The 1,153,433-nt window shown below is 44.0% G+C and overlaps 2 protein-coding genes across 9 annotated transcripts in view; one reads left to right on the top strand and one right to left on the bottom strand.

The window, feature by feature from the left end:
• Positions 1 to 326,875: 326,875 nt before the first annotated feature.
• Positions 326,876 to 895,491, top strand: CHD5 (chromodomain helicase DNA binding protein 5). Its single transcript, XM_085624078.1, has 40 exons — positions 326,876 to 326,950; positions 327,230 to 327,406; positions 330,008 to 330,126; positions 352,683 to 352,921; positions 369,830 to 369,954; positions 371,126 to 371,249; positions 372,469 to 372,635; positions 390,363 to 390,587; positions 394,421 to 394,624; positions 396,257 to 396,468; positions 419,640 to 419,771; positions 429,262 to 429,370; positions 431,211 to 431,402; positions 435,205 to 435,405; positions 441,588 to 441,725; positions 444,349 to 444,470; positions 444,957 to 445,130; positions 449,711 to 449,852; positions 453,817 to 453,948; positions 463,289 to 463,406; positions 470,134 to 470,258; positions 485,967 to 486,198; positions 498,468 to 498,506; positions 504,226 to 504,398; positions 556,059 to 556,233; positions 591,309 to 591,401; positions 630,275 to 630,363; positions 648,521 to 648,654; positions 663,093 to 663,237; positions 689,991 to 690,150; positions 692,475 to 692,554; positions 746,324 to 746,456; positions 750,633 to 750,725; positions 755,455 to 755,598; positions 769,570 to 769,678; positions 790,953 to 791,085; positions 798,018 to 798,213; positions 815,682 to 815,845; positions 822,300 to 822,414; positions 894,421 to 895,491. Exons 1-40 carry the CDS (start codon positions 326,876 to 326,878, stop codon positions 894,537 to 894,539), a joined length of 5,778 nt encoding a protein of 1,925 aa, XP_085480204.1. The 3' UTR covers positions 894,540 to 895,491.
• Positions 895,492 to 1,038,821: 143,330 nt separating this feature from the next.
• KCNAB2 (potassium voltage-gated channel subfamily A regulatory beta subunit 2) overlaps positions 1,038,822 to 1,153,433 on the bottom strand; it is a 1,115,399-nt gene continuing 1,000,787 nt past the window's right edge. For all 8 annotated transcript variants that reach the window (XM_085608872.1, XM_085608876.1, XM_085608871.1 and 5 more), the window contains 6 exons: positions 1,138,288 to 1,138,373; positions 1,098,302 to 1,098,422; positions 1,083,952 to 1,084,046; positions 1,083,344 to 1,083,464; positions 1,053,862 to 1,053,950; positions 1,038,822 to 1,047,647 (listed from right to left, as the gene is read on the bottom strand). In XM_085608872.1, the coding sequence (XP_085464998.1) occupies positions 1,047,558 to 1,047,647; positions 1,053,862 to 1,053,950; positions 1,083,344 to 1,083,464; positions 1,083,952 to 1,084,046; positions 1,098,302 to 1,098,422; positions 1,138,288 to 1,138,373 (602 nt within the window). In that variant the 3' untranslated portion in view covers positions 1,038,822 to 1,047,557. The remainder of the gene's footprint in view (positions 1,047,648 to 1,053,861; positions 1,053,951 to 1,083,343; positions 1,083,465 to 1,083,951; positions 1,084,047 to 1,098,301; positions 1,098,423 to 1,138,287; positions 1,138,374 to 1,153,433) is intronic.

Here is a 1,153,433-nt window from a genome sequence, read left to right as displayed (position 1 = left end):
AGCATACACACACACATATGTATACAGTTCATTGGGGATTTGTCCATCAGTAGAACCGCACTTGAACACAAGCTGCTTTTCCCCACAAGCTTTTATTAGGTATGGTTCGTCGCGCTTGCCTGTAATTATTCACACCTGACTGAGCCCGACGCGTTTCGATGACTCTCTTTCTCAGAGGCTCACTCAGTCAGTAGTATGCGAATGAAAGTTCCCCGAGTCCTTGTTTGGCAGTATATCGTACGCAACGTGCTGTCTCATATAGAGCAGCCCATTTGGTCATACGACATACTGCCAAACAGGGACTCTCTCTCTCCCGGTCTCACTCTCTCTCTCCCGGTCTCCCTCTCTCTCTCTGTCTCCCTCTGTCTGTGTCCCTTTGTCTCCCTCCCTCTCTGTCTCCCTCCCTGTCTCCCCCTCTCTCTGTCTCCCACTCTCTCTGTCTCCCCCTCTCTCTGTCTCCCCCTCCCTCTTCCTCCCTCTGTCTCCCTCCCTTTGTCTCCCTCAGTCTCCCTCCCTTTGTCTCCCTCTCTCTCTCCCTCTCTCTCTCCCTGTCTCCCTCTCTCTCTCCCTGTCTCCCTCTCTCTCTCCCTGTCTCCCTCTTTCTGTCTCCCTGTCTCCCTCTGTCTCCCTCCCCCTCTGTCTCCCTCCCTCTCTCCCTCCCTCTCGGTCTCTCTTTCTCTCTCCCTCCCTCTCGCTGTCTCCCTCCCTCTCTCTCCCTCTGTTCCCTCTCTCTGTCTCCCCCCCTCTGTCTTGCTCCCTGTCTCCCTCCCTCCCTCTCCCTCCGTCTTCTACATCTCTCTGCCGCTCTCTGTCTGAGAACTCATTGTCCTTGTGACGAAAATTAAACATGCACCCATTCTAAAACCCGCCAAGTTCTACAGGCCATGCTGACCTGTAAGTGGTAACTGGTTGAAGATTAGATTCTGTGTGCTGATTTTTGGCGTCATCTGTGATCTTTGGCAGTTGCCAGCCCACAAATACAAGCCCCATGAATATGGGCCAAACGTACGTTAAAAATATTTTACTGTCATTTATTTTTGGAAAATGGAAAACAAGCACAGTCCAGCAACATCAGTGGACAATTAAACTATGCGTCATTTCTCATGTTTATTCACATCTTTGCTTGGAGCAGTATGTGGCAAGAAGGAATATCTATTTACAATCATTTAACCACCTGTGTGGCAGCTCGGGATGAGACAGCTTCCCGGGCCACAGCCGCACCCGAGCACTTCACAGGTCTTTAAAAGACCATTTGCATGTTAATGAGGCCTCGCTGTTTCTCCCCTTCTAAGAGGCCCTGCAGCGCCACTCTGCCTATTGCTTAAAGATTCAGCCCCCCCCCGAAATCAGCTCCACTCTGCCTATAGCTTAAAGATTCAAGCCCCCCCCGCCGAAATTTGGCTCTAGTTACGCCTCTGCTTGCGAGGCACTGGTTTTGCGCATGCCTCTTTCATCCCTTACCCAGTGAATGCGGCCCCCGAGGATTAACAACAGGCTGAATTGCAGTTGATTGCCAACTGTCTGTTGTTTTACACGAGGGCCGCCTGGAAAGGGCTGGCGGGCCGCAACTGGCCCGCGGGCCATACTTTGAGTACCGCTGGACTAGAGCAAAAGAAATGAGCCTTGGTGATGTTAAATGTGGTAGCGTTACACACTACTATCTGAAATACCACACAGTGCTGTATACTTAGCATGGGAGTGCAGGAGAAGCTACTGCCTGTGTGCTAAAAGTATGTTTCTAGAGACTGTGTATTGTCAGGTGCAACAGAGATCAGCATGGACGCTTGCACAACTGCATGAAGACTGCACAGATGTATGTAAGAGTACATGTGTTGGTAAGGGTTAATTGGAGTTTTGAACATATAGGCTCTACCTCACCCATGGCAGGAGTGGAAGGAAAATCTACCCTGTTGATTTCAAATGTGTTAGCATTTGCCTCTCATTTGTGAGATATTGATTTGTGCTGAATGCTAGCCATCACAGTTCAAGAAAACAAGCTGCCCCTTTCCTACGAATACAAGTCTTACAGAACCAGACCAACACGAATTAAATCTCTGACAACAATTCCTGTGTGCACAGAGGCTCATGGTGTGAGTCTAGGCAGAAAACGATTTTTGATTGGCAATTCCAAAGCACATTTACCGCTGTGGTTTTACAAGTGATAATTACTGTAACAGCCTGACACATTTTCCTTATAGTTTAAAGAGGCAGAAAAGAGCACATGTCCTAACAGCTACTTGAGAGCATGAGCATGTGGAACCTGGGTGAGTGATTAGACTAGAGCAAAGGAAATGAGCATTGGTGATGTTGAATGTGGTAGCGTTACACACTACTATCTGAAATACCACACAGTGCTGAATACTTAGCATGGGAGTGCAGGAGAAGCTACTGCCTGTGTGATAAGAGCGTGCTTCTGGAGACTGTGTATTGTCAGGTGCAAGAGAGATCTGCATGGACGCTTGCACAACTGCATGAAGACTGCAGAGATGTATGTAAGAGTACATGTGTGATAAGTTTTAATTGCAGTTTGTAACACAAAAGGAACTACCTCACCCATTGCAGGAGTGGAAGGAAAATCTACCCTGTTGTTTGCAAATGTGTTAGCATTTCCCTCTCATTTGTGAAATATTGATTTGTGCTGAATGCTAGCCATCACACTTCAACAAAACAAGCTGCCCCTTTCCTACGAATGCAAGTCTTACAGAACCAGACCACCATGAATTAAATCTCTGACAACAATTCCTTTGTGCACACAGACTCATGGTGTGATTCTAGGCAGAAAACAATATTCCTGGGTGATACCAGTACACCTTTACTTATGGTGAAGACATACTCCATAATATCTGACAAGTTCAAGGCAGTTAAATATCTTCCAAATCATAAAATGTAAAACACAACTTTAAAACAAGAATCTCATTTCTATTTTTTATATCATAATGCACCTCATACATCCCCTCTCAAATTCATAACTCACTTTTAAAAGTAGTTAGTTGAGGAAGAAATGTTGCACTCACACTGCAGATTATCAGAGCCAGAATCTCTGAACTGTTCACCTCTCAGCAGAAACAGTAAATGGCAATGTTTCACTCTCTTTTTTCACACATATACATGTTAACTTCAAATCACAGTGCTTCCCACATTTTTTCAAATGGAAACACACATTTCTATTGGTTGCGAATTTCAACCCTTTCCAAATGATCCCTACCCCCAACATGACTTCTGCCTGCTACCATAGCAACAGGTCATGGAACACTGGTGTGAGCCTCCATTTTACAACTATCTTTCTTTTCATATTGCCATTCTACTGAAAGACACCTTCTAAGTGCATCCAGATCTCCTTGAAAGATGTTCACAGTGTGGATTGTAGGTCATAGCTATGTCTTCTGGAGTGAAAAGTATGCAGAAAAAAGAGGTATTTTGAAAGACCTTGCTTTGCCAAATGTAGACATTAAATGGATTGGTCAGAGAGGGTTAAAGTGGCACCAATTAATGCCTTTGGTGAAATCCTTTCTACATCTCCCACAGCCTGACCTTATAATTGTGCACTGTGGTGGAAATGACCTAGGCACTTTAACTGGGGTAGGTCTGGAAATGCTTGTTAAGGACACCTTTATGCGATTGATGTCACTTTTTCCACAAACTACCTTTTGTATATTCTAATATATGCCAAAGGCAAAAGTGGAACTGGTCCAACCAATGTTGTCCGCAGATTGACAAAGCAAGAAAGCATGTCAATAAGTCTGTTTCTGCTTTCCTCAGAGACTATGGTATGGGTTCTATATACCACAACAACTTGCGTTACAACATGCAAGGCATTTATAGAGGAGACGATGTTCATTTCACAGATGAAGGCAACAGAGTCTTCTTCTTGAACTTTAGACTCTGCATCGGTACTTACTTGTAGGTACAAAAAAACACTCAATGAACACAACGGCTCTTTTTAGAGCCAACCTACATCTAAACACTTACACTTGATTTTTAATTCTATTTTTCTATGGTTTTTTTTGCCGCCGTGCGCGCACCGTACGCGCACCATGCGCGCACTCCGCGATATTTTAAAATCTTTTTTTTTTCTTTTTTAGACCTAAGGGGTCTTTCATGGTCCCCCTGAGAAGGCCTAGGGGGTCAGGGACTCTCTACCCTGCCCCCTTTTCACGTTCTCCACCTTTCTTTTTCCCTGTCACACACACAACACACAAAATGGCGGCCGACACTTCCTGATTTCGTCCGATTCGAATGTTGACTGTCATGAATCCACCAATCAGAATTACGCTCGCGCACGTTAGGGTGCGCGCACCGTGCGCGTACGGTGCACGCACGGTGCACGCCTATAGATATTTATGTGCTTTTAACTGCAATTTTCTCAGGAACTACTGAACAGATTGACTCCATATATGCAAAAGGCACATGCCTGACCTGAGGACTACCTCTTTGCCAAATTTCAAGTAATTCTGTTCAGCCGTTCGGGCTGTACCTTCGACTAAAGGTCCTATGGGAAAATGCATGGGGAAAACGCGTTTTGGGACCCCCCTTTTTCTCAGCCCCCGCTTGACGAATCACCTCGAGACTTTCAGGGTAGGAGCTGAGCGGAGCGCCACATTTGTTTTGAAAATTTCGCGAGGACTCGTCAACCGGCGCCAAAGTTATTCAAAATAGAATTTTGAGATTTCCTATGGAAACACGGTCATAACTATAACTATCTACTGGCGACCGCCAGTAGATAATACACACACACACACACACACACACTCGCACATATGTATATGTATGTGTGTATATATACGTATATACATATAGATATATAGATATATATATATATATATATATATATATTAACTCGCGCCTCTGCAATGCACTGCTTATGACCTATTACATCACTCATGACATGGTCAGTGATATCACCGATGACATCTAAAATGACTTCCTGATTACATCATCCACAAAATCTCTGATGCACCCACTCACACTCCAATATAACCTTTCATACACCCACTCCAACTTCCACACTAGCATTCTCAAAACCATTGACACACTCATACCCATACTTACACACCCACTCACTGATTCATAGGACTACACACACATCCACTCAGTCACTCATACAGCCGCACAAACACCAACTCACTCACTAATACAGCTACTGATATATCCACTCATACACCCATACAGCCACTCACACACTGTCAGTCACCATAGAGCAAATCACACACCTACTCACTCACCTATAAAGTTAATCACACAGCCACTTACTCATCTATACAGTTATACACACACTCACTCACTTAGAAGTAAAGTGGACTTCATCCCCCAACCAATAGTGCGCCAGGAGCCGCGTTTACAGAGTGGTGGAGAAAGGGAGCATGGCCTCCAAAGACCTTTTACCAATACAGGACGTCCTTGAGGGCCAACTACCCCTCCTGTTACCTCCAGTAAATCTCACACAGCAGGATTGCTGAGAAGTTGTCAGAGGCCACGCCCCCTTTCTCTACCACTTTGCAAACATGCATCCCTGCGCACTAAAGTTAGGGGATGAAGTCCCCTTGGCTCTTCAGGGTCTTTGGGGGCCAACTGGCCCTCTTTTTACCCCCAGTAAGACCCACACAGCTGCATTGCTGAGAGGTAGTAAGAGGCCTTGTCCCCTAACTCCACCACTCTGCAAACGCAGCTCCTGGCACACTACTGCTTCGGAGATGATGGCCACTTTAGTCCTGAGGCCCTCAGGAGGCAATGGGACCTCATCCCCCAACCAGCAGTGCACAGAGAGGTGTGTTTGCAGGGTGGTGGAGAAAGGAGGCGTGACCTTCAACCACCTCTCAGCAATTCGACTGTGTGGGGCTTACTGGAGGTCACAGGAGGTCTTCTTAGCCCCTAAGTACACTCAGCAGCAAAGTGGACTTCATTCCCCTACCAGGAACGCATCAGGAGGTACATTTGCATAGGACTGGTGACTGGCGCATGGCCCCCCTCCCCGTGGACCCCATTCCCTGAGCCCATCCCCCAAGAAACTGACTTTATTATTTTTGCATTGAAAGGGAGGACGGCCGATCAGCCCTCCTCTCGGGCCATTTTAGGCCTGGGACCTGCCCTTTTTCTTTTCCTTTTTTTTTTAAAAAAAGGGAGGGGGGCCGTGCTCCTCCCCTCCTCAGGCCAACTTTGGTCCTGGGGACCCCATCACGCGGGGCGAGGCCTATACTTTTAAAAAAGAAATAATCTTTAAAGCAGTGGTCTTCAAATATTTAATGCTGTGCCGCCCCTAATGGGTAAAAAAATCATGCCCCACACCCCCTTAGAAGTTTTCACAAATATTTTTTCAATTGGCAATGTTTAAATAGGTCTATACATCTTTAAACATTGCAGTTACATTCTGTTACTGTTTTAAAAATGCAATCATATACATGATTGCCAAACATACTATTCTGGTCAGCCAGGCCTTAGGAACACGGATCCACAGTGTGACTATTAGAAGTGGGGGTGGGGGGGTTTGAAGAATATTTAGAGTCCCTTCCCTTTTGACACTTTCTTCCAGCCAGGATATAAATAGCAAAAGATGTTACTGATGGCCCATTACAGAGTCGCTTGGTGCCACTCATTTTTTTCATCTTAAACAAAACACTGTTATTACCACAATGCTTCTTTTTGGTCAGAGCCTTGTGCCCCCCCGGGATCACTTGAGGCTCCCAGGAGGACCCGCTCCCCAGTTTGAAGACCCCTGCCTTAAAGGGAGGGTGGCATAGTGGCGCCCCTCCCTGGCCAATTTTGTCCCTGGTGACCCCATCCCCCGGGGCATGGACACCTCGTTAGGAATCAGGGGGGAGCCTGAAGGCCCCCTCAGTCACAGGCCAGCTCCCTGCTCCTGCGGTAGCTGGCATTGCTTTTACACCCAGGGAGGTGCTGACATGCAGCTCCCAAGGGTCTAAAAAGCAAAGTGTGCTCCGCTTTGAGCAAGCAAGACCAAAATGCTCTCGCTTGCTCAAAGCGAAGCTCGCTGTTTGCTATGGCATGGCGATAGCATACTGCAATGTCCTGTGGGTGGGCACCCCCGGACATTGCTGGGCAAACCCTGGGGGGTGGCGGTCCCTAGCGCCATGTAGGGCTCCTGGAGGGGGTCCTCCCTTCTTTATTCAAAGTTGCCCTGGGGAGGTGGTGGTCCCCGGGGCTGTGTGGGTGGCTGGAGCCCACACGCTTTGACATTTATTTTAGGCCCGGGCTGTTCCTGGGGGTGGGTTTCGCGAGACCCCCATATTGTTTTAATTAGCCCCGGGGAGGTGGCAGTCCTCGGGGGAGGGGTGTCCGCGAGGCCCCCCCCAATATAACAGTTTATGTTTTTTATATTTTTTGCCATGAATTCGCGAAGATAGCGATTTCAAAGCAATTTGTTTTTTAAATGCTTTTATGGCATGGCTGGGGCCCAGGGTATTCATACTTACTGATCTTTTACTTGCTGAATGGACATGTATTATGAGATGTTTTGAGTTGTATATTTGTATGTGATTTAAAAAAAAAATCAATAAAGTTATATATTTATTACTGAGTGGTAGTAGCAACTAGTTATAGTTAGGATTCCCAGAAATAGGAATTCCTCTGATTTTTGCCTTCTAATAACTTTGACATCGTTTGACAAATCTCCACGAAATGTTGCAGACCTATTGCTTTTTCTATATTGGTGGATTATGCAAAGTTTCACAGTAATTCGTTAAGGGGTGCTAAGAAAAAGGGGGGGGCATTTTTCCACACATTTAAATTACCACTGTATGTACAATTTTTTTGTTTAAATTATATTTGTAAACAAATTATTTTCTGTAACTACCGCAGTAATTTCTAGGTACTAGCACAGTACTTCATAATTTTATATTCAATATATTAAGTAATAAAAATAGTTTTCCATGCCTTTACATACGCCCTGGCGCTGACACTAAGAGATCTAAAGAACAAAGTGGCCAGCCCCAATCTAACATCTCTGTTCCAGGTAATACAGGCAAAACTGATCACGACAATAAGCTACTGGAGTGAACCAAAACACGGAAGGGATGCTTCAACTCTGGACGGGATCATGGTCTGTTCCTACAGAATGAGCTTCGGCCTCCCCAAATACCTCCCAAGTTCAGATAAGATTGTAGTTCAGACTTCAGAAACAAGGTTTTGCCTGGAGAGGCGCATACATCAAGTACTGGCACAAAATTAAGAATGCAGAAACAAAAACATCAAATTCATACCTATGGCTGGAACTGATGATCAGGAGTAGCTCTCCCGCCAATTCCTACCTCTAAGAATCAGTAACCCAACTCGGCTTGTTGGACTTTTGGAAATCATCTGTAACCCATGCCGGCTTCAAAAAGCTTGTAAACAAAACCATCAAAATAGTCTTGCTAATAGAGGACAAGGCAGCAGTGGCAGGTAAAGCCATGGGTGGCATGTACTGCACAGCTATATAAAAGCAATACCCCAACTATACTTTCATATGGGTACTCCAACCTAGTAAAAGAAACATTTCTGAGATACCGATTAGGCATACTTCCCTCACTCCTACACCAACCATCCTGGAAATGTAATACCGCTACAACCAATTGTCAGCTGTGCAGAAAGGAGAAAGATGACATGGTGCACTTGGTGTCCACCTGCAAGGAACTAATAACTGTGCAAAGAACCATGCTACGCCCACTTTTTAATCAGAGAAGAATTCGAATATGCAGACAAGCAGTACTGGCTTGCTTCATGCCTGCGGATATAAAGCCGAATTACCACTTTGTGAAATTCCTCAATAGAGTAGAAAATAAATTTCTCCCCGATCTGGCTACACGCATCTAGCTGGAATGATCATCCTGCACATAGAACACCTTCAATACCACTGCATCCTTTCTTTTATAACACCTCAGAAAAAAAACTGCCATTTTGCACGTAGATCATTTTAACAGATTTTGCATTCTTTTGACAATGCCTCATGTAAGCGCACTCTCGCACGCCAGACTGCCTAGATTGCACTTCAAAATGTTGGACTTTTTACACTCCACAGCCAGTATTTCTACATCTAATTAAACATTGCACTTTATCGAATTGTTACAATTTTTATCTCATCATAATTCACTGATGACAAACCTGCAATAGACCTTCGGTGCTAAACTTCAAACTTGCATTTTCATACTTACCTAAACTGCTTCATTTCTTCCTATGTACTTATACAGAAGTACACTATATTTCCAATTACAACCCAGAATGCAGAATAAGTGTGGTCTAAACAACCTGGCTATCTTTTAATTTTATAAGGGCTTTCGTTACCATATCGCACACTGTTTTGTCATCACAATGTACTGTGGTATACAGTGAAGTTACTACAATATAACACCCCCAATATATAACTAAGTTTTGTGTCTTTAACACTACTGAACCAATTTAGATCTACCACCAAAAAAGACCCTTTCCACCCCATAATCTATATTTTTGCAGATTTTCATCTATATATGCTCAGACATTTTCACGCTAGGTCTGTTTAAACTGCACTCAATGGCACAACACACCAATCCACTCCACTGTATGACAGTCCACTCTACTCTATGACACGTCACTCCACTCTATGACATGCCACTCCCCTCTACTACAGTTCACTCCAATTTATGACACCCCACTCCACTTTTCGAGAAACCACTCCACTCTAACACACTACAGCATGCCACTGTGCTCTGTAACACTCCATGCTCCTCCACTCTACAAAACGCCACTGGACTCTACAAACACGCCACTCCACTCTACCACATGGCACTGTACTCTATACCACACGCCAATCCACTCTACAGCACTGCACACCACTACACTCTACAAGATGCCTCTCCACTATATGACACACCACTCCACTCTACTACATGCTACTCCACTCTATGATGTGCCACTCCACGCCACTCTACAACACTTTACTGCACTCTACGACACTCAATGCTATTCCACTCAACACAACTCAACTCCACTCTAGGCGACTCTGCAATACTCTATGACACTCTACTCCACTCTACAACACTGTACACAACTCCCTCTACTGCACTCCACGACACTTAACTCCACTCTAGTCTATGTCACACTACTACACTATATTCCAAAGTACTCCAGTACTCCACTCTATGGCATGCCACTCTACACCACTGTATGCCACTCCACTCTGTAACACTCTATCAGGCACATGCATCAAAGGAAAAAACGGTCGCAAACGGGCAGATTTGCAGAATCTGCCCCTTTGCGACCGGTAGTTTTGCATTTGGGATGCATCATCCCAAATGCAAAAATCGCAATTTAAGGAATCTCTAAATTGCGATTACTTAAATTGCGATTGCATTTAAGGAATCCCAAATTGAGATTCCTTAAATGCAATGCATTAAAGTAAAAAAAATTGCGATTTCGCTAATAAGGGGAGCAAATTACCATGAAGTTGGACTTCATGGTAATTTGCAAAAACTTTGAAAAATGCACTTTTGTGCATTTTTCAAAGTTTCATGTTGCGCACACACATGCCCTTAGGGCATGTGTGTGTGCAATATATGTGCACAGATCAATTTCAGGGGTGCAATAGGGTGTCATTTTGACACCCTTGCACCCTTGAAATTGCATGAGCAAATTGCTCATGCAATCTCCAATTCATTCCTATGGGCCTAGAGGCCCATAGGAATGAATGGGACGGCATTCCTTAATTGCGACTTGCTATTTGCGAGTCGCAATTAAGGAATGTGTAGGAATCGCAATTTCTTTAGCGATTCCTACATGCATAGGCTTTTGCAATTCCTTAATTGCGATTCCTTAATAATCGCAATTAAGGAATCTCAAAAGCCTACGTTGATGCATGTGCCAGTATATCACTATACTCTAACACACTGTACAACATGCCACTCCAATCTACTCCACTCTATGCCCCTCCACTGGATGCCACTCTATTCTACTCTACGACTTGCCACTCCACAGTACAATACATCACTTCACTCAATAACACACCAGCCTACTCTACAATGCTCCACTCCATTTTACGCCACTCCATTCCACTCCGCTCCACAATACACCACTGCATGTACAACACTCCACTTAACTGTACACCAATCCACTCTATGCCACTCTTGTGGACGCCACTCTACTCTACACAATGACACTACACAACAGCACTCCATGACACAACACTACGCAACACTCCACTCTACACCATTCAACTGTATGCTACTCCACTGTACTCCTTGTAACAACACACCACTACACCCTATCACAAGCCTCTTCACTATACCATTTGCCCCTGCACGGTACGACACTCCACTCCACTCCACTCTTTGACTCTCCACAGCAGTCCACTCTGCAAGAGGACACACCACTAATTGACATGCCACTCCACTCTACGACATGCCACTCCACTTTACAGCACTCCACTTTACGCTCCGCCACTCTAAGACACTCAACACACACCACTCTTACACCCCACTCCACTCTACTCTGACATACCACTACACTATGTCACTAGAATCTTCTCTTTGACAAGCCACTCCAGTGTACACCACTCCACTCTGTGCCACTTGACTTTATGCCTCTCCGCTGTATGCTATCTCACTGTACACAATGACACTGTACACCACAACACTCTACACTACTACAGTGTTCACCATGTCAATCTATGACACTCCACTCTGTGTCACTCCACTCTACATCCCTCCACTCTACAGCACTCTATGCCACCCTACAACACTGTATTCCAGACTACAGCACTCAATGCAACTCCCTCTAAGCCACTCACACCATTCTCCTCCACTGTAATCTATTACACACTACTCCACTCTACGCCACTCCACTATACATCAGTCCACTGTAACCCACTGTAGAACATGTCACTCTATGACATGCCACTCCAATGTAATCCACGAGATGTCACTCCACTGTACGCCACACCACTGTACAACACTTTACTCCACTCGATGCCCCTCCACTCTATGCCAATCTATTCCACTTTACAACACTGTACAACATGCCACTCTGACTCACCACTCCACTCTAATGCACAACACTTTACTCTACTCAACGCCACTGCACTCTACAACACTATCCCTTAATGCCTCTGCACTCTACTCCGCTCTATGACATGGCACTTCACTATATAACATGCCACTCCACCCTATGACACACCACTCCACTATACAACACTCCACTCCACTCTATGACACTCTATGTCATTACACTCCATGACTCATCACTCCACTGTATGACTCTTTGCTTTACTGTATGCTGCTCTGCTCTTTGACAATGTGCTACACTCTATGGAACTCCACTATATAACACACTACTCCACTCTATGCCACTCTGAACCACTCTACTCCACTCTATGCCCCTCTACTCTACACCACTCTACTACTCTGTATGATGCTATACAACACGTCACTCCACTCCTCTCTACGACATGCCACTCCACTTTATGACACCGCAATCCACTCGACGACACTTTTATCCACTCTACTCTTTGACACTCCACTTGATGACTCTCCACTCTTCGACACTGTATTCCATACTATGGCACTCCACTTTGCAACAGTCTGCTCCACTCTTTGCCACTCTACTACACTTTACTTGTCTGACTCAACGACACTGCACTCAGCAACACTCCACTGCATGACACTTCACTCTACGACACTCTATTCCACTCTATGACACTCTGCTGTATTCTACACTACGTCACTTCACTCTGCGCCCCTACACTGTAGAATACTCTACTCCACTCTGTGCCCCTCCACTGTACACCACTCTACTCCAGTGTATGACACTTCACTTCACTCCACTGTATGACAATCCACTGAACTCTATGACACGCCGCTTCACTGTACGCCACTCCACTCTAGAAGTCTCTACTTGACTGTATGCCCTTCTACTGTCTCTCTACCACACTTCACTGTATGACATGCTACTCTACAATGCTTCACTGTATGACACTAGAATGGACGACACTCTGCTCCACTCTACTGTATGACACTCCACTCAACAACACTCTACTCTATGCCACTGTACTCCACTCAATGCCATTAAACTTTACAACACTCTGCTCCACTGTGTGCCACACTATGGGACTGTACTCAATGACATTCTACTCCATGACACTCCACTCCAAGAGACTCCAGCCAAAAACACTCCACTATACAACACTCCACTCTGATTCTCCACTCTACAACACTCCATTGCACTCTATGCCATTCCACTGTACTCTACGACACACCACTCCACTCTGTGGCACTCCACACTGGAACATTGTACTCCACTTTATGCCACTCCACTCTATGCCACTGTATTCCACTGTACTCCACTTTATGGCACTCTACAACACTCTACTCTATGACACTCTACTGTATTGTATTTCCACTCTACTCTATTCCACTCTACACCCCTCCAGTCTAAGACAGTCTACTCCACTCTATGCCACTCTACAACACTGTACTCCAGTGTACAACATCCTATGCGACTGGCAATATTCCTCCACATACTACTTTTCTTGACAATACTCTATGACACACTACCACTCCATTCTACTTGTCGAAATGCCACTCCACTCTACTCCACTCTATGCCACTCCACTCTACAACACTTTACTCCACTGTATGCCAATCTACCCCACTATGTGACACTGTACGACATGCAACTCTACTGTATAACTCGCCACTCAACTCTACGCCACTGCACTTTGCAACACTCTACTCCACTGTATGCCCCTCCAACTCTACTACACTCTAGAAAAGACAGGAATGCACCGTATAATGTTAAATGCAGCACATTCCTGCCCATTCACACAGCCCGGCACAGCAGGGTGGCTTGCCGCACTGCGTGAAAAACTGAAAAGCTGATAAATATGCCCCTCAATTTAGTGTTTAGGCTGCACTTTCAAATCACTATAACTTTATTTAGTCTTTCCACATAAACAAAACGTAAACTACACAAACATTAGAAATTCTTTAGTTATATACCTTAAATTTATAATTTACGCACCACTTATAAATTACTATAACTTGCACAACCCCTTACACAGTGTTGTCAACTCACTAGCCACACTACATCAACTATAATTCGCACCTTTGCAATGCACTGCTTATACCCTTTCATATAACATCACCATGTAAAATCATAGTATTCATAACAACTCTTATGACATCTCAAATGACATTATTTGTGGGAACACTGTGCATGGTAGAGTGGTGAGTTATAGTTAATGTAGGGTGGTAGCGAGTTGACTACCCTTTGTATGGAGGTACACAAGTTATAGGCATTTGAAGGTGGTGCGTGAATTATCAATTTAAGGTATAACTATAACTAGAGTTTGTTTAGAAAGAATAAATAAAGCTATAGTCATTTCAAGGTGGTGCATGAATTACAAATGTAAGGTATAACTATAACTTTAGAATTTCTAATGTTTATGTAGTTTATGTTTTGTTTGTTTAGAAAGAATAAATAAAGCTGTCCTAATTATAACTAAGCTTAAGCCTTTGTCTTTTAATTGAGACAAAGTGCCCAGAAGCTCAGGAATGCACTCGACAAAGAGCCCACCATCCGGTTTTGTACTTTCAGCTTGCACGTTTATTCCAGTCATTTTATATTGATGCCTGACGCGTTTCGTGGCATACTGCCACTTAATCATAGGCTGCTTCTTTAAACAAACATCTTGCTGGCAACTTCCCTTTTGTAATGTTTCCGGCATGCTAATTAATTAACGGCCCCTCGTGGGCCTCGCTGAGTGCGTAATAGTTCCAAGCATGCTGGGACTTGTGGTCCCGGGAAGCAATTTTATCTTACCCTCAGTGGGTTCCTGGTGAGTTTGTCCTATTTAAAAGCAATTCTTTTATACCTTATGTAAGGTCTGGAATGCAGGTGCAGGTTCATACTGCCATGACTCTTTGTGATGTCATTTGAGATGTCACTGACCATATCATGAATGATGTAATATGTGACGTCATCAACAGTGAATTGCGGGGGCACAAGTTATAGTTAGCTGAACTAACTATAACTGTGGAATTTCTATTGTTTTGTATGAGTGAAATTTCCAACTAACTATAATGTCCCTGAAACCTATGGTTTTTTCAGTGAATTTCTAAGGTTTTTTAAATGCTAATTTCTAACTATAACGTGCCTGAAACCTATGGTTTTTTCATTGAATTTCTAAGGTTTTTAAATGCTAATTTCTAACTATAACATGCCTGAAACCTATGGTTTTTCAGTGACTTTCAAAGGTTTTTTAAGTGCTAATTTCTAACTATAACATGCCTAAAACCTATGTTTTTTTCAGTGAATTTCAATGTTTTTTAATGCTAACTTCTAATCATAATATTCATTTACCTATAGTTTTTTCCGACACCCAAGAAGGACACAACACCCACTGCCACAACCCTCAGCACCTCCCCCCGTACCACCCCTCTCCCTACTACCACCAAGGCAGTGCAGAACGGGACAGCGAACCCTCCAAAAACGGCATGTTCCCTCAGCCATATAATAGCTCAATGTTGGGAAATGTGGCAATCGTTTTTTCAGTAAATTTTAATATTTTTTTTAAATACTAATTTCTAACTTTAATGTTCCTGAGACCTATGTTTTTTTGTGAATTTCAAAGGTTATTTAAATACTAATTTATAATTAGAATGTTCATAAAACCTATGTTTTTATCAGTAATTTTGGGGAAAGAATGTGATATTTTGTAACTTTAATATTCTAAAAATATTTTTTGAATTTTTTTTGTTATTTAAACTATATAATGTCTTCTTGTTTTTTAAATATTAAACAACTACATAGAGTATGAAAGGTAGCCCAGCCCAGAGCCACATCTGAAGACCAACACATGTCATAGACCTACTGATCAAGCAGCTCCAACACCCAAGAATGCCACAACACCCACCACCACCCCCAGGACCACCCCCCCTCTACCACTGAGGCAGCGCAGAACAAGACAGCGAACTTTCCGAAAACAGCATGGCCCCTCAGCCACACAATAGCTGAATATTAGGACAGGTGTGAACAAACTATGTGTGAAGGAAGCAATTCTCCCATGAATAACAATGCACACAATGTGCACAAATACTACTTGTGCTTGTAGTGTTGTGGACAGTGGACCCAACCACGTTACGTCAAACACTAGGAAAGATCTCAGTCATGTACCTGTATCATCCCCCCCTGTAAGCATAAGCGTAACCGGAGTGGGCTGGTCCGACGTATGCAACTTCAGCGTAGGAGTGTGAATAAATAGGCTGGGGCTCTGGGCATGGTTCACTTGTGAACTGTGAAGACCAACGACTGTGCCAGAGCGGCGGGCCTCACCCTGCCACGAGGCAGCCGGCATGACCGCGGGTCTCCTCGACACAGGTCCCCTGCGAAACCAGCGGCACACCACAGCAGACTTATCTCTGTACAGACTACTGCCTTCGATCTACACTTGCGGACAGCAGGCACCAAAATTCACATGGAGTAGCGATTGCAGATGACGCAGAGGCTGAATTCAACGCGAGCCGCAACACATGGTGCCACTAACCCTGTTCAAGACAAGCCACGACACGTGGTGCCACTAACCCTGTTCAACAGAAGCCGGCGACACGTGGTGCCACTAACACTGTTCAACACAAGCCGATCCCACATGTGGAACTGTGTCCTGAGTCCTGAATGGCAGTGACCCCAAATCCGTGGCAGCGACCACAGCACCAGACTCCCTTTGATCAGTGAGGCATATTTCCATGTGCAAGTCCAGCGACACGTGGTGCCACTAACCCTGTACAACACAAGGCGCGACACGTGGTGCCACTAACCCTGTTCAACACAAGCCGATCCCACATGTGAAACTGTGTTCTGAGTCCTGAATGGCAGTGACCCCCAACTTCGTGGCAGCGACCACAGCACCAGACTCTCTTCGATTAGTGAGGCGTATTTGCATATGGGAGGCCGGCGACACGTGGTGCCACTGAACCTAAACTATGCAGGCCGGTGGGGCCACCAATATATGCACGTGGCTGTGGGCCATAGTTCACCGATACCTCTGGCCCTCACTGCAGTCATCAGGGCTCACTATTAAAATTAAGTCTTGATTCATTAATTACAGAGTCCAGTAGGCAAGTAACTATCACAGTCCTAAACCCTACATAATATCCTTTTAGTATCCTTGCTTCAAGAACTTTTTTTATATCCGTTAAAGCTTTAGTACAATGACCAAATTCATCTTCAAGTGCAAACGAACACTCAATAGCAGTCTACACTGCGGGCAGCAGAGCTCGCAATTCGAATTTTAAATGCTAATTTCTAACAACAAGATTGTACTCACAAAATACACCACTTCAACAGTGTATTCTATACATATTTCATCTTTTCATGATACGCCTACACTGCGGTCAGTAGGGCTCACAATTAAAATTAAATCTTGATTCATTAATTACAGAGTCCACTAGGCAAGTAACTATCACAGGCCTAAAACCTACATAATATCCTTTTAGTATCCTTGCTTCAAGAACTTTTTTTATATCAGTTATAGCTTTAGTACAATCACCAAATTCATCTTCAAGTGCAAATGAACACTCAATAGCAGTCTACACTGCGGGTAGCAGAGCTCGTAGTTCGAATTTTGGACATGTGGTGCCACTAACCCTGTTCAACACAAGCCGCGACACATGGTGCCACTAACCCTGTTCAACACAAGCCAGCGACACGTGGTGCCACTAACCCTGTTCAACACAAGCCAATCCCACATGTGGAACTGTGTACTGAGTCCTGAATGGCAGTGACCCCAAGTCCGTGGCAGCGACCACAGCACCAGACTCCCTTTGATCAGTTAGGCATATTTCCATATGCAAGGCCGGCGACACGTGGTGCCACTAGCCCTGTACAACACAAGGCGCGACACGTGGTGCCACTAACCCTGTTCAACACAAGCCGATACCACATGTGGAACTGTGTCCTGAGTCCTGAATGGCAGTGACCCCAACTTTGTGGCAGCGACCACAGCACCAGACTCCCATCAGTTTTATTTGTTGTTGTTTTGTTTAAATAAAATGTTTTATATGTAAATCATACATGACTAAGTTTCTTGTTTGTCCAATCGCACAGGGACAATTCCGGGCCCAAGAAGGTTGTTGGGGGTATGTTGGTAATGTGGGAAGAGGGTGCGTTACCTGCTGATGTGGGGAGAGGCAGCGTGAAAGGGGTATCTCTCACAGAAAGAACTCCGGTATGTTTTCAGAAAAGTCTCGGACAGATGCCATCTGACGGACTGAATCACAAAATGGCTTTTCAATGCTTATGTAGTGTGACTTATGAACAATGCGCACCCAGGCTCGCAGAGGGACAACTGCGGCCCGCCTTCTCGACTCACAGATGCAGTAGTACGAGCCGTCCGCTCCCAAAGGAACAGCAGTGTAGTAGCTCGCAGAGGTACAGGCACAGCAGCATACTAGCTCGCAAAGGTAGAGAGCTGCGAACGACGGACTGGCTTCTAACGGCATAGCTGCAAAGTGGTGATGTTGGGCAGAGGGAGTGTGAAAGGGTTATCTCGCACAGACAGAGCTCCGGTATATTAAATTGCTCCCAGGACCTTTCTTTTATATTTTCACTCGATGCAAGAAAGCGCGCTTTCTGGACCAAGACCTTTCTCCCTACCAAATTTGGCGTAATTCTGTTCAACAGTTTGACCTGTAGCCTTGTCTAAAGTTTCCTATGGAAAATCCATTGAGAAAACACGTTTTCACACCCCCACATAGCTATCTGTCACAGGCGTACTCGCTGTTGCTGTGCAGGTCAGTGGTCTAGTTAGCAACATGTCACAGCCACTCCCTAAGGTCAGGTTTGCACACACACCACACCCATCCGGCACATGCGTCACAGGCCATGTGACCACGCAAATATAATGGATCGACAACGTCACATCCTTTGGTGACTGGATGGCAGACGCTCCACGGGTCACAATCATAAAGAGTCCATGAAAAGTTGCGCAGATGGTTAGTCGCACCCTGAGCTGTATGGCTGTCAGGGGCCTACTACCACGTGGCGCGGACTTGAGTTGCACAGGGTTAGTGCCACCCAAAGATGATGTGGCCGTCAGGGGCCTACTACCACGTGGCATGGACTTGAGTTGCACAGGGTTAGTGCCACCTGAAGCGGATGTGGCCGTCAGGGGCCTACCACCACATGGCGTGTTCATGAGTTGCACAGGGTTAGTTGCACCCTAAGTTGTATGGCCGTCAGCGGCCTACCACCACGTGGCACTGACTTGCGTTGCACAGGGTTAGCGGCACCAAAAGCTGATGTGGTTTCCGCCATTGATGACTCAGGACTCAGCGACATGTGTGGGATCTGCTGGGCCGTGGAGCGGGTCCACATAATGTGCACCAAGCCATGGTGGCAGGACCGGGCCCTGGAGCTTTCATGGGCATGTGGAGTGCCCACTGGTAGACACTCCGGTGGCAGCAGGTAAATATTTGGTCATGGATGCGCAGGGGCGGCAGTGTCTCTCCATCTCTCTCTCTCTCACTTCCCTCTCTTCACTCTCTCTCTCACTCTCTTACTTCCTTTCCTTCTATCTCTCTCACTCTCTCTCCCTTCTCCCTTTCTCACTCCCTTTCTTTCCTTCCCTCTCCCTTTTTTCCTTCTCTCTTTCTCTGTGTCTCACTCCTTTGATATGCGCATTACACACGTCCTTATTTTGTGCTTTATTTTCCAGGCTGTGTCGTCTACATTGATGGACCCGACAGGAGTTTTCCGCCTTGTTGTTTTGTGTTGAGTTTGTTAAATTTAGTTTATCCTCTATATGTACGTAAACGGAAAAATAAAGTTTGAAAAAAAAAAACAATTTAATAAAGTTTTTGGTTGTTACTTAAGTGCTGTGTGACTCTTTCTCGTTCTTATTGCTGTTATTTGGTGGTGTCCACCATGGTGTTACATTTTAGGTCAGTTATCGTGGGAATACTGGTGATGTCTGCAGTTTGCACCAGCTTCTGAATAGTGTGTTAGATTTATCTCAACTTTAGTTGCATTAAAGTGCTGATAATGAGATGCAGAGTAGGCGTTCCCGTGCAAAAACACACAAGGTGCACCTTTGCGATTTATTCTAAATGCTAAAATCCTGTATTGAATTGCACTGTGGTAGTGGGTGCATTTACAGTGTACACACAAAATCAATGAAGGAATCTCATTGTATTTATATTGCTTGAGAATAGTGGGTCAGGTGCTGCATCTTGACGGGATACACTGCCCCGTTCATTTATTTTTCTGTACACGAAAAAACCACATCACAACTTTCACAGTGAAAGGCAAAAACTGCGATGCGAAACAAATTACAGCGATAAGCCACGTTAGCACCAGGGATTTTACACCTGCTTACTGCTGGTGTTAAGCAGGACGACTACCTGCAGCATGAAAGGGAACACAGCCAAGAGCCACACCGGAAGGCCTCAGGTGCCATAGAGTCAATGAGCATGATACACGGATACCCATGAGGGCCACAACACTCATCGCAACAACCCCAGGACCGCTAATGCCACCCGAACCCGCCTCCGAGCAAGTGTGTCCGTGTGGTCATTGTGTTAGTATGATGGGCATGGGCCCTGCAACATCACAGTGTGCTGTCTTCAGCAGACGTTACCATGTCACCTCAACATTGGCAGTGAGCCTAGACATGTAGCTACGCACGCATCCTTCTGCATGCACAAGCGGCGTCTGCTGGTCCGGTGTACACAGGTCAGCACAGGGGTGTGCCTATCCGGCAAGGGGAACGGGGTGTCTCAGACATGTCTGTGCACAAGAAGTGCAGTAAGTGTGTCTCTGTGTTCTGGTGTGGCCGCCACAAGGGCCGCAGCAGTCGATGTTGTAAAGTGGCATGAACTACCTCCAAACGGCGGTGTCACGAAGTGATTGGAATGCTGCAGGACATGCGCGAATAGGCATTACAATGGTGTGAGTCGCAGACATCCCACAACACCCACGACCGGCCTTTGTACACATCCTGTATGAATGCAGATGGAGAAGTTACTGTAGGGATGAAAGGTTCTTTGTCTGAGCTATCTTGCGCTAACATATCTGCTGCTCCGAGAAGGAACTTGCAAGTGGCCAGCCCCCCCTTACAGATACTATAATATTTGTATACGCCTCCCACACTACACACTGCCCGATTTGAGAACAACAAGTACACATCCCACACTCAAAAGTCCTTCGTCATAGTTAGTGTGCGTGAAATGGCCGTCACACGTACTCCCACCACACCCCTGCCCTACACTCATTGCGCACAGACCCAGCTCATTGCACCAAGCTGTGCCATTTCATCCACAAGACTGGCACACGGCAAGCCAGTGCAGCTACAAGCAGAGCCACTGACGCAATGGCAGGGCGCCCCGAACACATGGTCGACTCCATTTGCGTCCACCTATATCTTGCACGTCTGCTGCATGTCCTGGGTGCACTGCCTTGGGCAGTGCTGCGGATCACTTACCGGCTGAGCTTCTGCATTGCAGACGTCACCTGCGTTCAACCTGTATTGCAATGTTGCACGTGCCTATCCGAGTGGTGCATGGACATGTGCCTCTCCAACGTGTGGGTAGCTGACATGGATTACGACGGGTGTGTGCGCCCCGTGTTGGCCCACGACCAGGAGTGTCATGGTGATGCCCGTTTATGGCATGCATGGATGTTTGGCATGCATGTTGGGAACTGGGCCTGGGAGATTGCACATGTCGTAGTATGCAGTGAGCAAATTGACCCACTTCCCGATTCTGCTTTGGTGCACATTCGATACAGTGGTTGGAGTCAGCACATCTGTCCCGGTCAGCTGATGGATTACGTCGACGACATGTCAAATATTGTAGCCAACCATCACTCATTAGAGATAGTGGCTTACACAGCTGCACTCGCGTTCATGGACGAGTGACAAGGTACCTGCATCCATGACTCGATGTGCTACATTGCACGTGTCCCGCCGCATCATTGCACGTTGTGCATCTGGTCACATGTCCCAAGACGACAGTGGACATGGCTGCATTGGCGTCGACTCATGTCCAAGGCGCGGACAACCAACGCTGCTTGACACTGACGTGTGTTGGTGATGGACTACCCTGAGGTGAACATGGACGTTCTCCTACGTTCCTTATTCAGGCATGCTGCTGCATTTGTCTGCATATCGTGGCACTACTCTTGGCCGTACTGGCACACACTTTTTTTATAAAGTTTCCACATTTTCACTTGTCTCTAAATGTGTTGTGTCTTCATTTGTATGCCAATGTGTGTGTCACGGACTCTCTGGCTGCCTGCCATACGTGAATTGCTACCCCATCCGGACTGTGGGTTTGTACTTATGCGTTCCCATGTGCTTGTTTCGTACTGACACTTTTGGACATTTATCCGCCACAGGCGAGTGCATTTGTGTCCTGTGTTCGCTTGTGCAAAAGTTTGTGTTTGCACAACATTGTGTTGGATGTTGGTGTGCTCTGCTTCCTATGTGTGTGTGCTGCATTGTGTGTGAGATGTCCCTTCATGTGAGGTTTTGTTCACCCTTCTCCCTTTCAGGCAGTGTGGTTTTCACTTCTGTGCTTGTTAAGTGGTGTGATGTTGGCGGGTTGTGTGACTTGGCTCCTTGTTGGAGTGTTTCATTTTAGCCATGGTTTGTCTGTAGTTGTGCTGTACTTAATTGTGCATGTGTGCCATTGCGCCCATCTCCCCCCGTCCCCCCATTCCCTGCTTGTTCCTCTTCCTGGTGCTGTTGTGTAATTTTGTTACTCCACACATAAATACATGTAAAGAACACATTAGAATAGTTCCTTGATTCTTTTAGATAGGAAAACTTCTCTCTATTGGTTATTTTTGAATTTTCCATATAAACAGTTTTTTTAATATTCAAGAACACATATAAGTCAGAAGTGCAACCTATTCTATCAACACACTTCTAGAACATTCTACAACACGTGCAGGTTAAAGTTCATCAATTTTTTTAAACCTAACGATAGTTTTTTGCAACATTTTCTCGAACATTTAGCGGCACGTGCAGGTTAAAAGTTCACGATTGTTTTAAGTTCGAACAGTGCCTTCCAAATGCAAGTAGCAGGTGTGGTTGAGTTGACCAAATTTTATCCTATGATATGTACTCCACGTTTAAACAGCTTTTTTTTAACCAATCACAAAGATGCTTTTCCACAAAACGAATGTGCACCCTACTTTTAAAAAACAATGCTTTTCATCTCCCAATCAGTTATCGTTTTGAATGAGAAAAAAAAGTAGTTCCCCACCTTTAAACATATCTCTTATTCTACGAACGGACTGCATGAGCTACAGACATCTATCCATACTTCCCAGCCATACCTTCAAAATGATAGTGTGGATCGTAGGACATAGCTATGTTTTCTGGTGCAGGAGGTATGCAGAACAGAGACGTATTGACTTAGACCTAGGTTTACAAAATGTGGACATTAAATGGTTTGGACAGAGAGGATTGAAGTGGCACCAATTGTTGCCTTTGATTAAAACCTGTTTGCATCTCCAACACCCTGACCTCATGATTGTGCACTGTGGTGGAAACGACCTAGGCACATTGACTGGTATAGGTTTGGAAATGCTAATGAAAGACACCTTTTGACAATTGATTTTGCTTTTGCATCAAACTGTCTTTGTATATTCCAATATATGCCAAAGACAGAAGTGGAAATGGTCAAACCAATTTTGTCCTCAGATTGAAAAATCTAGGAAGAATGTCAACAAAGCTGTGTCTGCAAACCTCAGAGACCACAGAATGGGGTCGATCTACAACAACAACATACGTTTTGATATGACTGATATCTACAGAAGTGATGGAGTACACTTCATAGATCAGGGAAATCAAGTTTTTCTGAATAACCTGAAGCTGTGCATCCACACTTATATGTAGCTCCAACTAATAAACACAAGGGCTCTTTTTAGAGCCGCCTTATATTCCCAATATCAGTTTGCAGAGTGACAGCTGCGATCTGGCTAGCACAGGGAGACCTGCGGGCATTCGGGCAGGCTCGCAGAGGGAGAGCTGGGGCCAGTCGGCTCGGTTCGCACAGTGAGAGCTACGGGTCGTCAGCTCACAAACGTACAGCAGCGTGCTGGCTCGCAGAGGGAGAGCTCGGGTCTAACTTGCAAAGGGACAAAGGGACTTGCAAAGGGACACTAGCAGAGACACACCTATCACCTAACGGACTGGCTCGCACATGTACAGCTAGGGACACGACGGCTCGCAGACGCAGACCTGCAAACCGATGGACTGGTACTGTTTTATGCTTTAGGGTAGTACAGTGGTGTTTGTGTATTGTAGGGGGTTCGTGCTGGAGGTAGCGTTTTTGGGTTTAAGGTAGTGCAGTGGTGGGTAGTGTAAGAATGCTGAGGTAGTGTTTTAGAGTTTACGACAATGCAGTAATGTTTGGGTAGTGTAAGGGGCCATGCTGGGAGTACTGTTTTGGGGTTTAGGGTAGTGCAGTGGTGTTTGTGTAGTGTAGGGGGTCATGCTGGGAGTAGTGTTTAGGATTTACGGCAGTGCAGTGGTGTTTGTGTAGTGTAGGAGGTCATCCTCGGAGTAGTGTTTTAGTGTTTACGGTACTGCAGTGGTGTTTGTGTACTGTAGGGGGTCGTGCTGGGGTAGTTTTTTAGGGTTTAGGGTAAAACAGTGGTGTTTGGGTAGTGTGAGGGGTCATGCTGGGGGTAGTGTTTTAGGGTTTAGGGTAGTGCGGTGGTGTTTGTGTAGTGTAGGGGGTCATGTTGGGCGTAGTGTTTTAGGGTTTAGGGTAGTCTAGTGGTGTTTGGGAAGTGTAGGGGGTCGTGCTGGGGATAATGCTTTAGGATTTAGGGTACTGCAGTGGTGTTTGCGTAGTTTAGGAGGTCCTGCTAGGGGTAGTGTTTTAGGGTTTACGACAATGCAGTGGTGTTTGGGTAGTGTAGGGGGTTGTTCTAGGGTTAGTATTTTAGAGTTTAGGGTAGTGCAGAGGTGTTTGGGTAGGGGGTCGTGCTGGGTGTAGATTTGGGGTTTAGGATAGTGCAGTGGTGTTTGGGTAGTGTAGGGGACCGTGCTGGGGTAGTGTTTTAGAGTTTACGACAGTGCAGTGGTGTTTGGGTAGTCTTTGGGTAGTGTAGGGGTTCGTACCGACAGACTGACTCACAGAGCTCCAAGCCCACGGACGGGCTTCTAAAGGCATAGCCGCGGCCTGGTGATATGAAGAGAGGCAGCGTGAAAGGCATATCTCAGTATGCCAGTGTTGCCTCGCAGAGGTAAAACTACGAACCCGATTGCTTCTACACGGAGAGATGCGAGCTAACGGAGTAAATCACAAAATGGCTGCCAACACCTCCTGGTTTCAACCATTCACAGCCAATAAGCCGCAAGCTGGTGCTTATAACCCCTCAGCCAATCACATGTCAGAATTACCAAATATCGATATCTGTAAAATTTTATAGTTCTCAAAAACTACTGAACGGATTTACACCATTTAAACAAAAGTGTGCTTTCTGGACCATCACCTTTCTCCCTGCCAAATTTGGCATAATTCCGTTCAGCAGTTTCACCTGTAGTCTTCTGAAAAATTTCGTTTGGAAATTGCATGGAGAAAACACGTTTTAGGACCTTCTTTTTTCTCAGCCCCTCCTACACCATTCACCCCCAAACTTTCAATATAAGAGCTAATCAAAAAAAGAGACACTTTTTGGAAAAATTTATAAAGATTCGTCAAACGACGCCAAAGTTACAAGCACATAGAAGGCTCCAGAAGGGGGGCCACGCAACCCCCTCCCAACATGAGTGAAGCCCCGGGACTGCACAGACCCCAGCGCACCCCAGCAACCCCTCCGAGCCCCTGCTATTATTTTTTAAGAAATACCCCCGGAACCTAGCCCAACCAAGGGCTTCATTAAAATGAAATGCGAGAACCCGTGACCCCAGCATGAATTTCTGTCATTTTTTATTTTTTTTAATGATTTTTTGGGCCCTGGGGGTCCTTCTGGGACCCCCTGAGCAGGCCCAAGGGGGTCAGGGTTTTTCTACCCTGCCCCCTTCTCTTGTTTTATACCTTTGTTTCTCCATTTTTGGGTGACTCGCTTCTACTGAGCCACAAGATAGCTGCCAACACTTCCTGGTTTGCACTACTAGCAGCCAATCACAGTGAAGCTCGCGCACGCCACTTAGGCTCCGCCCAGATATCGAAACTTTTATTTTTCTAATTTCTCAGCAACTACTGAATGGATTTACACCATTTTTAAAAAGTTCGCTTTCTGACCCAAGCACTACCTTTCTGCCAAATTTAGAGTAACGCCGTTCAGTAGTTTCAGCTGTAGCCTTGCACAAAGTTTCCTATGGGAAATTGATTTTTTGACTCTTATTTTTTGAATTCCTCAAAAACTACTGAACGGATTTACACCATTTAAAAAAAGATCGTTTTCCGAACCAAGCTCTACCTTTTTGCCATATGTGGGGTAATTCAGTTAAGCAGTTCGGGCTGTAGCCCGTCGCAAAATTTCCTATGGAAATTAACATGGGGAAAACGAGTTTTGGGACACCCCTTTTTTCTCAGCCCTCGCTTGACGTATCACCCCCAAACTTTCAGGATAGGAGCTGACCTGGATAGACTTTTTTTTGGAAGAATTTCAGGAAGGTTCATCAAACGACGCCAACATTATTAGCAAATCAAAACATACTTTTTCTATGGAGACCAGGTTCTAGCTACAACTACCTACTGGCGACCGCCAGTAGGTTTTATTTATATATATATATATATATATATATATATATATATATATATATATATATATATATATATATATATATATATATATATATATATATATATATATATATATATATATATATATATATATATATATATCCATTCAAGAGTTTGCCTGCTGAGAGAGGACACCACACAGGTGAGCTGTGGCCACGCCCACTGGGGCGAGGACTCACTCTTTAAATGCAGTAAGCGGACTTTGCCAGCTTCCGACAGCATCATCCCAGCACCCCATGATGAAGTGCTTCCTAGAGCACGAAACGCGTCGGGAGGGGTTTTGAAATTGAATTTTGCCGAGATGCTGGTTCTTTCTGTGTTTGCCATCGTTGAATAAATTGAGCAAGATAACGAACTCACCTGTGTGGTGTCCTCTCTCAGCAGGCAAACTCTTGAATGGATATATATATATATATATTCAGTGAAAAAAACATAGGTTTCACACAAGTTATAGTTAGCTGGACATTTCACTCGTAAAAAACCAATGAAATTTCCCCGTTATAGTTAGTTAAGCTAACTATAACTCGCGCGCCCGCAATGCACTGCTGATGACGTCACATATTACATCACTCATGACATGGTCAGTGACATCACTCATGACATCACTGATGACATCTCAAATGACATCACTGATGACATCACTGATGACATCATCCAGTGAATGTGTGTTTTTCTGAAAATTAAATATGTTTTATATATCTCAAGGTCGATGGAAGAATAAATGAGTATATAAGTGTCTAAATGGATGATTTGTTTTTGAAAAATTGATTGTATTACTGACTGATTAAGTGTATCTTATTGAATACATGGCTAAGTGAGTAATGTTTAAATGTGTAAATACCTGTATCAGTCTCTCACTTTGTGTATAAGTGGCTGCATGGGTTGGTGAGCAGCAACATGAGTGTCTATATAGGTTATTAGTTGGTTTTTTGAGTATCAGTATGAGTGTCTGAGTGTCTGTATGGTTCAGTGGGGGGTATTACGTAGTGCATAAGTGCATGAATGAGTGACTCACTGTTTGTATGTGTTGAAGACAGCATATGTGCAGGACTGTATGGGTGGAAGAGTGTGTGTATGGGTGTGTTAGTGAGTGAATGGCTGTCTCAATAGTGTCTTTATGAGTAACTACATATGTTTTAAACTAGTATATGTGACTATTGGTGTATATAAGTGAGTGTATGTGAGAGTGAGAGATTGAAAGAGTTCCTGTATGAATAAGTATGTGTTTCTATAAGTGATTGTTTAAAAGACTAAGTATGTGTAAGTTTCCGTAGAAGTAAGTGTGGTGGTGTGTGTATAACTGTATATGCGAATAAATGTATGTTTGATTCTTTATTAGCATGAGTAACTATGTGTGTGAGTAACTCTATGGATGAGAGGCATTGTGTTACAGGATGTATAGGTGTATGAGTACATATGATGTGTGAGTACACGAATGAGTGACTGTACAGGACTGTTGGTGAATAAGTGGATGTTTATGTGGATCTTAGAATTATTGAAGAGGTTGTTGTAATTGGTATTGGTATGTCCATTTTTTTGAAAATTTCAGTCTCTATTTTTGAATGTGTGTATCAAAGGTTATATTAGGGTGAGAGGAGGTCTGCCACTCTATCACATGGATGATGTCATCAGTGATGTCATCAGTGATGTCATTTGAGATGTCATCAGTGATGTCATGAGTGATGTCACTGACCATGTCATGAGTGATGTAATTTGTGACGTCATCAGCAGTGCATTGCGGGCGCGCGAGTTATAGTTAGCTTAACTAACTATAACGGGGAAATTTCATTGGTTTTTTACGAGTGAAATGTCCAGCTAACTATAACGTGTGTGAAACCTATGGTTTTTTCACTGAATTTGCAAGGTTTTTTAAATGCTAATTCCTAATTATAACGTGTGTGAAACCTATGGTTTTTTCACTGAATTTGCAAGGTTTTTTAAATGCTAATTCCTAACTATAACATGTGTGAAACCTATGGTTTTTTCAGTGAATTTGCAAGGTTTTTTAAATGCTAATTTCTAACTATAACGTGTGTGAAACCCATGGTTTTTTCAGTGAATTTGTATGGTTTTTTAAATGCTAATTCTTAGCTATAACATATGTGATTCCCATATTTTTTTTTATTGATTTTTTATGATTTTTTTATTATAAATTCTTATATTAAATGTGTTTTGTTTTTTAAAAAAAAAAGTTTTTTTTTAACTTTATATTCTCTTAAAACACTATGTTTTTTTTCTAAAAAATCTGCAATATTTCAAGTTTTCTCTTTTTTTTTTTACCAAACAGGTAAGATATATTAGTATAACTTTGAAAATATTTTTTTTTTTTTTTTTTTTTTTTTTTTAGTGCGCGTACGGTAAGCGTACGGTAAGCGTACGGTTTACTCAATGTCCGTAATTTATCTACTCTGTTTGCGTATAGTTACGCAATTTGCGTAGCCGCGCGTACTGCGCGTGGGGCGCGTAGGCGTGTACGCTACACGCGCACGTTACGCGGAAGTGTTGGGGAGTGACTGTTATGCGCATGCTCGCGAGCGCGTGTCTTTTTTACGCGCATGCGTACTTTTGCCGTAAGCGCACCGTAAGCGCACCGTAAGCGTAACGTACGCGCACGGTGGGTCATGTGATCATGAAACACAACTTTTGATTGGTTGAAACTACTTTCAGTTCTAGAACTCTCCTACACCACACCCATTCCCCTCATTTCTGCTTGTGATCCCTTAGGAGAAGGAGCTGGGTTGTCTTTGTGATACGATGGCAGAACAGCACTCTTCTGCTGAGAGTGAGGCTAGCAGCACTACCTTGAGGCAGAGAAGGAGGAAACAAAAGACCTCTTTCATATGGGAGTATTTTACTTTTCCAGAGGACAAGAAAAAGGTAAATGCACCCTTAGTGACTTGTAAGCTGTGTGGCCGTGTACTTTCAAGAGGGAATCCCAACAAGAAGTATTCCTTCGGGAATCACACCATGTTGAGACACCTTAAAGATGTACACAGAAGGACACATGCTCGACATACTGAAGGTAACCCTTCAGTAAGTCAACCAAGCACATCCACAGCAGCTCAGCCTGGTCCATCATCTGCAGGGCCGAGTCCATCTTCGGCAGGTCAGGTGAGCCCTTCATCTGTGGTGGGAGCATCTCCTTTTTCTACTCCTCTGGAAACAAACCATCGGTTTGTGAGGGTTGAAATACGGTGCGCCACTTGTCATGATCTAATTTGTCATAGGGAGACCAGTGTTTCCCGAGTGAACAATAAAATAGATCAGCACATTTGTCGTACCGACTAATATTCCCATTCTTTCTTTCCTCTGTCCCTGCATGAACACAACGGCTCTTGTAAGAGCCAACCTTACCTTTCAACTATTTTTTATATATGTTTTTAAAACTTTTTTTTGATTTTTTTTTTACCGTAAGCGTACGATACGCGTAATTTTTTTTTAATTTTTTTTAAAAACACTAAAAATCAATTATCACATTACAAGGTCCTTGAGAGACTACAATGAAAAACCTGAAAATGTGATTGTGGAGAAGTGGAAAAAAGGGACCATGAAATTTTTGACTTACCATACCCACTCAAAAAAATATTTATTAATTTAAATTTAATTTTAATTGCTTTAAAAATGGTTCTAGTTTTCGAAAATTTTCTATCTCAATCTGAAAAAAAAGAAAAAAGTATTAATATTTAATAAAACATTTTATAATACAGTACACATATTTACATATTTTTCCAAAAAAAAATTTGCCTTTTTTTTGCTGTTTTCAGAATATATTGCATTTCACTATAAATTGTGAAAGCAATTGCATTCATCATTTAACAGCGGGCAAAAAAAAAATTAACAATCTCAAAGATTGTTTTAAAAAAGCCCACAATCTCTTTTTGCATAAACATAACTTTATAGAAATGCATAATATTCTTAAAAAATATCATCTAATATCAATACTTATTTCTTTAAAATACCGTCTGACATTTTTGTTTCAGAAGTATAATCACAAAAATATATCTCAAATAACTCCACAATACATCTGGTTCCATTTCCTTTAGGCCAAATAGTAATTTTAAAATTCTTTTTTGATTAAATTTCCAATGGTAATCCAATACAAATCTAAAGTTTAAATTGTACAGATCTCACCGATTGTCTGTAACATTTTGGTTTCCAAAAGATTAATTAATAATTAAATAAGTCCACAATAGAATTGTTTACCTTTCCGCATGGCCAAATAGTAATTTTAAAAATCTTTTTTGAATAAATTTCCAATGGCAATCCAATAACATTCCAAAATTTAAATTGTGCAGATGTTACCGATTTTGTCTAAATTTTTGGTTTTCCAAAGTTTCATTAAAAATTGAAAAAGTCCACATTACAATTGGTTACCTTTCCATTAGGCCAAATGATAATTTGTAAAATCATTTTTTTTGAAAATTCCAATGGTAATCCAATAAAATGGTAAAATTGTTTTGTACAGATGTTGCCAAATCTCTCTAAAATTTAGGTTTCAGGAAGATTAGATAGGAATTTGCTAAATCAAAAGGCAAACGTTGCTTAAAAATCAATTGGGAATCATTACACAGTGTCCAGCCTTTTTCACATTTAAGATAAACTGTGTAATGTCCAGAAGTTACAGTAGGTCCTTCATGGAAAATTATTGCAACTGTTACAAAAGTTTTTCCTGAAATTGATAATTGCTGTCCTGTAAACTTCTTTATTAAAGTATCTAATTTTGAACCATCAGCTTTACAGCGTTGCATCATTAAAATTACATATTGTCCGTATTCCTTTAAAATTAACGTTGAAAACATATCAGATTGACACTCACTGCATTCCATGCTATGATTAGCATCTTTAACTAATTTAGCAAAAGTGACTGTTTTACTTTCTGGCAATGTTAAATAAATAAACCTTTCAGAATCAACATTAGAGCCACATATATTGTAACAGTTTTCACAACTATGTTCCCATTTATAAGAGAGACCAAATAAATTTTCAATGGGAACCCCTTCTTCTTCCAGTACCTGAAGAAAAAACATCAAGTATTCCTGTGCGTCTTGCTGTACATTTTGAGAAAACTGTGTTCGTCCTGAACATACATCTAAAAGTTTTCTAATTTCAGTAGCACTTTCTATTTGAGTTTCATCATTACTCAGCTTTTGAAAAAGGAGACTCAACTCAGAACAGAATCTTTTTCCCTGATTTACTATTATCTGCTCTTGCACACTTTCCAAATAAAATGCAACATTCAGCACTACATTAGCGTAGCAGTTGACACCAGAGCTATTTTCAAAATGACATCCTACAACCTGTTCTTCATTTTCCTTTTTCTTTTTGCTTGCAATTACATCACTCCTCTTTTTTTTCCTCCTCTCTACATCTTCATTACAGACATTCTCATTTCTCCTTTTACGAGAAACTACACGTTTCTCCAACACAGGATACTGACCTAAATGAGGAGCATAGCTTCTTCTTAATCTATTATACTCCTTTACACAATTTGTATCAGCACTAACTTTTGAGTCATCAAAGTCTATCATGAATAAACCTGATAATGTTTTCACTCGTGACAAAGCAACATATGCCATACCTTCTTTGAACACAGTTGAACCAATGTTCACAAATGCACAATCTACAGTCAATCCTTGAGACTTGTGAATAGTTACAGCATATGCTAGAGAAAACGGAAACTGCTTCCTACGTACATATAAGTCTTTCACAAGCATGAAACGAACTGAACAATGACAAATGTCTTTAACTTCTTCTATCTGATCAAATTTTATTTTTAAACATTCAATTCCATCTTTTTTCTGATAATTAATAAAACCCACAACTCTTCCCATAGCTCCATTAACTAAACCTTTTTCAACATCCAAATTTCTCCTTAAAAATACTCTACAGTTCATGCAAACATATAGATTTTTTTCTAATCCAGCTGTTTTGGAAATGTTCTTCTCTAGTGAATCCAATTTATTTTTCAGTGTGCCTGTTAATGTGATAGTAATTCTTCCATCCTCAATTTTGTCCACTGCTTCCAATTTCCTGATATCTTCCTTTTCCAATTTCAAAAGCTCCTCATTGAATATTGAGCATTCACGTAGAGTTGGCATTAAGCAGATGACACTTTTCTTTTCTGCAATGTTCTTGTATATCTTCTCTGCAACTATTTCTTCCTTTGGAAATAAATTATGTAGCAACCGACTCTGTAATGCTTTTGTGCCTGCTTCAGTGAGTAGTCCAATCCTGATATCTTTCAGAATACTTCCATATTCTTCATCGTTTGCTTGCCTCATATTAGTAGTAAGTTCCTTGTACTCAAAGAAGGACCAAATATTTGCATTACCAATGCTTCCCAATGACTTCTTTGTGTCTTCATGTGTCACAGTATTAAACACTGGTTGTCCTTTAACTGGAGTAAGCTGTAGAAGATCCCCAAAAACTATGACATGTTTTCCACCAAATAACACGTCATAGTCTGTCCTTAGAATTTGCTGCATTCTTAAATGCACAAAGGCAAGCATTAAGTTTGATACCATGCTCACCTCATCAATAATGAGAACTTGCATCTTCTTCAATACTCGTGAAACTTCCAAGCATGCTTCTCCAGTTAGCTTGTTGTATTGTATTTTGTTCTCATGCTCCACTGGTAACATTAGCAAACGATGTAAGGTGATTCCTTTTATGTTATAGGCTGCTAACCCAGTTGGAGCAGTAACCACACAAGACAAAGTAGAATCCGTTTTTTGCTGTAGGTAGCTTCTGATGACTTTTATTAAGAAACTTTTTCCAGTTCCAGCTTGTCCACTTACATACATCCTGATTGGATGAAATGATGTGCATGAGCACTCTTTTTTTTCATGTTGAAATCCGTGATCAATTTTGCTTCTGATCTCTTCATAAATTTGTTGCTGCTCTTCATTCAGTTGTCTTTCCAAATTTTGTAAGTCTATAAATTCTTCTTGAGCTTGATTCATAGCCGTTTCCACTTCATTCATGGCTATTGATGCTTCATTTTCAACGATTGGTTGTCCTAGGGGATCTTGACTGAGTGTTCCTGAACTTTGGCTGTCCTGAGAACTGTCTCTAGCTACTTCTGCTGCAATTGTAGTTTCCTGTTCAATTTCTTCATTTAACATTTGCAGATAAGTTGAGAATGTACTGCATTGTATGCTGTCTTTGCAAGCATTAAAAGAATCTTCATAGCTTTGAAATTCTCCCAGTAGTTCATCCTCTGTACGCCATGGTTTAAACAGCTGTAAAAGAGCCAAGTAGTAAAATTCCTTTTTGTCAGTAGTGTCGCAACTCAGCTTCCTGTGATTTATCAAACTTCCTTTTGTTTGCTTCACCAAACATCCTTCCTCACCAATGACTTTATATTTTCCATTGTTGATGTCTTCTGCGGCTTTCCGTGAATAAATGTAGTTCTGCAGCACTTCATAGAGACACATGTTCTCCAGATGATGACTTCTCTTGGGATAATATGTGTCCAACATGTTTGATTTCAAAATATCTGTACTTTCTGGGTCATTCTCGGCCAAATATTCAATTTCTCCAACAGATTTCAGTACCCGATTTCTCATTGCTGCAAGGCCTAAACTTGCCCAAATTATTCTTCTTGATTTCGAGTAGAGACTTGCAGAAGATAACCTATCTGAACATTCGTAGGATCCAATTTCTCGATGCGATAACATCTTTAAACTGAAACTGTACAGCTTCTTACTGACAGTCTTCTCGTGAGAAATCTCTTCCCACATTTCTTTCAATTCAGTTTTTTCTGATTTAGTAATGTAAGACGTTACATATCGAGCAACAGCAATGGAATTGTCAGCTACATACTGTATATCCATGTTAGCATTCCACATGGATAAAATGACTGGGTTGTAGTCATTTATATTTTTTGATTCTTCTTTTCTTTTAAGGTTGTAGGTATTCTTAGGTGATTTTCTTGTGATAGTATGTCTCACAGATGACATAAAACTGTTTACTCTTCCATTTGAAAGAACAGGTCTAGGAAATCCAAATCGACATTTAGTGTAGTATTTATCTTTGCTCTTGTATTTCCGTCGACAGTATTTTCCACACCGATGACTTTGGAAACATAAAACTTGCTCCTTTAACTTTTTCTCTTCTGTGCTTTTTGGTATAGCACATGTTGCATATTCTTCAATGTAAGATAACACTGCTTCATCAGCATCTGTTCCAAACTTCGGGGCATCCTTGATCCACAACAGCATATGAATATGAGGAGCACCTCTTGCCTGGTACTCTTTTCTCCAAAAGAAATCCACTACTTCTCCTAGAGGTGGATTTTTTTTATTGCAGATGAAGGACATCATAACCTCAAATCTATGATTGAAATATCTGCAAACATTAACCGGATCCAATGAGCACAGTTCTCCTGCTGTCTTGTATTCGATGTTTTTAATGTTTGAATTTGCCTCTCGTAGAAAATCCAGTAAATCATCCCAAGCGTACTTAGCACAGCTTAGGGTAAGGAACCATGTTGGTGTTCCTAAATTCCGTAACATACATTTTAATTCACCATGGCGTCGGTACCAATATTCATTTCTCCCACGCTGACAAGCCATCAGATTGATCAGTTGTGTTTCCAAATGATCATCTCGGTGCTGCACTTTCTCCATAAAATCCTTAGCAGACACATTTTGTAAATGTACTCCACTTTTTAAAATGTGATTTACTGCATATGATAATGCAGACAAGTCGCTTTCAAATAAAAGATGGAACAAATAAGGAATACTTTGTCGAAATCTGGGATCTTCTGCATATAGTCTTGTAGTTCGATACTCAGAAGCTGGAATCTGTTCTGGACGTTCATCGTATCGTCCTCCTTTTCCTGTAGGAAACAGCTGGGGAAAACATCGAGCTTCCAAGCTCTCCTCCCATACACTCACGGGAGTTCCTTTTGCTTTCTTCATCTGAAACAGATCAATATTGTCTCCCATAACTTCTTTTGAATGAAGAGGATGTATGCTAAAATGTTCATAAATTTCTTCTTCCTTTGACTTGTCCACTTTTTCAATTTGTCCAGATGGTGTTTCAGTGTCTTCTTGTAAATCTTCTTCTTCTTCTTCTTCTATATAAATTGATTCATACCATTTGTTATTCCTTTTCAAATACAAATTTGCTCTTTGTACTTTCCGTACATCTACCAGCTCCTGCCAAATCTTCTTATTCTTTGTAGGTACACCATTAACCAGAATAACTAATGGTTCAGTTTCCAAAGTATCTGCATCAATAGTTTCCATATTTTTTTTCAAATCCAAGGGCAAATACACCACTCTACCTTTTAAACCTCTCAGTAAATCTGAAGGAGGTAATTTACCAGTTTTGGGCTCCATACGTACTATGGTCTGGAACGGATGAACACATTGAATAAGTATAGACTCATAAGTATTTAATTCAGAAAGTTCGGCAGGAATAACATCCAATTCTAAATTATTATGTACAGCTCTGGTCGGCATTCTATTTTCTTCTAATTTGTTGTAACAGTATTTACAAATACGCTGAACTTCACCCAATTCAAAACTATTTTCAAGAAATATATATGTGGCAAAATCCTTCCACTTATAATTATCTTCATTTTCACTTTTTCTATAGAGATCAACATACCTGGTTTGTTTTCTATAATGAGTTCTGCGGCAACAAATACAAGTAATATTTGGTCTTTCATTAGAGATTTTTTCAAATTTTGTTATGTGATCATTAAATGTCTTACTTACAAATGGTTCTACATTCTCTTCCACTTCTTCCTCATTTACTGTGTCCTTTTCTGCACTGTTTTGTTCAGGACCAAAGTAACAAAACTGAATTTCATCAACAACCTTCTCTACATCTGATACTGACCCACGGAACAGAGCCCTATTCAATTCATCTAACTTTAGTGCTGGACTTTTAGCAAAATACAACCGTCTCACAAACTTTCTCATTTCAGTATGATGAACAGCCAGCATCCTAAAATGATGGAAAACACTATTACACACTTTTCTAGATAGACAAGCCAGAGAATGACCCTGCAAACCAGTATTCTCTCTCACTCTGCATGGATCTAGGCTTTGAAGCACCTTAATCTTCTGTTTTACACTTTTTTTACTATATTCTCTTAGAAACTCACGAAATTTATCAATAGATTCCTGACGCACAGTGCAAATACTACTACAATTCCAAGTGTACACTGGGGCTTTAGGACGTCTCCCCATAGCCTCATCCGCCATCACTTGTACCTCATCTCTTGGAACCATTATCTCCTTCTCCATTATGCAACCATTTTTCACTTCGTAAGCACGACCTCTGGTGTCAACTGCATGCAGCAAACTATTACTTTGAAAATAGCTCTCTTCATTAAAAAAAGGTTCACTACTTGAACTATGCATCCATTTTCCTAAAAACACTTTACAAAAGTTTGTTCTGTTCACTACTCTTTTCCTTTTGCTTTGTGATTTCAGTACATTAACCATTTTATCTAATGTACGCATCCTATTCAAAATTAAAATGAATAGTTTCCTTTTTAATTCTAATGCCTTTGCTGCAATGGCTTCAATTTCTTTTTTTCTCTTGTAAAATTTTGCCTTTTGCTTATATTTCTTCACATCCTTTATCAAATTGGACATAACTCTTCTCTGAAACATTTTTCTACGTATCTCTTTAAATGCTGTTTTTCTGTTTAAGTTAATCTTTATATTTACAGAAGGTATATTTGCATTAACTAAATTCTCAATTTTTTCCTGTCCTTTTCTATTGAAAACATTCTTTCCAGTACAGACATTTTGTACATTTTTCCTTTTTTTGAATATGTTCTTTAAAAAATCTTTTGTCTGCTTACCAGAAGATTTTTTCTTTTTCCCAACATGAGCATCTCCAACTAACTTAGGTCCTCCAGTTGTCTTCAAATATAGGTTTTTTTTGTGGTCTTTCTTTAGTCTGGATTTTGTAGGCATCTTAAATTTTGTTCACTGCTCTTCAGCAATACCTGAAAAAAACTAAAAAAAAATTCCTTTATTTTATTTAAATATATTACTACATTTTTTATGTTCTTTAGAAATCTTAAAATACTATAAACCCCTTTCCTATAAATGAAAATCACAATAACACCTTCACAAATTAAATATCTAAAAATAATTCCTGTGTGCACACAAAGTCATGCTTTGAAATTAGACAGAAAACGAAATTTCTTTGCCAATTGCAAAGCATACTTTCTACTCTTTTTTTGGCAAGTGATAAGTACTTTTACAGACTGACACATTTTGAATCCACTTTTCAGATTCTTAAAAAAGCACATGTCCAAACTGCTTTTTCAGACCAGCACCATGTGTAACCTGGGTGACTGACTACACTCCAGCAAGGGCAACCAGCCTTAGTGATGCTGAATGTATTTGCCTTACTGACTGAAACCTCAAACCCCACTCGGTTGTGAATACTATGCATGATTCCAGAGGATAAGCAGCTGGGTGTGTGCTAAGAGTCTGCTTCTACACAAAAAAAATGGCTCACCCTTTCCATCTAATGCAAATGTGAAATCTCCAGAGCAATACGCAATAAATCTCTGCCTGTAATTCCTCTTTGCACACAGAGTCATGTTTTCATATTAGTCACAAAACGAAATTTCTTTGCCAATTTGAAAGCACACTTACTTTTCTTTTTTTTGGCAAGTGATAAACACTTTTACAGACTGACACATCTTGAATCCACTTTTCAGATTCTGAAAACAGCACATGTCCAAACTGCTTTTTCAGACCAGCACCATGTGTAACCTGAGTGACTGCCTACACTCCAGCAAGGGCAACCAGCCTTACTGATGCTGTATGTATTTGCATAACTGACTGAAACCTCAAACCCCACTCGGTTGTGAATACTGTGCATGATTCCAGAGGATAAGCAGCTGGGTGTGTGCTAAGAGTCTGCTTCTACACAAAAAATGGCTCCCCCTTTCCATCTAATGCAACTGTGAAATCACCAGAGCAATACGCAATAAATCTCTGCCTGTAATTCCTCTTTGCACACAGAGTCATGTTTTCACATTAGTCACAAAACGAAATTTCTTTGCCAATTTGAAAGCACACTTACTAGTCTTTTTTTTGGCAAGTGATAAGCACTTTTACAGACTGACACATTTTGAATCCACTTTTCAGATTCTTAAAAAAGCACATGTCCAAACTGCTTTTTCAGACCAGCACCATGTGTAACCTGGGTGACTCACTACACTCCAGCAAGGGCAACCAGCCTTAGTGATGCTGAATGTATTTGCATTACTGACTGAAATCTCAAACCCCACTCGGTTGTGAATACTGTGCATGATTCCACAGGATAAGCAGCTGGGTGTGTGGTAAGAGTCTGCTTCTGCACAAAAAAATGGCTCCCCCTTTCCATCTAATGCAACTGTGAAATCACCAGAGCAATACGCAATAAATCTCTGCCTGTAATTCCTCTTTGCACACAGAGTCATGTTTTCATATTAGTCACAAAACGAAATTTCTTTGCCAATTTGAAAGCACACTTACTACTCTTTTTTTTGGCAAGTGATAAACACTTTTACAGACTGACACATTTTGAATCCACTTTTTAGATTCTTAAAAAAGCACATGTCCAAACTGCTTTTTCAGACCAGCACCATGTGTAACCTGGGTGACTGACTACACTCCAGCAAGGGCAACCAGCCTTAGTGATGCTGAATGTATTTGCATTACTGACTGAAACCTCAAACCCCACTCGGTTGTGAATACTATGCATGATTCCAGAGGATAAGCAGCTGGGTGTGTGCTAAGAGTCTGCTTCTACACAAAAAAAATGGCTCACCCTTTCCATCTAATGCAAATGTGAAATCTCCAGAGCAATACGCAATAAATCTCTGCCTGTAATTCCTATTTGCACACAGAGTCATGTTTTCACATTAGTCACAAAACGAAATTTCTTTGCCTATTTGAAAGCACACTTACTTTTCTTTTTTTTGGCAAGTGATAAACACTTTTACAGACTGACACATTTTGAATCCACTTTTAAGATTCTTAAAAAAGCACATGTCCAAACTGCTTTTTCAGACCAACACCATGTGTAACCTGGGTGACTGACTACACTCCAGCAAGGGCAACCAGCCTTAGTGATGCTGAATGTATTTGCATTACTGACTGAAACCTCAAACCCCACTCGCTTGTGAATACTGTGCATGATTCCACAGGATAAGCAGCTGGGTGTGTGCTAAGAGTCTGCTTCTGCACAAAAAAATGGCTCCCCCTTTCCATCTAATGTAACTGTGAAATCACCAGAGCAATACGCAATAAATCTCTGCCTGTAATTCCTCTTTGCACACAGAGTCATGTTTTCATATTAGTCACAAAACAAAATTTCTTTGCCAATTTGAAAGCACACTTACTACTCTTTTTTTTGACAAGTGATAAACACTTTTACAGACTGACACATTTTGAATCCACTTTTTAGATTCTTAAAAAAGCACATGTCCAAACTGCTTTTTCAGACCAGCACCATGTGTAACCTGGGTGACTGACTACACTCCAGCAAGGGCAACCAGCCTTAGTGATGCTAAATGTATTTGCATTACTGACTGAAACCTCAAACCCCACTCGGTTGTGAATACTGTGCATGATACCAGAGGATAAGCAGCTGGGTGTGTGCTAAGAGTCTGCTTCTACACAAAAAAATGGCTCACCCTTTCCATCTAATGCAACTGTGAAATCACCAGAGCAATACGCAATAAATCTTTGCCTGTTATTCCTCTTTGCACACAGAGTCATGTTTTCATATTAGTCACAAAACGAAATTTCTTTGCCAATTTGAAAGCACACTTACTACTCTTTTTTTTGGCAAGTGATAAACACTTTTACAGACTGACACATTTTGAATCCACTTTTTAGATTCTTAAAAAAGCACATGTCCAAACTGCTTTTTCAGACCAGCACCATATGTAACCTGGGTGACTGACTACACTCCAGCAAGGGCAACCAGCCTTAGTGATGCTGAATGTATTTGCATTACTGACTGAAACCTCAAACCCCACTCGGTTGTGAATACTGTGCATGATACCAGAGGATAAGCAGCTGGGTGTGTGCTAAGAGTCTGCTTCTACACAAAAAAAATGGCTCCCCCTTTCCATCTAATGCAACTGTGAAATCACCAGAGCAATACGCAATAAATCTCTGCCTGTAATTCCTCTTTGCACACAGAGCCATGTTTTCACATTAGTCACAAAACGAAATTTCTTTGCCAATTTGAAAGCACACTTACTTTTCTTTTTTTTGGCAAGTGATAAACACTTTTACAGACTGACACATCTTGAATCCACTTTTCAGATTCTGAAAACAGCACATGTCCAAACTGCTTTTTCAAACCAGCACCATTTGTAACCTGGGTGACTGCCTACACTCCAGCAAGGGCAACCAGCCTTACTGATGCTGTATGTATTTGCATTACTGAGTGCAACCTCAAACCCTTAAAGTATTCCTTATTTTTACCAGTACACCTTAATTTATCGTGAAAACATAGTCCATATTATTTTACATGTTCCTCACATTTAAATTTCTCCCAAAACAGAAAATGATAAACACAACTTCAACAAAAGGAATTCCATTTCTAGTATTCATTTCTTAATTTACCATATACATCCCCTCTCAAACTCTAAACTCACCTTTAAAATTAGTTAGTTGTGAAAGAAATGTGGCACTCAAACAGCAGATTATCAGAGCCAGGATCTCTGTTCTTTACACCTCTCTCCTCTCAGCAGAACCAGATAATGGCAAACTTTCCCTCTCTTTTTCCACACATATACATGTTAATTTCAAATCTCAGTGCTTCCCCCTTTTTTTCAAATGTAATCACACATTTCTATTGGTTGAAAACCAACCCTTTTCCAAAAGTACCCTTCCCCCAACTTGACTTCTGCCTAGTACCCTTCCCCCAACTTGACTTCTGCCTGCTACCATAGCAACAGCTCATGGAACACTGCTGTGTGGAGTTAGGTCAGAAGTTCACCAAACAATGTTTCAATTCCACAGAGCAAGAGTGCTTGACTTTTCAAACCTAACAGCAAATCCATAGTACTGTTCTTTGGTAACACATTTTTCTGTACCAATACAAAACATGCTTCTATTAATTTACACATACAGCCTAGTTTTTATTCCAGAATGGTATGAAACAGCCAATCAGTTCTTTTTTTTATAAAAAAAATATGTATGCCTCCATTTCCAAACTGTCTTTCATTTCTTTTTACCATTCTACTGAATTTCACCTCCTGAGTGCATCCATTTCTCCTTTGAAGATGTTTACAGTGTGGATTGTAGGGCACAGCTATGTCTTCTGGAGTGAAAAGTATGCAGAGAAAACAGATATGGTGAGAGACCTTGCTTTGCCAAATGTAGACATTAAATGGATTGGTCAGAGAGGGTTAAAGTGGCACCAATTGATGCCATTGGTGAAATCCTTCATGCAAATCCAACACCCTGACCTCATAATAGTGCACTGTGGTGGCAATGACCTAGGCACTTTGACTGGGGTAGGTCTGGAAATGCTTATGAAGGAGACCTTTGCACAACTGTTTTCACTTTTCCCTAAAACTGCCTTTGTCTTTTCTAACATATGCCAAAGGCAAAAATGGAACTGGTCCAATCATTTTTGTCCGCAGATTGACAAAGCAAGAAAGCACGTCAACAAATCTGTTTCTGCTTTCCTCAGAGACTATGGTATGGGTTCCATTTACCACAACAACTTGCGTTACGACATGCAAGACATTTATAGAGGAGATGGTGTGCACTTCAATGATGAAGGGAACAGAGTCTTCCTCTTGAACCTTAGACTCTGCATCGGTACTTACTTGTAGGTACCACTAAAAAATCAAATCACTTCATAAACACAACGGCTCTTTTTAGAGCCCCCTAATATCTAAACTCTTAAATCTGAATTTCATTTCTTTTTTTAAATTTTTTTTTCTACGGTACGCGTACGTTGAGCTTACCGTACACGTACCCCGCGATTTTTTTTAAAATCAATAAATGTTTTCTTTGTACTTTTCTGTCCTTCTTTGACCCCTTTACAAATGTTAGGGGGTCTGTAACTCTCTCCCTTGCCCCCTTTTCAAGATATCACCCTTTTTTTCTGAGTGAAAAACACGAAATGGCGGCCGCCGCTTCCTGGTTTCGACCGATTCGAATGTTTACTAAGATCTAACAGCCAATCAGAATCGCGCTCGCGCACGCCACCGTACGCGTACGGTAAGCGCACCGTAAGCGCACCGTAAGCTGGCTCAGATATATATATTGATTTAAAGGCTATTTTCTCTGAATCTACTGAACAGATTTACACCAAACCTACAAAAGGCACTTCCTTGACCTGAGGACTACCTCTCTGCCAAATTTCAAGTAATTCTGTTCAGCCGTTCGGGCTGTAGCTGTGTCTAAAGGTCCTATGGAAAAATGCATTGGAAAAACGCGTTTTGGGACTCCCCTTTTATCTCAGCCCCCGCTTGACGAATCCCCCCGAGACTTTCAGGGTAGGAGCGGAGCGTAGCGCCCCACCTATTTTAAAAAATTTGCGAGGATTCGTCGACCGGCGCCAAAGTTATTCCAAATAGAATGTTCCGGATTTCCTATGGAAACGTGGTCCTAACTATAACTACCTACTGGCGACCGCCAGTAGGTAATATATATATATATATATATATATTTATATATTCATTAGAAAAACACAGATCAAAGTATTGTTATAGTTACATGTTCAAATGAGTTAAAAACTAATGCTTAAACCCAAATGACACTGAAATTCGCCAGTTAAAGTTCAGCTATGCATGATCTCACATATTACATTACTCATGACATGTTAAATAAAATCATTGATGACATCACTGATGATGTCATCTACGCAACTGCTCCTCAAATTACCCTGTAAACCTTTTCATAATTTTCTTAAAGAAATTGACCAGTAAAGGGCCCACAAACATTTACAGCATACATTTTCTGTATGTACATGTGTGCATCTATGAAATTGAAATACTGTAGCCGTGGAGACAAGTCTGATTCTATATGGTGAAATGTATAGTCCTGTGATGGCTGCCACAAACATATTATTCAGGTTATGACAAACCAAACAGGATTAACTAGCCCTCTTTAAAGGGATCAATGCAAGCATATCTGGACAAGTCTGTCCCAGATAACTCTTTTTGTTAACCCAAATTTATCAAAACCTACTGAACAGATTTCCATCAAATGACAAAAAGCACACTTTCTGAGTGAACATCTAGCTTTCTGCCTTATTTGGTGTAATTATGTTCAGCTGTATTCTCTGTATTGCTGTTCAAAAATCCCTATGAGAATTGGATGGGCAAAATCATTTTGGGACCGCCCTTCTTCTAAGCCCCAACTTGACAGAAAACCCTGAAACTTTCCAAGAAGGAGCTGAGGTGGATTAGACTTTTTGGGGAAAGTTTAGTGAAGATTAGTCAAACAACGCCAAAGTTATTAGGAAAAAAATGCTTATCCTATGAAAACATGCTCCTATCTATAACTGCTATAACTACCCATATAAATTCACGAAAACAAACTAAGGTTAAAGGGACATTATAATTAGGTTAAAAATGTCAGTTAAAACAATCCATTTTAAACTCACAAAACCACTGAAGTTCACCAGTTATATTTATCTCAAGTAACTATAACCATCACCATGTGTGGAGTTGGGTGCCTATCCCCCGTTTTAAAGGAAAATATATACATATAAAAGGTAAGCCTAATAGCTTTTGTCAGGAGGTTAGCACATCAACATATATAAGGCAAACCTATTGACTTTGCCAAAAAGTCACACATTATTTTATAAATATACAAATTGTAATGTTTAATAATACTTACTTTCACAATATATTTTAAATAAAGCATTTTGTTTAACAACCATAAACATTTTTGAGTCTTTTTTTCATGTTTTTCAAGCCACAAAATGCAGCAATAGAACCAAACACAACAGGTCTCTGCACTCCAGCTGAAAAGCATACAGCTCAAGCTTGGAGTGCTTTCAAACTTATGGTAAGCTATCCTGGGGTCATGGATTCAGTGAAACAAGAGACGTAAGTGTGTTTTTGAAGGTGGTTGCGGGGCTGCTGCACTCCCTGCAACCTACCACAATATTAAAGCAAAATGCTTGGTGGTGCACCTGCCCCTACTGGGGTCTCCATCGGGATGAAAAAAAGTATCACTTAAAAGCCATTAATAAATTCGCTCCTGCCATTTATTTATTATTTTATTCAGTTTATTATTTTGGGGGGATTTCCTGATCCCACCCGCGACATCCACACCTTTCTCTTTAATGTTGGGAAGCCCGGTGGGAGCCCCAAGGCCCCCACAGCCCTTGCCAGCTCCCCAGATGGCAACCATACTGGGTGCTGGCGGAAGATGGCCATTATTTAACTGTGGGTGCCCCGTGACCACCTTGAGCATCCACAGCATGGCAATCGGTTGGGGCCATGGGGGAGGCGGATGGCCCCCCATGGCCTTTGACAGCTCTACAGCCAGCACCCATCCTCAGTGCAGTGGCAGCAGGCTCTGGTGCATTGCTCCTACCTGGATTGGAGCAGACAGTGTTCCGGGGATTGAGTCCCCCGGACACTGCTTCTCTTCAGGCCAGAAGGATGGGGTCCCAGGGCCATCCTTTGGCTCAATGAGAAGGCCCTTCAGCAGGTCCCCCTCCCCAAAATTAATAAGGGCCTGATTACGAGCCAGGCAGTCCGAGGACCGGCAGACTAGTGGGGGCAGTCCAGCCACTGCTGCACTGGCGATCCGACTGCCGTATTACAAGTTTGGCAGTTGGACCACCATTGCACCACTGCAACCGCCAGAGAACCACATTTCCTGGTGGTGGCGCAGCAGTGTGAGGCCGCAATATGCTTGGCAGGGCTGCTGCAGCCCCGCCAAGCATATTATGAGTTTCCTCACTGTCAGCAGTCTCATGATGGTGTTCACGCCGTGAAACTGCTGGTGATGAGGAAACTAAGGGGGCCCGGCAGGACCCCCTGGTGCCTCTTGCCATGGGGATGCATGCAGCGGGGCACACCTGTCTACATGCATGCACAGTTCCTGCATGGCACGGACTTGACACTCCATGTCCTGCAGGAACTTCCTTTGGCGTTCTTATTGCAGTGCCTTTTTCAAAGACATCGGCGTGGGTACGCCAAAGGACTGCCCGCCAGACCAGAAGAAAACTCCTAATCTGGAGGGCGGGAGGCGTTGTACTTTTGCCGAGCGGGGCGGTGGCGTGCCACCGCGCTCCCGCACCGCTAGAGTCGGAATCAGCCCCTAAGTCGTCCCCCAAAACAAGCAATGTATCATCACCAGTCAACAAAATTCAAGAGGGTAAAATATTATGCAATATCAAACCATCAGTTATTGATTTTATCCCAATTCACAAAAAAGTAAAGAGGCTAATAAAACTCCATTTTATAGGCAAGTGTGCCTACAACTTTACCTCCGAACGTATTCACAGAAGTTCAACTGTTTTCTTTGGTCAACCAACATCTCTGTCTCTAGATTTAATACATTATGGGCCATATGTAGGTACCTAAATACCGGTCGATAACGGCCGAAAATCGGTAAATATCCCGTTACCGACCGGTATTTAGGCAATTGAGATGTAGGTGGCTGGATTTCAGGATTCGGTAATTTACCGAATCGGAATTTTAAGAAATCGGTAAAATACCGATTCGGTAAATTACCGTATCCTGAAATCCAATGTAGGGGGCACTCAAGTGAGTGCATTTTAGGTTTCTGGATTCGTTATTTACCACCAACTACAAGTTGATGGTAAATAACGAAAACCTTTTAAAAAGCAATTTTGTGCTTTTTGACAAGTGCCATGTAGCAGACATACATGCCCTTAGGGCATGTATGTGTCCACATGTGCACACATGCACAATTCAGGGGTGCAACAGGGTGTCAATGTGACACCCTGCCACCCATGAATATGCTCCCCCTATTACCGATTCGGTATTTACCGAATCGGTAATTGTGAATGGCTTCCCATTCATTCCTTTGGGCCTCCAGGCCCATAGGAATGAATTGGAAGGGATGCATTATTACCGAATCGGTAAATAACGATTCATAAATACCGAATATTACCGATTCGGTAATAATTACCGAATGTTTACCTACATTCTATTTACCGAATCAGTAAAATTCGGTATTTATGAATCGGTAAATATATATTACCTACATATGGCCCTATATGTTATAAATCATTCAAACTGAAGGGTATAAGAGAAGACATCAGTATAATTCTTGTAGGTCAAGTCCCTTCCAATATGTCATTAGGCATAAAAATGCAACCTCAGTTTCAACTGGTACATGTATAAAGGTCAATCACAGTATATGAATTGGTGAACCAGATCATCATCCCTGATATATAACCGAATTGAACACAGAGATAAATAATAGATGACAATATCACATTTAATTAAGTCAGTTTATGATTTTAAGACAAATATTCACACCTAGATGATTACCTCGTGCACCTGTTGCAGAATGTTAATTTTTCAAGCCAGTACTTCTTTTATTTCAGTCTCTGGCAAAATATAAAATCAATAAGATCCTTTAGGTAACATACACTGATACTGTATCGTGTCTCCATCTACAGTTCTCTCAAAGGGTGAAACCTTTAGCATTGGAAAAAATCGAGGGTTCATTGACATTATCTATCTTAAACTGAATACTAGATAACATTATACAACATTATAATTTTCCTGTGTCAGAAATGGTAAAAGAAAATCGATAAAGTAGTGCCATTCACGCATCTATTCCAACAACTATCCAATTTCACAAATGTGCTGATTGGGATTGATGGACTACTTCTCCAACACTGCCCCTAAAATAATCAACTAACCCCCATACCAAAGTTTGCATTTCTCAAATTGAGTAATGCACTCCACCAGCTACAACACTTCATGTTTTCAATCAATTCTCTTTCCATTTGTAAAAGCAAATAATGACTATTTGTTCCACTTGTTTAATGGATAATTATATTGCAGATCAAATGCCTTAGATCTTGGAGTGTTTAATTCTACCACAACTAAAAGGGCCACAACCACCTGTACTAAAAAAGTAAGATTATCAAACGAAGTAAGACTATTAATAACAATAAACATTGCTGCATTAGACTTGGGAACTTTGGGCCCCTCATCAACCTGCTTGCTGACTGAAAGATTCTGTGGAGAAAAGCGGCAAGACCGTTCTAGAAGAACACTACTCAATGACCACCATTCACCGTTCAGAATGAAAAGTGCACTAAAACAGCCTCAGGTTCCAATATAACTATACATAATTCTTCCTTCATCACTTTTACACCATTCTACATCATGCTGCCTAAATCTCAGCAACATCATCATACAGTATATAGCATCTTGATGCTTCCCAGCTACATTCACACTATAAATTCTAAGCCTCTCTGAAGATTTCAACATAATCTATCATGCTGTTAAATGCATTAGTCACAGTGGTTGGTGTAGGAGGCAGGCAGTAAAATGGTTTCCTTCTGGATAAGAGATTTCAACGTCTGAAATTGAATGACTGAATCTCTAACAATGCCTAGCCTCACTTCAGATTACCTATTCTGCATTTAGCAAGCTATTTATTTCAGTGCTCATTACAGGAGAGTTTATGGGGAATCACTTTAACATCAAATCTACCATGATAACTTCAAAGTGTTTAATAAAAGAGAAAAAAGAGACTCCTCTTCCTCCCAACTAATAATGATGCTCATTTATACAGTACATCCAATAATAAAGGAAGCTAGTTGGAAAAACATGGAGTGTGCCCTCCTAATCACAATAATGATATTCCACTACAATATCGCCTACAGAATTACGCTGGTCCAAAATATTATGAAACCCCAAAACTGGTCTCAGGATGCTTGTCTAGGGAGAACCAGAGCAGGCCTGGCAGTTCAGGATAGACTGTTCCCATGGGGAGCAGGGTCAAGACTGATTTGCATATGGCTGGGTTTGAACTGGAATAGCATGGGGAGCAAAAAAAAGATGATGGATCTAAGCTCAGATATCTGTACTGGGGTGAATGTATGACATTGATCAGCATTCTGTCCATCAATTGTTCTTTTTGCTAAATATTATAGGTAAAAAATCTTGAGGACTGAAATATCACGAATGTAAATTGATATAGGTAAGCTTGGTCCTTTATATTTACCTTAAATTATTTTTGGATAACTGACATAATATCAGAATCAACAATATCGTGTAACAGAAATATTGAATACAAAATGGTGTTTACAAAAATCGTGTACAAAAATATCGAAAAAATCTATAATTTCACACTAATACAATTAAAAACAAATATATTGTGTCTTAATATATGTATCATTTAAAGTAGTTAATCATAAATATTTCAATGTATACCATTAATATAATGTAAATTAAATAAATCTCACTAATATGTAATACTATAGATACTTATATAAACACACATACAGTATATACATATATATGTGCATGTATGCTTATATATATCCATTATTATAAATATATATTTGACATTCTATACATTTTTTGTTTAATTCTTTAAATTAACTACTATAAAAATCACATTTTATATATATATATTTTATGTGTGTCTATATATATAGATATTCACTGAAAAAACCATAGGTTTCAGGCATGTTATAGTTAGGAATTAGCATTTAAAAAACCTTAGAAATTCACTGAAAAAACCATAGGTTTCAGGGGCGTTATAGTTAGCTGGACTTTTCACTCATACAAAACCATTGAAATTCCCCCGTTATAGTTAGTTCAGCTAACTATAACTCGCGCGCCCACAATGCACTGCTGATGACGTCACATATTACATCACTCATGACATGGTCAGTGGCATCACTGATGACATCTCAAATGACATCACTGATGACATCATCCAGTGAATGTGTGTTTTTCTGAAAATTACATATGTTTATATATGTATATCTCAAGGTCGATGGAAGAATACATGGGTATATAAGTGTCTTAATGGATGATTTGTTTTTGAAAAATTGATTGTTTAACTGACTGATTAAGTGTATCTTAGTCAATACATGGCTTAGTGAGTAATGTTTAAATATGTAAATATCTGTATCAGTCTCGCAATTTTTGTATAAGTGGCTGCATGGGTTGGTGAGTTGCTACATGAGTGTCTATATAGGTTATTAGTTGGTTTTTTGAGTATCAGTATGAGTGTCTGAGTGTCTGTATGGGTCGGTGGGGGGTATTACGTAGTGCATAGGTGCATGAATGATGCGTGACTCACTGCTTGTATGTGTTGAAGACAGCATGTGTGCAGGACTGTATGGGAGGATGAGTGTGTGCATGGGTGTGTTAGTGAGTGAATGACTGTCTCAATAGTGTCTTTATGAGTAACTACATATGTTTTAAACGAGTATATGTGACTATTGGTGTATATAAGTGAGTATATGTGAGAGTGAGAGATTGGAAGAGTTCCTGTATGAATAAGTATGTGTTTCTATAGGTGATTGTTTAAAAGCCTAAGTATGTGTAAGTTTCTGTAGAAGTAAGTGTGGTGGTGTGTGTATAACTGTATATGCAAGTAAATGGATGTTTGATTCTTTATTAGCATGAGTGACTATGTGTGTGAGTAACTCTATGGATGAGTGGCGTTGTGTAACAAGATGTATAGGTGTATGAGTACATATGATGAGTGAGTACATGTATGAGTGACTGTATAGGACTGTTGGTGAATGAGTGGATGTGTATGTGGATCTTAGAATTACTGAATAGGTTGTTGTAACTGGTATTGGTATGTCCATTGTTTTGAAAATTTTAGTTTCTATTTTTGAATGTGTGTATCAAAGGTTATAGTAGGGGGAGAGGAGGTCTGCTACTCTATCACAGGGATGATGTCATCAGTGATGTCATCAGTGATGTCATTTGAGATGTCATCAGTGATGTCATGAGTGATGTCACTGACCATGTCATGAGTGATGTAATATGTCACATCATCAGCAGTGCATTGCGGGCGCGCAAGTTATAGTTAGCTGAACTAACTATAACGGGTGAATTTCAATGGTTTTGTGCGAGTGAAAAGTCCAGCTAACTATAACGCCCCTGAAACCTATGGTTTTTTCAGTGAATTTCTAAGTTTTTTAAATGCTAATTCCTAACTGTAACGTGCCTGAAACCTTGGTTTTTTAAGTGAATTTCAAAGGTTTTTTAAATGCTAATTTCTAACTATCCCTACAGAGATAGGACATGTGAAAAAAGAAGAAAAAACGCACAGAAAGAAAAGAAAGAAATGCAGAAAGAAGCAACAGAAGTCCTCAAAGACGAAGAAAAGTGCAGGAAGAAGGATAACGTGCAGAAAGAACAAACAGAAGAGCAGAAAGAAGCCTTGTTGCAAAATCATCCTGTACCCTCAACTTTTTCAGACGGATACTGGTGGTAACTGAGTCTGACTAACCAGTCCTAGAGCCAGTGCTATGTTAAAAGACACTCAGAATACAGTGATAATACCTACATACACTAGGGAAGATTATATGTTGGGGTCCCCCTGTGATTAGCATGACCTCCTCTGTAAGCCCCTAGTATATAATAGGGCAGGGGATTAAAACGACCTCTTAAAATGCGCCACTGGGCGTGCTTGCACACGTCACGTCAGGCCCCGTTCCCTCCCTTACCCACTGTGTAAACACGCCCTGTGGCCATTTTAAGTTGGGAGATTAAGTCCCCTTGATTCCTGAGGGTCCCTAGGGTCCAACTAGACCACTAGGTACTTCCAGTAAGCGCCACAGAGCAGCGTTGCAGAGAGATGTAAAAAGGGGCACGGCCTAGACCACCTCTCTGCAACGCAGTGCAGTGGCGCTTACTGGAAGCACCTGGTGGGCTAGTTGGCCCCCAGGGTCCCTCAGGATTGAAGGGGACTTATTTCCCCAACTTAAAACGCGCCACAGGGCGTGTTTGCACACGTTAACTCAGGCCCCGTCCCCTCCCTTCACCACTGTGTAAACACGCCCTGTGGCCATTTTTAGTTGAGAGATTAAGTTCATTTGAATCCTGAGGGTCCCTAGGGTCCAACTAGCCCACTAGGTACCTCCAGTAAGCGCCACAGAGCTGCGTTGCAGAGAGGTGTAAAAAGTGGCACGGCCAGGACCACCTCTCTGCAACGCAGCTCAGTGGCGCTTACTGGAAGCACCTGGTGGGCTAGTTAGCCACCAGGGGCCCTCAGGATTGAAGGGGAATTATTTCCCCAACTTAAAACGTGCCATAGGGCGTGTTTGCACACGTAACCTCAGGCCCCGTCCCCTCCCTTCCCCACTGTGTAAACACGCCCTATGGCCGTTTTAAGCTGGGAGATTAAGTCCCCTTGAATCCTGAGGGTCCCTAGGGGCAAAATAGCCCACTAGGTACGTCCAGTAAGCACCATTGCAGAGAGGTGTAAAAAGGGGCATAGCCTGCACCACCTCTCTGCAACGCAGAGCAGTGGCGCTTAACGGAAGCACCTGGTGGGCTAGTTGGCCTCCAGGGTCCCTCAGGATTGAAAGGGAATTATTCCCCCAACTTAAAACGCGCCACAGAGCGTGTTTGCACACTTCACCTCAGGCCCCGTCCCCTCCCTTCACCACTGTGTAAACGCGCCCTGTGGCCATTCTCAGTTGAGAGATTAAGTCCCCTTGAATCCTAAGGGTCCCTAGGGTCAAACTAGCCCACTAGGTACCTCCAGTAAGCGCCACAGAGCTGCGTTGCATAGAGGTGTAAAAAGGGGCGTGGCCTCAGAACACCTGTCTGCAATGCAGCTCCCTGGCGCATACTGGAGATACCTGTTGGGCTAGTTGGCCCTCAAGGACCCTCAGTATTGAAGGGGAATTAATTCCCCAACTTACAACTGGCCAGGGGGCGCATTTGCAGAGTGCTGCAAGGAGGGGACGTGGCCTCCGGCGTGATGCCTGTCTTTTATTTATTTAATTTTTTTAAGAAGGAGGGCTGTGTGGCCCCCCTTCTTTTTCTAATTTATTGGCCCTGTGGACCCCATCCCCCAGGGCCTGCACCCTAATTTTTTTTGTTGAAAAAAATAAATTTGGAAGGGGGCCGCGTGGCCACCCTCCCAAGGCCTTAATCCGCCCCGGGGACCCCAACCCTCGGGTCATGGCCTTTTTTTTTTTATTCTTTAGGAGGGGGGCTGCATTGCCCCCCTCCTCAGGCCACTTATGGCCCGGGGACCCCATACCCCTTTGTTTTTTATTATTTAAAAAAAAATATATATTTATAGAAACACCTAGGACATGCTGGACAAACCGTATGTACCTATCACCATGACGATTTGCGTGATATTCATTAAAAGGCGACTATGCATACAATGAATCCACGTGGAATGTATTTACACCGCTAGTGAAGCTCTGACGTGTCTGACGCCCTACTGTGCCTAATCCCGGCGCCCCCACCGGTGGGTGCTCTTCAAGTAGACACCCTTGTCGTGTATTTATACAAACATGGGTAGCTATTGACGGGCACATTTAATACACACGCACACCACACCATTCAAAGGGGATTCAACAAAAATTCGACCAAACTATGCAAGAAACCCCCCTCACGGTTAAGAAAACACACATCCAACACGCCGGATGTGTAATACTTTTTATTTTACTCTCTGGAAAGGAGACGAACCTCACTTGAGAGTCACAGCATGCTCCTGGCTGAGCCCAATGCTGTGTTACACCCACCAGTGCCTGCCGATTGCCACACACCTCTGTGTTGTATTCCACCAGCTAGTGCGTATGCTATGACACTCTCTAGCCCATGTGCACTGTAATACCACCCCGTGAATATGTCATGGCACACTTGCCTTCACATGGGTTATATTGCCCCATCTAACCTGCCTTCCTCGATGCCTATGTTATAACGCACAGCGCTATTCCATTCATATTACAATCTGGGATCCATATCTTTGTCACAGTGCATATGCAACGTTACACTCCCCAGCACATATTTTATATTACAACTTTAGAGACTAGTTAGGTTACACAACACTGCCCTGTGCATATTACACTCCAAGGCGCATATCGCAGAGCACGCGCTAGTGCCTGGGCTATCTCGCGCTCTCTAATGAATCTGTCATTGCGCACAATGTATTGCATATTATATTTCGCGCCCCGGTTCATCTTATATCACACTTTTTGGTGCATAGTTTATACCATATACTATATCTAGTTTTCATTTTCAATCGTGCTCTCAGGACTATGTTCTATATAACACTGCGTCCACCTACCCTTTTCACGGGCATTACATTTTGCGATGGGGGTGGAGGGTCAGGGGGTGTTTCTGCCAAGTGAGCCCGGAGTCACAGTCACAAACGTCCTCTTCTTCCTGAATAAAAGTGAGATTATGCTGCATACTTGTTCATATTTTAAGTAGTTCGCACAGACACACATTTTAAAAACAAGAAAATTCCTAATACCCACCTTCTCTGAACAGTTAGCTTGCTGCCCCATCCACCTCCTCCCTATCCTCTGTTGTCTGAATCCATGGACTAGCCTCCTCCCTCCTGCCATGCATGGTCTGATGTGCTGCCACTGCCCTCCATTTAGCATGACGCACCAGTCCACTCCTCCTGCCCTCCATTGCCCAATTCTATGGCCCATCATTGACCTCCTGCTTAGCCTCTGTGCTTAGCTTGCTGCCCCTATTCTCCTTCCCCCTGCCCTCCGATGTCTTTGTGCATGCCCCTGCTCCATCCTTTTTTCCCACCATGTTCCATGGACCTGCCACTCCTATCTACTCTGAGTGTTCTGTTGAGCTGCAACTCCCCTCCCACCTGCCTAGCATTGTCAGATGACTGTAACCTCTCCCTGCCACCTCCACCCTGCCTGTCCACATGCCATGCCCCTATCCCCATCCTCCTGTCCTCCATGGTCCATTTTACTGCCACACCCTTCTGCCCTCCCTGGTCTGTTGTGCTGCAACTGCTCCTCCTGCCTGCCCCAAGCGGTCTGTTGTGAGGCCCCTTCCCCTGAACTCTCTTGTCTGTTCCTAGGTCCTAACCCTCCCTTCTATCCTCCATGGTCCTTTGTGCATGCCCCTGCACCCTCCTTCTTGCCCATCATAGCCATTGTGCTGCCACTAACCCTCCTGCTTTCCATGCATGGTCTTCTGTGCTGCCATGGCCCCTCCCACCTTCCCTGTGTGGTCAGCTAGCTGCCCCTGACCCCCTCTCACCTTCCCTCCATGGTCTGTGTGTATGCCATCATAGTCTCACTGCTGCTCTCCATGGTGTGTCTTGTTTCTAGTGCCCATCCTGCCTGACCTCCATGGTCATCTTGCTGCTCCTCCCCTGCCCCCTTGCCCCCAGCCCTCTGTTTCCATGTGCAGACCCCTATTCCCTCCCTCCTGGCTTGTCTGTTCCATTGTGATGCCCCTGATCCGTCCCTCCTGACCTTTATGGTCAGCTAGCTACCATTGCCTCTTTCCCCTCTTTTCTCTGTTGTCCATGTGCATGGTCCTGTCCCCTCACTATTGCTTTCTATGGATTGTTGTGCTGCACTCCTGTCCCGCATGCCCTGTGTGGTGTATTGTGCTGCTGCAAACCCTGATGCCTGCCCTGTAGGGTCAGTTTGGTGCACCTCTCCATGTCCCTCCTGTCCTCTGTTATCCGAGTCCATGTCCCTACCCCAATTCTTCCTGCTTACCATGATCCAATGTACCATACTTGCGAACATTTTGAACTTGGTAAGAGGGAGATTTTGAAAAAAAACTGGGGTATTGATTTTCCCCTTTGAGTTACATTGAAAAAGAGGAGATTGGAGACAGGAGACAGATCAAATAAAGCCCATTTGAGTTTAAAAACATTGGACGTTTCCTGGCTGAATCGGGTCTGTTGGCATGTATGGTTGTACTACCACTGCCTCTTCCTTCTGCCCACAATGGTCTATTATATTGCCACAGCCTCTCTTGCCAGTCCTGTATTGTTGGTTTGTTGCCCCTGCCCCCCTTTCCACTGCCCTCCATAGTCTGTTGTGCTGCCACTGCCCCTCCTGCCTGCCAAGTGTGGTCAAATTGTTGCCTCTGCACTCTCCTACCTGCCTTCAATTTTCAGAGTCCGTGCCCCTGGCCGCTGCCTCTCAACAGTATCCCAATGAACAACTAGATTGCTAACATTCTATATTTATTACAAAAGTGTGGAACGCCTGACGTCATCTTGATGTAATCATAACTGTAATACCTAGAGCATTTCCTTTAGAAATTACATACATGAGAGGGTCCTATTTGCATCAAAATTATGGTTAGTGCTCTAAAAAACTAAAATGAGGACATGTTTTATGAGTTTTCAAATAGCGACAAAGAACTTTTAAATTATTTGTAATCTTTATGTTTTTTTATCCAGTTGACCACTTGATTAAATGTTGCACTTAGGGGAGACGATGTGGTGTTACTTCCAGAGCTGCAGACTTTACAACTGGGGAACCAGGTTGGAGTTTCTGCTTCAGCTCAACATTCTGTGATTCTGGTCAAATCACTTAATCTCCCTATGTCTACAACCAAAATGAATTTGAACTTGTGTGATGTAACCAATGCTCATGTAAAGCACTCCAATACCTGACAAGTCTGCACTATATAAAACTGCAAATACACAAAAATAAGTGTTTTGCACACTTCTGTCATTGGGCTACATGTGGGCTACATCTGGGTGATATTTGTGCTGCATTTGGGCTATTTTGTCTCTGGTGGCCATCTTGGTAGATATATTTGTTATGAAGTTTCCTAATTTCCTCATTTACTGCAGTCTCCTCAGTAGGAAATGCTTTCAGTTTTTTACTTTGATTCCATCAAGAAGGTATTCAGATATGTCACACATTTGCCATAAATTCGGAATGTTAGCAATCTAGTTGCTCATTAGATCACTGTAGTAAAGCTACTGCTCACCACGGAAGTCTGCTGCTGGTATTAAAAGTGCATGTTTCAGTCTGCATATCAGAATATTTTAATGAAATAAAAGAGGATTTGAGAAGTCACTCAAAATGTGCCCTAATTTTTCTTTCTCCAGCACTAATCATAATTTATATGGCAAAATGAACCCCCTCATTGCGTCCCTTTTTAAATTAAATGTTTCAAGAGTTACCACTTTATTCCAATCAAGATGGCTTCAGGTGTGCCATACTTTTGTCATAAGTAAGACAGTAAGCGCTCTAGTTGTTCTTAAGAACACTCTGGGACATTCTGTCATTGGGCTATACTTGGGCTACATCTGGGTGATATTTGGGCTACATTTGGGCTCTTTTGTCTCTGGTGGCCATCTTGGGAGATTTATTTGTTATGAAGTTTCCTAATTTCCTCATTTACGGCAGTCACCTCAGTAGGAAATATTTTCAGTTTTTTACTTTGATTCCATCAAGAAGGCATTCAGATGTGTCACACATTTGCCATAAATTCAGATTGTTAGCACTCTAGTTGCTTATTAGATCACTGTAGTAAAGCTACTGCTCACCAGGGAAGTCTGCTGCTGGTATTCAAAGTGCATGTTTCAGTCTGCATGTCAGAATTTTTTTATGAAATAGAAGAGGATTTGAGAAGTCAAAATGTGCCCTAATTTTTCTTTCTGCAGCACTAATCATAATTTCTACGGCAACATGAACCCCCTCATTTTGTTCCTTCGAAAATTAAATGTTTTAAGTGTTACGACTTTATTCCAATCAAGATGGCTTCAGGTGTGCCATACTTTTGTCATAAGTAAGACTGTTAGCGCTCTAGTTGTTCGTTAGAACACTCTGGGACATTCTGTCATTGGTCTATACTTGGGCTACATCTGGGTGATATTTGGGCTACATTTGGGCTCTTTTGTCTATGGTGGCCATTTTGGGAGACTTATTTGTTATGAAGTTTCCTAATTTCCTCATTTACTACAGTCACCTCAGTAGGAAATACTTTCAGTTTTTTACTTTGATTCCATCAAGAAGGCATTCAGATGTGTCACACATTTGCCATTAATTCAGAATGATAGCACTCTAGTTGCTTATTAGATCACTGTAGTAAAGCTACTGCTCACCAGGGAAGTCTGCTGCTGGTATTGAAAGTGCATGTTTCAGTCTGCATGTCAGAATTTTTTAATGAATGGAAGAGGATTTGAGAAGTCAAAATGTGCCCTAATTTTTCTTTCTGCAGCACTAATCATAATTTCTACGGCAAAATGAACCCCCTCATTGCGTCCCTTTTTAAATTAAATGTTTCAAGAGTTACCACTTTATTCCAATCAAGATGGCTTCAGGTGTGCAATACGTTTGTCATAAGTAGGACTGTTAGCGCTCTAGTTGTTCTTTAGATCACTCTGGGAAGCTGCAGTAGAACACAAAGGAATCAACTGACAGTCTCTGCCCTCGTTGGATGTACATGTCTTACTGAGAATGTCAGACTTCATTCTCACATGACTGAGAAAGATAATGTGAATTTACAGAAAATATGCTCTCAATTTAGCTTATAGATCACCTTCCAAACCTCTGTGGGAAAAGCATGAGAAAATAGTTTTCTCTCAAACATGATTCATGATATCACGGCAGAAGGCTTTTTCACATGGTAAAATCACCTTAGAACACACCACAATTCCTAAAATGAGTATGGTACCATCAACAAATGATTTATAATGTAACTAAAGTCTTAAAACCTTCTGTTAACTGCAATGCTTTTTAATGAGGTGCTATCATGTATATTGGTCCCAAGATGGCTGCCAACACTTCTTGGATGAAGTACTGACAGCCAATCAGATCTCACAATGAGATGTGTGGTTAGGCTCCGCCCAGATATATCTATCTGTTTAACTCTAATTTTCTCAGGAACTACTGAACGGATTTACACCATTTAAGCAAAAGGCACGAGTCTGAACTGAGGACTACCTCTTTGCTAAATTTGGTGTAATTCCGTTCAGCAGTTCGGGCTATAGCTGCGTCAACAGGTCCTATGGGATAATGCATGGGGAAAACGTGTTTTGGGACCCCCCTTTTTTCTCGGCCTCCGCTTTATGAATCACCGTGAATTTTTCAGGATAGGAGCGGACCAGAGCAGGCCAAAAGTTTGGCAAATTTCACGAAGATTCGTCAATCGGCGCCACCGTTATTCCAAATAGAATGTTGCGGATTTCCTATGGAAAATAGGTCCTAACTATAACTACCTAGTGGCGACTGCCAGTAGGTAATATATATATATATATGTTTTCCGTTCTCCTTTCTCTCAATGGTCCAATCCACCGGAACCAAGAAAGGCACGAACTCCACTTTTCTCTGTGCAATTTTGAGTTTATTTTTTCAGTGCATGGCCGCCATGACGTGTTTCGAACCTCCAAAGGGGTCTTGATCACATGACCCACCACGTAATTTCTCCCCATTTTTAAAGTGACAAGTGCATATGTTTTTCACTCTCTCTTTCAAAGTGAAACTAGAAAACAGACTATCCGTGTGTTTTCTACAACTGACTCAAACATCATTCACTTACATTTCCAATAAATGAATATGTTTACATTCCATATATTTGCATAAATGCAACATATTTTATAAACAGAAATGTTATTTTGTTTTGGTACTGATTTTAAATATTGTCTGTTACTTAGTAGCACTTCAATCTCTGTGCTTTATCACCCCTTAGAGCTTATTTACATACACGCATAATGCATAAAAATCATGTTAAGCATAACACATTATTATCAATTTTGTATAAAATAGACAATTAATTGTTAAAACAGTATAAATACATATTTTAAAACAATGACATAAAACCTGTGTATCTACATATTATGACATTGTTAAGTCTGTGCAAAATACGCTATTGTATGTAAACACTTCCTACTCATGTAAACAATCAATACAAGCAATATATATATATATATATATATATATATATATATATATATATATATATATATATATATATATATATATATATACATCAAAGAAACTTCCCAAATTGTGCCGTCACGCACAACAACAGGAACGGACAACATCAATCGCCAATGCTGGAAAAAGATATTTATTAACCCCTTCGCTGCTGCGGACATTCCGCTGCAGCGCTGGGGGGGGCAGGGGGGCAGCGCGGCGGGCCTGTGCTCATGACGGAGCCGCTCCGTCATGAGCCACAGTTGAGCTGTGCTCATGACGGAACGGTTCCGTCATGACTCCGCCCATTTGCGTTGTCGCCCCGCACAGGCGGGGAAACAGCGCCGCGCAGGCGGAGCGGCCGCCGGCAGGATTGTCATGACGGAACCGTTCCGTCATGAGCACACGACAACCGTGGCTCATGACGGAACGGTTCCGTCATGAGCAGGGAAGGGGTTAAAGATAAATTTCGTGCCTAGTCCATATGTATATGTATATGTGTGTGTGTGTAAAAACAGAAGCAAAGAACTCTGAGTAGTTCTCAAGTTTAGGTGGAAAGCAGCTCCAGAATAGAGCACTCAACACCAGTGACACTCTAAATTTACTCACCTCAAATGTCAAATTTTCTATCAAAGTCTTTAAGCGTAGGATTAGGACAGTGCCATCCACGCCGAGATGGAAAGGAACAAAGTCTTTTACCATTTCTACAGCTAAGTTTTAAAGCATGGGATTAGCACAGTGCTATCGTTGCTGAGCTGTAAAATGGCCAAAGCCTTTTACAACTCCAGGCACAGTATTACAGCTTTGGATTGGTAAATACCATGCAAGCCAACCTGAAATTAATAAAAGCAACCCCTGACACGTGTTTTGCTCTTTTTAGAGCTCTTCAGAGAGGTATAGATTTGTCCAGACACAAGGGAGCTCCCCAGTATAAATCAAAACAATTCCCTTTCAGGCATAGAGCGATGCATACATTATGCAAAAAAGAAGCAGAGAACTCTGGGTAGTTCTCAAGTGTAGGTGGAAAGCAGCTCCAGAATAAATCATAGAGTTGGACTTCAGAGGGGTAAGATTTACCATTCTCACTCCCGTTTGTGCAGCAGTAGGGAAAACATTGGTATTCGGAGGGGTATGATTTACTAAACCCACTGACGTCTGTGCAAGAGTAGTTAAAGCATTGGACTTTGGAGGGGTAAGATTAATTATCTGTTTCTAGATTCACTTGTGTGAGCAACCGTATGTAAACTACTTCACTTTAAACACATCACATATTGGAATAACCCTATTAGTTTTGAAAAAATATAAAACTCTAAATATAAATATTATTACTTAACATAAATTATATAGAAGAATTAAAAAAATAAGCTAACATTATCCAATTTACAAAATTCATAAACAGTGTAATAATTAATTTTTAATACCAAAATGCTTATTTCATTATTACTCAATTAACTGGCTGTCCCGCAAACTCCTTCAAATTTTGTAGCCCATGAGGAGTTTAGCCTCGAATACATTTCAGACACCATTACCTTCAGACTGCTGCTAAGGTAGTTATCGGTGTGATATAAGAGTGGGCTATCCCTAAACAGAACGATTATCAGTGATTGCCTCACCTTGGACAGTGTGAGAGCGATCTCCTGGTTTAGTTATTTAAAATCTGAATTTACCACTTTGTGTTGCACGGACTTGTAGTTGTGCCCTGACAAGATCACTAAAGCTGATTGCGAGTGGATCAGAACTCAATTTTAATAAGCAGGCTCCTGCCTTTAGAGAAAGTCTTGGAATACAGAAACCTGTTGCCCGCATCTATTGTTTATTAAAAATGTTCCTTCATCTGAATAATACTTGACATGGGTGACCAATGTATACCTTTGTCACTTACTGACAAGATTTAGGCTTAATCTTTTTACTCTTGATAAGCATTCCTAAGGTGGTATGCCGAGGGATCCGTGGGACCCTATAAGTGAGATAATTGTTTGAATCAGTCTATTGAGCATTTTGTGTTATTCTGTCCGGTTTTTAAAATATCTAAAATTCAGTCAAGTAAACCCAACTATGTTACATCTCCAGATGTTTAAGAATATTTACACATGTGTGTTCATAGGTAACTTCCTGAGCAATGCAATCAAGCTCTGGAAGGCCTCGATTTACCTTTCAATGTATTAATAGTTAAGTATCTTAATGTTTTTGCATTTTAATGCAGGAGAGTGCCCAGGATTGAGCTATATTGTGTCTTTTAACATACCTTTCTTGGTTTACATTTCTTACATTCTTCTTTTATGTGCTGTTAATGTGATATTTGTTTGTATTTACTGTGATTTTTATGGCCGTTTGTGAGCCGAATAAAGTATTTGGAATTGAAGTGATATAGAAAAATACAAAAATTAAATAATCAACAATTATCCTTTTTACAAAATTCATTAAAAATGTAATAATGAATTTTCAATAAAAAATAATGCTTATTTAATTTTTACTTGATTAACTTTCCACCCTACAACCCTACAAACCCAGCAGCACACATCTAAAAAAAACTAAACTATATAATTGTTACACAATTTCCATAATGATTAATTGATTAAATATTTAATTATACATTAATTTTTTTAAGTTATTATTTAATTAACTTTCCACCATATACTCCTACAAACCTAGCAGCCCACAACAAAAATGTTCCTAAAATAAACCAATATTACTTAATGTACATAATTGATAATCAATTCAATAAATGATAACACATTGTTAATTAATTATTACTTAACTTTCCATTCTATGCCCCTACAAACCCAGTAGCCAGCACCTAAAATAGAGCTAAAATATTTGATTATTATACAATGTACATAATTATTAATCTCTTCAATAATTATTAATTAATCATACATTATAAATTAATTGTTAATTAATTATGACCTAATTACCTTCCCACCCTATACCCCTACAAATGTACCAACCTAAAATATAAGTATAATAAATCAATATTACATAATATACATAATGACTGTAAATCACAGACATATTTATAAATTATGAATTGATTAATAATTAATTATTACTTAATTAACTTCCCACCCTATCCCCCAACAAACCCAACAATCTGCTATAACACTATAAATTTCTAATAACAATTAAATTATAAATTATAAATCACTTAAAATTACAAACTATGGGCCTGATTACGATGGCGATGGGACCCCCACTGTTAGGCCGTCAGTGGCATTCACACTGCCATCCAGCCCATTGGTCCAACTGCCGTATAAGGATGCAGGCGGTCGGAGCTTGGCTGTCGGGGGGAAGACTGGCGCGTCCAACAGGCTCAAGGATCCTGTCAGGGCGGCGGTTGACCTCCCATTCCCTGCAAAGAGGGTGGTGCCTGCTCAGGCACTGCCGTAGGGATTAGGATGGCCTTTTCCAACTGCCCTTTCATGGGTTCACCCGCCTTGAAAAGGCAAGCAGAAAGTGACTTTGGGGGCCCCCAGCAGGACCCCCTTCCCCCATGGCCCTCTGCTATGTGGCCTGGGGGGCCCTTATTGTGCCCCCCTAAACATCCCTGCCCCATGTTGCAGGCACTTCATGGTGCCTGCCACATAGTGCAGGGAGGTTTTAAATGTGTACATTTTGTACTGCAGCATGTGCTTCAGCCCGCAGCACATGCCGCAATGCAAAATATACACATTGCGACCACCGTGAAGGTGGTCGCATTGTAATGCGGGCAGCAAACTGCTGACTTCTAGTCGGGTGGCCCTGCTTCAGAGACGGTACTGGTTGGGAGGACAGTTATACATACTAACATAAAATTAATGTATAAACTAAACATTCAATTAATTAAACAATTATTTCTTTACAACTATATTGTTGAAAATGATATTTACAACAGTGATATTCTTAACAACGATATTACTTACTTGTAAAAAAAAATATTTTTGCATCATATTTTTGCTTCTCAATAAAAAAAATTCCAATATTTCTGTCTCCCAATATTTACAAGTCGATATTTTTTCCAAATGCCATTATTTTATCCTGTACATTCTGTCATGCAACCACATTAACACTACAAAGGTTATCTGTCTTAAACAGACAAAGTCTCAGAACTATGGACCTTATCTGTTTAAAGAACGAAAGAACGAACCCTCCGAAGGCTGGCATGCCCCATCTTAGTGCTCCTCGGCACCCTGAGGTGTAAAATAGTTAGAACATGATCCTTTATGAGGAGTGGTGAAGTAAAACTGCTAGAACTATTTCCTGATCGATCCCAAATGTTATTCTTATCCTCAGAGGGTAGGAGCTAAGAGGAAAATGTGGGGTTTACTTCGACCTGACAAATGAGACAACTGGTTTCTGCTCTCTTAGTACCCTCAAATATGGAAGTGTTTAGGCATTCTCCAGGTCTCTGCCTGTATAACTCACTGACTGAAAGTGCACAATACATTTTTTTTAAAACACAGATTTTTCTTAATGTCCACGGGCTGGAAAACCTGTAACCATCAGGGAACAGGAAACACACTCAAAATTAGGAGACATACAATGACTGAGTTAGTAAAGTGCAGAGTCAGTTTTGCCAGCTGATTAAAACCAACTCAAACTGGTTGACAGCGTCGTCCGCATCTGAACTTTGGGAGCCATTTACAGCACCATCTCAAGAGAGCATTAGATACACTTGGGCAATGCTTGCGTAATTTTCTGCATCCTTGATTCCTGAATAAGCTTATGAAGACAGACGTTTTTACAGTCAGCAGTGATTAGATGCATTATCGTGTAAGAATCGGAATGATATGAATCTTTATTTTTTCGGTCTGTCAAGTTGGTATGTACTGAGATAGCCGACTTTGGTAGAGACGTACACCTGATCAGTCGTGGAGCGTCATGCTATATATCATCTTACTTGCATTTTACTTAACGAGAACCTCTGAAATTTATCATCTTTGACTACGCCATTTCTGTCTGTAGTCATTTAACTGACACCTATACCAAAGCCAAGAATTATCCAGCTTCTTATACCGTGCTACTTATGTCAGCGCAATAGACGGTTTTCCTGATGAAGGCTGTTATGCCGAAACGCGCGTAGTCCCCATCTACCGCATTGTGTTTATTATGATTTACATGTCTATTCTGTTTTGCTGTCTCTTGATGTCTGATATCAAGTATTATACATAGTGTGTATATTTTCCTTTATTTTTCTGAATTAACTTTATTGTAATCTGTTTGCTGATTTGTATATATTGTTATATATATTTTAGTATCATACGCTATATCAAACCCAAATTGAATAACACACAACAAACATTATTAAATGAAGAAATAAAAGTATTTTTCTAATTAAGGTTTTTTGTCTATATGATTAGCACTTAAGTGGTTACATTGTATGATCTACATCGGATATATATCACTTTGGATATTTATCTACTTGTTATAGTTCTTTACCTACCTAAACCCAAACTCTTAACATCACAAATGCAAAAAAGTGAACCACACTCTGTGTGTGACCAACACACAGAATCACGTTTCTAGGAGCATTACAGAGCTCATACCCATGTTGAGAGGTAGTAAAGCCTTAACCTCAATAATGGAATAAAAGATTCTCTCATTGTCATGATACTATTCTACTACAGGCAGGGAAGCTAGTATGATTGTAAACTAAAATATTGTTCCATACCATAAATACAAAGGTGAAGTTGACAAGTATTGTGCAAATAATAATTGCTTGTAATCGTGCGACTGGAAGTCACTGAAACCCACTCTCATGAACTAACCCACAGAAACCCTCAGTCACCTCACAAGGGTAGAGAGAAAAGGGAATATTCATGAAATGAAACCTGACAAGTGCCTGATAACAGTTAGGGTTATTGTTTGTGAGGCAGTGCCAATAGATTTACAGTATAAGTGATGTTAGTCCCTGACAAGGAGCAAAATATATCACAGTGACTCCAGCACCTTGTCATTCATGCCATGCATGAAGCAGTGGCGATGGCATGGAAAGAGAAGCTGGAATTTTAAGAGATATCAGGCACTTTCTGGTGTGGCTTGTAGCATCTTTACATTGCTGGCATGCAGGAAGTTTGGTGTAGAGTGTCTAGGGAGGTGGATGGGATATGTAGATCTACGTTTATGTGCTCTGTGGGGATTCAAAAAGACAGGATTAATTGAGTTATTTTTCAAAATATATTGCTGAAAATGGGGATCGACGAGGCATTGGTAAGATTTATGGCTTCCCTACACCAGGAGCTTTTTTCGGCCGTACGAGTCACAAATGAGGGTAGGTGCACGTCCCTTTTCAAATCCCTGAGGGGGGTAAGGCAGGGCTGCATATTGGCCCCTCTGCTCTTCACAATTTATATTAACGGTCTGGGTGCACATTTGGAGGAGAAGGAGGTCGACGTTCCGCGTGCGGGAGCAGTTAAGATCCCAGCGCTCCTGTACGCGGACGACGCCGTGCTAATTGCGCGCACGGGTGTCGGCCTTCAACGCCTCTTAAATGCCTTTGGCACATTCATGGAACAGCTTGATTTAAAAATAAATGCTAGTAAATCGCATACCATGGTGGTGGGCCGAGAAAGTAGTAAGAGGAGAACAATAACCTTTACGTGTAGAGGGGATATGGTTTCTAGAGTTTACACTTTTCCCTACTTGGGGGTACTTTTTGACCAGAGAGGAACTTGGGGTCCTCAAGTGAGGGCGAAGAGGTTGGCGGTTATTAGATCATCGTCTGCCATCATGGGCTTTGCGGGCAGGTTAGGTGCCAGGCCCATGGAAGCGTTGTTAAAAATTTACAAGAGTAAACCTGTCGCCGTTGCGTTATATGGTTCACCAATTTGGGGCTATGTAAACGTGGAACCAATCCAGAGAGCGGAGAACAGATTCATACAGACACTCCTCTCTGTGCCGCAGTCAACACCAACTTACTCAATACACTTGGAGGTGGGCCTAGATTTCCTTACTGATGGGTTGAATATGGCTCCCCTGATCTTTTGGTTAAAGACGTGGCTTAATGAAGACCTCCCACTGAACCATAAGATCATGTCCGACGTCTTGTCCCTAGACCATTGTAAAAAGATCCCCTGGCTGGCCTATCTGTTGAAGGTATTCTCAGATTTGGGACGACCAGAGCTCTTTACTTCCCCTCAAGATATCAAGGTCCAAGACATCGATCTTGTCAAAAAGCATTTTATGGGGAGGGCAAGAGCACTTCGTGAAGAAAGGGAATTAGTGAAACCATCAGTAAGGGGCCATTACTTACTTGTTAATTCATTTTCTTTAGCACCGTATCTTGGTTTCGTTACAATTCCATTCCATAGGTTTCTTTTAACCAAGTTCAGGTTTAATTTGTTACATTTTTATTTATATCAAAAAAGAGTGGATCACTTGAACCTGTTGTCCAGGGTTTGGTGGTTATCCGGCCGTTCCTTAAAAAACCCTCATTCACGTTTTTAGGTGGATTGTCTGGCGGTATATCTTGGTTCTCCGCCTCGATAACGTGATTGCATCATCATCGGGTTTAGTGTTGTGCTACCTCCACCTGGAGCAAAACTACTGGATATTACAGTAGCGATCAGAGATCAAAAATGGACAGAGTGCTCATGTGTCGTGAAACAGTGGAAGTTAAAAAGGGATGTTTTCTCATGCTACCTGGACTTTAGTCTTTATTGTTGTCTGGTGCGTGGAAAAAGAATAAAAAATAGGGGAGATTGTACAGCAAGGGCAGTTAATGTGTCCGCTGTACAGTCAGTCCAATAGGTGGGTCGACATGTTTCAGCTCTTTACGTGCCCAGAAGGGTCAGGTGAGCTTTCATCAGGACCAGGGGGTGTTGTCTTAAAGAAGGATGTTGTCCACTTTAAGGGTGAGGAGTTCGGAATATTTATCACTGATCTCCTAGTAAAAGGTTTAGTACCTATGGTGAAAAAGAGGACGAATAACAAATGATCTGTTGGTAAAAATATAATTTCTTTAACAACTGATTCTTTTTTAGAGATTCTTTAAAAAAAGGGGGTTTCTACCCAGAGTACATGACGAGAAACAAGCAACATGGCAATTCTTTATATACAGTAAGAGCTGCAAGTTGAGTTCGAACACGCCACTGGTTACATAGCAAGTATAGATGGCAAATCTTTGCAATGATATCTGTATGTGATGTCTAATGGTTCAGCTGAGGGCATTTCAGAGGAGTTATTCTGGTTAATAAAGGAATATACTTTTATACGGAAAGTTATACGTAAGGTTATCTCAGAGATTCATTTTGAGTCCTAAACGTAAAACATAAATATCCATGTGATCTTTGTGTTGAGGGTCATGGTACAATGTGTTGCAAATTACGGGCTGTATGGAGTGCTGTGTTACGGAGAAATACTCTGGTGGTTACAAAACAGCAGTGATGACTATGATTTGTCATGTGTACAGATGATAATCACTGGGAAGGGTCTATTGTCCAAAAATATTGTAAACTCCATGACCACTGATAATGTACCACTCACGTCGATTTTTAACAGAAAATATGGCGGCATACTCGAGCGTGCTCATTCATACATTCACTCGATCTGTAAACACACGTTTCTCTCGATATAAAAAGCACCCGTTGTAGGGCTTCTGAGACCCAAACAGTGCTTCTGTTATATTGCATGATTGTTGTTTAGGCAGTACTTCGAGGCTCAATTAAGAACACAGAGAGAGGCGACACACAGCACGCGCAAGTTATATAAACAGTCATTGCTTGGGTGGCCTTCGTACCTTAAAAGCTCCGATTTCGGGCTTCTTAGGAAGAATGGCAGCGTAGTCAGGCTGTGAGGGGAGGTCGGAGGAGAGGGGGGAGAACAAAGTGAGATTTAAAAAATAACCAAAGAAGTCTTGAATTAACGTTACGTGTCTCCGTCTCCAGGGTTTTCTCCATACCGGGAGTTCCGCTCTGCACGACTTGTGCTGACGCTGTCTTCCTGCTTGATGGAGATTGCCCGGACTCGAACGTTTTTATGCAGTTAGGAGTGAAAAAAGACTATTGATTAGGGCAGCAGTATACAGGGCTGTCGGTTTTCACAGTCTTTATCTGTATAGGCCACTAAAAACAGTGTTAAAAGTGTCGCCAGTGTTGGAAATGGTGTATATGACTATTGAAATTTGGAAATGATAAATTATAAATTACCACTACACCTGTTTTGAAAAAAAGAGACAAATTCTCAGGCAAGGCGTGATTAATGGTAATATTACCAAATTCATAATGAGGATTGTGTTGGCTTGGGTTTTAAGAGATTGTTAATCATTAGAGTGCCAATAAAGTTAGTTTGAAAATCGTTTTGGTATCATTATACGGTGCATTGTTTCTGGCCATAAAGTAAATTAATTTTTGACATGTTCACGATACACTTAACCAGGGGATATCATCGTTCAAACCTGTTATATTTGTTTTTAGACGGTGTACCCATCTTTGTTCTTGTGTAAAGAGACGTTTCTCGACATTTTGTGACCCAGCCACCATAGACTCTATGACTATCCACTTGAGGTCATCAAGCGTATGTGGGTGGTTGATAAAGTGACTGCTCATTTTGGTGGTGTGACGTTTACATCTGACGTTGCTTCTATGTTCGCCGATTCGCTGTTTTATCTTGCGACACGTCATTCCAATGTATCTCAGATTACACGGGCAGGTAATCATGTATATAACATGGGTGGTGTTACAGTTGGTATGTTGTCTCATCTTCCACATCAAGTCAGGTGTCAATTCAATGGATTTTGTTGTTTCTGTTAAATGACAGACGGAGCAGTGTCCACACGGGAAATGGCCTACCACTGGTGGCAGGTTCCATAAAGTACTTGTAGTTGTAAGTGTCTTTTTTTCGAAAGGACGAGTGTGTACTAGCATGTCCTTAAAATTCTGAGTTCTCCTGTTTGCGAAGCGTGGTTTTGGCCAATTTAGATCACCCGAGGTCAGAATGCGCCAGTTCTTGTTGATTATTTTCTTGATTATGTTACTGGCTGTGTTATATGTTGTAACACATGTTACTTGATCAGATGGTTGTGTTTTAGGTATTACTTCTAGCAGGCTCTCTCTATGTTGATTTCTTGCTCTCTTTTACATTTGTTTACAATTTTCGTAGGGTAATCGCGTTTGAGTAGTTTTATGCGCAAGTCTTCAGCTTGTTCTTTGTATTCACTCAGCTCACTGCAGTTCCTTTTTAGGCGCAGGAACTGACTGTAGGGTAAATTTTCTCTGAGTGGGCGGGGATGGAAGCTGTTGAAAGAGAGAAGGCTGTTCTTAGTCGTGGGTTTAAAAAAGGTTTTTGTTTTGATGGTATTATCGATTACATAAATATATAGATCAAGAAAATCCAGGTGGTCCTTGTTTGTGTTGATGGTAAACTTTAGACATTTGTCTCGTGTGTTTAGCCAATTGTGAAAATCTCTTAGATCTTCTTCTGTTCCTTCCCAGAACATGATGATGTCGTCAATATATCTCTTCCAGAAGGTGATCCTGGTGTGGAATGGATTGTTGACGTTCTGGATATGTGTCTTTTCAAAATTACTTACATATAGACCTGCCACGCTCGGCGCAAAGGTACTTCCCATGGAAGTACCAAGGCACTGCTGGTAAAGAGTGTTGTTATATTCAAAATAATTCTCAGTCAGGGCCATTCTACAGCATTCTAGGATGAAGTGTCTGGGGGTGTGGTATTGCCAGTCGTGTGCGAAGAGTAAGTCTTCCAGGGTGTTCAAAGTTTCTTGTTGAGGCAGGCTGGTATAGAGGCTTTCCACATCTAGTGAGACTAAGATCATGGTTTCACTTAGGAACGGTTGGTCTTGTAAAAGGTTGAGTAAATCTCGTGTGTCTTTTAAATAAGTTGGAGTCTGTTGTACCATAGGTCTAAGATATTGGTCTGCAAATTGAGAGAGAGGTTCTAGGAGAGAGCCTATTCCGGAAACAATTGGACGTCCAGGTGGTGGGCGTTGGTTTTTGTGTACCTTAGGTAAGGAATAAAAATATGGTATGCGTGGGGAGTCAGTTCTTAAGAATGAAGCCTCATTCTTAGTGATCCAGTTGTTTGTCTCTGCTTCCTCTACCATTAGGTTGATAGTTCTTTTTAACCTCGGAGTTGGGTCTTCACTGATGACTTTATAGAATTTTTCGTCAGATAGTAATCTCAGGCACTGGTCGTTATAGTGGTCTTTGTCCATGATAACTATGCCTCCACCTTTATCGGCTGGCTTTATGATGATGTCGTCATGTGTTCTTAGTTCTTCCAGGGCTTTCTTTTCTTTATTGGAGATGTTTATGAAGGATTTAGTCGTCTTCTTGTTGATTTCATTTATCTCTCTCATGACTGCCTGTTCAAAGGTCTGGATTTCTATTGGTACCTGATGGTTCAGAGGGCAGAATGTAGATTTGGGTCTCAGGGCAGTGTCTCCAAGATCGGGGTTATTCTCTGTACCCTGAAAAAATGCTTTTAATTTCAGTGTCCTACAGAATTGGGCAACTTCACATTGTGTCTTGAAGAGGTCCAGTGGTGGTGTTGGTACAAAGCCCAGTCCTTTGTTAAGGACGTCTTCCTGATCTTTTGAAAGAATAATTTTCGACAGGTTGAAAATTAGTGGGTCGTGCTGGTACTGGGTTTTTCTTTTGTGGCGTTGGCCATACTCCTTGTCAGTATCTGTCTCTCCTGATCTGTCCAGGTGACATTCCTTCGCCTCCCTCGTTGGTTTGTGCGGCCTCTCCCTAAAAAAGTCGGTTGTTGTACATATTGTCCCATGTAGGGACCTAGTTGTGGCGGTGCTGTCTGGTATGGATTCATCCAACCTTGATAGTTTGGAGTGAAGGGATGGAAGAGTGGAGGAGGTTGTTCCCCGTAATTAGGGTTGCGCCAAGTGTTAGGTCTTCGTCGTTGTTGGCGTCTGTTTTGCCCTCTGAATTTTCGTCGTTGCATGTTGTCATCCCCACTCCAATCTGAGTTGTTAGACGAGTTACCACTGGAGTCATTGTCAGTTTGGGGATCTGATACCTCATAATCATCCTTACTGTAGGGGTGCATTTTTTCCATGGAGAATTTTTTTAAATCCTTACTTAGTTTCTGGATTTTACTCTGTGTTAGATATTCTCTTGTCTCATTCATATCATGGTTGATTTCTTCCAGTTTTTTCTTGAAGACAGTGATAGATACCATGTTTTTTAATTTTGCTTCACTCAATTGGATCTTAATTGTGAGTGCCTCTGTTAGTCTGGTTGCAGTTTTAATTATTAAGACTAAGTAGTCTCTAGTACATTTCCAGGATATGGCTGACCAGTCTTTCCTAAATGCAAGGTCTCTCAGAAAGATTCTAGGTGCATTATGGACCCATAATCCTCTAGGTGCAGCGTTTCCACGTAAATATTCAGTCATAATAATGCCATGAATGGCTGTTCTCACTTGTTCCTTTTTGTCCTCGGATAGTTGTTCCCAGTCCTCATTCTGAGCCAGGGTTTGTGTGATTTCACCATCTTGCAGAAGGGATGGAAGGGAAAGAATTGCGTTGATCTCGTCAGTAGAGTAACTTAGTCCTAAGTTCTCTGCCATTTTGCTGTACTGGGTCAAAAGGGGTCACGTTAGTGTTCAATGTGTTCTGTTCGAATAATCCTCAACGAAATTTTCGGGGCGTCTTCGAAGGGGATATAATTCCCACAGCTGCACGCTGCTATATGTATGACTAATCAGTTGGTAGGGAATAAGAAGGATACGTGATCCAGTCGCCTTCCAATTAATAGTTTTATATCAAAAAAGAGTGGATCACTTGAACCTGTTGTCCAGGGTTTGGTGGTTATCCGGCCGTTCCTTAAAAAACCCTCATTCACGTTTTTAGGTGGATTGTCTGGCGGTATATCTTGGTTCTCCGCCTCGATAACGTGATTGCATCATCATCGGGTTTAGTGTTGTGCTACCTCCACCTGGAGGAAAACCACTGGATATTACAGTAGCGATCAGAGATCAAAAATGGACAGAGTGCTCATGTGTCGTGAAACAGTGGAAGTTAAAAAGGGATGTTTTCTCATGCTACCTGGACTTTAGTCTTTATTGTTGTCTGGTGCGTGGAAAAAGAATAAAAAATAGGGGAGATTGTACAGCAAGGGCAGTTAATGTGTCCGCTGTACAGTCAGTCCAATAGGTGGGTCGACATGTTTCAGCTCTTTACGTGCCCAGAAGGGTCAGGTGAGCTTTCATCAGGACCAGGGGGTGTTGTCTTAAAGAAGGATGTTGTCCACTTTAAGGGTGAGGAGTTCAGAATATTTATCACTGATCTCCTAGTAAAAGGTTTAGTACCTATGGTGAAAAAGAGGACGAATAACAAATGATCTGTTGGTAAAAATATAATTTCTTTAACAACTGATTCTTTTTTAGAGATTCTTTAAAAAAAGGGGGTTTCTACCCAGAGTACATGACGAGAAACAAGCAACATGGCAATTCTTTATATACAGTAAGAGCTGCAAGTTGAGTTCGAACACGCCACTGGTTACATAGCAAGTATAGATGGCAAATCTTTGCAATGATATCTGTATGTGATGTCTAATGGTTCAGCTGAGGGCATTTCAGAGGAGTTATTCTGGTTAATAAAGGAATATACTTTTCTACGGAAAGTTATACGTAAGGTTATCTCAGAGATTCATTTTGAGTCCTAAACGTAAAACATAAATATCCATGTGATCTTTGTGTTGAGGGTCATGGTACAATGTGTTGCAAATTACGGGCTGTATGGAGTGCTGTGTTACGGAGAAATACTCTGGTGGTTACAAAACAGCAGTGATGACTATGATTTGTCATGTGTACAGATGATAATCACTGGGAAGGGTCTATTGTCCAAAAATATTGTAAACTCCATGACCACTGATAATGTACCACTCACGTCGATTTTTAACAGAAAATATGGCGGCATACTCGAGCGTGCTCATTCATACATTCACTCGATCTGTAAACACACGTTTCTCTCGATATAAAAAGCACCCGTTGTAGGGCTTCTGAGACCCAAACAGTGCTTCTGTTATATTGCATGATTGTTGTTTAGGCAGTACTTCGAGGCTCAATTAAGAACACAGAGAGAGGCGACACACAGCACGCGCAAGTTATATAAACAGTCATTGCTTGGGTGGCCTTCGTACCTTAAAAGCTCCGATTTCGGGCTTCTTAGGAAGAATGGCAGCGTAGTCAGGCTGTGAGGGGAGGTCGGAGGAGAGGGGGGAGAACAAAGTGAGATTTAAAAAATAACCAAAGAAGTCTTGAATTAACGTTACGTGTCTCCGTCTCCAGGGTTTTCTCCATACCGGGAGTTCCGCTCTGCACGACTTGTGCTGACGCTGTCTTCCTGCTTGATGGAGATTGCCCGGACTCGAACGTTTTTATGCAGTTAGGAGTGAAAAAAGACTATTGATTAGGGCAGCAGTATACAGGGCTGTCGGTTTTCACAGTCTTTATCTGTATCGACCACTAAAAACAGTGTTAAAAGTGTCGCCAGTGTTGGAAATGGTGTATATGACTATTGAAATTTGGAAATGATAAATTATAAATTACCACTACACCTGTTTTGAAAAAAAGAGAGAAATTCTCAGGCAAGGCGTGATTAATGGTAATATTACCAAATTCATTATGAGGATTGTGTTGGCTTGGGTTTTAAGAGATTGTTAATCATTAGAGTGCCAATAAAGTTTGTTTGAAAATCGTTTTGGTATCATTATACGGAGCATTGTTTCTGGCCATAAAGTAAATTAATTTTTGACATGTTCACGATACACTTAACCAGGGGATATCATCGTTCAAACCTGTTATATTTGTTTTTAGACGGTGTACCCATCTTTGTTCTTGTGTAAAGAGACGATTCTCGACATTTTGTGACCCAGCCACCATAGACTCTATGACTATCCACTTGAGGTCATCAAGCGTATGTGGGTGGTTGATAAAGTGACTGCTCATTTTGGTGGTGTGACGTTTACATCTGACGTTGCTTCTATGTTCGCAGATTCGCTGCTTTATCTTGCGACACGTCATTCCAATGTATCTCAGATTACACGGGCAGGTAATCATGTAGATAACATGGGTGGTGTTACAGTTGGTATGTTGTCTCATCTTCCACATCAAGTCAGGTGTCAATTCAATGGATTTTGTTGTTTCTGTTAAATGACAGACGGAGCAGTGTCCACACGGGAAATGGCCTACCACTGGTGGCAGGTTCCATAAAGTACTTGTAGTTGTAAGTGTCTTTTTTTCGAAAGGACGAGTGTGTACTAGCATGTCCTTAAAATTCTGAGTTCTCCTGTTTGCGAAGCGTGGTTTTGGCCAATTTAGATCACCCGAGGTCAGAATGCGCCAGTTCTTGTTGATTATTTTCTTGATTATGTTACTGGCTGTGTTATATGTTGTAACACATGTTACTTGATCAGATGGTTGTGTTTTAGGTATTACTTCTAGCAGGCTCTCTCTATGTTGATTTCTTGCTCTCTTTTGACATTTGTTTACAATTTTCGTAGGGTAATCGCGTTTGAGTAGTTTTATGCGCAAGTCTTCAGCTTGTTCTTTGTATTCACTCAGCTCACTGCAGTTCCTTTTTAGGCGCAGGAACTGACTGTAGGGTAAATTTTCTCTGAGTGGGCGGGGATGGAAGCTGTTGAAAGAGAGAAGGCTGTTCTTAGTCGTGGGTTTAAAAAAGGTTTTTGTTTTGATGGTATTATCGATTACATAAATATATAGATCAAGAAAATCCAGGTGGTCCTTGTTTGTGTTGATGGTAAACTTTAGACATTCGTCTCGTGTGTTTAGCCAATTGTGAAAATCTCTTAGATCTTCTTCTGTTCCTTCCCAGAACATGATGATGTCGTCAATATATCTCTTCCAGAAGGTGATCCTGGTGTGGAATGGATTGTTGACGTTCTGGATATGTGTCTTTTCAAAATTACTTACATATAGACCTGCCACGCTCGGCGCAAAGGTACTTCCCATGGAAGTACCATGGCACTGCTGGTAAAGAGTGTTGTTATATTCAAAATAATTCTCAGTCAGGGCCATTCTACAGCATTCTAGGATGAAGTGTCTGGGGGTGTGGTATTGCCAGTCGTGTGCGAAGAGTAAGTCTTCCAGGGTGTTCAAAGTTTCTTGTTGAGGCAGGCTGGTATAGAGGCTTTCCACATCTAGTGAGACTAAGATCATGGTTTCACTTAGGAACGGTTGGTCTTGTAAAAGGTTGAGTAAATCTCGTGTGTCTTTTAAATAAGTTGGAGTCTGTTGTACCATAGGTCTAAGATATTGGTCTGCAAATTGAGAGAGAGGTTCTAGGAGAGAGCCTATTCCGGAAACAATTGGACGTCCAGGTGGTGGGCGTTGGTTTTTGTGTACCTTAGGTAAGGAATAAAAATATGGTATGCGTGGGGAGTCAGTTCTTAAGAATGAAGCCTCATTCTTAGTGATCCAGTTGTTTGTCTCTGCTTCCTCTACCATTAGGTTGATAGTTCTTTTTAACCTCGGAGTTGGGTCTTCACTGATGACTTTATAGAATTTTTCGTCAGATAGTAATCTCAGGCACTGGTCGTTATAGTGGTCTTTGTCCATGATAACTATGCCTCCACCTTTATCGGCTGGCTTTATGATGATGTCGTCATGTGTTCTTAGTTCTTCCAGGGCTTTCTTTTCTTTATTGGAGATGTTTATGAAGGATTTAGTCGTCTTCTTGTTGATTTCATTTATCTCTCTCATGACTGCCTGTTCAAAGGTCTGGATTTCTATTGGTACCTGATGGTTCAGAGGGCAGAATGTAGATTTGGGTCTCAGGGCAGTGTCTCCAAGATCGGGGTTATTCTCTGTACCCTGAAAAAATGCTTTTAATTTCAGTGTCCTACAGAATTGGGCAACTTCACATTGTGTCTTGAAGAGGTCCAGTGGTGGTGTTGGTACAAAGCCCAGTCCTTTGTTAAGGACGTCTTCCTGATCTTTTGAAAGAATAATTTTCGACAGGTTGAAAATTAGTGGGTCGTGCTGGTACTGGGTTTTTCTTTTGTGGCGTTGGCCATACTCCTTGTCAGTATCTGTCTCTCCTGATCTGTCCAGGTGACATTCCTTCGCCTCCCTCGTTGGTTTGTGCGGCCTCTCCCTAAAAAAGTCGGTTGTTGTACATATTGTCCCATGTAGGGACCTAGTTGTGGCGGTGCTGTCTGGTATGGATTCATCCAACCTTGATAGTTTGGAGTGAAGGGATGGAAGAGTGGAGGAGGTTGTTCCCCGTAATTAGGGTTGCGCCAAGTGTTAGGTCTTCGTCGTTGTTGGCGTCTGTTTTGCCCTCTGAATTTTCGTCGTTGCATGTTGTCATCCCCACTCCAATCTGAGTTGTTAGACGAGTTACCACTGGAGTCATTGTCAGTTTGGGGATCTGATACCTCATAATCATCCTTACTGTAGGGGTGCATTTTTTCCATGGAGAATTTTTTTAAATCCTTACTTAGTTTCTGGATTTTACTCTGTGTTAGATATTCTCTTGTCTCATTCATATCATGGTTGATTTCTTCCAGTTTTTTCTTGAAGACAGTGATAGATACCATGTTTTTTAATTTTGCTTCACTCAATTGGATCTTAATTGTGAGTGCCTCTGTTAGTCTGGTTGCAGTTTTAATTATTAAGACTAAGTAGTCTCTAGTACATTTCCAGGATATGGCTGACCAGTCTTTCCTAAATGCACGGTCTCTCAGAAAGATTCTAGGTGCATTATGGACCCATAATCCTCTAGGTGCAGCGTTTCCACGTAAATATTCAGTCATAATAATGCCATGAATGGCTGTTCTCACTTGTTCCTTTTTGTCCTCGGATAGTTGTTCCCAGTCCTCATTCTGAGCCAGGGTTTGTGTGATTTCACCATCTTGCAGAAGGGATGGAAGGGAAAGAATTGCGTTGATCTCGTCAGTAGAGTAACTTAGTCCTAAGTTCTCTGCCATTTTGCTGTACTGGGTCAAAAGGGGTCACGTTAGTGTTCAATGTGTTCTGTTCGAATAATCCTCAACGAAATTTTCGGGGCGTCTTCGAAGGGGATATAATTCCCACAGCTGCACGCTGCTATATGTATGACTAATCAGTTGGTAGGGAATAAGAAGGATACGTGATCCAGTCGCCTTCCAATTAATAGTTTTATATCAAAAAAGAGTGGATCACTTGAACCTGTTGTCCAGGGTTTGGTGGTTATCCGGCCGTTCCTTAAAAAACCCTCATTCACGTTTTTAGGTGGATTGTCTGGCGGTATATCTTGGTTCTCCGCCTCGATAACGTGATTGCATCATCATCGGGTTTAGTGTTGTGCTACCTCCACCTGGAGGAAAACCACTGGATATTACAGTAGCGATCAGAGATCAAAAATGGACAGAGTGCTCATGTGTCGTGAAACAGTGGAAGTTAAAAAGGGATGTTTTCTCATGCTACCTGGACTTTAGTCTTTATTGTTGTCTGGTGCGTGGAAAAAGAATAAAAAATAGGGGAGATTGTACAGCAAGGGCAGTTAATGTGTCCGCTGTACAGTCAGTTCAATAGGTGGGTCGACATGTTTCAGCTCTTTACGTGCCCAGAAGGGTCAGGTGAGCTTTCATCAGGACCAGGGGGTGTTGTCTTAAAGAAGGATGTTGTCCACTTTAAGGGTGAGGAGTTCGGAATATTTATCACTGATCTCCTAGTAAAAGGTTTAGTACCTATGGTGAAAAAGAGGACGAATAACAAATGATCTGTTGGTAAAAATATAATTTCTTTAACAACTGATTCTTTTTTAGAGATTCTTTAAAAAAGGGGGGTTTCTACCCAGAGTACATGACGAGAAACAAGCAACATGGCAATTCTTTATATACAGTAAGAGCTGCAAGTTGAGTTCGAACACGCCACTGGTTACATAGCAAGTATAGATGGCAAATCTTTGCAATGATATCTGTATGTGATGTCTAATGGTTCAGCTGAGGGCATTTCAGAGGAGTTATTCTGGTTAATAAAGGAATATACTTTTCTACGGAAAGTTATACGTTATACTAATCAATAGTCTTTTTTCACTCCTAACTGCATAAAAACGTTCGAGTCCGGGCAATCTCCATCAAGCAGAAAGACAGCGTCAGCACAAGTCGTGCAGAGCGGAACTCCCGGTATGGAGAAAACCCTGGAGACGGAGACACGTAACGTTAATTCAAGACTTCTTTGGTTATTTTTTAAATCTCACTTTGTTCTCCCCCCTCTCCTCCGACCTCCCCTCACAGCCTGACTACGCTGCCATTCTTCCTAAGAAGCCCGAAATCGGAGCTTTTAAGGTACGAAGGCCACCCAAGCAATGTCTGTTTATATAACTTGCACGTGCTGTGTGTCGCCTCTCTCTGTGTTCTTAATTGAGCCTCGAAGTACTGCCTAAACAACAATCATGCAATATAACAGAAGCACTGTTTGGGTCTCAGAAGCCCTACAACGGGTGCTTTTTATATCGAGAGAAACGTGTGTTTACAGATCGAGTGAATGTATGAATGAGCACGCTCGAGTATGCCGCCATATTTTCTGTTAAAAATCGACGTGAGTGGTACATTATCAGTGGTCATGGAGTTTACAATATTTTTGGACAATAGACCCTTCCCAGTGATTATCATCTGTACACATGACAAATCATAGTCATCACTGCTGTTTTGTAACCACCAGAGTATTTCTCCGTAACACAGCACTCCATACAGCCCGTAATTTGCAACACATTGTACCATGACCCTCAACACAAAGATCACATGGATATTTATGTTTTACGTTTAGGACTCAAAATGAATCTCTGAGATAACCTTACGTATAACTTTCCGTAGAAAAGTATATTCCTTTATTAACCAGAATAACTCCTCTGAAATGCCCTCAGCTGAACCATTAGACATCACATACAGATATCATTGCAAAGATTTGCCATCTATACTTGCTATGTAACCAGTGGCGTGTTCGAACTCAACTTGCAGCTCTTACTGTATATAAAGAATTGCCATGTTGCTTGTTTCTCGTCATGTACTCTGGGTAGAAACCCCCTTTTTTTAAAGAATCTCTAAAAAAGAATCAGTTGTTAAAGAAATTATATTTTTACCAACAGATAATTTGTTATTCGTCCTCTTTTTCACCATAGGTACTAAACCTTTTACTAGGAGATCAGTGATAAATATTCCGAACTCCTCACCCTTAAAGTGGACAACATCCTTCTTTAAGACAACACCCCCTGGTCCTGATGAAAGCTCACCTGACCCTTCTGGGCACGTAAAGAGCTGAAACATGTCGACCCACCTATTGGACTGACTGTACAGCGGACACATTAACTGCCCTTGCTGTACAATCTCCCCTATTTTTTATTCTTTTTCCACGCACCAGACAACAATAAAGACTAAAGTCCAGGTAGCATGAGAAAACATCCCTTTTTAACTTCCACTGTTTCACGACACATGAGCACTCTGTCCATTTTTGATCTATGATCGCTACTGTAATATCCAGTGGTTTTCCTCCAGGTGGAGGTAGCACAACACTAAACCCGATGATGATGCAATCACGTTATCGAGGCGGAGAACCAAGATATACCGCCAGACAATCCACCTAAAAACGTGAATGAGGGTTTTTTAAGGAACGGCCGGATAACCACCAAACCCTGGACAACAGGTTCAAGTGATCCACTCTTTTTTGATATAAAACTATTAATTGGAAGGCGACTGGATCACGTATCCTTCTTATTCCCTACCAACTGATTAGTCATACATTTTTATTTAGGCACTTTTAAAACATGAAAAAACCGGAAATAGCCTCACCCTGCAGTTGCGATCATTTCTCACCCCAAGACACCATGCATTTTGTTATGTTTTGTGGGTTTTATTTAGAGCCAAGGAAAAAATATCTGGTATCAGTTTTGAAGGAGGCGGGCTTCACACAAGTGAGACCGGCTCTGCTCTTCTTGCAATCATTGCCCAACATACATATTACCTTTTGTATAGCCAATTTCTTGGTAGCTGCAGTTAGGATGAAAAAACATACCCATTAGATCCATTGTTATTCCTTTTTAACTTTTGTATGCCTAGACTTGTTTTAATGTAAATTATTTTATTGTCATACTTTAACACACATGAAATGTTCCTAACTCTTTGTATGAAATGTTTTTAATCTCTTTGTATGACTTTAATTGAGTCGAATAAAGATATTTTGACTGACTGACTATAGGAAGTATATGGCAATACTCTAATATTAAACCAGAGGATGTTTTGTCAAGCAGTCCTTAGGAGGAAACTTCTTCTTTGTGCTTACTGCACAAATGTGGAACAAACTTCCTCATGATTTAAGGATGATTTTTACCTTGCTCCACCTTCAGGAAAAGTCTTAAAACTTTTCTTTATATACTATAATTCTGCCCTTACTTTGCCATGTTCCTTCTTTGTTTAGGCCCAAGAGACCTGAGGTGAACGCTGTGCTGTAAAAGTGCTGTATAACATACCAACATAACATAACATATCAGTGATTACACTGAAATACCTGTATTTCCTCAGTTACTTGCTAAGTTACTAAAGTGTGATTCGTGATGGCCACTTCCACCAAACATGGCCTGCATTGCACACCTCTCAGTGTGGCCAGCTGGGCAGGTGGAAAGCATGACAGAAAGAGACTTTGGGGCCCCTAGCAGGGTCCCCATTCCTCCACAGCCTCCGGTTGGGGGCCAAGGTGGCACCTATGGTGACCCCCCCTGTTAATCCCTGCACCGTGTGACAGGCACCTTGAAGTACCTGCCACACTGTGCAGGGATTAACTGAATCTCCAGTTTATCTAAGAGAGCTTGTGCTACATCTGGTTTATGGATGCAGCACAAGCTCCCGTAGAGAAATGGGAGTATGTGCCTTAACTATGTAATACTGCGGTCTGGACTGCTGACTGGCGGTCGGTCGGTCCAGAGTCCGTGATGATGTCCTTCGGAAGCAACTCCGGCAAACATCATAATGAGGGCCTTAATGTTCTGAAACATTGAAGTATCTCATGTATATTATGTGCACTGAGTCAGTGAATCTGAAGGATTTTGATTTGTGATGGGTTCACTCGGCCACTAGAAAAATTAATGTTTAATTTCAATATTACATATAGAGAGTAGATGGGTATTTTTGTTTGTACCACAATGTTAGGAGCTCTTATGTAGAGGGGTGTGTGCATGTTTGTATCCAAAACGTGAGCAACCAATATTACTCCGCCCTAAGTCTTGCACAGTTTTACCTTATTCTTTCTGCCGCATACTTGAAGATACACTTGGAAAGGATGCTTATGCTTTGAAAAGGTCAAATAAGAATATAAAAGGGATGCATCCATGCAGGCTTATACATTTATTTTCTGATGATCTTACAATTTCTTTCACAAATTGAGGGCAGTAATAGAAACCAAATTTTGATTTTTATAACCATAGATCCTCAGATAATTTGCATTCAAAAATAGTTCATTAGGTAACCTAATACCCGCAGCACTATTATATATCACTACACAAATAAATAATGACAATATATTTAATTCCTTAAATTTACAGCATTCAAAAACTGACCAACAGACAGTGCTACTACTAAGAAAGACAAATTCAAAAAAGCTACCTAAAGGCCCTTTTATCAGCGATTAAGTCATAAACTAGACATATTGGTGCAATAAAATACCAATCTTTGTCACATCATTTCGAAATATGGCTCTTCTGGGCACGTGCATTTAAAGCACATTTTTTTTTGCATTATTGAGGCTGGGATCTAGGAAACCAGAGACCTTTATATCATTTCAAAATCTGACTCAACCAGCCTCGTGCATTATAAAAAAAGCTATGTGCCTGGAACGGTTGCATATGCTGCAATGCAGTATCTCATTTACAGTTTGTCCCTAGTGGTAGACAGCACGTCTTCACAGAACATACAGTACTGTACCAATCTCATTACACACAAACTGCACGTGGAGGGGGAAGGCTGAGCTCTGTCCTGAGAATGGCAGAGCAGCACATCTTGATGAAAGATTCAAATGCTTATAAAGACACGTCCTAAAATACCTGACCTAATATTGGAGTAATTACAGCGACTGTATTATAATATGTGCTCCTTTCCAGACATAGTTCCCATACACGAAGAGTGTAGGAAGGCTGCTAATTAGGAAGCTGCATTCTTCTGTAGTAAGCTGTGGCATTTTCGTCGTAATTGATTTTATTTCTTGGATATGCCTGAATTGTTCTAAAAGAGGCTTTTTCAATGGCATTAGAAACCAGGGATACTTAAAAACTGCTGTGCTCCCTAAGCTCTTTCGTTGGCAGGACTGTTTATTAAAGGTGAGCTTCCTGTTGTTTGCAACACTGAGGGCCTAGGAGCTTATTACAGCCCCCTTGCACCGCCTGTGCGCCACCTTTTATAAGGGAAATAGTGCTGTACCGGCGGCGCAAAGGGCTTGTAAATATGCCCCTTCATTTACAAGAATTGGCGTAGAGCAGCGCCTTTTGTCATTTTGTTGCGCTGCCCTACACCAATTTGAAAGGACAGGAATGCACCGTATTTACAAGATACAATGCATTCCTTTCAGCCAGTGCCAGTGGCCACTTTGAAACTGGGCTCCAATGCAGGCACCCTTGCCTGTGTTATTGGCATGGTTGTTTTTGTGCAGGAAGGGGCCCTAACCTGCACAAAATCAATCACAAAATGCGTTTTCCTCGTTCTTTGGGTCATATATACAAGAAATTGTCCGGGCCAGTGCCTCAAGAATTCTTGCTTCGCTGCCCTATGCCAATTCAAAAGGGCAGAATGCACCGTATTTACAAGATACAGTGCAGTCCTGTCCTTTCAGTTGGCGCACATTTTGCAGCCGTGCGCCAATCCAGGCACCTTTGCACTAGTGCAGGGGTGTCTGCATTGTTGGCAAGATTTTTTGTGTGCAGGAAGGGGCACACAACAATCCTAAGAGGCATTTTCCTCTTTCTATGTGTGTTGAAGAATGCAGCACAAATAGAAAGAGGAAAAAGCGAGGAGAAATTCTTACATTTTTCCTCTGTAGATCTGCTCTGGGGAGGCTCACGGTTTTGACACATTCCTAGATTTATGCCATGTTGTAAATCTAAGAATGTGTCGAAACCTATGGGCATGGCATGGGAACACCCACTGCAACGCTCATGGCATGCCTCCCCAATGCAGTGTGAGGGAACGCAGCAACTTGCACTGCCTCACTCCATATCTTCAAGGCCATGAAAAGCCACACAAGGTGCCATGGAAAAGCCATGCAGGGTGGCTTTAAGTGGCCTTGTAGATATGGCTAAGCCCTTTGAGCCATCGAAACATCACAAAAAGTGACGTTCCAGAGGCACACAGGGCTTGCAAATAAGCCTCAATGTGTGTTGCAGAATGCAGCACACATGGAACGAGGAAAAAACAAGGAGAAGTGTAAACATTTCTCCTAATATGCCTGCTCAGCGAAGGCACAAGTTTTTGATGCTGTCCCAGGTTTATATGACGTTGTAAATCTGGGGCAGTGTAAAATTCCATGGGTGTTGAGTGGGAACACCCACAGCAACACCCATGGAACGCCTCCCTGACGTAGAGTAAGGCAAGGTAGTGCTTTACTTCATATCTATGAGATCATGCAAAGCAACGCAGGATGGCTTTGTGTTGCCTCATAGATATGATTGAGAGGCCTGTACCACTGGATCGTCATAAAAAATGATGCTCTAGGGTTGCAGACCTGTTGTAAATGAGGGCCTGAGACTACAAGAAAACTGCTTTCTTTTCATATTTGAAATACTTTCTGGCACATGCATCAACGTAGGCTTTTGTGATTCCTTAATTGCGATTATTAAGGAATCGAGGCCCATAGGAATGAATTGGAGATTGCATGAGCAATTTGCGAGTACCAGTAGGTACTCACAAATTGCTCATGCAATTTCAAGGGTGCAAGGGTGTCAAAATGACACCCTATTGCACCCCTGAAATTGATCTGTGCACATATGTTGCACACACACATGCCCTAAGGGCATGTGTGTGCGCAATATGAAACTTTGAAAAATGCACAAAAGTGCATTTTTCAAAGTTTTTGCAAATTACCATGAAGTTCAACTTCATGGTAATTTGCTCCGCCTATTAGCGAAATCGCAATTTTTTTTACTTTAATGCATTGCATTTAAGGAATCTCAATTTGGGATTCCTTAAATGCAATCGCAATTTCAGTAATTGCAATTTAGAGATTCCTTAAATTGCGATTTTTGCATTTGGGATGATGCATCCCAAGTGCGCAAATACGGTCGCAAAGGGGCAGATTCTGAGAATCTGCCCCTTTGCGACCGGTTTTTCCTTTGTTGCATGTGCCTGTATGTGCCTCATTTAGAGATTTTTGGTGCTGGGCAGCACTGCAAGCCTTCTTACTTAATGGACTTGTCTCAAAAGGAAAGAACAGGAATGCACCATGGTGCAAGGCTGTCTGCATCGTTGGCACAATTGTTTTTGTGCAGGAAAGAACACCTTCCTGCTCAAAAACAATCAATGGAGGTGTTTTCCTCTTTCTATGTGTGTTGCAGAATGCAGCACACGTTGAAAGAGGAAAGAACGAGGAGAAATACAATTATTTCCCCTCGTTACATCTCCCCTGGAGAGGTACACAGTTTTGACGCATTCCCAGGTTTACAGATCCTTGTAAATCTGGGAATGTGTCAAAACCCATGGCTGTTGCATTGGATAACCGACAGCAGCGCTCATGGAACACCTCCTTGACATAGAGTAAGGCAACGCAGTACTTTACACCATATCTATGGTGCCATGCAAAGCAACTCAGATTTCTGAGATTTCTGGAGCTTCTTACAAACAAATTCCTGCTGGAATCCTCTGCAGCGACAACACACTGCACCACATGCCACAGTGCCAGCTTTGTACAGCTCACTGAACAGCTCTACTCCCTCATAAAAATTATCCACATAAAGGATACAACCTTTGTGAAGGAGTGGGATCGTCAAAGAACTGCCCGCCATTGACTTAAAAAGTCATAATATGGTGGGCAGTGCACACACAGGTTTGGCAGGGGGGCTGCGGGGTGGTCCGTTGCTGCACTGCCAAACTTGTAATAAGACCCTAAGGGGATGATTACGATGTTGGTCTGTAAGCCTCCGTCCCCTCATCGGAGGCATACCGACCGACATGATAGGTTTACAGTCCAACCGCCCAATTATGATATAGGCGGTCGGGGTGTAAATCAGCCGGTCTTTCAGACTGGCTTCTGACAGGCTCAAGGAGTCCGTCAGCCAGTTGGAAACCTTTCATAATCCCCTATAGATGGCGTTTCCGCAGTCGTGGTTATAATGTCGGTTTCTAACAGGCTTTTTATGTCAGGCTTTCCCACATGAAAAGCCTGTCGGAAAGTGACTTTGTGGGCCCCTAGAAGGGCCCCCATCTTTCAGTGGCCTCCTGTTGGGGGCCGGGGTAGGCACCTATGGTGACCCCCCTGTTAATCCTTGTACCTTGTGGAAGGCACTGTGAGGTGCCTGCCACACAGTGCAGAGATACAGAAGCTCCCATTTCTCCATAGGACCTTGTGCTGCGGCTGGTTTCCAACTGCAGGGCAAGCTCCCATAGAGAAATGGGAGCTTGCCACCATACCATGTGTGGTCACATTGCATTTGCAGTGTTAAGACCACCGATCAGAGGTCCGTCGGCCTGAGACCGCAAAGGATTTGGGCGAACATGAGTCCGCCCGACATCGTGATGATGCTCTAAGTGTAGAATATGCTACAAACAGCCTATTTGCCTTTGATATAAAACAAAATTATAGCACTAGCCAATGTCCCTGTCATAGAGGTAGCTAGAAATGTACTAATAGAAAGTTCTTTCTACCAACGAAACAAAGACAAACTAAGCCCTCTAATGGATCATTTTAAAGACACTTGTGTTGGAAGACTGCATCACCCCAGACCCAGATGGTAACCCAAATTCCAAATACCATGGTGGAATGTCTATGACAGTATCTTGGCACAAGAAGCCAACAACACAGTGGAATGATGGCACAATGCGTTCCAATCCACACTAGGTAGAACTCAACCTACACTCTATACATTTAAGACGCATTACAAAAAGAGCAAAGCTACCAACAAATACAAATTGAGCAATCTGTTACTCAACATGCACTTCAACTTAGCAAACAAACCAAAAGAATGTATGACTGTTGGACTTGGCCCTTTTTGCAGGGTCATCCCTAAACGTTTTGTCTTCCTTCTAGCCTTTTTTCTGACATGGTGTTGGTGGTTTTAGGACTCTGGGAACTTTAGCATTGCTGCTCAGTGTAAAGTGCGTGTGCTCTCTGTGATAAATGTGGTCAGATTGGTCTACACCTGTTTGGCCTATTTAATTTACCTGTCAGTCCCATGTAAAGTGGTATCTCATATACCCAGGGCTGGTAAATTAAATGTTACTGGTGGGCTTGCAGCGCTGATTGTGCCACCCACCAAAGTAGCCTTTCAAACCTATCTCAGGCCTCTGCCATTGCAGGCCTGTGCGCACAGTTTTACTGCCGCTGCGATTTGGCACCTAAAGTGTGTGCCATGTCTGTGACCCCCCTTTATCTGCATATCAGTCACCCCTAAGGTAGGCCCTAGCTAGCCCTATGGGCAGGGTGCATTGTAGGTAAAAGATAGGACATGTACCATAAGTGTGTGACATGTCCTGGTAGTGACAAACAGCCATTTTGGTTTCTCACTACTGTGGGGCTGCCCTCCCATAGGAATGCTTTGGGGATTCCCTGATAAGTGTTTCAGTGGCAATTCCTGATATGAGAGGAGCAGCGTGGTCAAGTTTGGTATATTTGGAATAGTGATAATAAATGCTACGCAATGGTGTGCGCAGATTTATTACAACTATTTTAAAAAAGCCACTTTTAGAAGTTGGCATTTCTGTGTGCTATGTGTCTGCCTGCCTGGTCTGAATTGCATGTCTGGCTTTTGAGTGACAGGGGCTGGTGAGGTGTGTGTGGCTCCAGGAGGGGCAGGGTGAGTCAGCACTAGGCTGAATGGGACATCTGCATTTGGAGTAGTGGGAGGAGAAGTCCCTGGTCCCTGAATAGGTCTGTGCCTAGCCTGTACAATGCTGGCTCCGCCCCCCTGTGTTGTGTCTGTTGACGAGCCCCCACCTGACAAAGGAGGGTGTGAGCACTGTACACAAAGTGCTTCAACACCCCCCGAACCAGTTGGAACTGGTTCCCCCAAGCCCTGTGCAGGCGCAGACAAAGGGAAATGGAGAATAAATGTAGGGCTGTGACCCCATATTTGGTGTGCTGTTCCTGTCCTGCTGGGGCGTGCTGCTGCTGGGGGCCCAGGAGGAACCGCCATGGGGGCTTGCCTCCCTACTGGAGGACCCTGTGTGCTGGCCTCCCTGGGCCCAGCTGTGCCCCTTTGACCTTTTCCTTAAACCTTCAGGTTTTCACGGACTGTGAGCCCATGGCGTATTCTGAGTGCTGGATTTGAATTGCGAGAAGAAGAGGAGCCTGTGGGTGTTGCAGCGTGCTGCTGATGGGATTTCTGGTGTGTGGGGTTCACCCTAACCTGCTGGTTTGTGAGCGGGAGCCCACCCCGCTGTTTTATGCTTGCTGGCCGGTGTCTACCCCGCTTACGCGCTAATTTGTGGCAGAGGGTGCCCACCTGGCATTTTGCCGATCAAGGCGGGTGCCCACCCCGCATGTGGTGCCCACCCTGCATTTGGTACCATTGGCGGGTGCCCACCATACTTAAGTCATTGGTTCCAAGAGGGTGCCCACCCCACATGACCGCCGCGAAGAGGAGCCGCTGCCACATCACCAAGATTGGCCCGGAGGAAGTCAGGCGGCCGTGCCTGGTTGGCGGCATGGCCTGCCTCCCCCGAGCCGGAAGGAGAATCCAGGCAGGAGCCCACCCCGCACTGGACAGTGCCGGAGGAAGCCTGTGATCCAGTGTGGCTCCCGTGAGCTGGTGGGAGCCCGCGCCCTTGCGAAGCCATCCGAAGAGGTCCTGATGGAGCAGGGACTGCCCCTGCTGGAAGGAGTCCCGGAGAGTGCAGAGGAACCCGGAGGAGCCAACCACATGCCCCGGTAAGTGAGGCTGAGTGCGAAGAGCCCCGGGGGGAGGGGCTAGGATCGAGGCACATTGCTGGTGCCTGAGCAAACCCGCAGGAGAGCGGGCAGCTCCAACGAAGGGGGCATTTTTCTTTTCATGGCACCCGGAGGCGCCCGGTGATTGGGGCTCCCTCGGGCACAGTTGGTGCCAAGGCGATACGTTCCCCAGCAGCACTGCAAGAGCGCGGGCAGCTGCAACGGGGCTCAAATTCTTTTCCAGAGCCCCAGTGGGGGCCCCGAGGGTACCGTGAGTACCAGGGCTGATACATGTTCCCAGTTGTGCCGCCGTAGCGGGAAACTGCAACGTTGGGCTACATTTATTGAGAGAGACCCAGAGCCCAGCGCCGTTTTTCCTGTTGCCCATATTTGTTTTTAGGGCCCTAGTGGGGGTCCAGAGGGCACATTAAGGGCCAGTGCCCACATTTGTGCCTGCACCGCTGCACTGCAATTAGCAGCAGCTGCCATGTTTAGGCCTGCGCAATTGCACACTTTTGGGATTCTGCTGCATTGGCAGCCAGCCCTGACATTTCTGGACAGAGGGCATTTGAGCCCAGAGGAAGGCCAGTTGGCCTAGGGTCAGTTTAGGGTGTTGGTAAGGCGCAAGCCCCTAATGTGATACCAATGCATAATGTGTTTATGCCCAGTTTTCAGGCCTACTATGTTTGCCTAACAGGTTCAGGCAAGAGGCAATGTTACCAGTCATGACTGGTTGTTTTACTGGAATGTGATGTGACGTATGTCCAGTGTTTAGGCATAATGTGTTTAGGCCTAATGTGATGTTGCATAATGTATCCATGGTGATGCCTATGATCTAATGTGTTTATGTTTAGGATGTTTATGCATAATATGTTTATGCTGGTGAGGCCTAGTGCGTAATGTGTTTATGCTAATGAGGTGTGGGCCTCATGTGATTTATTGCCTAATGTCATGCTATGATATTTTAGGATGGTGTCTAATGCTAATGTGATAATGCTTAGGTCATTATGGTACCAATAGTTATGTTTTGCATTCACTTACCTGTTCTGATGGATCTGACCGTGGTCCGATTGGCCTATTCCTGTATATAATCCCCTGTGAATATTGCCTAGTGCCAGTTGGCACAGTGTAAATGTGTGATTATGTTTCTAAGGTGTTTATGATAATACAAAGGCTATTTTGTTATATAATGTGTGTGTGTTGCGCAAACGCTTTACACATTGCCTCTGGGATAAGCCTGACTGCTCGTGCCAAGCTACCAAGGGGGTGAGCAGGGATTATCTTCAGCGTGTAACTCACTTGCCCTGACTAGAGTGTTTTTTTCTGCCTGGCTTTGGCGCAAGCCTTAGCCAACCAGAAATCCCATTTCTTACTTTGCTACAATGTAAACTCACAATCTTCATAAACAACAAAGGGATATATTAATTAGACATTATAGCCAAAAGCATATTATAAAATGAATAGTAACCTACAAAAGTCCCAAAAAACAGTCACATCATCTAAACCAACAAGACAAATCATATTTGTCTAAATAATAAACATATTCTATTACTTTAGTCTAAACATTAAATATTGTTCCACAGTTAAATAAGACTGAGGTTATTTAAACAATATATAAAATATTTACATGAAAAATCGAAACCTGACCAACCAAAGCTCAAAGAACAAACTTAATCCGTCCCTCAAAATATTTACAATACATAAAGCACCCTTTTTCAAATAACAATCACAGCATGTTTACACAAACAATACAATATAAAATGTCCCACCCAAAACACAAACAAAAAAAGACTTACTTTCCTGTAGCTGCAGAGCTTTCTCTGTATCCTTGTAGTAAAAAATAATAGTCCATCAAGAACAGAAAAACATTTTTCCAATAAGCCTGCCAAAAAATGAACAAATAACACCAGAAAAAGTAAGAAAAGTGTTAACAAAAATAGGTGCTCCTGGGAACCCAAAAAAGGGAAATCCAAGTGAAAAGTATTGGTTTATTATAAACCAAAAGTGGTTCTTTAAAACAAAATAGTGACTCCCAATGCCCATAGGACAGATTCGTAGACAAAACCTGTAAAGTAAACATAGGAAGCCACCCAGAAAAAAACATATTCCCAAAAGTAAATATACATTACACCTAATTATCACAAAATAAGTAACATAACACAATATAACATATCATGATGATAAATTAGTAAAACAGTGTACGAAAACCCAAAACTACACACTACTGAAAAGCACCACTATCAATAATATAACTAAATGTACAAAACAACCACAAACAACACTGTAACTAACCTCTAGACCACCCCCTACATCAGCCCTCCCCTAAATACCTTAACGCAACCGGGATCACGGAAAAAAGACTAAAAATGATACATATAGACTACTCAATAGAAGGTAGTAGTAAAATAACCTGTCAAATAATGTTGGAATTTGTCTTAACAAATTGTAAATTATAACTGAAATAATAGTATAAAATATATACAATTATTTAACATATGCTGAGTAAACTTATGATATATATAAAACAATATCAAAAACAGAAAAAAGTGGAAACTTTACAACATACAATACTAGTTAAATATGATTTACATTTTTTATGTTAAAATTAAAAATGTAATATAAATATTTTATTTATCTGTCTTTGACTCCTTATTGTAAAGTTGAAACATATATGATAAACATTTTTAAAAAGATACCTTATATAAACTTTAGAAATAAATCAAATTAAACAATTGTGCGGCATGTCTTTATGCTATAAAAAAAGTAATTCATAACAATATTTATTACAAACATACAATGAACAATGTTTTAATTATATTGCTAAACACCAACAATATTAATCAAATAACATAAGCTATTTCACTACATATAAATACAATTTAAACAAAGGATTTCTCACTTAACTTTTAAAATTAAATAATCACTCTCGAGCATAAACAATTTTTAAGAAAGTGTTGGACAATAACGGGGTGATATTTCCTATTTCCACTCCAATTTAAACCAATTTGGGGAAGTTGCTGGACACTAAAGGGGTTACATTTACTTTTTCCACTCTGATTTAAATCAATTTGGGGAAGGGGTTGAACCCTAGAGGAGTGACATTTACTATTCCCACTCCAATCTAAACCAATTTGGAGAAGGTGTCGGACACTAAAAGGTGACATTTACTATTTCCAGGCAAATCTAACCCAATTTGGGGAAGGGGTTGAACACTAAAGGGGTGACATTTACAATTTTCACTACAGTCTAAAACATTTTATACAAGGTGATACACACTAAAAATGTAATATCTATATATAATCAATACTCCATACTCACACATCAATTTTGAACTATAAAATGAAATAAAAATTGCTTGAAAAACACATTAACCCAGAATACAAACCTATATATTCATAATTAAGCATTTGCATATAACAGATTCCACATATTAACCATTAATAATTAATATATGTTTATAAATATTCACTGCGATTCCTAAAACTGTAATGTAAAAGAAAAAATAATATCATACTTCAAATGTAACAATTATGATAAGTACAAAAAAGTTTTTTAAATTAATGTAATCCCTAGGAGACCTATATCATGATGGACAGTTTGGCGCCCTTTGAAATTCTAGCCGATGAGGATGGCCTACCGTGGAGCCAATTCCTACCACATACCTCACTGATTCCGTTGCTGCAAGCATTGTCGGGGGTCATGTCACAATAACCCACAACACACCTTACAATCCAATATATGCACTTGATGGGCATGGGGAGACACTTCACAAAATTGTTCGCTGACTTGCTGAGAAAGCATGCGGTGCAACCACTGACAACCCTCGGGCAACACTGGGACACTGATCTTCAGTGGACAGCCATACTAGAAAGGCCCACACACATCCCTAGAAATGCAGGATTTTTCCTCATACAATATTTTATAATACACAGGGCAAACATGACACTGGCCAAAATAAATAAATACTTCAGGTGCACCGACGCTCATTGCCCCAGGTGTAACCTAGTAGACGCAGATCTTCTGGACATGATGTTGAGCTGCCAGACTCTCACCTTTAACTGGGAGGCTGTTGTCAGTTATCTCTCGACCTGCACTGGTCGAGTAGTAGAAAGTGCCTTGATGGTATACCTTCTGGGCCACTAGCGCGTAACCAAAAAACACAAAGTAACATCCAGGTTTATAGACCTGGGGCTACTTGCAGTTAAACGCTTGATTACCAGATGCTGGAAGCATCCGGAGCCTCCGTCCAATATAGCTTGGTTCCACTCATTGATGACGTGGGCGCAGACAGAGAGCGTCGCTCTGCACAGTGAAGCTACCCTAGGGCTTCGTAAGCTCCCAATGGCCGTTGCATGAGATACAGTGCTCCTGGACTTACGCACCGCCTGGCCAGCAAACAAAGAGCTCCATGGGTCTGCCATGAGCACTGATGAAACACAAGCAATGGCGAGCTGTTACGCGTAACGGGCACACAGATAAGACCCAATAGGTAGACTATAATAAGACATAATACCCTAATACCTCACACAAATATCCAGAACACACAATACTTGACAGGAAAGAAGGAATTTAAAGCTAATTTAATCTGTGGGTGGAGTGCAAGCGCTGGGGAGCAATAGAGATCTAAGTTAGGCAACAGTTGATACTGTTCATACCCTGACTCCACCTCACCACTTACCTGTCCCTTTACCTCTTCTCACCTATCCTTCCTTGCTTGCACCCCACATGTTGCGCACAGACATGCGACACAATAGGCAAGACATCATTCTTTTAGGGCACACTACTTGGTGGTAGTCTCTTCGACAAACATTGATGCCAGCCTTAATAGAGATTATGATATGCATTACCACTCAAATCTATCTTGAACTAAAATGCCTATGTGATCTGATTGTATGCCACACTGATGTATGCATATGTGTTCTGTCCGTCATTAAAACAAAAAGTTAATAAACCTACTCAAATAATAAACATAATTAAAATGAGTTTATTGATTTCATGTTAACAACTTTCATAAATAAACCGATAACATAAATAAACAACAAAATATTAATGTATATATCATAATAAATGCATTTATTTTCACAATATAATTAAACAACATTTAAAAACATGTTTCAAATAATTGTAACTATAAAAATAAAATTTGTCCCAAAAAGTTTTTTCATTTATATTATTGTTTTCCACTTGCAAAATGTTTTGAATATTTAAATTTTGATAAAATGTAGTATTTTCTAAAAAAATCTTACATAAAAAGATTATTGAAAAATTACATATTTCACATCATTAAATACATTTTTGATATAATTGCATATTTCATAAATGTGTTATGATTGTATTATTTATTTTTAAAATTTACAATCAAATATTTTTAATTTAATATAACTATTATATATATTCACAATTGAAAACTCTGATTTATTAAAAATAATAATGTTACAAAGTAAATGTACCAATGTTACTAATTTGCATATCATTAAAATAATTAACATTAAATGTAAATTACATTTTCTACTTTTCAGATATCTCCCTACTCTTTTCTCTCAAAAACCGAATATCCTGCTGCTAAAATGAAATAATAAATCCATTATTTTTAGACAGTGAAACAACTAAAAATACAAGTGTCAAAGATTTCATAATTAATAAATGATCTTCCCTGAAAACATAAGTAAAAAATATATTAAACATTTATTATCAAACACAGTACAATAAACTACATACGAAATAACACTTATAAACAATAGTACATACAATATTTTCTAAATCAATATTTTTGATAGCACTATTAAAGACAACATTTAAAATTATATTCTTACCTAAAATATTCCTTTCAACAATATTTTTGACATCTCGATATTTTTGATATAATATTTTTGTAACAGGATATTTTTATTTCGATATTTTGTATAAACACTGCAGAATTAGCAAGATGTAAGCTGAGCATTTAGAATATAGGAGATATGCAAATTTCATAAGTAAGTACGAATCTAGGCTTATTTGAAAAATAGGTTGAAAAGACATATAAGGGCCTGATTACGAGTTTGGCAGCACTGGAGAGGGCCGACATGCCAGCTCCCCACTTCAGGACTGCCAAACTCGACCGCTGGCCGCCTGATTATGAGTAATCTCGTGGTTCTGGCGGGCGTTCCTTTGGCATTCCCACGACGATGCCTATTAAAAAGGCACTGCAATCGGAACGCCAAAGCCCGTTCATGCACGGCATGGACTGTAAAGTCAATGTCGTGCAGGAAAGGGGGGACTGCACACAGGGAGGCACAACATGTGCCCCCCTGCAGGCACCCCTTGGCCCTCTAGGCCCCCACCCTTGTTTCCGCACAACCAGCAGTTTCATAGTGTGAAAACCGCCATGAAACTGCTGGGTTTGAGGAAACTCATAATATGCTTGGCAGTTCCACTGCGGTTCCTGCCAAGCATATTGCAGCCTCAAGACTGCAGAGCTAACGCCAGTGGTTGTGGATCCCTGACGGTTTTGGCGGTCCCATGGAGGTCTGACCACTGTACTCATAATACGGAGGTTGGACCACTGCTGCGGCGGTCGCTGACCACCACGGCACCTCCATTGCATCCTATAGCCTGCCAAACTCGTAATTTGGCCCTAAGAATATTAATGCACTATTGACAGCATAAGGTCAGTGGTTACTTGAGGATGCAAATCTTTGCTATTGCTCATATTTTGACCTCTCAGATGTGAGAAGCTCATATATTTAGAAGTGGAGGATGGGGAATAGGGGGAGAACAATGATGTATTCGGTTCTGCTGGCTATGCCACAATTTAAGTTTTTTGTATGATGGTGTTTAGCAGGGCAGGACTGAAAACCAAAAACAGACCTGGCAAAAATGTTCAAACCACCCCACTCCCTTCCTTCTCTCTCATTTTTCTCCTTTTCTCTTTCCTCACTCTCTCTTCTTTCTCTCATCTGAAAAACTCACTGTGCCTGCTGTAATTACCTGGATGAGCCAGAAACAGCAGCAGAGTCTCCAGCAGTGGCCCTCTGCCCTCTGGAAAAATGCTCAGTGGAATAAGCGGGCAGGCCGAGCTTGCTGTTGTGGCATTTTTCATATAAGCATCGGGAAATTTGCCAAACATGAATACCATGAATACTGGTTCATAACTCACCTTCTATCCAAAATAATCTACTTCAGGGAACCCCTTGGAAATACCTCATGGGTGCACTTTGATTCTGCTTTTTATCCTTCAGAATAGGGGGAACTGTGCTCAAAAAGGGTGTTGAACCACTTTATGGTGGTTAAAATAGGCACCTGGTGAAATATTGCATCCACAGTATTGACTACCAATATACTGTAATGGAAAGTACCACTAAACGTAAAAACAGTAATTCTATACATCCCACCCTATCTATCTATCTATCTATCTATCTATCTATCTATCTATCTATCTATCTATCTATCTATCTATCTATCTATCTATCTATCTATCTATCTATCTATCTATCTATCTATCTATCTATCTATCTATCTATCTATCTATCTATCTATCTATCTATCTATCTATCTATCTTCTATCTATCTATCTATCTGAATATCTATCTAAATATCTATATTTCAATATACCACTGGGTAGTTATAGTTAGGACCACATTTCCGTAGGAAATTGTTTTTTGGTTTGCTAGTAACTTTTGTACCATTTGATGAATATCCACAAAACTTTCCAATAAGCTGTCTCATCAAACTCAGCTTCTTCCTGGAAGGTATCAGATTGATCTGTCCAATGGGAACCGAGAGAAATGGGGGTCCCAAAACACGTTTTCCCATGCAATTTTCAATAGGAAAATCGAACGGCAATACCAGAAAAATTGCTAAACAGAATTACACCAAATTTGTCAGAAAGCTAGATCTTGATCCAAAAGCCTGCTTTTTGTGATTTGGTATAAATCTGTTCACTAGTTTTTGAGAAATTAGGGATCAAATGTATGTATATTTTACACTATGCTTCCACCATGGATCTACTATGTGGATCTGTGAGCCCAAGCATGTGTTGTGATTAGCTGGCTGCAACCTGAAAGAAAAGCTGTGGCCTCCATCTTTGGACTTGGGAACTGAGTGTCTGAATCCTAGAAAATGAGATATAATGGTTCAGGGTAGTGGCACCCTGAACCCCTGTGCCCTTTCATGCCAAATTAAGTTTAAAAATGTTTTATTGTTAGGTTCTGTAGATCTTCCTATTCACCGCAACCTCTAGTACGGCCCCCTGGAGAATCGCAGCAGCAAAATAAAAAGAAAAGTGGTTAAAGGACCTCCGGGGGATGAGGTGCAGGACCTGCTTCACTGAATGCACTACTTGTACTCTCTTGGATTACATCACTCATGACTGTATTGAAAACATCACTAATGACATCTGAAATTACATCATTGATAACAACACTGTGCATGGTGAGGGTGCAAGTTATAGTTACTTTAGTGCACAAGTTATAGTGAAGTAACTGCAGATGGTAAATGTCAGTCGTTTTGTTTGTTTAAAATGTTATGTTTTAACTTACATTTTCACCTAACCATATCGTCTTTGACCTTGTTTTTTTTCACTTAATTTCTGCATCTCTTTTGTGAAGTAAGATATTATTACAATGTCTAACAATATTTCATTTTCACCTTTGTTTTTTTCAATGAATATTCACCATAATGTTACTGTGGTATCTGTAGGCCATGTTGAGGGCATGAAGTGAAATGTAAACTTAAAGTATTTGCCTCAAGGCTTCTCTTTTCTTCCAGATTTTATATTGCTAAAGGATTGGCTAAAACATCTCTCTTTACAGACTATTTTGTTTGTGAATAGAGCCTCCTTTTTGTCTAAGATCACCATTTTCACTATTTTGAAATCAGTTGGTGGTAAAGATGAGGCACATGTAATAACTTGCCTTGTGCACAACTATTACAGTACAATTCACATGTACACATGTGCTTTGAGATTTGCAAATTCTGTGAGTTACATTTTTCTATTAGTAAATTTACTGCACTCACTCTGCACATAAAAAGATGAGACAGGCCCATCTTTGTATTTGCGGAGTCTCAATCTCACACAAAGGTGAATGTTTACCTTTGTGAATCAGGCCCATACTTTATCCACAGTCTAGTAGTCACAAAAGATTGACTGATCATGGATGGCTAGACTAGTGCAGCCTTCCTGTCTTATGGAGAGAGTCGTCTAATAAAAATGCAATGTCATTGTCGCAATGTGCCACTTGTCCCACCAGGGCACGTGTCCATTCATGCGACAAAGGTCGCAAAACCATCATGTTGCTACACTGAATGGTGAAATTGAGGCTGGCTCTGCCCCAGAGTTCTCTCCTCCTGCATTAGTTGTTGAGAGCAATGTGGCATACAGTCATATCCTCTCTTGCAAATATTAATGAGGCGGCCCATGGGTGCTGCATGCGCTCAGCCCTTTTGCTTTGAGCGCCATTATAACCTCAAGTGCTGGACAAATGGTGGGCCATCAAACAATACTGCACCATGCCAAGTTAACACATGGCTGCAAAGTCCATCTTTCCCCATGAGTCCACACATGGGGTAGATTTGACATTCTAAACGTGCATTACCGTTAAGGCATGTAGTACATTGTGTCAAGATTGCAAATGGTAATGATTTGGCTTTTTTGGGTAATATACGTTGTTTTATTGTTTTAAATATTAATTGCTTATCCGGAATCCTTTAGAGGTTCCCTTTAATTATGATGTCGAAATTTAGCTGAAGTGACTGATGGATGTCTTGTCAGGCGTAGAGTTGATGAATAGGAATTGGGAACAGAAAAATCTATACTTTTTAGCAGTTTGGCGAGTGCTGTTCCACCAACCCTCTGAGATAAACTGCAGCAAGAGAACAACCATGATTTTATTTTTGATTGATGTTTAAAAAACCTGTCAATATTATCTGTCAAATGCGGCATAATCGTTGCTCTTTCTAACCTACTAAACACAAAAACACATTTTCGTCTGTTGACATTTTCTGGTAGGAAAGGTTTTCTTATATTTTCTTATGTGTTCTCCCTCCACAAATGTGCCTTTTCGGTTAAAATTATTTGCGAGTCAACATTTTTTTCAAGTTACTGGCGCTTAAAGTGCATCAGGGAAATATGATTTTCACAATGCCATTTCAAATGCCATTTGTTGCAGATAGTCATTTGTTGCAGCCAGAGGCATACCTGTCAGCAACATATGCAGAAATACAGCTATCCAGTCTTCCTGAAATAAACAATTACCGTACGAATTCAAACGAATATGATTGAATATTAAGAATTCAAAAACTCCACGAACTGCTATTGTGCATTTGCATGAGATATTGAAAATGATTTTAGATTTGCACTGCGAGCTAATTTTCCAGAATGTCTCTAGTTTTTTAATCATTTTTGACAACATAGCTTGTGGTTAGTGCTTCATTCCTGCTACCTTGCCTTTGGATTTTACCTACTAGATCATTTAAACACTGGTGCTCTCTTTTAGACTCAGTGGAACACCTCCTGTTTGAAAATAGCGAACGTCTGGCTCAATTTCTATTGGATTTTGCAAGACTAGTCTGGCATATTAGGGACTGATCCTTCAGTTACCTGCATATAGCTCACCGATTAGTTATCATATCAATATTTAGCTATATGTTACTGCTTATTCTATGCTGTGTTCCACAATATTAATATAATATTCCTGTTATGATTAAATATGCTAAGAAATATTCATTATGTAAAATGTGGTAGCTCAAGCAAAAGTACACAGAGCTCAGGTTGCACCCAATTCCACCTCAAAATAACTATTTTTAGATGTTTGAAGCTCGATAAAAGAATTTGTACGACCTGTAACTTGGTGCTATTTTTTGCTAGGAATCGTACACGTTCAAGAGGGTGTTCACTGTTAAACCAATCTAAAGATTCCACCATAATGGGTATCGTAAGATATATTATTAAGGCTTGTTACAAGTTGGATCTCTAGTTGGTGGAGATCTGCACCCTGCCAAAGTAGGGACCACAATCCTAATCAGGGTAAGTCAGATGCACAACCTAAATTAACCTGTGCTCACCCTCTGGTAACTTGGCACAGAGCAGTCAGGCTTAACTTAAGAGGATATTAGTAAAGTATTTGTGCACCACTTTAATTACGGTAACAAAGTGAAGACACAGCAAAAAGATTCCACATCAGTTTATAAGCATAAGGAATATTTTTATGAGTAGAACAAGACCAAAATGACAAAAATCCAATAAGTAGAACTTGAGAAATGAATTTTTAAAGAATAAAAACACTTAGGGCTTACTTGAGGTCGCCCTGTACCGGAGTAAATCCAGTGTTCAGGCTGACCCAATGGAGGGCAGGCTACAGGACCCACACAGGTCTTGCTGAAACCGTACCTTGGTTCGAGAAAGCATCAGCATCGAAGACACGATGCGTCAGTTCCAATTCACGTAGTCATGTAAATGCGTCATTGCCGAGCCTCACAGTCGAGTCTTGCATCGCCGTCAAACCCCTTGCGTTGCAGACACTGCTACGTCATCAAGCCTCACAGTAGGGTCCTGCGTCATCGTTGAGCCACGCAGGGATTTTCTTGATGCGGCGCTGCATCGACATCAAAGGGCACTGCAATGGTTCTGAACAGTGCAAAGTCGTCACTGCATCAAATTTTGTAGATAAACAGTTGCAGACCCCCTTTCAAGGCCCAGGACTGGATTGACACCTCTTAGAATGGCATGGCCTGCAGTTGGCAGAGTCCAGCAGCTAAAGAAGAGTTGAAGGAAGTCTTTGATGGCCCTAAGGCTTTAGAACAGGAGCCAAGCCAGCAAGCTCTTGGAGTCACTTAAGTTCTTGTAGGATGTAGAGATGCAGGTCAAGTCCTTTTCATGCACAGGCAAGAGGCAGCAGACCAACACAGCAAAGCAGTTCAGCAGATTAGTAGTCCCTCCTGGCAGCACATCTGTCCTTCTTCCTCACAGAATGTCCTCAGATCCAGAAGTCTACTAAGTTGGTGGTGTCAGGGGTCTAGTCCTGCCTTTCTTGCCCATGCTCCAGACTCACTACAGGGGTGTATGCAGCTTTTTGTGTGTGGACAGGCACATCCCTATTCAGGCACAGCCATATTCAGGTGCACGTGTCGGCTCCTTCCTCCCAATCTAGATCAGCCTGGTGATGGGCCATCAGGGTGTGAGTGTCACACCCTGGCTCCCTTTGTGTATGACTGTCTAGAGGGAATGCACAAAGCCCAACAAGGCAGAGGCACAGAATGGTTAAAGAAAGAAATGCCAACTTTATAAAAGTGGTATTTTCAGACTTACAATTTAATATCCAACTTCACCATAAATTGTGATTTTAAGTTTTGAGTCTAGAGACACCAAACTCCAAAAGTCCATCTTTTCCCAATTGGAAATTGCACTTATAAAATGTAACAAGGTAATCCCAATGTTAACCTATGTGAGAGATAGGACATGCAGTAGTGAAAAACGACTTTAATCGTTTTTTACTACAAGGACATGTAAAACTCAAAAGTGCATGGCCTACACAGCCTGCCCCTAGGCAGCCACAGGGCTGCCTAGGGGCTACCTTAGGGGTGATTTATATGTCATAAAAGGAAGATTTGGGCCTGGCAAGTAGGTTAACTTGCCAGGTCAAATGACAGTTTAAGACTGCACACACAGTCTTTGTAGTAGCAGGCCTGAGACATGTTTACAGTGCTGCTGAAGTGGGTGGCACAATCAGTGCTGTAGGCTCACTAGTAGCATGTAATTCACAGGCCCTGGGCACATATAGTGCACTTTACTAGGGACTGATAAGTAAATTAAAGATGCCAATTTGCATAAGCCAATATTACCATGTTTAGAGTGCAGATCACATGCACTTTAGCACTGGTTAGCAGTTGTACAGTGCTCAGAATCCTAAAGCCAGCAAAAATGTAAGTCAGCAAAACAGAAGGCATAACGGCAGGGTAAGCCATGAAAGGATGCCAGGTCTAACACTACGTAAGCTCCATTACGAATGTCAGCTGGGACCACCATGTTTTTCTGAATAGCAAGCGTGTTCTTATTTGACACACTTATTATCCAATGCCCTTGTTTGCAGAATGTGAACTCCTACTGATAACTTTGGCCAGACACAAAGATCAGGAGGTGGTGTACTAGAATATTATGGTCCGAACTGTCGCTAGAATATCATCTGACATAAAAATGATGGGCCAATCAAAACAGGTGAGAGAAATACTAGTGAAGGATACCTCAGGGACTGTGGTACCGGGATATATTGCCTGACAGGAGAATTATGTCCTCAATGTTGATTACAAATATATAACTCCATTAAGGTTAATGATAGGAAATCCATTTTTAAAACTCAGCATTTCTGTCAGATGATTTTCTGACATACAGCATGAGGGGAAGAGTTAGGAATATTCATAAACCTTGAATCAGCAAAAGCAGCAGGCCCAGCCATATGTTTCTGGAGGTTTGCATAGCTCTATTCCCTTTGCACTTAAAAATAGTATTTGACAATCTTATTAATCAGCGTGAGCATTGAAGTCATAGGGTCTTGATGCAGTAGCACTTTTATCGAAGCACATTTAGGACCTCCTATGGAGAAACTCATAGAGGCCCACATATAAGCTTAGGTCCAGATTTAATAAGGTTTCACACAACATAACGCAGCAAGGTATTTTGTTGCACTGCTTTACGTGATACAGAGAGAAGAGAAATGCCTCATATCCACTAAGATATGGCGTATTTCTATTCTCTTCTTGCGCTGCCTCACTGTGTGCTGCCTAGCAACAATGCAGGCACACTTGCGCCATGGTGCAGGGGTGCCTGCATTACAGGCAGGATTGTTTTTGTTCAGGAAAGGATACCTTCTTGAACAAAAACAATCCTAAGAGACAATTTCTTCTTTCTATGATGTGCATTGCATCATGCATAGTAAGAAGAAAGTAACAAGAAGAAATGAAAGTATTTCCCCTCATTATGTCATCCTAGGGAGGGGATTGTGCCAAATTCCATGGGTGTATGCACAGGAAAGTTCATACTCCACCCATGATACCCCAACAATATAACGTAACACACTGCATGCCGCTGCATTACATTACATTTCTTTATAAAGTCACGTAAGGCAGCACAAAGTGCCCCTTGCATGCGTGGGACGGCCAGGAACAGGCAGTTAGAAAGGGAAATCCTAATCCCTACGGCAGTGCTAGCGCTGGCACCGACTCCATTGTAGGGTTAGGAATCTGAACGTCATCCCAATGGGATCTTTGATCCCCCTGACATCTGCGGTCTGACCGGCTCCATTGTAATGGAGCAGTCGGACCAATGCCCTGGATGGCAGGTGGACCGCCACCAACGGCCTGTCAGTGGCGGTCCGCCCACCATCGCAATGAAGGCCTTGGTACCTTACATAGGTGAGATCTCTGTGTATATAGTCAATCCCGAAATCATAGCAAACAGGCTTTCAATGTGAGTATGCCAATTCCAAGCAAGACACATTTTAAACATGCAGGTGTGCTTTTTTGAAGGGTTAATTAATATTATCAAGCACCTGATCTTAACCCTGCTGAAATGAAATAGCAAATGTCCCTTGGGACTTATAAGGAGGATGAACTTAAACAAAAATGTTAGTCCTACCTACATTTCCTTTCTGGTTTGAAACAGTACCTCCATACATAGTCAGATTAGTCCTGCCTTAAAAAGAGAACAAAACTATGCCTCCTAACTTCCTAAAACAAAAGAAAGCTAGACTGTGTGAGAAATTGGGTTGTTGCTTGACTTTGGTGTGTGCCCTGGTCAAACAACAATCACAATCCCTTGCAGTATGACCCACAAAAAGTAACTAAATTAACCTGTAATTTTCCCTGGGTAGCTTGGCATGAAAAACAGTCCAGCCTAACTTAGAGCCAATGTGTAAAGTATTTATGCACCACACAAACAGTAATAAAGTGAAAACACAACACAAAAATATCCTAATCCAATTAAGAAACATTGAGTGCATTTTATAATTTTTTGACACCAAATCAACAAAACCCAATCAGGAGAACCGGAGTGATGAATATTTAACGTTTTTAGTAAAAAAACAGCATATAAAAGATCAAAACTTAAGGCCTACTGCAGAAATTCAGTCGCGTGAGACCGGTCAAAGTTGAAAAATATGGCCGACCGCGATGGAGCGTGGTTCGGATACACAAAGGGGCCGATTACAATGGTGGTCGGACCGCAACCAACGGCTCGTCGGTTGTGGTTCCGACCACCATCTGCTGCTGCAGTCAGACCGATGCATTGCAATGTGTGCTATCCAAGGAAGCACACGGAGGGACCATCCCCGGTGCTTCCTACAGACTAAAGGAGCACATTGGTGTGTCGGAAGCACTTCATAAACCCTCAATGACTGCAGCTCCGCAGTCAGGATTAATATATCGGTTTCCAACGGCCATTCCATGTCGGCCTTTCTAACATGAAAGGCTGTCGGAAAGTGACATTGGGGACCCCTAGCAGGCCTGCTTGCCTCCTGGTCTTCCACTCTGAGGCAAAAACTTCCATTGGAAAATGAATGTTTCTGACTGCCCTATGGGTGGTCGCCTTCCAAATACTGCGGTCGGAACCACCGACCTAAGGTCGGGCGGTTCACAATCCGCAACGGTGTTGGGCAGACGTGAGTCTGCCCGACATTATAATAGGCCCTAAAGTGTCTGAGAAGATATTTTTCAGCAGGGCAAGGGTTCTGGAGGTGTCCAAGGAAAGAGTGTCTTTGTCAGATAGTCTTGGGTCGAATCTGTGGGGAAGATTTCTGCATTCGGGCAAGATTTATCAAAGTGTTGCGCTGTCTTTGCATCACGCAAGGGAACACAATGGAAACGCAACACTAAAGTCAAATTACCAATCCACACAAGGCCACTTTGCGTGGCCCTGCAGTGCATTGTAAATCTGGAGGAATGCAAGGCAGCGCGAGTCATGCCTTGTGCTACTCTGCCCAGCGAGGCATTCCATGAGTGGACCATGAGTGTTCCTACGCATCCTCCAATGGATTTTGGTGCATTCTCAGATATACCATGAGTGGTGTACCTGGGAATGCATCAAAATACTAAGCCTTCCCAGGGGAGCTGTAACGAGGAAAAATATATTTATTTCTCTTCATTTGTTCCTCTTTTTACCTGTGCTGCATTTTTGCAGCACAGGTAGAAAAGAGGACAAAGCCTCAGAGAACTGTTTTTGTGCAGAAAGTTGTTCCTTCCTGCACAAAAACAATACAGCCTGCAACGCAGGCACCCTGGCACCATGACGCAAGGGTTTATGGGTTGGTGCAAGGCAGCCAAATGTGTGCCAGGTCAAGGAGAGAACAGTAATGTACCATATAATGTTATTCTGACTCATTCCTGCCCTCTCCCTTTCATGCAGCACACAATGTTTCTTGCTCCACTGCATTGTGTGAAATACTGATAAATCTACCCCATAATCTCTGAAATGGAAGTTGAAAATCTGTAACCGGACGAGGTAGAGGACTGTCGCTGAAAACAGTTCCATGAGGTCAGATACCTCTTTGGTGAAGGTACTCTGAAAATTATTTGCTGCTGCAGGGAAGAGCAAAGCCGACCCCGAGAAGTCAATCGACCAGTGATGCACCTAGGGCGGATAGGCGAGCAGGTTGGTTTCGGTCTCCTTATGCTTCTCAGAGCACTTTTTAGCCCAAAATCTTCTAAGTCCCCACTTAAGGTTTTGTTTTTTAAATATCTGGGCACCTTAAATACCACTTCCAAGGGCCCATGACTGAAGGGGCACCACTTGGAAGGTCAGGACTCACTCTGGCTGGGTACAGGCTCAAGATAGAGGAAAACTTTTGTGACCCTGTGGCTCTGAACAGAAGGCCAGAAAATTAGTGCTTGTGAGTCACTTTGGTGGACCTGGGACAGATGAAGATCCAGTCCTTGTACCCAGGCAGAATGCAGCAGAGCAGCAGGACAACAGGGCACCAATCCAGCAGGGCCACAGTCTTCCAGAGCAGCAGTCCAGCAGAGTAGTAGTCCTTCCAACAGCAGCAGTCCTTTCTCCTGGTAGAGTATACACAGCATCCGACGTGTACTGAAGAGTTGGGGTCTGAGGTCCTATCTTTTTACCCTGGTGCCCTGCCTCTGGAAGGTGGGAGAAGCTTCTAGAGAGGTTCCTTGAAGTGCATGGAGTTTCCTTTCTCCCCTGCCCTGGCTCCAAGCTGGCTGCAGTGACAATGTATGGTTGTTAGGTCCTTTGTATGCATGCAGAGCACAGGCTATATAGTAGAAATTGGGGCTGATCTCAGCTCCAGTCCATCCTGCCAACAGAGGGCCCATTCAGGAACACCAAATCCCTATATTGTGTCACTGTCTGAGATAAATTCACAAAGGGTAACTGTCAGTTACACCCAGTCATGTGACCCAAGACGCGCTGCAGACATAAAAGGGAAAGGGCAGAAAAATGCCAACTTTCTAAACGTTTAGAAGAAAAAGGGCAACCCAATATTCCATTGAGAGCTTGAGTAAAATGTAACGTAATAGGTAAAAATGCCTGCAACAGATTTATTTACACATGTATTTTTAACTGATTTGAATGCAATCAATACTCCAGACTTTGACATCAACAAGTCAATTGAAAGTTACTTAAAAATGAATTCAAGGAAACATGATTATTTTGAAGAGAGAAAGACATTTTGTAAATCAGATGTATATATTCATTCCTTTTATATTGAAAAATATGTATTTATATATACAATAGGGGTTCACAAAAAATGAATTATAAGATACATTGTCAATTGTTAAATTACATATCACTTTAGAGACCATATGACAATGTATTAGATGTCCCAACCCTATATCCAGTATTTAAACCTGTCCAGGGAACAGAACTAGGCATGTGCTATGTGTGCTGTGTCTTGACTGGCTAAGTGTTCCTAACTTCATGGGGTGTCTCAATTTATGGTATTTCGGGAACATGCTCACCCCTCTGGTCATGTGTTCTTGATTGGGGTAATGATGTCATCGGTGATGTCTTTCAAGATGTCAGCAGTGATGTCATCAGTGATGTTACTGTCTATGTCATCAGTGATGTAATATGCGAGGTCATAAGCAGTGCATTGTAGGGCTGTGATGGGGTGCGTGATTGTCTGAGTGGGTGTGTGAGTCGATGCATGAGTCTCTAAGTGGGTCTGTGAGTGGGTGCATGACTCTGATTATATGTGTGAGTGGATGCATGACTCTGACTGTGTGTGTGAGTGGGTGCATTAGTCTTTCAGTGGGACTGTCAGCAGGTGTCATGTAGTTCCTAATAATATATAGGATCTGCGCATTCAGACAAAATAAACTAATGGATGGGGGTCCAGACTGATTCCAGACACCCCCAAAGTTGTGTCAGCCTTTAGACCAGCTAGCTCACAGTGCCATCATAAGCCCCCTAACCTTACCAAGGAGCAAATAGTTTCTGGCAACTATTGAACATGACAGCCCTTGATACTTCAGAGATTGTGGAAACAGTACAATACTTTTCGCTCAGGCACTCATGCTCACTTGGTCTTAGAGAGGTATACAGAATAAACGATGGGGATGTTTTCAATAAGCATTTATTGAACTATGGTCATTCTAGTATAAAACATGTGTGTTGCAACAACCATAGACAGAAACAGATGTATAAGATTACAAGCACCAACAAGTAAATAAAGGGTAGAATTCTACCGGGTCCTAAGATGGTGAATATATGCAGGCATATGGATGCATGACAGTAATCAAGCTTACTCCTAAGATGCAAACCCTACCTAAGTGTACCTTGCATGTATGTGAGTGTAAAGCCAAGAATCCCATAGTAAAGAGCCAACCCAATTACCTGATGGGAGAGAACAAAAGTCCCCATCTTGGTCTTAAGTCGGACACCCTGCAAGGGATGTCAGACCGCTGCATGTTGTAGCTTCTGCAGGCCGGGACCTCAGTGTCTAGTGTCAGCGTGAAGCTTCCCCTCTGTCTCTCTAGTGTTGGTATGGGTCTTTTATACCATAAAGATAGCCTTGGGGTTCCTTGCATAATCAATGTGTTGTAAGTATGATTATGCAAATGAACCTAGAACAATACCTGTGATTATGCAAAGTAGTTCTCTTGCGCTTAGGATGAAGATGACCATGACATTTTACACACAATATGTTCATGCTATTACGTACGTTAAGTGCAGGGACTTTTCTAAGTATCCTCATGCATAACAAATGAGGCTAGTTTCCAAGACAACTAGAACCATTATGTAGAGAAAGGTAGGACAAATGTAGGTAAAAGGTTGTGTAGCTACCTACTAGGCCTAGATTGGGGTACATAACACTGGTGCATAACTGTCTAAGTGGGTGTGTGAGTGGATGCATGGTTCTCTGAGTGGTTCTGTGAGTGGGTTTGTCTGTGTTTAAGTGGGTGTGTGAGTGGGTGCATGAGACTCTGGGTGGGTCTGTGACATGGCATAAGTTTCTTACTGGGTGTGTGAGTGGATGCATGAGTCTCTCACTGGATGTGTAAGTGGATGCAGGAGTCTTTAATGGTTCTGTGAGTGGGTGCATGAATCTCTGAGTGAGTCTGTGAGTAGGTGCATAACTCTGAGTGGGTGTGTGAGTGGGTGCATTAGTCTTTCAGTGGGTCTGTGAGTGGGTGTGTCAGTTTTTAGGTCAGTGTGGGAGTGAATGCATGAATCTCTTAGTGGGTCTGTGACTGAATTTGAGTTTCTGACTGGGTGTGTGAGTGGGTGCATGAGTTTCTTTCAATGGGTGTGAGAGTGGGTACATGAGCCTCTAGGTGGGTCTGTCAATGGTTCTGTGAGTGGGTGCATGAGTGTCAGAGGAGGGTTGTGATTAGTTGTGTGCACGTTTGAGTGGGTCTGTGAGTGGGTGCATCAGTCTATGAGTGGGTCTGTGAGTGGGTACGTGAGTGTCTGAGTGGGCCTGGGAGTGGGTGCATGACTCTCTGATTGGATATGTGAGTGGGTGCATACGTCTGTGAGTGGTCTGCAGATGGTGTGTGGGTGTCTGAGTGGGTGTCTGAGTGGGTGCATGAGTCTCTGAGTGGGTATGTGAGTGGGTGTGTGAGTGTTTTAGTAGGTGTGTGAGTGGGTGCATGAGTCTGAATGAGTCTGTGACTGGACAAGAGTCTCTCACTTGGTGTGAGAGTTTGTGCATGAGTCTCTCAGTGGGTGTGTGAGCAGGTGCATGTGTCTCTAAGTGGGTCTGTGAATGGGTGCATGAGTCTTAGTGGGTCTATGAGTGGGTGCATGACTGTCAGAGGAGGACTGTGATTAGGTGCGTGAACGTCTGAGTGGGACTGTGAGTGGGTGCATGAGTCTCTGAGTGTGTCTGTAACTCATTGCATGGGTCTCTGAGTGGGACTGTTAGTGGATGCATGACTGTCTGAGTGGGTCTGTGAGTGGGTGTGTGGGTCTCTGATTGGTACTGTGAGTGGGAACATACATCTGAGTGTGTCTATGAGTAGGTGCGTGGGTCTTTGAGTGGGACTGTGAGTGGCTGCATAAGTGTCTGAGTGGGTCTGTGAGAGGTTACTTGAGTCTCTGAGTGGGCCTGTGAGTGGATGCATGAGTATCTGAGTGGGTGTCTAAGTGGGTGCATACGTCTCTGAGTGTGTCTATAAGTGAATGCATTAGTGTCTGAATGAGCCTGTGAATGTATTTTTTTGTAATTTATTACTGATATTCATAAATTCTTTGTGATGTTACACGATGGGGCCGTGCTGAAGGTCCCAACTAATATGAAAATATGGCATGTGGATAAAAAAAAATATTTCAACATATTATACACATCCAAAGTTCCTTAAAGACCCCTATATTCCAGCCATTGGGACAGGGCAGATCAAACCTGACCCCTTATTACACTTTCTGCCATTTCATTTTAGCCCCAGGGACTGCTCCGATGAACTAAAATGGTGGCCGCAACTCTCTGCTCAGGTTGCAGCCAGCCAATCTCAGCATTCCTGTTGGTTTGCGCATTTGCGATTTGTCACGAAATCGTAGCAAATTATTTGCAGCTACAGATATACAAATTTGGGTTACCTTTAATAACTCGCAAACAACTGATCCCCAAGATACAGCCCCATATTGCATATGGTACTCAATATGTAGTTTTGATATTAATTTATTTATTCATTGACTTTAATTCTCTTCAGAAAGACTTGTTTTATGAAACAGTGTACAAAGCAATTGTGAGAAAATGAAAAATATAATGCGCTTTTCCTTTGTAGCACTTTGACACATTAAAGTTGGTTTAACGAGATATATACAAAGAAAAAAATAAGCGAGACAATGTAACTTATTGCTGACTGGATTCTGTATTTACAAGGTTTATTTTCACACTCTGGGAAGATCCATTAGTAAAAGCTTGAACCAAGGAGTGGCCTGTGAGGTTGAGCTTGTCTTGTGTAATGAATAATGGTCTAAGAACAGCACTGTCACTGTGAAATTGTTTTTACCAGTACTGAAACACAAACCCAACAGACATCTATGAAAAATTTAAACGTGATGCTAGCTATACCTGTTGGGCATAAACTTGCAATATAATAATACAATTTAACATAGCAGCGAGCAGCCATTCTACAACAGAATTGTACATAGTGTATTATTGCTTTAAAGCTTAAATAATAAGCAGTAAAAACTATTAAATACTCAGCGCAGTGCTATTCCAAGATGGACTCCCAGTAAAGATCAAACTTGCGGCCTTTTACGAATGCTAAAGTGTACGGAATAGCACTGTTGCACCAATCCAAGTTGGAAAAATAATGCTTCCTACAACCATTCCCATCTTGGAAATGTAAAACAATTATACATTAGGGGTAATACTTTCCAAGATGGCCTCTCAATTTATAAAATAGTGGCCCCACAAAATGCAGCACATTGCAGATGAAATGTAGGGCAAGCACGCAGCCCACCAAGACTATCAGGGGAGTGCAGATTCCTCTTGAAAAAATAAGGAAAGGAATAAATGAGGACCTAAAAAGGGCAAAATGGAAACTTAAAGGTTATGCCACCATCCCAGACACTGGAGCACATGTGAACCTGTACCCAGGCAAAATGTTATTACACACAGGGCAGTAGATTCAATGGCAGAATAGAGCTAACCCATTACTACACCTGCCAGTCCCTTCTAAGAGGGTCTAACAAGAATTATCACAGTGCAAATCTTCAACACTCCTAGTTTGTTGGAGTAAGCCACCATCACAAAAAAAACCTTGCTTACAAAAGTAGTCTCTAGTAACAAAGTTCCTGTTTACAGGCATTAACACAGTGTAGAATCAATCAAGCCTATTGTCTTTAACATATGATTTGCACAATTAGAAAATCAAACCTACAGCATTGGTCATAAATGTTCATTATAAAAAGATTGGACTTATGGCCTCTGGCCTTTTTTCATTGAAGCTATTGCCTTGATAACTGGTTTGTCACCAACCCAGGTCTACTGTACATTTCCCCACAATGCAACTATCAATCTAGGGGCCTTATTTATAAGGCCATTGTGCCGCCAGTGCGTCCCTTTTTATGATGTAACGGTGGGCAGTGTGCCTGCCCAGATTTACAAGGCACCATAAAGTCACTGACTTTTCATGGTCTTATGAATATGGACACCTTTCACGCATTACTCTGCATGAAAGGGGAATGCAATAGGTGTTGCTATGGGTGTTTCCACGCAACATTCATGGAACCTGACACATTCCCAGATTTACAAAGTTTTTTAAAGCTGGGAATACATCAGAATCCTACGCCTCCCCAGGGGCAAGAGTAGTAGTGGCACAATGAGGATAAATACTTTTATTTCTCCTCGTTTTTTCCTCACTCTGCAGCACGCAGAGGAAGAGAAACATGCCATTAATTATTGTTTTTGTACACAGATGTGTTGTTTTGTTGTTAATACGAAGCATCCCTATGTTTTTAAAACGACGCAGGTCGGCACAGTAAAATGGCTAGTGGCGCCGTGCTGCGTCATTTGTTTGTAAATGAGGCCCTAGGATTGCAAATGCGAACAAAATTACAGGTGGCATTACAATACAAAACCCTTCCTAAAACTGCATAGCCAGGATTCTATATCCTCTAACCAGGATTTGTCAAATGGGTAATCAACACCAAAGCCCTTACCTACTATGGTAATCTGTGAGATTCCCTGTAACAAAATACCTGTCTACACGCTTTAGCACAGTTTAATGACAATCCACCCATAAAGGCCTATTGGCTTTAAGAAATTATTTTCACAATAAATATGTCAGGCAACTGCCTTTGTTGAGCCTTGCTCAATAGATGTTCACCGTAACAAACTCATTCCTGCTTTGTTGCTTTCCCAAGCCTTCCCAAAAGAAAAAAGGGCAATACAAGCACTCTTGTTCAGCGAAAGCACACAACTTCTTCCCAATTAAAATCTGTTCTCGGGGGGGGGGGGGCGTGGCTTGGCAAGCCAGCATGGCGTACGCTGCCTGATCGAGCTCCAAGCGTCCATGCCAAATTTTAGCAAATATCCTCACCAGAGGATTCCATACTGTGTTGATCTTGCTGCTGAACGAATCGGGCACCCTATAGCCGGATCCCAGCTGCTGCGGTGCCGAGATAAGTCAGCTTTGCCGCCGATGAGCTGCGACGCTGCTGCGGACCGGAGCCTGGGCTCGCACCCCGTGTCTGGAGGTGGGCCCTGGGGGACTGGCGGCGCTGCGGGCTGGGGCCTGGCCGAGGCCTGCTGAAAAGATCCGGCATGTGTGGGGGTGCCCTGGGACAATCTAGTGCGCGGCCATCGAACCACGTCTGTGGGCGGACCTCCTGCGGGATGACGCCACCCCCCTCCCGGTGCGGTCCGCGCGGTGTTGCTGAGGCCAGCGCCTGGAGGCCGAACCGCTTCTAGATTCCCCCAGAGACTACGGCCTGGTCGGAGCCTGGCAGGTTAGCGATCCAGGGGGAGAGGGGCGCCCCAGGACCACAGTGTTCCAGGCCATTGCTCTAAAGCCTTGAGGGGAACTTTCCACGACAGGCGGCCCCTCCCCCTTCTCATCTGGAGCGCTTGATTCTCGGCTGCCACTCCGCTAAGCTGTGTGGGGCCCACGGGGACTGTCGCCTGGGTAAGAGGTAGCCCATAAACCTTATGGTGATCTCCCGCATGGTGCACAGCCAGAACTGCGGGGGTCCCGGCCCTCGGCGGACATACCACGTGGCGCTTACCTTCCGAGGGGACTCCACGCAGCGCTTGCTCCCTCCGAGATCAGGGGCTTTTTAGGTTGCCTCAATATCCAGTGGGCCCTCATCCCGGTCCATAGGGGCCCTGTGCAAGACGCTGAGTGCTGCAGTGAGGACCTTGGCCACGTCCGCTCCGCGGAGCCGCTGGTCCAGCGGGGTTGGTTCCCTCGCGGGGCCTCCTTAGCTGGAGACCATGGCCTGCAGAGGCCTGAATCCGTGAGAGCCCGCCCGGGGATCCATACAGCACAGACTCCAGTGCCTACCATACCACCCCGTTGAGCTGGAACACCCCACCTGGACAACTGAAGCGGTCTCATCCTGTGGAGGAGGGTGGTGTCTGCCCATCTAGACAGCCATCATGGGCCGAGACAAACCAGGCAGCCCAGGACCCAAACAGGGCACACTTGACCAGTTTACCACGCCCGCTGGAGGTGCCACCGGGGGAGATGCAAGAAGTACGGTTCCAGATAATGCAGCCCTATTGGCGGCCATTAATTATGCCGGAGACAAACTCGACGCCATGATAGGGTCAGTGGGGGCAGAGGTCTCTTTCTTACGCCAATACCTCCGGAAGGCCGTCGACCGCATTACTGAAGCCGAGGTGAGGGTATCCACAGTGGAAGATACGATGTCTACCCTCCAGAAAAAAGTCAACAAGCTGAGTGTGGTCTCTCAGGAGTTGGCCTCCAGGGTGGAGGATGCAGAGGGCGGCGCAAGATGGAACAACCTGCGCTTTGTTGGTCTTCTGGAGGGATGTGAGGGGTCCTCCAAGACCCGATTCATCATCAAATGGCTCACGGACCTTATGCAGACTGAATCACTATCCCCTTGCTTTATCATCGAACGGGCGCACTGGGCACTTACAATGAAACCACTGCCAGGCGAGAGCCCTCGACCGGTGTTTGCTAATCTTTTGAACTATGCTGATCGGGACACTATCCTACAATATGCCAGGACTCACAAAGAAAAGTTCCAGCACGACTCAAAACACATAATGGTCTTCCCAGACTATACGCGCCTGGTGCAGCAGCAACGCCAATCCTTTGTGGCAGCAAAGCGACGGCTAAGAGACCTAGGCCTGCAGTACATGCTCCTGTATCCCGCTAGCATGCGAGTCATATTCAACTCTAAATCCTTCTTCTTTGACTCCCCGGATGAGGTATTTGCATGGACTGATGAACACTCATCCCACAAACCTCACACGCCTCCACCACGAGAATCGGACTCCTCCCAGAGCTTGCAGCACAACAGGTCCCGCAGGACCAAGTCAAAGCGGCGCCATCGGTCCGGCTCTGATAGACGTTCCTCCAGTCCAGATCATGTTCCTTGAATAGCCTGGCTGGGCCCCAGCTGTGGTGTTCATTGATTGCGAACCCATGTCACTACTGACTGCCCTCTGTATGGCGTGGGCGCCGTTCAGGGAGTGGCTGCGCCTCCGACATTTCTTCGGCACACCGCTGACAGCAAACAGCAGGTTGACATTGGTTACTATTCATTAAAACTCTTTGCATGAATGCATGAATCTTCCAATGGGTAGGCATGGATGTTGGGCCATGGGACTGACGAGCCACAGACTCTTTGTGCTTTCTCTGTGTGTTTTCCTGTTTTTCGGTTGGGTAGGGTGCCTTTGGTGTGGGAGCGCGGGGTCCCCCTATTGGGGGCCTGGTGGTCCTCACACCACGACAGATACTCCTAGTTCATGGCAGAGTCAGGTGGGGGGACATTGGGTATATGTAGTCGTTGGTTGGTATTGTTTTTTATGTTCCATGCAGACAGTCAATCTCGATTCCGATTTCATTGCAGCTCTTTTGCTCAAGTTCAGGGATAATGGCGCCAGGTGATGCAGCCCCCCCCTTGGGAACCTTACGGTAGTTTCATGGAATGTCCGGGGTCTCCTGAATAAGGTGAAGCGGGGTGCTGTGTTTCGTCAAGCTAAGAGGTATGGGGCTGATATCCTACTTCTACAAGAAACCCATCTTCTAGGCACCAAAGAACCCATGTCTAGCTCGCTTTGCTTTTTATTATGTTTACCACGCAGGGTTTACCAGGGGTTCCAGAGGAGCGGCCATTTTAATACATCGCAGGGTCCAGTTCCAATACATAGCTCATAAGACTGATCCTGGGGGCCGATTCCTTTTCATCACAGGCATGTTGTACGGTGGACAGGTCACTTTAGGTAGCGTCTATGCCCCTCCTCCACTCGGGCCGACCTTCATAGACAAGATTTCTGGAGTTTGGGGATGTCTGCCTGAAGGGTTGACCCTTTTGGAGGGCGACTGGAATGACATAATGGGGCCCTTAGACCAGCAACACAATGCCGACTGCCCACCATTGCTAGGCCATACTAAATTAGGCACATTGGTTTCCACCCTGAGTTGGGCAGACATTTGGCAAGAATATCATCCCACAGAACATGGAAACACATATCTGCCCACAGTCCACGGGTCACAGTCTTGGTTAGACTATTTCTTCACCCCTCGAATATTCCTTCACAGATTCTCACAAGTAACTCACCAACCCCGCGGGCTCCCTGACCACTACCCGCTCACCTTACTATTCCACACATGCTCTCGTAAGCCCCCCTATCGCTGAGGCATGTCCCCATGGCATCTCCGGTGCCCAGACTATCAAGATATGCTTCGCGTGGCGATTACCACGTATCTAGCTGAAAACGGCCCCTCCGCCCCATCCCGCTGTGTCTTGTGGGAGGCCCTCAAGCCCACCATCCGGGGTGTCGAAATTAGTTATCGCACCAAAGAAAAACATACACAACGGGAGCAACTTGCGGCTCTTGAGTCACGCCAGATGGCCCTAGCTACACAACTTAATTTGGACCCTAGTCCAAGTATACAACGCAACCTACTGCTGGTGCAACAAGAACTCCAACAATATCTAATGGGAGAGGACAAGGCTATTTGGGAGGTGTCTCAACATCGGGTTTATCAATGGGGCGACAAATCAAGCAGAATGCTCCATCGGCTCTGCCAGGCTGACAACTCACCAGCGATAGTCCCCATTATTCGTGGTGTGGATGGGTCCCTATGTGCGTCACCTGAGGGCATTGCCAGGGCATTTGCACAACACTTCACGACCCTATATGCACGACACAAACTGATTTCAGCTCACGGATATCCCACCGCGGAGACTTTTGGACCATCTACGCGAGCAATTAGAGGCCCCAATTACCGTGGATGAACTGACGGGGGCCCTCAACGCGATACACCCGGGACGCGCCCCAGGTCCTTATGGATTCCCTATGGGATTCTTGCGGTCGAACATGCACCTCTTAGGCCCTCATCTGTTGACGGCAATTCAAAAGGCAGAGGAGCTCACTATACTGCCCCAGGACTGGCTTCATGTGGAGATAGTGTTGTTCCTCAAGCCTGGTCGCCCTCCGGAAGACCCCTCCTCCTATTGTCCCATTTCCCTCATCAACTTTGAGCCCAAACTGCTGGGGACAGTCCTGGCTGATCGCCTATGTGCCTGAATCTCGGACTCAATACATCCCGACCAGTTGGGATTCATGCCCCAAAGAGCCACCCGTCAGAATATCAGGAGGGTACATAACGCTATGGCAGCTGCCCCTGCGCTGGGCCGGCCAGCTGCCATGCTATTGGCCGATATCGACAAAGCTTTTGATTCTCTGAGTTGGGTGTACCTCTTCCAATTGCTTGAGGCGATTAATTTTGGGCCGCGCTTCATTGCATATGTGCGCCTGCTTTATACCGAACTCACTGGACACCGCTCCCATCCCTTCCCTATCCGAAGAGAAACAAGACAGGGCTGCCCCCTGTTCCCATTACTGTTCGCTCTTGCGGTCGAGCCCCTGGCAGCGTGGGTTCGAATGGACTCGGTGCTCCGAGGCTTCGACTGGTCTCCGTCGCGATCGGTCGGTATTGTGTTATACGCAGACGCTGTCCTCTTTTTCATGACAGACCCCTGGTTCTCTGGGCCCCGTATACTACAAATTCTCACGGTGTTTGGGGAAAATACAGGCTTACACACGAACCCCGCAAAATCCGTGTTGTTCTCAGTGTGTGGTCATCAGGATCACGTTGCATGGGCTTCGCAGCTATCCCAGGCGACGGATGGCTTTAAATACCTAGGTGTTTTCGTGTCCCCATGCCCCAAAGTCTCCTGGGCACATAATATCACCCCATTATTGGCGAGTCTTAATAGAGAAATGGCTATATGGTCCTCCCTTCCCTTGTCCTTATATGGGCACTCGGCCATCTTTAAGATGGCGTCGCTACCCCGGATACTATACCGCCTTAAAAACTTTACTTATCCTATCCCGCGCTCTTGGTTCTCGCAGGTGAACGCTATACAAAATAAATTCCTCTGGAACTGTGGCACGGTGAGGGTTGCTCTCTGCACATGTGTGCAATCCACATATTGCGGGGGGATCGCAGCAGCGGACATTTACTCTTACTATGTGGCATCCCATATACTCGTGGTAAATGAATGGTGGTATAATTCCCCCACAGACCCAGCATACGCAATAGAAGACAAGGCGATGGAATGAGCTCCTCCCCTTCACCTCCTCTATAGTGCTGCATGCCTCGATTCTATGCCGGGAAAGTCGTGTTTCAGCTGTGGCGGGCCAAAGTTCGACAAATGGGTTGGAACGGGAAGCGTACCCAGATGACCCAATTGTGGCAGGGTACATACCTCCGTCCGGTGGCTGCCGTGAAGGAGTTCCGAGGATGGTACCTAGTGGGGATCTCAACCCTAGGTGATGTGATGCGGGGTACTACCCTGTAATCCTTCCAGCAACTACAGGCGGGGTTTGACCTACACAAATCACAATTTTACAAATTCCTCCAACTGCGTCATGCACTCACTTCTCTGATTCACACGCTTGAGACCCTTCCAGAATTCCACCCTTTGGAAGGCCGTCTACTAATCGGCGACCTTGGCCTCCACAAGATAAGGCAAATATACCAGACCCTGACCACTCATATACCTGGCGTGGCAGGCCGACATTCCAGAACTGACGGACGACAACTGGGCTGAAGCTATCGCTAGTCCACGGGGCGGATGGGTGTTATCCAGTCCCAGACATGTTTGCGGTGTGGCCGTGCAGATGGGACATTCTTTCACACAATCTGGAGCTGCACGGCGTTGCAGCCCTTTTGGCGCAGAATTCGGTCTTGTCTCAATGAGGTGCTCTTGTGGGAGCTCCCGCATGACCCGCACCTTTTCCTCTTACATCTCACAGGCGACATTGGGGGTAACAAATACAAGCAGCATTTACTGTTTTTGGCCCTTACTATCGCCAAAAGGGACATCTCACAATTATGGAAGGCGAGATCTCCCCCGACCCTGGGCAAGTGGAAGTCCGAACTTGATAGATGTATGGGGGCTGAGATTGCAGTATTTTTAGCATGGGGATGCCCTGCAAAACATCGGGAAATATGGACTAGTTGGGTGTCATACCGAGGAATCGAGCATCCCCCCTGCCACCCGCAGACCCTTGAGAGGTGCCCCCTATTCCCGAGTGTTTCCTGATTGGTCCTATCCATGCTGTCTATTACTTGATCCCGCTCCAAATAAGCTATGTATATGTGTCTCGAGCTTCAGAACTGTCTGCATTTTGTTTTATTTCTATCACCCGCATGTTTGGCTGGTGTTGAAAATTGGTAAAAATGCTGGTATTTTCGTGATGATGATCCCTATTTTCCCACAGGTCATTGCCCGATTTCTCTTTGTTGTTAAAAAAAAAATCTGTTCTAAAGGAACTGAACATTTGAACAGAGCTAATGCAACTCTTTCGGTTGTGCTACTTAAGCTCTGTTTTTGTTGATCACATAAGGTCTGGTGACACCTGCACTGTCAAGCCAGACCTAAAATAAAGAATATAGGAAACAATTATAACAATATTACCAGGCTCAGAAAGCACTGTGTGCACATAATCACATTCAGTAGCTTTGTGGTAAGACATGAAATAGATACAGTCTCCAACAAATGTGAAATCCATCTTTCTAGATTCGGAACAATGGAAAATGGGTTGATGATTTTTGGATTAGAGCCAGTATCCCTGTGGTAAGAAAGATCTGACAGCCAACCCACTAAGCAGATGAGGTGTGGATCACCTATAATGCTTTGAGTTGAAATTGATTAGCATTAGCTGAGCGTTTCATTGCTCTTGGGACAAAATGAAATGTAATGACTACATAGCTTTTGTGCTTGCTCTTCCTAAATGGAAATTAACCACACTGCATTATGAAACACTAAGAAAAAATATTAAAAGATTTTTTAAATTATTATAGTAATTATTATTAGAACTGTATATTAATATCCGAAATAACAGAATTCAACACCGATTAAAAGAAAGTCAAATAATTTGGAGAGAATTTCTGATTTCATGGTGATCCCGTACAGGAAAAAAATGTTTTCCTTTGGCGAAACTCCTTCCACCACATCTCTATCATATTCGCTGGTGTCCCTTTCCTACTTCCATCAAGGTAATACAAATGCCCCGCCGTGGGTGGAAGTAGATATGTGTATTTCTCTGTCCAGAAACAACCTATAAATTGTTGTTGAATGTTTAACAACTATTTTCTGTGGACCCATATGTAAAAGCATTGCTCACTAGGTTATGTCTTTTGCTCTTGATGTAGGGCAGTGGCTTAGCCTTAGAATGTGGTAAGTGGTCAGTCGCAGCTAGCATCTATGGGGAGTAGTGGGGTGGGCAAATGTTTGATGGGTAAAAATAAAATAATAACATACCTGAAACACAGCCTCATCCGCAAAGTACGTCGTCCTACTCCTGCTGCTGCAGTCCGTCGCAGGACCCAGTCAACCGCCTTAACCAGTCCTGGCGCTGCTCTCACCAGCATGAGAGCAACACCAGGATTAGAGGGAGAGGCCTCTCTCTGCACTCCCGAAGACACTGGAGCCCTGCACCTGCTCTAACCCAGCTGTCTGAAGATTGCTGGGCTTGAGCTTTCAAAGTGCCCATGTCTGGCTGGCCGCCCAAAGGGACATGCGCACTTTGAAAAGTGCCCATGCAGTCCACCCTCCTCCCTGCTGTCATCACTGTGCAAGCCCCACCCCGTCCTGACACTCGGTTTGGGACGGGGGATGAAAAATAATATGGTAATAAATTAACTTTATTACCATTTAATTTTTTATCTTTAGGGCTTTTGGGGGCAATTTAGGTGGGGGTGAGACGCTTCACTGCTCTCACGGAGGAACCACCCCTGTAAGTGGTATAGACAATACATTGAACATATATAATATTCCTGTTCCCATCGGCACCGGTTTAGCCAAATGACTGCTATTTGGGTACTATCTGCATTTTATTCGTCGATGGTGCGACAAACTCTGTTTAACCCTACGAAGGGAAGTAGATTCCCTCTCTTTCCAGGACCATATCTTCCCTACCTTTTCCATCTCTTTTCGACAAGATTTCCCTCTTGAGCATTGTCAGACAAAACAATAGGCAGAATTCTCGTATGCTGCCTACCATCCATCTGTGCTGCAACTCGGTTCTGCTCGAGAAAGGAAAAAAAGAGCAAAAACGCCCCAATTAGACACAGGCTCAATTGCTGTCAGAAACGTTTTGAGAGTGACAATCCTTCGCAAAGCATCAACAATTATTACTTCTTAATCCTTAAACTTTCACTGCAATTTTAAAAGAAAGGCATCTGCAATCTCTGCTGCTGGTGTATAGATCTTCCAATCATGTTTCCTCAGGTTCTGTCATTTTCCCATGATCCATGCCCCTTCTACCTTTCCTTATTTTTTGTTCTCAGTTCCATCTCGTTTCCATCAGCAACAATCTAGCCACCGGACTCGTATTTGGGTGAAATCTGCAGTTTTGTACCTGAGGGTGCAACATTTTTAACCCCACACCTTAATCTAGGACCACGGTTCCCTAGCAGCCACATCTCTTTCCCAAATGATTTCCCCCTCCCCCCCCCGGGGCGACCCACGTTAGGTTTGATCTCCCCCAAAAAGGGGAAGAGGCCACAAGCCCTTGAGCATTCAACCCCCTCTGGCATAACGAGAAAGGAATCCCACTCACCCACTCCAGAGACAGGCAGAAAGGTAGGCATTGCAGCCGCAGGGGTTTGAGGTGAGGCGATAAAAAGTCTAGAAGGATAGAAAAAGGAGAGAATTTGCTAGAAGTAGATGAAAGGCTCACACAGTGTCCTTAGGATGCCTCATGGCCGGGGCACTGAGGGGGCCAGTAGTGGACATTTTAGCCACAGGCAGAGTAGATGGGAGGCTCCCGCAGGGCCCTTGGGATGCCTCACGGCAGGGGTACCAAAGGAGTGAGAGGTTAAAACTCAGCCGCAGGCTGGATAGATGAAGTGCTCACATGGGGTCCTTGTGATGCCACACGGCAGGGACCCGAGATGAGCAGGGAGGGGCCAAGATGGGTCTGAAGGCAAGCGGTATGGCACTTGTTGCCCAGGAGAGTCCGGACGGACACCAACCAAGTTCGTAGCAAGTTGAAGCCTAACCCCTACAACAGTGGACTTAGTTATTGGGCCCCTCCCCAGGAAGTGATCTGTCTGAGAGCAGATAACAAGCAAAAACGGACTAAATAAACTATGATGGCAAATCAGTTAATGAGTCAGTTGAAATTTATGTATGACCATGAAAAGAAAAATGTTTAAATGTTTATGTGTTAATAAACTGCGACCTTTTTTGGCACCAAACAAGTTGTAATTGGTGTATGGTACGGGTCAATGGGCGGGGTTTGGAAAAAGCTATGGGAGGGGGAGGTGACTCGCCTCTTGGGAGGGGTTTCGATTTTTATACCACTACATAAAAGCCCCCAAACATGACGTAGATAGATAGATAGATAGATAGATAGATAGATAGATAGATAGATAGATAGATAGATAGATAGATAGATAGATAGATAGATAGATAGATAGATAGATAGATAGATAGATAGATAGATAGATAGATAGATAGATAGATAGATAGATAGATAGATAGATAGATAGATAGATAGATAGTAGAAGGAAAGAGACAAAGGACTTCTTATAAAGGGAGAAAATGAAAAACTAAAGGATTGACCCACCAGCGGTGGCATTGAAGAGCAGTCATTTTCCAGCGGATTTGCACTTGTGAGCAGACAAATGACATCACTCACGGGGTATTAGAGCCAATGCGTGCAGCACTTTGTTTCCATACATGTTAACATACAACATGGAGCAGTGGATCAGCAACCTGCAGCCACTGGTTCTTCGGCTGTGTGAATGATGCCGTTTGATGACGTGTCTCAGAAATATTCAGTTATGTTTGTGTATGAACTATAGACAGTTAAAACGTAAAATACAGGTGCTCATCTCTGTACCGAGCCAGCACATGTGTTTATGATGCAGCATACTTTCTTACTTTCAAAGTGTAGGGTATTGTGTGGTAATTCTACAATGTGTCATGTGGTAAAACCATTTAGCATAGTAAAACATTGTCCAGGTACTAACAGCTTAGGCGGATGAAACCTCAGTGCACATAAAGCCAAAAAACCTTCTTACTGATTTTTTTCATTTGTTCCTGATAAGAAAAATTTGTAAACATCAAGTAGTAATAATATTGTCACTACAGGTTAACTTTTTTCGTCGCGAATTTGCTTCCAAATGTAAATGGCCACTTACAAATAATCCGGGTAGCCACCAACATACAAGACATTTTCAGAAAGTATTAATGTTGCTTACAACCCTTTGATTTATTCAGTTTTGTCTGATGTGTAAGGAACCTTAAGTTACAACCACAAAGAGCTTTAAGAAATTTCGAATATCATGCACCGACCTGGAAAAAAGACGTGAGTTGTATTCCAAATTCGCCCCTGCAAAACTAATAAATAAATGCAATCTTTCATCTAAAACTCTTTTTTCCTGACAGTATGATTATATGTACACAGACCATGAGCTGTATGTTACTAGAAAATAAATGTTCTGATAGCAGAGGGGACGTGGATCACGTATTACAAATCTGTGAAAGTATATTGATTTTGTGGATGTGCTATCATGATAAACGCATTTAGCTAGATTTGTAAAAAGCAAACGAAACAAAAATCTTAAAACAATTTGATTAAAAAGAGTTTTTCGTGTGGGTTTTCCTCTTCGGATACTTTTGTTTTATGTATGTGTTAGCATATCTTACGTTTCTGTTATTTCTTGTTCATGGTAAATAATTTTTAATCACAAAGGCGAATGACTGTCTGGCTGCACAAGCAAGTCTGAATATTTTTTCTCAAGAAACAAACTGGCCATCGCCTGTAACATGAGCATATGTAGATGAAAGCCCTTGTCAGACAAGGGGGAGAGGGAACGAGGAATGAGTCCGACCTGTACTGCAGCAGTTACCATAGAAACCAATTATTCAGAAGCTAAATTACAACTGTTAGTAACAATAGTCTCTGTGAAGGCTCCATTTCTTTTAAAGCCTGAAGGTCACAGAAATCAGTATCTGAAATAGCGCCACAATATTTTGCATTGCGGAATTAAATACGTGTTTTGTATACAGGAAACATACCGACTGATAATAATATGTGCAGTATAGCAACATAAGAAAGTGGACAGATAGCTGATTAAACATTAAGGCGCCAAAGAGCAGAGTTGCATGTTTTTGATTTGAGAATGACACCATAAGATACAATATTGCTATATGTTCGAGCATATATTTCCCACATATCAGGCTAGTTCTATTAGTGCAATATGGATGTCGGACCTCTGGGCTGTTTTACAGGGAGATGGAGGGGAAAGTGTGCCAATAGGGATGTTAAGGAAACTACGGAGTTTGCAAATATAGGAAATTATGGAGTATATGCAATATATGCATTCTGAGCATTAAAGAAAGCTGCGTCATGCTTCATGTATACATTGCAATGTGACTCTCCTCGGGACAATGGAATTTATATAAAATATGAATTCCTGACCATTATGGAGAGTGAAACAATATGCACCGTGAAGCGTTATGGCAACTATGCATTGCGTGCACACTGGAATGTTAGGGACATTGTGAATTGTTTGCAGATTAGCACATTTGGAAAGTTTGCAATTTTGAAACATCATAGTAAGCTATAGTCTGTACAAGTGGGTTTTATTTAAGGAAACCGTTGAATGTGCCCATATCAGGGGCGTAAATTCGAGGAAGGGGGGATTTTAGGTGTGACAACTCCCAAATAAATGCATTCTTGGCTTGAGAGTTGTGCATGGGAACCGTGAGTTGGGCCTCTTATGTCTTGGTTGGTTTTTCTCTTCGTCCTCGTTTGACTATAAGGATAACTTGCTATTAGGAACTTAGACAGGGGCCCACTTAATGCAAATCAGTACTGAATTGTATTGCAAACCTTGCCATTCCTCCACCCTTCGACATACTGTTTTTTAGTCAGGAAATTTATGATTCACACCCTCCAAATCTCAATGACTAAGCTACCCCCTGCTCATACATTGCTGTATAATGGAAAGCTACGCAATATGAGCATACTGTGACCTTATGGAACTTATAAACTATTGTATTGGGCCAGTAAGGAAATTATTATTGGTTTTTAACTCAGATGTTCCCTATGGAAACTGACAAGTGTTTACTGGACCACAATCACAACTAGATGTGTGTGTGCGCGTGTGCACGTGCACACAAGAGTGCATACTGTGGTATTTTTGGGTATTGCCAGTGTGTTATAACAGGCATCAAGAAACTTTCATTGTCTGCTAGCTAACTGTAGCATTATGCAAATGTGCATTGTGAACATGAGGAACTATAGATACTATGTACAGTGTGCTACTTGTGACAGTATGGGCATTAGGAAATAGGAAGACAGCAATACCTGCATTTTGTGAATGATTGAATGTAGCCAATGAGTGTTTATTATGGGGTTGCAGAATATTGGCAGTGCGTTTTATTGTCCAGGTTCGAGTGAGAAACTGAGAGAACCCCTACCTTCCTCCTGACACCACCACACGCAACCATGCCGCACCCCAACAGATCCTGCTCAACTAGACTCCACTCACCACAGATGAAACACTCTGGAGCCCCCTCTGTCCCTTGCCTGTATTAAATCTTCCATAGACCAGCCACTTCCATCGCCCTCGTGCTTCGCCGCACCATCAACTGCTCCATCGAGACCGTCAACTTCCCCGATGACTGGAAACACGCCGAGACCAACCCCCAGCTAAAGAAGCCATCCGCTGACCCTGCCAGACCTCAAGAACTTCAGTAATATACAAGTTGGGTGTAAGGGAAAGACCTAGCGCTCCAACAAGATTCCACAACATATATCACTCTCCCCAAACCGTACCTGCGGTGCTATCAAACTAGGGGAATATCACCCAAATCCCCAAAAACTCAATCTAGGATTGATTAAACTGTTTACTTATGTTGATGCACACGCTATTATTAAAGACACAATATGACAGTAAATCAGAAAAGGGCAATAATCATTCGGGCTTCTGTTCTTCTTTAATTCTCAGTAAAGTCTTCCACTCCCAATGCGTTTCGTCGCTATAGGGATTAACCCAAGCGACTTCCTCAGGGCTGGAAGTAACACAAATAACGAAGTTGGAATATACAGTATTTGTATAAAAAATAGCATAAATAAGTCCAGATAACAAACTTGTGTAGAGGAAAACCTTTGTGCATAACAAATCAGGCAGTCATTATACATGTGTCTCAGGGATTATGCATGTGTTAGCAAATCTTTATAGTTTTTTCCACAAACAGTGATAACTGAGAACCATTTCTAATGTCCATATTCCAAACATCCTCATTACCAAGTAAATCCGACTAAATATGATGTCAAGTTGCCATATACCTAATATTATCGGTATCACCAACCCTAGTGAAAGGCATGCTCGGTAAGTTTACCCAAGATTAATGAATCTGTACCTTTTCTCTTTGGTTCAAGGTGCCTAACATAATTCAAAACGTAGTGCAAGTATTAGTAACTGCGAAGCACATGAGTCATAGGCTGATCACTTTGTTCAATGTTTAATCTAACAGCTCGAGTCCTCTCAAATCTTACCTCCTAATGTTTTCTATTTCAGTTCAAATTCCCTCAAAGTTCATATTATTCGTAACAGATATAAATGCTGATGTGAAACCCTAAAAAGCAAATACGGATACTGATATAAGACCCTAACAAAGTAAATAAACCATACCAATCGTCATTTAAAATGATGCCACTCGTTCCATTATATACCGCTTCTCACCTTCATTCGATAAGTAAATTCAAATATTAGCGTCAAATTATCAGGCCTGCAGTCTTCAACGACCTCATTTTTTTTTGACAATTAACTACCTGGACTCATAATAATCTGCCGTCACGTCTAATAGACTTATTCAAATATAACTCTTACCCCACAGTAAACTCCTCACGAGCAATTTAATAGTAGCATTCCAATGTAAAGGACATTAATTCCAGCCGAGTTCCCTGAAGTACGGGGACCTATAAGTAAAGTAAACATGTTTTTCAAGCTGAACCGCCACATTTTCTCGGTCAATAAACCACCAACAGCGAGTACGGTTAAGCTTACCTCTCACCGATCCCGCCACCCAGATACAGGTACGCGTAGGCGGTACCATCGTTCGGCCACCATGTATTATTGACATGGAAATCGAAGAGGTGACTAACTACGTTCACCTCTACGAGCGCCATCTTTGAAAGGTATTGAAGTGTACAAAAACATACCTTAATCGGGTGATGTTATATCTGTCCAGACAATTAGTGTAGCATTAAAAATGACTAATCGCAAAAACATTCAATGGATCCCGCTAAAATAAAAAGATATATTATGCGGCTAGCCTATATATCTAATAAGATTGCCAGCCTGAATTTGGGTCTTATAAGCAAAAAAAATAAAATAAATAAAAGCGGTCAAAAAAGCCATCACTTCTTTGTCAAATTAAATAGCCCAATATACATATTTGAAAAGTCCATTCAAACATGTGTTCGTTATGTAGTTTATAAACCGACCATGTCATAATTATCAATATATTTAATGATCAAAATAAGGTCAATTAGATTATTTGTGGTTATAAATGCCATAGCTAAAATATGCCCTCATGTGCCATAAGTCTAATATTGACTTGCTACCCTATACAAATACCTATTGAGTAGTCTATTGCAAAAAAATTGCCATACTGATAATTGCACTAGAAAGCTTGATTTGCAGCTCCTCAATGCTTAATCTCCTAGGAAATACTGTAGCTCCTGGTCAAAATTCAGACCTTCTTCCACTGCCCTCAAACGCATGATCCACCTAGCCTCATGCCTCCGCAGTTTGAGCTCCCTATTTCCACCTCATGGATCTAATTTAACATGTTCTATGCCAGAAAATTGGAATGACTTGGATGGACCTTGTGCTTTACAGTTGTAAACATGTTCTGCAATAGGGTATCTCGTGTCATTGTATTTTATTGCTCTCATATGTTCACTGACAAGGTCTTTTAAGGCCCTTATTGTGCTGCCCACGTAGATTTTTTCACATTTACACACGATAACGTATGCAACATATTTGGTACTGCAATTTATGTTGGTTAGGATGTCGTATGTTTGATCTTTATTGTCCTTAAATTGTTTCGTTTTATCTTTTGCATACTTGCACATGCCGCAATGGCCACATTTGTAAAAACCTTTGCTAAATTGTGTCAACCATGGCTCTTGTCGTTTATCTAAAGGATAGCTGGTACTCAATATTGTGCCCAATGTCTTACCTCTATGTGATCTAAGGTTTGTCAGTTATAAATTCTTGCAGTGTCCTATCCGTATTCAAGATGTGCCAATGCTTATTTAGGCTCTTGTGTAAACAAAGTCCTACTAATAGGAGTGTAATCGGTGATCATTCTAATAGGTGGTGTGTTCAATGTCACAATTTGGGTCGGCTTCAAGGTGGATAATCGTTTGATGTTAAAAGCCCTTTGTTTGACTTTAAAGATGTCTTGTTTTGAATAGCCCCTTTGGATAAACCTTCTTTCCATATCCTTAACGCATACCTTAAATTGACTCTCTTCACTACAATTACGTTGAGCCCTCATCATTTCTCCAAATGGAATCGCTTTTATCTGATGTCGGGGATGTGCACTATCTGCATGTAAAATGGCGTTACATGACGTAGGTTTACGATACATATTACTATGGATCTTGATATCTTTTACATACAATTCCACATCCAAAAATACCACTTTTGTAGAGCTTGCAAATGATGTAAATCTAATATTCATGTCATTGTTATTGAGATAACTAATGAAATCTTGCAACACTTCCTCTGTGCCTGTCCATATCATAAGGCAGTCGTCTATATAACGCCCCCAGTAAAGGATATGATCATTCCAACGGCTGCCTGATGGACCCCATACCACCATCTCTTCCAGCCAGCCCATGAACAGATTGGCATAGGCCGGTGAAAATCTGGAGCCCATAGCCACTCCTTGAGTTTGCGTAAACCATTCTTCTTTAAAAAGAAAATAGTTATTAAATAATATTAGTTCTGTCATAGCCAACAGCATTTGGGTATGTTCCCATTGACTTGCTGGTCTCTTAGAAAGAAAATGGTTAACCGCTTTCAAACCAAGTTCATTGCGTAAACTGGTATATAATGATACCACATCGAGTGTTACCAACATCATACGTGTTTCCCAAGTAATATCTCCTAATATATTTAAAATATGCCTTGTATCCTTGATATATGAGGGTAGGTTAACCACTATTGGCTGTAAAAATAGATCCACAAATTGGGACAAACGCTCCGTAGGTCCCCCAATCCCCGATACAATTGGCCTCCCTGGTGGAAACGGGAGGTCTTTGTGAATTTTTGGTAAGGTATACAAACAAGGGTATCGTGGGCGGTTCACTTTTAAATATAGAAGTTCATCATCATCAATAAGACAGTTGTTATGCCAATTTCTCAGGAGTCCATTAATCTTTGTTACAAGAGAGAACATAGGATTGTATGCAATTCTTTCATAACATTGTACATTATTCAGTTGAGAGTATATTTCTTGCTCATAATCGGTCTTATTCATCACAACAAGGTTTCCCTCTTTATCAGCCTTTCTAATAATCAAATCAGGGTCATCTGCTAGAGTTCTTAGTGTCTGTCATTCTTGTACTGTTAAATTATCCCTTTAATTTTTAAAAGAGGCTCCTGTTTTATTTATGATGTTGTCCAAATCATTGGTAACCAAGGTATGAAAGATTTCAATATTGTTACCACTCGCTAGATTTGGAGACCATCGAGATTTTTCTTTGAGTCCACTAGATATAGAAAGATCTGGTCTAATATCCAAATCTTCAATACCCTTCCTAATGTCACTGGATCTTCTTCCAATTCCGTAATTGAAAGCAATGTCACAGTGTCCTAATTATCCCTGATTGTCAATCAATCAATCAATCAATCATAGGCATTTATAACGCGCACTACTCACCCGGAGGGTCTCAAGGCGCTTGGGGGGGGGGGGTCCGCTACTGCTCGAACAACCAGGTCTTGAGCTTCTTCCTGAAGGAGAGGTGGTCTTGGGTCAGGCGTAGGTCGGTCGGGAGGGCGTTCCAAGTCTTGGCGGCCAGGTGGGAGAAGGATCTTCCTCCTGTTGTCGCTCTGTGGATGCGGGGGACGGCGGCGAGGGCGTGACTGGTCGAGCGGAGGTGGCGTTTGGGAGCGTAGAAGTTGAGGCGGCTGTTGAGGTAGGTCGGGCCTTGGTTGTGTAGGGCTTTGTGCGCGTGGGTGAGGAGCCGGAAGGTGATTCTTTTGTTGATCGGGAGCCAGTGCAGGTCTCTCAGGTGTCTGGAGATGTGGCTTCGTCTGGGGACGTCGAGGATGAGTCTCGCCGAGGCGTTCTGGATCCGCTGTAGTCTCTTCTGGAGCTTGGCGGTGGTACCGGCGTTGAGGGCGTTGCCGTAGTCCAGTCGACTGGTGACGAGGGCCTGGGTGACCGTCTTCCTGGTCTCGGTGGGGATCCACCGGAAGATCTTACGTAGCATGCGCAGGATGTTGAAACAGGACGAGGAGACGGCGTTGACTGGTCTGGTCATGGAGAGGGAGGAGTCCAGGATGAAGCCCAGGTTGCGTGCGTGGTCTGTCTGTTTGGGTGCGTTGCCCAGGGCGGGGGGCCACCAGGAGTCGTCCCAGGCGGAGGGTGAGGAGCCCAGGATGAGGACTTCCGTCTTGTCTGTGTTCAGTTTCAGGCGGCTGGTCGTCATCCACTCGGCCACGTTTTTCATCCCTTCGTGTAGGTTGGCTCTGGCGGTGGTGGGGTCGTTGGTCAGGGAGAGGATCAGCTGGGTGTCATCGGCGTAGGAGATGATGTTCAGGTTGTGTTGGCGTGCGATGGCCGCAAGGGGGCTCATGTAGATATTGAAGAGGGTGGGGCTGAGCGAGGAGCCCTGAGGGACACCGCAGATGACTTCCGTGGCTTCTGATCTGAACGGGGGCAGGCGGACTCTCTGTGTCCTTCCGGTGAGGAAGGAGATGATCCATTCCAGTGCCTTCTCCTTGATTCCGACGTTGCTGAGGCGCTGCACTAGGGTGCGGTGGCAGACAGTGTCGAATGCCGCGGAGAGGTCCAGGAGGATGAGGGCCGCTGTTTCTCCGTTGTCCAGCAGGGTTCGGATGTCGTCGGTGGCAGCGATGAGGGCGGTCTCGAGGAAGGCTGCCAGTTGCTTGTTGACGGTCTTCTCGATGACTTTGGCTGGAAACGGGAGGAGCGAGATGGGGCGGTAGTTCTTGAGTTCGGTGGGGTCCGCCGTTGGTTTCTTTATGCATTTGACACTGAATTGCATAGTGGAAGAAGGTCTGAATTTTGACCAGGAGCTACAGTATTTACTAGGAGATTAAGCATTGAGGAGCTGCAAATCAAGCTTTCTAGTGCAATTATTAGTATGGAATTTTTTTGCAATAGACTACTATTTGTATAGGGTAGCAAGTCAATATTAGACTTAGGGCATATTTTCGCTATGGCATTTATAACCACAAATAATCTAATTGACCTTATTTTGATCATCAAATATATTGATAATTATGATGTGGTCGGTTTATAAACTACATAACGAACATGTGTTTGAATGGATTTTTCAAATATGTTTATTGGGCTATTTAATTTGACAAAGAAGTGTATTGACGTTACCGATTGTGATGGCTTTTTTGACCGCTTTTATTATTTTTTTTTTTTGCTTATATGACCCAAACTCAGGCTGGCAATCTTATTCGATATGTATGCTAGCCGCATAATATATCTTTTTATTTTAGAGGGATCCATTGAATGTTTTTGCTACACTAATTGTCTGGACAGATATAACATCACTCGATTAAGGTATGTTTTTGTACACTTCAATACCTTTCAAAGATGGCGCATGTAGAGGTGAACGTAGTTAGTCACCTCTTCGATTTCCATGTCAATAATACATCGTGGCCTAACGACGGTACCACCTACCTGTATCCGCTTGGCGGGAGCGGTGAGAGGTAAGCTTAACCGTACTCGTTGTTGGTGGTTTATTGACCGAGAAAAAATTTGGTGGTTCAGCTTGAACAACATGTTTACTTTACTTATAGGTCCCCGTACTTCAGGGAACTTGGCTGGAATTAATGTCCTTTACATTGGAATGCTACTATTAAATTGCTCGTGAGGAGTTTACTGTGGGGTAAGAGTTATATTTGAATAAGTCTATTACCAGTGACGGCGGATTATTACGAGTCCAGGTAGCTAATTGTCAAAAAATATTTGGGTCGTTGAAGACTGCAGGCCTGATAATTTGATGCTAATATTTGAATTTACTTATATATGGACAACGTGGAAGTCTGAGGTGCTGGTGTTATGCATTGCAATCGAATGAAGGTGAGAAGCGGTATATAATGGAACGAGTGGCATAATATTAAATGACTATTGGTATGGTTTATTTACTTTGTTAGGATCTTATATCAGTATCTGTATTTGCTTTTTAGGGTTTCACATCGGCATTTATATCTGTTACGAATAATATGAACTTTGAGGGAATTTGAACTGAAATAGAAAATATTAGGAGGTAAGATTTGAGAGGACTCGAGCTGTTAGATTAAACATTGAACAAAGTGATCAGCCTATGCCTCATGTGCCTCGCAGTTACTAATACTTGCATTACGTTTTGAATTATTTTAGGCACTTTGAACCAAAGAGAAAAGGTACAGATTCATTAATCTTGGGTAAACTTACCGAGCATGCCTTTCACTAGGGTTGGTGATACCGATAATATTAGGTATATGGCAATTTGACACCATATTTAGTCGGATTTACTAGGTAATGAGGATGTTTGGAATATGGACATTAGAATGGTTCTCAGTTACCACTGTTTGTGGAGAAAACTATAAAGATTTGCTAACACATGCATAATCACTGAGCACATGTATAATGACTGCCTGATTTGTTATGCACAAAGGTTTTCCTCCACACGAGTTTGTAATCTGGGCTTATTTATGTTATTTTGTATACAAATACTGTATATTCCAACTTCGTTATTTGTGTTACTTCCAGCCCTGAGGAAGTCGTTTGGGTTAATCCCTATAGCAACGAAATGCGTTGGGAGTGGAAGACTTTACTGAGAATTAAAGAAGAACAGAAGCCCGAATGATTATTGTCCTTTTCTGATTTACTGTCATATTGTGTCTTTAATAATAGCATGTGCATCAACATAAGTAAACAACTCAAGAACTTCAGACCCATCTCCCTGCTCCCCTTCCCAGCCAAGGTAATCAAGAAGGCCATCAACGCCCAATTCTCCGAGTTCATTGAAGTGCCCTCGACATATCCCAATCCCGCTTCTAAAGCAACCACAACACCGAGACCGCACTCCTCACTGCTCCCTCCTTGACTATGGCGAAACCCCAGCCCTCATCCTGCTGGACCTCTCAGCCGCCTTCAATACCGTCTCCCACCGTACCCTAATCACAAGACTTCATGGCGCTAGCATGCGCGACAAAGCCATGCACTGGATCCACTCCTTCCCTACTGGCCAAACCATGCGAGTCAGACTACCTCCCTTCCTCTCAGAACCCACAGATATCAGCTTTGGAGTGCCCCAGGGCTACTCCCTGATCCCCACCCTCCTCAATGTCTAGATGGCCCCCCTCGCTGCCATCATCAAGAACCACGGACGCAACATCGACTTCTATGCCGATGACACCTAGCTGATCCTCTCCCTCACCAATGAACCCACAGCTGATAGAATAAACTTCCCCAGCGGGATGAAGGCCGTTTCCACCTTGATGAAAGATAGTTGTCTCAAAAGCAACTCGGACAAGACCGAAGTACTCATCCTGGTACCCACCCCCTCAGCTTTAGACGACTCCTGGCACCCTGCCACATTGGGAACCTCCACTGACCTCGCACGTAACCTTATGATCATACTGGACTCCTCGCTTACAATGAACCACCAGCTCAGTGCCATATCCTCATCATGCTTCTACACTCTCCGCCTACTTCGAAAGACTTTCAGATGGATCCCCACAGAATCCAGAAAAACGATCACCCATTCACTTATCATCAGCAGACTCAACTACAGCAATGGACTCTATGCAGGCATCGCCCAGAAACTCACCAGGAAAATAAAGAACATTCACAGCGCCACAGCCAGACTGGTTCTTAACATTCCCCGCCACAGCCACATCACCGAAAACCTTGCAGAGCTCCATTGGCTCCCAGTTAACAAAATAATTACCTTCAAGCTTCTCACACTTGCTTACAAAGCTCTCAACGATGCAGGACCAGCATATCTGAACCATCGTCTCTCATTCCACATACCCGCCAGACACCTTCTCTCGCCTAAGTGGCCCTGGACACCGTTCTATGGATCCACAAGACCAGAGCTGGAGGAAGATCGTTCTCCCACCTCATCGCCAAGACCTGGAACACCCTACCTCTCCACCTCAGGCAATCCCCATAACTAACCCAATGGAGGAAGGATCGCAAGACCTGGCTCTTCGACTGAACCCCTGAACCCAGATGGATCAGCAGCCCTTTCCCCCCACCCGCAGCGCCTTGAGACCCTTATGGGTGAGTAGCCATTCTATATAAACCCCTGTTTGATTGATTGATTGAGTCTGGTATAGCTCGCATTAAATGAATATATTACTTGGAGGTTCACTTCTTGGGGTGCTGTGGATCAGACACTCCAGGACTGTTCATGTAAAATACAAAATACAGACGTAGCCTCGTAGCCTGAGCAATTTGCTATTCCAACACCAGACATTCTAAATCGATGCCCAATTCTACTCATAATAAACACATACTGCTTGGCCCCTGTTGAATGTTGCTACGCTGGGATGTGTTGTGTGAATAGCCAAGAGAGAGAGTTACTTTGCTTTAAGATAAGAGACTGTGTCACATTTTATATTGTATTTACTCATAACTCATCAAACTAAAATAACAGTGATGCCACAGCTTTTAGAGGTAAAAAATGAAGTTAGCTTGGCTGCTTGGGAGAAGTGTTACCATGTTTCAGCATACAATGAAAATACATAGCCCTGTTACACTAACAATCCTAACATAGTCAATAAGACACCTCCTTTATCTGACTCATGCTGCAGCATCTAACAGTCAGACCTACAGTGTAGGGTGCTACTATGGCATCAAGAAGGCCATACATGGCTCTGCCATACATTCATCAGTCCTTACCCTATGCTCGTCTAGCAATCCCAGCATAAAGACTGTTCGGTGACTTACCAATGTACCAGAGACCTAACATGCACAGCATTACTCCAGCACTGAGACCATTCACTGCATTATGGTTGTAGGTGGTGTAGTAGTGTAACAGCTGTGTCTTGGAGCAAACAATGCAGGTCTGGTACTGACTTGAAGGACTTGCAGAGTATATAAGGCAGCACAGAGCTCCCCCGTGTGATGCCTAAGTGCTAGAGAAAGACAGTACAGTGTCAAAGTGATGAATTGTTAGAATTAAGTGGTGGAACTCCAAAATCAGTGTCACAACTTAGTTCCAGCAACAATGTAAGCAATGAGTACTGACCTATTGCTTTTCTCCATTTCTCTAAAATGTACCAATTCCCATCTTTATTTCCCACATTCCAAAGCAAGCATTGGAATATCCAGTACGTCTGGTCTGCTTTGTCTGCGATAAGCTACACCGTTTGGTTTTGCCACTGCTTCTTTTATTTGCATTCTGTGACACATCTACAGGTGTAATACGGAAAGCAAGGTGGATATTAAAAGCATTGGCAAAGTATATAGGTTTGGCATAAAGTGCCAACACACAAACAGAGGCATTCATAAATTCTGACTGCATGTGTTGCAAGCACAAATCTGTTTCACAAAACTGGCCCACACACAGCCACAACAGTGGCGTACACACTGGCCTGTCAGACTGTCCCATCTGGTTTTGCTAGATTGCCCAATAGGCCAGTCTAACCCTGGCCTTAGCTGGACAAACATACTATTTCCCATGGAATGCAAATCGGAGATAACGAACAGAAGGTGACAAACTGTGTAATGATTGAGTTTACCTTTCAGATGGTAAATAGTCCCTCATGCATTTCAAGGGAAGCACTTGCAAGGGGGTGCGGTTGAAATGATACACCCAGTTGCCAACACTATGACGTGAGAGTGGAACACTACTCCGGCTGGAGCCAAGGACCACTCTATATATATTTTAAAGAACTGTTAACAATAGAACTTGCAGGCTGCTGTGCAGTCCCCCAAACTAGAGCTCAAAACTGAGTGGGGTCGAACCCCCAAATAACATGTAAAGAAGTCTGACAATCACGTGTTGACCAATCTTACATGTCCAATATGTATGTTTTAAAATGCACCATTTGCTTCTACATTTTTCCAAGGAAGGTAGCTCTGTAAGGGGGATTTCTACTATGGTTGGATTCATGTGCTTTTTCCTAGAACGTCTTGGATGCGAAACCCAAGATTCTTTCTCATGACATAAATATGAGCATGGTGAAAATGGAAGAACTGTATTCATGAAATAATTATCTTCCTGCAAGCTCCTTCTGAAGTCCACTGCAAACACAATCCTGGCCTCTGCTGCCAAGCTTCATCCTCACCGAGATAACTGTAACAGCATCTAGTACCTACCAAGTTACATATGAAAAAAGCAAAGATGAGTGGTAAATATTGCTTACATTTGAGTTATCAGCTGTATAGGCTTATTGCTTTTGTGGTGTTCAAAGTGCGCATAAACTTGACCTCTTGATAAACATACAATCTCCAGAAAATAATATTTATGTTTATAAAGGTAGATGTGGAGTGCTGTGCATCGCAGGAGGAGTGAATCTGTGCTGGATGTATGTGTGTCTGGGAAGGGTACAGAACAGGGTTAGAGTGCTGTACAGTGTGTACGGTTAGCGCATGTACTAAATGTATGTATGCCTGCTGTGAATAAATTACATAAGAGATGTAGTGCTGTGCAGTGCATGCACAATGGAAGCATGTGCAGGGTGTATGTGTGTGAGTGTGAAGTATAATACATGATGGGTGAAGTGATGTGTGCTAGCAGTGTGTGTGTTTGCAAAAGCACACCCTGGTACACTGCAGAAAGGCTACAGTTCTGAGCCTTGCACACAGACTGAATGTGTATCCTGAATGCATAGGTGTCTGTAGTGGCCCAATGTATGAAGGTAACTGTTAGACATGGCATCATTGGTGTGGGTTTCCCCTGTATTTTTGCCTTTGCCTTCTGTTATTTTGCTGTGTATTGGACTTCGTTTAGCTGGTTTAGAGGCTTTGGGCACTTTGCCACTGCTGTTTAGTGCCAATGTGCAAGTGCTCCCTTTGTCAATTATTGTTATGGATTGGTGATTCCATGATTGGCATATTTGATTTACTAGTCAGTCCCTAGTACAGTGCACTGTGTGTGCCCAGGACCTGTAAATCAAATGCTGCTAGTGGGTCTGCAGCACTGATTGTGCCACCCACATAAGCAGCCTGTAAATGTAACTCAGATGTGCCAGTGCAGTATCTGTGCGCAGTTTGGTACTGACATGTCGACTTGGCAAGTGCACCCACTTGCCAGGCCCTAAACTTCCCTCTTCTTACATGTTAGTCACCTCTAAGATAGGCTCAATGTACCCCTGTGGGCAGGGTGCAGTGTATGTGAAAGGTAGGACATGCCCTGGTGTGTGTGGCATGTCCTGATAGTGAAATACTGCCAATTTAGTTTTTCACTATTGCAAGGCTACCTGTTCTCATAGGATAGAATAGGGAGTTTGCTTATAACATCTTATAAACATAACTACCCCTGGGAACAAGGTAGGAAAATAAAGTTTAGTATGCCTGAACTCAGAATATTAAAATGCATATTTTAGTGAGGGTGATTTTTACATTCTGTGTTTGAAAATACCACTTTTTAGAAAGTAGGTATTTTCTTGCTTAGCCATCCAGTGTGCCTCTGCCAGGATGTGTATTGACTGTCTGGCTTTGGGGTGACAGGGGATGGGGAGGTGCAGTGGCTCCAGTTAGTCTGGATAAGTCAGGGCTGGGCTGAATAGACCAGGGCTGCATTTAGAGTAGATGGAGGAGATTTCCTTACACCTGATGGACTTGGTCTGCCTTCCACAATGCTGTCTCCACCTCCTGCCAGGAAACTGCACCAGAGAGGACAGAACTTGTTTTGAATGAGCATAGGGCTTCTCTACCACCATAGAACAAATGATTTTGCTGTATAAATATTGGGGCCCAGACCCCAGAACTTTCAATCACTTTTGGACTTCAAGAGGAACCTCTGACAAGGAGAAGAGCTGGAGAAACTGGAGAAGGAGTACTGCCCCTTTGCTGTGTGCTGTCTGGGGTTGGTTTGCAGTGGCTCTGTCTGCCAAGAAGAGGAACTGTGTGTGCAGCCTGCTTGAGAAAGTATCTCCAAGGGCTTGACGTGGCGCTTGCCCTCTGTTCAAGAGACCTCAGGAAATACCTCACCATCCTTCTGGGCATCGTCTCTGGTTCCGCTGTTTCCAGTCGCCACAGAATAAAAGGGCAACTGACTTCGTCACCAAGTCTATCACAGACTCTGTGTCCTCAAGGCACTGCCTCGATTCGCAATGCAGCCCTGTTCTTGCACCACATCCTATGGGCACCGCACTCCGCACCACTTTTCTACACGCTGCACAGATGTCACCGACTCTGATTCTGTCACTGCCTGGCTCAAACATCAACTGGCTCCATTGCCGCACTGTGACCTGCCAGCACCGCATCGAGCACCGCCTCACCCTGCAATGCAAGCCTTGGTTTCACTAACTCCATCAACGAGCCGCTGCCTGCACCAAGCCATGAGGACACCGCATGCTGCAACACTTCCATCTCACCTCGCATCTGCGACTGTTGCCCCTGACCACCTCGTGCCATCGTGTTGGCCGCAACAAGGAAGGTACTGTCTCCGAGTCTGTGCTTATTTTACAAGTGTTTCCCGCTTACCCTGACTAGGAAGAAGGGTGCCTACTTGGTCAAAGGTACCTACCTCTGCCAACTTGCGACCCCCATTTCTAACAGTAACAATACTGGAGAATACATCTGCTAGGAATTAAAATGTGCCTGGAATTGTACATTATATGGAGGACCCTGGATTCGATTTTGAGAAGCCCAACCCTGCCTCGTGAAGACATGAGGAGAAGAAGAATCCCCTCGACAGATTTGTATATGGGACACACTGGAGAAAGGGACTCTTTCTTTACACTTCAAAGGTTTGCTCGTTGATTCAGTGATAGATCACAAGGAAAGGACCTGGGTACATCTCAGGAAAGGATATGTGGCTGATAAAGTCAAGTCAAATGGTCTTTATTCGGATAAAAATATCCATAAAAGTACAAGTCATCACCACCAATAAGATGTAAATATGCAAGCATAAAACAATAATAAAAACAAAATCGATTTCATGACAATATTACTAATAACATAGGCAAAGTGTGCAAAAATGGCAATAGAGTGCAAATAAATTCAATGTACATAACATGTAAACATCAAACCAACTATTACGTTTTGTGCAAATAGGCAATCCAAAAGCATTAAATGTGAAGTGTCTTTTAAGTGCAAATCATCACCACTGGATTAAAACGAATGGAATGTATCCAATCAATCTCGTCAATATCATAAGGCAGTTGTGCAAACTAGCAATAAAGTGCTGACAATTTCAGTATGTACACTATACAGACAACAAGCCTAACTATGTCAATGTGCAAATGAGCAATCCGTAAACATTGAATTAAGTAAAGGGGAGCGTCAGATAAAATGCAATCTATAGGGTGTTCATGGTTTTCCGTGAACGTACCGCAGATTGCAGAAATGAACTTACTCTAAGGATCATGACATCACTTCCTAACCGCAATATTTCATTGAATGCCAATTTGTAATCATTAATAGCATGTGACTTAAAATAAGGAATCAAATACTGTTTGGTGTATCTAGTGTAAAAATTGCAAAAGAACAGGAAATGTAAAATGGTTTGTTTTTGACCATTTCCACATGGGCAGAGCAAATGCTCTAAGTTTTTGTTAAAACCAAGTGGGAAGCAGAGTGAGTATTTTATGCTCCCATCCCTAAGGCGAAAGAGCAGGCTCCTATTCCATCTTCCGATATTTCTCTTGAGGTATTCCTGTAACATGTCTTTTTTATTGCCAGGGCAAGACAAAATAGAGATATATCTGATTGTTGATGGTTTATGAAGCTCTAAATATTCTCTTTCCCTTCGGAATGAATCATACAATGCCTCTCTCATGGTTTTGATATTCATGCCCTCTATGTTTAAAGGATGGGAGAAAATATATTCCAATTCCACCCTAGCTAAACTTTTCTTAACAGCATTAAGCCAAGGTATGGAGCTGCCCCTATCACATTTGAGGCAGTCGTTAATTATTTCCTGAGTTAAAATTGCGGCCGGGTTTTGCCATATCTTTAGCCAGAACAATGCTGGCCGAGATTTAATAAAATCCTCAACATAGTACAGGTTTAATTCTTTGTGGCATATATAAGTGGGTGATGAGATTTGTGCCCCTAAAACCTTTCTACAGAATCTATTTTCTTCTGTTTGGATACCACTACAATTTGTGTACCCCCACACCTCGGCACCATATGTTGCAGTAGGTAAGCATTGTGATTTATAGATCTGTAGTAGGGGTATCACAACCTCAGCCCACTTTGGCTGTCGTAGGCTAATGATTGAGTTGACTGCCTTGGCGAGTTTATTTCTGCCATGAGCTACATGTGCTGACCATGATCCAGAGTCTGAAAAAGTCAAACCCAGATACGGGAAAGTGCCAGTGCTTTTTAAAACATTGTCTCCTGATGCTATGTGATCAATGCGATGTTTTTTGGGCCCGCAAGACATGATGTAAGATTTTTTGAAGTTGGTACACAAATCCAAATCAGCCATAAAGGAGACAAAGCCCATAATTAAAGTGCGAAGTGCTTTAGGTGTGCGGCCCATCAAGGCCGCATAGTCTGCGTATAAGAGTACGGGGAGTAGTTTGCCATTAATTTTCGGCACATCGCATGTGAATTTGGACAGGGATTTGTTTAATTCATTTATATAAAGGATAAAAAGTAGGGGGGCCAATACACAACCTTGTCTGACCCCCCTACCAATTAAAATATCCCCGGAGACCTCTCCTTCATTATTTATCCTTACGCGAGCTTTTAGGTCTCTATGCAAATGTGCCAGAAAATAAACGAGTGTCTTGTCTAATCCGTAATTTAAAAGAATCTCCCATAGTCTTGATCGATTTACAAAATCGAACGCTGACGATAAATCCATAAAACCCAAGTACAAAGGGACTTTTTTAGCAATGGTGTATTTGCCTAGTATAAGGTTTAAATTCAAACACTGTTCTACGGTTCCCACATTGCTTCTAAATCCCAGCTGACAAGGGTGTAAAATTTGATTTTCCTCTGCCCAATGCCTGATTCCATTAAAGATCACTCTGCCCAAAATCTTCAATGTGTTGTCTATTGGAGATATAGGACGGTAGCAACTGGGGTTTGATCTATCGTCCTTCTTAAAAATGGGTACGATGATGCTGGTTGACCAGGTTTCCGGGATTGTAGTATTGGACAGGTTGTTAAAAACATTGCAATGCAAAGGGGACCAAAAATCAGGTTCAGATTTAATAAGATCAATTGATAAGCTGTCGGGCCTGGGGCTTTGTTCCCTACGCTTTGGTTTATGGCATCTTCTACTTCAGATATAGATATAGCAACCTTATTAACTGGGCAAGAAAAATCAGTAGTTATTACTGGGGCTGTGTATATTCTTGCAAAATGCTCCTCCCATATCTTGCTAGGTATATTACAGTTGATGGGAGTTAAATTGGATCCCATGGACCTCATAGCTTTTACCTCGCCCCAGAACCCAGTTACATCTTTAAGTGCGGCAGTGCGTACAAGCGAGTCCCACCTCTCCTTCAATATCTCATCTGTACGCAATTTGGTTGCTTTTTTATAACGTCCTCTCAAGGCCGTAACCAAAATCATATCCCTGGGTTTTTTCGGCCAATGCCTTGCGAAGGTCCCGGTTTGCCCGTGAGCAAATCCCGTTAAACCATCTATTATTCTTGCTTTGTTTCCTGACAGGTTTAGAGATTTCCTGTTTAATGCCAATACATAACCCAATAAAGGCCTGAATAATCTCTGTATCATGGCGTTCACTAGACAAGCACGTTTCCACAAATGAAGGATAGGATTTTATAATTCGTGCAAGTAGGGACTTGTTATCTATGCCCTTCCAGATTACTTTGAGTTTGTCGGTGGATGCGACCAGGTCCTTTGCCCCTGTTTCTTTTCGTTTGGTAAATTTATTAACAAATCTAATGATTGTCAGAATTGGGTTATGATCGCTATAGCTAGTAGATAAGACTTCAGCCTTATAAAAGGAATCATCGAGAGTAGGGATGGGAGCCTGGGATTAACCTTTAGATGCACATATCACTGTGGCTGACATCCAGGTGTAAACTCTGGCCATGCATATGAATAGTGTTGTGGGTCAATTCACTTTAGAGTCTTGCCTGCTGTGACAGACATTCTTACAGGAGTAAACAACAAAAAGAATAATGTACACTTCCAAAAAGCAGGACTGCAACAAAAACTCCAAAGACTCAGATTAAATCACATTTGGTGTCTGGAAATGGACTTTAAGAAGGGGATGTTAAGGCCACAAAACTGGTCATCGGTCAAGCAGCCAGATGGGCTGTGTGAGACAGGGAAGCTCTGCAAGACTTCTGCCTGTGATCAGAGCTGAGGGCCAAGGCCTGTGTGTCTCTGTGCTTGGTGAGGGGGCCTCACCCAGGGGAAATCATGATTACCTGTCCTGGAGCACCAGCGCCTGCCTGCTTGCCAAGATCAGTGTGCCCCCTGAGCATGAGGAAGGCGTTGGAGAGGGCAAGGTCCAGTGGGGATCCCTACCAAGAGGACTCCTTGAGCAACGTGTGCACTGATTGGGTCATTGCCCATGTGCCAGAGTAGTCCGGCGACCCCTGTACCCCTGTATGCCACGAGAGGGCTGTATGCGATCTAAGCTATGCAAGGAACAATGTGCGGAATCACCAGGCCCGGAACGCTTCACCTCAGTGACCCCGTATACCAGAGGGGGCCACCGCTGAACTTATTTGAGATAGGAGTGTGAGACTTGTGTCTGCCGAGATTGGTGACCCTGTATGCCAGGTGGGCTGCCATAGTGAGGTCAGTCGCACCAGAGGAGTCTGCACCCAACCGTGAGTATTGCATCAACTCCATATGCCAAGAGTGGCTATCAGTACCACCGTGGCCAAGAGTTCTGGTCATTGCCTGAATGAAAAGAGAATTGTTGTAACCAGCGGGTGAAGTCCACCAACTGCAAACTGCATCCAAAGGATTCTCAGAGGATGAAGATGTTGCATCCTTGTTGGAACTCCAGTCGAGAGCAGGAGGATCAAATCCTTCCACTGATAGGGGAGAAGTGACTTACCTTGTGTCTGCTGAATGGGAGCAGCTCTGATCGCTGGAGTGAACCGAAGGGAGTATGCGCCTGCTGGAATCTGCGCATAAGCTATGAGCAGCCTGTTTCCGCCAAACAGTATCAGGACTCAGGAGCGCCTTTGGAGATGGCACTCACTGCACCGCTGAATGCTTCCATACCACTGAAGTAGGTAAGACTGAATCCTGGGCCTCGGTGGACCAGCGCTTTGACACACTGGCGCAGAAAATCGACTCGGTTCTTGTGGATGTTGGCCTGGTAAGGGCCGATTTATCCAAGACTAATGACCGGGTTGATTCGTTGGCCCACACCACATCGGGCCTCACGACGGATGTGGCAGCCCTCCAAAAGGAGGTGCGCCGGCTTGGCCAGGCGAGCGCGCTGCTGGATCGTCGCCTGGAGGATTCTGAGGGTCGGGCCCGGAGGAACAATGTCCGTATTCTCGGAGTGCCTGAGGGACGGGAGGAGGCAGCGGCGGATTTATTCGTGGAGGACTTGATTCTCACCCACCTCCAGCCCCGGGGACTGAGTAAACTCTTCGCGGTGGAGCGGGCCCACAGGGTTCCCGGAGGAAGGCCCAAGGCCGGAGCCGCCCCGAGGCCTCTCATCGCCCGGATTTTCAATTTCCGAGACAGAGACGCTATCCTGCAATCCTCCAGACTACAGGGGCCGGTCAGACTCGACAATATGGACATAAACTTTTATCCTGACTTCACCCCAGCGGTCCAAAAGCAGAGACTAAGCTTTCTCGGAGTTAAACGTCGTCTACGGGACCTAAATCTCAAGTACGCTATGCTTTTCCCGGCTAAGCTGCGGGTGGAGCTGGATGGCCGTACGCACTTCTTTGATCGTCCCGAAGCAGCCGGGGATTGGTTAGATACTTTACCTGGGGATCGGGATCGGGGGGGTGGGGGGGGAGCGGTGGGGGGAGAGGGCCCGCCGGATCAGGACTGAGGGACTAATATTATGCCTCGCTCTGGACAACATTGATGTCATTTTTGACTGTTCGCCTGTTCGAGTAAGTCCCCTCCTGTGGAGGTCGTGTGGGGTCTCTTGGGGGTTCTCCCTCCTCCTCTGGGGGTTTCGTTAGTTTCACCATCTATGGGGCGACAGGCACACTGCACTTTGGGGGGGCTAATGGGCTTATGCAGGGGTGCAGGGAGGGGGGAGTTCTGTTGGGGGGGGGAGTTGGGGTGGGGTGTTGTTGTTCGTTTTTACCACAAGGCAAACCCTTTTCTGTATTGTTTTTAAGGTGCTCTCCGGGGGACGATTGATGGCTCCTGTGTGTTATGGGGGGTAGGGAGTTGACTTTGTTGTCTTGGAACGTTAATGGACTGGGGGATAGGATCAAGCGAGGTGTGGTCCTGCAGTATTTGAAACGAATCTCACCCGATGTAGTCTTCCTGCAGGAGACACACCTTATTGGAAACTCTTTTTGTGCCATGAATCGGCGTGGCTATCGTTTGGTGGCCCATTCGGGCTTCACGTCGGGCTCACGGGGTGTGGGCATTATGGTGAAGAACTCGCTCCCGTTGGAAATTGATGAGGTGCGCCATGATGATAGGGGGCGCTATGCTGTTTTAGTGGGGAGAATGGAAGGCAAAGTGGTGGTTTTTGTATCGGTATACGTCCCACCGGGGTTGCAGGCGACCACTTTTGCAGACCTGGGGCGCCTCCTCCTGGGCCTTCCGGGGGGACTCCTAGTGGTGGGGGGGGACTTCAATGCGGTGGTTTCCGGGACTCTGGATCGTCACCCCCCTAGGGACCTCCCCCGGGCCCAGGCGTGGCTATCTGGCCTCTTGGACACACTGGGATTGGTGGACTGCTGGCGCCTAAAACATCCCACGCAGCAGCAGTACACTTTCCACTCGGGGGCACATGGTAGCCTTTCACGGCTTGATCATGTCCTTGTCCCGGCGGCCTATGCTGGGAGTGTGGGGGAGGTGCGCCATCTGGCGCGAGGTATTTCAGATCACTCCCCGCTCCTGTTCCATTTTGATGTCCTTCCGAGGGGTGAGGGCAGGGTAGTTCCCATCAATGCCTGGTACCTGCGCGACCCCACTATTCGCGCTGCTGTGATTAAATCCCTGCAGCGATACTTTGATGAGAATGTGGGGTCCGTCCCTTCGGCTATCTCCTTGTGGGAAGCCTTCAAGACAGTTCTCAGAGGGGAGGCCCTGTCCCTCATTTCCCATGACCGGAGGCGCGAGCGGGAGGAGGTTACCCGGGTGGAGGCCGAAATTGCTGACTTGGAGGGTGATTTAGAGGGCGGAGTGACGGATGCTGCACTGCATGTCCTACAACTTAAGCAGGCGGCCTACAGGGCCCTCGTTACGGAGGCGGCCAGGGGCCTCAGTAGGGAGCAGCAGGGGCGACTGTATGATGTGGGTGATAAGGCGGGCAAACTGATAGCGTGGTTGGATAAAAAGGAGAGAGTGAATCGTGTGGTCCCGCTGATTGAGAGGACGGATGGTGTGAGTGTCACCGAGCCAGAAGAAATTGTCTCCTGCTTCGCGGATTATTTCCGCGAGGTGTATTCTTCAGTCTCTCCTTGCTCGGAGGAAGACTCCCATTCCCTGCTTAGGGATATCGCGCTGCCTTCCCTCTCGGAGGTGGACAGGGTGTCGCTGGATGCCGCTCCTACATCCGACGAAATTGCCCTTGCCATACGTTCGGTTGCCTCTGGCAAGGCCATGGGCCCAAATGGCATCCCTATCGAGTTATATAAGTTGCGACCAGATGTATTGGCGCCCCACCTCCGCGCGATGTTCCTGGCGGCCCACTCGCTGGGCTCCCTCCCGCCGGACCAGCGTCTGGCTACTATCGTGGTGATCCACAAGGAGGGGAGGCCTCGGGACCGGGTCACATCCTATCGGCCTATCTCGCTTTTGAATGCGGAGCCCAAAATTCTTGCCAAGGTGCTGGCCAATTGGCTGGTCGGCGTGGTGGGCGACCTGGTTCACCAAGACCAGTCCGGCTTTATCCCCCATCGCAATACAGCCCTCAATCTGTGGCGCTTGCACGGGGTGCTCGCACGTGTCCCATTCGTGCGGGAGCCGGACATTTTGGCGTCCTTAGACGCCACGATGGCGTTTGACACGCTTGAGTGGCCATACATTTGGGCGATGCTGGCGAAGTTTGGATTCGGCCCGGGCTTCATCAGTTGGGTCAAATTGTTGTATTCGGGCCCATTGGCGCAGGTGGTGGTGAATGGAAGAGTTTCGGCCCCATTCGAGCTGGGCCGGGGCACGCGACAGGGCTGCCCCTTGTCGCCGCTCCTGTTCGCGCTGGCCTTGGAGCCCCTGGCGGAGTGGCTGCGGTGGCACCCCTCCATCCGTGGACTCCGTTGGACCCCCGAATATGAGGACCGTGTGTCCCTATACGCTGACGACATCCTTTTGTACCTAGCCTCCCCACGTAAGTCACTCATAGTCCTGGTTGATGTTTTACGTTCATTCGGCCGTAACTCAGGCCTTGTCATCAACTGGGCTAAATCATGCGTGTATGTGCTCTCTGGGGAGGCTCCTGTCCTTCCGCGGGGTTGTCCGATTCAGATTGCCTCTCAGGGGTTCCGATACCTGGGTGTCTATATTACTCTGGACCCAGAGGCTCGCTACGAGCGGAACCTGCTTCCCCCTCTCCAGCGCTTGAAGGAGGACGTCGTGCGCTGGCGGCGCCTGCCGCTTTCGCCGCTCGGCCGAGCGGCGTTGTTTAAGATGATGTCGTTGCCACGTTTCTTATACGCTCTCCAGAACACTATGGACCCGGTCCCGGCGCGCTACTTCCGTGAGGTGGAGAGTTTACAGCGCCGCCTGTTCTGGGACGGGAGGCCGCGCATTGCCCTGGCGAAGTTGACGCTCCCATGGTATGATGGGGGGATTGCCCTCCCGGACATTAAACGGTATTACTGGGCCTCCCAGCTAGCTGCAATTAACCATGGCCTCTATGGGCCCGCCTTGAACCCGGCGTTTGAGATGGACAAGATGCTACTGCCCGGTGGCGACTACAATCGAGCGCTCTACTCTGGCGCGCCCGACGCTCGCTTGACGGGACCTACGCGTGTCATGGTCAGAGTATGGCATGCGGCTAATGCAGCTATGGGGTGGAAGGACCGTTTGACCCGGGCGTCACCGCTGTATGCGTCTGAGAAGTTGGGCTCTCTCTGGACCTCGAAGGGCTTCGCGAAATGGGACATGATAGGCATCAGCAAAGTGGGGGATCTCTGGTCGAGGGGAGGATTTAAAACATTCGAGATGCTGCAGACGGAGTTTCAGTTGCAGGGTAGTGAATACTTTCGATACCTGCAGATCCGTCATGCACTGGGCTCCGTCTTCCCAGACGTCGCCTCCATCCCGGAGTCTTCCCCCCTGGAGGATAGAGTGCTAGATGGCCACGTCCCAGATAGCACGATCTCCCTTATTTATAAAAAACTGGTTAATGATCGATCGGGCTTGCTGATTGGCCTTCGCGAGGCTTGGGTTGCCGACGGTCTGGAATTGGACGATGAGGACTGGATCTCCGCTGTGGCCTCTCCGAAGGAGGTGGCTATACCGGCTCGCCTTCGCTTCGTCCAGCTCAAAATACTCCACCGGGTCTACATGACGGGGCCAAGGCTTCAGCGCATGGGCTACACTGTGGATGGTTTGTGTAAGTGTGGTTGTGGTGCCGTAACGACCTTCCTGCATATTTTATGGGAGTGCCCGAAGGTGGAGCGACTCTGGCGCGGTGTGCATGAGGTCCTGCGAGTGGTTACGCGTGTTGCGCTGCTGCCGGAAGCGAGGAGATGCCTGTTGAATGTGTGGGAACCAACTGACTACTCGGCTCCGCAAACGTGGTGGGTGACTCTGGGATATATGATTGCTAAGCGTGACATTGCGCAACTGTGGGGATCCCAGAACCCCCCGACGGTGTCGGCCTGGAAAGAGCACATGGACTGGTGCATGTTTCGAGAAAAGGTGGTGTATGTGGCGAGGGGTAAGCCTGCGACATGGGTGAAAGTGTGGGGCCCCTGGAACGCCTACCGTGGGAGTATTTGCGCGCCACCATTGCTGCCTGCTGCCTCACCAGCCCCGTCCCCTTAGCTGACCCCTTCCCCTAGCCCCGGGCACAGGGTTCCCCCAGTCCTCGCTCTGTTTCCCTTCCCCTCTTTGGACTCCTCTAATAGTTGGGGTTCCCCATTGGGGAGCACGTGCTGCTATTTTCGATCGCAGGGTAGCCTTGTGGGTGTTGTTTGTTGTTTGTATAAAATGAAACCGCACTGTGACGTATTATGGCTGTGGCCCATGATGTTGATGACTCCTGCTTATGCTCCCTTGGAATGCCAAGGGTTTTATGAACGTATGCCATATGTTTCTGCCATTTCTAGCGGCCGGCCGGAAGGTTGTGGGCCCATAATTGTATATCCTTGAGATTTGTAATAAACGGTTTCAAAAAAAAAAAAAAAAAAAAAAAAGACTGAATCCTGGGCTTTGAGAACCCGGAGGACTTGCTGTTAATGGTGCTGTTTCACCTTTAACACTTTTGACTAAATCCTTAGAAGTCATAGTGGAACTCTTGGGTACAGCCTACTAGTAAGCATCCCCTGGATGCAGCCACAAGTGAATGGGGAATAACCCCAACCACGGTATAAGAAGAAAGAGTGGACAGGGATTTACCTAACAACAACTAGCGCCATGACCTCAAGGGGATTATATTATTGCTAATCAATGTTGTTATTCCTTTGCATGTGTAGAGTAAGAAATAAAATTCTTCTTTTCTTATGAAAACAAGTATTTGACTGGACATTGATTTATTGTTCATACTGTTTGCACTTTGAGTTATGAATCGTATTCACTTACATGTATCTACACTTCACCTTCTTGACGCTGCCTTTGACTGCTTGTTCACAGCTACTACTGAGAGTCAAGCGCAGAAGGGGTACTTGGCATAGTTGCTCAGGATACATATTAGGTCACGTCCCAGGACATCAGGAGTAAAAGGCATCAACCACCACAGTTGGGCCCAGTGGTCCCTGCGTGCCCCGTGGCCCTCTGATAGGGGTTCTGACACTAGGAGACTTTGATTGGAGTGCAGTAGGCAGACAATGCAGCTTTTTAAACTGATTGAATCCTAAATTTTAATTGAATTTTAATATTTGCCCAACTCCCTTTTATATGGCATAAGGCAACTTTAAAGTTTACGGACTGCAACTCCTTCACTATACGCATATTAGCTGATGGAAGTCTGTTGGCCATACCTATACTTAAAAGACAGGGATACAGAAAATATATTTGTAATATGTCTAAAAAGCTGTAGTCAATATTGCCATGATGTGTACTGTGGCAGGCTTCTCCCATGTTGAACTAAGGTTACCAAGATGCCAACATAAAGTGGTATGTTATATCACAATTTATATTATTGGTAGCACAATTGGTGTTTTTTATTAATAAATATTGATAATGTCATAGATTACTGAATGTGTTTTGTTGTTTGTGAGATCACATAATGTTCTAGGGACGTGGGGCTCTCCTAACTACTGTATTTCATAATTATGGTGAAAAGCATAAATAGTATTAAAACTATTTAATTGTTTAAATTAAAGATTTTTTTACATTCACGTGTATATGTTATTTTATGGCTACACTGCCAAAGTTGTGTTGCAGTTCTTAGTGCAATCGCCTAAGTTAGAGAGAGAAATAGAGAGAGTAGCTAAACGTGTAACAGCCATAGATAAATTTATTATCATATATGTGTATCACACAATGCTTTTCCTATTCATTTATTTGTATGTTTGCTTACATTTTTGTACAGAAATATGACCATTATACCAACTTCATCGCATTTAGTTAAAGTGGGGGCAATAATTTACAACTACAGTAAGTAACTGAGCATCCAGAATTCTAAATAAAGCAGGAACACATATGTGTAGATATGCACAGTCCGGAGGTATGCATGGATTCTGGAATTATCTTAGTTTTTTGTCAGGAAGCTTCATTGAATAAAAAGTGGACAGGTCCCACCTGACAATAGCTCGGGCTACCATTGTGTGGGTGCTACATCATTTTACAGAACTCTCAGCAGTGATGGTATAATGCTCCCACTGGTAGGGATTCCTCACACGCCAAGGTCTGCACCCATTCTCATATGCCAGTATAAGGGTGGGGCCTTACATGCTGGCAGCATCCCCACACTAACAGGGACACACCCATTCACAGCCTTGACTAGAACAGTAATTTGATTTTATGGCGCTGCCCCTATGAATACGAATATGGCTCAGGTTAGACCAGCATTATGCTGTCAGAACTATTGCCACCTGCTGTCTTCACCTAATAATGGTGGGTGCAAGCTCTACTCATTGCACAGGAACATGCTCTTTTAGCTAAAACATTCCATCCCAACTGTTTTTTACATAATGTAGGCCAGGATTAGGGTGACCAGACCTCCCGGATTTGCCAAGACAGTCCCGGTTTTTCAAGGACTGTCCTGGCGTCCTGACAGTTTTTGCTAAAACAAAGATATGTTCCGGTTTTGAGAGAAGATCAGGTGACCCTGCACATTAATCAGCATGGTGCAGGTTCACGTTTCCTTTGACTCTCTCTTAACACCAGGAACAAACGTTTAGTGGTTTACAGAACTCTCTGTTGACAAACGTACAAAGTTCAGTTGTTTAAAAGGCTATCTGATGTGTTGCCTTGCCTCATTCATGCAGCACAGCAGGATTTAATGATAGAGGAATAGGTGTCACATCACCCGAAGTCAGGATCATTAGTAGCCTCCTCCTGGGTCACATTACAAGATGGAAGGAAAATATATATATATATAAATATATATATATCTATATATATCTCTATATATAGATATATATATTCTAGCTTCCTTAAGTCCCTAGAGTAATCCTACTCAATGACGAGACAGAGCACTCGCGCGGGTGAGTTCGCCGTGATTTATTAACACGAACTCCGGCCAAACAGACTCGTTTCGGCAGACGCCTTTATCGATGTTTGTCGGGCAAGCTTCTGGCCACCATTTTTAAATACTTAATGCAATCTGCAATCTGCAGCATAAACATAAACACAAACGAGGGACTACAATGCCTTTGCAAAGTTAAGGACTAATGGTGCCGCCATGTTCGCGATGTATTCATACAATTTGCCAATATCCCTTCTTTATAAATAGTGCAAGTTATGTCCTTCAAACATCATGCGTAATTCAATATGTTATTTCATTACATCAATCTGCATGATTTTTGATTTTTTATGTAATTACATTCATCATTTAAAACTCATGCAGTTCATCATGTAAATACGTTTTATTTATTGTTGATATATTCCATAATTGCACTTTCTTATGTGGGCAGTTTTTTGATCATTCATTCTGCAAATCAGCTGAAGTATAGAATTATACAACATCTCACTCCCTATAACTATATCTGACAACAAAGTATGCCACTTTTTCCGCAGAATTTTCTTGAGCTGCTCTGCACTCTCTGAAAAGGTAGTTATCATCCTAAATTTCCCATTAGTTTTAGTGAACTTCTCTTTGAAAGTCTCCTTCAGTAATTCAGATCTTGCCTGTGTATTAGCTCTTTTTAATGCTTGGGTCAGGACAGGTTTACTGTATCCTCTTTCGCTCCCTCTTTCCTGCTTTTATGAATTAAAGTACAGATAGTCGTCACGTCTGGCCACCATAGTGATGATCTTGAATGGAGCTATATGCGAATATCTACAACACATAGAGTGTGACGATGGCCCATACAGGGCATCATAGTGCTCAAGACATTATAAACAACATGTGGGTGATTGCCCATATAGGGCGCGATTTAGACATGTTATACATTACGTGTGGTGACAACCCATACAGGGTGAGATATGGTAGAATTGTATACTTCGAGTGATTTACAGTATGAGTGATCAAAAAAGTTCCCACATAAGAAAGTGCAATTACCGAATATTGCCGACTCCCAGCCTTTATTAAAACAACAATGCACCCACATAACAGAATCAAAATGACACAGGCCAATCTAACCGCCCTCCGAGCCTACAGAGCGAACGGCTTAAAACCCCATGGCCCGAACTCCTTTTTCATCATCTTCCCTACCAACCTCTCACCTAAAGCTAAAAGAAATTTGAAGCACAGGCTGTAAGACAAAACCAGGAAACACTATTCGCGGACATATACCATGTGTCTGGCCAGCACTATATAAAACTCCTAAAATAAAAATAAGTAAAATTAATATGTCAACAACATCTAAAACGTATTTACATGATGAACTGCACAAGTTAAAATGATGAAGGTAATGACATACAAAATCAAGAATCATGTAGATTGATGTAATGTAATAACATGTTGAATTGCGCATGATGTTTGAAGGACATAACATGCACTATTTGTAAAGAAGGGACATTGGCAAATTATATTTATACATCACGAAAATGGCGGCACCATTAGTCCTTAACTTTGCGAAGGCATTGTAGTACCTCGTTTGTGTTTATGTTTATGTTGCAGATTGCAATAAGTATTTAAAAATGGTGGCCAAAAGCATGTCCGACAAACATCGATAAAGGTGTCTGCCAAAACGCATCGGAAAAACAAGTCAAGAAATCAGAGCCCGGATCTCCCAGCATAAATCAAGAATTAACAAGAATGTACCGAACGCACCACTAGTCAATCACTGGAAAACACACAACCATCAGATTAAAGATCTCAAATGGACGGTGATCTCGAAAGTAGAACAGGATTCAAGAGGAGGAGATATTGACATAAAATTGTCAAGGAGAGAAGCCATGTTAATTATAAAATTCAATACGGCTGTAAATGGCTTGAACGAACTTTCTGAAATATACAACTTAAGATAAAGATAGTTCCTGCCAATGCCGCTACTCCTATGGTCATCCCCCTCGAAGATATTCACTATGATCCTTTCTCACTCGTGCAAATGAAAATGCGCCCTCAACTATAAATTGCACAAGAGAAAATGTGAGTCCGCGAGACTCGAACTACAAGTCCCAAGAAACCTTGGACTATGGAGCTGGATTAAATCTCACGAGACTTCCTGTCCAAATGCGGAACACAGAAGGATTTGTCTCCACCGCGGAAAGAAGTGTTTAAGACTCTAAGGTAAACAAGCTGGATCCCTCCCTCATCTTTCTCTCTTTTTAGCTGAATATAGAACAATCTAACAGTACGCGGGTTGTTACTAAGTATCCCCCCTTCCTTTTGCATTTAACAGAGTGAAACGAAGTTGTAGATACTAAACGAGGACACGGACATTTAAGCGTCGCGACCGCTGGAAACACGAAGGTACTTTCGACTCCATTCTATAAACCACCATAAGAAACCTGATCATTCAAGTGGGTGTTTATTTCGTAATTTCTTTGTTTCAGCACCGTAGAAACATTCTCCAACGACACGCCGCTCCCAGCGAGGAGATTTTTGAGCAGCAATCAGTAAGTGACTAAATGCAGCTTTCTAACTCTCAAACAACAGGTGATTGGATTTAAACTAATCCCCTCATTCCCGTTCTTCACAGACAAATATTCATACCTCCAAGACGAGACAAGACACACAAAAAAGTAAGCATGTGCGTGTGATATAATCCAACTGAATGCATGACTGCACGAATAGTGTTCTAGCCGTGCTCATTGTAATTGGTTCCTTTTTCGTCATAGGTCTTAAGACTACCCTGGATGTTATGTTCCCTCCTTTTTGAGAAAAGGTAAAAAATAGGCATGTTGCAAAGTTGCATTCAAGTGCAGAGGTGTTTAGTAGTACTAAGTTTCTCCTTGTCTTTTTAGCTCCTAGGTCCTGATGAGAGTCCCAAGAATAGACGGGGCTTGAAACGCGTCGACCATAGCTTTCGGGCCAAAAGAGTTTAAAATAATCCTTTCAAAATTCGCATCTTTTTGTTTAATGTTGAAAATATCTCTATGGCCCTTATGAAACTATTTCTTAGAAGAATTTAAAACAATTGTCGATTGGTGTGTGGTAATGTGTATGTGTGAAACTGCGCAGTATGGTATGTGAATGAATGTATGTTACAATAGATCTGAAAAAATTGTGTGTGTCTGAAGTGATAAAGTTTTATATGTTCACAGCTAATGTTTGTCTTGAGTTATATGTTTTCAATTTATTCTCTTAAAAAAAACCATTTAAAAAACTGAAAAATAATTTCGCATGAAATAATTGAAGAAATAAATATACAGGTGATACAAATAGTTTATAGGTTTATGTTGTTTCATTCAATATAATCCTCCGCTAAAGAAAGGCGGACAACAAAGTCTTTCTCAGTATTGGTAATTCTGTTGTTACTTAAGTTTTGAGGCTTGCCCTTACTGATGTATGCCTAAACCTAGTTTTTGTTGACTTGGATTTAGCAGAGGGTTCTCTGCGAGGTTTTTTGTGCAAGGTGTCACTGACACATTTCCGCGCCGAACAAAGTTTAATAATTTAGTATTTGGTAAGATTACTTTTGTAGTTGAAGAAGGTTATCCATTCTTGTATGAGAGCTGTGTTCTTTGGAAAAAGATAGATTTTATGAGTGAATGTGAGTATGACAGAAAATGATACCTTCGCTTATAGCGAAGAACACATAAGAAAACTACTAGACGCCCCCCCACTCTTTGCATCAGCAACATTAAGTTCCTCAGCAAAAAATCAAAATGAGGCAGACAAACTACTGCGGCTAAAGAAAAAACAAATAAGAACTGATCTACACGGACACTTTCTAATTCAACACCTGAAAGCAGGAACTATTCCAGGTGGACTCCAAATTAAAAATGTCCCAGTAATTTTCATAGAGGACCCCCAATACAAAAAAGGATATAGTCTAATAGAGACAAAGTGCAGCAGAGATTTGATGGTCTTAACAGTTGAAACGGCGCAACGCATTTCAAAACAACAACTGGAAGAGATTGCCTTACTAGAATCTGAGATAAAAACAAATCAGATCATTAAGGATTCAAAAGCACTACTGGAGAAAGTAGAGAAAGAGATTTCTGAGTTCAAAGACTATACAGTTAATCAAAAAGAAAATAAATTTGAGAAGGACAAAAAGAACTTTTCCTTAGACAGAGTATACCCGTACCTTCAGCCTGACTTCTACCTTCGTGTGGATTCACGGAGATTCCTCCAAGAATACCAAGAGAGATCTTCAAAAAACTTTATAAATTTTTCAGAAACCTCATCATCCTCAAGTGGCAGTGAGGGAGAGACAACTGAAGGATTCAGAAACAATAATAGAAGAGGCAACCCTCAACAACAACAACAAGTAATTCCTTTTTTAGGCAGAGGACAACAGAGAGCTCGCGGAAGAGTCAGATTCAACACCCAACCATGGGAGATGTCCACAAGAAGGCATAATTACAAAAACTAGAACCATCATTGGTGTATAATCTATCAAAGAAAATTTTGACGCAAGAGGCGCAAAGTATCTTGGAAAAGGGCTTATCCTTTGTCCCTACAAAAAACACCAACTTTGTCAGACTGAAGATGGAAGCAATCGAATTCTGTCATAAGATCAGATTGAAAACCTTTTTTGCACAAAATCCCTACACAGAGATAGTTGAAAACACAGGCCTGAAGAAAAAATCTTCGTTTTGTCCCCCCAATAACAAAATTCCGAAGGAAGTCGTTATGTTTGAAAAAACAATCTTGTCATCCATCTCTGAAATGGAGAAGAAAAGGAGATGGGTTAAGTTTAACACCACAAAAAACCAAATGCAAGCACTAGCTAATCTCCAAAAAGACACTTCCATAATAATTAAACAGGCCGACAAGGGTGGATCAATTATTGTGTGGGATAGTGCAGACTATACCTCGGAAGTAATGAGACAGCTAGAAGATAAGAACTGCTACCGAAAGATTAACAAAGATCCAACAGTGGAGTTACAAAATACTCTGTTCCCATTGTTGGAAAAAAGGCTTTGAACAAGGATTTCTGAATAAAAAAGAACTCGAATTCCTACAGAATAAAAATCCACGGACCCCATTGTTTTATGTCCTTTCAAAGATTCACAAAAATTAGTCTGCACCTCCAGGTAGACCTATAGTCTCAGGCTGCGATTCATTGTTAGAACCCATCTCTAAATTTGTAGACTACTTCCTCAAACCATTCATTCAGGAAGTACCCTCATTTTTACAAGACACAACAGATTTTATCAATAAATTGGAGCCACTTTCTTTCAATGCGGAGACAAACTATCTAGTGACACTAGACGTAGTTTCCCTCTATACACAAATACCCCAGGATGAAGGCCTAGCAGTGATTAACCAATTCCTGGAAAGCAGACCAAGACCAACAAGAGTGCCAACAGAATTTATTATGGAACTAGCTAGTTTCGCCCTAAAGAAAAATTATTTCAACTTTAATGGCGATTTTTATTTCCAAATTCGAGGAGTCGCGATGGGCTGTCCTTTCGCCCCAGAATTAGCCATATTGTTCATGGCTAAGTATGAAGAGAAATTCGTCTATAGTGCCAATCCATTTTCCACCTGGATTGGCAATTGGATGCGCTATATTGACGACGTCTTCATGACTTGGACAAGTACGGAAAATAATTTAAAACAATTCTTCAACTGGCTTAACAATCAAACACAAGAAATAAAATTCAGCATGAACCACTTCCAGATAAAAATTCCATTTCTAGATGTGGAGGTCTATCCTGCTGAAAATAGACTGGTCACCACACTATTCAAAAAACCAACCGATCGCAATAAAGCATTACACTTTTCAAGTAGCCACCCAAGGAATCTAAAAGAGAATCTTCCTTTCGGCCAATTCCTTAGAATTAGACGGAATTGTTTTTATAAAGATGAATATATACATCACGCTGGGAAGCTATTAGACAACTTAAAGAAAAGAGGCTACCCCAAAAAACTACTCAAAAAGTCAATGAAAAGAGCATGGTGGACCCCACGCGAAACTCTGTTGGAAAAGAAAATCAAGGCTCCCTCTGAAAGGATAGTGTGTGTCTCCACTTTCTGTCCTAATTCTAACAACCTAAAAAAGGCAATCAATCAAAACTGGCATTTGATTAAATACCTGGATCAGTCATTGAATGAAAATCCACTTTTTGCATTCAAAAAAGATCGTAGTATCGCGAACCAAGTTATAAGAGCAGCAATGCCAACGACCAAACAAATCTCGTTAAGAGATTATGTAGGACTTCCACCAATAGCAGGACATCATAGATGTGGGACCTGCTTATGTTGTGATTCGACGGAAGAAGGGACATTGTTTACTCATAATTCAATCCATTGGAAACACGAATCCTTTACAAATTGTAAAAGTAGATCCGTAATCTATGGAGTAAGATGTCCATGTAACTTACTGTACATCGGAAAAATAAGTCAAGAAATCAGAGCCCGGATCTCCCAGCACAAATCAAGAATTAACAAGAATGTACCGAACGCACCACTAGTCAATCACTGGAAAACACCCAACCATCAGATTAAAGATCTCAAATGGACGGTGATCTCGAAAGTAGAACAGGATTCAAGAGGAGGCGATATTGACATAAAATTGTCAAGGAGAGAAGCCATGTTAATTATAAAATTCAATACGGCTGTAAATGGCTTGAACGAACTTTCCGAAATATACAACTTAAGATAAAGATAGTTCCTGCCAATGCCGCTACTGCTATGGTCATCCCCCTCAAAGATATTCACTATGATCCTTTCTCACTCGTGCAAATGAAAATGCGCCCTCAACTATAAATTGCACAAGAGAAAATGTGAGTCCGCGAGACTCGAACTACAAGTCCCAAGAATCCTTGGACTATGGAGCTGGATTAAATCTCACGAGACTTCCTGTCTAAATGCGGAACACAGAAGGATTTGTCTCCACCGCGGAAAGAAGTGTTTAAGACTCTAAGGTAAACAAGCTGGATCCCTCCCTCATCTTTCTCTCTTTTTAGCTGAATATAGAACAATCTAACAGTACGCGGGTTGTTACTAAGTATCCCCCCTTCCTTTTGCATTTAACAGAGTGAAACGAAGTTGTAGATACTAAACGAGGACACGGACATTTAAGCGTCGCGACCGCTGGAAACACGAAGGTACTTTCGACTCCACTCTATAAACCACCATAAGAAACCTGATCATGCAAGTGGGTGTTTATTTCGTAATTTCTTTGTTTCAGCACCGTAGAAACATTCTCCAACGACACGCCGCTCCCAGCGAGGAGATTTTTGAGCAGCAATCAGTAAGTGACTAAATGCAGCTTTCTAACTCTCAAACAACAGGTGATTGGATTTAAACTAATCCCCTCATTCCCGTTCTTCACAGACAAATATTCATACCTCCAAGACGAGACAAGACACACAAAAAAGTAAGCATGTGCGTGTGATATAATCCAACTGAATGCATGACTGCACGAATAGTGTTCTAGCCGTGCTCATTGTAATTGGTTCCTTTTTCGTCATAGGTCTTAAGACTACCCTGGATGTTATGTTCCCTCCTTTTTGAGAAAAGGTAAAAAATAGGCATGTTGCAAAGTTGCATTCAAGTGCAGAGGTGCTTAGTAGTACTAAGTTTCTCCTTGTCTTTTTAGCTCCTAGGTCCTGATGAGAGTCCAAAGAATAGACGGGGCTTGAAACGCGTCGACCGTAGCTTTCGGGCAAAAAGAGTTTAAAATAATCCTTTCAAAATTCGCATCTTTTTGTTTAATGTTGAAAATATCTCTATGGCCCTTATGAAAATATTTCTTAGAAGAATTTAAAACAATTGTCGATTGGTGTGTGGTAATGTGTATGTGTGAAACTGCGCAGTATGGTATGTGAATGAATGTATTTTACAATAGATCTGAAAAAATTGTGTGTGTCTGAAGTGATAAAGTTTTATATGTTCACAGCTAATGTTTGTCTTGAGTTATATGTTTTCAATGTATTCTCTTAAAAAAAAACATTTAAAAAACTGAAAAATAAAATTTCGCATGAAATAATTGAAGAAATAAATATACAGGTGATACAAATAGTTTATAGGTTTATGTTGTTTCATTCAATATAATCCTCCGCTAAAGAAAGGCGGACAACAAAGTCTTTCTCAGTATTGGTAATTCTGTTGTTACTTAAGTTTTGAGGCTTGTCCTTACTGATGTATGCCTAAACCTAGTTTTTGTTGACTTGCTGTAGAGTGTTGGGCACTTCCTGGCATGCCTGAGCATCACTGTTTGAGTCATTATTTAAATCAGCCATTACTAGCATTAAGTTCATGTCATCGACAGCTAAATTACTAGATTCATTTGCCACTAGATTGCTACTGTGTCCAGCCGGACGCTTAGGAGCAACTGCAAAGAATTTCTTCAATTCAGCGATCTAGTAAATTTGAAGATGTCAACTCTAGTTTGTACATAGTCGATATCGGCTTTAGGGCAATAAGATAGACCCACTTTGAGAATGTTTTGCTCTTTATCCGATAGCACAATGTCCGTAAGGTTAATGACTGTGGCAGCATTGCTATGTTCTATTTGTTTGATTTCGTCATCCTCTTACCGTTGTTGCTTGCATTGCTTTGCCCCTTTGCGCCGCCGCTGCCTCTGCCTCTTCCTCTTGGAGGCCTGGCGTTTATTGGGGGGTGTGGTCGTAGGTTGAATCGTCTTTCCTCCCTTAAAAAATCAAATTCATCAATGACTGATGGGACCAATGCTCCAGTACTGGGCCCCTCCTCCAAATCTGTATCCAGTTCAGAACTTTGTAAACTACTCAGTTCAGATTGCTGATCATGTGATCTTCCACTGGCAACATTGAGTCTTTGCTTCCGCATATTATCAAACTTTTTGGCAAACGTATAGATTTGCCCACGGTCGTAATCAATTTTTTCGCGCCTGAACTTTTGCGCCTTCCTCTCCTTAATCGTAACTTCCAATTTAGACAGACGTTCCTTCATTTCCGCCTTAAACTTGGTAATCACATCCTGGTCTGGCTCTTTGTCAAGCATTTGCAGAATTTGCTCAATTTCCTCAAGTATTTTGGCACGATCTATGTCAGCGTACTTGACAAGGATATGTAGCATTCTGCTCGAGGCATCTTGGTTGTTTTCTGCCCATTCTCTCAACATATTAGGATTGGGGTCTTCGTCTGTGGGTGCCACCAAAATCCTGAGACCTTTGGGAATCCTTTTAACTTCCAGATAACGTTGAAGCGACTTGGATTATATATATATATATCCAATTAGACTCCTTCTCGTTTCACCAGTCTCCCTTGGGAAAAAGAAAGAGCGTGGATCACCGTGGCTCATCAGCTGTATTTTATTTGAACTCTTCAAATGTTGCAGCAGCCATGACGCGTTTCGTCCCTCGCAGGGGACTTGATCACATATATATATATAACCTACTGGTGGTCGCCAGTAGGTAGTTATAGTTACAACCTAGCAATTTTTTGATTTGCTAATAGCTTTGGCGTCCTTGACGAATCTTCGTGAAATTCTCCCCCAAAAAAAAAATATTAAGGTCACTCCTATCCTGAAAGTTTGGGGGTGATTCATCAAGCGGGTGCTGACAAAAAAGGAGGGTCCCAAAATGCGATTTCCCCATGTTAATTTCCATAGGAAATTTTGCGACGAGCTACAGCCCGAACTGCTGAACGGAATTATCCCAAATTTGCCAGAAAAGTAGAGCTTGGTTCAGAAAGCGACCTTTTTGTAAATGGTGTAAATCCGTTCAGTAGTTTTTGAGAAACTGAAAAAATAAGAGTGAAAAAATAAATTTCCCATAGGAAACTTTGTGCAAGGCTACAGCGGAAACTACTTAACGGAATTACCCCAAATTTGGCAAAAATGTAGTGCTTGGATGAGAAAGCGACATGGTTTTTAAATGGTGTAAATCTGTTCAGTATTTGCTGGGAAAATTGGAAATTAACAGTTTCGATATCTGGGCGGAGCCTAAGTCCCGTGCACAAGCTTCACTGTGATTGGCTGTCAACACTCCAAACCAGGAAGTGTTGGCAGCCATCTTGTAACTCGGTAGAAGCGAGTCACCAGAAAACTGAGAAACAAAGATATATAACAAGAGAAGGGGGCAGGGTAGAAACACCCTGACCCCCTAGGCCTGCTTAGGGGGTCCCAGAAGGACCTCCAGGGACCAAAAAAGCATTATAAAAATAAATAAAATTGGCGCAATTCGCTCTGGGGTCGCGGGTTCTCGCGTTTTTTTTTCATGAGGCCCCTGGGTGGGCTAGGTCCCGGGGGTATTTCTTAAAAAAATAAAAGCAGGGGCTCACTGTGGCCTCCGCAGTTCCGGTACTTCACTTATGTTGGGAGGGGGGATTCAGTAGTCCGTAGAAATTATATCGGGAAAACAACAATGCGACGTATTGCGGCCTTCCTTTAATATAATGCGGAATAATGTTTACTTATTATGCAGTGTTCACTGTTATCACGGCTAGAGTCACTTTGTTACAGGAAATGTATTAATATGTGGTAAGGAGTGTAATCTATCCCGGGGGCATTTCTTAAAAAATAATAGCGGGGGCCTGCTGGGGCCCCCGCAGCCCGGGGCTTCACTTATGTTGGGAGGGGGGTGCAGTAGGCTGTGGAAATTATATCGGGAAAACAACAATGCACCGTATTGCGGCCTTCCTTTAATATAATGCGGAATAATGTTGACTTATTATGCAGTGTTCACTTTTATCACGGATAGAGTCACTTTGTTACAGGAAATTTATTAATATGTGGGAGGGCGTGTTCCGTATCTCTTCCCGGAACAAAATTAACGTTTAATTGGCTGTGGTGTTCTAACAACAAGCTTAATATTCATTGGCTGTGAACCATCGAAAGTAGAAGTGTTTCCTGCCATTCACTTCCCTTCCACAGAGTAGCAAGGACATCTAATTGCCTCACATGTTGTAAGGAGGACCTTCCAGAGCTGAATGTTGATTGGTTGCGAACTATCGAAAGTAGAAGTGTTGCTAGGTATTCCCTTCTCCTCCGCGAAGTAGGAGGGACATCTGATTGGCTGACGTGTTATAAGGAGGAGCTTCCAGAGCTTCATGTTGATTGGCTGTAAACCATTGAAATTAGAAGTGTTGTCAGCGATTCCTTCCCCCTCCGCGGAGTATTAGGGACATCTCATTGGGTAACGTGTTCCAAGCGGGACCTTCCCAAGCTTAATGTTCATTGGCTGTGAAGCATTAAAAGTAGAAGTGTTGGCAGCCATTTGCTCCTCCTCTGCGGAACAACATGGACATTTTATTGGCTAAAGTGTTCCGAGTACAAGTTTGCTCCTTATTGGGTGGAAACGGTTCACTGTTGTCAGCCATTTTGTGACGCACTTCCAAAGGAGTACGGGAAAACAAAGTAGTAGAGGGGAGGGTAGGAACACTATTAACTCTGTACATTGGTCACAAGGTGGTGGAGAGGCATTGTGAAGGTAAAAATTGTTTTTTTACCTTAAAAGTTTCGGGTGGATTGGTCAAGCGGGGGCCGAGAAAAAAGGGGGGTCCCAAAACGCGTTTTCCCCATGCATTTTCCCATAGGACCTTTAGTCGAAGGTACAGCCCGAACAGCTGAACAGAATTACTTGAAATTTGGCAGAGAGGTAGTCCTCAGGTCAGGGATGTGCCTTTTGCATATATGGAGTAAATCTGTTCAGTAGTTCCTGAGAAAATTGCAGTTAAAAGCACATACATATCTATAGCGGCGCACCGTCCGCGCACCATGCACCCTAACGTGCGCGAGCGTAATTCTGATTGGTGGTTACATATCAGTCAACATTCGAATCGGTCGAAATCAGGAAGTGTCGGCCGCCATTTTGTTTGTTTTCAGTGCGAGAGTGAAAAAGGAAGGTGGCGAACGTGAAAAGGGGGCAAGGTAGAGAGTTCCTGACCCCCTAGCCTTTGGCAGGGGGTCCCTGAAGGACCCCGAAGGCAGAATTTTTTTTTTAATTTTTTGTTTTAAATCGCGGGGGTGAAAAACCACATAAAAAAAAAAACAATTTTTAATACGTAGTTTTTTGTAAAATAAATATATAAAAAAAAGAATAATACATACATAACTTAGCATTTAAAAAAACGTACAAATTCACTGAAAAAACCATAGGTTTCACACACGTTATAGTTAGGAATTAGCATTTAAAAAACCTTGCAAATTCACTTAAAAAAACCATAGGTTTCACACATGTTATAGTTAGGTGGATATTTCACTCGTAAAAAACCAATGAAATTCCCCCGTTATAGTTAGTTCAGATAACTATAACTCGCGCGACCGCAACTCTATCACAAGGATGATGTCATCAGTGATGTCATGAGTGATGTCACCGACCATGGCATGAGTGATGTATTATGTGACGTCATCAGCAGTGCATTGCGGGCGCGCGAGTTATAGTTATCTGAACTAACTCTAACGGGGGAATTTCATTGGTTTTATATATATATATATATATATATTCACTTAAAAAACAATAGGTTTCACACATGTTATAGTTAGCTGGACCCTTCACTCGTAAAAAACCAATGAAATTCCCCCGTTATAGTTAGTGCAGGCAACTATAACTCACGCGACCGCAATCCTCTGCTGATGACGTCAGACATTACATCACTGTATTTAGACACTTATTTACCCATGTCTTCTTCCATTAATCTTTAGCTATACATATATTACAAATATTTATTTTTCATAAAGACACATATGTCATCAGTGATGTAATATCTGACGTCATCAGCAGATATATATATAAAATGTCCCTTTAGGGATACGACCATTAACATTCCTTCACGAATTTCAAATCTTGAAACAAAAGAAGGAACAAGAAGAGAGAACACAAGTGAAAACAAGGGGGAAAGGAAGAGGAGCCAAAAAAGGAAGAGGCGGCGTAACAAACAAAGATCTAGATTAAAAAGTAGACATGGTGGAAGAACTAGAGCCATCACTTCACCCCTATTTCAGTGAGAATCTGATGTTTCGTGCAGCAGTAAATCAGTTATCAACCTTTCCTCAAGATTATTATCAGCGGAAGAAGAATCTCTTTTACAGTTAGGCTTATCATTCTGCCCAAAAGACAATTTGAACTTTGTCACTACTCAAATTGATTTATTCCTTTTTATACGGAAACTCAAACTGATGAAAATTCATAAAATTCATAAGATGACGAAAAGCACAAATATGAACAAAATGAACTACTAAGTCCCAGATGATATGACCAATCTGAATGTTGACGATGCAGACCTTCTGCTAGAGCTACACAAAATGGAATAAAATATGGCAGACATTTCTATCAAGGAAAAGCAGGAGTTGCTCATGGAATCCGGCTTTAGACCAGATACTGCATGTCATAGTGGTTTGAAACCCCAGTCTATCTTTGATCCAAACATCCCTCATGATAACATAGAATCTTTCAGTAATCTCATGATTCATGAATTAAACAAACTAAAGGCATTTCCACCCAAAAGATGGCAAGACAATTTGATGAAACCACAGAGAAACGCCCTTATTGATTTATCATCTGATCACTCTATAATTATAAAACCATCAGATAAGGGTGGGAATGTGGTGGTAATGGATATTGAACATTACAATCAAGAAGCACGAAGACAACTGGGGGACACTAGTTGCTATGAGGAAATTGGGTGGGCCACATACAAATCATCAATCAGAAAATATCATGATTTACTTATGAATTGGCGGATGGAGGGAATGCTTGATAAAGAAGAATATATGTTCTTGAAAACAGAAAATCCACAGTTACTATGCTTTTAGCTATTGCCGAAGGTGCACAAGCATCCCACTAGACCACTAGGAAGACCTATTGTTTCTTCCAATGGTGGCCTATAGGAAAATACTTCTATTTTTCTTGATTTATTTTTGGCACCTTTTGTTGTGAGATTGATATCTTACTGTAAGGACAGCAGTGACTTTTTACGTCGAATTTATGACATTCAATGGGAGGAAGGTTACCAAATGATAGCTTTGGACGTATGTTCGCTGTATACTTCTATAAATCAGCTGCAGGGGGTGGATGCCTGTATGTATTTCTTTCGGGAATGACACATATCACTATGAGAGCATACCCAAATGCTGAAAAGTATGATGTTGTATTGTCTAGAAGAGAACATCTTTATTTTTGAAAAAACCTTATACCGGCAGCGGTCTGGGACCGCGATGGGCACCTGTTTTGCCCACAGCCTGGCAAATTTATTTCTGGGCTGGTGAGAGGAACAGGTGGTATGGGTGGAAGCCAATGACAGGTTCACCGAGCATGTCCCTATCTGGATCAGGTACATTGATGGGATGGGCCGGTGGACCTGGCATGTGATTTCATTGCTGAACTTAGTAAAAACAACCTAAATCTAAAATTCACCCACTCCATTAACTCTACACATTGTGAATTATTGCATGTAACTATCAGAATTGAAGAGGGACAGATGGTCACCAGTCTTTTTCGGAAGGAGACGGCAGGGAATACCCTGCTACATGCTAGAAGTAATCATCCTATTCCCTTACTTAAAAGTATCCCGTATGGGGAGTTTTTCCGGGCTCGGAGAAACGGTAGCTCGGAAAAAGGCTACCAGAAGGAACAGAGCATAATCAGAAACAGGTTTTGTAAGCGTGGTTATGATGAGAAAGTCATCTCAACTGCCATCGCTAAAGTGGCAAAGATTTCCCGTAATGAAGCCTTATTTGCTATTAAGAAGAAGTCGAATTCAGAGATTCCAACTCCAAGATTAATCACAACCTATAACACCAAATCCAATACTTTAAGGTACGCCCTGAAACGACATTGGAATTTGCTAATCACGGATCCTATTATAGGTTGGTGTGTTGGCAAAGCCCCATTGATAACCTACAGGAAATCGAAGTCACTGAAGGACCAGTTAGTCCACAGTTACAATAACCCAACTAATGTGACCACCTGGCTAGGTGGCACTGAGGGCTTTAAAAAATGCAATGCCTGTAAGGCGTGCAGGTACAGTCCAAGTAGAGACAGTTACAAAGTAGGAAGTGGCAGTCCCCAAAAAACTAACAAAATCAATTAGGAAATTGATTACTTGCACCAGCGATTATGTAGTGTATGTCTTGGAATGCCCCTGCGGTGTTCGGTACGTGGGGAGCACTAAATTACGTCTCAAAACCTGGATTTTACAACATATGCGGGCTATAACAAACAGAGATTGCAATTACCCAGTCGCTAGGCACTTTGAGGAACAACACCAAAGTGACAACAAATTATTCACATTTTGGGGTATAGATAGGATCCTGCCGCATCCCAGTGGAGGGGTTCATGAGAAAACTCTATGAATATCAGAGTCCAGATACATTATCGAACTTAACACGAAGACACCGAATGGTTTGAATTCAGGAGAAGAGCTTGCCACACATATAGGGTGTAGATAAGGGCCCCTATAATTCTTCCTGGAAGTCATTGGATGATGAAAAATACAGTGCAACTGTTTTTAAATTAATTCACTTAATCTATTAATGAGTGGGGGTTATGGGGAAAGTCGCTACACTTTAAATGCTGTGGGGATGATAATTACAGGACAAGTCAGTTATATGCTTCCGCCCGACAGCTTATGGAACTGAGTTTAATAAGACTAGATTATCTTTGTTGTGTAGGCCTCCCCTAGATATTATCATAAAAAATTTCCCCCCTCTCTTCTGCACTCTTTTCTGTATTCCTTTTTTCTTAGAGATCACTAATTAGAATTGTCTTCACTACACTTTTTGACCACTTTCATTGATATACCTGCCCCTTTATCCCTGTATGAAAGAGAGGTGCAACAATAAGCAGAAACTGATGAGTCGCCAACAGAATAATGATGTTTGTTTCTTGAAACTTCTGTAATAATTATGTTTACCCGTATATATTTTTCTAGGGCACCAATTATCCACAGTTTGTACTGAGGTATAGGGTACATTACCCATGATTGACATTAATGTTATTGTTACTAAAGTTGTTGAGAATTTTATAATCACCCAATTAATGGGGTACATTACCCATGATTCATGCGTGGCTATGGAAATATGGTATGTTGCTTTTATTTGAGCATTAGCCTTTTGATATTAACTGTGTTATTGCTCATTTCCTAAGAGGTACCATGCGTGAATGCTGCCGTTAGGAATTGATAAATATACATAAATTAAATACTATTTGTGTTTGATGAGTTGTACAGTTAATTGACTGGCAACACACTGTCTTTGCCATTGACGGTTCTTTGCTACAAGCTCCCTTAATGATTGAAATGTGCGTAATGCTGCATTGTTTACTGTCGTTACCTAGGAGTTGCAAGGGAAACTGATTTCGATATTCAGCGCCTCTGTGATTGACGGCTCGGTGCTTTAGCCTGTTAAAGAATGAAAAAAGCATAACGCTTTGTTACATTTTTGTATATATTTTCTTTGCGCACATTTAGTTTTACTGAAAATGACCCTTAAATGATGAGACGTATTTAAAAGGCATTTTTGCTCAATTTCATGAATTGGAATGCAATCAACAATGAAATGTATAGTTTGTCTTCTGTTTCTATGTACCGTAACCTGTATTTTTATGAGAATTTGGGCGCAGGTCATTGAACTTGAAAAAGGCATCGCCGAAACGCGTTGTTGTGGGCACAATAAAGTGTAATTGTGCTATCCTTTGGAGTGTTGTTGTTACTATACCGGAGTCCCGAAAATATAACTCGTCTTGGAAATATATATATATATATATATTCACTGAAAAAACCATAGGTTTCACACACGTTATAGTTAGGAATTAGCATTTAAAAAACCTTGCAAATTCACTGAAAAAACCATAGGTTTCACACATGTTATAGTTAGCTGGTCATTTTACTCGTAAAAAACCAATGAAATTCCCCCGTTATAGTTAGTTCAGCTAACTATAACTCGCGCGCCCGCAATCCACTGCTGATGACGTCACATATTACATCACTCATGACATGGTCAGGAACATCACTCATGACATCACTGATGACATATCAAATGACATCACTGATGACATCATCCAGTGAGTATGTGTTACTCATAAATTTCAATATATTTAATATATATACGGAAAGTCCTGTTTAAGAATGAGTGGGTGTACAAGTGTGTAAATGGATGATTTTCTGTGGTGCATAACATGATTCTTTAAGTAAGTCATTAAATGTTTCTTACTGCAGACTAGTGACTAAACTGTGTAAATGTGTGTATGTGTGTATGTTGGTGTATAAGTGGCTGCATGGTTTTGAGAACAGCTATATGAGTCTCTATATGGGTAATTGATTGGTTGTCTGAGTATCTGTATGGGTGCCTGAGTGTTTGTGTGGGTAGGGTGTGTGTCACTCTATGCACAGATGTGTGAGTGGGCGATTCTATGGGTGCATGGTTTTAAGAGTGCATCTGTGATGGACTGTATGGGTGTGTTAGGGATTGAATATATATCTCAGTAGTATATTTGTGATTAACTACATATGTGAATGCCAGTATATGTGTGCGTAAGAGTATATAAGTCGGTCGATATGAGAGTATGTGATTGTGAAAGTGACTGTATGGATGAGTGAGTGCTTGTATCAATCATTCTATAAGAGTGTAAGATTGTGATACTATTTTTATGAGTCATTGAACTTGAGTGTGTTTTACTGCATAGGTGAGAAAATGGGAGTGTGATTATTTGCATGACTGAGTAGGTGTAACAGTAGCTCTATGGATACTTGTTAGTGTGTGAGTGTCTATACAAGTGTTTAAATGTATATAATAGTTTTGTACCGAGTGACTGTAAGTATGAGTGACTGTACAGTTGTCCTTGTGGAGGTATACGAAGACCTAAGATTTAATCAATGGGTATGTTATGATTGGTATTGCAGTATATATGGTTTTGAGAATGGAACTCTTACATTTTTAGTTGGTGTATCAAAGGTTATATTAGGGTGTGAGAAGATGTGGTAATTTTTTACATGGATGATGTCATCAGTGATGTCATCAGTGATGTCATTTGAGATGTCATCAGTGATGTCATGAGTGATGTCACTGACCATGTCATGAGTGATGTAATATGTGACGTCATCAGCAGTGGATTGCGGGCGCGCGAGTTATAGTTAGCTGAACTAACTATAACGGGGGAATTTGATTGGTTTTTTACGAGTAAAATGACCAGCTAACTATAACATGTGTGAAACCTATGGTTTTTTCAGTGAATTTGCAAGGTTTTTTAAATGCTAATTCCTCACTAGAACGTGTGTGAAACCTATGGTTTTTTCAGTGAATTTGCAAGGTTTTTTAAATGCTAATTCCTAACTATAACATGTGTGAAACCTATTGTTTTTTCAGTGAATTTCCAAGGTTTTTTAAATGCTAATTTTTGTATTTTTTAATTATTTTTTTTATATATTTGTTTTTCAAAAATTTCCCTATGTATACATTTATATATTATCTGTATCCTTTAATTTGGTGTGGCTTTTTTTTTTTTTACTTTCAATTAGGATGAAGTACAACAACATAGTTAATATCTTCTATTAACTTATGTTCATTTTTTTTTTTTTATACATTCTTGGGTTGCGCGCTCGTAGCACGCTCCTAGTACGTTTGCTTACGTTTTTTGTGAATTTCGGCGTACGTTATTTACGTACGCAAACATACGTTTTTGTGCGCGTTCGGAGCGCGCACCCAGTACGCATGCGTACGAACGCATGCGTGCGTGCGTCGTACGAGCTCCACGCGGTACACTTCCGTATACGTGTAGAGTCCGCGCGCTGAAGTTCGCGTATACGCGCGTGCCGCGTATGCGCGTTACGTACGCGAATAGTACGTATGCGCATGCGCGATACGCGTTTGCGCATGCGTAATTGCACCGTGCGCGCTGGGAGCTTGCGCGGTGCACGCACCTCGGGGTATGTGATGAATAAAACAACACTTTTAATTGGTTCTCATTACTTTCAGTTTCAGATTGTTTCAACACCACACCCAATCCCCTCATAGCAAGTCATGTGTTCAAGAATCATCACTTTTGATTGGTTTGAAGTACTTTCAGTTCCAGATTCTTCCAACACCACTCCCACTTTCCTCATTATTAGTTCTGATTCCCTTGGAGAAGGAGCTAATCTGTTGTTGAGAGACAATGACTGAGCAGCATCCATCTTCAGAGAGTGATGAGGATACTCTTGAGAGACAGAGGAACAGGAAGCAGAAAGACAGCTTTATATGGCAGTTTTTCACTTTTCCAGAGGGACAAAAAAAGGTAAATGCACCTAAAGTTACTTGTGTACTTTGTCAAAAAGTCTTGTCACGTGGGAATCCTAACAAGAAGTATTCTTTTAGCATTCACACTATGTTGAGGCATGTTGACAAAATGCATCCAGTGACTTTTCGTCGAGCTTCTGGAGCAAACCCTCCACCTGCTCAGCCGACGACATCTGCAGCAGCTCAGCCGAGCACATCTTCGGCAGCTCAGGCTAGCACTTCTACTGCGATGGTGCCTTCACCTTTTTCTACACCTCTTGTTGGACCACCTTGTTTGGCGAGGTTGTCTACACGGTGCACTGATTGCGGTAATCTTATTTCTGTGAGGGAGACCAGTCTTGATCTCCTTCAGCGAAAATTTGATGCGCATCATTGCTCTAGGCCATAGATGTTTTTTCTTTTTTTCGTTTTTCTCTTCCTGTTTCCCTACATTAACTCAAGGGCTCTTTTCAGAGCCACCTAAAAACTAAACCCAAAAATATTTTTGGGGGATTTTTTTTTTAATTTTTTTTTTTGCCAGAAATTGATAATTGTTGTCCTATAAACTTCTTTATTAAAGTATCCAATTTAGAACCATCAGCTCTACAACGTTGCATCATTAAAATAACATACTGACCGTATTTCTGTAAAAATAACGTGGAAAACATGTCAGATTTACATTCAGAACATTCCATGTTATGATTGGCATCTTTAACTAATTTACTAAAAGTCACTGATTTACTTTGTGGTAATGGTAAATATATAAACCTTTCAGAATCAACATTACTACTGCATGTGTTCATACAGTTTTCACAGCAATGTTCCCATTTATAAGAGATACCAAATAAGTTTTCTACTTCTACTCCTTCATCTTCAAGTACCATCAGCATATATATTAAGAATTCTTGTGCATCTTGCTGGACATTTTGACTAAACTGTGTACTTCCTGAACATACATCTAAAAGATTTCTAACATCAGAAGCACTTTCTATTTTAGTTTTATCATTACTCAGCTTCTCATAGAGGAGACTCAGCAAAGAACAGAATCTTTTTTCATGATTTAGTATTATCTGCTCTTGCAAAAAATCAAGATAAAATACAACATTCAGCACTACATTTGCGTAGCAGTTGACACCAGAGCTATTTTCAAAATGACAACCAACAACCTCTTCCACACTGTCCTTTTTCTTTTTGCTTGCAGTCTCATTACTCTCTTTTTGTTTTCTCTTCTGTACATCCTCATTACAGATATTCTCAAATCTCCTTTTCCGACAAACAACACATTTTTCAAACACAGGATACTGACCTAAATGAGGAGCATAGCTCCTTCTTAATCTATTATACTCTTTTAGACAGTTTGCATCAGCACTTACTTTTGAATCATCAAAGTCTATCATGAATAACCCAGATAATTTTTTCACGCGTGCCAAAGCAACATATGCCATACCTTCTTTAAACACAGTAGATCCAATGTTTACAAAAGCACTGTCAACAGTTAATCCTTGAGATTTGTGAATAGTTACAGCATATGCTAGAGAAAATGGAAACTGCTTCCTACGCACATATAAGTCTTTCACAAGCAAGAAACGAACTGAACAACGACAAATGTCTTTAACCTCTTCTATCTGATCAAATTTTATTTTTAAACATTCAATTCCAACTTTTTTCTGGTAATTAATAAAGCCCACAACTCTTCCCATAGCTCCATTCACTAAACCTTTCTCTACATCCAAATTACGTCTTAAAATTACTCTACAGTTCATACACACATAAAGATTCTTTTCCAAACCAGCTGTTTTTGAAATGTTTTTCTCCAGAGAATCCAATTTAGTACCCAATTTGCCTGTCAATATAACAGTTATTCGTTCGTGTTCTATTTTATCCACAGCTTCCAGTTTTATGATCTCTTCATTTTCCAATTTCAAAAGTTCTTCATTGAATACAGAGCATTCATGTAGTGTTGGCATTAAGCAGATTACAGTATTTTTTTCCGCAATTTCCTTGTATATTTTCTCTGGAACTATTTGTTCTGTTGGAAACAAATTACTCAGCAATCGACTCTGTAATGCTTTTCTGCCATGTTCTGTGAGTAGTCCAATTCTTATATCTTTCAGAATACTTGCATAGTCCTCATCATTGGCTTGCCTCATATTGGTAATGAGTTCCTTATACTCAAAATATGTCCAAATATTTACATTGCCTATACTTCCTAATGACTTTTTCGTGTCTTCATGTGTAAGAGTATGGAATACCGGTTGTCCTTTAACTGGAGTAAGTTGCAAAAGATCTCCAAAAACTATGACGTGTTTTCCTCCAAATAGGACGTCAAAGTCTGTCTTCAGAATTTGCTGCATTCTTAAATGCACAAAGGCAAGCATTAAGTTTGATACCATGCTTACCTCATCAATAATGAGTACTTTAATTTTCTTCAATACTCTTGAAACTTCCAAGCATGCTTCTCCTGCTAGTTTGTGGTACGGTATTTTGTTCTCATGCTCTACTGGTAACATTAGCAAATGATGTAAGGTAACTCCTTTGATGTTAAACGCTGCTAACCCAGTTGGAGCAGTAACAACACAAGACAAAATGGATTCCATTTTCTTCTGTAGGTAGCTTCTAATTACGTTAATTAAGAAACTTTTTCCAGTTCCTGCTTGTCCACTTACATACATTCTCATTGGTTCAAAAGATATACATGAGCACTCTTTATTTTCATGTAGTAATCCGTGATCAATTTTTTGTCTGACTTCTTCATAAATTTGTTTTTGTTCTTCATTCAGTTGCTCCTCCAAATATGTTAAGTCTACTAATTCTTCTTGAGCTTGATTCATAGCTGTTTCCACTTCGTTCATAGCTATTGCTGCTTCATTTTCGATGATCGGTTGTCCTAGAGGATCTTGACTGAATGTCCCAGAACTTTGACTGTCTTGAGAACTGTCTCTAGCTACTTCAGCTGCAATTGTTGCTTCTTGTTCAATTTCTTCATTTAACATTTGAACATAAGTTGTGAAAGTACTACATTCGATGCTGTCTTTCCTAGCATTGAAGGAATCTTCATAGCTCTGAAATTCTCCAAGAAGTTCGTCCTCTGAACGCCATGGTTTAAACCGCTGCAAAAGTGCCAAGTAGTAAAATTCCTTTTTATCAGGAGTGTCGCAACTCAGCTTCCGGTGATTTATCAAACTTCCTTTTGTTTGCTTCACCAAACATCCTTCCTCACCAATGACTTTATATTTTCCATTGTTGATATCTTCTGTGACATTCCGTTTAAACATAAAGTTCTGCAGTACTTCATAAAGACACATGTTCTCAAGGTGATGACTTCTTTGTGGGTAATATGTGTCCAACATGTTTGTTCTTAAAATGTCTGTACTTTCTGGTTCGAACTCTGCTAAATAGTCAATTTCTCGAATAGATTTCAGTACCCGATTTCGCATTCCTGCAAGACCTAAACTTGCCCAAATTATTCTTCTGGATTTCGAGTAAAGACTTGCAGATGATAACCTATCTGAACATTCGTAGGATCCAATTTCTCGATGCGATAAAATCTTTAAACTGAAACTGTATAGCTTCTTACTGACAGTCTTCTCATGAGAAATCTCTTCCCACATTTCCTTCAATTCTGTTTTCTCAGATTTAGTGATGTATGATGTGACATACCGAGCAACAGCAAAAGAATTGTCTGCCACATACTGAATATCCATGTTAGCATTCCACATGGATAAAATGACTGGGTTGTAGTCATTTATGTATTTCGACTCTTCTTTTCTTCTTAGGTTATAGGTATTTTTTGGCGATTTTCTTGTAATAGTATGTCGCACAGCTGACATAAAACTGTTTACCCTTCCTTTTGAAAGGACAGGTCTTGGAAATCCAAATCGAGATTTTGTGTATAATTTTTCTTTGCTCTTGTACTTTCTTCGACAGTATTTTCCACACCGATGATTTTGAAAACGTAGAACTTGCTCTTTTAACTTTTTCTCTTGTGTGCTTTTAGGTATAGCACATGTTGCATATTCTTCAATAAAACTTAAAACTGCTTCATCTGCATCTGTTCCAAATTTTGGGGCATCCTTGATCCACAACAGCATATGAATATGAGGGGCACCTCTTGCTTGGTACTCTTTTCTCCAAAATAAATCCATAACTTCTCCAAGAGGTGGATTTTTTTAATTGCAGATGAAGGACATCATAGCCTCAAATCTGTGATTGAAATATCTGCAAACATTAACCGGATCCAATGAGCACAATTCTCCTACTGTCTTGTATTGGATGTTTTTAATGTTAGAATTTGCCTCTCGTAGAAAATCCAGTAAATCATCCCAAGCATACTCGGCACAGCTTAGGGTAAGAAACCATGTTGGAGTTCCTAAATTCCTTAACATGCATTTTAATTCTCCATGGCGTCGGTACCAATATTCATTCGTCCCACGCTGACAAGCCATGAGATTGATCAATTGTGTTTCCAAATGATCATCTCGGTGCTGCACTTTGTCCATAAAATCCTTAGCAGACCCATTATGTAGATGTACTCCACTTTTTAAAATGTGATTTACTGCATAAGATAGTGCAGACAAGTCGCTTTCAAATAAAAGATGAAACAAATAAGTAATACTTTGATGAAATCTTGAATCTTCTGCATATAATCTTGTAGTCCGATACTCAGAAGCTGGAATCTGTTCTGGGCGATCATCGTATCGTCCACCTTTTCCTGTAGGAAACAGCTGGGGAAAACATCGAGTTTCCAAGCTCTTCTCCCATACACTAACGGGAGTTCCTTTTGCTTTCTTCATCTGAAACAGATCAATAGTGTCTCCCATAACTTCTTTAGAATGTAGAGGATGTATGCTAAAATGTTCATAAATTTCTTCTTCTTTTGACTTGTCCACTTTTTCAATTTGCCCAGTTGTTTTTTCTGTGTCTTCTTGTAAATCTTCTTCATCTTCATCTATATAAATTGATTCATGCCATTTATTATTCCTTTTCAAATATAAATTTGCTCTTTGTACTTTCCGCACATCTACCAGCTCCTGCCAAATCTTCTTATTCTTTGTAGGTACACCATTAACCAGAATAACTAATGGTTCAGTTTCCAAACTATCTACATCAATAGTTTCCATATTTTTTTTCAAATCCAATGGCAAATACACCACTCTTCCTTTTAAACCTCTCAGTAAATCTGAAGGAGGTAATTTACCAGTTTTGGGCTCCATACGTACTATGGTCTGGAACGGATGAACACATTGAATGAGTATAGACTCATATGTATTTAAATCAGAAAGTTCGGCAGGAATAGCATCCAATTCTAAATTATTATGTACAGCTCTGGTCGGAATTCTATTTTCTTCTAACTTATTATAACAGTATTTACAAATACGCTGATCTTCACCCAATTCATAACAATTTTCCAGAAATATATATGTTGCAAAATCCTTCCACTTATAATTATCTTCATTTTCACTTTTTTTATACAGATCAACATTCCTTGTTTGAATTTTGTAATGGCTTCTCCGGCAACAAATACAAGTAATATTTGGTCTTTCATTGGAGATGATAGTAAATTTTGTCATTTCATCTTCAAAATTTTTAGTAACAGTGAGTTCTACATTCTCTTCCACATTTTCCTCATTAACTGTGTCCTTTTCTGCACTTTCTTGTTCTGGACCGAAGTAACAAAACTGAATCTCATCAGTAACCTTCACTACATCTGATACAGATCCACGGAACAGAGCATTATTTAACTCATTTAACTTTACTGCTGGACTTTTAGCAAAATACAATGTTCTCACAAACTTTCTCATTTCAGTATGATGAACAGCCAGCATCCTAAAATGGTGAAAAACACTTTGACACACTTTCCTAGATAGACAAGCCAGAGAATGTCCTTGCAAACCAGTATTCTCTCTCACTCTGCATGGATCTAGTCTTTGAAGCACCTTAATCTTCTGTTTTAAACTCTTTTTACTAAATTCTCTTAGAAACTCACGTAATTTATCAATAGATTCCTGACGCACAGTACAAATACTACTACAATTCCAAGTGTACACTGGGGCTTTTGGACGTCTCCCCATAGCCTCAGCAGCCATCACTTCTTCCTCATTTCTTGGAACCATTTTCTCCTTTTCCATCACACAACCATCTCTAACTTCATATGCTCTACCATTGGTGTCAACTGCATGCAACAAGCTATTACTTTGAAGATAACTCTCTTCATTAAAAAATGGTTCAGTACTTGATCTATGCTTCCATTCTCCCAAGAACACTTTACAAAAGTTACTTTTTTTCACTTCTCTTTTCCTTTTGCTTTGTGACTTCATTGCATTGACTAATTTATCTAATCTACGCATCCTATTCAAAATTAAAATAAAAAGTTTTCTTTTTATTTCCAAAGTCTTACTTACAATATTTTCTATACATTTTTTTTTCTTAATAAATTTTGTTTTTTTCTTATATTTTTTCACATCCTTTAGCAAATTTAACATCACTCTTCTCTGAAACATTTTTCGACTAATGTTTTTAAAATCTAATTTTCGTGTTAAATCACTTTTACTTACTTCTGATTGTACATTAGCTTTTGTTTTTTGCTGTTGACTCTGTTGTTGCTTTGTACCTAAAACACTGTTTGTTTTACATTTATTTTTTCCATTTTTTTGTTTTTTGAAGATCTTTTTTAAGAAATCTCTACTCTGCTTACCAGTAGACTTTTTCTTTTTGCCATCACCAGCTTTTCCTCCTATTTTTTTTCCAGTTTTGTCCAGATATAGTTGTTGTTGCTTTTCTTTCCTCTTTCTTGTCCTTAAAGGCATTTTTTTATTTTTTCACTGTTGCTCAGCAATACCTACAAGAAACTGTAAAAAAAATACCTTTTTGTAATTCTAATTCATTTAATTTTTTTTTTAGCTTTTCAATAATTTAAAATGTTTTAGCTTTTGCCTCTCATTTGCGTTTTAGTGTTTTCTGCTGAGTGCTAACCACCACATTTGAAGAAAACAAGTTGTCCCTTTCCTGCAAGTGCATGTTTTACAGAACAACTGCAACACAAATTACATCTCTGGCCACAATTCCTGTGCGCACACAGCCTCATGGTGTGATTTTAAGCAGAAAACAGAATTTGATTGGCAATTTCAAAGCACATTTACTACTGTGGTAGAGCAAGTGATAATTACTGTTACAGCCTGACACATTTTCCTAGTAGATTACAGAGGCAGAAAAGAGCACATGTCCTAACAGCTACTTCATACCATGAGCATGTGCAACCTGGGTGAGTGACTACACTAGAGCAAAGGAAATGAGCCTTGGTGACGTTGAATGTGTTTGCGTTACACAGTGCTATCTGAAACAGCACACAGAGCTGAGTACTACGCATGGGAGTGTTGGAGAAGCTGCTGCGTGTGTGCCAAGAGTGTGTTTCTGGAGACTGTGTATTGTCTGGTGCAAGACAGATGAGCAAAGAGACTTCCAAAACTGCATGAAGACTGCTGGGATGTATGTAACAGTGCATGTGTGCTAAGGGTTATTTTCAGTTTTGAACATATGGCAACTACCTGTGCCTTTGCTATTTTGAAAGGGAAATCTACCCTGTTGGTTTCAAATGTTTTAGCTTTTGACTCTCATTTGCGATTTAGTGTTTTCTGCTGAGTGCTAACCACCACATTTGAAGAAAACAAGCTGTCCCTTTCCTGCAAGTGCATGTTTTACAGAACAACTGCAACACAAATTACATCTCTGGCCACAATTCCTGTGCGCAAACAGCCTTATGGTGTGATTCTAAGCAGAAAACAGAATTTGATTGGCAATTTCAAAGCACATTTACTACTGTGGTAGAGCAAGTGATAATTACTGTTACAGCCTGACACATTTTCCTTGTAGATTACAGAGGCAGAAAAGAGCACATGTCCTTACTGCTTTTTCATACCATGAGCATGTGCAACCTGGGTGAGTGACTACACTAGAGCAAAGGAAATGAGCCTTGGTGACGTTGAATGTGTTTGCGTTACACAGTGCTATCTGAAACAGCACACAGAGCTGAGTACTACGCATGGGAGTGTTGGAGAAGCTGCTGCGTGTGTGCCAAGAGTGTGTTTCTGGAGACTGTGTATTGTCTGGTGCAAGACAGATGAGCAAAGAGACTTCCAAAACTGCATGAAGACTGCTGGGATGTATGTAACAGTGCATGTGTGCTAAGGGTTATTTTCTGTTTTGAACATATGGCAACTACCTGCGCCTTTGCTATTTTGAAAGGGAAATCTACCCTGTTGGTTTCAAATGTTTTAGCTTTTGCCTCTCATTTGCGATTTAGTGTTTTCTGCTGAGTGCTAACCACCACATTTGAAGAAAACAAGCTGTCCCATTCCTGCAAGTGCATGTTTTACAGAACAACTGCAACACAAATTACATCTCTGGCCACAATTCCTGTGCGCACACAGCCTTATAGTGTGATTCTAAGCAGAAAACAGAATTTGATTGGCAATTTCAAAGCACATTTACTACTGTGGTAGAGCAAGTGATAATTACTGTTACAGCCTGACACATTTTCCTTGTAGATTACAGAGGCAGAAAAGAGCACATGTCCTTACTGCTTTTTCATACCATGAGCATGTGCAACCTGGGTGAGTGACTATACTAGAGCAAAGGAAATGAGCCTTGGTGACGTTGAATGTGTTTGCGTTACACAGTGCTATCTGAAACAGCACACAGAGCTGAGTACTACGCATGGGAGTGTTGGAGAAGCTGCTGCGTGTGTGCCAAGAGTGTGTTTCTGGAGACTGTGTATTGTCTGGTGCAAGACAGATGAGCAAAGAGACTTCCAAAACTGCATGAAGACTGCTGTGATGTATGTAACAGTGCATGTGTGCTAAGGGTTATTTTCAGTTTTGAACATATGGCAACTACCTGTGCCTTTGCTATTTTGAAAGGGAAATCTACCCTGTTGGTTTCAAATGTTTTAGCTTTTGCCTCTTATTTGTGATTTCGTGTTTTCTGCTGAGTGCTAACCACCACATTTGAAGAAAACAAGCTGTCCCTTTCCTGCAAGTGCATGTTTTACAGAACAACTGCAACACAAATTACATCTCTGGCCACAATTCCTGTGCGCACACAGCCTTATAGTGTGATTCTAAGCAGAAAACAGAATTTGATTGGCAATTTCAAAGCACATTTACTACTGTGGTAGAGCAAGTGATAATTACTGTTACAGCCTGACACATTTTCCTTGTAGATTACAGAGGCAGAAAAGAGCACATGTCCTAACAGCTACTTCATACCATGAGCTTGTGCAACCTGGGTGAGTGACTACACTAGAGCAAAGGAAATGAGCCTTGGTGACGTTGAATGTGTTTGCGTTACACAGTGCTATCTGAAACAGCACACAGAGCTGAGTACTACGCATGGGAGTGTTGGAGAAGCTGCTGCGTGTGTGCCAAGAGTGTGTTTCTGGAGACTGTGTATTTTCTGGTGCAAGACAGATGAGCAAAGAGACTTCCAAAACTGCATGAAGACTGCTGGGATGTATGTAACAGTGCATGTGTGCTAAGGGTTATTTTTTTGTTTTGAACATATGGCAACTACCTGTGCCTTTTCTATTTTGAAAGGGAAATCTACCCTGTTGGTTTCAAATGTTTTAGCTTTTGACTCTCATTTGCGATTTAGTGTTTTCTGCTGAGTGCTAACCACCACATTTGAAGAAAACAAGCTGTCCCTTTCCTGCAAGTGCATGTTTTACAGAACAACTGCAACACAAATTACATCTCTGGCCACAATTCCTGTGCGCACACAGCCTTATAGTGTGTTTCTAAGCAGAAAACAGAATTTGATTGGCAATTTCAAAGCACATTTACTACTGTGGTAGAGCAAGTGATAATTACTGTTACAGCCTGACACATTTTCCTTGTAGATTACAGAGGCAGAAAAGAGCACATGTCCTTACTGCTTTTTCATACCATGAGCATGTGCAACCTGGGTGAGTGACTACACTAGAGCAAAGGAAATGAGCCTTGGTGACGTTGAATGTGTTTGCGTTACACAGTGCTATCTGAAACAGCACACAGAGCTGAGTACTACGCATGGGAGTGTTGGAGAAGCTGCTGCGTGTGTGCCAAGAGTGTGTTTCTGGAGACTGTGTATTGTCTGGTGCAAGACAGATGAGCAAAGAGACTTCCAAAACTGCATGAAGACTGCTGGGATGTATGTAACAGTGCATGTGTGCTAAGGGTTATTTTCAGTTTTGAACATATGGCAACTACCTGTGCCTTTGCTATTTTGAAAGGGAAATCTACCCTGTTGGTTTCAAATGTTTTAGCTTTTGACTCTCATTTGCGATTTAGTGTTTTCTGCTGAGTGCTAACCACCACATTTGAAGAAAACAAGCTGTCCCTTTCCTGCAAGTGCATGTTTTACAGAACAACTGCAACACAAATTACATCTCTGGCCACAATTCCTGTGCGCACACAGCCTTATAGTGTGATTCTAAGCAGAAAACAGAATTTGATTGGCAATTTCAAAGCACATTTACTACTGTGGTAGAGCAAGTGATAATTACTGTTACAGCCTGACACATTTTCCTTGTAGATTACAGAGGCAGAAAAGAGCACATGTCCTTACTGCTTTTTCATACCATGAGCATGTGCAACCTGGGTGAGTGACTACACTAGAGCAAAGGAAATGAGCCTTGGTGACGTTGAATGTGTTTGCATTACACAGTGCTATATGAAACAGCACACAGAGCTGAGTACTACGCATGGGAGTGTTGGAGAAGCTGCTGCGTGTGTGCCAAGAGTGTGTTTCTGGAGACTGTGTATTGTCTGGTGCAAGACAGATGAGCAAAGAGACTTCCAAAACTGCATGAAGACTGCTGGGATGTATGTAACAGTGCATGTGTGGTAAGAGTTAATTTGTGTTTTGAAAACAGACTAACCCGTTTCCTGGGTCTGCAATTCTTACAGAACAACAACTTCACAAATAAAATCTCAGACAACAATTCCTATATGCACACAGACTCATGCTGTGTTGGTAGGCACAAAACACAGGCTGCCCCTTTCCTGGGACTGCAATTCTTACAGAACTAATGCTAATTTCAAATGTGTTGCCATTTTCCTCTCTTTTCTTTCAAAGTGATTTCTGCTAAATCCTAACCATCACAATTAAAAAGAAGCTGTCCTTTTCTTTCAACTGCAAGTCTTACTTTTCAACAGCAACACAAATTAAATCTCTGTCAACAATTCTTCTCTGCACACAGACTCATGGTTTGATGGTAGGCACAAAACAGTATTCCTCATTGTTACCAGTACACATTAACTTATAGTGAAAACATACTCCATAATATCTTACAAGTTCAAGACAGTTAAATATCTCCCAAACCTCAAAATGTAAAACATAACTTTTGAAGAAGATTCACAATTCTAATATTTATCTCAAACATCACCACATACTTTCCCTCTCAAACTCATAACTCACCTTTAAAATTAGTTAGTTGTTTAAGAAATGTGCCACTCAAGCAGCAGACTATCAGAGTCAGAATATCAGAGCTCTACACCTCTCTCCTCTCTCCAGAACCAGTAAATGGCAATGTTTCCCTCTCTTTTTTCACACATATACATGTTAATTTCAAATCTCAGTGCTTCCCACTTTTTTTCAAATGAAATCACACATTTCTATTAGTTGAAAACTTCAACCCCTTTCCAAATGTATCCTTCCCCCAACTTGACTTCTGCCTGCTACCATAGCAACAGCTCATGGAACACTGCTGTGAGGAGAGAGGTCAGAAGTTCAGCACACAATGTTTCAAATCCAAAGAGCAAGAGTAGTTCACCTGTCCAACCTAACAGCAAATCCAATCTAATCTTCTGTGGGAACACAATTTTCTGAACCAATACAAAACATGCTTCTAAAAATATACACATACAGCCTACTTTTTTCTGTTAAAAGATTTGAATCAGCCAATGTGTTCTTTTTATGTTAAAAAAATATGTATGCCTCCATTTTACAACTGTCTTTCATTTCATATTGCCTTTCTACTGAAAGACACCTCCTGAGTGCATCCAGATCTCCTTGGAAGATGTTCACAGTGTGGATTGTAGGTCACAGCTATGTCTTCTGGAGTGAAAAGTTTGCAGAAAAAAGAGGTATGGTGAGAGACCTTGCTTTGCCAAATGTAGACATTAAATGGATTGGTCAGAGAGGGTTAAAGTGGCACCAATTAATGCCTTTGGTGAAAACCTTTCTACATCTCCCACAGCCTAACCTTATTATTGTGCACTGTGGTGGAAATGACCTAGGCACTCTAACTGGGGTAGGTCTGGAAATGCTTATTAAGGACACCTTTGTGCAATTGATGTCGCTTTTTCCACAAACTGCCTTTGTATATTCTAATATATGCCAAAGGCAAAAGTGGAACTGGTCCAACCAATTTTGTCCACAGATTGACAAAGCAAGGAAGCACGTCAACAAATCTATTTCTGCTTTCCTCAGACACTATGGTATGGGTTCTATATACCACAACAACTTGCGTTACAACATGCAAGACATTTATAGAGGAGATGGTGTACACTTCACTGATGAAGGCAACAGAGTCTTCCTCTTGAACTTTAGACTCTGCATCGGTACTTACTTGTAGGTACCAAAAAACACACAATAAACACAAGGGCTCTTTTTAGAGCCACCTTATATCTAAACACTTAAATGCGATTTTTTATTCTTTTTTTTTTAATGTTTTTTTTCGGGTGCGCGCTGGGTGCGCGCACTCGGCGATATTTTTTTTCAAAATATAAATCTTTTTTTTGCCCTACAAGGTCCTACTGTGACCCCCTTACAATGCCTAGTGGGTCAATATCTCTCCACTCTTCCCCCTTTTCACGTTCTCCCCCTTTGTTTCTCACCCCCTCTTTATGCGAGAGACAAAATGGCGGCCGCCGCTTCCTGATTTCCACTGATTAGAATGTTTACTTACTTCTTACAACCAATCAGAAGTGCGCTCGCGCAGTGCCGAGTGCGCGCACCCAGCGCGTACGCTGCGCACTTGCAGATATATATATTGTTTTAAATGCTTTTTTCTCAGGAAATACTGAACAGATTTACACCAGACCAGCAAAAGGCACTTCATGGACCTTTTAGCTACCTCTCTGCCAAATTTCACATAATTATGTTAAGCCGTTCAGTCTGTAGCTGCGACTAAAGTCCCTATGGAAAAATGCATGGGGAAAACGCATTTTTGGACCCCCCCTTTTTCTCAGCCCCCGCTTGACGAATCACCCCGAGACTTCCAGGGTAGAAGCTGAGCGGAGCGCCCCATTAGTTTTGAAAATTTCGCGAGGATTCGCCAACCGGCGTAAAAGTTATTCAAAATAGAATTTTGAGATTTCCTATGGAAACTCGGTCCTAACTATAACTACTATAACTATCTACTGGCGACCGCCAGTAGATTATATATATATATATATATATATATATATATATATATATATATATATATATATATATATATATATATATATATATATATATATATATATATATATAATGTGCTTTCTTTTAGTAGATTCCTTCTCTCACCATAATCCGGCCCTGGACAAAACATAATCCTATTTCTATTTCTATGACCGTGTCCCGGTTTTTCGTTCGGAAATTCCGGTCACCCTAGCCAGGATGCAGTGCAGGGCTAGTCCAGCCGCGGTCGGTAGAAGGAGTAACTGCAGGGCGGTGACGTGGCGAGGGGGAGGGGCAGGGTGGGGGTTAGTAAACTATGGTTTACGGTGGTTTACAGGTAAGTTAACATATAAATTAATAAAACGAATTTCGTTGCGTGCACTGCATCCCCAATTGCGATGCAGTGCACGCAACAAAATTCGTTTTATTAATTTCTATGTTAACTTACCTGTAAACCTCCGTAATCCATAGTTTACTACCCCCCTCCCTGCCCCTCCCCCTCCCCACATCACTGCCCTGCAGTTACTCCTACTACCGACCGCGGCTGGGCTAGTCTCAGAAGATTGTCTGGGCGCTTGCACTGGTGGGCTTCAGGGTGATGCAAGCAAATGATCTACTTTAAGACGGCCTTCTTTTCTATCTTCTGCTGTCCTCCTAAATACCCATATATTTGTCGCAAAGATGCAAAGAGGCATCATAACAAACAGCTAACCCTTAGCTCTTACAAACTAAGAAGGCATGGTCAGCTTGGGCTGAAAATAGGCACGGGCACCAAAATAAAAGTGTCTCCCGTTAGTGAGTCAGATAGCTAATAAAGTGAACCAGATTCTGAAAATCAAGGTAGCTTTTAACTTGTTCTCGCTGTGTAGGTGTTTTGCAATTTAGCTGAGACCGCATGCATTTGTGCTTGCTTCAGGCAATATTTTGCGGTAATGACCTGGGGTAATTAGAAGACTAGCCTCCATGACTGATGAGGGCAGACTTCCAGAGTCTCAGTTCTTGTTATATGGGGCAGTGATGCAGTAGATAAAGAAGACATGGGGAATGGACCAAGAGAAAAAACAAACACCCATGGTGCTACATCCTCTCCTCACATTTGGAAGTGACTACATAATCAATATCCTGGCCCTATAAGACCCTCCCATTAATGATTGAATGTAACTTGACACATTTGCGGGTGGCTGGGAGGAGAAGAAAATAGGCAGAGACCTGAGGGATAAGGAATGGGTCACTGTTTTGGAATAGCCACACAGGGTCTCCGGAAACACTAGATTGGAGTACACACTGTTTAACTACCTGTGTTCAACTTACCTAACACCCCACTAACTGAATGTTGTTGCAGGGACAGAAAACAAAAGGGTCCTTTGGTGCATGCTAGTGAATGTTGACATATTGCGTATGGGCTTGAGTTGCTCTATAATAGCTCTCTTTTGGGCAGGGGTCACAGTTGACATAGAAAGAACCTTTAATAGGGCTAAACTTTGTAGTTTGAAGATATGCTTGTTGAGCCTACCTACCCGGCCAAAGGCACAGAAGGTGGCACCAAGTATCTTGACCTGGCACTAGTGCTGACTAAGAGAGCTATAGCAATGCATTGGTGCTTGCCCGAAGGCCTACCCCATGGTAGGTGGAAAAGAGGAGTGGAGAGGTGGGCAATTGCAGAGATGAAAGCCATGCAGGATGATGAGAGAAAGGAACAGATCAACCGTCCCATTGCAGATCTGTGGATGGAGGTACTCAATTAACTCAATTAAACCAAAGATGTAGCCCCCCTGTGCTGATCGAGCACTGGGGATGCACAGGGGGAGACGTGGGTACTAAAACACGTTGTTAAACATGGAGGAACACTGGCTACTGAAATAGGGTGTCGTAGGGCATCTGACAGTGGTGGACCTGTTAACTACTGATTAAATGACGGGTGGGAGTGGGCATCCCGTGTTACTAAGGTTGATGTTGGATAACGAAGGTTTAATAGTGTTGTATATTAAGGTACTAGTAAATGGAGACATCGAAAGCTACAGATATAAATCAATAGAAATACCTTTAAAAATAGTAATCCAGTGTCTTGATATCAAACACAATGCCAGCCCAGGTAACAGAGGTGTTCCGTACCACTCACACTCAATATACATACTGACATGAAGTCTTTCACACTTTCCTGGGTTCTCTGCTTTTAAGCAACAGTCATGCTTTCCCCAAACAGTGCATTACCCCCACCTCATCAATTTCGCTCACAATGTAGTTTGATGAGATTTATGAACGATGTGCAATTTTACAGTGCACTGCCGCAGTTACATTTTTGTTATAACAACATTAACACCTCTCCCCATGCTGCCATATTGTCATTTTATCATATTAATGCTGCACTTTGTTTTTAGAATGGTGTTAAGTTATGTCAGAATTGCTAATTGTGTTGGTTCTTACAAGTTTATTGTCACTTGATTCTACTTAACGCTGCATGGCATACGACCTAATGATACCCCCACCTCAGAAGCTATTTCTCTATGCCAGGCTGCCAGCTTAAGTGTGCTGCTTCATCAACCACAGCCAGATTGGTGTTTCTAAACAACAAGCTCAGTAAATCTTCCCTGCATTTTCTGTGTAAGCCGCTTAGACCTGTGCATACAATAGAGCTAAAGCAGAAAGATATGGATCATTTTGTACTAAGAGCTAAGGTGGGAGGTCACCACATCGTAATCAAAATATGAATCGACATAGATATTGATTGCGCAATATTGACTACAACTATATCATCAAGGTAAGTACACATCCGGTTCGGAATTGTAAATCTACAGTATCTTCGATATTGGAACATGAAACCTCAGCTAAAAGTAAAGTCACACCAACCTTGCTCTCTCTGCAGCGGGGTTCGCTGTTTTACCGCTGTTTTTTTAATACTTTTATTCTCCTTCAAAAGAGCAACCTAAAGGTCTTAAATGGCACAATCAGCCACCTCCATCCAACCCAGCACCCTAAACTGTCAACATTTCACTGCGGAACAACAGATGGCATTTTGTTATTCATGTCTTTTGTTTTCTACTAATCCATTCCCCTTTACTGCTGGTGTCTGAGGTTACATATTCCAGCCTCATCTTATTCGGAGCCACAAGGTGCTCTCTGCACCGCTCCTGCCGAGCACATGGCAGTCTGCCATTTGTTTCCCATTATGCACAGAATGCTTAATATTCTAGGCACCGTGGCTTCTGGGAATCCTGCACAGCCTACCTTTACTGGTATTCACAACCCCCCTCCCCCCCCCCCGCCCCCTTCCATTATTGCATGCTCTTTGGTGCCTTTCCCTTTCAGTGTAGCATTTGAAGAGCTAGTCAACTGATCCTTAGATTGCTGTCAAAATTAATTTCATTAACAAGGACCCGGTGCAGTGCTTATTCCAGATAAGATCACATTGAAGTTGCATTTATATTCTTTAATGAACATAATAATCGCTGCACTCCCCAGGGTACACACAGCTGCTACGAGTGGTCTTGTAATTTAAAGTACGTTGTGGCGATTTGAGTAAAGCGCGTTACAGATTAGGCATGGAGGCGTATTTTTCAGAGGTAGAAGGATTGCCACTTGTGGCAGTCAGTCGGCAATTAGCATCAATTACAGGGGCAGAAGGATTGCCACTGATGGTAGTCGCCGGTAATTAGCATCAATTACAGGGACTGAAGGATTCCCACAGTGATAGTCAGTCGGTAAATAGCATTCATTACAGGGGCAGAAGGATTGCCACTGTGGTAGTCAGTCGGTAAACAGCATCAATATAGGGGCAGAAGGATTGCCACTGGTGGTAGTCAGTGGGTAAACAACATCATTTACAGAGGCACAAGGATTGCCACTGGTGGTAGTCAGTCAGTAAACTGCATCAATTACAGATGCAGAAGGATTGCCACTGGTGGTAGTCAGTCAGTAAACTGCATCAATTACAGATGCAGAAGGATTGCCACTGGTGGTAGTCAGTCAGTAAACAGCATCAATTACAGATGCAGAAGGATTGCCACTGGTGGTAGTCAGTCAGTAAACAGCATCAATTACAGATGCAGAAGGATTGCCACTGGTGGTAGTCAGTCAGTAAACTGCATCAATTACAGATGCAGAAGGATTGCCACTGGTGGTAGTCAGTCAGTAAACTGCATCAATTACAGATGCAGAAGGATTGCCACTGGTGGTAGTCAGTGGGTAAACAACATCATTTACAGAGGCACAAGGATTGCCACTGGTGGTAGTCAGTCAGTAAACTGCATCAATTACAGATGCAGAAGGATTGCCACTGGTGGTAGTCAGTCAGTAAACTGCATCAATTACAGATGCAGAAGGATTGCCACTGGTGGTAGTCAGTCAGTAAACTGCATCTATTACAGGTGCAGAGGATTGGCACTGGTGGTAATCAGTCAGTAATTAGCATCAATTACTGAAGGAAAAACGAGTGCCTAGTAATATAATCTGTTCCGGATTGCTGCCATCAGGGGATACTCCCACCAATATTCATAATCAGAATACTATATTTAACACTCGAAGTAAGATCCTTTGTTCACCCTCTCCAAAATGGTTAGATCCCTTGTGAGAGTTTATGACATGAAGCAAGGTGTATGTGTACTGCAGTGAGTAAACATCCATGTGGTGAAGTGGGATCGCTTTGGTCCTGTAAGGGTCCTGTCACTGGCCTAGCAGCTAAAATATATCTTTTGAACGGCTGACAGTACATCTTACAAGTTACAGCATTCCCGTGAATCTTTCCCAGGTGGCATATGTTTGGCCGATATATCCGTGGATTTATCCAAGCAGCTAGCTATATGTTTTGTCACCTGGTAGTAGTTCAAAGTGGCAGTATGAATGTTTGCTGTCATTATGTGGTGATCCTGGTGGGCAAGTGCAGAGCTCAGTGGTGCTCAGCTCAGCCCTGGACCCTCCATCAGAAATGGCAATCAATGCTCTTCACATAGGGCACACACTTTTAATAATATGTTGTTTAATGTACTTGCCTTGGTGCTGAAAATAGCATAGTACAACAAATCACTTATCAAAATCTGTATGATTAGAAAAGCAAATAACGTCTTATATTCTTTTGAGCCTGATGCCTAATGGTTTTCAGCCACATGTCATACTCTGTTATGTATAAACAGTGATGATGTTTTGTTATAACTTACCTGCTCTCTGTAACGCGCATGGACATACAAGAATAATAAAATAGTTAAGAGATTAGAGGTGAGAAAGACAGCATATCTGCACTCGGATGTGGAGAGAAAAGTAGAAACTGATTTACTGGGTAGTGAACTGAGAAACAGAGTGGAGCTTGGATGTGGCCCAAGGTGGAGAAGGGGAATGGGTGGAGAAAGAAGTGCCATAGAGGGAGCTCGCAATCAAGGGAAAGACGGAATGATGGTGGATCCAACAACTACGCCCATATAAATGTCAAGGGCTCAGAAAATGATTGGCGGGTGACAGCACATTGCTATTTTTGATGAGCATCGTTATTCGTTGATGTGTCCTGGACACATTTGTGTACTGTGTTGCAGGCATACATCTGGCAGTATCTATGTGCAGTCCATAGCAGAGGGGGGCAAACAATACGAAGTACAAGTGAAAACGTACATAGATGATAAAAAGGTCTGCATCTGGCTAGAGAATAACCCAAAACAAGAGAGTAACCTCACATGTTTTTTGTTTTTTTTGTTGCATATTTTATATAGCGCGAACTCGACCTGAAGGTATTGGAGCGCTTTACATGAGCACAGTATTTACCTTACACGTTCAGGCACGGGGAGATTAAGGGGCATATTTACAAACTGGCGATAAAAAATTCTCGCCGCTTTTGCGGCCATTTTCGACCGAAAAGCAGTGATCATTTTATCGCCTAATTAGCAAGGCCACGCTAACGCGTGAAACCTTGCTTTAGCATGTGGTTTCCTAATGCCCAGCTTTGCATCTCTAATGAGATGCAAAGTGGGCGTTCCTGACCTGACATGACAGGAGAAATGTCGCTAAGCGACATTTCTCCTATCATCAAGCCCCACGCTATGAAGCATAGTGGCAAGAAAAGTAGCGATAACCCCTGTAATCGCTACTTTCCTTGCGCCTGCTTCAGGACTGACTTAGCCATGATATCCTATGGAGTGTGGATATCATGGCTAAGTTTGTGAGTCCCTATCAGCAAGCTAACGCCACACTACGTGAGATTATCGCTGGGTTTCCAGCGATAATCTCACGTTCGGCAGTTAGCGTGAGGATTTTTATCGCTGAGGAGATAAGCGTTGCTAATAGCACGCTAGCTCAGCGATAAAAATCCACGCTACCCAGAGATAATTATCCTCACGCTAAGAGCGATAATTATCGCCGGGTGTTGCTGATATGCCCCTAAGTGATTTGCCCAGAATCACAGGATGTGGACGCAGGACGCGACCCCGAGGCTCGAACTCTGTTTTCCAGCACCAAAGTCGGCAGCGTAGCCGACGGACCACATCCTCTCCCCTGTTGTACAAAACACATAATATTGTTGTATATGGCTTCCATAAGAAGCCTTTATGGTGAACAACTGGACACGAATTCGGTTAGTCACGGCAGTGACGTCACAGTAGAACCAAAGTGGTTAGTCACTGTTGTGGTGCTTTTTTCTGCAGCTTTGCCAGGGTCTCCAAAGACCCGAGGGCAGTGGCGTAATGGCAGTTGGTGGTCTCACCCGTTTTCTTCAACCTTTCCCGGTCTCCACAGACCTGAGAGAGGCGAGTGAACATGGTTAACAATGTACCTGCGGCCAGGGTCGGCGTTGACTTGGGGTGGGGGCGTCATTTTTGAAAATGTGTATTACTTTAAAAGCACCTGCTGCCTCCTTCCTGGCTTCCAGCAACTTTCAGACATCAATTAAAATGTCAAGAGAAGTCCAGTGATTAATGCTCTTCCTGGAAAGAGGCCGGAGGTTTGTCTAGTGGAAATTGTGACTCATCCTAAGGTAGCGCCGAGGGTTGAAATGCCTGCTGCTAAGAACATGTACCATGCAGATAACGAAGTGCATATAATGTAAATAGGTCAATGGGTTACTGCTTCTGTAAGAGAGCTACTTTTGTTACTTGTCGGCAAATTCGTAATATAGAACATTGAGCTATTAACTGTCATCCTAGAGCTGCATGCAAACTGCAAGGTATAAGTTAGAGCTATATGTTTTTTTGCCCAGTCTTTTATTATCCTAATCTTGTGAAAAGGGTTCATTTGGGTAGAAAACAATTCTTAAAAATAATGTTACATTTTAAATTCTGAGTTTGTGCCTTTCCTGAATAAGAACTTTAACTATATTGCCTACCAGTATCGATGACATGTCACTCCTACACTACACCTTGTAGTACTGTCTGATGTAACATTTCCTATACACTGATTTACACACATATGATTGTCTCTGTGCAATGTGTGTGTGGTTTAAAGTGCTCTGACACCTTACACTGGTATGAGTGGTACTATAAAACTAAATTAATCTGGGAGGCAGTGGTTTTGGAGACTTGAGGGGTACTGTTAAAGGGTGCTAGTGAGGGAATCCGTGGCAGAGGTAGTCATTGGGGGGTTCCAACAAATATTGACGCACAGGGCGCCTCCAGCGCTAAAGACGGCCCTGCCTGCGGCACCCTCTTTCTCCCCGATCATCGCGGGTCGATAGTCATCACTGACGGGAGAAATTCACCCGTGCCGAGCAGCACCTCGCAAAAAGCTGCTGTCAACACGTCAATGGCACTATGCTAATTGTGATAGTGGAGAACATGACTTTGTGCCAGAAAGGGTTGGGATGGCCCAGAGGAAAATAAATCTTATTGGCTGTGGCAGTGCAATTTTGCCCAGTAGGCTGCCGTCTGTGCCCATGCATGAGTGGCCATCTTGGAATCGTTTTTCATAAAGCTGGCGAAAAAATATTTAAAGATGGGCGCCTGCCACTGTGCTTAGTGGCAGACAGAGAAAGGAGCTCAGTGGGGACAAACAGGTGCTGGGGGGGATCTAATTTTTTAAATAACGAGCAGAGGACAGAAAGTAGCGGGTAGCAGGTGGAGCAAGGAGAAAGGAGAGAGGTAGAGAAAATAGTCCTTCCTGCTCTACAAAACAAAATCCTAATGTCATCAGTGGAAACATACACCTTATCCAATCAAAGAATGGTGAGACCAACACAAGACTAGGGAGGAAAGCCATTGATCAGGAACAAGGAACAGAGGTAGTTAAGAAAATCATCAGATCATAAACATGGGGAGAATCCAGTGCCCACTCTAAGGTCCTTATTTATGATGGCTTCCGACACTTTTATGCCAACGTTGCATCACTTTTTGTTACACAGAGTTGAGTAAATAATGCACCATGTTGTACCATATTTACAAAGTGACGCATCTAAGCAGATGCGTCACTTTGTAAATGCCTGTGCTACATTATACCTACATCAGGTATAATGAATGCAGGGTGGGAGTTACCATGTGAAAAGCCTCCTAGAAGTGGTGCAGTGAAACCTATCAGATTTCACTGGGCCATTTCTAGCACTCTACTGAATCCAACCTTACAACTGCCTCACAGCAGGCGTAAGGGTGACGCAGTGCAATGGGCATAGGCCTCTTCCATGCATTGCTGGAGTTGCTTCATGCTTACAACACAACTCCAGCAAATCAAGGGTTTTGCGCTGATAGACACGTCAAGATTTCTGACATATCTGTCATTCCTTGCGACGTGGTGTGCCGTACAATAAATACGTCGCATCCATCATGTCGCAAGGAGGGCACACTGAAAAGTGTTGCATTGCTGCTTTCATGCAGCGATGCAACACTTTTCTTAAAGGAGGCCCTAAGTCGATAGTAAATACTAAAACTCTGTTGCCAACAGACAGCTAAAGCAGTCTATAGGCGAGACATACAAAGGATACCTGTCTGTGGCGAAAAAGCACAAACAGAGTGATATAGTTAAAGGTAGGCACACCATATAACTTGTTTTCCGGGAAATTAGGTGTAAAGAATTCCTTTTCCAAGGAATAAGGTGTAAAGACATGTGAGAAGGGATGGGACTCTGCTATGGCCAACACTGTAGGACGCATTGACAGAGAAGAGAGCATTCTAGACGCACGGGAGAATAGGGCGTGTAGATGGCCATAACACATCGAGGGAGACGCCGAACAGGACGGAGACGCGAAGATGGAGATGGTAAAGGCGGCAAAGAGAATGGAGGAGTGCCACCAAGACCGGTCTCAAGCGGAAACCACAACTGTGGAAGACTCCGAGGCCCTGGAGCAAACCGGAGCACAGGATCCCCAGGAGGAGGTGGCCTGCGGAGTGAACTACAGCTACAGCAGTCGCAATGCTCTGGTCCCCACAACCACGACCCAGGAGATGGGTCATGGTCTAATGCAAGTTGCACAGTACAAACAGTGTTTTTGGTGGGCTTGGTGGGGTATGGAGAATAGGGAGTACACTGGTGGTGGGCAATGTACTAGACTGGTGCATGAAGGACAGGGCACCTAGTTTAAACCATACACCACAAATCCCTTCCTGTGCACTAACAACCCTGCCTGGTGATGGTGACCCACTAGTAACGTGCTTCTTCCTAATTTGCCCCAATCTAATTATCTCCTTTGGTATTTGTTTTCTTCTTTGGCTGATCACAATACGCGAGGACTGTATTCTTCCTGAAGGAGACGGGAGCCCCCCCCCCAACGACCCCTGGGAACTGGAGAGACTACTTGGGACTTGGTCCTTGCTTCAAGTATTGTTGAACTTTTGTGATTTCCTTAATAAAATAAAATAACTCTCCAAGACCCTGACTACATGTGGCTCTGCCTTACTCAAATACCACAACCCAGGTGTTTGTTTTAACCAGATATCATCCTGTCACAACAGATCACAATTGATAAAAAGAATGCTAGGGTGGTGCAGGTCTGTGCCTTCACGATACTTAAGAAAACCTTTTCTCTTTACAAAAGTCGCTTTAGAAAACCTTTGCCATGGTTGCTTTTGTATGTGGTTCCACCGTCTATGTTTGTCTCTTCAGATTCCTGCATGTGTACCCTGCTAAAGATGTTTATTTATTGCTTTGCTAATGTGCGCGTTCATTCATTGGGATTATGGTGGCTCATTTTACAAACCCCATTTTTAGGTCTCGCGAGCCAAAGGCTCGAAGAGACATTTTATATCTGGGCTTTTCAAAGTGCTGCCGTGGCCTAAAGCTACAGTGCACGTGAACGTGCACGCGCGCAGCGCCATGTGTCTTTCCTCCGTAGCGATCGTAATCACGATCACTTTCACTTTTGCGGGCTCCTCTGTTGCTGGCATTCCCCCCTCCCTTCTCGCCCAGCCCTTCTTGTTCTTCGTGCCTCTACTCTCTCTGCCCCCTTCACTATCTCTCTTTGTTCTCTCGTCCTCCCGTCTCTCCACCCGCCAATCCGTCTTCTTTCCTGAACTGTGGCGTTTGTCTGAGACTCACCCGACCCCTCCCTCTCTCAGACCCTGTCTTGAAGAGAAAACCTTTTCATGCATTGCTGCGCCAGCTTGTTTGAGGTTCTTCGTGACAACTTAAAGGCATTGTCTTTCAGTCCATTTCCCTTATACGTAGGCGCTGCTTTTTGTTTTAACCCTATGCCCCCGTCTGTTTCTTGTTTGTTCTTTCACCCTGTGCTGCTCTGTTGATTTTCCAAAGCCGTCTGAAATTCGCCTGTGTGTTGAGCACCTCCTGATTGTTTCATCCATTGCTGTGTTTCTGCAGCCAGAGCTGTGCTTGTAGTCGGTCTGTGCGGAGTTCCTGCAGTCAGTCCATGTCATGCTCCTGCAGTGAGTGCGGCGCTCCTAAAGTCAGTGCGGAGCTCCTGTAGTCTGTGTCATGCTCCTGCTGTCAGCGTGGAGTTCCGACGGTCTGTTTCAAGCTCCTGCTGTCAGAGCAGAGATTCTGCAGTCTGTGTTATGCTCCTGTAATCTGTTTGGAGTTCCTGCAGCCAGTGCGCAGTTCCCGCAGCCAGTGCGGAGCTCCTGCAGTCAGTGCGGAGTTCCTGCAGTCAGCGCGGAGTTCCTGCAGTCAGCGCGGAGTTCCTACGGTCTGTGTTAAGATCCTGCAGTCAGTGCGGAGATCCTGCAGCCAGTGCAGAGTTCCTACTGTCTGTGTCAAGCTCCTGCAGTCAGTGTCAAGCTCCTGCAGTCAGTGTCAAGCTCCTGCAGTCAGTGCGCAGATCCTGCAGTCAGTGCGCAGATCCTGCAGTCAGTGCGCAGATCCTGCAGCCTGTGTCCTGTTCCTGCAGCTAGGGCGGAGCTCCAGCAGTCAGTGCAGAGTTCCTGCAGTCTGTCATGCTCCTGCAGTCAGTACAGAGATCCTGTAGTCTGTCATTCTCTTGCAGTCACCGTGGAGATCCTACCGTCTGTGTCCTGTTCCTGCAGTCAGCGCAGAGTTCCTGCAGTTAGTGCAGCGTTCCTGCAGTCTGTTTCATGCTCATGCAGCCAGTGCAGAGACCCTGTAGTCTGTGTTCTGCTTCTAAAGTTTCTCCTGAAATCTTTTACACTATGCTCTTGCAGTCATCATAATGCACATGCAGTACATCTTGTGCTCTTTCAGTCATGCTATGCTCCAGTAATCTGTGTCAAACTCTGCAGTTTGTGCTGCAGTCCAGCAGTTTTCTGTGCTTTTACAGTCTCTGGAAAATAACAGTATTTAGGCACACAAACAAAACTGATGGACAATCAGAGGCCGAGTCTCCGTAAAAAGGCTGATCAACAAGAGAGGAGGTAAAGATCCTGTTTGTACTCCTTTTTTCGCTTTCTGGTTCTGGCAACAGACCGCTTTAGCCATCTCTCAAATATTCTCACTCATTTTTAAATAAGATAGAAGAGGATTCAGAGGAATACGCCTTTCCCCTACTTTGCTGCTAGCTGGCAGATGTCAATTCTGCCTCTAAGAGAGTTCTTGTATTGAAATGTATTAAATAATAATGAATGTTGAAGATATCTTGAAAAGAAGCGTTCTCCTACCAAAGGTACAATCTGGTGCATGTTAGGCATAAACCTGCTTGAAGTATGGTTATAGATCAGAATACGGTCAGGTGTCATTTGCAAATAGTTTTTTCTGGATGTGAAATAAAAAAAGGTTACATCAAATAAACAAATTACTTCATTTAAGCAAGCATTTGCAATGCAATAGGTGTCGTTTTTGTGAGAGTTTAAGCTGTTAGCATTGTAAATGACAATGCGTTTTATTTATGTTTTAACCAAACAAACAAAACATTAAAAAAAAAAGGGATTGTCATTTCCAATGCCTATAGCTCAAACTCGCGTAAATGCGAGACCTATTGCATTGCAAATGCTTGTTATCATTCTAGTGTGTCCGATTTTGCACAAGTAATGAACTTCTACTAAAAAGTGCAGTTGATTCTGGTTGTTTCTTGTAGCCTGCTGTTGGTGTCTAAAGTTGAACCTTTTAGAAGTTGTTTTGCTTTTGGTGCTGGACGCATGCTTTATAATAACTAAAACTCATTGCCTACAACTGGATCCTGAAAACAATTTTGCAACTAATCAAGTGGAATTTCCAATAAAGTAACGCGATTTAAAAAAAATAAATACAGGAATATTACATGAATAAAGGTATTAACAAATGAATGCATGAATGAATGTAAAAATAATGGCAATGGTCTAATTGCAGTAAAAAACTATGGGCCTTATTTATAGTTTGGTTAAATAAACTCTATCAAAGCGTGACGAATATGCCATCAGTGTACTGCAAGCGCCATAGGCTCTAATGAGCGTATTATATGGAGAACGGGACATCTGCATGTTTGTGATGGAGTATCCCGCCAGGGAAACTCTAAACAAGGCCCAATGCACCTAAACAGCCTGCTTGTTTTTATGAGTACAGTCTACCCGTCAATCATTCAAGACATATGTGGTTTATTCAAGCATAGGGCTGATACACAAAAGTATGTATGAGAATAGGACAGTATATTATCGGGGTACTTTTTTATATGCTCGTACGTGTACTTTTGTGAATCGTCCCTGAAGCATCCAACTCCCTATTAATAAAAGTGCAAAAAAGACAGCATCCTTCCTATGTGTAAGTTTATGAATGTGACCCGAATATTCCCATTTAATTCCCATTTAAATGATTTAGGGTCAATTCACAAAGGTTTGAAAGACCATGGGCCTGGTTTAGGTTTCAGTGGACGGGATACTCCAGCACGGCAGGGACAGATATCCCATACGCCGAAATATAAATACTATACTACCCTATGGGGTCTAGATTTTGGCGGACGCGATACCCGTCACCCTTGTGACTGAGTAACCTGTCAACCTAAATCTAAATCAGGCCCCTAGTAAAGAGTACTAAAGGAGTACTCTTTTGCATGCTCCAAATTTCCTATGTATATAGCCCCCGTAGTGTTTTACTTAACATCCATCACTTTCACTGAATAGCCTTTAACAAATACATAGAACTCTTATGATTGTCCAAGTGCATGTAACCAGTGATTGCTTTGACATAGTATTCAAAACAGTGGCGAAAACTGCAAGTTGATGAGAGTACTGAAATGGACAAGGTGAATAGAGGGCAACTGACCAATGGATTTGATAAAACTGTGACAAAAGTGCTTTTTGAGTGTCAAAATATCGAATTTTCTCTATCATTCTCAAGAAATTGACACATCTCTATAGCTTGAAGGTTTATATATTGTCAAAGTACATAGATATGAAGTTAAGAGTATTAAAATTAATCTTGCCTATATTCACTCAGTTTGACGATAAAGTGGTAGTCATTATTTCAATATTCTAGATTCAATGTTTTTGAAGGTCGATTTAGAGCACTTGATAATGAATTAGAACATCTGGCAGTCTGCCAGATTCCAAGCGACATGGCATCTGCGAAAAGGCACATGTCCAAAAATCTAAAAATTACAATTCTGCTGAAGTCTTCTTATGATCTACCAGGCAGCCATCAATTTATGGTTTTCACTGCTCGACTTGAAAATAAATGATGGTTCTATTTTTAAAGCAGGCAACTGAATGTCCAGTACATTGTGTAACAAGGAGTGTGCAGAATTATAAACAGAAAAAGTTGAAGGATGATAGGAAGGTCTACCAGGATAGTCCAATCAAAAATGATAAACAAAATAAAAGATTTCATTTTAGCATGTCCTTTTTGAATTTGGGGATGTTCAGTATTATTTAAATATAAATTCCTCGTATGTATAAACAGATAAAATTAACAGTACATGCTTAAAAATATGACATGTTAAATGCAGATGATAATATACTGGGGCTAGAGAAACCCTTGGCCTCAATGTAAGTGCCATAGGATATAATGCACGTGTAATAAGGCAAATGGGATCTCCGTCAAATTTGTAATGGAGTATCCCACCCACCAAACTCTAAACCAGGCCCGGAGTCTGATGAAAGGTTTGGAGGTTGATTGTGATATTTAGTGCTGTATTTCATTGGTTTTAACCATTGAACATATTGATTATTCAACAACATGAAGATAATGAGAAAATGCTTCCATTATTGGGGAGCATTTCAATTGATTGGTTATCCTGGATATGATATATATGTTAAATTGACCAAAATAAAAAAAATCTGAAAGAATATTAACATAGATTCACTACGAAGATTATTAGTGCTTTTTTTGTAATACCTACATGCCTATTGTTTAGAATAATGAAATATACAGAAAAAGTGGTGGATGGCATGCTGGAATTAATCTTAGCCATTGCTAGGAACTCGGGTCGCATCCCTTTTGCTGAGATATATAAATAGGTATAAATATCACACACTCTTCCACTGTGATATGCAAGACACTGGCACTTTTGGGGACAGCGAAAGCATTACGTTTATTTCATCATGCCGAGGAACATCATCAATGTGTTTTCAGCTGAAAATGGCCTTAGACACGATATTGAGGCAGTTAGCCATTTTTAACACACTTCACCTTCACCCAATCTACTCACATTTTATAATTCATTCATGCAATACACATCAGCAAAAAAAAGAGGATCTCCGGTAAAGAGCTTCCTCGAGGGGCTCGTTGGGCATTGCAGCGCCGGCCCAATGAGGAGCTGCCCAATGATGAAGCATGACACCTCTCAGGGTGTGTGAGGGCCCTTGCTCCTCAAAGGAACACTCCCCTCTGCTGACCACCCGCCAGACCCAGATACCCATATAGGAACAGCACATTCTGTGTTCTCATAACTGTAGGGTCCTGTGTGCTGGACCCCCACAAAAAGCCCCAGTCCATCCTTCCTTGTTTTAATAATAATTACCAAGCATGACACTTCTACAAGGGTGACAACTTGGACTATTCCAGGCTGCTCAAAGCTATAAGAATGGCTTGGTATTAGTCATTTGTAATGTATAAATAATTATTAAACAACTGTTGTTGGGCTCATTTCAAATTTAGACAGACAGCGCGACCATGTGGTGGACTGTCATACATACCGGTGCCAAAAATGAACAGCTGGTGCTGAGCACCGGAAACCACCAGCTCAAATTAAGCACTGAGGGTATGCCATTTAAAAAATGTAATGTAAGTATATCACTTAAAAGCACAAAGCGCCACTCGCGGTTATCCGGTCATTTGAAACTAGCTGAAAGTCCCAAGTTCAGGCTGACCGCGATGTAGTGCTGGCTGAATATAGGCACCAGGTTAGTCTTGCTAAAAAAGTTACTCTCTATAGTCCAGCGGGAAGAGTTGCATTCACTGTGCAGGAGCCCGCAAGGAGTGGGAAGAGGATCCCAGATAGTCATCGCTGTAGTGTGAAGAGCAGGCCAGGCATTGTGGACAGCCGTCTCTGTAACACAGAGATCCTGCTGGGATGCAAAAGTCCTCAGCATGGTAAGAAATGTGTACTTCTGCCCCGAATGCCAAACTGGAATGCTGTCTGGATCCCTAATGCGTTTTGTTTTTGTCATAGGTGAACCTGGATCATGTGCTTGTGCCATGACATAAACCTGTCTCATGCATTGCAGCCATTTTGGATCGGGAGGGGTGCCCAAAGCACTACCCTCCTAGTGATGGAAGGCTACCACCTTCACCAGGAGTTAAGCAGCACAAGCACGGTGGTGGCAGCATGCCATATAGTGATGAGTAGTAGTGAACAGGACCTTTTCACCCTGTGTCACTGGAGTGAGGCTCACAGGCTCACTCAATGTTTCAACACTTCCTTTGCTGTGTGCCTAACACACCCTTGGCCTACATCAGATAGCTGTGGAATGCTGTGCAGTGCATGAGTAATGACTCTATGTTTGTTGTATGTGTGCCTGGGAAGGGTAGAGTACAAGGACGGCACAGTACTGTACAGTGCATGTGTGATTAGTACATGTATTGGGTGTACGTATGCCTGAGAGGAATACGTTACATGAGAGTGCTTTGCAGTGCGTGTGCAAGGAAAGTATGCCCTGGCTGTATGTGTGCTTGTGATAAGTACAATACATGAAGGGTGAAATGTTGGGCAGTGATCTAATAGTGAGTGTGGGTGCTGACAGTGCGTGTGTTTGTAAATAATGCACCCTGGTTAATTAGAGAAAAGCTTCAGTGCTGAACAGTGTGCGCACACTGAGGGTGTGTGCTGAATTCAGCTGTCCATGTAATGGTGCACTTCATGGAGGAACAGTACTGACAGAAAGTTTGCTGTGAATGTATACTAAGTAAGTGTGCCTGCAATGGTACATTACATGGAGGGCCCTGGGTTTGTGTATTGTTAGATTCCTGTGAGCTGGGTGGGGACACACTGAAGGTAAAAGGAAGAGACTCCCTCTACTCTTCAAAAGACTGCTCTTAGATTCAGTGATAGATCACAAGTAAGGGGCCTGGACATATCTACAGAAGGGAGATGGCGCTAAGAAGGGAATCATTAATAGTGGGGTTCTGGGATTAACCTTTTGATACACACATCAAATGTGAACTCTGGTCACTCCCTTGAATTGTGTTGTGGACAACCAGCTTCAGAGTAGTGTCTTCTGGGAGAGAAATCTTTAAGCAAAAAAGAAGAAAAGGAGAAGGTCCCACTGCAAAAGGAGCAGAACCACAACATAAAACTTCAAAGGCTCAGACCCTAAATCCCATTTGGTGTCTGGAAAAGGACTATAAGAAGGGGATGTTAAGTCCCCAAAAATGTGTCACATGCAAAGCAACCAGATGGGCTGTGTGAGAAGGGGAAGCTCTGCAAGACGTCTGCCTGTGAACGGACTGGGGGCCAAGGCCTGCTATTCTCCCTCCTGAGTGAGGGGTCATCATCCAGAGGGCCCAAGATCACCTGCTCTAGAGCTCCCGCACCTGCCTCCTTGCCATGACAAGTGTGCCCTGTGAGGAAGAGGAGAGCGATAGATGGAGCAAGGTCCAGTGGGGAGCCCTACCATGAGGTGTGAGGATTTGGCTGTGCACCGATCGAGCTGCAGCCCTTGTAAAGGATTGTTTTCAGCAAACCCGGTATGCCAGGAGAAGGCCACCATAGATTGAGCAATGTGTTGCGTGCTGTGCAGGTCTTGCTATGCCCGTACAGCCATGCTGCCATGACCCCGTATGTCAGAGGGGGCCACAGGTAAAGTTACCACTTCAAAGAGCACCAAGACAAGTGACCGTCTTGGCACTTGTGCTGGAAGAGCCTGTGTCCAAATGATCATGTAGCGCTGCAACCTCATATGCCAGAAGGGGCTGTCAGTACCAGCGTTGACAAAGGGTTCGGCCGCCACCCAAAGGTTGGACGGAGGCTACTATCAGCGGCTAAGACCCATACTGCGAGGGAAATTGCCCGCGACTCACCACCGAGGAATGCTGGAGACTCCATGGATGATGTCACATTCTCACTGGCTACAGTCAGGAGCTGAATGAGGAATCCACCCCTCCCCCACTTGTTGATCACAGTCAACCTACTGCATTTTCCTGAGCAGGGAGCTGCTCCAACAATTAAGAGACCTCCAGCAGAGCTGCACAAGAGAGAGAGCCTGTGCCGCCAGGTGCTGCTGCATGGGCCACAATCAGATTGACTTTTCTGAACCCCTACATGCCCCTTGGTCCTCTGAGAAGGAGTTCTGACAGATCCTATTGGGCGACATGGATGGTCGTTGCTGGATCTTTGCTTTGGCGGGCACAGTGAGCTGTCGATGCTGTAGTGTGAGGTGCAGATTTTGTGTTACTGATCGTCGCTGTAGTACGAAGAGTCAGGTTCACCAGAGTTTTGCTTTGGTGGTCAGCGCAGGTGACAAAATCTTGGCATGAACAGGCCTTTCGGTGGTCGTGAAGAGTCAAAAACTTCAGGATTTACCCTTTTCTTTTAGGAGGAACGCAACTAATACCACACTAAGGGCCTAATTATGAGTCTGGCGGCCCTCCTACAGCCAGACTCGTTGTAAGGCGGCGGTAGGTGGTCTTCTGACTGCTACATTAGGACCTTGGTGGTCATGCCGCCCTGGGACCGCTGACTCCGTCAGGGAGCCACCATTCCCTGGCGGTGGTGTGGTGGGCTTGCGGAAGTAATATGCTTGGTAGGACCACCGTTGTCCTGTCAAGCATAGTACAACTTTCCTCACTGCCACTGATTTCATGGAATGTCTTTCCTCCATGAAAACTGTGGCGGTGAGGAGAGAAAATGTAGGGCCCCCTTGTGCCTCACTCCATGCAGATGCACACAGGGGAACAAAATGTGCCCTCCTGTGTGCATGCACCCCAGTTCCAGCACGGCATGGATTTCACAGTCCATGCCATGCTGGAACTTCCTTTTAAGTTCCCATTGCGGTGCCTATTTTACCGCTGTGGGAATGCCAAAGAAATTGCCCGGCAGGCGGTTCTCAACCTGGTTTGGCGGTGCAGTGGCGGGACCCCAAAGCCTGTAATCAGGCCCTTAGGATCCAGGACCGGAGAAGCAATACTTGAGGATCAGGAACTCACTCCAGCAGAAGCCAGCAGGGCTCAGGCAGATCCAGGCACGTCCAGAGAGCAGGCCAGGCCTCTGGAGCTTGTTGTGACCCTGTAGCTCAGAACAGAAGGTCAGTCAGCAGACTCTTGGAGTCACTCCAGCCTAGGATAAAGGGTCCAGTACTCCTTCTCAGATAAAAGGACAGGCATCAAACAGTCCTTCTTCTGTATTATCCACTGGTCAGAGTGTACTGAAGAGCGGTTCTGAGAATCCCCTTTCTATACCTGGTGCCCACTTTGAAGTGGAAGAAATGCCGGGAGTTTTCCCCATGCAGAATTGTCTGGAATGTCCTGCCTCCCTGCCCTGGTCCCAGTCTGGGTGCACAAAAGGCTAGTGTGAAGTCCTTTGTGTGTGAGTTGGGACAGTGTCTTTGAAGTGCAGATGTGATAGGTGGCAGCTCCACCCCCTCATTAAGCCAGGATGGCCTAACCTGCCAACATCCAGACCCTCCGTTGTGATAGTCCTTGGGAGAAATACACAAAGACCAACCGCCAACTACACCTAGCCATGTGACCCAGGAACTGGCTGCAGGTAACAAATGAACAAGAAAATTAAACATTTCTAAAAGTGGTATTTTCAGAATTGTGACTTAAAATCCAACATTACCATTAAAGAGAGTTTTAAAATGCAACTCCTCAGGCACCAAACATGACATTCCCACCTGCTCCCACACAAAGGTTAATGCTTATTAAAAGTGATAAAGTAATTCAATGTTATCCTAATGGAAAGGCAGGCTTGGAGTAGTGAAGAACAAGTTTAGGAATTTTTCACTACCAGACCATGTAAAACATAAAAGTGAATGTCCAATGTTTTTTTTCTAAACGCACCCTTCCCCATGGGTTGTTTAGGGTCTAACCTAGAGGTGACGTATATGTATTAAAAAGGAGGATTTAGAACTAGCAAAATGCCTTGCAAAATGGCAGTTTAAAACTGCACACACTGGCTGCAATGGCAGGCCTGAGACAAGATTAAAAAGAACCTCTTAAGTGGGTGGTACAATGAGTGCTGCAGGCCCACTAGTAGCATTTAATGTGCATGCCCTGTGTACCTGTAGTAGCACTTTACTAGGGATTTACTAATAAATTAAATGTGCCGGTTGGGACTAAGCCAATTTCACCATGTTGAAAGTAGAGAGCAAAAGCACTATCTGGCACATGCATCAAGCAAAAATCTCCTCGCAAAAATACCAAATCGCAAAAATCATCCGTTAGCGAGTGGCAAACACCAAATTCCAATGCATCAACCCCAATAGCGAAAAAAATAAAGAATCGCTAAAATAATCCTCGTTACATTAAAGAATCGCAAAATAAAGAATCGGTAATAGCGAAAACACAAATAGCTCCAGGAATTAGCGAGTAGCAAATAAAGAATCTCTAAAGAATGCATCAAAAATCGCTAATACCGAAAACCTACAAAATCGCTATTTAGCATGAGCAGAATAAGGGGAAGCAGAACCAGGAGGTAAAGTTGCAGACACACCAAAAAAAAAAATGTAGTCAAAGTGTACCACAGGTGTAGTCAATCAGAAAGCCTTCAAAAATGTGCCTGAAGACCCCGTTTCCTTTCACAAAATGGCAGCCCTCTACGTGCTTGTAAGGAGGATGAGAATAAATGCAGCAGCACAGGAGGAGGATCCAGGAGAGGGTATTCAGAGTGCGCATTACATTGCTGGGCCAAAATGAGGAGGAAGTATATGACAAGTACCGTCTCACTCGTGCCATGATAATGCGCCTAATTGCTGACCTGGAACCACTACTGCAGCACGAGACACGTAGGACCAATGCCATTCCTGCACACGTCCAGGTCCTATGCAGCCTACACCTACTGGCGTCTGGAAGTTTCCAGGGGGTCGTAGCGGTAGCGGGAGGCGTATCACAAAGCGCACTTTCACGCTTCTTCCGTAAATTCATTGATGCAATGCTGACAATGATACATACCCACATCAGCTTCCCCACAACCTCACAGCAGATGGACCAGACCAAACAGGAATTCTACCAGGTGGCCCAATTCCCCCATGTCATAGGATGCATTGACTGCAAGCATGTCCCCATCTGTCCCCCCTCAGCCAATGAGTACATCTTCCGTAACAGGAAGTCCTATCACTCCATCAACGTGCAGGTCGTGTGCAATGCCAAGCACATAATCAGACATAGTGGCCCAATTTCCAGGGAGCACACACGACTCATATATATTCAGACACAGTGGCATCCACAGGCGTCTGCTCAATGGAGAATTCGGAGAGGGACTCCTGCTTGGTACATACTCATACCTATTCATTACATCAGTATCACACATGTATTAGCATTACTGCCGCTAAGCCTTTGCTTCCCCCTTGTAGGTGACAGTGCATACGCCCTGCGGGAATATATCCTCACCCCCTACATCAACCCAGCAACACCACAGGAGCAACGCTACAACGCGGCACATATTAGCACAGGAAATGTGATAGAGAGAACATTCGGGATCCTGAAGAGTCGCTTCCGGATCTTACATAAGACTGGTGGTGCTTTGCAATATAAGCCAGAGACCTGCTGCAGGATTGTAGCAGTATGTGCCATGCTGCAAAACATTGCGACCAGAAGGGGGATACCCATAGAGATGGACAGAAATGACAACGATCGGGATGACCAACCACCCGCACAACACCGACAGTCACACGTGCCAAACACAGCTGAAGGTCAAAGGAGGCGGACATACATCACACAACATCATTTCAGAGCCAGGTAAGAATGAGCCATGACTAAATATTTTGGACTGCTAATGTTTACTTCACATGAGCACTTGTCAAAGTGATGTAACATGAGTAAACTAAATTACAGTGCTTCTACACATTGTGGCGCAAACATTACCGTTGGCATCACGGGAGTGCAAACGCAAAATGCAAGTGGCCCATGGTTACACCACCATGGACAGAGATGCGGGACTGAATGTCTAGTGCCGCTTCGCACGTACCCCCAGCCTCCTGTCGCGTGTCTCCTCTACCTCACCACGCTGTGTGTCTGTGGCTGTAGAGCTGCGTGAACAGCGCCTCCTGTTGCGGGTCTCTGGCACGGACACGCTGCTCACACTTGATGCGGCCTCACCGCCTTCTTCCCCTCCCAAGTTGCTGCCACTAAATGTCCCTGACTGCAAGTGTTCCACTGCAGTGGTCACCTGGCCTAAGGCCTTCGCTACATCCCCACAGTAATGGCCGAGGTCCACCTGCAGTGACACGGAGCGGCGGAACAAAACTGCAGTGCTGATGCAGAGCTTTGTGATGGCCCTGGTAGATGCAGTAGTACGGAGCAAGTTCTGCCTATGCCTCCTGCGCTCGCTGTGTTGTCCTGTTAGGATGGCACGGGTTAGCTCCTGTAGGTTTTTATTGATGTCCCGATTGCCCTCAGCCACAACTGTGGTCATGTGCCGCACAGCATCTGTCAGAGTGCACATGTGTTTTGCCAGTTTGGAGATGTTGAGATTCATTGTTCCCATGTGTCTCCCCTGCAGGCGCTGAACACGCAGCATCTGGGCCTCTACACCACCATAGATGTTCCTTGGCTGTTCGGGTCGCTCTACAATACTGCGCATGGACTTGCGCCGCTGTGTGACTCGGCCACGTACTGGTGGTGGGGCTGGCTGTGTGACACGTGTCTGACTGGGGGCACTTGTGGGTGCTGAACTCGGCTCTGTATTCATCACCTGCAGGGAGGGACATGTGCCCTGCGTCTTGGTGGTGTTGTCGGTGGTGGTGGTGGTGGTATTGTCGCTGGTGGTGGTGGTGGTGGTATTGTCGCTGGTGGTGGTGTGGATTGACCTTCCTGCGGAGTCTCTCCATCGGTATCTGCCGGTGTATCGGAGATGATGAGGAGCTCACTGTCATCAGAGTCCACCGGAGATGCATCTGTGTGTGAAACAGTGCATTATTAGTTTAGTTTGTGACATCTGTTTGTCATTCCGCATTTATTTCCTACAATAAATTAAATATTTAGACACACTGTTGGGGTATATGTGTTATGCACTTCTCCCTGCACACTGTGATTGACCTGGGGGGATGAGCATGGGTATACAATACGCAGCGTATAGGCGCAGGCATGCGTCTTACCTTGTTCTGTGGTTGCTGCGCCGGAGGTGTCCATCTGGGTTACTCCGACGACTGCCTCAGGCTCAATGGTCCACTCAACGAGCTCCTCCAGGGCAGTGTTGGCAGGTACTCTGGATGGCCCCCCTCCTGTGCCAGCTGCTTCCTTGACCCTTTCGGCAATGTGCTCCTTTGCCCTCTTCCTGAGGTCATACCACCTCTTCTTAAGGTCGTCGATGCTGCGGTGCGTCACTCCGACAGCATTCACCCTCTCCCTAATGCGAAGCCATATCTTCCGCTTCTCTGCTTCGGGCACCTTGAGTGACAGCTTCCCAAAAGCTTATCATGCTTGCTGCTCACCCCCTCGATCAAATGCTCAAGTTCCCTGTCAGAGAACTTTCTCTTCCTCTTCCTGGGCGTGTATGATGTGGCAGGTGCATTCTTGTCCATCCTGGATGAAGGTAGTCTGGATGGGTTCTGAGGGTGAAGTCTCTTGGCTCAGCTTGTATGCTCTGCCTCCTCCTGTGAGCTCCTCAGGGCAGTGAATGAGGGATGGGCTGGATGACTTCCTGGTTGTGATGTCATCAGCCCGCTTCTGGTGCGACCCGTTTTTAGCGAAATCGCTATTACCGAATTCGCAAATACCGAATTCGGTAATACCGAAATCGGAAATTGCTATTCTTTATTTTAAGGAATCGCTATTGTGTTTTCGGTTAGTTTTAGCGATTTTTAAGGAAACGCTAGGTTTTACCGAATCTGTACATGTATCCCGGAAAGCGAGTCCTTATTTGCGATTCCTTATTTATTGCTAATAAAGACTCGCTTTTCGGAATTTTGATGCATGTGCACCTCATGTGCACCTTAGGGCCATATGTGGGTGGACTAATTTTTTTGTTTAAATCTGTTTTTATTGTTTTAAACGAAAACATTCTTTGGCATTTGACATGACAGGTAAACAGGAATTCGTAAGCATGTGCAGGGGGTCATCCCGTACCGGGGCCAGTAACTACTGTATCATGATATGTATTCAAACCAAACTGTAATCGCTGCCCACTTCGGAGCCAGCTGCAGTCTCTGTGGCAGTTCCGGTTCAGTCTCATAAGAAGTGACAGGAGTAACCATGCATCAACCAAGGTTCTGTGCCTGTACGCGGATGCCGCCCGCCCTGTTCAGGTATTGAAAACAGGCAAGTTACCCACAATTCCCAAAGGTTATACATAACAAGAACTTTAACAATGGCAGCATGAACTATATATGCATACGTGTTACCCCTCCGTCCACCATTAATTCCCCACCACTCCATCCCCCCCGGGAGCGCTTGTGTGTGCCTCAGCCGTGACCATACCTATGCGATTGTGGGCGCCGCAGCGCTGGGTGAAAGTAGGCAGGGGCATATCATCCCGGTAGTAGAGTAGCCCCCGGTCCGCCCCCACCCGCGCCGACACTGTCGGCCACCTCCGGTGGCCCCGCGCAACCTTCCGCGCCTAGGCGTCTAAGCTCCCCCAGTAACTGCCTCCAATGGTCCGCCATGGGTTCCCTCCGCAGGCCCAGTGTTTCCTCCCTCCGGATAGCGGTCCCCTCTGCCCCGGCCCAGGCCTGAAATGAGGCGCTCCAAGCCAGCACGTGCGGCGGTTCATGTGCTTTCCACCGTCTCGTGATGAGACGTGTCGCTACTACTAGCCCCAGGTCTAGGAATCGGGACGTCACCTTATCCTTACGTGATCTTTTAAAGTGGTGCAGAATGTGTTCAGGCCAGTCGAATGGGATAGTACGACCCACACTCCCCAGTAACAGCCCACTGACCGCTCTCCAATAGGCGCCCAGCCTCGGACAGCTCCACAACATATGTAAGAAACCCGCCCCCGGTTCTCTACATCTAGGGCACACTGCGTCAGTGCGGTGAAAGTACCTGTTAATCAACTCTGGTGTGAGGTAAGCCCTGTGCACGATAAATAACTGAATTTGGCGGAACCGCATGTTTCGGGGTATGCGAACTGGACCCTTGGGTATCCTTTCCCACTCCTTGTCCGCCAGCGGTCTCCCCAGGTCCAAGTCCCATTTTGCGCGGAGTCGGTCCAAACTGATGGACGACAGCTCCCTCAGTGAAGCCGCGAACCGCGGATCAGGTGCCCTCCTCTCCCCATGACATGCAAATATTGCATGGTTAGATGCTGGCTGGGTTCCGCGGTCATATCCCCCCATTTGGCGGTCATGCTCGCTATCAGCGAGCGGTGTGTCAGGAACCCACCGGGCGGGAGCCCGTCCTCCGATACCAGGGTCTCGTATGGTATGAGCTCGCCCTCCCGGTACAAATCCCCCAGCGTGCGCACGTCAGCCTCCCACCAATCCACCAGCACGGGGCCGTGAGCACTCCTCCCCCACCAGGGGAGCCCTCCAGCGGTATGGCCGGCGCATACGGGACAACAGTATGGGTGAGGAATAAGGCCCTCCGGAAGCACCTATGCGCCACTTCCAGAAGGAGTGGCAGCGGGCGCGCGACCGTGTGGAGAGGATGAAAGGACCTGGTTATATACTCCAGTGAGTAAGGCGCCAACCCCGTGGCCGTATCGTCTCTGCCTCTATCAGCCAACCAGCGGGCCACCCATTGTAACTGAGCGGCCAGGTAGTAGTGTTCAAAGCAAGGAGCGGCTAAACCACCCCTGTCTGTCGGCAGAAACAACTTCGCAAGCGCCAGCCTGTGCCTGCCAGTGCCCCAGATAAAGTCCCGCAGCAGCCGGTTAAGTTTACCCAAAAATACGGGGGGAATATACATCGGCAAGTTAGCAAAGTAATACAGGAGGCGGGGGAGCATGACCATTTTGGCTAGCGCCACCCTGCCCGTAATCGTCAGTGGGAGTGCGCTCCAGAAGTGCACCTGCGACTTGAGCGCCGTGACCGCCCTTCCCAAATTCCTATCGAAAAGGTCAGCCGGGCATCGGTAAATTTGTATCCCCAAGTAGCGGAAGGTATCTGCGTTCCATTGGACCAACGTGCCATCCAGGCAGTATCTCGGGTCTTCAATCCCGGCGCTAAAAGCGTGCAGGCAGGATTTAGCTGCGTTCACACAAAGCCCCGAGGTAGCGGCGAACGTCCGCAACAACTGCGGCAGCCCCTCCGGAACACGCCCCACATCCCGAACATAGACCAACAGGTCATCAGCATAAAGCGACACGTGATGGACAGCGTCCCCCAGCGGTATACCATCCCCCAGGGTCGCCCGCATAGCCGCAGCCAAAGGCTCGATTGCCAGGGCAAACAGGAGCGGGGACAGCGGACACCCCTGGCGGGTGCCGCGGCCCACCGGTACCGCCTCCGAGATGTAAGGGCCCAGTCGGACACGGACCGTAGGGCGCCTGTAAAGCAGGTCGATCATCTTGAGGAATCTCCCGTCCAACCCATATCGCAGCAACACCTCAGCCAGGTAGCCCCACTCCAGACAGTCAAATGCCTTCTCCAAATCCAGGATTAGGCACCCCACTCTGGGCCACCTGTGCACTGCCTCGGTTGCCACCCTGAAGTATCGCCTAATGTTCAGTGACGTTGACCGTGCCGGGACAAAGCCATTCTGGTCGGTGTGCACCAGATGAGGAACCACCGGCGCCAGCCTCTCCGCCAGCACTTTTGCGAGGATTTTGTAATCCACGTTAAGCATCGCTAAGGGTCGGTAGGAGCCCAGTGCCGTGTGGTCTCTGTCTGGCTTAGGCAGGGAGACCAGGAACGCCTCCCGCATAGAAGGGGGGAGCGACCCCTCCTCCAGCGCTTTGTTGTAGAGCTCTCGCAGTAGTGGCGTCAGGGACTCGCGGTATGCTTTATAGTACTCTGCAGGCAGGCCGTCCGGCCCCGGCGTCCTCCCAGATGCCATTGACTGAATTGCCTCCCCGATTTCCTCCAGGGAGAGAGGCCCAGCGAGCGCCGCATTGTGTGCCTCCGTGACCTTAGGGAGCTGGACGGAGGCCAGAAAGTCCCCAAGAAGGTGCGGGGGCCAGTCCCCTTTGCTTTGTACAGTTGCTTATAGTGGTCAACGAAGGCCCGGTGGATTTCGCGCTGTGTGTATATTAGCGCTCCATCCTCTCTTCGAATCGCTCCTATAGGGGTGCGTCGGTCCTCCTGCCGTAGTACCCAGGCCAAGAGGTGGCCCGCCCTGTCTGCTCTAGCGTGCGTTCTGGCCGTGTGCGCAGCGTAATTGTGGCACCGGAGCCGCTCCAGGAGGTCCGCGTGCTTTCCCCGGAGGTCCTCCAGGTTGTGCGAGTGCTTACCCCCTCCTTCTCCCTCTCTCTCGTACTGCAAGAGTTCATCCTCCAGGCGCGTCAGGGAGTCCGAGAAGCCACTGCGTATGTTCCAGTTGGCCCCCAGGCAGTGGCCATGGATGGTCGCCTTATGGGCATCCCACTCCACCAGAGCGCCACTCGCCGTCCCTTCGTTTGCTTCAAAGAATGCCAGAATGGCCGTACCGAGGGAGGAGCGGAACTCCGAGTCCTCCAGCGCGCTTGGTTGAAGCCGCCAGGTGGGCACCGGCGGCCGTTCCGCCACCCAGCTAATCTGGAACCACAAAGGGTTATGATCGGAGTGCGTCCGGCCCAGATATTCGGATCGCGCAATAAGCGGGAGCAATGACTGGGAGCCCACCAACCTATCCAGCCGGACGTGCAGGTCGTGTACTGCCGAGTAGTAAGAATATATCCTGTCCCTCGGGTGAAGGGTGCGCCACAGGTCCTGCAGCGCCCAGTGCGCGAGCCAGTCCCCCAGTGCCCGAGCATTGGACTCCACCATCGCGGCACGCAGGAGAGGGAAGGATCTGTCCAACTGGACATCCAGTACCATATTAAAGTCCCCCCCCAACAGCCAGGGGAGCCCTGCGTAAGGGTGTAGGAGCTGTGTCAGGCGCCCCAGGAAGGACGGCTGATCCACATTGGGCACGTATATCGAGCCCAGCAACATCTCTTGCCCGTTCAACTTCCCCCGCACCAGTGTGTACCTGCCCTCGCTGTCCACCACCACCTCCTCACACCTGAAAGGGACTCCCGCTCGCACCCATATCAATGTGCCTCGCGCATGCGCCGAGTAAGTGGTGCCATATGTGTGCCCTCTCCATCTTCTGGAAAGCCTGCCCAGTTCTAGCTGCGACATATGTGTCTCCTGCAAGAGGGTGATCCCAACAGAGTGGCGTTGTAGGTAGGAGAAGATGGAGTAGCGCTTTGACGGTGTATGCATGCCCCGGGGGGGGGGGGAGGGGGGGTCGGCGGTGTGGCCCAGGGGAACATATGAATGCGCTGCCGTGTGAACAGTGTAACTTTTGTGAACAGTTTAACAAAAAGGGCGTATTCCCAACGGGGCATCCGTCCAAACTTTAGAGATGCTAATTAACGATGCGGTATGTCAGTATAGTGCCTGATGGGGTGCGCGTGGAAGTATCGACGAGTTGGCACAATTCCCCCTCCCCAGTCTCCTCTAGGTGAAGGGAGTGCAGCATCTCATCTAGCATGGAACTGTCGCGCTATCTGAGCGTGGGGCGCCGCAGCAGGAGCCCCCCGTTGTAACAGCCAGTGTCGAGCGCCACGAGCAAGCCGCCCCCGCATGGCCGGGCGCCTCCAGCACTAATCCCACGCCCCCCGCAAGATCCCTCGGGAACCCGTCCCTCCCCCCCCAACGCGGCTACAGGGCAAGTGTGTGATCATGCCTAACATGCACGGTTCCCACCCCAGTGTGGTGCAGCAACATCCCATCACACAATCAAGTCTGCAGTCTGTGGGGTCACCACTGGTAAAGTCAGTTCCTCCGAGATCGCCGTGGACGGGGACGAGGCACCACTGGTCCCCGGAGCACTGTGCGCTCCAATCTCCATACAGTCGCCGCTGTGTGGCATCCCCAGCGTCGCCACCGCGTCGAGTACCTCCTGCCGCTCCACTCTGATTCTCTCGGAGCTAGGCGCCACCAGCCCCGTCCGCGTCGGCTGTCGAGCTCCCCGCCTCTTGCGCTTCCTGGGCCCTCTCTCCGGGCGGCCGTCAGGTTCTGTGCCCGCGGGTCTCGTCCCCGTACACTGCCCCGTCTCCATCAGCCAGTCCCAGACATCCGCCGGGGAGTCGAAGAAGCGGGTCCCTTCCTTTGCCACCACTCGCAGACGGGCCGGGAACAGTAGAGAGTAGGGCAGCTCCAATTCCCGAAGCTGCCTCTTCACCGCCAAGTAGTTGCTCCTGCGCCGCTATACGGCCGCGGTGTAGTCCGGGAAGAACATAACGCGACTACTGCCAACTGTCGGGTCCCCAGATTTGCGTGTTTCACTCAGGACTGCATCCCTGTCGCGGTAGTTCAGGAGCCTGAAGAGGAACGGGCGGGGCCGGGCCCCTGGTCTAGGCTGCTGCGCCAGCACCCTGTGCTCTCTTTCCACCACAAAGTGTTGGGACAGCGCCCCCTGCGGCAAGAGATCCTGCAGCCAGCGCTCCACATACTGCTCCGGGTTCCTACCTTCCACGCCCTCTGGAAGTCCCACGACGCGTATATTATTGCGGCGGGAGCGCTCTTCTGCATCATCAATCCGGTCTTCAAGCGCATTAACCCTATCCAGCACATCTTGCAGCGCTGCGCTATGGCTCTGGGTAACTGGCTGGAGCTCCCGAAGTGTCTGGCCCTGTACCGCGACCTTCTCGGCCAGCTTACGATGGTCCGCATGGAGGAGCGTAAAGTCGGAGGTGACCTTGTCGATCCTGGTTTCTAAGGACTCTCTCGTCTGTTCCAGGTTGGCGCTGAGTCTCTCCACCGCCGCAAGCATGACGTCCATTTTGGCCGAGAGGGCCGCCGATTGCGGCTCCGCGTCTCCCCCTGGGCGTCCCTGCGTGGTGTCCAGGCTCCCCGTGCGTGACTGTCCCTGCTGCGTTTTGTCACGGAGCCGACCCATCGCGTATTGCTGAGCAGTCGGCATCCACAGGCTGTCTCCTGATGGCGCGGGTGCAGCCGGGTGCCGGTACCTCTGCCCCTCTGCGGTACGCCTCCCTGTGCAACTGCTGGGGCCTCCGTCTCAGTCCCAGGGCGCAAGTGACCAACCCCAGGCAGGCAGGTGGGGAAGCAGGAGGAGCCCCCCCCCGGCTCGGGCAGGCAGCAGGCCCCAAGGGGAGGCGTTGGTCTGTGCAGGGGTGGCGTCCCCGGGTCAACAGGGGCTCCCGGATCGTTGTATCCTGCGTCCCTCCCCAGGTCAGCACACCACTGCCCTAGTCTCCTTGATGTACCAGCCAGTGGGATCTCCTGCGGCTCCCCTCAACGGCTCTGACTGCGACCATCCAGTCCCGCACCAGCCACACCGGGTACGCCTGACAGGCGCCCGCCGGGAACTCCCGTGCCTCCCCTCAGCAGCGCCGACAGTGCTTAGGCCAGTGCCACCCCAGTGTCACCGAGTACACCCGACAGGTGCCCGCCGGCCATTTGCTGGGTCCCCGGGCAAACTGAACGTCACCAGTCCAACACTGCGGCCACCTGAGTACTCCCGGGGGCTCCACACTCAGCGTTCAGCACACAGTCGCACAGAGGGTCTCCTACCTCCCCATCGCCGGGCCCTCGCTGCTGTCCACAGCGGCAGACTCACCGCTCACAGGGGCCGCCGCCGTCGCTCTCAAGATGGCGTCCCCCACAAAATGGCGCCCGTCGCCGCTTGCACCAGTCCACAGGCTCTCACAGGCGAGCGTCCCACTGCACAGCCTCCGGGCCCGCCAGTCTGCCCAGTCGCACCTCCTCTCCGCCTCTGTGCCCCTAAGTGGCCGCTCCTCTCCGCATCTCCCGATCCGCGCCTGCCCCAGGGCGCCGCCGTCCGAGTACCTCTGTTCGCGTCCCACCGCAAGTGTGATCACAGGTCTCCCGGGCCTCCGCTCTCCCCGCAGCAGCCGCGTAGGCCGTTCCGCCGGCTCCACAGTCTCCAGCAGCTCACGTTTCACCCTGACACCGCAGTGCTCGTCGCTCCCGTGAGGCCCACGCAGTCCTGAGGCCCCAGCTCACCTTCCGCTGCTTCCCCAGCAAAGGCCTCCACGACGACGTCAGTCCCCTCCACTCCGGCGACGAGTCTCACTGCATGCGGGCTGCACAGGCCTTCGAACCTCGCCTCTCCCCCGGGTCGCGGCTCCACCGCACACAGCCACCAGTCTCCTCACAGGCCGCGGCAGGTCACCACGGCGCGGCCCAGGTCGCCACCGCTCCTCAGCAATCCACCGCAGCTGGGCCCTCCGCCTCACCGCAGCATCCGGCCGGGAGCCCCCTGGCAGCCCCCGAGGTGATCTCGCGAAGGCTCGCAGTCCTCTCGGCTTACCGCCCTCCGCTCGCCCGGCACGTCCCCAAACCGGTCTCCGACGTCGCGTCAACCTCCAGCGGTCAGCTCTGCCGCGCGGGCGGCCACACGCGTCCTCTCCTCTCGGGCCCCGCCTGGGAGCGGCGCCCCACAGCTCCCGGACCTCGGAAATCGCCCCCGCCGCTGCCCCACACGTGACCAGCGTCCCACAGGCTAGGGCTGCCCCTCCACAGGAGAACTGGCAGGATTTGTCGGGGGTAACAGTCGAAGCCTCAAGCACTGGCGTCCGCCATGTTAGCCGGTTGGCCACGCCCCCCCCATATGTAGGTGGACTAATGCGGGTCGGTAACGGCCGAAAATCTGTAAATTTCCCGTTACCGACCATTATTTAGGCCTTTGCGATGTAGGAGGCTGGATTAAAGGATTCAGTCATTTACCGATTCGTTATTTTAACGAATCAATAAAATACCGATTCCTTAATTTAAGGAATCGGTAAATTACCGAATCCTTAAATCCGATGTAGGGAGTACTCAAGTGAGTGCATTTTTGGTTTAAGGATTCGTTATTTACCACCAACTACAAGTTGGTGGTAAATACCGAATACCTTTACAAAAGCAATTTTGTGCTTTGTTAAAAGTGCCATGTGGCAGACATACATGCCCTTAGGGCATGTATGTGCGCCACATGTGCACACATGCAGGATTCAGGGGTGCAACAGGGTGTCAATGTGACACCCTGCCACCCTTGAATATGCTCCCCCTATTACCGATTCGGTATTTACCGAATCGGTAATAGTGAATGGCTACCCATTCATACCTATGGGCCTCCAGGCCCATAGGAATGTATGGGAAGGTATTTTATTGATTTGTTAAAATAACGAATCGGTAAATGACTGAATCCTTAAATCCAGCCTCCTACATCGCAAAGGCCTAAATAATGGTAATAACGAATATTACCGAATCGGTAAAATTGACCGATTGTTTACCTACATTCTATTTACCGATTCTTAAATACCGAATCGGTAAAATTCGGTATTTAGGAATCGGTAGATAGAAATTACCTACATATGGCCCTATAGCACTGGTTAGTAGTAGCACTACAACTCTGAAAAGGGAAATTAAATACTTAAAAAACTGAATTTCTTTCAAGTTTACTTAAAGATGCTTTAACAAAGACAATCAGTCTCACTTTGCAAATGCTTGTTCATTGCCAGTATTCATTTGCCAATACTTGTAGAATTGCGGCACAAGCATTGACAAAGTCAATAGCTATTGGTAGTCATTTTGGAAATGTTACTCTTTTTACATCCAAATTGGCTGACAATTTGCTTCTAAACATAACATCTTGAACCTGTACAACTATATTTTTTCTATACTTATTGGTATACTGTTAAAAAGGTTGATATTACGTTGCATCTACACTTTACATGAAGGGAATCTGCAAAGCATACAAAATGTCCACCCACTACTATTGGCTTTGGCAATAATGCTGCAATTCTATAAGGACTGCAAAGCCAATAGCAGTGGGCAGTGAGCAGAGGATAGTGAAAGAATGGGAAAGCAAGATACTGAGGATCAGCAGTGCACGTGTAGGTGGTGTTGGGAATGGGAGAGAACTGTATGGATTTGGGAGAACTGAGAATGACTGGGGTGTGGGTGTGAGAAATGAGAGAAAGTGAGACGTGCATTACCAACGAGTGCTAAAGCTCAATTGCCACAGAAAAATGTAAATAGGAAAAAAGTTCCCTGGCATCAGCAGTGGAAGAATGCACTTAACTAATCACAATGCTGGGCAAAACCTGAATGCTCCAAAGGCAGAACAAAACAATTATAGGAAGGAAAGCCATCCTATTAGGTGCAATTAAGTGCTGTGAATTGAAATAGAAACAAGCTATCCAATCATGAGCAAGGGGTGGACTCAAAGACCATTCTAACTATTGGTCACAATTTTAGCTGCTCATGATGTCTGTAACAATAAAGTGGGTTTCAATAGCTTATGGAGAACTATCAGCTGCTCACTCTTTATCCAGGGATCTTGTTCCAACATTTGACTGCCAAATAGAGAACTGTCTCTGAGCATTTCTCCAATATTTATTTCCATACCTCCAATCAGTCGCGGCCGGCATGACTTGCGGGTGGAGGGTGGGGTGTCGCATGGGGAGGGGGTCGCGTAGGGAGCGGGCGTTAGTTAAAAACTTAAACTTACCTTCACCTCCGGCCCTGCGTCACGTCACGTCTCTTCTCTCAGCGCCTTATAGGAAGCAGGCAGCCTCCCTCTCCTCCCCTAAGCCAATCACAACATTGCAATGGCAGCGCTGTGATTGGCTAGGATGCCAACCCCACAGGTGGCTATGTGGAGACCAGTTTCTCATGCAACCTACATAGAGAAAATGCAGAGTGTGCATGACTGGTTTGGTCCTCCCTGGGGGCAACCAAACAGTCAGCGCCCACAACATTGGGCAAGCCACTCCGCCCCTGCCTGGAGCAGGAACAAACCAAACCCTGCCTTCTGCTTCTTGTAATGCGAGAAGCAGAAACATAAAATGGTATTTAAAATACCATTTTATGTTTCTGCTTCTAGCACTGCGAGAAAGCAGTGGGGTGATGCTCATCCGCCCACATGGAAGAGCCGCCCCTGCCTCCAAAACATTTTCCCTCTGGTAACAGGAGCTATGAGAAGATGATAAAAGGTTATTTACTTACTAACTTAAGGGCTTGTCTTGCCATACATAAACTTATTCAGCAATGTCACAGACTTTAAGCAAATCCTTACTTTAACAGGTAAACCACAGAGTTTCTTTAATACTGATGTAAAGTTATTTCATCTTTAAAAGTTGTTCACCACTCTAGCAGCAGCATTCAGAATAGCCTGTTTTACAGTGCAGGGGTGCAGGTATAAAAGCACCTAAAGGTAAATAGTAGTTCAGATTTTGCAATGTTTCAAAATGTACATCTACAATCAAGACCACATAATTCACTAAGTCAAAGTTATGTGTATAACATAAGTGTAATTGCTCCCCTTTCCATTACAAGATTTTATTTCACTGGAGTGGTCCTGGCAATAATTTTTTTTAAGTAAAGCAATTGGAGAACCAGACTCCAAATGTCACTGTCTCTTAACCTTAACTGCACTAAGAAACCCTCAGAACAGATATACCCTGTGTTAGACCTGGCACCTTGGCGTGAGTTTCCCTTCCACTTTTTGATGGTGTGCCTCGATTGTTTTGCTGGTGTTGTCCGCTCAGGGCACTGCGCCACGGCTAATCCGTGCCGCAGTGCAAGTGCTCCCTAGGTAAAGTGTACCTGTAATTGATGTCCATGATTGGTTTATTGGATTCACTGTCAGTCCCCAGTAGAGTGCACCAGGGGTGCCAGAACTTGGGAATGCCAATGCTGCTGGTGGGCTTGCAGCGCTGGTTGCGCCACCCACAGAAAGCGGCTTTGTAAAATGTGTCTAGGGTCTGCCACCGCAGACCCTGCGTGCAGTCTGGGACTGTCGCGCTGACTGCGCAAGTGCCCCCACTTGCCAGTCCCTAAACCTTCCCTTACCTACATATTAGCCACCCCTCTGGTAGGCCCACGGGCAGGGTGCATTGTAGGCATAAGGTAGGACATGCCCTGATGTGTGTGGCATGTCTTAGTAGTGAATTACAGCCCTTGTCGTTTTTCACTATTGAAGGCTACCTGCTCTCCATAGGCCAGAATGGACTGCTGGGATCACGCCAACGCTGTGACCCCAGTGGACTCAGAGAGCATGGTAGAGTGTCAAGTTTAATATGCCTGAGCTCAGAATAATAAAATACTTCTTGTAGTCAAGTTTATTTTAATATCCTGGGTTTGTAAATACTACTTTTAGAAAGTTAGTATTTACTGACCTGACCATCTCAGTCCGCCTCTGCTGTGTGTGTGTGTTCTGCCTAGCAACAGTAAGGAGCAGGGTTGGGGAATCCCCAGAGACAGGTTGGCTGCCAGGTGGTGGGTAGAGAGGTGACACCTGGATGGGTGGGAGGAGTACACCTTGACTCTTGAATAGACCTGTGCTCTGCCACCACAAAGCCGGCGCCGCCCCCTGTGGAGCGGCTGATGTCTCTGCCCTGCTGCTGAAAGGAAAGAGCAGAGTCACCATAACAAAGTGCTCCAGAACTGGACTAAGCCAGGCCCAGGCCCCCTGGCGCTAAAGAACAAAAGAATCATGGTATAAAAGTAGGAGCCTGGCTCCTAAGAAATCAGAATCCTGTTTACCACAAAGAACCTCTGCCCGACTAGAAGGAGAAGAAGACGCTGGAGGAGCTGGCCTGCTGCTTGCCTTGCTGAGAAAGGAGAGGAAGAGACTTACTGAAAAGACTTTGCTACTTTGTGCTTTAAACATTCTCCAAGGGCTTGATCTGAGCTTGCCCCCTGAACTGAACCCCAGGACCAGTGGGTTCTCTGTGCTTTTGCTCGTCCTCCAATTCGAGCCGTGTGTGCATCCCGCTGGAAAGAGACTGCGCCCCTCATCGCCCCTCCTAGGGCCGTGACACTCAGAAGCTTGCCTGCCTCAAACCCGTGAGAGCCCCGCTCCGTCCAGAGCCGCTCTCTGTCCCCGGGCCAGGCCGCCTGCATCCCTGTCACCGCCTGCTACTGGAGCGCGCTGACTGCGCTATCACCCCTCCCGCCGGAAGCCGTCCGACGACTGTGATCTACGCCGGGTCATCCAGCTGCACTGACCGTGCCCTGCGACCCCGCTTCGCTATCCCCGGACATCTCAGGCCGCGCCGCCCCCGCTGTGGAGACCCTCCGGCACCGCCGTGCTAAAGGGTCGCTGGCCGCGCCTGCCTACGTGCCCACACCTGCTGATTGAGGACCCAAGAACACTCCCCAAGCTGAGAGTCACACCGACCTGTGCCGACTCTCCCCATCACGAAAGAAGTTCCAGTATCGGGCTCGGGGCCCGCAACGCCTTATTTCCCCGTTCGCAGGAGCCGATCTCTGTGAGTACTGGAACCACAAGTAACATTTGCAAGAGACTACAAGGTCTCCATTTGAAGCTACGAACAAAGAACATTTGCCTGCTTTACAACCTGGTGGCATAGCGAAAACGTTATTGGTCTTGTGATAAGTCTGCTGAGATATATATACCTATTTTTACATAAAGAAGCGTATTTTTCTATATACCCAAGTCTGGTGTCCGTTTCTGGGGGGATTGATGTATTTACTGTGTGTATGATTGTAAGTGCTTAACCAACAACGCCTGAGGAATCGCCTTGGCTGCTCACGCCACGCACCTAGAGGGTGAGCAAGGGTCATTCGCGAGGGGTTATTCTGCGCCCTGACGTGGAGGAGAGGGTTCCTGCTTGACACAAGGGCAACCTTGCGCCAACCAGAGATCCCCGACTCTAACATTGTTGGCAGCGGCTGGGATTTCGGATTTGCACTTGTAATTTGCATACAGTGAATTATTAATCACCAGATAGTGAGAGCAGACCAGGTAACGCAGCCACAGGTTTTCATTTTTGAACTTTGTTGAGACATCTGCCATTACTGCAACCATGCCTGGCTCACTCTCTGCTGGAAGAGCGCTCTCTGTGATTTCTGGAATAGATGAGGTGGATTGGGAGAGACTGGAAGGCTACTCGATGGAGCAATTGAAAGGCTAAATTGTAAAATTCCGAGTCCCCCATGCTGGATTCAAGAGGAAGACCCAGTACACCAAGGCGTTAAGAGCCTGGAAGGAGTCAAGAGACCCACGGAATGCGGGGGACATCGTTCCACCCGACAACCTTGAGGAGCCCAGCAGAGTCCGGTCGCCAGAGGAGCTGGCAGACAGGGCAGCAGACAGGGCGCATGCAATGGAGATGGCAAAGTTGGCAGGACAAATGGAAATGGAAAAGCAGAAGTTGGCCCTGGAGGCACAACAACGCCAAATGGATCATGATATAAGATTGAAGGAGTTGGAGCTGCAGGCGAAAAGTTTGGACACCGCTCCTTCTGGTGGCAGCACTCCACCGGTGCAGGTAGAGTCCAAGGTGTACATCCCCAAAGATGTAGTGAAGGAGTATTTTAGAAAGGATGACATAGGGCAGTGGTTTAGAGCCTATGAGGTGGCCATGTCCTCACACCGGGTCCCTGAGAAAGACTGGGGAGCGGGGTTGTGGGGAAGGTTCCTTGCTGAAGGGCGGGACACACTGTTAGATTTGCCCTTAGAAGTCCAGACCTCATACCCCCATATGAAGGAAGCTTTAATGACCAGGTATGGGTTAACTCCTGAGCTATATAGACAGAGGTTCAGGGAGACTAAGAAGATCCCTGAGAGTACGTATGTGGAGTATGTAACCTTTTTCTGCAGAGCACTGGATGGTTGGGTGAAGGGTAGCAAAGTGAATGATTATCAAGGGCTGCTTGATTTAATTGCATGGGAGCACTTGTCCAGTCAATGTTTTCCTGAGCTACGCCAGCACCTGATTGATAGCAAGCTGTCCAACCCGAGGAAGCTTGCTGAGGAGGCGGACCGCTGGCTCAGCACCAGGGTCCACAAGGGTCAAGTGGGAGACTCCGCCAAAGGTGGGCAGGGTCCCCAGCAGAAGAGTGGGGGGGACAGGGGTAAACAGAAAGGGTTCCAAAAAGGCCCCCAAAGTAATCCCCAAGGGAACCAGCAGAAGGGTTCTCAGCCTCCCCCACCCCCGCAGCAGAACGGGGCCCCGACAGGTAGACCTGTTCCAAAGGGGCCCTTCAATTGTTATAGGTGTGGTGACCCGGGTCACATTGCCTCTGATCCTAAGTGTCGCCTGTTTGGTAAGACCGCACCCACTGGTGCTCCACCCCGGCAAGTAGCTAATGTTAATTTTGGGGAGGAGGTAGCAGTCCAGGAGGGTGGGGGTCCCGGGCAGATGACCCTAGTCTCGCTAGGAGACAGTGAGATGGTCCCTGTAACCTACCTGCCCTCTAACACTAAGAAATATGGGCAAGTAGTGACCATCAATGGAAAGAAGGTTGAGGCTCTTAGAGATACAGGAGCCAGCGTGACCTCGGTGAGGCAACACCTGGTGTCTCAAGAGCAGATTGTACCCAATGCCTACTGTAGGGTTGTCAATGCTGACAACATAGAGAGCCGTTGTCCAATGGCTCAAGTTCCCTTTGAGTGGGGGGAGGTCTCTGGTACTCTACAAGTCGCTGTGAGAACTGACATGCCTGTAGACTGTCTGCTAGGGAACGACCTGGAGAGCTCCCCTTGGGAAAAGGTGGAGAAGACCACGCATCTGAGGATGGTGGGTCTGCCCGACTGGGCGTGCGTGACCACCCGGTCCATGGCAGCCAGTAGGGGTGTTGAGAGGGTCCTGGAGCCTGAGGGAGAGGTCCAGGAACCGGCCTTAGGGAGAAGGCGCAGGAGGCGCGGGAAACCGGCCCCCGAAGTTCCCACGGCCCAGGAGGAAGTAGACCCTGAGGGGGATGCTCTGGAGCCTACCGGGGAACAGATTGCCGAACTGGGAGACCTGCCTGAGCTGACCCATTGGCAGCAAGAAGGAGGTCCCTCCAGGGAGGAAATCTGCAGGGAGCAGAAAGAATGCCCTTCTCTCGTGGGTATGCGGCAACAGGCTGCAGACCAGGCCAATGGTGTTCAGGCCAAAACACATTACGTGTACTGGGAGAGTGACCTCCTGTATTCCGAGCCTAAGGCTGCTGAACCTGGGTCAGCCCGTGTGCTGGTGGTACCCCAGAAGTTCAGAACCTTCCTACTGGGGCTGGCTCATGATGTGCCTTTAGCAGGACATTTGGGGATGGACAAGACCTATGACAGGCTTGTCACCCACTTTTACTGGCCCCAAATGCATAAGAATTCAGATTCCTACTGCAGGACCTGTCAGACTTGCCAGGCAAGTGGTAAAAGCGGAGGGAAGCATAAGGCTCCTCTGCAACCTTTCCCTGTGGTCGGTACGCCATTCCAATGAGTGGGTATTGATATTGTGGGTCCTCTGGACCCCAAGACAGCCCTGGGCAACAGGTTCATCCTGGTCTTGGTGGACCATGCCACCCGGTACCCTGAAGCCATCCCTCTGAGGACAGTGACGGCCCCCGTGGTGGGACGAGCACTGATGGGAATTTTCTCCCGAGTGGGATTCCCTCTAGAGGTGGTGAGCGACAGGGGGACCAATTTCATATCCACATATATGAAATCCCTGTGTAAGGAGTGTGGGGTAACGTACAAGTTCACCACTCCTTACCACCCCCAAGGAAACGGGTTGGTTGAGAGATTCAACCGAACCCTCAAAGGCATGATCATGGGCCTGGACGGTCCAATGAGGCGTAAGTGGGACGTCCTCTTGCCATGCCTGCTCTTCGCTTACCGAGAGGTGCCACAGAAGTCTCTAGGGTTCAGCCCCTTTGAGCTTCTGTATGGTCACCCGGTAAGAGGACCTCTGAGTTTGGTAAAGGAAGGCTGGGAGCAATCTCCCAGGAAACCTCCCCAGAATGTATACAGTTACATGCTGGCCTTCCGAAACCAGACTCGGCGTTTCAGGCAACTTGCTGAGGCAAATCTAGAAGCCAGCCAGGAGGAGATGAAGCGGTGGTACGACCGGAATGCCACTCTGGTAGAGCTTCAACCTGGACAAAAGGTGTGGGTCTTGGCCCCAGTGGAGCCTTGTGCACTTCAGGATAAGTGGACAGGTCCATTTGAGGTTGTGGAGCGCAAAAGTCCTATCACCTACTTGGTGGACATGCAGTCTCCCAGGAACCCTTTGAGGGTCCTACATGTTAACCGCCTTAAGCCCCACTTAGAGAGGACCGAAGTGGGCATGCTGCTGGCCACTGATGATGGAATGGAAGAGGAGACCGAGCCTCTTCCTGACCTCTTAGTAGCCTCTGAGAAAGATGGGTCAGTGGATGGAGTTAACCTCTCACCCACCCTGACGCCCGAACAACAGGAAGATTGCCGCCACTTGCTGGGGCAGTTTCCCGATAGGTTCTCCCTGGTTCCTGGTGTCACAGATTGGTGCGTCCATGATGTGGACACAGGAGACAGCTTACCTGTGAAGCACAAGGCTTACAGGGTAACTGACAGGGTCAGAGCTTGCATCAAGGAGGAGGTCTCCAAGATGCTTGCGCTAGGGGTGGTTGAGTCCTCCAGCAGTCCTTGGTCCAGCCCCGTGGTCTTGGTCCCCAAAGCTGCTGCGCCGGGAGCCACACCTGAACTCCGGTTCTGTGTGGACTACAGAGGACTCAATTCAGTGACGAAGACTGACGCGCACCACATCCCCAGAGCTGATGAGCTCATTGATCGGCTGGGGGCTGCCCGGTTCCTCAGCACGTTTGATTTAACGTCTGGGTACTGGCAGATCGCCTTGACCGATGGGGCCAAAGAGAGGTCAGCATTCTCTACTCCAGATGGGCACTTCCAGTTCCGAGTCATGCCATTTGGAATGAAGAATGCCCCTGCCACCTTTCAGAGGTTGGTCAACCAGGTACTGGTTGGGCTGGATGCGTTCAGTGCCGCCTACCTGGATGACATCGCAGTGTTCAGTGCCACCTGGCCCGAACACCTGCGCCACCTCTGGGAAGTGTTGATGGCTCTGCGCCGAGCAGGCCTCACGATCAAGGCAAGCAAGTGCCAGATCGGGCAGGGTTCCGTGGTGTACTTGGGACACCAAGTGGGGAGTGGCAAGGTGGCACCCTTGCAACCCAAAATTGAGACCATCCTGGCTTGGGAACCCCCCAAGACGCAGACCGCAGTGAGGGCCTTCCTGGGGCTCACTGGGTACTACAGGAGGTTTGTCAAGGGCTATGGAACGATCGTTGCCCCCTTGACAGAGCTGACTTCTAAGAAGCAGCCCAGGAACGTGATCTGGACTGACACCTGTCAGAAAGCTTTCGACACCCTGAAGACTGCCATGTGCACGGCTCCCGTGCTCTTGGCCCCTGACTTCTCCAAGGAATTCCTAGTGCAGACAGACGCTTCAGAGCATGGTGTAGGGGCTGTTCTCTCACAGATGACTGAGGAGGGCTGGGACCAACCCGTAGCCTTCATCAGTAGGAGGTTACTTCCACGGGAAAGTAGGTGGAGTGCAATTGAGCGAGAAGCATTTGCTGTGGTCTGGGCGCTGAAGAAGCTAAGACCCTACTTGTTTGGGTCTCACTTCCGGGTTCAGACGGACCACAGGCCCCTCAGATGGTTGATGCAAATGAGGGGTGAGAACCCGAAGCTGTTGAGGTGGTCCATCTCCCTACAGGGTATGGACTTTACGGTGGAACACCGTCCTGGTACAGATCACGCCAACGCTGATGGTCTGTCCAGGTATTTCCGCCTTAGTGACGAGGAACCCCCTGGGCAAGGGTAGTTCTCCCCACCTTTCAGCTGGAGGGGACACGTGTTAGACCTGGCACCTTGGCGTGAGTTTCCCTTCCACTTTTTGATGGTGTGCCTCGATTGTTTTGCTGGTGTTGTCCGCTCAGGGCACTGCACCACGGCTAATCCGTGCCGCAGTGCAAGTGCTCCCTAGGTAAAGTGTACCTGTAATTGATGTCCATGATTGGTTTATTGGATTCACTGTCAGTCCCCAGTAGAGTGCACCAGGGGTGCCAGGGCTTGTGAATGCCAATGCTGCTGGTGGGCTTGCAGCGCTGGTTGCGCCACCCACAGAAAGCGGCTTTGTAAAATGTGTCTAGGGTCTGCCACCGCAGACCCTGCGTGCAGTCTGGGACTGTCGCGCTGACTGCGCAAGTGCCCCCACTTGCCAGTCCCTAAACCTTCCCTTACCTACATATTAGCCACCCCTCTGGTAGGCCCACGGGCAGGGTGCATTGTAGACATAAGGTAGGACATGCCCTGATGTGTGTGGCATGTCTTAGTAGTGAATTACAGCCCTTGTCGTTTTTCACTATTGAAGGCTACCTGCTCTCCATAGGCCAGAATGGGCTGCTGGGATCACGCCAACGCTGTGACCCCAGTGGACTCAGAGAGCATGGTAGAGTGTCAAGTTTAATATGCCTGAGCTCAGAATAATAAAATACTTCTTGTAGTCAAGTTTATTTTAATATCCTGGGTTTGTAAATCCTACTTTTAGAAAGTTAGTATTTACTGACCTGACCATCTCAGTCCGCCTCTGCTGTGTGTGTGTGTTCTGCCTAGCAACAGTAAGGAGCAGGGTTGGGGAATCCCCAGAGACAGGTTGGCTGCCAGGTGGTGGGTAGAGAGGTGACACCTGGATGGGTGGGAGGAGTACACCTTGACTCTTGAATAGACCTGTGCTCTGCCACCACAAAGCCGGCGCCGCCCCCTGTGGAGCGGCTGATGTCTCTGCCCTGCTGCTGAAAGGAAAGAGCAGAGTCACCATAACAAAGTGCTCCAGAACTGGACTAAGCCAGGCCCAGGCCCCCTGGCGCTAAAGAACAAAAGAATCATGGTATAAAAGTAGGAGCCTGGCTCCTAAGAAATCAGAATCCTGTTTACCACAAAGAACCTCTGCCCGACTAGAAGGAGAAGAAGACGCTGGAGGAGCTGGCCTGCTGCTTGCCTTGCTGAGAAAGGAGAGGAAGAGACTTACTGAAAAGACTTTGCTACTTTGTGCTTTAAACATTCTCCAAGGGCTTGATCTGAGCTTGCCCCCTGAACTGAACCCCAGGACCAGTGGGTTCTCTGTGCTTTTGCTCGTCCTCCAATTCGAGCCGTGTGTGCATCCCGCTGGAAAGAGACTGCGCCCCTCATCGCCCCTCCTAGGGCCGTGACACTCAGAAGCTTGCCTGCCTCAAACCCGTGAGAGCCCCGCTCCGTCCAGAGCCGCTCTCTGTCCCCGGGCCAGGCCGCCTGCATCCCTGTCACCGCCTGCTACTGGAGCGCGCTGACCGCGCTATCACCCCTCCCGCCGGAAGCCGTCCGACGACTGTGATCTACGCCGGGTCATCCAGCTGCACTGACCGTGCCCTGCGACCCCGCTTCGCTATCCCCGGACATCTTAGGCCGCGCCGCCCCCGCTGTGGAGACCCTCCGGCACCGCCGTGCTAAAGGGTCGCTGGCCGCGCCTGCCTACGTGCCCACACCTGCTGATTGAGGACCCAAGAACACTCCCCAAGCTGAGAGTCACACCGACCTGTGCCGACTCTCCCCATCACGAAAGAAGTTCCAGTATCGGGCTCGGGGCCCGCAACGCCTTATTTCCCCGTTCGCAGGAGCCGATCTCTGTGAGTACTGGAACCACAAGTAACATTTGCAAGAGACTACAAGGTCTCCATTTGAAGCTACGAACAAAGAACATTTGCCTGCTTTACAACCTGGTGGCATAGCGAAAACGTTATTGGTCTTGTGATAAGTCTGCTGAGATATATATACCTATTTTTACATAAAGAAGCGTATTTTTCTATATACCCAAGTCTGGTGTCCGTTTCTGGGGGGATTGATGTATTTACTGTGTGTATGATTGTAAGTGCTTAACCAACAACGCCTGAGGAATCGCCTTGGCTGCTCACGCCACGCACCTAGAGGGTGAGCAAGGGTCATTCGCGAGGGGTTATCCTGCGCCCTGACGTGGAGGAGAGGGTTCCTGCTTGACACAAGGGCAACCTTGCGCCAACCAGAGATCCCCGACTCTAACACCCTGTCAGGAATTCCCTGTAGCGCTCAAAGAGTTCTTAATATTGTGCTTTGGGTTGGTTGTCAGTACCAACGTCTTTGGTCTCTTCTCTACAGTGGCCGTTGTTGGAAACAGTGGTTTGTTAATGCCCTCTTCTAGTCTAATTCTCTTCTTGTGGGGCACCATGTTGCTTCGCCTGCATTTGGTTTGCTGACTTATAATTACTATCACAAAATGTTGAACTATGTTGCCCAAACCACACTTATTCCAATACCCTGAATTTACACAAGAAGCAGAAAAGACAGTTGTGTCAATTACATCCCTTTCTGATTTTCCACCTATATACAAAATAATCTACTGCGATGAACAAAAGTGAAAAAATGATTGATCCAGCCAGAACATCAGAAGCTATAGCCTATGCATTTGGCAGCACACACTTTAAAAGTGTCATTAAAGTGGCATTACAGTCTTAAAAGGTGTCATTAGGGAGGAGCCTAGCGCTTGACCAAGATGGCCGCGTGAGCTTAGAGCTCCCGAGACCCTCGCGCCCTCCGTCGACTATCCTGTCTCTAATCCTGATGGTATGCATGGCACCGTGTTGCTGAGTTGTCAGGGAGGCGATTGATGCTACCCGCGGTCGGATCGCCCATCGGGAACCGGACTTACGACTGGCGGAAGATTGCGGCCTAACTCCCGGGGATGCCAGGGGCTAGAGTTGGCAGGATGCCCGACTCCTAGTTGATCAACAACGGCCTGGCGAGGTGTGAACTGTCGGACGGAGGTCCTCGCACTTTCACTTTCGATTTCGTTCCCTTTGTCTGCCCGGACACTGTAGAGCTCTGGGTGGCTTTATTACCCCAAGGACGCTCGGCGGGCTGCTCACTCCTTATCCCTCTCTCTGAGAGGGAACAGTCTTAACTGCACTGGACTGCCCGGAGTCCATTATGTCGGGCAAAGCAGAAGGGGATCGGCTGAAGACTAAGTCCACCAGGCGGGGAACGTATTCCCAAGTCAACAGTATGGACCGCTACGCCCTCCTGAAAGCATCGCCGAGTGGATCGAGCCAGGCGCCGGATGCCCAGAAGGAGGACTCGCCTGGGACACCGGAGCTCTCCCTACAGGATGTCATGGGCGCGCTCGACGGGATGCAGACCTCGATGGGGAGGCAGTTCGAGGCCCTGGCGCATAAGGTGGATGCCATCCTGGTAGATGTCAATCTGATCCGCTCGGACCTGGGCAAGACGAACGAGCGCGTTAAGAACCTGGACCACAAGACCACGGGCCTCACTGATGATGTTGCGGATCTGCAGACCGAGGTTCGGAAGCTGAGGGCCGAGAGTGACCTCGCCGCCCGCCGGCTGGAGGACTTCGAGAGCCGGGCCAGGCGCAACAATGTGCGCGTCATCGGGGTCCCGGAGTCCTCGGATGAGGCTTCGGTGGACCTGCTTGTGGAGGATTTGGTCCTCAATCATCTGAAGCCTAAGGGCCTTGGAAAGTTTTTTGCGGTGGAAAGGGCCCATAGGGTGCCGGGCGGGCGGCCCAAGGCGGGTGCCCCGCCGCGGCCGATTGTCGCCCGGCTCTTTCATTTTCGAGATCGGGACGCTATCCTGCAAGCTTCGAGGGTGACGGGCCCAGTCCCCTTCCAGAATGCGTCGGTGAATTTTTATCCGGACTTCACCCAGCAGGTGCAGAGACAGAGACAGAGCTTCCTGGGGGTGAAGCGGAGACTTCGGGAACTGGATCTGAAGTATGCCATGCTTTTCCCTGCCAGACTACGGGTGGTGCATGAAGATCGGACATTCTTTTTTGACTCTCCTGTTATGGCCGACGAATGGCTGGACGCTTTGCCCCGGCGACGGACGGGGGAGGACACAGCCGAGCATGGAGACAGTGGCCGGGATGGACAGGGCTGAGATCACAGAGCCGGCCTGACTTGATTTGACCATACTTGAAGATTCGAACAGAGTGCAGTAACTGTGGAGGGTTGCGGGAGGACGAGGGGTGCTCTTTTCCTCCCTTAGGGTACTTTTTGTAGATTTTTTGTTTTTGTAGGGCGACAGGCACACTGCAAGTTGGGGGGGCTTTGTAAGCTGCAGCAGGGGTGCAGGGTGGGGGGAGTTTTTGGGATTTTGAGTTTGTTGTTGGGGGGTTTATTTCTGCAAGGCATGATGATTATCCTCAGGGCTGTTCCATGGTGGCTCCTCGGGTGTGGGGTGGGCCTCTTTCCGTTTGAGGATGGGGGGTAGGGGCTTAAGTGTTATAAGCTGGAATGTTAATGGTTTGGGGGATCGCATCAAGAGGGGGATTGTTTTGCAATTTTTGAAACGCTCAATGCCAGATGTTGTCCTGCTGCAGGAGACGCATCTCATAGGTAATATGTGCTATGCCTTGAATAGGAAGGGGTATAAATTCATTGCACACTCGGGATTCTCTTCTGGGTCCAGGGGTGCGGGCATCCTTGTTAGAGCATCGCTGCCTTTTGAGGTGGACTCCACCATTGTTGACGATAGGGGGAGGTTTGTGGCGGTGGCGGGGCGGTGGGAAGGAAGGACTTTGGTTTTGGTTTCGGTTTATGTCCCGCCGGCCCTGCAGGCCTCCACACTTGCTGAACTGGGCAGGGCTTTGCTGACTCTCCCGGGGGGAATGCTGGTAGTGGGAGGGGATTTCAACGCTGTGGGCTCCGGACTGTTGGATAGATACCCGCCCAGGGACACAGGGGGGGCTCAGAAATGGCTTCCAGACTTCCTGGATACGTTTGGTCTGATAGACTGCTGGAGGCTCCGGCACCCCACACAGAGTCAATACACGTTTCACTCCGGGGCGCATGGTAGCCTCTCCAGGATTGATTACCTGCTCACTCTGGCCGCACATGCCTTGTTGATATCCGAGGCGAGGCACATGGCACGCGGTATCTCTGACCACTCGCCAGTGTGGATCCGGCTGGATCTAGGTCGGGAGGGAGGAGGGAGGGTGGCCCCCATCAATCCATGGTATTTCCGAGACCCCAAGATGCGCAGCGCCCTGGTAAAGAAGGTGGATAATTACTTTAAGGACAATCTGGGAACCGTGGACTCGGCGGTGTCGCTGTGGGAAGCCTTTAAGGCCGTGCTTCGGGGGGAAGCCCTCTCCCTGGTGGTGGCTGCCAAGAATCGGAGGGATGGCGAGGTGCGGCAAGTGGAGGAGGAGATCGCGGCCCTTGAGGGGGCTATGGAGGAGGAGGTTACAGAGTCCTCACTGCATGAGCTTTGCTTGAAGCAGGCGGAGTATAGGGACCTGGTTACGAACGCCGCTAAGACCCTCAGTAGGGAACAACAGGGCCGCCTGTATGACGTTGGGGATAAGGCAGGGAAACTCCTGGCGTGGTTGGACAGGAAAGAACGGGTCAATAGAGTGGTGCCAGAGTTGACGGGAGAGGGGGAGAGGCGATTGTGGAACCTGAGGGGATTGTGAAGTGTTTCGCCGAGTATTTTCGTAGGGTTTATTCCTCTGTGTCGGACAGGCCGCCCGAGGACTCGTCTGAGCTCCTCCGTGATATCGAGTTGCCCTGCCTCTCTGACATAGATAGGGATGATTTGGATGGTGACATAACGGTTGACGAGGTGGCGCGGGCGATTCGCGCGTTGAACTCGGGTAAGGCCTCTGGACCGAATGGACTGCCGATCGACCTGTATAAACTGTTCCCGGATAGGGTCGCCCCTCACCTGCGCGCCATGTTTTTGGAGGCGCGGGGGGATGGGATCCTTCCGTTGGATCAGCGGCTGGCGTCGATCGTGGTAATACATAAAGAGGGTAAACCCCGAGATAGGTGCGCCTCCTATCGGCCCATTTCACTCCTCAACGCTGAGCCGAAAATTCTGGCCAAACTCCTGGCTACCCGCTTGAGTAGGGTGCTTGGCGATTTGGTCCACCCGGATCAATCTGGCTTCATCCCGCACCGAAACACAGCATTAAACCTTAGGCGTCTTCATGGCGTCATCGCCAGGGCGGGCACGCTGCGTGAACCGGCTATTGTGGCATCTCTTGATGCCACGATGGCCTTCGACACGGTGGAGTGGGCATACTTATGGGCCGTGCTGGCCAAGTTTGGTTTCGGTCGAGGTTTCGTGAGTTGGGTTCGGTTGCTGTACGAGGGGCCACTAGCGAATGTTGTGGTGAATGGTCGGGCATCTACTCCGTTTCAGCTTGGTAGGGGTACTCGGCAGGGTTGCCCCCTGTCGCCTCTGTTGTTCGCCCTCGCCCTTGAACCGTTGGCTGCGTGGATACGTTGGCACCCGGATATACGGGGCCTTCGGTGGTCGCCTGATCACGAGGACCGTATTTCGCTTTATGCCGATGATATCCTACTGTATCTTGCCTCACCTAAGAAGTCACTTATAGTGGTCTGTGACGTACTCGCATCGTTCGGTAGGAACTCGGGGCTTGTGATTAATTGGGGCAAATCGTACCTGTACGTTCTTAGTGGAGAGGTCCCACCGATCCCTAGAGCATGTTCGATACAGGTTGCCCAGCAGGGTTTCGTGTATTTGGGGATTTTTATATCCATGGATCCTGCTGTGCGCTATGAGAGGAATCTTCTCCCCCCCTTGGCGCGCTTGAGGCGAGATGTTGAAGGTTGGCGGAGGCTGCCGCTCTCCCTTGTTGGGCGTGCGGCCCTGTTCAAAATGATGTCTCTTCCCCGCTTCCTCTATGCCCTCCAGAACACCTTGGACTGGGTACCGGCCAAATACTTTCGGGAGGTTGAAGGCCTCCAACGGACGTTGCTGTGGGATGGGCGGCCGCGAATAGCCATTTCAAAGTTGACGCTCCCATGGTACGATGGGGGCATTGCGCTCCCAGACATCTGACGGTACTATTGGGCCACGCAGCTGAGCGCGATCAACCATGGGTTTTATGGCCCTGCCCTCAGCCCTGGGTATGCCCTGGATAGGTGGCTGCTTCGTGGCGGCAACTACTACAGGGCGTTGTATTCGCGGTCCTTAGACTCGTCCCTCACGGGGCCCACAGGTGTGGCGGTGCGTGTATGGAAGATGGCGACTGATTCGTTGGGCTGGAAGGATAGGCTCACCCTCGCTACCCCATTGTTTGAATCGGAGAGATTGGGAAGACTCTGGCATACGAAGGGCTTTGATAAGTGGGACCTGATAGGTATATCCAAGGTGGGAGATGTGCTGCATAAGGGGAGGGTGAAGTCCTTCGAGGAGTTGCAGACTGAGTATGAGCTAGGGCCCTCAGAGTATTTCAGGTATATCCAGCTGCGTCACGCCCTCCGATCAGTCCTCGTGGAGGGTGAGAAGGTGCCGGAGTCCTCTCCCCTTGAGGACCGAGTCCTTGATGGTCATATGCCCGAGAGCACGATCTCGCTCATATATAAGAAGGTGATTAACGTCCGGGCAGATATGCTTTTGGGGCTGAGAGAACAGTGGACTAGGGATGGCCTTGAGTTGGATAATGAGGACTGGCAGTCAGCGGTTTCCTCTCCTAAGGAGGTTGCGATCCCGTCGCGTCTGAGGCTGGTGCAGCTTAAAATACTGCACCGGGTGTATGTGACGGGGCCAAGGCTGGTCCACATGGGATTCTCGGAGGACGGCCTGTGCAGAAGGGGATGTGGTATGGTGGGTACTTTCCTGCACATCATTTGGGAATGTGGTGTCATTGTGGAGTTCTGGAGGAGAATCCATGCAGTTATGGGGGAGGTGACGGGCACTGCGATACAGCCGGAGGCGCGGTGTTGCCTCCTGAACGTCTGGGGGCCCACTGACCTCGATGAGGCGCAGACCCAATGGGTGACTCTGGGTAACATGGTGGCTAAAAGTGATATCGCGCGATTGTGGGGCTCCTCGGGACCCCCTACACTGACCGCGTGGAAGGAGAACATGGACTGGAGCATGTTTAGGGAGAAGACGGTCTACTGCTCTAGAGGTCGCCCCCGGAAGTGGCACGCCATCTGGGGGCGGTGGAACCAATACAGGGGGGGAATATGTCTTGCCCCGGATCTGGAACCTCCCGAGGAACAGCTTTCCCCCTGACCTACTTTCCAGCAAAGCTTGGTTTTAGGAACCGTTTTGGGCCTCTGCTGTCCCCCTTCTTCCTCCGTACACAGTCTTGTAACTAGTAGATGAGTGGGGTCCGGCCTCCCCTGGGGGCTTTCGCCATGGGCTTTCAATGTTCTGCCTTGCTGGAGTTTGTTGTGGGTTTTTTTTTCTGTGTTTATCTAAAATTGGACCTTTGCATTACTCTTTGAACTGTATTGGGGACACATCACTGTATCTAACTCTCAATGCTGCCGAACCTTCGGGCTGTCGGCTGAATAGCTGTGTCCTGAATTTTGAAATAAAGGTTTTCAAAAAAAAAAAAAAAAAAAAAAAAAGGTGTCATTAAAGTTCAGAATACTAACCATAAAATCTTGGACAGAAGTTCTTCAGCTATGCTGATGCTGTTGGAACTTTCCATACCCTAGAGACAATACATTGCAGTAAAGAGTATGCACCATGGTTGGTGCGATGCAAATAGCAGACTAGTAGTTTTCCTCTACTTCATCAAACAGACATGGTCTAGTAAATAAGAAGGATGCCTGGTCTGCAATCAAGACAATATTGCTTGTCACTAGTCTTCCAGAATGAGATCAAGCTTTCTTAATAAGAAGACAGAGTGATAATGACGAGACCATTTCTTAAATGTTTATATTTAGGCTTTGCGGGTCTCTGTGGTGCAGAGATCCTGAAATGACTGCTTAGGTGACGTATGCTATCAAATCAGTCTTGATGGTTTGTAAGAGAGAAAAGAAAGTTACTGAATCTTTGACTTTGTTAGAACTACTTTGTTCTCTGTAGGTAGAAGAATTGTCTAATCCATGTCTGCTGAGACACCTGAGAATCCCCTTCTCTTAGAAGGAGGGAAAGCAAATGTTTCCATTTTATTATCTATCCCAGATTCTGTGAAAGAGTAAATCTTTGCCAAGGAATGGATACAGTAAAGCTCTCTCTTGTTTCCTTTGTAATTGCCCAAAGAAATTGTGGTGCCTTCCAGTAGCCATGGTGCTACTCTGCACTTAATTTACTCATGAAAGTTGTCGTGTCTCGTTATGAGGGTCCCGGTTAGGAGTAAAAAGCCACATGCAAAAAAAAATCCTTCTTGCCAAATTGAATAATTTGCGATTAAAGATGAAGAGATTTACAAGATTATGGAAGAAAGACACCAAAGTTACCCTTTGGCAGAGTAGATAGGAGTATAACATATTAAACAGCAAAACGCATGCAAGGTGGACAATAAATGTGAAATAAAAGAGGAGAATCAAACCTGTTGTCACCCATCTTTATCACCTCTAAGCTCGGTTATTTATTGGTAGAACAGGAAATAATGTCACAGTAAAATCATTGAACACAAACTTGGACAGCAAAGCTCTGGTAGCACAAACTGGTAAGACGACAATCTTGTATAGGAATGAATATATCACTAACCACATCCACCGATCAAAAGAAAACGGCAGAATCCTTTTATTGCAGACAGAGAGATTAAATACCTGTTATCCCCCCTTCAGCACATCTGGCATCTCCCTGTACCACTGTACTCCCTCCCCCAAACTCTCAGGCCAACACCCTGGACCACACGCAGATCAGCCCACTATCAGCAGGAATGCTTAGGGCTACCGTAGATGGAAACACACCAACACCGGTCTACAGTCCTTCCTGCAGGACGTGAGTGCCACGGTTGCCACCTATGCAGAACCAAGCCCACTCTCTGGAGAGTTCTGTTTGCAGGTGTAACACTCTTTCAATATAATTGGTTTAACAGCAACTCTGGATTTTGAACCATGAAGAATATGTCATTTGAGTAGGCAATCTTGCATAATGTTTTAAGTAGTATTGTGGAGCACTGCTGTGCTTCTGAAAGACCTAAAAAAGGCCCAAACATTGCTATATTTCAGCCCCCCCCCCATGAAATTGAAAACATTTCCTGTCACAGCGACAGATTGGAGTCATGAGGTATATATGTCTGAGATCCAACCTCACCATCCAGTTCCAGACGCTAAGGTTATGGTTTTGTATTCTTTCTTTGCTCCCTCAACAAGCTTTTTAAAACACCATCAGGGTGTAAGTTTCACTGTCAATATCAAAAGCACTTCATTGTAGTCAAAGACTGTAAAAGCGACAATAAATAAATCACAATATAAATCTTCTAAGCAGTAACACATACAAACATCAGAGAAAACTAAATCATATCAAAATAAATGTTTCATTCGATGTTAAAATTCCATAAACAATTTAAATAATATACAATTATGATAAGTGCTTTGTTAAGTTAAAATTACAGAGTACATACATCATATCATCTACGGCAAAATTGGCTGCTCTCTCTCTCGGTAACATCCTCAGGGTATAATGACATGAGTACTAAAACAGGACTAGATTAGTCTTAATTTAGGACCGGACAGGCCTGAGAGATTCTAGGAATTTTGCAATGGAAAATACAAAAACGGTGCAGTATCTGACCTTCATACTCTGAGTGCTACCCTGCATTGTCGAATGCCCAGGCTTCGACAGAGAGGACCTATCCATCACTTGCGTTGCCTAATGCAAAGGGGCAGAAAAACAGCAGATGGGCATCAGTCTCTTCTGATCTCCTGCAGGCTTCACAAACTTTATTACCTGCTTTGGAGCCCATCCAGTTGCAGGTAACCAAAGCGAGTGGAAGGATTCCCAGGCTAAACCTTAAATACAGGTACTTTGTGAAAGGAGAGTCTATCTCGTTGAGGAAGAGCTAAAATCTTTGGAATAGTTTAAACTCTAGGAATCTGTTTGATAATATACCTAGGTTTGAAGGCTAGGTGAGTTTCTCCTCTTCTTCCTTCCAGAAAGCTGTCTTGTTAGACTTGGCATCTTTTGGCGTGTGTTTTCCCTGTCTTTTTGCTTTCTGACCTCTGACTATGTTTTTGCTGGTTTAGTGCTTTTGTGCACTTTCTCAATGCTGTTCAGTGTTGAAGTGCAAGTGCTCCTGTTGTAAATTATGTTATGGATTGGTGTTTCCATGATTGGCATATTTGATTTACTGGTGAGGCCCTAGTAAAGGGCACTGAGTGTGCCAGGGCTGGTAAATCAAAATGCTACTAGTCGGCTTGCAGCACTAGTTGTGCCACCCACAGTAGTAGCCCTGAAAAGGGAACTCAGGCCTGCCACCGCAGAGTCTGTGCGCAGTTTGTAGCTGCCATGTCGACCTGGCAAGTGCACCCACTTGCCAGGCCCCAAACTTCCTTTTTTTTACTTGTCAGTGACCCCTAAGGTAGGCCCAAGGAACCCCTGTGGGCAGGGTGCTGTGTAGGTTAAAGGTAGGACATGTACTGATGTGTGTGACATGTCCTGGTGGTGAATTACAGTGAATTTCATTTTTCACCATTGCAAGGCTGCCTGTTCCCATAGGACAGAATGGGGAGTTTGTTTATACCATCTTATAAACAAAACTACCCCTGGGAACAAGGTGGAAAAATAAAGTTTAGAATGTCTGGACTCAGAATGTTAAAATGTATCTTTTAGTGAAGATGATTTTTACATTCTATGTTTGAAAATACCACTTTTAGAAAGTAGGTATTTTCTTGCTTAGCCATCCTGTGTGCCTCCGCTGGGGTTGTGGATTGACTGTAGGCCTGGGCGAAAATTACGTTCCGTTCGCGGAAATTGCGATAATTTGACATTTTCGCGTTCCGCGGAAAGCGCGAAAATGTCAAAATTTCCGCATTCCGCAGCTTAGCGATAATTTGGTTCTTGCTCGCGCTGTAAAATAATACATTCTCATGCGCGCGCGATCGCCTTACCTGAATCCCTCCGTTCGCCGACAAGTTTTCTTGATCCGGTCGCGTTCTCCATGAGATGTTGTATTGTTTTTAGCCATTTGCGCTGTCTCGCGACAGTTCGCGCCCGCAGTGACGTCATGCGTCGCACGATCACGTCTTTCTTCTCGCGATCATGCACCGCGAGACAACTGAAAACAAGATGGCCGCGCCCGCGAGCAACCACATGGGTAAGTTGGCGAGCCGCAACCATGCAGAAAATCTCGCGAACATGCGGTAAAAAAACTTCCGCATCTTCGCGATATTTCCGCGTGTTTGCGATAATTTTTAACATTTTCGCGATAATTTGCAAAAGTGGATTTCGCAAATTCCGCCCACCCCTAATTGACTGTCTGGCTTTGGAATGACAGGAGCTGGAGAGGGGCAGTGGCTCCAGAGAGCCTAATGGGTCAGGGTCGGGCTGATTAGACCTGGGCTGCATTTAGAGTAGTGGGAGAAGATTTCCTTGTACCTGAATGGGCCTAGTCTGCCTTGCACAATGCCGTCTTCACTCCCTGCCAGGAAGCTGCACCAGTGAGGACAGAACTGGTTTGGGCTGGGTACAGACACTCTCTGCCTTCAGAGAACAAAGGATTTGGTGGTATAAATATTGTGTCCCAAACCCCAGAATTATAGAACTCTTTTAGACCAAGAAGACTGCCAAGGAGAAGAGCTGGAGAAGCTGTGAGGAGAAACTACCACTTTGTTGTGTGCTTTGCTGTGTTGGCCTGGAGTTACTGCTTCTGTCTTGGGCAGTGAAAGAACTGGACTGAACTTTCTGCAATCTCTTTTTCTGAGTTTTTCCAAGGGCTTGAGGTAGAGCTTGCGCCCTGTTCAAGAAGTTTCAGCAACAGTAAAGGCTTCAAATGATTCTGCCCTCAACAATGGGGACTGTGTGTTTTGTGCTGCAACAGAAGAAAAAGCAACCTGACGCCGTCTACGACGCCACTGCCGACTCAGTGTCTTAAAGGTCCCTTAGAGGGCACCGCCGCAATGCCACACTGCAACCCTGGTCTCAACGACGCCGCCACCGAGCCGCTGCTTGCACTGTGACCTGTGGGCACCGCACACCGCACCGCCTCACTTTACAACGTTGTCTTAGTATACCCGACGACGCTGCTTCACGCCGCCATCGACGCCGCTGCTCGCACTGTGGTTCAAGGGCACCACTCGTAAGTTTCACAATCCACCGTCCTCATCCCGCACCGCAGCTTTGGCCTATCGATACCTGTGCCATTGATTCCAGTTCGGCAGCCGACGGCAGCGCTTCAGCAACTATGGCGTCGCTGGTTGTACCGTGCCCTGCCAGCACCGTGTCGTGCACCGCTGCACTTCACATCGCAGCACCCTGCTGAAACCAGTGCTCCTGACTTCAACTGCCAGGAGTTCGATCTGCAACGCGTGTGACTTCAAGGGCCCAATGACTCCTGCACCGACCTCCGGAACTGACACCTGCGGACTCCGTGCTTTTGGAGCTCAGCGAGAGGTCACCGACGCCCTGGATTTCAAAAGGTTCTGTTTTGCGGATCTTCCCGACACCGTAGCTGGGCCGCGATGCGGCGGTCAGACAGAACTGTTTGGAATTTGTTGTTAACGTGATAGCCCGGGATGGAGCTATCGACTTCAAGGAACTTTATTTCAAGTTTATTTTGATAACTGAAGATTTCTAAGTACTGTCTTGTGGATTTTTTTAGTTTTTGGTTTTGTCTTAAGTATATAAAAATATTGGATATTTTTCTAAAACTGGTGTGGTGTCCATTTGTAGTGCTTACACTGTGTTACTGTTGGTAATGTGCAAATGTTTTACAGCCTGACTGCTCGTGCCAAGCTACCAAGGGGGTGAGCAGGGGTTATTTTAGGAGTGTAACTCCTTTATGCTGACTAGAAGGAAGAGTCCCTAATTGGACAAATGTGCAAACTCTTTTCTACTATGTCTTCACCAGCTTGGTGGAGAAAGGAGTGATAGAAGATGGCTGACTACAAAGATTGCTCAGGTTCAGACCAAATATTGTCTGTTTTTTTTATGTATTTCAGCCATGGGAACAATGTCTCTGCTCTTTGTATACCCAAGATTGATTTCCCTTAGTCCAGCCCTATAGGGATACAATTTATCAATCAACCATATCCTCACCCAATAAAAAATCGGCTTGAGTCTAACTTTGGCAGTTATAGAGTGCATATCTAAGTCCATTTTAAAAATAAGCGGGGTGATTTGGTGAAGTTTAATTGCTGCCCTCAAGAATTGATTTTCTGTGACCCCAAGTGGGATGAATTTGGGTAATTTTGCGTTCCGGAGAACGTGGAATTGCCCAAAATTCTGCATTCTGCAACTTCACAGAATTGTTTGCTTGTTCGCGTTCTCAAAATGCGTGTTCGCAAGATATCTCCCCCCGAGCACGCAAACAGCGTTCGCAAACAGGAAAAAAGCATTGCAAACAAGCAATTCCGCATGTTTGCCGAATTTCTGCATGCTCGTGGAGATTTTTTACCGTTTCGCAGAGCTTTGCGTAACGCGACTACGCAAATTCCGCCCGCCCCTAGTTACTATGACCCCAGTGGTCAGCACCATGGTTGTGGTGGTCACTGCTTGGGCTCTCCAGATTTCAAGTTATGGAGATACCGGATGAAGTGATGACTTTTTTCCAAAGCCCAGGATCACCTCCGCCCTGTGGTTAAGAAGGAGTATACTCGGCTATCTGGCTAGCCCATCAGTTGGTACTGGATAGGCAAATTCCCAGATAGTCAAATTCTTGCAATCTTTCCAGATTCACTCCCTCCAGGCTAAGGACCCCTCTAAACTGCTTGTGTGGATGAATGGCCATGAATTTGGTCTTGCTAGTGTTGATTGCCAGGCCATGGTTAATGCAAAAAAAGTTAAACCAGGTGAGTAGGGTTTCAGTGCCCTTGTTTTTTTCCACTAACAAAGTGTTATCAGTGAATAATAAAGTAGGTGTCTTATACCCCCCAGCACTGGTGAATCATTTTTACATCCCATAAGAAAATCCACACACGCCTTGCTGCAACCCTTTGTCTACCCTTATTGGATAAGTCATTTACCCATTTGCTCCTCACCTAATCTGTGCATAATTTTCGGTGTAGAGGCACACAAATATATCAAGTAAAGTAAGTGGTATCCCTAAATCTCTCAAAGTACACCAGAGTTTGTTTTTCATAACCATGTCAAATGCTGCCTTTAAGTCCACAAATGCAGCGTAAAGGCTGCCCTGGTTGATATCCACTGTTTTCCATCTTAAAAGTTAAAATTTGAAGTCCTGATCCACTGTACTTGTCAAAACCCTGCTTTAAAGTGCAAGAGGATCTTATTGTCCTCAATCCATATCAGAAAGTGGTCCAGTATTTGTCTATGAAATAGTTAACTGGGTCGGATTTAAAACCCTTTTTAAAAATTGGAACTATCTCTGCTCCTGTCCAGGTAGCAGGTATTTGGACTCCCGCCATTATGGCAGTAAAAGGTGGAACACTGTCAGTGCGCCCCCTGATAGCAGCCGTCTGGAGGTGGTGAAGAGGGTCCTAAGGACCCCTAAAAAATCCCCTTACAGGCAGGTGCAGTCACTTACTGCACCCGCCTGCAAGGGCATCTCTTATCCCCCTTAAAAGTGCAGGCCGGTTGTCACCTAAACAGTGAAACACGGAGCAGTTGCTTCAAAGCTGCTCTGTATTTCACTTGAATACGATGCGCCCAAAGCAGCCCAAGTTCACAGCTGCCCTGGGAGCAGCACATTCTATCTAAATGGCACACTCTCCTTGTTAGCTCTGGGCACACCTTTTGAAGGTGCGCCCAGCGCTCGCAAGGAAACTGTGCCGCGTTGTATAATACGTCCCCAGGTGTGCACTCTATAAAAAAAATTAATGATTAAATAGATGGTCTGATTTTGATAGTTCTCTCCTTGATAATCACAGTAATGGAAGTAGTATTAGTAGTTCTGAGTTAGAATGACAAACCTGGCAGCACTTAGAGTCAAGTTTTAATGCTGTTGCATGCTGCCCCTAATCATCTGTAAAGATTAGTTATCCATAAGAAAGTATAGCTCTTTCTGTGGTGAATCTTGCCTGCAGAGTTCAGTTTTCTCATAACTTTTTCAGAGTTTGACGAAATAGAGCAGTAAAAATAAATGACTAAATGGCCTCCTCTTACCAATGGGAGAAAGGGTGGCTGGACTGATGTTTCTCAAGTAGTTGTATTTTACATTCTGCTGGCTTCTTATTTGGATGAAAGGTGCACTATAAAAGAAATGTATTATCATAATCATCAAATGGAGTAAAAGCGGCTGTAATGACGGTAGTTACTGATTTCCCCTTGTCTCATTTTTATGTTTTCCATTACGTTAAGAGCTTTGATCTTGTCTAGTGCTTTATCAAAGTCCATTCCGAGACGAGACTACAGAAAGTGCTGCACTGTCCAGCACAGGTATTGCAAGGACGCAGTGTTGGTAGGGACGGGTTCATTTAAGGAGAAATAACGGAGGTAGATGGTCGCGTGACTAGACACTGACTGAGGCACTGTCCATGCATTAGAAGAATCCAAACACCTTTGTTTAAGGAGGTCATCATTCCTCATTTTAATATTAAAGCTGTGATTATGAGGGGGAGGCAGAGCGAGTAGGACAAATATTCTGAGTTCTGACACTTGCATTTTCAGTGGTAAAAATCTAAGCCAAGATTTGCCTACATTGTTATAGGGATAACGTATAGCACAGCATTGATGTAAATTCCAGCTCGCCAGTTGCACATAGTTTCCATATTGGACTATATAGGTTTGAACCCAATATATGAGGTGCTACAGTTAAAGTTCCACTTTCCATTTTCATTCTGAAGATCATTATTAGTATATAAATATATTCCCTATTTGTTTTAGCTTGTCGTTTTTTAAAAATGTGTTACCCCCAACCCCTGCTTTTTCTTCTGGAGTTTTAAGGTCTCGTTTAGAAATGGACAATAATGAGTCATTGACCAAAAATTAGTATATGTCTTTCCCATCCAATTTGCCTTTTCTCTACCTTTTTTAAGTGAAATAGAACTGTTGTGAGTGTCCGGCAAAGGAGCTCCCACCTTTCATATTAGTGATACCCTTCCAAGTCATCCACCAGCATTTACTGGCCAACATAGTTGTCGGAAGAAAATCCCTATTTAGGACATGAATTTTAAATTCTTACCCACATGTGTTTACCTACCCAGGACCTCCAAGGCAGTATACCATACAGGATTTTTTTTTCAATGTCACCCATATGCTTGGAGAAAACTCAGTGTGTCAGGGACATTGATTTAACATTTTCAAAACCAACCCCTCACGTTTGGGGTTAATTTTCTAAAAATGTGAAAAATGCTGACTGGTCTGTCATGAAGCTAAGGCATGGTAGGCCAGATAGCATTGTTCGCCGACTTTTAAAGTGATCCCATCATGTTGTTAGAAGCACTTCAAACAAAATGAACAGGCAGGCTCAAATTTCTAAATTGGTCAGGAGGGCTGCTGCTAGGCTTGCTAATTCCTTTCCTCCACTGACATTAAATTTTATATGAGGACCTTATTGTTCATGTACAAAATCCATATAGTGGAAATAGCTCTTCATAAAATCTGCTAATTAATTACCAACTATATTTTGCACCAAGTATATTGTACAGTATTAAGGGATGTACCACAAATATATGTAGTTATGTAAAGCATGTAATTTAGAAATCATGTAATTGTTGCACGTTTTCTGCTTGTTATGCAGAGCTGTGTGTTAGGATGACCGGACGTCAGACGGTAGGGAATGAGTCTCTCTACGGCTTCAGTACCTGTTGGCCCAACCTGACTAGCTCACAGTGCCTCACCTGCTCTCCTAACCTTTCCAGAGTAACAGTTAATTTTGGCAACCTCAGACATGACGCTCTAGTCCCCAAGGGAACCTTGGAACTAGATCATCCCCTTTTATTACTCAGTTACTCACTCATGCATGCCCATAGTAAACATAAGAAAGACACAAAGGAAGTTTACAATACATTTACTGAAACTATATCATAGTTTATTATGAAGCAAATGTGCTGCGATCATTAGGCAGACACAAACAAAGTAATTACTGACAGACTGTATAGGACAAACATACCAATCAATCAACCAATAAAGGTTTTATAAAGCGCGCTACTCACCCGTGAGGGTCTCAAGGCACTGGGGGGGTTGGGGGGTGCATCTCCGGTTCAGTCAAAGAGCCAGGTCTTGAGGTTCTTCCTGAAGGTGTGCAGGGTCGGGGGGCATCTGATGTTAACTGGGAGCTTGTTCCAGGCCTTGGCTCTGTTTCTGCGGATGCGAGGGGGTCTCTGCTAGGGTGAGGTCTGCAGAGCGGAGGTTCCTTTTGGGTATGTGGAAGGAGACTCTCTTGTTGAGGTATTTGGGTACGATGTTGTGGAGGGATTTGTAGGCATGGGTGAGCAGTTTGAAGGTTACTCTCTTCTTAACGGGGAGTCAGTGGAGGTCTTGTAGGTGTTGGGTTATGTGTTCGTGCCGCGGGGTCCCGAGGACGAGACTGGCTGCGGTGTTCTGGATGGTTTGGCGCTTGTGTAGGAGAGTTTTGTTTATTCCGGCATAGAGGGCATTGCCGTAGTCCAGTCTGCTGGTAATGAGCGCGTGGGTGACGGTCTTTCTGCATTCCAGGGCTATACATTTGAAGGTTTTGCGGAGGATACGAAGGCAGTTGAAACTTGTGGAGGCGACGGAGTTGATCTGGCGGGTCATGGTGAGGGAGGAGTCAAGGATGATGCTGAGGTTGCGTGAGTGGTCTGTAAGGATGGGTGGACTCCCCAGGGCGGAGGGCCACCAGGTGTTGTCCCAGGCGGAGATGGAGGGTCCGAAATGAGGACCTCAGTCTTCTCCGAGTTAAGCTTCAGGCAGCTATTTTTCATCCAGTCTGCGACGTCCTTCATTCCTTCTTGGAAGCAGAGTCTGGTGTCTTTGTGGTCTTCGTGAAGAAGAGGATGAGCTGGGTGTCGTCGGCGTATGATACTATGCTGAGACGGTGCTGTCTGATGATGGTGGCCAGGGGGGCCATGTAGACTTTGAAGAGCGTGGGACTGAGCCATGATCCTTGGGGTACTCCGCAGTTGATCTCTGTGGGTGTGGAGAGGAAGGGAGCGAGTCTGATCCTCTGGGTTCTGCCGTAGAGAAAGGATTGGATCCAGTTGAGGGCACTTCCTCGTATCCGAGCGTCGTGAAGTCTGGCTGCAAGAGTGTGATATGAGACGGTGTCGAAGGCTGCGGAGAGGTCTAGGAGGATGAGGGCCACCGTGTGGCCCTGGTCGAGCAGCATGCGGATGTCATCAGTGGCGGCGAGGAGGGCGGTCTCAGTGCTGTGGTTGCTGTGGAATACGGACTGGGAGGAGTCCAGGATGGAGTTCTATTCGATGAAGGTGGTCAGCTGAGCGTTTACGAGTCTCTTGGTGAATTTGGCAGCGAAGGGGAGGAGAGAGATGGGCCGGTATTTTTCAGGTCCATTGTGTCGGCAGTGGGTTTCTTGAGGAGGGGTTTGATGTCTGCCCGCTTGTTGTCAGCGGTGGGGAGGGAGGTCATATACGGCATCTGTTCGTTGAAATTGTCGTAGAGGGCCTTGATTTTCAGATGGAAGGAGGAGCTAAGCTTGTTGCACAGTTCCTGGGATGATGCAACGTCCGTGGCTTCGCTGGGGGGCTTGGTGAATTGCTGTATGATGTTGAAAAGTTTTTTAGCGTTGGTTGCGTTGGAGTTGATTTTGTTCTTGATGAAGGAACACATGGCGTCTCTTATGCGCTGGTGGTATTCCTTCAGGGCTCTTCTGTGATTGTTCAGGTCTTCTGTGGTTTTCCGGTTTCGCCAGGTTTTCTCGAAGCGTCTGCAGGAGCGCCTGGCTTCTTGGAGTTCGATGGTAAACTAGGCAGCCTTCAGGGGGTGTTGTATGGCGGGGTGGCAGAAGGGTGCGAGCTTGTCAGCGCAGCTGGTGATCCAGCGGTGAAGTCCTTGGGCTGCGGCGTTGGCATCGGTCGTGGCGCGGGGGGTCTAGGAGGAGGGTGGTGTTGAGGTGTTCCTCCGGGATCTTGCTCCAGTTCCTTTGAGGCGGGCGCTGTGCGGGTTCGGGTGCGGTGGTGGAGTTGAAGGTAAAGTGGACGCAGTAGTGGTCCATCCAGATGGGCTGCGCGGTGTGGCTGAAGTGGATGTTTGTCCCTCCTGCAAAGATGGGGTCAAGGGTGTGTCCTGCTCTGTGAGTGGGGGTGGTGATGAGCTGCCAAGGCAAATTATATATCTGTCTATGACTAGCCTTACTATGTGAGCACAGCAAAATATATGCGATCTCTGTGATTGGCCTAGGGCATCATACTTGGTATATGAAGTTAGGAGACCTGCATCATGAGTGTGTGGTGGAAGTTTCTGCTCTGGCCCCCAAGGGGACAAAACACAGTTTATGAGATAAAACTATTGTGTTGGAGATGCAGCTGTGCCACTGTGTTATGTCTAAATGTTAGGAATTGTTGCTGAACGAGCAAAGACAACAGTACAATATGTTGTTATATATTCCCAGCAACCTTGTACAAAATGTGTGGATGAAATCCCAAGAAGAGTCCTTGAATAACAAACAACACGTACAGTGTATTCTTAAAATACTGTCCCAAAAACAAATGTGTTATATGTGGCTATGCAGAACGAGCAGAGGCAGCCTAAACCTTGTAAAAAACGAAATTAAGGGAGGACCAAAGTGGGATCAGAAGGAAAATCAATACATAATTATTGTTAAGGAGATACTCCTTTTAAAATATTGATATATGTGAGGATGGTGACTATTTTGGCTTATTGAGCTATATAGAAATGAGCATGAGGCTTGCAAAAAGAAGTGTGTTTTATGCAGCATATGAAGTCGGAAGAAATGGGGGTAAGGTGGCATGATTTAATCACTCGATTCCGGCACAGAAGGGATGTTAGGAGTATAGAACCAGAATACTGAGGTACATTGTATGGAGGCAGAATTCCCTACTATGTTTCTGCAAAAAAAGGTAAATTACATGTACGTATCTAGTAGAAAATGGAGGTAGTGTTATAGGGTAGAGTGAACAGCAGAGTGGAAAGTGTAGCATAAGAGATGAGATGGGTTAACGCTCACTGTGTGTAGTTTAGTAGAATAACATATCAAAACATTGGTGTCAGTTCAAGGTTTTACAGAGGAATGGTTTTTGTGTGTGTGCACAGTTAAAAAATTACACAGCAAGAGTAAAAGCTCCTATTATTCCCAAAAATAACAACCAATTGTTAGAAATTGGGTCTCTAGTTGGCAGAGGTGTGCACCCCCTCCAAGTAGGAACCACAATCCTAGTCAGGGTAAGCTAGATACACACTTTAAATTAACCTGTGCTCACCCTCTTTTAGCTTGGTACAGGACAGGCAGCCTTAATATAAGAGGCAACATGTAAAGTAATTGTGCAACACACACATGGTAACACAACCAAAACACCAAAAAATGACTCCACACTGGTTTAGAACAATAGAGAATATTTATCTGTGTAAATCAAGACCAAAACGACAAACATCCAATCAGTAGAGGTCAAGATCTGAATTTTTAGAGAATAAATGCTAAAACAGTGCTTAGAAGTCAATAGCACTAAAAGGTTACTTCAGGTTGCTAGGAACCGGGGTACATCCAAAGTTTAGGCTGACCACGATCAAGGGCAGGCCAGCTACAGCACTCAGATAGACCCTGCTGACAAAGTACCCTGTATGGAGCAAAGCATTGACTTTGAACACTTGAGGTGAGGAGTCGAGGAGGCGCTGCATGGGTGTCGATCCATGGATAGAGAGGAGCATGGGTGACGATCCACGCCATCGACGGAAGCTTCGGTGTTTAACCCCTTTGAGATGCAGGTGCTGCAACAATGTTGAGCTCTTCTGTCCAGTGAGCTGTACCGGCTGTAGAATTGATGTCATTGAGCGGCTGCTGTTTCAGCATTGAAGGCGATGCATCGGTTCTAATCAGTAACTACTGCATCGACACATGGAAAAAGCTGCAAGAACCTACTTCTGAGGCCCATGACCCACTTCTGAGACCATGACCAGAGGACCACCTTAGGCGAAGGTAGGACTCACATATGACAGAGTCCAGCCGCACCAGCAGGCCTATAGGAAGTCTTTGGTGTCCCTGAGACTTCAGAAAACAGGAGGCAATCCAGCAAGCCATTGGGGTCACTCTGGGTTCAAGTGAGATGGGTCCAGTCCTTGTCCAGATCAGGGCAGGGATCAGCAGGCAGCAGGGCAGCTCAGTAAAGCAGAAAAGCTGTTCCTCTGAACAGTCAAGCAAGGCAACGTACAATCCTTACAGCACAGCAGACTTTACTCCAGCAGAGTTAGTCCCAGGTCCAGTAATGTACTGATTTAGTAGGGTCAGAGCCCCGGTACTTATACCCAAATGTGCCTTTGAAGTGGAGGTGACTTCAGAGCAACTCCGTGAAGTGCACAGGATCCCTTTTATCCCAGCCCTGTCTTCCAGGCTATCCGTGGTAGTAATCAGTCCTTTGTGTAGGGACAGGAATGCAAATAAATGCAAATGAGTCTTCTATCACACCCACCCTTCCTGTGTTTGTGGCTGTCTAGAGCGAACGCTCAATGTGTAACTGTCACCCAGCCCAGCAGTATATTGGAGACAGGCTGCAGGCACATAGAGCAAAGTTAAGAGCTGTGAAATGTCCACTTTTAAAAAGTGTCATTTCTAAAATAGCAATGTAAAATCTAACTTTACCACTAAACAGGATTTATCATTGTCATTCCAAAGATATGAAACATGATTTAGCTACTCCTTTCTAATCAGGAATTACAGCTTAAAGGTGTTTTGAGGAATTCCCAATGCTAGCCTACAAGAGGAGTAGGCCTCACAGCAGTGAAAAACTAATTTAGCTATTTCTCATTACCAGGACATGTAAAACTTAAAAGTGCAGGTCCTTTACTTACACAGCATCCTATCCTTAGGGATCCGTAGGGACAGGAATGGAAATAAATGCAGTTGAGCCTTCTATCACACCCACCCTTCCTGTGTTTGTGGCTGTCTAGAGCGAACGCTCAATGTGTAACTGTCACCCAGCCCAGCAGTATATTGGAGACAGGCTGCAGGCACATAGAGCAAAGTTAAGAGCTGTGAAATGTCCACTTTTAAAAAGTGTCATTTCTAAAATAGCAATGTAAAATCTAACTTTACCACTAAACAGGATTTATCATTGTCATTCCAAAGATATGAAACATGATTTAGCGAGAGAGGCAAGATGGCGATCGAACGCCGGGCGCGCTGGACATGTGAGCTAACCTCTCTCACCGAAACCACAGGATATGGAGTAGCTGATAACTCCGCTTAGTAATCGGCTGTTTTTGGTTGCTGGGAGCTCGTTTACGGCTTGAGGCTCTCTCTTGAATCACCAAGGCGTGAGAATTTTTGCTAAAAAGTTAAAGTCGATAAAACTTTGAAACCGTGAAAACGGTGAAAAATACCTTTATGCTGGTGGCAGTTGCAGCGTTGTTGAAACTCCGTAGAGCCTGGTGGGCGGTAACCCGCACAGGTGCTGCAGGTTGGTTACGAAGTAAGCAGCAGCCGCAGAACATCAACTGTAACCGCTTGGAAAACAGGCTGAGACACACGATGGCTCCTAAAACTACGCGCAAGCAACGCAGACAAGAGGCTACAACAGATTGTGAGGCACCAGCTGTAAATACCGATCAAGGTGAGAGAACTTTTGGTATTGCCACAAAAAAAAATGGGAAGGGGACTCCCTCTAGAGTGAAACAGACGATATCTGCTTTATTTACGGCTTCAGAGCAAAAACAAAAAGGGAAGGCTTCCAAGGTTCGGCTAGAATCTCAGCTGGAAGGTTCAACTGCAGCGCTACAGAAGGTTGTTAATGTTTCTAATTCATTAATACAAAGTATCGATAGTGATTGTGTTAATCCAGAAGGGCAGTACAACACTGTAGAGAAAGAAGGCTCTGTGTTAAATTCTGATGACACAAATGTGACGGAGAAATCTTTTCCTGGGGCATCGGCTAAAGCAATCTCTGCAGAGGCTGAATCTGTGGATTTCTACTCAATTTCAGAAAACACAGCCTCCTCGTCTGAAGACTTAGTGGCACAATATTCCAAACAGTTGCGCTTAGAGGGGGCAGAGAGTGAGTATGATGAGAATGAACCAGCTGATTTTATGGAAGAGGAGAGTCCCGTTACAGTTAGAGCCGGGAGTGATATACACGTGCTAGGTGGAGTGGAAGATGTGTCGGATAACATTACGCTGACTACGATATATCAGACTATTCTCAGCCATATGGATAAAACTGCTTCAGAGAGCCACAAAATTCAGAATTCATGTCGGAAACTACAAGGCTCTATTCGGAAGTTAGCCAAAGCACAGTCAGATTTTGGGGAAAGGTTTACAGAGGTGGAAACTAGAATTTCTAATATTGAGGACGAGCTGGTTAAACAGAAATCGATAACAGAAACTTTAAGCGCCAACAAGGAGGATTTATTATGGAAAATGGCTGATTTCGAAAATCGTGCTCGTCGCAATAATTTAAGACTAATGCAGATTCCTGAAGGGAAAGAAGGCCAAGATCCGCTCAAATATATAGTTGAACTTTTTCAACTGGCTTTTCCGACTTTGAATAAATGGGACTGGGAACGAAAAATTGATTGTGCCCATAGGTTTCCTTTCAATCTTCGATCCGATCAGAATCCAACTAAACCAAGACCTTTTATCGTAGCCTTCAATAGTTTCCGCGCCAGAGAAGATGTATACATGAGTACCCAACCTAATAGGAAATCTATGGCGGGTTTTTCCTTTTTTGCCACACCTGACTATTCCAAATACACAATGGATAATCGCTGGCAACTGCGACAGTTGGTGCATTTATACCAAACAAAAGGTGACCAAGCCTATATTATGAATCCAGCAAAACTCAAAGTGATTTATAAGGAGAAAACTCGCTTTTTTACAAATGTTGGCGAAGCGAAAGATTATCTACAGTCCTTGAATGACTCTTAATTTAATCAGGTCTATGAAACTGGAAATTTTGTTAACCTTGAACTATCTATGTGTATTTTTGGAATGTATTTTTGGAATTACTCGAGTTACTTTAAAAGTTTTTTCTTTTCTAAATTTTTGATCTTGGTACTTAGTTATTTAGTCTGGATAGTAATTTTTTTCTTTTGTCCAGTGGCGAAGTTAGAGGGGTCTTTAGCTCGGTACCATCAACAGGACCATAAGTCCTAAAGCCTCGATAAGGGGGGGGTTGGAGGGGGTTGCTTTCTGAGGGAGGGGAAGAGGGAAGGATTTGGAAGGGATGGAGATGGTGGTGGGTACAGGGGGTAGTAAGGGTTAAAAGGGGAAAATCCATGGCAATTTCTAGTGGCAATAATCAAAAGGAAAAATATAGCGGTTGGAACACTTGTTTATGTAGAATAAGGAATTCAATACTCACTATGAGTTATTATGATTTGAGAATTTTGAAATTAACACTCTATGTCGCGAAACACTAAAATATGCTCATTTAATGTATCTGGACTCAATCACTTTAATAAAAGAAGGAGAATTGCAGCTGAAATCCGTTTTATTCAACCCAATATCCTCTGCTTACAAGAAACCCATCTGGCATGGGATAATAGGAAACTTATAGCTGACTTAGGTTATGTTTTAATCTTGGCCACTCAACAAACTAATAACACTAGAGGGGTAATGATTCTGTCAAAACCCGGGTATTGTGAGGCAGTTCATAGTCTAGCAGACAAATGGGGTAGATGGGCGATTTCAGAATTAAAAGTGGGAAACGGATTTTTTACTTTATGCTCAATTTATGGATCTAATATTGATGAAGCTGAGGTTTTAGAAAATTTGAATACAGAACTTGCTAAATGGAGATCCCCTTTAATCATATGTGGCGATTTCAATATTAACTTAAATAATACAGAACTCGTAGCTGGTTTAGAAAATTATGGGGGTCGTAAAACAAGAGTTTTTAAAGCCTTACACGATTTGGTTACCGACCATGGCCTGGTAGATATATGGAGCAAAAACTACCCAACGTCTCCAGGGTATACTTATTACTCTGCTCCACATAAGAAATTTGTCCGTTTGGACTATTTTTTTATGTCTACATCTATCCACAGCGGGACTAAGATTCAGATATTTCCCAGAGTTTCATCTGACCATTCCCCTATGTTAATTGAGTTTTCAATTTCAAAAGAGATATACAGAGTAAGAAATTTTTCATATGATAGGAAATTGTGCCTTGATGAACAATACAGAATTTATATGAGTAAGTGGATATTAGATTTTTTTAATATTAATATCGGGTCGGCTAATATTCTAAATGTATGGGATACTTTTAAGGCCTGCTTCAGAGGAGAGACGATTAGCTATGGTTTGTATAATCAAAACAAACTACGATCTCAAATGCGAGAATTATATAACAGTTTAAGGGCCGCGGAGGCAGAGCTGATTAATGAAATTGGGAAGGAGAATAATTTAGTTATCATACACGAGGCTGAAGCCAAAATAGCACGATGTCGTGCGAGTATAACTGGAATTTGGACCCAAGAGATTGCGCAGAAATATTTAGTACATAAACGTCATATTTATGAATACGGAGAAGCTATAGGTCGGTCTTTTGCTATACGCTTAAAAATGAAGTCAACTTCTCGCTCAATTCTTAAATTACAGGATCAGAGTGGGGTGATTCATGAGGAACCGGGAGAAATATTAAACATATTTCAACAGTTTTATACGGATTTATATACTCATCAACCCAACTCTGTTGATGATCAAGATTGGGAAGAGGGGATGTTTAGCAAGTTAAATAATATTGATTCGCAATTTTTGGATACCCCCTTTTCTATGGAAGAATTAGAGGAAGCAGTTAAGAGTATACCTTCTGGAAAAGCGGCAGGCCCTGATTTTATTCCAGGAGAAGTGTATAAATGTTTTTTTGAATCACTAAAAAAGGTTATGTTAGAGATCTTTAGAATGGCGCAAAAAGGGACAGCCCCAAATACATGGAACGATGCCTCAACTGTGGTATTTAGCAAAAAAGGGAAACCACCGGAGCTACCTGGGTCGTACCGGCCAATATCACTGCTTAATTGTGATGGTAAGATCTATTCAATGATAAATGCAAATCGCCTATCTAAGGTTATAACCCCGTTTGTATCGATAAATCAACATGGTTTTATTCCGAAAAGAGGCACGGTTACTCATATAAATACGGTCATTACTTTATTTGATATCGCAGAGGGGGAAAACAGGGACTTAGCGTTGGTATTACTTGACGCTGAGAAAGCTTTTGACCGGGTGGAGTGGTCATATTTGTGGGAAATAATGATAAGGATGGGGTTTGGGAAGGTTATCTTAACTTCAATTCAAGCTTTATACAAAACACCCAATGCTAGAATAACCGCTATGGGTTTAAAATCTGAAAAGATTATTATAACAAGAGGGACACGGCAAGGATGTCCGTGTTCTCCCTTGCTTTTTGCTTTATTTATTAATCCTTTTATTATTAGTCTTCAGAAATCGCCCTATATTAAACCATTTATAGTAAAGGATATTGCTTACTCAGTTTTTGCATATGTTGATGATATCGCAATAGTAACGACTGACCCAGGAGAGGCAATCACTGAGATTGAACATTTAGCTAGAGACTTTGGTGGTAGGTCTGGATACAAATTAAACTCCGCAAAAACTCAAATATTGTGTACACAAAATATTCAGTTTAAAGATCCACGGGTTACCAATGTAGTTACATATTTAGGTATAAAAATCACACCTCATATGCAAGAGATAGTAGATATTAATTGGCAAGAGACAATATCACAAATTAAGCAATCACTGGTTAGATGGAGACGATTGCAAATATCAATAATTGGTAAAGGAAACATTATTAAGATGAAGGTTCTTGCTAAAATATTATATTTATTTCGGAGTATTCCATTGCAGTTTCCACTTAAATATATATCGCAACTTCCGATTCTTTGTGGGGAATTTTTTTGGGCTCCGGGAACAGTACGTCGAGCTATGAAATGGTTGACGTTGCCTGAAGAAAGGGGTGGACGCGGGTTACCGGATTTCTTACTTTATTATTATGTGTGTTTTTTACAAAGAATGAGATATATGTTGAATGGCGAGTCTATAGAGGATGAAGCGGAAGCACCCTCGATATTTTTTTTGTTATTAGGAGAACAAGCAAAAGGATGTTTATTAAAAGAACTTGAGGGTAATTATTACAAGCACACTCGCTTTAAGGTGTTGATTTCAGCTTTTCAAGTTTGGAGAAGTGTCAGGAAATTAATAAATTTGGGCAGAATTACTTTTTATACTCCCTTTAGTGCGGATAAAATTCTCCCTTCCGTTTTTTGGGACAACTTCGCTAAGAGTTGGTCAAGAAAGGGTCTATCCAGAATTGGAGATTTATATGATGGAAATGGAACATTTGTAACATTTACCGAATTATCAGATAAATATCAACTGCCTCAATATTCTTTTTTTAAGTATCTCCAAGTTAGAAACTTCTGTTTAAAAAAACTAATTATGCCCTTTTCTAATAATTTAGTGGAGAGGATTCGATGTAAAGTAAGGATTGGTTCACTCTATTTGATATTGATGGAGTCTAGAGAGGATGATATGGAAAAATATAACACTTACTGGCAAAATCAGCTAGGAATACCGGAACTGGATATTCAGGATACCTTATTTATTGCTAAAGAGATATGTTTAGCTGCAAATTTGAAAGCTCAAGTTTACAAAACAGTTTTTCGTTTATATTATACTCCCAAACGGATGGCAAGCTGGGGTAGTAAATATGATGGGAAATGTTTTAGATGCGGGGATCCCGATGCTGATATCCTACACATATTTTTCCAATGCAATAAATTGTCTCTTTTTTTAACTACTATTGAGGAATTTATGTCAGCGGTATTACATCATCCGCTTAGGATATCCTCAGCATTGATGTTAATGGGAGTGGAACCAAATTTACTTCATTTTCCTATCTTAAGTGAGCACAAATATTTTATATTTCTAGCTATGACTGTGGCGCGTTTATGTATTGCAACGGATTGGTTATCCTCTGATGCCCCAAAATTTGAATTTTGGAAAACCAAACTTTATAGTATCTATGAATTAGAATGGAGCTTATATGCATTGAAGGGGGTTAGAAAAAAACGTATTGGATTATTAACCTGGGGTGTTCTGTCAGATTATCTTGCGTTATGATGTACTTTATGATATTCAGTCATTAATGTGTTTCAAAATCTAAAATGTCAGAGTTTGATCATAATGTTTATGTATAATATGCATTGATGTTATGTAATTTGTATTGTCACCAGAATTACTGTGGAAATTAAAAAAAATTAAAAAAAAGAAACATGATTTAGCTACTCCTTTCTAATCAGGAATTACAGCTTAAAGGTGTTTTGAGGAATTCCCAATGCTAGCCTACAAGAGGAGTAAGCCTCACAGCAGTGAAAAACTAATTTAGCTATTTCTCATTACCAGGACATGTAAAACTTAAAAGTGCAGGTCCTTTACTTACACAGCATCCTATCCTTAGGGATCCCTAGGGCCTACTTTAAGGGTGACCTATGTGTAATAACAGGGAAGGCATGGCAGGTAGTTTTAAATGCCAAGTGGAAGTGGCAGTAAACTGCACACCCAGGCCCTGCAATAGCAGGCCTGAGATAGGTTTGAAAGGTTACTTGTGTGAGCGGCACAACTAGTACTGCAGGCTCACTCGTAGCATTTAGATTACTGCTCTGGGTATATGGTATACCACTGTTCAACTGACTTAGAGGTAAACTAAATATGCCAATCATATATACACCAATGTCACCATGTTTAGGAGAGAAGCACATGCACTTTAGTGCTGGTTAGCAGTGTTAAAGTGCTCAGAGTCCTACGACCAACAAAATGATACAGCAAAAAGTAAAGGTAAGCAGGCAAAAAGGTGGGGGAAGACCACCCTAAGGATGACAGGAATAACAACAATATACTGTTAAAAAAAAGTATTCCATTAAAACGATTTAAGCAGATTTATACCTTATCTGAAAGTATACTACAGTTTACATGAAATATCTATAATGTACCATGGACTGCCTTAACACTGATACAGTGCATAAAGCTGTTAAAGGCCTGATCTAGAGTTCTGCAGATGGGATGCTTCTTCACAAACTAAATGGATATCCCGTCCGGCGTATAACAATTGCATTATATCCCTTTACATCTCTTATACGGCAGAAGGGCTATCCGTCACTTTTGTGAAGATGTACCCCGTCCTTCAAACTGTAACTCAGGCCTATAATCTCAACAAACATTCTAACATCACTGTTTGACCCAAAGATAAACACATTGGTGTGGTATCAGAATATTTTATTCAGTATATTGTGTGGTTCAAATATTGTGTCCTAAATACCTTCTACAAAATATGGCTTTAATAGAGTTAATAATTGAACATCTATACACAATGGGATAATATTTTTGTACCGATATTTAGTAAATTATATTGTGCCAGACTATATTTCTGTATAAGACTTTCTGATATAGTACTAATTCCATTATCTAACAAATATAAAAAACAGCACAACAAATGTTTAAGAAATTAACAACTAAGTCACAAATTTCATGTAAGGTCCTGAGTGATAACCATTTTAAAAACCTTCCCTTTTTGCTACTACTGCCCACCTGAATAATGCTTTTAAGATACAGGGCCAATATTGATCCAGTTTACAGCACTTAAGAAAAGGATAAGTGTCTATAATGTAGTCTCACGTTTGATCAGTTTGCATAGAAAAAAGGAGTGAGCTAAATGTGATGAAGTGTAAACTTGAAAAGAAGAAAAGATGGATTTTGGGAGCACAATAATGAAGGAAAAAATGCAAGAAAAGAGCACAGAAAGAACACATGTCAGGAGAGTTAATAAATTCACCAAAGCAACAAAACAGATTTACACTAAACCTCATTCTGAGAAAATTACTACTTTCATGGCAAGTTTTGAGCAATTGCTTTCAATGGTCGCTTGTTGTAGTGGAAAGCAAACATCCCTATGGAAGCAAAAAGTATAAAAGCTTATATTTTACACTCACCATGATATCCCCCCCCCTCTCCGAGATGCCTGTATGAAACTTGACATATTGAAATGCAAATGAATGAACCAAGAGCGTGCCAAATTTTGTGCAGATTTCTCAAATGGCACCAAAGTTATTAGCAAGCTAAAAATGACTTTTCAGTGGAAGAGCGTCTGTCGCTGACTGTGTAATCCGTTGCAACCACAAAGAGGCAAATCTAAAACATGGCTATCTCCTTTATTTGCCATCATTACAATTGTACATGTGAACATAGACAAATATAGAACAAGTCTGAGAAGATATATCGTTCTTTCAGCAGATTTATTTCTCAGTCTTAGAAGCAACATGCAGACTGCATCTTTTTCTCTTGACGGGCTATGGAAAGTAGCTACCATGTGTGAATGTTCAGCTGCAATCTCTTTGACATTCAATATATTTTTACCCGCCCAGGACAAAAATCGAACAAAAGAACGTACTGATTGTCCCTTATTCGAGTCATTTGAGCTGTGCGCAGGCAGTGAAGAGCTTTAAGTTTCCCATTCCTCTAAAAGGATACAGCTCTGCATGGTACACACTGAATGTGCACAGGTGCCGCATATTGCTTCCCAGGAGATTAAGGTGCTGTGCTATCGAGTTGGGTGTGGTGAGGTAAAATCACTATCAAGAGGCTTTGCTAACTATCAGTTGAGCTGTTTCCGTGTGCAAAGTCAATAATACGATGCAGGTGTGAGGCAGCTGCGCTTTGGCAATAACATGTCATTTAGCTTTTGACCTACAAAAATAAAAGTGTGTTACTCCAAATGATCTAAATAACATATCTATATATATATATATATATATTCCTTCGGGGCTAATCTTTGCTGTGGATATATATATCGCGTTTTAAATTGGGGAAATAATTCCCCTTCAATCCAGAGGGCCCCTGGGGGCCAACTAGCCCACCAGGTGCTTCCAGTAAGCGCCACTGCGATGCGTTGCAGAGAGGTGGTCCAGGCAGTGCCCCTTTTTACACCTCTCTGCAACGCAGCTCTGTGGCGCTCACTGGAGGTACCTAGTGGACTAGTTGGAACCAAGGGACCCTCAGGATTCAAGGGGACTTAATCTCCCAACTTAAAACGGCCATAGGGTGTGTTTACACAGTGGTGAAGGGAGGGGACGGGGCCTAAGGTGATGTGTGCAAACATGCCCTGTGGCACGTTTTAAGTTGGGGAAATGATTCCCCTTCAATCCTGAGGGCCCCTGGGGGCCAACTAGCCCACCAGGTGCTTCCAGTAAGCGCCACTGCGCTGCATTGCAGAGAGGTGGTCCAGGCCGTGCCCCTTTTTACACCTCTCTGCAACGCAGCTCTGTGGCGCTTACTTGAGATACCTGGTGGGCTAGTTGGACCCAAGGGATACTCAGGATTCAAGGGGACTTTATCCCCCAAATTAAAACGGCCACAGGGCGTGTTTGCACACATGTCACCTCAGGCCCCCTCCCTTCACCTGTGTGCAAACGTGCCCTGTGGCGCATTTTAAGAGGTAGTTTTAATCCCCCTGCCCTATTATGTACTAGGGTCTCATAGAGGAGGTCATGGTAATCACAGAGGTACCCCAACGCATAGTGTTCCCTAGTGTATATAGGTGTTTTCACTGTATTCTAAGTGTCTTTTAGCATAGCACTGGCTCTCGGCCTGGTTAGTCAGATTCCGTTACCACCAGTACCTGTCTGAAAAAGTTGTGGGCACAGGAGGACTTCCTGCTCCTCTGTTGGTTCTTTCTGTACATCTCTTCTTCTTCCTGCACTTTTCTTCATCTTTGTGGACTTCTGTTGCTTCTTTCTGCATTTCTTTTTTTTCTTTCTGTCCATTGTTTCTTCTTTCATCACATGTCCTACCTCTGTAGGCATAGTGAGAAACTAGCATTTAAAAAACCTTAGAAATTCACTGAAAAAACCATAGGTTTCAGGGGAGTTATAATTAGTTTGACATTTCACTCGTACAAAACCTTGAAAATTCCCCCGTTATAGTTAGTTCAGCTAACTATAACTCGCGCGCCTGCAATGCACTGCTGATGACGTCACATATTACATCACTCATGACATGGTCAGTGACATCACTCATGACATCACTGATGACATCTCAAATGACATCACTATGCTTTGAGGGTACTCCTTTGATTACCATGACCTCCTCTGTAAGACCCTAGTACATAATATACATATATGTGTGTGTGTGTATGTGTGCATGTGTATACATACAGCCACGAGGCCATGATTTTGGTTTTTCATTTGAATAACTTTATCAGTACTCGATTCACGTACACACTATGTGAACATTTGCCTGGTCCTCTGTTCTATGCCTTACTGCAAGGACGTTGACATGGTCTCACTATTAATGATCACCTATCTACTCTTACACATGAGAGGACGAGAAGCAATTCCTAGAGGAGAACTCTCACAGTAGGGGGACAGTACTAGACTTAGTATGGGCGCATAGTTCATTTAGGATTTTTTCCCCCAATGCAGCCCTTCCCCGATCTTTCGATTTTTAAAACTTTTTTACTCATCATAGTCTTGAGAAACAATCATGAATGTATGTATAACAATGTGTATAGGAGAGCAATGTCCAATATGCACTAATATTGTATTTATGCAGTATATCATTACCATTACAAAATGCGATTCAGGATCGCATGGAACTCACTGTGAGGATAACTATTTCCAATTGGGGACTCGATGTCCCAACATGCAATGTACTAAACACAGGTACTGCGCATGACCCACTAGGGGTCTCTGCACGTATTTAAAGTTCAATTGGAATCATCTGAGTGAACCCGAGCTGCCCATGAGGAAGAGGCTGTGTCCTTGAAACGCGTCGGCGAGAGATCTTACATAAAATGAAGATGACGGTTCTCTGTAAATAATAAAGCCGGTTGGTTTAAACTGTTGGGAGTGCGTTCTTCAAGCTTTCGGGCCATTGGTTTACATAAAATTACATGGCTTCCCTGCCGTGAAAGGATGCACCATCTCAACAATTTAAAGAGGGGCTGCACGGCGTATTGTAACTTTGCCGTTGACACGATCAGTTCAGCAGTTTGGAGATAAAATAACCGGCAAGACATTTGAGGGCCCACTGGAGGGTGAAAAATGCTTTTTAATTAAGGATCGCACAGAACTCACTGTGAGGAAAACTATTTCCAAGTGGAGACTCAATGTCCCAACATGCAATGTACTAAACACAGGCACTGCGTATGACCCACTGGGGGTCTCTGCACGTATTTAAAGTTCAATTGGAATCATGTGTGAACCCAAGCTGACCATGAAGAAGAGGCTGTGTCCTTGAAACGCGTCGGCGGGAAATCTTACCTGAAACGAAGATGACGGTTCTCTGTAAATAATAAAGCCGGTTGGTTTAAACTGCTGGGAGTGCGTTCTTCAAGCTTTCGGGCCATTGGTTTACATAAAATTACACGGCTGCCCTGCCGTAAAAGGATGCACCATCTCGACAATTTAAAGAGGGGCTGCGCAGCGTATCAGAACTTTGCCGCTGCCGTGATCAGTTCAGCAGTTTGGAGATAAAATAACCGGCAAGACATTTGAGGGCCCACTGGAGGGTGAGAAATGCTTTTTAATTAAGGAGCGCACGGAACTCACTGTTAGAATAACAATTTTTCCAATTGGGGACTCGATGTCCCAACATGCAATGTACTAAATACAGGAACTGCACATGACCCACTGGGGGTCTCTGCACGTATTTAAAGTTCAATTGGAATCATCTGTGTGAACCCGAGCTGCCCATGAGGAAGAGGCTGTGTCCTTTAAACGCGTCGGTGAGAAATCTAACCTGAAATGAAGATACCGGTTCTCTGTAAATAATAAATCTGTTTGGTTTAAACTGCTAGGAGTGCGTTCTTTAAGCTTTCGGGCCATTGCTTTACATATATATATATGCATTGTGCCACACTTGCTATCCATTAAAGTGTCTCCTCAAGGAATCACATGGTTTGGGGTGGTGAGCACTCCTACCAATGGGAAGAGTGCAGGACATTTGTAAGGCGGTGTTAAGGCGAGATCCGGAAAGCAGCGGCTTCTGAGGAAGGCGAATGTACGCCGAAATGCATTATGCCACACTTGCTATCCAAGTGTCTCCTCAAGGAATCCTCGCATGGCCTCTACTTCTTCAACCTGAAGGAGTGTGTTGTGATGTATGCGAGTCAGCCAGAGATGCTAAAGGGGTCCCATTCAGCAAGGTTCGCTGGTGCTTTACTGGTTCCTGCTCTGCAGTTTTCTTTCGTCCAAGTAATTGGGAATGCACTAGCCCGCCATCCAGCACGAGTGAAGCAAATGGCCGCTGCCATTGGCAGCTCGTGACTGCACGGGAGGCTAAATTCACTTCAATTGGAGCCTACGGCCCGGTGGACTCTTGTTCTGGGGGCTTGAACGTATGCGGGGACCCGAGGAGACACTGGGACAACATACACCGGGACCTGCAATCAGCGAGCCTTGCCCTGCACAGCTCCAGCCGACACAGGCACAATTTTGAAACAATACCCCACGTAACACTATCCCAGTCATGGTGCTACACTTGCTATCCATTAAAGTGTCTCCTCAAGGAATCCTCGCTTGGCCTCTACTCCTTCAACCTAAAGGGGTGTGTTTTGATATATATATATATATATATATATATATATATATATATATATATTACCTACTGGCGGTCGCCAGTAGGTAGTTATAGTTAGGACCCTGTTTCCATAGGAAATCCGCAACATTCTATTTGGAATAACTTTGGCGCCGGTCGACGAATCCTCGCGAAATTTTCAAAATAGGTGGGGCGCTACGCTCCCCTCCTACCCTGAAAGTCTCGGGGGGATTCGTCAAGCAGGGGCCGAGAAAAAAGGGGGGTCCCAAAACGCATTTTCCCCATGCATTTTTCCATAGGACCTTTAGACACAGCTACAGCCCGAATGGCTGAACAGAATTACTTGAAATTTGGCAGAGAGGTAGCCATAAGGTCAAGGAAGTGCCTTTTGCAGGTCTGGTGTAAATCTGTTCAGTATTTCCTGAGAAAATACCATTTAAAAGCATATATATATGTGGGCGGAGCCTAACCACACATCTCATCCTGAGATCTGATTGGCTGTCAGCACTTCATCCAAGAAGTGTTGGCAGCCATCTTGGGACCAATATACATGATAGCACCTCATTAAAAAGCATTGCAGTTAATAGAAGGTTTTAAGACTTTAGTTACATTATAAATCATTTGTTGATGGTACCATACTCATTTTAGGAATTGTGGTATGTTCTAAGGTGATTTCACCATGTGAAAAAGCCTTCTGCTGGGATATCATGATTGAGAGAAAAATATTTTCTCATGCTTTTACCACAGAGGTTTGGAAGGTGATCTATAGGCTAAACTGAGAGCTTATTTTCTGTAAATTCACATTATCTTTCTCAGTCATGTGAGAATGAAGTCTGACATTCTCAGTAAAACATGTACATCCAACAAGGGCAGAGACTGTCAGTTGATTCCTTTGTGTTCTACTGCAGCTTCCCAGAGTGTTCCAAAGAACTACTAGAGCGCTAACAGTCCTACTTATGATAAACGTATGGCACACCTGAAGCCATCTTGCTTGGATTAAAGTGGTAACTCTTAAAACATTTAATTTAAAAAGGAACAAAATGAGGGGGTTCATTTTTCCATAAAAAGTATGATTAGTGCTGCAGAAAGAAAAATTAGGGCACGTTTTGAGTGACTTCTCAAATCCTCTTCTATTTCATTAAAAAATTCTGACATGCAGACTGAAACATGCACTTTCAATACCAGCAGCAGTTTTCCCTGGTGAGCAGTAGCTTTACTACAGTGATCTAATGAGCAAAAAGAGTGCTAACATTCTGAATTTATGGCAAATGTGTGACACATCTGAATGCCTTCTTGATGGAATCAAAGTAAAAAACTGAAAGTATTTCCTACTGAGGAGACTGCAGTAAATGAGGAAATTAGAAACTTCATAACAAATAAGTCTCCCAAGATGGCCACCAGAGACAAAAGAGCGCAAATGTAGCCCAAATATCACCCAGATGTAGCCCAAGTATAGCCCAATGACAGAATGTCCCAGAATGTTCTTAAAAACAACTAGAGCGCTTACTGTCTTCATTATGACAAAAGTATGGCACACCTGAAGCCATCTTGATTGGAATAAACTGGTAACACTTAAAACATTTAATTTAAAAAGGAACACAATGAGGAGGTTCATTTTGCCATAGAAATTATGATTAATGCTGAAGAAAGAAAATGAGGGCACATTTTGAGTGACTTCTCAAATCCTCTTCTATTTCATTAAAAAATTCTGACATGCAGACTGAAACATGCACTTTTAATACCAGGAGCAGACTTCCATGGTGCAGTAGTTTTACTACAGTGATCTAATGAGCAACTAGAGTGCTAACATTCAGAATTTATGGCAAATGTGTGACATATCTGAATACCTTCATGATGGAATCAAAGTAAAAAACTGAAAGCGTTTCCTACTGAGGAGACTGTAGTACATGAGGAAATTAGGAAACTTCATAACAAATAAATCTCCCAAGATGGCCACCGGAGACAAAAGAGCCCAAATGTAGCCCAAAATCACCCAGATGTAGCCCAAATATAGCCCAATGACAGAAGTGTGCAAAACACTTATTATTTTGTGTTTTTGCAGTGTTATATAGTGCAGACTTGTCAGGTATTGGAGTGCTTTACATGAGCATTGGTTACATCACACAAGAACAAATTCATTTTGGTTGTAGACATGGGGAGACTAAGTGATTTGACCAGAATCACAGAATGTCGAGCTGAAGCAGAAACTTCAACCTGGTTCCCCAGTTGCAAAGTCTGCAGTTCTGGAAGTAACACCACATCCTCTCCCCTAAGTGCAACATTTAATCAAGTGGTCAACTGGATAAAAAAACATAAAGATAACAAATAATTTAAAAGTGCTTTGTCGCTATTTGAAAACTCAGAAAATATGTCCTTATTTTAGTCTTTTAGAGCACTAACCATAATTTTGATGCCAATAAGACCCTCTCATATATGTAATTTCTAAAGGAAATGCTCTAGGTATTACAGTTTTGATTACATCAAGATGATGTCAGGCGTTCCACACTTTTGTAATAAATATAGAATGTTAGCAATCTAGTTGTTCATTAGGATACTGTTGAGAGGCAGAGGCCAGGGGCACGGACTCTGAAAATTGAAGGCAGGTAGGAGGGTGCAAAGGCAACAATTTAACCACACTGAGCAGGCAGGAAGGGCCGTGGAAGCACAACAGACTATGGAGGGCAGTGGAAAGGGGGGCAGGGGCAACAAACCAACAATACAGGACTTGCAAGAGAGGCTGTTGGAGGGAAGATCTATTACGGGTCAAGAAAGCTAGGGGCGGTCCCCAGATCCCCGGGAGCCACCACAGAACTGAGCAGGAGAGTGAGTCAGGGACAAAAGGGGCACCTTAATTTGAGCCGGGGTGCCTAGGAACGCTTGCTCCAAAAATGAAGAAAACAGACATATGAGACATGGAATTGGAGGCAGAATACAATGGCAGTTTAATGAGAAGATGCAACTTCAAAGAAACCGCAGAATAGAGACATAAAGTACAAAATACAGAATCCAGATAATCATACAGCTGTCATAATATTCTCTGTATCTCAATTAATGTACTGACAGAGAGAGAGAGAAAACACATCTATAAATGCATCATGAGAAACAAGTTACACCAAGGAAAATGTTACCTAGGAACACTCACGTTTACTCTTAGAGCAAGCATTCCTGCAATTACAATACAAAATCTTTTAAATGCAAAAGTAAAGAGAACAATGGTTAAACATAACATGACATTTCATATAGGTAAAATAGAATAAGATACTTCAAGCAAAGCAGAGCAAGACATTTTAAGCAAAGGAAGACAAGAGCTCCCAGCTCTTGGGGAAAACCTGCACTGCCTGTTAACCTACATACAGACGGCGAGGTAGTCCGTCGATATCTGTGGGTGCTCCCTTTTTATATCATTTTGTGGGCTCCTTTGCACGCTACATCTACCTACGTATGCTACCCAAAAGCTTCGTCTGCAGATTTTACCAGACATTTCGTCATTTACCCACTTAATGCTGACAATGGACTGGGTGAAAAGGTCAGTCTCTCAGGCCAATCGCTTATCGTAAGTTCCATAGAGCAAGCAGAAAATAATGGGTATTGTACGGGAATTCAATATATTCATGTATAAAATCTCCTCAGTTCTCCTAACTTGACGCTCTGCAGTTGCCACTTCCTTAAAAGCGGGAAACCTGCCCAGGAAGCAAGTACCAGTCCAGGATGCAGCCTACTGTATGTCGACAGCTTCAGGGGGATGTTGAACTTTGATACCGAGCACGGAGCACTCGGGTAGGGTGGGGGCTACTAGTTTGGATCAGAAGGCCTCGCAGACCTGCCTTCAGACTGCTATACACTAAAATTGCAGAGCTATGGTCAATTTAACAAAGAGGCCTACATATTGAACAGAAGGGCCTACACAGGGGTTTTATGCTGGCTGAGTGGTAAGGATGTCTCAGGATAATTATATAGCAACACAGGACCCGCTGGTCAATTTAATACGGCCTACAAATGCAGCCGGCAGGGCAAGGACAAGGGTCTCATACTTCAGGTGTGGACAGAACGGGTCAGGGGCCCCCTGTGATACAAAATCTACCCTCCTTCAAGGCTGTGGCAATGTAATAGACCATTGTGGGCAGAAGGAAGAGGCAATGGTAGTACAACCATACATGCCAACAGACCCGATTCAGCCAGGAAACGTCCAATATGTTTAAGCTCAAATGGGCTTTATTTGATCTGTCTCCTTTCTACAATATCCTCTTTTTCAATGTAACTCAAAGGGGAAAATCAATACCCCAGTTTTTTTTCAAAATCTCCCTCTTACCAAGTTCAAAATGTTCGCAAGTATGGTACATTGGATCATGGAAGGAAATGGGATAGGGACATGGACTTGGATAACAGAGGACAGGAGGGACATGGAGAGGTGCACCAAACTGACCCTGCAGGGCAGGCATCAGGGTTTGCAGCAGCACAATACACCACACAGGGCATGCAGGACGGGAGTGCAGCACAACAATCCATAGAAAGCAAGAGGGAGGGGACAGGACCATGCACATGGACCACAGAGAACAGAGGGGCAAGAGGCAATGGTAGCTAGCTGACCATAATGGACAGACAGGAGAGAAAGCTGCAGCATAACAGACCATAAAGGGCAGGAGGGACGGATCAGGGGCATTACAATGGAACAGACAAGCCAGGAGGGAGGGAGTAGGGCTGGGGGCAAGGGGGCAGGGCAGGAGCAGCAAGATAGCCATGGAGGTCAGGCAGGATGGGCACTAGAAGCAAGACACACCATGAAGAGCAACAGTGAGACTGTGATGGCATACACACAGACCATGGAGGGAAGGTGGGAGGGGGTCAGGGGCAGCTAACTGACCACACAGGGAAGGTGGGAGGGGCCATGGCAGCACAGAAGACCATGCATGGCAAGTGGGAGGGTTAGTGGCAGCACAATGGCTATGATGGGCAAGAAGGAGGGTGGAGGGGCATGCACAAAGGACGATGGAGGATAGAAGGGAGGGTCAGGACCTGTGCACAGACTAGAAAGTTCAGGGGAAGGGACCTCACAACAGACCACACGGGGCAGGCAGGAGGAGCAGTTGCAGCACAACAGACCAGGGAGGGCAGAAGGGTGTGGCAGTACAATGGACCATGTAGGACAGGAGGAAGAGGATAGGGGCATGGCATGTGGACAGGCAGGGTGGAGGTGGCAGGGACAGGTTACAGTCATCTGACAATGCTAGGCAGGTGGGAGGGGAGTGGCAGCTCAACAGAACACTCAGAGTAGATAGGAGTGGCAGGTCCATGGGACATGGTGGGCAAAAAGGATGGAGCAGGGGCATGCACAAAGACATCGGAGGGCAGGGGGAAGGAGAATAGGGGCAGCAAGCTAAGCACAGAGTTTAAGCAGGAGGTCAATGATGGGGCATAGAATTGGGCAATGGAGGGCAGGAGGAGTGGACTGGTACATCATACTAAATTGAGGGCAGTGGCAGCACATCAGACCATGCATGGCAGGAGGGAGGAGGCTAGTCCATGGATTCACACAACAGAGGATAGGGAGGAAGGGGATGGGGCAGCAAGCTAACTGTTCAGAGAAGGCGGGTATTAGGAACTTTATTGTTTTTAAAACATTGTGTCTGTGCGAACTACTTAGAATATGAACAAGTATGCAGCATAATCTCACTTTTATTCAGGAAGAAGAGGACGTTTGTGACTGTGACTCCGGGCTCACTTGGCAGAAACACCCCCTGACCCTCCACCCCCTATCGCAAAATGTAATGCCCGTGAAAAGGGTAGGTGAACACAGTGTTATATAGAACATAGTCCTGAGAGCACGATTGAAAATGAAAACTAGATATAGTGTATGGTATAAACTATGCACCAAAAAGTGTGATATAAGATGAACCGGGCGTGAAATATAATATTCAATACATTGTGCGCAATGACAGATTCATTGGAGAGCGCGAGATAGCACAGGCACTAGCGCGTGCTATGCGATATGCGCCTTGGAGTGTAATATGCACAGGGCAGTGTTGTGTAACCTAACTAGTCTCTAAAGTTGTAATATAAAATATGTGCTGGGGAGTGTAACGTTGCATATGCACTGTGACAAAGATATGGATCCCAGATTGTAATATGTATGGCATAGCACTGTGCGTTATAACATAGGCATCGAGAAAGGCACGTTAGATGGGGCAATATAACCCGTGCGAAGACAAGTGTGGCATGACATATTCACGGGGTGGTGTTACAGTGCACATGGGCTAGAGAGTGTCATAGCATATGCACTAGCTAGTGGAATACAACACAGAGGTGTGTGGCACTCGGCAGGCAATGGTGGGTGTAACACAGCATTGGGCTCTGTCAGGAGCACGCTGTGACTCTCAAGTGATGTTCGTCCCCTTTCCAGAGAGTAAAATAAAAAGTATTACACATCCGGCAGTGGATGTGTGTTTTATTAACCGTGAGGGGGGTTTCTTGCATAGTTTTGGTCGAATTTTTGTCGAATCCCCTTTGAATGGCTTGGTGTGCATGTGTATTAAATGTGCCCGTCAATAGCTACCCATGTTTGTATAAATAAACGACAAGGGTGTCTACCAGGATTAGGCACGGTAGGGCATCAGACATGTCAGAGCTTCACTAGTGGTGTAAATACATTCCACGTGGATTCATTGCATGCATAGTCGCCTTTTAATGAATATCACGCAAATCGTCATGGTGATAGGTACGTACGGTTTGTCCAGCATGTCCTAGGTGTGTCTATAAATATATATTTTTTTTAAATAATAAAAAACAGTGGCCGGCCCTGGGGATTGGGGTCAAAAAAATATAATTAGGAGACTGGCCCTGGGGGATGGGGTCATCAGGGCCAATAAATTAGAATAAGAAGGGGAACCAAACAGCCCCCCTTCTTAAAAAACTAAAATAAATAAAAGACTGGCATCGTGCCGGAGGCCATGCCCCCTCCGTGCAGCACTCTGCAAACGCGCCCCCAACAGGCATCTCCAGTATGCGCCAGGGAGCTGCGCTGCAGCCAGGTGTTCTGAGGCCAAGCCCCTTTTTACACCTCTCTGCAACGCAGCTCTGTGGCGCTTACTGGAGGTACCTAGTGGTCTAGTTTGACCCTAGGGACCCTTAGGATTCGGGGGGACTTAATCTCTCAACTTAGAACAGCCACAGGGCGCGTTTACACAGTGGTGAAGGGAGGGGACGGGGCCTGAGGTGACGTGTGCAAACACGCACTATGGCACGTTTTAAATTGGGGATATAATTTCCCTTCAATACTGAGGGCCCCTGGGGGCTAACTAGCCCACCAAGTGCTTCCAGTAAGCGCCACTGAGCTGCATTGCAGAGAGGTGGTCCAGGCCGTGCCACTTTTTACACCTCTCTGCAACGCAGCTCTGTGGCACTTACTGGAGGTACCTAGTGGGCTAGTTGGACCCTAGGGACCCTCAGGATTCAAATGAACTTAATCTCCCAACTAAAAATGGACACAGGGCGTGTTTACACAGTGGTGAAGGGAGGGGACGGGGCCTGAGTTAACGTGTGCAAAAACGCCCTGTGGCCTGTTTTAAGAGGTAGTTTTAATCCCCATGCCCTATTATACACTAGGGGCTTACAGAGGAGGTCATGCTAATCACAGGGGGACCCCAACGCATAATGTTCCCTAGTGTATGTAGGTGTTTTCACTGTATTCTAAGCGTCTTTTAACATAGCACTGGCTCTAGGACTGGTTAGTCAGACTCAGTTACCACCAGTATCCGTCTGAAAAAGTTGAGGGTACAGGATGATTTTGCAACAAGGCTTCTTTCTGCTCTTCTTTTTGTTCTTTCTGCACGTTATCCTTCTTCCTGCACTTATCTTCGTATTTGAGGACTTCTGTTGCTTCTTTCTGCACTTCTTTTGTTTCTTTCTGTGCATTTTTTCTTCTTTCTTCACATGTCCTATCTCTGTAGGCATAGTTAGAAATTAGCATTTAAAAAACCTTTGAAATTCACAGAAAAAACCATAGGTTTCAGGCACGTTATAGTTAGGAATTAGCATTTAAAAAACCTCAGAAATTCACTGAAAAAACCATAGGTTTCAGGGGTGTTATAGTTAGCTGGACTTTTCACTTGTACAAAACCATTGAAATTCCCCCGTTATAGTTAGTTCAGCTAACTATAACTCGCGCGCCCGCAATGCACTGCTGATGACGTCACATATTACATCACTCATGACATGGTCAGTGACATCACTCATGACATCACTGATGACATCTCAAATGACATCACTGATGACATCACTGATGACATCACTGATGACATCATCCTTGTGATAGAGTGGCAGACCTCCTCTCACCCTAATATAACCTTTGATACACACATTCAAAAATAGAGAATAAAATTTTCAAAACAATGGACATACCAATACCAGTTACAACAACCTCTTCAGTAATTCTAAGATCCACATACACATCCACTCATTCACCAACAGTCCTATACAGTCACTCATACATGTACTCACTCATCATATGTACTCATACACCTATACATCCTGTTACACAATGCCACTCATCCATAGAGTTACTCACACACATAGTCACTCATGCTAATAAAGAATCAAACATACATTTACTTGCATATACAGTTATACACACACCACCATACTTACTTCTACGGAAACTTACACATACTTAGTCTTTTAAACAATCACTTATAGAAACACATACTTATTCATACAGGAACTCTTTCAATCTCTCACTCTCACATATACTCACATATATACACCAATAGTCACATATACTAATTTAAAACATAGGTAGTTACTCATAAAGACACTATTGAGACAGTCATTCACTCACTAACACACCCATACACACACTCATCCACCCATACAGTCCTGCACACATGCTGTGTTCAACACATACAAACAGTGAGTCACTCATTCATGCACCTATGCACTACGTAATACCCCCCACCGAACCATGCAGACACTCAGACTGATACTCAAAAAACCAACTAATAACCTATATAGACACCCATGTAGCTACTCACCAACCCATGCAGCCACTTATACACAAAGTGAGAGACTGATACAGATATTTACATATTTAAACACTAAGCCATGTATTCACTATGATACACTTAATCAGTCAGTTACACAATCAATTTTTCAAAAACAAATCATCCATTTAGACACTTATATACCCATTTATTCTTCCATCGACCTTGAGATATACATATATAAAACATATTTAATTTTCAGAAAAACACACATTCACTGGATGATGTCATCAGTGATGTCATCAGTGATGTCATTTGAGATGTCATCAGTGATGTCATGAGTGATGTCACTGACCATGTCATGAGTGATGTAATATGTGACGTCATCAGCAGTGCATTGCGGGCGCGCGAGTTATAGTTAGCTGAACTAACTATAACGGGGGAATTTCAATGGTTTTGTACAAGTGAAAAGTCCAGCTAACTATAACACCCCTGAAACCTATGGTTTTTTCAGTGAATATATATATATATATATACATATATATATATTCACTTAAAAAACCATAGGTTTCACACATGTTATAGTTAGGTGGATATTTCACTCGTAAAAAACCAATGAAATTCCCCCGTTATAGTTAGTTCAGATAACTATAACTCCCGCGCCCGCAATCCACTGCTGATGACGTCACATATTACATCACTCATGACATGGTCAGTGGCATCACTCATGACATCACTGATGACATCATCCTTGTGATAGAGTGGCGGCCGCGCGAGTTATAGTTATCTGAACTAACTATAACGGGGGAATTTCATTGGTTTTTTACGAGTGAAATATCCACCTAACTATAACATGTGTGAAACCTATGGTTTTTTAAGTGAATATATATATATATATTCGCTGAAAAAACCATAGGTTTCAGGGGTGTTATAGTTAGCTGGACTTTTCACTTGTACAAAACCATTGAAATTCCCCCGTTATAGTTAGTTCAGCTAATTATAACTCGCGCGCCCGCAATGCACTGCTGATGACGTCACATATTACATCACTCATGACATGGTCAGTGACATCACTCATGACATCACTGATGACATCTCAAATGACATCACTGATGACATCACTGATGACATCATCCAGTGAATGTCTGTTTTTCTGAAAATTAAATATGTTTTATATATGTATATCTCAAGGTCGATGGAAGAATAAATGGGTATATAAGTGTCTAAATGGATGATTTGTTTTTGAAAAATTGATTGTGTAACTGACTGATTAAGTGAATCATAGTGAATACATGGCTTAGTGAGTAATGTTTAAATATGTAAATATCTGTATCAGTCTCTCACTTAGTGTATAAGTGGCTGCATGGGTTGGTGAGTAGCTACATGGGTGTCTATATAGGTTATTAGTTGGTTTTTTGAGTATCAGTCTGAGTGTCTGCATGGTTCAGTGGGGGGTATTACGTAGTGCATAGGTGCATAAATGAGTGACTCACTGTTTGCATGTGTTGAAGACAGCATGTGTGCAGGATTGTATGGGTGGATGAGTGTGTGTATGGGTGTGTTAGTGAGTGAATGACTGTCTCAATAGTGTCTTTATGAGTAACTACATATGTTTTAAACTAGTATATGTGACTATTGGTGTATATAAGTGAGTATATGTGAGAGTGAAAGATTGAAAGAGTTCCGGTATGAATAAGTATGTGTTTCTATAAGTGATTGTTTAAAAGACTAAGTATGTGTAAGTTTCCGTAGAAGTAAGTGTGGTGGTGTGTGTATAACTGTATATGCAATTAAATGTATGTTTGATTCTTTATTAGCATGAGTGACTATGTGTGTGAGTAACTCTATGGATGAGTGGCATTGTGTAACAGGATGTATAGGTGTATGAGTACATATGATGAGTGAGTACATGTATGAGTGACTGTATAGGACTGTTGGTGAATGAGTGGATGTGTATGTGGATCTTAGAATTACTGAAGAGGTTGTTGTAACTGGTATTGGTATGTCCATTGTTTTGAAAATGTTAGTCTCTATTTTTGAATGTGTGTATCAAAGTTTATATTAGGGTGAGAGGAGGTCTGCCACTCTATCACAAGGATGATGTCATCAGTGATGTCATCAGTGATGTCATGAGTGATGTCACTAACCATGTCATGAGTGATGTAATATGTGACGTCATCAGCAGTGCATTGCGGGCACGCGAGTTATAGTTAGCTGAACTAACTATAACGGGGGAATTTCAATGGTTTTGTACAAGTGAAAAGTCCAGCTAACTATAACACCCCTGAAACCTATGGTTTTTTCAGTGAATTTCTGAGGTTTTTTAAATGCTAATTCCGAACTATAACGTGCCTGAAACCTATGTTTTTTTCTGTGAATTTCAAAGGTTTTTTAAATGCTAATTTCTAACTATGCCTACAGAGATAGGACATGTGAAGAAAGAAGACAAAATGCACAGAAAGAAAAAAAAGAAGTGCAGAAAGAAGCAACAGAAGTCCTCAAAGACGAAGAAAAGTGCAGGAAGAAGGATAACGTGCAGAAAGAACAAAAAGAAGAGCAGAAAGAATCCTTGTTGCAAAATCATCCTGTACCCTCAACTTTTTCAGACGGATACTGGTGGTAACTGAGTCTGACTAACCAGTCCTAGAGCCAGTGCTATGTTAAAAGACACTTAGAATACAGTGAAAACACCTACATACACCAGGGAACATTATGCGTTGGGGTCCCCCTGTGATTAGCATGACCTCCTCTGTAAGCCCCCTGCCCCATAGGGCAGGGGGATTAAAACTACCTCTTAAAACAGGCCACAGGGCGTTTTTGCACACGTTAACTCAGGCCCCGTCCCCTCCCTTCACCACTGTGTAAACACGCCCTGTGTCCGTTTTTAGTTGGGAGATTAAGTTCATTTGAATCCTGAGGGTCCCTAGGGTCCAACTAGCCCACTAGGTACCTCCAGTAAGTGCCACAGAGCTGCGTTGCAGAGAGGTGTAAAAAGTGGCACAGCCTGGACCACCTCTCTGCAATGCAGCTCAGTGGCGCTTACTGGAAGCACTTGGTGGGCTAGTTAGCCCCAGGGGCCTTCAGTATTGAAGGGAAATTATATCCCCAATTTAAAACGTGCCATAGTGCGTGTTTGCACACGTCACCTCAGGCCCCGTCCCCTCCCTTCACCACTGTGTAAACGCGCCCTGTGGCTGTTCTAAGTTGAGAGATTAAGTCCCCTTGAATCCTAAGGGTCCATAGGGTCAAACTAGACCACTAGGTACCTCCAGTAAGCGCCACAGAGCTGCGTTGCAGAGAGGTGTAAAAAGGGGCTTGGCCCCAGGACACCTGTCTGCAGCGCAGCTCCCTGGCGCATACTGGAGATGCCTGTTGGGCTAGTTGGCCCTCAGGGACCCTCAGTATTGAAGAGGAATTAATTCCCCAACTTACAACTCGCCAGGGGGCGCGTTTGCAGAGTGCTGCAAGGAGGGGGCGTGGCCTCCGGCACGATGCCAGTCTTTTATTTATTTAAATTTTTTAAGAAGGGGGGCTGTGTGGTTCCCCTTCTTATTCTAATTTATTGGCCCTGATGACCCCATCCCCCAGGGCCTGTCTCCTAATTATATTTTTTTGACCCCAATCCCGAGGGCCGGCCACTGTTTTTTATTATTTTTAAAAAATATATATTTATAGACACACCTAGGACATGCTGGACAAACCGTACGTACCTATCACCATTTGAGTGATATTCATTAAAAGGCGACTATGCATACAATGAATACACGTGGAATGTATTTACACCACTAGTAAAGCTCTGACATGTCTGATGCCCTACCGTGCCTAATCCCGGTAGACACCCTTGTCGTTTATTTATACAAACATGGGTAGCTATTGACGGGCACATTTAATACACATGCACACCAAGCCATTCAAAGGGGATTCGACAAAAATTCGACCAAAACTATGTAAGAAACCCCCCTCACGGTTAATAAAACACACATCCACTGCCGGATGTGTAATACTTTTTATTTTACTCTCTGGAAAGGGGACGAACATCACTTGAGAGTCACAGCGCGCTCCTGGCAGAGCCCAATGCTGTGTTACACCCACCATTGCCTGCCGAGTGCCACACACCTCTGTGTTGTATTCCACCAGCTAGTGCATATGCTATGACACTCTCTAGCCCATGTGCACTGTAACACCACCCCGTGAATATGTCATGCCACACTTGTCTTCGCACGGGTTATATTGCCCCATCTAACGTGCCTTCCTCGATGCCTATGTTATAACGCACAGTGCTATGCCATACATATTACAATCTGGGATCCATATCTTTGTCACAGTGCATATGCAACGTTACACTCCCCAGCACATATTTTATATTACAACTTTAGAGACTAGTTAGGTTACACAACACTGCCCTGTGCATATTACACTCCAAGGCGCACATCGCATAGCACGCGCTAGTGCCTGTGCTATCTCGCGCTCTCCAATGAATCTGTCATTGCGCACAATGTATTGCATATTATATTTCACGCCCGGTTCATCTTATATCACACTTTTTGGTGCATAGTTTATACCATACACTATATCTAGTTTTCATTTTCAATCGTGCTCTCAGGACTATGTTCTATATAACACTGTGTTCACCTACCCTTTTCACGGGCATTACATTTTGCGATAGGGAGTGGAGGGTCAGGGGGTGTTTCTGCCAAGTGAGCCCGGAGTCACAGTCACAAACGTCCTCTTCTTCCTGAATAAAAGTGAGATTATGCTGCATACTTGTTCATATTTTAAGTAGTTCGCACAGACACACGTTTTAAAAACAATAAAGTTCCTAATACCCGCCTTCTCTGAACAGTTAGCTTGCTGCCCCATCCCCCTCCTCCCTATCCTCTGTTGTGTGAATCCATGGACTAGCCTCCTCCCTCCTGCCATGCATGGTCTGATGTGCTGCCACTGCCCTCAATTTAGTATGATGTACCAGTCCCCTCCTCCTGCCCTCCATTGCCCAATTCTATGCCCCATCATTGACCTCCTGCTTAAACTCTGTGCTTAGCTTGCTGCCCCTATTCTCCTTCCCCCTGCCCTCCGATGTCTTTGTGCATGCCCCTGCTCCATCCTTTTTGCCCACCATGTTCCATGGACCTGCCACTCCTATCTACTCTGAGTGTTCTGTTGAGCTGCCACTCCCCTCCCACCTGCCTAGCATTGTCAGATGACTGTAACCTGTTCCTGCCACCTCCACCCTGCCTGTCCACATGCCATGCCCCCATCCTCTTCCTCCTGTCCATGGTCCATTGTACTGCCACACCCTTCTGCCCTCGCTGGTCTGTTGTGCTGCAACTGCTCTTCCTGCCTGCCCCATGCGGTCTGTTGTGAGGCCCCTTCCCCTGAACTTTCTTGTCTGTGCACAGGTCCTGACCCTCCCTTCTATCCTCCATCGTCCTTTGTGCATGCCCCTGCACCCTCCTTCTTGCCCATCATAGCCATTGTGCTGCCACTAACACTCCCACTTGCCATGCATGGTCTTCTGTGCTGCCATGGCCCCTCCCACCTTCCCTGTGTGGTCAGTTAGCTGCCCCTGACCCCCTCCCACCTTCCCTCCATGGTCTGTGTGTATGCCATCACAGTCTCACTGTTGCTCTTCATGGTGTGTCTTGCTTCTAGTGCCCATACTGCCTGACCTCCATGGCTATCTTTCTGCTCCTGCCCTGCCCCTTGCCCCCAGCCCTCTGTTTACATGTGCAGACCCCTACTCCCTCTCTCCTGGCTTGTCTGTTCCATTGTAATGCCCCTGATCCGTCCCTCCTGCCCTTTATGGTCTGTTATGCTGCAGCTTTCTCTCCTGTCTGTCCATTATGGTCAGCTAGCTACCATTGCCTCTTGCCCCTCTGTTCTCTGTTGTCCATGTGCATGGTCCTGTCCCCTCCCTCTTGCTTTCTATGGATTGTTGTGCTGCACTCCCGTCCCGCATGCCCTGTGTGGTGTATTGTGCTGCTGCAAACCCTGATGCCTGCCCTGCAGGGTCAGTTTGGTGCACCTCTCCATGTCCCTCCTGTCCTCTGTTATCCAAGTCCATGTCCCTACCCCATTTCCTTCCATGATCCAATGTACCATACTTGCGAACATTTTGAACTTGGTAAGAGGGAGATTTTATTTTGAAAAAAAACTGGGGTATTGATTTTCCCCTTTGAGTTACATTGAAAAAGAGGAGATTGTAGACAGGAGACAGATCAAATAAAGCCCATTTGAGCTTAAAAACATTGGACGTTTCCTGGCTGAATCGGGTCTGTTGGCATGTATGGTTGTACTACCATTGCCTCTTCCTTCTGCCCACAATGCTCTATTACATTGCCACAGCCTCTCTTGCAAGTCCTGTATTGTTGGTTTGTTGCCCCTGCCCCCCTTTCCACTGCCCTCCATAGTCTGTTATGCTGCCACGGCCCTTCCTGCCTGCTCAGTGTGGTTAAATTGTTGCCTTTGCACCCTCCTACCTGCCTTCAATTTTCAGAGTCCGTGCCCCTGGCCTCTGCCTCTCAACAGTATCCTAATGAACAACTAGATTGCTAACATTCTATATTTATTACAAAAGTGTGGAACGCCTGACGTCATCTTGATGTAATCAAAACTATAATACCTAGAGCATTTCCTTTAGAAATTACATATATGAGAGGGTCTTATTGGCATCAAAATTATGGTTAGTGCTCTAAAAGACTAAAATAAGGACATATTTTCTGAGTTTTCAAATAGCGACAAAGCACTTTTAAATTATTTGTTATCTTTATGTTTTTTTTATCCAGTTGACCACTTGATTAAATGTTGCACTTAGGGGAGAGGATGTGGTGTTACTTCCAGAACTGCAGACTTTGCAACTGGGGAACCAGGTTGGAGTTTCTGCTTCAGCTCGACATTCTGTTATTCTGGTCAAATCACTTAGTCGCCCCATGTCTACAACCAAAATGAATTTGTTCTTGTGTGATGTAACCAATGCTCATGTAAAGCACTCCAATACCTGACAAGTCTGCACTATATAACGCTGCAAAAACACAAAATAATAAGTGTTTTGCACACTTCTGTCATTGGGCTATATTTGGGCAACATCTGGGTGATATTTGGGCTACATTTGGGCTCTTTTGTCTCTGGTGGCCATCTTGGGAGACTTATTTGTTATGAAGTTTCCTAATTTCCTCATTTACTGCAGTCTCCTCAGTAGGAAATACTTTCAGTTTTTTACTTTGATTCCATCATGAAGGTATTCAGATATGTCACACATGTGCCATAAATTCTGAAAGTTAGCACTCTAGTTGCTCATTAGATCACTGTAGTAAAGCTACTGCTCACCAGGGAAAACTGCTGCTGGTATTGAAAGTGCATGTTTCAGTCTGCATGTCAGAATTTTTTAATGAAATAAAAGAGGATTTCAGAAGTCAAAATGTGCCCTAGTTTTCTTTCTGCAGCACTAATCATACTTGTTATGGAAAAATGAACCCCCTCATTTTGTTCCTTTTTAAATTAAATGTTTTAAGAGTTACCACTTTAATCCAAGCAAGATTGCTTCAGGTGTGCCATACGTTTATCATAAGTAGGACTGTTAGCGCTCTAGTTGTTCTTTGGAACACTCTGGGAAGCTGCAGTAGAACACAAAGGAATCAACTGACAGTCTCTGCCCTTGTTGGATGTACATGTTTTACTGAGAATGTCAGACTTCATTCTCACATGACTGAGAAAGATAATGTGAATTTACAGAAAATAAGCTCTCAGTTTAGCTTATAGATCACCTTCCAAACCTTTGTGGGAAAAGCATGAGAAAATAATTTTCTCTCAATCATGATATCCCAGCAGAAGGCTTTTTCACATGGTGAAATCACCTTAGAACATACCACAATTCCTAAAATGAGTATGGTACCATCAACAAATGATTTATAATGTAACTAAAGTCTTAAAACCTTCTATTAACTGCAATGCTTTTTAATGAGGTGCTATCATGTATATTGGTCCCAAGATGGCTGCCAACACTTCTTGGATGAAGTGCTGACAGCCAATCAGATCTCCGCCCACATATATATATGATTTTACTTTTGATTTTCTCAGGAACTACTGAACAGATTGACACCAGACCTGCAAAAGGCACTTCCCTGAGCTGAGGACTACCTCTCTGCCAAATTTCAAGTAATTCTGTTCAGCCGTTCGGGCTGTACCTTGGACTAAAGGTCCCTATGGAAAATTGCATGGGGAAAATGCTTTTTTCTCAGCCCCCGCTTGACGAATCCCCCCGAGACTTTCAGGGTAGGAGCGGAGCGGAGCGCCCCACCTATTTTGAAAATTTCGCGAGGATTCGTCAACCGGCGCCAAAGTTATTCCAAATAGAATGTTGTGGATTTCCTATGGAAACACGGTCCTAACTATAACTATCTACTGGCGACCGCCAGTAGATAATATATGTATATATATATATATATATGTATATGTATATGTATATGTATATGTATTTTTGGGGAAGTTTGGTCGTTATGTTAAGGGTGCGGCCACAAGCACCCAGGAGCACCCATTCCAAAAGCAGTCCGGCAGCTGTGTGTGGCAACTCTTGGTCAAATCTAAAAACTTTTTGGAATACGCCGGACCGCCATGCACCCGAGATTGCCATGCAAATCTGAGGATTGGACTACAACTTTGTAGGGGGCAGCGACTTACTGAAGTGGCACCAGATGACGAAAATCGGGATGCAAGCGGCGGAGTGAGGGTCTCGCTGAACTGCCCGCCAACCGCAAAAGATCTTTATTGGCATGCTGTAAAGAGCAGACACCGCCCACTGGGGCTAGTACCTACACCTGATGCCTGCTCTGCGCGGACTTGGAGTTCCAGTCCGGGCTTTCCAATGTGCTTGCAAGGTGTGCTCCAGCCAATCAAAGAGGGGCATGCCATTTAAAAAGTGTGGACTGGTTTTAATTGTTTGGTTCTGACTGCATCTGAGGAAGTCCACTACGGATGAAACGCGTCATGCACTATGTCAGAATAAAGGAGCTTTTTAACGAGTGACCCGCGTGTGCTCGACTTCTTTTTTGGGGAAGTTTTATCGTTATATATATATATATATATATATATATATATATATATGTATATATATATATATATATATATATATATATATATATATATGTATGTATATATATATATATATATATATATATATATATATATATATATATATATATATATATATATTACCTACTGGCGGTCGCCAGTAGGTAGTTATAGTTAGGACCACGTTTCCATAGGAAATCCGCAACATTCTATTTTGAATAACTTTGGCGGCGGTTGACGAATCCTCGCGAATTTTTCAAAATAGGTGGGGCGCTACGCTCCGCTCCTACCCTGAAAGTCTCGGGGGGATTCGTCAAGCGGGGGCTGAGATAAAAGGGGGTCCCAAAACGCGTTTTTCCCATGCATTTTTCCATAGGACCTTTAGACACAGCTACAGCCCGAACGGCTGAACAGAATTACTTGAAATTTGGCAGAGAGGTAGTCCTCAGGTCAAGGAAGTGCCTTTTGTAGGTTTGGTGTAAATCTGTTCAGTAGATTCTGAGAAAATAGCCTTTAAATCAATATATATATCTGAGCCAGCTTACGGTGCGCTTACGGTGCGCTTACCGTACGCGTACGGTGGCGTGCGCGAGCGCGATTCTGATTGGCCCTTAGATCTTAGTAAACATTCGAATCGGTCGAAACCAGGAAGCGGCGGCCGCCATTTTCTCTCTCGCACTCTGACAGGGGGTTGAAAAACCAAGTGCAAAAACATGTAAAGGGGCTGTTTACACAGCTCCCAAGCACCTAGCCATGTCGAGGGAGTCCCCAACGATCCCCCAAGTGAAAAAAGGCAATTTTAATTTTTTCGAAAATTTCGCCGATTACGCTTACCGTACGCGTACGGTAAGAAATAATAATAAAAAAAAAAAATATCCACATTCTCCCCACCCCGTGTGCAAAAGGTGCCCGAAGGGCACCTTTTGTGCATGGCTTATTAGAGCTAAACAAAACATATATTTTACCTGTCACAACGATGCTCATCATATGTCCTCCATGTGCGCACGGTGCGCGAAGCGCATCGTGCGTTCATGGCCCATCTAGCGTAACGTGGGCACGCGGTGCGCGAAGCGCACCGCGTGCTCACTGTGCGCGCACGGTGCGCGAAGCGCACCGTGCGCGCACGGAACGAACTGCGTTAAGTGGGCGCGCACGCCACAAATGGCGTAAAGTAACTTAGCATTTAAAAAACCGTACAAATTCACTGAAAAAACCATAGGTTTCACACACGTTATAGTTAGGAATTAGCATTTAAAAAACCTTGCAAATTCACTGAAAAAACCATAGGTTTCACACATGTTATAGTTAGCTGGACATTTTACTGATAAAAAACCAATGAAATTCCCCCGTTATAGTTACTGTAGGCAACTATAACTCACGCGACCGTAATCCTCTGCTGATGACATATGTGTCTTTATGAAAAAAAAATATTTGTAATATATGTATAGCTAAAATTTAATGGAAGAAGACATGGGCAAATAAGTGTCTAAATACAGTATTAGCATCAGCAGAGGATTACGGTCGCGTGAGTTATAGTTGCCTACAGTAACTATAACGGGGGAATTTCATTGGTTTTTTATCAGTAAAATGTCCAGCTAACTATAACATGTGTGAAACCTATGGTTTTTTCAGTGAATATATATATATATATATATAAACAGTCCCTCTCTGCTCTTCACTTGAGCAGAAGAATGAAGGTACGGACCTCTCTCCTCCGGAAGAAATAACAAAATCCCACAAAAGCAGAGAGTGGGTGAAGCGGGAATTTATTCATCCAAAATCGATGTCAAATTATCTTAGGACCAGTGTCCTCCATGACGCGTTTCGCTCCACGCAGGGAGCTTGATCACATGATGCAACGCATAGTGATGACGAAATAAATAGAGAGCCAACACCAAAAATTCGTGAAAATGAAAAACAGACTCAAACTATCGACAAAAAAAGTCTCAAAGCATCTGAAAACACCCTGAAAGTAAAGAGAATATATAACAGATGCAAAAAAGTAAATGCTTTTGGCAATGTGGATAAAATGATGTCAAAAAATACAGACAGGTAAAAAAGTGGCGGTAATCAAAATTGATACATAGTGCATAATGGCCGCCTCAATAATTACCTAAATGTAGATGAATCCAACAAATCAAGGAAAAAATGTCCAATCAACATTGCCTACAACGAATTTGTAAAGTGCATCTAACAAAACATATCATTTAATATACCTAACTTCGGGCATTGAAAAGATGAGACCAAGAAACAATTAAGGGGTAAAATCACAAAAAGAGGTAGCTGAATATAACTATAAATATGACAGAGCAAAAGGATACAGACAACCATCCCAAAATTATGTTAGGGCAGGCGAGTATCCCACTCAAATGTGCATACAAAAATAGACCAAGCAATTAATATTGTCACCAATTAAAAGACATCGGAAAGTCAAAAAAGACAAAAAATAAAACAATTGGTGACAAGGTAAAACCTGTACAAAAAATTTCAACAATATCAGTGCAAGAAGGAAAACTGCTGGACTTCATAAATAGCTAAAATCTCAAGGTAAAAAAATGCCTAAAAAATATATATTATTTATAATTGATAAATGAACTCCATATAAAAAAGAATACCCCTATAATAAATAGTCTATAAAGAGTCTAAAAACTAAGGTGCTGGTAAACGAACAGTGCAAAATAACGCTATATAATACAAAAGATAAAATGAGCAATAGCAGCAAGTCAATGGGAGGAAAACTATCAGAATAGATTACAAATATATAGTAAAAACATGACAGACAATGAATCTAAAGAGTACAAATGAACAAAATACAGCAATTATAAAAAGTTGTGCAAATCTTCATTCATATTAAGGCCATTGGGAACTCTTGTATCGAGAGCAAGAATAAAATGGGACTCCCGTTGTCTTAATAGCTTGTCACGGTTGCCACCCCGTCCGGGATTGGCAACTGACCCAATGACCGTAAATTTCAGATCCTTTAATTTATTATCATGAATGGATTTGAAATGCCTAGCAACTGGATAATTCTGATCAGAATTGACGATAGCTCTTAGAATACGCTTATGCACAGGAAGTTTGGTACTGCCTATATATTCTAGATTGCAAGTGCACTTGAGTTTGTAAATAGCATATTCTGTACGACAGGTTAAATACTCTTTGATGGCTATCTCATTGTCACTGAAAGCTGTTTTGTAGTGTGTACTATTAGTTGCAAAAGTGCATGCTCGGCAAGAATTACACTTAAAGAAGCCCGTCCTAGTTAGCCAAGTGGCTTTGGTACTGGATACAATCATAGGTCTCACAAGGGCATCCCTCATTGAAGGAGCCTTTCTAAAAGTGATTGATGGGAGACTAGGTAGTATAGGACCAAGGATGTTATCTGTTAGGACGATAGGCCATTCTGAATAGATAATCTTGCGAATGGCATTTTCTTGAGTACAAAACGTGGTAATCAAACGTATTGGCTGTACCAAGGAATCAGAAATTACAGTTGCATTTTTAGTAATAGGCTGCAATAGATTAGCCCTTGGTTTACTGTTGGCCTTGTTAAGGGCGAGGGTCAAAAGATGAGCTTTGTAACCCCTCTCCAAAAATCTAATAAATGCTGCCTTCTGACAGTCAGTGGAGACCATTTCGGAACTGCAAATTCTTCGAATACGAATGAATTCGCCATAAGGTATGCTGTTAATTAAATGCCGGGGATGTGCACTTGTAGCATGGAGAATGGAGTTCCCCGCAGTTATTTTTCTATGTAACTTAGTACAGAGTCTGTCATTATCTATATATACAAGGACATCTAGAAATTCTACAGAGGAGCTGTCGATAGAAACAGTAAATTTAAGATTTAAATCATTCACATTGATGTCTTTAACAAAAGTCATAGCATCTTCCTCAGAACCTTTCCAAACCAAAAATATATCATCAATGTACCGCCAATAATGGACTACATGGCTCCACCAGCGCTTGTGAGTGGCCATGAGGACATTGCTCTCCCACCAACCCACATGGAGGCATGAATAGCTGGGGGAAAAACAAGCCCCCATGGCCACCCCGCGCACTTGATGGAAATAGTCATTCTGAAAAAGAAAAATGTTAGTGGAGAGACATAATTTGATCATTTCTAAAAGCATAGTGTTATGTTCTAACATATTGATATCCCTATTATCCAAAAAGTATTTTGTAGCATTCATGCCTTGTTTATGATCAATACTTGTATAAAGGGATTCAATATCCATCACTACCAATAGGTACTCTGAACACCATGTGATATCCTTAACTTTATTCAAAAAATCAGTAGTGTCTTTGATAAACGATGGTAGCGAAGTCATATGGGGCTGCAAGAAAAAGTCAACATATTTTGATAAGTTTTCATTCATACTGCCCTGTGCAGAGATTATGGGACGGCCAGGGACAGGAATCTTATTCTTATGGACCTTTGGTAAAAATTACAGCATGGGAGTAATCGGATGGTCAATACACAGAAAGTTCATTTCTTCTTTAGGCAAAAGGCTAATTCTCTTCCAATGAAGGATTTTCTTGCGAGTTGTATCTTCTGCAGACTTCATTTCAAATTTGGACGAATGTCTATAGCAAGAGGTGTCCGAGAGATGTCGCTCAGCCTCTGCTAAATAATCAAAACAAGACCATAGTACTGTATTGCCTCCCTTATCAGACTTCTTAATAACAAGATTTGAATTACACTGCAGTTTGGAGATCAAAGCATGATATTGTTTATTGCGATAGTCATTCTTTCGCGATTGGAAAGGTATCTTCCTGTTTAATGCCTTGAGCTCAGTAATCACACGGTCACTGAAGACATCGACAGCGTCTTTTGGCATAAGAGGAAGAAATGTTGAAGTAGGACGAAAAGGACTGGAAGCTGTCTTGGGGCGGATAATATCAGAGGTGGCCATAGCTGCTTCCTCACCTTCAGTTTCGCTCCTAAGATCAATTAATGCCTGTAGGTTAGGGATATCTTTGACCTGTAGAGGTCCTGATGAAATCATAGTTTTCTTAACGGTACCAGAAGTTTTGCCTTCGAAAGTGTTCAATTGGAAATATTTTTTTAGTTTTATTTTTCTTACAAACTTGAACAAATCGATTCTGGTTTGGTTGTAGGAGAAACGATGTTTGGGCAAAAAGAGAGGCCTAAGGACAAAAGCTGCATCTCAGCTGATGATAACTTTGTATCAGTCAGATTAATAACAGTATTCTTCGTGACGCTTGTTATTTCTTCCAGGCTCTTCGCGAATTCCCTCTTGAGAAAGTTTTGGCGGCGCCTGAGGCTTCTCTCCCTCCTGCGTTGGTTGATTGTACCCCTTGCGCGAATTGAGGTTTGCGGGGGCGCAAGGCGTACCTCCGGTCCTCGCTCACAAAATTCAGTTCCTCCACTAGAGAAAAGCTAGGAATGTTGGAAGAAAGTGGCAACGATGTACCTGGTTGACCATCATCCGAGTCACTATTAGTGGTCAGGGACACTGCATCAGAATCGACATCACTGATTTGGGCCTCATTGCTGGAGGTTACTTGTCTGTCACGTGTGCCTCCGCCAGATAGTGCTTGTCTTTTGTAATTGTCATATTTGCGCGCGAATGTAAAGATTCTACCAGTAGTGTAGTCATTCTGGTCGCGTGCAAACTTGAAGGCCTTTCTTTCTTTAATCACATCCTCATGTTTTTTCATTCGTGTATCGATGTCAAGTTTCCCTTTATTAATCGCCTCAGTTTGTCCCGTTGCCTCTAGCAACCCACTAATACGATCAATTTCCACTAAGAGGGCATTACGATCAATTTCCGCATATTTGATTAGAATGTTGATCATATTCATTGATGCTTGTAAATTGTTTTCTGCCCATTCTTGTAGCATACTTGGGTTGGGATTCTCGAAAGTAGGAGCAATGAGCACACGAAGCCCCCTAGGTACACGATTGGCGTCTCTATATTTTTCTAATGACTTTTTCTCCCACCATTTGGACAGTTCGCTTTTAAGTAGTTTTTCTAGTGTCTTTAATAAGGTTTTCGCATCATTGGTTGCTGCAATATGCTTGGAACTGCTCGGTTCCTTAGTAGATTCAGGAAGATTAAGGAATAGGGCATCCGCCGCTGATTCCCTATCGCGCATGGCATCGCTGGAAAACATGTTTAGACTGTAATAACGTGGGCCCTGCTTCGTTATTTGCAATTGTACTTTTGAAGGAAATTCCGTGACCCGTTGACTCCCTATTCAAGATACCACCTAACGCGTAGGTCTCCTTACCGGTTGTGAGGAATGCAGCTCCCTCGGTCCTCCGACCACCCGGACTCAGCAGGCTCACGTCGGCAGGAGAACAGACAGCGTCACGGTGATATTAGTATCAAAAGGGTCCAGACGGGGGGCACAGCAAAAGCAAGTCTCTTCCGAGCAATACACTGAATGCGTCGAGACGCAGGAAGCTGTAGAAACGCTGTGCCTCACAGGAACAAACACGGAAGGGTCCGTAAACACCAGAAACAGCCCGCTCCGGTAAAGATTAGAAATAGAAACAGTCCCTCTCTGCTCTTCACTTGAGCAGAAGAATGAAGGTACGGACCTCTCTCCTCCGGAAGAAATAACAAAATCCCACAAAAGCAGAGAGTGGGTGAAGCAGGAATTTATTCATCCAAAATCGATATCAAATTATCTTAGGACCAGTGTCCTCCATGACGCGTTTCGCTCCACGCAGGGAGCTTGATCACATGATGCAACGCATAGTGATGACGAAATAAATAGAGAGCCAACACCAAAAATTAGTGAAAATGAAAAACAGACTCAAACTATCGACAAAAAAAGTCTCAAAGCATCTGAAAACACCCTGAAAGTAAATATATATATGTATGTAAATGTATATATATATATACAACAGCAAAGATTAAAGTGAGTGAACTCGTGACACCAGCTTGGAAGCACGCCATGGTAAAAGCACTGCTGAAAAAACCTAACCTCGACCCCGAAGTATTGAGCAACTACCGCCCAATATCCCTGCTACCCATGCTTTGTAAGATCTTGGAAAAACATATAAACTCTACCCTGTCATTCTTTCTAGAAACCCATGAGCTTCTACATCATTCTCAGATGGGTTTCCTCCCACAACATGTCACAGAATCCGCACTAACAGCTGTGTCGAGGAAGCTAGGAGGATAGTAGATCAGGAAGGAGTAGCGGCCCTCATCCTCCCAGTCTTTAGCGCGGCCTTTTATACGGTCAATTTCAATGTTCTTATCAAAGGTTACAGGAAGGGCCATCTCCTGGATTCAATCTTTCCTGAATGGAAGGACTTTTCAGGTCTTCGTGGGGGAATCCACTTCTGGGCCTCTACCCCTCAACTAGGAAGTGCCCCGGGGGTCCTCTCTGAGTCCCACGCTTTTTAATGTATATATGAGGCCACTGGCCGAGGTCATCCAGCCATTGGGATTAAAGTAGTTACCTATGCTGATGACACTCAGCTGGTGGTATCTCCAAATAATCTGGGGACTGATCCTTCAAACCTGGAACTCTGTCTGGAAAAGGTTGCCACTTGGATGCAACAGTCATGTCTCAAACTTAACGGAGACAAAACGGAAATTATGTATCTAGGCAATACAGCTAATTTAGCCCCCAACCTGTCCTGGCCCCCAAGCCGGGGCTCCCCCTAAGTCCCGAAGGCGAAGATAAAGAGCCTTGGCGTGTGGCTGGATACATTTCTTAAACTTGACCAGCAAGCAGTGGCAGTATCAGGGGCTTGTCATGGCATCCTCAGAATGCTGCGGAAAATCCTCCCTCTACTGCCCTTGGAGACAAAGAGAGTCGTGGTCCAGGCCCTGATTCTTTCGCGCCTGGACTATTGTAACTCACTGTATCTGGGAGCTCCAAAATCCACTCTTAGGAAGCTTCAGGTGGCACAGAATTGTGCTGCACAACTTCTGACTGGCACTTGTGGAACACAGTCGGCCAGGCCAAGTTTGAAAGCCCTTCACTGGTTGCCAATTGAGGAAAGGATTTCCTTTAAGGCCTTATGTACTGCTCACAAGACTCTTATTGGCGCAGGCCCTCGTTTCAACCAGTCTCTGATCACCGCATACGTTCCTAAGAAGTCTCTCCGCTCGGAGAATCTAAACCTAGCCTGCATCTCAAAAATTAATAGGATGCGTAGCGGAGGCCGCTCCTTTTCATACAACATAGCCAGACTTTGGAATTCTCTCCCTCTCAACTTACTTTTAGAAACTTCCCATTTTAATTTCAGGAAGTCTCTTAAAACCTGGCTATTCTGGAAGAGTAATTGCTAGACGCCTACTTTCACCTGTTCTGCCACTAGCGCTAGGATGCCTTAGGGTAGCTATCCGCTCAATAAATGTTAATTATTAATAATAATAATAATAATAATAATAATAATTGTAGTTAGGTATGGTAATGTTATATCTTACTTTGTATTTAAAAAAAACGTTGAAATTTACTGAAAAATAAACAAAAGTTAAAGGAACATTATAGTTAGGTAAAAATGTCAGTTAAAAAACAAACCATATTAAACTAACAAAACCACTGAAATTCTCCAGTTATACTTATCTCAAGTAACAATAAATTGTGCCCTATAGTAATAATAACTGATAGGCACAGTTTTCTCATTAATTATATAATTTCAGATGTTGTAGTGATGTTATCAATCAGTGCGGGGTGTGGAAGCACCACAAGGGAGTGGGAACCTTAATATCTCGAAAACCTTTGAATGGATTTACACAGCTTGCTTTCTGGACCAAGCTATAGCTCTCTCCCAAATTTTGTGTAACTATAACTCACCCCTTCTCCATGCATTTGTTATACCCTTGCATATTACATGACTTACATCATGTGGAATTATAGCATTCATAACAACACAGGTGGTACATAAATTATAAATTAAAATGTATACCTGGTGAGGCGTAAATAATAAATCTAAGTTGTAACTATAACTTTACAATTTTGAATGTTTTTATAGTTTAATGGGTTTGGATAAAAAGAATAAATAACATTTTCCTAACTATGACTTATCTTAAACCTTTGTTTTATTCATTGAACTTAAATGATGTTTATTTTTTAATAAGTGTTTTTCAAATTGTAGTCTTGAGTGTCCTTTAATTGAGTGTTGCTAAGTGCATTCTGAAAGATAGTGTTGTATAGTGTAGTATCATAGCGTCTAGTGTTGTAGAGTGAATTCGAGTTGACTGGAGTAAAGTGGACTGGTTTTGCATATAGTGGAGTAAAGTTTAATATGGTGGTTTATCTTGGTGAGTCATATAGTGGAGTATCATAGAGTGGAGTGTAATGCAGTACAGTGGAGTGTCTCGTCGTAGAGTACAGTTGAGTGCCATACAGTTGATTGACATTGAGTGCAGTGTCCTTGAATGTTGTGAGTGTCCTCGAGTTTAGTGTTGTACAGTGGAATAAAGTGATGAAGAGTGTTGTACAATTTAGTGACATACAGTGAAGTATAGTTTAGTAAAGTGTTGTATATTTCAGTTTTGTGGAGTGGATATCATGCAGTAGAGTGGTTGAGTGCTGCATATTGGAGTGCTGTAGAGGGGTGTATCATACAGTGGACAGAGGTGCAGTGCCGTGAAGTGTAGAGGAGATTGTCATAGAGTGGAGTGCCATGTCATACAGTGGAGTGGCATGTCGTGTTGTAGAGAGGAGTGACATGGTGTGTGGTAGAGTGCCATACCATGTAGTACATTGGCGTAAAGTGGATGCATAGGGAGTGGAGTAAAGTTTCATATAGTGGCGTAGAGTGTAGTGGAGACTTGGGGAGTGGATTTGCATGTAGTACAGTAGGGTGTTGTAAGATGAGCGGTATAGAGTGGAGTGGGGAACAGTGGTGTACAGTGGGCTAAAGTATTGCACAGCAGAGTAGAGTGGAGTGGAGGGGAGTTCACTGGAGTCACGTAAAATAGAGTGGAGTAAACTGATACAGAGTGTTGTACAGTAGAGTGGCGTAGAGTGATCTGGCATGTCATACAGTGCAGTAAAGTATCACAGTCTGGAGTGCTGTGTGGTATAGTGGAGTCGAGTGGTGTGTCGTAGATTGTTGGAAAGTGTCGTAATGTAGAGTACAGTGGAGTAGCATTGAGTGTTGTAGAGTGGAGTAGTGCACAGTACAGTGTCATAGAGTGTGGTAGAAAGTAGTGGTATAGAGTATTGTTAAGGTGAGAGGCATAGAGTTGCATAGAGTGGAGTGGCAGACGATCGAGAAGTGGAGTAGAGTGGAGCAGTGTGTCATAGAGTACAGTGGAGTAAAGTGGGGGAGTGGTGTGGAGTTAGTTGCGAAGTTTGTCCAAATGTGGAGTAGAGTGTCAGAGTGGCACAGAGTTGAGCAGATTGTTGTACATTGGTTTAGAGCGGAGTAGAGTATTGTACCGTGGAGAGTAGGGGCCCACAGTATAGTACAGTGTCGTACAGTGGCAGAGAGTGTAGCAGAGTGTGATAGAGTACACTTTGATAGTGTGTGTAGAGTGTTGTAGAGAGCAGTGTCATACATCGAAGTGTCGTACAGTGGTTTAGAATTGGGTAAACTGTTGTAAGGTGTGGTCAAGTGGAGTGGCATCATATAGAATGTAAAGTGTCATATAGTGCAGTGGCGCCTCGTATAGTACAGTGCCCAGAATTGGACTACAGTGTAGTGGAGTAAAATATTACAATGTGGAGTGACGTTTCATAAAATGGAGTGGTATGCCATGTTATAGAGTGTGGGGAACTGTTCTAGAGTGTTGTCGAGTGAAGTCTCATAGATTGGAGTACAGTGCTGTAGAGTGGAGTGATGTAGAGTAGAGTTGAGTGTAGTAGAGTGTGATACAGTGGAGTGACATAGCGTGTTATAGAGTCAAGTGGCATACACTGCCATTGAGTGGAGTAATGTACAGTGGAGTAGTGGAGAAGAGTCGAGAAAAATAGAGTAATATGTTATAGAGTTAGGTACATTCTGGTGGCTTAGAGATGCTTAGAGAGAGTTGCTTAGAGTGTTATAGAGTAGAGTACAGTCTGGTAGAGCATCATAGAGTGGACTACAGTGTTATATAGTGGCATAGACTAGATTACGGTGTGGTGTAGCAGAGTAGTATAGGGTGGAGAAGAGTTTAGTAGATTAGAGGGGCATTGAGGGTCATACAGTGGAGTAGATGTTCGTAGTGTCATACAGTGGAGTAGATGTTCGTAGAGCAAAGCGTCATATTGTAGAGTATCATGATGTACAGCATCAAGGCGTAGAGGTTTGTGGTGTAGAGTGTCATGGTGTACAGTGGAGTGGTGTAGCATGCAGAGATGTAAAGTGCAGTGGTATACACTGGAATATCGTAAGGTGGATAGGCATACGGTTGCACTGCGTACAGTGGAGTGACATACAGAGGAATAGAGTACAGTGTAGTGGCGTAGACTGGAGTGGCATACACAGTAGTGGTGTAGAGTGGAGAACCGTATAATGGAGTTGCATATAGTGGAATAGCGTAGAGTATAGTGGGTTACAGTGGAGTGGCATATAGTGGAATAGTGTACAGTTAATTAGCGTACAGTGGAGTAGCATTGAGTGGAATTGTATAGACTGGAATAGCGTACAGTGGAGTGGTGTATAGTGGAGTGTCCTAGACTGGAATGGCGCACAGTGGAGTGAGGTAGAGTAGAATACCATATAGTAGAGTGCCATACAGTGGAATAGCATACAGGGGAGTGGCGTAGAGTGGAGTGGCATACAGTGGAATAGCATAGATTGGAATGGTGTCCAGTGCAGTGGCTTAGACTGGAATAGCATGGAGTGGAGTAGCACACAATGGAGTGGCATAGAGTGTAATGGAATACATTGGAGTGGCATTCAGTAGAGTGGGGTAGAGTGAAATAGCATAGAGTGGAGGAGTGTAAAGTGTAGTTGCAATCTGTGGAATAGCGAAGAATACATTGGCGTAGAGTGGAGTGGCATACAGTGGAATAGCATAGAGTGGAGTGGTGTATAGTAGAGTGGCACACAGGGGAGTGGTGTGCAGTGGGTAAGCGTACAGTGGAGTGGTATACAGTGGAATAGCGTAGAGTGGAATATTGTATAGTGGAGTTACGTAAAATGGAATAGCGTAGTGTGGAGTAGTGTAAAGTGGAGTGGTGTACAGTGGAGTAACGAAGAGTTTAGTAATGTACAGTGGAACAGCGTACAGTGGTGTGGCGTAGAGTGCAGGGGGGCACAGTGGAGTGGCGTACACTGCAGTTGCATACAATGGAATAGCATAGTGTGAACTGACATAGAGTGGTATGCAATGGAATAGATTAGAATGGAGTGGCATAGAGTGGAGTATCATACAGTAGAAGAGCATAGAGTGGAGTTGTAGAGTGGAATGGTGTATTGTGGACTGGTGTAGAGTGGAGTAGCATACATTAAATATGTCAGAAATGCACAACATGGCGTGGAGATTAGCCCAAGACAGCGATTTGTGCTGCCTTGCATTGCTATAGATTTGCCAAACAAAGCAGATTCAAGCATGGTGGCTTTGTGTTGCTTTGTAAATGTGCATTAAGTATTGCGTTGCTCATGGGAGAAAATGCGTGTTGCAAGGGTAACCGAATACAATAATAAATCTGGCCTTAAGTTACATATTGTGTTTGAGGATTTGGGTGTAACATACAATATGGCTTTCCAGCCTTACCACAGAATACACTTGCAAAAACGAACTGTCTTGGTCCAGCCAGGCTCGCCTCAAAAACCTTAAGCTCAACCCTGTGTATCTATTGCTTCGAGCAGCAAAGCTTGAACAAAGTGTAAAGCATTTAACAGTACCAAACAACAAAATAAGAAAGCCAATCAATACAACACCAATTTATAAAAATAGATTAAAGTTTTATAACATTTTAGAGTCCTTGAGGATTTCTCCAGAGATACAGATTTTTAAAGGTTTTATCAGTTTAAATTCAAACCACAAACAAGCATTAGTCACTCAAAAGTTTGTAAAAGTTAGTTTGACTTCTCTGGCCCGGGTTGGGTGAACAAATCCAACAGGGAGAAGGTCTGGGGGGCTTGTGGGATAGATCTGGACAGTTACCTGGCCACCAGTGCATTAGCCAATCCAGTTCCAAACTTTATAGCATGACCGCTAATAGACTTCAATGGAGTGGCCTTCATGCTGAGAATACAGAATGAAAAGATGCTCAAGGATGCTCCGGTTGTGGTGCAGACTATAGGGGTGCATTTATAGTGATTCCTTGGTACGCAGGTCATGTGGGGTGAATTTGATCACAGAGGTTGGGGGTCCCTCGAAATACCCTTTGACACCGTGGAAGGCCAGCTGAGGCTGTGTTACCAGTCTCTGTGCACATCTGTCCTTGTGAAATCCTTTAGTGGGGGCTAGAGTCCCTCATGGGCAACCAATCTGGACTTTGATGACACTCCTGGGTCCAGTGGACTCAGGTGTTACTTTTGCCCATCAAGGATTGGTCGCTTGAGGCGCCCAACGGCAGCTAGCAGCAAATATTATACAGTGGCTAGCAACTTGCTGGTGTGACCTACTTGAGCTGTGCTGGCTGGTGCGGTTCCAGGGGGCCAGTCCACAGTTACTTTGAGTCATTCCTTTTGTCTGGGGCTCAGATGGGGCATGACTTTCCCCTGAGCCAGGTGCCATAGACACAGTCCTCTCTTCGTTAGCCCAAGGTGCAGCAAGTGCAGTGCAGCAGACGTGCAGCTTCTCTTTGTGCAGTCCAGGGGGCAACCGGGCACTTCTCTTTGGTCCTTGATCCAGTCTGACATGATCTGAGGTGGAGGTTGCCATATGTATTCCTAGAAAGTGCCCTGGGGGGATGATGCGGCCACTATCCAATAGGCTACCCCTTCACCTCCTTCTTGGGGACGGCTTTCTGGTGTTGTTTGAACATGAAATATCTTGAAAAAACAAGGGGCATTTAGAAAAACAGGAACAATTTGTGTAATTAAACAATGTGGCTGGGAGCACAGTCAAAGGCATAGGTTCTGACGACTGTCTCAATTTAGAATTGGTTGAAAACGGGTCTTTATACAGTTTATGGAAAGCAATAAAATGGTTCTGGTGATCCTTTTTGGTAAGGAATTTGAACCTCCTCTGTCTTAGGAGCTATAAATTAATGTATTGGAGGAGGAATCCAAGTGGGCCTCAATCTTGCTTGGACACAATACGACCAGTGGGTAACGTATCCAGATGTCCGTCATGGAGAGCGCATTATCTCTGCATACACTGTGAGTGTTGTGTCCTGATTAGCTATGTGTTCCTAACTTTATGTGGCATCTAACTTTATGGTGTTTTTGAAACTTGTGCACCCCTCCCCCCATGTGTGCTTCTTTGGGGCGAATCTCCCTCGACTATCATAGTGTTGTTGTGCCTATCTGTGGGATTGCTTTGGATTTGCGTTCACACGTTTGTCTGCCGGCTACGTGCCATCCTACCTCTAACCTGTCAATCAGTGACATTGGGCCTGGGTCTCAGGGCCTGCCTAACTACGTATTTCTGAGTTGGGGTTGACGTGGAGTTCACAGCAGGTGAATTTCTTAATAAAGATGCAATTCCGTTTTTACACATGAAAGTGTTGTAATTCATATTGACATTGACTTTTTCAATAATAACGCTGGCTATGTGTGGCATCTAGCAATCCCAGAGAGTACTATTCTATGCCCTCTCAAGATGTTGGAGCCCTTCCTCAGATGTCATGAACTTTGTATCCCACCCTAGATGAGTGGCTACCTGAGGGCTACACGCCCACGGGAAAACAGGTTTGGGCACTGGGTTTCCCTCTCTGTCCCTGTCTCTAGCCTGTCTACCTGAACAAAGGACAGTCCCTCAGGAGTGTGAAAAGCATGTGCCCATCAAAGGTGGCATTGTCTGCTATTGTTTCAAAGCATGGGAGTCATTCACACCAATCCCCAGGTGGGCACAATGTTGTCTGTTGGCCAGTGTCCATGTTAGCCCCCTGGACAACTAGGGCACAGAGTGGTAACTTTATAAAAGTTGTATTTCTTTAATAGTAGTATTACATTCGGCCTGGCCATCAGGCCGTGTTTAATGCCATGATTAGTTTGATAGCTTACAGTACCCTACTAATTAGTCCCATTCATAAGTTTTCCAGGCTGAGGGTTCAGCTGGTAACCCTATGTTTGCCAATGGGGCTACTAGCCTTTCCACAGCAAAATAACAATTTGGAAATATTTCTGTTAACACAAGTATGATATATTTTCTGATCACGGAACGCTGCACCCACAAAATAAATTGGTTATCATGTTGTACAAAGAAATATTTAATTTAACCGATTCAAAGGCAGATACGTTTGCCTTTTTGGATAATGAAGCTACAAGGATTTACACTCTTATTCAAGAGGAAATAACAATGACATCAAACACAGGCAACATACAGAATAGTATCAAACGAATATATGACGTTACTTCGCTAACAATCACTCCGCATACCATCACCACGAAATTTTCACAACGCAAATTCTATCACCCGCCCAATTTATAACAACGCAAACTTTTACCAAGACTATACTTTTACCACGCATGCCATTACAACACAAAGGCATGCGTGGCAAAGGTATACTCCTAGTAAAAGTTTTAAATCTAAGTGAGAGTACACTAACACTAACCTACACTACACAAACACTACCCTACACTACACCAACACCACAACACTACCCTAAACCCTAAACCCTAAAACACTACCCTACACTACACAGACACTACCCTACACTACACTAACACTACCCTAAACCCTAAAACCTCACCCTACACTACACCAACACCACAACCCTAAACCCAAAAAACACTACCCTAAAACACTACCCTACACTACACATACACTACCCTACACTGCACTAACACTACCCTAAACCCTAAAACACTACCCTACACTACACAAACACTACCCTACATTACACAAACACTACCCTACACGACACTAACACTACCCTAAACCCTAAAACACTAACCTACACTACACAAACACTACTCTACACTACACAAACACTACCCTAATCCCTTAAAAATTAACACCCACCCCATGCCCATTCCCCCTTACCTCTCTCTCCTCGTGGTTTCTCTCACCTTCTGCTTCCTGCATCACATTGTCTTTCTGTGAGGGGCGGTGCTCGTCGATGTGAGGAAACTGAAAAGTCTGTTTCCACACAACGACGTGGATCGCCCAAAATCTTTTTTTTTACTCTGCATTAGCATTTACCATGCATACCTTTACAATGAGTTTCGTTGTCAAAGGCATGCGTTTTAAGTGCACATGCAGAGTAAAAACATGCGGAGTAATGGTATGCGAGGTAAGTGAACTATGCAGAGAAAAGGTATGCGGGGTCAAAGTCCGCGTTGTAAAAAAATTGTTGTAAATGATATTTACTGTATCAAACAGTTGATATACCTTACAAAAAGGAAATAAAACAACGGTTACATGCAAGCACCTTGATTGAGTACCATCGTGTACAAAGGATCCCCAGAGGATTAAGGATTCCACTAAAACCATCTCTGTGTAAAAATAATCCCAAATTCATCGACAGATGGTATGCTATCCTGAATAAGGGCTCACTTGACCTGATTCTTTTAATTATGGAACTGTCTAAAATTCTCGATGATCGTAAAATTTGCAAGTTCAAGCGAGACACAATTGATTACAAACTGGGGGAAGTATACAGTTGGGTTGAAATTTATGCGAAAAGAAGACAACATAAACCATACAGTCAAGCTACTGATACCAAAACTTCTTCTACTGATAGTGAAACCAACCAACTTCAAAAGAGGCTAGAGAAATCTTCTCAGGACAGATTGACCAAGCAACAAATTTGAATAAACAAGCTATTGGCCAAATATACTGAGCAACCAAAAACATCTGAGGTGGCTTTTTTAGAGTGCGGGTCAATGGCCAACGAAGAATTTGGAGGGGGGAAAGAAAATCCAGAAACAAAAACGGTCCCAGCACGGACCAAGAGAACCAAGGGCAAGACATCTTAAATGAAAATAACCTAGTAATCAATATTTCTACACATCAATTCAATGTGGTTGAGATCCATCAAAACTTTACAAAAAAGCACTTCTTTAGTTGCCACCTATCACACTTGAATAAGAAATCAGCCTGTTTAAATTCATGCGAAACTTACGTTTAAGGAATTTGTTTGAGAACATCGTGGGTGACCAAGTTAGAAGTAAAGAAAACCTTTGAAGGATTTAAGACTCAGTACGTTCGTAGCTCCTGTTAGTCATAAAATTTTGGATTCTTTTGAAGCTGTTGTCAAACGAGACAAACAACATTTGAATTAGAAACAGAAACCCAAGCATTGAAACCTCCCGAAAAAAGAAATTGGTATTCTAGAGAAAATTGCTTGCAATTTTGACATAATTTGCCAAAAAGCTGATAAAGGGGGAGCTCTAGTCATTATGGACACCTGATTTAAGAGCAGAGTGGACAAACACATGTCTGATACTCACACATAATCCAGATTGAATCAGAATCCCACTGGAACATTTGTGAATAGGCTGAAGAACATCCTGGATAGAGCCATAAGTAATGGTACCCTCACGGAAGAAGTTAGGCGTTTCCTTGTTCAAGATAACCCAAGGAGTCTGCATATATACATGCTACCAAAAGTACAGAAAAATCTATACACACAGCCATTCAGACCAATTGTATCAACCAAGGGAAGTTTACATGAACCTGTGGGTAAATTTTTGGATAGATATTTGCAACCTATTGCTCTCAAGATGAGTACCTACATCAAAGACACCACTGAGTTTCTTGCAAAAATCAATCAGGTTACCATCAACTTTGAAGAAGAACAGATTTTATTGTGTACAATTGATGTTAAACCCCTCTATACAATCCCTCATGATCTTAGTTTAGAAGCAATTGAATATTTTTTTATGAATTCCAATTGCACAACGACTTCAAGATATTTTTGATGGAAACTTTTACATATTTCTCTTTACCAGAGCTACTTCAGTTGGTAAGAACAATATTTGTAAAAATTAACTGGAACTTCGATGGGCAATTGCGCAGCACCTGCATATGCTAATCTGTTCATGAATACATTTGAAATCAATCACATTCTCAACAAAGAAGCTTGGATAACTAATGCTATTTGTTTCATGAGATACATAGACTAAATTTTTACCTTATGGAAGGGACCAAAGGATGAACTGATTACGGCACTCATGGAGCTCAATCAAGTAAATGAGAGAATTCAATTTACTTATGACATTAGTGATACCGGGATTTCATTCTTGGATATTTACGTCTCACAGTCGCAGAAGAGGTTTGAAACTAACGTATATAGAAAAGAAACAAATCCTAATAATCTGCTGCATTATAATAGCTTTTATCAAATTTCTCAGAAAAATCACCTACCATATTCGCAACTGCTAAGGGTTAAGAGAATTGTGTCCAAACCTGACACTCTGAATGAACAGATGGGAAAGATGATCAACAAATTTAAAAACAGAGGATATCCCATGAAGACTTTAGAGGAAGCTAAGACACAATGTGCTACTAAGACAAGACAGGAGTTACTTAGTCTTACAAGAGAGAAAAAGTAAAACAAGAGAATGGTTCTAATTTGCAAATTTTCCACTATGAGCACACAGGTAAAAAAATCCATCTTAAAAAATTGGTCTCTGCTTATTATAGAACCAGATTTTAAAGAGATTTTCGCTGAGCAACCCATGTTTGCTTAAGAATGAGGGAAGAATGTAAAAGAAATTCTTACACGGAAAACCACCCATGCAAAGAACAAGATATTCAAAGGGACGGTACCCTGTTTCAATTGTAATAACTGTAACGGCATCATCAAAAGTCAGTCAATCACTCATCCAATGAAAGGCAACAAAATCGATCTCAAAGTCACAGCAGACTGCGACACCACGTATATAGTATACCTTTTGAAGTGCCCATGTGGGATGGTGTATGTTGGTATGATGGAAAGAAAAATGAAAACCAGGTTTAATGAACATAAAAGCAATATACGGACTAAAAACATGAAATCCGTCATTGCTACCCACTTTTTAGAGTTTGGTCATAACATCTGTCAACTAAAATTCATGATTTTGGAAAAGGTTGAAAAAAGGAAGGGAGAGACATCCGTAAAAGTTTACTTCAAAAAGAGAACTTTTGGATAAAAGGGTTGGACACACTTAGGCCAAAAGGTTTAAATGATAGAATGGAGTCTGATATTTATAAATGTTTAGTACACCATGGCTTATTGTTTTTGTTTTAGACCCTATTGACTCAGTAGGGAACCGCTGTTTTAAATGAACATATTCTGCCACTCTCAGGGGACTAATCCTAAAATCCATATTAATATGATTTATTGATTTATGTTCCTTTTCGATTCTTTTACCATGTCACTTTTTTTTTTTTTTTTCATTTCTATCACTTTGGGTTTAGCTTCCACATTGTTTTTGTAACTGTGATGTAGCTGACTTTCACTGGGATTTTCTTTGTCTTCACACTGCACTTTGACTTATTTAAAATCATACGCGACCCAAATGAATGCTTCACAGCGGGGCGACTCGGTCACATGCCGAGTTACTTTAGATGTTGATATTCAAACAGATGTTTTGCTTTCACCAACTTTTTAACTTTTTTGGGTCAGAGCATGGGGCAGCACTTTTTAAGTTTTTTGGAGTGTATTCATCACATTGTCTACGGGTGTTTTTCAAGATTGCTTGGAAAGTTTTTGTTGTTGTAGGGTTACTTCCCATAAACCTTCAGGCACTATTCTGTCCACCAATGGCAGCTATCAAATATATATGTGTTATTATTCGGGACAGGCTTTAATGTTGATACCTGATATAAATGTGTCACTTCGTTGTTTATCTACTGGATACTTGTTTTATTGTTGATGATACAGCCTGGTTGGTTGAAATTTGTTATTTCCTCATGTGTATATATATTTGTTTTCAGAATTGTTAACCCCTGACGAAGGGCTACCTTAGCCCGAAATGCATTGGGGTGGGATGATATAAAACACTTTCATTGATGATACAAGTGATTATAATTTCAAATTGGGTGGAATGATGACCATTAAATACCACTATTGAAAAACATATATTGCAACTGAAGTTTGATGAATATTTGATTTACATTAATAAGGACCATCCCTAAGAAAGAGGGATATTAGCAGTGCTGAAAGGGACGAACCTCAAATGGGGAACGTTTGTTTTTCATTATTAATGTTGCTGTTATGACATATATAAAAACACATGTCATACTTACTAAAATTCAGATCCTGCCTTAGGGTTCTGTAGGCCTTCATTGGGAAGATTTACACATATTGTTAATGGAAGTTGGGACTTTTCCATTGGTTTAAATGGCAAAGTCGAATTAGCTCTGTTATCACTGCTTCTCTAATCTGTAGTGGCAGGCTTACTTTTTCACACACAGGGTAGCCCAAACAGTGCTGCAGCCCTGGGTGGACACTATGCCTTACATGCCATAGGTACCCTGGGTACCATGCACTAGGGAGTTATGAGTAAGTCAGTCCTTTCCAGTTGGGGTTAACCAATTCGATATATACTTTGTGATGGGTTAGAACACTGGCACTGAGGTCTAGTTAGCAGGCTGTAGGTCACTCTCAGAGTTGGTAACCCAGCAGCATCAGTCCAAAATTGTGGTGTTGAACATTCAAAATGAGGCATTTCCTTACATGGTGCCATAGTATACCACCATACCTCGGCGGGTATGCTGCAGCAACTTTTGTAAAAACAAGTCATTAGCCATACACGTAATGCCTTGTCATTGTTAGATCCCAAAAATACTGCAAAAGTACAGCAACAACAGATATCACTGAGTAAAATACCTTATAAATTAACAAATATTTGACTTACATACTTGTACTACCCAGAGGATCATCTATTCACCATGATCTATAGACCTGACAAATTTCATTCAAATCAATTCATCTGTTTTCACTTTTCTTTGCCCCCTTGACGATTCTCTATGAAACTTTTCATTATCTCCCAATCAAACATGCACAAAATTTTAGCTACCAAAATTCCGAGGAATCCGTATCTATAACTACAGAATATATAACAAAATGTGTGTGTGTGTATGTGTGCATAAATATATATATATAGAGAGAGAGAGAGTGAAAGGGAGAGAGAGATACACTTACATATACATATATATATATATATATATATATATATATCAATCAATCAATCAATCAAGGCATTTATATAGCGCACTACTCACCCGGATGGTCTCAAGGCGCTTGGGGCGGGGGGGGGGGTCCGCTACTGTTCGAACAGCCAGGTCTTGAGCTGCTTCCTGAAGGCGAGGTGGTCTTGGGTCAGGCGGAGGTGGGCAGGGAGGGAGTTCCAGGTCTTGGCGGCCAGGTAGGAGAAGGACCTTCCTTCAGCGGTGGCTCTTTGGATGCGGGGGACGGCGGCGAGGGCATGGTTGGTCGATCGAAGCTGGCGTGTGGGGGTGTAGAAGTTGAGGCGGCTGTTGAGGTATCTTGGGCCTTGTTTGTGTAGGGCTTTGTGTGCGTGGGTGAGGAGACGGAAGGTGATTCTCTTGTTGACCGGGAGCCAGTGCAGGTCTCTCAGGTGTCCGGAGATGTGGCTGTGTCAGGAGATGTCGAGGAGGAGTCTTGCTGAGGCGTTCTGGATCCGCTGGAGTCTCCTCTGGAGTTTGGCGGTGGTTCCGGCGTAGAGGGAGTTGCCGTAGTCCAGGCGGCTGGTGACGAGGGCCTGGGTGACCGTCTTCCTGGTCTCGGTGGGGATCCACCGGAGGATCTTACGTAGCATGCGCAGGATGTTGAAGCACGACGAGGAGACGGCGTTGACTTGTCTGGTCATGGAGAGGGAGGAGTCCAGGATGAAGCCCAGGTTGCGTGCGTGATCTGTGGGATTGGGTGCGCTGCCCAGGGCGATGGGCCACCAGGAGTTGTCCCAGGCGGAGGGTGAAGAGCCCAGGATGAGGACTTCCGTCTTGTCTGAGTTCAGTTTCAGGCGGCTGTTCTTCATCCACTCGGCTACGTCTGTCATCCCTTCGTGTAGGTTGGCTCTGGCGGTGGCGGGGTCGTTGGTGAGGGAGAGGATGAGCTGGGTGTCGTCGGCGTAGGAGATGATGTTGAGGTTATGTTGGCGTGCGATGGCTGCGAGGGGGCTCATGTAGACGTTGAAGAGGGTGGGGCTGAGCGAGGAGCCTTGAGGGATGCCGCAGATGACTTCGGTGGCTTCTGATCTGAACGGGGGGAGGCGGACTCTCTGTGTCCTTCCGGCGAGGAAGGAGATGATCCATTCTAGTGCCTTCTCTTGGATTCTGACGTTGCTGAGGCGCTGTACTAGGGTGCGGTGGCAGACAGTGTCGAATGCCGCGGAGAGGTCCAGGAGGATGAGGGCCGCAGTTTCCCCGTTGTCAAGCAGGGCTCGGATGTCATCGGTGGCTGCGATGAGGGCGGTCTCGGTGCTGTGCTTGGCCCGGAAGCCGGACTGCAAGAGGTCGAGGGATCCGTTCGTCTCGAGGAAGGCGGCCAGCTGTTTGTTGACGGTCTTCTCGATGACTTTGGCCGGAAACGGGAGGAGCGAGATGGGGCGGTGGTTTTTGAGTTCGGTGGGGTCTGCTGAAGGTTTCTTCAGTAGGGCGCTGAGTTCGGCATGCTTCCAGCTCTCTGGGAAGGTAGCGGTGTCAAAGGAGGTGTTGATGATGTCCCGCAGGTGGGGTGCGATGACAGCGTCGGCCTTGTTGAAGACGTGGTGAGGGCAGGGGTCGGTTGGGGATCCGGAGTGGATGGAGTTCATCGTGCTGATGGTGTCTTCGGTGGTGATCGGGTCCAGGCGCGGAGGGCGGCGGTGGGGGTCGTTGGTGCGGTCATAGGGTGCGTCGGTTGTGTGCTAAAGCTGTTGTGTATGTCTGCGATCTTGTTGTGGAAGTAGGAGGCGAGGGAGTTGCAGAGGTCTTGTGATGGGGTGATGTCATTGTTTCCGGTGTTGGGGTTGGAGAGCTCTTTGACGATGATGAAGAGTTCCTTGCTGTTGTGTGCGTTGTTGTCTAGTCGTTCCTTGAATGCGCCAGGCTATACACACACATATATATATACACATACATATATACGTCTCACATATATATATACACACACATACATATATACGTCTATATATATATATATATATATATATATATATATATATATATATATATATATATATATATATATATATACAGATCAACAGTTTTATTCAATGATTTTACTCTGATATTGTTCATATATATGTATTAATGAAATGCAATAGATAGTCTGTTGTCTGTTAAGGTAGCTATTGCATTGCCTAATTAAGCACGGTGTTCGGCATTCACTATAAAAATGGGAACTAATGGCAGCGTATCATGTGATCAAGACCGCGCTGAAGCGGTTGAAACACATCATGCGAGGCACTGGCCTGAAGTAGACTGTTTTACTGGATAATTCTGTTCCTGCAATAAAGCAATAATTTGATAAAACAACAATGTTGTATGGTCCGTACCTGTGTGGCCCAGAAAAGAGGAGGTGGTGAGCCAGGACTGTGTTGGCATTACAATTGATGCGGAGTCGGTCTGTCTCAGTAACTGCGGACCCTCTCTCTGTGGAGTGGCGAATCGGCATTCAGCCAGCATCGCAGAAGCGAAGCCTCTAACCCGGAAGGAGTATGTGCTAGTTTGCCCCCTGCTGTACACGGAAGAGGTCAGAAACCGACGCGCATAGTGGAGAATAGACGTGTCCAGACAGTCGGAAGACTCAAGGGATGGAGCAATTTGAACTGGTAAACCAGGCTTACAGTCGTTACAGTGGGTGGAGAGATTTGAAATTTAAAGAGCAAAGTTCGTGAAGTGTGGCAGCACTACATTGCTATTGTGAATTTAAGTAAATACAAGTATGTCTACCATGGATGCGCTGCGTGACCGTTGAAGCCGCAGCTGAGGCACTTTTATTGCACCTCCCCGAGGTTCATAATGAACCTAATGCACACACAACTATAGCCATAAATAATGATGCAAGAAATCTATTGAAAACACTTGAAATACTACTTAAAACGGAGCTCACCAAGTGGTGGGAAAAAAAGTCACTTGAAAAATATAGAGACGCTACTAGAGTACCGAGAGGACTACGTGTGATGATAGCACCCATGTTTGAAAACCCTAACCCATCAATGCTGAGGGAGTGGGCCGACAACAATCTACAAGCATCAATGAACATGGTTGTAATCCTTATAAAATATGCAGAAATTGATCAAGAAGAAACCCTCGAAGAAATTGAGCGTATCAATGGCTTGTTGGATGGACTAGATCAAAAAGAATTAATCACAAAAGGCCATGCGGACATTGAAGGGCGGATAAAAAAACATGAAGAAACAAATAAGGCAAGGAAAGCCTTCAAATTCGCATGAGACAAGAATCACTACGAGTCAGGGAGAGTTTTTACATTCTCAAAGAAATTTGATAAGTTCAAGAGACAATCTTTAACAATTAAATCGTCTAGCACCCAAAAAGTAACACCAATAGGATGAGTGCCTGAGAATTCCATTTCAGACTTAAGCTCTAATCTGAGTAGTAGTGATTATGAAGTTAACAGGGAATCAGGACAAGTTGTGAGGGAGATGTTGGCAACCACCTTTACACCAGCTGAAGAACTCAATTTTTTAACGCAGGACCGATGACGGACCCTGCGTCCTCGGAATCCTCAACCCAAACAGGGAGAAGGAGGAATCAACGCAGGAGGGAGAGGCGGAGGAAGTCAAGGCAACAATTCCTACAGAGGGGCACAAGCCAAGAAGTGGAGACAATAGCTGCACAAAATGATAATACTGCCATCAACCTAATGGACATCATTTAAATATCGGCAGAGATGCAACTGTTGTCCCTTGGGTTAACATATTGCCCAGAGAGCAATTTTAAATACAAACAATCAAGGGTTGACGTCTATAAATTCATTTGTAAATTAAAATCAACTTGAAAATTCAACATCTAGTATCTGAATGAACCATCTACCAAGGGTGCAGACACCAATTTGCAGGCAGCTGATGTAATAACATTGAAGACATTGCATTCTTTAGCCAACGACAATGGTGAGTGCAACAAGTCAACTCAATATGAAATGTTGGAAGCCATAATCAATATCAATAGTACGGCAGTTAGCCCTTTCCGCCCAGTATCAACATTCGTACCAATCATGCCAAAGGATGCAATTGATGTATTCAATGAGAGGGTAGTAGATGAACTTAAGAAACTGAATAAAGCAGTTGACCAGAAAACAAAAGGAAGTATCATGAAACGCAGTATTCTAATCTAATTTAAATGTTGGGTGACAATAAAGAAGTTATAATCAATAAGGCAGACAAAGGCGGAAACATCGTCCTATGGCAAAAACAGGAATATATGGAGAAAGCCCAAAGACATCTGGAAGACACAACCTGTTATAGAAAAGCTTCTGTCCAGGATTTACGGAAAGTAAAAGAAACAGTATTTCATGAGTTGTCTCATTGGAATCGCACAGGTTTATTGACCAAAGAAGAAATTAATTATTTAATAAACGAACATCCGGTAACACCTGTGTTGTACTTTATACCGAAAGTCCACAAAGGCAGTGTCCCTATCCCAGGGAGGCCAATTATATTACCTAGGCAGAGCCTTTTTGAATATATGTCCAAATATGTAGACTTTTCTTTACAAGAGTTTGTTTCAGGGCTACAGTCATTCATTAAAGACACAGGTGACCTTCTAAGAAAATTAAAAGAAATCAGATGGGAGCAAGACCTTCTATTCATTGTGATGGACATAACATCCTTGTACACTAGCATCCATCATGTAGATGGGATCAAAGCTGTTAAACACTTTTGGATCAAAGATCTATACAGCTGTTTGAACATCATCAAATACTTGTCAAAATGATAGAAATGTGTTTAAAAAACAACTATTTTCTTTTTAACAAAGACATATATCAACAAATGAGGGGAGTTGCTATGGGGGCCTGCTTCTCCCCAAGATACGTGTGTTTTCACGTTGACTGGTGGGAGGAGCTGGTCCTCAAGGTACAATTTAAATTTGTGTATGATGGTCATGTGAAACATTGGTGGTGATTCATCGATGACGTCTGTGTGGTTTGGAAGGGCACTAAAGAGGAGGAAGAAGAGTTCATTGTACTTATCAACAGCAACAAACTGAACCTGAAATTTATGGCCCAAATCAGCAACCAGAGTATAGAATTTTTTGATGTCCTGGTTTATGTTAATAATGAAGATGTTCACACTAAACTCCACAGGAAAACTATTGCGGGAAACTCGATTCTCCCCGCACGTAGTGCACACCCGAGACATCTGATTTGGAGCATCCCCTACAGGGAGTATCTAAGAATACATAGGATCTACAGCTCCGACATCGATCTCACATCATGCCAGGACGAAGCCACACACAGATTCCTTGCCCGAGGCTATAAGAGCACAGATCTACACAAAGCCCTCACAAACGCAAACACCCAGACTAGAGAGTCCTGTCTAATGGTTAGAAAGAAAAACAGTAACCATATGTCAATGCCCGCACTGAGTGAGATCAGGATGATCACTACATACAGCAGACAGGAAAGGCAAATCAGACAAATTATCAACACCCACTGGCCTATAGTGTTAACGGATATCACACTCAATCAAATTTTACCTGATTAACCTTCACTGACATTTAGGAGAGAACCCTTTATGAGGGATGCATTAGTCAAGAGTAGCCCTGAGGTCACCCCAGCTCTCACATGGCTTACAACTAAGACAGGATTCTTCAAATGCAGCTCTTGCAGAGCTTGCAAGTTCAGATTCAACACCACAGAATATATGATGGCATTCAGCTCTGAAGCCATTAAGATCAAGGGACATTTTACGTGTCGTACAGACCATGCAGTGTATATATTAGAATGTCCATGCAGACATAAATACGTGGGGAGCACTAAGCTTCAAGTTTTTAATATTTTAATAGGATCCTGCAACATCTGAGAGCTGTGGTGAACTCTGATCCCAATTACCCAGTGGCTCATCCCTTCAAGCTAGTGCATCACAATATCAGTGAACTCAAGTATTTTGTCATAGGGGCAGTCCTAGTTTCCAGACGAGGAAGTAATAGAGAGAAACTATTGCGACAACTGGAATCGCAGTTTATTATGGAACTGGACACTAGATGCCAAATGGTTTAAATACCAATGAGGACCTGCATAATTTCTTGTAACTGGATATGTTATATCCACAGTGGCAGGCTCACAACTACGCAGCATGGGCATAGGAATATTACCTTTGACTACAATAGAAGTGGTGATAATGAAATAGCTCTGAATAGTCGTTATACAGAAACAAGTTTCAATGTTAAACTCTGAGTTCTTTAATAGTACTAAGATTTGTATAACAGTTTAAGCATCAGCACTTTCAGTTAAAGGATATTTGATTGGTTTTATTTCCGATATTTGTTTATTGAGATGCACTGTCACTTTATAGGCAAATAAGAGGCTTCATGGCAATTTTTGGTAGTTTTCATGAAATAACATATTTTCTTTTAAAATCAAGCACAGAGCACTTCCCAGCACTATAGCACTTTGAAACTCAATTTAAGCACTTTGCTATTTAGGGCTAGCACCAGCACTTTCCCAGACAAGAATTTGAATTTCAATATTCAGTGATTGTAATGAATTGGAGAACAACAAGAAGCTATTGTGATAACTTTACATTTGAGTAAATCAATCATAAAACAGTGGTTGTTATTTTGCATATCCAGAATTGAGTTTTTTCTTTTCTAAAATATAAGTTAATAATACGCTCTCTATATATGATAGGAATGGAGTACATATAAATGTATTATTGAGCACCTAATGAAGAGTTACAACCGGTATTGTAAGATGCGTGGCAATCATCGTTTTATGTATGTTATGTATGCTTCCTTTAAACAACAAATTTTGGTTCAGATCAACAGTTTTATTCAATGATTTTACTCTGATATTGCTCATATATATGTATTAATGAAATGCAATAGATAGTCTGTTGTCTGTTAATGTAGCTATTGCATTACCCAATTAAGCACGGGTGTTCAGCATTCACTATAAAAATGGGAACTAATGGCAGCGCGTCATGTGATCAAGACCTCATTGAAGCGGTTGAAAAGCGTCATGCGAGGCACTGGCCTGAAGTAGACTGTTTTACTGGATAATTCTGTTCCTGCAATAAAGCAATGATTTGATGAAACAACAACGTTGTGTGGTCTGTATCTGTGTGGCCCCGAAAAGAGGAGGTGGTGAGCCAGGATTGTGTTGGCACATATCCAGATATATATATATATATATGATTGTTATTCTGAACTCTGGGCTTCAGTTGCGCTCATGGTGTCAGTATGAGAGTGCGTATTATGGAGGCATAACAGTTTACATTTACATATATGAGCTGGAAGCACTAATTCAATATCATCCTACAATGTTCGTTAGAGGCTATATAAGAGTGGTCCAGTCCTCCATTCGGTTTAGGCCCCACTTTTATTACTTCCTGGTATGTATTAACTTGCTTTTTCCAGCACTCACAATGGCTCCGCCACTACATGGAAGTTCTCCAGTATTAATCTACTGATTAACTTACTTCCATAGCGCTTCCGACTTCTAACCCTTGATTGTCCCGGGGATACTAGGCAATTCAGTTACACTTACCTTCCCATTGATCAGTATTACAAATACCAGGACCGAGAATCTTTCTCCACTTTTATACACAATTTTGAGCGACAGCCTAGTGTTGAGTACAGACCCTGGTAAATCTATTAAATATATAATAAATATATAAACTACATCGACCACTTTATCTCTGCCACCACATTTAAAAATCTGCATCTTTATCTCATTAATGCATGTACTTCCCTGGGTGCAACCAATATCGTTTGGTACAATACCACTTAAAGCCGATGCATGCTCACAATTGACCACGTCACAACAAAATGAATACACTACTATCAAGGACAAATAATATTAGCATGCCTCACATTCCACTTAAGTGCTTGGACAATAATTGATATTACCTAGCAAGCACTGAGAATATATTCTCATTCTTTACACCCTCTTCCTCTTTCTTCTCTCGTTTTTTTTTCTCTTCTTTCAGAACTTTGTCCGACAGGCAACTGTCTCAGGCACTATTTGTCTTGTCCTGAAGATGATCCCAGCATTACGTTAAAGGGATCGAAACATCGTCGACTTCTTGCCCTCTGACATAACCTTATACTTGTTATTAGTATGTGCTAGGGTGCTCTAATGTATTTTTTGCTGGCCTAATAGCTGTATTTTTTCTGGCCATGCATTTTTGTAATGCCTGAGCTCTTCTCTTTTTATTGTTATATATGTTCCCACTTGTATGTTTCCTTTTAATCTTTGCATTAAACGATTAGGTCCAGTTGGACAGCCAAATATAGACATCATTGCATTTCTACATATATGAATCTCTGCAAATGTTTCCTTGTTAGGGACCATAGTTCCTTAAAACAGAGTTTGCTCTGGGGCACAAATGCTAGGCACAGAGTGTGGTTGAAGGCCTCGGACTGTGTCCGACCCTGCTGTGTATGACCAAAGTCCAGACTAAGTGGGATAATGAAGCAGGACATGGCCAAGGTCCTTCCATGTGGGATGTCTAGATGTGTGGTAAAATGTGAGAGTGGGGTGAAAGGACCTGCTCTAGCTTCCACGCACGCTTGGCTATTCTTGGCCAGCTTTTGGGTATCTTGGCTACTGCTGTTGTCTTCAGGAAGGAATACAAAGGTACAGGTCTAGGAGACCGAAGCAAAACTGTTCTGTGATTTCCCCTCTTTAATTCAGCTCTGAAGCAGTGTAGTCTGCTGCTAGACCAGGCTTCTGATGTAGGCAGAAAGAGACTCTATTTGTTCCTCCGTTGTCACTAATTGCCAAAGACCATGACTTCATCACGAGCCCTGCCACCCATCATAGCCATTAAAAGTGTAATGCCAATGTATATGCCAACAATTGCTCCCCCTGCCTGACTTGATCATTTCATCTACAAACAGTGAACGTGCCCCGAGGAAGCGCAATTCCTACCATCCCACTGACTGCCTGGTTTCAGAGTTACAGAAAAGAGAGAGGACTACACATACCTGGCTCTTTCGCCTCTTCACAACAGGAAGGGCCTGCCTTGCAGCGAGACATTTGGTTTGGTTCCCAAGCAACGCCTCCTTCTTCCTTTGAGCACCTTCCTTGAAGCGCTTATATTGGTTCCCCCACAGCAGATACTTGAAAGACTTGCACACAAGGAGGAAGGGAAAAGGGTACCTTAAATCCATGCATGAGGTCTTATTGCTGCACTTGGTAGAAAAAAATAATTATTACTTAACAAAGCGCCATTCCTTTCCTCACTTCAGTTTCTGTATCCACGCATAAAGCCTCACTCAAGAAAGAAAACACCCCAAGCCCTGTCCTAGAAGCATGTCCCCTCTTCAGTTCCCAATTACGTCAATGCTTCTACTGCTGAGAGACAAACATCTGGCTAGATACTGATAGAGCGCCATGAGATTCTGAAATTTGTAGGGGTGCATCATATTCACCGTTAGTCAGCACCCGCATATTAATCGATGTATGTTAAGTAGTGCCATAGAAATGTATTGCTATAATCGTTTAACATAGAGGTGATTAAAATGTAATAATGCTTTTCGTTAAGAGTAACGCTGCAGATCATTGTGAATGTATTCAGTAAAATGCATAATGATTAGTTTCGTGCAATGCAATGTATTAGGTTAAACGTATGCCATGTTAAAGTTACACGTGCAAGTTGTTTGCTCATTTATATGAAAATAATGTATTAAGGCTTAGAGTGTGATTTAATAGTGTGTTTGATTTTGTAGAGGCCTGATCGCATATACGTTAGAAGAGAAGGCCTGTTCATTTTCTTATGTTAGCTAATGTTGTAGGCCAAAAATGATTCCCTTGGTACAGGCTTTGGGCTGCATAGAAATGTAAAATCTTAAAGATGTGAAATGGTTTCTCGCGTTCCCATGTTTCTGTTGCAGGTGCAAGGACATTTAGCTTGTTAGAGAGACGGTCTTTGTTTTAGGAGTTAGGATGCTGTGAGAAGCCAACAGGGGAGTGCATTGGAATGTGGAGATGATACTTCCAGCGGAGAAGGTGCCTGGGACCCAAGGTCAAGCTAACCGTCCTTGGACGCAGGACAAATTTGTGGAAAAGTACAGAGAGAAGACCTGGCTGAAGAGGTGTGCCGAGGGGCGTGTTCTGTGATTTTGGGGGTTTGTATTAGGGACAGTGCCCCGTGGGTTGAGCAGATGAGGTTGAGACGGGAAGCTAGAAGGAGCATCTTAGATCGAGCTCTGACTAAGTGACTGTACTTCTTAAGGGAGTCTTCACTTCTGACACCTTTTTCTTATTCTCTTGCCTCGGATGGGAATGCTAAGTAGGGATGTCACTCTAGAGACAGTGTAGGGATAGAAATGTTTTCCTTTGACTAATGATTCCTAAAATAGATATTAGTCTAACCATCGTTTTCTTGATGCTTTTAGAATCAGTGATTCTTTTTGTCTTAAGTCGAATGAGAATTTTGCGTAGGCTTGCCTTTGTTTTAGTGCCCATTTACCTTCTACACCTTGTCCTGAGGTGTTTGTATGTTCAGTTGTTTTTGGTTGTAATAAAATCTTACAAATTTTAGATTTGGAGTCAGTGGTCCTTTCCAAATGAAATCTAATTGTGGCAGATATATTTTGATAATTGTGTTCATCCCCTCCACACTATTTGGCAGATAAAAAGATCCTGTCGACCTGAGAGGATTCTTGGAGATAATCAGGTAGGCAAGAATCCGGCCCTATCAATACCACCTATGTTAACAAAGGCGAACACTCCTGCTACAACATTGTGATTAATTTATATCAACACAATCATAACACCACCACAAGAACAAAGGGATGGTTGACGTACATGCTTTGCAATTCAGACAGGCATACCTTTGCCAAAATAAGTATATGTGAGTTCTCCATGCAGGCTGTAATGCAGCCTGCATGGAGAACAGGGAAAGTGCACATGACTGGTTTGGGCAGCCCGAGAGGGCCGACCAAACATTCATTCTGCACTTAGGAGTGGGCAAACCACTCCTTCCCTGCCCTGCTCCGAGAGCAGAGCAGACCAGCCTACCCGCCGGCCCGCAAAGCAGCACGAAGAATAAAATGATAACTTAAAGTTATAATTTTATGTTTTGTACTTTGCACTGCTGAAAAGCAGTGTGGTGACGCTCCTCCACCAAATGCACCAGCGCTGAGGGAGCCAGACAGCGCCATATCTTCGTAATTATGACACTGTTCACCTTTCTCCCGTTCCCTCAATGCGGAGTAGCAGCATGCCTTGCTCGGCTGCGTTGCACGAACTATTAGTAAACATATTCCAACATATTTTTCTGAGACTCCTGGCTTCTTAGTTTATCTGAAAAAAATTGTGGAAGAATTACTTTTTGGCTCCTACGCACATTTAGTACCATGCCTCATAAATTGGTGCTTGGCTTCCGTGATTAAAAGTGTTTTTAATAGCATCGTTCCTCTTTTAATTAGTTCTTTTTAAATGTAATGTTTGAAAAACTCATGACAATGTGCCCATGACTGCCTTTTAATGACTGCAACGTCTTTTTTTGCAAATGCCTTTTTTTGCGATTCAATAACCTTTTTTGCATACTATAGCAAAAGCCACAAAATAAACAATAAGAAAATTGCAAATAAGGCTCTGACCAATTCTCTTTGGCCACGTGGTGCCTTAATGAAATTGACTGTTAGTCATGAGTGCTTAAAATGGTCAGTAAAAGTGATTTCAATTTACCATAACAGTGTGACTAAGTTGGATTGCTGATATGGTGACTTTGATTATGAGTGGGTTTCTTATGGGGTTTGACTGTAGTGGTGCCACTCAATTGGCTTGCTTTTTTGTGCAGTAAAACTTGGGGTTTGTTATTTACACGGTGCTGAATTCTTCCCCATTCCTGTACTGCAGAATGGGAGGTAGCAGCGTATTTCTTGCTCTGCGGTGAGAACTGCAAAACTCAGAATGTGCACTATTTATACCGCACAATATCTGCCATGTTTTAACCAGTGTTAGGTCTGTGGTTACAAACTATGATATAACCAAATATGTTTTTGTCCGGATTTGGGGGTCAGTCTCCTAGTTGCAACCAAATTAGGAATAGCCTGTGAATCAGGGCGAGTCCTTTGGTGTGTATTTGTCAAGACGTGGATTACTAGCAAGTCCGTAGCTGGATAACATGCCCACCCCTCCAGCCCCTGTTTGAGTTCTGTGCCACGGCGCTCAGACCAATCACATCGCTGCATTGCAGTGTTGTGATTGGTCAGTGGGGCCTGGCTGTGCTTCTTGTTCCAAGAAGAGGAGAGCAGGAGCAGAGACGCGGGACCCGGCGGCAAGGTATGTTCATTTTTATTTTTTATATGGCACACCCTAACTCCCCAGTGTGACTCACACCCCTGCACCACCCCCCCACCCGCGGGCCATGCCGGCCGCCACTGATTTGTGGCGGCCTTACCCTAACGCAGGCACCCGTGCACCATTGTTCAAGGTTGCCTGGATTACATACAGGATTGTGTTTGTGCAGGAAGTGATACCATTGTGCATAAAAACAATCTTTATAGGCATATTTCTCTTTCAATGTGTGTTGCAGAATGCAGAACACATGGAAAGAGGAAGAAAAAAAGAGGAAAGGAGAAAAGAAGATATTTCTCCTAGTTATGCTTCTGTCTGGTAGGTGCACCATTTTGGGGCAAACCCGGGTTTACAAATCTCTGTAAATCTGGGTTTGCATCAGGTGCACCTCAGGTGCATGCACGGTAATGTCCATGCTCCACATTTCCTACCTGACGCAAAGTAATGCAACTAAGCGCTATGAGCTGCGTCGTTTTACTTTGTATTTACTAAACCACGCAAACCACCCAAAATGCCAAAATGGATTTTTGTGTTGGGCTGCACCACAAAAGTGATGCAATCCCACACAAATTCTTAGTAAATCTGGGCTATTGTGTCTTTGCTACTGGCACAAGTGGTTACAGGCCACACAAACTACATAGCAAAGAAAAGAGAGAGCAAGAAACAAAGCGCGGGTTCCTCAGTTGCAAAGCCCTTACTTGCACATCTCTGTTCTCCTAAAGATGTTTCAGCCGATTTGCCTTCCAGCGATATTCATATCATTAAATGAACGGAGCCATTATAAAACGCTTAATTTTAGATGATGCCTTTTCGATCAATCACGCTTTGTGTTTTGGAAATTTACAAAGAAGCATTTTGGAGTATCATTCAAGTTTTTCTAGCTACCTTTCTGGAGTTAAGTATTTATAGTATTAAAAATTAGTTCCCTAAAAGAGGGCGGTGCTGGGAAAATTATCACAGGGCCAGTATCCATCTCTCGCAAAGCATACATTCACATTAGAGTGCTTCAATTCCAGGGCAAAATGCGACTTATTCTGTGGCACTTGTCTCACCAATTTCCTATTGAATTGCTGGTGCCTCAGTAAACCCTACAGAAATCGGTGTTTTCCAGCATTAAAAATCTCATGAAGCAGCAAGGAATTATCTATATCACAAAATAAACTGAGGTCTCAATTACAAGAGTGAAAAACATTCCCCGTTAACGAACATTGCAAGACGTGCATTATCCAAAAAGGAATATATATCTGTGTTTTTATGCAAAAGAATACCAAATTCAGCATGCCCTTTCTCTTGTTCCTAATTACTAACTCTGTTTGAACCAAAACCTTATTCTCAGATTGTTTGCAGAGTTGGCCTGTTGGATACATACATAGGAGAACATGTTCATTTAATAGATACAAGACCATTGGCCCTTTTCTTCTTGGTTTCAGGCTCCATACCGGTGTCGTCATACTTTTCTTTGTTCTTTAACTCTTCAGCTTTCTGAACAGAGCTAAAGCTTGCTTTAGTATTTGTGAATAGACCTTGGCCTTGTTAATTCCCACCACATCTAGGGCCTAATGGACTTTGTGGACACAAACCCTATGATTCACAAAAGAAGTAACTTTGCCACTGCAAAACGCTAAGTTGAAACGAGGAAAGGTATATTGCAATCAGTCAATTCTATTGCCAATGTACATATTGTAACTACTTTACATTCAAAATGAGGAAGGACATTGAACTCAGGAAGACATGTATCAATGTGCTGCCTCTGTAATTGCAATCACAGACCATTGATACTGTACCAAGAGGATGCTATTGAGTTAACTAAGTGGACATTGTCAACTTATTAAATGTGGCCTCTGGCACTGGGAAGCTGCATGCTCACCTCAATGCACTTCAGATCATGTCTGCGATTTTTCATTACATCTCCTCTCCCTTTAAGAGTTTAAGAGTCAGAGGTTACAATCATGTGTGTGATTTGAAGTGCAGAGATGGAGGACTGCTGTACCACACAGTACTGTATCCTTGCATTGCCATTCCTTAATGTAGGGTTCGTAAGCAGAATCCTGCTTAATTAATAATAATTCAGTAGAAATCTGGAAATTCTGAAGAAGGGTAATTTTTATGCTGTGATAAATTTGAACATTGTAAGACATTGGGTTGTTGGTTGACTGGGGTATGAGCCCTGGTCAAGCAGCAACCACAATCTGTGTCTGGGTGAGACACAAGAAGCCCTTCAATTAGTCTGTGCTCAACCTTCTGGTAACTTGGCACGGAGCAGTCAGTCTTTACTTAGAGACAATTTGTAAAGTATTTGTGCAACATTTGAAGCAGTAATAGAGTGAAAAAACACCACACAAAAAGAATCCTATACCAAGATGGAAAGTTAGAGTGATTTTCAATATATAGAAGAAGACCCAAACGACAAAAATCCAAACAGTAGAAACAGAGCTATGCATTTTTAAAGATTTTAGAGAAACTAGCAGCAAAAAGCACAAAGCACCAACTGTGGATATCTGGTTGTGCCGGACCGTGACAAAGTCACAAGTTCAGGTCAACCACAGGAGCACAGATCAGCTCCAAGGAACCAGTTAGGCCCGCTGAACAAGCTACCTTAAATCCTGGTTTGCGAAGCACTGCAAAGATCCGCGTCAAAGATGTGTTGAGTCGGTTCCATGGTGCATTGAAGCTGCGATGCATGGTACTGCATCATCGTCAAGGATCCCATTGACGAGGGCTTGTGATGAGAAGTCCAGCGTCAAGGATGCATAGTGCTATCAGGATGATGCATTGGTTCTGAGGAGCTGCGAGGCTGCGATGCGGAGTCCGTCATTGTCATTGAGGCTGCCTTCGATGAGGGAAGCGAGTGCCTGTGCTGAGGATGCGTCGCGCAGCGGCATTTGTGAAGAGGCTGCGGGTTGCGGAGGCGATGCAGTTCATGGCGGCGGGTCCAATCCATGCAGATGCGGCTATGTGCTGGCTCTGCTCGGGGTTGCGCAGCTGAGAAAATGCATTGGTTCCACTGGATCTACAGAGGCTGGCAGAGCACCTTAGGCCCACATCCAAGGATCCAGGACTGGAGTGGCACCACTTAGCATGGTAGACAACAGATGGTAGCGTCTAGGTGCTGGAGTCGAAGCTGTTGGGCTTTCTGTCCCTGAGGCTCAAGTCAGGAGGCAAGCAACTAGTCCTTGGAGTCACTCTGGTGGTTCTGTATTCAACAGATGCAGGTCCAGTCCTACTCACCCAGGCAAGAAGGCAGCAGGTCAGCACAACAGGGGCAAAGTCCTTTAGAGTAACGGTACAGCAGAGTGGCAGGCCCTTCAGCAGCATAGCAGTCCTTCTTCATGGCAGAGTATCCACATGTCCAGAAGTGCACTGAAGAGTTGGTGTCTGAGGTCCAGTATTTATACCCAGTTGTGACTTTGAATTCCGAAGAAGCTTCTAGAGTCATGCCTTTGAAGTGCACCAGTGCCCTGCCTTCCTTGCCCTGCCTCTAAACTAACTACAGGGGATATTCAGCCCTTCGTGTGGAGGCAGGATATAGCCTATTCAAGTGTAAGTGGGACTGTGCCCAGCTCCTCCCTACCATCCTGCCAGTGATTACCCATACAGTCACACCTAAGCTCATCATTGTGTGTGGCTGTCTAGGAGCAATACCCAGAGCCCAACTGCTAGCTACACCCAGTCATGTGGTCCAGAGACAAGCTGCAGGCACCAAATGGCTAAGGCAAGAAAATGCAAACTTTCCAAAAGTGACATTTCCAAAATTGTAATTTAAAATCTTACTTTACCACAAGTTAGGGCTCTAAATTACTATTCCGGAGACACCATACCTTAACTGGTTACACGTTCCCATTTGGAAATTACAGTTATAAAATGTAATAAAGTAACCTCATTGTTATCCTATGGGAGAGGTAGGCCTTGAAGTAGTGAAACATCGAATTTAAGAGTTTTTCACATTCAGGACATGTAAAACTTAAAATTACATGTCCTACATTTTAAATACATTACACCCTGCCCTCTGGGCTGTCCTTGGCCTACGCCGGGGTTGGCCTATATGTATTGAAAAGGAAGGTCAGGGGCCTGCAAAAAAGTTTCTTTTTCCAGGTCGGAAAGGCAGTTTAAAACTGCACACTCGCAGGTTGCAATGGCACATGTGAGACATTTTTAAGCTTCTACTTAAATAGGTGGTATATTCAGTGCTACAGGTCCACAAGTAGCATTTAAATTACAGGCCTCAGGTACAGGTAGTGCCACTTTACTAGGGACTTACAAGTAAATTACATATTCCAATTAGGTATAAGCCAAACTACCATGTTTTAAGTAGAGAACACTAGAACTTTATCAGTGGTTAGCGGTGGTAAAGTGCACAGTCATACAGCCAGCAAAAACAAAATCAGCAAAGATAGGAGGTCTGAAGGCAAAGGGATAAACTACACCAATGATGCCAGGTCTAACAAATGTTTTCAGGACTTTTGGGGAAAAAAACATTTGTATCCTCATTTATGACTATGTGAAGCTATTTCCCCATGATTCAATGATTATAGTATACAATTAAATGTGCGAATATGATGCTATAATAATCGTGCCCAAAAGTCTATTTATTCTATTGTTGTTCTGATGTTAATTGGCTCTATTTGCTTGAAGTGCAAGGATTTTTTGCATTTGGTATTACATTTTACACCTCATGGACTTTAAGCACTTCTTTGCCTAAGGTTTTGGAAAGATAGTAGAATGGTAGAAGTCATTATTGGTACTCCTAATATTGGCTGCACAACAACCAGTTTGGAATAAAAACGTTTTAATTGTGATGATTATTGCCACCACACTGTTGGCACCCAAATTAATGTGAATTACCTTATCCTGTTAGGCTTCAAAGCTGTGATGTGCAGTCACACAGATAACTTAGTAGCCTATACATAAACTAACTGTGCAACATTGTGTCATAGCAGCATCCCTGAAGGTATGTAATTAGTTTTTGAATAGAAAATACATAAATCTATATAAGTGAGTTTAAAAAGTCATTAAAAGGTTACACAGAAGCTTTGGAGATAGTCTTTTGTAAACAGGTAAAAGAGACATGTAACAATCTCATGAACTTCCTGATAAGTGATGGTGCTTTGAGAAAAAGCTGTACTTGGCTGCTTCCTTGACCATCTGATGTTTGCCTCAATGAATTATGACCACAGATACTTTTTCCTAAAATCCGATATAGTGGGACAGAAAAAATGGGAACAATTGATTCCACTTTGTAGCCACAAAACCTGCAGTTCCTTGAAGGTGGGCATTGTGTATTCCATGATCCCTCAAACTGAGCCATCATGATATACATCAGTCTAAAAAGTCAATACATGATTTTACAAACAACCTCTAGGTTGAAGTGTAAATATTCCTTGATTTGTTGTGAAATGACTATCAAATATATAGGCGGAGTGCTAAAAAGGGTGCAACATGGCCAAATCATTCATATAATTTGCCAAGCTTCAGTGTTTTTCCTATGAGTAGTACCTTACTTCCAAGCAGGTCATTTTCATAAGCGGGGTTAGCATTGGCAGTAGGTTTTCAGTGATAAGCGTTTTAATGACTGCCAGGCTCAAATCTGAAGTAATGCCAACATTTACTTTTAGTGCTTCCATTATTAGCATTTTAAAGGACTTTGCCTTGACTCTTGACTTGAGTCCTGCTTTATGCAAGGTTGTCAGTGAGGGTAAAGAACGTTCAAGACATAGTTTGGAGAGGTTGAGCGTAAGTTTAATAAGGATCTTATGTCTCTCATGTAGATTGCATCCGGCACATTAGTTCTCTTTATTTCGAGAACCTAAGATGCATATATGAGTTGTGGAATGTGCTTTGAGTTGATGTCAGTGATTGATTGTCCAATTGCCCTATGTCCATAGATATTTGAAAATCTCTTTATAGATTTTGTAATGATGCATGATTTTGTCTTCTTTAGTGAAATAGGATCGGACATTGATAGTTTATTATGTATGGTTCATCCCAAGTAATTGTATTTGTTTTTTTGTTCCACTCATTTTCCATCTATTGTCCAGGACGAAATTTTACCAAAGGACATCACTTTTGTATTTCCTAAAGTGACGGTTAAGTCACTTGCACAGTTATATTTACGTAGCTTTGAGAGTTGGGTTTGCAGGCCTGATGGAGTTAACAAAAAGATGGATGTTTACATCGTCCGGATAGGTTAGAAAAGTGATAGGCTGCATGCCTAGTTTTGGCTTTAGACCTGCTACACAATCTAGATGTGATGATAAGTCTGATATATATAGGGGGGAAATATGGTGTGTAAAGATGTATCCTTGCTTTGGGCCTTTTGATAGAGCATCTTTTGAGAGAGTTTCATTGTTATTTATTTATGTATTTATTTATTTATTTCTGTTATGTTTCAATGTTAGCCAAATTGATTTTCAGACAAGTTTCATTGTGTAATGCAATCAAACCATGCGAGCCCAATTGTAAGAGTGTTTTGAACAAGTTGTTACTTTTTACTGCATTCTTATTGAATAATTCTGATATAAGAGTGGAGACAGATCACATGACGAATGTTTAAAAACGTTATTACATTTTCTCTATTAGAGTCAATATGTCGATCAATGCCAGCAACATTTCTGTGAACAAATCGCAAGTTCATTCAATTTTAAGCTGATTTCCCTTATACTGCTCATAGGAATGAAATAGGGTGTTCAGATATTGGTGATGGTGTTGATCTGGTGAAGATGTTATGGTGACCTGACACTCTTTAGAAATGTTTTTATTAAGATTTTATTGTATATTATATCTCTACTATATCGACAGGGCCCTTGAATTGGTTTATTTTATTCAATGATCAGGAAGTTAAAGATTGAATTTGCCAATTTACTGGATATCTTAATATATATGGATATTTTGATTTAATCCCCTTTGATACAAGGATGCCCCATGTTGCCAAGTCAGTCCATCTTTCCCAGATTTTATGTGGAATAATATCCTCAACCACGTAGTCTGTGATGTCTCTCCTTTAGGCCTTATGCCTTGAATGAAACTAACACTTGAAAGTGATTTAATCATTTTGAAATATTTTGTTGATTTAAAATATCATGGAGTCTCTCTGATTTGTAATTTGGAATTAAATCTTAAAAGGCACATTCTAGATCAGTGCATCCTAGTGTCTTAACCAGCTTTAAATTCAGAACTGCTGGAGAGAACTTTTGCATTGTCACTCAAGGTACCAGAATGACTTGGGTTTTAAATGATCTTTCTCTTCTTTTCTATCCTGACCAGAATCACTATTGGCTTTTAATTGTTGATTCGATTGAGTTGAGATGGTAGTTTGAGTGCCAGAGAGCGTTCCAGCAAGAAAGCAGAAAGGCAAATCTGTTAGCTATAGGTTTAACTAGGTTTAAATGAACAGTTGAGGAGATATCAGACTCTCTGGTGGTGGTAACAGTCCTTGGAGTATTTGTTTATTAGTTTTGATTGTTTGATAGTATTTGCCTGTGGCTGGAAGGCAAGTTAAGTGTGCAATTGAATGTGCTCACGATTTTACTTGATTTTAAAGGTAGATAATTTTGCTTTTGTACTAAGCTATCGAAAAGATTGAGTTGTTGTCGTTTTGAATCATGACACTTTTTTCTCTCAGATTAAATACTAGGAAAAGGTTGCATTTATTTGGATGCCTATTTGCCATTACATTGGTAGACAAAGATTCTTTAGGAATATTTTATTTTAATTCAGCTCCCTTGGTTTTTTTAAGCAATGCTTTCTCATATATGGCTGAAATCCTTCACTTGCTACCTCTGAAACAGTGAACTGATCTTACAGTTCGAGATTTGTCATTCAAAGGTAATTTGGTGTGGGTGATTTTTCACTTCCTGCTTTATCTGGACTAGGTATGTGATGGATCAGCTAGGTACACCTCAATATGTGTTTTTATGTTCCAGGGATCCTTGTACTTGCATTGGCGTGACTAATAATGTTCAGAAACTGGTTGAGTCCTTATAATTGCTGAAGTGCCAGGTTGCATTGATTTAGGTATACCTGGGAGAAGTTGTAACAAGTCAGCTATGTTAACCAGGCGTGAGAAGATGGCAACATGAAAACCAACGTTTTTAGTACTTTTTTTTAATGTTTCCAAAAAGTTTAGTGCTTTCATGTAGACCGCACAGAACTCTTTTAATGTCATTATATAGGACAACTTGCTCGGATAGTAAAGATGATTGGTTGCCTCTGGCGTGTGCCATCTTAGACCATGTGGCAGTAATTGTCCCCATACCTTGTAGACTAGACTAACTGGAGATGTATTCAATTCTTCAGAGTCAATTGGACGTGGAGGTGACCTTGGCTGCATTTTGGTACTGGAGAGTTTATTTTAACTCATTGAGAGAGCCCCCGTAATCTGATTAATTCTGCTGATAAATCAGAGTTATCAAGAGAGCGGGCCAGTAAGTTATGATCGGATGGTTGAGTTATGTTTATTGCTTCGTTGTTGACCTGGAGGGTGGGGTCAACCCTCTAGATTGAATCCATGCCCAAGTTGCTGTTTCTTTATTTTAGATCATAAGGTATAGTATTCATTTGTATGGTTATTATACTTATTGTAGTAGTAGTTGTTCCCGGGTGGATCTCGGATGCTGAAAGGGTATACTCGGTCACATTGGAGCAGCACTGGAGGTAAAAATCCGAGCTGGGGGGAGGAGCCTAGCACGCAACCAAGATGGCCGCATAGGCTTAAGGCTCTCGAGGGCCTCCGCAACCTCCCACGTCTATCCTGACTAAATCCTGGTAAATTTGACGGGCTTTTGCTGATGCATTCGCGCTGAGGTGCCACCCGTTTTCCGAATTCTGATCGGACGCCGGGAACCCGAATGGTTGCCCTCCGAAGTTTGCGGCCTGCTGGTGCCTAGGTCCCGGTCTCGAGTTGGTGAGGTGCCCGGGTACGAAGTGAACAACAGCGGCATGCAGGGCTTGACCTGCCCCGTACCCCGCACTTTCACTTTCGTTTTCAAGTCTGCTGTTTGAGATCGGCTGAGGGACCCTGGTGTTTCAGAGGAGCGCGGACAACGGAGTGTCTGGCCCGATCTTCGGACTATCCACGGACGTCCTGCCTGCGATCGCAGTGTCCGCTTAACTTAGCCAACGGGTCCCTGTCCCTGGCGCTGGCGGGTGCCAACCTTGGTGGCCTCCGGACGATGGCGGCGAGACTCGAAGGGGACAAGTCGAAATCTAAGTCAACCCGGAGGGGATCCTATGCTCAGGCCAACAGCATGGACCGTTACGCGCAGCTAAAGGGATCCCCCGCTGGCCTGCATAAATCGCCTGAGCGGTCTAAAGAGCTGGCGGGCCCGGCGTCGTAGTTTACCCTGTAGGACGTTATGGGCGCCATTGAGGAGATGAAGGCTGCTGTGGGTCAGCGATTTGATACCCTGGCACATAAGTTGGACGCGGTACTGATCGATGTGAATTTGGTCAGGGCAGATCTGTCCAAAACCAACGAGCGGGTCGACTCCTTGTCACATGCGGCGTCGAGCCTAACTGTGGACGTGGCCGCCCTGCAGACGGAGGTCCGTCGGTTGCGGTTAGCCAGTGACCAGACTGATCGTCGACTTGAGGATTCGGAAAGCAGGGCTAGACGGAACAATGTCCGTATCATCGGAGTGCCGGAAAGATCGGAGGAATCTGCTGCTGATCTTTTTGTGGAGGATCTGGTGATCAACCGTCTCGCGCCCAAGGGATTGAGCAAGTTCTTTGCGGTGGAGCGGGCCCACAGGATTCCGGGTGGTGCGCCCAAAGTGGGTGCTCCCCCGCGGCCTATAATCGCTCGACTTTTTAACTTTCGGGATAGAGATTCTATCCTTCAGGCGTCGCGGGTGGCTGGGCCGCTGAAGTTTGAGAACTCCAATGTCAGCTTTTATCCGGACTTCACGCAAGCGGTCCAGAAACAGCGGCTGGGATTTTTGGGTGTCAAGCGGCGCCTGAGGGACATGGAGCTGAAATACGCGATGTTATTCCCTGCGAGGTTGCGGGTTGAGTTCCAGGGTCGTTCCCACTTTTTTGACCGACCGGAGGCGGTTGGTGACTGGTTGGATGCCCTACCGCGGGGACAGGATCGAGACGATCGGGCGGAGGAGAGCGGACGGTATGTGGTGGAGCAGGACTAGAACTTGGTCCCTGGCGATGGACTAGATTGACTATTCATTGCACCTTGGCTCAATTACACTCTAATCCGGCACATCATGCCCTTCAAATGTCTGGGGGTTGCGGGGAGCTTTTTGGGGTCCTTTCCTCCTTCTGGGGTTCTTTTGTGGTAAATGTTAGGGCGACAGGCACACTGCAAGTTGGGGGGGCTGTTCGGGCTCAAGCAGGGGTGCAGGGACGGGGGAGTTGTGGTTTTGGGTCTGTGGGGGAGGGGGGTTGTTGGGGATGGTTGTTGTTTTTTCGTTTCGCAGGGCAATGTGAAGTTGTTTGCTGATTTCTCCGGGTTGTGCTCTCCGGGATGTGGGATTCATGTGCGGGAGTGGGATGGGGGATAGGGGATTGCGAATCCTTTCGTGGAATGTGAATGGTCTGGGGGACAGGATCAAGCGCGGGGTGGTGTTACAGTTCTTGAAGCGGCTCTCGCCCGACATCGTTTTCCTGCAGGAGACACATTTGGTTGGGAACTCCTTCCAGGCCCTGAATAGGAGGGGCTATCGCCTGGCCGCTCACTCTGGCTTCACTTCTGGCTCTAGGGGAGTGGGCATCTTAGTTAGGACCTCCCTCCCACTGGCAGTGGACGAGGTGCTTCACGATGATAGGGGGCGATATGTGGCACTGGTGGGAAGATGGGAGGGTAGAACCATCTCACTGGTGGCTGTGTATGTGCCCCCGGGGTTGCAGACGACTACATTTGCTGACTAGGGCCTTTGGTTCTGGGGCTTCCTGGGGGGGTTTTGGTGCTGGGTGGAGACTTTAATGCCGTGGTCTCTGGATTGGAGGACCGTCACCCCCCCAGGGATCTCCCTAGGGCTCAGGCCTGGTTGGGGAGTTTTTTGGACACTTTGGGACTGGTAGATTGCTGGAGAATGATGCACCCGGGACAAGCGCAGTATACCTTTCACTCGGGGGCCCATGGGAGTCTCTCGAGACTCGACTATATGCTCATGCCGGCGACCCAAGCGGGGATGATTGGGGAGGTGCGTCACGTAGCCAGAGGTATTTCTGACCATTCCCCTATATGGTTGCAACTGAGGGTTGACCCTGGCACAGAGGGAAGAGTGGCACCTATTGGCCCCTGGTATCTTCGTAACCCTAAGATCCGCGCGGAGTTGGTCGAGTCCACTGATCACTACTTCACTGATAATGTGGGGTCGGTGTCGTCGGCCGTCTCCCTATGGGAGGCTTATAAGGTGGTGGTCAGGGGGCAGGCCTTGTCTCTTATCTCCCATACTAAGAGGTGCGAGAGAGCTGAGGTGGTTCGCCTGGAGACTGAAATAGCTGAAATGGAGGAGGACTTGGAGCGTGGAGTTACTGATGAGAAATTGCATGTTCTCAGCCTCAAACAGTCAGATTATAGAGCGCTAGTCACGGAAGCTGCTAAAGGGATGTATAGAGAACAGCAAGGGCGTCTGTATGACGTGGGGGATAAGGCCGGGAAGTTGATTGCTTGGTTGGATAAGAAGGAGAGAGCGAGCAGGGTGGTGCACGTTGTGGAGAGAATGGATGGAGTTCGTGTGACTGACCCTGTTGAGATTGTTGACTGCTTCGCGGATCACTTCCGCGGGGTATACTCTCCGGTTTCCGTGCGTTCGTCTCAACTGTTACTTCGAGACATCGCACTGCCAACCTTATCGGAGGCGGATGCAGCATTGATGGAGGCGAAGTTGTCGTCGGATGAGATTGCTTTGGCCATTCGCTCGATCGCGTCTGGTAAGGCGAGTGGTCCTAATGGTCTTCCCATTGAACTATATAAGTTACGTCCTGATAAGATAGCGCCGTATCTTCGTGACATGTTTTCGGCGGCACGTGCGGCGGGCTTCCTTCCCCCTGACCAACGCCTCGCCACCATAGTGGTGATACACAAAGATGGGAAGCCGCGAGACCGCTGCGCCTCCTATAGGCCCATTTCGCTGTTGAACGCAGAACCCAAAATTCTGGCTAAGGTGTTGGCTAACCGACTGGTTCGGGTCGCGGGCGACTTGATTCATCAGGATCAGTCCGGTTTTATACCCCATCGGAATACCGCCCTAAATTTGAGGCGGTTACACGGTGTGCAGGCTAGAGCCGAGTTTATACGGGAGCCGGCCATCTTGGCATCTCTAACTGCTACTATGGCGTTCGACACTTTGGAGTGGCCATATATTTGGGACGTTTTGGCGAAATTTGGATTCGGCCCTGAGTTTATTGGTTGGGTAAAATTGTTATACGCTGACCCACTGGCTCAAGTGGTGGTGAATGGTAGGGTGTCGGCTCCCTTCGCACTGGGGAGGGGTACGCGACAGGGATGTCCGCTATCACCCCTTCTCTTTGCGCTTTTCTTTGGAGCCTCTCACCGCCTGGCTGCGTTGGGAGCCGTCGTTGCGAGGCATTAGATGGACGCCGGAATTCGAAGACCGTGTCTCCCTTTACGCGGACGACATCCTTCTATATCTCACTTCCCCCCGACAGTCACTAATGGTATTGGTGGACGTGTTGACTTCCTTTGGCCGCAACTCCGGCCTGGTTATCAACTGGGCCAAATCGTGCGTCTACGTCCTCTCCGGGGAAGCCCCCCTCCTGCCGCAAGACTGCCCTGTTCAGGTTGCTACCCTGGGGTTCAAATATTTGGGAATCTTTATCTCACTGGATCTCGCGGTCCGCTATGAGCGAGACCTTCTCCCTCCCCTCCAGCGGCTGATGGCCGACGTCGCAAGATGGCGACGACTTCCGCTTTCACCGCTTGGACGGGCGGCATTGTTCAAAATGATGTCGCTGCCTCGCTTTTTGTACGCCTTGCAAAATACTCTGGATGTCGTACCGGCCCGCTATTTCCGGGAGGTTGAGGGTCTTCAGCGTCAACTGTTTTGGGACGGGCGGCCGCGGATTGCTCTCGCCAAGTTAATGCTTCCTTGGTACGATGGGGGGGTTGCACTCCCTGATATCAAACGATACTATTGGGCGTCTCAGTTGGCGGCTGTGAACCACGGGATATATGGTCCTGCCTTAAACCCGGCGTTCGAGATGGATAAATTCCTGCTTCCAGGTGGGGATTATAATAGGGCGCTGTACTCGGTGACCCCGGACACGCGGCTGACGGGACCCACGCGGGTGGCGGTGCGTGTGTGGCACGCGGCGAATGCTGCGATGGGGTGGAGGGATCGCTTGACTCGGGCGACGCCGCTGTATGCCTCTGGGCGGTTGGGCTGTTTGTGGAGATCGAAAGGCTTTGAGAAATGGGACATGATTGGTATATGTAAGGTGGGTGATCTTTGGGTGAAGGGAGCTTTCAAAACGTTTGAAATGCTTAAAAAGGAATATAAATTGAACGATAAAGAGTATTTCCGATATGCTCAAGTCCACCATGCGCTGTGTTCGGTTTTTCCGGACGCTGCTGCCATCCCCGAGTATTCTCCACTGGAGGATAGAGTGTTGGATGGCTATGTGCCCGACAGCACTATTTCTTTGATTTACAAGAAACTCATCAACGTCCGTCTGAGAGAGGCATGGACAGGCGATGGCTTAGAGCTGGATGATGAGGACTGGGTGTCGGCGGTGGCCTCCCCGAAGGAGGTGGCGATCCCGGCCCGCCTCCGGTTTGTACAGCTGAAGATCCTCCATAGAGTGTATGTCACAGGGCCCGGTTTGCTGCGTATGGGTTATTCGATGGATGGATTGTGTAAGCGTGGATGTGGCCTGCCGGGCACGTTCCTTCATATATTGTGGGAATGTCCGGAGATTGTGCGATTCTGGAACGGTCTCCATACTGTACTGGAGGGGGTCACGCACGTGGCCCTGTTGCCAGAGGCTAGGAGGTGTTTGTTGAATGTCTGGGAACCGAATGATTGCAATGCGGCACAGAGGCAGTGGGTGACCTTGGGGTATATGGTGACTAAGCGTAACATTGCACAGCTATGGGGCTCCCCGAGGCCGCCCACGGTTGATGTATGGAAGGAGAATATGGACTGGTGTATGTTTAGGGAAAAGACGGTGTATGTGGCGAGAGGTAAGCCAGGGAAATGGAGTAGGGTATGGGGTCCGTGGAATTTATATTGAGGCCGTATCTGCGCCCCGCCTTTGCCATTAAAGGTCGATATTGCTTTGACCCCTAGCTGCGCATTCTGCGGGAGTGTGTAATGTGTGTTCCATGCTTTGTTTTCCCATTGCCCCCCTTCACCGCTTCTGGACCAGAATCGTTTTGGACACTGTATGTTGTTCCCCGTCCTGGGAAGAGCACGCTGCTATCTCGGACTCTCATTGCCTTGAGTGTGTGTTATGTTTAATAAAAAATGAAACCGTTGTCTTAAACCGCTCCTGGCCTATGGCCATGGTCTGTTATAGGTGCTTACGGACTGCCGGGTACTTTGCCGCTGGTTCATTTGAATGTATGGCGTTACACTGCGGGCCCTCGGGCTCTATAGCGGCCGGCCCTGGTGGTTGTAGGCCCTTGTATGTCTTTTATTGTGTGCTAACGGTTTCTAATAAAATAATAATAAAATAAATAAATAAATAAATCCGAGCTGAACTGATTTCGGAAGACCAGTTTTATTTTGCTCAATACCGCATTTAAAAAAAAAGATATTCTTTCCTATTTTTTGCCAGTTTTCTGAGACAACTGACTTTGCTGCATGCTTTATATGTTCACCCTCTTCTTACGTTTCTTCACTAGCTGCCTCTGCATTGCCAATGTGTGTATATGTACATATATATCATTTTGCTTACTTTGGTTCCTTTAATTTGTTAGTGAAGTAAGTTACACAAAGAACATCAGTGATCATTTGTCAGTGTGAATGTGCGCCTGTTACATTATCTTAGTGGGCAAATTGCCCTATATATGTTCTGTGTGGCATATGTGCCTTTAATGTTGCCATGAGTGAACAGATGTTCTCTGTGTGTGCCTGTAGAGAGGTCTCTATGTGCATCAACTTTAACAAATGCCTCTTGGTATTGAAAATACTTCTTCTACTTGAGTCATACCACTTTTGGTCTTGGTTTGGGCAGCCTTTTATTGTCTGAAATGGCCTCTTTGGTTCTTGAAGGTACATGTGTTTAAATATAATATGATTTCATTTAAAGAAGGTTATTATTTCAGTGCTTAGAATATTTTCATCTTTTGTGTACACAAGGTTTTCCCACGCATAGGCTCATTCCAGAAATAAAATGTCCCATCTGGCAGTGCTTTGCAAATAGTTATTATTCTTATTGAATCTAAACTTGTTCTAGGGAAGTGATGAGGAAATATCTGAATATGAAGAAGATGCTGAGGAAATATCGGACAGCGAAGGGAGTGACTATGCTCCCAATAAAAAAAAGAAGAAAAAACATAAGGAAAAGAAAGAGAAAAAATCTAAGCGGAAAAAGAAAGAAGAAGACGAGAATAATGAAGATAGCAGTATCAAGGTAAATGTATTTTTGACAAATTAGTTTGTTCATGTCAAACAAAATATAAAACACTAATATAAAACCACGTGAGTAAATGGAACCATCACATTGATTACCAATCTTCAGCTTTAATCAAAAATGAATCTTGAAATAGAGCAAACAGGACTCAATACCAATGTCTCTTTTACGACGATCTAGATTGATTACTCTCAGAAGTGAGTGATCTTTTGAAGATTTTCCCAATTCTATGCAAACCGCCTTCACTTTTTGAGGCTCAATAGAAGCAATCTTTTTTTTTTATTCTCCTTTCAGCAAGTTTACAGATTACAAAATGTTTGTTGAAATAATTACAGAAATAATTTCTTAAGATTTCTCCCTTTCCTGTAATCTTGCCTTTCCTTTACAGCTCCTCTATAAGTCTATTACAGTGAACAAATTGCAACTTCCAGCCTTGCTTCTGACATTTTTCCATATTTCACTTGCATTTAAAGGTAATGTGAGAAATTGAGTTGTTGGATGACTGGGGTGTGATCCCTGGTCAAGCAACATCCACAGTCCGTGGAAGGGAAAACACACAGAAAGTCATTAAAATAACCTGTGCTTAACCCTGGGTAGCAGTCAGGCTTAACTCAAAGTCAATGTGTAAGGTGTTGATGCAGCACACAAACAGTAATAAAGTGAAAATACAACCCAAGAAAAATCCCAAACCAATTTAGAAAAATAGAGAAAAGTTTAATAAATTATTGGACATCAAAACGACAAAAATCCAATTAGTAAAACTGGATTTACACATTTTTGAAGTTTTTAGTAAAAATGAATGCCTAAAATATCAAAGTGCTAACCGCCAATATCTAGTCCCGCGAGACTGGGTCAAAGTAAAAAAATCCGGCTGACCACGATGGAGGGCGGGTCGGATACAAGAAGTGGATGGACCTGGTTGGTGCTTATCTTTGGACTTAAAAGAATTTTCAAGAAAAATGTTCTGCGAAGGTAAAGTTCTTTGGGACAAGGCTGCAGGCGGTGTCTGCGGAAGGAGCTCCACCATCCGGAAGCTGCTGGACAAAGTCCGTTGAAGATTTCTACATTCGGACATGGTCACTTGTATGGAAGTCAAAAATCTCCAGTGGGATGAGGCAGGAGGCTGTTGCCGAAGACAGCTCCAGGTTGTCGACACCCCTTTGGTGAAGGACTTCTGAGCAGGATTTTCTGCTGCGGAGAAGAAGCAAATCTGTGAGTCTAACTTAATCTTAAATCTCAAGCATTTTTGATACTGAATAACTGAAAATCCAACTTCAAGAAGTAGCAAGATTGCAGATTATGAGCTGTAAGACAGTACCTAAAGTTGTAACTGATATTTGTTCATTATAACACTTGCGGAGATGTGCAGGCAATGTTCATAATTTTTCACAGCTCACTAAAATTTACGTGTGTAAGAAGAGTCACATATGCCTTCAAACGGAAAACCACAATAAGACTGTGTGGATTTTTGTGGGTGCAGATTTCACTAACATCACAGCAGTTGGGTGGATATTTCAACTGTTGTCTCCTCCAAGAGTGGCAATCGAGGATATACATAGAATGCCCATTGCAAATGTTGGAAAACCCATAAAGCAATAATATCCTACCATGTCTTTATGTCTAAACTTACAACTAAACATTAGGTGCAGGTAGTTTATTAGTACAGGGAAAGTGGCATACACTCTCTCGTTGTGTGGGGTGCACAACTTCTCCACAAGAGAAAATGTTTTCCATGTAGAGAAAAAAAGATAAAAATACATGCACTCACAAAATTAAGCTAGTACTCTAACTTTCACATCTGTATTGCAACTGTATAACTGTATTGTACTGTGCCAAATCACAACCACACAATACCTACTTAGAGTTACTCTATACTTCTCATGCACATCTATCTGGGGAGTCAAGGGAGCTTGGGAGATGAACTTTGCATTGCAGCCTGGGGATTCAATGTCAGTGAAGAACACCAAACCACCTTTTATTCTGGTAGGTTGTTCCTGCGAATGCAAGGATCATAGAAAAATCCTGACATTTTTGGCGGTTGTCTTTTGTGGGTGGGTGTATAAGGTGCTTTTTGTGCCTGCTTTGGTAGAAAAGTTTAATTCGCAATATGCAGAATGCCTTCCTTCGGCATAGATGAAAATATTTATTAATATGTCTAATAAACTAATGATCCATCCTCAGTATCACTTGATTATACAACATATTCTACTTTCTTCTGATCATCCTTGTTTAGTCTTTAATTTTGTTGTACTTTTTTAGTCCCTTACAGATCAAGTACAAGTAGCTGAACTAATATAAACTTCAGAATTATTTGCCCTATTTTCTGTACAATAATGCTTTTGATGAACTTATGGGATTCACCTCCACTCAGTTGCTATTTGGCACTAAGAGCTTTTTACTCAATATTTGTGCGATATCATTTTTGATTGCCCATCTTTATCCTTCTCCACAAATAGGGCTGAAAACAGTGCCAATGTTATATAAGCTCGAAAGTCAATAATGCATATAAGGCATGTTCTACTATATTTGAATACTGCACACCAATACCCTATAGAGGGCACTAACATACCTTTAAATCTGTGTGTTTATGTTTACTTTAAGGAGCCCAAATCATCTGCTCAGTTAATGGAAGAGTGGGGCCTGGATAATGTAGAATATGTTTTCTCGGAAGACGACTACCACACTCTGACCAATTATAAAGCCTTCAGCCAGTTTCTCAGGTAGTAGATTTTGAACAATTGTACTGCTCTGAATTTGTGTGCTTGCACCAAATGTGTATTTGTGACTTGGAGTGGACAGGAATGACATAATAAAATGGCTAATGCCTGAAAAATTATTATAAGCGTATCATTGCACTGCCCTTTTGGGGCCAGGTTTGTGCCTATCCATTTGCCATCTTTGTGCATCTGATTTATTGCTCTTAATAAAACACATACTGATTCATCCAAAAACAGATTCAGACACTCATTGTGAACCATGCTTTTGTTGATAGTGAAATTACTGGTACCCACAATATTTGTATCTTATGTTGGGTTACAGGTAGCATTCTGAGACCAGTTCTTACACGTGCAGTCACAGTTTATAGACACAGTGAATTGTGGTACGAGAAGTAGTAAAAATTGGGCAACGGTTCCAAAAACATAAAACATTTGTAATTATCCAGGCATTTGATATTTAGGATATTATTTCTGGCATAGATGTAGGGTTCACCTTTGTTACATCACTGTACTATGTCACAAATATTCTTAGCAATAACCTTATAAAATATAGTAGCCTTTTATCGGATCTACTGGATCACCCAGCATGTTCAGGTGATGGAGTAAGTAGACACTGACATTTTAACCTCACATTGGAGACACATTTCCAGTGCCTGAATATACAGGCACAAATTTCTTAAGTGGTGCCAGACATTGCCATGATTTTCCAGAACACCTACTGGACGATTCACAGTCAATGATTGATTCCACTAATTAGTGGAGATGGTGTTGTATTCTCAGACCGCAGAAACATATTTTCCACTAGCCAACCTTGGACTCAGGCCTGTAGAAACAGCATGTTTTATTCAGTCTGCCTATTTCTTGACAGTACTTTACATTCATACACTAGATTGACTTCCCATTCACCTGTGTTTTAGTTGATTTTATTCTCTTATTGTTTTCTTTATTATTTTTTAACATAATTGAATAATGTTTTTTCATACCTACATAAAGCTTAGATGCACAGAAAGTGTGATTTACACAAAGGATAGATCTTGATTCACAGAATCAGGATGTGTGAATGTTTAGAGATGCAGAATTTACCTCTCTGAAAATCAAGACACCTAGTAAGAAATGAGAATTCATGGGATTTCCCACTGAAGAGTGATGTGGGTGACCATTTGAAATATTAAAAACACATAGAAAACTGTAGCCCAGTGTTAGAACTTGGGTCTCTATTTTTCAGAGGTATGCCCCCTGTCCAATAGGGACTACAATCGTAGACATGGTAAACTAGATACACACTTTAAATTAACCTGTGCTCACTTCTGGTAGTTTGGCTCAGAGCAGGCAGGCTTAAGTTAAGAAGCAAAGTGTAAAGTATTTGTGCAACACACACAGTAACACAATGAAAACTCCACAAAAAGTCTTCACACAGGATCAGAAAAATAGAGAATATGTATCTGAGTAAAAAACCAAAATGACAAAACCCAATCAGTAGAAGTCAAGATATGAATTTTTATTGAACAAATGCAAAAACAGTGCTTTGAAGTCAATAGCGCAAAAAGCTTACTTGAGGTCCTGAGATACTGGGGAAAATCCAAAGTTCAGGCCAACCATGATGGAGGGTAGTCAGTCACTGGACACATCATCGGGCTGCGCAGGCTGTAGAACCTTTGTTGCCGAAGAGCCTCTGAGTCGAAGGTGACGATGTGTCAGTTTTGTAGCAAAACAGCTGGAGAACCCACTTCTGCGGCCCAGAATTTGGAGATGGCATCTCAGGCAAGAGAGGGACTCACAGAGGAGTCCAGCAGCACCAGCAGAATTGCAGGAAGTCTTTTGTGTCCCTGAGACTTCAGAAAAGAGGGCACAAGCAAGCAAGCCCTTGGAGATCACTTAGGGGAAATGCAGAGTCAACTATCCTTCAGCAGAGTCAGGGTGCAGCAGGTAGAAGGGCAACAAGCAGAAAAGCAGTTCTTCCAGAAAAACAGTCCCATTTAGTGCTTTAAGCAGCACAACAGTCCTTCTGACAGAGATTCAGTTCAAGATCCGGAAGTGTCTGATTTTAGGGTGTCACAGGCGCAAAACATAAACCCAGAAGAGCCTTTGATGTAGGGGCTGACTTCAAAGTAGCTCTCTGAGGTGCAAAAGGATCCCTTTCAACTCAGTCCTGTCTGCCAGGCTATCTGTGGGGAGTAAATCAGTGATTTCTGTGTAGACAGGACACTACCTATTCAAGTGTAAGTGTCAGTCTCTCCCATTCCTCCTTGCCCAGGAAGACCCATCAGAATGCAGATGACTGCAGATGAGTGCTAAGAAAGCATACAAACCTTACCTTCCTGTGTTTATAGCTGTCTAGAGGGAATGCACAAAGTGCAGCTGTCAACCACCCCAGGCGTGTATTGGAGACAGGCTGTCAAGCACATAGACCAGTAAGTGCAGAGAAATGCCCACTTCCTAAAAGTGACATAACTCCAGCATTTTGGACACTTCAGCCTTAACGCTAGACCTCACCTTATCTGACAACCTGTAAGATTTATTCTTAACAGGGAGGCTGTCCTCAGTGTCCATATCATGGGTACACAGGTGGATAGTCCTAGGGATAAGGGAGAACAGAGAGTAGCATTTCCCCGCCACTTAGTGGCAGTCTCTCTTTTGTTCTGGAGTTAGAGTGGAGGAGAGGATTACTCCTACCACGGAACCATCTTTCACTCTCTTCTTCCTCTTCTCCATCAGTCACCAACAGCATGGTGAGCTCAGACCTCTCAAAGTGTGTTTTGAGGCAATTTACATGCAGCACCCTGTGGGGCTGCCTAAGGGTCTTGAGGTCCACCAGGTAAGTGGCCTCATCCTTTTTTTTATCACCTAATATGGCCCATTCCAGCGGTCATAGAGGGCCCTGTGCTCTACCGGCTCATTACCCGCACTTTCTGACCTGGTGGAAATTCCACAGTGGTAGAATTTTTCTCATACCACTCCTTCATGACTTCCATCACTCCTTCATGACTTCCTGGGTGGCTTCAGGGTTACTGGAAGCTTGCTTGCATAACTTAGCCATCTGGCTTCTGACAGCCAGCATGTAGCTCACTTCATCTTGGGGTACCTTCCTGGGAGCTTGCTCTCACCCTTCTTTCACCAGACTCAGAGGTTCTCTGACTGGGTGCCCATAAAACAGTTCAAAGGGGCTTAAAGCCATGCCTCTCTGTCGCAGCTCTCTGTAAGTGAAACACAGGCATGGTAAGAGGCTATCTCACTTTTTGATCAGGGCCTCATACCGGCCTCTGGTCATGTTTTTCAGAGTCTTGTTGAAACTTTCCACAAGCCTCATAGGTTTGTGGATGGTAAGGGGTGGATAACCTGTATGTTACACCACACTCCTTCCACATTGACTGTATATAAGCAGACATGACGTTTGTTCCCCTGTCAGACACTACTTCCTTGGGGAAATCCACTTGAGTACAAATTCCCATCAGGGCCTTTGCTACTGTGGGTGTGGTGGTGGTCCTTAGAGGCATTGCCTCTGGCTACTTAGTGGCTTCATCCACCAAAACCAGGAATAGCCTGTTGCCTGATTTAGTCTGGGAATCCATACACCCCCACCCTCTTAAAAGGCATGCTAATGGCAGGCAATGGACTAAGGCGTGTTTTCAGCCTCTACCCTGTCTACCCGCGGGCCTGGCAAATCACATAAGTTCTACAGAATGCATCTGAGGAATTCTTGATCCTACGCCAATAGAAATGGGGACAAGCCTTGTAAAGGTCTTGTCTTGGCCTAGGTGTCCTGCCAGGGGAATTTTGCGAGACAGCTCCAATAAGAAGGCCCTGTAGCATTGGAAGACCACCAGGGCCCTTGATGTCCCATGTTAAGGAGCCTTTTGCTCACTGTACTGGGGGTTGTCCTCCAATAAATCTGGTGACTACCCGAGGCATCCCCTGCTGCCTCATGCCCACAAGGGTTGGGCACTCCCTTTGTACACTACAGAACTCCTACTGGGGGGTCCTCCTTCCACATGCCATCCAGCAAGCTCAGGCAGGTCACCAAGGAAACCAATGTCCTCCTCTGTGGACTCTGGGGTGGCACTGCTGGTGCCTCATGCATGTGGAGGTATATTCAGGGGCTGATTTACCATGCCCTCTGCCTTTCCCCTTCTTAGCAGCAACCTGGGCCATTTTTCCAGGCTCCAGCCCTTCTTGACTCCCTTCCAGGGCAACCATGGACCTTGTCATGGCACAGATCAACTCATGTAATCCTAACATCTCTGCATGAGCTTTGAGCTCCACTTCCTTCCAGTTACTGTGCACCTGGTCATTACCGAACAATCAGTCCATATGCATAGCAGGACTCACTGCAACTTTCAGAAGACCTGACCTTCCCACACTCAAATGGAACAAGGGCAATGGGATAGTGGCCCTCTCTGTTGTCAGCCACCACAACCTGGTGGAAGGCATTAGGAATTACTTGCTCTAGGAAAATCAGCTGACTTCTTCCATAGTCATACTGTCTACTGTATCCTTCAGAGCCTCCACACCTTGCCCATTTAGGGTGACGCATTGCCTATACTTTGTAGCATTTGAGGATACATGGATGTTAGAATCCATCTCACTGTCACCCAGGGACAATGTGGGAACCACTGTAAACTCCTTTCCATCAACTGGGACAAACCCCTTCCCTAGCAATACACTAGCCACCCCTGAAATGTTCTGTCCAGTGGGAGCTGGTGCTCTTTTCATACACTAGGGATGCCCTTGTAGTGTTCATACTTGTATCACTCATAGCACTTGATGGGCTTCGCCTGCTGACCTTTGTCAGGGTAAGTTTTCTTCTGGTGGCTAGATTGGGATTGTAAACCAGAACCATTCCCGTGTGAGTTGTTTTGGGGGCCTTTAGAGAACTGTCTTTTTATCTCCCCCCTCCTTCTTCTGGTGGGAACCCTGAACACCCTTTTGGGAGCCCCCCCCCCCACCCCACAGATACCTTTATGGACACTCTGATGCTGACCCAGAAGTCTGCCTCCTCAGCAAGCTTCCTAGAGTTAGTAAGCTTGCTATCAACCAGGAATTGGCACCTCTCTGGAAAACAAGCTTCAAGAAAATCCTTCTTCAAAAACAAGTTGTACAACCCTTCATAATCATTAACTTTGCTGCCCCTCACCCAGCCGTTCAGTGCTTTTCCAGCGTAGTCCAAGAAATCCACCATTTTGTGTAGAGAGTTTGTGACTTGCCCTGAACTGTTGCCTGTACTTCTCAGGGAGGGCTCAACCCAAACTTACTGACTAAAGTGGTCTTCATGGCAGTGTAGTTGGTCTGGTCCCCCCACCTCACATGTAAGGAGTGTGTCCCTCCCCACAGTGGGCATGTACCGTCAAGGACTACCCCATCAGAACTCTTCTGGAGCCCAGTGCACTTTAAAAGCCACTTCATAGGCTGCAAACCATTTATCTAGGTCATCCCGCACATTATAACAGGGCACCATATCTTTTGGTATATGAAATTGGAACTCATGAGGCCACTGCAGGTAGGCTGCCACCAATTTTGTTGTTGCTGGACCCCATTTGAAAGGCTCTGATATCCAACTCTCTGATGCTAAGCTCATGGGCCATCTTCCTTTCTGCCATGGCCAGCCTCTTCTCCTCTAGAGTTTTCTCTTTCTCCAATTTAGCCAGGTTTTTCTCCCTTTCAATCTTGGTAAGCTCTAGTTCGAGTTTCCTCTCTCCTGTTTGCCAGCTCCTCTGGTGAAAGACTCTTTGAGGATACACAGCTACCTGGTCTAGAGTGGACTGCCGGTCCTGGGAGAAAATTGCTCCCCCCAAGGCTCCATCACAAGACCCTCTGTCAGATCCTGCTCTGATCCTTCCTTAGACATGGATCCCTCCTCCTCATCCACTTCTACATCTGGGTGGGCCAGGTAGCACTACAGACATTGCAGAAAAAATGGTGCTTGGACGAAAGGCCTTTGGAAAAATCAAAAGATGTCAGAACAGGGAGAATTGAAAAAAGGCTTGAATTGGTTTAAGTATAGAGTTGTAGTGAACAATGAGTTGCTATATGGTATTGCACAAGTCCTATCCTCAGTGCTGATCACCAATTTTAGAACTGGGATTCTCGGTTGGCTGAGGTATGCACCCAGTCCAGGCAGGAACCACCACTGTAGTCAGGGTAAGCTACATACACAGTAAAAGATGATCTGTCGTCAGACTCTGGTAGCTTGGCACAGAGCGGTTAGGCTTATCTAAAGAGGGAATGTGTACAGTATTTGTGCAACACACACACACACAGTAGCACAATGAATACACCGCAAAAATAATCCACACAGGTTTAAATAAAATATGGAATATCTATCTGAGCAAAAGAAGACCAAAATGACAAAAATCCAATCAGTAAAAAAAGATCTTAATTTTTTAAAGATTAAATGCAAAAATAGTGCTTTGAAGTCACCAGCGGTCAAAAGGTTACTTGAGGTTGCAAGGGACTGGTGCAAATCAAAAGTTCATGCCAACCGTAAAGGAGAGTAGTCCTGCTACAGGACCCATGCAGAGCTTGCTGAGAAAGTACCTTGGATGGAGCAAAGCATTCACACTGAGGGCACAATGTGTTGATCTTTTCCATGTAGTCTGGTCACTGTGTCGTCCTTGAGCTTTGCTGAGGTGAAGGCAATGTGTCATCGTCGAGCCACACAGAGTGACGTTGTTGGCCTGCACAGGCTGAAGAAGTGTTGTTGTCGAACAACCTCTGCGTTGGCGTCGAAGGGAGATGCATCGGTTCCAATCGGTGCAAAGATGATGATGCATTGGTTTTGTAATAAAACAGCTGCAGAGCCCACTTCTGTGGCCCAGAACTTGGGGAGAGCACCTCAGGCAAGGTAAGGTCTCATAGAAGGAAGAGTTCAGTTCAGCAGCAACAGCAGAATTGCAGAAAGTATTTTGTGTACCTGAGACTTCAGCAAGACAGCAAGCTCTTGGAGATTACTTGGAGGGAAGGCAGAGTCCAACTGTCCTTCAGCAGAGTCACGGAGCAGCAGGCAGCAGGGCAACAAGCAGAAAAGCAGTCCTTCCAGAAAAGCAGTCCAGGTGAGACCTTTAAGCAACACAGCAGTCCTTCTGACAAAGGCTCAGTTCAAGATTCAGGAGTGTCTGATTTTAGGGGATGAGAGACCCAGTACTTATTCCAAAAGTCCCTTTAAGGAAGGGGGTGACTTCAATGCAGCTATCTGAAATGGTCAAGGATCTCTTTCAACCCAGTCCTGTCTGTCAGGCTATCTGTGGGGGGTATATCAGTGCTTTGTGTGTGGACAGGACACTACCTATTCAAGTGTGTCAGCCCCTCCCATTCCTCTCTGCACAGGAAGACCCATCAGAGTGCAGGAAAATGCAGATGAGGGCCCAGAATGCAGATGAGCCTCACCTACCTGTGTTTGTGGCTCTCTAAAGGGAATGACCAATGTGTACCTGTTTTCCACCCCAGACGTGTATTGGAGACAGGCTGTCAGGCACATAGACAAGTAAGTGCAGAGAAATTTCCACTTTCCAAAAGTGGCATTTCTAAAACAATGTTAAATCCAACTTCACCAGTAAGGAGGATTTATCATTACCATGCCAAAGATGTGAAACATGAAAAATCTACTCCCGGATCAATAATCTCAGCTTAAAAGTGTATTAAGGAATTCCCAATGCTGGCCTATGAAAAACGAAATAGGCTGTTAGTCACTACCAGGACATGCAAAACATAAAAGTACCCATTCTACCTCTTACTTGCATGGCACCCTGCCCTTAGGGTTACTTAGGGCCTACCTTAAGGGTGACTTATATGTAATAAAAGGGGGGTTAAGGCCTGGCAAGACGTTTTATGGTTCAAATCTTTTTAATGCATTTTAACAAAAAGACACATCGGCATACAGGGAGCACAAGGCTCTGCTTCAAGATTCTACATACTGCCTGCGTCAACAATTCCCCAAACATCCCTCCTCACCCCCCACTCTTTCCCCCCTGGGTTCTCACTTTGAAGGTCTTTATTCTGTAAAGAGCTACATTACATTAGTAGCCTAGCTTTTGCCGGTAGTGTTGGCCTGTAGAGTGTCCACTACATCCGCTAACCTCAGTAAGTGAAGATATCCAGAGCATGTTAACTCTCTAAATTTCACGAATAGAAGGGCAATGAAGGGGTGCTACAGCTCCCTATACTATTCATCACTGGCGGTGAGGGTAAGGGTGAGTCTCTCCATACCCAGTATATTCATGGATCCAACCTAGTTGTGTTGGGAATCTATCAGTACCCCAGTGTGTCAAGATGTTCTGAAGGACAGCTCCCAATACAAGCCTGATATGGCGTTTCCTACGGTACTTGAAAGCAAGAACTTTTAAATGCCAAGTCGAAGTGGCAATAAACTGCACACACAGGCTCTGCAGTGGCAGGCCTGAAACAGGTTTGAAAGGCTACTTCTATGGGTGGCAAAATCAGTGCTGCAGCTCACTAGTAGCATTTGAGGTACAGGCCCTGGGTATATTGTATACCACTTTAAAAGGACTTAGCAGTACATCAAACATGACAAACAGGTATACACCAATGTCATCATATTTTAGGGGGTCTGTGACTCTTTACCGTGTGGATTCCTTTTGCACACACCAGTATTTCCCTGGCTTTTTATTATTTAATGGTTTCCCTACAGTTTCCTCTAAAGGCCCGACATCAAGCTTGCGCATTTCCTTGTTCCAAATTCTGATGATCGCGGAATAAGCTCCACAGCAGTGCTTCCTAAGTCCCACAGCGAGGCCTGCTGAGTACAGTGCCAGATGTTAATATCATTATTAAATTATGTTAAGTAATGATCACATAATTCTTATGTACGAGGGTTTGAGTTGAGATTTTAACACCACAGTAATTATTGCAACAGAGAAGCAGTCTACAACACAGGAATGCTTAATGACTGAGAGGCGTTCCTGCCTCCATGTTACAGCAATAAGCTGTAAACCTGTAATGGTATGTTTTCGTTTGGTTGATTGAAATAGTAGGTTAAACCCGGTCATTTTGTGAGTCAAGTAGTCAATTTCCTACCAGCCAGTGGCACTTCAGCCTCATTAGTGAGTAATAGAGTAGCTGGTCTCTGAAAATATGACCTACTGTTTCAAGCAGAGGGCAGGTATGAATTGTTTGTTCTCTTTCTGACCTTCACCCCCACGTTCTTTTCAATCGGAGTTTGTTTATTTTAGTAGACACTGAACGCAGATCTCAAGTCTATGCCTGGGCCAACTTTCAACTATACAATAGACATTTTTGGAATTAGCGAATTTCCCATTAGGCAAACGTCACAAAATGTCTTGGAATGTTGCTTTATGCGATTTACGCGGTTGTTGCCCGCAGGAAATGGTTCATGAGCACCATGTCTTCCTCAAGTAATATTTTACCCTCGAACCAGAGTTCTGTTGATATCCCAAAATATTATTTTGTCTCTAGTTACCAACAAACCGCATTTCGCTTAGTTTAGAATAACATGCAATTTCACACACACTACTAGTACCTACCGACTCAGCAGTTGTGGAGTTTAAATCATTCTTCACAGTTATCGATGACCAAAAAAAAAAGAATTCTTTGTTCAAAAAAGTCTAACTCCTGCCAAGAAAGGATACACAAGAATTCCTTCGTAAAGCAAATAGCAAAATAATTCCTTCTTAAAACAGTTTACTGGCAGTGTAAAAGTTCACCAACACTTTCAGCAATACTTATAATTTATTTTTGACAAGTCCAGCTTCCTACAATACATATCCAAGAAGTTGAAAAAAATGACGTCTTTAATGATTTTAAGTGTTTCGGGTTACACAAAATAGAAAAGAAAAAAGCAGCACACAGTCGAAGATTTTGCGGGGAGTATATAAAAACGAGAGTTGCATAGAAACTGTACAAACAAATTTTGTGAATGTGAAGCCTGGTGCGGGTGGGGGCGAGGTAAACAGAAGAGTGGGCTCTTGTTTTGGGTTAGAGAACTGTGCCAGTGACGACAAAAGAACAGCAGGGAAGGAAAGTGCTACCATTTCAGGAACGTAAAGCTAGTCACCAACCAGCTATGCCCGCGGTGAATTAGATGTAGGTAGAAGTTAACCTTCATATTCACCCTTCGTCATGCTTTCGGGCACCTGCCAGCTGCCACCTAGCCCTTGAACCTCTTCTCACAAGCCAAGTCAATCTTATTTATTATATTTTACCGCACACGTTTCTGGGATAAATCACCGGATGGAGGTCATAGCAATGAGAAGAAGCTGAAACGTGCTTTACCCACTGATGAGATGAAAGGTGGGAAGCAAGAATCACGGGGCATATTAGCACGAAGAGGCGATAATTATCGCTAACCCATGTTAGCGGCAATTTTTTTATCGCAGTCTATCACTGGATTTCATCGCCGAGATAGCGCGTTATTAGCAAGGCTTATCTCCAAGGCGATGAAAAATCCAGTGATAGCGGCGAAAACCAGAAATAGCGTGAGAATACCAGCGCTAATATAACTGTGCTAATGAAAAGCTTGCTAATAGGCAAGTGTGTACTTAGCCTAATAATCCACCTCCCTTTGACAAGATGGCTCAGGTTTTTATCAGGCGTTAAAATCCAGCGATAATCTCGGTTAGCGAGACTTTTTTTATCGCTTCGCGGGCATTGATATTAGGGGGAAGTTGTGTTTGCGACTGCTTCCCTTTACTCTTAGTGAGGAACGCCTACTTTGCATGTCATTGGCGATAAATATCGCTGACATGCAAAGCGGCGAAAAAACGTGCGCTATTGCCAGTAAACTGTCGCTAACAGCTGTGAGCGACAGCTTGCTAATAGGGCGATAAAAATATCGCCGCTTTAGCAGCGAAAAGGGCCGCTAAAGCGTCGATACAGCCCTTGATAATATGCCCCTCTATTTCCCACCCTTTAGATGAGTAAGAAAGAAACACTAGATGACCTCTTCAAAAGTCCATCGCATTAAAATGCTCGAAATTAATTGAAGTTAAAAGAGAAATGTTGCAATAAACTATATGTGAATTGGGTTGCATCAAGCATAAGGCATACCATTTTAGTTCCATAACAAATGAAGTAATTGAAGTTAGTATAGATCAGATGAATTTGGCACGACACAATAATCTAGAGATCTTAGAGCAGGCAGAATAACAAACAGACAAGCAAGAAATGATATCCTCTATGTGTAAATGCAAACACATGCTCTTTGTGACATACTTCTGAGCCTGGAGTAAGGCACATGCCTGAAGCCCTAGGTGAGGCACAATAAGGGAAGGAATATGAATCATGCTATTAGTGAGAAATATGAAACAGAATAACTCCATCATCAGGTAAGTACTATAACTACGCTGCTTAATGGGAGCAAAAAAAACGTCAGAAACGCATTTCCCGAATTATGTGGCTCACTTCATAGCACTCTGGAAACCAGTGCAATAGCCTACAGAGTGACATGATGCTATGGTTATGGGGTTAAAGACTTAAACCACAAATACATACCTATATTGGAGTTCCTTATGACCCACCCTAACCGGTCTCAGAGATAGGTCTATTCACATGAACTGCCAGCAAATTTCTAAGCATATGCAGGACTTTTCAGTTTGCCCAGTTCCTCCTCTCAGACGTACAATCACCCTGTTGCACTTAGAGACTTAAACTACCAGGCAGAAGACTTTGGGGCCTTTTCATAAACTGCATTTTGTAGCATGTTTAGCAGTACTACAGTTGAACTACCTACGTACTACAAAATGGTATTGACTATCCTACATATGGAGTTCTACACCTCTGTTTCTCCTCTCTTTTGTGTGGGGAGACCGTAAAGATCTCAGCATATGCGGTTATGCATTTTAGTAGTAAATGTGTGAGGAATGAGGGGATTGGCCGGAAAATCAGAAATATTAACGTGAAAAAGGAAATGATTTGGGAACGAGTAGGAAGGGGTTAAGAGAGAGCCAGGGAGTGCACAAACTCACAAAACAGTTATGCAATTGCTATTCACAACTGCACAAACTGCACTTCAATAGTTACCACAACCAACCCAAAATCAGTCATAACTGCACTCCAGCTCAGAGCTGGCAACGTCCAGCACCACGCATTACTGGTACTCTAACATACTCCCATTGAAAATAATGAAGACAATAAAATCCTATAGGAATTGTTGTTAAATTAAATACTTTTTAATCATATAACTAATTGTAATTTATTGTTATTTATATATCATATATTTATTATATAATATTAGCCTTTTCTTAACTGTGAGCATGTAACTTTGCAATATAGCTTTTTTAAAATATATAAAAATAATTTACATTAATTTCATATCTAACTTTAAATACTTTTGCTCTATAATTAATCATTCAAAGTTTACACTTTAGTTTGGCTTTTTTTCATTAAGAAAAAGTATTTTTATTTTATTTATTATGTTAAAAATAATTCAATATTTAATTAAATTAAGTTAATAACTGCCCCAGCATACGTCCTTTTTGGGACGAGATTCTAGCGCAGATTAAAGAGATCTTGGGCTTTTCACCCCCCGGGGAGATCGCCCACATGATACTAGGGCTTCGTGGGGAGGATTGGGAGGGAGTGTCCAGGGATGACAAGGCTATATGGTGGCTCTGCGTGGGGGCGGCTAAACTTACAGTGGCGGCGGCGTGGAAAAAACAGGGCACTCCAGCCCTATCGCTGTGGCACGCCCGCTTGTGGCACCTGCTCTCATTGGAGCGCCTGGCGTTGTGCTTCCGGGATGATCCCTCAGCCTTTGAGGAGTCTTGGGGTGCCCTGCTGTCTTACCTATCAAAGGGCCTACCTGCAGCAGTCTATCCGCCCACTTTGAGAGGGGTGGGATATTGGAGGGGTGGGGGTGTGATTCCCGGGGCTGGACATGGAGCAGCTGTACCACCTATGGAGCGTCATATGGACACTTACGGCCGGGGACACCCTGCAGTTACTAGTTATTGTATGGTTATAACTGTGCACTGATAATGATGCTACGAAAATCAATAAAAATGATTGGTATATAAAAATTAAGTTAATATTGCTGTAGAATTGTATTTATTTTGTTCTACATTTAATTTTTCAAACTTCCCCAGAGACCAGTGAGTAAATTTACACTCATTGTTAAAGCTCCACAGCCTGAATTCACGGGTGTGGGGACATGTAAATATACACTTTTGAGTAACTTTACACTCTTAAATGTTGAAGAGGCAAAAGCAATAAAGTTACTGAAAAGTGCAAGAGTAATTCTACACCTATGGGTTCACTCATATGTAAATGCATATTTGTGAATAATCCCCTATAAAGTGAACTACCATGCAGCCCTTTCACAGACATTTACTTCACCAAGAAGAACCGTAATGGGGTGTCTCTGTTGTGTTCATACCAAATGCTCCTATCTAGTTATGCATGTCAATGAGGCCTCTCACCCAAAGTAAAGAGTGAGCACACATCGTCTCCTATTCGCAAATTCCCCAAGGTCCAAATTGCAGCCACATGGAGCCACGAATCAATTGCGCCCTCACAGTGCTCATCTGAATAAACAGACATGGCAGAAAGGTCTAGAATGTGAGGATTCTGTTGTTTTTCAAGAATTTCCATTCAGCTTGATGATCACAGTGGGGCACAGCCTGCCTAGGAAGGAAATTTAACTTGGCTCAAAAGGAGAAACCAAGATCTGCCTGGAAAAACCCGTGGGTCAGATGTAAATCTCTGTACAACTAGAAACACTATCCAAGGTGAATAGATACTAACACTATCCTAGCAAACAATGCTGAGCAATTCTAAGAAAAAAAATCAAGAAGGCGACTCTGACCACAAATCCTAAATATCTGACCAGTCCAATCATTCAGTGGGGGGGTGAATGAGAGTCAGAACTCCAAGCATTTGATGTTTCTAAAGCAGACACAAAGCATTGGAAATAAACCTGTATTTACCATCTTGCAGTCACCCACTTCTCCAAGAATAGGAAGTTGAATAGTTATATTATGTTTTGTAGCATCTGAACAGCATATTATCAAAAGGCAAAATGGACCTGGGGACCCTGCACTGCCGCCTATAAGAGACGAAAGCAAGCAACTCACATGAGTAGACTTATCTTACTAAAGAGGATCAAAAGCCAAGATTCGGTAACCCAAATAAAAGGAAATCAGATTGACATGAGACTGACTCACACATGCAAGGTTTTCTAAGCATGAAGGTACCACCATTTAAAAGACTTGACTCCACCTAAAGGACACTAATTCCAGGCTTGCCAGTGCGATCGTCTATGGTAATAAAATACCCAGCACATTGATCTCCTACAACCAGCAAGTTAAGGCCATACCCAAGTCATCACTCGCACTAGGAGCAAAAGAATATACCTATAGCCAAACAATACAACAATACATAATTATAAATTATGTTACACAACATACACAATGTATTTCAACTTGATGTGTTGTGCCCAAAAATCAAAGGAATATGAGCAATCAGATAACAGTTTCTCTGAGAGAAGTAAACACCCCTTCTGAAATTCAGAAGGACAAAGTTCACCTTTGAAACTACAAAAAACTGCAAACAGAAAAGGACCCAAGGTCAGGAACAACCAGTATAATTCAGTGTTAAAAACAATACCAATACATTTTCTCTTTGCTAAGGAAAACTCATTTAAAGTGTGCAAGCTTATCAAAGAATTCAAGTTTGACCTCCTCTACACTAATGCAACATTGTTTTCTAGAAACTCAGAAGATGTTTTGGGCAAGCTAGTTCCTATGAGCGAAAGTATCTTTATGGAAAACTGAGGGGACATATTAGGTGGGGCAGAACTTGCACAATATAAAAGCAGATGCATCCACCAGCGACCAACATACACCATCTACTACCAATGCTGGTTTGTTATCCACATGTTCGCCCCATGATTATTGCAATAGAGAATTATCATGACTGTTTGCGAGATGAGGCAAACATGGTAGTTTATACCCAGGAAGGTGTAAACTGCACCTTCCAAGGATACTTAAACTCCTTGTTCAAACACCTACCTGAAGAGTCAGCTGATGACATTATAAGGACCTGGATGGTATTACATTAGGCAGATTGACAGCACCAGTGCTTAAAAAATCAATAGGCAGATCTGAAATCATGGAAGCGACAGACGGCCTGAATTTAGGGACATCTCTGGATAGTGATAAACTGTACAATGGTGCCTTCATTGATAAGTTGGTGGGGATGTTAACAGAAGCATCTGATATAGGCAGTCTCTTGCTCCATGAGGAACACTTTAATTATAATGATGCCTATGCCATACAAGGACCTATTGGACTACAAAGCATTCCACACCCATCTATGATTAATAATGACGCAAAAATATTTTGCAAGGTATTGGTCAATAGGCTGATGGGTGTGGTGGGAGAGTTACTACATTAAGACCATTTTGAATTCAAGCCGGGTAGGACAATGGCAATGAATATGTCACTTTTTTATTTTATATTTTAGTGAATTCACGTCATGATACAAATACAACGTAAATGCCAAATGTTCACAATGATACAGGTATGTTATCACAAGGTCAAATAGAGCTGTTCTACATACAACCATAGCGTGGAGAAGTAATAACTCATATATAGGTAATGAGAGCTTATACATTGTGATGGTGTTTAGGGTCAAATTTGTTTATCATGTTGACACAAGTAAGAAAAACCACACATACTTCAAACATACCTAGCCTAGCTCTGTATGCCAGCCAAAGTGGGGGTGACTTGTTTTGCTTATCTCAACTCTTCAGAGATAGTCTCATAGTTTGTCACCTATGCAGACTGACAAAGCAGTGTACTCCACTATTATTGCATTGCTGGGTTTTCAAACGTGTAAGTCATTTTCTGTCATGTGGGTTAGGTATAATCCAAGGGGTCTCCAAATAACTTCAGGTTTTAAAGTTGGGGTTTGCAGACTGGCAAATGTCTCTCTCTTGATGTTACATTGTGTCAAGTCCTTTAGCCAGTCTTTTTACTTGGGGTGTGTTTCTCACCTCAACACATTTCTATCCTCCGCTTTACCACCTGGGAAGGTGATTGCAGTCAGAGATCGCACCCCCAAGGGTATCTCCTTGACATAGTCCAAAAGTACAATCAGTGGTTGCCAGTGCCTAATTTGAGCCGGTGATTTCCAGTGCTCAGCTTAATCATCAACATCAAAGCTTTTCATGAGCACCAGTTAAGGCCTATTAATTTATGGTAGGCACGGGGAGATTAAGAGATTTGCCCAGAATCACAGGATGCTGAGCCGACGCAAAGACACAAACCTGGTTCCCCAGCTCCAAAGTCAGCAGCTCTGGTCATTATGCCACATCCTCCCCCCACTTTCATGGTTAGTAGTTGGTTCTGTTTTAGGCAGCCGTAATAGGAGAAGTGGGCTGGTGCACGCTGCTTCCCGAGGGGAGGGCAGCACTTATTTTTTAGTGCCAGCAATTGCACTTTATAGTCTATCATGATCAATTCCGTTGCAATTATGTCTGCCCAGAGCATCTGTATGGGATGCCATTCCCAGGCTAAATGGTAGAATCCAGCAAACTCTGAATGGCATCTGGGGCAGTGGTGTGATCTGGTGTCACACCACAGTTTTTCGGATGTAGAGTAGCTTATTCCTATGATTCACTAACACTAGGTGGTTTTGTGTGCAACAGTATGAATAATAGTCAGTTGACACACATAACACAGGAGTATAAAAACAGCAAAGACTATATGGCGTTGGCAATATTAGAGGCAGAAACAGCCTTTCAGACTGGGTCATAGCATATCCTGTTTGAGAACCTTGACCATATGAAGTTTGGCCTGTAGTGTGGGTGGATTCGACTGCTCTACACTGAGCCAGTGGCATGGGTGAGAACCAGAACCACAGACTTAGTGCAATGCAGGTAGAGTAAGGTACCCTGCAGGGTTGCCTCTTGTTACTGCTATTAATTGTCGTAATTATTGAACCTGTGACAGCCCATTGTCAAAAGACAATGACTGGTCTGTATATAAAATTTGTCTATGGGGAACTCTTAATTTTGCTATTTGAGGACCGCATGCTAGTATATACACACCCAGAGCAAACAGTGGACGCACTGATGTTGACCTTGACAGAATACAACTAATGTCTGGACTTACGATCAACCCTTATAGGTAGGAACTATATCAACTAGGAATATTGGCTGACTAAATGGGAGTGGGCCACCTAAAAAAAGGATTGGTAAATAGCATATTTAATTATCTGGCGGGGGGATATGACATGCTAAAGAGTGGATTGGTTTCCGTGAAACATGGATTACTGTAGTATACATTGCCTGGTACAAAATATTGTTGATGCCTAGGCTTTAATGCTTGTTCCAGTGTTTCATGTATCAATACCCAGGGACATTATTTTAAGAAATGTAGGGAATCATTGTAGCCATGTTTGGGGAGGAAAGGGAAGCTTGGTCGTCCTGACCACCCTCTAACTTAAACACAACGAAGAAGAACTAAGTGCCTGGCGTAAATTAGTATTACCCTGTGTCACATTTTTGCCTCATTGATGGATGGCCGATGGAGGACCGTGCTGTAGATAAAGACCTACTTACAGTCTCCGGGTTGGTAGTAGATGTGCTAAGTCATCTATTTGCAAAGATAAAGAAAGAGCACAACTGACCCACATCTCATAACAATGGGATGGCAGCTGTAGTGGCAAACCACAAGATTATGAAAAGTTCCAATCTTACATACTGCACAGACCCCCTTTAGGGTTGCCACACTTTAATCAGATGGCAAGCGACATGGACATTACAGTATGCAGAATAGAGGGTTGCATGATGATGAGAGATTTATATGAAATTGGACAGTTTGTCACCTTTGAGAGGGTGAAAACAGAGATATAAACCTCGGCACTCTTATTCAGTTTTCTATTGATTCATAAAGTTGTTACATGCCATATCGGGAACGATTGCGCCGTGAGGGAATCGTGAATACAAATAGGAGCATATTTCTGTTTTCATTTTTCACTGGGTCCTATTGGGCTCCGGTGGTTTGGCACCTTAGGTAGTGGGGTGCAGTCATCCTAATCTCGAGGGGCACCGAAACTTTTATGTTCAGATTTAATGCACAAAGAGAATAGATGTGCTACCAATCAAACCACCACTGCCATTTGTAAATATTGTCACCTTTGAGAGGGTGTACAAGATTTTTCAAGTGAGCCCATTGTACTTGTATGCTGCTGCTTTCTTTCAAAAGTGGCAATGAATAAATGGGGAATAGTTCCACATACACCGGGAATGTTACATATAAACTGCTATGCTAGACACAGAGATATCAACGTGATTAATCATGAAACTTATTGGGTGCTTCGAGCACACATTCCATAGAGGATAAAGTTATGAAACTTACAAGGCACTGAAATTGTGATGTGAAGATGAAGGACTGGAACTGGAATGAGGTTAAAATACATGAGAAAATCCACAGGTAATGTCAGTTTCTCCTCATAAAATTCAATATTGTTCACTGCACGTATGTTATTCCTACCATGTTACAGAAAATAGAGTCTAGTAACCCAGATGTATCTCATAAATGCAAATCGAGGGGTTCCGCATTCCTACAGATGACAAGGACATGTTCAGATGTTTGGCTGTTGTAGATGGGAATAGTTGACAGACATGGTAGGGTTGTGTGTAACTGAAATGAGGAAAATCCAGCCAAATGTGTGCTGGGTAAATCTAAATTCAAAAGTGACGTCAAAATGATCAAGCCTTCATTTTTGTTGGCTGGCAAATCTATACATTGACTGCAAAAAGAACCACCCACCACAGCTTGTCATATTACAGTACACTGAAATACTGTCAGTCTTAAGTATTGAACCCTAAATGTCGTTTACAAAAATACCGTCCCAATATGTGTAGAATTTCTATAATTCACTCAACCATTTAGGACACAATATTTTGTTAGAGGGTATTCCAACAAAGATATTCAGTTATCACACCCCACCCATGGTAGTTGAATGGGTTACACATATAGAAGAGTGGGTAGTAGCAGATAAAACTTGTATCAAAATGATATGCAAAGGTGATAAAACAGTAGAAAATCTAACAGTGGACTGTATATAATCAAGACTTGATAATTCACCCGCATACAACTGTAAAGTGGGACATGGGCGATTTGTGAGTTACAGTAATCAAGGACCTATGCCCGACATATACTGCCATTTTCCTGCCTTCTAAATATAAGAAAGTAGTAATTTCAGAAATTACAGAACAATATTGGATGGTGTTACTTAAAGGCAAGACTTGAAACTCCCCTATATTGGCACATCATGCGTGCAACCTACTATCTTTAAAATGAGACGTAGGTAATGTGAATTGTTCTTCCTCTTTGAACGTGACCAATGACCTTGTTTGTACTGTTCATGATCTATAACAATTTTTGTAACAGTGTTATGGATGTTGAAACCAAAACCAACAAGGACATGGTTAAAATTGATTATCATTGGTGACATCAACATGTGGCACGCAGGCAAGAATAGACACACCAGCAGCCTTCTCAAAAACATGGCACTTCTAAGGTTTATGAAGCACTAGAAATTCCCAGTAAAGCAGTCTGTTTATCCTCAGGAAAATATTAACATTCATGACCAATAAGTCTTGATCACCCACTGATCTGCCCACATTTTAGCAGTGATCAACAGAAAGTTAAAAAATAACTCATCACTTGGTCAATATGTCCTACTGCCAAGGTCTATGCTTGGAAAATAAGGATCTTCATAGGTGGACTTCAAATTTGGTTACTAATTGGTTCATTAGCCTCTGAACATAGATTCCTCTCAAGTAGCTCTTTACAAAGTCCTCTCAATCCCCTCAGGAAAATTAAATCCATGTGGGAATAAGAATATAAATCTTGGTAAATGTTAGTCAACTGATGATGTAACATGAAATTAATCAATATGGTAATAACATCCATGATGGAAACAGACATGAGTCACAGATTGGTCCACCAAAGAGGCCATCAAGCAATCGTCATTCAATGAAAATCCCCCACATGAAAAGGACCCCGGACACAATGAGCTTTTCAGACATGATATTAGATAAGCACTTCCTAACAAAAGCCATGAAATCGAATTTGGATCAGCAAACTCGGACAGCTCATATCCAACCTGTAGAGTCACCATTGGTTTTTAAAGTCTAAATATGTGTGCCAAGTAAAGTCATAAAATTCCACCGCTAAATGTTTCAAATACATTAAAAAAATACTCAGAACCACTTCAGGTTAAGCAATATCTCAGTGTCAGGAACATGTCCATCCCAGTTAAGAGAGGAGTCTAAAGCATGACCTTCTAAAACACAGATGTGCTTCTACTAGGCTGCAGCAACAACAACAAAAATTATATTTTCTACAGACGCAGATGGTGGCAATACTTGCTAACTGATGATGAAGAACAGGAATCTGGGTAATATGTGTTTCTCAAAGCCCAACTTCACAACCAAGGTTAGCACCATAATTCAGAGTGTAAGCTATTAAACAAACTCCTCATTAAGGTTCTTCCTCAACTGAACCCTGATCATCAAACAGAACTTTTGAGATCTGAGACACTAACAGTTCTTGAGGGCCATTTGGAATTCCAGAAGTGAGGTGATGGTCCAAAGGTGTGTGGGAAGGCTGTTCCAGGTGTTTGCTGCGATGTGGGAGAAGGAGCGTTCTCCACTTCTGCTTTGGTAGGTACGGGCAGTATGGGTCTTTGAAAGGGAGGTGGAGCGTAGTCTTCTCTAAGGATGGTGGAAGTTCAGGCGGTGGTTAATGTAGGCAGTTCCTTGGTTGTGTAGAGCCTTGTATGCGTGGGTCTGCAGCTTAAAATGGCATCTCTTCTGTATGGGGAGCCAGTGGAGTTTCCTGAGGTGAGGTGTGATGTGGGTTCATCGGGGAAGACCGAGGATGAGTCTGGCTGCGGCGTTCTGTATGGTCTGAAGCCTCTGTAGAAGGTGTGCGGGGATTCCTACGTAGAGGGCATTGCCATAGTCCATTTGGCTAGTGAGGAGGACTTGTGTCACAGTGTGTCTCGTGTGTAACAGTAGCCATTTGGAGATTTTGTGTAGCATGCACAGAGTAAGGAACTAGGCGGAGGAGATGGCGTTGATCAGTGATTCCATGGTGAGCTTGTTGTCACTGATGATTCCGAGGTTTCTGATGTGGTTGGAGGGAGTGTATGTGGGTCCTAGATCTGATGGCAACCAGGAGTCGTTCTGTGTGTTGGTGCTGTTGCCAAAGATTAGTACTTCCATCTTGTCTGTGTTTAGCTGCAGGCAGTTGGTCTTCATCCAGTTGGCGACATTTGTCATGCATCTCTGGAAGTTGGTTCTGGTGGTGGTGGGGTCATCGGTGAGTGAGAGGATGACTTGGGTGTCGTCTGCATAGGAAATTATGTTGAGACCGTGGGATCTGGTAATGTTGGCGAGTGGGGTCATCTATGCATTGAAGAGCGTGGAACTGAAGGATGAGCCCTGGGGGACACCGCAGGTGATTTCCTTGGGTTCAGAGATGTAAGGTGGGAGGGGGATCCTCTGGGTTCCTTCCTGTGAGGAAGGAGCTGATCCATCTGAGCACGTCCCCTTGGGTGCCGATATAGTGGTGTCTTTCTATCAGTGCGTGGTGGGTTACGGTATTGAATGATGCTGTGAGGTCCAGGAGGATCAAAGCTGCTGTTTCTCCTCAGTCAAGAAGGGTTTGGATGTGTTGGTGGCTGCGATCAGGGCAGTTTCAGGGCTGTGATTGCTGCAGAAGCCGGATTATGAGGCGTCAAGTAGCTGGTTCTGCTCCAGGTGTGTCATGAGTTGGCTGTTGACGATCTTTACCAGTACCTTCGAAGCAGGGAGATTGGCCGGTAGGTTTTGACTTCGTTTGGGTCGGCTGAGTTTTTTTTTTTGTGTTGGTCTGACTTCGGCATGTTTCCAGGCATCAGGAAATGCTGCGGTGGTGATAGTGATGTTGAGTAGGGTGGTTAGCTCCTGGCCGATTCTTTGGTTTCCAAGGGTGAAGAGCACTCGGGTAAAGTCAACAGCAGAAGCAGTGCAGGCAATGCAGAACTTGAGCAGTGCCTTCAGGTGTGTTTCCTTCCAGCTCAGACCTCGAGAGGGTCATATTGAACCTTGGTTGACTGATCTCATAATACACCAAAGACTGTCCATAGGGAGCACTAGAATTGTAGTTTAAAGAGTCAGAGAATCGAGGGCCCCACCAATTGTTGCTAAAACCAAAACCATAGGGGAACATGGTGAAGATACTGCACCTGCACAGGTGTTCGGGAACTTTCATTCCTATGTTAACAATAGTATCCCTGGAGGGGAACAGGAAGCAATTATGAATGCCCATATGTAGTAGGTGGCCTGTTTAACAAGCTTTGGGAATCAACAAAGGTCCAAATGTAGATGTTCTGAAAGCAAACGAATGTGGGGGTACACTGTGACCTAATTGAATTGTTTGTATAGAATGCCTCAAGGTGTTTTTTCTTGTCATTTACTGGGTTGAAGATGTTATATACAAATAAATGTATTTTTATTTAATTTGTTACTTTTAATATTACCTTTCTTTTACATTTGTTCAAGTGGAAATGAAAGTTTGTATCTTTTTCAATAGGCCGCTAATTGCTAAGAAGAATCCCAAAATCCCAATGTCCAAGATGATGACTGTGCTGGGTGCCAAGTGGCGGGAGTTCAGTGCCAATAATCCACTGAAGGGGAGCTCTGCAGCGGCAGCTGCTGCAGCTGTTGCTGCCGCAGTGGAAACAGTCACAATCGCATCCCCTCTTTCTGCAAACCTCCAACAGGCCAACCTGGTAACGCCCATTCGGAAAGCGAAAACAAAAGAAGGAAAAGGTACTGTCAAGAAGATACACATAGAGCTTGTTTTCTTGTAAGCTCTTAGATAATAAGAAAAAGTTACAAGGAAATGACAAGGAAAACCTGATAGCTTCTTAACATTTCCTCTCCATGTTCAAATTCCTATTTATACTTTTTTCAATTATTGTATACTGGCGCATATAGCCCAATAGTTTCTATAGTAAGGCTAGACTCACAAAGCTTTTTACTAGTTCTAAGTGTTACTTGTGCCTCAAAAAAGTTTTAAAATTATGGATAAAAATCAAATACCGTATTTTAAAAGACATGACCCCCCCCCCTCCCCACCCCCCACTTGGTTTTGCATGCTGGGATGTCAAGTACAAGCATAGAGGTTCTACTAGGCATGTCGATTTGTATTTATTTATAAGCTTCATCCAGAACAAAAGTAGTGTGTGTTTTGAGTGGTGAATCAGAGGCTGGTCAGGTTAAAGCAAGCCAAATGAGTTAATCAGTGATTCAGTCATTGCTGTGGATATTCGCAAGCAAGCAATTACATTTCCCTAAATTATTTACATTAATTTTACACTGAAATGCTCCACATGAAGGTTTTGAGAAAATATGGCAAGGTGCAATAAAATTACCAGTTTCACAATGCGGCTGCAGAAAGGTAAACTTTTATATGGATATCATTTTCCCTACAAATTAAAAATGGACAAACATTGTAGCATTCAATCTATTCCTACCCAAGTGGTTTCCCTGCAGTGGGTAGACTCCTCACACATAGGGTTACCTAAAAGAGGGGTTCTCCAGAATCCTATGTTAGTGTCACACATTTTGTTGCCTAAGAGGTGAATCAGTGAGCAGTTGTAAATCTGAGCACTGTGTATGTTACTAGAGGTGTTGCTGGGGTGGTAGGTGGGGTCACTTCTCGATATGTGACTGTCCTGATCCCCTTTTGTGCCCACCACCTGGAGACAGCTACAGCTTGAAAAAACAGACACTGCCCTCTGAGCCTAGTAACATCGGTGTTGTTTCTGTTTACATTTCATGTTGTAGTTACTCTTGCATTCCCTATGAATAGTTACATTTTCCAGGATATTTCTGTATTTTTTTATTCAACATATTACTCTTGTATAGTGCATACTGTGAAAAAGGCACCTCAAATATCTCCGTGTAAGTTCAGGTTGTGGCTGCGTGTTTATAAAGTGACACAATTGAGAGCTATATTGTTCAAACCGAAGGCAGTGCCAGTCGTTGGGTGATATTAGGGTTCAGGATACATCCTCATCCAACCATTGTCCTCTCTGCAGAGCACCCAGAGCAATTGTCAAGTGTGCCAGTTCTAATTGTGATTCTATGCATAAGTGTGTGAAGGAGGTAGATAGCTGTCAAAATATTGACAGGGCGACAGCTAAAGAAAATGAAGTGCTTACAGGTGAATGGGTGGAATGTGTGTAGAGGCATGGTGAAATGAAGGAGATGCAAGAATGTACATGGGAGAGACAGTAAAAAGAGAGTGCTGAAGAGGCAAAAGATGAACCGAGATTAGCGGTATATCTTGATTCTCCGCTGACTGTGGTCTTCAACGTGATCGCATAATCATTGGGTCAATCCAATGCTTCCTCCACCCGGAGGCTTTTAACCACTGGTTAATCACAGTAGTGATCGTGAATCAAAAAAGAAGGGTGAGGTGATCGTGATAAAAGGAAAAGTGTCTTAAAATTCTCGTAAAACCAGTAGATTTTTTTATTGGTACTGGGTTCGAGACCAAGATAAAAAAGTATTGTCGTTGTGCACGTGTCTGACTGATTATGGTCAGGTGCACTGGTTAAAAACTGTGTCCAAAAAAGGTCGACATGTTTCAGCCCTCGTCAGCCCAAAAGGGTCTAGCGGGCTTTCTTCAGGACCTGGTGCAGAATGGGGGCCCGTGCTATGGGCTCCCTTGTGGATGTGCAGGAAACTTATCCTATTTGAATGCACATTCAATCTTGTCTCCTATGTTGCAGGCCACAGCGGGTACTCTAGGGGAGTCGCATCACGCTCTCTTCGACGTCGGTCTGGGACCTGTGCTGACTCTGCCTCCTAGGACCCGGTGAAGACCTCGGAGGCAGAGTCAGCACAGGTCCCAGACCGACGTCGAAGAGAGCGTGATGCGACTCCCCTAGAGTACCCGCTGTGGCCTGCAACATAGGAGACAAGATTGAATGTGCATTCAAATAGGATAAGTTTCCTGCACATCCACAAGGGAGCCCATAGCACGGGCCCCCATTCTGCACCAGGTCCTGAAGAAAGCCCGCTAGACCCTTTTGGGCTGACGAGGGCTGAAACATGTCGACCTTTTTTGGACACAGTTTTTAACCAGTGCACCTGACCATAATCAGTCAGACACGTGCACAACGACAATACTTTTTTATCTTGGTCTCGAACCCAGTACCAATAAAAAAATCTACTGGTTTTACGAGAATTTTAAGACACTTTTCCTTTTATCACGATCACCTCACCCTTCTTTTTTGATTCACGATCACTACTGTGATTAACCAGTGGTTAAAAGCCTCCGGGTGGAGGAAGCATTGGATTGACCCAATGATTATGCGATCACGTTGAAGACCACAGTCAGCGGAGAATCAAGATATACCGCTAATCTCGATCCCAACAAAAACGTGAATGAGGGTTTCTTATACGGTACAATGTACTGTCCATGCAATACCCTGGTTTCCCAGGACCAGTGATCCATTCTACCATTGATTTTTTGGATATTGAGACAAGGAAGCTGAGTGGATCTAAGCCCTTCTTTCTCCCACCTCATTGATTTTTGAAAGGAGGCAAAAGATGAGCCATTGGACATGCAGATGGAGTATTTCAGAAAGATATGAGGAGAAAAAGTGCAAAAGTGTCTGACAGGATGCGGTCACCATTGTGTAGCTATAGTTAGGTCAGAGTTTATTTATGTATGAAGAACGTTTTTTGTTTCACTAATAACTTTTGCATTGCTTCCTGAATCTTCACAAACCTTCTGAAAGAAAGTTAATTCACTTTCGCTCCTTGCGAGAAAGTTTCGGAGTGATCATCAGGAGGTGTCCAAAATGGAGAGTGGACCCCAAAATGTAATTTTCCCATGCTAATTCCCATAGGAAATTTTGGGAAGCAATGCAGAAAAAAATGGCTGAATGGAAATACACCACATTTGGCAGAAAGTTAGACCTTTACTCAGAAAGTCTGGTTTTCAGGATTTGGTTAAAATCCTCTCAATCATTTTAGACAAATTACCTTTTAAAGAGGTTCTTGGGATGGTCATGAAGGGGTTAAGAAATAGGTATATCTGGACTGTTGGGGTTCATATATGCTCTGACTGGCCACTTGAAAGGGGTCTAGTTAATCCTGATTGTCTGGCCCCAACCTGAACAATATGTAGTGCCAGCCACTACAGGACTCAGGGACATGGGTCATATCTCCTGAAAATGAATTTTAAAAATGTATAAGGAGTAAGAGCGATCACACCCTGTACCATGGGCGCATGTGGTGGTGGTGGTTGGGGGGGAGCGGAAAGGGACCCATCCTTGATTGCCTGGCCACAGCATTTGTTGGTGGTACCATACTAATTTCAGGAAATATGGCGTGTTATAAGGTGATTTTATCCAGTGACAAATGCTGATCCTTTGCTGGAATTTGATGAACCACGTTTGAGAGAAATCTGTTTTCTTTCATTATTTTCTCCTAGAGTTAATGGAATGTGCTCCAGAATCCAAACTGAGACCACATTTTCTATAAGTTCACACTATCTTCCTCTGGGGAGTGAGAATAAAGTCTGACATTCTGACAAAAACACGAAAGTCCAGCAACAGCAGCCTGTCAATTGATACCCCAGTGTTCTACTGCAGCCTCCCATAGTTTTCAAATGAGAACTTGAGAGCTAACATCCTATATTTATGACAGATGTATGACACATCTGAAGCTTTCTTGATGGATTCAAAGCTGTAAATCTTTAAGCCTTTAGAAATGAACAAAACTTGCTTTGTCATAGAAAATATGGTTAGTGCTATATAAATCTAAAATGATGACACATTTGCTTTGAGTTCTCAAATGTATTTCTTATCCATGACAGTAAAACAGTCATGCTTCATCATTGGGTCGCCTCCTTGTTGGGTGGATGCTGCAATGCTCAGTGGACCCCTCGAGAGGCTCTTGGAGCAGGAACTGGTTATGTGCCACAAGGGCAGGCCATCCTGAAACTGGAAATGTCCTTTTACTAGTTCCTCCTTCAGGGTGCCCTAAGGCTCCTGCTCCAGATGCCCAAGATCCAGTTCATCCTGGAGTTTGAATTCATCATTAATAACTAATCTTAATTCTCCTTTCCTGTGCCTGGGTGGATGAGCTGCAGTGAGTCTGTTCCTTTGAAAGTGGATGTTGAGGGGACAGCAGAATGTTGCCTTGGGTGTCAGCCGGGCCAGTAGAATTTTGCAGGGGACAGAGGGCAGACAGACATAATTAGCTTTTGGAATAGGAGTTGCGGTAGGCAATAGGACTTTGGGTGTGAGGACCAGCAGCAGGATTCTGGGGGCCATAGGGTCTGAGACTGGAATAGATTCTCCTGAGACAATTGGCCCTTAAAGCTGCAATTCTTTGTGTGAGTACATTTTGAAGTTCATCAATAGAATACTGATAGGCATTGTATGGAAGAGAACTAGTATTGGTGTAGTCATGCAGCTGAATGCAGGAACCCAAAGAGGGTGTCATTTGCCATACTTCCGCCGTTACCTATCCTTCTTTAAACTCCAATGTGAATAAATAGATCTACTTAGGCTGAATATATCCAAATGTGTGCAGTTCCTAGGGTCACATGACCTCTCTATAGGACAAAGCATATTTCCCTTCATTGACCCTTATGCCAGTAATTACAAGGTACCCTTGTTCTTATCTCAACATAAGCTACATTTCACAAGTCAGGCACCCTTTCCCTGAGAACCAGTCTGTTCATCCATATCTTGGTTTGAATAGACTTGTATATGTTCATATTTGTACATGTGCATCTATAAATAACTACATGTTTTAACAAGGACATTAGTGATGCTCTTTTGCGGTTTCTAGCTAAAAGTGGCAGTTTTACTCAGGTATAACATATGCTCTCCATTCTATCTTATATTTGCAAACCTATCTATCATCTGTAACACTACTAATCACCATTCACTCACTTTTTTTGTATTTGATGGAGTTATCTCGTTCTATGTAATGTTGAAGTATATCACCTTCGCTATATTGTATGGAGACCCCATTAATACTTTTGGGTAGAACATGCTCTTGAATATTTAAATAAATATACTACAAGAGAACTACTTTTCATTTTTGGAGGTATTGCTTTTCCGTCAGTTTCTGTATCCGCAAGCAATTTTAATTGTGATTTCTTACCAATTGTGGAGGAAAAGTCTGATTTGATGTTGGTAATGGGTGTAATGTTGTCAACTCTTTACGTCCTTTTGTTCCCCCTTGTGGTGTTCTTATATACTGACTGACTTATCAAATTTTCTTATGATATACTACTTTACATGCACGTTTTGAAGAGGTTTAAACAACAAATTATTTATCCTAATTTTGGTCAAAACGTCCCCGATTCATTTCATGTAATTATCAGTATCTTTTGAAGGTATATGACCAAGAACTTTGGAGGAGATGCGTACATTGCAATTGAAGACAACATAGGCACCAATTCTCCCGACCTCAAGTTCCCGAACTGACTGCAATTTCCCCTGGCATCAAATTACGCTGAAATCCTGCTGGCCCTCATTTATAGTGCAATCCTCATGCTGTTCCTGAATTGACAAAACCTTTGCATCTGCCATTTGTCTGGAACACTGTGGAACAGAAAAGTGTGTGTGCATACACCATGGACATGCACATAACACATAAAGAAAGAAAGTGAAGAAGACTTTGCATGATATTTCTGAATTTTTGTTGAAAATGCATGTTAGGGACAACGTTAGCAAAAATAGAGGGATTTGGGACATCATTTGCAAAATCCAGCCTCAACTATAATTGAGATAAATAAAAAATAAAGAAAATGTTAGTTTCATACACTTTAGTAGGGGAAGACTGACAACAAAAATAACCAACAGATAATAGGGCGTCTAAGGGAACATTTAGAGACCAAGCGTGTATATATTCCCCAATATTAACTCACAATACAACAAAGTATCCACAGGTCTAATGAGTCCAAACAGACCCTCAAAGAGACATAGACCTAAATAACTGTGATCTTATTTAAAGAGGAAAATCCTTAAAAAAGGACGGATTCCCATCACTCACCGAAGTGACATGCTTCATCATCTGGGATCTCCTACTGGTTACAAACAAGTGTAACCAAGGGTCGCGACCCTCTCTCTGAGAGAGGGGAGCTCACGGATGTTTTCAATAGCGTATGATATACCTTACTAGCTCTGTAAGATCCAACAGATGTGAGGAAGTCTTTATGTATAAGAGTGATGGGCGCAGTGCATAAGTCTGAAAAGTGCAAAAAATATTGGGTAACAAGAGAAAAAAAGATGTATTGGGTATCTCTTCTTATCCAAATGTAAAACCGTGCAAAAGCAGTTTTAACAAAAGAACTGCGAGAATGAAATAACTGAGTCTACATTGGGGAGAGGAGTTGGCCTAATGGATAGTGCAGTCAACCTCGAATCTGGGGAACTAGGTTCGAGTCACGGCAATGACGCTGAACATCCTGTGATTCTGGGAAAATCACTTAATCTCTCTGTGCCTAAAAAAAACGAGTGTGTCCTCATGTAATGCAACTGGGGCTATGTAAAGAGCTCTGATACCCGATTCGGGTCAAGGTTGCACTATATAAAACTCTGTAAAATAAAAAATAAAAAAATAAAATACATGTTTCAGCCACATGGATTGTAATGGACCACAATGAAATATTGCCACTGCGTAGTGAAGATAAGATGAAAGAAAGAAAACAAACAAGGTTGGAACAAATACAACGGTGTAACCTGATAATAAGGTATTAAGGTCCTCCAAAGTTTACAGGATGCTGCAAGCACCTGAAGGAGAAAAGATTATTTTAAGAAAACAGAAGAATAGGTTTAGTCCTCATGTTATATACCATTGCAGAACGTGGATTAGTAATAACCATCAATTTGCAAGTTTTTACTATTATAAGATTCAATGACATGTATCAAATTTTGCAGTCTGTATAGTCATTTCCCTCCATCTTTAAAACCCTAAATTGAGCAACTCTGAACAGAACAACACAGCGGTAAAAGCAGACACTGATCTCTAGTGAGTGTGTCTGACTGAATACCACCTGCAAATGTGCGAATGAGCGGTCTAAGTCTCATGGTCTTACTTAAAATACAAAAACGAGCATCTAAGTATAGAAGGATACATCAGTCACAAAATGTAGCCTGACTTGCTTGTAATGAATAGGAACCCTGTAAATTATGTCCCCACCAAGCACATACTGATATGACAACAGAGTATACGTTCTGCATGGCTACTCTGATATAGTTTAAATGATATCTTGTACGATGGTTGTGACCACAGCAAGGAAGGGGAAATGTACCTATATGGTATATATTTAAGTCTATTGTGCAGAAATGAATACTATCTGAAGAAGGGTTGAGTGACTCAGATTCGTCAACCAGAAGTGGACAACAAAATAGAGGTCGTGGAAGAAATAACAGATCGAACTGGAGGAATGGTCCACCAGCCCCACTGTATCAACAATGGTGACCTCCTACCCCCTGGGGTTTCCACCACCTGCGTTCCGGCCCCAAATTGGACTATTTCAACCTCACCCTCAGAGTTTTACTAACCAGCTTTTTTTAGGGTTTGGCTGTGAACGCTCCAGAGGAAGACGGAGAAATCAACAGGCCCAGGTACACTGGAGCCCTCCACCATCTCCCAGGAGCACCCACATCAACAAGAAGAAAGCCCTCCCACAACCAGGGACCAGTGCGGAGGCAACTTAGTAGTGAATCTGAGTAGTCGGACTCTAACGTCTGATGAACAATTGGTACTTAACAGAGGTTTGCGCTTTATCTCCACTTTCAGTGGAGACCTTTTTCAGACTCAGTGTGAACTGGATAAGTTCTTTCGCAAAATATGTTTGCATTTTTTCTTCAAAGACAAAGAAGGAAAAATACCTTTAGAAACTGAAGATGCGAATACTGGTTTGAAAAAATGTTCTACATTTAACCCACCCGTGCACACTGTACCAGCTCAAGTCTTGACTTTCGAGAACGCAGTTAGTGAAGATGTAATTACAATGTGCACCACTGCGAATAGATCTTATATCAACCTTCCAAGAAAGGCACAACAGGCACTCCGCACTCTGACAATGGATGACGAAATAACGATCAAACCGGTGGACAAAGGCGGTGCCTTTGTCATTTTGGACACTACAACGCATCGAGCTGAGTGCCTACGTCAACTAGAGGACAGAAGGTTTTACCGCCCACTTAAAACTGACACTACGGAGAGGATTAAAAGGGTTATCTCTGATATGATTGAAGAAGCAACCAACGAAAGTTGGATTACCACTCAGGAAGCTTTTCTGCAAACTCCATTCCCAGTGATGCCATACTTTTATGTAATGCCAAAAGTGCATAAACAACAGAGACCACCACCTGGGCAGCCCATTATATCTGGCTTGGGTTCTATCCTTGAACCTTCGTCCATTTTTGTGGACTACTTTAACCCCTTCCATGCTCATGACAGAATGGTTCTGTCATAAGCACAAGTTCTAGTGTGCTCATGACAGAACCATTCCCTCATGAGTTCATGCTCAGGAAATCCCTCTGCTGCAGACAGCAGAGGGAATTCCCCTTTTTTTCTACCTGGGAAGGTTGGGAAGAGCTTCCCCAACCTCCCCAGGCATATTTTTGTATTTCATTGCAATGACGACCATGCGCATGGCGCGCTATCGTCATTGCAACGAAATCGAAACTGAAACTTAGTTTCAGTTTCTCAGTTTTGGTGCTTGTGGGGCTATTTCAGCCCCCCGAGCACCGAAAAAGATGGGAGAGGTATCGTTGGAAAGTGGAGGATCTCCTCTTTCCAATCGTACCCTTCCCTAGTGGATCTCTGCTTGGGGCATGGGCATGCCAAAGACCCCACCCTATCCCCCCAAGAAAGAATAAGACTTTCTGCCCCCCCAGGAGGCAGATGGGGGCAATAGCCCCTGATCTGCCCCCGGGGGGGGCATAAAGCCCACTAGGCCCCAGGGATTTTTTTAAATATATACGTTGGGGTGGGGGCTGCCCAGAATGGGCATGCAAATACCCCCACCCAAAATAAAAAAATGCTACAGTCTTTCTGCCCCTCCTGGGAGGCAGATGGGGCAATAGCCCCCAATCTGCCCCCCCCGGGGGCAGAAAGCATCCTGGACGCCAGGGATTTTTTTTATACACCAGGGGTGGGGGCTGCCCAGAATGAGCATGCCAAAGCCCCCACCCTACCCCCCCTGAAAGAAGGAATAAGACTTTCTGCCCCCCAGGAAGCCGATGGGGGCAATAGCCCCTGATCTACACCCTGGGGGGGCAGAAAGCCCACTAGGCCCCAGGGATTTTTTATATATATATATATATATATATATATATATATATACGTAGGGGTGGGGGCTGCCCAGAATGGGCATGTAAACACCCCCACCCAAAATAAATAAAATCTACAGCCTTTCTGCCCCTCCTGAAAGGCAGATGAGGCAATAGCCCCTTATCTGCCCCCCCCCCCGGGGGGCAGAAAGCCCACTAGGCACCAGGGATGTTTATTTTTCCCAAGTTCGGGGCGGGGCTGCCCAGAATGGGCATGCCAATGCCCCGATCCCCACAAAAAATGTCACAGTCTTTCTGCCCCCCCCTCAGGAGGCAGATAGGAGCAGTAGCCTCTGGCCTTCCCCGCAGGGGGGGCAGAGAGCCCACAAGGCAGCAGCGATTATGCTGGCTTTTTTATATGTAGGGGCTGCCCAGAATGGGCATCCCAATGTCTCCACTCTCCCAAACAAAATAGCCAGTCTTTCTGCCCCTCTTGGAAACATACCGGGGCAATAGCCCCTGATTTACCCCCTCCCCAGGGCGGCAGAAAGCCCACTAGGCACAGACTTTTTTGTGGAATGTGCCTTACTTCTGGATTTTGGGACCTAGCACAGCTAGCACCCAAGGAAACCTACCAAGCCTACCACATTTCTGAAAACTAGACACCTGGGGGATTCGAGGGAGGTATGGCTTGCGTGGATCCCCCAACGTTTTCTTACCCAGAATCCCCTGCAAACCTCAAATTTAGCTGAAAAAATCACGTTTTCCACACATTTTTGTGAGGGAAAGCTGTGGCATACCCGGGCCGACGCAAATTTTCTACCACCCAGCGTTCCCCCAGGTCTCCCGATAAAAATGGTGCCTCACTCATGTGGGAGGCCCAAGTACCCACGACAGGCAAGGGCCCAAAATGTATTTGAGGCGACCTCAAAATTGCCTATCACAAAACGACCTGGTTTTGCAAGGGGAGTCACCTGGTTTTTGGCCCGTGCTCGGCAGCCAGCTAGGGAAACCAACTAAACCACACATTTCTGAAAACTAGGAACCCGGGGGATTCCAGGGAGGTATAGCTTGTGTGGATCCCCCAATGTTTTCTTACCCAGAATCCCCTGTAAACCTCAAATTTAGCTGAAAAAATCACTTTTTCCACACATTTTTGTGTGGGAAAGTTGTGGCATCACCGGGCCTGACACAAATTTCCTACCAACCATCGTTCCCCCAGGTCTCCTGATAAAAATGGTGCCTCACTAGTGTGGGAGGCCCAAGTACCCACGACAGGTAAGGACCCAAAACGTATTGAGGAGACATCAAAATTGCCTATCACAAAACGACCTGGGGGCATATGTATCAACCGATTTTTTAATCACAAACGCTGCGATTCGCAAAAAACAGCGTTTGCGATTAAAAATTCGCAAAACGGGATGTATGAGGCAAAATCTCATCGCAAAATTAAGGAATCGCTAATTTAGCAATTTCTTAATTTTGCGTAAGCATTTAAGAAATCGCAAATTGCGATTTCTTAAATGATATGTAACACGCACCAAAGCATTGCGAATTATCCTAAAGAAATCGCAAATTACCACCAACTTCTAGTTGGTGGTAATTTGCGATTTCTATTAAAAATTCACTTTTTGGAATTTTACAAAGTGCCACGTGGCGCACATACATGCCCTTAGGGCATGTATGTGCGCCATATGCACACACATGCTCATTTCAGGGGTGCATCAGGGTGTCATCATGACACCCTTGCACCTTTGAAATTATTCTCAAATTGCGATTAGCAAATTGCGAATCGCAATTTCAGAATTACTTCCCATTCATTCCTATGGGTCTCCTGGCCCATAGAAATGAATGGGAAGGTATTCCTTAATTGCAATTTCGCAATTTGCTAATCGCAATTAAGGAATTTTAAGAAATTGCAAAAGTTTTGCGATTTTTTAAATACATCCCGTTTGGCAATTCTCAAATAGCGATTCTTTAAAAATCGCTATTTGAGAACCGCAAATGGTGATGTTGATACATATGCCCCTTAGTTTTGCAAGGAGGGTCACCTGGGTTTTTGGCCCCGTGCTCGGTGGCCAGCTAGAGAAACCTACCAAACCCACACATTTCTGAAAACTAGACACCCGGGGAATTCCAGGGAGGTATGGCTTGCGTGGCAATTTTTATGTTGCCTCAATAAGTTTTGGGCTCTTGCCTGTCGCTGGTACTAGGGCCTTCCCAAGAGGCGATTGGCTTTGGGTAGTCCTATCCAGAGTAGTGATATAGTTCATTACACTCCTGTATTAAATTAATAAATGTGCCATATGCAATGTTTTAGGCCCAAAATACTGGATATAACTCATGTCAGACACGCATTGTACAATCATCGCATTTGCCACACACGAGTACCAGATATGCGATGGCTGTATTGCGCAACTACATTTCCCATGAGGCTAGTGACCCTGTGTAGTTCCAGCAGGAGTAACGTCATCACAGTGCTCTTGCTGACATGTGGTGAGCTGCACCTGCGCAAGCTTTATGAAATAAAAACGGAGTTCTCCTGATGTCGGGTACCTACGTACACGGCTCAGAAGCAGCCCAGAGTACCGACGGACAGGTCAGTAATGCGTGAGAGCCGTTTGCAACTATGGGTTAGTAATGCGCTGGCGTACGATTTTATATAAATATCGCTGAGTGTTGTGATAGACTATCATAGAGTTTCTGGGTTAAACCATAAACATTTCTACTAAGTCGGTCTGGCGAGATCGGGTGTAGTAGTTCCTTTCGTTAGTCTTTATGAAGACAGGCGGTGTATTAACTTAGAGTGTTTATGTTCTGTCTTTGTTGTTTGATTTAACTTTCGAGGCGCAATGCTCTAATTTCAATAGAGAGTATTCATTTCTGCACAATAGCCTTAAATATATACCATATAGGCACATTGCCCCTTCCTTGTTGTGGTCACAACCATTGTAAAAGATATCATTTAACCCCTTGAGTGCCCATGACGAGATGGTCTCGTCATGGGCCGCGGTTGCGCTGTGCCCATGACGAGACTATCTCGTCATGAGCCCCGCCCGCTAATGAAACGCCCGGCACAGGGCGTGGAAAGGGCGGGGCACTCAAGGGGTTAAACTATATCAGAGTAGCCATGCAGAACGTATACTCTGTTGTTATATCAGTATATGCGTGGTGGGGACATAATTTACAGGGTTCCTATTCATTACAAGCAAGTCAGGCTAAATTTTGTGACTGATGTATCCTTCTATACTTAGATGCTCGTTTTTGCATTTTAAGTAAGACCATGACATTTAGGCCGCTCATTCGCACATTTGCAGGTGGCATTCAGTCAGACACACTCACTGGAGATCAGTGTCTGCTTTTACCGCTGTGTTGTTCTGTTCAGAGTAGCACAATTTAGAGTTTTAAAGATAGAGGAAAATGACAATACAGACTATAGGAGGAATTCTGTGTCCTTTTACTACTTCTAGCCCTTTCCTTCTTGTTCATAGAGCGGACCCTCGTAAGATACGGGTAAGCACTATTTGATACATGTCATTGTAAAAACTTGCAAATTGATGGTTATTACTACTCCACGTTCTGCAATGATATATAACATGAGTACTAGACCTATTCTTCTGTTTTCTTCAAATAATCTTTTCTCTTGCAGGTGCCATCAGCACCCTGTAAACTATGGAGGACCTTAATACCTTAATACCTTATAATCAGGTTACACAGTTGTATTTGTTCCAATCTTGTTTGTTTACTTTTTTCATCTTCACTACGCAGTAGCAATATTTCATTGTGGCCCTGATGATGGCCTAGGATTACTTACAATCCATGTGGCTGAAACATGTAGACCCAGTTATGCCAAACGTTAAGCTAAGAATGTAGTCCTCCTGGCAACCTTGTGGTTGCACTGAAGTATACGGACCGGTGTGTGTCTTAGTCACTTGGACTTGAAAGGGGACTGACTTACCAGGGTTCGGCCCTTGGGCCAATTTCTTTGACTTCGTAACATCTTTTCAACCGGCAAGTAGGGTTTATTGTACCCTACCGCCAGGAGGACTACATTCTTAGCTTAACGTTTGGCCTAACTTAGGTGTATATCAAGACACTACTGACAAGGAGGACCCTTTGTGTCATGGAACCGAGGTTCTCATTCCATCCATTCTGCCTTGAAAAAGTCTGAATACAGATTTGTACAGAAGAAACACGTTTTGGCTTCTCGAACTGCTGGGAATTTGACCTATATGAATAAAGGAAGGTTTCCAGTTTGATGTGACTTATGGACAACCTTTGAGAACGTATATATGATCTAAACTGGATATACTCGCCTGTGGACGTAAGATCTCTAGTATACCTTATCATGACATATACACATTGGATATATGTTTCTTTTGGAATTCTTTGTGACTAACAAGGGAGTTCTTAAACTGTGTTTTTATATATGTTCATGTGCATGTTCATGTAACCTGCCGACGGCACCATATGGTAGTAGGTGCTCTCAGTTATTCCAGCACCCCGATATCTTACATTGTGGAATACTATTCACGCTTATACTAGTTAATTGTTATACTGCTTTTGTTTTTTCTTGAGGTGCGGTTTTTCCCTTTTTGAGATTGCTACTACCAATTGTTTGTAAGCAACTTACGAAGTGGGTCTCAGGGGGTTTTGATGGGTACTTGCTTCCTGGTCAGTTGTAGACCATACTGGACTCTGCGTCTTGGTGTAGGTTGCACGGGTTCGGGTATTGGTGCAGCTCAGCTCCAGTAGGTCCTGGTGTCTTCACACTTGGTGGGGAGACAGATCTGACAATCCGTTGCTGATGTACCTTGTTTTGCTTGGACGCTGCCTCAGAGTTGCCTGGGAGCAGCAAGTCAGTAAACCGGACTCTGAGGGTTCAGTGCCTGCGGTCTGCAGGGAAGTAAATACTGTACCTGAAGGGAGTTCTCTGGTGAATAGCGAAGGGCTGGGGATGCTCCACAGTTTTTGGAGTCCTCACAACAGCAGAATGAGACAGATCACCATGATTGTCGAGTCCTGGAAGCAGCAGGCAGAGTTTCATGCTACAATTCTGCAGCAGGTCTTCTGTTCTTGGGTCAGCAGCTCTTCTTTGTCTGTATCTCTGTATCTGTTGAATCTAAAGTTCAGAGTCCAGGGATGCCAACTAAATACTAAATTTAGGGGTGTTAAAGAGAGTGACAGTCAGTAGCCAAGGGGCTACCTACCTTTAGGGTGTCTTTAACCCGCTAAGTGACCACTTCCTGTGGGAAGGGGCACTACCCTAGTCCTGATAGTTTAATTCCTGCCAACCCAAGATGGGGCATTTGGAAAAGTTGTGTTTATCCTCCACTATCTGGAGCTGCCTGGGGTGCATTTCAAAGGCAGCACCGCCTTTGAAGCTTCCCTCCCTGGAAGGCCATCCTGGCCTGGAGGAGGTTTGAAGCACCTTTGCCCAGAGCAGACTTTATTCCTGGTCTCTGAGACCACAGGCTCTCACCCCATGAGGTCAGAAACATGTTGGGTGGTGGTCGACTGGCTAAGACTAGTCAGAGACCACACCAGTGCTTGGTAGGTTTTCAGGGGACCCTCTGAGGTGTCTTGTGTATGCACTTATTTATAAAACTGGCATAAGTGAGGATTTATTAAGATGAGATATTTGGTACCAAACATCTTAGTGTACAGTGAAGCCATCATGCAGCTATGAAACTCGCAATGACAAGTATCCAGCCCGTATACTTTCTATGGATTCTCTGGGCACTTGCATCATCCAAGAATAGACTTAGATATTGTAGAGTCATATCAGGGCATGCAGATTTGTCAGCACATGGGATATAGTGCACCCTCCCCAAGGCTGTAAGGCCTGCAGTAGGGGTGACTTACCTATATCTCATGTGGCATGTTAACATTTCAGTTTTCTGTGCACCAATACAAACAGTTGGCAATGGCAGTTTCCATGGTCTTGTTGAGGGGTCCCTAGGGTGTCACAATTTATTCTGCAGCCCTTAGACCCTCTTCAGTCCCAATGCCACAGGTACCAAGGGTACTATTTACTAGGGGCTTGCAAGGGTTGCTGAAGTTGTGCCAATTGTGGTACAGTTTTAGGGGAAGAACACTGGTACTGGGAACCTGGTTAGCAGGGACCCAGTCCACCTCAGTCAAAGTTGCATCAAACACCAGGCAAACAGTGTGGGGGGGGGGGGCTAGTGCAACAGGAACCCAGTTCCCCAAAAACCTGAACTTCCAGGAAGGTTTCTGACAAAATAACATTATGGAAGAAGTTCAGCATTTCTGTTTTCGTCTTGAAAGACCCTTGTGCACTTTCTAGAGAACACACATTTTGTTCCATGGTAAGCAGTGATAATGAATGCTCTGCCTTATCTCTGATTTAGAGTGTTTAAGTTAGGCCTTTATGTTGCAAGTTGGGCCAGCACGCAGGGAATTAAAACTGATCCTAGAAGAAGTCAAACTTAGGAAATTGTACATGAATTTCCCTCTGCCCAATATCAGGTTTTATGTCAGATCCAGCAGTTACAGATTTGCCAGCAAACTCCTGAGATGTAATTAATGAAAAACTGTGCCAGCATTTTCCAGTTTCGATTTTGAAAACTCGGAACTTTACCTCAGACAAAAAATATCTGCTACTTCTGGAATTCCGTCTTTTCTAAAAGTAATCTGAGGATCCCATTAGAAAAGGTAGGATTTTGAATCCTGGTAATTCACTACTTGAAGGGTTCTTTAGACTCATTAGTCGGTAGACTATTTCTGCTTCCTAGGTGTATGAAATGTACACCCAACAACTGTCTTTATGGCACCTTTGGGTAACCTGATTTGGTGGTTAACCAAGGTGGAAAACAGAAGACAGAATGAGGTCTACCCAGGAGGTTCAACCAATAAATACATTGATGTTCAGGGAGGTACATATTATTTACCGTGAACGTAAAGAAAAGGGCATCTTAGATGTGTTAGTTACTAGATTCCAGGGTTAAAACACACTAATCTAAAGAAAAGGGCATCTTAGATGTGTTAGTTACCAGATTCCAGGGTTAAAACACACTAATCTAAAAGGTGTCCACAGTGAAACTGCTGAACTGTTAGATGATCTCAAAATGGAAGTACCTTGTTACTCTGGAATTCAAGCGAACAGGACATTGGCTGTGGTGAATTCCCTTCCCTTATGTGCTACCTATCAACTCAAAAGTGGCATGCATTTGTATGAAGATAAATGCGACGATCCTATCATTTTAATGTTGGCTCAACATGATTAAGCCAGCAGCTTAAATCACTTACACCTTTTCCTGGAGTCATAAGTGCTATCTGGTGCAAACGTCTTGCCATTATAATTTTATAGGAAATCCAATATTGTTCAAATTGAGTCTTATGTAATCACAATTTTATCAGCAAATTAAGCAAGTCTATCCTTCCATTTCAGGGCCAGGCATCAAGAAGAAACCCAGATGTTTAAAGGAATTGAAAAAGAAAGTGAAAGGGAAAAAAATGGCCAGTCTCAAATTCCGTTTTGGAGGCATGGCTAGTAAAAGGAAAAAAGGGTCATCAGTAAGTTATTTTTATTTTATTAAATATGTTATAATACTTTAATAGGAATTGTTTTTTGCACACTGTTGAACAAACCACCTAATCAAGGCTATTTCTCACAATTTCACCTCTCAGACTCAATTCTGGGGCTAATGTTGAAGTAATTAACACTGTGTCACGCATGAACATCTTGGGAGTGTATGTGGCACATACATCACAAATAGGACATCTTTGCTTTGCTAGATAGTACAAACGTGTTCTACTATTTGGCTGCATAGCATACAAGTTATGGGTTACCTAAATGAGTGATGGCATGTTTAACATATGTTTTACCTGTAAACGTTTTATACTCATTTCAGATGTCCCAAATCCATTCTTTCAAGGTTTATTAGTCTGATATGTAATACATTGTTTCTCAGACAAATAAGTTGGGGGTGCACATTGTTTGCAATACCCAAAGCGGGAAGCAGCGTACATCGCATGTGGCACAACACATGCAATTACAACGTGGTCGTTACAACGACCGCATTGTTACAACGCTTACCATTACAACGCAAGTTGTTTCTACAACTTGCTGTAGGGGGTGCTCTAAATTTAGGAATAGTATAATTTACTATTCCAACACCTTCCCTACTGTTGCACACGCTGGAGTTGGAATAGTAAATTATACTATTCCTAAGTCCAGCGCACCCCCTACAGCAAGTCGTAGTAACGACTTGCGATGTAATCGTATGTGTTGTAACAACGCGGTCATTGTAACTACCGCATTGTAATCGCATGCATTGTACCACATGCTATGTAACATCGCATATTCCCCAAAACAGGATTTGGATTAATAAAAAGCATCAAAAGGTGTGAAACATGTATTAAGCTAACACATTTTTGCTACTAGATATTAAAAGCACATAGATTTCACAAAGAAGGGACAATTGCAGGTTGTCCAGAAAACCAGCATCCAAAATTGGTTGTTTGTCCAATAAAGGAATCTTTGCCAGAAGATTTATTATTTTGTTCTTGATTTTCAACAGTGAATAGTCTTTCAAATAGTCTTACCGTTTAAGTCCTACTTTGGCAAACAAATATTTCTCTTTGATGTCCATATAATACAGACTTGGGTCTGTAGTGCGGCTTCAGGTAAGTGCAGAAATCAAATGGCTCCTCTAAGCATATTTTGTGTTTGGTTTGCATGCAGAGTGAAGAGGACGATCGAGAAGAGTCAGATCTTGACAATGCAAGCATCAACAGCTGCTCAGTCCAGTCAGATATCTCTGCAGGGCTCGTAAAAAGGGGACGAAGAGGAAGGAAAAAAAAGAGAGGTACTGCAGTGTTTTCTACCTGAAAGCGAAAAGGTATCCATACTGTTGATCTTCATTTAACCATAGGTTTCCTATTTGACCCCACGTCACAGGACACGCCATGTTCAATGTCTAAGATTTAATTTACATCTTCTTTAAATTTTTACTGTTATTGAAAAGGTGTACTTCAGTATAGATTTTTGTGCTAACGTACTAGATCCAATTTATTTGCAAAAGAAAAGCACAAGACGAGAAACCTGCTGGTGATTGAGACATCTGGTAACCCTCGTTAAGTCTCAAACCACACAAACACAGTGCTGCCTCTCAGCCGTTATTTGAGACAGAACTCAAACTTTTATCCTGTATCATCCAGGTAAGTGAAAGCTTTGCTAGGTCTGTACTTTCAGCACTCTTTATTTGTATACTTGAATATTTAAAAAAGATAGGATAAATCGGTTGAAGAAACAATTTTGATGCAGTCATTTCATGAACATTGGTTAATTGCTCAACTGTTTGTGCTAGCCATCACATGAATCCAGCAATGAAACCTACTGTCAGTCATGAAATTCCCAATGTCTTCATCAATTTTATAAACTATTAATATAATTTGGATTTTAGCAAAATAAAGAAAAAAAATCCATAACTTACTTTAGAAGTCAATTCACATTATTGTGCTGGAATAAAACACAGCAATCAATCTTTGTCATAGAGAAATTCTATAGTAAAAATTCAATTGGATGAAAATTCACCACAGACTTAATTCACATAGATATAGCATAATTTTATATTTAGTTTCAGTAACATAAAGTCGGAAGTCTTCACTTTCTAATGGAAGAATTATTATTAATTCTAGTTGAAACTGTCATCAGCCAAAGCTATCAACATCTATCAGAATGGATAAATGTGGCGTATCGAAATACAGAAGAATGGAGGGACAGATGGGAGGAGGAATAATTGGACTGTTGGATAAATAGATGGATAGATACTTACAATACATACATATTAATGAAAAAATATCTGAAACTAAGGTGTATAGTTTGCATAGTTTTGTGATGGAAATTATGATCAAACACCTTGTGAATGACTGGTCACAGGAATATGAAAATATGTTTGTATTATATGATGTGCCACATGTGTGGAATATTTTTGCAGCCATGTTAGCACTAAGGTGACAATAATTGCTTAAAGATAACATGTCAATGGTGATATGTCTTTTCTTTGCCCTGCCCTTCTTTTGCAGTGGAAGATGGAGACGGGTATGAGACTGATCATCAGGATTACTGTGAGGTTTGTCAGCAGGGAGGCGAAATTATCCTTTGTGATACTTGTCCCCGTGCCTACCACCTTGTCTGCTTGGATCCTGACCTTGAGAAAGCACCAGAAGGCAAGTGGAGCTGTCCTCACTGTGTAAGTCTTTTTGTTTTCTGGTTTTGTGTATGGCATCTTTTTAAGAGAGGGTAAAAGTTAGTTGGAAACATTAAGGCACTAAATGTGGACAGAGGATTTATAAATGCAAGCCCTGCTCAGTCACTTGGTCAACCTATGATTTCTGCAATCAAAACTTCTTTTCAAACTATTTGCAATCCATTACTATTTCAGCACCGGAGGTTTTATAAGCATGACTATTTCAATCAAACCTGATATCTAGACAAGAAATATCTAATTTGTCAAGATCTGCTGATGGGGCAGCCATGTAAAAAGGCAATAAATCAGATAACAATTGTTCTTTAAGAGGGGGCTGAGATTTATTCTGGGATTATTTGACATCTTCTCTGGAATCCTTCCCAACTGGTTCCCACCATACTACAGAGTCACCTGTAGGGATTAACCACATGTTGCTCAGACCAGCATGCCTCAGAAATATGCCTTTTCAGTGATTTCAACTCTTGATTATACATAATGAAGGGGCTTTTTGATAAGCTAGCCATGTGCTTCGTGTTACTGTGTACCTTTCAACCTTCAGTTCATCATTATAATTGAATACATTTATTCATGTATTATTTAAAGGAACCCTAATAAGAAAATATTTGGAGCATTGGTTTGGTGTAGGGCCCATACTATTCAATTGAAACTGATGCTGAATTAGAGGTCTGTGTTGTAGCACTATTTTACTGCTGAAATGTGATGTACTCTTCCATAAATTACATTGTTTTTATAGGTGTCATATTTTGCCCACTAATGCAGGTTGAGGGTAAGCTGCTGACTCAATCAATAAGGACTGCTATACACATAGTTTGCTAAATCACCATAAGAAAATGGGCCATGGCTGTAAATCTCAAACCTCTGAGCTAGGTCCAGATTCTAACTGGCCAATGGAACCATCATTACTTCGGAATCAATTTCAGGAGACTAATTTTGTGACAATTCATTTCAGGACTCTATGATTTGCATTAATATTAAGTTAGTAGCATTGCTTGAGTCCAATTGTAAACTTGGCTTTCTTTTGTGCTTCAAAAGGGGTGAATCCAGTGCCCCCAATTTTTTGTGGGGGAAAACCCATAACCCCTAATTTTTCCCCATTTGTATACCTAAATGTTTCCCTTATCTCTATTTTCTTTAATTAGCTATTCCCAAAATGGTTTCCCCAATAATTTTTCCTTTCCAATTTTAGTCTAAATTCATTTCCTTTAGTTTTTCGGCCATTTGTTAATGTCACTTATTCTAACAATAACTTAATTTCAATCTGGATGATTACTCACCTCTTCTGAGCCAGTGCAGCTCTGGTAACTATCTCTGGTGTGGCTATGGCTACACACTGGTTGAAGTAAAATCGTACACAAATTACAATAATATAACTTAATATTCATTTGGACTATTTCTATCAATATTGTCAAATTAATCTCCAATTAAGATGAATTTAATCAATGGATTTATGTCAAGTTGAAGTACAATCACTTTTATAGTAAGCTATTAATCAATCCATCTTTTTTTCTTAGAACCGATGTGTAACAAACGGCAAGCAAGCAATAGAGTTTCCAGCATTCAATACTAGAAAGGCTGTGTGTGGTCCATAATCGTCACTCATTTGCTATTTACTATTTAGCATTTATGAATTCTTCTCGGGATGCAGAGTTGAGACATCCCCACTTTTTTGTTTTTGCACTTACACAAAACAAATTCAATCCATTTGCTGGGAGTGATTGGTCTTCTCCTGTTAACCAATGTAAATAATTTTGGATGTAAGTTCATCATTTTGTTTTTGTTTTAGAAGGTTGGGTGCCAACTTAATACATATGGGCCCAATATGAATCTCTCTCTTTCAGTTCTTATAGAATTAATTTTATATAATAAAAATACATATTAATCCTGTTTGAGCTTTAAACTTAAACATGGTTCCAACCAATGGAAGCTGTTGGATACTTCCTATTTATTTATGAAAGGCAGGATTGTTTGACCCTTCCATTTTAATTAACCTGCTAGTCATTTCTGGTGTATATTCAAACTTTTGCATAGTAAAAACATTGCTTCCTGTTTTAAACTATTACTGAGGCAAGTTACCATTCATCTGATTGTTTACAAAACTTTTAGTTTTACCCAAGTCCTTTCTCTTGACATGCAATCATTTGAACATTGTACTTTCTGTATTGCTCATTAGTGAGTATTTTAGTATTGTATGAGAATCAAGTTGACAAAGCAATGTGAGAGACAGAACTTGTGGTGGCTTACCTTTTGTGCAGCTCTCCCTTTCTATGTTTGTCACTTACTGCTGGAACTTGTATGCTGATGTTTGGTCCCATCAGAGACCAACAAACGTATGCAGTAAGAACTGTAAAATAAAGGGTTGGGGCACTGCCGAGATTGCAGTAGACTTATTTCCTTTGGTGCCTATTACCAAAGGCATTTTATAGTATGTCAAGGAGTACTCCTCCAGTATTCATTTATGTACTCTAGCAAAACTTTGTCAATTGTCCCTATAACATCTAGAATGGAGTTAAAGTGGGAGTATTCAAGTAATAGTCATATAAAATTAGTACAAATAGAAAGGACTGCGCCCTATTTGCACTGTTTCTAACATGGAGTTGGACATGATGTGGCATATTAACAAATGCATGCAAGAGTACATAAAAGAGTAGTCTTTTAGTACTCCTTCCTGTACTTATAAATGCTTTTGTGAATTAGCTCCTTTGTATCTCCCAAGAGACTTTTTATCATTAAGAACTTCAGCCATTGTAGGGTAGAATGTTTTAATACCCTCACAGGTCTTCTCAAAGAGCTATGGCGGGCATTTAAGTTTTATTTCAATTTTTTTCTGATCTGAGCCTGTGGCTCAGCCCAATAATGCTGAAACAGGTCTTTAGAGGCTGGTATAGCCCAAATGACTGTGTTATTGGTCTGCTATAAGAAAGTGGGCCTTCTCAATATGACCCCTCTATAATCAAACAACAATTTTGTATCTCAGCATGTTGCTTAACATTGTTTGTCATATGTAATTTGTATGCAATTGGTAGTACCCATATTGTACAACAGTATATTTTGTTTTGATTTGATCAGCTGATTACCCGCCCCCAAAATTGTAAAATAATTGTGTTTGCATACGTGCTCACTATTCTATGGGAATTTCTCCCTTAAACAAGTAAAATGCTTCTTTTGTGTTTAGCTTCTCTGTTCAAAAGCATTATTTGCTTCGTTTGCACATTTAGATAACAAGACAAGGCAACATTTAAGAACTAGTTTCTTTATATTTTCTACTTTTTGATCTGCCACTGTCTTCACAATTAGCAGTTCACCTGCAAACAACAAAACCTTTCTTAAGATCCCATTCAATAAAATAAGTTGAGTGTTAATTTATGGAGGTAATTAAATTGCCAGGATCTGGGGGGCACTAGAGGGCGCCAGGCAAGATGGCCGCACGTTAGTGTAGCTCGGCAAGGCTGATCGCCTATCCGTCTAATATCCGCCTAATCAACGCTTCATCTCCGCTGTAAAACGGGGGTGTTGTACAGCGGGACACCCCCAAAGCTGGTGGGTGCCTCGACGACGGCTGGGGGTGCTGAAAACGTGGCGGAATCTACACCTGGGAGCCCTGTCCGGTGAGATGCAAAAATGGCGGACCCCGCTTCCGACCATTAACGTGTGGAGAGGTATACGGACCTAGGCGACATGCAGGGGTGAGATACTGGCTCGCTGTGCCCCCCCTGCGGAAGCGGTGCAATTATCAACTAAATCCCACTTTCCGCAGACTGCACAGCCGATACTGGCAGTGAGTGTGCATGCCCGCTGGGCCGTTCCTGAACTGTTGCTGGGCCTGTGGTGGAGTGCGGCGACCCATGGGGGGAAGCAGCCTACCCTGGTTGTCCGCAGCGGGTGGCTGAGTGACGGCGGAGGCACCAGCGGCGGCTGACGGCCCCCTGGCTGGAGCGCTGATTGCCTCACCTTGGCGGCTCTTTGGGACCGTGCGAGGCTGTCTGAGGGTACTGCGGCTGAGCTAGTCTGCGGAGCGGAGACGACTGTAAGGTGCTGACGAGGGCCCATGGAGTCCCGCTTTCACCGCCGGAGACAGGTGCCGCCTGCAGCAGGCTGTGGTGAGTGGTGCGGGCGTGTTCTGGCCTGCTGCTGCGGAGGCAGGAGTGGCCCTATACGCTATGCCGCGGCTTGCGAGTTGTGGCTTGTGTGCAAGGCGCGCGGTGTGCTGTGGCAGGCCTGGGCCCTGTGCAACAACTGCTGGTTACTGGCTGCTAGCTGCTGGCTGCTGGTTGCTTCCCAGGAGGAGTGCCTCTGGTCCAGACATTGAGCCTCAGACATAACTTGACTGCCCGGGAGTTGTTCCCTCCTCTCAGGCCTTAAACTGTGTAACTATTAACCCACCAATTATGGCCGGGAACTGTGGAACTGATTCTGTGGCGCCCCGGGCCTTTCTGGTGCTGCCGGAGGCGACCTCGTGCTAGTGCTAGTGTGTATTGGTCCAGGACCGTGTTTCTGCAGTACTCTTGTGTAAGTGGGTCTCTGATTTGCCCTGATACCTGGGTGATTGCATCCTGGGGCTGCGATCTGTTGCGCAATTGATCTGCATTCACCACCTGTTGTGCTTATGCCTCTAGAACCCGACTTGGGGGAGTGACGCCTTCCCCATTCCATTGACAAGTCACAGCCTCGCCTCACGTTCGAGGTGCGAAAGGCTACCAGGCCTCCGCAGAGGGCCGCCTCAGACTCCGAGGCAGATGCCCCGGGTGAGGGATCGTCCGTGCTGGAAGCGACCCTGCTTGCTATGCAAAAGAGTCTCCAGGCTATCGAAGGGAACATGTTGGCATTAAACCATATACTTGACCACATGGCGTCCCAACTGGAAAAACAGAATGCGTGGATGGGGGAGATAGAGCAGCGTGTCTCCACAAATGAAGCTGGCCTTTGTGAAGTGGCGGACAAGGCTCTACATATGGCAAAGGTCCTGGCACTTATTGAGGCAAAAAATTAGGATTTGGAAGCCCGGTCTCGACGTAATAATATTCGCGTCACGGGTCTGCCGGAATCCACCAATACCGGCAAGATGGAGGACTTCATCGAGACCATGCTCAAAGATATCTTCAGCCCTGAAAATCTCTCCTCTATGTTTATAGTGGAGCGGGCCTACCGCTCGCTGGTGGCGAGGCGAGTGCTGAGCGCCCCTCCTCACCCTATCATAGCACGCCTACTGAAGTGAGACTTGCGAGGGAGAAGGGCACTGTCCACCATCAGGGGAATAAGCTGTCTTTCTTTCCGGATTTCACAGTGGCCGTCCAGGTGGCACAACATGAATTTGGCCCAGTCAAAGCATTTCTACATACCGAAAGTATTCCCTATGCCATGCTCTACCCTGCCCGTTTACGGGTCGGTCAAGATGGAGACAGCAAAATCGTAACAACTCCCAAAGCAGCACTGGATCACGTCAAGAAGCTGAAGCGAAAATGAACTGCACCAGCTGCAGATCGAGACGAAGACGAACAGTGATTATGTGTCTTGGGTGCTCTATGTTTCAGGCCACAGTTTGATGTTGCCGACATGCTTAAATTGTTTTTGCTGTGACCCCTTGATCACACAACTGTTGGGATGTCCATGCGCTTCACCTGTCCACCCTCGCTCCGGGGTTAGACACTCATGGGACTCTGTTGTGTGATGTTCACTTATTCATCTTACAGGGAGACTCATGTTACTTGTGTTGATTATTGTCCTCAATTATCTTAGACGACTATTCTTTATGGATGGCACCACATAATGGCAGAATTAGGTTTGATGCATGTTGATTGATGTTTGCTTGCAAATCCTTGCACATCTCATATACTTGATCAGCCTCCTCCTGTCATGTGGGAGGTTCGTAGCACTCTGGTTTCCCCCCATTGGCGCTCCCCAAATAGGGACCTGCATATTTTGCTCCCCACGTTGGGGATTGTATTTCTCGGGATGGGATGGCTTTGGCAAGTTTGGGTCGCTGATGTGGGTGGGGGGTTGTGGGGGGTAGGTTTGGTGGGTCACTGTGCACTTTTTTATTGTAAACATATTGCACCCCTTCGGTCTCATCTCCAGTCTTTCTCTAACACTACTCAGTACATCTGATCATAACAGTCCATGGGCAGTAACGTAAAATCCCTCACCTGGAATGTGCACAGCTTAAATAGTCCCAAGAATATACGGCCCGTGCTAGCGCAGCTAGACAAGACTGAACGTCCAGGTGGTATTCCTGCAGGAGACGCATCTTACACAGCAATCGGAAAATAATGTAGGTTCCCGATGGGCTGGGCTGAGGGTTGCCTCCTCTTACTCCTCTTAAGCGTGGGGGGGTGATGCTATTGGTGAAGAAAGGGGTCCCTTTCACTATGCTGCACACAGAAACTGAGACACGAAAGGCAGGGTAGCGGTTGTCCATGGTCATCTTGGGGGTATGGAGGCCCTTTTAGTAAATGTCTACGGCCCAAATGTTGACGACCCTTCCTTTCTCGCAGATGTTTGGTGCCGCATCTCTAAATTCTCTTCGGCTGCGTTGTTTTGGGGGGGCAATTTTAATGCTTGCTTGGATGGACACCTAGACAAACAGGGGAGCGGTGTGCTGCGACACAGCCAGGCAACTGAGGCATTACTTGGGTTTCTAGACGCAGGGGATATACGGGATATTTGACACGTGCGGCACCCCGGAATACGGGAAAGCACATTGTGTCTACGGTGCATGGCTCATGGTCCCGCTTGGACTACTAGCTCCTCTCTGAGATAGCATGTACCTGGGTTATAGATGTACGCCACTTGGCCAAAAAATTGTCGATCACTCCCCCGTGCTCTTAGAGATGCACATTCCCACCTGTGAGCGCCCCCCGTTTCAATGGCGATTGCAGCCCTCCTCACTTACAGACCAGGTGTTTAGATGCACCGTTGGCGCGGCCATCAGTGACTTTTTTTAAAGAAAATGCTGGATCGGTAGACAGCCCTGGGACCCTGTGGGAGGCATTTAAAGTTACTATTAGGGGTATCTGCATGAGTGCACAGGCAAGGGTGCTTAAAGACCTACGACGCCGGATGCATAAACTGGCAGATGAGATATCTGCTTTAGAGCGCGAATACACTCACAACCCTGCTGCACATATCCTTGCTACCATTCGGGTGTTGGTAACGGAGTATAATGACACAGCAGATCAGGAGATAGCACACAGGTCACGGAGCTTTACGGCACGATATTATGGGGAGGGGGGCCGTCCCAGTCTTTCACTGGCTCAGAAACTGGCTGCACCTCAGACTCCGGTCTACATCATGGACATGCCGCACTATACAACCCCGGAGATCAGTGAGGTGGTGCTGGACTTCTACTCCAACCTTTATGGACAACGTGGGCATGTGTCAGCCACTGATATACATGCCTATCTAGATGACGTAGCTCTAGGCTGGCTGTCTCTCAACCAACGCAAATACCTCACCCAACCCTTTGATGAGGACGATGTGAAAATGGCCATCATGTCCCTGCCCACCAGCAAAGCTACTAGACGGACGCCTCAGTGAGTTCTACAAGGCTTACGCTGATGTACTGGCGCCTAGACTCCTGGACGACTTTGCAGAAGCATATGATAGCGGTACTCTCTCCCCACACTAAAAGAGGCCCTCTTAGTTATGCTTCCCAAGCCTGACAAGCCGGCTAACAGGTGTGACTCCTACGCCCATTCTACAATATAAATATTGATGCCAAGATCATGGCGAAAATGATTGCCAGCAGGTTTCAGCCCCTGATCCCCAATCTGGTCCTCCCAGATCAGTTGGGTTTTGTCCCTGCCCGCTTTACGGCCCACAATTTCCTTACGATCTTCTTCACCCTGCATTACTTTGGGGCCGATTTTCAAGCTGCTGCTGTGCTGCTTGATGCAGCAAAAGCATTTGATTCTTTGCAGTGGGAGTTTATGTTTACTGTATTACTCAGAATGTGGCTACCGCCCTTTTTCCTGAAGTGAATTCAACTTCTATATGAGGCGCCGGCCGCGTGAGTCCGGGTCAATGGTTGGGTATCTACTGCGTTCTCCGTCCAGCGAGGCACTCAGCAGGGTTTACCCCTGTCACCGATGCTCTTCGCACTAGCTCTGGAACCGCTGGCTTGTAAGCTCCGCCAGAATCACTCACTAGCGGCACTGTGATTTAGACAGCATCCATTGGTAGTCTCAATGTACGCCAATGATATGCTTCTGTATGTTCGTGAACCCAAAACATTTCTCCCAGAGATACTTCAGGAATATGTGAAATTCAACGCTTTTCAGGGCTCGGCATCAACTGGGCAAAATCGACGGTGCTTCCTCTTACAGCTGGCACACGGCGTATAGAGCTGGATTTCCCTCTAACTTGGTCCACCGACCCTGTAAAGTATGTGGGGGTGTGGCTTCACAGAGACTCCGGAGGTAATTGTTTCAGAGAATTATGGTAGGGCCCTAGTACAAATTACTGAACGAGCTGCGATTTGGGCCAAACTCCCTCTCTCCTTGGCGGACTGCATAGCAGTAGTTAAATGCCAAGACTGCCCAAACTTCTTTACTTGTTTATTAATATCCCTATATGCCTCAATCTTGCAGTCCTTCCAATGGCCCTGGCTGCTACTGCCTTGTCTGGAGGGAGAGGTGGACCACGAACTGAAATCATTGCTGCACTTTGCACGGCATGGGCGTGGAAGAAGCTTGCGACACGCGCACAATTGCTGTATCTCTACACTCCATGGCTCCCACTTACTGCACATCCAGATATCTCCGCTGCAAAAGAACATGCAGCTCTTAAAGCATTAGGCGAGGTGGGAGTAACCCAATTAGTGGAACTCTATAAACAAGGCCAGTTCAGATCACTCACTGACATACAGGGCAGTAGGGACCCGGGGTTCATGCTCGGGTTCACTTATGTGCAGGTGAGCAGGCGATACGTGCTATTTACCCCGATTACCCTACAGGACCCACACCGTTTTTAGCACTGCAGGCGGTGCTGGCAGGCGTGGATCGCACGGGCCTGATCACAAAACTGTACATGACGTCTCTTAGGGAAAGGGAACAGCTCGATCCCCCTTGTATAACAAATGGGTGGCACTGCTGGGGGCTTCGCTGACACTGGAATGTGGAGGTTCTTCTGCGCCCTCACTGGCCGACTCACGGCGAATTGCAACCTCCGCATCATCCACTTTAAATATCTGCACCAGCTGTACTATACCCCAATGCAATTGATGCGATTTGGTCTGCGGGAAGTTCCGATGTGGGCAAGGGGATGCTGGCTTCTTACATCTTGCATGGTCTTGTAAAGGTATATATAGATTCTGGGTAAAGTTACTGATCTGCTAACGAAAGTTTTGGCTGAACCCATGCAATGTATTCCTGAGGTTGTCTATTAGGCTGGGTACAGTATCTAAAGCCCTGCAATTGTAGACTGGTGGCTGTCTCGACCTTGTTAGCCAAGAGGGCCGTGGCGCAGTGCTGGGGCTCTAGACTCACCCCAACTCTTAATAAGTGGGTCCGAGACTTACTGTATTGCAAAGAACAACTTGAGATACATGCCGAGGAACTGCCTGAAGCCTCCCGCCCTAAGAACTTTTGGGCTCCACTTTCAGTGTATTTATTAACCAACCCGGATGTATAATAGATGCTGTAACCTGGAGTTCTAATTGTGTTAATTCTTGGGACTGACATGTGTTATAATATTGCAAACAGGGATGAGATGCTACGCTGGGGTCTTAATGCTTCTTTCTAATGCCACCGGGAATGAGGGGTTGTGGGACGTGGGAGTTTTGTGAGTAGCTCAGTAAACAAACTTTAAAAAAAATAAACAATTGCCAGGATCTATATATACAGTGCAAGAGTAGACTGGATAAAGGGCATCCATTTCTGGTACAGTGTTGTGTTACAAATTGGGCTCCTACCGTTCAATTAATTTGCTGTCTGGCTTAAAGCAGTCTGTGCAAAGCCTGAATACTGAGCAGTTCCATGATACCATTTCAGAATCATCTATAGACCTACCTCAAAGTTATTCGACCAAACAGATAGGATTGCAGCAATTACACTGAAGGTGCACATGAGGAGACTCTAACTAATCCTGCTCAGATTGCTAGAAGGTTTCCAAATATCGTCTAATATATTTATTTCAGTGAAATTGAATATTATGGTGAGCATGTCAGTATGGGCAGAATTCAGAAAAAGGGTTCCAGGTTAAATTCTGTCTCACTCTGGAAAAATATCATAATTTGCATATATGTTCCTTATGTCTCTTCTACAAATACCAAACTGAATGCTAAATCTGAATGTAGCATATGCACACATAAACCTTCATTATGTGGTTATTCCCACTCGGGTTTAATGACCCCATAATGTCCCTAATCAGGGTTTCCGGAATCCCGGTATTCCTGCACCAAAAAACACATTACTGGTAATGAGCTTCATAGTTTTTAAAATGGTTTAAACCAGTAAGTGTTGTTAATGCCATGTCAGAGCAGGGATCAGGGAAATTCTATCCCAATATAGAACATGCTTACGTATACGCATTTATAAATGAAGTCCCCAAAGCCTTTCAAATATTGCGAAAAAATAGGCAATGTTCTACCGTGTGCAGGAAGGAGAGCAATGTAAGGGGAACATATTCCTATTATGTCAAAATGAATTGACAGATAATTTTACATGTTAAAAATATCCCTAACTCTAGCCATGGGTAATGAACAAAGTATGTAGAATACGTACTTGTGGGTTAGGGAAATAGGTGTACATCAATCCGTATTTTTCATGCAGTTGCAATTTTTTTTAAAGGTATGAGTAAATCAATGTCTCAAAAATAACAAAACGTTTGATTAAGATTCATGTAAATCACTTATGTAAGCCAGAAAATTTAGTGAATTAGCCAGTCCATTGTCAGTTTGATCCACGCATATTTGTAATTTACCCAATTTACCTGTTTTTTGTTAACATGCCTGTCTTATTTTTTCTTTACTTGGTGAATTTCAGGTTGTTTCCTTCATTAATAACTTACACATTCATATTTTCATTTCTATATGGGGAACACTCAATGCAATAGATTAGCACAGAACTAGGTTATTTACAAATTTAAGAAATAGATTTGTTCTTAAAATCTTCTCAAAAGCAATCAGCACCTGAAGATTTGTCATTCTTGAGTTCCAAAATTCGAGCACTTCTGATGAATATATTTCTTCTTGCAATGAAAGTATGTTGATGTCTAACATGAATTGTACCACGTATTTCAACACATTTTTTTCATAAGTGTGTACATATTTTTAAAACTGTCTCAAAGTTTCTTTAATTTTGGGGAAACATTTTATCAATGTATTATTTGCCAAGTGTTTTCCAGTTGTTATCTTATTCATAGCTTTTCTCGCTTTAATTTGAACAGCTTATACTATGGCAATTTTCCCAGTGAATTCATAACTCTTTCTTCCTATTTTGTTGGTGAGTAGTAACTGACCATAATTTTAGATTTCGTGTTATCTTTTATACTTCCACCCAACTTACAATATCCCTGGGAACCTCTAAGTTAGCATATGTGTTAGACCTGTCCTCCTTGGCATGGTCTTCCCCTAAACCTTTTGCCTTCTCACGTCCTGTTTTCTGAAATCTGTTTTTGTTGGCATTAGGACTCTGTGCACTTTACCATTGCTAATTAGTGCTGAAGTGCTTGTGCTATCTCCCTAAACATGTTAAAATTAGCCTACATCTTATTAGAATATTTAGTTTACTTATAGGTCCCTAGTATTGGTACTACTTGTACCCAGGGCCTGTAAAGTTAAATGCTACTAGTGGGTCTGAAGCACTCATTGTGCCACCCATTTTAGCAGCTCTTTAAAACAAGTCTCAGGCCTGCCATTACAGGCATAAAACAGCCTATTCAACCTGTCCAAATAAACCTTTTACCTGGCCTAAACCTCACATTTTAATACATTTAAGTCACCCCTAAAGTAGGTCCTGAACAGCCCATAGGGCAAGGTGCATTGTATTCAATATTGCCATTTTTAAGAAGTTGACATTTTCGTGTCCTAATCATTTGGTGCCTGCAGCCTGTGTCCTGAGTCCCATGACTGTGAATAGTGTGGCCTTTGTGTGTTCCTCCCAGATCGTGAGACAAAGGGGGACTAGGTATTGGCAGGATGGGCCATCCTGCTAGGATGGGTGAGACGGAGATGTCCCTGACCCACTTACATTTCAAAAGGCTGCCTCTAGCACACTCACAAAGGAGCTTGACACCACAGTTTTGTCAGCCTAGACTACTCAGATCCTTGGTAGAGGAAATGAAATTTCTTTCAAAACCAGATGTGGAAATAGCCAAAATGTCACCCCCACTTCAAAGGCTGGCACTACCTATAAATATTGGACCTCTTGAACCATCTCTTCAGTATGCTCTTCAGTATGCTCCTGGACCTGTGGAAGATTCAAAAGGACTGCCTGTTGCTGGAAGAACAGCCTTGCTGCCCTGCTTACTGAAGGGGACTGGACCTGCTCTTTCAACCCCTGACCACCAGAGTGACTCCATGGGCTAATTAGCTGGCCTTCTGTGTGATCTACTAGGACATAACAAGCTCCAGCGACCTTGAACCCTACACCTAACCACCCAAGTGGTGCCACCAGGTCCTGAACCCTTGGAAGTGATGTTAGAGGTGTTGTTCCTGCCTCACCCTAAAAGTTGGGGCTTAGAGCCTTTTTCACCAAAAAGTAATTGAGAAACGACAGAAGACTGGGACCTACCTGCCTGCCGATCCGCCTTAGGTGCATCGCTGGCAGGTGTGACTTCACAATAGCTCCCACTACATTTTTCTCCACAATACCAAATCCTGTTCAGCTGGACCTTCAAGCAGCGGTATCCAGAAGCTCCCCGATGACAACAGCTCTTTGGACACCGCTGGCTGCTTTGCCCTGCTGACCTTTAGCTTCTCAGAACATTTTCTTTGAAAATTCTTCAAAGTCTGAATGTATCAGGGACCAGACCCAAACCACCACGTATAGGTGAACCACGTTCCATTGCATGTCTGCCTTATACTTGCAGTTGGCACTTTGATTTCTTTGGCTGTAATGTACACTTAAAGCCTTAAAACATCCAAATTCTGGTTTTACTGTGGAATATATTCAATTTGATGTCAGTTTATTTGTTAACATTTATTCTATCTTTCAAAATTGATTTGAGATTTTTCTCATGTTTTCACTTTATTACTGTTTGAGTGCTGCATATATACTTTACACGCTACCTCTAAGTGAAGCCAAATTGCTTTTTTGCCATGCTTACAGAGGGTTAAGCACATGTTAATTTAGTGAATTTTGTGGTTCACCTTGACAAGAATAGGGGTTATTGGCTGAGAAGGGTTCTCACCCCCTCAACCAATAACCCACTTTCTTACAATATGATATCCCCGTTTGTGCTATGTATATCTCGATAGAGCTAGGTCTCAAGAAGTATGCTTGTGATATGTGGATCAATAATGTGTTATTACTCTCCTTGCGCTTTGTTGTGTGCCTCAAACACCTAAATATAAGGGACATAAATAATTATTTAATCTATCCATTGTCTATCCATTATAGGAGCAACCTAGTTTGATTATTGGCTCATGTGATTAATTTACAGGTTGCACTTCCTCTCCTGCTCTGATGTCACTTCCTGCTTCACAGAGTAAAGCAGTTCCCAAAATAAGTTAGAGAGATAGTTGCAAAACATTAGAAATCAGAATGATGGGAAAAGATTTCACTAGTAAATCATCACAAGTTAAAATTAATAATGTGGCGCATTGTGTAGTTTCCCTTGAAGTCAGGAGATTCAGCTTAAAAATCAATATATAACATAGCTTTTGTAGCAGTTGTTGAAAACATTTGGGTTAAGAACTTGGAGTTTGGTAAACAGGTATTCTATTACAAATGTGACAGATTTAACAAGTGCCATTGAATATACTGTACTTTTCATAAGGCAACGGGAAATCTGTCACAATTGTGCCCGAGTAACTCATCCGATAAATGAGGCCTTTTAGTTTTTCTGAAGCATAGAAACTGACAGATGGTGAATATTACTTGGCCAACCTGTTGACTTGACAAACTTAAGAGCAAACTTCAGACCCTAAGCCAGATCATAAATCCTTTGAAATTGGGCTGATGGTCGTTTTTTTATTTATAAGAAGGGCTGCAAACACTTCAATTGCTACTTACCACATTATGGTGTACACCTATCAATATTATACATTGCTAAACGTACCAGTTTTAGCATATCTGCTACAATGCGTTAGTTGTAAGGTGCACCAGGACGGGCATGACTGTCTAGGAAGTTGAACACCCACAAATTTGTGATTTTGTGGACATTCACATAATGGTGGCAGGCACATTCTAACCCTAGATACATTTGCTGTTTTATAGTTGCCTAGGCCAGGAATCATCTCTAGCCAGGCAGCTACTGGGCAGGAAACTGTCCCAAAATTAGACAGAGGCTATGGGAGCATGTTTTCCATAAGGAGAAATATTTTGTCCCGTGAGAAAAAAGTAAAGCTGTGCGAATATACTTGTGCACAATATTTACATGTATGAAAAGGCACACATTACATTTATAAATGTGTAAAAACTTGTGACTTTTAGTACTCTTGGAAATCTAAAACAGTCACCTTTTCACAGGAATACTCCAGGAATATTTTGACAATTGGAAGAAAGTGTTGAATTTATTTCAAACATTAGATGTATGACTACTGTTTTGTAAATCAGGGCCCTGGTGAGTATGAGGAGATGAGCAAATTAGATGAGGCACCATATGAAATAAAACACATTTATCACTTGCCCAGTTTGTAATCCCAGCAGAACTAAGGGTTCACTTTGTTACAAAGTTTCCCCAATAACAGTAGAAACGACAACACCTCAAGCTGTTGATGATCTTACTGGGGATATCCATATGTTAAATATAGAAGAATGTCTATTTTTGCATGATCATCCCCATTGTCTTGGACTGATGCTGCTCTTTACTCTGTGTACTGGGACTTTGCTGGTGCATGTGCTCTGACCCCTAAAAAATGTTGAAATTGGCTATTCTCCCAATTGTCACATTTAGCTTATCTATAGGTCCCTAGTATGTGGTACAAAATGTCTGTCACTAGTAGACTGCAGCACATATTGTGCCACCAATAAAGTGACATTGTAAAACATCACTGAAGTCTTGCCACCAGTAACCAGGCTGCGCAGGTTTAAACTGCAAATTCAACCTAAAAATATCCCCTTTTGACAGACCTAAACTATCCTAAATATAAATAACCCACATATAAGTAGGCCTTAAATGCCCATAAGCGGGGTGCATGATATGTCAAAGCAGGGAAACCAAAGTTTAACGTCATTGCAGTGGCAATGCCCTAAAAGGTATTTTCACCATAGCAAGGTTAGCTGTTCCATAGGAAAGCACTGGGATACATTATTAAAAGTAAATAATACTATCTCCACTGAGGAACCAGATACAAAGTTCATAATTAGACTTTTAATTTTTTTTCCATTACAAAATCCAATTCATTGGTGAAGTCTGATTTGTATTACATAGTTTAAAAATGGTACTTTTAAAAAGTCACCTTTAACCTGCCGAGAGCCTCTAAAAGCCCATTTTTCTGAGCTTCTAACTGTCACACAGGAGCTGAGTAGCTCTGTGATGAGGTGTGAATTTCCTTGCATAGCTGAGACAAGGTCTTAGGTGTGGTGGGAGGTTGATCTTCTCTTGACAGTATGCCCTGGGCCCCTGGCTCATCCTGTTGCATCGCAAAGGATGACTACCCTGTTACTGGCAGATGTAACTTACACCTGGGTCTGCCTATCTTTTTCCTTCTTAGCCAGCCAAGCTCTTATACCAATGGGAGAGGCGATGCCCCCAGAACCGGTTTTGAGTGACCACAGAGGGGGGTTTGCTCATTTACCTAGCCACACCTGTTGGTGGGCACAGGAGCACTGAACAGAGGAAGAAATGTTCTGCCATGATAGGTTGAGGTACAGTGGAGATGGGCACTCTGTGATTGTTTCCAGTAGTGAACACAGGAACTGCTGTCAAATGTGGGTGTGGTTACCCCACTGAAGGTTGGCCCTATGTGTTAAGGAGTTAACAGGAGTTATCCACACCCACAGGCTAGTGCCAAGCATAAATGAGGCACCTCAGGGTACCTTCTTTAGAACACTAGTGGACCTGTGGAAGATAGAAGAAGGAGTGCACCAACAGTTGAGACCTGTGTGGAGAACCCTAGGTACTGGACCTGCTCCCACTTGTTCTTAGAACAAGGAATTAGACTCCACGGGTCAGTTATCTGACATCCTGTAACCTACAGGCACACAAAAGCTACAAGAAGCCCACTTCTGGTAGAGCCCAGCTGACCACTTGCAGCTGGACCTGCCCTGGACCCTGCTTATGTTTTCTGTTGGAGTATACGTCCTGACCCCCAAAGCGCTGTTCCTTGGGTCCTGGAACCCTTGATTGAGGTCAGAGCGTCCCCTTCCCTGCCTATTTGAAAGCTTCACTGAATTTGACACCACACATCGACAACATTCGTCTATGGCTTCACCGGACCCAAAGCAGAGCAGCACACGATCAACAGCTTTCCCTGACCCAATACCGAGCAACACTCATTCCTCTGCTGCACTGGACTTGATGCGTAGCAGCATCTGAGCAATGCCCGCAACCTTCGTGGACAAATTTAACAGGGCTGACACCAAGCAGCCTCCAATTGACTCTGAGGCCTTGTATAGCCATACCCCTGCGCAGTCAAGTCCTTCCTCGGATACATTCGGCTGCCTGGCCCTACTGAAGGTACTTTTCTACATTCATGAAAGTTTCTAAGTGAGAAGGCAACTTTGTGACCGCAATTAATTTGGTCCCGGTATACGACTTGCAATCCAGCACAGTTGGCCTTAACTTTTGACTTTGACCTAGTCCAGCGTGACCAGATACCTACTTTTTGGCATTATTTTTATTTAAAACTTTAAAAATTAATATCACTGGTTCACCTTATTGGATTGTTGTCAATTTGTTGTAATTTTGTTCATTAAAATATTCTCTATTTTTATAAATGGGAGCAGGATTTTTCTTGTGTTGTGTTTTCAACTATTTAATTGTTCTGGTAATTCTAAATGCTTTCTATATTTTCTTAAGTTAAGCCTGTCTGCTCTGTGCCACAGCTACAACAGGTTGAGCCCAGGTTTAAATTACTGAAACCTTTACTGGATCTAACAAGAAAAGTAACATTACTTGTGGTGGGCTTCTATCCACCTCAAGTAATAATACACTTTCTCACAGAAACAACCTTGTTCCTTATGGGAAGTAATGCAAACATCTTATTATTATATGTTCAGACTGTTTGTGGAGATATTCTACCCTGATTCTTTTGTCTTAATGTTTGTGACATCATAATATTAAACATTTAATCGATAAGGAAGAGGAAGCAGTGAAAGGCAACTGCCAATAAAACTCAGGCAAAATAGATTTTGGAAGCTGAGGAGCTGGCATTGATACGAAGAAAGGCTACATTGTCTCTGTGAATGAGGCTTGCATTACTAGGAGGTTGTAGTCAGGATCATCTGACCATGAGGGAAGTACATGCTTCAGGGACAGCTGCTGCTTCCAGCAGGTGGGCGCCATACCACATTAGCACTTTTGGTGTACATAAATTGAAGTGTATGATTACAACTATAATCAAAATGTCTCTTACCTTCTTTTTGGGTTTACTTCTGTGGGGAATTTTAGGAAAAGGAAGGCATTCAATGGGAACCAAAGGAAGATGATGAAGATGAAGAAGAGATATGTGAAGAGGAAGAGGAGGAGGATGATCACATGGAGTTTTGCCGTACTTGTAAAGATGGCGGGGAGCTGCTGTGCTGCGACACCTGTCCATCTTCCTATCACTTGCACTGTCTGAACCCCCCTTTGCCCGAAATACCAAATGGCGAATGGCTCTGCCCTCGCTGTACAGTAAGTATATTTAATTTTAGCAAGTAGAATAAACCTGTATCTCGTATTTATTTAATAGTTTTTGGATCCCTTAAAATGCCTGAGTTTTAGTTTCTGGCAAGACCTTTTTCAGTGAAGTTTTCCTAGCTTGTTATCAATCTAGCTGCAGAGATGTTTTAAGCTGTGGGCAAAGTGAGCACCTCTATTTACTTATCTTTGCCCCTTTTTCCTCTATCATCAACTCCTCTGCCCCGCCCCCTCACTAACATATATATCTTTCTGGACCAACTTCTGCATTTCATTTCATCCTCTCCTGTTCACCCATTTCTGTCAACCTCTATTTTTATGGATCTATCTGCCTTACCACTTCTTCTTTTTCTGTCTAACAATTCTTTTACCTCTATATTAACCTCACCTCTCTTTCTATAATTCATGAACTTATCTTAGTTTCCTCTTTTAGCTCTACTTCACTTTGTCTGTCTACCCTCCACCCCTCTCTTTGCCCTTTTCTCTTCCCCACTGCTCTCTTTATTCAACACGTTTTTCTATGCCTCTTCTCATTGTGCTCTCCCTACTTTGCATATCTTTGGTTTCCTCAAGTCTCTCTGTATACATCTACCACCCACTGCAGTTACTTCTCTCAAGTTCACCTCTTTTTCTACATATCTCTCTCACTACCTCGCCCCTTAGAGTGCTGTACTCCTCTTTCTTCCCCTACATTTCTTTTCCCTATCTCCGGCTACCTGTCCACCACACTCTTAAACCTTACCTATTTCTCTGCCTCTTTTTTTACTTACAACTTCCTCTTTCTACTACTCCTTTTCTTCTGGCTAACTCATGGGTATATATGTGTGGTTATAAATATTCAGCACAAAAAGCTGCAATTCCAAGTTATATGTGCATATATATTATTTCACTTTAATGCACTAGTCAACTAAACATATAGCAATTCACTGTTAGCATGGTTTCCAGCAATGGGAGTAACAAGCTGGTTAGATATTCAGTTCTACATAAAATATATTTGTTGCAAGTAAAGAAATAAGATCCAAACTCAAAACAAAATGTCTTTATCAATGCTTATTCAAGCTTTCTTAAGGTACTATGGGACTTGCGGACACTAGACAGATTGAGCTTTTGGCTTCTTTTGCATGCCCCTATTTCTAAGGGTTTAACTTCTAATTAAATATTGTTGCCCATTATGAGGGTTTTAATGAACCAAAAAGAGGTCATAAATTCAAAGTTGCTTCAAACAGGTGGCCCTAAAATATATCTTGTCCAGCGACCCACAAATTCTTAAGATGCCAGTGCTAATTCTCTGTGAAGTGTAGATGATAATGATAAGAATGAGAAATGTGAACTAGCGTATAAGCCTATTCTGCTATGGTCTCTAAGGAAGAATTGATTTAAGTAAATAAAATGCCATTTGTCACGGCATAAAGGGGTATTCTAAAGGGGAGAAAATCATTCTGAAAAACATTGATAGAAATTGGTTCAGGTCAATTGCATTTCCATCCAAAATTAGCAGGCCCTATGCATACTTACCTGCATTGTTTATATCATAAAATTAAAGTTATATACCTTCTGTTCTGAGCCTGTGCTTGTGGTTACAAAAATTACCTGGGAATGTAAATTTTGTGAATTTTGAGAAGTTTGGAAAACTTTGCCTCCTTAGTAAAATTGAACTGTCACTATTTTTGCTATAGAATTTACAGCTAAAAGGTGTTTTGTGTCTACCTTTCTAACCATTAATCTAATTTGGTTGGATTTTTTCCAAAATGTTTTGTAAAACCTTTGATAATTTCAGGAAGCTTGTCAAGTTTAAAAGAAAAACTTTACAGAGTGTGTGGACAAAAACCTTTCAAATTACACACCACTAAAAAAAGATTATTCCATAGTGAACATGGCTTTTTTGGTGCTCCAGCCATTTTGAACTTGGTGTATCAGCAGACAAAGATATACAAAATACATTACTGAGATAAAATAGGCTATATGAAAACACATTTTTGGTCATCGCCTATAGACAGCTTTTAGCTGACTGTTGATGAAGCAGTATTGCTACTTCCAGTGGTCTTTGATTCAACCCACTGCTTTTCACTGGTTGGCTTTCTTGTCAATCTCATTTGCAACTTAGTTGCTGGCCATTCATCTTCTTATGTTTGTTCTTACCCTGGAGGATCACTTCTTTGTCATCCTTTTGACTGGATGACCCATATTCTTCTACTGCTCACATTCAGGGAGTCAAGGAACTTCTTTTATCTTTTACCATTAAGACTCCATGGGAGTGCATGGGCTTTCTTGCTCTCTCGCCTGGGTGCATATCCCTGCCCCCTATATGTTGGCCCCCATCCTAGTCCATTGCTCAACTCATATAGTTTTTGTTAAACTTGTCTTTCAGTGTTTTAATATTCCTCCTGCCTACTCTACTTTTGCTCTCCTGCCTTTCCCCAGCATGTCTTTTTTTTAATCTTTTCTAGATAGCCCAACAGTGGCAATTTGCAGCTTGGTCGCTCCTTTTTGGAAAACCACTTTCATGCACATTTAACGTAATTCTTTTTTTGTTTCCCGCTACGAGATTGGCATCCACACTCTTAGAAGGCGAAATAAAAAAATCCAAAAGGGTGGCTTTGTCATACATTATGTCCACACCTGCATGGTGATACGTGTGCTCATATGTCACAGGCTGGTTGACTATAGCATCATGATGCAAATGTGTGCCTGTGTGGTTACTCATGCTTGCATACACTTTACCATACTTTGTTTCTTGTTTTGCTGGTGCTGTTTATCATCATTGAGCATTTTCTTGCTTCTGGTCAATGCTAAATAGCACTGGCAAACAAACTGTTGGCACAGTTAATAATTCTGCATTGGCATAGCCAAAGGATGAGATGTATTGGCTTTGCAAATGCTTGTTGTACTAATGGTCAGTAGCACTCTCACAGGAGAGTACTAAAAAGTGTCACAATTATTGTCACTTCATTGTAATCCCTGCAAATTCTGGTAATGTTTTCAGATTCACATTTTAAAATTTCTTTCAGTCGTGGACAATGTCAATGAGTTGTCACCTAACATGTTTTACAGTCATTACTGATCAATACATAAGGTAAAATGTACCTTTTGTGCAGATTGGTTGTATTGCTGCTTCATACTCAACTTTTGTACCAATACCACCAGGTGCATGGCACATACCAACCTGCCTCTGGAAAGTTGATGAAAAGATCTTTTAAGGAAGTGGTTGGCAGCACAGACATGACAACATTCTAAACACTCACTGGTGGTAACACTACAATGTGAACCCTGTACAATTTGGTGCATGCAAATTTCAATTATGCATTTTCATATTTTAGTCTCAGTCACTGTTGACAGTATCTCTAGGCTATATCCTGGCTCTCATCTCTAAGCCATTAATGATATTCAGAAGTTCACCTTAGTCAAATTGTCTTTTTTAGTTTTTGTACATAATCACATTCGATATAATATCTTTTGATTGGAAGTATTTGATTACGCACTCACAAGAGAGCACTTAAAAATATCAAAGGGACTGTAAAAACTGAAATTGATTAAGCAGTGTTTTTTGATCGTCATTAAAGACTGAAACTGGTGTCAGCAGATTACTCACAGGTATCGTCCACATTGACACAGATTAAAATTGACATAGTCCTATTAAGTGTAAACAACTGTAAAGGACTTTGAGTGATGTCAGGTGAGAGTGCAACTGACTATTTCAAGAAATTATAAGGATATGAAAAGGTTCAATCAAACAGTTGGCAAAAATGATGTGTATTTTCCCAAAAATGCACCTTCTCTCGAATTGTATTGCCTGAGACTTTGTTGTGTTATTACTTTTTTATCACTAGTGCCCACCCTTAAAAGGAAAAGTCCAGCGAATCCTACATTGGGCCTGGAGGCAGCCTTCTATACCATTTTCATCTTTGCCTCCTGATGAAATTGAACCCATTGGACCTCCTCCCAAGCCCCTGGAGGGCATCCCGGAGAGGGAATTTTTTGTGAAATGGGCCGGTTTGTCATACTGGCACAGTTCATGGGTCAAAGAGCTACAGGTATGTTTGCTTTTACCTACCGATGTATAACTAACGAAATTGTGTGTATAGAAAAATAATATACTCTAATAATACTATAAGTTCATGTTCAAAACAGTTTATATATAATATTTAATTTAATTGCACTACCTTAAAAGTCACATTTATAACAAAATCTAATTGCGTACTTTGGGGAAGATTTACAAGCCCCGTGTGCCACTTTTGCGCCGCCGTTGCATCACTTCTGTGACACAGCGGTGGTGTAAAGCTAGCGCCGTGCAGGGGGGATTTACAACGTGACGTATCTAGGGAGATGCGTCACGTTGTAAAGCCCTGCGTCACATGAATCTTGCATCAGGTTTTATGTGGGCGTACTGGCGCAGGGTGGACGTTCCGGCGCAGGAACGCCTCGGAAAAGTGCCTGAGTGAAATCTACAAGATTTCACTCAGTCACTTTTCCGACCCCGCTGCATCAAAACCTTGCGCCTGTTTGAAGCAGGCGTAAGGTGTGACGCACCATGTGGAAGATAGGCCGGGTTAGCACAGTGCTGGAGTTGCGTCGCGCCCGCGTCACAACTCCAGCACTGCGCCAACCTTACGTCGGCAGATGTGACATGCATCTGCCTAGCCTTGCGCCATGGCGTGCCTCATTGTGGTGGCGCAACAATGGCATTGCATGTCGCACGTTTCTTGGCGCATCCCTGCTGATTTGCAGGGATGCACCAGGAAACGTAAATCTGCCCCTTAGAATCTAATTGTTCATTATTTTGCTCAGAGTACAGCCATTTCACTACTGCTTTTTATCTGCTGGAGAACTCACCATCAGCACCTCAACACAGCAATAGTCACTGCAGCAGGTGCAGGCATGCAATGTTACAAAATGGCGGAGGGGAGAAGCGGGGGTGGGGCCGGGCATCCGGTTCCATAGTGTGGTGCGGGCATCTGAAAAGAAACAAAAAGCATAGAATGAGTGAGGCACATACTTTAAAATAAGCAGGATGTGGGATGACACAGGGACCTTTCAGCACTTTTGAACTACAGTAGATTAGTAGATCGTCGACTGAGTACACAAGTAAATCTACTGCAGATGATAGAAGATAAAAATAATATCCTTAAAGCCCCAGATACCTCTTAACCTGGTGAAGTTTACTTGCCAATTCCAGTGTATGGCCTGGATATAAATTTACAACACATAGATGTAAAGGCAGCAACCAAACCCTCTAAATGTGGGCAAATAAAAATGTGTGCAGCCCCAGTAGTATTCGCAGATAAAGAACAATAGACATCTACTCAAGTGGTCAGCAAATGTCTGGTAAGAGCCCATTGGAAGTGTGACTAGATTGTTCAATCTGGACACCGGCAAAGAATGAACCAGACCAGGTAATCGAAGTTCAACATCCAGCAGCTACAACGACAAAATTACATCACATACAGCAATATTTTTTTTTTCCAAACGTGATGCTATCTTCATTTAAATCTAGACAATGTATATAAGAGATTTAAGGAGCATTTCTTGGCATTGTAGTCTAAGAAAGAACCCCTGGGGAGATTAAAGTTATTTTGAACTCTTGCGTGTCATCTTAAAATGGAATTTCACAATGTTGTTGGCGGTCCAATTTGCATTACTTTTTAAACGTTGCCTTTCCTGTTTAGCTGGAGCTGTACCACACAGTGATGTTTCGAAACTACCAAAGAAAGAATGACATGGATGACCCCCCACCATTTGACTATGGGTCAGGTGATGAGGAGAGCAAATGTGAAAAGAGGAAAAGCAAAGACCCAGAGTATGCAAAGATGGAGGAGCAATACTATCGTTATGGCATTAAACCTGAGTGGATGATGATTCACAGGATAATGAACCACAGGTAAGAAGACAATACAGAAAAGCAGCATCCTACATGGAACCATAGCAATGGTGCACAAAACTGTGGTTGATGTTTGGATAATATTGTGGTTTAGCACTAATGTAGATCAAAACGTTTTAGGTTAACTGCTTGATTGATTGGTTGATCAATAATTTGGTTAATTGGCTATTGTTTGGTTAATTGATTATTCAAGGTGTCAATATAGCCATTGATTAACTGATCTGTGGGTTTATGAGTGAATCTACCGGTTGGATGCTTGTTCTGAGAATTCGTTAATGGCTTTGTTGGCTAGCTGGTTAGTTGACTAGTAGTTGATTTGTCTGTCGACTGGCTCATTGATTGGCTTGCTTACGGACAGGCTGATTAGTTAATTGAGTTTGTGGTTGATGAGGAGTTTTGGTATATGTTTGTGTGGTGAATTCATTGTTTTATTGATAGGGTTATTGGATATGGGTTTGTTTTGTTGGTTGACCAGTCAATAATCTTGAATTGATCACTACCTATCTCGAATATTATCTACTGTGTACGGTTGCTCCTTAGCTATGTTTTTGCCATAGAAGTATCAGTATTTGTAACACACGAAGACACACCTCCATTTCTATGAAAAAATGTTATGTTTTCATTCACATCCAAGCAGACTGCATTTAAGAACCCTTTTAACACCTCTTTGGATGCTTCAAGAAGACACAGTTGGGAGTTTATGCGGGCAGGGCTCTGGCGGATTGGAGTGGGAGTGGTATTTGAACGACTAATCACAGTACTGTACACTGCACCAGTGGCCTGTATTCATGTTGGCAATGTCATTAATCCCACAATAACAATTACAAGAGGTACTCAGCAGGGTTGATCATTATTGCCATTGCTGTACGCACTGGTGGTGGAGCCACTGGCACATGCCCTTCGAGAATATCATGGGCATGGGGGTTACGCTTCCCTGGCTCAAATATTATAATATCGGCATATGTGGATGATACGCTGCTATATATTCCAGAACCGGAGATAAATCTCTCTACTTTACTGCGGGAGGTGGTGAGGTTCGGGCCTCTCAGGTCTCAGTGTTCATTGGGACAAATCCATAATTTTTTTGCTTACCCCCTCTATGACACCAACAATACTAGAGTTCCCCCTGAAATGAACAATGGAATCAGTGCATTATCTGGGGACCCAGTGATAGTCCTTTTGGATAGCTATGAGAAGCCAATACAAAAACTGGAAGATGATGTAATGCTAGATCTGCTAGGTTATGACAAGGAAATAGACAAGCCGACTAGAAGGCTGGTAGCTATTGGTTTATTACTAGCTAAGCGCCGAGTGGCGATGAGATGAGCTAGATGCCCTGCCCTGACACTAGAGGAATGGAACACAGACATGGTATAATGCAAAATACAATCAGATGTATATAGTGAGCTTCTTCTACCACAGAACTGCCCCAAGGACTACTGGGGGCCATATAAGATGCATTTAGTGGGAAAAGAAACGGGAGAAGCAGAGGGAGAGCAAGAGTAGTTACTTTATAGTGCTGGATGATGGTGGGGAAATGGTCTGTATAAGCATTGAGAGATAGTGGGAAAAAGTGGGACAACGTTGATGATAGAATCTTCAAGGCCTTAACTGTCAAAAGGGACCCGCACTAGCAGTGGACCTAATGAGTGGCAGAAGACTTTTTGCACTGTATTGTGGGAGCACCACCCCAACATACTCGTTCAATTGCCTAGGATTTTTCCAGTTTTAAAAGTATGCTACTATGTATAAAGCTTTGTGCTGAACTGTGGCATATGTGTACGTCATTGAAATGATAAGGTCCTGATGTAACGAGCCAGATTATTTGCTTCTTATAATTTATCAATAAATAAAAATAAAAAATAAATAAAAAAGAAGACACAGTTGCATCTATGACATATTTAGTTATTTATATATTTTATTTAGCTTTATATCACATGCAATTTTAGAAATATTTCTCTCTTCCAAATTGAAATACTGGCATACTGCATCTCTACAGATACATTTGTGTGAGCAGATGCTCACAATAATGTCATATCATAACTTTCCACAGCCATGCATGAGAAAGTATATTATTGGTTGAGGTGGATGGTAGTCCACCAAAAGTAATGATCCTTGTTTGATCCAGCAGTGGTTTCAGTAACCAAAGCTCAACCTCTGGTAGCCATGGCACAGAGCAGATAGGCGTAAGTTAAGAATATATGTTATGTTATGTATGGTATGGTACTGTATGGTATGCTATAGGCCATTAATACAGCGCATGTTCACCATAAGGTCTCCTGGCGCTAGAGTAACAAAAGACAGCAACTGAACTCCAGGTTAAACATAAGCATGATGGAACAGTCAGGTTTTTTCCAGTTTTCTAAAACTAGCGTAGTTACAAGATGATCTAATTTCGGGAGGGTGAGAATTCCAGGTGTGGGGCACAAGAAAGGAGAAGCTGGCTCCTCCAAGTCTCTTCTTCTTATATCGTGGCACTGAAATTAAGTTGTGGTGAGCCGATCTTAGGCAGCAATCGAGAGTGTAGCGCCGGATTCTGAAGGATACAAAGCCAGGACTTTTACCATGGATAGCCTTGAATATAGTGCAGGCTCTTTTAAAAACGGTTCTCTGTGCTACTGGCAGCCAGTAAAGCTTTTTCATTAGAGGCTTAATGTGGCAGTGTCGAGGTTGACAGAAGACCAGCTCAACAGCCTGATTTTTGACTAATTGCAGCTTTTTGTAAAGCGTTTAGAAGTATCAAAGCAGTTAAAACATTAAGAAATACAAAAAAAGAAAAATCCCACTCCAACCTATACACATAGAGAATTTTGTAGTGAACAAAATGACACCAACATGACTAAAATCCAACTAGGGGAACCAGAGATATGAATTTCTAAAATTGTGATGTAGTGCAGCCCGAATAAAAGGACCAGGTTCATCCTGGTAGAAAAGTTACCTCCTTGACCTCGACAGCTTTCTGAGAAGGCAGGCCCTTAAGGTCTTTGGCGTCACTCAGGTCCTTGTCATAGGCAGCATTGAGGGCACGGCCGAATGGACCCGAAGCGGCCTCAGTTGTCAACGGATTCCGACGTAGAGCAGAAAGCGTGGCGGCAGCTACAGCAAAGTTAAGCTCACTGGTAATGCACCCTGAGCGGATCGGCTGGTAGGTTGGTCCCAGCCCTCAACTGTTCTCCAAGCACAATGTTTGTTGAACATTTCTGAGTCCCAGTGTTTTGCAATTCAGCAGGAGAATTACATTCTGAAAGCTGCCAAAGGTTCCAGACCCTCAGGAACAGCGGTTCGGGGTCAGGACTCACTCTAATAGAAGCCACTCACAGGATCCAGGACACGTCCAGTTGAAATTGGTCAGCTGGAGTCTTTCAAGAAAGTGGGCTTCTTGGAGCTTTTGTGTCGCTATAGCTTAACAGGAAGTCAGCCAGCTGACCCTTGAAGTCCAATTCTTTGTCTTGGGTAAACGTGGGTGCCGGTCCAGCCCTTAGGGTTCTTCTCACAGGTTTCAACTGCAGGTGCAGTCCTTCTTCCATCTTACCCAAGTCACGCAGTGATCTGAGGAGGGTACCCAGGGGTACCACATTCATGCCTGGCATTATCTTGTAGGTGGAGTGCACTCCCGGCCCTCTCTAACCAAAAGGGAAAATGTCTCCAGGGGTATCCCTACCCACTTTTGCAGCAGTTCTTGAGTGCCCTACTGCTAACAAGCCCAGAGTACCACTCTCTGCTGAACATTTATTCTCCTACGCAGAGCTCCTGTGCCCACCCTAGAGGTGTGGCCAGGAAAATGAGCAACCTTTCTCCTGTGGTCTCTCAAAATTGGTTCTGGGAGCAGCTCATTTACCATTTGGATTGGACCCTGGATAGCTAGAAAGACAAATGGAGACAGGAGTGAGCTAGATATGGCAGTGACAGGGTAGGCATCATTTGAAGACACCCAAGGGGCAAGACAGAGTCCTTATGCTATCCTGTCAAGGAAAGTTAAACTTTCCCTGAAACCAATGTTTGTGTCTCAGCTCTAAGAGCCAATTCATACTTCACCAGGGAACTATTCAGCTCCTGGGTGACAGTTGGAAGCTCAGGCAAATGGGCTTCCAGAGGCTTTAGGCAGGTCAAATGGGACTTCTGTTAAATATTTAGTACAAATCCAACTTTGCCAATGTGTTGGGTTTGTAATACATATTTTTAAAAGTCCAAGAATTAACTTTTTATCTGGTTCCTAGGCGGAGGTAACTGTATTAACTTCAATAACATATCCCAATGCTTTGCTATTTAGCAGCTAACCCTGTTACAGTGATAATAGCATTCAGAGCATTGTCACAGTGAGGACATGTATAACATGAATCCTTTATGTGTCCTGATTTTAAATATCATGCTTCCTGTCTTATTAGCATTTAATGGCTGCTCAGGGATGACTCATTAATATTTAATAGGAGGATTTATGCCTGTCAAAAGGGTTTATTTTGACAGGTCGAGTTTGCAGTTTAAACCTGCACATCCAGTTACTGGTGGCTGACCTGCAGTGATGTTTTACATTGTAAGTTCAGTGGTGCCAGATGCACTCCACTAATGAGATTTAACTTATAAGCCTTGTCTACACGTTGTACCAAATACTAGGAACTTATAGGCTAGTTAAATGTGCCAATTTAGAGTATAGCAAATTTTGACATTTTTAGGGCTCAGAGCACCTGCACTGGCTTGGTTAGTTAAGTCCTCATTCACCGAGTCTAAAACACAGCAGCATCAGTTCATAAAATGAAGGGATGATCATGCCAAAAATAGGCACTTTTCTTGCAATAACATTTTAGGCACTTATAGTTTCCTTACTTTTTACTTAACATAGTTCATTTAGATTAGAACATTGGAATGTGGAGCACTCCATTGAATACAATGGAGTTCTCTGAGCTTCTACGGGCTCGTAAAAGCCCACAAAGCAACTTTTCAATGTTGTTTTAAAAATGCTTCTCGGAGTCCGAGGGTATATAAACCCCCTCAGGCTCCGAGAGGCCTCTGCTTTATTTGTTAGAACATTCTGCCCTCTAATGGCAGAATGTTCTAATAGCCTTCTAACCCTTCGTAGCTGGGCTATACCGGCCATTAATGTTCCGCTCCCTTGTTAAAGGCCCTCGCTATGCTGGAGCGGGCTTTTAATGGCCAGTATAGCCCACTACGGCAGGCTATTAGGCTTTACTAGAGCACCATTGGAGAGGAGGAAGAAGAGGCTGTGAATGTGTTAACTTTTGGTAGTGTGAACGGCATGGCTTGCTGCTCTACCCCTTTAAAAAATGTGTCACTCTGTGACTATTGGGCTTATTACGATGGCGGGTGGCTTTGATCCGCCCGCCACGTTAGCGGTGATTGGGTCTGACCGCCATGCATCCGTCGGTCCTGCCTATTCAATTATGATGGGACCGCCACCACTGCAGTCAGACTCGGCACCTTTAACATTGCGGCGGTGGCTGCTGTCAGCAGCACTGCCGCGATGTTGAAAGGAGCATGTTGTGCATTTCACTGCACTACGTGGCAGGCACTATACTGTGCCTGCCAGTTGGTGCAGTGAAATGTAGGGGGGTACCATGGGTACCCCCCAGTGCACCCACACCTCCCCCAACACAAGGGGGGCCCGCAACAGGCCCCAGAAGACATTCTACGCCAGCCTTTCAATGGCGGTTCAACTGCCACAGAAAGGCTGGCTACCGCTGGCATCATAATTGTGCCGGCGGAGCTTGCTAGGCTCCGCCGCCATTGTGAGCATGCTGACCGCTCCGCCGGGAATTCGTGATGATTGCTACTGGCGGAAAAGTGGCGGTCGGACTTTCCTTCCGCCGCTGTACCCACCGCCATCATAATGTGGCAAGGGGGTAAGTCTCATGACGATGGCGGAACGACCGCCACCGCCGGCCCGGCGCTGGTGATCCTTCCACCATCATAATGAGCCCCTATGTGTTGATAATTGGTCTGTCCTCAATTCTCTGCCCAGCTGACACCCACGGATCTGCTACCTCTCCATGCCCTGAGAGTCACTGACAGAGCATGCCCACGCAGCTCTATTGTCATAGGTTTTGAAGCCCTCAGTGTAGAGGAGACAGATGTCATTTCGTCCCTTCTGGAGGTCAGACAATGCCAGAAAGTAGCCAGTCAGCAGCCTTCTGGCAGTTGCCCATCTCCCAGGCACATTCTTAACCCCAAATAAACCTTTCATTTATATAGTACTGATGTACACTGCTGTTATGATTACTGGACCCCAACCGGCTTGTTGACTCGTTACTCTGACTTTTTGATGTTTCCCTGAAGTACTATCTCCCTAGCCCGTCTGCCTGACCCGATCTGCATTCCAACCCCTTTACTATTCCCCCACTACCTTCTATGCTCCATAGGACTTGTTTCTATGTTATGCTGTGCTCTAGTAACTGATGTAATGATGAAACACTGTTTTTTTCTATTGCTAAACTCATGTAAAGTGGTCTGATACCTCCGGGTCTAGCCAGCGCTATATAAAACTCTTCAAATAAATGAATAAATAAATTAAATAAACATCAACCGGGCTCACTACTTGATATACTCTGGTGATGAATATCTTTGTACCACCTTATCCCTAGATTCGCACTGCTTTGAACATTCTTACCTCTACATCAAAAGAATTGCGTATATAAAAACAGGTTTGGGTATAGCAAGGGAAAGAACCAAACACAGGCAATCCTCATAGCAGTTAGCCCAAAGGCCATAATGTATTCATTGCAGCCTGTAAAGGCTAAGTTGTCTTTCGTTTTAGGCAAGCAAGTTACCAGAGCTCAAAAAAATCCTCAGCTGTTCTCAAAGATTCTAAATTCAGATGGTAGCATCACAACCTGGAAGGCCCTGGAGAAAACCCTCAGGAAGGGCATATGACATAGAACTCAACTTCTCATAACAATGAGGTCCCCATAAATGTGCATTCAGGAATACAAAACGTGCTGCTACTAATAGTTGTCTATCATGCAAGTTCCCTTTACAGTTCACATTGCCCCAACATTAATAGACCTCCTAAACAGGCAAACCGAATACAGTTTATTCTAGAAAGGAGGACAAAAAGGAGAACAAGGGCTTCTTACTGAGCAATAAGCTAGGAAGGAAGAAGAACCTCTGAAAGGTTGTTTTGAATTGGCATCTTTTGGCGTGTTTCCCCAGAGTTTTTTGCTTTCTGACCTCCCGGTTCTGACTCTGTTTGTGCTGGCTTAGTGTTTCTGCGCACTTTTCTCACTGCTAATCAGTGGTAAAGTGCAAGTGCTCCTGTGGTAAAATGTGTTATGGATTTGTGTTTCCATGATTGGCCTGTTTGATTTATGTGTCAGTCCCTAGTAAAGTGCACTGCGTGTGCCAGGGCCTGTGAATCAAATGCCTTTGATGGGCTGCAGCACGGGATTGTGCCACCCACACGAACGGCCCGTAAAAAAAACTCAGACCCGCCATTGCGGAGTCTGCGTGCAGTTTGTAACTGCCATGTCGACTTAGCCAGTGCACACACTTGCCAGTCCCTCACCTTCCATTTTCTTACATTTCTGCCACCCCTAATGTAGGCCCAAGGTACCCATTTGGGCCGAGTGCAGTGTATGTGAAAGGTAGGACATGCCCTGGTGTGTGTGTGGCATGTCCTGATAGTGAACTACGGCCAATTTTGTTTTTCACTATTGCAAGGCTACCTGTTCCCCATAGGACAGAATGGGGAGTTAGTTTATAACATCTTATCAACATAACTGGCCCGGGGCATTAGGTAGGAAAATAAAGTTTAGTATGCATCTTTTAGTGAAGGTGATTTTTACATTCTGTGTTTGAAAATATAACATTTAGAAAGTAGGTATTTTCTTGCTCAGTCATCCTGTGTGCCTCTGCTGGAATGTGGATTGCCTGTCTGGGTTTTGGGTGACAGAAGGCGGGAGTGGCTCCAGATAGTCTAGGTGGGTCAGGAAAGGGCTTAATAGACCTGGGCTGCAATTGGGGAAGGGAGAGGAGATTTCCTTGCACCTCAAACGGCCTGGTCTGCCTCTGACCATGCCGTCTCCACTTTCTGCCAGGAAGGCAGAACTGGTTCTGGCTGGGCACAGACACTCTCTGCCTAAGAGATCAAAGGATTTTGGGATATAAATATTGGGGCCCAGACCCCTGACTTTTAAAACTCTTTTGGATCAAGAAGACTGCCAAGAAGAAGAGCTGGAGAAGCTGTGAGGAGGAACTATCACTCTGCTGTGTGCTTTGCTGGGTTGGCCTGCAGTGGCTGCTTCTGTCTTGGGCAGTGAAAGGACTGGACTGAACTTTCTGCAATCTACTTTTGTGAATTTCTCCAAGGGCTTGAGGTAGAGCTTGCCCCCTGTTCAAGAACTCTCAGGAACAGCAAAGAATTCAAGCTCTTCTGCCCTCAGCACTGGGGATTGTGTGTTTTGTGCTGCAACAGAGAAAAAAGCAACCCGACGCCGTCTACGACGCCTCTGCCGACTCCGTGTCCTGAAGGCACGCAGAGGGCACCGCCGCAATGCCGCACAGTGACCCTGGTCTCACTAACAACGCCTGCTGACGCCACCACCGAGCTGCTGCTCACACCGCGACCTGTGGGCACCGCACTCCGCACCATCTCGCTTCACGACGACGCCTTGGTATCCCCGACGACAACGCTCCACGCCAAAATCTACGCCGTTGATTGCACCCTGGTTCGAGGGCACTGCTCGTAAAGTTACACGACGCCCCACAGCCTTGGCCTACTGACGCCGGCACCATCGACTCCAGTTCATCAGCCAACGACAGCGCTTCAGCCACGACGACGACACTGCTTGCACCGTTACCTGCCAGCACGGCGACGAGCACTGCCTTCACCTCACACCGCGACCCTGGTCTCACTGACGATCCCATCTGACGCCGCCACCGAGATGCTGCTTGCACCGTGACCTGAGGGCACCGCACGCCGCACCGCTGCACTTTGCACCACAGCACCCGATGCCTGCCCACGCCAGCGCTCCTGACTCCAACAGAGAGGAGATCAATCTTCAACGCGTGTGACTTCAAGGGCACCGACCTCCGGAACCGACGCCTGCAGACGCCTTGCTTTCGGAAGCTCAACAAGAGGTCGCCGATGCCCAGCATTTCTAAAAGGTACTGCTTGCGGGTCTTTCTGACACCGTAGCTGGCCCGTGACGCCGCGTCAGCCAGAACTGTTTGGATTTGTTTGTTCATGACGCCGTGATAGCCCCAGACAGAGCTATCGACATCAAGGAACTATTTTTCAAGCATATTTTGATAATTGAAGATTTCTAAGTACTGCACTGTGGATTTTTATCGTTTTTGGTCTTGTCTTAAATATATAAAAATATTGGATATTTTTCTAAACCGATGTGGTGTCCTTTTGTAGTGCTTACACTATATTACTGTTGGTTATGTACAAATGCTTTACACACTGGCTTTAAGATAAGCCTGACTAATCGTGCCAAGCTACCAAGGGGGTGAGCGGGGGTTATTTTAGGAGTGTAACTCCGTTATCCTGACTAGAGTGGTGGTTTCTGCCCGACTTTGGCACATGCCCTGGCCGACCAAAAATCCAATTTCTAACAAGGGGAGTATGAAAGAGAACTGCCTTTTCCTAGGGACACCCTAAATATGCCGCTTATAAATACTGAAATGCTAAACACAGATTGCAATTCAGTAACATTACCGAATTGCAATTTGTGCGTTGTATGCATGTAAGATCATTTTTGCATTCAGTAAAGGTGCGATTATATGAATTGGGCCGTTTCCGATCGCAAAAATGCTTTTGTACATATGCCCCTTTATCCTCAGGATTTTATTTAATTCTTCATGCCCTACTCTTCCTCCTTATTCCCATCTTTTGCATTTGCTTTCTTATCTACAAGATCCTCCCCTTAGTGGTACAGGTCCTGCTTTAACAGTACTTTAGTGGGAGTTGCATATTCTTTTTTTATATCTGATGTTTGTTTTGCGTCTCCACCAAAGGCACATATAATTGTTTATATATACAATGGGGCACATGCATCAACAATGCCATTTGCGATTCCTTATTAGCGAAAAATAAGGGATCGCTAATAAGGAATAGCAAAAGGCTATGCATGTAGGAATCGCTATTCAAATAGCGATTCCTTAACTTTCCTTAATTGCGACTAGCAAATTGGGAGTAGCAATTAAGGAATGCCGTCCCAATCATTCCTATGGGCCTCCAGGCCCATAGGAATGAATTGAAGATTGCATGAGCAAATTGCGAGTACCAGTAGGTTCTCGCAAATTGCTCATGCAATTTCAAGGGTGCAAGGGTGTCAAAATGACACCCTATTGCACCCCTGAAATTGATATGTGCACATATGTTGCACACACACATGCTCTAAGGGCATGTGTGTGCGCAACATGAAACTTTGAAAAATGCACAAAAGTGCATTTTTCAAACTTTTAGCAAATTACCATGCAGTTCATCTTCATGGTAATTTGCTCCCCCTATTAGCGAATTCGCTAATTTTTTAACTTTCATGCATTGCATGTAAGGAATCTCAATTTGGGATTCCTTAAATGCAATCGCAATTTAAGGAATCGCTATTTAAGGATTCCTTAAATAGCGATTTTTGTATTTGGGTTGATGCATTGGGATTAGGTTTTATTTACTCGCTAACGGGTGTTATTAGCGATTCGGTATTTTACCGACTGGATTTTGGCTTGATGCATGAGGCTGAATGTGTTTTAATAAAACTTTTAAATTTTGAATTTGAATATATATGCCTCTCGTGGACACAATTCCAGTGCCATTTCTGGGCTGATGTTGAGTTGGGGGGAGCGATATCCCAAAAGGGGATACCATAGGTCAATCACAAATAAAGGGGGAACGTTCTCCCGGTGCCTCCTCATCTGTTTGCACAAAGCAATTCCAACTGCTGAAAGGAAGAAGAACTACCGGGAGGAAATCAGTCCAGAATTAAGTCTTCGTAATGCAAAAAAGGGACTACTAATTCCAGCACGTAAATGTTAGCTCCGATTTCAGGCCCCGGAAATCAGAATAGTGCAGTTCTAGAGAGGAATTACCTGCTGGAATCAGTGAATCAGGTGTTAGTAATTCAGCTTCCCTGCAAAATGCTTCTCGTAATTGGCCCTTTAGATTATCTTTAATATAATTTAACTTTGTAATTTTCAAACATGGTTCATTACACAATCATCCTGCGGACATCAATGTGAGTCATTAATCTGCAGTCTGTTAAAAAAGTAAAATTTACCAACAAGCAGGAACAAGGGGAAAACAATGAATCAAAATTAGGAGGCATGAATATGAATATGTGTGATGAAGTTCAACATTGGCCAACAAATAATCTCCTGAGTCTATACTCCTATCATGTAGTATGTTAATTGATAGTAAAGAGGTGGGACCAGCAAGCAAAAGAGGATGAGATTGGAACGCTGGGGGATTCATGTGCTCAGTGGATGGTCTATTGTTCTATGACTTCATGTTGTTCTATTTGAAGCTTTTAAGTGCTGCTCAGAAGTGGTAAATAAAAGGTTATGCATAGTGCTAGCCTCCTGTCTTGACATCAAAATCAAGCAGCATCCTCAGGCAATGTGCCATGAGATGCACAGTATGTGCTCGCTTTTTTTTGTAAAACACGATTGCAATGCATTATCCTAGGCATGTTTCCCGGGATCGCCACGATGTAATGAAAGCGCAATGGATTACCCATCCTGCCGAGCCCACTAGATTTGCTGCACGCTCCAGGAAACACTTAATTATTTCTGACTTTTCAGGAACATTACGAGCCCTGGGGAACATGTGTGAGATTAAAAAAGCACGCAGAGGGAAAATTGGTCACCTGTCTGTCATTTTTGTGTTAAAAAAATGAGTTTTGTTCACAGAAAGGTATAAGTAAAATAATCTTTCTACAAATATTCCTTATGTGTGCATGTTCCAGGATGTTTGCTTGTTTGGACAACTAACAATATAACCACAAAAACGTGTCACGTGAGCACTGGCTTGTAATGCACTCCTGTCTCACAGATTGCAGTAGGCTAGATGAACTGAGGATGTAATGAGGAGAGTATAAAAGTAATATGCATGGATATATCCGTGTTGTATATTTACGTGTGCTTTTTACAGTCCTCAAAATGAAAAGAGCCCCCTCCACCCCAGCCCTAGTGTAAAATTCATGATTAATATGCAGAGGCTGCCAGAGCAAGTGAGGAAATGATGTATTTGTCGGTGAGGTGTCCTGTGAATCATTTGGTTATGCATTCTAATAAATCTCTGTCACAATCGTTTCCATAGCAACGTGCTGTTTGAGTACCCGTGACCCCTATATGCTGGTCTTGGGAAATAAGCAATATTTTCAGGGCAATTGAAGAAATGGCTTTAGATGAAGGAGTGGAGAATATGTAATAGGATTTAGTAGAGATATTAATAATATTTCCAAAGTAGCGCATGCACTGTGGTTCGTTACAGCTTCTTTAAGACAAAGACCACTGACTCAGAACTTTGTGCTCACGTGAGTCTCATTAGAAATGGGATTTCTGGTTGGCTAAGGCTTGCGCCAAAGCCAGGCAGAAACCTCCACTCTAGTCAGGGCAGGGGAGTTACACGCTGAAGATAACCCCTGCTCACCCCCTTGGTAGCTTGGCACGAGCAGACAGGCTTATCTCAGAGGCAATGTGTAAAGCGTTTGCACAACACACACACAGCAGCAACATACTAGGAACACCACAAAAGGAACTCCACACAAGGTTATATATAAAAATAGCCTTTGTATTATCATAAACACATTAGAATAGTAATCACACAATATACACTATGCCAACTGGCACTAGGCAGTATTTACAGGGGATTATATACACATGACAGGGCCAATTGGAGCACTCATAACAATAGGGAGCTCCAGGGGAAGGAAAGAATGGGTCATCCCCCACTCAAAACAGCTTTATAACAAAACAGACCCAATCTACTACGTACAGAGGTATCTTTATCTATTGTGTAAAGACAGGATTGGGGAGGTAACAAAACTACCCTCTTCACAACCACCCCCAACTATTTAAATTCATGGGGTGGATTCCCGATTTACCAATGTCTGTACTATTTGTTTAAAAAAAACAGCAATTATTGCAAGAATCCTCAGCTTGTAACCACTGTTGTCAATTGTGAAAAATATTTCAAATCTGTAACAACCCACACTGTGGTAGTTAGTGAAAAAATGTGCAGAGCAAGGTAGCACCTCACGTGCGCAACACCGTAGCAGGCTGACACTGGTTAGATCATCACCAGTACTGCCACGTTTCTCAACATAGGTTGCCACCTTGTTCAAAGAAAAAATGGATAACTGTATCAACAAAATTCATGAGAAAGCAAAAGGTGAAAAAAAGAGGTGAAAATTACACACCAAAGTCCTGGTTTAAAATTGATAGAGAGCCATGACTACCACAATTTTATTCTCTGCTCATGGATCAATTCAAAGGTAAAAAGTGCTGTAATTCAACAGACACGAAGCCAAAACGCCGACATGTTTCATTGCCTTACTTGTACGGCAAATTCTTCAGGGCAACAGGACTTCATTCACCATATCAGCATATTTCATGCTGGATTATTTGTGACTACAAACTATAAAAAACAGCAGAGGGTTCCTGCAATTACTCACTGAGTGATAGGGCACAATCACACTCACTCTGTCGTCTTCTACTTAGATGTATAAGAAGCATGAGTTTGTCATTACCCGTTGTCAGCCATGGTGTCTCATACCGGCTCGACAGCGTATTGAAAGGGACTGTGATTCTATGTTTCACAAGCCCTTTTTGTGCTTCTGGGCATTCTGCAAGGCAATTTCAAACATATCCTATGTCAGAAATCAATGTTTCGCCCAATTCAATCCACCACATATAGATTCAACAGTCTTTGTGGGATTGTCGTATTTACCCCATAACTTCATTATGGCTTGTACTTAAACTTGCTTCACTGAATTGTACACATCATTTGCACACACACAGTATCGTAAAGCGGAGTTTTACATCCAACTAAAATCGGAAACTCCCACCTACATACCCCTTAATGTCGAACTCACAGGGTAACTGGGGAAAGTGTCTAAATCCATCCTCACCCCTCACTCATACGTATCACCGTATTAAAATGGCATCCCGAGCTTCGTCTCAGCCGCTCCGGGCACTTCAAACCAACCCTCTGATAAACCCGTCACCTGCCACGTGACTTCTATCAGTTGCATTCCAATTCACGTGTCAAGTCACGTAAATGAAAGCGCCATTTTAAAATGGGCAAAACTCCGGCTTCCTTATTTATACAGGTGTTCATAACGCGTTACACGCTATATATCTCTCGTTTACACGTCTCAAATCCGCAAGGGATAGCGTGTTACTGTGTGACTAAACTACGCAGTGTTTAAAACCTGATGCGAAAAAGGGATATGTGTTCATAAAGCTTAACAGTGATGGACATTTTTTTCACTTTTCGACTCCCCACCACGCTTCTACAATATTCATGTAATCTCCACTAACGTTGATGGGGGCCTGGTAACTTTCTATCTATTCTATTAAACATAACCTATTTCAAGGATGTTCAATATCGACAGGGTTTTTTTTTCTATCCATCAACTACTCCCTCTTATCTCAATATCCACATCAGTGGTGTTCACTTTACACACAGAATGCACGCAATTCTCTGGAATTATTTAGTCGTGATCTTTTTCATGGTTTTTGAGATTCAAATCGATACGGGGACTCCCAAAGCCAGAGTTCATGGGACACAGACCCCTATTCTTCGCTTTAGACTCAGCGTCACTCGGCACAAACAGCCTTGTTTTACAGTACATCCAAGAGGCATGTTGACACAAGGGACATGCTAGACAGCCTAATCATCATAAGGAGATTTTATTCCATTCTATCCCATCATTTAACCCAATTTTGTCAGCCTTTTCAGAAAAAATCCAACGAGCCTCCCTATTGATTAACAATCTCTCAATATTTGAAGCATCACCCTTAACTTTTTCTAGAACAGTCCAAGTTAGTGATCTAAAATCATGTTTCTCAGTGACGCAATGTTGCACAAATTTAGTGGTCAGTTTCCCCATTCTGACGGTACTGAGGTGCTCTTGAATTCTTATCTTAACCTTCCTTGAGGTCAGGCCTATATAATGTAGACCACACCCACACGTGATACGATAAATCACGTTCATTGTGTTACAATTGGTAAATTGGGTTAGATACCATGTTCTACCATCCAATAGGACCACTCTATCACATTTGGAAGTCAGGCCACATACAGAACACGAGCCACATGGATAATGACCCGCCGGGAGGCTAGTTGTACTTTTATCAATTCCCACTCGGGAGTGCACCAGTCTATCCTTTAGGTTGCCTGCTCTTTTGATCGCAAACCTGGGGGAGGGCATCTTGAACTCAGCTGTGGACAACAGTCCCCAATTCTTTCGCATGAGCTGTCTAAGTTTGTTCACTAATGGATCAAAAGTCATGACAACAGGAAGGCAGTCACTTTTTGGTTTTAAAGTCGGCTCCAAAAGACCGCTGCGGGGTGTATTTAGTGCTCTTTTTCTCGCATTTTTAACTACCTTCCTGGGATATTGTCTTTGAATAAGTCTGTCGCAAAGGTCCTCTGACTGTTGCATGAAGTCCGCGGTGGAGGAACAGTTCCTCCTATAGCGCAGGAACTGTCCCACCGGTAGATTATCTTTAAGGGCCCGCGGATGAAAAGAATCAAACAATAATAACGAGTTCCTATCAGTTGTCTTTTGATGAACCTTTGTTACCAATTGCCCCTGTTCCGCCCGAATATCAAGATCCAGGTAGGTTGCAACATGGCGGTTGTAGGTCCAAGTGAACCTCAAGCTTTGATCTAGAGTCTGGCCTGCATTTATGTAGGCCAGTTCGAAGAACATCATATCTATCATCCTGGTAATCCCTTCCAGAGGAATATTTTCCTCTGGAGGCGATACATCGATGATGTGTTATGCATTTGGGAAGGCACTGAGGAGGATCTGGTGGTCTTCTTGAACAGACTAAATACATTAGATCAAAGCTTGAGGTTCACTTGATTCCTGGTTATTCTGTGGACGCGGGCCGGGCTTTCCTCGCTGATGCGGAAGTCCCGCCCCACGTCAGGCACCACGTTGCCTGACTTCTTTTCCGGCCGCGCTGCGATTGGCAGCCTCCATCCGGTCAAATTCATTTTGGATCGGGCCGTGGCGGTGAAACACGGGGTGGGCACCCGCCAAGGCAGAGCATAAGCGGGGTGGGCACCAGCAATCAAATAAAGGCAACGGCGGGGTGAGCACCCGTAATTTCCAAATCTCAAAATAAGCGGGGTAGGCACCCGCAAACAATAGAGGAAAACACGGGGTGGGCACCCGCCATTTAAGCATCACAGAGGAATCCCTACGCTGGGGATTCCCGTTAGAAGGGCGGCAGCTCAGCGCTGCCCAGCCCTTGCTCTCCCCCTTCCTTGTGGAAAATTAAAATAAAGCGCTCACAGGATGCTAGAGGCAGCCAAAGTCCTGAAGGTCCTGGAAGATACAAAGAAAAGACAAAGGGTCCAAGTAAGAAGTTCTTCCAGGTCCATGGGGCATAGCTGGACCCAGGGAGGCCAGCAAACAGGGCCCTCCAGCAGGGAGGTAAGCCCCCATGGCAGTTCCTCCTGGGCTCCAGCGGCAGCAAGCCCCCAGCAAGTCAGGAACAGCACACCAGCATAGAAAAGAACAACTTCATGGGGTTACAGCCCCTATACTTATACCACTTCTCTCCTTTGTCTGCAGTGTAGGGCTTGGGGGAACCAGATGCAACTGGTTCAGGGGGGAATTGGAGCACTTTGTTTACCAAGCTCCTCTTCCCCTTTGTCAGGTGGGGGCTAAGTGATCAGACACACCACAGGGGTTGGAGCCAGCATTGTACAGGATGGGGACAGTCCTATTCAGAGTCAGGGGATTACTCCTCCCACTACTCTCAATGCAGATATCCCATTCAGCCTAGCGCTGACTCACCCTGCCCCTCCTGGAGCCACACACACCTCCCAGGCCCTGTCACTCACAAGCCAGACATACAATTCACATCATGCAGGCAGATACATAGCACACAGAAATGCCAACTTCTAAAAGTGGCATTTCTAAAATAATCATAAGAAATCTGCGCACACCATTGCGCAGCATTTATTATTACAATTCTAAATATACTAAACTTGACCACGGTGCTCCTCCCATATCAGGAATTACCACTGACACACTGATCAGAGAATCCCCAATGCGTTCCTATGGGAGGGCAGGCCCCTCTTACCAACTGTACACAGAGAGTGCACGCACTTTACACTGGACAGCAGTGCTAAAGTGCCCAGAGGCCTAAAACCACCAACACCATGTCAGAAATAAGGCGGGGAGAAAGGCAAAAAGTTTAGGGATGAACCTACCAAAAGGGCCAAGTCGAACACTCATAATCACAGCTTTATATTATCACGCAATATCGATCAGTTGCGTAATGAAAAATGACGGGGGCCCTGCATAATATGATAAGGGGCCCCTGAGTCCCACATATCTCATACTCATTCGCCTTCAGCTGAACAGCGGGCCCCCTGAAGGTATCGGGCCTTGAAGCGTTGGGCCCCCCCCCTGAGCCACAGGGGATGCAGGGCCCTTTTGTGTGTTACGCATCTATATAGATATATCATTTAAGTTTCTGATTCGAAAAGCTATTTGTTTAATTATTGCGTATGCATGAAATAGGCCATTTTATGGGTGGAAAAACACTTTGTAAAATTCACAAAAGTTGGTTTTGCACTCATTAACGATTTACTCACAGGAAAATATTTGTGTGAGTAATTCCACTCTCTTCGGTGGAGAGTGGTTGAGGAGGGTGAGGTCCAGGACTGGAATGTCCCATGAGTTTGTGTACACTGTTAAACGTACCCGTGTACAAATTCCTGTCAGACCTCCCCCTTCCTGGAAAAGTTCAAAAATGTACTCCTGTCAAGAAAAGGAGTAAAATCAGGGGAGTAAGGGAATGAAATGCCGCAAAATTGGTTGGTGTATCTGGAAAAGGAAAATATTATCTACATGGGAAAATCAAAAAAATGTGCGGGTTTTTAGTTGCGCATGTTTAGGTAAAAATTAGCTTCTTCGCAATAGATTTCTTAAATGTTTTTCATGAGTGTGCATGAAAACCTTTCACAGATGCAAGTTTCCAGGTGAGCTTCGGGGACTTTAGTGAATTTACAATATGTAATCCGGACGTAAGCAAGGTCCAACATTTGAGAGTGTAGATTTGCAGCTTATTATAAGAATTGGGCAGTAACAACTCGGCCAAATCGGCTATCATGCCAGTACTGGAAAGGAGAGTCTGTTGCTGAAGGTGGCATTAATGACAAGATCTGAACATACTTATGTAAATCGGAGCTAGGTGTTACTTATGCGTCGAGGTGCCACAGTATGTATTCTTGATATCCATTGAACTGCAGTAGAGAATGTTCCAGATGACAACCGAACTGGCAGTGTTGTCTAATGGCGTCTATTGGTTTCAGCTGGTGTCTATTTTTTTATTGAGCCAGTATGTTTTTTTTTCTCGGTTCCATTGCGCATATGCAGCAAAATATCTGACTATGCACACCCCACAGCAGGAATCAGAAACTGTTCGCATGTAGTGAAATGCAATTTCCTGTACTTTGAAAGGTAGTGGTGCCAACATGCTGGAGTGTGTTTGCATGTACAAATGGAAGTGGCAAAAGGGTTAAAGTCACAAACATCAATCACATTGCCACTAGGATAAAATCACATTGCCACTCCCTCAGCATAAGCTAAGTTCCTGGCAATGGTTGTAAGAGGAGATAAGGAGGAATTCAGCCTATATTTGTCCCTTTTCTTGTTATATAGAGCGTGGCTATGATTTATCTCCTCTATTGCCAATTTTTGTAGGCGCAACCTGCTCTGGAATACATTAGAAATGCTTGGCCCTGTAATATGTATATGTATTTCTCCTGGAGTCGGAAGGGTAGTGACAAATAGAAGCTTCCAACTATTAAGTAGAACCTGTCAGAGATGGGATGTGGCCTCAATACACAAAGACATTTTCAGCCTTACATGTAGATAGACCTGCTTAACATATGTGTGAGGTCTTAAGATCTGATGTCAGTTCTTGGGATGTTTCTTCCTGTGAAGTCATGGGTGATGTCACTTCCTATGATGCCACGTGTGATGTCATGCATGGTGATGTTACACACAGTTATGTCACAGGCCATGATGTCACTTTCATACTGCCTAACTTGGTTAGTTCTCCCACTTCTTTTTTTAGGACTTGTGTCCTGAAGTAACTATTCCAGCCTGCCAACAAACGGGCAACAATTAATATGTGGCCATACCCATTTAAAGGTTTTTGAGGAGAACCAGCCGTAGAATAAAGGATAATAAAATGGAGGTTATTTAATGTCTGGGAAACCTTCTTACAAAATAATGTTAGTTAATAGAAAACAAATCAATATGTTGAGTCTTGGTTGTGCATACTGCATTCATCAACTTAGACTGTCACACTTGTTTTATTCTCAGAGAGGCCAATAATGTAATAGCTGTAAAATCAGAATGGTATGCTCAAATTTAGCAACATTTTTGTGCACCTAGATTCTGCGTAGGAGTGCATAAACAGTAGTTAAAAATTGTAAGTTCCATATCCCAGTTCCTCGACCATATGGCATCTTTCACTTGCAATGTGACCTTATGAACATGGAAAACCCACGAATGTGGATGAATAGGCACCTTTGCGGGTTTAGAAGTAATTCAGTGTGGTGGACATTCCGTGGTGCAGAGGGGCATTGCAAAGTGTTAAAAACATCCACAAACCCATATTTGTGAGTATTCACAATCAATTCATGGGTATCTTCCCAACTTGAAAATCATTGCACGTTTACTCACACCAATGGCAGAGCGAAACATGTTTATAGTTTGTGGACGGAAAGGGAACATCCCATTTTATTGTGAGTGTAAGAGGTCTCATCAGAGGGAAACATCTTTACACCATGGAGACAAAAAGGTTATATGTGCTAATGCATCTTCCACATAACTTACTCAATTAGAATTTTCCTCTTAGTGGAAGATCTTCATCTGTAAATTTCATGTATTGCAACCATCCCGGAAAGCTGTGTCTGGTGTAGATTTCCAGAGCGCTACTGGACTTTGTGAGTCACTTCAGTCAGAAATCTACTCGAAGTAAAGGAATGCACATACAGTAGTAGATGTTTGCCTTTTAAACCCCAAACTTAGTGACTTAGGCCTTCACTAACACTGTTCACGGATGCCCTCAGTATCCATTGCATTCCCTTACAAACTTATCAAGAGCACTGATGGCCCCATTTAGTACATTTACTAAAAAGCCAAACAACGAAGCACAGCAACCAAAGTTACTGCACTGCGTTGCATGAGAGGGAGATGGAGTACAGGGAAGTGCAATATCTACTCAGATATGGGACTGTCCTGTTCTCTCCCTAGTGCTGGTGCACACTCGTGCCACCTAGCACCACATACACACACAGCTTTGTAACATGGAGCAAAGGTGTCTGTGACATGTCTGGAGTAGGTTTTGTAGTGGAAGGGTACACTTCCAGTACAAAATATTACACCTAGACAAATGTTAAAACCATTGACACTTTGCACATGTGCGGTACAGTCCACCCTTCATGCAAAGTTGAAAACGTGTGGAGAGTTAAAAGCATTTCTCCAAGTTAACAACAATCCAAAATTATGTTATTTGTTGGTATAACACCCTGTCTACTATGGTTAATAGTAAGGGCTTTGCATCAAAACCCATGGGTAGTTGCATGGGAAAACCCACGTACCACCCATGGACTGCCCCCTGACACAAAGTGAAGCAAAGTAGTGCAAAGTGTTACTTTTAGGCACCTTTCCAGCACAAAACAAGCTTGCACTGGAAAGTAAATTCCAAATATACATTAGATGGTGGTTTACATCACTTTTGTGATCCAAACCCGGGGTAAAATCTTACATAATCTGCCCTTTCGAGTTTGGTAGAACAGATACTCCATCGCAAATCCGATGGAGTACACTGGATGCCAAGCCCTCAGTTTTCTTGCATCATTTAGAGATGGACAGACCTTAAGTATTCTGTTGATGGCGCCCCCCTTTAGCTATGTTGATGGAATACTTTCTCCGATGGCCCGACAGAGTAGGGGACATCTAGTGAAGGTCATTACACCATCTGCAATAGTTGGGCTGGATGGTGTAATGTATTTGTTGTCCTGTCCATCACAGCCAGGAAAAACCTGGCAGTGAGCAACAAGAAAAAACTATAGTGACCACAGACCCTGGGCAAAATTAGTTCTTTGTTTTTCAAAAGCAAATTCCCTCTTTGAGAGTGCTGCTTTTGAAAAAACTAAAAAATGAAAAGTTTGATGAGAGCTGTCTACCAAATCTTTGTACATTAAAAGGAACAACAACTCCTTTCAATGAACAGAGATGATCACTGGGCTGGCGGTAATCTCTAAATTTTCTCTGTAGTACATCAGGTGGCGTTATATCCTTCTCCACCCTGAAAGGCGTCTGCCAAACACTACATGAGGCCCTAAATTCACATATCAAATTTCATAAGACTCATACTTAGAACAGAGCAGCAGCCACAAGACAAAACCTCCTACCTAAGGCTCTCAATTCAATATATTCTTCAGTGATGTTATTACCATTGGCGCCTCCCATGTCGTATTTCTTGCTGTTGCGAATGTGTGAGACAAATAATTCATCAGTGGAATGGACACACTGAGACTCCTATTGACATGCCTGAGTGGTTTACTGAAGAGGATAGAGCGGCCTCATTTCTAATCAATAGCTGCTTTTCACCAGACAACGTGATTACTTAGGCTGACCAGGAAGTTATGGAGCGCTCTGTAAATTATTCATCGCCTTGGTTTCTGTTCACATTTAGTAGGATTCCAATACTTTCATGTCTTCACTCAATCACATTTACATAGTCTGAGTATATATTTTAATGAATTCGAAAATAACTTCGTTTAAATTTGGTGGCCATTAAATATCTTGAAAAGTCAATTGAAGCATACTGAAATGACCACAAATCTGTATTTAAAATCTGGTTTTAATCCTAGGGAATAGAAGCCTTTGAAAATGTTACTGAAATGCTTACCCTAAAATCTCAACTCATTGTTTGCATGAATACTGTCAAATATGTATTGATGATTAAAACAATAGCCTGACGGTACCAATTCTCAAATCTTTTTGAGAAATCAAATGCAACTTAAATGGCCAGAAAGTTACATCTAAACCTGAATATGGCAGATAATGACTCAGAAAATTTGAATCTTTGGAGTTTTACAGGTGCTAATGGAAAGTACTACTCTGGAAAATCATCCTGTTGGCCAGATTTTCAGAACTCGGTAGTGGTGGGAAAATGGGTGTTCCTATGTCAAAGTCCGAAGAAGTGTGATTCCCCATTTGGATATTATCCCTAAAATTGTAATTTTGGGGGGAAATCAAAACATTGACAATGCCTTTCCCACTACTTTTGCATTTCTAAATTTATGTCTACATTAAGTAGTTATAAAGGATGTAATCTGTGTGACAAATAACCCCACGACCACCCTTATTCATAGGGGGCAGGAAAGGGGATTTCTTTAAATACAATGTGCAATTGCACATCAGAATAAATCAAATGATTTTCATTTTCATTCTGCACAGTCATAATGTTAGGTGTTACCGGCATGTACCAGAAAAACTATGAAAGTCACACTTGCATGAAGAATATGTCTATCAGATTTGAGAATTTAAAATATAACAATAAAAAAGTTGTAATTTGTAGACCTGGACCCAAACAATCACTAATGCACATTTTGTGCAGACCTGAATATTTATATTTTAGCTTAAGTAATAGAAAAACTCTCATATCTCTACTAAAGAAATATAAAACATTCAAATATGTATCTGTCTATATATGGTCTTGTCTACCTTTAAGGGTATCTGAAAGATTATAGTCTGTAGAAGCTTTACTCTGAAAAAGTAAAAAATATAGCTATCGTCTTTTACAAAACACATGGAAATAATTGCCTCAGCTACACATGACTGCTTTTGGAAACAACAAACTAGTATGTACAATAAAAATACAACTCATTAAAGTATATTTATTTTTGCCTACCAAGATTTCAAAATAATCTCTGTTGTTTCTTACAGCTTCGATAAAAAGGGGGATGTCCATTACTTGATCAAGTGGAAAGACTTGCCTTATGATCAATGCACATGGGAGATTGATGATATCGACATTCCATACTATGAAGACTTGAAAGTGGCATATTGGAACCACAGGTATTTTCTATGACTTTCTGCAGCAGAAAAATGGACAATATACAGACTCAAGTTGTACAATGTTACCAACAGCAAAAACATGCTTTCCAATTCATTGGCAAAACACATGGTGGGTAAGATCAGGCGTGAACATGAACATTTGAAGGAAAGTGCCTTGATATCAATGGGCAAATATGAAATACCATGAACACTTACACACTGATTGTTGAGAACTAAAACTTGTGAAGGTATGCAGGACAAGACATGGATACTTAAATCATACTCACCTAATTGATTTAAAAATATGTTATCACTTTGGGTATTATTTTGTCATTCATTGATCAAAACTAGTGAAATTATCAACCTCCATGACTAGCTGGCCTCTTTGTGGGTCAACCTCCTTTACGATAAGCCTTAGGCCCTTTTTCTTTTCAGTTTTATATAGCGCGAACCCAGCCGAAGGTGTCAGAGCGCTTTACACGGGTACCAGTTGCATTACAGACAGACACATTTGCTGTTTAGGCAACGGGAAGATTAAGTAATTTGCCCAGAATCACAGGACGCCTGAGCATCCAGCAAAAACTTGAACCTGGTTCCCCAGCTTCAAGGTCAACCTTTATACCACATCCTCTCCCCTTATTACAAGTCACCCTGGAAATGGAATGATATTTATTTGAATCGGTGTTACCAAACCTGGGTTTCCCGGCAACTCAAAGGCAGAGATCCTGAGAGTCCACTAAGAAATTAAGGGGCTTATTTATGAGACCCTTGTGTTGTCTGTGCATCACATTGCATGACGCTCCGGCGGCAAAACCTGCTGCCTGAAATTTACAAGCAGACGCAAAGTCATCCTGAGTGGCTTTATGTGTGCTCGTAAATATCGCCCCATTTCAAGTTGTGTGTTGTGGAAGTGACATGGGTGTTGCTGTGGGTGTTCCCACGCGACGCCCATAGGTGGCGTAGTGAGGGGCAACGAGGAAAAATATTTTCATTTCTCCTCGTTCTTACCTCTTTCAATGCGTGCTGCAGTCTACCGCATGCATTGGAAGAGGAAATCACCTCAAGTGATTGTTTTTGTGCAGGGAGGTGCACACAAAAACCTTCTCCCCACGGCGCAGGCATCCTTGCACCATGGTGCAAGGGTGCCTGCGCCGGCGCATGGCAGCAGTTTGTGGGCAATGGAAAGGCACAGAGATGCGGCATGTTGCTGTAAATATGTCACATCCCTGTGCCTCGAAACTAACGCAGCTTGGCGCAGCAAATTAGCTTGCTACACCGCGTTGTGTCAGCTCCTCATAAATAAGCCCCTCTGAATTACTGGGGACAGTAGGAATACTGTGCCTGAGTCCCCCAGTAATTATTATTCTGACACAGAGTTCCACCAGAGGATTTTGTCAGTGTGGCGCAAGTGTAGTTCCTTCGTGAGACTTACCAGGTCTGCAGTTTTACCATTGTCCTTGTTATGGCCCCATTGGCACTTAGACCTATGTTGTAAAGAGGGTCATAATGTTTGTGACTGGGAAAATTATTACAGATATACTTAACACTAACGCCATACCTTCCACACTACCATGAGTTGGACATTTGATATTTTCACACATGTATAACAGATTCTTAGCTGATTTTGAACCTGTCATACCCGGAGTAATTAAATCACACTGAGACAAGCTAGAAGATCATGACATCCCTTGAAAAAACTAAGGATTAGTTTGTGACTTCCAGTGGTAATCCTATTTGCCTTTGCACAGCGTGTTTTCTAAATAATGCCCTGCTTAAGTCTGCTCCATTTCACCAGAGAGTGTGTTAATGAACCGGTCCTCGAGATTGAGGAGTGGCATATGCACAAACAATAATTAGTAGCTAATGTGCTTCCCTTTTTCTTTGTTACATATGTGTAGTGGTTGCTGAAGAGTCTCTATGGGTGGCTCAAGTTCTAATAGCAGGTTTTGAACTAAAAGTTGCTTCCACCATGTCGATAGGGAGGCAAATCTATTTAGAACAGTTTGCCAGAATTTCACTGTTTATCATTAAAAAAAGGGCATATTATGTATGTATGACCAGCTCACCACATCGCTAAGCCAAAACCTCCCCGCCAAATCATCGGACCCAAATCAAGCAGCCACCAATCTCGCACTATGGATCACCCACTGCGCTGACGAATTAGCACCCTTGAAAAAGCAACACAACAAGCCAAATAACAAAAAACCCTCCTGGTTCAACGACGACCTCAAGAACTCCAAAAAGATCTGCCGCACCCTCGAGGAAGCCTGGCGAAAAAACCCAACCACAGACAACATGACCGCCCTCAAGGACGCCTCCCGCAAACACCACCAACTGATCCGATCCACCAAGAAATCAGCATTCAAGGATCGACTCGACAACAACGCCCACAACAGCAAGGAACTCTTCAGCATTGTCAAAGAACTTACCAATCCCAGCGCCGACACCAACGACATCACACCCTCCCAAGACCTCTGCGACTCTCTAGCCTCGTTCTTCCACAGCAAGATCGCTGACATACATAACAGCTTCGGTGACCAGCCCACTCCCCTCACTACCGAACTGAAACGCCCCACCACTACCCTTTGCGCCTGGAACCCGATCAACACCGAGGACACCACCCGCTTGATGAACTCCATTCACTCCGGATCCCCAACCGACCCATGCCCTCACCACATCTTCAACAAGGCCGACTCAATCATCGCACCCCAACTCCGGGATATCATTAACTGCTCCCTCGACACCGCTACCTTCCCGGAAAGCTGGAAACATGCCGAACTCAGTGCCCTCCTGAAGAAACCTACGGCAGACCCCACTGAACTCAAGAACTACCGCCCCATCTCGCTCCTCCCTTTCCCTGCCAAAGTCATAGAGAAGGCCGTCAACACTCAGCTCGCCGCCTTCCTTGAGTCCAACAACTCTCTCGACCCCTCACAGTCCGGCTTCCGAGCCAAACACAGCACCGAGACTGCCCTCATCGCAGCCACAGACGACATCCGATCACTACTCGACAACGGGGAAACAGCTGCCCTTATCCTCCTGGACCTCTCCGCGGCGTTCGACACAGTCTGTCACAGCACCTTGATACAACGCCTCAGCAACGTCGGGATACAAGGAAAAGCATTGGATTGGATCATATCATTCCTAACCGGAAGAACCCAGAGAGTCCACCTCCCCCCTTTCAGATCAGAGGCCACCGAAGTCATCTGCGGCGTACCACAAGGTTCATCGCTCAGCCCTACCCTCTTCAACGTCTACATGAGTCCCCTCGCATCCATCGCACGCCAGCACAACCTCAACATTATCTCCTACGCTGACGACACCCAACTAATCCTCTCCCTCACCAAAGACCCAAACACCGCCAAAAACAACCTACACGAAGGGATAAAAGACGTATCCGAATGGATGAAGAACAGCCGTTTAAAACTGAACTCAGACAAGACGGAAGTCCTCATCCTAGGATCATCACCCTCTGCTTGGGACGACTCATGGTGGCCACCGGCCCTAGGCAGCACACCTAAACCAACAGACCATGCTCGCAACCTGGGATTCATCCTAGACTCCTCCCTCTCGATGACCAGACAAGTCAACGCCGTCTCATCATCATGCTTTAACATCCTACGCATGCTCCGAAAGATCTTTCGATGGATCCCCACCGAAACAAGGAAGACGGTCACCCATGCACTGGTCACAAGCCGACTGGACTACGGAAACACCCTCTACGCCGGAACCACAGCCAAACTACAGAAAAAACTCCAACGCATTCAGAACGCCTCCGCAAGACTCATCCTCGACTTACCCCGCCACAATCACATATCCAGTCACCTGAAAGACCTTCATTGGCTCCCCGTCAACAAGAGAATTACGTTCCGCCTCCTCACCCACGCGCACAGAGCCCTCTACGACCTAGGACCCAAATACCTCAACACGCGCCTGACCTTTTACACCCCCACCCGCCAACTCCGATCGTCCAATCAAGCCCTCGCCGCAATTCCACGCATCCGAAAAACAACCATGGGAGGAAGATCTTTCTCCTACTTAGCGGCCAAAACCTGGAACTCACTCCCCACCCACCTCCGCCTCACACAAAACCACCTCTCCTTCAGAAAACAACTCAAAACTTGGCTATTTGATAAATAACGAACCCCCCCCCCCCCCCTCAAGCGCCTTGAGACCCTCCGGGTGAGGAGTGCGCTATACAAATTTTTTTACTTATACTTAACTTATGTATAAAAAAAGGATTAAAATGTGACTACATTTTTGCCCATGAAATAGCAATAACATTTCATGGGACTGTGTATAGAAAAACTTGTGTAACGATGTTGTCAAAATTTGAAATATTAGTTCAGTATATCGAAAAATGAGGACCTGTAAAAAGAAAAGAATAAAGTGTGTTGCGTCTATTAAAGGACGACAACACATCCTGAACATCCGACAGCATGTTTAAAATGCTGGTTTGTATATATTGGTTTATGATGTGTTTCTACTTAAAGGTGGGATTGGTGGGAAAACAATTCTAAACGTTGTTTTGGATAGTTTATGGTTTTTAACACATTTCAAGTGTTTATCTTTTTACTTTAAAAAGTTTTTGAATGTTTTAATTATTGGAATTAAAGGTATGCAGCTTGGCAATTCCTCTTTACATAGATGCTTAGCTTGTGTTAATATTAGCAATGTACAGTTCAAATGTTCAGATATTTTAGTTTAAAAAATGGAACACATTAAACAAATCGAAGAATATTTTTAAATGCTTTAATGCGTTCAAGTGTCAGTTGCACATTTTTAAACAGTCAAGATTATCTGATCAAAGGGCTCCCAAATGTGCAAGTTGTTCAAATGTTTTTATATGATGTAACTAACCATTTAGAATACAGAAAAAGATCCATTTATTTTTTATTTTGAAATTAATTAAAAATATTTTTGGTCAGACTACAAACACTTCAAATTAGTTTCAATGTTCTTAACTCTTTTAGAATTTCTTTAAGGCTGTAGTTGAGTTAAATATATTAGTTTGAGGGTGATTTGGAAGTTGAAAGAGTTCTGTGTAAAACCTTTGACTATTGTAATAAGTTATTTAAACTTTCAAAAAACATTCCAAGATCTATGTAAACGTACTACTTGATCGAATTATTTTTTTAATATTGGTTTGAGAATGGGAAAGGGCATATCTTTTAAATATTCATCATATTATTTGTCAAAATGAAAATTATAAAGGTTATTTTCAACATTGAAACAGACTCAAATATATCATTTTATGCATGTATGTATATGGCATTTCTTTAGCGTTAAGTCTAGCTAAAAGACAGTAGAGAGCTCTACATGGTCAAAGACAAGCATAAAGTTAGCGAGTAATAGGAGAGGAAGTTGGGTTATGTACCGATAATGCATTGTGATGTAGTGTTTTTTTAAAGAGGTGAGTCTTCTTTTCTATAATGCAGCTGGTGTTGGGGTGGTCCTGATGGATATGGAGATGTTGTTCCAGATCCTGTGTGCATAGATGGAAAAGGCCTGCTGCTTTGTTTTTTCTCTCTCATGCTTCTTAGTCTGCAGTGTAATGGTGTCCTGGCTGTGGGTGTGCTGATAACCACCAGAGACTGTGAGCTTGTCTGCAAATTCAGCAGGGGCGCTGGTCGTGATGGCTTTGTAAATGATGCATCTGGTTTTAAAGATTGTGCAAGTCAGCAAGGGGAGCCAATGAAGTTCCATAAGGATGGAGTGATGTGGCCCCGGATGATATGTACTGTACTGCAGCCTGTACAATGCCCCAAGTAGTGCCAGTGTGGAGTCTGGGAGACCATGGAGTAAGGCATTACCACTAGCCAGATGCAAGAGTACGAGGGCTTGAACAAAAGTTCTGAAGTTGCTTTCTTGAAGAAACAGTTAGACTTTGTTACAAAAAGTAAGCGGGTTACTGGCTGTCTATGTTTTTTGGCAATGTGTTTCTTGAGGTTGAGGTTAGTGTCCAGGGTGAATCCAAGTGACTTGGCATTTAGAGAAAGTTAGGGTTTGAAGCCATCAAGTTCCATATCCTAGAGCCAGATTTTCTCCTTTATCTTCTTTGCTGTTTTTTGCAAATAACAGGAATTCTGACTTGCTAATAACATGCTGGAATCGGTTGTTCCAGTTTATTTATAGCTTCCAAAAATATTCGTAATTTAAACTTGAATCAAAATTTCTAGATGAACTTGCCACTTTTAAGTTTGCAATTTCAATATTGTTTGAAGAGAGCATAAACAATTTATTAAAACTGCCTAAAATCATTAAGTCAGGTGTTGATAAAAAGCAATTTGTGTTTTCGCCATTGCAAATCCTCCCAGGGCTTCATGTTTGCAACAGGTAACAAGCTAATTAAAACATTTGTAACATTATTTGCAATCCAGTGAATGCAGCTCACCCTTTGATGGAATCCTAGTAATCCATTGTCACATTGAACACATATCAACCTTAGAAACGGAGCCTACCTCTGGATATTAGTTTCTTTCTTAAGTGTGTCTAAATAAATGGAAACTTTCCATCTCTTTAGTAGGCCTGTGTGAAAACCTTAAGATGCCATAGTAATTTGGTAATTTCATGTTACTCTTGTGACGTGAAATTACTGAGAATTACGTGATTATGCCTGTTTATGTAATGGTGAGTAATTTGGGACAGAAATGCTTAGCCAAGAGCACAGAAACAGAGCACGTACAGTAGATTGCTGATGCTGTTCCTGTTCTGTTGCATTTAAAAATATTTTCTTTTCACAAAATGCATCCTTTGTTAATTTTGGTTGCGAGGATGAATTTTGCAATAAGACATTATATACAGGGTTAAATTCCTTGTGTAATTCCACGTAATCTTCAGTAATTCTGCTGTCATTTTGCATATTTACGCTGCAGCAAATTACATGAGTTACACACATCCCTAGTTTTAGATCCCCTTGTGTCACATGTTCTCAGTCGGTTGTGCCACCACTCCTAAATTCGTGTCAGTGGTTGCCTTTGGTGAGCATTGGCACTCATTTATGGGGACCAGTACTTATTTTTTCATCATCACTTTAAGACAGACCCAGAGACAAATAATACAAGGAAGGATAAAGAGAAAGAAAGCAAAACAATGAGAACGGATAAAAGTAGCGATGAAAAAGAACATTCTATAGTGAGATAAAGAATCTGTAGATTGGTGGAAGAAAGAGGCATGAGATGGAATAAAAACTATGCCGCCTTGGTATTCGGCAATTCAGACATTCTGCAGTCCTGGCGATGGGCTCCTAAGAACAATATTGGGCCCCTAATTTAATTTATTTCTGAAGGTTAAGCAGTGAAAACCAAAAGAGTGGCACGATCCTGTTTACAACACATTGGCCAATACATTTTCCTGTTCTAAAATGTAGTGACTTGACTACAAGTGTCCCAGATTTCAAACGCAGCTCCGGAGATAGTATGAGGCATTATTGATTCATGAGTGCACTTTTATATGCCTTTCTCATGATTACATTTCTAGATAATACACCGGGCTGTTGTGCAGTTTTTGCAGATACATATTCAATCCCCACGGCCTGACCGTTCAAAGGATGAGCGGAGCAGAGCATGATTACCAGAAGGCCATCACCGAGAGTAGATTTTTCAGGAAGCATCGCAAGCACAAAAATGCAAAAAAGTGCAGTATTTCGTTTCCCACTTTTATTCCAACCACAAGTAATGCAGAAGCAATTTAAAACAATAAGTAAAGACCTAGCAGAAGACGAATGAATGAAGAAAAAGATTTGGCTTTAGTGTTTAGAGAACTTTTGCTAGAGTTCAGCACTCCAGATGAGATAGAAACGGAGGCTGTATTTGCAGTGCTCTTCCATCGAGCCGTCACAAGCATTGCCATTGGTCTGATCAGATGAGGTGCCATCAAAGAGCAGCAGGCCCAAGAGGAGGAGACCCACCTCTGCTGGCATGTGATCAGAAGATGGCATGGAAATAATCTTTTTTCACTTCTATATGTTGCTCACATACAAAGTACATATTCAAATCCAACTTGCTCAAACCCATTCTAGTAAATGATGGTGTATTTTCTCTCACCAATCATCTTACTCAAAGGGTTTGATTCACAAGGTTTTGTGAACAGATACATGGACCACGCCTGTAAATATAACCCAGTAGCTGGTGGATGGGCAGTGCCTAATCCTGTGAATGAGGTTACAGTGATATGCTGCAGCAGATTAGAGTTACCCCTGTGAACAATTCAATAGTTTTCCGATTGTCTGTTGGATAAAATCTCTGTCCTGGGACAGGAAGCATTCGTGGGCAGTTGCTCAACAAAAAGTTTGTGAACAACAACAAGCTTGTCAGTTCATAGGTCTTCAGGTACATTGCAATACTGGAAAGCTGATCCTGCGAAGAGCAGAAGTAAGTGCATTTCCAGGTGGGTCTTTGGGATGGGAGCACACTTGCGATAGGTTCAAGAATGAGATGCAGTTTCTAGAATTCGGATGATCTGTCTTTTATTCATGGGGCAGATTTACAATAACTGGCGCATCCCTGCATATCAGCAGGGATGCGCCAGTTATTGTGCATCACGGCAGACACCGCTTGCGTCACCATGGATATGCCGCATTTACAATGCGGCGCACCATGGGGCAAAAATAGACAGATGCATGACGCATCTGCTGCCGTAAAGGTGACGCATTGCTGGAATCGCGTCGCAAGCGCGACGCAGCTCCAGCAAGGCTCGGGGTGCCCCTATGCCTAACATGCTGCGTCAATCCTTACGCCTGCTTCAGGGTTTTGACGCAGCATGGCCGTAAAAGTGACTGAGTGAAATCTTCTAGGGGGCGTTCCTGCACCGGAACGCCCCCCATGCACCAGAACACCCACATGTGGCGCAGGGCTTTACAATGTGACACATCTCCCTAGATGCGTCACGTTGTAAATTCCCCGCAGCATGGCACTGGCTTTGCGCCGCCGCTGCGTCACAAAAGTGACGCAACGGCGGCGCAAATGTGGTGTACGGGGCTTGTAAATCTGCCCCACGTTGTTTGATTCAACTCACAAGTGAAAAATGACAAGAACAGCCAGCACGTGTTTCATCTTTATCAAGGCGATAAGCAGGCCCAGGGTGCTAATAGAAGTGTAGCTCCAAATGTGAAAAGTCAGTATGCTCTAGCAGGGTAGTACCACGAGAATTGTGGTGAGCTGTGTTAGTAGTCCCTATTGGCCATTGCTCGCTTTGTGGCAGTACCAATAATTTCACTGTAGTTTAGAATGAAGGTAAATTGCTAATACCATGGTGTCCAAATGTATGGCTGAATTATGACTTTTTCTAGAAACAAGTTTGGTTGTAATTCTGCAAACAAAAACGTTGGGAATCAACCAGTGACTTTAAGGAAGACTTTAATAATCGATAAAGGTAAATACCCTTTACTATCTTAGAAGAGGTGCCTAAATTAGGTGAGCAAACTCAGAAAATACAGATTTATATATAAGCAACAGGTGGTTATTTTTTGTTTGCCAATTTTTCTTTTGATAAACTGAATTCCCATTTATAGGGAGATGATGCTGGGAGAAGATGCACGCCTACCTAAGAGGCTAATCAAGAAGGGGAAGAAATTAAAAGATGAAAAATTGGAAAGACCGCCAACAACCCCCATCCTTGATGTAAGTGCTGTAGAATGACATAAATGCTGTACTTTTACATTTCAAAGAGCTGTATTAACAGTTCCATCGTCTGCTGTTGACTCTAGTGACCCCAACTGAGTCAGTCTCTATGAGGACCTGGATTTGCTGGACTCTATTACAGAAAATAACATCTTGCACAGATCTAGAAGGCATCACTCAGTAACTTTTACCAGCGCCCAGGGCCCTTCAGCTGGCTAATCGTTCAGCCAACTCTGCTGGACTGGGACAAAAAATAAGCTGGGGCACCTGGCATCAAAAATAAAAGTGGCCCCCATTAGCAAACTAGACAGCTAAAAAAGTGGCCTACATTTAGAAATCAGGCCAGTTTTTAACACGTAAAGAGACGCCACACGAGTATTTTTGCAAGGGGTGGGAGGTTGCATGCATGTGTGTTTGTGGGCGCTAGGGTTTGTGAAAATATCAAGAAAATCAACAGTAAAAACCGTCTCACCTGGCCATAAAATTGACCCACAAACTGTTAACATTTTTTCGAACACACTGATCTGTCAGGTGAGCCCATCGGCCACTGCCTGCTTGCCTTATAGGCCAGTCCAACCGTGCCCCCCAGTCTTAGAGCCCTCAATCACTAAGACACCCAGGACTCGTTTTAAACTACATTGGAAATGCAAAATACTATTTTCCTAAGATTTTCCTGTTTTATATTTTCTGACTGTTTGGTAAAACACTGGGAATTCTTTTTCTTTTTCACTTGAGGCAGTTTTATTACATTTGCTTTTCCCTTTTATATTCTAGCCTTATTTCGCCTATTTTTTTACATCAACTTTTTTGTGCTATTAGCTATCTATTGTTTATTATATGCAGCATTTCCAGTACCTTCCTGCATCCTATTGCACCCTTTAGGAGGATGTACCTTGAGCCAAGCTAAAGGGAGAAGATGGAGATTTCATGGTGTCTTTTGGCCACTTTGGCCTGTGAATAGCTTGATGTACTGTGTTTTGGAAGCCTGGTAGAAACATAAGAAACGTGAGATGAACCTCTTTGATTCTTATCTACATTTCCTCATTGCAAATAGCTTAAACATAATAACCACTTGAAATACAAAATGTGGCAACCCATTTATATTCATTTTACATTTTACATATAGCCTCTCTTAGTTTAAGATAATTGTCACCGATCTCCTGCACTCATAATGTTTTATACTTCCCCTTCTTCTGCCTGAGATTTTGTATATAAATGATTTAAAATGATCAACAATTTTATTGCAGTAAATATATGTTTGAACTTAGCCTTATATACATGGCTATAAAAATAAAAATAAACATCATTTGAACGAAATGACAATTGTTCAAGGTCAAGATGTACTTTGGAAAATTAAAAATTATTGTGTGGGGTGATCACATATGCTGTTTGTGGCCACTCATACATCTTGCATCATGATGTTAAGAATCAAATATATATGCTGAGTAGCATCTTGCAAACAGAAAACGAAGCCTTAATCCTTCACATGTCTGGAGAGCAAGCATTTCTGCGAAATAGTATGAAAGTCATGCTAAATAATGTGTGTAACATGAAGGTACATGGGCATGACAGTAAGCTCTTTGGGTGACAGCCTTTATGAAGTATTGGCTGTAGGGTTCTGCTCAATGAATACAGGTTAGATAGCTCTTCTGAGCTATATAATTTATCAACAAAGTGAGTGTTATCCAGGTTCCAGGTGCCCAGACAATTGAGTGATGTTTAAGAGATCCGAGACCAAATTAGAAGTTCGACGTCTATGAAATCCGGTTTTTTATAGATTGTTAACCAATAATCTGTTAGCATAAATTCTCTTTTTAATGTACTTTACTTTGTTCTGCAGCCTACGGTTAAGTTTGATAAACAACCGTGGTATATCGATGCAACCGGAGGCACACTACATCCCTACCAGCTGGAAGGATTGAACTGGTTGCGGTTCTCCTGGGCCCAAGGAACTGACACCATTCTTGCCGACGAGATGGGGCTTGGGAAGACTGTCCAAACCATTGTGTTTCTCTACTCACTGTACAAGGAGGTGAGTCTTCATCACTCCACGAGTCCAAAATGGAGTGCCTAAACTAATTGGTTTTCAGTGGCTCCTTACAAACAAATTAATTTCAGCAATTACTGTTCTGCCCTAAATAGCAGACCTTGTGGCACTAGAATTATATTTGAAATTTCTGAAAACATGAAGGTAACTTCTCATGCTCATACAACATCTCTTTTCTGTTAAGAGAAATTGGATATGACCCAAGCTTAGGTCATGCAGTATTGTCACGTTTTCCTTGAATTAATGTGCAGTGCGCATGATGGGGATCATGCTGGGGTTGTTCAATAAGTTATGACTGGCAAAACTCTACAAGGTGTTGAGGTGTGGTTTACTTCCCACGGGCGACACGGGTGAACTTGGTTCAATGCACCAGTGATGAATGTGAAAGACAATTTATTGTAGCCCCACAAAACACTAACCAGTGTGTAATTGACATAGAAGTATTGCTTTTGGGTTGCAAACAATCCCATAAAGAGATCAGAGGCACTGTGAAGACTGTGTCCAACCCGTATTTTGTTGTTCACAGTATCACACACACTGTACTAAGAAAAATGAAAACTTTTGAATTAAAAGTATTTATTGCAATAGTCACAGTCTGTTTCTCAGTACATCTAAGACAAAAAAATAACTATGCAGAATATTATAAAGGCAGCAAGAGCACCCGTTATAAATAACAAGATTAAAATGAACATTTCTAGCATTGTTAAAATGTCATTTTAAAATGTCATCGGGAACCTAACTCCCTAATGTCTATTTTTATGTGCTATACTATGAGAGCATGGAAGGCAAAGCAACTTGCAGCCTAGAGTTTCTTAGGGAGAAGAGATGCACAGCAAAGGCTGTTTTTATCAGCAGAGCTCAAAGACAGTGTTCCCCATGAAGGGAAGACGCACACTGCGGTAGCAGATAGTGGATCTTCCTCCAGGACTCAGCGTTATCTGCTTCAGGCGAAATGTAGCATCTTTGAAGTGCGAAGTGTGGCGGCAGTAGGTGACACAGTCTATCGCAGAATCTCTGGCAATACTCTGGGTTAACGACCTCTAGTGACAAGTTGTCATCTTTATATACTAAAGCTTATCAGAACCTGGAATTTCTGACATAAGTTGAAAAATGGCTGACATAGATTATGTGCATCAAGGTATGCATCCCAGACATTTTCCCATGAACATATACGGAAAAAGGACGTCAATTAAGATTACATCATTTTGTTTGTATGTCTGTATCTGTTCTTAATTAGCCTTGACATGGTGGAAATTAGACATCTGACCTAAATATTTCAATGATGGTCATAGCTGTGTCATTAATTGAATGGCTTGACGCTTTCACCATTTATTTTAGAAAGACAAGGTCACACGGCATCTGCATTGAATGGCAGACACGAAAGTGATCCTGCATAAATCAGGAAAGATGGCAACACCCATTGTATGAGATAGGGAAGATGGTGACCTCCTCTAGTCAAGATGGAGTTGGGGCTTACATAACATGGAGTCGGACCAAAGGGACTTTATGTCAGGGTGAGGAGTGGTGAGCAGGAGACAGGCAGCCAATGTTACTCAAAGGAGATGAGACACATCAGGAAATGCTGCAGTGAGAAAGGGAGCTCAGGATGGAGTCAGAATCCTTCTGAGTGGTGTTGCTGCTCAGAACTCGATATAACTGCCAAGTAGGGGAAGTCCACACAAGTCTTTTTAGGATAACATAAAGGTGTTTCTGTGGCCCTGAAGGACCACTAAAGCATAAGTGGACCCTTTTCTTTTTAAACTCACAAGGTACACTTTAAAAATCCCACAAAGTAAAAACAATTGCTCACAAAGATGCATTAAGGGGTATTTAAGCTTCTCACATCTGTAAATGTTTGCATTATGTAGGACTATGTAACCTCTTTAAGAGACATTGAACCCTATGTGCACCAGTTCAAATGACCTTTGACACATTTGATCTAAGCATTAAAGCTTGTTGAAATCTGCAAATTAAGCTGCAAATCATGGATTAGGTGTTGCAAATTCACATTTATGCAGAAAATGCGTTTGTGGAATCATGTATTTCCAATGTCCCTGATTATAGCTCTAATTTTCTGGTTTTGCAGTCAACACCCTAGACTGCATCTGTTGAAGTTGTTATCATTATACCATTACCATGCTCAATATGAATGAAATGGGTATGGCACCACACGGTCTAAGAGCCCTCAAGATGTAATCATTGGGCCAAATTCAAATTCTGACTTTATCACCGCTTACCAATAGAGGCTGGTAATCAGAGCAACAGCCCTGCCATGATTCTGTGATCCATACGTGATGTGCTGCTCCAGTCCAAGTTCTTTCTTTGAATTCTGGGACTTGTAGTCTTCTTCACTTCAGAATAAAATGGGGCTACGAGTCCTTGAATTCAAAGAAAAAACCTGGACTGGAGCATCACACCATGCATGGACCTGGGAAACATTACAGTTATGGAGTAAGATACAGAGTATCATAAGGAATGTACTGGATATAGTTGGGAGCAGGTTAATCACACTTTCTTTCTTGTGGTTGTGAGTGAGGACCCAAAAACAAAAATACCATTGCCATGCCAATGCTGTGAGTATAAATCAAGTACCCGTTCCCAATCTTTTTTATGTTAATGCTGAATTTACGGGGGGAGTTTAAAAATCACTTTAAAATGTTATGCTATCAAACTCAGCATTTGTAGAGTACATTTCTGACATTGATACTGGCTCATACCATCGTGTGTTGCCATCATCTTTATATCATGCGTCTCATTGAACTCATGCATTAGATGCATAGATAGATAGACACTGAGCTCCCTCTCAAGTATTCACTAATGTTAGTTTCATTCATCATATTCATCAGCCATAGGTTGATTGAAGCTCTCACTGATGGCTTTTGGAGTTTTGTCTTTGCCCTAAGGCATTATCAGTTTAGCCACATTGGTTAGAGGCTGATATGTTGGGTAATAGCAACAGAAGGTATTTACTGTTCTGCAAAAAGCTAAATTAATTATTAACACATAGGAGTGTTGAGAGCATCACTGAAGACAATGGAGTTGTTCAGGGCCAATAATTGCAGGCACAGACTTTCTGTTTCAACTTTAAAATGCTTTTGTTCTGTTTCTCACTTTTCAGTTTAGAACATTCTACCCCCGTGATTGGAATGTTCTAATAGCTTTATAGCCCTTCTGCCTTGGACAATATCAGTTGTTAAAGGCTCTCACTCTAATTAAGTGGCTTGGGCCTCTAACTCAGGTTCGTGGCCTTTAGCACCAGTGATTTCCCAAGGCAATGGCATATAATACTTAAGTACAGCGGTGTGCTTAGGTCTATTGCTTGGGTTTGGGGCTCTCAAGAAACATTATTTCCCTCAGCAGCAAGATCTAAAGCTCAGGCATAGTGGTGTTTATAGAAAATGTGTGGTATTCTTTTGTAATCGAACTTTCAATGAAGAGCAGGTTAATCGTATCAACACATTAAAATTACACATTATCAAATCAAATGGCCAAAGTTATGTTGATTTAGGCTGCCTGGTATCTTTTGATCCACAAAAAAGTGTCCTCTCTAACATGGTCTGGGGAGAGCCTAAGTGCTAAGGAGAATACCTATTTTTTTATAAAATGAAACAGAAGAATCTCAAACACCTACATCTTGTGATTTTCAATGAAGAAATATTACATATGTGTTCCTATTCTTACCATAATTCACATCCATCTTACATTGGCAGATGATTTGACAACAAGTGCGGCACTGAGAGTTTATAGCATTGGAATCAGACTTTTCAATTCTAATCTTCCTAAATAGGGTCACTCGAAGGGTCCATATTTGGTCAGCGCTCCTCTCTCTACCATCATAAACTGGGAGCGTGAGTTTGAGATGTGGGCCCCGGAGTTCTACGTTGTCACCTACACTGGAGATAAAGAGAGCCGTGCAGTGATCCGGGAAAATGAGTTTTCATTTGAGGATAATGCCATTAAGAGTGGAAAGAAGGTCTTCCGGATGAAAGTAAGAATATCCTACTGAGTTACAGTGTATGCTCTGTGTAGAAGTGATTGTGAGTAGAGTACTGTGATTCTGCAAGTAATCCACTAAATACTTACGCAATCCTGCAAATATAAGATTGCATGTATATTTAAAATGATGGTAACAACTCAAACACACAAACAACGGAACATTGGTTTGTGTAGGACAATAAGTAATTTTTCATTCAACAAATTGATTGAACGATGCCAAATGATACGAGTTAGATAAAATAGCATCAATGACCATTTCAGATCTAACACATATTCTTAAGGTGGATCTAAATTTACTCATACACTTAGCACTGTTGAACATATGTGTCTCTGTTTTCTGATTGTCTTACTGTTAGAAGTGGGGTCTCTGATTGGCAGTGGTTTGCACCCTGTCTAAGTATGAACCCTCACTCTAGTCAGAGCAAGTGAGTTACACAACTAAGATAACCCCTGCTCACCCCCTTGGTAGCTTGGCACAGAGCAGTCAGCCTTATCTCAGAGGCAATGTGTAAAGTATTTGTACACAGACATATACACAGTAACAGAGTGAAAACACTACAAAAGGAGTTCACACCAGTTTAGAAAAATAGCCACTATTTATCTGAATAAAACAAGACCAAAACAACAAAAATCTAACATACACAATTCAAGATATCAAGTTTCAAAGTTTAAATAAGGTTAAGTTCTTAAAAATCAATGGTTGCGCTTGATCAGGACAAAGTACCTTGGACGCAATAAAAATCAAATACGATGCTAGGCATAGGGGAGGTGTGGCCCAACAAAACAGGCAATGCATCAGTTTCTTACTGCTACAGGGAGATGATGCGCCGGCAGGCACAGCCCTGTTCGGGTGTCAGCATCACCTTCTCCCACCACTCTAGCTCAGGAAGGCCCATCAGCTTGGGGATGGGCCATCAGAATAGGCAGGGCACACTTCAGCTCCCTTTGTGTGACTGTCTAGAGCGAATGCACAAACAGCCCAAGTGTCATCCTGACCCAGACGTGTATTCAGAGGCACAGAATGGTTAAAGTAAGAAAATGCCAAGTTTCTAAAAGTGGCATGTTCAGACCTGCAATTTAAAAAACACAACTTTACCAAAAGATGTGTTTTTCAATTGTGAATCCGGAGACACAAAACTCAAATTTTCCATCAGCTTCCCAATTGGCAGATACACTTGTAAGTTGTTATAAGGCAGCTACAATGCTCACCTATGGGAGAGATAGGCATTTGCTGCAGTGAAAAACGAAATTGGCAGTATTTCACTAGCAGGGCATGTAAAACACAACAGTACAGTTAAACACACTGTACCCTGCCCATAGGGCTACCTTGAGCATACTGTAGGAATGCCTTACATGTAAAAAAAAGGGAAGGTTTGGACCTGACCCATGGGTGAACTTAATAGGTCATAATGGCAGTTTAAAACTGCACACACAGACACTGCAGTGGCAGATCTGAGACATGTTGCAGGGCTACTCATGTGGGTGGCACAATCAGTGCTGCAGGCCCACTAGTAGCATTTGATTTACATGCCCTGTGCACACAGGGTGCACTGTACTAGGGAATTGCTAGTAAATCAAAATGGCCAATCATGGAGAATCCAAATACCAGTACATTTAAATAGGCAGCCCTTGCACTTTAGCAATGGTCAGCAGCAGTAAAGTGCTCAGAGTCCGAACATCAGCAAAAACTAACTGCAGCACACAGTCAAAAAGAGCAGGTCAGAGGCAAAAAGACTGGGGATACAATGCCAAAAGACACCAGGTCTAACACTCACCATTTGATTCTGTTCGAGTAGGCAAAGGTGTTAGGCATGTACTTTCTTCTCTCATTCTCATTCTCTCTCTGTCTCTCTCATCCTCTCTCTCTCTCTCTCTCTCTCTCTCTCTCTCTGCCCCTCTCTTGTTCTCCCACCTCCTCAATGCATTTTAATCCAGTTCCATCTAATTCTGTCTTAACATCATGTGTTTTCAGTTGCCAAAGCTTTACAGATATTGCAGAAATGTGGTAAAAAACTGCGAAGTATATTACAATTATTTTGGCCAGCTTTGAGTGTTCTCCATGCAGAATATGGATCTTGGATTCTTCTGTAAGCTCTGAAAGGTTAGCTGTTCTGTAGGTGATTTATCATCACATGCATGCCCCAGCGCACCCTGAGTTTGTAATGGGAAATGGAGTCCTCCTATTTGGGCAATGTACGTGGAAGTATATCTTATATAAGGCCCCTATGACATAGTTGACAAATTCGACCTTTCTGTGCATTGAAAGTCTCTCTAGACTTCACTGTTTAAAGTCCAGACCTGTGTCTAATTGTTGACCCTATATTTGAGCCTTATTTGCTTGCGTTTGGGAGTTTCCACAGTGAGATAGCCCTCAATAGCGTGGTTCTATTCATTTTGCTTTGTATCTGTGTTTAAGGTGTTAAGTATGTCCCATCTATTTGTAAGCTTCTTTTGAAGAAGACACTGCCTAGCAGTTTGGAGCCCTTCATTAGCTTTTTGTCAATATTTGGTGTTCCCAGTACGGGTGTGTATCTTTGTTTCAGTAGTAGATCTGGTTTGTGTATTTATGGGTATCCATTTTTGAAAGGGGACGTGTGCACATCAACCTCTTTTTAAATGGATGCCTTCTTCTTTTCGTTGTTGAGTGTGTATTGTTTTAAACCAGACTGTTTTCTTGTTTCTTTTCGTGGTATGTACAGGGACTTTTACAGTCTATCTTTCAGTCAAGTATTAGTGGGTGCTGGCCTAGTCTAGTACAGTCCCTAATGTTGTGGGCATTACTGTGGATCTTCATTACTTGTTTACAGAACTACAGGTGGGTGTATTAGTTAGGTCAGTGTCCTACGTGTAATATTGGTGTTGTCGCCTTTTGGCAAACAGGCACGGCATTGTCGTAACGCCAGTCACCCAGCCTGCCTTGTATAACTTCTAGCATTACTGTCCATTTTTGTGTTTCAAACTCAATGTCCATCCGTCTATGTAAATGTCCCTCTACCGGTGCTTGTGTCCACTAAGTCAGAGATTCAGGGTCATGGAGGACTGACCCTCTCACAGTTGCAGCATCACTATTGATCCAACATATGTAATACAACAAAGCATATTGGGTGCAACAACACCACAGGCTTATGCAACCAGCACAACACCACATGCCTTAGCGCTGCTCTGCAATCACCACTAAATACAAACAGAATGTCTCAACATCTACAACGTATTGCGAAGACATGATACATGGTCCAGACTCTCTGCACAACACCAGTGTCTGACAAGAACACCATACTCTCATCCAGCCACGCCCCTCACTGATGGTAGTCTTCAGCAGCCCTAAATGCAGCGTAAATGAACACAACCTGGCACCACCCTCTCGGGCAATGATTGGGCCTCACATGCGTTTATGTATCACTCTACAGCAATATCTCATCTTGCATAACATTATGAGAAGAAGGGGAGCCAGCCGAGGACCTAAGCCCAGAACACAATGCACCAAACGCAGCAAAACAGGATAAATAGCATCGTTTCACTTCCCATCAGAAACCAGAATGCAATGCCGAGACAGCTCAGGGTCAGCCAACCAATACTATGAGCACACGCACGGGAACCACAGAGCCAAGGGCAAGGCAGATGGAAATGTATTAAACACAGCTCACATCTAGATCCCATTCTTAAAGATGAAATGTAGTCCTGACTTGTGTCTCAAGTCCCACTGCAGCAGATACGAAAGAGAACACTAAATCACCTCAAACGAAATAACCTCACACCAAATGCACCCAACAAAACCAAATGCAATCAAACTGCGTTAAAGTTCCAGCACTTTACCTGCCACAACGAGACATAAATGCAAGCACCAGGTGCACTGCATATGCAGCAAAACTCGCACCAAGGTAGCCTACATATAATGAGGTACATTTACGGAGTTCCCAAACACGCAATCAGACATTAAATGGACCACTCCTGGTTCCAGGTCCACACTATACATCAGAGTCAGCTCACATCACCAAAAAACTTCAGATAAAGTATATATAAATGGCCTCTGCAAACTTGAGATTGCTCAAAGCCAATAGTAGTGTAAACATCTACTTTCCTGAAAGCACACAAGACGATGGGGTCACATCAACAGAAGTTGTGCTCTGCTCAGATAGTAGCATCTGTTGAATATAAAGGTCAAGGCAGCAGTCCTGTCTTACATGTTGATCGTGTTTGAAGGAGTCTGACTTTTTTATTTATATCCACACTTCATTCTGTCTAATTGTGCATTGAGTCGACTTCCTTGCCTATTTTTGTCATAAGCTATTTGTACATAGGTTTTGCAAAAGTCATGTTTCTGTATTGATTTACAGAACTTTTGGGAATCTAGAAAGTGTTCACTTAAGTTTATCTTACTCCGCACTTCTCCCTCTCTCTCATTTTGTGTCTCTCTCTGTCTGTCCTACACTCTTTCCCTCCTACTACCTCTTGCTCTTTCTTTTACTCTCCCATCCATATGACCATATTTGATCCTTTCCCTCGCATTTCCTCTCTGTTGCATTCCTGACTGTCTCTATTCTCTACATGAACATCTCTTTTTATCTTTAAGATTCCTCATGCTCTAATTCTCTCTCTCTTTCACTCTTACTCTCTCACAGTTTCTTCTCCATGCCTGTCTCTAAGTTTATCTGAGTTTTTTATACCAGATCAAGGAGCATATTTACAATGACCCTGCAACACTATTACGCCTCCGGAGCGCCACTTTTGTGATGCTCTGGAGGCGCAGTGTGCCGGCTCATATTTACAAGGCCACGCAAAGTAACCTTGCATGGCCTTGTAAATATGGAGTAAGGCAATGCCTTACTCTGCGTGGAAGGGACGTTCCATGGGTGTTGCTGAGAGTGTTCCCACTCAACACCCATGGTTTTTTACACTGCCCCAGATTTACAACATAGCGTAAATCTGGGGAAGCGCCAAAACTAACGTTTTCTCAGTGGCCGCTCCTCTGCAAAGCCAGAGGAGCGTCGCCCCACTGCCAGGAGCAGCAAAAAAGGGAAAAAATTAAATGATAATAATGTAATGTTATTATCATTTTATTTTGTCCTCCTGCTGCAGCAGTGCATGAGAGGGCGGGGCAGAGCTGCAGGAGAGGGGTGGTAGAACACTCCTGTGGGCAAGGACTGTTTGGTTGCCCTCTCAGGCCGCCCAAAACAGTCATGTATACTCTCCTCTGTTCTCCATGCAGGCTGCATTATAGCCTGCATGCAGAACATGCCCACCCCTCCAGCCCCTGGCTGAGCACAGTGTCATGGCACTCAGACCAATCACTACACTCCATTTGAGCGTTGTGATTGGCTTAGGGGTGGGAGCACACATAGAATGAGGGAAACGCCTTCTTTGTTTTTTTGTGCAGGAAGGTGTCCCTTTCTGCACAAAAACAATCACCCCAACTATGCAGACACCCTTGCACCATGGTGGGTGCAAGGGTGTCTGCGTTGGGACGCGGCTGCAGTTTGTGAGCTAGTGTTCTACACATTGATGAATGTACTTGGGCGGTTGAGCTCAATATGGGGCTTATTTACAAGCCCCTTGCACCACCAGTACGTCACTTTTTCCTGTATTAAAAGTGTGGCACGCTTGGCGAAAGGGGCTTGCAAATAAGCCCCAATGCTTTATTCATGTGTCTTTTTAAGTTCTGCCTTATTACTATTTGGCCCTCAGAATTCACTAATAATCATCAGTCTCTGTCTTGCCGCTCCCTTTGTCTCTTTCACTCTCCTTTTTTATACATCTCTCCGTCTCTCTTCCGCTCACTGTTTTTTGTCGCTCTGTCTCCCTTTTTCTTTTGCGTCTCTGTCGGAGCATAACCTTCAGATATATTTCACCCTTAGGATCCGTAAATATCTTCCTGAAAACCTTTCACTTCGGCACAGATATCCTTTTTTTCTAACATCTATCAGCGATCGCTGCCTATTATTCTGAATTTGCTTGAACATAACAATATTATGATTGCTCTATTTATATTGTCAGACATTTCAGCAGACTGTTAATTTTATTATATTGCATAAACAAATTAGTATTTTGTGTTTGACATGTTGAGTGCCACCTTGTGATTACTATTTGGCGACGTATTTATATAAATTGAAATTGAGCGCAGAATCCTACTGTCCCTTTAATCATGTATGTTGTGTTTGTCTTTGTAATTATTATTAGAAAGAAGCCCAGATAAAATTCCATGTTCTTCTAACATCCTATGAATTAATCACCATTGACCATGCCATACTGGGATCCATTGAATGGGCTTGCCTCGTGGTAGATGAGGCTCACAGACTGAAAAACAACCAATCAAAAGTAGGTAACTTTCACGGTAACTCTATTTATTTTGGTGGTGTTTTAGAACAGAGGCGTTCGATGTTGATGAAGTAGCGCTAGGTTTATGCCAGATTTTTAGTATACCCATGGGAGATATGTTTTCATATAATGACCCCAAAAGTGATTCATTTACAAAGTGTTTATCTGAAAAAAAAACTTGCATAGATTTGGCCATTGCTGACCATATGTCTTGGAATGATATTGACAAAAAGTTGTTGGTGGTACAATAGCTAAGGTGCTTTGTATGGTCCAGACGAAGGGGTTTGCTAACTGGCCAAAGTTGAACTGATAAGAATAGTTACCTGCTGGACCTTGTGGTCCAGTTTCATGAAAAATAAAAGGTTGATGCTACTGGCAATGTATGTATTTCTGCCAAAAAGTGTTACAGAAGCATGATACTTGTGTCAATTTCAGTTCCAGTACTGCCAATGAGATGTCGAACACAAGCATACAGGTATTGATTGAGCTAATAATCTAGTTGACAAAAGCAGGCCTATCAAATGGGGATGCCAGAAGGGTCATTATTAACTTGGGCTCCCACTTTTTGAAGGCCCCACTATTGTGGGCAAGCATTTAAGTAGAGATCTGAAAGCAAAGCCTCCCTTCGTACTAAAGTCTGGCCAACTAACATGGCTAATGTCACTTGACAGTGTGAGATATTGGCTCGCCCATGTTCTCTATTTCAAAGCAGCACATTTTGTTTAAACTACTGAGGGCCCAGCTCGAGTGTTTTTTAACTTGGCCACCACCAACTTCTGATATTGCTGGACATCCTACTGTACTTGGAAGAAGTCGAAGGAGATATCCTTCTGTTGGTGCATGGCCCAAAGAGTAATGCACAAACAAGGTCCCAAGCTGATTCAAAATGTACTTACTCCTACAACTCTCTAGACTGCTGCGATCTAAGACGCAACAACTATTTGCAGTCCCCAGGATAATGAGAGCTAGAAGTGGAGGAAGACTTTTTGCGTTCCTATCACCTAAACTTCAGAACGCACTCCCACATAACTTAAGACAAATTAAATTTGAATTCGCTTTCAGGAAATTGTCAAAGACCAACCTTTTTTAACCATGATTTTATCTACCCTCTTTTAATTTGATCTTTCTTTTTCGCATAATACTTGGTTGTGATAGCACTGGGAGCCCCTTTTGGGTAGCCACACGCTTAAGAAATCTCCATGAATAGAATAGAATTTTATAAAGGAGCACCCGTCTGCAAAACTCTAAACCAGGCCCTAAGTAAAGTAACAGTTCTGTGCCAATTGTAAAATTTCAGGAGTTAAGAAGGAAGCTACCTTCACAGTGTATCTACATACATGGATATTTATGTGCCAGACTAGGTTTATTTAGTTGACTATGTAAGGGTATATCCTTTATTGCGTTGGTTTGGAAAATATGTAGATTGTTATCACGTAACTTTGAATAAATGTAATTTTTTTTCGAATATTGTAAGGCAAAATGATTTTGGAAGAACTTAAACATTGGAAAGGTAAAGCGCGAGCTCCAGGTAACAGGATGGAAGTGAGCAATTATCTCAATGCATTCCCAAATACACTTTAAGAGGGATAAGAGAACTAGAAGGTACAGATTCTGATTTGCCACTATTATGATGGCACAGTTTGCTTAAAGTTGCTTTAATGATAAAAGAAAAAGCAGATAAATAATGTAACATCAGGTGGGTTTGTGTAGAGGATCTAAAGACCAGGTTTCAGGACATGAAAATGATACACACTGATACCCATCGACCTCATTAGGGCCCATTTACTACATTTGTTAAATACCATTACACGAGGGTGAGGTACTTGCCATGTGTGACAAATACCTCCTATTGTGAGTTTTTACTGGTAAAATTGTGCCTGAACATGTATAATCAATTTTGATATTCAATGTCATTCTAACAGCAGATATGTTTTAGTATTAATGCTTCACTGTTTTCCTTTTCTGAGCAATCTTAGATTTTTTTATATTTAATAAAAGCCAGTCTTCTCACAGTTTCCTGGTGTAAATCTCAAAAATGTTTCCAATAAAATGCCCTGAACCCATAAACATAATCATCTGCCCCCAACCACTAATGGTTTTAAGGCCTCATGGGGACAGTGGACGTACCTATGGAAAGGCCAGGCACATGTTGTGAAACGCAAACTCTAGCAGATTTTACTACTCTATTTAGGAGGTCCATCCAAAAATCACTCAAGCACCTCTAGGGGGACTCATAACCAAGTGTTTCAAGCAGGAAAACATATTGAGTCTGCCAGTAATGATGAGAACAGAAGGAAGGCAGCACAAGATAAGGGCCTAGGACCCTTTACTTTTACATCTGTACAGCACTGGGGGATGAGGCAGCCCAGCCAAATTGGCTATCATCCAGAACATTTCTTACCTTGATTGTCTCAAAATGCTAACTTGGAAATCATTTATTACTCACATGCACTTACATATCTCTGCAATATATGTGTGCTCCTGTAATGCAAATATATATAAGGCTATATAATGACTTGCATTCAGCTAAAGAGGTTTTGTTCAGCTATTGCTAACTAACAACTATTTAAAAGAGTGACTGTTAAATCACCAGTACTACTACCACATGACTTTCTTTTCTAAGTTCTTTAGGGTATTAAATAGCTACAAGATCGACTATAAGTTGCTGCTAACTGGAACTCCACTGCAAAACAACTTAGAGGAACTTTTTCATCTTCTCAATTTCCTGACACCTGAGAGATTTAAGTAAGTCATAGTGTTTTATCTCATTGGATTATTATTAACAAGAGAAATACTGTTATGGTATCATTAATAGCTTGATTAAAATAATCTGAAAAAAGCCAGTCAACACAAGTGGATATGTTGCGTTTTTAGGTCTCATCTACATAAAGCTTTAGCTGTTTGTTGGCAAGACCTCTTGCATGCATACATATAATATACACAGAATGTCCTAAGAGCAGTCTTTTACTCATGATTGGATGGCTTCTTTGTCTGGCTCAGCTGTCTGCTCTTGACACAATGGTTTTCCTCCTAACTCTAGTGTTTGTCCTGCCCAGGAGCATTTTGGTCTCAGAGTGTTCTGATGGGCTGATTTGTATCCCTCCACTGCATACTTGAGGGGACTCTTTTTGTATCTGTGCTTGTATGAAATGCAGCAGCTAAAGTCTGGTGGGTTACCTTGTTGACTAGATCATGTTTTATAACTTATTTTTAAAAAAACGAACTTTTCAGCAACCTTGACGGGTTCCTGGAGGAGTTTGCAGACATCTCTAAGGAAGACCAAATTAAAAAACTGCACGATCTACTGGGGCCCCACATGCTGCGGAGACTGAAGGCAGATGTGTTCAAAAACATGCCTGCCAAAACAGAACTGATTGTTCGAGTGGAGCTCAGTCAAATGCAAAAGTAAGTTTGGAATACTCACGCTCCTATCGCTTGATGGGATCAGTCTAATGAGTGCAATATTAACGGAAATAATATCAGCAATTATTCTAGTAATATTTATTTTAGAGTCACTGATGCTGTTATAAGCATTGTTATTATTAGTATTTGCAGCAGTAGTAATAATAGTATTATTGTTCTTATTACAATAGTCACCATTGCAAATAGCAAAGTTTAGAAATATTTTACCAAAATTTAACATTTTCTAATAATTTAAAGTGACACAGCCTTGTAAGAAACTATGCAGATATTAAACATTCATTCTCATTACAGTTATAAGTCACTATACTTAATAGGCATCTGTAACATAAAGCTTTTATCAACCAGCATGATATATTTGTCATATTGTACTACATGATTACAAGTTCTCGCTCAGCTCTTGGGTAGATTGTTGGTGTCAATGCTGATCATTACTAATAAACTTTGATGGTGTGTTCAGCTAGCACTCAACATGTCCCTTAGTTCATCTAAATCCAGGGTTAGCTTCAGGAAACATGTCAACCCCTACTTTCCCAAAGAAAGTGGAGATACCTGATGCAGAGGATGCAAAGCTATGCCCCAGTTGCTTCCTTCAGTTTGTACTACCACCGACATTCCAAGCAGATGGTTTGCTACATGCCTAGTGGAGCAGAGCAGATGTGATATATTTTCAAAACTAACTCTTGTTTAACTTCTACTTGAAGGACATTAACTGAACACATAACTTTTATAGGTCTATTGAAACAACTAACTTTGAAACATTTTGAAAAAATAGGTGTTCCACTGACTGAAATTGGGACAACTTTAAAAACAGTCTAGGGCCCTGATTACAAGTGCCCCAGAGGGAGTTTGGGTATTCAGTGGGCATAGTACATACCAACACTGCAGGGTTGCTAAATACAGTGTATGCTAATTTTGCCATCGTAAATGAGCAATTACATTCAGAATTGATGCTTTTCACACCAAATGCCTGTGAATTTGAAGAACATTTTCCCCCAGTAAATGTTGGCAAGCTTGACTTGCTACAATTCATAAGGAGAAAATATGGATGTTGCAGTAATTACCGCAGTACTTATAATTCCATTGTGTGCAGTATAACCTGGTATGGCACATATCTGAATTTAACAGGGCACTCGTAATTGGAGCCTAAACTAAATGTAAAATTGCACCACCCAGAGAGCACTAAAATGCTAATAATGAACGTTGTAGGGGGCATATCATCCAATAATTGCCTGCACCCAAGACGTCCTCTAAACTGAAATTAGGAGGAGCATGATGAGGTTAAGTGTAAGTATATCAATGACAACGTCCTCTAGAAGGCTTATTAATGTTATTAGATTGGCACTGGGTGCATCGCGATTTAGAGAGATCTTTTTGAGGTTGTAGTTTAGAAAAATTACAATAAACTCTGTGCTTTTGCCTTATCTTTGCCGTATCTACTTGCTAAGCCTTATCAGTTGACAGGCACTGTGGTGTGACATCATGAGGACCTCGAGAAGTGCTGAACATCAGCTGGTAAATTATTATTATGTCTGTTTCATTGTTATCGAAAAGATGCCTTTACTGCCTGTTAGAATGCTCTTTCGAACAGATTTGGTTGGCTAGTAGAGCATCCAAGGCCTAGTGTATGATCTAATTAGCATTTAAGTGTCCTCATTCTACAGTATCTGCTGTATCAGACTGTCAAAACCTGTCCTTTGTTAGTGGCTCATTAATTTGGAAAGGGAGATCTACAGTCAGAGACTTTAGCTGGAGGGGAGGTGGGTGTGGATGGGGCAGATTCCTTCTCCTCTGTTCAACCCAGTCTGAGCCATTCCTGAATTGTTGATATAGCCCGCTATATTTAGCCATTGGGTAAACAGGACATATGCCTAGACAAGTTACTAGGAACGAGTCTTGTAAAGTAGATGATAGGATTGATGGGAGAGTGGACAGGGTGAGGCACTTGTGCATTAATATACTGATAGCATTATTGACTTTGTAGCTGATCAGTTGCACTACTTGTTGGGACGGTAAGTCAGTTTCAATTCTCTTAGCTTTTCCAGTTCTATCACAATTCGGATTGTTTTCTTCCATTAGAAAACTAAGTACAGTAATGAGTTTAGCCACAATAATAACCATCATATAGTTAGATAATTAATCTTTGGTATATATTATATATGGATGTACAACAGTGTAATAATATCTTAAAATGCACAAGAGTTTGCTGCTCATTTTACAAAGGTCTTGCTCTGAACCCTACCTATATCTTTTTGTAACAATGTGCTATTTACATGGTGTCTTACAGCATACCGACCAAAAAAACTGCTGTTGATCACAGACATGGCCTCAGTAGTTACAGCTAGTCTTCTTCCTCCTTCTAAGTCTTCCTTGTCTCAGTTCTTGCCATTCATGGGTGAGCAGCACCCTGGACACTACCTCTAATTTATAACATTAAATCAAAATTATTCATATTTTTAAATAGTTGAAATAATTTAACTTAATATTATTACTTACAGGGGTTTTATTTTAGGTCCCTACCTCATTACTTTCTACGAGACGGTGTTGCAGTACCAGTTGTTGACCAAGTGTGTTGCTGGACATTCTCCAGCTATGAACTGTCCTTTTCCAATGCAGTAATTTTAGAAGTACAGTTTATGAACAGAAATGAGCCTACTCTTTTGTGGGTTGGTATATGTCCCTTCCTAAACCCCTGCTTAACCATTCCTTAACCCTTTTTTCTCCTTCCTGAAACCCACCTCTTTTATAGTAAGCACGCGCCATTTTTCAACCATTCCTCCTCGTCCCTCAAACGTTTACTTCTAGGCCCTTATCACAAGTGCAGGCCTAACCAATCCCTGTGCCAACGTGTTTGAACAGAACTCAGAATCGCACATTGTGTGTTGATTTTCATACCCTCACAGCTTTCCCCTGAGAAATTCTGGATTATTAAACTGGCTGAACTTTATAAGTGCAGTTTATGAACAGAAATTAGCCTACTCTTTTGTGGGTGGGTATATGTCCCTTCCTAAACCACTGCTTAACTATTCATTAACCCTTTTTTACTCATTCCTAAAACCCACCTCTTTTATAGAACGCCCCATGTTTCAACCATACCCCCGTCCCTCAAACGTTTACTACTAAGGCCCTTATCACAAGTGCAGGCAGAATCACACATTGTCTGCTGATTCTTACACCCTTGCAGTTTTCCCCTGAGAAATTCTGGCTTACTAAACTTGCCAAACGTTATTGGGGGCGAAATGCCTGATAAAATAAAGGAGAATATGAGGAAATCTATGTGGTGTTTTAAATACTGATTCCACATGTTCTGCCTCTATTGCATGTTAAAAATTCAGAATAGGAGGTATTTATTGCATGTGGTAAATACCTTGTTCTGTGGTAATGCTATTTACCATGTATGGTAAATATCTCAACTATTCGGCTTAACTTCTAATTAGGGCTTAAGTAGTAGACTTACACGTGTGGGGATCTCCCCATCAAATGATGGGAGCGGTGGAGATTTACATTCATAGCATTTTTTAATCGCATTTTGTAGTGTTTTAGGAATACTACTGTAGTACTACTAAAAAATCTGTTAGTGAATAGGCTTCAAATGAGAATTTTTAATCTGCGATAAAGTACAAACATGCTTTTTACAAGGTTGTTACTTTTGCAGACTACAAAAAAGCAAATCAGGGACATCTAGCAATGTCATCAAAATGGGGCATATTCCTGCACAAAACACGTAAAAGTCAGGCAAGGATTAACATCTCCTCCTTAATATCCTTAATATACTTTTTTTTTTAACAACAAACTTTATTGTTTTGTACAGTGCAAGGGTCAATCAAGAAAGGCGACTTCGTAATAGTGTGAAACACATAACCTTAATGTACTTTTATGTTTCGTTTTTATTCACAAATATTTCTCAGAGATAGACCTGGAATGCTAAGTTAAGGATAGAATGTATTGTCTGTGAAGACAGCCCTTTCCCTGCACCCCATCAAACTAGGTGCTGCTCCCTTCCTACCCAAGAAGGGGAGTGGCTGGAATACTTTGAGGACTATTTCCAGGATGGCAAAAGGTCAAGATCAGTGTTCCCAAACTTCCAAAGCAAACCTCACCTTTTCGAACACCCTTCCAATCCCTTAATTATGTTTTACTACTGTGGACTTCTCCCTGCTCATACCAGAGAAATCCTTATTGGTAAATGCACTTACTCTCGACAGGAATCTTTCTGTGAATTTCCGGCAGGTGTAAATTTAAGTATTTTGATGTACACACAAATTTATGATCTTAAATATCTTTGTGAATAGGACTGGTTTTTTAAGTTACCCACAGCCTTTTGTTGTATTTCTGTGAGTTCTCATGTATAAGACATCCATACCTTAACTCTAGACAAAATCAGCCCACGATCACAGGTCTTCCTTTTCTAAAAGAAGACAGTATTTTGAGAGGACCATTCAACATGTTACACTGCAAAAAATATAATGAAATATCTTTGGAAAAGCGTTGTGCTAGGAGTACCCTACAATTTCCGCTGTCTGATGTTCTTGTTTTGCATATCTATACTTTTACCTTTCATTCAGGAAATACTACAAGTTTATATTAACTCGAAATTTTGAAGCTCTGAACTCAAAGGGTGGTGGAAACCAGGTTTCACTGCTCAATATCATGATGGATCTGAAAAAATGCTGCAATCACCCATACCTGTTTCCTGTTGCTGCAGTGGTAAGTTTGTATTTACACAGTGACGTGAGAGAATTACAATGTCATTGATGACTGATTACACCTATGTGAAGCTAAATAACTGGTGTAAAACAAAATGCATTCTTGGAATATGTTTCCTAAATATTTTAAGAAATAAAGCCCTCTGTTGAATGTAAACCATTTGGGAAATAAATGAGCTCGTTGAAATATTATTAGTTGACAAAGGGAAACCATCAGCAATCATGCAAAGGGCCTGGATTACAAAGGATTTAGTACAAACGTGAACATTTCATGCACAAAAACAACAAAATGGATCATTCAAACTTTCACATTTTTAACAACAAAATGTATCATTCATTTTTTCACATTTTGATTCCCAGAATCAGGATTATTGAATATTTTGAAGCATAAAGTGCAGTTAAGTCATCAATAAATCTGCTAGTAAATAGTTTTTCTGTAATGGTACGTGTAGGACTGTCTCTAGGAAATTAGGTAGCACGGGAAGGAACTCTACAAAATTTTCTGAGAGCACCCATAAACACATGCATTGTGCATTTAGTTTCCTAGACTGAAAATACATTTAGTAAAATGATGAAGCAATACACAAAAACAAGTAGCACAACAATTAAGAAAGCATTCATTTCCACCCTGTATATTCCCATACATTTCCTACCATGAAAGAAGTCCCAGGGATAACAGTGCGAGGAACATGAGCAGTCCTGGAATTCTGCGATTTGATAAGATTTCTAACTAGGATTTTAGTGCATCTCTGAAACTTTGGAAGTGTCTGTAAGTCATAGGCATACATCTATGATTCAAACAATTTGAACTTTTCAAGAGAAGATTTGTGAAGGGAACGAAAAGGCTTTTTTACCATAATGTCTTTCAGGCTGACAAATGGCCTATATCCATCAGGTAAATGTGAACACAAGAGGCAGAGTAAGAGAACATGAGAGCTTCTACATCACAAATCACTGAAGGCAAAATTAAAAAATTGGAAAGGATTAGAAGGAAGGCAATTAACTAATGTCATTTTCCAGTAAAAAAACGTTCAAACATGAGAATAAAACAATTGTCTAATTTCTTCAAAAATTTAACAATAACCTTTTGATGCTTGAACTCATCATGATATGGTTTAGTTGTGCCTTTTCTTTGCAGTATTTTTAATTACAAATTAAGGCAGTATTTGGTTTGGCTCATCAATTACAATAATTAAATTCATTATATGTGGTTTGCAGACCTGATATCATAGTTCATGACAATAACTAGAAATGACGTAGAACGGTAGATGAATAACTGTGAATCACTGTCATGTCTTTCTCTATGGGGTTCTGATTGAGACTGTGGGGATTGGTTATGAGAGGCTTGTGCTACTGGAGCGTTCCTTTTTTGGACGCTGCGGCAGCGTAAGCCTTTCAGTCATATTTGTGAGGTGACGCAAAGGCACTCTGCGTGGCTTTGCATGGCCTCATAGATATGGAGTAAGACAAAGCTGTGTAAGTCGCTGCCTTACTTACTCTGAATCAAGGAACCGTTCAATGGGCGTTGCAGTAGGTTTCCCCACGCTACACCCATGGATTTTGACGCTGCCCCAGATTTGCTTAATCACGTAAACCTGGAGCAGCGGCAAAACGTGCTCCTCCCCAGAGCAGGCGCAACAAGGAGAAATATTTTTATTCCTCCTTATTTTTTCCTCTTTCCATCTGGAGACAGGATTGTTTTTGTACAGGTACTTGCCCTTTCCTGCACAAAAACAATCCTGCCTGCAACGGAGGCACCCTTGCACCATGGTGTAAAGGTGCCTGCGTTGATGCTAGGCATCAAAATGTGCGCCAGTGCAGGGGGAAAGAACAGGAATGCACCGTACTTCATAAATACGGTGAATGCCTGCCCTTTCACATAGGCGCAGGGCAGCGCAGCAAGAACACTTTCTTCCCTGCGCCAATTCTCACAAATTATGGTCCCTTAGAGTGAAACTCAAGTTTCCATGATGTCAACTAAAACCCCGAGGTGAAACACATCCCTATTATTCACTGCTACTGATTTAAAATGTTATATTATTCATGTCACCCAAACCTTCCTCCACTGTTTAAATGAGCAGTGCAGGGGAGGAGGAGTCATCGGTGAGTTAAGCACAGAATTCTCTCACCTTCCTGTACCCTTCCACCTCATGTAGTAAAAACAATATTAGTTACCTAGTGCTATCCCACCCAACCCAACTACCCACAGGTCATCAATTTCCTCAGCCATCAAAATAAAACCAAATACCTGGAAATCTGCCACTCACACACCGCTGTCAGCAATCCTCCATGGATAGTGGGAGAAAGTAATTGGTGGTGTTACAGCACTACCTGCTTTCCCCTGCCTTCCCTGTGAATGTAGAGAAGGTAAGTTGGCAAAGGCGGGTGAGGTAGCAGACTGTCATTCACCATTCCATAACCTTCACTCAGGTTTCTAGTAACCCAGACCAGACATGGAAATTTGTTTATTTTCTGATAATTTCAAGCAGAAGTACTTTACAGGTTTTACATAAAAAGTATATGATGGAGCTGTACTAAATGGGGATTAAAGCGCTATTTGACAGGGATTACGTTGAGTGAGAAATTACATGAGTTTTTCATGGCTTACATGGAACATTACGTTTTAGGATCCAGTGAGTGATTATGATTCACCATAACCATGTAATCTTAGATCTATTGGGGTAGTACAGATTAGGACAACACTTGAGTTGTTTAGATGGTCTATCAACATTGATTTAAAGCGGCATATGTCTCAGCGGAGGGTTTATGGAACACCCTGGTAATGAGTCGTGGGTTGGGTGTGTGATGAAAGGATGCAGCCAGTCTTGTAAACTCATAGGTCTGGGGAAGCCAGGAGTGGTGGAAGCAAAGAACAATGAAATATGAACACAAGAATAAGACGTTTGTTTTGAGAACCCTGGAATACTGTAAATAAGTCTGCATTATATGCAGAGGAGGTTTAGGTAGATCTGGGATGGATGAATGTGGAAAAAAGTAGAAAAGACTGTGGGGCAGATTTACAAGAAACTAACGCAGCGTGGTGCTGCAAGTCATTTTGCTGTGCTGCGTTAGTTTCGAGGTACAGGGATGCGACATATTTACACAATATGCTGCATCTCTGGGCTTCCCCCTGCGCTGGTGCACAAACTGCTGCCATGCACCAGTGCAGGCACCCTTGCACCATGGTGCAAGGATGCCTGCGTCGTGGGGAGATTGTTTTTGTGCAGGAAGGGTTACTTTCCTACACAAATACAATCATTTGAGGTGATTTCCTCTTCCAATGTGTGCTGTAGAATGTAGCACACATTGAAAGAGGAAAGCAACAAGGAGAAATTAATACATTTCTCGTCGTTGCACCTCGCTACACCACCCCTAGGGTGGCATAGCATTCTGATGCATTTCCAGATTTACGATTCCTCATAAATCTGGAAATGCATCAGTGGACATGGGTGTTACGTGGGAACACCCACAGCAACACCCATGTCACACCCCTAACACGCAAAGTGTTGTATGAAAAGGGGGATATTTACAAATACAGGTGAAGTCACGCAGGGTGGCTTTACCTATGCTTGTAAATATCACTCAGCAAGTTGTGCCGCCGGTGCGTCACGCAATGTGACGCACCAGCGGCGCACGGTGCTTGTAAATCTGCCCCTGAATGTTTCTCAGGTTGTGAAAGGGGCAATCGAAGAAACATAGAAAATTAAGATGTTGGACAACATGATGTTTATTTGTTGACAATTAGAAATTAATTCATAAAGAATGGAAATGTGCATGCCTTCCCAAACGTATGTATTCTCTTCTCTCATAATAAATGTTAGGGTATGCAGATGCCACCTGATGATATCCCGTTTTATATAAAAACTCAACCATGGGAACTGTTTTGCTTAAAAGAACTAATCTCCAATTTTTTTTCAAAAAGCAACATGCATTTTCAAAGAGTTATTTATATGTTTTTTTCATAGGAAGCTCCGGTTTTGCCAAATGGATCTTATGATGGGAGTTCACTGGTTAAGTCCTCTGGAAAATTGCTGCTGTTACAAAAGATGCTCAAAAAACTAAAAGATGGTGGACATCGAGTTTTGATCTTCTCCCAGGTAACAGGAATAGTGTCAAACCTTCTTAATAAGTGATTTTCTCCTTAATATACAAGTAGATATTGTGCACACAAATACAGAATTACATGCCACGAATAACACAAACTGTTAGACTCATGCTTGCATGTTAAATAGACATATTGATACTGTTACCACAGTATTCTTAAAGCAGGCATATAGTAACAGGAGCTGAATTACAGGCTCTGTGCTAATGTTTGTTAATCGCATGTAATTGATGTTATGACTCCAGTACCCTGTATATTGATCAAAGCACAGCCCTATTTTGTGCAACAAAAACCTCTGTACTGCGGCAACCTAAAACTGAAATCAAACTGCTCAGGTTTGCAATTTATAAACAATTTGCACTTTGACATTTATTAGTTGAAATACGAATTGTAAAAATAGTCGCCATTCTGCATGAAAATTGCAAATTGTGGTCCAGATTTACTTAAAAAACATGCAACCAAAATTGCAGTGATGCATTGCGGGAAAGGGGTAAAAGAAAGTAGTGCCATATCTACTAATGGTGCTGTTACTTTCATGCCCTGCTCTGGTGAACCTTTCCCTACCTTGTGCAATGCAGGGACCATTACACCACAGTGTGCACAATGTCTAGCATAGGTTTTGTACTGGAAGGGTATCCAAAGGTGCACAGCCTTGATAAATCTGGTACTATATGCTTAAATCACCTGTTTTATGAATTCAACTACAACAGTTTAACTCAGCTCTTAATAGCAACTGTTAAGACATTTTTGGTGCTCAGATTATGCCTGTTCTGCATAGCCTAGGCACATTTTGCATACCATTGTAATACTGTGCAAAAATGGCTTGAAATTAATATGCATGCTGTGCACAAATGTTTCCACACACCATGTAATCTGTCTTTGTATAGTTTCTTCCTTGTGGAGCATGAATTGAGCACAGATATGCTTGTCTGAAGATAGGTTTCCCACTTCACTCTATATCATCACACACATTGTTTCCAGACCTGAATGTTCATTTAACAACCTAATGCATTCTGGCAGTTGTAATCTGAGTTTACTTACATTTAACTACTTAGACTAACAGGCCTAAAATGCAATGATTAACGCATTAAAAGTTAAAGAGTGGACACAGTGGCCATGATGACATCGAGTGAGGTGGTCATTCTATCTGCAGATATATGCATACCAATGGAAGTTCACAAGTTCTAATCCCAGTTCAACTTTCATACTGTCAATGTCAACAAAATATGTACATTTGTATTAAGTAACGTTATTTTTTTATTAGCATCAAAAGAGACAGCTCAGTTTGTTGTATTTCCAACACTAGTATAGTAGGTTTGGTTGGTGTCCTGCTTCGTGTTATCACTTCATTATTTTACGCCTTCTTCCACTTTTCTTTTATTCATCATTTCCCTTCCTTTCTGTTCTCTTCCTATTTTTATTCTTTTCCTTTACATGTTTATTTACATTTTGGTGGAATACAACCTAGACATGTTATATGAAAAGTATTTAAAGCCTCTGCTAAGGTTTGCTAATGAAGAATATTTTGTATTTGATGAGCGTTAGGAGTATTTCAAAAAGATAGACTGCACTGCAATCATACATGGTATGTGATGTTAGGATATTTGTAATAGACCGTGAAGTATGGATGGTTGTCTCTGAGATTGGAGACAAATACAACAGATTTTCAGCTGAAGCAAATATGAACCGGGCTGAGGGTAGGGAGCTTATGGAGAGTAGCTATCGATGTGGAGGTGGTGAGGTTTGAGGTTATTTCCAATGCAGCTCCTTTGATGAAACAGAAATGTCATTTTAGAGGACGTTCCCAAGCTGGAGCATAATATGTAAAAGTACCTAAAATGAGAGGCACCCCAGAAGGCTTAGCAATACCCAGGAAGTGTTGATTGGCACAGTGGAGTGCACCGAGAGGAGCCTCTCAGCAAGGTAAGACTGCTATGCTGTGAATTGTTTTGAAAAGGGAAGAATTTGTATTACACTCTTGCTATGGCAGGTAGCCACTCTACCTGTTGTATTTGAAAGGAGGCAGGGTAGGTACATGGTAGATTAAAGGGATATGTCTGGCAAATGTTACAACATTGACAAAGGAGCAAGAAGGCATACAGTGGGAGTCTAAGTAAAAAAGTGTTACAATCACCTACTGTTGCTATGGTGCTTAGGAGCATTTGTGGTGGCTTGACATGGGAGAAGGGGTGAATTGTTTGGATATTGAGCAGTGGGACTATAGCTTCCATGACTGTGCTAGACATGAATGACCTGAAAATCATGCTACAATTGTAGCATGAGAGATGCTGAGCTTTTGATGGATGTGTTATGGATTGAGGGTGTCAGAGAAATAGGATGGGGCGGGCCGCATGGTTGAAGCAGAATTTGCAGAGAAGTAGAGGACTTCATGATTTTAGTAATTGGGTTTGGGTATCAGAGGCACCCCACCTGTGAATAATGGCTTTGAGACAGTCAATGATCAAGGGCAGGATATGAGGGATAAGTGTGCAAAGACAGGAAATGATTAGACAGTAGAGAAATTAAAGGGGTGCCAAAGGAATAGATGGTGTTTCAAAGGGAAGTGATATAGAGGGAAAAAAGTAGAGGAACAATGCTGACGTGATAGGGATGATAAGCGAAGAGAGTGGTCGACTGGAGAGTTGAAAGAGTAATTAGCATAGAAGTGTATTCAATGGTGCTGAAAGCTGTGGAAATGTCTTGGAGGCCAAGGAGTTATTAATGTTATACCTGTGAGAGAAAACAGTCTGCATGGAGTCATGTGTGCAAAAACATGATTAAATATTCAGTTGAGCAGCACAGGATCAATACTCAAAGCTTCAGTTTATTGAGTAAGTCAGTCTTATTCCTTGAAATGCAGTAGTAATTCTAAAACAAAACTACTCATAGAAAACAGTGTGTTTATTAGGCTCTACATTTTCACTTAATTTAGAAATAGCAATGTGAGTTGTGAAACTAGACAGTAGTTTCAAGGGGTTGGATGTAGAATTTTGTGGATGCATTATGACAAGTGATGACTTCAAGCATTTAGTATAGGTGCCAGATGAGAGGAGAGGGTTAAATAGTCTAGCAAGGCTTTGAATATTTGCAGAGAAAGAAGAGTTTAGGTGCGACCCACTAGATTATCACATTTAAGGATGTGGAGAATCTCAAGAGGGATACATGGATAAAGGAAGAAATCTGAGGACAGGCACTTGGATGAGGAAGTGAGAGGATGGATGCAGTGAAGAAAATGACATGGCTGATTTTGGCTATGGTGAAATGTGAGCCATGGGGAATAACATAGGTTGTTAGTAGAGCCAGACAATCTCTGGAGATGCAGTTGGAGATAAGTAATAACTATGTTGTAGAAAGAAGACTGCATCATTGGTATGAGAATTAAAGTCATTTAGATATTTCTCACAAACTTTTACATGATCATGGAATCAAGTATTCTGGTATTTGCTTTGGTAGGTCTGTATAGTTATCATGATGGAATGAATGCAAGAAATATTCTAGGTCGACTCAGTCTTTAAAAGGTCCATGCCATTATCAGAGACTGATGTATTGTACCACTAAGAATCCATTCCATCAGAAACTCAATCTACTCTGTAAATGTGTTAGCTGTTTACCATGATCTTTAGCTTCTCATCTGATGTTTCAGCCAATTGCAAAAGCAGGGACTTTTGTCAAAATTGAGCGTAGACATTCATTAACACAGCAGTCTTGTTCTCCCAACTAGTTGTCGGGAATATTTTCATCAACAATGTGTTGATAAAGAGAGTCCTAAAGCAAGTCTGTCAATTACAATTTCTGTGGCAATCTGAAAAGAATGATTGGCCTCTTCATAAGACCCCATCCCTACTATTGTATTGTTTTTTTATAGTGGGCCAGTTATGTTTAGAATAATTATGCAATTACCATCAATTCTCATTTATTCAATACAATCTTTAGAAGAAAATAATAATAAATCAGCGAACTAGAATTGGCACTTATTCTGCTGCTATCGCATTTCCAGCTTAAGATGAGTTTGTGTCTATCTGTTTCAAACTTCAGGACTGATCTAACTTCTCTGTTGTATTATCTGTTCACCTACTATAACTGCAGATTATATGATAGTAAACTTGGATTGTGGTGTTGACCTGTGTATTTGTGTTCAAATCTCAGTGTACAACATAGCAAAGTGCACCAAGGCATACTCCACCTGCACATATATATTCATGTTTTAATTTTCTGTTGCTAAGGTGTCATTGTAGTTACACCACACTTTCAGCATAATTCTACTTTAGACAGAATAGATGCAGATAGCTTATGTCTGCATACCTAGTAAACAAAAGTGTGTACAAATCTATGCATTGCAATAGAATCCTTTTCCTCCTTTTTGTCCTTAGTTTGACATAAGCTAATTTGACACTTGCCCTTCACATGGGTCAAATATAAAAATGTATTTTGCAAAGCTCCTTGAAGTACTGTATCTAAGGGCAGCAAGTGTCTACCAACTTTTTATTCTAAGACAACTCCAGTTCAAGAACGTCGCTTGGAGATGGAATCTTAAACTGGTTTAGTGAGAACTGTGTTTAGGAAAAAGTGATTGAAAAGTCATGAAGAAGATTAATCAGCGCCGTCTTAACGCATGGGCAGTTTCCCAGTGGCCCCACGAGCATAGGGGCCCCATGCAGACAAGAATTTAACACGAATTTTCCGTTAAGCATTTTTATTCCTGTCAGTGGTTGTGTAGGCAGGGCCCAGTGCACTGTTTTGCCCAGGGGCCAGTTATGCTGATAAGACGGCCCTGAGACTAATGGGGTAGTTTCAGGAGCTCTGTTTTAAATTGGTGTGGCTCCTGCATCCTCATGTCCGCAGTTATATCTTCATAGTTAGAGGTGGGTAAACTACCAGGTTTCTGACAGTGGTACCTCAGGTGACTCTACCATCAGAAACCTTGACTTTGAGGTCTATCTGATTCAGTGCCGCTGGGTCACAGTGGCAGATCCCCTTCCCTAATTAGGGTTGAACATCCACCACTGAAATTTCCTGCCTGGGACTACAATGCAAGAAACATTTTTCTAAAGTGCATCGAGAGAAAACTTCTTGCATTTCAGGGATATTTATTTTTTCATTTTCAGAAACAAACCCGCTTTGTTGAGTCAACCTCAACAACATGGCAGCATGAATAGCAATCTTTGCTAAGCGTTAAACTGTTGCCATCTGTGGGTCTCTGCTGGGTCAGTAGAGGTGAGGATCTCCGTGATCTGGCAGGCTGGAGGGTAACGCTCCAGCCTCTGGATGTGCTGACATTGGGTGCAACAAACTCCTGGGGCTAGTTGATGCACAGCATGCTAAAAAAAAATTCCTGGGCTTTTTTAGTAATCAATTCAGAGTTCGGGAGCACAGAATGGGAATACACAATTGATAGTCTTTTCTACCACGAAAACCATACAGTGTTCCACTTTTCCCACTGTGTGGATCATGCAAATTCTTCAATTTGTGTGGAGAAACCCTAGAAAATGAATGCAGTTTACAACCGACTTGCAATTTAAAGCTGTGCACAAACAACGTTTGAGCAAGATTGTGGATTAAGCAAGGCACTCTACATAAGGCCACAAGTGTGACCTGAGCAACATGAACAATTCACACTTTAAAAGAAGCCCTTATCTGTAATTTCACCCTATGTCCAAGCCCTTGTGTAGGCCAGCATGCAAGCGCCATCTTCTTCTGACAGATCCTGTTGTAACAACCAGAGGATCCTGCCATTTGCGTGGACCTTCGGCCTCTCCAACAGGAGCGTGTTCTTAATCTTCAAATTTTGTAACTGAGTACACCTCCACCCTCATCCAACACCTCACCATTCATCGCCTCCCCCTGATTCTGATTAAGAAAGACTTCCACAGAAGCTTAGACTTTTATGAACACTTTTCTACTGCAACAAATCTGAACGGTCCCTACAAAACCTTTTGTTTGTTGACTCCCTATCTAAAACACTATTGAGTGGCGAACTCTACTGGGGTATTGCTTATTTTTTACCTCAATTATTTTCAAACAACTGTACACTAATTATTCGAGAGAGTTCTCTTGTCTGGACATTGTGCTTTTTATCCAAAGACCTGTTTTGAATTGTGTGGATGTTGTGAGGTTGCACCTTCTAGTAGCCCTCGGCTGGCATTTTCTCTGTGCAAGAATGAAAATCTAATATTATTCTAGCACATTTTGAAAATGATTGCTTCTGAGTTGTGCCCTCTGTGAGCAGGAACTGCATGTTTATTTTCTTCCTCATCAATTCTCTTGTGCGAAATCCCTCAGCTATCTCACACTTCAACTGCGAGACACAACAGCTGTCAAGGGCATCTGCCACCTGCTACATTAGGCATAGAAATTGGTTAATTTCATACTCGCGCCATTATCCTTCCTTTCTTTCAATTTTCATGCACATGTAACCGCGTTGTCTCATTGTACGTTTCGCGACGGCGGCTGGAATAGGAGAGCGCGTTGTCGGTAGATTCCACTGTTCATGAATTATGGAGGCATTCCGCACAAATGTGAGAGCAATGAAGGAAATAAATGGCGCAGGGAAAACGGTTTTGTTTTTGCAAATTTGCATTTTATTCTTAAATTTAAAAATGTTTTCTGAAACTCTTCTAATGGATTACAGTGCGCAAATTGGTATGGAGATGCCATCTAGAAGGATGGCTGGGATCTTTTTAAGGACAACCCCTAAGCTGCAAGTTACACTGGGATCTGTCCAGCAAATACTGCAGGGTCGCCACACAGGCCCCGGCAGCCCCTGGGCGCTAGATAAAATATTTCTTCACCGGTGTCATCGACCCCAAAGTATAAATGTGTCCATACTATGGTCAGTCAACTTATTATGTACTGTACTTTTTCAAAAGTACATGGCTTGCCCATTGACCAGTCAGTGTGTAATGTCAATCCCACGTGAACAAGAGTCTAGGATTGAAGCAAACACCATTTCAAGAACCCATGTGAAAGAAGCCTTGTCAGCAAATATCAAACCCCAGCAAAAGTCCCACATTGTATAAAAGCATACATCCTGATTTAAACCTGATGTATACGATAAGATTTACATGCTGGTCTTTGATGATAATCAACAAACAAATCGCAGCGGGCAGTGTTTTAAAAGGAAACATAAGGATAAACAAGCATTGGCAAAGACAATTAGTCCTGCGTTACCAATATTGCACAGGCATTGCAGTCGCCTGTGCAATATGCAACTATGTTAAAAGTAAAAAGGCAATAAAAAAAAACATTTTTCTATACTTTTGAGATGGGTGTTGCATTGTGTGATGCAACATGCACTGATGGGACATGATGACATAATGAATGTTGCATCATGCAATGAAGCAGTCATCTTGAAAGCTTAGAAAGCAACATTTTCACTGTTTTCTATTCTTTAAACTTTTACTTAGTCAATGCCAGGGGAGTTTAAAATCTTTGGACATTGGCAAAGCCAAAGGCAACTACCGCCATGGAGATGGGCAGCAATGAACAGCGCAATGGGGCAACATTCAGGGCATCACCAAAGCCGCCATCCAATGCATGGAGTGCCACTGAGGAGTATTGAGAGGGAGGTGGGAGAGTGGAGACACAGTAAGGAGAACATGTAGGGCATTATCTAGGCTGCCATCCTGCGCCTGGCTCACTGCCAAGGAGCATCAGTGGGAAGAGCAGAAGAAGAGAGATGGGATGAGTCACAAGCGATCAAAGTGAAGAGCGCATGCAAACTCCGAAAACCAAGACATGCGCTTCCTTGGAGTGCTAGACAAGTAATGACTCCTTGACTTGAGCAGTGGAAGACTACACCTTAGCCAATCACAAATAAGGGTAAACAAGCTATGCTGCAGTTGAGGGACAAAACCAAGCACAGATAGGGAGAAATGCCACCAGTGAAAAGCAGAGAACTGAGATTTGAGCCATGAGTAAAGATCAAAACTGTGTAGAATTGTATACAGTGCTGTCTGAGACAAACAGCAGGAGCTGTCTGTAGCAACAATACATACAGTAAGGTGACTGACCACCACATTTAGAGGTGTACAGACAGAGGACAGCTGCCACTCAGCAGTTGTCCCACCTGCTCACCTTTTGCATTCACCTCCTCATTTATATTAGAGGGTGATTGTTTTTGTCACAGCCCAAAAAGGTCTAAACTGTTTTGCAGTGGCTTGTGTTTTCCCACGAGTGGACCTGGTCTGGCCTGGAAGTTGGGGCTGTACTGTTTGTAATGGACCAGGACCCATGGATGATTTGCATATTGCTGGCTCTGTGTTATTGAATAACTATTGTCTGATAATAATATTGTGTTCTATATATAGCTGACAGTATTATTGCCCTAATTATGTCAAAAATAGAAAATCTACACCGACGTGGGCAATAATATTGTAAACAATATTTAGAAATCGATATCACATGATATTTTTGTCAACAAAATGTACAACCATCTAGAGTGGCAGAGTTGCAAAGAAACAACAGACTGGAAGACATCCCTGAGTAATTTACTAGTTGGTGAGATGAATTCAGGCATTTTATTAATCACTTTCTTGTTTTCCTGCCAGCACTGCCATAAGGAAAACTATTTGATTGACCCAAAGTTGATAAGAATGGCACTAGAGTGGTCGAATTTACCCCGCTCCTCAAGGGCATTAGTTTTGGGCAGACTCCCGCCGCGTTGGAGGTCGTTTTCACAGAGCAAAATGCAAACAGATTCCCCATGCTGGAAGTGTCAGCCACTTTAGGAAGAAATATCTCTGACTGGCAAAGTCTCAATGACCCAGTAGGACTTTTAGAGGCGTAGCTAAAAGTAATTTAATACGTAGCTTAATTGTTTAAAATGCTATTGCACTTTTTATCCCTGTTGCTCATTTATTTAGGATGCCTTGTGCTGTGCAGTGCTACTACCAATGGATTTACTATTAATTGTAAGACACTTTCTTTTTCTCATAATACCATTCCCGTATTTGGTCAACTAACCATCTTGGCACTTTTTGTTTTTTATTTTATATTGTGTTCCAAATTTGTTTCCTCTATCTCTGCATGCCTGAACTGTTGGGCACAAAATTTAGTTTAGATTTTATAAATCATACATACTAAGAAAAAATACAGTTTCCGTTTATCAGAAGATAAATCAGAGCTCGGCTTTTAATTTCATGCTTACGAACTTTAGTTTGACCCCAGACTTGATGACTTTCACCATATGAGACATATATTTTTACCTTCTCACATGAAACCCCAGCATACTTAAATAATTGTGCTCACAGACTAAATCTATGGCTCGTGGAATTGAGAGTGAATTTTTACTGTGTTTTCCCCCTTAGATGGCAAAGATGTGTTTATTTTTCTCATAGATGACAAAAATGCTGGATTTACTTGAAGATTTTCTAGAGTTTGAAGGTTATAAATACGAGAGGATCGACGGTGGGATCACAGGGAGCTTGCGCCAAGAAGCCATCGACAGGTTTAATGGTAAGAATTCATGTCAGTTTCAAGCCAGTTTCACCTTCATCCTGCTGCTCTTGCTGTGGTCCCTAAGGCAAAGCCATCTGTGTTACTTGTCAAACCTAAATCTGTTGAGTATTTTACAGCTTTAAAAATGTTCTGTAGAAACTGTTGAAATCCATATAGTGTTTAAAAAAAGACAAATAAGCACCAAACAATAGTTTTGCAGAGGGGGATATATATGTTTTAACGAATTAAACAAAGAAAAAATAAATAAACAAGAGTTCAAACCGAAATTCATTGAGGCATGAAAAAACTGTCAATGAAGACCAGCTTAAGGGTGGTGTGGGCAATAGCAGTAAATGGAAATCAGGGAAGAAGGGTGCGAGAGAAATGGATCTAAAAGCAAAAAAGCAAGCAAGAGGAAGAATTTTACAAAGACGTGACAAAGGATATATTTTAACTAAGTACCAAATAGGCTTGGAAGACGTATATTTAGGTAGGTTTGGAATAACAAGGGAGACCTCGTCATTGGACAGCTTAGGCTCTATGATTAAAAGTGGGCGGAATGGGAGCGAGGTATTTACCACAACTGGTTAATATTGACACTGCAGAGTGAGATATTTATCGGGTGAGATAATTAACTCCTAGTCTGAGTTTTCACTTGGAAAATGGGAATAGGGTGTGGAATAAGCTGTTACTATGGCTATTTCTACATGTTTGTATGTTTACCTAAATCAAACCTGGGAAAATTGCAGGAGGCACAGCATTAACAGTGATACTTAGAATTCCGGTATAAATGCTAACAGCGGTACCGCACATATCAATATAGCCTTATAGCCCGCCGTAGCGGGCTATACCGGCTATTAAAGGTCCGCTGCAGCGTTAAAGACCCGAGCCGAAGGCGAGGGACTTTAACAAAGCAGCGGGACTTTAATATAGCTTTATAGCCCGCCGTAGCGGGCTATACCGGCTATTAAAGGCCCGCAGCAGAGTTAAAGGCCCGAGCCGAAGGCAAGGGACTTTAACAAAGCAGCGGGACTTTAATATCCAGTATAGCCCTGCTACAAGGGCTATAAGGCTATTAGAACATTCTGCCACTAGAGGGCAGAATGTTTTAACAAATAAAGCAAAACCTTCAGGGAGCACGAGGGGATTCAAATTACCTCAGGCTCCCCGAAGTCTTTGTACACAGCCAGAGCTGTGAACAAAGAAGCATTGGAATGTTGGAGCTCCGGGCTTATACCAGCCATTGTAAGTCCGGAGAACTCCATTGTTTTCAATGGAGCTTCCAACATTCCAATGTTCGAATATTCATTACTATACTCACAATTTGGTCCTAAGAAGACCACAAATGTACCAAAAGACCTCCATGATGTAGAATGAAAGATTGCTTACTGGGAAGTGGGAGTGCAAGACTGAGTGTGAGACAGGAACAGGGAGTTGAGTACTGAAAGAAAGTGGGACAGTAAGTGATTGGAAAACAACATTTAGAAAATAATACTTATAAAATGACAGCCAAAGTAGGGGTCTGATTCACAAAGGGCCTGCGCACTCGTGTCAGACGAACCCCCAGTCATGCACTAAAGGCGGAATCTCTGCAATGAGAATTCTAATTGCGCAAATTCCGCCCGAGTGCAGACTCCCCCACGACTGCGGGACCTCGTCCGTGAGTGCGGAGAGCATTTGTGAATCAGGCCAAAGGAGTAAGAATAATGCCAATAGGAAACAGAGACTTAGAGTTGTTCACTGCTGTTGATACCCTTTTCTGCGTAACAAACAATTCACATATTATATGCTTCACTGCCTTTTATGTACCTAATTTCAAGGAACATGCATTAGGGAAAGCGTTTCCCACAGTAGCTGCAACTCCATAAGTGAACTGATGGTTTGAGTTAGTGTGAGGCCGCTCCCTACTGTTCTTCTTGTAAGCGATTTAGCCAGAATGGAGTTGCTGTTGCTGTAGAGTGTTGGTACCATCCCTCAAGATGCAATACTGGAAAGGTAAGAGCAGGAAATGGACGCTCGCCCATGGAAAGTAAAAGCAGTGTCAAAGGAGAGTTGCAGGAGTGAATTTAGAGAGGAAGTGATTTTAATGGGGGGAGGGTCACTTGCTCAATATATTACTATAAAATGTGGTACGGCTTCATTTTGCATGATTTGATAGGTCGATGTTATATAGGTGTCTCTATATCTTTTCCAAGTAGGCTTCCCAGCTGCCATTAATGCGGTTTGAATCCATATTAATTAAAAATCCTCATTTAGGATTCCATTCCCTAGTGGGTAGCAAGCATTCGTACTTACCAACTTAGCGATAGAGGGCCCAAAATGCTGGCAAAGACCCATAGAGAGGAAATAGGTAGCCAATAACCCTTATTCATTCGCCGCTAAGAGCAACAACACTATGTATTCGAACTTAAACTCCCCCCGTCCCCATAAAAAAGAAATAGCACCACATGAGACTATGATCGGTGGCAGTCTGTCAACTCCTAGCAGAACTGCACCATACCTACTTAAGAAGGTACAATGCAGCCCCTCTGCATCTGAATCACTTATTAATAGCCCAAGGGTATGAGAGGCAATATACTGTGAAGCGAAAAAAAGAGTATGTACAACAATAATAAAGTAAAGAGTGAGTCCACGTAGTTGCTTGTATTTCTAGAGTTGTGTTTTATTCATGATGTTGGTGAGGTTCAATACAGCCAACGCGTTTCGCCCAAGCATGGGCTTCTTCAGGGCTGTAATGTTTTACAATAAAGCGTTTTAGTTTATAACATTTGTTGATAAAATTTTAAAAACCGCCTTACTGAAAGAGCTTTCTCTCCTTTGCTTGAACCTTATACTTAATCTTCAATCTCAGTAAAACTTTTTAACAAAAATCATGCCACCTTCTTTTCTCTAAGCCCGCCTTTCCTCTCAAATCTCCTCTTGGAGATTCTCTTAGTACCTTGCTACTTCTTACTCTTTACTATTTTTCCTTGTTTTTTGGTTGGTTCTTCACCTCTTCACTTCGTGGTTGATTCACTCTTCCATCTATCTACACTTTTTAAATGTTATCAACAAATGTTATAAACTAAAAAGCTTTATTGTATAACATTACAGCCCTGAAGAAGCCCATGCTTGGGCGAAACACGTTGGCTGTATTGAACCTCACCAACATCATGAATAAAACACAACTCTAGAAATACAAGCAACTACGTGGACTCACTCTTTACTTTATTATTGTTGTACATACTCTATTTTTCGCTTCACAGTATATTGCCTCTCATACCCCTGTGCCAAATTCTCTATTCCAGGGTCATATAGCAGCTGGCCATCTGAGGCGGGCAATATCTAAATACTTCACTGTGACTTGTCTAGGCGGTGCAACCCGGCTGCTAGTTTTCTTACATCACACTTATTAATAGCCTCCCCACCCCACATCTGTACTGGAAAGCCACCATTCCCGCCACAACCATCGAGAAGGAGATCAGCAGTCGGCAGCTTCTATTCAGGAAACAGGCAGTCATTAGTGCTCACAGGATATAACACTGTGTCCTGCAGATCACTAGCAGCATATAGCTCCATCATGCTGTTAGATTGCATTGAACCACTTGAAATACTTTGCAAATTCTCTGCAGAGCATGATTTCCCACCACACAGATGGTCCAAACTGATTATTTAGCCATACATAAACATTGTGCATCTTATCCCGGTGAAACTACCTATGAATGACCTACAACAACTTACATAGCTCACCGCAATAGTCACCCACAAGCGTTACTTCAAGTTGGAGACCATAGTCCGCTTTTGTGGGGTTTGACAGCGCGTCAAGGTTTTATAGTGCAGCAAGTACTCTATGCTTTAGGTACCGAGAAGTCAAGTAAGTTTTCTTTGTGAAGTTTTCGGAGCCAGAGATGTGTTTTTTCTGACAACCATATTCTTTAAAAGGAACTTTTAAAATATGTAAACGTGTGTGAGCCTCACAAATCTATATCTCAGTGAAAAAAGGAAGAAAAATATTAAAAGGAGGTTTTTATCTAAAAGGAGATCCCAGCCTGGTGCCTGTCTCCCACAACTCCTGTTGCCAATAGTTTCTGTTGACAGTTCTCCAAGGGAGCTGACAATAATCTGCTGTATAATATACATCTGACTCCTTTGTAGCCTTTTTTCTTCAATTTTCTTTGAAACAAAACACCTTTCAGAGACCTCCACAGTCGCCTTCTCTTTTCAAATATAAACTCAAACAGCAAGTAACTTTTAAAAGGGCTATATTTTTCCCCATATGCAACTGATTATCAAGGAGCATCGGTTGCGGAGGAAGAAACAAAGATCTTCGTTGCTCCTTAAATAAAAAAACAAAGGACTGCTACTTTAATTCCGTTAACCTCTATTGGTAAATTTTGTTGATATCATGTTTTTTTACATCATGTTGCGTTAGCAGAAGTCGGCAGGAAGGCTTGGTGATGTCAGCGATTTTACTTTTACTGAAAACAATGCTGTAATAAATGTGATACTAGTACAATTGTGATGCCATGGCTGTACTGTTAGGGTCTTTCTGAGTTACCCCAAAGCATTGTATATCAATATTTTTGTTCTATAAACTTTAACTGTGTTCTTTTTCATCCATTATTTATACATTATTAATGCAACAGATAGTTGTTAATAGCACGATTATGCGCTTCACATACCATCACTAAGGGCCTCATTATAATGACGGGCAGACCATATGTCAGCGGCCTTGACCTCACAATTTGGATGTGACCGCCCTATGGGCATTAAGAAACATCCATTTTGCAATGGCAGCTCTTGTGGCAGGCAGAAAAGGCCCGCAGCGCAAGCTGCCATTGGAAAATTGATGTTTGTAAACCTTTGGTGCCCCTCAACCTCCACAGCCGAGGGGGAGAGCGCCCTGCTAGCAACCTCCTAAAAGTCACATTCCGACAGCATCTCCATGTCGGAAAGGCTGTCGGAAACCCACATTGTAATCCTAACGGCGGAGCTGATGCTGGCTCGGCTGCCATTCATGGGATTAGAATTCCGCTCCTCTTCTGATGGTGCTCTGTTAGCCCACCGGAAGAGGAGCGGAATTCCCCCGCGGGTTTCCCTCCAACCACCATCATTGTAATACAGCGGTCGGAGGGAAACTCTCGATGTCTGGCAGAAAACCTCTGATAGTCTGTCGGATGGCTTTCCGTCCAAGATCCAAATCAGGCCCTAAATGATGGTTTTGCTTAGTAAAAAAAAAAAAAAGCAAATGAGCTTAAATGTATGCTAGAAGAAGTGAAGAATTGAATACAAAATTGGCACCAAAATGGCTGGTGCATCTCTACTGCACTTTTATTGTACTTCTACCCTCACACTTCTCCCATCCTGTTTTCCTACTGTGCAGGATGAGGATCAACATAGCACTTCCTAATCAATGATTTAGACTTTAAAAAAATGCAGAGCCCTACTTTAATTTACTTACTCTCCTATATTTCTTTGCAGCACTTGAGGCCAGATGTACGACCATATTTTGCGGTCGCAAATGGGTAATTGGCCCGTTTGCGACTGCAAAATAGGTCTGCCCCATGTACAAACCCTATTTTGCGACTTCGGTAAAATGGGTTTGCATCTCGGTATTAGGAAGGGGCGTGCCAAGGGCGTCCCTTCCTAATAGCGAGTCTCACTAAAAGGTATGATTGTTTTGCAACCGCAATTGCGGTCGCAAAACACTTGCAGTTGACCACCTACTTCTAGTAGGTGGTAAGCCACTAGCAAATGGAAAGGGGTCACTAGGGGACCCCTTCCCTTTTGTGAGTGTGTTCGAAAATATTTTTTAAGAGCAGGCAGTGGTTCCAATGCCTTACCCTCTTCTATTTAAAGTTATTTCTTTCTTGTTTTTTTTCCTTTCGGTTCAGGACCAATAATACTTCTACTTTAATGACTCCCGCCTCTTTATCTGCCTCTCTCTGCAGTCATCTTCCTTCTTGTCTTTCGGCAGTGGGGAGATGAATGCTTGTCCATTTCGCGTCTCGAATCCTCATAACTTGTCTTTCGGTTTTGTAATTTGATGAGCACCGAAATTATATCAGCTTCTTTCTACCTTATCATAACTAAAACTCCTATCTATGCCATTTGATCCTCATTTTTGTTTAACAACCCAACCCAGTTTTATATGCATCTGGCACTTTTTATTATTAGATAAATCTATCATCATCTCCTCTGTGCATCCACCGAACTACTCATGGAAATTTTCTTTCGTTCTCGGCGGAATTATTGTTTCTCTCTCTGTCTAGATTTCCCTCCTCACATTCTTAGAAAGTTGGCGTTATTCTTAACTTCACTGTTATCTACGGTCATCCGTTTTCCATATTTCTCCTTTTTGTTGTTATTCGTTAGTTGGCATTTTCATTGCCATCAAAATTAGTTTCCCTTGTTGTGCCTATAACTGTGTTAAAAAAAACTAAAAAAAAGTTACATTGGCTACCTCTTTTTGATCACTTCCCAACACAATATTCCTTTATATTCTTCAATATTTTTTTTATTTTTCTTTGGTTGAAAACTACCTCACTTTTTATCAGTTTATTAAAGTTATTCTCTGCTAACTTTTTTGTTGTTCATTTGTTTGTGATATGAAAATATACATACTGGTGTACTGCTGCAATAAAATATTTTTTCTTCCAGTTAAAACTTTCTTTCACTTGTCTTTAGATTGTAACTCTTTCTTCTGTTTTGAAGAGCTGAGCACAATAAGTCTGACTTTACCCTCTGTGTCTTTCTTTCTAACCAGCTCCTGGAGCTCAACAGTTCTGTTTCCTGCTGTCTACTCGAGCCGGGGGCCTGGGGATTAACCTCGCCACTGCTGACACTGTTATTATTTATGATTCGGACTGGAATCCCCACAACGACATACAAGTGAGTTTCTTGTTGCATTGTATGAATTATGCTGCAGTTTGATCGTGGTTCTTGAATCGAGAAAGGCAGCGTTACTGCCCCAGGCCACACTGTGGCATCTGGGCCAGTTTGGCTTTGCATCTCCCAACAGTGTATCTTGTTATCCTTATACAGATAGTGAAGGAATAACATGGTCTTGCATAATGGTGGTATGCACATTTCTACAAAAGTGTTTGCAATTTTGTGATGTCAACAGCGTGTCTCTTCATAACAGTGCGTATCATGGACACAGGCATGGCCATTACTCAGAAAAGGTGGCAAAATAGTACAAGCATTGGCAAAATCAATAGGCCTGCTGTTTACATGTGCAAATGCTGTTCATAACATTAAAGCCTGTCCTAATTACTTGCCAGTGCAGGAAACAAGTAGCTTTCTGGTTAGAATGCATGTAGGTGGTTCAAAGTTCAAATATGATGTTTTTGGGACAAATTATGTGCAGTAGTAAGTATTTATTGTCTGATTAATAAAAATCATCACACAATGATGATTTACAGTACAGAAACAAATTACGAACTTAAATACTTAAAATAACGCCATTAAACATGAGAGCCCATTTACACTACAAAAGAAGCAAAAACAGGGTCCATAAACATGCCAAGTGCTTAAAACAGGGAACAAAACTGTATATAAATTCCGTATTCAGAGACATTCGGCCACGTTCAAATTATAGCCACCGGCAGGAGACCATACAAACTTTAAAGTGCCACGTGCTTATTTGGTCAATGGAAATACCATACATTTTTTTGCAATAATTTAAAGTGCCACTTGCTTAGAGACAGATAGTCTACTTAATCTTGGTTCAATAACAGCACCACAAATTGGCATTTTACAGTACATACAAAAGAGCTTACAGGATAAACATAACACTACTGCTTTAGACATGTGAATACATTAGTCATAATCGAAAAAAAAGTGCCATGTGCCTAGGTACGATATAGAACTGTGAGTATCCGACTACATAGTTTATTCAAGCTCTAGTTAAGAAAGTGCATATACTTATAAGCGGAAAAGACGTTTTCCCCATAGTAAGTCAATTATCAGTCAATGTAATAAAAATAGAAGAAATAACATTTAAACTGCTGATGCAAGCATTCTTTCCGCAGTGATCAAAAACTTTATCAACTGGCAAGTTAGTGAGATTGAAGCGCCAGATAAACGTAAAATAACAGCCTTATGAGCAGATCTCACCCGTTCATCAAGAAAGGAGGGTTTTGGGGGTGTGGCTTGGCGCGTCAAGATGGCGGTCGCACTCTAAGAGTGCTCTGAGCTCCTCCGTCATCCGTGCCACGATCCACCGCCATCAGCCCCACAACAGCCCTCTCCTCTGCTACCGTGGCCTCCGCCTTGATCTGCGCTGCCCAGTGAGGTGTCCGACGCTATCTTGCCTCCATGCAGAGGCAATTTCTCCACTTTGGACTCTGGCGTGCCTCCGCCTAAGATGGCGGTGACTATACCCCGAGGCCTCTTTGCACACTGGCGCCTGGTGACATGGCGTAGCCCAGCTGGACTCGAGAGCAGTTGTGCTCTGTCCGGGCTCCTCTGTTGATCCCCCGATGCCGTGGAGGTGGAGTGCCGGATGCTCCAGTGTTGGCCCTGAGAGAGGATCTCCCTCCCCTGCCCGGCCGGGCCTGCCGACGCCACTGGCCTACCTTGCAACGCCAGAGGCGGAGACCTTTGAAGGGGCGCACAACTGAACAACAATTCGGCCGCCGGGTCGGGCGGCAGAGTCCCGGAGCCTGCCTCTTCACCCGTGAGCCATCCGATGCCTATGCCCTGGGGCCCCGCCTGGCTGCTGCCAAGGGTCTTGGATGCCTCTATCAGTTCTGGGCCGGTGTGAGTGATCTCTGCGGCCTACCTGAGGACCAGGCCTTCCTACGACCTGCTGGGCGGCCAGGCCTGATCCTTGCTGTTGACCGGGCTGCCGTTGTGGCCACATTTACCAAGCCCCCCCCCCCCCCTTGGAGGCTCTGGACCTGTTGGGGGCCTCGGGGCCTGGCTGCCGGCGCACCTGGATCATTGGAGGCCGCCCCCCAGCTGAGGATGTACTGGAAGAACCCGTTGTCCCTGACGGGCCGCCGCGCCTCTGGCGCTCTACTGCCTGTACCGGCGGTGTGCTGCTGAGGCCTGCCTGCGGGGCCAGCCCGGATGGAAGCTGCAGGCAGTAGGTCGCTCTCCCTGAACCTGGCCTGCGGCCTTGAATGGTGATCGGTGACCCTGCACGGAGGTGGGTGCTTGACCGCTTATGCGACGGGGGGGGCTCTCAATGTCATTCCACCTGCTCTACACCGCGACCCTTGAGGGCTTGGGACCTGACCTGCGGCTTTACCCTTTTCTTGAGCCTAGGGGTGTCTTTATTTCCCGCCTTCGTGCTCCTGTCCGACACTTGCGGGGTCTGGCCGCTTGGACTCGTGCTGCTGGCTTTGCGGCCTGAGGCGGGACCGCACATCAGGGGCCTGGGGGCTTCTAACGAGGAGGTGGTCTTGGCCACACTTATCGAGCGGCATGGGGTCCTGGATGTGGGCCCCCTTCACAGCTCCCTGTCCTGTGTCCCGTCCCTAGATTACCCCAGGGGCTGACAGTTACCATCCGGGAGGTGGAATCGGTGCTCTTGTCGAGCGGCGTGAGGCCCTGGGTGTGGGCCCTCCACTACCCCCTATCGTTGCACCCGGTTCTGCGGTGCCCCTGGACTCTCCGGGGTCTCCACCGTCGGGACCTCAACGGCCAGTTCTCTGATTCCATGGACAGGGCTCCCACCACCGTCAGCTATAGGGATAATATCGGCTGCATGCATTGAGCGGCGCAGGGTCCTCAACACCAGCCCCCCTCCACAAACTCGTTGCCCCAGCATTTCACCTGGAGAGTCCGGCCCGGCCCTGTTGGTCGGTCGCCTGGTCCCCCGCTTCTGACCCAGGAGTGCTGTCCTAGAGGTTGCCTACATCTTGCGAGAACCCCACGGGGAGAGGCGGAATCAGCCGCATCCATCGAGAGGCAGGGAGCCCGAAGACCTGGCCCCTCCACCATCCCCCCACCTCTCTTTGGCTTTGTGGCGCCCACTCCGGGTTGGGAGAGGTAGTGTTCCTCCTGGTTCGACCGCCACCTCGGACGGCTGAGGACAGGGTCTCCGGATTTTCTTTGGCTGGTCCCTCTGGGTTGGGGGGCTTGTGTGAGGGTGGATTCAGTGCCTGGGCCTGAGCATTGACGGCTTGGGTACTGGACCCCTCCCGCCGGGGGTTGTCTGTCCATGAGCCTACCCCCCCCCCACTCAACTGGATGTTCAGGTCCTGCGCCCACGTCCAAGATGGGTAGAGACCACCCCCAAGGACACCCGCTCCACAGACTCAAACTAAAATGGACCAATACACTTTCACCGAACGGAATCCAGTGAAGGGCGCATCTGGTGGCTCCTCCCTTGCCGGAGGAGACCTTTCGACCATCCTGCAGGCGATCGGCACCTCTCAGGCTTCGGTGGAGGGTAGGATTGGCGGGGTACGGGTGGACATGGCCCTTATCCGCCTGGACCTACACAATTCCACTGCAAGAATTTCAGCGGCAGAGTCGCGCCTCTCCACGGCTGGGGACGAACTGGGATAGTTGAAAACCCAAGTGGCCCGCCTGCAGACTCAAACCCCAGAACTACACCGTCGGGCTGAAGATGCGGAAAACTGGTTGCAGCGGAAAACCTGCGCCTCATAGCTTTCCCCGAGGGAGTCGAGCAGGGACAGGCAGACACCTTAGTGGAGACTTGGGTGAAGTCATGGATACCCAAAGACGCTCTCTCTATGTGGTTCGACCGCGCTCATCGCTCCCTGGTGCCTGATCCCCCCCCCCCCCAGGGCTTCCTCTCGTCCCTTCATCATTAGGATCCTCAACTTCCAGGACAGGGATGCTATCCTTATAGAGGCACGGGCCCACGTTCCCCTGAAATACCGAAACAATACAATAATTCTTTTCCCAGACTATACGAGAGAGGTACAGGTCCAACGTCGTTTGTATGCGGACGTCAAATAAAAGCTCCGCAATTTGGGACTGCGTTACAGTCTCCTCTTCCCGACCCGTCTCAGAGTCGTCTTCCAGGGAAAAACTATTTTTTCCAACACCCCGCAGGTGGCCTGGATTTGGCTCACGGAGGAGCGACCTCTGCGGACACGGCCTGCTTCCCCTCCCACCTTGTCTGAGCCGACATGGACACATTCGTCTCCTCCCAAGCCACAGTGGAGGCACAATCAGTCCCGCAAGAGGGGAGATCGGTGGGGAGGGACATCACAGTCGCTGGACACTGGGTCCCAGTTGCTGATCTCTTCTGAGGCTCCTCCGGCTCTTGACAACCACAGCTGAGCCAGTTCACTGATTGATCTAAGCCAAGGCCCGGACCCATCTGAGACATTGCGCCTCGCCTTGTCAGACTCTGATCTATCTAGAAGCCCCGCGTTCCTGGGATCCGGTGACGATGGGACTTCGGAAGTATAGGGTGGGGGAGGGCTGTTGTCCTCTGAATTCTTTTTGTTTTGGCTTCGTTTGAGCCATTGTTTTACGTTTTCAATGACAGCCTACAACTTGCACACACCATCGCCACCGACAGATGGCGTACCACCTTGCACATGCCACATCTTTCTATCCTAGCTGCGATGCATCACTTCCCCTGGGACCTGGGCTCCTTTGTTCCTCCATGTCCCCACATCAGTTACTAACCAGATGCCCACTCACGGTAGATCTCTCCATGTTCTGTTGTGGAACGTGAATGGCATGCTGGACCACATCAAATGTGCAGCGGTCCTCAAGTATGCCCACTCCCACGCGCCTGATGTGCTCCTCCTTCAGGAGACTCATCTCCTGGGAACCCACTGCTCCTTTCTAGCAAGATACGGATTTGACAGGATGTGGCACTCCGGTTTCGTGCGGGGCTCTCGAGGGGTAGCCATAATAACCCGGAAAGGTCTTCCCTTCACCCCTGTACACGTGACGACTGACACGCAGGGCCGCTACATGGCCATATCCGGTAAGCTTGAAGGTCATGTCCTGAACCTATTATCAACATACATCCCTCCTGCTACGCTTCCCTCTACTCTCCATCACCTTACAGAGGTAATCTCTGCCCTGTCCCAGGGTCAGTCAATAATTGGGGGCGACTTCAATGCAGTTAAGCAGCCGTCACTTAACACAATTGGTGAACCATCCTCATCGCGCCTAATTTACTCCAAGAGGCTATCAGATTGGTCAGCTGCCCTTGGTCTGTGTGACTCCTGGAGGATTTGGAACCCCCGGGGGAAACAGTATACTCACACTTCAGCGGCCCACCATACCCACTCCCGCATCGATTTGCTCCTCCTGCCTGCCACCGATTGCCAACAGGTCTCTAGCATCTCTATTATCCCCCATGGAATGTTGGACGATTCAGCCATTTCCCTACATTTGGGAAGCACCACTGATGGGATGCGGACGGTCTGGCGACTGAACGCGTGGTTTTTGCAGGACAAGGAGATTAAGGATGCGCTTGCAGTAGAGTTTCAATACTATTTTCTTACCAACCAGGGTTTGGTCCCTTCCCCTGACACACTATGGGAGGCCGGTAAGGTCACCTTACGTTGCGTGGCCAGAGGTCTGGTGCACAAGAAGCGGGCGGCGTAGACTGTTCACCTGACCCAGCTTGAGGCGCAAGCCACGCGGCTGGAATTGACCCTCGCAGACACGGAAGACGCTCAACCCGCCAGACAGCTTGTGGCGATCCGGGATAAGATCCGTCAGGTCTCCCTGGACTCTGCCAAGATGCTGTGGCGCTCCTCTGTGGCCCGCGTGTACCGGTGGGGCGACAAGAATGGAAAGTTGCTTCACAACTTGATCTCCTACTCCAAGGCTAATAGAATTTTCCCTGATATCCGAGACGCCGCTGGAACCCATTACTGCACCTTGCGGACCATTGCCCAAGCTTTCACGGGTTACTATGCCCAGCTCTATTGAGCCCAACCCCCTGGGACCTCTCTGGTCGACTTGCTGGAACAAGCAGAGGTCCAGCTCCCCTGCCTTACCCAGGCCGAATCGACAGACTCTCCTATATCGTTATATTACTTTTCAAATGGGGTGGCTTGCTCAAGTGTTTTAAATCATGGCTGGGGTTTTTGTTGTCTGCCGGAGATGGACTTTGATCTACTATGCAATCATATGCTGTCCTTTTGTATGTTTGGTTTTTCAAATGCAAATACATTTGATTATCATAAAGAAAGGGTGGTTTTAAAATAATATGATGAAGGTTAAGCAGGATTGGGCAGGCACAAACAATTTGCAATAGAGTTTCTCACAAAAGCCCACACAGTCTACAATCCCTAGTTGTCCATTGCTAAATCCATTTCGGAGTGTCATCTTTAATGGGATACCTACCAAGTCGTATTTTTAAATATTTGTCTCTCATACGGGAGGAAAATAAGGTAGTCAAATAAGGCTGGATTCCCTTACTCTGATGTGAATTGATCACCATCCTGGCATGCTTCTTTGTAGATAAAGCCTCTTTATCTGCAATAAATAAGTTCATTTTTATCATTCTGTTTAAAAGCTGTTTAAAATGCAGCTTATTCATTTCCAGAGACCCCAGCTGCAGATCGAAACTTTGGAAACATGTTAAAATGTAGGATATCCAAGCCCCAGCATGATCTGAGTGGTTTATTTCAAACAGTTATTTGCCAAGGAGCCAGGTCCGAATAGGAACAGTGAATGTATGCATTTAAAAAATGACCCTTGTGCCACCAAGGATTGTCTTCGAAGACCAAACTCCAAGCGGATTTCTGCTTGGCCGATTGATTTAGGAAATCCAAAGACAGACTTACAAGCCTTGATTAGCAATCGATCCAATAATTTAGAGTCTTTTACCTTGGTGATAGGTGAACCATATGCAGTAGTCAGTAATAACTTGGCATTCATGACTTTAAGAAGAAGTTCATAAGATTGGCATCTTAATGAGTTACGTAATGACTTAAAAGCATATATTAGAGTTGACGTTTTTGCTCTTAAAGCATTAAAATTACTTTCAAATGAATCTTTATTATAAAATGAAATGCCCAGGTATTTGTGGGTCATCAAAACCTCAATTGGCTCTCCTCTCTCTTTCCAGTGTCACATTTTAGAATTAACTGAGCCCATTTTCCTAATCTTAGTTCTTGACATTCATTTCCAAACAATTGGCTATAATGTATTCATCAAAAAACGTAAATAATTGTTGGAGACCTATCGGGATTTGGCTGAGTAAAATTGTATCATCCGCATGCATACTGGAGATATTCAAAATGTTAATTTCCAAGTTTGTGAGCGTGGGCATTAATAATTTCAAAGTGGTGTGTGCCAGATCAGATTAAAAAGGCATTGAGCCAATTCACTGCCTTGTTTGAGGCCTTTGTAAGTTTTAATTCTCTGAGTCAGACTGGATCCATCACCTAACTTAACCTGAACACAGGTGTTTGTGTACAAGAGTATGACAGCATCCAGAAGCTTTTGGGAAATACCCCATACAGCAAGATTCTATCATAGTACAGATCTCAGGACATAATTGAATACAGCTACTAAGTCAATAAAACAAATTGCAAAAACATAGACTGGACAACTTTCCAACAATAGGCAGCAAACTCAGAAATTATACCAATATATTAACAAAGGCAAAGTAATCCTGTGTGCAAACTTAAAAAGTGCCCTCTGTCCAAGAGCACCACCCTTTCCCTCAGGGTCAATTATATGCATCAATTAAATTAAAGTTGCACTAATTTATAGTTGTATATAATCAATTAGTCCATAAACAGTCCATCTCAAAATATCCTTCTTTATTGTTATTTATTCTTCTTTTTAAATGCACCACAGCCAACGCGTTTCGTTCTGAATACAGAACTTCTTCAGGGCTGTAAAATTAAAACACATATAAAAAACTACATGTAAAAACATATAAAAATACAAACATACATATATATACCACATTTAAACAAACATTAAGCAAAATGATTCAATGCATAACGACAACACAATTTCTTGTGATATTGCATATTTGACTAATACAAATACATAAAGTCCAATCATTTAGTATTTTAAAATTAGAAAAATTGCCCTATGTATGACCATCCATTTGAAAAACCAACACAGAACATAATAATGTCACCAAACAGGGATTTCTACATGAAAAGAAGCAATAGTGATCAATAAACCTAACCATGAAAGACGAATACATACAAGAACAGATTATGTGTTTGATATTATTTAAAGTGTCTCCTCACACTCAATACACAACCTGAAAATTATTGCTACAAAAGAAGAGGAAGAAAAGAAAAGAAAAAGAAGAGGAAAAAATGGAGGGAAACATACCATTTGCAATTTCCACGGAATGATTATATGTAATATGATACTTGAGGCAATGTAGTCCTTATCCAGTGTAACGTTATGGTGACGCACCCCTATATCTATTCCAGACAAAAAACAGCGGGGAATAATTGTAGCCTGATAGAACAAATGGTAGTAGGCTCCTATCTATTTTTGTATATAAGTGAAAAATATATATATATATATAAGCCTACCTTACAATTTGAACTTATCGTTCTCTTTCCAAGATCAATTTCATTCTCAAATATAATTTCTCGATCTGATAGTCACTCCCAAATTTTTCGAGTCCATATCTACATTGGACCCATCATACACCATACCTGTCAATAAACCAATCATTGCAAAGCAGATGTAAGAGTGTGAAACCAACCATAATAAAACCCAATCCCTCTAACACATATCTAAAAGAAGGGAGCTCATATGGGAGTGAAAAAACGCCAAAATATATAGCGATATACTTTTTCTGGCCTCCACCATAGATGCACATTTGTATGTGACGTATAGTCAAAACGAATCGTATGTCTCCAATCACCTTATATAACAAGATCAATTTTAAGCTGACAAGTTAAATTCCCCTGATACTGCACGCGCAAAGAAAAACATGATAAAATAACATGCCAGTCTGACCCACCATACTGCACGAGGGAGAGCGCCATGAAAAGACATACATCATGTTGCGTCCATATAAATACCAACCCGGGGAGAAAACCCCCGTGGCGAGACACTCGTCATATTCATAATCCTAAAATATAAAAACGTATATCCCAAAATAGCATAGCACAGTAGTCCGCCCATCGTGGTGTTGTACGCATAAATAGTAACACCCAAGAGGGGATGCCAAAAACCAAGTACGCATAAAATAATAACCATGGAAATGCCACACAGGAAAGAAAAATAAAAAACAGACGTTACATAGCGGGACACATATAATCAGCATATCACCGCCACCCATTCTTACCTTGCTCTGTGGCCCGTGCACCTAACTCAGACTCACGTCTTCCGGAATCCCGCTCGTGTTTCAAAGGCGAGTCGGGACTATCCATCATTGAAAAAGGGACGTGTATCCACGTCATCAAAGCGCGCATGTAACTCCCCAGTATTTACACAAGACATCCGTGTCAAACAAAGCCGCCATATTGGAATGTGCTTTGATACAAAGGAAAACATATTTAAGGATAGGCCTGCTGTAGTACCACCCATTTATATATAGCGTCCACGAATTTGATGTCATCTTAAAAGAACTTCATGATAAAAGATAAGAATACATAGGATTATCTATATTTTTTGATGATCCTAATTGTTCTATCGCAAAATGGTAAAATATTTACCATATTTAAATATTACAAAAACGCGCTTGATGTCAAAATTCTAAATCCGTCAAAGAAAGCCAATAAATACCAGTTCTAGACCATAATATGTAATTGAGTCTTAATTGGAAGCTATTCACTTAAATACATCCTTGCTAGACGTCAAGCCATGTGCGTCTTAACAAATCTAAATATGACCAAATTTCAAGATCAATCTGCCAAATAGATCGAGACATCTGTATAGCCCGCCTTCTAAATAAACCACACTCTGGGCGATCGTTACAGAAAGTTCAAAACAAGAATAGCCAATGTCCCAAACTTAACCATCACAAAAGAAAAGAAAAAAACACATGCCGGAATACAAAGCGGAACCAATCATGTACATCCCATATATCTCATCACCGTTTTACAAATTAAAACGCAGAAGGTGCGCATACAGGAGCATGTACAAGCTTTTAAAAACTATGACCTGAAATACCCTGTGACATATCATATGAGGGAGCAACATGGTGATAATGGTAAGATATGGTTTCATGGTATTGATCATGCTCCCCCCCATCCCCGAGGGGCAAATAGAGAATTAACTCTCCGTAAAAGGGAGGCCATGTGGATATGTCGCCTTAGATGTATTGAGATGGGGCATAATACTGATGATGAAATGCATTACCATTTGTGAATACTATTGAAGCATCATTATGTGAACTATATTTGGTGTTACTCCTTTTGGTTGCGCTGGTCCCCCTTAGATACTCCTAGGGAATGTAAATCTATTAAGGTTAAGGTTAAGTTTACATTAGGACATTTCTTTATGACCAACTGTAAGAAATGGGTATTGTAATACATATGACATACCCTCTGTTTTGTGCTGTTATTTAATGGAATGAAATTGCTTTAGGCACTTATGCCTGTTTGTGATTGCTCTGACTTACTCTACCGTTTATCTGTTGGTCTTTTACTATACCTTGTGCGTTTTAATTTGTAAACCGGTGATGAGATATATGGGATGTACATGATTGGTTCCACTTTGTATTCCGGCATGTGTTTTTTTCTTTTCTATTGTGATGGTTAAGTTTGGGACATTGGCTATTCTTGTTTTGAACTTACTGTAACGATCGCCCAGAGTGTGGTTTATTTAGAAGGCGGGCTATACAGATGTCTTGATCTTTGTGGCAGATTGATCTTGAAATTTGGTAATATTTGGATTTGTTAAGACGCACATGGCTTGACGTCTAGCAAGGATGTATTTAAGTGGATAGCTTCCAATTAAGACTCAATTACATATTATGGTCTAGAACTTGTTTTTATTGGCTTTCTTTGACGGATTTTGAATTTTGACATCAAGCGCGTTTTTGTTATATTTAAATATTGTAAATATTTTATCATTTTGCGATGGAACAATTAGGATCATCAAAAAATATAGATAATCCTATATATTCTTATCTTTTATCATGAAGTTCTTTTAAGATGACATCAAATTCGTGGACGCTATATATAAATGGGTGGTACTACGGTAGGCCTATCCTTATATATGTTTTCCGTTGTATCAAAGCGCGTTCCAATATGGTGGTTTTGTTTGACACGGATGTCTTAGGTAAATACTGGAGAGTTACATGCACGCTTTGATGACGTGGGATACACGTCCCTTTTTCAACGATGGATAGTCCCGACTCACGTTTGAAACACGAGCGGGATTCCGGAAGACGTGAGTCCGAGTTAGGTGCACGGGCCACACAGCAAGGTATGAATGGGTGGCCGTGATATGCTGATTATACGTGCCCTGCTATGTAACGTCTATTTTTTTTTTTCTTTCCTGTGTGGCATTTCCATGGTTATTATTTTATGCGTACTTGGTTTTTGGCATCTCCTCTTGGGTGTTACTATTTATGCGTACAACACCACGATGGACGGACTAGTGTGCTATACTATTTTGGGGTATACGTTTTTATATTTTAGGATTATGAATGTGACGAGTGTCTCGCCACAGGGGTTTTTTCCCCGGGTTGGTATTTATATGGACGCGACATGATGTATGTTTTTTCATGGCGCTCTCCCTCGCGCAGTATGGTGGGTCAGACTGGCGTGTTATTTTATCATGTTTTTCTTTGCGTGTGCAGTATCAGGGGAATTTAACTTGTCAGCTTAAAATTGATCTTGTTATATAAGGTGGTTAGAGACATACGATTCGTTTTGACTATACGTCACATAAAAATGTGCATTTATGGTGGAGGCCAGAAAATGTATATCGCTATATATTTTGGCGTTTTTTCACTCCCATATGAGCTCCCTTCTTTTAGATATGTGTTTGGGTTTTATAATGGTTGGTTTCACACTCTTACATCTGCTTTGCAATGATTGGTTTATTGACAGGTACGGTGTATGATGGGTCCAATGTAGACATGGACTCGAAAAATTTAGGAGTGACTATCAGATCAAGATATTATATTTGAGAATGAAATTGATCTTGGAAAGAAAACGATAAGTTCAAATTGTAAGGTAGGCTTATATATATATTTTTTTTCACTTATATACAAAAATAGATATGAGCCTACTACCATTTGTTCTATCAGGTTACAATTATTCCCCGCTGTTTTTTGTCTGGAATAGATATAGGAGTGCGTCACCATAATGTTACACTGGAGAAGGACTACATTGCCTCAAGTATCAAATTACATATTCATTCGGTGGAAATTGCAAATGGTATGTCTCCCTCCATTTTTTCCTCTTCTTTTTCTTTTCTTTTCTTTTTTCCTCTTCTTTTGTAGCAATAATTTTCAGGTTGTGTATTGAGTCTGAGGAGACACTTTAAATAATATCAAACACATAATTAGTTCTTGTATGTATTAGTCTTTCATGGTTAGGTTTATTGATCACTATTGCTTCTTTTCATTTAGAAATCCCTGTTTGGTGACATTATTATGTTCTGTGTTGGTTTTTCAGATGGATGGTCATACATAGGGCAATTGTTCTAATTTGAAAATACTAAATGATTGGAATTTATGTATTTGTATTTGTCAAATATGCAATATCACATGTAATTGTGCTGTCGTCATGCATTGAATCATGTTGCATAATGTTTGTTTAAATGTGGTATATATGTATGTTTGTATTTTTATCTGTTTTTACATGTAGTTTTTTATATGTGTTTTAATTTTTCAGCCCTGAAGAAGTTCTGTGTTCAGAACGAAACGCGTTGGCTGTGGTTCATTTAAAAAGAAGAATAAATAACAATAAAGAAGGATATTTTCAATAAAACAAATATATAAGTTTTTTTTCTTTTTTAAACTGTGCGCTCAGCCAGTATGTAAGAGATAAAAGGTTAGTGATTGTAGATTGACCGTTACAAAATCCTGATTGGTTAATTGGGATTATTCCCGGTGATGTTGCCCATACTTCCAAATCAGTCAAAACAGGGAAGAAAAGAACTTTTCCTCTTTGTCAGCAGTTAGAGCAATTAACCAAAATTTATGGGATTGTCTACTGGGCCGCTTTTATAAATTGGCTGCACTATGCTCAGGAACAGTGTTCATTGCTAGGACCTCATTATACAAAGGTATCAGAACTACGGCCCACATATTAAGATTGGCTCGAAATATGGCACTGGGTAGTCCATTAGGGCCAGGGGCCCCCTTCTTTTTTTAAATCTAGCACAGAAAATTAGCTATTTCTTTTCTATTCAAAGGTTTCAGATATAGTGCCTGTACTGGGCTACACCCTATCGATGCTAATGTTTTGATTAATTTCCCGTAATATTGACTCTTATCTGGACTAATTAGGTGGAAACACCAGGGTCATACAAGTTGAAATTGCCACAATAGGTCGTATTACCACCATTTTTCAGCTCACTGATGACCCCCCAAAATGCTTTAGCATTGTTGGTCTTGGTAACAATTAGTAACCTAAGCCATAAGCCCTGTTGAATTTGTAATTTCACCTTCCAGACTTCCTGTCTACAGGTACTTCTCAGTTTTTTCATCTTTTCATTAAGAAAACAATAGGTTGACCAATATTGTGGTTAAAAACTGCCTTTGATTCCATGTTAAGAGCCTTTTTTTCATGTTAAGTAGTTTATTTGAATACCATCTATTGGTTTGACAATTTCAAGGGATAGGCCTCGGCTGACTTTCTTGCACGGAATTTCTCCATTAATGATGTGGAAATGAAATTCCACATGGATACCATTGTTCCTCCACTCAGAATTCTCAAGGCACTTTGATTGATTAAAAAGGTCAGCAAACTTTATTATTTCAGACTGATTGTCAGATTGCCAAACCATCCTTTTCTAACTGTAAGTTGAGGTGATTGAATGTTGAAGCACATTGTCTTTATGGTTATAAATTATTGGCAAATCCAATGTTAATAACTGGGGATTGTGGTTGCTTTCCACTCTTGGAATAACCTTATAATCATAGATTTTTTGGCTCCAAGTCAGCTAATAGAGGAGTATGGTCGATAATTGAACCATAGATCAAATTTTTAAACATTGGGATTTTCCTTGATTTACACAAGGATGGTTCATAAAGCATGTTAATGCCAAGCTGCTGCAAGTTATCACGACACAGTTTAACAGATCCATTGCTTGACCAGTCAGAAGACTTAAAAGAGACTAAGTGTATATTGAAGTCACCAGAAAGTATTAGGCTGGCCATCGGAGAACAGACTGCTAATGATTTTACAATTTCCCACAGGGTAAACAACTTTTGATTTTTCCCTTGTACTTAAAAAGATATTCAATGTTATTATCATATGAGAATCAAGCTGTAGGTGAACCCTTTTTAAACAGGACAATTGCAAGGCAATTATGTCTACATTGGCATTCAGCTCTATTGCCATACAGAATGAAAGGCTGCCCTTGGTGCAACCTTGTTTGATTGAGTGCGTAGCTGGAAGGTAAAATTCATTATAGTCAAACAATGGAGTATCCTGTTCTCTCTATGTCTCATGCGGCATCAAAATTTCACAAGATTGTAAAAAGGAGATTTATTCAGGGTCGGCCAACAATCAAGCTAGGCCATGAACATTCCATGAATAAATCCTCAGTTGCTTATTTTTCGCTTTATTGTTATGCAAACTTCAGTTCCCACCACCAGGTGATATTTTCTAAAGAAGTTAATGTACAGAAAAAGGCTCCCCCTGCAAATAATAAGGACTCCAAGGGCAGTGAAATTATACTGTATGCAAAAACACCTTTAGGCAGTCTATATTTCATTCTACATCTAGTCTTATGTAACCATAACTAGAAAGGCCAAGCAACTCAAAATTTAGAAAAAGAAAATAAAACTTTTTAATTATCCAATATTAAGTTAAATACAAAAGATAAATATACATGACACACTGCTATGCTATGAGTAATCTGAGACAATGCATCCAATGACAATTCAAAGTCTGGTTATGAATGTATATCCTATATCAGAAAGGATAATTTCAATTGTTACACAGAACAATTCATACATGTTCTTTATGTATCATAAAGTGGCTTAAATCATAGTTGATGCTTGGTAGGATCGAGTCTACGTGCATTTCGCCGACACATGTGCCTTCATCAGGAAAGCCACAGATGATACCATAAGAGAAACGCAAATAACGAAATAGTTATGATGGCGTAGAAACTTACATAGGCTGTACTCGTAAGAGTGCTCTCCCAGGAGAATAAGAATTGATCGTAACAGGATTTCAAAAGCACTGCTTGAATTATTCTGTCTTCACTCATGTGTAGACGACACAAAGAGTGCATGCCCGCAGTAACTCTAATCTTCACTTCATGAGAATTATTAAGGCATTTATCAGATTGAAACTTTCTCTACAATTGCTTTCAATTATGCAACTTATTCATGTGTACATTCACACATGAGTGAAGATAGAATAATTTAAGCAGTGTTTTTCGAAATCCTGTTACAATTAATTCTTATTCTCATGAGTTTAACAGGAGCAGGGTTTGGGTCCAGGAATTCTAAAGATATATTAATTGTTGAAAAGTCTTCTGCATGCAGAACTGATCATCATAGCATGTTTCTTGCAGGCCTTCAGCAGAGCCCACAGGATTGGGCAGAATAGGAAAGTGATGATTTACCGATTTGTGACAAGGGCCTCAGTGGAGGAGAGGATCACACAGGTGGCGAAGCGGAAAATGATGCTCACCCATTTGGTTGTCCGCCCAGGATTGGGTTCAAAGTCCGGTTCCATGTCTAAACAGGAACTAGATGACATTCTGAAATTTGGGACTGAAGAACTCTTTAAGGATGATATGGAAGGTGAGAAAAATGCATTGATCCTGAGGCTAATAATCCAATGAAGTAACTGGCTATATAAAAAGTAATGACAGATAAGTTAAAAGCAAATGTTACATTTCTGTATGACATGGTATGACAATTTTGTACAGTAAACCTTCTAGTCTACAACTCAACAAGATACCTACTACCCCATCTCTTATAATCTCAAGTAAAAGTACCTCGCCACATATTTATTTGTTTGTTTGATAAAAAAAATGCTTTAAGTGTTTTAGATCAAGTGATACATATGAAGACATGAGGTAGAGTGTGAGGCAGTATGTGAAAAAAATAATAGATACTTCATCACTACTTAAATAATTGTTATTATAATTATTATTAATATTATTATTGTTATTATTATTTTTATTATTATGGAGCACCGGGAGACTGTAGTATCAGTGGTATATGCTGTAAAAATGGGTAACCATACTCCATTGCACTTTCAGAATAATTTTGTAGATATCCAGTTGGCTGATTACTTCTGCCTACAGAGGAAGAGTTTTCCAGTGCTGGAATGTGGAGACAGAAGTTCATATTATGTTTGATGAAACAGAGAGGATGTGGGATGAGAGGTGACTTGGTTAGAAATGAGCTGTCTGAATACTAGGGTGAGGTGCATTGAGACCTATGATAGATGGTGAGTCTTCGAGAAGTCAACAATGGGCAAGAGTGTAGATTTAGGAATGTTGGTAAAGTTGATCATTTTTATTGAAGATTTGGAAAAAGTAATGAGGTGATCTGAGGAAAAAGTGGTTGCAATAATCAACATATCCGATGATGAATTGTGCAATTTTGAAAGTATTGACCAGGGTAAGTGGAAATTAGGACAGAATTTGCAGATAGTGAATGGCGGCAATGATGTTCTGATATATTGATGAATGTAGACTCCTTTCACCGCTAAGATAGATTCCAAGATTCCAGGCACTGACAAAGTGAAGAATAAAGTGGCAATGTGATGTGGATTTGATATTTTTGAATCACCCATTTAGTTAGGTAATAATACCCACCTTCTATCTGTCAATAGCACCAGGACACCTCCCCCATGGTGTAAACATACATGATACAAATAGCCTCCTACCTTATTATGTTATTAAGTAGTTACTCGACATCTGGTTCTAGAGGCAGTCTGTCATACAAGCTTAGAGAGCCTTCGTGCATGAAAGAATGAAGACAAAAACTTGTGTGTCATCAGTAGAAGCAGGACACATTGTTACCAGTGAAGAAGGATTAAAGAGATAATGGGAAATGGTGAAGGCAGACTATCAAGATATGCCACTGTCAGTGAGGAATGACCAAAACTCATGAAGCACTATGACACAAAGTAGAAATAATGTCCAAGCTAGTAGAAGGGTCAGGAGAGTTTAGTGCCAGGGAAATAAAATGTTCATACCCTCTTTGAGTGTCTGAAAGTCAGCAGAAAACTTCAATATTATTATGAGTCAATGTATTGGCTGCAACTGCATGAAAATTAAAATTAAAATACTTTACTTTGGATGAGGAAGCCTCATCCACACTTTTGTGGCATGCTACATCATAGGCATCCTCATCCCAGCCTGGAAGAGATGATCCTATCAGGGTAGACTTGACCTCTGTGTAAGGGAGTTCTTACCAATGATTGAGATTAATTAAAGTATTCCATCCATCACGTTTTTGTATTCTAATGTGTGTCGCCCTAAGTGGGAGGGGTATGCCCAGACGTGGGTTCCGTGCACACTTTGTCATCAAAGCCAATCTATGCATGGATGATGAGCCCTAACTAGAGTAAAACTGGTCCTGGGTTGCTTGTGTTTCAGTTCAGGGAGGATCTGGCGAGGTAGTTCAGTCTGGACTGTTCCCTTTGGAGCAGGATTCAGACTGATTTGCATGTGGGTGGGTTCAAACTGAGGTGGCATGGTGTGCAAAATAACGTTAGACTTGGATGCCGCCCTGAATAATTACCAGTGGCTGCAAATAATTCAAGCTTTCCATCCATCACTTTTTTCTTTACTTTAGTGTGTTGCCCTGTTGGAGAGTAGGATCTGCACCTAATGTTGCCCCGACTTTTTTTTCTGATGTTAACACTGGTTTCTGGCTATAGTCTAGCTGGGACCCTGCTAATCAGTGCCCCAGTCTCTCTGTTCTCTCTAAACAACTTGGAGTGCATATTAGATGCACTAGTGATTGGATACTGTGGTACCTTATGAGCCCCTAGTATATGGTACCTTAGGTACCAAGGGCATAGGTACTTCACAGGCCTACCAGGGGCTGAAGCATGTATTATGCCACCCCTGGGAAGCAGACTAAATCTGCCACCACCGGCCTGCTCCTGCAGCCTGGGTGAGGTAGTGTTAGCACTCCTCACTGAGATATAAATACACTGTATCTCTACCTGCACACACATATAAACCTATCAGTCACCCCTAAGGCAGGCCCTATCAATCCTGAGGGCAGGGCGCTTGGTTTCCATGTGAGGGGGTGCCTCTGCCTGAGCAGGGCCCCTCTGCAGCTCTCAGAGTCCATTCTCTGTGGCTGTTTGTGGATGCGGTTAAACCATATACTCTTAAGTGCATTATAACCTAGCGGTAAATGCTAACTTTGGAATGGCTGCATCAAAACATGTTGTGTTTGGTGTCAAACGCTTTGGAATCATACCCCCACACCAGTAACTGGTGTGGGAGTATGATCCCACCCTTCTAGAGGGATAGACATGTACCCACTGTGGAAACACGGTAGAATCCTGAAGAACCCTGGCATCACAAAATGGATGCCACCAGTCACAGACACTGGGCTGCCCTCCTGCTGCTGACCGAAACTCGCAGTGGAGGAGGTCCAACAATAGGCATCCTGTCACAGGGAGGTGTGGTCACCTCCCAGACAGGGTTTAGTGTATTGGGGCTGGGTGGGTGCACTCCTAGATTGCTTTGAAGTCCTGCACTGGGGGAGCAGTAGGCTCCTCTGTGCATATGCCAGCTCAAACCGGTTCAGGGGCTACCAGCCCCTGCTCTGGCACGAAACTGGACAAAGGGAAGTGGGTGTAGCCACCCACTCCCCTGACCCTCCCATAGGTGGGGTCATAGAGCTAGTCCCTCCCTTCCTTGTAGTATAAGTTAGGGAACCCTTGCCATTGCAAACTAGATATGCATGGACGATGCTCTGAAGAAGAATCCTGAACCTTCGACATTCCACTACCACTGGAAGACTGAAGAATCTCCCTTGGAGTCAAGGAGTGACTCCCCTGCTTGGCAGGCACCAAAACTTTGAATCAACGGTTGCAAACTTTCCTGCTCCCGCCAGAGTCCGTAGTCCCTGCAGAGCCAGAAGTAGATTTCCTGACTTCTCCAAGGCCATCGTGAGTCCCCAGTGATGCTGAGGCAAGTGGACCCCACGAGTGGCGAGGAATCGCAATACCTGGGTACCGGGCACTATTTTCGAGTGCAACCCCTTCACAACATTCTACGAACTTGTGCATTGGACCATATGTGGTCCAAGCCTCCAGCAGGATTTCTTCTGAAGATCAGAGGCCTACCTTGTCCCGAGTGACCGTGGGCTTCTGGTGAGTGAATCCTACCAAGGTGTCTTTGCAATCCCTTGCCGGCTGGCTTGTGGGTCCCCAGAAGACTTTTCTACAAAACCAAAGGGCTCCTCTTGTTGCTCCAGGCCTGCCCTGACTTACCCTTGCTGGGTGAGTCCCTCAGATCTTGCTAGTCTGCACCGCTGACTTTTTACACTTTCCACAAGACTTGCTGTTGCCAAGGCTTGTTGGCTCCAATCTGGTCGCCGACATTGCAGAAAGCTGCAGAATTTGTGGGACACGCCAAATCCAGCTCCTGATTATCGTTGATGCCTCCTGGCCCTCGTGTCTGAAGAGTCAAGACACCTGTGATCACCTGAAATCACCTGACAACTGTGGGCATCCATCTTCCTTGCCCCGGGTCACTGCCAAGTGACTTTGAACACTGTCCCCTCTGGTTTCAGGTCTTCTTTCTTCTGAATCCAGGCTTGGATTCCACCGGACACTTCTCCTGTCTTCACAAGCAGCAAGTCTTCTTTGGCTCCCATTGAAAACGACGCCGTGACCCGACACAAAAAGACACCTATGCACCCGACTTCCCTGGGTGAGTTAACTCCAGCACTACGGTGCTTCTGTGGGTGTTGGCTCTAGAACTACTTATCCTGTAAGTGACTTGCTTGTAGACTCTCCCGAAGTATCCTCAAACTCTAAATTTCCAATTGCGACTTGGTCCATTGAAGTCAATTGGGATCTGCGGCTGTGTTCTCACACTGCATGCGTCTCCCATGGGTCCTTTACTTACCTGCCTTGGGTGGATTAGTGAGGCCCCAGCGCTTCTGAATGCCCTAGGCCTTGTCCCTTCTCAAGTCATTATCTCTAAGTCTCTTTTTTAGTATATGGTCTGGTACGCCCCTAGGGCCCCAGCCATATTTGTGCTTAACTTGTTGTAAAATTTTGATTTGTGCTTATGTTCCTGACTTCTAATCTCATAAAGAGATTAGCAGAGAGTTGTTAGTAATAAATACATATATATTTTATATATATACCTGTGTGGTGTCCTTTCATTTAGTAATTCAAGAGATTATAAGGTAAAACAAGCGGCTTTGCATTCCTCTAAAGACTTAGCCTGAAGGCTGCTCTCCACAGCTACCACTAGGATAGCTTTCTTTAAAAGGTTGTCTTAAACCTATCTACCATAAGAGTCGAATTGTACTGGTGCAAGGTGGCCACTTTAACTAGTGACTAGCATATACCAGGCCAACTTCTCACATGCCCTCAATGGGATGAGCATGCCTACATTCAGTTCCAGTGCACACTTTGTCACTGGAACCAAGCTATACCTGGCTGATGAGCCCTAACTAAGGTGAAACCAGTCTTGGTTTGCTTGTGTTCATGTTCAGGGAGGGCCTTACCTCGCAGTTCAATGTGGACTATTCCCATTGGAGTGGGGTTAAGAATGATTTGTATATGGCTGGGTCCAAACTGAGGTGGCATGTTGTGCAAAATAACGATGGACTGGGATGAGATCAAAGTAATTACCAGTGGCTAAGATTAATGTGTTGCCCTAAGTGAGACCTGCATGCCAGGTGTGGGTCTTGTGCACACTGTGCCACTGGAACTAAGCTATACCTGGCTGATGAGCCCTAACTAGGGCGATACTGGTCCTAATTTTTTTTTGTTCCATTTTGGAAGGACATGGCCTGGCAGTTTGGTCTGGACTGTTCCAATTAGAGGAGGGTATAGACCGATTTTCGTATGCCTAGGTCCAACCTGAGGTGGCATAGCGTGAAAAATAATGATGGACTGGGATGTGACTCCAATTAATTACGAGAAACTGAGATTAATTCAAGTATTCAATCAATCTCGTTTTTATAAACTTCATGTTATAGATGGCAGGGCAATTCTGCAGTAGAGTCATGGGATGGGGTGTGAAAGAACAGAGAGGATGGAATTGGCTGAATATATTACACAGAGAGTTGTTCAAATGGCTATTGGGGGCTGAGAAGAATAGCTGGGGGTGAATGAAGGGAGAGCAGTAATTGGACACAATGTATTTATTAGAGGAAAATGTGCAGTCATACATAGTTTGCACTTATGGAGGTGGATGGAGGGGTTAGTTTGGAGATGGCATTGGGGTTTTCTGATGGAAGAGGTCAATTGAAGGGCAGAGGAGGTGAAATGTGGAAAGCTGAAAAAGAAGATGACATTACAAATGTTTTACTGAAGTGAGTGAGTGGCCTATGTGGGTAGGTTTATCAGAGATTGGTTAGTGTGTCAAGTTTCAGTTCTAGTGCTTGGACATGGGTGTCAACACTGACGTTGTCAAGGAGGGTGGGAAAGGTAGGGTGGGAGGCCAGGAGCTTCTCAGACTCTTCAAAGAAGGTGCTCATTGGACTGCTTGGTGGTGTAGGAGGACAATTTTTGAAACAGTCGAAGTTTGCATGCAGGCAATTATGTACTAGACAGTAGTGTTTTGCACAATTCATTTTATTTATAGCGGATCATGTGAACATGTTAAGCATCACACTAAAATTCCAATATACCTTGCAACATATACTTGCATAGCTTGAAATCGTATTGTTCCTCTTTTTTGTCCCTAAGAAGAATGTTGTGTATCTCTAAAGTTAGGTTTAGGATCTTTTCCAAAAATACAACAGCAGGTGAATCTATAGGTTTGGAACTTCCTTGGAGTGATCCTGAAATTCTTGGAATAAGTTCCAGTTTTACTAATGCTTTGCACTGGTGGGACATAAAGGGATTCAACTAACACATAATGGCATATTTACAAGCCCTTATCGCCACAGGAACTTTTTGCGATGTTCCTGTGGCGATAATCCCTGCGCCTTATTTATGAGGCGGCGTTAAGCCACTTAACATGGCTTAACGCAGCCTTGTAAATAAGGCCCCATTTCACACTACACTTAATGTGAAAGGGATGGGCAATGGGTGTTGGGTGGGCGTTCTGCTGCAACACCCATTGATTTTGACGCTGCCCCCTATTTACTAGGGTGGCCATAAATAGGAGGCAGCGCTTCACCATTCTGTTGTAATTATGCCCCAAAGTGTCACATGTTATTCACTATGCACACCAAAGGGTATTTTGGGCTGGAACTGTGGGTTTTTTCAATGTGCACAAACGTTGTGCCAAGGGGGCGTTACTGGAGAGGAATGCCTACGTGAAGCTGTGCAAACATGGTTCCTTTCATGGCTGGTTTATTTCTCCAAAAGAACAATGCATTGCAAGTGTGCTGCTATGCACAGCATTCGTCCAATGCATAGAAATGATTGCCTCTGTGTACCAAATTGTGTTGGAAAGGTATGCCTCTAGTACAAATCTTATGCTTTACAGCGGACACTCACTGCTGCACCCTGATGACAGGATGTGTGTCACGCAAGGCTGGTTGTTTGTGTGCCAGCACAGGGAAAGTGACCAGTAGCAAGCCAATCTTGGTAGATATGGCTCTGAGCTGTGCTTTTCCCTTCTACAACACAGTGCAGAGCATTTGGATGCTGGGCATGAGCTTCTTATATGTTCTCAAATGGAAACAAGCGTGCAAGAGCAGTGACGTTCCATAAACCAGATAGGTGAAATATTGTCGGCAGACAGAAGTTAAATTCCCTCTGATAGTAAAGTAATCACTCCCCGTGGGCTCTACTTTTCAGTATTATGTGCTGCCTTCAACCACTGGCTCTGTAGTACAAATTCAAGTGTGAGCACTAGTCCTGAAAAGGAGAAGGACCTCCTGTGGCTGCGGACTCCCCCGTGTAAATGCCATTGGGGATGACAGGCAAACCTTGTACTAACTGAGTTTGCATAATTCAGGGAATGCTGCTTTATGAAACATGTTTGATCTTGGGGATTTTGGTCACTATGTTCCTCATTACTTGTGTTCATATCTGTTAAGTGAAGCACTGTGATTCGAAATGCAATGGAAGTTCAGCTGACTTCATGATTTATCACTTTCAATAGGTAGCTGCAATATCTTGCTCGGGCAGTGATTGTCTGTGTGTAACTTGCTTCTGAAGATAAAAACATAACTGAATAATAAGTGCAAGTTGCTCTTGCTGACAGTTCAATTTTAAAATGGCTCATTTGGTATGTGATATAAAGCACTGAAATACCATGAGAGCACTATAATAACCAAAATTTCCAAAGACCCCTCCCGTCCGGCTATATTTCAGTCTTTGACCGTGATCTAGCAGCTCGTATGTTGGCACTACTTAATGTGTTGCTAAGCAGAACTTCCACCCCTCTTACTCTTGCCATACTCAGCCAAAGTTTTGGAATCATACCTCACCCAGAAACGTAACAGATTTCTTTCCACCTCTAATTTCCTACATCCACACCAAGCAGACTCCTAAGCCGGCCCCAGCATGGACGCAGTAATGCTATCCATGCTGGATGGACTCCGGTGGGAAACCGATGCAGGCCACACTTCCATTCTGTTATTACTAGATCTCTCTGCCGCCTTTAACATGGTGGACCACTGTTCGAAGGCAGTGAGGGTATCTGGGCTAGCTCGGGCTTGTTTCATTCCTCAACTATCGTACCCAAGAACTTAAGTTAAGACACTTCCCCTCTTCTACTGTAAAGCTTGGCTGGAGTGTCCTACAGGTTCTTCTTTTTGGCCCTTACTGTTTAATATCTATACATGCCCCCTGGTTAAGGCTCCTGTCTCTAGGGGTTGTCGTCCTTATAACTATGCAGACGACTCACAGCTCATATTTCAGTTTAAGTGCACCCTTAGCTCACACTTGGAACTTCAATCTACATTGAGCTTCATTTACCAGTGGATGCAGTAAAACTCACTGAAGCTAACCTGGAAAAAGACAAGTTGGTGCTAGTCATTAACGCTGTCAACCCTTGGACACCTGTTATTGGTCAAAAGAAACGTGGCAACCTCCTTCCCTCAGCCAAGAGTTAAGGGGTGGTCTTGAATTGGAAACTTTCTCTGGGCCCAGAGGTCAACACAGTGAATGCTAAATGCATAGACGCATTGAGAATCATGAGGAAGCTTTCCTCCCTACTCTCTCCTGAGGCCTTGCGGTTGGCCATTTCAGCAACCATTCTCTCCCCTTGATTAAGGCAACTTTATGTACTTTGGCTTCTCATCCTTTGTCCTTCATAAACTCCAGGTCATCCAAAAAGAAGCTGCGACGATGATTCCCAAACTACCTAGGCACACTCATGCCAACCCTGCTCTTAAAAAACTTCACTGGCTCCCTGTCACAAAAAGAATCCAGTTTAAGGTTGCTTGTATAACATATATAGGAATTTACAAGTGTGGCCCTGCGTTTGTGTCGTCCAGACTTAAAAGACATATCTTGGCACGCTCCTTGACTTCTCAGATCGTGGCTCTTCTTACAATGCTGCATTTCCACAGACAAAGAGCAGGACGTAGAAGTTTGTTTGTCCTTGCCCCCTTTCTTTGGAGTTCCCTTCCACTGAGAGTTTTCCATGAGCTGAACTACCCAGTGCTTAATTTGAGCCGGAGCTTTCCAGTGCCGGCACTTAATTGGTTTCTGGTGCTCAGCACCGGCACCTAATTGTCAACACCACATTTAGGGCAGTCTGCCGCAAGGTGGCGCTGCTCATGTAATTTAGAGATGAGCAGTCTAACAGTTGTTTAGGAAAACAATATACATTAAAAAATTACTAATACCTGCCTCCCCAGCCATTCCTTTAGCTTTGGGGACCTGGAATAATCTGAACTGTCGCATTTACAAGGGAGAGAGATGGTTAATAGTTGTTTTGGCAGCGATGACAGGGGCGATGGGTGGTACAAGCTTCAGTGGCCTCCTAGTCAGAGCCCTGGCACTTAATATTTTACAAATTAAGCACTGGAACTACCCAAAATTCAGAAGCATTGTGAAACTATGGCTATGCAGACAGGTTGTCACATGAAGTGCGACTCTCTTCCAACTCCCTTGCTCCTTGTCACTCTCAAACCCTCTGTGTACAAGCACTATGTAAATTCTCCTAACATAATATAACACACCAAAAGTAACTGTAAGTAAAAAGGTTGCGCTGGTAATGTCTAAAGGTGCAAACCCGAATGACCTGCCAAATGTTTGCATGTGAGTGTAAATAGCCACTGTGTTTTCCAGTCCATTGTGATCTCATTTGTCTCAGGGTCAAATATATATAATTATAGATGAGTAACTGTAAATAATGGAGTTGTGATTCACCGAAGAGTTCTGAGTGAAATTAAATGGGCAAAAAGAAAAATAATTTTATGTTGTATATAAAACCCAAAATCTTCTGCCCCTGCTTCCAACATGTACACATAGGTAAAGGAGTAATGGAAGAGCCATCCACACCCACCACTGTCTGAAAGAAACTTCACCTTCACACATCTAAATATTAAAGAAAAACCTGGACTCCTGCCATCCACCCACAACAATCCGGCATACACCCCCTACACACTTCGCCGTCCAAACTCGAAAAAAAGCACCTGGCCTCTTGGCACCCACCAATCTCACACTCTCTAAACCCCTGCCCCCTGTCAAAACTGCAAATTAATTACCTGGCCTCCTGCCATCTACTCCCACCAGCCTCAGTGCCATCCCCTCTCAACCCAAATCTGTGTGCTCCATTCTACCATTGAGAGCTGGCATTGTGCTGATAGTGGCTCTATGAGTGACACTTGTCAGCGTTGCTTAATTTCACCTCTCTGCGTGGGTCTGCAAAGACCCACACTGACAGTGGGGTAGGCTGTTGGTGGAAGCATAATGCTGCTCGTTTTCTCCTGTCTTCCTTTCATCTGTCGAGACTCAAGAAAGGCGGGACAAGGTGGTCGGGACCGATATTTCATCATCGCGCACAGGTCTTTGGAAACCTGGGTGAGGTGGTGGGACAAAGGGGAAGTACGTTCTTCCCCTAGGTGTAATCACAACAGTCTATATGTATGTATGTGCTTATACATATGACATTTCTATAGTGTAAACATAGCCAAAAGACAGCGCAGCGCTGTACATGGTCAAAGGCAAGTTTAAAGTCGTGAGCAATATGAGAGGAAGAGGTTGTGAATGGTTAATGCACTGTGATTTCATGAAATGTGATGTAATGCTCTTTAAAGAGGCGAGTCTTTCCTAAATTAGAGCAGCATTTGGGGCAGTCCTGATGGATACGGGGATGTTGTTCCAGATACAAGGTGCATAAATGGAAAAAGCCTGCTTTCAATTTCTTTGGCTTTTTTGCACTTCCTAATCTGCAGTCTGATGGTGTCCTGACTGCCGGTAAGTGAAGAACCACCAGATATGGTGAGCTTGTCCGCAAGATATGAGGGGTGCTGGTTATGATGAGTTTGTAAATGATGCTGCTGATTTTGTAGATGGTGCGACCTGGCAAGGGGAGGCAATGGGGTTCAATCAGGGTGGGAGTGATGTGACCATATTTCATCACGCCCTTGATGAGACATGCTGTGTCATTAAGATGTCCATAAGGGATGTCAGTGTGGAGTCTGGAACGCTGTAGAGTAGGTCATTGCCACTATCCAGATGCAAGAGTACAATGACTTGAACAGCAATTTTGAAGTTGCTCTGTGTAAGAAATGGATAGACTTTTTTTTATGAGAGCGAGCTGATACTAGGCTGTCTTTGTTTTTTAGCTGTGTGTTCCATGAGGGACAGGTTGGTGTCCAGGGTGAATCCAAATGATTTAGCATTCAGTGAGAGTTGGGGTTTGAAGTCATCAAGGTTCATGTCATTGAGCTAGGTTTTTACTGTATCTTGTTTGTTTTTGTTGGCAAATAATAGGAATTCTGTGTGGGATGGTCGACTGCGTTGAAGGCAGCTAAGAGGCCCAGCAATATCCAGAGGCAGGGGTAAACATCATCAGTTGTCAAGAGAACTTTATCTCCGACATGTAAGGTGATGGTCTCCATGATGCAATGTGATCTGAAGCCAGACTGGTGGTGGTTAGCATTGATGTGATCTTTGAGTTCAATGAATGGTAGGTGAGTGAGTGGGCCGGTAGTTGGCAAGGTCATCAGGGTCTAGTGTTGGTTTCTTTAGGAGTGGCTAGTCTTGAGAAATTCTAGGAAGATGCCATAAAAGAGGGGGACATTACCAATGGTAAGTAGGGGTATGAGAGAATACCCAAAGAGAGTTTTGATGAGGGATGATGGTAAGACATCATCTTCATAAGAAGTGGCTTTGAGAGACTTGAATATGTCAGCCAGAAGTGTGAGAGCTAAGGTTCTGAAGGCTGGCCATTGCAGGATTTTACAGGAAGGTGTTGGTGTGATAGATGAATCAGGATTGGTATTGACAATTTGCTGTCAGATCTTCTGTATTTTTTCACTGAAGAAGTGATTGATTGCACTTTTCTGTGGAGTCCGGAATCGGTGGCTCACTCAGGGGATTGGGCAGTGTTTGACTGTCTTGAACAATGAACTGTTTCTGTTGGTACCTTCATTGATAGTGTTGGTTAATGTTGATTAACCTCATTAGTGATGTCACTGCAATCTATAACCAGATTTCTATCCAGTTATTCATGATAAATACTTCCTATGGAAGCCAGATACAACATAGGTACTGTATACAGCCCTAACAACAGTATGCTTTACATTTCTGCATTATTATTTGAAGATAGTTCAACAGTATCAGAAACAAAATATAATGTATGTTGACAAGCTGCACCTATTAGCCAGAATGTTTCCTTCACACACTGACCCCAGCAGGACATATTTATGAATCATCACCTTGTTTTACTTCTCAGGTTCTTACTTCCATTTGTTTTTCCTCCTTTTCTCTGCAGACCATCACTGTGGCACCTTAACTGTGGTCAGGAGGACAGGTGAGTGACACTGGAAATATTGCTTGTAAAAGCGACTGTCAGAACAGTAACCAATTAATAAATGGTGTTCCTACCACAGTTGGCTGCTTACATGAGTCAGACTGATGTTATCACACACTCAATGCCATCTTTCTTAAGAGTCTCTAAATGATCTTCCACCTCACTCGGCTGCTTACATGAGGTGACTTATGTCATTGTTTAGTGCCATCTATCTTGAGACCTTCATCTTTCTCAAAGACAGGTGTCTGTCACAAATATATCTAATGATTGCAGCAAGCATAGGCCATAAATATACCCAGGTGAAACCGGTCTTTACAATTTCCCGCCATTCCTTGGAGCTTATTATCCAGTGCTGTAACTAGTCATGCTTTGTTATTTAAATGTACATGTCACTCTTTTGTTTAGGATGCCTCTGTGTCTTCAGTCAGTCGAATATTTTACTCGCTTGTATGTATTATTGCATGATGTACCACTTTTGGCAACATTGTGAAGCTAATGAGATGAAGAAGAATGTCTAATTTACCATTTGAAAATGTGCCCTTTTCTTTGTATTCCCCTTACAAGAAACAACATTTTTTATTTGCCTTGCTTCTTAAGTTCATATTATTCATGTCATGATGGAAAAGAGTACCAATCTGTTTTTTGTTACTTAAAAAAGTATTTTATTGTAGGTTATCCTGTGAATCATGCAGGCCGGTCCTGCTGAGTTGAAACCATGGTTTTGGTTTGATTGTCAGTGTAGTACCTGCAACAAGTCCACTATATGCGAGGCTAAGCATGCAGATGTTCAGGGAAATAATAGAATGGCCCGAATAAGACTAGATAAGCATAACATTATACCACCATTTTAAGAAACTGGATTATTATTTAGGGTGGTTGACTCTCAACTCAAGGAATAAACACAACTGTTGTCAAGATGAACCCTTAACCCTGAACCCTTAAATTCATTAGAAAAGTAGAGTAAAATGTAATAAACAAAATGACACCATACTGCCAAAAATCCAATAAGGGGAACCAGAGATATGTATTTACTTTTTACATTTTAAGTAGATATAGTGGCAAGAAAAAATAAAGTGCCAATGATAGTCAATGGTCATGGTAGACTGCGACCAAGGTAAACTTGCAGGCTGACCACGATGGGGCCTAGGTCGGCTACACCAGGTGGATTGTTCTTAGGTAAAGTCTGTAGTCAGAAAGTAGGAAAAAGTTCTAAATCTCTCTAGTCTGAAGGAAAAGTTTTCAAACTTTTCCAAACGTTCTACTAGTACGCAGCAACCACAAGTGTAAACTTCTAAAGGCCCCCAGGACCTCAAGGAAGGCCCTTAGGGACTCGCAGGATGGCAGACAGAGGTTACCAGCAGGGTCCTGTTCTGATCTTCCGCAGGTCCAGAAGGTGTTCTAAAGTGGGTGCCAGGAGGTGTCACATTTATGCCTGGCATGATATAGTGGATGGGGTGACTTCTGGGAACTCTCTAACCAATATGATAAAAGGTCCCAGAGCCAACCTCGTACCATTCAGTAGTTCATGTTTGCCTTACTGCAAACAGGCCCAAAATGGCATGCGTCATGGCATTTTGAAAGATGATGAAAGTCTTCGGCCACACTAAACTTGGGCTCTGAGGATTTGGGGGTGTGTATGGGAGTGTCATAAGCAAAAACACCAATGTCCTCCCATATCTAACACTAAAGTCCAGTTTGAAACAAGCACTACACCTGCAAGAAACTCAGAAGTTTGGTAGTACAAAAGCAGGGCCTATCAGCAGCCAGAGAGGGAATACATAAGAATTGTTTTATCATTCTGTCCTCTCTCTTTCGGATGTACCACATTAGCCCTGTCAAGCAGGATTTTACAGTGTGTTATCACAGGATACCCACATCTCCCACTCTGACGTTTCTGTGGAAATTAGGGGAGTTATCTCTTTCCATTCAGGTCAGACCATTGTTTGCTCCTGGGAGGTATTTCAGTCCTCATTCTCATCTGTTCAAGGCTAATCACTGGCTGAGCTTCCGCTGGAAAGATAATGCAAATTAACCTCCAGGATCTTAAGGAAGGAAAAAAGCAATTTTCTAAAAGTTACTTTTCCTTAATATTTACAAAAAATGTAACTTTACCATTGAATTTAACTATTTTAATAACTATAAAAATAGTGGTTTCATTATTTTTCTAGCTGCTCCCATTTCCGAGTCAGATTATTAGGGCCTGATTCTCAAAAGAACTGAATGCAAAAGGAAGGTTGACAGGCCGGTAGAAAGTATATGTCATCAGGATACCTGTCCTGAACTTTTTAGCCAATGTATTTCCAAGGAGATGAAATTTGGGAAATAATATTTACAACTTTAAGGGTCTGATTCTCAAATTGCAAACTACTATTACAAAATGTACTACAAAATGCAATTCACAGACTACGTGTGGAGTTTTACGGAGTCTGCGCCCCGACTACAGAGTCTATGGGTGCCGAGAACTCCACACACATAAGTATGGAAGTGAGAGTTCATAAAACTCTGCACATAGTTTGTGAATTCCGAGAAAGTAATAAATTTACTACAAACTGTATGTTTACCTTTGTAAATCAGGCCGTTAGAATTTTAACCTGTGTTCTGGTTTTCTAAATAGGACAGCCTATCCTGCCACAGTAAAAATAGCTTTTCGGACCTTGTAACTGTAGGGACTTGGTAACATTACTTGTCTACATGTCCCACTTTTAAATACCATGCACCCTACATTGTGAGCTGCAAGGCTTATGTTGGAGTGAACTACTAAAATCTAAAAGGGAAGTTTTTTACCTTTCAAAAACGGTTATTTTAACAGTTTGCACTACAGGTTTTCCACTGCAGCAGTCAGGCTACTGAGGGTAGGCTTATTGCCATGTTTGCAGCGCAGCTGTAGTGAATGACACAATAGGTTCTGAAATCCATAAGTGGTATTTAACTTCGAGGCCCTGGTGTCACTTTCTACACCAGATACTATGCACTTATAAGCAAATTAAATGTGCTAATCAGGAATAGTACAATTTAACCATTTTTAAAGGGGGGCCATGGGCACTCTACTCCTGCTTAACAGGAGTAAAGGGCACAGAGTCTAAAGCCAGCAGAGCAGATAGGGCAAAAGTCTAGGTTGACCACACAAAAAAGGGAGATATCCTAAAAACATGATATCACATGCATTATATCTCATGACAAAATTCATCATGAGTTAGGTTGAGATAAGTGTATATATGTACTTCTTTCGAAGATCTGGTAGTTGACGATGTTGTGGATACATCATGTTTGGAATAGAAATAGTGGCATTCAATCAAGTAAAACTCATCTAATATGTTTTGACTGTAGTTGTATCCTTCAATGGTGCATTTGCTTGCAGCCTATTTTCTGTTTGAGTGTTGGAGTGCAGAAGAGGTGCATCAACCCTCTTGCAGGTCATTCGTAAAGTCATGCCAAAGTGAGTGTGGGTCCTATTGTATGAGTCTTATTGCCTATCACTCCTGATTTCGGATTTTCTGCCTTCCAAGAGCCATGTCTTTTTTTTTTTATTATCAAATCACGTTTGTTAGGATTGTATGGAATCACCTTTCATTGAGTAAAAATATTTTACACGAAATATGGGGAAGTGTTGTGTCATTGTTTATATGGTTTTCTTGCTAATTAAAATGTATTACTTGTTCACTATATTTGATTGCAAAACCTGAAATAAATGTCAATGTAGTCCACTTATATATTATGGCATTTCAAAGCTTTCAAAGATTAACTGTTTGTTTTTGTCAGATTTGAAAAAAATTAAAAACAAAGCTCAGAGAATAATCGAATGCCTGCGTGGTTATTAAATCTGCATATGACATGCTCAGCCTAATCAGAGTAGATGGTGCGATGTCTTTTTTTTTTGTCTTTCTTCGCCCGGTAAAACCTGTCAGTGAGGGACAGAAAAAAACAAATGATCACCTCCCCACACCTAGGGATAAAAAACCCTAGGTGTGGGGGCCATTAACCTTTTGGTTTTCAATATCAAACACTGACTTTGGGAGTGGATTTTGAAAAAAAAGGGGCATATTTACAACGAAGTGGTGGAGCACCGAGTTAGCCTCCTTGGCTTAACGCCGTTCCAACACTTCAGAAATGTAGGGCTGCACCATATTTACAACAACGCTAAATTTAGCAGCCTAGCGCCAGCGCAGGCTCCCCTGCACCATAGTGCAAGGGTGTCTGCTTTGAGGGGAAGATTGTTTATGTGCAGGAAGGTCTCCTTTCCTGCACATAAACAATCTTTTAATGGCGTTTTGTAACTTTTATGTGTGCTGCTTAATGCAGCACACATAGAAGTTGCAAACCGTCATTTTTTGGGGGATTGTTTATGTGCAGGAAGGGACATCCAGCGCCTTGAGACCCTCACGGGTGAGTAGCGCACTTCACAAATCCCTGATTGATTGATTGATTGATTGATTGACACCTTCCTGCACATAAAAAATCCATGGCGTTTTGTTGTTTCTATGTGTGCTGCACAACTCAGCGCACATTGAAACAGCAAAAACTAGGTGAAATAAAAGGTTTTCCCTGGTCTTAATTTTAGCACTGCCTCCTATTTACGCCACCCTTGTAAATAGGGGGCAGCGTCAAAATCAATGGGTGTTGTGGTGGAATGCCCACCGCAAAACCCATTGCCCTCCCCTTTTACACTAAGTACAACCTGAAAGGGTGTATTATTTACAAGGCAGCATTAAGCCACGTGGCTTAACACTGCCTTGTAAATAAGGCAAAGCCCCTATCGCCACCACAATGCCACTCAAAGTGACATTGTGTTGGCGATAGGGGCTTGTACATATACTCCTAAATGTGCTAACATTTGGTAGATGGCTGTCAAAACCGATGGCGGCCCGGCCGTCCACTAAACTTTTAGTTCCCTGTCCGAAACCGCCATGACTGCAGTTCCAGTCAAAGTACAGATATCACCTCTGGGCCAGCAGTGATCTTTAAATTTGGCAGATAGCAGTTCATCAGGATGGTGGATGTAATGTCCTCTGCTATCCTGACAAATGGAGTACTCTCCACCAACCTCTAAATCTGGCCAATAATGCTACTCGAACAAAAATGATGTTGAGAGTGTGAATTTAGCACGTCTTCTGGTATTTTCAAAGAAGACATTTTTTCATCTGAAACAATAGTGTGGAGCAGGAATACGAAAACTGTGCAACTCTGATTTTTGCCAAAATCTGCAGGTTGTGCACCTACTGACAATCTGAATATGTACGGTTAAGTGAAACAGATGAGCACCTGGCAGTGCAGCAAATATATGCCTGGAACCAGGAGATTATATTGAACAGCTGCACCAGCTCAACCTAGTAATGAGCTTCCATTTTTTGTATTTGAAGTGTCGAAACAACATACATTTAACTCAGGATTTTATTCAAATTGGTGCATGAGCCGCAGACAGCAAAGCTCAGAAGCAGAAAGAGACATTCACTGCTCACTGTTTCCTAGCTGTGCTTTCTGTAGCTTATGCATTGTCCTGGCAAAATTCAGAGTAAAATGAATACACTTTAGAAACTGCAAATGGAAAAAAACACAGGCACCTAGCTCTGTGCTGAACCAGTACAGCTGTTCATTATATGATCACAGATGTAAAAACCTATATCTAATTGCCCAAATACCTATAAAGATGTTCTTAAAACTGAACTATACGTCTCCAGTACTTGTTTCTTACATATTGTCCATTTTGCCTTGAACGCTTTAGGTGATAACAAGGAAGTTGAGGACAGCAGCGTGATTCATTACGATGATGATGCAATTTCAAAACTCTTGGATCGGAACCAGGATGCCACAGATGACACTGAGATTCAGAACATGAATGAATATCTCAGCTCCTTCAAAGTGGCCCAGTATGTTGTGAGGGAAGAAGATGGCGTGGTAATATGATCTGTAGATTCATGTCTTTGATTGTGCAACCTCTGCTTAGGTTTCCTTTATTTCCAAGTCACTGAAAGAACTGATGTATGCACTTCTCTAGCCATCAAGGGATTCACAAACAATTCAATATAAATTACCAGGCCTTTAAACACATCACAATCGCACATTCTGCCATCTATCGAAGGACCCACAGCTCTACAGGGAGGCAGTCATCTTCTATAGCTCTAACGTTATCTTATTCTCTAACACCCAGATTCTCCCTTACATCCTAAGCTTCTCCCAATACTTCCCAGTGTGAGCCTTCCAACAGTTCCAGTCTCCTACAAAAATATCTATCCACACTTGTACAAAACCACCATATGACTCCTTTCACAAATCTCATTCATATGATATACATGTGGAAAGACTAAAGCAAGATAGCAGCTTTCCACCCAATTACACCAGAGGTTAGAATAGGAAGTGTTACCACAAACAATAAATTCCTCTCAAAATCAGTTCACCAATCAAAACCTTATTATCAACTAAACAACTCACATTACACTCACTTTTACCAACACATTCTACTGAGTCATCACTTTGAGATTTCTCACACACATACACATTACTCCTTCCTTTTCTTGTTCCACTCTGAATCTAGGATGCATTCTTAGATATCTGAAATTCTCTTAAATCTCTTCTTCTACTTCAATCTCTCTTGTTTCTTCCCAGTTTCTACTAATTCGCACTTTTATCTCATTATACTCTTTTATAAATTCACTTTCCACATCACAGGTTACACAAACTTGTTGTTAGTCATATCAGTTTCCATGTTAGAATGTATAATATAATGCGAATGATTAGAAATAGACTTTCAGAGCCTCATTACGATGCTGGTCGGACTGGCTTCCGCGGTCCTGTTGGAGGCGGTCAGACTGCCGCAGTCTTGTCGTAATTGATTGGTTTGACCACTGAATTACGATGCATGCATCATGTACTTCAACCTACGTGGGACAGACCACCAACTCCGACAGCCTTTCTCCGACCGCCGAGATGGTGTTCGGAGAAAAACAGCATCCATAGGGCAGTAAAGGAATCTCCAACTGCTATCCAGATTACGATGTGGGTTTCCGATGACCCAAGCATGGCGGTGCGACCTGCTGGCTCGAGTCGTCAGAAACGTAGGATTTCGGGTGCATAGTTACCCAAATACGCTTCTCCCCAGCAGTCTCCACCGTGGTTCCCTTTCTCCAGGTCCCCCTACTCCTGAGCAGCTGAATCCCGATGATTCCGATCCTGTGGACGCCGTAATCCAGGTAAGTTCTTCTGCGGGATGTATCCCTATTGACTGGACTGTGCACATTTCGCCATACTCCAGCAATGGGGTACATGGTGCACAAGGCAGATCCCCACATATGTAATGCATGTGTGTACAATTCACATGTTAAATGTGAGTTTTGTAAGCATTTGCAGTGACATATTCAGGGATATTTTCTCCGCGGTTGCATCGTAATACGGCAGGGTGAACCTTGCCGGCCTCGGTGGTCGGAAATGGCTCCCGAGAACGGGAGTCAGATGGTCGGTCCGACTAGCATCGTTTCGAGAAGAGCTTCAAAGAAAATAATGTTATCCGTATGGTAGGGTGCAAGAAGATCTTGATCAAAGAAATAATGAACAAAGACATTACAAGAAAGAGAATAAGCCAAAGGAGGTTGCAAGTAAATTACACCTTCTGACACTGAAGTTTGAGGAAAAGTGCAACTGTAACAATTTTTTACTCTCATCATGTTCGTACACTTAAACAATAAATTTGAGTAGACATTCTCATAAAAAGTTACCTATAAACTTGTCACTAAGTGTTAGCTTCTTGTCTGTTATACCATTTTGTGTAGTGGATAAAACTTTACTGTTAGGGCCTGATTCCAATGTCAGAAGGACCAGAGTCTGTCCAACATCAGTTTGGAACTGGAACCGAAAGACCTCCTGTCTCTGGTTCCAGTCCAGGAAGTAGGATGCAACTGAACCCTGTTAGGTTGCAATCCTTTTGTTTACAATGGGAGCATGCATTCCGAACAGAATGCACGCTCTCATTGCAAAGTGCAGAGGTGCAGTTCATCCCAGCACCCTGTGGCAGGCGGTGCCTGCCACAGAGTTCAGGGATCAACGGGGGGCACCATAGGTGCCCCCTAGGCCACCACTCGGCAGCCTTGCACACATGGGGGCCCTGCTGGGGGCCTCCAAAGACAGATTCCAAATGCCTTTCTGTGTCGGAAAGGCCGGCACAGAAAGGCAGTGGGAAGCTGACATCATATTCCCTCATCCGGAAAGAGCCGGCCAATGAACTACTGCAGGATTTCCGAATAGCGGACAAGCTCTCCGAGCCCGTTGGAGGCCATTCGGAAAACCGATTCGGATTCCCTTCCAACTGACCCTATCAAAATGGGTCAGTCTGAAAGGAATCCGAACAGGCAATTCCGATGCGGTCGGAATGGCTCAAACCGATGGTTGGAGCCGATCTCCCAACCGCATCGGAATCGGGCCCTTAGTAGGAGAATCATAACCAACTGGTGATACGAAGCACAAGAGTAAGCCAACTAGAAATACCATTAAGACTAATAAAACTATGTATAATTTTGAGCAGCATCTTTGATTGCTAATTGCCATACTTCGTCTAATTAAAATCAAAAATCGGAAATCTAACCTCTATTTTTTTAAGGTACAAAATTAAAACTTCAGTAGATTTCATTTTTTTTTCTTAAGTTCAGTCCATTGAATCAGTCCATGTATTGAGATCTCACAGGAATGGAAACCTTTAAATCTTCAAATGATAACTAAGGTACAAAACAAACAGACTCTAATTTGAAATATTGTTCACAAAAATCGTGTTCATAAATCAAAAGAAGGAACATTTCTCTGTTGTTTTGTACTCAATAGTTTCTGTTGGTTCCTTTTCTAAATTAAATTGGCGACCTGTTAGATCATAGACTTCTACATCATCATCCTCCGATTCTGTATTTGCTAAACATGACCTTTCAGGAATTGCATACTTTTAGTTTGGCACTCTCATTAATCTCTTAACTGCTGGCTGTTTGCTTTCATTGTAATCAGAGTCTTGTTCTTCTATTTCTGGCTCTTCTCTGATTGTCTTTTGTCTTAGACTTTCTTGTGAAATCGTTTTCACCTCTCACAGGCTCAGATCCCATAAAACTTGATGCACAACCTCATTCCCAGATTCACCTATGACAACCACTGAATTTTCTTCTTGACTTGCTACAGTTCTCTCGAAAATCAGTTTGATTTTCATCTTCAACGACAAACTGTTTTCCTCTGGGGGTTTAGAAACTCGTTTTTCAGCTTTGTTCTTTGATTCTGAGTTTCTCGATCTTTTGTTTGCTTCTGTATGATCTTCTTGTTGAATTTAATCTTGATCCTAGTTTTGATTATCACCCCCTTTGGATCCATGCAGTGAACTCAAACTTAACATTGTGAATCAGCAGCTGTTGTCACCATTTCTTCATTTGCAGCCTTCACTCTCTTTGCGTGGGATGTGTAGATCGACTTTTTAAAGCCTCCACATTTTACAACAGTGTTTGTCACATGTAAGATATGGTAGGGGTCCTTCTACCTTGGCTCCAAACAAGACTTATGAGCACACTTCTTTGCCAGTATGCAGTCCCCAGGTTGGAGGCTATGTCATGGTTCTTCTTTTGGTGTTGCCAGATTCACCTGATGAGAGCGTACAACATTAAATAGACTTTTGCAGTATTCCGGTACAATGTCATCACTTATAAACATAATTGCATCTGAAGGAATGCAATCATGCCCCTCCCCATTAAAATCTCATGAGGACAGACATCTGTCTTCTTATGTGGCATATTTTTCATGCTCATAGGAAGTACGTCGACCATTTCAGCAACGCTACGGCACAAACTTCCATCAACTTGGATTTCAGATTGCCATTAGCTCGCTTTATCACTCCTGATGCTTCTGGTCTGGTACTACAACTGAACTTTTGCTCAGTTTGAAAGACTGTGCACACCAGTGAGTAACTTTATCTGATTCTAAGGAAGTTGCAAAATCAAATCTAGGAATCAATTCCTTCATTTATAATTTGGTTTCTGTCATGCTGTCAGCTCGCCTAGATAGGTAGGCTTCCATGCCAACATCATACTGGCTGTCAGTGTAGATTATAGCACTCAATCCATCAGATAAGCAACATGCTCTTGTAAGTGCAATTCATTCTGCTTCTTGTGCTGAAGTTACATCACACAAGCATGATGCTTCCACAATATTTGATGTGGTGCAGACTGCATATTCTGAACTTAATGTACCATGATGGTCTTTCACTCATGAAACATTCACAAATGGAATTTGATCAGCTTGTTCAAGTGGAATATCTTGTATGTCTGCCCTTGGCTTGGTACACAATCCTGTCATATCACTGCAATCATGATCACTGGCCTCATCATCCCTATCTGCAACTGGCAAAAGTTCTGCGGAACATATGGGTATTGCATCTTCTGTTTGAAAATTTGCCAGCCGCCATAATCGGTTGCTCATATTTGGATCGACAACTGTTTGTCAAATTCTCAGTTTGTGTACAAGTCAACAAAATTTCAGCTGAATGAGGGACAAACACAATAAGCGTATACCCTATCACAATCCCTTTGCATTGCTGAATTGCAAGGCAAACTGCTGCTACTGATTTTAGGTGCCCAGGAAGTGTGACAGCAATTGGATCTAATGTAGCAGAGAAATAAGCCACAGGCCTCTTGATTTCCCCAGGTTTTTGTGTTAAAACTGACAATGCACAGTCTTTTTTTTCATGACAGAATATTGAAAAATATTTTCCTTAATATATTATTCCTATAGTGAATGCACCACAGGGTTTATCTCTGAGCTCAATAAAGGCACTCATGCATTTGTCATCAAATGGCACTGTATCAGAAACATCGCTGTGAGTAAGCCTCACTAAAGACTTTGCAATGAAGGAAAAGTTTGGAAACTACTGTCTAAAGTAGCCAACCAATCCAAAAAACACCCTCACTTCTCTTTGTCTGCTTGATGGATTCATTCTCAGGATTGCAGAAACATGTCTTTAGGGACTTTTATTGCCCCTCTTTCAACCTGGTAACCCAAATTTTAACCTCTTTCATACAGGTACTGCATTTTTGTGGGAGACACTTTATGTCTATTGTCGGTAAAATGGTCCAAGAGCGCAATAGTATCCAACTTGCAATCTTCTGTTGATTTAGATGCGACCAGCAAGTCATCAATATAATGCACCAGCACTTAGTTGAGGGCAGTTACAGATTTTACTAATCTTTTTTTAAGAATCAGGCTGAATAATGAAGGGCTTCCAAATGCCTTTGTGGGATGTGACACCACTCAAGAACTTTATTTAAATATCTGAACGCTAAAAGATATCTGCTTTCCTCACAAAAAGGAATGGAGGAGAATGCTTGGCACAAGTCAATGACTCTGCATTATTTTGCATCCATAAGAATCATTAACAAAATCACAGAAAGATTTAGTACTATAGGACAACATGGGACTATATTTTTTTAAATTTTGCTTAGGTCTTGGGCCATTATCCATTTTCAGGCCCTTCACAGGCAAACAGGGAATACCAAGGACATCTTTTAAAATACCATGTTCTATTGTTTTCTCACTTTCGGGTTTCAGGCCATCCTCTGCTTCCCATATAGTCTTCTACTGAGAAGTTTGGCGATTAACTCAATTTGGTTTCACTCTGAATTTCACTGACTCTGCGTTTTTAATCAACACTATGGGCCTCATGTAGGTAAATTACATTTACCACTTCATAAATACCGAATCATATATTTTTATAAGTGGTAAATGCAATGTAGGTAAAAAGTCGGTAAATATTACCGATTCGGAAAAATTCGGTAATTACCGAATCGGTATTTACCGATTCGGTAATGAGGCATACCTTCCCATTGATTCCTCAATGGGAAGGTATGCCTCATTACTGAATCGGTAAATACCGATTCGGTAATGGGGGGAGCACATTCAAGGGTGGCAGGGTGTCACATTGACACCCTGTTGCACCCCTGATTCCTGCATGTGTGCACATGTGGCACACATACATGCCCTGAGGGCATGTATGTCTGCCACATTGCACACTTAAACGTGCACAAAAATGCTTTTTTTCACCTCTTCGTCATTTACCACCAACCTTTAGTTGGTGGTAAATAACGAATCCCCACACCCACGACACACTCCCCCTACATCTCATTTCGGGCCATATGTAGGTGGCATACACTTTACCGATTCTAAAATACCGACTCATACCGATTCAGTATTTAAGAATCGGTAAAGTGTATGTAGGTAATAATTCGGTAAATGTTACCGAATCGGAGTAAGTCGGTAATTACCGAATCGGTATTTACTGATTCGGTAATGAAGCATACCTTCCCATTGATTGAATCAATGGGAAGGTATGCCTCATTACCGAATCGGTAAATACCGATTCGGTAATGGGGGGAGCACATTCAAGGGTGGCAGGGTGTCACATTGACACCCTGTTGCACCCCTGATTCGTCCATGTGTGCACATGTGGCACACATACATGCCCTAGGGGCATGTATGTCTGCCACATTGCACACCTCACAGTGCACAAAAATGCATTTTCACACATATTCGTCATTTACCACCAACTATTAGTTGGTGGTAAATAACGAATCCCCACACCCACCACACAGTCCCCCTACATCTCATTTCTGTATTCGGTATTTACCGAATCGGTAAAATTACCGATTCGGTAATTTTACTGATTCGGTAAATTACCGAATACAGAAATGATCCCCCTACATCTCAAAAGCCTAAATACCGGTCGGTAACGGTATATTTACCAAAAATCGGCCGTTACCGACCGGTATTGGGCTACCTACATGAGGCCCTTGATGATTTGGTATTTACCGAATCGGTAAAATTACCGATTCGGTAATGTTACCGATTCGGTAAATACCGAATCATGAAATGAGCCCCCTACATCTCAAAAGCCCAAATACCGGTCGGTAACGGTATATTTACCGAAAATCGGCCGTTACCGACCGGTATTGGGCTTCCTACATGAGGCCCTATATCTTTACCTGTAAAATCACATACCCCTACTTTCACTGCATGTATTAAATCATGAGGCAAATCTTCTTTTGGGAGAAATGGGAACAAATGAAATATTGATTCTTGCGATTTTATGTTAAATTCAGAATCTGCATTTGAGTTGCCATACTATCCAGTGTGCAATAAATCACACAATTGATTTTGCAGAGAAGATCCCTACCTAATAGGTTTACAGTACTCATGTCACAAATTATAAATTCACGGTCATTCTCGCGTGGGCCAATTTTTACAGGAACATTTGCTGAAACCTGAAGCCTTATTAGACATTTGTTTATTATGGATACTAACAACTTGTACTTCTTGTCCTGAGAGGCACCTTCGTGGGTATGTAGCACGTGCATCAATTAAAAATTATACTGGGGGGTAAGTTACCTCGCCAGCTAGATATTGGTCACTCTGGTCTACCTCTACGATTGTGCATTGTCTCTGTTTTTGCATGTTCTGTATAGAGGTCAGTTGGGCTTGGTGAACTATCCCAAGTTAACTGCATCTTTTTTTTAATTTTAATGCACTTGGGGAACAAAATCATGTTGAATGTGATCTGAATTCTGTCTACATTCTTCTTACCAATGTTCAAGGCACCCACAATAGTAGCAAGGAGTACTCTTCTTCAACATGTTAATATTTCACATTTGTTCCATTTGAGTTATTCAACTTCCTCTGCCTTGAATCAATACAATCACTGCAGTACTTCGAGTACTTGAACATTTCATCAATGCTCTTAGTCTGTCTACACCGCATACTCAGCTGCATCTGAAAACTGAGCTCTTTATGTGAACCCATTGTGAAAAATGATTCAAATCCACTAATGCCTTCTTTTGTCAGCTCTTCGACTCCACTGTACTTTCTATACATCTACATTAGCCTCCATGAAATGCATGAACTGATTTTTTTGGCTATACAGTAGCCCTCATAATCTTTGACCAATTGACTTCTTTCTCAAGAACCTTCTCTTTCAAATTCACACTTACTTACTTGTATTTTTCCATAACAACAGAAGCTGGACTATTATGAGGAAGCACTCTTTCATGCTCTTTTGTTGCCCATGTTACAGCTACTTTGCACTCAACCCGCAAATCTTTTGGGACAGAAATTTCCAACCACGTATTCAAATCTACCCAAAGTACCTTTGGAATTTTCACCTCTATATACCATTTACCATATCTCCCTTAAGCTTTGAAAAATTTGCCACAAAATGCAAAGAGATCAAGGAACATGCAGGTATTCACCTCTGTGCACTTTTTGCAAAGGAAGTCCAGACACAACCAATTCAGGTTAACTCATACTCACTTTTGCTTCTTTTTCTGGTTATGTATTTTTCTTCTTTGCCTTACCACCACTTTCTTACACCATTTATTTCTATAGTTTTTTAAATTTTACTAGTCTTTGAAGCTTTTTATTAGATCTCTAATATGTGCCCTATAGTCGTTAGACCCATTTCATTCCATTCTTTGTCACCTAGATACATTCTATTGTTCGTGCTAGTTCTTCAAACCTAGCATATGCATTAAACACACACTTAGCTGCTCCCTTGCTCAGAATCCTCAGTTCATCTATATTATATGTAGTCAATTTTCCTGTGTCAAATGCTCCCTGAAAGATTTCTGCAAACACTACAGGGAACACACCCTCACCAAGCATCACACCTTTTCTCCACACTCTTCTCTGAACTTAGAGTCTAACCAATGGCTCAAAGCATTTTTAACTTAGCTTTTCATTTTAATTTTTATTCTTTCTCAATTGCGACCTGATCTCATTCATTCAAGGCTTAGAACTGTACAACACTAGGGGCCCGATTAGGATGGCAGTGAGACCGCCACCGAAGGGCTGTCTCACCGCCATCTTAGCCAAGTTTCCTGCCCGCCATATTACAATGGCGGACGGTGTGATGGCGATAGGGAAGACGGACAACTATGCATACTACGGGCTCCTTGAGCCCGCTAGTGCATCGGAGGCTGTCATAATCCCTACAATGATGGCGGTGCCTGCCAGGCACCACCATAGGGATTATGATGTCCCTCCCTGCCAGCCGTTTCATGGCGGTTCACCCGCCATGTACAGGCTGCTGGAAAGCGACATTGAGGGCCCAAAGTGGGCCCCCTTATACACCCTAACCCTTGATTTTGGGTGTTGGTGGTCACCTATGGTGCCCCTACATATCCCTGCACCATGTGACAGGCACTGCATGGTGCCTGCCACGTAGTGCAGGGATATGTACAGGGTGCATTTTACAGCAGCATCCGCCGCAATGCAAAGAATACACGGTTCGACTGCTTTGCAGGTGGTTGCATCGTAATCCCCCTGATGGGACCGCCAATGGCTAGTCAGTCGGTCCTGTTTACAATAGGCTGGTGGGCGGACCTAAGTCCTCCCGCCATCCTAATCGGGCCCTAGGTTGCGGTTGTCTCTCATACATCATGCGCCTTAAATAGTCAAGTCTTCTCACATTGAATGTAACCTTTAAAGAAAATTGCATGTTCTTGTCATCATATGTAATCTCATTCCACTCTTTTAACCACAGACTCAAATTCAATATCTTTTCATACACAGGAGAATTCTCTGGAGGAATCGTTTCTCCTTCAGAAACTTTAGATTTTTACAGCACCCATTTTCACTCAGTCCGATCCAACGTAAAACCACATGCTAGAATCAAAGTTAATCAACCACTCACAGTGTGGTTGCAGAAAGAACCCACCAATCACAGCACAACCTATAGCAACAACCAGCAAATCACAGTGTGGGTGACTGTGACCATCACCCACTCACAGTCCAGCTCGCTATGACGCTATTATGGAGATACTGCAGAACCACAAGAAAATTCAACAGCAAAATAACTTCTTGTCTGCTTAACCTTAATACAATTAAGGAAGTAAGATAAGTCACTATCAATCATACTAAGATAAGTTTCCGACCAGCAGCGACTCACCCTTCGATCACTGTGTTTACTTCTGAAAGCACAGTATTGGGCCAAAATTATAATCGCTTGCCGGTGCTAAGGCCACATCCCCACGCTATAATCTTTTCTCTTTCTGTGATGGAATTTTTAATTGTGTATTAGGAATCAAGGTGCAGTTTAGGCATTTCAAATAAATAACATTTTAGGTTCAGACAATGATGAGAGCTGTATTGTCGTTTTAAAAGGTTTATTTCTCATTAAGAGATTAGTAAAGATCTGTTTATTTTTTATCTTTATTCAGTTAGTCCATCAATCAATTAAATTTACAGAAATCTCATCATAAAGAAAGTTGGTTAGAACAGGCCAATTATCAATATCAATACATTTAAGCATGTTCCATAAAGCAAATAACGTCCCAAGTCTATAAATCAGGATTGGAGTTTAATTCATTAAGGACCCCTAAAGAGTTTGAAATCAAATCGAAAAGAATGGAATTGCCTATAAGGAGGATTTTGCGAGACTCAGCCTCGTCTCAGATCAACATACAGTTGCAGTAGCAAACTGTCAAATTCAAGCAAAGTCAGATAAAAGAGGGAAACAGTAAAAGTAGTAGTTACCACCATCATGGGTCTGGGTCAGGGCTGGACTGGAAACCAAAACCGGCCCTGGCAAAGTGCTCGGCCGGCCCCCCCGGGGGTTGGGGGTGCCACCGAGCTCTTTGCCAGGGCCGGTTTTCGGCCGATTTTGTTACAGGGCCGATTTTGCAACTATGCTGCAAAAACAGCCCTGTAACAAAAACGTCCCCCAGGGGCCCAAAACCAGCCCCCACCCGTGCGGCCCACCGGGGGATTGCCCGGTGCCCGCTACAGCCAGTCCGGCCCTGGTCTGGGTAAATCATCCAAGACAAGAAAGTAATACGCTTTCTACCTAGGAACACACACTAATATAACAGTCAAGAAAATGTGCCGAAAACATTGTTGCTGGCTTCTTCCTCCACAAGTCAATGAGAGGACAGGGATCTTCGGTAAGCAAATTCAGTTCCTCCGTTCCCACGAAAATACATGTGGATTAAAGTTTTATCAAGTTGTTAGCTACAAACAGTCTTGCAAGGTTAGTTTCTGGAAGCATCAAGTATAGTTCTCATGGGCTTCTCATATCCATTGACCTTCTATATCTCTACTTGTTTCACTGTGAAAATAATAAACCACTAACTAGAGAACAAAATCACCATTAGGTAATACATTCTTATATATTGAACTACAGTAATTGCTGTTTAAATGGGCAAGCTTTTGGGTGCGTGACCACACCGGCATCCAAGATAGTCGCTCGGCACTGAAGCTCCAGCCTCTGATTCCCAATATTCTGGATTAATGCCTGTCAAAATACATCCATTGCCATCCTCGACCTCGCTCAGGCCAAATCTGGCGTCCTGAGCAGAGATCTAGATATAGCCCAGATGGTGACTGAGCCTGCCCAAACCTCAGAGGTGCTGTGGTGGCAGGAGCCATGGGAAAGCCTGAGGCTTAGGGCTACTAAGCCCTACCGTGTCCGTGGGCTGTGCGTCGCAGATCCATGCCGCTCCTGGATCGTGCAGGCAAGTTAATTCATTGGGGCTGGGCGCCTCATGGGACACTGAGGATGGTGCTTCCACTGTGGGCCTAGTGAGCCTATCTGGGGGCAGCTGCATCAAGCAGTCATCTCTCGAGTGACATCAGCCCTAGGTTGCTGCACAGCAGTCTGGCAGTAGGGACCACCAACCCAGCGACCTCTCACCTGGAGCAGAGTGGAGCTGCTCTCCTTTGCCAGACATTGGATGGAGGGCCTGTCTGAGGCCCTCCCGATTGTCAGTGCAGGGCTCCCTGCAATGCTGATTCCTCCCGCAGCGGCTTGGGGCAGCACAGCCGATCGCTGGAACCTTGGATCAAAGCCTCCGGGTTGGGTCCTGGTGAGTAACTTTGTTATATGAACACTTTTGCCATTACCCTAGCATGCCACCACCTTACCTTCTTGATGGGCCCCCCTCATGTTGACCCCCACTTCGGGATTCATCAGCTTGCTTGGGTGCTGTGACTGGGGTCCCCACATTGCTTGAAGACCCACAGCCATGCGGTCGACTGTGGCTGCTTACCCCTGCGGGATGGTGGCTGCGTGTTGGGTGAAGGAAACTCTAGTCTCAACTGTTTGATTCCACTACTGTACGTGCCTTCCAGCCAGCCATGCCCAGATTGAGCCTGCACATAGTGCCTACCTGCCTGGCCTTCTACACTAACCCACCACCAGTAAACCCAGTTTATAACTCCTGATCGTGCTATTTTAAACTGTTGCCTGTCATGTCCAAAAAACACCTCTGCACATCAGCCCATGCCACTGCACACTCCTCCCATTAGCAGCATAGCATGGGGGGCACAGACCCAAAGCAAAGGAAGCTGCCATTTGAATGAACAAAGGTCCCGGATAGATCAGAGGTCCCTGTTGAAATGGCGGAGAAAGCGACAGGGCCGCTGGCTCTTGAGCAGCATGCCACCACTGAAGCCTTCGTGGCAGAGATACTATCCGGATTTTGTGCCATGGATGCACGCTTTGACGCCCTCACTGGTAGACTGGGCGGCATGGGAGAGCACCTGGACAGGCATCAGGCGCACCTAGATGGTGCTGAGGAACATCTCCCCATACTGGAGGATGGAGCAGTTAAGATGGCAAATTAGCTCGACAAGCTGGAACGTCTCATCAAAACATTTGCCTTAAAAATGAGGACTTGGAGACTAGATCACGCCTCAACAATTTACTGGCAGCAGGATGGACCAAGCCGCCAACACTTTACTCCTATGTTTGTGGTGGAGTGCGCCAATCATTCCCTTGGTCCGGGACCCCTGCCCGGGGTACCCCCACGCCCTATAATTGCCAGTCCACTAAATTTCAGAGATCATGACACCACGCTCCGGCTAGCACCCGAGCATGGACAGATAATATTAGGTCTCCAACCTTTCCTTTTTTCCAGATTTCACCTTGTTGGTCCAGGAAGCACGCTGCAAATACTCCGATGTCAAATCCGTGCTCAGGTGACTGGGTCTGAGGTATGGCATGCTGTACCTGGCTTGCCTGCGCATCGACGTCAACGGCAAGGCACAATTCTTTGACACCCCGCAGACGCCTTTATCTTTTGTAAACAATATGCCAAAGATCACTCGCCGGCTCATCATGGCATTCTGGAGAATTCACCACCAGACTTGCATGCTGCCAGCAGTTCAGATCTATTTGCACCAGACTGATCGGACTCAGAACTCACAGATTCAGCTAGTCATGGATGCCCTCAGTGGCTGAGCCAAAACAGTAAAGGATTTGTTTCAACTAGGTCGCACTGTTCCCGATGGTTCCACATGTTCTCAGTAACTGCTTATTCCGGATCCCATAATGTCTTCTGTTCACTTTGGAGATCAGTTGCTAAAGTGTTGCTCACCCCTTGTGATGTGCACCGTGTTGCTAATTTCTTAGTATTATTGGGAAATTTTGTTGGATTGAATTATGGAGATTCGCTGAGCGTTTCTGGACCTGGTGTGGGAGCGTGGTGGATGATGGGAGGGTTTTTTTGTTTGGAATATGTTTGTATTTTTGTTTAAATGGAAGGACCTACCATACTGGCTGCTTAATGCTAGTTACTACATCACTGCACTGTATGAACTTGTCATGTAATGCAACTGAGTTGCGGGTAGAGATCTTACTCATGACATGGAACATCAGGAGCATTCACATCTCATGTAAGGGGAAACAGGTATTGCAATATCTCGCCCATCATGGTTTGAAGATAGCTTTTTTGCAGGAGACACATCTCCCCCCTGATATGTCACAAATATTTGCTTCATCTTGGGGCGCACATCAGTACTTTTCCACCTATAGCACATATTCTTGTGGGATCTGCATATTGATACACCGGTCCATTCCCTTTACCCCTAGCATCAGTTATACAGACAAAGATGGCAGGCATGGAACTTTAGGTAGGTCACAACATGTTGTTACTTAGTGTTTACACCCCGGATTGTGACTCTCCTGACTTTTTCTGGGATCTGCAATCCATGGTGGGGCGGGCAGACGTTGATCACATTATACTTGGAGGCAAACTAAACATATGCCTAAATATTCTTCTAGGCTCCACTGCTGTGGCACCGAGCGGCAAACCGAGACAGCTCCGCATCCTGCAGGATATTTCCACTACCCAGTCCCTTCGGGATGCTTGGCACTATGGCCATACTGTGAATTCGAGGCACACGTTTAACTCAGTACCACACATTACCTGGTCCCGCTTGGACTACTGGTTCCTCTCTATGGCGGTCTTCCCCTGGCTGGACAGCGTGGCCTCTCTCCCACGTACTCTTTCAGACCATGCGCCGGTTGGGGTTGTGTTAGACATCCCCTTCGGGGGAGGTGTGGAGCATGGCTGGCACTTCCCCTGCAATGCTCTCCATGGTGATGTTTTCCGTGAGGAGCTCCGCACAGCCATAGTTGAATTCTTTGACCTCAATGTTAGATTGGTGAAAATGCTGTCCACCCTTGGGGGGCCTTTAAGGGCTGTATCCGAGGCATATGTATTTCTAAGCATGCTGGTATTCTGCAGTGTCTGGGTGCTCTCTCGCGAGTCGAGGTTTTCCTGCACGAACTTGACAATGCTGATGCGCAGCAACATGTTGGATCACAACTTCTACGCTGCGCGTCCCTAATGGATGAATTTCGTGAACTGGCTGACCAGGAGGTGGCCCATCTGGGGAAATACACCAAGGCTAGATGCTATGGTAAGGGCGAATGCCCAGGTCGCACTCTGGCGTGACTGCTCCGCCCACAGAGGAGTAGTGGCTATATCTCTGAGCTCCTACTTGAAGACAGGACAAATACCATGGACAATAGCGCTGTGCTTGCAGAGATCTTACGGTACTACACTTGTTTACATACCTCTTGCTATTTGGGAGAGGTTGGAGATGTGGCAGGTCTCCACGCTGAAACAACATTTCCACAGTGAACCAATTTCTGAAGATGAGGCGATTAATGCTATTGATTCCCTGAAAATCTCCAAGGCACCCGCACTTAATGGCCTCAAGGTTTTTTATTACAAAGCCTATAAACATCTCTTTGTGAGTACACTGACTCACTTGGCGTTGGTGTTTTACCCCCACTCTCCTTGAGGCTGTAATCACACTCCTAATGAAACCCGGTAAGGACCCCCTATACCGTCAATCCTATAGACCACATTCATTGTTAAATTTTGATAACAATATCATGGCCAAAATACTTGCGACCTGGCTTTCCCTTTTGCTGGAAACCATTATCTTGCCTTTGCAGTTAGGATTCATTCCTCACCGTTCTACATCTGTAAATTTGCATACCTTATTTTCAGTCCTCGACACGGAGAAGGCCTTCGATTCACTGGAGTGGCCTTTTTGCTAGCTGCACTCCAGAAATTGGGCTTGCCCTGGGGGTTCACCTCTCTTATTATGCTTCTTTACTCACAGCTAACGGTTCAATTTTGAACCAATGGTTCACTCACTGCTCTATTCGCAATAGCCAGGGGGACGAGACAGGGATGTCTGCTGTCCCTGTCATTGTTTATCATGGCCATGGACCCACTGGCTCGGCATTTACAAGAAAAACAGCTCATCCGAGGCTTACAGTTCACTACCAGCCTCCTGCTCCTCTCGCTATATGAAGACAACTTTTTGTTGTTTGTGCGTCAGCCTGCGGTTAACTTAGCTCCTATTGTCCGCTAGTTTTAAGATTTGGTTGATTTTCACGTCTTTAAATAAATTGGGGAAATCTAAATTGTTTCCCCTTACCTCCGCTACACCGGCAGTGTGCAAATATCCTTTGAAATGGTGCAAAGACACAGTCAAATATTCGGACGTTCACGTCCAACACGATAAAGAGCAATGGTGGTTTTTTATATCTTTTCCTAAACATCCCTATTTCTCTCTCCAACGCTTTTTCACCACACTTCAGAGCCTACTCCTGAGGTTGGTTAGGGCTGGCCACAGACCACGAGTTGGATGGGATGCTTTGGTGCTCCCTTACAAGCGCGGTGGGCTTGGGGTACCACATTGCCGACTTTATTAGCTAGTAGTGCAATGTCAGTATGCACACCATTGGTATCATAGGTACGCGCGTCTTCCATACGACAGATCTGAGCGTGACTAAGAAGGTGAGGTTCCTTTGCACTCTTCTTTTTCCTGGGGGATTCCCTTGGATCCCACAGACATTCAAACCCTCTCTACCTCCTGCTGGGCTTGGCAACAACTTCGTCAACTACCTGGCAGGGATCTTTTATATTCTCCTTCACAACCTGTTGCAAATAACCAATGGCTACCCCCTGCATTCGGGACCCTTGTCAAAAATATTCTGGGGAGGCATGTATTACACACGTTTGGAGACCTTCTCCCAGATGGTCATGTTCTTTCCAATTCTGATGACGCATGCGTGGCTAAAGCGACTCCTATGGACCATTTTGTAATGTGACGCGTTCATAGTACGCTGCGGGCTGAGATCTCTTCCTATGCCCCTGAAGAGTTTACCCCTTTGACCATGTTGATCGGGTATGCAGATGGTGGATATCTTGTTTCTAAACTCTAAGATCCTTGCCTGGCTCTACTACCAGCCAGAGACAGTCGTATTTGGGATTTATGGGAGAGTGTATTACAGCGGATGAAATTTGGTATTATTGCTGTCAACAGACCAAACTCATCTACCCCAATCACAGACATAAATTGATGCACTTTAAATTCCTTAGGCATACATACACCACTACCTGCAAGATTGACCCCACAAGGTCCTCTGCATGCCCTAAATATCATGCCAGTGATGATAATTTTGGTCATCTTATTTGGACGTGTACCCACATTGGGGATGTTTGGATATCTGTTTTTTCCTACCGCTCCTTAATGGTAGGAATTACTCTTACAGCCGACCCCCTCTTTGAACTACTAGGCTATGTGCATGACATTCCGAATGGGAGTCCGCTGTTACTTGCAAAGTGTGAAATAGCTTTACATTGAGAAACCAGGCACCACCTGACTGTGGCTGGATGGCTTAACCTTCTGTGACAACCCTAGTGAAATCTATACTTTGCTACTGCCACCATCATTTTTCCCAAAAGTCATTTAGCAACCATTTCGTACCTATATACAGAAACGTGAACAACAAGAGTCCGACCGGTTAGTTATTTAACCACTCAGCCCTAGCACCATTGACCACCCATACAGCTTCTTACCCTCCAACACCTTGAGTACTCCAGGAATGTTTATGTGCAGTTGCCTGACTGCTGTTTCTACTTGGATAAGACTACTTTTTGACATGTTACATCTTATGCAATAATGTCGGCCGCTGTATGTTTTTTCTCCTTTTTATACGTGAAACAAAAGTATAAATAAAAATCAAAAATGTGCAAGCTTTCTATTCAAATATCTTATTAAACATAATAAAGTAATACATTCTGTTAAATGAAAAATTCTAGTTATGACAACATCTCTAAGCCTCATTCTAAGGTCAAGCCTCTAAATCATATTGTGCACATTTCAGCAATATGGAATGTCTTCTTTAGCTAGAAAAAACTGTGGTCAGGGTTCTTCTGCAGCCAACAAGAGCGAAGAGGTGTGGCGCAGCGGCCAGGGCGGCTGACTCCGGAACCCGGGGGCTCACAGATTGATCCTCGGTGCCGGCGGCAGATTAGCTCAGCACCATGTGACTCTGGGCAATAGCTTCCTTAATCTTTCTGCAAGCCCCCAAGCGCCTTGACGCCCTTGGGTAATTGTTCGTGCTTTACAAATACTGGTCATTTACATGAATAACAATGACAGCATACTGCGATCTAGCACGTTTCAAATGTTTTTCAGTTTAACATAAGGTTACCCTCTTTTCAGCAAATTTAGCATACTATATTAATAATATTTTTTCTAATTTTAGGCTATATTACTTCCATGTAGCAAAAAATAAACAAACAGCAATCTTGTTCAACTAAACATTTAATAAAGGTTTAGTTATTTAGGAAAGTCCCTTTCTTGGTGTGAACAACGAAGATTCGCAACCCCACAATGTGAAACACTACTTTGCAACAAAATGAATATACCTTGAGATCTTGATTTCAACGAGGTTACCAAACCAAATAAACTCAAAAAAATTCACATACATTCAATGTTTCTGATGCATACACTCTCAAAATTTTCATGAAGCTTAAAGAAAACCAATAACAGAGCTAAACAATCTAACACTTTGAAAAAAGTCAAAATCACAGTAATCAAACCCCTAATGACCACAAATCTCAATCACATAAATAAGCTACTCACACACAGTATAATTCATTACACCAAAACATCTGCACACATCAGACTCTCAAACTACAAGTATCACAAGTTATCGGGATAAGCCACTATCCATCACAATCCATTCCGCCCTGTTATATCTAATTCTCACTTTCCTGTGCTCAGGAACAGCACAGAAACACCCGGAATACTGTAAATAATCCATTTTGGGTAGGCCAAAGGAACCAAGGGGCATATGTACGAAGCAATTTTCCAGTCGTAAACGGGCCGAATCGCAGAATCTGTCCATTTGAGACTGGAAAAATGCTTTTGGGAATGTACAAACCCCAAATTGCAATTTGGTAACTTGTTACCGAATCACAATTTGGGTTTTGTGATTCGGTATTTGGAAAGGGGCATGTTTAGGGTGTCCCATCCAAATACTGAATCACATTGGTGGATATGAATGTTTTGTGACCAAAATGCGATCGCAAAACATTCACACTTTGCCACTAAATAATGCATTCGCAAATTGGAAGGGGGGCCCCATTAGGACCGCTTCCCCTTTGTGAATGTTGGGAAAACATTTTTTAAGAGCTGGCAGTGGTCCCAGTGGTCATTGTTTTTATTTTTTTTTAATGTTTTTATTTTCATTTTCCATATAGATGCGCACACCAACAAAGGCAATACAGACACATATGTAATTGTCCATATAGAGCTGTCAATAGTGTACAGTGTTACATTAATATGCTTAATACAAGAAAACCCTACACCAAGGGGGAGAGTGTGGGTAAAGAGGGTCCAAGGGATGTGTTTAGAGACCGACTACAGTATAAATCCCCAATCAACAAGCATTATACCAAAAATACTGTGGGTCTAAAAAATATATTCTGTGTGGATACCTGATATATTCAGAAGAGTGAAAACCATCTGGGGTATACCCAAAGAGGTTGAGTTCCCATCACCCACAAAGGTGGCTATTCATCATTTGGGAGCTCTGAACTAAACCACAACAACCAACCACTTGGGTAATTATGGCGGTTGTATGGTAGTCCGAGTCGTGGGTGACCAAAGGTAGGGTGATGGTTTGCAGTGCCAAGAATATAAAAGGAAAAAGTGCTATTAAAAATGGCTATCAAGACACAAACAATTTTATTCTGGTGCTGTCTTGATGCCACTTTAAAAACAGTGCGTTGACAGTGTAACAAATAACTGTCAGGGTGGTGGTCTACATGTTTCGGCTATCGGACTATGGAGTCCAAGCTCTCATCAGGACCTTTGTCGCTACTGCAAAAAACGTGAGCAAAGGAAACTTATGTAAACTAGTAGTTGGGATGAATTCCCAATACGACCTTTTATGCTAGTCCGTTTCCCTGGAATTTTTGGGAGGGGAAACCAGAAACCTAGTTACAATAGAAGAGAAAAATCAATCATTTCTAAAAAATATCAATATCCAACACAGATAAGGCTAGATACAGTGTACTAACAATCATGAGCACAATACAAGTATAAGTATTGTATACACAAAATGGTAAACATACCAAGAAATTGATTATGTACTTACCCGTCAATTTTCGGGTATGTACCTCGCCTCGCCTGGCATCCGCTCAGGACAGGAGGCACCGCTCTATGAGGAAGAGAGCATCAATGCGTACAAAAATTAGCCCCAGGGTAGTATATCCCATAATGTTATAGTGGGGGGGGGGGGAAAAAACTTCCACGATGTGTCGTTTGTGGATGCAATTATGAAATAAGGCAGAATCAAACAGTCTAGTCACGGGTAAGCGAACGCTAATGGCACAGATGTCCTAATATGCTTGCATATTAAAAAGTGCGCTGTAAAGTTGGCACACGATAAGGAGCCGGTCAATAATGCAACACAAGTCTTTAAAATTGGCATAGAGTCCATTGTTGGAACAGCCATATGCTCAATAACTAGAGCAGTGGACACTATGGCTAAGACGACAAGGACATAACAACGTGTCATATCGCGCTTAAAGACTCACGCCCCATCTGTAACTTCTGTGTAAAGTATGCCACACTTAAATACAAAACGTCAAAACAGAAGTCGAATGTCGAAGCGCCAGGACTCACCTCTCCGTCGGTACCCCACGCTGGAAGCCGAGCTGGAAGGGGAGGTGGCGGACCGGACGGGGGAGTAGCCTGATATAGACCAATGGGCGTCCGACTTCGTTACTGTACACGGAGCGCTCAAAGGGACAGAAAGGCTATGTGTTTCTTCGTCTCGAGGTGGCGGACCGGACGGGGGAGTAGCCTGATATAGACCAATGGGCGTCCGACTTCTCACTGTGTACGGAACGCTCAAAGGGACAGAGAGGCTATGTGTTTTCTCGTCCGAGGGGAACCTGGGAAAAGTAGTTGTATAGCGTAATTCCTATACAAAACATATATCGGCGCCATGTTGGAATGTCTGCCGAAGTGATATAATCAAGGTGTGTTGTAAAGCGCGAGGCGTGTAAAAAGCTGCTCTGCATATAAAAAGATTATGTGCTATAAGAGTTTCACCCTATGGATTAATACATTGCGGTTTAACATATTTGTAGGAATAAGAAATTCCAATAATCCGACAGGCCACTTAACATAAATTTAAAATATTAGAATGGCACAATCGGGATGTAAACAGTGCGATTGTGTAGTCGAATAAAGCCATAGGTGGTTGTCCTCATCTATTATCAGGTGTTAGTCAGAGTTAGGGGTGTAGAACCTAAACTCAGTAAGGGAAGTGATGCCACATGTAATATTCATAGAACCCAGAGGAGGGGCCATTGATTAAGTACCCGTACTGGACACTTCAAATGTAAAGAGCGATATCCCTTGTACAGAAATGATAGAGATCTCAAAGGCTGCATAATGTGTGAGTGTCTCTCAGAATTGCAGATTACAAAGATGACCATGGGATATCGTCGTTCAAACCAAACAGATCGCTTTTGAGTTTGAACACCCATTTTTGTTCTTTCAAAATCTGCTGATGTCTGTGACATGAGTGGGGATGAAGGGTTGTTCTAAGACCACCCATCTCAAGTCCTCCGGTTTATGACCCAAAGACAGACAGTGGTTGGTAAGTTTGGTGGCTTGTTTATTCCGTCTGATAGTACTCTTATGTTCATTAATGCGAGTTTTGATCTTGCGTGTGGTCATACCCACATATTGCAATGAACAGGGGCAAGTTATGAGATAGATCACCCTTTCGGTGTTACAATTTGTGTGTTTTCTTAGAATCCAAGGTGAGTTGGTACCGATATCGATGGTTTTAGTTGCCTGAGTTTGAGGACAGACAGAGCACTGGCCACATGGGAAATGCCCCTGTACCGGTGGCAGGTTCCACAGGGTATTAGTGATGTTGGTAGATTTCTCCCGCGGTCTTGTGTGAACTAGGTTGTCTCTAAGGTTGGTACCTCTTTTAAAAGAGAAGAGGGGTGGTGGTAGCGCCTCATTCCCTACATTTAGAATCCGCCAATGTCTCCTGATCGTTTTTTGTACATGGTTAGACCACGTGCTAAATGTATTGACACAGGTCATTCTCAACAGTGGTGGTTTAGGTACTGGAGGTTCTAGAAGTGCCCCTCGATGGTTGTTGGTGGCTCTTTTCCAAGCGCGTCTGACCAAGTTCTTGGGGTATTGTCTATCTTGTAGCTGACTAGATAGCTCTTCTGCATGTCGATTGAAAGTGGTTAGGTCAGAGCAATTCCTGCGGACACGCAGGAACTGTCCTATGGGTAAGTTTTCCCGGAGTGATCTTGGATGGTGACTTTGAAAGCTCAAAAGAGAATTCTTTGAGGAAGGTTTTCTGTATAGCTCACTCCCCAGTCTGCCTTGGTCCGGGCTGATCACGATGTCTAGAAAAGGCAATCGGGTTTTGTCATAAGCTGCTGTAAAACGTAAAAAATCGTTTTGTCCATTAAGCCATACATGGAAATCCAAAAGAGAGGTAACAGATCCATGCCACACTACCAGAATGTCATCAATGTACCTTCTCCATATCTTTATCTGCTCTCTGAATGGATTTGACTCACTTAGTACATTGTGCTGCTCGAAGAGGTGGACATACAGATTGGCTAAGCTCGGCGCAAAAATGCTGCCCATGGATGTTCCTGAGACCTGTAGATAAATTGTCTCCTCGAACCTGAAGAAATTTTCCATCATAGCCAACCTGGCACATTCCATGATGAAATGAACAGGTGTGATGGTGTCAAGGGTTCTCATCTCTAGAAGGCTCTCTATGGCTGTTAGGGTCTCTGTTTGTGGAATAGAGGTATATAAAGATTCCACATCGAAGCTCACCAATATGTCTGATTCTGTGTCAAAAACGATGTCTGGGAGCAGACGAAGGACGTCCTTAGTATCTTGCAGATAACTCGGCATCTCCTTCACAAGCGGCTGCAAAAAGAAATCCACGAAAGTGGAAAGAGGTTCTAACAGAGAGCCTATACCTGATATTATCGGTCGCCCTGGAGGTGGTCTTTGTTCTTTATGGATCTTTGGTAAGACATAGAAGTATGGCATGACCGGGTATTTGGTAGTTAGGAAATTGGATTCTTGTTCTGTGATCCAGCCGGCAGCTAGTGCATCATCAACGAGGGTTTTAATCTCTCTCGTCAGTCTGGAAGTTGGATCCTCAGAGAGCGGTTTGTACGCTGCAAGATTTCCAAGTTGTCTCAGGCATTCAGTACGGTATGTCTCTGTGTCTAAAATGACAATTGCTCCGCCTTTGTCTGCTGGTTTTATCGTGATGGAATCATCCTTCGCAAGTGCCATTAATGCTTGTTTATCCCTCTTTGAAAGATTATGATAAGCCTTGTTTTCTCTGGCATTATAGGTGGCGATGTCTTGGATCACTGCTTGTTCAAATACTTTTACCCGATCTGGAACAAGATGAACTGGAGGGTTGAAAGTAGAGGCAATTTTCAGGCCTGTATTCCTGTCAGGGGAATCATCTGCAGAAGTTGTAAGGTCTTTGTCCTTAAAAAAGAAATGAAGACGTATCTTCCTGAAGAATTTGGCTAATTCGCAGCGGAGCTGGAATGGGTCTCCCTCATTAGTGGGTACAAACCCCAAACCTTTATTGAGGACTCGTTGTTCATCAGGTGTCAGAACTTTGGTACTGAGATTAACAACTAATTCATTGTGCTCGTGCTTGTCCCTGGTTGGGGTTGTCCCTTCCTGCTCCGGGTATTCGGTTGTTGTGGTTCCTCCGTTTGCCAATGTACCTGTGGGGGGCCTCTCCTTCTTCCTCGATTTCGTCCGCGACCTGATCCTAAAAAAGGCGGTTGGCCAAAAAATGGAGCCTGAGCTGGAAAAGGAAGTGGAGGTTGGGAAAAGGGGGGTTGGTAGCCCCATGGAGCAGGCGGCCACCAAGGTGTTCCTTGTTGGTAAGGGTGTGGCATGTTTTGTCTGAAATTGGGCCGAGATTGTCCTCTACCTCTCCTCGGTGGTTGTGCATTGTTCTGGGAATCTGAGTCGGTGGAATAGGTGTCTGACCCAGACGAAGAGTAGTTCGACCCATACCGTCTACCTTTCCTATTGTACTCAGGTGGAACGTACTGTTCACTGGTGTAGGGATATACCTTCTCGAAGGAGAAGCGCGCTAGGTCCTTTTTAAATTTGTCGATTTTGGTCAGTAAGATCGAGTCTTTGTGCTCTTTGTTGGTTTTATTTGTCTCTTCCAGGTTTCTTTTGAAAATGGCGCTTGAGATAGTGGTCTTGATCTGCCCCTCCAAAGTTTAAATATGCTTAACACAATTCTCAGGACACACAGGTACACCGTAGATAGAAAATAGTGCACAATAAACAGCACAGGACAGCCTCATACCATTTATGTCTGACTGTGTGTCAGACCTGGTGTTGTACCAATCCTCCCTCTGTGGACCCCAGACGTAGTAAGTTCTGCACCACCCACAGATCTTGTAAAACTTGCGGGGACAACCTCTACCACCATATGTCACCTTTTCTGCTGCCATATAAAGGTCCATCCCCCGCTTCCACTCTTGTTTGGAGGGTACCTCCAGCGCTCCCCAGTACTTCGCCACATTTCTCTTGGTCACTACCAAGGCCAATGCACTAAAAAGAAGTTTAAAACGAGGGACATCAACAACACCAGGGATCCCCAACAGGACAAGCGGAAGTGAGACCTCCAGAATGCTTGAGAGCTCCTGGATGATCGATGTCCAGATTAGTTGTATGCGAGGACACTCCTAAAGCATGTGAAGGAAGGTCCCTATAGTGTCATCACAACACAAGCAGTTCAGAGCAGACGCCCTCCCAATAGTATGCAGCTTGCGGCGATCATAATAAACCCTGTGGGGGATTTTGAACTATATCAAGCACAGGCGCGACTTGATAGCAACCTCGAGCGAGTGCATCAGCATTGCTCCCAATCTATGTCCTTGCGGGTGCATCAGCGCTGTTTCCCAATCTATGTCCTCTAGTTCACCCACATCCCGTTGCCACCTCTTTACTTAACTGGACCAGGGTATCCTGCATGTTATTATTGATCTTCTGTATGTGGAGGAGATTGCTCCCTTCCCAGTTCGTCCATTAATATTCGTCCCTCTAGAGGTGCGTATTCAGGTAACTCTGCCCCTTGCAGCCCGTCGGTGCGCCAGGCCTGCCTCAGTTGAGTGTATTTTAGAAATTGGGTCGGGTGTATGCGGTATTCCATCTGTAACGACGAAAAGAGCATAATGTCCCACTATTTGGGGATATTGCCCACCTTAGAGATACCAATGGTATCCCATGTCTCAAAGCCTCGCAATTTTGAAAAATCCTGTAGTCAAGTCTCTTTCCAGAGCGGTGATTCCCCAGTGAACTTGTGGGCCAAACCTAGTGCCTTTGTGACTTTTTCTCCAAGCTTCCAGTGTAACCTGTGCTGCCGGCGGCAGCGTCTGGGAGCCACTCCCTCCATAAAGATAGTGTAGGTGGGTTCTGTGCTCCAACAGAGAACACTCAACTCTAAACGTTGGGTGGTCCTGTGGGGTATAAATTCAGTTATTTATATTTATCAGGTGAGCCGCCCAATAGTGCCCTTCAATATCTGGGAGTGCGAACCCTCTTTTGTATTGGGTACGCTGTAGTGTTTTGAGTGATATTCTCAGGTGTCTCCAGTCCCAAAGCAGGGTCCTCAGGTCTCCATTGATCTTAGTAAATACCATCTGGGAGACTAGGTAGTATGATTCGTGAGCACATATATGAACTTGGGTAGTGTAATCATTTTGAATAGGACTGCCCGCCCCATCAGGGTGAGAGGCAAGCCCCTCCACCTTCTGACGTCAGCCTGAAAATCTGAGAGTACCCTCCCCACATTACGACTAGAGCAATGCTCCTTTCATGATGTAACAAATATCCCCATGTTTTGGAAACCATCTTTAGTCACTCAAAGCCCTTGTGGTAATAGCAATGGTTCCTCTAGGCCACATGGAGCATACGTCACTGAATTGTCCCAGTTAATGTTTGAGCCCGAGTGGGCCCCATAGTCCTCCAACAATTGAAAGAGCACCGGGATAGTGGTCACCGGATTAGTTACATATAAGAGTATATCATCGGCATATAATGATATTTGTTCTTCCAGTTCATCCATAGCAAAGATACGGAACCCTCCAACTAGGGGGTACAACCACACCACACATGCCAGTGATTCTAATGTTAGTGGGAACAAAAGCAGAGATAGGGGACATCCTTGCCTGGTTCCCCTACCTATTAGGCTATCTTTCCATTAACCCTAAACATCGCCACCAGGCTCTTATAGACCACCGCCACCCATTTCCTGAATTAGGGGCAAAAGCCAAATTTCAGTAATGTCTGCTCAAAGATGGGCCAGTGGACCGCATCAACCACTTTCTCGGCATCCAGGGAGAGGAAGACATGTGGTGTCGGGCACACCTGTACTGTATTTAGTCAATTATGCATGCGTCTCAGGTTTAGGCGGGTCGACTTGCCGGGCATGAAACCCGACTGGTCTCGATGTATTAGGGGGGAGATCAGGTGATAGGAATCACATTTCTCCCTTGATTTAACCTCTTTGGGAAGAACCACGATGGTGGCTCTCCACAGATCCGGGGGAAGCTCCCCTGAGTCTCTGGCTTGTAGGAACAGATTCAGCAGATGGGGTCCGAGTATACTCACATATCATTTATAATTTCTACAGCGATCCCATGGGGCCCTGGGGTCTTCCCAGATCTCAGTTTTGATATGGCAGTCTCAGCGTTAGTGTAGGAAGCTGGCTCTGTATATACTATACCAAAAAGAGGTATAGTGTGCACAGAGTCCAGTGAGTCCCCATAGATATGGAAGGGGTTAAAGTAGATAATACCTTACTCTCAATGTAGTGGTAGCTGGGCTGAGCAGTTAGGCTCATCCGAGGGTAGTGTTAAGTATTTATTGTACACACTCAGGCAAGAAATGATAGCACACACTCAAAGACTGATGCCAGACCAGTTTGTAAAAGTAGCAATACTTTGCAAGGATCCAGTAATGTTTTGTAAATGCAGTTACATACTTTACAGTATTAAGAATGTTTTCTGTAGATGCCCATGAAGTACAGTTGTATGCCTTTGCAATGATAAGGTTAGACAGTGCAATACAATGGATAGAACTACAATCCAATCCTATGGAAGAAAACAATGTTAAACAGTTTGCAGGTAAGTGCTCAACTTACTTCCCCAAGCTTTAGGGGGTAAGACAACACAGGGGCCAGGTTCAAGACAAGGTAGGTACTGCACCATCAGCGGCACAGGGTCGGCCGGGTGCAGAGGTCACTGGGCCAAATGTTATCCAATGGAGCCGGGAAGTACCACGAAGAGGCACGGTTTGCAGGTAAGTCTTAGGGCAAATTCCCCATGGGTTGAAGTGTGCACAGGGGGGCCACAAAGCAGCACCAAAGCTACACCACCAGCTGCACAGTGGCAGCAGGGGGCAGGATGCAAATCAGCATTGTGCGTCCAATGCTTTCCAATGGAGGTCGTCTGTTTTGGAAACAGGCTACAGGCTTGGACCAGGAGGCTGGATGAAGGTGACCAACAGCTGGGCAGGTAATTTGGATAGCTGGGGGACACCTGGGCACCGTTGTCTTGGCTCCCCATAGTCGGGGCAGAGGATGCAGAGGGTGCCTTTTTGTGTCGGGTTTTCTCAGCTGGTTCCAGTCGGAGGGACCCTTCAGCAGAGGCTGCAGGCATCGAGGGGGGCCCAGGAGAGATCAGCCACTGATGCAGATGAGGTCAGGATCACCAGGGAGACTTCACAGGATAGGTGAGTCACTCAAACTCTGGCAATGAGTGTTGGGCGCAGAGTGTGCAGGGGATGCTGATCCACCTGGATCCAGAGTCCTTGTAGTTGGAGAGTCTTTGCTGGACCATCCATGTTCCCGGGAGACAAGAGTCTTTCTCAATGGCTGGTACACAAAAATTGGTAGTCACAGTGGAAAATATTTACAAAACATCAGAAAACATATGTGTAGTCATTATGCAGAGAAATGTAACAACACCAATAGTCATATTGTGATGAATCACAATGATTTAATCAATTAGATCAGCGTTGTTAGAAAATCAACGGTTCATATGACAGACTGAATGCCAAAATCACACATTTAGTAGAAACGGGTGCAAGCAAGGTGAAAGTGCAAATTTAGGGTCAGTGCAGGTGATGTGCAAGGGGAAGGTAGTGCATATCTATACATCCATATTGAATTAAACAACCTATCCTGCCAGTTTTCTGGCTAGTGCATTGAATGTTAGAACATAAATGTTGGATGCAGTTGTAATATCACTGTCATCCAGATTTGAGATGAAGAATAAAGACAAGTTGACGTTTCGACCCCTTCGGGAGCCAGCACAGTGCGAGACTTGGCAGTGGGGTCTTATCTACCCGAGTCCAGTGGTCTATCGGGTCACCCCATTGATATATATAACTTTTTCTCAAAGGCTGGGCAGGTCCCTGGGTTCTTGGAGGCTTCTGGCTGCAGGATTTGCTGATTTCAGCGGGCAGGGTCTCTGAAGCAGGAGACAGGCCGGTAGGGATGGGGTCAAAGCGGTTGTTGTCATCCTCTTCTGTGCAGCACGCCTCTTCGCTTCTTCTTCTTAGGTCATTAAATCTAAGGAGCAAGGTTCAGGGGTGTGCCTAAATACCTAGATTTAGGGGCATTAGAGGGGTGTACAGGTTGGGAACAATGGGTCTCTTCCATGGTGGGTCTATACCCCTCTTAAGCCACCTTCCAGTGGGAGGGGGCATATGCCTCTTCCTGATTGGGCGAGTCCCCTCATCTTCAAGATAGAGTGGACTGAGAGGTTTGCTTTACTTTGCCTCCCCCACCTGAGGGGATGGGGTTTGGCAAAGGGGGGGGGGGGGGGCACACCTCCCTTTCTCTCTAGGTTTTCCTGCCAGTTCTCCCACCCAAAGTGGGGTACAGAACCGGTGGGAGGCGGGGGGTAACTAACTAAGGTGGCAATTTGAAGCTTCCCCTTTTTGGACTCTGCTCATCCTAGGAGAGGGGGCATGACAACTCTGCCCAGGATGTGCTTTGTCTCAGGACCCATAGAGCAGAGGGCTCTCTACCCAGGGGTCCAGAAAACTGTTTGGTGGGGGCAGATAGCGGGTAGCCATTCAGGAACCACACCAGGGTTGGTCATTTTTCAGGGGCATCTCTAAGATGCCCTCTGAGTGCATTTTCCATTAAATCCAACACTGTGCTGAGAAGTTTGATAACAAACATTTCAGTCTTCAGTAAATCCATCATGGAGCTGTGAAGTTCATGCTGATAAACTCCCAGCCCATGCACTCAAAATGGCTTCATTGCATTTACAATGTCTGTGAATGGCACAGACACTGCAGAGGCAAATTGCTCAGGCAGCTATGCCTTACCTGTGTTATGGTGCACCCTGCCTTTAGGGATGTAAGGCCTGCTATAGGGGTGAATTACCCATGCCACAGGCAGTGCTGGTGGGCATGGCACAGAGGGATGTGTGCCATGTCGACTCTTCAGTTTGGTCTGCACCACAATACGCAGCCTGCAATGGCAGTGTGTGGGTGGGTGTTAAGGTGAGGGGTCTCTGAGGGTAGAATAAATGTAAATGTAAATGTGTTGTACTTGTATAGCGCACTGTTACCCAAGGGTGTCCTGGCGCTGTACTCATACCGCTGTGGAACCCTTCCTGACTTTTCCCTGTGAAATGTCCACTCTTGGGCACCACCAAGGTGAAGCCAGGCATCCCAGCGCTGTTGGGGCCGTTGTGGAGATTAAGCAAGCTATTGCCCAGAGTTGCAGAGTGGGACCCATGATTAGAATAGGCACCAAGGCGAGAATTAACAAGTCCGAGGAAATTGAGCCCAAGACCCGCCGAGGTGGGAATTGAACCCTGGTCCCGGGCCAGACCTCTGCATCAGGGTCTGCCGCTCTAACCATTGAGCCACACTTCTCCACATAATACATGCTGCAGCCCTCAGAGACCCTCTCTGGTCACTAGGCCCTTTGTACCAGGGGTCCCTTTTACAAGGGACTTACAAGTGCCCCAGAGGTGTGGCAATTGTGGAGATAAAGGTGCAGCTTTGGGACAGAACACAGGCCTGGGGAACCTGATTGGCAGGGACCCAGGGAACACTCAGTGAAGTTGGCATCATGTATCTGGCAAAACGTTAGGGGGTAACCATGCACAATTGGGCACTTTCCTACACAATCTCGCCCCCAAAGTGGATGAGACTAACCTTTTCCAAGAGAGTCTTCATTGTTTAAGTGGAAGAACCTGGAAAGTCCATCTGCATTGACATGGGAAGTGCCAGGTCTGTGTTCCACTGTAAAGTCCATTCCCTGTAGGCAGATAGATCACTTCAATAGTTTGGGATGTTCACCTTTCATTTGCATTAGCCATCTGAGAGATCTGTGGTCAGTTTAGATTAGGAAGTAATTCCCAAACAGGTAGGGTCTCAGCTTCGTCAGGGATCAAACCACAGCAAAGGCATCCCTTTCAATGGTACTCCAACGCTGTTCCCTGGGGAGTAGCCTCCTGCTTAAAAAAGAAACAGGTTGGTCTTGGCCATCATCATTGGTCTGGGATAGTACTGCTCCTATCCCTAGCTCAGCTCAGAGGCATTAGTCTGCACAATGAATTGCTTGGAGTAGTCTGGAGGTTTGAGATTAGGTGCTGAGCACATTGCATCTTTCAGTGTGTTGAAAGTTTTTTAGCAACTAACTGTCCAGTTCACTTTCTTTGGCATCTTCTTGGAGTTACGTTCTGTGAGGGGGGTCACAATGGACCCATATCACTTCACAAACCTCCTGTAATACCCAGTCAAGCCAAGGAATGCCCTGACTTGGGTCTGGGTTGTTGGAGCCTCCCAGTTCAGTATGTTCTAGATCTTGAGTCACAAAGGTTACACTTGGCCCCCACCTACAAGGTGGCCCAAGTATTCAACAGTTCCCTGCCCTATCTGGCACTTGTATGCCTTAATACTTAGGCCTTCAGATTGCAGGGCCTGTAAAACCTTCCCCATGTGGGCCAGGTGATCCTGCCTGGAGGAGCTAAAGACTTCAATAACATCAAGATAAGCTGCACTAAAGGTCCCCAACCCTGCAAGGACTTGATTCACCAACCTTTGGAAGGTTGCAGGGGCATTGTTTAAACCAAAGGGCATAACAGTAAACTGATAATGCCCATCAGGTGTGGAGAATGCTGTTTTCTCTTTGTCTCCTTGGACCATGCCAATCTGCCAGTACCCTGATGTTAAGTCAAAGGTGCTGAGAAATGTGGCTGTCCTTAGCTTGTCTATCAGCTCATCAGCCCTGAGTATGGAAGGGGGCATCTGTCTTAGTGACAGCATTGAGTCCTCTGTAGTTCACACAGAACCTCATCTCTCTTTTTCCACCCTGGGGTGAGGTTTGGGGACTAAGGTCACTGGGCGGGCCCAGGGACTTTCAGAGGGCTCAATAAGCCATAACTCCAAAATCCTGCTTACTTCTGCTTTGATGCTCTCCTTAACTTGGTCAGACTGCCAATGGATCTTTGTTTTGACAGACAAGCTCTCTTCAGTGTCCACATCATGGGCACACCAGTGTATCTGTCTAAGGGTTAAGTAGAAGAGCCCAGCAAACTGTTGCAGGGCATGGCTACAGTCAGTCTGCTGTTGGGCAGTGAGGGTTTCTGAGTATATAACACCATCAATTAACCCATCATTTGAACTGTAAGAGAGGAGGTCAGGGAGAGGGTCACTCTCTGTCTCCTGATCCTAATCAGTGACCAATAGCATGGACACATAAGCCCTTTCACAGAAAAGTTTCAGGTGGTTCACATGGATCACCCTCTTGGGGGTTCCTGCTAGTGCCCAGGTTCACCAAGTAGGGGACCTTACTTTTTTCTCAAATCTAGGGTAAGGACCACTCTGTGTGTCTTAGTGGGCCTTTGGGGTCACATGCTGCAAAACCCACACCTTCTGCCCAGGTTGGAACTCCACCAGTGCAGCCTTTTGGTCATACCACAGCTTCTGGAGCTGTTGGCTGGCCTAAAGGTTTTTGGATGCCTTTTCCATGTACTCTGCCATTCTGGAGCGGAAGCCTAGCACAAAGTCCACCACATCTTGTTTAGGTTCATGAAGAGGCCTCTCCTAACCTTCTTTAACAAGAGTAAGTGGTCTCCTCATCGGATGCCCAAGCAGAAGTTCAAAGGAGGAAAACCCTACTCCCTTCTGTGTCACTTCCCTGTAAGCGAAAAGCAGACATGGCAAGAGAACATCCCATCTCCTTCTGAGTTTTTCAGGGAGCCCCATGATCATTCCTTTCAATTTCTTGTTGAATCTCTCAACAAGGCCATTGGTTTGGGGTGGTAAGGAGTAGTGAATGTGTAGTTCACTCCACACTCATCCCACATGTGTTTCAGGTAGGCCGACATGAAGTTGGTACCTCTGTCTGACACCACCTCCTTAGGGAACCCTGCCCTGGTGAAGACACCAGTGAGGGCCTTGGCTACTGTAGGAGCTGTAGTATCCCTAGGAGGAATTGCTTCAGGATACCTGGTAGAATGATCCACTACTACCAGTATGAATTTGTTTCCTGAGGCTGTAGGTGGCTCAAGTGGACCTACTTTGTCCACTCCAAACCTCTCAAAGGGTACCCCAACCACTGGTATTGGAATTAGGGAAGCCTTTGGGTATCCACCTGTTTTGCCACTGGCTTGACAGGTGACACAGAAGCTGACAAACTGCTTCACTTTCTGGGATATCTGGGGCCAGTAGAAATGGCTGACAAGCCTTTCCTAAGTTTTAGTCTGACCCAGGTGCCCAGCTAGGGGGATGCCATGGGGCAATGTGAGTAGGAACTCTCTATACAACTGAGGCACTAACAATCTCCTAGTGGCAACATGTTTGGGGTATCTGGCCTCTGTGTACAGGAGTCCCTCCTCCCAATAGGTCGTGTGGAAGCCACTGACATCTCCCTTCTCCTGTGCAGCAGCTTGCTATCGCAGGCTCTCAAGACTGGGCAGACCTACAGCCCAAGGCACAGCAGTTGCCTAGAGGGTCTCCCGGGGCCCAGGAGCTCAAACTAGTAAGGCCCTCTCTGATCACAAGGCCCTTGGTACCAGGGGTACCTCTTACAAGGGACTTACAGGTGCCCCAAAGGTGTGCCAATTGTGGAGACAAAGATACAGTTTTGGGAAAGAACACAGGCCCAGGGAGCCAGATTGGCAGGGACCTAGGGCATACTCATTCAAGTTGGCATCATGTATCTGGCAAAAAGTTAAGGGTAACCATGAAAAAAGGGGCACTTTTCTACACTTAGCTCTTCTTCTAGGGAGTCATGTGCCTCCATGTTCAGCAACGGAGTGGGAACGGCTGCCAAATATTGTACTATAGCATCTGAGTCATGGAGTGTTCTAGCCCTTAAAACACTCCTCATAATAGTGAGCGAACTCATTAACAATGAGAGCGTTGGTGTTGCAAGCAATCCCGTGGGGCTTAGGATTGTCAGTACCCAGTGAGCTTCCAGTTCCCTCCTACTCAGGCACGCCAGGAGTTTACTGACTTTGTCTCCCGTTTTGTAAAGACGGTGCAGAGTGGCCATCATCTTAAGATGCAATCTGTCTGAGAACCAGGGGATCAGTCTCCATCTCCGGGGACCCTTCGACCTGCAGGACCTGATTTTCCAACTCCTCAAAGCTCTGCCGCCTCTCTCAGCTTTTTGTGCACAACAAGGTTCTGGGTCCCATCCCGGAGCACCGTATTAAATGCATCCCACAAAACGATCTTGGACCCCACTGACCCTTTGTTTTCAGTAAAGTATAGCTCGGTATATACTCCGCCACCACCCTGTCTCTCCGGTCCCTTGCGTTTAACTACCACCCTATTGCCTGCCTGTCCTTGAAGCGCCCCACCAATAAGGGTGATTGGTCGGATAGGCCTCCTGCCAAATAATCTACCTGTTGTATCTCCCCAAGTTCTCCCAGGGGCACAACAATGTAGTCCAGTATCAAGTATACCCTGTGGGCCCCTGAGAAGTAAGAGTACTTCTTATCCACAGGATGTAGGCCTCGCCAGAGGACAGCCAGCCCCAACTTATCCGCAGACTGTACCAACACAGTGGTCTGGGCGGGGGGGTTCAACCTATGTCCCAAATCGGTCAAGATCAGGGGTCATGACATCATTGAACTCCCTGCCTACAATGTATAATGTGGAGGTAGAAGCTAAAAGAATATCCATTATCTTGGCCATAGTGGATGCCTGAAGGCTTGGGGGGAGATGTACACACTCATTAAGGTCATCTCGGTCCATCCCCTGTAAAGCTGTGCTCCCACGTATCTACCATTGGCATCCACCCAGGTTCTCGTACCCTAACCTAAAGGGAAGGTTCTTCTTCACCAAAATGGCCACACCCTGCAGAATCCTGCTTGTGCAAAGGTGGTTTATGCCCCCCTCCCCAGAAATATGCTGTGTGACCCCTGTAGGTAGGTTTCCTGAAGGAAAAGTATAACAGGCTCTAACTGCCTAATATATTGCACCACCAAGCCTCTTTTGATTTTGTTGCCAAGACCATTGACATTCCAGGTCACTGTCGCGAGTGGTGGGTCCTCTACTGAGTTAGATTGCAGCATCTGGGAGGAGTCAGTAAATTTACCTCTGTGTGCCTGCATGTGCATCTAATGAAGCGAGATCATGACTGCATACCTGCAAAAACAACCAAGCAAATAAAGAGAAAATATAGTATGTCCCCCAACCATCCCCCAGTAGCTCCCCCCAGCACTGAACCATAACATCCGGTTCAAATCACACATGAAGAGAATATGACAGGTCTGTAGCCCTCCGTTCATCAATAACTCACAACTCCCAAATACTGATAACAATACCAGTCAACTTAGAATCAAAAGAAAAGGAAAAGAGAAAAGAAAATAAGAGAATAAAAAAACAATCACTGTCCCTAAAGCCTCTGAGAGTCTTGAAGGGGTGGTGAAGAGGTTCCAGTCATCCCGCTTTAGCTCCGTTATTAGCTCAATATCATCATTCAACTGCCAAGCCCATCCTGTTCTGCTGTGCCGTCCATATGGCTGGGTCCAAACTGGAAAAGGCATGGTGAGCAAAAAAACAATGGATTTAGGCCCAGATCTCTGTACTGGGGTGAATGTATGACATTGTTCTGCATTCTGTCCATCAATTGTTCTTTTTGCAATTTTCCCCCCGAGTGGGACGGGTATGCTCAAACGTGGGTCCCGTGCTCTCAATGCCACTGGAGTCAAGCTATCCTGGCTGATGAGGGCTGAAAGCCCGAAACCGGTCCTAGGATGCTTGTTTTCAGTCCAGGGAGAACCTGGCCTGGCAGTTTGGGCTGGACTGTTCCCATTGGGTGCAGGGTCAAGACTGAATTGCATTTGGCTGGGTCCAAACTGGAAAAGGCATGGTGAGCAAAAAAACGATGGATTTAGGCCCAGAACTCTGTACTGGGGTGAATGTATGACATTGTTCTGCATTCTGTCCATCAATTGTTCTTTTTGCAATTGTCACCCCGAGTGGGACGGGTATGCTCAGACGTGGGTCCCGTACTCTCCATGCCACTGGAGTCAAGCTATCCTGGCTAATGCGGGCTGAAATCCCGAAACCGGTCCTAGGATGCTTGTTACCAGTCCAGGGAGGACGTGGCCTGGCAGTTCAGGCTGGACTGTTCCCATTGGATGCAGGGTCAAGACTGATTTGCATATGGCCGGGTCCAAACTGGAAAAGGCAGGGTGAGCAAAAAAACGATGGATTTAGGCCCAGATCTCTGTACTGGGGTGAATGTATGAGATTGTTCTGCATTCTGTCCATCAATTGTTCTTTTTGCAATTGTCACCCCGAGTGGGACGGGTATGCTCAGACATGGGTCTCGTGCTCTCCATGCCACTGGAGTCAAGCTATCCTGGCTGATGAGGGCTGAAAGCCTGAAACCGGTCCTAGGATGCTTGTTTCCAGTCCAGGGAGGACCTGGCCTGGTCAAGACTTATATGCATATGGCTGGGTCCAAACTGGAAAAGGCATTGTGAGCAAAAAAACGACGGATTTAGGCCCAGATCTCTGTACTGGGGTGAATGTATGACATTGTTATGCATTCTGTCCATCAATTGTTCTTTTTTGCATCCCTCTCGGGGAGGCACTGCCTGCCTGTTCTTGTTCCATGAGTGCAATCTCCTTAATCAGTGGGTGCGAGTCATCCGTGTCTGAGGACAGGTCTCTTTCTGTGACATCAGGAGTCTGGCCACCGCGCTCACAAGCAGGTTTTGTCTTTATGGGTATCAGCAGCTCATCTCCCTCAGTGTCGGAGAAGATCCTGTCTCCGACCTGCCAGCTGGGTCCCCCTGCACCAAGGCCCATCAGCTCGGCTCTGTCTCTTCATCCCAGGTCTGTGTATCTTAGGTCTTGCCCCCCTCTGGATAGGGTGCAACCCTGCTAGAGTGTCCCCCCCCCTCAGTCTTCCAAAGTGGTGGGCTCTCCTCCAGCCAAGTCCAAGCCTCCTCTGGGGAAGGGAGGAAAAGTGTCTTTCCCTCAAATGGGACCTTGAGCTTTACCGGATACAGCAACATATATTTTAATTTGAGGGCTCTCAGTTTAATTTTGATATAGTCAAAGGTGCGTCAAGGCTTCTGCAACTTGCAGGAGTAATCAGAAAATACCATCATTTTAGAGTTTCATAGCGGATCTCTCCCAAGCAACGACTTCACACAATATCATGTCTCTATCCAAGAAGTTCAGAAAGCATGCACTTTACAGCCGAACAGCTTATAACCTTCGTATAACTGTCCATTTTGCCCTGTCTGGTGGCTAGGGATCTTTATCCTTGGCCATGTTATGTATCCTGTTAGCCATAGCCCACAAGGAGTCCAGTGGCGCGGCTGGTCCCGGCAGGGACAGACCTCCGTCACAGAGCCAGGGCCCCAGGCCAACACCCCTCAGACACCGCTGACTGTCACACTCACCAATCTAACCCTCCACTGCTTGCAGTGCCCCCCAATCAACAGTGTATGGGCCAGACTGGCAAACGTTTCATCTCTACAGTGTGCAAGGGGCCCACGGAGATAGCACAATGAGTTTATGCACCACTAGTGAGTTGATCCAGCCTCCTGGAAAAGGGCTATTTAGATCGCCGCCATGGACCCCATATTCCAGTTACCGGACAGCGAGGGTCAGGCACCTCCAAGAAACTTCTCTCCCCAGGGGCCACGAAGCAGGAGCGTCTGTGGGGAGCACAAGGGTGGAAAGAGGCTAGTAGTCCCCAGTGCAAGCTGCCATTCTCAGCTCTTCCCTCTGCTGCGAGAAGGCGTCTCAGGCAGGAAGGAGGCCGCATACAAGGCAGTCCCCGCTGCGGCCCTCGGCATTACTGCACGTCGATGCTGATAGCGCCAAAGCAGGAGAATGAAGAAGGGTAAAGAGCACCGTCCTCCACTGTTGACTCACCCTCAATATCAGAGCCCTCATAGGTGGCGGCCAACAGCCTTTTTTTCAGGCCTCAGCCCTGGCCATAGCTCGTCATCTCCAGTAGCTCTCAGCGTCAGCCGCAACAGGTCGCTCTCATCACCGAGGATGGCTTGTGCTAGATTCCGCCACCTCAGCAGGCCACCATCTCTGTGATGGCTGCGATTCCTAATGGGTCGTAAACTGTGTCTTACCTTATATACACGAGGTAGGCCAATTTGTGACCCACTAGGAATTGCAAGTATGAAACAAAACGTTTCATACATACGGAATAGCAATTTCCAAATAGCGATACAGAAGGAATCGCTATTTGGAAATCGCTATTCCTAGTCTATGTACATCCGGCCCTAAGAGTGTAGACAGAATCTCAACAGTGGGCATTTTTTTATCTCTATCTCTATCGAATCTGATACCTGTGTAGCACAAGTTCTCCACCAAAACTGTTGATGCTATCTTTGATAATCTGATAGATAATAGATAAAGCTTATTCACAGGATTGGGCAGTGTTTTCATCAAGAACAGATAAGGTAATGTGCTCTAACAGAATCAAAATCATCAGGAAATAGGTAGCAAGAAATAAATCATGACACTGAGAAAAGCTCTGGACCAATAAATTAGAAACCACAACGGTTTATTAAATAGCTTAAGAGTACAATACAGAATATACAGAATTATTCTTATTAGTAAAAAAGAGACAGACTGTTAAGAGAGAGTCCGCTGGCGAAAGTCAGGCAAAGCAGACTTGGCTCACCTCCAACATGGAGCCTTTTATATAAAAATAAACAGCGAAAATCACATTGTCAGCAAAAGATGATCACATTGTCACACAGATTGACACATTAGAACACGAAATGTAATGCAGCATCATCTAATACCATCCTAACACCATCCCTTAATACCACCCCATTTTGTCCCAATGTCACCGGAAATTACTGTACAAATATAGTTACATACAGCAATAACAGTTTCATGTGAAGAATATGCTTACAGTGGCAGACAGGAAAGGACTTGAATCTGGTGAAAAAGGCTTCCCTTGGTGTTTTACGAGAACAGCATGTCAACACAGAGCCAGTGGTGGCTCCTCCGCTATGGCAGAGGAGCGTCGCCCCACTGCTCAAAAGGAAAAATAAAATGATAATAATGTATCGTTATTACAATTTTATTTTTCCTATTGCAGTCAGTGGTGGGCGGGGCTGGCCAGAGCAGGGGGAGGAGTGGTTTGCACTCCCTAAGTGTGCATGACTCTTTGGCCGGCCCTCTTGGGCCGGCTAAACAGTCATGCACACTTTGCATGTTCCCCACCAGGCTGCATTACACAGCCTGGTGAGGAACATGCACAGGCTCCCTGTCCCCATCTGAGGACCCAACCACGGCGCTCATACCAATCACAACGCTGCATTTCAGCGTTGTGATTGGCTCTGGGGAGCCTGTGTGCCCGAGTGCTTCCTGCTGCCGGCTAGGACTGGAGACAGGAAGAAGGAAGATGAAGAGGACGGAGGCGAGGCAACGGCCGGACGTTCCAGGTAAGTCCTTATTTTTCTTTTTTTTTAAATTCCCTTCCACTCACCCACCACCCCCGTCCGGTAGCAGCCGCAACTGCACAGAGCATTTTCGCTGGGCACATTTTGTTACACTTGATGAGCAGAGAAGCGAAAACACACATCACACACATCATGGCTGGGTTTAAGATTCAAGATGGAGGTCAGGCCTACATCACGCATAGTTTAGTCAAGCATAAGAAAATACAGATTTGCAAAGCGCAGTGTTTCCTTTTTTGTGCAAACATTTTCATAATGATAGGCATACAGTTTTAATGAATCAGAATTATCTTTTTCATACCTCCTCTGATTGATTGATTAATCATCTTTCTTAGAAGTATTCCAAGTTCACTCAGCCACAAGAGAGAGAAATGCACAATCATACACACACATCGTCAAATACGCACACACAAAAAGCAAACTAAAAAGAAATACATAGGGCCTGACTTACAGAAAGAGTGGTAAATGTAACCCCATAGGCGTCCTATTTGGACCCATGACAGTCCCAGATTTCCAGGGGTGCACCCAGAATTCTTTTGTGAATATCATTATTGACATGAGAAATCATTTTCACAGGTGTAAAAGTATATTGTGTACAATTATATGTGTGTAAATGCAACTCCTAAAGGCAATTGCATTTCAAAACATTATTACTTTTCACAACAGGCAAATTATTTTTCCCTTTGGAGAAACCTCTTCTTGTACACCCGGCCAATTTTCAGGGTCTTGAGTCCCCATTCTCTTAATGGACGCCGATTTTCTCGAGGCATTAACAGGAGTGAATATCTTACCATGTCCATTGTGCGAGTGGGTCATGGAAAAGTTTGTAGATATTCACACACACGTTAGATTGTGGGTGTTCACAATATTATCTTGAAGTTCCACCATGGAACAACCTATCCCAACCACTGGAAGAAGACTTACTAATGCAAACATGTCTGAGTGAATGTAACTGCTACATAATGAAAATATATGTCAAAACGATACCCTTTCAGGCATACAGTGAAAGGGTATGCCTTTCACTGTATGCAGAGAACTCTGAGTAGTTCTCAAGTTTAGGTGGAAAGCCAACACTCTAAATCTGCTCACCTCAAATGTCTGCCTTTCTATCAAAGTCTTTATGCATAGGATTACTATAGCGCCATCCACACATAGATAGAAAGGGACAAATTATTTTGCCATTTCTACAACAAAGTTTTTAAGCATAGGACTAGCACAGTGCTATCCATGCCGAGCAGTAAAATGGCAAAAGCCTTTTGCCACTCCAGGCCCAATATTACAGCTATGAATTGGTAAAATACCAAACAAGCCAACCTGAAATGAACAAAAGCAACCCCTGACACGTGTTTTGCTTTCATTAGAGCTCGTCAGGGAGGTATAGCTTTGTCCAGACACAAGGGTGCACCCCGTGTAAGTCAAAATGATATCCTTTCAGGCAAAGAGTGGCGCATAAATTACGCAAAAAGGGAAGCAGCCAACTCTGGATAGTTCTCAAGTTTAGGTGGAAAGCTTTCCACCTAAATTTGAGAACTACCCAGAGTTCTCTGCTTCTTTTTTGCATGAAAATATATGTGATCAAATTAATTCTCAAAAATAAGAATACAAAAATAGTAACAGAAGCTATCCATTAAGAAACTAAAAATGAAAAATGAGTTGCTCGAGAGGATAACCCTTTCTCTTATTACAATCTGAGAAATTATTTCAATTAATAAATCATTCAGAACATATGTGACAGCTCTGTGAGAAAATATTCTAAGCTTGCAACCTGTATTACCCTGGAAGCATAAATCAGGCACATCTATAATGTGCCTTCCTTCAAGTCTATGAAAGATCATATAAAAACTTATAAAAAGTACTCTTGAATTTGCTGGCATACTCAGTATGTTAATGGGGAAGAACAAATCCGGAGAATTCATCAAATGTCTTCCTTCAAGTCTGTAAAAGATCATATAAAAACACTTTAAAGGACAGAATTTATTACTATACTGAGTGGAAATCTTCAATGTACCATAAACCAATGAAATGCAAGGATTGCTACTTACTAGTATGCCAAGTTATCTCTTGAAAATGTGATCAATGGAAATAGGATTGTGAAAAAGTAATACAAAGATAGCTAAAGAGAAGGTGGAGTAGGAACATTGAAGTACAGACAAACACAATTAGGGTGGCAGCTGTTTTTAATAATATACCCTACATGGGTCTGCATTATATAAAGGGGTCAATGTCCCGGTTTACGCCACAGCACACCATTAACTAAGTGTGCCAGGCAGAAACAGGGACAAAGAGCCCTACCACTCTCTGTCTCCAGGGCAGCCACAAGCCTGCACCTTCCGCGGGGGCAACACATCATGCAAGAGAGAAGCCTGCTGTTTGAGGCAGTAGCTCTATTTTCACTGTGCAGGTGGTACCTGGACTGTATTTGAAAGTGGGTGTAGCAAGTGACTGCTCCCAACTGCAGTCGGATGTCTGGGGGGGCATTTACACTCCTTACGAGGGTCCCCTTAGAAGGGGTGCACTGACAGAACACCACTTTATTATGGTGCATAGTCAGTTCACCTCCTGACGGTCTCTTTGCCTTTGAGCCCTCTCCATAGTACATCATGGGCACAGAGACAAAGTATTTTGCTTATTTGGATGGCGGCTTAGAATGACAAGGGCTATACAAGCATCTGCAACCCCTTTCTGTAATGCCAAAGTGCCCTAGGGGTGGATCTAGCAGGCACACATGCATGTAACACATATTTATGATTTGAGCAGTACTGTGTTATTCCCTGGATTACTTACCAGTAATCTTCATTACTCTGATTCTTCCTTACTCATCCCAGCACTTACTTACACGAGTAATGTGCCAGCATTACTACTATATAGTCACCCATTACAAATCCCTTTTTCACTTTCCATAACTCCAAGGCACTTCCTCCCAGAAGACTCCTCACACTCTACCTCATTTACTTTTTATAGCAAGCCCCCCATAGAAGGCTGATAAGGATGAGGAAGTAGGGAGGGAGGGAAGTAGGGTCGTAAGTAAAGGGACGAGTAAGGAGGAATCAGAGTAATGACTACCAGTAACAGCAGCGGCCCCATCATTAGGGCAGAAGAGTGTCGCCCCCCCCCCCCCCGCTGCCAGTGCCACTGCAAAGGAAAAAAACTAAATGGTGATAAAAGACATTTATTACTATTTTATTTTTCCCTTTTCCCAGCCGAGCCCTGTTTGGGAGCGGAGTCACTGCTGCTGACTGGCAGCAGGGGAGGCCACTTGTTTACACTGCGCAGGTCATTACAACCGGCTGTCTTCCGACAGCCAGCCTGACATGCGCAGTGTAAACCTCTCCACCTAGCTGTCTAAGACAGCTAGGTGGAGAGCAGACACAGGCCCCTATTGCCTCGAGGAGCGTCATGGCAGACTGCTCCAGCCAATCCTGGCACAGCTTTCATGCTGCTTATCTGCAGCATGAAAGCAGCGTCAGGATTTGAGTGGAGGATTCCACTGCTGCATTCAAAGCGCCAAGGTACTCACTACCAGAGGAGGCAAGCCAGAGGAGGTGAGTGAATTTTTATTTTTAATTTTAACTACTCTTCAGCCTTGCCTCCATCTTAAGAGCTGTCAGTCATGGTTCATTATAAACACTGTATATAACAAGCCATGACTGACAGCCACATGTGGCTGGTACCGTAAATATTTGGGTGGTTGCCCTACCAAATGTTTATGGTACTGGCGGCCACTGCCAGTAAGTAATAAGGGAATTACCTCCTCTTTACTTTACTCGTCCCATTCCTTAGCTACATGATTTATGCCCAAGGAGAAACACCCCTCATCAGCAAAAATAGAACCAACATGAGACCTCGAATGCTTAAAGAAGGGAGTGAATTTTAATCATTTTGTATCCATCCTTGTATAGTTATGTATCTCTAATCACTGCACACAATTTCTTAAATTAACAATTCAACAATTTTATTTCTACATTATAGAGACATAGAGCTCTTAATAACTGAAGAATCAAAAGACAATTCAGACACCTGCTCCACGTTTAGGCTATAATGAGTAATAAATGTAGTGGGAGTAGCCCACATGGCTTCTTTGCGTACATCTCCTATTGAAACCTCTCTGCCCAAGAGGTAGTCATTCCTCTAGTAGAATGGGCTGTAATTGCATAAGGAACCTCCTTATCACTGGCCTGATAGGCCACAGAAATAACCATCTTGACCCATCTTGCTAGGGTGAATGAAGATGGTTTCTCTCCCCTCTTTATTAGGCCAAAGTTTAACAAAAAAGACTGTATGAACTTTTATAGTCTTAAGATCTCTTTAGTTACATTGCTACAGCCCTTACTATATCTAAGAGAGAGGAGTCAGCTTGGGTACGTATCTCTGATGCTAAGGAGGGAAGAACTATTTCTTTTTCCCTATGAAACTTAGAACCCAGCTTCAGAAGAAATTTAGAATCCAAGAAAATTACTATCTTATCATCAAAGACCCTTAAATAAGGGTTATGACATACTAATGCACCATATTTCTCAATCCTCCTTGCCCTGGTGATTACAATGACAAACAGCACTTTCATGTAAGACATGTCTCAGGTATTGAATCTAAAGGTTCAAACTGCGAATTCTGAAGTATGACAATACCAAAGGAAGATCCCATGCTCAAACAGAATTTTTAACCTTTAGACATGAAGTTTGGACTGAAGCCTATAAAAAGTCTTGTAACAAAGGCTCAATAGAGGAGAGGTCACCCCTGGGAAATCTAAAAGATCTAATAGCTGCCCATTGCAATTTAAGGCTAGCTAAATATAATTCTTTTTCAAAGCCATCCTGTACAAACTGCAATATCTCTGAAGCTGAGACCAGGATTGCTGATACAGATCTAGAGATACACCAAGAATCAAAGGATGAACAGTGGTCATGATAGGCTCTGTTTATTGATCCTGTCCTAGAGGCCTGCAAAGATTTCAAAACTCAACTTCTCGTTCCTTATTCAGAAAACTCCTCCCTCTCAATCTACAGAATGATAGTCTTAAACGGGTCAGGATCCCCATGGAAAGAGAAGGATGTATCAGAAAAGAGGGAGACAACGGAAAGATCCACCTTTCTTCACAGGTAGGTGATGAAGTATAAGAAACCGCAGTCTCCTTTTCCAATATGGGAGGACGATCACTATTTCTACTGATTCCCTCAGTAAGCCTGCCAAGACCCTGGACATCAAATTTATGGGGGGAAACACAGAGAGCAGCCTCTCCAGCTAACGACTGGACAGAGCACCCACCCCTGCTGAGGCTCCTGAAACCTCAACATAAATTCCAGGAGCTGGGCATTGTGCTTATTTTCAAAGAGGTCTAAAATGGGAACTCCCCCACCTATGGCATATTAACAGACCAATTACAGGATTCAGGGCAAATTCCTGGGAACATGGATAGAGCCTGCTGAGGTAATCCGCTTGTGGATTCCGAGTTCTTCTAATGAAGATGTCCCTCAGCTGTAATAAATTGTGCTTGCCCCAAAGGCATATCCGATAAATCAGCTGATTTACAAAGGAGGAACCTGCCCCAATCTCGTGATTTAGGTAGGACATGGTTACCCTGATATCTGTCCCTATCACTAAGGCTTTCCCCTGCAGGTGGTGAGTGAGGGTCTGAATCATTTTCCAAACTACCATTAACATCCTCTAATTGGAATGCCAGCCCACCTCCAGCACACTCAATTGCCCCAGATTGATGTGACTGCATACAACCACTCCCCAACCCACACCGCTGGCATTCATTTGTAATCACTACCGGGTTGGTATTAGCGAACCAAGCTAGGTACCTGCAAACAATACATGCCACTGGAATCAGATCTTCGTAACCCTCCTGGTGAGGGGCCCAATAGTCGAGAGTATGACGAACAAGGTCTCCCAGAAGTAGGTACACCCAAGGGATGGAACTCGGACTTGCTGTCTCAAGAAAAGAGAAAGCAATCTGAACTCACTATTTTGTATTTAAGAATGCGCATCAGAAAGCTGTGAGGGCTACAGGGAAAATCAATATTTACCATGTCCCCCTGAATCTGTAAGCGCTATCTCGTTGGAGCCTCTGACTTGGGCAACAACTCTGCTACGTGTCACTGGAGCGGCTCTTCTCTGGCCTCCAGGAAGAAAACCTATCAGAGGGTGGTGTTGAATACTGCTCGTATATATATTCCAATCTCTGGCATGGTGTCAATTGGAATTTTCCCCAGTTGATGAGAAATCTGAAGCTCTGAAGTATCTCAATTGTTGCATATGTATCCCCCAGGATCTGTTCCTGAGATTGAGTCTGAATCAACACATGATCATGGTAAAGATGTATCATGATACCCTGAGAAGGTAGCACCCCTAGGACTGGGGTCAGGATTTTCATGAAGAATCTGGGGGAGGTTTTGAGTCCACAAGGTAGAACTTGAAATTGCCAGTGGTGGTTGTCTATGGCAAATCTGAGGTACTTCTGGTGGGACAGAGAGACAGGAATGTGGAGATATGCTTCCTAAAGATCTATCTTGGTCAGGAAGTCCCCTTTGGTAATAAGTGGAATCCCCTTCTAAATGGTGTTTTTCTTGAAGCATACCTTGGGAATAAAGGTGTTGAGAAATCTGTGATCTATTGCCATTGTGTATTACCCAGATGCATTCCTCGGTAGAAATATTGAGGAATCGTATCCCTTCCCCCTCTCCTGTGTGAGGACTGAAATGATGGCTCTTGTCTCAATCAGTAAAGAAACTCTCTCACACAGAGATCTCCTCTTCTTCCTGTCCAGCAGCTAAAATGTCCTCATGAAATAGGGATGTGAAAATTGTGGGGACATCTCTATAGAGTTACCTCCTCAGATGATTTGGAGCACACAGCTGTCTGAGAATGGCTCTTTCCATTTCGGATGAAATGATGACTTCCAACTGGGGTTTGGAGGATCTCTGCATATATGGGCGCTCTGTATATGTCAACCCCTACCTCCTGGCTGTCGAGAGGAAATATTAGACTGGGCACTCATAGGTTGAAAACTTGACTTATTGTGATAAACGTCAGTCTTCTTTTTTTTATAGTTGTCATGTCTCTTTCTGCCACTCCTAACAGACTTCTGCTGGTAATGAAAAGGTTGAGTGTGCTTCTGTGACTTGAATGATGTTTGCGGCACCTCCTTAAGTTCCTCTCCTAACAGCCCCAGTATGGTATCTTCAAGAAACAATTTTTCTGGGTGGCGTCCACTCTCCAGCTTCTTAGATACAGATGACGTCTAACAGGTGCTGATCCTGCTAACACCATTGCGGAGGATCTTGGCTTAACGAACATCAGATCTGATAAGTACTTTGCTTGAATCTCCATACTTCCCAACATTGTGAATAATCCTCACCCTCTTGAATACTGGAGGACAGAGTCTGGCAATACTTAGCAATGGCGCTGTGAGGTACAAACTGCATAGCCCCCCCAAACTTATTACAAGTTTGAGACCCGCATGTGATCTTTTAAGGACACTCTCCACTCTCTTGTTGACTGGGTCAGACACTGTCACATCCTCTGAAAGCAGGGAAGGTGTCCCAGTGAGACTTACCAAGAAAGAGTCCACTGTTAAATACTGAGGAAGATTTTGGCAAGAGGGTATAGTATCCACGTAAGCGTTGGCACAGAAACACTGTCAAGATCTTTGGACTCCCTCTTTTAAAAATTAATTTCTGCTGGAATGATTGGAATCTTAGGAATGAGATACGTACAAAACTGATCGAATCAATTACTACTAGTTCCAGGTTTGTCTTCCTCTACATGTAATTGAAGGTTGAATGAGAGTTAGGAAATCATTGGTTTTGTATCCTCCCCGTGAGTATATTTCCCTCTAAGTGTGGGAGAATCTGCTGCAAAATCATCTTCTTCCTCATCATATTCAATAGGTGCCCAAGAGGAGGCAGTAAATGGAGAGGACATTGAAAAAAGTGATTCCTCTAAAGAACAGAGAAAAGCAAGAGGGGGAGAGAATCTATTTCGGCAACGATTACAAGCCTAAAACAGACACTTTACCGTGTTCTGCAGTTCCCATTCAAAGACTAAAGGGGACTAAGAGCTCTTATGGGCGTAGTCTCTTTCTCAGGTAGTTAGGCCCTTTCCCTTGATACGCTCGGAAGGCAAACGTAAGGGCCTTAAATTCAATACGTTTGGCTATCGCTAGCCAATGGAGTTGCCTGAGGTGGGGCGAGATGCGTTGGCAGAGCGGGAACTTACAGGCCAGTCTAGCTGCTGGCTTCTGAATAATCTGGAGTCTATGGATCAAGCAAATCGGCATGCCAATGTACAGACCATTAGCGTAGTCGAGGTGGGAGGTGACTAAAGCATGGACCACGGTTTTGCGAGCTGACTCTGGCAAAGTGTCAATACATTTTCTGATGGTTTTAATTTTGCCAAAGCGGCCGCAGATACCAGTTGAATGTGGGTGGTGAGGGACAGGTCTTTGTCCCATCTGACTCCCAAGTTCTTGACAGAGTCCTTCGGAGTGTTAGCATCTCCCAATTCAGCTGACCACCACAAGTTCGTCGGGGGGGTAGCTTGGTTAAAAAACAAGACCTCTGTCTTGTCAGCATTTAGCTTTAAGAAGTTGCGGTTCATCCAAGCTGAGATGTTTTAAGTCACTCTTTTAGTGGGTCAAAGGTGGAAGATGACACTCCGCTGAAGGTGAAGAGCAGCTGAGTGTCATCCGCGTAGGATGTCACCTTGATCCCCATTTTGGCGACGAGGTCCGTCAGGGGTGTTAGGTAGACATTAAAAAGTAGCGGGTTCAGGACCGAACCCTGCGGTACCCCCCATTTTAATGGATTAGCGGGCGAGGTGAAAGGGTGGGTCGAGACCTGTTGTTCTCGGTCATGCAGGTCATGTGCAATCCAATTCAGCACCATCCCCTGGATGCCTATACAATTAAGGCGATCTAATAAGATGGGATGTGACACCGTGTCAAACGCTGCTGACAGGTCTAAAAGCATCAGCATGGCCGTGGAGCCTCCATCCACCGCCCAGCGTATGGAATCGGCCATCTCGATCAAGACGGATTCTGTACTGAATGCACGGCGGAAGCCGGACTGGGACTCATCCAATAGGCAATTGGACTCAATGAAAGCTGCCAATTGCTGATGGGCTAATTTTTCTAAAACTTTAGCGGTAGCGGGGAGCAGGGAAATAGGCCTATAATTACTGGTGACTTCAGGGTCAGCGTTAGCTTTCTTCAGTATAGGGAGAAGAAATGCGTGCTTCCAGGCTGATGGAAAGATCCCCTGTCTGAGTGAGGAATTCCAGATGTCATTTAGAGGCACTCAGCCAGGGCACTATATTGTTTAGCTGGCCACGGGTCGCCAGGGAACCCAGATTTACATTTCTGAAGCTCGGTCAGAGATGTTTCCTGGGGGATCATAGCAAATTCCAAGAATACTGGCATTGGGGTATGCCCTGGGTTATTAGCTTTGTTTGCCTCTGGGGGACTGGGTGCTGCTGGGAAGGACTCATAAATCAGGGCGATTTTCTCCTAAAAAAAATCCGAGATCCTATTACAAAGCTCCTGTGATGGGGGTATTGAGTGTGTGAGTGCTAAGGGACTCGTAAAAGACTTTACTATCTTAAAAACTTCTCTTGAGGAGTTCTTGGCGCTGGTAATGCGCTCGGATAGGAAGTCTCTCTTTTTAACCATGAGGAGTTTACGGTATTCTTTTAGCGCTGATCAGTAGCCCATTTTGCTCTCCTGGGAGTAGGATGATCTCCATTTGCATTCAAGTCTTTTGCATTCAGTTTCTTTGGCTCTGATCTCCTTTGAAAATCAGGGAGCAGAAGGGGACGTTCTCGAGGAGTTAACAGGCCTCAGGGGCGCAATTGAATCGAGTGCATCGCTGACCCACGTATTTAGGTTGGTGATGCTAGCCTCGAGGTTATTTGAAATGGTTATATATGATATAAGTGTACTAAATCTTGACAGTATGCTTAAAAACACTAAAAGACTGCCTCAAGCTCCTGAGCTGTCCAACCACACCAGTATAAATGTAAAAACTCCGCCCAACCTCTTCAACTTGAGGCCAAGAAGGGAAGCAGGTAGGACAGCAGCATCCTTCTATTTCCAAACTTACAGCAGGATTACATGCTGCCAGACCTTTATATGCGGGTCGATGCACACCCACATTTCATTGGCTGGTGCAGCGCCTGGGGCACAGAATGCCAAGTGGGATTGTATAGCACCAGAGGTTCCAGTGGGCTGGTGCGCTGCCAGTGGACTTAGAATGTTGGACGGGTCAGCCGCCTGAGGTTACAGAACACTGAGTGGCCCAACATGCCTCAAGCAGCCTTATAAGTAATAAACCACAACAACACACCGCGTAAGGTGGATAGAGAAAGCAGATCCAGGCACCACTTACTAAATAACAGAAAAAATTAGCTAGAGAACCATTTATGCACCGCATGCTGCAAATGTGAATCAAGCGGCGCCCCAGTTCTTTAATTTAAAAGGTCTCGCTACACAGAATCCTTACCGGACACCAGAACAGTAAAAAAAAATCCTACCTTAAGAATGTGAGATTCATTGCTTAATTTGTAAACAAAAATAAGTTCCAGGAGGCCACTGCAGTTTGCACCACACATTGCCCCTGATATGCCACCAATGATAGCAGCGGCGGCTCCTCCGCTATGGCATAGGAGCGTCGGTCCACCTGTCAGCAGCCAAACAAATAAGGAAAATAAAACGATACTAAAACCCTTGTTTATTATTGTTTCATTTTTTTCTTGCATCTGAAGCTTAAGGGCGGGGCCAGTGTGATGACAGGCTGGAGAGGGAGCCCAAATGTTGGGCACGGCTGTTCAATGCGCATGACGGTCTGGCGGATGTCTCAGGCCGGCCAAACCGTCATGCGCACTGAAGCTCTCGCTAACCCAAGCAGCGTTGCCGGGTTGGAGAGAGCAGACACAGGCACCCAGTCTAACTGGAAAAGGAGTTGTCCTAGCGGCTAGGGCGGTCGATCTCGAATCTGGGGAACTGGGTTTGAGTCTCGGCAATGACGCTGAACAACCTGTGATTCTGGGCAAATCAATTAATCTCCCCGTGCCTAACAAAAATTAATGTGTGTCCTCATGTAACATAACTGGTGCTATGTAGAGCGCTCTGATTCCCGATTCGGGTCAAATTCGTGCTATATAAAACTCTGCAAAAAAAAAAAACTGGGAGCGCAAATCAGCAAATCATGGGCTTGACGCTGCATTCAGCAGTATGAAAGCAGCGTCAGGGTTGGCCTCTGCATCAGCAGAAGAGAGGGGCGCAGTGCGGCGAGGCAGGTAAGTGGTTTTTCAAAATCTATTTCATGTCCATTCCCCCTTTGACCTCTATCCCCCTACCCTGCCACTCAATCCACACACCGACCACTACTGAATGATAGTAAAAACACAACTACTAACCATCACACTTCTACAAGTGTGGCAATTCGAAATATTCGAGGACACCAAAGCTATAAAAATGGCTTGGGTGACAGGTAATAGTATTTTTTGATGTATATTGAATTCATAATTAGCTGTTGCTGTCGTCATCTCAAAATTTGCCAGCCAACGGCTCAAATTAAGCACTGGAGATCCTCCTCGCCTTCCCAGTAAGTAAGGGACTCATGCACCCATGCAACAGCAGAAAGCGGCCTTACAGCCTTTCTTAAAAAGCCCTCGAATGGAACAGCACAAAAACACGGGAAGCGAGGTAGAGGTGAGGAGTCTTAAGGGAAGGAGCTCATTTTAAATTATGGAACTGAAACAGCTTTGAAATGAGTGAACGTATGGCAAAAATGCTGAACACATTACTCATGACAGCAAGGAATGGGATGTGTAAGGTGGAGGAGGTAAAGGTTAATTATACCCCCAAACAAATTAATGTAAAGTAATTTTAAAAAATGCTTCATTAACACAGCTAATGCGCAAACCTAACACAACTGTTTCACACAGAAAAAAACACGTACTACTAAATATTAACTCTAATCTCGGGTTCCGAAGTAACGTGCTACTTGCAGCAAAGCACTTCAACGCCTTTTTTTTTCTTTTGCATATTTATATAGCGCGAACTCGACCTGAATGTATTGGAGCGCTTTACATGAGCACAGTATTTACATTACACATTCAGGAACGGGGAGATTAAGTGATTTGCCCAGAATCACAGGATGTGGACGCGACCTCGAGGCTCGAACCCTAGTTTCCTGCACCAAAATCGGAAGTTTAAGCCGACGGACCACAGCCTCTCCCCTACTACTCCTTGTCAGGAGTAGTAAGCGCTATGTAAATGCAATCTACCATTACGATATTTGAGAAGAAATGTTTGCTAGAAAGCTAAATTCTCTGTGTTGATCTTGCATTATGTAATACTGAAAATGTAAAGCAATCACTATTCACTAATTCCAATTGCAAGTAACTTTAGCCATAGTTGAATCATCCATTCTACACCTTCTGTGCACCAGTGAACACAACAATGTTCAGACAATCAAAAGAAGAATATTGAATCACAAATGAAAAATGGCATAGGGCACCTCAAAGTGTTCACTTCTGAATATTACATTTCATTTTTTGGTTTTATACAGAATTAAATCACTTTAGCTACGACTTCCATACTTTGCAGGAGGTTATATAAATGCATTTTCCTTGGGAGAATTAAGTGCATGGTTTTCCTAAATTAGGCACTAATGTGCATTTACAGTGTCCAAAGCTGGCGACTTCTCCGGTCAATTGTGCTGAGTCTTTAAAGAAGAGCCTTGTGGTACCACAGCGAGGCCCATTATCTGAGCGTTAAGCCACATCATTCAGAACAGACGGCTGGGATTTATAGACCAGTCAGAGTGCCTTCCTGCATCTCCAAATTATGATTTTCACGTGGCGCCCAAATTGCTAATCCCTGCCTGTGCTCGTTTATCCCCAGGAGGAGGTGGAGCGAGAGATAATTAAACAAGAGGAGAACGTGGACCCCGATTACTGGGAAAAGCTCTTGCGGCACCATTATGAGCAGCAGCAGGAGGACCTAGCGCGGAACCTGGGCAAAGGCAAGCGGATCAGAAAGCAAGTCAACTACAACGATGCGACCCAAGAAGACCAAGGTACAGTGGAATCAGTGCTGACGAACAGCATTACTTTTGTCTCCATCATCAGTTCTGATGCTGTCTGGTCGACTTTAATTGATATTTTAGGGCATCGATTGACATCTTTGTTTTTTGCAATACCTTATAGCAAATTACTTATGTTTTACATTTGAAGATACACTAATAACAGGGTCAATTCAATAGGATTTCTTTCATGAGCATGGGAAATAGTACAACAGGAGTACTCTTTTATGGATTCTAACATGCCTTTCTGAATCGCCATTGAAATGGCAACTCCCTGTTCATAAAGGAGCAGAGTGGACTGTCCTTTCATTTAGTTCTAAATGAGTATAAATATGTCGTATTTTATTCCCATTTTAGCTTTTTGGGGGGCAGTTGACAAAGTCACGTGAGAGTACTACGACCGTATACAGGAGTTCTCTTTTACTTGGTCGTACCTGGCCTTGTTGGCCGGCCCCTATGGTTCTCATGGGGATGAATCATGTGCCTAAAACAACCTGGCACTCAGTATTGAGACGGTTTGTGCTGCCCAGCTTTACCGCGTCCTCTGCTGCAGTGGTATGGAAGTATGGAAGACACGTTGCACAATGTGGGGAGGTCACCAGCTGAGGTCCCTAAGAGCAGGAATGCCCAATCTGTGGTAGCCTCAGCTGAAAGGGGCAGGAGGTGGGAAGTGGTTTCCTGAGGCCCACCAGGCTGTGGGTGGACCCCAGCAGCGGAGGCTCCTGCGTTATGGCGGAGGAGCGCCACCCTCCCTGCTGAGTGCCAGGCAGCTGACAGGACCGGGAAAAATAAAATCATTTTATTATAATTTTCTTTTTCTTTCTACTAAAGGCAGTCAAGTCTGGGCGGGGCATGGTGAGAGCAGAGGGAGGAGAAGTGAACTCTGTAAGTGCATATGACGGTATGGCCAGCTGTCTAAGGCCGTCTAAACCGTCATCCACACTTTGATCTCCCTCCACCCGAGCTGTGTTGTACACCCGCGTAGAGTAGAGGCACAGGCTGGGACCTGAGCGAGCGTGAAACAAGCCCACTCAGACCAATCACAAAGCTGCTCTCATGAGAGAGCACAGTTACATATACCGAGCCGGTGTTGTCAATCCACAAGCTCGTGTGGTTTATTTCACTATTATTCTTGTAGCTTGTGGATTGACAACACTGGCTCGATATATGTAAATTTGCTCTCAACCTACGCCACAAGTAACCTTTTTTGCATAAAAGGTAACTGTGGTCCTTTCAAGTGTGCGTTTAGGCCCAAACCTTTCATAAGTTTACAGCTCTCATGAGAGAAGCATTTTGATTGACGTCTAAGAGCCTGCTCAGTCTGCAGGGACCAGAGCAAAAGAACCCTCAGACGGCATCCTGCAGCGCAGTAGAAGGTAAGTGCCTTTTTTTAAATGATATACCCCCGACCCCCCACACATCCCCGCCCCACCATTTATTATGAAAGGGAGCCACTACTGGACACCAGTAGTCCTTATCAACCCTTAGGGAGAGGGCCACTGAGTCCACCTTCCTGATGGGAAGATCCCCACACTGCAAACACAAGGAGAAGATGGACGGAGCGCTGAAACTGTTCAGACACTCACCCCCAGTCACAGATCAGGGTTGAATCCATCATCGTTCTTTAGTTCACTTCGCCACCTCAGTTCAGACATAGCTATATGCAAATCAGTCTTGACCCTGTGCCTCATGGGAACAGTCCAGCCCGAACTGCCAAGCCATGTCTTCCCTGGACCGGAAGCAAGCATCCTGGGACCGGTTTCAGGCTAACAACCCTCATCAGCCAGGCTAGCATGAATCCAGTGGCAAAGTGAGCAAGGGACAGACGTCTGGGCATACCCTGCCAACTTAGGGCAAACAAAGCAAACACAAGGAGATGATGGACGGAGCGCTGTAACATTTCAGACACTCACCCCCAGTCACAGATCTGGGTTGAATCCATCATCGCTCTTTAGCTCACTTCGCCACCCTAGTTTAGGCACAGCTATATGAAAATCAGTCTTGACCCTGTGCCTCATGGGACCAGTCCAGCCTGAGCTGCCAAGCCATGTCTTCCCTGGACCGGAAACAAACATCCTGGGACCGGTTTTGGGCTAACAACCCTCATCAGCCGGGCTAGCTGATGAGGCCTAGCGCAGATATTTTAAACTCAACAGCCCTGTAGGCCACCAGGCTTAAATGACACTGTGAATGTCAAATGTCCGGCTTGCCCTTTTTCCCAGTCATGCTAACGGAGAGTGACTAAAGCCCCGGTTTAGAGCTTAACATTTTCACCATCACAATGGCATTTGAGTACCCTGTCTATCAAACTCTTGGTCCATCTACACTGTTTTAAGTTAAGCGGACCGGCAGTGTGTGCAGACGCAGTACAATTTACTCCTTCTGCATAAACGTTCCTAAGACTGCCCAATGGAATACAAACCATCAGAGGTAAGTCATCCAGCCATCCGCCATATTGAGAGTGGATAGTCAGCTGGCTTTTTTCTACTGTCAGTCACTGTCAGGAATATGCTGGCGGTGAGGGATATTAAAAATAAAAAATGACCCCCATACCGTGAAAAAAACTTCCATAGTGTTAGAGCCATTAGTTTTTACTTTCCCAAAAACAAACACCCACTTTGAGAATTCGTTTTTGGAAATGAAAAAAGATGTAAAAGTTTGGTGTAAGCATACATCCCAGCGATGGAGGCACACCAAACTTTTAAATGGCTGTGCATGACCTGTTGTGACAGCGGGTCATACAAATCTGCAGATTTCACTGCAGTGAACTCTAAATTTGGCAGGAGGAGTAAAGGCAGAATGGCGGACATAAAGTCCTCCTCGACCCTGACTGCCTTCTCTAGCTTGTGAAATATCTATTCACTGGGCTTTTCCTGCCCCATGTCTCAATAAATCCTTATTGGCGGGCAATATTCCTACTGTAAAAAGGGCTCTATCACTGTCCCACTCCTTCCTTGAGTTTTCTGAAGTCTATTACGATTGTAATCCTAGGGCATTAGCGCTCACAACTTTTCTGTTTGTCATTGGATCGCCGGGGACAGTTCAGTGAGACATACAATGAAACCTATTTGTGCTCTTATTTCCTCCTGACACAAACTGCCGAAAATCCACTCTCCTCTAGAACCTACCCTCCTTCTCTCGCTGTTACGGCCATCTTTATGTATAGGTGGTGCTACTAATTGCACTGAACTGTATTGCTTATATTTTGTAATGGCATTACAATCCAATGGAGTAACCCAGTGAACCTCAGGATCTGGCTAGCATTTAGTACAGTAAACAAATGGTCCTGTCGGAGTAGAACTCTATATGGTTATTCCTACTGAGTTAGGTAGACGGCAAGGCTGCAGCACAGGTACAGTGAGCGGAAGACCTGCCATTCCTGAGGCCACTGGAAGGGCATTATATTTATTAGTCATTCAGCACAGAGACTTTTGTTGAGAATAACCATACTGATTTTTCAAGCCTGCAGAGGAGCCATGTTACCGTTTACCTAACCCAATGGGAATAACCTTATGGAGTTCTCATGCAAATCTAGGTTGCCCCACCCCCACATCTTGATGAAGACCCAACCAGATGGTTCCAAGTAACTGCTCTATCTTGGGTTGAAATGTCAATGCTCCCAATATTTGCCTGTACTAAGACATAATCCCAATGGACCATTTAAGACAACTTTCCTGTTGCCCTGGATATATGGTCATTCAGAACGTTATCATATTTGACAGGTAGCACCTGATCAAGCCTGTGGTGGTCGACATGGCTTGATTGGTGGTGATGGTGAAAATAAAATAAATTAGCCTGATTATATATCCTTGGAGTGTGATTTACTTGTTATTGGTAAATGGACTGCAAGGTGTGATTCCATCTCGTTTCAATCGCACCGGCCGAGGGATTCTCTTGCTTGATTATATAAGCCCAACTCAAGGTACATGCTGGCATTTATAATCCAATGAATCTAGCAGCACAGTCTTTCCTGAAGCATCAGAAGCCATGACCCCTTTCTCCACAACTCTGCAAATGCACCTCCTGGAGCGCTACTGATTGGAGGAAGAAGTTCACCTTAGTCCTGAGGCCCTCAGGAGTAAAGTCAAATTCATTTCACAACCAGTAGTGTACCAGGGGGCACATTTGCAGAGTGGTGGAGAAAGGGTGCATGTCCTCCAAAGACCTCTCATCAATCCCCCTATGTGGCACTTACTGGAGGTAACAGGAGGCCTTTTGGCCCCCAAGCTCTGAAGCCAAGGGGACTTCATCACCCAACCAGCAGTACCCCAGGAGGTGCGTTTGTGGAGTGGTGGAGAAAGGGGCGGGTCTCTGGCGAGTTGACAGGCTTCCCCCCCCCTTTTTTAGGAAGGAGGGGCTGCGTAGCCCCCCTTCCCTGGCCCGATTTCGGCCCTGGGATCCCCATACCCCAGGGCTTTCCCCTTTTTAATGTTTTTTTTAAAGTATGTGGGGCCGCGTGGCCTCCCTCTCAGGTAGATTTCGGCCCCGGGGAGCCCATCCCTGTAGCCAAACAGGTACTCTGGGTGTCCTGGTCCCACCAAGGCCACCTATTCTCATCTGTTGGAGACCGTGGGGGGAGCCTTAAGGCCCCTACGGTCCCTGCTGGCTCCTCTACATCTAAACATGCAGCTCCCTCGGTCCAAAAGCAATTCTGCTCCACTTCAAGTTACTGGAAGTATAGCAAAGCAGTGCTCCCGCCAAGCCTTAGCACACTGCAATGTCCGGGATGGGCAGCCCAGGACATTGCTGGATATGGCCCTGTGGGGTGGTGGTCCCCAGATCCATCTATGGCTCCAGGAGGTGGACCGTGCAGCCCTCCTCCTTTCTTTCTATTTGCCCCAGGAAAGTGGTGGTCCCCTGGGATGCGTGGAGCTGTGCTCCCCCCGCATTATTTCTGATTAAAGTCCCAGGGAGGTGGAGGACCCCGGGGCTGCGGGGAGGCTGTGAACCTCCGCCTTATTTCTCATTAAAGCCTCAGGGAGGTGGTGGTCCCCGGGGCTGCCCGCCCCCACTGCCTTATTTTCAAGTAAAGCTCCAGGTAGGGGACCGCCCCCACTGCCTTATTTTCAAGTAAAGCTCCAGGTAGGGGGCTGTCCCTGGGAATGGGTGGCGGTCCAAGTGGCCCCCTCATTTATAAAATTCTAAGTACGGCCTCCCCCGCATTTTATAAAGAAGCCCCAGGGAGGTGGTGGTCCCCAGGGCATTAGTAAGCCCCAGGAGGGGGGTCTGTGTGCCTCACCTCCTTTATGTGCAAAATACCCCCAGGACCTGGCCCACCTGGGGCCTATAATTAATGAAGAGCGGGAGCCCCCGCTTGATTTTTTTTAACATTTTCATCAAGAATTGAAGGTCCAGAGCGACTCCCGCTGAAATATTTTTTAAAAAAATGCTTTTTTGTCCCCTGGGGTACCTGTGGGGCCCCCCAAAGAGGCCTAAGGGGTCAGGGTGTTACTGCCCTGCCCCCTTTTCTTTAAAAAAAATCTTTTTTCTGTGACTTGCTTCAATCGAGTCACAAGATGGCTGTCAACACTGCAAACCATATCGCAGCATGAGATTGGGAGGTGTCGCGGATTCTCTGCGTCCCTATATATACAACTGGACATTTCTTTAAACAACCCCAAAACTACTGAGCAGATTTACACCAAATCTCAAAAAGCACTTCCTTGTACCAACATCTACCTTCCTGCAACATTTGGTGTAAATCCGTTTAGCAGTTAAGGCTGTAGCCGTGCCTAAAGGTCCTTTAGGGATTAGCATGGGGAAAACACGTTTTTAAGCACCCCGTGATTCTCGGCCCATGCTTGAAAGATCACCCTGAAACTTTCAAGATAGCAGCTGAAGTGAGTGATATATCATTTTTGAACATTTCGTGAAGATTCGTTAAACGGTGCCAAAGTAATTGGCAAATCAAAAAACTCTCTTCCTATTGAAACTAAGTTCTACCTATAACTACCTACTTGCGATCGCCAGTAGGTAATACATATATGGATTTCACTTACCGTAATATACTTACCTTGCACTGTAAAGGCATGTGTGGTAAGGGCAATGTGTGGTAAAGGGTTCCATTGTAAAGGCAGTGTGCGGTAATGGCATTGTGTGGTAATGGATGTATTGTAAAGACATTTGTTGTAAATGCATGTGTTCTTAAAACATACATCGGTGTGAAAGCACCATACATGCAAGAAAGTACAGGCTTAAACTCATATAATTGATTGTTTTTTTTAAACAGTTCAGGTTCAAGACTTTAGTAGGCAAACTACAGTTATGTACATTACATAGATATAGCGGACCTAGAAAGAGAGATTTGCAGGGGAATTCCTCTTGTTGACTTTGATGCAGAGGCAGCTGAAATCACATTGCCATGCATGCCTGTAGCTGTTATGCTACGTTTAATGAACTATGTTATGAGTGCTAGAAGCTTACTGGATATTTGGTGGATAATCACAGTGTCTGTCTCCATTTGTATTTTGTGATCCTGGATCATGACAAGTGTCTGTAACCCTGGACCACCCCCCCACCCCCAGGGACTGGTTGCCATATTTTTAGGTCTCTGCCTTCAATGCTGCTACCACTGTGCTGGCTCAATGGAAGGCATTGAACTTTGCTGAGTGAGCGAAATGTCTGAGGCAGCAGCTTGCCACACATTTCCTTTAATTTTCAAACTAACTGCAAAAGCTGGACTTTGTTTGCTGTAAATAATGACTCTAATGCACAGTTATATTTTTCTCTGTCCATGGGGGTCATTGTGAGTATTTCCTTCTGAGTACATCAATATGTTGGGGAGACAAACCAAAAACAATACTGACTCATGCACAATAAGATTTTTCACTCTCTACGGGGGCCATTGTGAGTTTTACATACCAAGGACAGGTGTGCTCGCATGACAGTCTTGGATAGTCAATATGTGTGCTGATCACCCCACCCTGAATAGCATCAATGTCCACAGATACATTGTTGTAGTCTCAATTTTTCCCTAGTGGCACACCAATCAAGGTACACCCATCAAGACATTGTTGGGCAAGTGATTATAAATCCAGCAGGATTAAATATTTATTCACTTGGCAATATTTCTCAAGCAACAGCAAATAGGAGTTGTCTACATACATACAACAGCAGTGCCATTCAAGGACAGGTGCAGAACAGCTTGCTTTAATGCCAGCTCCCCATCCCAGCTGGGGCCAAAGGCTGGAGGCAGCTTCAAAGAGAGAAGGCCAGATCCAAAGAAGGATCTAGCATCCGGGACAAGTTGGTAATAATAAGATGCGACAGGCACATTATTTCACAGTGTACAGGAGCAAAGTACCTGGGCTGGCTCTTTCCACAAGCAAGGAGCAAACGAAGTCAGCTGATTGTGGGTGTCAGGTTTAGCTGCATGGGAGGTGAAATGAGTATGACCAGTTCTGGCGGGCGGCCCTAGTCTTGGGAAAAAGCAAATCCAGAAATGGGCACTGGTGGACAGGCATCTCACAGATATGCAGCACATTTTCAGTGGGAGGAATGTAACCACATTACCAGTCCACAGTGCTTCAGGGTTGTATTACTTATGCAGCAGGGCTGTAGAACAGACTTTTTCTGGTGCACTTTAACAAAGATCCAATTGCCTGGATGAAGTTTGTGACGGACCTCTGGTGGGCAGTCAGGTGAGAACACTTAAGCCTGAAAACGGAAACAGTACAAACAGCAATTTAGGTTTTCTGCAGTACTGGAGAACTGTATCATCATTTTATTGTAGGTCTAAATTAGCAGCTGAGATAGGTTTGTTTGAAGGCAACATCATAGGATATCCCATAACTATCTCATAAAGGCTCAGTCTAGTTATTTGGGTAGCTATGGCCCTAGTGGACCATAGAGCTAAAGGCAAGGTGTTAGACCATTTCAATTGGGTCTCAGACGGGATATTTGCTATCTTGTTCTGAAGCATGCTGTAATTTGGGCATCCAAATAAAGTCAATTTGGAAGTGATCAAAGGGGCCCTAAGGAGGTGAGTGAGAAGCAGTGTGGTCTTGATTCCCTTACCAATACTTTGTGACTGTTAAATTACATAGAAGTGGGAATAGTTTTCGACAATAGAAGGATAGAAGGGTGCATTCCATTGGGTCATGGTGGTACAAACAATGCTATTCTTACTGAAATTAGCAGCTCTATGATACAACCAAACAAGGTGGGGGAGTAGAAATTTCGGTGTGACCACATGCCCTGAGCTTGTCCTGTGCTGTCTTTCAATTTTGGAGGTTTGCGCCTGTAACAAAGACAACTCTTTTAGGGAAGCTACAGGAAATAAATCAGTTTGTAAAGCATTCATAGCCACTTTATTGATTTGAGATAGAGCAGCCTTTTCAGCCGCAAAAATCAGTGAGGGTGTTCCTTTAGGGTATTTCATCCTGACAATTCTGGTGGGCAGCACATGTGACAAAAGCAATCCATGGGAGTTACAGAAAAGCTTTCAGAAGATTGTGCATCAATTTTTACCGGCCCAGTGATTTCACAACTTTCCAACACAGAAATGTGGGAAAATGTGGCTTCTTAACTAAATTTGTTGTTTTCAGAGGATTCTGGGTAAGAAAACTTTGGGGGGTGCTTGCAGGCCACACCTCCTTGAACTTCCCCAGGTGTTTCGTTTTCAGAAATGCCTGGGTTTGGTAGGTTTCCCTAGATGGCCGACGAGCCCGGGACCAAAAGCACAGGTGACCCCCTTGCAAAAACAGGTAGTTTTGTGATAGATAATTTTGATGTCACCATAATACGTTTTGGGCCTTTCTCTGTCATGGGCACTTGGCCCACCCACACAAGATAGGTAGCATTTTTATAGGGAGACGTGGGGTAACACTGGGTGGTAGGAAATCTGTGCAGACCCGGTGATCCCACAACTTTCTGACACAAAAATGGCCCGAAAATGTTACTTTTGACCTACATTTGAGGTTTGCAGGGGATTCTGGGTAAGAAACCGATTGGTGATCCTCACAAGCCACACCTCGGTGAACTCCCGCAGGTGTCTAGTTTTCAGAAATGTCGGGGTTTGGTAGATTTCCTAGATGGCTGCTGAGCCCAGGACAAAAAAACACAGGTGCCTCCCTTGCAAAACTAGGTCATTTTGTGATAAATAATTTAGATTCTGCCACAATAAGTTTTGGGCCCTTCCCTGTTCGTGGCACCTGGCTCACCCACACAAGTGAGGTAGCAATTTTATTGGGAGACCTGGGGGAACGGTGAGCGGTAGGAAATTTTTCCCGGCTCAGTGATTCCACAACTTTTCTACACAGAAATGTGCAGAAAATGTTGAGATTTACAGGGGATTCTGGGTAAGAAAACGTGGGGGGATCATCACAAGCCACATCTCCTTGGAATCCTCCGGATGTCGAATTTTCAGAAATGTCTGGTTTGGTAAGTTTCTCTAGATGGCCACCAAGCCCGAGACAAAAAGCCTCCCTTGCAAAACCAGTTTGTTTTGTGACAGATCATTTTGATGTCACCACAATAGGTTTTGGCCCTTCCATCCCGAGCACTTGGCCCACCCACACAACTGAGGTAGTTTGTGCTGACCCGGTGATCCCACACCTTTCTCATACTGACATGTGAGAAAAATGTAAGGTTTGCAGGGGTTTCTGGGTAAGAAAATGTTGTGGAATCCTCGTAAACCATGTCTCTCTGGACTCTAATGGTGTCTAGTTTTTAGAAATGTATGAGATTTGTAAGTTTCACTAGATGGCCACCAAGCCTGGGACCAAAAACACAGGTGTCCTCCCTTGCAAAACCAGGTTGTTTTGTGATAGATAATTTTGATGTCTCCAGAATATGTTTAAGTCCCTTCCTGGGTGTGAGTGTTTGATTGGTTCTGATGCTCCGTCCATCACCACCCCCTTTTGTACCGCTTTGTTCGCCATAAGTTGGCTGGGTATGCTCAGACATTGAGTCCCTTGCTCACTTTGCCTCTGGATTCAAGCAAGCCTGAGTGAAGACAGCTGAAATGCCAGAAACCGGTCCTAGGAAGCTTGTTTCCGGTCCAGGGAAGACATGGCTTGGCAGTTCGGGCTGGACTGTTCCCATGAGGCACAGGGTCAGACTCATTTGCATATGGCCATGTCTGAACTGGGGTGGCAGAGTGGGCTAAAGAACGGTGATGGATTAAACCCAGATCTGTTGACTGGGTGTGAGTGTTTGATTGGTTCTGATGCTCCGTCCATCACCGCCCCCTTTTGTACCGCTTTGTTCGCCATAAGTTGGCAGGGTATGCTCAGACATTGAGTCCCTTGCTCACTTTGCCACTGGATTCAAGCAAGCATGGCTGAAGACGGCTGAAATGCCAGAAACCGGTCCTAGGAAGCTTGTTTCCGGTCCAGGGAAGACATGGCTTGGCAGTTCGGGCTGGACTGTTCCCATGAGGCACAGGGTCAGACTGATTTGCATATGGCCATGTCTGAACTCGGGTGGCAGAGTGGGCTAAAGAACGGTGATGGATTAAACCCAGATCTGTTGACTGGGTGTGAGTGTTTGATTGGTTCTGATGCTCCGTCCATCACCACCCCCTTTTGTACCTCTTTGTTCGCCATAAGTTGGCAGGGTATGCTCAGACATTGAGTCCCTTGCTCACTTTGCCACTGGATTCAAGCAAGCCTGACTGAAGACGGCTGAAATGCCAGAAACCGGTCCTAGGAAGCTTGTTTCCGGTCCAGGGAAGACATGGCTTGGCAGTTCGGGCTGGACTGTTCCCATGAGGCACAGGGTCAGACTGATTTGCATATGGCCATATCTGAACTGGGGTGGCAGAGTGGGCTAAAGACCGGTGATGGATTAAACCCAGATCTGTTGACTGGGTGTGAGTGTTTGATTGGTTCTGATGCTCCGTCCATCACCACCCTCTTTTGTACCGCTAAGTCCCTTCCTTGACATGGGAACTTGGCCCACCCACACAAGTGAGGTAGAATTTTTATCATGAAACCTAGGGAATGCTGGGTGGTTGGAAATCTGTGCGGCCTGTGATCCCACAACTTTTCTACACAGAAACATGATAAAAAAATATGCTTTTTGACAATTAATTAAATTCGCAAGGGCTTTTGAGTAAGTAAATCTTGTGGGATCTACAGAAAACATCCAACATATTATTCCCTTAGTGATCAGTTTCCAAAAAGATGTGAAGACAGAAGGTGTTCACTACAGATAGAGTATGCACTGATGGTAAAAAGCAAAAAAACACACCAATACATTATTGCGCACCCATCCACTAGCCAATCACAGGCACACTGGTTGGATTTGGCACGAGGGTAAGTAAATGGTTAATAAAAAATACTTTATTCACCAATTACTTTATGAAATAAAATCCGCAGAAGTCATTGTTAATAATTTAAACATTAGATCAAAGAACTACTGACTTACAGCTTGTACAATACACATTTACATACAACACCATTGAAGGGTCCATCACTCTCATAAACCAACAGGACTAACACACCAATCCCATCACCAAGCACCTAATTATGCGACAACAGACAAACACACCTCAAGCAAGTCAATACACATACTGGCTACCAGCCACCAACACACCTCCAGTCCACGCAAACCGCCAGTCAAGCACCAGTCCATTCACACCACCAGCCAAGCACCAATCTACACACACAGCCAGACAATCGCTAGTCCACACACACCGCCAGTCACACACACCATCAGCCAAACGCCAGTCAATGCACACCACCAGCCAAGCACGAGTCCATGGACATCGCCAGTGAAGCACCAGTCCACCCACTGGAAAGGGGAAAATACATTACACATTTCACAAGGCAGTAAAGAACGTGCGCAAATCAACAGTGGCGGCTGGCGGGGGGGAACAAGATATACAAAAAAACACTTACCTCTTCACGGCTGCCATCTCTCCTCTGTCATTGCTTCTCTTCCTGGTGAGTCCCGGAATCAGGAAGCACACAAGCTCCCTAAGCCAATCACAGCACTGCTATTTGCAGCATTGTGTTTGGTTGGCTCTCAGACGGGGACAGGTAGCCTGTGCATGTTCTTCACCCTGGCTGTGTATTACCGCCCGATGGAGAACATGCTAAGTGCGCATGACTGTTTGGCTGGCCCAAGACAGCTGGCCAAACCGTCATGCGCACTAATTGTGCACAAACCACTCCTCCCAAGCTGTGACACTAGCACCGTCCCACCCTAACCCAGCCCCATCGCTATGAAAAATAAAATGATAATAACTATGTTATTATCATTTAATTTTTTCCACTGCTTTGAGAGCAGTGGGGCAACGCTCCTCCACCTTAGAGGAGGAGCCTCCTCTGCAAATCAATATGTTACTTGGAAAGACTTAAAAAGCTAAAGATTTGACCATTAGTACAGCACTCCAAAAAATTATACAAACAGGCCCTGGGTACACATTAGATGAAAAGATTACAAAATGAGGTGCTTACTAACCACAACTCCGCCAACTACAGATCTGCTAAATCAACTTCTTGATTGTTGTATCTGTTTGACTTTGGAACTGAGGACATATTTGAATATGTTGTAATTTGCAATTGTGACCTTTCCTGTATTTAGTTTAAAGTGTGCATATATAAATAGCTATTAATCTCAGGTATGGTGTCTTTGTGTGATCTAAGTTATAAGCTACTTAGCACATAGGCTAATTAACCTTTGTTATTTAAAAAATATTTTGCTAAATGATACCAATACCACTGTTGTCTTAAGGTTGTTACTTACCCAGGTTCCCATGGGTTTAATGGTTGTTCTTGTAGCCTGAAAGCCTACATTACTTTGAACATGTCAAATTAAGATCCTGAATGAGTATATTCTTTAACTCATATCCTGCTTCCATCTGACACTATAGTGTCTTCACTGGCCGATGTGTCTCTATTAATTCAGAAGGTTAAAAGATTGAGAGCACAAGGTCCACAAACAGAATTAATTTCTGTTATGAAAAACATTATCCTGCATGGTCTGCAATTCTTTGTTCTATTTGCTTGGATGTATGGCTATTTGTTAAGTCTCAGAGAGATTGAGAGGAAGTATTTCACTCCCCATCTTATACCAACCATTATCAAAGCCATTAAGTCTCACCCTTAAAAAGGTAGTGCAAACTTATTGGCTTATCCAATGTTTATTTATTTTCACTATACCATTCTTTAATGGCAGTCAGCCATGTGGAATGATGAAGTAAAACTGTTAAAATGCCAGTTGGTGCATCATGACCCATGCAGTTCCATACATCGCAACTGCGCATGTGCAGTGGCCAACTTGGATTTTTTCAAATACTTTTCAAGATGGCCACCGTGTGTGAATGTGTTAAAAAACTTATATTTATGCATGCACTTGCTGGTCATCTTGGAATGTTTATCAACCACTGAGCCCTACATTATTTATCAGAAAACACGACACAATTCAATTATGTCAATATCCCCATAAAGGGCGGCGTATTCCAATGATTTTTCTGAATCAGAGACACCATGTGTTTGCGATGTGGCCCTCTGGAATAATTTTGAAGTCTGAGCTCAGAGCCTCTACTACATGATACTGTAGACACACAATGATCCTTTGAGATCCTTTGTTACACAGCACTCACATTAGTGCTGATAAAACAATACTACTCAGTTGTTGACCCTTCAAAGGGACTGTGGGATGTGACAAGAAGAATAATAAAGGCACCACTAGACCCATGATGGTCAACTGATGGTCAACTGAAAACAAATGTTGTTACGGTTAATTTAGTGGTTGTCACTGTTCAACTAAAGTATTTGCGTACTGTTCCATTTAATTGGAAATCTTTTACTTGCCGCATTTACCACATATGCTTCATGCTTAAGCAAGGGGTGGCCTTATCACATTCATGTCAATATTGAGCTCTGTGTATTTTTATTTTTATTTTTGATCAACTAATATATACCATAAACATGTCCCAACGGTATTAGAATGATATACATGCGAATCCAATTACATTACACAGTTTTAGTGCCACATGCATCAAAGTTAGGAATTGCGATTACTAAATTGCGATTTTTAAGAAATTGCTATTTAGGAATCGCAATTCCTTATGCATGTAGGAATCGCAAAAAAAATTGTGATTCCTACATATTCCTTATGTGCGATTCGCAAATTGTGAATCGCAAATAAGGAATTGCTTCTCATTGATTCCTATGGGCCTCTAGGCCCATAGGAATCAATGGGAATTGCATGCGCAATTTGCGAGTACCAAATAGGTACTCGCAAATTGCGCATGCAATTTCAAGGGTGAAAGGGTGCCAAAAGGACACCCTGATGCACCCCTGAAATTGCAATGTCAACAAATGTTGCACACACACATGCCCCAAGGGCATTTTTCAAAGTTCTCGCAAATTACCATCAACTTTAAGTTTAGGGAATCACAATTTGCGATTCCCTTAATGCAATCTCAATTTAAGTAATCGCAAATTTAGCTATTATTTAAATAGCGATTTTTGCATTTGTGATGATGCATCCCAAATGCAAAAATAGCAGTCGCAAACGGGCAGATTCTGCGAATCTGCTCCTTTGCGGCCGCTATTTTCAATGATGCATGTGGCTCTAAGGGCCTTATTAATATTTTGGTGGATGGCAAATATTGTGGATAGTCTGCCTGCCATATTGCAATGGCCACAGCCTCTACTGCACTTGTAAATGTAGCAAACAGGAAATCTCCCACATTGACCCCTGAGTATCCCAATTGCAAAACTCTAAGTAAGGCCCTATGTGTTTTTACCGAGAACCACAGGACGTTAAATCCTGGCCGATTAGAAACTGGCTCCTCAGACCCACGTCGTCATTAGGGCGCATCTTCTCCCGGATACACATTTCAACACAGGTATTGTGGCCATGTGTCATCCGTCTCCATGTTCCACCCCTGTGATGTATGCCACCAGTGCCTCGACATTTCCTGCCTTTCTCTGCAGCAACTGTGAATCTGTAGGATACGGGCAGCCTTTTTGGCGCCTGGAGTTCTGCTTTTAGCATCCGGGGCCATTTGTGTGTAAATGAAGCCATTTCATAACAGATTAGCGCGCGTGCCCTGCCATGCACCTGCTGCTGCTGCAGGAGCCGCGCTAGCATGTAATCCAGCCTATCATTTTCTGCTTCTGATTAAACATCTAAATTAGAACTCCAAACGTGATTACAACCTTTAGGCGATCTGATGAAATGTACTTCCATGGGATGAGGCAAACGTATGCTTCTGCCTAATTGCATATCTCAACAGCTGTGCTCCTATTTCATTTGTATGCAAAAAGCAATAATTGAAATGTGAAGCAGGCTTCAGTGGAAGAAACTTCCACTGTCGGGTGCTCGCTCCCGCTGCCAACATAAAGTTTTCGACGCCAGTTCTTTTTAACTACCTCCTCCGAGTTGCCTGTAACTTGCAAATGTGCCCACCTGCGTAACCACTAGGCCGATCCAGATTCGAGTGGATAGGGGATACCACTGACAACAATTAAGCAATTTACTTTAATCACTTCGGAGTTGGGGAAGGAAAAAAGAAAATAATTTGGAACACATTTCAGTTGCAAACCACCCTGTTTTGTTCCCTATTTGACCTGGCATCTTTTGGCGTGGTTTCCCCTGTATTTTTGTCTCTGACCTGCTGTTTTGACTGTGTGCTGCATTTCGTTTTTGCTGGTGTTAGGACTCTGGGCACTTTATCACTGCTGACCAGCGCTAAAGTGCATGTGCTTCCTGTCTAAAATGTAATGGTCTCCATGGTTGGCATATTTGATTTACTAGTAAGTCCTTAGTACAGTGCACTATGTGTGCCAAGGGCCTGTAAATCAAATGCTACCAGTGGGCCTGAAGCACTGATTGTGCAACCCACATGAGTAGCCCTGCAAACATGTCTCAGACCTGCCACTGCAGCGTCTGTGTGTCCAGTTTTAAACTGCCCAGTGGTGCTCTTCCGCTATGGTGGAGGAGCATCGCCCCACTAGTAAAATGCCAGCACACAGATTAAATATAAAATGACAATAAAACTATTTTATAGTCATTTTATTTTTGACTTCTAGTCTGGGGCAGGGCGGGTCATGTCTCCGGGTCAGCAGGGGGGTGTGGTAGTAGGCACTGCAAGTGCGCCTGTAGGTTTGGCCGGGTCCAAACCGGCATGCGCACTTTGATATCTTCAGGCTGTTGCTGGGAGATATCAGTGCTCTGGGCAAAGGCTCCCAGGCCCCATGGAGCGTTCAAAGGGCCCGCTCCACCCAATCCCACTGCTTCTCTCATGCTGAGAATAATGGCATGAGAGAGGTGCTGGGATTGCATAGGGAATCTGGGAGCTTATGCTCCTGGGGATTGTAGTGCCAGGAGCAGCGAGGTGCGGCACGACAAGGGAGCAGAAGAACGTGGGCTGGAGAGGGAGCAGAAGGTAAGTGTTAAAATCTTTTTTTACCGCCCTGCCCCACAAATTGGATTGGCAGTAAACTGCAGTTTTGACATGGCAAGTGCACCCTTTTTGTTACAAGTAAAGCACCTCTAAGGTAGGCCCAAGGTAGCCATATGGGCAGGGTGCAGTGTATTTAAAAAGTAGGACTTGTTTTACATGTCCTAGTAGTGAAATACTGCTAATTTTGTTGTTCATTACAGCAAGGCCCATCTCTCCCACAGGTTAGCATTGGAGCTGCCTTGTAACATCTTATAAGTGTATCTTTCAATTGGCAACTGATCGAAAATTGGAGTTTGGGGTCTCTGGACACAATTTAAAAATACACCTTTTAGTGAAGTTGTTTTTTAAATTTCAGGTCTGAAAATACCACTTTTAGAATGGTGGCATTTTCGTACTTTAACCATTCTGTGCCTCTGCCTGCCACTGGAATACACGTCTGGGTTAGGATGACAGTTGGGCTGTTTAGTAATTCACTCTAGACAGTCACACAAAAGGAGCTGAGGTGTGCCCTGCATTTCCTGATGGCCCCTCACCAGGCAGATACGCCTTCCTGAGCTAGAGTGGCAGAAGGAGTTGACACTGACACCGGAATAGGGCTGTGCCTGCCCTCACACAAAGCACCTCCACCCCCTGTAGCATGTCTGGAGCCGAGGTAGAGAAAGGCAGAATTTTGTGCACTGAAAAGGCTGAAATGGGTAAAAGTACTGAACCTCTGACTCCATCTACTCCAAACACTTCTGGGTTGAAGACATTCTGCCGGGAAGAAGAGCTGGATTGCTGTCAGGAGAGACTGTCACGATGCTGTTTGCTTTGCTGTGTTGGCCTGCTGGTGCTGCTTCTTTCCTGGGAGTAAAAGGACTGTACCTTGCTTTCTACATCCTGCTTCCAAGGTTCTCCAAGGACTTGGGTGTGCTGGCCTCCTGTTGGGAAGTCTCAGGGCCATCAAAGACTTCACCTGCCAGTACCTAGGCTCTTCTGCTGAGAGTCCTGACTTGCCAAGTGGTGCCAAATCCAGGGTCCTTGAAAGTGAATTCTGGTGATTTCAAGGAGAAAATCCCCACATTAACTCCAAGCTTTTCGTCGCAGCACCTCAGAAGAACTGCTGCTGCATGAGTCTCGAGCACTGCAACACCGAAGTTCAGTGATGCATCGCCCTAACTCCAACGCAGGGCCTGCTTCAACACTGTGGAATCGACTCATCGCAACTTGACTTTTGACGCAACATCGACGCATTGTCCCTGGGCACCATTTTCTTCATTGACTGCACTGCAGTAAGTAACTGAGGCAGCGTGTCTGAACAAGGCACATCACCTCCCCTACGAAAGTAATCAGAATTTAGCTTTGAAATAAGCCAGATTTGATTTAAAGAATAGGCACAAGAGATGTTTTACTAGAAGAACACGGACTCAGGTGGCTAAATTGCTGATACTGGAATTAGGAGGCAGTGTCATAATCCTCTCTCCCTCACCTGGACAGAGTGGTGTGATCCTAGTCAAGTATTTATGCATCTCAATGTCTCAGTTAGATCATCTGTCAAAATGGGAATTGTTTAGAAACAAGCTAAACACCAAGGTTAATCTGTTATCGATCTGCACTTCATGGATTAAAGCTGTTTTATACATAATTTTCACATATTACTACAACAATCTGTTTATTTGCCCCCGTTCACCCTTCATTTCACTTGCCATGAATTGCAGTTCAACAATTTTACAGGCTCTATTGTTTGAGGTCATATATTGGTTAGCAGAACAATTTGGTGATTGACTGACACACTTTTGTAGATCATCCATTTAACTTTATTGTATGTTTTATCAATATGGCGTACGAGTATCCTTAATACTCGATACTTAATATGGTGTATTGAGTACCCTTAACTGAAAACAAAGGAATTTAGATTGTTCCACACATCTAATGGGTCATTACTTTGGGAAAACTTTTCAGTGGTGGTTTTCCCGATAGAAAATATGAATTTAGGGCCTCGTTTAGGCTTTGGTGGGTGTCCTGCTATCCTGCTAGGGGTGGAGGTCAATGGTGGACAACCATGCACCATATTTAGACATCTCCCTCTGACTGATGGTGAGCTCTGTTGTGAAGAAGGCTGCCACCCTAACAGTTCCCTTCACAGTAGTGATGATTGTCAAGCAGGTGCCAAGTATAAAGCACCGACTTGGCCGCACAGTTTGTTTGTTCCCAGCAGGAGTTTGTTATTTCTAAACTAAAAGGAAATGGACCGATGCACATGCAGCTTTCTCCCTGTGTGGAGGGTTTTTAAAAAAGAAAATCTGCCCATTACCACCATAGCTCCCATTGTGAACACGGGTAGGGAACATGAGTGACATAGTCCCACCCTCAATTAGGCGGTACAACCACCACTCTGACTCAGTGTTTCTGTGGCAGATGTACCACTGGATCAGGGATTATTGCTGATGGAACCAAGAGAGGCTACACTGATGGTAAGCAGTGCTTTTCTCTCCTCTAAATGGATCAGGGTAACCACAGCTTTGGCAGGACGGTGGGACTGCTGGTTTGCGGTGTTCCTCCTTCTCCAAAAGAAATTAAATAAGGCCCCAGTCTGAAAGCATTGCATATTTTTCTGTCATATATGGAGGTATTTTGAAGCATAAGCATGGCCTCAGAGGTACAAGTATATGAATACAGGAGCACAACAGACCAGGGTTACGGAAAGGTAAACACCCCGGTAGATAAACAGGCCTGAAAACTTTTTACTTCATTTCTAGTTTATTCACGTTTGAATTTTATTTTTTACATCTTAAAAAACTGATCATTTGATCAAAAGATTGTATGCTGCTCATTGTATGAAACTAGTACACTCAGTCATACAAGAGTAAATTAGCGCATCATCATAAGCTTTTAAAATGAAAATATTTATTCTTCAATCATATGTGTTAAAATAAATACTGAAGGAAATACAAAGGTAACAGGTGGAATGCTTGCGAAAATCCTTAGCCACCGACCATCCAGTCCGTCATTTATCGTCTATTATAACAAGTTAACCAGCCATATGAAAATCATCCTCAGTCCAGCTCCAATAGCATCAGTCCTGCCTGAACTGTCGGTCCCCTCTAAACAGAAACACAAGCAGCACCAGACTGGTTTGGCCCTATTTAAGCCTTATCAGTGAGATATAGCTTAATTCCTGTGGACAGCGAGCACAGGACCCACATCTGGACATACCCGCTGCATTAGGACAATGGCAATGGGAGGAATTCTCAAACTAATCTCAAACATTGCTGATTGCTTGGGCTGTATTCTGCTACATCTTTGTTTGTCCACTATGCTCCTTTAGAAATAGTTCCCATGCTCGCTGTGGTACAGGACTTAAGCTATACCTCAAGAAGAAGCCTACGTTTTTAGGTTTCGCCTGGCGAAAGCAGCGCATGCACTACTCTAGCCAGGAGAGCACCTTTTGGAATCAATTCTGCAAGGTCTCTCATGCACGCGTCTGCAATGGACAAAGATGGCTGCTCTCGCCATTTGTCCATTGCAAACAGCATTCGCGTGTCCGTGGGACTGTGGACAGTCCCACACCGTTTTGTTGCCATAGCAACAAAATGCCGCTTCGCGTGTTTTTTTTTTAATGTCAGTTCCCCTGGAGCACAAGCAGGCATCCACTTCTGTCTTTTTGCTGAGATCAGCTGTCCTCACAGAAGTGGATGCCTGCTTGTGCCCCGGGGGAACTGCAGGACAGCCATTAGCATTTGCAATGCAATAGGTCTCGCATTTATGCGAGTTTGAGCTATTGACATTGCAAATGACAATGCCTTTTATTTATGTTTTAAAAACGAAAACAAGAATAAAAGGTATTGCCATTTGCAATGTCAATAGCTCAAACTTGCGTAAATGCGAGACCTATTGCATTGCAAATGCTTGTTTTATTATAGCAGGACTAAGGCTAATTTGCATATGACTGGTTTCTGAAGGATGAAGGGTTCTTTGTGATAAGCAATGACTGCTACCGCAGTAATTCAAACATTCCTTCCATCACTTTTGTTTTGATGTAATAGAAGCTCTAAGTGCAATGGGTATGCCCAGGCATTGGTCTCATGTTTATTGTGCCACTGTGCTCAAGCATTAACCCTCTTCTGAAGAGCCAAATAAGCTGAAACTAGTCTGGGGTTGCTTGTATTCCTATCCGGAGGGCATGAAGCCTGGCAGTTCAGGCTGAACTATTCCTATTGGAAAAGGCTAATACTGATTTGTATATGGCTGGTCTCTGTCTAGAATAGCATAGCAGGTGAACAACGATGGGCAGTAATGTGGTCTAAGTGATTGCAATTGGCAGAGATTAATTCAAGCATTCCTTCAATCAGTTTGTTGATTGTTGCAGATGGCCTAAGTTTGCAAATATGCCCAGATGTGGACCCTGTGCTTACCGTGCTGCAGGTGCCAAGCCATACAACAATGACACAAAACAGTTCTGATTTACTTCTGCTCCTGTCTTGCTGGGACCTGCTCTGGCTATTCTGGCTAGGCTGCTCTAATTGAAGCAGGGACATGATTGATTTGTACATGGCTGGTCTCTGTCTAGAGTAGCATAATGGGTGAAAAATGATGGACTGGAATGCAACCATGAGATATTGCCAGTGACCGAGATAAAGTCAGTATTCTTTCCATCACTGTGTTGTTTGTTGTGCCAAAATTATTCAATGGGATTTTGCTCAGATAGGAACTGTTAATACTTGTGCCCCAGAAAGGAACCCTTAATACGAAATCAGTTGTATTTAAGCATTCAACCGAATGGTGAAGTGGAACCTGGGTATATCTGATGATGAAAAACCACAATTCATCCTTCCTAGGAACATAATAATTTAATTTGCATTAGAAGCAATCGAGCAGAGTAATGAGTACTAATACATCAGAAAATCAGTCCAGGAAAACTAATGCAAAAGCAATTATTGATGTTATATTGTAAATATAAATGAACTAATTAGTTATAATATGCAGTATAAATGGTGCAGACTTCGTGGTGCTCAGTGCAGGAGTTGGTTCTATGTACCTGAAGTGTAGAAAAACATTCAAAATATTTTTTTTGGTCCAGTTGTAATTTACTAATATAAGTGGCAAAAAATCATTCTGTGCCAAGCTCTTGAGCCAGTAATGCAAATAAGTCCAGCAGGAATTGGAGGTATACTTTATAGTAAGTTTATGTTTCGACACCGGTGGTACAATCATAGATTCATCATCAGGACTGAAAGACAAATCAATAGCATCTTAGTAGGGAGGAATATGGTGTATAAGTCCCGAATAGAATTATAATTGGGATGACTCGGGTGATTTTCAGTAGTGGCAGCAGCAAGCAACAATGTGTGCAAATTGGTGGTAGATTAATTGTGATGCAGGAGGCAATATGAAAAACTCTCATGCTGTGCAGTGTGTCTGAGAAACAGAGTCCAAATCCTCTGCTTGAGGAAAACAGAGCTCACCAGTCAGTCAAACATCTGAGCGGCAGCAACCATCACTGTCACCAGTCAGGGATCAGTTCAACAATTAGTACATTAGGTGCACTGCAAATGCTGGGCATGTCGAAAAATGTGGTCACAATTTGCATATACTATTTGCAACATCACCACTGATACATCAGGTCCTAGGTTCTTAATGTCTAGATGGACGTGACTAAGACCACCACGCTCCACCCTCCCGAAGATTGAGTTCTGAAACAGATGTTTATTCAAGTCTCATTTTTCTTCCATTCCTTTAAAAAATACTGTTGCTTCCTTTCACAGTCGGTTTCTGTATTTCAATATCAGAGATATTAGCCATAACTTTCCAGGTGACAAATTCACTGGAGGCCAGGCTTATCAAAGGTTTTGCGTCAGCCTTGTGCCATGCAATGGGATACAGGGCAACGCAGAACCTAGAATGAGATTAACAAGAATGAGATTAACAAAGCCAAGCCAGACTTCCTTGTGTGATCCTGCATTGCTTGGTAAATCAGGAGTACCGCAAGTAAGTGCATATTGCTGTCTTGCGTTACTTTTCCCCAGAGGGGTATCCCATGTGTGGAGCGTGGGTGTTCCCATTCATCAACCCTTGGATTTTGATGCATTCCCAGATTTGCTATGAGTGGTAGAACTGGGAATGCATCAAAATGCCATACCTTCCCAGGTGAGTCATAACGAGGAGATATATGTTTATTTCCCCTCATTACTTTCTACTTTCTACATGTGCTGCATTTTGCATCAGACATTCAAAGAGGAAAAAGCCTCACAGGATTGTTTTTGTGCAAGAGATATCCCATCCCTTCCTGCCCAAAAACAATTCTGCTTGCAATACAGGCACCCTTACACCAAGGTGATAGACTCAACCAATATCTCCAGCAAGGGCTTTAGATCCTCTCCAGTACCCAATTGATCAGTTTCTTCTTCTTCCAAGACACCCTGTTTGTCTTTTATTTCCTATGGACGTCATTAGGCTATCTTTGCTGACCATTCGAGAACAACTTTCAGAGAACTGGACTGAAGAGGAAGGAGGATCCAAAGCCTCAGTCATTCTTCAGACAATCAACTAATACTCCTGTGTCTCTATACGCCAGCCAATGTTCTGGTGGGAGCCCAGAAATATTGTAATTCAGCCATGGTTCTGTAGGCCCTGGAAACTATCGCCACTAAGTTCCCAGTCCTCCCCCCCCCCCCCCCATCCTTTTTAGCAATTCTTCAAACTTTTGTCTAAGTCATCCCCTAAAAGCACGATGCTAGGATTTCCCCAAAATGGTAAAAGTCTGTGCCCATGTGCTAGAGCAGCCCAAACATGCCTATTTGCTTGTCTAGTAGAAGAAGTTTTACACTTGTCCCCACCAGTTGCAATCTTGCTCAAACTGATTTTGTTCTTCTAATACTCACCTCTGTGGAAGGTGCCAGTGTGGTTAGAGAGGGGCCAACTTCAAAGGAAGCTTACACTTTATCTTTTCATACTATATACCTGAAACTTCTAAACGGTACTGCCTTCCCTTTATGTTTGTATCAGTCTCAACTCCCTTTCAATTCCCCTTGCATTACTTTGATAAGAACTAGAAGTTGATTTATATGTGTGTGGTGTCCTTTAATTATCCTCACATATCCTCTTCATAGGAATCTCACAGCTTGTAGCTGATGTTGCACGGTACGTTTTCATGAAACACGTTTAGTATGTCTAAAAAGTCTTCTCACTTTGAAGTCCGAGAAAGAAAAGTAAACAGGCGTCCTCAGAAAACAGTGTCTGTCATTCGACCTCGGTCTTTGAATGCACAGCAAATGTGACTAGATAAGAACAAGATTTACAGACTTGTTCACAGAAACGGAGCTTGGAACAAGTGGAAACACAAGCCGTTGAGTGGAGTGCTCTTAAAAAAAGAAAAAAGTAGTTCCTAAAACAGTTGCTAAAATGGGATCAGTGGTTGAATGTAGTAATTGGTCCATGCTCTCAGGGAGAGGCATGACGCATGCAGGCCATGGGCAAATGGGGAGAATGAATATAAGAGTGATGATGGAGCCAGCAAATGGGAAGCCTATGGGCAGGCTGAAGGCCACATAGTAAATGCTACATGTCTCTTCGAGACAGCGCATGCACTGTCTAGCTGAGACCTAAAAAGTGGTCTGCTGTTCTTTTAAGGCAACCTTTTCTGTGTTTATAAAAAAATCACAAGGAATCTCATATTGCGACCTATCAAATTAGTTTTCAATAGGCAAGTCATTCTGTACTCCTCTGTGAATAGATATTTTGCAAATCGATCTACTGGTACATAGTTTGGGTTACAAAATCAGATACTGGTTGCAAAAAAGTTATTTTTACATCCAATTTACGTGTGGATTAGAGATATTGAAGACAGGATATTAAAAGGTTATAATATTGTGACTAGAATATCAGGGACAAAATATTGAAAGGTAACTTTGTATAAATCTTCTACTCCTAACTGTACATGTATGTACCTTGGTAATAAAAATAGATTTTCAAGGTACCTTGATAGGGAGTTAAGAATTGTAAATCCATTCATACATCTGTGCACTTACCTCTTTCCACTATTTTGTCACTCAATGGAGACATTGGTGGCCAAGATGAGCTCAAACAGCAACAATCAGAATAAACGCCACTTGGAAGGCATGATTATCATGTTGGACATACCTCTTAAACTAATAATTTGAAATCAGAGCCCTATCAAGTATTTCATGGGTGCTTATGTGTGCAATGGAAATTGGGCCCACCTGTACAGCAGTGCCACTTCACCTGCTCCAGTGAAGATCGCTAAGCCTGTGATCGAAGATAGCTAAGATAGCTAAGTCTCTGATCCAATTACAGAAAAGAAGATGTAAGCTACTAACAGCTATACACAGACATCCTTGAAAAGTTTACAGAAATACAAAAAGTGTAAATGTAGATGTGCTTGAGGTTACACTCAAGGTTTGTAAATAAGAAAAGTGCTAACTGTGTGCCCATGTTTGCTAGTGCTTCTTCCAGCCTTTAGTTCTGAGGTTCAGAGCATTATTTATTTACTGCTGACGATGGCTAGCTCATGTTGTACTATCATATACACGTCAGGTGGTGAGGCGGTCTTCGCTCTGTTAAATGCTATCTCTTCTCTGCACCCAGTTGTTATGATTGGGGGCGGAAGGAGCAAGAAGGGACAAATGGACCTCTTCACATTCCTCGCTGAAATGGAATGTGTTCAGAACAGATTGGAGGAGTGCAAGTCACCTGCAATGGCACCTCTGGCTGCAAGTGCATTAACGAAATCCCTTTCTCACAGTTTACTACAAAGTGTAGATGACTATACATATTTTACTCCAGGCAATTTACTGAGGCATGTTGAAAGAAAAGCAAGCAGTTGTGTTTTGCAACTCAGTGTTGGGGACTTAGTGGCAAGTTTACAAAACAATTATGGCAATGCAGTGCAGCAATCAAAGTTGCTGTGCTGTGTTGCACTGAGAGAGCAGCGGAGAGACATATTGACTAAATAAGACCTGCCGCTGATTCTTTCTCCTGTGCTGCTGCACAAACAGGCTGCCTAGCGCCACACACACCTTTCTAACAGAGGTTTTCAAGGAAAGTCTCGCTTTTGTATGGTCATCTTCATTTTTTCTGGACTGATGCTACTGGTGTTTTTGTCTCTGTGTACTGGGGTCGTGCAAAGCAGGCTCCAGTGCATGTGATCTGACCTCTAAAACATGTCAACATTGGATACACTCCTAATTGTCATTTTTAACTTACCTATATTCTCTAGAATATGGAACCAAAGTGTACCCACGGCCTGTAAGATAAATGTCACTATTGGACTGCAGCACATATTGTGCCACCACAAAAGTGACAATACAAAGCATGTCTCCTAACCTGCCCTTGAAGTCTGGGTAGGAAGTTTTAACTGTCTATTCGACCCAGCATAATAAATCTTTTTCCAGGTGTAAACCTTCTTATTTAATACTTGTAAGTCACGCCTAAAGTAGGCTCTACATACCCCGAGTGCAGGGTGCATGGTATTTAAAAAGTAGGGCATGTGTACTTATGTTTCACATGCCCTGGCAGTGAAAATTCTCCAAAGTAAGTTGTTTTTACTGTGGTAAGGCTGGGTTTCTCATAGAAAAGCTCTGGGTTACATTATAATGAGGGCTTCCAGTTTTAATGCATTTATGTTTTTAACTTTTCCATCTGTGACTTCCAAGGGCCAGACGGGAATGGGACAATGACTTTCAAGGGCCAGACGGGAATGGGACAATGACCTGGATGCCCCACCAACAGACGAGCAATGGGACTTAAGCTGCAGGCAGACAGAGGAGGTCACTAGTAACAGTAGGCTTCACCTTATACACTTTAAGTTTCTGCATAGATTATACCCTACCCCTGCCAAACTACACAAATTACTACTGAGGGATCACGATAATTGTGCACGATGTGGGCAGCAGGGTGCGGAATTTATACATTTAGCATGGGGCTGCTATCAAGTGGCCACGTATGGGGTACAGGTCTTTGAAGGGCTGTCCACTATGATCGGCATACAAATGGTCCCGGACCCACTCATGGCGCTATTGGGCCTTACTCTGGGCATAAAAACAGTGCATTAGAAATACTTGGCTATGGCATTGTTCTTGGTAAAACGTCAGGTAGCCTGTAGGTGGGGACGGGGACGAGCAGCAAAATTCAAGGATTGGATAAATGAAATGACTACATGGCAAGACCACATGCACTATTATGCTGAACTGTTGCCCATGAACTCTAGACCGAAAAATATTTGGGAGCCCCTGACTGCCTATCTTCGGGAAACTGTGGCATCCCAGCGAGCAGTTCCGGTAGGAGAGGGGGAGGGATCTGTAAAGGAGGGTGATGCTGGTACCCAATTGGGAATCCCCCAAACATACGATGAGTCCTTATTGGGCTGCAATGATGAGGCTGTGCATGGCTATTGAAGGTTGCAAGAGACATGCAGGACTTGTCAGGTATCTGCCACAGACACGGGAGATCAAGGCCATCTGGCTGACTTCAACTGTAAAGAAGAGGTCTGCATTCTGTTGAACACAGACGACCTGTATTCTATGGACCGTATCGCTCTTAGTGTGCTATATTCCTATATTCCCTATGACCGGTGGGTGGAGTGTTACATAAGTTGGGTGGGGGGAGGATGTTGATCATATGTAATGAATTTGCGCGGGAAGGTGTAAGTTACTGACATACTATTTAAGCAATAACATTGTTGGTTGTCATTACACTGATGTACTGTGCAGATTATCAATAAAGGTTTTTGGAAAACTTAAAAAAAAAAAAAAAAACTTTTCCTTCTGTATTTAACCAGATTTATTTTTGGGCATTTTATTGGCGTTTGTCCATATTTATTTGACGCCTGTCAAATATACCAAAAATTTGCACCCACAGGTTAATATTCTCATTATACTACAAATATATGTTAATATATGCCTGTATCTAAGGCAATCATATCCTTATTTTTAACTTCTCATACTGTCTACCTGCTCAGCTGTTGCCTGGAATTCATGAAAGACAGCATTGAGAGTCACTCACAAAAAACACAATTTTCAGTATTTTTGTGCTTTTATAAATTAATTCAGACAGGAAACAGATTGTTCTCAGTCTATATTTATCTGTAAAAACTGAAAATTGGGAGCCTTAATTATAAACACTTGAAATGCATGCCTTCAGTTTGGGAATAGCTAGGAAAAGAATTCAAGGCCTCATTTTAATCATAATTTAAAATCCAATTTAATGGTCAAGTCGGAATTTAGATTCCTATTTTGAAAATGAATTATTACAAAAGTTGTCATTTTATGGCCTGAGCCAAATGTGCCTTTCTGCCAGTGTTCAGTGTCATCTGCCTGTCGATGACTCCCCGGTAATAAATTGTGTATAGCTCCCAGACAGCGGGCAAACAGCTTGGGTTTGAGTAGAGGCTTTTCATTCTACAGGATAGACATCTGTGCTGTGCCCAGAAATTAATCAACTTCAGAGGGTGCCTACCCTGTCACAGGCAGATGTAGCTCCCACCTGGACCTGCCACCTCTATTATCCTGCCAGGCAGCTAGCCATGTACCAATCCCCAGTGGGAGAGGGGATGCCTCTAGAACCGGTTTTGAATTACCACAAGGGAGGGTTTGCCTATTATCATAGCCACACCCCTTGGTGGGCACAGGGAGCTTTGCAGAGGGAAAGAAAGGTTCTGCTATGCTGGTTTTAGGTAGAGAGGGGTACTATGGGATAGTTTACTGTAAATCCCACAGACAATGCTGCAAAAGTGGGTAGGGTCACCCCTGAGAAATTTTACCCCACGGGTTAGGGAGTGGCCATGAGCTTTCCCCACCCACAGGCTGGCATTGGGCATAAATGTGACAGCCCCAGTACCCTCTTCAGAACACATCTGAATCTGTGGAAGACAGAAGAGGGACTACACCTGCTACTGTGACCTCTGCAGGGACTCCCAAGGGCTGGACCTGCTCCCACTTGTGGAAGAGGTGCGGCGCAGCGGCCATGGTGCCTGACTTTGGACCACAGGGTTCTCAATTCGATCTACGGTGGCAGGTTAGTCCAGCACCATGTGACTCTGGGCAATAGCTCGCTTAATCTTCCCAACAGCCCCCAGCGCCTTGACACCCTCGGGTAATTTTGCGCTTTACAAATACTGGATTTTATTCACTTGTACCCCGGACTGAGCAGTGAACTCTAAGAGTCAGTTGACTGGCCTACGTTTAAGCTACAGGGGCACAAAAGCTGCAAGAAGTCCACCTTCCTGAAGAGCCCAGATGACCAGTTCCAACGTGATCCACCCTGTACCCTGTTGGTGGCTTTCCATGTGGTGAGTCCTGACCTCTGATTGTGTGTAGGTAAATGTATTAACCCTTCAATTAATCAAAATCTTTACAGCAAAATGAGCATAGGATTGGCTCAACAACCCCCCCCCCCAGCCTCTTGAATCCCATAGCAGCTTGGACCTGCTGTTCATACATTCTCGCAGTTTTTTGTTAATATGTTATGTGACAAAATCCAATAAAAAATGTATAATTACGAAACCCTAGTAAGTTAAACTATGGAGGACTAGAAATAAATACCTTGGTAGGCACCATTGGTGATACTGACCCCCTACCCAAGTTAGGGGCACGTTTCACCGCCCCTTAAATGTTCGAGTGCAAGGAGTAATAATAAAATGTAGTGTTCTGTCGCCTCGGGCTAGTTGTGGTATATTGGCAGCAGACCAATGTTCACCAGAAGAGCACGTGGTTCAAAGTCCAATCCGCTTTTCTTATACGATGTCCATCATCAACACTTGATGGAGGGTGTACTTCCGCCACCTGGAATGATGTGAAGTGTCTTGTGCAGTATGTAGGGTCCATTTCTTAATCTCTCTGTTGCCTAGATCTGCCTGCTAGACATTGAATTCGGGTTAAGAAACCCCAAGGCAGGTTTACTGGTTTAAATTGTGGCCTGCTGAAGGGTTATAGGGTCTGTGGCAGGTCAGTGAGTGCTTGTCTAAATAAATGTCTAAACTTCGCTGCTCTTGCGAGGTTGCAGACCTTAGAATTGGAAAAACAACAGTCCGCGCCCTTGACCCTGAAAATAGGCCAATTTAGGACAGCAACACAACAGGTGGAGCTAGGATTCCTTGTGGTAAGAACATAACCGACAAGAGACTGCTCCTCCTGTGTGCCCAGACTGGGTTAAAATCCGTGATTCTTAGTGCAATGAGCCTCATAAAAAGTATTTTCCTGCAGGCCTGTGCTGATAGCGCCTCACGTAAGTATTGTTAGGTTTTCCCAGGATGTATGACATATCCAGTGTCGTCGTAATGGGATTGTAATGAAAGGCCGCTTCACTGAGTTCATCCAGGCGGATATTGGAATCTAGGGTGAGAGCAGGCTATCTGCTTCGTTCTTCAAATTTCCAATTGCTTGGAGTACCAGGGGGAATCCTCTACCCTGGGTCTCAATTGATGTTTGAGTGTGCTGTACGGGGCTCTTAGGACCCTGATGTAGAACTTAATTAAGTCCCCCTGTAGCTCCAAGTCTGGTCTGCCGAGTCTGAGCTCTATCTTTAGCTTGGCTTTCCTGGCAAGTCTTGGAGCTTGCAGCACTAATTTATATGCTTTAACCTGTGCCGCAGCTGTGAATGGGTCCAGGGCTCCTGGAAAGGTCATATGTCCTTAATTGATAGGCAGAATTAGTTTTGCCTTCAGGACTGTCAGCATTGGCTCCACTGTTGGGCTTGTCAGGTGAGGGCTTAATCGATTTAGTGTAAAGATTACACGGTCAGCCTGAACGCTTTGATGTTTTATGTGAGTCGCGGTTTGGCCCTCTCCGAGAGCCAAACCCCAAGGTAGTTGTATGCAGATGTTGTCCCTATTTGATGTTCTCCCAATTGCCAGAGGGCTTGTCTTTTGTGTAGATATTTATCAAATACGACTATCTTGGTTTTGCTCTGGTTAACTTGTAGGTGGTTTTCCTGGTTTTACTTATGAAGTACGTTGAGGCCTCTCTGGAGACCCACTCTAGTATGGTACATTATTGCTGTGTCATCCGCGTATTGTATGATTGACCTCTGAGTGCTGTCTCTAAGGTCATGGGGCCCTTAGAAAACTGTCAGTGTGTACTCCTCCTGACTAACCCTAAAAATTGGGATTTTTACCTTGAGAATTAACTGGAGACCAAGACAAAGGCAAATCTGCCAAGTCATTCTGACAAAAGTGCACAGTCGTTGGACCAAATATTCAGGTTTGTCCTACCCTGAGTTTTTCCACAGCAGTAAATCCATTTCAGTGGGATATTGTGGAGCCCAGTATGGCTACAGCTCACAGCCTTGCCCCACTGAAGGAATATGAGCACACAAAAAGTGACTAAATCAGAAAGTAAAAATCTTTACCAGGCGAAGGCACCAAAAGTATGCCTCCTGGCGAATTTTCCTGAGCACAATTTTTTAATTTCTCCTGCTTGGAGCTTCCCCCTCAAAAGTCAATTACTTCACCAGGACTTCATCCAACAGCTATCCGGCCTCATGGAACTCATCTAGGCTACAGCCTGCTGCCTTGCAACACTGAGGATTTCAGAAACTAAGTCAGAAGGTAAAACCTCCAACTGGGATGAACCTGGTATCTGTATCTAACCCACGCACCATTGCAGTAAGCGTTAAACCCTAGCCGTATCTCGGTTGAGAGGGTCACTTGTCTGCGGTTGGCGCTTTGCCCTTTTTGTCGCTATTTTTATTAAAAACTTTACAAATTCATATCTTTGTTTCTCCTTATTGAATTTTTGTTGTTTTGGTCTCATTTTGTTCATAATTCTCTGCTTTTATAAAATGGAGTGAGATTTTTATTGTGTTGTGTTTTTGGCTTTTTAACTGTTCTGTTACTTTTAAATACTTAATACATTTTCTCAAATTAAGCCTGTCTGCTCTGTGCCATAGCTACCAGGGGTTGAGCGCTCAGGCCTAAATTACTGAAACCTTTACTGGACCTAACAAGATTAGAAACATTATTTCTTGGGGTGTCTAATAATCCACTTTCTCACAGGTAGGTACTGAAAGGCTGAAAGGGTATCTTTCCAGTACAAAATCCTTTGATTAGACATGTTTTTAACATTTCAAAGATTAAATATGTGCTGTACATTGCAGCACTCATGCAATGAGTGAAATGTTTGAAGAAATGAAAACATTGCTCCAACTTTGCGATTCGTGGATGAGTCATTTTTTATGCAAACAACCGTGTACCAATTTTAGGGCCAAATGTATCAAAGAGTTGCATCTCCCTTGCACCACGCAATGGGGCGCAAGAGCGACACAGCTCTTAAGTTAGATAAATCTAGAGTAATGCAACACAGCGGAAATCGCTGTGTTGCCTTACTCTGCCCCAGGGAAGAATTCCATGGGTGGAGCGTGGGTGTTCCCATGCATCCACCCATTGTATTGGGTGCTGTTAGACATTAGGGTGTTGTTTCCCCAGACTTTTTCCCTTTTGCTTTCACGTTTTGCTGATTCTTTTTGTTAGCCTTAGGACTCTTAGCACTTTACCACTGCTAACCAGTGCTAAAGTGCATGTGCTTCTCCCCTAAACATGATGACATTGGTGTTTACCTGATTGGCATATTTGATTTACTGGTAAGTCCCTTGTAAAGTGATATACCATGTACCCTGTGACTGTACTTCAAATGCTACCAGTGGGCCGGGAGCACTAATTGTGCCACCCACATAAGTAGCCTGTCAAACCTGTCTCAGGTCTGCCACTGCAGTGCCTGTGTATGCAGTGTACTGCCACTGCGACTTGGATTTTAAAACCTCTAACCAAGCCTCAAACTGCCCTTTTATTACATTTAAGTCACCCCTAAGGTAGGCCCCAAGTAACCCGAAGGGCTGGGTAATATGTAAGAAAAAGGTAGGACACGTAGCTTTATGTTTTACATGTCCTGGGAGTGACAAACAGCCTATTCCATTTTTCACTACTGTGAGGTCCGCTCCTCTAATAGGCTAGCATTAGGAATTCCATAATACACTTTTAAGCTGTAATTCCTGATCAGAGAGGAGTAGCTTTTTATGTTTCATATGTTTGGAATGGTAATGATAAATCTTCCTTACTGGTGAAGTTTGATTTAACATTACTGTTTTAGAAATGCCACATTTAGAAAGTGGACATTTATCTGCATTTACTGCCCAGCCTGTCTCCTATACATGTCTGGGGTGGGTGACAACTACATATTGTGCCTTCCCTCTAGACAGCCACAACACAGGAAGAATAGGTGTGTCTGAGTACCAATCTACGTACATCTACATTCAGGTTGCCTTGCCTGGGCAGGATGGAAGGGAGGGGCCAACACTTCACTTGAATAGGCTGTTCTATGTTCCCACACAAAGGAATGATTACCTCCCACTAATAGCCTGGCAGACACGACTGGGTTAAAAGGGATACGTGTGAACTTCAGAGAGCTGCTTTGAAGTCACCTCCCACATCAAAGGCACTTTTGGGTATAAGTTCTGGTTCTCAGACCCCTAAAATCAGACATTACTGGACTTATAACTGAAGCTCTGCCAGAAGAACTGGTCTGATGCTTAAAGGACTCAACTGGTCTTCTGATCTAAAAGGCCTTCTTGTCTGTTTGCTGCCTTGCTGCCTGCTGCTCCCTGACTCTGCCTAAGGAGAGCTGGACTCTGCCTTCTTCGAAGTGATCTTCAAGGGCTTGTTGACTTGCCTACTGTTGCTTGAAACTCCGGAATATCAAAGTCTCCAGCCTTGCTCCCGTGATTGGCTCACTGTAAGTGTTCCAGATGCTTGCAACATAGATTTTGACACATATCCTGTCTGCGTGTAGCAGAACCAGTGCATCGACCCTTTTGTGGGAGTAAAATCAGATTGGAACCACCACTTTACCTCCAGAGATCCACGCATCGGATAGTGTATTGTCTCCACTGCAGCTTGGTGACATCGAAACATCCGCTCGACTGCGTGGCAAAATCCAGCGCATCGATAGACGCCTCTCAACTCTCTCAACCTTCTTCGGAGCTGATGCATAGCCTTCACTACGTGGAGAAGATCGACGCACCTTGCTGTTTGAGACCAGGAAAGGTATTTTGTTCACCGGGGCCTGCGTGGGTCCTGTAGCCACCTGGCACTCCATTGTGGTCGGCCTGAACTTTGCCTTTGCTCTGGTCCATCGTGACCTAACGTAACCTTTTTAGCACTACCTGCTTCTGTGTGCTTTACTGCATGTATTCATTTAGAATTCAATATCTCAACTTCTGTACATTGGATTTGTGTTGTTTTGGTCTGTTTTGTTCATAATATAATAAACTATTTTTAGAGACCTGTGTAGAGTCTTTCTATGGTGTATTCATTGTGTTAATGTGTGTGAGTTGCACAAATACATCATACATTGCCTCTTTAGATACGCCTGACTGCTCTGTACCAAACTGCCAGAGAGTGAGCAAAGGTTATCTTTTAGCGTGTATCGAGCTTACCCTGACTAGAGTGGTGGTTCCTGCCTGGCCTAGGTGCATACCTCAGCCAACCAGGAATCCTGAGTTCTAACAGGCGCATGCCCAGATTTACTATTACTGGTTGATCTGGTAATGTGTCAAAGTGGTATGCATCCCCAGGGGAGGCATAACGAGGAGAAATACCTTTATTAGTCCTTGTTTTTCCTCTTTCTATGTGTGCTGTATCCTGTAACACACACAGACAAAGGAAAATGCCTCAAGAAATAATTGTTGGTGTCCTTTCCTGCACAAAAACAATCCTGCTTACAATGCAGGCACCCTTGCACCATGGTGCAAGGGTGCCTGCATTGGCGCTAGGCAGTATATTGTGTGCCAGCGCAGGGAAAAGGCAGGAATGCGCCGTATAATGTCAAATATGTCACATTGCTGCCCTTTCCCCATCATGCATCAAAAACAAGGGTGGTAGCTTTAGAGCACCCAAGTACCACCCACGGAACGCCCCCTTGACGCAAAGTAGCACAAAACTGGGTCAAAGTTCTACTTTTAGGGAATCTTTCCAGTAAAAAAAAGGTTTGCGCTGGAAAGTAAACATTTTATCTAGATTTTGCACCACTTTGTGTCACTTTGCATAAAAATGTGGTGGTGCAAACTGTTCATGAATCTGCCCTATAATACTTCAGGCTGCCAACTACTTATTGCTGTCTGGTGTCTCCGCGCAAGCGTGAGACAACAGATTGCCAGCCTTTCACAGCTCGCTAGTGCTACTGCGTGGATAACAACACTAAAGGCCCTGCATCACATATTAAGCTAGGACCCAAGGTAAAGATCTATGGGGCATATTATCAAGCCAGGCGATAAAATTATCGCCGCTTTAGCGGCAGAAAACTGCCACTAAAACGCCGATAATGGGCTTGATAATATGCTCTATGGAATTCCAATTGAAGCTCAGGTTCGATGTCCTTCACATCTAACATGGGCTTCAATTGGAATTCCACAGAGCATATTATCAAGCCCATTATCGCCGTTTTAGCAGCAGTTTTCTGCCGCTAAAGCGGCGATAATTTTATCGCCTGGCTTGATAATATGCCCCTATGTGTTCATATTCTTCCACAGTGGCACTGTTGCCTTCAAAGGAGAACAAGTGCATTTTTTCATGAATCACTGCTCTCGGTTTGAGAGTCATTGGGGAACTTGAAAATACAATAGTTTTTGCTTTTTTTAATTTGTATCTGCTAAAGAATTACCCAATATTGCGTGCCAACAAATATGATCTGTGTCTTTGTGATTTATTTCTGCTGTACAGAGTGGCAAGATGAACTTTCTGACAACCAATCAGAATACTCGGTTGGCTCTGAAGATGAAGATGAAGATTTTGAAGAAAGGCCGGAAGGTCAGAGTAAGTAGTGCCTCCCTTTTACGTCTCTTTATCCTAATGGATTTCGATTTATGACAACTGCTCAAGAATTGCCATCGGATTATCAGCAGGTTAGAAAATACTTTATTTGAGGAAGTAGGCTTTCAAAAGCATGGTATCACATTATGTGTCCAGCCTCAAGTACCCTTTGTCGAGTGGAATGGTAGAGACCATAGTATTGAGTCCCTACACTTTGGTAATTGGCTCAGGCTGGTTGGGTAAGGTGATGTGTGTATCTTTCCTGGAGTTTAAAGGAATTTTTATAGTACTTGACATTGATCCTATATTTGACTTCGAAGATAAAATGTTGTCAATAACTGCAATATCATCGAGCATGCAATGGCGTCTTCCTTTGTTGCACATATATGTTGACCATAGGATGATAGTTCTATTTATTTAGGTAAAATTTTTTGCCATGTTTGCTAGACACCCAACCCACAAGCACACACAATTGTTCAATTCTAATAGGATGGTCTTGTCCTCTATTAATCTAACTGTGGATCAGGAATGTCATGTTTGACTAATCGATGGCTTTTGATCCTGCTATCCCGTCGATCAGGTGGACACACTGCTCCATGAGGGCTTAAAAATACAGCGAAGATGAGAGACAATGATAATGCTAATAATAATAATGAAATTAATGTTTATTGTTTAGTTAATTAAAACCTTAACAATATTTCGCATAGGTAAAGGAAGTAAAAAATGTTTACAGGTTTTTTTAAAAAAATTACAGGATTTGCATTCTCAGTTGTTATGTGTAATGATGCTCATGTGTCTCTCATAAAATCCATAACCTATACCATAAAAGTCTTACTAAATCTTACAATTTCATATTCTATAGCACAGGTAAGATTTCAGTTCTCAAGCCTGATCATGAAGTTGAGTGATGTTTTCCTACTTACTTATCCTGGTTAGTAAAATTCATGACGAGTCACAATTTTAACATTCTACTGTCAAGTTAGAGTTTCAGTTTTCAAAGCCTGATCATGAAGTTTGAAAATTGTAATCAATTTACAGGTCATTTGAGGATCTGTCGGATCTAGTCCTGTTAATATGGCCGCTCTGCTTTTCCTGATTCCTCTAATGTTTGTGACTTGCGCTGTGTAAAGTTTCGGGTATGTGCAAATTAGCTAAATGAAGTCCTCTTTATTGCTACCGGAGAGTCAGCATGTTGTTGACCCTTTGTGGAGCCAGGTGGGCTGGTCCGCAATCGTCGGGAATTTTCCAAATGCGTATGTCCATCAGTTGTCTTTTTAGGTAGATTGAAACTGTAATGCTTAAGTAAGGTGCCGATGCAAGAGTCTTCTCATTTTTAATCACCATCCAGGCATGCGTTCTCAAGCTGAAGATATTTTTATCAATTAACAAGGAAAGGAATTTTGCTGTTTTATTTATTACTTGCTTAAAGCTTGAATAAGGCAGATTTTTGTTCCATAACTCTGCCGTGCACGTAGTTGTTAAAGCTTTATTCAGATATTGGTTATATGACGATTTTTTGTCCATTTCAAGTTCCGTCCAGAGGGCCTTATTGAGAAGGGAGCTAGCTTTATTCTGTCTAAATCGATATCAAAGCTTTATTGTGGTATACATTCTCCCTTGTGAGACCAAATTTAAGTCGCACCTGGGTTGGTGAGGCTGACTGATGTATCTGAAAAACCTTTTTATAGGTTTAGACTAATAGTTTGTTCAAGACTTCAGAATCTTTGACATATAGAGCGATGCTGGCGTACGTTATTGTTGGGAGCATTTTGGCCGAAATCACTGAAAGCAAAGGTTTATTTGACGGCCCCTTCAGTTTTTTTGTTTTGAAAACTGTTTTTATTCGTCAACAGACACATACAATGCCGGCCCCTGTAACCCAGAGGCAGCGGCCCAAGCAATACTCTAATCATGCCATTGACAATTTTATCATAATAGGATAGTTGAAATGCATTTCAGATGAAAACAAAACCCCCAAACTCTCCCCGCCCCCATCCTCCCAACTCCCACCCCCTGAACCCTTCAGTTTTTTAGCCAGAATCCTAAAGGCGAATGTTAGTGCACTAGTTCTCTGGAACATATAAGCTCTCTGTTATTGGTGGTTTTGTCTATGTAGAAACCCAGGTGGTTTAGTCTTTTGTCCATGTAGAACCCCAGGTATTTGTAGGCAGTTACTTCCGCTAGTGGAGTTCCATTGAGCCATATATTCTGCTTAGTAGTTGGGTGATTACTGATAAGCATTGTTTTGCTTTTTGATGTATTAATTTCTAGTTAATTGATTGTTATATATTCCATCTTTTCCTTAAGCGACTGCAGGAGACTGATCTTGGTAAAGCTCATTAACACCACAGCGTCTGCATAGGAGACATGTGATAATGATAACTTTCCCAATTGCGGTGGGTGGGAGTTGATCTTGTTGAGCCTTTGTGCCAGATAGGACATGAATAAATTACAGAGGTGTGGTGCCAGCACACATGCTTGTTTTAAACCTTTGTTCAGCTCTTTAGCTAATCTAGAGCCATCTTCCCAACTTTATTCTTATCCAGGTATGAGAGTAGAAAAGGAGTATTTCGCTTAATATTCTCTCAGGAATGTTGCAAGTTCTCAATTTTCCGCATAGGTGATGATGATCCACACTGTCAAATGATGCCTTTTAGATCTATAAAACAAAGGTGCAGTTGTTGTTTCCTCCGCTTGCAACTGTCTGCTATTAATGAGATAGTTAACATATTTGTAATTGTCCCGATCCCTTTTCTAAAACCTGTCTGATTAACCGGAATCAGGTTGAAGTTGTCTGACCACACAATCCGGTCTTCCGGGATCAGAGAGGCATAGTACTTAGCTTCTACATCTAGGAGGGCAATTAACCTGTGCCTGGAGTAATTATTGAGCCTTGCCAACTAGATGGAATATAGTTTAATAGCTCTATTTCTTTACATAGTGTGAATAGATGCTCGCTCCAGAAAAATTGATTGTTTTTGAAAAATGCCTGAGAATGCCATTGGGCCCTGGTGCACCCCTCCTATGCCTTTCAGTATTATGCTTGTTATTTCATCTGCTGAATGACAAATCCGTTCTTACCTTTCGGTAACCAATGCTATGTTTACCGTGATTCCTTGCAATTTCTTCTGCTAAGTAAGATGACAGATTTAATTTTAATTTGCAGGTACCACCTTTTTCTGCTCCTCCTTTTGCTGCCACTGGATCTTGTTGTTGAAAGCCATCCTGATGCTTCTGAGATGGGTGTTCAGGGGATGTAATTTCCATAAATCTTTTTGTTAGAAAACCAGTCCACTCGTATTCTTGCACATTTGAAGTTAAGGTGTTAAATGGCCTATTCAAATTATTTATTATTTCCCAAAAAGGTGCTAAGGTTACTTTTCTTAGCACTGTGTAATAGTTTGAGACCAGAATTTGTCGTTACTGTTTCTTTTATCTTCTCATAACTTCTTTTTGTACACTTTCCTCATCTGATGAACGTTATCCCAAGCTGTTTGATCCAGGTCTGTTGTTTTCAATCTCCTGACAGCTTTTTTTAGTTCTCATTTCAGGATGTAAACCCCTCTCATTAATTCCTTATAGTTCTTATTCTTTGGTGTCTGTTTTGTTTTCCAGACATTAGTGTTGTTAATTTTGCTGTAAAGTTTTTCCAAGCTTGAATTTTATGGGCCCTCATTTCCACTTGCTGTTCTTAACCCCTTTAGCTTTTTTTTGATCCCCTCAAAGGTTTCATTTGTCCATCTGAGATGTTTTAAATGAATTGAATAAATGCTTTCCTCTGTTGCGGGATTCACATAATGTTTAGCTAAGCTTAGATTGAGATGAGTATGTTCATAAAAATGGTCACTCCTAGTAGTATATTCAATCGAAAATTGAAAGAGGAAAGGCATCAGTGGTAATGATAATACTGTATAATCAAGTCTTGATCGCGTATTCCCGCCATGAAATGTGCGGGATGTCTTCTGATGGTCTGCAATTTAAAACTCTCATTCCCAGATACTCTAGTGTTTTTTACCAGGTGTTGGCCTATATGGTCCGGATGAGTTGTTTTTAGTTGGTATTGAGGGTGGACATTCCAGCATATGTTCTTGGCTGCTAATTTCTTGTCTTCTTCCATGGAGTAGAATAGATTGGAATTAAAGTCTCCTGTAAGCATTATATACCAGGAGGGGTACGTATATCTTATGTTGGAGATTATGGCAATTAGTGTGGCATTGTGCGCTTTTTTTTTACTAGCCTTTGGATGTGCATATGTGTTAATCTATAAAGCTTGCACAGGAAGAGGAGCTCTCTCTGGGGTGTGGTCTGCTGAAGCAGAGGGTGCTGGAGCCTGGTGCAATGGGCAGTTGGAAGGAGGAACCCCCTGACTGACCCAGGATCCTGAACAGCGCCAGGAGAAGAGTCCAGGACCAGTGCGCAGAAGTGTGGGCGGAGAGCCAGGTGAAAGGCTGGCGCAGGGAGCCAGTGAAGACAGTTCCCTGCTGAATGCACCCTCCTTGAGACCAGGAGGGCAAAGGAAAGGGCTCCCAGTGGCTGGGGTGTGCCGCAAGGAGCAAGAAGAGGGCAGAATTGCAAAGATCGGTCCCATGGGGGCTGAGAAATGCGCCCCAGAAGGTAGGCAACATTTGACCTCTGGCCGACCGACGACGAAGCACGTGGGGCTCCCCCGCCGATCCTGGATATGCCCCTGGGGTGGGTCAAGTCCCGGGGGCTGCCCCTACAAGAAGAAAGGTTGGGGAGCGCCATCGTGCTCCTCGTGAAAAATGCCCCTGTGGGGTGCCAGGAACCCACCCAGGCCCCTGCCGAACTGGAGGCAGGGGAGTGCCATCGTGCACCCCTGGGAATGAGGAGAGGGGCCCGGGATCCCAACACCGGACCCCGAAAATGCCGGTGCAGTGGAGGAGGTAGCTGAAAAGGAGGGGGGGCGCCATCGTGCAACCCCCCTCGTAGCTGAAAAGCTGAGTCGCGTTCCCCGTGAAGCTGGGCAAGTGGGGTGCCAGGAGCCCACCCTGGCCCCCGACGAGAAGGCGGAAGTCGGGGCTGTCCAGGGGCCTCGGACCCCATTTCCTGGCCCTGAAGAGAAGGGAGCACAAGTCGGGGAGCGCCATCGCGCCCCCCGTGAAGATTTGCTTGGGACCCAGGATTCCAACTCTGGGCCATATGCGGGTGGCGAGGCTGGGGGAGTGCCGCCACACTCCCCCGAGGTCCAGCCAGACCGGCAGGAGTCTCCTGGTCTGCCCGCAGGCAGACCAGAAGTGAGGTGCCGGCTCCCGCCTCAGCACGCAAAGGTGCTGGCGGGCGTGGAGCCGGCGAGGGCAGCTGGGGTGGACTCCCTGAGCTGCCCTCCAACGTCTGCATGCTGCAGGGTGCCTGTATGGGACCGGGCCCCCAAGAAAAAGTGAAGAGCAGCCGGTGGTGGGTTCCCCGAGTCGCAGAACTCACCGGGTGACAGCAGGGGTCCGGGTGGGACCAGACCCCCAACGAACGGCGGATGTGGCGCAAGGCCACTGGAAAAGGCTGTGCGGCTCTCCCCAGCACAGCGGGAGAGCCGCAGTTATAATATGCACGCTCTGGCCACAGATCTCCCCATAATGCATTGCAGGCCCAGACCGGCCTGCAAGGAAAAGCAGCGATTTCTCCGCTCGTGGTGGCCCCAGGAGGATGGGGTCACCACAAGGTGTGTTCAAAGGTGCAGGGGGAGCTGCAGGAGCTATGCAGTCTCCCCCCAGCACGAAGAGAACGTTCCTCCCTAAGTCTCATGGGGACTCAAAAGAATAACCCCTCAAGTGCTCTGCCAGGCATTATCAACATCCCCATGGCTGGAACTTTTGTTGTACAGCTGGGGGTGCCTTAGGGACTGCCTCAAAGAGTGAAGAGCTGAATTGGGGATGTCTGGAGCAGGGCATTCCCTGGAGCTGAAGAAGTGTAATTGCACCACCAATCCATTTAACCAAGTTACTTCATTTTTAGAGGGACTGAAAGGCACATGTGTAATGTGAAGTACCTGTGTAAGGCGACGTCATAAGCAAAGTGGGGTTATGTTGCCAGACATTCCTGCAAGGGTGTCTGGCTGTATATGCTTAATCCTGTGATTCATCTGTGATGCCTTTAGGGGCTGTAATTGCAATGCATTATAATGATCAACAAACGTGATGTGTACTGTCATTCTAAAGTGATGCTTAAACATGTATTCTTGCTGCTGCGCTTAGGTGAAGAACAACCCAGACTGTTAGTCCCTCAGATGTAGAGGTGTATACTTCTTGGTCAGTAGGAGACGCTCAGTTAGGGTTATGTGTCAATAGGGCAGGTGTGCCTAGTTTAAATGCTTGTTGAGGTAATGGGGTGGGTCGCCACTGGGATGGTGCCAGTGCGCAGGGCCCTCGCTCCAGGTTGTGTTCAACTAACTGCATTAGGGGGCCAAGTGATGTGCATTCATGGGAGTGGTGATACTAGACCCCACCCGCCGCGGGAGGGGTGGTGATGTTATGCAATGTCACAAAGTAATTCCAACAGCTTATGTATATTTGTAAATTGGTGCATAGTATTGAGCAGTGTGTGTGGTGCTGTGTGTGTTGGCCTCCCAAACTATGGCCCTCTCCCACGCCGACTAACCAATCCGCAACCTTGGCATCATCTTGGGCAGTAAGCTCACCATGAAAAGACAGATCAACACAGTGTCGTCCACCTGCTTTCTCACCCTTCGCATGCTCTCCATGATCGACAACAGATGGACAGTCACACAATCCTTTGTCACCAGCCGATTGGACTATGGAAAAACTCTACGTAGGAATCACCTTGCACCTCTTCAAGAGACTGCAAACATTACAGAACTCAGCAGCCAGACTCATCCTAGACTTCCCTAAATGGACCCAATCACCCCCACCTCAATGCCATTTCAAGATGTTGATACACACATTCAAAGCCCTCCACAATCAGGCACCCGTTTACATCAACCACCGACTAAACTTCCACCTTTCCCCAGACACCTGCGCTCTGCCTCACTCTGCCTTACCCACACCCCCTGCCTTGATAGCAGTAAGAGTGGAGGACGTTCATTCCCCTATACCGCTGCAAAGACTTGGATCGACCTACCACTTCACATGCGGACCTCTCCTCTCTGTTGGAATTCAGTAAAGGACTCACGACCTGGCTGTTCAACTGAGGCCCCCTGCAGCAGCACTCTCAGTGCCTGTCTGATTGATAGATTGATACAACCCTATATGAAAACACATGCCTGTATTCCCTGATATACAGTGTTCAATAGTTTCTGCATTGTTATAATATAGATTGAGATTGTGTAGTGCAACTGCCCCCCGGTTCGTATCTGTGCAATTCACACATAATGGTTATACTTTGTCCCCTTCAGGCTAGGGGTCAGTGGCAGGGCTGACCCTGTTGCCCTTGCTCTTTGCTGTTGCCATTGAACTGCTGGCTTCTCTGCTCCATGAAAAGAACCTGTTGAAGGGTATTAAATTCCCCACACACAGATTTCTACTATCGCTGTATGCAGATGATATTCTGTTGGTTGTTAACAAAATTATGTCTGGGGCCTTCAATTCTACTGTCTGATTTGGTGGGATTTCAGGAGTCAAAATTCATTGGAGCAAGTAGGAGGTGTTACCTCTCACTGATAGTATTGGTAGACTAACTCTTCTAATATCTTGGTATCTGCATGAACAGGAAACAAGATTTAGATCTGAGCGATAACTACTGATCAGCTATAAATACGCATTATTGCGTTAGTAGAAAAATTGATCCAACTGCCCCTACCCATGGCTGGTAGAATTACTCTTCTTAAGAAGCTGGTATTACATGGATTTCTGTATCTTTTTGAGTATGTACCCATAATCCAATGCAAACGCATGTTTGCCAGACTGCTCATTTTGTTGACTAGACTGACAGACGGAGGCAAGAACCCAAGGCTGTGAAGGGAGAGGTTGACTCAGCCATATGAGGTGGGCAGCTTTGAAATTTACTTTCATATAGCGCAGATGTATTTTACTATGTACAGAATTGAAGTCAACATCATTGCCCCACACTTACCCATAGAAATCAGATAGAGGCATACACAGCAAGCACCACTCTGGCTGCTAAGCTGCCAAAGCCCGGTTGGTAGGTTCCATGAGACCGGCAAGTGCACACATTGGGTGATAAGGTCCATGGCTAGGAGAGCTGGCAGAACACTGGCATATTTCCCAGAATCACCCATTGCTGATTACCCTGTCCAGCCATCATCGAAAGATTGGTGAAACTCAAACTGAGCCCCCTGGGCCTGCATAAGCTGGGCCAACTTTTTCACAGTGGTTGCTTCCCCGCCCAAGAGCAATTTCATGAATGTGGAACTATTAATGTACCGGACATGTTGGTATACTCTCTGCTTCACTAGGCAGCTATGGCTTGCTGAGACTCATGCCCTCGAGAACCTGATGATTTCTCTCCGCTGGTACAAATGTTTCTATCTCAGAATATAATAGGATGAGCCTCTAAACTATATAAATTATAGATGGTGTGCATGACCTCTCATTACCACACTGCGTAGACACAGTAGGATGCGGACTTGGGGGGTGATATCGCTTACGGTCTGAAAGTTTTGCTATGAGCAGACAAAGTCTGTGTTTTTAAATTATAGACAGAAGCTCATCTATTTTCACTATTTGAATATATTCTATTACACTCCTAAACTCTTACACAGTATTGACTACACATGCACCTCTTGTTGCTGTCTACAGACCATGCTGATTTTCCGCATTTGGCTTGGGAGTTCTCCCCAATTTATAACTTTGGGTACATCTAGTGCAGCCAACCAGTGCTAAAGTGCTTGTACACTTAACACAAGACATCCTACTATTGGTATACACCTGATTGCCATATTTAATTTACTTATAAGTCCCTAGTATATGGTAGTAATTGTACCCAGGGCCTATAAATTAAATGCTGCTACTGGGCTTTACACGCTCATTGTGCCACCCACTTAAGTAGCACTTTAACAAGTCTCAGGCATGCCATTGCAACCTTTAGGGCAGTTTGAAAACTTCCAATTAGGCCTGACAAAATAAACTTTTTTTCAAGGCCTAAACGTTCCTTTTTAAAACATGTAATTTCCCCCTAAGGTAGCGCCTAAGCAGCACCTAGGCCAGGGTGTATTGATTTAAAAAATAGGGCATGGGTTTTTAAGTTTTACAGGACCCGGTAGAAAAAACTCCTAATTTTGTTTTTTACACTATATGGCCTACCTCTCCCATAGGATAACATTTGGTTACCTTCCTACATGTAATAGGAGCTAACATTTGATTGGGAACAAGCGGAAATATCAAGTTTGTGCTGAAATGATTTGTAATTTTAAATCCTCTATGGTAAAGTCGGATTTTAAGTCCTAACCATTTGGGGCCTGCTGCCTGTGTCCTATGTCAAATGACTGAATAACTCAGCAGTTGCCCTTTGTGTATTCCTCCCAGACAGTGAGACAAAGGAGGACTTAGTGTTGGCAGGATGAGTCATCTTGCAAGGATGGGTGAGAAGGAGCTGTTCCTCGCTCTACTTACTTTTGGAAGGGATGCCTCCACGACACACACAAAGGAGTCTGACACCAGTCTTTTGTCATGCCAGACTTTTTGGAACCTTTGCTGGGGAAGGAAAAAACTTTCCGGAACTAGATGTGGGGGTAGCTAGGATGTCACCCCCTACCCAATTCAATGCTGGCATGGGTATAAATATTGGACCTCCTGAACCATCTCTTCAGTACAGAGCTGTACCTGTGGAAGACTTCAGAAGGGCTACCTTATACTCCAGGGGATTGCCTTGCTGCTTGAGGTCTGCCTAGTTCCTCAGAGAACTGCCCTGCTGCTACCAGAGGACTGCCCTTCTGTTTGAGGCCTGCCTTATTCTTCAGAAGCCTACTTTGCTGCTTGAAAGAGAGAGGACCATCTCCTTGAACCCAGGACTACCAGACTGACTCCAAGTATTAGTTGGCTGGCCTCCTGGGTGAACTACAGGGAAATCACAAGCTTCAGAGACCTAGAGCACTGCATGTGGCCTCTGCTGGAGTGCAACTTAACACCCCGCCCAGATCCTGGACCCTTTGAAGTAGTGTTATAAGTGCTGCTACTACCTAACCCAAAACGATGGGACTTAGTAAAGTGTTCACCAAAAAGTGCCAGAAGAACCGACAGAAGGTCGGGGCCTACCTGCCGGTCGATCCATACACGGTGCATCACCGGTCCGCCTGACCGAGCTGCCGCTCCCATTACAATCTTCTCTGCAGCAGCAAATCCTGGTCAACAGGACCTCTGAGAGATGGAATCTGGCCTTGTGGAGCCCTCTATGGCTCTGGCTTGCAGCTTAGACCAGCTTGACATTTTTGACTTCCAAAATGTTGTTCAAGTCCAAAAGTAAAAATCTTCATCGGGCTAGATGGTGACAGGCTCCCCATCAACGACCTCCTTGGACCTGGCAATCCGGCTTCTCCTGCTCAGATTTTTTTCTACCATCGTTGATGGCTTCACTGAGGCCTTGTCCAGTGCTCCTCAGTGACAACGACTCCTCCTCAGACACAGCCTGCTGCCTTGCCCAGCTGAACTCTACCTTCTCATGGACCTTTTCTCAGGATTTCTCCTAGGTCCGAAGGTAAGCCGAGACCGGGCCCACTCTACCTCATGTATCCAAACTGCGATCCATCATGGTTGGCCTTAACTTTTGGCTTTAACCCGGTGTTGTGCAATCTGATAACCGAGGTTGGTGCTTTGATCTTTTAGTCACTATGTTTCACACAAAAAACCTTAGAAAGTAGTACTCCGCTTCTAATATTTGGATTTAATTAGTTTTTTGTCATTTTATTTATTAACATTTTCTCTATTTTTCTAAATTGGAGTGAGATTTTTAATGTGTTGTGTTTTCACTTCATTATAGTTTGAGTGCTGCATACATACTTAATAAATTGCCTTTAAGTTAAGCCTGACTGCTTTAGTGCCAAGCTACCAGATGGTTAAGTACAGGTTAATTTAGTGACTTTTGTGCTTCACCTTGACAACAATTATGGTGTTGCTTGAGAAGGGTTTACAGTTCCCTCATTAAAAACCCCAATTTCTTACAGTACATGATTGGCTTAAGAACATAGGGGCTGATTAGGATGTTGTTTGGGACAGCCAACGACCTAACAACATCCAGCAGAGCGTTCCGACCACCACATTATGATGAGGGACCGACTGACGCTTCCACCGTCGGTCATATCTTATTCCCTACAATAGCACCAGTGCCTACTCAGGCACCTCCATAGGGATTACGCTGTCCCTTACCGAAAGCCTTTCCATGGCAGTCTAACCGCCATAGAAATGGTTTCCGGAAAGGGACTTTGGTGGCCCCTAGCAGGGCCCCCGTTCCGTCTGGATCTTGCTCTTTGCTGTTGCCATTGAACTGCTGGCTTCCCTGCTCCTTGAAAAGAACCTGTAGAAGGGCATTAAGTTCCCCAAACACAGATTTCTACTATCGCTGTATGCAGATGAAAAGTGGTGCCCTCCCAAACACCCATGCACCCTGTGTCGAGTACCACATGGTGCCTGGCACACGGTGCAGGGATGTTTGTAAACATGTCTTTTGCCATTGGGGCTTGCGCTGCAGCCCTTTTCCGGGTTGCAGCACAAGTCTCAATGGGAAAAGGCATGTTTCCGACCACCTACACGGTGGTCGGATCGTAATTCCTGTTGGCCGGTCCCGATCCCACAACGATGGCGGTCAGACGATTGTCCACCATTGTAATAAGACCCATTGTTTTGTGCAATGACGGGGCTTAGACCTATGCCGTGTTGCAACTTGCTAGCCCTTTAAAGACTGTATTATGGGCATAGAAAGCATGGTTTCTGAAGCTTTAGACTCTTATTAGGATTGGGTGAATATGCAATTGAATGCACAGCATGGCTGAGCTGGTGAGGAGTGGGGGATTTCAGGTTAAATCTTAGGATCTGATACTATGTGGTATATTCATATTTGGATGAGATATTATGCATTGGGCTGCAGTCTATTTTGTAATTGTGTTTTTACAGATTACCATGAATGTATACTGTACACTGTATTTGAGATTTAGGGGGTAATTTATTTGTTGTCGGACAGCTTACTGTTCCATCAAGGGTTTGGAGAAAATTACTTCATCCCGATGGAAGAGAGAGCTCATCCTAATTTATAAATTATCTTCAAGCATGCAGACATTTATAAAATATTGCCAGGAATCACTGTGATGGTTGTTCCCAGAAATGTATATTACTCTGTGTAACAGAGATACATCAGCAAGACGCAGTTCTGTAGAACAGAGTAAATGTGTTTTTCTTTACAAACAAAAATCCCTAAACTACATTTTCTTTTTGCAAAGAAAAATATAATGGTCCTCTCTCCAGGGGAGTCTTCCCATGGCAAGGGAAGCATTATAATGTATTCACTATTCCTTACCACCAGGTAAAACCTGCCTGTAAAAAATAGTAAAAATATGACTAATGCCTTCCATCTAAATTGAGCAGGTGGACAGGTAGCCATTGTTCCAATGGCCCTTACTCCAGGGGGCCATTAGAGAAGTTTGGCCAAGGAGCAGACAGAGTAATCTCTTCTGTGGTAAAACTGAAGGTCCTCCTGCGTGTAAATCAGGCAGGTAGACCTTCATGTTGGCGGTACGTATGCTCAGTCACCGTTGCAATGGAGTATACATGCCACCAACATATACATTACCCCCTTAGTTTTGTGGAAATCATTTTTAGTTTATGCTCTTTCTTATTTAATTAAGCACACATTTATTTGTATGCTTGTGACCTTTATAAGTGCCTTGTTGCACGGCATTAACTGTTGAAGAATGCCTGGTGTGACAAAAGGGTAATATCAAGTCATTTGTGAGTGTGCTGAGGCAGCTTCTTTGAAATGTAGGTGGGGTTGTGAACAACTCCGCCCCATCCATCCTGGCAGGATGGTCCTTCCTGTCACCTTCCAGACCCCTTTTGTGCCATTGTCTGGGAGAAATATACAAAGACCAACTGCCAACTACACTTAATCATGTGACCCAGGATACAGGCTACAAGCACCAAATAGTTAGGCCAAGAAAATGCCAACATTCTAAAAGTGGTATTGTCTGAATTGTTGTTTAGAATCCGTCTTTACCATTAAAGATAGTTTTAAATTACAATTTATTTGAGTGTAAGCATGACATTTGTATCTTTTCCCAAACAAAAGTTATCACTTATTAAATGTAATAATGTAACCCAATGTTATCCTATCAGAGATAAATGTACGAGTTTTTCAATACCAGGACATGTAAAACGTAAATATATATTGCCAGCTTGTCAAATACACTGCACCCTGCCCTAAGGACTGGTACAGACTACCACTAGGGGTGATTTATATCTATTAAAAAGGAAGGTTTAAGCCTAGCAAGATTGCGCACAGGCTGCAATGATTGGCCTGAGACATGTTTAGAAAGGCTACTTAAGTGGGTAGCCCACTACCTGGGTGCAGGCCAACTAGTAGCATTTAATTTACAGGTCCTGGGTACATGTAGTCACTTTACTTGGGACTTACAGTAACATACATATGCCACTTGGATGTAAGCCAGCTTTACCATGTTTGAAGAAGTGAGCACAAGCTCTCTAGCACTGGTTAGCAGTGGCAAAGTGCAGAGCCTGAAGCAAAAAAAACGAATTTCAACTAAACAGGAGGGGAGAAAGCCAAATGTTTGCTCAGAAACCACATCTAAGGACGGCAGGTCTAACACCGACCAATGGTTTAAGTCTGTTGACCAAAAGCCCCTATATGTATGTATATAGCGTAATAATATTTTAGAAAAACATAACCTGGTGTGACAAATAAAGCAGCATCTGCATATTTATTTACACAAACAAAGTACAAATGATTAGAGGAACAAAAGGGAACATGCAAATGTATGTGATAAATCCCCATCCTCTCAGTGGTTGGCACCTATTGGCACTAGGAGCAACCTAAGGAACTGCAGGCTGGGATACAGTGGGTTTGTGTGTAATTCAAGACGGGCAGCCATACTGCTTTCAACATGATCGCTTCTTTCACTAACAAACATAATATCATAAATAATTAAGGGACTTTCAATTTACAAGTGACTGAAATAGCAATGTATGCTAGGGTGCCTTCACCATCTTCCATACCGATAAAAATAGATTGAAAGTTACAGTGATTGCTATCATCATCATATCCCAGCAGTGGGATATTTGTAAAAACACAATCATTTTCAAACATTTACACCTGACTCGAGAGGGACATCTAAAAAAGACTTGCAGTTCTGTAATTGTATTTCAGATGTTTCAAGCACTTTTATCTGATAAAGAGGGACATCTAGTAATGCTTCATGGTACTGTAGGTTTGTGAAAGATTTTTTGAAGTATTATCATCTGGATCAAGAAGGGCATTAAGTAAGGGCTTGCACTACTTTAGCTTAGTGTAACACTTCCGAGCTTTTGGATCTGAAGCCAGCGGAACATCTTGTTACTCCCTATGGTACTGCTGCTTTGTGAAAGACTTTTCAAGCACTTGTATCTGTCTCAAGAAGGACATTTTCTACTGCTTTTATTACTGCAGCTTTATGAAAGATTATGTTGCACTTATATCTCTATCAAGAGAGGCCCCTAGTAAGAGCTTGCACCACTGCAGCCTTGTGAAAGGGGTTTCAGACGCCTGTATTTAGCTTGAGAAGGGGCATTTATTGACAGCTTTCTGGACTACCACTTTGTGAAAGACTTTTCAAGAACTTTCTTCTAACTTGGGAGGGCATTTACTAACGCCATACTGCAGCTTTGTTAAACACTTTTCAAGCACTTGTATCAGATTTGAGAGGGACATCTCCTAACATCTTACTTTTCAAGCACTTACTTTTGATCCAGCTTTGCAGTTTTGTGAAAGACCTTTTAAGCACTTACAAACTGACGGAAGAAGGGTATCTAATAACAACCTGTGGAGCTGAAGGTTTATGAAAGGACCTACTTGATGTCGGTAATTCTGCCACCGATAGGCCGACCAACATCCAGCAGGGGGAGCAATATGTTGTGGTCGCTCGGACCGCATCGGTCGGAGGGACTGACTAACGCTTCCGACGAGCTCAAGGAGCCCATCGAGCCATCAGTCAGATTGTATATAGGGGCGGTGCCTGTGGGGGCACCGCCTTTCGGATTATGATGGCCCATTCTGACTGCATTTTTATGTGGCAATCAAAAGCAGCAAGAATGGAACTTTGTGGGCCCTTGCAGGGCACCGTTCCCTGTAGGTCTCCGCTTTAGGCCCAGGGGGGCACCTGTCATGCCTCCCCAAACATTCATGCCCCATGTGCCAGGCAGCACATGATGCCTGGAAACACTGGCATGGATATTTAAAACATGCCTTTTTTCATTGGGGTTTGTGCTGTGGCCCTTTTCGGCAGTGGCATCATAATTTGGTGGGTGGGACCTTCAACTACTTGTCGGTCGGTCCCAATCCCACTACGATGTTGTCCTACTAACATCGTAATGAGGCCATTGGTGCTTAAGCTGTTTTATCAGCCTCATGTTTTCCTAAACAATTATAATAAAAATATATACATATGTAAATACATACAGGCGCTTTTGGTGAACTGTCTTCATTATTGGGCATGTTCAAGTGTTATTTACATTTTGCTAAAGTCCACCAAAGCAAATGGCTTGTGGCAATGCATAGTCCACATCAGTCATTGGTTCTCTTAACTGTGAGTGATGACGTTTTGCCAGGTGCACCCACCTAAAAAGTAGTACATGAGGCTGAAATTACTTTCATTTAACAATAAGTGGTAATACCTATGTATATATTTGCCTTCTTCTATAACATGCAAGACATTTACAGAAAGGATTAATAATAGCTAACATCTTCATAGACCAGAATTAGATCCGATAAAAGAGCTTTTGAAATAGCTGGCTAAAAACTGCTTGCTGGGAATAATGAAACTATAGTAATGATTCTTTTCACCATAAGCTAGCATTAGCGTATTTATTTAAGGAGGATGCTTAAAAGCAGGAGTGCTCTGTTGCCTTGCACTTAGGGACTTCATTTCCCTGATCCCTAGTACTTAAATGTACTTCCCCTTCAGGCTCCATAAAAGCGAGTATTCCCATGATTCAGGGTGCATTTACTGCTGCTGTTTGAAGTAGGCTGCAAAGCAGGAAAGAGCTTGCTGCTGTTTGAAGGAGGAGACCAGAAAGCAGGTACCAGCCTGTTTTGTTGCCTGATTCTAAGGGGCTTCATTACACATAGTCCCTACTAGTCCCTGCTACTTGAAGGCGCTTCCATTCGGGGCCCTTTATAAGTGACTTCTATGCATGTGGTGCAGGATGCACATGGGATGTACCCACGCTGTCCACAGGTGATACCCAAGCCAAGGGCATGTCCGTCTGCAGCCCATAAGAAGCCAGAAGAGGCTGGGATGGGCCCAGTCCCTTTGTGCTGGTGTTTCGTGACCATGGAAAAAGTAAAACTGCTGCTTCCCTACAAACTCTGTGTTGGAAAGTGGGCTATTAGTAGTGGTAAATGTATATCTACCACTAGCAATAAGGCCATTAACACAATATAGGGCTCAGTACAGGCAATGGAAATTATTCCCATGCTCAACCCTTGGTAGCTTGGCTGCGAGCAGGCAGGCTTAACTTCAAAGACAGGTATGTAAAGCATTCAAGAACCCCAATTCAGTAAATAATTAAGACACAACTAGCAATAAAAATTAAACACCAATTTATAAAGATAGGAAATATTTGTATCTTTAAAATTACACCAACATGAAAAAAATACAATGTAGGGAACCGGAGATATGAATTTTTAAAGATTTAGCACTACATTGCACAGTGCTTATTGGGACATCTGGTTGTACTAGACCAGGTAAAATTCAAAGTTTCAGGCCGACTGCGATGGAGCCCTGCATGGCTATCCCTCGGTGTAGATATCAGTCAAAGATTTCACCTTCTGACTTTGAAACCTTTCTGGAGCTTTCTTCCAGTGGTCCCTCGAAGCTCTCAGCCAGTCTAGATTTGGTGAGGGTTCGCCGGCTTGACTTGTGACGAGCTCCTGGTCAAACTTATGGAAGTCTGACCTCTGGAGCTTTCCAGTGAGATGAACTAGAGATCATTGTAGGTGTTCCCACTGTATTGTAAGTGTCTCTTTCAGCATAGCACTGGCCCTGGGCCTGATTAGGCAGAGCCCAGGGTCAGTCAGAGTCAGTTACCACCAGTACCTGTCAGCAAAAAAGTTGGTGATGCACAGGGCACAGGATGACTTTGCAAAACTTCAGTTTAGGTAACATGCATCTAAAATCAACCATACCTGACAGCTTATTAGGAAAGATAGTGGGAGTACTGAAGAAAAAATTGAGCACACTGTTCAAGGAACGCATAGGATAATCAGTGACATATTTACAAGCACCTAACGCCACCGGAGCATGACTTTATTTGACACTCCAGTAATGCTGTGGGCTGGACCATATTTACAAGGCCACGCAAAGCAATTTTGCGTGGCTTTACCTGGCCTTGTTACTATGGCCCTCGTTCACGTAGTACTCGGCCTCGATGGGGCGTGTCATGGGTGTTGCTGTGGGTTTTCCAATCAACACCCAAGGCTTTTTGATTCTGCCCAGATTTACAAGGATTCATAAATCTGAGGCAGCGCCAAAAACAAATGCCTTTCCAGGGGAGGTGTTAAATTGGCGCAACGAGGAGAAATACTTTTATTTTGCCTCGGTTTTTGCACTTTCAACTCCATTAAAGATTGTTTTTGTGCAGGAAGGTTTCCCTTCCTGCAGTAACACAATCATCCATACAACCATGGTATAAGCGTTCCTGCGTTGGCGCACAGCTGCACAGGGGAGAGCACTGGGGTGCACCATATTCATGTAAATACAGCACATTGCTGCATTTTTTGAATGACGCAGCTCGGCGCAGCAAAATTGCTTGCGCACTGCTCGGCACCATTTCATTGTAAATATGCCCTTTGAGTCTGCTGGGAGCATAAAACCCGCAGTTTGAGAGGCCAACATGGAGAATTGTATATAACCACAGCTGAGACTCATAGACTTATAGGCCTACATTCTCAGAGAGCCCAAATCACATTTATCCTCTACCTTCCAAAAACAAGGAAACAATGAGAGTTAGGGTATGTTGCAAAGATCATCCTACTAAGAAGTCCTGTCCTCAAGGTGGGAACCCCTGTATTGATGTTGAGTTTTTCCTTGCCCAAAATAGGTTCGAAGTTATCATCCACTTTGGATTATAGTTGCACAAAAATGGTTTGCCAAGAAGTGTTTTTCACCCACTGATTCACACGGTCAAAATTCATGATGAAGCTATTCAAAGCGGAATTCTGCCATGCAATCCATCTATCCCCATTAACGAGGCAAACCACGCACACTTAACCATTTATTTCCTACACGGTCATAGAAGACACACCAATTTTGCAGCATCTTTACAAAATAACTGCAACTAAGACAATACAATCTGGCACTGGGAATTCTAGTTTCCCTGCCAATGATGTCTTGCATCTACTCCCTCGGTCCTCTACATATGATATGGTGCAAAAACACCCCCTCTCCCAAAGTGAAAGTGACTTAAAATTAATTCAAATTCAGATTTTATTGTTTCAGTTAATTAAAACCATAACAATATTGCCATTAGAAATACTACCAGAACAATGTTACCATAAGACTAACACTATCTGCTAACAGAAGTCTGTTTAAAGTGCGTCTGTGGTTTAAAAACAAGGTTGCTCATTGGATTTACCCGGTGTACAAGTACCAATATAGGGCCCAGGATTTCTCACAATGATATTAGCATTGTGAGAAGAGTAGAATGGGTAGGAAACTCAAGTAAAGAAAAATCTCAAGTGACCGCTTTATGATTCATTTTAGGCAACCAAAATAATTTTTTCTACTGCACATTCAGTAGGTTTATGATTTCTCTGTGTCTATTCATGCTGTCTCTTTGGGATAATTCAATAGTCCTTGATCATGTCTGCAAACATCAGGCTCCTTTGCCATTGGAAGTATTATGTTACATAGATCTCAAGAGCCAATTCCAACATGTAGCAAAAATGCAGTACTAAACTCACTGGATGAACTTGATAAACGATCAATCCATACTCCGTCTTGTAAAGGTGATACTGATATTGGGACAAAATTGTTAGCGCTCCTCTCTTGGAGTTTTATTGATGACAACAAGAAAATATAAGGACAATAATTTGGTTTCTTGTAACAGTGCAGGTTTGTGCATAGATATGTGTGACAAAGACTGGTTGAATTATATTACTCAATATAAGATATTAATTCTACAAGAAACTTGGTTGACAAATGGATGGGTTTACCCCATATGTTGCTCCAGGGACACCATCATTGCCTAAGAGAGCCAAGGGAGGGGGTGGGGCTACTAATCTGGATTGATTTATCAATTAATTTTACTATAAATTATAGATCACTGGGTAATGAAGATTAGAATGTATTACTTATTATTTTTTACATTTACATTTTTTATATTTCCAATGTCCCTAATGATATGAAATTATTACTTTTTCTGGCTCACTTCATGCATAGCAATTCAACTCTAATTGGAAGGAAGTGAGCTGGGATTCTTGCTGGAGATTTTAATATTAAATTAGTTGAGAAGCTGACAGGTCTACATTACAATGGAGAAGGAGATCAGTTTAGAACATTTATTCCTGCTCCCATGTATTTTAAGAGCAACCAAAGATCTGCACTTCTTTGATTAACCACCACTGGAACTTGCAATGATCAGCTTACTACTTCACTGGAAGTGAAATGTCCTCCCACACATGCAGCCAGAGGTTCGTCTAGTTGCTATTGATTATATCTCTGTATCTAGAAGCTTGCAGGGACCCAGTTCACACAATAGTATTATGAAGAGTTGATATAGTGATTATATTCCTGTCATGTTAAAACACGACCTACCACAATCAGCCACCATTAATTGTAAAATTAGGCCTTGGAATGAAAAGGTATTTGGGGCATGGGGAAGGCTTCAATCGCAAGTAGCAAAACCTGAGATTGCAGAAACGAGATAATAATAACTTCATTTCTTGATGTAATGGCACTCACAAGGCACAACCTTTGTCCCTTAACACCAATTATGAGTAGTGTAATGGGCACGACAGTGTTAGGGGGAACTTTGTCACACATGGTTGCCCTTTTTTTAAGTAGATGTAATTCATAGACAACAGATGAATGTTCTGCATGCAAATAATCTGAACATTTCTGCAGAATAAATAATTGCATTTCCATGGCACACAATAAAAAAATTCACAACTGAATACAGACTATCAAGAGATAGAATGTTATTTTTTTCCCTCTCTGAAGAATAATATGTGATGCAAGATTTAATCATTGCAACAAGTCACTTTCTTCACTATTATTTGACACTTTAAATTGCGCCCTCAATTGGCTTCAATGTGTTTTATTAAATAAAATAAAAACAATTAGGAACTTGTATTACTTGAAAAAGATAAATGGCCTCATTTACAAAACGTTTGCAATCTTAATTTACGTTTATTATTGTAAGAGAAGCAGAATCCAGCTGCTTTTTCACCAGGACCTTTGTTTGTGTGTAAAAACAAAATAGCCCCGAAGAGGGGACACATGGGGGCAGATTTATGAGCCCCTTGCGCCACTTTTGCGTCACTTTTCCCATGTTAAAAGTGACGCAAAAGTGGCGCAAGGGGCTCATAAATCTGCCCCATGGTGTTTTTAGTAAACTGCAGTGAAGTCCGGCAGTGTACCACCTTATACAGCTGAAAAAGTAACATTGAGGGGTAAAGAGCATTTTAAAAGGCTCGTCCCCGTTATTTAAACTAAAAGATTGAGGAATGGTATATGAACCCTGTGCACTAGTTACTGTTCCTAGCGTAATGTAATTGATGCTAATAAAAAAGTAAACATGAGTGGACATATCACCATCACTACACAAAGGCAGAGACTGGAGGTGCGCCTCTGTCTTCAAAGAAACTGCACTCTATACAGCATTTATGCCAATTCAGAACCAAAAACAGAGGGCCTCATTTACAAGGCCCCTGCGCCGCTGGAACGTCACTTTTAGTGAGGGTCCGGCGGCAGACACCGCAGGGCCATATCTACAAGGCCATGTATAGCCGCCCCGAGATTTCTTAAACTTGGGAATGCGTCAAAAGCCTACCCCTCGCCATTATTTCTCCTCGTTTGTTCCGCTTTCTATGTGTGCTGTATTCTGCAGCACACATAGAAAGAGGAAATCAATCCATTGATTGTTTTTGTGCAGGAAGGTGTCTTTTCCTGCGCATAACTATCACCCCATAAACGCAGACACCCTTGCACCATGCGTTGACGCATGGCAGCCATTTGTGCACCAGCCCAGGGAGAAAGGACATTAATGCACCTATCTGATAGATACGGAACATTCCTGCCTTTTTCTTGTGGCTTGTGACCCTGCCCTACGGCAAAAGATTGTACATGAGGCCCAGAGTGTTCACATGGAAATTATTTCAAGAATGTTTACATTAATCAGGAATAACTGTGTGAATATTTTCTTTCCTATGCTAGTTAGAAATAAAAATCTGTAAAAAAGGTTTTCCAAGCAAAGAAAATAAAGGCAAGCTGGTGGCAGGATAATATTTGGTGCAAAGTGATAAGTGCAAGCAGTGTAGTGACCATTGATGCAAGTGAGAAGCGGAAATATGTAGAAGGTCGGTACAATCACAAGATTATGAGGCCTAACAGTTTTTTAATGAATGTTAATAGTTTAAGCAAATCCCAATCTGTTGGCGTAAGATCATTAACGTTTCGCATAGGTACAAGCCCCTATCGCCATCACAACGTCACTTTTAGTGACGGCGATAGGGACCTCGCCTTATTTACAAGGCAGCGTTAAGCCACTTAACGTTGCTTAGCACTGTCTTGTAAATAAGCACCCTTTCATGTTACACTTAGCATGAAAGGGGAGGGCAATGATTGTTGCGGTGGGCGTTCCACCGCAACACCCATTGATTCTGACGCTGCCTCCTATTTACAAGGAAGGCGTAAATAGTAGCAGCGCTAGAGTTAAGACCAAGAAAAACCTGGTCTTAACCTGGCAAAGCAAGGAGAAATGTTGCATTTCTCCTCATTTTTGCTGTTTTCATGTGTGCTGCGTTGTGCAGCACACACGAAAACAGCAAAAGGCCAATGATTGTTCATGTACAGGAGGGTCCCCCTGATCCAGCGGGTTACCAACCTCAGGTACTCAACTACCATATACTCACCCGGGCCCATAAACACACACACATTCACATAGGCTAGTAGATACCGTTGGGGTGAATTTGTTGTACTAATACCTGTAAGATGAATTTATCTTATCATTTCTTACCAAACCTTTCTGACCAAATGTACTTTCCTCTGGTCACTGGCCCTTTTAGTTAACCTTTGTAGGTAAACATTTACATAGAATAAAATCTTTTAAATAACAACAGACTCTGTAGAGTTTAAAATGTTTATCTAGTTAAATTCAATGTGAGCCAAGAACCCAAATACAATTCGTACACTGTTTCTCCAAGGAAGGAAATAAAATATAAGTCAGAAAAATCATTAAACAATGTTATTACGATGACAGTACCTGAATAGGGAGAAACAAATAGAGCAATACAATGACATACTACACAGAATTATAGTTACCTAGGATGGTGTGAAAACCAACCCCTTGGCCAAGGAGCTGGAAAGGGTCCCCTGGGACAGATCAGGTGTCAAAGGTTCAGGACAGGATTCAGGGACAGGATACTTCTTCTAGATACGACGCCTGTGTCGCACCCCTCTCTGATACTATCTTCCTCCTTGATTCTTCTGCGATCTTCTTCTATTCTGTGCCTCCTCGATTCTTCCGCGATGTTCTTCTAATCAATTAGGGTCTTCAATATTTGCTAAGTTCTCGGACAGCATCACGGTCTCTCAGCATCTCAGCAGTATGAGCGATAACTAACTAAGTAAACTACCTCAATTATACCCTTCTAATGGCATGTACCACCCCTGAAGGTTTCAAATTTATGAAACTCCTAATTCTGATTGGACAGGGAAGGGGGGATGATCATCACACCATGCTAAGTTTTAACAGTTTTCTTTAGTCTATTATTCAGCGTTCCCGCCCCTAAGATTTATTTTCCCAAGCTTTATTTCCCACCCGCATTTCACATTTTCATCAATAAATGTATACATTTAATAATTTTCTCATTCATCATTCAGGAGGACAACTTCTTCCTCAGGACATGTAGCGGGCGTGGCCTTGGCTGGAGTTCAAGTACATCATCATGGTTCCTGGCGGGTTACAAGTGCGCAAGCGTTGGGTATCACATGGCACATAGACTTTAGTATTGTTCTGAGGCCCAAATACGAACTAAATAGAAAGAGTCAAAGAAACATGTTAGAAATCAAAATAAAATGATTTCACTGCATACCACCTATCTCTACTCTAATCCCATTTACTTATAAAAATCTTTCACATTAACATTTTCATAAAGTTGCAGGGTTTAGTTTTGGCAAAAGCATGCGTTTTAACATGTGAGTTTCAAGCGGCCATCTTAAAAGCGATTGCGCAGCTGCAAAGATTTCCCTCCAAGCTAAGATTCGTCATTACTACGTAGATGTAGTTGACGCATGGGCAGTACAGAATTCTTTGTTAGAAGCCATTTTGAGTCACACTTGGGTTACTTGTTAGTATGACACATATGCAAGCTTCCCTTAAACTTAAATGTGTGAACTGTAATGCACGTTAGTATTCACAAACACAATTATTATGGTATTACGAGTTATTTTGAGAAGATTGCATCTGAGCAAGTCTCTTTTATACGAGTCCTTGCTCCATCAATCCCCTCTCTGATGGCATCAGAGTTAAAGTTGGCATCTGATTTGGTGGTGGGAAATTAGTGATGCCATCACTAATTTCCCACCACCAAATCAGATGCCAACTTCAACACATCTCAATTCCTTCTTCAACCTTTCCATTTCCTTCTTTTTCATTATTGTACTGTAAACTCCTCATCCTTTTATATAAATCTCCTATCATTTCTTCTAATTGTATCTCATCGTATTTTCTTTTCTTTCTCTTTTCGGTCACTTCATATCTTTTTCTTTTCTTACAACATTTGAACCATATCATTATTGTTAAGACTAATAGTGTTAATCAAAGTATTGGCAATATTATTTGACCTATAATGCTCTTACCTATGTTAGAAAACCTGCTCCCTATGGTAGTGATACTATTTGTTAGTTTTTTCCATACACTGTCAACTTCCAGTGATTTCAAATCTTCCTCCAATTTTGTAATATTTTTAATACATCCTCCAATTTCAACACTTTTGACTGGAATGTATGTGCAACAATGTTGAGCTTTCAGCATTTTACAGACTCCACCCTCTTTTGCCAATAATATATCAAGAGCAAGTCAATTTTGCAAAACCATAGATCTAATTGCAACCATTTCCGTGTTGATCATCAAAAATCGTCCAGCAATGTCAGTTGATAACCGATCAACAACTGTAGATAGCTGACAAATTTTCAGTGAATTCAGAATTACTCCCACTGAAGGTATTAATGCACTAAATATATCACCTACCATTTCTGAAAAACTAGCTCTCTTAGTACGTGCTAGTTCCTTTGCGTCTTCATTGCTTCCAGTGATTCTTTTCACATGGTACACCTTTGGGAATACTATTCCAAAATAGCAACTCTCGTACCAATGATCAGGCAGCCTGAAATAGGCTTTATTGCCACACACGTAATAAACTCCAGGAAATACTGGATCTGTTCCACCTTTTAGTCCCCAACCCTCAATAACTCAGAAATTATGTTTTCATTCACTGGAACCAATAAATGCATTGTTATATTCAGTCTTTAATCTATGGAGGCAGATCTTCCCTTTCTTTTCAAAGTCCAAGGACATAGCAGCATGAGTCTTGCCAGTTGTATAAATTTCTTCTTTCTCAGCCCATTGAGGTATTCGGTTCAGAAACCCTTCTTTGGAAGTCCTGTCTCCTTTGCTCAACTAAATTCAAAAATATATTTTCTTCTTCGTGTAATTTACATGTTAGATTGTGCTTATGTGCTTCAGCTATATCTATTGTTTTCATAGTTAGAAAATATTCTTCCATAAACTGGGCATCTTTAGTACTAAGAACTGGGTTCATGCTCTTTCGCATAGGAACCTCAGAAAAAATCACATCTACATTATAATAATAATATTGTAACTTTCCTGTTCTATAAAACAAACTTGCTAAAATACTACAAGAAATACCATAGGTTAAGGGAATATGGTGATATGTTACACCTTCTGCTACAGATGCAGGTAATTTCATACACACATAACAATCACTGACTTCCATAGTGTCCACATATTGTACTAATAACGTTGTAAATACATTTAAAGCAATGTCATTATTTATCACAATGTGCTGTATATCTAACTCATCTGATGCTCCTAAATCTACTATGTCTCTTTTGGTCTTAGACTCATCTGGTGCTTCTAATGCTACTCTATGTCCTTTGTATACAATTTCGTTTTGGTTTTCCAGCAGCTCTATCATCAGCCATTTTGGGCTAAGAAGATTTCTCTTCTTTACTTTCGAATTATTTGTGAAATATAAATTCATGGGGAATTTTCAGGTTGGTCTCACTTCTTCGGCAATCTGTTCTGCATTTATTTCTTCATCACTTTTTTCATTTAAATCTAGATTCTCGAATTCTTCAAGAATTGCATATGTCCATGCAGGACCCTTGAATTTATTGTTCAATACTTTTAATCTTTGACTTCTTCATTTGGGCCTATCAGTAGATGTCCCAGACTGACTAGAAATTTCGTCTACCTGTTCAGGTTCTTCATTTATTGTCTTGAAATTATACTTTAACCTTTTCACACCACCTGGCCAGTTATCACCTCTTCTGACCCTTTTTGCTTGCACTGTCACTGTCTTCCAGTGTTCTTTTATTTTCATTAAGTTGCGGCACAATCTGGTTATTTTCATTTTCAGAGTGCCTCTCTGTCTGTCCTTGTCCAGGGCTTATTTCTCTAACGTTATTTTCTGCCTGGATGCGTTCTTCTTCCATGGCCTGACCCTGTTCAGGTTTTATTTAGATTTTCTCTTCTTCTTCTACCTGAACTTTTTCTTCTTTTCCTAACTGGTCCTGCTCAGGTCTTACTGCACTTTGGTTTTCTGCAGCCTGAACGTGTTCTTCTAGACCTATCTGTCCCTCCTTAGACTCATGAATGATTTCATCCACCTCTGTCTGAGTAGATTGTTCTCTCCTTGTCTGATCCTGCTCAGGTTCTCCAACAGCTGTATTTTCACTTTCCTGAGCTTGTTCTTCTATACCTGCCTGGTCCTCACTATTCTCCAGTCTCTCTAACCGGGTTTGGCTTCTTGTTCTCACATTTACTTCAGGTATGTCAACCACTGGTATCCAGTCATCCTGACTTATGCTCGGTTGTTCTTGGTCAGCTACTTCAGGATCTGTTAGTCTAGATCCTTCAGCTGCACAACCTTCTGCAGCCTCAACTGCTTGAGTCAGTTGGGGTCCTTCCTCGTCAGGTGCTGGTACTCTCTTAGTATGGCTTGCATGAATCCAATTAGGCAAGCCTGCACATTTCACTGCTGTTGTTGTAACCAATATAACCTGATTTGTTTTTTCCCACCTGGGTGCTAAGCACGACTCTCGAGTGTGATTCTTTACCAACACCCAGTCACCCGGATTTAGATCATGTGCTTGATCCGGCTGCCTGGCAACTGCGTCCTCTCCAACCTGGTGAGAGATAGAATGCACTAGATCAGCCAGTTCTTTGCAATATTCCAATACCAAATCATCAGATATATTCAACAGTTTGTGTCCTGGTATACATGCTTGCTAAATTGCCCTTCCCATGAGTATTTCATGGGGACTCAATCCTGTATTCTTGTCTGGAATGATTCTGAGTCCCATCAGAACAAGAGGTAAAGCATCAGGCCACTCCAGTGGGGTGGATGCACATACCCTTGCCAGTCTTGTTTTTATAGCGCCATTCATTTGTTCTACCACTACAGAAGCCTCTGGGCGATATGCACAGTGCAGTTTTTGTTCAATTTTAAATGCTTCACATATTAGTCAAATTATTTCATTATTAAAATGACACCCTCTATCTGATTCCAATGTTACTGGAAAACCAAACCGTGGAATCAGTTCCCTCAACAATAGTTTGGCAACTGTTATACTGTCATTTCTTCTAGTAGGGTATGCCTCCACCCACCGTTAGAATAAACAAACTATGACAAGTATGTACTTCAAACCTCTGCAAGGTGGCAATTGTATGAAATCTATTTGTAGCCTTATAAATGGACCTTCTGCTTTTCCAATTCTTCCCATACTGACCACTGTTTTTCGGCCTGGATTCATTTGTAGACAGAGCAAGCATCTCTGGCATAGACTTTCTGCTCGTTTCCTGAACTTTGGATTAAACCAATCCTGCCTAAAGAGTCTGATCATAGCATCCCTGCCTATGTAGGTGTCTCCGTGATACATCCTAGCCAATTGTGAAAGCATACAGTCTGGTATTACTGGCCTGCCATCTGGGTAAACCCACACATCATCTTCTGCCCTTTTTTGCCACCCTACTTTCACCCATTCTTCTCTTTCTCTCAATTCTACCTCATCTTCTAGTTGTCTTACTTCTTCCCATGTTTCCAATCCTGAGAGTAGCATAAGTTGACAGCTAATTCCACTTGCTCAATTTTCTTGTTTACCGCCAATTTATTTCTGGCACAGTATTGGGCAACCTGGTCAGCATACCTATTACCAGCTGTCACATAGTCATCTCCTGACACACTTGACCACTGCCACTTATTTTGGCAATTGTATTGCTTCAAGCAGTTCTTTTACGAAATTTCCATTTGTAATTGGGAATCCTGAAGAAGTCAAGAAATCCCTCTGCATCCAAAGTTGCGCAAAATCATGCACAACCCCGTAACCATACTGGCTATCAGTAAAAATCGTTACTTTCCAATTTTTCCCAATTTTGCAAGCTTTAATCAAAGCTATCAATTCTGCTACTTATGCAGATTTGACTCCTGGTAAATAGGATGCTTCGACTATTCCAGCCAATGTACACACAGCGTAAGCAGCACTTAGTCCTCCCTCCTCATGGCTCAAACACGAGCCGTCTACCAATAGCTCATGTTCAGCATTCTTCAAAGGTTCTTCCTGTAAGTCTGGACGGGGTTTGATGCAAAGTTCAGTCACATTCAAACACTCGTGCTCGATTTCATCTCTCACCTCTTCTCCAAATACATCTGGTAATAAGGTGGCAGGATTAAGTACGGTACACCTGACTATTGTCACGTTTTCAACACCCAATATGATTCTTTCATAGTCATCCAACTAGGAGTAAGATACTGAGTTTGAGTTCTTGTTAAAAGAATCTCAACTGAATGTTGAACATGCACCTTTACCGGATGTCCCATCACAATTAATTCGCTTTGTTCCAGACTCTTGCAGGCTGCAGCTACTGCTTTTAAACAACCAGGTAAATCTGAGGCTACAGGGTCCAAAGTAGCAGAGGAGTATGCCACTGGACGTCGCATTAAACCATGTCTCTGGGTTAAGACTGAGAGTGCACAACTATTTCAAAACAGTGCGAATTCTTTTGAGTAATCTGGCATACCTAAGGCAGGGGCTTCACACAGACACTTCCGTAATTTCACAAATGCTTCCATACTTTCATAATCCCATTCTATTGGATCTTGGTCATTTGTATAAGGGATTTTGCTAGCAAGGAGAACTCTACAATCCACTGCCTACAGTATCCCACAACTCCAAGGAACATTCTTATTTCTTTCTGGGTTTGCGGCAATTTTATTTGTCTTATTATTTCTATTTTTTCAGGGGTCACTTTCCTTACTCCACGTTCTATTTGGTGTCCTGGATATTTGACTCCGGGTCTTTAATGATTTTTAATCGAATAAAGACTAAATGATGATGATGATGATGACTCCGGGTCTGCAAAACTGCAATTTTTCAGGGGACACTTTATGTCCACCATCAGCCAAATGATTTAACAAGGCAATTGGATCAGTAACTTGTCTTAGACGCGACTAACAAGTCGTCAATATACTGTACCAGTACTGATCTCCTGGGTAACACTAAGGTTTCTAAGCACTTTTTCAATATTTGATTAAAAATCGAAGGACTTTCAGTATACCCTTGAGGAACGCGGTTCCAGACTAAAATACGGTCCTCAAACTTAAATGAAAAAAGATACTGATTGATTACAGTAAACCATCCTGCCTTCCTTGGTATCTGGTACAGAATTACTGCTGGGTTGGGCAATACCGGGCAACAAGGTACAACAATCGTGTTAATCTTTCTTAGATCTTTGAACTATTCTATATTTCCCGCTGGGTTTCTTAATGCCAATTATAGGTGAATTACATGGACTGCTCATTATTTCTTTTCGAATGCCTTGTTCAATTATTCAATCAATTTCTGCTGCAACACCAGCTTTGATTTTGGGACTCATTTTGTATTGTCGAGTATTTGGGTAAACTGCACCTTCCTTCACAGTTACTTTCACTGGGTCTACATTTGCCATTAACCCTACATCTTTTCCTGTAAAATCCCACACATCAGGATTTACTGTCATTCTGACCTCATCTGGTAAATCGTCTTTTGTCATCATGGAATACATCTCGTCTACCTCTGTGCCTTGTTTAGTTAACATGATTTTGTAGACTTCATCTGGGGTTTGAATTGCAACACCGTCCGGTGTGCAAAATATTGTGCAGTTCATTTTGCACAGTAGATCTCTTCCTAATAAATTTACGGGACTGGAGTGACACACCACAAATTTGTGCATTTCCCTGAAATTGCCAATGCGTACCTCCATTGGTTCTGTAATAGGGGTTCTAATCTGTTTATTTGAAACGCCCACTACTTGGATCGCTTCTCCCGAGAGGGGTAGGTTTGGGATGTCGCTGTTCTTACAGTAGAACGGGTAGCACCAGTGTCCAACAAAAAGGTATTATCTTTTCCTTCTACTTTACCATCAATACATGGACCTGACTGATCTATCGGTAAGGATGCGTCAAGTGCGCACTCCTTTTCCTTCCCCCCATCCACCGTCATTAGTCGAAATGATTATCCTGCAAAAGAAATTGTGATGTTACAGAATATTTCTTACCACTTCCTCCTTGAAATCCGGTGTCCGCACTGTACTTGGCCTGGTTCACAAAATTTGGCATAGGGGCAGGTGGCAACTGACTCTGTAGATTTACAACCTGCTGCGGTTGACTCATTATCACCTCATTCTGCATCTGTGGATTTAAATTTTGATTTGGGCCATTATTATTCTGAATATTTTTACACTCGTATTTCCAATGCCCCAATTTTCCGCACCCATGACAGGGAAACTTTTTCTTTGCCTCCTCTCTACTCATTCGTCCTTTTTGTTTTCCCCCATTATTTTCACTTTGGCCTTGCCCCTTTCCTTGATTTCCTGTCTGACTGTTTAGTTGGAGTTCCTGCTGTTCTGCTAATTTAACTTGGGCCCACATCACCTTTTCTTCTAACTTCTTTCGTCTATTGTCAATTTCATCTCCGCAATACTTTGCGTATTTAAGAATGTCATCTATTGGTCTTGCTTACCAACACAACATGTGCTGACGAATCATGTCTCCAATTTCTGGTTACAATCCTGTCACAAATCGATACACAAAATGTCCCATATCTTTATCTCCAATGTTCTCAAAACCACTATACTGTTTAAATACCTGCAGTAAGCGTTCATAATAAGTATGTAGAGACTCATTTCTATTCTGGGTCGTTCTATCTATCTTTACTCAGTCTGTTTCTTTTGGAGGAATTTTCCCTTTCAAGAAAGTGATCGCCTGGTGATATTTCTTCATTACCTCTGCGGAAGGGGCTCCTATTTTTGCATCTCTCGGGTATTCATCACTAGGCCAATCAACAGTAATTTTACATTCTGTCCATAAATCAGCAGGTACCACTATGTCAAATAAGCCATCCAAATCTTTTAACAATACTTTAGAAACCTTCACAAACCTTTCAACTTGCCGATACCATTCAACTGGTTTTGCTCTTAACTTCGGGAAGTCATTTATAAATGACAAAATATCATGTCTGGTCCATGGAACATGTACATATCCTCCTCCCGGTACCTCTCTCAATGAACATAGTCTTTCTACCTTTCCTGTTTCTTTCAACAAAAATTCAGAAGTTGTTCGATTGACATGTGCTTCTTGCTTTTTACTCATCCATCTAGCTTTCCATTTGTCCAGATCACCCCATTTTTGTAAAATGGTCATCAATTCTTTAACCTGCAATTCTTTTCCGGACACATTCATATTTTCCAAGTCCTTATCACTGAATTCTGCTCTGTATGGTTTCTGTAATACCTTGGATTTCCCTATTTCAACTCCCATTTCAGAGGGTAAGTCTGTCAATTTCTCATGATATATCTTTGTATTTCTAGTGATACTTCTACAAATGAACAGTAACTCTTCTTCACTGTTAGTATTTAGCTTGTCTAGTCCCACGTTTCCAGCTATCATTTCTTCCAATTCCACTTTCAATTTGTAAATATTCAACATTTTCAGTGGCTGTTTTGGCTTGTCTATTCCCTGTGCCCATCTTTCTATTTCTTCTGGTGATACTATTGTGGCACTCTTGACTCCTGTTGAAGTCTCTATTTGTACTTCCTTTGAACTACTAGGTGTATCTCTTCTCGGGGTTTCATTTATCTGTCCTCTTATCGGTAAATCCATTAATGATATCACCGAATCACATTCTCTGCCTTGATCATCAATTATTATTTTCTCATTTCTGGGTTCAATTGTAGGTGTGGACATGACTGGTGGTTTGTGACTGATTGTTTTATCTCCATATAATGCAACCATCGGACCTATAGTCACTGGTATAGTCAGCGCTTCAGGGTGGATACTCATTTGGGTTATTTTCTGTATTAATTCTTCTCTATTCTTGTTTATTGCACCTATTTCCTTTTCCTGAAGTACCCTTCCATTCATTGGGTCATGTATAACTTGTGGAGCCAATGGTGTTCCCAAAACCGGGGCACTACTGAGTCCTTCTTGGTAAGGTGGAGGGTTTTTCAATAAAATGTCCTCCAAAAAATCATCATCTAATCCTCCACTACCTGTCATGGTTAAATGTTTAGTTTTCTCTGTGCTTTTGCCTCCTGACTGTTCCTCAGCCATTGGTACAGGATAAAATCCTTCAGCCATCATTGCTTGTCTCCATTGTTTCATCTGATTATCTCGTGATTCGTGCGGTAGTCTAGGATAAAACCCTCTAAAGCTTCTGCTACTTCTGCGCTCAAATACTTCAGTCTCCCATTCCTCTTAAGCTTCATATTGTGTTAATCTTGGTTGGGGCTCTAATTCATTCATTCTTAATCTCAGATTATTTAGAATTCTCCCATTAAACGTACCATGTTCTGGAAAAGCTAGCACTCCATCACTTTTTGTATATTCTATCCAATTTTCCAACCATATACAAGTATGATAGCCTCTTTCCATCATCATGTGTGATGCGGGCGTTTTCGGGGGAGGGATAAGAATTCCCTCTCCAGTCTTAATGGGTTTATCCTTTTTAAAATAATGTTTAATTTTCTGCATAAATGTCATTTTTTTTTCTTGGTACATTTTGGGTGTTGATCTTTTTATATATTGTTCTCTGGCAAATCCTAAATACCTTTAAAGTTGGATTGTGTCTCCACATGCAAAAGCCCACTGTCAATTATTATTGTAGCTTCTATTTTACTAATCATTCAAATGTTCGCTTTTGCTCTAATACTTGACCAATACTAGCGTGGCTTCTATTCCTCCGACCAATCAAATTCTGTTTCACGCTATGCGTTTAGCCAATACTAGCGCGGCTTTTCTGTGACGTCAGTATCACTCCTTACTACTGACCCCTCCTTTACAATTTCGCGTCAGGCACATGCCCGCTGTTCCAACCAATCCCAGCGCGGCCCTCTGTGACGTCAGTACAGTACCCGCAACTGACCCCTCCTTTACAAGGTAACACAAATAACTTATTTTTCTTTCAATATACATACAAAATGTATTAAATGACAACACAGAAACATTTGCTACTCTGTTTGCTTCGCTAAAATCAGAAAGTCAATTTACATTTACTGCAAGTAAAACTTTTCTGCATTCTCTTCACACACTACGAGTAAAACTCTTCTGCTTACTCTTCACTCAAGCGCCGACAAACCTGCTACTCCTTCGGTATTATCCTTTCTGGGTGATATAAGACCAAAGTTTCACCAGGGAACTCTTTGCTATCAATCACTCTCACTTTTCTTCAAATTAATCGCTAATTCAGCACTGTCAGCCTTGCATAGCCTTTCAGCGCTATCTTTAACAAACGAGTAACCTCACTGCAGTGTGGTTTCCATTCACCATCCGCTATTCAATATTCCCGGGAATATCCAGACAACATAAAACAAAGTACAAACGGGTTTGTTAATACATAATTAATAATTCAAATTCAATATTTTCCCCTAACTAGTTAATAAAAACCATAGCTCTGCTACCAGAAAAACTGATCCAGCGGATTACCAACCTCAGGTACTCAACTGCCATATACTCACCTGGGCCCATAAACACACACACATTCACATAGGCTAGTAAATACCGCTGGGGTCAATTTGTTGTACTAATGCCTGTAAGATGAATTTATCTCATCATTTCTTACCAAACGTTTTTGACCAAATGTACTTTCCTCTGGTCAATTGACCTTTTAGTTAACTTTTGTAGGTAAAAATTGACATAGAATAAAATCTTTTAAATAACCACAGACTCAGGAGAGTTTTAAATGTTTATCTAGTTAAATTCAATGTAAGCTAAGATCCCAAATACAATTCGTACACCATTTCTCCAAGAAAGGAAATAAAATATGTCAGAAAAATCATTAAACAATGTTATCACAATGACAGTACTTGAATAGGGAGAAACAAAGAGAGAAATACAATGACATACTACACAGAATTATAGTTAACTAGGATGGTGTGAAAACCAACTCCTTGGGCAAGGAGCTGGAAAGGGTCCACTGGGACAGATCAGGTGACAATGGTTCAAGACAGGATTCAGGGACAGGATAGATGAGCTCTTCTAGATACGACGCCTGCGTCGCACCCCTCTCTGATACTATCTTCCTCCTCAATTCTAGGGTTTAGGCTCTAAAACTGCAATTTCAGTCTTCTTCAATATTTGCTTAGTTCTCGGACAGCATACCGGTCTCTCAGCATCTCGGCAGTATGAGCGATAACTAGCTAACTAAACTACCTCAATTATACCCTTCTAATGGCATGTACCACCCCTAAAGGTTTCAAATTTATGGAACTCCTAATTCTGATTGGACAGGGAAGGGGGATGATCTTCTCACCATGCTAAGTTTTAACGATTTTCTTTAGTCTATTATTCATCGTTCCCGCCCCTTAGATTTATTTTCCCAAGCTTTATTTCCCACCCGCATTTCACATTTTTATCAATAAATGTATACATTTAATAATTTTCTCATTCATTATTCAGGAAGACAACTTCTTTCCCAGGACATGTAGCAATCGTGGCCTTGGCTGGAGTTCAAGTACATCATCATGGTTCCTGGCGGGTTACAAATGCGCATGTGTTGGGTATCAAATGGCACATAGACTTCAGTATTGTTCTGAGGCCCAAATACGAACTAAGAAGAAAGACTCAAAGAAACATGTTAGAAATCAAAATAAAATGATTTCACTGTATACCACCTATCTCTACTCTAATCCCATTTACTTATAAAAATCTTTTGCATTCGCATTTTAATAAAGTTGCAGGGTTTAGTTTTGGCAAAAGCATGCGCTTTAACATGTGAGTTTCAAGCGGCCATTTTAAAAGCGATTTCGTAGCTGCAAAGATTTCCCTCCAAGCTAAGACTCGTTATTACTACGTAGATATAGTTGACGCATGCGCAGTACAGAATTCTGCGTTAGAAGCCATTTTGAGTCACACTCTGGTTACTTGTTAATACGACACCTATGCAAGCTTCCCCTATACTTAAATGTGTGAACTGTAATGCACGTTAGTATTCACAAACACAATTATTATGGTATTGCGAGTTATTTTGAGAAGATTGCATCCGAGCAAGTCTCTTTTATAAAAGTCCTTACTCCATCACCCATTCTTCACATAAATAATCCTTCTGTGTGTGCTGCATTAAGCAGCACATATAGAGGTTACAAAAGGCATTCCAGGATTGTTTATGTGCAGGAAGGGGGATCTTCCTGTACATAAACAATCTTCCCCTGCATGGAGACACCCTTGCACCATGCTGCAAGGGTGCCTGCTTTGGCGCTAAGCTGCTAAACTTGAAAACAGAAACAGGAGTAAACCCGTTGACCCAGCCGAGACCGGGTAAGCTTTATAACAAAAAAACAATGTCTGAACTGGTATATCATTCAGGGGGGATTGTTCATAGAAGGTGTAGCAATCACACAAGTGGGGGGGGGGGGGAACAAGGGAGACCAAGGTAGAGTGGAAGGGTTGTTATTTGCATATAGTTATAGTAGCACTATGATACAACTAGATTGCAGTAACCATAACAACCAACTGCACTGGAAGTGTTGCAGTGAGTGAACGGCGCAGTGACACAAGTGATTAAAGAACAACGTGAAGCGGCGCAAAAACAGTAAAACAATAAATTGTGGGGGTCAAACAATTGTTTTTTGCAATTACAAGTACAATTTCATTTTTTTGTGACTGACCCTTTGGTGGCCGCGAATGGCGTTGTGGAGTCAATGGCATTTCGACCTATTTAAATCAAGGTCATCATCAGGACGATGGTTACTTAATTCTGGAATAGTGCTGTATAGAATCAGAAAGGAAAACGAAGGGTAATCAGAATGAGTAGAGCCCAGAGGGAAAGGAGTAAAACAGAGAAGGTGCTAGGTAAGTGATTAAGGGATACCTGATGGCACTATGGGAGATGGAGAATCCAGGGGAGAGAATCCGCTCGGCTGGAACTGTTGCAAGAACAGAGGGGGCATGTGGTCAGGGTAAAGGAGTGAGGACGCAGTTTGTCGAAACAAAGCAGGTACCCGTTTGGGAGTTACCTGTAGGACGTCAATCGAATGTAGACCGGCGTGCAGGGAGCTGCGGTCTAAAGGAGGAAGGAAAAGGGAACACGGACGTGGGTTTTTCTTGTGTTCTACAGTGTCAAAAGTCTATGAGAGGTCAAATAAGACTACAGCAACATCCCAACCAGATCTTAAAGACCTAAGTAGATAGCTTGGGAAATACATAAATATTCAAATGAAGCTACATTTGGGGCCAGTCTATTGTTTAAAGATGCAAGCTCTTTATAGAGCCTAAATCATTCCCATGATTAATCTTTACCTGAGAAGATTTGCTAGTAAGTAGTGTAGGAGTTTCATGGATGCACGATTTCTTATGCAGATAGCATGGGGAGCTTTGGCACACTTTGGACCTAATTTACGAAGCTCCTAGTGGCACTTTTGCCCATCTGGAGCATCACTTTTTTGATGCTCTGGTGGCGCAATGTGGCGCAGAATATTTGCAAACCCACGCAAAGCCACTTTACATGACTTTTCATTACCTTGTAAATATGTGCTCCTTTCACGCAGAACACTGCATGGAAGGGGCGTGCCATGGGTGTTGCTGTGGGTGTTCCCATGCACCATCAATGGAGTCTAAAGCCTTCCCAGATTTACGAGGAATCATAAACCTGGGAATGCGTCAGATTCTAATTCCACCCCAGGTGTGTCGTTAGGGAGGTGCAACGAGGAGAAATATCCTTATTTCGCCTCGATTTTATCCTTCAATGTGTGCTGCATTCTGCAGCATACACAGAAGAGGAAAACACCTCTTGTGATTTCTTTTGTGCAGGAAAGAGCCCCTTTCTGCACAAAAACAATCACCCCTACAACTAAGACACCCTGGCACTATGGAGCAAGGGTGCCTACTTTGGCACATGGCAGCCCATTGTGCGCCAGCACACGGGAAAAGAACAGGAATGCGCCGTATCTAATAGATACAGCACATTCCTGCCCTTTCCTTTTGACGCAGGGCAGTGTCGCAAGATTTCTTGCAATACTGCCCTGAGCCAATATCTCGTAAATGAGACCCTTTGTTTGCAGTTTTATTACGTGTAAAATTGGCCCAAAAGCATAAGAGTGCCTCACGTGTGAAGCAGTTAACGCGATTTGTTTGGTACATGTATAGTAATTGATTTTCCCAGAATCACAAGATCCTTGGAAGAGGATAAGATTCAAACCTGGGTCCCCAGTTCCAAAGTCAGGCCCATGGGCAACATTTGCTGCCCAACTGCCTCTCTTATATCTCTCATCATGGGTTTTCAGCCATTAGCATGGCAGCTTCATGCACTTGTATTTTAACTCAGCTGAGAATTGCCGAAAGCTTGGATAGATGCATTGTTCACTATTGTTTTATAGTTTTAAGTGGTGCAAGACCTTTGAGAATCCTATAACATTGGTTTAGAAATGACTGATGATATTGCTTTGGTGGGTGTGGATTGCGTGAACAACAGAGTGTTAGGAGAAATATGTTTCAGACTTTTTGTCATGTTTTTTGGGAAGGCTTGCAGAAGCTCACACTAGATAGAGGGCTGAGAATGTAGAATTTCAATAAAAGTTGATATCTCCAATACATACGGAGTTGAGGCAAAACTGATCCGGTAGGCTTGGGTCTAGGACGAGATCTTGGCAGCGTGCCCACCTAATAGGTTAAGGTCTTTTGTTGAACACCTAAGCTATATCGCAATAGAAGTTCTTTCACCACTGTGCATTTCTGTAAGTGAATATTGAACCTCTCCCCCGTTGCCAGTATCTTCTTGTCCATACCTTGAAGTTGGTTACATAGAATTTGAAATTCTCCCAGAACTATAGTACAGTGTTTAGGGGGGCGGTACAGCACCATGGTTAATACTGAGAGGAGTTCTCTCATAATACATTTTACTGTTGATTACTCAAATTTCAGATATTGTGCAATTAAAGAGGCTAGAATACCAAAGGGTTCCCCTCCATCCCTTTCTTCTCCTCTGTGAGTGATTTCAGGATGTAGCTTAGAAATCAGGTTTCTAGTTTCTGAATTATTAGTAGGGAACAATGTTCTCGTAATTGCTAACAAATGTATGTTGATGGTTTCAATGGGCTTGTGCTAGGTCTAGCTCATGTTTTACAGTGGGATTAGTATTAGCAAGTTGGACACAGGGTTGCTTGAGCATTCAGATGGTTCTTCATAAGGAGGGAGAATGCTAGATCACTTAACTCTACTAACTCAACTAACGAGTAGTGGTGCTGCACGAATCACTCCCAACATTCCTGGGGTTATGTACTTGAGACAGCATTATTAAATGTGCACTGATCTGCATACGTTAAATGCACATTTTCCGGATGTGTGCATGTTGTTACCCACAAAACCTTATGCAAAGCTAATAGCTTTTCCCCGAAGACATTTCTTTGCTGCTTCAAATTCACCATTGGCCAAGAAAAGGTCAGTGTTCTAGCCCCAGTACAGACAGAGTACCTAGTGAATGTTAATGAAATGTAGAACTTGTACAATATGTTGAGTCTCATGCCACCAGAGTTTTGATTATGATGATGTTCAGCTGATTCCAGTGCATGTCTTTGTAACTGCTGCATCAGAATGAAGCAGTTTCTAAGCATGTTGCCATAAATATAACCTTACCTGTTTAAATGTAATTCTAGAAAAAATACTACTTGTTTAGATCTTACTTAAATCTTCTATTATGCTAATTCTAAAGTGTAATATTTGTTAACAAATTAACCAGGTGGTCTGTGGTCTTGTTTTAGGTGGGAAAAGACAATCAAGGAGGCAACTGAAAAGTGACCGGGATAAGCCTCTTCCCCCTCTGCTGGCAAGAGTTGGAGGGAACATTGAGGTACATTTTTTGTTAATGTGAATATTAGTAAAAGAGGCATGGTTAGTTACCCTTTATGTTCATTGCACTGAGTCCTTTTCTCCTCATTATTGTAGGGACCATCAGACTTAGAGCACTGTCAAAAATGTGTGTCTTTAAATCATTCCTATGTATAATTACGTAAATGCAGCACTTTTAATGTTTTTAAACATTGCCCCCAAGTTCATAGAAAGCCCTGGTCCAAACCTAATCCTGATATCCACAGGAGTAGCTTACTCAATATCTGCAGAGGTGAGAGGCAAAGAAAATATGATTCTGAAAATATAAAGTAGAACATAGTGTTATGGTGTAATGAGGATTACTGGCCTTCCTCATCATTACTGGCCTCCTCCCTATCACATGTAAGCCCATATGAGGAATTTTAAATCAGGTTCCACTGTGAACACAATCATGACTGCAAATCCCAATTTCTATTCACAGATTAAGCGAGTATTTAAAATGATGTTTCCCCAACACAGCATATCCAAATGGGTCTGAGGAAGTCAGCCTCCCATTGAACAATAGCGTTGCTAGCTAAAGATGTCCAATTATTCCCACATGGCTGCATTGTATTGGTTGCCGTAGCAGCTGCATTAAGAAAGGAAGAAATCAGGCCTTCTCTTTTATTATTTAAAACATTTTGTTACAGGAGTGAATGTCTCAGAAATGCACAGGGTCTGTAGCTCCAGCTGCCCCCCGAAGGACCAGCAGGAAATTTGGCATGTATAGTGTAACTCAAATGAATGTATCCAAGTTTGTAACTTATGTCACCTAGAAGGAACACGTGTAGACTTTCTCTACCTATTGCAGATAGCACATTAAAGCTTCCTTCACGTACAGAAAATGTCTAATGGCTAAACACGTTTCCATAGAGGTACAGAAAATACATTTTCTGTACCTCTATGGAAACGTGTTTAGCCATTAAGATACATAAAATAATGTCATTGCTAAAATAAAAGGAAAAAAAAAACAGACGGCCAATAATATTGTCCAAGCCATTATAATTGCCAAGAAAAGTTCCATCGAGGCTCAGATTGCTGATTCTGAAGCCCACGGATAAGGCACTGGAGAGAAATGCATGTCAGTAAACGAAATACTAACAAGCAGCACAGAAGGCATCTTACATGAAACTCCAAACTGCTTTGTCCAAAGCACACTGAACCATAATGAAGATACTGAAAGATTTCATTGATAACCATTATATAGAATAGTAAAAGTTGAAAGAGGGTTGCAATGATAGGGCTGGAATCGAGTGAAAGCACTTCAAGAGAAGAAATTGTACAGTGCCGTCTCTTATAGTCCCAAGTAGACAGAAGCTTGAAAAGCTGGATATACATTACTATGTCTTCAGATCATCCCCATCTCTGGACCACCAACAACTCAATCTCCAATGGTATAGCTAGACCTGACAGACTATTCCCACTAGGAATGTGGGGAGATCAGAGAGTGGATGCGGAATTGCAAAAACGCATTGCAAATTCTGCAGGATACTTGAGCCGTGGGAGTCAGAAAGCCTTCAGCCATCCGGGAGGTACTAGATTTACTTTTGGTAAAAGAGAATGAGCATTCAAGGTAAAAGGATCCAGTCAAACATTTCGCAATTGTTAACATGAAACAGGAGGCACAAATAAAAGGAAAGTGCAGTCTCCTTGATCTGCTCAGAAATTGTGATTTTTAGAAGCTAGTAGTGAAAAGAAAATTGAGATTTTATTAAAGACAGGGAGGCTCGGATTATGTGCAGTCTCCTTTGATGCTGTTCCCTGAACACAGCTTGTTGCAGAGGGGAAATGACAACTCCAACACCATATACAGCCTTGAGGCTAATAGAAAAGGTTTAGAGAATTTGCTCTTTCCTTTCCACACATGCTTGCCCAAACAAATTTTAACCAGATCACCCAAGGAGATATTACACAGAGTAACTCAATGTACATCGTCATACCATCTCTTAGATTTTCTCTAATTTGTTATGACTTTGGCTCTGACCACATCAACTCCTACTCATAATATGATCAACCTGAAATTTGACGTTAAACCACCGAGGGTAAGTCAATGATGTGGGTTGTCTCCCTTTCATCAAGAAGAAAGGGGAATCTCCAGTAACTGAGTGTGGGGTAATTCTGCATGACCACAATCTTTCTCGAATAGCAAAAACAAAGAGAACGTCTCCCACCATGGCTAACTGGACACTTTCTTTTAAATACCAGTTAAATTGTTATACCAACCCATTGCATTTGGGATCGTATAATGCTGTTTTTATGTGTTCTATATTATGTATGCGCAAGAAATGAGTAATTTCTACTGATGAAAACTGAACACCATTATCTGTGAGCAATTTTTCAAGGAACCCTTCTCTACTGAAAACTATCATGAGAAATTCAAGCACTACACTAACTGTCATGCGTTCCACGAACATCTCTTCTGGCCATTTGGAATGATAATCGATTAATAAAATGGAAAATCATAAAAACAAGGCAAGCATCTGAAAGAGCCCAAAATGTCTAAACCCACCTTATGTCACATAAATTCAGTTTTTTTGTGGAATGCATGGGAGGAATGCAGGTCTTACAATTTTTATCAGCAGCTGCACATATTTCACATATGCAGACCAATTGGTCGCTATCCACATCCATTCCAGGCCAATAATGTAAACCTTCTTGCTGATTCTTTAAGGCAGACATTCTCATGTGCCCAGTGTAACATAACTCAAGTAAACAATTGCGAGGTCCTACGGTAAGTACACACTTGTCATTACGAAATAAGAATTCTCAATTTACAGAGAGTCCTGATGCAACTTGTGCAAAAGTATGAAGGGAACTCTCCAACTACTTACTCCTAGGTCATCCTTCAGGTAAAGATTTTTGAAAAGCTTCAATTCATTATCTTTACCATATTCAGTCACCCAATGACTTTCATCCATCTCTCCACCATTCACCAAACAAACATCACATACATTTGCCACCACATCAAAATCCTTATTATCCAACTCCTTATCTTCTTTGTTGTGCCAAGGTTACCTAGAGTCACAATCCACAGTTTGTTTTCTATGACTAGGAACAAATATAATGTCAAACATTCTTGAAGTTTAGAGCTTAATCTCACAATGCAATCTGTATAAATCCTCTCACCCCCGAGACAAAATGGGAATTAAGGGCTTGTGATCTCTTTGTATGATAAATCTGTTACCTCACACGAAGTGTCTGAAATGATCAGATTCCTAAACACAAGCTAATAGTTCCCGTTCAATTATGCAATATCTGCGCTCAGTCTCAGTTAGAGTCTTAAATGCATGGCTCACCACCCATTTAAAGCTCCCAGAGTTTTGAGATAACACTGCCCCATGTCATATGCACTTGCATTCACTGAAGTGACACATTTTATTCCTTTGGAAATTGGTTGCAAAGCAGTAGCGTTTGATTTGTGATTTGATAAATTCAAAGGAATTCTGCTGTTCGGATTTTCAAGCAAAGTCACACCCCTTACGTATTAACTGCTTCAATAGTTTCATCACAGATGCTAAATTTGGAACAAATCTTCCAGAATATTCACTCAAGTTCAAGCGTGGAAAAAATGCAAGCGCCATTTAACATTGCAATTAAATCATTTATTTTGGGTAGAGGACAACTATCCACAATGATACCACTATTGAGGGCCTTCAATCAACACAAAACCTGAGGCTCACATCGGTTTTCTTAGCTAGAACTAACTAACTGGGTCAGAGTTCTGTTTGAGTTTTATTTCATGTTTGAACCCTTGCAATTGTCCCCTTTTTTTCAATAAAGCTCTGGAAATGTGCATTTGATTTGTTTCTTCATGTCCATTCCCTTGAATACCATACACCGGAGTGTTGGTCGAAAACGGGATTAAAGATATTCTGGCAAGGCAAAAGCAGGTTTAATCACAACGGCCAGTAGAACAGTCACCTCCGTAGAGCTAAAAACTGATTTTAATTTGGTGCTTGCAGGCAGCTGTTCATATAATTGAAAAAGTGATGACCTAAACACAATTGTCTATAAAAGCCAACCACAGGTCAAAGAATACGAGTTAATAATGTACTTTTAGGGGAGGAGCCAAGATGGCCGACGGGACGGACGCTTGAGCTCCCGGCTCCGTGGACCGTCTGGCTTCCTTTGTTAATCCTGATCAATTCTCCTGACCTGCGCCGCTCTACCGCCGTGGATTACCGGCACTGAAGTGACTGGCGTTCTCCTGACACCTTTGTCGGCGGGTTTGGTAGCAGACTCGGTGTTTGCTTCGACCTCCGGCGCTCCCCCTGGTACCTGCGTAGATGGCCGCCGCTGGACGCCGAGGGATGTGGACGGGGTGCTGAGCTGGAATACTGCGGGTGGTCGCGGGGGTGACAACGCTGGCTGTGCGACTGGAGTCGGACCCTTACGTCCGGGTCGGACTCCCCCTCGCGCTGGCAGTGGTGTGGACGACGTTGGAGCCCCCTAATACTAGCTCTCCTCCGCCACCCTGACGAAAAGCGAGCGGACTCCATTTTGAAGTGTCTTCCTGCGGCGAACGGCCGGTCCTCACGGCAACCGTGGGGCGCTCTCGCCCTGTGCAGTTCCCGAGTGGAGCACGAAGTTTTTCCGGTGTCTAGATCCTCGGATCTCCGGTATACATAGTCACTTTTGTCCCGCCACTAAGTGCCTGCGATGGAGATAACAATGGCGCCTGTTCTTCTTGCTGAGACGCTGGCTGACCCTGGACTCGCAGGGTCTGAGCGCCCATGTGCCCCGGAGCTGATTGCCGCATCGGAGGAGCAGCGGGATAGGGCGGACCGATGCTTGGTACAGAGAGACCCGACCTGTGGGGATGTATTGGCCGCCCTCGGGGCGTTAAAAGTGGCAATGCAGAGTACTTGCTGGGCGCTGACCCGGAGAATCGATGAGGCACTGTTTGCAACGGGACGTTCCCGGCTGGAGGATCCCCCGCCGCCCATGTTTTCTCCTGGAGGTGAAACAATGTTGCAGAGCGGAGGGGCGGTGGCGCGGAGTCCTCCTGGCTACAATGTAACGCGTCAACCCATCGACACGGATACAGTTGCAGGGACACCCTCCACTTTGAACGCTGTGACTCTGCCTACGAACTACCTGTTGAGACCTAGCCTTTCACTTCCCTTGCCAGATGTTACCCTGAAGGCATCTATCGCTGGAGCTTCTGTGGCATGTTACTGCTGCGTTTGGGACCCTGCGGTACGATACGGCTTCATTGTCCCCTTTCCTCGAGAGCGGCCCTCTTGTCTCTTTGTCCTGGCTGAAGGTGACTCGCAGCAATGGACGGGCCTGAACCACGTCTGCCGGTCCGGACAGGGGTGATGGCATGCTCGTTGTCGCTTTGGTTGGATCGGCAGACGGGGACCTGGACTGATACACGTTTTGCTATATTGGCTGAGTAGTTTTTAATGACCTGTTTTTTGCTGCATGTCGCTGTGATTTCGCCCCCTGTTTCCTTCTTCTGCCGGGGGGAAGACTTGTGAAGTACTGAAGTGCTGGGTGGTATTGATTCGGGACCGCCGGGTTTACATGGGTCTTTTGATACTGTGCTGTACATGGCGCAGGAGGTATGGGCGGCGCGGGAGTCCGGGAGTTCGGCAGTAGGGTGGGCTCCTCCCCGCTTTTCCTTTCCCTGGGAGTAATAGGGTAGTGCACTCTTCTTTTTCTATGGTCCTTTTTCCTTTCTTCTTTTCTTAATTCTACATTTCGGGTTCCTATGGGGCGACAGGCACGTAGCTAGGGGGGGGGTAGGCCATAGCCTCGGCATGCGTGTAGGGTGGGGGGTCTTCTTCGGCACGTTTTTTATTTCTATGGGCCTTCTTTTTCTTTTTTCCGTCCTTTTCTTACGTCTATTTCTAGGGTCAGTGGGGGGGACTGCTGTTAGGAGGGTAGCGGCTGGGAGGCACACTTCGCTGCGTATCTATATCCTGGTATTACAGTTTCGTGCCGCCATTTTAGATGTGTTCACTGTTAGTTGACTCTCCTGTTGGCTGTTACCCATTTGGAATATGATCGTCTGTTCTGTACACTGATCCGTTCTAGCTTCTGTATCCCCTTACATAAAAATTTTTAAAATTAACTTTGCTGTCTCCTGCCACTCGGTGCACGTGGATTTATTGTAACATAGGTCGTATGTTTTTTGTGCTGCCGGGCCACCGAGTGGACGTATACTTTGCTATCAAGCTTCAGGAGTGTCGAGGCCGGCCGGATGGTTGTAGGCCCGTATTTGTCTTGTACACAGTGCTAAATAAAGGTTTTAAAAAAAAAAAAAAAAAAAAAAAAGAAAGAAGGCAGGCCATATGCACGCAAAGCATCCACCAAGGACTTGGCAATGGGGCTCCGCTGCACATAGATGGTAAGCGCTGACTGAACAATTTCCCAAAGACAGGGAGGGCTTAGAACTTAGCCTGCACACCTAACTTCTAACAACACTGATAGCATTAAGAGACTGACCTGCGAGTCACAGACTCTGTAACCTGCTTGCATGTCTGCTATGAGCCTGCATCTGCAATCTGTCATCACAGACCACCATTACCTTACTTTAGCACCTTGTTATAATCTTTTTTACCTTGCATAATCTATTTGTGTTACAATACAAAGTGGATGTAATAAATTAAGTTTCCTTTTTACATAAAGTTAAAAAAAAAAAAATAAAAAAATAATGTACTTTTACATAAACATCACATCACCTGTGTCCTTTAACCTTGTAACCTTTTCCCTACATGCTCGTTATCATAGTTCTAACAAGGTTTTAATGAAACATTACCCTTCTTTCCTCAAGTGTGTTTTTTGCTCTGTTCACAAGGCTTCTTTTCTGACTCTGCATGCTTTAGACTAAAGTTACCTTTGACCAAAAGTTTCTGAACCATGTCTCAATTAACAATAAAATTGAACACTGCTTGTGTGCTATGATTATAATCTCTTGAAGGCTTGTAAACATGTTTTTCTCTTCAAATTAAAACCTGCTGAACTCGAGTTTCGGCTTTCTGGTGAACTTCAGCCTGTATTGCATCTTTATGAAACCAAGGCATATATTGCTCTTTAACCACGTATCACTCTGCATTGCTCTCTACTAATCTCTGTGGTAGAGTAATTTCCTTACATTTTATTTTCCCCTTAGCAGGAGCATCAGCACTAAAGTCAAGTTTTATATATATTAAGTTTCTACCGATCCCTCCAGCTTAGACATTTGAACCCTTTTGTGCCACATACATTTTTAAGCATGAGGTTCTTCCCTTGCACTTTGTATATGCACTGAAATGTACAGAGAATTTGATTTAGTAACCATCAAAGGTGACCGTTCGAATATCTGGTGCAAATAGTCATTTTCTCATACTACCAAGCTGTACTTCAAAATAGGATATAGTAATAATGGTGAAGGGGGAACCTGAATCAGCCATTAAATACAAGTCCTTATCTTGTACATGTACAGAACACATTGGAGGTTTTACAAGTTCATCAGTATTTTCCCTTTCAACCACCAGTACCTTATTATTTCTCATTATGTCCTACACCTCCATATAACCATCATCTATGGATGAATCTTTCTCCACCTGAGCAACACTGGGCTTGAGTTGTTTTTAGTCTCCCTGCACATTTTGGCAAAATGTCCCTTTCACAGCAGGATAATTCTTTGAAGATGCTAAGAGTGATGGATCACCACACCTATAACACATTTTTTTACTCTCCTTACGCCAACATTTTGAAGACTCTTTTTTGCCATGTATGCTATTTAGGTAACACACTTCCTTTCTTTTTTACTAGTGTGAGGCTCATTTACCTCCTTTACCTAATTCATGACTGTTCAATTGCATTAGCTGAGGCAGCTACTTCATCCAGTGTAGGATCCACCATAATCTTCAATCTTTCCTGTATATGTTTATTATTCGTATTAACCATCAGTTGGTCAAATATTATCTCATTAGTCGTATTGCCAAAGTTACACGTATTGGCTAAACATCTAAGTGATGTGAGAAATGTGTAAAAGGTTTCCTCCTCCTTTTGCATTCTGATATAAAAATGATAAGGTTGCACTAATAGTAGGTTTAAACCTGACATCCATTTGTATCATGGCTTTATCAAATTCATCAAGTTCATCCTCCCCTTCTGAGGTTTCAATCTTAGCTAATGACCCAAAAACATCTTGCCCTTCTTAGTCCAGGGAATATAATGAAATGCACTTCCTCCTTTCTGCTGGTATCTTATTCCCTTCAACTCCCATCAAATAAGTGCAAAATTCCTCCTTACACCTCTTCCATGGAATGTGTGGCTCCCCTTTTGCTGGTAGGAACTTCGATGGAGGATCTAATTGTATCTTGATATATGAGACTAGATGCTCACTAAGTCACACCACTTAATAGTAGTATAGTTCCACCGCCTATGGTTTTTCAAACAATAGTATATATATTTATATATATTCACTGAAAAAACAAATATTACAGGGGCATTATAGTTAGGTTTATGTTTTACCCACCCAAAATCATAGAAATGTATACTTATAGTTATACTTATGTTGAGAAACTATAACTCATGGCCTAATGTTACTTATAGTTTCTTCAGAAAAAGAAAATTGTAAGTTTAACTATAACTGCTGCATTTCTATGCTTTGGTGTGGGTAAACCTTGAACCTAACTATAACGTCCCGGTAAACTTTGTTTTTTCAATGAATTTTTATTTTGTTTAATGTAAAGTAACATATATTTGGATCCGTGGGTACCCACGGATCCCCGCGGATGCCTGCGGATTCAGGTTATTTCTTTAATAACTCCAAAATTACTGAACACAATTACACAAGATACATAAAGGGCTCTTTTGTGACCAAAGACTAGCTTTCTGACATATTTAGTGTAAATCCGCTCAGCGGTTCAGCCTTAAGTTGGGTTAAAAAAGTACAAAATTCCCATAGACATTGCATGGGGGGAAAAGTATTTTAGGACCCCCCCCTTTTTCGCTGCCCCCTCTTGATGAAACCCCCTGAAACTTTCCATGCAGAGCTAGGCAAAGAAGGGCACTTTTTTGGAAACTTTCATAAAGATTTATCAAAGGGTGCAAAAGTTATTAGCAAAACAAAAAATGCTTTGTCTTTGGTCCTATCAGCATTAGGTTTTATATATACATAGAAAAAATGCTCTATTGATTTTACAGTATCATCACCACACAATATATATACATTTTTGGCCTCATTGTAGGAGCTCATACTTCCGAGTTGGTCTCATCCACTTGAATTACAATCCTTAGGCAATGCCCCCTCCCATAGGTCCGAAATGGTCCCTCCCATTCCCCCCAGTGGTCATCACTAAGCCTTATGTCCAATTACCCTGGAAGGGAGGGGCTGAGTATATCGCAAGGGTAGCAGAGTTAATTCAATTAGAATACGCTTCACTTGGACACACTGCTTGAGACTACCTGTACCATACTCCCCTGAGCCAGTGAGGAGGAGAGCCCAGGGTCTCAGCCTGAGGAGAGCATTTAAGCACAGCTACCTTTCCACAGCGTGGGACACATCTAGGCAAAGCCAACGACAAGAGCGGGCCTACCCGAGCCCGTCAGAGACTGTAGGAAGCTGGGCTGGGCACCCCTCTTGGCGCCACAATCGAAGATACTGTTTTGCTTCATTATAGTGTGCAGACTTTTCCGCTGTTCTTCAAGTGCACTTTCTGTATCTCAGGAAACCGGGCATCAAGTTGCCCTTTTTAATCCACAGACCACCTAAAGACTGGTGGCTTGGAAGCAAGAGGGCCTTCCCGTTGTTTAGTTGCCCTTGTTGGAGTTTGTCTCTCCCTTTCTGAGGCAGCAACTAGGATATTTAGATAGAAGTGGTGGAACATCTATTGCCCATTATTGCTTCCTTGGCATCTGGTCTGTCGCATTTACATTTTATAGTCATCACTTGGATGGTACATTGTTCTTTAGTTATGATTGTTTTTTAATGCTTGTTATTTTATCCTTTTTATCTGTGCCTATTTTGTGTACGCACTATGGGAAGGTGCAAAGCTATTGAATCAGCTCTAGGGGCTCTCAGTCATTGCAAGGTGACCAAGAAATCTAGGAATTGTACAATAAATTAAATTGACCTTTTGATAGAAGAGGTTGAATTTATTATCAGCAACAAACGTCCACCTAAAGGGGACCTGGGGACAGTGCCAAAGAAAGCAAAACATGATGCACACACTCTCCCTAACCGATTCAAGAATAAAATATTCCTTAGCTGATTCGCTAGAGAAACAGCTGCTAATGCTGCCCACCTTAATCCTAAGGATGATGCTCTCAAATGCCCAGACCCACCATATGTCCTCCTTCTGAAGCCAACCATTATCTGTTGTAATCGATTCCTAACTCTTGAAGCACTAACAAATATAACAAATGCTCCTCAGGCCCCAATAGAGACCAGAGTGCTGTCGCAGGATTGCATGAATTTCCCCCAGATCATCTCTCTGACTCACTAAAGTAATTGAGAACTGAGTTAGGGGGACTTAAGAATAGGATATTGCACCCTACTGACATGGTGAAAAATGTGATAGCTGTTGCTGAGGCCAAAAAGGTTGGAATACGTAGCTGTGGAGAGAGAGCCCCTGGGAAATCTTTAAATTCATCCTTGAGGGCAAGAGGAATTACTTAGAAGGCCAGAGAATAGGTCTGCCCAGGGTGTCTTGAACCATGAAATCAGCAGGGAAACGTGAAAACCGGGTCCAATTAAGACCCCACTCTGCCACAAGTCTATCTTTGGTCCCTATACCTCTGGGGGTGGGCTAGCAACACATAGCATCCAGCCCCTGCTAGATAATGTAAATCAATATCAAGGCAGTCACTCAAGGAGCCTTGAAAACGCAGAGTTAACCACATATCTATAGTCCGTAGACACATTGCCCAATATGCACACAAAACGTCTCCGTCCTCATTAGGACGGATTTATATGATCAATGTCCCAAAGCTCTCCCTTGCAGCTACGTATGAGGATGAAAAAATAAGGTTGCTCACTGGATATGCCATGTAAGTGGTTTCAGCTCAGATGTTATAGAAGACATCTCCTGTGCTAGAAGACACCATGTGTCTGGCTCTGGTCTCAACTGAATCGAGTTGACATTTTCTGATAGGAAACCTACCAACATTTCGGTGGCCCTTGATGCTAGGACCTGTGCTCCAAATGGCTCTTCTATCCAATTTAAATATTGCCGGGCAAAGCCACATACAATCAATACTAACTCAAGGCCACACCCGCAACTCGACCGTGACTCTGTCCGGGGGGATCTGAATTGACTTTGTGTGAATTATTCATCTTTTCTGACCCAACACGAATCACTTTAAAAAAGCTGTAATAGATCAACGACTAACACCATAGGAATAAATACCACTCTGGAACTGACTAATTTACCTCCAGTTCCACCTATTGGGGGTGGGCATTACAGCCCACAACTAACAAGCCACAAACTGTCCAGACGTTAAACACCTCCTTTAATTATCCCGTACTACTCGCAGAAACGATCAAGTCAACAAACACTTCAAACAGTGATACAACTGATATGCTAGCAATCTTTTCCTTGAACATGGCAGACTTAAAAAACAAACTACAATTGTCAGAGTAGAATGATTTCATCGAGAAATGTGACATATGCATATTTCAAGAAACCTGGAGCATAGAACCTGAGTTCAGGGCCAGGTACACTAATCATAGGATCCCAGCCAAAGCAAATTCTTGTGGCCAGCCCTATGGCAGTTTGCTAATATGGTTTAGAACTTCATTAAACTGTACAATACACAAGCTGGAAATCAGATCCCCAGATATCCAAGACATCCGACTTAGGTCAAATGAGGGCCTCAATGTCGATATATAAAATGTTTACGCTAGAGAGGTAAAGGACAGTAAAACATCAGAAACTCTCCACATTGCAACTGAAGGCTTAGTCATTAGAATATGGACTTATGGCTACAAATGACAGAACAAAATCAGACAAGAAAGGGGCTTTTACATATAAATGTCAAATTTTTCCAAAACTGCAAATCAAAAGCTTTCTCTATGTCCAGAGAAAACCGACATTTCCATTCCCTCATCTCCCTTTGCCGCATCCATCAGAGCCAGCAACCTCCGCACATCGAGAAAGGTGTTGTTTGCTAGAATTAACCTGTTTCGGTGCAGGTGTACCAGGAAGGCGTGAAAGTAGTCTGTTAGCCAGTATGCGGCTGAGTATTTTATAGTCCTGATTTAGGAGTGATAGTAAATGACATAAATGACATAAATGGACATCTTGTGGGTCCCTACCCTTCCTGGGGAGTCCCACTATCAATGCCTCCCTTACCGAGTGCAGGAGCTCCTCCCTCTGCTCTGCCGCCTGCTACAGGGATGAAAGTTTATCCACCAAAGTTGATCTGCAGGTGACATAAAACTCGATCTGTAGCCTATTCAGGCGAGGCGTTTTTATTCTTTGTCATCTTCGACAATGCAGCTTGGACCTCCTATATTCGAGGGAGCTTATTCAGTTCTTGTCCAGATAGGGGGTGATGGTGGAGATGGGTAACCCTCCAAGGTATTCCAGCAATTCGATGGTGCTCATCACCCCCCTGTGCTGTATATAGCCCGCTGAAGTTTTCAATAAACAGTTTTCAGATTTCATCCTGTGTGATAACTACCACCGCATTCAAATCTTGTTTGGCCCCTATAGGTAGTTTGTCTTCTCCTGATCTTAATAGCCAAGCCAGTATTCTGCCTGCCATGTCACCTTCCACGTGTTGTTATGCTATTTATTCCCTGTAGGAGATGTACCCCAACCTGTGTTGTATTTCCACATGGCGCTGCTGGAGTTCAGGCAGGGCTTTCACCCCTTCTGCCAACCATACCATGTGCTGTTCAGGTCTTTTCAGGTCATCCTCTACTTGTGACATCTCCCTTTGCAATGATGTATGTAACCCCATGTTGTTTTGATGCAGTGTACACTAATCACTTCTTTGAATGCATCCAAGTTAACTGCCTTATCTGTGTCTGATTCCTCATTATCTGTGAAGTAATGCTGTATGTGTTTGCTGATTTGTTCCCGGAAGAGGTCGTCTGTTAATGCTACCATTCCCATTCCCCACATGGGCACCCGTGGCTGGTTCCCACCCTCATCCCAATGTCAGCTTTAATGGGTTGTGGTCAGAAATGGTGTGTCTCAGGTATTCTGTGGACATGGTAGATGTGCTAATATCTCTTAGCCAATACTCTAGCCTGGTGTGTAGACGGTGCATTGATGAGTAGTATGAGTATTCCCTATCCTCAGGGTGCATGTGACACCACATGTCCACCAGTTCCATGTCCTCTCGCCAGCCCCTGAATCCCTGTGTTGCTCTGTTACCTGATGCCCCTGGGAGGGTTGGCAACGATCTATAAGCATCTATATCAACCTCATAGTTAAAGTCCCCCTCCCCAGAGACATGGAGCAGTAGGGTCCTGTAGCAGCTGTTCTGTCAGTGCGCTGAATGACTCAACTTGCTGTTCATTAGGTGCATAACTTGCTACTATTGATAGTGGGCCACAATCAAGTCTGCATTTAACCACCACATGCCTCTCCTCTTGATCGGCCACAATCCGCTGTACTGTATATGGGACCCTTGCAGCTATCCATATTAATACCCCCTGGCAAAAGCCAAGTGTTTGGTTGCATGTATCTGCCCTTTCTATCTTTTGACCAATTTGTTCAGCTCTACATCCATTAAGTGTGTCTCTTGCAGGCAGGCGAAATGTATGTGTTTCCACTTTAAAAATGTGTAGACCCTGTGTCTTTTGCATGGGGTGGTGGTCCTCCAAACATTCCTTGTTAGAAAGTTATACTTTGTCGCCTTGTGGATGGGTGGTAGTTCAGGTGCAGCAGCACCCTGGTGCCTATGTGAGGGTTCCTTCAGCTGGTAGAGGGCCCCCTGTCCAGGAGAATCCCAGGAATACACTTGATTTTGGGGTTACATTGATAACCAATACCTCCCCCGGGAGGAAAGCCCCACCAGGAAACCTCCAATTTCATAAACTACAAACAAATATAACCACTTTTATAGTCCATCAGTGTACCATCTGCATGATGGAGTGAGGGTTTGTGTCAAATTTGTTGTTGCCTGGTGCAGTCCTCGCTGGCAGGCCCACACCGTGGTTAATCTCCAGGTCCTCCTCCTCCACATGGGGCCTTCCTGACCCCCCCAATCTTCACAGTCAACCCGCGGCCAGCGCCGCTTCATCCTCATGGTGCTAAATAATGTAATCTACCATTCTTGGTATAAGGTTCAGGTCTTTTGTAGCCCTCAATTTGGAGGATATTGAGACTGAGTCCCTTGGTCAATCCATGTGATCCTTTTGAGTCAATAGTTTGCTTCATGTATCTTCTACCACCTGTGCTCATGCCTCCACAGCCTACTCTATCAAGGAACTATGTCCAGGCCTTTGAGGCCAACGTCTCCATTGGCAGCATCTCGCCCACCACTCTCCCTTCTCGTCCACCTCTGCTGGCACATTGATGCCCTTTGTTTGGAGCCCCAGTGTGAGGTGAATGAATGCATTTTGTCCATGTCAGTTTTTATAGTTTAGCCGAGTACATCAATCAATTTCGGAGATCTAACACTCAGAGGTGCTTTTTGATGTCCGAGAAGTTAGAGTACTGTGTCTAGGCCTCCACAGTGTAGTCGAGATATATGTTGACTGACTAGGGTAGAAAGGATCTTTGCACCCTCCAGGACTGGTCAGTGTTTAACACATTTCCACTTCCCTTTGTACATTAGACGGAGTGCCTACTCATGGTCCATTGGCCTTGTGTGTGAATCACCTGTGAAATGAGATCCCTGTCCATGTAGTTGAAGAGGCAGACGACGAAAGACAGCGGGAGGCACCCAGCGGAGGCAGGCAACCAAGCACTAGATGGCCCTTTCTACTGAGAAGAATTTAGGCATTTTGCCCTTTTGTACCTCAATCGCTAGCCAGTTTTCGATAAACAGGTCTTGACTAAGGCCTTCCTCTCCTTTTGAGATGCCGACAATGCACACATTGTTGTGTCTTGAGGGCCTTTCCAATCCTCTGCGATTAGTCTGACAATTTTGACCTCCTCTTGGAGGCCTACATCTGTGTTTGTAGCTCTTGGACTGTCAGTTGCAACGCGGTGAGTACAGATTCTTTATCATTCACTATGACCATCAACTTCCAGGGATCCACTCTCAGAAGGGATAACACCTAGCGCTACAGAGTCAATCTTGGCCACCTAAAATCATCTTGTATAGCGTGCAAAATTGTGTCGAATTTACTGGTGTAAGCATTCAGGGTGGACTCGATATGGCTCTAATGCAGCATCCGTGAGCAGCAGCAGTGAGTCCCACCGACTCTCAGGGAGTTCTCCCTGCAGGGGCCTGATGTATTTGGTGTTGCCCATGTCTATTCACTGCCAAAGGTAGTTGCCTACCAAAGAGGTGAATTAGGGGTAGGTTATCCGCAGGCTCAGGTCAGTCTGGGTAGCAGAGCCCTGCAATTCTCAGTTGCTTGTATCTGTGTGTGAGGGGAGCCTTCCTTTCCCCTTATAGTTTAGTAGTAAATCCTCATACCCTACTGCACCTGACCCATCCCACAGTGCCCAGCCAGCAAATTGCCCTTGCAGAGTTCGTCTTTGCCCCTCACCTGTACCTCCTTGTGGTTTGAGGGGGATTACTGCACACTTCCAGTGGCATCATTCATTTTCCCATTAGATGGTAGTTTCAGGAAGTTCTCCAGGCCCTTCATGTGCTGCATTGACTGATCTCACCATTGCGACCCTTCAAGTTTACCTTTGGGGGCATCTCATGCCTTGCTTGCCCTTTGCTGTTCAGCACACTTCTGCCCCTCAGGGGAGACCAGGAGGCGCTGTGTGCTAGTCACCCTTGAACCAGCCGCGATACCATCTCCCACTGAGGGCCCCCAGTCCAGGGAGACAGCCCTGTCAACACGGGCTTCACCGGCTCGGGCCTTGACTCCTCCTTGCTCCTCACTGGAGTCCGCTGGCCGAACACCCTACACCACATTATCTTCCCAGCACACCTCCAGCAGCTCTGCATGCTTCTGGAGTGGATCCCCAGATAGCATAGTAAGAGGATGTGCACCCGTGGCACAGCAGCACTCTGTCTGTGCGGTAAGGGACCCCGGGCCTACAGTAAGGACCGCTACTTTATTCCATGATGTTGTCCGCTGCTCGCCTCTGCTCACCAGTTCAGGCCGCGTTCCCACTCCTCATAGTCCTCGGAAATGAGGGACCTTGAGCATTGTCCCAGGGGTCCCCTTTGACACTGGGGCATCGCTTCCATTCAAATAGCCGCTGAACAGGAGAGGAAAGACAGAATAATTGGCTTTGGGTTGGCAAGGATGCACCTGAGCTCCTGTGAAACACGTCTTAGACTGGCACCATCTCCAATAGGTTTAAAGGTGTTCGATATTATTTCACAGCTACCTTACATATGCTTTGTTCCTATGAAGTAATTTCTCAAAATCTATCTGCAAAAATGCCTGTTTATTACACTGGAAGCATAAATTACATAAGAGTCAATGGTTCATTAAAAAAATGCCAGCAACCTGAGAACGAGGCTTGCACTGCCGGCAATTCTTTTCAGAGTCTCTCGCAGACCTGCCTTCCCAAGACTCCCTCCATGGGGTCGTACCTTTGAAACGGAGACACCAAACTTTTCACTCACCCCCAGATGATGAGGCGAAGCTATGCAGTTGCAGCTCATCGGCAGTGTATGCTGGTCTGATTGACAAAGGTATTTCCTGATGCAGATACTGAGACATCAGAACCTCACTCCAACCCACTATCATAACTGCGCCAATGCTAGGAGAGGACAGAAATGCGTTGTATAATGGTACATACTGTGCATTCCTGTCCTTTCACTTTCACTCAGCGCAGCAAAGTAGCTTGCTGCGTTGCGCTGCATGAAAGAATGATAAATATGTCTCTAAGTGTCGCCGTACCAATAAACTCAAAATAAGTTGAACTGTTCGTGATGGAGTGGCTAGATATATCACTTAAACGCCTCGTAATTCATATTCAGTTGTCCATTCCTTGACACGACAAACAAATCTCTCCAATGCACAGTACGCGGGGCAATGTCTATGCCGGCTTTTGTCCTATTCAGGAGGGAGAAAAAGACAGAAATAATTACAATAAATTCCATCATACGCAATTGTTGGAAAAGGTTACTGTTTGAGAAAAAGATGGCTTAACTTCTGCAACACAATTTCTCACACTTTGGGGGTCATTAGGATGGCGGGCAGATCGCCATCACAACCTTATTTACCGCCGGCCATATTATCATGGCGGGGGTATCGTGGCGGACACAAAGTGCATCCGCCGCTTTTCCGCTGGTCGGCAATCGTTACGATTGCTGTCCAGGCGGAACTGGGCATTAATATGGTGGCGTTGCCTACCAGGCACCGCCATCCATATTAGAATGGGTGTTCTCAAAGGCCTTTCCATGGTGGCGATGCCGCCATGGAAAGCCTCGTGGAAATTAGTTTGGGGGCGGGGGGTGGGGGTTAGGGGCTGCACTTGGGGAGTACCTATGGTACTCCCCTACATTGCCATGCACAAGGTGGCAGGCACCGCGCAGTGCCTGCCACCTTGTGCATGGCAATGCACAACATGCCATTTTGGCATTGTGGAGGGTGCTGATTACAGCAGCACCCGCCAAAATGTCAAGATAGCAGAATGCGACCGCCAGGGTGGCGGTCGCATCCTAATCAGTGTTGCGGGAACACCGCACGTCTGGAGGCCTGTCCCAGCATCGCTAGGGTGGCGGGCGGACAAAAGTCAGCCCGCCATCCTAATGGGGCCCTGTATTTGTAAATATTAATTAAAAGCAGGTCCGCATCAATTTTCCAATCTGAATAGAGGTAAAACGAGATCAACACTTCGGTACTTGATGTGAATTCAAATAATTTATTTTAGATATTGATGGATGAATGGTTGAAAATGAATTGTGTGATTTTGTTGTGATTTCGAAAGACATGACATGCGCAACTGTATGTGTGTGTGTCTGCGTGTGTGTTTGTAAAATATAATAGATAGACTATTCAAGTCACAAAGTTGTAAAGAGAAGGTCTTATGAAAAATGTCATCTTTTTCCACTGTAGGATGTCATTAAGGGAAATGCTGAATTATTGTGTCTTCTTGCAGGTCCTTGGCTTTAACGCTCGACAGCGAAAGGCTTTCTTGAATGCCATTATGCGCTGGGGCATGCCGCCTCAGGATGCCTTTAATTCTCATTGGTTAGTTCGAGACTTGAGAGGGAAAAGTGAGAAAGAATTCAGGTAAAAGCACAGACAAATTAATGCTATTTCATGATTGTTATTTATTTAATAGATATCACTTTAATTCATTGTCAAATTATAATGCAACAATAATGAGTATTTAATGAACCAATGTCATGTTAAAGGGACAAAGGCTAACATATTTAGTTGTTTGCACAAACAAGCTGTTAGAAATGGGATTTCTGGTTGGCTAAGGCTTGTGCCAAAGTCAGGCCGAAACCACAACTCTAGTCAGGGCAAGGGAGTTACACACTGATGATAACCCCTGCTCACCCCCTTGGTAGCTTGGCACAAGCAGTTAGGCTTATCCCAGAGGCAATGTGTAAAGCATTTGAGCAACACACACACACACAGCAGCAACACACTAGGCACACTACGAAAGAAACTCCACACAAGGTTATATCAAAAATAGATTTGTATTGTTATAAACACATTAGAAACATAATCACACATTTACACTGTGCCAACTGGCACGTGCAATGTTCACAGGGGATTATATACAGGAACGGGCCAATCGGGCCACGGTCAGAACCATCAAAATTTAGGTAAGTAAATGCAAAACACAACCAGTACTTACTGGTACCACAGTGACCTAAGCATTATCATATTAGCATAAGACACCCTCCTAAGCATAAACACATTACGCACTAGGACCTCCACCTTATAACCTGCAACATAAACACATTATGTCTGCATCACTGTAGGCATAAAAACACATTATGCATCTCATTAGGCCTGAACCGTATTACGCCTAAATCACATTGGCATTATCATCACCTTAGGCATCACATCCGGGGTCACCACCCTGTGCATAAATCATCAGCAACAGTGGCCCACGACACACACTCTCACCGGGCACACCTAAGGGAAAAGCATTAGGCATAACTCATGATGTAAGGGGCATCACATGAGGGCTTTGCGCACTATCAACATTAGACCTGACTCACAGGCCAACTGGCCTTCCTCTGGGCTCAAATGGCCTATGTCCCGCAAAGTCAGGGCTCTAATGGGGACCTCACCAAGGGCCCCCTAGCTGCCTCAGCAGCACCCACCAAAGTGCGCACAGGCGCTAGGGCATGGGGTGCACTCACCCCCTTCTTCACCTAGAACAAACTGTCCCCCAATGTTGCAGCTGTCCAGCGCTCTCGCAGGGCAGCTGAGAATCAGGCAAAAACAAGCTTGGGCACTACAGTGCCTCTGGGGCCCTTCTCAGAGGCTCTTACCACGAATTGCCCCCTCGGGGCAGCTGCCTGTAACTGCGGTGCAGCTGAAAACTAAACAGGCACTGGCACTCACTGTGCCACTAAAGCCCCACTCTGGATCTTTAAAACAAATGGAGCTCCACGTTGCAGCTGCCCACTGTCAAGCAGGGCAGCTGTGACGACAGGGGGCGGGCACCGACAATGTGCCCCGACACCACCCCCACCAAGTTAACAACTGAGCCCCACTCACCAAGGCTTGCGGGCAGACTCCACATGGAGGCGGGGTAGGCTCCCGGTTCTCCTCTTCACGGAGCAACTTCTCCGCCTCGTTCCTTCCAGGCCAGCACTGCGGGGCTCTCCTCAGCTCATGGGAGCCCCGCTCGGCGTGCACAGGCTTCCGGACTCCTCTTCACGGAGCGACTTCTCCGCCTTGTTCCTTCCAGGCCAGCACCACGGGGCTCTCCTCAGCTCATGGGAGCCCCGCTCGGCGTGCACAGGCTTCCGGACTCCTCTCAGGCCCCGCCCATGTCCAGGCAAGGCTTGCCTGGCTTCCGGGTCGCATTCTCGGCGGCTGCTTCTCCCTCCAGCACAGAAGTGCGGGGTAGGCTCCCGCCGTTTAAATTAAAGATAATAGCGGGGTGGACACCCGGCACAACAAGCGGCCATGCGGGGTAGGCACCCGCTTTTCCAATGAGCACCACTGCGGCTGCAATCATGGGGTGAGCTCCTGCCAGCAAATAAATCACGGAACCCAAGTGCGGGGACAATATGGGGTAGGCTCCCGTTGAGTGTAACACGCACAAATGCGGCTGCAATTGTGGGGTGGGCTCCCGCTCCAATAAACAGCCACTGCGGGGTGGGCACCCGCTCCTTACGCTGTGCAGGGGAATCCCCACACTGGGATCCCCTTCTGGACGCTCTGGCAGCCCAGCGCTGCAGAACACCCACGATCCTCTCTTCCTCCTGGCAGTAAGAATAGAGCGCCCAGTAGGCGCTAAGTTCCTCAAAGTTTAAGATAAAGCTGGGCAAGAAATTAAGAGTCCTTGGGGCTGGGGACACTCCAGCAGTGCGCAGCCAGGCAGGCCAACACGCCGGGACCCCCAAAAGAAGCTGCAGCTGGGTCCAACTGCAGTTCCTCCTGGTAGAGTGTCCCCCCAGCCCAAGTGATCACAAGCACACCTTCATGGGGTCACAGCCCCTACATTTATACCCCAGTTTCCTTTGTCTGTAGTGCAGGGCAAGGGGGAACCAGATACAACTGGTTCCGGGGGCTTTTGGAGCACTCTGCTTACAGTGCTCACACCCTCCTTTCAGCGATGGGGCTCTGCCATCAGACAGACCACAGGAGGGCGGAGCCAGCATTCACTAGGGCAGGCACAATCCTATTCAGGGACCAGGGACTTCCCCTCCCACTACTCAAACTGTAGATGTCCCATTCAGCCTTGCACTGACTCACCCTGCCCCTCCTAGAGCCACACACACCTCACCAGCCCCTGTCACTCACAAGTCAGACATGCAATTCACATCAGGCAGGCAGACACATAGCACACAGAAATGCCAACTTCTAAAAGTGGCATTTCTAAAATAGTTATAATTAATCTGCGCACACCATTGCATAGCATTTATTATTACTATTTCAAACATACCAAACTTGACCACGCTGCGCCTCTCATATCAGGGATTACCACTGAAACACTTATCAGAGAATCCCCAATGCATTCCTATTGGAGGGCAGCCCCACAGTAGTGAGAAACCAAAATGGTTGTTTGTCACTACCAGGACATGTCACACACTTAAGGTACATGTCCTATCTTTTACCTACAATGCACCCTGCCCATAGGGCTAGCTAAGGCCTACATTAGGGGTGACTGACATGTAGTAAAAAGGGGGGTCACGGACATGGCACACACTTTAGGTGCCACGTCACAGCGGCAGTAACAATGCGCGCACAGGCCTTCAATGGCAGAGGCCTGAGATAGGTTTGAAAGGCTACTTTGGTGGGTGGCGTAATCAGCGCTGCAAGCCCACCAGTAGCATTTAATTCACCAGCCCTGGGTATATGGGATATCAATTTACAAGGGACTGACAGGTAAATTAAATAGGCCAAACAGGTGTAGACCAATCTTACCATATTTAACACAGAGAGCACATTCACTTTACACTGGACCGCAGTGCTAAAGTGCCCAGAGGCCTAAAACCACCAACACCATGTCAGAATAAATGCTAGGGGAAAGGCATAAAGTTTAGGGATGACCCTGCAAAAAGGGCCAAGTCCAACACAAGCCATTATAGCAAGTGACTGAAAATAAATTGTGCTACATTTCTTTTTGTATCCCTCTGGGTTTCTCTGGAAAGCACTATAACCCACTACCAGACCCTGGTTCAGTAGTGAGTGAGAACTGCTAGCCTGGGACCAAGGATTATAATAATTGTGAATTGTTCTCTTCTTTAGTCATAGTTCTCGCTATGCATTAGCTGATCCCAACAATGTATGCAGGGGATTATTTAGACCTTGACTGGGTTGGCAGGGGCCTTCACTGCCTCACCCTCTTGAACAGGAGACTTTGTGCCTACAGTACCTCCGTCATTTAAATAAATAAAATTTAAAATGATTCCAGATTTGTAAAGTGCAACTTATCACCCCTCTGGGTATCGGCGCGATGGGCTGTTGCCCAGAGTCACATGATGCTGAGCTGAGCTGCCGCCAGAGATTAAACCATGAGCCCCACACTCTGGAGTCAGCCGCTCTGGCCTCTGCGCCACACCTCTCCCTCTTCCTATTTAAGTAGATACACTGTACTCACAGTTGATTGTCAAGCTAGCTCACATGTTGTTTTGGCCGGCACTGCGTTCTTTTTTGTTTTCGTGCTCACAAACAACAAAACAAAAGTCAAACTCCAAAAGTGGAAGTTTGTTTGTGAAAAAAACAAAAAATGTACATGATGCACAGGTAGGTTTCTCCGTACACATGAGGACATTGTTTATTTGCTGTTACTGATTGCACCATGCATGGCAGAGCGGAATGTGGCCTTGGCACATCAGTGCTACAAGAGGAGCCTGTATCTCACAAAGGATATAACCCCCTACACCCCGTCAATACCACTTTTAGGAACGCCTAGGGGTGCACTGAGCACCTCTAACGAACACTTGTACATTGGCACAAAGCAGGATTAAGTACATTGGCTGATCTTTACGCAGAAGGCGCCCTGATACCATTTGAGAATTTAGTAAGTGATTATGACTTACACTCTGGTCAATTCCTATTACACAATTCAATTACGAGATTGCTCTCCACGGCATGGGGCGATATCACTACTGAATTGGAGACACATCTCCTAATGCAATATTTACATGTTATGGGCAATGGAACACATATAGCGCATTGGCTGGTTGAAGCTTTACTCACCCATGTAATGAAACCCATGACAGCCCTCCAATTACGATGGGAAGTGGACAGGGGAAAACAATGGACAGCCCGTGAATGGGACACAGTGATAGCAAACCCCACTACTGTTCCAAGAAACGCCAAGTTTAAACTAATTCAGACATATATAACTCAAAGGGCATACCTTTCCGCGGACAAATTAAACAAATACTTTCATACCAACACTGCGGCATGCCCACACTGTCTGCAGATAGATGTAAAACCTCCTGCACATGCTTTGGTTTTGTACCTTCATATCTACTTACTGGCAGGAAGTCATCGCAGCACTCTAAACATGCATCAACAAGACAATCACGCATACATGGGAGGTGTGCATATTAAGCCTTTATCCTAGATCAAAGGCAAATAGGGTTACTTCGAGATTTACTGACCTAGGATTGGTAGTCGCAAAGAGGTTAATAACCAAGAGATGGAAGCTCACTGATCCTCCAGCTGTTAATAGTTGGGGAAAATCACTCCTAGTGTGGGCACAAGCTGAAAGCACATCACTACACAGGGAGGAAATAGCTGGGCTACGCAAATACCTTATTGCGCAGTATTGGGACACTATACTGTTAGATTTAACACAAATGGATAGGGAGAAAGGGGAAGGCTCTTCGCCGGTAGCAGATGTGGGAGGCGAGGCTGCAGGCCCACAGGCACACACTGATATGGGCTCGAGGGGCATTGACATAACACATCAATTGTACTAGTGGGAGGGCATAGACATAGCCCGGGAGTGCTCCGTGAGACCTAACTAAGATGACGGAAGCGGTATGGATACACTGTGCTTCAAAAGAATGTCTATATACACACCGATCCAGGAGAGACAAGTAGACAATGGTTTTATTAGTTTGTTATAGTATAAAAGTATATCAATGTTTTGCATCCTCCTCTGGAATTGCTGGTATGCTTAGGCGCGATGTTTACATATGATATCGGATGGAGGAACAGACTAGATACCCAACTCAATTGACCAGTCTCGACAATGAAAATTACTTTCTCCTTTTCTTATTTCCATTTTGTCATAAATAATGTACTTTATTACCATTTATTACAAATATATTTTATGTTATTCTGTAACTCAGCAAAATTGAAAATGCAAATAAAGATATTTTAAAAAAAGAATGCATGGCAGAGCGGGGAAGGAAAAATCAGTGATGTCAGGGCCACCACCACTGTAACCTGAAAGCACTGGCAGATGGGCCACCAGCTCAAGAGTTTGCAGTGGAGCTGCCAGATGATGCACACAGTGGTTCCTCCATCTCTAAATGAGGATGAGTAACCAAAATGTTTGGCTTGGCAGGATCCCTGACACTTTCGCCATTGTATAAATACAGCCATTAGTGTACTGCAAAAGTAAGATAAGATTCAACAATAACAGAAGTGGCAAGACTTCTGTCAGCGCGAGCTATCTCTCTAAGTGAAAAGAAAACTAATCACAATATGTCCCCAAGCGCCTACAGCGAGAGAGGGAGTATAAAATACCATATTGTAATGCACCATTCACAAATTCCACATAAAATACTTTGCCATACTCAGTATCAAAGTATAAGGCTCAAGGGGGCGCTAGAGAGCCCAGTCAAACGAAGGTCACCACCTAGCAAGGCTCTGTCAGTTGAAGCGATATATCCAATATTTATCCCGCTTTAACGGGGGCATGAGGCCTGCCCTCCGGTGCCTGCACATTTATACAGTTGCTGCATCAGAGGAGCCTAAAACGTTTGGAAGGGGAGTGAGTGGACAGTCACCTCACAGAGAGGAACCAGTCATGGCCTGCATCGGACCTGGTTTGCTGGCGGTACTCCTCCACATGGTTATAGGCAACAGAGGGAAGAGGAGTTGCCACGGGGAGAGCACCCATCAACGAGGGCTGTGGTTCGGTGCTTGAGAGGAGCAGTGCGCAGAGGCTGTTAGGGCCCAGCCAGGTGAGTGCTTTCAAGCCGCTTGGCTGCCTAGCTTTGAGCAGCCCACGCAGGTCAGGCCTGCTGCTTTTAGACACAGTGGGCATATTATAATGCGGCCGGGCTCTACAACGAGTGGGCAGAACATCGACCCGGTCCGACCCCCACGGCAGCAGCCAAACAAGGAACATGCCAGTGAAGGTGAGGTGGGGAGCGGAGAGGCAGACAGGGCCGCCACCGGTTCTCAGGCAGCCCATGTGGGGCAAATTGGCTTGCTGCTCTGGCACATGGCGGGCCGGGTATACTGAAGCTGGGCCCTGTGACGCACAGTGAGCAGGAGATTGCCATGATTGAACCCCCGCGGCCTCTGCCGCATAGAAAATGAACCTGCAAAATGGAGACAATTGGACTGCTTGCCTGAGCTGGAGAAGGAGTGCTGAGTGAACAGGGGAGGTGCTGGTGGCCCTCAGCCCTCTCTAGGCCTCTGGCCCTAACAAATGACATGTGTTTTGACAGGAGTCTCCCCTGCCCTTTGTGCTTGCTAAGTGGGGGGCTGGTAGATGAATTGAAGACCCTGGTATTGAAACATCATAGATCATTGGTGCGATTGGGCCTACTCGTGCCCCCCCAGGATTGGGCCCCGGGTTGTGGTGGGCCCCTGACCAGAAACTGATGCTACTCCCTATCCCTAGACTGCAGCCGTGGAGAGCTGGATGATGGGCTGTGATTGCCAGCTCGTACAGCAAGTGGGTCACTGAGCTGGGCACCTGGTCCTCTGTGGCCGGTGGGGTCTGCTTGTGCTCCCCTCTTTATTTCCCCGGGGTTAAGGCGGGACCTTGGCAGTGGCAGTGATTGGATGGAGTGATCATAATTGTGCACACACACCTCATGACCATGAAGCTCAAGGGTCCATGCCTGATGCAAGATGGGGATAACTGATACAAGAGAATATAAGCTCTCCTTCGAACATCAGAGGGAGATGCATAGAATAGATTAGCCAACCAAAAGATGAGTCACAGGATGGAGAAGGCTGGTCCCAGGTGCCAAACATTCATACTATACTTCTGGATCTTAAACAGAGTCTGATTGCTATTGATACTAAAATTGATATGCTGGATAACAGGTTTTACAGCCTTAAGGGGAAAGTTAACGAGCACGAAGACCGAATAGCATCGTACATCAGACGTGGAAGATGCGCACTCCTTGACTGGGGAGAAACTGCTTCAGATGGAAAGGTCCTAGAGGTTATCCGAAACAGGCATGAAGATCTGGAAGAGCGCTCCAGGAGGAATAATTTGTGGATAGTAGGAGTAGCGGAATCGACAGCAATGGGTCGCATGGAGGACTATGTCGAGACAATGCTTCGGACTCTGGAGACACACTTTCTGCCATGATCATTTTTGAAAGAGCCCATAGATCACTCGGGCAGCTCAAAGGCCGCCCTACCCAGGGCGTGCCAGCCCACCCCATAGTAGCCCGTTTGTTGAACTATAGAGATAGGCAAACAGCTTTACGACTAGTGAGAGATCAGCGGCCCCTCCAATATCAAAGGAAAGGGATTTCTATCTTCCCAGATTTTACGGTTGCGGTAGAGGCACCTAGGAACCTAGGAGGGATTTTAATCCAATCAAACGCTCGCTTCAGAGAACAGATGCCAAGTACTCTCTAATTTATCCAGCCGACCTTCAAAAACACCATTCTGGGAAGACTCATTATTTCACTGATCCGAAAGTGGCTGCCAAATTTGTCAAAAATATACCAGTGACTGAGGCGAGGTCTGTGGCCTGGGGCATGGAGCATGGGGATCTAAGTGATAATGACTGAGGAGGCATGCCTCCCACAAACATTGATTGCGGGCATATTTTCCGGCAGTTGGTGGCAATGCCACTTTGCTGATTCCTCCCTGCGTCATGAACTGCGGTATTGTCCTATGGGTGAAGTGCTGGTGGCAGCGTCTTGAACGATGGCTGCATTAGGGGACCCGCTCAGGCGGGCTTTGGCCCCCTTGACACTGTTCTGCTCTGGCCACTCAGCTACGTTCTGCCTGGGAGAGTGTTGGGCCTCTGGTTCGCCCCTTTGGGATAATTCCTTGGTTGTTCTTTTTGACTGCAAATTGAGTGTATTGTGATGGGTGAGATGGCGGTATTTGGCCCAGGTGGGGGGCCAAAGTGAGAGGTGGGTGGAATATTGTGGTACTGTTGATGCAGGAAGCATCTTGTTTGCAATATTTGGATGTTCCTTCCCCCCATTGCCACTCAGCGTAACAACATCTGCTTTATGGAATGGCTTTCACCGCATCCACGACCGACGATCTCGCACCCATAGATGGCTCTCAATCAATCACTTAATCAGGGATGGTAAAGTGCAAATACTCACCTGTGAGGTTCTAAAAGACACTGGGTGGTAGGGGGTGCGGCTCCGTAGTGTGCAGGGGTCATCCAAAGAGCCAGGTTTTGATGCCCTTCCTGAACTGGGACAATGTGGGAGATTGCCGGAGGTGGATGGGTAGGGCCTTCCAGGCTTGGCTCCGAGGTTGGTGAAGGACTTTCCTTCAATTCTAGTCTTGTTGATATGAGAGACCATGGCCAGAGAGAGCAGTGATTGCAGATGTCTTTTGGGTGCGTGGAAGGAGAGGTTACTGTTCAGGTATGCGGTTCTGGTGTTGTGAAGGGCCTTGTATGCTTGGGTGAGGTGTTTGAAGGTTATTTTTCTTTCAACTGGAAGCCAGTGGAGATCGCGCAGGTGTTGGGTGATGTGACTGGACAGGGAATGTCGAGGATCAGTCTGGCTGGGGCGTTATGGACAGTATGGAGTTTGCGAAGGAGATTCTTATTGATTCTGGCTCTTGTTATCACTGACTCAGAGGTTGGCTGTGGCTAAGATGGTGACTCTCCCTATACTCCTTTATATTTTTATCAACCTGCCACTCCCACTGCCAGTGCTTTTCATAGGCAGCTTTGGTCACACCTGGTGACTCTCACATGAGTGTGCAGATAGCCGTGTGTTGCTTGGGAGATAATGACACTCCCTTTCAAGCATGGAGGGCTGGAAGCACCAGATATGGACTTTTATTATTTCAGTGCCCAGGCGCAGTTTGTACACTATTGGTTTAATGTTACACAGTTTCATACAGCACCTGAGTATGATTACCCTGCGCCATGCCCCCACCAGATGGCACTGTACTGTGCCCCTAGGCTTCCAAGGGCGAGGACCGACACTGACCAGCACGTTATTGGCATAGATTGAGCTGCGGCTGCAGGCATGTCTGAACTGTCTACTCACTCCTTCGGTACCGATCATTGGTCACCACACCCCTCTTGACGCCAGCACCCGCAATCAGTTGCGTCAGCTACAGCTGACGTCAATGGGGGATGTGTACTCCTGCAGAGTCTTGCCAGTATGCTACTGGACATGTTTACCTACTATCAGGCATGAGTCACAGTTCGGATGATCCATGACTCTTTTCCTGCGCCCCCCATGTTTGAGGTGCTTGAAGCGACTCTCACTTGCCCTTCGTCACACAATCTGGTCACGTGGCTTCACGCTGAAATACAGGAAACTGGACCAGTGTGGTTTCCTAGCGCCTTGCAGGCGTGGGTCTTCGACCTTGAAATCCCCCTCACTGGCAACCAGTGGAAGTATTGCTGCACTCAATCTAGGGCACTAGGCCCCAACTACAGGCTATGCGTGTTGAATCTCAAATACCTGCATAGGCTATACGTCACTTCTGAGCAGATGCATAGGAAGGGCCTGATTAAAGATGTGCGATGCTTGTGCTGCGCTGTGCAATTTGCTAACTTTTTACACTTGGTTGTTGGGCTGGCGGGCTCCGGGATGTGGCCTACTACCAGGAACAACTGACTGCCTATTAAAAAAGACGACAAAGCTATACACTTTGGTAAAAGTACATGATTCAACAATATATAATAAATAACAACACAAACAAAAAACAAGGGAAAGTATCAGTCGATCAGAGACAAAAAATACAGTTGATCAAGAAAACAAACACAATATTAACAAAGACAGTACATAACCATAATATACATTACAAACAGTATATACAACACAAATGCGCCGACGCGCGTTTCGGAATTCCATGTACCATCCTTCCTCAGGGCGCTGATGGTGAATTCAAAATAATCAAAATTAGCTCATACACGAATTTCATTTGGTACACTGATACTTCCAAATATAAGTCAAAGCTTTGTCAATAGTATCTGTGGGATCAGTTACAACATATTTTTTTATTATCTGAATTAATCATATATTTAACACAAAATGTCTCTAAAGAGCTAGGTCTGAAAGTCAACAAGTCAGTGTATCCCGATAGGGTGAATAAAAAAGAGCCAATCCAGATCCATAGAGCTTGCGGAATCTGGGTCTATAAGAGTCAAGAAGAATAATAGAAAGAACCATAGAACAGTTACCCAGAGTGAAAGAGTAGACTGGTGAGTATAGAAAAACCAAATACACCCAAATTAAAAACAAAAAACTCAGATTCTACATACTTGTTATTGCCAGAAGCAATCTATCAATATGCAATGGCTGAGTCTTTAGGGCTTTCTTCGTACGAATCAATATATATATATATGTCTTCAAATGAAGATATGGTAAAAGGACACAGGCTGTTAAGTCAGAAAATGTCAGACAGCGAAGTAAATAGATATTCGCCGAGGTTGAAGGTTAAGGTCGTAACATGCCTCCACTACAAAAGAAGGGAATAGGTATTCAAATTTGGATCTAAAAAGTAATACAAAGAAGTTCTATGAGAACCAAAAGAACACACACCAACCTATATCGGGTGAAGTGCTTATGTGTCCAAAGCGAGTAACACACTCGATTAGGCGATACAACTTGAAAAGGACACATCCAAATCCGGAAATTACTATAACCAGAAGAAATTATGCGATAAGTGAACAATAGAGCAAAAGTTGTTAAAAATTCTGTTTAGTATTACTATGGTAGCGGAACACCTACTAGTGTCAAAGTGGCTTACTCGATATTTAGAGTAGCTTGAATAGTAAAGGTATTATCCCATCTGGTCCGTGCTTTTTATGACAAAAAGCTAACACAGCTTTGTAGTAATTCCAAAATAAAACAGATCTAAAGATAAACAAGAAAAAAGAGTAACTAGCGATAAAGTTAGAAATATATATCCGCCTTGGCGATGGTATATTCAAAAGTACTTCCGGTTAGTATAGACAGCCAAAAGTAAGGCTAATATAACATCTAGGGTATAATGTCAGATATAAAGACCGTTTACGGTCCATCATGACAAAATATTCCACAGAGATTATATACTATAGCTGAAAAGTTTTATCTAGCGAAACAAGTAAAAGTTATAGGAGCCCAAATGGGATCGCACTTACTCGATAGTGGAGTTCCTCTAAAGTCGGGGGTCCGCCATGCAGCTTCGGCTTATACGTAGCCAGACAAACTGGGTCTCCATCTTAGAGCCTCTATATATAGGTCTAGTGTGTCAATTGAAGTAACAAATAGACATCACCTGAGTACTAAGTGGTCGTATAGTCCGCGGAGATCCTGGGAACACGACGCAGAGCCGTCGCCATATTGGATAAACGTAAACTCGTAACGTAAACAGACTACATCTAAAGCTAGAGGAACGTCTAGTCCGAGTGTCATATTCAAAGTTAGCCTCAAAGCGCCGCCATATTGAAGTTTCAAGGGCATAAACAAGACGATTCAGTCAAATAGAAAATAAAGACAATAGATAGATGCCTATAAAAGAAATACCCAAATGCACCTAAGTAGATCACAAAGACATACATTCTAGTAAATTACTAAAATGTAGAGAATCACATCCAGATATGGAGGGCATCTAATGGTCCGCCCATAGCAGTTAAATAGATGTTATTAGTAAACCGTACTACAACCAAAGCCACAAACTATACAGTTTCAAATACGTGATACGTATCTCCAGAGAAAATTATTTTTTATTTTTTTTATATAGAGAAACGACTTTATAGATGGAAAAAAGACGCCTGTGCACCCTATAGATATGGAGGAACGCCTGGCATAGTAACAGCCATCTAGAATAGAAGAAACAAAGAAACTCGCTCCCAAATTACTGAATGCGGGAGGGGAATACCAATAGAGAATATAGGACTGCAAGAAGAACCAGATGGAAGAAATGACATATATAACCTATAAATAAAGAGAAAAGCCGTACATAGAGGCAGTCATCTTAGATAGAGAAAAAAGAAAAATTCAATCCCATATTACTGAACGCATAGTGGAAATACCGGTAGAGAATATGGAGCTGTGATCAGAACTAAGCTAGAATAAACACTCCGCTTCGCAAAAAAGAGGTAAATACAGAATAGATATAACATGGTTAGATGCAGAACTTGGATTTACATAATGGCATTTTCCCAGGGCAGATTTTCGTTAAGTCCTGTTTCAAATATCCAGAAGACTTCACTTTTTCGTCTGAGGGCATCAATATTGCCATCTTTAGGAGTATGTATTCGTTCTAATATCAGCCAATTAAGATCTTTAATAGAATGTTGGTTCTCTAGCCAGTGTTTCACTAGTGGGGCTCCTGTGCATTTGTTGTTTATGGCAGATTTGTGTCACTTTAGGACTCCTAAATGCTTTCTGTGAATACCAAAAGTCTTAAAGTTAGGATTTTTCTCAGTTTAGGAGTAATAAAGTTAGGACTCCTAACTTTAAGACTCCTAAACTGAGAAAAATCCTATCTTTAAGACTTTCGGTATTCACAGAAGGCATTTAGGAGTCCTAAAGTTAGGACTCCTAACTTCTGTGAATACCGAAATGAGTAAGTGCCTTCTGTGAATACCAAAATGAGTAAGTACCTTCTGTGAATTCCAAAATGGTAGTTAGTTTAGGATTTTGTCTTAAGTTAGTTCTGTGAATCGGGCCCACAGACAAAGGAAAAATATTTTTCTGTCTGTGTTTATTTGCAAAAATCTGTTAAAATGGAAAACCGGGAGCCTTAATGATAACACAATGGGCCTGATTCACAAAGGTAACTTACACTTTTGATTAAGTTTACACTTTTAAGTAAGTTTACTATTTTTTGGTATTCACAAACTCCGAGTGTAAGTTACTACTAAGAAAATAAAAAACAGTACTACGTCCAGTATTACCCATGGCCAACCACTGGTACTGCAACACTCTCCCATATAAAATAATGGTCAGCATGTGCTACCAATTAATTCTGAATAATGGAGGCATGACTTGTACTAGAGTAATATGAAAATGTTGTAATCTCCAAAGCCCCATGGTGTTTCTCTGCCCTGGGAAGGCATTCCACAGGGTGTTTTGTGGGTGTTCCCATGCAACTCCCATGGATTTTGATGCATCCCCAGATTTACAAGAACTTGTAAACCTAGGAATGCGGTAAAATCTTACATCTTTCCAGGTGAGGCGCAACGATGAGAAATATCTCTATTTCTCCTCGTTTCTTCCTCTTTCTGTGTGTGCGGCAACCCCAACCTCACCTGCAGGTTAGTGAATTCCATTTTTTTAGAACACATTTGTTTCTTGCTTCAATGTTGGTTCCAAGAAATATGAAAGCAACTTTAGGATTGAAAGCTAGTTTAGCAGTTGGTCCTGATTCTGCAGCACACATAAGAGGAAGATTGTTTTGGTGCATGAAGGTGCCCCTTCAGGCACAAAAACAATCCTACATGCAACACATGTACCTTTGCACCATGGTGCAATGGTGCCTGCGTTGGCGCTAGACTGCCAAAAGGGTGCAAGAGAAAGGACAAGAATGTGCCATATTGTGTTAAATATAGCTCATTCCTGTCCTTTCCCTGTCACGCAGCACAGCAAGGTGACTTGCTGCGCTGCACTGCGACACAAGCTCATAAATGAGCCCCTATATCCTTATTGCTTATATGCCATTTATTTAATTTCCAGAGCCTACGTGTCTTTGTTTATGAGACATCTATGTGAACCTGGCGCGGATGGAGCAGAAACATTTGCAGATGGAGTACCGAGGGAAGGTCTATCTCGGCAGCATGTGCTCACCAGGATTGGTGTAATGTCACTGGTTCGGAAGAAGGTGGGTGAGTAAAAGTTTACACACAGTGTTTCAGGTATTCCAAGTTTATGTAGAATTCTGTTTTAGAAGATTACCATAAAATTATGAATGCAATTGTAATACATTTATATGAACTATACATAACTCTAGTAATAACTTTCCATGCATCTCTTTACCTATTTGTAATTTACATAGTTAAAGTGTCAATGCAGCTTATTTAGTAAACTACTTGTTTCCTCCAGAGTTTGCCCTTTGAGTTATGTCCTCTTCTAAACAGATGTCTTCCGTTGTTTTGAAGTGCTGTGTTCCACCAAACTTAAATTAGATACTTTGGTTTTCTTATGCAATAAACAGCTGTTCCAGTTGATGCCAAATTTCACCTAAGACTTTTCAAGAACAAAACATTACCCAGATTGACGGAACTTGAAAGAAAATGTATAAGGGGAATGATACAAAAATGTGAAGTTATTTTGGCTATTAGCAGCAACAGGATCTAATCACATGGATTGAGATATTGAGGATCAGGTTTTGGGAACAGATTGGGTAACGTAATTGACCATTTTATTTAATGGACCCCAACCTCACCTGCACGTTGGTGAATTCCATTTTTTTAGAACATTTATTTTATTGCTAAAGTATTGGCTCCAAGAATTATGAAAGCAGCTCTAAGATTGAAAGCTAGTTTAACAGTTGGTGCTAATGGGATCCATTCCACCCTACTGTTGCTACAATCATTATGGAGCACTGATGAACACGTTACTTACCGTTGGTAACATTCGTACTGGTAGAGACTCTATCTAACCATAGATTACTAACATTTCCCAGACATCAAACTGGATTCTGAAACTTTTTCAGCAGTACCTCTGCAGGTCGGTAGGTGGCACTGTGTGCCTCCATACCGACACCGTTTTGCTCTGGAAAGGACATGTGGGGTCCATATAGGCACCACTCCCACGCATTGATATCATTTGCTTTTGAGGCTGTCTGTGCCCCCAAATGCAAAGGCTTTGACCAGTTTGCAGATTCCTAGACTCAAAATCCTATTTATCGGTAAAGCCTAATTCACAGAGGATGAGAGAGTCGGTGAGTAATCTGCAGTTAAATAGATTCTCTACCAAAATGAACGTTACCAAAGGTAAGTAACTTGTCTTTCTAATAGAGACTTCTAAACACTTATTTCTAAACTTTTGAATAGAAACCAGAGCAGTACCTATTAGGAGGTGAGTCTGTGAATTGGCTCAGACCAAAATGTTTCTGTAGTCCTGAGCGGGCAAAATGCCCCTCTCAATAAATCTGGCTGTCCAGATAGTAGTACTTTGTGACGTATTCAGCGACACCCACATGGCTGCCTGGCAGTTGTCCCGGACATGAACTCCACTTGCCAACACAGTGGTAGCATTTGGGCCTGGCAGAAAGAGCCTGCAGACCTTCTGGAGGCTGCTTTTTGGCCACTGCATAGCAGATCTTGATGCAGAGCTTGTTTTAACAAGAGATGGTCCTCTTCTGCACAGCTTTACCTTTTTTGTCCCAGTAAGCCTCATCCAGTGTCCTTTGGTGTGATTGATGTAAAGCCTCAGCACTCATTTGGGGTCCAAGCAATGGAGTCTCTGGTACTCCTTAGAGGGGTGAGGCAGAGCATAGAATGCCAGCAGGATGATGGTTTGGCCAATGTGGATGGCATCACAACTTTAGACAATATACCTCAGGGAATAAGGATGCACCCGCCTGCAGAGCCAGCTTGTCTGGGAAGAAGATGGTATAGAAAGCCAGCAGCTTGCTCACTCCCCGCGGCGATGTTCTGGTGACAAGGAACATCATCTTGAGGTTAAGAAGTCACAAAGGACAGCTGTGAAGTGGCTTCAAGGAAGTACATGTAAAATATGTGAGGACCAAGTTAAGATCCCATTGTGGCATCTAAAAGGAGAGGGAGATAACAAGGTTAGAAGACCTTTAAAAAAATGCATCACAATCAGTGATTTAAACAATGAGGGCCGGTCTGCCAACCGCAAAAAGTCCAAAAGAGCCGAAAGGTATCCCATAACTGTACCCAATGGAAAGCATTGCTGGGCGAGAGACAAACAGAACGTCAGATAACTTGAGCAGGAGGGGGTCATTCTTGCATGTGCTGCACCAAACCACAAATGAGTCACAATGACAGACAAATACAGTTTCTGTTGAGGTACACCTGGCTGCCAAGATGACATCGCCCACCTCCAGAGGAAGGTTGAAAGAGTTCAGCTGTTGGTCTCCCAATCTCCAAGCACAAAGGTTGAGATTGCAAAGGCCAGGTGCAGAAACCTGCCCCGTTGCTGCTCCGTCCTGGAGAGGCAACCTGATTAGAGGACACATGCTCAAGTCCAAGATCTCTGTATACCATACCCTCAGTGCCCTATCCTGTGACACTAGGATGACCTGGGCCTGGTCGGTCCTGATCTTGGACCATAAGAGGTATCAGCGGTTAGGTGTGCAGGAGTCCTGAGTTCTCCTCTAGACAGAATTCATCACAAAGTGAGAGATGTCTTTTAAACTCCAAGGTAGAGAACTGCTGACATTGCATGTTCTCTGCGATGGTGAATAGATCAAGCCAAGATTCTCCTCATTCGCGCCACCTCCGGTTGTAACTATCCAACACTTACCCTACTGTTGCACCCCCTGGAGTAAGAATAGTAATTTTTACCCCTATACTATCCAACACTTACCCTACTGTTGCACCCCCTGGAGTAAGAATAGTAATTTTTACCCCTATACTATCCAATACTTACCCTACTGTTGCACCCCCTGGAGTAAGAATAGTAATTTTTACCCCTATACTATCCAATACTTACCTTAAATGCAATGTAATATTATGCGTTGTAATGGTATGCGTTGTAAAGGTAGTATGCGATGTAATGGAATGCGTTGTAAAGGTAGTTTTTAAAAATGCGTTGTAGTGTAATGTGATGTAATGGAATGCGTTCTAGTGGATGTTGCGTTGTAAAAATTGCGTTGTAAGTGCATGCGTTGTAAAAGTATGCGTTGTAACGTCATACATCCCACTTCTTGACATGAAAAGTGAGCCTCTTTCAAAAATGTTTCAAAATGCTGCCAGTTTCAGGCTTACTGATTGCTGGTGCAGTACGACCTCTCGAATTGCTTCACTTGACTAAGAAAAACTATACAGAACAGATGTTTCTATTTGTTATTTACATCTCACATTAAGAGACATTTTAGAATTTGAGATTCCTGACAGTAAAAAGAGAATGAATGAATAACTTTGTTTGTGTGGTTACTCAAAACCATTACAATAGAAAAGAAGAACACTGCATTTAAAAGAAAACAGTAGGATTAAAGTCTAGAGGTCTAAAATCCAAGGTCTAAAACGAGATAAATCTGTGTATGTAGCAGTTGTTAAAATTTTTCTTTTACATGCTTCAATTAAACTAGTCAGGTAATAAAAGATGATAGGCAGCCTCCGCACGAGTGCCTCCCTGATTGCTTGGGGGGAGTGTCCATCAACTTTGTGCAGGTATATTGTACAAATTTGCCAAAAGTAGCCACGTGCTTCACTATGTCCAGTGTGTAAAGTCGAGATACAAGAGCACATTTACTAATGTTTCATGCAACGCAGGTGAGCAGGCGCAGTTGCAGCGCTGCATTGCATGATATGGAGAGAGCAGAGATGCGCCATGTCTACTAAGATGAGGCACACTACTGTTCCCTCCTGGCTCTGGTGTACTGTGTGCTGCCTAGCTTCATCATAGGCACCCCTACACCATGCGTTGTTAAGGGCAGGACTGTTTTTGTGCAGGAAGGATTTGAACCCACACAATTTATCAGAATCTAAAACTCTTGGAAATCTTATGTTCCTTCTACCACCCCAATATCACATTGAGCTTCAGAAAGCTCTACTCTATGTCCTACACTTTTTCTATTTACACAATTCAATACTCAGTAGTTGTTTATCTTGGTTTTCTTTCGTTTTATAGAGGTGGTTTGCAAATATATTTTTCCTTACCTACACTTACTGATTTTCATTATGCTTCACTGTTTGCTTGTTAGCAGTTGAAAATCGAGGAGCATGCCCTTTGTGTGCCTGAATTCTCTCAGATTGTATTTCCCTGAGGAAAGAAGGATTGTCTGCAGCACCTACTCTCAGAGCAGATGGTAACAGTGCTCCTCCATGACTGTGTGCTGCAAATTCTGATGTGTAAACGCATACTGAGACATGGGCCACAGGTCTTTTGTCTGTAACCCTAAGCTGGTTTGTTTGTGAAATGTGCTCATGCTCATCCTCAAACCAGTGTTGCACACCACTTCACTAAGTGCAATCCCAGGATGCTATGAGTGTCCTTGAAATACAAAGGGAAATCAATCAGTACAAGGGAACCTATCTTTATTCTTGTTTTCTGCATACTGATGAGATTGGTTTGGTTCAATGGATGATAGAATTAGTTATGTATTTGTGCTGTAGACATGCCTTAGTGTATCTGGCCTCAGAGGATTAGCAAATAAGAGGGAATCCTTACTCGTGTCGAGGTGTATATGAAAAAAACATTCTCCATAATCGACCTTATGAATTTAACATGATCTTGGAGAATGTGGTGAAGGAAAGGAAGGTTATTTAAACGCCAAACAAGATATAATTTTATATTTCCTTGCTGCAATGTGTTCTCGCGAACGTACTATCGTTTGTTTGTAGGACAGGTTCGCTCGAGACAAATAGTGATCTTTTAGCACGCGGCATTTAAATAACACAATGGACCTCTAGATGGCAGCAAAGGACAACTTGTATCTACACGAAGCCAATAATATGCTAAGCCTAGGACTCCTCGTTGAAAAAACATGTGGTTTACTAAACGTGTTAACATTTCGTCGGGCAACGATGGGCCTAATGTAAGAATCCTCTATTTTTTCTATAAATGTTATATTTTTCATTATATTAAACACTGCCAATTTGTTCCTCCATAGCTAAAATAAGAGCGGGCCTTTAGGTAGACAAAATGTTGTGATTAGTAATCTTGCTGTCAAAATGGCTATAAACCACCAGCGCATTGCTGCGTTTGAAGCAATCCCGAAATACTGGAGCAAACCCTGTAGTACTGAAGTTGCAGTTGAACCTGAATTGCAATGTAATTGCATATACATTGAAGAATGTTATACCAGAACAGCTATAGCTAAGGAAAGGTCCAAATCATATGACTCCAATTTCCTGCCTCCTCACACCCTGGGCAAATCCCTGGAATGGCAGGATTTTGCTTGTGTAGTAAACATTTGAAAAATAAACAATTGATGGACGGAATGCTGGACAATGCAAACATTCACCCCCAGTCACAAGGATCTGGGTTAGATCCATCATGCTTTTGCTCACCACACCACCACAGTTTGGACCCAGCCATATGCAAATCAGTCTTGACCCTGTTCCTTGTGGGAACAGTCCAGCCCGAACTGCCAAGCCAGGTCCTCCCTGGACCGGAAACAAGCATCCTGGGACCGGTTTCAGGGCATCACCCTTCATCAGCCAGGCTAGCTTGAATCCAGTGGTGTAGTGAGCACGGGACCCGCGTCTGGGCATACCCTTCCCACTTAGGGCGACATATGCAAAATAAACAATTGATGGACAGAATTCTGGACAATGCAAACATTCACCCCCAGTCACAAGGATCTGAGTTAAATCCATCATTCTTTTGCTCACCACACCATCCCAGTTTGGACCCAGCCATATGCAAATCAGTCTGGACCCTGTTCCTTGTGGGAGCAGTCCAGCCCGAACTGACAAGCCAGGTCCTCCCTGGACTGGAAACAAGCATCCTGGGACCGGTTTCAGGGCATCACCCTTCTTTTTGCATTCTTTTTGCATTTGTGTAGTAAACCAGCCATTGCACGATTTGCACATATAATTGCATTTTCATGTAATTTGCTCCACGCAGTGCTGCAAAGCTACGCTTGCATTCCTCTTTTCAGGTTGTAGATTTCAGTAGAGATTTCATCTCTACTGTGGTTCCATTCTTACATTTTTTTAAATCTTGATCGTGCAATGAGCTGGAAATGTTTTGTGTGCTCAAACAGACCAAATAATGAATGCTAACAAGAATGATTGTTTTTTAAACAAATGTTACTAAATCTCTAGATCTTTCTGTGTCGGGATTAAGTAATCTGAATATGGAGCTAAACACTTGCTGATAAGAAGATTGGTTTGATACCGGCCTCTCTTGGAGCTAGTTTTTTAGGTCGAGCTTGGGCAGCGCATGCGCTGCTCTGCGAGAATGCTGTATTGAGGTAAGGACTTGATGCTCCGCCGACTTTCCGCCCATATTTTTCATTGGCCTGTGTCATTGTCCACTGTAAACTGTGGCTGTTCATTGGTCAAAATGCTTAGTAGTCCCTCCTTACCGCCTTGTCTCATTTTGTAACCCCACATGGCAACACCCCCCTTTTACGTGTGTTGTTACTCGGTAGGCTTTAATTACAGCCCTCAAGCACTATTTTCTCAAATAGCTTTGTCTTCTACTGATTTTTTTAACATTTTTATAGCATGTGTTTGCCATGCAATAGGTCTCGCATTTACGAGCGTTTGAGCTATTGGCATTGTAGATGACAATGCCTTTTATTTATCTGTTTTAAAAACAACACAAATAAAAGGTATTGTCATTTACAATTCCAATAGCTCAAACTCTCACAAATGACAGACCTATTCCATTGCAAATGCTTGTTTCTGGCATGTCTTCTAAGGTATTATATTGAAGTTTATTAACCAGTGCAAACTTTGCCTAAACCAATTACTTCTTAAAACTTTACTCCTTCACGGATAGCTCTGGGAGCATTGTAGATAATGTTTTTTTTTTTTTTTTTTAAAACCTTTATTTTCAAAAGTCAGGACACAGCTATTCAGCCGACAACCCGGAGGTTCGGCAGCATCGATATATAGAAACAGAGATGCGTCCCCAATACCATGAAAGGAGAAGTGCAAAGGTTCAATTTTAATTAAACACAAAAACGCACAACAAACCCCAGCAAGGCAAGAACACTGAAAGCCCATGATGAGCCCCCCAGGGGAGGCCGGACCCCACTCATCTAACAGTTACAGTACAAAGTAAAGAGGAAGAAGAGGGACTGTAGAGGGCAAAAAGTCCATAAACCATACTGAGCTGGAAAGAAGGTTAGGAGGAAAGCTGTTCCTCGGGAGGATCCAGATCCGGGGCAAGACATATTCCCCCCCTGTATTGATTCCACCGCCCCCATATGGCGTGCCACTTCCGGGGGCGGCCTCTAGCGCAATAGACCGTCTTTTCCCTTAACATACTCCAGTCCATATTTTCTTTCCACGCGGTCAATGTAGGGGGCCCCGCAGAGCCCCACAATCGCGCGATATCTCTCTTAGCGACCATGTTGCCCAGAGTCACCCATTGGGTCTGCGCCGCATTATGATCAGTGGGCCCCCAGACATTCAGTAGACAACACCGCGCTTCCGGCTGCATAGCAATGCCCGTCACCTCCCCCATCACTGCATGGACTCTCCTCCAAAATTCCGTGATGACACCACATTCCCAAATGATATGCAGGAAAGTACCCACCATACCACAACCCCTCCTGCATAGGCCGTCCTCCGAGAATCCCATGTGAACCAGCCTTGGCCCCGTCACATACACTCGATGCAGTATTTTAAGCTGCACCAGCCTCAGACGCGACGGGATCGCAACCTCCTTAGGAGAGGAAACAGCAGACTGCCAATCTTCGTCATCCAACTCGAGGCCATCCCTAGCCCACTGGTCCCTCAACCCCAGAAGCATATCCGCCCGGACGTTGATCAGTTTCTTATAGCATTGTAGATAATTAATAAAGTGCGTGTATATTTGGTATAGCTTTATGCCGATACAACTGTTGTTGTCTCACATTATAAATGTTTAAAATCCAATAAGGTGCAAGTTTGGGATAGTGTATTTTCTGCTTTTTGATTTGTGGGTAAACATATTGCTCGCCTTTAATTACTTTAAAGAAATAATTGTCAAAAACACCTTTTCGTAAATTACATAAAAGGGGAAGTAGGATTAGAAAGATAGCTTGATAATAGCTTAGAAAATCAGGGTCAATCCCTCTTACTTCTATGGAAGTTGCAACTTCTTCAGAAGTATTCGAGGTGCATTTTGTCCCAAAGGAAATTCCATATCAGTCCTTCAATCTGTTAAAAAATACTATCTCAAATAAGATACACAGAAGCTCGGAGAGCTGAAAAATAAGGAAAGGAAGAATATTCGATTTATTAATAGCACCTCTACCTATTATGGATACAAGTAAGCGTTCTTGAATTGTCCTGGTCAAGAATAATCAAAGATAGTCAAAAGATATGTGATTATCAGAGGTTCAGTTCTGTCAAATTTGTCTTGAGTCTGCACACTAGGTAAGTTTGCAGATTTTAGAATCTGCAAAATAAAATCAATTTCCCACATCCCACCATATCTCACTCATGTCACTTTTTCTGACACTCACTCTTATGAAAAAATGTAACATGGGAAAGAAGGAAACTTTAAAACTGTCAACGGTTCAATGATCCTACCATGATTTCATATGCTGTTGTGAACATGCCTAAACATGGAGTACACCCAAGTCGAGTTCCTTAACCCCAAAGGGTGTTTGCTTATCACCACCCCTTCAAAGAAAAGGAAAACAGGCAAGTGTCTCTCACTCTTCTTTATAATGAGTTAGGCTCATCTAGATAATAAGTGTTATGAGTTAGACATACCTGTAAAAGGTTATATGTAGGTGCCTGAAACGGCAGACACAAAGAGTAATCGTGTTTATGAGAACTTGTTTATTATGCATTACCACCACACAATTTCTGTGTATAAAAATGATGAGAACTATTTAAACTATTTAACTATATCGCTTCTCACCCCTTCACTTTAGCTCTCTATGATCATACGCGGTTCTTTTTATCTATTTCCATATTGCGCAACTTAATGTTCCAACCTCACCTGTATTGTAATTTCTAATTATTCTCTAATTTTCATCTTTACCTTGTACTTCGTTTCGCTCATTTTCTATTCTTCGATCCTCAATCTCCCTCAACTACTGTCCCCTCCACAACTACCGGTGTCTAAACACATCTTGGTTTTACCATTTTTGTAATTTGCTCTTGTGATAACCCATCCCCCAGTGTATGCTCTAATTGATATCTTAATTTTTGTGTTTTACTGACCTTTCTCTCTCACTCTTTCTATCTAATCGCTTGCCGCTCCTTTGTGTTTCCAATCCATATCACCCCCCCTTATTCACCTACCTCCCTCTCTCACTATCTCTCCCCCTGATTCCCCTCTCGCTTTACTTCTTTCCTTTCACCCCTTCCCCTCTCTCTCTTCCCCCTCTTCAACTCAGTGACCTATCATGTCCCATTTCAACCACTCCTTCACCCCCCGAGACTCTACCCTCTCCAGACATGGCCCCAACTTATGGACCATTCTCTACCCTCCCAATCTCTCCAAAAATGCCAAGAACATTTTTAAACATAAATTACTGACTCAGCACCCTAAAACACTAATTGTCGATAACTACCTCAGCCTCTTCTCCCCTATAAAAATCAACTACATCTTCTACTCCAAACGCCCCTCCAAATGGAAAAGCATCTTCCTCATTCACCTCCCAGTATCTAAATCAAGCAAAATTCCTTATGGATTTAAACTATCTACTACCCCTTTCCCAGCTTTTCTTGGTGAAATTGACATCTCCATCTTTGAGTTCCATTTCAATACCTTGTCCTTCCTATTATCCAAACCTTCTCCTAACCCCTCATCTACCCAACCTCTCGTCGCCCTTTTACTTTCCCCCTCTCCTCCGACTCTAACCATCCCTCCCCTGTACGTCTCAGCTGCTAACGCTGTTTCCCTAAACTCGCATTCCAATTGCTCACTCTCCCCTGTGACCCTCCCTTCCCCGGCTTCTCAACTACACACTCCATCTCCCAATCTTACACGCTCTCCAATGATCGACTCCCTCCAACCCCTAACGTTATTCCAAATCACTTTCTTGCCGCCTACCCCCCTTCCTGGAATTCCCTAATGCTCCCCTCCAGGCCCCAATTTCACCCTCTCAGAATTGCATTCCACCCCCCAAACCAGCTGTAGATTATCCCCACTCCCCTCTCGCCCTCTTATCATCTCAAACCACATCTCCTGAATCCAAGAATGCCCCGTCCTTCTCATCAGCCCTCCCTTCGTCCAAGAGCCTGAGCACTCCTCTTACCGTCCCTCCCGGCCTCTCTCCCCCTCCTTACATCAGACTTCCTCCCCCGATCAACACCGAACACATTCTATCCCCCACCTCCTTCTCAACTGCGTTCCCCCTCACTCTTTTAACCCAGACACTGCCCAATATAGAACACAATCTCTCAACCCTGACGACTGAACTCACACGACCGATGAAAGATTTCAACTCCCTCTATTCCAGGTCCCTCGGCTCACAACGCATCTCTAATCCCAAACCATGGAGTACTCCACCCCTCTGCTGCTGTACCCATAGACCCCTCCGTGCTTCGAGCTATCTCTCCTCTTCTGACCTCCTTGACCTTTGCAACTCTTACCTTCCAAATTCATCGATCAATGGTCCCCCCCTCACTCCAGCATTCCCGTTATTCTGGGGACTAGCAGAATTCCCTCCTCCCCCATCTCCCCCAGACCTCCACCCCAATTTACCTCCATCCATGCGTGCTGTCCCCCTAAAGAGAACCCTAAACCCCTTGCCTGCATGCTTGTGAACTGCCATTCGGCTCTCTGACATGCGATCGAAATTTCTGAAACTATCCTTAGCAAAGCTATTGACATCGCCTTCCTCACGGAAACCTGGCTCAATGACCACTCAACTTCCAGCCTTGACTTACTCTCCCCCCCGGTTACTCTATCATCAGAAAAGACAGAACTGAGAGAATAGGAGGTGGATTAGCCTTAATCTTTAAAAACGAACTTCAACTTTCCCTTTTCAAGAGCTCTGACCGCGCTACCTTTGAATACTTTGAAGCCGAACTTAAACTTCAAGGTTCTCCCCCGATTCGACTACATAATATCTACCACCCTCCTGGTGATACTCTGCCCTTCGCTGAGGAATTATCTGATCTTCTTACCCAATCCTCACTTTCAAACTCAAAAAATGTCTTCCTAGGTAATTTTAACCTCTACTGGAATGAGTCCGAGAATCCCACAGTCAACCTCCTCACTAATCTTCTTGAGATCAGTGACCTCAAACAACTTTGCCATTCTCCAACCCACAACAAAGGGACCACTCTTGACGCCATCATTGCGGGTTTTCCAGTCAAAACCAAAGCCGGAAACCGTGAAGCCGCGAAGCGAAACCGCGAGTGCTGCAAGGAGCCCTTGCCACTTCCACTGCTGCTGCCAACACCGCTGTGCCCCTAATGCTGGTATTGACCTCATTATCAGCGGAGAGGGGGTACTGAGGATTTTTGCATCCCCCCAGAGGCAAGGCAAGGCAAACGGGCAGCGTGTTGCGGCATCGGCCGAGAATCTAGCACTGTGCGCAGTGCGCTGTGGTCTGTGAGCGGGGAGGAGGGAAGAGTTGCCGCCGTAGCCTGAAAGACTCTGTGCTGCTTCTGAGGGTACGTCTCCTTCGAGGCGTTCGAGACCCCCCGCAGCTGAGCTATTGCTATTGCTATTGCTGATTCTTGCTGCCTCTTGCTGCTTTCTTGCTGCCTTTTGCTGTTGTTGACGCCATCATTGCCAATAATGACTTTGCTTCCCTTTCCAACATCATCCCCATTGACTGGTCGGACCATCACCTCATTCTGTTCTCTATCGCCACCACGGCTCCACTCCCCCCACCAAAAACATCAAATCCATGAAACGGACCAGAAACCTTAATCATATCCCCCCTGGTAAACTGCAGTCTAAATTCCAAGCACAACTTCTTCTCACCCCTCTCTCCAAAAATGCTAACAAACTCACCGAGCATTTTAACAAAACTGTCATTGATGTCTTAGACCAATTTGCCCCGTCCAAAGTTAAAACTCTAAGGAATATTCCATCCAAATCGTGGTTCAATTCTAATCTCAATAATGAAAGACGTGCACTTAGACTAACTGAAAGAGCATGGAGACAACATCCATCTCCCGCCCTCCTTGCCCACCTCAGATCAGCTAAATCTACCTGCAAGGAACACATTTTCTCTGAAAAGCTTCCTTCTTCCGCACACAACTTGATCGTGCCAAAAATAGAACCAGGGAGCTGTTCAACATAGTTCGAAACCAAACAACTTCTGCCCCACCAAAGCTCACAGCCACAACTGAAAGATGCGAAGAAATTGCAAACTTCTTCTCTGAAAAAATAACCAAAATAGACCAATCCTTCATTGTATCTCAGATCCCCAAAAGCCCCTATTTACCGCCGACTCTACTTCTAAAACACCCACCTTATCAACTCTCCCCCCTGACTCCTCCTCCCACCTACTTGCCACTACCCTCCGGATTACAGCCTCGCAAATTCACAGCTTAAAACAATGCCCCCTGGCATAATTTCCACCCTGTAACTGAGCTTGAAGTCTCGAACATCATTTCTAAACTCAAACCATCCTCACACACTAAAGACCCTCTCCCTTGTAACCTTGTCCAGGAGCTAAAGCACATCATTGCCCCCTATCATCATCAACTCTTCCCTTACCACAGGATGTGTCCCTGCCTCCCTCCAACTCAGACAAATCACTCCCATTCTTAAAAATCCCTAATGACCCTAACAATCTCCGCCCGATCTCCAACCTCCCCCTGCTTTCCAAAGCCCTTGAAATATGTGCCATGCATCAACTGGACAAACACATTGACACATTTAACCTACTGGACTTCTTACAATCTGGCTTCCGAAAAGGCTGCAGTACAGAAACTGCCATGCTTAATATTGTTGATGAGATCTGCCACTCCCTGAATAATGGTGAGACCTGTCTACTTATTCTCCTTGACCTCTCTGCAGTGTTTGATACTGTTAACCACCTTGCCTTACTTAACGCGCTCAAAGATTGCTTTGGCCGCCATGGTCCTGTCCTTAAATGGTTCTCCTCCTTCCTCCAACACAGAACTCAACAAATCAAAATCTACAACCGCCTCTCAAACCCTATACCCGTCTCCCTTGGTGTCCCCCAGGGGTCCATTCTCTCTCCCTCTTTCTTTAACCTCTTTATGGACCCCCTTACCATCATTCTAAAACAAGCTGGAATCAATACCACCTCTATGCTGATGACACCCAACTTTACTATAAGATGAAATCCCACTCTGATGTTCTGCACCTTAACAATACTGTGACAAAAATCCAATCCTGGTTCCACTCCAATCATCCCAAACTCAACCCTAAAAAAAACTGAAATCATTCTCTTCTCTCCAAAAAACAACCCTCTTCCTATCCAAACATGGATCTCTGACGTTAATGCCCTCAATTGTCCGCTCTCCTTATCCAACTCAGTAAAATCTCTTGGTATAACCATTGACAATAACTTAACACTTCAGGTCCACATAGAAAACCCGGATAAAGGAGCACTCTTCTCTCTCTGTCATCTCAAGAAAATGAAAACCTTCATTCCAGCGGACGACTTTAAATCAGTTGTCCAATCTCTTGTCCTCTCGAGTCTTGACTATGGTAACGCTATCCTCTCCGGTACCTCTAAAGTTCATCTAGCCCCTCTCAAATCTGTGCTCAACCTAGCGGCCAGGCTAATCACCGACTGCAAATGTTTGGACCACATCTCCCCACCCTAAAAGCCCTCAAATGGTTGCCCATCGAAAGCAGATCCTCCTACAAGATTGTTTGCATTACGCACAAAGCCCTTCATCAAAAGACCCCGCTGTATCTCATTAATAAACTCAACAAAGCAGGCTGCTCCCGACCGCTGAGAAGCACCAACGCCCTCCTCCTTCCACCCCTGTTAAAAAAGAAAGCCACACAATCCCGCTCTTTCTCCGGAAACGCCCCTAACACCTGGAATTTCCTCCCAAAAGACCTGCGCTGTAACCCCTCCTGCATCAGCTTTAAAAATGACCTCAAACTGCAACTGCTCAACAAATATTGGGGTGCATTATCTTTTTCATTCCTCACCTTTTCTACTCTCTCCCTTTCCCCTCTTTTCCCGTCCCCGCCTTTCGCCTTTTTCCTTTCCCACCTCCTTCCATATTTCCTCCCCCTAGTTACTACCTCCCCTTCCTTTGTCTATGCTTCTTTCCCCTATTCATGCCTTACCACCCACTACCCTCCTACCATTGAGCCTACCTCCATCGCACCTGCATTACTGAATAAAACTCGATTACCTGTATCCATTTTATTTATCCAGATAGTTCTTTCTTGCCCCGCTGACATATGTAAATCGTATTATGCTATTTGTTCTGCGCAATCTATCCTGTTTGAATTCCACGTTATGAACAGTTGTGTTATTCCTGTATGATATCTATTCTCTTGTAAAGCGCTCTGATACCCCCGGGTCAAGCCAGCACTATATAAAACCTTTTAAATTAATAAATAAACTATTTCAGCAGCTATAAAATAAAATTATTTTAGGAAAATCGAAAGCATTTTATATTGCACACCCCTACTATCGGTAGCACTTAGTCTAAACACTACATAACTTTATACATATATCATAATCAGCCTCCCAGTCGTGGTATCAGCTGAATAATTAGTAGCTCCTTCTCTCACAATGTTATGCCAATTTGGGGATGTTGAACACTCTGTTAGCAATTATCACAATCCCACTTATTAGTGTCCTTGGTCCCATGACATTCCAATACACACACTAAAGGATTAGTGCAGTCATGTTTATCGCACAATTAGGCCTCTTTTGTGTGTTCGGCTGATATGCTGCACATATCAGCAGAAAAAAAGGCCTACCACTTACATCAATGCCCAGTCTTTGGAGGAAAGAATTGTGTGTTACAGTGGAAGATTCAATTTAATGTCAGCCAATTAGAAGCCAATGTTGCAGATCCAAAACCTGCATTCAGAGAAAAAAACTATGTTTTAACCATAGCTGTGTGAGCAAGGCAGGAAGTGCCGAAACGCTTTACAGCGTACACTCATTAAACCGAGACTCAACCGTTGATCCAACCTCTGTGTCGGTGTCTGTCTATATATTTATCCAATCCAATCACGGCCTAACGCGTTTCGGACTTCTCAATTCCTTGATCATGGGCAGCTGGTAAAACAAATAAATCGTATTGCAGTTACTGATTTAAATAGTCACATGATCTTTCACATCTCGCTCCACGTGAGCTTAGCATAATAACCCCAAAGCATTCTGTGATCAGTAGTCTGCACAACATTTCAATGTTCCTGAAATAGGTAAATAGACATCCAGCCCAATTTTATCCATATTCTTGTTTGCTAAAATGCTTTGCCACACTAAAAAGTTCCATATTGAGCTCCAATATCACAGTTCTCTTGGCCCCGCATATCGTAGTGGTGCAGTCTCCCGGTAGGCTACCGTAATGTCCAGTTTCACATCTCCGCCACAGAGAAATGGAGACGCACTCTCTTTTAAGCAACTTTAATCTGGCAGCAAGCAAGAATCCAATCACGGCCCAACGCGTTTCGGACTCCTCCAGTCGTTGATCATGGGCAGCTGGCAAAACAAACAAATCGTATTGCAGTTACTGATTTAAATAGTCACATGATCTTTCACATCTCGCTCCACGTGAGCTTGGCATGATAACCCCAATCCATTCTGTGATCAGTAGTCTACAGAACATTTAAGTGTTCCTGAAATAGGTAAATAGACATCCAGCACAATTATATCCATATTCCTGTTTGCTAAAATGCTTTTCCACGTTAAAAAGTTTCATATTGAGATCCGATATCACAGTTCTCTTGGCCCCGCATCTCGCGGTGGTGCAGTCTCCCGGTAGGCTACTGTCATGTCCAGTTTCACATCTCTGCCACAGAGAAATGGAGACGCACTCTTTTTAAGAGACTTTAATCTGACAGCAAGCAAGAATCCAATCACGGCCCAACGCGTTTCGGACTTCTCCAGTCCTTGATCACGGGCAGCTGGCAAAGCAAACAAATCGTATTGCAGTTACTGATTTAAATAGTCACATGATCTTTCACATCTAGCTCCACGTGAGCTTGGCATGATAACCCCAATGCATTCTGTGATCAGTAGTCTGCACAACATTTCAATGTTCCTGAAATAGGTAAATAGACATCCAGCACAATTATATCCATATTCTTGTTTGCTAAAATGCTTTGCCACACTAAAAAGTTCCATATTGAGCTCCAATATCACAGTTCTCTTGGCCCCGCATATCATAGTGGTGCAGTCTCCCGGTAGGCTACCGTAATGTCCAGTTTCACATCTCCGCCACAGAGAAATGGAGACGCACTCTCTTTTAAGCAACTTTAATCTGACAGCAAGCAAGAATCCAATGATAACCCCAATGCATTCTGTGATCAGTAGTCTGCACAACATTTTAATGTTCCTGAAACAGGTAAATAGACATCCAGCACAATTATATCCATATTCTTGTCTGCTAAAAACACTTTGCAATAATGTAACAATGCAAATTTTGCAAATGGCGAAAGCCCCCTGTCCCTCCAACAGAAAATTGCACTTGTCACTTTAAAAGTCTGAAAATGCACAGTCACTTTAAGGTTGTTGAAACTTTATTGGTATATAAGAAACACCATCAATGGCTACAACCTCAGGTTTGACAAAGACCGCTTGGCAGTTCAAACCCATTACCTGGTTGTGAAGTGGTCATAATAAACAAACTCAAAACAGCTAACCCGAGCGTGCTGGAGTCTGTTCGAATGTAGTAACAGGCAGTTGGAATGATATTTTTATATATATATAGATAGTTATAGTTAGGACCGTGTTTCCATAGGAAATCTGAAAATTCTATTTTGAATAACTTTGGCGCCGGTTGACGAATCTTCGCGAAATTTTCAAAACTAATGGGGCGCTCCGCTCAGCTCCTACCCTGAAAGTCTCGGGGGGATTTGTCAAGCGGGGGCCGAGAAAAAAGGGGGGTCCCAAAACACGTTTTCCCCATGCATTTTCCCATAGGACCTTTAGTCGAAGGTACAGCCCGAACGGCTGAACAGAATTACTTGAAATTTGGCAGAGAGGTAGTCCTCAGGTCAGGGATGTGCCTTTTGCATATATGGAGTCAATCTGTTCAGTAGTACCTGAGAAAATTGCAGTTAAAAGCACATACATATCTATAGCCGCGCACCGTGCGAGCACCCTAACGTGCGCGAGCGTAATTCTGATTGTTAGTCAACGTTCGAATCGGTCAAAATCAGGAAGTGTCGGCCGCCATTTTGTTTGTTTTCAGTGCGAGAGTGTAAAAGGAAGGTGGCGAACGTGAAAAGGGGTCAGGGTAGAGAGTTCCTGACCCCCTAGCCTTTGTCAGGGGGTCCCTGAAGGACCCCGAAGGCAGAAAAAAACATTTATTTTTTTTTTAAATCGCGGGGGTGCGATAATAATAATTTTAATACGTAGTTTATTGTAAAATAAATATATAAAAAAATAATAATACATACATAACTTAGCATTTAAAAAACCGTACAAATTCACTGAAAAAACCATAGGTTTCACACACGTTATAGTTAGGAATTAGCATTTAAAAAACCTTGCAAATTCACTTAAAAAACCATAGGTTTCACACATGTTATAATTAGGTCGATATTTCACTCATAAAAAACCAATGAAATTCCCCCGTTATAGTTAGTTCAGATAACTATAACTCGCGCGACCGCCACTCTATCACAAGGATGATGTCATCAGTGATGTCATGAGTGATGCCACTGACCATGTCATGAGTGATGTAATATGTGACGTCATGAGCAGGATTGCGTGAGCGCGAGTTATAGTTATCTGAACTAACTATAACGGGGGAATTTCATTGGTTTTTTACGAGTGAAATATCCACCTAACTATAACATGTGTGAAACCTATGTTTTTTTAAGTGAATATATATATATATATATATATATATATATATATATATATATATATATATATATATATATATATATATATATTATCTACTGGCGGTCGCCAGTAGATAGTTATAGTTACAACCTAGTTTCCATAGGAAATCTCAAAATTCTATTTTGAATAACTTTGGCGCCGGTTGACGAATCCTCGCGAAATTGGGGCGCTCCACTCAGCTCCTACCCTGAAAGTCTCGGGGTGATTCGTCAAGCGGGGTCCAAAAAAAAGGGGGGGTCCCAAAACGCATTTTCCCCATGCATTTTTCCATGGGACCTTTAGTCGCAGCTACAGCCCGAACGGCTGAACAGAATTACGTGAAATTTGGCAGAGTGGTAGCCATAAGGTCAAGGATGTGCCTTTTGCAGGTCTGGTGTAAATCTGTTCAGTATTTCCTGAGAAAATAGCATTTAAAAGCATATCAATATCTATACGTGCGAAATGTGCGCGCAATGTGCGCGCACCCTGCCGTGCGCGAGCGCAATTCTGATTGGTTGTTAGATGTCGGTAAACATTCGAATCGGTCGAAACCAGGAAGTGTCGGCCGCCATTTTGTCTCTCGCAGTCTGAGGGGGTGAAAAAAAAAGATAGAGAACGTGAAAAGGGGGCAGAGTGGACAGTTCCTGACCCCCTAGCCTTGGTCAGGGGGTCACAGAAGGACCCCAAGGGAGAAAAAAACGATTGTTTTTTTTTTAAAACGCGAGGTGCGCGTACCGTGCGCGCACGGCACGCACTGCAAACCGTGGGTGCTCGGTGCGCGAAGCCCACCGAGTGCCCACAGCGCGCGCACGGTGCGCGCACCTCGCGATTTAAAAAAAAATAAAAAAAATTCACGGTGTGCGCACGGTGAAAAGCCTGAAAAAAAAATAATTAATAAATACATAGCTTAGCATTTAAAAAAACGTACAAATTCACTTAAAAAAACCATAGGTTTCACACATGTTATAGTTAGCTGGACATTTCACTCGTAAAAAACCAATGAAATTCCCCCGTTATAGTTACTGCAGGCAACTATAACTCACGCGACCGCAATCCTCTGCTGATGACGTCAGATATTACATCACTGATGACATATGTGTCTTTATGAAAAATAAATATTTGTAATATATGTATAGCTAAAGATTAATGGAAGAAGACATGGGTAAATAAGTGTCTAAATACAGTGATGTAATATCTGACGTCATCAGCATAGGTACTTCACAGGTCTACCAGGGGCTGAAGCATGTATTATGCCACCCCTGGGAAGCAGACTAAATTTGATACCACAGGCCTGCTACTGCAGCCTGGGTGAGGTAGTGTTAGCACTCCTCACTGAGGTATAGGTTCCTATATCTCACCATACACACACATATAAACCTATCAGTAACCTCTAAGGCAGGCCCTATCAATCCTGAGTGCAGAGTGCTTGGTTTACAATGTGAGGGGGTGCCTCTGCATGAGCAGGACCCCTCTGCAGATGGCAGAGTCTATTCTCTGTGGCTGTTTGTGGATGCGGTTAAACCATATACTCTTAAGTGCATTATAACCTCCCGGTAACTGCTAACTTTGGAATGACTGAATCAAAACATGTCGTGTTTGGTGTCAAACAACTTGGAATCATACCCCCACACCAGTAACTGGTATGGGAGTATGATCCCACCCTTCTAGAGGGGACGACATGTACCTACTGTGGTAACACGGTAGAAATCTGAAAGAGCCCTGGCATCACAAAATGGATGCCACCAGCACAGACACTGGACTGCCCTCCTGCCGCTGACTGAAACTCGCAGTGGAGGAGGCCCAACAAGAGGCATCCTGTCACAGGGAGGTGTCACCACCTTCCAGACAGGATTTAGTGTATTGGGGCTGGGTGGGTGCACTCCTAGAGTGCTTTGAAGTCCTGCGCTGGGGGAGCAGTAGGCTCCTCTGTGCATATGCCAGCTCAAACCGGTTCAGGGGCTACCTGTCCCTGCTCTGGCGTGAAACTGGACAAAGGGAAGTGGGTGTAACCACCCCTTACCCTGACCCTCCCAGAGGAGTGGTCATAGAGCTAGTCCCTCCCTGACTTTTAGTATAAGATAGGGAACCCTTGCCATTGCAAGTTAGATATCCCTGGATGAAGCTTTACAAGAAGAATCCTGGCCCTTCGACGTTCCACTACCTTTGGAAGACGGAAGAATCTCCCTTGGAGTCAAGGAGGGACTCCCTTGCTTGGCAGGCACCAACACTTTGAATCAACGGTCGCAAACTTTCCCGCTCCCGCCGGAGTCCAAAGTCCCTGCAGCCCCAGAAGTGGATTTCCTGACTTCTTGACGGCCATTGTGAGTCCCCAGCAGAGCTTAGGTGAGTGGACCCCACGAGTGATGAGGAACAGCAATACCCGGGTACCTTGCACTATTGTCAAGTGCAACCCCTTCAGGATGTTCTACAAGCTTGTGCATTGAACCTTTGTGGCCCAAGCCTCCAGCAGGTTGCGTACCAAAAATCAGAGGCCTACCCTGTCCTGAGTGACCGTGGGCTCCTGTAAAGCATTTCCTCATGAGGCGTCTTTGCGATCCCTTGCCTGTTGGCTTGTGGGTCCCCTGAAGACTTTCTTATCAAACCAAAGGGCTCCCCTGGTTACCCCAGGCCTGCCCTCACTTACCCTCGCTGGGTGAGTCCCTCAGACCTTGCTGGTCTGAACCATTGACTTTATTCGCTTCTCATGAGACTTGCTGTTGCCAAGGCTTGTTGGCTCTAATCTGGTTGCCGACACCTCAGTAAGCTGCAGACGTCATGAGACACTCCGAGTCGAGCTGCTGGTCATCGTCGATGCCTCCTGGTCCTCGTGAGTGAAGAGTCAAAACACCCTTGATCACCTGAAATTACCCGACTTCCGTGGACTGTGAACACTGTCCCTTCTGCTTTCCGGTCATCTTCCTCCTAAATCCAGCCTTGGATTCCACCGGACACTTCTTCAGTCTTCGCAAGCAACAAATCTTCTTTGGCTTCCATAGAAAACAGCGACTCGACCCGACACCAAAAGACACCTATGCACCCAGCTTCCCTGGGTGAGGTAACTCGTGCACTCCGGTGCCCTAGTGTGTGTTGGCCCTCGAATTACTTACCTTGTAAGTGGCTTGCTTGTAGACTTCCTCGAAGTACCCTAAAACTTTAAAAATCCAACCGCGACTTGCTCTATTGAAATCAATAGGGAACCCGCGGCTGTGTTCTCACACTGCACGCTTCTCCCGTGGGTCTTTTACTTACCTGCCTTGGGTGGATTAGTGAAGCCCCAGCAATTCTACAGGCCCTAGGCCTTGTCCCCTTGCAAGTCGACCTTCCTAAACCTCTTTTTTAGTATATGGTCCGGTACGCCCCTAGGGCCCCAGCCATATTTGTGCTTAACTTATTGTGAAACGTTGATATTTGAATGTGTTCCTGACTTCTAATCTCATAAAGAGATTAGTAGAGTGTGTCTAGAAATAAATACATATATATTTGATATATATACCTGTGTGGTGTCCTTTCATTTGGTAATTCAAGAGATTATAAGGTAAAACAAGCTGCTTTACATTGCTCTGAGACTTAGCCTGAAGGCTGATCTCCACAGCTACCACTAGGATAGCTTTCTTTAAAAGGTTGTCTTAAACCTATCTACCATAAGAGTCGAATTGGACTGGTGCAAGGTGGCCACTATAACTAGTGACCAGCATATGCCAGGCCAACTTCTCACAGTAAATTTGGTTGTAGACATACATTTGTTGGCAGGCGTAAATGGTTTGATGGGCAGTAAAATCTCTGCCACAATTGTGGAGAAATACTCAGATGCTGCAGCACGTGGTTTGCCTTGGGGGTTCAGGAACGCCCACAAACATCTACATGTATGAGCATACACAAACTGCGATCTGAACTCTTTCCACTCTCAAAATGGGCAGAGAGTTAGCCTCCTTCCAGGATGGACGGGTGTTAGAACTGGGGGTCTCTAGTTGGCAGAGGTAGGTACCTTTGACCAAATGGGGACCCTTGCTTCTAGTCAGGGTAAGGGGGTACACACCTAAAATAAACCCTGCTCACCCCCTTGGTAGCTTGGCACGAGCAGACAGGCTTATCTCAGAGGCAGTGTGTAAAGAATTTGTGAACACATACAGTAATCCAGTGACAACACTACAGATGGACACCACACAAGTTGTAGTACAAAAATAAGTGTTTTTATATAGACTTAACACAAGACCACAAACTGTACTTTAAAAAAGGTAGAATTAGCTTAGTTCTCTTAAGATGTAAAATGCGACACTTTGAGTTCAATGCACCTTTGGATGCGTAACGCTATGCAACGAAAGTGTTGCAGGGAAGGTGATGCGTCGGTTCCTTACACATAAGAACGGTGATGCGTCAGGTCCCTACTGATGCGGAGGGGATGCGTCGGTTCTTCTCGGCGTGGGGAGGTGATGCGTCGGTTTCTTATTGCGCTTCTGTGGCGGTGCGATCCGAAAACTCTGTGATGCGATGAAGATCCAGTGCACTGAAACAAAAATTGTGTCATCTCCTTAATGCGACACTATGCGTGCACGCCCGACGGCCGTGCGGCGACTCAACGATTCTTCTGAGCTGCGTCAGGTGCTGCGACACGCTTCCCGGTGATGCGGTGGCATCTAATGCAACGTCGATCTTTTTCTCCAGCGATGCGAGGCGCTTCGGCAACAATGCGACAACTGCAGCGGCGACACGCTTTCCCAGCAATGCGACAACAATGCCTGTGGCAGCGACACGCTTCTCCAATGATGCCGGCGGCGTCTGGTGCGACGTCGATCCTCTTCTCTGGCGATGCGAGGCACTTTCGCGTTGTGAAGCAACAGCGGCAGTTCGGCGACACGCTTCTTCGTGCGTTGCGCTTCCAGCTCCTTGCGACACTCAGTCCCTCAGAAAGCCCAACACAACTGCAGGCACTTCCATAGAACTCTTGGGGAGCTGGTGGGTGAAGTCTGTTGGCCCTGAGACATCAGCAGGAGACAAGCTCTATCTCAAGCCCTTGGAGATACTTCACAAGTTGAATGAAAGTAGCACAAAGTCCTTTCTCCTCTCTTTGGCAGATAGGGAACTACTGCAGGCCAATCCCTCACACTTAGGTATAGTCTCTCCTCAGTCTCTCTGGTTCCTCTCCTCAGCAAAGGTTTTTTCTTGTTTCTCAAAAGTGATCTAAAGTTCTGGGGTCTGGGTCCTCCTTTTTATACACAGTTTCTCTTTGTTCTCTGAAGGCAGAGAGGCCTTTGCCTAGTCCAAACCAGTTCTGGTCAGTCCCGGAGAACTCTGTTTACATGACTACTTTCCTTTCACAGTGCAGGGCAGGGACATCAGACACACCACAGGAGGTGGAGCCAGCATTGCGGAGAGAAGGCACAGTCCTATTCAGGTCCCAAGTGCAACTCCTCCCTCCCATTTGCATGCAGATCTCTCTATTCAGCCCTGTGCTGACTCACACTGTCTCCTGGAATCCCCCAGCCCCTGTCACTCAAACTCCAGACAAGGAATACACAACCTAGCAGAGGCAGGCTTGGATAGTTAGACAAGAAAATACCCACTTTCTAAAAGTGGTATTTTCGAACACAAAATGTTAAAACCAACTTTACTAAAATATGCATGTTATCATTCTGAGTTCAGGCATACTAAACTCGAATTTCTACCTAGTTCCCTGAGTCAGTTAGGATTATAAGATGTAATATTCAAACTGCCCATTCTGGCCTATGGGGAACAGTTAGCCTTGCAAAAGTGAAACACGAAAATGGCTGTAATTCACTATTAGGACATGCCACACACATCAGGGCTTGTCCTACCTTTTACCTACGATGCACCCTGCCCTTGGGCCTACCATAGGGGTGACTAATATGCAGAAAAGGGAACGTTTAGGGACTGGCAAGTGGGTGCACTTGCCCAGTCAACATGGCAGTACCAGACTGCACATAGGCTCTGCAATGGCAGACCTGAGACACACTTTTACAGGCTGCTCCTGTGGGTGGCACAACCAGTGCTGCAAGCCCACCAGCATTTGGTTTACAAGCCCTGGGCACACTCAGTGCACTTTACTAGGGTCTGACAAGTAAACCAAACCAACCAATCATGGAATCACTAATCCATACATCAATTTACCATAGGGAGCACTTGCACTGTGGCACTGGACAGCAGTGGCACAGTGCCCAAAGCATCTATATCCAGCAAAAACACATGAGGCAACAGCAAAAAATGGAAGGGAGGCCCACGCCAAGGTGCCAGGACTAACAACGGGGAACTGATCACCCATGTATTTGATGGGGGAGCAGAGAATGGGCTTTGTCCATCCATAGGAAGAAGAATTGTTTGTGCTTGCACTGGGGGCTCCATTACACCTGCATGAACGTCTATACAATGGAGAACTCCACACAAGAGAAATAGGAGCCAGATGAAAGGTCACCTGACTCACTATGGAGAACTCCACACAAGAGAAATAGGAGCCAGATGAAAGGTCACCTGACTCTGTATGCCTGGAAACCTGCGACTATCACAGTTTTCTATGAAAAATACAAAAACAGAATGTATGGAATACTGGAATTAATCTCAGCCACTGGTAAATATTCAATGTCACAACCTAGTCCAATCATGTTTTTCAACACCATGCCACCTCAGATTAAACCAAGCCATATTCAAATCACTCTTGATCCTGCTTCATTAAGAACAGTCCAGCCTAAACTGCCAAGCCGGTCCTCTGTGACCTGGAGCACAAGCCACCCAAGACTGGTTTTAGTCTTTTTAGACGTCTTCGGTGAGATGCAGCTTGGTTTCAGTGGCACAGTGAGCAGAGAACTCAAATCTGGGCATACCGGTTGCACATACGGGGTCACAATCAAAAATATAAAAAAGTGATGGCTGGAATGCTTGAATTAATATCAGCCAAGGTAATTACTTGTGGCGTCCATAGCCTAGTCTGTTGTACTTTTGCCCACCATGTCACCTCAACAGCGTGGCAGTTCTGCCCAGATTGATCATATTGGACCAGGACCAAGGTTCATTTGCAGAAGGAAGCTCTCTATCTAGAATGAAACAGTGGGCGATGAACGATGATCTGGAACGCAGCCCAAACACTCGCCAGAGACTGAGTTTAACTCAATCATGCCTTTCCTCATCTTGTTCTTTTTGCAGCTTACTCCCTAAGTGAGATTGATGTGCCCAGATGTGGGTTCTGTGATTACTGTACCGTAGGACTCAAGCTATACTTCACTGGTGAGACCTAAATAGGTTGAAAATGGACTAGGGTCGCTTTTATTCTTATTTGATGCTGCCCTGACCAAGCAATTTGTCCTGGACATTTCGTTTTGAGCAGGAACGAGGCTGATTTGCATAAGGGTGGTGGTCTCTTTCTAGAATGACACAGTGGACGAAAATTGTCAGTCTCTAATGCCGATCGTCAGTGACTTAGAATAATTCAGGTATTTCTTCCATCACCTTGTTGTTTTTGCAGTTAATGCCCTAAGTACGACATGCATGCCCAGAAGTGGAGTCTGTGCTCATTGTGCCATAGGACTCTGGAGAGGGCCACGCTTAGTAGTCCAGGCTTGATTGTCATTATCGGAGCAGGACAACGACCGATTTCCATAAGGCAGGTCTCTGCCCAGAAAGGCAGTGGAGGAAAATCAGTGGTCTGGAATGGGACCCAATCGATCTATTATCAGTGGCTCAGATTCATTCAAGTATTTCCTACATTGTCTTAGGCCTCAATGGTATTGTGACATTGCTCACCTTTATCCATTTCCCAGCCCCTTTTCAGAACATACAACTTGTTTAAAGTGTTTGTCGGTCTGTGGTCTTGCTGATGCTACTGAGACTTCAATGAAGCTCTGTTTCCATCACTTTTACATCTGATTAACTTCTATATTGTGACTGCACTAAGAGCATTTACTGTTGCAAATTTAACTCTCTCCCCCCGTGGATTGGACCCTCTTTCCAACCAGGCTCTCTGTCAGTAGCGGCTGGTGTCAGAGGTTAGGGGCGGGGGAGGGGAGGGGAGACGACCAACAATGAAAACAGGAATTCCATAAAAGAACTTAGCTGCTGCCTGCAGCCCGCCGCATTGCCATCTTCTGTTCCTCTTGTGGCTCCACAGCAGGCAGAGACTCCCCTGCGGCCAACTGAAGCTGCTCGCACATCTGAGAGCAGCTTCAGGATTGGCCTGAGCACCGACGATTTGTGCTCGCAGGGAGACTGGGAGCCTGTGCTTTGCTGTTTCCAACCCAACAATGCATCTGGGTTGGAGAGGGCATCAATGCGCATGACGCTTTGGCCAGCTGAGATGGCCGGCCAAAGCGTCATGTGCATTGATAACAGCACATACCACTCCCCATGGGTGCCTGTTATCCGCTGGCCCAGACCCAAAGACTCCTTCAAACAAAATAAAACGATAATAAACACAGGGTTATATCATTTTGTTTATGCTGCTGGAAGGGGGGATCTATGACGAAGGAGCCACCCCTTCTCTCTGTGTGATTGTAAAATGGCCAGCACCTCCTCCCACTTCTATAGTGTCCTCAGCTGGCATACATTGCTCATACAAACTCACTAAAAAAAAGTAAAATGGCCCCATGCATGTCTGTGGTAGTGAAATCAGGTATGTTTGGGATGAAATAGGCCCCTCACACTCTTGGGCCCCAGTGGCATTGCGCCTCTTGTACTTTTTGATAGGTGCACCCCTGAAAACATGATATAACTCAAAACATTTGTGATTTCTTGAAGACGTACACTATTAGCATCATGTCTGAATTTCTACTAAAGCTCTAATTCCATAAGTTAACTATTTTACGAACTAATTGCTTTGATTTCATGTATTTTCTTTTTCCCCCGATTAGGTGCAAGAGTTTGATCATGTCAATGGTAAATACAGCACCCCGGATCTCATCCCTGAGGAACCAGAGAGCAAAAAGTCCAGCGAGATCGCCTCGTCTGACCCCAATACTCCTGTCCCTGCGAGCCCTGCACCAGCCCACACTGGAACAGCTGCATTGCCTGGTACAGAACATCTTTTATTTTTGATGGAATCCGGTCCATTGAATTCTCAACAGCTGTGTGTAGGCACATTATGCGAATTGTACAGTATTATGGAAAGATGCTTTCTTAAAGTTCAGTATCAGTCATAGCCCCATTTTGGGGTTCATTCAAGACAGCCGCCAACAGAAGGAATAGGCTGAATGTCAGTCAGAAGATAACACAATGCGAAACTGACAGTGCCTCCCTTTAAGTCAAGTGATTGCCTGGAACAGCAAATACTGCTGCCACCAGGAGGTCCCTTCTAAGGAAGCTAGGATCCACAGAGGTTCAATTGTAGGCGTAATCCCTAGACATGGCCGGACTTGCTTGGACAGCCTAGCAATGTAGGATAAATGAAGCGAAAGGTGAGACATGCAAGCTGCTGTGCTGAATGGCTGCATCTGACATAGTCACTAGGGTCATCCCCATGATACAGGTCACTGCAAACCAATCAGTCACCAACTCACTAGATATTGCAGCCTCCATTGGCAGAGTATTACTGCTCACTACACGCAGCGCCCCCTCACCAACATTCAAAATGACTGAATGGCTGATCGTATATCTCCCCGTGTGATTGCTGAGCAGTTTTGATTGAGAAGACCTTATGCTTCCTCACACGCGTGAGATGATTTCGGACGCAATCCCAGATATGCAGTCAGGTAAAACGCTGGGCCCAAGTGCCTTCCCACTGGAATTTTTCAAATGATTGGCATCACTGGTATCCCCTCCCTAGAAATCTCTATTTAACAAAGTTTCCTGGATTGGCCATCTGATCTCCACATTGCCACAGTCACAGTGATACTGAAACCAGGCATACCCTCTGGGCATTGCTCCTCCTGCCCACTGATCTCCCTCTTCCACACACAGACACCTACTAACTCAGGTCCAGGCCAGTTGATTGACAAGAGTCATAACTTCCCTGATTTACCAGGATCAAAACAGCTTTGTGCCAGGACGTCATACGCGACATGACCTCACTCAAGTGCAGGTGGCTCTAGCCTGCTCCCAGCAATTCTCTGGCCTTAGTGCATTGATCCTAGTAGAATTTGACAAGGTGTTTCACTCGCTGAGGTGGAATATCTTATATCAGGTTCTACATGAAATGAACATTGGCCCCTCTCCCTTTTATGTATTAAAGTATTTTACACATTCCCAAGTGCCTAGTTGTAGGTAAACAGCAAGCTGTCAGACTCCTCTCCACTAGTGAGAGGTATCCGGCAGGGATGTCTCTTTTCCCTCCTTTTATCTGTGCTGGCCAATGTGCCACTAGCCAAATGGATTAGAGGAGATGGCTTTATGCCGCGTTTTCATTGGGATGGTGAAATAGAGAATCACATATCTCTGTACGCAGATGAAATGTCCCTCATTCTCTATGACCCCAAATGGACTGGCAAGCCGTTAATGAAAATCTGAGATCTCCAAGATGGCCTGGTAGTCGGATGGAACAAATAGGTCATTCTCCAGCTGCGGTGAGGGCCCTGGGTAGCAGAGTGGCAATGCAGGCTTCAAGCTTAACTAGACCACTTTCATTTTTGGGTATGCACCACTAGATGTGTCCCCAACATTACTGGGACCATAGTATATTCTCCATGCTGCATAGACTGCACAATGACCTGTGTACACACACTCACTCACGATCCTAGGTGTAACCACGTAATTCAAAATGTCTACATCGCCCATGATGGTTCAAGACACTCCAGAACTACCTTTATAATATCCCAGCCAGTTTCTTCAAAAAAGTGTTCAGAATTTCCTGGTGGCAGGCAGACAACCAAGGGTATCCTTTGCTAAATGCAGATTCCATGACGGTGGACTGGGTGTTGGTGACTTGCAAACATTAATGGACAACTTGTCACCATTAATGACTGGCTTGTTAGATAGCACTGAATAGAATTATTTCATGGAGTTTGCAATAATAATAAATTGGAGGTGAATATATGATTCTTGTTGCTTTTCCCTGTTCACAATATTTAAATATTAGGTGCGGTGTGGAGATATATACGGCTTGTAGATAATTGAAAACATTTTACTCCCGGGGTCAACATTGGAACTAAAATGAGGATCAGGTGGAATGGTCGGTGTATACCATTAACCAGTGAACATTGGTGCACTTTCCACAGGGTGGACAAAGGACTTTGTGACGTCATCATTAAACAGTCACATTTTATTATGGCTTGAACTCGGATTTTTTATTAATGCCTCCATGACCGTGTCTGAGATTGTGACAGTAACTGTGAATCACGCGTGTGACAGGTATTTATGTGAAAAGTGCAGTAATAAAAACACCCATTATGTATTTTTTACAGACAAGAGCGAGACACAATCGCCGACTACCGAAGACAAGGAGCAGATGGAAATCACAAACACAAAACCACCAGATATACAGGTGTGTGTGCCTTTAAATCGCAGTCTGTGCAATGTGGAAGCTGTCAGGAGAACAGTTTAATGTACTAGCACTGAGCTAGCCCAAAATATTGGGTTCTGTATAGAGCAAAATTAGAAGCTCCCTCGACCGACACAAAACAAGTACAGTGTGGCCAACCACAATGAAGGTTTCTGTACAGGGCTGGCTATAGCACTGGTGGCGCCTGGTGCAGCAATCTTTGTTGGCACCCCACAATGACCTCCCTCTTCAAGGATTCCCTCACTACCACCCACCAGCAGAGTCTCTCGTGTTTTTTAAAATATTTTACAGCACTACTCATCACAATGTAGGGCATCAGGGCGCTTTACATCATACACACGCCGTACACAGAGACAATGAGCAATACAAGAATGTGTAAATCAGTTTTTAGGGAATAAGGACTCCATGGTGTAGAAGTCGCATACCACCCTTACTGGTAGAAAGTGAATGTTAAGAGCGCTTGGCCTGGAGATACACAGTAAGGCTATAAAATGTAACACTGTAGTTGGGGTTGCGTGTACTAGTAGGAATGTACTATTACCCAAAGGTACCCTATTAAGCAACTATAGAATAATGAAGTTTGAGGGAATATCAATTAGGTTCTAAACCTATGCCTTGAAGTTTGCTTTGAGCTCTTTGAGGCTGGTTCATAGATCTCTATCTATCTTAGAGGGACAGTAATTTATGCAAGTAACAAAAGGATCTTTACAACAAGAGCAGTAACCCACTGGGCATAAAATATAAATCTGATCTGCATGTTAAAGGTTGTGCATTGCAGCAGGCACATTAACCCTCTGTGCCTAGGAGTCAAAATTGTCATTAGTGAAAATTCAGATCTTTCCAGCAAGTACAATAATCACCACAGCTACCTTAACATTTGTATTATCCCCTGACAATTGCTGACCACACAAAGAACTCAGCAGCAGGTGTCTTCGACCCCTTAAGATATTTTACAATGCAGCACTGATTTGCATATGGATTGGTCCTGTATGAAGTGGCATGGAGCTCACAAAAATGGCAAACATGAATGTGCCACTGAGTAATTACCAGGGGCGGAGATTAATTCAAGCTTTTCACCGACCATGGTTATGTTTTTGTCAGGGCCACACCATACGTCTGATGGGTATACCCAGATGTGGGTCTGTCCTGACAGCGCTGTAGGAACCAAGCTATACCTCAGTGACGAGGCCTAGCTAGTCTGAAACTAGTCTTGGGTTGCTTGTGTTCCCGTTTAGAGAGAATCTGGCAGACAGGGCCGGACTGAGAACCCAAAGCAGCCCTGGCGAATTTTGTATGGTAGATAGCAAGTACAGCAAGCAAGCCTGACCAGTACGAAAGACAATTTGGAAACAAGCATTTGCAATGCAATAGGTCTCGCACTTACGCAAGTTTGAGCTCTTGGCATTGTATATGAAAATGCCTCTTATTTATTTTTTGGTATTTAAAACATAAATAAAAGCATTGCCATTTACAATGCTAAAAGCTTAAACTCTCGCAAATGCGATACATATTGCTTTGCAAATGCTTGTTTTAGAAAGCTGCGTTGTAATTGGCTAAAAACGTAATGCTGCCTTTAGGCTATTCTATCAGTTCAGTCTGTTTTAAATGTATTCACACCTTGTGCTTCAAGAAATAAACATGTGCCAAGCAGTGTGGCGTGGTGTGAAATGTTGCAATTGTTTCTTAAATGTACTTCTGTTAGAGACTGCGGCAGCACACTTAAAAGTTGGGATATAAGGATGTAGGGTATAACAAAGCTCCATGTTCCTTTGTCGTGACCCGTGGCTTAATGTGTGAGCAGTAACTGAGCCAGTGTACAACTGTTGACTGTTATCAGTTCCTCCCTGCCCCAAGAAGTCTGGCGTGGTGTCAAAAGTTCCAATTGTTTAGACTGTGGCAGCATAATAAAAGACATGTGGCCTGGCACTTAAGATTGCTATCTCCTTGAGAAGTTGCTGTTCTGTCCCATAGGAGCAGGGAAAAGACCATTCCATGTAGGCAGAAGGAAAACGGAAGGTTTATAAGGAGGTGCATTTTCGTATGGTACCGTATGAAAAAAATGTGTAGATTTCTGTTATCAGAATTAAGTGTTTATAATTTGGAATAAATGAAAGCATTTTTTGTAGATGTTTTCCTATATGTTAGACGAGGCAGGGTAGCCATGTGTTAGGTGTGGCCAGAGTCACACTGATTTATGGTGGGGCTCCCATTCACCAAACTTTAAAGTTTTTAATCCACTATAGAAATATTGTACAAAGAAAATTGTATATTTCTTAGTATATTTGTGTAACGTTTATGTTGTACAGTGGCATGCAGGTTTCTAACAACGCGCCTTTATTAAAACTCCTTTTTTTGTCATTTCAATTTTGACAGTTGTTCCCTCTTACTTCTATGTATCACACCATATCCGTTGCTTCTGGCCCCCTGCGTGTGGGAGCAGTGAAATATGAAGCGCTGTAAGCCAAAGCAGAATTTTAAATGTGACCTTATTAACCTCGCAGGCTCCTTAAGTATATGCAGCACGGACACCTCTGAGGGGAAACCGCAATCAAGGAGGATGGTTCTGTCTGGCTTCTGCCCTAGTGGCGCCTCTGGTCTGTTTCCTGCTGACACTTGTTAATTTAGCATTTCTAATGTAATTGCAAAGAAGCCCGCTGTCTTCATGCTTGAACCACAGTTACTATTTCCCATATCTCTAGTGTCAAGAAGGCAATATTTACTTCATTTTAATGTACTTGCTTTCGGCCTTGATTCCTTTATATGTGTAACTGTAGTATACTTCGATCACACTACAAAAGGATGCAACAAGGATACTGTAAAGAAAGTTTATATTTGCCTGTGGAACATTCCTGTGGTATGGTGAGCCAGTGAGAGTGAGTCAATGAGTGAGTGAGAGTGAGTCAGTGAGAGTGAGTCAATTAGTGAGTGAGTCAATTAGTGAGTGAGTCAATCAGTGAGAGCGAGTCAATCAGTGAGAGTGAGTCAATCAGTGAGAGTGAGTCAATTAGTGAGAGTGAGTCAGTGAGAGTGAGTCAATTAGTGAGAGTGACTCAGTGAGAGTGAGTTAATTAGTGAGCAAGTGAGCCAGTGAGAGTGAGTCAATTAGTGAGAGAGAGTGTGAGTCAATTAGTGAGTCATTGAGAGTGAGTCAATTAGTAATTGAGTCTGTGAGAGTGAGTCAATTAGTGAGAGTGAGCCAGTGAGAGTGAGTCAATTAGTGAGTCAGTGAGAGTAAGCCAGTGAGAGTGTGCCAGTGAGAGTGAGCCAATGAGTCAGGGAGTGAGAGTGAGTTTGTGAGAGTGAGTCTGTGAGTGTGGAAATTAGTGAGAGAGTGAGTCAATTAGTGAGAGAGTGACTCAGTGAGTGAGTCAATTAGTGAGTGCGTCAGTGAGAGTGAGTCAATTAGTGATAGTGAGTCAGTGAGTGAGTCATGAGAGAGAGAGTCAGTGTGAGTGAGTCAATTAGTGAGAGAATGACTCAGTGAGTGAGTCAATCAGCGAGTGAGTCAGTGAGAGTGAGTCAATTAGTGAGAGTGCGTCAGTTAGTGAGTTATGAGAGAGAGTGAGTCAGTGTGAGTGAGTCAATTAGTAAGAGAGTGACTCAGTGAGAGTGAGTAAATTAGTGAGCCAGTGAGAGTGAGTCAATTAGTGAGAGAGAGTGAGTCAGTGAGAGTGAGTCAATTAGTGAGTCATTGAGAGTGAGTCAATTAGTGTGAGTCAGTGAGACTGAGTCAATTAGTGAGAGTGAGTCATGAGAGAGTGAGTCATTGAGAGTGAGCCAATTAGTGAGTGAGTCAGTGAGAGCGAGTCAATTAGTGAGATTGAGAGAGAGAGTCAGCGAGTGAGTCAATTAGTGAGTCAGTGAGAGTGAGTCAATTAGTGAGAGTGAGTCAATTAGTGAGAGTGTGTCAGTGAGAGTGTGTCAGTGAGAGTGTGTCAGTGAGAGTGTGTCAGTGAGAGTGGCAATTAGGGAGAGAGTGAGTCAATTAGTGAGAGAGTGAATCAGTGAGTCAATTAGTGAGTGAGAGTGAGTCAATTAGTGATAGTGAGTCAGTGAAAGTGAGTCATGAGAGAGAGTGAGTCAGTGAGAGTGAGTCAATTAGTGAGTCATTGAGAGTGAGTCACTTAGTGAGTGTGTCAGTGAGAGTGAGTCAATTAGTGAGTGTGTCGGTGAGAGTGAGTCAATTAGTGAGTCCGTGAGAGTAAGTCAGTGAGCTAGTGAGTGAGTCAATTAGTGAGAGAGTGTGTGTCAGTGAGAGTGAGTCCATTTTTGAGTCATTGAGAGTGAGTCAATTAGTGAGTGAGTCAGTGAGAGCGAGTTAATTAGTGAGATTGAGTCAGTGAGAGTGAGTCATGAGAGAGAGAGTGTCAGTGAGAGTGAGTCAATTAGTGAGAGAGTGACTCAGTGAGAGTGAGTAAATTTGTGAGCAAGTGAGCCAGTGAGAGTGAGTTAATTAGTGAGAGGGAGAGAGTGAGTCAGTGAGAGTGAGTCAATTAGTGAGTGAGTCAGTGAGTGAGTCAATTAGTGAGAGTGAGTCAGAGTGAGTTAATTAGTGAGCAAGTGAGCCAGTGAGAGTGAGTCAATTAGTGAGAGAGAGTGTGAGTCAATTAGTGAGTCATTGAGAGTGAGTCAATTAGTAAGTGAGTCTGTGAGAGTGAGTCAATTAGTGAGAGTGAGTCAGTGAGAGAGTTATAAGAGAGAGAGACTCAGTGACAGTGAGTCAATTAGTGAGTCATTGAGTGAGTCAATTAGTGAGTGAGTCAGTGAGACTGAGTCAATTAGTGAGAGTGAGCCAGTGAGAGTGAGTCAATTAGTGAGTCAGTGAGAGTAAGCCAGTGAGAGTGTGCCAGTGAGAGTGAGCCAATGAGTCAGGGAGTGAGAGTGAGTTTGTGAGAGTGAGTCTGTGAGTGTGGAAATTAGTGAGAGAGTGAGTCAATTAGTGAGAGAGTGACTCAGTGAGTGAGTCAATTAGTGAGTGCGTCAGTGAGAGTGACTCAATTAGTGATAGTGAGTCAGTGAGTGAGTCATGAGAGAGAGAGTGAGTCAGTGTGAGTGAGTCAATTAGTGAGAGAATGACTCAGTGAGTGAGTCAATCAGCGAGTGAGTCAGTGAGAGTGAGTCAATTAGTGAGAGTGCGTCAGTTAGTGAGTTATGAGAGAGAGAGAGTGAGTCAGTGTGAGTGAGTCAATTAGTAAGAGAGTGACTCAGTGAGAGTGAGTAAATTAGTGAGCCAGTGAGAGTGAGTCAATTAGTGAGAGAGAGTGAGTCAGTGAGAGTGAGTCAATTAGTGAGTCATTGAGAGTGAGTCAATTAGTGTGAGTCAGTGAGACTGAGTCAATGAGTGAGTCATGAGAGAGTGAGTCATTGAGAGTGAGTCAATTAGTGAGTGAGTCAGTGAGAGCGAGTCAATTAGTGAGATTGAGAGAGAGAGTCAGCGAGTGAGTCAATTAGTGAGTCAGTGAGAGTGAGTCAATTAGTGAGAGTGTGTCAGTGAGAGTGTGTCAGTGAGAGTGTGTCAGTGAGAGTGTGTCAGTGAGAGTGGCAATTAGGGAGAGAGTGAGTCAATTAGTGAGAGAGTGACTCAGTGAGTAAATTAGTGAGTGAGTCAGTGAGAGTGAGTCAATTAGTGATAGTGAGTCAGTGAAAGTGAGTCATGAGAGAGAGTGAGTCAGTGAGAGTGAGTCAATTAGTGAGTCATTGAGAGTGAGTCACTTAGTGAGTGTGTCAGTGAGAGTGAGTCAATTAGTGAGTGTGTCGGTGAGAGTAAGTCAATTAGTGAGTCCGTGAGAGTAAGTCAGTGAGCTAGTGAGTGAGTCAATTAGTGAGAGAGTGTGTGTCAGTGAGAGTGAGTCCATTTTTGAGTCATTGAGAGTGAGTCAATTAGTGAGTGAGTCAGTGAGAGCGAGTTAATTAGTGAGATTGAGTCAGTGAGAGTGAGTCAATTAGTGAGAGAGTGACTCAGTGAGAGTGAGTAAATTTGTGAGCAAGTGAGCCAGTGAGAGTGAGTCAATTAGTGAGAGGGAGAGAGTGAGTCAGTGAGAGTGAGTCAATTATTGAGTGAGTCAGTGAGTGAGTCAATTAGTGAGAGTGAGTCAGTGAGAGTGAGTTAATTAGTGAGCAAGTGAGCCAGTGAGAGTGAGTCAATTAGTGAGAGAGAGTGTGAGTCAATTAGTGAGTCATTGAGAGTGAGTCAATTAGTAAGTGAGTCTGTGAGAGTGAGTCAATTAGTGAGAGTGAGTCAGTGAGAGAGTCATAAGAGAGAGAGTGACTCAGTGACAGTGAGTCAATTAGTGAGTCATTGAGTGAGTCAATTAGTGAGTGAGTCAGTGAGACTGAGTCAATTAGTGAGAGTGAGCCAGTGAGAGTGAGTCAATTAGTGAGTCAGTGAGAGTAAGCCAGTGAGAGTGTGCCAGTGAGAGTGAGCCAATGAGTCAGGGAGTGAGAGTGAGTCTGTGAGAGTGAGTCTGTGAGAGTGTGGAAATTAGTGAGAGAGTGAGTCAATTAGTGAGAGAGTGACTCAGTGAGTGAGTCAATTAGTGAGTGCGTCAGTGACAGTGAGTCAATTAGTGATAGTGAGTCAGTGAGAGTGAGTCATGAGAGAGAGAGTGAGTCAGTGTGAGTGAGTCAATTAGTGAGAGAATGACTCAGTGAGTGAGTCAATCAGCGAGTGAGTCAGTGAGAGTGAGTCAATTAGTGAGAGAGTGACTCAGTGAGTGAATCAATCAGCGAGTGAGTCAGTGAGAGTGAGTCAATTAGTGAGAGTGAGTCAGTTAGTGAGTTATGAGAGAGAGAGAGTGAGTCAGTGAGAGTGAGTCAATTAGTGAGAGAGTGACTCAGTGAGAGTGAGTAAATTTGTGAGCAAGTGAGCCAGTGAGAGTGAGTCAATTAGTGAGAGGGAGAGAGGGAGTCAGTGAGAGTGAGTCAATTAGTGAGTCATTGAGAGTGAGTCAATTAGTAAGTGAGTCTGTGTGAGTGAGTCAATTAGTGAGAGAGTCAGTGAGAGTGAGTCATGAGAGAGAGTGAGTCAGAGTGAGTCAATTAGTGAGTCATTGAGAGTGAGTCAATTAGTGAGTGAGTCAGTGAGTCAATTAGTGAGAGTGAGTCAGTGAGAGTGAGCCTGTGAGAGTGAGCCTGTGAGAGTGAGCCTGTGAGAGTGAGCCTGTGAGAGTGAGTCTGTGAGAGTGAGTCTGTGAGAGTGAGTCAATTAGTGAGTGAGTCTGTGAGAGTGAGTCTGTGAGAGTGAGTCTGTGAGAGTGAGTCTGTGAGAGTGAGTCTGTGAGAGTGAGTCTGTGAGAGTGAGTCTGTGAGAGTGAGTCTGTGAGAGTGAGTCAATTAGTGAGTCTGAGAGTGAGTCTGTGAGAGTGAGTCAATTAGTGAGTCTGAGAGTGAGTCTGTGAGAGTGAGTCAATTAGTGAGTCTGTGAGAGTGAGTCAATTAGTGAGTCTGTGAGAGTGAGTCAATTAGTGAGTCTGTGAGAGTGAGTCAATTAGTGAGTCTGTGAGAGTGAGTCAATTAGTGAGTCTGTGAGAGTTAGTCAATTAGTGAGTCTGTGAGAGTGAGTCAGTGAGAGTGAGTCTGTGGGAGTGAGTCAATTAGTGAGTCTGTGAGAGTGAGTCAGTGAGAGTGAGTCAGTGAGAGTGAGTCTGTGAGAGTGAGTCTGTGAGAGTGAGTCAATTAGTGAGTCTGTGAGAGTGAGTCTGTGAGAGTGAGTCAATTAGTGAGTCTGTGAGAGTGAGTCAGTGAGAGTGAGTCTGAGAGTGAGTCAATTAGTGAGTCAATTAGTGAGTGAGTCAGTGAGAGTGAGTCAATTAGTGAGTGTCAGTGAGAGTGAGGCAATTAGTGAGTGAGTCAGTGAGTGAGTCAATTAGTGAGTCAATTAGTCAGTGAGTGAGTCAGTGAGTGAGTCAATTAGTGAGTCAATTAGTGAGTGAGTCAGTGAGAGTGAGTCAATTAGTGAGTGTCAGTGAGAGTGAGGCAATTAGTGAGTGAGTCAATTAGTGAGTGAGTCAATTAGTGAGTGAGTCAATTAGTGAGTGAGTCAATTAGTGAGTCTGTGAGAGTGAGTCAGTGAGAGTGAGTCAATTAGTGAGTGAGTCAATTAGTGAGTGAGTCAATTAGTGAGTCTGTGAGAGTGAGTCAGTGAGAGTGAGTCAATTAGTGAGTGAGTCAGTGAGAGTCAATTAGTGAGTCAATTAGTGAGTGAGTCAGTGAGAGTGAGTCAATTAGTGAGTGAGTCAGTGAGAGTCAATTAGTGAGTCAATTAGTGAGTGAGTCAGTGAGAGTGAGTCAATTAGTGAGTCAGTGAGAGTGAGTCAGTGAGAGTGAGTCAGTGAGAGTGAGTCAGTGAGAGTGAGTCTGTGAGAGTGAGTCAATTAGTGAGTCTGTGAGAGTGAGTCAGTGAGTCAGTGAGAGTGAGTCTGTGAGAGTGAGTCTGTGAGAGTGAGTCTGTGAGAGTGAGTCTGTGAGAGTGAGTCAATTAGTGAGTCTGTGAGAGTGAGTCAGTGAGAGTGAGTCTGAGAGTGAGTCAATTAGTGAGTCAATTAGTGAGTGAGTCAGTGAGAGTGAGTCAATTAGTGAGTGAGTCAGTGAGTGAGTCAATTAGTGAGTCAATTAGTGAGTGAGTCAGTGAGAGTGAGTCAATTAGTGAGTGTCAGTGAGAGTGAGGCAATTAGTGAGTGAGTCAGTGAGTGAGTCAATTAGTGAGTCAATTAGTGAGTGAGTCAGTGAGTGAGCCAATTAGTGAGTCAATTAGTGAGTGAGTCAGTGAGAGTGAGTCAATTAGTGAGTGTCAGTGAGAGTGAGGCAATTAGTGAGTGAGTCAGTGAGTGAGTCAATTAGTGAGTGAGTCAGTGAGAGTGAGTCAATTAGTGAGTGTCAGTGAGAGTGAGGCAATTAGTGAGTGAGTCAATTAGTGAGTGAGTCAATTAGTGAGTGAGTCAATTAGTGAGTGAGTCAATTAGTGAGTGAGTCAATTAGTGAGTCTGTGAGAGTGAGTCAGTGAGAGTGAGTCAATTAGTGAGTCAATTAGTGAGTGAGTCAGTGAGAGTGAGTCAATTAGTGAGTGAGTCAGTGAGAGTCAATTAGTGAGTCAATTAGTGAGTGAGTCAGTGAGAGTGAGTCAATTAGTGAGTGAGTCAGTGAGAGTCAATTAGTGAGTCAATTAGTGAGTGAGTCAGTGAGAGTGAGTCAATTAGTGAGTCAGTGAGAGAGTCTGTGAGAGTGAGTCAGTGAGAGTGAGTCTGTGAGAGTGAGTCAATTAGTGAGTCTGTGAGAGTGAGTCAGTGTGAGTGAGTCTGTGAGAGTGAGTCAATTAGTGAGTCTGTGAGAGTGAGTCAGTGACATTGAGTCTGTGAGAGTGAGTCAATTAGTGAGTCATTTGGTGAGTGAGTCAGTGAGAGTGAGTCAATTAGTGAGTCAGTGAGTGAGTCAATTAGTGAGTCAATTAGTGAGTGAGTCAGTGAGAGTGAGTCAATTAGTGTCAGTGAGAGTGAGGCAATTAGTGAGTGAGACAGTGAGTGAGTCAATTAGTGAGTCAATTAGTGAGTGAGTCAGTGAGTGAGTCAATTAGTGAGTCAATTAGTGAGTGAGTCAGTGAGTGTCAATTAGTGAGTCAATTAGTGAGTGAGTCAGTGAGAGAGTCAATTAGTGAGTGTCAGTGAGAGTGAGGCAATTAGTGAGTGGGTCAGTGAGTGAGTCAGTGAGTGAGTCAATTAGTGAGTCAATTAGTGAGTGAGTCAGTGAGAGAGTCAATTAGTGAGTGTCAGTGAGAGTGAGTCAATTAGTGAGTGAGTCAATTAGTGAGTGAGTCAATTAGTGAGTGAGTCAATTAGTGAATGAGTCAATTAGTGAGTCTGTGAGAGTGAGTCAGTGAGAGTGAGTCAATTAGTGAGTGAGTCAATTAGTGAGTCAATTAGTGAGTGAGTCAGTGAGAGTGAGTCAATTAGTGAGTGAGTCAGTGAGAGTCAATTAGTGAGTGAGTCAGTGAGAGTGAGTCAATTAGTGAGTGAGTCAGTGAGAGTCAATTAGTGAGTCAATTAGTGAGTGAGTCAGTGAGAGTGAGTCAATTAGTGAGTCAGTGAGAGTGAGTCAGTGAGAGTGAGTCAATTAGTGAGTCAATTAGTGAGTGAGTCAGTGAGAGTGAGTCAATTAGTGAGTGAGTCAGTGAGAGTCAATTAGTGAGTCAATTAGTGAGTGAGTCAGTGAGAGTGAGTCAATTAGTGAGTGTGTCAGTGAGAGTCAATTAGTGAGTCAATTAGTGAGTGAGTCAGTGAGAGTGAGTCAATTAGTGAGTGAGTCAGTGAGTGAGTCAATTAGTGATAGTGAGTCAGTGATAGTGAGTCAGTGTGAGTGAGTCAACCTATGGCATAAGTGGGATTTTTTTCAAGTCACTGCTTATGGCACGGAGCAAGGGAAAAGAGTAACTAAAGTAACCATTAATCTCCACTTAATGTGAGTAGATTATATAAATTAACCACAGTTACTATTTCCCACATCTCTAGTGTCAAGTAGGCAATATTTACTTCATTTTAATGTACTTGCTTTCGGCCTTGATTCCTTTATATGTGTAACTGTAGTATACTTCGATCACACTACAAAAGGATGCAACAAGAATATTGTAAAGAAAGTTTATATTTGCCTGTGGAACATTCCTGTGGTATGGTGAGCCAGTGAGAGTGAGTCAATGAGTGAGAGTGAGTCAGTGAGAGTGAGTCAATTAGTGAGTGAGTCAATCAGTAAGAGTGAGTCAATCAGTAAGAGTGAGTCAATTAGTGAGTGAGTCAGTGAGAGTGAGTCAATTAGTGAGAGAGTGACTCAGTGAGAGTGAGTCAATTAGTGAGAGTGAGTCAGTGAGAGTGAGTGAATTAGTGAGAGAGTGACTCAGTGAGAGTGAGTCAATTAGTGAGAGTGAGTCAGTGAGAGTGAGTCAATTAGTGAGAGAGTGACTCAGTGAGAGTGAGTTAATTAGTGAGCAAGTGAGCCAGTGAGAGTGAGTCAATTAGTGAGAGAGAGTGACTCAGTGAGTGAGTCAATTAGTGAGTCATTGACAGTGAGTCAATTAGTGAGTGAGACTAAGTCAATTAGTGATAGTGAGTCAGTGAGAGTGAGTCATACGAGAGAGAGTGACTCAGTGACAGTGAGTCAATTAGTGAGTCATTGAGAGTGAGTCAATTAGTGATTGAGTCAGTGAGACTGAGTCAATTAGTGAGAGTGAGCCAGTGAGAGTGAGTCAATTAGTGAGCCAGTGAGAGTGAGCCAGTGAGAGTGAGCCAATGAGTGAGTGAGAGTGAGTCTGTGAGAGTGAGTCTATGAGAGTGTGGAAATTAGTGAGAGAGTGAGTCAATTAGTGAGAGAGTGACTCAGTGAGTCAGTGAGAGTGAGTCAATTAGTGATAGTGAGTCAGTGAGTGAGTCATGAGAGAGAGAGTGAGTCAGTGTGAGTGAGTCAATTGGTGAGCCAGTGAGAGTGAGCCAGTGAGAGTGAGCCAATGAGTGAGTGAGAGTGAGTCTGTGAGAGTGAGTCTGTGAGAGTGTGGAAATTAGTGAGAGAGTGAGTCAATTAGTGAGAGAGTGACTCCGTGAGTGAGTCAATTAGTGAGTGAGTCAGTGAGAGTGAGTCATGAGAGAGAGAGTGAGTCAGTGTGAGTGAGTCAATTAGTGAGAGAGTGACTCAGTGAGTGAGTCAATCAGTGAGTCAGTGAGAGTGAGTCAATTAGTGAGAGTGAGTCAGTGAGAGTGAGTTATGAGAGAGAGAGTGAGTCAGTGAGAGTGAGTCAATTAGTGAGTGACTCAGTGAGAGTGAGTCAATTAGTGAGAGTGAGTCAGTGAGAGAGTCAATTAGTGAGTCAATTAGTGTGTGAGTCAGTGAGAGTGAGTCAATTAGTGAGTCAGTGAGAGTGAGTCAGTGAGAGTGAGTCAGTGAGAGTGAGTCAGTGAGAGTGAGTCAGTGAGAGTGAGTCAGTGAGTGAGTCAGTGAGAGTGAGTCAGTGAGAGTGAGTCAGTGAGAGTGAGTCAATTAGTGAGTCAATTAGTGAGTGAGTCAGTGAGAGTGAGTCAGTCAGTGAGAGTGAGTCAATTAGTGAGTGAGTCAGTGAGAGTGAGTCAATTAGTGAGTCAATTAGTGAGTGAGTCAGTGAGAGTGAGTCATTTAGTGAGTTCAGTGAGAGTGAGGCAATTAGTGAGTTCAGTGAGAGTGAGGCAATTAGCGAGTCATTGAGAGTGAGTCAATTAGTGAGTGAGTCAATTAGTGAGTGAGTCAATTAGTGAGTGAGTCAATTAGTGAGTCTGTGAGTGAGTCAATTAGTGAGTGAGTCAATTAGTGATTGAGTCAATTAGTGAGAGAGTGAGTCAATTAGTGAGAGAGTGACTGAGTGAGTCAATTAGTGAGTGAGTCAGTGAGTGAGTCAATTAGTGATAGTGAGTCAGTGATAGTGAGTCAGTGTGAGTGAGTCAACCTATGGCATAAGTGATCTTTTTTCAAGTCACTGCTTATGGCACGGAGCAAGGGAAAAGAGTAACTAAAGTAACCATTAATGCCACTTAATGTGAATAGATTATATAAATTAACCACAGTTACTATTTCCCACATCTCTAGTGTCAAGTAGGCAATATTTACTTCATTTTAATGTACTTGCTTTCGGCCTTGATTCCTTTATATGTGTAACTGTAGTATACTTCGATCACACTACAAAAGGATGCAACAAGAATACTGTAAAGAAAGTTTATATTTGCCTGTGGAACATTCCTGTGGTATGGTGAGCCAGTGAGAGTGAGTCAATGAGTGAGTGAGAGTGAGTCACTGAGAGTGAGTCAATGAGTGAGAGAGTGAGTCAGTGAGAGTGAGTCAATTAGTGAGTGAGTCAGTGAGAGTGAGTCAATTAGTGAGAGTGAGTCAATTAGTGAGAGTGAGTCAGTGAGAGTGAGTCAATTAGTGAGAGAGTGACTCAGTGAGAGTGAGTTAATTAGTGAGAGTGAGTCAGTTAGTGAGTTATGAGAGACAGAGAGTGAGTCAGTGAGAGTGAGTCAATTAGTGAGAGAGTGACTCAGTGAGAGTGAGTCAATTAGTGAGAGTGAGTCAGTGAGAGTGAGTCAATTAGTGATAGAGTGACTCAGTGAGAGTGAGTTAATTAGTGAGCAAGTGAGCCAGTGAGAGTGAGTCAATTAGTGAGAGAGAGTGACTCAGTGAGTGAGTCAATTAGTGAGTCATTGGCAGTGAGTCAATTAGTGAGTGAGTCAGTGAGACTAAGTCAATTAGTGAGAGTGAGTCAGTGAGAGTGAGTCATAAGAGAGAGAGTGACTCAGTGACAGTGAGTCAATTAGTGAGTCATTGAGAGTGAGTCAATTAGTGAGTGAGTCAGTTAGACTGAGTCAATTAGTGAGAGTGAGCCAGTGAGAGTGAGTCAATTAGTGAGCCAGTGAGAGTGAGCCAGTGAGAGTGAGCCAATGAGTGAGTGAGAGTGAGTCTGTGAGAGTGAGTCTGTGAGAGTGTGGAAATTAGTGAGAGAGTGAGTCAATTAGTGAGAGAGTGACTCAGTGAGTGAGTCAATTAGTGAGTGAGTCAGTGAGAGTGAGTTAATTAGTGATAGTGAGTCAGTGAGAGTGAGTCATGAGAGAGAGAGTGAGTCAGTGTGAGTGAGTCAATTAGTGAGCCAGTGAGAGTGAGCCAGTGAGAGTGAGCCAATGAGTGAGTGAGAGTGAGTCTGTGAGAGTGTGGAAATTAGTGAGAGAGTGAGTCAATTAGTGAGAGAGTGACTCAGTGAGTGAGTCAATTAGTGAGTGAGTCAGTGAGAGTGAGTCATGAGAGAGAGAGAGTGAGTCAGTGTGAGTGAGTCAATCAGCGAGTGAGTCAGTGAGAGTGAGTCAATTTGTGAGAGTGAGTCAGTGAGAGTGAGTCAATTAGTGAGAGAGTGACTCAGTGAGAGTGAGTAAATTAGTGAGCCAGTGAGAGTGAGTTAATTAGTGAGAGAGAGTGAGTCAGTGAGAGTGAGTCAATTAGTGAGTGAGTCAGTGAGAGTGAGTGAGTCAATTAGTGAGTGTCAGTGAGAGTGAGTCAATTAGTGAGTCATTGAGAGTGAGTCAATTAGTGAGTGTGTCAGTGAGAGTGAGTCAATTAGTGAGTCCGTGAGAGTAAGTCAGTGAGAGTGAGTCAGTTAGTGAGAGAGTGAGTCAATTAGTGAGAGAGTGAGTCAATTAGTGAGAGAGTGACTCAGTGAGTCAATTAGTGAGTCCGTGAGAGTAAGTCAGTGAGAGTGAGCCAGTGAGTGAGTCAATTAGTGAGAGAGTGAGTGAGTCAGTGAGAGTGAGTCAATTAGTGAGTCATTGAGAGTGAGTCAATTAGTGAGTGAGTCAGTGAGAGCGAGTTAATTAGTGAGATTGAGTCAGTGAGAGTGAGTCATGAGAGAGAGAGTCAGTGAGAGTGAGTCATGAGAGAGAGAGAGAGTCAGTGAGAGTGAGTCAATTAGTGAGAGAGTGACTCAGTGAGAGTGAGTCAATTTGTGAGCAAGTGAGCCAGTGAGAGTGAGTCAATTAGTGAGAGAGAGAGAGTGAGAGTGAGTCAATTAGTGAGTCTGTGAGAGTGAGTCAATTAGTGAGAGTGAGTCAGTGAGAGTGAGTCATGAGAGAGAGAGTGAGTCAGTGAGAGTGAGTCATGAGAGAGAGAGTGAGTCAGTGAGAGTGAGTCAATTAGATAGTCATATGCCTTGAGATCAGCACTATCCTTTTTGGCTGCATATAAACTGTCTTTGATCTGCACGCAAGCCTTGTGGTTTTCTTTTGTGAAATTTGTGTGGAACTTTTTATCACATTTCAGCTGCATGTCCCTGTTTGATCATGCATGTGATTGAGAGCCCATGACTATGTGCTTTAAACAAGGAAGTCGCACAAAAACAACTCTTTGTTCCACAGGCCATACGATCTTCTGTGTTCTTAGATAATGTTGCTACCGAAATGCGGAAGTTTTTTTATCTGACTTGTATTTCATCATTATTAAGTACTCATTGAGGCAGACATTAATTTAAAGCTACATCATTACTGAACAGAGCCCCAGAGTGAGACGCTCTTAACGTATCAGCTGGCACATAGTCTTTTCACTGTATGCTCTTTCAGCAGCATAAACCGAAAGTCCGTGGGGCACTGACAGAGCTGAAGTGGGTGACTGGTGGCCTGCTGGTTCTGTTGAAGCAGTAAAATAAAAAAGCCATTAATCAAGCAGGATGGCTCTGTCTCCCTTCACGGCCAGGGAGGAGGGAGATGCTAGCAGAGCATCAAAGGGCTGGGTGAGAAGGGAGGGGGGAATGCAAGGGTCAAAGCAGGCGAAAGTGAAAGTAATCAAGCAGAGCATCAAAGGGCTTGGTGAGAAGGGAGGGGGGAATGCAATGAGCAGAGGAGCAGCTGTGCACGTGCATGTGATCTCGTGCACTCAAGGTTTAGGCCAGCCATAAGACTGTGGGTAGCACTTTGAAAATCCCACATATAAAATGTCTCTTCGAGCCTTTGGCTCGCGAGACCTAAAAATGGTGCATCCTACAACACATTTCTCATTGTATATTCAATTGTATAAGCTAATAAACAATAGTAAATGATGACCTTACTTTGCACCGGGATACGACAATCTTTGTTGGGGTTCTTCATTGATTTTCTCCCTCACTATCACCTTCTAACAGTGCCACTCATCATTCCATAGCCCCTCTCTCAAATGTATTTTATTTGTTTTATAGCACCTCTCATATCTGTGTAAGGTGTTGGAGCACTTTACATCACACACAAATACAGAGACAATGAATCATACATCTGTAAATCAGTGTATAGAAAATGTTACATAAGGCAAAGGGGAGTACAAGGTGTAGGATTCACATTCCAACAAAACCGGTAGGCATTTTTAAGAGTGCTTGGTCTGGAGAAGCAGAAACTCAGGATTCCGAATATAACACAGTGGTTAGGGTTGACTTTAACATTAAGAATGTACGCCTTTCCTGGAGTTCAGTGTTGTACAGGCTTTTAAAGCCTGGTTGCTGGCCACAGTGCTCCAAGGATAATGAGGGTCTTGGAGAACAAAGGTCTCTGAGGAGCAACAAGTCAATCCACCAATCTGTGGAACTCTTTGCCCAAAACTTTGAAAACTCAACCCACTCTCCCCTCCTTTGGGAAATGATTAAACATTTATTTGTTCTACATAAACCTAGTCTAAACCCACAAAATCTTCCTTTTGAAATGTTGTGCTCACCCCTTCTCTACAATGATGCATCCTACCCATGTGTACTTACCTACAGACTGTTTCTCCCCATTCTTTCATGTGCTGCTATTCTATTCTACATGTTCTCAATTCATTATTTTCTGCTTACATGTAAACTTCACTTATGCTACAGAAACATGTTAAATAAATAAAATGAATATTTTAACTGCAAAATTTCAGGGGCTAACAATAATTCTTAGCTAGGTCCTGGCAGTGTGGCAAAGGGCAGTCAGACATTACTGTGTTAAGTATTTATAACAGTCATCTCAATTTTACCTCGCTCAAGGAGTCCGGGTCCGGTGGTTGTCTTCGCTGTCAGTGGCCTTTAAATAGGAGTAGCACCCAAGCTGCAGGAGTACCTGGGTGCAAGTCTCATGTTATCCTATGGACCGCCTATCAGTAATAGTGTACTTTAATTGTAAAGCCGCTTTAGAGACATATAAGCTAGCACTTACATGTTTACACTCTTAATATACTTCACTCGGCCTCCTGGGCACAAGAGTAATATACTTCACACAGTCTCCTGGGCACTAGAGATCTTTTCTAGAGGTGACTGACATATACTTAAAAGCAGTGCTGTCGCCCTGTCACACATGGTTTACCTAGGTTACTCAGGGTGGCACACCAGTTCTGCAGGCCCTGAGTACCTTTTGCCCACCCATGCCCTCGGTACCACAGTACCACATACTAGAGACTTACAAAGGATGTATGATCTCTGTCAATTGGAGATGCCGATTCCACATGTCACTTTTAGTGAGAGAGCACTGGCACTGGAGCCTGGTTAGCATGCTTCAGTTTGCTGTCACAGTCAAAAAACAGCATCTAGTCATCCAAATGGGGGCAAGAAGTGGGGCGACATCTGCAAAAAGCCCTGTTTTCTTACATCTGGTTTTCTTGATTAAGTCTCATCTGTTTAATGTGGTGAATGTTTGCAACTCTTGTTTAAAAGAATTTCCTTTATGAGTCACAGCACCTCTGGTGTGAAAAATCTTGACAAGATATTATAATTAAATTTATTGTGAACATAAACTCTGGGCCGGATTTATCAAGGCTTTGCACCGGTGCAGTGTCACCCAAAGTGAGACAAGCCAACACAAGGGGGCTGATTTAGTTACATTTTGTACTGGGTTTGCATCACTTGTTTATTTGGAAGTTACTTTTCTTGAAAGTGTCACCGGATCAGGATAGGCCTAGGAAGGAACACCAGCATTTACGTGCCCATGTTTCTTAAGTTGCCTTTTCTTTTACACACGATGACTTTTGACATACATTTGCATGCGTGACAATGCTGGATAACATTCCCTGAATCGGTTTTGCTTACATTTCTACTTTGTAAGCACACTACCAGTACACCTTGAACATTCAGTACAAGGGATAAAGTTCACTGTGCAAATGTCATTATTGTTGTTGCCCAGTAGGCAACAACGTTATCCAATTAGAATAAACAATTGTAGCCTGACAGTGGTTGTGACATGGCCACATAGGTGCTGTTTATTATATATACAGAACACTTCCTTCCTCAGCAGGGATTTGGCATATCACCCAACCTAGGCAAGACTAGGTTAGGGAGTGCTAGGTAGGAGTACACCATACACAGTACTTATATGCCCACATGTGTTCACTGTTATAGCACAATGGCAGAATCATTCATCCTTTTCACTGTTCTCATAATGCTAGATTCTTGTTCAGTCTACTGATTATCGCAGCACACATATTTTATACAAGAATCACAATGCTTCAATAAATATTGAAACGCCTTGCTGATATTTTTTGTGTATTTCTTTGGCTATGCTTAAGAATCCAAACGTAAGGGTTCTGGATCTCTTACCACAATTTCCTTGCGAGATCAGGGTTGTCATGTTTTAAGGTTGCACGCACATTTCTTGCCCTATAATGTTAAGGATCTAGATGGTGCACCATGGGAAAACTGGGATACAACAACCATATCCTGAGGTTGTGTATGTAATCAGTCTGGCACAATCCTGACATTTATGTTGTCCAACAAACGGACAGTTTTACCGGAGAGGTACAAGCTGTATGACAAAGGTTGCCTCAAAGTGACACAAAGCAGCACTTTGCATGCATCAGGGGAGCATTACAAGGGTGGTTTATGGGCATTCTCATGATGTTACCAATGGTTTTTGACGCAAAGCCCTATCTACTAACAATAGTCTAAAAAGTAACACCTCTTTGAGACTGATATTAGAGTGGAGAAATGCTTTTATTTCTCCAAACTTTTCGGACTTTGAATTTTTGCTGCCCTGTACAGCACACATCCAAAGTTTCAAACGTTTTCAAGTTTATCTGTACTGTAAGGATTTTGATACCTTTTCTCAATGGTGCAAACGTTTGTGTGTGTAGATCTATTCAACCTGATTGTACGCCAGCGCTAGGGAGGGAGCACGACAGTGACATGTCTTAGTAGATATGGCACTTTCCTACTCTCTTTCCCTCAAACAGCACAGCAACTTTGGTTGCAACACTGCATTGCATGACATCTTTGTAAATCTGCCCCACAGGGTATTTTTGGGATTAACTTTCCAACGCAAAACTTCGCTTGTGCTGTAATGTAGCCCTAAAGTAATGCAAAGTTGCACTTTGTGATTCTTTGCACTTCTTTGTGGCATTAAGGCTTTCCATAACTGATACATGAGCATTACAATGGAACCACCCATGAGTTTTGACACAAATCTCTATCTATGAATATTGATAGACAGGGATTTGCACCAAAATAATGTGCCTCCTCGAGGCAGATGTAAAGTTGGAGCAGTGTTTGAAAGTTTCTAAACTTTTCAAACTTAGGATGCGTGGCTAATATTTTGTACTGCTATGGGTACCAGTCCTGTAGAAAACCTATCCTATATATCATGCTGACACTCTTGCACTAACGTGCAAGAGTGTTTATGGCCGTAATCAGCCCCAGCGCTTGGGAAGACAGCAGTAGCGCCATGTCTTAGTAGACACGGTGATCTCCTGCTCTCCCTCTCTTTCACACAACTCAGCGAAGCAACTTCTATGTGACTTCTTACCAAATCTTTTTTTTTGTTTTTGTCATCACCCTGCAAGTGTAGTCACAGGGATTTGGGTTGACCTGACCCTTTGGTGTAAATAACCTGTTTGCCCCCAGATGATGCATTAACCTTTTAGGACCTGCTCAAACCCAATTACCCTAGACCACGGTACACACTGCATGTTTTGGTTCACTTCTTTACTTTTGTTTTGTATTGATTGTATTATTACTATATTGCCTGCAAGCAAGGATCCTTTTATGACCATGGTTGGAGCCATTTGTATAAATAATTAAAGGATGCTCCGCAAGGACAATGCCCTTGTAATGTCAGATCAGCCATTTCCGCCAAGCTGGAAATAGTCACATCCATTTACAATACACTTTGCTGCTTTTAGTCCCTACATAGGCATTCTGTCATATTTCACAAGCTTTTAAGGGAATGCACAACTCTGATAAAGGCTTCCTAGGGATGTAGTCAGCTAAAGCCCTCATTTGGCATTTCCATATGCAAGGGCAGCAGTTTCTTCAGAAGAAATTAAACAGAGGGGCATATTTCTAAGATTTCACGCAACACAATGCAGCAAGGGAAGTCGCTGCACTGCATGAAATGGAGAGAGCTTAACTACGCCATATTTATAAAGATATGGTGCAGTACAGCTCTTTCCCAGACCTGGGGTACTTGTGACTGCCTACTACCAATGCAGGCACCTTTGCGTTATGGCACAAGGGTGCCTGCATTACAGGCAAGATTGTTTTTGTGCAGAAAGGTATGCCTTCCTACACAAAAACAACCCTTGGAGGTGTATTCCTCTTTCTATGTATGCTGAAGAATGCAGCCCACATAGAGGAACTAACAAAGAGAAATAAAGGCTGTTCTCCTTGTTATGCCTCTTTGTGGTAGGTACATCATTTTGGTGCAATCCCAGGTTTACTATCTTTAGTGAATAAGAGATTGTGTCGAATTCCAAGGGGGGATGCATGAGAATGCCCATGCTCCACCCATGGAACGTCTACCGTTATGAAATTTAACTCAGCGCAAACCGCTGTGTTGGATTGCATTTCTTTATAAAGACACGCAAGGCGGTGCAATTCAACCGTTAAATGGTTTTGTACATCCCATTTAAGGACTTGTGTTGCCTTGTGATGACTTGGGTCACTCAAGTACAGCGCAAGTCCTTAGTAAATTTGGCCCAGAAACCTTTGCTCAAATACCAGTACTGTAATAAAGTGTGTGGTTATAGTCATGCAGTATTGCAATGTGCTTCACTCTTATTTACCAAAGGTTGCACAGGTGTTCACTTGATGCAGTTCAGTGCTGCGTCTGTGGAAATTTAAAATGGTTAGTAAATTTAAGCTGTATTTTATATCATGTTGTGTAGCTTGAACGCCTACAAAAAGGTTTAGTAAATAAGGGCCATTATGCCTCACTGTCTCTTAAAACTTTAATCTCCTCAATGGGATCATATATGCCCATTCACATCAGGAAGGAAGGAAGGAAGGGAAGGGAAGGGAAGGGAAGAGAAGGGAAGGGAAGAAGGAAGGGAAGGGAAGGGAAGAAGGAAGAAAGGAAGGAAGGAAGGAAGGAAGGAAGGAAGGAAGGAAGGAAGGAAGGAAGGAAGGAAGGAAGGAAGGAAGGAAGGAAGGAAGGAAGGAAGGAGGGAAGGAAGGAAGGAAGGAAGGAAGGAGGGGAAGGGAAGGGAAGAAGGAAGGGAGGAAGGGAGGAAGGAGTGGGAGGGTGGGTGGGTGGTTGGGTTGGGTGGGTTGATGAATGGATTTATGGAACTATGAGTGTATGGACTAATTAATGGGTGAATGGAGAGTTTGAATACATTTGAAGGCTTGCAATTTATTTTTGTGGTTTTTGAAAAAGAATAAATGGAGGGAATGAAGGAAGTGACCCGAATAGGGTCACTCGGGTCACTAAACCACCTCGCGGCCTTACTTACATTATAGAAGAGTCGGTCAGTCAGTAGAGAATGCAAACAAACAGTTTATTATCAATACTCTGCCGAGGAGCCCAAATACAACAAGCTGCATGCGATGCTTGCTACCGGACTGAATCAATAATCATGCGCAGTATAGTATAATACATGATACACGTCATAAACCTCTAGAGCATGCCTACAAGGGAAAGTTACAGGTTTGGGATGCGTAGTCTAAGGAGGCAGAGGGGCGTTCATCACAGCTCGAGACAGGCACACACTATCTCCTCAAGGTCGTCCAGCTGGTGCCCCACTCCTCCCCACGTAGGAGAGGTGCTGTCAACAGTACATTGCTTACAGACACAAAAAGTGCCTATTCATTCGGGAGACAGCACATCTGGCTCGATCCTGAAACGAAACTGGGCGTATACTTAGTAGGTGAATAACAAGTGTCATGGCGCAACTATCTGGGCCTACCTCGTTCGCAGTTTGGAGCTCACCGCATGCTTATTCTTAGCCAAAATCGAAAATGGCGGCCAGTATACAAAATGGATGCCACCCGTCCAAGACTAACCTATACTGTAAAACATCATCCTTATTATAATAGCTCAGTGGGTTGCAAATATAAATGCTTACCACTGTTATATTTAGCTATATAAGGCTAATCTAAATAGTGTAACATAAGGAGCATAGCCCTATGATTATTTTGAAACCTACAGACCCTCCTTTTGGCATTATAAGCTAAATCTAAATGTGCGGAGGCTATCAGACTTACTCTTCATCTTTTCATCAGCATGAGGGAAACCCTAAGGGGGTATGCAATTATGCAAAACTAAGGCGAGCTCTAATAAAGTTCTGATCTTCAGTCCTCGAAGATACCTTCAACGATATCCATTAGTTCTTTAATTTCTTTCAGCACCATGATTGCATCGCTGGCTTTAGACTCACTTATTGGAACGGGGTGGTGAGTTTAGCCATGCAATAAGTGCAACAGGATGGAAGACAATTTACAGACAACATGTGAAGATAATCCCTGCAACCACTACTAAACCCATGAGAATCTTCCATCCCATGCGGACATAAGGTCCCAGAACCACTGTGTCAGAGACCCTGTACCATTATAATCATGTATGTCAGAGGCTAACTGTTAGAACTGGGGGTCTCTAGTTGTCAGGCATAGGTACCTTTGAGCAAATAGAGACCCTTGCTTCTAAGTCAGGGAAAGAGGATTACACTACTGGATAACCCCTGCTCACCCCCTTGGTAGCTTGACACAAGCAGACGGGCTTATCTCAGAGGCAGTGTGTTAAGCATTTGTGAACACATACAGTAATACAGTGAAAACACTACAGATGGACACCACACAGGTTTTATAAAAATAAGTATTCTTTATACAGACTTAACACAAGACCAAAAACGACAAAAATCCACAATACTGGACTCAAAATTGACTTAAAGATGGTAGAATTAACTTAGTTCAAGGTGATGGTAAATGCGACAAAGTTCTCACAAAAGTACCTGGATGCGTAATGCAAAATAAATAAAAGGCTCACAGCGTTGGAGATGCGTCGGTTCCTTGCTTCGGGGGAGACGATGCGTCGCGCCTCAAGGCTTGCGCAGAGTAGGGGATGCGTCTTTATCCTTACCGGAGAGGAGGTGATGCGTAGATTCTCGTGCTGCAGCCCGGTTGCGATGCGGCAAGATGGCGCCTCGATGCGACGCGACAATCCGGTGCGATAAGATGGCGCCCTTGATGCGAATATGTTGAGACGATGCGTGCACGCCCTGGCTGCCTTGCGGTGACTCTGTACTTTGGAGCCGCAACAGGCCCTGCGACACACTTCTCCGGTGATGCGACAGCGACCCTCACGGTGGCGACACGCTTCTTCGGAATGCGACAGCAGTCAACTGTGACAAAGACACGCTTCTGGGGAGATGCGGTGGCGGCACGCTTCTCCGGCGATGCGACGACTACAGCTGCGGCGGCGATACGCTTCTTCGTGTTGCGTCGCGCTTCCAGCTCCCAGTGACACTCTGGCTTCTGCAGATAGAATTCCCAGCAAGGAAGAGGGGAGCTGGTGGTGAAGTCTTTTGTCCCTGAGACTTCAGCAGGAGGCAAGCACAAGTTCAAGCCCTTGGAGTAATATTCTGCAAGATGATGAAAGTCCTTTGAAAGTTCCTTCTCCTCTCCTTGGCACTGAAGACACCACTGTAGGCCAACCCAGCAACATAGCACACTGGCAGGGGGGCAGTACAACTCCTACAGCTTCCTTTGTTTCTTCTTCTTGGCAGAGGTTTGTCTTGTTGTTCCAGAAGTGAACTCAAGTCTTGGGGTCTGGTTCCCCATATTTATACTACTTTTCTCTTTGTTCTCTGAAGGCATAGAGGCCTTTGCCTAGTCAAAACCAGTCCTGGTCAGTCCTGGAGCACATTGTTTACCTGACTCCTTCATTCCTTTCAGAGTGCAGGGCAGAGACATCAGACACACCACAGGAGGTGGAGCCAGCATTGTGGAGTGAAGGCACAGCCCTATTCAGGTCCCAGGTGCAACTCCTCCCACCCATCTACATGCAGATCTTCCTATTCAGCCCTGTGCTGACTCATCCGGTCTCCTGGAATCCCCCTGCCCCTGTCACTCACAGAACCAGACACACAATACACAACCTAGCAGAGGCAGGCTTGGACAGTTAAGCAAGAAAATACCTACTTTTAAAAGTGGTATTTACAAACACAGAATGTTAAAACCAACTTCACTAAAAGATGTATTTTATCATTCTGAGTTCAGGCATACTAAACTCGAATTTCTACCTAGTTCCCTGAGTCAGTTAGGATTATAAGATGTAATAATCAAACTGCCCATTTTGGCCTATGGGAAACAGGTAGCCTTGCAATAGTGAAAAACAAAAATGGCTGTAATTCACTATTAGGACATGCCACACACACCAGAGCATGTCCTGCCTTATACTTACAATGCACCCTGCCCTTGGGCCTACCATAGGGGTGTCTGATATGAAGAAAAGGGAAGGTTTAGGGACAGGCAAGTGGGTGCACTTGGCCAGTCAGCATGGACGTACCAGACTGCACATAGGCTCTGCAATGGCAGGCCTGAGACACACTTTACAAGCTGCTTCTGTGGGTGGCACAACCAGTGCTGCAAGCCCACCAGCAGCATTTGATTTACAAGCCCTGGACACACATGGTGCACTGTACTAGGGTCTGACAAGTAAATCAAATAACCCAATCATGGAGTCACTAATCGATACATCAATTTAACATAGGTAGTGCATATGCACTTTCGCACTGATCAGCAGTGGTAAAGTGTCCAGAGTCATAAAACAGCCAACAACAGGTCAGAAAAAATACAGGAGGAAGGCAAAAAGTTCAGGGATGACCCTGCAAAAAGGGCCAAGTCCAACACTAACCTATGGAGTTTCTGAATAACTGAATACACAGTAGGGACGTGGTCTGGAATGTAAACGCAGCAGCTGCTGCCGATCACACGACAGGCTCCACCCCTATCTTCAAGGATGACGTCAAGGACCCTCCGATTTTGAAGAGCAACGAGCCTGGTCGCCTGAAGCTCAGCTGTAATATTTGTGAGTATACAAGCAGTAGTGTTAATAACAGCTTACAATACTCTAGAAAGATGACGAATTTGCCTGCTATTGGACATGGGTCCCCATAGAGGAATCAAGCCCTCTATATCATCAATAAATTGCTGTGCTGTAGTATCTATCTGGTCAACATCCTCAGTGTCAATAGTTCTCTTTACTCTAGCCAATGAGGAACCCTTTTTCTGCAACTGATGATCCTTATGATAATTGGATGGGGCTAAATAAACTGGGGGAAGGAGGAAAGGGAAATAGCAGCGTCCTGCCCATCCCCTTGGGAGCTATACATAAGCATGTGTCCCACAGACAAAATATACATTTGGGGGTGTAAGCAAGGGAGGACTACTATTCGTGGTCGTCACCTGCACGAGTACTCCCAAACCCCTCTACACAAAATGGGGCTGGTGTATCAATTATCGGTATGGGTATAGCCTCGCTATCTGGAATATTTGTTTCATGGAAGGATCTTAAATACTCTGTAATATTAAACCCTTGGAACTCTGTCATTTCATCCTTTACCCAGGAACTGTTTGCACTTCGTTCATAAACATTCATACAGGCATCTGGATACAAAGTATCTGCCTTCCCTCCTTTTCCCGGAGTGTAACCCTGGTGCATCACTATGTGTTCCAAAACTGCTTCATAATCTTCTTTAGTCAATTTAGTGATCTCTGCATGTGAGTGGGTATACACTACAGTAAGGAGCTGAAACCATGCTTCACAACTTCCTAAATATGACAGAGGCAAGGATATAAGGAGGTCGTTCTTATGTGTCATAGATGGGAGTAACCCACAAATCCAACACTTTGTAGCATTAGTCGTTTGGTGTACTTGATGGAGCATCTGAAGAAAAGCATTTCCCAAAAATGTCTGTCTATGTCTTTCTTCATGCAGAGCTAGGGAAACAAACTAATGCTCATTCGGATCAGGAGTAGTCCCTATCAAAACATACATTCGGTACTTGTCTTCTAAATAAAATATCACACCAAACAATATGATTAACGCAACAAAAATACAAGATAATATCACAATTTTTGTTTTAGTGGTCCAACTAGGCCATCCAGGATCATTTTGACTTAAGGGCGGGGCCGCCAGAGGCTGCTCCTCTTGCGCGACTAATCACCCAAACGGATACATATCTAACACCTACTTTATACTGGAGAACTGGAGTCACTTGTGATCTTCTTCACTTATTAAGCAACTGTACCAAAGTCCGTTCTAAACCTCTTTGGTAGGCTTCTATTGTCCATCAAACTGTATCAGTCATCTTCTTCCGCGTTGGGCCTCCCAGTCCAGGCCTTTCCCACGTAATAGTCCTTTTTAGTATCTGTTGGAGTGCCCTCCTGGTAACACTTACAGCTCACTCAAAAGTCTAAGTGTTCAAAGCTGTGCACCAGTGTCTCTCTTTTGCGACAGGCACTACAGATATCGTGCTCTTACCATAAGCTTAAATCCATGACTCTCTATTTCCCTCTGGTGCTCTTCATTAGTCATGGGCGCAGGTCATATCGTGCAGACCCAGGTACTGTTTGATCAGGAAAGAGCAACGGAGCTTCAGGTTCAGCAACACTCTCAGGCTCCAACACTCGTCGTTCAGTGTCAGAGGACGCTCGGGCTGCCCTTATTTCAAGAGGGACAGCTTCCAGTAATGCATCTTCCTTCTCCTTCTCTGTCTCCGTCCAAGTTAAACAGCATCTGAAAAGGGGATGAATTGAGGCACGTGTTCACATTCCTGATCTCTGAATCCCTCTTGGACCCACTGGTCGTAAGGGAGTGGCAGGGGAACGCGCTTTGTATGGTGGGCTTGGATCCAGTGCTTTCTCTCGTCCTTCACCGCGGTTCTCGTTGCCAGTAAAACTTGCTTTGCCTCGAGCCAACAAGGCTCCAAAGCCTTGGTCCTCGCAAAATTACGAATAAGCACCCAATCGCCCGGCTGCAGTGTGTGCCCAGGACCCTCAGGAAGAGGTCACAGTGACTCCTCAACCGGATTTTTAGTTAACTCATACAGGTAATCTATCATCATTGGATACTAAATCTCCCTGAATCTCTTGGGTCTAGGGACACCTCAGATATTGGCAGGGCACCCAAAAACTACCTCGTAACGAGATAAACCTGTCCTCGTGTGTGCAGTCATTCTTGTGGATAAAAGGGCTAATGGTAACGCACCGGCCACTTCAGACCTGTGCCCTCCTGGATTTTAGCTAGCTTCAATTTAATCGTTCCATTATATTTCTCCACAAGGCCTGCAGATTGGGGGTGGTTTAAGGCATGAAATTTCTGATTTATGTGCAACCCTTCATACACCAACTGCATAAGTCAGGCATTAAAATGGCTGCCGTTGTCACTCCAGATCACCTGAGGCAATCCGCTGCGAGGGAAGTCCTCTTTAATGAGTGCTTTCGCTGTGGCACTAGTAGTATTCTCCTTCACAGGGTAAGCTTCCACCCACTTACTGAAAGTACACACTACCACCAAGACATACTTCAAATTATACACTTGTTCTAGCTCAATGAAGTCCAGTTGGAAAACCTCAAAGGGAAATGAGGGTGGTGCAAAATTCCCAGGATGCACAGGAGTAGCTTTTCCAGGATTATGCTTCAAGCAAATCATACAAGTCTTCACTAATTGTGCAGCTACCATGGGAATTAGATCATTTCGCCACACTGGGTCTAACAATTTACAGATCCCTTTTGCGCTGATGTGAGCGGGACCATGCGCCATAGTAACAACTGGGACAACATATGCATTGGGCAGCAGCCATCTCCGGCTGTCGGACAAATCAGTCCAGCACCCATCTTCATCTAGAGTGCCTGTCCATTCCTGCCAGATAGCCATCTGCTGTGGCCTCATTCTGTATATCCTTGACACTGTCTACAGTGTTTTCGTACATTGTATTGTCAGGTACCCACCTAGCAGGTCCTGCTACAAAACTCTGAGTCGTCTCCGATCTAGCAGTATCTCCAGCTGTTTGGTCCGCAAATGCATTGCCCCTACCTACATCATCTGTAACTACCTTGTGGGCGCTGCATTTTATTATTGCCAGCTTTTTGGGTAACATCAAAGCTGCCAATAATCTATGGACCAACGGGCCATGCTGTATCTTCAACCCATAGGATGTCAGGAACCCCCTCTCCGCCCAAAATTATGATCAACTCCAAATGCATTCTGACTGTCAGTATAAATATTAACAGCCATTCCCTCACTTAACTCACAAGCTCTCAACAAGGCTACTAGCTCAGCAGCCTGGGCAGATTGATATGGGACGCGGGAAGTCTCTACGACTGTGCAGAATGTGGTGATCGCATATGCGGCAGAAGTAGTGCCATCTGGTAGCTTAAGACAGGAGCCGTCGACGTATAGTTCCCCTTGGGGGTCAGATAAGGGAACATCAGTCAGGTCTACCCGTCCCTTCGTTTCTTCCTCTGTTCTGTACATACAGTCATGTGCATCGACATCATGACTTGTCGAAGGGAGGGGTAGAAATGTGGCTGGATTCAGAATGACACATCGTTTAATGGCGACATCTGGAGCGAACAGTTAGCTCATATCCAGACGTGCACTGGTAAGGTGCTGTGTCTACGTTCTGTTCAATAGAATGTCTACAGAATGGGGTACCATGACTGTTAGGTCAGTGTCAAGAACGAGCCCTGTCGATTTTCTGATTGAGATTGCCCCCGCAGCAGCGGATCTCAGACAGCTCGGAAGCACTCTAGCCACGTCGTCAAGGACTGCAGAAAAGTAAGCACAGGGCCGGTACTTACCACCGAAAGCCTGTGTCAACACACTCAACGTGCAACAATCCACTTCATGAACATACAATACTAAAGGTTTCCTATAGTCAGGAGTACCAAGGACTGGAGCAGAACACAGCGTATGCGTCAGCTATTCGAAGGCATGCTTACACTCAAGCGTCCACGGCACGGGTTCACTCACATCGTTCGTAGTTAAGAAAAGTAGAGGTTTCACAATCAAAGAATAGTTAGGGATCCAATGCCTACAATATGAGGTAATTCCAATAAAAGCTCGCACTTCTCTCTGTGTCCTTGGCACACTCATATTATTAATTGCAGAAAGACGTTCAGGTGTCAATCTTCTACCCTCCTACTAACGAATCCAGCTGTGCTTTCAAGGCTTGACTATATAGGACTTTCAGTATAACCCTGAGGAGCGCGACAGAAAATGTAGCTTCGCCCAGATAAGTTGAAACCGAAAAGGTACCTAGAGTCTGGATGGATCGGAATGCTAAAGAAAGCATTCTTCAAACCAATTACTGAAAAATACTGAGCTGTAGGAGTCAAAATCGAAGTAATATCGGGGACAACAGGAAATTGTGGTACAACTATTTTATTAATTTCCCGAAGGTCAATAACAAAACGGTACACATCCAGATGGGCATCACAGGAATCTGTCAGGACCTTCTTAAGAATCGGAAGAATAAGACTGTTGCACACATTAGAAACTGTTTCCTCAACTACTCCAGATGCAATCAAATCATTTATTATTTTTAACAAAGCTGTCTCTCCTGCTTGCGATATTTTATACTGTGGAATACGGGGCAGAGAAACATTGTCCTTAACCTGAATGGACACTGGTGGTACCTGTAACAGTCCTACGTCCGTGTCACCTGTCGCCCACAACATACTAGGCACGTCCTTAAATTCGTCAGGGAGAGAGGCGCCCTTGGCAAAATTCTGTTTCTCCCGCGCCACATCGGGTCCAACCGTCATGTAAACACTGTCTGGAGAACAATAAATTGTTGCATGTAACTTTTTAAACAAATCAAGTCCCAATAAATTTTCCCCACAATTTGAAGTCAAAAGAAACAAAGATTTCACTGAAAATGGACCAATTGTCAAAGCAGGGGGCTTAGAAATGGTACTTACAACCGGTGTGCCTGAAAATCCCACCGAAACATTATTCTTGCCAGACAGAGCTGCCCCGGGAACCATTGAGCGGGAAACGGAGCTGTTCATAGCACCCGTGTCAACTAAAACCTTTTGGAAGGTACCAAGCAAACCTGCAGCAACATAGGGTCCGCTTTGATCTACATTCACCGAAACTGGTCTCACACCCTGTCCATCACTGTCCTAGCTGTTAATGGACCTCCCTGTTCCGTCATCTACATCATAATCCACACGACAATACTGTCATCCTCTAGGATCATCAAAGTAATTCTGATCCTTTTCAACATTCTGAAATCGTCCTGGTCTCCTTTCACCCTGTCCTCCCGTTCCTCTACCTTGTCCCCGAAAACTTCCTGTTCCTCGAGAGGTCCCACCATTCTGTAACAATTCAGGGCACTCATTTCGCCAGTGCCCCTCCTTCTTACAATACGCACATTGATTAGGTCCCACAGGTACATATGGAGCACTCGTTCCACCACCTCGTGGTACAGACCATCACTGTTGCATTTGCTGTTGACCCCTTCCTCTTCCACTACTTCCCTGCACCTGCTGTAACAATACCTTAGTCTTCAATTCCTTCCCTTTCTTCTCTACACTCTGTTTCTGTTTGTTCTTTCGATGTTCATAATATTGTGCCATACTCAATATTAGGTACTTTCCGCTGCCTTCATCCTGGCTGTAACCTCAGGAAGCAAAGTATTCACAAATCTATCAACAAACAGCCAGACTCCACCATCCACTGACAAATCCTGTCCACTGAAATCCAAAAACGCTCCCTCGTATCTTGTAAAGAAATCTGACACACTATCATCTTTCTTTTGGCAACATGCCGTAAGCTTATCCCAATCCACTTTCTTTGGAGCAATAAATGAATGCATGTACAAAATAATTTGGCCAGGTAAAGCCAATACTTCCCTCTTGGCTTCTCACCTGGCTTACGTTCTTGATCCAATAGCTTTATCTGGTCCCATGTTGCTCCTAACTCTAACGTGTGATCTACCATGTGTACCTGTCTCCATATGTCAGTCGGCACAAAAAGGCCAAAAAACAACATAATGTCAGCTAACGTCATAAATGTTGAGTCGGCCGCCTCAGTCAGTTCTTTTTAATAAGCAGTTGGATTCTTTCTAGGGTCGGGCAATTGATTTACTTCACTTCTCTTCCAAGGGGTATAAACCCATTGTTCTTGAAATCGGGCCCCCACCTGGGGCCGAAAAATATCACCTGTAGCATTCAGTACTGCCGATATCTCGGGGGTTATATATGGGGTGAACTTCTCTCATAGGGAACTGGGCTAATGCTGCAGAACTTTCTTTAAGCATCCTATTTCGATATTTCAACAAAGTAGTAACCTTATTCAACACAGTAGCAGGAGCCATACCATAACCATACACATCATCTCGTATCTCACAAATCTCCCTTGTGACTTCAGCATTAAAATGCTGCTCCCACAAACTCTTCAACACTATACACATACGCTGAAGCGCGAGCTGCTACATAAGCGGATCATACTGTCTCATCACATCCCACACTGCCTCAACCGTGTAGATTGGATGTCGAATCCACTGTGCAGCCTGATTCACCACCACTTCTTTTTCCTGGTCACTTACTGCAGAACGCACCAACACTCTACTCACACAGTCATACACATTCACTTGACTTCCCGGGGACATTCCACTCACAGGCGTTCTGTCAAATTGTATCACAAGAGACAAAACATCTCCTGGTGAAAGAGTAGATGAAGAGACAGGTATCATTGATGATCGATCTTGACTAGAGGGTGTAAAGGGAGTTGTACCAGAAGACGCAGGAACAAGTGCCACAGATTGAGGGATATCCTCCAACCTGGGCATCGATAAAATACTATAATGCCCAGAAGGCATCAAATGCAGACCCGGAATATTAGCAGGGGAAGGATCAATGGGGCCAAGAACTGAAGCCAGAGTCCCTGAGGCTGGCCCCTGGGAGGCTGGTACAGTAGGATATATCCGCGCAGGAGCATAAGGCGGTGGGGACTGGGTGTCTAACAGATCTTCAACAAAAGCATCAGACTCATTTTGAACTACATAACTTTTCTCAGCTTGCAGCCGAAACCCTCTATCTGCGCAATCAATACCTTTAACTATTGTTGCTCTATAATAAACCACGGCTTTCTGCGCAATCGACATCGCCTGTCTTTTCCTTACATTTTTCTCCTCTCTAATGCGCCGCTGCTTTGCCTGCTTCTGCCAGACCATTAACATATCAAACATGGACTGTCTACCCTTCTTAGCTTTCTTTCTAAAAATTTCAGTTTCTGTTCATCAAACGAGCCCTCAAGTAGCCACTGCAAATCAGCATTGTCCTTCGTATATTTATGCCATAGAGTGCTAAACATAAGAAGGCCAATGCCATGCTTTATGTACATATCATAATTCGGGGTACCCTCTGAAGGAGCAGGTTGTCTTTCCTCCAATCGATCACCTGAACAACAACATTGACATACAAAACATCCAAGTTTACTAAAACACGGCATCTTAATATAAGATACAAAGCAGTTTCCACTGCGCAAGCGCAAAACAAATCCACTTTCTCCAAAAACCACTACACAAAATACGATAAAAAATCAGCATGAGCAAACCTCTTAGATATGCAATACAACATGGCCCAAACAGCCTTTCATCAAGCGTCACCTAAGAACCTCTGTTACATGTATGGATAGCCCAGCTCGATCCTATGGCATCTCGACACAATCTTAAACCTATCTCGCATCTTGTAGCTCGTAGAGCCACCAACGACTCTCAAACCACTAAAAGATTCAGTTTCAGGAATCTGCCATACCATTCAAATCAAACTCGCTATCAGAGCACAGCCCAGTAGCTTGTCTCACTCTAGAATATAACTCTGGGTCTGCCTCGCAAGGCGTGGTCCGGCGCTGCCCATGAGGTACACCACTAAGGCTCATGCGTGGTTCAAGACCACTAAGATACACCTCGGTGGGCAACCTCACCCTCACAGCCCGGTACCACTATCGGAGCACAGACCGATCGGTTCTATCTCCCTCAAGTCGGTTGTGTGGCTCCGTCCACAAAACATGCCCGCAGGCCCTGCCCCTCCCGGTGCTACCCAAGAACCCTCATGAGCTGGGTCTCAAGAGCCCAACTCACCTGGAGCAGTTCAAGTTCACACCGAAAGGCGGACAACAACGGTCTGCCTCGCACGGTCCAGTCCAACATCACCTCAAGACTGGCGCCAGTACATTTCCAGGTACTAAAACGTACACAAGTTCACTCACCTTGTTACCCCTCAAGGTTTCACACGAGATTCTCTACCGCCGACTCTCTGGACCAACCTGGTCAGCTCCAAGGTCTCGTCGTCTCTCGGACTCCGGCGTATCACCACTAGGCAGGGCACCCTCGATCAGGAGGGCGGAGCAAGCTTCACGGAGACAAGGCTCTATCTGTGGGGTACCCTTCGATCCGCCCACCTGGCCAGCTGGCACCCCGACCTCACGACCCGTTTGCGGGTGTGATGGATGATATTGCGGAGTCCCTGTACTGGCGCCAACTGATGGAAGTGACCCGTATAGGGTCACTCGGGTCACTAAACCACCTCTTGGCCTTACTTACATTATAGAAGAGTCGGTCAGTCAGTAGAGAATGCAAACAAACTCTGCAGAGGAGCCTAAATACAACAAGCTGCATGCGATGCTTGCTACCGGACTGAATCAATAATCATGCGCAGCATAGTATAATACATGATACACGTCATAAACCTCTAGAGCATGCCTACAAGGTAAAGTTACAGGTTTGGGATGCGTAGTCTAAGGAGGCAGAGGGGCTTCATCACAGCTCGAGATGGGCACACACTATCTCCTCAAGGTCGTCCAGCTGGTGCCCCACTCCTCCCCATGTCGGAGAGGTGCCTTGAACAGTACATTGCTTACAGACACAAAAAGGGCCTATTCATTAACGAGACAGCGCCTCTGGCTCGATCCTGAAACGAAACTGGGCGTATACTTAGTAGGTGAATAACAAGTGTCATGGTTCAACTATCTGGGCCTACCTCGTTTGCAGTTTGGAGCTCACCGCGTGCTTATTCTTAACCAAAACCTAAAATGGCGGCCAGTATACAAAATGGATGCCACCCGTCCAAGACTAACCTATACTGTAAAACATCATCCTTATTATTATAGCTCAGTGGGTTGCAAATGTAAATGCTTACCACTGTTATATTTAGCTATATAAGGCTAATCTAAATAGCGTAACATAAGGAGCATAGCCCTATGATTATTTTGAAACCTACAGGAAGGGTGACTGCACAGATTGACAAGTGCGTGCACGTGTGTGTGTTTTGGCATTTGTGGTTGGGTGATGGCAGTTGCTTGGTTTTGGATGGTGCTTGAAGATTTGTTAATGGAAGTATGGATGATAGGAGAATCTGAAGGAAGGACCAGCTCTTTGCTCGCATTTCAGAAACGAATCATTGCGTGTTCTATGATCATTGCATCTGGCTGCAGGGGTTTCGTGCATGTTAGCTTTCTTTCATTATGATATTACCATTACTTTGATACGAAGTATAATTTAAAACCTCCAAAAAGACCTCCTCTCATTTAAACATTGTACAGATACCTTGGTTAGACTTACACCTGGTGTGTGGCATTTGCAGGACGTGTCTGTGATTTTAAAATGCTATCGCATAAAATGGATGGAAAACAATAAAAGCATATATGACCAAAATGTAACTGCATTTCTAAAAATCAAAGGAAACATAGTTGGTCTCACACTTATTGACCTTTGAATTATGATTTATTTGGGATAATTTAATTTAATATGTATGGACTTCAACATAATCAGTGTACCACTCAGACACTACAAATTACTTTTGGTCAAAGGTAAAGTTTTGGCTTTTACCACAGTTGTGAACATACACGTTGGCACTCACTGGAGCACTGTGGTATGGGGGTATTTTGGCAGTAATTTGCTGATATTACCATTACCACAAATTTTGAGAGATGTGATGAGTCCATATCAGATCATCAATATTCTGTAACTAGTTACCAAGTGCAAATAAATGCGATGAATATGCTGTACCGCGTGCCATACCTAGTTTTAGCACTTCAACACTAAGGAGCTTATTAAGAGTTTCCGAGGAGCAGGCACACTGGCCCCACTCCTGCCCCACCAAACGTCAGGTTCCCCATCTCTGTGAAGAGCCATAGAAGCACCAGGTTTACACCAACAGACCCTCTGCTGGCTCTAACAGTACAAACCTCTAACCTGGCAGCCCGTCCACCAAGAGAATGCCATGTCACAGTGATGGTTTCCCACCCTATTAAGAGTGTGGCAATTATCACTGACTTCCTTGTTAGTGACTGCCATGTTAGTTGGCAGATATGGGCCAAGGAAATGAAGAATGGCCCTCAAGTACAAGGAGAAAACTCCATGAGTCTCAGGGCTCAGAAAACAAACGTCCACTTTCTCAGTTTATTTTCTCTAAAACAAAAAATAAATGGATGCTGTCAACATTTCACCAGCCAAGCAAGCCTGCAATGCTGTGATGGGAGCTGCTGTGACTTCACAGCAGGAATGCTGCGCCACCCTTCACCGCAAAGAGATCTCTGACAATCAGGAGAAGATGTCTAAATAGAGAAGAAATTCCACTTCCAAGGTGAAAGAGACCATGACCTCCATCAACCTTGTGGTCTAGTAGAGTATCTGCTAGGGACTTAATGAGGCCCTAAATCGTGTTGAAACAATGTGCAAACAATGTACAGTAACAGTGTGGGTGTATCTTTTTATTACCAATTAATTTAATGCACAACTTTGAGACATCACCCTTATAAAAAAAAGTGAATCATATTAAATGTAATCGTCAAGTAGCTTTTGAAATTTGATCCACAACTTTAAGTATGTAAAATGAAGGTGGTGGTAATAATAAAAAGAACAACACTATTCATAATATTTATATGTCAATATTACAAGTAAAAAACGATATTAGCCTTTGAATAACCATGAAGATTGTGGAGGAGCCTGGTAAGCTGCAAGGTGGCCACATCTTCGAGGGCTCCGTCACAGTTCCAGCTCTGATGCTGCAGAGAGAGGCGCCAGAGGAGCTCAAGAGTGGGAGTCACCCGAATCCCGCTGGTGCTGTAACCCCACTGAATCTCCTAGCTGACATGCTTCAGGGCCATCCAAGATTACGGTGCCGGCTAAACCCACTGAGACAGAGAAGCTTTGGAAGATGAACAGAGAGAACCAAGAGTTGAGTTTGAAGTTCCCTCAGGAGAACCGGATGCCTGGATGCCAAGGTTGCTCGACTAAGATCCGAGTTTGACATAAGATGTTGAAGAGGAGGCACAAGTGTGAGAAGAATAGAGAGGTGCATAAAACAAGATGTCTGGATTCTCCTCCTTTGTGCGAAGACCAGGACCTACAACCTACTGGAAGATTGTTCCCAGTGCAGGAAAATGCCAATAAAAGAGAACAAACATAGGGCAGAAAAATAAAGAATATTTCTTTTAGCCCGGAGCTCAGCCTGTCAAAGAGTTCTGAGGTGTGGTTGGTGGGCTGTTTGGTACCCAAAACTTTCTGTCACTCAGAAAAAGACAATAATAATGGCAGCACTAGGATCTGAAGCACCAGCACATGACCCATCACACTGAGGATGGCTTCCCAGGAAGGAACTATGGAGGGGATGTCGAAGTATTAAACCAGTCCATGGAAACAACCACCATGCAACGGCATGGACATACAGCAGCTATCAAGATATACCATACATTTTAGGACTGTGCATTTGCGTCAGTCCTAAATTTGGAAACTAAAATTGAATTTCTAGAGAATAGTGCCTGAACGAAAAATAGTCACATCCTTATTTTCGCACAAAATAAGGGGATGATGGATGTTAAGCTGGAGGTTCAGCATTTTCAGAGGTAGTTTTAATTTAAGAATGGGTGACTGTGTTGCATCTCTGTTGCTGTCCTCCAGATTATCAACGAGGGGTCAAGCAGGACGAAAGAGGGTACTGCAACCATATTGGCTGAAATGTCAAACTCTGAACAATGTGAACTGGTCTCAAAGGAAGCGGCAAAGAAAGGTACAAAAATGATGCATGGAAGAAAACTCCACAAATTTCCAGAACTTAGCCTTGCAGACCTGTGGTGCAGTCAGGACCTGCAAACCATCAAATAGTAGTTTAATAATTGAGGTTTGGAGGTGATGCTGCTGTTCCCACTGAGAATGCAAGTGCAGTATAATGGGAAGATCTTTGTGCTTATTAACTCTGAGGCAGTGAAATGATATGCAAAATCGAGAGGTGAGTGTAATGTGCAACCGGTGTGACCTGGAGAACCTGTATTCAACATCTGTTAATTAGGTCAATTTATTGGCTATTAGTCCCAATATTATTATTTATTTTCCCTAGATGCAACATGAGAGAATATGTAATATGGATTCTATAGGAGCATTACCGATAGGTTAGTGTGTTTTTTTCTTGCTTCTCTTCCTATCCTCAATTTTGCATCAGGTGTATACCCGTTGAACTGTGGAATATTCGGACTGAATCATTGGAGACGACATCTAAACAGAAAAGTTCTTTTTATTTTACGTTTTAATTATGCTGACCTGAAAAGTGGTTGATCCTCTTTTTTCTTTGACTGCTCTCATTGTTACTATTTTTGCTATAATACAATATAAACCTAAATTACAATGAAGATGTATACCATTATGATTAAAACATATGTAATAATGATAAAATAATTAATGACATATAAAATATCAAAATAATAATGGAAATTAAATAATCACAGCATTTTTCTTAAGGAATTGTCTCTAAATTGTAAAAATCCAATATGAGATTTTTCATGCAGCTCATGTTTATGCCTGTTAACATATTTTTCAATGATGAGGCTAGACATGAATGGATATCATTGACCAGTCTGAAAGTCCTCAAAGAAAGGGCTATTGCTACTAATAATATACTTAATAAGTAGTCTCTATTCAATGAAGGAAACAATTTCCATAACTTGATCAGACCATTTGATGTGGATGTTCGATATCCATCTCTATCATGTATCTATCAGACAGAAAAGAGGGCAATGTGACTATTGCCTCTCGTGCAAATATAAATCGTATGGCTATGGCAAAGAGGGGGCAAAACCACCTTAAAGCAATCTCTGGGCTATTATTACTTCTGAAAATTATTCCTCAAGCTTTCAAGGCTCCAATCTCAAAATTAATGTGATAACATTTCTCTTTTTTCCTAGAAGAGTAGGAAACGACCACAGTTATAGGGTTAATTCTGACAGGTTACACTAACATTGTGCCCAGGATCTAGATGGAGTGATGCTCTTTTCTGTCTCGCACCCTCATGAGTTACCACAAACAGAGGGATATGAGGGCCAATTGTTGAAGTGTGGAAGGGGAAATAGGAGAAAAGAGAAAACAAAAACACTGGACTCCACAAATCTGCCTTCTCACTTCAGCTGGTCAGTGAGGTCTTCTGCATGTACTATACAGCTACAAGACAAAGATGTATCTTAAGTACCTCACTATCACATAGAGCAGTGGCTATCGCCAAGAGATATAAAGCTTTGACTATCAGGGTTGTGTCGCCAGCACTGGAGGTATATAGAGCTGCGGCCTTGGGAGGCACTTGGTATGGGTGGGCAGAAGTTTGGTGGTTAGGGAACACTTCGCAATTAATTGCAGCAGAAAATAATTTTATAAGATCACTTCAGGGTGTCCCTACCAGCACCCCACTTATACCCTTGAAATGGGATTTAAGTATAAAGAGGGTCGATCAAAATTGCTCGCTTAAAAATCCTGACCTACTGGTGAAGAATATGGACTATCAAGGTGATGGCCCCATACAGAGCTGCACAACAGGAGCTGCTCCTATTAGATAAGCACTGCAGTATGCCATGGATCAAAGCTATGAAATCTTTATGCAGCGAACTTAAGCTTGGGGTGTATGGGATGACTCAAGTAACTTGAGGGCCAACACGGTCAAATGTGTTAAGGATATCTACTGGGGGCATTTTCTGCAAAAGACGTGGCGCGAGGTGAAGCCAGAGGATCTGACGGATAAATTCCTAGGCCATAAATGCTCCCCGTCTTTTGAGCCATTCTTGGATAGAATTGTTCCCTATGCGGTTACGTTGCTGTATTTTCGTTTTGTGGGTGGGAATGTTGCCACTTAGGGTCTTCACTACGGGATAGCCTAAAGAGAGGGAATGTAACTCTATATGCCTTTTCTGTCTTGATACGCTGTAACCTGAGGTATACTTCCTATTATTTTGTAAGAAATATAACAAATCAAGAGCCATGTGGATTCTGCCTCAATGCCATAACTTGGGTATAAGGCAGTGCTGGGGTGCCTTACTTAAGCTAAAATCTGAAACTTCTGAATCCATTATGTTTGCACTTGCGAGACTTCTAAATTGGGCTTGGTTGCTCAGAGCTGCGGCATTGCAGACGAGCTCCTGCAGGGATTTTACAGAGGGTGCTGCGATGTAACATTCTTTCTTTTAACCTATGTGTCCTTCCAAAATGTTATACTGCATTACAGTATTTCCTTATCGCATGAGTTTGTTTAGTGATAACAAGATGTGCCATTCCACGATAGAATTTTTATTCTCAGAAAGTGAAACTGTCACATAATATTCTCACTAACTTCTTGCAGCAGTTTTAATGCTATAATTATATCTTGCACTCCTGTGCATAAATTCTTCATCTAAATTTGTAATGTATTAATCTGTGTAAGATTGCCTATTTGCTGCCAGGGCCAGAACTGTTAAGGAATTATTAAGAACCCAGTGTTGTGGATTATTCGCCGTGGTTTAAATATTCTTACTTTATTTTATATTTTATGTACATTCGTGTGTATTGTATCTTTTATGATCTCTGGTGAAAGAAATAAAGATGAAAATGAACTTGTTGTTTAGAGTGCTAAATATAAGTGTAATTATGACTGAATATACATGAGCACTACCTCTGTGTAGTCAAATCTCTATACTTTAAAGTAAAACTAGTAAATCCTGAAAACTAAACATACGAGAAATAAGTATCTCAAAATATATGTGAGTATTATTATTTCTTTCTGTGTTTTGAATAACTACCTCAAGTTTTGTCACTTCAGTCTTTTGGAAGAACAGTGATAGGGGCATATGTACAAGCCAGTGGCGTAACGAAAGTTGAAGGGGCTCCCCTGCATGGTACACAGAGGGGCCTCGCTCTGGATTTAATCTGGAGCTATCAGGTGTGTGTACTGTGCTGAGGGGGCCCCCTGCAGCTCAGGCCCCCCCACACGTTTCGAGTCTCGGATCCGTGGCAGTACGTACATCACCACCTTGCCCAGAGTGGAAATTTTTCTTTATCAATTTCGACATCCAAAATCAGATCCCCCTTACTATTGTTTAATATCCGTCCATTGTTGTGGTTGCTTAGCTCATTCCGAGCTTCCATGCACCCCTTGTGAGCCCGCACGTAATTAACAATGCACTATATAATTCAGGCTTGTAATTTACCCCTCCTGATGATGATCCTCTTATTGTTTTAAAAGGATCGAAACTTCGTCGACTAGTGTAAACAGTATGCACATTAATCCAATGTGATAAAAGTGTATGAACTGTTTTTTCTAAGCTTGCTACAATTATCCTTAAAATTCCACAAGCTACTAGCTACTTTTGTCTTGCCTGAAATGTTTCTGTCTAAATGTATGTGTCATGTGTTTGTGTAGGATGCAGGACTGTGTCCCACTGTATTGATGTGCTCCTATTTTGTTTTTGCCTTTATTGATTTATTAAATTGGTTGTCCGGCTGGACACTCCCAATATAGCACTGATTCAAGTCTATATTTATTGTATCCATACTGTTTTGCAGTATGTCAAGCACCACATACGGCCACACCCTGGTACTGCAACACACTCCCAAAGAAACCAGTGGGGGCATGGGGTGAAAAATAACACCCCATACAAAATAATGTTCAATAAATTAAATAAGAACATCATTTGAAATTATATGATTTAAGACCGTATATAATTATTATAAATTTTGCTTCAACTTCAACAATGTAATGTAAATATAATTATATTAAACTTGTAAACTTTTTTAAAAGTGTAAAGCGTTTTTAAATTAGTTAAACATAATTTAATCAAGTTCACATTGTTAATGTTAGTATAAGTAAAAAAATTTTAATAACTGAATACAAATACATAAGGATCAATTAAGTTAATATATTTGAATTATTTTATTATTTACTTTGACGAGTTAATGTGCTGTTAAATGTTGTTTTATTACTTCCAGGTTAAAAATAAATATTATAAATAAATTCACATTTATATTATATATTAAAATATTTTTTTTTTAACTTTATTACATATGTTTATACTTTTTCAAAGGGAGATCTCCATCTCTATAGCGGAGGTCTCTCCCTTAGTGGTGGACTTGTCTGCCAATTAGGCCAGCGTATTTTCTTGAATATTGGAGGCCTGTGCATAAAGCACTTCTAATTATCTTACCTTGTTTTACCACATTCCTGCTTTGTTACTTTAGCTTGAATTATTATTCGTTTTGTAGCTGGGTTCTCATGTTTGACTTATTTTCTTTTTATTTCATTATAGTAACATTTGCAGAGGTAAGGTTTTTATTGTTACAGGAGTAGATGGGCTCTAGTGCACTTTATTTTCTTTGCCACTTATCTTTCCCTTATTTCTATTAGTGGGTTGCTTAGCAATATTGACTCAGTTGCTGCCTCTCGCACAATGGAGGACTGCAAATGAATTCAAGTTGCCCGTCATATTCAGATCTAGGGGTATGCAGTTGATGCCTCTTGCACTTTGTGTACCCTAAGAAAAAGGCTTGTTTTTTATTCTATTGCCCCATCATTGCATTCACTTGCTTTTTAGAGTTGTGGCCTCGGTTGCCGCTTTTAACTACTGTAACTAATTGTTTTAGCTTTTAGGTCCACGTACTTTGCTATTTTAGCTTATATTTATATTTTTCTTTCATGGTAGTCACCTTTCAAGAGAGGGGCCTGTTCTTGTGGCAGGTGTAAAAAATCACCAGTTTGCTCTTTTTACTTTGCCCTTATTTCTTTTCTTTATTTCTGTTTCTTTATTGGATTGCTTAGCAACATTGACTCCACCTGCCAACTACGGCCCAACAAAGGCCTTGAAATGAAAGCTGGTTGTAAAGAAACAAGGGGACCCTGTAAGTCTGAAGGGACCAAGGGCATACAATCTTTTTGAAAGAAATAATGGTCCCTATCACATAATAATAGGCAATATTATACAGAACAACATAATCTGTGCAATTTTGCAATCAAAAAGAGATTGAGTTATTTGAAACAAGTAATCAAAAGGACAATTAATTCAATGAAGTGCAGTGGGTATAAAAACGGGGTTGGAAATCCCCAGATTTCCAGACCTCAGACATGAATTACTAATGCAGAGACTTGGCAACATTTACACATTTACATTAGTCACATTATAAAACACATCTTATGCTCCACATAAATCAAGTCAAAAGCAATTGGAGTCAAGATGCAGTGTGTTGACGAAGTTTCGATCCCCACTAGCATAGGGGGATCATCATCAGGACGGAAAACTTATGCCTGAGAAGAGACGCTATTGAAAAGCATGGATTAAATGGTGATAGTGGTCAGAGAAACTTTGGTTCTCTGACCACTATCACTTCGGCAGTAGAGTAAGGACTCACCCGTTATTGCAATATCGCCGGTTTCGGCAAGCCACATGGTTTATCCTCCTATGACCCTACACTCTTAGTCAGTGGCCATGTAATCCATGCTCATCGTCTCCATTGTATAATAGGTTGGAATAGGGCTGGCACCCTGACTCGACACCTGCTTACCAGATGGCGCTTTTCAATAGCGCCTCTTCTCAGGCATAATTTTTCTGTCCTGATGATGATCCCCCTAAATTATATTGGAGAACGTGCACATCTATAAAATGTACCAGAAGAGACACAAGGGACAGAGACACAAACATACATTTTGCCTATGAAAATGTGCAGCCCTAATGCTAAATGGTAAGGGAATGTGCCTAATTTACGCAGCAAGCAAACAGGTGCCGGAGGTACTAATATTAGGTTCCTTTGCAGTTGGTGTCTTGCACGTGGATGTGGACAGCACAGCTGTGGGCTCATCCTTTTTTTGCAACAGGTACACAGACACACTCAAAGAGTGTCACCCATGTCAGCGTGCACCAAAAATAATTTTTTATTCTATTTTTAAACTGTATATTTCTAGGGTTGGAATTCTGGGATGATACGTTTTTTGGGACACTATTTTTTTTAGGCTGAATTGTATTGCGAAACCTCTCTATGAAGAGCCGGGTGGTTGGACTTATGTTCGCAGTACTCCTATTCAGGGCTGCGTGATCTTCAGTAAACGCTGTGGGCTGTGACCTAGTTGTCACTTTCTGAGGTCCAGTGAAGGCCGTTGGGACAGACTTACACAGGGGTGTCACACTAAAGGCAAGCCTGCCTTCACACGGCTGTCCTGCCATGCTGCTTCTTTTGATTAAGAGAAGGTTTGCCTAACTTTCAGTTGTCAGTCTTAATAATATATGTTTTCCTGTTACTATAAGTGATAAACCAAGATTCACTCTGCTTCACTAAAACACACGGAGTATGCTTTCAATTAAAAAGCACAAAAGCTAAAGACACTGATCCAGTGATACACACTTTTCAAATAAAAAAATGGTGAATGTCCGACGAAGCCGAACGAGACACACTTCCTGTGAGAAGTCACTGCAGGAACATACACTGCGACTTCTCCATTTTAAGCACTGGAGAAAGGGACTGGGAGACAGCAGAAGCCTGCAGGGGCAGAGAGGCACCACCCTTCTCCTCGAATGTCCAGGGAGGGCGGGCAGAGGGGAGTGAAGCGGACAGGGCATCATGTGGCTAGAAAGGCATTCAAACAACGCCGTGACTGTTCCAGCACCGTTCTGCAGTGTGGAGCTGAAGGGAGAAAATGGAGTCTGATCATAGGGGAGGAGCGGCCATCTGGTGCTGTGAGAGAGTGCTAGCCGACCAAAAGAAACCATTAGTGAAATCGCCATGGGTGGGAACACACCGAAAGGAGGGACCAACATGGACAAACACCAATAACAGGCCAGAATTTCTGAATGCCACAGATAACAACCAGTGACATTTGGTGGGTGTTCCAAAAGCCCACCTAAGGCTCCATCTAAAAAGACATTTGATGATCCTTCCATTTCTAATAATTATAACCCAATTGCACTGTTACTTTGTGTGGAAAAAACTGCAGAAAGAGGATTCAGTAGTCAAAATACCAACTTCATCAATTACATCCTCTCTTTCAAGCAGCTCGGGAAGACTTTTGTGTTCAATACATAATTAAACTAGCCTTAGCAGCACACATGAACCAGCTCAGATTCATGCAACTCCAAGGAGAAATCACTAGCCATACTCAATAAGATCTATCATACCTTGTTGATACCTTGATCCATGTAATTCGTGCTATCAGATTTAACGAGAGTAGTGTCTGGAACAAAGCATTGGAGTGGTGTATTTCATTTTGAACAACTGTTTTCAAGCAGTTACCCTTCCTCCTGATCAATCAGCCTGCCTATCGCGTGAAATTCCACAAGGATCATTTTTTAATACCGCCCTATTCAATGTGCATGTGACTTCCCTGATGAAGCTTCTCAGGTCTTTTTTGCTTTCAGTTTATGATTCATGTGCCGGACACTCATATCATCCTAAGACTAGATAAAGACATAAGTGAAGTGTTATGCCTGTTTTTGAACTATGGCTAGATAGATAAATTGCAACAGTCTAAAATATTTGAAGAAGACCTAGAGGCTTTTTGCTGGCAGAACATATTTCATCTGGACCCCTGACTAGTCGCGACTGGTCACCGTCTGACCTCGGTTTTTGCCTTCAACTGGTCCTGTCAGTTTATAACTGGGGTTTATTTTGAGCAGAACTTTTCTTGCGCCACCCAAAGTTAAACATAATTTAATCAAGTTCACATTGTTAATGTTAGTATAAGTAAAAAAAATTTCATAACTGAATACAAATATATAAGGATCAATTAAGTTAATATATTTGAATTATTTTATTATTTACTTTGACGAGTTAATGTGCTGTTAAATGTTGTTTTATTACTTCCAGGTTAAAAATAAATATTATAAATAAATTCACATTTATATTATATATTAAAATATTTTTTTTTTAACTTTATTACATATGTTTATACTTTTTCAAAGGGAGATCTCCATCTCTATAGCGGAGGTCTCTCCCTTAGTGGTGGACTTGTCTGCCAATTAGGCCAGCGTATTTTCTTGAATATTGGAGGCCTGTGCATAAAGCACTTCTAATTATCTTACATTGTTTTACCACATTCCTGCTTTGTTACTTTAGCTTGAATTATTATTCGTTTTGTAGCTGGGTTCTCATGTTTGACTTATTTTCTTTTTATTTCATTATAGTAACATTTGCAGAGGTAAGGTTTTTATTGTTACAGGAGTAGATGGGCTCTAGTGCACTTTATTTTCTTTGCCACTTATCTTTCCCTTATTTCTATTAGTGGGTTGCTTAGCAATATTGACTCAGTTGCTGCCTCTCGCACAATGGAGGACTGCAAATGAATTCAAGTTGCCCGTCATATTCAGATCTAGGGGTATGCAGTTGATGCCTCTTGCACTTTGTGTACCCTAAGAAAAAGGCTTGTTTTTTATTCTATTGCCCCATCATTGCATTCACTTGCTTTTTAGAGTTGTGGCCTCGGTTGCCGCTTTTAACTACTGTAACTAATTGTTTTAGCTTTTAGGTCCACGTACTTTGCTATTTTAGCTTATATTTATATTTTTCTTTCATGGTAGCCACCTGTTCTTGTGGCAGGTGTAGAAAATCACCAGTTTGCTCTTTTTACTTTGCCCTTATTTCTTTTCTTTATTTCTGTTTCTTTATTGGATTGCTTAGCAACATTGACTCCACCTGCCAACTACGGCCCAACAAAGGCCTTGAAATGAAAGCTGGTTGTAAAGAAACAAGGGGACCCTGTAAGTCTGAAGGGACCAAGGGCATACAATCTTTTTGAAAGAAATAATGGTCCCTATCACATAATAATAGGCAATATTATACAGAACAACATAATCTGTGCAATTTTGCAATCAAAAAGAGATTGAGTTATTTGAAACAAGTAATCAAAAGGACAATTAATTCAATGAAGTGCAGTGGGTATAAAAACGGGGTTGGAAATCCCCAGATTTCCAGACCTCAGACATGAATTACTAATGCAGAGACTTGGCAACATTTACACATTTACATTAGTCACATTATAAAACACATCTTATGCTCCACATAAATCAAGTCAAAAGCAATTGGAGTCAAGATGCAGTGTGTTGACGAAGTTTCGATCCCCACTAGCATAGGGGGATCATCATCAGGACGGAAAACTTATGCCTGAGAAGAGACGCTATTGAAAAGCATGGATTAAATGGTGATAGTGGTCAGAGAAACTTTGGTTCTCTGACCACTATCACTTCGGCAGTAGAGTAAGGACTCACCCGTTATTGCAATATCGCCGGTTTCGGCAAGCCACATGGTTTATCCTCCTATGACCCTACACTCTTAGTCAGTGGCCATGTAATCCATGCTCATCGTCTCCATTGTATAATAGGTTGGAATAGGGCTGGCACCCTGACTCGACACCTGCTTACCAGATGGCGCTTTTCAATAGCGCCTCTTCTCAGGCATAATTTTTCTGTCCTGATGATGATCCCCCTAAATTATATTGGAGAACGTGCACATCTATAAAATGTACCAGAAGAGACACAAGGGACAGAGACACAAACATACATTTTGCCTATGAAAATGTGCAGCCCTAATGCTAAATGGTAAGGGAATGTGCCTAATTTACGCAGCAAGCAAACAGGTGCCGGAGGTACTAATATTAGGTTCCTTTGCAGTTGGTGTCTTGCACGTGGATGTGGACAGCACAGCTGTGGGCTCATCCTTTTTTTGCAACAGGTACACAGACACACTCAAAGAGTGTCACCCATGTCAGCGTGCACCAAAAATAATTTTTTATTCTATTTTTAAACTGTATATTTCTAGGGTTGGAATTCTGGGATGATACGTTTTTTGGGACACTATTTTTTTTAGGCTGAATTGTATTGCGAAACCTCTCTATGAAGAGCCGGGTGGTTGGACTTATGTTCGCAGTACTCCTATTCAGGGCTGCGTGATCTTCAGTAAACGCTGTGGGCTGTGACCTAGTTGTCACTTTCTGAGGTCCAGTGAAGGCCGTTGGGACAGACTTACACAGGGGTGTCACACTAAAGGCAAGCCTGCCTTCACACGGCTGTCCTGCCATGCTGCTTCTTTTGATTAAGAGAAGGTTTGCCTAACTTTCAGTTGTCAGTCTTAATAATATATGTTTTCCTGTTACTATAAGTGATAAACCAAGATTCACTCTGCTTCACTAAAACACACGGAGTATGCTTTCAATTAAAAAGCACAAAAGCTAAAGACACTGATCCAGTGATACACACTTTTCAAATAAAAAAATGGTGAATGTCCGACGAAGCCGAACGAGACACACTTCCTGTGAGAAGTCACTGCAGGAACATACACTGCGACTTCTCCATTTTAAGCACTAGAGAAAGGGACTGGGAGACAGCAGAAGCCTGCAGGGGCAGAGAGGCACCACCCTTCTCCTCGAATGTCCAGGGAGGGCGGGCAGAGGGGAGTGAAGCAGACAGGGCATCATGTGGCTAGAAAGGCATTCAAACAACGCCGTGACTGTTCCAGCACCGTTCTGCAGTGTGGAGCTGAAGGGAGAAAATGGAGTCTGTTCAGAGGGGAGGAGCGGCCATCTGGTGCTGTGAGAGAGTGCTAGCCGACCAAAAGAAACCATTAGTGAAATCGCCATGGGTGGGAACACACCGAAAGGAGGGACCAACATGGACAAACACCAATAACAGGCCAGAATTTCTGAATGCCACAGATAACAACCAGTGACATTTGGTGGGTGTTCCAAAAGCCCACCGAAGGCTCCATCTAAAAAGACATTTGATGATCCTTCCATTTCTAATAATTATAACCCAATTGCACTGTTACTTTGTGTGGAAAAAACTGCAGAAAGAGGATTCAGTAGTCAAAATACCAACTTCATCAATTACATCCTCTCTTTCAAGCAGCTCGGGAAGACTTTTGTGTTCAATACATAATTAAACTAGCCTTAGCAGCACACATGAACCAGCTCAGATTCATGCAACTCCAAGGAGAAATCACTAGCCATACTCAATAAGATCTATCATACCTTGTTGATACCTTGATCCATGTAATTCGTGCTATCAGATTTAACGAGAGTAGTGTCTGGAACAAAGCATTGGAGTGGTGTATTTCATTTTGAACAACTGTTTTCAAGCAGTTACCCTTCCTCCTGATCAATCAGCCTGCCTATCGCGTGAAATTCCACAAGGATCATTTTTTAATACCGCCCTATTCAATGTGCATGTGACTTCCCTGATGAAGCTTCTCAGGTCTTTTTTGCTTTCAGTTTATGATTCATGTGCCGGACACTCATATCATCCTAAGACTAGATAAAGACATAAGTGAAGTGTTATGCCTGTTTTTGAACTATGGCTAGATAGATAAATTGCAACAGTCTAAAATATTTGGAGAAGACCTAGAGGCTTTTTGCTGGCAGAACATATTTCATCTGGACCCCTGACTAGTCGCGACTGGTCACCGTCTGACCTCGGTTTTTGCCTTCAACTGGTCCTGTCAGTTTATAACTGGGGTTTATTTTGAGCAGAACTTTTCTTGCGCCACCCAAAGTACCAGAGTCACCTCAACCTACTTCTCCTACTAATTGGTCCTTTGGAAAATCCTCACTTTTCTTCCACCTTATCACAGTTTTTTGGAAATTAAGTAATTATAAACCCCCAAATAATACACTTTGGCAGCACCCTCTATCTTGGTCTTCAACTCTCCCAATTTCAACTTCTATGACTGATTCGGACTGCTGATTCTTCCCTTCTGCCGAACCTCCTTCTTCACGCTCCATTGCCTAAACTTCTCACTCTGCTCCACTTGTAACCAGAGGCCAAACTCTCCACCTTTAAAAACTATGTTTGTCATAAAGTTCTTTGTAAGAAGAGTTCAGAATCCATCAAGCAGCTTTTCTCCTAGTATTAGGCCACTCGCACCCTTCTTTCTTCTTGTGCCTGAGGGCTCAAAATAGCCAACTTTCATGGATCACACAGAACCAGTCAATCCTTCGTTACAGTAGACAGATCTCGGAACTCCCTGACTGCAGCACTCTGCAGGACTCTGTTCTATCAGCAATAGTCACCCCTGTTCACTTTCTAAAATGAAAAAATAAAAATTGTAAGCATGATCATTACACAAATCACCTGACTGCTTGGAGAAACAATCTTCTAAAGGAAATAGGAGGCAAAGGCGATATACCTCGTCTATGTTCCACTCCAAAGCTGAGTAGTTTCTTTCATCTTCTATGCATTAATCAGAATGTCTAATGGCAAAGACATACTAGATTGGAAAGGAAGCCAAACTTGGTTGACATTGCTCTACATGCCTTCCAGTTATTGCTCCAACAAGTAACAGAAAACAGACATGGTGAGGTACTAGAACCAGAAGAGAAAATATGTCATCAACTGCCACCTTTCAAACAGAATATAGGGAATGAGACACCACAACCTTTAAACAAACACTGAAAAGATTAAATAAGCACAACAGAGTATTATCAAAAGCTAGACACCCAACAGTTGTTGCCAGTGTGTCCTGTCTATAGACCTGATCAATGCGAACCAAGTCAGGATAGTCTCTATTTGGGTAGTAAGCTTGGAACTCTGCAAGCCTGGAATTGTTTAACATTGCAATATACCAGTGCAGTTAATAAAATAGTTCATAGATTTTACATTCCTACCTGTGAAGTCACACTTGTGAGCACTGCAAACATGAGTTACACTGGAAAAGGGGAACGTAATAAGTTTGTGAGTAGTGAGCTAATATTAACTTGTCATTATAAATCTGATCTATTACACTAATTGGGTAGAGGGTCCCTATTTTCGAATGTCTGACGTTACAATGCAAACATTTACAACGCATGCCTTTACAAAGCAGTTTTTACATCGCAACATCCACTACAACGCCTGATTTTACATTGCATGCCATCACAATGCATTTTTAGAAACTACATTTACAACACATTCCATTACATTGCATTCTACCACTACAACGCATACCATCACAACCCATACCATTACATTGCATATAAGGTAAGTGTTGGATAGTGTAGGGGTAAAAATTACTATTCCCACTCCAGTGAGTGCAATAGTAGGGTAAGTGTTGGATAGTGTAGGGGTAAAAAATACTATTCCCACTCCAGTGAGTGTAACAGTAGGGTAAGTGTTGGATAGTGTAGGGGTAAAAAATACTACTCCCACTCCAGTGAGTGCAACAGTAGGGTAAGTGTTGGATAATGTAAGGGTAAAAACAATGCGTTGTAATGGTGTGCGTTGTAATGGTATGAAGTTGTAGTGACATGCGTTGTAATGACATGCGTTGTAGTGACATGCAATGTAATGGCTGTGTTGTAATGGCATGCGATGTAAAGAATGTTGCACTGTAATGACTGTGCTGTAAAGGTAGTGCAATGTAATGACTGTGTTGTAAAGGTTATTTCCCCTATTTTCATAGTAAAAAAGGTTTGAAGCAGTGATGGACATGCAGCAGGGGTGTGGAGGGTTATAAAGAGATAGCGGTCTGATGACCTTTGTATTTCAAGGTTTGAAGCTATAAAAGATAAGATGATGTAAAATGGGCAGCAGTAAGTATAGGTGCTTAAAACAGTAAGTTATAAAGTAGTGCATCACTCCCAAGGGAATTGTAATGTTCGTTTGGTTAAGTGGCTGAATAACAGCAGAGACGATGGTAGGCCTCAGACAAGTCGGCGATCAGGACAAAACCAATCATTTAGTGTCCTGGAGAAATACTTGCAAATTATTTAATCACATTCAATTCGTGGGTATCGTTTTGTCGTGGATAAGAAAACAAGCATTTGCAATGCAATAGTGCATAATTTACGCGAGTTTAAGCTATTGGCATTGTAAATGACAATGCCTTTTATTTATGTTTTAAAAACGAAAAGAAAAATAAAAGGCATTGTTATTTGCAATGTCAATAGCTCAGACTCGCGTAAATGCGAGACCCATGGCATTGCAAATGCTTGTTTCTGCCTCCTTCCACCCTAACGTCCTGATCATGAGGGTCGAGGCTAAGGCAGCCTTCAGCTCTCAGCGCTTTACAAGCCACCATGTGTCTGCTTGAAAGTGTCATGAAATCAAGTTATGTCAACCCTGTTTGTCGTCATTCAAAGGGCCTTGGGAACTCTCAAAGATCTCCCAAGGTTTATCAATGGTTGACTCCTGTTTTTCTGTCAGACCTCAACTTCCACAAACAAGGAAAACATAATTGTGTCAACACTGCCTGCAAACGGAGAACAGCACAACACCCAACACTGAGCATGAAACACACATTATTGAAGGAAGAGGCCGCCAGTAGAGGAGCTCTCCCTGAGGATGCTCTAGCAAGCCACATTCTGCAGCCACTTTTGGGCAACAGGCTTAAACGACAAAGAGCCAATTGGCCCATGAAGTGCGTGGTTGAGGGAGTAAAGAAGGGGAAACTGTAGGGCAAAACAGAGATGAACGAGAAGAGAAAGTGATAGTCTCTCAAAGAATATGGGTCTTCTGGCACATCCTTCCATATTTGTTTAAGAAATATATATTGTAGATATTGTCAAGAGATATACATTGCACCAATATGACTCCTATGAAGTGTAGGAGGACACGGAGACCCCTGGGAGGGCGAGAGAAGCAGGTACCTATGGAGGTAGGGGTAGAAAGGAGCAGGTGAGAGAACTGAGAGCAAAGATGGAGACAAGAAAAGGGGAACTGAAGGAGGCACAAAGAGGGCGATATGAAGAGGGAAAACAGGATGATAGCAGGAGTGGAAGGAGTGCTAAGAGGTGGAGATCGCCCATGAATGATGGAGGTTGATATTAATTGACATCTGTCTGTATAGCGCATTGCTATCACTTGTGAGGCCTCGTAGAGCTCCACTACACGTTGTTCATCGGTCCACTTCAGAGAGCCCTGAGGAACCACAATGAACCAACAACTGCCGAATAGCTTCCGAAGGGAAAAAAACATATATATGTTTACACAGAACGTGCGTTGGTGCATCATGGACGTGCACAAGGCAGTGTGATGCGAGTGTGTGACACTGCAAAAAGGAATCCACTCCATGACATTTTTTATTCCGACAGCCAAGCAGCAGGTGCCTTGAGGCAGGCGTGCTTTAACTACGGAAACGCAGGAGTCACCAAGGATGGCAGATCAGCATTAAAATCATAAAAAAGTGTTACAGCACAGATGGAAACACCATCCACACTCTCACATCCCCGCGTCGCAGCAGACCTCTCTCGTTTCAAAACTCGGTTATCCGTGCGAATACGAGAGCTTCTCGTTGGGTATCAAGTGATGCGAGGGAGCCACTGCCATCATAATCATGCAAGTGGCACAAACGCCCCCGCCCTCCCCCTCCCAGAAAAAGTGTCATCTCACATTTACACTGAATGTGAGACCCCATCGCAGACGAGCTTATCCAATGACAAGTGCTCGCATCCCTCTCCGCATTTTCATTGAATAACCAGATTTCATCTCAACCTTCCAGTACAATATCGCAAGTATGCACCATGTGTTTATTTACCCTGCTCTGCCGGTGACTGTTTGAAGAGCCTGGGTAGACGTTCAGTAATCCACACTCTCTCATTGATATAATAACAAGCTTTTGCAATGCATTAGGACTGGCATGTAAGCGTAACCTATTGCATTGCAAATGGGCGGGTGAGAAGGCACGAACAACGGGACGGGGGGGTCTGAGAGGGCACGGACAGCGGGAGGGGGGGACACGGGAAGAAAATAGTGCTCACAACATAAAAAAACATACTGTGCAACACTCGAAGTAAAGGGGCCAGTACCCATGGAAGGATACAAATGACTACATGCTCTTCATGAGGAGGGACTAACAAGCCTAAAACCAATCGGAAGGCAGCATTTAGGACCTAAGCCAATGAAAAAGATGGGCGGGGAGTGGGCAGAGCTTCCACAAACCTTCCACACTATACTGAATAATGCATGCCTCGCAAAGCGAGCAGCGCATTCGCTGCAACGCTAGGCTCGACCCAAAAAGGGAGTCACTCACGTATGTAGATAAGAAGCATGTGTGCAAGGAATGGGGTAAAGAGTTGTTCTGATCTAATCACCAGAAAGAAAGAAATCTGTATCTGTCATAGGAGTACTCATAGTACAGAGACTTGGCTCTGTAATGTAATAAGTGGACAAAAGGGGCTAAATGTAAAATAAGGAAGGATGCCTCAAATTAGGTTTGGAGAGAGAGCAAGTGTCAGATCGCACCATTAGAGGAAAACAATCAAATTTGGTCCTATAAAGTTTCTATCCGGGAACAAACTTCTAAAATGAGAGCAGGAAATTCAGATGTCGATGACTTTAGGGAAGAGAAGAAATGACAAGTATGGAAGGGAACCTGAGGCTTACCACATAGTTGCGGCTGCAGCGTCTGTTTGCAGTCTGGTAAGATAGGGGCAGTGCTTTCATGCTAGCTCTGGAGACTGTTGGTTTCATGAATAGAAGTGGAAGCAACAGAACCAGTCATGGGTGTTGGCCTATGACGAAGGCGATGATTTAGCCATAACATGTTGTGCTGCCTGTAGGATGAGTCATAGACCATCTAGAGTTGAGCTGCCGTCTTGTAGTATGCACAGCTGAATGCATAGTTATCATTGTAATATTTGTATTGTTGGAATGTGGCAACGTCATATAAGATTAAGAGAATATTTATGAAATGAGATTTCTCAGTAGAATTTGTATAAAAAACGAAGTTTTCAGTTATAGGGATAATAATTGGTACTAAGTTGTTTTCTGACTGTAAACCATAGGCTCGATTTACATATTCAAATAATGCTAAACTACTGTTTTATCTTATTTGTTACAGAAAACACCAGATAGTTCAGATAACGTGGAGAGTGAAGAAAAACAAGAACTTTCAGAAAACAATGAAAAAGCAAGTGAAGAGAAAGAAGAAGAAATTGAAAAAACGGAGCCCTGCTCAGACCAATCTCCGAAAGGTAGGTGCTTTTTTATCAGCAGGCTTTAATGCAGGGTATGGCTTGGCCAGTTGCCACTTAAGGCATTGTCAGCAGGGTGTAACGGATTGCTTCTAGAAGCAAATGGGATTGACCCAGTGATGGTAAGCGGTGGAGTGAACATGTAAATCCTCTTAGGCATGAAAAACAATCCCTACATTTGTCCTGTCTATCACCCAACCGCAACATTCCACCATTTATCTGTAAAATATGGAGGGCACATAGAATTGAAACGTGATCATAACTTCTCTACCACTATTGTCTAGCCAATTAAGAGGAGAAATATCTTGGGGCTTCATTCCTTTGCTAACACGTATCAAGACAAAACAAAATGTGCCACATTTATGACCCTCAGGGTATGCGACTCGCAAATTGCGACTTTTAGCGACCCGCAATTTGCGAGTCGCAAACCCTGATGTACAACAGTGTCTCATATACTGATAGCGATTCCCAGATGGGTCCCAAGAAACCTGCCTCATTAATATTCATGAGGCAGTCGCAATTTGCGACCAATTGAGGATGGCCTTTACTCACAGGGACGGTGGCCTGCTGGAGTCAGCGGACCACCATGTCTGTAACTGCTTTTTAAATAAAGCAGTTTAAAAACAAAATGCAGCCTGTATTCCTTAAACGAAAATGGGATGTGTTTCACAAATAAAAATGAAAAGTTTTTTTACAGTGGGCAGTGGTTCGTGAGACCACTGCCTGCTCTGAAAATGTTTTGGTGCCCCTATTCACAAAGGGAAAGGTGTGCCTTGTGGACATCTAATCATTTGTGAATGGCTTACAACAAATTAAAAATTATTGGTAATCTGCAAATGTTTTTGCGACCACATTCCCGGTCGTAAAACATTCATACTAACCAGTGCAACTCACTATTGGGAAGGGACGCCCTTTACACTCCCCTTCCAAATAACGACTCTCAAACCTTATTTTGCGAGTCGGTAAAAGGTTATGGACTAGCAAAATAGGATTTGTACATAGGAAAATGCATTTTACCGGTCGCAAACGGCCCGATGGGCTGCTGGCAACCGGTAAGATGCGTCATACATCTGGCCCAAGATCCTTTGTTCCCCGTTTTATGCTCCGGTTTGACAGCTCAGCTGGCGCCAGAAAATTCTGTGAGCAGCACTAGAGAGGGGTTTTTGCTTCATCCACATGTTGGGAGCCAGGCTTACATGTTTTGATTAGGCAGAAGTTGTGTGCTTCCACAGTGCTTGCCATCCACAGCTGTTATCATTTTGTTTATTTACCTGCCCTAAGCCTGAACACACACGACATTGGAATGCTATAGTGTCTTAGATAACTTGATCATTTATGTTGGTTTTCTCTGGCAATAGCACAGATTTGAGGAGGGCAGTCATTAAACTACATGGATTTTTAGGTGTTCTTTGACAGTGCAACTGTCACTTGCCCCCTTAACCAACACCAATATGCTTCCACACAAATACATATCTAGTCCCATGCTATTTACTTGTAAATCTTCACATTGCCATACAACATTCCATTGTAAATTCCTGTTCTGACTCTGGGGGCATATGTACAAGCCGCTATCCCCATCACAACGTCGCTTTCAGTGACGTTGTGACGGCGATAGGGGCCTCGCCTTATTTACAAGACAACGTTAAGCCACTTAGCGTGAAAGGGGAGGGCAATGGGTGTTGCTGTGGGCGTTCCACCACAATACCCATTGATTCTGACACTACCTACTATTTACAAGGGCAGTGTAAATAGGAGGCAGAGCCAAAATTAAGACCAGGGAAAACCTGGTCTTAACTTGGCAAAGTGAGGAGAAATGTTTAATTTCTCCTAGTTTTTGCTGTTTTCATGTGTGCTGCATTGTGCAGCACACATGAAACACAGCAAAAGGCCAATGATTGTTTATGTACTGGAAGGTACCCCTTCCTGCACATAAATAATATATTTTTTTAATGCCGTTTTGCAACTTCTGTGTGTGCTACATGTTCCCCTGCATGCAGACACCCTTGCACTATGGTGCAACGGTGCCTGCGTTGGCGCTGAGCTGCTAAACTTAGTGCCATCGCAGGGGGAATCACAAGGCTGCACCATATTCTTGTAAAAATGGTGCAGCCCTGCGTTTCAGAAGTGGCGGAGCGTGTCGTTAAGCCTAGGAGCCTAACAACACGCTCCTCCACTTTCCTTGTACATATGGCCCTCTGTTCCTAATCTGTGCTTAGGGTGCTTGAAGCCCTCTCTTGACTACACTGATTTCTTGTATGAACAATGTGGACGTACCCACTGGAAGAGAAGCAGGTTTTTGGACTCACTGTGATTCCAAAACCCTGCTTCTCTTCCTGTGGGTACGTCCACATTGTTTATACATTGAATTTGGGGATAAGGACGTCCCTTCACCTTTCCTCGCTCTCCCCCCATTCTTGTTTTACACTGATTTCTTGCCCAGTTAACTGGTGACATTGATTAAATCAGACACTCAGTATATTTTATTTGCATGTAAATATACAGGCTTTGGTGGGGATGGGACTTGTGATACAATTTTAAAAATATATATTTAGAAACTAAATGTAAGGAGTTTCCCAATATGCGATTTTAGTGAGACTGTCTCATTTAAATCACAGTTATGAACGCTTTGAATTAAGGTCAATACTACTACAATATCTTTGTAAAGAGGGTTCTGTTGCCTGTAGCGCCATAAATTAGAAATGAAAAATACTTTTTTTTTTCAAAATTAAATGTAATCATATTTTGATGGTGCATTACCTCTCCCAGCAGGGAGCCCAGGTACTAAAGAAAGATTTTGTTATTGGGTGTCATTCTAAATATAAGCCCTATATGCATATTTGCATGTATGAACATAAGGCTATTTATCTAGCACTGGATGAAACATGTCAGGTGCACGTTCACGTTCAAGTGGAAAGACAGGGAACACATCAGGCAACAGCTTTAACCATTTCCAAAAGAGAAGGTTATTGCAACGTTTGATTAAATCAGTGCGATGTGAGTCTGTGAGTCTGAAAGCAATGGGCGGCGATTCAAGAGGCACTCAACAGTTTTGTTGAGCCTACAGACAGTGCTTAATTTGAGGCAGTGGTTTCCAGTGCTCAGCACTGGCACCTAATTGGTTTCTTGTGCTCGGCACCAGCACTTAATTGTCAACACCGCACCCATGACAGTCTGCCACCATTGGCGCTTCTCGTCTAATTTAGAGATAAGTAGAACAATGGTTGTTTATAAATACAATATACATAAAAAATTACCAATACCTTCCTCCCCAGGCATTCCTTTAGCTTTGGGGACCTGGAATAATCTGAAATGTCGCATTTGCAGGCGAGAGAGATGGTCAATGGTTGTTTTGGCAGAGATGGCAGGGGTGATGGGTGGTGCAAGCTACAGTGGCCTCCTGATCAGGGCCCTGGCACTTATTATTTCACAAATTAAGCACTGCCCACAGAGATGAGAGCTTATTTTATTTTGGCTGTGATAGCTGCTCCTAACTTCCTCAGTGTGAAGCCTTGTTGGAAGCGATCAATAAAATGATGGCCTATAAACATTAAGAACCGAGATTCCAGTGAGTAGTCAAAAAAATAAAATACCCCCACTTTGAACCCTATCCCATGTAGCTCTGAGTGAATGAATGAGCTATGATGGTCAATATGTTAAGCCTAGTAAATGTACAGTTACCTTCACATTATTATACGTCATTACTCTGTCTATAATGTTTTTGTAAAACAATATTTGGGAGTTGATATTCTAGCTACAATTTTGGTGTAACAATATATTTCAAACTTGATATTGTGGTAATATACATACCATCACTGCGATTGTTCCTGGCACTGATCCAGAATGCATTTCAAATGCAAACTTTCACTTGTGGCAGATGTGTTTGTTGAACACAACATTGAATTTTGATCCAGCACAGTACTTTTTTTATGAATTAGAGCATGCACAAAATGTATGTTTTTCCCCAATTTCCTCTAGTGAAGACCCAGAAAATCAGTCTGTGAATGTGAAGACCTGAGATCATTCCAATCTCAAAGAAAGAATGTGTTTTCGATCTCAAGATCTTTAGAAAAATAAACCTGAACTTGGCCACAGATTAAAACAAATCATGAGATGTATCTATGAAATGTAAAATATGATAATCATTATTGTGCCTTTATATATTATATCTGACTCTAGTAGCTGACATAGTTCAAGATAAAGAAGCGCCTTTAGAATCATCTACATTGGATAGTGGTCAAACAAAGCCTGAAGACAGTGAGCCTAAGACAGGTAAGTTGGCCGACAAGTATGTGAATGTCCAGTGACTCCAACCAGATTACCTGTCGTTCTTTTTGCAGAGGAACCCTCCTCAAACACAATTTATATAATGGAATGTCTGTACCCTTCCAGAACCAAGAAAATCATATTCCTAGACATTTCTACCTACGGCAAACACAACTAACATACCTCTCTCTTTCTCTGTGAGTACCTGCAATATCTCCCACCTCTCTCCATCCCAACAAGCTTCAATTTAGCAAGACTTACCACTTCATTCATCCCTGTGCTTTGATAAAACCCTAATCCTCCCTTGCATAACTGAGTCCAGTGTTTGGCTTTATTCTCTCCTCCATGTGTGCTTAAAGAATTGTGTTCTTTGAGTTGATTTTTATTTTCTAAAACGTTTTAAATACACTGTACCTTGTCTGAACTATAGGAAACTTGTCAACATATTACACATGAGAATTTCAAGAAAGGGGAGGTTTCATGACGGGTCACTATTTATAAAGCTCAGAAATAACATTTTTACGATTTAGCTAGTCTAGAAATTACTTTTTATTAAATACCTGCCTTCAGTTCAGGTGCTATCTACTACATTATTTCCCATATTGTTTGCATATTGCCAAAATGAGAAAGTCTTATTTCAATAGTCAATTGATTTTAAAGCAATATAATTATTTAGAAAAACATAACTCCAGTGGTAATGTATAGATGTTTGCAGAATGCCCACCAGAAATGTAAGGTCTTCAAATTGTGTCAATACTAGAATTGAGGTGTAGTGTCTAAAAAAAATTGAGGCCAAGTTGCTCGACACATGTTCACATTTTTATAGCCCTTTTCATCTTCAAGAGCGTAACTTAGACTGGTTTGGGGAAGCACTCAGCAGTCTGCATATCGAACAATTTTGGAAAGAAGTTGAGTCTTTCTTGCTAGCTTTAGCAATATCAACATAATCTTTGACATTAAACATTTACATATGCAAAGGTTTCAGGAGATGGCATTTACACTCTTTCTTTGTGTGGGTGGGTGGATTCACTGAGCAATGGGAAAAGCTTCATTTCTAGGGGTTTGCAGTGATTACTGAAAACCAGCAACACGTATGGTGTCCGTTTGAGGCTGGACTAGGGGAAGACCATATGGAACATGAATGAGTATTGGATATTGTTTTTTCAGGTAGTTGTATTTATGGGGAACTGGAATACACCAAAATTGAGTATCTTGTCCCATTCGTTGGCCCATTATGACACTATAGCATCCAAATTCATGAAATTTAAGAATAATGCCAAGCTAGAATTTGACAACTCAACCGCATTGTCCACCAGATCTTTTGAACTATAGTCAAACATGTTAGAGAGACTGTTTGAAACCAATAGCACCAACACTGAGATTCCAGATATATGTGTCTGTTAAAAGACCTCTTGATAAAGGAGGGAGTGATGTTTATATGCTTCTTGAGTCATGGACGTTAGGTCAAAATATCTTAAGAATGCTATTTTGATGCCATACCTGTGCAAAGACACTTTTCATATGGGAGATTTAGAAATTGATGTGTATTTTATTGACCTCTCTGCAGTTGTTTACTGGTTTGTTTGTAGTGCTACCAATTTTGATCAGGATTCCGTCTCTCTAACAACATTTCGAGTCAAGGAATTAATTCACTATTGTTAGAACTCCTTGCGTCGGGGGAGACGATGCGTCGCGCCTCAATGCTTGCGCAGAGTAGGGGATGCGTCTTGGTCCTTACCGGAGAGGAGGTGATGGGTTGATTCTCGTACTGCATTCCGGTTACGATGCGACAAGATGGCACCTCGATGCAATGCGACAATCCGGTGCGCCCTTGATGCGACGAGGTAAAGACGATGCGTGCACGCCCGCCGGCCGTACGGGGAACTCTGTAACTTTGGAGCTGCGACAGGCCCTGCGACACGCTTCTCCGGTGATGAGACGGTGACCTCTGCGGCGGCGACACGCTTCTGCGGTGATGCGTCGGGTAACAGCTTTGACGAAGGCACGCTTCTCCGGAGATGCAATGGCAACAGCTGCAACTGCAAGGCGCTTCTTCTCGTTGAGTCGCGCTTCCAGCTCCCAGTGACACGCAGGCTTCTGCAGACAGAATTCCCAGCACAAAATTCAGAGGGGAGCTGGTGTTGAAGTCTGTTGTCCCTGAGACTTCAGCAGGCGGCAAGCACAAGTTCAAGCCCTTGGAGTAATAATCTGCAAGATGATGAAAGTTCTTTGAATGTTCCTTCTCCTCTCCTTGGCACTGAAGACACAACTGTAGGCCAACCCAGCAACACAGCACACTGGCAGGGGGGCAGTCCAACTCCTACAGCTTCCCTGGAGCTTCTCCTTGGCAGAGGTTCGTCTTGTTGTTCCAGAAGTGATCTAAAGTCTTGGGGTCTGGGTCCCCATATTTATACTACTAAATCCTTTGTCCTCTGAAGGCAGAGGGGCCTGTACCTAGTCCAAACCAGTTCTGTACAGTCCTGGAGCACTTTGTTTACAGGACTCCTTCTGTTCTTTGACAGGGTGGGCCCGGGACATCAGACGCACCACAGGAGGTGGAGCCAGCATTGTGGAAGGCAGGAAAACCCTATTCAGACCCAGGTGCGACTCCTCCCACCACTCTACAAGCAGATAGGTCTATTCAGCCCTGTCTCCTGGACTCCCCCAGCCCCTGTCACTCACAAAGCCAGACGCACAATACACAAACTAGCAGAGGCAGGCTGGATGGTTAGGTAAGAAAATATCTACTTTATAAAAGTGGTATTTTCAAACACAGAATGTGAAAACCAACTTCACTAAAAGATGTATTTTATCATTCTGAGTTCAGACACACTAAACTCGAATTTCTACCATGTTCCCTGGGTCAGTTAGGATTATAAGGTGTTATAATCAAACTGCCCATTCTGGCCTATGGGGACTGGTAGCCTTGCAATAGTGAAAAACAAAAATGGCTGTAATTCACTATTAGGACATGCCACACATACCAGGGCATGTCCTACCTTATACTTACAATGCACCCTGCCCTTGGGCCTACCTTAGGGGTGTCTGATATGAAGAAAAGGGAAGGTTTAGGGACTGGTAAGTGGATGCACTTACCCAGTCAGCATGGCAGTACTAGACTGCACAAAGGCTCTGCAATGGCAGGCCTGAGACACACTTTACAGGCTGCTTCTGTGGGTGGCACAACCAGTGCTGCAATCCCACCAGCAGCATTTGATTTACAGGCCCTGGGCACACATGGTGCACTATACTAGGGTCTGGCAAGTAAATCAAATAAGCCAATCATGGAGTCACTAATCCATAACAACAATTTACATTAGAGAGCATATGCACTTTAGCACCGATCAACAGTGGTAAAGTGCCCAGCCAACAACAGGTCAGAAAAAATACAGGAGGAAGGCAAAAAGCTCAGGGATGACCCTGCAAAAAGGGCCAAGTCCAACAACTATGATACATTTTGTAAACACATTCCTATTTTGTATTATAGACAACACAGTGAATCACACTTTGCAGTTCACTGTTAGTACTCATGAGCACAACAGTGTTATGAATTAACTTTGGTACATAACAAACAGTGCAAAGATAAGTAATTGCTTGGGTCCGACAACATTAATCTGTACATTAGTTGCACACTGGAGGTAGCAATCCCAGGCAATTGCAGGTCTATTATCAGTTTGTTTTTCTTTTTCAATAATCCACTGTGTTTGAATGTAGTTAACACACAGGGATCAAGGTGTCCACTTTAGCTCTCAGTGAGTCTGCTATTGATTCCAAACTTCTTATTTAATACAACTCATTCCAAATATCTCATTGAGGGGATTCAAGGTTTCACTCTGCTATTAACTAAAATGTTGTGCCTTCCTCATTCAGATATAAATTTTATTTCCATCTATATGATCTCTGGAACTAGATGCTAAAAGCTCTTAAAACAAGGTCACTAAATAAGTTGAACTCTTTCATTTAAGGTATGGTTTAATTGTTGACAAACTCAGTGCAGAGGTTCATTCATCGTACAGCAGATTTTGGTATAAACCATACAAGGGACCCCATTCACAAAGAGATTTTCAAATGTAAATGTATGTGTAGGGCCAAAAACAACCTCCATGTGTGGCGGTCAGCAATTTACAAAAGGAATTCCTATCAGGTATAAATGTTTTTACCACCATGGATTTCTTCTCCACAAGTACAGAGAAATCTGTAGTAGTAAATTACACACAAAAGGTGGGAAGTGAGTGTTACAATATATGGTTTGTATTGGAAGCTTGGGAACATGTCAAACGTATGTTTGTGAGCATTCACAAACTCCAATCATCTGACCCCTTTCACCCTTGAAATCATCAGAAATGTACTTCAGCACTGGGCTGGAGTAACTCACTTACCAGGAGAATAGATTATCCCCCAATATGGTCAGAAAAATGTTTTCCCTAAGAAAATATGTACATTTGCACATTCCATCTGTGTTATGCACATTTCTGCACAGGAAGAATACAAGCCTGCGTGACATGTCACATGATAGAACGAGAGGTGCGACTGGAAACCTGCACCTGACACAGCTTTCTGGGTGTACATCTGGAAACGTTTGTGAATTGTAAAAAAATGTAAAAGTACATTAATGCAGAGATGTAAATCTCCGCCTATACATTTATGTATTTTTCAAGATTGAGGACAAAAGTTTTGAAAATTGTATTGCTTTTGTTGATCAAATAATGTTTCCAAATATTTATTTTTCTGGTAGTGGTGGAAGAGACAAAATCTGAAGAGAAGGAACATGTTGAGCCTCAGCAGAATGGAGACAAGGAGGAAGATGAAGAGGGGAAAAAAGAAGACAAAGCAGACAAATTTAAATTCATGTTCAACATCGCAGATGGTGGCTTCACAGGTTGTAGTCCATGAACGTTTGAATGTGTGTGCAGTTCACTTACATTCCATCCTTCACATTTTACCTGCCTAGGTACAGGTTAAAATACCCATTGTTTGAGTTAATGTAATGTGGAGAGATATAATCAGATTCAGGGGACTGATTCACAAAATGACAGACCTTATATCCATGACAGATAGATCAATTGATTTGAGAAGTAATAGTCTTTAATTATCCAGTGTGTGGAATAATTCATTGACCTCATACGTGTTCAAAATGCAAGGTAAGCAATATAAATCTCAGGAGGAAAGCAGTAATTCGACAAAGTAAAATTAACCTAATCTTATTACTATGAGTTACTGTGGCACAGCGTAGAATCAAAGGCACAGCAAATTCTCAATGGATGAACATCAGTTATATTCAAATATTTCAATATGAATGACCATATCTTACAAATTAAACCTAAAGTTTTTAGCTGGAACTATTTTTAATCTTGGATCTACAAATTTAGAAGCATACCTGAAAATACAAAAAGAAGAGAATCAGGCATTGTATAGTGCAAATTGAAGAACATGTCAGCGACACATTAATTCAAACTTATATGGACATGCACAGAGATGCTCAGAGGGGGCGCATTCACCTTTCTTTTTAGCTGCTTTAAGTAACTTGCCAGATATTTAAGGCTAAATGATCATTGTTAGAAATGGGGGTCTCTAGTTGGCAATGGCTGGCCACTGTCCAAGTAGGGACCCTTCTTCCTAAGTCAGAGTAAGCAGCCTACACCCTTTGATAACCCCTGCTCAACCCTGTGGTAACGTAGCACGAGCAGCTAGGCCTATCTCAGAGGCAGTGTGTGAAGCATTTATGACCATACATAGTAATACAATGAGGAACACTACAAATGGACACCACTCAAGTAGTTATAAAAAATAGGTATATTTATACAGACTTAATCACAAGACCAATAACAGTAAAAATCCACAATACTAGAAAAATATGGTTACTTTAAAAATGCTGCAAAAATAGTTCAAGGTGCGCAAAATGATGTTCAGTTCAATGCAGTGGTCTCTGCAACCCTTTTACTCACAAGGTATCTGGATTCTGTAGCAAAGCAACAAAAATGTCACTAAGGAGTTGTAGCGATAAATTTCCTCACGCTAACCAGCGATGCGTTCAATCCTTACCGCAAGGGAGGATGATGCGCTGGGTTGCGGGCAGGACAAAGCGACAAACTTCTTCACGCTAAGCCGGTGATGCGATAAAATCCTTGCCGCTAAGGGAGGATGATGCACCGAGCCTGTTGCGTGTGCGATCTTGCTGCGATAGAAGAAAATGGCGCACCGCGAGGGAGCGACGATCCTGATGCGATGCGGGGAAAATGGCGAACGCTCGGGGTCCGCGCTGCAATGAGCTTGGTGCGATGATTCTGGGTTAGCGAGCGCTTTGGGGCATGCTAACAAACAATGCGACAATCCTTGGGTTTAGCGAGCGTTTTCAGGCCCGTCGTCCGGCAATTCAATAACTTGGGTTAGCGAGCGTTTTCTGACCCGCTGACAGGCTCTGCCACCTCATGGACGCACCAATCAGTGACACCAGGCATCAGGAAAAAAAATCAGGAAATTGTCCCAACAGCTGGTGGCAATCTCTCTGCTGCTCAGGGGTCAGTGTGGTGGAGAGGACCACACCCTCCACTGACCCATCCTTCTCTCCTGCACACAGGAGGTCAGGAAGAGGCTCACTCTCCTCCTCCATCCCTGCATCTGTGGCAAGAAGCATGCCCACTTCAGACCTCTCAAAGTGGGGCTTTAGGCGATTCACATGCAGGACCCGCAGGGGGTTCCTGGGAGATTTAAAGTCCACCAAATAGGTAACTTGACTTTTGCGCTCCACCACCTCAAATGGACCGGTCCACTTATCTTGGAGCGCACAAGCCTCCACTGGGCCAGTACCCAAACCTTCTGACCAGGTTGAAATTCGACCAGAGTGGTATTCTGGTTGTGCCAACGTTACATCTCCTCCTGGCTGGCTTCCAGATTTGCCTCATTTTTCTGAAACGCCGAGTCTGGTTCCTGAAGGCCAGGATGTAGCTAAATACATCCTGGGGAGATTTCCTGGGAGATTGCTCCCAGCCTTCCTTGACCAGACTCAGAGGCCCTCTTACCGGATGGCCATAGAGCAGTTCAAAGGGACTGAACCCTAAGGACTTCTGTGGCACCTCACGGTATGCAAACAACAAGCATGGCAAGAGGACGTCCCACTTATGCCTCAGGGGCTCTTCCAGGCCCATGATCATGCCCTTCAAGGTCCGGTTGAACCTTTCAACCAGACCGTTACCTTGGGGGTGGTAAGGAGTGGTGAACTTGTAAGTTACCCCACACTCCTTCCACAGAGACTTCATATACTGTGAGATGAAGTTGGTCCCCCTGTCGCTCACCACCTCTCTGGGGAACCCCACACGGGAGAAGATCCCCATCAGTGCACGTCCCACCACGGGGGCCGTCACTGTCCTGAGCGGGATGGCTTCAGGGTACCGGGTGGCATGGTCCACCAAAACCAGGATGTACCTGTTGCCCATGGCTGTCTTGGGGTCCAGAGGCCCCACAATGTCAATGCCCACTCGCTCGAATGGGGTACTAACAACTGGAAAGGGCTGGAGTGGGGCTTTGATCTTCCCCCCACTCTTCCCACTTGCCTGGCAAGTCTCACAGGTCCTACAGTATGTATCTGAGCTTTTGCGCATCTGGGGCCAATAAAAGTGGGTGACCAGCCTCTCAAAGGTCTTGGTCTGCCCCAGATGTCCTGCCAATGGAATGTCATGAGCCAACCCCAGTAGGAAGGCTCTGAAGTACTCGGGTACCACCAGCACACGGGCTGACCCTAGCTCAGCAGCCTTAGGCTCGCTATACAGGAGACTGTTCTCCCAATAAATCAGTTGTGAACCAGACATATCACCTGCTGCCTGGGCTGCAGCCTCAAGAGAAGGGCAAATTCTCTGCTGCTCACAAAACTCCTCCCTGGTGGGCCCTCCTTCCTGCTGCCACTGGGTCAGCTCAGGTAGGTCCCCAAGGTCGGTACTCTGCTCCCCGGTAGGCTCCAGGGCATCCCCCTCAGGGTCTGCTCCCTCCTGGGCCGTGAGAACCAAGGGGGCCGGCTTCCCACGCCCCCTGCCCCTTCTCTCTAAGGCAGGGACCTGGGCCATACTCTCAGTCTCCAGGTCTTTCTCAACACCCTTCATGGCTGCCATGGACCGAGTGGTAGCACACGCCCACTCAGGCAGACCCAACATTTGTAAGTGAGCTCTCCTCTCCACCGTAGCCCACGGTGAATTCTCTAAATCATTGCCCAACAGACAGTCCACAGGCATGGCGGGCCTCACAGCCACCTGAAGAGTTCCTGAGACCCCTCCCCCCCCCCCACTCAAAGGGAACCTGAGCCGCCTCACATTGGCTCTCTGTGTTGTCTGCAGACACTACTGGGTAGAATGCATGGAGCACAATCTGCTCTTTGGACACCAACCGGGAGCTGACAGCGGTTACACTGGCTCCTGTGTCCCTCAGAGCCTCCACTCTATGGCCATTGATGGTTGCCCACTGCCTGTACTTTTTAGTGTTATCAGGCAGTGCAGGCTTAGGAACCATCTCAAAGTCTTCTAGTGAGACAAGGGTCAATTCTACGGGGTCCCTCCCACCTTGGGCATCCATCTCCTCCTCCCCCAGGGCTACACTAGCAAGCTGGCGGGGCGGTGCACGGGTTGGTGCAGTAGTATCCCTTTGGGGACACTGGGCATCAAAGTACTTGTGACCCACCTGGCCACACTTAAAACAAGTAGGGGGCCCCCTCTGAACAGACCTACCTGTTGGGGGCATTGGCTTTTTATCCTGGGGAGGCTGGGACACCACTGCCTGGCTCCCTGGGGAATTATTTTGGGGCCCTCTGAGGAACTCCCTTGGTTTACCCCTGTCCCCCCCACCTCTCTGCGGGGGACCCTGCCCACGTTTGGCGAAGTCTCCCACTGGACCCTTGCGAACCCGGGTGCTCACCCAGCGGTCCGCCTCCTCAGCAAGCTTCCTAGGGTTAGTTAGCTTGCAATCTATCAGATGCTGGCGTAGCTCAGGAAAACAATTACTAGAGAAATGCTCCCATGCAATCAAATCATTCAGTTGCTCAAAAGTTGCTACTTTACTACCTTTTACCCAGCGCTCCATTGCTCTGCCAAAAAAAGACACATATTCAACCCACGTGGTACCCTCTAACTTCTTGCAGGTTCTAAATCTCTGCCTGTACATTTCAGGGGTCAAACCATAGCGGGTAATCAAAGCTTCCTTCATGTGGGCATAAACCATCCTACTTTCTGGGGGCAGGTCCAACAAGGTATCCCTCCACTCACTCACAAAGCGTCCCCACAACCCCGCTCCCCAATCCTTCTCAGGGACCCGGTGGGACACCATAGCTAATTCATAAGCTGCAAACCATTGCCCAATATCTTCACTTTTATGGAAATCCTTAATAACCTCTTTAGGTATATACCCTCTACTCTCAGTATGCACTACTGGTATGCTGCCACCAGAGGGGGAGATCTCTATACTCTTTGCTTTAATCTCCAATTCCCTCAAAATTCTCTCAAATTTCACCTTTATCATCTCAAATTCTAACTTCTTATTCTCTAGGTCTCTCTGACCATCCAATTTAAGCTTAGCCATCTCCATATTATGCCGCCTATCTCTCTCCCAGTCCTCCATCTCTTCTGGAGTCAGGCCCCTTGAGGACACACTAGTGCCCGGGCTGGAAACTGCTTTATCCCCTACCAAATCTAAAATTTCTTCCTGCTGCTCTCCTACATTCTCTCCCCCCTCCACAGGCTCTTCCCTATTCCTAGGGGCATCCCTGGCCTCTAGCCAGGCCTTCAGCGCCTTGTAAAACTCTTCTCTCTTAGTGAGACCTGTGATAGGGACTGTGAAGCGTTTGCAAAAATATTTGAGCTGCTTAGAAGTGTAGGTGTCTATTTTCTCTTCTTCCCAGGAGAGATCCTCAGAAGCATTGGATCTCGGCTTGGCCATTGTAGCAATAACTGGCAATAACAATCAAAAATAGAATCAAGAAATCTAAAAAAAAACGTATGTGGTTATGTTATGGTCTGCACTCACTAGTAGTGTACACTATAATTACTGTATGCAATCATAAATGCAAGTCCAGATCCTCACCGCTGACCACCAATGTTAGAAATGGGGGTCTCTAGTTGGCAATGGCTGGCCACTGTCCAAGTAGGGACCCTTCTTCCTAAGTCAGTGTAAGCAGCATACACCCTTTGATAACCCCTGCTCAACCCTGTGGTAACGTAGCACGAGCAGCTAGGCCTATCTCAGAGGCAGTGTGTGAAGCATTTATGACCATGCACAGTAATACAATGAGGAACACTACAAATGGACACCACTCAAGTAGTTATAAAAAATAGGTATATTTATATAGACTTAATCACAAGACCAATAACAGTAAAAATCCACAATACTAGAAAAATATGGTTACTTTAAAAATGCTGCAAAAATAGTTTAAGGTGCACAAAATGATGTTCAGTTCAATGCAGTGGTCTCTGCGACCCTTTCACTCACAAGGTATCTGGATTCTGTAGCAAAGCAACAAAAATGTCACTAAGGACTGCGCTGGGTTGCGGGCAGGACAAAGTGACAAACTTCTTCACGCTAAGCCGGTGATGCGATAAAATCCTTGCCGCTAAGGGAGGATGATGCACCGAGCCTGTTGCGTGTGCGATCTTGCTGCGATAGAAGAAAATGGCGCTCCGCGAGGGAGCGACGATCCTGATGCCATGCTGGGAAAATGGCGAACGCTCGGCGTCCGCGCTGCGATGAGATTGGTGCGATGATTCTGGGTTAGCGAGCGCTTTGGGGCACGCTAACAAACAATGCGACAATCCTTGGGTTTAGCGAGCGTTTTCAGGCCCGCCGTCCGGCGATTCAATAACTTGGGTTAGCGAGCGTTTTCAGACCCGCTGACAGGCTCTGCGACGATCTTCGGGATAGCGGGAGTTTTCAGGCCCGCTAATGTGTGATGCGATAATCTTCGGGGTTAGCGAGCGCTTTCAGGCCCGCTGACAGGTGATGCGACGATCTCCGGTAGCGAGCGCTCGGCGGCAGCAGAGCGACGATTTTTCTCACGCTCACCAGCTGCAGCGGCCCGCAAGTAGAGCTAGAGGCCCTGGAACTCACAGGAACCTCACCTGCAGATAGCAATCCTCGCTGGGAGGACACAGGAGGCTGGTGGTGGAGTCTGGTGTGCCTGAGACTCCTGCAGGAGGCTAGCTCTCTTCTAGCCCTTGGGTGATTGCTGTAGCCACAAAATAAAAGTTCCTTCAAAGTCCTTTTCCTCTCCTTCCAAGCCCAGTAGTAACCACTGCAGGCCAGTCCAAGAAAAAGCACACAAGCACAAGGACAGTCCTTCTCCTGCAGATTCCTGTAGTTACACGGACAGAGGTTCTTCTTGTTATCCAGGAGCAATACAAATTGTAGGGGTTTGGGCACAAATATTTATACCCCCAAAATCTTTGTTCTTAGGCATCACAAGTCTCTGAACCCAGCCAGAACCAGTTCTGCCCAGCCCTGGAGCACTTTGTTTACCAGGCTGCATCCTTCCTTTCAGAAAGAGAGGGTCTGCCTTCAGACGCACAGTGGGAGGTGGAGCCAGCATTCACCTTGCCAGGCACAGCCCTATTCAAGTGCAGGAGCTACCCCTCCCCTCACTCCAAGGCAGATCTCTCTATTCAACCCAGGTCTGACTCAGCCTGCCCTGTCCCTCCAAAACCAGACAGCCAATACACATAATAACAGAGCACACTGGAAGCCTTAGGCAAGAAAGTACCTATACTCTAAAAGTGGTAGTTTCAAACACAGAATATGAAAAATAACCTTCACTAAAAGATGTATTTTAATATTCTGAGCTCCGGCATACGAAATTCGTTTTTCTACCACGTTCTGTGGGTCAGTTAGGACTATAGGATGTAATAGCCCAGACCTCCCATTCTGGCCTATGGAGAACAGGTAGTCATACAGTAGTGAAAAACGAAATTGGGTGTAATTCACTACTAGGACATGCTACACACATCAGAGCATGTCCTACCTTACACATACAATGCTCCCTATCATAAGGGTGGCTTACAGGATGCCAAGGGAAGGTTCAGGGGCTGGGAAGTGGGTGCACTTCACAGCCAAGATGGCAGTTCTGGACTGCACGCAGACACTGCAGTGGCAGGTCTGAGACACACTTTACAAGCTGCTTCTGTGTGTGGTACAAACCAGTGCTGCAGGCCCACCAGCAGCATTCGGTTTACCAGCCCTGGGCACACACAGGCCACGCTCCTAGGGACTAACAGGTAAACCAAATAAGCCAATCATGGATGTACCAATTCACATGTCATCTTTACAAAGGGAGCATTCGCGCTGTGGCACTGAATGGCAGTGGCACAGCACCCAGAGCATCTATAACCAGCAAAAACAGAGGAGACACAGCGAAAAATGGAAGGGAGACTCACGCCAATGGTGCCAGGTCTAACAATCATACCACTTTTAAGTGAAGAGAACTCAACATAGTAAAATTAATTTCAGACAACATATTCCCCAAAACTCTACTAAGAACTAAACCTGTATCACAATTGAGCCAACCCAAGCCTGATCTTGGTTGACTTTGTTATGAAGGTTTACTATTGATTGCAGCATTCAAGTTATAATCACAAATGCTCAATGAGCGGCACTCTTTTTTTCATGTAAATACTCATTTGGATGAATGGCAATGGCAGTAACAGTACTGAGGGTCTCATTTATGAGGTTTTGCTGGCGGGCAGCGCCGCAGGCCTTACTGCGGCACTGCCTTAGGGCAAAAGAAAAGGAAAAGGAATGTGCGGTAATTATCAGATACAGCGTATTCCTGTCCTTTTTCCCTGCGCGGACGCACAATGGGCTGCCGTGCGCCAACGAAGGAACCTTTGCACCATGGTGCAAGGGTGCCTGCATAGCAGGGATGATTATTTTTGTTCAGGAAGAGAAAACTCCCTGCACACAAACAATCACAGGAGGCTTTTTCCTCTTTCTATGTGTGCTGCAGAATGAAGCACACATAGAAAAAGTAAAAACAAGGAGAAATAAAGATATTTCTTCTCGTTGAGCCTCCTTTAAGCTTTCCCTGGGGAGGCATTTGTTTTTGGAGCTGCCTCAGAGTTACGATTTCTCGTAAATCTGGGGCAGTGTCAAATACACATGGATGCTGCTGGGAACGCCCCCAGCAACACTTATTGCACGCTCCTTTAATGGAGAAAACTGCGTTAAAGGGAACGATATTTATGGGGCAGCATTAGGCCAAAAAAAGTGGCTTAACGCTGCCTCGTAAATATGGAGAAGGATCCTGCGCCACAGAACATCACAAAAAGTGACGTTCCGGTGGCTGAGTTTCTTAAAATGCTGCAGCAGACATGGTGCTGAACAGTGCTGTCACAAGGAGAGGGCAGAGGTAGCATCACACCCCAAGTCCCATGCTTTATTAAGGCCCCATGCTCCCGATATAGCAATGAATTTACAGACTTTAAAGCAAATTTGCATGTTTTTTAATTAAGAGGCTACTAACACGAGCACACCTCTGGATGGTGCCAAATGCTACAGGTTCTGTGTTTTCTTTTTTCCCTGGAAGTTACTTTTTTTAGCCTTAGAAACACGTTGACCAGGCCCACACATTTACTTTTGGCAGGCCGCGTAATGGCCAGCCTCTATAGGTCTAAAGGTCGTTTACTGCTTTCTTTTAGTATACTCCTATTTTGTTACCTGAGCTGTTAAACACAGGTTTTTCAAGGTAAAGGGAGCCCTTCAACATTTATAACTCTGAATAAAGGACGGCTTACAAGGGTCAGTTTGGAATTGACAATATAGGCTGGCTCTCAGATTGTGCTGCAACTGTATGTGTCTTTGTCCATTGGATGCAGTGGGCTGAGATCAAGGGCCCTTTGTCCTGAAAAATATTTTTCTTTTTGCTCTCATGTGACTGGAAGCTGAAAAAAGAACCCCATACCATCGGTGGGATCATGTGCGTGTGTGTCATTTTCAATGTGCACAAATGCATGTCACAATAGATGTACTTATGAGATGCACCACTGCATTTATTCTTATTTTGCCCTTTATATTTTGTGATAAGAATGTGGTAGTCATGTTATAATGGGCTTCACCTTTCTCAAGGTTGTGTTGTTACTAAATATCTTAAACTAAATTTTGGAAGAGTATGATTAACACATGCATCGTGAAGGAGGCACTTTATTGGCAGTGTTGTGAAACACCTTTGGCCATTTTAGTGTTAAACTACAACTTCATTGTTCTAAGAAGGTTGAATTCGTAGTGCCTCATTTATAGTTTGGCAGTGGCAGGGCATTCGCCAAAACGCGTGAGATGCCCCGACCTCCAAGTTCACAGTTTCTCTAGCTCGATTTGGATTCAGCAGAATCTCCAGCAGTCGCGGCTGGTGCAGAGGAGCATGGTAGGGTGGGGCGGGTCTGGGTAGCCGGGAGGGTGGGGGGGGGGGGGGGAGTTACAGACGACCGAATAGGCAAAATAAATAAATAAATAGATAAAAGCACTTACCTTGCGCTTTCCACATCGCCAAGTCGGCGATGGGGCGAGCGCAAGGTAAGTGCTTTTATTTATTTATTTTGCCTATTCCATTGTCTTTCACTTCCATCCCGCCTCACCGCGCTTACCTGCACCGGCCGTCACTGGGTATGCGACTAGAGACCCTCAGTTGACTTTGTGGGCAAAAACCTCTGACTAACGAGAGAAATGACCCTCACGCACTGAGAAAACTTGCTCTTTGGCAGTGTGTGTTTTTGAAAAACAAAACCTTTGCAGTGCATGTGAATAAAGAGGTGCCCGCTCATTATAGCGTCACTGCTTTCAGAGCCACTGCCACTGTGGCATCAAAAAGGCACAGATACCCCGACTTGCCTGTCGGGGCTGTCAATGTGCTAAACTGCTCTTTATTTTGCCCCACTCAGCAAACTGGCACCGGAGTGGGAGCGGTGTAGTGCCTATCGGACTTTCGTGTTCCGGCTGGATCCGTCTCTCTTTAAGTTAAATATGGTGATACAGAATGCAAGACTTAATCATTTCTGTTCAAGAACAACAGACAAGCATCTTAGTTTCAATGTTTTCTCAAATAATGAAGGTACAGAACTGCATTAGAGGGTCAATAATTGATATAACCAACAAGCATGCAACTCAATAAAGCATAGAGCAATGAACTCAGCAAAGTTCTACGGAAAACCCAGCATAGATTTGCCTTCTAAGAGAGGGGAAAGGGTCTCCTTCCAACATGGAGAAACCACGCTCTTTTGTGTTGTTTTGGACAAAAGCTTTCTACATGTCCTACTTCGGTACATGGGTTCACATGCTTTTATCCAATAGAAAACAAGCAAGAGAGTAACGGATGCAACAGAATACATTCAAAGCTTTTCTCACTATTCTACTAAATGGCGCTCTCTTGTTCTCCACATCTGTTCTCAGCACATGAAATATTACATAATGTGTTATTCAGCCCGGGACAGTGGCTCTGCCCTTCAGAAAATACACTCGGTTTACTTAGCTAGGAAAAATCGCTCACTCATCTAGAGAAACCTACAAATTCTTTATTATAGCTAGGAATGAATCAGCAGTTAAAGTCATGTGTTAGCAGGCAGCATCATAGTGAAAATGAACGACCCGTCCTAAGTTATCCTTAGTTTCACTAAACCCTACATTCTTACACTCAGCATTTAATTTCATAGGGCTCGCTAAATATAGTGGCCAATCTTCTGCCAATGGACCTGTGAACATAGCCTCCTCTGAACTAGCGGCCAGTAGGTTGCACATCAAATTCTAAATCAGCCCCGAAGTGCCCTCACTTTCTTTCTATGTATTGAATTGTTATACTTATGATGAGCTCAAAATTTCTGCAAGACATCTATGGCATGCTTAAGGAAGAGAGGCAATTGTTAATGAAGGAACTGACTGAGCAGTTGTGCTCCAGCTTAGATCTTGTGCTGAACTACTTGGCCCTCCTGGAAAATCACAAGTATATATAGGCGAACAGAGTCTTTTGATGCTGCAAAGTCATCCTGTGCCCTGGGCACCCCCCACCTTTTTGCTGACTGATACTTGTGGTAACTGGCTCTGACTGACCCTGGACTCGGCCTAACCAGGCCCAGGGCCAATGCTATGCTGAAAGAGACACATTAGAATACAGTAAAAACACCTACATAAACTACGGTACACAATGGTATGATGGGGTACCCCTGTGATTGGCATGACCTACCCTATAAGCCCCTAGTATACAATAGGGCAGGGGGATTGAAACTACCTAGAAGTCCCTAGTACCCTGGGGCATGGCAGTTTTGAGGCCAGCAGCTCTTTTTGCACTTGCATGTGTGCACTGCTGAAGCCTGAGGTCAGTTTAAAAGCAGCCCTGGGTGCCAGGACTGCTTTTAAAAAGTAGATTGTGCCCGACTTTGGGGTTTGGGGCACTTAAAAATGGATAACCTGCAATGTTGTGGCATATTAGGAACCCTTAGGGTATCCCCTAGGTGTCCCAGGGGTGGGGGGTCAGATATGTATAAGGTACGCCCTTATAAAATAAGTTTTATATGCCCTGGGTTAAGTGAAATTTCACATTTCACTCCCCACATTGTGGTAAAGTGCTGCTCAAATTCGATTTTGGGAGGATCTGCAATATTTCTACAGATTCAGAACCCCTAAAGTCTCCCCTAGTTGCACATATGGTGGGGGTCCTGTAGAAATCAGTGAAGTACTTATAAAATATGTTTTTGTAAGCTCTAGTGTTGGAAAAATGGCCCAAGTCATTTTCCCCATTGCAAATCTCAGGCCACATAGGTTAACATGACAAGAGGTTAGTCACTAATAACTCTTGATAGGAAAAGGCTAGAAATACCATTCAAAGACTTCCCCGGGAAATACCATTCAAAGACTGGCTTGGAGCTTCGTGGGACCTCGGGGAGAAAAGCTCCGGAAAGGTTTCTAAGTGTGAAGGTAGAAACTGAGACCGGGACCTGCCGCGAGCTGTTGCCACCCAGGGCTCCATCGCAGTCGGCCTGAATCTTTGACTTTGACCCGGTCTATCGCGGGCAGGTATCCCAATATGGTGCTATAATCTTGAAAGTGCAATATTTTGCTAAATCTTTGAAAATTCATATCTCCGGTTCCCTGCATTGGATTTTTGTCCTTATGGTGTCATTTTAAAGATAAAAATATTTCCTGTTATTATAAATTGGTACTGGATTTTTGTTATGTGTTGTGTCTTAATTATTTACTGAATTAGTGTTTTTAAATGCTTTACATACCTGTCTTTGAAGTGAAGCCTGCCTGCTCGCAGCCAAGCTACCAAGGGTTGAGCTTAGGAATAATTTTCTAAGACCTATGCTGAGTCCTATCATGTGTTAGTGGCCTTATTGCCAGTGGCAGACCTACATTTGCCCCTACCAATAACCCACTTTCCAACAATTGTGTTCTAGTAAACTATTAAGAGTACCTTCAATCAGATCCTCTGGAATTAAGTGATTCTTCATTTTCTACATTTTTTGAGTAATTATTGATTTATGAAACTATCCATATAAGCAACCATATTTTGCATAAAGTACCAATTTCAACACACAAAAAATGTTTCCAGCTTAAGAAAATCAAAAGATTTTTTAAAAAAATGCAACACTTTACTGCGCAGAGGCATATCCTTTTCAGAGATTAACTTGTCATCTTTCAAGTGAAGATTAATATATTTAGGTGGTAAATTGTCAAATAAGATGCAAGGTTTGCCCAGAGAGTATGAAAGTGTGTCAAAATGACAAAATAGCAACGTAATACTACTATACAAAGTGCAGCATCATTTAATGAAAATTGCAATTTCTTGCCTTAGAATTTGATCCTCCATTGCTGTATAATTCCTGAAGCCCTGAATGTAGAGCTAGAGTGAGGAGGTACTTTAAAGGCTCATGCATTTGTAATGAAATGCAAAGTTGATGCCTTGAATTCTAAACAAATAGTGTGTGAAATGCTGATATGTCACAAAAAGGGACAGAGCTGCAGTATGTTTAGACATTCTGTGTGATTGAAAGGACCCCTGTGAGTTCAATCGAAGAAAGAAACTTCAAAAACATAACATTTTGTGGAACTGTAAGCCATTCCATGTTAGTATGATTTCACAAAAGGACATTGAACTCCTCATTTTAACAACAACATCAGAATTGCAGACATGTTTGGAGAGTACCAGAGGCGGCCCAAAAAAATCCTGCATAAAGGCATAGTAGCCATTAGCGATCTGGCTGAAGTTAGCAGTTGGCCGGCAAAAATACACAAAAATTGATTGGTGGTCAGGCGATGCGTCCCTTTATCTGACGGATTGTCCCTGAGGCAGACAAAGTGGTCCATTGGCAGGCAGGTTTGTCCCTCGGCAGACAGTGTGATTGTGAGTGTGGTTGAGAGTACCCCAGGCAGGAAGGATATCCTTCAAACAGGGAGACTTCCAGTGGTTGACAGAGTAATTCCTGGGCTTGTAAATTGTACTTCCAGAGATGCTTTAAGGTTTGGGCAAAGTGGGCAATTGCCTAGGGCCCACCTTCCAAGGGGCCCCTCCTGAGAAACAGAACTTTCTCTCTAGCTTGCTTCTGTGTTTTTCTGTTTCTCAGCCATTTACATAGAATTCAATATTATTTGCAACACTGGACTAGGATTAGCAGAAAATGAGATGTGTCGTTTTTATTGATGCAACGGCAATGCAATGGACTTCCCCATATTTACAAGGCCATGTAAAGTCACCCTACGTGACACCTTCTTAGACATGATTCCCGCAAAGGCAGATTTATAGATGTGTAGCCAGAGTGTTCGCCTGGTACTCTAAGTGCCACCCAGTGCACTCTCTTTACCATGTACTCAAGAGATATTTGAAGGAGTGTGCTTTATTTTTCAGAGCTCCACACGTTGTGGCAAAATGAGGAGAAAGCTGCTGTTTCTTCTGGCAAGATCTATGACATCTGGCATAGAAGACACGACTACTGGCTGTTGGCTGGTATTGTCACGTATCCTTTTACCAAGAAAAATGCAATATTTCTTTTTACGTGTATAGGTTGTCTAGAAAACCATGTCAGAAAATTCTACTGCAAGACTTTGTGGTGGCTACAGTAGTTGTCACAAATAGTGTACATTATTGTATTCAATGTTGTTTCTGTCAATTGCATGTTGCTCCTTTGGTGTTAAGGGACATTATGGCGATGCAGCATCCATGTACATTCTAGGGGTGCTCCCTGACTGCGGGGGGGGGGGGCAAGACAGAATGTGGACAGGTGGCAGGCATCACAGAGGAAACTGATAAGCATTGCTAGCTATCAACACCTGGCCACTGCTACAAATTTCACCCTCAACAATGTCCCCTTGGTGGGAAATAGTGTAACAAGCTTTGATTTGGAAAAATCTATGAACTTACTCTACATAAAGCAAATATTTGAACTGTTTTAAAAACAACCAGCTTATTTACAAGCCCATTGCGTCGCTGGTGCATCACTTTTTTTGACGCAACAGCGGCGCAATGGACTAGCCCATATTTATAAGGCCATGTAAAGTCACCCTGCATGACTTTTCATGGCCTTGTAAATATGGGAACCTTTCACGCATTACTCTGCGTGAAAGGGGCGTTCAATGGGTGTTGCTGTTGCCACGCAACATCCATTGAAAGTGACGCATTCCCAGATTTACAACATTTTGAAAAACTGGGAGTGCGTCAGAATCCTACGCCTCCCCAGGCGAGGCGTGGGTATGGCGCAACGAGGTGAAATTCTTTTATTTCTCCTCATTTTTTCCTCTTTTTATGCACACTGCATTCTGCAGCCCGAATAGAAAGAGGAAAATGCCATTAATTATTGTTTTTCTGCATGAAGGTGTCCCTTTCTGCACAAAAACCATCATCCCCACAGCGCACGCACCCTTGCAAAATGACACAAGGGCGCCTGCGCTAGCGCATAGCAGTCAATTGTGCGCAATAGGTTGTTAATACAAAACATCACTTTGCTTTAAAAATGACGCAGTGCAGCGAAGCTAAATGGCTTTTCTTTGTGTTTTGTGTATAGCAAGTATCTGTGCATGAGGAACATTAGAGGGTATATATGAACCCCAGATTATTGTTTGCATTTTTGTTTTAGTTATTTTGTGTTGACCGTATCTATCCGTCTGCACTAAGTCTTCCTACTTCATATAAGAAAGGTAATACATAATTTGGCATTCTGCACTCATGTATATATGTGAAACATTTTCTTGGAGCCCTGGGGTAGTCAGAGGTTACTTCGCTGTGTCCTTAGGGGGTACTGTTATTTACTCCTTGTGAAACACCGCAAACGATATAAGTGTGCTCCAGCTGGGTAACCAAGGCACTCCCATTGGGCGCTTGACTCTTCAGTCCTAGCAAAGTTGAGCAAGCTAAGCGTACTCTGGAAGTGGAAGGGGTTGCAAACTTAGATAATGCTGTAAATACAATTTAATACGTTTCCTGATAGTGCTATATCTTAAAAGTAGAAGAAATTTTTCATTTGCAATTAAATAAAATTAACAAATAAGAATTTGATACCCAAGTAAACAGGAGGGTGCTGGCAACTTTTTACACTAAGCCCAAACATATGTGTAGCATTTACAAGCTTGTCTACAAATGTAGTCCCATTGAGGGAAAGTTCAAATGACTCTGAAATCATGAAGTTTAGCTCCAGCTAAAAGGAATAAACCCCAATTTACATTCTACAGTTAGAAACCTCCAGGTCCCTCCGGGACTTAAATAATGCAGATATAGGACGTGCCATGGATGATGTAGGGTCATCAGTGATGAAGGGATCTGCAGCTCCATGACCTCATGACCTCGGTGGTACTTAGCTGTGATCTTTGTCTTGATGCCAAGCAGTCTGAGCCTGCCAAATCTCTTGTCTCCTCAGCGTTCTTGTTTCCTTAATTTGTTCTCAATGCATGGGTATTCTAGCTATGTAGGGCTTGTAGAGTCGTGGTCCCTAGGTCCACATACTAGAGAAATACTGACAGAGACACAGGGGATATGGTACCTAAAACTGGCCATGAGCACATGCACTTGGGCACTTTTATGGGCAGGGTCACCTGACCATTGACGCCTGTATTGGATGGGTGTGGGGTGGGTGTATGGCCAGTCCTCAAGAAATGGCTGGTAAACTGGTGCCTGCTGAGACACTAGAATGTGTCCAGCAGGACAATAAAGTGCTCCCAAACTTTATTGAAAACCAAAACAAAGTCCAACCAGTGGGAATGAATAAAAACAGCTAAAACAACACTTAGTCTCACAGCCTCAAGAGGCAGTCCACAGGACAGCAGTGGGCGGGAGCAGCTGGGAGCATCCGTACATCTCAGCATGCATCTATAGTTTAACCAGCTACACTGGGCACGAACACTATGCAGATACAATCCGGATTCTTTGACTGCATGTCAGTTGGGTCAATGTCTACTCACATGCTGATGGTCAGCTCTGCGTGCTCTCGCTCTGAGCCAGTTGGTGTCAACAGTTCAAAATGTAGTGCATCAGTAGCGTCAGTGTAGTTCCGCTGCAGAGCTTACTCTTGGGCATCCTGTTGAAATCCGACCGCGGTGGTACGATCACGGCATTTAACATTGTGGCGGTTGCTGCTGCCAGCAGCACCTCCGCGATGTCCAAAAAGCATGTCCTGCATATCACTGCAATGCGTGGCAGGCACTGCACAGTGCCTGCCACCTGGTACAGGGACAATGTGTTTGGGGGGTGTGGGTGCACTGGGGGGTACACCCCAGTGCACCCACACCCCCCAAACACATTGGGGGACTGCAATGGGCCCCCGGAGTCATTCTCCGCATGCCTTTCCATGGCGGTTCCACCGCCGCGGAAAGGCTGGCTACCGCCGACATCATAATCATGCCGGCGGAGCCTGGCCCTGCACCGGCCCCATTTTAGCGGTCCAGCTCCACCCACCAGGCAAGCGTGCGGACTGCTACCGGCAGAAAATCTCACCGCCGCGGTCGTCACCGCCACGCTAATGGGACCTGCGGTTTTCTGGGTTGCGATCGCGGACGGATGACCGCCGCTGGCTCGGCGGCGGCCATCCGACCTCCATCCTAATAGACCCCTTGGTCTCTCACGTTGCCAGGAGCGTCTTGGTCTCTTGATGCTTTGCGGATGTAAGGCTCCACCTGGTAATGAGATTCCCCTTCGTTGGATTGGGTGATGCAGTTGGCAATGAAGATGGTGTTGCCATTTGACCAGGATGACAGGTGTCAATGACTGGCTTGGGGTTAGGATGACTGGAGGGACTTTGCAGTTATATGACTCATTGCATAATTGGTGCAGTTCTTTTCCTTTGGCACGTGCCGTTGCTAGCAGGGATGGCGTTTGCATCAAGCAGTCAACTCTTGGTAGCTGACGGTCGCACTGGGAAGCCTGGGGTAGAGACGTGGTTTCACTTGCTGGCAGCTTACGTTTGGTTATCTCGCTGAGCTGTCACCAGGAATGTCGCTCTGCCTTTGTGGCTGGCTTGTAGGTGCACTCATGTAGGGGTACGAGTCCTCGGTCTTGTCTCCTTGTTCATTTCTTTTGCGCACCTGTGGTCGTCTGGTTCTTAAGTGTGACAGGATTGTCACACGCTCTTTTTCAGTGTAACCAGTCTGGTCTCACGCTCTTCTTCAGTGTAGCAGGTCTGGTCACATACTCTTCTTTCTTTCTCAGTTCTTGCTTTCAGTGTGGTGTCCTGCCACGCGTCATCAGTTCTCTTCACTGAGACCTCCTGCCAGCTCTGTCACGTTCATTGGACTGCGCATCTTCTCCTGTCTTGCATTACTCGCTGGTTCGGTCCTGTCTGTAGGGCTGGACATATTCTCGCAAGTGGAGAAAAAAAGAGGGCAGGTAGTAGTGGTCCCTAGAAGGGAGGAAACCGCACAATCAATCTATAATGTATATTTGCTACTAACCAAATAAATGTGAACAAATCAATCAATATAATCTGACCGGGGTGCTATAGTAGCTTAAAACACCTACTACCCAGAGGTGCTATCAGCATGTTAGACGCTAACAAGCATGTAAATATACCAAAGAACAAAGCTCTTGCAGCACACCTCTTATAATGTATAACAATCCAAAAACAGTATTGGATAAGTAATGGTCAAAGTCCAAGTTTCAATGCAATCCTGTTCACAAATTCATGAAGACAAACTAATGAGACATCAAGTATGCAGAAAAATGCAGACAGTCCAAATAAATCATCTGTTGGTTTTCATTCTCTTTTATTATTATTTTTTTTAACTCCCAGCACACGATCTTGCTGACATGTGTTTCATCTAACCCTAGACTTTTTCAAGGTGATATAAGGAAATGATCACAATGTATTCTGATGTAAATACTTCATAAGGCAACGTCCGATTGCGAGCTCAAAATCACAAAACTATTGGCCCAGTCTGTCAGAATCAAACTATAGTCCTTCACAAGAGACAATGCTGATAAAGAATTTATTTCCCTATAATTACGCGTACCTTGATAAGTTTGCAACCTTTAGTCACGTCCCGTTTCAATTCCAGGACTGAAAGTCTTTCACCACTTTGTATAACATATATTAAATACACATGGTCATGGTGGGGATGCCAACCCTGACAAGTTGGCGACCAAAGGTAACATCAATCTCCAAACGCAGAGACGCGTGTTGATTCTCCCCATCTCCGTAGAATCTCTCGCAAGTGAGCCAGCCATTTTGTGGATGGCAGCGGCGATAGGTGTGATTTAATTGATCTGGTCTGCAGCCTCTTCCATACCTTTCTTCTCTTTGACAAGGTATTTCGGGTTCAACTCAGGATCAACTCAGGATCACCGTGGGAGGTGAGAATCGCCTTGCTTTTGAGGTGGTGGCAGCCTGCCACTCTGGACATGCGACTCTCTGTGTGCCTATAATGGGCCGATGTGCGACACAATCTTAAGGCAGTGTTGGGGGCTGTCCATGAATAGTCTCCGGCCCACTGCGGGCCGGTGATAGTGCAGGTAGGGTGTGTAGCTGCTGTCCTTCCTGGATTCAGGACAGCTAGACTTTTCCCCCCTTCTTGTCTCTGGGGAGTGCTGGTGATGCAGGGTGTGTCTGTGGTGGCAAAAGACACACAATTGATGGACGGAATGCAAAACAAATCAAAACATTCGCCCCCAATCGAGAGATCTGGGTTAAATCCATCATTCTTTTGCTCACCATGCCACCCCAGTTTAGACCTGGCTATATGCAAATCAGTCTTGACCCTGTGCCTCATTGGAACAGTCCAGCCCGAACTGCCAAGCATCCTAGGACCGGTTTCGGGGTTTCACCCCTCTTCAACCAGGATAGCTTGATTCCAGTGGCACAGTGAGCCCAGGACTCACGTCTGAGCATACCTGGCGCACTTAGGGCGAGAAAGCAAAAGACACACAATTGATGGACGGAATGCAGAACAAATCAAAACATTCACCCCCAGTCAAGAGATCTGTTTTTGCATTTGTCACCCCGAGTGGGACGGGTATGCTCAGACGTGAGTCCCATGCTCTCCATGCCACTGGAATCAAGCTATCCTGGCTGAAGAGGGGTGAAACCCTGAAACCGGTCCTAGGATGCTTGTTTCCAGTCCAGGGAGGATCTGGCTTGGCAGTTCGGGCTGGACTATTCCCATGAGGCACAGGGTCAAGACTGATTTGCATATGGCTGAGTCCAAACTGGAATGGCATGGTGAGCAAAAAGACGATGGATTTAGGCCCAGATCTCTGTACTGGGGTGAATGTATGACATTGTTCTGCATTCTGTCCATCAACTGTTGTTTTTGCATGTGTCTGTGGTGGGGCAGATGGCAGGCAGCTCCTTACTTGTCTTGTGGTGGGGAGCAGTGCCAGTCTTCCTCCTCATGGCATCAACAGCAGCGTCGCTTGTGGGCACGTGGCCGGCAACCAGGCCTTTCTCTGACTGGCAGTGTCTCTGAGGGTGCCCCCAGCTGGCTCCCTGTATGCCTGGGTCTTCGTTCCTTGTGGACATCTCACAGTACCTGTCCCTTCCTAAGGGATGTTCTTGGTGCTCCACTCCCTGGATAGAGGGTCATCTTTCTTCCGTCTTCACTTCATCACTCAAGGGCGTAGTGCTTGTGTATCAAGACTACACCGTTGTGGCACTGGGTCCTGCCTAAGTGCAGGCGTGCTTGGCAGTGTCAGTCAGTTCATGTGACATGGACAATGACGGGCCAACAGTGGCCATTCGGTGCTGGGGTGGTCGGCTGGTGCGGCCTCTGTCATATGGCATTACTTCTTACTTCTTGGAGGGCTCTCTTTCTCTGGGTCTCCTTTTCATGCTGTCCGATTTCAAGGTGCGTCCCTCTGCGCACCTCTGATTTTGCTCTCTTGGTCTTTCTTTCACTTCTTCAGTGTATGTTATTGTGAGCTGGTTCCCCATCAGGCATTGTTAGGGATTGTAAACAGTCTCTCTCTGCAGGCACCCTCTGCTGGCACCTTGCAAGCCCATACCTCTCTTGGGGTGGTGGCCGTTCACCACTGGGGGAGGGCGGCACTATCTTCTTCACATACGGTGATGTCAGACAGCCACTAGGGATTGTGTAGCGCTCACTTCTCTCCTCTGGACGTTTCCTCCTCATCTTGTGGTCTCTTCTCTCAGGCAAATAGACAGTGATCCTTCACCGGGGAAACAGATCTCTAGCTGTCTGCAGTGGCAGCAGTACTTGCTGGTTCAACAGTCTCTGTTGAATTTCTCTTGCTTCCTCTGGGTGCCCGGGCAACTTTGCCGTTTGATGCGGACTATGCTGCCCCTTTTCTTCTTGAGCGCTCTTTTCTGAGTGGGGTTACATTCTCTTGTCCTTCAAAGGGTAGGCAGCTCACTTGGGTGCATATGGCACTCTTTTGGTCAGTCTCTCTCCTGATTCTGCTGCGGCACAGTATGACCAGTGTGTCAGGATGCACACTCTTTGTCAGTCTTGCAGCAACAGCATCATTCCACCATACTGTCCAGTTCATGTGAGGCAAAGTGGCTGCATACTCCGGCTTGTACACGATTCTGCTTGCTCAGGCAATGTGAATGCTCAGTGCTCCCTCCGTGTCTGTGCCTAACTCTTTGGACCTAGGTGGTGGGGCATTGCTGATATCCTGCATGCCGGGTAGCAGGGCGGCTCTGTCTTGTGCACATAAGACTGTCTCTGCTTGAAGGGGCCGGTATGCAAAGCCCCTGCACAAAAGACTCGGGCCGGTTTGCGGTGCATTAGAGATCCCGGTGCAGTGTTTTCTCCCTGTGGGGGCTTTCCCATACAGCACTCTTTGCCAGGACAAAAGAAGCCACCTTAGCGGGCATGCAGCAAGGCAGCACTCGCCCTCAGCCATGGTGGAATCCACCGCTGCACGCTGGGTGCTGCTCAGTGGGTGGCTGCTATGTGGCGCTGAGGCTGCTCTTCCTCTGATGTGGCAGCTTTACTGAAGCTGTCTGTGTGCCACTTCTCATGGGTGCTGAAGGGACGGCCGGGCCCTTCTCACCTGCTGGGTGCCATATCTGCCATCCGACACGCAGGCTCATGCGGCTGGAAACCTCTTGCATGGCAGCAGCACTTCCTCACTTCTGCTGACCCCTCACCAGGACCGGATGATTGAAAACTGGAGCAGGGACATATTTACAGGGGGCGCACCTACTCCGCATTCTCTTTGCCCTCAAGTTCCTCAAGATGGAGGCACTAGTCTGGGCCTCTGCCCAACCCAATCACACCACCCCTTCACAACAGTACTTTGGGGCATGCGAGGGGTGCACAATGTGCTCACAGGCAGCGTGCAACTGCTCTTACTTTCCACATGCACTCACTCTTCTCACTTGCAGGTTTTTTGCCCACTTTACCTTTGGCTCAGTCCTTCTGTCTGTCCACGTGGGCACTGCTGGAACAGAGAAGGCCTCTCAGGCCCGGTTCCAGGAATTTTGTTCTGGGTGGGCCAAACGTTTGTTTGGGTGGGCCAATGTGGGTCCAATTTTTGTCAATTCTGTAATCCCAAGATTGACATCATATCTTCTTCCAAACAGGCATACAGAGCATCTAGAGAGTTATTGAGAGTAGGATGATGCCTATACTCAACAGCTCAACTCATAATTTCCAGCAGGCTAGGCTTTTGCACCAGCACCAGGATTCCAAGCAGACTGTAATAGCAGTTTAAGGTTAACGAGGTACCTGTTACCAGACCTGAGCCTTGAAATTTCACACTAGGAAGGCCGGCACTGAAAGCTTGATTCAGGCCTGAACCTGAAGCCTGGCTCTGGCTCAGCTTGAGGTTCTGTTTGAAATTCGAGCCCATAATGAGCCAAACTATTATGTACCTTCTGCCAGCCACCCTCAATCTAGTCAAGATGTGGCATTACAGCGATAGCTTCCAAGTTTGAAACTGAACAAGCTAGGTTTGAGTCATGGCCAGGGCTTTAAGTGGGCCGGGTCTGTCTAGGTCTGAGCACTGGCAGTTATTTTCAGGGGGCCTCGAAATGGGTCTCTATCGGGCTCTATTTTCGGGCCTCGCAGAGATGGTCCGTTTTCTTTTTTTTTTCTTGGACTATTGTTAAACACATTCTTAAGGAAATCAAGCTAATGCTCTCCCAGTACCCCTGGCATCCCCATACCAGCTCGATCAGAGGTGCAACGAGAGCCACATTTTGGGAGGGGCTAAGTAAAATTTCGGGGGGGGGGGCTCATTATTCCAGTAGTAGGAAGTGTGAAGATGCAGGGGCTCTAAGAAGGGTCGAAAAAACGACAAAGAATCATTAACATGCAAATGGTCTTTTAAAGACCTGTGAAGTACTTGGGTGGGCTGTGTGTGTGCCCGGGAAGCTGTCTCAGCCTGGGCTGCCACATGATGTGGGGGGGCGAGGGGGGGACTAAAAATTTAGGGTTTATTTTGAGCAAATGACAACTTCTAAAGTACTATATACGATGAAAGAGGACGTGTTACCCTTGAGCTTTTTCTTTCAGGTAAAGCAGACTGCTTCCTAAAAGGGGTTTTGAAAATAGATCTTTCCACCACGCAGTTTACTGCAGGTCAGCAGGGTTGGATTGGGATAAAAAAATCGTCTGGGCACGCTAAAAAAAAGTGGCCCGCATTTGCAGATTGCCTTTTCCGCAAAGCACTGCTTCAGCGAAGTTTTTTTGAAAAGAAGGGGGTGGGTGGGTCTCTGACAGAGGCATGTTTTCTTAGGAAGGGAGAGAGCAAGCCTGAGCGGGGAATTCCAAATCTAATGACACTCTGAGGAGTCCTACAGCTGATGGCTTGTCAGAGCAGGGGGTACTGCTACACTAGTTATCTTTATTTAGACCACGCCCCTACTTAGATGGGCCACACCTCTTTGAGGTTTGCCCCGACCCTTTTAGAGCACCCCCAGGTTTTTTTTTCCCACTTAAAGCCCTGGTCATGGAGTTGGCTCAACATCCTGTAATTCTGGGCAGATCTCAAGTGCATAAAAGAAATGAACGTGACCTTGAATAATGTAACTGGTGTTTATGTGAAGTGCTTCAATATCTCCAGGCAGAGTTCACACTATAATACAATAACAGAAAACCTAGGAGGTCAAAACAAAGCATTAACTTAAGAAGGAGAGACAAATAGCCACATAGCGGCTGATCTGTACAAAGTGAAAACCTAACACCTGGATAAATTGCTGCATCCCCACTTAAACTGTGTGAGCTTGGGCAAATATTTTATTTCCCCAAAACTTGATTTTCTTCATATTTGCACATAAAAGTACATTCACATAAAAGAATCAGAAAACCAACTGTACAAAACATATTGGGGCACATACATCAAGCATTTTACCGGTCGCAAGCGGGCCAATTTGCAGAATCGACCCGTTTGCGACTGGAAAGATGCTTTTTCCAATGCATGTACCTTTTTGCATTTGCAAAATAGGTAATCGCAATATTTTGTGATTACCTAAATTGTGAATGCATTTAGGGAACCGCAATTTACGATTCCCTATTTGAGATGCATGTAGCATTTCCTAAATGCGACTGTGCATTTAGGAATCGCTAATTACCATCAACTAGAAGTTGATGGTAATTTGTGCATGCATTGGAAGATGCAAACAAAATGCATTTTTTCAATGCACTATGTAGCGCACACATGCCCTTAGGGCATGTATGTGCTACACATGTGCATACTTACCTTTTTTGGGGGGTTGCCTCAGGGGGGCCTTAGGCCCCCAGGCACCCTTGGATTTGCATTCGCAAATTGCGAGTACCAATTTGGTAATCGCAAATTGCGAATGCATTCCTATTCATTCCTATAGGCCCATAGGAATGAATAGGAATGCATTCCTTAATAGCGATTCGCAATTTGTGAATCCCTATTAGGGAATGTTAATGATTCGCAAGAGTAATTGAGAATCCTTCATGCATAGGCATTTGCGATTACCAAATAGAAATTCCTTAAAATTCGTATTTGGTAATCACATATGATTACCTTGATGCATGTGCCCCGTAGTATTTTATTTATTAGACTAATGTTGCTCTATAATAATCTGGGCCACATACAGGGTCCACATGACAACTGTCTTGCCTTTTGGTTCACTAATAGCGCTGTCACCAGTGTGAGGACGGGGCATGGATGACTCTAAGCTCATGTTTAAAAACTATCACTTTTAACAAGTGCTTCTTAGTGCAGCGCAATATTGTGACATATTTATGTCAAAGCTTCGTTGTGTAAAGGAAATACAGTCTCATAGAAATTTTAAAATGTGTATCATATTTTACGTGATGTTTGTTGTATGTTTTAAATAGCAAACATTTCAGGTCCCTGATTGTGCATGGGCTTTAAGAGCCGAAACAGACCCTAAGCTCGGCTCTCCCTGTTAATTTTTTTTGCCCACCCTCCTCTAACCCCAAAACCCAATTTCAATTTTAAAGACAGTGAAAACAAAATGTCGACGTTCTGACGTTGAGATTGATGAAGCACTTAACAGGTGCCTTCTCCGTGGCCTCCTCTGTCGTGATTGGGTGGACCAAAGGTCATGTTTGGGTGGACCTGGCCCACCCGGCCCCCCTGCTAGAACCGGGCCCGAGGCCTCTTGCCTCTTGCAGGAGGGTCGGCAGTGCAGTGCTAGCTTCAACGCTTCCCCACATTGTATTTTTCACTGACCTAACGCTGCAGGGCCAGTTAACATTACAGATGCAGCAGGGGCATCAGCATGCGGGCAGCTGCAGGGGCCTCACTGGGGGGTGTCAGTGTCCGCACTGGGTGGCCTTCGTCTCACCTTGCTCTACCTCAGTCAACATCTTGCTGGCAGCAGGCACGGGGAACCTTATGCTCAGGCTATACACCCCTCCCCATGACAAATCACAGAACGGCCGGCAGCTCACATGCGGGGATTTACCCGCTCGCCGCCATTGTGGAGGCGTTGGCCCTAGACCCACATACTTGAGAAATAATGACAGAGATACGGGGTATATGGTTGCTAAAACTTGCCACGAGCATGTGCACTCGGCCCTTTTATTGGCAGGGTCACCTGACCGGTGATGTCTGTGTTGGATTGGTGTGGGGTGGGTGTATGGCCCAGCCCTCAAGGAGTGGCTGGTAAACTGGTGCCGAGACACTAGAACGTGTCCAGCAGGACACTGAATTGGTGGACCTTTACTTGTGAGAGTGAACCGGCTCTGTCCCCAGAGCATTTCAGGGAAAAGGTATTGTACCTGTGGCGACAGTTCCTCTGCCAGGACCACCATTTAAGTGACGGTAAAAATCACTTCATATGGAGTTTGAAGATTCAACCTCATGCTGTTTGAAAGAAAGTTAATACCAATTATTCATGTTACAGCCACGTATACTAATTAGGTTAGCCTTTGGCACGGAGACTTAAAGCCTTGCTGAATTGCTGCGGCAATCTCAAAAGTCTACCATGATTTCAGTTCAAACCTTTTTAGTTGTCCAAACTTGATATCATTATAGACGTTCACTTTAACAGCTCGTGCAATTCTGTTAAGGTCTTTTTAGAGGCTGGCAGGAACGATTGTACTTGTAGCGTATTCTGGGATTCAGCCATCAGAGGGCGCTCCATGCCAATCTGAATGTTCTCGATACATTTACAAACATTTAACCAAAAACAGTGCTCACTCGTGATCTTAAAGGTAATCTTTCAAAGCGTTGGCAAAGCCGATAAGACTTGCTTGCCTTTTTTATTTTGTGTATAATTGTCTTTAGCAGTTTTATAAAGCGCGAACTGGGCCCAAAGGCATTAGAGCGCTTTACATGAGCACGAGATTACATTACAGAAGGCAAGAGTTTAAAACAAATCTTTTAAGGCATTTTGAGACCTGACTAAAATATTTATAAAAGCCAACTGTGGTGAAAAAATGAAAGGCAAAAAAAATACTGCTTTTTATATACAATGCATGTATGAGATAAATAAATTAATTTTAGATGATTCGGTGAACTTTTGCGATGTAAAATAGTCTATCATGCATTGAAATGTCAGCACTCCATAGGAGGTGGAATGATACATCAAGTAGCCAGTAGCATGCAATGAAAGAGTAAATATTGCTCTTCACTGAGCCAAATCCAACTCTCTGTATACAGGATTGGTAACATTAAATCTTACTGACAGCTAGTCTGACACTCAAGTCAGTCAGACCTACAAGGGTTTTGTATTGTAGCAGAAAATTCACGGAACCATTACTCCATGTATAGTTCTTGTCGTCATAATTCTTACCTTTGACGCAGTCCCGCCTACGGCAGGGTTCTCATACCCAAGCCAGTGAGTAACTGAAAGTAAGCGCGGGGGGCACAAAATAGGCCCTTCCACCCAAATCACTTCTTGTTTTTTGTCCTGTCCGTCTGATTCTGGGGTTGGGTTCAAGCTGTCATTTGGATGAAGTAGTGAGGACTCTAGGTAAGTTCCCCACGCAAACAGCTTGAACGGCTGAGTTGCTCATGTGATTTGAGACCTTAGGGCATATTTACAAGCCCCTATCGCCACCACAACGTCACTTTCACTATGGTGGAAGGGTGCCTGCGTTGGCGCTAGACAGCTAAATTTAGCACCAGTGCAGGGGGAAATGCAGGGCTGCACCATATTCTAGTGAATATGGTGCAGCCCTGCGTTTCAAAAGTGACGAAGCGTGTCGTTAGCCTTCTTGGCTTAACGACACACTTCGCTACTTTATTGTTAATATGCCCCCTTGTTTTCTTCCTGTCCAGGTTTCCGCGGAGGGACAGTCTGCAAGCACACAGTCTCAGCAGGAATCTACCTTCTTCAATAGATTTCCATCTCAGCTGGGAAGATTTCCGATGCGTGACATATCTTCTGACTCTCCCCAATTTGAATCTGTTTGCAGCCCTGACCAACTCCCTCCCTTTGCGCTTCTGCTCACAGGTGGCACAGAGGGAGGCGTGGGGGAGAGATGCCTTGACAGGGCCTTGGCCTCAGTAACCCCCATATGCCTTCCCTCCCATTCCCCTCTTGCAGAGGTTGCTTCAGAGGATTCGGTGGGAGAACACTGTGGCAATCCTGATAGCCCCTTATTGGCTGAGAAGGCCATGGTTCCCTCTCTTGACTCAGTTGGCAATACATCCCCTTCACTGATGGCCTGTTCATCCCAGGCCCCTTCAATATCTAGTGTTAACCCACAGGCAATTGTGGCAGTTCAAACTGTCATCCTGGAATTTGAGAGGGTTGGACTACAACATCTAGAATGTACAAGGGGAGTAGCTTGTCACGTTCAATTGTCTAAGAAAGTCTGTATTCTTAAAGCCTATGCTAAACACTGGGCAAATTGTTCTTGATGGTGTGGAAAGTCCAATCTTAGCCCGGTCGCTGGAGACCCTACTAAAATCTTTGATTTTTTGAGGGCAGGATTTCCATGGGTTTAGCACCTTCAACTATAACAGTTCATTGGGCAGCAATAAATCATGTAGGGGTTCATCAAGTGACTTATTATACATTATTTCCTTTGCAAGAAAACCCTTAACATCTTTTAGACATGGAAGCCTAGGATTTCTCCGTTGCTCTCCATCTAGGTTTCATTATAAAGATTCACTAAATATATGCATAGAAATCTGCACCCTCCCGAATAAATCTGGACAACCACAACCCTAAACCATACCCCAAACCTCACACTCACTGATCTGGGCCCCATTGGTCTGTTTCCTGGTTGGTTTGTGCTATACACTAACACCACATACATAGCTAAAAACCCGCCGCCTCCTCCCATCATATGTAAACCTGACTCATTGCACACAACACAACTCGTATTCCAGGGCTCATGCCCACAGTGCTTTTGTTCTCTCCAGCTAAGTTTGTGCTATACAAATACACTGTATACATATACAGAAACCCACATCCTCTTCCTGCCCCGCATAAACCTACCTCAATGTACATGATGCATTGTCATATTGTCAGACTCATACCCACTGTTCAGCATTTTGCTACTTTCCAGCTGGGCTTGCACTTTACAGATTCAATGCATACTTCACAGTCACCTACCGATGTCTCTGAGGGCTGTGGAGTGTGTTCACTGGGTGTCTGGAGGTGTAATATCGGCCTCCAGAGCATAGGGTACCCTTATGTTCTAGAGTACACTGAATAGAGGTCCTCAGACTCTTATATATCCTGGACTTTACAGGGATGGCTTTCTCTTAGGTATCCCTCTTCCAAGTGGTCAATAGTTAGAGCGTTCAGAGAGTTATGGAGCGACCTTTTCTTTTGGATTAATTTGCTTCTCAAATGTTCTACAGTTTTGAGAATACGTATCCTGTGGTTGGCCCTCCTATCCAATCCTGAGATATTCCTTTTATTTCTTTGGGATTTCCCTTTTGGACCTCTGGCATGGGGTGTGTTAGATTTGGGGGTCTCTAGTTGGCAGAGGTAGGTACCTTTGACCAAATTGGTACCCTTGCATCTGGTCAGGGTAAGGGGGTACACTTCTAAAATAACCCCTGCTCACCCACTTGGTAGCTTGGCACGAGCAGACAGGCTTATCTCAGAGGCAGTGTGTGAAGCATTTGTGAACACATACAGTAATATAGTTACAACACTACAAAGGGACACCACACAGGTAGTAGTATAAAAATCAGTATTATTTATTTAGACTTCTCAAAAGACCACAAACGATAAAAATCCACAATACTGTACTCAAAAATGGTAGAAATAGCTTAGTTCTCTTTAGATGGTAAATGCAACACTTATGTTCAAAGTACCTTTGGATGAGTAACGCTATACAAACAAAAGAGTTGCAGGGAAGGTGATGCGTCGGTTCCTTACATGCAAGAACGGGGATGCGTTGGTTCCTTACTTCGGGGGAGTTGATGCGTCAGTTCCTACTGCTGCGTAGGGGACAGTGATGCGTCGGTTCCTTACCAGAGGGGAGGTGATGCGTCGGTTCTTCTCTGCGTGGTGAGGTGATGCGTCGGTTTCTTACTGCGCTTCTGTGGCGATGCAACTAGCAACGCCGTGATCCGATGAAGATCCGGTGCAATGAAACAAAATGGCATCTTCTTGATGTTGCGACAACGAAGGGGTGATGCATGCATGCCGTGCGGTGACTCGGTGACTCTTCTTGAGCCGCGGCATGCCCTGCGACACGTTCTCTGGTGATGCAACGGCATCTGCTGTGACACTCTTCTCCAATGATGCGGGGCGCTTTGGTGATGCGATGCGACAGCGGCGCCGACGGCCTGCTTCCTCAGAGATGCAACGACAGCTGCTGTGGCAGCAACATGCTTCTCCAGTGATGCGACGGCGTCTGCTGCGATGGCGACACTCTTCTCCGGTGATGCGAGGCACTTCGGCGATGCGATGGCGACAGCGGCAGTGGCGGCACGCTTTCTCGGCGATGCGACGAAAACTGCTGCGGCGGCGACACGCTTCTTCGTCTTGAGTTGCGCTTCCAGCTCCCAGCGACACGTAGTCTCAGAAGGCCCAGCTCAACAGCAGGCACTTCAATTCCCAGCCAGGGAATGCAGGGGAGCTGGTTGGTGAAGTCTGTTGTCCCTGAGACTTCAGCAGGAGGCAAGCTCAATCTTCAAGCCCTTGGAGATCCTTTACAAGTTGATGAAAGTAGCACAAAGTTCCTTTCTCCTTTCTTTGGCAGTCAGGCAACCACTGCGGGCCAATCCCCCAAACAGCACACAGCACAGGGACAGTCTCCTCCTGCAGTCTCTCTCTCGGGTTCCTCTCCTCAGCAAAGGTCCTTCTTGTTTCCCAAAAGTGATCTAAAGTTCTGGAGTCTGGGTCCCCCCTTTTATACTCATATTCTCTTTGTTCTCTGAAGGCAGAGAGGCCTTTGCCTAGTCCAAACCAGTTCTGGTCAGTCCTGGAGCCCTTTGTTTACATGACTCCTTCTTTCCTTTGACAGTGTGGGCCAGGGACATCAGACGCACCACAGGAGGTGGAGCCAGCATTTTGGAAATTCATACCAAGTGCAACTCCTCCCACCACTCTCCATGTAGATCTCTCTATTCAGCCTTGTGCTGACTCACCCTGTCTCCTGGAATCCCCCAGCCCCTGTCACTCATAAACCAGACATGGAATACACAACCTAGCAGAGGCAGACTTGGATAGTTAGGCAAGAAAATACCTACTTTCTAAAAGTGGTATTTTCAAACACAGAATGTTAAAACCAACTTCACTAAAATATTTTTATTTTATCATTCTGAGTTCAGGCATACTAAACTCGAATTTCTACCAGGTTTCCTGGGTCAGTTAGGATTATAAAATGTTATAAACAAACTGCCCATTCTGGCCTATGGGGTACAGGTAGCCTTGCAATAGTGAAAAACGAAAATGGCTGTAATTCATTATCAGGACATGCCACACACACCAGGGCATGTCCTACCTTACACTTACAATTCACCCTGCCCTTGGGCCTAACTTAGGGGTGTCTGATATGAAGAAAAGGGATGGTTTAGGGATTGGCAAGTGGGTGCACTTGCCAGTCAACATGGCAGTACCAGACTGCACACTGGCTCTGCAATGGCAGGCCTGAGACTCACTTTACAATCTGCTCCGGTGGGTGGCACAATCAGACCACCAGCAGCATTGGATTTACAAGCCTTGGGCACACGCAGCGCACTGTACTAGGGTCTGACAAGTAAACCAAATCAGCCAATCATGGAGTCACTGATCCATACATCAATTTATCATAGGGAAAGCATATGCACTTTAGCACTGATCAGCAGTGGTAAGGTGCCCAGAGTCATAAAACCAACAAAAACAGGTCAGAGAAAATACAGCAGGAAGGCAAAAAGTTCAGGGATGACCCTGCAAAAAGGGCCAAGCCCAACAGGGTGACTCAAAATTCCTGTTGTTGGAAGTCTTCTATAGTGTTGACATCAGTTTGGGGTTAAATGTTGAGGAGCTTCGTGCAATGTTCATTCAGATTTCCTGCGTCAGATTTTTCAGCCCAGGTCCTCATCGAAATATTGCTTTGCCTTTTCAACCACAGAAGGACATTACCGTCCTTGTGCATTGCCATCCCCCGAAGTCATGTGTTTGTCAACATTTTGTGTATGCATTTTGTGCTGTCAATTTACTCACTCCTTTTACATCTGGATATTTCTTGTATTGGCACATTCGACCTGGCAGATAAAGGATAAACATTCCCAGTGTCCACTCTTGGCTTACAATAAGACATTAGCCTAGTTCTCTGAAGCGGTGGTGCATATAAAGCGTGACATGCCCGGCTAGAGTTCCAGCAGGATTCTGTTCAAGATATCAGACATACAGCCACTTGGGCTTCTATACACACCTTTGATTATCACAATAAACTCCATAAACTCATGGTTGTAAGTTTTCAGTAGGTGGGCATTCATTGCAGCGTATTGTCTATGGTTCACTATTGGGTTCGCTGCTCATGGTCCAATAAATCAACAGGGTGTTACAGCACATTTGGCGTTTTTTTGCTTTTGGGTTATCCTCTGGCTGTAATTGTGGTGTCAACATTGCTCGGGTATGCCCTTAATAAGGACTGTGATGAGGAAGATGGACTTGGTGACATTAGCCCAATATTTAGCAGATATCTTCAGTGCTCCAAATCCAGTTCTTTCTCATCAAAGTTCTTCATCTCTACCTTTTAGAGTCTGTCTACACACAACAACATATTTCTGCTTGGTATATTAAAAAGATTTGGTGATGAGAATGGCAATGTGAGGGTTGGGGTAGGTAAAAGTGGAGGTGTACCTACTAGACAAAAGTAAAAGAAAGATTTGTGTTTGATAGGAAGAACATTCTTAGGTGGTTATTACTAGATGGTGTGCAGCTTGAGTCGAAATTAACAATTGCACTTGGTATCTCTGCACCAATTTCTGTCCATCATGAGTTACAGACCCCAAAATAGCGAATAAGTGGAGGGACCTGGAAATAGCAGGTTAAAGTTTGTGGCCCAGATTTACAAAACTCTCATGCAAGGCAGCGCTGACCCCAAAGTTGCTGCACTGCTTGAGAGGTAAAGAGAAGGGCAGCGCCATATTTACAGGGGTATGGCACTATCCTCCTCTCTCCCTAGCACTGGCGCAAAATCATGCTGCAGATCACCACACACACACGCCTTTGCCCCATCGTGTGAAGGTGTCTGTGTTAGTCTAGCATAGGTTTTGTATAGGAAGGGTACTCTTCCATTACAAAATACTGGGCCTCATTTACTATATTTTGACGCACAGCATTGTCATGCCTTCCTGTTGCACTGCTGTGCGTCAAACTCAAAGGGCAGGAATGTGCCGTATCTACAAGATACAGCGCATTCCTGTCCTTCTACCCTGCTCTGGCGCACAAACAGCAAAGGTGCACCAACGCAGACACTCTTGCTCCCTGGTGCAAGGGTGCCTGCATTGCAGAGATGATTGTTTATGTGCAGGAAGGTACACCTTTCTGCACATGGAGAGGTGTGGCTCACTAGGTAGAGGCGGCAGACCCGTAAGCAGAGAATCGGCCATGGACCAGGGTTCAATTCCCGACGCGGCAGGGTCGTGGACCAGGGTCAAAATGGACTTGATAATTCTCGCCTCGGTACCTACTCTAACCAGGAACACACTCGGCAACTCTGGGCATTAAGCTTGCCTCATCTCTACAACGGCCCCCCACAGACGCCGGGGATGCCTGGTTTCACCTTGGAGATACCCAGAAAGGGACCATCTCACAGGGATATCCAGGATGGGTTCCCCAGCGGTCTACAGCGCCGGGACGCCCCCGTTGGTGGGCAGCTGTGCGCTTTACAAGCTTACAACATAAACAATCATTAAAAGCGATTCATTCCTTCTATGTGTGCTTCTGCAGTACACACAGAAAGAGCAAAAATGAGGAGAAATTAAAGTATTTCTCCTTGGTACGCCACTCCTATTCTGGCGTAATCCCAGGTTTACAACACTTAGCAAATCTGGGAATGTGTCAGGTTACATAGATGTTGCGTGGGAACACCCACAGACACAACCATAGAACACCCCTTTCACGCAGAGGAAAGCCTGAAAGAAGTCCATATTTACAAGGCCATGAAAAGTCATGCAGGGTGACTTTACCTGGCTTTGTAAATATGACCAGGCACACTGCACCGCCGATGCGTCTAAAAAAGTGACGCACCGGCGGGTGCAATGGGCTTGTAAATGAGGCCCACTATGCTTAGACTGACTTTAAAACTTTTTCTACTTTGTATGTATGCTGTACAATGCAGCACACATTCAAGATCGAAAAAGAAAGCCAGAAAAAAAGCATTTCTCCTTTCAACACCTGCTTTCAAGTGGCATTACTTTTGGGTGCAAACCCTGTCAATTATTATTAGTAGACAAGGTTTTGCCTCAAAAACCTTAGGCGATAGCAGGGGAACGCCCATGTACCACCCATGGGACACGCTGTTGACGCAGAGTAACGTAAAGCAGTGCTTCATGCTGGTTTCCATTACTTTGCTTTACAAACCAACTCAAAAGCAAATTGGCATTGGTTTCTAAATCCCCAAAAATATTTTACGTCTGGTCTTCCCCCCACCCCTGCACCATGGAGATACTGCTCTAGGCAACTCATAATGAAAGTTTTAGGACCAGCTTGTCTGCCTCCAGGGAGATGCTGTGTCTCATTTAGTAGGCACTGTGATGAATACATTTCGGAAGCGAAATAATGAAGCTTTATTAATGGTACGTGATAGGGCCTACAGCACTGTTTGAGATGTGATCCAGTGGCAGAAGGTTGTTGATGTTGATAAACATTTATCATCAAATGTGAAACACTGCTAACTATGCTGGCGTAGTTGTTGAACATGGAATTTGTACCTGCACAATTTTCAAGCAAATTTCATAAAGGGGTGCAGCAAGAGTGTTTTTGGGAGGTTTCTGATGTACATCTGGTTGCACTGGTACATAAGCTCTCGAACACCCAATAGCAGTACATTGTTTCAAAAATAGTAGGCAGTTATACAGGCTTTCAGTCTCGGTGGGTCAGTGAGTGAGCAAGGGGGTAGCCCTGGGAAGCAATACACTGAAGCTACTAGCTACTAGTAATGACAGCAATGGTACAAGCAAGAGGCCAGAGCATCCTGGGTCACATTTACAAGGAACTGACGCATTTGCATAGTTGCGTCAGTTTCCTTGCGTCAGTGCCAAATGTCCTTGTGCCACTATGGGTGCGCTGTATTTATAATACAGTGCTCCATGGCGCAAGGATTAACAGATTCATAAGAAATTCCGACGCATCTGTTGGCACAAAAGTGGCGCATTGCAGGAGTTGCTCATTAAAGTGACGCAACTCCAGCAATGCACCACAACAGATAGGTGAGTCCCATTCAAAAAGCCCTGCGGTATTCCTCACACCTGGTCTGAGCAGGCATAGGGATTTTGACGTAGTGAAGGCGTAGAGTGATGCAGTGAAATCTTGTAGATTTCGCTGCGCTAGTTCTACATGGCTTTTTGCGTGAGAATGCCGACCCTGCATACATTATACCTGACGCAGGTATAATGTGACACAGGGCTTTACAATGTGACGTATCTCCCTAAGGGCTTGTAAATCTGCCCCCCTGTATTTAGCCCTAAAGCACAAGTAAACAGTACCATGAATATGATATTGTTTCTTTACGAAAGTTGATCAAACTTGAACCAACTTGGGAAAAAAATGCCATATTGATACAACAGTTATATGAAATGGACAAATGGAATTATTTTTTGTTTGTGTTATTGTTCTTATATATTCAATAAATTATTTTGAACACAGAACTGTGGGTCTATTCTACTTCCTCTGTAGCCAGTGATGGCTACAGAGGAAAGGATGCTGAACAGCAATGTAGATGCCAAGGATGAAGATGCTGAAGGTTGTTCTCCTTAACAGCTGACCTTGCGTGCAGCCATGGGTATGCCCGATGGCAGGACATCCAGAACGATACCCGCTACATGATCCTGAATGAGCCTTTCAAGTCAGAAATACACAAGGGAAACTACCTGGAGATGAAGAACAAGTTTCTCGCCCGAAGGTTCAAGGTATTTACTCTACCGAAGTAGTGTGACGATGCCTGGCGTACCCTGCTAAATTCTTGGCACCTCCTTTTACAGACTTAAAGGCAGGGCCACTGGAATTATGCATCAGGGAGGACCAAATTATGCCTCGAATAAATTATGCGGTAAGAAAAGGCAAGTTATGCAGCCTAATGCAACGCATTTTGTGACTGTATTAGTTTAGTATTTTGTCATTTTTGCTCAAGTTAGCACTGTCTAGGCAAAGGTGTCAATCTCATTAGTACCAGTTTAACACCTAAATACAGCAATAAGCAACAGAAAAAGAACCCGTCAACCTGTGCATAGACCCTTCCACTGCGTGGCAACATTTGTTTTGTAACCTTTGATCTGTTTGAGCTATAAACAACTTTCTTTTTTGTTAAAATCTGCAGATTATGCAGCAGGTGATGAATTATGTGGCAAAGTAAATCCATTACTATGCAGCAAACACTGCAGCCACAAAATCACATTATTCCAGTGTCCCCCTTATAGGCAGCAGAAAGTATACCTAGCTGCGTCCCCTTTCTACAGTTTGTTGTGCCTGTTGACTGGCAATGGACACTGCCTCAAAATTGTAAAATGTACCTGTCAAAGTTTACTGATTTTTGTGCCCAGCCACTCATCATAATGAGCGATACTTCACCACTGTAAGTTTTCTACCAGCCAACGCTCAGCATATTGCGTTTTTCAGCTCGCTAGCATTGCCCATTCTCTACTGGGTGATGCATTGAATCTGAATGGTACTTACTCATTTACTAAGCAGCTATCCAGAAACCCTGGCACTGATATGTTCTTCGGAAACGTCATTAACCATTAATTCACCCTCAAGACCAAAATCACAAGACAGCATAAAAAACTTTTTGGAGTCCACACTGTAGGGCATGTTGTTGTTCTTGCCGTAACAACCAAGGCTGTGATCACTATGGAACAGTAATGTCATTCTGGCGCAAACCCCTATTTTCACCCCAAGTATGATTACAATTAGGGTGCAAATCACTAGAGCAAATTCACTGTTTTCATACCACGAAATGGGAAATACCAAGCACTATTAGCATCGTACTTCCATTCCAACTTCCGCAAAATTGAACCCAAGTAAACTTGGGCGCTATCGCAATTCAGTGGGTGTAAAGTTCTCTCCAGATTTTTGAAGCCTCAGCATTATCTGGCCCGTAGTATCACACTAAATCCGGGATGCTCATCCAACAGTGTTTCATATAAGGTATCACATGGTAAACATGAGAATGCCAAAAATAATCTTTTCAGTCAGGTCATAAAACAACAAGACCATTTTTGAGTTACAAAGAGGACTTTGGTTGAAAGTCAGATAAAAACTTTGCCGTTCTCCTATTTGCTCCCTTCTCCTTCACTAACTTATCCAGTACCAGTTCATACATCTTCTCAAAAATAGTTATATCTATATCTCTTCCTCGTTGTTAAATTTCACTTTTATTTTATGGACTTCCTCTACTCACATGGAGTCAAATGTTTTCCATTGTTGATCACACTCTGTAAACCACATATGATTTGTGAAATACAATGTTACATTGGAAATACCAAAGCCTGTGCCTCATTGAGTCTAGGATTTCCAGACCATGCATTAGCTAAGCTTGAAATATACCTGAGCCTGTCCTTCAAGTTAGAGGATGTTGTAAAAAGGTTAGGGAATGGTTAACAAGGTATTGTGCTGTCCAATGCTTACTTAATTGCCAACTAGAACAATGTCCTCTTCAGAACCATAGTAGATTTATTAATACAAGCAAGGGAACTCTGTTTGCATTTTAGGGGACAAACTTTCCCAAGTAGTGGAGCCAAAATCTATATTATCAGTTTTAAAATTGCCCTGAATCCCCCTGTGCATCTTACACCGAAGCCTTGCTTTCCACTCGATTTGCTAGTGTGCTGTTTTTATCTATTGCCCTTTACATAATACCGTGCGATTTGATGCATGAGTGAGTCGAGGGACTGAGTGAATGAGTGATTGTCATTGCGTAAGTGGAACATTTCAATATCACCCAACTCAAACGAGTCATCGACCAGCTTTAAGGAGCACTCCATCTCTTCTGGCCTATCAGCAGCAAAACCCACCAAACATCTCCTCCACTCTCCCCCACTCACTGATACACGATTCATTCACACCTCTCCTCCCGGTCCTCACTGATCTAGTCAATGGTTCTTGTTATGGAGCATTAGAGGTAAAGGGAAAACTCCTTTCTCCTTTCACTATCTCTAAATGTCAAGGTATACAATCTACTAAGTAAGAACTCAGGTTGACAACTAAATTCAGGTTAGTTTGTTTATTTCAAATTCTAAAACAGATTAATTAATGTACACCAATCTTAGCATTATGGTGTAAAAATATAGAGTAAACAGGATGAAGCCAAACCTCCGGAACCGATTCACCCTATGTAACAAAAAGAACACAACTAACTCTACCACGCAACATATGTTATAAGGAGACAAAATTGTACATTGGATTGCATCAAAATTCCATGCATAAGCCCTATAAAGCCCTAACTGTCCCTACACTACCTTAAGTGAAGATCTTAACCTAAAGAAAGTTTCATCAGAGATGGGAAAAAGAAAAGGTATCATCGGTTGAAGCCCTCCTAAGAAGTACTCCAACCTGGGTCATGTAGCATAAAGCCACAAAGCAAAAGATGAGGTCTGTTCCTCAAGGCGTCCTAAAACAGAAGTATCAGCTGTCCCTAACTACGTTACAACATAAGCAATCGCTGAGTTAAGGCTCCTCCCATAGTGTTACTGGTATTGTTCCATTGTTCCAGCATTCTCCTGCATTTATTCTCCTCTAACATGTTCACACGTTGGGGTATTTCATACATCCTTCGTTCCATCTCCTCTGCCACGAGACCTCGTCCTCCAGCCATTATCTCATTTCTTCCTCTCAGGCCTCTCTATTTACAAGGAACAATAACTCTTTCTCTCAACTAATGGAGGCTTATCCACCTGCAGCATTCCACTGTGCAGGCAAAATACAGTGAAAATACATTCCGGGCCTACAGTTAGGCTAAATTAACAATACATGGGCAAGAGCCTGGGCAGAGATGACACAGCCACTTCCTTAGAGAGCTGGGGATAGTCTCCCTTGCTCAGGATGAATACCTCGATGATGTCTGGGACGAAGGCGCGCGGTGATCTCACCAATGCAGTCAGCGCGACCAGGAGGTGATCGAAGCTCTGGGGCACACTATACTGGTCAGCTGGGGTGATCCTGGGATTCCACACAAGCGGTGTCTTGCCCTGGGAGGAAAATTGGGCAGAGTTGCTTGAAGGTTGGCCAGGCAAGGGCAGTGCCTGACCCTAAAATGGCGCCCGGAGCGAGGTTTCGGTGCTTATATCAGGGTCTCCACAGCGCAATAGTCTAACAATAGGACTGTTTTCCCACCTAGTCCTGCTACAGCCTCACCCTCTCTGAAAGAATTGCATGGGGCAACAGTGGAGTGTCCTACTACCCCGGGCTCACACATTCTGTCGGCTGACCTGGCCGGATCCCTGGAACCTTTGCTGCCGAGTGCTTATCAACCCAACAGCAAGTCTTTGCCTGTTTTCTTCTTCTGGCATGCAGGGCCTCCGAGGTCGGAAGGACAATTGTGTTATTAACTGGACCATTCCCCACCACAGCCCCTATCCCACCTATAAGGGCCAGCCGAAGAGTGAAACGGACAGCGCTTCCCAGCAACACTAGGATGGGTGCTACCAATCGATCTAAGACGATACCTCTCGGGCAGAAACCTTGAACATTGTACTTACCGTTGAGACTGAACAACATGGGCTTTGCCCGGTGGAGCTGTTTAGGCAGCTATAGAGGAGTTTGGCTCTGGGTCACCCCCTTGGCCATCACATACCCATCAGGACATTGAACATAGCTTTTCCTCGTCTCCCCGTTGTGTTTCCTTCCCTCAGCAGCCAACATTGTTTTTTGCCTGTGTTTTGCTATGCTCTTGTAACAGTTGTAATTTGTAACTTGTAACTTTATGTTCCTCATGTAAAGCGCTCTGATACCTCCGGGTCTAGCCAGCGCTATATAAAACTTTTCAAATAAATGAAATAAATAACAACACACAGGTTACATTATGTGTGCTCTTCCACAAGCAAATGGCCATACTCTGAGCATATACTTCAACAGTCATAAATGGCAAACCCTGTAAACATTAGTGTCATGATTAAAATACTAAAACAAATCAGCAAACACATTTAGTTTGTTATCTCTTAACAACATGTTAATGCGCACTTTTGTCAGTTACATCTCTAAAGTACACATAAGGTTTGCGTTAATCATGAGGATACTTAAACATCTTCTATTCCTCTTTCTTCTTTTTATATATTAGTCTGCTACGAGTGCAGACTAACCATGATTATAACGCACTCCTACTGTCAATTCAAAAAGGGGCCCAAACTACTCTCCTCCAAAGTCAGTTGCAGTGCTTTAATGCTTCCTAGCTAGGTTCACATGAATACATTGGCAATATTACCTATATACCACATTCATTGTACCACATATCCTGCACAACTTTCAAATAAATGTAACATAAGAAAATTCACAGAATCGTGCAAGCAAAATAATCCTTATCTTTATTGTTGACAAAGTGATGGGTGGAAAAACTTTCAACAGATATTGTTGAGATGACTCTAAAATGTCACAATTGTTTGGTCCTAGTCACTGCATTATTTGAAAGTTTGCGACATGGGTAAATATTTTTATAATTCCACCACACTCATTTATGGCTTGCCTAAACTGCTAGTGACTGAAATATTTCATTCTTTGGACACGTTAACAGTGCAGACCTTAATAGCATCTATGAAAAACATAGCATTTGAAGTTGATTTTGCAACCCAGTTGGCAGCGCCTCCAGAGTATCTGCAATTCGGACACTCCATCACACACGAAAGGGTATCACACAGTGTGGTTGAGAGGCATATGTGGCCAGTGTTAGGAAGTGGGTCCTGCCGCTGTCGGTGCTCTCGCCGAGCTGTAGGTGAAACAAAGTCTTCAGTGGCTATTGAGAGGATGCAAGCAACTTTCACAAGTACTGAAAAAGTAACACTAGAAACTATCGATTGTAAAACAAAATAATACTGTACGTTTGTGTTGTCCTCACGTGTCTACTCAAGAGACTGACCTTCACATAGTACAGGAAGGAGTTCACCCTTGTGACATGGTGCTAGGGTACCTGTGATGCAGGAATGTTTGATTTTTGTGCTGTAAGGGACACTTTTCTGTACAAAAACAATCCTCTTAGGCTTTTTCCTCTTTTTATGTGAGCTGCAGAATGCATCCCACTTAGAAAGGCGAAAGGAAAACAATAGGAGAAATAATCATATTTTCCTCATTACACCTCCCCAGGAATGCATTTTGATGCATTTCCCAGGTTTACTAGCATTAGTAAGTCTGGGAATGCACCAGAAACCATAGGTGAATGCGTGGGAGCACCCACGCTCCACCCATGGAATGCCTTCCCAGGGCAGAGAAACGCAAGGCTGCGACTGGCGCTGCCTTGCATTACTCCATATTTACTATGCCACTCAGAGCCACACACGGTGGCTCTGCAATGCACAGTAAATCCCAATTAAGGACTTGAGTGACACAAGGGCAACTCAAACCCTTGGTAAATCTGGGCCCTTACGTCTGGTTAATGTAGGGGCCAGTTTAGAAACACAGATGAGAGCGGTAAAAGCACTTGCAATGTTAGAGTTTTGCCAAGTTACAGCTTTGTGAGCGTTTACCCTATTTGACTTGTCTGGTCAGATGCCTAAGGGCAGCTTGTCCCCTCACACAACCACTCAGGACTCCTTGTACTAAGGTTTTTGCATCAACTAGGGGTCATATTTAATATAGCCAATTATTACAAGAAACCGGACAGGTTCGACCCCTGGTTCCGAAATTTGTTTGATAAAGCTTCTCACCACCCACTTTTATATGTAGTCTCACCTCCAAAGTATGCTCTTCTCACCAATGAAAATGTATTAGCATTTTCCATAAAACAAAAAACATTTTCAAGAACCTCTTGCCTAGAAAGAAGCACTCTGTGATACTTACACCTGGGGATTTTCTGCACATCTGGGGCAATATTAATTAAAGGGTACACTGCCCTGGGGCAATATTAATTAAAGGGTACACTGCCCTGGTCTTTTGTGCAGAGTGCTTCCACAAGTCGGACCCAAACTCCTGCCATCCCTAGGGACAGCACATTAGTGAAAGGCAGACTGGTTGTTTGAAGCGGTTGGTCCGCCTTTCACTGAGGCACCATAGACAGCCTCGGATCTAAAAGGGAGAAGAAATCTCTCTGCAAGCAGGAGCAGTGAGAGGCTGCACTTGCATGCAGAATGGGTGTCTGGGAAGTCTTTAGGACCCGCGTGTCCCCATCAATAAGGGAGCCCCCAGTGGACACACTGACAGTGCACCTCTGAACAGCTTCTCTACCTCCACACCCGCGTCTATAATATAGCACGGGCTCAAGGGTAAAATATTCCCTGATTTGCATACACCACTTGCCCATGCAAATAAGAGAACACCCCCTTGAGATCCAGCTGGTGCTATATGCACTTGAGTGATGTGTATTACAGAAGGGGATTCAGCCTTTTCTGTAATACCAAAATACCTAGGAGTGCAGAAACTGAGCACACATGCCCGTTCGCCCTGCCCCTGCACTTTTCAGAATGCAGCTCTTGGTGGCAAATGTACACTGATAACTGAAATATGCACTTCTTCAGATCCTGTTTTTGTGAATTAGGATCAACAGGTTACCAGTAGAGACGCCAGATTTTACATACATGAGATGACATTGCTCAAGGAAAACGTTTTCTGAATGGGACCCTATGTTTCTGTATTTTTTGTAGATATGCTGGTATCACTCAGCACTTTGATGAAATGCTCTCCTGTATGTTTTCTGTTTCCCTAGCTGCTAGAGCAGGCGTTGGTGATTGAGGAACAGCTTCGAAGGGCCGCCTACCTCAACATGACCCAGGATCCCAACCATCCAGCCATGGCACTCAACGCTCGCTTGGCGGAAGTGGAATGTCTAGCTGAGAGTCATCAGCACCTTTCCAAAGAATCGCTGGCTGGGAATAAGCCGGCCAATGCTGTCCTTCACAAAGGTTGGTGACCTCCCACTTTTGCATCCACCCCACCCAATCAGAGAGCCAGGAAGACAATCGGAGAACATGAAGACAATGCCTTCCCAATACAGGAAGGTTTGCTTGGCACCCCTCAGATTGTAAATAAATTACATTTCTAGAAAATGGCTGATGTTTTTATAAAACGAAGCAAAAGCTTGGAAATCATGTTTTTATAAAACGAAGCAAAAGCTTGGAAATCATGCTATTTAAAAAGGTCTCTTCATAAGTAGACATCACTGGCACAATGCACCAAACACAATTGTACATTTTATCATGGCACAGTGTTTTTGTTGAAATACTTTTCTAATTAAAATGCTTTTCATTCAAGTATGGGAACCCGTGGCCGTTTCTTATTGGTAAAGTTCTTCGATAAAAGTAATCTTCAAGGACTTCTACTTCTAAATGAGTGCCATTGATCATGAGGGTTGTGGGGCTCAAATTAGCCAGAGGTCACTGAGGGCCTTTATTCCTGATAATACCCCAGAATGGTGCAGATGCTATACATTTTACATACATGGCATCCATTTACTCCCAGCGATGTATTTCAAGTCATCGAGAAGTTCACTGATGAAACTGAGGCTTGGGCTGCAATTCGAGCACCTTTGTATGGTCAAGGAAATCCAAGGTGTCTTGTAATATTTTATTTAGTACAGATGGAATATATAATTCCATAAAACACATGGTAGTGTCCCACCTTATCCACATATTGTAATTCAAATATGTGAACCTTAGATCACACTTAGATTTCAGTAAGTGTTTTGTTATGCCACTGGGCAGTCCTTTGAACTTCTCTGCATCATTTTCTACTGTACCAGGTTGGTGGCATGATGCTGTGACCACAAGTTGTCTTCCAATGCTCTATTTAAGACCATGAGTAGCACATTATTTCCTGTAGGACAAGCTAGTGAATGCCGGCTTCACCACAGCGAGCTTTTGTTAGAGAAGACAAAACACCTCTGTGGTGAAGCTGGCACACACTGTATGGAGACAGGTCGGCCTATGCCCCTGCAGCTTGCACCACCCAGTGCCCCGCCATCTCTCCCAATGACAGTACCAACACAGTCAATAACCATCTCACTTCTACAAGTGTGAACTTTTTGACTAGTCCTGAGGTATATTCCTCTATTTATGTGTGCTGCAGAATGCAGCATACATAGAGAGAGGAAGTAACGAGGAGAAATAAAGATATTTCTGCTTGTTTCACCTCTCCTGGGAAGGCGTACCTTTTTGGTGCATTCCCAGGTTTAGCAGTCCTCATAAATCTGGGAATGCATCAAAAACCATGGGAGTTACGTGGAAACATCCACGCAACATCCATGGAACGCCTTTCTAGTGAAGAGTAAGGCAACGCCGCAATTTGTCTTACTCAAGATTTATGAAGTCACTTAAGGCCAGGCATGGTGGTTTTGCGCGGCTCTATAAATCTCATTTTTCAATGGCGTGGCGTATGTTCTACGTTGTATGGTGCAAGTACGATGCAACTGGGGTCATAAATATGGCCCTGTGTCTGCAACGTTATTGGTGCTTGTCCGTGGTAAACGTAAGAAAACAGCCATGTCATGGAAAGACTTAATACATTAATGGCGTGTGGGGTGTTACATGATGAAGTACAATGTGCTTTTCATCTTGTAACATTCCCACACTCCATTTCTATGTGAAACCTTTTGATCTCAATGAACACTTCCCCTCTCTTAACTTTACAGCCGGCAGGCACCAATGATGCAGCAAACAGTTTGATCAGGTGATGTGGCCCAAGGTCACATCTTAGCTCCTAGAAAGGGTTTTGGTGATCAATCACTGAGGGACCGCAGCTGTGACAAAGCAAATGCAGGAGCGGGCCGTGCAGGTAAGAGCGGTGGGGCCGAGTTGGGGGGATTCGACAGATGACCACGAGGGAAAATTAAATAAATAATTAAATTTCCCTCTTCGTTGTCTGTCGAATACCCTTCCACCCGGCCCCACCACTCTTACATGCAAAGGGGCCGCTGCTGAGCAAATGGCGCTGAGTCCCGGAATATTTTCTAGAAGCTTCTGACATAAGACTTGTGCTAGCTGGCTTACTTTGGTGCAAATGGATCCGAGGATGCCTGACCTAATATATCTGTGTACCAGTTTCAATAAACACCCCACTTCAACAACCCTGATGGCCTTGTGCTTCACATACAAAGCGTTGAGCACAATGCTATATCCCACTGGAAGCCAGTGGAAAAACGTCAGTATGGAAAGAAATGGCGAGTCACAGTCTGGCACCTGAGATTGACGCGTCTAATGAGCAATGGACCAGCCTTGAGAGGGCCAGCAACCTAGTTATTACTCTCTGGATGGTTGTACTTCAGGGGGCGCTTTTTCATAAGCAGTTGGAAATGCGTTTAATTGTCCATCGCTTTATTATGGACTTGGCATGGTTCCAGTCAGCACTGATGAGATCTTGTTGATGGGAGGCCCTTACTTACACACACATCCACACACAAACACATATCTTGTTTAGCATTGTTCCTGCCCAGCACATACATGGGAATACATGGGTGTTTCCATTGTGTTTCTTACCGCAGCTTCCTGTACTATTGTATACTGGGATTTCATTCTAAATTAACCTATTATATTGCATTCCATTATATGATAGCCCTTGGCAGAGTCCCTCATGCGGCTATTCCGTTGCCACCTGGTACTTCCACCTGTACTTGGCAATGGCTCCTTTCTCCATACAGTGTCAGACTGGCCTGTTGGGCCATTTCTTAATGGGCCAGTTTAAATGGGCCATCATGTGGGCCGGATTGTCTTTGTCCGGTGGGCCGTGAGAGGACCTGGATGCCCAAAACCCTTGTGAAAGTGTCAGCTCCAAAGAGGTGCCAAAAGGTTCGACTGGTATTTTCTCATTGCTGCTGAGAATATCATGAAATGAAATGCGGACAATATCAGAGGACAATTACTCGATTCCTAGAGACAGTTCTTAATTTGTGCAGGTCTTGTGCAGGGCACACATTTGACTCCAGCATCAGTCTTTAAAGCAGAGGCAAAAACGAGAAAGAGGGAGGGAGATGAAAGAAGGAGGAAAAGGAGAAAAACATGGATGGCAAAAAAACTGAAAGAGGGAACAAAAGGACATGAAGTGTAGGGTGGTGGGAAAAAGAGGCATAAGTTGGATTCAAGACTAGGCCTCCTTGTTATTCGGTAACCCCGGCATTCGCAGCATGTGATGGTGGACTCCTAAAAAATATGTCGGACCCTGCACTTTTTTTTTTTTTACAAATTAAGCACTGTGAGTTTGTACATTTTTATTCCTGGTATAGGAAAAAGCCTTCATCCAAATGTTCCTTAGATCAATCATACTCCACAAGATCATGATAACTACTGTAAAACTTTATGGGTTTTTTTCTTCTCATTTTGCCTTATAAATCACGACTGGCTACATCATTAGACATAATAAAAACTGAAAGAAAATCATTTTAATTGTAAAAAAAATATTTCTGTAGAACCCTGAAAAATACCCCTTTCAAAGGTAACCTTCCATGATAATCGAATCCTCAAAAACGTTCACGTGTCTTTAAAAAACCACAGAGGTACATTGACTAGTTGTGGTCAACAAACACTTGACAAATTGGAAAGCTACAAAAACGTTTCAGTAAGACAGTGGTGAGGAGAATTTTCTGAGAGATTTATTTTTTGAAGGGTTAGTTTTAAATGTGTTTTAGTGAATTTAATGCCACATGTTTAAACTTCTAGGCGGGCATAGAAGCCAAGGAATTGAGAGGCACAAATCTAAGGAAACTATCTGGCACATGCATCAACAATGCCATTTGCGATTCCTTATTAGCGAAAAATAAGGATTCGCTAATAAGGAATAGCAAAAGGCTATGCATGTAGAAATCGCTTACAAAATAGCGATTCCTAAACATTCCTTAATTGCTACTTGCAAATTGCGAGTTGCAATTAAGTAATTACCTCCCCATTCATTCCTATGGGCCTAGAGGCCCATAGGACTGAATGAGAAGACTTTCTTAATTTGCCATTCTCAATTAGAGAATTGCAAATTGCTCATGCAATTTGAAGGGTGCCAGGGTGTCAAAAGGACACCCTGTTGCACCCCTGAAATCTGCATATGAGTACATCTTGCACACACACATGCCCCAAGGGCATGTGTGTTTGTAAAATGGAACTTTTGAAAAAAGCACTTTAAGTGCATTTTTCAATGTTTTTGCAAATTACCATGAAGTTCAACTTCATGGTAATTTGCTCCCCCTATTAGCGAAATCGCTGATATTTTTACTTTCATGCATTGCATTTAAGGAATCTCAATTTGAGATTCCTTAAATGCAATCGCAATTTAAGGAATCGCAATTTAGAGATTTGATGATGCATCCCAAATGCAAAAATACCGGGAGCAAAGGGTCAGATTCTGCTAATCTGCCCGTTTGCGAGCAGGTTTCTCGTTGATGCATATGGCCCTATGTAACATAACATGCTAAAATCTATGGTTCCAATTAAAACAATTTAGGGATCTTTTCTTAGTTTTTAAACTTTTGATGTTGCAGTTCCTGAGGGCAGGAAAGCTTTCTTGTTATTTCTTTCATGTGTCTGTCTCTGTGCAACACTTAGAAGTCTGTCAGAAAACTCACTCATTTTTCATGGATCAAACGATTTCTACATATATGTGATATCTGTGTAAAGGCTGTACAAATATGTGGATTCTTTTTGTTTGTTTATTTATTTATTTTTGCACACATAGAGGATTAATAGCTCTTAATGCTTTTCATGCTATGCAGTGGTTAGTGATTACACTAACTCACTTTAACAACAAAAATTACTGAAGGTGATACGAGAGGATTCCTACAATGATACTTGAGCCCTGTTTACGAGTATGGGTTGTATTTATCGCACATGATAGAAAACAATACCACGAAATACGTTATTTATCGAGGGTGATAAATGGCACCTATTATGAGTTGGGGAATAACATTCGGTGTTTAATGCACCAAAATCTGCATGATATCGTTAATACCGTATGGTTTTCCCCTGTTAAATTGTGACAGGTTTGACCCACCGAAATGTAACTGAGTTTGAGTTATTTAAAACAATCAATAAGTATCAAATGTGTTAAATACCGAACAACTCCTAATTCCAACTCGTTCATAAAGAGGGGTCTATGCACGGGTTGGAATTAACTGCCCAACTCCTGATCAGGCCCTTTGCCAGATAGTGTTCCCTTGCAGGAGTCTGGCAAAGTGCCAACTGGTTTCACCTGACACATGCTGGTCACAATGTCAGTGTCATTTAGTTACACTTCACAAAAGGCTGGCTCATTGTCAACTGGTGTTCTCTGACTGACCTTCGGAGTAGTGTTAACACGGGTCACTATACAAAAGAGCAACATGATTAGGGCTCAAAAATCACCGGTCAACGAGAAAAGCCATATGTCTTGCTGCAAACTGAGTAGTTTTCACTGACTCTTAGTAGGGTGTAGTGCCCGCTAATCTGAGTAAAACAATTAAGTCCGAGAGGCATATCTTATTCTTTCTGCATTAATTTACCTTCATTTTAAGAAGAAACTTTCCCCTTCTCTTTGCTTCGATGGAATAGTCTGTTGTCTATTTCAAGTGATAGCGCAAAGAAGCAACAGAAGCACTTCTCCAATGAATCACATATGTCGTCAGTCGGATTTATTAACTTATATTAAGTAGGTTTGTATGTGTAGGTTCAGAAGGGGTCCATAAAAATAGCCATGCTTTATTGTTCTTTTGACACCAATTATGTCTGGTGAAACCACAAGATCTTAGGTTGCGAGTCTTGTAAATGTTCCTAGAAACCTGACTGTATTTAAAGGAGGATCACAATGGTTGTTACTGTAGACCTAGGACAGGGAATGAAACAGTGGCGAGTTTTGGGGGTGGAAGCCTCCCCCCCACTCTTACCACTGGCTGTTGCAGGGCGGCAAATGCCGGAATATCGCCAGCACCCCTCCCCCCTGAAGTTGCAAACACAGGGACCGCCACGGGCAGCCAAACGTCTAGCTAGGCCAGTGGAATGCAGCTGTTCTTAACACGGTTCATTCCGCCTAGCCAAGAAGTCTGGGAATATCATAGCTGCTTTGCAGAGTAGAACAAAATCTGGGAATTGTGTTAGCATTGGTCATGCCTTTGCACTCCAAACCAGCAGCGGCCATTGCAAGTAAACACTGTGGGGCTGAGCAAGGGGGATGTTGACAGATGACGGAATATGGAAAATTAAATAAATAAATCCTATTCTGTCGTCTTTCGGGTGGACCTTAAATATGTCAATATGTCAGTAATGGAGACTACTCTGTCGCTGACATACTCGCCTGACGGCCTGACAGAGTAAGAGCTGCCAGAGGTTTGGCCATTCAACCCCCTGCCTGATTTAGAGTGGACAGTCAAATGGCCAGTTTTTACTCTCCCTTACCACCATGAAAAACATGGAAGTAATGGGCGGGAAAACATTCAAATGGCCCATGCGCCATGGGGCAATCCTCCCATGGTGTTAGTGTCATTAGTTTTTGTTTTTTCACTGACCAAATAATGCTTTAGGATTATTTCTCAAGAAATACAAATTTGTTGAAAGTTTGACAGGAGGCCCCCATGGTTGATGGAGCCGTCCATCAAACTTTCAACTCATTGTTTGGAACTACAGTGACTGCGGTTCCTGTGAATGACAAGAATTTTCTGCTGGGCCAGGAGTCAACTCTAAACTTGGAGAACAGGTACTCTGTCAGAGCAACAGAGTATTTTATTCAGTTACCCTGAAAGGGTAGATACCGTTCTGTGAAGCCTAAATCATGACCCCGTGCCTAAAAAAGAAAAGGTGTAACTTAATCTGGTGCTCTCAAAAACAAATTCCCTCCAAAAGGCATTTGAACAGGTAGCTGTCCAGGCTGGCTGTATCCTGTAGAAGCATAAAACTAAGGTCCAAGGGCGAAGTGATGTTGAATAAGTTCACACCACGCATTTGATGGATTTCAACAAATAAGGCAATATTCAGGAACCCTACAATTGGTAACAGAGATATTTTTACCTTTTCACTAGACAGGACCTTTAAAGCAAAACAGTGAACTTTAAACTCTGTCAGTGAGGATTGTTAGGAACTGGTCTTCGCACACCAAGACGTAAGCTGAAAGTAGGTTCTGATCATCTGTACAGTGTCTGACCTTGGGATCCCTAAAACATGCGCAATCCCAACAAGTGGGTCCCTTCTCCACTAAGCTGATGGTTCACCTGCCCGATTTAGAGGCAGGTGGACTGAAAATATGTCGACACAGACATCAACCTACTCCTCCGATGACGGACAGAGCACAGGTCATCAGAGTTTAGCCATCCAACTACCCAATCCAAGTGAGCAATCAATGGCTTTTTTTTGCTGTCCATCATTGAAAGGTGAAATCTGCCAGGTGTAGACAGCAAAAAGAAACTAGCAGTTGCAATGCAATAGGTCTCGCATTTACGAAACTCTCGTAAATGCGAGACCTATTGTGTTGCAAATGCTTGTATGTCAAAGCACCCATGCGGCGCTTTCATTTTAATCTCGGCCTCGCCCCTTTCCTTAGACGAGCCGCGTCTAAAGATATTGGTGTGACCGACATTAAAGTGAAAGCACGGCATGGTGTGCTTTTACAAAAACAAAAAAGCATTTGTTTGTCAAGGAGACAATTTTGTTTTTGTAATAGCACTCCATGACGCGCTTTCACTTTAATGTTGACCACTCCCATTTCTTTAGACGCGGCTCGTGTAAAGAAAGGTGCCTGGCTGATATTAAAGTGAAAGCGCCACATGGGGAACATAAAAAAAAATAAAGGATTTAATAAATATAGAAAGGAGTGCTTCCGCTCTATTCAAAGCAGACGCGCTGAAAAATAAAGAAAGAAAGGCGCGTGGCCTCTCCATTGAAAATGGACCATGTTGGAAAAAAAAAGAAAGAAAGTCTCATGGCCGTTGCAGGAAAGTATGTCGTATCTGGAGTTGGACAAAATATTAAGAAAATAGTTCTTACAGACTAAATAAACATATTGTGTAACCACACAAATAAAAGGTCCAGTCCTTATGGAGGTTACAAATGCACACAAGGTGTTACTAAGGGGAACTAACAAGCCTAATGATGAATCAGAAGCACCTATTTAGAAAGGACAGTAACAGGAGCCAATTGAAAAGACGGCCAGAGAGTAGGCGGAGCTCCAAGTCCATACCTGAGTACAGCATGCCTCACAAAGCAGCGCATGCACAGACTCAACCTAAAAAATGAACCCCCTACCACATCACGCTTTTTGAGTTGGTTTTAACTATGTAAACGTTTAAAGGTAGTCATCCTGTTTGGCAGATCTGTCAAAATCTTACATTGGCAGGAATCGTCATGGTGGCAGTTCCCGTTAATGTTAAAAGTTGTCTGAGCAGCTGGCTGGCAACTCTAGATTTGACGGGCGACAGTCCCTCTGGACGGTCTGGGCAATATCGTGAAAACTATGAACTTTTAGATTTTCTATAGGCATGTCAAGAGGTGCTTCAATAAATCACTTCTGTATAAAACAAAGCAAATCAGTGTTCAAATTATGACGTAAAAGACACAAATTTAGAAAGATTACTTTTAATTGCACAACATTCTCCCAAAGCAGGAGGTGCAACATATTTTTGTTCCTAAAAAAGAGCGCTTTAGGAGATCTGAAGTGAGAACGAGTCAGCATGATGTCTTGTATTTTTTTACGGGGGCTGAGGCGTTATGTTTTTTATGTGAGTTTTGATTTCTTAAAATAATTTTCTTTCAAACTGTTATTTCAGTTGACTTGTGCTTGCTATACAGGAAAGGTATAAATGCCTACATGTTATAAGAGAAAGGCTACTTTACTTATAGGTGATGTGGGCACTGCGAAAACTATACATGCTGAAAAACATCAATATTTGTACCATTAAAATGCATAGTTCAGTTCTATGCATTCTAAACAGGGAGCTGAAAAAAGGTACTTTATGTTTTTCAAATGGTTTGTGCAGTTCAAGAGCTTCCCTTGTAGAATAATCATGGTGCTGTTACTTTTTTGGGGGAATATTGATCTTTGGCTCATTTTGCAATAACCTAGGCAAAGTTAAATGTAGCCTTGAGCAATTGACATCGACTGTTTTTCTACCCCACCTTCATGTTGCTCTGTTACTGATGTGCTAACCTCTTGCATCTGAAAAATGCACTTTCACAGAGAGTTGCAGAACTTCCTGCCTTGTAATATTTCTAAGGCAGGAGCCCTCTTGTGACTCCTTCAAAGTGATAGGGGCTCATTGAAACTGAGGGGCATAGAGCGGTCCCTTGAACCACTCTCTGCACCTCACATGCCTACAGGTAGTATTGACAAAGTGGAAGCTATCTGTCTCAGACATCTTCTTCTTTGCAAATAACTGCCACCTGCTCTGGCAGGTCGATGTTCCATCAATGTTTTGCAACCACAATTGCCGTCACAAACCACTGATACATTCAGTTGGGATTTGTTGGAAGGAAGGAGACACAACTTTCCTGATTAATCCTTCTGCTTCACAATCAGTTACAAAGGGCATTTTGTGGGTTGGAAAGTAATTCTGTTGTAGTGATTAGTCCTTTATACATAGTGACTTGATTGTTTTGCGGTTGCGAAGCTCATAATTTTGTAAATGGTACATTTTATGACCCCAAAAGGCTCCTACATTGGACACAATGTTCTTTTTTGTCATGAATGCTCACATGGTGCAACACCTCATACCTTCTTCCAGTAATTGTGGTATAGAACCATTGGGACAAAGATGAAATCACATTCCATTCTCATTCCTGAGACCTGTTGTCTTTCTCACTGACAATAGTTCGGGCTTAAATAACTCTAGAGTGCTATTAAAGCTAAATCTAACAAATATTGGCTGCAGTTAGTGAAAGAAACGCATAGACCCAGAATGCTTACACCATGGTAGAGATAACACAGTGTGCTGGGAAATATCGTTTCTGGACTATGGACTTTACAAGATGTGCTTCTAGATCACTAAGTTTGGAGTCAGGATATAATGGTGTTAAATTCTGGACCAGCATCTGTTGTCACAATGGCTGTTGGCAAATCATGTCAACCACATATGCCCCAGGTAACTATTTTAGAACTTGAAATGCCTGGAATTTTCTCAATGCATCCAGTTGTAGAGGTGTTATTGTTACAATCCAAAACTTAAAAACAACTGCATTGATCTGTTATCACAAGCTTCACAATAATAATCCTACCCCATTGCACTTCTCCGGACCTCACCCAATGATATCACAACCCCCATCACAAATTTCTTTACCAGTGACATCACTGCTGACATCATGTATAACATCAAAATTAGTATAATCACTCGATTTTATACTCATAGATAAGAGAATGCTCCAAAGCTCCAGGATATAATCCTACATCCCAACACTTTATCAGACTATGGACCGGTTACATGTAGAATGTTAAGCCCAACACTAAAAACCCTGCGGGTTGGAGGCTAGTGGCGGATGCAAGATGCACACCTAAGAGTCCCAGTGGTGGTGAGCAATATGAAAGAAAGCATATGAGAGTACATAACACACAATGAAACAAAAGAGTTGTTGTTTGGGAAGCCCTGAAAGTAATGATAAGGGGGAATTTTATAGCTAAAACAGGTAAACTAACACCTGTGTTTAGGAAGAGCTACAAGCCTGCCTATGCAAAAATCTGGGAAGCCTTCAATTGCCACACAAACTAACACAATCACTGAAACTATGAAAGGAAATTGTAATGAAGAGGGGCCAAATTAGATCTCTGGAATTTGACAGGGCAGTTTAGCACCTCGCAAAATTAGGCAAATAAATTCTATGAATTGGGCAACAATCCAGGCCTTTCCTGGATAATCTTCTGACGACCTACAAAAGCTAAAATCATTTACCTGTAGCGAAGAGCCAAGATGGCTGGGTAATGATAAACGATACTGATAAAACCTAGATATTTTCACAAATTCTACAACAAATGATCTGCAAAAGAGCCTTTGTCCCCCACTAGGCTCATGTAATACTTGTCTGGGACACGTTTACCCAGGATTTCCCCATCCATAAAGAAGAAGCTAGACAAAGCCATCAAAGAAGAGGAAATTATTAAATATTTAATCTACGCAGCCAGGAAAGGGTCATAACCCCGATGGGTGTATAGCGTCCTTTTACAAGGTCTTTAGCACATCCCTAATTACCTTACTCTTTAGAGTTTTTCAGGGGATGCTCCAGGACAAGAAAGTAGCCCCCACTATGTCAGAACTGGTTATTTCCCTGACATTGAAACCAGGCAAACGAGCAGATGAATTCTCCTCTTACAGACCAATATCTCAGCTAAATATTGATATAAAAATCTTTGCTAAGATAGTGGCCACCTGCCTGTAGACAGCAGTGGAGGCATAATGCACCCATACAAATCAGCTTTATTGAACAGCGAGAGGCTAATGAAAATACAAAAGATGCTCTGCAAAGACTGGATATAGAGAGTAGACAACAAGAGGGCAATCATAGTGTCCCTGAATGCAAAAAACATTTCACCAAGGTGGAGTGGGATTTTATAATAATCACATTAAAAGCAATGGGATTTGATGAATCCTTTTACAGTTGGATACTGGCGAGCTACCAGTCCCCAAAAACCAAAATACGAGTAAATAGCCAACGATCACAGTGGGTGCAGATTAAACGAGGCAGCAGCCAGGGGTTCCCAATTTCACCCTTCCGGTTTGCCCTAACGTTGGAACTACGACCCAGAAAATCAGGCTCAGTGACACCATCAAGGCGATAAATCTGGGATCACAGCTCACCAAACTTGCTATGTTCATGGACAATATCCTGATATCATTAACTCACCCTGCTGTATCACTGCCCCCAAGTGATAGAAGAACTATGGGCTTACCAACAGATTTCCTCCTCAAAATAAACCCAACAGTTGGAAATTTTGAACATCTCCCTCCTGGCCCTGAGGCCAAGACGCCTCCAGGCATTCGAGCACTATATAAATCCAAACAATCAAATAAAATCATCATCATCATAAAACTTTATTTGATTGTTACAAATTTACAATCATAAAAGCACAAATTAAAAAAATATTTTTACATTTATATTCAATAAAAATGGAGATTACAAACTAGCAGCTATCATGTTGTGCAAAATGCTTTCATACAGTGTGCAATGTTATTACATAAAAAGTTAAAAACCATTCGATCAGAGATTATAACTCGTCAGTGGTAGTTAAGCTTTTACTCAAAAAGAATACTCTCTTTAAGAACATTGCAAGTCTCCATACTACATGAACACTGTCCAGTAATTGAAGTTTTAAAAAAGCAGGACGACATTGTCTTAGCCCGTAAGATTTTAGAAGCGGGATCAGCCAAACTTTTCTTAGTTCACAATAAAATTTACAAAAAAGGACGGTGTGAATTGTAGTCTGGCATGATTGGTTATCGCAAGAACACAATGGGAGTTGTCTCGACCAATCATTCATCTTGGGCCACGACACCATTCTATCGAATGTGTTTAACCTACATCTAGCCAATAACTTTCTGTCAAAAGTAACAATTACGTAAGACAGGTATGGCTCCTTTCCAAAAGTCGTTAAAATCATTTGATGACGGCTAACAGTGGGCTTAATGAGTTCGCTGGGCAGTCTAGCCTCTTCTAACATACAAAGCCCCTCTCTTTTTAATGTTTTCCGTGAGATTTTCTGTAAGGAGCTCGGGTTTATAAAATACTCAGGATGCCCTAAGTTAGTCATAAAATCAGGAATATAGCTGATCCATGGTATTTTTAAGGCTCCATCTAGTTTGAGACAATCAGCGAGTATATCCCGATTTAACTGGGTCTGCTCCTTAATCCAAATACTATGCCACAATAGTATTGGTTCTATTTTAATTAAGTCAGATAAAAAAGGGACGCCCAGCTCTTGGTGACATACAAAACTTGGTGTGCTCCGGGTGACGAATAATATGAATCTTAGAAAGGAATTCTCCACTTGCTGCAGCTGTGAACTATTTGCTAGTCCCCAGACCCCAGCTCCGTACAATGTGGAGCTGATACACCTTGCCTTATAGATTTGTATCAGCTCCACCAGGGGTTTCCTGCCCAGTTTCTTAGAAAACCCCACCAAAGCATTCGTTGTCCGGATGAGCATCAGTTTTTTAGCAGTTATAGTTTGAGCCCATGATTTGTTGTTATTAAACATAACGCCCAAATATGAAAAACTCTTAGTTGAGCTTAATTTCTGCCCCTCAACAAAGATGTCCTTCCCTCGCATGGGTCCATGGCCACATCTCATTACATATGTCTTTGAGATGTTGATACTGAGGCCTAGATCGTTCATAAAAACACAAAAACCATTGAGGACCCTTTGGAGAGCAATTTGGGTTCTTGCCAACATAACTGCGTCGTCCGCATAAAGAAGTACCGGGATGGGTCGGCTGGCGACATGGGGAAAGTCTTGTGTTGTTCTAACTAATGCTTCTCCTAGCCCGTTAGTATATAGATTAAAAAGAAAGGAGGCCAAGACACAGCCCTGCCTCACCCCCCTTCCAACGGGTAAGTCAGCTTTACGTTTCCCCCCTGGTCCAAAACGTACACAAGCTGATGCCTTGCTATAAAGATTGCTTAAGAAGACAATAATTTGAGGATATACTTTTAAGTCCTCAAGAACTTCCCACAATCTTGCATGTTTTACCGAGTCAAAAGCTGCAGTTAGGTCTACAAAGACCATGTACAATCTACTGTTTTTTGCCCTCGTGCACTTTCCAATAAGAAGAGCCAGATTTAAACACTGCTAAGTGGTTCCAAGTCCTTTCTGAAAACCATATTGTAGGTCGGTTAAGATCTTATTTTCTTCTGACCAATCCTGCAAACGCTCTAAAATCACATGGCCCACCACTTTCACCATTGAGTCTAATAAGGAGATCGGTCTATAGCAGCCTGGTTTCTGACGATCCCCTTTTTTTAAAATTGGCACTATTATTGACCCACCCCAAGTTTCAGGCAATTTTGTTTGACAGCTTGCGTTGATAACCTGCGTGATGATGGGCCCCCATAGTGCGATATTGAATTTAAACAAATCTATAGGGATGCCATCCAGGCCAGGTGCTTTACCAGTCTTACTCCTGTGAAGTGCTCTGATCACTTCATCTAAGGTAAAATTTAAATTGATATTTAAATGGTCATTCTCTAGATCATTGTCAGACCCACTATAGGAAGTTTAAATACCGTTGTATACCTATGCGAAATCAAATCAAATCAATTCTGGTGAACAGATCCTGGAAGTACACACGTTGACACTCCTGAAGTGGGCCCCACCTCCATTAGATATCTCAGTCTCGGCCTGGCTAGGACTAGGGAGATAATCCTCCACTACCTACTGGAGGTACAGAAAATAGAGCTTGCTTGCTGGTGCCATACAATTATTTTGCTACTGTTGGGGCTTATTGGCATATTGGCAGCACAGATGTCTGTCCTACCCAGGATATTTCAAATATTCCAGACTCTGACTCTCCAGATCCCCATAAACTACATAATTGATCTCCAACAGGCTGGTGATCCCCAACCTACTCCACTATTACTACACTGCCCAATCTGAACTATTGGACTAGAGGGAGGCACAGAAGGGCTAATGCAAGATGGACTGCACCATGAGAGGGTCAGCACTTTGGCAGACTCCCTGGACGGCCAAACGCCAGAGGGTTGGTAAGCCATACATTTCCCCAGTGTCTAGGAGCCACACTTCAAGTTTGGAATAGTCAGGCTGTTAGAAAGGGATTGTCGCCCACCCCTCCCCTTTCACCTCCCTCTAGGGCAGCACAGAGTTCACTCCTGGAGTCAACAGACTGGCGTTTCAACATTGGTAAGAAGGAGGATGTAAAACCCTAAGGGATATGTTCCAGTTGGGGGTGGAGAAGCCTTCGAAAAAGTAAATCAGAGTTTGGCCCAGGGGAGGGGGAGCATTTTCACTACTTCCAAGTCTGACACTGGTACCCGAGCTCCATTGTCTTTCAAGGGGCAACAAGGCTACTCACGCCATTGGAGAACTTTCTGTTAAATTGCAACAATGGCAAACACATCATGTATTCGCTCATTAAGACTGCTGAGCCGGGTGAGAAATTCACATTCCAACAAATTTAGGAAAAGGATCCACAGATCTCCATAGATAGTTGAAGGATATACTGCCCAGTGCGAATAACACACTCTGGGGCGGTAGGGAAACCACACTTATGTTACTATATAGGTGACGCTAAACCCCTACAAGACTAGCAAAAATGAGACAAGGGAGAAAGATTACTTGCTGGAGGGTTTGTGGAGAGAAGGGATCATTTACCCACATCATCTGGTCATTTCCACTAATGTGACCATACTCAAAGTACTGCAAACAATCAAGGAGATCTCAGGGTCCGAACTGGTGACTTTTAGGAAGTGAAACATGGGGGTAGGCCTTGATAGGCTTGACACAGTCATGTATCCTTTAAATGGGAAAAGGGCCAACTCATCTCCCATTTACTTTTGGCAGCAAAATCAACAATCTTGACTCTGTAGTGCCAACAGCTAATTCCCATAAAATATGCATGGTTGAACAAGGTATGCTGGTTACCTGGCATGGAGCAACAATCAAAACTTGCCGGGGGCAAGGAAGGAGACTTTTAAAAAACTATAAGTCCCACTTTTAGACTATTTTAGCAAAGAATGGAAAGAATTGACTAGCCCCGAAAGACTCAGATGCCTCCATATCCTAGCCTAATCTCAGTTGCTGCTGTACTATCGAACTGTGGAGGACCCTGCCAATAATAGGACCTCTATTTTAAAGACTGATTGAGTGGCATTGTGACCTCTCGGAACATGATCAAACTGCCAGGCTGCTTCTTGAGTGGCCTCATGCCCTTCCGAAACATGATCAAACTGCCAGGATGTTCCTTGAGTGGCATCGAGCCATCCCGGAACATGAACAAACTGCCAGGGTGTTCCTTGAGTGGCATTGAGCCATCCGGAACATCATCAAACTGCCAGGCTGCTTCTTGATGGGCATTGAGCCATCCGTAACATCATCAAACTACCAGGCTGCTTCTTGAGTGGCTAGAGTGAGGGAGGGAGATTCAATTGGAAATGTTAGGGGCAAGATGATGGGGGTTCTAGAGATTGCCAATATAAGACATATCTGACGTTATTTGATCCGATTACAGATGGTGAAAATCTTAATAAAAGGTATTGAAACTAAAATTGGCATCATGGAGACCAACTCTGAAAGGGAAATGCCATTGTATTTTGTGTACAAGTTTTTGCTCCTCATAAAAATACAGCCTTTCTTTTCATTTCTGTATATCCTCTGCAAGGCTATCCAGTTGAATTTACTTCCTGCCATGTTTCACCTTATTTACAAGTGTATTTGCAGCCGCCTTTATTCTTTATATATTATCTGAGAGGATATATATCTGTTTCCATTGGTGCTGCGGCTTTATATCTGCATGTAATGTTCGTGAGGATTTCCATACAGCCTTTTTCTCTTTCTAATCATTGTGGCGATGACTAGGCATGGAGAGTTAGACTGCAGGTTTCCTTCTTCCTTCCAGATGTGTGAGGATACTGTTTGTGATTGGTGCAGGGAACCTTTCACTGTAGATGAACTCTGCAAGAAGACCATGTAGTTGCTGACACTGGTACAGTTACCTTAAATCAGATTTAATTTAGGAAAGGTCTTCTGCGTGCATGTGGCACTGCGGCAGCAAATCTCTGCAAGGACATCTAGTTGCAGACAGTGGTACTGCAAACGTTACTCTCCATTGAGTCTGAATGTGAGCATCTCTTAGTGGATTTGCATCCGCTCTTATGTTAGTTATTTGTGTGAGGGCTCATATTCACTGAATTACAGGCGGTTTTATTTCCTACTGATTGCTATCAGTAATAATGCAGTTTACATATGACTATCATATATAGTAAGTGATTTTTCATAACTGATGTGATCAATGATGTAAACAGTAATTTCATTCATATCATTTGTGATGTCATGCTTGATGTCCTATGTGAGGTCATAGCAATGCATTATGGGGCAAATGGTTGTGTAGCTTGCTGTTACTGGCAAATCCCTGCAGTATTCTGGTTTTGGATACTACTATATCTTAATTATATGTTTTTTGTTTTACTTGTTCTTAAATTATTGATGTGTAACTGAAATAAGTAAACAATCATGACATCTCTTCGCACTTGTGCGTGAGTGAGTGAAGAGCCTTATTTGAAGTATAGAGTGTACCATTTTAACTTAACTTCAGATTTTTCATCCTACAAGTTTATGTTTTCTATGTAGATAAGCTCCTTTTTACCCTTTTTTGAGGCACTGATTTCATGATCTGTCTGGGCACATGCATGCACTCAGTTAGGTCAGCCGATGAACAGGAGCATTTTTTTAGAACTCACTAATCACAGCATATAAACTAACTATATATTGAATCCCTTTACAGTTCTAAACCAGTTGGAAGAGTTGCTGAGCGATATGAAAGCAGATGTGACCCGCCTTCCCTCAATGTTGTCCAGAATACCGCCTGTTGCTGCCCGCCTTCAAATGTCTGAAAGGAGTATTCTGAGCCGGCTAACGAATCGCGGGGGAGAACCTACTCCCCAGCAGGTGAGAACTGAGGAAGAACAAGGCAACCATAAACAACCAATATCTTTCAAGTGTCCTTCCTCGGCTAGTGGCCGAAAGTGTTTGTTTGTTTTCTTAAATCAAACATTGGCAAATCCAACATGTCTGGCTGTTTTGGGTCTTTTTTTGTTCTGTGCATTACAATGAAGATGCTGCAATTATCCAGCATAATGATAGGGTGCCTGCATGCATTTAGTAAGTCATGTCTGTGCTTTCACAGTTCAGCAGTTTCATCATGAAAATGCATTTTACACTCCCAGGGCAACTTCTTGCAGTTCCATCAGTTATAAATATTAATTTGGATTTCTTGTGACGGCTGTAATTGAAAGACATTGCAGATTTGGCTAGAGAAATCTTAATATTTAGCTGCCTTTAGCTAGACCTAAAATGATAAGCATGAACAATAATTTTACAATTCGAAAGTAACTGATGTGCTTTACTTGTCCTTTGGCAGAAAGAGAAGTTGGAGACTCACTGATGTACAACAAAGATCCATGGGGTCACTGAACAGTCAGTGACAGAGGTAGTAGGCGTTGGGTATTCAAATACATTTTTGGCGACCTGTCGTTATTTTTTCATCATCAGACCAGGAGCGGCTTATGCAGGTAAGAGAGGTTGGGCGGTGGAGCAGGGTGGGGGGAGCGGGGGACTCGACAGACAACGATGAGGGAAAATTAAATAAATAATGCATTTTTCCTCGTCGTTGTCTGTCATGTCATCCCCCACCCCGCCCCACCCCACCGATCTTTCCTGCACGATCTGCTCCTGCATCATACTTTGATCCTGAACAAGAAAGAAAGGCAGAGATGTGAGAAAGAAAGAGGTAGATAAATATGCGAAAAGAGTGACAAAGGGAGAAACAAACAGGAACATGAAGTGGAAACAAGACTCTTCAGCCTTAGTACTCTGCAAACACAGGGAACCATTGGGCGCCAGCAATTATGTTTTTTACAGTGTAAGTACTAATCATAATCAAGTAGGCAGAATATGGTCCTGATTTTTTTTATAATACAGCAACATGTTTATTATTAGTATTATTAAGGTATACAAAGAATATACTGTGGTGTTCTTTGAAGAGTGTGTTGTTGTGAAGAGACAGTTTCCTCCTTGAAGGCTTTAGGGTTGTGTGGACGCTCTAGCAGTATTACTTCTATGTTTTGTTCAGGTTTGGCCATAATGCAGCATGGCAGCCATTTCTGTAAATATTTAGAATTTAAAGAAATTGCAAGAGTTAATCCGCTTATATCTCAAATGCTAATACTGCCAAACTGCAACCCTTTTGCTTCTGTTTGAGCCTGCGTGCTTTCTGCATGAATGGCAAAATATTTTGGGTCTTCTTAACAAGCCGCTGGTGAGTCACTTTTAATATAGGAAAAAGTGATGCTCCGGCAGCGCAAGAGGCTTGTAAATAAGCCCCTTTCTTTGGAAGTGCCTGCATTTCAATCTAATGCAACATAAGTTGTGTTTCAAGGACATAGAGAGCCATCTAGCTGCATTGCTTCCAAATACTGCCTGCCCCAGCACCATAACTTTCTGCACGATCCGCACTTTACTGATGTAAACACAGCGGCAGCTCCTCAGTAATGGCGCAGGAGCGTCGCCCCACAGCCTGGCTCAGAGCTAGCAAATGAAAAATAAAATGATGTTCTACCATTGTCTTATTTTTCATTTGCCGGTTCTGAGCCAGCGCTGTAGGGAGGGGTGAGGCCGAGGCGTGGGAGGGGGGAGGAGGAGTGCTAGTGCACTCCCTAAGTGCCCATATGTGTTTGTCTGGCCGTCTAAGGCCGGTCAAAACCCACATGCGCACTTAGGTTTCTCCAGCTCTGCTGCATTGAACAGCTGGGCTGGAGAAACCCCACAGACTCCCTGGTCTGAGCGAGGCGTCTTTCCAGCCCGCTCAGGCCCATCCCCAGCCCGGGGATTGGATGGGAGTCTGTCCCTGCTGGGACCAGGAAGAGGAGAGGAGACGCGAAGCGAGAGGAGGCCTGCGGCTTCAGGTTCTTTTTTTAATGTACATTAATATTAACCCCCCGCACAACCCCCCGCGCAATGCCTCCCGCCCCCCCCGTGACCTCTCCCTCGTTCCCTCCACCCACCTCACTACCCTTTGTTTGTGGCGCCCGCCACTGTGTAAACATTCTCCAGGTTTATCACAAGACAATGGTTATAAGCATCATTAAACCTAGAGCTCCTAAAGATAGCCATGACTCGAGATGAGTGGTGTCGGCATCCAAGCATGTCGTTAATACCAGGAGAGTAAGATCCAATTTTTTTTTTCTTCCTTACTGGAATCAGTGGGTCACATCCAGTGCTTTACAAACAAAATGAGGTGTGATCTTAGATCTGCGTAAATGGAGCAGTTTTTGTTTTGAAACAATTAAGGCAATCAATTGTCCTTTATCCAGTGTAAAATATAACTGAAGCATTCTGTTACATTTCTTGGTAGCCTTGATTCTTAAGCCTCTCCCATCCCTAGTTTGAGGTGGGTCTGAGTGTAATTTGTATATATCTTGAATTACAGGGGGTGTTGTTTCTCCACTTTGGCGGGAGGGTGTAAGTAGAAATTGATGTAGCAGACACTGCTGGGCCACTAGCGTGCCATGATGCTATGGGCCCAGGTGCAGAGCAAAGAAAATGGCCCCTTTGATTGCTGTTGAGGTAGTAAAATACAGAAATTATCAGGGTTCATTGGGCCTTTAGGACTAAGGGCCCGTGTGCCACTGCACCTGCTGTGACAATGGTAGATATGCCCCTGCTCTGGCCACTGGAAATATTCTACAAATATTTTCATTGAGAATGATTGCCCGAATTCGTTACATGTTTACTGGGTGTGATTGCTGCCCAACTAGGTGGACTAATTCCAGGACCTTGCCTGTTATCTCTATCTGCTAAGGGATCCTGGAGGTGCAAGGATCCTGGGGATCCCCCGTCAGATGGGGACGGATGCCACACTCTGGTGTCTGTCAGCGCCGTCTTTCCAAAAAATCTGAACCCTGACTGGCAATCTAGTAGAGTTTGTGTTCTGCGGGCGAGGTATATGATCCACATAGGATCATTGTCAGTATGTATGTATGTATGTATGTAGTATTTGTATATCATACTCCTAGCCAAGAGGCACTGGGCACTATACAGACTCAAAGGTACAGTCAGCGAGTGATAGAAGAAGTAGCTGGGTTCGGGCAGCAGAACTGTACTAATACTGCACAGTGAGTAACAGCAACTAATGAGTGGCTGGACCACCAGAGTGGGCTCAACTAGAGGTTATTTGTTTCATGTTGTTAGTGAAGAGCAGTTTGCTTCATGTAGCAGGCGTTGTAAGTGGTGTTTCCGTGAGTGTTAAACTGGTAAAGTGATAGCATGTGCTTGCTTCCTGCTAAATAAAGAGAATGGGGCAGATTTACAAGCCCCTTGCGACACATTTACGCCGCCATTGAGTCACTTCTGTGACGCAGGGGCGGCGTAAACCATGCGCATGTTGCGCCTTATTTACAACGTGACGCATCTAGGGAGATGCGTCACGTTGTAAAGCCTTGCGCCACATTAATCCTGCGTCAGGTTTAATGTATGCAGGGTGGGCGTTCCCTCGGAAAAAGCCCAGGAAAAGTGACGCAGTGAAATCTACAAGATTTCACGGAGTCACTTTTCTGATGCTGCTGCGTCAAAACCCTGCGCCTGCTTGAAGCAGGCGTAAGGCGTGATGCAGAATGTTAGATATGGGCAGCCCCTGAGCATTGCTGGAGTTGCGTCGCTCTTGCGACACGACACCAGCAATGCGCCGCCCATACGCCATCAGATGCGTCACGCATCTGTTTATCCTTGCGCCACGATGCGCCGCATTGTAAATGTGGCGCATCTGTGGTGGCGCAAGGGTAAACTTGCGTGACGCATCTTGCCTGGTGCATCCCTGCTGATATGCAGGGATGCGCCAGTCCTTGTAAATCTGCCCCATTGTTTGCTATTTGCTTTGTCAATTTAAATATTGTAATCTGAAATAAAGTATTTTCTGAACTACAGTCTAGAGGTGTGAGGTCAGGTCAAGGAGTTTTTTCCAGTGAGCTTGAATTGTCCCGAGGTCTCAGTTAGAGCACTGTGGTGATAAAGGACTTGGGGGCATATTTATGACATTTTCACGCCGCGCATCAAATCACCTTGATGCGCTGCATGAAAGGGAAAGGACAGGAAGGTGCTGTATTAAATATTATACTTCGCATTCCTGGCCTTTCCTTGTGCACGCTCACAATGTGCTGCCTTGCGCCAATGCAGGCACCCTTGCACCGTGGTGCCAAGGTAATTACGTTGCAGATAGGATTGTTTTTGTGCAGGAAGGGACACCTTCCTGCACAAAATCAATCCTCTGAGGCATGTTCCTCTTTCTATGTGTGCTGCGGAATGCAGCAAGAAGAAAAGACTAGGAGAAATAACAATATTTTCGTTATGCCTCCCAAGTATTTTGACGCATTACCAGGTTTACCAGTAATGGTAAATCTGTGAATGCTCAAAATAGATGGGTGGATATGGGACCACCCACCCTCCACCCATGGAATGCCTTCCTGGGACAGAGTAATGCAATGCAACAATTTGTGCTGCGCTACTCAAGATTTATCAAGCCACGCAGTGCCATACAAGGTGGCCTTATGTGACTTGAAAATCTAAGTAGTTGTGTCGTCCTTGCGCCTCCCTGCGTGGCCAAGGGAGAAGCAACTATTTGATAAACTTCCCCCCTAAGGTTTACCGTGCACTGGGAGGCTCTGAGATTAAGGGCAAGATGGTTGATTGCTCATTTTTGCCCTCCATGTCCTTCTGAGTGGTTGTGTCCTGTGCTGGAAGGAGCTTGTGGAATCATGCTAACTTGTTTTTTATCGCACTTTATACAGCACTTCTGCTTTCTGTAAGCACTGTACTTAACGTATCTTGCTATTGACCTAAATAAATGCGAATCAAGTGTATCTAACACTCAACATTTAACATTTCTTAACACTCAAATCTGCGAATTTCAGATTTTAAAATGAATGTTTCACTGGCAAGATAGCATTTACCATGCCGACTGTGAGGTATGGATCAGCAGTAGTTAAGAGAGTGGACTCTGAATCAATGAGAAATTCAGCGGAGGAAAGTATGAGTCTTTCTAGCCTTTTTTAGGTTTGGCTATCAACAGCTTTAGCTGGTAGAAAGACCTTGTGTCATCAATCATTTTAAAAAAGCAAAATAACAGGAAATACAGAGAGAAAGTGGATTTTGGGTCAGTCCCTCTCAGTCATTGGCTTGGATGGGCTGATTGGATGCCATTGCTTGGATGAGCTATCCATCAAGGCATTTCATGGATGAGTACATTGTCTGATTTCTGTTCCCATTGGGTTTTGGTGGACATTAAACATTCATTTTTATAGACTGTAGAGATGCAACATGGTTCATAATTGAGCAGGTGTGTGTCATCTGATGTATTTACTTTGCTTATATCATGATATTTTAATTGATGATCTATGGCTTTTTTTTGTTGTAAGAACATTACTTTTGTTTTTTTAGCCTGTCACTAAGACGTCTCGATATTCATTAATCACCCAACCTTATTGTGTTTACATTTTCTGTTATGATAATCTTTGTGTTGGACTAGTAAAGGTGAGCACACACCTATGCAAAGATGCAAAAGACACCGGCCCTTTGTTAAAATTATCTTCTGTGCAATATTCTGCTGGGAATGCCTGCCAAGTTCACTCCTTACAAAGCAAACTGCACCTTGCGGCTCCGTTCCATAACACTGCAGCCCAAGATGTTACTTCATTATGGTATTTTCTTTCCAGAACAGATGGGGTAATGCATATAAAGTCACTCAACTCTTACCAAACACTTCTGCTAATAAAACAGCCATACCCATTGGCTTTGCCAATGCTTGTTTCATTTGCCCAGTTGTATGTTTGTGGATGTGCCATTGCAAGTTAATATGTATCAATAAGTCCGCTCTGCATTTCTTTTTGCCCCTGATTCCCATGGAGGCTGTTTAAATGTTGGGTCATGATGTTCACTCCAAACGCTTTACTCACAGTCATAGTGGTCCGCATCGGGCCTCAGATGACATCTTTATTCCCTTCAGGTGGCCCCTTCCTAACCCATCAGTCCTTTAAGCCATGAGTATTCCATCAATCCTTTCTGAATCAGTGAACAAAATGTCCAGGAAAGCTTGAATGACCATTTTGTTTGTGTTGGTTTACATATAACTAAACAGAAATCAATAACATAGGTGTGAGATAGAATCCAATTGACCAAGCTCAATTTTGGTGGTGAAACTGTGGTATAAAAATAGGCCTTATGGAAACATAAATGTGTCATGTTTCATCAATAAAGCATGAGAGTTCTCCAGATATCATGTGTATGACAGAAACATGTTTGTCTAAGGAAAAGGTTTGCTAGTAAGTGAATCAAAATTGTTAAATCTCTGTAGGGTTCTTTTGGATCCGCCCAGATGTACAGCAACAATTTTGGTCAAAATTTCCGGGGATCTGGACCAGGAGGAATCGTCAACTACAGCCAGATGCCATTGGGACCATATGTCACTGGTAGGTACTGACATTCTATAAGTTGTCTTTGGAGGTGATAATATGAATGTTGAACATGTTTTCAGTGGACTGCGAGTGTGCATAATAGACAATAGGCAAGCAAGATGTTTTCTCTCTTATTAATAGATTTTTAGCCGTTTCCAAGATTTTCTTCTGTCGAGGCCTTCATTTCGAGGTGAGGTAAGTCTACTTTTTTCATTGTGTGCATACCATCGTGTGTCGCCTCTTCAGAAGAGGGAATGGTATTGGTATTTAACCATCATATTTCACAGAGTAGAACATGTCGTTGGGTCATTGGTGTACATCATGCCATCAGTATGTCAATCATATTTCTACCATAACAGTCAAATATATAAATCGATCCATATGAAAATGTAGATAATAAAAATATTACCCGATATTAATCAATCAATCAATCAAGAAATTTGTAACGCGCACTACTCACCCGTGAGGGTCTCAGGGCGCGCGCGGGGGGGTGCTGCTACTGCTCGAAAAGCCAGGTCTTGGATATAAAGGGAATGTACAAAATGTGAAAACATGGGTCCTCCTTAGCGACCAGAGGACAGCCTACAAAAATGGCCCTTAAGCACTATTTACTGCCCAGTAGTGGGATTTCTGCCTGTTCTCAAGAGGAGAGCCCACAGAAATCAAACCGTTGGTCAAAGGATTGGTTGTGGCATGAATTGAACTCTGGGCGTTTTTGGGTTGACCTAGTACTCTGCTAGGACACCATCTCAAGGTCTTCCTGAAAAGCATCTATGGTTGGGTCAGCTCTGTAAAGTATCAAAGTACCTGCAGAGTCATGGGATGTGACTCATTTGCATTTGATGTGCCCACATTCAATTTAGTCCTGCTTCCTTCTAGTGGTTAATTTGTACCAGTGGTTTCTGGTGGGCACCACCAGCAACTCATTTCAGGGGACTGCTACTCTTCGCATCTCCTGTACTTTCCCGGTCCTGGTCTGTTGCTGGCTTAAGTGACCACAGCAGCAGATTAGTCCTTCTTTTATTTGCAGTAGGCATAGAAAAGGAAATAGGACAGCTAATACTTTCACCTTTTCATTACATTGGCAACCCTTCTTCTATTTCCATGAACCGCCATGGACAGTGAAGAGAATCCCCCTTCCAACCTGCCAGAAGGCCATCATCCCTGTGGGCAGCGTGGTACATCACCCCTAAAAGAAGATGAACACCGGTCTGTGCAAAGGCATTGGAAACCCAGAAGGTTGGGCCTTGCAAGAGTGCCACAGGCAGTCCTCAACCCAGAGAATACATCCTGCTAGGAACAACGATTGGAGGAAAAGGACTGAAAATCCAGTAATCACTGTAAATGAATCGTAGGGGTTGGTGTACTGCAAGGGATTCGAGCCTGATCTGGTCCATCGTCACAGGTGCACTCACACCCGGTACAAAGGGTTGACTCTTAAGGCTCCATTTTGCAGTAACCTATCTGTGATTCTATGTGAAATTACATTGTACTTGAGTGGCCAGATAGCATTGCTGTGCACAGGATCAAGGAGTTGTATACAGCATGTGGGAAGCACAAGACAGTAAAAATAGCAGATGTCTGCATAACTATGACTGATTCTGAGTGTACCCATCTGAATGAGTCACCTTGAGTCTTAAAAAGCAACATTGATGTGGGTTGAAGGAGGTTTGCATTCATAATGCACACCCTTGTAGAATGACAACTGTTGGTGCAGCTGCTCAGGAATTGCATGTGACCGTCACAGAGCTGCTCATTGCACAATGGAGGGGTGTGTTCTGCCAAGGGGGAGATCTCACAACTAGAGCACACTGTAGAGACGGCGGTGCTTACTTTATACAAAATCTTGCTTAAAGGAGTGGTATGAGCAGGTTTGGATGCAGGCCACTACCCCACTGGGCCTCTGATCACCTTTCGCAGCTGCCCGCCTATGGGACATACAGTCAGCTTCGCCATGCTCAGTGGCCAGAAGAAAGAGCAATTCTCTTATGGATATATGCAACAGGTCTACTGAAAACATGTTTGATGCAAGCACAGGTGTCTGTCAGAATCTCACCCCTGCTTGGTGTCTGTGGGCTGTCAGTATGCTTCATAGTGCCACGTGTTAGCACTATGACAAAGAAGAGGGACAGGAGTTTAATGGGCAGATCATTTCTGGTAATCTCCCTTGCCAATCAGTAAACCAGACATACCAGTCAACGGTATTCTCATTGTGTCATTATTCCTAGTCAATCTCTTCCGATATGAACCTAAGATGATGTTGACTGCCTAGCGCATGATCATGGGGCATATTATGAGATTTGTGGTAGAAGGCAGCGCAGCAAGTCACCTTGCTGCACTGCGTCCCAGGGAAAGGGCAAGAATGCACCGTATTTATCCAATACGGCGCATTCTTATCGTTTTCCCTTGCGCTGCCACAGTTTTCGTGCCTAAGCACCAATACAGGCACCCTTGCACTATGGTGCAACGGTGCCTGTGTAGCATGCAGGATTGTTTTTGTGCAGGAAAGAGCATATTCCTGCAAAAAACAATGCTGGGAGGCATATTCCTCTTTCTATGTGTGCTGCAGAATGCAGCACACACAGAAGAAGAAACTAGGAGAAATAGAGATATTTCCCCTCGTTACACCTCCCCTGCGAAGGTGCGAGATTTTGGCACATCCCCAAATTTACAAGTTCTTGTAAATCTGGAGATGCGTCAAAATACATGAGCACCCATGTAACGTCTTCCCAGGACACAGGAACGCAACGCAGCCATTTGCGCAGCATTGTGTTACTCCAGATTTTTTAGGCTTCTCAGGGCCACACAAAGTGGCTTTGTGTGGCTTCAAAAATCTGACTTAGAGGTTTGCGTCACTCATGTACCATGTTGCTTGGTGCAAGAGCGATGCAATCCGGGTCATAAATATGGCCCCATATTTCCACTTACTTCTTTACTTCTCTATTTTCTTCTCCTCCTCTCTATGTATTTTTTTCTTCTACTTTGTTTCTTTGTTTGACTTGAGGCAAACAGCTCAGCTGCTACCTGAGTTTCTAGGAGAGTCCAGGAGTGTCCCCGATTGGATATACATTTCCCAAGACCAACAAAATCTGACAAAAACTCCATAATATGGACCCAACTATTGAAATTAACTTTTCTTTTTGACACAGCAACTGCAGAGCTTCTCACTGTTTCTTTAGGCCCTTGTGAGGCCCCTCATTACCTTTTGCTAGCAGTCAAACAACAATAAATAGACTGTAAGAGAAACCATACAGCAGAGGAGTCCCACTGGTGCTGAACACCTCTGGACATGGGAAGTCCAAAGAACAACTAGTAAAGCAATAGGTTTGGCATTTGCCTAGTACAGTCTTACAAAGTCACACAACCAATGGTCTACATGCACACATAGGACATGCACAGAGACCTACACATCTAAAGACATCCAATTCACAAAGCCTAGAAGATATACAGGCCCTCATGCACAAAGATAACAGGCATCTGTGCACACAGACCAAACACAGGGGGCATATTGTGAAGCACACAAGTAACCACAATGTGATGAACTCCACAGAACAATTGGTTGTGTGCATCAGTGAATCACTTTGTGCTGTGTATCTAGTTTTTGCTAGGTGAGCTCCGAATGATGTACAGTCGAAGGGCACAGTAGTGTGCATAATGGGAGCACCGGATGAAATACACCTGCGAGCACAGAGTGATGTACAACAGAGAAAACAGATCTGCCCCATGCCATCTAGACACCTTGAGCCTGTCCTGGGGTTTGGTGAGCAGCATGTTGGCTATGGCAATCCCATCTTTATTAAAGTAAATGCAAAACTACAAGTACCAGAATGCAACGGTGCATTTATGGATAGAAAACCAGTACTAACTGAATATGTCTCACATGACAAAGGGCGCCTGGCAGCTTGACACATGGCTGAAAATAATCATAAATGTTCTCCGTAACAGACGGACAAATTGACATGTTTTTTTCCCTAATATCAAATGTTCTCTGCATTCTTTATTCCATATTGAGAACAGACAGTGTGCGTCTTAAGTAGCGATTTGACATTTTCAGTTACTGTACTTTACTCACAAAATTCAGATGATGATTCACAGATAAGAAAAGATGCAAATAAGCCTAAAGCCTTCACGTAGTAATTATATTTTCAATCGCAAACCCAGTCTCAAGCCGACAGGAATTACTATATTTGATATGTAATAAAGTTTATATGGAGCACTCCAGTAATGGCTGTGCTTAGGTTTCCTAGCAAGAAAGGGTACTTTAAGCAACGAATCTTTGCAATGAGGCTTACTTTGCAAGAGAGGGGGCTTTAGCAAGATATCTTTGCAATGGGGTTTTCCTTGAAGATGAGAGGGCTATAGCAATACATCTTTGCAATGGGGTTTTCCCTGCCTAGAGGGGGCTTTAGTAATAAATCATTGCAATGGGGTTTTTCGTGCAAGATAGGTGGCTCTAGCAATACATCTTTGAAATGGGGTTTTCCGTGCAAGACGAGGGGGCTCAAGCAATACATCTTTGCAGTGGGGGTTTACTTGCAAGACAGGGGGGCTCTAGCAATAAATCTTTACAATGGTGTTTTCCTTTCAAAACGAAGAGGCTCTAGCAATAAATCTTTGCAACTGGGTTTTCCTTGCAAAAGAGGGGGCTCTAGCAATAAATGTTTGCAATGGGATTTTCCTTACAAGACAATGGGGCTCTAGCAATGCATCTTTGGAATGGGGTTTTCTTTGCAAGACAAGAGGGCTCTAGCAATACATCTTTGCAATTGGGCTTTCCTTGCACGATAAGGGGCTCTAGCAATACATCTTTGCAATTGGGCTTTCCTTGCAAGGGAGAGGGCTCTAGCAAAAAATATTTGCAATGTAGGTTTCCTTGCAACACAAGGGGGCTCGAGCAATACATGTTTGCAATGGGGTTTCCTTGCAAGTTAAGGGAGCTCTAGCAATACATCTTTAGAATGAGGTTTTTCTTGCAACACCAGGGGGCTCTAGCACTAAATCTTTGCAATTAGGTTTTCCTTGCTAGATAAGGGGCTCTAGCAATATACCTGTGCAATATGGCTTTCTGTGCAGGACCAGTGTGCGCAACAATAATTCTTTGCAGGGGTTTTCCGTGCAAGAAGAGGAAGCTCTAGTAGTAAATCTTTGCAATTGGGTTTTCCTTGCAAGAGAGGGTGCTCTAGCAATAAATATTTGCAATGGGGTTTTCTTTGCAAGACAAGGGGACTCCAGCAATAAATCTTTGGAATGCGGTTTTCTATGCAAGACGAGGGAGCTCTAGCAATAAATCCATGCAATGGGGCTTTCATTGCAAGAGAGAGGGTTCTAGCAATACATCTTTGCAATAGGGGTTTCCTTGCAAGAAGAGGGGGTTCTAGCAATACATCTTTGCAATGGGTTTTTCCGTGCAAGACAAGGGGGCTCTAGCACTAAATCTTTGCAATGGGGTTTTCCTTCCAAGATAAGGGGCTCAAGCAATATACCTTTGCAATGTGGCTTTCTGTGCAGGACCAGGGGGCGCTAGCAATAATTCTTTGCATGGGTTTTCCGCGCAAGACGAGGGGGCTCTAGTAATAAATCTTTCCAATTAGGTTTTCCTTGAAAGAAGAGGGGGCTCTAGCAATAAATCTGTGCAATGGGGCTTTACTTGCAAGAGAGGGTGCTCTAGCAATAAATCTTTGCAATGGGGTTTTCCTTGCAAGACAAGGGGACTCCAGCAATAAATCTTTGGAATGCGGTTTTCAATGCAAGACGAGGGAGCTCAAGCAATAAATCCATGCAATGGGGTTTTCATTGCAAGAGAGGGTGTTCTATCAATACATCTTTGCAATGGGGGTTTCCTTGCAAGAGGAGGGGGCTCTAGCAATAAATCTTTGCAATGGGGTTTTCCGTGCAAGACAAGAAGGTCCTAGCAATACATCTTTGCAATGGGGTTTCCTTGCAAGGGAGGGGGCTCTAGCAAAAACTCTTTGCAATGGGGGTTTCCTTGCAAGACAAGGGGGCTCTAGCAATAACTCTTTGCAATGGGGTTTTCCTTTCGAGACAAGGAGGCTCTAGCAATACATCTTTGCAATGGTGTTTTCCTTGCAAGAGAGGGGGTTCTAGCAATACATTTTTGCAATAGGGTTTTCTTTGCAAGACAGGGGGCTCGAGCAATATATTTATGCTGTGGGGTTTTCCTTGCAAGACAAGCGGGCTCTAGCAATACATTTTCTGCAATGGGGTTTTCCTTGCAAGGGAGGGGGCTCTAGCAATAAATCTTTGCAATGGGGTTTCTTTGCAAGTTAAGGGGGCTCTAGCATAAACTCTTTGCAATGGGGTTTCCTTGCAAGACAAGGGGGCTCTAGCAATAAATCTTTGCAATGGGGTTTTCCTTTCAAGATGAGGAGGCTCTAGCAATACATCTTTGCAATAGGGCTTTCTTGCAAGAGAGGGGGCTTTAGCAATATATCTTTGCAATGGGGGCTTCCTTGCAAGACGAGGGGGGCTCCTGCAAAAAATCTTTGCAATGCGGTTTTCTGGGCAAGACGAGGGGGCTCTCTCAACAAATCTTTGCAATAGGGTTTCCCTTGCAAAAGAGGGGGCTCTAGCAATAAATCTTTGCAACAGGGGTTTCCTTGCAAGAGAGGGGGCTTGAGCAATAACTCTTTGCAATGGGGTTTTCCATGCAAGAGAGGGGGCTCTAGCACTAAATATTTGCAATGGGGTTTTCCTTGCAAGATAAGGGGCTCTAGCAATATACCTTTGCAATGTGGCTTTCTGTGCAGGACCAGGGGGCGCTAGCAATAATTCTTTGCAGGGGTTTTCCGTGCAAGACGAGGAAGCTCTAGTAGTAAATCTTTGCAATTGGGTTTTCCTTGAAAGAAGAGGGGGCTCTAGCAATAAATCTTTGCAATGGGGTTTCCCTTGCAAGAGAGGGTGCTCTAGCAGTAAATCTTTGCAGAGGAGTTTTCCTTGCAAGACAAAGGGAATCTAGCAATAAAACTTTGCAATGCAATTTTCTATGCAAGACGAGGGAGCTCTAGCAATAAATCCATGCAATGGGGTTTTCATTGCAAGAGAGGGGGATTCTAGCAATAAATCTTTGCAATGGCGTTTTCCGTGCAAGACGAGGGGGCTCTAGCACTAAATCTTTGCAATGGGGTTTTCCTTGCAAGATAAGGGGCTCTAGCAATATACCTTTGCAATGTAGCTTTCTGTGCAGGACCAGGGGGCGCTAGCAATAATTATTTGCAGGGGTTTTCCGCGTAAGACGAGGGGACTCTAGTAGTAAATCTTTGCAATTAGGTTTTCCTTGAAAGTAGAGGGGGCTCTAGCAATAAACTTTGCAATGGGGCTTTCCTTTGCAAAAGAGGGTGCTCTAGCAATAAATCTTTGCAATGGAGTTTTCCTTGCAAGACGAGGGGACTCCAGCAATAAATCTTTGCAATAGGGTTTTCCATGCAAGATGAGGGAACTCTAGCAATAAATCCATGCAATGGGGTTTGCATTGCAAGAGAGGATGTTCTAGCAATAAATCTTTGCAATGGGGGTTTCCTTGCAAGATGAGGGGGCTCTAGCAATAAATCTTTGCAATGGGGTTTTCCATCCAAGATGAGGATGTCCTAGCAATAAATCTTTGCAATGGGGTTTTCCGTGCAAGACGAGGGGCTTTAGCAATAAATCTTTGCAGTGGGGTTTTTCGTGCAAGACGAGGGGGCTGTAGAAAGAAATTTTTGCAATTGGGTTTTCCTTGCAAGATGAGGAGGTCCTAGCAATAAATCTTTGCAATGGGGTTTTCCGTGCAAGACGAGGGGACTGTAGAAAGAAATCTTTGCAATTGGGTTTTCCTTGCAAGACGGGGGGCTTTAGCAATAAATTTTTGCAGTGGGGTTTTCCGTGCAAGACGAGGGGGCTGTAGAAAGAAATCTTTGCAATTGGGTTTTCCTTGCAAGATGAGGAGGTCCTAGCAATAAATCTTTGCAATGGGGTTTTCCGTGCAAGACGAGGGGACTGTAGAAAGAAATCTTTGCAATTGGGTTTTCCTTGCAAGACGGGGGGCTTTAGCAATAAATCTTTGCAGTGGGGTTTTCCTTGCAAGAGAGGGAGCTTAATTTATTAATTCTCCTGCCAGCTAAAGCTAAATTATAAAACTTTAACAAAGCTGCAGATAAAAAGAAATCTTGCTGAATGCATTCTTGAATGTGTAAAATATGCCAGGTATGCCATGGTTCTTCTTGCCCAGCAGGGCGAACGCCTGAGTCACAAAAATAGTCATAATAGGAGATTCTGCTATGCAAGGGTGAATTCACGGACCTTTCCAGGATTACGCCTGCAAAGCTGCCCCAGTTATAGGTTTAAAGGCATACCCTGGAAACGTTTTAGGAAAACAGGTTTATGCCTAGGTTCTCATATTTGGACAATGCAGAATTGCATGCGTGGTAAAATTTAACATTGTCAATTGACGGCACGATTGTAACAGTATATTTTTTACTCCTTTTTTTGTCCTCTATACATAAAGTATTTAGCCAGGTGAAGAAATTATTTCCAAATCACACCTATGAAGTTTGGTGTTGTCCCACTCCCCTACCCACCCTGGAAAAGATTTTACCCCTGCGTTAGGCATGAACAAATCTCTGACTATTTCTAAGTGGGGGGAGGGTCAGAAGAAAATTTGTGAGTACCCAGAAACTTATGTGTCCAAGTCAAAGAGTTACTTCCTGAGAAGGGACAGTCCTCAGAGGGGCAAGGCAGCAGGCTGGATCCATAGATGGGCTCATTGACGATGAGTTGACAAAGGACGAGGTCTTGGTGAAGCCGTTGATGAAGGTGAGAAAAGTTCAGAACAGGAGAAGTCTGGAGTTCATGCCTAGGAAACCACCAGTGTCGATCAGATGCTGCTCCTTATCAGGTCCAGTGAAGATTTATACTTCCAGACTCTCTTTTTCAGAAGTCAGATTCCTTCCACATGGCAAGGATGCAGGTTTTAGCTGGAGAGGGTTCAATGTCGTCGGATGCTGGTTGGAGTCGGGCCGCTGAATCAGATTTGCTGCTGCAGAGAAGAATCTAATGGGAGCTAAGGCAATGTTGGGTCCACTAGCAATGCTCCCTCATGGATTGGCTTGTCAGGTTAGTCCCGATCTGTCTGTTCTGTCAGTTCTCCAGGTAAAAACACTGGAAGTGTTTCTAAGTCCCAGGATTTAGGGTTAGGCAGGAGGAGTACACTCTGACACTTATCCAAAAGACCCCAGGACCTTAGGGGCTACACTTTGAGTTCAGAACTCACTCCCGTAGACGCCACCAGCAGGTTCCAAGGGTAGGACCAAATGTAACTGGCCAGCTGGGTTCTCTCAGGACAGTGGGCTTTTGTAGCCTTTGTATCCCTGAAGCCAACTGACCTTTGGAGTCCACTACTAAGTCCTGGGCACAAGTGAGAGCAAATCCAGCCTTTAGGATTCTCCACATAGGTCCCAACAGCAGGAGCAGTCCATCTTCTGTCTTTCACAGGTCTTGAGGAGTTCTGAAGAAGGTGCAGCGGAACCACTTGTATGTCAGCACTAGCCGGCCTTCCCTGATCAGTGGGGAAAAGGTTCCCTGGGGTAACCATACCCACTTTTAAAGCAGTTCCTGTGTGGCCTCCTACAAAAATACCACAGTACCCCTGTCTATGTGAAACCAAGATGGCAGAACCTTTCCTCCCTAGAGGTGTGGCTAGTGAAATGAGCAAACCCTTCTCTGTGGTCACTCAAAACCGGCTCTGGGGGCAGCTCTGTTCCAGTGCTTAATTTGCGAAAAAATAAGTCCTGGGACCACTGCAGCTTGCACCACCCATTGCCCATGTCAGTGCTGCCAATGACAGTACTAACACATCCACTAACAATTACATTCCTTCAAGTGTGGCAATTCAGCCTATTCCAGCCCTCTAAAGTTGTAAGGATGGCTTGGAGGCAGGTATTAGTCATTTTTAAGGTATATTGAATTAACAAACAACTTTTGTTGTGCTAGTCTCTAAATTAAATAAACCGCGCCACCATGTGGCAGACCATCATAAGTGCCGCTGTTGACAATTAAGAGCCGGTACTGAGCACCAGATACCACCGGCTCAAATTAAGCAATGAGCCACATCTCCCTGTTATAGCAGCCGCGGCACATGCAGGTATGAGCGGTAGAGCGGTGGGGTCAGGGGGGATTTCGACAACCACAAGGGAAAATTAAATAAATAAATAATTTTCCCTCGTGGTCGTCTTTCGAAATCCCCCCTACCTGGCCCCACCACCCTACGGCTCCTACACGAGCCGCGGCTGTGTTATAGGGCAGGCCAGGCCCCTTGAAAATAATTAAGTTCCTAGGCACTGCCCAGCTGGTCATCATATCAGAGAAGCCGGCCACCTCTCGAAACACAAGCCTTTTGTCACAGCTCTGGGAGCCATTTCACACCTAATTCTCCAATTCTACTCCCCAAAACTTATAAAGCACACGGCTCCCCGAATCAGGATTCGAGTTCAAAAGCCTAGGTGAGAGATAGGCAAAAGACCTGCTCCCACTTCTAGCTTTCTTAATTCTGGGGACAAAAGCAGTCCACAATTGTTTGATCTCATGTCTCTGTTGGCATGGTAGGGAATGGCCATTTACTGCAGAACAGATGGGCCTGTGTTATGCTTTGCTCAATATAAGATGCATAGTGCTTTCAATTGCAATCAGCAGCTTTTGGGTAGCCAATAAAGCATTTTGATACCAAAGGGGATAATGGACGGAGCGTTTGAGCAAATCAAACACTCACCCCCAGTCAACTGATCTGGGTTTAATCCATCATCAATCTTTAGCTCACTCCACCACCCCAGTTCAGACATGGCCATATGCAAATCAGTCTGACCCTGTGCCTCATGGGAACAGTCCAGCCCGAACTGCCAAGCCATGTCTTCCCTGGACCGGAAACAAGCATCCTGGGACCGCTTTCGGGTTCATAACCCTCATCAGCCAGGCTATCTTGAATCCAGTGGCAAAGTGAGCAAGGGACCCACGTCTGGGCATACCATGCCAACTTAGGGCGAACAAAGCGATACCAAAGGGGATGATGGACGGAGCGTTTGAGCAAATCAAACACTCACCCCCAGTCAACTGATCTGGGTTTAATCCATCATCATTCTTTAGCTCACTCCACCACCCCAGTTCAGACATGGCCATATGCAAATCAGTCTGACCCTGTGCCTCATGGGAACAGTCCAGCCCGAACTGCCAAGCCATGTCTTCCCTGGACCGGAAACAAGCATCCTGGGACCGCTTTCGGGTTCATAACCCTCATCAGCCAGGCTATCTTGAATTCAGTGGCAAAGTGAGCAAGGGACACACGTCTGGGCATACCCTGCCAACTTAGGGCGAACAAAGCGATACCAAAGGGGATGATCGACAGCAGTTCGGGCTGGACTGTTCCCATTGGGCACAGGGTCAAGACTGATTTGCATATGGCTGGGTCCAAATTGCGTGCTGAGCAAAAAAACGATGGATTTAGGCCCAGATTTCTGTACTGGGGTGAATGTATGACATTGTTCGGCATTCTGTCCATCAATAGTTCTTTTTGCATTTGCCACCCCGCGTGGGACGGGTATGCTCAGACATGAGTCCCGTGCTCTCCATGCCACTGGAATCAAGCTATCCTGGCTGAAGAGGGTGAAACCCCGAAACCGGTCCTAGGATGCTTGTTTTCAGTCCAGGGAGGACCTGGCCTGGCAGTTCGGGCTGGACTGTTCCCATTGGGCACAGGGTCAAGACTGATTTGCATATGGCTGGGTCCAAACTGGAATGGCATGGTGAACAAACAAATGATGGCTTTAGGCCCAGATCTCTGTACTGGGGTGAATATATGACATTGTTCTGCATTCTGTCCATCAATAGTTCTTTTTGCATTTGTCACCCGAGTGGGACGGGTATGCTCAGACGTGAGTCCCGTGCTCTCCATGCCACTGGAATCAAGCTATCCTGGCTGAAGAGGGGTGAAACCCCGAAACAGGTCCTAGGATGCTTGTTTCCAGTCCAGGGAGGACCTGGCCTGGCAGTTCGGGCTGGACAGTTCCCATTGGGCACAGGGTCAAGAATGATTTGCATATGGCTGGGTCCAACCTGGAATGGCATGGTGAGCAAAAAAACGATGGATTTAGGCCCAGATCTCTGTACTGGGGTGAATGCATGACATTATTCTGCATTCTGTCCATCAATAGTTCTCTTTGCATTTGTCACCCCGAGTGGGACAGGTATGCTCAGACGTGAGTCCAGTGCTCTCCATGCCACTGGAATCAAGCTATCCTGGCTGAAGAGGGGTGAAACCCCGAAACCGGTCCTAGGATGCTTGTTTCCAGTCCAGGGAGGACCTGTCCTGGCAGTTCGGGCTGGACTGTTCCCATTGGGCACAGGGTCAAGACTGATTTGCATATGGCTGGGTCCAAACTGGAATGGCATGGTGAGCAAAAAAACGATGGATTTAGGCCCAGATCTGTGTACTGGGGTGAATGTATGACATTGTTCTGCATTCTGTCCATCAATAGTTCTTTTTGCAATAAAGCATTTTGAGAGCCGTGCCAGCTGATTGTGTTTTCTGAATACCTAACAGTATCCGAGCGTCGGCATTTTGAGTGATCAAAAGCTTATTTATTACTGATTTTGGGCTGCCTAAATACAGTGAGTTGTCTTAATCAAGATGGGACAAGATTAGCCCATGAATCACAATTTTACGTGTCTCTACTGGGAGCCATTTTAAAACCTTTCTCAGGGCTGTCAGCAGGTCAAAGCAACTGCCAGCCACCTTCTTTGTTTGGGAGGCCATGGTTAGTTGGCTGTCCAGGGTCATCCGTAGGTGTTTTACTTCTGACTTAGGAGATGGGTGCTCTCCTAAGGGAGGCGGCCAGGTGGTCTGATCTTAGCATTGGGTTATTTCCTAAGACCAAAACCTTGCTTTTTTCACCATTCAATTTCAGATGGCAGGCTGCCATCCATTAAGACACTTTTGCTAAGCAGCTATTGAGTCCATATTTGGTGACAGCGTAACAATCAGCTGTGTATCGTCCACATAAAATATAATTTTGAAACCAAAAGAACATATGATATCTGAAAGACGGCGGACATAAATGTTAAAAAGAGTAGGGTTCAAGGATGAGCCCTGTGGGACACCACAGTAGAGCTGATGGCTGGATGAGAAGAATGACCCCTCGCTGAACTGGAAGCTGCGTTTATCCAGTAATGAGGCCAACCACTTTAGGGCCTTTCAGCCAGCCAAGAAGGATAGGGTAGGAGACCGTATCAAAAGCGGCACTCGGGTCCAGGAGGATCAGTGCCACCGATCCACCCTAGTCCAAGACTAGCTTCAGGTCCTCTATAGCCCTAGGAAGAGCTGTCTCTGTACTACTGCCCACGCGAAAACCTGTCTGGGTAGAGTGAAGAATATTGTTTGTTTCCAGATGATTGGTGATGTACCTGTTGATCAATTTCTCTAGCATTTTGCTAACACCAGACAGAAGGGATATGGGTCTGTAATTTTCTATTTTCTCAGGATCCAGAATAGATTTCTTTAATAATAGTTGGATGTTGACATGTTTCCATTCTGCCTGAAGACTACAGTTCTTCAGGGAAAGATTAAACAACTCTGTCAGAGCAGTAATCATTGTGGTGCCTCCGTTCAATCAAATTTTGATTGGACCTGGGTCAAGCAGAGAGCCTGATTTAACTCAGGTGGCCACGGCCGTGACATCCTCTATGGTAGGTTACGTGAAAGTAGCGAGTAATGTTTTGATGTCTATTTCTCTAAACCTGTTATCTAAATTATCCCTATGGTCTGCAGGGCCAGATAGGGGAAAATAGATATCTTTCACTTTCCCGAGAAAGTGATTAGCTAGAGATTCGCATCGTTCTGTTGATGTCATAGGTCCAGTTTCGGCTGTGTCATGATTAAGAAAAGAGTCCACTATATTATTGAGCTCTTTTGAGGAGTTCGCAGATTGCTTAATCCTGTCTGCAAGATCATTTGTATGGGCTTTTACAATGGCCTGAAGATATTTTTTCAACAATGCTTTGTAGATCTGTTTATTTATGTCATCATATTTCGCTCTCCACTTCCTTTCATGTTCTTTACATTCTTTTTTTAATTGCCGCAACTGTGGTGAAAACCAATAGTTTATTTTCTCGATGCAGCATTTTTAAAGTAGCTTTTAGAGGGATTAGGTCATCCAGGTTTTTTGTGATCCAGTTTTTTACTCCTGCATATGACAGCAAGACTTCTGCTTCTTTAGTAAAACTGGGGACTGATTTACAAAGGACTTGCTCCCACCCAGTCAGATTAAGTTGTGACCATTGCCGAGATGTCTTAAAGTGTGTGGCTCTGGATGCGGGTTTTCCCACCTTAGGAATCGAGAATTGAACCATGCAATGGTCGGTCCAGATTGTTGGCACAGGATGACCTACTGTCAGGTTAAGTATGTTAGAAAAAGTTTGGTCCAGAATGTGACCTTTTTTGTGTTTTGGAAGCTTCCCTATCTGAGTAAGATGGCTCACTGACAGGCGATATAAAAAGTTGACAACCTGTACGCACTCTGAGTTTTCTACATGGATGTTTAGGTCCCCTAATACCATGAAATTAGCTGACTGCAGGCTAGAAGTCAAAAAGAGGATATCCTTCAAGCTCCTCATCCACGCACACAAGGCACTCCACAAGACCGGCCCAGCCTACCTCAACGGACGGCTCTCCTTCTACACCCCCAACCGCCAGCTACGCTCCACCGATTTCTCACTCGCCACCGTCCCGCGCATCCGAAATACAACCACCGGCGGGAGATCCTTCTCCCACCTCGCCGCCAAGACATGGAACACCCTCCCATTGGATTGCAGCCCCCCAGTGAGCAGAATGAAAAACAGCAACAAAATCTTTCAAAAAATGGGAGTGACCACGCAAAACGAGGCATTTTGCTACAAGTATCATCAGTTGGGGAATAGTATCATCTGCTATTTATCGTGCTTAGAAACAGCAGGTAGGTTATCAAGCACTGTATACAAAAACAAATTCTCATTAACATTTGCATGTCATTTGCAAATGGCTTTGTGAACTGGACCAAACATTTTTACTGATTGCTAGGTATAGTATCAAACAGGTTTTGTGCTGACCTGCTGTCAACAGGCTGCTTGTCAGGATGTCACTTTCATGCCGTTCTGGCTTTTTAGTCTTTGCACTTTGCATCCTGGGGCATTTAGGTCTAGGTATACAATAGGAAAAGATGACCTATAATGTTCAGCATAGTGGGGCATATTTACAAGACCCTATCGCCACCATGACGTCACTTTTCATGGCGTTGTGGTGGCAATAGGGGTCTTGCTTTATTTACAAGGTGGCGTTAAGGCTGCCTTAAAAATAAGGCCCCCTTTCACTCTATACTTAGCGTGAAAGGGGAGGGCAATGGGTGTTGCGTGGGTATTCCGCCACAACACCCATTGATTTTGATGCTGCCCCATATTAAGAAGGGTGGTATAAATATGGGGAAGCGCCAAAATTAGGAGCAGGGGTAACCTGGTCTTACCCCGTCACATCGAGGAGAAATGTTTAATTTCCCCTTGTTTTTGCTGTTTCCATGTGTGCTTCGTTCAGCAGCACACATAGAAACAGCAAAAGGCCATTAATTTTTTATGTGCAGGAACAGAAACAATCATTAAAAAAAAGAAGTTTTACAACTTCTATGGGTGCTGCATCATGAAGTGCACATAGAAGTTACAAAACGCAATTTAAAGATTGTTTATATGCAGGAAGGGACACCTTCCTGCACATTAACAATCGTCCCCTGCAACACAGACACCCTTGCACTATGGTGCAAGGGTGCCTGCGTTGGCACCAGGCAGCTAATTTTAGCACCAGCGCAGGGAGAAATGCCGGACTGCACCATATTGTTGTAAATACGGCGAAGCCCTGCGTTTCGGAAGTGGCGGAATGCGGCATTAAGCTAAGGAGGCTATTGCTGCGCTCCGTCACTTCTATTGTAAATATGCCCCTGAAAGTGCTGCGTGCTCGAAAGCCAGGCCTGGAGCAGGGTGATCATCACGACTTAGGGAGAGTTAGCAGCTATTTTAGATGCTTAGATTTTCCAGATCACTCCCACAAGTATAAAACCCTCTGATCTACCGAAAACTCAGACAAGAGAAGCCAAATTCTGGCACCTTAGAGGTAAAATGTTGCTTGAGAAACGAAAACATAAACAATTCTCGTATACAGCACTCACAACCAAAATGCTGCAGGCTTGTGTGCGTGTGGATATTATCTATGTCAACATCCTACGTGTTCCCAGCAGCAGCAGCTCTCTTAACTGCTGCCTCGTTAAGGCTTCGGCTCTAGCACAGCTGCTTGCACTCGTTACGCAGTGAACACGGATTAGGGAAATCAGTTTTGATCACCCAGCAGGATGTGGATTTTTTTTCATTCTAGGAATTTGCTGAACAGATTGTTTGTGCTTCTGCTGAGGGCTGATGCTGCTGCCAGTCTGAAGTTTGGTTCCAGAGCATCTCACTGATTCACTGCGCCGGAGGAATAAGAGGGTTGGGGGGGAGGGGGGGGGGGGGGCTGCTGACAGTGGATGGTCCATCAAGCTACTAAAATAAATGTTTGCTCTCTATTCCAGACTGGCAGTATTCAACTTTTCCCTCTAAACTGTAAGTATTGGCATTGTGCATCAAATCAGAAACAACGCAGAGTGTTCAGGTCTGCCAAGTCCATCAGTGGTCAGTTCAGCAGGACTGCAAGTCCCAGAATGCAAAGCAAACCTTGGCTGGAGTATGAATTTGAAAAACCTATTTACAAGCCCCTTGTGCCGCCAGTGCACTTTTAACATGGGAAAAATGGGACCTACCGGCGGCGCAAGGGCCTTGTAAATAAGCTCCCCCCCACCCCACCCCCGATTTCTCTAGATCTCTCTACCTTGTCACCATATTGTCTCTAAACACCTTACGTTCCACCCTCTCAAAGAATAAGACTGTCGCACCAGACAAAATACGTCTCAGGTCAACTCAGGACCTGTTCTTGCCCTGGAAGCAGTGCTTTAAATGGGCCGGTACTCACCGGTACTGAGTACCGGCACTTCTTAGATTTGTCACTTTGAGTACCGGCACTTCTCTACTGCCCAGGAGAGTACCGGGAGGTAGGCTCACTGTCTGAGAGTGCTAATGAGCAGGAGTGGAACTGTCTGGCAGCCAAGGCGCCGCTTCTGTAACCCCGATCTGAGCCCTGCTGAGCTATTCAGCAGGGCTCATTTGAATAATGTGCGGTGCTCACCGTCACCCTGTGCTTGACAGAGCAGGGTCGAAATTCATTTTACCTGCTAGTGTGCGCGTGTGATTTTCAAAGCGCAGCACTTCAGGTAGTGAAAAGTCAGTGATGGGTAATACTTTAATCATAGAAATGATATCAGGGGCAAGGGCGGGGGATTCTCACACTTCCCGTACTTTCTCTCGATCAGAGGGTTAATACCCAGGTAATGCGATCGAAGAGGCCCCTGGAGCGCTAATCCAACTGCTTTCTGCACTGGCACCTACCTTTCTAACGCCAAAAGCCTCAATGACCCTGTCTGTACATAGGCTTTCTTGATGAGACACTGCAGCAGGGCGGCTCGCTGTCTGACTCTGAAGAAGAGACAGGCTAGAGAGCCCCGCGGTGCCGGCCAGCAGCTCCTCTGTGGATCGTTCTGACAGCTGTAAAGAGATTCAGCTAGGTCAGATATTAATTTAATAATTTCCTGTTGCTTACATTTAAAATGTTTGTTATGGAACTGATTAGGGGCTCCAGCACGGCAGAGAGCCTTGCAAATGGGCACACTAGAGTTGTCTGTCTGTGCTGAAAATGCGCTATGTTCTGTCTAAACTAGCAGTTCTGCTGATTTGTTAGTAGCGCAAAGTGTTTAACATCCCTGCTCGGCAGTGCACTACGAAGCAGCACCCTTTATTTCTCAGCACAGTTAGACTTGCCAAGTCAGAGATGAGTCATGTGATTATTGTTCCCGCTGTAGAGAGGTCAGAATTGTCTCTACTGGCAGTTTTCACGCTCATCATTAAGTAGGGTAGAGGGTTAATATGCCTCCTTCAAAAAAGCATATTGTATTGTACAGTATTGTATGTGGATAGCTCAGTGAGTTGCTGTTTTTGGCACAGAGATCCCTTTGTTACGTGTGGTTTGGCCGCACCTGAAGCTGAGGTTGGGGTGGAGGGTGCTGATTTAAAAAAAAAAAAATAATAATAGCTTCAAAAGCACCTGCTGCAGAGTTTGACTTCTTTGTTGCTCAAATTAGTGTGATTTCTGATATTTGTCTATTTCCATTGACTTCATTCCATGATTTTGGTAGCAAGAAAGTGCCACTCTAAGTGTTACACATCTAATTGTTGCCTGACTGTCGAAAATCCACTGAATCTATGAACATATCACACATAAGCAATCTGAAACATTAGCAGCTAAACTCAAATGAGTGCCATTTCTGATATTTATATGATTCCCTCGTCTTCTTTGCTTAATTTTGCTCGTAGCAAAGTGTCACTCATGCTCGTTGAAATGTCACTCATAATTGCAATGAAAACATGAAAATGTCACACATAGCAACCTGAAACCTGGGCCGCTCTGGGGTCCATTCAGGCCCTCTGCTGTCAACCGCATTCACAGTATCCTCTGCATTTGCGAAAACACAGGAATCATGGCAGTCCCTTGTCAGTAGCAATTAAAAAAGCCATGGTGAAGAGTATAACATGGCTTTTAACATATCAGAGTCTTTTGTGTGTCTGCTTATGTTTGTGTGTTTGCCTGCATTTGTATGCCTGTATTTTGTAAGAAAAAAGCAAGAAAGAGAATCAAGACACTCTCAGGAGGTATTTTAAAGAAAATGGATGGCACTTTGTGTGTACATGTCTGCGGCGACAAAGGTTCATGAATAACGTAGTAGGGAGGATTGGTGGGTGAGTTAATGGATGGATGAGTGAGAAAGGGTGGATGTATAGATGGATGAATGGGTGGATGAGTGACTGGATGGATGAGTGAATGGATGTATGGGTGAAAGAGGGTGGACGATTGGATAAAATGGCGGATGATGGGTGGATAAGTGAACGATTGGAAGGATGAATGAAAGGGAGGGAGGATGGATGAGTGAAAGGAGGGACTGAGTGAAAGGGTGGATGGAATGAAAGGGTGGATGGTATAAAGGAGTGATAGGGTTGATGGATAGATGAGCAAAAGGATTGATGGATGAGTGAAAGGGTGGATAAAGAGATGGATGAGTGAAAGGATGAATGGATAGGTTCAAAGATGGATGGATGGATAGGTTTGGATATGAAGGGTGGACAAACGGAATGGTGAAAAACTGAATGATGGATGAAAAACTGAATAGACGACAGAATGTAAAGGGTAAATGGTGGACATCAGCAGGTAAATGGTAGGATGAAAGGATGAATGGATAGATCGATGGAAGAGATATCTTCTGGGGAGGGTCATGATGATTTGCTTCATTTGCTTGGTGCCATAAGAGCTTTGGTTTGAAGTGCGGGTATTTTCAGTTTCTTCTTACTCACGTGCTCAAAAATATGAAGTATTGTGCCAAACAACATCAATTAACAGTATGGCATTAAGAAGGTGCAACTATTGCAAAAAAAAGGAAATGTTAACATATTATAGCATTTCTCTTTAACCCCTTGAGTGCCCATGACGAGATGGTCTCGTCATGGGCCGCGGTTGCGCTGTGCCCATGACCAGACTATCTCGTCATGAACCCCGCCCGCTAATTCAACGCCTGGCACAGGGTGGGGAAAGGGCGGGGCACACAAGGGGTTAATTTTGTGTAATGAGTTAACCTGCTTTGTTTATATAAACACATTTATCATGTGTTTTGGTGTGTGCTGCAACTATAATGGAAGTTGTTAAGTATCATTATGTCTTGCCCTTAGCCCCGCCCCTAGCCCCACCCATTCACTACACCTTTAGCTCATTTTAATGAGTACTTGCACTTATTTTTTCCCATTTAAAGCACTGCCTGGAAGACATATGTGAATAACGTATATGACTGGTCCAGCAGCAGTGATAAGCCTTCACTGCATTGCCAGGAAAGCAGCTAACAGTGGTGAGCGAGTGCAGTGGCACTGGGGCCCAGACGGATGGTGGCCCGGCCTGTCCTACATCACTTGCACAGTTTTTTATTCTAAAGGGGTTAGGAGGTAAGAGAAAGAGGGAAGAATAGAGAGGAGACAGCAGTGCAAATGAAAGTGAGGAAAGCTGGAGGTAGAAAGAAAATAGTGGGATTTTGAGATAGAAGGGGGAATGGAGATAGATGATGAGGGCAAGAAAGTGGTGGGGACTGAAAGATATGGGAGGGAAATGGGGAGAAATGTCTGAATAAACAGAAGAGAAATGGGAGAGGGGAATAAGATTGTAGAGACATATCGGAGAGTGGAATGAGGGAGATTGGTAGAAATATAGAGTGTGAAAGTGACAATAGAGATGTAGGGAAGCCGAAATAAGAGGACCTGGGTTATGTAAACATCAATGGAGAATGGAGAACAGGAGAGAAAAGTAAAGAGAAATATAAGTGTAGTGGGCTAGTGAATGGTGAAAGGTAGTGTGATACAAATGAAAAGGAAGAGAGGGAAGCGCTTTAGATATTCAAGGAAGTGAAGAGGTAAACTGCTGTGGTTAACACCTAGCCACTGAGATCGGGGAATTTTCTTTACTTGCATCATGGCCCATGGCACGTTTTTTCGCCACTGAGCACTGCTTTATAATGTAAGTAGATGTCAGTGCACAAAAATCTGGCATAACCCCTAACCCTGCCCTACCCTACCCTTAATTTGCTGTGAAACTTATATGTAATGTGTACAGGGCATTACTAAAGACCATGGACCTCCGTTTCATTTCAATTAGCTTCATTTAGACAAGAAATGACATAAAAGCAGTTCTTTTTTTTAGGTTAAAGAGCTTTATTGAAGCAAATGAGAACAAGGTACAACAATACAAAAGCGATTATAAATAATTACGAAAAATAGCATAAAAAATACAAAACCATGGTAAACTGAAAACCTTATACAACTACTATATTCGAAAAGTAGAACCAACAACTAGGAACAATAATAAAGAATTATGTACCATAACAAATTGGCATTTTAAGTTTTATAAATAAAGATAAAGAGAGAAGAAACGAAAGAAAAAGAAAACAAAAAGAAGTCAGCATCCATACCATAAAAGCAGTTATAACACAAGATAACCAAGAATAAAATAAATTCAATAAAATTGAAGTACAGTATGCCACATTCAAAATTCCATAGTTGAAAAGAAAGATTTGGGCAACTTCCCGCTCTGCGGGAGATACAACAAATTCATCTGGACAAAATATAAAAGGCAAAGTGCAATAGCACATTATACATTGATGCACATAAAATAAATCCAATTCGACATAATCATAAAATATTTAAGTACTGATGTAATTTTGTAAGGTTCACTTAATGTTAATTTGCGGTCTTATGGCCCACATCCATCCCAGAAACTTGGCTGCAAAACAGACAATAGGAAGGCTAGTGTCTATCAGTAGGATTCTATGTGCTACAATGCAGCTTCTAGCCCCCAATAGTCTTCATATAGGTGAGAACCATTTTCTTCTGGGGTTTATGTAAGCTGGACAGACAAACAAGACATGGGAAATGGTTTCCTCACTAGATGGACAAAGAGTACATTTGTCTTTCCTATCAGAATTCCAGTTTTTGGTGAAAGATTTCATTGGGAGGGATCCCACCTGAAATGGAAATATAATTTTCAGTACTCATTTCTACTGGTACATACTAATACTGAGAACAGGCACTGAAAAACCCATTTTGTATTTCTTATAACTTTGTCCTTGGAGGAAATATTTTAGCCTTGGTTGCATTTGAGACCTAGTGCTGCTCATCAAGTATTCACTGGCCCGACGAGCATCAGTGCGATGCCTGCCACAGAGGATGAAAGCTGCCAGCTGCTTCACGTGTTCCACCCACCCACGCACGGGTGATGCTCAGTGGACAGCTGCCCAGGTTTTTTTGTGATCTGTGATTCTGAAAATATAAAAATGTTGAGAATTATGCTTTTCCAGAGCAAAAGAAAGAAAGGTCTGGGAAGGCCAGCCTTGAACACTCCTAATAGTCCTACGATATAAAGAATACACGAAAGGCCATCACCACTGAGATATTCTTAGGGGTGCCTGTGTTTCCTTTGTACATTTTTAGGGGCCTCTAGCTACGGGTACTGCATATATTCAAATACTACACAAGTGTAGGAAGATATTGCCACTCTGTTTGCAATTGCAGCAACCTTTATTTTTAATATATTCTGCCAATATCAAAAAGCATTGGTAAAGCCAATAGGTCTAGCATTGGCCACCAGTCTTTTGGCAAGTCCTGTCTGTTTGTCTTGTTTTTTGCAAGACTTTATTGTTTTGGAAGCTGCGGGGCCCTCATCAATCTAAACAAAAACATTGCCTAAAGGCAAACAAATTGTATTGGTCTCACAAAAGCAAACATTGCCATAATACTCACTGGCACTGAATGGAACATCTTTGTGTGTTGAAGTGCTCCTTGTGAAAAGTCAACAAGCTGTAACTTATAGTGAAGTCATCCAATGGCTGAAGTGGGCTGGCACATTGCCCCTTGAGGCATGCTAGAGTGGGTGGAAAAAATGTCAATGACAGAACCACAGACTAAAAGACAACGTTGGTCTGAAAAACCCTATACGTAACTATGTTATACACATAATTTTGGTAAAATCAGAAGGTCTTTGCTAACACAGACTTAAAGAAGCCTATTGGTCTGGCCTTAGCAGCCAGCCTCTTGCTTTGGAAAAAGAAAGAAACAAAGAGAGAAAGAATGAGGAAGGCAAGAAACAAAGAATGAAGAAGGCAAGAAAGAAACAAACAAACAAAAAGAAAGGCAAAAAAAATGAGAGAGGCAAGAAAGAACAAGGATGACAAGAAAGAAAGAAAAAAGAAAGAAAGAAAGAAAATAAAGAAAATAAGGAAAAAAGATAGAAAATGAAAGAAAGAAAGAAAATTGGAAGAAATAAAGAAGGAACAACAGAGTAAAAAAGAGGGAAAGATGGAAAGAAAGAAGCCAAGAAGGAAGGAAGGAAAGAAGAAAAAAAAGAAAAAGAAAGAGGAAGGCAAGAAATAAAAAAGAAAGAAGGAACGATAAAAAGAAAGAAACCACGAAGAAAGGAAAGAACGAAGAAAAAGAAATAAAGAATAAGAAGTCAAGAAAGAAAAGAAAGAAAGAAAAAATAGGAATGCAGGAAAGAAAGAAAAAGAAGAAGGCTGGAAAGAAAGAAAAGGGTAGAAAAAAAAGGAAAAAAGAAGGAATGATGGAAAGAAGGAAAGAAGGGCAGAAAGAAGGAATTACAGACAGTACATTAGGGTTGCAAAGATAGAGCACCCTCATGAGCATATATTTAAAGATCATGTGAGCTGCTTGTATGGTGTGAAAAGCAGCATCAGATAAACAAAGGCAACTTCAAAAGGAATTTGCAGCACCATTGACAGGAGACAGGAACTGGTAAAGATGGAATGTGCCCTGTGTTCTCACCTGGTGGAAAGTGTCCTGCTTTCATATCAGGCTCTACAAACAAAGGCAACACTAAAGTAATAATAAAGTAAAAACAAGAACACTAGCACTGAATGGAACGACCTTGTGTGTGGACTTCCTCCTTGTGAAAGGGCTAAATGAAGTTGTCACTCAAAGTGAAATTCTGCGTTCCTGAGCTTCAAATGGTAGCCTCAGGCTTGCCTACCCCCTTCATGACTTCAAAGCCCTGTCTATCCTGTCACTGACAAAAGCAGAACACACCTAGGCATGCCTCCCCTTTGTTACCCTAGACAGTTTGAAGTCGAACCCAGGATAAAGGGTAGGTTAGATAAAGAGGGCATCCTACGCCCACAGGCTGGCACTGGGGATAAAAGTTGCACCTTCAGAACCTCCCCTCAGATCACTCCTGAGCTTGCGAAGATTAAGAAGAAGGGCAGGACCTGCTTACCTTAAACTTAGGACTCCCGGAACTGACTCCAAGGGTCAGTTGGCTGACCTCCTGTTTGAGTTACAGAGACAAAACAAGCTTCCAGAGGCGGCATTGCCACTGCCCAGCTGCCCAGCACCAACCAGGCCTGCCTTAGCCCTGTTGCTGACCTCTGCTGGAGTGAATCCTGATCCCCAAAAAGGGCCCACCGTGCCCCTTTATTTGGCATCAGAGTGTAATTCTCCTGAACCCAAGGTGAACATACAGAAAGTTTTGGGCTCTTCATGACCACAAAGTGCAGTCTTTGCGCAACCAGCGACCGTCTGTGGCAACCAGAAATGCAAGCTCCATAGAAACCTGCACTTTGCACCAACAATGATAGCCTGCGTCAACTGCCAATGAAAAGCCCCGGCAATAACTGCACATCACTCCAATAGCAGTCTGTTAGACCTGTCAGCCCTTTGGGTGGTCCCTCCTCATCATTATTTATTTTGTCCCACTTTTGCCTCAAACCCTGTTTGAATTTTTCCTTTTTGGGAACCACCAGACTTTTTCGTGTTGCTACAGATTCAGGGAGCCATTTTAGCTAACCCTGAAACTTCTGTCTGAGGGCCTGGAGCACAAAATGGTGGCCACCTGTGACATCACCAGCATCCACTGGAACCTACCAGCACCTTCCAGAACATTCCAGAACTCTGTGACAGTTGGAGGCGGTTTAGAATGTTGGGAGGTTAAGACAGAGTGTTGGCAGTTGGAGCTGGCAGTTGGCACCTGACTGGTGAAGAGAGAGCAGCACAAGAGTGAAGGAGGAAGGAGTGAAGCAGCAGGGGTGGAAACTTGTGCCTGGAGTGGGGTCCATAAACCCACCCTTGATACTTGTCCCTACTGATGGATCCCAGCCTGTAGCCCTGTGTGGGAAGAAGCCAGAAAAACTCATCCTAAGGACCTGGACAGCAGGAACAGGCCTTAGAAGCAGAAAGCAGCAAGATCCTGACCTGGAAACTGGTTTCCCTGGAGTCCGGCGTCGAGTAGCCTGAGACCTGGAGCCCGAGGTGGAGAAGCGGCGCTGACTGAGGTAGCAGACGTCGTACCCGGAGCCGCCTGAGGTCGTGAGAGGGCGCCGACGGAGGTCGTGAGGAATACCAGAGGTCGAGGAGGAAGTGAACCGAGGTCGAGCGAGCGGCGTCATCGGAGGAGTGAAGTCCGCCCTCCGGAGTCATCGGAGACCGAGGTAGAGGAGCACCGGAGGTCGGGAGTGAGGATCGCACTCCGGAGTCGCCCGGAACCTGAGAGGAGGAGCACCGGAGGTCGGGGGTGAGGATCGCACCCCGGAGTCGCCGGAAGTCGACATCGAGGCCAGGCCGGCTGACGTCATCGAAGCCGAGAGCGCCATCGGACCGGAGCCGCCCGAAGTCGACATCGAGTAGAGACTGCCCGACGCCGTCGAATCGGAGGTCGAGATCGAACCGAGGCCACCGACATCGGACCGGAACCGCCTACCGGCGTCGTCAAAGAATTGACATTGTGCCGAGGCCGCCGAGACCGAACCGGAACCGCCTCACGGCGTCGACACGACTCCAGCGGCGTCGGAACATCAGAAAAAGGGCAGTAAGTGGAGTAGAGGGCGCCTAAGGCCCTGTGGAGACCTGAGAGACTACTCTAAGGGGCTAGGGAGGTGCTGAAACCAACCTGACTGTGCCTGGGGTGAACTGGGACTAACCTAGAGAGGTTGTGTGGAGAGAGAAAGCCAGGGCACTGGTATTCCCCCCTTTGATCTACCTCAGTTTAGGCCTCAGCCTTGTCCCAGCCAGGGAGTAGCCCCCCCTCAAGCCTTCCACAACCCTACAAGCTGTGCCTGGGCCAAATCAGCCCTTAGAAATTGAAGTCATCTGATTACATGAGTGTTGCTGTATACTTTTAATAATTTATTGGGGGCACTGTATTTATTGAGTTTTTACCTATTTATTGCTTCACTATATTTATAGGTCCACAGGACTTGATGGTGTACAATATTTATTGGTACAGTATTTATTGCCTCAAAATATTTAATTGCCTGTATTACCTGCACTGATATTTATGTCCCTTGTATTTATGATCACCCCTATTTATTGAATCTTCAGACAGTATTTATTTGACCTGCACTATTTAAAATTTGTATATTGTGATTGACTTATTTATTTTTCCAATCAGCAACTAAGAGAAAAAGATAAAGAGATATTTTCATAATTTTTACGGTGTAGAGTCGTTTTTGGAACGGATGCACGCATGGTTATTGTATGGGTATATTGTATGCTTAGCACGGTGCCTGATTCCTGACCACTCGAGCCAAGCTACCACAGTGTGTCCGGAAGACCACCACCACCCTTTCAGAGTGGGAGTGTGGTTTTCCAACATAAATTGGTGTTCAGTGGTGGGATAGAGCTGTGCCTACATATGCTCAACAATAACTGTGGGTAGTCCATAGGCCTACACCGGGAGTTTTCTCAAAGCGGCCTTCCTAATTGTGGGATTTTGTTTTTTCCAAATTTACTCTGGTGGTGGGAGGAGGTATTATTAAAGGTACCCCCCTGCATTGTTACTGCACAAAACCTGTCCTCTAACCTGAGTGGGCGAGATGGAGTTTGTACTAGAAAATCTAGAAACGTACACTGTGGCCCAACTCAGGGAGTTTTGCCAGCGGGAGGGGGTGTACTGTCCCCCAGGAGCAAAGAAGGGTGCACTCCAAACCAGCTTAAGGGCTTGGGGGGAGGCACGCAGGGAAAGCAAGGCTGAGGAGGAAGACAGGGATGGAGAGCCTGACCCCGAGGGGGCTGAGATGTACCAACCTGAGGTGGGGAACCTGTCAGCACGGCCCAGGACACTTTCTAGGAAGGGCAGCACTGTCTCTAGTGGGGGCTTATCCGAAGTGGAGTTAGCAGATCGGAGGGAGAAAAGACAGCTCACATGGGACTTAGCAAAGCTGGAGAAGGAGAAGGAGGAACAGAGGATGGCTCATGAGACGGAGAAACAGAAGATGGCTCATGAGATAAGACTGAAAGAGATAGAGCTTCAGATCCTAAGAATTGGGGCACCAACTGTTCCTAATGGTGGCAGCAAAGACCAAGAGATCACCAGGGAATCCAAACCCTACCTGCCAAAGGACATAGTAGCTAGCTATGGGTTGGGTGATGATATCGCCAAGTGGCTAGCGGCCTATGAGGTCTCGTTGAGGGCCCATGGGGTTCCAGTGAAGTATTGGGGAGGAGGATTGTATAGGTACATGCCTCCAGCTGGTAGGGATGCTTTATTGGCCCTCGAAGAGGATGAGCAGACCCACTACCCCACCATGAAACTGGCGCTCATCAGAAAGTTTGGACTAACACCTGAAAAGTACAGACAGAAGTTCAGGGGTAGTCACAAACTGGGCACACAGAATTGGGTGGACTTCCTGGACTATGCAAAGAAGGCACTGGAAGGTTGGATTCAGGGCAGTGAAGTAAGGAACTACGAGGAGTTGTTTGACCTAGTACTGAAGGAACACCTACTCGAGAAATGTTTCCCTGAACTGCGGCAACACCTGGTGGATAGCAAGCTGACCAGTCCCCGGAAGCTTGCTGAGGAGGCGGACATTTGGGCTAGTACCCGGGTGTCCACAAGGGGGACTGGAGGGGATACTCAAAAGGCCGGACAGGGCGCCCCCCAGAAGAAAGAGGGAGGGGAAAAGAAAAAGGAGTTCTCCAAAAGCCCCCAAAATAGCTTCCAAGGAAAGGGAACAGGATTCACCCCTAGGGCTAACCCACCCAGAAACCCTAATCCTGGCCAGAGTCAGCAGCCAAGAGTTGTCCATTGCTACGAGTGCGGTGGCGTTGGACACTATAAAGGAGATCCGAAGTGTCAGAAACGATCACCCCCTCCCACTGGAGGAAAGACCCCCGGAGTAGCTAGTGTAGTGCTCGGGGAGGAGATGCCCTTAACTAAGGGAAGGGAGTGGACGGGTGTCACTTTAGTGTCCCTGGGAGAACGGGAGATGGTTCCTAAGATCCAGGTGCCCGCAAATACCGCAAAGTATGGGCAGTGGATCACCATCAACGGCCAAAGAGGGGAGGCTCTGAGAGACACAGGAGCCAGTATGACTATGGTGCGTAGCCAGCTGGTGTCTCCAGAGCAGGTAATTCCCGATGTACTCCACCCAGCCGCGATGGCTGACGGCAGAACAGGCCACTATCCCGTGGCCGAGGTTCCCTTTGAATGGGGGGGGGTTGCAGGTTCACTTCGAGTTGCCGTAAGCCCTGCCGTGCCAGTCGATTGTCTGCTGGGGAATGACATGGAGCACAACGCTTGGAAGGAGGTGGAATACCGGACTCACACCGAGATGCTGGGTACACCTGACTGGGCCTGTGTTAGCACAAGGTCCGCGACTACCCGAAGAGGGAGTTCATTCCGGCTGGAGCCTGGAACAAAGGCCCAGCCAGCTGCCAGTCAAGGGAAGAACCGAGGACAGGAGGAGCCTGCCTCGGCGTCTCCACCCCGTAGGACGGATAGGCCACCGGAGGTGGTGGACCAGGAGTCTGCGGAGGGGGACGTTACCAACCTGGAGGACCTACCTATCCCGGCCGAGTGGCACGTGGAGGGAGGCCCGTCCAGGGAGGAATTCTGCCAGGGCCAGTGGGAGTGCCCTACCCTTGAGGGGCTGAGGCGACAGGCCGAAGCCCAGGCAGCAGGGAACGTTGAAGGGAACTACAGTGTTTACTGGGAGGATGGCCTCCTCTACAGTGAACCCAAGGCACCCCTACATGGATCGTCACGAGCCTTGGTAGTTCCTCAACGTTATCGAGCCTTCCTTTTGGAGTTGGCTCACGAGATACCATTGGCAGGACACCTGGGGCAAGACAAGACCTTCGCCCGTCTTGTCCCACACTTTTATTGGCCTCAGATGAAAGTGTCGTCCGATACCTACTGCCGGACATGTGTGTCTTGCCAAGCCAGTGGGAAAACAGGGGTGAAGCTGAAAGCTCCCCTGGAACCACTTCCTGTCGTTAGCACCCCCTTTGAAAGGGTGGGCATCGACATTGTGGGTCCATTAGATCCACCAACTACAGCTGGTCACAGGTTTATCCTGGTTCTGGTGGATCATGCCACACGGTACCCAGAGGCAATACCTCTGAGGACCATAACAGCACCTGTTGTGGCTAGGGCCCTGATGGGAATCTTTACCCGAGTGGGTTTTCCCAAGGAAGTTGTGTCCGACAGGGGGACCAACTTCATGTCAGCATATATGCGGGCAATGTGGAAGGAGTGTGGAGTGACCTACCGGTTCACAACTCCTTACCACCCCCAGACCAATGGTCTGGTGGAAAGGTTTAACAAAACCTTAAAAGGCATGATCAGAAGTCTGCCTGAAAGCCTGCGGAGGAAATGGGACGTCCTCCTACCCTGTTTACTCTTTTCATACAGGGAAGTGCCACAGAAGGGAGTGGGCTTCAGCCCCTTCGAGCTTCTGTATGGGCACCCTGTACGTGGACCTCTTAACCTGGTGAGAGACGGATGGGAAAGAACTCCCAGAAAGCTCCCCCAGGATGTGGTGAGCTACATGCTGGCCTTCCGGAGCCAAATGGCTAAGTTGTGGAAGCAAGCTTCTGACAACTTGGAAGCCAGCCAAGCAGTGATGAAGGCGTGGTATGACCACAACGCTCACCCGGTGGAGTTGGAGCCTGGCCAGAAGGTGTGGTTGATCGAACCAGGAGAGCTTAGTGCCCTCCAGGATCGCTGGTCAGGACCCTTTGAGGTGTTGGAGAAGAAGGGTAAGGCTACCTACTTGGTGGACCTGAAGACCCCTCGTCAGCCCCTGCGGGTGCTGCATGCCAACCGCCTCAAACCCCACCACGAGAGGCCCGAAGTCATCTTGATGATGGTGACTGACGGAGGAGAGGACGTGGAAAGCGAGCCTCTCCCTGATCTGTTTGCGTCTCAAGAAAAGGATGGGTCGGTGGAGGGAGTGATTCTCTCCCCATCTCTAACTCCTGAACAGCAGGAGGACTGTCGCCAGGTCCTGGGGCAGTACTCTTCGTTGTTCTCCCTTGTCCCGGGTAGGACTCACCTGTGCGTCCATGACGTGGACACAGGAGACAGCCCACCTGTGAAGTCCAAGATCTACCGGATGTCAGACAAGGTGAAGGCCAGCATTCATAGTGAGGTCACTAAGATGCTGGAGCTAGGAGTGATTGAACCTTCTAGCAGCCCCTGGTCCAGTCCGGTGGTGTTAGTACCAAAAGCTGCACCACCGGGTGCCCAACCAGAACTGAGGTTCTGTGTGGACTACCGGGGACTGAATTCAGTGACAAAAACTGATGCTCATCCGATCCCTAGGGCGGATGAATTGATTGACCGGCTGGGAGCTGCCCAATATCTAAGTACCTTTGACCTTACTTCGGGGTACTGGCAGATCTCTTTGACTGATGGAGCAAGGGAAAGGTCAGCCTTCTCCACGCCCAATGGCCACTACCAGTTCTGTGTGATGCCCTTTGGGCTCAAGAACGCACCTGCCACGTTTCAGCGCCTGGTAAACCAGATCCTCACCGGAATGGAGAGTTTCTCTGCTGCTTATCTGGATGACATAGCCGTCTTCAGTAACAGCTGGGAGGATCACTTGCGTCACCTGCAAGCTGTTCTCCAGGCCCTGAGACAAGCTGGATTGACGATCAAGGCCAGCAAGTGCCAGATCGGGCAGGGGTCGGTAGTGTACCTTGGACACTTGGTGGGTAGGGGAGCGGTGCAACCCCTCCAGGCGAAGATCGAGGCCATCATGGCCTGGGAACCCCCCAAGACACAGACTGAGGTCCGAGCATTTTTGGGCCTCACGGGATATTACCGCCGCTTCGTGAAGGGGTACGGTACCATCGTAGCCCCCCTCACGGAGCTCACGTCCAAGAAACAACCTCGACGGGTAGTCTGGACGGAGGCTTGTCAGCAAGCCTTTGAGAGATTGAAGAAAGCCATGTGCGAGGCCCCGGTCTTAAGGGCCCCAGACTTTTCCAGGAAGTTCATTGTCCAGACAGATGCATCAGAACATGGCATTGGGGCAGTGTTATCGCAACTCAACGAAGAGGGCCTGGATCAACCCGTGGTCTTCCTATCCAGGAGACTACTTCCCAGGGAACAGAAGTGGAGTGCAATAGAGCGTGAAGCCTTTGCAGTGGTATGGGCTCTGAAGAAGTTGCGGCCATACCTGTTTGGCTCGCACTTCCTGGTTCAGACCGACCACAGACCCCTTCGCTGGCTGATGCAGATGAAGGGGGAGAATCCCAAGTTGTTGAGGTGGTCTATTTCCCTACAGGGGATGGACTTTCAGGTGGAACATCGGCCTGGAGTGGACCACGCCAATGCAGACGGTCTCTCAAGGTATTTCCGCCTTAGTGATGAGAACTCCCAAGGGGTTGGGTAGCTCTCCCCACTTTCAGCTGGGGGGGACGCGTGTTAGACCTGTCAGCCCTTTGGGTGGTCCCTCCTCATCATTATTTATTTTGTCCCACTTTTGCCTCAAACCCTGTTTGAATTTTTCCTTTTTGGGAACCACCAGACTTTTTCGTGTTGCTACAGATTCAGGGAGCCATTTTAGCTAACCCTGAAACTTCTGTCTGAGGGCCTGGAGCACAAAATGGTGGCCACCTGTGACATCACCAGCATCCACTGGAACCTACCAGCACCTTCCAGAACATTCCAGAACTCTGTGACAGTTGGAGGCGGTTTAGAATGTTGGGAGGTTAAGACAGAGTGTTGGCAGTTGGAGCTGGCAGTTGGCACCTGACTGGTGAAGAGAGAGCAGCACAAGAGTGAAGGAGGAAGGAGTGAAGCAGCAGGGGTGGAAACTTGTGCCTGGAGTGGGGTCCATAAACCCACCCTTGATACTTGTCCCTACTGATGGATCCCAGCCTGTAGCCCTGTGTGGGAAGAAGCCAGAAAAACTCATCCTAAGGACCTGGACAGCAGGAACAGGCCTTAGAAGCAGAAAGCAGCAAGATCCTGACCTGGAAACTGGTTTCCCTGGAGTCCGGCGTCGAGTAGCCTGAGACCTGGAGCCCGAGGTGGAGAAGCGGCGCTGACTGAGGTAGCAGACGTCGTACCCGGAGCCGCCTGAGGTCGTGAGAGGGCGCCGACGGAGGTCGTGAGGAATACCAGAGGTCGAGGAGGAAGTGAACCGAGGTCGAGCGAGCGGCGTCATCGGAGGAGTGAAGTCCGCCCTCCGGAGTCGTCGGAGACCGAGGTAGAGGAGCACCGGAGGTCGGGAGTGAGGATCGCACTCCGGAGTCGCCCGGAACCTGAGAGGAGGAGCACCGGAGGTCGGGGGTGAGGATCGCACCCCGGAGTCGCCGGAAGTCGACATCGAGGCCAGGCCGGCTGACGTCATCGAAGCCGAGAGCGCCATCGGACCGGAGCCGCCCGAAGTCGACATCGAGTAGAGACTGCCCGACGCCGTCGAATCGGAGGTCGAGATCGAACCGAGGCCACCGACATCGGACCGGAACCGCCTACCGGCGTCGTCAAAGAATTGACATTGTGCCGAGGCCGCCGAGACCGAACCGGAACCGCCTCACGGCGTCGACACGACTCCAGCGGCGTCGGAACATCAGAAAAAGGGCAGTAAGTGGAGTAGAGGGCGCCTAAGGCCCTGTGGAGACCTGAGAGACTACTCTAAGGGGCTAGGGAGGTGCTGAAACCAACCTGACTGTGCCTGGGGTGAACTGGGACTAACCTAGAGAGGTTGTGTGGAGAGAGAAAGCCAGGGCACTGGTATTCCCCCCTTTGATCTACCTCAGTTTAGGCCTCAGCCTTGTCCCAGCCAGGGAGTAGCCCCCCCTCAAGCCTTCCACAACCCTACAAGCTGTGCCTGGGCCAAATCAGCCCTTAGAAATTGAAGTCATCTGATTACATGAGTGTTGCTGTATACTTTTAATAATTTATTGGGGGCACTGTATTTATTGAGTTTTTACCTATTTATTGCTTCACTATATTTATAGGTCCACAGGACTTGATGGTGTACAATATTTATTGGTACAGTATTTATTGCCTCAAAATATTTAATTGCCTGTATTACCTGCACTGATATTTATGTCCCTTGTATTTATGATCACCCCTATTTATTGAATCTTCAGACAGTATTTATTTGACCTGCACTATTTAAAATTTGTATATTGTGATTGACTTATTTATTTTTCCAATCAGCAACTAAGAGAAAAAGATAAAGAGATATTTTCATAATTTTTACGGTGTAGAGTCGTTTTTGGAACGGATGCACGCATGGTTATTGTATGGGTATATTGTATGCTTAGCACGGTGCCTGATTCCTGACCACTCGAGCCAAGCTACCACAGTGTGTCCGGAAGACCACCACCACCCTTTCAGAGTGGGAGTGTGGTTTTCCAACACAGTCCTAAACTGCAAAGCTCAAATGACAGTCACCTCTTCGTGCAAAAACAGCAACTGTCCACTACTCCTGACCTGCTCCCTGTACCAACAATGACCACCTTGTGGCCCCGCCAACATGAATAGGCTCCACGCATGGACTCAGAGACGGTAAAATCATCAGAGAAACGAGCCTGGTCTCTGTTTCTGTCTCGCACTCCGTTGCGGTTGTTCTCAACTTGTGACATTAAACCTGTTCAGTGCGACCAGATATCCAAAATTGACGCTTTGGGCTTTTTGGCACTATTTTCACTAGAAACTTTAAAAAATCATAACTCCAGTTCTACTGATTGAATTATTTTATATTTCAGTGTTGTTTTATTTATTAAATGTCTCTAAATTCGTTTGGGAGTTTTCTTCTGTTATGTTTTACAGTTTATTACTGATTGAGTGTTGCATGAATAATTTACACATAGCCTTCAAGTTAAGCCTGACTGCTTTTGTGCCAAGCTACAAGAGGATTATGCGCAGGTTTATTTTGTGACTTTTTGTGGTTCATCCTGACAAATATTGTGTTTAAAATTTGAGTTATGGTTCCACCACCCCCCTCAACTAATAACGCAATTTCTTATACTGTGCTTTACAAGAACCACCTAATATTAAATAAGTAAACATTTGTAACACGCTAAATATTTCAGGACGTGTAAGTATGGGGACGGCAGGAGTAAGGGAGAACCATTGTGCATTAATTACTCTGCACAATGAAAGTGAACTAAAGAGTGGGCAAGGGGACCATGCCTTTAATATTAGTGCAATATTTCAGAATCCTCAGGGATATATTTAGGGATGTGATAAACCAGGACCTGTTTGCATTGTTCCCCCATATTTTACGCCTATTGTGACTCCTAGATGCTTGTTTTCTGACGATGACTATGCCCTGGGCTCTGCTAACCAAACACAGGGCCGGTGCTCTGATTAAAAGTGCATGGTAGTTAGGTACAATTACAGTTGGTACTGACAACCTACCTATAAGTCCCTAGCATATGGTAGGGCATGCGGGTTTAAAGTCCTAGTAGATTTAATACACTTAAGTGTGCACTACTGTGGTGCTTGCTCTCATTTTAAAGTCAGCCCTGTCTTGCAAGCTGAAATTTGGTGCAAATTCGACTATGGAATTAAAGGTACTTCTAAACTCTCAAACTACCTTATATATACATATGTCACCCCTATGGTCTCCCCTAGGTGCCCCAGGGGAAGGGTGCCTTGTAATTATGAGCAGGTACATTCCAAAAGATGCTTTATGTGCCCTGGTGAAGGAAAACCAATTTAATTTCTCCCCATTGTAGCACAATGGCTCCATAGGCTAACACAGGAATACTTTATTAAAGTATAATTATTGAAAGAAAGGAGCTAAAAATGTACTTCAAAGCTTCAAAATGATAGTTAAACATTTTTAAATTACAGTGCGTCCCTGTGGCCACCTACGGGGCTGAGATTTGGGGCATTGCAAATTGTTCCTGCATCCAGCAGGAAGAAAATATATTCTGCAGGAAACATTTGGGCATCTCAAGCTCTACCCCACAATACATTTGCCACAGAGAACTCAATCTTAATTATTTATCGGATTTTATAGGCGCCCGTCCTGCCCTTTTTTGGCTATCGGTATGGAAAAACCAGGCTGCCTCCCTCACTAGAGAAATTATTGACTGCCTTCTGTGTGAGAAAGGGATGGAAATTCCTTGGCTGAGGGGAGGACATCAAAGCCTGTGTAGTGTTAATAAAGAAAGTATCTTCCAAAATCCAAATATAGCTGACACCGTGCCAAAAAAGGAGCTTAGAGATGCCCTTTACTTTTTATATAACACAGAAAGGATTGACCTGGAATCCAAGAATTCTTCTGTTCTTAGTTACATGTCAATAGAACAGCACTATCATGCTCTACCTATATATCTTACCCTACGCATGAGCTACTGGGAAAGGAGTCTATTATTCTGCCTTAGAGCAGGAACTGTCAGATTTGCATTGTGTTTTCCTCTCGGCTATCACCATAATCTTGATCATGTACCATGCCCTTGTGACGGGGTAAGTGGCCAATCAATTTTACATTTTTAATTTTTTTGTAAGTATTACACAAAATATACTAAGTGGTTTTTAAATCCATTTTTCAAAAAGAGAAGACCTATTAGTTTGGATAATGCTTACACACGCTTAGTTTCCCTGGCTGATGAAGAGCTGATCCTTCGCATAAGCACCTTTTTGAGAATTGTCACCAGAGCACGTAAGACTATGGCTGATCCCTGAGTTTTTACCCGATTGACTATCTCTGTGTAATTGCTAGCTGATATAATGTTTTATTAACAGCAAATTATTTATTTATTACCAATGAAGTTCTTTTTTAATTTGTCATCAAACTTATCAAATGTTATAGTTATATTATTACAAAAGTTTGATTATTGTGTACTGTCAATCCTCCATTTTGCTATTTATTTTTTTGTTATGATGTTGTGCTTTTATGGGTATTAAGTTACCCGAATAAAGTTTATGAACTGAACTGATAGTTAGAATACATCTAAATTGCCACTGTTAGATTATAACTGTCACAGAAAATGAGTTATAGAACTTTCTTTTCTGTGAGCCAATATCCAGCCTTCCAGCATCCCTGCTCTGATTGGCCAGCCTCTGCCAAGCTGAGCCATGCTGTCTTTAATGAGGTATGAAGTGGCCTGACTAGAGACAAAGGATTTCCTGTGGGAGGAGAACTACAAGCTACAGAGGACAAGGCAGGATGGGGTGGAGTACACAAACTGGCCTTCAAAGGGAGAATTACAGTTTGGGGCAGCACAGGCTCATCCCCCCAGCCAGACAGATGTCCCAGTAATTAGATAAGTGAAGGGGCTGGAAGGGGAGTGTTTGAGAATCTTAGCCACACAGGGTTAGTTTAGCCAGATCTAACCCTTCAGGAGAAGATTTCTCCATTTTGGATTTTGGAAGAATGGTTCTTTTTGGGACAGAATATGCCACACTTAGGAGAAAGTGATCATACCTGAGGGTGGCACCCTGCATTCCATTGGTCAGGGGTCCCCCCCCCCCCCTCCCCGGTTTGACAGCCAGGAACGCTGAATAGCTGCATAGTAACTCAGTTCTGCTGCCTGAAACAACATGGAAAAAAGGAGTACTCTGCTGGAGCCCTCAAAGGATCACACTCTGAGGGGCTATCCCTGCTGCACAATCTGGGACTACATCCCTAAGGGCTTGCCTGGCGTCACAAGGATTAAGGAGTTGACTCCCTCACAGCAACACGTTAACAGAGCACATCTCCTCCAAGAAGTCCCCAGCCTGGAGTGCGTCCAGTGAACCTTTAAGGATTTTGCCGGGTGCATTGTGGGCATTGTAGTCCCAACTCCCCAAGAACCATCTGAGAGCTCCTAGACCCTTGGATTGGTGATTGAACTTCAGGAAGAAGCTCCAGAAGTTTGGAGCAACTTTTGTAAAAAGCGCCATTAGCAAACCAGGTGCTTTGTGGGGTTGTAGTCCCAGACCCCAAGAGGCAAACCAGAGAATCTGAACCCCTGGCTGATGCTGCGGACCACTTTTCTGCATCAAGAAACAGTTATGGAAGTAAGTGTAAAGAACTCTTGACTTTGTCCCGGTCCAGCACGACCTTTTGTAACCCTTTAAGCCTATTTGCTTCTAAGCGATAGTTTTACTTTTAAACATTAAAAAATCATATCTCTGGTTCTCTGCATTGGATTTTTGTCATTTTTGTGTCTATGCGTTCATAAAAATATAACCTATTCTTATAAATTGGTATTAGAATTTTATTGTGTATTGTGTACTACTTATTTAATGTATTGGTGTTTTTAAATGTTTTACACACCTGTCTCCTAACTTAAGCCTGCCTGCTTGTTGCCAACTACGAAGAGTTGAGCAAGGGAATATTTAATTGAGACTTTGACTGAACATTTTATTGTGATTGTGGGCTTATTACTAGGGGTAGGTATCTACCTACACCTACTAATAAACCACTTTCCAACAAGGAACAATCAGAACATTTTGAAACTCAGATGAGTACGACTTTACTTGAGAAAAATAAAACAGTATAAATGTGTGAATCGGAGAGGATATGCGGAGGAACACTACCCTAAATAGACCAAGAAAATGAACAGATATATTGAGAGGTTCTGTCCCTTCCCACACTGGCATCACTACGACCACTTGGGCCAGACACACCCATTTTCATTTCGATGTCATTTCATGTCCCATTTCCATTACATGGTGGAATCAGATAAAGCTCAAGGGAAAGGCTTTAAATCCTTCGCGACCCAAGGATAGTGCAACAAATGGGGGAGGATGTAAAAACAGGTTGATGTAATGCATGAGGAATTTGCAGCATTTGGAGGCAAAGAGGCTTATTTACAAGCCCCTTGCACCGCCGGTGCGTCACACTTTATGTGATAAAAAGTGACACACCAGCAGTGCAAGAGGCTTGTAAATAAGCCCCAAAGAGCATAATTTCAAGTCCTGTATTTACATTCACAACAGAAAAAGTGGTGTTTATATGTAAATGTTTTCCAGTTTCAAAGAAGGGTCACGAATGTCCAATAGGTTGCCTTTCGGAAGGTGTGTGCAGCGGTGGCCAGTCATTAAAAGGGAGAGGGGCCTGCCTTTTACAAAGCATGATGAGTGTCTTTTCAGGCTGAACAAAGGTCTACCTGACAGACACTCACCATATCAGGGCCAGGCAGCCAGGCACTTTACATGCGCAAAATTTACAGGCGCCTTGAAACCTGAGTAAAGCTTGCCGGGTGAAGATTTCACAGCCCTAAGGGGTAACTTCGTCAGCCCAGCAAAGTGGATGGGTGTGAGTGAGTGTGCATTTTGATGTGTGTGAGTATGTGTGTGCTTTTGTGGAGGAGAGTGTGCATGAGTGTGCCCGCTCCACCACTACTGCACATTATAGGCCCCTCTGTATCTTTCCTGATTATTACAACTACATGCTAGAATCATCCATGGTAAGCTCAAGTTATTTGAGTTTCTGGATCTCTCCAAAGATGGCAATATAGATGCCTTTAGCACTCTTGCAATGCAGCTAGCACATGATAATATAGTTCCCGTGCCACCTAAAGGTATTGAAAGAAAGTGGGCCAACTTAAATGTACACAGAATTATATTTCAATGAAGTCATCAAAAACAATGGTGGTGTACCTTACCCTGGTGCAGGGGAGTCAAAGAGCATGAGGATTAAAATGAGTGTAGTGAGGGGTGATTGGAAAGAATGCTGCTTGGCTAAGGAAGAGGTAGCTGCAAAAACTGTTTATACCCAAAAAACAAGTCCCTCACCAACCATGGCTGCCAGGAGTCAGTAGCAAACAGACATTGGCCCCGCACTCATGGACAAGGTTTGCATACAGTACTGTGCACAACTCAAGCCCATAATATCGAAAGTTCGACATAAATTGATTAATTTTAAATATGCCCATAGTGTGTATGTAACACCTAAAGTTATGGCCAATGGTGATAATGAGATCATGAGCACCTGCCATAGATGCCAGACAGATGACGCAGAATTCCTATACCATAGTTGGACATATTTGGGGGTAGAGAAATACTGTGTAAAGGTATTTGAGTCTATTAAAGCAATTACTGGAGAGTCTCTACCCTGTGACCCTTTACTAGCTCTTCTAGGCTATATAGCAGGTGTCCTGAAACACTGTAGACGCTTTGGGGGACCTTTACAAACATTTTGCACTGGGTTTGAATCATAAAAGTGTTGATTTGGATTTAATTTCCAGGGCAAATCCTCCTTTGAATAGGGCAGTAGCGTTAGAGTAACACAAAGTTACACTGTGTGCTACTTTGCGTCAAGGGGATCATTTCTTTGGTGGTACTTGTGTGTTCACATGCAACAACTTATATATTTTGAAGCAAAATGCAACTTCCTAAATAAAAGCCAAACAGGACTTTGCACTAAAAATGAATGCCTCCTCAGGGGGGTGTAAAGTTTGAGAAACGTTTTCTTTTCTCAAAACGTTTCCAACTTTGCATTTGTGCTACATTGTATAGCAGACACGTAAAAGGAGAAAAGTGTTAAACTATGTCTAAGCATATTATTTTGTATCGTAAAGGTACCCTCCCAGTGGATAATATATGCTTGACAAAATGATGCTGCAAAGGTGAGGGGACTGGCACATGGCAGCCCATTGTGCAGCAGCAAATGAGAGATAGGAAAACAGTGCTATATCTTAGTAGACATGCAGCACATCAGCTTTGGTAACTGTGCTGTGTTGCATGAAAAGTTTGTAAATCTGCTTCTTTGTGTCCATGGCCCTCTTTCTAGCAAAACATTGAGTAGCTATAAAGTGGCTAAATGCCACCTCCCCCCATCCCAGCATGAATATGGGATTCAGGACTTGGTGTGATGCAATGAAATGCCAGTGCAATACATCCAGAGGCTAAACCAATGGTAAAAAAGTCTAGCTGTGGGGTTACTGAATAAGAGAGCATACAGTTCATCTCTTCATTTCCCACAGGCAATCAAAAAAAACACAGAATGGTAAAACTAGAGGGTGATAAAGAAAGAAGGTACAAAAAAAGATAGATGACAAGATCTGTGCAGACTCTTTACTTCAAGAAAAAATACATTTCATATAGATCTCAAAATAAACTTTCCAAAAAACAAAATGTGCATTAACAGTTTCTCTGAAACAGTGATTAAAATAACACACTGCCACCGCCTCCACCATTGGTGACTTGGAGAATAGATATTCCTCACAGTACTCAAGGCTCTTTCTTCCTTACAGTCTCCTTATATCTCCTTATATCGCCCTGTTTGAAATAGAGTATCTAGTTTGCAGAGGTTTGCACCCTGTCCAAGTAGTGACCACCACTCTAGTCAGGGTAAGTCAGATACATACCCTCAATTAACCTGTGCTCACCCTCTGGTAGCGTGGAACAAAGCCGTCAGGTTTGACTTAAGAGACAATGTGGAAAGTATTTGTGCAACAATTAGATTACAGTAACTCAGTCAAAACACCACAAAAAGACTTCACATTGGTTTATACAGTAAAGAATATTTATCTGAGTAAAGCAAGACCAAAATGACAAAAATCCAATCAGTAGATGTTGAGATATGAAATGAATTTTTTAATATTAATTGCAAAGATAGTACTTAGAAGTGGCTAGCGGTCAAAAGATATTTGAGGTCGCAAGGGACTTGTACAAATCCATCCTTCAGGCCGACCGCAATGGAGGGCAGGATGGCTACAAGACTCACGCATTCCTGCTGAAAAAGTAGCTTGGATGAAGCAAGCGTCGACACCAAGAGCACGATGCATCGGTTTCAATTCATCCAGTGGGTTTCCTCATCATCATCGAGATCCGTAGAGGGAAATGCAGTGCGTTGTCGTCGTAGCCTCGCAGAGTGGCGTCATCGGGCTGCACAGGCTGTGAAACCGCTGTCGTCGAACAGCCTCTGAGTCTGTGTCAAAGGGCGATGTGTTGGTTCCGACCAGCGCAGTGGTGACGAGGCATATGGTTTGTAGAAAAACAGCTGCAGGACCCACTTTTGAGGCCCGGGCTGGAGGGGGCAACTCAGTCAAGGTTAGGACTCACAGATGGCAGAGTCCAGCAGCACCAGTAGGATTGCAGGAAATCCTTGTGTCCCTGAGACTTCAGAAAACGCCCTTGGAGATATTCTGGGTTCAAGTGAGAGGGTCCAGTCCTTTTCCTCAGCAGGGCAGAGATCAAAAGGCAACACGACAGCTCAACAAAGCAGAGGAGCAGTTCCTCAGAAGTCAGTCACTGCAAAGTGGCAATTTGTTCAGCACAGCCACCTTTAGTCCAGCAGAGTTCTTCATAGGTTCAGTAGTGTACTGTTTTGGTAGGGTCAGAGCTATGCTACTTATATCCCAAAGTATCTTTGATGTAGAAGGGGACCTCTGAAGTGCCAATGGATCCCTTTAAACCAAGTCCTGTCTGCCAGGCTATCAGTGGGGGGTAATCGGCCCTTTGTGTGTGGACAGGACATAGCCTTTTCAAATGTAAGTGTGTGCTACCTCTCCCCCTTCCTGCCCTGGAAGGCTATCAGAATGCAAATAAATGCAAATGAGTCCTCTGTCACACCCAGTCCTTCTTGGCTATGCGGCTTTCTAGAGGGTGTGCCCAAAGTGTAGCTGTCACCGAACCCACACATGTATTGGAGGGTGAACAGTCAAAATATCGTATTTTAAATATCGATATGGCAAAATATCGAGTTTTAAATATCGAGTGGACATAATATCGACTTTTAAAAATATAGTGGTGCAGAATATTGAAATGCATGTAAGAAATATCGTTTTTCATAATATCAAAGTTAGTAATATCAACAGTCATATTATAGTTGTTAAAAATATCGATTTTTTGTGTGTGTTTTAAGTGTTAGTATATGTGTTAAAAGTATGTATTATTTTTGTAATGTGAGTTTGATTTTTTTTTAAAGTAATACATTTTATGTTAATTAATTGTTGCGTAATTTAATTCCATAGCGAGTTGTGGGTTTATAGGGGAATAGAGTGGGAAGTAATTTAATTATAATATATTTTTTAAGAATTATTTAGAATGAATTAATTATATGTTAATTCGTTTTTGCATAATTTAATTCTGTAGCGGGTTGTGGGTTTATAGGGGAATAGGGTGGGAAGTAATTTAATTGAAATTAATTAATTAATTTATTAATTAATAATTTAGTATTTAATAATTGATATTGTTCATTAAGTTAACTATTTTATTATTAATTATTTATAAATTGATAATTATCAATTAATAATTAATTGGCAATTATGTTAATTGTGTTATTTTTTATTCGTAATTAAATAGATAGTAATTATTAATAATTAATCTGTAAATATTTTGTGTACTTTTTTTAGGAGTGGTTTGAGGGCTGATAGGGGAGTAGGGTAGGAAGTAACTTAGTTTTAATGTAATTTTTATTATTTTTTATATTATATTTATTAAAAGTTATTTTATAGTGTTAATTGTGTGAATTCATATAGATTTGATGGTTATTAATTTTATTGTTAATTGTTATTAGTTAAATAATGATTTGTTAATTAATTATGTTATTTTATTAATATTTTACAATAGTGTAGGTGACGTTGCTAGCAGAAAATGGTGGGAGGTAAATTAAATTTGAAAAAATAATTACTAGTTAATTAATGTTAAGAGCGAGAATTCTAAATTATTCCCCTACGCTAGCCAACACTTTCCCTACTGTTGCACTCACTGGAGTGGGAATAGTAATTTTTACCCACCCGCTATCCAACACTTTCCCTACTTTTGCACTCACTGGAGTGGGAATAGTAATTTTTACCCTCCCGCTATCCAACACTTTCCCTACTGTTGCACTCACTGGAGTGGGAATAGTAATTTTTACCCACCTGCTATCCAACACTTTCCCTACTGGTGCACTCACTGGAGTGGGTATAGTAATTTTTACCCACCCGCAATCCAACACTTTCCCTACTGTTGCACTCGCTGGAGTGGGAATAGTGATTTTTACCCTCCCGCTATCCATCACTTTCCCTATTGTTGCCCTCACTGGAGTGGGAATAGTAATTTTTACCCACCCGCTATACAACACTTTCCCTACTGTTGCACTCACTGGAGTGGGAATAGTCATTTTTACCCTCCCGCTATCCAACACTTTCCCTACGGTTACACTTGGTAGAGTGCGAATAGTACATTATTCCCACCCGCTATCCAACACTTTCTCTACTGTTCCACTCGCTGGAGTGGGAATAGTAATTGTATCCCCTATGCTATGCAACATTTTCAATATTGTTATATTTAATGTAGTGTAAACTATTATTAATTTTTTTAATGTATTGTAATGTTTTAAGTTATTATATATAATTTATTTTTATATTTATATTATAGGTTTGTTTATATATATATATGTAATAATATTTTAAATTATGTTTTTATAATTGTATAATTAAAAATATTAATTAGTTTTTTAATACTATTCCGTTAATATATATAAAAAATGCATGTTTATTTGTTTACATTACATTTATTATTCATGAATTTTAACATTTTAAAATTATTTTTAAGTATGTTTTACTTAATTATATTTATTATTTAATTAATTTTATATTACTTTTATGACATTTAAAAAAGTTGATATTTTGGCAAACTATATTATTAACAACAATATTTAGGATTCAATATTTTTGTACTTACTTGTTTGTAGATAGGAAGTCGATATTCTGTCACTCGATATTTGTGGCAGCTCGATATTCTTCTCCTCGATATTCTGTCAGTGATCCATATTGGGGACAGGCCGTCGGCACAGAGAGCAAAGTTTAGAGAAGAGAAATGTCCACTTTCTAAATGTGTCATTTCTAATATGGTAACGTCAATTCCAACGTTACCATTAAAGGGGATTTATCACCACCATTCCAAAGATATGAAACATGATGAAGCTACTCCTTTCTGATCAGGAATTATAGCTTTAAAAGTGTTTTACGGAATCCTCAATGCTAGGCTAAGAGAGGAGTAGGCCTCACAGTAATGACTGTTTGTCACTGCCAGGAATTGTAAAACTTAAATGTACATGGCCTGCCTTTTAGTTACACAGCACTCTACCCATAGGGCTACCTAGGGCCTACCTAAGTGGTGACATATGTGTAATAAAAAGGGAGTTTAAGGCTTCACAAGTGATTTTAAATGGCAAGTCGAAGTGGCAGTAAAGTGCACACACAGGCCCTGCACTGGTAGGCCTGAGACAGGTCTGAAAGACTACTCATGTGGGTAGCGTAACCAGTGCTGCAGGCCCACTAGTAGCATATAGATGGCAGGCGCTGGGTATATGGTATATAACTTTACATGCCAATCAGGTATACACAATGTCAACATGTTTAGGGGAGAAGCACGTGCACTTTAGCATTGCTCAGCAGTGGTAAAGTGCTCAAAGTCCTATGGTCAACAAAAAGATACAGCAAAAAGTAGAGGTAAGCTGGTAAATTTGGGGGAAGACCACTCTAATGATGACAGGTCTAACACTCCCTCATAGGGGTTGTGTTTGAGCTTTACCTCTGGTGCCGCTGCCCCGACTCCCCGGGTCAAGCCGAACTAAAAAATGACAAAAATGTAGAAATGTCTGATAAACTTAGAGTGTGAGTGGATAAATCCTGACCACCTCCTTTAGACAATTGTTCTAACTCTGTTACCCTGCCACACGCCCAACCCTCCCCTTAGAGATATGGGCACAGTGGTGTAGATGTAGAAACTAGTGCCTCCAATCCAGGGTGGGTGGTGTGAAGCAAGTTCCAGCAGTCCTGGGTGCAGTTCTGACTTCTGCTGCTACAGCACTTGAGGCACTGGATCAGTTTTCAGCAGTTTACGGGGACTAAATTCACAGAACTACCACCACCTTTTTCACTTTCGATAGGGGACCACCAGGCCCTCTGGTCAAGCCCTCTTGGCAGCCTGGTGGTTAGTCTATTGTGCGGCATCCTACGGTATCCTGGCATGTCCTGACAGAGAGAGGCTCTAGATCCCTGTGAACTGCTGTCTACTGTGAACAACTAAGAAGCAAGTCAATATGACTTGAGGGGAGGAAGAAGTGGAACACAGCACAAATGTTATTACACAGTATTCAAAGTCCCCATATGCAATGCAGAAAGCTGTTCTGTAGTTACCACCTTCTTTTATGCACAGTAAATGATAAGAGGGTTGTAAATCAAGCTTTATAAAGACCTATGGTTCTTGACCTTACTCCAATAAATTCTCTACAAGAAGCACATAATAGCTATCGTTAACTTCAATCTATATAAAGTCAAAGATCTTGTGTGCCCATTCTGTAAATGTTGTTGTAAGTAGGCCTTCAGTGTTTCTTTCTCTTTCTGGGTCAAGGAATACATTTGTCCAAGAGGAACAACAGCTCCAGGTTCAACTTGTATAGCATAGTCATACTCCCTAGCCAGGGGTACGGGATGAGATGGGGAACAGAGCAAACCTTTAGGTTGGTGAAAAAGTTATGATGAGGATTGATACTGCAGTGGCAGTGAAGGTATATTAGCCACTATTAAATAAGTTAAGAGCATTAACTTTCAGAAACATACCAATGATCTTGACACAACTAAGACAATAAAGAAATGGTTTGGTTGACCAATTCACATGTGAATTGTGTTTCTTCTGCCAAAGAATTCCCAAAAATGATGGCCTGATTAGACGAGGCAATAATGTCAAACGATAATACTTCTGTATGATCTCTAAAGGAGATTTGCAGTGGAAAAGAGGCAATAAGAGTGCACATTGCTTCAGACGTTTTCTTGCTTCTCTTAGGAACATTATTAGTCGATGCACAATCCTGATCACTACACATACCACAGACACCAACGTCCAACAAAGCAGAAGAATTGGCAGTCTTTTCGTCTTCTGTGTTTATAGCAATCAGTAAAAGAAATAGAAACAAATGATTATTAGTTATTCGTGCTTGAGCCAACATAAGGGAGCTAGGGTTCTCCTATCATTTTCTCTGGAGAGGGTTCAATTGTGTCCTTTTTCATAAGGCTTATGTGAAACCTTGCTCCATCACTAGAAGAGGTTTGATTCATGTGTACAGTCAAACTACAATATAAGATACAACCCAAGATCTCTCAAAGCGCCCTTCACAGCTCCTACTTGCATCGGCTCTTCTTGGAACAATGGGTTTACTTTGACCTCTGATCAACCGAACAACCAGATAAAAAAGCTCTGGCCAAAATAAAATGACTTCCTCAAAACCTAAATCATTTAATTCCATCTATCTGATAATCTTTTTTAATTCACCACACCAAACCAATATGTTCAGAAAATGAGGAGGGGCACTGTGAGTGAACCATCTGATCCTCAATTTCCTCTTTAATACAACACTGAAATAAAGTCATGTATGTTCATTCTACCCATGTAGTTTCAGCTGACATTTGATGAAGGCGAGTCACATACATTAAAACATCCATTTAGACTTCATGAATAGCATGCAATACTTCCTCTGCAGAGTATTTCAAATCAGGATGCTCAAACCTCTTCATAAAAGCAAGTAAGAAAGCATGATAGGACTGCAAGCAGGCATCGGAATTACTTACTTCAGTAGTTGCCCAGGACAAAGCAGATTCTGTATGAAATTCAATCAGGTAAGCCACTTTAACTTGATCTGTGCAATCAGATAAGCAACGAGCACCAGAAATTCCTTTAACTTCATGATGTCCAGAAAAACAAATGGGGCACTGCAAGGGACTAGTGGGAAATCTAAATACAGAACCATCCCAAATCTAATTTAGCCCCGAATCCTCCAGGTGCAATTGTTGCAGCGGTTATGCTATGTCTTGAGAAGGATCCATAGCATTTAAAAACTGAAGAAGCTGTTGGCATCGCAATTTGTCGAGGACTGGACAACTGCATGGTCTGTCAATCCCATTCTAAATTACCTTATGACCTCTTGGTACCCAAGGTGCCATCCTTCACCCAATAATAAACAAGAAAGATGTCTGGTGTCTTCATAAGGGCCTCGCCCATAGGAGAAAAACATAGAAATTAAAAAAAAACTCCTTGGCAGGCTTATGCATTTTGATTGAAAAGGAAGATTAGAAATTATGACAATGTCAAACACCAACTGCTCCTGAGTTGACAGGAAGGAGAAAAGGGCCAGATCAAATTCCAGGAGATGCATCCAATGGAAATTCCAGCAGCAAGGAGCAGGAGGGTGATTCGGGCAGAAAGTGCCAACTAGCAAAGCAATCCGTGCCTGTTTCTTTTGGGCTCGCTTCCGTCCTCCTGTCAACTCCATTCTCAGCGGAGAGCAGAAATGTGACACAATCCTTCAAAAATGAGAGGAAAGAGAGGACTCTGTTAATTTTTCCAAGCTTCCTCTTTTAAATCTCTTTTCCTAGTCAAGTGACTGGCTTTCTAGTCTTTTCTGGCACAAGCAACCGTTTCTGGCTCTCAGAGATAACAGTTAAAGTCACGCTGTAAAGCTTAGTTAGTATCGCTGCAGTTTTCATCAGTCTGCCAATTAAATGTGGTCTTCAAACATCATCTTTGCCAAACCACTGATTGTCCTTTGTTTAAGTCTTTTGTCTGTTTAAGGTGTGAACCCATGATCAAACTTTACCTCTTTCAGCCCAGAAAATGTAAGTATAATCTGCAACTTTCACATATGCAAATACTACGCATGTTCTGATCACGTCATAAATTTTAATTCATGTTCCAATTGTCATTTTGGTGCAATCTAAGTTCGGTAACATAAGGTCAAGTTATGATGGGCAGAGTGGTACCCCACCAAAATCTACAGCTCCACCCAAATCATAATCAAGCCCAAAGCCATCTATGGTGGAACAAACAGCACTCACCACCAAGAACACCATGCAGACCTGTCCTTCAGCTGATCAACAAACATCTCAATTGACCTTGAAGATGTGTAGGCAAATTGAAAAGCCAGCTGTCTTAGCCAGGAATCAAAGCACAATTTCCAAAGCATGAGAGGAGCCATAGGCAGAGTTTTAAAAAGTGCTGCTGCGGGCCAAATCTCTGGAGTAAGGATCATCTTCAGACTTCTGACTGGACAGCCCATCGTGCCATCATTCTTTCGGAGTCTCTACCTCTGATCCCCATCCCCTGTCTACAAATTAAATCTAGCAAGCCTTAATACCCTATAATGATGTCAGCGACTCACCAGCTTGTGAAGCTGAGTCACACAAGGCAGTATCAGCAACGGTGCGGCACTGTTAAAGTCCACAGATACCTCAATATGCATTTCCTCGCCCATTCAAAGTGTAACTCCTACGGCCTGATTCCAGCTGCAGCTTATACAAAATCTTTAAGTGTAACTTGGAGTTAAACCAGCAGTAAGTAAGTTTGTGTGGCCCTAATGCGAGGACTCCTTTTTGGTTTTATAAGGCGTTCGGAAGCTCAAGGCATAGGTGCCTCCTAAAACAATACAAGACTAAATTGAAAACTGTGACCTTTCCAATGTCAATGTACAGCGAAAAGTTTTAAGTAATTTCGAAATTGAACCAACATTTCTGTACTGGAGTTCAGAAAAGATGTGATTTGATTATAAAAAGAATGGGAGCAGACGTGTCATAGATATGGAATCAGGTAATTTTACACAATTGAAATTTTATGCTAACATTAGCACAAATCGGTGACTGCAAAAATGATCTCTACATTGCATACCCAGAACAAAAATGTAATTTGGAACCCGTTGCTTAGTCCAGATGTTCAAAATTGTCGACACTTACAAAATTGACAGTTTTCTATTCCTTTTAGAAACAGCTTGTTAATTAGTGTTGGCCTGCTCAACTAGAGGCGACCCGTGGTCATCTGGGATTTATGGTTAGGAAGAAAAAGTTGACTCTGAGCAGGTGGTCAGAGTCCCGAGAGATATAAACAGCTGGCACCTTTCCTTACACAGCTGGTGGAAAACAGAGAACGAAGAGCATTATTACATTAAAAAGAATAGACCAGTGCACATGCACAGGACTCTCATATATCTCAAATTAACTGATTTTCTAATTATTGTTCTCCGTCTCATTGTGGTTGCATCTCAGTCAATTCCTTTCAGCCTGTCATTTCGTCTGCCTTTGTATAGGTGCTTTTTCTCAGGCTCTCTCGTGATTTATTTCATTGCTTGCTCTTCAAGTATAAGTCTGTTGGCTTTGCTATCTTTCTTTCTCCTGATTCCAAGGAACTTCTTTCCTTCCGACTTTTTAGGTCGAGCTACAGCTCATGCGCTGTCTGCAAGACCTGCTGTCATCAATAATCCGACTTTTTTCCTGCCGGCTACTTGCCACATACTTACTATTGGTTCACTCCCCTGTCCTTATTCTTTGCTGCCTCCTAACTGGTTGGCTTTGCCGGTACGTCACGTCCCTTCAAGGCTGTGGCGCACCTGTAAAATACAGTTTCCCTGCACTTTGGTTCTTCAACTGTTGTCTGGAAGAACTCTTTTAAATGTTCACTTTGCGCCATCGCCGCTGATCGTCAGTGCTTGTTTTATTCTTTTTTTTTTTTATTGTACTTTGCGCAGTCGCTTGCTTGTTTTCTTCAGTTTTTTTTAAAGTTTACTTCAGTGCTTGTTTTATTCTGTTTTTTTTAAAAATATGTTTACTTTGCGCCGTCACTTGCTTGTTATATTCTGTTTCTTAAAAAAAAAAATGTACTTTGCGCCATGGCCACCGCTCCTCAGTGCTTGTTTTGTTTCCTTTTAATTGGCCCCTCAATTTGCATATGCTCCTAATAATATCGCTGAAGACAACCAGGCTGGCTTGGAAACGGAAGCGCTTCCTCCCCAACCCCCAGCCCTTGCCCTCCAATTCATGGTAAGCTGCTGTGTGGTTGCATTTGTTTCCCTATTGAATGCTTCTCGCCCAGCCCTCCCTTCGGAGTCAGACTGTGGAAGTTCTCTCTAGGCAGCCCAGCCCTCAGCCCTTTCAGCAAGGAGTGGGAGGGGCACCACGTCGGGATTTGGATGGCACGCCCAGTTCCTGTTAGGAAACTTCGACGAGCTGAGCAGAAAATGAAATGTAATTCTGCTATTGGTACGTTTCTTGATTAAGGAGTGGTATACACATGTGCTAAAATAATCAGAGTGCATGTCAATGTTTTTGGTTTTAATTTTCTGTACACATAGTGGAGCACAAAAGCATGGGAAGTGCACCTTTCACCACTGTCCCACACCCCCCTGCAGGGCCCTGCTCAATATTACATGGGATGGGAGTGCCAGATACAATGCTGGAAACTACAGCCCCTAGGCACTATCAAGAATCAGGTGTGGGCCAGATGAGTGCAGACAGGCGCGTGACAAGTCTCCTTTCAGAGACCCTAAGAATGTTCCAGTCCCACTGACGTCAGTTCCAGTACAGGTGAACAAGTGTGTAAGAAGGGACTCTCAGCAGATGAAAGTTATGTTGCCAGCACCCCAGTGTAGCTTAACTGGGAATCTCATCCGTCAGGGGTCATGTTAGACGGATGCTCTTTTGGGAAGGAAATAAAGCCATAGGTCAGTGGACATAATGTGGCACTGAGTTATTTTTATGATATTTAAACATTAGTCGAAAATACTCCAAAAAATGAATTTTAGATGAGAGCCAATGATAGTACTGCTTACTGAAAACAGTGAGTGAAGATTCTGATATTAATTTATACGTGTAGCATGCTTCTTGTGTGGCAGGAAGGAGGCCACTCTGTGTCGTTTGGATCTATTTTTCTTTCATGAAAAAGATAAAGTTTAAAAGAGGAAGTGTTCCCTTGCATTCCAAAGCACTATGGGCCCGATTCACAGAACTAACTTAAGACAAAATCCTAAACTTACTACTTTTGGTATTCACAGAAATTAGGATTTTGTCTTCAGTTTGTCTTAAGACAAACTTAAGACAGACTTAAGACAAACTTAAGACAGACTTAAGACAGATTTAAGTTAGGATTTTGTCTTAAGTCTGTCTTAAGTCTGTCTTAAGTTTGTCTTAAGTCTGTCTTAAGTCTGTCTTAAGTCTGCCTTAAGACAAATTTAAGACAAAATCCAAACTTCTGTTCTGCGAATCGGCCCCTGATATAGGGGAAAGTCATCTAACGCTTACCGGGCTGTCTGGGTGCATGTAGACAGTGGGCCTCATTGCCACACACTAAGCACAAGCTGGCGGTGACAGTAGTCATGTCCTCATTTAATCTGTTGTAGCAACAACTCTAAAATCAGAAGAAGAAACGTTCGAGGATGGAAGTTGTCCAGAGGAGTGATTCTGAAACAGGAATCGTATTTGGGGGGAAAAATCTGAATGATGTTTACTGAACAATGGCTCGTAGCATAGGTGTTTATAGGTGGTTTTTCAAAACGTTTATTTTCTTCTGCCCAGAGCAGTGGATGTTAAGAATTGAAACAGATACAGTTTAAACATAGAAATACAAACATAATTGCTTCAAAATGCTATTTACCAAAGCTTTTGAGATCTCTATTGCTATTCCATCACTGTTTTCCACATCTACTTCTTTGCCATTTTATTCACTTTCCAATCAACAGATCACTCTTCCTGAAAACACAATGTGATCCTCGAGCTTCTCGTTTTGCATAGGTTAAGCTTCATCTCACCTCATATAACTTCTCGAGCCAGGCTTTGCCATCAACACCTTTCCAAAACTTTTCTCATCCACGCCTTCAACTTTCTCATAAGCGCTCACAACAACACTCCTCCGTTCATCTCCTTGTTATACTCTGCCGTCTTTGACCTAGCCACATAGTGCTCAATCGCTTGTACTCCCAGACATCCCCGGCAGAGCGCTTGCCTCAGTGGCCTCCACCTAGTGTCACCTGCTAGTACCATCTCTCGTCTCCCTGCCTCTTGCAAGGCTGTGTCCTTATATCCCACCCTGATGCTCTGCAGCCCTTGCCCTAGTATCTTTTTTTAGATCTCTTAATACCTCTTGGAGGAGAACATGCAAATACTAATCTTTTCCTGCAGCGACCCGCTCTCTCTAGCAGCTGACCCCTAACTGTCTCATTGACATCTGGTGGGTAATAATTGGCCTTAGTCACGTTTTTGAGTCAGTTTTCCTCTAGTGTTCCCTTGCTCAGGAAGGTGAGGTGAGGTTAGAGACTCAGAACTCGTTAACATACTATGTAGTTATTAGTAGAATGTTACGCACTGCTGTGGCTATCTGCCGGGGGCTTAGTGGACTAACGCATCCCCTATAGGGGCCTGTGTTCGACCTTTTGGTCACAGGTTCAAATCCCGGCATGTCCACTCAGCCTTCCATCCTTCTGAGGTCGATAAAATGAGTACCATTGGGTTGGGCAACAATAGAAATCTGATATTCAGTGCCAAGATACCCTTGGGTGAACATACGCTTTACAAATACACGTTATGCTAAGTTATTCTGTGTCGGTGTCTTTAGACTAGGAAAGACAGCCACTGCCAAGCAGCCTCTTCCCAGAAAACTCTCCAAATTGCAGATCACTTGCAGTCAAGCTGCAATGCACCTAAACAAATTTGCCACCCAAACAGAACAAGAGCTCACCCAGGAGTCTTCAGTATTGGTGAGGCGTGATTCCGATGGGGGACTACAGATGTTCCTAGAGCTTACACTCCAGAGTCACAGTCACCATAGTGGATGTCAAAGGTCATGATACTCACTTAAATCTGCTTGTACAGGTGAAGCACTGAGCGTGGACACAGCCAGCCGTGGTTCAGTTCGAAGTGCTGCACAGCTCTTCGCGAAATGATGGGTGGCCCTCAAACACAGATAGTCTTCCCTTCACTGGGCTGTCCGCTGTAGATGTTTTGCAAACAATCTTCTCTGGCAACCCAGCCATTTCTCCAAGGGCACCCTGTGGGTTGATGAATATCTCTGGTCAGTGAGAAGTTCATGACCGCACACTTATGGTTTCAGTCCCCTTCTTATACTTTGTTTCCAGATAGGATTTGTCAATTCTAATTGTGGTTTCTATTGGTAGTCATTGTCTTTACATGTCCGTAAGTAAGAGAGTTGGTGTGGGAATCTCCTGCTGAGAGAGAGACCCAGAACATGGGAACAAAAGGAAAGGCAGCCTTAACAGTAAATGGGAAAACTTGCTATACTTATCCTTCTCAAGAAACCACCGCTTTCAGTCGTTTCACACACTTGAATCTTGCTGAACACAAAAGCTTCAGGAATGCTACCAATTGCTCATCTGTCCGACTACCTTCAACCTCCATTTTATACTCCACCGCAGAGATCCCATTATGGATTCCATTGTGCTCATGGACATCAAAGAGATAAACTTTCCTGGTGCATTCTACTTTGCTCATATTGCCCCACACCTTTGCAGTGTCCACACACATGGGATGCTGTGATAGACTTGGTTGCCAAACATTAGACAGACAGTTTACTCAGGGGAGGTCAGTAAGGTACTCGCCCTCCACTGGCAGCAGGGAAAAGGCCTCTCCTGCTGCTTATAATTCAGTGTTGCCACCATGGTTGGTTCTAGGGCAGTTCAGTAGCCTGACATGTATGATGAAAGTTTCTTTATGCCTAAAGCTAAATTAATCTCTGCTTCTCTTCCCCTAAGGAAAGTCCTCAACTTTGACACTCTGGTCTTGTTCAGCCTGTCCGGCTCCTTCACTTGGACATTAACCCAGTTGGCTCACAATCTGAAATTCAAGAGTTATAAATACCACTTCTAGTTTCCCAAATCGTTCAACACTCTTAGAAATCTCCTGTCTTGCAGCTTAAAATGCCTCTTTATACGTCACTTACCATCTCTCTGCACCAATAGCATCACCTTGTTCCTGCGTCCAAAATGCACAAACTATTATACCACTCATTATTACCCACTTGTTCCTCACTCCTTGAACACAGCATGGCAGAAGGAATGGGAGAGAAGATGCAGAGGCACAGGGGTGGCAGGGAAAAACAGAGGTTCAGCATCTTAGGACTGATAGTCATAAGAATAGAATATTCCTGCCTTTGTGCTTGGACCTTGAAACATTTTTCCTAAATATCAGTCAATCTGTAGTTGGATATAGACACAACAACATGGACCCTACATTCATAGAGAAGAAAATCAAGGACAAGGTGCTTGTCAGGTCAAAAGTGCAGAAGCTGCAGAGAAAACTACACTGTTTATTAGGTCGAGCCTGGACAGCGCATTTGTTGCTCTGCGAGCCATGCTGTATTGGTGTATATACTTGAAGCCCCGCCCACTCTCTGCCCATATTTGTCATTGGCTTCTGTCATTGTCCTTCGGAAATACTGGCTTCTGCTTTATTAATAGGCTTGTTAGTCCGTCCTTAGTACCGCCATGTCTTCATTCGTAACCTATCATGAGGACTGGCCCTTTTACTTCAGATGTTACACTGTGAGGCTTTTTTACTCTGTAAGCACTATTTTCAGGGCCAGAACCAAAACCGGCCCTGACAAAGTGCTCGGCCGGCCCCCTGGGTTGTTGGAGGTGCGGCCGAGCTGTTTGCCAGGGCTAGTTTCGGCTGATTTTGTTACAGGGTCTAATATTGCAGCTATGGTGCAAAAACGGCCCTATAACAAAAACGGCCCCGGGCCCCCACCCTGGCGGCCCACCGGGGAAATGCCCGGTGCCCACTATGGCCAGTCCGGCCCTGACTATTTTCTTTAATTAGTTTCTCCTACTGCAGGCACAACATGCTTTCCTGCAACATGCCATGTGTGCTTTCACTTTCTAAGCAGCCCCGGACAATGGCGGCCACTTCTTTGAATAGGTCTTGCATTTACAAGAGTTTGAGCTATTGGCATTGTACATGACAATGCCTTTTATTTATGTATTAATTATCAAAACTTATAAATAACAAGCATTTTTTTTTTTTTTTATTGAGCAGAGCAGAGCAACGACATAGCATCCAAATACAGAGTACAATTTATGATAACAAGATGTTATAAATACAAAGAATTCAGTATTAGAAACCTCTAAAGAGTACTAAATAGCCTTCCCATCTTAGCTCCTTCCTTTATGTTGCTAAAAGTAGTAATCAGAAAAACTAATCCATATTGAGGAAGAGATGTAATGTACTAAACAGCAGACCATAAAATGCTAAAGGGAAAGATATAATATCCGTTGTTAATAAGCAGCAATGTATAGAAAAAAGTGCTAGTGCTTCTCAAGTATAGTCATTAGGAGACAGAAAAGATTTGATAACCATCATTATATAATTGTAGCAGCAATTACATAGAAAAAAGGGGTGCTAGTGTTTTTCCAAAAAAAAAAAAAAAAAAGTGCTATTGCGTCTATCTACAGGGACTGCTATAGTTTATAACAGGATATGATTCAATTTCCTATGCTTTACCCCTAAAGAAAGCCCCAGAGATATTGATAGATTCTGTTGAAGAAATGCAAAAAATCCCAAAGAAAGGCATTTGATTGTATAAAACTACTACAATTATTGACAGCATGACCCAGACATTGTTCAGTTTCCTTTATCTTTTTCCAGGTCACTAAAATACTTCCAGTTTTTCTCAAATTTCTTAATGGCACCCACCCGGCCTGCATATGCTCTTTCAAAGTTACAAGTTCTTCTCATTTTCATCCACCATTTCAAGTGAGAGGGAGCATCGGTGGACTTCCAATTTTGTAGAATTAAGGATCGGGCAACCATACATGAAATAAATAGAAAAGTCTCTTCATCCCTATTAATTATCGTTCTGTTTTTCGCGATACCAAACAAAGCCAATTCGGCCTCTGGCTGAATATTTTTCCCAATTGCCCTTCCCAAATCCGCAAAGATTGTATTCCAGAATAGATTTAGTTTCGGGCAAGAGAAGAAAATATGGTGCCAGCCACCTTAACCATTAGCAAGACATCTAAAACACTTATTTTCGACTTCCGGGTAAATTTTCCCCAGGGCCTCCGGTGTCAAATAGGCTAACCAGCGTGATAGAAAGGCCATCCTTTTAAAGTTAGCTGCTCTTAGTGCTTTATTGCCTAAACGGCAGATCGTCTCCCAGTCTTTACATTGAAGGCTGCATTGTGTCACGTGGTCTATTTTTCTTAGGTGGCTTTCAACCAGTGGCGTATGATTTTGTTGAAGTAGCAGCCTATACCAATTCCCTATACCCATTATTTTGGCTCCGTATAGGGCTAGAGCTAGTTCAGATGGAGAGTTAATAATACCATGTATTTTCCTTATAAAATATACGATTTGTATATATTCGAAAAAAGTAGGTCTATTCGGGCTGTTTGCTCTGGACATCACCTCTTGCCACGAAATTATTCGATTAAGAATGGAAAAGTGTCTTAATTCTTTTAGCCCGCACTTTTCCCATCTAATTAAATGACTTTTGTTTAGTTGGAGCCCGAGATCTAAACATTCCCTCAAACTCAAAAATTGCCAGCCGGAGGAGTCCATTTTTTTTGAAAGACACTGAAGTCTAGAATGATATTCCCTTAAGGTCTTATATCGGGTTTTTTGGGGATATTTGGAAGTCTTTAGGAACACTTGTAAATTGGAGCTATTTTCCTGAAGCATTTTTTCCAAAAAGAAACTGTCTCGCTTAGATGTCGAGCCCATCAGTCCCGCCACTATATCTAAAAAGGCGGCCTCATAATATATTTTCACAGCTGGTAGGGCAAGACCACCCTGTGAGGTAGATAGTTGTACTATTGGTAGTTTAACCCTAGAAAAATTTTTCCCCCATACAAAACTTCTGAACATCGTCTCAATTTCTTTAAAAAAGGAGAGCTTGATTTTTATAGGGATATTACTAAATAAAAATATAAGCAACGGAAGTATTGACATTTTGATAAGAGATACCCTGCCCACAATTGAGAGTGGTAATAAAAGCCACTGATCCAAAAGCTTCTTAATTTTATCTTTCATCCTGGTGTAATTTAATTCAAACAGCTGGTGGTAATGAGAGTTAATGTAAATTCCTAAATACCTAATCGGATCTTTATTGGCTGCTTGTGTTTTTAAGTCCGATGGGAGATAATTAAGATCAGTATTTAAAGCTAGTATTTCTGTTTTATTGGAGTTTATTTTATAACCACCAATTTGTTCAAATTCTCTAAATTCTTTTAAAACACTCTCAATATTTTCTTTATCGGGCGTCAGATATAAAATAATGTCGTCAGCAAATAATTTTATTTTGGACATTCGGAAGACCGGAGATCGAATAGCAGCATTATTTCTAATCTTGATTGCTAAAGGTTCAATAAAAAAGGTGAATAGCAACGGTGAAAGAGGGCAACCCTGCCTGGTCCCTCTATTAATTTTTATCGAGCCGACAGTTTTCATATTAATAAAAATCTGGGCCGAGGCGTCTTGATAAATGATACGTAGCATATTGACAATCCGGGCTGGAAATCCAAATTGTCCTAGGGTAAAAAACAGGGTGCTCCAGTTGACTAAGTCAAAAGCTTTTTCCGCGTCTACCATAACAATGCATGCTGGGGTTAAGTTGGTATTAAAATAGTCCAAAGCTTGAATTAGAAATTCGGTGTTGGCTGCCATGGATCTGCCGGATATGAAACCTGTCTGGTCGCTACTAATCACCTCTTGAGCCGCAAATGTAAAACGTTTGGCCCATATTTTCATTAAAATTTTATAGTCAGAATTTAAGAGACTTATGGGCCGATAGGAGTTGATATTTTCGGGGTTTTTGTCTTTCTTCACGAATGACACGATTATCGCCTCCTTAAATATTGCCGGTATGCGACCTCCCTCTTTAATGTTGTTAAATATTTGTTTCAGAGGGGTCAGCAATTCTTTTAAAAATAGTTTATAAAATTCGATGGGAAATCCATCTGGCCCGCATGCTTTTCCCCCGGCTGTTTCCTTTACAGAAGTTGATATTTCTATTATTTCAATCTCTGATTCTAGTTGGGAAACCCGACTCTCAGAAAGTTTAGGAAATGCGATGTTGGAAAAATAATTAAAAATCATATCGTCGCCTGTTGAATATTCCGTTGCGTAGATACTGTGGTAATGTGTAACAAAAATCTGAGAGATCCTTTCCCTGTCAACTTCATCACGACCAGTCTGAGGATCTTGTATCTTTAAAATGAATGCTGACTCCTGTTTTTTCCTAGTTGCATTTGCTAACAATTTACCTATTAACTGATTTTCTTCATAGGCTTTTTGCTGGTACATTTTGGAACTACAGATCTCTTCTAGGATGAAGAAATCCCGCAAGATAGTTTTTGCCTGTTCGAATTCGTTGGGACATTTCCGATCCCGGAGAATATGTTCTTTCTCGACTGCAGCCTGGAGTTGAGCTATTTTAAGTGATCTTGTTTTGGCCTGGGCTGCCGTAAAGGCAATAATCTGACCACGAGCAGCAGCTTTAAACCCACCCCAAACAGAGAACACATTAGCGGTGTTGGAATTTAGTTAAAAAAATTCCAAGATCCATTCCCTAAAATCCTTTACCCAGTCCTGGTTTTGGAGAAGAGTGCGGTCGAGCTGCCACCTCGGCCGCTCCCTTTTCCCGCCATCTATTGCGATCTTAAGTTCGATTTTAGCGTGGTCAGAAAAAGGATTGCACCCGCCGTCAATTTTTAAAATTTGAAGAGATCTGGATATAAGATAAAAATCGATTCGAGATGCAGTGGCAAAGCGATGTGAATAACAAGTAAATTTTGTGTCTTCCGGATTCCCAATTCGCCAAGGATCTACCAGTTGATATTCTTTTTTTAGGGCCTCCACCGCTCTTAGTGTATATGGTTTTAATTGTTTTTTATTTTTATTTGATGTGTCTTTCTTCAAGTTTTGTATGAAATTAAAATCACCTCCTAGTATGATCTGTCCCGGAATTCCCCTCAAAGACTCATGAATTTTAATCAAGCTTTCGGTCTCGTCAATAACAGGGCCGTAGTAATTGACAAGATTGAAAGATTTTCCCTGCAATTTAACCATTACCCATATCCATCTTCCCTGTATGTCTCTCTGAACTTGTAGGATTTCCCAGGGTATTTTTCTCGAAAGATAAATTGCAACTCCCCTCTGGGCCAACCCAGCTGATGCGAAGAAAGCGTGGGAGAAAAATCTGGGTAGAAAAAGTTTTGGAGAGTTTGATTTTAGGTGCGTCTCTTGAAAATATACTATTTGGGGGTCAGATGAAATTAACCATTTTATGAGAGCGCCATATTTTTGCTTATTTAACATTCCATTGGCATTGACTGACAAGATTTTACAATTGCTAAAATTCATTTAGATTTTTCGTTACAGATAAGCTTAAGTTTCTAATCATATAATTCCTATGTCGTTTACTCCTGCCCCTGCTCCTTTTCTTTTTTGCTCCGATTCCCCCCCTCCCTTACTCCCCTTAGAATGTGGATACCCCAACCACGCCAACCACATTTCACCCTTCCCTCCTTCAATCATGGGTGTCATGGTATTACACCCGGGTGACCCTTCTACCCCAGTGACCCCCCCCACCAGAACCACGAAATGTGCTTCCTCAGATTATTGACCTTGCGAGATCTCCTTTAATAAAGCCTGGGCCTCCTCCAGATCTGAAAAAATAAAAAATTTGCCCTTAACTAGCACTCTAAGTTTAGATTGCTGAGCTATAGAGGCTTGGGCTCCATGAGCTTTAAATAACTGGAGGAGTTTTACAAATTCTTTTCTTCCTCGAGCTGCTAAAGCAGTCATGTCTGCAAATATACGACATTTTGAGGTTGCGTTAATGGAGAACTGTCTCTGCTGAATAGCTTTCGTCAAGATTTTCTCCTTGATTCGATAGTCAGCAAAATTTAGCAGGATTGTTCGCGGCATAGTAGAGTTCGGAAAAGGATGTGGAGGAACCCGATGAGCCCTGGTGATTGTGAGGTCCCCCTCAAATTCAGGAAGCACGGTCTGCTTAATGAATGAATTTACCCATTGTAGCGTTTGTGAATTTTCGATGCCTTCCGGAACCCCCACTATTCTTAGATTTGATCTTCGTGAATGGCCCTCAATGTCCTCCAGTCTATTTTCCAAGAGTTTCCTCTTTTTTGTTGCTTCCTTTGCCTCACACAAGACCACATTGACTTGGTCCTCCAGCACTGAGATCCGAGCCTCTGCCTCCTGGAGTTTGGCAGGAAATCCAGACATTGCCTCCTCGATCTTCCCCAGGCGTGCATGTAGGGCCGCAATTTCCAGTTTCTGGGTCCTTTTGATTTCACGAACTTCATCTAAAATTAAATTCAGCATGTCCCTGACATCCAATTGATGGGTACTGGTAGTATAAGTGGACTGGTCTGTCTGATCAGGATAACTCTGCCTTTCAGCTGTATTAGTAGTTGTCCCCCCGGTAATGGCTTCTCGCGGGGGGTTAGGCAGGGTTGCGTTAAGTAATACTGACCCCTGCTCTAAAAGGTCAGCTTCTACCGGCGATACATTAGATTCAAGATTTTGATAGCTAGCCTGGCTAGCCTGGCTATGGTTTTGATCCTTTACACCTTCTGGGTTGACTCGATGGACAGTATCTTTATCGATTTGAGTTCTTTTTGCGTTAGAGGAACCTTGGACGGCTGGGAGAGGTACTGATTCAACTGGTCCGGATTTAGATAGATCTAGGATTGACTCTAACAAGGGCGATGGAGGGATAGTTTTTTTGAAAAATAATGGAAACTGTTTGCCCCATTCGAATTAATCCTTAGGCTACCTGGGACCATATTATCTGTATCAACCCCTGTCACCTCAGTTCCTGGGGATATAACAGGGGATCGTTCTTCTTCAGAGCTTTCCAGAGTGCTATCAAGCCCCTGAGTGTTAATATTAATTTCTCTGATTCCCTTGGAGGCTAGTCGTGTACTTTCTTTAGCCAAGGCTCGGCGAGTTTTAGTTTTAGACCGTGCTGCTGTATCGAGTTTTGTAGCCATGCCTCCTTGTTTCAGTGGTTTTCCCATATCTTGAACTCCCCTCTTTTATCTTTGACCTTTCCTCCCCTTTTCAGTAAAAGTCACTGGACTCCTTTACGCCGTAACGCTCTTTCCTCTTTTCACTGAACACCAGTCTCCACTACCTTCTAAGAACACAGCACAGGCAGCAACAGTGGCGGTGAAATTTCGGTCCGCCCAAAATAAATAACAAGCATTGTCATTTACAATGCCAATAGTTTAAACTCTCGCAAATGCGAGACCTATTGCGTTGCAAATGCTTGTTGTGTCTTGCCATTTGTTCTTTTTCCATCCCTTTGTTTTCGTACTTCTGTTTGGCTTCAAAATAGCAGTGAGCGGCATAACACTTTTAGTTCAAAATACCGTTAGTTTGAAACATTAATGCCATTATTTACCAAAGTTTTGTGTGGTCGCTGGTGCGACTTAAAACAAAATGTGTCAGTTTACTAACTATTTCAAGGGTCTCCATGTGCAGCTCTATTGAACTGCCTCGTATCAGCAAGCGCCCATGTGATATTTAGTTAATAGGTTTGCAAACAGTTAGAACAAAAATTTTACGTGTGTGTGTGTGTATGTTGCATTTAATTTGAACAAGTTTGTTTTTTAAACATTTTTTTTAAACTGCTTTCAATTGGCGGTAACTGCACCCTTGGCCTACACCATTTCTTGCCTTTACTTCAACTGGGCAAGTGTTTTATTCTAAATACAATCTCAGCCAATCCGAGTGCTAGAGCCAAACCATGCTAAGGGTGTGCTGTCAAATTGTATTTATATAACACAAACCAAGCTAGAGATTGAGACACATAAGGAGCCTGAGCATGATGGCTATTTATGTACTGCGCCAGTGCAAATGAGATCTTTGCGCTTCTTTTTGGCATCGTGAGTGCATACATTAACTTGAACAATCTCTAAGTTAATGCATGTTTTTCAGACAGCAGAGCTCGGAAACACAGGGCAGTAATTGCCTCTTTGTGTTTCTGAGGTCTGCGCTTAGAAAAACATGCATTAACATAGGGATATTCAGTGTTAATGTATGCGCTCAAGTCGCTAAAAAGATGCATACAGAGACCTGCTTCACAAGCGCAGTGCACAAAACACCATCATGATAAGGCCCCAAGAAAATATTAACACATTTTCTATTATATTACACTTCATGTTTACAATTGTTAATATTGAAAAATACGATTCGATGTGCGCTATAGTATATGTACCTATAACAATTAACTTGCATCTCTGTTGTCGAATCCACCCAATATGACCTCCCCATCAACCCAGGGTAAAAAATACATGGTCTGGCAAGCCCTGCTACCTAGGCCTGAAGCAACTGATTGACAGATCACAAGTGGGGTGACACGTAACCCTTAGACAAACGCGCAAACAGGAAAACCCAGATCAATCCCACAGATAGGCAGCGACACCACAATGGTCTTAGGAGATTGGCCCCAATCAAACACGTTTGGCTGGAGGGGCGCTCGTTCCCAAAACAGCAAAAAGTCAGATGCAACTCTAAGTTAGGAACATTCAGCCAATCAGAACCCAGCATGCTCACTACACACAGTGATCACAAACTCCCCACGACAGGCATCTGGTCATGTACCCAGTGGCCCTACATTGTGTCCAAGCATCAAATGACCAGATTTATGGCCCTGTGACTAGGCCCAGATTCAAAATCTGAAATGATGTACCAATTGCTTTATGACACTTTGTGAAATATATAAAATGTTTTTTGAGACAATCTTCAGACCCCGACTCTGTCGCCTGTTCTCCCGCCACTGCGTTTAATTAAACTAACTGTGCCTGTTTTTCCAAACGCCTCTTGTCTTTTATTTTTTCAAGGTAAATTTATATGAGAGCTATAAAATTATAAGCACACATGGATTAAATGATTTACTAAGATTTACAAGATATTTTGTGCAGAAGTCGGCGACTAGAAATCAAGTCCACAGGTCCCAGAGTCAACAAACTGGCGGCTAGACCACATTTCCTCCCTGATCCAGTACATAAACAGAACAAACACTGGAAAAGCCAATAAGTCATGCCTTTGAGACCTATTGGCTTTGCCAAAAGTTGTTACCAATTGTTGGACCTGGTCCTTTCTAAAGGGTCACCCTCAAACTTTTTGCCTTCCTCCTCCCATTTTTGCTGAATTTGATTTTGTTGGCTTTAGGATTCTAGGCACTTTACCACTGCTAGCTGGTGCTAAAATGCATATGCTCTGTACTCTAAACATGGTAACGTTGGTTGATCCACAATTGTCTTATTTAATTTACTTACAAGTCCCTAGTAAAGTGCACAATATATATGCCAAGGGCCTGTAAATTAAATGCTGCTACTGGGTCTTTAGCACTGATTGTGCCACCCACTCGATAGCCCTTTTAACATGGTTCAGGTCTGACATTGCAGAGCCTGTGTGTGCAGTTTTAAAACAGCCATTTTTACCTGGCAAGTTAACCATCATCATCAACATAACTTTTATTTTCAATCACAAAGATCTTATAAAGTACCTCTCCAAATATACATACAGACATAACAAATGTTAAAATAATTTAAAATAACACGATTGTCTTCCTAAAACATAGAAATAAAAGGGGCAATAGACAAAGGGACACAGCATCCTATTAAAAAACCCAAACATAAAATCCCATATATACATAACATGTATATAAAAAACAGTTCATTTCATTTGTAATAAAAACATAAAATCGATAAATACAATGGGCTAAATGTATTACATAGAGCACTTTGAGCATCTAGTCCACAAAATGTATCAAAGCCAAATAAAACAACTCTTCTAGTATCTGTGCTGAGTATTCTGAGCACTTCCAAATAATGATCAGAACCAATGAGCCTACATAGGGGAATGATCCACTTAAGCCTCAGATTTTCGTAATGAGGACAAAAGAATATATATATAGCAGTTGGACCAGTGATTCTGGGTTTTCTCTACATGCAGGACAAGGGGACAAGGTTAAGCCATTTGCTACAGAACACCTTGGTAGGAATGATCTTATATCTAAATTGGAGCAATAATTTCCATGCCAGTTGCGGATAATCACATCATTGGTGTATACAAAAAAGGGATAGTGTTTAAAGTCAATAAACTGCCGAGTAAGTGATCCAATAGAATTGGACACATTCCCCACCATACTAAATGTTCAATAGATGTCCTTGACCCTACCTTTCATGATAATGAGTGTTAACCTACTTGCCAGGACCAAAGCGTCTTTTTTATTACATGTAAGACACCCCTAAGGTTGGCCCGAGGTAGCCCCAGCGGCAGGGTGCAATGTGTGTAAAAGCAGGACATGTAATTTTAAGTTTTACATGTCCTTGTAGTGAAATACTCTTACATTTGTTTTTTACTACTGCAGATTAACATTGGGATTTTCTTAAACACCTTTAAAGTGCAATTTCCAATTGGAAGCAGATAGAAATTTGGAGTTTGGTGTTTCTTGACCCATAATTTAAAATCACAGGTTATGGTGAAGTAGGATTTTAAATTGTAAGACTGACAATGCCACTTTTGGAACGTTGGCATTTTCTTACTTTAACTATTCTGTGCCTCTGCCTGTCTCTGAATACACGTCTGGGTTGGGTGACAGCTGGGCTTTGTGCATTCTCTCAAGGCAGTCACACAAAGGGAGGTGGGTGTGACATTTGCATCCTGATGGCCCATCATCAGGCTGATGGGCCTTCCTGAGGTAGAATGGGAGGTAGGAGCTGACACTAGCACCTGAATGGGGCTCTGCCTCTCCCCACACAAAGAGCTGCAAACTCCCCTGCAGTGAGTCTGGAGCCAGGGCAGGAAAGGCGGGGACCTTGTGATCTTCAAAGGGCCCATTGATGTCTCCCCAATTCAAAGGCATGTTTGGTAATAAGTACTGGACCCCTGACACCACCAAATCAGAACTTTGCTGCAACCAATGCCATTCTGCCTGGAAGAAGATCTGCTGTACTGCAGGAGGTACTGTCACTTTGCTGCCTGCTTTGCTGCGTAGGCCTGCTGCCTGCTGATTGCTGTGCTATTGGAGGGACTGCCACTTTGCAGGGACACAAAATACTTCTTGCAACTCTGCTGGTGCTGCTGGACTCTGTCATATGTGAGACCTATCCTTGCCTGGGGTGTCTCCTCCAATCCTGGGCCTCAGAAGTGGGTTCTGAAGCTGCCTCTACAAAAATTGAGGGATCGTCAACAGTGCACCAATCGGAACCGATGCAGTGCCCTCCAATGCAGTCCAAGGACATCCCTGCTCAGCTCAACAACAATGCATTGACCTGACTGTGAGGTTAGACAGCGCAGTGCTGATCCTTCGACACCGTCTTTGAGGTTCAAAGACGACGCAGCACAGATCCTTCGGCACCTTCTGCGAGGCTCAACTCTGATGCATCTACCCGACTGTGTGGTAAAGACCGGCACATCGTTATCTCAACGTTGACGCTTTGCTCCATACCAGTTACTTTTTCAGCGGGCCCTGCGTGGGTTCTGTATCTGGCCTGCCCTCCATCGCGATAGGCCTGAACTTTGGATTTGCACCAGTCCCTTGCGACCTCAAGTAACCTTTGACCGCTAGTGACTTCTAAGCACTGTTTTTGCAGTTAATCTTTAAAAATTCACATCTCAAGTTCTACTTATTGGATTTTTGTCATTTTGGTGTTTTTTCACTCCGATAAATATTCTCTAGTTTACTAAACCGGTGTGGCTGTCTTTTTGTGGTGCTTTCACTGTGTTACTGTAATTAAAGCGTGCACAAAAACTTTACACATTGCCTCTTAAATTAAGCCTGACTGCTCTGTGTCACGCTACCAGAGGGTGAGTGCAGGTTAATTTTGGTTGTGTATTTGACTTACCCTGACTAGGATTGTGGCTTTTGCTTGGACAGGGTGTATACTCTGCCAACCAGAATCCTCAATTTCTAACACCCATGCTCTACAGTATTCTCAATGATGTGCAGCATGGCTAAAGGAAAAAATAAGCAGGCAATCAAACACAATGTAAAGAGGCAATGCTCCATGGGAGGAATAAAGACAAGATGACGGAAAAGCCATCAAACAAGAAGCAGGAATATAAGAGTGACAGTAAAGCCAACCAATGTTAGACAAGAGGTGACCTCCAACCCTTGTATGCTCTCACTAGGCCCATAATATACCTAGCGACAGACAGTGCATGCTCTGCCTAGTAGGCGGAACCTAAACAGCATTTGCAATCACACTTCCAGATAAGTCTTCCTGTTTACATGTGCAGGGCAGCCTGCCTTGCATGTAAGGTTTGGATGAGGGACTGACATTACTTATTTTCCCTGTTCTTAACATCATACAGGCACAGTTCACCCACTGATGTATGCAATATCATGTGGATAAGAATCAACACACAGGGTAGAAACTGGTCTTTTGTCTGATGTGTGTGTTTTTGCATAGTGTTGGACTTGGCCCTTTTTGGCAGGTTCACCCCTAAAATGTTTGCCTTTTTTTTCTCTGTGACCTGGTGTTGGTGGGTTTAGGCCTCTGGGCACTTTAGCACTGTGGACCAGTGTAAAGTGTGTGCGCTCTCTGTGTACGTTTGGTAAGGTTGGCCTGCCCTCCCATAGGAATGCATTGGGGATTGCCTGATCAGTGAGTGTCAGTGGTAATTCATGGTATGGGAGGAGCAGAGTGGTCGAGTTTAGTATGTATGAAATTGTGAGTATAAATGTTGCGCAATGGTGTGCGCAGATTTATTATGACTGGTTGAGAAATGCCACTTTTAGAAGTTGGCATTTCTGTGTGCTATGTGTCTGCCTGCCTGATGTGAATTGCATGTCTGGCTTGTGAGTGACAGGGGCTGAGGGGTGTGTTTGGCTCCAGGAGGGGCAGGGTGAGTCAGCGCTAGGCTGAATGGGACATCTGTAGTAGTGGGAGGGGTAATCTCCTGACTCTGAATAGGATGGTGCCTGCCCTAGTGAATGCTGGCTCTGCCCCCCTGTGGTGTGTCTGATGACGAGCCCCCACCTGACAAAGGGGAAGAGGAGCTTGGAAAACAAAGTGCTCCAAATCCCCCCTGAACCAGTTGCATCTGGCTCCCCCATGCCCTGCACTACAGACAAAGAGATTTTGTGGTATAAGTATAGGGGCTGTGACCCCATGAAGGTGTCCTGTTCCTGACTTGGGGGATTGCTGCTGCTGGAGCCCAAGAGGAACCGCCATGGGGGCTTATCTCCCTGCTGGAGGGCCCTGTGTGCTGGCCTCCCTGGGCCCAGCTATGCCCCTGAACCTAGCAGAACATTCTGCTTGGACTTCTGCTTTTTGAGGAAGGACTCATGCTTCTAGTGCCTTGTGAGCGCTGTATTTTCCTTAACCTGAAGAGGAGTGCGTGGGCTTTGCAGTGCTGAGCTGCCGCTCTTTTAGAGGGAATCCCGACATAGGGATTCCCCCGGTGATGATTAACTTGCGGGTGCCCACCCTGCGTCTTGAGTAATTTGGTGGGTGCCCACCCCGCTGACAAGTGGTTCGCGGGTGCCCACCCTACTGTGTGATTATTTTAAAAGACGGAAGCCTACCCCGTATTGCCGCCGCAGAGGAGATGCTGCCAAAAGGTATCGCCGGGCCGCTGCTAAATGCGACCCGGAAGTCAGGCAGGACAAGCTGACTGAGGGCGGGACTGCCGCGCAGAGCGGAAGTGAGGAGGAGGCCTGCCGGCCTGAGCGGGGCTCCTGTGAGATGTTGGGATCCCCGGTGCCGAGGGAAGGAGAGGAAGGCCAGCGGGAGCCCACCCCGCTTACCTAGAGGCTGTGGAACGCGGCCAGAGCAGGAGAGAAGGGAGCCTTGTGGGCTCCACTTCCACCCCCTCCTCATCTCAGAGGAAGGGAGGCTGGTTCGCCGTCCGGAACCTCGCAGCTCCACGTGAAGTCCCGGTCCCAGGAAGGGGGACCGGGCACAGAAAGAAGAGCCGGCGAGAGAGAAAGGAGACTTCCCCCCCAGCCGAGAGAGCCCGGTGAGTGGAGATGGCTGGGGGGAGGCGGGATCGAGGCACAAGTGCAGGTGCCTTTCTTCTGAGCGGCCCCACCTGACAGTGGGCTGATCCAACGAGGGGCATATTTATTGTTTGGGGGCCCAGAGGGGCCCGTGCTCTTCCCCAGTGCTGGGGCCAGTTTCCTCAGTGGCACCGCCGTAGCGGGCCACTGCAACGAGGGGGCATGTTTTGTTTAAAGAGCCCCAGAGAGGGGCTTCAGGAGGCACTTTGCTTTTGGGGGCCCCTTTACTTTGTTTATTCCCAGTTGCTCTGCGAGTGCGCAGTCGGCTGCAACGATTGGGCATATTTGTTTAGAGGGCACCCGGAGTGCCCATGCCTACAGAGAGTTTCACAGCTGCCCAGCAATTAGTGGGCAGCTGCAGCGTTTAGGCCTGCACCATTGCCCACTGTTGATGTTGCTGCATTGGCAGCCGAGCCCTGACATTTTGGACAGAGGGCATTGGGACCCCTGTGAGAGGCCAGTTGGCCTGGGGTCCGTTTTGGTGAAGGGTAGGGCGCAAGGCGCTACAAGGATGGCGTAATGTGTTTATGTATGATCTGATTATTGCCAAATGTGATTCCTGCACCATGAGTGTGGCATAATGTGTTTATGCTAATGCCTAATGTCATGCTTACCTACTTTTTGATGGTTCTGACCGTGGCATGATTGGCCTGGTCCTGTATATAATCCCCTGTGAATATTGCCCGTGCCAGTTGGCACAGTGTAAAGGTGTGATTGTTTCTAATGTGTTTATGCTAATACAAAGGCTATTTTTGATATAAGCTTGTGTGGAGTTTCTTTTGTAGTGTGCCTAGTGTGTTGCTGCTGCGTGTGTGTGTTGCGCAAATGCTTTACACATTGCCTCTGCGATAAGCCTGACTGCTCGTGCCAAGTTACCAAGGGGGTAAGCAGGGGTTATCTTTAGCGTGTAACTCCCTTGCCCTGACTAGAGTGGTGGTTTCTGCCTGGCTTTGGCGCGAGCCTTAGCCATCCAGAAATCCCATTTCTAACACATAGCATTAATGCAGTGATCTGAAACTCTGCATAAGAGAACCAGTCCAGGGTTACGCTGTTAGTAGAAGAGTGTAACTAGGACAGGTCTGTTGAAATTAATTTACATTACATTTGTGTTTTGGCATATTTATGTTACGTAGTGCCAAATTTCATTGCACATGTTTATCAGCCAGAGGTAGTGAAATTGAAATTAAAAAAAAAAAATTGTCACATGCCAATGCCGAAATTAGAAGTCAAGTCACTAGAGTTAGTATCTTAGCCACTGAACTGTATGAAAGAATGAATGGCAACAAGTTCTCAGGAGAGACCAAATAAAGCAGCATTAAAATGGAGGGGAGTGCACTTTTTTGTACAGGTTGGACCAACCACAAGAAAGGCTCTATTCTAGACAAAACATTAGCAACGAGGAGGACACCAGGCTATACAAGTGAATATTTCTATTCTGGGAAAGTCTTTAACAGGCATGCATTCTTCTCTGGACAAGGTCCTAATGGTGGAGAGTTGCTTTCTGGACAAGATATTGACAGTGAGTAGAAGTCTTCAAAGTGAGGAATTATTTTCTGGACACGGCTTCAACAATTATTTTTTTCTGATCATGGCTTTGCGGCTGATGAGTTCTTTTCTGGGCAGAGTTTTAACAATGCAATGTGTTTTTCTGGATAAGAATTGAACAACAAGAAGTTATTTTCTAGGCAGGACTTTAAGAGTGAATAGTTATTTTCTGAACAAGTCTACAACCGTGGTAATTATTTTCTGGGTAAAGCTTTAATGGTCTTTCTGGGCTAATACAAAAAGCTTTGGTTCTGTTTTTATCAAGGTGGCTCCTTCTGTTGAAACTCCACAGTACTTTCTAAGGCCCTCCCTGAAGTCAGGTGAGTGGAGTGCAATGTTAGGCTGAGTGATTTTCCTCGCCTACACAACTAAAGAGCAGAGATCCGAAAGTCTAAGGAGCTTATTTACTAAGATTTTGTGTGGGCTCTAGTATGGCGCAAAAAATAGCATTTATATACTAACCATTATAAAACCCAGCAGGTGCAGAGCAAAATTGTGCAGCACCAAGCAAAGGCAAGAGGTCTTAGTAAATCTGGACTTAAGGGTATTGTATATTTGGTTTCACAAAACTTTCATACAAATCACAACACATAAACGATTAAAATCAACGACAAAAGAAGTCTAAAACTTCATGCAATAATAAGAAACACAAAAGGGGCTATTTAATGATATGTTGCAAGGGTGCTTGCGTGGCATAAAGTGGTGCAAATTAGTGTATCTATGCCATTAAAAAGGTCCACAGAAGCAGCTCTATCTAAATAGTGCAGCACCACACACGCGCCCACAGTACCCTTTGTTATTCTAGGACGAAATGCTTTAAAATTTAAATTCATATTTAATTAAAAGTCATTTCATTAAAGTATCTTGAGCAAATATGGACCAAAGATTATTAAAATGTCATAGGAAAAAAGCTTCAATACTTTCCTGTCAAAAACTTGATCAACTTCTAAGATTCTCCTGGAAACGATTTTAATGAATTTGGGGTCTGGTCTGTTTGATCTATTGAGGAACCCTTTTGAAAGTGTTTGCTGGTTAATACTAATAAAAATGCTAGAGAGTTGCACCTTTTGTTAAAGCTGTTTCAGACGTTTAATAACCCGCAGCTCATGTTTATTTAAGATGAGTTGCCTCTGTGAGTTTTATTTTACTATGGATTTTTTTGTATTTTTTTGGAGTGCAAATTCTAAGATTGTTTTCCAAGCTTTGTGTTGTCTTTTCAAGCAGGAAGGTTTGCCAGATCGCTCCTTGATGGTAGGACCACATGTTTGCAGTCCGGGGCTTTCAGTTAACAAAGCAATGCATTCTGGAACTTGTCTTTTTAACTGAGCCAATAGCACTTAGTGCTGATATTGTCATCCCCCCCGCCTAGCAATAATAGTTGCGCTGCGCAAAATAAAAAGTCTACACAAGTTTTTGTTGGAAAAAAGTTTGCTACAGGTTTATTACATACAAGACGTATGCCAACTTGGTGGGCTAACTTACGGGCGATCCAAGGGCAGGCAGCGGTGACTAACCTGAGCTGCCCTGCCCGCCTGATGAGCCAAACTGCACCATGGCCAACCCAATCGGTGCTCCCATTTATGTGGGGGTTAGCCCCCTTACATACCATGGACCCCTAGTCCATCACTTTTACTCATGCCTTTTTAGGGCGGTGTGTATGCAGGCAAGCCCCCATTTGCTCAGGCTTACAACCGCCCGAAGGGCAAGCAGGGTGCCGTCAACCAGTGTCCTGCCCTAAAGACTCCTGGGATTGTGGCATAATGCACCCCTATTGTGCTCCTGAAAGGGTACCCCTCGTACCAATCAGCCTCCGGATCGCCCTGTAACTCTGCCTGCAACACAAATGTATACATTAATACGTTCAATTTGTTAGCCAGCCCTCCCGCCGGCATGCAGGGTAAGCGGATGGGAGGGTGACAGTATGTCCAGCGGGGGACAAAGAGGGTGGCTAGTGGGTGGGGGCAGGTAAAAGTACCTGTCACGAGCTGCTACACACCGGAAATGACGCCGCAGAGGGGCCGGACATAGGAGGGACTCCCAGAGTAGGGGATCCCTACAACAGTGCATGGGGAGGTGCCTAATACGCACTAAGGGGGCGGCCCTCTTACAGTGCCCACTGTATGTGCGCAGGCAGCCGCATAGTGCCGATATCGGCAAACCCCCGCCTAGCAATAATAGTTGCACTGCGCAAAATAAACAGTCCACACAAGTTTTTGTTGGAAAAACAGTTTGCTGCAGGTTTATTACATACAAGGAGTATGCCAACTTGGTGGGTTAACTTACGGGCGATCCAAGGGCAGGCAGCGGTGACTAACCACGCCGAGACACTTATGGGTATTTGCGTGCTTTACAAGTTGTTTAAATAAATAAATCTAAGCTGCCCTGCCCACCTGATGAGCCAAACTGCACCGTGGCCAACTCAATCAGTGCTACCATTTATGTGGGGGTTAGCCCCGTTACATACCATGGACCCCTAGTCCATCACTTTTACTCATGCCTTTTTAGGGGCGGAGCCTATCTAGGAAAGCCCCCGGTTGCTCAGGCTTACAACCGCCAGAGGGCCTAGCGGGGCGCCGTCATTTTCCACCAGGGTCCTGCCCTGGGCTGGAACCGAGGTGTCCTGCCAGCATAGCCCATTCTAGTAACCCTAAAGCAATTTTCTGCGATCATGATACATTCTAATTTCTAAATTTGTAACCTGTATATACCAGGATGTTTTCCGAACAAATAAAAATAATTCACTTATTTTCTTTCTACAGCAACTTCCAACGGTTCTTCAGTCAGCCAAGCAGATAGAAAGTTTGCCGATTCACTGAAAGACAATTCATCCCTTGACCGCAAAGGGAAACAAAATGGCGTCATCTGCGTGGAAGACTAAATTTCACTCAACAGGAAGTTGTCCCTCAAGGCAGCCATTTTCATATTTAAAGTGTTCTTCGAAGGTTATGTAAATGAACTTCTCGTTAGAAAGGATTTTCTTTCCTTGTACATGTTTTGCACTTTCTTATTGAAGACTTGAACAGCTTGTATTGGTAACCCATACATGAGTTCTGAGGGGTTTTAAAATGGCAGTATTTATGTTTGTTTTTATCCATGTGCAGACTATCAAAATGAACGCAAATTGTATCTTGCCCAGAAAACCTGTCCCAACTGGTAGAATCAGCACTTAGTTCCTCTTTCGCTAAAATATCTGTTTTTTTGTCCATGTTTGTGTTTAAATAATTGCATGTGCACTTTAGGGCCTCAAAAAATGTCCGAACAATTGACTCCTGTATTGATAGGTATGGCTGAGCTGACAACTCAGACGAAATCAAGGAATCTGGCAGGACAAAAAATTACTTTTTTTTGTTCTAATTTTTCAGACTAGAATATGTACGGCCAGCGAGGTTCCAATGCAAAGACATTTCCTGAATCTAAAAAAGTTCAACTTTGTTCTGCTTAGCAGAACGTTTGGGAAGCTAAAACCACATGTAACAAGATCAGTGTGTTAGATTTATGAAACAAATTTAATTGGTAAATTCCAAGTTGTTGAAAATGTTTTCATCAAAAACGAAGACCACGGTTTGAATACTGGGTCTGGTATGAAAAAAAAAATCAAAAAGTTGTAGCAGTACGTAAAATATTAAGAAGGAAAGATTCATTAACTGAAAAAACGAAATCGAAAAAGCATATGAGAATATTCAAAAATGGATTCTGGTACTTTGTTGTATGTGACTATTGCATCATGTAAACAATGGGAGTGACCAGACAGAGAAACGAAAATGAAGTACAAAGCAAAGGAGAAAAAGGTAAAAGGGAGAGAGGTCGGGAGAAGTAGGAGGTTGAATAGAATGGGGTGAAAAATAAAAAAAATATATAAAAGAAAGGGGGCTGTGTAGAGGGATAAAGGGGTAAATTCGATGTGGCAAATGTAGGGTAATTCGGGATGTGGCAAGTGAGATGCTGCAAAGTTTATAATTGATCAATATAATTAATCATAATACTGTGAGACCTAAATGTTTCTTGGGGAGGCCAAACACAAAACAAGAGAGGAAAGCCACCAAATCAAGAGTAGACAACTGAAGTACACAACAAATCCACCCAGGCATGAGCAAGGCACTGTCCCAAAGCCCCATCTACGCATATTGGAAAGAGCACGTCTGGTCAACAGACAGGTAAAGATGTCTGTGTCAGAGACCTAAAAAGTGAAGGAATACAAGCTTTATTTGAAGAGACGGGTTCTTTCCGTTTTCATTCACTGTGGTTCGAGGAGAGCTGAGCACAGAAAGTCAATGGTCAATTAAGTTTGCATTGATTAAATTGTAGTATGGCCATCTCAGTCGTCCACCTTTAAGAGGTACAGCATTTAGAAACAACAGAAGTGCGATATAAAGCCCTGTAAAAACACATTATTGTTAGGAAAAAATAGATCAAAAGGCATAATTAAGGAAAACTGTTTCAAATTTTGCCTCTTGCAGCAACGTAATGTATGAACAGAGGGAGCCATCAAATGTGAATAGGTAAACACATATATAGGTGATAATGCCTAAATAAAACTTGTTAAACCGTGCTATTTGGGACCTGCAATAACGTATTAAGCCTACATTTCACTGTTTGTCATAGTATACATAATAACGTGCAATTATCCCATTGACCAATTGAAACCAGTATAGCATAAAGACACATTTTGCGTTTTAGGCAGGACCCCAGCTTTGCTGAGACCGGGGCTTGAATCCTGTAAAATAAATGGCAATTGACCATTTGCATAATCAAAATATGTAGCTAGCCACCTCGACAGAGGAGTTATTTATTGCTACTTGCAACCAATATGGGCAGCTTAGGAACCCTTGGGATGTATCCAGTAGGGCTATTGCAGCCAGATAAGTAATGTTATGGTGAGGTCATGTGTATGGCCACACCTTGTGCACCATTAACTTTGAAAGTTCGGTCTCCTTTGTAATTGTCACTGCGAGCATAGAGAGGAGTGTACCACACAAAGAGGAGTGGTTCACCCACCTCTCTGTTTCGGTGTGTCCCACACCCATGCTTGAGAAAGCACTGAAGACTCCCATAACTGTGGGTTCTGAAACCAGCCACTGCTGCTCTGTCAGTATATTTGCACGGGCACATTGGTCTCCCTTCGAAAGAGAAACAGGGCGACTGCCCCTTGTGATAGGGTACCATGGAGGTCTGCTAAATTTGCATAAGTGCCTAGATGGTGCCCATTCAAGGTATCTCCCAAGGCCTTTTTACCCGTTAATATGGTTTAGTATTATGCAGCACTGGAAAGCACGCTCCATATCTGCACGGAGCCACGTTGCCATGCAAACGAGAGTACTGCCCCCTTGATTGTGCACCTGCGAGGTTCTCGGCTGTTTATTCCAATCATCTATACAGGGCTTTAAGTGGGATGAAAAAACTGGGGAGGTCTATCAAAGGGGCGTAGCCAATTTAATTAAGGGCGTGGCTTACAAACACGTAAGCTAAAAATTCGGCTTAGCATAGTGTGCCACCTGACTTTTTTGCTGTTTCTGTCATTGCATCCAGATATATGGTACAAGTAACATCATACCTATAACAAGTCAGGACTATTGGCTTTGTCAATGGATGTTACTTGCATAAGATAAATAAGCAGCAACTATGGCTTGTGTATAGTATTGAAAAAGCTTCCACTTAAAGCCCTGGTGACACCACGACAATGATGCTGCTCCTGAGTTTCAAAAAGAGAAAATGACTCTCTTTAAGGAATTCCCATCCCATCCAACGCTCACCTGGCATGACGTCATACCGTAACTTCTCCACTAGTGAGAAGTGAGCAGTGTGAGCACGCGCACATCGATGTGCCTGCTGTCACTGCAGTCCAGAAAAAAACGGACCGCCTATGCCAGGGCACAAAACAGAGCCCGACAGAGACCCGTTTCGAAACTTTCGAGGCCTCCTTTAAAAAACTGCCGGTGCTCAGCACCGGGGAGACCCGACCCACTTAAAGCCCTGCATCTATCTATTTTTCTCATCTCATTACACGGCGCTTCATCTCTCTACAGAGCTCTTTCACTGTCTGCAGCGAGTGGTATTTGGGTCAGCCCCTTGCTCATGATTGGACGGCTTCCCTGTATTTTTTTTTTGCGGTGGTTTCTGACTTGATGAGTTGTACCCTTCCACGGATGCCACTGCTGATGTAAGGGAACTATTTTGTATTTAGCTTTTACCGCGCCATGGAAGTGCATCAATTTTGTGATCTTTTTAAATTATTCATTATATTTGCAGAACTCCACTGTGACTTGCTGTTTCTAAATTGTGGATTATTGGGGATGTTATCCCACATTAATTCAATTCAAATCCTTCAGAGAATGGAGACTGTAGATTGTGAGGATTTATTCTAATGAAATTTAGGGAAGATCACCGAACAGTTCCTTAGGCGTACTACCTTGACTTTTCTTCTAATGTATCATTATTTTTTTTTTAGTTAACCTTCTCTCGAAACCACAAATTACTATTCAGCCTTCATTGGTATCTGCAGCCCTTCCTTAGGTTTTCATCCACTCGAGGAAACCTGCTGGCACATTTTAAATACCAAAACATATTCTCACACCATTTCGATCTGTTCTCAAACCACAAAACCCTTCACGGTTTGAAACTCAACCTGAAATCCTTCCTCCATGAAACAGTCACTCTGCTCTTATTTTGTACTATCCCTGGAAGATAGGATATACCTCCAATCCAACAAAATAAATAAAAAATGCTGCACCCGAAGCTCATATATTTTTCCAAACATACATTTTTAAAATTTAATCCAGAAAATCTTTATCAATGACCCGGATTTGGTAGATGGAATTCTTCTTTTTCATCTTCATTTTTGCCTTAAGCATATGCTGGATGGACTTGATTAGTTCTTTGTTAAAAAATAAGCTGTACAGATATTATCCAACAATCCTGCAAGTGGTTGTTCATAATGCACATCCATGATGTGCAACTCAATTTCTTGGACCGTGTCTAGAAAAACGAGGACAGCTATTGTCAGTGGATGGACTCTTGCCAAGCTCAGCATGTATTCTACCACGAAATTTCACCTGAAACATTGTAAGAGGAATTATGCCAGAGACTATAGGCACTGAGATAAAAAGCAAAAGCCTCCCTGCAAGAAAATGGAGAAGTATTGATTACAATCAGTAGATTGTGTTTTTCTTATCCAAAAGGACATTTTGCTATGCTGTTTTTTCAGACAGGAAGTGGAAAAATGCTCGTTCAAACTTGCAAAGATGGCGTTCAGGATTACAGTCTAATTGAAGAACCTACCTTCCCTTTGGAAGATGGTAGCAGAGAATAACGTTAAGAATGCTGCAGTAGTCACAAGGAACAACGGAAGCCTCCATTTTGAAAATAGGGCGACAAACATTGTTGTGGAGTAAAATATTAATAACCAAATATAAATCACCCACAAATGTGGATGAAGCTCATAACAGTTTGTGGGTTTGGTATTACAAATGAAGTAGAAACGCCTAGGGTCACTGGTTCACCCGGACATTTCACCTGCACAATGTAGGCAAAATATCAGAATGGAAAAAACACGCAAAAAAAGCAGTGCAGAAACGTGAGATATCTGCCTGGAAGAAGCAATGCCTATAGTACTGTTTACTTCCGGGTGTGGAAATTCCTACATGGTATTCTCACAACAACAGTAATAAACCCTTTAGTATTTATTTTATGGGAATAACCTCACACACACTTCTACTTCTACTTCCGTGGAGGAGTGTGGCTCAATGGTTAGAGCGGCAGACCCTGAAGCAGAGTTCTGGCCAGGGACCAGGGTTTGATTCCCGCCTCGGCGGGGCTCGGGCTCAATTTCCTCGGACCTGTCTATTCTCGCCTCGGTGCCTATTCTAATCACGGCCCCACGCTGCAACTCTGGGCAATAGCTTGCTTAGCCTCCACACCGGCCCCAACAGCGCTAAGGATGCCTGGCTTCACCCTGGGGGTGCCCAGGAGTGGACACTTCACAGGGAAAGCCAGGAGGGGTTCCACAGTGGTATGAGTATCAGCGCCAGGAAACCGCAAAGGCGACACCGCAAGGTGGCCGTCTGGTGACAGTGCGCTCTATAAGTACCTTGACATTTACATTTGACATTTTACATCTACTCGGTGGAATTTTCATAAACCATACTTACACCTTTAAACACCACAGGACACAAATATTGAATGCTTCTTTCTTTCAGTGGGTGTAAATTTTTGTAGTGGAGACAGAGTAAGTTGCTTACTCATGTGATTGAAACATAACACGATCTAGAGCAATGACAATAAACTATAAATTCAACAGGGCTTAATCTATGTTTCTCAAACCGAAAGAGTCAGCCGGATCTTACTAGTATATGACCACAAAAGGTACCCCAAAGTTTTTGGCACCTAAATTCAGGTTCATCAAATGTCTCTATGACGATGAAGCACATATGTATTGGAACATAGTGTGCATCTATTGGTTTTACTTTCTGTATGGCTCCATGGTACCAGTTTTGGGTTCAGCACGTCCTTAGCCCTGCCATTTTAACAGAGTTACAAACTACATATACATTTATTTACTGGCACATCCTTCTTTCAAAATAATTCTGTAAGGAAAATCAAAACTGGAATACATCTTTGGTTAATCTTATAGAAAGAGGGTTCCCATAAGCTTTGGTTGTCGCTGATTTCTTAAATAATTGCAAGAGATATCCCAGTTTTGCTAGACTCACAGATTATTAATATGCGTTTAATATCCTTATGTACTCCTCTGCAGCAAAGGGTTATACATGGATCTGAGTTTACTGTGGCACAAAAGAAAAGAAATTGACCAGAAAGAAGCATCCCACATATTGTATTTCTTCATATATGTATTTATCTGTTTGTCATGTGTATGTATATATTTATTTTGGGTAGCACGACTTGGAATGATCCATAGTTTCAAGCTCAACTTCATAAAGGAGGAATCACAAGCCAACTCTCCAACCTTTCCCTGTATTTTACTACACAAAGAAAAAATTTGGAAACCCTATTTGAATGCAAGTATAGTCTAATGGCCTCATCTGGATAAAATGATGGAATGGAATGCAAACGTTGGTTTTGTTATAGAAATCAGAATTTCTGATATCTGCATATATATTCCTGCATGATTAGACATCAAGCAACACACAGTTTTAGAGTGTGCAGAAATACTAAAAGTGTAGTTTGTGTGTAAACGGAGAACTACATTTCCTCACAGGAGTAGGATCTGTTGCCTATATGTCAAGGATTCTCATGTGACATCTGTCAAACAGGGAGAAGACATAGAAGCACTATTAACTAACACACTGAGTATAATTCAGTGGGAGAGTCATCCACTGGTTATTCAAAAGACTCAGAACCATACTGACAAATTAAACACTTGTATTTTCATATTTTAGATTTCTTCTTCCTCATATTCTAGGAAATCTCTAAGCCACAGCCTCTTGCCCTTGAGATATAACATTGAAGGTTAAGTGACAACTGGAGACCACCCAATATCCAGCTTTTTCGGCATAAAAAGTATAAATTTACAGTATCTACTGGCGTTTCCCAAGCTGGGTCCAGGTCCAATACAAGAATGAGTTCCATCCAGAATCTCACTCTGAATGTTTATACAACACAATGAAACACACATTTCCTGCAGGCCAGGGCAAATGTTATTGTTGCCCAATTGTTTCTATTTCCTTTGGCATCATCCCCTTTATTGCTGAGGATAAGTAATGGAATAATATTGCATAAAACATAACCTCTTGTGTTTCCCTAAAATTAAATTCAAGCACGCATTTCTGGTCTCTGTAGGAGAGAAAGCAGCCAAGACCTCAGGATTCCTCATTCACTGAGCCACATCAGGACCCATATCTGATACAATCGGAAAAGCTCCCTCTCTCAAAGCTACACATGTCTATAGACTGTTAAAACAGGGCATAGGTTGTAGGTATGGGGACGCTGTTTGACCAGTACCAGGCTACTAGCTGCATTTTCAATATATTTGCCATTGAACTTGAGAGACTTCTGTAGGTCAAAAACTAACAGAGTGAGAGACATAACAGGTTTGCCAATTTTGTCTGAAAGACGATACAGGTGTTAGTAGAAAAAATAATTTAAGATAAGCAAGCTTTGGCAAAGCCAATAGTCCTGATCCTTTGTTGGGGGAGGTTTTTTTAGTAATAGCTGGCCAAGAAAGAAAATCACTTAAGGAAAGCGTGTTGGGCTACAATGGAAGTTGGGAGTAGGCCCTGTCTACTGACCGGACTATTTTCAAAAAGTTAGGCTGTACCGCCAAACAAGGGCGTTATCAAAAGGAGTTAGAAAAGGAAGTTTGTGTTGTAAATGGTTAAGTTAAAAGGATACCAACCAAAGTATTGCATAGTAGGTATTTTTTTTTTTTGCAAAGAGCCGGTATTGTCTTTGAAGCTTTAGAACCTGTGGTCATGAATGTATTTACTTTGTCAAGAAAAAAAAGTTTAAAACGCAACTAGATGTTACGAGGACATCAATCTAAAGCAAGTTAACATTCAACACTGATTAGCGCATTGCACTATGACTATATAGAATACTAAGATGGACACCCCCCCCTCAAAAAAATAATTATCAGCAATTAAATGATCGCCATTTCAGCAAAGTAATTACATCAAAGAACACACTCTGGCTCTCAATTAGAAGATGGAGGCTGACAAAATGACTACTTGATTCCCATCACATTTTACCCATTCACGAAATGCCATATGCTTGATGGGCAGCGCATACCCGCACTGGCAAAGCATGAAATATATATGAATGCAAGTGCCTAAAGGGAGTCACCAAAAGCCCTCTCTTTTTCTCTCCCTGTACTTCGTATTGTACCTTTAAAAGAATTTATAACAAAAGGGTTCCAACCATATCAAGCTGTCTCTAACCAGAGCTTAAAAAAAAGCTACGTGTCTCCATTGTGCAAACCACATATTTGGGTGAACCAGGGTCCTTTTGGTACATACTTAGGTTCGTGGGAACGTGTAAAATAATTCACTGAGAATGAATTCATAAATTATTTCATATTTTTCATTGGCTATGCGAATTCAGGTAGAACAGGAACAGGTTTTGTCAAAAGTGAGGTATTTTTCACTCTCATCAAAAACCGGAACATTAAATACAGTCTCCAGAAGCATACTAGTAGGTACCACATTTAATGATGAAAACTAAACGTAAAACAGGCGAAAATATGAAAACTTAAACTTTGCTTTAATGTTTGATCGGCTAATTATTGCAACACAAAATAGGAGCCAGCTAGTTCTTTAACAAAGAAATGGAACAAAGGGCCTGCTATATCGAAGAGTTTTTCTCAATCTATCTATCCCTTAGTACTTATGGGTCCCAATTCCATAAACCAACACATTCAAAAAATATTAACAGTTGTTTTTTGGTCAGTTTCACTAAGAAGACCTTCATAAGACACAGAGTACATGCAATAGTATTAAGGCCGAAAAAGCTGTCTCACGTCGAGCTCCAGGATCTCCACTTATGATATATGAAGGGTAATTTAAATGACATAACAGATGGTATCCTAGCTAGGACCTGCATAGCTCCTTGCTTAACACGAGTTGATGTCTACCTGCCAGGCACATTCAGCTACACCCTTCCTTTCTGCTCTGTTTTTCACTTGAAAAGTGGCCCTAACATTCCAGCCATCCTAACATAACGTGTATTTCTAGAGCGCATGTTCCCTAACAATCAATCCTTTTGGCGCTATTGACACTGTACTCGTTTTATCAGCCTTGGAAGGATGAAGGGCTGCATGCACCTGCCAATAGCATCGAAACGTTTTACTATGGGATCAAACACAGGCCCCTGCAGTTGGTGCATTAGTCCACTGGGCAGCTACACTATTGCAAGTATTGATTCTGCCTGCCCTACAGCACCTTCAAAAATGCCAGAATGAAGAGAAAGATCCTGTGTCTTTGCCAATCGAGACAAAATGAATGTCGAATTTGCCAAAGTATTGGCATTCGGTCAAACTGCATCCAACGTATTTGATTAAATCTGGAAAACAAACTAGTTTTAAAAATTGAAAAACATGGTTGGTCATGAAATATCATATCGAACTAAAATTAACAAGCACAGACAGCACTATGAGTAAATAGAGGTTTCGATACCAGGCACATTCTACTGATCATATCATAATTGAGTGTTGATGGACAGAGGTGTTACTGAGTACTAGCATGTTGTTCTGCCATGTATGTCAACCCAGCTTTTTGTTAATTTCCCATGTCTGTTGTCCTTTAAGTCAGTGGTCCACTCAGTGGGGCATCAACCTCAGATATAAACAGACACATGCTGCGGTGTAGGAAAGCGATGTTTCTCAGACTAAAGAAAGAGGTGGAGCCTGTTTAACTTAACAATTACTAGCCAGATGTAAAAAGATATCCACACCAGATATGTAAATAGAAACAACCAATGCATTTTTATACTCAATGACTGAAGCCGCTGCATGCACCTCAGAGTTGCCCAGCAGCAGCAGTGTCTCTGGGAGTTGGTGGCCAGGTGGGAACTGTAGGGGCACAGCGCATACGCATAGAAGGCTCAATGCAAGGGAAGGGAGATGGTCATGAATGGACAATGAGCATCATTAATTACTATCCCCACGATTTGTGGGGGTAAGGGAGTAGGATAGCTTGTCTGGCGTGGATCCCCCAGGAAATCTCTATATAAGGAATCTTTTAATCATCAGATTCCCATTGACTGAAAGATGCCATTCCCTTCTGTTCTTCATCAGCCTTCACCCCAGCCCCTGCTTGTCTGTCTGAAAATGTTACCAATCACAACATTTATTGTTAGATTTTTAAGGCACTCATGGTTTGAAGTCTAGGCTGCCACCGCTGTACAGCGACACAAGGACTTTTCCTAGACTGGTGGTGTGTAATCCAAAGAAACCTACCACGCTAAGTGTTGAAGCATATCACTTCTGTGTTTAGAGCCTAACTTACTCATGGTTACTGACTGATATCTACGCTTATAGGAGTTACAAGTAATTATTTAGGCCAAGTTATATGACTTACAACAATTAACATACGACGAGCCCGATAAAGATAATGTCACCTTCAAGGTTAAAATAGTAATACATTTACATTAAGAGGATGGATCACAACTTTGTTTGCTAATTTCAAGTGGAAAAAGCATAAGTTAAGAAAAAAAATATTATCTGACAGGTTTAATGTGCCTTTGAACATCATAATGAAAGTAACTGCGGAAAACAAACATACCCCTCTACGGTTGTACTAGAATCTAACGTAGCAGCAGCAGTTGTAACTATTCACATATGGGCATTGCTGATTTTTCAGGATTTTTCACTCATGATAAGACAAGCACAAAGTACAGAGACTAAATCAACACATGTTCAGAAAGGTGAGCTAGGCTTGTGCTTTAATTGGATACACGCCTTAGTATTCGTTTACCTCAAGGTTTTCACTTTACATCTGACCGGATGCTTAAACACCCTTTGCAGGCCGTCTTGACCCTCATGAGATGTATTAACTCACCTGATTACAAGGAGCAGGTAGCCAGTGAACTAAGTGCTGATATTATAAAGGACTACTCCTGTTGGCAGCCTCGTTTCTACACAATTTAATGAGTCCCATCGGTAGTATCTTCCCAGTTCTGAGATATGGTGTGAATTGGTTTTGATTGAACCGTAAAGCCTTGCGTTTTATCTGATGCTTACTTTCTAGTTGGGGCTTATTGACTTTGCTTCCATCGCAGAAGGTACCGTCAGCTGTGTATAACACAACATCAAATCGAAAACCAATCATTGAATCCCAGCGGGCAACCCAGCAAGTGAAACTCTCTGCATCATTTTCTGTGAATTAAATGTATGAATCCTCTGGTCAATGTTGTCAATGCCATTTGCACCGTCCTTCTCAGTATGAAGATCTATGAGAAGTGGTGCCCTGCAATGGTGAAGATCTATGATGGAGTCTCAATGGAGGATGATACTTTTGCTTTGAATACACACACACACACACACACACACACAATAACCCATACTCTAGGAAGTGTTGGTAGGGAATTAGCAAGGATCAATCTTGAGTGAAACTATAAGCATTTGGACTTTGTGCTTGTATTTCATGGAAGTTAACTCCTAAAAATCTTTAATATTCCTAGGAACTATGCTACAAGCAAGAAATTGCACACATTGCATGGATTGCTTTATCATTTGACCAATCAATTCCTTGATGTTTCTCATGAGGTGGGTTTGGGTGCTGTTGAGGAATCCCTATAAACCTAGGTATCCTTGGAATTGTGGTTCCACAATATCAGATTGTATGCTCTTACAGGCAAATGCTACATTTTGTTGAAATTAGTTTGAGCACAGCTCAACAAATTGCAAATGTTATATATACAAGTACCAATGGGAAATGTGTAACTTCAAAGTAATTAAATGTATGAGACAAAATTCAAAGTGTGCACAACCAGTGCTGACTAGTCCTTTAAAACAATAATGAGAATATAATTAATATTTGACCAATCCCTAAAGTGAATTCCTTTTCTGAAATGTATTCTGCAGTTCTACGTCATCGTTGTATCTACATCATGCAGAACTGTGAAGGTCATCATTTCCAGTTGGGAGGAATATACATATCCTATATGCCATTGCTAAAGCTCTGCACATGCATAATTTCCTTATCCCTCAGTGATGAAAAGGCTATATGATGGCCAGGAATAGCAAAGTTACCCTGTTAAAAGGGCAGGGAGCTAATACCCGAGTGCATTTAAAAGTCAGAAATTCAATATTGGGGCATCGCTACCTTTGCTTAACACAATACGTCTGTGGCACCACTACCAGCACAGACATCTTATGTCCGAGGTTTTCTGGAGACTGTGTCCAACACAATGGCATTTACTTTGTATTCTGTGTGTATTTGTTTTTGTTTTATGTGTTTTAATAAATCCTTTCAAAAAGGGGAATGAGTCAAAAGTCTTTGTGAGTTTTCTTTGGTGTTTATGAGAAACAGTCAAATTCTTTTACATTAGTTTTGCAGGACGAAGAGTATAGACTCTTGGAATGTGAATTGTGTGCTGTAGTTTATTTATTCACTTTGTCAAAAAACAAGATCCCTTTGGGTTTCTTTTGAGCATACAAATACACACTGCTTTCATACCCACACAACCTAATCACCAACAATTGAATAGAAACCAAAAAAATAATATAACATGTTTTTATTAGCAGGACCCTTTCCCTTTACTGCTGCTATTGATGGGAGTGATCACTTCCTATAAATTAAATTCAGTGAGATAAGAAACTACCAGTTCATCACCTTTCTTGTTCTTCAGACGAGGAACATGAATGAATGAATTCATTAATTGCCATTTGTGTAATGCAAACAGTTACTCCCGGCGAACGCCCCTCCTGGCTTTGTAGACACAAGGCACTCTGAGCAGTCCCTGATTAGAAGAGCGGAGAGCACCCATCTCTTTTGATCTAAGTGAACAATTGGTGGAAAGATGTTCTACCCAGTCAAATGGAGGAATTAGAGTTTCGATAATTGGGGTTGTGGCGGGTTACCAAAAAAGGGAGTCTTAACGACTCTCCAGATTGTAAATCGACACCCACGCTGAGGAAGGTATGCACCCAAAACAGTGCATGGAACAAAGCCCCGCCTCTTCCTCGCACCTGAAGGAGCAGTCCTAAGCCCTCAGATTGTGAATCAAGTCCCCTGTCATATATATTATTTTTTTAAATTCTTTTTATTAACAAATATGGAACAAAGCGGTCACTTTCACATTTTTAGGTCAGTAGGGTTACAGTGGTACAGCCATTGATCACTTGACAATTCTGTAATGCAATATGTTACAAAAGAGTTAAAGAAAACAGATACATGTTCATAATTTCATTGGGACAACCGTTCTTCAAGGGGCGAGGAGATTGGGGGCTCACAGATATTACCTCGGTAAGCATTCCAGGGAGACCATATCGTCACCCAGCTCTTGGGGCAACCTCTCGAGACATACACTGTCTTTTCCTGCAGCATGCACCAGTCCATGTCCTTTTTCCACGCTCCAAGCCGTGGTGGTGCCTCCGCCCCCCACATGCGGGTAATGTTACGTTTTGCCACTGCAAGCCCCAGTGTTGCCCACTTTTTGCCCCTTGCTGGCAGGTCCGTGGGCTCCCAGATATTTAAGAGGCATCGTTTAGCTTCGGGCCGCAACCGTATGCCCCACACCTCACTTATACAGTCATGTATCTTTCCCCAGTATGCTGGAACCCGTGGGCATTCCCATAATACATGAAGAAATGTCCCCCTATCCCCACACCACCTCCGACAGAGCCCATCCACGTTCCTCCCCATCAATTCCAGTCTGGTGACTGAGACATACACCCGGTGTAGTACTTTAAGTTGGATCAGGTGCAGTTTTGCCGAAATCGCCATTTCCTTAGGGGAGGAGAGTGCTTCTCTCCACTCCTCCTCATCAATTTCCAGGCCATCTGCCTCCCACCTCCCCCTGAGGGGCCCCATTGGATCCGGGGAGTGGTGTACAAGCTTTTTGTAGGTGAGGGATATCGCCCTTTCCGCCAAATGGCCGTCTAGTAATCTGTCCTCTAGAGCGGAGGATTCCGGGACTGGTGTCCCCGGTGGGATGTTGGATTTGAGAGAGTGTCGGACCTGCAGATAGCGGAAGTATTCCTTGTGTGCCAATTTGTGTGACTGTTGTAGGGAGGCGAAGGACACCATACCTCCAGCCCCCCAAAGGTCTCCTATACGGGAGATACCGATTAGATCCCAACTGCGGATCCCCTGTCATATTTGATTGCTTGGCTCTTCAGTTGCATACTGCAAACCCCAGCACCAACCAGGAAAAAGACCTTCCACCAGCCAGAGCTCAATGTATTTTAGACACTTTGGTCAGTAGAGGCATACTGGATTGCAATATTGGAGCTGGGTAATATGGAACAAATAGCTTTGAGAGGAAAGAGGGTCCAGTCTAACAGTAAGCTTTTTGAACAATGCAGGCCATTTTTATTTAATTCCTTTTTAGGTCTCGCCTGACCCAGCGTATGCGCTGGTCTGGTGAGACTTTTTGTGCTACCACTATAGCCTAGAGCTACAGTGCATGTGCACGGGAGCGCGCACCTCACTTTCGCGGCCGCTTTGATGTTTGATCACGATTGCGATCACTTTCACTTTTGCGGCCGCTTTGATGTTCTCCGTGAGCCCGTTTTTTTTTCTCCTGTTTATTACTTCTATGTAGTAGTGGTGGCACCCGTGCGCCGCCATTACTACAGAGCAGTAATAAACAGAAACAAGCATTGGCAAAGCCAATAGGTCTCGCTTTTGGGACCTTATAAGTATTTAGTTATGCAACTGTTGCTTGGCTAAACACTTATAAGGTCCCAAAAGCGAGACCTATTGGCTATGCCAATGCTTGTTTCAATCTGCATCCAGATAAATGTTTTTCTGGCACCAGAGATGGATATCCCTTTAACCCCAACTACATTTTAAAGTCACATTCTTGCGGCGTTGACTTTCTGCTAGGGTGCAGTGAGGCAGGCCCATATCGCAGAAAATGACAGTCAATCAATCAATCATTTGTAGAGCGCACTACATACCTGCGAGGGTCTCAAGGCGCGGGGGGGCGCTACTGGTCGAACAGCCAGGTCTTGAGTAGCCTCCTGAAGGTCAGCAGGTCTTGGGTCTGTCGAAGGCTCAGTGGGAGGGTGTTCCAGGATCTTCCGCCGGTCGTTGTTCTACGGATGCGAGGGACGGTGGCGAGGTCGGCGGAGCGGAGCTGGCAGTTGGGGGTGTAGAAGGAGAGCCGTCTGTTGAGGTAGGCTGGGCCGATCTTGTGGAGTGCATTGTGTGCGTGGATGAGGAGCTTGAAGGATATCCTCTTGTTGACGGGGAGCCAGTGCAGGTTTCTCAGGTGGGGGGTGATGTGGCTGTGGCATGGTATGTCGAGGATCAGTCGTGCAGAGGCATTTTGGATGCGTTGCAGATGTTTGATGAGCTTGGTCGGGGCTCCCGCGTAGAGGGCTTTTCCGTAGTCGAGTCTGCTGCTGACGAGGGCCTGGGTGACTGTTCTTCTTGTGTCTGTCGGGATCCACCTGTAGATCTTGCGGAGCATGGGAGGGTGTTGAAGCAGGAGGAGGAGAAGGTGTTGATTTGCTTGGTCATGGAGAGCATTGAGTCAAGGATGATTCCCAGGTTGCGTGCGTGGTCGGAGAGTGTCGGGGCTGCCCCCAGTGCCGTCGGCCACCAGGAGTCATCCCAGGCTGAAGGGTTGGAGCCCAGGATGAGGACCTCTGTCTTGTCCGTGTTCAGCTTCAGTCGGCTGATCTTCATCCAGTCGGCGACGGCCTTCATTCCTTCGTGAAGGTTTGATTTGGCGGTGATGGGGTCCTTGGTGAGGGAGAGGATCAGTTGCGTGTCGTCGGCGTAGCAGATTATGTTGAGGTCGTGCTGTCGGGCGACGTGTGCTAGCGGGGCTGTGTAGATGTTGAATAGTGTCGGGCTGAGGGAAGATCCCTGGGGTACGCCGCAGATGATCTTGGAGGCCTCGGATTGGAATGGGGGGAGGCGGACGCTCTGGGTTCTGCTAGAGAGGAAGGAGGTGGTCCATTCCAGAGCCTTGTCTCGGATCCCTATGCCGTGGAGGCGTGCGCGTAGTGTGCGGTGGCAGATGGTGTCGAAGGTGGTGGAGAGGTCCAGGAGGATGAGGGCCTCGGTCTCACCGTTGTCCAGCAGGGTCCTGATGTCGGTGGCGGCGATGAGGGCAGTCACGGTGCTGTGGTTGCTGCGGAACACTGACTGGGAAGGGTCCAGGATTCTGTTTTCTTCAAGGTATCGGGTTAGCTGTGGATGTCTGCTATCTTGCGGTGGAAAAAAGTGGCGAGGGAGTCGCACAGGGCTTGGGACGGCAGGATGTCGTTGGTGTTGGAGCTGAGGTTGGAAAGTTCCTTCACGATGTTGAAAAGCTCCTTGATATTGTGTGCGTTGTTGTCGAGGCGGTCTTTGAAGGAGGTCCTCTTGGCAGTCCTGATGAGGTGATGGTGGTTGCGGATGGCGTCCTTGTGGGCTGCGTGGCTGTCCGGAGTCTGCTCACTGTGCCATTTCTTCTTTAGTTTCCTGCAGGTTCACAGTGGTCTATGCATCAGAGTTTACAAACATCAGAGGACAGATGTATCATTTCTGATGCAACTCTCCATTGTGTAGATTTGCATCAGAATGTATTTTGCTGTGTTGCGGCAGATCCCTGCGCTAAGAATATGCTGTATTAATGATATGGGCACCATGGCGCAAGGCCCCAAGATGCATCATGCATCAAGATGCAAAGTTGTTGATTATGGCGCAAAGTACCATAACACAACTACTATTTCAGTGACGCAAAGTCGAATTGCATGTCGTAAAATACCTTTATGTGCAGAAAATGAGCATTGCAACATGCAGGAGTGTGTTACATCACAGGAACACTTGAAAACAATAAACTATGCAGCGCAATTCTCACTACCAACACCCCAATATATCTACAACCATGGAAGGAGCCTCAGGAACACAGGAGGGCAACAATCCTAACCCTGAAAACTGCCAACAACCCAGAGGAAGTCCATAGTGGCTAGATAAAGATATTTCTCTTCGTTGTGCTCTTAGTGGGAAGGTGTACAATTTGTATGCATTCCCAGGGCGACCAGTGTTGGTAAATCTGGGAATGAAAAGATTCACAATATATGTGTGGGTGCGTGGAAACATACATCGCAAGTCCCCCTGCCACAGAGTATTGCAAGTCCTGCCTTGCGTTACTTTAGATGTATCAAGTCATGCAGGTCCATGCAAGGTGGTCTTGCATGGCTTTGTAATTATCATATAGGTGAAGCATTGCTCTTGCGCCCCCTTTCATGGTGCAAGGGTGACGCATACCCATGATAAATATGGGCCCATATGTGAGACTGGAAACTGCTTGTAACATTCAAATGTGTGTCCAAAAATGTAATGCAGTGATAAAAAAAAATATGCACATCAACAGCATAATTAACTGTATTGAGCCCAATACATTTTTGGGGAGGTCAATTTTCAAAATAGAATATTGACATATTTAAAGACATACTGTTTAGAAAGGTAAATCTGTGTGCTTACAAGGTATATTGTCCAAGGCACATCTCTAAATATTTCTAGCAAATAATGAGGGTGTGAGATTAATGTACTTGGATTGATGTGACGAGTGACAACAGTACAACATGGGCATATTCACTTGTAGAAACACATACTTTTCATATCCCTGTGTACTTCAAATTAAAGGAAATTTCTATCACAGTGTAACAGAGATCCCTTACGCCAGATATAAATCACAGAATATTTGTTATATATCCTGAAAATCAACCTGTCTGTGATGATCAACCTATTGTAGACACCCTCTTTCCCCCATGTATGAAGACACCATCCAACAACTCCTGGACGCAATAGAAACATCTCCTCTGGTTTTCACAAGGGAAAGACAATGTTGTTGGGTTGCCACATGAACCAACCCAGACTGTACATGGAACATCTACATATCATATTGCACCTGAGGACTCTGATGACCACCAAGTCACATTTCAACGGTGAGTGGTAGGGGCCCAGCAGTGAATGGTTGATGAAGTCAAGCTGGGGATGGAGACTTTAGCAGGCACTCTTGAAGGAGTCCGTAGGTGTCTCAGCCCCAATAAGGAATTGTAAAGGGCTATTTTAGACACCTACTCTTGGCATCATGGTATTGATGTCTCCTTAACTGATATCGCTGGTGTTATGGTACAGAAGGACCAACAACACCAATCTTCAACATATAACACCAGTGATGATGTTACCCAGCTGGGAGCCATCAATTCCCCCATCCAGACCTAAGAAAGAGGACAGGAGGCTTTAAGTAATAGTTAAAAGGCCAAGATGGATTCCTTCATGGTATAAAGTGACCGCAATAGCATAGTCGTAGCTGTGTTGTCCAACAGCAAGCCCTTGACAGGGACTAGTATGCTGCCTTAATGGCATTCAATTATGTAATTGAGAAATTGGGAATAACATCTACTGTCTCTGATGTTTGTTTTTCTGGGGCAATTATCACTACTCCTCGGAATCCTATTACAACATGACAGCATCCATTGGAAGCAGAACACTCATTGGAGGCAGAAGCTGTACAGTTCACCAGTTTCAGAACCAAAAATTCACTATCAGCATTTGTGAAAGCCTCCTGGCCACTTTTACAATCGGTCCTCTGTAGGACATTATACCACCTTCTTTGCAACCCACAACAATACTCTATTTTTATGACGTGATCGATCTTGTACTACAGTTCCCATCAAATAGCATCCATATTTGATAATGGCAATTTCGTTCCTCACCACTTTTCATATGTAACACATATAAATAAGAAGTACATTTTCTAGCTACACGCATTGTGAATCACTACACATTGGTATTTGCCACTATGTGATGAAGTAGACCTATCACATGATGAAATGTGTGAATCTGAACCAGGTTTATATTAAAAACTCTTGAAATAACATGACCAGATTTGTACTTTCTAACCTCAAACGTCTTCAGACATACTTTGGGTTAGACCTGATAGCCTTGGGGTGGTCTTCCCCCAACCTAGCCCGTCCTCCTCCACGTTTCTGACCTCGTTTTTGCTGGTATTTGGACTGTGTGCACTTAACCACTGCTAATCAGTCCTAAAGTACTTGAGCTCTCACCCCTAAACATGGTAATATTGGCTCATCCCCAACTGGCATGTTTAATTTACTTATAAATCTGCAGTAAAAATGCACTACATGTGCCCAGGGCCTATAATCTAAATGCTACTGATTGTGCCACCCGCTTAAGTTGCCCCTCTAACTATGCCTCAGGCCTACAATTGCAGAGCCTGTGTGTGCAGTTTACACTGTTATTTCAACCTGGCAAAATAAATATTTTGCCTGGTCCAAACCTTCCATGTTTATACAATTAAGTCACCCCTAAGGTAGGACCTGGACAGTCCAGAAGGTAGGGTTCAATTTATTTGAAAGGTAGGACATGCACCTTTCAGTTTTACATATCCTGGTGTCGTACTTTAAAATTTGGGACCGCGTAGGAGGCAGGGCCCTACCCCTGTCTATCCCGGTATTAGCGAACCGCGAATGGTCAATGCGGTATGTACAAGTGCTTTGTGTAACGTTTTATATGTATATGTATACGTTATTATACATTGACTCCGTGGGTTCCATCTTGGAGCGGTGGCCATCTTATAGTTGCCCTCACATAGGCTACACTTTACTTTGACTTCTCTGTGACCTGTGCAAACTGACTCCACTGCCCGAGGTCAGCCCTGTCCGGCCGGTTCCTTTTACTGCCGCCAAATGGGATTAGCATCAGGGCCCGAGGCATCATAAATTCCTTCTTCCCACACGAACCCTGACTAATCTCTTTCACACCTGACTCTTCCTGCTTTATGGCTTGTTTTACAAACAGGAGGTGCCCGTGTTTATTGGGGCCTGCTGATATCTGATGAGGGATCTGAGCCTTGCTGGGTAAATAATTGCGGGCTGGCTGAACTGAAATGTGGGATTGTAATCATGACTCTGCTTGTTCTTTGAAGTAAAATATGTGAATGACCAACTGCAAGAGAAGGGCGGTGTTGCCCAGAGCGTAACATTCTCCATAAAAGAGGAGACTGGTTTCTGTTCTGCAGACTGCCTCATTCAGTTGCTAAGGCTTCTGTGCGACGTACTCTCACTCATTTGAGTTTAATAAAGATGTCTTTTCATATTTCAGCTTCTGTTGCCAAGTTCTTTGTTATATTATCAAGATATGCAGAATTTTATAATACCACATCAGGAAGTACTCGAAGTCATAGGGTGCTACCCCTAGCACCTCTGGGGTCTCAAAAATTGGAGTACTTCAGTTGGCGCCCAACATGGGGCCTCATCAGAGAAGTGACTTTCTGTGGGAGTGATCTTGTCAGGAGACTGAAATCTACTGAGGAGGACAGAACGGGATTCTACCAAGAAGGTACTCTGTGCACAGGGATTCTGGAGATTCTTTGATTATGTAGCCCGGTATATTTCTGCTCTTCCTGATTTTGATACTCCACATGATGTCACTCAAAAGGTGAGAAAAAGAACCCTTTTGGCGTGAGTATTATAGAAGACGTTTGGTCATGTAGAACTTGACAATTAGAATTTGGATAACCTTTTGATTATTAAGAATAAGAATTAAGTATAAGTGGGTCGCTCCCAGTCCTTTGGTTCTTTGGGTCTTTAATTTGGTTATCGCAATTACCAAAGCCGAGGGGTTGGTTTCTTGGTTTCTGATTTGGTCATTGCAATTACCAAAACCGAGGGTCTCGCATATTTGCGAGTGTATTGGTAGAGATAACCCCTTGAAGTTTGAAGCTAGATTAGTGAGCTAGAAGATGCCTGATCTTAGCAAATTTGGAAATGTAGCTTTTGGTTTGTATAGGTTTGGATATGCGAATTGCAATTTGTGTAGGCAGGTAATGAGGAGATATTTCTCCATTTGGTTTTGATTATAATACTTGCGTTTTCCGCAGTATTTTTGGCATGCCTGTTTGTAAGCTCACATGGAAAAATGTGTTGCTTTTTGTTTTGAAAGGTACCATAGTGTGGGAAATATCTAAATAGGTTAAATTTAAAAACATATTTCTTCCTTGGTGATTTTGTATCCCCAGGGAATTAAAATATGACATAATACAAAACAAGGATCCTTCGTTCTGCGCAGTTTCATGAATGAAGATTTGCAGAACGATTTTGTGTGGTGTTCTGCTAGGCAAAGCTAGTGAATTGAGCGCATTCACTACTTCTTGGACATGCATCTGTCTGTGGGGCTGTTTATGCAGCCTTTTGGAACACTATTGAAAAGCGTTGCTTGTAAATATGACCTACAACTAGTATTTGCAAATGGTTTGTTTCAAGTATAGTCTGTGAGCTGTTCTTTCTTTCTGTCATGCGTATTGATTTGTGAGTCAACTGTGTGTTTAAATGTCTGTGTTTTTTTTTTCATTAGTGCAACTTCTGTAAGTAAATTGCGACGGCGCTATTTATGAAAAATGGCTAAAGCGCGCTGTATTGTCTGTTTAACCCCTTTCTGTTTATGTCTGAAATGAGCTCAATATGTGTTTGTGGGTCTTCTGATGTTTCCAGTCTTTAAGTAAATTGTTGGTTAATTACTATCAAGTAGAAACTTACAAAAGAAATCCAGAAACGAACCATGTGACGTGCTAAAATAGCTATATGGTGCTCTTTAATTTATAGAATGAGCAATTGTGCACATATACAAAACTGCCGTTAAATGCTTAAAGGATAAAATTAGAAACACATTCAATAGATATAAATCAGGCCCCAAAAACGAAATTATCTATTTTTGCAAAAGTAAATAAATTTACAGCATTTTCCTTAGATGCATTGTATTAGATGTTCACAGGCAAACTTTTCAGCTGCAGTATATTTGATAGAAATGTTCATTCAGCCAGCACCTTCCCAGTTGAACACGGGTGGAATTTTGCAGAACCGTCCTTTTAAATGAAAGTGGCGCAAAAATGTGACGCGTTTCAAGTTGGGCTTATGCGCTTAGGCGTGTGAGTTAATGTGTCCAAAATGATAGGCAAGAGATGCAGCTTGTTTTTTATACATGGAATTATCACAAAAACGAATAATTGGGATTTTTTAAAAAGAAAATTATTAATCATGGAAAAATTATTTTAAAAAAAAATAAGTGCTTTTCAAAATCGTTTTTTGATATTTATAAAGCTTAATACTCATACTATGACCTCCTAGCATTAAAATTTGATTTAAGTTGTGTTGCATCACTAAAATGACAAGCATTCGCGTGTACAATTTTCCCTTGGCGCAGGCGCAAACAAGCTCATTTCTATAAAGTATAAGTTATTATTTCCAATGCCTGACTCATGGGTTATGTAATAAACATTCTGGTAATGCATATTATTAAAAAAATTGTAGGATATTCATTTTTTAATGCCAAAAAAATGAAAGTCGAATTTCGGTAGAAAACACTGTTTAAACTGCATTTTCTTCCATTCAGAGTACTTTTTAAAGTGTCTCAGACTTCAGTAAATGCATACGTTTAGGTTTGATATATATTTACAGGTTGTGCCTTCTTATGATTCAATGAGTCAATGTGCCAGTACAAAGGCTTGTTTTAATATCAGGGTTGAAGGTTCTAACTTTAGCTGTGTCTGTCACGATACTACTGAACACGCTATGAAAAACAGGACCTTTTTAAAACTTGGGGAAATTAAATAAAATATGGTGTCGCAACCCGCAACTATTTGATGTTAATAAAAAACGGCCTTAATGGAGTTAGCACCCACATAGAGAAAGAGAAATGGAGAATTCTTTTTTGATGAAGGAAAAAGAGGATGTTTGTGAGCAGGTACGTGATGAAGTCAGTAATGATAGAGGGGTGGAGAAATATAGAATTACGGTTATAGGAACTAGGTAATACGTAGGAAGGAGAAGAACAATTGGGAAAATAGAATGCCGTGGAGGGAAGAGAGATGATGAAGGGGAGTAATAAAGACATGAAGAGTAGCGTGAGGAAGGTTGTATTGACGAAGGGAATAAAAAGGAATGCGGTATCGGTTTGAGTAAGTGGGAGGGGAAAGATGAGATTGCAAGTTCTAGCAGTAGGGGTGAAAATATTGTAATTACCTAACGGGAGGCACTGAGTTTCATATGCTAATATGAAAGCGACGAACAGAGCTTGAATGAAGGCAAGTGACTAAATGATGAAGAAAATATCAAAACTCATTGCGAATACAATTCGCAGTGCCAGTGGACTGGGGCAGAAAGCGGTCCCAATTGCTGGAGTTCAGTCTAACTTTAGCTGGGCCTACTGAGACGTTCATTAATTTAAGGTTGTTGAAATGTGTACCATTACATAGGATTGTAACAAGGATTTATTCTAAAAAGTGGTATGTGTGTTATTAAGTTTCGTGAATTATTCACAGTAAATGTAGTTTAATAATCTGGGAATAGAGATAATTTTTTTTAGCGGCTAAAAAGGAGAAATTATTTTTCAAACTAGAGTGAATTATTGCAAGTTAGGAGGAATTAGGAAGGCCTTCTGGCTTTGACAAATTCAGAGTGGCAGAAGCCGGGGGCTAAGGAGAGCTGCAGAGGCTGGCTCAAGTTACGCTGCTGAGATGCTATCTTTGGTTTTCCCGTAGGCTGCCACGTTGACATTTATGACCTTTTAAATTAGGGCCTTGCCTCTGTGGAATGCAGAATGACCTTGCTACACGGGCCTCTGAAGGTGGGGTTTCTGGTTTCTCCACAAGAACATCAATAAAACTAAAGAACTTAATTCCAAAGGGAAAATATAGAAAAAGGGGTTTCTTTAAAAGCCCAAACATTGTGTTAAATACTTTGCAGAACTGATACATTTGTGTCTCGCTCTAAAATAAATGAAAATAAAATAATGTCTGCTAGTTACTGTTATTTAACAGAAAACGAAGTGTTGCATTAAGTCTTAGATAGACAATAAAATGCAGCCCCTTTTCTAAACATTTTGAAAGCTACATGCCTCAGTTAAAGCGATTTTACTAATCGAGGATTATTTTTCACAGTGGAAATTGTAGGTGCCAAATTAATATGAAGTGTCAGTGTAAAGATTTTTACTTTTAGAAAGGTAAAACTTAAGTGGCTGGATGTTGCAAGGACTGACAAGGGGGTACAGTTAAGTAATGGCAATTTATTTTTGTGTATTTGGTCCTATCATGAATTGTTCTTGCTGGTCCTGTATGTTAAAAGAGAGACAGTAACGTTATATTTGACAGCAGATTTCCATTGCCTGGTGATCTACTGTCAAAAAGGAGGGTAAGGATTTTAAACCTGACAAATTAAACAGGCCCAAATATTGGGTTTTGGGCTGCAGGTTTACAGTGCATAAAAGTACATGACATGGTGTTGTGTGTCACCGCTTATTTACATATGCTATTGTTTTGTCTATGCTTTTTGTGCTTGATATACAGCAAGTATATCTGATGGCTTGACGTTTTGTGCGTTTTTATTATTTTTTGCATGTTTTCGTTGTTTTTGTTGCTGCTTTTTGATACTATTACAAGTTTACCTGTGTTGTGAGGGGATGGTCATGACAATGCCCATCGCTACGCAACAGTTGGTTGAACTTGTTCTGGTTACTAAATTCCACAGCTAATGATATTTCATGCTGTGAACATGAGAGACAACACTTCACCAGTGCATGTCTAAATTGGCTATAATGGTATTACAGAAAACTAAAAGAGATCTACAGGATCAAAGTGTGTCACGTGCAGTTAGTCACTTACTGCCCTTTCCCTTAATGGCAAGAAAGAATCTAAACAAATGTTTAGAAAAACAAGTGCACTACTCAGTGCCCAGGTGGGGCATATTGATGTTTAAACATAAATGAATGACGTACTATCACAAATGTTATCTAGACAAGTGAAACAATTATTCAAGAGTAACACCATTTTATGACATTCAAATCATCATTGTGGTTGATTCTCCACACTTAAAACACAAATGAATATCGAAGCTGAATCCATGTGTCCATATGGTATTTACTCGATAGCAAGAAAAAGTTAACAGAACAATGTTTCTTCTCAGCGAGAATTCACAATTTCGGAAGGCAAATCCCAATGCATTTCGGGCTTAAAACATAGCCCTTCATCAGGGGAATCTCTAGAAACAAACCATATATATGTCAATTAAAAATATCACAAATTATCACACTGAATTCAATTATGCTGTACAAGGAAAGCGCAAGGGGATAACATTATGGTCATCACACCAGAAGTAAAGTACCACCACCAAGGGAACCGAGAAAACATGGTGTAAATACCTCAAAAGTATGTGTATATTGAAGAAAAATTGGTGCTCAAAAAAGTGCCTTGTTAATAACTACGCAAACCAGTTACCCGTGTAGCAACAATACAACACCAACACCTCAAGAAACCAATTTGTTGTGTCAGACTCGCAAAAACAATGCATACCTGAAAAACTATGATGGGTAAACCACAAATGGTGTGACAGAAGCACAACGCTAAGTATATAGTTAGCAATCCTGAAGTCCCACTGTAAAAAATGCGTGAATTAAACCAGAAGCCTAATCGTAACATCTCGTTCCCATAAGTGTATGAATAACCAAGGAACAAAGCTTACCCTTAATTCTCACACAAGTGAGATTAATCAAATGGTCAACCAACAGGAAGTGTTTTAGTGCAGCCAACGTGTAAGCTCTGCAAAATAGCAAAACGCGATTTTAAGCATGCTAGCAAGAATCCAAATCTACTTAGAGTCTAAAGTGAAAACGACGTTAACACTTACCCAATTGAACTGCGTTACACCACAAATCACCAACAACGCTGGCTCTTCGAAAAAGCCGCCCGCGTCGGCGTGTTTTTAAGTGAGTATGGCAATGGAAACAGGACTAGCGTTTCCACTATGTCTCTCCCGTATCAAACGGCCGCCATATTTAAAACGTTTACACAATATGAAAATAACCGAAATATAAACACCAAACTAACTAGATGAAAGAATAACTCAAAGGAAAATAACTGAATAAAATTCAAAATGGTGATACAAGTAGAGAATGCGCGACAGAAATGCAACAAGTCAAAGAAAAAGAAGAGCAGGGAAACAACTGGTGCACGACCAATAATGTTTTACATCAAGTGGGGGTACAAATGCAACAAACTATAGGCATTATGCATGAATAATACATCAATGAATTGCATGAGAATTGATAATGAACTTTTATAAAAAACAGGACAATTCGAACTTATCATTAAGCCCCTTTGGCAAGAGACTTTGCATGAACCAAATCCAATACGCTTCGCGCTGCAGCATAAACTTAGTCATATCTCTATCAGGACGTGGTATCACTTTCTCTAAAATACCAAATCGCAATTGTGCAATAGAATGCTTTTTCTCAAGCCAGTGTGCTGCAAGGGGTGAGCTGGTGGTTTTAGTACGAATTCTGCTCTTGTGCTCAGGCTTGGGTGAGAAGGACTGGACCTGCATCACTTGACCCCTGAACCCAGAGTGACTCCACTGGCTAGCTGGCTGGCCTCCTGATCTGAAGCCTCAGGGACATAACAGGCTTCCGAACCATGCACCTGGACTCCGCCATCTGTGATTCTACCCTGCCAACTGGTGCTACCCCAGTCCTGGACCCTTGGAAGTGGGCCAAAGGTACCTGGTATGTCAGCTGCCAATTAGTGTGCTTATGTACGGCTTACCAACCTTAATTAAATCGATTAGCATCTATGCTGTGAGGCCTACTGGGTCTGCATTGGTCCCTCCTAAATGATAAGGCACTCTGTACACTATCAAATACATACCAGCTGAGATATGCAGGCTGCCATCCATGGTACATCTGCTAGGCCACAGTCCAATTTCTCTGCCATGAGAACATATACTCTCACAATGTGTTTAAGACTTACTGAGAGCCTTTGTTTCGGAGCAATCTTTGTTTCAAATCCATAGCTGCCCTACATCCACGCACCATCCAGGCTTTAAGACTTATGGGGCCACTGTCACTCCTTTTTAGAGAGGACTAACATGGACACCTCTGGTGGAGGGTCAGACACCCCTGAGACAGGATATCAATACAAATACCACAGGTAAGTGGCCATAGTGAGGGAATGCCTAGACGAGAGAGATATGTCTCACACCTCTACTCCATCACATGATGCGATGTAAATCTTTTTCATTGGTTGTAATACACCTAAAGTTGCAATGGTACTGTCAAATTTCCTACATCAATCTGTTGCACAATGATTGTAATGTAATGGCTAACCTGGTGACACTGTGCGTAATGTAACATTACCATATTTCAAGCGAGGGACATAAAATACTTACCACTTCCTATATTGACTCTTCCTTTACATTAAGAGGGGTCCTTGTATGTTACACAATATGCCTAAAAAGGTTCTGTTGTATTTGCTATCTAATTAGGAGCGATATGAATCAAGTTGATGATGACCTTGCTATACGGATTACATTGTAAATACTATTAAGAGTCTGTTGGACTTGGCCCTTTTTCCCTGAAATTTTTCGCATTTCTGGAAAATCGCATGATGTGTAAATGCAAAGATTGAATGCTGCGATAATGTACGCAGACTGAGTTTTCCCATTTTAAACATGTAACTTAAAATGGATGCCAAAGCTGTGTGGTTGCGCCGTTTGACTGAGCTGGGTTACCAGTCTAGTTGTTATTTCCCAGCAACCCCAGCTTTTGGAGGGAAGCCTGGCACCCAGGGTGCTCTACCCCTCCCCCTAGGCCAGTTAGAGCCAGTCTCCCCAGATGCTTCTAGAAGCTTCTGGCACTGTCTGGAAGGTGGGGTGAGGGGCGTATAAAAGGCGGAGCTGGGCTGCCATGTGCTCAGTCAGAGGGTGGACCTGAGAGAGAGGGGACCTGCTGCCAGGGGTTACTGCCACATGGGCCTGTGTGCTGGGCCCTGAGCCTACCTACCCCCCCTCTACTGTCCACAGGGCGAGGGAAAGCTATAGTTGGGGCAATGCAGACCTGGAGAAACCTACGCAGGAGTTTTAGGCGGTAGGGCTTAGTCAGGGACCTATGCCGCGGAAAGTGACAGGGCTTAGGTGCTGCCTTTTAAGCTGAGTGAGGGATCCTGAACTAACCCACTGATCTGGCCCGGCGGGAGGAGAACCCAGGGATGACCGGCAGAGACTAATTAGTCTGCCGTCAGCCACCAACGCAACTTCCCCCCCTCACGAAACCCTCAACCAAGGGCGCAGGAACCAGCAAGCGCCTCGTGGGACCCGGACTGCAGTCCCTGCAGAGAGAGAGCGCTATTTACAAGCTGCCTGCGGAAAGAGAGCGCTATTTACAAGCTGCCTGTGGAAGGAGTGCGCTATCTCTGGTGAGCGCTACATTTCTAATTGACTGTGCCCTGCTGGTGAGTGTGGGAATCCCAGCTGCCTGCTACCTAGCGCCTGGGAAGCGCTATATCCACGGCCCCCGTAGCGCTAGGAGGCTGGGAGAACTGCCTTAGTCAAAGCGGGAGCCCACCCCGCATTATTGCCGCAGGTGTGCCTATTTTTATCACGGGTGCCCACCCCGTGTTATGGCGGCACTTTTCATGCTTTCTAACGCCAGCGGGAGCCTACCCCGCGTAATGGCGGCGTTTGGCATGCTCCTGTAACTAAGCGGGTGCCCACCCCGCATTTGTGGCGTCGCCGCATATTTACAACATCGGGAGCCCACCCTGTGTGTGTGCCGCCACGCTGTGTTTTTTTATTTATACTAGCAGGTGCCCACCCCGCACTTTGTCGCGCCGGAATCACCGCCGCGGCCCCCTGAGTGAGGGAAGGGCTGACTCGGCTGGAATCAAGGCCGCGCGGGCCTGAAGAACGCTGGGAGGCATTGCTCGGCAACAGGAGCCCCGGCAGCGTCATCGGCCACGTCCCCGCAACAGCCGCGCACGGATTGGTTGCTGGCCGGCAAGAAACCAGGAAGCAGCCCGGGCGAAGGACGAGGAGCCAGGCGGGAGCCTACGCCGCGCTGGCCAACGTCGACAGAGACTTCGCTCCGTGGTGGGGGCTCTCCGGAGGCGGAGGAGAGCCCTGAGTGCAGCGAGAGCCCCGCCAGCTCCATGACGAAGTCCCGGGCCCCAGGGGAGGGACCCGGGTGAAGCGCGACATCGAGAGGAGGCCGGAAGAGGCGAGATCCCCGGTGAGTGAGGGCCCGGGTGAAGACCGGCGAAGACGTCAGGAGCCACCCCGTCTGTGCCCCGTGAGGAGGAGCAGCACCCGAGGAGAGCCCGGTGAGTGAGGGGCTCTGTGTGGGACTGGTGGTGGAGAGGGGGCAACGGGGCACGTTGTCGGTGCCCGCCCCCGGCAGTCCCTTTAAGAGGTACTGCTAGTCTTCCCAGCTGCCCCCTTGGCAGAGGGCAGCTGTTGTGAGCGGCTGCATATGTATTGGAGTCCACGTGCTCCCCCCCAGCACGGACCGGGACTGAGACCAAGTATCCTACGCAACTGCACCGCCGGAGAGTGGGCAGTGGCACCATTTGAGGAGCGCCTAAGGAACAGGATAGCCTGGGGGCTGAAGGATCACCAAAGCAACCCCGATTAGGGACACTGGGTAACCCCACCTGAGGGGAGGTTATACCCCTGCGTGACTGTTAATGCTCCACGGGAAGGCCATGGGTAATGTCCGGCTGGTATGCCATGTTGAGCGCTGTACTGAATTGCATATTTGAAGCGCTATGTTTATATGCCATGTTCTGAGCGCTAATGCACTGCTATGTGCAGCGCTATGTTTATATGCCATGGTTTGAAGCGCTATTGCCTAATGCTCTGTGCAGCGCTATGTTTATATGCCAGGTCGGGAAGCGCCATTAATTTGCTATGTGCGGCGCTATGTCAAATGCCAGGTTTTAAAGCGCTATTGCCTTGCTATGTGCAGCGCTATGTTAAACTGCCCTATTTGAAGCGCTATGTTTATACGCCTTGTTGAAAATGCCATAGTTGAGGCGCTAATAGTTGGTAATGTGCAGCGCTGTATTGAAATGCTCTATTTGAAGTGCTAGTAATTTGCTATGTGCAGCGCTATGTTCAGATGCCAGGTTTTGATGTGTTAATGTCCTGCCTACTATGATTTCTGCCTCGTGAGCTCTGCCTAATTTTTATGTCCACAGGTTTAGGCTCGAGAGTAAGGTCTTTACATCTGTTAATGCCTAATGTGATGTTGCCTGGCGTTTTACCCTAAGGAGGAATGCGTCCTGCCTACTATGTTTAAGCCCACAGGTGGTTGCCTACATTTTCCCCTTACAGCTTTCCTGCCCCCGGGGACCTTCAGGTTGTTCAGGGATATGGTCATGTCAGGATGTTTTTATTACAGGTTGCACGCCGAAGGTTATGCCCTGAGTTGACTTTATTGCAGGATTGAGGCTGAGGGACTGTACCTTTATTCCTCACGTGCCTTTGTTATAGTTGGAGGTCGCAATAGTTCTGGCAGGGGCCCGATTGGCCCTGCCCTGTATATAATTCCCCCCTGTACCTTTTGACCCAGCACCAGACTTGAGCGGCTGGCGGGGTCTTAGGTACACGGTAACTTTTCCGCAACAAAATCAACACTAAAATTTAGTGCCTTCCTACCCTGGCCTCATATTCTCCACAGCCTAAGAGGGTTGTGTGTTCTTGTCAATCACGGTACCACACGTTTTTAGGGTGCTGTACGTGTGTCCACCACTGATACCTCCTAGAGGTTGTGGCCACCACCAAAAAGGTGCAGGTAGCCGTATATGCTTGTTTATTGGTCCTGAAGAATGGCCATTTAATATAATACAAGGCAAGAAACATGTCGACCTTTTTATCCCTTTAGCACATTTTACTCACATACCTAATGGTGAGAGATGTGCGGATTATTTGATTTTAATCAGGGTGGTGACCATACTTTATTAAAATTGTTTGAAGTGGATCACCTATCCCTGTTTTAGTACACTTACCTTTCACTTCACTTGCACCATTTATCATAACTAACCTTTTCCCCCCACACACCTCACTCACCGGCGTTTGGAAATAAAGATCTCCGACAGGAAGGCCCCATTGGGTGCCTGATCGGGCATTGCACCGCCGGCCCGATAAGGAGCAAAGACCGGGTGATGAAGCAAGACACCCGCTTGTTGGGTGTGTGAGGGTCTTCTTTTCCAGAAGGAGTAATTTTTACTCCTATTCATCTTATTGTTTTCACAACATCATCCTGGGACCTGGAGTGATTCTAACACACACTGCGTTAATTTTAGGAACTGCATACCCTTTTGTTTACACCTTTTGACCCAGCGCCAGTTGGCGCCGTGTGGAGATTACCAAACATACTGTGTTTTGACAATACAAAAGTTATTCTCACACAAACTTGTGTAGCGTCTCTTTTTGTAGTGTGCCTTGTGTGTCGCCTGTGTGTACTGCGTGGATGCTTTGCACATTTCCTCCAGAGTTTGGCCCACCCGCTCTGCACCACGCTACCCGTTTCCAACATTGGTGTTCAGCGGTGGGATAGGACTTGTGTTTGCGCAGTACCACAGCGACAACGGGTTGCACTGCAAACTGAACCTTTAAAGTAATCTCAGGTTTTGGGGAATTATTGTTTTCCTTGATTGTGCTTTCCTCCTAGAAGTGGTATTTTTAAATTGTATTCCCCTGTTGCACTGTGGGTGGTGTGTCCCGGGTGTACCTCGCCAGGATGGGGTTAACCTACAACGAGGATGATCTTGGGGAGTACACGGAGCAGGAAGTGATGCATTTCTGCAGGGAGCGAGGGATACCCCCAGTAGGCAACACATGCCGGAAGATATTTCTCTATGAGGCCCTCAAGAGGGGGGAACCCTTAGAGATCGGTGGGGACCTGTCAGATTACCCCTCCGCATATTTAAAGGGTGGATTTAGTGGAGACCCGGAGGAGGACCTCCAGCGAGGGGAGGACTCCGACAGTGAGGGGGCCCAGTCCATAACCCAGGAGGGTGGTGACACTGACGAGGAGGAAGAAGATGACCGGGGGGAGACGCCAGTAGCGAGTGAGGACACCAGAGTTAGGGAGTCCCGCGCTGGGTCCAGTCCCGAGGGCACTGCCCCGTCCCTTTCCCTGTCCCCAGAAGAGTGGGTGGATAGGTGGGAAGGAAGGGAACATCAGCTGGTGCTGGAAAGGTTCAGAGTGGTGCTAGCGCGGCTGAGTGTGGAGGAGAAGAGGCTAGAGACTGAGAAGGTCCTAGCGCAGGAATGGATGGCTGAGGCAGAGAGGGCCTTTGCCAGGGAGAGACTAGCTCGGGAGGGTAGATTGTCCCCTGAGAGTGGTTTCTGTGGTCTGGATTCACCAGTAAGGGTGGGATCCAGTGGTGGCAGCGAGAGTGGATCCAATGTAGGGTGTCCCACTCTCCGAGCCCAGGAGACGGTGCCTGATTCCCAGAAGGAGGGGGACAGGTTAGAGTTCAGGGGCAGGGGAAAACTGTCCCACCAGTCCTGGGGGGAGTTTGCGGAGGTGTGTTGGACTGCATTGGAGGATTGGGTGGTGAGGAGTGCAGTGAGTGATTGGGAAGGGCTGTGCCAGGTAGGAAGGCAAAGGCTTTGTATTCAACAATGTTTCTATCACCCTAAATTCTTTTTCTAACTGCAATACAAGCAATGTTATTTATTTAATCTCTTGCCCATGCAACAAGATCTACATCGGCCAGACAACACAGAAAGTTAAATTGCGCATCGGCCAACACAGAAGCAGAGTGCGATGTAAAACCCCCAATGCCCCCCTTGTCGAACATTTCATTGAAATGGGGCACAAATAAGATGACATTAAATGGACAGTGCTCAAATGCATCAAACAGCCGCCGAGAGGTGGGAACATTGTTAAAATCTTGAACAAAGAATAACTCAGAATGATCATCCGCACTAACAGCATCAGGCAAGGCCTGAATCGCAGCAAGGATTGGACTAACCTTATTTGATAATACTATGGCGCCGCTCTCACACGCTCTAGTCCCCAACACACGTCCTCAGTATTTATACACGCCCAATGCGCCTTCACTCCGTCACTCGATTCACCGTAACCTGAGGACCTGGCTGGATCCCGTGCATTGTCACGCCGCCTCAACTATACGAAGCTTTGCTTTGACCAATAACTGTTGGACTCTTCTTCAACTTAATCTAGTGAACCTTCACTTTACCTGGCTATCGTTGTTGTCCCTGGCACCGGCCGGATCGTGCATTCTTCTTCAGCTTAAATCTAGTGTACCTTCACTTTACCTGGCTATCGTCGTTGCCCTTGGCACCGGACGTATCGTGCAGTCTCACGATTCTAGGCAATTTAGTTTACAATCAGGCATGTACACATTAATGTCCTGATGATGATCCTAGTACCCTCGTAACAGGATTGAAACGTCGTCGACCCCCACTAAAACAGCATGCACATTAATCCATTATGTAGAAAAGTGCAGTTGCTGTTTTGAAAAAGCTTACAACATTGGATAATGTAAAAAGCTCCTATTGTCTTGCCTGAAATGCCTTTGTTTGTTTTGTAATGTTATTGTTCTAATTGGATGCAGGACTGTGTCCCACAAGTACTTTGTTCCTATATGTGTGCATTGTTTTATTGCAAAATTAAATCGGATGTCCGGCTGGACTCCCAGAATATAGTATCGATTCTGAACTATATTTATCTAATCTTTATCCTAACCATTTGAGGATCACTGTCGTTTGTACTGTAGTCATCAAGGAGCACATGCTCAGGAATTGTTTCCCAAGGTTGTGTCACCACCTGTTACAGTGTGGGTTCTCCAACCCCAGAGAGCTTGCACGGGAGGCAGGCCTCTGGGTGAGTGCCAGGGTGTCTGAGGAGGTATTGGGGAGTGACCCTGAAGGGGGTGGTGCAGGGATCTTCCAACCCAGCGAGGTGGGAGAGGTGGCGAATAGCCCAGCTAGGTCCCAGGGAACTGAGAGGGTTGTAGGGCCTCACGTCCTATCTACAGGAAGGACTGAGACGGGGAGGTGTCCCGAGGTGCCCCAACCGCAGTCTCAGGACCTGGAGAGTTCCATAAGGGAGCCCCAGGTTGGGGGCCTAGGCTGTCCTGATGTGCCGTCCAGGGAAGGGGAGCCCCTAGTGTCAGGAGAACCAGGGGCGACTGTAATCAGAGCTCCTGAGGTTCTGGGGTCGGCCCAGTCGCAGGGTTTAGATCCTGGGCTGGGATGCCAGGTTCAGGGGTTGCCTGACCTGGCGGGTGGGGCATCTGTTAACAGTGTCCCCCCATAATTGACTTTTCCAGGTGGGAGGGTGCGGAACTCTGGGAGGGGGTGCAGAGGGAAGAAGGTCTCGCCTCGGGCACCGGCTCAGCCACAGGGCTTAGATCCTGGGTTGGGAGGCCAGGGATGGGTACTGCCTGACTTGGCGGGTGGGACATCTGTTAGCAGTGTCCCCCCAGAAGTGTCTTCCAGGGGTACTTCTCCCGTTGGGAGGGTGCGGAACTCTGGGAGGGGGTGCAGGGGGAGGGAGGACTCGCCCCTGGCACCGGTGCAGCCTAAGGGTTTAGACCCTAGGCTGGGGAACCAGTTGAAGGGTCAAGGCCCTGGACTGGGGAGAGAGTGGTGGTCTGAGGGTGCCTCGCATGGGAGTAGGGTGAGGAACACCAGAAGGAGAGGTAGGGGAGGAAAGCCTCGCCCCTGATGGCTGGTCAGCCTGAGGGTGCGGACCCCAGGTGGGAGGACCAGTGGCAGTTTGGAACTGCAAGGAGGAGGAGGAGAGTGGTCAACGGGTACTACGGGCCTGGGGTTACTGCCCCCCACTCTGTGAGACCGCAAGGGCCAGAGACATCTGGATGGCCTAGGGGCCAGTCCTGGCCACAACCAGCTAGGGAACCCCCGGGTGGTGGCTCAGTCGGTCGAGGAAGGTTTGAAAGAGGGAACCATCCGGTTCCAGAGTGGAGGAGAACCTACGGGTGCTCCTGCAGTTGCGGGCCTGCGTCCACCTTTTCTCGCAGGGAAGCCCATCAAGGTATTGATCGGTCTACCCTGGCTTTTGGCTGGAAGGGGTTGTGTTGGACTTGGCCCTTTTTCCCTGAAATTTTTCGCTTTTCTGGGAAATCGCATGATGTGTAAATGCAAAGATTGAATGTTGTGCGATAATGTACGCAGACTGAGTTTCCCCATTTTAAACATGTAACTTAAAATGGATGCCAAATCTGTGTGGTTACGCCGTTTGACTGAGCTGGGTTACCAGTCTAGTTGTTATTTCCCAGCAACCCCAGCTTTTGGAGGGAAGCCTGGCACCCAGGGTGCTCTACCCCTCCCCCTAGGCCAGTTAGAGCCAGTCTCCCCAGACGCTTCTAGAAGCTTCTGGCACTGTCTGGAAGGTGGGGTGAGGGGCGTATAAAGGGCGGAGCTGGGCTGCCACGTGCTCAGTCAGAGGGCGGACCTGAGAGAGAGGGGACCTGCTGCCAGGGGTTACCGCCACATGGGCCTGTGTGCTGGGCCCTGAGCCTACCTACCCACCCTCTACTGTCCACAGGGCGAGGGAAAGCTATAGTTGGGGCAATGCAGACCTGGAGAAACCTACGCAGGAGCTTTAGGCGGTAGGGCTTAGTCAGGGACCTATGCCGCTGGAAGTGACAGGGCTTAGGTGCTGCCTTTTAAGCTGAGTGAGGGATCCTGAACTAACCAACTGATCTGGCCCGGCGGGAGGAGAACCCAGGGACGACCGGCAGAGACTAATTAGTCTGCCGTCAGCAACCAACGCAACTTCCCCCCCTCACGAAACCCTCAACCAAGGGCGCAGGAACCAGCAAGCGCCTCGTGTGACCCGGACTGCAGTCCCTGCAGAGAGAGAGCGCTATTTACAAGCTGCCTGCGGAAAGAGAGCGCTATTTACAAGCTGCCTGTGGTAGGAGAACGCTATATCCGGTGAGCGCTGCATTTCTAATTGACTGTGCCCTGCTGGTGAGTGTGGGAATCCCAGCTGCCTGCTACCTAGCGCCTGGGAAGCGCTATATCCACGGCCCCCCGTAGCGCTAGGAGGCTGGGAGAACTGCCTTAGTCAAAGCGGGAGCCCACCCCGCATTATTGCCGCAGGTGTGCCTATTTTTATCACGGGTGCCCACCCCGTGTTATGGCGGCACTTTTCATGCTTTCTAACGCCAGCGGGAGCCCACCCCACATAATGGCGGCGTTTGGCATGCTCCTGTAACTAAGCGGGTGCCCACCCCGCATTTGTGGCGCCGCCGCATATTTACAACATCGGGAGCCCACCCCGTGTGTGTGCCGCCACCCGGTGTTTTTTTATTTATACTAGCAGGTGCCCACCCCGCACTTTGTCGCTGCCAGAATCACCGCCGCGGCCCCCTGAGTGAGGGAAGGGCTGACGCGGCTGGAATCAAGGCCGCGCGGGCCTGAAGAACGCTGGGAGGCATTGCCCGGCAACAGGAGCCCCGGCAGCGTCATCGGCCACGTCCCCGCAACAGCCGCGCACGGATTGGTTGCTGGCCGGCAAGAAACCAGGAAGCAGCCCGGGCGAAGGACGAGGAGCCAGGCGGGAGCCTACGCCGCGCTGGCCAACGTCGACGGAGACTTCGCTCCGTGGTGGGGGCTCTCCGGTGGCGGAGGAGAGACCTGAGTGCAACGAGAGCCCCGCCAGCTCCATGACGAAGTCCCAGGCCCCAGGGGAGGGACCCGGGTGAAGCACGACGTCGAGAGGAGGCCGGAAGAGGCAAGATCCCTGGTGAGTGAGGGCCCGGGTGAAGACCGGCGAAGACGTCAGGAGCCACCCCGTCTGTGCCCCGTGAGGAGGAGCAGCACCCGAGGAGAGCCCGGTGAGTGAGGGGCTCTGTGTGGGACTGGTGGTGGAGAGGGGGCAACGGGGCACGTTGTCGGTGCCCGCCCCCGGCAGTCCCTTTAAGAGGTACTGCTAGTCTTCCCAGCTGCCCCCTTGGCAGAGGGCAGCTGTTGTGAGCGGCTGCATATGTATTGGAGTCCACGTGCTCCCCCCCAGCACGGACCGGGACTGAGACCAAGTACCCTACGCAACTGCCCCGCCGGAGAGTGGGCAGTGGCAGCATTTGCGGAGCGCCTAAGGCACAGGATAGCCTGGGGGCTGAAGGATCACCAAAGCAACCCCGATTAGGGACACTGGGTAACCCCACCTGAGGGGAGGTTATACCCCTGCGTGACTGTTAATGCTCCAAGTGAAGGCCATGGGTAATGTCCGGCTGGTATGCCATGTTGAGCGCTGTACTGAATTGCATATTTGAAGCGCTATGTTTATATGCCATGTTCTGAGCGCTATGTTTATATGCCATGGTTTGAAGCGCTATTGCCTAATGCTCTGTGCAGCGCTATGTTTATATGCCAGGTCGGGAAGCGCCATTAATTTGCTATGTGCGGCGCTATGTCAAATGCCATGTTTTAAAGCGCTATTGCCTTGCTATGTGCAGCGCTATGTTAAACTGCCCTATTTGAAGCGCTATGTTTATACGCCTTGTTGAAAATGCCATAGTTGAGGCGCTAATAGTTGGTAATGTGCAGCGCTGTATTGAAATGCTCTATTTGAAGTGCTAGTAATTTGCTATGTGCAGCGCTATGTTCAGATGCCAGGTTTTGATGTGTTAATGTCCTACCTACTCTGATTTCTGCCTCGTGAGCTCTGCCTAATTTTTATGTCCACAGGTTTAGGCTCGAGAGTAAGGTCTTTACATCTGTTAATGCCTAATGTGATGTTGCCTGGTGTTTTACCCTAAGGAGGAATGCGTCCTGCCTGCTATGTTTAAGCCCACAGGTGGTTGCCTAAATTTTCCCCTTACAGCTTTCCTGCCCCCGGGGGACCTTCAGGTTGTTCAGGGATATGGTCATGTCAGGATGTTTTTATTACAGGTGGCCCGGACTAACGCCTAAGGTTATGCCCTGAGTTGACTTTATTGCAGGATTGAGGCTTTATTCCTCAAGTACCTTTGTTATAGTTGGAGGTCGCAATAGTTCTGGCAGGGGCCCGATTGGCCCTGCCCTGTATATAATTCCCCCCTGTACCTTTTGACCCAGCTGCAGTTGGCGCCGTGTGGAGATTACCAAACATACTGTGTTTTGACAATACAAAAGTTATTCTCACACAAACTTGTATAGCGTCTCTTTTTGTAGTGTGCCTTGTGTGTCGCCTCTGTGTACTGCGTGGATGCTTTGCACATTTCCTCCAGAGTTTGGCCCACCCGCTCTGCACCACGCTACCCGTTTCCAACACATACATTTGTTCCAGAGTTACAAACATGTTTTCATGCTGCTTACTTTTGGCATCGCATTGTTGAAGCACTCAATTTCCCCTCTTGAGAAAGATATGTGTCCACCTGAAATGCAAGTTAAGTTAAAAGGCATTAAATATGGAGCTTAGACACACAGTTCAACTTAATAATACTCGAATATTCCAGTGTAATGGCTCATTTTGGCACCCTTGGACACATATTTTTATGTTTTGAAACAATGGAACGCAGCTGGTCACCTTGCAGGGCTGGGCTGAATGAAAGGGAAAGGGCAGAAATGTGTAACATCATATGGCACATTCCTGCTCTGCGCTCGTTGGTTGCGCTGTTGGACAAACTGCTGCCTAGCACCAATACAGGCACCCTACACCATGGTACAAGGGTGACTGTGTTGTAGGAATGATAGCTTTTTGTGTGGGAAGGGGCACCTTCCCACACAAAACCTATCCTCAGAGGCCGTTTGCTCTTTCTAAGTGTGCTGCGGAATGCTGCACACTTAGTAAGAGGAACCAATGAGTAGCAATAAAGGTTTTTCTCCTTGTTGCTTAACTGTTGGGGAGGTATATACATTGGATGCATTCCCAGGTCTATGTATGTAATTCTGGGAATGTGTTAGAATGTATCGGTAGATACATGGGAACAGCCACGCTCCACTCATTGCACACATCCCTGCTGCAGAGTAATACCAGGCAGCCTTATGGGCTCCTTTGCGTTACTCTTGATGTATTAAGCCACAAAGGGCCATGCAAGGTGGCCTTGCAAAACCTTATTTAGGGTTTGTATCACCCCGCATCCCCTTGCATGGTGCAACGGTGAGGCTATCCCTTGCAAACATTTGGGGCAATAATTGCTCCTCATGCACACATATGTTGCATACATATGAACATATACTACATTTTGTATATACATTGAGTAGCAGATTTAACTACATTGTGCCAGGCACCAGCGCAATGCATGGACACACAGTGAAATATATTGGATCGATATATTTGCATTGCCATACAAACATACCTTGTGCAGCGTGGCTGATTATATGTAAAGGAAAAAAAGAAGGACCCCCTGAATAGTGAATAACACGATTCCTAGGACAGGGTAAAACTGTATAAAGAAAATAACTCCTAGGCAATCAGGATAATTCAAGCAATATACATAGACAATATAATCAAAACAATGTAATATAGGGAGAAACAAAGAAAAAAAGAAATTTTACAAAATATATTCTTTCTTTTGAAAGTTTAAAGATATTGCCACTTCCACTTTTTAACTTTTTATACTTTGTTTAAGTATATGTTTTTATAAATTTGGATGTATTGGATATTGTGTAAAATTACGCAATTTTTTATAATATGAAGTTTTTAACAAATAATTATTAAAGAAAGCGGTAAGCGGTAGGGTGGGAGACGGCGTGTCCAGGGTGCAAAAGAGGAAGGCCGGTGGGTGTGGGAGGCCTATATACCCCCCCCCCCCGTTCCTCGCGCCCCGGAAATGACACACCCTTCGCGCCGCAGCACCCTGGCTGCCAGAGTAGGGGGACTCCTCCCAGAGGGGTCCCCACACCAAGAAGAGGGGGGGTGGGCTGGTGCCTTGCTGACTCTAAAGGCCCGCCCTCCTTAGGGCACCCTGCGGGTGCCTCGGGCAGCCGCATTCCACCTGGGACTGCATTTGTACTGTGTGGAGGGGCTCATTGACCAGGAGATGAGATTGAGTGTTTTGTCTTTTGTGATTTTTGGCTGCAAGGGCGTTGTGGAGGAAGTAGCAATGGCATGCCACCGCAAGTCTGGTGGTCCTCGGACCACCAGACCCGTAATTAGGCCTTTAGAAAGGAAATGGAGGAAAACATCTGATGGTGGTTTACAAAGCTGACCTTAGAGGTTTCGGCAAAAAGATCAAGAGGCATCAAGCTGACGCCTTCGCTAAGCAAATTGAGAATGCTGTGAATTCCACTAAGGCAATCATTCAGATAGTAAGGTTGCTTCTTACCACTGACGTTGGGAAACAAAATACTATGTCTTCCCAAGCTCTGTGCGACAATTTTTCTAAATATTTTCAGGATACAGTGGAGAGTGTTTATTGTAACCTGTTAAGGGTAGTGGTAGCTCTATCACCTGTACTCATCCTGGTAAGTCACCAAAATGTGGGAGAAGAACTAGCAGTTTTTGAAGAAATTGTCCTCATAGACTCTAAAGCTGCCATTCTTACTGCTCGTTCAGGCTCCAAGTCAGACCCCTGCCCTCCTGGAATTCCTAAACATGTAGTTTTACTGTTAAACAATCAGATTAATGCCTTGTTTAACTGTTGTCTGAAAATCAGGTACAGTTCCTTCCACCTGGAAAAAAGTTTGTGCTCTTTCTATTAAAAAAGTTCAATGCAAATCCTTGGTCTTTGAGCAACTATAGGCCCATCTCTCTTTATTCAGTCCTGGGGAAAATGCTGGAGCAGCTGGTAAATAAATGGCTTACCCAATTTATAGATAGGAGAGGGACTCTGTCACACCCAAACTGGATTCTGACATGGTTTCAGCAAAGAGATTGCTCTCTTAGAGTTAGCCGAATTTGTCAAAACAAACCTGGATATTGTTAAAAAAAGCAGTGATCATTCTCCTGGATCTGTGGGTCCTTTTGATAAAGTTTCTCCTGAGATCCTACTGGAGCGGCAGAAGAAATCTGGGATAGAAGGTACAGCAGAGCTATGGTTCAAGTCTTTCCTATCCAAGAGGGAGTAGGCGGTCTCCGTTCACATCAAGTTTCAATGAACTGAGGTTCAGTGTCCCACAGGGCTCTGTGTTAAAGTCCACTCATATTAACATCTATATGGCTCCACTGGAAGTGAAACAATGGGGCTTTACACATATGATACCCAACTGATGCTAACATTTCAGCATAGAGAAAACTCATTGGTGGATACATTCCTCTGCTGCCTATTGGCTGTTGCAAAATGGATGCAATTCAGTTGTCATAAACTTAGTTAAAAAGGTCTGATAGTTGGCAATTGTTAATTCTTGAATCTTAGAACCTTGTGGCCTAAAGACTTCAGAAAACCTCTGGCTCCTACATCTGAAGCAAGAAACCTAGGTATTAAATATGACAGGAGTCTTTCCTTTATGTCACAAGAGCAATAACAGCCACATGTTCTGCAATTCTCAATCACTAAAAAAGACTGTGAATGTCTTCCTAGGTATACTTAGGAATACTTGGAAAGTTGTGGTGCATACCATGGTCCCCGCTAGACTGGAATATGTGGATGTGCTCTGTTTAGGGTTTCCAGCAGGGCTTTTAAACACATTAAAGTTGTTTCAGAACTCTACTGCTTGTCTGATCTTGAACTATCTGAAGAGGCAATCAATGCAGGGGAAACTCAAGCAGTTGCATTGGCATCCAATTAATCAAAGGATTACATTTAAGGCCATGCTAATTACTTTCAGAGCACTGCACAAGAAAGAGCTTTTATATTTGCAGAGACGGTTACAGTAATACATTCCAGGCAAGGCACTCTGTTCTTCCAATCAAGGCTGGTTATGATTCCAGAGGATTTGTAAAGAAAGATCCAGCAACTGCTCTGTTAGACCTGACTTTTACACCGGGTTTATCCCCAGACTTTCCGCTTTGTGGCTTTCTGTTTCTGACCTGTTTTTGTTGGTTTTAGGACTCCGGGCACTCTATTAGTGCTATTCAATACTAAAGTGCATATGCTCTCTCTGTAAATTGTTGTTATGGATTGGTGTTTCCATATTTGGCTATTTGATTTACTAGTCAGTCCCTAGTACAGTGCACCGTGTGTGCCCAAGGCCTGTAAATCAAATGCTGCTAGTGCGTTGCAGCACTGATTGTGCCACCAACATAAATCAGCCTGTAAATGTAACTCTGGCCTGCCATTGCAGAGCCTGTATGCAGTCTGGTACTGCCATGTTGGCCTGGCAAGTGCACCCACTTGCCTGGCCCTACCCTTCCCTTTTCTTACATGTTAGTTACCCCTAAGGAAGGCCCTAGATACCCTTGTGGGCAGTGGATGTGAAATATAGGACATGCCCTGGTGTGTGTGGCATGTCCCGAAAGTGAAATACTGCCAATTTCGTTTTTCATTATTGCAATGCTGCCTGTTCCCATGGTACTGAATGGGAAGTTTGCTTATAACATCTTATAAACATAAGTTCCCCTGGGAACAAGGTAGGAAAATAAAGTTTAGTATGCCTGAACTCAGAATGTTAAAATGCATCTTTTAGTGAGGGTGCTTTTTACATTCTGTGTTTGAAAATACCACTTTTAGAAAGTAGGTATTTTCTTGCTTAGCCATCCAGTGTGCCTCTGCTAGGTTTGTATATTGCATGTCTAGCTTTGGATGACAGGGGCTGGGGAGGTGCAGTGGCTTCAGAGCCTGAAGAGTCAGGGCTGGGCTGAATGGACTTGGGCTGCATTTAGAGTAGAGGGAGGAGATTTAATTTCACCTGAATGGGCCTGGTCTGCCAAGGACAATGCTGTCTCCACCTGCTGCCAGGAAGCTGCACCAGAGAGGACAGAACTGGTTTTGACTGAGCACAGGGCTTCTCTTCCACCAGAGAACAAAGGATTTAGGAGTATATATATTGGGGCCCAGACCCCTGAACTTTAGATAATTTATGGGAATCAAGAGGAACCTTTGCCAAGGAGAAGAGCCGGAGAAGCGGAGAAGCAATAATGCCCCTGTGCTGTTTGCTGTCTGGGGTTGGCCTTCAGTGGCTACTTGCTGCCAAGGAAAGGAGAAAAGGACTTTGCTGTTTGCTGTGTCCCCTGCTTGAAGAAGATCTCCAAGGACTTGAAATAGAGCTTGCCTCCTGTTCTGAAGTCTCAGGGACACAAATACTTCATTTCTTCTGTCTTCCTGCATCTGGAGCTGCTGTTTCAGCTGCCACAGAAGAAAACTGCAACACCGGCGAACGACACCGTAACCTGCACCGAGGTCGTGGCACTGCTCGTGAAGAGCACAACGCACAGCCCTGACTTACACCTTAGCCCCGACGCCTGCTGACGCTGTTCCGCACCGACTCCGAAGCTGTCACCGAGACCGCAGCCTGCACCGGAGCTGAGGACACCCCTCGTGACGACGACGACGCACCGTCCCGACTCAGACCGCTGCCCCGACTGCACCGACGCCTGTGCTTAATCAATGCGGAGCCGATACTTGACATGTGTGTCTCCCGAATCCATCGACACTGCACCATCGTAAGGAACCGACGCCTCGCTGCCACTGTGACGTCACCTCCCCGACACAGTAAGGAACCGGCATCTCACCTCCCCTGCATCGCAGTAAGGAACCGAGGCTTCACCTCCCCTGGGGTTGTAACGAACCGACGCTGCCGTGTGCCAACGAAGCATCACCTCCCCGACGCCATGCACCGTCTTTGCTTTCATCATTTCCAAGGTACTATTCTTTGGGGGTCTGCTTGACTCCAAGCCTGATGCCGTGCACCTTGCTGTCAGAGCCGTACTTTGGGATTTTTATCTGTCACGACGTCGTAATAACTCCAGGTGGAGTTATTTGTGGCTACAAACTTTATTTGAGTGAATAACCTATTTTAAGGATAACTGTATTGTGGATTTTTGTCGTTTGGTCTTGTTTTGGTTTAGATAAAGAATACTTATTTTTCTAAACTGGTGTGGTGTCCATTTGTAGTGTTTTCACTGTATTATTGCAAGTGTTCACAAATGCTTTACCTCTGAGATAAGCCTGTCTGCTCGTTCCAAGCTACCAAGTGGGTGAGCAGGGGTAATTTTGGAAGTGTACCTCCCTTACCCAGACTAAGAAGCAAGGGTCCCTATTTGGACAAAGGCACCTGCCTCTGCCAACTAGAGACCCCCATTTCTAACATTGGTGGTCAGCGTGAGGATCTGGACTTGTATTTGTGTCTTACATACAATGATTGGTGTACACTACTAGTAGAGTGCAGACCATTACGCAACCACATACTGTTTTTTCTGTTTTATGGTTTCCTCCTGGAAGTATTTTTGATACTAGGACTCTGGTTAGCCGTTGCAAAATGGAACTTGAATTCTGGCACATGTTCATCTACACAATGAAGGAGCTATGTGTGATCTGCAAGGAAAGAGAGCTGCCTGTGAAGAGAAGGTCCAGGGAGGATCTAGAGGCAGACAATTACACAACCACATATGTTTTTCTGTTTTCTGGTGTCCTCCTGGAAGTATTTTTGATACTAGGACTCTGGTTAGCCGTTGCAAAATGAAACTTGACTTTTGGCACCTGTTCATGTGCACAATGAAGGAGCTATGTGTGATCTGCAAGGAAAGAGGGCTGCCTGTGAAGAGAAGGTCCAGGGAGGATCTAGAGGCATCTCTATTTCATTATGAGTTACCCCGTTGGGGGCCAACACTACCAGTGGAGTCTGAGGAGGAGGACTTCCCTGAAAGTGAGGGAGAAACAGAAACAGATGGCTGGCTTCTAGCTTGTGAGCAGAGGCTGAGAGAGCTTGATGAGGAGCTTGAGAGGGCAGTGCTTAACCCAAGAAGAAGAAATGTGTGTTGCTCAGGAAGTGAGCTTGGCTGGGTTGGAGGTGGAGTCCCGCTCAGATGGTGGCAGCAAAATGGTGTTATCTAGTCCTGAGGGAGCAGTACACACACCCAGAGATTTGGCACCTGACTTGAAGGAGGTGGTTAACATACACCAGGGGGTTCAAGCATATGAGGTAGCGCCAGTGGTGCACAGTGTCCCTGACGTGGATTGGGGAACTGGCACAGGAGATCTTAGTCCTAGTATTGGGAGGGATACTCTACTGACTCTAGATGAGAGGTGCAGGGAGAGGGGTTCCGCCATGGTAGAAGTCATGGTGTGTGAGTGTGGAGACCGCCCAGAAGAGTGTGGGTTGAGTGACAGAGACAGTCAGACACTTTTTTGCCAATCTCAGGAGAGTGGTGTGGGGTACTTGTGTGAGGCACTGGATGGTGAGGCAAAGGGTAGCTTAGTTAACAACTGGGTGGGGCTGCATGATTCAATTGGTGGAGAGCATATTTTAAGTCCCTGTTTTCCAGAGCTATGCCAACACCTGGTGGAGTGTGAGTTCTCTGACCCCAGGGAGCTCATACTGGAGGCAGACCTATTGGTGGATTCCAGAGGGTCTGAAGAAGCATCTGGGGGGTCCTGAAGGATGTGGCCCAGGTTTTTCCAGACCAAGTGAGGTAGGGGAAGGTTGTGGTGACCCAGAGTATTGGGAGGGGTGTAGGGTCCCATGTCCTGTTGCAGAGGAGAAGGAGTGGAAGGGGGCTGTGTCCCAAGGTGCCCGAAACCCAGTCTCAAGGCCTGGTTGGCTCCATGAGGGAACACCAGTAAGGGAGCCTGGTCTGTACCGGTAGGCCATCCCCTGAGGGAGATCCCAGGAGTCAGTTGAGCCTGGGGGAGACTGCTGTAATTAGCATTCCACCACCTCTGGCGTCTGGCACCATCTCTCCAGTAGGGAGAGGGCATGAGTCCAGAGAGAGGGGTGAGAGGGGGACGCAGTCCCCAGTGAAAGGACTAGTGGATCAGGGGTCGCCAGCTCACACCTGACCCCTGCCCAGTCTAAGGGTACAAACCCTAGGCTGGGAACCCAGTTGCAGGATAGAACCCCTAAACTGATGGTTGAATTGTGCATGACACCTGCCACAGGTGCCTTGACAATTCTGGAAGGGGGCACCACTCGAGGTGGAAGGGTGCAGAGCCCCATGGAGTTGGGTCGGGTGTGGGAGAGCCCACCCCAGTCCCCTGTCCAGTCTCAGCTGGAGCTGGAGAGTCAGTGTCAGGATGTCATCCCTGACCTGACAGGAGGGAAAGTGGACAAAGGGTGCCTGGGAAGTCCATCAAGGGACTGATTAGTCTACCCTGGATTTAGGCTGGAAGGGGGTTGTGTTAGACCTGGGTTTCACATCGGGTTTATCCCCAGACTATTCGCTTTGTGGCCTTCGGTTTCTGACCTGTTTTTGTTGGTTTTAGGACTCTGGGCACTTTACCACTGCTATTCAGCACTAAAGTGCATATGCTCAGATTACACAGATCTACTTGAAAGGCTGTGCGTAGTAGACTATCAGACATATGTCGAATGAGTCCATACAGAAGGAGTCAGAGCCGGCACATTGTTAGCGAGAATAATACGAGATCCTCCACCATCAGTCCCAATAACAAAGATCCGTTCCCCTTTACGGGCCACAGCAGTTACTCAAGTAGCAATAAATGAGGCATTCCAGGAATACTATGAACACCTATATAATGCTCCTACACAAACACCTACCCAGGAAATCTGAGGCTTCCTCCAGGGAGTACATTTGCCCACTTTAGCAGAAGCAGATAAAGAAGTGCTGAAATTATCGATCATTGCAGAGGAAATTCAGGAGGCAATCCGGGAACTACCACGGAATAAAACCACGGGATTGGATGGTCTTCCTATAGAACTATATGCAACATATGCAAAGGAATTAATACCCCAATTGGAAAAATTATATATGACGGCACTGGAAGAGGGCGCTTTAGCCCCGACCACGAGCCAGGCACTTGTAATTTCCCGGCCCAAACCTGGTAAAGACAACACTGACATCTCAGCATATATGCCCCTATCACTCTTGAATACTGAGTATAAAATACTCAGCAAGATATTAGCGACCCAACTGCTCCCATATCTCAATAAGTTAATACACACAGATCAATGTGGGTTTGTCCCGCATGGGAGTACAGTCCATAATGTGCGTAGGCTATATCAAGTGATGTGAGTCGCCTTGGAGCACCTCCCATATGCAGGTTGTTTATTATTCCTGGACCTCCGGCAAGCTTTTGATACACTAAACTGAGAATATATGTTGACAGTGCTGGACAGGTTCGGGTTCACTTTGGAATATTTGAACTGGGTCAAGTTACTGTATGCAACTCCAACGGCTCTTCCAGGAATGGGTGCATATATCTCCAGCGAATACACGATCCATAAAGGCACCAGGGAAGGATGCCCGCTTTCTCCCATGCTTTTTATATTGGCACTAGAACCATTGGCTCAAAGTTTACACGTGTCAGCCGGGGACTGGGGCATACCAGTTGGACCTGTGATCCATGCAATGTCATTATATGCAGATGATATTATATTGTATGTTAGGGACCTGAACAGTGGACTCCATATTGTGGCGCCCCTTTTTACCACATTTAGCGAGCTGTCAGATTTGTGCATACATTTCGACAGGTCTATAGCATTTCCTTTTAGAGATGTTAGGTTATCTCAAACAATTTGCTTCAGGAGAGCTGACTTAACAGTGGCTCCAACCATTTTCAAATATTTGGGGGTAAGGATATACAGAACTCAACAAGATACGTTGGACTGAAATGTGCAGAGCACGATTGCCTCGCTGCAATCTCAAACAGCGTTCTGGATTACTTCCACTGTCTGTTGCAGGCCGTTTAGCAAAAGTGAAAATAGTTATGCTGCCACGGTGTTATATTATTTCACTACACTCCCAATAATAATCCCCTCAAAGTATTCAGACTATTAGACTCGATATTGACGGAATTAATATGGGGCAATGGCAGACGTAGGATTGGCCTGAAAAAAATACAAATTCCAACCAGCGCTGGGGGAATGGGAGCCCCAGATTTAGGGCCTACTGTATGGCTAGCCAGCTGCAGCGGCTATCATTCTGGCTAGCTGGCTGTAACCTTCTTGAAATTGCCTTCACGCCCAGAATGCTCGCCCTGGGGAAACTGCACTCCTTATTATGTAATTCGGGCCAGATTGAATGTGCTTGATCGCCATTGCTGTAGGTTGCTCCGAGGTACTGGAAGCAAGCATTGAAGTACACAGCACAACTGTTACCATATGCTCCAAACACCCTACTACTGGGACTCCCCATCCCAACGGGAACCATGACTCATAATCAACTGGCAAGGTGGGAGGAAGAGGGGGTAACCACGGTGAGAGCACTGTTCAAGGAGGGCACTCTACATTTGCATACTGATTTCATATACGCCCAGGGCCTATCAAGCACTGTGTTCCTTTTGCATGCGGGAGTGTCCCACTATGTCAACTATGCATGGGCCCCGGATGGGATGGAACCACCAACACATGACCTAGTAAACATGTTACATCTAATGGGAACAGGTAGACACCTAACAAAGTGGCTGTACACAAGTATAAGAGCGATAATACCTTCATCGCTTGATGCCCTACGAGCTAAGTGGGGTACAGACTTGGGAGAAGCACTGACGGACAGGGATTCAGTATCCCTTCTAGCTTATCCAAAAGTACTCTTGCCTAATGTGTGCTTTAAATATATTCAATACATGTCTAAAATTTCAACGGCGGACTCCGGGATCTGCACCTCACGCTAGTTCCAACAAATCTTGGTCCTACGCAATCCTCCCCAGCACCAGCCGTGCGTGACGCCTCTGTGCACCAGATCCAAACAGATTACTACAAATTGGGGTGCGCCAGGCAGTGAAGTCCAATATTGGGCAATACACTGGAGAAAATTTCCTATGCTACAGTTAACTGTTGAAAAGTAATTGAAAAACTTAGAAGCCCTGATGAAGTTCTCCTTGAGGGAATGAAACGCGTTGGCTGAGCATTGCTTACCATAAGAAATTCCATATGAAATTACAAATAAAGGATTTTTTTTTATACTACCTACAGTCTATTGGACTTCATTGCCTGGCGCATCCCCATTTGTAGTAATATATTCAATATAGGATTACGCAGCAAGCGTATTTTATGCTGCACCGGCTACACAAGATGTTTCCTGCAACCACTGCAAACTGCCCTAGGTGCACAGAGGCAAACTTTGCATCGGACAACAAGAGGGTTACACTCCACAGAACCACGTAAGAACTAATTAATATATCCAACATCTCAAGCCCCATGTGGTAAACGTGGATAATAGATGCCCAAATACAAAATAGAAAAACCTCTTGTCTGTCGTTTGCACCCCGCTGGGAGCTACACTCCTACTTAGGAGACATCACACGTGCGAGGCTAACACAGGTCGCACAGGACAAAATTTCACCAAGACAAGACATCCTGACACTAAATATTTTCATGTTGGCATATTTACAACAGAGTGTGTAAACAACGGTTCTAGCCTTACTAGATAGCTACCCTAGAGGAACCAGTACAGAGATTTCACTACGTATATATTCTATACTCAAACAGAATAAAGTTTCCCCTCTACTTTTTTAATTCTTTGATGGTCCTGAGGAAGGTGATCCTAGTTATATTGTCACCGAAACGTACGTAGACCAGACCAGCTACCTCACAACTGGAAAACGAACTCTAATGGATCAACTTAAACCTAATGAGAAAAAGAAATTCAGTCTGAAAACAATGTCATCAGAATAATATTTTGACAACAGTAATTAACAGAAGACCTATCCAGTTGTGACATATTTTTTATAATCTTTTTTTGTATATTTTGTGGCATGTGGTATGGATGTTGGTATGCGAGAATAGTTAGCAAGATGTAAATGTATATATTTTTTGTTGTTCGTTGAGGGGCACTGCTAATTATTTAAGTATTGTTTTGTTTCTGATAATAATTTAACTGTTGTTCACATCTATTGATCACGTATATCCATTCGTCTTCAGAATTTATGTAAAGCACAAACAAAAAAAGAAAAAATATGAAAATGCTATATGAATATATATTTTTGATACAAATTTTTTTTTTTGTTTCTGACTAAATAATAAAAACAAAGAAAAAGCAACAATTTTGTAAAGACATTGTATTTATGGGGAACATTGTGGTGTTGTTACATTGATCTTTGAGAGTTTTTTACCTACAAAAATAAGATAGGTCGGTTAAAAGGCATATAATCATATATTTCCAATTTTTTCCCCCCTCTTGGACCTAAAAGTAACCGGGGAATACCTTTTTCCATAATCTCAGAGGCAAACTTTATCCATATGCTATGGGCTTGCCCCGTATTAGCAATATATTGGGTGAAGATAGCACAAACACTGACAGAAGTAGAAAGTGGTCAAACATGGCATATAACAAAAAGCTGCTTACTAGGGATACACCGGCATCCAAAGGGATATAAAGTACAGGCAAGATTTGCGGATCTAGCGCTAATAATTGCCAAAAGACTTATAACCAGGAGGTGGAAAACAGCAAGACCACCGACGATTGTTACATGGAAGGAAGAGGGAGAGCGATGGGGCATGGCTGAAAGAGGGGCAATCCGGAGAGAGGCAAAACGAGGGCTTCGTAAGATACTCATAGCTATGTCCTGGGATGTGCTGCTGGAGGCCTTTAAGGCATGAGACGGGAACGAATAAGCTGATGATGTGACCGGAGTTTCTGCCACACAGACAGATATCTAAGTAAGTTATATTAACAATACATTAGTGAACAGATATCATGTAGCCCTCCACTAGTCGGATAATGTAAAAAGTACAGAGTTCAGTGCGAGAAATATACAAAAAAACGCTTTTAAAATAACTCTTAGCCATCAGTAGATACATCCTAGATCAATAGATGAATAGACGCATTTCCTGTGTTGCCCAGTTAGTTAACTTGTGGTGGTAGCCTGGATTGTTTATAAACCTTAGTACGTCTGAAAATGAGGCATAATAAGTAAATTCATTGTATATGTTGTAAAAGTGGATATAGGTATAGGATACAGACTATGATAGTGCATTACTGCTCTTAAACATCAGCAACTTCATAAATGTCATTGTAATTGTTTGCCTTGCACTATGTGGTATATGTATAAGGTATTTCCGCAAAAAGGAAGTCAAATATAAGTAAAGAAAAATGATTTACAAAATTCAATAAAGTTTATAAAAAAAAAAAAAATTCATATGCTCTCCCTGTAAATTGTTGTTATGGATTGGTGTTTCCATAATTAGCTAATTCATTCACCCCCTTGTACAGTGCACCATGTGTGCCCAGGGCCTGTAAATCAAATGCTGCTAGTGGACTGCAGCACTGATTGTGCCACCCACATAAGCAGCCTGTAAATGTAACTCTGTCCTGCCATTGCAGAGCCTGTGCGGAGTCTGGTACTGCCATGTCGGCCTGACAAGTGCACCCACTTGCCAGGCCCTACCCTTCCCTTTTCTTACATGTTAGTAACCCCTAAGGAGGGCCCAAAGTACCCCGGTGGGCAAGGTGCACTCTATGTGAAAGGTAGGCCATGTCCTGATGTGTGTAGCATGTCCTGATAGTGAATTACTGCCAATCTAGTTTTTCACTATTGCAAGGCTACCTGCTCCCTTAGGACAGAATAGAGAGTTTGCCTATAACATCCTATAAACATAACTACCCCTGGGAACAAGGTAGTAAAATAACGTTTAGTATGCCTGAACTCAGAATGCTAAAATGCATCTTTTAGTGAGGGTGATTTTTACATTCTGAGTTTGAAAATACCGCTTTTAAAAGTAGGTATTTTCTTGCTTAGCCATCCAGTGTGCCTCTGCTAGGTTTGTGTATTGCATGTCTGGATTTGGATCACAGGGGCTGAGGAGGAGCAGTGGCTCCAGAAAGCCTGAAGAGTCAGGGCTGGGCTAAATAGACTTGGGCTGAATTTAGAGTAGGGGAAGGAGACTTCCTTTCACCTGAATGAGCCTGGTCTGCCAAGGACAATGCTGTCTCAACCTCCTGCCAGGAATCTGCACCAGAGAGGACAGAACTGGTTTTGACTGAGCACAGGGCTTCTCTGCCACCAGAGAACAAAGGATGTAGGAGTATAAATATTGGGGCCCAGAACTTTACATCATTTCTGGGAATCAAGAGGAACCTTTGCCAAGGAGAAGAGCTAGAGAAGCTGAGAAGGAATACTGCCCCTGTGCTTTTTGCTGTCTGGGGTTGGCCTTCAGTGGCTACTTGCTGTCAAGGAAAGGAAAAAAGTACTTTGATGTTTGCTGTGTACCCTGATTGAAGAAGATCTCCAAGGGCTTGAAATAGAACTTGCCTCCTGTTCTTAAGTCTCAGGGACACAAAGACTTCATTTCTTCTTTCTTTCTGCATCAGGAACTGCTGTTTCAGCTGCCACAGAAGGCAATTGTGACACCAAGACTGGTGAGCGACGCTGTAACCTGCACCGGAGCCGTTGGCACCACTTGTGAAGTGCGCAACGCACCGTCCTGACTTGCACAGTAGGCCCGACACCTGCTGCCGCTGTGCCGCACTGACTCTGAAGCCGTCACTAAGGCCGCCCCCTGCACCGCAGCCGAGGACACCGCTCGTGACGTCCATGACGCACCATCCCATCTCGCATCACAGCCCCGACTTCACCAACACCTGTGCTTCATCAATGGGGAGCCGATAATCGTCGTGGGTGACTCCCGAATCCATCGACACTGCACCGTCGTAAAGAACCGCCACCTTGCCACCACCGTGACGTCAACCCCCCCGACACAGTAGGGAACACACGTCTCACCTCCCCTGCATCGCAGTAAGGAACCAAGGCTTCACCTCCCCTTGGGGCGTAAGGAAACGACACCGCCCGGCGTCAACGAAGCAACACCGCCCCAACGCTGTGCACCGTCTTTGTTTTCATCGTTTCCAAGGTACTGCTGTTTAGGGGTCTGCTTGACTCCGCGCCTGACACCGCGCACCTCGTAGTCGGCGCTGTACTTTGGGATTTTCACCTGTCATGACGTCGTAATAACTCCAGGTGGAGTTATTTGTGGCTGCAAACTTTAGTTGAGTGAATAACCTATTTTTAAGGATATTATGATAACTGTATTGTGGATTTTTGTTGTTTGGTCTTGTGTTGGTTTAGATAAAGATTACTTATTTTTCTAAACTGGTGTGGTATCCATTTGTAGTGTTTTCACTGTATTAATGTATGTGTTCACAAATGTTTTACACACTGCCTCTGAGATAAGCCTGTCTGCTCATGCCAAGCTACCAAGGGGGTGAGCAGGGGTTATTTTGGAAGTGTATCCCCCTTACCCTGACTAATAAGAAGAGTCCCCACTTGGACAAAGGTACCTACCTCTGCCAACTAGAGACCACCATTTCTAACATGCTCCTTTTCTTTTCTGCTAGCAAAATTGTGTAACTCTTTGCCAAAAGTATTGAGAGAGGCTGACCCAGAATGTGCCTAGAAAACAGGATTAAAAGCTTTTCTTTTTAGAGAAGTCTAACCGTATTCCTATTGCCTATTGACTGTTGAATTTAGTGCTTTGATGCTTCCTCTGGAAGTAGGTGTTACACTTTATAAATAGTTTTTCCATTCAGGCTTGCCACTTCAGCCTTTAGTGCAGTTGTAACTGACATTTTGACCTGGCAAAATAAACCTTTTGCCAGACCTACTTCTTCAGTTTTTTAATACGTACACGCCACTCCTAAGGTAGGTACTAAAGGCTCACACAGCAGGGTGCATGGAATTTAAAAAGTAGGATATGTGTACTTAAGTTCTACATGTCTTGGCAGTGAAAAACTCCCAAAGTCGTTTTTTACTACAGGAAGCATACCCCTTTCATAGACTAGCACTGAGTTACCTTATACACTTAGTAAGTGATAACTTCGGTTTGAGAGCAGATAGAGAAATACTTCTTCCACTCACTTGAACTGTAATTTCAAATCATCTTTAATGGTAAACTTGGATTTTAAATTACTATTCTTTAAATGCCACTTTCAGGAAGTACAAAGCAAACACAAGGAGATGATAAACGGAGCGCTAAAACTTTTCAGACACTCACCCCCAGTCACAGATCTGGGCTGAATCCATCATCGTTCTTTTGCTCACTTTGCCATCCCAGTTCAGACCCCGCCATCTGCAAATCAGTCTTGACCCTGTTCCTTATGGGAACAGTCCAGCCCGAACTGCCAAGCCAGATCTTCCCTGGACCAGAAACAAGTATTCTAGGACCGGCTTCATCCGCCAGGCTAGCTTGAACCAAGTGGCAAAGTGAGCATATGCCTCCATGTACACTCAAGCATTCATCCACCAACCCACAAACACAAATTCATTGATTCGTCTATCCACTTTTGCATCCATCAAGCTTTGCACCCGCACCAAGAGCCATCAATCTATTCATCCTTATATACAACCTCAAAGTCTTAAATACATCCATGCATCCAACGGCCACACACCATATGTTTCTCCTCCTATTTTAATGGCATTCTTTTAATGCTATCTGGTGGTTTGTGCTACTTTCCTTGCTCGCTTTAGATTACTATTACAAAAGCTTTGCACTCAACAGCCACACACTATAGGCTTCTCCTCATATTTAATATAGGGCCAGATGTACGACACGCAAAATAGCGCCTCTCCAATTGCGAGTTTTTGCGACTCGCAATTTGTGAGGTGCCATTTTGGATGTACATCAGTGTGTATCACACTGTTTGCGATTCTCAATGGGGTCGCAAATTGAGAGGCTCATGAATATTAATGAGCCTCTCGCAATTTGCAACCCCATTGGGAATGGCATGCCCTCCCAGGTATGGTGGCCTGCTGGGCTCAGCAGACCACCATGTCTGGGACTGCTTTTAAATAAAGCAGTCTTATTTTTAATGCAGCCCTTTTTCCTTAAAGGAAAATAGGATGCATTTAAAAAAGAAAAAAATGAAACGTTTTCGTTTCATTTTTTAAGGGCAGGTAGTGGTCCCTGGGACCAGTGCCTGCCCTTAAAAAATATTTTCTCCTGCATTTGCAAAGGGGAAGGAGTCCCCTGGGGACCCTTTCCCTTTTGCGAGTGCGTTACCACCCTCTTGAAGAGGGTTGTAATTTGCGAGTGTTTTGCAACCGCAATTGCGGTCGCAAAACATTCATACATGGGCTTGCGCTCGCTATTAGGAAGGGAACGCCCCTTCCTAATAGCAAGCCACAAAACCTATTTAGTGAGTCGCAAATAAATTGTGACTTGTTAAATATTGTTTGTACATAGCCCATGCTGTTGCTGCATGCTCAAACGGGGTTGCAAACCCGTTTGTGCATGCAAAAAGTGTTGTACATGTGGCCCTAAATGCTTTTAATGCTATCTGGTTGTTTATGCTACTTTCTTTGCCCGCTTTAGATTGCTATTACACAGCTTTGCACTCTGCACTTTAAATATTTAGGTCCTTGTGGGCTCATTATTCAGGCCCTTGGTTTAATCTTTCTCTTACATTTTTATTCCAAGCCTATTATGTGCAAATTTTACTTTTGTGGTGGGCCGGCCAGGTCTCTAAGCAAGCCCCCAACTTGAGTATTTTTTATTTACCTCAGTGGACAGGGAGGATTATGTTCTAGCTAATTGTACTAGCAAAATTGGAAGAATAGGGCTTGGGGGGCAGCTGACCACCAGGACAGGAGGCCTGCCCCTCCCAGGGGATTTTGGGCTGGGGGGCAGCCAGAGCCCAGTGGGCTTGTTGGGCTGCCCTGGGCTAGGTTTGGGCTCCTTGGGCTAGGGCTGGGATGGCTTTGGGCTGATAAGGTATATAGCCAGCCATCTTAGGTCGCTGGCCACCATTTCGGTGGCAGTGACACGACAGCTGGCTGGGAGGGAGACAGTGTAGGAGCTTTTTGTGGAGGCAGTGTAGGAGTTTGTCTGTGGTGCTTTGTGGATCAGGGTAGGCGTTTCATAGGTGCGTGCCTGGGTAGCGTTCCTGCCGTGTGTATAGTTCAGGGTGAACTGCGCAAACTTGGTGCCATTTGAAGTGCAGGATGTCGGCGGCCCATAGCCAGGATCCCCGGGTGCTGGAGGTGATCCGCCTCTTGGAGGCCATGGGCCGCACGGATTTGCTGCGGCCCGACGTCAAGGTAAGGCCCCCCAGGCGGGCTGTGAGTGGGGTTGCGGCAGCGGTGCTGGCGTGGGAGCCGCAGCAAGCGGGCAAACACTGAAGCAGGGGGCGCGGCCGCACCAGGGAAGCACACACGTGGCGGGTGGCAGGGCACGGCTCCGCGGCCCGTGTTGCAATTTCGGGAGTGGGTAAGGGGGCAGCACGGGTCAAAATGGAGACGAAACGGGCACAGGGCCATAAAGGGGCCGTGGGGGCCCCTGTAGGCGTGAAGGCCGTGTGACAGGACCGGGGCTGCGTGGGGGCCTCCCTCGCGATGACGAAAAGCGGGGACCTGTGGGTGGACACGGGGGAGTGAGGGGCATGCCGGGGGGGCCTGGGTTGCTGCGGGTGGGGACCTTGGGTCCTGGGGTGGGGATGGGGGAACGGGGGTACAACAGGCGGCAGGGGGGATTCCTTGGGGACACGGGGCTCGCTAAGCAGGCTCGGGGGAAGGGAAGTAAGGGGAGGAGGATGGGGGATGGGGTTGGCAGAAAGGGAGGGGCCATGCTGGGGGCCAATGCCATCGCTCGAGTTAGGGGGTTGGTTGGAGAGGGCACTGGCGGGCCTGCACAACCGGTGGTTGGAATCGGCGGGTTGGGGGAGGACTCTGGAGACGGTGGGAGGTGGGGGGAGCGCGGGGGCCCGGAGAGGGCCCCAGGACAGCGGCTCCGGGCGTCGGGTAGTGGAGTCGTTGGAATGGAGCGATGGGGAGGGGGGTTTCCTGGGGGAGGGGATAGGGGGCGCCCGGGGCAGGGGAGGTGGGCCCAGGGCCTGGCGGTCCACCCCATCACGGTGAGAGGCCATTCCTCCAGTGCATCGGGGGCAGGAAGGGGTTGGGGGTTTCCGGGGGGAGGACTTGGGGAGTGGAGGTATAGGGGGCAGGGATTAACCCCGGCATGTCGGACTCCATTTCTTTTTGGCAGGAGAGAACGGCGAGGTGCCCGGGAGAGTTGCATGCGGCTCCACCCCACCGAGAGTATGGGCCGGCTCTGCCTCATGCGGGCGGCCGTGCTCCCATGAGGGACCTGACTGTGGTGGCATACAGGAGGTGGGGTGAACGGTCCCCGGTGGCTCAACCCCGATGAGTCGATGCGGCCGCAGGGGTACGGGGTCAGGAGTCATAAAGCATGGAAAGGGACTTAGAGAAACAGTGCGCGCAGCAGAGATGGAGCATTGACTTGAAGGATTTGCTTCGCACTTGCAGGGACCGAGCGGACTTGGGCAGGCTGGAGCCCACGGAGGGCGGCCCATGGAAAAGCCGGGTGAATAGGGACCGAGCAGGCGTAACTGGGCTGGAGTCCGAGGTGGACAGCCCATTATAATTGGATTACGATGATAAAAGCACTGAAGAGGGGGAAATTGTGGATCATGGGGAGCGCACGGAAGGGGGGATGTAAGTAACAATATGCCTAGTCTTTTCCATGGAGGTTCTGTCCAGTGGAACAAAGTGGATAGCGTGACGGTCCCACCTGCACGACTGGTTAGTCGGCAGGATCCGGTACGGACGCCGACCTTGACTCCAGGTAATGCACAGAATGGGGTAGCCAAAGGGCTGGCAGGCAGTGAACGGCAGGTGATGGTCTTGGTTGGCACGAATGCGCGGGGGGGGTGCGCTTGAGCAAAGGGACATATGTAAAAGACACGCGGGTGCGGCGCCCGTCTCTGCAGTAGGACAGACGGCGGGGTCATCAGGGGGAACTGAGGAGGGAGGAAAAGAGGAAGGGGGGTGCCCAAAGAAGGGGGTAAAGAGAGCCACAACATGCCCGTGAGAAAGTTGCCATATATGGGAACTACGAAGCCCTTGGGGTCCACCTTACGCTGGCCACCAAGGAGAAAATATGGAAGGGCGATTACGTTGACATTTTAACGCTCCTCCATAGAGAGCTTACAGCGAAAGAGAGCTCCAAGGAAGAGTAGCTAGACCTGGCCAGGAGGCCGAGGGTGCCCTTGAACATTGAGAATTGGTCGGCAGCATTTTTGATTTTCGCCAGCGTGCACTGTGAGAAGTACCCTGACAGGTCCGTCGCATTGTTTAAATACATGGACGTGATCAGGCGAGCGTAGGCCATGTACGGGGGTTACGCTTGGTCCCACTATGATGAGGAGTTCCGGGCGCGGCTTGCCTGAGATCCGGAGGCCAAGTGGGGAGAAACTGACTCAGACCTATACTAGCAAACCATGGGAGGGGCCAAGTTCGGGAAAACAATATACACGGCGAGCGAGCGGGCTACAGGTCGCGTCTCGCCCCTTTCTGACCCGCCTCACCCGTGAGGGGGTGGGGCAGGCAGGGAACAACACTGGAAGCACAGTGGAAGCGTGCTGGGATTTTAACAAGGCAAAACCAAAGGGGATGATGGACGGAGTTTTGAACATTGCAAGCACTCACCCCCAGTCAATTGATCTGTGTTTAATCCATCCTCATTCTTTAGCTCACTCTGCCACCCCAGTTTCCCTAGATGGCCGCCAAACCAGGGATCAAAAACTCATATGACCCCCCCTTTGAAAAAGGAGATCGTTTTATGATAGGTAATCTTAAAGTCTCCACAATACGTTTTGGGCCCTTGCCTGTCACGGGTACTTGACCCACCCACACGAGTGAGGTACCATTTTTATTGGGAGACCTGGCAGAACGCTAGGTGGTATGACATTTGTGTCAGTCTTGTAATCCCACAACTTTCCCAAAAAGAAATTTGAGAACATTTTGATTTTTTTTCATCAAAATTTGAGGATTGTAGGGGATTCTGGGTAGGGAAACCTTGGGGGAATCCACGCAAGCCATACCTCCCTTAACTCCCCCGGGTCTCTAGTTTTCAGAAATGTGTGGGTTTGGTATGTTTTCCTAGATGGCCGCCAAGCCAGGGATCAAAAACTCATGTGACCCCCCCTTGCAAAAGGAGATCGTTTTATGATAGGTAATTTTCAAGTCTCCACAATACTATTTGGGCCCATGCCTGTTGCGGGTACTTGACCCACCCACACGAGTCAGGTACCATTTTTATCAGGAGACCTGGGGGAACGCTGGGTGGTAGGAAATTTGTGTCAGCCCGGTAATCCCACAACTTTTCCACACAAAAATTTGAGAACAATTAAAAACAAATCAGGAAAATCGGAGGTTTGCTTGGGATTCTGGGTAGGGAAACCTTAGGGGATCCACGCAAGCCATACCTCCCTGCACTCCACCGAGTCTCTAGTTTTCAGTAATTTGTGAATTTGGTAGGTTTCCCTAAAGGGCCGCCAAGCCTGGGACCAAAAACTTATGTGACTCCCCTTGCAAAACAAGATCTTTTTCTGAAAGGTAATTTTGATGTCTCCACAATACGTTTTGGGCCCTTGCTTGTCGCGGTTACTTGACCCACCCACACAAGTCAGGTACCATTTTTATCGGGAGACCTGGTGGAACACTGGGTGGTAGGAAATTTGTGTCTGCCCATAATCCCACAACTTTCCCAAACAGAAATGTAAGAAAAATTAGATTTTTGTCAGCAAAATTTGAGTTTTGCAGGGGATTGTGAGAAGGGAAACGTTAGGAGATCCATGCAAGTCATACCTACCTGGACTCCCCCGAGTCTCTAGTTTTCAGAAATGTGTGGATTTGGTAGGTTTCCCTAGAGGGCCGCCAATCCTGGGACCAAAATCTCATGTTGCAAAACCAGATCTTTTTATGAAAGGTAATTTTGATTTCTCCACAATATGTTTTTGGCCCTTGCCTGTCACGGGTACATCACCCACCCATATGAGTGAGGTATCATTTTTATCGGAAAACCTGGGGGAAGGTTGGATGGTAGGAAATTTGTGTCAGACCGGTAATCCCACAACTTTCCCACACTGAAATTTCAGAAAAATTTGATTTCTTTCAGCAAAATTGGAGGTTTGCAGGTGATTTAGTGTAGGGAAATATAAGGAGATCCTCGCAAGTCATGCCTCCCTGGACTCCCCCAGATCTCTAGTTTTCAGAAATGTGTGGATTTGGTAGGTGTCCCCAGAAGGCCGCCAAGCCCGCGATCAAAAACTCATGTGACACCCCCATTGCTAAAGCAGATTGATTGTGATAGGTAATTTATGTCTCCGCAATACTTTTGGGGCCCTCGCCTGCCGCAACTTTCCCACACAGAAATTCGAGAAGAATTAGATTTTTTCAATTAAAATTTGAGGTTTGCAGGGGATTCTGGGCAGGGAAACGCTGGGGGATCCACACAAGCCATACCTCCCTGGACTCACCGAGTCTGTAGTCTTCAGAAATGTGTGGATTTGGTAGGTTTCCCTCGAAGGGCCGCCAAGCCTGGGACCGAAAAATCATGTGACCCCCTTGCAAAATCAGATCTTTTTGTGAAATGTAATTTTGATGTCTCCACAATATGTTTTGGGCCCTTGCCTTTAACGGGTACTTGACCGACCTACACGAGTGAGTTACCATTTTCATCGGAAGACCTGGGAGAACACTTGGTGGTCGGAAATTTGTGTTAGCCCGATGATCCTACAACTTTCCCACATAGAAATTCGAGAATAATTAGATTTTTTCATTAACATATAAGATTTGCAGGGCATTCTAGGTAGAGAAAGGATGGGGGATCCGCACAAGCCATACATCCCTGGACTCTCCTGGGTCTCTAGTTTTCAGAAATGTGTGGGTTTGGTATGTTTCCCTAGATGACCGCCAAGCCAGGGATCAAAAACTCATGTGACCGCCCCTTCCAAAAGGAGATCGTTTTATGATAGGTAATTTCACGTTTCCACAATCCGTTTTGGGCCCTTGCCTGTCAAGGGTGCTTGACACATCCACACGAGTGAGGTACCATTTTTCTCAGGAGACCTGGGGGAATGCTGTGTGGTAGGAAATTTGTTTCAGCCTGGTAATCCCACAACTTTCCCACACAGAAATGTGAAAAAAATTAGATTTTTTTCAGCAAAATCTGAGATTTGCGGGGATTCTGGGTAGAGAAACTTTAGGGGACCCCCGCAAGCCATGTCTACATAATCTCCCCAGGTCTGTAGTTTTTAGAAATATGTGGGTTTGGTATGCTTCCCTAGATAGCCACCAAACCAGGGATCAAAAACTCATGTGACCCCCCCCCCTTCCAAAAGGAGATCATTTTATGACAGGTCATTTCACATCTCCACAATACATTTTGGGCCCTTGCCTGTCGTGGGTACTTGACCCACCCACACGAGTAAGGTACCATTTTTATCAGGAGACCTGGAGAACGCTGGGTGGTAGGAAATTTGTGTCAGCCCGGTGATTCTACCACTTTCCCACACAGAAATTTGAGAAAATTTAGATTTTTTATCAGAATTTGAGGCTTGCAGGGGATTCTGGGTAGGGAAACGTTGGGGAATCCACGCAAGCCACACCTACTTGGACTACTCTAGGTCTCTAGTTTTGATAAATGTGTGGGTTTGGTAGGTTTCCCCAGAGGGTCATCAAGCCTGGGACCAAAAACTCATGTGACCCCGTTGCAAAATGATCTTTTTATGATAGGTAATTTTCATGTCTCCACAATATGTTTTGGGCCCTTGCCTGCCGCGGGTACTTTTTTTTTTAACATACTTTATTGATGACTTTAACAGTTTTAAAATGTACTAGTCATTCTACAGAGACAGTCTTTTATTTTTATATAAAGAACATTATACATATGGCTTAAGAGGATCCATGCAAGCCATACCTACCCGGACTCTAGTTTTCAGAAATGTGTGGGTTTGGTATGTTTCCTCAGATAGCCGCCAAGCCAGGGATGAAAAACTCAAGTGACCCCCCCTTGCAAAAGGAGATCATTTTATGATAGGTAATTTTCAAGTCTCCACAATACGTTTTGGGCCCTTGCCTGTCGCGGGTACTTGACCCACCCACACGAGTCAGGTACCATTTTTATCGGGAGACCTGGGGGAACACTGGGTGGTAGGAAATTTGTGTCAGCCCATAATCCCACAACTTTCCCACATAGAAATTTGAGAAAAATGTGATTTTTTTCAGCAAAATTTGAGGTCTGCAGGGGATTGTGGGTAGGGAAACGTTAGGAGATCCACGCAAGCCATACCTCCCTAGACTCCCCAGAGTCTCTTGTATTCAGAAATGTGTGGATTTGGTAGGGGTCCTTAGATGGCCACCAAGCCCGGGACCAAAAACTCATGTGACCCCCCTTGCAAAACCAGACCTTTTTGTGAAAGGTAATTTTGATGTCTCCACAATAAGTTTTGGGCCTTTGACTGTCACGGGTACTAGACCCACCCACACGAGTGAGGTACCATTTTTATTGGGAGACCTGGGGGAATGCTGGGTGACAGGAAATTTGTGTCAGGCTGGTAATCCCAAAACTTTCCCAAACAGAAATTTGAGACCATTCTAATTTTTTTCCAGCAAAATTTGAGGATTGCAGGGGATTCTGGGTAGGGAAACCTTAGAGGATCCACGCAAGCCATACCTCCCTGGACTCCCCCGGGCCTCTAGTTTTCAGAAATGTGTGGGTTTGGTATGTTTCCCTAGATGGCCGCCAAGCCAGGGATTAAAAACTCATGTGACCCCCCCCCTTGCAAAAGGAAGTCGTTTTATGATTGGTAATTTTCAAGTCTCCACAATACGTTTTGGGTCCTTGCCTGTCGCAGATACTTGACCCACCCACACCAGTCAGGTACCATTTTTATCAGGAGACCTGGGGAAATGCTGGGAGGTAGAAAATTTGTGTCAGCCCGGTAATCCCACAACTTTCCCACACAGAAATTTGAGAAAAATTTGATTCTTTTTTCAGCAAAATTTGAGGATGGCAGGGGATTCTGGGTAGGGAAACATTCGGGGATGCACGCAAGCCATACCTCCCTGTACTCCCAAGAGTCTCTAGTTTTCAGAAATGTGTGGATTTGGTAGGTTTCCCTAGAGGGCTGCCAAGCCTGGGACCAAAATCTCATGTGACACCCCTTTCAAAACCAGATCTCTTAGTGACAGGTAATTTTGATGTCTCCACAATACGTTTTGGGCCCTTGCCTGTCACGGGTACTTGACCCACCCACACGAGTGAGGTACCATTTTTATCGGGAGACCTGGGGGAACACTGGGTGGTAGGAAATTTGTGACAGGCTGGTAATCCCACAACTTTCCCAAACAGAAATTTGAGAAAATGTTGATTTTGTTCCAGCAAAATTTGAGGATTGCAGGGGATTCTGGGTAGGGAAACCTCAGGGGATCCATGTACGTCATACCTTCCTGTACTCCCCCGGGTCTCTTGTTTTCAGAAATGTGTTGATTTGGTAGGCTTCCTTAGAGGGCCGCCAAGCCTGGGACCAAAAACTCATATGACCCCCCCTTGCAAATCCAGATCTTTTTGTGAAAGGTAATTTTGATATTTCCACAATATGTTTTGGGCCCTTGCCTGTCATGGGTACTTGACCCACCCACACGATTGAGGTACCATTTTTTAATAGGTAGACGTGGGGGAAACGCTGGGTGGTAGGAAATTTGTGTCAGCCCGGTGAACCTACAACTTTCCCATACAGAAATTTGAGAATAATTATCTTTTTCATTAAAATGTGAGGTTTGCAGGGGATTCTGGGTAGGGAAACGTTGGGGAATCCACGCAACACATACCTACCTGGACTACCACAGGTCTCTAGTTGTCAGAAATGTGTGGGTTTGGTAGTTTTCCCTAGAGGGTCGCCAAGCCCGGGACCAAAAACTCATGTGAACCCCCTTGCAAAACCAGATATTTTTGTGAAAGGTAATTTTGATGTGTCCACAATATGTTTTAAGGCCTTGCCTTTCGCTGGTACTAGACCCACCCACACGAATGAGGTACCAGTTTTTATCGGTAGACATGGAGAACGCTGGGTGGTAGGAAATTTGTGTCAGCCCGGTGAACCTACAACTTTCCCATACAGAAATTTGAGAATAATTAGTTTTTTCATTAAAATTTGAGGTTTTCAGGGGATTCAGGTTAGGGAAACATTAAGAGATCCATGCAAGCCATGCCTCCATGGACTCCCCCAGGTCTCTAGTTTTCAGAAATGTGTGGATTTGGTATGTTTCCCTAGATGACCGCCAAGCCAGGGATCAAAAACTCATGTGACCCCCCCTTCCAAAAGGAGATCGTTTTATGATAGGTAATTTCACGTTTCCACAATCCGTTTTGGGCCCTTGCCTGTCACGGGTGCTTGACACATCCACACGAGTGAGGTACCATTTTTCTCAGGAGACCTGGGGGAATGCTGTGTGGTAGGAAATTTGTTTCAGCCTGGTAATCCCACAACTTTCCCACACAGAAATGTGAAAAAAATTAGATTTTTTTCAGCAAAATCTGAGATTTGCGGGGATTCTGGGTAGAGAAACTTTAGGGGACCCCCGCAAGCCATGTCTACATAATCTCCCCAGGTCTGTAGTTTTTAGAAATATGTGGGTTTGGTATGCTTCCCTAGATAGCCACCAAACCAGGGATCAAAAACTCATGTGACCCCCCCCCCCTTCCAAAAGGAGATCATTTTATGACAGGTCATTTCACATCTCCACAATACATTTTAGGCACTTACCTGTCGTGGGTACTTGACCCACCCACACGAGTAAGGTACCATTTTTATCAGGAGACCTGGAGAACGCTGGGTGGTAGGAAATTTGTGTCAGCCCGGTGATTCTACCACTTTCCCACACAGAAATTTGAGAAAATTTAGATTTTTTATCAGAATTTGAGGCTTGCAGAGGATTCTGGGTAGGGAAACGTTGGGGAATCCACGCAAGCCACACCTACTTGGACTACTCTAGGTCTCTAGTTTTGATAAATGTGTGGGTTTGTTAGGTTTCCCCAGAGGGTCACCAAGCCTGGGACCAAAAACTCATGTGACCCCGTTGCTAAATGATCTTTTTATGATAGGTAATTTTCATGTCTCCACAATATGTTTTGGGCCCTTGCCTGCCGCGGGTACTTTTTTTTTTAACATACTTTATTGATGACTTTAACAGTTTTAAAATGTACTAGTCATTCTACAGAGACAGTCTTTTATTTTTATATAAAGAACATTATACATATGGCTTATAATGGCTATGTGTGTCAATCCGCAAACAATAAAATCGAAGATAATGATCTCCAAGAGCGTTGTTAACATCAAAATAATTGATCTGACAATATAAATCGACAATAGAAGACAACTACATTCCAAGGCCTGCCGCGGGTACTTGACCCACGCACACGAGTGAGGTATGATTTTTAACAGGTGATCTGGGGGAATGCTGGGTGGTAGGAAATTTATGTCAGCCTGGATATCCCACAACTTTCCCACACCGAAATTTTGGAAAAATTCGATTTATTTCAGCAACGTTTGAGGTTTGTAGGGCATTCTGGGTAAGGAAACTTTAGGGGATCCACACAAGCCATACCTCCCTGGCCTCCCCCAGGTCTCTAGTTTTCAGAAATGTGAGGGTTTGGTAGGTTTGTTCTGATGGCCACTAAGACGGGATCAAAAACTTATGAGACCACCCTTGCAAAAGCAGACTGTATTGTGATAGGTAATTTTGATGTCTCCACAATTCGTTTTGGTCGCTCGCCTGCCGCAGGTACTTGACCCACCCACACGAGTGAGGTACCATATTTATCAGGAGACCTGGGGGAACGATGGGTGGTATGAAACTTGTCTCAGCCCGGTAATCCCACAACTTTCCCACACAGAAATTTGAGAAAAGTTTTTTTTTTGGGGGCAAAATTTGAGGTTTGCAGGGGATTCAGGGTAGGGTAATGGTAGGATATCCACACAAGCCATACCTCCCTGGACTCCCCCTGGTCTCTACTTTTCAGAAGTGTGTGGGTATGGTAGGTTTCCCCAGATGGCCACCAAGTCCGGGATCAGAAACTCATGTCACCCCCCTTGCAAAAGCAGATTGTTTTGTGATAGGTAATTTTGATGTCTTTGTAATACGTTTTGGGCCCTCGCCTGCTGCATGTACTTGACCCACCCACACGAGTGAGGTACCATTTTTATCTGGAGACCCGGGGGAATTCTGGGTGGTAGGAACTTTGCATCAGCCCGGTAATCCCACAACTTTCCCACACAGAAATTGTAGTACAATTTTATTTTTTCAGCATAATTTAAGGTTTGCAGGGAATTCAATGTAGGGAAAAGTTAGGAGATCCACTCAAGCCATGCCTCCCTAGACTCCCCCGGGTCTCTAGTTTTCAGAAATATGTAGGTTTAGTATGTTTCCCTAAATGGCCGCCAAGCCAGGGATCAAAAACTCATGTGACCCCCTTGCAATAGGAGATCGTTTTATGATAGGTAATTTCACGTCCCCACAATATATATTGGGCCCTTGCCTGCCACGGGTACTTGACCCACCCACATGAGTGAGGTACCATTTTTATCAGGAGACCTGGGGGGACGCTGGGTGGTAGGAAATTTGTGTCAGCCAGGTAATCCCACACAGAAATTTGAGAACAATTAGATTTTTTCAATACAATTTGAGGTTTGCAGGGGATTCTGGGTAGGGAAACGTTGTTGGATCCACACAAGCCATACCTCCCTGGACTCCCCGGAGTCTCTAGTTTTCAGAAATGTGTGGATTTGGTATGTTTCCCTAGATGTACGCCAAGCCAGGGATCAAAACTCATGTGACCCCCCTTGCAACAGGAGATCTTTTTATAATAGATAATTTCACGTTTCCACAATATACATTGGGCCCTTGCCTGCTGCAGGCACTTGACCCACCCACATGAGTGAGGTACCTTTTTTCAGCAAAATTTGAGGTTTGCAGGGGATTCTGGGTAGGGAAACTTTAGGAGATCCACGCAAGCCATACCTCTCTGGACTCCCCCAGGTATTTAGTTTTCAGAAATGTGTGGGTTTGGTAGGTTTTCCCTAGATGGCCGCCAAACCCGGGACCAAAAACCATGTGACCCCCTTGCAAAACCAGATCTTTTTGTTACAGGTCATTTTGATGTCTCCACGATACATTTGGGATCTTGCCTGTCATGGGTACTCGACCCACCCACACGAGTGAGGTACCATTTTTATTGGGAGACCTGGAGAACGCTGGGTGGTAGAAAATTTGTGTTACCCCGGTGATCGTACAACCTTCCCACACAGAAATTTGAGAAAATGTAGATTTTTTCCATCAGAATTTGAGGTTTGCAGTGGATTCTGGGTAGGGAAACATTGGGGGATCCATGCAAGCCATACCTACCTGGACTACCCCAGGTCTCTAGTTTTCAGAAATATGTGGGTTTGGTAGGTTTCCCCAGGGGGTTGCCAAGCCCGGGACCAAAAACTCATGTGACCCCCCCCCCTTGCAAAAGCAAACTGTTTTGTGATAGGTAATTTTTTATTTTTTTCATTTATGTTTATTAGTTTCCAATGTACATAGTTACATACATTGAGATGCAAGTCAAAAAAATATTAACCAGCAATGAACAACCCACACCCTGGTATATCAGATGACAACACATTGTGAAGTTGGTGAATCCTGAGCACATGAGTAGTGCATCATAAACACAAATGATGAAATTCCAGATTAAAGCAACTATTGCCCCAACACTAGATAGCAGATAAACAACAGGCTATATCAGGTCTGAATGGGTCAGCAAATATACAGTAAGTGGGGCCCTGAAATCTTGGGGGCGAGAAGCCACGAGTAGCTCTTCCGCATAGGCCTCCAACTGGTCTCTTCAGTAAAGTAAATCACGGATCCATTTTTTAACAGTCGGAGTGGTTCCCCCTCCCCCAACCCTTTTAGCCAACAAGGTTGAAACCGCAACTAAGCGTCTGTTACAAGGCTTTAGACTTTTCGCACACTCAAGGAGGCAAATCTCTGGAGCACAGCGCACAGGGGTCAGCACAATGTCAGTGAGCACACTCACTACCTTGGACCAAAATGCATATATTCCTGCGCACATCCATGCCACATGCAAAAAATCGGCATCAGCCTGCCCACATCGCACACAGCAAGTAGTCTCATGCAGACTAAACCTACAGAGTTGTAGGGGGGTATAATATAACTGGTGCAAATATTTAAAGTGGATTATGCGAAGATTACAATTCGCCGTGAGGCGACCCATTAGCTCACAGCAAGCATTCCATTGTTTGAGTGTGGACCCCAGCGCAGCATTCCATCTAAGATACAAGGGGTGTTCCCCTGGCTCCCGCTCACGCAGGGAAGCATTATAGAGCTTGGTGATCAGGCCCTTTCTCTCATCCCCTGCAAGCACCGCCTGCAGCGCCAGCTGAGTTGTAGGTTCAGTCGGATAATTCGGGTAGATAGCTCTGACAGCTTGCTGAACTCTGACATATATAAAATCCAACATAAATCCACGCTTCTCACCCCCTGTACATCTTGCAATGACCGAAACTGACCCTACTTATACAGGTCCCCCATCTGGGTGATCCCAACAGTTGCCAGCTCCCGCAATGTGGACTGTTCCCACGCCGCCGAAATGTCCGGATGAGCGGCCAGAGGCAGCGATGGGGCGTATAGATAAGCCTTTTAGCTAGCATCCTCCAAGCCCATGCAGTACATTGCACAGTGTTAATTTTAGTCCTAGGGCCCCTCAAGAGAGTTGCCGCCTGCAGTGGCATTGGAAGAACAGCATCCGATTCAATAGCAGTGTGAGGTTGAAACCGCTGCAGAAAGTGCCAGTAGTGCGCAAATTGCGCATGTGCGCACAAGTAGCAAAGTCGTAAGTCAGGAGCCTCAAAGCCGTTGCAGTCAAATGGCTGCACCAGGACCTCCCAACTGCATCTGGGCTTCTTACCACCTCAAACGAATGTGAGCAGTGCCGACTGAAGTGTTTTAAACAGCACAATGTTCAACTTGATAGGGATATTAACAAAAAGACTGAGCAGTTTGGGCAGGATGTCCATCTTAGTAACCGCGATTCGATCTGCGAGCGAAAGAGGCAAGCACGCCCACCGCTCCGTCCACTCAGTGATCCGCGTGATGGCTCGGCCATAGGTCTCAGAGATGACCTGCTCCGGATCTCTGTGTAACCATATCCCCAGATACTTCACCAGATCCTGAGTCCACGTCAGCAGGAAGTCTAGCTCTACCTCCTGAGTACCAGCTGTTAGTGGGAACACCACAGACTTTGCCCAATTAATCCCTAGGCCAGAGCTCAAATTTGACATACTCCCGGAGCAGTTCTGGTAAGAAAGTGGAGGGATCTCGAACATATAATAGCATGTCATCGGCATACAGTGAGACCACTAGTGGTCTCTGCCGAAAGCCCAATACAGCCGCCGCATGCCGCTGGTGTAGTTTACAAGCCAGAGGCTCCAGTGCCAATGAGAAAAGCATCAGCGATAAGGGGCAACCCTGCCGCGTGCCTCTTTCTATGGGAAAAGCCGAGGACATCCACCCTTTCATGCGAACTCGAGCCACAGGTTCCGTATACAGCACCTTAAACCACTGAAGAAAAAACTGGGGAAGGCCCATCCTAGTTAAAACCATGAACATATAGTCCCATTGAAGGGAATCGAAAGCCTTTGCTGCATCAAGCAGCACAGCCACCACCTGGAAGTCCGGGTCAAAGTAACGCAGTGTAGAAAACACCGTACGTAGGTTATGTGCAGTAGATCTAGAAGACACAAATCCCGACTGGTCCAGGAGGACCAGAAGTAGAATCAACGGTTGAAGCCTGTTGGCTATCATCTTCGGCAGTTTCTTGGCGTCTATATTAATAATTGATAGAGGCCTATAGGAATCGCACCTATTGGTAGCTTTGTCTGGTTTCAATAGGGTCACCAATAGGGCTTCTTTAAGGGTAGGCGGAAGGTTCCCCTCCTCATATGTCTCTGCATACACTTCCAGAAGCCTAGGGGCAAGGTCGTCCACATAAGCCTTATAAAACTCGCTGGGGAGCCCGTCCAGCCCTGCAGCCTTACATGTAGTAAGTGACATTATGGCTAATTTCAAAATCCTCAATATCAAATGGCTATGTAATATATTCCTGTTGTGCCTGGGACAGCCACCCCCATACAACATCGTCAAGATAGAAGTTTATCTCCGCTGTTGGTACTATATCCGTAGCCGCGTAGAGTTTAGTGTAAAAGTTAAGGACTACTTCGCTAATCTCGGGAGTTGTATGGTGCGCGACCCCTACGTCATCCAATAGTTCCGTGATGCATTCCTGGCTACGTGGTGCTACCAGCTTTTGCGCCAGAGAGCGGCTTGGGCGACCCCCCTCCCCATAGTAACGAGCTGTACTGCGTCTAGATCGGTGTAATAACTCCTGGTACGCTGTGTCATTGTGCTCTGTGACCAGGTCTCTTATTGCAGCTAGCGTTGCTGGAGAGGGATCCTTCTCATAGTCGCACTCAAGTGTGGAGATGTCAGCCGCCAATTTGTGTATTCTGCGCCTGAGCTCCCGCAACACTCCCGACTGCGCGCTTATGCAAGCACCCCCGATGGTCACCTTCAATGCCTCCGAAAGCACCCCCGCACTCCCAACTGAGACCTCGTTCTCACAAAAAAAATTGCGAATTGCCTCCCCAATAGTCTGTTTAAAAACCGGGTCGGTTACAGACGCCATACAAAAGGTGGCCTCTCACATGTGGGTACCTGTAACTCAAGGCCCCCCGGGGAGTGATCCAAGAGTGTGCGAGCCATGTGCCTGACCCTCACCACCCATGTACAAATGATCTCAGAAACCAGCCAAAAATTCAAGCTGGACCACCCCCCATGGACAGAGGATACAAATGTGCTTTCCCACCCCTCAGGGTGATGAAGTTGCCAGATATCATGCAATTTGCCTGTATCCAATATCCCCAGGAGCGTCTCCGCTGTCTGCTTAAGCCTCACTGCTCCACTGCTTGCCCGGTCAAGGGCCACATCTAGACAGACATTGAAGTCACCACCCCAGAGTATCTCAACCAGGGGAAACCCCGAGATACGGCGCCATACATCCGCAAAAAAAGTCAGATCCTCAACATTCGGCCCATATACATTGACTAATAATACACTCATGCCATCCAGTTGACCATGGACCATTGCCACTCGCCCGTGCTCATCCGTTTCAGTCTGAACTATCGTAAAGGGAACCCCTTTTTAACGAGGATCATCACACCCCTTGAACAAGTTGAGTAAGAAGACGCAATTCTCAAACCTGCCCAGCGTGCACCCACTTTTTGTTCCGAGTCCTTAGTAAGGTGCATCTCATGAAGACAGGCCACTTGCACATCCATCCTGTCCAAGTATGCCAGTACAGATAGGATTTTTTGGGTGTGTTTAGTCCCCGCGCGTTCCAGGTAAGGAACTTTACTCATTCAGTCCATACACATGTAAGCTGATACAAACACAATAGAGCACACCATGTGTGTCCACGATCACATATCGTGACGCATCATCAGAATCACAATAAAAAGTAATGCCGGCGTGCCCCCCCCGTCGCGCTCCCCACAACCCCCACCCACTTCAGCATCCCCAACTCGCCAAAGCCATCCAATTGAACTAGAAACCCCCCCCAACAAAACCTAAAATGAAAAATTTGCTTGTGGGGTACACCCATTTGGGGGGCATCAGAGCGCTGCTAGCCTCCCAACAAGTAGGAGGTGGCTGAGCAGGTCTATTACCTGTGCCACCATTGCTGCCCCCAGCCACCACAGCGCACAGCTTAACTTGTGCCCACTATTATTAGGGAGAGCCGTAGGTCCAACTTGCAAGCTAGCACATATATGATTACCAATATTGTGTGCATTGTACAATCATTAATTATAGGGTGAGGTTATGACACAACAAATAACAGACCCTCCCCCCTACTGTTCTTCATCATCTTGTGTAGTGCCAGACTCACGCCGCCTTCATTTCAACTGTTTAGCTTGCTCAAGGGCTGCCTTGGGATTGGAGAAAATTTTAGAGTCTCTGTCAGGGCCTATATGCAAACGAGTGGGATACAACATTGCATACGGGACCCCCGCTGGCTGCAAGAATTTTTTCACTGCACTAAATTCCCTTCTGGCTGACTGTACAGCCACTGTAACATCCAGAAAGAAGGCTAATGTGTTACCCTGGTGCTCAATATTCCCCTTGTCCCTGGTCATCCGCAAAATAGTGTCACGGTCCCTATAGTTTAATAGTCTTGCTATTATTGGGCGAGGAGGGGCTCCCGGAACAGGTCTCGCTGCGAGAGAGGGGTGGGCCCGCTCAATGATAAACATATGGGACAGTTGCTCAGTGCCAAAAATGTCCTTGATGAGGTTCTCCATGAAAGTCTCCATCTTTCCCACATTTGTGGATTCCGGCAGCCCCGTGAGCCTGTTGTTATTGCGCCGGGACCGCGCTTCCAAATCCTCATTCTTGGCCTGAATGAGGGACAGTACCTTCTCCATATTGAGCGCCTTTCCAGCTACTTCACTCAAGCCATCTTCCGTCGCAGAGACTCGTTGTTCGACTTCCCGCATGCGGGTATTGCGCTTCTCCAGCTGCGCAGACATGTGATCCAGATGATGGTTCACCACTGCCATTGTGCCCTCTATGGATTGAATGCTGCTCTGCATTGCCAACGGCGTAGTTTCCAGTGTGGGTGGGGTGTCACTTTGGGCGTCTGCCTCTGAGTCCACCTTCTGTAATGATTTAGCAGGTTTTGATACCTCAAATGTGAGGTGAGGCTGGGTTTTATCAGTTCACCCCATTGCTAACACAATTAGGTGCACCCCCTATTCCGGTGGGGCGAAAGTACAAATGCAAGGAAGTGCGCAATTTACAATCCAGAATCCGATTGGAGGATGATGAGACGAGGGATCCCAACAAGGAGCTTCCCAGCCCACTGAATTCAGGGGGACACACCGGACAAGCGCCAGAGGGGGAAGGCTCAGCACGGACCAGAGGCACTTAGAGGCCCACCACTGAGCAATGCCCAATCCCCAGGAACCACACAGCACACTGCGAGCAGCACGCAGCAGGGGGGACACCAGATAATCCTGCCATACAGGTGGGCAGCACGGAGCACTAGGCCCAATAGGCGATCCAGTGCCAATATTCACACAGTAATCTATGATGGCTGCTCCTGGACTCAGCATGCGTGAAAGGGGCCCAGCACTCCAGCACAGGTATTAGCCCCAGCTATGCTTCTCACAGCGATTGGCAGCATTGAGCAACATGGCGGCCCAGACCCATGCAGCGCACTGAGCAGCCTGCAGCCTCATGGAGTGTGCGCTCCCACCAGCAACCACCACAGCTCGCAGAGCGCGACACCCGTACAGGGCCCCCACCCACCGCCGCTGCTACGGGTCCTGAAAGCGCCGCACCCCACTTACCACCGCTGTCACCAGGAGCGATTCGATTGGAAGCCAGTTTCCTCCAGCTCCACGCTCCACGGCTTTACAGCTGGCACCAATGCACACACGTATGCCTCCGCCACAAACCTGTCACTGCCGCTCCAGAGACAATCCAGCAAGTCAGGACACTTTGGCGATATTCAGGAACGGAGCTGCATGCCTCCACTCAGCTCACACGATAAGGGCTCTAGCAAGTGCGCTCCGTCTCAGGATTGTGCGGCGGTCAACATTTTGCGAGCGCTCGCCTATGCAGCAGACGTGCCGGATATGAAGCGCTGTGGTGGTCGAAAGCTCTCCTCACCACCCCAGCACAGGCAGGAGGGCAACACAGCAGTGCCCAGTCCAGTTAGGGGTGCAGATGCGACGGTTTTGGGCAGATTGTGGTCGGATTGTGGCTCAGACGGGCAGAGCTAAACTAGGGTGCGGCCATCTTGCCGTGCGCTCTCTAGCGCCCCCATGATAGGGAATTTTGATATCTCCGTAATATGTTTTGGGCCCTCGCCTGCCGCAGGTACTTAATCCACCCGCACAAGTGAGGTGCCATTTTTTTGGGGAGACCTGGGGGAACGCTGGGTGGTAGGAAATTTGTGTCAGCCCCGTAATCCTACAACTTTTCCACACAGAAATTCGAGAATAATTAGATTTTTTCATTTGAGGTTTGCAGGGGATTCTGGGTAGGGAAACGTTGGGGACCCACGCAAGCCATACCTCCCTGGACTTCCCAGAGTCTCTAGTTTTCAGAAATGTGTGGATTTGGTAGGTTTCCCCAGATTGCCGCCAAGCCCGGGATCAAAAACTCATGTGACCCCCCCCTTGCGAAAGCAGATTGTTTTGTGATAAGTAATTTTGATGTATCCGCAATACGTTTTGGGCCCTCGCCTGCCGCAGGTACTTGACCAACCCACATGAGAAAGGTACCATTTTTATCAGGAGACCTGGGGGAACGCTGGGTGGTAGGAAATTTGTTTCACTCCTGTGGTCCTACAACTTTTCCACACAGAAATACGAAAATAATTAGATTTTTTCATTAAAATTTGAGATTTGCAGGGGCTTCTAGGTAAGGAAACATTGGGGGATAAAGCAAGCCATACCTCCCTGGACTACCCTGAGTCTCTAGTTTTCAGAAATGTGTGGCTTTGGTAGGTTTCTAAGGGAGGTGTGTTCCCCTATATGAAGGTATGTTCCTCTATTACGGTGAGATTGTTCTCTTTCATAGAGAGGTGTGTTTCCCTAATACGGTTTCGTTCAGTTTTATTGGGAGATGTATTCCCCTATAGGGAGGTGTGTTCCCCTATTACGGTGGTGGGAGCTTAGTGCCTTACAGGATGATAGTAAGATCCATAATATGCCCCACTAGGAGCAGCCTCCTTGCTGCTCAACCCATCCGCTCCAACTCATTTCTCCTCAAGCGTAAACACTCTGAACATTCCAATGACATCACCATTGGCTGAGCAGCTAGGCAAATAACAAGAATAGGGAGGATGCATTAACCAACAAGTAGATTATAACTTTTCCCTAGAAGGCCACCAAGCCCGGGACCAAAAACTCATGAGACCCCCCCTTGCAAAACCAGATTTTTTTGTGAAAGGTAATTTTGATGTCTCCACAATATGTTTTGGACTCTCGCCTGTCACGGGTACTTGACCCACCCACACGAGTGAGGTACCATTTTTATCGGGAGATCTGTGGGAACGCTGGGTGGTAGGAAATTTGTGTCAGCCTGGTAAGCCCACAACTTTCCCACAGAGAAGTTTGAGAATAATTAGATTTTTCATTAACATTTGAGGTTCAAAGGGGATTCTGGGTAGGGAAACGTTGGGGGATCCACACAAGCCATACCTCCCTGGACTCCCCCGAGTCTCTAGTCTTCAGAACTGTGTGGAATTGGTACTTTCCCTAGAGGGCCGCCAAGCCTGGGACCAAAAACCCATGTGAACCCCTTGGAAAACCAGATCTTTTTGTGAAAGGTAAATTTGAGGTTTACAGGGGATTCAGGGTAGGAAACGTTAGGAAATCCACGCTGTTGCAAAGTCATCCTGTGCCCTGGGCACCCCCCAACTTTTTGCTGACTGATGCTGGGAGTAACTGACTGTGACTGACTCTGGGCTCTGCCTAACCAGGCCCAGGGTCAGTGCTATGCTGAAAGAAACACATTAGAATACAGTTAAACACCTACATACACTAGGGTACACAATCGTATGGTGGGGTACCCCTGTGATTGGCATGACCTACCCTATAAGCTCCTAGTATATAATAGGGAGGGAGATTGAAACTACCTAGAAGTCCCTAGTTCCCTGGTGCATGGCAGTTTGGAGGCCAGCAGCTCTTTTTGCACTTGCATGTGTGCACTGCTAAAGCCTGAGGTCAGTTTAAAAGCAGCACTGGGTGCCAGGACTGCTTTTAGAAAGTAAATTGTGCCCAAACTCGACTTTGGTGTTTGGGGCACTTACAAATGGATAAGCTACAATGTTTTGGCATATTAGGGACCCCCAGGGTCTCCCCTAGGCATCCCAGGGGTGGGGGGTCAGATATCTAGAAGGTACATCCTTATAAAATGAGTTTTTATATGCCTGGGTAAAGTGAAATTTCACATTTCACTCCCCACATTGTGGTAAAGTGCTGCTCAAATTCGACTTTGATGCTAGAAGCACTGTAGAGTGAGAATCTGCAATATTTCTACACATTCACAACCCCTAAAGGCTCCTGTAATTGCACATGGGTTGGGGTTCCTGTAGATAGAAGGCAAGTACTTGTAAAATATGTTTTTGTAAGTACTGGAAAAATGCCTAAGTCATTTTTCCCATTGCAAATCGCCAGTTACATAGGTTAACATGGTAGGAAGTTATTGATTAATAACTATGGATAGGAGAGGGATATAAATGCCATTCAAAGACTTCCCAGAATGGTATTAATAAATCTAACAATACCATATTGTTGAATTTCTAAAGTGTACATACAAGAAGTTATAAGACTTACTTGTTAGTAAGTCCAAATTCAGCCTTCTAGTGGTCTGCCCTGATTGGTCAGAGGTAAGTGGATTAGCCAGGCTACCTTGAAGAGGTGATAAAGAGTCCCTGGGGTTAACCAGCTCTGCTGGGAGGGCAGTGTGCTGTTCCATAGGAATGCCAGGCCAGGGGAGGAGTCGTAAACCATGGTCTTCAAAGGCAGAGGCATGGCCACAATGTCAGTTTCCACTTTCGACCCCCACCAGACCTAGGATTAGGGAAGGTATGGGCAGATGGTAGAGGGAGAGTCTATGGAAATAAGCCATCCTAGGGGGTGTGTTTAGCCAGCTCTTACCTCCTTGCTGGAAAATCAGCCATTATGGATTTGGAAGATTTGATGCACTCTGGGACAAAATAATGCCACACTACAGGACGTGGTCATAACTTTGAGGAGTTACCCTGCTCCCATTGGTCAGAAGGGACCTCCTGCATGACCCAGAGAACTTGGAATAAGTATCTGAGAGGGGCAGAGCCCTCCAGATCTGCTGCTTGAAACTTACTGAAGCAAGAAGGGCCCTGCTGAGAAGTTTTGCTGTGCAAAGATTTATAAGGCTTGACCTCTGAAAACTGCACCATCTGAAACTACAGCCCTGTGGATTATTTTGTTGAAAAAGAACTAAAGAGTGGACTCCCTGAAAGCTACAGATTACAAGAGCTCAACGGGAATATCACCAACTAAATCTATACATTGGAGAACCATCAGTGGATTTGTAAGGGTTTTGTACCAGTGGATTGTGGGAACTGACGTCCTCAACTTTCAAGGACCATCTTGGAGCTTCCAGACCCTTGGAGTAAGTGTGAGACACTGTGGGACCCCATGAGGAACTTCAGGAAGAAGTTCAAGAAGTTTGGAGAATTTTGGAACAACTTTGAAAAAAAGCTCCATAGAGGGACCGACTCAACCTGGTCAGCTAGGCCGCCTGCCTTCAACCGCGATTCAGCCAAGCCATCCAGGTTCGTCCCGCTAAAAGCTCCATGGGTCCAACTTCCAGAGATTGACCGGGACTAGAGAAAATCTGAAGCCGGTGAACCCTCACCGGATCCGGCTACATGAGGAGCATCGAGAGACCCCGCGAGAAAAAGCTCCAGAAAAGTTTCTAAGTCCGCTCGTAGAAAATGTGATCGGGAGCAACCGCGAGAGCCAAGCCGCCTGCCTTCCATCGCGTGTCGGCCTGGATTCCTGGGCTGTCCTGCTGAAGCAGTCTTGAAATATTTTCTGAGTCCGCTCCAGGGAAGTTGACCGGGACCTCGTCACAAGTCAAGCCGGCGAACCCTCACCGGATCCGGACTGGCTGGGAGCTTTGAGGACCCTCGGGGAAGAAAAGCTCCAGAAAAGTTACTAAATGTGAAGGTAGAAACTGAGACTGGGACCTGCCCGGAGCTGTAGCCGCTCAGGGCTCCATTGCACCCGGCCTGAAACTTTGACTTTGGTCTGGTCTATCACGAGCAGGTATCACAATATGGTGCTATAATCTTCTAAGTGCTATATTTTATTAAATCTTTGAAAATTCATATCTCCGGTTCCCTACAGTGGATGTTCGTCGTTTTGGTGTCATTGTAAAGATAAAAATATTTCCCATTTTTATAAATTGGTGTTGGATTTTTATTATGTTTTGTGTCTTAATTATCCATTGAAATGGTGTTTCTTAAATGCTTTACATACCTGTCTTTGAAGTTAAGCCTGTCTGCTCGCAGCCACGTTACCAAGGGTTGAGCATAGGAATAGTTTTCTAAGACCTATGCTGAGTCATATCATGTGTTAGTGGCCTTATTGCCAGTGGCAGACCTACATTTGCCCCTACCAATAACCCACTTTCGAACACCCGCAAGAGATGCCTCCCTCTACTCTTCCAGGTCCCTAGTTTTCAGAAATGTGTGGGTTTGGTAGGGTTCCTTAGATGGCCGCCAAGCCCAGGATCAAACACTCATGTGACCCCTCCCCCCCTTGCAAAAAGAGATCAATTTATGATAGGTAATTTCACGTCTCCACAGTATGTTTTGGGCCCTTGTCTGTCGCGGGTACTTGACCCACCCACATGAGTGAGGTACCATTTTTATCAGGAGACCTGGGGGAATGCTGGGTGGGAGGGAATTTGTGTCAGCCCGGTGATCCTACAACTTTCCCACACAGAAATTTGAGAATATTTAGATTTTTTCAATACAATTTGAGGTTCACAGGGGATTCTGGGTAGGGAAACGTTGGGGGATCCACCCAAGCCATATCTCCCTGGACTCCCCCGAGTCTCTAGTTTTCAGAAATGTGTGGATTTGGTAGGTTTCCCTAGATGGCTGCCAAGCCCGGGACCAAAAACTCATGTGACCCCCCTTTCAAAACCAGATCTTTTTGTGACAGGTCATTTTGATGTCTCCACAATAAATTTGGGTCCTTGCCTGCCGCGGGTACTTGACCCACCAACACGAGTGAGGTACCATTTTCATCAGGAGACCTGGGGGGACGCTGGGTGGTAGGAAATTTGTGTCAGCCTGGTAATCCCACAACTTTCCCACACAGACATTTGAGAAAAGTGTGGGGGGGTTTCAGAAACATTTGAGGTTTACAAGGGATTGTGGGTAGGGAATCTTTAGGGGATCCATGCAAGCCATACCTCCATGGACTCCCCCAAGTCTCTAGTTTTCAGAAATGTGTGTGTTTGGTAGGTTTCCTTAGATGGGCGCCAAACCCGTGACAAAAACTCATGTGACCCCCCCCTTGCAAAAGGAGATGGTTTTATGATAGGCCATTTTCAAATCTCCACAATACGTTTTAGGCCCTTGCCTGTCGCTGGTACTTGACCCATCCACACAAGTGAGGTACCATTTTTAGCAGGGGACCTGGGGGAACGCTGGGTGGTAGGCAATTTGTGCCAGCCCGGTGATCCTACAATTTTCCCACACAGAAATTTGAGAACATTTTGTTTTTTTCATCTGAATTTGAGGTTTGCAGGCGATTCTGGGTAGGGAAATATAGGGGGATCCATGCAAGCCATAGCTACCTGGACTGCCCCAGGTCTCTAGTTTACAGAAATGTTTGGGTTTTGTAGGTTTCCCCAGAGGGTCGCCAAGCCCAGGACCAAAACTCATGTGACCCCCCCCCCTTGTAAAACCAGATCTTTTTGTGACAGGTAATTTTGATGTCTCCACAATACATTTGGGTCCCTGCCTGTCGCGGGTACTTGACCCACCCACAGGAGTGAGTTACCATTTTTATTGGGAGACCTGGGGGAACGTTTGGTGGTACGAAATTTGTGTCAGCCCGGTAATCCCACAACTTTCCCACACAGAGATTTGAGAAAAATTATATTTTTTCAATACAATTTGAGGTTTGCAGGGAATTCTGGTTCGGGAAACGTTGGGGGATCCACACAAGCCATACCTCCCTGGACTCCCCTGAGTCTCTAGTTTTCAGAAATGTGTGGATTTGGTAGGTTTCTCTAGATGGCTGCCAAGCCCGGGACCAAAAACTCATGTGACCCCCCCTTCAAAACCAGATCTTTTTGTGACCGCTAATTTTGATGTCTCCACAATACAAATGGGTCCTTGCCTGTCGCGGGTACTTGACCCACCCATATAAGTGAGGTACCATTTTTATCAGGAGACCTGGGGGAACGCTGGGTGGTAGGAAATTTGTGTCAGCCGCGTGATCGTACAACTTACCCACACAAAAATTTGAGAATACAACACTGGTGGGCATCACAGGCACCCACAATAACGAACTGGAAAAAGGACCTTGATTGGTGCATGCAACGGGAAAAATCTGTGTATATAGCGAGGGGTTGCCCCCAGAAATGGTCCAAGATATGGACCCCCTGGAACCTATATCGTGGTGAAATATGTACCCCCCCCAGACTTCACGATGTAGATGTCTCCCCTTCCCCGTGATTCCAATTGCGCCATTATTTTATGCATTGATGAATCCTTGTGCTTGCAATTACCTATGCTGTGTTACTTTGAAACTATGCCTTGAAGTCTATGTTTTTCTAATAAAAAGAGTTATAAAAAATAAAAAAAAATTGAGAATAATTAGATTTTTCTGTGTACACTTTGAGGTTTTCAGGGGATTCTGGCTTGGGAAAGTTTGGGGGATCCACACAAGCCATACCTCCCTGGACTCCCCCAGGTCTTTAGTTTTCAGAAATGTGTAGGTTTGGTAGGTTTCCCTAGATGGCCGCCAAACCAGGGACCAAAACTCATGTGACCCCCTGTTGTACCTGGCACCATTGGCGTGGGTCTCCCGTCCATTTTTTTGCTATTGCCTCATGTGTTTTCACTGGTGTTAGATGCTTTGGGCACTGTGCCACTTCTTTTCAGTGCCAGAGTACAAGTGCTCCCTATGGAAAATTGATGTATGGATTAGGGACTCCATGATTGGCTGGTTTGGTTTACCTGTCAGACCCTAGTACAGTGCACTGAGTGTGCCCAGGGCTTGTAAATCAAATGCTGCTAGTGGGCTTGCACCACAGAAGCAGCATGTGAAGTGTGTCTTAGGCCTGCCATTGCAGAGCCTGTGTACATTCTGGTACTGCCATGTTGACTGGCTAAGTGCACCCACTTGCCAGTCCCTAAACCTTCCCTTTTCTTCATATCAGACACCGCTATGGTAGGCTCAAGGGCAGGGTGCATTGTAAGTATAAGGTAGGGCATGCCCTGGTGTGTGTGGCATGTCCTAATAGTGAATTACAGCCATTTTTGTTTTTCACTATTGCAAGGCTACCTGTTTCCCATAGGCCTGAATGGGCAGTTTGATTATAACATCTTATAATCCTAACTGACTCATGGAACTAGGTAGAAGTTTGAGTTTAGTATGCCTGAACACTGAATGATAAGATACATCTTTTAGTGAAGTTGGTTTTAACATTCTGTGTTTGAAAATACCACTTTTAGAAAGTAGATATGTTCTTGCCTAACTATCCAAGCCTGCCTCTGCTAGGTTGTGAATTCCTTGTCTGGAGTTTGAGTGACAGGGGTTGGGGGATTCCAGGAGACAGGGTGAGTCAGCACAGGGCTGAATAGAGAGATCTGCATGCAAATGGGAGGGAGGAGTTGCACTTGGGACCTGAATAGGGCTGTGCATTCCCTCACCAATGCTGGCTCCACCTCCTGTGGTGCGTCTGATGTCCCTGGCCTACACTGTAAAAGGAAAGAAGAGTCTTGTCAACAAAGTGCTCCAGTACTGACCAGAACTGGTTTGGACTAGGCAAAGGCCTCTCTGCCTTCAGAAGACAAAGAGAAAATGAGTATAAAAGGGGGGACCCAGACCCCAGAACTTTAGATCATTTTGGGAAACAAGAAGAACCTTTGCTGAGGAGAGGAACCAGAGAAACTGAGGAAGAAACTATCCCTAGCTGAGTGCTGTTTGGGGAATTGGCCTGCAGTGGTTGCCTGACTGCCAAAGAAAGGAGAAATGAACTTTGTGCTTTTCAAATCAACTTTTGAAGGATCACCAAGGGCTTGAGATAGTGCTTGCCTCCTGCTGAAGTCTCAGGGACAACGTACTTCACCTACCAGCTCCCCTGTCTTCCCTTGCTGGGAATTAAAGTGCCTGCTGTTGAGCTGGGCCTTCTGAGAGACTGCGTGTCGCTGGGAGCTGGAAGCGCGACTCAAGATAAAGAAGCGTGTCGCCGCCGCAGCCGTGGTCGTCGCATCACCGGAGAAGAGTGTTGCTGTCGCAGCAGACGCCGTCGCATCACCGGAGAAGCGTGCTGCTGCTGCGGCTGTTGCCATCGCATCACTCGAATCGCCTCGCATCCCCGGAGAAGAGTGTCGCCGTCACAGCAGACGCCATCGCATCACTGGAGAAGAGTGTCGCTGCTGCAGCCGCTGTTGTTGCATCGCTGAGAAAGCGTGCCGCCGCTGTCGCATCGCATCACCAAGGCTCCCCGCATCACTGGAGAAGAGTGTCGCCGTCGCAGCAGACGTCGTTGCAGCACCAGAGAAGCGTGCTGCAGGGCCTGTCACGTGTCAGAAGATTCGGTGAGTCGCCACACGGCCATCGGGCAGGCTCGCATCGTTGTCGCATCAAGAAGAAGACGCCATTTTTGTTTCATTTCAGCAGATCTTCATCGCATCACAGCATTGCGGGTCGCACCGCCACGGATGCGCAGTAAGAAACAGATGCATCACCTCCCCATGCAGAGAAGAACTGACGCATCACCGTCCCCTACGCAGCAGTAGGGAATCGACGCATCACCATTCTTGCATGTAAGGAACCGACGCATCACCTTCCCTGCAACACTTTTGTTGTATAGCGTTACGCATCCAAAGGTACATTGAACTTAAAGTGTCGCATTTACCATTTTAAAAGAACTAAGCTATTTCTTCCATTTTTAAGGTACATTATTGTGGATTTTTGTCGTTTGTGGTCTTGTGATGAGTTTACATAAAGAATACTTATTTTTGATACAAAACCTGTGTTGTGTCCATCTGTAGTGTTGTCACTGGATTACTGTATGTGTTCACAAATGCTTTACACACTGCCTCTGAGATAAGCCTGTCTGCTCGTGCCAAGCTACCAAGGCGGTGAGCAGGGGTTATTTTAGGAGTGTACCCCCTTACCCTGACTAGAAGCAAAGGTCCCTATTTGGTCAAAGGTACCTACCTCTGCCAACTAGAGACCCCCAGTTCTAACACCCCCCCTTGCGAAAGCAGTTCATTTTATGATAGGTAATTTTCAAGTCTCCACAATACGTTTTGGGCCCTTGCCTGTCGCGGGTACTTGACCACCCACTCAAGTGAGGAGCCATTTTTATCAGGACACCTGGGGGGGCGCTGGGTGGTAGGATATTTGTGTCAGCCCAGTAATCCTACAAATTTCCACACAGAAATTTGAGAATAAGTAGATTTTTCATTAAAATTTGAGGTTTGCAGGGGATTCCTGGTAGAGAAACATTGGGGGATAACCAAGCAATACCTCCCAGGACTCCCCCGAGTCTCTAGTTTTCAGAAATGTGTGGATTTGGTAGGTTTACCTAGAGGGCGGCCAAGCCTGGGACCAAAAACTCATGTGACCCCCTTGCAAAACCAGATCTTTTTGTGAAAGGTAATTTTGATGTCTCCACAATATGTTTTAGGCCCTTGCCTGTCATGGGTACTTGACCCACTCACACGAGTGAGGTTCCATTTTTATCGGGAGACCTGGGGGAATGCTGGGTGGTAGGAAATTTGTGTCAGGCCGGCAATCCCACAACTTTCCCACACAAAAATTTGAGAATTTGAGAATTTTTTTCAGCAAAATGTGAGATTTTCAGGGGATCTTGGTAGGGAAACGTTAGGAGATCCATACCTCACTAGACTCCCCCAGGTCTCTAGTTTTCAGAAATGTGGGGGTTTCGTAGGCTTCCCCAGATGGCCGCCAAGCCCGGGATCCAAATCTCATGTGACCCCCCCTTGCAAAAGCAGATTGTTTTGTGATAGGTAATTTTGATGTCTCAGCAATTCGTTGTGGGCCCTCGCCTGCCGCAGGTACTTGACCACACACATGAGTGAGGTACCATTTTTATCGGGAGACCTGGGGGATTGCTGGGTGGTAGGAAATTTGTGTCAGCCCAGTGATCCTACATCTTTCACGCACACAAATATGAGAATAATTAGATTTTTTCAATACAATTTGAGGTTTGTAGGGGATTCCGGGTAGGGAAACATTGGGGGAATCCACACAAGCCATGCCTCCCTGGACTCCCCCAGGTATTTAGTTTTCAGAAATGTGTAGATTTGGTAGGTTTCCCTAGATGGCTGCCAAGCCCGGGACCAAAAACTCATGTGACCCCCCTCCTAAAGGAGATCGTTTTATGATAGGTAATTTGACGTCTCCGCAAAATCTCATGTCACACCCCTTGCAAACCAGATCTTTTTGTGACAGGTAATTTTGATGTCTCCACAATAAATTTGGGTTCTTGCCTGTTGCGGGTACTTGACCCACCCACAGGAGTGAGGTACCATTTTTATTGGGAGACCTGGGGGAACGCTGGGTGGTATGAAATTTGTGTCAGCCCGGTAATCCCACAACTTTCCCACAGAGAAATTTGAGAAAAAATATATTTTTTCAGCAAACTTTGAGGTTTGCAGGGGATTCTGGGTAGGGAAACATTGGGGGATCCATGCAAGCCATACCTCCCTGGACTCCCCCGGGTTTCTAGTTTTCAGAAATGTGTGGGTTTGGTAGGTGTTGGACTTGGCTTTTTATGTTGTAGGGTCATCCCTGAACTTTTTGCCTTCCTCCCATATTTTTTCTGACCTGTTGGCTGTTTTATGACTCTGGGCACTTTACCACTGCTGATCAGTGCTAAAGTGCATATGCTCTCTATGTTAAATTGATGTACTCACTTAGTGACTTCATGATTGGCTTATTTGATTTACTTGTCAGACCTTAGTACAGCGCACCATGTGTGCCCAGGGCCTGTAAATCAAATGCTGCTGGTGGGTTTGCAGCAGTGACTGTGCCACCCACAGAATCAGCTTGTTAAGTGTGTCTCAAGCCTGCCATTGCAGAGCCTGTGTGCAGTCTAGTACTGCCATGTCGACTTGGCAAGTGCACCCACTTGCCAGTCCCTAAACCTTCCCTTTTCTTCATATCAGACACCCCTAAGGTAGGCCCAAGGGCAGGGTGCTTTTTATGTAAAAGGTAGGACATGACCTGATGTGTGTGGCATGACCTGATAGTGAATTACAGCCTATTTTGTTTTTCACTATTGCAAGGCTACCTGTCCCCATAGGCCAGAATGGGCAGTTTGATTATAACACCTTATCATCCTAACTGACCAAGGGAGCATGGTAAAAATACAAATTTAGTATGCCTGAACTCAAAACGATAAAATACATCTTTTAGTGAAGTTGGTTTTAACATTCTGTGTTTGAAAATACCACTTTTAGAAAGTGGGTATTTTCTTACCTAACCATCCAGCCTGCCTCTGCTAGCTTGTGTATTGCATGTCTGGTTTGCTAGTGACAGGCCCTGGGGGATTCCAGGAGACAGGGTGAGTCAGCACAGGGCTGAATAGTCCTACCTGCATGTAGAGTGGTGGGAGGAGTAGCACCTGGGTCTGAATAGGGCTGTGCCTGCCTTCCACTATGCTGGCTCCACCTCCTGTGGTGCGTCTGATGACCCTGGCCCACACTGACAAAGGAAGAAGGTGTACACTAGCAGAATGCACCCAGAACTGGTTTGAACTAGGTACAGGACCCTCTGCCTTCAGAGGACAAAGGATTTTGCAGTATAAATATTGGGGCCCAGACTTCTGAAACAACAAGACGAACCAAGGAAGCTGCAGGAGTTTGGACTGCCTCCCCCTGCCAGTGTGCTGTGTTGCGGGATTGGCCTGCAGTGGTGTCTTCATTGCCAATTAAAGGAGAAAGAACTTTTAAAGAACTTTCATCATCTTGCAGAATATTTCTCCAAGGGCTTGAACTTGTGCTTGCCTCCTGCTGAAGTCTCAGGGACAAAAGACTTCACCACCAGCTCTCCTCTAAATTGCCTTGCTGAAAATTCTGTCTGCAGAAGCCTGCGTGTCGCTGGGAGCTGGAAGCACGACTCAACGAGAAGCAGCATGTCGCCGCCGCAGCTGTTGTATCGCTGGTGAAGAGTGTCACCGCCAGAGGCCGCCGCCGCATCACCAGAGAAGTGTGTCTTTGTCGTAGCTGTTTGCCGTCGCATCACCGGAGAAGCGAGTCGCTGGCGAAGCGTGTCAACGCCAGAGGCCGCCGCCGCATCACCAGAGAAGTGCGTCTTTGTCGCAGCTGTTTGCCGTCGCATCACCGGAGAAGCGTGTCGCCACTGCGAGGGTCGCCATCGCATCACTAGAGAAGCGTGACGCAGGGCCTGTCGCGGCTCCAAAGTTAGAGGTCGCCGCACAGCCGTAGGGCGTGCACGCATCATCTTCACATCATCGCATCAAGGGCGTAATCTTATCGCTTCGCACTGGATTGTTGCATTGCATTAAAGTGCCATCTTGCCGCATCGTAAGCAAAACACAGTACAAGAATCAATGCATCACCTCCTCTCCGGTAAGGAACAAGACGCATCCACTACTCTGCGCACGCATTAAGGCGCGACGCATCGCCTCTCCCGAAGCAAGGAACCGACACATCACCCTCCCTTAGAACCTTTTGGGGAACCGCTGGGTGGTAGGAAATTTGTGTCAGCCCGGTGATCCTACAACATTTCCACACAGAAATTTGAGAATATTAAGATTTTTTTCAGCAAAATTTGAGGTTTGCAGGGGATTCTGGGTAGAGAAAGCCTAATGAGTTCCACGCAAGCCATCCCTCCCTGGACTCCCCTGAGTATCTAGTTTTCAGAAATGTGTGGATTTGATAGGTTTCCCTAGAGGGCCGCCAAGTCTGGGACCAAAAACTCATGTGACCCCCCTTGCAAAACCAGATCTTTTTGTGAAAGGTAATTTTGATGTCTTCGCAATACGTTTTGGGCCCTCGCCTGCCGCAGGTACTTGACCAACCCACACGAGTGAGGTACCATTTTTATCGGGAGACATGGGGAAACGTTGGGTGGTAGGAAATTTGTGTCAGCCTGGTAATCCCACAACTTTCCCACACAGAAATTTGAGAAAAATGTTAATTTTTTTCAGCAAAATTTGAGATTTGCAGGGGATTCAGGGTAGGGGAATGTTAGGAGATCCACATAAGCCATGCCTCCCTGGACTCCCCCAGGTCTCTAGTTTTCAGAAATGTGTGGTTTGGTAGTTTCCCATGATGGCCGCCAAGCCAGGGATCAAAAACTCATGTGACCCCCCTTGCAAAACCAGGTTGTTTTGTGATAGGTAACTTTGAGGTCTCCTCAATGCATGTTGGGCTCTTGCCTGTCGTGGTCTCTTAACTAACCCATGTGAGTGAGGTACTATTTTTATCGGGAGACCTGGGGGAACGCTGGGTGGTAGGAAATTTATGGATCCATGCAGGTTCCAGAACTTTCCCACACAGAAATTTGAGGAAAAAAAAGATTTTCCAGGTAAATTTGAGGTTTGCGGGGGAATCTGGGTAAGAAAATGTTGGGAGGTCCACCCAAGCCATGCCTCACTGGATTCCCCCGGGTGTCTAGTTTTCAGACATGTGTGGGTTTGGTTGGTTTTACTAGGTGCCGGCAGAGCTAGGGTTCCAAATCTACAGCTACAGACTTTGCGAAAAAAGGGTCAGTTTTCACTGTAAAAATGTGGTGTCCACTTTGCGTTTTGGGCTGTTTCCTGCTGCAGGCCCTTGGCCTACCCACACAAGTGAGGTACCATTTGTGAGAAGTTGGCCTGGTATATGCTGTCCACTAGTTAAAGTGGGCACCTTGCACCAGTCCAAACGACCCTTATTGATGATTAGGTTCAAGACAACCTTTATTGAAAGCTATCCTGGTGGTAGCTATGGAGAGCAGCCTTCAGGCTAAGTCTCGAAGGAATGTAAAGCAGCTTGGTTTACCAGATTATAACCTCCTGAATGACCAAATGAAAGGAGAACCACACAAGATATATATAAAATATATGTATTTATTACTAAACACTCTCTACTAACCTCTTTATGAGATTAGAGCACAAGATTAAAGCACTAGAACGACAGTAAATACCACAATACACAGCAGGCTCCAGGGGGAGACCAAACCATATACTAAGAAAGTGGTATAACAACCACAACTTGACTATACACAGTGCCTAGAGCACGTAGAATCGCTGGGACCCCAAGGAACCACCCAAGGTAGTGACACAGGGGACCCACGGAGGACATGTGCAGTGTGAGAACGCAGGCGCGAGCTCCGTACAACTCTATGGGAAAGTCGCAGTTGGAATTTTAAAGATTAAGGACACTTAGGAGAGGACTTCAAGCAAACCCTTTGGAACATAGAAGGATCTAAGGCCAGCACCCTTGAGACTACCGAGGTACCCGTGTTACCTATCCCAGGAGAGCCGGGTGCATAGGGGTCAAGTGGTGTCGGAAACGCTTGTTGATTTCAATTGCATGATGCGAAGAAGTGCTGCTGCTGGGAAGCTGAGAAGTGTCCGGTGTGATCCAAGCCTTCGTGGGACAGGTGAGCTGTCCCACGAAGGATGTCGAGTGCTGTGGGTTTGGTAGGTGTTGGACTTGGCTTTTTATGTTGTAGGGTCATCCCTGAACTTTTTGCCTTCCTCCCATATTTTTTCTGACCTGTTGTTGGCTGTTTTATGACTCTGGGCACTTTACCACTGCTGATCAGTGCTAAAGTGCATATGCTCTCTATGTTAAATTGATGTACTCACTTAGTGACTTCATGATTGGCTTATTTGATTTACTTGTCATACCTTAGTATAGCGCACCATGTGTGCCCAGGGCCTGTAAATCAAATGCTGCTGGTGGGTTTGCAGCACTGACTGTGCCACCCACAGAATCAGCTTGTTAAGTGTGTCTCAAGCCTGCCATTGCAGAGCCTGTGTGCAGTCTAGTACTGCCATGTCGACTTGGAAAGTGCACCCACTTGCCAGTCCCTAAACCTTCCCTTTTCTTCATATCAGACACCCCTAAGGTAGGCCCAAGGGCAGGGTGCTTTTTATGTAAAAGGTAGGACATGACCTGATGTGTGTGGCATGACCTGATAGTGAATTACAGCCTATTTTGTTTTTCACTATTGCAAGGCTACCTGTCCCCATAGGCCAGAATGGGCAGTTTGATTATAACACCTTATCATCCTAACTGACCAAGGGAGCATGGTAAAAATACAAATTTAGTATGCCTGAACTCAAAACGATAAAATACATCTTTTAGTGAAGTTGGTTTTAACATTCTGTGTTTGAAAATACCACTTTTAGAAAGTGGGTATTTTCTTACCTAACCATCCAGCCTGCCTCTGCTAGCTTGTGTATTGCATGTCTGGTTTGCTAGTGACAGGCCCTGGGGGATTCCAGGAGACAGGGTGAGTCAGCACAGGGCTGAATAGTCCTACCTGCATGTAGAGTGGTGGGAGGAGTAGCACCTGGGTCTGAATAGGGCTGTGCCTGCCTTCCACTATGCTGGCTCCACCTCCTGTGGTGCGTCTGATGACCCTGGCCCACACTGACAAAGGAAGAAGGTGTACACTAGCAGAATGCACCCAGAACTGGTTTGAACTAGGTACAGGACCCTCTGCCTTCAGAGGACAAAGGATTTTGCAGTATAAATATTGGGGCCCAGACTTCTGAAACAACAAGACGAACCAAGGAAGCTGCAGGAGTTTGGACTGCCTCCCCCTGCCAGTGTGCTGTGTTGCGGGATTGGCCTGCAGTGGTGTCTTCATTGCCAATTAAAGGAGAAAGAACGTTTAAAGAACTTTCATCATCTTGCAGAATATTTCTCCAAGGGCTTGAACTTGTGCTTGCCTCCTGCTGAAGTCTCAGGGACAAAAGACTTCACCACCAGCTCTCCTCTAAATTGCCTTGCTGAAAATTCTGTCTGCAGAAGCCTGCGTGTCGCTGGGAGCTGGAAGCACGACTCAACGAGAAGCAGCATGTCGCCGCCGCAGCTGTTGTATCGCTGGTGAAGAGTGTCACCGCCAGAGGCCGCCGCCGCATCACCAGAGAAGTGTGTCTTTGTCGTAGCTGTTTGCCGTCGCATCACCGGAGAAGCGAGTCGCTGGCGAAGCGTGTCAACGCCAGAGGCCGCCGCCGCATCACCAGAGAAGTGTGTCTTTGTCGCAGCTGTTTGCCGTCGCATCACCGGAGAAGCGTGTCGCCACTGCGAGGGTCGCCATCGCATCACTAGAGAAGCGTGACGCAGGGCCTGTCGCGGCTCCAAAGTTAGAGGTCGCCGCACAGCCGTAGGGCGTGCACGCATCATCTTCACGTCATCGCATCAAGGGCGTAATCTTATCGCTTCGCACTGGATTGTTGCATTGCATTGAAGTGCCATCTTGCCGCATCGTAAGCAAAACACAGTACAAGAATCAATGCATCACCTCCTCTCCGGTAAGGAACAAGACGCATCCACTACTCTGCGCACGCATTAAGGCGCGACGCATCGCCTCTCCCGAAGCAAGGAACCGACACATCACCCTCCCTTAGAACCTTTTGGGGAACCGCTGGGTGGTAGGAAATTTGTGTCAGCCCGGTGATCCTACAACATTTCCACACAGAAATTTGAGAATATTAAGATTTTTTTCAGCAAAATTTGAGGTTTGCAGGGGATTCTGGGTAGGGAAAGCCTAATGAGTTCCACGCAAGCCATCCCTCCCTGGACTCCCCTGAGTATCTAGTTTTCAGAAATGTGTGGATTTGATAGGTTTCCCTAGAGGGACGCCAAGTCTGGGACCAAAAACTCATGTGACCCCCCTTGCAAAACCAGATCTTTTTGTGAAAGGTAATTTTGATGTCTTCGCAATACGTTTTGGGCCCTCGCCTGCCGCAGGTACTTGACCCACCCACACGAGTGAGGTACCATTTTTATCGGGAGTCATGGGGAAACGCTGGGTGGTAGGAAATTTGTGTCAGCCTGGTAATCCCACAACTTTCCCACACAGAAATTTGAGAAAATTGTTAATTTTTTTCAGCAAAATTTGAGATTTGCAGGGGATTCAGGGTAGGGGAATGTTAGGAGATCCACATAAGCCATGCCTCCCTGGACTCCCCCAGGTCTCTAGTTTTCAGAAATGTGTGGTTTGGTAGTTTCCCATGATGGCCACCAAGCCAGGGATCAAAAACTCATGTGACCCCCCTTGCAAAACCAGGTTGTTTTGTGATAGGTAACTTTGAGGTCTCCTCAATACATGTTGGGCTCTTGCCTGTCGTGGGCTCTTAACTAACCCACGTGGTGAGTGAGGTACTATTTTTATCGGGAGACCTGGGGGAACGCTGGGTGGTAGGAAATTTATGGATCCATGCAGGTTCCAGAACTTTCCCACACAGAAATTTGAGGAAAAAAAAGATTTTCCAGGTAAATTTGAGGTTTGCGGGGGAATCTGGGTAAGAAAATGTTGGGAGGTCCACCCAAGCCATGCCTCACTGGATTCCCCCGGGTGTCTAGTTTTCAGACATGTGTGGGTTTGGTTGGTTTTACTAGGTGCCGGCAGAGCTAGGGTTCCAAATCTACAGCTACAGACTTTGCAAAAAAAAGGGTCAGTTTTCACTGTAAAAATGTGGTGTCCACTTTGCGTTTTGGGCCGTTTCCTGCTGCAGGCCCTTGGCCTACCCACACAAGTGAGGTACCATTTGTGAGAAGTTGGCCTGGTATATGCTGTCCACTAGTTAAAGTGGGCACCTTGCACCAGTCCAAACGACCCTTATTGATGATTAGGTTCAAGACAACCTTTATTGAAAGCTATCCTGGTGGTAGCTATGGAGAGCAGCCTTCAGGCTAAGTCTCGAAGGAATGTAAAGCAGCTTGGTTTACCAGATTATAACCTCCTGAATGACCAAATGAAAGGAGAACCACAAAAGATATATATAAAATATATGTATTTATTACTAAACACTCTCTACTAACCTCTTTATGAGATTAGAGCACAAGATTAAAGCACTAGAACCACAGTAAATAGCACAATACACAGCAGGCTCCAGGGGGAGACCAAACCATATACTAAGAAAGTGGTATAACAACCACAACTTGACTATACACAGTGCCTAGAGCACGTAGAATCGCTGGGACCCCAAGGAACCACCCAAGGTAGTGACACAGGGGACCCACGGAGGACATGTGCAGTGTGAGAACACAGGCGCGAGCTCCGTACAACTCTATGGGAAAGTCGCAGTTGGAATTTTAAAGATTAAGGACACTTAGGAGAGGACTTCAAGCAAACCCTTTGGAACATAGAAGGATCTAAGGCCAGCACCCTTGAGACTACCGAGGTACCCGTGTTACCTATCCCAGGAGAGCCGGGTGCATAGGGGTCAAGTGGTGTCGGAAACGCTCGTTGATTTCAATTGCATGATGCGAAGAAGTGCTGCTGCTGGGAAGCTGAGAAGTGTCCGGTGTGATCCAAGCCTGGATAGGAGCTGAGAAGAACCTGAAAGCAGAGGGGACCGAGTCTGGTTCACTTCACTGTGACCAGGGGCACGATAGACGAATGCCCACCGATGTCGGGTGTTTCAGGTGTGAAGAGGTGAAGCTTGACTCTGCAGCCACGGGGACCAGGAGACGTTGACCAAAGTCCGCAGGTGAGCTGTCCCACGAAGGATGTCGAGTGCTGGGGGGATCAGTGTCCGGATTGAACACTAACAAGCCTTGGCAACTGCAACCCACGCGATCAGAGAAAAGATGCTTCGGTGAAGACCAGCAAGGTCCTGGGAACTCCCTAAGCGATGGAGAGTCAGGGCACGTCTGGAGCAACCAGGGAAGCCCACTGAAAGCTAAAGTTCCCTTTTCAGGGGCCCACAAGTCGACGGACCCGGGATCGCGAAGGGACCTCGAGCTGAATCACAAAATACCAGCCCACGGAACACTCGTGGAGTGTAGGCCAGAAATCTTCAGTGGAAATACTGATCGGGTTGGGGCTTACAAGTAGCCCAAAGCACAGCCTCAGGGATCGTCAAAAAGCATATGCTGCTGCAAATGGACACGGTGCACAGGGGAACGGTTGCACGATCCCCTCGAGGGCTGCTGGTTTCAGGATTGCTGAGAGCACTAGTCGACCTCGGGGACACTTGGGAACCCACCTCCTGTGTTGCATAAATGAGTCCTCAGGAGCTGCGGAGATGCAAACCGGTCAGATGCGTTTAAGGTGCCTGCCTTGCAGAGGAGTAACTCTTTTACTCCAAGGGAGATTCTTCAGTCATCCAACGTAGTGTAGATAGTCGAAGTACTTGGTTTCTGTAGCAGAGTTTTGTCCAGGTAAATCCAAAGTCCTGCAGCCAGGGGTTCCTACTTTATACCCAAGGAAGTGATGGGACAAACTCTGGGGACACACCTATGGGAGGGTCAGGACAGAGGGGTAGCTACACCCATGTCCTTTGTCCAGTTTCGCGCCAGAGCAGGAGCAAAAGGCTCCTGCAACCAGTTTGAGCTGGACTATGCACAGGGCACCAAATGTGCCCCAGTGCAGAAATCAAAGCACTCTCAGAGTGCACCCACCCAGCCCCAATACACTAAAGCCGGTCTGGGAGGTGGGCACACCTCCCTGTGACAGGAAGCCTATTGTCCAGCCTTCCCCTGCCGGAGTTTCGTCCAGCAGAGGGAGGGCAGACTCGTGTCTGTGGCTAGCAGCATCTATTTTGTGATGCCAGGGTCTGTGAAGTTGGTACCGGGTGTACCAGTGCTGTCACATTTCTCCCTCTAGTAGGGTGGAATCATACCTCCCACACCAGTTACAGGTGTGGAGGTATGATTCCAAGGTGTTTGACACCAAACACGTTTCCATGCAGCCGTTTTAAACTTAGCATATACCGCGAGGTTAGAAAGCACTTAAGTATATATGGTTTGGCTGCATCACAAACAACCCCGGAATATAGGTTCCGAAGGCTGCAGAGGGGCTCAGCTCATGCATGGGCACCCTCTCACATAAAACCCAGCACCCTGCCTTCAGGATTGTTAAGGCCTGCCATAGGGGTGACTGATAGGTTTATATGTGCAGTGATAAGGCTAGATCTAGTGAACCTATATCTAAGTAAGGGATGCATGCACCACCTTACACAGGCTGCTGTAGCAGACCTGTTGTGTCATTTTGAATGGCTCCTAGGGGTGGCATAATACATGCTGCAGCCCTTGAGAGGCCTCTGGGGTACCTATGCCCTGGGTACATAGTATACCATATACTAGGGACTGATAAGGGGATCCCAGAATTCAATCTGGAGCGTACCTTAAGTACATGAACCAATTTAGGGAGAAAGCAGATAGACTGGGGTCGTGATTAGCAGGATCCCAGTCAGACTAAGTCGAAAACCAGCAAAACACCAGGAAAAAAGTGGGGGTAACCATGCAGTCAGATTCCACCTTCCTACACCATTTTATCGGAAGACTTCGGGAAATGCGGGGTGGGAGGAATTTTGGGGATCCATGCAGATTCCAGAACTTTCCATCACAGAAATGTGAGGAAAATGTATTTTGTTTTTTTACAAACTTGGAAGTTTGCAAGGGATTCTGGGTAACAGAACCCAGTGAGAGCCAGGCAAGTCACCCCATCCTGGATTCCCCTTGGTGTCTAGTTTTCAAAAATGTATAGGTTTGCTAGGCTTCTCTAGGTGCCGGCAGAGCTAGGGTTCAAAATCTACTGCTAGGCACTTAGCAAAAAAAGGGTCAGTTTTCACAGTTAAAATTTGGTGTGTCCATGTTGCGTTTTGGTCCGTTTCTCATCTCTGGCACTAGGCCTTCCCCCACAAGTGAGGTACCATTTTTCTCAGAAGACTGGGGAATGCGGGGTGGGTAAAATTTTGTGGATCCACGCTGATTCCAGAACTTTTCACCACAGAAATGTGAGGAAAATGTGTTTTCAACTAAGTTTGAGGTTTGCAAGGGATTCTGGGTAACAGAACCCAGTGAGAGGCACACAAGTCACCCCATCCTGGATTCCCCTTGGTGTCTAGTTTTCAAAAATTTATAGGTTTGCCTATGTGCCGGCTGCGCTAGGGCCAAAAATCCATAAGTAGGCACATTGCTAAAAACAAGTCCGTGGACTTTCTGCAGCCCGGAGGGGGAATCGGAGGGGGGATTTGCCCTGATATGCCCCCAAGGGGAGCAGAAAGACTGTGGCTATTTGTTTGGAGGTGGGGGATTGGTATGCTCATTCTGGGCAGCCCCCACCCCCATGCATAAAAAAAAGCCAGCGTAATCGCTGGCGCTTAGTGGGCTCTCTGACGCCCCCTGGGGAGGAAGACCAGGGGCTACTGCCCCCATCTATCTCCTGGGGGGGAACAAAGACTGTCACATTTTTGGAGGGTGGTGGGGGCATTGGTTTGCCCATTCTGGGCAGTCCATACCCCAGAACTAAAAAAAATAAATATTCCCAGATGCCTATTGGGCTTTTTGTTTTTTTGGGGTGGGAGCATTGAAATGCCTATTCTGGGCAGAACCACCCCTAAGTATATATATAAAAAAAAATCCCTGGTGCATTGTGAGCTTTCTATCCGGGGGGGGGGGGCAGATCAGAGGCTTCTGCCCCCATCTGCCTCCTGGGGGGCAGAAAGACTGTGGCATTTTTTTTTGGGGGGGAGTGGGGGCATTGGCATGCCCATTCTGGGCAGCCCCCACCCCTACGTATATGCAAGATAAAAAAAATCCCTGGGGCCTAGTGCTCTTTCCGCCCCCGGGGCAGATCAGGGGCTATTGCCCCCATCTGCCCCCCAGGGGGGCAAGAAATGCTGTCTGGCAAAATTTTATGGGGGGAGCAAAGGCCCTTGCCCAAGGGGCCGCTCCCACCCTCCATGGTGGCTAGTGGGTGGATCGGATCCACTAGGGAAGGGTACAATTGGAAAGGGGAGATTCTCCCCTTTCCAACGACACCTCTCCTATGTTTTTAGGTGCTCGGGGCTGAGATAGCCCCACAAGCACCGAAACTGTGAAACAGAAACTAAGTTTCGGTTTTGTTTTCATTGTAATGACGACAGCAAGCCATGTGTGCGATCGTCGCTACAATGAAAACCCTAACCATGCTTTGGGAGGTTAGGGAAGCTCCTCCCCACCACTCAAAGCAAAAAAAAAAAAAAAAAAAAAAAGGGAAATCCCTCAGCTGTTTACAGCAGAGGGATTTTTTTTTTAAAGTGTGCTCATGGTGGAATGGTTCCTTCATGAGCACACATGCACTTATGCTTATGACTGAACCATTCCGTCATGAGCATAGAAGGGGTTAACAACCACGACCTACTTCTGGCACAGACACTCTCTCAATAGTCCCTTCGGCCAAAAGGGCTTGCACTTCCTGCTGCAAGATGGATAAATGGACCTCCATCAGTCGCTGTGGGGAAGGTGGAAGGTGCAGTGGAGTGGCAATGAAAGGCAAGGTGTACCCCTTCTGGACTGTCAGCAGGACTCACTTGTCCGATATGATGGTCAGCCAACGTGGCAGGAATCATCCAATCCTGCCTCCACGTAGGTGGTGTGCTTCACTAAGGGCATGCTTAAGGGGTTTGGCTGGTGGGGAACAGAGGACTGAAAGGCAGGCTGACTCTGAATGCAGGGGGGGGTGACCACCATGACCATGGTCCTAAAACTGGTGGAACCTTTGCTGGGGCTGAAGTGGATGACAATATGATGTACTTCTGTTGAAGCTGAAAAAGGAACTAATGGCTAGAGCGGTCGACCTCGAATGTTGGGAACTGGGTTCAAGTCTCAGCAGTGATATTCAACGCTCTGTGATTCTGGGCAAATTACTTAATCTCCTTGTGCCTAATAAAATGAATGTGTCCATCTGTAACGCAACTGGTGTTCATGTAAAGCGCTCTGATACCTCTGGGTCGAGTTCGCACTATATAAAACTCAACTGTAGGGCTGATGCAGCTGGTGAGGTGGGGCAGATATGACCAGGGAGCGTGTTGTGGCCCTGCTCTACTTGAACCCCTCCTGAGCGGAATCTGCCTTGCCCCAAAACAGGCTAATCTCGTAGAAGGGCATGTTCATTAGAGACAGTTGGACATCGCCTGAAAAACCAGTGGACCACAGCCAGGCGTGGCGGCGAATGTTGACACTGGTGCCAATGAACTGTCCAATGCCATACTTGGTGGTAGCTGACGTTCACAGATCTGAGGGTCAAGCTTGGGGAAGAAAATACACTCTTCCCATTTCCACTTGTTTTTATTCCCTATTGGGGAGGGGGGATGTAGTCGGAAAGGTATTTGGGTTCATACGACTTGTACATGCCTGCACTACCCAGCTTTCAGGGGATGGGTGCTTTGAGAGAAATGCAGGGTCACCTGGGGCAGAGTTATGGCATCTCACAATCTGGCAATTGACCAGAGGGCTAGAGCAAAATTTGTCCCAGGCACCCAAGAGCATATCTGTAAGTGCCTTATTGAAGGACAAGAGGGGCTCAGTAAATGTTTGCCCTGGCTGAAGCACTACCATTAAGATAATGGTCTTGAACTCTAAGGTGGGAAGCTGGGGTGTCAAGAACCTTAGCTGCTCTATGCACAAAAAATCAATCTGAAGCTGTAGCTAATCACCCATAATTGTATCAAGGCAAAAGAAGCACTCTCCTTAGTGGCAGGACCAGGGGTGAGAGGAGTCCCGATTCTGGGGAAGTACCAAGGACACTAGTCTCTTGAAGATCATCATACCAATTTTCCTCATGGTATGGTTGCCCAATCTCATCACTGGCATTATAATCATTGTCCGAATAAATGCCAATTAAGGACTGCAACATATGTGTCCATTCTTGAGCCAGAGAGCACAATTGGCACTTCATTCTCCAACATCGATAGACTTGGCATTGGTGTTGAGGTTCTGGGAACTAGCATGGAATGTGGCTCTAGAGACAGAGCCAGAACTGGAGGAGGCCCAGTGGCAGGTTAGGAGGGTTCAACTGGCACAGAGGGTGAACTCGCAGGTGGTATACCAGATGGAGGGGCTCTCGGCTCCTTTGTGCCAAAGCGCACCAGAGGGAGTTGGTAAGGATACAAAGAGTCGGAGCATGGTCTCACGGAACTCTGCGATCTGTTTGGTCTTGCAGATGGTCCCGGAAACTCTGGCTATGCTGGGACAAGTTGTGGTATAGACACAAATGTAGATCCACCTCGGGAGCGAGATAAAAAGGCATTGTGATGCCCTCACGCCTTCTCAAGAGAATGTGAGTGGTGGGAAGGGGTTGAGTCCTGCTTGGATTTTTCATATTTTTTCTTTGACTTACCCACAGACTTGGAGCGCAGTCACCACAGGCATTAGAGTTGTGGTACAACCCAGGCACCACAAGCTAACCTGATTAAGATCAGTCACAGACATATGATTGCGGCAATCTTCAATGGGTTTAAAGCCTGTTGTATTGAGAGGTGACATTTCCCTTGCACACTATAAGAATATTTGGATGAAGAGCTGTCTCAGAGACGAGAGGTAGTTCTGGATCCATGTCTGGTGGTGCTTAAAGAAAGGAACAGACATCAGCATGCAGGAGTGGCGCCTTTATGGGCTCCACACGTCATTTCCAAGCAGAATGACTTCATAATGGAGCTGCACGGTGCCACCAAACAGAGCAACTGCCGAAAGAAGGTTTCTGTACGGCTACAGAATATTCAAATGGTGAGGAGCCTGCAAACAGAAGTTTTTATCAGAATGACTCTGTCCGCAGTGGGAGCAGGAGTAAAGAGGCACCCATCATTCGAGGATGGTGCTCGTGAGGGATCATGTCAGAGCACATATCACCTTGTGGCACCCACCCCATATGGCTCCGTTAATGTTTGCTGCCTAAGGAGATGTTGCAGGGATTTTGCTCATGCACAGAACTATGCGCAGGAAACCAGGACCTCGGTGTATTGTTGTGTACCAAAAATGCCACCTCAGTGTCCAGAACCCCAATCCGACTAGCATTAGTGTCTCATTCGTTCTCCGTACTACAGCGAAGCTACCAATGATTAGACAACCCAGAACAAGTGACTCAGTAAACTCTCAGGAATAGTGGGAAACAAGAACATTCTTTCGCTCACACTCATACTTGTCCACAACGTGAGTAAACAGAGACACTGTATAGTTTAAAATGTTTATTTTTAACTATCGTGCTCTTAAGATGCAGTACTCTAGCCAATACGAGCAGCATAATGCATAAAAACAATATAATTAGCATTGTTACAATTCCATAAAGCACAAAAGAGGAAATCATATTATAATGACAGTGGAAACAACACTATAGCCCCTTTTACCACCCTCCCCGTGTTCATGAGCTAGTTTAGAATAATTATAGAAGACCTCTGGGCTTTGTCAGCGAGACCCCATACCTACGAGATCAGATGCAGTGAATTACATCTCAGAATCTGCACAGCTCTTCTATGTTGGAAAGGTTTTCTCCAAGTGCCTTCTCATGCATGTAATACCATATTAAAAGCACCTGAGTTTCAGTTGGGCCGCTGTGCTTCATGTTATGTCTATGTGCGTGGGACTGACCAAAGTGAATCAACTACATACATTGTTATTCGACCTTGAACAGGCTGTGCAGACAGAGAGAGCGGTGCCCCGCTGGATATGTGAAAGGTAGACTGTTCTCAAGTGAAGCAGCGCCAGTAAAGTATTTCACAAGAAGAGAGCCATGTAGTGTCATGTGCAAAAGTGGCAGAATGGCAGCCAAGCATATACTACACATGCTAACTTGGCAATGTCTGCAGTGAACCCCATTTCCTCACTACAGATGCGGCCAGTGCATTGGGCAGGACACCTACTGAGAGAAAAGAAGGAGGCCCAGAACAGCCTCCTGAGTGGGAGAGTCAAAGATAAGCAACCCTGCATATAAAACTGCGCAAGAGAGGACCTATACCTAGAAAGCGCGGAGTGGAAGAAGGCCCTAAAGAACAAGTTACTCACCTTCATTAAAGCCGTATCTAGTAGGGACTATATATAGCTGGAGATTCCTTACATTAGAATATTCTCCATGTGTAAGAATAGATTGGGAAGCTTTGCGTGCCGGTAGGCGGCATTGATCGGCTTCGCATCAGAGGCATTAGGCGCGCTGAAAGTGAGGTGCACGGTGCCTTTAAAGGCACCACCCTAGCCCACTGACATTAGTTTCTTTTCGTGACGTTTCTGAGCCAGGTCAGAATGCTGATAGACTAGTGTGCCAGGAGGTTGGGAGGGTCGCTAAGGAATCTGTGGCTAGATAGAGTGTCTACCAGATAGGGATTGCCATAGCGAAAGTAACTTGTTCATCTGATAGAGACTTCTAACCACAGATTCCTTATCTCAGGATGAATACCAAAGCAATACCTCCCTGGAGGTGGGACTGCAAACTGGTTAAGAACAAAAAGTCCTGGAGGACCGACCTGACAAAATACCGGTCATAATAACCAGACTGTCGAGGCAGTAATAGCAGAAAAGTCCATGTACCAGCCTGACAGACGTCCAGGACACAGACTCCAAGAGCTAACGCTGTTGTTGCAGCCATGGCTCTGAGCCTGGAAGACCACAGGGGTCTACTTCTTGGACAGTGTGTAGCAGATGTTAAAGCATACCACAATCCATCTGGAGATGGTCAGTTTCTGTACTGCATTTCCGTTTTTTCGCTCTGGCGAATCAAACAACGAGTTGATCATCCACCTGGTGTTTTCTGGTGCAGTCGGTGTAGAACAGCAATATTCTTTTTGAGTTGAGGCGATGGAGTTGGCCCTGCTGCTTAGAAGGGGGCGTCGAGCAAAGGTGATCGGCAGCGTGATGCTCTGGCTGATATGGAAAGGTGTCACCACCTTTGGCAGAAAAGAGTCACAGGTGCAGAAAACCAGTTTGTCTAGGAAATAGCTGGTGTATGGAGGGTGTACAGAGAACACCTTTAGCTTGCTAACACTTCTGGTAGAAGCAACTGAGGGTGAACCCATCAAAAAGGTTGAAAACAAATTACGGTTCCATTGGGGCAATATGAAGGGTTTAGGCAGGAACTTGTTGAAGTCTTTTCAGAAAATGAGTCATAACAACCTACTTGGAAGGCTGATCAGGAAACCATATACAAGCCTAAATGCCAGAAAGATGCTCTTAAACTGTGCCCAACACAAAGCCTGGGCTAATGATAAAACAAACAACAATACTTTGGACAAAGGTGCAGAAAGAGGATCAACATGCTTTTCAGCACACCAAGCCACAAACCTGTCCAACTGCAGGCGTATTCAGTCTTGGCTGCAGTATAACTTCACAAAGCATCCATCAGCAGACTTCTGAGGGGGGATCAAAAACTGTAAACTGCTGCTGCTCAGTCATCAAGCATAAAGGCAGACTGTACTTAGGTTTGGGTGTAGTACACTGCCCTGTTGATGCGACAGCAAATCTTCCCATATGGGCAGTCTGACTGGAGGATGGATGCTTACACCCAGTAGTTTGGGATTTCATACTCTCCATTCCCAATCCAGAGTCACAAGATGTCTTGGGCCTGGTCCGTCCTGATCTTCAGAAATTGGGGCAGGAGTAATATCGGTGGGACGTTGCACAGGAGTCCTGAGCAAAAGGCGTCTCCAAGCGAGAGGAACCTTGGAAACTCCAACGAGCAGAAGAGCTGACATTGCGCATTCTTAGCGGGCATGCTTTACCAGCAGGATGGCGGAGGCCATCAGACCCAGCAGCCTCAGAATCAGTCTCACCGAAATCCAGGCTAGAAGCAGAAACATCGCAATCATAGCCTGATTATCGTTGACGTGCTGCCCCAGAGGGTAGCCAATCATCGCGGTAGGTAAATACTGGAACTCGACCTTGCAACCACCGCCATAACTTTCATGAACACCCGGGGAGCATAGGTAAGGCCAGAGGGGAGCACAACAAACAGAAAATGCTTGCGCAACCTGTGAAATGCAGGTAAAATAGGAATCCTGCAAGTTCTGCGCTACTATCCAGTCTCCAGGGTCCAGGACAAACATGACCTGGGCCAAAGTGAGCATCTTGAATTTCTATTTCCATAGAAAGGCATTGAGAGGGCACTAATTAATATAGAATGAAGTCCTCCATCCTTTTTTGGCACCAGAAAGTAGCGGGAATAGCAACCACGCCCTACTTTTGGCTGTGGTATCCTCTTGAAGGCTTCTTTGGCCAACAGAGTCTGCAAATCCAGACAGTGCAAGCAGAGATGGTCCTCCATCAGCAGTACTGGTGATGGTTGCAAAGATGGAGGGATTTTCACAAATGGAATGGGTAACCCCTCTGCACAATTTTTAGTATCCACTTTGTCAGAGCTTATGTTGCTTCACTGGGGCAAGTTGAGCCAGATCATTGAGCCACCAGGATGACTGCTGGGTGGAGGGCTCGCTAAAGTGGCATGGAGGCTGCAGCAGATGGAGTGGCATGGGAGTCGACAGAGCACTGGGCAAGCTACGGCACACTTTTTGGGATCCATGACCCTGGCCACGAAAGGGCTGGGTAGCCTGCTGGGCTGGGGCAATAAGGCTGATTTTGCGTACGCCTGTAAGGTGCTCGGACCGCAGCCGCGGAAGGACTGCTGCGGTCATCTGGAAGCTAGAGAGAAGCCCAGGGACTTGACGATGGCCTAGTTTTCCCCAAAAAAGGCTCAAGCGCTGAAGCAGCTTTGCTGCCAAACAAGCGGAGCCATCAAGGCCACCTCCCTCAGCCAGAACCCCCCCACCAACACGACAGACCCCAATGAAGCAGCCCGCAACCTCACACAGTGGCTCACCAACTGCGCCGATGACCTCGCACCACTGAAGAACCCCCCCAGCAAACACGGCAGCAAGAAAGCCTCCTGGTTCACCAACGACCTCAAAAACTCCAAGAAAACCTGCCGTACCCTCGAGAAAGCCTGGCGCCACGACCAGACTACAGAAAACATGACAGCCCTCAAGAACGCCACCTGCAAACACCACCAACTGATCCGCACCACCAAAAGGACCACATTCAAAGAACGACTGGACAACAACTCCCACAAAAGCAAGGAACTCTTCAGCATCGTCAAAGAGCTCTCCAGCCCCAGCGCCTGCAACAACGACATCACACCCTCGCAGGACCTCTGCGACTCACTCGCCTCGTTCTTTCACCGCAAGATTGCCGACATACACAACAGTTTCGGTGCACAGACCGTGCACCCTACCACCGATCTGGCGCCCCCCACCACCACCCTCCGCACCTGGACGACGGTCAGCACCGAAGATACCACCCACATGATGAACACCATCCACTCCGGCTCCCCAACCGACCCCTGCCCACACCACATCTTCAACAAAGCCGACTCCATCATCGCACCCCAACTCCGGAACATCATCAACAGCTCCTTCGCATCCGCCGCCTTCCCAGAGAGCTGGAAACACGCCGAGCTCAGCACCCTCCTGAAGAAACCCACCGCGGACCCCACGGACCTCAAGAACTTCCGCCCCATCTCGCTACTCCCCTTTCCGGCCAAAGTCATCGAGAAGATCGTCAACAAACAACTCTCCGCCTTCCTCGAGACCAACGGATCCCTCGACCCCTCGCAGTCCGGCTTCCGAGCAAACCACAGCACCGAGACCGCCCTCATCGCAGCCACCGACGACATCAGGTCCCTGCTCGACAACGGGGAAACAGCTGCCCTCATCCTCCTGGACCGCTCGGCAGCCTTCGACACCGTATGCCACCGCACCCTGATACAGCGCCTCAGCAACATCGGAATCCAAGGAAAGGCCTTGGAATGGATCATCTTGTTCCTCGCCGGCAGAACCCAGAGAGTCCGCCTTCCCCCGTTCCGGTCCGTGGCCACCGAAGTCATCTGCTGCGTCCCGCAAGGATCCTCGCTCAGCCCCACCCTCTTCAACGTCTACATGAGCCCCCTCGCAGCCATCGCACGCCAACACAACCTCATCATCATCTCCTACGCCGACGACACCCACCTGATCCTCTCGCTCACCAACGACCCCGCCACAGCCAGAGCCAACCTCCAGGAAGGAATGAAAGACGTCGCGGAATGGATGAAGCTCAGCCGGCTGAAACTGAACTCAGATAAGATGGAAGTCCTCATCCTGGGAACATCCCCCTCCGCCTGGGACGACTCCTGGTGGCCCCCTGCCCTGGGCTCCGCTGCAAAGCCAACAGACCATGCTCGCAACCTGGGCTTCATCCTGGACTCCTCCCTCACGATGACCAAGCAAGTCAACGCCGTCTCATCATCCTGCTTCAACACCCTGCGCATGCTCCGAAAGATCTTCCGGTGGATCCCCACCGACACCAGGAAGACGGTCACCCAGGCCCTCGTCACCAGACGACTGGACTACGGAAACACCCTCTACGCTGGAACCACAGCCAAACTACAGAAAAGACTCCAGCGCATACAGAACGCCTCTGCACAACTTATCCTGGACACCCCCCGCTTCAGCCACATCTCTCCCCAGCTGAGAGACCTGCACTGGCTCCCCATCAGCAAGAGGATCACGTTCAGACTCCTCACCCACGCACACAAGGCTCTCCACGACATGGGACCCACATACCTCAACAACCGCCTCACATTCTACACACCCACCCGCCACCTCCGCTCCGCCAGCCTCGCCCTCGCCAACGTCCCGCGCATCCACAAGACCACCACCGGAGGAAGATCCTTCTCCTACCTGGCGGCCAAGACATGGAACTCCCTCCCCACCCACCTACGACTGACCCAGAACCATCTCTCCTTCAGGAAACAGCTCAAGACCTGGCTCTTCGAGCAGTAGCTGATCCCCCTCCCCCCAGCGCCTTGAGACCCTACGGGTGAGTAGCGCGCTTTACAAATTCATTGATTGATTGATTGATCAATGGCATGTCAATCAGGGATGATTGCACATCCCTGGAAAACCCAGTGGACCGCAACCAGGAGTGGTGACGGAGCACCTAGTTACTCCATGGTTTCCAGCCCACACCTGATGGTGAATTTGGTGTCCCAGTTGTCCAGCAAGACTTGGTTTCAGAGAGCACAACCGCCTTCAGGAAGCCTGGTGAGTAGCTGCACAACAGAGTCCCATAATGGATGGGAGTATTGGCCCAAGAGACATGCAGCATTCACTAACCTCAAAGCAAAGCTGGTGGGAGAAGAAATTTGCTTCCCAAAGGTGTCAAGCCCCTTGGATTTCCTATCTGGTGGGGTGGAAGGTAATGTGTTTGGGTTAACTTAAACTGTTGAGGCCTGTACCACCGGACTCTCAGAGGATGGATCTTGGGAGAGGAAGGGTGGTTCTCCTGGAGCAAAACAATGGTGATGGGTAATCATGCGTGCAAAGGAGATGCCGTGCAAGGTTTAGCTTATGTCCAGAGGAGAACGTTGGTGAGGCCCTCATTGAAGGCGAGCACAGGTTCTGCAGAGCTTGGCTATGGGCGAATTACCTCTGTCAAGACATTGGTCTTGACTGCATCTGGAGGCAGTTGTAGGACAAGGACCTTCGCCATGTGCATCACGGCTACAAAGGATGTGCCCTCCTCCAAAACAGGGTCTGGAGTGGAAAGTATGCCGCAGTCTGGGAAGGTTTCCAGACAGTTGGCATCACCTAACTCTTCTTACCAGTTCTCTTCCTAATTAGGATAATCTCAAAGGAACCATACCTTTTGTACTCATCATCCTGTCCAGTCAGGAAGGGCCTGCCAAACGGCAATAAGTCCAGGTGTGGATATGGTCTGGGCAGTGGCAGCGCTGACACTGAGTGGTGTTGAGGTGGTCAACTCGGAGTTAGAGAATTGTATGGGTTCATCATCCAGCGGCACTGGTGGCCTTGGAGTCAGTGCCAGAGGAATTGGGGCCAGGGAGGGTACAGGCACCCGAGGTGGCATCAAGCTGGATCCAGAGCGCTTGGCTAGTGTTGGAGGTGAACCCACCGGCGTGAACTCTGTTGGGGCACCTTTCAGCTCCGGGAGGCCCAAAGGTGTGCCAGAGGGAGTAGGTGTCCCAAAGATGATGTGCATTGTGTCACAGAACTCTTTCAAGTGGGTGGACGTTGCTCTGGCTCCAGAGAACTATAAGTAACAGGAAACGGGCCCGGTCACTGGCTCCACAGGTGAATTGTGAGAGTGGGGTCTAGAAAATTGGGGTCTGGATGGGGAAGTTGAAGAATACTTCTAATACTTCTTGTGTTAGTCGTGAATTGACTTTGGGTGCTTCGGACTTGAACTTGATGCAGGCCTTGGGGCCGTGACCTGACATCAGGCAACAGAGACAGAAACCAAGTGGACATAAGACACAGACATTCGTGACATTCCACGCAAGGTTTAACCATGTAGGTTTTGCCGGGGACATGCCCTTAGGACACTGGGAGCAATAGCTCAAAAAAAGACCAAAGAAAGGGTCGAAAAAGTTGGTTAAAAACAATTACCAAGGTCGCTGGTTCCACACTGTTGGTGTGGAAACAAATCAACTGATGTCAGCGTCTCGGATTCAGCCTGCAGTACTTCGCCACTAGCACTCAGGGAGAGAGCTCAGCAGCAGCAATGATGATTCAGCAGGGCTTCCTCTGACTGTGAGGAGGAGGAGATAAAGTTTGAGAGTTAGTTAGCCCAGCGCAATGGAAAAAAGCCTGGCGGTTTGTCGTCTTGGCCCAGTGGCTCAGAAGATCAAATGCAGAGTTGGAGGCAGCAGGCAATTTACCTTTTGCACCTCCTGTTTTTCTTGCAGGTCCTGTTTCCCGATGTTTCCACAAACTGTAGCGGAGACTGTGGCTGTCACCATATAGCACTAAGTGCACAGCAGGTGGTGACGGGGAGGATACCAGGTTGCATTGCTGTTTCAAGGATTTACCGTTTGCTGCTTCAACCCCGGCTGCAGCAATATCTTTTTTCTTCGGGGGTCAATTAGAGAATTTCCCTCATTTCAGTCTTGCAGCTTTCAGAAACTCCAGCCAAACAGGGAGTTCGGCTTTGTTGCTCTCAAGGAGTTGGGAAGAAGGTAGTGGGGCACTGTTCAAGAAAGGTAGCTGTTGAGCTATACACTGTTGTGCGCAAGGATACAGGTTATACAAGTGACTACTTGGTGCATGTGGAGTGTAGGCTCCCCTGTAAGCAGCACTGCTGTTCAAATGAAGCACTACCTCTTATAGGAACTCTCTGGGGTTTATAGAATCTGAAGCGGGCTTGCACTTCCACAAACGTACTTCTGCTACATCAGGTCAAGTCGAACCTATTTTATACATCGCATCCCAATCTGCTATAATTAAAGGGCTACACAAAAATCCTTAGTGACTAGGCACAAATGTAGTCGATGCTGGGCTCTCCAAGTGAAGTAGCCGTAAGCACACACCATATATTGATGCTCTAAGTCTTTCTATGTCTCCAGACACTGCAGATAAGGACCGCTAATACCCTATTTTCACTCAAGCTAAGCAAATGGAGCAACTGGTTAATACCCTTAATACTGTTTGTACTATTCTGCAATCCTCACAGCCTGCCCCTGTTGTTATTTCAAGTTTGGACTCAACGATGTCTCAAGACAACTCTGCGATGATGGCTGCTAATTCAGACATTGTCTCCAATGACCAGTGCCAGGCCCCTATAGCAATTTTGGGCGACCGACTATCTAAATCACCACCAGCTGCAGTGGCGGCCTATTCTTTGGATCCTTCACTCTACTCATTATTGAGAACTATTTTGTCGGAAGTTAGGGATATTCAAAGTTTAAGGACAGGCCTTGGCACATCTTGAGAGTAAGCTAAGTGGTATTGATCAGTATTACTAGCAGGCTCGATGAACTGGACCAAAGGATTTCTGATTTGAAGGATCAAAATGTGACTAATCAGATTGATAAAGAATTAAGGGTGCTTAAAGATAAAACAAGAAGAGTTAGAAAATCACTCCTGGCATTCAAAACTCAGGTTTATAGGTATTCTGGAGAAAACAATTGTGGTATAATTCCTTCTATGCAACGACTTTTTTCAAAAGTACCTCTTGCCCAATCATACTGAGGACTTCACTATTATGAGAGCACATTGAGTACCTCTCTAAATTCGTAATCCCACTACTACGTATCCACGGACAGCGTTCGTTAACTTATCATACTTTTGCATAAAGTTACAAATCCTGGCCAAAGCAATCCAGCAGAAATCATTTGGTTACCCAGATGAATTTTCTTTTGGTCTTTTCAGACAGGACTATTACAGCCACTAGAAGAAAGGATTTTCAGAGCATGTTTGACGCCTTTAAACCAGCTGGGGGACAGCTTACTTTACTTCAGCAGTCCAAAAAGTACTTAGTAATGGTTGTTTTCATATCTGGTTATTAAAATCAGTTAGGATGTGCTTCTTGCATATTTATTCAGTTTCTTTTTGGGGAGTGCTCTGTGATGTTGGTCGTTACTATTGCTGACTGATCAATTGATTTTGCTCATCTTTAATCTGATTTCTCATCCTACTTCTTATGTGCTTATCTTTTCTAATCTATCTGTAGAGATAAACTGGCTGTTTCTTTTTTGATGTTTTGCGATTTCTTGTAACCTCTGTATGGTGACTTGGAGATTGGGTTGGTGCCATTCTATGGTTGTAGGGTGGATCTCCTACTTCCCTGGGTGGTGACACCACACCACTTATGGGGACGTTTTTGGCAGAGTGGGATGAAAGAGGAGGTGCACAGAGTGGGAGGAAAGAGGAGGTGGGCAGAGTGGGAGGAAAGAGGAGGTGGGCAGAGTGGGAGGAAAGAGGGGGTGGGCAGAGTGGGAGGTTGGGTGTTGGTGGCACGTGGTTGGCTTAAATGAGAAAATGCATCTTGTTGATTTTGTCTGTTTAATTTTAACAGTGGTATCATCTTAGACAGAAAAGCTTATCAGGGGGAAATTATGGTGGAGTCCTGTAATATTAATGGGGCAAAAGTAAATTATGAGCGGTGTCGTATGGTTCATACTATATCAGTAAGACTCTGCGTTTGGACAATATGCAAAACTAAATTCACGCACACCATCAGGATATGTTGGCCTTAGTGTGGCTAGGTCATAGTGCACACTCTGGACATCTAAATCTTACAAGGTACAGGAGGGTATGTGCAACCTCAGAAAATGACAACTCTGACTCCCAAGGAAATCGTGGAAACGGATCAATCCCTTTCGTTAGTGACTCATGCATTCTCAAAGAGGGAGGCAAGGAACACTTTAATTGGCATTTTAATTATTTATTGAAGCAATATAATTATTTAGCAAAATACATGCACTGAAATGATTAATAGAAGAAAACAGAATAATCAGCATTACGAAAATAGTAAAGAAGATAAACAATTAAACCATAGTGCTGGTACATTGATTATATGCATACATGTAAAATCATATCTATACCTCTAACTAGCACTTCCTAACCTAGTGGACTTAGGGGTGCGAATCTGCCAGAATACCTTAGGGTGATCTAACTCCCCAGTTATCTGTGGGCATGTTTCATCTGGGAGCCCATTCTTTTGCAGAGCAGCCCATCGCACTTCTAAGGAAGGTAAACAGGAGTCAGCTGGGCTTCAATTCCAACATGGGCCGACCTCGACAGTGACAGAGAAATGCTCCTCTGTTTAAACAAAGGATTGGTGTCCTTTATATAATATACTACACTCATGTTACCATGCCGGAGGTCTTGTCAGGCAGTCATTATTGATTCTACCCTTGCAGGGCTATTGTCAAGCAGACAACAACATACATCAGGATTTTGGTCAGTGAACTTAACCCTGGTACAGAATGTTCAAGGCTCTGATAATATGCATACTAAGAAGAGTAAAAGTAAGCAAATCCGCTTCAGAGAATATTATCCCATATGGGAGCTCAGGAAAATGGGTGTCAAGAGTGAACATTTAAGAAAGATGTCAACTTAAACCGTGAATATGTTTGCAATTTTGTGAAGTACTAAGGCTCAATCCTAGACCTGATCTAGGCCATGCGATATTTTTATTTCCTTGAAGTGCAATTCAAAGACCCTATTAATATGGATGGGGATTTTCACTTGCTCTAAGGCCCAAAATTGGATACCTTAACGAAGAACCTAAGGCAATCTAAGCCTAAAACAGCAAGCTTTATTGCCACTTTTAAGGCTGATTTGAGTCTTATAGATCTGTGGCGATTCCAATCCCTACTACTTAGACAATTTAGATTTTTCACAGCCTGGTGGGCAGAAAATCTGGATTTTTTTAAGGACACGGAAGCTAAGATTATGCAAATCTCCTTTATTGCCACAACATTCCATTATAGTATATAGATCATGAGCACACATCCATCTTCCTTCTTTGTTGCTGCTGATTAACAAGATAAGTACCCTCACTTTATTCGTGCTTATACAATTTATATGTTTACCAGCCTGTATTGTTTATCACATAACTGGGTCCTATTGACCCTACTATGCTACACCTCTTGTCTATAATGTCTCTTTTGAAGGCCTTCTTAATTTAGACATTACTTGTATTTTTTTCCACTATTTTCCTTTCTCTTATTTTCCCCCTGAATCTCTTAGACCCTTCAAACTCTGCCTTTCTTAGGCCTCTGTTCGCGTATGCGCCGAGCCGTTCTATAATTAGTGAGCCTTACTGCTCACCTTCATCCATGCGTCCTTTGAAAAATAGACGCGAGTGCTAGGAGTTGCCTGGCAGAGCTTTGAGCGTGAGCCAGACCTGTCACCTGAGGCGCATCCCTACCTCAATTGCCCCGAAGTCTGCTGCATACGGTTTTCCTTCCCCACCCCGCTGCGCATTTCAATCGCCGGGAGGGAAAAATGTGAGGAATGGTCATATGGAACAACATCATAGCTGGCACTTGCTGCTGCTGCACCAATACGATCGGCCTCAACTTTACACAGATATTTTTATCTGCTATCCCTTCCTTGGCTATAATTAGAAAATTAACCCTTTCCACTTCTAGAATTCGAAAATGCACCCTTTCCACCTCCCAAAAAAAAAAGGGGGGGGCTGATAACCTACTTAACCCTATATTAACCCCATATTCTGCATAAAAACAAAAAAAGAAGAGACAAAGGAAAATTACTTTACCTGACTTAGTATATCAATTATATATTTCCCCCACAATGTCTCTTAACCCAGGTCCTAACCTTGAAGGTCAGCCCGAATCAATGGTCTCTAAGGCCATGGGTAAAGCCATGGATTCTTTTAATGAGACAATTAATAAAAAAATTGAAATGCTCTCAAGGGCATGGCCCACCACCAGTACTGCGCATTTTTTGGGCGCAAAAGAAGGGGCAGTTAAGGTCCCAAAGAAAAGAGCCGCAACAGAACACCCTGTTGACACTGCCAAAAAGACTGAGAAAACAAGGAAAACACATGATTCACACTTCTCAGGCGGTGACGAGAACGATGCCTCAGGCATCACAGAAGGCCAAAAGACAAACTCTGAACCCCCTATACATATTTACAGCGACAAGCAAGATGAAGCAGCGATAGATCTCTCTTGTTCATCAAACTTTGATTCGGACGATGAGAACATACGAGACAAAACACCAGCTGGCTCTGAAGAGGCAAGTAAGGCCTCAGGCTAAAAAATGGGCATTACCGACCCATTCGGGGAGAATATGTTTGATCCCTTGCTAATTAAACACCCTTTATCCCCAGAATGGTACCCTTCCCAGCATGTAGCAGACTACATTACCTTCTGGCTCAGGAAAGAAATCCCTAAGGAAGTCAGATCAAGACTGAGGTCTGAGTGCCGGCGCCCATCCCTTCCCGATAAAATCGCTATGACCCCTGAACTTGACCCTAAGGTCATGGCTTTTATAGCCAAGGGTGCCAAAGACCCTAGGTAGGCTAAATATGTCGGGGCCTTTGGCTCTATTCAGAAGTCCCAACGTAACATCAAAAAAGTATTTTTTCTCAAGACATAATTTTTGGAATGGCCGGACGAATGCGGGGTCAGTTCCCCGGCTGTGTACAATCATCATCTAGACCCTTCCTGGGACGAGGCTCAAGATTCCAACAGACATCCTTTTATGGGGGCCAGTCTTTCTTGCCGCAAAGACAGAGAAACCGTACAAGACCCTTCCAAGGAGAGGGAAGAAACAGAGGTTTCTCCACAGGTAAGAACCTTGAAAGACCCTTCAGATTCCCCTATAAAGGTGGGAGGGACACTAGCCCTTTTCTCTGGGAATTGGACTATGATAACACAAGACCCGTGGGTTCTAGATACAGTCAAGGGTTACAAAATAGAATTCCTCGATACCCCCATTCAAACAAAGAGACCTTGAGAAATAACCTTCTCTCAGGAACAGAAAAAAATAGTCTCTCAAGAAGTAAAAGATCTGTTAGCCAAAGGGGCAATAAAAGAGAGCTCCCAAACAGGTTTTGCGAACAACATTTTCCTAGTGGAAAAGAAAAACAAAGGCCAGAGACCTGGCATAAATTTGAAAAACCTAAACGAATGGGTAGCGTACCACCACTTCAAAATGGAGGGAGTACTCCTCCTAAGGGATGTTTTAAGAAAGGGAGACTGATTAACACGTCTAGACTTAAAGGACGCCTATAAGACTATCCCAATTTGGCACCCACACAGGAAATTCCTCCAATTCACATGGGAAGGAAAACTTTGGGAATTTTGCACCCTCCCCTGCGGGGTTTCTTCAGCCCCTTGGTGTTTCACCAAGGTATTGCATCCAGTAGTAGCACGGCTAAGGGAAAGGGGCGTAAGGTTAATTATTTATCTGGACTATATCCTCATAATGGGTCAGTCCAAATCGACGGCAACTCGTCACACGGATCTCACTATCCGCCTACTTAAACATTTAGGCTTCGTAATAAACACAAAAAAATCATGTATAATAACAAGCCAAGAAACTCAATTTCTGTGTTTCATGGTCCACACACTGAATACAGAACTGAAATTACCACTGGAAAAGATAAAGAAACTTCGGAAAGAGCTCAGAGAAATACTATCATTGGAATTTTTTCCCCTGAAACTTTTGGCCAGGACCCTGGGCCTTCTTTCTTCAACCATCCAGGCAATTTTCCCACGACCTCTACATTACAGAGCCCTTCAGAGACTGAAAGCGAAAGCTCTCAGAACAAATCTCTCCTACTCACAATTGACACGTCTAGACCAAGACTCCAAGAAAGAACTGAATTGGTGACTAAAGAATGCGGAGGCCTGGAATGGCAGGGCCATCTGTGGGGAAGCCCCAGAATTAAGAATAGAGTAAGATGCAAGCCTAGAGGGATGCGGTGCCACATGTGGTGAGTCATCAATAGGGGGTAGTTGGACACAACTCGAGAAGCAACTACATATCAACTGCTTGGAACTACTAGCAGGTTCTTTTGCGGTTCAAAGCTTCATTCAGAATTCGATGAAATGTTGCATGATGCTGTGCATGGACAAAGTCTCTGCAGTGAAATACGTCAACAAGATGGGGGGCCCACACTCAAAGGGCCTTACGGAAATAGCGAAGGGGTTCTGGAGCTATTGCTTGAACAAGGGACTCTGTTACAGCAGAGCACATTCCTGGTTTGAGCAACGGCATAGCGGATTGGTTCTCAAGGAATTTCAAGGATTCCAGCAACTGGAAACTAGACGGAGTATTTATGATAATCCAAGACAGATGGGGTCTGTTCGGGACAGATCTTTTCGCGGACAGACTGAACACCCAGCTAAAGAGCTTCTTCAGCTGGAAGCCAGACCCTCAAGCATCGGGGGTGGATGCCTTCCTCCAGAACTGGCGGGGCTTAAAGCCATATGCCTTACCGCCATTTGTCATGCTTCCACGTCTTCTCTTACATGCCCGTCGCTACTTACAGAACATGATAGTGATAACCCCTCTTTGGAGGTCACAGGCATGGTTTCTAGTCATTTTAGAGAGGACTGTAGACTTTCCAATCCTAATACCACCCTTCAAGCAAATTCTTCAGGGTCCAGAGGGCGAATCTCATCCGCTAATAGACCAGGTTTTTTTTACTTTGACGGCATGGAAGATTTCAGGCGACAATAGAAAATCCCAGGGCTTTCGCAAGATGCTTTCCAACTCATATCTGAGTCTTGGGCATCTGGAACAAGGAAGGCATATCGACTGGCTTGGAACAAATGGGTTTGCTGGTGTATTCACCAACACTACGATCCCGTTTCAACTGATTTATTTCATGTAGTTAATTTCCTATCGGAACTGTTTGCTTCTGCCCTATCTTACAGAATGGTTAATGTCTATAGATCAGCAATAGCTGCGGGTCATTCCTTAGTTGACAGCATCTTGGTGGGACAAAACCTTCTAACAAAGAAAATCATGATAAGTATGCGGGTTCTTAACCCTCCAACCCCTAAATATACAGCCTTATGGGACGTAAGAAATGTTTTACATCTTATATCCTCTTGGAGAGACAATGTTAACCTTACTCTTGAACGTATCTCTTACAAGCTTACTGTATTGCTTTGTTTAGTTTCTTTTAGACGAACCTCTGATGTTAAGGCTTTAGATGTTTCTAGCAGAGCTTATCAACCTGAAGGAGTTTGTTTTTATCTTAGGAAAAGGACAAAAACTATGTCATCTTCAATCTTCTACCCTTTCTTCTTTTTGAATGAAAGTTTGTGTGTTGTCAAATGCCTAAAAGAGTATGAAAAGAGAACTGCCTCTTTGAGAGGTGTTGGAACCCAACTACTGATCTCTCACAGATCCCCCCATAAAGCAGTTTCATCTCCCACGTTTGCAAGATAGGTGAAAGAAGTGATGAGTGAGAGTGGTGTTGATGTATCTATCTTCGGTGCACACTCCCTTAGAGGCGCATTGGCTTCTAAAGCTTTTATGTTAGGAGGAGGACTCCAAGATATTCTTAGAGCCGCTGACTGGTCAAATGAAAGTATGTTTAAAAAAAGTTATTTTAGACCAATCAATAATGTGATTGACAATGTGCTTAATTCACTTTAAACTTGCATAATGTTGGCCTCCGTGTCATGCCATAACATTTAGATTTTTCACAGCCTAGTGGGCAGAAAATCTGGATTTTATTAAGGACACGGAGGCTAAGAACATCCCATCACTTGTCAACCCTCCCTGGGTTTCTTCATTTTGACCTATTGTCTCTCTTTTTCTTCCAGAATAAGTCGCCTATGGATTACTATTATTTTAAGGAAGACCTTCACGTCATTTCGAAGTTATGTTTCTTGTTCGCAGCAACGGACTAAGACAAAGAAGGAAGATGGATGTGTGCTCATGCTCTATATACTATAATGGAATGTTGTTTAAAGTTCTATATTCTCTTCATTGTTACTGCTGAGTAGTGGCAATAAAGGAGATCCGGATAGATTTTTTTTTTGGTCTCACTGTTAATAAGAGGATTGAATTACCACAAATAGTTTTTCTGACCACGCAATGATCTCACTTGATTTAGAGTGGGAACAGGCTTACTCCCCTCAAAAAAGGTGGAATTTGATAAAGTGTTATCAGAGCTTGATTGGGAGGCAGTAACACGGGGTTTTAGTTACATTTTTTTAAATTAATTTGGACTCTGCTTCTTTTCATATTGTTTGGGATGCCTTTAAGATGGCTATCAGAGGCCAGGCGATAGCACTGTCGGCAATAATGGTTAAAAACAGAAAGAGCTTGGTCTCCGTACTGCAGGAGAATGTCAAATATGCAACTTCTGCTCTAAGCTCAGCTAGGAACTTTGATCTCTGAGCCCATCTCCAGGAGTTGGACTCAGGAAAGCAAAGGAATTTCGGAGGTAACAGAATATAAAACACAATTTGTATGAAGAGAGTGAGCATGTTGGCAGACTAGTAGCATGTCCGTTAGAGCTAAAACTAATGCTAACTTCGTGAAAATTATTACGGATCCAAAAACTAAACAGCTTGTATCTGAACCTCCTCTTTTGGCAGTTTTTCTTTTAGATGATTATACGTCAATTTATAACTTAGACACTAGGGATCCCAATCGGATTTCAGATTTTTTTTACACAAAAAAAAAATCACAATCCCCAAGATGTCTTTAACTCAAAATTCATATCTCCTGGCCTTGATGTCAGCAGAGTAAATGAATCCCTTCTCTGCCAGGATTGCCCCTGTGCCACGCCCTTTTTTGAGTATTTGGGGTAGTTTGTGCTTAGGCCCCCATAACTTTTTGTCCACATAAGGTATCCACGCCAAATTTGCGTCCTTTTCTTCCAACATCCTGTGGATTCCAAATGTACCAGGGGTTTGTGGGTTACCCTGGAGGGGACAAAGAACTTAGCCAAATACAACAAAATTAGTTTTTGGGGGGAGGAAAATGGGATAAAAGTGCTGCAGAAGAAAGAGTCTGGCTTCTTCCCTGCAAATGGTATCAACAAAAGGTTTGTGGTGCTAAAATCACCATCTTCCCAGCTTTCGGGAACAGGTTGACTTTTGTCAGAAATCCAAAATTGTCTACACAGTTTTGGCATTTTACTGGGACATAGACTATTTTTCCTTTTTTTGTGCTTTCAACATCCTTCCAGTTACTGGTAGGTATCGGTGTGAAACCAATAATGGATCTGGGAAAGCTATACATTCCTGAAAAGTAGACACACTTCTGAATTCAGGAAAGGGTCACTTGTGTAGATCCTTCAAGGTTTTCCTATGGAAAGTAACGGTTGAAATAAAAGAATATTGAAATATATTTGAAAAAACAGCCATTTGTGCTTACATTTTCACATGTAACAATTTTTAACTATGGTAGATTTTTAGAAAGCTATATACCGTTACGTCTGCGGGACCATTCTGGTTGCAGGGTTGTATGAGGCTTGTAGGTTCACCATGACCCCAAGCAACCTAGAGCCAATAACTGAGTTGCACCTTGCAATGTTTTTTGGACCACCAGGGATGAGGCACAGGCAGGAGCCTGCAGGTGGAGGAGGACCTCGAACACCTACCAGGGGGAGAGATGTCTGGGGCAGCGGCAGGTGAGGCTACAGTGGAGCTGCTTGGGCGGAGAGTGAGACCCTGCCAGGAGGTCAGAGGTCCTGTTCATACATCTGAGCAGCGGCTGCCATTAAATAGGGAATGGGCCCAGGTACTAGATGAAATAGACCGCCACTTCGACACCACTATCTTACGATTCTCTGAATTTATCATACTAGGTGTAAGAAAGTGGCTCTGTATATAATGCACCAAAGTAAGGTTCTGTGTGCACAGAGTCCACAGTCCCCAGAGGTTTGGCAGAGGCTAAAGTTAGATATAACCTTACTCTCTAAAGTGGTAGCTTGGCGAGCAGTAAGGCAGTATCAGAGGACAGTGTAAAGCATTTGTTGTACACACTCAGTCAGCAAATGGTCTCACACACTCAAGGACTGAACTCTAGGCCAATTGTTTTGTATATAAAAATATATAGTTGTTTTATTTTAGAACCACAAGTAGGTATCAAAAAACGTTCTCAGAATGAGATGCTGTAGTTGTATAATTTCAATAAGCAATATACTTTTAAATGCAATAGTTACAGTTGTTGCAATAGGTAACTCAATTCAAACACAATTATAACATTGAGCTCAATGGGAGTTTTTAAGTAAATGCAATTTCAATTACTTTGTGTGTGATTTTCTTACTCCGGGTTGGATCCTGGATTCAACCCTGGTGCATTTCCTGTAAACAGTTGAAAGAAATCGTTTTTGTTACACAGGCTATTTTAAAGGAATATTTGTATGTTTCAAAAATCGACACTTTAGAAGAATTTCTGGCAAAAACCAGGCAATGTTATCCTATGGAGGAAAATCAAGTTATCGGTAAGTACGGTGGTAATTACTTTTCAGGGTCAGTGCTGGGCACCAAGATCCAGCACTGGGATCTCTCCTGATAACAGGTGAGTAATTTCATTTTCATAGTTTGGCTGATTTTTAGTGAATATTTTAAAGTTTCGAAAATCGACACTTAAAAGAATTTCCAAGTGAAACTAGTCAATGTTACCCTATGGAGAAAAAGTGAGTTATCGGCTTTCAGGTAAGTACTCGACTGGTAGAGTTAAGGTTCTGGGCATAGACTCCCAGGGTCAGATAGGTACCGTTGTTACACCCTCAGTGGCACAGGGGCAGCCGGGTGCAGTGAGAGTTAGGCCCAATGTTAGCCTATGGCGGGCAGGGGGCCTTTGGTTGGTGGCTGCTAGCAGGCAGGCCACGCAGCTGTGGGAGATGGGCTCCTGGTCACTCACACAGGGCAAGTGGGGAAGTAAGATTGGATAGAGGTTGCACTTCCAGGGTGTTAGACCTGGCACCTTGGCGTGAGTCTCCCTTCCACTTTTTGTCGCTGTGCCTCATGTGTTTTTATGGTGTTGGCCGCTCAGCGCACTGTGCCACTGCCAACCAGTGCCACAGTGCAAGTGCTCCCTATGTAAAATGTATATGTTGGTTGGATTCCATGATTGGCTTATTTGGTTTACTGTCAGACCCCAGTAAAGTGCACCAGGAGTGCCACGGCGTGTAAATACAAATACCGCTGGTGGGCTTGCAGCCCTGGTTGTGCCACCCACAGAAGCGGCCTGGTAAAATGTGTCTAGGGTCTGCCATTGCAGAACCTGCTGTAGGATGGGTTAAGCCATGCCCCATTTACAACACTAAGTTAGCATAACCGAGGTACTTGTTAGCAAGCCAGCTTGTCGTTTCTGCTGCGCTGCACACGACACTGTTGTTATGTGTTATTCATTTTAGAAATGCTGACTCGTCTTTGCCTTACAGGATAACAAACTGTTGTTTCACATTCTTAACAGTGAAATGTGCCCTTGGTCTGTACATCATGTAAAGAACGAGTCTGGGTCCCTAGAAGGTACAGAGTGTTGTGATTAGATTGATCGTACCACTTTCTAGACATATCATACATACAGCTGCCAATATCTGAAGGACAAGCGTCTTTAATATTGCAGAACAGTTTGGTTTTACATTCATTCGAACAGAAGAGCTGATGCATGAGAGAGCTAGCTGATCCTTTGATGTGATTCTACTAAGCTGATCTATACGGTATGGGGTCCCCCCTGTTAACCTAAGAGACCTTCTAATAGTCTAATAATAATGTATTAGATTCTAGAGAAAGGAGTGTGGCTGTATACCACTGTCATTATTAGTATGATTGCTCCTTTCATTTTGTATGGTATTGTAACAATGCTTATGGTTCTGATCTGTACCGTTAGTCTGCTAGTGTTAGCCAAAGTACTGCATCTTAGGACCAGAGGTTTATAAAATAAACTCTTTAAACTTTACCGTATCTGTATTATTCTGTTGTGGACTAACAAATAGATACGAACAGGTATTTCGGATTCCCACCACTCCTGAGAAATATCTAAGTCGCTTGTTCTGGTTTGTCTATACATTGGGACCGCCTAGCTAGATCTAGGCTAACGAATGGGATACTAAGCTAGTCGGATAAGGGGTTCTTGGTTCTGAGGGGAGTTTCTGGTACACCACAATTCTCTGAGGTCCTGGTCTCCTGAGCATAGTTCTGTGCATAAGCAGAATCCCTGCAACATGGCGCACCTAACGTTTGGTCTTATGATCTGAGACGCTCTAGTAGTACTTGAGTTTTAGTCCACAACTACCCTCACTCTCGTTTCCGGAAAACGGGAGTGACAGTTTAACCTACCTAGGTTTAGACTAAAGGTTCTATCAAGCTTGAAAATTAAAAAGGTTACAACTTTTGAGCCCAAGTGCTACTGTAAATATCGTTGTTACTCTTTAGTGTGTCCTTATGGCGGTTAATATTCCCGCTCATAGTAGGGTTCCTCTACGCACTCATTTGAGGGCTTATGGGGTCCCTGATGACGGGATGTCCGTGATCTTTGTGGTCAGTGCTGATGCCACCTACCCTTATGAGTTGTTTTACTCTTGGGTGACCTTTGAGGAGGTGGATACGGACGATAATTTGTTCCACGAATATACAGTCACGCCTGTGCCTGCGGTTTATGCCCCATATAGGACGCTAGAAATACCTATTTCTGCATGGCAGCATACAATTTGGTTTAATGGCGCCCTCCCCCATGAGGTCGTACCAGCGAGAATGGGCCCGTTGTCCATTGCAGGGGCCACTTGGCCGGTACTGGCCGGATATACACCACACCCACGCTACCTAACGGTGGGAGAGGGTGAGTTACGAACGCTACACACAGCCCTGATTACGGTCCATAGGGCTTTAGTGCAGTATGTGTCACGCACGGTACAGGTGGGAGCACCTGCGGTTGCTGGACACGGGGCGGATCACTATCACGCGGTGGTGATTAGCCGTGTTATGGTTAATGCGGTTGTCGGCAAGCGCCCCCTCAGTAAGGATGAATTTCCTTACTGGCTTGCGGAAAAATTTGTTCAATTGGAAGCCGTGTTTCCAAACACTACACCTGTGGATAAACACAGGATACTCACCATTACTTTGCCGAAGGACCTGGTCCCTGATATTGTTGATTGTGACAATTGGGGCAAAGTCTTTGCTGCAACCTATTCGAAGTGCTACGGCACTCCGTCTATGTCTGTACTACCCTCCGTCATCAAGAAAGTCCAAGACAATCATGGTGCGGAGGCAGCTATTGAGTTAGGATTAAGGCTTGTCGACAGTTTCGATGTGGTTTGTTCCATGGTAATGGGCAACCTCAAAGGAGATGCCATGCAGTTCCAAGTTGGTAATATGCTGGAACTTGTGGATGATGCCGATAAACCCAGGGAGTTTGCAAAAATTATTGCAAAAGCCTATAGGATGGTTGGACGTAGTTCCTTGGGCGTGAAACCCACCATCAAAATTCCTGATGTAGTACAGCAAACTAAGGTGAGTTCGTCTACAAAAGACGAAAAGCCCAACTTTCCTAAACAAAGTTGGCGTGCCAAAAAACAAGAAAAACAGCAACAGAAACAGGTTTCTCGTTCTGCCTCACCCGTACAGTCGTATAGTGAACGCACTTATGATTTGCGCGATCGTACTCGTATTAAGTCACCTGATAGGTTTCAGGTTTCTGAACAACGCTCTCCTCGTTCTTCACAGGAAACATCGACTTCTCACACTGGTGGTGGAGAGCGTGGGAGAGGACGGGGTACTCAAGGTCGAGACCAGCCCCGCCAGACTGACGGAAAAGGCAAGCAGGAAGACACTGCCAGACAACGTCCACCGTTTCAGAAAAAGAAAGTTGCTGCAATCTCAGCGAGATATGCCTCAGATGGTACGGACACAGCTTCGGAACCTGACATGGGCACTAACGCTGCTAGACAGCGCGGCGGAAGTTACAGTAGTGCGGCAAGCATTGCGTCCATTTCTGGAGGCGACAGCAACTGACATTTATGTGACAGTTGAAACTGCTGATACTCGCGTAGCTCCCCCGGAAAGATTATTTGAAATAGTCCTTAATATTGAGGGTGACATACAACGCAAAATGAAAGTGGTTTTTTGGGACAATCTTACGACCACCTATGATATTCTTTTGGCGGAGAAAGATTGGCCTCCGGCTTTCATTTTAGACGCTCCAAGGGGAGAGGAAGTTATTCTTCCTTCCTTTGGGCACGCAGTGCCCACGGATGAGTCTAATAGGTTAGCCGGAGAGTGGGCACGGGTGCTTACACCTGCGTTATATCGTAATCAGGTTGGCTGGGATAAATGTTCTCCCAATCATGAGATTCCATTGCGGTCCGATCCCCAGCCTCAACCCCAATACCCCATGCGTCGCGAGGCAAGATCTCACGTCGCGTCCATCCTTGAACAATTGGAATATCAAGGAGTGATTGAGACATGTGCGTCACCCATGAATAATCCTTTATTCACTGTGACGAAGCCTGATGGGTCGTACCGCCTAGTTTTGGATTACCGGCATTTAAACTCGCATTGCCGGACGTGTGCGGTACAAAATACTCCTAGTTCGGCTCTCGTCGATAGTCTTGTTAGAAAACGTTTCAAAACCACGCTCGACTTGTCCAATGGCTTTTATTGCCATAACCTGGCCCCTCATAGTTATGAGTGGACGGCATTTACCTCGGGTGGAAAACAAAAATTGTTCAAGAGACTCCCGATGGGCTATAAAAACAGCCCTGGAGTTTTTTCCGCTTGCGTGGTCTTTCTCTTGGAGATGGTAGACCCGGAGGCATACTCGTATGTTGATGACATCTATCTGACTGACGACGAGTTGCTTCCACACCTTGCTCGTGTGGATAACATAGTGACTATGTTTGCAGACTTCGGTTACAAGTTTAACTTTAAGAAGTCCCACATTGCTGAGTTTACAGTGTTATTTTTGGGGTACAAACTCAATAATGAGGGTCGAGGCTTGGCACCGCAATTCCTTGAGAAATGCGCACGCCTTCGTATCCCTACGACACTAAAAAGACTACAATCCCTGCTGGGCTTTCTGAATTTCGGTCGATCCTACATTCCTGATTATGCCCAGCGTATCAAGACACTTTATGCCTTGATACAACCAACTTTTACCAGATCTTGCTGGCTGCCAGAGCATTCATTGGCTTTGTATTCTTTACAGACTGATCTTCTTACTGCTAAATATTTAAAAACTCGTGACAACCACACCAACCTGGTCATTAGAATTGTTCCAGGCGCGGAGGGTTTCACGTACTTAACGTTCAATGAGGGCGACACAGTCCCCATTGCATACAAATCTCATCTGTACACTTCGGCTGAGCTGCGATTTTCCACTGTTGAAAAAGTCTTAACAGCAGTTCAGATGGCGATACTGAAAGAACGAGCGCTATCACAAGGAAAGCGCATGCTAGTGGTAACACCGTTTCCTGCTTTGGAAGCAGTCACTAAAGCTAGTGTACCAAATTCTAAGGCTTTGCATCCAAGGTGGATACAATGGGCAACCTCCTTGGCTTCGCCTGACGTCGAATACATCTTTGACGCGGCGTTGCAGACTCAAGAGAGTTTGGAGTATGAATTCGTTCATCCTGCTCCTCTGTCATTGCGCCCCATCGAGGAATACCATTGTGTCATATACACTGACGGGTCGGCGCAACCTGCAACTGGATCGAAGCACGCTTATTCAGCGGCTTGCGCAATTGTAGTCAGCACTTTCGTAAATGGAGAGTTCCAATCTGATGCAGTGCATACGCAGTCATTGGGTTTATTGTACCGCGCAGTTGGCGGAGCTTCATGCTCTAGTGCTTGCACTTGAGTTTGCTGATCACAGGGTCACTACTCTTAAAGTTAGTGATTCTTACTATTGTGTTCAATCTTACAACGACAATTTGCTTTTTTGGATTATGAATAGTTTTCGTGATTCCAAAGGGGGCACAGTGAAGCATAAAACGCTTTGGGCTCGAGTGGCAGAACTTAAAGGGAGTCTGCCACTTGTGAATGTAATTCACACTCTTGGTCACCAACGAGTTGGTGTCCATGCTGTCGGTAACAGTTTGGCTGACGAGGCAGCAAAAACCGCAGTGGCAACATATTTAGTAGCAGCAGTTACCAGATCAAAATCTAAGATTGATGCTGACATCTTGGCAGCTATTGCTGCTTCTGAGACTGGGACAAACTTCCCTAGAGGATTCCCTTCTCGGTACCATTATCACTTAAGTCCTGATAAAGTCCCGTTAGTGAGGTTTAACGACGTTGGTGATAGAGTGATTCCCAACGCGGACAGCAGACCAGCTTTGATAACGGCTGCCCACGAAGGTGTTGCGTCTGCGCATGCTGGAGTGTCGGCAACTGTGTCTCTTTTGCAGCAGCGTTACTGGTGGTACGGTTTGTATAAACAAGCGCTGGCTTATGTGCTTCATTGTGACATTTGCCAGCAGATTAAACCTTCTTCTGTTGCGCGTTCACCTCCAACACAGCTGCATATATCTAATCAACCACTTGCGTGTGTTTATTTAGATCACTGCGGTACTTTTACCTCGGATACTGCGTACAAGTACATCTTGGTTGCAGTGGATTCGTGCACACGTTTTCTGTGGGTGTGGCCACAAAGGAGTGCTGATCAGGGCCCGGCGTTCGCCTCTAAGGCGTACAAAGAAGCTATGAGGAGTTTGGGGGTCCAAGTCAAATTTTCGTCTCCATACCGGCCTGAGGGCAATAGTGTTGTGGAACGAATGAACCGTGACCTAAAGCAATCGTTGACGGCCAAGGTATTAGGTACAGGCCGGAACTGGCTTGCCCACTTGTATGACGTCCAACGTGCACTTAATAAACTCCCTAGAAGGTCTCTGGGTGGGAGGACCCCTTACATGATGCTCTTTGGAGTGAGAATGTTTGTTCCAGACCTTGACGGTCTAGACATGGCGGCGGCTGCCGCGCCTTTTGACCTAGATGACCACTGTGCTGTATTGCAGAATCTACAAGAAGCAAGGGACACTCTAGCTAAGGAACACGTGCCCTCTACATCCGAAGAAGCGCTCCTGATTCCGGTAGTCGGCTGGCTACCTCGAGTTGGTGACCTGGTCCGTGAGAAGGTGGAGAACAAGAAGGAGTTTGGCCCCTCCTATCGTGCACCAGTCCCGGTGCTTGGAGTACTGGGTACACGTACAGTTGTTTTGCCTCCACTTCCTGGTCGCAAGGATAACAGGTACATTTCAATTGAGAATATCAAGCTACACAGGGTGGCCGATTCTCCATAATGACACCTTCGGTTTCCTGCCCTTCGATGCTGAGAAACTCTGTTGTGGTGCCACCCTCTATCATCGTGCCTGAGGTTTCCATTGAGATGCTCACAGTTGCTGATCCGCCTGTGCCACCTACTGCTGGTGGTTTGCCTGATTATCCTGAGTATGCTTATCCTGCAGAAGTCCCTTTGCCCCTATTACATACCACAGCACTTACCCAGTCCCATTCTTCCTTTGAAACTGAATCATTGACCACTGCCCCTTCCAAAATTTCTATATTTTTTGCCTGGTTCAAGAGACATTTTTTGGTTGCACCTTGGACTTACATCTGGCTGGTGCTGATTTGTATTTTTTTATTTATGACAATTGGCTTTGTGGTAGTGTTTTTTAGACTTATCAATGGACACTACCTGAATGAACGTTCTACAATTCAATAAATTGATGGAACTTTGGCCCCCCATTCCTCATCACACATCATGAAAAGAGACCAGACGTTTGTGAACATCACCGCCTGGCCTGTACGTGATGGGATTGCTTGGGATGCAGTGAACTTTCAAATTCATGGTCCCACCGAAGTTATTAATGTGCCAACTGTTTTTCGTGTTTCTATGGGTGATGTAGTTAAACAAAACATCTGATCAGATGATTGGGATGTACAAGCAATAGAAGCACTGTTTTCTGATTTAAAATATTATGCTGCATTTGATGCTGAAGATCTGTATTTAAATACTGCAAACTATGATGAGCAATTTTGTTTTCAACATTATGGCACACATTTCCTACACAGAGCAAATAGTTTTCGAAATGTTGTTAATTTCACTCAGTGGGAACATTGTCCTGTCCCCATGCCTGGCAGCTCTGCAACTTTATTGAAAAAATTCACATACTTTTCGGATTTTAGTGTGTCAGACCCTGCTTCTTTTTATTTTAAGGTAGCTGTAGAACCCACTTCAAAGGTTAGATTGACACACACAAAATTATTATATTCCAAATCCTTTATGGATGAATTGGCTATTGGAGGTTATGACGTATGGAAAGCTAATATCGATCTTAAATCGGTTTGGGGAACTAAACCGTGGCAAGTACAGGGAACGGAGGCCTTGCATCGTGCCTGTCTTATCCCAAACCATATATTGTTTTTGAATTCGTCTATTTTTCAGACAACCTGTTTTGGATTGGCTATATCTAAAAAATTAATTTCCCCCTCGATCCCGGATCTGGGTGCTTATCCTGGTTGGGAGAATCACTCAGATCTGTCCCTTACTATGTTGCAGTCCCTTGTTTCCAACGGCACCTTCAATATTTCAACATTGAATCCTGAGGGTTGGTTGGTTTGGCAAACAAGCTCAGACTCCTGTCAACGTCGGTTTTTGGATTTTGCTCCGGGGTATACACAACTTAGGGTTGACCCTCGTTTTACATCTTCACACACAGTGACTACCTACTCTGTAGGTAAGTTATGTCAGTCGTGGCTGCAACATTCCACGTTAACTTCAGTTAAGCTTCATTTATCACGATTAAATGACGAAATAGATTTGAATGATTTTATTAAGGGTCCTGCAAATGGCAGGTCCAAAAGATGGGCTTATGCTATTTACAATGAAATTTGGAAATTGTCGCAAATTGAAGCTGCTTCTAGATTACGTGCTATTGACCAGGCCAATATGGAAAAAGTATTGGCTGTGATAGAAAATAGTATTAATACTTTGTCTTCTAGAATTTATACATTAGATAATATTGTTTCTTCTGTCGTAGACATTGTGCAAGATGATGTATCTGTGTTGTATCATGGCCAAAATCAGTTGCGTTCAATTATGCAGTTTGCATGGACATTACAAACGTTAAAGGCAGGGAAAGTCCCTTGGGATTACATGAATATTTCATCGTTGTTCCTTCCTTTTAATTTGACAGCAAAACAGCAGTTCATGTCCATGAAAGACACAACTTACGCATTGTTGCACATTGAAAAATTAGAACCTTTACCTTTTTCTGTTGCTGAGTTGAATTCAGCCATGTGGCTTATACACGGATTGGTCACTTTACCTTTTAGTCTGTTTAAATTTAGTTCGTGCATGAAGCATTATGCAATTGGCAGATATGAACAACTTGGTGATGCGTTCCTGCACGAAGTATGGTCACTTCCGTTCACTTACAGATGCGTAAGGGATGGCAAGGAGGTTTACTTAAAAGGTGAAGAATGCACTTCCGCTCCTGATCATTCTGTGGTTTGTAGACATATACAATTACATGGCGCTTGCAATATACACGCTCCTAATTTAGCTTGTGTCCTAAAGGGGATTCCAATGCCAGTTATAACGTCTTCTTTTAAGCTTGTTGCCAACGGTAGTTATTTGCTTCTAAATAGTGAAGCTTGCTGTGGGATGCTAGTGGGTATTCCTTACATAGTCACTGTTTCGCAAAAAGTAGTGTGCTGTAATAACGTCCTTTTCCCACCCCCGCAAGGCCGACTCGATATATCCATCTGGCCGGCGATTCCAACCTTGAACGCAGAGTTCAATAGGATGAGCAGAATAAGGGCTCTTTTGTCTAAAAAAGAAGTTGCGTTGACTTCGTCCCGTGAAACATTTCTTCTTAATGTGGCGAAAACACGCACTGAGGTACAAGCTCTTTTAAATACTGACCTCCCCCTCCATTTTGGAACCTTGATTCAAACTATCTTTAATGCTTCGTCTACGACTGGCCTTGTTCATTTTTTTTTAAATTGTGGGCTCGGGCCTCCAGACTGTTTTTGGTGTGATCCCCGCATTTTTACATTCTATTTTTTCAAGTGTCTTCGGAGGGTTCCCCTTGCTCCTCGCTTTGGTGGCTGGGATCCTCTTGTTGATTTGCGCACTTCGATATGGCTGCACACAAGGAGTTGCAAGACAGCATGCTCCGCCTGCTCCATCTTCGTAGCCGGATGCTTGATTACTACGGCACCTTACCTCTGGCGGTCTTAAGCGTCAAGTATGGATTGTCTTTCCGGTTTCCCTTTTTTACGTGTGTGCAACCTGTCTTTCATTGCCTAGATTGTCCCTTCCAATGGGCTCTGGACTTGTGCCTGTCAAACTTGGCGTCACCTGACCCGGATTTTGATGAACTAATGTGTCCCTTGATGGCTCATGAATTTGATTGTTCTGGTGTCGGGTTTATGGCTTTGGGTGCTGCACACGGAGTCCTTGGTAACTGGGATATCGGAGAGGCGGCTATTGAATTCCTTGAAAGGAGTTATATCGAGGATGCTGACAGTTGTCCTATCATGGTGCTGGATGCTCCGATAATTGATGCACACGTGTGTTCCTTTCCCTTGTTAAATTGGATGGCAGATACTTTTGCGGAACGCTCCAATCATTTCCTCTTGGAGGCTGTTGCAACTTACGGTGCATATACCTTTATGGATTGACTGATTGACATTGGCACTCCAGGATGCATCCAGGGCTGTTAATTTTTCATCGAAATTTGTTTTACTTTTTTAACGATTTTTTCTTTTTTTTCATTCTCGGACTTTACACTTACCTTATATGGACTTATAGTTCATGCCCTTGGTTCCGTTCTATATCGCTTGAACTCTGCGTTCTTGATAAGTGTATCCCTATTGGTTCATGCTCCGATCATGGGGGGGGGGGGGGGTGTAGGATGGGTTAAGCCACGCCCTATTTACAACACTAAGTTAGCATAACCGAGGTACTTGTTAGCAAGCCAGCTTGTCGTTTCTGCTGCGCTGCACACGACACTGTTATGTGTTATTCATTTTAGAAATGCTGACTCGTCTTTGCCTTACAGGATAACAAACTGTTGTTTCACATTCTTAACAGTGAAATGTGCCCTTGGTCTGTACATCATGTAAAGAACGAGTCTGGGTCACTAGAAGGTACAGAGTGTTGTGATTAGATTGATCGTACCACTTTCTAGACATATCATACATACAGCTGCCAATATCTGAAGGACAAGAGTCTTTAATATTGCAGAACAGTTTGGTTTTACATTCATTCGAACAGAAGAGCTGATGCATGAGAGAGCTAGCTGATCCTTTGATGTGATTCTACTAAGCTGATCTATGCGGTATGGGGTCCCCCCTGTTAACCTAAGAGACCTTCTAATAGTCTAATAATAATGTATTAGATTCTAGAGAAAGGAGTGTGGCTGTATACCACTGTCATTATTAGTATGATTGCTCCTTTCATTTTGTATGGTATTGTAACAATGCTTATGGTTCTGATCTGTACCGTTAGTCTGCTAGTGTTAGCCAAAGTACTGCATCTTAGGACGCGAGGTTTATAAAATAAACTCTTTAAACTTTACCGTGTCTGTATTATTCTGTTGTGGACTAACAAAAAGATACGAACAGGTATTTCGGATTCCCACCACTCCTGAGAAATATCTAAGTCGCTTGTTCTGGTTTGTCTATACATTGGGACCGCCTAGCTAGATCTAGGCTAACGAATGGGATACTAAGCTAGTCGTATAAGAGGTTCTTGGTTCTGAGGGGAGTTTCTGGTACACCACAATTCTCTGAGGTCCTGGTCTCCTGAGCATAGTTCTGTGCATAAGCAGAATCCCTGCAACACTGCATGCAGTCTGGTACTGACATGCTGACTGGCAAGTGCACACACTTGCCAGTCCCTAAACCTTCCCTTAACTTCATGTTAGTCACCCCTATGGTAGGCCCAAGGGCAGGGTGCGTTGTAAGCATAAGGTAGGACAAGCCCTGATGTGCATGGCATGTCCGAATAGTGAATTACCGCCATTTTTGTTGTTCACTATTGTAAGGCTACCCTGTTCTCATAGGCCAGAATGGGCGGTTAAGATTGTTACATCCTATGATCCTAACCGACCCAAGGAATATGGTAGAAGATCGAGTTTAGTATGCCTGAACTCGGAATAATAAGGTACATCTTTTCGTAAGGTTTATTTTAATATTCTGCGTTTGCAAATGCCACTTTTAGAAAGTTGGTCTTTGCTTGCCTAACCATTTCAGCCCGCCTCTGCGTGATGTGTATCTGCTGTCTGGCTTGCGTGAGTGACAGGGCTGGGGGAACCCAGATGGGCAGGGCTAGGTAGCCTGGTGGTGAATAGAAAGATTGACAGGTCGATGGGTGGGAGGAGTACACCTGGACTCTGAATAGGACTGTGATCTGCCACCACAATGCCGGCTCCGCCCCCTGTGGAGCGTCTGATCACTCTGCCCTGCGCTCTGAAAGAAGAAGCCTGCATCGCATCAACAAAGTGCTCCAGAACCGGACTGAACTAGGCAAGGGCCCCCCTGGCCTGGGAGAACAAAAGAAATGCAGTGTAAAAGTAGGAGCCCTGCTCCTAAGAAATCAGATCCGCTTTGACCCAAGAAGAATCTCTGCCTGAGGAGGAGGCGCCAGGAAAGCTGTAAGGAGGAAGACTGTCCCTATCCTGGGGGACTGGCCTGCAGTGGTGACCTTGCTGCCAAAGGAGAGAAGAGGAACCTTTTGCTAGAGACTTTGCTTTATTTTTCTTTCAAGAAACTTATGCTTTTCAAAACGATCTCCAAGGGCTTGGAAGCGAGCTTGCCCCCTGAACTGAGCCCCAGGACCATTGGGCTCAACCTGACCTTCACTCGCCCACCGCTGGACTGTGGTGTTCCTTCCCTCGCCGGAGCCGTGACTCTCATGCCCCCCAGCCCCTCCTTGAGCCGTGACCGGACTGCTTAGCCGCCCCTGCCTTGGGAAGAGCCTCGCTCGATCTGAGCCGCTCCCCCAACGCCGTGCTGGTCTGCCCCCGTCACCTCGCTCGCCGGAGGCTCGCTGCGCACCTTCACCCCTCCCGCCAGAATCGGCGTTGTGAGCATCTTCAAGCCTCGGACGGCCCGGACGTAGACAGCGTGCCCGGCTGCCCCGCTTTGTTCACTTGCCACCTGTAATACCCCGCTCTTGCTGTGAGCCTGAAGGACCAGACCCCCCTCATGAAGTGTGGAAGCCCCGGACGCCGCCTCGCCCTTCTAAAAAAAGCTGGTGAAGCCCCGCACCCGCCTTCATGAAAAGAGACAAGGTACTGTACTTACGAACTCAACCGCGAGCTCGCATCGGATCCAGGGTCCGAAACGTTCTGTTTTCCCTGTCGTCTGACGCGTGCCAACTGAACAAGGTTGCCGCCTCAGCGCGAAGTGCGCTGAGGCCCACAGTTCACCTTGTTGCCCGCATAAGAACTTTCCGTATAAAGAGAACTTTCCATATTCATAGAAATTGTGGCCCCACCGTTTCACCGTTACTGGGCCTTGTACTAAATCTGCTGAAAATATATAAAAGCCTTATTTTTGTATACAACCTGATTGTTGTCCGTTTGTGGTGCATGCAAGGGTTTTACTGTGTGTATAATCGCAAGTGCTTAACCGTGTACGCCCTGAAGTTTAGCCTTGACTGCTCGCGCCACGAACCTAGAGGGTGAGCAGGGGTTATTCTAAGGAGTCATCCTTCGCCCTGACTAGAAGTAAAGGGTCCCTGCTTGTCGCTGGTACTTGCCTGCGCCAACCAGAGTCCCCTCATTTCTAACACAGGGGCACTCGGGCGGCTGGGTGCAGGGTGCTTTTGAGCCGTCGTGGTTGCAAGGTGAACAAAGGCTGCATGCTCGGGGACGGAGATTCTTCAGGTGCGACCACCACTTCGAGAGGTAAGTTGGTAAGTTGTAGGTTAGGTGGGCACCCAGGAGCTGGGCACAGAGGGCCGCAGGGCGCCGGGAGCAGGGGTGTCTTTTCGCGTCTGGAAATCTTACACTCTGCAAGTCGCGGTTGGAGGGGTCCCTGGTTCTGAGGCTGCAGGCGTCGTCAGGAGCGTCGAGGAGGGTCCTTGGGTGCTGGATTCTTGGTCACAGTCACCGGTGGGATGTCCTCGGGGTCTTTGTTCACTCAGGCACAGGCAGGGCTCGGCAGGTGCAGAGTGTGCTGGTTTTGCGGTTCCTGGCTGGCACCAGGGGTTGTTGCTTGTTGTTGAGCGGGACCAATGCTCGTGGGAGTCCCAGTCTTGATAGATGAGCAAGGCAGTCAGGTTCTCCGGGGTTTTTGAGGTTGCTGACCACTGGAGACGCTGGGTTTTAGCAGGAGGAGGTTGGCGGGTCGACAGGCCTGTAGGGCTGGGGCCAAGTCAGTTGGTGTCGTTCTCTTGTTAGCAGCTGCAAGGCAGGTCTTCTTTCTTCTTGTTCTTCTTTCTTGTTTCGTAATCTGAGGAAGGTTGGTTCAGGGTGCCCCTAAATACTAAATTTAGGGGCGTTACAGGTAGGTAGAGGTCAGGGACCAATGGGTCCCTTCCATGGGGTGGGTACACCCCTATCCTGCCAGTCTCCAGTGGGAGGGGGGCAGGAGCCTAGTCCTGATTGCGTAGGGCTCCCCATCCTCAAGATGGCGAGAGACCGGAGTTTGGCTTCATCTCGCCTCTCCCGCCTGAGGGGTGGGGTTGGCAGAGGCTGGCACTCCCCCTTTCCTTACTTAGGTTTTTCCCGCTGATCTTCCCGCCAGAGTGGGGGTCAGAACCGGTAGGGGCCAGTTGCTGAGTACAGCAAGTGGCCTGGAGAAGCTCACAAAGGGCATGCCTTTGAAACTTCCCCTGCCCATCCTGGGGTAGGAGACCTAGCACCTCGCTCAGGATGTGTAATTGTTGCAGACCCACGAGAGCGGATGGCTCTCTACCCAGGGGTTCAGCAACATGTCTGCTGGGTGGCAGCCTAGGCAGCCTCTCAGTCAGAACGCTGGTTGTTGGGTAGGATCAGGGGGCATCTCTAAGATGCCCTCTGTTGTGCATTTTACATTAAATCCCACACTGGCATCAGTGTGGGTTTAATGTGCTGAGAAGTCTGATATCAAACTTCTCAGTCTTCAGTGCAGCCATCATGGTGCTGTGGAGTTCGCGATGACGACCTCCCAGCACCATATACTCTTAATGGCAGCACTGAACTTACAGTGCCCAGGAATGGCCCTGGGTACTGTAGGGGCACAGGGTTCATGCACCTGTACCACACCACTGGCATAGGGCACCCAGCTAGAGGGGTGACTGAGGTATGCCAGGGCAGTGTGTTTTGTGGGCATGGCACACAGGGATGTGTGCCATGTCAACTCTGTTTTGTTCTGCAGCAAGACACTCAGCCTGCAAAGGCAGTGTGTGTGTCAGGGCCTCTAAGGGTGGCATAATAAGTGCTGCAGCCCTTAGGGGCCGTCTCTGGTCACAGGGCCCTGGGTACCTAGGGTACCATTTACCAGGGGCTGACATGTGGCCAGAGATGCCAATTGGGTTTAGGCTTCATGCAGTTTTAGGGAAGGAACACAGGCCCTGGGCACCTAATTGGCAGGAGCCCAGGGCACACTCAGTCAAAGTACATTAGCAATTCAGCAATAACAGAGTCACAGACAGACAGGCACAGGAATCACTATACAAATACAATAAAAAAAAAGAAACAGACAAAGACAAAACAGGCACAACAAAGTAGACAATGACAGTCTTCTGCATGGCTTTGCCTTTCTTTACCCCAGAGAACCACATAAAGAGCTGGTCTTTGCTAAGATGGATATCAAAATTGATCTGAATGAATGTTCCCTCCTCTTTTGTGGGCTGCGGATGGGCAAAGAACATCAGAAGAGTGATTAAATGGTCAATGCAAAAAGAGGTGACAACCTTCAGGCAAAAAAGCTGCTCTTGTTCTCAGCACCAGCTTGTCTGAAAAGAAGGTGGTGTAAAGCGGCTGAACTGACAGAGTTTGGAGCTCACTAACACTGCAACTGTCTTTAGGACCAACAGACATTTGACACAGCTGTGAAGCAGATCAAAGGAATTAGACATCAAAAAACATAAGGACCATTTAAGGACACACTGTGGCAACACAAAAGATTTGGGATGGAACATGTGGATCAAAACTTAGGGAAAACGCATCTCAATAGGTGATTTGAACCAGGACGATTGACCCAGCAAACACAAAAATAGCCTTTAAAATTGCCCTCTACAAGTTGTTACTTGGCCAAAGACTGAATGACTAGTAACACATCCGACAGTTTGGCTTGGAATGAGTCCGTATTACAGGTGGTAAACCAAGCCACAAACTTGTCCCAGCATCCCTCATAAATGGATTTGGTAGAAGGATACCTGGCAACCTGGATGACACCCATTATTTCGGGAAATAGATGTCAGCTTCTGCTGCTCAATCTCACACATGGAAAAGTATATTGCGAAAACCAAGTTGCAAAACCCTGCCGCTGCAACAGAAGACCCTCTTGAATTAGCAGCTTCATCTGAGGACAGATGTTCACGCCAAGGAGTTTAGGATCCCTCCTTCTCCTGGCCCAATTCGGATCCACTAGAATGATTTGGGTCTGGTTGTTTGAGATCTTCTTCAGGACTCAGAGCAGGACAGGTAGCGTCAGGAAAGCTTACAGGAGGCTAGAGTACCGATCTAAGTGGAATGTGCCTCAGAGACAGATTTCTAGGGCACTCCAACAATAAAAAGTATTGACTTTTGCACTCTTGGTGGTGGCAAAGAGATCAAGTCAGGGATCTCCCCAATGGTGGAAGACGAACTGCGCCACCCCTGAATGTTGTGGCCATTCGTGACCTACTAAGCATCACTGGCTGAGTTTCTCTGCCTTGGCATTTAAAGATCCTACGAGGTGGTGAATGATTAGGGAGATCCCCAGTCGATTCAACCAAACCAGAGGTGCAAAGCCCCTTGGCACAGAGTTCAGGACCGTACCCTTCTTCCTGCTTGTTACAATATCTCATGGTGGTGGTGTTGCCCGTGAGGACCTGAACCAGCCTCCCCTTGATAGACAGCAGCAAGGCTTTCAACACCAAGCAAACAGCCCACAACTCCAACAGACGGATGTGAAGGTGGGTCTCTGCTGAAGACCAGAGTCCTCTGGTCATCCCTTCTTACCTCCCCAAACCAGTAGTGAAACATCTATCACCACCCTCAACTCTAAGTGAGAAAAGGGGTCTGCTGCTGGTCCAACTGCTCTCAAGCAGCCATCCACTCTAGATATTTTGTAGTCTCCTCCGAGACCCAGATAGAATCAGAAAGATTCCCTTGGTGCTGGACCCACCGAGACTTCAGTTCCCACTGCAGATCCTGCAAATGCCACCTGGCATGATCTATTAGCTGAAAGCAAGAGGGCAATAGTTCCAGGAGCCTCAGAGCCATCCCCACTGAAACACTGGGCTGAGGCTGAAACATATGGATTATATATAGTCTGAATGTCCTGCATTCATTCCCAGAGAAAAAGCTCAAATATGTATCAAATCCAAAATTGCTGTGATGGAAGGGAGCCCCTCCAAAGGAGTCAATTGTGACTTCGGCAGATTGATGGTAAATCCCTAAGTTGTAAGAATGGTCGCAGTCGTCTGAAAGTGCCATATGTCTGACTGTGGCAAGCCCGCCTTCAGCAGCTAGTCGTTGAGGTAGGGCAGGTCTAGTATTCCTGACATTCAAAGATACGCTTTTACCATAGCCATCCATTTAATTAACACACAATTGGCACTGGCGACACCAAAAGGGAGCACAGCAAACTGAAAATGTTCATGGCTGGCAATTTTGTTGCCCTTGCTGGCCTGGGAGCAGCCTGCTAGATCCCCTCACACAACCCTAAAGGACGGGGGTATCTGATGTTGGCATGGTGGGCCTTGATGCTGCCAGAAGGCTAGGCCTCTAGGAAGCCTCGGAAAGGGTGAAATTGGTGTGGACAGCATGCTGTTTCTCTACTTTCTTTAAAGCGTTTGAAGGAATAGGAAAGAGGCAGGACCTGTCAAAAGGCTTATCCATGAGTGACAGTTGAATGTCACCGGGAAAGCCGGTGGATCTCATCCACACGTGGCTACGGAGGGCCAACCTCTCTGCCCAAGCAGTGTCTTGTCCAGTCCCAACTTTATAACATACTTGGCCACACACTTATCTTGAATGGTGTGTGCTAAATTGGCCCGGATCTCCTCTGGGTCTGTCAGCAAAATGTCAGCCACACATTTTCATGATGCATGGGAGTAGCAACCTAACAAATAGCTAGCGCTGTCGTACCTAAGGACAAGGCTAGTCGAGAAAAATATCCGCTTCCAAAACACCCCCATCCTCTTCAACTCTCTACCTGGTCGGGTGACAAGGAAGAAATTATGATTAGCTCTGCTGGCGGAGGCCTGCACTACCAAACTCTCTGGGGAAGATTGATGCATATAAAAAGCAAACTTACTAAGTGCTGGTCTATGGCAGCATACCACCGGTCTTCTCTTTGGTGGGCATGAACAAGGTTTTTTTTCCAACTACCCAAGAGGGTATCAAGTGCTTGATTAAATAGTAGCAGATGTTCCTAGGATGATTGTCCGGGCTGCATGACATCTGTGAGCTGCATTAATCTTTACTTTGATGAAAAGTAGTTGCAAATTTAGGAACTCAGTCACCCTTGCAATTACCATGGACGATCATTCTTCTATAGAAGAAAGGGGACAGTCATTAGACCAGGAGAAATAAAAAGCCCACTGACTTCTTGGTACAAAAAGAAATTGTCATCTTCGTATTGTGGGGGCAAGTCATCCCCACAATCATCACCATCAAGAACAAAAGCAGGTTGGCTCTGATCAGAGTTGGATCCAAAGAGTAGTTGAAGTACTGAAGTGTGGCCTCTGGGCAAAGACAATGTCTTGCCTGAGTCATAAGGAATGTGAGCTGGCGCACATGCAGCTTCATTTGAGGTCGGGAGAGATTTAGTTTGAAGATTATGGGCTCTTCGTCCTCTTTCAGTGTTGGTGGTGGTGTGGGTCCTGTCACCGGATGTGAAATCGGCTTTAGGTGGCACAGCCTGGGCCGAGGGTTGACCTGCTGACAGTAACCCAGCTGGAGGCCCAAAGATATGCCAGAGATAACCAGCAAGATGCCAAAAATGCAAAGCATGACTTCTTTAAATGCCTCAATTTGTTGCAGTGTCGCGAAAGGACCCAGACACTCAGTTGGATTTGAACCAGTTGCAAAATCAGCTCCTCAGCAGGCGACTGTTTAGAGATCGCAGGGCACCTTGATGTCTTCGCAACTTCTAAGGAGGAGACTGTTAGGCTCTGAACAGGCTTGCTTGGACTTCTTGTGCGATTTGGACTTACTCAAAGATTTAGAGTACTGCGAAGATATGTCAGAGGACCAGCGCCGTGGACGGGAATGGTTCTGTGTCCCTGGGTTTGGGTCGGAATAGCCTTTGCATGATTTAATGCCATGTTTGGAAACATACAGCTTAGCCTTACTGTCCCAAATAACCTTTGGATTCAGCAGGGCACACTCACCACATAAAGGAGTTGTGGCTCAACCCAAGACATCAGAGGCATTTACAGACATTTGTTTGCAACAATCCCTACAAGGTTTAAAGCCTTTGATTTTAGGAGGTAACATTTCCCTTGCACACTGAAAAAACAAGAAAAATAAACTAGCTCCAAATCTCAATACAAACGCACAGTCAGAAAGGAACTGATGTCACCATGCCAGGGTAGTGCTTATATATGGCTTCAGTCACTGCTGGGGTAGAGTGGAGTCAATGTAGAGCTGCAAATTGCCACCCTACCGGTGCACAGGTGGTATGATGAAAAATCTTCTGCACCCAGTCTGGCATCTGGGTGAAGAATCTGCAGTTAGAAGTATCCATTAGAATACTCTTTTTGATGCAATCATTTTGCCTCCTGTCACTGCAGGAGACACTTTAAAAACACCACCCAAAAAAACAGAGTTCCTTGTCTGACGAGGGAAGAAGACATGGCTGGTAAGTCAGACTGCTGACAGACACTTGAAGAGTGGGGGAGGGGGGTTGGGAATTTCAAACCTAACTAAATATAACCTCGCTCTTCTGATTAAATACATTCTAGAGTGAAAATGTTCAGAATCTGATACTGTTTTTCTACTGACCAAATTGACATTCATATTGGAAAGAATCCCATGCTACCTTGGAAGCACAGAGTTTGGGGTCTGTACTTCTCCACAGCTAACACAACAACGGTGTCAGTTTGTGATAAAGTAGCCACTAACAGAGTGCTGACAATTCCTTCCAGCATTACTCCGTTCATCAACAACCCTGATTTCACCCCTGCACTAATCGGTGATTCATAGGAGAACTGTCAAGAGGTTGGCTGCAAGAGGACAAGTGACAAGTGACTTTTACAATCAATCTGGTCTCATTTAGTCTTAACAGTTTAAGTTTGAGGGTGGCTTTGAGTATAAGAAATACCTTCAAATCCGTCACTGGGTCCCCATAATAATATTAAACCCCTAGCAACTATTTCTCACAGTCCTACTCTGAAAGGGGAAAAAGAGCCCCATTCAGAAGCGGTGGGAGAAAGAGCTGGTGCACATTCTCTTAAGTGAAGGAATAGAGAGATATCCATAGAAGAGTGTGCACCATATCAGCTAGCACTGAAGGAAGGGAAACACTAACAAAGAACATGCTGCCCTGTTAATATCCATCAATTAGAGTAAATATGTGGGACCCCTCAAAGCCCCGAGAGCTGGAGGAAATGCAGGAAACCAGGTTCTCTACGTTACTTGCTCTGGCATTACCCAAAGTTACAAAGGATTTGTTTTTGGGACATGGTTTTGGGAGAACCAGACAATATACTTATCACTGCAATACCTAGATTCCTGCAACATCAGTTTAGGGCTGCCAAACAGAGAGCCCTATCCTTTACTTTCCCCGAGGGGTAGGGTAAGCACTCTGGCTGTATGCGCGCTTCTTAGACTGACTCAGGGACAATGGAGATGTTCTCTCTGGAGCGGAGAAAGGACGATCTAAAGAACCTGGGGGCTCCCAGCTTGTCTTTTCTTTCAAAATAATTTTAAAGAACCAACATTTCCCAGATACCTTAGAGTCCAGTGATTCACCTCCCAAGCTGAAGTTAGACATTCTGCTAGCAATTAACATACAATTTAAGGGTACATACTCATCAGGCCCATACAGACTGATGGTTTCGGGCCCCTAGGCATGCCTATGTGACACGCCGCGATAAGTAACCTCTTGCTTGCTGTGCCTGATGGCTGAGCCGTTTGAGTTATGATGATCATTTTTGTTTTCTCATTTTGTGCCCTAGTGACAACCAGATGTAGGTGGGAGTATGTGAATCCTAAAAACAATCAGTAAAACTGAATTGATTCTAAAATGTATTTTACTATAAACTTGGTACATCGTACTTATATCTCACTATTTAAACCATGATGCATTTACTGATTCATGAAATGATGACAAGACTTGTAACATTGCAAACACAAGATGATGATGATGATGGACGGAGCGATGAAACTATTCAGACACTCACCCCCAATCATAGATCCGGGAACAGTCCAGTCCGAACTGGCAAGTCACGTCTGAGGTGGGTCCTTTCCTCACTTTGCCACTGGATTCAAGCTAGCCTGGCTAATGAAGGATGTTACCCTGAGACCCGTTCCCAGGATGCTTGCTTCAGGTCCAGGGAAGACCTGGCTTGGCAGTTCGGGCTGGACTGATCTTATGAGGCACAGGGTCAAGACTGATTTACATATAGCTGGGTCTGAACTGGGGTGGCAAAGTGAGCTAAAGAACAATGATGGATTCAACCCAGATCTGTGACTGGGGGCGAGTGTTTGAAAAGTTTCAGCACTCCATCCATCATCTCCTTGTGTTTGCCAAGACTTGTAACATTGTCATTGAAGGCTAAAATACAAATTGAGAAACCTAATATTTCTCTTTATACCATTTATCAACCCTATTACATAATTTACCTTGTTTGTCATTTTTCTGAAAACAGCTCACAACATTAATAACTCTGGGAACAACGACAAACCCAATCCTATGCCAAAAAATATCAAAACATCAAAGTCTACAGTTTTCATTTATACACACAATTCAAATTATTCATGACCTTGTGCAAATGTAAAACGAAAAGGAACAAGTTACTTACCTTTGGCAACAATGTATCTGTAACAGACATGAGTTAGTTATAGATTCCTTTCCTTAGAATTACCCCAAGGAATCAGACTGGGTCCAGAGAATTTTTTGTTAGCAGTACCCCTGCACGTAGGTGGGTGGCATCGCTTGAGTCAGCATCCGTCGTCGGTGTCGCTGGGGTGATGTTGTGGTGCCTACTTAGATGGCGCCCCTGCATGCTGACGTAAGTTCTGACACGACTTTCCATGCCAGAAGCGAAGAGCCATGAAAGACACTGACCACTTATGCCCCACAACTAGGGCCCTGTAAGGGAGTTCCTATCCCTAGAAATCAGTTCGCAGAGCGGGAAGGATGGGTGGGGCGGTAAAGAATGTATAACTAACTTATGTCTCTTACAGAGACATTGTTACCGAAGGTAAGTAACTTGTTAATCTGAAAGAGACAGTTAGTTATAGATTGCTTACCTTAGAGTAGATACCCCAGCAATATCAACCCCGGAGGAGAGACTGCAAACATAGTTTACACCAGAAAGATCTGAAGGACAGAACGGGCAAGATAGCCGTCCTTCCGGAACGGACTGTCCAGGAAGTAATGTCTGGTAAATGTGTGCATAGATGCCCACGAGGCAGCCTGGAATATAGCAAGAACTGGGATTCCACTACCAAAGCAGTGGTTACTGCCGTAGCCCCAGTAGAGTGAGCACGCAGCCCACTGGCGGTTCCTTTTTCGCTAAAGCGTAACAGATTTTAATACAATGACAACCCATCGAGAGATGGTACGTTTTTGAACAGCCTGACCTTTTTTGGCACCTACACAGCCAATGAAGATTTGTTCATCCACCCGGAAATCTTTTGTGCGGTCAAGGTAGAAAGAAGGACAGCGCACGTTTTGGGTCCAGACGGTGAAGAATCTCCTCCTCCTTGGAAGGGAGCATTGATGGGAAAAAAGTGGGCAAAGTGATCGTTTGTCCTATGTGAAAAGGTGTCACCACTTAAGGGAGGAACAAGGGTCTCGTCCTAAGCACCACTTTGCCCAGATGCACAGAGACGAAAGGGGGCTTGGAAGAGAGAGCCTGAATCTCACTCACTCTGCGAGCAGAGGTGATGGCAACAAGGAAAGCAGTTTTCGGAGTGAGGATCCAGAGAGGACACTGGTGAAGAGGCTCGAAAGGAGCGCACATAATATAAGTTAAAACAAGATTCAAGTCCCACTGGAGCATTATGAAAGGAGATGGAGGAAAGAGGTGAGTAATGCCCTTAAAAATCTATTTTCAGTACGGGATTTGAATAAAGAGGGCTGATCCAGTAGCCGAAGGAAAGCAGAAATAGCTGCAAGATAACCTTTAAGAGTACCCAGAGCAGTACCCTGCTGAGCCAAAGAAAGTATGAATAAAAGAACATCCGAAAGCGTAGCAGGAAGGGGATCCACAGCCTTTGCTGCGCACCATGCCACAAACTTGTTCCATCGACAGGCGTATACCGTTTTAGTGGAGAGACGCCGGGCTGCCATGATTACATTATAGACTTTGGGCGGAAGGTCAAAAGCTATCAACTGTTGCCGCTCAATCTCCATGCAAGGAGCTGGAGACTGGACAGGTTCGGGTCGAGGACCGTCCCCTGTTGCTACGACACAAGATCCTCCCGAAGGGGCAGTCTGATCAGAGAATCGATGGCCATGCTCAGGAGCTCGGGTTACTAGACTCTTTGTGCCCAGTCCGTAGTCACAAGAATGACTTAAGCCCAGTCGCGCTGGATATTCTTCAGCACATGGGGCAGAAGTGGGAAAGGCGGAAAGGCGTACAGGAGGCCATAGTTCCACTCGCGGTGAAAAGCGCCGCCGAGCGAGTGCTGCCTTGGAAACTCCAAAGCGCAAAACTGCTGACATTGCGCGTTCTCTTCAGTGACAAACAGATATAACCAAAGCTCTCCCTACCGGTAAAAGAGACCTTGTGCCACCTCTGGGTGAAGACGCCACTCGTGATCTCCAAGGTACCGAGGGCTGCGTTCCTCCGCCCTGGCGTTCAAAGAACCTGCAGGTGTTGAACCACCAGGGTCATGCCCTGATGTTCCAGCCATGTCCAGAGGTGAAGAGCCTCTTGACATAGGGTCCACAACCCCACCCCGCCCTATTTGTTGCAGTACCACATGGTGGTGTGTTGTCTGTGAACACCTGCACTACTTTCCCTTTGAGTGAGGAGCTCCAACAGGTTGATATGGAGCCCGGACTCTGCTGCAGACCAGACACCTCTGATCTCCGCCTCTCCCAGGTGGGCGCCCCATCCCAGGAGTGACGCTTTTGTCACCACTGTTCGGTCTGGTTGGGGAAGGGACCCGGGGGGACCTGGGTTCGTTAACCACCACTGATATGGTTGTGCAGTTCCCTACGGGAGCTGGATGTAGTCGGAAAGATTCCCCTGATGTTGCGCCAACTGGAACTTCAGGTCCCACTGCAGAGCCCGCATATACCACCGGGCATGAGGCCCAGCAGCCTCAGGGTCATTCTCACCGAAATCCGGGATAGAGGCTGAAACATCGGTATCATAGCCCAAATATCCTTGCTGCTCAGGAGGATAGACCCGAAACTGCACTGTATCCAGAACAGCTCCGATGAAAGGGAGCGCCTGCGAGGGAGTCAGGTGTGACTTTGGCACGTTGATAGTGAACCCCAGTGAGTGCAGGTGGTCCGGCGTAGTCTGGAGGTGGGAGACATTCAATAGCCAGCCGTCGAGCAATCTGCGCAGATGAGCTGCGGCCACCGCCATCACTTTCATTAACACCCGAGGGGCACTGGTAAGGCCAAAGGGGAGCACAGTGAACTGAAAATGCTTGTGGCCTATCGTGTACTGTAGATAGCTTCTGTGGGCTGGCAGGACGACAATATGGAAATAGACGTCCTGTAAGTCCAACGTCACCATCTAGTGTCTAGGGTGGAGGGCAGACAGGACCTGAGCCAAGGTGAGCATTTTGAACTTCTCCTTCCGGAGGAAGTGGTTGAGGGCCCTGAGGTCTAGAATAGGACATAGGCCTTTGTCCTTCTTGGGCACTAGAAAGTAGCAGGAATAGCAAGCACAACCTATTTCTGGTACAGGGACCCTCTCAATAGCTCCCTTGGTCAAGATAGCTGAGACTTCCTGGCAGAGAAGCACCAAATGATCCTCTGACATGCGATCGAAAGACGGTGGCATGGAAGGAGGGGTAGCGTTGAAGAGGAGGGAGTAGCCCCTTTGGACTATTTGAAAAACCCACCTGTTCGACAGGATGGATTGCCAGTGGGGGAGGTGATGGCGAATTCTGCCGCCCACTGGCCATTGATGGGCCTGAAACATCAGACTAGGAGGACTTGGAAGCTGCGGCAGGGGAAGAAGGGAGGACTGGCCCACCCGCTGGCTCCCAGACCTGTGAGGTCACTGGGTCTCACATCCGCGGCCACGCAGAGGCTGGGCAGCTTGCGTGAACCGGTGGCTAGACTGGGCTGAACGTGGCTAGGCGCCTTTTCCATAGCCATGAAAGGGGCGAAATGCAGATTAGAATGGCCGGGAAGTCGCAGCGAGGCCCAAAGCTCTGGCCGTAGCCCGAGAATCTTTAAAGCGCTCCAGCTTTGTCGCCAAAAAGACAACGGCCGTCAAAGAGCATGTCCAGCAAAGTTGACTGGATATCCCCAGAAAAGCCAGATGTACTCAACTAGGTGTAGCACCAAAGGGCTACCGACGTGGCAATCGTTCTGCCTAGTGAGTCGGTGGAATCCCGTCCACATCTAATGTAAATTTGTCTGAGTCTCTCCCATCTGCCACTGCCTGCGAGAGAACAACCCGGTCCTCCTCCGGGCACTGAGGCAGCACCTGTGCGACCGTATCCCAGATGGTGTGGGAGAATCGGCTCAAGAGGCACGTGGTGTTCACAGACCGCCGTGCCAAGCTGCAGGAAGAGAACATGCACTTCCCAAGGTGATCCAGCTTTTTGGATCCCCTATTAGGGAAAGCAGAAGGGAATGCAACCTTTGAAGAAGAGGTTTGGACAACCAAGCTCTCAGGGGAAGAGTGTTGGGTGAAGAAAACTGGGTAGCCTGGGGCAGGGTGATGGCGCCGGGCAATCGTCTGTTCCGCAGGAGCCCTTGTGCTGGGCTTGGACCACGTGCCCAGGAGGACGTCCGTGAGAGCTTAATTGAAGGGCAGAAGGGGTTCAGAGGAGATTTCCACAGGCTGAAGCACCTCAGTCAGGAGGTTAGTCCTGACTGCCACTACGCACCACCACAGCGTAGGACGCTCCCTCCTCCGTAGCCACGGTAGGGGAGAAAGCAAGCCATGGTCTAGAGAAGTGTCCAGACGACTGGCATCACCCAGGTCTTCTCTCCAGTCTGGTTCTTCTAGCTGGTCGGATAAACGGTCCAGCGACCCATTCCAGTCCTCATCACCACCTTATGGGTTCTAGGGAACACCAGGGATGAACAGGAGAACAAAAGTACCCTCTGGCATTGGATCCTACATCTATTGACGTTGGTCCAGCTCCGGGTCAGTATCTGGGATGAGGATGGGGAAGGCGTCGGCCGGGGGCATGGCTGATACCAGGGGCCTCGTCTCCGAGATCGGTGCCGGGAAGGTGGAGCAAGATCGACCGGTGTCGATCCGGATCCACGGGAGCCCTTCGGCGCCGGGGCAGGAGCCACCAGCAACGAAGGCTGGCAGAGTCAGGCTGCCCAAAAATGAGGTGGAGGGCCTCGTAACATTTTCAAAGTTGGGCAAGGGACGCTTCAGCTCCCGGAAACAGGGAGAGGCATGAAGTTGTCCCTGAAGTTGGCACCGGAGACGAAGCCTTAGAGTGATGATGCTCTGGGTCCCACGTCGCATCAGCCAACCAAGGGGGAGAAGGCGAAGAGCAACGGTGCTTCTTCGCCTTCTTCTTCTCAGACTTACTCGAGGACCTCGAGGACTTGAAGTGCAACGAGGTTTGATGGCTCCGCGAGCAGTCTCGAGACCTTCCTCTCAAACGAGACCGGGAATGCGAATGATGCAGGCCGACCGCCAGGCCTCTAATAGCTTTCGGGACCGCTTCTGCAAAGACTTTGGATTCCGGGCCCAGCAGTCGGAGAACGACTTCGGGTCATGGTCACGCTCCAGACACCAATGGCACACAAGGTGCCGATCCATCACAGACATCAGCTTGTGACAGGAATTGCAAGGCTTGAACCCGGTCCGGCGTTCGGACATCCCTTGCGCATCAGGAGTCAAAGACTCGAAACAGAAGTTGACAAAACGTTAAAAAAAAGGCTAGTCAAAACGTGACTAAGGGGTAGGTCTCTCCAGATCTGCGCTAGCCTGGCACGGAAAAAGAAAGAACTGACGTCTGCGTGCAGGGGCAGCATCTAAGTAGGCATTGCAACATCATCCCAGCAACCACGACGACGGACATAAAGTCGACCAACACCACCCACTGACACGCAGGTGTATTGCTAAGAAAATATTCTCCGGATCCAGTCTGACGCCTGGGGGTAATTCTAAGGTAAGGAATCTATAACTGCACCTTTCAGATTGAAGAAATTAGTACATCTTGAATATTGGGCTGGCATGAGACTAACGTCTGAATCATCCATAGTCCACCTGCAGAAACCTTTGGACACCAACCATGGAATGTTCACCACTGGATCAACATATCCTGGATGCAAGACACTGTTTCTGGAGAGAATGACGGATAACTAACACTCTACAGCAAGCAACCGTATAACAGCCGTTCTACAGTTAAATGTACAACACAAAAAAAACATACTTTTCCAGGCAAATAAGGCTTGTAATTTATTTTTTAATTACATAAATACAGTAGCAGTGGATCATCTCTGAATGGCCAATCATTAGTACAATGAAATTACCATTCACAGACTATAAATCAAGTACTTAGCTGAAAAGTCAGTTATATAAAAAGAAAAGTACGTTTATTTACACAAATTAAACAAGATAAGACCGCAAGAATTATGTTCTTGCACCTGAACATAAAACATGGTGAGGATTGAAAAGCATTTTAAATTATGAACAGAAGAGTCCAATAAATGTACATTTGTTGGAAAAGCATCACATCTCAGTTCATAGTTAAAGTAACAGACACTTCTATAAACCCAAAGTCATCATGAGACAGTCTGAGTACAAAAAGAAATCATATTTTGCAAATATGTTGAAACAAAAAGAAAACTGGAAAAAAAATCAACAAATATGTTGCACTGCTAATGATATGCACAGTTGCATTACGGTGTCAGCTTATATTTTGTTAAACATTTCCCATTTGTGTATATATTTTTTTATTTGACAAGCTACCCTGTTAGTAAAACACTTACATAATCATGCTTTTTGTGAGCCTTTCTAGAGGATTAAAGCAATAAAAAGGGTTTATGTTTTTAGTTACAAATTTCAGTCCTTCTCGACGTTGGAAAACATTTAGGAAAAGTTCACAAAAACATCAATCCACTTATTTTGGGTGATTTTAAGATTATTTGACAATAATGTCAGTGACTTTTAAACTCATTCTTTTGGCAACTGAAAGTAGTTGAATTCACATATAAGTAATATTTATCGAAGCACAGTTTATTTTACACAACCTCAGCCATCAGCAATTTCCTACACTGGAAACTTTGGAACAAAGATTTTGTAGAAAGTGTATTTACTTCACAGTACCTTGAACAAATTTGACTGGTGAATTAAAAGCACATTTTGCAAATGAATATATAGTCATCGCTACAGTGACTTGAGTAACTCGAAGGGAATATCTCAATCTAAGCAGTACAGAAAATGTATTTTACTGACACTTTCTTTTGGTACCTAACTAAAATAAAAACACTAATAAACAGCAGCTCATTAGAAAATATCTAATCCATCAATTTGTAATCTTTAAGGTTTGCTTTATTGTAAATAAAGTTTTCAGGTTGCCTTTTTGCTGCTAGTAGGAGCCGCATATGGGTCACACACCAATCTCAGATAATGAGGTGGAGCTTTAAACTTCACCGACTGGCCAATAAATGTAGTTGTGCAATTTAGTACAGAAACACTATAGTGCACCTCATTACATTTTTTAGAGATAAAATAGTAGATCATACAATGGTGCCTGCTTCAACAACATTCAATTTGATAAAATTGGCTTTTCATTGTTCACAAGGAAGCAAAAGGATCTTTGGTTTGGTGCTTAGGACATCTTGTTGTGTGTGGTAGCACCTCGTTCCAACATGCCAAATTATAGGAAGTAATCAATAAGCCTGATTTATTGGAGAAATTAAAGGCTAAGTTCACTTCCCTTTCTTGTAATGGTAATATTCACTGCAACAACAGCAATGAACAGTTTTAAATGATAAAATGTGAACAAATGGGTCAGCAGACACTTTGGTACAAAGCATGTCTACAATCATCTGAAAATTGTACATGTTGAGTTTTAGCAACCAAAGGATATATTTTGACAGAATAACTGCGATAAACTGCATATTGTGGGTCCATTTGTTTATTCGCTAGATCTGTTAAACTAACACACATTGAACCACAGAGCAAATATCCACACCCTGTATATATGTGTGGGTCCAAATTAGCTCTCTACTCTGGAAGAACTGACCTACTCCCCGAAATGGCAAGTGAGAACACTGCACTGCACATTTTCATACATCATACTCACATGCATTATTCTTTTTTCTGGGGAAAAGGATATTAGCAGCAAAATGTTAGTTGTGTACTGCATTGATGGGTCAACATGACCCCTGAAAGGACGCTGTGTCCTGGTATCAAGAGGAAGTGCTACAGACTATTAATCTCTATTGTTGAATGCACCAATTATTTGCCATACTTGGCCACAAACCGCAAATTCCCTTGCAGATGAGCAAAATGCAGTTGGAAACAATGTGGTACATAAGGGCCCTTGCTCCGGCAAGCAGAGACTGTGCCTAACTCCTATATCTCTTATGAGCATTAGATTTTATATACAAGTACTTTTAGCTGTGTTAGATGCCACCGTTTTGCTGCAATGCTGTTTTTGCCTACTAAAACAATAAAAATTCTATATCACTGCTGTTGTGCCAAGGGAGAGCTACTGGATTTCCATTATGTGTGAAGTGTTCAACACGTCATACTTTGTTTTATTCCTTGTTCTTTGTGTCTAACGAAGTTGAGGATTCCTTGCCCTTCTTTTTCAAAGTGATGTAACTTTATTTTTTGCTGGCTTAAAAAGGAATATCTGTGCTCTATGCTTTTGCACAATTTGAATACCATTAGTGTACATTTCAAGAAAACATGATATATTGTATAAAAATGCAGTGCCCAGTTGGATTTTTAATATATATATATAAGGAAATAACAGAATGTTTTATCATACAAACAGCAACTACTGTCCTGTGAAATGTGGAAATGATGGCATGGGGTTTCATGCTATTCAAAATATAAAGGGTATGTATAAGGGTTCATACAGTACCTTGTATGTCAGTGCAAACATTCCAGTCAGCTTCCATTTACAAAAAACACAAACTGGAAAGGTACACAGTTTAATCCCATTCAAAGCACCACGCCAATGAACGCTGAATCAAAAATAATGTGATATTCAAAAACAAAGCTAAATGCCAAGTGCAAAAGAAAAAGTTCTTCATGTGTGACTTATGTTTTTTGCTATTTTCTAATGCGTCTACAATCACTGTGTAAGATGTGTATTTCCACGGATAAAAATGTATCTCTCAATATGTGCATCTAATTGTAATACTGATTTCCCCTCAGCATTGCCAGAATCAAGAACGGAACATGGAGCTTGTAAAACTTTAAACTGCGCAGTCATGATCCTCAAACATTTACTATGCTCTTCATGATTAACTCAGTCTTCTTTTAGAAAATGGAGAATTGCCATCACATATTCCAGGAAGAATGCCAAGTTAGTAAATTAAAACAATTTACATACTTACCTGTAGAATTGCAATGCAATTTGCGTTCAATTTAACAACCTAGGTTCTTTTGATCTTATATCATGAAATCAAGTAAAAGTGTTCCCTACAGCTGTGGTTTACAACTTGCTGCAGGTGATGTGTTATTTTTTTCAGAAATCTGCTCCTTGTTAAAGTAAGCAAATAAATGCAATTATAAACAAGAATAAATGAAATCTGACAAGTGGAAGAAACACTTCTTCTCCATAAGCTATCAATATTTATTTAAAACTGCCAATGTTAGCTATTTGCTAGGTAAAAGTGCAACATAAATATTTGTATTAACTGTTACATTTCAACTCATTTAAATGCTTCCATTAAGTTGTGTACACCACAATAGACTTGTTAGTATAATTGGTTCCCTACGACATGACTGCTGCAAGCTAGCAAACTGTTGCAGCTGGCTTTGTCTAAAGAAAAGCATGCAAATCTAGGTAAATCTGTGATATGTAAAGGTTAAAAAAAGATTCCAAACAAACCATAGAAATGTTATAATGATGGGTAATGCCATGATCCTAAAAATATTAAGCTACTCCTTTCTCCTGGTGACAGCATTATGCTTTATGATTTTATGAATCACGCAATATGTCTAAGGACCTTATTTAATTTTTGATGGATGGGTTACTCCGTTACAACGGTGACGGATATCCCATCTGCCGAAATTTAATTCCCACCATATCCTACAGGACTTATATTTTGGCAGACCGATATCTGTCGCTGTTGCGACGGAGTAACGTGTTCACCAAGATCTAAATAAGGCCCTAAGTACGTGTTCGAATTAAAGGTGTACCGAGAAGTCGAATTTATATCTTTGCAGCTAAACATCAAAACAACAATATCATCCATGCTGTAGGACAAGCTTACTCATAAGTAATGATTTGATTTTTGTGCCTCCTAATAAATAGTTTAAATTATCATACATCCACCAGTGGAATTACCTGACTCAAGTATACTACCATTATTGTCAAAAGTACTACTGGAAGTTTTTATTGTGCCAACTCATTTCACTCCTGAAGGACACACACACAGAATCCTTCTATAGAAAAATATTATATGCCACTTGTGTAGTGCTGAGATGTGGAACTTGAAAAGACAGACTTTAATCAAAACGGCCAACATTAATTAATAAGGAGTAATTATTTTGGTTAAATATCCCACAATCAAAGGAATTATGGGGTTGAAAATAAAGATGATGGTATTACAGAAATATCCTGACTTCCATTTTCCGTATACTACCAGTGTGTAAGAGAACATTTGGATTGCAAACATTATTTACGTTCCAAACAATCTGAGATATCGAAACTACATGTTCTCAATATAGTCAATTCTGGGAAATACAATACTCATTTTACCAAGTTAGAATGATTATTCATATCACGGACACTCTGTGTTTATTACATGAAAATATATCAACATATTTAACTTGTTTCTAGGGTAAATTTGTGGTTGTTCGATTTGTATATGCAGATTCACTGAATGTGAAATTACAAATTATGTAAGAGCTCCATTTCCACTGGAAGCAAAAGTGAATGCTTATAAACACATTTTAATCACCACACTCATAATCTGTACTACTAATAGTAAGTGTTATTCAAAGAAAGGTAAACCCGTTAAAAACTGTTTCAGCTGCAAGAATATTCTACTGTGATTTCATCCTCTACATTGAAGAGCAAGACATGCATTGTCCAACCATTTGTGGCATCTGATTCTTATAGGAACAGTAGTGCATGTTTTACAAGTCACATGAAAAATCAACAGTAACAAATCAAACTGTTCACAATAAACGTCACTTAATGAAACGCAACTGTTGCTGTCCTCAAATTATTATTTTTTTTATAATGTATTGGTCAGTAATATTTAAAGACTTCACAAGCAGGAATTATCTTTTTGGAATGCCTCCATATTGTTTGCCTTATTTACATCACTGAGCAGCATACACATGCAGCTCCTACATAGAAAAATAACCATGCATAGATCAGGTAGATCTGTTATTTAAAATCTCTAGTCATACATGTTCTTGGCATATAGAAACATGCTCAACATTCCTCAAATAAGATTATCATTTTTCATTACCAGTTTGTTACTATATATACAGCAGGTAATGACACACAGTGATTGCGCTTTGAACACGTTATCTAATCAGATTCCTCTCTAAATATTTCTTTGCTCCCCTTCATCAAAACCACACACTAGCTCAGATTTTTCAATTCAATAGCTTTTCAAGATATGCGAGAAAGTGCGTAAGATATAACCATGAATAAAGTAAACAAATATGACAATCAATTCAAGTATTCAAAAATCCATTATCCAATGTGCCACACGATCAACAATAATTTAATGCTTCAAGTCATCTGAATTGCCAATGTTGAGGTTATTTCTCTGTCTGGTGGTTATTTATTGAAACACGCCTGTCTTTTTTTTTTTAAGAATGAAAAAAGTAAGCACTCTATTTGAACTGGTCTTCAAATTGCTGAATTGGATTGACCCACTAGTTAAAACTAAGAGTAAATTCATAAGCACACAACTTCATTCCATCATTTTGTGTTGCTTTCCTACAGCTTGTCAGTAAAACATCCATTCTTCTTGCTTTGATGTCGGCACAGATCACTCTCTATGACGCATTATCACCTCTCTTCTTAGATCACGTGAACATTCAATTCTTAGCTTTTTTGCCTTGGAAGGTGTTTTACAACTAATTTAGGACTACTTTTGTCTCCCATTAAGGTGCTACCTCATAGTGCTTTAATAAATCAATTGTGAATGAACTTTCTATTAACTGTAGCATTATTTGGGAAATATGTTAAACGTGTTAGGAATAGGTTATGTAGAATTTGTAACATCTGGCATTTACAAGGCAGTTAGAAATTTTTAGAGCACAGGAAACGCACAGTACTAACAAACATGGTACTTAAAATACAGACATATGCTCAACTGTATTAAAAAAAGGTCTCCATTAAAATATTAAAGTAAGGGTGCAAAAAGATGATATATGCAGTCATTTCAGAGGACAAAATATTTTGGTAGTAAACCGATGATGATGAACAGTGCACCCTACATAGCAAATTGTATTAATTTCGACCTCTCTCAAGTATCCTTCCTGCTTCTAATTACATTCCTTTAGTCTGCTACACGTAAGACTCGTTACTCACAGCATGTCAATACAGATTACTCACATAGTATGTTCTTCTCCTATGTTACAACTGAAATCCTAAACCATTCCAGTGAAAGGCTGACGTGACTTTGAAGACTTCTCAATCACTTTGTAAACTGATTAGACTTGTCCAACACAAAATACACAATCTACCTTCAATGGAAAAATGTAGTATTTTTTTGAGCTTTAGACATTTTACTGCTCTAATTTTGCATTGAAAAATTACACAAACGACATTTCTCTGACAATGATGATATTTGCCTCACTTATGATTATGAATTCTATATACTCAAATCAGCGTGGAAGCTTTACACAGATCAATACTATGGACAACGAAACAGCAAAAATCGGGACTTTAGTATTCCAAAATTCGATGGATGTCTGAACATAATATCTTCTCTTTAAGTGCATCACAGTTTCAGATTAATTTCCAAATGTGTGTCAGTACTGAAAGCCTCAACTGTTCTTTTAAAATGACATGAAGACGATTTAACATGCTCTTAGATATTACCATGGCATGTAGACTGAGCAGTGATGATCGAATGTAGGAAAATTAGCCATACAATGGTACACACCATTGTTTTTATATTATTCAGATAGAGAAAAAGCCCCAAAGCTTACAGCATTGTAGTAAATTTGTACAGGATCCATGACTTGGATTTATGAAATACATTGCACTAAAGAGCAAGGCATAGCACGGTTAACGATTTGTTTTTCACCTAAATATCTGACCTAAAAACATTGTTTTTATCCCAAATATCTGAACTAAAAATATACATGTATTTGTACAGAACCTGAAGCCTGCCTGGAAATCGATCCTTCGAACACCCATTACGTACAAGGTTTATGGACATTCAGCTCATTTGCTTCCATTAAATACAAGGCTTTCCTTTCAAGGAAACATTGCTTGTTTCTTGCTTTTTAAATATGTGCCAGTATTGCTTGATAACACTGGGTTGGCTAGCACAATCTTCAGGTACACCTGTGCATCATGTTTTTAATGTAGAAAAATCCCTTTCCACAAAATGAAGAACAGCATTTCGTAATGTGACATTCATTTTTTAAATAATATTGTTCTGAAGCACCTAAATGTACTTCAAATTGAAAAACACGTAGCCTGGTCCCATTTACACACGAACCTATACATATTTGAAGTTAAAATTAGGCACTAAAGATATTGTTGAAAATACGCACGAAAATTAAATGAAGCATTCTGAGAAAATATTCATCCAGTTATGTTACATGCTGTGTGCTCTTGGAATGCCCACCGCTGTTCACTCAGATGTCAATGGCCTGGTCAAGCCACAAAGTGCATTACAACAAAACAACTAGATGTTTTGAGACATTAATGTACATGAAAGCACTGAACTCTTTGGGAGAGTTGTGTATTGTTCATACCACTAAACATCTTCCTTCAACACACAAAGATATTTGACTCCAGTAAAGTTAACTGTTCAAACATACCCCCATAGAGAAACCCACCTCTGGTTGCCTAATTTACTTTCTTTAGTCAACAGCAGATACCATATACATTAAAAAGTTAAAGACCGTCTAATATTGAGGCAATCTCCCTCAGTAATTCACATTAGATTTCTAGACGTGGTCTTTCAATGTATGCTTCTTATTCCAATAATTTCACTTTTTGTACAATTTGCTACTGTAACATGGAGCACAAAGGTTACCAATAAGTATGTGTGGTTAGACACAAAATCATAATATTTGTGTGCATGTGTGCTACGATATGAACATATCTGCACACACAAACTAACCAATGTTCTATCACCTTGGTGTAATAAGGCTGTTTAAGGCATACATATATCGTAAAATCACAAAGTAGTGGTCCAGTAAGCACTGCTATGTTAAGATACCGTTTACCACTTTTCTGATTTATTCTGTACTATATCTGTATGCATGAAACTAACACAGGCTTTTAAAAGCAAGGCTAAAATAGCACTCCTCTTAAATTTAGTTCTTAAAATAAAGGAACCTTATTTCATGATCCATGTAGAGCAAGCATATGCATAAAAAGTGATGAAAAGGAAAATGAGCATGCATTGTACACGCCTTGATGACATGGCACAATTTCATAGAATGTGCCATTTTTTTATTTGAAAATACGAATTTCATTTAATTAACAGTTTTGTGTTTTAACAGAAATCAGTGGATTAATGCAGCCACAGTTTTGATCATGAAGCTTTTTTCAAGCTAGTACGGTCTGATGCTTTCTTTGTTTTTTTCATTCCAAAGAAACATTATTACAGTAAGCATGTTATCTATCTCCTGATAACATTTTAAACAATCTTCTGGCAATATCTAGAAAGGTCTCTTTGCTGCAAACTGTGCTTCTCTCTCTGCTTCAATAAAGCTTATGCAGGCAAATAGGAGAATAGAGTTGAAATTTAATAGTCCAGAAGAACATCATTCCAGTTTAGGATCTGTAGTCCTTTTTGCTGTATGGCTTATTGCCCAAAATGCTATCAATTTCATGTACTATGGAAGAGGACAATTTTGGAAGGACCTGTAGAAAAGAAGCAGAACATTTTATCAATTGAGAGAGAGTATACATTTTTATTGTTTCCTCAATTGTAATGGTATTACCGATAAAGACTACCAACAGCTGAGTCACAGACTTTTTTCCTCCCATATAAAAGATCAACTTTTTGGGCAGAAAAATCATAATTTGTTTATCCTTAAATTACCCATGATTCACAAAAGAATGAGAAATGTAGTGTAGACTCTTGAGTGTACGATACGTGAATCAATGATGCAGGGAATTCATGTGTACACTATGCATGTATAAATCCCAAATGGACTTCAAAAAGTAGGCGGATATCTGGATGTGCAATGCTAATTTGTCTAACACCCACAAGATATTACAGTATGAGGCATTCTCAAAAGATGATATACACTTGTTGACATAGCTGATTACCATAATTACATCCAAATGGTCCTGATCTAGGTTGCGCAGGAAATTGAGTGAGGAGCATCAATCAATACAACTTTAAGAAGAAGTGTGACTGAAGTGTAGGCATATAGATGAAAAAATTTTCACAGGAAAAACAGAACTTGCAAAACCAAAAGATCAGACTACTTTATAAGTGAAAGTGTTACCTTAAAGATACGAATGTGGATGGGTCGGAGGATGAATGATAGAAAGTTTGATAGATAAGTCAGGGACTTAGTACATTGATGTGAGAAGTTGGGACTGGCCTATGCTGTCCACTAGTTAAAGTGGGTACCTTGCACCAGTCCAAATGACCCTTATTGATGATTAGGTTAAAGACAACCTGTATTGAAAGCTATCCTAGTGGTAGCTATGGAGAGCAGCCTTCAGGCTAAGTCTCGAAGGAATGTAAAGCAGCTTGGTTTACCAGATTATAACCGCCTGAATGACCAAATGAAAGGAGAACCACACAAGGTATATATATAAAATATATGTATTTATTACTAAACACTCTCTACTAACCTCTTTATGAGATTAGAGAACAAGGTACACAATATTAAAGCACTAGAACAACAGTAAATAGCACAATACACAGTGGGCTCCAGGGGAAGACCAAACCATATACTAAGAAAGTGGTATAACAACTACGACTTGACTAGACACGGTGCCTAGAGCACGTAGAATCACTGGAACCACCCAAGGTAGTGACACAGGGGACCCACGGGGGACGCGTGCAATGTGAGAACACAGCCGCGAGCTCCGTACAATCCTATGGGAAAGTCGCAGTTGGAATTTTAAAGATTAAGGACACTTAGGGGAGGACTTCAAGCAAACCCTTTGGAACATAGAAGGTTCTAAGGCCAGCACCCTTGAGAGTACCGAGGTACCGGTGTTACCTATCCCAGGAGAGCCGGGTGCATAGGGGTCAAGTGGTGTCGGAAACGCTCGTTGATTTCAATGGAGTGATATGAAGAAGTGCCACTGCCGAGAAGATGAGAAGTGTCCGGTGTGATCCAAGGATCGGAGCTGAGAAGAACCTGAAAGCAGAGGGGACAGAGTCTGGGTCACTTCACAGTGACCAGGGGCAAGATAGACTAATGCCCACCGATGTTGGGTGTTTTAGATGAGAAGTGGTGAAGCTCGACTCTGCAGCCACGGGGACCAGGAGACGTCTGCGACGACCAAAGTCCGCAGGTGAGCTGTCCCACAAAGGATGTTGAGTGCTGGGGGGTCAGTGTCTGGATTGAACAACAACAAGCCTTGGCAACTGCAAGTCACGTGGTCAGAGAAAAGATGCTTTGGTGAGGACCAGCAAGATCCTGGGGACTCCCCAGGTGATGGAGAGTCAGGGCACGTCTGGAGCAACCAGGAAAGCCCACTGAAAGTTAAAATTCCATTTTCAGGGACCCACAGGTCGACGGACCAGGGATCGCGAAGGCACCTCGAGATGGATCACAAAATAACGGCCCACAGAACACTCGGGAAGTGTAGGCCAGAAATCTTCAGTGGAAATACTGCTCGGGGTCTGGACTACAAGTAGCCCAAAGCACAGCCTCAGGGGTCGCCAAGAAGCATATGCTGCTGCAAATGTACACGGTGCCCAGGGGTTCGAGGTTGCACGGTCCCCACGAGGGATGTGGGTCTCAGAATTGCTGAGAGTACAGATCAACCTCAGAGACCACGGGAATCCACCTCCTGTGTTGCATAAATCTTCGGAGTTCTTCAGGAGCTGCGTAGATGCAAACCGGTCAGATGCGTTTCAGGTGCCTGCCTTGCAGGGGAGTAACTCATTTACTCCAAGGGAGATTCTTCAGTCATCCAGCGTAGTGTAGATAGTCGAAGTACTTGGTATCTGCAGCAGAGTTTTGTCCAGGTAAATTTAAAATCCTGTAGCCAGGGGTTCCTGCTTTATAACCAAGGAAGGGGTGGGACAGACTCTGGGGACCCACTTATGGGAGGGTCAGGACAGAGGGGTGGCTACACCCATATCCTTTGTCCAGTTTTGCGCCAAAGCAGGAGCAATGGCTCCTGCAACTGGTTTGAGCTGGACTATGCACAGGGACACCAAATGCGCCACTTGTGCAGACATCAAAGCACTCTCAGAGTGCACCCACCCAGCCCTAATATACTAAAGCCTGTCTGGGAGGTGGTCACACCTCCCTGAGACAGGAAACTTATTGTCCAGCATCCCCTGCTGGAGTTTCGTCCAGCAGCAGGAGGGCAGACTTGTGTCTGTGGCTGGCAGCATCCATTTTGTGATGCCAGGGTTCTGTGAAGCTGGTACTGGGTGTCATATTTCTCCCTCTAGTAGGGTGGAATCATACCTCCCACACCAGTTACTGGTGTGGAGGTATGATTCCAAGGTGTTTGACACCAAACACAACATGTTTCCATGCAGCCGTTTTAAAGTTAGCATTTCCCGTGAGGTTATAATGCACTTAAGTATATATAGTTGGCTGCATCACAAACAACCCTGGAATATAGGTTCCGAAGGCTGCAGAGGGGCTCTGCTCATGCATGGGCACCCTCTCACATAAAACCCAGCACTCTGCCTTCAGGATTGATAAGGCCTGCCATAGGGGTGACTGATAGGTTCATATGTGCAGTGATAAGCATAGATATAGTGAACCTATATCTAAGGAAAGGGTGCATGCACCACTTTACACAGGCTGCTGTAGCAGACCTGTTGTGTCATTTTGAATGTTCTCCCAGGGGTGGCATAATACATGCTGCAGCCCCTGAGAGGCCTCTGGGGTACCTATGCCCTGGGTACATAGTATACCATATACTAGGGACTGATAAGGGTACCCCAGTATCCAATCCGGAGTGTACCTAAAGTACATGAACAACCAATTTAGGGAGAAAGCAGACAGGCTGGGGTCCTGATTAGCAGGATCCCAGTCAAACTAAGTTGAAAACCAGACAAACACCAGGAAAAAAGTGGGGGTACCATGCAGTCAGATTCCACCTTCCTACAATTGATAATTAATAAATGACTGCCTGGATGGATGTAGACGGGTTATCCTAATCTTACAGGCATAGGTCTCAGACAAAAGTGTTTGGTAATTCACTCAATTTTACTACATCAATCTGCCACTGCACGGATTAAATCAAGCCTGTGCATCATTATGCCAGGAATGCCAATAATACATCAAGAATATGCCAGCATCATGAAGATGTAGGCAGCAAAGTCCTAAAAATGGCACAAATTATTACCATTTTGCATATTCATATTTGTACCATCACTCAATTATCACAACTGCATGCCGTGATTTGCCTGATTCATTTGTCCAATTACTCAGTAATGCTTACTGCATTTTCATGTTTGCAAAATCACTCAGTCTTGAATGCACGTTCAGATGTGTGCTAAGAAATCTGGATTGTCAGGCCAGATTTGCAGCAATACTTACTATACTTGGCTGAATGTCAACATTCAAACTTTACTCATTAATCCACAGTAAATACCAATATTTGTACTATCTTTCAGACTGATTAGTGCATGCTGATAGTTCCAAAGATGTTCATCATTACTCACTAATACTTATGGATGTTCAGATGTGCCCAAATACTCAAAAAACATTCACGCTTGCTCATGTTTGCACCATCACTCAGTAATTCTTATTGTAGGGTCAAAATATGATCATAATTTACTAATCCTTACTACATATTGGGATGTAGTAGAAATCTACTTATCCTGAAAAATAATTCATTTGTACCTTTTGTTGCCACGTAGTGAGGTGGCAAATGATAGCACAGTTCTCGTGTTATCAGAGTTCTAATAACAGCCTCTCAGATGATGTGGGGTATCCTATTATATCAAGGTTTGGATTTTAGTTATACTCTGATTTTGAAACCGATCTGCAAATTTACATACGGGATTGGGAGTAGGCAGGAAGTGGTAGTTCTAAGGTTTTAATGCTATGTGAATCTGTACACCCACAAATAACCTGTTTAGTGCATTAAGGCAGGGTTGCGGAATCCCTACGACCCTATGCCCAGGCCATAAAGTTTAGGGTCAAGGACAACAATATTTTGTTTATTTTGCTCACTGGACAAGAAATTTCAACCACTTGCAGCTCAAATGTTTGAATGGCACTTTACAGTACCAATGTATGGATTTGTGGAAGAGGACTGTCTGCCACTAATGCGAGGATTGCATTCATATATACAAGTTCCTGAAACTTCTATCTATATTTCAATAGTGCAAAGAATTTACTATCAGGGCGAGAGCTACAAGGAAATGCAGCGAAGTCTGCTTCCATTAATAACAGTACGTGTACACATTTGTAAATGTAACAATGTGTGGCTATTGATAATGCTCTCAGAATGCTGCCCAATTAAATGCAAATACATTCATGTGTGAAAGAAAGCCTGGTGATTAATTGCCTTCAAAATAAAATACAACCAAAAATTGCAACTTGGAAAAACGTTTTGCTATTGTGCAACTTTAAATACCATTTTGCTGAGGAATTATTTAGCAAAAAGTGTTTGAAGCTTTTATTTTATTAAACAAAAGATTATTAATAGAGAATCAGTGCAGAACTAATATTTGCAACGTGCAAATAAATTACGGGTGTGAGTCCTAGAAATGGTACAAAAGTGCACCTGCAGGTCTATGACCTTGAACTGGTGCAGAGTTATGACTTTCAGGAATTACCAAGAGTTTACAGAAGTAGGTCTCAAAACTGTACTCCTAGCAAAGCTCTTTGGATTCTATTTTCGCATGAGCAAACCATACACCTCTATATCTACTCATGCGAAAATCTGCTGAGACATTTCATTGCACAGGGAGCAGAACTGACTGATAAAAGCAGGTAGAGAGCATGAGCAAGAAAAGCAGGAGAGCATTTTTATTGGGTGGGATGGTCTCAGAGGAAACATGATTTTGCTTGCTGAAAGATAAACTGCATTTTGCTGAAAAACAGTACAGGAAAATGGAGGAGGGTAGCAAGAGACTATGTGTTTTATTTATTGAAAGCACAGCAGGCTGCTTTGGGAGAGTGACAGAAAAATACTTAATTTTACATTAAATGCGGCTATTGTGAGCAGAAGGGTGGAATTACTAAGTATGTATGTGAGCATTTATGTTATTTCTAAAGCGCAGCCCTAGCCAAAAGTCAGTGGAGGGGATGCTTTTGCATGCTTGGGATGGCAGCTCACACAGGCCTCTGACAGAGGCAATTATGGCTTTCTTTCCAATAGCTCCATGAAACTTGGACAATCGCCCCAACATCTCTCTCGCCTGTGACTGAATCAAGAGGGGTGTAAAATACACAATTAGGAACGTGGAAAGGAGAAATCAAAGCACTCAATTATTTTTTGTAGCTTCGGTTCAAGCTGCACACTAAGCTACAAACATGGCCATGATCAGTGGTTTGCCAAAGCTGAAGCAAACATGCAACTATCGGATGTATGGCTGGCTTGTCTTAATTTCCCAATTTAGGCCAAATGGAATATCACTGTATTTACAGTGCCAGGCCTACCCCAAACTAAATTTGAATTATTTGTTCTGCGTAACCCACTGCAAAGAGCGTCCTTTCCAAAAGAAGGCAGATCTCAGACGGGGCAGACCGCTCCAATGTTAATTGAGACTGCCTTGGTCTCAAACCCTTTTAACCTCTTTTTATGTGTTGAACTCTACGTTATTTTCCATATCCAGATGTTTCTTAACCCACACCACATATCCTGACTGCTTGCACTAGGGGGTGAAGGGAATTTGAGGTGGGTAAGTTGAAAATTAAAAGTTATGGCCCAAAATTGTGGAATGTAGCCTGAAATGTAGACATACCTGTATTGCGCCAATATTCTCCAAAAGTTGATCTGCATTGGAAGCACCTAACAAAACAGAGCTGACACCTTCATTTCTCAGACACCAGGCTGAAATTAGAAAATACAAATAGGGATATGTGAAGATCACATGGCATCACACGGACTCGGGTCCACAGAATAGCAATTTCTTTATCACTGCAGTAATAAGAGGTCGTGCAAGAACCACTGAACACCACATTAGCTGGTTTATAACTATCACCCATTCTAGAAAGCCCTAGGAATCAGCCTTCTGTGTTCCACTGTAGAGCATAGAGGCAGAGAGCAGGTGGGAAATCTCCCAAACATGCGCAAAGTGATAAGAATACATAGCATATTAACAACAAACAAAACAACCTACTCCTCCAGATATAACAAGATAGGACAGCATTATGAAATTTCTACAAAGTAGGTTTATGTGAAATCTTTTCCCGTGTCATGTGATCGAAATGCCCAAATTTCCTTTCTTCTTAACACAGTAATACACACATAAAACATAAACCAAAAAAAGGATCATTCATATCTCTATGAAAATTTAAATGTTGGTCTTGGTCATGAATAAGCTTTAAAAAAATAAAAATTTACACAAGTGAGCACAAAAAGGACCCACAAGGGTTACATCCTCTGGATTACATCTCCACAACTGCAGGGCTGGACAGTTGCAAAAGAGGGTAAATACGTTAGGAAATTGCCTGCAGGAAATATGTTAATCCTGTAGGGAGAAAACGGCGATGAGTCAATTGCAATTCACAACAAGAGAGGTTATCCAGGCACTGCAGATCATAAGCATACGATCTGCATACATTTGCTCTTTTTTGGGATACACAAAAAATAGGCGTTTTTAGGTTCTGCCTAAGACAACGCCTGCACTGTCAGCAAAATCTTTTGTAAAAATAAAAAAAAATCGAAAAAGCTTAGAAAGGGCATAGAGGCCACCCATTACTTACCCTTGGTTAACTTTGACATCACTTGTTTCCTTGTTTATTATTGGTCAGTGCCTCCTGGTCTCTTCTGGGGTGTCAGTGTTTGTCCCTGCCATGGAGCTTGGACCAAGTGCAGTTTCCAGACTGCTGCCAACATCCTTCGACTGGCTGCTCGCTTGCTCCAACTGGTCCTTTTTCTTTTTTTACATTTTGGCATGCACTATATAAATGCCTGTGTCTGCAATCCCTCCATCCGCCCACTATCCAAGCGGTTACCCCACTTCCTCCCCCTCAGTTCATTGTGTTGCTGCTCTGCCCATCCTCCCTGCACCTCCCATGTTGCTTCCACTGCGCTCCTCCTGGAGCCTTTGTTGCTGCTCCCGCCTCCCCACTCCTGTTGCTTGCCCCGCTCTTACTTGTAGACATATTGAAAAGCAGCACAGGCTTCTGTGCAACATGGCTTAAAGAAAAAAAAAGGGCTGTGATTCAGTCAACGCAGGCCGTGTCATAGCGTTTTTTCTTTACTTTAAGCCATGTTGTACAACAGCCCACGCTGCTGTGCAGCAACCAAGAGATCTTGTATAAGCAAAACCTTTAGGCTTTACAAATGCTCGTTTTCTGTAGTTCTAGGAAAATAGATTTCCGGAGTAAATTTCATTTGCCCAAAATATTACACCTGCAGATTGCAAGCAGTTTGGAAATCATCAAAGTTAATGGTTAAAATTAAAGTGCAGTTGCGCATTCAATATTCTTTCTATTTTTCTCCACAGAAAACATTTCTCCCACTGAGGAGACAACACTTAAAAACTTAAACAAGCATTGGCATAGCCAACAGGTCACCCTTTGGGACCGTATAAGTGTTTAACCAGAGCTATTGGCTTTGCCATTGTTTTAAAGCTATGTTGTAGAGCATTGTGGCTGCTGTGCAGCATGTTGAAAAGTTATAATAAAAAAGTGTTATAAGCATTTTTATTACCTTATATATAACCTAGAAGATATTATGTACAACTGAGCAACTGTATTAAAAAAAGAATGAACATAAAACATGTCTTCTAGTTTTTTTCTCTGCGCAATGCTGGCAAATTTACCTGTTCTAATGCTCGTTTGTTATAGCTTTTTTGTTTGTTTGGGGGGCAGGGCACATACACAACAGGAGAGTATAGGTTGGAAAATAGTAGCCGAATTACAACACGAGCAGTGGATGGACACTAGGGGGAAAATCAACATATGACAGATTCCGAAGGCATACTGAGGTGGTGGTGTGCTGGTGCGGAGGTGGTGCTGAGTCATGCTGCTGTGCTCAGGGTCGGCTTTAGCGCTGGTGGCACCCTGTGCGTCAATGTTTGTTGGCCCCCCCCAATGACTACCTCTGCCACGGATTTCCTCACTGGCACCCTTTAACAGTACCCCTCAAGTCTCCAGAACCACTGTCTCCCAGATTCACTTAGTTTTATAGTACCACTCATACCAGTGTAAGGTGTCAGAGCACTTTACACCACACACACATTGCACAGAGACAATCATATGTGTGTAAATCAGTGTATAGGAAATGTTACACAAGGTGTAGTGTAGGAGTGACATGTCATCGATACTGGTAGGCAATATAGTTAAAGTTCTTATTCAGGAAAGGCACAAACTCAGAATTTAAAATGTAACATTATTCTTAGGGGTTCTCCTTCATAATAAGAATTGTTTTCTACCCAAATGAACCCTTTTCACAAGATTAGGATGATGAAAGACTGGGCAAAAAAAATATTGCTCTAACTTATACCTTCCAGTTTGCATGCAGCTCTAGGATGACAGTTAATAGCTCAATGTTCTATATTACGATTTTGCCTTATAAACGACAAGTAACAAAAGGAGCTCTCTTACAGAAGCAGTAACCCATTGAGCTATTTACATTATATGCACTTCGTTATGTGCATGGTACAATTCCACTAGACAAACCTCCGGTCGCTTTCCCGGAAGACCATTAATCACTGGACTTCTCTTGACATTTTAATTGATGTCTGAAAGTTGCTGGAAGCCAGGAAGGAGGCAGCAGGAGCTTTTAAAATAATACAAATTTTCAAAAATGACGCCCCCACCCCAAGTCAACGCCCGGTGCGGTCGCACCGATCGCACCACCCTAGAGCCGGCCCTGGCGATGCTGAGGTGGTGGCACTGCACTGATGCTCAGGTGGCGTTGAGCTGGTGCTCAGGTGAGTTGATGCTGTGCAGAGGTGATGCGGAGGTGATGCGGAGGTGGTTCTGCACTGATGCGGAGGTGGTTCTGAGATGGGGCTGCACTTGTGCTGAGGTCGGGCTGTGGTGGAGCACTGATGCAGAGGTGATGCTGTGCTGATGCAGAGGTGGTGCTGTGCTGATGCAGAGGTGTTGCTGAGGTGATGCTGAGTCATGCTGAGGTGGTGTTGCTGTGCTGGTGCTCAAGTGGTGCTGAGCTGGTACTCCTTTGGTACTGAGTGATGCTGAGTTGATGCTGTGCTGAGGTGAAGCTGCGCTGATGCTGAGGTGGTGTTGCACTGATGCTGAATTACTGCTGAGGTGTGGTTGCGCTAGTGCTGAGGCGGGGCTGCGCTGGTTCGGAGGTGGTGCTGTGCTGTGCTGATGCTGAGATGGTGCTGTGCTGATGCTGAGGTGCTGATGCTGTGCTGGCACACTGGTGCTGAGGTGGTGGTGTGCTTGTGCGGAGGTGGTGCTGAGTGATATACTGAGGTGGTGCTGAGTGATGCTGAGGTGGTGCTGAGTGATGTGCTGAGGTGGTGCTGAGTGATGTGCTGAGGTGGTGCTGAGTGATGCTGAGGTAGTGCTTAGTGATGCTGAGGTGGTGATCACATGGTGCTGAGGTGGTGCTGCGTTGGTACTGAGTTGGTGCTGTGCTGATGCTGTGGTGGGCTCTGTTTGTGGTGGTGCACTGCTGCAGAGGTGGTGCTGTGTTGATGCTGAGGTGGTGCCCAGTGATGCTGTGGTGACACTGGGTGATGCTGAGGTTGTGGCTCTGCGCTGGTGCTCAGGTGGTGCTGAGCTGAGGTGATGCGCTGATGCAGAGGTGGTGCTGTACTGATGCTGAAGTGGATTGTTGGTGCTGAGCTGCTGCTGAGGTGGGGCTGCGCTAGTGCTGAGGTGACTGCGCTAGTGGTGGTGCACTGATGCGAAGGTGGCGCTGTGCTGAAATGGTGCTGTGTTGATGCTCAGGTGGTGCTGTGCTTATGCTGAGATGGTGCTGAGTGGTGCTGAGTGATGCCGAGCGATAATGAGGTGGTGGTGCTATGCTGGTGCTCAGATGGTGCTACACTGGTGCTTAGGTGGTGATGAGTGATGCAGAGTTGGTGCTGTGCTGAGGTGATGCTGCGCTGACGCTAAGAGGTGCTGAGCTGAGGTGATGCGCTGTTGCAGAGGTGGTGCTGTGATGAGCCTGATGTGGTGTTGCATTGGTGTTGAGTTGCTGCTGAGGTGGGACTGCTCTAGTGATGGTACACTGATGCGGTGGTGGTGCTGTGCTGATGTTGAGGTGGTACTGTGCTGGGCTGATGAGAAGGCGGTGATGCACTGGTGCTTAGTGATGCCAAGTTGGTGGTGTGCTTATGCAGAGGTGGTGCTCAGGTGGTGCTGAGTGATACTGATGTGGTGCTGAGGTGATACTGCACTAATGCCGAAGTGGTGCTGCATTAGCGCAGAGTTGCTGCTACGCTTGTGCTGAGTCGGCGATGCGGCGAGCACAATGTAACTAACTTTATTTATTTATTTCATATTACTCCACTTACTTACATACTACTATACTTATATCCAATTGTCTGTCGACTTCCACCACCCCCCATCCCGCCCATGTCCCACCACTCTTACCTGTGCGTGCCGCTATTGTGTCTAGGTGAAGCTCCTGGAACTTAACTGATGTTGGGGTTGAATTTCGAAACTATGCTGATGACACTCAAGTAGTATTGAATCTGTTATATAATCATTCAATCAGGGGCGGCTCTAGGCTCATGGTGGCCCTGTGCAGGGAGCGTAGGTAGGGGTCCCCGAAAGAGGGGGTCCGGGCGGGGCGGAGCTCAGGAAGGTGTTTTAATAAAACGTCCAGAAATGGCGTTAGATGACCAGTACCTTCGGCTGCTCCTACCCTTCCGAATTCGTTTCAGAACGATAACATTTAGGAGGAGGAGGAGGAGGAGGGCATTGTGGCACACGACGTGAGGGACTGGCACAGACGGCTGCAAGGCCATGATAGGACCTGTGTCCTCTGGATACGCGGGCAGCGATGTAGTAAATAAGGGTTCGTTTTCACCCAGGCACACCAGGAAAACTGCAAAAGAAACGAATTTCCGCAACCTCAGCACGTGACGCACTACTCATCTTTACCTACTGTTTACCAAAAACCTATCATGCTTCCCTTTTTTCCCTTTTTCACCTAAAATGTTTTTTTTCTTTGTATTTAAAAAATTGTAAGACTCACTGAGACACACCTTCCTACCACAGTTTGGCAATGTGTGACAGCTAGATGGCGCCGCACGCGTCGTAACGTTCCGAGTACAACCACCAGAAAGAATGCAGACTGATGACACACGCCACGCCGCACGCAGGAAGCAGTTTGAGGAGGTTGAGTCTGCGCAGATCACTCTATCCCCACAGAGACAGAAACACTAATAGGCAGCGTTACTGACCCAAAAAGAAAGACAAAATGACAGACAGCACTGACACATCCAGAAAAATACAGGGAGTAAAGGAACCCTGCATTCAGAGACACACATGCCTGTTGCCCGCTTCATCCACCTGGAAGGCAGATGTCTCACCTGCATCCAGTCACCGCTGTCCCGAGTGGACAGACAGACGGACGTGGTCCGGTATGCGGCCCTCATGCCGATAAGAGCTTGTGACAGGGCTCGGCCGGACGCGGAGGCTCTCAGATCTCGTGGACGCCACCAGCTCATCAGTAAAAGGCTTCGTCCCGAGCCGCGGACAGACAATAGAAGACCAGACAGACAGAGCAAGATAGCGGTGTCCGCGAACGCGCCACGCGACCGTTGCGGGGGAGGCGCGAATCAGGAACGAGAAACACAGGTGGGGGAAGGGGAGGGGTGGGGGGGGGTGACGGTCAGGGTGTTTGCAAGTTAGTGGAAGCCAGAGGCCACCAAATCCCTGCCAGGGGCCGCCACGAATATGTATTGTATCCAGTGGTTGAAGTGGGGAAAAAAAAGTAGGGGAACTGTGGGCGGAGAATCAGAGAGTGGGGTCGGAGTTAGAGGTGTGGCCAGGATTGGCAAAACATCCCAATCTATAGTAATTGTTTGGCATTTCACTGCCCATTTACAGCTTATTATGTTATGTAATTCAACCAATGGATACACATGATTATTTAACAATTAATATGAGTTATTGACATTAAAATAAATTCACAAAGTGGGATATGTTTCTAATCACAGAATGTCCCAAATATGCTTAAAGGTGGAAGAACAAGCCATTTGTTTCTGAGCCATGGATTTTCTGTTGCCAGCAATATACACAGAGACAATCAATTTTACGTGTGTAAATCACTGTATGGGAAATGTTACATCAGACGAAGGACTACAAGGTGTAGGAGTCACATGACAACCATATTAGTAGGCAGTATAGTTTAATAGTGATTGATCTGGAGAAACACAAACTCAGAATTTAAAACTTAATACCATGATTGGAGGTTCCCTTTAATAATCATTATTGATTACTATCCAAATGAACACTTTTTGCAACATTAGGATAATCAAAGGCTTAGGGAAAAAAAACATAAAGCTCTAGTTTATACCTTGCAGTTTGTATGCAGCTCTAAGATGAAAGCTAATAGCTCAATGTTCTTTGTTAGGATTTTAACTTATAAACTGCAAGTAGCAAAAGGATCTTACTGTCAAAAGCAGTAACCCAATATGTGCACTTTGTGATGGGCATGGTACATGCTCTTAGCAGCAGGCACATTAACCCTCTGCGCTATCTTTCCATGAGTCAAAGCTTCCACTAGACAAAACTCCGATCTCGCTCTAGTAAGACGTTTATTCACCGGAGTTATCATGACATTTTTATTATTGCCGAAAATTGCTGTAGGCCAGGAAGGAGGCACCAAGTGCTTTTAAAACCATAATATACAATGCCCCCACTCAAAGTCAGCACCCGTTGTGGTCACACCGGTCGCATCACCCTAGTGCCAGCTCTTCTCAGGGGTCCTGTGACCTCACTGTTGCTCTAGGGTCTGCTACTTCTTAGGCCTGCCAGCAAGACTGGAGGTGAACTTCAGTATGGATTGTGGTGGGCAAGCCTTCAAGGTGAACCCACACGCCACTGCTAGGGTCCACCTGCTGGTGTTAAGACACCAGGGTTTTTCCGGATTTGCAGGGTCTTCTAAGGTCTAGCGTGGGAATGGGCTCCCTCAGGAGAGTGGTCTGGGGGACTGCTCATGAAGGCTGAACCTGGTTCCTCAGTTCTAAATTCGGCAGCTCTGCCCCAGTGCTACATCCGCTCCCTCACTGAACACCATACTGCCCCACTGAGAGAAATTCACATTGCCTTCAACTACAATCCAATTTGACCTGCTATAAACAACTGGATGCGACTCAATTCAAATTAAGCACTGGCAAGAGCAATATGCTCCCTAAAGGAAAAAGTAACAACACCCTGGAAAAAGCAAACACTCATTGGGAATGAAAGATTAAATAAAGCTTGTGAAATGTAAGCAGGAACAACATGGTGAACTTAACGCTTTTACACTCACTATTCAGAAATCAGTGAGTGCTTCTGCCTGAAAACTACAGGACCCAGAAAGGACCCATTTCAATGTCCACTGCTTATATGCTTACAAAACGTAAGCAGTATGGTTTAAAAAGACCATATTCGTGAACACAAAGCCGCCGTACACATTTTGTTTTCCAATCCACCCATCAACCAGGTATCGCAGTACCTCCAGGTTTGGCGCACTTCCCCACCGGGGGAAAACAGCGCTTCACTGGCAAACTGAGTAAAGTGACGCATAATGTTATTGGGGTTTGAATAAAACCGATCTGGGCACTTTAAGAACATTCCGTTTTGCTTTATTTATTGATTTTTCATATTTTGAACCTTTTATTTCCGTGGCTGCACTTTGGAATAGAAAAATGTCAAAACGGCATTTCCAGCAAAAGTGTTTTTCTTTTTTGCATCCATTTCACAGGGGAACAAATGAACGACAGGAAGAAAGAGTCGGATTCCGATTCCTCGTGGCGGCCCCTGGGGTTTGGCGGCCCTGTGCAGGTGCACAGCTTGCACATGCCTAAGGCCGCCCCTGATTCAATACATGGGGAAATGAGGGTGAGGTATTTTCTACCGGTATGACTGGATGCCAACTAGCTCTGCTTGAACAAGATCAAGTGACAGTTGGATTCCTGACTGTGGTTCTGTCTTTCTCTCTGAACATTTCCACTTACCTGTAATAAACAAATGTGAAGATCAGGATATATTATATGATACGGCTGTGGGGCCTTATCCTGGAATACACTTGCAAAACCTTTATTGGGTCCAGTTTGAACAGCCTTAAGCTCAACCCTGGGTAGCTATAGCTTGTGAGCTGGAAGACTTGAACAAAATAACTTAGTGTAAAGCATTTAACAGTACCAAACAACGAAATAAGAGTGTCACACAACAAGAAAGAAACACAATACCAATTTATAAAAATAGATTATATTTTTATGAATTTGATCATCAAAATCCACCAGAGGATTACGCAGATATGGATTAAATAACGTTTAAATTAACCGCAAACAAGCACTAGTCAACACAAAGTTTGAAATAGTTAGTTTGGCAACTCCAGCTTGGGTGACTAAATCCGACAGGGCGGAGGTCTAGGAGTCCAGTGGGGTTACTTTGGGCAGTTACCTGGCCACCTGAGCCTTTTCCAGTTCAGTACCAGCCTTTATAAGTCAACCGCCATGGATGACAATGGGGTGATCCTGATGCTGTGGATGCAGGAAGAAAAGATGCTAAAAGATGGCCCTTTAGTAGAGCTCTTTCAGAAGGCAGGTCATGATGCGGATAGTTTAAAATGGTGGGTACTGAAAAAGATATCACAAAACCCCCGAGGACTAATCGCTATGTCTGTTTCCATTCTCTATTAATTTGGGCTCTATTGCATTTTTCACCTTGTAAATGTAAACTATCTGTATTACATGCGCAGTTTGGACCAATGTGTCCTCACAGGTCGTCTTAGAATATTCCTATACTGCACCGTCAGTCAGTATGTAGCAAGTTCTACATTTATTTTTAGACGCTTTTGAGCACTGACACTTGCACGTCAGGCTTTTGCTTGTTAGCTCAGGCTCGACAGATCAGCCTGTAGCTCCCGTTAACGTGCACGCTTACATAGTGGCCGTCTCTATAACTATCTCTCTGTCTGACCGTGGAAGTCTCAGGTCTGTCGGCGCACTGTGGCATTCACTGCCAGACTTCGATTAGAGGTAAGCCATGAGTCAAGCCTACTGTCTTTACTGCTATTTGAATGGGTTCACCTTTTCTAACAACCGTCTGATCCATTTCCCCTTTCTTCAGATCACATACGGATCATAGACAAATAATTGGGATTTTCCGGTCTTGGAAGTCATTACCCGATTCCAGGGTGGATTCGTTACTTTGAACACTAAAGGTTGAGTTCAAGGTGAACTCTGGCAGCTTTTGCCATAAATAAATAATAACACTGTTAGTTATGACCCTTTGTTTTTTTTAAAACAAACTCAGATACATTCCGCTAAACTCAGCGATGAATCAGGCATCCCCTGATTAGACACTGGCAGACTTCATCCAGGATTGGAGGAGTGCTTCTGTTTCATTTTTAATTGGTGAGTTAACCTGATTAATAATTAACATGATTAATTCCTCTGACACCTTGTATTCACTCAAGGCTACCCTTTTCTGTTTAGGCTGTCTATTTGGTTCTAAACCAGTCCTGATGAAGACCCATCATGACGTATATTTACTTACTCATACATTCTGGGTTGAAACGTCAACGCTTTTTATCAGTCCATGTCCATAGCCACATCACCCTCAAACTAAGAAGAAGAGAGCTCAGAGGGCTGCTGTAGGACTGTTGTATATATATAGGAAGGACCCACACTTCTAAGTATTGTCTATTCAGTGTTTATTTGGTTGTTGAAATCTGTATTTGTTTGCTTATCTGTATGTACAGAACGCTTGCACTTTATGTCACAAGGCTTACAAAAGTCATGTTCTATATGCTGTGTGTTTCCATTGATGTATCTGACAGCCATACACTTGATTGATTTTCATTAATGATTTAAATATATAAATGAATAGAATATTATTTGCAGTGTGTCTTACTTCAGATTAATTCCTACACTGCTTAATTCGCACTAATGGCTATATTGAAGTAAACATGGTTATGTTCTTGATGATATAAATAGGTTTGTTCGCTAAGCAATTGCTTTACCGGGTGAGGTGGGGCTACTTTGACCACTGCACTGGGGGTCCCAGGACATCTTCTTTGCAACAGTAGATAGCCAGCTGTGGCTGGGTTACCGTTCTCAAGACACAGTGAATATCCTATGTGGGGACAAGTGTCCGTCTTGGGTGACCAATCTGGATTCCAACAGCACTACCGGGTATAGCACACTCAGGTTTCTAATTTTGCCTGTTGTGGATTAGGCTCTTGGGCTAGCCAGTGGCGAATCCTCAGAAGTGGCTACTGCTTTGCTAGTTTAGGCTTCTTTAGCTTTACTGTCCCTGGTGCTGTTCCAGGAGGCCAGCCGACTGACCCTTGGAGCAACCTTTCCCCAAGCCAAGAGCCACCGGCACAGTCCAAACTTCACTAGCCCAAAGTACAGCAGGTGCAGTCCAGAAGATAATGCAGTCTCTCTTTGTGCAGTTCCAAGGGCAGTCCTTCTTCGGTCCTCTCACCAATTTCAACATGCACTAAACCTCAGGGTGACAGGGGTGCCCATTATATTCCAGAAAAGTCCCCCGAGGGGACAACGCGATCACCAGCCAATGGGCTAGTAGGCCCCCTTCCCTTTGGTGACTAAGTTCCAGCGATATGTGGAATTTGTCAATCTGTGCTCATCGGAAGAGTCTTCAGTGATGCATCTACACGAGGCAGGCATCTTGGATTGCGAAGGTTTCCCATTGAACTTAATGCATTTAAACCAACATAAAAGGAATTATTTTGTTCTTTGAATCGGTTTACTGCAACAACAGCCGAGAGGCATTCTACACAACAAGCACCCATTACCTCACGAAAAGAGACAGCTGAAGTGTCATTCAGGGTATGTAACAACACAATTTATTAACCTGGAATTTGAATAACATTGAACTTTTTGACAATTTCACTTAAGCTTAAAATGTTCACAAACATTAGAACCAGTTGTGCTTTCATATGGCCTCAACACAACAATTAGTACAGACAGCTCCTTTCCTTACTCAAACAGGAAAGCCGCCTACGATCTAAGAATTGGTTCAGATCATTTGAAAATTATTTGGGGGCAATTGTTGCTGAAAAGTTCAAACCAAAAAGGAAAGAAGGGCTTCATTTTAGTAATTTAGGACAGGAGGGTCAACAAGTCTTTGACAATTTGTATGATGTAGATCCACCCACAGCTACTTCTCAAACTGGAATGACTATACAGAGTCCATAACTGGAGTCTCTAATAAATTTACTGAGCAGCCTAATGTGCCACTCAAGATGTTTGATTTTTTTCAAGAGAAAACAAAACTCGGAAGAAATTGAGAAAAATATTTTGGCATTAAGATGCTTGGCCTCTATGTGAAATTTTGGAATAACTCTAGACATATACATTAGAGACCAGTTCGTTTACAGCTGTCATTCCAAGAAGATACAGGGACGTTTGTTAAGCTGCAGGGACCTGACCTTGTCTGAAGTAACAGACACCGCCAAACGTATTGAGCGTTCAATAGCTTTGAGAAAACACATGGAAAATGACAATATTCTTTCTTCTATTAATTCGGTACCAGATAAGAATTTGGTAAATGTGCGGTCTCTATGTAACGCCCTGAACGTCTCAGGATCGTTTAACAGACACGATAATGAGAACGCAACCACTTGTGAAGGTTTAGTTATTTTAATGAAGGCAAAAACAATACAAGGAATAAACAAAGGTTATAGTCACTGGAATCCTCCAGGCTAAGTACGTTACCAGCCCACAGCACGGATGGTCCTAACCGTCCTCTGCATATACGCCGATCCCGGCGTATGCCAACAGAGGGCAGAAATGAAATGGCCGACAATGCCAATCGGTAGGCTGTGAGGGGCACGAAGAGTGTTTGGGAGAATCGAGGAGTCAGGGAAACACCCAGCCGGGGTCTCTACCTGAAGGGAGCAGCCGCTCAACCTCTTCCTCAGACTGCACCGGGACGCGGAGTCACCTCCTGGTGATGCGTCACCGATACCCCAATCACAAGCAAAGAAGACTGAACCGAGAGCAGCCGCTCGATCGATCCTGTGGACTTCCGAGTCTGTAACGCGGCAAACACCTCCTGGTGTGCGTTACAGCTGGCAGTCCCTGTATCTCTGGTCGGGCTGGGAGTTACGACTCCAACCAGCAAAAGCGCCAATGCGCTTTGACTCAGCCGAGTCAAAAAGCGAAGCTCAATGGTTATCCGGTAGAGCTTCCGGGTCCTTCACAGGTGACGATGGGGCAAGACACGGCCCAGGGAGTAACGACTCGACCTACCTCCGTTCTTGCCTTACTGGAGCACCACTCCGGAACACTGCTCTTCACTAAGCAGGTACGTCGGTGTAAACACAATATCCGACAGCGTTGTACCTCCCGGTTCCTCCCTTTATAGGGCGTGTTTTCCTTGAGTTGTGTAACAGCTCTCCTGTTTACATAAGGGCGTGTTTTCCTTGAGTTATGTAACAGCTCTCCTGTTTACATAAGGGCGTGTTTTCCTTGAGTTATGTAACAGTTCTCCTGTTTACATAACCTCTCAACCGCTAAGCATCCTGGGAGATGTAGTCTGTTTTCGCTGGTTACCGTTTCCTCCCCTCGCAGGACAGGAATTCTTGACAGTACATCCTCCCTCTCAGCGGCTCCCCACGGGTCCAGCGCTGGCAGGAAAACGCCGATGAAACAAGGAGACCAAGCGCGGAGCATGAACCCCATCAGCCGGTTCCCATGACTGCTCCTCCGGGCCATAGCCTTTCCACGCAACCAGGTACCACAGCTTCTCCCTGTGCCATTTGGACGCCCGTATGCCCAACACTTCATACTCCACCTCCGACTCCACGCATACCGGCCTAGGTGTCCCAGACGGCTTGGAGGGTGCTGGTTTGAGCAATGATACATGAAAGACAGGGTGTATCCGCAATGACTGGGGCAAGCACACCTTCACGTTCACGGGACCCATACACTTGGTAATTCGATAGGGGCCCATGTACTTGGGATGGAACACACTGTTCTTTCGAAACCTCATGTTTCTTGTGGATATCCAGACGTAGTCTCCAGTGCGGTACAGTGGCCCGGGCCTTCTCTTCCTGTCTGCCGCAGCCTTGTATCTTCTCTTGGCCTCTATTAGGACAGCCCTTGAGCGCATCAACGTGTCTTTTATGTGTGCCACCCTGTCCGCTGTGGCGGGAATCCTGTCCTCTCTGAACGGATGTAGAAATGGCAAGAACCTGGGATGTTGGCCATAGTTGCTATAGAACGGAGATGACTGTGTGGAGCTGTGAGTGGCATTGTTATAGGCTATCTCTGCAACCCATAGCAAGTCGACCCATTCTTCCCTGCCCTGGTCCACAAAACATCGCAGATACTGTTTGAGCGTTTGGTTCAGGCGCTCGGTTTGGCCGTCCGTTTGAGGGTGGTAGCTGGTGGACAGGGCGGTCTTAACATGCAGCGCAGTGCACCAAGTCTTCCAGAATTGCGCAGTAAACTGCGACCCCCGGTCCGACACGATCACCCCAGGTAATCCATGCAGTCGTACCACATTCTTTAGGAGTAGTGACGCCAATTCCCCGGCCGTAGGGACTCTCTTGCAGGGGATGAAGTGCCCCATTTTCGTCAAGTAATCCACCACCACCAGTATTGCCGTCATCCCCTGGTCTACCGGTAGGCCCACCACGAAGTCCAGTGATATGCTATCCCATGGTCTATCCGGGGTCGGAAGTGGATGTAAGAGCCCTTGGGTTCGGCCATGGTCGGCCTTCATGGTAGCACACGTAGGACACTCCTGTCCCCACCTCCTGACATCCACTCTCATGGTTGGCCACCAGAAATGCCGTCCCATGCTAGCCACCGTTTTTTCAAAGCCCAAATGACCTGCGCATGGAGAGTCATGGCACCAGATGAATGCTTGTTTCCTTAGCCTAGGCGTGGGTATCAATAGGCACCTGCCCTTCAGGGGTATCCCGTCCTTCAACTGCCATTCTCTGTGACTGAGGAGCCACCTCCGCCATGCGAATGACCTGATCCCTCTCTTTATTCCCCTCAGGAAAGTATCCGGTTGGATAACCCCCAATACCATCCTCGGGGAAATGATGGAATGCTCGGTCGCAGGCAATGGTTCCTTAACTGCAGATTGACGGGACAGGGCGTCCGCCTTCCGGTTTTCCGTCCCCGGCCGATATGTGATGCGGAAGTTGAACCCCGCAAAGAAGATCATCCACCGCAGCTGTCTGGGAGAAAGGTGTCTTGTGGCCGTCATGAACTGTAGGTTCCGATGGTCCGTGTACACCGATACCACATGTCTTGCCCCCATCAACCAATGCCTCCATTCGGTGAAGGCGTCCTTGATTGCGAGAAGCTCCTTCTCCGCAATATGGTAGTTGCGTTCGGCGTCGTTGAGTTTGCGGGACATGTACGCAACGGGATGAAGCACCCCTGTGTCGTGGTTGCGTTGGGACAAGATAGCCCCCAGCGCCACATCCGATGCGTCCGCTTCCACCACGTAGGGGAGATCCGGATCGGGGTGAGCCAACACCGGCGCCTTACCAAAGGCGCTTTTCAGGGCCTCAAAGGCTTTGTTCGCTTCAGGGGACCAGACAAACTCCTTGGACTTCCTCAGTAGCTGTGTGATTGGGGCCACCAATCCTGAAAATCCATCTATAAACCGCCTGTAAAAAGTTGGCGAAGCCAATGAAACTTTGGACGTCCTTCACGCTTTGGGGCACCGGCCATTCTTTCACCGCCTTGATCTTTCGTTCTGCCATCTCCTGTCCCTCTGGACTCAGCATCACTCCGAGGAATTCCACGGATGTGACGTGGAAGTCACACTTGCTGAGTTTACAAAACAGCATGTTTTCCCTCAGCTTTTGGAGCACAGCTTTGACGTGGTGTACGTGCTCCTCCTCACTGGACGAATAGATGAGGATGTCGTCGATATATACGACCACGTAGATATCCAACTCCTCTCTGAATACCTCATTCAAAAAGTACTGAAAGGCTGCCGGGGCGTTGCACAGACCGAACGGCATGACGAGGTACTCAAAAAGGCCGAACCTGGTCTTAAAGGCGGTCTTCCACTCGTCTCCGTCCCTCATGCGCACCAGATGGTATGCCCCTTTCAAATCCAACTTGGTGTAGATACGAGCTTTCTTGACCTGTTCCAGAAGTACACTGATGAGAGGCAAGGGGTACCGATTCTTTACGGTTATCGCATTCAATGCCCTAAAGTCCACACAGGCTCTCAGCTCCCCATTAGCCTTCGGCATGAAGAAGAGTGGCGAGGCGGCCGGAGACTTGGACGGGCGGATGAATCCTAGCTTGAGGAGTTTATCCAGGTACCCCCGGAGATGCACGTTTTCAGGCTCCGTCAGGGCATACAGCCTGCCGCTGGGAACGCTGGCCCCTGGCACCAGGTCGATCTGGCAGTCAAACTGTCTATGTGGTGGTAGCACTTCCGCCTTCACCTCATCAAATACATCCTCAAAACTGTGATAAGCCTGGGGGAGAGCCACATCTTTTTCTGCCGCTGTGGCCACCGTCTGACTCCCGCTCTCATCTGCGTCAAGGGATTCCGTTCTTATTCCACAATGCAGGATGCAATACGGTGACGTCAGTTCGATGCGATGTGTTGGCCAATCCACAGAGGGGTTGTGTTTCTGTAGCCACGGCAATCCCAATATGACGCCATATTGGGGCGCTCGGATGATGTTAAAATCGATTTGTTCCAAATGGTTCCTCCCACATCTCATCGGAAGGACCCCCGTGTGCTGCCCGATGGGCCCCGTCACCAATCGCCTTCCGTCTACAGCATAGACGTCTTCGGGTACAGCTTTGGGAAGAAGCACTAGCCCTAGCCTGCATGCCTCGTTGTGGTCCATAAACATGCCAGTGGCCCCTGAATCCACCATGGCCACAACGGGTATCCACTGGTCATGCACTCCCACGTGCACCGTGAGAAACAGGTGTCGTTGTCCCTTAGTGACCGAGTTGGAAAGTGAAGGGATGGATGAGTGACTCCGAGATGCCCCTTCTTTGGTCTGGGAGTCCTCTAGTTTTCCGCCGGTACGTCCACCACGGCTGTTACCGACCGGTTGGCCCGATAACGTGACGTCTTCGGTTTGGCAGGGCATTCACGTACGTAGTGGCCTTTTTTGCCACAATATAGGCACAATCCTTGTTTACGGCGTGACTCTTTCTCCGTGGCTGTGAGGCTCGCTCGTATTGCGCCGATGTCCAGGGGTTCTCCCTTGGATGCGGTGGAAGTTTCAGGACTTCCCACTGTCACATAGGATGGAAGGGAGTTTCCTTTTCTCCCATGATCCCCCTTTCTTTCACTTAGCCTATGTTCCAGCCGTAGGTTGATAAGGCCCTCACATGTCTTGGGTTGTGGGTCAATATGAGCCACGGCGTCCTTGAGCTCATCGCACAGCCCGTGATGGAAGAGCGCCGTCTGTTTAGCAACAGGCCACTTGGTTTCCGCAACCAGCCTTCGGAACGCGTTGAGATACTGCACCAGGTCGTTGGATCCCTGTCTCAACTCAAGCATTTCACGGTCCGCCGTGTACGAGTCAGCCCTTCTGTCGAAGACTTTCAGGAATTCCTCGCGAAAAGCACCCCAATCACATAAGATGGGGTCGTCCCTGCTCACCAGAGGTACGGCCCATTGTGCCGCGTTTCCAGCCAAATAGGATATAAGGAAAGCCACACGAGCCTGACTCGTGGGGAACGCCCTTGGTTTGCACGATAAATGTAGCGCCACTTGTGTGAGGAATACCTGCACTGTGTTAGGATCCCCACTGTACCTCTCTGGTGTTGCCAAGGGGACGGCTACCGGCATTTCCACTACTACCGCAGGGGTCTGGTTCGTGAGGGAGGTGCTGGGCGTGAGCGGGTCCAATTGGATAGCATCCAGTCTGGCTTTTACATCGGCTGTTTCTTGCCTGGAGGCAGCCAATTCAATTTGCACGGTCGCTAAAGCAGCCAGCACATCATCAAGTGTTGCCATGTCTGTTATCGACCGGGAGACAGTTAGTGTTATTAAGGTCGGATATTTTGTAACGCCCTGAACGTCTCAGGATCGTTTAACAGACACGATAATGAGAACGCAACCACTTGTGAAGGTTTAGTTATTTTAATGAAGGCAAAAACAATACAAGGAATAAACAAAGGTTATAGTCACTGGAATCCTCCAGGCTAAGTACGTTACCAGCCCACAGCACGGATGGTCCTAACCGTCCTCTGCATATACGCCGATCCCGGCGTATGCCAACAGAGGGCAGAAATGAAATGGCCGACAATGCCAATCGGTAGGCTGTGAGGGGCACGAAGAGTGTTGGGGAGAATCGAGGAGACAGGGAAACACCCAGCCGGGGTCTCTACCTGAAGGGAGCAGCCGCTCAACCTCTTCCTCAGACTGCACCGGGACGCGGAGTCACCTCCTGGTGATGCGTCACCGATACCCCAATCACAAGCAAAGAAGACTGAACCGAGAGCAGCCGCTCGATCGATCCTGTGGACTTCCGAGTCTGTAACGCGGCAAACACCTCCTGGTGTGCGTTACAGCTGGCAGTCCCTGTATCTCTGGTCGGGCTGGGAGTTACGACTCCAACCAGCAAAAGCGCCACTGCGCTTTGACTCAGCCGAGTCAAAAAGTGAAGCTCAATGGTTATCCGGTAGAGCTTCCGGGTCCTTCACAGGTGACGATGGGGCAAGACACGGCCCAGGGAGTAACGACTCGACCTACCTCCGTTCTTGCCTTACTGGAGCACCACTCCGGAACACTGCTCTTCACTAAGCAGGTACGTCGGTGTAAACACAATATCCGACAGCGTTGTACCTCCCGGTTCCTCCCTTTATAGGGCGTGTTTTCCTTGAGTTGTGTAACAGCTCTCCTGTTTACATAAGGGCGTGTTTTCCTTGAGTTATGTAACAGCTCTCCTGTTTACATAAGGGCGTGTTTTCCTTAAGTTATGTAACAGTTCTCCTGTTTACATAACCTCTCAACCGCTAAGCATCCTGGGAGATGTAGTCCGTTTTCGCTGGTTACCGTTTCCTCCCCTCGCAGGACAGGAATTCTTGACACTCTAAGAGGCAAACCTACAAGAGATTCCAGAAGAAACATAGTACTTTTGTAGGTTTTAAATGTGGTTCAAGAACACACTGAAGCAATAGCCCATCTTGTCTGGAGCTTGGTAAACACTGCAACAAGTGTCATAAATTGGGCCAATTTCAAAGTTTATGTATGGGTGGCAAGACTAACATACAAGGGAGCGCGACTGATGTCGAAAATGATGAAGGTGCACATGATTTATCCAAATTGGTTCTCATGCTTGACACTACTGCACCGGTGTGTGAAGTAAAATTAGGTGAGGTATTCTAAACATGATGGTGGAATCTGGGGCCCTAATTACAATGTTCTCTGATGTTTTATATAACCAATTTGGGTCTAAAAAAGGAAAGCCTCAGTCCAACATCCCAAGGCTTATGGAGACCAGGATATCAACATGTTGGGTTACTTAATGCGTCATCTAACATGCCTTGGGAGAGAAACTGTCAGAAAAATGTATGAGGTCATTAAAGGGAAAAACTCTGTGGAGTCGCAAGACCTGGTAAAATTCGGATTAATGTTGGTCCCAGGAGTTTATACTCCAATTATGGTAAATGGTGCACTCATTGCCTTGCTTGAGGATGATTTAAGCAAAGATATTGGAAGGATTATAGAAAACTTTCCAGAGGTGTTTCATGAGAAAAGTGGAGCCATCAAAAAATGTGAACACTTGATTAGGTTAAATAAAAGTGCGGTGCCGGTGGTTCACAATGTTACACCAGTACTACTAACTGTCAAACAAGACCTCAAAAAGTTGATGGATAAACTGGAAGACGGTGTGATTGCCAGTACTGATTCTTTTTAGTTATTGGATTTGAGGCCTGCATACCATCAAATACCACTTGCTGCAGAGTCACAGGTATTTACTACCTTTATAACACCTTTTGGAGCATAAAAATTCTTGAGATTGCCTTTTGGCTTAGCATCTGTAGCGATGTGTGTTTCAAAAGTTGATGGTCATCATTCTGGCAGGTATTACTGGAGTGCAAGCCTACCAAGATGATTTTCGGATATTTGCAGACAATCTTTGGAAACAGAATGTAATTCTGGAGTAAATATTTAATATATTTAAGAATGTTAGTGTAACATTGAAATGTGAGAAATGTCAATTTTTAGCAAAATAATTGGATTACTTGGGTCATTGCATCACACCATTGGATATCAAACCCATGTTCTTGTTGATTCGAGCGATAACAGGGGTTGCCCCTTCTGAAGATAAAGATACCCTAAAGTCATTTTTGGGAATGGGTGAATGATATTCTAGATATAATCTAGGTTATGCTCTCACAGTACAACCTTTAAGCCATCTCTTGAGGAAGGGTGTAAAGTGAGAATGGAATGATTCCACCAATCAAGCAGTTTTAAGAGTGAAAGAATTTATCATTTTAGTAACTAAGTTTTCCCCTTTCTCACCGGGTCATAAGTGTTTGATCATTGTAGATGCAAGCCAAATGGGTTTACGTGCTTTTCTTTTACAATCGGTTGATAAAAGAGAAAAAACTATTGGTTTTGCCTCTTGCTGTTTAAAACAAGTACAATCACATTACAGCACAATAGAACAAGCGGTATTGGCATGTTCTTGGGCCGTGGAGAAATTCAAAACATTTTTGTACAGCTCACATTTTGAAATCTTTACAGACCACAAACCACTAATTCATATGCTGAATGGGAATAGTTCTGGTAAGGCATCGGCCAGACTAGTCAGATTATTGTTTTGCCTGCAAGAATCTAATTTTACAATTAAGTACATCCCCTGAGGCAGAGATGTTAGGGCTGATCAACAAAGATCTCTGCCCACACCTCTCAAACCTTTTGCACAAGTAGCAAATTACCTTTCAATAGCCAAAGGCGTTTTGATGCGTAATGATGTTTTTATCCAACACTTTTGTATTCGTGAGGTTCTAGTCAAAATGGTACATGATGGATATCTGGGTGTAGGTAGCAAACACAACAGGATGATAGACAGAATGCTGAAACCTTTCAACCACTCACCCCCAGTCAAGAGATCAGGGTTGAATTCATCATTCTTTTGCTCACTATGCCACCCCAGTCTGGACCCAGCCATATGCAAATCAGTCTTGACCTTGCTCCTTATGGGAACAGTCCAGACCGAACTGCCAGGCCAGGTCTTCCCTTGACCGCAAACAAGCATCCTGGGACTGGTTTGGGGGTATCACCCCTTATCATTCAGGCTAGCTTGAATCCATCTGGATGTGGGTGACACTTGCAGAAACCTGAGGCAATATTTTTGGTGGCCATCCATGGATGCTAGAGTCTCTGAATGGATAGCCAATTGTGACACATATGGTATCCGATAAATATTGAAGGAATGCTCAAACCCTTATACACAGGGTACCTTTTCATGAGGGCATTTGTGGTAAGGTTGCGTTAGATGTTGCTGGTCCACTTGAGACATTTAATAGTCATAACAGACCATTTTTCAAAGTGGGCATACTTTGAATTCTCTGCTGTCCCCAACACCACATATGTGATCAAATTTTTAAAGAAGGTTTTGACATTGAGGGTCCACTGAAGTAACTGGTGACTGTTAACGGTACACATTTCACGTCTTCACAGATGAGGGATTTTATTGAATCTTTTCATATCAAACGTTTACGAGTGGTGGCATTGCATTCTCCAACTTCCAATGGATTAGTTAGGAGAATGAGACAGTTTTTGAAAGAAGTTATTCAATCTGCCTTAGCTATAGGAGAACCAGTAGAGACATTCCACAGAAAAAAGTTATGGACATACTTAGTCACTCCATATAGCTCTACAAGCAGTTCACCTTTTCATCTCCTGAGGAAAAGAGATCCCTGATTAAAGATATGTCCAGATTGGGTCAAGAGTTTATAGTCAACGAATGATGTTTGCTTTTGTAAGATCATAAAGAGGTTGCAAATAGATGTGTATGTCAACAATCTATACAAAAGTCGTATTTTAATAACAAAAACTCTGTGAAAGACCAACATTGTCAAGTTGGTGATTGTGTCTCAATTAAAAGGCTAAATAAATGTTAAAAAGCTAATTTAATCCACTCTGAACCTGTGCAAATAGCCAAGGTGTCAAAGGGTTTGCTTTTTGGAGAATGATGGTGGAGCAAAAGATGTTTAGTTAAGCTATCCCCAGAACAAGTGAGACAAATAATCAATCTAAAGGTGGTTTAGAAAAGCAATTGTTTCATGCTCATTCTTGGTTTCCATAAGTGACAACAGCAATGGATCAAATGTGCCCAAAACAACCTCATCACATGTACAAAAGGCAGTGGTGTTAGGAGCACTTGTCCACCGACAACATATCCTGTACCAGCGAGTCTAGAAATGACCAAAGTGATGATATGGGATGTAGTCAGAGTTACACTGGTGATCAAATGGATTTTGATTCATCTATGCAGAATATTAGAGCACTGCACAAGATAGGTATTGGTGCTCCGCATGGTGCCTGTTTTCATTTCGTTTTAAAAGTGAACTTTCCCTTTAACTGTTAATTTTGATTGCTGCTACAGCTGTATAGCATCGGGGACTGTGTTGAGGGGGAAGAGTTTTACTTATTTCTTATTTTCTTATAGTGATATCCTACCTCCCTCCGGTCTGAAGCAGCTCCATACAAATAAGGAGCTGATTGAGCGGAGTGGGAGGGGTCAGAACTTTCTCCACTTCCTGCCTGTATTGGCCATTTCGCAGGTCAGCACTCTAGGGCTTTCTGCTCTGGCTTCTACTTAATGTGAAGGTGAGCGCAGACGTGCAGCGGATGTGCCGCTGAAGTGACAAAGGCGAGCCTAAGGCAAACCCGTCTGTGCCCGACCGGGGCCAGGGGCCTGGAACCCTGGTTCTCTCTTATTAGACAGGCTGACATATTCATCCGCTCAACTTTTAGCTTTGAGACCAGTCTGCCCTTCAAGCTGTCTAAGAGGTTAGACTTAAAGATGTATCCACTCAAACAACTGCTGTGAATTCTCTGTCCAATTTTTGGATAGTGCTTCTAATGTGGTGTCAAGAATAGAGTGTAGCACTAGAATATCACGGCGAGGGGCAGATGGTGCTAATGCTTTTCATTATTTTAGCAGAAATTGTCGTTCAATCTCTAGAGACTAGCAACATGTCTTCAATTTTTTATGCGATTACAATATGGATGCTTTATTCTTGACTGAGATATGGCTTCATGATGGGTCATCACCAGATGTGACTGGGGCACTCCACAATTACACTATAGTAAATAAAGACAGGACACGATAGGTGGTGGGATAGCAATTGTATTTACAAAAGAATATAAAAGTAAAATGGAATATCTACCACTTCCTGCCTGTGAGGCCTTATTCTTTTTGCTTCCTCTCACACATAAATGTACGCTGTCAGGAGCTCTGATTTATCGACCCTTAGGGTATGCTGGGATTTGGTGTGCTTCTATCCCTGACCTAGTAGCGCCTTATATTTTTAAAATGAGCCAATTTCACCTGGCTCGATTATATTAATGTGCACTTGGATGACTCCAAATGTGGTTATGCTTCCACTTATATTGAAGATCTGGATATTCTGAATTTGACTTTGTGCAACTCTGCACCTACATATGAAGCAGGCCATCTTCTAGACCCAATCTTTTCAAATGTGAAGGATCTGATTATAGATCCGCCTATTCCCTTTCTATGGTCAGACAATCTAGCGGTACCTTTTAATATTACAATCCCGGTCTTCCCTGGAGTGGGACGATTGCGCCCTATAAATAAGACCAGGAACTGGTCCAAATTGGACATTCTGACCCTGTATGCTCAACTTCAGAGTACTTTGCCTGCTCTACAACAAACAGTTGAAGATGTTCAGGTTCCAGTTGATAGGTGGATTACTAATGCTATAGAGACAATTTAACCACCTACAGCAAAACGCTCTGGAAGGCTCCACTCCCCGGCGCCTTGGTTTAATGAGACACTTTATCTCGAAAAGAACCGTTGCAAGTCCCTAGGGAGATGTTGGATAAATTCTTACGATGAAAAGTCTAAAGTTAATTATAAGTTGGCGATAAAAAATTATCATGGGCTCTGTAAAACTGCTCTGACGTGGTTTTACTCCGATATAATTACAAATGCCCAAAACTGTCCTAAGGTACTTTCAATATGGTCAGAAAACTCTCGGACACAAGCAAATTGTCTTCTCCATCTCTAGTATTGCAGTCTCAATGTGATGAGCTTTTATTGAAAAAGTGGAACCTATCAATTGTCATTTTTCTAAGAATAATGAGGGCAGCACCAAATCTACTGATTCTGCAGCATGTAAGGACATTACTTATGTCATTCAAGAAGCGTAGTATAATTCTTTATCCACTTCTGATTTAACATCTAAAATGAAGTCCTGCCCTTGTTGGAATCCTCGACCTTTATGGCAATCTTACTTCCGATTACATCAGGCTCGCCACTTGATCCTCTTCCACCAAATAAGCTTGGGCTCCTAGGTCCAAAACTTTTGCATGTGGTGATGGACCTTCTTAACCTCTCTCTTTCAGAAGAAAGGGTGCCCCATAGTTGGAAGCATGCTATGATTGTCTCACTTCTATAAAAAAAAAAAAAAAAACAATCTTGACCTGACCAATTGGTCAAACTTGCGTCCAATATCTTTGTTGCCAGTTTTTTTCAAAATTTTGGGAGAAACATGTTAATTCATGGCTTATGTTGTTGAGGCCTAAAATGTTTTACTGAGTTAACAAAAAGAGGGGGGGGGGGGGACCAGGAGCTAGTTGTTGTCCAGTGTCCGAGCTCCTCAAATGATAGCTAAATCATAAGGGACACTGTTCCTAGTGAAGGGTGCGGTGTGTCACCCAGTCCGAAAGAGGAGATAAAGTCTAGAGTAGAGGAGATGTAGAGAAAGAGGGTGAAAAAGAGAGTGAGGCAGAGGTTCATCCCCAGTATCAAGGATCCAATCCCATAGGGGAGGGCCAGGTCTTGCCTCTCACCCTATTTTAGTTGAAAGACTGAGGATTTAGGCTTTGACAACACTGCACTGAATTGGTTCACATAATTCGATAAAGATCAGATAGTGCACGTTTTCTCTGCTAATGAGAGGTCAGCATCTAGGATTCTCACCTCGGGTGTACCTCAGGGTTTGGTGTTAAGCCCCATGTTGTTTAATATCTATGTTCAACCTTTACTGATGTACTGGGGAGATGTGGCCTTACCCTGTTTTCCTATGCAGATGGCACTCTGGTCATCTTTTCCTTGTCATCTGCACAGGACCCTGGAACCTCCGCTCTTAACCAGGGCTAGAGCCATATCTCCTTATGGATGAATAATAACCTACTCAATCTCAATGGAGGTAAGACGGAAGTCATGGTCCTAGGTAAAAATACTTCTCTTTGGGGCCCACAGCATTAGCTGGCTTTTTGAGGGGCCCTCCCCAATCCTTCATCTAGAGTCAAAAATCTGGGCTTTTTACTGGACAATAGTCCATCTATGAAGCATCAGGTATCCAAAGTCACCTCCTTTTGCTTCAGGGTGCTCAAGTGGGTGAGATAGATTATCTGCATGCTCCCTTTGCCAGCTCAAAGAACAAGGATGCAAGCTTTATTTTATCAAGGCTAGACTACAGCAATGTGTTGTATAGGTATTGATTAGGCTTTGATTCGACGATTACAGCTTGTCCAGAACTCAGCACCCAGGCTTCTGTTCCAGCTGTCAAAACACGCTTCTGTTTCTCATCTTTTCCATGAGCTCCACTGGCTTTCAAACACCAAGCACATCCAATTCAAAGCCCGGAGCTATATGTACAGGGGTAAAGCTGGTTTGGGTCCACGTTATATTCAGTAACTCGTATGCAGGAGATATAAGTAGGTAGTTTTATTGAGCACAGAGCAACAACCCCTGTCACGTCCTCTCACTTCAGCAACCGCCTGCTCTCTGCACTGGAATCCACAATCCTGAATCCAGTGTAGTCAGCAACCAGTTGCTAAGATACAACAGGGACACCTTACCTTCGGTGAGCATCCTGAATAAAATGGAGTCTCTGTGACCACTGCACACAGGGATTTCCTCACTAAAAAATAAAGAGAAGGGGTAGCCTGTTGTCAATGAGTAGATGTCACTTCAGTAGGAGTAGACAGGGACTGCATTATGATGTAAGAGTGTGATTATTGTGGCAAGGACTTTAGTTGAGACTAAAGCAGCTGTTCTCAAGAACAAGTGAGGGTCTTGCAGTCATCATCTTACACATGCCCCTCTATGAACCAGGAGTTCTAGGGCTATGAGGTGTGTTCTTGAACAAAGTGAGATATAGGTGTAGGATGATGAATTCTACAATAGATAATTTTCCATTGATTTTCCTTTAAGAAGTAGCTTTTTCATAAGCACAGTCTGGTTTTCTATTAAACATGCATTATCAGATAAAAAAAGCAAGAGCTCAATTAAGCTTAAGAAAGGAAGGAGGACTAACTGGAGCTAGCAATGGCAGCACAGCCTAACAATACAGCAATATTTACTGTGGAGCTAAATGAGTGGCACTGGCCTAAATTATAGCCAAGCAGCAGATACCTGCACAGTGAGACATAACCACAGAGCTGCATGGTCCAAGGAATGCATTCTCTATTTGGAAACGATGTGCACCCTAGAGAAGAAAATGCTCTAAGATGACTGCAATATATTAAGATAAATGTAACAGGCACCAATGTGAATGTTCTAGGGGTCACAAACACACTACACAAATTATGTGCCTGAGGGGAACAGAAAGCCAGGTGTTACTACACCAAGAAGATAAATGTGTGATGGATAACAAGCCTAAGACATTTGGACATAGGAAGACTAAGACATTGTCTGTGGAGAGTGGGGCAAAGAAACCATAATATCAGTACATAGGGAGTATGATGAGATGCATGCGAGGTAAGAAGATATTTTAAATATTTAAACTGGCAGGCCAATTCTACACATTTAGGATACGGAAATCCCTCTTTTGTGTTCTTTCACTCACATATCTTTTATTGCTTTGGTTATCAGGTGTTTTGATCACTCTAGTTACCCTGGCCTACTAAAAAGATGTCAGCCATGCGTTTCGTTTAAATGAACAACATTTATTTCCAAATTGCCATACAAGACACTGTGCCTAGGGCCCAATGAAAGAAAAATATTTTTCTTCTGCAGCTAAAATATAATATATTATTTTAGCCTGCTTGGGGATATATTTCCAATGTGCAAAATGCATTAGGAAACAATAGGAAAGTGACATTGAACATTTGGCAGCATATATGTAACTTCAGCTGAAAAAACCCAGTAATGAACTTAAACACTTATTACCTGCTAGATTTACACAAATTCGGGATGAATGTTTCAGATTAAACTTAGCTGCATGCATTCCAAAGGCACATATCAGTCAAGAATCATATCTCCTTGCTACCTTCTGGAAAACTGGGGCAGTCATCTGCTACTTCATATGGCTGGCCATACAAGAGCCAGGAAGGGAAAGGAGAAATCAATGAAAGCAGCCAGGATATTTAGGTTGGAATGGGCTTCCATGGCACTTTTACCAGTAATGACAACCTAACAACTCGGAAGGCCTGGACAACATATTGGCTTAGGTGAAGATTAAGTCTATGAGCTGGAATGAAAGAACCAGAAGGATTCTTGGAATGGGCAAAAGCTGCATACAGCTACAAAGTGAATCATCAGTTTGTGTTTTGGGAACATCTGCCACAAACAAGTCCACAGGGAAGCAAGAGTACCCCTTTGCTTAAAAACGTTGAGTTGGGAGCCTGTTAAACTGTCACAGGATTTGCTAGGTCACATCACCAATAGCTGACCGACCGGCCATTTAAAATACCCTGCTTGGTCCACTCCAATGGAAGATAAAGAGAGAGGACTTTCCTACCTGCAGTTATGCTGAAGAATACCTGTCTGCCAGAGGATCGGAGGAAGTTTCCCCTATGACCTATCAACCTTCTCTAGCATTTTACTCCAGAGCTGGTTGCACTAGCTTGTTGAGGACACTTAATGCTAAAGATCCTCACCCTGATCCAGTCAGAGAACGCTGCCTTCCCTTATGTAACCTTCCTCTTCTGAAGGGTGCAAACAATTCTGAGACTTAGGAAGTCACTACCTGCCTGAAAGAATTCCAGTAGACAATTTATACTAGATGTGTTTCCTTCTTGACCATCTGGAACTTCGCTCCTATTGCTGGAGGATGCAGACAGTTCTGCTTTCAAGTGGACATGAACGTGACCTGAAAATCGAGTTGTGAGAGTCCTCCGGCAAGTGATAACCATAAATTGGAGTCCGAAGAGCCAGTACGAAAGCCAACAAAAACAAATCCAGCAAAACAGGATTGGTGAAGGTAAAATGGCTTTGGGGGAAATACCCCACCAAGGATGTTGGGAGGGGAATACCACGCAAAGGATGTCAGGTTTAACAGTAACTATTAGAAAGGGCATCATTTGTTATAGTCCCCCTATTTTTGTCCTGGCTGATTTTTGCTGGCAGTACCCTTGCGCGTCGGTAGGTGGTGTCGGTTGACTCCGTGCCCATTGTCAGCGTCGTGGTCGTTGGGATGACATTGCGGTGTATACTTAGACGCCGCCCCTGCGCAGAGCCATGTAAGACACTGACCACTGGTGCGCCACACTAGGGCCCTGCAAGGGAGTCCCTGTCCATAGAGGTCAGTTTAGCAGGGAGGTTGAGTAAGGGTGACCGGTGTTGATCCAGATCCATGCCTGGATCCATAAGGGCCATCCGGCGTGAGGGCCCAGAGCCGCTGGCATCAAAGGCTCTGGGTCCCCAACCGGCAAGGCTCTGGGCCTCCAACCGGCTCCGCGGGGCTCAAAGGCGCTCCGGCAGAGTCGGGCTGCTCAAAGATGGAGCGGAGAGCTTAGTAAAATTCATGAAGCTGGGCAAGGGACGCTCCGGCTCCCGGAAACTGGGGAAGGTGCGGAGTCGTCCCCGAGTCAGGCACCGAAGACAGAGCCTTAGAGCGACGACGCTCTGGGTCCCGCGTCGCATCAGCTAACCGATGGGGTGAAGGCGCAGAGCGACGGTGCTTCATCGCCTTCTTCTTATGCTTTGACTTACCCGAGGAGTGCGAAGACTTGGACTAGGTGTGAGGGCTCTGTGACCGGTCTCGAGACGTTCCCCTCGAGCGAGACCAGGAGTGACGCGCAGCGGACTGACGGGCCTCCAAAAGCTTTCGGGACCGCTTCTGCAAAGACTTAGGATTCATGGCCTGGCAGTCGGAGCACGACTTCGGGCTGTGGTCGCGCTCCAGACACCAGAGGCACACGGGATGCAGATAAGCGATGGACATCAGTTTGTGGCAGGAGTCACAAGGCCTGAAGCCGGTCCGACGATGAGACATCCCTTGCGCACCAGGAGTCAAAGACTCGAAAAAGATGTCAATAGAAGTCGAAAAAGTTTAGTAAAAAAGTGAATAAGGGGCAAGCTCTCTCCGGATCTGCACTAGGCTGGCGTGGAAGAAAGAACTGACGTCAGCACGCTACGTTATCCCGGCAACCACGATGCCAACGACGGATGCGGAGTCGACCAACGCTACCCACAGATGCGCAGGGGTAATGTTAAGAAAAAATTATCTGGCTCCAGTCTGACGCCTGGGGGTAATTCTATGGCAATGAATCTATAACCAACAGTCTCTTTCAGATTGTGCCTAGTCAGCCTACAAAGCTTGGTGCAAAGTATGTAAAATATATTGCATACTACATACTGGAAGTATATTGACCAAATCTGCGTGGCTAAAGCTCAATTTTCCATGAATAAACCTGGTTATAAAAAATATATCATTATTTCATGGTGGAGTGATTATTAAAAGTTATTTGTCACTAAACTTCACAAATCGAATTAATGGTGAAAGTAGATTTTTGATCATTTTAGTGGAAAATGAACTGTAAGAAAGTGATCTTTGTGCTGTGGAGACAACACAGGTTGCCTTTCAGCCCCATTCCAGAGGCACAATACTCATTCCTGGCTGGCTGTAAACAGACCTGCGCCAGAAAAACATTAAAAAATCTTTGTGCAGAGAATTGTTAGATTAATTTACAGAATTATTTGTAAAGCTCGCTTACCAATGGCTAGTTGTGGTAGGGTGCAGCCCAAGCGTTCAGCAATAGCCTGGAGCTCTTTCAGCTTTGCTTGTTGCCGTCTTCCTTCCTCGCTTAGGATCTTATCTTTTAACCACTGATAACCCTTTAAATACCAAGAATAATATCAATAATAGAACACAATAGTTTTCTTTTATAAATGGTAAGTGGATAAAATAACTGTAACTAATCAGTTATGCAACTTGGGAACCGCTCAGGGTTTCTTTTAGTGTTTTGGAAAAGTCAAGTGACTGAAACTTTGCAGAGCTCTGGCTCTCTGTATTCCTTACCACACATTCTCCTGCAATTTACCAGCAAGGCCTCATGCTCTGAGAATATTCCCTTAGATCTCACCTGTATTAAGTTGGTCATCTATACATTCATGATCAGACAAGAGCCAGCTTTCTCTTATGGCCACCACCATTTTACCACACAAAGTACATTTCTATTCAAGCAATAGCCCCTACTCCTTTTTCTTCCCCCATGCTACAGTTCATTTTAAAATACACTTATAATTCGCCCTGTGTCTGCACTCTTGTCCACACAGACTCCCATCAATGTTTTAAAGAACACTTACAAGTAGTAATATTTACCTTTAAGGATGCTCTAGAATAAGGTGGGATTCCACCATCGTATTTGCCAGATACTATTCCACAGGCCAAGGGGGACCATGTCATAGCACCAACACCTGTTAAAAGGAAAATACATACATGAGCACAGAGGGGGAGCAGCAACTGCCATATTTACATGATTATCTATCTGTTACTTGCCATTATTCTTTCTCTTGTCAAGAACATCATTACAGCCACTGCCTGATTTTGGGTGAAGTTATCTAGAGATGAGCTAATTTGGACAACAGCTAAATCATATTGGACATACCTTTTAAGGCCAATCTCATGAACTACGCAATAAAATCAAGCATTGGTAAATGCATTAGGTTTCGCCTACGTGATTAATAATAAGCAGTTTTTTGTTGTAAGCTGTAGAATGCTGAGTAGTTGTTCAATATAAGTTACAGAAAGGCTGTTAAAGTTTTATGACTTGTTTATGTACAAAAAGACAATATATTGTGCTGTTACTAGTGGTATAGTGCAGGTAAGTAATAGCAAACGTTAAAAAAATTAAATTAAAGCGTGAAATAGAATAATTTGATGTGAAAGCAATGTTATGTGTTTAGAGGAGTTCTAACAACTTTTGGGCCCGGTGCCACTGCACCAGATTATCTACCTGTTACTTGCCATTATTCTATCTCTTGCCCAGAACATCATTATTACAGCCACTGTCTGATGTTGGGTGCAGTTATCTAGAGATAGGCTAATTTGGCCAACAGCTAAATCATATTGGACATACCCTTGGAGGCCAATCTCATGAACCATGCCATAAACATCAAGCATTGGTAAATGCATTAGGTTTCTCCTATGTGATTAATAGTAAGCTGTTTTTTGTTGTCAGCTGTAGAATGATGAGTAGTTGTACAATATACGTTAGAGAAAGGCTGTTAAATTGTTATGACTTGTTTATGTACATAAAGGCAATATATTGTGCTGTTACTAGTGGTATAGTGCAGGTAAGTAATAGCAAACGTTTGAAAAATGAAATGAAAGAGGGAGATAGAACTAATTGATGTGTTAGCAATGTTATGTGTTTAGAGTTCTGACAACTTTGGGGCCCGGTGCCACTGCACCTGCTGCACCATTCAAATCATGACCCTATTGCCTGTAAAGTAACTGCACTTGTGACTGCCTGTTTAGTAGTAAAATATTGCAATATTTGGTGTTTAGAGGGGTTCCTAGAGCTTTTGGTCCTGGTGTCACTGCACCTGCTGCACCATTAAAATCATGACCATAGTGCCTGTAAGATAACTGCATTTATGACTGCCTGGTTAGTAGTCAAATATTGCAATATTATGTGTTTAGAGGAGTTCTGACAGCTTTTGGGCCCGGTGCCACTGCACGACCAATCAAATAACGACCCTTTTGCTTGCAAGATACCTGCACTTGTGACTGCCTGTTTAGTCACAAACTATAGCAATTATCGGTGTTTAGTGGGGCGCCTGGAGCTTTTAGTCCTGGTGTCACTGCACCAGCTGCACCATTGAAATCATGACCCTAGTGCCTGTAAGGTAACTGCACTTGTGACTGCCTGTTTAGCAGTAAAAAAATATTGCAATATTTGGTGTTTAGAGGGGCTCCTAGAGCTGTTGGTCCTGGTGTCACTGCATCTGCTGCACCATTGAATCAGGACCTTGTTATCTGCAAGGTATCTGCACTTATGAATGCCTATTTAGTAGTCAAATTTAGCATTAATATGAGTCTAGAAGAGTTCTAACAGCTTTTGGGCCCGGTGCCACTGCATCTGCTGCACCATTGTAATATTTACCCTGTTGTCTGCAAGGTAACTGCACTTGTGACTGCCTGTTTAGTTTTACATTTTAGCAATAATCTGGGTTTAGTGGGGTCCCAGGAGCTTTTGGTCCCAGTCCTACTGCACCTGTTGACCCATTCAAATTAAGTCCCTTTTAACTGCAATTGTTACTGACTGTTTACTAGTCAAATATAGCAATATTATGTGTTTAGAGGAGTTCTAACAACAAATGCGTGCAGCCAGGGGAAGTAAACAAAAAAAAAGTTCCACATAAAAGCAAATTGAACAGTAATTCAGGATGGGAAACTGCTAAGAGCCCCCATTAAAGATATATTAAATTTAGATTTCACAAGCACAGAGCAAGCGCTGTGTAGGCGATACCTAAAACCAGCTGTTCCTTTAATCTAGTTTGTTTAATGACTATTCCTAATGGTCAATAGCAAATTAGCACCTTGCTCTTATTTACAGTTTTACAGTCTTTAATGTAAAATAAATCAGCTATGGGCAAATGCCATTGAATCAGTAATGAAAATGGAGAGCTACTGCAAGTGAAGTGCAAGAGAATATGGCAGCATAATTAATACAAGCAAAATCACATTTGAAAAACTAACATCTAAGCTGTTTGCAAATGGTGAAAAAAATAGCATTTCAAAATCTTAATTTCCAGCACGTTTTTAATATCCTTTGGTCTGATAGGAGTCGGTTTTCCTTCTGTATTACTTCAATGAAACAAAAAGTGAAAGTCGGGATGCAGGAGTGAAGTAAAGTCTTTTTGTAGGACAGTTGAAAAATTAAAGTGTTCAATATGAGCACTAACTTTCAGGGCATCTTTCATCAGACCAAACCCAGCCTTTTCTATTCAATAAAACGTTATCATTATCAGTTTACAAACATTATTTTGTATTATTTTGTATTAAAACGTAAATAGTTGTGAATGCTAATGTGGTAGGGAACAGATAAAGGATGCTAAGACCTGATATGACTTTTTGAAGTATCAGGATCTGCAATTAAATGCAGTTGTTCTCACTGTGGTCTCCTGGTCCTTGAGGATCTTGGCCTGTACTGAATAGCCTATATGGACGCCAGGTCCCTGAGCTGTGGTGAATCTAGTAACACGTTATTTCAATCAGGATATTGTTAATGGTCGGGAAAGAGGCAGTAGCCCTGGAAGAAGAATTTGCAATTAAGATGGTGAGGTATGTTTCAGACATCTGATGAAGATACAAGGCTTTGGCCGCTAAGCTGTGGCCAGCCAATCAGGACTGAATAGTTCCCTTTAATTGGACTATCAGAGCATATTAGGAAACCAACAGTACAAGTATAGCTAACCTTTTAATCCCTTCATGCTCCTCATTAAATGCAAACTTCTCAAAAACAGCTCAACAGATATACACCAAATCACAAAAGGCGTGAAGTTCCAACTTTTTGCCAAATCTAGTGTCATTCCATGCAGCTGTTTTTTTCTGTATTAGAGAGCAAAGTTTACTATAGGAATTAAGTTGGAAAATCTCACTTTTACAACCCCCCACCCTTTTTCTTGGCCCCTGCTTAACGGATCACTGCAAAACATTCCATGAAGGAGCCAAGGTGGATGCACTCTTTCTCCAGCAGGTCTCAGATGACATCATCCAAGCTTTGTTTTCCCACATATTACTCTGTAATTTACTATGGCATTAAGGCCTGACAGTAAGTACAAAATAGCTCATGAGAACATCAGGCATCATTAGTGCCATCTCAGATACAACTCACTAAGGTGTAGAAAGCAAGCATTATGTGCAACATTGACCCTATACCATACACTTTATAGGCAGCATAGTTCTCATTATCACCCAAAGATATTTGGGAAACCCTCAATGAGTATGTGTTCAATCTGTATACAGCTGTTCACATAAAGCCAAAATAACTAATGCCAGTTTCAAAACAAATGCCCTACTATGGACAGCTTTTATCTGTATCAAACACCTGACACTCACCTAACTTACAATGAGAAATGAAGCCTATATCAGTAGAGAACTGGGTACTGTAAACAGTGTTTACTCTATGGAGAGTTTATTCTATACCACACTGTTTGCAAACTGTAACGCTGCCATGGCAAATACATCACAGAGTGTTAAAAAGAATCAACTAAGAACAGTGTAAACTCTATGCAACAGTTGTCATAAAAGACACCATTTGCTAAAAATGACCAAGATCTGAAGGTGCTAAAGATCATACTACCTGCACCCTTCATCCTATGGAGAAAACATTACAGATAGCCCAACTTCAGAAGCAAATCGAGCACATGTACATAGGTTAGGACCTGAAGTACACAGTCTTCAATGTGAAGCATAAATTGCCGGGCTGACACGATTCTAATAACTCAAGGCTGCTTCCAAAAGTTACGATCTACTACTTAGAATCTTACTTATGTTGAAAACTTTTTCTGCAGAACCAAAATAACTTGCGTGGAACATAATGTATACAAGTCAGCTGCCACTGGGTAGAGGGGCAGAGGGGTTGGATGCATGGCCTGGCCTGTAGGGTGTGGGGAGGGACGGGCCTCTCCTTTCAGACCCCTCTCTAAGATGACAGGTGTGCATATTTTGGTGTGGGGAGGTACTGGACTCTCCTTTCAGACCCCTCTCTTAGATGAAGGGTGTGCGTAGCAGGGTGTGGGGAGGGAATGGCCTCTCCTTTCAGACCCTCTCTCAGATGATAGGTGTGCATACTAGGGTTTGCGGAGGGACTGACCTTTCTGCTAAGATCTCTCGCTGTAATGACGGGAGTGCATAGCAGGGTGTGTGGAGGGACTGGTCTCTCCTTTCAGACCTCTTTCTCTGATGACAAGTGTGCGTAATAGGGTGTGTGAAGGGTCGGACCACTCTCCTGAGAAACTCTCTCTGTAATAAGGGGCATGCGTAATGGGTAATCCTGGGCGGGGCAGGTGTAGTGTCTCTACGCGAAGTTCCACACAGATGGGAAACAACAACGTGGAACTTCGCTCCGCGCCCTCGCCCCTCCCAAAGTAATTAAAAGGGCACTTACTTGCCTTGGCTGCCTCCTCGCCATGGCCGCTCTCTTTCGTCCTCCTCGCTGTCCTTTTTCTCTGATAACCTCTACGTTGTACGTCTTGCGTGTGCGCATGTGCATTTGCAAGACGTGCAACGTAGAGGTTATTCTGTGAAGAAGGACGGCGACCAGGAGGCAGGAGAGTGGCCATGGCGAGAAGGAGGCAGCCACTGCAGGTAAGTGCCTTTTTAATTACTTTGGGAGGGTGGTGGGGCTGGCCTACTACGCTCTGCCACGGAGTCGTAGTTTTGCCTGCACTCTGCTTTCACAACGGAACGTGGAGTAGGCAAAACAGCGTCATCTACGCTGGGTGGGCATAGTTACCCGCCCAGGCTTAGTAATAGGGAGCAGAGATAGCTCTCTCTCAAATGACAGGTGCTGGAAGGGACTGGGCTTTTATTTCAGACCGCCCTCCCTCAAATGACGGGTGTGCGTAGTTTTGTGTGGAGAGGGACTGTCTTCTCTTTTGATAACCCTCTCTTAGGTGACGGGTTTGTGCAGTAGGGTGTGGGGAGAGACTTGCCTTTCTTGTCAGACCCCTCTCTTAAATAACTGGTGTGTATGTAGTAGGGTTTGGAGAGGGACGGGCATCTCCTTTCAGACCCCTCTCTCAGATGAGATTATGTGTAGTAGGGTGTGGGGAGGGACTGGACTCTCCTTTCAGACCCCTCTCTCAAATGACAAGTGTTCATATTTGGTTTTGGGGGGTACTGGCCTCTCCTTTCAGACCCCTCTCTTAGATGTCGAGTGTGCATAGCAGGGTGTGTGGAGGGACTGGCCTCTCCTTTCAGACCCCTCTCTGAGATGACGGGTGTGCGTAGTAGTGTGTGTGAAGGAACTGACCTCTCTGCTAAAACCTCTCTCTGTAATGACGGGTGTGTATAGTATGGTGTGGATAAGGAGTGGGTCCTCCTTTCAGACCCCTCTCTCAGATGATGGGTGCGCGTAGTTTGGTGTGGGGAGGGGCTGGCTCTCCTTTCTGAACCCTCTCCTTGATCACAAATGTGCGTAGTACACAAGCCAACTGCCATGGGTGGGGGGGGGGGGGGGGGTTGACTGCAGGGCCTGGCTTGTAGGATGTGGGAGGGACTGGCCTCTCCTTTTACACCTCTTTCTCAGATGACGGGTAAGCGTTGTAAGGAGCGGGCAAGGGTTGGCCTCTCCATCTAGACCCCTCTCTCCGGTGACAAGTGTGTAGTAGGGTGTGGGGAGGAACAGGCATCGCTTTTCAGACCCCTCTCTCAGATGATGGGTGTGTGTAGCAGGGAGTGGGCAGGGACTGGACTCTCGTTTTAGGCCCCTCTCTCGGATGACAGTCGTACATAGTTGGGTGTGGGGAGGGACGTGGCTCTCCTTTCAGACCCATCTCTCAGAAGAAAAGTGTGCGTAGTTTGGTGTGGGGAGTTACTGGCCTCTCCTTTCAGACATCTCTCTTAGATGACGGGTGTGCATAGTAGGGTGTGTGGTGGGACTGACCTCTCTGCCGAGACATCTCTCTAATGACGGTTGAAAGTAGCAGTGTGTGGGGATGGACTGGTGTCTCTTACTTTCAGCATCTCCTTCAGATGATGCGTGTGCTTAGTAGGGTGTGGGGAGGGATGAGCCTTCCCTTTCAGACCCCTCTCTCACGTCGGGTGTGTGGAGGGACTGGCCTTTCCTTTCATACCTCTTTCTCAGATGATGAATGTGTGCAGCAGGGTCTAGGAAGGGACTGCCCCTCCTTTCAGACCCCTCTCTCAAATTTCGGGTGTGCATAGTAATAAGTATGGGAAGCGACAGGCATCTCCTTTGAAACCGCTCTCTCAGATGACGGATGTGCAGATAACCTGTCTCTCCATTCAGACGCTCTATCAGATGGCTGGTGTGTGTAGTAGAGTATGTGGATGGACTGGCCGCTCGTTTGTGATGACAGCTGTGCTTAAAAGGGTGTTTGGATGGTACAGCCTCTCCTTTCAGACCTCTCTCTCAGATGATGTATGTGCTTAGTAGGGTGTATGGAGAGAGACTGGCCTCTCCACTGAGACCTCTCTTTTGGATGGTGTGTGTGCATAGTAGAGTGTGCGAAGAGCCTTAACTCTACTCGCAACTCTTTCCGAGCTGATGGGCGTAAGTAGTATAATCTGATAAAGACCCTCGCCAGAAAAACTACTTCCTACAGTGTGCATACTACAGTATATTCAAAGATGACCTACTCCTACCTATCTATTTTTCATGATCCTGTGAGTCTCGTGAGATTTAAAAAATATAAGAATTACCTCCTACTAATCACAGTACTTCTGTCTCACACACTTCCTTTCAATAACAAGGGCTACAATATGCATTTCTGCTAGTAAAATGTACTGAGAATTCACCTATTCTTTTTTACTATTTGCGATCCCACGAGTGTCCCATGAGATCTCATTTAAAAAAAAAAAAAAAAAAACAATATACATGTATTTCCATCCTAGCAGTTATGCCCTAGAGACCTCCTCTCCAAATCTAGGGGGACAGGATGCCTTTCTGTTCCCCCTTATACTGCTTTTTTTTACTTCATTTCCACAACACCTGCAAATTTTTTAAGTAAACAATAATAGTGGCTATTTCATTTCTAAAACTCTAACACCAAGCCAATCAGAGTACTCGCAAGACTCGCACAAACGTTAATGCTCCTGTGAGTCTGTGAAGGCTCATGGGAAAAAACGGGCCTCTCACCCAATCACAGTTCTCCATTTTTTTTTATTTACTCTCCTGCGGGACGCTCGCGAGAATCTTGCCAGCACAACTGTCCAAATATCTATACATTTTGTTTGCCCTTAATATCTCAAAAGCTACTGAACAGATTTACACTAAATCACAAAAAACAATCTGCGGACCAAGATCTAGCTTCCTGACAAATTTGGTGCAATTCCGTTCAGCAGTTTTTGTTGTAGCCTGTCTTAAAGAAGTCTATGGAAAATGCAGGGGGATTTTGCATTTTGGTACAGCCCTTTTTTCATCAGCCCCCACTGGACAGATCACCCCAAAACTTTTCAGGAAGGAGCTGGGGTGAAGAAACTTTTATTATGGAGTGTTTTGTAAAGATTGACCAAACAAGGCCAAAGTCATTAGCAAACCAAAAAATGCTGAGTCTATGGAGAAGTAGACTAACTATAACTACCTAACAGCGACCGCTAACTAGGTTAAATATATCTATATATTCACAGAAAAAAACAAAGGTTACAGGGACGTTATGGTTAGGCTCACATTTCACTTGTACTCGTACAAAAGCAGTTATAGTTACCTTAGCTAACTATAACTTACACCGCGAAATGCACTGCTTATGACCTCACATATTACATCACTCATGACATTGTAAGTGACATCATTGATGACATCTCGAATGACATTTCCATCCTCCGCATCCTTTGTAAAATATTAAAATGGCTACTTCGAAGCTCAAGACGCAGAATCCCCATGGCTGTCATCTCCAGCCGACTAGACCATGGCAGCGCCGTCTACTCAGGTATCACAGTTCACCTCCTTAGACGACTACAGACCATACAGAACGCCGCCGATACACTCATCCTGGATCTCCTTAGCAAAACTCATATCACCCCCTCCTCAGTGAACTCCACTGACCCTCTACAGAAAAGATGTCTGTTCAAGCTCCTTACACATGCATACCAGGCCCTACACAACTGCGGACCCGCCTACTTGGACCACCGCCTGAACTCCCATTAGCCCACCAGACACCTCAACTTCACGTCCCTTCTTTAATCCTCACCCCCACGTCAGAAGTAGCAGCGATGGAGGTTGCTCCTTCTCCTACCTAGCAGCAAAGACATGGAATGAGCTACTTTTTCATCTAAGAACCTCCCCATCTTTTTCAGAGTTCAGAAAGTCCATGAAGACCTGGCTATTCGGCTAATCAACTGGACCCTGCCAGTGCCTATATAACCTCATGGGGACACAAAGTGCTCTACAAATCTACAGATTGATTGATGACGCACACTAATACCGCACACATCCACAGACTATTAGTGAACTTTATGGCTTTGCAATCTGGTGGACGGTGTTCATTGCTGAGAACCAAACTTAAAGAGACCAACCTGGTGCCTTTCAGTTACTGAACACCCTCTGCCCTGTTGTTCACAGGACCCAAAAATCATAAGAGTTGGAGAAAAATCATACAGGAATACACCTACTAATTCAATGTCAGACTCCCCACAGGGACACATGACTTCCGATGATATAGAAGGTGAACTGTTGGAACCTGGCATTCAGGTGGACCGAAAAGCCATCTTTTGGATTTGGATGGGGGGGAACTATGGTTCAAGGATATGGTAAGTACTGTCTGGTAATCTCCCATATGTTTGAATAATCAAGACATCTGCTGAGTCTGCCATGGTGCCGGCTACCTCACAATGTGAGAGCTCTGCAGAAGCATAGTGTGCAAAATTACTCACCCTGATAGCCCTACTTCCAGTCCCATAACCATGTAAAGTGAATGATTTACACAAAATAGGGGTTGCCATCTTGTTTGTATACACTATCGCCAATCTGGTACTCACTGCTGGCAAGAAGAATATCAGCACTAGAGAGATCGATTCAACTCCATCTTGTTTATGTGGAGGGACAAGTTTGGTCAAATCTGATCTGTCTCCTAAGGCACTGATGAATCTCCTTTCGGGAGTCCACCACCAGGCTATAAAGACTCAGTTATGACTACCACTTCTAGAGATGGTAGGCAGAAGCTGCATTCCTTAAAAAAGTTAGTAGCCATGAACATACAATTGCTCTTTTTTTATTTACTAGTATTCCATTGCTTCAACTGTGTGAATTGGTATTAGCCAGCTTTACAAGTAATCAAAATACCACATGCGCAAATATGTGCATTTACGAGATGGAGGGAATAAAAACATGATAAGAGATGTGAAGTGGTGGGACTGAAAAATTATGGAAAAGCGTAGTACTTCCTCTGACTAGCCCCAATGCTTCCGCATTTAATGCTGCCAGAAGTACATAGGGAGTTTGACATGGGAGGGAAACAGCCAGCAGGATGCCAGTAGTCTCAGTCACCACTAGATCTTAGACAGATAGGTATCCAGAACTGGTAGGAACTGAATACCAAGGAGGATTTTAGGAATGCCATGGAAAACTCAGAGCTGAAAACTGAAGGATAAGGAAAATAATGGACTGTGATTCTTCCCATCTTATTGCTCTAATGAGTCGGTCATCCAAGTAAAAATGTTAGTGGATGTTATGGTGCTATAGAGGGACTGCCACCAGTGCCTGGCTTTTGTTAAAGGTTAAAGAAGTCACACGGACACCTAAAGAAACATTGCATACAGACAATATGGGTATTCCACCTTGAATGTGGTACTTCCAGTGTTCCTGCAGCATGGATACGTGAAGGTAAGCATTCTGTGGATCTACTGAAAAAGCCAGAGGTAACTCTAGACAACTTCCAGGAAATTAGCCAGTGTTAGGACGTTGAACTTCTTCAAGAGGACTTCAAAATTAGGGCTCCCTGTTTTCCGTTTTACTGATTTCTTTCAGATAAATACAGACAGAAGGACATTTATTTTCCTGTCTGTATTTACTTTCAAAAGTGAATAAAAACGGAAATGGGTTTCTTTTTTAAATGATTCTAAATGCTGTCATTCACTACTGTAAGGCCAAAACCTGCGAGATTTGACAGGTAAGGGGGTTTAACAAAAAAAAGGAATTATAATAAAGAGGCTCAAAAAGAAGTAGATATGCATAACCTTGATACTAAAATGTTCATGTTTACACATAAGTGGATTGATTTATCATCTGTGGGTGTTCATGTCCTTGAAACCTATCAGGCGTTCAAGCATGAATGCACATTTATTGGTAACAAAAATGTGGAAATATACTAGTTTCAACTTTATTTTTTTAGAAATCCCAAAACAAATATGGATAAATACGGTTAACATTAGTAAAAAATAAATATGGATAAATGCTAATGAAATTGTAAAAAAAAAAAAAAAAATACGATAAAACCGGGGGCTCTAATCATAATCAATAAGGCTTCATTTTGGGAGTACTGGACAAGTAAAACACACACCTGTGATTCTGACTAGTATTCTTGCATCATTATGTGGCTGCAAAACAGAGAAATCTGGTGTACTGTTCAAACAGACGTTTAGGTTTGAAAACCAAATATAAAAGTATTAAAGAAGCAATACAAGCCTATGGAACCTATCAGGAATGGACAAAACTAGAGATGATCTTTTTTTTTTGGGCCTTCATGTTAAAATAATTCCATTCCCTGGGGACTAATGAAAAGCAAGGAAGAAAGAGAGATTTCACATTTCCACACAGTTTAGATCAGTATATCAAGGAACAGAATATCTGCCATCTTAATATTATTTAGAAGGTGGAGCAGTCTGCATTATGAAGCCAGTGGATGCTTGCAAGGTTTTTCAACAACACTGGTTGTATTTTTTATCAGATGCGACTTCTCAATATGTTACATTACAGACTGGTTGCTAATTTTGGATAAAATAAAACGTCTGTCAATTCAATGGAAGATACTCTCTCAAAGTCAACTTAAGAAGGTTAGAAGATCAAGGCCCTGCTTAACCTAGGAATTTGCATTAATATCCTACAGCCACTGAGGTCAAAATGTTTCACTGTCTACGCCAATAATTGGCAAAACAGTGAACAAAAGTCACAAAAGATTAGATAAAATCAAGCCGACTAAAGTAACATTTCTTACAAAAGCACAAATGATGAAATGAAGTTACAGGGTGTTTTATTTGAAACACTATCTAAATATAGCACTGTGTAAAATGAAAAAAGTAGAAGAATGTGTAGCTAGATTATTGTTTTGGATGAAACATCAAAGATACACAAATTCATTAAAATGAGTACCTGCTCCTTCCACTTCTAAAATGCTCATTGTTGGATTGAAATGGTTAAAAGGGCCCCGCCGCAGATGAGCTACGACGACCACACCAGTGATTTAGACAAAAATGGTCTGTGTCTGACAAGTAAACTTACATATTTTAATATTGTGGTTAGCTTACCTATCATAATGTTATCTACAATCACTGTTTTAACACAACACTTGCAAATAAAAATATGATTTCATTTTATTTTATTCTTTTGAATTCAAAGTGTGAGCAGGAAATTTTAGAACACTTTAGAGATGGCTCTGTCTGCGCTTCACATGCTCTAATTCTTCTGATAACATCAGAGCAAGTTCTTTAGATGTATTTGAGCTGTATTGATTAATAGTTTGAATGAAGACTCTTTATGTCCATTATAGGGGCACAGGATGTTAATGCGTTTGCCCACTGTTACAGATCTATAATGAGCTTGGTGAACCCCATAAAATGAGTAAGAGGTACATAGTTTTACCTCTTTCGTAGAGACCAAAGTGGTTGTGTGGACATTTGTTCATTTAGGCCTTCAATAGCAGAAGAGGAACAACTAAGTTTGTTCATTATTCAAACAGCTAAACAACTGTAATAGCTCTGGAAACGTACTTTAGTGCAAGAGTCATAATGCCCAGCATTTCTAGAGTGTTTTTCATTTCTCACTTCATTCAGAAGTATTAGAAACTAAGACATGCAGATAAGGAAGAGTACTTTAGTCAACTAGCCAGAGAAACATTTTAAATAACTGCTTCCCAATGTTTTGTTTAACAAGAAAAGAAAGCGAAAGGAAAGTATTCAAAATGCAGTGTCGATGGCTGAATTAACCTAAATGGGACCTGGTGGGAGAAAGAAAATCCTAAAAAAAACAATTATGGTCTCTGGAACCAGCCTCAAAAAGCACCTAAATCATTTAGTGAATCAACAACACTACTTAGGTCTGATAATACATTTATTCAATTGATGCTTCTATTACAATGCAAATGTTTCACCCAAGCTCAAACTCTTTGTTGTGATACTGATACAGTGCCTCTGAACTGTGAAAGAGACAGCATGGTTTGGGTGTCCCAACAAAGCATGCTTCATTCACAGAAATGCCTTATACGTTCGAAGAATTTAAGCCACAGAATTAATTTGTATAGCCAAACCTTTCCACATTCTCTTTTTATACTGTTCTTTTTAGATTTTACACCTGCACCCTTCTCTCTATATCATCTACAACTACACAACAATAGTGGTATCTGAGCCTGAAAGAGCAAATCCCCCACTTTTACACAAGACAGGAGCAAAGAAAATTAAATAAATTAAAAAATGAGAAAAAATATAAAGTTAATCAATCCTACGTGAATAAGGGTTATGGTTTCGGACAGACTGTATGCAGATAAATGAAGCGATGCAAGTAATGACCATTACAAGGATGTAAGAAATCCACCCTCCTTCTGGCGGAATTTTGTTATAAATTCCTGTTTGTAATAACAGATAGGAAGCACTGGTATTTAACATCTTTGTGTGACTGGGACTACCCTGGGATAGATAGAACAGTCATCTGCTGGCAAATCCCTCTACTCTCGGGGTATGCAAGATATTTCCACTACACAGTGCATCACCTGGTTCATACACAGAAGCTCTTAATATGGCAATCAAACCATAGAAATAGTTGTACAAGTGTAAAACTTCTTTTAACTGAAATAAATCCACTTGGCCTTTGTGGAGCCTTAGTGAGAACATCAAAGACTAACTGAACCTTGGTAAAACTCCAGGGCCGGCTCTAGGGCGGTGCGACCGGTGCCACTGCACTGGGTGCGGACTATTCGAAAGGGCGCCGCATTTGAAAGTATTTTATGGTTTCAAAAGCACCTGCTGCTGCATTGCTGGGCTCCGGCAATTTTCATACAACAATAAAAACGTTAAGATAACGGCGGTGATTAATGTTCTTCCTGGAGAGAGGAGGAGTTTTGTCTAGTGGAAATTTCAACTCATTTTATGATAGCACAGAGGGTTAATATCCTTGCAGCAAAGAAATCACGCAGATCACACAGTGCATATAGTTTAAATAGATCAGTGCTTTTGTCAGAGAGATCCTTTTGTTACTGGCAGTGTAGATGTTAAAATCCTAACGTGGAACAGTGAACTAATAATGGTCATCAAAGCTGCATGCAAACTGAAAGGTGTAGATTAGAGCATTATGATTTTTTTCCTGCGTCTTTCATTAGTCTAATGTTTCAAAAAGGGTTCATTTCGGTTACAAAAAATCCTTATTATTAAATGTAACCCCCACCCATGAAGTTATGTTTTAAATTCTGAGACTGTGCTTCTCCAGACCAAGCACTCTTAAACTATACCAGTATGGATGATATGTGACTCACCTTGTAGTCTTCTGGCTTATGTAACATTTCCTATACACTGATTTACACACATATGATTGATTAATGTGTGTGTGATGTAAAGTGCTCCCACATCCCAAACTGGTATAGGTGAATCTATATAACTAATCAAACACATTTGCTAGAGAGAGTGGTTATGGAGACTTGAGGGGGCACTGTTAAAGGGTGGTAGTGAGGGAGTCTGTGGGGGGCGCCAACAAACATTGTCGCACAGGGCGCCACCAGTGCTAAAGCCGGCCCTGTAAAACTCCATATTTAAAGTCTGCCATACTAGAGTGTTTTACCTATTTTATGAAAAAGTTCCGGGAGCTGTACTTCCACCTTTTCTCTCTGAAACATGTGGTATTCCGCCTGCTCACAAATTGGGGGGATCAAATTGAATTGTCGAGCAACAGAGTAAGCCTCCTAGAAAAACACACAGAAATGAAGAAAAAAATGAGCTCTTGTTAGGACATACTCAAAACATTATAGCGAATCTGAAAGTAGACAGTGGAATCAGAAACATTGTATTTACATGAAACACAAATATGCTTTGAAAAACAGACTGCCATTCTCGGTGAAAGAAAAAACAAAAAAAGTATATAGAGACAAAATAGAGTCTTAGTGCAGTAATTTTCTTCAATCACTTTGAAATCCTTGATTGTATACATTAGAGGCGAAAATTGCATCAACAGACATTACAAGACAACAGATTTGCAAACGGTTCTGAAAACCATGCTAAGATTTTGTCGAGCAGTGGAGAGGCCTCACATCAGCTCTACCCGTACAATTCACCACGTTTCACTCGATTCTCCTCGAGGGTCGGGACAGGAATGTGTGCAATCACACCTTTTCTAATAAGGTGCCTACACCATTCGATATCATGGACGTAGACAGCACACGTTTCCTTCGCATAATGTATTTTCTTGCTTACATGTTCATAAAATGTTCAGCAATTTTAGATCTGTAAGGAAATCATAACGATTGCCATCTATTTCTATAACCCCTTTGCCCCCACATTCACACAAAAACACACACAGTTAATGTAAGAAGAAACTTCTACTGTTGCAGGAAACAAACATCACCACTACGAACAATTACACTGTATTTTCTGTGCTGATTCGTCGTCCTGTGGCTCTATGATTTCGACATTAAATTAGTACTCACAAACTCATAAACAAGCAACAAAGGAAACACCAAAGAAAGCTTAATGAATTGACTCTAATGTATTTTGAACTAAGACGTCTAAGGACTCTTTATCAACAAGTCATGGTTTGAAGTTCACTTGCGTCAAATACTGAATAGAGCCCCCATTGCTCAGTTGCTAATCAGCAGCAAGTTGTTTTAGACAATTTTGTTAAATGGGCAGGTCATAATCAGTGAACATTATGTCCGTAAACTACATGAACAGTTAAGTTGGGAGATGGTGTAAATGTAGGTAACTGCACACCTGGCTTGCCACTTGCCAGTGGCCTCCAGTTCCTGCTTGTTCCAGCCTGATCCAGCTGCCTTCTTTTGACTAAGTGACACCGCAGATACATGGGGTTTCCCACCCGGATTTTCCCTCTAACTGTTCTTCCACCAAACAAAAGCCCTGATGTCCCCAGGACATACTTAATACAGTCCACAGTGGGAATGTATCAGTAGGCACCTGGACACCTAGCTTGCCACTTGTCAGTGGCCTCCAGTTTCTGCTTGTTCCAGCCTGATCCAGTTGCTCCATTTTGACCAAGAGACACCGCTGCTGCACAGGTTTACTTGTTCGGATGTTTTCCGTCACCTGCTGTTTCTGGCAACAGAAGCCCCATCCACTCCAGAACCTACTTATTGCAGGCTTCAGCGCAACCAAGCAGTGGATTTGCCACTGGCGCACCAAAGGCAAGTCCGACTACGCCTGTCTGTGTCTGGAGCGTTCCCAGCACCTGGAACCCCTAACCCACGATGATCCAACGCAACACTACAACCACAGCCACCACCAGTGCCAACGAACGGCACCACTACTCCGCAGTAACCTCCACAACACACACTGGCATACATGCTGCTGTTGCGCATCTGTCAGCACCCCGGTAGGACCTTTCTCCTGCACCCATTGCCAACAACACCACCTCCAACTGTCTGTCATGTTCCTCAACATACAATCCCTCTGGAAACACTCCACCGAAATCTGGGACCTACTCAACGGTAACACACCTGACCATCTCTTCCTAACGAAAACATGGCTCAACCCAGCCTCGAACCGGAACATTGCCGCAGCCATACTGTCCACCTACAAAATCATACTCTAGGACCTAACCCACAAACCAGGTGGAAGACTCACAATCATCTACAAAAACATAATTGATGGTACCACCTCCACGGACTCGGACACCAACCTCATGGAACTCCTCCACTTCAAAATATGAACGGTCTATAAAGCCACCCTCAAGGGAACCCACACCTACTGTACCCTGGGCCCGAGCGGAATTCTGCAACCACACCGTAGACTTCATTGCTCCCCTCTCCATCAGATCAACCAAACACATCTTTCTCGGGGACCTCAATTTCCCCCTGAAAGACAACACAGACGCAAACTCAATGACCATCCTTGACAGCCTCAGCAACCTCGGACGCACCCAACTAGTCCAAAGACCAACCCACACAGCAGGCCCTATTTTCTCTTCCAACGATAGGCTCACCACCACACACATTACCCCAGTCACATGGTCCAACCACATCATCATACAATTCAAGATACCCGCCCACCAAGCCACCCCACCTGAAAGACCCAAAGCACCATCAAGACACAAAGGCAAAATATCCAAAGTATAATGGACCAAGTCCCTACAGGAACACCTACCCCACCACACCGGGAACCTCAATGTTGACACCAAGCTCTTCAATAAATGGCTCGCTGACTGCGGCAACCGCATCGCTCCTTACAGAAACAAGACCTACAAAAACAGCAAATGACCCAGCTAGTACACGAATAACCTCAGTGAGTCCAAGCGCCTCCGCAAACAACTTGAGAGAAGATACTCAACAAAAACACCACCGCAAGATACACATACAAAGCTGCCCTCAACCTCTACAACCAACAACTACGAGACACAAAGAAAAAGGCCCTAACTCAGACTCAAAGCTAGCTCCAACAACAGCAAAGAACTCTTCACCATCGTGAAGGAGTTCTCCAATCCTGCAGCTGTCAAGGACAACATCCCATCTCAAGCACTTTGCAACGACCTCTCAAACTTCTTCAAAAAGAAGATTGCCAAGATCTACAACACATTTGATCCACAGCATACCTATATGAACTCACCCGACCAGCCGTACACCTCCTTCCAAATAGCAGCTAAGCAACTGGAAGCACCTCTGGAACTAAGTAACTACCGTCCTGATGAAAACCATCCACTCAGGAGCCCCCTTAGTCCCATGCCCCCATTCACATAAAACCTTGGAAGAATCATCATCTCCACCGCGCTCAGCGCTATCATCAACACCTCCATAACCACAATCACCTTCCCGTCTTGCTGGAAAAATGCAGAAGTCAAAACCCAATTGAAGAAACCAACAGCAGACCCCAACACCCTCAGCAGCTACAGACCCATCTTACGCCTGCCTTTTCCAGCTACAGTCATTGAGAAAGCCTTCAATAACTAACTAGCAGACCGCCTAGAACTCCATCAACTTCTAGACAGCTCTCAATCAGGCTTTCGCACTAACCACAGCACTGTGACAGCCCTCACTGCAGCCACAATAACATCAGAAGCATCCTCAACCAAGGAGAAATGGCCACACTCATCCTTCTCGACCTATCTGCAGCTTTCGATATGGTCTCCCACAAGTCATTAATCAGAAGGCTTCAGCTCTTGGATATCGATAGCCCTCGGGTGGATATCCTCCTTCCTCATGGAAAGAACTCAATGATTTAGAAACAACCCCGCCCCAAACACCTCACAATCCAAGAAACTTATCTGCGGAGTCTCTCAAGGATCACCGCTCAGCCACCCACTCTTCAATGTCTACATGACAGACCTCGCAGACATGGTCAGAGCACACGGCATCAACACAGTATCCTACGCCGGCATCAACACAGTATCCTATGCCGCCAACACACAAGTCATCCTCTCCCTTATGTACTCAACCAGCACCATCAAAGCAAACTTCGCTAACTGCATGAGCAGCGTCGCTGCTTAGATGAACAACTGCCCCCAGCTCAACACAGACAAAACCAGAGTCCAATCTTCAGCAACAACCACTCCCCCCGAGACGCCTCTTGGTGGCCCTCTACCCAACCCTGCGGACCACGCCAAGAACCTTAGGATCATCCTGGATACCAACCTCTCCATAAGCAGACATATCAATGGTGTCTCCTCATCCTGCTTCCACATCCTGAGAACGCAACTCAAAATTTTCTAGTGTATCCCACTAAACACCATACAAATGCTCATACAGATTCTTATCACAAGTAGACTTGAGTAAGTTAACGGCAGCTACGTCCGAATCCCAGCCCATGTCCTACACCAACTCCAAACCACTCAGAATGCCACCTCCAAGCTCATCCTGAACATCCTGCGAAATAATCACACCTCAACAAACACCACTGGCTCCCAATCCAGGAGAGATATAAGTTCAAGCTACTCATCCACGTCTACAAAGCTCTCTGTAACACAAGTCCAGCTTACCTCAATCAACGTCTCTACTTCTACTAATACACCAGACACCTTTGATCTGCTCCCAGGCAAGAGCACACCTCCCTCGCGTCAAGAAAACCAGAAGTGGGAAATGCTCCTTCTCATACCTAGCAGTTAAGACCAGGAACGACCTCCTGAAACACCTCAGAACCTCCCTCTCCCTCATGCACTTACAAATGTAACCTCAAGACATGGCTCTTCCAGACGAAACAGGCATGATCTCCTTCTCCCCACTCAGGCCTGCCCTTCTCCCCGTCTGGATACCCTCATGGTGATTTGCCTCGCTCTACAAATTCACATAACATGCAGGTCTGCTGTCTCTTCTGCACTTTTCAGAACTCCCATTTGCATCAATAGATCTCTCAGGCTTCAAGGAGGCACACAGGGGATAGGGTGCATATCTTGGTTTTTTGAGAATCAGGAAACACTGCAGAGTTGCTAATGTTTTTGAAATGATCCTCTTCCCCCCCATCCTGCAGGCACTCTGGCCTACATTTCCTCTTCCTATTACAGCCCCCTTACACAAGATTCATTCATGAACTTTCCTCAAACATTTGCTTATTCACAACATATGCGAGGAAATGCTTTTGTGATCCACCTGAAGTACTCTACTCACCCACTGAAAAATTGCAAAGCACTCACTAACTCACTCTACTACAGTAGTACCAGACTGTGAAAATCTAGTGCACAAAGTACTATGATCTGCTCCCTCAGTCTTCGAACACATCCAAAACCACACAAATGTGAACTCTTGCAAATGTAAGATGAGTGCTGTGCAAAATCAATTATTCAGGCAACCTAGATTGATGTAATCTATTCTGGTGACCAAGCCCACCATATTTTAGGTAAGGACTAGGAGTGTCCCTTAGCATCCAGGGGGACAGACTCAAAAACTGTCACCTCAACTCTTTGAGAAGTCAAAGAATCTAGAGCAATTTTATTTATTTATTTATCTTTGTGTTTTATAGAGCGCAAACTAGACCCGTAAGGGTATCAGAACGCTTTACAGGATTGACAAGTGGTATACAAAAGACTTAGGAGGGGTGGATACATTTAGGATAAAAACAGGTAGATACATTTTACAAGAAACAAGCGGTCTCAGATCCCATGGTGGGATGCCCAGAGGTGCTGGGTGGATATAATCCGGAAAAACCATGGTGAGGCCGTAATAGGAGGTAGAACAAAGTCGCTGAGGTGACTGTAATGCAAGAGTTAGGAGAGGAATTTGCCCATTAAAAAGGTTTTGGCCTCCTTTTTAAAGCATGCTAGAGACGGAATTCTTATAATGGCGGGCGGGAGTGAGTTCCAAAGTCTTGGTGCGGCCCCAGAGAAGGCCTGATTGTACGTTTACTTTTCCGCAAGCGTGCTGGTTGGAGCAAGATGTCTCTGGCGGACTGGGAGTTTCTGGCTCCTCCGGATACCACGAGTTTCTGGGCGAGAAATACAAGGGAATTAGAGTATAAAGCCTTGTGAGTGATGCAAGCCAGCTTAAGTTGGATTCTGGCCTCGAGAGGAAGCCAGTTCAGAGCTTTAAGGTGTGGAGAGATGTGGTCGAATTTGTTTGAACCTGTTAGGAGTCTGGCGGCAGCGTTGAGGCAGGCTTTTAATGGAGCCAGGGAGATCTTGGGTAGACCTGCGAGGGTAGAGCATCCATATTCCAGTCTGGAGATGACTAGTGCCTGGATTGCAATTTTTAGGTCGGGAGTGTCAAGGAAAGGTTTCAGGTTTCTTAGGTAGCTCAGGTGAAATCTGGCTGTTTTGGCCATCGAGTTGATGTGGCCACGCATATTCAAGCTGTAGTCTAGGGTTATTCCAAGGGATTTAGCAGAGTCCTCTATGGTTGGTGGGCAGTTTAACGCTGTGACCGCCTTGATCCATTCCCGAATGTAGGGGTTGGTTTTGGGTGGGGAGATTAGTAGAAATTCAGTTTTTTTTGCGTTAAGTTTGAGCTGGTTAGAGGTGAGCCAATGGACAGTCAGCTTCAAGGCCTCGTTCAGGGAAAGAATGTCTTCAGGAGAAGAGATTTTGATGTAGATCTGGGTGTCGTCAGCATACACGTGGTAGGAGATATTGGCGGTGCGTAGCACTTCTGCGAGTGGTTCACGGTAAAGGTTGAAGAGGGTAGGGGACAGAGTTGATCCTTAGGGGACTCCAACCGTGATCGGAGAGAGATCGGACAAGCTACCGTTGGTTAGGAATCTTTGTGAGAGGTTCTGAAGGAAGGACCTAAACCATTTAATAATGGGGCCATCCAGTCCCATCCCGATTCTGAGGCGTTCAAGGAGTTTTTCGTGGTTGACGGTATTAAAAGCTGAGGATAGATCTAGGAGGATTAGGAGACAGGTTTTGCCTTGGTCAAGGGCTTGGAGGGCATCATCCACGATGTGGAGGAGAGTGGTTTCAGTGCTGTGCCTAGGTCTGAACCCGGATTGGAAGTAGTCTAGTAGGTGGAAGTTGGTGATGTGTTGGCTCAGCTGCTGTTGCACACATTTCTCCAGAACTTTAGCTAGGAGAAGGATATTAGATATAGGTCTGTAGTTGTCAGGGGAAGCAGGATCCAGCGTAGGTTTTTTTAAGATGGGGATGACTTAGCCGCCTTTAAGAGAGTCAGGTATCAATCCCTGTAGGAGGGAGGCGTTGATTATTGCAGTCCAATTAGGGATGATAGCCTGAGAGTCGGAGGCTAAGCAGTTAAGAGAGGAGAAGGTCATTAAAGTGGTATTCGGTTTTAAGGAGGATAGAATTTTCGAGACGGAATTTTCATCATAAACTTTAAAGTTGGACCAGTGCGCTTGGTTTTTGGGTGATGTCTGGGGGGCAGCATGGAGAGATGGGGCAGAGCAGTAGGGGTTTGGGAGTAAGTGGCGGATCTAGGATTGTTTCCTAGGGCAGTGATTTTGTCGGAGAAGAAGGAGGAGGAAAATTCCTCGTATGATAGAGATTTGGGGGTTTCTTTAGATGTTTTTGCCAGTTTGTTAGATAGGTGTTTGACCATTTCGAATAGCTTGCGAGGTCTGTTCTTTAGGGGGGGGGGGGGGTCAGTCTCGCAGCGAGCAGCCAGTTTCCCGTGATCAAGGTTCTTAGTGTCTCTAACCCAACGTTTGGGAATCACATGTTGTGGTGCCCTTGTCTTGTGGGTGCCAAGCAGAAGGAAGGTGATAGCCTGGTGGTCTCGCATGGGTCTATAGAGAAGCTTGACCGCTGATTCCTTAGCAATGATCCAGTCTAGGGTGGCGCCTTTCGAGTGAGTTGGGAGAGTGCAGGTTTGGGTAAGGGCTAGGTCGGCCAGGAAGTCTCTAATTGCGTTGACCTGAGGGTCCTTTGGGGTCGTTCCAGTGCAGGTTGAAGTCTCCAAGGAAAATGTCTTTAGAGTTGGGGGAAGCCTTGGCTGTGATGATTTCCATGAGGTGGTCAGTGAAGGTGTCATTCATGCCTGGGGGGTGGTAAAAGATACGCAGTCTGCACAGTTGGGTGGCGGTGCTGCATATGGAAAGTGCAAGGTATTCGCAGGAGTCTGTGGGATCTGCCAGAAGTTCAGTAACGAGGAGGTTAGAGCGGTAGATGCAGGCAATGCTGCCCCCCTTCTTTTTTAGACTGCCTGTCCAGCCGTACGATGTTATAGTTGGGAGGGACTAAAAGGTCTAGTCAGGGCGATGAGGATTCATTGAGCCAAGATTCGGTCAGGATAGCGAAGTCAGATTTTAGGCTCAGGATGAGATCGGCGACATCAGTGGCATGCTTTACTGCTGAGCAGCAGTTAATTAGGAGGCCGGATAGTGGGAGGTTGGAGTGAGTGTCGTGAGTAGGGGCAGAGATGGATACTAGCGCTAGGTTGCTATCAACAACTTCTCTGATGCGGAGGGTAGCTGACCTGTTGGGGTTGATTGCAACTGTGCGGAAAGCATGTTCGTCACTCAAGTCTAAAGGGCATGGGGTTACCAGGGCAGATTTGTAGCTGATGAGGGGGTCTAGAACTTCTTTCTCCGTGAGGTCTAGTGGACTAGGAGTTACAGGGGAAGATTTGTAGGTAAGGAGGAGGGCCAGAATTTCCTCCTCCGAGAGGAGGCAAGGCTGCTTATGAAGGCGCAGGTGTCTCAGGGATAGCGGTAAGGGGTGAAGGAGGGGCTTGGTGGAAGGGAGGGGAGTAGAGTTCTGCGGGAGCTTGAGATTCGAGAAGGAGAGTTCGGTGAGGTGAAGGAGGTTTTTTAATTCCAGAATGGAGTTATGGATGCTCTGAGTTAGTTTGGTAGCTCTGTGGTGGAGAGTTTCAATACCCCTATAAGAGGGATGCTCTTGCGGGCAGGAGGCCGATGGTTTGGGAACGAGTCTAATGGCATGCGCTGGTAGCCATGAATGGGAGTGTCTCTATCAGCCACTGACCTTACATCTGTCAGCTCCCTCTTCAATTTGTGGTAAACACAGTTTAATTTATCGGTAATGGAGAGGCAGCTGACAAGAGAGAACTATAAAGGGGGAGAGGAGTGCCTACTATAGTGAGATTTTCCTTGGGCCTAGAATCGGTTTATCAGACTAAGTTCAATTTACAAGCCTTGGAAGTTCCAGTTTCGCTCACCAGACATGCAGACCCTCATGCACTCGAGGTGCACCTGCACACACATGCGCATGCCACAGATGCCATTTTGCTTTCTCGCTTCCACCCTGCCTCTATGTAACCACCAACTCAGCACCTTGCCTGTTCTGCTTGTACCTTCTTGTCTAGGCAACAGAAAGCCTAAGACGTGTCGTACAGCTGTGTAGCGTGCTTCATATGCTTGTGAACTTATGTACATGCACGCATGTAATAATGTGACTGATAAGGAGTGTACCTCATGAGCGTGATCAGCCGTGCTACTTACTTTCAAGTTGCATCGTGTTGTTATGAGCCTCATGACTGCATTGTTTCTCCATGGTTTTCACAACTGTATCTAGATACGGTTGCAGTTTTATGGAGGACGGACCTGCGGCCAGAGGGGTGCTGCATTTTTTTGCAATAAACTGATAAACATTACATCGTGTGGATCCCTTTATTCCGACAAAACAAACTGTCATATAGTATGCTACAAACATCACCCACATCCAATACAACCAGCCAATTAGTACACTATAGACGGACCTCACCAAAAGCAACCAACACACTACTAATACACCATATTCCGCTTCTACTGGACACCAAACAGCACATACCACACACACTAATGCACAACTCATAGTCATTTGCCTGGCCAAAATAATGGCCTATGGATAAAAATCAGCATGGTTTGACAATGGGCAAACGATCACCCATCTTAAGAAAAAAATTCAAAGTCTGTCTACACAACATACAAATAAACTACACAAAGACAGGATCAAGATTATTTTGCCTACATATTACCCAACACGGAGCATTACTTAACTATACATTTAACAAATCTCATATCCAACCAAATAATCTTACATAACCAAACTATTAAATCACAGAAACCTTTGAAATGGATGCGCAGATTAAAACAGTGGATCAGTGCCAATCCACTTTAATATTCAAGTGATCAGTTATTTTCCATAGGTCATCAGAGTTCAAATGATTATTAAGATAGAAATGAGGTAGTGTGTCCTAAGTTTCTATTATACAACCCCGCAGAGGGGGGTTCTAGATCGCGGGAATGTAGAAGACCCCATAGCGCCTTATGAATCTAATTACATGCACCTACCTGGTCCTGCAAAATTGCAATAGCATGGCATTTTCAAGTTCAATAATTAACTCCTGAATAATCCTTTTTTTCCTTTAAAGTTTCCTTTGGCAGCTCTTAGTACATTATCGAATGCAGCATTCAGTGTGGAGTCTCGTGTTGTGTAGTTTTATCAGTAAAACTGATAGTTTGTGTGAATTTTGTGGCCATTTCAATTGAAATTACGCTGCTTGTAAATGACGATGTGCTAACACACCATGCTTTTGTAATATTTGTGCGACAATGTGTTCCAAAATGCACCATGGGCTACATACCACACCCTTACCATTCATTCTCCTGCTGAATGGGCACGGCTCATTTGTTGCACTTGTATTAGTGTGTCTTGGATTTTTCACAATCCCTATGACTCCAGTGTTGTAACACTGATAATAGCAAACCCCACTCTGAAAATTGTTACACCACCACTGGGTGCAGTAGAAATACAAAAAAAAGCATGTGCCGCATGCCCATTTTCTATGTCTCATTAGCCAGATTAAATATGCTGTTAGATTCCATTTTAAGTATTGCTTTCAATTACTATGTTTTATGCATTTTGTTAGGTGATTCAACAGACAACCGGTGGCTTTATTTCTATTAATTCATTACATCTTTGTCGGTTTGACTTTTCATCAGCTTCACTTAGTCCAGATGGTCATTCGGCAGTCTGACCGCACAATTTAGTTTTGTTCATTAGGATTTGTTCCAACTTGATACTGAACAAGCTACCTGTCAGGTCAAGGAGATTGTTGCGCAAGTGTCCGAAGACACTATTCTGGACATGGCAAAACGTGTCTCTAAAGCAAACAAAATCCTTGCATTGGCCAAGGAGCAAATGTGAGAGGAACCTAAAACATGAGCTCTGAAGGAAAAAGAAAGATTACACATCAGTAATCAGAATAATTGGCCTTCTTTTTGTTATATTAAAAAATATATGCATTTGGGAACAATAAAAAGAATTTGAAAACATAAAAGGTCTTCCGCTAAGCGCTTAAAAATGAGAAAGAATCAGTTAATGGCCAATTTCACTGTTCAAAGATTGCCAGCAGAGATAAATGTAGCCTGATTTTATAACTGTAAAAGCGCACAAAGGAAGGTCCTGATTGAGGCTGGGATGTAAAGGAGCATGAATGGCGAACTGCTTGTGCCCCCTGGCACAATAGGCTGCCCTATTTAAAAACTCTTTTGGAAGTGGATTACTCAAACAGACAGGCGTGAGCAGTGCAAAACGCTTGAAGAGCTACTGCTGGAGCCCTTAATTGCAGCCAGAGTTAGCAGGCAGTGCCTTATGCAACTGTACTGTGTTCAATTAATAAAGGAGCCGGGTAATAACATATCCGGCTGTTGCACAAGGTACTAGAGTTGGGATTCGGCTATGCAGATGTTTCAGCCTGTTTGAAATATATTGATATAAATGTATTTCATCAGAATGAACCAACACAGATGGTTGGTGTCCATCTCTTTGCCTACCTTTTTCTAACCTGCAGTTGGCAACATATTTTCCGATGTAGCAAGGAACGATAAGACATTAAACATCTCAAAACCTTAAATGTTCCATTGTCGAATTTTATGACATTTCAGAAACATGTGCTCCTGATATTGGATGTGTGTTTTAATTCTGGTGCATGTATTCATTTGCCACATTCGTAGTTTGCAACATGACCAGATAGGTGTTAGAGCACTTTAAAGTATATGTTTACCTGATGGCAGGATTAAATGGGTAATCCAGAAAGCATTAATAATGCTAAATGCACTGAAATTCCTAAAGTTGTGTTGATACCAATCAGTGTCATCTGTTTCCATTAATTCATTAAGCAGTTAGGTTAAAAGAGCTTCCAGAACCCACTCAGAAATATCAGTTTGTTATAGAAGAATGTCACATTTACTCTGATTTGACATAACTTTTCTCAGATCCCAGATGAAGACACCATGGATCCTCTATTTGGGGTAAGAATGCACCTGCTCAAAGAGGTTTACGACAGAATACCCATCATGGAGAAGCAGGATGTTAAGAGACATTTCTTTTGCGCATAAATACCATCAAGTGAATAAGGAAGAAGACATGATGCCTCTGGGGCTATGGTGCCTCTTTGTCTCAGTAATGCCAAAGCTCTGTGATATTCATGTCCTCCACTGTCTGGGGCAAGGAGTGGTAGGAGAGGTACACCCAACCCTTGCCTCCATCACTTCACACACTTTCAGCTGGTAGTTTGGTGTGTCCCTAGTCTCTGTGTGAGAACCCTAATGCCACCCGGCTTTGTGGGTAATCTGCCTGGTGGAGTGAATAGCTCTCGTTTTCAATTTTCCTTGAGAGCTTTACTGATGGGGACACTCTTTTGTTGGTTCATTCTTATTGACTTCTTTTTGTTACAGGTTTTTTCCAGACAGCAGGCAGGCTCCCCCTGCTTTGTCCTGACTACAGTTGGACCCATTTCTTTTGTCCCAGTTTATTTGCTCCTACAGTGCTCTGAGGCAGGATCTGCTACTCAGCAATCTTTGCAAGCTCATGGGTTGGCTGCTCTGAGAGAGACTGTTCTACAGGCATCATTTCACCAGTAGATATGATGAGTTACAAACACAGAGGAAGGGGAAAAGGAAAGAAAAGAATAAGATGTTGTTGCATTTTGCGAGTTTCTGTGCCATCCACCTATGCAATTTCATAGATGGTGCAGAGGAGGCTGATCCAGGGCATCCATGGGTAACTGATTTGATTGGTTGATTAATTTGCTTATAAAGAGAGATGTACAGCACCATGTGTCTTCTTGATGCTAACACAGAGAACAGTCAATACAGCACAGAGAGTAGGAGAGGAGATAACCCATGCCTTAGAAATTTCAACAGAATTCTTGTGGTTGCTTGCTTGAAAAGCAAGATGATATTTAAACCCATTAGGGTCGAAGTCGGACACTGTCTGATGTCCACACTACCTCCACAGTGTGGTCATTGGCCAAAGGTTCACAGGCCGGACCCCAGGAGGCATACATTTATTTTGAAAATGTTTGTTTTCACCTGAAATCACGCCCCCATCCAGAGGAAGAATTATTAGCTCATGAGGGGGAGAGGAACGGTCCTGACATATGGTCCGACTGCCCTGGGCACCATACCATTTTTTGTAATGTGTGTTTGCCCTAGTGGGCTCAATCAAGCCCCCCGAGGGTAAAAAAACAGCTTTGCACGTTTTCTGGGATCGACATTTCTGACATAGAGGCAGACCACACATGGTGTCATAATCTTTTTAAAATGTGTGTCTTTGTCTTCCCTTGTTCGTACGATCACACCCCTCGGGGGAAAAATAATTGCAAATATATTTAGGAGGTCGACTTTTCTTGCATACAGGCTGACCTCTTATTAAATGCGCTGCCACATCGCCGCCTGTTGCTGCTGTAACGGGGACTCCAAGCCCCAGGGTGCCTCATTGCAGGTGGAAGGAGCCTGCTTCTCATCGCACTTCAAAAGCGCCAACTCTGCCCGCAGCGCGGGACGTTTCCGGGCAAAGCCCGTGCCAAGGGCGGGCCCGTCATTGCGAGGAAAAGGCAGGGCAGGCCCTCCCCCCTTTCATCTAGGCGACGGTCTGTATCTCTGCTGCAATAGTCCTACAACATCCAGACAAGGTACTGTACTACTTGCTTTCTCACCCATGGAGACTTTGAACACAGCGCGAGCCATTCTTTAAGCACTATCGCACCTGAACTCTGCTCCCCGGATCCACACTTTGCCAGCCCCTGATGGCATTTTTTGACTCTGACAATTATCTGGAGCAGGGCTATTACCCGATAACTGCTCAAATTATTTTATCTTTGTTGTAATATGGGCAAACGGAAAACCATGGAGGGCATAGTGGCGGGAAATAGCACCAATAGTGGGGCAGGCAAGGGGAAAAAGGCCAGGAAAGTTCAGAAAGATGCAGATGGATACTTATTTTATTTATTTGTATCGCGCTAGAATCGACTCTTAAAGAGTATCTCTGCGCATAGAAGAAAGGAAAAGATCATGGCAGCTACAGGAGGCGAATGGTACAGTTCAGCTCAACTTGGTCATATACTCCTAAAATGATTGATAGTTACTAGAACAAAAACGTTTTAAGCTTTTTCCTAAAAACCAGGAATTCTGAGCATTGTCTAAGCTCAAACGGTAGTTTGTTCCATAGTGTAGGACCTACCACTGATAGGGCTTTCCCGCCCTGTCTGCTCCTCTTAATGGAAGGTACTTTGAGTAAGAGTTGGTTACTGGACCTAAGAGATCGAATGGGGTTGTAAGGAATGAATTTGTCTCTCCAATGGGAGGGTCCGGATCCATGTATGGTTCTGTGAATAAGGCAGCATGTCTTAAAAGTAATCCTCTTATGGATTGGGAGCCAGTGTAGACTGTCGAGGAGTGGTTTGGAAGGTGTTCTTGGGGGGGCATTCAGCACAAGTCTAGCCGCAGTGTTCTGAATCACCTGGAGTTTTTCTATGACTCCCTGGTTAGCTGACAATAGGAGCCCATTGCAGTAATCCAGGCGACTCAGCACTAAAGCCTGTACCAAGGTTTTCCTAGTGTAATCAGGTAATAGTGGGAACACTTTGTGTAATAGTCCGATAGCATGGAGACATTGGCTGATCACCCAATTACCATGTTGTTTAAGGGTGAGCTCCCGGTCAAGACGAACCCCTAGGTTTTTTACAACCAGCTTGGGTTCAGGTACTTGACTGAGCTCACTTGGCCACCACTCAGGAGTCCACAGATTTTTAACCTCCCCAAATAGCATTACTTCTGTTTTATTCACATTGCATTGAAGGTAGTTGGACTTCATCCAATTCGCTACAGCTTTCATGCCATCTGAGAAGGCTATCTTCACTTCGTTGGTAAGATGTTTAAAAGGGAATAAGAGCTGCGTATCATCAGCATAGGAGACAGGGACAAACCCGAAGTTTCTCAGTATGCTGGCCAGGGGTGCCACATAGATGTTAAAAAGAGTGGGGCTTAGACAAGAGCCCTGTGGCACCCCCTTGGTAATATGTTTCTTTTGACCGAAATGGGCCCATGCTGACAGTTTGGGTGCGGTTAGATAGAAAACTCTTTAGCCAGGATACTGTGTCATTGACAGACTCAGCATCCTCATTAGTGCGTGCGAGGATATTTTAGCATCTGAACTATCAGTACCACGTACTAATGGCCAATCCTCACCAGCCCGTTACGCATAACAACTATCCCCACAATGTTCCTGAAAGGGAAATCTTGGCCATAGCACCACCATATCAGATACTCAAGCAAAAGGGAAGGCGAAAGGGCAGGTTGAGGTTTCCAACTCCCCTGATTTTCCCACTGGTGCTGATGAGTCTGCACCCCACCCCACAGTTCCCTGTTCAAATAGGTTCTCTCCACTGGCCACGCATGAAACTATCACTGACATAAACAAAGTCCCCCGGTTGACAAGCACAACACATGCACAAGGTAGCAAACACCAACAAACGCTTGCTCCGCATGACACTGCTAAGTCCATCAACACCCTTAGGCGCGAGTTAGCAACCATGAGGCACATGATAGAAGATCTCACCGTACTGGTTAAAACATTATTACCAATGGTTCCACCCCGTCACCAGCACGCAATTCAGCCACTTAACTCCAATCAAAAAAAGGAATCAACAAATAAGTTGCTTCCTAACGAAAGGGCAACACCAAGCAGCGTTGCCATTTCTGACTTACCACTTCCCACAAAATCTGTTTTCCAAACCCCGAAAGCTGATCGCCACAACATGGCAAAGGCTATCACATTTAAAGACCCCTGTATTCCAAAGGCTTTTGCAACAGGAGATCGCCTTAATCAAGCTGCCCCAGAACTCGGTAAGAGCAAGCAAGCTCCAGCTGTATACCAACGGGAATGAACACTTTGCCAAAACCATCTCAGCAGACTCACCACCCACATGCTGCTCCCATGTTACATGGCCAAAAAATCTTTAGGACTAATGTCCCTAAGCTCAGTCCTAAGAACGCCTGGGAAAGTTATGATTCCTTAACAAATAAAATGATACACTGGATTTGCCATATTAGGAGCTGTCGTTCGGTGATTCGCGAGGACATCATTAGCATTCGAAAATGCTCGCCCCCTGCGCAAACATGTGACTACATTGAACTTACTCTTTACCACCGATTTGGCAGAGAATCTTCTTGCCTTAGAATATCGAACTTGCCCCCCCCTATTTTATCTATACAGTTTAGGCGCACACTAACACACATAGGAGGTGGAACATCTGACATTCTGGAGTGAGGGACATCTTTAGAAGCAGTCGACTGACTAAAGTCAGCTCACCACACAAACACTGACCCAAGCACCACCATCTTGAGCCCTATGCGTAACCCTCAAACCCTCTCACCTCACCCCGACGCAGAAGAGCTAGCAATGGTTGTCTCCAGGAACAAGGGCCCAAGCTACCCCCTAGAATCTGCACAGAGGAAACATGAGACAGGACCTTGTATATCACTAGATCACCTAGAGATGCCAGGCCCCCTATGCAGCTAAGTCTGCCACCATCGACAAATGCTAACTTGGCCCCGGTCCCTATACCTGCTAAGCTCAAGCTCATATCATGGAATGTAGCAGGTCTACAAAATAAACTCCAACTCCGCACTGGAATGAACTTAAAGAGGTATTAGATATATATGCATCTTCCAGGAGACATGGAGTTTGGTGCCTCTACACAAAACAGGATATGCTTGTTTTTGCATACCAGCTACCAGCGTGGGGGGAGGGCATCCCTCAGGGGGTTTGATTGTCTGGGTGAACATTGCTGTAGGCCTCTGATTTCATATGAACTCAAGCCTAAACCATGATATTCTGAGACTTACCATCAAGGGCCCCAGAGAGGGGGATAGTTTAGACCTGTTCAACATCTATATAAGAGGAACTAAGGGGGGCTACCAATCCCCTGCCATTACGCTCTTGGAACAAGCTTTATCCAGCTGCTTTGAGCTCAGATGATATGCTGGAGCACGAAGGTGCTGATAGCAAATGGACAGTCCCTCCACTTAATATACCATCGATCAAAAGATGGACTAACCTAGCGACTCAAATCAATGCATTAACAACAGAGTTCGATCTAAGGGCAGTCAACGGTAGAATCCCTTCGGACAATCAGGGGGCCAACATTTTCAACCGAGTCGGCTGTCCCTCACGCATCGACTACATTTTAGTCCATGTGAAATTGTGGGACGAGGCGACCAATATGTTTGTGGGCACCACGACTGATAGCGATCATAACCCTTTATGCATGACAATGAAGAACCCGTGGGTTCCACTACCCCACCCGCAGATTAGTGGGCAGCTAATTTCACCACCGACATTGTCCCCTTTAATTGCAAAAAATATCTAAAATGGCACAAGGTCTCCTTGCGTGATTCAAACTTAGTGGCCATCCGAAAGACCCTGTCCATGAAAACAGCAGAACTTCGGGTCGCAGTTGTGGACACAGCTGAGTCGGAAGCAGTCCCTGCTATCCATTTTCGCACAGCTCCTCGCTGAGCTCCTGTTTTCAAGCACCTTGCAGGTGTAATATTTTGCGTGTTCCCCAAAAAAACAGCACCCATGGTACAGTAAGAACTGCAAGCTAAAAAGACAGGCCCTGACTTTAGCAATCAGAACCAAAAACTGCCATATAAGGCTGCCTTGCATAAAGCTAAGATTGAGTGGGATGAACGGTATTGGCAGGAATTGAAGGACGCGAGCCTTGGGAAGAACAGGAATCAATTTAGGTCATTAGTGAGTCGGGGCAATAACAGATTTAGGCACCCTGCCCAACCACATCACATGCCACGAATGGCATGACCACTATGCAAAACTATATTCCATTACAGAAGCCTGATGTCTGGAGGAGTCATGCGGCCCCACAGATGTCTCTCCAGTAGGGAATGTTAGTGATCCCTTCTCGCAAGCCGAATCAGAGGCCGCGAATACGATATTGGTCCCTGCTAAAGCCCCAGGTCCAGATGGACTTGCAGGAGCTCTATACCTGTCTGATCCTAGAGGATGGTTGCGTTACTTACAGCTATTGTTCAATGTCATAGCTGCTGGATGCCCAGTTCCAAAATCCTGGAAAGGCGCTGAAGTGGTCTCTATTTACAAAAAAGGCGACAAGGAAGACCCCTCAAATTACAGGCCTGTAAGCCTGATTGACGTTATGCAAAAGGTTCTAGGTAGGGTCCTCATGATTTCAAACATGGGCCGAAGAGGAGGACATCGTCTCTCAATACCAGGCGGGCTTTAGGGCCAGAACTAGGACAATCGACCAGGTATTTAGGCTACTGCTTATATTCTGGAAAGTCGTGCTTATTGGAAAGGGCAGCCTTTACCTAGCATTTATCGAACTAAAGACCGCATACGATTTGGTACCTCGGACCAGATTGTGGCAGATCCTTAAAGACATGGGCATCCCACCCCTAATTCTCAACCTATTGATTCGTCTCCACGAGGACAACTATGCCTAGGTGAGATGGGGAGCCCAAGGTCAGCTGACTGAGCAGATTCCCGTTGGCAAGGGAGTTCACCAGGGTTGCGTGATGGCCCCCACCCTGTTTTCCTTATATGTGAATGGGGTGGTGAGGTTTCTCCAAGAAGATCCAGCCGACGCTCCAATCCTGGCGGGCAACAAAGTGCCGACGCTCCTGTTCGCTGACGACACCTTGTTGGTGTCAAAGACCCCAGCTGGGCTACAAAAATGAATGAACAAATACCAATCCTTCTGTGACTCACGGAGCCTAATCATTAATACCACAAAGACAAAGCTCATGGCCTTCAACCCCCATAAATCTTTCAGGAACAATCTTACACTTTATGGCACCCCCCTGGAGAGAGTCGGGACCTTTGAATACCCTGGCATTCGACTCAATGACAAAATGCACTAGAGGCCCCACCTAGCCAAAATGCTTTTGAATCACAAACGCGCGACCGGGGCACTAACCAAAGAACATCGCTCCTCGTATAGCAGGCCAGTTGCCCCTGCCCTCATAGTTTATGATGCAAAGGCAGTTAGCTCGGCTCTCTATAGAGCCGAGCTATGCGGGTTTGAGAACGTAGAAGAAATCAGCAGGTCAGAGCACAAGTTTTTGAGGGATCTGGTGACGCTTCCCCACAACACCCCATTAACACCTCTAATGTACGACATGGGCAGGCGGCCGTTTAGAGATATTGCTAAGCTCCGCCCATTGCTCTTCCGGGCTCGCCTGAGGCGCACCGCTGAGCTTGCCAACTACCCCACAGCCCTAACGGAGGTAATGAACTTAGATGTGGGCCACAGGGTCAAGTGGATATCATATGTAAAGAAAACTATGACACTACTTGGCCTTAAAGAATCTTGAGACACCAAAATCCCCCCGAGTAAGGAGGAACTTAAGTGCCACTACCGGCATTGGACTGACCGACAGGAGCTTAGCAAGACCAACAGGGGGAGATTAACAGACGAATTTCTTATGTTCAAGCATACCAGAGGCTTAGAGCCGTACCTAGATGTGATCCAGGTCCCACGGGATAGGGCTCTGTACATCCAGTTCAGGTTTGGCTCGCTCCCTGTTAATGCTGTAACATCAAAGTGGCACTCAGTTGAGAATACAACAGTAAGATGCCCTTGTTGTGGAGCTCCGACAGAGTGTGTTGCCCATGTCATGGTTGCATGCCCATCTTTTAACAACGCCAGGTCCAAATGGCTAAAACCTATTTGCAGTGACATGGGCACCCGCAATCATCGGGGTGCCCTGTGCATCTTAAAATCCGACCCTAGCGTCCTTTTCTCTTGTGGGGTGGCAAAGTTCTTAAGCCATGCTTGGTTAGTCAGGAACAAAGCCCTGCGTGGGGTGACCTTACCCTAGGCCTTGTGCGACCTCGGAGGAAGCAAAAAATATTATGTGATGTTGCACTTAATAAAACTGCAGATTAGATTGTAATGTCACCACCAATTTAGAACATCCCTTTTGATGGACACAGCACTAGCACTTTACACAAATACCGCTGTGATGATCTGTGTTACTCATTACCCCTTTGTCTTCACTTTTTTTTTTTTTTTTTACTTTTCAAAAACCTTTATTGACTTAAAGGAGTTATACAGGACAAACCGCCTACTAGCCACGTAGCAATGAGAGGGCTCTACCATGCAGTTGGGCAGTCAAGTCATCTCTTACACGGCCATTTAGCCGACATCCCGAAGGACCGGCGGCGTCACAAGAACCCCTTATGTACAAAAGCCCAATCATGATCGCAACTTCGACTGGAGAGTGCACTAGTCCCCAGTCCATGTAACAGCCTACGGTTATGAATTAAAAGCATAAAATTATCCTCCAGAGCCAGCAACCCTGGCGTAGTCCCTGTAGGGTCTAATCTTATCACTAACCCCAACCACCCGCCCCACCCGTCGCACGCTTACTGTCTCCTCCTGTCACCCTTCCTCATGTGCACGTGTCCTCAGTTCCACTGTCTAGACATACCCAGCGGTAGCACCCTCCCGCATTCAGTCTGCACACATCCCTGCGCTACACATTCACCCTCTGAGAACCCCCCACCCGAGCATCCCAGTCAGACCTGAAATGTACCTGTCCACACTCTCCGCGTGCGGGCATCCGTCCCAACTTATGTTCCAGGGTCCCTCACAATCGTGCGCCCCCAGAGTCCTGATCGTGTCCCGTGCCCCCCTCAACCAAAGTGTGCGCCTTGGGTTCCTCGCTCTGTGCCTCCCCCTGGCAAGCCGTCTCAGTGACCCCGGAAGTCAAAAACGTTCTGTACAACCCCCAGAAGTTCTTGGGGCGACTTTTCGGCGGTAGCAATTCGCTGTACGTCTCCGCCTGTGTGCTGCAATACAGCATATCACTGGCCCACCGTTTCTTAGTGGGAAGTGGCTCTCTCATCCAACATGTCGCCACGACACGTCTAGCTATTAACAGTGCCATATCTGTCAGGCGTCGCAGTGCAAGTGGGAGGGGCCTGGAGTACCCCAGCAGCGCCAAAGATGGATTGGGCAGTATCTCTGTTCCCAAAACCTGGCTCAGTTCCCGGAACACCTCCGCCCAGAACTTAGCAATTCCCGGGCAGTACCAGGCCATATGCATAAAGTCCGCCACGAGGAAGTGACAACGCTCACACTCCGCTGTTTGGTGGAGCCCGTACCTATGTAATCTCTCCGGGGTATAATAAACCCTCTGCAAGTACTTAAAGTGCACCAATCTGTGCCGGCCATTTAGCGACACCCTCTTGGTGCTGGCGCAACAGTGTTTCCACATCTCGTCAGTGATCTCCATTTGAAGGTCTGTCTGCCAGTCTCGCCTCGCTGTGGTGCACTGGCGCGCCGTGTGCTGGTCCCCAATTCTTTTAAGGGTCGTAACCAATTTGGACGGCGCCACCGTTTTAATGACATAAGTAAGTTCCGGGATTTCCGGGGGTTCTGTCATGCCCGGCCCCAGCAGGACTGAGAGAGCACTACGGACCCTATGAAATTGAAAGCGTTGTAGAAGCGTGGAAGCAGGTTGCGCCAATCCGATCTGTTCCCATGTCTTGGCTACCCCATCATGAAACAAATCCTCCATCCTAGCGATACGGGGAGCCAAACCGCCCACTCCACCCGCATCAGCGGGGAATACAGGAGTGCACAGTCTTGCGCTCTCATTAACGCCTGCCAAGCAAAACCACCATTTTCATGATGGCTATTCTGCCCAACAAAGACAGGGGAAGCCGACTCCACGTCTCTACGTCCTCAATTAGGTTGGTGTACGCCACTCCGTAGTTTTCCCTGAGTAGAACCTCCGGATCCTTGTGGAGCCGAATCCCCAAGTACCGAACCGAATCTGTCGTCCACTGCAGTGGGTATTCCATCTGAAACGGCAAAGTGACCGGTGTCAGCGGGAACGCTAACGACTTGTTCCAGTTCACCTTAAGGCCAGACAGGGCCCCAAACCTGACCACCTCCCTCAGTATAGAAGAGAGATTCTTCTCCGGGTCCCGGACGTATAGCAGCGTATCATCTGCATATGTTGAAATACCGATCTTATAGGTGGGAAAATTAATACCCTCGAATCTTTGGTATTCCCTAATCGCACACGCCAAGGGTTCCGCCAATAGGGCATATAGGAGGGGGGAAAGGGGACAGCCCTGCCTGGTTCCCCTGCCTACTTCAAAGGCCTCCGTAACCCGATAACCTATTCTCAGCCTGGCAGTGGGGCGGTAATACAATGCTCCGAGCATCTGCAAAAAGGGCTCCCCCAGTCCGAATTTCCGCAATACCCGCACCATAAAGGGCCACTCCACAGAGTCGAACGCCTTTTCCATGTCCAGAAAAAGGGCTAAGGCTTTGCGCTCTGGGCGCACATGCTGCATGGTTCCCAATACTGTTCGGATATTATATGTGAGATTTCTGGCCGGGATAAAACCCGCCTGGTCCGGGGCTACGAGCTCCAGCGCCAAGCGCGTAGCCAACACCTTGGCGTACAACTTGGCGTCTACATTTATCAGTGAGAGCGGTCTGTAGGAGCCGCACAAGTTAGGGGGTCTCCCAGGTTTCAAGATGGTGACAAGCAGAGCCTCCCTCATGGTATCCGGCATGCTACCTTCCTGGCATATGTCATCAAATAGCGTAATCAGATGCGGGAGGAGCTTATCCTTGAAGGCCTTATAAAAGGCCACCGTCAGCCCATCCGCTCCAGGGGCACTACCTGATCTCATTCCCTCCAGTGCCTCCAGAATCTCATCCGTTTGAATGGGCAGCATAAAAAATTCCCTCTGAGAGTTGGACAAAAAGGGCATTTTGATATAACTGAGGTAGTCCTCTATTTCCTCTTCCATCTGAGAGGACTTAGATGTGTAAAGCCCAGCATAGTAATCTCTGAATTCGGCAACAATCTCTTCCTCTCCAGTAATCACTATGCCTGCGGAGGTGACCAGCTCGTCAATGACCAGGGGCCTCCTGCTATTATGCAGTATCCTCGCCAGCAAGGAGCCCGGGCGTTCGCCCTCCCCATATGTACGGGCCGTAGCATACTTGCCCATATGCTGCACTTCCCTGTCCGCTTCACTATTGTATTCCGAGACCAACGCTCGAATCCTAGCTTCAATATCGGAGTCCGCGGACATCCGATGCTGCTCTTCTAACTGCGCCAGCTGCGTCTCCATAGTCTTCAGTCTCTGCCGTATGGACTTAAGAACACTGGAGTGCTTGGCCATAGCCATGCCACGAATATATGCTTTGAACGAGTCCCACACCGTTTGGAAACTCTGAACCGAGCCCAAATTTTTATCGAAGAAGGTATCTATGTCTTCCTCCAGTTCGCCCCTAAATACCTCGTCTAATAGTGAGCAGGGTGGCAGCCGCCACGTGAACGGCGGGATTCGTTTGACCGAAGTATCCAGTATCAGAAGAAGAGGGGAATGGTCCGAAAGTGTACGTGGTAAGTCCACGCACCCCTTAATCACCGCAAGCAGCGACTGTGATGCCAGCCAGTAATCAATTCTAGTGTGCACGTCATGGAATGCAGAGTAGTGCGTATATCCCCCTTTCCCAGGATGTCCGTGTCTCCAGGCATCTACCAAATCAAGTCTAGTCAGTTCCGCTTGCATGTGTAGGGCAGCAGCCGCCGGGCGACGCAGCGGCCCCGAAGAGCGGTCCATGGACGGGTTAAATGTGAAATTAAAGTCGCCCCCCACACCATTCTAGCGTGTATGTATTGCCTACAATGTGCGGCCAGAGCGGCGTCATAATTGGGGCCATAAACATTAACAACCACTAGGTCATGCCCTTTCCCGACATATCTAGCAATTAAATAGCGCCCTTCCGCGTCTGCTTCCAATACCGTCAGTTTCAGGTTGGATCGTGGGTTTACCCATGTGACCACCCCTCTGGAGTGTGAAGTGAAGCCTGCCGCCGCGCTATTGCCCGCTAAGCCCCTTGCAGAGAGCATTTTACTCGTGAGGGGGAGGTGTGTTTCTTGTATAAGCGCCAGATCAATGTGGTGCCTGCGGAAATAATTCAGCACTTTTCTTAGTTTGCGGAAATCATTCAACCCCCTGACATTCCACGTCAACGCTCTCAGGGTCATAGTACCGCTATCACCATTCGTAGCGCTAGGGTCTGACATCACTGCCATAACGTGTCAGAGTCCGCAAGGATATACCCTATGCAAAGCGCCACCCACTGGTAGTCACCAGGCGACTTAGTCCAGACATACAGAAATAGAACAGAAGACATGCCACTCAGCGTATTGTGCGTACCCCCGACCCCCAACCCAACATCTCCTCCTATGGTCACTACCCCCCGCCCACAGCCGACCGCCCCCAACCTGGCCAGACAGGTCCCCGACCCTTCCCCCCACCCCTCAGAACAACAAACACACCCCTTGAACATTCCCCAAACCGTCCCCCGTAGGGAACATGCAAGTCAACAGCGCTAGGGCAGAGGTTACCGGGCGAAAAACAATCACCACCTGTCAACAACCCAGGGTATTGACATGCCCCCGCATCCTTGCCCCCGTATAGGCATACTGCACGAGCTGCTCTCCTTCCTCCACCATTAGGTCCAGGGGAATCCCCACCACCCCTATAGGGATCCAAGCCTTATGCTTTGCAGAACATTCCCGATGGCTCCGAGGGGCCTGTGCAACAAACCCACCCACACACACATAGTCTCAGTCTCAGGCCAGATGAGCAAATGTCTGTAACAGACCCAGGGAGGGCCCCCCAGCCCCCGAGGGCACGGAGCAATCGAGCCAGCAGCTAGCTAGAGCCAATACACCTTCCCCCACTAGAACTATTCGACTAGGACCACAGAGTTTATTCATGCGCTATGTATCAGAAAGGTCTCACCCGGGAACAACTGCGTAGTCCTCATGTGTGGCCATACCATCCGCCGCTGTCCATGCAGCTCCAGGCGCCCCGGTCTCCGCCAGAGCAGCGAACACCCCCCGCCCAACAAGCAAACCCAGACGGCATGGCCGCTTGCCAAGCCAAGCCACCAACAGCCAACTAGTCCTGCTCCTCCAAACGTGAGGCCTCCGCAAGAGTGTCATTTTGGCCCCGTGGACTGTTCTGCTGTTCCCTAGACCATTCCTTCAAGGATCTCTGCAATTCCCTCGGGTCAGTGAAGAAATGCGAGTGACCCTGCCTGTTAATCCGGAGTTTCGCCTGGTAGAGCATCGCATAATCCAGGCCGAGGTCGCGAAGTTGTTTTTTGTACGGTGCGAAATGCCTTCGTTCTTCTTGAACTTTCGCCGTGAAGTCAGGGTAAATGGAGATGTCCATTCCCTCATATTGCAACTTCCCTTTTTCTCTGGCCACCCGCAGGGCCGCATCCCTGTCCCTGTAATTCAGCAGCTTTGCTATTATTGGTCTAGCTGGTGCTCCCGGCTTTGGGCGGGGCCCCAACAAACGGTGGGCTCTTTCAACTACGAACATGGGAGAGAACACGTCCTCCCCCAGCAGGGTATGCAACAGTTTTTCCACAAAAAGTTCCATCCTCCCGGTGTGTGTCGACTCCGCCACCCCAGTGATGCGGATGTTCGAACTCCTCGAGCGGGCCTCCAAATCCTCCGACTTATCCTGGATGACCTGAAGCAATCTGCTGAATTGTTTGCGATCCGCATCCTACCTTTGTCTTCACTTTTATATATCTATTTTGTGTACTTGCTAGGGTATGAATTCGCACTAACTCGCACGCATACTTTTCAGTCAAATGTTCTTAGTGTTACTTGTTTTATGCTTTGTATTTTAAAATGATGCCAAAAATGTCACGCAAACATACTTTTAGTGAACTTTTTTTGTACCCAAAGGCTTTTTACCATCGAGTTCATGTTTTTATTTACTGTACAACTATCAAACAATGCTTTTATGATACAAGCAGTCGAAATAAAGCTATTGATTGACTGATTGATAAATGGTTATTTTCCCTTGGGGGTACAATCACGTCCTCAAGAGAGCACGATCATCCCCCCCCAAAGGGCTCACATAATGGACTACCAGGTATTATGTAGGCTCGTGTAATGGGCAAATTAAGCCTGAGTTATGGGCAAGATTTTCTGGTTCATCTCCATGACATTACCACAACCCTGCCTGCAGCAAGCGCAAATGAATGTAGCCTTCCTACATTGTGTCTGTCCAAGCTCAAGACTGCCACGGTCAACTCTAATTGTCCTTGACATGTAAGATGATATAAAGAACTGAGGAGATATATTCAAGTGATGTTTTGTTTATTTACATAGGTGTGTGTTATGTATATTTATTTTATATTTTTCATTTATAGGGGTCAACTTTTAAATTATCAGTCCTGAGGATGGTCTTAAGAACTGAGATGTAAAGACCGAAACGTCGACTATCACACTGTTTTCTATATAACTTCTAAGCATCATTAAGAAAAAGTGTTTGATTTATTGTTAAGTGGAGGAATCATTGAATATATTATTTCCTTCCAAACTTTGTATAATTGTCTGAATTTTAAGTACCCTGACTACCATTTATTGATATAAATTAACTTTTTTCACACACCTTTTGTCCTTTTTGATTACTCAATTGTTTTAATTTGGTTGAAATGATTTGTATATATATATGATCAATGTAAAAGATATATGCACTTTGAGATTAACCTCACCTATAGGTATATTTTTATCCTATAGTCAAATGATATAACGTAGTGTTTCAAAAAAATCCCTTGAAGGCACACTCTACCAGTTCATATTATTTGCCCAAGCCCTCAAGGGTATATTGGGTTGTTCACTTTATATATCAAGAGACAGCCCGCGTCAACCATTGATCAGATGTGACAGACACAATATTCTTCCACCCACAACAGCATAGGACGTGTCAGGCCACTTCAGCCACTGGCTAACTTAATTCTGAGTCCAGGCATTCTGATTTTTCACAAGGAGTAGGTATGAGCACAAAGTAGGACTCTTCAGCTCCAGGGGCTACTATGTGAATGAGGGCTTCTTGAGACCGAAGCCAGATTTGTATTTCAGGCAATTTGATTTATATTGGCAATGGCATGGTAACTCCAACAACAATAAAATCTTGCATAACGTGACAAAACAAGCATTGACAATACCTAAAGAATGACAGCAATCAACAGATCTTTTGGCATTGCAATTTGTTGCTTAGGTATCTGATTTGCTAATGGGAATGCTTTTATTGTGGTACCCGAGCCTATTATTTTCCCTGTCTGACTCTGATATGGCTTGGTTTCAGCTGTCTCCCACCTAAAATTTCCTCAGCTGCATGTGAGTGCCATAATAAATGAACAGTGGCTGGAGTGGACTCACCCCTTCTACCCTGAAGTATGCTGTGGTATTGAGTATGTGGCTAGTTGAGGAAATACTTTGTCCATTTTTTGTCTCTTTTAGCATCTTTGGAGAAATTCTTTGGAGTAGTTCTTTGGATCACAGCATCCAGAAGCTAACTGACTTTTTGCTTTCCATTTTCTCATATCTCATGCATGCATGCACACTCGCAAAGGATTTCCGGAGGAGCTTGTTTGTAAGAAGCTCCAAAAATCTCAGAACACTATGTTGCGTACCAACAAACTGCTCGCAGTCAAATTCTCACATAGACCACATAAAGGGGATGTCTACGTGCTCACTACAATCCATAAAGAGAGCACTTTCTCGATCACTGTTTGGGGTCAGTTGGGGTTAGTTGGCTTTAGTTCACAAGCCCACCTGTATACTTGATCATAACAAGTACATGGGCGGTGTTGATAAGAATGACAAAGTACTTCAGCCATACATTGTGAGCCGTGAAACTTGCACATGATATCAGTTGTTTAACAACCTCATCCAGTTGGCAACATACAAGGAGTATGTTGTTTACTGTCAGACAACCACAGGAAGACCAAGGCGAGTGTTTGTTCAGCACTGAAGTAGGAAGGAGTCCTTTCAGAGAGACACGATGACTGCAAGTATCTGCAAAATGTGATCGAATTGATCCAAAGCTGTCGACACACCGTAGTGTGAATAAATCTGCATTGAACAAAGACTCGCCTTCAGAAACTCTGAAAATGGACCCTTTCTTTTCAAAAACTGAGTCAAATAAAAAATCTTTTTGGTTGTTAAAGAAATCACACAGCCCTTGACCTGAGGAGAACCCATAAAGGAATTGGGGTTCGAAACGCGTAGACCATGAATAAAGGGGTATCCATGCACAACGCACATCAATATGGAGGACTATAATTAAGTTTATGTGAAAAATATTTTCTTCCTAGTCCATATTAGATGTGTCTGGACCCTGACACTGTGTCCCAAGAATGCCTGTAGTTAATGCTTACGCTCTGGCTCTCCAATGTTAGGACTGGTTGAACACTGAATGTCACGTTTTTCCTTGACACTTTAATTATGCTTTAACATGTGTTTGTTATCTTTAGACTGAGCACAATGTCTTTAAGAATTTGCGCATCTCAGAATTGATAGTTGGTATTACTCTCTTCTTTGAAATAATGAAGCTTGAAAAGTGATGTAGCCATGAGTAAAAAAGAATAAGAGGTAATGTTTATTGAGTAAAATGATCCTTACAAAAAAGTAAAAACGTGTTTAACCCCTTCCCCGCTCATGACGGAACCGTTCCGTCATGAGCCACGGTTGCCGTGTGCTCATGACGGAACGGTTCCGTCATGCCACGACCGTTGGCGGCCGCTCCGCCCACGCGACGCTGTTTCCCCGCCTGTGCGGGGGGACAACGCAACTGGGCGGAGTCATGACGGAACCGTTCCGTCATGAGCACAGCTCAACCGTGGCTCATGACGGAGCGGCTCCGTCATGAGCACAGCGCCACCGCGCTGCCCCCCCCCCGCACCCCCCAGCGCCGCGGCGGAATTCCCGCCGCGGCGAAGGGGTTAAATCATGTAGCCACCTATTGTTGTTTAGTTTTTATGTTTACAGAGGTCCATGGTGGTTGTTGTTAAGGGCCCACCCACCTCTGTTGATATAACGTTTAGAAAGTGGGCATTTTCTTGCTTAACCATCCTGTGTGCCTCTGCCATTTGTGTATTCACCGTCTGGGTTCAGAGTGACAGGAGCAGGAATATACATTCACACTAGACAGATACAAGGGGGGTTGAGGTGTGCCTTGCCTTTCCTGGGTGACTCATAGCCAGGCTGAATAGACCTGGCTGCTTTTAAAGTAGTGGGAGGAGTTGTCACTTGCACCTGAATGGACTGTGGCTGCCTTCCACAAAGCTGTCTCACCCTCCTGGAGTGAATCTGGCCTAAGCAAGGCACTACTGGTTCATGTATACCAGTGGAATTTTGTTTGTGCCAACTCCAAAAGGAAATGTGGTATAAATATTGGACCCAAGAACTTTAAAACTCTTTTGGCTCAAATCACCTGCAAAGAAGAAGATCTGAAAAAGCTGTGAGGAGAGACTACCATATTTCTGTGTGCTTTGCTGAGTTGGCCTGCAGTGGCTGCTTCAGTCTTGGGCAGTGAAGTGAAAGGACTGGACTGGACTTTCTGCATCTGTTTTCCCTGCGTCTCTCCAAGGGCTTGAGGTAGAGCTTGCCCCCTGTTCAAGAAGTCTCAGGAACAACAAAGACTTCAAGTTCATCTGCTACCAGCACTGGGAACTGTGTGTTTTGTTCTGCAACAGAGGAAAAAGCAACCTGGCGTTGTCAATGACACTGCTGCCGACTTCGTGACCTATAGACACCGCAGAGTGCACCGCCGCATCTCACACTGCAACCCTGGCCTCAAAGATGACGCAGTTTGACGCCCCCACCAAGCTGCTGCTTACACCGTGACCTGTGGGCACCAGCACTGCCTCGCTTCACACCGCCACCCAGGTATCCCCAACTACGCCGTCACTGGCGCTGCTGCCTGCACTCGGACATGTGGACAGCACTCCCAGAGAACCCGGAGAACAGTCCTGCTTCAACCCGCAGCCCTGGTCTTCTGGACGCCGCCACTCCAAGCTGACATCGGCAAAGCTGCCTGCACTGTGGTTTGGAGGCACCGCTCATAGGTTATACGACGCACCGCACCACCCTGTCCGACTCCGCAGTCTGGGCCCACCGATGTCAGCACCATCGACTCCAGTTTGTCAGCTGAGAACAGCGCTTCAATGACAACGCTATTAGCACCGTGACCTGCCATTACATGAGACGAGCACCATCCCACTTCTCAACGCAACCCGGTCTCACTGATGCCGCTGGATGCCGTCACCAAGCCGCTACCTTCACCGCAACCTGAGGGCACTGCATGCCGCACCATCGCACTTCGCACTATAGCCCCGACACAGGCATTCCCACCTTCAACAGCACAGAGTTCAATCTGCAACGCATGTGACTTCAAGGGCTGACAACTCTTGCACTGACCTCCGGAACAGACGCCTGCTGACGCCAGCTCTTCGGAGCTCACCTCAAGGTCCCCGCCCTCTGCAAAGGTACTGTTTGTGGGACCTCCTGACACTGTAGCAGGCCCCCGACACCGCGGTCAGCCAGAACTGCTGGATTTGCTTGTTCACTATGCCGTGGTAGCCCCGGACAGAGCTATTGACTTCAAGAAACTGTTTTTAAACTCTATTTTTTGCTTTATGAATATTTTGAATAACTGTATGTTGTATTGTTATTGTTTTGGTCTTTTTTTACACAGATAAATATTGACTATTTTTCTAAAACTGGTGTGGTGTCCTTTTGTAATGTTTTTACTAAATTACTGTTGGTTATGTGCAAATGCTTTATACACTGCCTCTGAGATAAGTCTGACTGCTTGTGCCAAGCTACCAAGGGCGTGAGCAGGGGTTATTTCAGAAGTGTAACTCCCTTATCCGGACTAGGGAGAAGGCTCCCTACTCGAATAGGGTAACAACCTGCCCACTAGACACCCCCATTTCTAACAAGAACATTCCAGGGAAATGCCAAACTAGCAGCCTTCACCCAGTTTGAATGAGCCTGCTATTCTTGGAGTCAGCATTGGTTGGTCATGAAACTGAAATTTGTGGACCTGCTAATGTAAAAGATGCCTGTGAGAATCAAGACAGTGCAGGTTGTCCTCATCCTTGGTGGGGTGAGAAGGGAGAGAGATAGATTTTCCAAAGTGAAATGGAGTAGCCATTTTCTGATGAAGGGAAGCCTTAATCTGCAGGACCAGCTTGTCTGGAAAAAATAAGGTGAAAGAAGGGCAGAGAGCTCACTCACATGCCAAATTGGAGTAAAGGTGATCGGGAAAACAGTCTTTAGAGTAAACAGACACACAGGGCAACTGTCCATGGGTTCAAATGGTTTACTCTTCAGGAAAGTGAGCACCAAGTTATAGTCTCACTGACTTGTGACAAACGGCTAAGAGGAAACACAAATGCACAACAAAAGGAGACTTGAGCAAGGGCAGCTAAAAGGACAAAAAAAAGCTAAAAACGATCAATAAAAAAAAAACACCCAGCCTTTTAACACTACCTACAGCAAAGCTTTGCCAGGCCAGAGACAGCGCAAAGTTCAACACATTAAAAAATACACCCCGATATCAACTTTCCCCTTGTGCACTCTAGGACTTGGCCCTCCTCTGTAGGGTCCTCCCTAAACTTTTTACTTTCACCCCTCCTGATTTCTGAACCCGTTTTTGTTGGCTTTTTGGGTACTGTGCACTTTACCAGTGCTAAGGTGCTTGTGCTCTCTCCTTTAAACACGATAGAATTGGCTTACACCCAATGGTCACATTTAATTTACTTGTACGTCCCTAGTAAAGTGGTACTACAGGTATCCAGGGCCTGTAAATTAAATGCTACTAGTGGACCTCTAGCACCTATTGTGCCACCCACTTAAGAAGCCCTTCATAAACATGTCTCTGGCCTGCCGTTGAACCCTTTGGCTGCAGTGTCAAACTACCATTTCTACTTGGCAAAATAAACCTTTATGTACCTGTATGTCACCCCATAGGGTAGGCCCTAAACAGTCCATGGGGCAAGGTGCATTGTTTTTAAAAAGTTGGACATGTACTTTTAAGTTTTACATGTCCTGGTAGTGAAAAAATCAATTCGTTTTTCACTATTGCAATGCCTACCACTCTCGCAGGATAACATTGGGTTACCTTTTACTTTTAATTAAGTGATAACATTTGATTGTGGGCAGGTAGGAAAGTCATGTTTGGTGTCTGAGGAATTGTAATTTAAAACACTCTTTAATGGTAAAGTCGGATTTGAAGTCACAATTCTGAAAATGCCACTTTTAGAAAGTTGGCATTTTCTTGTCCTAACCATTTGGTACCTGCAGCCTGTTTCCTGGGTCATATGACAAGGAGTAGTTGGCCTTTATGTATTCCTTCCAGACAGTATCACAAAGGAGGGTCTAGGTGTTGGCACGATGGGCCAGCCTGATTTAATGGAAGGAAGCAATCACCTGACACACTTGCACTTCAAAGGCAGTGGCCCAGCACTCACAAAGGACTTCACACTAGCCTACTGTGCCCCCAGACAGACTGGGATCAGGGCAGAGAGACAGGAAATTCCACACCTCTGTAGGGGGAAACTAAAGAAACTTCCCCCACTTCAAAGTGGGCACCAGGAATAAAAATTGGGACCCTCAGGCTCACGCTTTAGATCACTTCTGGACCTGTAGAATACTCAGAAGAAGGATGTAAGACATTGGGTTGTTGGCTGACCGAGGTGTTAGCCCTGTCAATCATCAACCGCAATCCTTGACAGAGTTAGGCACAAGCAATTAACCCGTGCTGGTAGCTTTGCAAAGAGCAGTCAGGCTTAACTTACAGGCTAAGTTTAGAGTATCTGTGCAACACTTTAAACGGTAAAACAGTGAAAACACCACACAAAAATATTCCACCCCAGTTTAGACAAATAGAGCAGAATATAATAAATAAAAGAAGATCAAAGATCAAAATGACAAACATCTAATCAGTAGAACCGTTGATAAGAATTTTTAAATAATAAACTGTAATATAGTGCTTAAAGGCATACAGCGTCAATCACAGCTATCTGGTTCTGGAAGGGGGAAGAAGCTGCTACAGTGTCTTTGACATGCATGGAATTCCCTATCTCCCTTGCCCTGGCTGGCTTAATTGACAATGTAGGGTCATTAGGCCCTTTATGTGGAGACAGGACACAGCCTATTCAGGTATTAGTAAGATTGGGCCCATCGCCTCCCTCCCATCCTGTCAATGATGGCCCATGCAGTCACACCTAAGCTCCCATTGTTGGGGTTGTCTAGGAGGAATACAGAAAGCCCACCTACCTGCTACACCTAGACATGTGACCAGAGACAGGTTACAGGCAACAAATGGCTACGGCAGGAAAATGCCAACTGTAACATTTTTGTAATTCCAATTTACTTCACGATAAATTAGGAGTTTGAGTTAGGATTCCAGAGACACCAAACATAAGCCAATTAACTCTTTTCAATTGGAAATTATACTTATAAAATGTAATAAGGCAACTTCAATGATATCCTATGGGAGAGAGAGGAATTGAAGTAGTGAAAACCGAAAGTAAGAGTTTTTCACTACCAGGATATGTAAAAATTAAAAGCCCATGTCCAACTTCTTAAATACATTGCACAGTGCTCTCTGGGCTGTCCAGGACCTACCATAGAAGTCACTTATAAGCATTAAAAGGGAATGTTTTGGCCTGACACAAGGTTTATTTTGCCAGGTCAAAATGGCAGTTTAAAACTGAACCCACAGGCTCTGAAATAGCATGTTTGAAGGGTTACTCAATTGGATGGCACAATCAGTGCAGCAGGCCCACTAGTAGCATTTAATTTACAGGCCCTGTGTACATGTAGTCCACTTTACTAGGGACATAAAAGTAAATTCAATATGCCAATTGGGGGTAAAACAATAAAACCATGTTTGAAGGAGGGAGTACTTGCACTTTAGCACTGATTAGCACTGGTAGAGGGCAGAGTCCTAGTGCCAGCAAAAACTAAATCAGAAAAATAGGAGGAGGAAGGCAAAAAGTGGGGTGGGACACCACCCTAGGGTTGACAGGCAAAGTACTACCTAGCTTCTCTACTTGCTACCCTGCCTGCAAGAGGGACCGCTCTGCTGCTTTGCTATCTAAAGAAGGACTGGCCCTGCACCTTCAAATTCTCACCAGATTTCGGGTCCCTGTATCTGACCCGTGCTCCATCGCGGACAGCCTGAAGTTGTGACTTTGTCCAAGTCTAGCAAGACCAGATAACCACTGTTGGCGCCTTGTGCTTTTAAGCACCATTTTTACCTTAGTGTTTTGGTGTCAAATAATTCATTAAAACGTACTATATTTGTAAAGTGGTGTGGGATATTTCTTCTATTCTGTTTAAGTGCTACATAAATATTTTACACATTGCCTCGAAGTTAAGCCTGACTGCTTTTGTGCCAAGCTACCATAGGGTTAAGCACAGGTAAATTTAGTGACTTTTTGTGGCTCACCCTGACAAGGATTATGGTTGTTGCTTGGAAAAAGATCACAAATCCCTCAACCAACAACACAATTTCTCACAGGTACAAAGAAACGAGTATGACCAATTTCCACAACCAACAGTTTTGGTCACGCCGACGAGCTCACAAGATATCGTCCATTATCTCCAAAAGGTAGATGAAAATAACCTAGATTACCCTGCTCAATCTTCAGGCATGAAGGTGGAGGCTCTGGAGATTTTGATCTAGAACCTGCCCCTCATAATGCACAAGGAATTTCACCCAGAGTGGAAGTAAAAGAGGACAACACAGATAGGCAGAGTTGTCCTGAATATCACACATGGTTTTTGCTCTTGACTGCATGCAAAATAGTAGTGGATATGAATACTGTAGATAATATTGGAAGGACATCCAAAGGCCTTACACTTTATCACTGTACAAAACCTTTTTTAACACTTCCGCCTCCTTTTTCTTCCAGGTTCAACTGAAATAGCTCTCTCATCTTTCATCAGGACTTTTGTCACTCCCGTCTCTTTACGATTCTCAATAATACCCTGCCACACACTCATGAACTTTGTCTTTCAAGAGTTTCAACTCCTGTCTCTGTGCAGATGTGGTACTAGCATTCACCACACACTCAAATGCACCCAATGAAATATGGCTCGAACTAGAAACACATTTCAAACCTGCAGCAGGGCGGCTTGTCTGAATCTCCTTGCATGGAAGGATTAGAGTGTTATAGGCACATTCCATGCTTTCCTTCATTTGCCCTTTCCTCCAGTGAAAGTGGGTCAATGTACTATCATACTTATTTCCTATTTGTTCAATGTTTTATCATACCTATATGCTGGTCCCTATACATCAATATGTGCAAGACAGAGGTCTTCTATGCATACTTTTCTCTAATATACAACAGACACAGCATGAACATGTCTCATAAACACTGAATTCTTCACAGATATGCGCACCCAAATAAAATGGTCACAGTCCGCCTTGCCTCTGGTAAGTGAGAACTACCAGAAAGACATATAAAAATCGAACTTCTCTTCTTCACTCTTCAGTGTAACTTAGTCACACATCCCCATCATCATCATGCACACAACATGACATCTAAGCCAAATTTTAGATAAAGTGCTGCCACCTCAACAGCACATATACGTCCCCTCATAAATCTACTTATAAACAATCTTAAGTATTTGTAAAATGACCTGTATAACAACTTTACAAATTAGAAATCTCACTGGGACCATCATATGCACCCCATGCAGCTCAGCACCAAAGCCTCCTATCTATATACCTAAAAAAGCATATCCCATACCAATATTAATACAGGATCAGATACCAGCAAAACAAATTAGAGACACACCACTTCCACCATCAAGTGCAAAACACAACTCCAAGCGATATGCAGTACTTATTAGGTACACCATGGGCAAAATATTGCACACAACATGGCAGCTAAGCTTGTGTTGAATTAGCAATATCACGACTAAAGCAAATGCAAATTAAGGCATGTTTAAACTTCACTCTACACCAAAGGAACACATAATACACACCAAATGGCATGAAAACACACATTGCAAGGCTCCGAGCCATATGGCTGTGTCAAGATCCACCACGTACCCACGAAAACTGTCTGGGGCAAAAAAGGTCTTTATTCCAATGGCACCAACCACGGGAGCAGCTACACCTTCAGCTCTCCCTCAAACACTGCCTCACACCGAACCTTTACAACTGGTCATTCCAGGATGACCTAGGACCCTGGACTCATCACACCAACATTCTACATCCAAAACAGCACATATCCTTCCCCAGAACATAAACACTGCAGAAAATAAACGTAACGAGTAGTGAAGGTAAAAACCATACAGGAAATAACATAAGATATAAAGAAAAAGTTTGACATAAGAACCAAAAAAACTCTGCATGGAAACACTATTGTAATATAGTATGCAGTGGATGCAACCTACTCATTCCAACACTTAGGTTTATTACGACATCTCACAGTGTGACGCAGATTCCAGCCAACAATTACATCTTTGTTTTGCTCAGCCTGGTCTGTGTTATGCCCAACAGGTACCAACCCCTCCCTGGTCTTACTACCAAGAGACTTCACCAGGCGGGATGCATTTCAAACATCCCCATTGTTCAGCTTGACCACATTTCTCATGACCTTCACAATTTCAAAAGGACCCATGTAGTTTGATTCCCCTTTCCTCTCAAAACCCAGCCTCTTGACCAATACTTCTTCTCCCACCTCACACCATTTCTCTTTGGTATAATTCCTTACATCATATGATTGTGTGTACATCTCTTGTTACCTTCTTCAAAGTTGCCAACCATTACCTTTTATTCTTTCCATCTCTTAACCTTTCACTCCATACTGCTCTTTTTTCCACACAACCATACCAGATTCAATTTGCCACGTATCACCCGGCCCCTCATCCAGAAAAACGCTGATTTAACCATAATAGAACTGGGTGCATTCCTGTGAGCCCACCACACTTCATTCAACACCTCAGACAATGGTCAACTGCCCTTTGCACACAAGACTTGACTACATCATTCATGCGTTCTGCTAGATCAAAGGCCTGAGGAGAATACAAGGCAGTCTTGAGGTGCGTGATGGACAAACTGTTCAAAAATGGATGCATTTCACGGGACATCAGCTGAACACCATTGTCAGTGATAATCTCTTGTGGGATTCCCTCCCGAAGAAATTCTTCCTTCAAGAAATTGATTACCACTTTGGTGTCAACAGAACCATCGCACACTTTGTCACCACCCACTTGGACATGTAGTCCACCAGGAGAATCACATAATATTAATTTTGTGGTAAAAGATTAAACGGAACAGCAAAACCAAAACCAAGTTTCCTCCACGGCTCCATAGGTACCGCCACTGGGGACAGTGGAGCCTTGGAAACCACCTTACTTTTATTACTTCTTGCACAATGATCACAATCCTTCTTAACCTCCTCTACCTGGCTATCCAAAACCAGGCCACCAATACCACTTCCTACCCTGCATTTGGTGAGATTCTTTCCCAAATGACCCTTGTGCGCCAGGTTAACTATCTTCCCTATGTCACTTTCAGACAGAATTATCCTATCGCCCCTGTACACCTCATACCCTGTCCAACCGAGTTCATATTTCATTCCAAGATGACCTAAGACCCTGGAATGATCACCCCCTCCATTCTATGTCCAACACAACAGGTTGGTTAAGCTTTGTCACCTTCTCAGCACACTCATATCCTCTCAGCAAAGATATATCTACCATTCAGTGCAAGTTAAATTTAATGTGCCAAACCTACATGCTCACAACACTGCATCAAAGCCAAACATCAGCTTATGATGCCTACTAAATGAAAAGTCATCCTAAACTGGGCAATTACCTACGCACCCAAGAACAACACACATCGATATACACAATTTCGTACGCAAATCCATAAAAGCCTCTAAACAGGTATACTGTTTAAGATGAATAATTACTAAACAATATTTTAGTCAATTCTACTCTAGCATCAAACAACTCAATATAAATTTCTAAATATAACTAAACTCAACCAAACCAACAGTGTCTAAAGTCCAAAGAATTTGTGAAAATCCAGAACTTTAATAGGCACACAGATTCTGAAAGCGCAGCGGGACCGAACACATGGTAGAAATGTGCCATATAATTTTCATTGCATAATATTTTTACTCTTAGATTTCCACTTTAAAAAACATTAGCCTAGAAAACAAAGGCATCATTTCAAAGTTCTTCTACATGTTCTAACATTACACATCTTGTTGTCCAACTTATTATAGATGGATTTCCTTTAAAACACCATTCTTGTACGCACCGCATGTTTTTGGAAAAATGAGTGATTTTGAGAAAACTATTCAAACTCTTATTATCGAAATAACCACTCATGACCATTCAAGTCCATACAGTTTCTTTTAATTGACAAAATCTTTTTTGTTCTTTACACATTTTTAGGAGGTTCTTCTGAGCATACCGACACGATAAAAAAAACATAAGGGAATATGTTTTAGTATTCCAAAGGTGCAACACTCCCTTTTAAAAGAACTGGAAAAAAAATCGACATACCTTATTAAAAGGATACCAGGCCACTAACACAGTTGAACAGCACACAAAACAAGTTTCCTAAAGATAGCAAAACTTGACTAGGCTTGTCTGGAGAAATTTATATTGAATTATTTTTCAAGTCTCTGGCACTTACATACACACAGTGCTAAACCCCTTAAATATGTTTCCCCTTAGTGAGGTTTGGTGCGTTCTTACACACAGGACTGAATATCTAGAGGTATATCAACTTTTGTTTACATCTTTTAAAAGAAAATCATGAATGACTAGTACTGCTGTTTATCTGCCTTTATTTGGAACTCTGACAGCTATTTTGGTTGTCGACGCTAGATGTTTCATTGGTTTATAGGGTAGTATGGATTTTGACTGTCTATGAAAAAGAGCTCTGCATTGTCTTATTGCCTATTTTGAATAATTTCCTCTCACCGTTGAAAGAAGATGTCCGCTATTTTTATAAGACATGCTAAGTAAAAGCAAATAAACTAAATAACATTTGGATAGTTAGTAAAAGCAACTCCGATGTAGCTAGAGTGTGAAGAAGGCTAGCATAAACGCTGCAACATTATTTACACCACCCAAAAACAGCACAAGTTATGGTGTTAGGCACTACAATCCAAGCAAATAATTAAAAAAAAAAAAATCAAAATGTACTTATTGCCTTGGAGAAACAAATGCTTTGTCCAGATCCCAAAAAATGGATGAAGACGTTTGAACGTTTTCAGGAAAAAAAGGGCTCATGCACCTGATACACTACTGAAACAGTGCAACAAATTAAACAAACACTAAGTGGTTACCTTGAGTGGTCAGGGTGGGACAAGCATGAGAGCCAAACAAATGAATTAATAAGAGACAGGCTGAAACAGCAAGCTTTGACATGACTAAGCACGTAATTGAAAATGATGAACTGGTTATATTAATTATGAAGACATAATAAGAGACTGAAATTGAATATTGTTAAATTAACAGAGGGGATGGGATATACTTAGGTAAAAAAAAAAGATTGCAGAAATATTGTTGAAAATTGCAGGAAGGAAAATATATATTTTTTTAACTTATCAAAATGCACGTAACGTACTAAATGCAAGGCATGTCATGATGTGAAACTTTTAAATCAACAAAAAGACTTTGTATATCATCACATAACAAATTAATGTGTTGTACAGGTGAGTGTGAGCCACCGTTACAGTGCAATGTCTTTTCACCTGTGGTAAGTACCCACAATGCCACTGGCTGTGATCTTACACACATCCCTCCCCTCAGAATCATAGCTGCGTAAGCATGTGCACATGTTCATGAGGCAGGATACCTTGACAATATGGATATTTCGAGGAAAGTGCAAAAGCTAAGAGCACATTTTGTACCGTTCTCAATTTTTTTTATTTCCTCAAAGGTGATTCTTGAAGCTGAAGATTTAGTCAGAAGTCTCTGCAAAGGCTTCTAAAAGCCCTCGAGAACAGACATCATAAAAAGTAAAGTAGCCACAGAATAGAAAATTATTCTAAATACCATTATTTCCATTGAGCTCCACCTTGATGTACCCCAGTACATTGCCATTCCTTGATTGATAACGTGGGTCATTGCTCTGACAGTCTCTGTAATAAAAAAAATATTTTAAAAAAATTAAAGGAAGAAAAAATATGAGGATAATCTTTGGAACTTAGTTATCAGGCTGTTAAATCAGGGAACAACACCAAATGGTAAAGGGAAAGTATTTTTCAGGGACATTTTGCAAGCAGTGTACTTCATTTCTTCAAACTTCAATGCAGAAGTGTTTTACTTATTGAAGGAAAGAGTAACAAAAGAAAAAAAACTGAAATTGATCCCTGGAAAAATATCCAAGGTAAATTACTTTTGGAAACTGAAAAAGGGATCTGGTGATGAAAGGGCATTGTTGTATGGTTCAATACATTGAAATGAGAGGAAAAACAAAAACTGACAATGTGTCACAGTTACCACTGCATCAGCAGGAATTGGTTGTGGAAAAGTACATAGGGAGCAGATCGACAAGCTAGTTAGGGCTTACAGGGTGAAATGCAGGACACAATTAACTATACATTTGGTATCTTTACTGGATTTGCACATTATTGGAGTGGAAAATTAGATTCCTAGAATATTTAGGGTTACTTCAGTAAAGAGTGTGAATTAGTGACGAGATTAAACCCTCTTTTGAGTTAAGTTACTTAAGTTGCATATCAGTTAAGTGCAGCTGGCTTGTTGGGTTAGGAGCGCAGTTACTTTAAGATCCTACCATAGTGTTTAAAGAATCGAATAACTCCTACCATAGTGTTTAAAGAATCGAATAACGTCTTGAATTAGGTTACTTTAATTACTTTTTTAAGTTAATTGGATAGCTAGGATGTTACATTGATAATCAAATTCTCAATCAGAAGAGGAACTTCATGCTCTGAAAACAGAGGGGGCCTATTTTGCTAATAAGTTGTGCAGTATTATTTAGTTTTAACTTCCCAGAATCATTGTTGGTTCACAAGTGTACATCTCTATCTACAATTAGAAAATAAATATCCAGATGATTAGGGCATGCATACGAAAATATGCTATCTCTGTACTGCAAAAAAACTGCTCAATACTGACACAGTGATGATGGGTCATTAGAGGAACCACAAGCATTATAGAAGGGGATGTAGCAATTTCATCTACTTCATGATTTTTTTCAGAAACTGCATTCCAAAACTTACCAAAAAAATATGACAGATGGCCGTGAGAAAGAACTGATATAAAGGGGTGTTCTGTAGGTGATGGATAGCAATGATAGTCCAAATGCCTTGAACAGAACGTGCCAGAGGCTAGATAAACGACCCATACGCTTAAAAGTTGCTTTGCTGGTGCCCATGAATGTGAGGAGGGTTAAACCAGATTGTGCTATCCTTGGCTGAAGCATTGGCTTGCACCCTCATTACCTGTCAGATTTACAAAAGAGGACCCTTGTGGGTTTATACATTGATCTTACATTTTGTCATTACAGAATTCTCTATGAACTATTTTTAAGCTTAAGGAACAGTCGAAGACGTGAACTTAAAAACCTTGCCAGTCTGCACACGTTACATATATTTCTCATGCTGTAAAGTCAAATTTGAATGGACATGCTAATAGACGGGTGTATCAATGTCATTTATGGAACAAGGTTGACTATCAGCCTGGCTTTAAAATTCCCATTACCCAAGCTAAAATAACCAACCTGATCTGGTGTCTGACAGTTCATATCCTATTTTTTTGTGGCTTGCTGCAGACAAGTTTGAAAATCGAACTTCCTTTTACTACTATTCATTTGCACTAGGAGCCCTCTGATATTATGAAGATGTTTGATTTGCCGTACCAAATAATGATTGCCATACAGTTAAACTATTTTAGCACTGGACAAATACCATATATTTACTCAAACTGCAAATAATACCTTGGAAGGATGAATGGCCGATTTGTGTCTACATACTCCAGGGCTGCTCAGGTCTTATAGTTCTAATCTTCATTCTCAGTGATACTCTTTCTACATGTGACAAGAGGACTCTTTCAACTAGCTGGTATAACTTAGCATCCATGCACTGTATTATTGTACAGTAAAAAAGAAAAAATCCTAAAGGCAAGTGATATTATGCATGTATAAAAAAACTCCTGCAATAACATATACGTATACTTAAGAAACCTGCACTGGAAGCTTGTGACAGTGCTGCACTCTGGGATCAACTTTTCTGTTAGCTTTGTCCTTACTAGCATTTTGTGATTTAGTTAACGAAAGCAAGTAATAAACTTTTTCTGGAAAAGATGCTCACTCCTATTGCTACAGTGATTTCATCATTATTTTATCCTGGATGAGCGAGTTCGTTTTTTAAAATGTTTGGGCCCAGATAACAAGAAAGGCCTTTTTGAAAAAAAAAGTGTGTGGTGTGACATTTTTACCCAAGAATAAATCTCCCTAAATCTGGTTCACTTTGGATAATGATGAACTTTCCTTGTGAACAGAGCCCAAGATGTGCAAATTTGAATCTCATTATATGGGTATTCTTCCATAGAATACAAAAAGAATGTTTAGGTAAGAGCAGGCAGAGTTTGTGGTATAGAGAAGAAATAAACTCTAATCATTACATTTCAGAACTGGTAAAGTCGGGTGGCCAGATAACTTTTTAAGAAGTATGCTGCCCAGTCAAGAACATATTTGAAAAACCTATAGCCTTAGAGGTAACCATGAAACGAACTCTTTTGTAATAGTTGTTACTAAAAGCACCCAAATGACAGTTACAATCAAAAATTGTTATTAACATAGCCTTACACTTAAAAAAATTAAGGACCAAGAAGGAGAAGAGTATTAGCAAATTTGGGCACAAAGAACATTTGAAGAATCAAACATCCAAAACTGTTTCTCTACCAGTAGTGTTTTTAGGTAACCTTTGTGTTGTACCTTATTCAAAGTTATCAAATGTAAGTGGTAAAAATGGCTTTCGTTCTTTACAAGTGATTTGCTGCTTTCAGGAGAGGAGTGTGACTAGGCTGCCTCCTGACCTTTGCTTTTTTTCCCTTTAACATCATTGGTATTAGTAGGCATTGCAAAAACCAAAAGAATGATTATTAATCTCAAAAGCTGGCAGACTGACCCCCATCCAGTATGAAGACTTTTTAGGCATTAAATTGTTATGAAAATTAACCTGGAATGGTCAAATGACAAGACAGCTCTTTCACTGACAATACAGCTCTTTCACTGAAACATGAAATGAGGACTTATTACCTTACTACTGGAAGCAGGCTAATGCCACTCATGGCCCAGAAATATGGCCTAGAAGATGGGTGGATCATTTGATGCTACATAAAACAAGTTCCTGTAAGGACCAGATGTGAATTTCTTGCACATGAAAGTATATCACTTGACACTAAATAAAAAATGTAAAATATATTTCACAAGCATGGATAGTACAATTGACAAAATATGAACTATTTACGGCGATGAACCTATTTAAAACCCTGCAACAGACAGACTTGCCTGCTAGAGTTCCATGGTTGAAATCTGTGATCTTATCCGAGATTGGACTCTTGGGAATCTTGATTTTGAGAGCTTGGAACCCTGAACACCACCAACTGAAGTTTTCCAGCAATGTTAATAGTATGGTACTGTTATTTCTGATGAACATGAAAAGGGTTGCCTAAATACTTCCAGAGAACCAGGGCTTTAAACTGTGGAAAAAACAGTGGTTCTCTCTGTGGATCATCACAACCTGCTATTATTCATCTACAATGAAATAATACTTAATCAATCGATAGCTGATTCAATCAGTGCTACAATTAAATATTCATGCCAATCGTCATTTTATAAGATTCAGTTCCACATTGCATCGGAATATTAAATACTGGAAAAGTTCAAAATGACAATTAACTACCAATTTGGTCACGAGGAGAAAGCACCAAAAACAGAGTTATTTTTGTATTACTCCTTGCGAGGATACAAGACTGGATGACGTCCAGGTGGATTATGGACTAAGCAGACACATATACAACTACCTTTTGTTTAGACACTGAGGGAAGAAGGAATGTAACAAATGAATTTATTGATTACATGTTAATTGTTGTGTTCAAATTTTCTAGTATTTCATATTTTGATGGAATGTGGAATTGAATCTTATGGATGGCATTTGGCATGAATATTTGAATATTTAATGATAACACTGATTGAATCAGCTATCCAATTATCAAGTTTTTTTTTTACTGTATATGAATAAAAGCAGGTCGTCATAGATCTCTTGAGAGAACCAATGTTTTTTCACTATGGCCTTACACTGAAAGTCATTACATTGCAGGTAAATATTCCTACCTTTACAGACAACAGTAGTACTTTGAGGGGAGGTAATTATTAAAATCTTTCAATGCTGGCATCAATGTATACACGGTAAATGAAAAATGTATGCTTGATTCCCATTTGCAGACAGCTATCAAATATTTCTACCTAATAAAATCAGATGAGGCAGAAAACTAGCTATAAAAAACAACAGCTATCACAAGATTGTTATGCATGGATTCCACAGGAAGCCTCTATCGTTTACTAAATATTCTATATCTGGTAGTTCACTGGTATGACGTACCAACAGTGGATAACAAAACTCATTACCCACTGTTGCTACGTCACAAAGACCTTTATGGCCATGCTGACAGGTCTCTCAGGGAGCCACTTTGTGCAGCGCTGCTTGTCTGCTTTGGCTGAAAGTGGAAAGCACAAGTGCAGGATAGAGAATGAAAGCAGGAAGGCGGTGGGCGCTGGTTAAGGATAGCAGGTAAGGTATATTACTAACAATCGGGGTCAATGAGGGAGAGGCCATCATATGTATGAATCCCCCATTACTCCTCTGCTTCTGCTTATCAGTTGAAAGCAGGGGCACATGATTGGGAGGGGGGAGGTACAATACTTAACACACAATTATGAATGGGTAAAGAGTGAATAAAGGGGAAGTTTTTCACCTTGAGGTTCTGAGTGACGTCATAGACAACTCAAGCTTCACTCTCATTATCTATCTGATGTCATTCAGAACTCCTCAGTGAAAAACATTCCTGTGATTCACTGTTACTCATCCATAATTCTATACGTTATCGCTAAAAAATGGCAAATATATTTGGTCCTCTTGATGACCTCCTCCAAAGAAAATCATGTAACACTATATTTTTTAGCATTTACATGCCCCAGTGACCTGAGGAGGAACAGGACATGGCATGCTTTTTAGCCTTGTGCTACTGGTATGGACCAGGATGCTCGTGGGAATATTATATGCATATGGTTATTTCCTCATCCGGCAAAGAAGCCACGATAATACTTAATACCACATAGGGCACAGCCTTAAAAATGAATGTAAATCTTAAACTCAAATTGCTGTTTCAAGCATCTGCAATCCACTAAGATTAATGTAGCGCACTTCATTGTATGGGAATGAAACATATTTTGCGTAGGTTAGACAAGGTGTTTGTGGGCCAGTACAGACCACACTCAATGTCTACTTTAGGTGTATTTTTGCCTTTAAAATCCCACTATGACCTTATTACAGACATAACCATACAAGATAAACTGCGAGTAATGTGTATATCAAATACATTTGGAGGGTCTACAGTAACATAGGCTGTTTTAAGTATGGTGTGGCATGTGCATGAAGCTTCGTGCAACTGGCTACCTTGTGTAAAGTGATTTAGTAAGGGGGAGACAGACTATCAATAGGCTACTTCTGACCATTATTAGTGCCACTAAAGGGATTCACCTGAAGTCTTAACACCTCTTAATCGAACATCTGTCACTTTCTTCCGTCTGTGCTCGGTTAATCAGTCATGCTGAAACAGCGGAGGAAGCGACTCTTCTAGGTGAAGTGTTTGGTTGCATCTCTGAGGCACCACTTTACTGCCTTCAATGACCAAGACAAAGAACTTACAAAAAATGCTCAAACCTGAGCTCCCTGGTGTGGTGCTGTCTAAAGGTCAAGATCTCCAAGTCTCTCAGTTCAACTAACTAGGGCACAAAAGCAGCATAGGAAGGTATGTGCCACACAGTTGACTGGATCATCGAGGAATAACTTCTGGCAAAACTCATCTGCCTCGTGAGATGCTTAAGAGCAGAAAACAATAAGAATTTTAGTAATGGTTTTCCAGCACGCTTATATTAGGAGAACTGCTACAGCTCTGAAAGGTGTATTTCAAGGTTCTCATTTTCCTGGTCACAAAAGAAACCAAGAACAGACACACAATGACTAGGAGAAGGCCTGTAGAAAAAAGAGAACTTTCTAGTAAACGCTACCGTTCAAGTAGATAATCCTACACCTGGCTGTCATGTGGACTATTTCCAAGAGTGGGTATTAATCATCTACGGATGCCCAGTCATATATGGCGCCTCTCTATATATTGCCAGCTTTGGGTTTCTGAAGGACTATCTTAGTTTTCTGATGTCGGCCATAGGCTGCATTATTACTAAAAAAAGGTTTATTAGACAACCTGATAGCAGACAACATAGGAAGTAAGGCTGAACCCTTGTAAAATGTGGCACTCAAATAAGAAAGTTGCATGGAACCCTAATATTAATAAAAAATACTCATGGTCTTCTGTCATCTCTTTTAGGAGCAAAGGCTTATGAGAGATGTTATAACATCTAAAATGAAAAACGACCCACTTAAAGGCTTGAGGGGCACCCAAAATGGACTAGAAGAAAACCATGAAGAGAAGAGTAGGAGGTGTTAAAGAACGTATCATGACATCGCGAGAAACTAGCTGGTGTTACCACTACACTGTTTTTTCTTCAAAGACCAAAGGGGTAGTGTTTTGTACTTTCATTGCCAACCTTTACAGTGAATCGGGCCCATAATCAAAACTTACTGTAGCAGAAGACAAATAGATGATTGGGGCTTTACGTGGGTGGTTGTTATCTAGAAGCCACTTTGGCAACGCGCAACCATAAGCAGGAGGATATTAAAACAACCGTACAGTGCTTGCAAGGCATACTGTAGATCTGCTGCACAGACTGAGATGTGTTTCAAAAGACAAAAATCTAAAGAGCACTTTTCCAAAGGATTATTAAACCAAGAGACAGAACAAAATAAAAATGCCTATTCTACAAAATGTATTTAACTTCTCGGACACGTTGTATATACGAATACACACATTTACACAGATGCAGGCTGTGAAGAACCGCAGACCTGCATATACACCTATCTTAATGAAAAGTGGTTATATTCACTGCAATTACTATCGAATACATCTGTTAAACAAGGGAACGGCTGGTTGATGCACTAACAGATAATACATATTTAATTTATGGAGAAATATGTGAATAGACACATATATACAATAAAAGAAATGTACATCATCAAACAACTTTTTTTAGGAACACTTAGTACGAACCTTCAGCCAAATCTGAATCATGCAGGTTTTTATTTTTATTTTCTGTAAGCCAAGGCATAACCCCATGCCAAACAAAGAAGCAAAGCAGTCCACACCAGGCATAAAATATATATTGCATGCTCTGTATTAGAGTGGCCATCTAGGAAGACACAAGGCCTATGGAAACGGATGGTCTGCTCCGCTGGAGCTCCACTGGCTTTGCAATGCCTCGCAGAAGTTCACAGAATATCGAAAAGGTCACTCCAAATCAGAAAGGTCATCGGCTACTAGAGTTGGGCAAAATGGTTTTATCCTATTTGCTGGGCACTGTGCACATTTTCAATGATGTCTGAAAGTCCATTTTTACAGAAGAAACATGGTATTAGGAAGAGTGCAAAGATATGTTGTTTATCCACAGCAACCTGAAAAATGGGGCTTAAAATGAAGCATATACTAAAGTTATATTGCATTACCATGACCCAGGTTTAATGCTTCCAAACATTTCTACCACATTCTACCAGGAATGAATGAGGCAGCCAGCAAATGGATAAGGCTCACAGCAGAGGTGTGATGCAGCCCTCAGCAGCCTGTGTGGTGCAGGACGACCCCAATCCGTCAAGAGACCCCCAATATTTCTGGAGCCCCCTATTGGACTTGGTCCTTTTTGCAGGGACATCCCTGAACTTTTTGCCTTCCTCATGTATTTTTTCTGACCTGTTGTTGGCTGTTTTATGACTCTGGGCACTTTCCACTGCTGATCAGTGCTAAAGTGCATATGCTCTCTATTGTAAATTCATGTATTGATTAGTGACTCCATGATTGGATTATTTGATTTACTTGTCAGACCCTAGTACAGTGCACCATGTGTGCCCGGGGCCTGTAAATCAAATGCTGCTGGTGGGCTTTCAGCACTGGTTGTGCCACCCACAGAAGCAGCCTGTAACGTGTGTCTCAGGCCTGCCATTGCAGAGCCTGTGTGCAGTCTAGTACTGCCATGTCGACTTGGTAAGTACACCCACTTACCAGTCCCTAAACCATCCCTTTTGTTCATATCAGCTACCCCTAAGGTAGGCCCAAGGGCAGTGTGCATTGTAAGTATAAGGTAGGACATGCCCTGGTGTGTGTGGCATGTCCTAATAGTGAATTACAGCCATTTTCGTGTTTCACTATTGCAAGGCTACCAGTCTCCATAGACCCGAATGGCAGTTTGTTTATAACCCCTTATAATCCTAACTGACCCAGGGAACATGGTAGAAATTCGAGTTTAGTGTGCCTGAACTCAGAATGATAAAATTCATCTTTTAGTAAAGTTGGTTTTAACATATTGTGTTTGAAAACACCACTTTTAGAAAGTAGGTATTTTCTTACCTAACCATCCAGTCTGCCTCTGCTAGCTTGTGTATTGTGTGTCTGGTTTTGTGAGTGACAGGGGCTTGGGGATTCCAGGAGACAGGGTGTCTCAGCACAGGGCTGAATAGACCTATCTGCATGTAGAGTGGTGGGAGGTATAGCATCTGGGTCTGGATAGGGCTGTGCCTGCCTTCTGCAATGCTGGCTCCACCTCCTGTGGAGCGTATGATGTCCCTGGCCCACCCTGCTAAAGGAAAGAAGGAGTCCTGTAAACAAAGTGCTCCAGGACTGCACAGAACTGGTTTGGACTAGGTACAGGCCCCTCTGCCTTCAGAGGACAAAGCATTTAGTAGTATAAATATGGGGACCCAGACCCCAAGACGTTAGATCACTTTTAGAACAACAAGACGCACCTCTGCCAAGGAGAAGAACCAAGGAAGCTGTAGGAGTTGGCCTGCCCCCCTGTCAGTGTGCTGTGTTGCTGGGTTGGCCTACAGTGGTGTCTTCAGTGCCAAGGAGAGGAGAAGGAACTTTACAGAACTTTCATCATCTTGCAGAATATTACTCCAAGGGCTTGAACTTGTGCTTGCCTCCTGCTGAAGTCTCAGGGACAAAAGACTTCACCACCAGCTCCCCTCCGAATTTCCTTGCTGGGAATTCTGTCTGCAGAAGCCTGCGTGTCGCTGGGAGCTGGAAGCGCGACTCAACGAGAAGAAGCGTGTCTCAGTCTGAGTTTGTACATAACTAAGTGGTGACAAGCATCAAAACAAGACTTTTTCTATTTTTTCTTGCCACATTTACCGTTCCAACCGGTGACCTACGATATCCCGAGGGAGCCAGTTTCCATTTCCCAAACGAGACAGTCTTCCTATGGAATGCTTAGCCTGTTGGAAAGTGAAGTATTCCGCCAGTTACAGGAAGGCAGCAGTTAATATCTAGTGGCATGGAAACTTTGAACTTGGAGGAAATATAGCTAAGTGATTAGTTCGGTCTGCAGCTCGCACTCTATAAACTGTATTATCTATGTACTTTTATGAATTTTAAACAAATGAAAAATAAAGTTTGAATTAATCGATTGATTGATTGTGCCTGTTATTCCAAAAGGAGTCTTTTATGCAGGCAAACCCATGGACAACAGGAGGGAGGGAGGGGGAGAAGGCACGGACAACGGGAGGGAGGGCGGGGGAGAAGGCACGGACAACGGGAGGGAGGGCGGGGAAGAAGCCACGACAACGGGAAGGAGGGCGGGGGGGTAAAGAAGACACGGACAACGGGAAGGGGGGCAGGGTTGTAAAGAAGGCACCAAAGCACGTTGTGCCTGCAGTAAGAGAAACTGGATAAAGAAAATAGTGCTCGCAGTCTAAATAACAAGTACCGTGTAACAACTGAAGTAAAGGGGCCGGTCGCCATGGGAGGTGAGAAATAAAGAGGAGGCGGTACTAAGGAGGGACTAACAAGCCTATTTACAAAACGGAAGCCAGCATTTAGGACGGGCAATGACACAAGCCAATGGCAAATATGGGCGGAGAGTGGGCGGGGCTTCTATTCTCTACTCCACTACAGCAGTTTGCCAGAGCAGCGCATGCCCGCTTGCTCAGGCTCGACCTAAAAACAAACAATGGCATGGGTCTTGGTGTGGCTCTAACAGGATGTGCTCTTACTGAGCTCTAGGCAGGGAGGCTCTACAAAAGCCTCCCCCACGCACTAAAATAACCATGTAACCTGAATTATTGTCAGAAAGCAACAGCAGAACTAATATGCACCCCTGGACACAGTTACTGTATTCAGCTGCAGCAGCACTTCAGAATATTGCCCCATTAATAATCAATTATGAGCCGCTCAATCCTCCAGCTAAGAAAGAGTAAAGGTAGCTGCCAGAAGATGGAACTTCGTTGAGGTCAACAGAATGTTCTTGAAGAAGACAAAAAAAAGATGACTAGAATGAAGAATCATTACTAAAGCAGTCCCGATCGAATGGAGGGACCCTCCAGTGGGTGCCCCCTGGGTGACTGAGCTGCCACAGATGCAGACAAGTGAGGAACGAGGCTTGGAGGAGGTTGGTAGCATGAAGACACTGATGACTTGGGGCGCAGAATGGTCTCAGAATACATCCACGCTTAATTTAAAGACAAACTGGAAGTTGGAGAATCACCTAAATTAAACTGAATGTACAATCCTTTGGATGCTGCCATAAAATACAAGCCACACAAGAACTCTAAGATTACTCTAATGGTAGCAAAAAAGATGAAAGCTTTCTGGATGGCAAAAAGCTATTGCGGAAAATGTGTATATTATATTTTTGAACTGAGAGGAAGACTGTCCTTCCTTAAAAGGTTTATTCATCGATAGGTACTCTCACTTGAGCTGCTTAAAATACTTTGTGCACTGACATGGCAGCTGCGCTGGGCAAATCACCGAAAAGAAAACCTCCATGCAGAATTTGCTGTCCCAAAACAAAGCCCACGAGGCAGCTTACGAAGCAATGCTCAATCATGTTTAGACACTACTGATGGTGTGGTCTCAACAGACAACCTTCTAGCCCTTCCCACCATAGGAGACACCCAAGTTCTGCTACTCGAATTTAAAAAAGGTTTGTCTTCCCCTTCTAAAGAATTCACAAAGCTCTCTCAAATCTTGACCATTTTCTTCAAAAGGCAGAGACCATAGTGAAACATATCGAGAATTATTTGGCCAAACAATCACATGAAGGCAACATGCTCCAAAACAGAATGGACAGTCTTAAAATCCACGAAAAATAGCTACAGGACAAACTTGAAGATTGCGAAAATTGGTCACGCTGTATTATACAGATTTGTGGTATTTGCAGTAACGTGGCGAATGCTAACCTGGCAATCCATCTTTGTAGTCTCTTTTGTCGGTTATTTGATATTTCAGAAGACAGCGAGATGGTAGTGAACAGTATAGTATATTTTGTCTTCCAAACAAGTACTTTGGAGGGGGGCTCAACTTTTCTAACGCCACTGCTGCGAGTTGGTGCCATTTGTGCTTTTCCGCCTACAATAATTCTTACACAAAGAGCCATTCTGCTGCTGGCAAGATAATGGGAGGTAATTAACCAGATGACCCGGTTTTAGGATGTCAACGATCATGCTAGTCAGATGCAGAGATTTCAAGGAAATCAAAACATTCCTAAGATAGGAGTACCTTCTCTGTAAATGGGGATACATGTTTCACTTTTCCTTTATGTTCAGTGATAAACAACATCCAGTAACACCGTCATCTGAGGTGAGGAAAATCCAATGTTTTGAAGTGCAGAGACTCTGCAGTTGTAAATTTGCTACTATTGAAATAACTTTATGAGTAGCAAACAATCGTAAACATACACCCAAGTGTAAGTTTGCCTTTGAGAATAAGGCACTAGGACAATGCAAAATGCAACACTAAGGCAGACACAAAAAAGCTACTAGACAAACCAAAAGACTGCAAGAAAAGTCAATCCTAGGACGATTGATATCAGTTCAAAGGACACTTGCTAATACCCGGTATTTGTATTTAGAGATCTCTGAATCAATAACTCCATTTTGCATTCCTGAGTCGAAATGGAACATTTTCATTTGCACGAGCCCCTGACTACATTATTCATCTGACATGTTAATTACCCTTTAAACTCTTGATGACTCGGCGGTATTCATACTGGTACCCCTTACAGTTCAACTCTCCAGATGCACCCATGACAGGCGAGGTAGCCAATCTTCCAAAGAGGCACTGACATCCGGCAAGACATCAAAAACTAGGACTCAGGTGGTAGAATTAAGGGCGTGTAAAGATTATTTGGTACAGTGCCTCTCAAGCTTATCTCCGTTTTTGGGCAAAAAGATTGTAGTAGACTTATTGGAGGTGATTTGATGGTTAGGTAGCGATTTTTACATCACATCCCCTAAATGACAGGTTCACCTCAAGATTTCACGTCCAAAATGCCCCAGACTTGCTAACTCATGGTATGAGTCGCTTTGACCTCTTTGGTGTAGGAGGGTACACCTTCCAGATGGCAAGATTATGCATTCAATTCTAACTTACAGAAGCCTAACACTAGAATAATTGTTTTCTCATCAGCAGCCGTCTCTTGCCCTTGTATCCTATAATCGGTACGTAAGTGCTATCTGACCCCGCATTATTAATGCTTAGCTTGGACAAACTGCCACATAAGCAGCAGAGGCCAAGGAAGTGGTATTTTCACGAAGCTGCATTTTGCTATTTCACATTAGGAGAATCAACAAGGTAAATTACAGATATTGACAATGGGGGGTCATATGAGAGTAGGTTGCGGAGCAGCCAAAGTGTTCATTAAAGGGTAGTTACCCTCACACACTACCATATTCACCAGGTTTGCCGAAGGGAAGAAAGGAGCTCTAGAATCACAACTAAGAAGTAGAGCAATTATACGCAAAAAATGCAGCATGAAAAATGCATTGCTTTCACCAAAAATACTAAAGGTATACAAGCCCACCGCCTTCTTCCATATAGAATCAAGCAAAAACAAACTAGAAACGCATTCATAACATTATGGACACCAAGGATAATGACAACAGGAGATATCTTAAAGGTGTGTGGTACCTATTATGCTGCTCAGAAAGGAGCACGAACATTAGACAGCAAATGACAAGACACATATCTTTGTAAATATACCTTTTCACAAGAACAGCTGTAATATCAAGAGTATTATTTAGATAAATCATTGAGTGCAGAGGTGGGTAGGGTAGTGATCGGTTATCTGTCCTGAAACACCGCCCTGGACCCAGACAACTTCTCTGTACATTTTTATAATGTTTAGCAAGAGTTGCAGAAGAACCACTGGGCAAAGGTTTACTATTTTTTTTCTTATTACGGTCTATATAACAATCAATTCACAGTCTCCTTTCAACTAAAACGAGCTAAAGATCCCACAGCATGCGGCTCCCAACAAGCCAATGGTGCAGCTTAGCTATAATGTCAAATTATTCATAGTCAATTCAGTGTCACAACTTAATATATGGCCATCGTTAGTATTTCCATGCCAATCAGAATTTGTTAAAAGCCAATAGACACTAGGCCAGTGGTATCTCATCAATATGAAGGAAAAAAGGTGGGTTATCCATCACTCACTTCTAGATTTTTTTTTTAAAACAAGCCAAACTAAAAAAAAAATAAGGCAAACTCTCAGACTGAACTGCCCTACATAGAGCCACAAAACAGAGATGCATGTTTCATCACTGTTGTTGGCTCTTAAATTGGAACCATTAATTCACCACATGAACAATAAACCCAGAAATCGTATGCTTTACAATAAAGCAAAGTACATAAGCTCGCACTATTTTCAGACAAGGTGCTGTGTTTCCTGAGAGGTTCACACTTGCTCTCCTAGTAGAATTACACAAAGTAATTAATAAATCTCAAGGTAAGGGTATAGCAGATCATCAGCAGTACCTTAAAATCGTACTATTTTGCTACGACCTTAGTTGAATCTCTGGACTGATTACATATCCAGGAAGATTTTAAAGCATTGCTGATGATCTGATATACTCTTACCTTGAGATTTAGTACGGCTTCCAAAGCAACCACAGCACGGATACGACACTCTTCGCCCCCACCGACGACATCCACTCCCTCCTGGACCGAGGCGAGACCGCAGCCCTCATTCCTACTGGGCCTCTCCCACCGCACCCTAATCATAACACCGGCATTCGCGACAAGGAACTAGACTGGATCCACTCATCCTACCCCCGTTCCTCTCAGTCTACCTCTTCAAAGACTACATGGCCCCCCCACCACAGACATCGCCAGAAGCCACGGACTCAACATCGTCTCCTACGCCGACAACAACCAGCTGAACCTCTCCCTCACCAACAAACCCACAACCTCCAACACCAACTTCCACAGCGAAATGAAGGCCGTCCCCACCTGAATGAAAGACAGCTGCCTCAAGCTCAACTCGGACAAGACCGAAGTACTCATACTGGGTTCCCCTTCCTTCAGCCTGGGAAGACTCCTGATGGCCAGCCGATCTGGGACCCCTCCCACCTCTACCGACCATCCATGCAACCGTGGCATCATACTGGACTCATTGCTCTAAATGAACTGCCAAATCAACTCAGTTTCCTCATGCTGCATCTACACACTCTGCCTACCTGCTTCGAAAGACATTCAGATGGATCCCACAGAACACAGAAAGACTGTCACCCTCGCACTCACCACCAGCAGACTAAACTAATGCTACGTACTCTACGCCGGTGTCAACCAGAAACAACTCAAGAAATATAAGAACATTCAAAATGCTGCTGCCATATTGATCCTCGCCATCCCCCGCCGCAGCCACATCACGCAGCACCTCTGACAACTCCACTGGCTCCGGGTCAACAAGAAAATCACTTTCAAGCTCCTCACACATGCCTACAAAGCTCTCCACAACATAGGACCAGGATACCTGAACCACTGCCTCACATTCCACGTACCCGCTGGAC

The sequence above is a fragment of the Triturus cristatus genome, chromosome 1_2 (assembly GCF_964204655.1).
Source record: "Triturus cristatus chromosome 1_2, aTriCri1.1, whole genome shotgun sequence".
NCBI classification, from domain to species: Eukaryota; Metazoa; Chordata; class Amphibia; order Caudata; family Salamandridae; genus Triturus; species Triturus cristatus.
Note: the sequence above shows the minus strand (reverse complement) of the source record. Positions and strands in the feature narration are given on the sequence as shown.

Bases quoted from the DNA above. Each gene is read 5' to 3' on its own strand.
- CHD5 (XM_085624078.1), top strand. From the start codon at position 326,876: ATGAGTGAACAGATGTTCTCTGTGTGTGCCTGTAGAGAGGTCTCTATG. The intron at 371,250-372,468 runs GTACTGCAGTGT...CTTCTTTTGCAG, and splicing joins AGGAAGGAAAAAAAAGAGAG to TGGAAGATGGAGACGGGTAT. The intron at 815,846-822,299 runs GTGAGAACTGAG...AAATCTCTGTAG, and splicing joins GAGAACCTACTCCCCAGCAG to GGTTCTTTTGGATCCGCCCA.